Genomic DNA, 1153433 nt, shown 5'->3' with positions numbered 1-1153433 from the left:
TCTAGTTCTTAACATTCTGTCTTATAGAGGTATAAAATTTACTTTTTGAATTATAACACACATGCATAACACATAACACACATGCATAAAATTTTCTTTTTGAATACGAAGGTGTGCTTATCTAAACAATCTACTATAGTGTGAAGATATCTCAGATATAATTGTCACAAATTAACTAATGAAAGTACATAAGAAATAATATTATATTTACAAATTTATATCCTTATTTATTTACAAATTAGACGTGAATATATAGTAACATTAAAAGTTTTTTTTTTGCAGCGAGATCTTTTCTATCTATAATATTCATGGACAATCAAATCAAAACTAACCAATAAAATTGCTTTGGACTAAAAAGTGATAATCTAACTGAAAAAAAAATTGCAATGACAAATTCAAAGTAAAAAATCATATTAAAGTATTAGCAACATCTGATCTCCAATTGAAATGAACCTATTATGAATCAGCAGACTTCAGCTCATTTATCTTTTCTGCAAATGAACATTAAAAAAATATAAATAAAATGTGGAGTTGACAGTTCCATAATTAATTTTTATTTTTGCTGAATTTCATTTGCATGTCGATAAATCAGTCAAATTAAAAATTAAAAAAATCTATCACAATTGCTAAAGACCAAAATAGAAATTGGGATTCTACATTCGTGAATGGCACAGACCAAAAAAACAAGGTCAATTGAATTCTAAAAGGTGCTTTTCTACAAAATATATAAAGTGAAAATATTTTATTCGTTTCATTATATAACGAAGTTAAACATTGAACACGGCATATTGCAGAAGTATAGGAGTAAGTCGAAAGGAGAATATACCTCTGCTTTCTTACATTGCAAAACAGCAAAAAGATGTGAGATAAGAAAAATCCACGGTTCTCCTATCCTTGACCTTTCCTTTACCGTTCCATTTAATGTTCTGCTCATTCTTATTCCACTGATGTTGTTAGACGTGTTCTTTCTTCTTATCGGAGATGGATGAAAGATTCTGGATGAAAAATATGACACAATTCTTGTAACAAAAGAGCGGAAAAAGAATTATCTACAATTCTTTGTACTTACGATGCCTAATAGATAAACGCAACTTTCCGATATTTGTATGGTATTCTTGTGAATTTTCTGAGTCATGATGTATTGATAATTGTGTCTTCATTTCTTATCTCTCCTTTTGGAATTGTATGAAGCCTCGCATAAATTTTTTTTTAATAATTTTTCTGAACGTTTTAATGGAAATCCACAGTTTCATTAAGTTTTTTTCTCTTTTAAATGATGTTGAATTCAATTCTTAAAATTTGTTTGAGAGTTCTTTTAATGATATTATGTATATATGATATTATTTTGAGATTAAGGTTAAAAAATGTGTTATTTGAAATGATAGATATAAAAAAAGTGTTGTATTTTACTGATAAACTATGAAAAATAATGTGAACTTTCTAAATCCGCATTTAATCTTATTTCTAATGGAAGTGCATTTTTCAGTATTTATTATTATTATGTTAACTTATTAAAGCTTATGCCTTTGATTAAATATAAGCTGTTTTATAAAAATATTTGCCACCTTTCGCTTCCAGCTTGTTGCTGGAGAAATTGCTTGTTTTTAATTTCAATGAAAATTATGCATCTCTTGATGTTCATAATTCCTTCCAAAAATAATTTTAAGCAACAAATTGTATATATACTTAGCGGTGTTGTTTTAATAACCTTACACCTATTCATTTTGTTGTGTTCATACATCTCCCCACTAAAAGCCAGGTGCATGACAGCACTGTGCATTAAAAACTCAGTTATCGAAATAATCTGTTTCAAATTGCATGTTGCCACCTTCAGTGATGATACTTCACTTTCTGATTCTGGATGCAAATAATGAAAAAAATATTTCTTAATACTTTTTAACAGTTGAAAAAAATCACGCGATTAAATATTTGATGAGGAAATGGAGACAGTGTCAAAGGTAACCTTATATTTAAAATAAGACTTTATGAGAATTTTTCAATCTATGAATGTGTTACAGAGATAAGTTGAATTTAGATGATTTTTCGAGTGTATAATTACACATTATAACGCACTTTTTATTGTTTGGAAATGCTTAAATATATAAAATAATGTTATAGCAAAACTAAAATTATTTCCATAAATTTTCTCCTGGAATATGATAATATTAAATTAGTTCATATTAAACTTATTTATCGTTTCGTTTTAATGCAATTTTTATTTTTTAAATGCAATTTCAATGAAACTGATCTAGAAATGCTTTATAAATTAAAGACTATCTTAGTTCGGTGCTGAAAAACAAAATATTGTACTTTGAGTACTAACAATTTCTCTTGAACGATAACTATATTTTGCTAAATAATGTCTTTATTTATCGATTGTCTGCTTTCTGCCTATTTGTCTGATATTTCTATAAATATAAATGTATATTACGCAAAAGCTCTAAAGCAATTCTAGGAAACAAAAAAAGAAAATATACAGGGAATAAATAGACTAATGCTTGTAGGAGTCGAAAACACATGCAAAAATATATAAATAAATGTCTTTTTTCCTTATTACGGAAACAAAGACAAAAATAATCTAATAATTCTATGATTCTTAATCTATGATTTAAGATTCTAAAATTATGTTACAAGCAGAATTTTAAAACAGGATAAATGTCATTTGATACAAGTTATTACTCATAAAGAATGTTTTTCAAATTGATATTTTCTCCTAATGATTGCTAATTTAGCTCAGAGATGTACGTTTTCTAGTTATATATTTCTTTCTATGAATCAGTATGTACAGGGTGTCTCGAAAGGTATGTAGCGTCTAATATTTACAAATTCGGATAGAACCCGTTAAGACGAGTATTTTGATGTATAATATGTGGGTAATTAGACTATGACGCTATATTAGGGGGACCTACGAGTTATACATCAAAATACTTGGTGTGTTCTATCCGAATCTGTAAATATTAAACGCTGAATGCCTTATGGGACACCTTGTATGATACTTATTGAATATGATAGTATACTGAAATTTATCTTTCTCATTAGATTTTAATTGAAGTTTAGTGTGCAATTTTGCCTGTGTCACCTTATATGATACTTAATGATCATGATAGTATAATGAAAATTTATCTTTCTCATTAAATTTAATTGAAAGTTAGTGTTCAATTTTGCCTGTGTCACCTTGTATGATACTTAATGATCATGATAGTATACTGAAATTTATCTTTCTCATTAGATTTTAATTGAAGGTTAGTGTGCAATTTTGCCTGTGTCACCTTGTATGATACTTAATGATCATGATAGTATACTGAAATTTATCTTTCTCATTAGATTTTAATTGAAGGTTAGTGTGCAATTTTGCCTGTGTCACCTTATATGATACTTAATGATCATGATAGTATACTGAAATTTATCTTTCTCATTAGATTTTAATTGAAGGTTAGTGTGTAATTTTGCCTGTGTCACCTTATATGATACTTAATGATCATGATAGTATACTGAAATTTATCTTTCTCATTAGATTTTAATTGAAGGTTAGTGTGCAATTTTGCCTGTGTCACCTTATATGATACTTAATGATCATGATAGTATACTGAAATTTATCTTTCTCATTAGATTTTAATTGAAGGTTAGTGTGCAATTTTGCCTGTGTCACCTTATATGATACTTAATGATCATGATAGTATACTGAAATTTATCTTTCTCATTAGATTTTAATTGAAGGTTAGTGTGCAATTTTGCCTGTGTCACCTTATATGATACTTAATGATCATGATAGTATACTGAAATTTATCTTTCTCATTAGATTTTAATTGAAGGTTAGTGTGCAATTTTGCCTGTGTCACCTTATATGATACTTAATGATCATGATAGTATACTGAAATTTATCTTTCTCATTAGATTTTAATTGAAGGTTAGTGTGCAATTTTGCCTGTGTCACCTTATATGATACTTAATGATCATGATAGTATACTGAAATTTATCTTTCTCATTAGATTTTAATTGAAGGTTAGTGTGCAATTTTGCCTGTGTCACCTTATATGATACTTAATGATCATGATAGTATACTGAAATTTATCTTTCTCATTAGATTTTATTGAAGGTTTAGATTTTATTTAGATTAGATTTATTTTGCCTATGTCTTAGTTTGGAAGTATTTAGACAAAGAGTACTTTTATTTCATTAGAAGCTAAAGAATGCATTACTATTTTTAAAAGGAATAAAATTGAAGTCAATCTTCCTCCTTTCGAAATATCTTTGATTATCAGTTTGTCGTTTGGTACTCTTACCAAATGTTAATTCTGAACTGTTTGGCTGAATGTCTGTGAAGGGTAAATTAGTTGACAAATTAAAGAATGATACAACTTCTGATGAAGGCAATGCAGCAAATGAAAGGTAGTTGAATTATGAAAAATGGAATAATAATAATAATAATTTCAAAGTTGATTAATTGAAAGGTTGTTTGAATAATGAAAGGTAATCTCAAAATTTTAACTGAAAAAGCAATTTCGAAATGCTAACACTACTTCCAAACAACAATTATATGAAAATTGAAAATTTTAGAATAAAATAATTTTGCATAAATAAACTGCAAACCATTTTTATTGCTTAACCACTTAACTATTTTATTTTCTTTACTATCTAATAAGTGGATACCTTCTATTTTGGGAATATTTTCTTATTTTAATTCAAATGGAAATCCATTGAATACTTAACTTATCTATGTATTCGAAATAATTTTAATATTGAATTATAATCGTTATGAATGGTTTATGTTTTGCTTACAACTATAAAAATTCGATAAATCGATGCACGTAGGGCACTTGGGCAAAACAGTTTAAGCGGTTAAAGATAAAATAAAATAAAATAATAATATTTAGTACTTATTTTTTTGATATTTTCTTAGTGTTTTCATATACTACATGTTCACTCAATAATATAAATTATATCATATGTCTACGATTGCTTTTTTGTGGTTTGCTTCTGTTTAGTTAAAGCATCTTAGATATATATTCTGGTTTCACTTAAAGCTCGCAATATATTTGCTTGGTAAATAGATACCTGCTTAATAAAGAGGTGACATCTTCGCGCTCTTGTAGCATTGACAGAGATCTTCAATTTGTCTTATCTCTTTCTTTTTGCAATTTGTTCGGTGTCTTTTTTTGATAATCATTTCGTTTTATGGTAATTTGCATGCATTTTTATTATTTTTATGTAAGCATGCTGAGCTTAAAATAAATGATGTAGGCTATGTATTTTAAAGATAGACAAATGAAATACAGTAACTCTATAGCAATGTATTATCTAACATAAATAGACAAAAAACATAGTATTGTTAAAAATCTAAAGTAATTTTTAATATGTTCAATTTATAATAGTTTCACAAATGGTATAAGTTCTAAATAATGGCGATACAAATAAAACAAAATTAAAATGCTTTCAAAAGATTCGATTAAATAGTGAAATTTAACACATATAGTTCGATAAATAATTCGCTTTTTTAGAATTTTAAAATTCTTCTATGGAGGCTCAAATACATAAATTTATTTACGGCGTCTTTCAATTGTAGCTCTAATTTCTGTATAAAAAGCAGCTTGCATAAAGACTAAATAATGAGATCCATACTTTTAAGCATCATAAAGGCTTTTGATGTATTTTATTCTGCACTAAGTCTCTTTAAATCAAAGCACTACTTTACTGAAACAGAAAAGAACGCCGTTAGTTGCTTTTGAGCAGCAATTACTTTTTATTCAATATAGAGGAATTACGTTCAATTACTTTCAATATAGAACAAGGATTTCAATATTGAGGAATATGATAATAATGTCTGCTATATTATGAATATAAATAAAGCAAAGAAAATAAAGAAAGTTTTGTAGTCTTCTTCATATATATGAAAGTCGATCGCTACATAGAAATAATTCTCTTTTTTAAAATGAAATATCCGAAGTAGAAGCATTTGTGACCAATTTAAATATATTAGATTATTCGGAAAGCAATTTCGAATTTTCCCAACAGAGGTCTTAACGGAATTTTTTCACAGCCAATTTCACACTTAAGCCGCATAATCCTTATATATTTTGACAGTAAAGCTTGCTTGCGAAAACGTTCGATTGATTCTGAAAGGTAGATTTTGGTTGGCGCCCTTTCAAATATGGAAAGTAAAAAGCAGCATTTTCGTCGTATTTTGCCTTTTTACTCTAAAAAAAGTAAAAATGCTGTTCAAACAAGAAAGAAATTTTCCGATGTGTGTGGACAAGATGTATTGATGGAATGCCAATGTCAAAATTTGTTTTCAGAATTTCGATCCGGCAATTTCGATGCACCACGTTTTGAAAGGCCAATTGAAGATGATAAAGACACAATAAAGGCATTAACTGATGCAAACCGGTGAATAACAACTCGTGAGATCGCTGAGAGATTAAATTTATTGAATCCGACTCTCCAAGATCATTTAAAACGCCTAGGTGTAATCTCAAAGCTGGGCATGTCGGTTCCTCATGTTTTTACGGAAAAGAATTTGTGCCGTCGCATTGATGTCTGTGATTTGCTTCTCAAACGTCAATAGAGGATCTCTCTATATAGCACATCATCTCTAGGGACGAGAAATGGGCTACCTACAACAATGTTAAACAAAAGAGATCATGGAACAAAAAAGATGAACCGGATCAAAGAATTTCGAAAGTCGATATTCATAAAAAAAAGTGAGGCTATCTGCTTTGAGGAATTTTAAAGGATTGAGTTTTATAGCTTCACTTAAGCAGGAAAGGCCAAAATTGATGAATAGAAAAGGCGTAGCGTTCCATAAAGATAATGCGATACCTCATATAAGTTTGTAAACTCACCAACACTTTTTACAACTTGGATGGGATATACTGCTCCGCTCCAGCACCTTCTCATTATTCTTTGTTTCAGTCTCTACAAAATATTTTAGACGGTAAAACCTTTACTTCAAATGAGGAGACCAATAATCCTAAATATTTTTTTTGCTGACAAAAAAAAAAGTATGAGCTTGTAATTATGCTACTGCCAATAAGAGGGCAAAAAGTATTGGACCAGAATAGACAATATATGTCAATAAAATATTTATTCACTATAGGAAAATCGTCTTTCAACTTCATATAAAAACGAAATTTCTTTCTGAGCAACCTAATAGTTCTTTTGAATAAAAAAGTTGTTAAAATACATCAGTAAGTTCTAAAAGTATTTATATAGATTAATTACAAACCACCATATGAATGCATTGTACTCTATTTACAAGTCACTTTTCATAATTTTGTAAAGTTTAATAACTTATATACAAATTTAATATACTTATCTTATTTTTAACTTAACTTTTTTCTAAAACTTAAATTAACTTTTCTTTAACTTTATTTTTAATTTTATTAATAACTTAATATACTTATTATATACAAACTTAATATACTTATTATATACAAACTTAATTATAAACTTAAAAAATAAAGTGTAATTTTTGTAAAAGAGGATGTGATGCGTATTACGTCCATCAAAAAATTCCATTTGTATAATATTTATCGTTTTCATTAACTACGAATTTATTGACTTTTTAACTGAGTATTGTTTCTGATCTATTTATTAGATGTGTTAACTAAAGAGTTTTTAATGGATCTTTAAAAAATCTTTAGTTAGTTTAGTTTTTATAAAATCTTTAGTTAACACATCTAATAAATAAATCAGAAACAATAATCAGTTAAAAAGTCAATAAATTCGTAGTTAATGGATCTTCATTTTGAAATTTCATTACAAGAGTGTCTTAAAATCTTTGGGAAAGTGTTAACTCCCTAACACGCCTCTTACATCAAATATCTCATGTTCCTTTTTTAAGTTCATTTTTTCTAAAAGTGGCAAACGCTCATTATAGAATCCGATAGCTTCCTGAGCTTTCGCCAGATGGTAGAAAGACACAGAACTTCAATTACTGAAAACAGTTTATCTTCCCATTACAAAATCGTCTGATTTACGGCTTAATTCTACTTTTTTTGTTGTAATGTCTCTTACTGTTAATAGCTTTATTTCGATACTATTGCTTTAAGAATGTATTAATTACTTAATATCTGTTCCAATTTGTTTTCAGAATATTTGCTTCATGCCAGCTGCTACCGAAATTTGAGTGCGGAATACCGGAAATGTGCTGACAACTATCTCACCCAACAAGAAACTGCAAAGAAGGAAGATATGCCCGTAAAAGATAAACTTCGAAAATCTTGCTGGTGAGTACAATAATTTAAAAAATAGCTGACTTCTTACACCTAAAAGAACTGTATGTAGCTTTAGCAAATGTGTACTATAAATAAAGATAAATATATATATTGACACTCATAGCACAGACTATTGAACTTAAATCTACCAAATTGGCATGCATATCTTGGCACATGCGTATCTTGTGTTTGCAGCTCGAAGTGAATGATTTTAAATTTTAATTAATTAAAAATTAACCTAAAGTTGATGTTTTTTGAGGAGAAAGAACTCCCAATATTCTTACTGCTAAAAAATTTAATTTAAATTTTTTTCTTTAATAATACCAAATCAGTTTTCGTGCATTTTCCCTGAATATTAGCAGTTTTTATAAAGTATTTAATTTTGCTGAATTTTTAACAATATATTTCATCATTGAAATGAAGTTTTAACCGTTCCTATCATTCCATCAAATATTTAGTCGTAATATTATCATCCTTGATGGAAGTTCAAAAAGGAGGATTTTGTTTAAAATCAATGCAGTATACACGAGAAACAAGAAAGTAATGTTATAGTATAGTATAGTATGGTATAGTTATAGTATAGTATAGTATGGTATAGTTATAGTTTAGTATAGTATGGTATAGTTATAGTATAGTATAGTATGGTATAGTTATAATACAGTATAGTATAAAAATAGAAGGTAGTTTTTCCAAGCAATTACATTTTTAATTGCACTATAATATCATGGAACTTGACTTCATTAGACAATAAACAAGTCAGTTATAATGCTGTTAAAACAACATGGCTTTGTGCCACAGTTTGATACTTAAAATAATATTCATGAGGAAAAAGTGGGCATTAAGTTTTGAACAAGGGATTTATTTCAAATTAACTTGATAAGGTTTCCCATTATTTTAGCATCTTTCTTATTTCACTGGAAGGTTTTTCATCCTACTATTTCCTCCATAACTGCCCAAACCTCATCATCAGCATTTAATTGCACCAAAGAATGCAGTTTCAAAATCTCTTCAGAAGTTCTGGCTATATCTTTTACATCGATGTCATTGCTATCCTTCACTTAATCCTATATTCCTCGCCAGAATCGTAATCTTGCCAATTAAGGTATCACATATACTTGTTCAATTTTATTGAAATCGCATTCGACAACGCTATCTGTTCAAGGTTTCTTCAATGCAGAAATAAGAAATCAATTAAGCCTTCAACACAGATACCCGAGGTCCGAACCAATCCTGCATGGGACGCCATGATGTTTCCTTGTCATGTTTTGCGAATCAGGGCTCGTTAAAAGAGCAATTTTTTAAAAATAATTTCCATTGCTGTTAATGCAATTACTTGTTAATGAGAGATACTCGTTAAGGAAGGTATATCTATGTAATGCAGATCTAGAAAATTGAACAGAAATGAAATTTATCTTAAGAAAGGGAAATAAAATATTAAATTTAAAATAGTTAATGATAAAATATTTAAAATAAATATTAAATTTTTCTTTTATATGTTGTATTAGCTGAATGGTTGACATAATTTTTTAAATTTTTTTATTTAACTTTTTATATTTATTTTTATATTTACTATAAATTTTCTACAACCAGCCTTGCTCCAACCATTTCAATAAAATTAATTTTACAATATCAACCAACTTTAATGAACTACGCTGAATGAATTACTCTATTACTCTTATATTACTCTAAATTAAAGGCAAGATTAATAGAAAATGAAATTGACGAAATTTCAGCTGTAGGTTTACGTTTGCGATATCTCTTAATGATGGAAAGCAAAAACCGGTACAGAAGAACTTTATGAGAAATGTAAATGCCAAAAGGTCTGAAAGGAAAGGAAATCTAGCGAAATCGCCATTAAACCCAGAGGTTTACAGTCCTGAATATTGCATAATTAAGAGTGGAAACGTTTGTTTTAAAAAATAGAAAAGAAGTTTCTTTTTGAAAAATGAAGGATGCTAGGGCGTAGACAACATCTATTAAGACATTTAGGGATCAGGGGCTTTCAAATGAAATACAGACTGGCAAAACAGAACCAATCGTCGGGGATGGAAATGTGGTTTTTAACTCACTTGATTATTCGAAATATAGAGATGAGTAATACCAATTCTAAATTTCTATGATACAATAGTAATATTGTCCATTTAAACATCATACTTGTAAACATGTAGTATATATTTAATGATAAAAGTAAATTGCTTCCCTCTTCCTTTTACTTTTCCTTCTATTCTATTTTTTCCTTCTAAAAACAATTCTATTTAATTTGCGAGATTCAAGTTAAAAAAAATAGATTATAAAAAATTATAAAAATTGACTGGGCAGTAATTCATGATAATGTGTTATTTCACTTTAAACTTCAAATGATCACACGAATTTTTAACTGCCATACGAATTACAAAAAATATTGGTTCTCGATCTTCTAAGCTGGTTGAAATTCTAACCTGAGTAGAAGTTATTTCTGCAAAAAACTGTGATAGTAGAACAGACAGATAGCCAATTAAAATTTATATTTTATTTCACTTATGTAGACATTTCGAGGCAATTATATTCTTTTGAACAAAATTCGTGGAAGAGAATTTCCGATCATCTATTTTTAAAATTATTCGGAAATTTTAACTCACTGATAGAGTTACAAAGATGTTTAATGATTCTAGAAATTCATCCATTCGCAATTTTTAGTACTTCTTTCTGAAAATATTTACGATAAGAGTTCATTTTTACTACAAGTTGTATAGTTTATTTTCCTAAAGAAATATAGCAATTAAGGGAAAATATATGCTAAAAACATATTTCTCCACTGCAAGCAACGTTTGTTTAAAATTATATTTCTCTTCATTTGACTACTAATACTTTCTTCTACCAGGTACAATTTTATTTTATATTATATATTTTCCCTTTCTGCTTTAAGCCTCATTAAGTTTTATAGCACACGACTTGAAACAAATTTTTGAAATTTTGTTGGAAATTGGAAATGGCTACTTCAAAGATGACTCTGTATTGAATAATTATTTTATCTTACAGAAAGTGTTTTTTTTAATTTTGTGACTAACATCTCTTTATATAATAAATTTATATAGTATTGTTATCGGAACTAATTTGTATGAAAATATTCAGTAAATCAATACTCTAAATTTTATGAAAAACAACTTTAGTATGGTGACATCTATTGACTGATGACTGAAAAAAAAAGAATTTGTATTAAAAATATAGTATCAAATATTTGCAATGAAATATTTCATTTGTTCTAAACTTTTGAAGATATAACTTTCGTCTCGGACACTTAACATAAAATAGCCTTTTATACAGTGCAACAGCATCGTACGTAACTAAGTAATAACTAAAATAGGCCAGATATTTTTCTCTGTTGTCAGAGGCAGTATGCTTTTAAATATAGGTAATAAATAAAAATACAATATTTTTATAAATTTAAACAGGTAATGCACATGGTAAAATGATCTTTAAATATGCGGCATGTCCTTAATTTTTCCACATATAAAGAATGTCGAGAGATTTATGCCATTGAGCCATTTTTACTCTTTGATTAATTTCATCCGAAATTTGATGCGTATCTTCAGTTTGTTTCTAAGAATCACGCGCCATATTCCGTGAGTCTGTTTCTTAATTATTATGTTAACGTTTATAGGGCTAGTTGTAACTAGGGTAAATTGTAATAGGCATTTTTTTGCAAAGATTTATAAAACTTTAAGTGATAAAACTAAATATAATTCTTTTCATGGGTCTTAATACATCAGCATAGTCAGTATCTAACTGAAACGGTTTGTAAGAAATCGTGAAAATGTGCTCCATTTTAACTGGTTAATGTAAAAAGAAAAGTTTCGTAAACGTTGGTTTAAGATAAGTTAGTTGATCTTTAGAAAAATATATTTACTTATTTATTTTGCCTATCCATTAAATTTTAAAAAGTTGTTTAATTTCCTAATTATGATATGTTTTTATTAATCAAGAAAAATAACCGAAAATTAGCGATGGTGCAAGCCGTATCAAAATTTTGGCGCAAGTTGTAACATGTACGACATTCATCTTGATTTGTGTTTGACTTCAGCAGTTCTACTTTCTTCATGAAGTATTAACATGCGCCTCTAAAGATCAGATCTTCTCATATATATATATATATAATGATATTTTAATATCTAATTTAATCCAAATTAATTTCTTAAATTTTTGCCTAATTCAGCTCATTTCAAAGTAAAATATTATCTTATTTCCTGATCTCATTCTACTTTTTAATTCAACTGAAGCTGTGTAAAAATTACTGTTCCATCAGTTGCCCTTGTCAAAGATTAACACGAATTGACACATGGCCGGAAATCCCATGTTATATAAGAGTAGTGATCATTTGTTTCGTTCCTTCTCTCACATCTGCTTTGTGTCACGCTGTGGCGGACGTGCCGTGTCCGCGTCTCTGCTTGTAAATATATTACGCCTTGTCGGGATGGATTAAAATGAATTTAAAATTATAAATGACTCTTCTGTGTCTTCGAACCTGCTTTCTGCTTTTAAAAATTACACACACACACACACACACACACACACACACACACACACACACACTGTTACGGATACTCCGTCGGGGTTCTTTCAAGATTTGTGGGTCGATGCAGACAATACATACAAAGAAGACAAGTACATTGCCGAAACGAACACAGGACAGAACACTACAGCAAATAGCAGCCCACAAGTAGTATTCGGTAGCTAGAACAACCACAGCACACAAAGTGACCAGACAGAATTCAGCAGAAGGAGGTAGAATCTGTGTAGCTTCACTCTACGGTCTCTCCAAACGCCTGCGATTCACTGTTGTCTCCTCCTTTATCTGTATCCAACTGCCGACTCACCACTACATGACTGGCTACACCACACCGACTCGATGTTGCTTCCACAATAAACTTCAGTACTCGGTACACAGCTCAATTCAGCAATCGCTTGAGCCCCACACAATGCTTGCGCTTCGGTGGACTCATCCACTAATGCCCCGTTGCTTCGCTATCCTCTTGACGACTCTACATACACAACTCGATTTACGACTGACTACTAACTTCGGCTTGAGATTGCCGGGCTTTTATAGTTCCCTGGAGGCAAACAGAGAAGGTTCTAGACCAATCAGGCTTATCTGGATTCCTATTGGCTCAAGTGCTAAAATTCTGGAAGTTTCCAGTAATATCTATTTTATCTCAAAAGTCTTCAAATTCGTTGTCAAAATGGCCAAATGGTCGCCAAGCTCTGAGATTACTGAAACAGCAAATATTGTAGACCTATAATGTTGCTGAGAAGCAACACTACAGGTTTGTAACAATATGCATGCAGCAACTCTGAAGCTCTATTATATTATGTTACATTGCTCTAACATCTCTTTCAAAGCACTGTTAGGGCTCTTTTGGTACAAACCATCTAATTTCGAACAGTCATCAGATAATGAGGATGGCTCCTAAACTACCCATCCCTTTAAGCGTCTGCGCCATATTAGCAAGAATACCGATTTAGAATATACCAGATTCGTTTACATGTCTGTTCATAGTTTAAATCGGATCTCGAATCAAAGAGATTCCGGGTTGGGGGTTAACATAAAAATAACGAACCACCGTAGTCAGAAAGTTTTATGAAGAAAATGAGTTCAATGCTTAATTTTCAAAATTTGAGCACAAAATGTGTGCGATAGGCCTCAGTATACCATTTGCTTAGATGCAATTTTGATGCAGATCGACTTCTATGTTGATTAGTTTAATAATTTTGTCTTTACTTTATTTTAAATCACTTGAAAACACTTATTGCTACTATTCCAGATTATAATAATTACCAAAGACCTTGAGAACTTTTTAAATAAAATTATGGTAAGAGGAAAATAATTTTAAATATTGTTGCTTTTATCGTTATAAAATGCCCCACTTCTGTTACAACTTAACCCTATCTGGGAAAACCAAATTTTGAAAAAAAAAATTGTTGGTGTTAAATCGACAAAATTCTCGCATGTTTTTAGGCATTTTGTGAAGGAACAGTTAAGAACTAAAAAAAATGATTCTGATAAAATAACCTCATACAGTGTAATTTACAGTAAATAAGACCATAAGCAGATACACAAGTGCATACAATAAAATAAGGTCATAAGCAGGGTAATTCTTTTTAAAAAGTTGCAACTTTACCTAGTCTTTGCTACAATTTTGTATTTCCTTTTAATCCTTTCAAGAAAGTGATCAAATATCGGTAATCATACGATTCTCCCTTCATGGATCTCGGTATCATATATGAGAAGTACCTTTCCTATTTTAGTGGAATTATATTTATGATATCGTGAGCCGTGAAAGATATGTATGGCATCGTGAGATCGTCTCATATATGATATTATGATACATGATATATTTTTGATCAATGCACACATGTTCCGTATTAATTTTTATTGCCAGTAAATAAGAGCTGCTTGCATTTTTCTTATCTTTAATCTCGCAAGACATATAATAAGTTTCTATCTTAAGTTTACCTAATCCTGTATTTTTTCAATGTGCACCTGAGGCCTTCTTTGACATTTCCAGAAGGCTCTTGAAATCGCACGTGATTAGAATTTAAAACTGGTGAAGCGATTACTACAAACGAAAATAGATTAAAGAACTCAACTTTGAACTTTAGAAAGTAAATCAACTCCAAAAATTATCTTTTTTTATGGAATCACGTGATCGGTATATATGACAAGTCAAATACGACAATTCAAGTTAATATTGGAATGTATTTCAACCAGGAGATGCCATCTCCTTCTAGAATAAAAAAAGTATGATTAAATTATCTTGTGACGCTTAGTTTACATGGATTCATTCTATTGTTAATTGATTAAAATATATACATGCAACTGATGATTATTATTGTTTATGATGATTAATGATTGTTTTCTAAGCAATAATGATCTTAAATTGCTGATTAAGATTTAGTTAGTTTAAGCGTATTTCCTTGACGATATAGAATGTAGTTTATTACAAAGCAATAAATTATATTCCATATATTTTTACATATTTGTAGTTTATTGCAAAGTAATAAACTACATTTCATATATTTTTACATATTTGTAGTTTATTGCAAAGTAATAAACTACATTTCATATGATTCTACATATTCGTAATTTCTTCTAAAGTAATAAACTACATTCCATATAATTCTACATATTTTAAGTTTATTACAAAGTAATAAATTACATTCCATATATTTCTATATATTTGTAGTTTATTACAAATTAACAAACTGTGTTCCATGTATTTCTACATACTTGTAGTTTATTACAAAGTAACAAACTGAAAATAAATAAACTTCAATTCCGAAAAAATTTATAGCATTTTTCGATTAATGATGCATTTTCCAGATTTAATAGAAAGTGAAAACTGGGTTTTGGAGTTTTTCATGTTGCCGGAAAAGAAATTCTTTAAAATTATAAATAAAAAGTTTTTTATATTACTTTTTGATGTCTCTTCCACTTGTTTGAGAACAATAGGATTGGGTTTCGGTATCTCCCTGCAGGGAAAATTATATCTTTTTGATTGTCTACAAATCTTCAGTTTCAGAAGCATTCATAGCAAGATTTCATAGAAATTCATAGAACGATTCCATAGAAACTCATAGAACGATTTCATAAAAAATCATGGAAAGATTTCATAGAAATTAAGCGAGCGATTTCATAGAATTCCATACAATTCTGAACGATTTTGTTAAAATTTGAGACATTAGCTCTTTATGGCCAGAGTAAGACACTGTTAATTTTTTAAAGAAAAAAAAATATTATGGTATAAGTTAATTAAATATTAATCAAAGTTATTCATCTATATTTAACGAAAATATTATTTCACAGGCATTATTTTTTTTTCTATCTTAAAATTAAAACAAAAAAAAAACTTTTTAATGTTGCTTATTTTATTTCTAACATTTTTTTCTCATTTTAAGTTTAAAAAAAATATTTAAGCATAATCTATAAGCGACGTTTTTATTATTCTGATAATATTCGAACACATTTGACTGGTCCTTTAAATCAATCAATCCCGTACTTTTGAAAATGTTGAAATTATAATAAAATATTGCTTTCTTTGGGCATTTATTCCATAGTGCTATTTTTACTTCTGCTTTTATTACGGAGTATTTATTTCGTTTCATTCATAATTTGGCATCGCAATAACTTTTAATAGCCTTATTCTATTTAATACCTATTTTTTAATCTTATCATATAATAAAGTCAATTTTTAAGTAGATGCATTCTATATTAATAGTTTAGCAGCCAGATAAGGGAATTTCAGGGTAAACAGGTAAATTTCAGGTAAATCGTCAAATATACCTGATAATTTATTATCTTGAAAACGTATTTTAAACAAACTTTAGTGAAAAATGTGTTTTTGAAAAGATAAGATGAGAAAGATAGTTCTTTCTGCCATTTTTGTTTAAAACTAGTTATTTATAATGTGTTTAGAGAAGCAGGATTGCTAAAATTCCGAAAATAAAAATTTCTTTGTAAAGATTATATATCACTAGGCAAAATTATCATATATAGTTATGCGTCTTTTCTTTACATTTAAATAAGATGCTATGTTCGATTAAAAATTTATTTAAGCAATATAATTTATAGACACACATAATCACGCACGCACGCACGCATATACACACAGCCTCACACTCACGCGCACGCGCGCGTGCACACACACACACTTTACCCTCAAACACACAATAATGAGATGGAAACAATATTAATTCCAGAGAGAAAAAGGCTTCTTTAGATTAGAAATAATTTATTCTTAAGCGGATAAAAAATAATTTAAATTTAAAAGAGCAATCATTTCATTTTATTTTATTAGCATAAATTGCACACATTAATTGATGATTATATATTTTCAACAATATTCTATTCAAAGTAGAAAAGAATAGAAAATGAACAAATCTTATTTAAAAAAAAGAGCTTTAATAAAATGTATCACGATGAAAAATAAAATAATCAGATATCAGATTGTATATCAGAAGAAAATTAGATATTAAGTTATAAAATAATATGTAGAATTTGATGTAACATAGAATTTGATAATACAATATTTAATATAATATAAAATAAAGCAGATCGTCAAGTAAATGATATTACATGATGGTGTTTAACTTAAATTAGATACCTTGAAAGCTCCCCAACGTTAATGCTTCTTCAGAAAATGATGAAACAGTTCATGCGGTGATGCTCAATAAAGATGTAGTAATTATGAATTTGTTAATTCAATGAGAAAAAATTATCCAGTTTTTTTATCTTTTCTTTTTTAGAATTGATAATTAATAATATTGATCAAACAAAACTTAACCCATTAGCTGCCACGATTCGTCATTTAGAGATTTTGGAGTTTTGCGTACACAACTCAACGCCAAAAATATATTTGATACGCCTGATAGTTTAGTTTCATTCTCTATGTATCAGTCAATATTACATGCAGCAGAAAGTGTACATTCTGTGCTTCGTTTCTTTACAACAAGTGAACATGTTTGAAATTGGTCCGTATGTTGAACGGAGCAGAACTGTCATATCTAAAACATTATTTTTTGAATTTTATCATGAAATACCGCACTTAAATATGCAATTCAAAAGTGTCAGTAACGATCTGTTATTCACTCATTGTCAGTTTTTTTTTTATTGAAATGATTTTATTGATAATTTTAGAACGATATGCATTTGGAACTTTTTCAAAATTATAAAATATTTTTAAAAGTATAATTTGAAATAATTGTACTGTTACATAAATTTTTGTATATTATATATATATATATATATATATATATATATATATATATATATATATATATATATATATATATATATATATATATATATATAGATAGATAGATAGATAGATAGATAGATTGATTGATAGATAATTTATCCGGCCAAACATTAAAAAAATTGGCAGTAATGGGTTAATAAATCAGAATGGAATAAACTATATAAATCAAAGCTTATAAAATAAAATAAAATATATTTAAAAATTTTACCTAATTTAAAATTTATTCTATTTTTGGAAAGTTCCTTAAGAGAAAGCCTAATCCAAATAATAGCTAAAAATGACAGACTAATGTCTAAAAGACTAATAAAAAAATTATTTTTTGAATTGAAATTATAAATTGTATTTGAATGGATGCGGATTGCTATAACTAAATATAGGTATAATAAATAAATAAATAATCTTTCTTGTTTATTCGCTTTTGGTACTAAAATCAATAAGTAGAATAAAACCTCATTTCATATATAGACTGTAAAAAAATTTTTTTGCAGAAAAATATCGAACAAAAATTAGTAACGAAAGAGTCCGATAGAAGGTGTTTCGCTGCTGTCAAAATGAAAGCACGGAAATCAATAATTACAGAGAGTACAGAAAAAATAAATAATGGAAAATTTTCATTAATGTTCTAGCGATAAAAAATGGCACATGCAGAAACGAATGACATATAAAAAAATATTTTTTTATTTCTCCACATTAGGGATACATTTTCAATCTATTGATCTTACTTTTATATATAAAATATTGCTTTATAACTTTATTTCGTGCTGAAATCAGCTCCCTACGCCTTTCACAATTCTCACATGAAATTGGGTTCTAGCCATTCATTTGTTTTTTGCAGCTGATATCTCAAAAAGTACAAGAAATATCTTCTGATCAACGGTATATTTGAATATCCTTTATATGGTTATGTAATATAAATATATAATTAATGGAAGATTAAAAATAATAATAAACTCCATCAATCTGAAAATATCAGATGAATATATTCTTCCAAGAAATGTGTTAGTGATTCTCAGCATTTAAAGAGAAACTAAATGGCAAAAATTTCATAAAGACACTGAGATGTGTTGATGACTTTTTCATAATAAAATCGAAAACAGTAAACTGAGGTTAAATAATTTTCTAGAACAAAGTTTTTGTACTTAAAAAAAAGTCGTACATCATTGGCTATTCTGTAAGATTTGAAGGTCAATAAACAAACTTGCCTCACGTAATAAATGACTTTAATCTGTGAAAACAAGGAAACAAGAGTTGAATTATTTACACTGTTATTATCATTCTTCTATGTGTTTGAAATTGTAATTTTGTTGTAAATAGTCTTCCTTCAAAAAAACTTGTAGCGTTATTTGCTATTCCATTGTATTCTGTATCGTTTACTGTATGTTCCAATTTCACGAGCAATTGTTGTTTCAATTGTCCAATGCTCAACATTGGATATGTACATACCGATATGTTTTTTTTCAGATTACTGTTATTTTTTTATGCACATCAACCATTTCGGACAGATATCTTTAAATCTTTTTTATGGGTAGTAGTGTTACCTGCTATTGAATTGTATACTGTATCACCTTTTGCATGTTCCGATTTCAAGAATTGCGATTGTTGTTTCAATTGTTCAATGTTCAACATTTGATATAAGCACCAATATTCAATATGTTTTTTTTTCCTCGATTCCAGATATTTTTTATGCAATCGGATAGACTCCTTTTAATTTTTCTTGGAGAATTTTTCAATACGGATAAACACTCTTTATATTTCTTACGTAAATCTTCCAATTCGAGTTGACATCATTGTAGCGCTTTTGTACAATATCCATGTCATTTTGGTACTTTTATGTACGTTTTCCAATCCATATGGAATCTTTCTGTATTTTTGAAGTAAATCTTGCAATTGAGTTTGGCACATTTTCTTTAAATCATGCAATTCAGACTGGCATTTTAAAATATTTTTTATTTATTTTTTTCAAAATCTGTTTGGCAAGATATACATTTATTTGCAATGTCTTGCAATTTAATCAATAACACTTCGTACTATTGTTAAATAAAGATTACATTTCTTCTACATATTTCAGTTGCAAGAGCATTTTAAACTTGGCTCCTTTTTTTACAATGATTTTGTTGTTTATCGTTTGGGTCATATATTTCTTGTAAGAAGGCATCAAAGAAACAATCGCCAGATTTTCTTTTATGATTATATCATTTGTCTTTGGAAATGGGTACTAAATTGGAAATCCTTCGAAAATATTTGTTGGTCATACAGATGTAATATCCATTCTTCAACGCTCTAGTAATTAGGTTCCAAAAGATTCGTAAGTAATTAGAATCTTCAGCTGCAGATTCGTAGAACTTTTCGTCGAATAAAATGCAATTGTGAATATTTAAATTTAAAGCTTGTATATAAACACGATATTTAGATTTATTGCGATCGTCTTCGGTTGCATCTTACACATAGTTGCATAAATCTGCACGTTTTTAATAATAAATAACTTACATACCAAAATTTAAAGGAAGGAAAACCTGTTTTGGATAGCCAGTTCAACACCAAATTTAAAGGAAGGAAAATCTGTTTTGGATAGCCAGTTCAACAACTTAAGAAAATAGGGTTTTTTTTTCAGCAGAAGTATAGTTCTGCTGGAATATAATGTGCAGCAAAAAATGTAATAAAAATATGGCAAAAAAACCTTTCATTATCTCAAAGTGTAATATTGTAATTATTAATTATTTTCAGAAAATGGTCGATGTCTTTTATGTATTCATTTAGAATTGCAAAAAAACTAAGCAGATACGGAACAACATTTATTTACTTTCCTTTTCCGGTTATAAATACTTTAATTCTGAGTTCGAAAGTAATTTATCTATGAAGTTGTGTCTCCGTGTAAATACAAACGATAAATTTATTCCGACAAAGTAACAAATTAACTTGCTAATCCTCTGTGCATAAGCTCATTCAATAAAAGCTTAGAAGATTACCGCTTCGAAGCTCTTACATCTATACATCAAATAATATGAAAGATATAATCATTTCAAGGAGATTATTGAACAAAAGATATGCAGGAAAGTTGAATTTGCAATTTAGATTTAATAAAGACAACATTCTGTGTGACTATGCTGGTCACAAGGGAAGCTAGTTTTATAATAAAGACAACATTCTGTGTGAATATGCTGGTCACAAGTCATGCTAGTTTTATAATAAAGATAACAAATCAAATTTAGTCAAATTCAATTGTTTGTATAAAACATTTGGATTCCAAGTTATCATACTCACAAGCAGGGAGACATAGTTTCAAAATGGGTTTTTTGAGACCAGGGATGTCGACGACGTGAAATTCATCAAAATTTATACATCTATTTTTCAATGACTATGATACCTTTATGTGCATTATACATAAGAAATGAGAAAAAAATTATGAAAAACATTTACTCATATCTGAAGAGTTCCTTCAAAACTTTTGTTTTAAATAAAAATGTTTAGTGATGAAAATATTTCAATGATTTTAATACCAAGTAATTTCAGCTTGGAAATATGGCATAACACGTACTTCCACGAAAAACTATTCTTTCGAAATATAAAAACATTGTCTTCACAATATTAATAATATTTCGCATTTCGTTTTTGAAAATACGATTTCTGACTTTAAAAAGCAAAATTTCTTTCAAACCCAAAGTTTGGAAGGAAAGTTTCTGACATTTTCTTCTTTTTTTTCCCTTTACTGTCCACTTCTCGGAAATGATCTTCTTTTATTTCCAAAATCTAGAAAGACGACTTGTCTGTTTCTGTGTATTTCTCCACCGATATTCGGAAGGCACTTTTCTACTTGAAGAGGTCGAAAAGTAGTTTATCTTCTAGCTTGATAAACAGATCAGTACCATAATGTGTACCATAACGAAGTTCGGCGGCCTTGTTAGAATCCTTCTTTCACTTGTAGCTCCTACTTCACGGCACTTACTTCTTTTTGAAGTGTCACAGTAGATCTAGAGGTCCTTCTAAGTCTATGAGATAATATTTCGTTTGATATCTAACGAATTTTCGATAAAATGCGAAATAAACAAGATAAAATAGTTTTGTTAAGTTTTTATGTGACTTAAATTTTTGTAGGATTTTTTTTATCTATGTCAACTAATAATAAAGCAGAATGTGCGCCTGTGTTGATATTATATAGGCCAGATCTAGAGCTTCCACATTTGGTTCAAATATCCCTTATAGATGAGAATGTGTATCTAGGAATATATATTTTTTTATTTTACCCATGCAAACATTGATTTTTACACCATTTCAAATCTTTAAAATGTGTCTATTACATGAAATTAATTTTATCACCAATAAATCTTTATCACTGTGTTTTCACAATTAAATTACTTTCATCAATAGATTTCATTATTGCTATATAACTGGAATCATTTTCATTCTTTTCTTAATATTTCATCTCTTTCCTTTTTGTTGATGTTGAATACAAGAAAGTTTATATTCAGCGGCGTTAACAATATAGAACAGGTAGATGAAATGGGAAGTTACTTATTAAATAGCCTTAAGATCTCATTAAACTTAACTACTATAGAATGGTTTGAATATTCAATGAATAGAGCTAGAGTAATATATTAGTCGTGTAAAATTACATTAAACTTTCATATTAACTAATAGGTAAATTTAAGCTATAAGCTACATTAAACTTATGCAATAAGTTTAATCTAATAACATTAATGTTACTACATTTAGCTTACATATTATTATAAAACTTGTTATTAAACTTATGTGACTAACATCTGCCATAATTTAAAACTTATGAGAGAATCACATTTAATTATGCATAAGATATTCGATAGAAATTAAAAAAAATACAATATTTCCAACATACCAACTGGTCGTTGAAGGTGGGTAATAATTTATATTTTTAACACAAATGTAAAATCATCATAAATAATGGTATGATATATATATATATATATATATATATATATATATATATATATTTCCTGAATTCATCTTTAATTAAAATTCGCTTTTAACATTAGTTTATTTCTCGCTTTTTCCAAAGATAATAGATTAAAGAATAAAGTATGTTTTGTAATTCCTTTTAGATTAAAGTATGTTATGCTCTAGCTTAAGAACTGATATTACTGATATTGGAGTTGTATCAAAGAATAAAGTTTGTTAGATGCAGCCTGTAAAAACCTATGCATAAAAGCTGTTTGTGTTTTATTAGAATAAAGCAATGCATATCTTTCATTTAAACATATTTTTCACTATTAATATGTGATAAAGATTCTTTTATATCATAAGTTATTTTGCATCTAGTTAAATTATTGATTATATTAAAATCTCATATGTCAGCTAGTGACATGCATATTTTCCTAGGGAGCTTTCACAATAAAGTTTATTTTGATTTTAACTCCATCATATAAGAAAACCGAATTGCAATTTTGTACCGTATCTCATCTCGTTAAACGATTACAACCAGTATTTAGCACATAACTGCACTTTTTTCGTTACTGTTATATACTGTTACGAAATTTCCGGGTTCGTTTGGATAGGGGAAGTTATATAGTGTGAAGAACGCTCAATCAGCAGGCGGCAGTATAAAATAAAACAACGACGTTTATTTACACAAAGACACACAGGACAGCACAAAGACGACAACTATATACAGCATAGAGAAGACAATTATCTTCAGCCAAGACGTGCACACAACAAGACTCTACTGCAGATAGTAGCGCACAGCTTTGTTCAGCATTAGCTTGACTCCGTCGCTGCTCTACTAATCTCTGGAACACTCGTTCTTCACCGTCGATTCCGACTACTCTCCTGCAGCTGCAGACTGCCTCCTTTTATAGGTCTCAGGAAGCGGAGCTAGAAGCCTCTCAACCAATCAGGAACTTTCGAGGCGTATCTCGGTTCCCAATGGACGGATCGGGAAAATTCTCGATGTTTCGGGTATAATCTATTTTGGCGTCAAAGTCGCCAAATGGTCGCCAAGCTTCGGGACCTCCGACGCGACACCCGGACTCCGTCCAATACAGATGACTGTAAAGCGGTCTTTCTGATGATGGAACTAACTATGCTGGGAAGCAGCATTACAGATTCGTAACAATACAAATATTTATCATCTCGCCTGTTGCTTTTACAGATAATCACGTTCATGCAATACAAATACTGCTTACATAAATACAGTTTATTACATATGATATTCATCTACATGCGTATGAAAATGTATTACGATACGACTTAACGATTTGAGAATTTTTGCCCAAGTTTATTATAAGTCTGCAGTTGTAATAAAAAACGTATGCAGTATTTATCTAGCTTATTGTGTATGAAAATTATCTTGTTGACCGAACATTTCATACACTAGATAATGAAGTGCATCCAAATTTGATAGTTATTCACAATTTTGACGTTAAGAATACAGATCGAATTTCTCGCAATGTATTTTTGAATTATCTAGTTCATAGATAAGTAGATAATTATTTTGAAATCGGAGATTAAAAGTTGGCTTTTGCATAAACTCGTAATCTATTTCGTAAAATACTGCATTGTTTTTTTCCCAATATTTCGTGTAAATAATGAAGTAAAAATAGTTATCTGGAAGAATATAATTTCATTTTTGAGACAAGGAGTTAATACAACCTTTAATCAATAAAACGTAGAAGTTTTTATTGATAGGTTGTCAATTTTAGTTACGAAATCTTGAAAAGTCAATATCATGTTGTTACAATTTTTTAAACCGAAGTAGATTACTATATATCTTTGAAATTAACGATGAATTTTGTTTGTCGAACACCATCAGGTCGAAAGAGAAAAGGAAGGTCTAAAGCAATTGTTCATTAGATAAGAAAACTTTTTTTTTTTTTGCTTCGCAGCAAACTGAATCCTGACAAAACAATCTAATAAAAAAAAATGAAATCTACGATCGCAAATTTCAAGTTATCATTCGAGAACATTACTATTTTTTAAATCATTATTTGTCTTAGTTAATTTGTCATTTACTAGTTTAAACCGGTTTGAAACAATCACGAGGCTTCTCCATCGCTCTCTATCCTCCTCTCCCTTTCTCTCTCTCCCCCCCTCTCTCTCTCTCTTTCTCTCTCTCTCTCTCTCTCTCTCTCTCTCTATATATATATATATATATATATATATATACAATTTTTTTAAACTTTCATTTTAAATTTTTCTAGCTGGCAAACAAAGTTTTGGTGCTCGATCGATTTTGAGATGACATAACAGCTATGATCTCATAGTTCTACGTCAACCTTTTAAAAACGCATCTGCTGTCAAAGCGGCATACGTAATAATAAAGCAATACTGGTAAAAGCAGGTAAAAATATATGCAATTAAAAGATGATGATGATAATTGTCATTTATGCTTTATTCATTGCCTACGTAATTTCGAGTTTCAATATTAATTCCCTAACGCGATTTAGAGCTTCAAAGCCCTCTAACCAAAACAACATCATGTATTCACATGATAATAATATTTCAAATTCTTGACAATGTTTTGTGTAATTTAACTGCGCTTATTTAAGCGCACTTTTCTTTTCGTGTTTTTAATGCAACAATACCGGGTTGATACCTTTAAAATTTTCTTCAATTTTAAGAGTTTTTACTAAATATATAAGGAAGAATGTTAGTTTGTTCCATTTTAGGCACATGTATAGCTTTTGTCCGATCTTGATGAAGCTGCTATACGAACTTTTTAAGATAATATCCCTGTAAAATTTTCAAATTTCAAAAGTTAATTAAAATATATTAATTAAAAATTAAGCAAGGTTTTCGCGATCTTCAGCAAAATTTTCCGAAAATATTACCGTATAAAAATAACTTTTTAACAGTTCAAAAATTTAACTTTCTAATATAAAAAAAATTCATTTCCGTACAATTTTTAACTTATATTTAAATAATTTATTTAAATTTGATTTTACAAACAATCTTTTTTATAGTTAAGATGTTTTTATAATTCTGAACAAAATTTATTTCTTTTTGTGTGTGTTTTTAAAATTATATTTTAAGTTTCATCCTATATTATGAGGCATAGATAAATACATAGCTAAGAAAAATAAAACCTTTTTGATATACTATTAGCTTTCTTTTAAAATTATGTTTTGTTTAAATGTAATACTTTGATCAAATGTTTTTTTAATCTAAATTATTATTGATAGAATCCATTCATGGCATTTGTTTGAATAGTAGATTTTCGTGTGTTTCTAATTTGAGAAAAGTTCGTGTTCCCGAAGGTGAATTTCCTTTATATATATATGTTATAGGATAAATATCATAATCATTGTTTAAGTAAAACAAATGTTTCAAAATGTTCAGTGAAGAGCTTCAGTTTATGAACGGAAGTCACTTTAATTTAGTTCTGTTATAATGTTATTCTAAGTTTATTTTAAAACTGTAAATTCAGAAATTCTTTTATTTCAAAGTCGAGACTTTATTTTAAATTTACACGGCCAAATGAGCAATAAATGGATACACAACTTTGTAAAGATGTGTAAAAGTCATTATTAAAATATTTAGTTAATTGTTCTTCAGCCGATGCTAAGTCGTGCATTCAAATCGTGGATCACTGCATAAAGTGCACCATTTTTCTTATACATGTAACAGACACGTGAGAGTTTGAAAATTTCAATCTTTGCTTGGGAGAGAGTGCATAATTAAGAAGAATCATTCTGATCGCTAAATTGACATTTTATTTGCGAATAGAATACTTTACCTCAAATTTTAGTGTTTTTTTCCAAGAAATTAAAATGTTTTACTCTTTTTCCATTGAAAAAATTAGCTTTACTTTGATTCAAGTACCTATTGAAATTCCTTTTAACTTTAATTTTTCAATTTTTTTTTTTGAGAAATCGCAAAACTGTTTGTCTCTAGTATGATTCCTAATCAGATATTAATTTTCACCCACTCGAATCCGGGCGATAATGGTACTATTTCTCTTTCCAAGAAATGACACTATTTTTCTATAATTACACTAATATTCTTTCCTAGAAATCCCTTTTTTCTTCAATTTTTGAATATGTTCAAGAAATCGTAAAACTGACTGTCTTCGATCAGATTACTTATCAGATTTTGGTTCTCATATAGTCAAATTCCAGGCGATAATGACACTATTTTCTATCTATATTTCTTTCCTCCATGGTATGAAGGCAAAATGTGCATTTTCATGTTATGAAAAATGTATAAACAGATGTTCAATTCTCTGCCATGTTCTAGTATGTATCGGAGAGGAAAATAGAAAAAATTAAAAAAAAATATCAACATGCTGACTGATTCCAATAATTATGATATATTCTATTGCACAAAACAATTTTTTTTCTCTTAGAAATAAGAAAAACTTTCTGAAGATACCAATTTTATTTCCGTGAATTTTTTTCCCTCGACCTTAGAATGCATGACTTTACATTTTTCCTAAATATAATATATGTTCTTTGCATAACTACATACAATTAAAAAAATATTAAAATTTTTTTTAATTAAATTGTTCTAAATGGATGCTTTATGAATTAAATAATAACCCGGTGTCACAAATCAAGTTATAACAATTCTGTAGTAAAAATAACTGTTTCTTTTGGCACAATTCGGTTTTAACGGTAACCAAAAAGAGCCAAGAAAAAGTTCCGCCAAATTATAAAAATATACTCAAAAAGTGAATCACATGCTATTTAATTTGAAGATTAAAATCTCAAATTGGCGAAATTTTTTCTTGGCACTTTTTACCGTCAGGTACCTTTCCTTTTACCAACATATTTTTTACAATGCAAAAAAAAAAAAGGTTCTTTTAATGATAGAACTATTTACACAATATACATCTTTGTATTTTTCTAAGTTTCCAGTTTAAATCTAATCCTAGTGCAATTCTTGCCTTATATCGGTTTTTTCTACAAACATTTATTAAAAAGCATTTAAAAAGGATTTCCAAACATCGTTGTCTTTGAAACAAGTAAAAATGTGTAACTAAATATCCAGCGATGTATTGTAGAACTAATCTAAATATTTTTAAAAAAATTAATTTTGATACAATTTGCAATAGTGGTTTATTGTTTTATCAAATATCTTATTCGAGAACTTTTACCGGTACTATATTCTTGATAAAGAACATTTTAGGTGCTATATCATATTCTATTCAAAAAAAGCCTTTAAATTTCACATTTATTTATATGTAAAAACCATGCAAGCTTTCAATATTTTAAACCTCTATCATGGATGGGGCGCATCATTAAGAAGATTGATTTTGATTATCTAGATTGATGATTTATTCGGCAAACTGAAAACATAAAAAAAATTTCATTTTTTTTTTCTGAGCCGTTTTCCACAAACACAATTATTTACTCTTTATTAATTTTTATTAATAAATAAAAGTCATGCAAGCTTTCAATATTTTCAGGGTCCATCTTGGATGGAATGCGTAATTAAGAATAATGTTTTTTTTTCATCTAGATTGATGGTTTATTCGGCAAACTAAAAATGTTTTAAAAAGTTATTTATTAATAAATTTATTAATTATTAATAAATTATTAATTAAATTTATTAATTAAAATAAATAATGTATTTATTAATAAATAAAAGCCATGCAAGCTTTCAATATTTTCAGGGTCCATCTTGGATGGAATGCGTAATTAAGAATAATGTTTTTTTTTTCATCTAGATTGATGGTTTATTCGGCAAACTAAAAATGTTTAAAAAAATTATTTATTAATAAATTTATTAATTATTAATAAATTATTAATTAAGTTTATTAATTAAAATAAATAATTTATTTATTAATAAATTTATTAATAAATAAAAGCCATGCAAGCTTTCAGTATTTTCAGCGTCCATCTTGGATGGAACGCGTAATTAAAAATAATGGGTTTTTTTTTCATCTAGATTGATGGTTTATTCGGCAAACTGAAATTTTTAAAAAAAAATTATTATTTTTTTAATGCCATTTCACAAATACAATTTTTTACTCTTTTTTCATTACTAAAATCAGATTTATGAGACACAAGCACCTATAAAAAATCCATTCATTCTTACTTTTTCGAATCTGTTCGTGAAAGAATAAAATTGTCTGCCTTTGGCGAGATTCTCAATTTGATTTTGGTTCACAGGCAGTCGAACTCCAAGCGCTGAAATCTCTATTTCCTATCTATACCTCACCCGCCATGGTACGAAGGGAAAATTTTGATTTTCCTTGAATGAAAAGGTGTATAAGTCGGCACTTTTCTTTCCCTGTTCTTGTATTTATTGGGGAGGAAAATCGGAAGGCAGCCGGAAACAAGATTTATATGATACCTGACTCACAAGAAGCTCATCATTTTCCCTAAGGGCAGAAGCCTGCCAACAGCCAATGAAGCTAATGCACAGCTTTCTATTCTTATTCTTGTAAATGTAGAGGTGTTCGTATTCGTAAATCTGATAAAAGAAAAGTACAGAGCTGGAGTGATCTTTTCAATGTTAATTGACTGTAAAAACATTGTGGCTCAGTTTTTCATTTTTTAAATAATTTTGTTGAAAATGTTTAACAGTTTCAGATAAATAAATGCAGGGAGATATTTATATTTGCTTTTCAGTATACTATGCAAGAAAAGAGGAAGATTTGTGAAGATATTAAGCCTCGAGATTCAGATGAATCTTATCGAATATGATTATGCTTTTAGATTTCATATAAAAAGATAAAATCGGGTGCATTATTCATAATGTAATGTTTAATAGGGAAGACAATTGGATCTAATGTTATGAAATATGGCATATAATTACTATTTACATGTATTCGATGCTTATCAAGAAAGGCATTTTCAAAATTTTAAATAGATTTTCAGTTAAATAATATGAACCAAAATTTCAGTTATTTATTCTTAAATAATACTATAATCCACCATCCATTTTCAACACTTTCAGTTGAAAAATCAAATCTTTTTAATGATACAAATTTTATTTCGATTCGCTATTTTCTTTAATAAATTTCCAAAATTAATCCTAAATCCGATTTCCAATAATGATTTTATTGTTCGAATGAAATTCAAATTTATTATCTTGTTTCATCAAATTTTCAACCTTCGAGCGTCTGCTGATACTAAAAGCTTGATAAAATACAGCTTTTCTCAGTAATTATATCCAAGACAGATTTTTATTTTTATTAGCATGATAGAGATTTTAAGCTGACATTCTTTCTGTGAACTGCGTAATATCACTGTGTCGTCAAACAAGAAACACAGTGGTTGATGAAATTAAACATAAAATCTGATTCTATGAAATTTTAGATCACAGATTCGAAATTTAAGATTTTTTTTTACACTCCGTTGATTTAAAAAAAAATTGAGTTTCTATTGATTAACATATGAACTGTTAACAAAATTATCAAAAATTTAACAATTTGAAAGTGAAATTTGGTGTGCATTTTTGCATAAAAATTGCGTATAGATATTAAATGCATAAAAATATACGGAAACAATATATTGTTCCATATATTGTTAAACATTATATAATACATTAAATTATTGTTAAACAACAGTGGTATATTATTGTTAAACATAATATATCATTACATTACTGTTAAACAATAGGAGTACAATATTGTTAAATATTATATAGCGGTACATTATTGTTAAACTTTATATAGTGGTACATTATTGTTTCTATATTCTAATTCTCTTGTTTAACAATATACTACTTATTGCTAATAAATGTTTAACAACATATGGGGAGACAAAACACAAATTTCGTCCTAAACAAAATTTGCCTTTTCCCTTCCCATTTATTGTTAAACATTATTCTTCTATAATTTATCACGATCGATAAATAGAACCCTTCTGTTGTTGTTGTTACTTACGGCACTTGCCATAGACAAACCCGCTGACGAGGTCAGCAATTTAAGCCGAGTTTGTGCAATAGCTTCTATGGGAAAAGCCTCCTGAGCACCCGAGGGCAGAAATCTGACTTCTAACTCATATGAAGATGACACTCACACACTTGCTTGCACAACACCTTTTTATAAGGGGGCTCTTTCACACACTTCACAGATAAAATACAGAGTAAAGAACAACCAAGTTGAAACAGGACTCGAACCCGGGACGCGCTACCCCTAGGTCAAGAAACCAGCAAAGCCATCCTTATCGTAGTTTTATCACTTTATAAAGGTGTAGATATTTGTATAAATTTTAAAGGGAATGCATAAATTGGCTGAGTTTATAAGTTTATCTATCTATTTGTATGTTCATTGCGTAATAGCTAAAAAAACAACAGTTAACACTAGTGAAATTTAATATTTGATTTTTAAACCAAAATTATAGATTTTTTTCAAATTTTGTGCTAAAATCTATGTATCAAGATTTAGTTGTATGTCCTCTTTAATAGTTGTCGTCTCTTTAATGATATTATTGCCAGTTTGCATCTAAGTATTAATCCAGTCAGTCTGGGAAAATAAATCTCGCATATGTGTGTGTGTGTAAACAAGTTTTAGCATGGCCAAATTGAAGAAATTTTTGAAACTTTAAAATTTTGATATTTATTCTATCTGAAAGGTATGGAAAGCATATTATGAAGAAGGAAGAAGCGATAATAAGCTGATATCCATTTATATCACGATACAAAAGGAAAAAATTAGACAAAAAATTTTCCCTTCTGTAGATTTACTATGAGATTTTGACAGGGATTTCTTTGACATGTGACGATTTAGGAAATGGAATATTAGGTATCTGTAAAAGCATGTTGCAAGTATTAAGTGTTTTTATCCCTTCACTCAGAACGTGAGAATCTGCTGAATTCAGTAGTTTTTCAGAGTGCGTGCAGAATTAATTAAATAAAAAGCGGGAATTGTATCAGGAAACAAGAACAAATTTTTTAGAATGAAGTTAATATGGATTAAAGTAAGATAAAATTAGAAAATAAATTAAGATTTAAATTGGATTTAGAGATGTCATTACACATATACTTGAATATAGTTCTTAAACTATAGTTTTGAATTGAAAAGCACCATATTTGTTATATATATAAGAAAGTCGAAATGAAAGAAAAAAAAATCCTGTTCGTTACATGTTTCTTAGTTCAGAAATTTATATTATTTCAAAAAAGTTAATGATTCATCATTTTAGTATTACAACTTTTTATTTTTGGTCACATATTTTTGTAGATGCCGTCAAGCAATATTCCTAGAAAAATGATAAAAAGGAATTCATAAAATCAAAGAAAAGTTTCGTATTCAGAGTAAAATAAAAGTATCAGCTTAACAATGTCGAAATGGCATTCCAATAAATTGAAGAATGCCTTTTAGAATTCCAGAGTCGTATAAGGAATTTCAGATAATTGATGGAAACGGGGAACAATTAAATGTTTTTCTTTATATTCCATTTGGGCAAAAATATTTTTCTGAAGGAACAGGAATGTGAAACTACAATGTCTAATTATTTCTGCCTTTTCATATATGAAATATAAATGGAATAATTATTGTCAAATTCAAAATAGGAATTTAAAGATATAAAGAAGTTTTGAACTCTAAATATTTGTTTAAAACTCGACTGAAGTAGGTGTAGTTAAATTGAGGAATGTATTCTATACAGGGAAAATATCTGGTAAAAGGTTTTAGTTGATGTCTAGATTATTTTTGAAAAAACGCTTGTAAGCCCTTTTATATTTATCGAAATTCAAGGAGTGAAAGTTTTTATTTTAAAAGTATTTTTTATAATTTTATATCATTTTTATATGCCCATCATTCAGAAAAAAGACATTTTTCTTATTTTTAGGGAAATTTAGGTATTTTGTAAAGCAATAATTTTCTCGAAAAAGTTGAACATTTTGTAAGGCAGCTATAGATTTGAAAATTTAATTAAAAATTGTATACTGTGTACAATTGATTGTGGTACAGTAAAGCGTTTTAATGAAATTGGAAAATTTTTCCTAAAATTAAAAATAATAATACATTTAATTTCCATAATTATTTTTTAAAAAATTAATCCTTACAAAGTTAAAGCAATCTTTATTAGCACAAGATATTACATGATATTCCCACGATGCTGTTTTATGTTTTGTATGCCGGCCAATGTCGTATAGATATAGAACAATTTTGTTCGGCATTTATGCTAATAGGGATTTGACATTCAACTGCTTATTTTAGTTTTTTAATGCCAGCATTTTTATCTTAAAATTTTAAGTTTAATTTAACTTCATTAATAAAGAAACTTTCTTTTAACACACACACGCACAACCATTATTTCCACTTTCTTATTCTTTCCATATACTGGCCTGATCGCCGGGTCTGTGTTTTTAAGATCAATCTAACATTTAAAAGCAACAAAAATATTATTACATTTTTTCAAATGCGAAATACAATTTGACTAATTCTTGATTAATTTTGACGAAATATTTTAGTTATTGTATTCTATCTTGTAATATAAGAGTTTTAAGCTTATAACTTGTGTTTTAACCTGCATCTTTCCTTTAAAAACGACTTATACATGTAAACTTGAATTTCCTTGAAATCCAAACTACTCTCCGTGGATTTGTTTAATTTTAATTTCAATCTCTCATCCTTTAATATTTCTTTTTTTTTCTTTTTCAGCTTATTCGATGGCTACAAAGAATGCACTAGAATTGCTGTTTTGCACAAGTGCAGCCCTGAAGCAGCAGATCTTGGTGAGCAGATCGTCACGAAAGCAGGAGGTCCCCTGGTTCAAACGCACTGTGCCAACTTCAAGCACAACACCCCAGATTGCATGTTCCACATATCTTCAGCCATTTCAATGTGCGTTCTTTCAGTCGCTCTTTACTCACCTGTTGTTTTGATGCTGTTTTTTAATTTCTTTTACGTGATTTTATTGTCTTCCGAACATACATTTTGAACATAGATTTGTCAAGATGTTTTTGGCATTGTTCGTTCAACTACTACAGGGACTCAAAGCCCCTCAAAACGCAAGTGGAACATTCCGGGTATCTTGTAATGGTGCTATCCATATGGAAGCCATTTTTTAGGATAAATTTATGTTGGAGAAGGATAGGTCAAGTCAACATATGACCTATGACTTCCGCATATTGCCATGTCCTTTATCACATCTTAGGGCTGGTCTTTTTGTTTTTGTAATTATATAAGAATGTTCTCTGTGTTTATTATTGTTTCCGATTATTTATACCATATTTGTGGAAAATGACAGGAAAATGTTTATGACTAATGTGCATTAGAGCGTCGATAATCTGGATATTATTAGCTTTGAAAATCTGGATTGTCTATGAAACTTAGTTCTACAGCTAATATCTGAAAAACTGACGAATTGATTGTCAAATTTTACAGCCTGTTTGTATTCAGAAGACAATCAAAATATTTTATTAGTGATTTGGTAATGTAATGTATATACTAAATATCTAAAAAGCCAAACGATAATTTTAAGAAAAATGTAGAACATTCTAAATTCTTCAGTCAACTTTGTTTATATCAATCCATTTTAACTAGAATCTTTTGATAAAACATTATTTATTGACATTTGTTTTTACTTCGTTTTGGCAACATAATTGGTATTTCAATTCACATTTAAGAAATACAAAATAACATATTTACTATTAATTTTTCGAAAATGTCCAAGAAAAATCCGGTTTGCTTATAACCTTTTTGAATTTAAAGAAGAACAACATAGTAGTTATTCTAGATTATCGGCGCCTTACTGCTTTTTTATTTGCGGGTTGATACGCATAAAAAAATCAAAAAATGTTTGCTTTTTAAATTATTTTGGTTTTTCTTGTAGTAGCTTTTTTATAATAGGCTTTCGATTCGAAATGAATTAAATTATTATATTAGTGATGAATATTATGTTTTGATAAGATATATAAAAATTTGAAGAATAACAACATATAACTATTATTTAATTAATTAATATACAACTGTCATTAAATCAGAAATCTAGTCATATTTTTAAGATGTTAAAAAAACACTATCAGAAGTGTGGGTACAGAATCTTTTGTAATAATCTAAGATCTATTTAAATCATTTAATAATTATTTAATCAATTTCTTTCAACTTATTATTAAAATGGGAAACTGTTTTCTAGGAAGATATAAAGGATCTTTTTCTACATTCGCTCTTAACAGTACATTTCTATTCTGATTACAGGATTAAGATTCCAGCTCATAATGCTACTTATTCAATCATAAGATTTTCGCATTAATTATTTATTAACCAATGCCACTTACAGATTGTTATTGATTTCTTAATATACATGAAAGTAAAACTGAAATTTTCTAATACTATGTTTTTAGCAGATACTCTTTAAAATAACAATGTTTCTCTGTTATATTACAGATAATTCAGTCGCAAATTTTGTTCATGCCAGGAATTGAACTTTCCCACCATTTAATAAAACCTATTTTAACTATGGGTTATTTAAATTAGCAAACTTTTCCTTAACTAAATATTGTAAAAGAACAACTTACAGAACGAAATAATTTTTCAGTTTCTTTTGATATTAAATACAGCGCTTTTCAAAAATAATAATTAATAAAAAAAACATATCTTCTTTTAAAATTTTAGTTTATTATAAATAATTTTAAGTAAATTTGTACTTTGCTTGAAAAACCTTTTTATTTCCTTAGTGAATAAAACTTTTGTTGCTAACAAGACATATTCCATCATATTTATTAAATTTATTTTTGGAATAAGCATTTATTATTGATAGAGAAATTTATATAATTTTTTATAAGTTCATTTATATTAATATATGTTTATTAAAGGTTAAATTCCACGTAATTATTATTAGATAAATTCTTACTTTATACAATAAAATATTTTTTTTGACAGTAAATATCTTAGTATTAGGGATTTTTAGTATTATGAATATTACAGTTAATAATTAAAAAGAATCATGTTAATAGTTTAAAAAAAAAGAATGAGTATTTTATTCCATAAAATGATTTGATAAAATTTAAATATGAATATACATTAAATATGAATATAAATTAAATAATACATAATACATTAATAATACATAAATTAAATACATCATACTCTTCTACAGTAATTAATTTTTATTTGATTTCATGATTTTTTTATGAATATATGCAAATATGGTTAGATACACATTTTATTTATACAAATGGATTTCATTGATTGCTTAGTAACTGAATTTATTAAACTTGTGATGTAATCATAAGTTTAGGTTTTCTATTAAACATTCCTGTTCCGGTATACACTTTAGCCAGAATATTTCATTCTGTAAATATAAAATTAGTGTATTCTTCTTAATAGAATTTATATTCCAAATATCAACTTAATTATGTATATAGAACTAAGTTCATTTCTTACATTTCGATTTCCTTTATATTTTTTGTTACATGCTTGATTGGAAGAAAAAGTATTTGGAATCCATTAACAAAATTATTTAGAATGAAATATAAAAATCAGAAGAGCAGAGTTTGATTTGAATTGTATTTGTATTATCTGTTTTCTGAAATATGTTATTAGAAATATTTTATCTGGGAATTGCAGAGATTCTCAGACAAAATGGTTTTGCACGTTTAATATGAAATTGGTTATGATTTCATAAGTTGATTATACTTTGAAATTGAATGCATTAGCTAGCTTCTTAGAAACACATGTAAAAAAATTTTTTCCAAGTACCCTCGAAGTTTCATGGCTAAGATGAATTTATGTTGATTTTGTATCTTCAAAATGTTTTTTTGATATATTGGATGTTATTTGTGCAAATTGGATTTTCTAATAAAAAATCTAAAAATCATTGTATCTGATTATTTGAAGTTTTGGATAAAGTACATTTATTTCTAACTCTTAACGCTGTCGTTTCATTTAAAGTAAAATGGATCTTAAATTTAGAGACGGAAAATGGGTTGTTTATTTAAAGAATATTCATAATTGAATAAAAAAATTTTTAGAAATAAATTAATATACTATATTGAGGTATGCTAATGCAGAGCGTATATTGTGCTCTATACTTCTAGTGCTGCGTATATAGCTGCCATCTTTGCAACGTATGTATAAGTGAATTTTCTGTCATTTTTATTTAAATGTGAAAAAAATATTTTCTTGATCTGATTTCGATTTTTACGCATGATACTTTTATTGTCAGTTCTTATTAACCTCTAAATTTAGATGTTATCGAAAATTATTCCTTTGAAAACGCTGCCTTAAATTTATTAGTAAAATTTATTAAGTTAATTTGATTTCTAACTTTTCGAAATTGTTTTTGTTATTAATTCAAATAATGAACATATCAGTTTCAAATGTTTTGTTGTTTAAATTTGGGATTTAAATTATGATATGCTGGGCTGGGAATTAAATGAAATTCGAGAATTCAAAATTTATTATACTGTATTCATTACTTTTATTCATTTATTATATTTCAATTATTTGTGACAGATATTTCGTGTCACAAACTGATTATATTTATTTATTCTGATAACTTCAAACTATTATCTCAAACTCCATTTGTGTTTTTTTTTTCAGTTTTGAACAACAAAAATATCGTCAGCAAAATTAGTTTTAACCTTCTCTTGTGTGAAGCCTTTATCTACTTACAATGCCAGATGGTCTGCTAGCGTCTAATACATTTACGATTCCAGTTATTACTACTTCTATTTGTTCTATTTTAATTTTTCTTGGTATGGAAAATCTAAGCAGCGTTTACACAAGGCAAACTATTGCGCGCAATAGAAGGCCATATTTACCTTATAAAGATCACGTGAGCCCATTGGGGCAACTACTTCTCATTTTCCCATTGGGCTCATGTGATGATCCTGGGGTGGGCGTGACTTTCTTTTGCGCGCATTAGTTGACCTCGTGTGCGCGTATTTTACAAATAAGTCGTTATTTTTTTGTTGTTGGAATTGTTATAATTTTAATTTTGTGAATATTTAAGTGGACAACTCCACTTCTTCAGGCAAATGATGGCCTTATTTTCATTAATATTTGCTGTTTCTTAACTAGACAAATATTATTAGTTTTAAATATCAGGTTTGAGATTTTGATTTTTGCTGTTGCTTCTATTCTCTGGTGGTATAAAAATGGACACTGAAAAGAAAGTAGATGCATCAACTGATATGGGAGTGTTGCATTTAAAGGATTATTTTTGGAAACCTGAAATGAGCGGTTTCATTACTAGAATCTGAATTTAAACAGAAGGAATTGTTTCATAAAGCGCTAAATTTCATTGCGTTATATCTAAATTGCATGGCAAAATAATAAATCAGTATGAAAAATCTGCAAATGTTAAACTTAAACACTACAACGAAATTTGTACCTCAGAGATATGAAGTTCATTCGCTTTTTCAGCGCTAATGAAATAACCGAAAATTGATTGTATAAATTGCAATGCTTTAAAATCACCTTTCTTGAAGCTTTGATGTAAATTGATGTCACAATCAATGAAACAATAATTAGTACTACAATGTTTAGTATATAATTAACGAATTCATTTATAAAAGCTTTAGAATCAAGTTGAAACTTTTCCAGGTTCAATGAATGTCTACATATTTGATTTGAAATAGATAGTAAATTCAAAGGTTCGAAATCTCATTATCCGTTTCGAACCTAATACTGTGGTGACTGATGTATCACTACCCACTATGTCATCTGGCCGGCAGGAATTTAATATACTTTTGACAACTCAAAGAAACTACTTCTACTATATTAGTTTATTTTTCTTGTCCTGTTCATTTTTGCAGGGGGTGTGGTGTTAATAAAATAAATCTAGTTAGTTCTTGTTCAAGTGATATCGTGTTTTTTGAAGCTATGGACATTTAAGTGAAGGGATTGATACATATTCCCACAATACGAAGAAATGCTGATATTTATCTATGTTATGCTTATAAAACAAAAAAGTGCAGAAAACCATACTTTTATCCGAAAAAGTTGCGATACAGCAGCTACTGATGTTGTAATAAACTAAATCATTCATTTGTTTACTAACACATATCTAATTTAACATTTTTGAAGGCTTTGTAATATCTTCTTTGTTTTTAAAATTCTTTAAGCAAATTTATTGGACTTGACCCGACCTTCAAGTTACATGTTGCAATTTTTTTAATTTTCCGAGCTTGTATCATTGCAATTTGATGCTGGATTTTGGCCTATGACGTCTATATTTTTGGGAATTTTATGAATGCAGATGTCTCAGGACCAATTTTGGCTGCTAATTTTTGAAGAGATTTGAATTATTTATTGATATTAAAAACCGTTCACTAAAAACGCGTTCACTTTCTTTAAGCCTTTATTTACTGATGGAACTTATAAGCTAAATTAGTTTTCTCTTGATGCTGTAAGCTGTGCATTTTGAGGCTTATTCAGTTCATATCTAAGAAGTTTGCTCTTCGATTGTTGGATAGCAGCACAAGTTTATTTCTCTTTGGAAGCTTGTTAAAGACAAGTATAAAGCCAAGGTGGATGCTTAGGAGATTGATAATCGTCCATAGGTTCGTATATGTATAAAATATTTGTTTGGATACTGGCAAATTATAATTTTTCTATATTATTTCCTTATTTTATATTTTTTATATTATTCACAGAATGATTAAGTAAGATTATTATTTAACTCTTTGTACCTTACAAATTATCATTATAATGTCAAATACTGCTAAATTTTGTTATTATGAAAAAATGGTGTTTCTGTTAAGTCTTTCCCAAATTTTAAAGGTCAAAAATTATTTTCCTTGTTGTTAATGACTTTTATGACTTGCAATGGAAATTGTGCTATGACATTTTTATTTGCATTTAAGTATTTAAAGAAGTTAATACGAATTTTAAATGGATTAAAGTCAGTAAATATTGCAGCCGTTTGATTCAAAATCAATTTTGAATGATTCACTTTATTATCAATTGTCTTTTATGGTTACCAAACCTGCTTTTTATCTTGTTTCGTTTGACATTTTTTATGTTTTTTGGAAGGGAGGTAGTTTATAATTTATTGTAATCACAATTAATACTAAAAATAAGATGAAGTTTCTCCTTGTCAGCACAGGCTGGTAAAATTTCCTGCCCAGTTTTGGCATATATCTAACAGGTTACACTTAATATCAATGATATAGCGAATGTCTTCTTTCGTGTAATTAAGATTCGTTTGTTAAATAAAACAGAGTACGCAATTACATCTAAGAATATTTATCGTTAATGAAGAAGAAACTTTAATCTATTAAAGTTTCAATCTTAACATGTGGTCCAATGTTAGGATGTTGCATGTGGGTCAAAGTTGTCTGAGTTCATATTGTAAGCCCTTGCGTTCCAGAAAAACTGCTTTCTATACTATCCATTAATTATCTTACTCTGGTGTCCTACATAGATTAAGGAAGGTTTATCCGAGTTTTATCTATCCTTCGTAAATAATATTGTTTGCCCAAAAAATGAAATAACGGGACATTTTAAGTTTCATGTGCTATGCTTTCCTTAATTGTAGCATTTTTCAGTCATGTTTATCTCAATATAGCAGGGAAATTACCTTCATTCGATGGTTATGTTTGTTGCTTCATATAAACCGATAGATTTTTTAAAACTTTTAGAATTTTTGACACCAGACGTAAAATCAGAAATCTATGTTGGACATTCTTTATAGGTTTCAGTGCAAAGTTCAGAATGTAACAAATTTTAACAGCAGATCAAGGCTCACAGTTCTAATCGGCCATTTAATTCATTTAAGCTTTTAGCTGATTTAAGTTCATTGTTGTACCTCAATCTGTTTTCCTGCTTCAAATGGTAAGTTAGATACATTTCATCGACAATTGGAGGATTATGTTAGATGCTATTCATTTTCAAGCGATGGTAATTATATATTCTTACAATAATAATGCTGAGTATCTGGGTAAATCTGAAAAGGGACTTCAGTATTTTCTCCATAAACTCTTTGATGGTAAGGTCTTGCATGTTCCCGAATTTCTTTTTCGAGCAATGAAAGCTAGTCCGGCACTTCCTGAACTCACTCGACTAAGACTAACATCCATAACTGGTTTACACTTAGTTACAGGTTTAATCAGCTGAAGCACAAGATGTTTCTGCAGAAAAATTCGGCTTCATTGGTTCACTCGGCAAGAACACTGCATATTGATATTTGGAACAGTCTTGCGATGAATCGTGCAAAACTTTGCCTAGGACGAACAAAATGTTCAAACTGGACATGCAAAAACTAAAATGAACTCAAAGGCTCTGATGCGCTTATATTTTGAGCAACAAACTTCAAACTAAAGGCATGCCATTTAATACTTTTATCTGGCATTGTAAGACACAGTATTGGTTATCGCTATTTTAGCCTTGTTCTTTGAATGGAAAATTATGCAATTAATAATTTGCACCAGAGCAGCTATATCCTTTTATATTTTTTATTCATTTCTTTTTACAATAAGCAGCAATTAATTCTTCTTGCTTCCTTTCCGCGATAGGAGTTTGGGGTTTTTATTTTAACAGTGCTAAGTTGATCAGACTATGATATCAGACTTAACGGACTTGATCACAGTATAGCGTGCGAGAATCTTTGTCTGATACTCCCCGAAACAATTTTTCATAATTGTTTCCCAAATCCATTTTTCAGGATTCAAGAAATTGTTTCAGGATCACTAAATATGGAATACATTCCATATTTATAAGCCTGCTACTGATCCATATTTATCAAAGACTGGACATTTCATTTCACAGATTCCAAACATAGATGGATGAACTAAAAGCTGGATTGCAGACAAAAAGAAACCTCTAAAAGATCCCTATTAGGCTATGTAACTATTACAAACCTATAAATTGTTTTTAATGTGGAAATAACAAGGATAGAACAACTTGAAAATATTTACACTTTCTTAAAAAGGAAAAGAAATTTCGTTATGAAAACATATTAACAGCTTTAATGGCACATAACATATTAAAATAATGACGGTTATAATGGAAATGTTCAACTTTTATCACTTTAGGTTGCAGTGCTTAGTTAGAAAAAAACCCCAAGATATTCCATATTTATCGGATTTGAAGAATAACTGTCTCATTTAATTTTATATATAATTTAATAAATCTCTGATATTTAATTTTATATATCATGAGCATATAATGTTCACGATTCGCTCTAGAAGGTGAAAAATCTGATGTTAATATGACAATCTGAATCTATTTTAAAAGATTCAGATTCTTATAATATTAAAGTCTTTATTTTATAAGTTTGATACATGTTCTATTTACTATATATATATGAACCTCTTTAATAATGTCCAATTCCATCATGACATCACATAGCTCCATCCAAAACGTAAATTTTAATTATGTGTATCATTCAGATTTTGCGGGAATATTACTTGTAAACAAAGTATATAAAGAGAAAACACTGCCATTTTGAAACAAAAAATTTGAACTCGTAGGAGTTTGACTTATCTAGAAGTTTCGAATCTTTTTGACTCAACAAACACATTTTTGGAATTATTTCTCTCTTTATGGACACGATAACTCATAAACGTTTTAATCTAGAAAAATGAAATTTGGAACGTGGACATTGCACTAATTTTGAACAAAATCCTTTCAGAATGTATTTATTTGTCCGACTACCCGAGTTCAAATGAATACAATAACTACAAAACACAAAGAACTAAAAAGTTAAAGTTTGGTAACGAGAATAAACGTTTAAAATATAGCTTATGATGAGATACAGATTCAAATCGTACTATTGAAAACGTAAATATCCTGTTCACTTATCTTCTGAATTTCGCTATATTGTAACATTTTTTTTATTTGTCTTGAAAAGTACTCAGATATTAAATATAATTCTTTTTTTTGTGTGTATGTGTTTCAACAATGAAAGAATCACACTATTGTATAGTTGATGAAGCAATGAAAATGGATTGCATTTCAGAGAAACAGCGAAATCAATTATTGGAAATTAGACGAAAATATATTTAAAAAAAATGACAAAATTCAATAAAAATTTGCACGATTATTAAATTGTTATCATAAAAAAGTAAATTTTAAAGTAGTATAAAATTTATTTTTTTGAGATAATATTTATGAATAATACGCCGGAAAATATCCAAAGTTTAGCTTCATTTTTAATTAATTAGAATTCTAATTAAATCTCAAATCATTCTGATGTGCATATTCCCATTTTACAAGGTATACATGTGTCAATTGGTAGCTGTATCAAACGAAAGCTGTAGACAAAACACATACATACACCTTTATTATTAGTATAGATATATGTAAATGATTTTCGCAGAAAATGAGATATAATTTTTAAAAAATAGAGCTGGTGATTATCTATAAAGTTTAGTTTCATGAAATTTTTCATTTCGAATTGTCGATGCTATCTGGACCTTTTGTTTGTTCAACTAATTGCAATTATGCTCATTTTATTACGATTTTTCTTAATATGGGCAGTTTTTACCTGCTAATTTGTTTGTTTTTTAAATATCTCGAAATAATATCTATCAGTATTATAATTTCATGGCTGATTGTTCCCAATCTGAAAGTTCTAAATTTATCAGAAAGAAAATAAATAAATCTTCTAAATTTATCAGAAAGTTCCAATCTAATTCTGAAAGTTCAATTATTAGCTCAAAAGAAAATTTACTATTAAATTTATTCCATTCTTTATCATTTAACAGACCCGATTTTGTATTATTAAATTCTTTTTATACATTAAATTTAATTTTACATTTGAATCCATAATAAAACATTTAATATGGTTTATAAAAACAATACATTTATTTCCGAGTAACAGACTTCTGTTGAAACAGCTTTTTGCAAATTCTGTCCAAAATTTCCTTGGATTGCTTTCTAGCTGCCCTGACTACTGCTTTGTTGAAACGAATATTCCCATGCTCAGTTTTTGAGGTTTTGCAATCTTCTTTTCTGTGCTTGTGCTTTGATGAACAGTTATAAATCGGGTACACATTGTCTAGTAAGAATTTATTGTCCTCATTTGCCAGTTGGAGCCAACTTTCTATTCTGTTTTGTCTTTCAAAAGAAGCATCGCTGGTGTCAGATTCGTCTGATAAATAATTGTTATCATCTGCTGGTCTTCCGGCATAAGCTCTTCCCCTGTATTAAGAATAAATAAATTATTGCTGAAAGAAAACGTCTTGTACATGGAATGTGTACATAAAATTTAATGTATGATGAATAATGAAAACAATTTGAAAAATCACGGCTAAAAATAAGTTGCATTTAATTTTATACCTGACGTTTTTTAAAATAATCAAATAATAAGCTAGACAGATAAAATTCTGTGCAGAGATTTAACGTTTGTAGTGTATACACCTATGAAATTTTGAACCAAATCCAACAAGTGGAACTGTTAGTCTGTACTTTCAGAATAATGTAAAAGCGAAAAATCCAAAACACAGTGACTTAAATACATAGAATATGTTATGTGATTTTTGGCTATAAGTGTAGTTCTATGTGAAATACTTGTTTTAATCTTTTTGGAAAAACGAGTCTAAAATATGAATTCGATTTTCAGATACTATTATCTGCATGTCAGTTATCGTCAAAAGTCTCCCCAAGGATCACACCATAGATTCAGTAAAAATTTATAGACTGAAAGGTTGATATTTAGTAATTATTGTATGCCAGTGGAATGCAAGGTGTTCTCTGGAATAACAGTTTTATAAGATAGAGGAGAATGTTTTGAGAAAACTACTCCCATTCCTTAATAGCTTATTTCTTAGATAAGATATTAAATATCTTAACAAGGAGAGTTTACAGTATTCTCGATTCAAGTTTTCATTTACCCTTTCTAGGGCCGTGGGAAGTATGCTTCCCACCAAATTTATCAATCTTTGTATGAAATTATGTAGGTTGGCATACGTTCTGACAAATGTTTTTTAGAAAGACAGAAACTTAGATGCTTCAGTTCTTTATCTCACACAAAATGATGTGTCTTGATTTGTTACTTAATTATTAATTAACCAAGTTAATTAATTATTCAAATTAAATTTATCTAATAAGCTAAATGGATCCCTTTTCTTATTCTAATTTCAAGCCTAAAAATATTTTAACATAATATGACTAGAAAAAAATGACCCTTTAAAGGGTTAAGCTAAAGTTCATTTTAAGCAATGAATTTACATTCATTTTGTAATTTTTTTTTATTGTAAAATTTATTTATTTATTTTTTTTTTTTTGTTAATAATCAGGGTAAATTTTGAGAATTGAATCCATTCGATCCCAGAAGATTTGAATATTAGAAAATTGTTTTGCTACAGCTTTTTTTTGGATGTAGTTCTTTCTGTTATTTCAAATTAATTTTAATTAAAATATAAAATGCTTTTAACTAAAAATATTCTTCATAGACGATTGATGCTTCTCGATACACTTCTAGGAAGTGCCACTTTAATAGATTCAAAATATTATAATTTCATTATTTATTAAATTATGTTCTAAAAATACTGAATACGTATTTTCATGGAGATTACACAAGTGCACAAAAGTTTGACCCTCTAGCATACCAGTCGATAACTTCACGTCATTAAAATTTTATTTTTTTAAAGCCTTGAAAGAAATCAAGCAAAATAAAAGTGTTGGAAGAAACTTTGGTTTCTAATTCTTTTATAAAATAAAATCTATCATCTCTTTAAAAATGTTTTAATAGTTCTCAATAGGGTCGGATATCAATATATATCTTTACATACTTTTCAGAAAAATTATTTGTAGAAATCTACTTTAATGTGCTCCTTCACATCGCCAAAATTGGAAACAATGCTAAGTTACCAAAGTGGTAGACGTGCAACTCGAAATGGCAAAATAAATAAATGTTAGTAAAGAACTCTACAATTGGGTTGTGAGAAAAATTACTCTGCTTTCTCTTATCTCTCTCGTATACGTAGTATAGAGAAAGCATAGTAATCGTACTCTGCTTTCTCTTATCTCTCCCTTATACGTAGTATAGAGAAAGCATAGTAATCTTACTCTGCTTTCTCTTATCTCTCCCGTATACGTAGTATAGAGAAAGCATAGTAATCTTACTCTGCTTTCTCTTATCTCTCTCGTATACGTAGTATAGAGAAAGCATAGTAACCGTACTCTGCTTTCTCTTATCTCTCCCGTATACGTAGTATAGAGAAAGCATAGTAACCGTACTCTGCTTTATCTTATCTCTCCCGTATACGTAGTATAGAGAAAGCATAGTAACCGTACTCTGCTTTATCTTATCTCTCCCGTATACGTAGTATAGAGAAAGCATAGTAACCGTACTCTGCTTTATCTTATCTCTCCCGTATACGTAGTATAGAGAAAGCATAGTAACCGTACTCTGCTTTATCTTATCTCTCCCGTATACGTAGTATAGAGAAAGCATAGTAACCGTACTCTGCTTTATCTTATCTCTCCCGTATACGTAGTATAGAGAAAGCATAGTAATCGTCAAAAATTCAAACTCCAGATTTTGACGAATTTCCACGTTTTAGACCTTTTACAGTTCGAAAGACACATTTCTGGAAATTATTTGCATGCCTGTCTGCGACAAAGACGATTCAAAAACGCTTTGATATAAGAGAATTGAAATTTGATATACGGTATTTACACCAAATAAGTATAAGTCTCAGATTTTGAATAAAATATGTTCAGGGGAAGTTTATCTGTCCAGGTACCCGAAAAAAATCTGTGACACGAAGAGAGCTAGACGGATAAAATTCAGTACACGGATTTAGCATTTTTAGTGAAGACATCTTTCAAATTTTGAGACAAAACTAACAATGGATTGATTGTTTGTCGGTTTATACTTTCGAAAGCATGCTTATTCGATAATCAGTTGCAGTTTTGTGTCAAATCTTTCTTTCAATTGATTGAGAAAAACAATTAAAGCACAAGTTCATTTCTCATATACTGGCGTTTCTCAACCTTTCAGTATTCGTGGCCTAGATTTCAATCATAATATTCATCGCCCCCTCCCCGCTTACAGTAAAATGTATACAACAATAATGTATATTGAGTGTTATGTATTCTGTTTTTAAATTATTTTTAACTAACTGCCAAAACAAGAGTAAAACCGAGCCAACGTTAGCGAGAAACTACATCTTGCATTTTGGACAAGCGGGCGGTGAACTGATAAAGCGAATGGAAGCGGGGAAAATTTAAATATTATATTTGAAATAAAAGCCAAACAGGGAGATAACGTTAAAAGAATCTGAAAGCAGAAAAATTCGTTAATGAAAGTTAACTTAAACGGGGTGAGCTAAGTTTAGAAACTGTGAATACATTTTTTCGAATAATAAAAGAAATAAAACAGAAGCGTGACTAAACAAAAGAGAAAAAAATAAGAAATGTTTGTGGAAGGGGATCCACACGACCGATGCTGTCTCGAGCATGCGCAGAGCAAATATTTTCTCATATGAATACAGAAAATGTTCGATAACATAAGTTTCAATTCCAGCCAGTCTCATTCAAGTCGATCCTTCTATCGCTATCGAATCTATCGTGAATGTATATGTTATATATGTTTTCGTGTTAATTGTAATTCACCATGTTAAATATTCACGGCAGCAGATTTGTGCAGACTCATGGATAAATTTTGAAGCGGAAGTAAACGAGCATTAGACGACAATCAAGCATCAACAAGTACACAGACGAGCGTGGTTCCGAAAATAAAATCAAGAAAATATTCTGAAGAATACTTAAATTTTAGATTTACTAGAACCGAAGAAAATGAAGAAGAAATACCCCTGTGTATCAGTTGCTCAAAAATGTTGTCTGCAGACAGCATGTAACCTAATAAACTTAAACGACATTTGGAAACGCTTCATAGTGAGTACGTCATCAAACCCAGAGAAATCTTCGAACTAAAATTAAAATCATATAAAAAGCAAAAATCATTTTTTAAAGAAACTTTGTCTGTCAATAAAAAAGCTTTAATTGCATCTTACAAAGTTCATATAAAATAGCTAGATGTAAAAAACCTCATGCCATTGGTGAAGAGCTTATTTTACCAGCAGCAATTGAGATTGCAGAAACTATGTTTGGAGATAATTTTTCAAAACAATTGCAGTCCGTACCTCTTTCAAATGATATTGTTGCTCGTAGAATTGGTGATATAGCTGAAGATGTACAGTGTCAGTTTTCACAAAGTTGCGTGAAAAATTGTTTTCAATACAGCTTGACGAAGCAACAGATAGTAATAAAGATGCTAATTTAATTCCTATTTGCGAATTTGTGATAATATGTCAATAGTAGAAGAACTAATTTTTTGCAAACCAATAGAACTCAAAACATCAGCGCTCGCATTATTCCCTATTTTAAATAATTTTATGAACGAGGCAAACATAGAATGGAAAAATTGCGTCGGAATATGCACCGATGGTGTTCATTCAATGTCCAGAAGATTCCAAGGTATACAAACACTTGTAAAACAAAAATCGTCTCAGTGCACACATTGCATGATCCACAGAGAAGCTTTGGCGTCGAAAGAAATGAGTCCTGGTTTGAATATTGTGTTAACTACGGTTGTAACCGTAGTAAATTATATAAAAATGAAACCCCTGAAATCGAGAATCTTTTCCGCACTTTGTAAAGACATGGGTTCAGTACATTCAGCGTTACTATTTTATTGCGAGGTAAGATGGTCGTCACGTGGGAATTTTTGCAACGTGTTTATGAATTTGTTAAAAAAAGAAATTGCCCTTTTCCTAGAACAAGAAAACAGACAGGAGGCCGAAAATTTTCGCGATGGTTTATTTGTGATGAAATTGAGGTACTTGGTCGACATATTCGAGAAATTAAATAACTTGAATCTTCAACTCCAAGGAGCAAATACACATATGTTGGATACGAGTGATAAAGTTAATGCTTTTTGTAGAAAATTGAAATTGTGGAGCAGAAATTTAAAGCAAAAAAACCTAACAACGTTTGCAAATGTGAATGATTGTACTAAAACTTATAAGGCTGAAGAAGAACACGAAAAAGTTGTTTTGTAACCATTGAAAATCATTTAGCCATGCTGGCAAAGAATTTTGAGAAGTATTTTCATGCTGATTACAAACTGATAGCAAGTTACGAGTGGATTAGGGATCCATTTCATAAGACTTCCGAAGGACTTTCAATTGATGAGGAAGAAAAAATCATATACTTCACGACAAGTGCCGAAACTAAAAGGCAATTTAGTAATAAATAACTACTTGAATTTTAGGCAGGAGTAAGGATGATTTTTCTGCACTAAAAACAAGGACATTTCACATTCTATTACCATTCATACTTTAAATTATACATACTTTAACTTATTATAACTTAACATACTTTAACTTATTCATACTTTAATAAATTATTAAATATATCGAAATGTATTTAGTTTTCTATATGTATGTGTGCTTTTCTTTCAGTCAGTTAATCAATTTTTTAAAAATATTTTCTCTTGGATATTCTCGCGCCCCCCTAGGGGGGCGCGCCCCACAGGTTGAGAATCGCTTTCATATACTATTAACCGCATGCCAGGGATTAATCGCTAAGAAACTCGCCAAGGATGACACAATAAATTCAGTAAAAAATGCTAAATTCATGCCAAAAGTTAATATCTCAGAATTATTGTATGTCAATGTTATCGAAACGTACATAGGTACTTACGTATTAACGCCACCGCAGCTACAGATTTGGCGGTTTTTAAGTGCTTCCCGCCAAAAATGGCATCAAAAATCAGCAAACAACAAGACAACAAGGAATCCAAAATATAACTGTGTGCAAACAACAGGATTGCTCCTTATTGGCGCATTAGCGCAAAACCCGCCAAATCTATAGCTGCGATGGCGTTAATACGTAAGTACCAAAGCGTTCTTTGGCACGACAAGTTTGTTAGAGTATACGAGAAGTTTTCGTGAGATCACTTCCGCTGGTTGAGTTATCATATTGGCAAGAAACTCGAGGGAGACGTTAAACTAGATTTTAAACAAATATTTAACAATGAGGCGTTATAATGTGAACTAAATATGAATATATTTTATACAAGTATTAAACTAAATAAAATTGCTTTACAAAGAAGAAGCATGGGATTTATAAATTTCAATATTTATATATTATAGTACTTACATTGTTTCTAAAATATCAGGATTTTTTCGATATACGCTTGTGATTTCTTTTTCTTGTTCTCTGATGACATACGAATGGTAGCTAGTTTCTTCAACTTCTTCAATTATAAAAGTTGATTGGCAGTTTTTATATTTATCTTTATTCTCTGTAACAGCAATTGGCGACTTCAAAATGACACAGGGATGGTGGACATTTTTTCCCGGTTCATATATGAAAGTTTGCACTTCTTCAGAAAATTGCACTCTTCTTTGTTTATTGTTAAACGATTTCACATTACTAGCATCTGATTGAATTATTTGTATTGTTGTATCTTCTGCTAATTTTTTATTATTCATAGAATTATCCAAATATTCCAAAGAACTCTCTGATGATTCAGCAACATGCCAACAATCCAGATTGTCCAAAGCATATGCTGCCATTTTGTTCAAAGTTATTTCTTGGTGCACATCTGGAAGTATTTTATTAGTTTTGATACAAACATCTTGGGTAGAGGACAAATTAACTTCAGACTGTTTCCCATTCGAAATTATTTCGTTTCTCAACTCTGACCATCTGTTTCTGGCTGTGCAATCAATGTCTCTTTCATCCATAAATGTTCTCTTTGGAATGACATCAATGGTGCTGGTCGTTTGAACTACTTCAGTTTCCTTTAATAGATCAGATGAATAAGAACAATTACCATTATCACTCGAATAAGAACTGTCACCATTATCATGATTTAAATAATCTTTAAAAACATTTTCCTGGTAATTTTCCCCATTAAGATCGGTGGAAAGATTCTTTCCCCTTTGTTTTGCATCATCTTGAACTAAAATAGCATGATTGCCTCCAACATCATTCTGATTTTCAAATGATGATTGCTTGATAGCTTCGTTGTTTAATGTACATGCTAATTCCTTTAATGGCGTAAGTATATCGGAACATCCAGAGACATTGTCACCATTTGGTTCGCCAATTTGTGTCAAGTTTTGTACAACAATCTCTTCTTGGGAGAAATCGATTAAATTCTCTGTGATTTGTAGGAGTTCGTCAATGGTTGCATTAGAAGTATTCCTTGTTTCTTCATTCGTTTCATTGATGGTTATACACGACAGTGGTAAATCGTATTTTAAAACTGAATAATTCCATATTTCAATAACTGTTTCAAATATAACTTCTAAAGCACTTGCTAAAAGAGATAAAAAAAATTGCGAATCACCTTGAGTCATTAAATAATTGTATTTTGAAGCATTAGAGAAACTTTAAATGATAAATACATTATTTTTTATAAATTTATTTATATATAGCATATTTTTGGCTTTCTTCTGAATTATCGATTTGGTATAAAAACCATATCAGTAAAAAAAAATGAAAAATTTAAAAACTTAAAATGTAGTTTTTAAAATGATCATTAAAATCATTAAACTGAAATAGTAATATTCCTGTAGAAACCCTTTCAATAAATTAATAATCCAGTATCATCGAGTTACGAGGTTTTCTAAATAGTATTTCTAAGTAAATATAAGAATTTGGGCTTACGAGGGTTTGAAGTTAAGTAGTAAGTAAATAAATATATAAATGGTTCCAAAAAAGATAGAATTAAATTTTATTTTAATTATCTAAAAATAACATTTAGAATTCTTATAACTGTTCACATAAACATTCTTCTCTTGATGATTAAATATACTTTTATTTGTTAATATAAATTGCAAAATGAAAAAATAAAAATTCGAAAGCAAAAATTTTACAATTTTGTCATTTTAAGGGATTCTTGAATTCACATTACACATAGGAATTGAATTAAATCTGTGTATTGGTTACAACGTTAATTTTTTATTTTGAAAAGTGATTTATATTATCACAGTAATAATTTGATAATCCTCTATAGAGGACAGTGTTTTTCCTGAAAGATGTAAAGAGGAATTTATTGAAGATTATATTAATCAATTAACAAATCGTTATATTAAAATCAATGTAACAGAATAATAATAATAAACAATTGCATTAGTTTGTAAGCGAGAATTAATTTAAACGAAGTAATATTTATTCGTATTTTAGATAAGATATACAACCATCAGTGTCTAAATGAGACTCAAAATATATTGAAAAAATATATTACGTATAAATTTTCATATGAATATCTTAATTTCAATCGTAGGTGGAAAGATATTATTCAATAATTATCATTGTTAATTTTATTTCAAAATTACAGAAATATATTTGTACTTGCCTACAAATGTCTCACTAAACCATATAGCTATGCGTCTCATGACTGGGTTCATTGTTTGAATCTGTATTTTGCCTTATCATTAAATTTTAATCATGTTGTGAAAGAAAATTTTGTATGCAAATATTTTGATCAGTGCTGAACTCTTATTCATCTTCTGATTCAAGCTGGAGCACTGTTAAAAGAAAATGAAATATTGTTGCATACAACAATATTTTTCCTGTTGTGAGCAAAATTAATTCTTCGTATATGTTGATTGCATTATTGAAGGTGTTTATTGTATTTTTGGCAGCAACAATACAACAGTTGGCAATAAGATTTTAAATTGTTTTCTAAATTCGAGTAAATTGGAAGAAATATCTTCAAAGTTAATTGTTTTTTCAATTTCTACTATTAGTTCACACTTTCTCTATATAAATATATATCTTGTTCAAATTTTCAATCGATAATAAAATACTTTTTATTCATCCACTCAAGTTCAAATACATTTTTTAAAACTTGTAGTGGATGACACTTGATATTAATACAGATTTTTCAAATATTAATTCATTAATTATTAAATTTAATTAACTTTTAATACTTTAAATATATTTTTAGAAGCTTGTTATGAAAATTGAAATCAACAGGCAATAGCTCAATTAATAAAATGCAAGGATTTCAGTATTTTTCACGTGAAAGTAAAGAATGCGAGTTCAATTCTTGCGAAAGTAGGAATTGACTTAATTTTTTATATATGTAATACTTGTTTATTAATAATTTTTAATAAAGAAAATAATTTGTTACAGATTTATGAATAATTCAGGCAGTTAACCAACTTTAAACACATCAAACATCTATTTGGTCACATCTTTTTTTGACAAGTATTAAAGTTAATTTAGTAAATTTATTGTTTGTAATTTATGGCAATCTTTTCGTTGAAAATCTAATAGCTGAATTTAGATTAGTTTATGTTAAATAATATAAGCAATAGACCGACAAGGTCAGATAATTTATAGAGCCTTTTTTTAATAATGTTAGATCCTCATTCAGTAGAACAAAACAAAAATAAAACTTCTGTAATTTCCAAATTGCTGGAAGATTCTTTTATTTTGTAAAGAATTATATGGAGCAAGGCAAATATGCTTCTGTGATAAAATTATGTTCATACTTGTCAGAAAAGGAATTAAATTCACATTGACAAAATAATTCATTTACATTTCTTCAAATTGTTTCGGTTCTTACAGCAATAATTGAGTTCAACTGTTTGAATTGAATCGCATATGCAACAGCTTAGTAACTTGGGGGGTGGGGGAGTTATTATTAATATATAAATTAATATTAATTACTACACCCGGTGATCAACAGATTCACCTGGTATATTACTTAATTTCAGATGAGTCGTTTAGATATACACTCATGTCTGTAAATTCACTAAAATATATGATATTAAATCTCTGTTCTTTTCGTTCAATTATTTAATTCTGCTTATTCTGTACCTGAATTATTCTAATAGAACAGCCTCATAACACCATAGCTCTATTAAAAAAATAAACGAGTGGTTCATTTGTCTTCTACATTTCGCAATACTGTAACCACATTTTTTTTTCCTTGCCTGCAAAAAATTATTAAAAAAATTTCATTGGTTTTAAAAAACAAGAAAATATCACGAGATAAAATATTTGATGAAACAATGAAAATGGTCTTAATTCCACGGCAACAATGCAACCTATGGTTGGAAGTAAGTCAATTTTTTTTAAAAACAGTTGTCATTATTCTCGAAATATTTGAACGATTATAAAATTGATATGATTTAAAAGATACTTCTTAAAATTTAGAAACGGGATAAAATTCACTTTGTATAATTATATTTTTGGAAATAATCGTGAAAAAGCATTGAAAATTTGTTTAATTTATAATTAAAATTCTAATGACACTTTCAAAAATATCACTCTGAGGTACATATTATCACCTGAGGTACACATCCAAAGTATATACCAAACTGTCTGGTCTGTTCACTACCAAAATGAACGCGCATTCATTTTCCTTCCCCCCCCAGAGATTACAAAAACTATTCAGTCAGCAGATACAAACAACATATTGCTTTGAATTTTGTTATTAAAACGGTTTACTTTTTGAAAAGTTATGAAATAGAAAAACTATTATTAAAATACTCATTTATATAAATCTCTAACAATTATATTTTAATATTTAGCTAATTTATGTACCAAAACAAATGCAGATTATATATTAGACATAAATATATAGAAAGGGCCTTCTCTTTGGTGCAGTTATTTGATCTTGTATAAAAATTTCATCTAAATATAAAATTACTCAACAGTTTGATTTAAGCTTCATAATCTTAGCATTGATCTTTCAGATATTTATCTTCCTATGTAACATTTCAATATGCAGAAGATTTGAATAAAGTAGAAAAAAAGAAACTAATTAATTAGGGCTCACTATCTTTCACAATAAATCGCCAATAAGAAAAACAATAAGACACTAATTTAATTCATCAGCGTATGATTTTTTAAATTTCAAAATGAAAAATGCTTTTTTCCTTTCTAAGATCTTATATTACAGAAAAATGCACAAAAAATCAAATAGAATTTGGAGAAAAAAAAAATGTTTATTTTTTCAAAACTTCTTATCCTGATTTTCTTTTTAAAATTCCATTCTAAAAATATCTATTTTGAAAATTTTTCTTTTTACTCTGATATCTATTTTAAATTCTTATTTTGGAAATTAAAAAAAAATCTTCTAGTTTTAAGAACATTTCTGTTAATTATTAAAATGAAAATTAACTATATATCAAATTTGTTACAGTATGCAGTGAAGGGTTAAAAATATTTTTAATAAATGTTAACATTCAAATATAATTGTACAGTATAAAATTGTACACATATTAAAAAATATAGTGCATCTAATATATTGTGAAAATGCACAGCAGGCTCAATAATGACGCTTTAACCTACACATTAGTTCACTGACGAAGCATACACAAAAAAACAAAAACATTTGCACTAAATTGCAGTAAACCAGTAACAAATCTACGATAAAATATTATAATAGCACGAAGAACTCAGACAAACTCGTTCAACTATATCTTAAGCTGAACTCAAATTTTCTACTGCTTTGTCTTATATATATATATATATATATATATATATATAATATAAGTTTCTGTGACAAGTCAAAGAAGCATCTACAAAAAACAATCGCAACTTCATTCTTAATTGTTATGTCGCCCAAATTTCAGTAGACAGTTTCAAGAACTATCGTGTTAGTCACCAAATGTATCGCTAAATCGTCAAACTGCCATCAACCCAAATATTATAGACCCCGCATGCATTCAACATTCGTTAGAACTATCTTCAAAATTCTTTTTCTATACCATGAAAATGACTGTGAAAGGCAACAATGTAGCGAATTTGTAGCATTATGTTCATGGTCCCTGTAGCTGTAAATACCATTTCTTAATTATGTTTTTCTATCTGTGAATATGACAATTAAAAAAAATGTAGTGACCTGTACTCATGAAATTTGGTATTAATCGTTATATTCAAATATATTTTCGTTAAATTTTTCTCGGAAATCTATATCAGTCTGGTCGTTAGGTTTTATTTCAACGATATATATTTCAAAAAGACAACTAAATGGGTGAAATTTAGCACATGATTTTATCATCAAAATTGTACAGGTGTGTAAAATTTCTGGTTGTGTCCATCAATTGTTAACTGTCTGTTGATTTGTACATATGCTTCTGTATGAATACTATAATTCCAAACCACAATCGCTTAGATAAAAGAAATTCTATTTGTGGTTAATTAAAAAGAAATTCTTTTAAATTAGTGTTAATTTCTACTGAATTTTAGACCAAGTAGACTGAAGAAATTAAGATAACTTTGGCAAATTTAGGTACGCCTTCTAAGGCAAATTTAGTCACTTTTGTTTTCTTTTATTGAGAATTAGAAATAGAAATGAATTGTAATAGAAATACAAAATTTGTGCAATAAAAATTCTCAATAATTCATCATAGAATTTTATAGAAAATCGAAACGAAATATACTTTGAATCATCAACTAATTATAGGATTTTGCCATTAGTAATTGAACATAAAAGTAGAATCCTAATTAAATTTTAATGAAAAAATAAACTGATTAAAACTGGAGAATATTTAAATGGTTTTAATACTCTGCCGTTATTAAGGTCAACATGTGCATGAGAAAGGCCCTTTATCCTTTAGAAAACTTTTCAAAATTTGAAAAATTATTTTCCTCTATAATTTAATAACATTTTAAGTAATTAAATTAATACCAGGCTCATTTTCTTTCAAATGATTGGCGGAAAATTTTGAAACTTTTTATTTTCGCTTCAGGTAAAAATCAATTAAATCTTTTTTCGCTTATGAAAGCAATTCAGACATTTGTTTTAGTTTTGTTCCTCTAGTAAAATTGCTAAACTTTTATGAAACTACTTGATTCTTTGGTCCTTAATTAAATATTTCTTAAGCTGCCATTTTTACAAGTCTTACTTTATTCCTTGTTTTGTAGTATGCTCTTCAGTATAATTGGCCCAAACAAAGTTAGTCCTCTTTTTATTTAGGTTAAATATATCTTTAAGTTTGGTTGATGATGCGTAAGCATAAAGTAAAAAGACTTAAGAAGTTTTCTGATCAGGAATAAAAATTGCCTCTAATCAACTCGATCTTTTTTATTAAACTTTTGCAATAATTAGCAAAAAAAAAAATAGATAGATAATTTTATCTATTATTAAAAGTGTTTCTAAAAAAATAGGCAAAATAGGCAAAGAACTTTTCTAATTATTCTCTTCTTAATTTTTGAGTAGCTCTTGTGCATTATTTAAGATGAAATTTTCAACAAACAATATATACTAAAGTCTCTACAAAAGAAGATGTCAGTAAAAAAAAAAGTTCTAATATATTTATTTTGTCAAAGTCTTTAAATTGTGTTAAACTTTTTAATAAAATTATGTATAAAAAATTATCTATTCTTTTAATGATTTTTTTGACAATTATATACTCCGATTTGCGTTGCGTCGTTTATTATAACTTTGATTGTCCTGCCTTTTTAACAAATCTTAAATTTTTGAATATTAAATTATTTATTTAAAATAAATTCAGAATTTGTCTTGAATATAGAACAATTTAATCAATTTAAGCATATCAATTTAAATTCTTTTTTAAAGACTAAAGCGCAGGAGTGTTTAGTTTTTAAATATGTTGAAACTTCTGATGTAGACAAATATTATATTGTTGTTCCATTAAATTGTAGTTTTTTATATACTTTCATTTATCTGACTTTTTATTTTTATTTTTTAATTTTTTTAATTTTTTAATTAAGGAATTTAATATTCTTATTTTTTCTTCAGATTTATAATGAGAAATTTAGTAGACCGTGCAGAGTAGATATTTTTTCTTTGACTATATTTTCAACACGTTTGAAGCATCTTCGTTTTTCTTTAAAAAATAGTAATATTTTTTTACAAATATATGCGAGAAGAAATATAAATAACTGTACTTTAGGTACCATAAAAATTTTAAAAATTCCAAAATACCAAATACCAAAAATAAAATTCTTTCAAATGTAGTAATTAAAAAAATATTTAGAAATTCAATTTTTGTTTGTAGATTTTTTAGTAGCGTTAAAAAACATTAGTGCAATTTACAAAAAAATAACTCACTAGTGTGTGCATGTATAATATATATACATTTTTAAATAAATGGCTCTTTATACATTTATTCCTAGACAGATGTTATTATATTCCATGACATATCAACTTCATAAATTAAGTTTCTTAAGAAAAGTTACCAGTTTAAATAAAATTTTCTGAAAGATAAACTTTTCATTTATTATTTTATATTTATAACCATCGTTCCCTTTAATAATTTAAATACATCATAACTGCGGAGTATATTTATACGCATTAAGTAATTTATTAAATTGAATTCAGCTGAGTAACTGAAATTTAAACGAAATATTTAAACGCACAAATGCATCATAACATTTTTTTTATTTGAGTGCCATGATTAAATGTCTTTGATAAAGGATTCTTTTAACTATATGTTTTAGCACTTAATAAAAAAAAATCCATCGGTTTTTTTTTTTTTCATTTTCTAGCATAAAATGTTGATATAAAAAATCTGTATCTCCGAAATTAAGCCTATCATTAATGTATACATACAAAAAGTATTGTTGTATATTAGTTTATCATCAAGATTATTTTCAAAATGATAATAAGCAATCACATGTATCCGGCTTGGCATTGAATACACAAAATATTAGTTGTCGTTGCAATTAATACATGAACCAAACTACTAAAATGTTCTTAAGGTGATGTTTGACAGTTATAAAATACACTCTCGAGTATCCGGTGTGCGACTATCTGACTCACGTACTATCCGGCCTAATTTTTTAAAAATCGTAATTAAACTAGGAAGGCAAGGCGGTGCATTGGCGACATTGTCAGGACATTGGAAATGGACTTAAATGCAAAAATAGTAATTTATTAAGGAATTTTTCTAAAACTAAAAGCTATAAATTTTGATTTATATCTTTGAGTTACCTTTTAATGTCTGTGTAATCATTTATCAGAGAAAAATAAACTCAGTTTGTATAGATTTTCTTAAAAACTAGGCCTACAATTTATGTTAACGTTTTGTGTGTTTCCTGCATTTAAGTTAAGTATTACAGAATTTATGTTAAAATGTGAACAGTTTATATCCTTTTTCTCTAATGAATTCTTGAAATGGGCAGGGCAATATATAAACTACCAGTACAGAACCTTGTATTTTAACTCGATACGTTACCGGTTTAACTGTTTCTACGATTCATCGGTCCGAGGCCACGTTTACGTTCTATGTGGCTTGAGATAAATGGGGGGCTTAGTACTCAATAAGAAGTGAGAAAATATGTATTAAAACAGTGAGCTTTTGTATAAAAATAAAACTTTGTCTTCTGGTATTGATGGGTAAAGAAATAAGATCATAGAGCTCCGACCTATCCGGGTATTTTGTTATCCTAACTATACGTCCGCCACATTAGGCCGAGTACTTGGAAGTGTACTGTATTTTGATCCTTTGAAACACGAGTAACTGCCAGATGATCCAGTACATGCACAAATAAATACGATCTTTTTTTTTGTAACATGTGTGCTCTTGTGCATTCATCCATTGGAATCTTCAAACCATACATGTAAGCTCATAGATGAAGACAGACTTTTTGTTTATGACATGTTGGTGTTTATGCTCATGTTGACAATGAAGATTAATCTGGCTATGACAAAAGCTCAGAGTCAGATTCTTAGTGATACTTAAAAAAGAAACCTCCCAAGAAATTTGAGATATTGAATACTGTACTATAGGAAAGATAAAATGAAAGAGAATGACTCTTTTCAAGGGACTAAGCACTTTGATTAACGGTAGAAATGGAACTAAAAGTAATTAAGAAACTATACTGTTTTATATTTATCTAAAGTATTTTCCATCATTTATTCTTTTGTCGAAATTTTCAATGACCATTTTGCCTAAAAGTGGATGCATTTCATTGATGCAACATTAAATTTTCTCCTCCAATGCACGCGTGTTTGTGGGCTTGTTAACATAAACCTTTGACTTCAAATAATCCCATAAAAAGAAATCGAAAGGTGTTAAAACACACGATCTAGGAGGCCAATTCTCAAACTTTGGAAATGTGGCCGCCAAAATTTCATTATTTTTAAATATTATTCAATAATGAAAACACATTTTCCTATCGCATAACCCTCCATTTTGACTAACTCTAATCTATTAGCTGTCAAAAGGTTTTTTTAATTAGGTTGCCAACACTTTACTGCATGAATGGAGGAAAATTCAAATTTTGCTTTAATTTTGGGGCATCCTTTATGTTAACTTAAAATGTTAAGAAAGTTTTTGTACGTATTGTGGCTTAAATTCTTGTTTTAAAATTTAACATTTTAAGAGAAATGACAAATAAATTAGGAAGATGATTTGCTCAATTAATGAAATGTTGTGAGACTTCTCAAATAGGATGTACCACATGATTATTAAATTTTAATTTAAAAAATACTTTGTTAAAAAAAATTCAAAAACCAAGTTACATAAAAACATTTAAATGAAAACTTCAGTGATTATGAGTCGCAGCGAACCAAATGATCCCCAAAATCGGCTTGTGTTGTCATAAAAGAACTAAACAGCATTCATCACAAGTCTTTTCATTAAAAGAAAAAAAAAAGATTTTCATTGCATAACGAAGGCAAAAGAAATTTCGGGTTGTCAGAAAAAAAAATTGGAACTTCCTTCCTTTTCATTTCTTTGCTGATAAACGGCACTATTTCGTTTCCTTTTCTGATTTTTCTCAACATAAAAATCTGCTCTGAAGCGTAAAAACCATCGAGGCTTTTTCCCACAGATATGCAACTCTTTTTACAGTTCTGATCAATGAGTTTTCTCTTAAACATACAATAATTTAAGAAATAAAAATTTATTTGGCACTTTTAATTTTTATTTTATAGTATAGGAAATAAAAAATGGAGCAAAAATTATTTAATTCCGAAACTTTGAGGAGTATCGACTATTTTAAATTCAAATGACAAATTTAGCACAAGTATATTTTAGAAACTAAGAACATGCACATCGTATCGAATATTTTTAAATTTCTTAAGTTACAATTAAGGGAAAATTTTGGAATTTAATTGGAATTTTCGATTTTTGGAAATTAATATTTCAATAGATCTTTACAATTGAAAAATTTATCTTTTTGATAATATGAACTTAGTGGACCCTAAATTTTCTTTATGGCAATAAAAATTAAAAAAAAAAAACTCTTTTTTATAATATTTTCCAACATTGTTGTCATGTTATTACAATGAAACTCGATCGTGAAATGGTTTTTACTGATATTTAATTGCATGTTTTTTTTCTATAGTTGAAAGTTAAGAAAGATTTTGCTTATTCACTACACAATCTGCATGAGAAATATGAGAGTGAAATGATTATACAACGAAAGACAATGTGCTGTTATGGCTTATACACTCATGTTTTCAAGTATACTATGGCAGTGGAGGCTCTGAGTTCTTTATAAAAGTTCATGCACAATAAACAAATAAAAGGATATTGAAATAGTCAAATGATATAAATATTACCAGCCTTTGGTTCCTAGCTTATTTGTCCAGATCGAATTTTCTGACTGTTAAATGATTAATATATTTTTTTAAAAAAAATCTTCACCTTTTTATTTAACACAACGGAAAAAAATTAATTCAATTGAATCAGCTTGCATTAGTTTAAAAATTATATATACTACGAAACAACAGCGTAAGTGAAAATCTTACTATTAAGTTAAAGACTGGTAAAAGAATACGATTGGATGTTTTGATTTGTGAGTTTCAATTCCATACAGGAATTGAAGTCCATCAGTTTGAATAAAATCATTGTTATTTTTACAGAATGTATATCAAATTGAATTAAAAATATACTATTAACCCTAAAGAAAAAAAAATGTACAAAATTGAAACTGATATCCTCAAAATTTATTCTTTGAGTCTTAAGATGACGCAAAGTAAATTTTTGTAAGATAATTGTTTTGGAGAATATAAGTATCACTTTCCATAATGAAACCAATCAATTTCCATAAGCATGTGATTATACCTCTGGCGAAGGTTCAGCTAATTTTTGAGCTCCATTAAATTTTCTGTTGAAGCCTATTTCTTTCACGTTTATTTTTCCTTTGACTAAACGGATTTTTTTTTTGGTTAAAAGCGAAGGTTTGTAATATTTTGCAGCTCCATTTGTAAGCTAAGCGAAATGCAACTGTAAAAATATTCAATGACGCATTCTGAAATTGGTACAGTGGTTTCTTTAAATTTGTTGCCATTCGACAATAAGTAATAACAACAATTTCTGTGCCACGTACGTTAGCGTTTTATTTATAGAGAGATTACTCAATGATACGCGAAAAGCTAAAATCAATTTTTGGAAAAGATCGTAAACAACAAGTTCCGTTTAAAAGGTTTTATTTAAATTATGTGCAACAAATATTTTTTGTCAACCACGTGATCCCTAAAGCCACTAAGATAAAAAAAATCTTGTTTGGGCTTATTTTAATAAATTAGCAAAATGAAATTCACGAAGAATCTCGGGAAAATATTTAAAACTAAACTCAAATTTCTAGATGCAAATCTTATGAATATTAATTAATTATTTCATCAGTATTCTGATATTAATTCATTTTGTCCCAAACGCAATTTTCTTAGTTAGAATATTATTTTCTCCTTTAAGTGAAAATTTCTAATATCTTCCTCGTCATGACAGAAAATGTTAATTAATCTTTTTCATCTTAAGAAGTTGTAAATATAATTATGATAAACTAAGTCTTAAATATTTGACTTTTTAAATTATTTACTGAAGAACTTCTCAGTGTAGAAATTTTATATCCAATACATTCTTTTCACTTATATTATACCTCTGGTTCAAAGTAGATATTACATTGTGAAAAATCTAATCTATAATTAAAACATAAACTGAGCATATGAACCTCGGTGAAATCTCATTATCTGACTATCGATTCAACATTATGAATTCATATTTAGCAGTTAACTGTTTTTGACGAGTAGACACGTCAAGGAAAAAGTACATTTTGCGTTATGAGTGTTTATTCGTCAAGAGTAATAAGTAGTGGCATCTCTAAACATAAAAGTGCATAATACAAACATAGGTGTTCAGTAAATATCATAATCTGAATCTATTAATAGACATTTAGCAGACGATTCCTTTTCAAACATTTTATAACTGCTACCATTTTTGTTTTATTAAAATATTATTAAAAAGTAAAAGCAAACGATTTTTTCTTTGATAAACATATTTTGTTAATATTATTTCGTTTTTTTTTTTTTTTTTTTTTTTTGTATAATAGCTGATAATCAATTGTAAACCTTCTGGAATCTGGCAATGGTTGTAAGATACGCGGTTAAGTTGAAAGAATAAACAAGCCGATGGAATTCTAAATTGCTTGGAGTATTATTTTAGTTTTAAGAATTTAAGATGCTCTGCAAGCTATAGTTTGAAGCTTAAGAAAACGGGTAGTTTTCTAGAAAGCATGCTAAAATAGGATTATCACACTTGAACAACAAGTGGCTTTTTTACGATACAATACTATATTTTTTATATAAAAATAGTATTGTATCGTAAATGAAACGTCATTGATCCTTTAAAAATTATCTGGAAATCTCTGTCCAGATATTTTTGATGTTTACCATAAGGTCGTGGTTTCGAAGATTGAAAAATCTCCATCTCTGTTAAAAAATAAAGCTTAATTAATGTGTAATGTATTGGCTGTCTGCAGGATAGGCACATTCAACAAAAGTTGCTGCCAAACTTGTCACATATATAATGAAAAAATGGTAAAGTACATAGCGGAGTGATTTTCTTAATATCTGAATTAATAATTAATTAAAATTTCCAATTTTTTCGCCTTAATTTCCAAAATTTATCAAATGCGTCACCAAAACAATTTTCGGACGTCATTTTAAAAGATAAATATCTTTTAAAGGGCACTATTGGTTTTACAGTATTATTTACCACTTATTTTTTAATTAAATTTTTAAAATATTTTAAGCATACTTTACAATTATAAATTTCGTTATAAAAGTGAAACTCAAATCGTTTTTATTGTTGCTATTAATATTTAGCCTTGGTTTTCTTTCCCTGATTGATGATCAAGATATAAAAATTTTATCATGTTGAAAAATTTCAGCATAGAACAAGGTTTTTTTATAATATATTTGAAATTTTATTAACTTAGAAATTTGTAACTGCATCCATTTTTAAAATGTGCAGGCTCTCTTTATCATATAATTAGGTGTCGAAAGATATAAACAGAAAATCAGAGAACTGTACAACGCAATGAATAGAGAGGTGTCAGGTAGCTGGAATAGTATAAATTGTATGTGTGAAATAAAATTTGAAATTTAAAAATATTTTGTAAAGGAGCCGTTAAACTGAAATTATACAAAATATTTTGTAGAAATTTTTAGCACAATGTATCCTTCCGCCACTGGTCGCCAAAGAAGGCTATTTAAAAATTAAATGAATGCAATTATTAAACCAGCGAGAGTGTCCTCCACTCCATTTTTTTAATACACTGGACGTTCTAGCATCTCCGCTTACATGTTTTTCTTTTCAACCCTCTAAACGTATGTTTAGTTAATTTTTGTAGGAAAGTAACAAATCCTTATAGATACAGTAGCGTTCAAGCTTAAGTGCCTATTTCTCAACTTCCGCATATAAGGACATAGTATGTCACATTTTGCGCTTCGTAACATAATGGAAAAAATAGGGTATGCTTTTTAATCTTCTAATTTGCTGAATCCAAAATTTGACACTGATCAAAAATTTTGTTCTACAAAACATCACCAAAATTTTATGTCTAAGTTGTTGTGGTTTTAGTGGAATCGTTTTAAAATAATGCGAAAATACAGGGAAAAATAAAAGGTAACTTTTTAATAACTTTGTTCGAGAATTTAATACGCATATTCAGTTTTAATGATAATTTTAATGTATGATAAATTTCAGTTTTAATGGATTTTATTTATTTCTTTGCGTTTCCGAATTATTTGCACCACAATTCGCATGGGCAGACCTTTACACAAATATAATTTCCCTTGATGAGGTTTGTCTCCATTTTGACAGATATCTATAAGAATTATTTCTCTGGATCAATGCGCTTTTGAATTATCTTGTTAACAAGCATATATCTTAATATATATAAATTACGTGTCACGTTGTTTGTCCGCGATGGACTCCTAAACTACTTAACCGATTTTAATCAAATTTGCACACCGTGTGCAGTTTGATCTAACTTAAAAGATAGGATAGCCCTTTTTTTGAATTTTTAATTAGAATTTTAATTATTAATTAAAAACTAACTTTCCCGCAAAAAAATCTTTTTATTTTCCCCACCGCCAAATGAGTAAGGCTTCAGTTTTTTTCCCCAACAGTCATGAGGCTAGGCTTAAGATTTTTCGGCTGATTATTTGAAACAATTCTATTTATTTTCTTAATGTTTGATGCATTTAAAATTAAACATTGTTAATTAATCGATCTTTCAGATTCATTCTGAAGTACTTTTGAATTAAAATAAAACAGAATGAAGGAAATTAAAAATTTCTAATCTGCATAGCGTTACCCCAACTGGCGTAGAAAAATTCACGCATCTGCGTTACCATAACTGGCGTTGAAAATTCACGCATGCGCATTGTGTTCTGATTGTTGACATGACAACCATTATCAACGGATGATTTAAACTATTTTTAGGTTAGTTGCATGTTTTTGTAATTAAGTTGTATTTATGTTAGTTATATATTTTTTGTATACGCTTATAATTTTAAGTACATCGTTTTTTAAACTTTTTTTAACATGTTTTCAACCGATAATTTTAAACGATTCGTTTTATTTTCTTAGTGTTTGATGCATATAAAATTAAACATTGTTAATTAATCGTTCTGGTCATAATGAATCTGAGAATATTTTGTTTACAAATTCTTGAAATATTACATAAATTAGGAAAGATATTCTTTAGTGCCCATAAAGTTTAAATGCTCAGTGACTCTATTTTCAGTAATCATATTATAAAAAAAATTTTTTTGTTTCAGTAAAAAATATTATTATATTAATTGCAGATGAATCCTTTCCACTTTAATTTATAGTATAAATTAACTAACTAACTAGAACTAACTAACTAACAAGGAACTAACAGAAAATTAGAGAGATATATATTACGTTATGACTGAAGGCGTTGATAATATTATGAGAGAATTATATGACTATCAAAATTTGAAGTTTTAAAATATTTTGATGAAAAAGCTATTAAAGTAGGAATTGCATAAAATATTTAATTATTAAAATTTTAACGAACATTAAGATTGGCGAACCAGCTGGTCGCCAAAGGCGGCTAGTATATATATATATATAATAGACATTAAAATGGCGTTTTCGGGCTTGGGATGTCTGAAACGGTGAGAGACGACAAAATTTCGAGTTTAAATTTTATGATAATTCAGTAATTGCTTTTTGTATACTGTCCAGAGAAGAAAGAAGAAATGTCGTTCATGTGGATTTGCTGTGATGATGATGCTAAATTCTACACATTAAATCTTTCACATGAAAAGAAAAATCCTGAAATGCATGAAAATACATCACATATTAGTGATATAAGCAATCATTATTATTATTTATATATTCAATATTAAATGCCTAATGCACAAAAAAATCAAATTGCTTTATTATATATATTTAGTAATATATTCTCTTTGAAATTTCCAAGAATATTATATAGTATTGAAAACTATGAATTCAATTTTGGATAGAAACGAGGAGAGCAACTTTTAAAATTAATGGTTTTTGTGGATATTGAAAGTCCTCGTTTCATTAGGCGATTTTCTGATTACGCCAAGATCGCCAAGGTACATTATTAATAATACAACTATCTTGGCCATTTTTCGTATAAGGTTGGCGGAGCATAAATATCCCAAAGTGCCTAATTAATTTTCAAGAATCATATTCATGTAAAGTAAATCAATATGTATATTTAAAAAAAGTTTCACGAAAGAATCCGATTTTTTATTGCTGTGAGTTCATTATTAAAGGTTAATTAATTTTGAAAAGAAACCTCTTCAGGTTCGAATAATTTCACTTCCATTTCAATAAAAAAGAAATCCTCTTTTATCACAAGATCAAAAATTTTCTGGAAACGAATAATTGCAAAAATGAATGTTTTTTTTTTAAATATTTATTTAGGCCTTTCTTTTTAGATATCTAGAAATAACAAATTACCAGATTTATTCCCCTTTTTTAATGACTGCCAAATATTAGTTTATGAGAGGTTCTCAAAAATGTGATTCTAAATTATTTCAAGCGAAAAGCATTCTGAAATGCTTAAAACACAATAAAATAACAAAGAAATCATTCATATAAAACAGAAAATGAATTCATATAAATGCTTTAAAATTTCATGTCTTTGATTAATTTTTATTCTTATATTGTTGTTTAGATGCGTAGATTATTCTAAAATTAATATTGAAAACACGAACAAAATATTAAAATATTCACTCCGAATAATGGGAAGTAACGTGTTTCTATAATAAAATAATTATGTTGAATTTTAAACAAGTTACAGCCTTCTTGTGGCAAAATAATGGTGTTACAAAAAGGAATTCAAAAAGTAAAGAATATCGGTCAAAAAGTTCAGTGAGGAAAATGTACATTATACTGTAATAAAAACACATAAGTAATTTATGGAGTAAAATTAACAGACATATTTAGGATAAAATTATGAGCTTTCCGTGATATGAAAAAGGGTTCGTTCACCAACAGTATGGGTCTTCAGGTCATGGCAATATAAACCACGATATAAAGAAACGTATTTGTTGCTGTTGTTATAATGAAAAGGGATAAAAAGAATCCCAAAAGTTTTTATATTTATGTGCATTGGGACTGAAATGAAGGGGAGAGAGGAAGCTACTGACATTAGATGCTGGCCGAAGAGTCAGACAACATGTATGAAGTAATGAAATAAGCTAAGATAAAAAAAATTGTTTTATTAATTTTAGATTATTTAGATCAATACTTAGGCTTAAAAAGGCTTTTTATCCGAGCAACGATAAGATATATAATACAGTATTCTTAATAGATCAAAAATTTTAACGCATTTCATTAAGAATCTGTTGAAGGTGCTTTCTTTTTTCTTTCGCAGTTATGTGAAAGTTCGAATTATTAATTTACTAGCAAGTCAGCTTTTTTAATTTCAAGAATTTAATATAATAACAATATAATATAATGAAATCATATTGACTTGCAACAAAATGGTCAAGTGCTCTCATAAAATTCTAGCGTTTATTATGAATAAATTTGGAATCTAAAAAACATGTCATAAAATTTAAGACATATAGCGAATGGAAGTCTTTTACAAAAATGTAAAGCGTCATTAATTTAATTTAATCTGAAATAAACATTTTTATAAACGAATAATTTCATTAAAAATTTTGGAACTGTTGTCAAAATTGACATCACTGTAATTATTGCCATGAAATTATGCAAGCACATTATGATTTACTTCTTCTAATATTCTGCTTTACTACTAATAGTTTACAAAATTATTTGTTTGACAGTTAATATCCAATAATCTTAAACTATATTTTCCCCAACTATTATTAAGATTTAGAGACGACAGCTATCGAATATTTGGAGAAATTGCGTTCTGTTCTTTTAATGATATGACCTTCCGCATATGTGTTTAAAGAGGGATATTTTATATTGAATCAGTGCCGCACCCTTTTTTTCTCTGTCCGTCATAGTTTTTGAGATAAGATCACTATCTTCCGCAATTCGTCAAAAGGAACACAGCAATCAATCTCAGAAGATAGTTTGATGATCTTTCTAATATTTATAGGATATCTTCCTCGTATTGAACATCCTTTATACACGTGCAATTCTGTAATATTACGATATAGGGACACACCCTTTACAGATAGTTTAAACATTATTTATAGAGAACTATTAGCAGTAAACTTGTACAAAATACTATGCTATTTCAGGCATTCAAATTTTCATTCCTTAAAAGAAACTCCATGCCAGCACAAAAAAAAAAACCCCTTGAAATTTGCGATAGCAGAATTCATTTATCATATGAGAACATTTTTACGAGGAATTGCTTAGAGCTAGAAAGCGATATTTGAAATTCAGAATCGAAAGACGTCGACTGTTGTGATTCAGAATCCAAATGGACACGTTCTTTGTTTGAAGTTGAGAATCTGCAACACACTGCATACGTTTACGCTTTCTTCGTTCCAGTTGTAAAGCTATTTTACGTTCATGTTTAATTCTATCAGGTTCTAATTTTAAATCTTCATCATTCGTTTTTGTTGATTGAAGGTTTCGTCTTTGAAAGTTTGATTGACGGTTTTGTTCCGGCTTCTGCTTGCTCTTTCGTTCCCTTTCTTTTTTTTTCTTTGCAAGGGCAATCTTTTTTTTTTCATCCGGAGAAAGTTAAGGACGTCCCATTTAAGATTTATTCATTGCCTACTCTATTTCGAGCTTCAAACCCCCCTTTACCAATAGAACATCATGTTCCTTTTCCGTTCTCACCTCCGTTTCTCGGCTCCTAATTACGTAAGCGACGTAAATGTGATATCGTTCGATAGAGGATATCGAGTAGAGTGTATCGATACCAGTCGCAAAGAGATGTTTTTCGCAAAAACGAGGTCGAAACCATCGCTCGAAAACTCAAATGTTTCACCTTTGAGAGCCCATATCTCGCGAATCACTCCGAGTAGCAACCTGAAACTCATATCGTTACGTGCATCTCGATGAGTACTATCCAACGATATGAGCAAATAAAATGTAACTCGAATTTGTAAATTTAGAGTCCTGATCTCGGACCCTATAAAGACCCGAATTTTGATAACAATGATATTTGACTCTATTCATCGAGACGAGTGTTTAGACGGGTCGCACTCGTCTCTACGTTGCATAGAAGCCGAGATATAACAACTTCCGGTATGACCGGAAGTTGACGTCATTGACATTCCGAGACTCACAGGAACTCTATGGTATCGATACGACCAATATTAAGCAAAATCCGTACTACGCTTGCGCAATGGATCCAAAATTTTGGGGAACTTAAACCCTCGCGGTACTTCTAAGTGAAAACCCCATGTCTTTAACATATGTAGTTTACAAGATATAACAAATATCATCTGCGTATGCGTAGTAAATGACTCCATGGGGGATCTTCTATAGCCCCGTAGGATTACTATTGAACCCCATGAAAACCATACTATTGTGAAAACCCCATGTCTCTAACATATATAGTTTACGAGATATAACGAAAACCATCTGTGCATGCGCAGTTATTGACTGCATGGGGAGTTCTTCTATAGTTCCGTAGGATTACTATGGTGAAAACCCATTGTCTTTAACATATATTGTTTACGAGATATAACGAAAAACATCTGCGAATGCGCAGTATGACTCCATGGGGGATCTCCTATAGCCTCGTAGGATTACTATGGTGAAAACCTCATGTCTCTAGCGCATATAGTTTACGAGACATAACGAAAGCTATCTGCGCATGTGTAGTAGATGACTCCAACCTACACGATTTCGAGCTTCAACCCCCCCCCCTAACCAAAACATCATGTTCTCACATGATAAAAGCGATAAATCGCCGATTTGTTGCCTTCACATTTTAAGTCCCTCAAGTCAAAACAACATCATTTTCTCACATAATGATAAAAAAAAAAAAATCTTGATTTTAAGCAAAGCCGTGATTGCCAAAGTGTGCTAACATTTTTATTTATGCCAGTACTGCGCATGAGTTTTCTGATTTATAGCATAATTTTAAAAAAAAATGTAATTTGGATGTCTTTTTGTCACCTAACTGAAACCAAAATTTGGCACAGAGCAGCAATTTTGGTAACAAGATTACATGTTTAATTTGATTCACCTAAATAATTACATTTTTCAATATAGTGTTTATATGCATTCGAATGCACAGTTTGACAGATGGATGACTCCTTGAAGGATTTGATGGAAATTTAATACAAATCTATCTAAGATGTAGATGATGAAACTATATTAAATGTTTATGAATTTAGCTTATCGCATGCACTTGATCTCCAACTAACTGGGTCATTCAATATTTTATAGAAATCTATACATTTGGCGCAACGATCGCATTCCAAATCTCATTTGTCTAGCTCGAAACTTTTTGGAGTTACTGCTTTTATAAAGAGACACATTGATATAATTCCAATTTTTCTATCTTTTTTTTTTGGGGGGGGGGGAGGGGTTATTCAGAGAAATCTGAAACCTGAAGTTTCTTGTTTAATTCTTTTGGCTAGTATTGATACCTTTGCTTTGTACAATTTGTAGATGATAAATTAGATTTTTGTGGGAATGTGTAAATTAAATGCTCATAAAATGTCAATACAATTTATTCATGTAAATATTTTTACAATACATATTTGTATATAATAATTGAAGTTAGAATGTTATTATGATCTTTTTCTTGATTTTGGTAAATAAAGCATGTTAAGTTTAATTATAATCGAAAAGGCTACATGTATATGATTTATAAAATTTGCTTTATAAAACAGAGAAAAAATCTTGAAGGAACGACAAATCCATGCTTTTTATGACATTTTGAAAAATGAAGAGAAAACTGTTCAGGAAATTGAACAGATTTTTAGTGAGCAGTAGATTCTTTTTATGTATTTGTTTTATCTATTCTTACTACCCACTTTCAATTTAATACCCAGAAATAATAATCTTTTCGTTGAAGGATTTTTCTTCTGATTGATATAAAATTTTAATCATAACTGTGAAATATCTGAATTGTATTGATTATAAACCGTATCTTAAATTTCTGTTCTTTCTGGGTAAATACAAGACATCCTTTCTTTATTACAGTTTTTCTTTTCTGCTCTCATTGATTAAGTTTAAGAATCAACAATGCTGATTATTAAATCTTAAAATTTTCTACAACGAAACGTAGCCTCATCTCCTTATTAAGTTAACAAAATAAGGAGTAATAAGAATAAGTTAATAAAATTCCACTTCCCTAAAGCCAATCTAAGCGCGAAAAAGCCCAGCACACAAATGTCACGATCCAATATTAAAAATTCATCTTGGCAATTTTTCTTTCGGAAACAAAAGTGTCGCCAAAACTATTCAAAGAAACAAATGAATAACTCCACGCAAACAGCCAAACTAAGCTAAGTAAGTAGCCAAGGGAAAAAGGGATTGAAGCAATCCGAACTGGCGCCGGTTCTGAGAGTGGAAGAAAGAAGAAAAAGAAAGAGACAATTCTAATTAGTACTGGATGTTTCTAAATATTAGACTTTCAGAAATCAAAAGAATTTAACCTCTTCTTTTTAAATAAATAAATTTCTGTGAACAGCAGAGTGGCTTTGTGTTTAAAATTCTTTCTTTGACCAGTTTTAAATAGGATTGTTAATTAATTTTGTTGACAAGAAAAGTTTGGCTTTAAGTTTTTAAGGTACCTTGAGTACAAGAATTAATAAGCAAAAGCTTTTATTTTTTTATTTGTATTCTTGGTGTCTAAATTTAACCATAGATTCGAACGTCGTGGAGTCTGATCGATAGCACTGAAAACTCAATTGCGTGTTTGTTAAAAGTGGTTTGTGATGGATTGGTGAGCACGATGCTTTATTTCACTGAATCTATTGTTAACTAGCCGTCTTTGGTAAACCAGCCGGTTCGCCAATCTTAATGTTCGTTAAAATTTTAATAATTAAATATTTTATGCAATTCCTACTTTAATAGCTTCTTCATCAAAATATTTTAAAACTTCTAATTTTGATAGTCATATAATTCACTCATAATATTATAAATTCCTTCAGTTATAACGTAATGTGTATCTCTCTAATTTTCTGTCAACTCCCGTAGAATTTATGCTTTAAATTAAAGTGGAAATGATTAATATCCAATTAATATAATAATATTTTTTACTGAAACAAAGTATTTTTTTGTAATATGATTACTGAAAACAGTCATTGAGCGGTTAAACTTTATGGGCACTAAAGAATATCTTTCTTAGTTTATGTAATATTTCAAAAATTTGTCAACAAAATTTTCACAGATTCATCATGAACAGATCGATTAAATAACAGTGTTTAATTTTAAATGCTTCAAACACTAAGAAAATAAAACGAATCGTTTAAAATAATCAGTTGAAAACAAGTTTAAAAAAACTACTTAAAAAACGATGTACTTAAAACTATAAGCATATACAAAAAATATATAACTAACATAAATACAATTTAATTACAAAAGCATGCAACTAAAAATAATTTAAATCAAATCCGCAACCAGTCACAACAATCAGAAGACAATGCGCATGCATGAATTTTCAACGCCAGTTACGGTAACGCAAATGCGTGAATTTTTCTACGCCAGTTGAGGTAAAGCTAAGCAGATTAGAAATTTTTAATTTCCTTTATTCTGTTTTATTTTAATTCAAAAGTACTTCAGAATGAATCTGAAAGATCGATTCATTAACAATGTTTAATTTTAAATGCATGAAACATTAAGAAAATAAACAGAATCGTTTGAAATAATCGGCCGAAAAATGTTAACCATAGCCTCATTACTGTTGGGAAAAAAAATTGAAGCCTTAATCATTTGGCGTTGGGGAAAATGAAAAGATTTTTTGGCGGGAAAGTTAGTTTTTAATTAATAATCAAAATTCTAATTAAAAATTCAAAAAAAGGAACCCCAGGTGCACATTCCCGACCTCCAAGGTATACATGCACCAAATTTTGTAGCTGTAGGTCAAACGGTCTGGCCTGTAGAGAGCCAACACACACACACACACACACACACACACACACACACACACACACACACACACACATTGAGCTTTATATAAGTATAGATAATACTTCTGCTCTTAAACTGAGAAATTCCAATAAAACTTTCTCGCATTCATTCAAGGATTTCTAAAATGACAAATTTTAATAGGACAGTGGATAAGCTTTATTGGATGTATGCTAAGAAAATGTCAAAGATTTATTTGATATTCAAAAGAAACTAAATTATTTTTTTTTCATCTAACAAACATATATGTATGTATGTATGCATTGGCATTCTATATTATAAGTTGTTAGAGTTGCCTCATTTGGAAAGTGAGAATGTGCATTTCTAGAGCAATTTTCTAATTGAAATTTAAAAAGGATTTTGGTGTCTTTCTGGTGTAATTCCAGCACCAGAAATTTTATGCCATCTTAAAACTCAAAAATATAATTTATTACTTTAGAAATCAATAAATTTAGAAAATTAATTTCAATTTTTTACCTGTAGTATAGAGGAAATATTGTAATAGTCAAATATTCAAGACGTTTTTGACCCCTCTGAGTTCGAAAAACACATTGGTGATAGAATCCTCCTCTGTAACTTTGCAGTTTGATGGCCACAGCGATCTCCCACCTGAAATCTATTGTGTATTCCTTAAATCCATGAGATTTATCAGAACTAAAAGATGATATAAGCCGTGAAATAATATAGATTTCTATTGCGATGATACGTTTATTATTGTCAGTAAGCTTCCACATGCAATCTGTTATTGTTTGCGCAGATCGGCATATTTAAAAACTTGTATTTGCAATAAAATATTTTTCCTGTCTTCTCTTGTGCAGTCATTAGTCAGTAGTCATTTTCAGTGCTCATCTTTGCAAATATTGTATGCCGCCAGATTTCGACGTGCTTGCATTATTCTAACGCTGTTAATGTTTTTTTTTTTTAGTCACGGGCAATTTATTTCCCTCGACAATACTTTTTCATGCCCCTTAAAATGAATCAAAGTTTAATTCCTATGGAACGATACAACACAACAGAAAACATTTTTCAAAATATTTATACCTTCCCAAAATGAAATATGTTGATGCTGTCCTTACTGGGTGGACTTTTCAAAACAGAAAACAACTGTGGTGTGCCTACTAGAGACATGAAGTTGAACACATTACTTTCGACATGGCATACGCTTCGGTTCTGGGCACCATCTGCCGAAATTCAAAGTGTTATCGTGGTTGAAGTAGATCAAATAAAGAAATTTGTGAAGCGCAAAAAATGCTTTGAATGTGAAACACAAAAATGCTAAACACAGTAAATTTTGCTTTCTGTTGCTTCTCTGCTGTTATTATTTTCTCTTTTCTTCTTAGTCTATCTACCGCTGGTAATTTTCGTGCTAATGGTATCGTTTCAACGCTATGTATTGTTTTGTGCTTGGCGAACACATTCCAATAAAAGTTTGCGTTGACATTTGAAACTTTTGAAATTTTGACAGTGTAAGAGTGTACCGACAGGGAATCCTAGAGATTCCAAGTTCGGGGATATTCTGTGGCGAACGAAGGAAGTGTAATAGTGTCAGTGTTACTGTTAAAGTTTAACTCTTGTCTTTCATATAATTCTTGAGTGCATACCTCAAAATACCTTGAACTAAAATTTTATTCCGCCTCTGTGAACGAAATTATATTACGGTATCATATATCGGAATAGTTTTTTTTTACAATCTTCCTACATATATATAAATGTAATTATACAGGATGGTCGTAGAGAAAAAAAGAATTGTCCCGATATGTGAACCTCTAGCAGCTTCTCTGCTGAACCAATAAAAAGGAAATTTCAGATACTATTACTTGAACGTACGCCTCAAAAACTTGATTTAAAACGATAGAATTTTTACGTTTACTGTTAAAAGGCACAAATTTTCAAATAACACCCTTTTTTTATTTATGACCCTTATAATACATACTTTGTTATTGTATATATAATATTAAAAGATGCAGACGGTAAGATATTTACTTTTTCTCTACCGAGATTTACTCTCATATTTTAAGTATAACTTATGAATCTGCAGTTTTGTACATTTTCATTCCCTACTCTTATCATATTTTTCTAAAAATTAAAAAAATAGAATTCTTCTTTAAATTTTATAATAACTTCATCAAAAGATAAATTCTCCTTGGTATTCACCTCCGATGAAATATTCAAAAATTCCTCTCTTACAGTCTGCATTCGTTCTGTGCATTCTTTCAAATTATTATTATCGGAAAAGGGCAAGAATTTTAAAATCTTCAGGAAATGATTACGAGGCATACATTTTTTGAAAAGTGGAGTTTCGCTTGTCGTTCAATAACCCTGTAGTCTTTTTCAGTGGGGCAAATCAGTAAAATTGACAAGATATTGTAAAGCCTCATTGCTATAAGTCGTTTCTATGACGGTGCTTCTTTTTATCAAATTCTTTTCTCTGGGTAATAAGTATTTCCAAAACATATTGTTACGAATCTGTGATGCTGCTTCCCAGCATATTTGGTTCCATAGGAGGTCCCAGAGATTGGCGACAAACTTAGCTACCATTTGGCGAGTTGGCGACGAATTTGGCGACTTTGGTGCCAAAATAGATTATACCCGAAACATCGAGAATTTTCCCGATCCGTCCAGTAATAACCGAGAGACGCCTCGAACGTTCCTGATTGGTTGAGAGGCTTCTAGCCCCGTCTCCTGAGACCTATAAAAGGAGCAGCCTGCAGCTTCCGAGTCGTCGTGGACCAGTGGAGTCGAAGAATAGTCGGAATCGATGGTAAAGAACTGGCCTTCCAGAGATAAGCGGAGCAGCGACGGAGTGAAGCTAGTGCTGAACTAACCTGTGCGCTACTGTCTGCAGTAGAGTCTGGTTGTATGCTGCACGTCTCGGCTGAAGATAATCATCTTTTGTGCTGTATATAGTTGTCGTCTTTGTGCTGTCCTGTATGTCTTCGTGTAAATAAACGTCGTTCTTTTATTTTCTGATTGAGTGTTCTCCACACCATATAACTCCCACTATACAAACGAACCCGGAAATTTCGCAACAATATATATCTGTTAATTTCTTCAACCAAACCTGATAATATTTCATCCGAGAACATGAACTTGAAAAAATCATATTCATATTTATACATGCTGATATCAGCATATAACCCGTAATTTCTCAAAACGGCTATACCATTTCCTCCTTCCTATCCTGCTGGCTCTTTCCAAAAAATAAACTGGCTGCTTACTCAACAAAATTCCCCGACGCATCTAAATTAACATCACAATAATCTACCCAAATGCTTATTTTTTTCAAATTCTTCTGCGCGCTTTGAATCACTAATCCATATCATGAAAATTTTCTTTGTCTAAATTCATCAAGCTCATAATCTCCATTTTAGTAAGAAATTTCCAAAACGTTCTAAGAAACATGGAAAATCTGAATATGACAAATCTTAATATTAATGATTGAAGTATTTCTTTTCGCAATGTGGATTGAATATTTGTAAACATCGCCAACAATTTAAAATGTGCCCTCAAATGATGACACTGGCCAAAAATATCCCCATCCAAATGTGAACAACGCTGTGCATGTCGTGAACAAAGGTCAGAAACCTTTTGGTAAAAAAGGGGACAGAACTGTGTCTCAAACTGTGTCTTAAGCAGCGTTGTACTTTTGCATTTAATTGGGTTATAAATTCAATCATTTATCCGCAGTTCCCGAAATCTTGCTTAAATCTACTAAAATAAAGAAAATGTTACACCCTCTCTTCTCCAGTCACCCAAGGAACTACTCTTACTGGCTTGACCATCCAATGTTCAGAATCCCATAGACTTGAGGAAGATCATGTCAGCTACATGAAGCTAAACATCCATACGATTCTAGTCAAGAGGCAAAATAGCTTGTACGGATGCTGGGTCTCCTGAAGTATCAACAAAATGAATATATCGCAGCCAATGAAAAAAAAAACATTTATGGCACAGTATAAATTCCACCTAGAAAAGGTGAAATTCGCATAGTGAACATTTGGTACATCTAGTTATTATGAAAGACCCTCTCACTTAAGCTTTCTAAAAAGGAAATCTTAGTTTCCTCATTTTATGTAGAAATACCAATCTGCAAATTTAATATAATTAGGAGATTTTAGGAATTTAAATTCTATGTAAATTAAAATATGTAAATAAATGAAATATGTATGAATTATTATGACACTGAAACTGCATAATCTAATGTAATATATAATTACATAAAATAAATGGAAATATCTAATAATTCCACAAAGAGAATTTGATATCCAGGTAGCTCAAATTGGCTTCTGCATATATAGATATATATAGTGCTGAACAGGGATAGTTTTGCATTTCCTTGTTTATATTAGGATACTGTCTAAATATGGTTTCATGTCTTCGAGCCCTTTTGTAAAATCTACTATATTCTGAATAGAGTCTAGATAGTAAGATTTCCCGAAAGGATGTTGTTAGGATTCTGAAAATGTTTGAAATGATTCCAGCATCTAATTGGATGGAAATTGTAGAATCTTTACTATCTCCACTATATTATTGTACTTTCTTTCCACAATTTCCTTGCGAATGTTAAAAACTTCGTTAAAATAATGCATACATTTCTTACATTTAAAGAGCCAAGTCATTTTTAATTTTCACTTTCTTGTATACATAGTATAGAAAAGATATAGTAATCGTCAAAAAATTGAAACTCAATATTTTATTAAATCTCAACGAACTGGACCTCTGAGTCCGATAAATACATTAGAAAATGTCCGTCTGTCTGTGAAAAAGATAACTAAAAACACTTTAAACTATATGATTGAGATTTGGTAGATGGTCTTTACAACAAATTTTCAGATTTCTATAAGTCTCTACAGTGTATACAAATATCAATTTTGAGCCAAATACGACAATGTGTACGACAACTATTAGTGTATACTTTCAGAAACTTGTAAACACAAAAGTCAAAAACATAATGGCTTAACTATATGAAATTTGGCATGGGATTCTATGTATACAATGTAGTTTTATGTGAATTTTTTGTTTCTATCAGCTAGGAAAACCTTATCTACAACACAAATCCGATTTTCGAATCTATTAACAGCATTAGGATTAATCGCCAAAAAACATACCAAGAATCACTCGATAAATTCAAAATGCTAAATTCACGGCAAAATTTGATATTTAAGGCGTTCTCTGGCATGAGAAGTTTATCAGAGTATACGAGAAAGTTTCAGAAATGCCACACCTTCTGGTTAAATAAAATGATTCGATGGATAATTTTAATTCAATTCCTTTGGTGAATAGAAACCGTGGCCTTATTTTATCGCCAAATGAAATGAAACATGTATATTCGGATTTATCTAACAGACAATATAACGGCACACTGATTTAATTTTGAAGGATTGGATAATATCTATATAGGATCTATATTTTTTAGGGATCTATAATTTAATGGAACTCTAATTCCATACAATTTTTGTTGTTGGGGAAAATGTGAATAAAATCTACTTTCGGACCTCTGCTGTTTTCATTTCTAATGTTTTCGCTTATTTGTTGTACATCTACTACTTAGACGATTTTTTCCCTTGTTGGCATCCTTGGCGATGTGCAGGACCCTTTAAAATAGATTTAAAGTAATACATATAATAATTTAGAAAGCAATTAGCTTATTTTTGTATATTTAATGTATGATTATTATTAATTTTGTTATAATAGGTTGAATACATGCATTACTAAATGCTAAACATTTGAAAAATTCTTTATTTAAAAATCAGAAAGTCAAGATTTCCATTTTAAAAGCTGTTTTTTGTATTTATCTTTGCTTTCTTGTTTTGGTACCGATGCTTGCGAAGATTCTGTTATTCTTTCCTCTGAATCTGAGTGATTCATTGCACAATTAATTTCGTTCATGAATTTTTCTATTGGATTTGTAAGAAAATCTTTACCATGTGTTGAAAATTTGAAATTCTGAGATTTTTTATTGGAATTCATGCTATTCTTAAGTGCAGCAAAACGTTTCCTTTCATCTATTTCAGACTCCGTTAAAGCAACTGAACTTGTAAAGGAAAATGATATTGTACTGGTAACAGCACCACTCTCGGGCTCATCACTTTCTTCAGTTTTATTTTCTGGGGAATAAGTAAACTTCTTCGAAGCTGATGGAATTGTTTCTCTGTTTTCAGAAATAGCAGCTGCACCATTTTTTGATACCATCTGTTTACTAGTTTCACAGGCACTGTTTGCCGTTATAAAATTTATTGAGTTTGGTATGAATTCTCTGGCTTTCTTTCCTGTTTTTTCATTCGTCTGGGAAACCTCTGGAACACTTTTCAACCAAGATTTAACAATAGACTTTTTGCTTTTGAAAGGATTTACAAGAGGTAAAATATCATCAGTGTTTTCGTTGCAGTTATCATCAAAACCATTTTTACCCTTCGTTCTAAATCTGTCATGAAATGGTTCTCCTAAAATTTCATTGACTTTTTCTTGGCTTCTAGTCTGGCACGCTCTGAATTCATGAACTGGAATTTTCGAGACACTCGCCAAGCTATAAGGTTTCAATGACTGCAGTTCTGAGTTATTAGCTATTTTCTCTCCTTGGCTGTTATTTTCCAAGGAAGTATTTATCATATCTTTTTTGTCGTTGATAAAATTTCGTACCTTGTTATCTATAGTTCGAGGTGAAGGGGAAATTGTTGATTGTAGAGGTTTTCTTTGGTCGTCCAAGGAATCAAGTGACAATGAACGACTAAAAAAGGAAGAATCTTTCTTTATTAGAGTAGAAAGAGCTGTGCTTGGATTCAGGTCTTTTTTAGGTAAGCTGGTCTGATTCACATTTTTTAGTAGGTCCTTATTTTTAGATACTTTTATCTTTTTCTCCTTGTTTTGCGAAGGTTTAACAGGATTTGCTTTATTCCTTGGAAGACCTTTGCTTTTCTTCTTAGGAATTTTTTTCAAAGGCATCTTAAACTTTTTATTATTTTGATTATCATCTTCCTTTCCTTCACCATCATAAAGTGGATTTAAACTGTTCAATAACATATGAGTAGATGCTGCCTTATCAGATGCATTTTCTGTTGATTTCTCTGGATTCGAACTTTCATTCGGTGATAGTTTTGGTGAAAGTATTGCACCATCACAATTTACGACAAATGCGTTGTCATCTCCTTTGGCCAGCTCTATGGTAACTGCAGTTGGAGACTCGCCGTAAAAAATGGAAATTTTCTTCGGGGATTTTTTATTTTGATTTTTATCTTTCCGTACTTTATTTTTAGGTGGTTTCTTTTCGGTTTCTTTACGTTTCAATTTTTCACGCTTCGAAAACCTTCCGAGAGACAAAGTACTTTTCACTGTGCTCTTACTGATTTCATTTGGTTTACCAACTTTAGTATTTATTTTGTCATCTTTAACTTTCCATACATTTTTACTAACTTCTGGTTTACAACTTTTAAAAGTCTTTTCCTTCTTCTGATTTATTACCTTGCATTTATGAAAAGTTTTATCCTTAGCTTTTTTATCATCTTCTTTCATGGCTATTTTATTTGGCGATTTTAGCTTGTCTGGCAACTCGTTTTGAGTCCGCTTGGGTTCTCTAACTGGAGAACTAGAAGGTAAAATGAATACTGGACTAAGTGGTTCACCCATAGTTCTAGCTAACTGCATTCTTTTAACATGATTTTCTTGTGACATCTTTCTAAGATAAATGGCCCGAGCTCTTAAAGAAGATATTTGTGACATGGCGTGTCTGATTGCTCGTAGTTGTGATTTAGATGTTTCTTCACAAGTGCACATTTCTATTGAAAAAAAAAATATTTGTCAGTAAAGCTGCATTTTTAAGGAAAATCCATATGATTATTAACTTAAAATATTGCTCAGTTGATATTGTTACATATCTTCTATTAGGTTTAAACTAAATGAATTATTATTGTTTTGAATTAATGCCAATTTTAAAAATAAATATCTTAAGCTGTAAACATATTTGATTTCCATCTTTGTTTACCAAAACTAAACGGATTTTTCCTCTTTTATAATTGTCTCGAGCATTTAAAATTGAATCTAACGAACTTAATCTTTAACATTTGGATAAAATTATGCGTTTGTGTAACTGTTATTCAAATTTAAATTACGTTTGATATTCATACTATATAGTGAATAAGTAGAGAAAATAGTAGATTCAAATAATGGAATTTGAGAATTATATGTAATTCTAAGTTAATATAAAGTTAGTGGATAGAAAAAAATGCTTTGTTGACGATTATTTTACCTAACTATATTGAAAAAAATTAATAAATTTCAAATCTGCTATTGCAAATTTCAAGTTATCAAGTAAAAACATTATTTTTTTAAAGTCATGTCCTATAAATAAAGTACAGATAAACAGACAATAATTTTGGATAATTAATAAATCTGTATACTAAACTTCACCAATCTAGCTCGTTTCATTTTGTAGTAATCATGCTCATTTGTATTCGGTCAAATTGTTAAACATATTTCTTCTTATTGTTCAGAATTTGATAAGAATTAAAAAATTCAAAAAAGAAATCAATCCATCGAATTTCACCGGTCTGTCCCAAAGTAATTTTGATTTTTTGTGTACACGGAAAGAACGATAGAACAAATAGACAGATATAATTATAAAAGCATGTTTATCAAACCCAGGTGTAAAATGTGGAGATTCTTCAAAATCACAATTTCGAGCGAAATTTTTTAGATTAAAATGAGTTCTTTTGATATATTTCATATGCAAAAAAGTTTTAAAAAAAAAAATCGGTTATTTTAACTCACTAGTATCAATCTGACGGAAAAACATCATATTCCCGAATGATTCATATTTCGCAATAGTCAACATTTTGAAAAGTGACGGTTTTTAACCATCGCAAATTCAATCGAGTTCTAAATTTTTTTTCTAGAGGTCAGAATTATTTTTCGTAAAAAACAAGTTTGAACCGTTTTGAAACTATTACAAAACTATCAGATTACGCATGCGTCGATATTTAGAATGTTTTCTTTTTTTTTTCATCAGAAAATCGGTCGAGCTCTATAACTTTTTATTGGGGCCAATTTTTTTTAAACAGAAAATCCGGTTTAAACTGGTTTGGAATGATCACATGACTATTGTATTGCGCAATCCTTAATTTTTAAAAAGCGATGGGTTTTTTTCCCCTACATCTTAAAATGTTTCGAACTCCAAAACTTTATTTGCCAGCTAGAAAAATTAAAAATGAAAGTTAAAAAATTATATAATTATAATTATATATATAAAATATAACTTTTAATACATCACCTCGCTGCTTCGCATTCATTCCCATTTTCTTTTCGGTGTGTCTTTGGGTGATAACTTCTTAAGAACCATGCCTTTTATTTTCTACTCTCATATTTTGAGGCTTCAAAAACCCCAAACCAAAACAACATCATGTTCTCAAATGATAAAAACATTTACACTTGAAAAGAAGTACATTTATTGTTCTTTGTAAATATATATTATGCTTAAAGAAATGAGATTCTGTAGAAAACAAGTATGCAGAACAATATTCTCTTCAAAATTTTAACTTCAAATTGAAATTACATTTATCTATTCTATTATTAAAGAACTAACAAATTTAAAAAAAATATATATTGTTTTCTACTCTAAATATGGTTTAATTTGCACAAAACAAGTTTTTCAAATAATTATAAAAAATTCCAAATATCTTTTAATTTTTTTCGTGTTTTCTAAATAGTTTGTTTTTAAAGTGGCGATGAGTTTGAGAAAATTGATTATAAGTGATTTAAATGAATAAAAATGACTTGCGTTAGCCTTAAAATTCACTATATATATATATATATATAATATAAAATATTTTAAATTTTAATTTCAATTTAATTAATTTCCAAGGCTTTATCTTAATTTCGTCCATAGTAACTTTATTCTAAAATATTATCTTATTTCTTGATCCAATTCCACTGTTTCTACTTAATTAATTCAAGAGAAGCTTTATAAAATTACTGAATCGGCTAAAAGCCTAACTTTCCCTCACTCCGCGTGAAGGAACAAAATACCGCTGACGAGACAAATTCTTTTTTTAAAACCTCCCTGTGTTTTCCCTGCCTCTTCGACGCGTGTAGCAAAAATCCCTATCGAAATCTCATTATATATTAGCACTATGAAGAAATATTTTGACTATAAATTTCTCAGGTTATATAAGACCAGGGATAAAATGCCCAAGATCTTTTTCCTCATTTCTCTCTGTGTCGTTCTGTGTTGTGTGTGTGCTCATCGCTTGTTCCTATGCCTGCTTCTCCAAAATGAAATCAAACGACGTCACAAAATCGAAAGTCTTTTCACTGTCTTCAGAACTGCATCCTGCTTTACATAAAATAATACTTACTTATATATCAGTAAATTAGCAATTGAATTTTGAGGATAAAATATAATACTTTTATAAAGATGCGTTTACACATAATCAGCTATAATATTCCAGTAAGTTACGCATGCGCAGAAGGATATTACGCAAGCACTGAAGGAGTGGACATTAGCAAGTTCTTGTCTCGACGGGACAAGTGCTTGCCACTTTACAATTTGTGCGCATGCGTCGTTTTACTGGATGGACTGTAGTTGGCTGAATGTAAACCCTACTTTAGGATAATATCGTTTGCTTTGTATTTGTGAACTGTTGTAACAATTTTTGTTGTTGTGAATTTTAATTCGATTAAGAAATTCTAAAAAAAAAATTTGTAAATATAATTTACTCATTAAATATCACTGGGTAATTATTTTTTGAACAAACTTTTAAGATATTACATCATAATTTCTATTGCGAAGAAAGTAGTAACATTTAAAAAAAAATTTAGAGACTGTTGTAAATAATGACAATTAGAATTTTCAGCTGAAGCGAAGTCAAAATGTAACAGTTACAAAAAAAAATGTATGTTAAGAGTAAAATGAAGTTTTATATATTTTTCAATTCAAAAAGTAAGTTTTAAATACATGAAAATATCTTTCTTTACTTTAGAGAATCGGCTGAAATATCAAAGTATGTTTTTTAGTATGTCTATGTCTTTAATCTGTAGATAAAATAATATTGATTTAGATTTATCAGATAATATTTCGTCATTCACACATTCTTTGTGAACAACAGTAATATGACATCGATAAAGCTCATGTAGCAAAACTTTTACACGATTTTGAGAGTCTATAATGTAGGAAATGCGTGTAATGTTTATGCTCTTTATACACGCAACTCTTACTATCGTTCCTCCAATATTCTGGTACATTAAGAGAGGATTTAATGTCGTCTGCAACTGAAATGGGACAAAATCAACACCTGTGGCTAATTCCTTTAAATTCGGGATAACTTTTTTGATTATGTTTAAAGCAAACCAAAATGTATAAAAATTCGAAAGCTTCGCAAGAATTGCTATTGCATTGTTATATGTATATATAAAAAATAACTAAAGTTTTCCAGAGGTAATACTGTAAAAATATATTTGAATATTTCTCTCTGTTTTATTGCTGATAGTTTAATTTATCGCTATTTTATAGCTTTTTATCGCATTTTTTTGGAGTTACAAATATATGCATGGAAGAAGTTAATTTTACTAATTAAATAAAAATTGGGTACAATTCGGTTGTAACGCGGACCAAAAAGTGTCAAGACAAATTTTCGCCACATTATAAAAATATACTCATTTGCAGTATTATTTATTATGAAAAATTTTGAGCGTGCGATTCGAATGCTGTATAATTTGACGTTTGAAATCGCCAAGACATTTTTTTTTTCTTGGCGCTATTTGGTCGAGCTACCACCGACACGTATTTGAAATTGTCCAAAAGTATCTGCATCATTTTATATTACATAAACTACAATGAGGAGTATAAAATTATTTGAATATAATTTTAAGCAAATGATCATAAAATTATATGTACTCTGCACACACACACACACATACAAAATACAAATTTATATTGGGCTCATAATTTTTTTTCTGCATTCAGTAAAATGCAAAGCAAAATTGTAAAAGCAAAAATATGCTTTTTCGCATACCATCTATATAAAGAGAAAATATTGTAACCGCCAAAATATTCAAAACTCGAGATTTTTATGAATCTGCTAGTTTTAGGCGTCTTTGTATTCGAAAAATATATTTTCATTTTGTCGTATAAATAGTATAGATAAAAGATAGTAATCGTCAAAAAATTCAAAGAGTGAACCGGAGTTTAAGACCCTTCTTCGCCAAGTTGCAATAACGCGCCAAAGCAGGCGTTTGCTCTAGACTGACAAACCTATTAACTTTCGCCTTTATTATGCGCTATGATTGGACATCTGCTCCCCCGCTTTTGAACATTTCGCAAAACACGGAGCAAAACCGTTGTTGGCGAGTTGGCGATTTTTGAAAATTGCGTGATTTCGCCAAGCAGGGGGTTAAAATCGGGTCATACCAATTCAAACTCGAGATTTTGATGAATCTTTACGTTTTAGACCTCCTTGAGTTCGAAAAATCTATTTTTAGAAAATGTCCATCTGTCTGTGTGTGTGCTTGGGAACAATAACTCAAAAACGCTTTGATCTAGACTCATAAAATTGGTATATGGTATTTTTACCAGATTTGTGGATTTCTATCAAATTTCGAGCTAAATCCACTCACAGGAGGCTTATTTGCCTGGTTGTTTGAATATAATTTAACACAATGACTACAATACAAAGAAACCCAGATGAATAAAATTCGGTTAACAGATTTATCTCTTATAATGTAAACACTTATTAAATTTTGAGTCAAATCTAACCAGGAGTTGCCCATCAACAGGTCTGTACTTTCAGAAACACTCAAACGCGATAATTAAAAAACGCAGTGACTTGAATATATTAAATTTAATATATTTTGTTACTATAAATGTAGTTTTGTGTCACATTTTTATTTCAATCAGTTGGAAAAAATGCATTTAAAACACAAATTCGATTTTCGGACACTATTAACTGCATGTCAGGAATAAATTGTCCAAGAAGTCGTCAAGGAGAACACGATAGATAAAGTTAAAATTGTAATTTCATGCCAAAGAAAAATATTTCGTAAATATTGTACACCAATTCCGCGCAAGGTGTTCTCTGGGATATCATTTATATTAGAGTGTATGCAAGAAAGTTTTGGGAAGACCACTCGGAAAGGTTCGAATTGGGATTGGCTGCGAAAACTAAAAAAATTATGAATGTCCTTTGAATTAGTTGGATAAAATTTGATATATGCTCTTTATATTATATTCGAAGATTTCTGTCGAAGTTTGAACGAAATTCTTTCAAAGAAATTATTTTGAGCTGATACAGTCATTAAGTATTGATTTGGTGCTCATAAGCTACTGTTTATTATAAGAACTGTCCTTGCATAAGATTCGGCTGTTTTATGTTGAACATACGCCGTTCTTTGTTATTGATCGTGTTGGACTGTTTCATTGTACACCTGTTGCACCAAACCCATTGAGCTTGCAGAATTTTGTGGAATTTTCTGCAACAATATCAAAAATATTCTGATTAATTCATTTATTGACGAATTTTTTAAAAAATATCAAATACTTTATTTCTTTTCTAATATGAAATTAAGATACTTATGTAAAAAAATATTTTGTTATGTCTTTCCAAATGATCGTTTATTAATTTCTCTTATACTATTCACGTGTTTTCTGCAGTCTCTCATAAATATTAAAAATGCAGATTTTGATATCTTGGTAAAAAAATACTTGTTATATTCCGAACCAATCGCCTTTGGTGACTAATTTGTTCGCCTAGATTACTGATTTTTGTATATTGTTAAACTATTAATATATAATGCATTTCTTTGAAAAGCATTTCACCTTATAATTTATTTGACTAAAACGGATGAATTCAAGTAAAACAATTTAATGTCATTTACAAAGTGTATAAATAATGAAATAAAAATCCTACGATAGATTTAATGATTGGCAAAAGCACGGGCTTGAATGTTTGATGGAGAGTTTGAATTCCATCATAGCATTTAAAAGCATTGTTTCGGATACTGTATCAAATTGAATTAAAACATTATTGATATTAATTGAAAGTTGTATGAAAAGAAATTTATATCATTAAAAAAAGTATCTTTTTGCATCGGAAGAAAATAAAGTTTTTTTTTCATAAGATAATTGTTTTGGAAGATATGAGTATCAATTTCCATTGACAAATCATAACGATTACGGCTAGACTTAACATTAATATCTGGTGAGAAAATTGAAAAATAAAAAATTGGATTGATTTTTCGCCAGGTATAATCGTGACAATTTTTTATTACAATTTTAAAAACCGTTTGTAAACATTTCTCTTATGTACCCAGGATTGTAGACTTTTAGAGAGTTTTTGGACGATTGGTAGGATTTTGACGTGCTTGGGAAGAAGCCGTATATTAATCTTTTACCACGATCAACTATCTGGCAACCGTTAAGCCTATATTTGCGCTTCATTGAACTTTTTGTTTGAAGCCTATTTCTTAATTTCTTTTAAATCTTCTTCCCTCTAATTGAAGGGCATCATTGGTGAAATGGCGAAATATCTTCAGAAAATATTTAATAATATTTTGCAGCTATATTAATTAGCTAAGCGAAGTGTTTGATTCAGTACAACTGTAAAAATGTTCAATGAATGAAGGAGTCTGAAATGTGTATGATAATTTATTTATATTTGAGTGTTGCCATTCTACAATTAGTACTAAGCTCGATTAAAGGGTCACATACATTAGCGTTAGATATATATAATATAACTATATATATATATATATATATATATATATATATATATATATATATATATATATTATGTAATATATATATACACGTTACAAAAGAAAAATTCTGATATGCATTTGCAAAAAGCAACGTGCGCATAGAAATAAAATAAATCCAATATCTATTTTTATAACTTCATTATTTCCATGCTCTCCATCGGAAGATAAAAATAGAATTGCGAGTTTATTAGCGATAGTAGGGTTATATAAATAAACTTCATGCTTATTGATAAATTCAATCGAAATGTTTCTACTGGTTCAGCTTTTTCGTTGTTTTGTCCTTCTATTGTTGTCTACTTAGGTTCAACCTATAACCTTTAACAAAGTATACATTTATATTGTATAAGAATATAATAGTTATTTTCGTTGTTGTTTAGAAGCGAAAAAAATTCATTCCGTTTATCAATTTAGATCATTCCTTTTCCTTTACTTCGATTTCATTTATATCCAGGGATATACTGTACTGTTTTTTAATCAGTCAGCATTCTTTATTTCAACAGAAATTGGATTTCATTTATTTCGAAACAATAGCTTGCGAAACAGTATGACAGGTTTCGTTTAGAGTAAGCAATGAATGATTAATGCCGTGGTATTATTATACATACTATACGCCTTTCGCGACAAATTTGTTCCCCAAGATTATTGTATTTTTAGGCTGTTAATTATTAATAAAGGATCGTTTCTTAAATAAAACTGTTTTGTCTTGTAATTTGATACGATTAAAATAAATGAATTCAATTTAAATAGTTCAGAGGAATTATATGGTGCGTATATTGCGAAACACCAGAAATGGAAATCCCATTATTGATTTAATTATTGGCAAAAACACGTGATTAAATGTTTTGATGGAAAGTTTGAATTCCACTACAGCATTTAAAAATATTTTTTCGGATAGTTTATAAAATTGAATTTAAAAATATTATTGAAGTTAAATGAAAAAATTGAACGGAAATGAAATTTATATAATTAAAAAAGGTATTTTTTTTTTTAAATTCTTGATATGAAAAGCCTTTTTAAAAGATAATTGTTTTAAAAGATATAAGTATAAAGTTCCATAGGTAAGTCATTACGATACGTCCAGACTTCAGATTAATATATGGTGCGAAATTTGAAAAAAAAAATTGGAGTGATTTCTCGTCAAATATAATCGTGACAATTTTTTATTGCAACTTTAAAAATTGTTTGTTAACATTTCTGTTATACACCCAGGATTGTAGACTTTCAGAGAGTTTTTGGACAATTGGCATAATTTTGACGTGCTTGGCGGGAAAGCATACATTAATGTTAAGTCTTACTACGATTATTTATCTGGCAACAGTTAAGCCTATATTTGCGCTTCATTGAACTTTTTGTTTAAAGCCTATTTCTCGACTTTTTTTTTTTTAAACAATCTTTATTGCTCTGACTGAATGTCCTTTTTGGTAAAATAGTGAAGTATCTTCAGAACATTTTTAGTGATATTTTGCAGCTCCATTAATTAGCCAATCGAAGCATTTGATTCAGTGCAGCTGTAAAAATATTAAATGACTGAAGCAGTCTGGAATTGTGTGATATTGGTTTACATTTGACTTTTGCCATTCGATAATTAATAATAAGCTCGCCTTCTGTTCCAAGTACGTTAGTGTTTTATATACATAGATTCAAACGTATTGTGAAATGGCAACGCCTGCATAGAAATAAAATAAATCAAATATCTATTTTCATAACTTGATTAGTTCCATGCTTTCCATAGGAAGATAAAAATAGAATTTGCGAGTTTACTAACAATAATAAAATTATGCCGGGTTTACATTCGGTTAGTCATAAGACGGCCAGTAGGCAGTGCGTGCTTAGAAAGGCTGAAAAATGCTGTTCAGTCGATGGCAAGTGATTGTCCCGAAGGGACAACATGCCGCTGTATCGTGTTTTTTTACTGCGCATGCGTTTGTAGAATTTGACAATTTTTTTTTGGCTTGCAAAAATTGATCACCTTTTATAGATTAATTCCAACATTTTTTGCTCTTTGTTTTTCCTGATGCGAGGTTAGGCGTTTTTAAAAATGTTAATTACTATTTCTTTTCTATAGTTTTCCAAATTTAGGTATGTTGACCTTTTTTTTTATTATTATTTTACTATGTTTCTATGTGTAAATATCCATCATATTAATACGATACGTAGTGAAAAAGAAAAATTCAGGAACGCTAAAATGACAGTTAACAGCCAAGTATAGAATGCCTAAATCTAAGTTTTGAAATCGTGGTAAACATAACTCAGTCTCTTTCAGCGCATGCGCTGCCTATTGGCAGTCTTATAATTGGCCGAGTATAAACACGGTATTACATAGATAGTTTGAATTTATATAAGCATGAAGATTAATCTATAGGTTTCTACTGAACCAGTAGAAACCTATAGATTAATATTATTTTGTCCATCTATTATTTTCTCATTAGGTCTAATCTATAACCTTTAACAAAGTATATGTTTATATTGTGTAAGAGTAAAATAATTCTCTTCGTTATTGTTTAGAAGAGAGAAAAAAATCAGTTTCGTTTATCAATTTATAACATTCCTGCCGGCGTCCTGGCATAGGGGTAGCGCGTCTTCCCCGTGATCTGGGCGTCCCGGGTTCGAGTCCCGGTTTGGGCATGGTTGTTCTTCTGTTGTTCTATCTGTGAGATGTGTGAATGTGTCCTCCTGTAAAAAGGGGTTGTGCAAGCGAATGAGTGATGCGTGAGTGGCAAAGTCCTACTCTTGGCCCTAGTTGGCGCTGCTATAAAAAATAAGAGACGTCCCCCTCAGGCGTAAATAGCTGTCTTCGTAACAGTGGGCTTGTCAGTAGCAAGTGCCATAAGAAACAAACAATAACATTCCTTTTCTTCGATTTCGTTTCCCGGGAGATATTGTTTCGTATTTTATATGAGTCACCATTTTATATTTCAACAGAAATTGGATTTCATTTATTTCGTGACAACAGTTTGCCAAACAGCATTCCAAGTATTGTATAGAGCGAGATATGAATGATTAATGCCGCAATGTTATTATACATATTTTTATTTAAAGAACGTAAGAAAGAAAATCTTAATCAAAGTAAGAAAATATGAAATTAAATTCTTGTAGAAACAAGGAAGATGTTTTTAATTTAATGATCACAATGAAAAATATAGATCAAATTATTATATAAAAATATCTTTAAACTTTTAAAATTGAAGAAAATAAGTCCAAAAATAAATTGGTAACATTAAGGAATAAAATGATACCAAATAAGCAAAAATGGAAGAAATCGTGTAATTGTTTTTTCTCTTCATCGCCAAAATCTATGCTTATATTCAACTAAAATAGTGTTATAAAATGCATTGTTCAATAAAATAAAAATTCGAAGGTTAAAGAGGAAAACAAGTTCATCTTAATGACTTTCTCAAAATGATATTGTAATTAGATTTAAATATCTTGAAAATGTTCCAGGTGTCTTAATTTTTAAAGATATTAAATGAAATTGATACTAAAGATTTCAGTCAAACTTTACAAAAAAAATGGGTATGCATTTTATGTTTCGAGTTTTTTTAGCTCGTTAAAAGTCAATTTTAGTTCAGAAAAATAAAGTTCCTATGAAAATTCAGTAAATATGCATAAAAATATTTCTAAAAAATTTGCATTTAATTGGAATTACAAAATTATACGTAATTTTGTTCCAAATAAATGTATTATTTCATTAAAATTTTTTTTGAAAAATGTGACATATTTCTATTTTAATACATATGCATAAAAAATTTCTAACCCTGACTGAATAATTCTCAAAAGTGTCTAATAGAATCCACTGTCCCCTTAAAAAGCTAACACTTTTTTTTAGTTGAATCAAAAATCATTTTAAATGTCATTACTTCTGGAAATTATGGGTAAAAAAATCCTCAAACTTTTTACATAAATATTATTTATTAAATTTAGGATCAAAGTTTAACTAATTCGATAAAAACAGGCCTGAAGTTTAGAGCTGTGCCTAAATATTCTTTTTTCTTTCCATTTTTAATAACTGTTAGAAATATGAAAGAAATGGATATAAGTTCGAGAATGAAAGTAATTAATATTTTATTCAAAAAAGATATGTATACTTAAATTATGATTTATTTTTAACAAGCATTCATTGTTAGAATATTCATAAATATTATTTTACTTTTCCTAATAATAGAAAACTTATTTGGCTATAAAAGTCATCTATAATAAGAAATATGTTTTATCTCAATACCACGAGATGAATAAATTCAAATTTTCAAAAAGAATAATGCAGAATCTATCTAAGCATGATTCGTTGAGAAAGAAATGAGAAAACAATCTTTCTTAAGATATTCTGGGTAATATTATTCTCACTTTAATACTAAATATTCATTTCTATAAAATGATAATAAAACTACATTTTTCAGTCTCTGATGTGGTATTATCTAATGAAAGTTTTTTTTTAAAAAGTCATAAAAAATCGTGTGAACATTACTTTCTAAAAGAAAATAAAAAACAGAACGTCATTTATCATGAAATACGAACCCCATTATTGACTTCAGGGTCTTCAGCTTTAGGAATTTTAAGACTCCGATATGATGGCTTTTGTTCCCTTTGAAACTTAAGAGCCCTTTAAGATTCCCGAAGTAATAAAGAAAAAAATGTTAAAGAAGAGGAAAATTGAAAAGGATTATTGATTATCGAAGTCTGTTAGATAAGCATTACCTTAAAACAACTTCTTAAAAACAAAAGTTTCACTCGAATTATTTTTGAAAGTGTATTTTAATACTTAAAACTGTCATCTTTTGTAAAAGGAAATCGTCAGAATGGAATAAAATCGATTCTTAGTGGTTTTGATGGATTTGAGCAAAAAGGAGAGTTAATAATTTAAATGGAATGAAATTTTTGTATTTGTTTTATCACTATTACATAGTTTGACAGTAGAATACTCTAATTTATTATACTAATTATTGTATTTCTATTTCTTTTCAAATATAATTCTCAAATCTTCATGAAAAAGCTTATTTTTATATAGAATATTGAATTTGTGTTTAAATTTTTCTTGAAATACTTTGTAATTATATCTTGTTTAATCATATCGTTTCTTTATCACATCGTATTAATTATTTATATAAGATGTTTACACTTAAAAGATTCTATTTTAAACTTATCGACAGAAGAAATTGTTGAGAAAATTATGAAATTTTATGCAGGACTAAATAAAGAAACGGGAATTAGTTTGAAGGGAAAAAAAAATAGTTCGAAATTTCGTCACCTGAAAGCGCTTTTATAATGACTTGTATAATGCTTTTTAATTTAAATTTCATAACCTTTTGAATCTATGGATCACTCTAACACAATAACTTAGTAGATTATACAATCTGTTAAGTAAACTGCAAACTGTAATTAAATCTCTTTAAAAAACCCTCTTCGTGACACATTCGACAGGCACTACCATCGAAACCACTCGAGTTCACTGCCCCCAACTGAAACTTACAAAAATACAAATGGCCAAATGTCTAAGGATGCAAGTATCGTTTTTGGCTTTTGAAATTTATATTCAACTGAGTGAACAACTGCGAGGCATAAGGTATCTTAACGTGGTGTCGTTCGATACTTGCATCCAATTGAGAACTTGTTCACTAACTAATTTTCGAACATAGTATTTAAGCGAATGTTATAAAATCTTAAAAACTAATTATCCCCAAAAGTTTGTCTTCTTGCTATTACAAATCGAAATATCTTTATGTTTACCAGATTTATTGATTTAATTATTTTACCAAAACGATAATTCCGCAGTAGATTCTTTAAAAAGATATCGGACATTAAAGAAGATAAGAGAAGGTCCACTGACTGTTAAAAATTGATTAATGACTGTCGAATTTGATAATAGTAGGTTCGTTTACTAGTCGTTCTGGAAGAGGAAGAAACCGTTTCGGCAGGGCCAATAGTGAAGAATGCACTGCAGTAATGAGAGGACAAAGTTTCCATCATACAAGCTAATAACATGTCCCATCGTGTAACAGAAGAACTGGATATACCTCATTCCAGACGATTAAGTGAAATATTCTCCGATATTATCCGTGCAAATTTCAAATTGTGCAGAAGTTGCTTCTTCATAATTTTGTGATGCGACACCGGTTCTAACTTTAAATTCTTGGACGTTTTAAGTTTGATTCAGAATTGCCTTGGAATATAGTCTGGAAAGATTCTGGCGCACTTTCATTTGGACGGTTCGACGAATATTCACGAATTTGGAAACGAAAAAAATCTGTGTTCAATCTTACGCTAATGTTGTACTCATCAAAAGTAACGGGGTATATGGGTTTATTGCTTCATTTATTCTGGGTTTGTATTGTTTTTTCAGGAATTAAGAACTAGCGGACCTATAACATCACTGGGTGGCAATATGTATCATTGTTCCATTAAAAAAAATCCAGATTTGAGAGCACGTCAGCGATTTTCGAGTACAGATTTTATAAAAGGTGGAGCATTTTATACTGTTGAGAGACTTTTCTCAAAAATCACTTGACATGTGAAGTAAAGAAAGCGTGATCAATTGAAAATTTCTTTGGGAAATCTTTGGCTTTGCATCTTTTGGCTTTGAGAGCATTTTAAGCTCGTGGAAAGTCATGATTATCCAATAGTTTTATTTGATATTAAAGACAACATTTTACGGCACGTTCGTAGCGTTTCCCAGAATATACTGCAGTCAATTTTTCAATATAGTATCTCACGATTCCAGATGGTAATTGCAAATAAGGATCATCATGTTGAAAGTGTTTTGATGAAATAAAATTTGAAATCTATCATAAATGTATGCTAAATATGCAATTCAAAAACACCCTCTGGTGGTTGAATTTTGAACTTTTTTTTTTGCTAACAAATTCCCATTCCTTTATAATGACTAATGCAAAATTTCATAACTTTCTATACAATAGTTTCACCATTAGAATAATTTAAAATGGGGTCATTCAATTACAAAAAAATCAATATATTGCCTCTTGGATATACGGCAAAAGCATCCAAGAGGGAAAGTCATGGATAACTATGCTTCATTTAGCAGAAAAATATGAAATATAAATAAAAAAACACTGATGAAATATATACGAAACGAGGATTAGCATTAAATTATAGCACAAAGCAGCGAATTGCTATTGAAAAACTACAATATTACAAAGCGCCTAGAAACAAAAACATGGAGATTAACCCTCCAAATAAATAATTCGCTTAATTACTCTTATCCCTCGATTCGACCCTTATGGACTATTATGTGCGTCTCTACTTTTATAGTTCCCATGACAAAACATTTGATGTTTCAAAACAATCACTGAAATCAAGTCATAATGGATATATCACAAACAGTATTAAGCAGTTTGGATCCTTCAATTTTATCATTAAAAGTCCTTAAGTCTGTTGTCAAGCTGGGGGTCATTGACCTGGCTTCCGTTGAGACATTTGCAGATATGAGGCATATCTGTTAAGTCTCTTACTTACCATACAACTAATTGCACATGGAAAAAATAACATAGATTTATAACAATATTTTTAAAAATAATTTTTTTGCATGATTTCTCAGGGCAATAATATATTAAATATTTAAAATTATTTGATTTTATCAGCCAAATTAACCGAAATCTTAAATATCTAGTAGATTACAGATTCTTAAAATTAACGATAGCTGAAGTGTGTGAATACGTATATTCGTAGTTTAACCTGTCCTTCATACGTCATTTAAACATTCTTAATTAATGCAACCAATTTTCTCGGGCCTCGGATTCAATTACATGCAAGTTTGAAGAATGAACTTATATTCTTAAAGATGCCATGTTTCGTACACTTTAAATTTAAGCAAAATGTAACTTTCATTGGATGCTTTCAATGTGCTTGAAATTTTGAAGAATATTTGTAAGATACAGGATGAAATTCTGTGTGGGGAAGATTAAAGAATGTCTAATTATGCATAGTGTTTCTCTAACCCCTTAACCTACATCTACAGGCATAGCTCGTAGTACAATGATTGGTCTAAACGTAACTATCACGGACATAACCTGTAGTATGATGATCGGGTAAAGAGTAAATATCACGGGCATAGCTTGTAGTACGATACTCGGGCTACAAATAAATGTTATTGATTTATGGTATATTTTAGAGAATGATAATAATTCTTTTGTATATCTGCCACAATTATTACATTAAGTTGTAATTATCAAATATCCCGCAAAATGAAACCAGTTGTGTCTTATGAACAGTATTTACATTCCGTAAGCCGTGCGCGTACGACTTAGGACCGATTTGTCGAACCGTGGAATGGCTTGAAGTCAATGCGACCTTGTTGACGTTTTCGGTCCAAACTTTTGGAAGGTAAATCGTAGGTTAAGAAGCTAATGGAAAAAAAAGATTTCTATAAATTTATTTTTCAGGATATATGAAAATTATCTTTGCATAATTAAAAAAGTATGAAAAGTAAATTCAACTTTTCCTTATTTTTTTTTATTTACATCACATTTTTCTTTCTTTGTAAATCAAGTGAAAGCTGAATAATATCAAGTCATTAATGTTGGCATTTCATTTTCAATATGACTTCATTGCCGGAAATTGTCCCAAGAATTACGAAGTATATCGAATTTACATATTTAATGAAGTTAATTTTAGATTTTGGAGGATTACATCTTGAAAGTTCGAAATTTAGAACAACAAATCAATTCTTTAACCCTTGAGAAAACATAACAGGAAATTAAATTTTTTACCTAAGTAATGGGAAGCATTAAAATAATACGGCTTTAATGTCTGACAATTTGTTCGAATCATGGACATTAAGTTAAAACTAAATGAGTTATTGGAAAATAATTATAACAATATTCTTTGCCAACCAGCTTTTCGCCTAAAGCGCTTATATATGCCTAAAGCTCTTATAGCGCTTATAGATTCGCCTAAATAGCGCTTATAGATTTCGCCTAAATAGCGCTTATAGATTTCGCCTAAATAGCGCTTATAGATTTCGCCTAAAGCGCTTATAGATTTCTAAAGACTGGAACTTATATTCTTGTCGCATTTATCAATTGAATTGAAACATTGTGACTAAAAATGAAATTTCGTAATTATGAATAGAAAAATATGAATAACAATTATAAATCTCAACAATTATAGAAAGCAAAATATCCATAAATTATATATTGCTCGCAATTTTATTAACATTATATATATTCGTCGAAAATAATTTTAAAAACAGGAGTGAGTTTTTCTCCATTTGAACTCTGGTATTCAATACAAATCACTATTTCAAAACAATTTTCTTAATTTCCACTTCTATATAGAATTCAACACGAATAAAATTTCAATTTTGCACATTCTTGCCTCGAAAAAAATAATTTGTATTTTAAAATGAAATTCAATTTTCGATTTGAATTCTTAGAACAGAAAAATAAAATTTCTTAAATAAGAGTTTCTGATAAAGGATTTTTATCGGAAACTCTTACAGTGTTTTTATATTTGTACCTTGTGCAAAACAGCCAATGTAGGAAGAAAAAAAATCATTTACTTGAGAACTTTTTCTAAGATTGAGAAAATAATAATTTTTTTTCACTCTGTTTTAAAAGTTGTTTATAGATGTATCGTAAACAAGAATTTCTCACCCCTCACAAAATTGAAAAGTTGATATATATATTTCTTTTATAAACATGATTGTGAATTTCTTTCATTAAATTCAGATGGGCTATTTTGAAAGCTACCATCATTCTGTATGATACTTCCTTTGTTGCCACTCATTTTATATTTCGCACTTCCTGTTGTCTTTTCTAATTATGTAACTTGTTATTCAGCTAGCGATATTGGCAACGGAAGAGAAATTAGTGTAGAATTTCATCCATGTTTACGTTCTTGATATAGTTCCTGTACATAATGTAAAATAAATAGTTTATAGATAAAAGATCGTCTTCAGTCACAACATCTTTTTTATTATTAGAATCTTTTGAATGATTATGGAAGCATAAATAATACTTAACAGGAGTTAAAAAGAATTAAAGACTTGAAAAATATTGGGTTCATTTACTATACAGAATTAATTACTCATATATCATTATAAATATGAGACTTTTCTTAAACTGGCATGCTACGATGATGATGAAATTAATTAATTAATTAATAACCTATAAATTCTACAATGAAAAATCATTCGAAAAGTAATATTATATCTTATAACTTTAAACGCCCAATTCTTGTGTTTTATAAATTTATTTCTTGTATCTCGGTACGGATCAATTATTATTACTTTATTTCGATAAAATTTTATGTTTAGATAAGAATTTGCTTTTTAAGTTTATCTGTGGAACTGTCTTTCCTGAAAACGTGATTTTACACACACAATTTTTTTTATAACGAACTATTATAATAAGTATACTCAATTTCCGCTTCGAAGTGAGGGTAGTGCCGTATAGTGGACAGAACAACATAAGTAATGCGTATTTTGCTAGTCCTCGGTTCGATCAAAGCATTTTGCTTTTTTTTTTATTTATGCATTAATATTTAACATTTTTGCTTTTTTTTCTGTATAGATGTCTGGAAAAACGCAATTTGAAAAACGCAAAAAATTACAAATATATATATATATATATATATATATATATATATATATATATTTATAACTAACTATTAGAGCCTTTTCCTATCAGCTCTCTGGAAAATGTCATTCTCATTTTGTCTCTCAATGTCATTTTGCGCCATCTCGGACCCAATTTCACCATGGTGAATCTCAGAGCAAGTTCAAAAATATGATAGATAAATTGTAAAATTGCAATATAACAGATTGCTTTGAAAAATATTTTAAATAACTGAATGACATTTTAACTTTTTTTATTGAAATTACCAGCTAATATATTGTTAAGATTAAAAAATATTCGTGTGAAATCAGTATGTGATTCGTATCTAAACATATTCTTTAAGGGAAAAAAAACTGGCTAGTCAAGCTTGGTTTTCCAGATCTTAGATAAAATGAAGAAGATAAATATCTAAATATAAAATGTCAGCAAAATCTATAAAGGATAAGGAGTTAAAAATATTAGTTTTACAATATCAAAAATGCCTGCAAAAAGCAAAGAATTATATTTTAATTCATGATTTTTTTTAAATCTTTTTATTGGATTGCGATGTCTTCAATTCAATACTTGTTATCCATGTTTTCATGCTGACATATTTTCTGCAGATCATAAAAATCAAAATCCGCAGGATATAACACACTATAGAAGAGAATGTTGCAAACGGATTAATTAATTTTTGCTATATTTCTTCTTGGATAAGAAATTCTAACCCCCCCCCCCTAAAAAAAAGTAAAGATTATACAAATTTTAAATTAATTAAAAATCAACTTAATTTTAGCCTTTTTTTTCTTTAATAACTTAAGAGTACTTTATTTCATAATAAGTTTGCAACCACTTTTAAAAAATCAAGGTTTATTGACTTTTAACCTAATTTTTTTTCCTGTTCAAGTTTTTATGGAATGCAACGGTTGATGCATTGTATTTCTATGAATCATTTGATATTGAAAAACCTCATAACCTATTAATTGTAATAATGGGTTTCGTACTGTAATCTATAATTGAAAAAATTATTGAATTTTTCGTTTCAAAAATATACAATTTTCAATTGATTATTATTTTTTTTAATTTATTGCATCTTTTATTTTGTATTACCTTAGTACAATTTTATGAATCTCTTAATTTGAATCAAAAATTACAGAAAATAATGTTATCAAAACGCAATGATAAAAATAAATTTTGCTTTTCTACGTGTTAAAATCAATATACAGTAAGCCTTCAAACTAGATACTTTAACTTTCTTTTTTTAGTATTGCTACCTAGCTACTTTTGGCGACCAATGGTTAACTGGTAATATTGATCGAGTTTGGTTTCAAACAAATTTCCTTTCATAATTTGATCTTAATTCCATAAGCAACACATTTTAACAAATTTTAAAATCGTGTTATTTTTGTACTTTTGTGTTTTTTCCATTTATTGTGTATTTGAGTCTCTAGTTTTTACATAAGACATTTAAATTAAATTAGACATAATTGATGATGCTAGAGAAGGAGTTGAGAACCAAAAAATTGTATGTAAAAATTGTTAAATACTGGGATATATCTCAAAATATCTTTAATAATTTATTGTTATAGTTCCTCCTGCGAATTTCCCTGAAGATTTGAAAAAGGAACAATGTCGTTTCCTGTGAGTTCAATTCTTATAAATCAGATCTATTTGTGACTTGATTAAAAATGCTTTATCTTTTTATCTTTCATAAAATAAATCTACTTACGCGTGTACTATTATATGATATTAATCACAGAATTCACAAGCATAAATAAAACCCAAATGCTGAAACATTTCATTCCATAGATATCTGTATCATGAATTTGCTTCCATTCGAAATAATACTCTACCGAATATTTTCTATTCAGTTTTAAATGTTTAAAGGGTAGAATTAGAGTTGGCTTCGAAGGTAGTTTTAATCTCTACTCGCCACATTTCATTATTGTGTCCGTTTCTAGGACAATAGAGTATATTATATATAAACCCCTTCTGCTATTGGCGATTTCAAAGGGAACGGAGGCTTCAGTTGAAAATTCTACATACCATTCATAGTACATAAGTCAAATAGATGAAAGTCAGTCGAAATTCAGAATTTAGGCGTGTTCTTTCAGATTTCCAATTTTCGCTGAAATGTTCTTGACTGTTGTGATTTCATATCAACTGAAAGCATTAATTTGGATTATAAATTTTCTAAAGGAAACCTTCATATTCATAATTAATATTTAGTACTTAAAAATATCAATAACCTAAAAAAGTATTTTAAAATTTGTATTATTTTTTTATTTATTTAATGTGAATTGGAAATTTGGATTTTTTAAAAAATATTTTCGCATATTTATCGAATATAATTATAATTTAATATCATAACTTTTAGAAAAATTATAATTTTTATATCATTTTAAAAATAATCTTCTTTTTACTTAATTAAGATAAAGATTGTATTCGTGAACACTTCGACTCGAGATTTTGACGAATCTCCAGAATTTTTGAAACATGCTTGAGCAATCCTTGAGCTAGATAACTCATAAACGTTTTAAGCTGAAAAGATGTTATTTTAATAAAATTTGTAGATTTATTTCAAATTGTAATCGGAATCTATTAAACGCTTTCTCTGAATGGATTTCTGTCTGTCCGTCCGAATACAAATGAATACGGTAACTATATAACTGACTGAACTGATTAATAAACTGTTATAACTTTTTAAGCGTAGGTTTAAATCAAATCTATCAAGAGCTTGACAATTTGTCGGTCTGTATAATAGCATGTTTGTAAATAGCCATAATTGAAAAACACAACGAAGGAATAATGAAATTTGGAATTGATTTTCTTCTAAGATTGTAGTACAAGAATACATTTTAATGATATTAGTTTTACAGCCGTGCATATTTTTCCTGCATTTTGTAAATTAACTGTTTTTTTTTAATTTCTATCTTATTTTGAAAAATATATAACATTTTTGTCCTAAAATTCAAGTCAATTTCGTTATTCCATCAAATATTGAATCGAATGATAGTCTTCCATTATCGAAAGCTAATGAAAGAAGATTCTGTTTAACATATGTGTAGTTTACAAAAGTGACTTTACAGTTATCATTTAATTTGGAAAATCGGTGAATATTTACATATACTATACGCCGGCGTCCTGGCATAGGGGTAGAGCGTCTTCCCCGTGATCTGTGCTACCTGGGTTTGAGTCCCGGTTTGGGCATGGTTGTTTTTCCGTTGTTCTATCTGTGAGATGTGTGAACGTGCCCTCCTGTAAGGCGTTGTGCAAGCGAATGAGTAGCAAAGTCCAACTCTTGGCCCTAGTGGCGCTACTATAAAAACAAGAGACGCTCCCCCTCCGGCTTAAATCGCTGTCTTCGTAACAGCGGGTTTGTCTGTGGGAAGTGCCATAAGGAACAACAACATATATTATACAGATTCATGTATGTAATAAACGGAACTAAGATAATTAAAATAACATGACTTTCATAATAGACAATTAGGTGGAATCATGGAGATGAAGTTATTAGATGTTATATCTGAAATCAAATGTAATCAATATTCTCGGCGAACCAGCTTGTTGCCTGAGGTGACTAGTTTTGCATATGGTGCGAAAAAGATAGTTGCATTATAATTTCATTTATTGATGATTCTTCATAGGGGACTTCATTTGGCGATAGTATTTTTTGACAATTTATTGTGAAGGTCATAAATACTAGAAAGTACCGAAGAGGCTACTGATTCTATTCGCTTGAAGAATAACTAGTGAAATATTTTATTGGAGCAATGGAGCACTCGCTGAATACATTCTGTAATTGAATAAATTTTAATGATTCTGAAAGATTTTTGCACCCATCTTTAGGAGCCACAATTTCCCCGTGGAGGTCATGAAATTTTGACCACAATTTCCTCTGGTGGTCAAAATTTGAACTACTTTTTTATTGCAGACATCTTTTCCCCATGGTTCATATAACGTATATTCATATAACGTTTAAAATAAGATACTTAGAACGGATTTGCAGGGTTTGAATAGGGTCACTTTAATTATAGCGTCCCTGTATAATTAAATGTACGTTCAGAAATTCTGTTAAAATGTTTTGCAGTTAAGGCCGCTTTATTTTTACCTGCAAAATTGTCATGTTAATGTAACTTTTGGGTAATAAAATTTCAATAAGTGAGACGTTTTCAAAAAAATTACTAAGGTTTTTAATTAAAAATGAATCAAATTTCATTAAAAAATTTTATTAAATAAATCTGTTTTAATATGCATTTTCAGTTCGCTAATTATACCAACAATGTCAAGTCGCCCAAAACAACAGTGGAAATGACTGATAAGGTAAACATTGCTATTGCTTGCTTATTTGGATTACCATGCTGATGATAACTCAAAGGACACATAAAAATAAATTTCAACCAAAAATTTTTCTCAAAGGCTTCGAATGATATGATTGCTAAAAACAATTTTATAATCCTTCAATATATAAAAAAATAAGCCTTTCAGTAATACAATATATATTTCATACAATTGTTTCTCTAATGTTAATAAACTTTTAAACGAGTTTTAATGTTATTTTACTGTAATATTTTGCTGTTTTAAAAACTATTTTTATATTGACACACATGTATACTTGTCAGAATACATTTTTATACTTGCGTTATTTTTAGTCTAACAAAAAAATTAAAATACACGAATAACGATTAACACTTTATCATATTATTTGTCTATGTGATTCAGACCTTCAACTGAATGTTTGTGTCTGTATGTCAGTCTGTTTGCTTGTCTATATATGTGTTGGCGCTCTACAAACCCAACCACATAATTAATCTACAGCTATTTAATTTGCAACATATATAAATTGGAGAAGATTGCATTTTGGAGTGCTTTTTTTGGAAATTTTAATAAATATTTTACATATTTTAAAATTAAATTGTAACTTGGGGATTTTCTATGATAACTTTCAAAAATATTAATGTCCAAAAAGGATCCACAAAAGTTTTCAAAATTTACAAAAAAAGTCTTTTTAATGATGTCTATTTAATTCTGTTAATTTCTCCGGAGTTATGGCATTTTTTAAATGTTTTTGCCTAACTTCAACAAAGATTACATTGTTGCCCTGAATTTCACATCGTTTTCATTATTTAATCAAATATTCGATCGCATGATTTTCTTGCACTGTCAAAGGTTAAAGAAAAAGGTTTCTTTGTGTATTTATAAGATGAAGAAAACTGTGAAGTTACAGGAAATAAGAAAACAGATGATTCGGACAATTACAGCTTTATAGCACTATGAAGATAAATAGTATTACTTAATCAATAACAATTTGATTTCAACAAATCATCTGAAACAATCAAAAGTCAATGCAATCCTATAGTTTCTATTTCTGATTTGATTAAGAGGAAAACACTGTACTTGAATCTGAGCATTTCTTTTTAATTTTGGTTAGATATAAATATTTCCTACAAATACAAAAAATTTTTAAATTTTCCTACAAATTTAAAAAAATATAAGAACGATATAAATTTTTTTTTTAATTTTTCGTGATAAAACTATTTTCAAGAAATAGTCTTCTTATATATGATGTATCAAATATAATAGTTTAAATACTTGAATAGAATTTGTTACATTTTTGCTGCTGACAAAATTTGCAACGGCAATTTATATAATAATGTATAGTTTATTATATAGAGAAAATACCAGGAATTTTATTTTCTCTTTCATATTCCGTGGTTTGAATTTTGTTTTTACGTGCTGCTTTCAAGTTTTATAGTTTTATTAATCGACATAAATTTCTCAAGAAACAAAATAAAAATTATAATTGATGGGTGACTTTTAGGAATTGCCCATTGGATATTCATTCGTTTTCATTGATATTCTTCCAACAAAAACTTCGATCTATAGAGTTAAAACCAATTTAATATAAGTATAGATTTATAATATTTCTTAGTAAAATCGATGGTACCATTTGTCGTACTTTGCACAAATTTATTATTATCTTAAAAGTGCATTCTCTTTATAACTTTTAAATATATAACAATAAACATTTTTTTTAAACTTTTGTATTAATGTGCTAAATTGGAAAATGAATATTTTATAAAATTCTGAAAATTAAATATCGTAAATGTGTGAGTGTCTTATATATAAAGTTATTCAAAACAATTTGTATCAATTAAAGCTTACTATAATTTCCTTGAAGCTAAGATAGGAAAAAAGTATTAAATCAAACAGAGGGCAGATTAAATTATTTTCATTAAATCGTCCGGTGGGTGTACTATAAAAAAAAGAAACCCAATTCGCTGAGATAATGGTCATATGACACTTATTCCACCAACATTAAAGAAAACACAAAATACATATAACAAGGTGTCACAAATAACAACATAAGCCTCCATTAGCAAAGTTCATTCACACAATGAAGGGAATAGATGTATATCTAATAAAATAATGTAACATTAATGTTCTAGTATAATTCCATCTTTAAAATTACTTGATTGAAGGAAGCATGAACATCATGTTATTTATAACATATTTAACTGAAAGTAAGTATAACCAATAATCTCAGTGAACCAGTTGATCACCGATGACAGCATCTGACCAAAGATTTGAAAGAGTTCGGTAAATTTGTTTTCAAAAAAATCATATAACTCACTGTATTAAAATTTAGCTGTCAGCAATCATCATATGATATAAAATAGTAACATAATTACAATCTTTTCATATAAAATCAGCGATTCAAAATTTCCTTCTGTATGTTTGCATAATATGAATTATAACATATACAAAAAAAATATAGTTTTTATTTTTTGCTTCAAACATATGAGATTTTTTGGTCTCACATTCATTTCCTTTAATTAGTATTATTATTTTGGATGTATGTTATGTTCTTCGATAATTTAAAAAGTATTGTAGCTTAATATATTGGTTTAGTGTCCCGAATGAAAAAATGAATTGAGCCGTTTATTTTGAAAGTGGGGCAAATCCATTTTTGAAAAAAATGGAGATAATGGAAGTTATAGATAAAACTTGTTATGATCTTTTTATGAGTAAAAAATTTATAGTAAAAAAATATTTAGATTCTAGTATTCTGGGATGGAAGTTTTAGCTCTTAACAGTATTGAAAATCCGTTTATTTTGAAAGTGGTGCAAGTCCATCTTAGATTATATTTGACCGAATATATTACGGCAAAACTTAGCTCCGATTGCTCTATGGTGAAGGAAATGTGGCCGTTTGACATCATGTCTGAAATCTAGGGTGTTTCTATTTATCTACTTTTGATATTGAAAATCGGTGGTTGTATAGTATTTTATAAATAATAAAAAGTATATCCTAATTTTGTGTGTCGATAATAATGTTTACTTCCATCGCCGATTATTCAGTCCAGTGACAACGAAATAAATATCATTGATCACAAATTTTTATTGCCAGGGCATTCATTTCTACAAAACGATTGTGATTTTGGAGTGGAACTATCCAGTAACTATTCAATCCAGAAACCAGTTCCTTGCATATTCCCCAGGATTACTATAAAATAATACAAAATTGCCGAAAAAAATAAACGTTTAGTACATGAAATTAAACATGGAAATTTATTTTCAACCCAACCTCTGGAAAAAATGCGGTTTTAAAAAAGAAAACTACTGATGGAGAAACCGTGAATTGATTAACTATATGCTGAATCAGATTTACATGGGATGCACCATACAAAATGTTCAACAAAACTTCGATAAAACGAGATTTTGAATTTAAAATGATCGATTTGTCAATACAAAGAGGAAGGTAAATAATTTCAAGTAATTTCAGAAATATAAAATTATCTTTTATGTAAGAAAAAAAGGAGATTTATTACATCAGAAAAATACAAGGATATGATGGATTTATCACCATATACACCTACCTTTCATCATGAATTTTTTTTAAATGTTAAATCTTGAATAAAATTCAAATTGATTATACCTACGTATAAACTGAAATATATAATTTCATTGAAATTCTTTATAAAACTGAATTGTTCGTTGTTATATTTTCTACTAGAATACTACTAGAATATTCTTGGTTTTGTTTCCTTTTTTATCAAATGAATAAATATTTATAAAAATTTGAATAGTATTTTGTTTTTATTCTTAAAAAAAGGCTGATGCAACTAAAATATTTCCCAATTAAATGAATGATTGCAATAATTCTTTAAATTTGAAAGTGACGCAAGTCAATTTAGTTATAATGGAACTCTTATTTTTTTAGTCAGCACTGTAAACACTATTGGATTATAAACTTACATTATCTGGTTCCACAAAATATAAAAAAAATACATCTATTAATACTTAGCAATATTTTTTGATTTATTGAAACGCAAACTTTTAAATATCTCGCAATAACAAAAAATGGACTTGTCCCATTTTCAAAATAAACGGATCAATTGTTCTGTAGCAACTTCTAAATTAGAAGAGGACGACAATCCATCATAGAAACTACAGCGTCTTCTTTTTACAATACATTCACTGTTTACAGGTAACTATATTCGCTAAAAAAAATAGAATATCTATTCAATACAATATACTTAATAAGTTCTCCACTAGAAGCTGCAAACCCAGCAAATTCAAAATTTCATTAAAAATATCGTTAAAAATGTACCATCGATCAATTTTCCGATAATTATTGCTATGAAGTTGAATTCAGGTTTTATCCATTATATGTCACATTTTTTCATGTCAAACAAATATTTGTTCTGCGAAAGTTCTTTCAACGAAATCATTATTATTTCATGAAAGTTTGATGATTCAAGTTTAACATGATTAAATGCATTTTATATGAATGCGAAATTTAATCTTACAAATCTCTTTTGGAAATAAATTTAACTGTTGAAAAAATTTTCAAAATCGTTTGCTAGAATAACGGAAATAAATATTTCGCCGAATTTTATGACTCAATATATTTTGAGTGTAATCGTTATGAAATTTTAAAATTCTTTTTTATGATTGTTTAAATTGTTGCTAAATCTAGCAATATTTACAAAGACGGGTAAATGCTGCAGAAATTTTATTTCGTTTAGTTTATTTATTAAAATTCATTCTTATTTAAAAATTTAATTTGAATTTATTCACGTAGCTGTTGCTTATTTTGCTTTGTTATTTTTATAACGGCGATGTTTATTTTTTAAAGTAATTCTTCTGTAAGAGACTTAGGCAATAATTTGTTAGAATTATTAAATTTAGATTGTTTTTATTTATAAATTTTTTAATGGAAAACTTTTATATTCCGAATAATATGACATTTCATTTTGTTAAATTAATGCTATTTTTTTTTCTTAAAAGCTCGGCTTATAACATTTAAAATTCCGTACATACATATATACTAATAATAAAGCGATGTGCATCTCGGAACGAATTTTTAAAATTAATAACAATTTTATTTAATAAAAAATTCAGAAAAATTTATGCATTTTTCTGTTCAAGATTCTAAAAGTATTGCAGATTATAAATTTTTCCTACATCAATTTAAAATTCGAAACTTAATCGTTACATGATATCATTCCATTGTATATCTGTTCTAATTTCATTATATTGTATAACGGTTATTTTCTAATTAAAATCAATAAAAATAATTCAAGTAATTTTTCAACAATATACTAGTGTTTCAATGTTTATGTGAAACTCAAACCGTTTTCATTTTGTCTTTACCATTGTTGATGATAAAGTTATAGAGATATAATATCTAATTTCCCCATAATCAATAGAAAATCAAAGTAATCAAAAGAAATAGTAGAGAACATGTGTTAATTTATTGAATGCGTAGGCAGATGGTTCAAAGCATATTATAGAAAATTCTTATTTAATCCAACATGATCAAGAAATAAATTCTTTCGAAAAATTCAATCAAATGTACACCATCAATTGTCATCACCAATTTTTAATAAGATAAGGTATACATGTTTTGCTGCCCAACTTTCTGATGAAAGCGAAATATTTTTAAATGCAAATGAAGTTTGTTTTCCCATTAGATCTCTTAAAGAAATCTTTTTCTTGTGAACAATCATCAGTTATCAATTGTGCAAGATGTCCAGTGTTTTTTCTATAGTTACCATTCAGATTCTTGCATATAATCGAAAGTAAATATATATAGGATAATTTTTTAGAAATATTGAATAATTTTTTTACGATGTGAATATTTATAATTAATAATTATTATCATTTATGTTATATTTATTACGATTTTTTTAAATTAAATTACAATTTAAGTACTAAAATAATAAACATTTATCTTTGCATAAAACTATCCGTAAATAGTTAATTAAATTTAAATAATTTTATTTTGTTTAAAAAAATGCATTTATATTTATAATTTTTTCTTTTAAAATTTAAATTTTATTATGATGTATTTCGATAATAAATATTTATTTTGGATGAAAAAAATTAAAACTTATTAATTAAAAGTATTTGTGAATTTTTAGTTGAATAAAAGTTATTAAAAAAGAAAAAGACATTCTAGTCAGGTTCGAACCCTACCTTCCGCATGTAAGACGGTTACCTAGACAACCATGCCATCGGGATCATCGGGAAGGGAGTCAAGTTATCAGTATATAAGATTTACCAAACGTTTGAGGACCATATTCTCGAAATTGACTGGCATTGCGTTTTAATATTTTTATGAATCAACATTCTAAATGTATACTATCATTATACTAAATCTCTTCCCCATCTCAGATTTCAAGCCCGTGCCTCTCCTTGTTAGGAATAAATCAATAATTTAAAGCAAGAAAAAAAACCAGGAATTAAAAATTTATAAAGTTTCAAGATGTTTCCTTAATAATGAATTCTAAAGGTAAATAATATTTTAATTATTTTAAACTTAGATTCGACATAATTTCTAGAAAAATTAATTTTGAATTGTTACAAGAGATATATTGTTCTAAAAGAATGCGCGTCTTTTGATTTGCTAAAGATAGGCCGTTTGAACAGAATGTGCGAATATAAGATTCAGAATTGTTATTTTGAACCTTTTATTCATTTGAATTTAAGCCCAATTTTGAAGTAGTTTTGGCAATAAATTACGAGCTCCCAAAAATTATAATTTTTATATGACTTTTGATACAAGAATTTATCTTTTCAATGATATCAGTTAATCTTCTATAAAAGTTTTTCAATTGATTTCTACAATCTTTTAAAAAATATTTTCACGCAATGATTGTAAAAAAACATTTTTCATCATCATCATCAGATATTATTTATATTTTCATATTCTTCGGCAATATTATGACAAATTCTACTTTCATAGTGTTTTTATGAAAACACGGTGCAAGTGAAAGTTGTAATTAAATAATTAAAAGTTAATTATAATATATTACTAATACTATTATATATTATTCATACTATTTATAATTACAAGATGAATAAATAATAAAACGAACGTAGAGCTGATAACATGAACATTATTTATGACTCAGAAAATAATGTACCTTGTCCCTTTATTTCCAGCATAAGCCTATTTAATGTTTCTTCAGATATTAAATAAATTGAGGAACATATCAAAATCCCTTAAAAATTTATCTATTCATTTTTGTGGCAAATATTTCAAACGATAAATAAACTGACGAATACATTGGAATTCGTTATAAAACTGTTATTAATTAGGTGTTTTTTTTAAATACTGCCACTTTATTTCTTTTCCTATCGGAATTCTAAAGCTACAGACTGGCAAAGTGTGTTAGTTTCGTAATTCGCGAGTTTATGGTTTACCTTACCTCTTACACTCATTAAAATTGAATAATATTAGAAAATATTTATTATTACATTCTGGTTTACTCTTGACATGTCATTTCTAAAAAGAAAGAAAGAAATGTAATATTAAATCCCACTTTAGTTGTTTCTAAATTAATGCTTCATTAACTTGATTTCTCCAATATGATACCCAATTCAAAATACAATTCTTAAATAAACATAAATATTATTTCCAAAATTATAATACATATTTTATCCTAAAAACAATTTTTCCATTGTTACAATCTTCTATTGTTTCCTATTGTTCTTCAAATTCTATAGAAATAAGAAAAAGATATTTTTTTCTTTATTTCCAGTATAAGAACATTTAATATTTCTACTGATATTAAATAAATTGAGGAATGGATCAAAATCGGTCAAAAAATTTGTTGGCAATACTTCAAACAATAAATAAATTGATTAATACATAAAATCCGTTATAAAACTGTTGTTAATTAGCTTTTCTAAAAAAGTGCTGCTTTATTTATAGAATTTCTGAAGCTGAAGAATGGAAATGTGTGCTAGTTTCATTAAATGTGAATTTATTGTTTTGTCTTTAAGCTCTTATCCTTTGTACTCATAAATATTAAAATGAAATAATATTTAAAAAAATATTTATTATTACATGCTGATTTGCATAACATATACCAATACATAGTTCAAAAAAAGGAAAGAAAGAAAATGCAGAATTAAACAGCCATTTTTGTTATTAAATGAATGTTTCATAAGCTTTGCTTCTCCAATATGATACCCAATATGATTTTTAAATAAACATAAATATTATTTCCAAAAATTGTATGTTATATTTTATCTTAAAAACAATTTTTCCATTGTTTCCTATTATTCTCAATTTATAACCCTTGCCATAATACATGTTTAGTTTATTCATAAATTCAGTTCTTTTCCTTATTCATTAGGCATATAAAAAACTTTTTATTCTAGTTCAGAGAATCCCGTTCCTATTCTTTATTCCGAAAATAAAGAATATGAAAGAATTCCATTTGTTTCCAAAGAGATGCTGCGCTTATCTTTTTTTTTAATAAATGCTTTCCATCCTAATTAAGTTGAGTTTGCAAGCTGTTGTTGACAAGCTGTTTGATAGACATTTTTTATATCAAATTAAATAGTAATTCCACTTTTATGGCAAAGTAAACAAAGAAATAAATCATATTATCATTTAAAAAAATTTTCAAAATAAAATTGAAAAAATGTGTTTTTATTTTCTAGTTATGATGTTATTTACACAGGTGCATATATTAGCCGGGATTTATTTTCTTTTAAATATTTTTTTTAATTTGCTCTCTAGACGAGCCTTACAGTTTTTAACGTTGATAAATATGGAACTTTCTTAAAACGCTTACACAGTTTCCTTTATTGAACAGTACACCTTCCTAACCATGTTAATAGCTTTAATTTAATTGAATCAAATTTGGTGGGATACATGAAAGTACAGTTTAAATTGTTCTTGTACAGTAAGTATAGAGTAATAGAGTATTCTGATTGTTAGCTACAAACGAAAGTGGCTGATTTGGCGTTTATTCATTTGTCGATTTCGTTTTTTTTTTTTTTTTTTTTTTTTTGTGTGTGTGTGTGTGTCATGTTAATAGCTATAATAGTGAAGATTTTATTTTACAATAAATCTTCGGAAAGAGGGAGAAGAACACAGACGTCTTTTGAATACGTATCTAGATATCATGGACTTTTAAATGCAAAAATTTTAGATATCAGTGCAATGATTGTTATGGTTGGATAATTTTGTTGGTCTTTAAACTTTCTATTAATTGTATATATTAGTCTTTTGAGATGGCACTCAAAATTTGGTGGATTACACAAGCAATGATGATTACTTTATGTGCCATGAGCTTTTGTATGAAATGACAGTTTTCAAAATTGGCCCAATGATTGGAGTTGTTGGAATGATTCTTCTGTTTTAAAATTATTTTATTAATGTGCATTAGAATATATGCTTACTTTTTCCTCATTTTATATTTAAATCATTATTTACTTTATTTGAACTTCATATAATTTAAAGATATAATCTTGATAAGTTCCATTTTGAAATGGTCATGAGAGGGAAACTACTGGACCAAATGTTATCAAATTTGGTAATACAATATAATGTCAGGGGAATGTTTTTTAGCAATAAATGAATAAAAGGGGTGGCACTATATCAATATTGTTAAGCAAAATAGGACATGAAGACATCGGTTTAAAATTGCGTTTAATAGTTTCTGAAATAAACGATTACAAAGCTTGAAGCTTTGAATGTGTTACTAAGTTTGTTCAATGTGGCGTCCACCATTTTCCGAAACCAAGTTAAATCGCATTACTGCATTATCAACTGTAGATTATCAGGGGGAATGTTACGCACATATCGGTGTATCGCATCTTTCAATTCAGCCAAATTGTCTAGATTAGCACCAAAACACAGTATTGTTGAAATAATACACATTGAACATGCTTTGTAAAACGTTTCAAAACATTTTTAAGCGGTGTCTTCATGTAATATTTTGCTTAACAATATTGATACAGCGCCATTTTACCCCTGGTGGTGAGTGTTTGATTTTTTGCGAAAAAGAAATTAGTATGGCTTTCTTTAAATTACTACCAAGTTTGATAACATTTTGGTCCAGTAGTTTTCTTTTTATCACCATTTCAAAGCGGAACTTTCATTAAAACCATCCTGTATTTTTTTTTATAATTTATACACAATTATAAGTCTAAAAAATATAACCTAAAATCTAAGAATATGAATATACATTTTTTTAAATTTTGGAAGTGTAATTTAAGCTATTAAAATATCGGTTGTATCCTATTCCAATCAAACTTAACTATAAGAACAATATATAAACATTTTCTATGGCTTCACTTGCTTTTATTTAATAATAAATAAAGGATTTTGAAAAAAAAGTCTTAAATGAAGCAAAAATTAACTATATATGATTAAAAAACATATTTGTAGAAGTTCATTATTCTAATTATACTTTTCAGAATGATATACGAAATATATCCGAAACATTCTGCATCATTACTAAGGAATTAGACAGAATATTTAAGGAGGAATAAGTGTTTTTCACTGAGAAAGAAAGTTTCAACAACAACAACAAAAAAACATTGCCTGAAAGAAATGTAAGTATTCGAAAATAATTTGGTATAATAATTGTTATCTTTCCGCTGTTATCAGAAAATGCTGTATCAAACACCCGAATATAATAACAAAAAATTGTTACTTGTCGGAACCTTTTATAAATATGTTAAAGTGGATTCATAAAATCTGATAATTTATTTTTTAAGAAAAAGCGCCTTTAACTATTTTTAAAAAATGAAAGAAACACTTAGTAACAAATTACGATTTAAAACAATGAACATTTTAAAAAAAATAAATTTTCTAATTGGGCATATAGCACTAGACATTATTTTAGAATTACATTACTTAGATTCCATCTCACTGTACAAGTTTTTTTTTTTAAATCAGTGTTTCCATTTTAATGCTAAATAAAAATAAATATATTAACGTATTATAAAAAACTGTTGATAATACTTCATATCAGACTTTTTCGTATCGCATTTATTTATTATATGACTAGGGGACTTCATGACCTGCTAACTTTCCCTCTCTAACCCCGATGTTGTCCGATACTGTATATCGATATTAATCGGTTCCAGTTCGCAAGTTTTTAAAAAACTCTGGACATTCGTCCAACGTTGGAAGCTTCATCCTTCCAGCATGGCATTATACATTTACCGATCAGCCTAAATCCTATCAAAACTCAAAATTCCACAATGAGCAGATTCTTGGATCACAACTCCAATGTCTAAATATTGATTCAATTTTTCACCTTTAACTGCTGCGAAAATAACTGCTTCACGACCAGCTTTTCTTTTCAAATTGAAAGATTCTCCCTCAGCTTTTCTTCGTAATTTTTTAATCGTTTTCACGATGCATTACTATTTAAGAAAAACTATGTAGAGTTAGCACATGTATTGCTTGGTATTCAGAGGACTGCTAGCCGAAAGATGTAAAATTTTCATTACTCTAAAAAGGTAACCGGAAAGCTGTTCATTAGTGTTGTCAGAAACGTTGTGTCTAAAAGTAGAATTAACCAATAATACTGTTTTAAACTCATTTGCCGTTAATTTGGTGTTAATTAAAGCTTTAGTTTTTCCCTTTCTTCTCCCCATTTCACTGTCAAGTGCAATATAGGGAGAAACAATTGGGTGTGAACAAGCAATTTTTAACATTACTTTATTAAAATTAAATAAATTAACAAAATATAACAAATAATAAAAAGAGTAGGCTTTTAATAATAAATTTAATTTGTTTCAAAGTGGCCGCCTTTTGCAAATATGCAAAGGCGCAAAAACTTATTGAAATTTTCAGCAATAAGCCATAAGTCCTCTACCTTTAATCTATCCCATTCCGGCCGAAGCCATTGCTTTAGAGTCCAAACGTTTATGTCATTTAGTGCAAGCCCTTGACTCCAAAATGGATCATACATTGTAATCATGAGATTGAGATTCAGATAGTATTGTGCCCATTATCCAGATAATACCATGTCAGAAAAATGCTCCTTGTACCACTCTTCTGTCTTTTTAGTCTTGTGAGTTGGTGCAGAGTCTTGCTGAAACTCCCACTTTACATTGCAGAAGTGCATTTTGGTCCACAGCTTATAGAATGTCCCCGTTGGTACACTTTTTAATTTATTTTAACGCAATTTAATTTATTGCTTACTCAAATTCCGCCCCAGACCATGACCGACTTTGGATTTTTCTGATATTCTACAATTGCTGAAGTGCCTGAAGCGTCTTCAGACTAGATCCTGTAGTTCTAGGAGTTATGAGCGTTTGAGCGTTTAAGAACTTCTCATAAGTGCAAAAGAATTTCTCTCAGCGCTGACTTGCGGCCCATATTAAAAGTTTTCGATGTCTTTGAAGCCGCGCGAGTTTGTTTAGTGAGAAGCTGAACTTTTTGGTACTTGTCAGGCTTTAGTCCAAGCTCTGTTTTTGCCATTCGTTGCACTGATTGGTCCCTTATTCCCAGTTCACAAGCGATCTTTCTCATAGAAACTCTCAAATTTCATTGAACTCGCATTTTGATAACCTTACGGCTATTGAAAATATTCACCATATGTTTTTGTTCACTTCTCGGACTTTGACCATCATTGCCAAGCTCTTTGAAACGATAGATTGCATCAGATACTGTTTGCTGAGGTATATAAAGCAAATGAACAACTTCACACTGTCGTTTTCCTTGCTTAAACAACTCTAAAATAGCGTATCTTTTGCTTGGCATTGTAAAAAAAAGGCCCAAAAAAACAATATGTAAACTAAATGATACATTATAAAATATGTTATAATTGAAGTAGTAGATAAAAAGAAGTGAGCAAAAATTAAAAATAAATTAACTTATGTTCTATGATGCAATAACTTTGTCCGAGTGTTTTGCTGCATCCCATATAAATACTTATTACGATGCAATAATAATTTCCATTAAATATTTCAAATAATATTGATGAAACAAGCCTCAAATGTCATGAGTCAAGTGTCAGCTATCTACTAATAAAAATTGAATGAAACGCAATGTTTGCATAAAACTTTTTTATAGAAAGGATAGATATGTATTGAAATATTTCACTAAATTATGAAGTGAAACTTGTGAACTACATTTTTGATGTCACGAATATTAGAATATATTAAAATAGCTTAAGTAATATTGGTAAAATATACAACCATACTGGAAAATCAAATACCATTGTTTGATGTTTATTGCATTTTTCCAGAACAAACCCTTACCAATAAATTGATATCGTTATATTCCTGCATCAAATTGTCGTTCTGAATTCAGTTGAATAAATTCTTTTATGCAGCCAATTTTCTAGACGATCATTTTGAATTCAATGCCTTTCAACAGAATAATCTTGTATTCTGAAAGATGCAAGATTTTATAAATTCATGACAAATCTAACTCTTTTCCGATATTTTCAGTATTTCTGAAGTTTCTAAGAACTTCTGGAGAAATTTTATTTATAATGTACATAAGTTAGTTATAAAGTGTTGAATAATAGATATTGTGTAGAGTTAATGCTAAAATTTATTATAATTTATTTTGAACGCAAGAATCTGGGTATTATATAAAGTAAATATCAAATATAAATTATGATGTTCATCGCATGTTAAATATTAAGTATTTAGCCCTTTTCTGAAAAAAATCAATAACTGATACTTCACAAATTACAAACAATGATTCAAAAGTCCTTGCATAACGTTCAAGAATAAGTAAGACGTTCAGAAACCAGTTACTTTCACAAGAAAACTTTTATTTAAAAATTTAAACTTTCTACAAAGAGCTATTTGTTAGTGTATTAAAGAAAAAAGGATACACCAGATAAAATATGCGCATAGATGTATTAAGAGTTTAAATCTTTACTTAACCTGATTGTGTTCATAATTAATTACATTATAAATGGTGCAGGCATGTAATATATGAAGATAAATAAGAAATAACAGGCTTCATAGAATTACAAATCTACAAGGTGTGTCAGATACAATGACAGGTAGGTCGCAGCATAATTAGTTATATTACAAATCTTACAGGTCTTATGATAAACAATGAAAAATTCAAAATAGCATGATTAATAGCATTACAAATTGGACAGGTCATGCATGATGCAATAATAGTTAGAAGGCAGCATGATTAATATCATTGCAAATCACACATAAAATTAAATGAGAAGTGTACAGAATAACTAACAGCATAGTAAATTGTACAGGGCATAAAAGATACAATGATAAGTACAACACAACATCAATAGTAATACAAATCATATAGTGCATGTAAGATAGAAGAAAGGCATAGTATGCATTACAACTCTTACAGGGTATATAATGTACTCGTACAATGCATATAAAATACAAATAGGATATAGCGTAATTAACCCTGCAAATTGTACAGAGCATACAAATGCAATAATAAGTAAAACACAACTTTATTAATATTACACGTCATACAAGACAGATAAGTTACAACCCCAAGTAGGAAGAAGCATGATTAACAGCATCACAAATCGTACATAAATGTAAGACACAAGAAGAACGCAGCTGGGATATCAGCAATACAAATCGATCAGGACAAGTATGGCAGAACATGTATAATCCACTTTAAGGTACTGAAATGCGATGTTCAAAGGAGCCGCTGTTCAAAACTATAAATGTTTATCATTTTGTAACATATATATAGTTTCCAAGCTACTGTATTATGTAATTATGAATTTATATCACATTAAAACAGTGTTATACTATTTGTCTCATGTATCCATTTCTTTTATATTTTTATTGACAAATATATGCTTACGGCTATCTTCTTTTACGTATGCTTCTAATGTAAAAAAATGGCTTATTTCTATATATCTGATGCATATTCATCTTATTATGAAACCACATACATTCGCTACATATTTTAATAACTCTTTCTTCATTGTTTATGTTTTAGCTAAATTCACTCCTTTATATTATCGATAAGTAAGTCAAGTTTAATTAAAATGTTAATGATATTAGGCTCTTTGGGAGTTGAGATAGCCAAAGTTCACCTCTCAGCTGGTGAGAATTCAAACATTAAATATTCCAGAAGTTCTAAGAAGATGATGAAGAAGAAGAAATGTAAATAAGACAGTCACCGGATCTCGGTTTCGCTCTTTGGTAGTCTATTGCTTATATTAACTTCTTCATATATAGTGAGTTGTGTTCCTTGTAGCGCATCTTTTGCCATTTGATTTGACTTCGGCAGGTTTTGTCCATTGACTTCGGCAGGTTTCTGTTTCTGTGCAAGCTCTAAAATCTTGAAACATAAAAGGAATAGATGGGAAATAAATATTTTGACCTTGTTTGTCCACAGTTTGGTTCAACTCATAAAATACTCTTATCTTTTTAGATAAAATGATCATTATAACCCTATTGCCAGCGTCCTGGCATAGGGGTAGCGCGTCTTCCCCGTGATCTGGGCGTCCCGAGTTCGAGTCCCGAGTTCGAGTCCCGGTTCGGGCATGGTTGTTCTTCTGTATTCTATCTGTGAGGGGTTGTGCAGGCGAATGTGACGCATGAAGTAGCTAAATTGTAATCTTGTCCCTAGTTGGCGCTACTGAAAAACAAGAGACGCTCACTCGGCTAAATCGCTGACAGATAACTGTCTGCGGGCTTGTAAAGTGCCATAAGTCATAACAAAAACAACAACAACCCTATTAGTACAAGATGTCCACTAATATTGTTATAACATTCTTCACGATATACGCCGACATTCAGAACATCGAACATCATGGATATATCGTACAATATCCTGTACTAATAGGGAACAATTTGAATAATATGTTGAAACGTCATCAAATTAAATCTACATGTTTTGGTGCGTATTACAAGGAATATGTTGTAGAAGAATCAATAAAACTTTCTTCAGAAATCTTGTTCGAGACATCCAACTTCAATGAACAGTCGCCAACCATCTCCGTTCACATATTGACGTTGAAACAATATACCATTTTAAGCTAAATGCAGTTTGTATGTATTATAACAACTCATAAATCGAAGGAGGCTTGATTACTAAAAAGTAGAGATCTCTAGAAAATTTGGGATTGATAGGTGTTTCCAGTATAAGCCATTTACAAAATTTCACACATAGAAACCACCTGATTGGAGTTATTGCTCTTTTCACTTCAAACGACTGATGACATTTCTCATGCTGTATCCATTTGGATGCTATCTGAAGTGCATTTAACCCTTTAAGGGGCCATTTTTTTGCGTCATATTATGTTAAATTATTTTTAGGCTTGAAATTAGAATAAGAAAAGGGATTCCTTTAGCTTATTAGAAAAATTTAATTTGATTAATTAATTTGGTTAATTAATAATTAAGTAACAAATCAAGACACATCATTTTGTCTGAGATAAATAACTGAAGCATCTAAGTTTCTGACTTACTAAAAAAATTTGTTAGAACTTATGCCCACCTGCATAATTTCATACAAAGATTGATAAATTTGGTGGGAAGCATACTTCCCACGGCCTCGGTAATTTAGTATGATGAGCAGCGTCGGGTTCTGAATGTACTAAGCGTACGGAAGAATCAAAAGATTAATTGAAATGTTTGTCAGTCAGTAGATCCAGTGATCCAGCTAATTGCCAAAGCGGCTTATATATAATACGGTAATTATTTTTCATCATACGATAGAAAGAAAATTAAATGTATTTTGCTTCTCATCTCTTAGACTTATTCGATGGGACATTTTTTATCCCATATCTGTAAAAAATAAGCGTTTATGTAATTTGAATCTTTTCCCTTTGACTTCTTGGCACCAAATCATGCAATAGATTTACTTTCATATTTTTAAATTGAAAAAAAATCTTGTATAAATTTCGGACTTCATTCCTTTGACTTAATAATTCCTAAATGGAATCAAGTGTTGCCTCTTATTTGTCGAATAATAAGAATGAAAAATCATGTATCTGTCTTCGAGTCCATTCTTTTGTTCTACAAGTTCCACATTATAGAACAAATGTTGGCCCAAATTAAATCACAGAAGGTGGTATCAGGGATATATATTAAATTTCATTTATTTGCATTTTTGAAGTCTTCTGTCATAACTTTCACATTCTTGGTTATATATAAATACACAGAGAATTAACCCGTTAATCAACTCAAAATTTAATACATTGATGAAATCAATGCATTGACATTCGAACTTAATCTGCATTTACAAATCTAAATATAAAATGAACATGCTTCATCGCTTATCGATTTCATTCATCCAGCTGGTTATATTTTTGTATTAAAATATTCATAAGTACACAGAAAGGCGAAATTTCCTTGGACATATTTCTTTCAAAGTTTGAAATATAGTTTAGGTATAAAAACCACATATCAAATTTAATTTAAATATCACTATCTATTTTTAGACTTCATGTCTACAATAAATATGACAATAGATTATTAAACACGCCTTTTTCACCCGAATTGTAAAAGGTTTAAAACGTGTAAATTCATAAAAAATTTGAAACAGATTTTTTTTTATTGTTACAAATATTTTTTTAGTATAAGAAAAAATATAATAAGAATGTACGACTTTCTTTATTGCTTATATTTTGTTTTAAATGACGTCTTCAAAGATTTCAAGTATATTCAATAGATTCCAACTTTCAATTATTTGAACAATCTTCTAATATTTATGGTATAAGGATTATGTAATTGTTGATAATTTTTATAGTATAAGGATTATGCTATTGAAAATATTTTACGCTTTAAAATGTCTTCCAAAACAATTTAATTTGCAATCAAACGATAATTTTCTTCACACAACAAACCAGAATTCAATCAACTCTGAATGGAATTTAAAAGTTTTGTTTATTTATTTTAACCTTGTAATAAATATTCATCCAAAATTATACCCAATTCAATATTTACTATTAGTTTTCAATTACATAAAATGTAGAATACGAGCAGTTTGCGAAATTATTTTGATTCTCCCAATTCATTTCAAAATGAATTTCGCTGTTATCACATCAGACGATAATTCATACGATACTCAAACTGTTTGATATTTGAATTCAAATAGAGAGTTAAAAGGGAATTTATATTTAGTATTTATTGGAAACAGTCTTGTTTGTCAATTAGATGAAAATCTACTGAATTTGAATTTCATGAGTGCTATTTCAGGCTCGTGATTTTCAGTGAAATTCTGTTGAAACCATTAACTTGAATTAAAATGAACTTTGCATATGACTTCTCGGTATAAACATCAGATGACTCAAATAAATATTGTACTTCAATAGTAGAATTGATGTTTACACCAATCGCCGTTCATGAGAGAGTTTATTCAAAATCTTGTAGATAGTTTTTATAATGTAGTAGGATATTAATATTTTACAAACATTTACTGGGATGTTTATACCAAAATGTAAACATTCTCAAAATATTTTCAGAATGCTTCAGAACTCCTTTTATTATTACTAGTCATTTACGTTTGAGCTATTTGTAGAAGCAAAGAATAAAATCTATTCTTGGGCATTTATAGCAACTGCATAGCAATATTCGAATAACAGAAGCGAAAAACTCAAAGATTCTGAAGTAAAAAAATAATTATTTCTCAGAGGCCAAGAATACTTAATGAATTGAAAGCGAATTTTTATTGAAAGCAAATAAATTTTTGAAATTATTGTCTAAAACAATTCTAGTTCGTAAAAAATTTAATATGTGTCCTTTTATTTTCGTCAAATTTTGTTATATATATATAAAGAAATCAAATAACAGATATACTGAATTTTATCAAAAGTGTAAAATCTGATCTGATCTTTTTTTATTTTCTTAAAAGTAAATGTTAGATAGGTATTTCAAATTTTAATAGGGAAAATATATGTGTTTTCTTGATCGTATGTTGATATATTTTTAATTTTTTTCTTAATATGCCCCATTTGGTGTTTATCTTACTAGTACTGTGAAGAAAGTCGCTTTGACTTCTGTCTCTAGACTAATTGGAATTAAATTTCCTTTATTATTTGCTATATTATTATCAAGACAACAAATCAATTTTTATGTTCTTGATTGCATATATGTAAGTTACCACTTCTAAGCGGTTCGAAATGATAGAAATGTCGAAAAACTCCATATCCATCGCTTTGAAGGAGTTGGAGTTCAACATTCACAATAAAGAACAAATATGCTTTATTTTGTATAAAACGACTTCAGTTTTGAATTTTTCCAGTGGTTTGTTTGTTCGTATCATAAAAATGTATTACCATTACGTCATCTAATGCAATGATTGGATGCTAAAATCCTTTAGAGTATACTCCCAAGTATCCGGCTTCCGTATTATCCGTTCTATTTTTCGTTCATAGTAGTTAAATGAGGAAGGCAAGGCGTTGCATTGGCAACATTGCAAAAGGCAATGGGTGTCGGCTACGAGCTGAAAAGCAGAAGCAGTTTCTTAAGGACTAAGCAGTCTCTTAATTAAGGACTCTTTCAAAACTTAAAATCTAAATTTTGACTCTCGTCTTAGGGTTACCTTTTTATATTTGTGTGATCATTTCTCAGTAAAAAATAAAATCAGTTTGAGTCATTTTTCTTAAAAATTAGGCCTACGATTTACGTTAATGTTTTGTGTTTGTTTCCTTCATTTAGAATTTTATGCAAGTTCGACATAATAGAATTTATGTCGAAATGAGAACAGTTTATATCCTTTGACTACGTTTTCTCAAATAAATTCTTGAAATGTACAATTCAGTATATAAACATATATAAAATACAAGTACAGAGCCTTCTATTTTAACTCGACACGTTACCGGCAATTGCTTCTCTGATTTACCGGGTCGTGGTCGCGTTCGCATTCTACGTGGTTTGAGATAAATGGAGGGCTTAATATTCAATAAGAAGTGAGAAAACTTAACAGTGAGTTTTGGTATAAAAACTTTATCTTCTGGTAATGGTGGGCAAAGAAATGAGTTCATATCTGACTTTTTTATTATCTAGCCTGCCTTTTTGCCATATTCGGCCGGATATTCAGGAGTCTACTGTATTAAAAAAACGCATTGTAGAGAAATTGAAAAATCTTCCAAAAACAATCTTGTTTTTTAATAAGCTTTGTGAAAGTGTAAATAAAATGTGTTAACCACATAATGCTAACTTACTTAAACATACATTAAGGAAAAGACGGCATCTAATTCTAATGAAGAGTCAAGTGAAAAAGCATCAGTCAGAGTCCATAATGGCAAGAGAGAGAGATAGAGAGAGAGTGAAGGTCTATACTCATACATTGCAAGCATTTGAAGAAGAATCGTTTAATTTTGCAATCACTTTAGCTTTCAACATTTTTTTCTTTTTGAATTCCCCAGCATTATAATTTCAGCCATTCACAGTTTCAAAAACAGTTTGAGCTAACTGATTATTTATGAATTTGTTTATTAATTTTGTTACAAATTAATCGAAATAGCTGAATATTAATAACAAAATATTATCATTATTGAAATATTTTATTTCCCCGACATTTTAATTTCAACCACACAATTTCAACTTAGAATTTTTGTTGATAAATCATTTTTGCTTTCAATAATTTTCTGACGTTAGGTGTAACACCTTAATAATAAAGTCATTTGGAAAAACGAAATTTAATTTGATTTTGATGATATTCCGTATTGTGAATAAGCTTTTAAACAGACAGCTTCTACATGTATATGCTTTTGTGAATTTATAATTTTTACTTACTTTTCAGCAGTTATTAATTAACGGTGAAAGAGCCAAAACTCACCTATTTCAATACTCACTCATATACTCACTATACTCACCTATTCACCAAAGACAAAATGGAAGTGAAATTTCATTCGGGTGTTTTTCGCCGACATATCGCCATTCCTCAACCTTTAATTGATAAGTACCTATTTTCCTTTTCATCTTATTAAATAGTAATCAATAATGACTACATTTTCGCAGATTGTTCGTCAAACACCTATAATTCCCTGTAACTGTAATTATTTATTTCTTTATTGAATAAAGTAGTTTTTCGTTCTATTATGCTTATAAATTGACTATAAGAAGTTTTAACACTTAAAATGAATCAAATTTCTTTTTGATATGAACATTTATTGTTAGAGTTTAACTTGTAAAATAGCAGAGTATTCGAAAAAGAAAATATTTTGTATTTTTTCTGACATAACAACTTTTCGAGAAAAAAAAAATGTTAGGTATTAGAGAAAGTTTAAGAATTTGAATAGAATTTGCCAAAGTTTCTGCCATAGGCAAGTTCGCAGCAGCAATTTATATGCTAATAAAGAGGTTCTCAAGTCAAGAAGTTGTTTGGAGAATATTACTGCCTTCTGTATTACGAGTTATAATTTTTTTTGTTTCACCCGATGCTTTCTATTTTGGTTTGAATTTGCATAATACTGAATTCGGAGCAATGTTAGAAAAATAAATTTTAGAAAATTCTTAACAGGAGAGAATGCAGGATACAAAAATTGATCTGAATATGCTAAAACGTCGGTAGCTTCTTTTATCTGTTTTATTCATTCAATAGTTTTGACTCTTAACTGTATAAAATCATAAATTTAACTAAAAATAGAAATATGTATTAAGTTTTACTGATATATTAAGGTACCATATAAATGAAGAATGGATTGATATTCTTCTTGCATTTTCGCACATAATTTAAAACATTTAAAAATTGTTCCTCTCAAAATTTTATCATTTACTTTCTTTCATTCCTTCCTGTACTAAAGGAAAATATATGAAAGTATGTGTGTTTGCCATAGAACTATCAAATTTGACACACATGTATTTTGAAACATAAAAATACGCACCTTGAAGAAATTTTTGAAATTTAATTAGAATATTAATTAATTAAAAATTAAATGAAAGGTTGACGAATTTCCGAAAAGCTTCCTAAATTATTAAAGCACAAAAATGATGATTTTTTCGCCATTAAACCATTCAGAATTCAGCTGCCTTTTTAATGATATCAACTTAATTATCACAAAATTATTACTGAATTTTGGCAACTTTTTAAAAACATTTTTTGTATTATTTTCAATAATAGATTACATTACAGAACTCCAATTCGTTTTCATTTTTTCATCAAGAGTTTAATCGCATGATTTTCTTTTATTGTTTATAACTAAGAACGGACTAGTCTGTTTAATACATGCATAATTTATATGAGGATTATTATGAGGAGTATTATTATTATTAATATATTCTCTATTAGTACAATATATCTACTGGTATTAGTATAGTAATATACTCTGGATTAGAATATTAGTATCTTTAAGTTATAAGATACATAAAACAGGTTTTTAATATCACTATATTGTCATTCGACTTGAATTCATTAGGAAGATTCATATATAAAATGTAAACAAATATAAGTCTATTAAAATCCCAAGATTTTGATGTTTGTCACAATATCTTGCTTAAAAATATAATCTAGGCGGGGCCAAGGTCATTAAAATTGATTAAGTATGAGAATTTTTACAGAAAGCAAATGCATCCAGTAATCTGCTGGTCTACAAAAACAACTGTGGTCTAATAATAAAGAAGTCTGTGAATATTAATTAATGCTTTACAAGACATTGTTTAACTTGCACCATCTAAAACTAACAAAAACGCATTGCAGACAGTGCATTTCAAAGCAAATTGTTTTGAAATTTTAATCAAATAAAAATCAATCAAGAGTTTTGCATTTTTATGAAAGAATTTTAAAAAATTAATGCCCAAATAAAAGAGAAAGATTTTTATATAACTTTAAAATGAAAAAAGATTTATTTCAATGATCTTTCAAGTTGTCGTTTGAATTTTATGATTTTAGGCAGTTCCTTAAAAATATTTTCTTCCAAAAATATTTTTCATTCTTGGAATGTTAAGAATTTCATTCTTGAAATGTTTCTTTAAATTTCTCAAAAGTTATAAATTCCATTTTCTTGCAGAAAATATCAATATATTATTTCAAAATTCTCCATAGTAACATTTTTACATTAAGCAGACGACTCTTGATTTAAAAAATTATGGAATACAAATACATACACTAATCCTTTTTATAGTTATAGCTTAAAATTTTGAAACCTCAACCGATTCTGATTATCGAAAGACATAAAATTCATTTTTCATTTATCCCAGCTAAGTGTTTGAGACCTTAGAAATTTAGTAAAATGGAGACATTTTATAAAGATTTATATAAATTTATATTAAATTCTAGTAACAGAATGTATCTGAAAGTTATAAATGTGTACCGAAGATTTTTTCAGTGTTTATTTTTTGAATAAATTTCAATCGACGTGAGATAATTTCCGAAAAGCAATGAAGATATTCATATAAAACATTCCAGTTTAAAAATATATTTTAAATATCGTTTGCTTATTTTAAATCTCACGTCGTTACAATAAATAAAAAAATATGTTTTTTTTTCTTTTAAAAATATTTATAGAGGAGACTGTTGCTCTTCAGATCGTTTTTTTATTTTCATTTATGTGAAACATACCAAAATAATTCATCGTCAAGAATTTCGAAACTGAAATTTTAACAATATTCCATAACTCAGACCTGAACTCGAAAAATTTATTTTTGTAATTATATCTATTTGTTCGTCGTTCTGTCTCTCTGTTTGTGGACACAGGAACTCAAAAATCCCTTGTGGAAGATAGATGAAATTTGGTGGACGGATTTTTCATGATTTGTTTAATAAATTTATGAAATTTTGAACAAAAACAATAAGAAGAAATTTGTTTAAGAAATTGTCCGAATACAAAGGAATATTATTACTACAAAATGGAATGAGCCAGAGTTGTAAAATTTTGTATACATTTTTATTATGTAAATTATAGATCCATACTTAATTTGGAGCCAAATCCGTCAATAAAATGACTCTCTGTTTATCTGTACTTTATTATCCGTACAAACGCGATAATACAGAAGCGCCATGAGTTTAATAAATAAAATTAAATATGACTGCAATTGTCGTTCTATGTCGAATTTTGGATTTAAGCGGTCTGAAAAAGCACTCCGAAAATACATATTCATTTTTTGTAAGCGATTTATCAAGAAGGATCGCCCATTAAGTTCAATAAAAGCGCTTGATTCACTCGAAGATTGACTACACTTGAAATCATTGTTCACCAAACACATGCAGTTAATACACAAATGACGATGTATTTTTGCTACACTATTAAGCACACAACTTTCATATATAAAAATAAAAATAGTAATAAATAGTTTTATTTTTATTTTTAATTTTAATTAGAATCTTATTAAGATATTGCTAAGATTCTTATAATTTCTTAACATTTCTTATTTTGAAACAATATTACCAAATGGTCGCCAAATATTTCGCCATATCTGGCATCCTTTTAATAATCATAAAAAATATTTAATAAATATCCTTTCCCTGGTAATATTAATAATGCAATTAAGCAATATTACATATTTATAATAACATACACTTTAAATTCTTTCAAAATTGTGTAATCTGTATTCAATTAATTTAATTTTATAAAAATTAACAAGAAATGATATCTGCTAATGGTTTTATGTTAAATTAAATTTAAAATTCCATAGTATTCACACCAAAGAATTAAAAATTAAAGACTAAAATATAAAAAATATTTAAAAGTGTAAAAAATTCTACATTTTAGTACCTTAAAGTGCATTAAAAATGTTTTACCATTATTCTTATGAATGAATTGATAATAAGATGGCTCAAAACGTTTTTTATGAATATTACTTTTAAGAATGAAAAAAATGGATAAAAATGACTTTTTTGATAAATGCTGGACATTTTCCCTATTATGAAAATAAATTATTAAAAAGTAAATTGCCAATACTTCGTAAGAATCCAACTTTTATATTCTTAGTGGAAATACTTAAAGGAATAGTTGTTCAAAAATTTTTGAAGTATAATTTGAAAGCAAAAATCCTTTTTTCGTAATAAATTATATAGTGAAGTCATATTGTAATAATTAGTGAAGTTGAATTCATACTTCTAAAAAGTATAATGAAGCTCTTATATATCGATTACTATTGGGATCTAAGTACATTCTTTTCTTCTACTTTATAAAATACTGTTTCTGATATTTATTCTTTCAAACCAGAGAAATTTATTCATAAAAAAGAGAAATATTTTATATTTGAGTCTCTAGTGAGATTATGAAATGAAAAAGTCTTAAAAGAAAGCATCAAGTCAAGATCACTTTCCGTAAGAAATCTTAAAACAGTAAGTCATTTCTCTTCAAATAAGAACAGACCATTATTGACTTTTGGGTACTCCACTTTAAAAGTTGTTGGATTTTCAATGCGATGATGTTAGTTCTTACTGAAATTCGAGAATGCTTTAGGATTTTGAAATAATAAAGAAGAAAGGTTAAGGTATTTTAAAAATATATAAAGTGAAACCGATTTTTTAGGTGTATAAAGTAGTCATTATCTTAAAATGACATCTCAAGGGACAAAGAATATTCTTTAAAAAGTCTTTTTATGCGTTTAAATTGACAGCAATGGGGAAAAGTATTCATCAAAATATCACGAAATATTATTTTTTTAAGGTATGCAAAATTGAAAGGATTTGGAAGGAAAATTTTGCATTAAATATTGGAAAGAAAATTCTTGAATTTTTTTTTTTTTTTTTTTTTTACTGGTTTCAAAGTTTAAAAGAAAATCATTTGAATTACTGAATTGGAATTTTCTCTGAATTCCATTTATATGTTTCTTCAAATGGGAAACATATTTTATAATAATCACCTTCGGGGATTAGTTATTTTGGCCAGATTATTATGTTTAAATTAATTATAACTCTGGTGCATAAATTGGTGTTCATGATTCACTGATAAGCAACAATTTTTAACTATTAAAGCGCATGTGGTATTCAGCTTTTTTTTTTTGTGATGATCTGTTAAAATTACGATCACGCAAGATTTTAATTTTGTATTTTTATTAATTAATTTAAGACAGGCATTAAAGGAATGGTATCTTTATAGCCTTACACACATATACAGTGGGTAAAAAATGTATTGGTAATTGCCTTAATTTATTTATATTGACAAATAAATAAAATGTTATGCAATTTTAACTGTCGTAATTAAATACAAGACATCTTAGATATATAAAAATAGTAAAACTTTTATTTTAATTTGCATTTTCTAGGATTTTTTTCTTTCGAATTGGAAAATTTGCAGGTCAAAAAAAATATTGGCAAAGTTTTAATTGCTATGCAAATTTTGTTACATTGAGGTCACGTGTTTCGACTGATAAAAAACTCTACCAGTATAAAGTCTGCAAAACTACTCCAAAAGTGTCTATGCATTATTTTGGCGATTACTGCAGTAAAATGACTTCGAAATCGAAGGAGTTGGACATCAGTGTTAAAAACATGAATATTAGGCTCAGAAATGAAGGCTTAACTTATCGTGCTATAGGAGTGCAGTTGAATATAAGGTTATTTACTGTAAGAAGTGTTGTAAAAAAGTTCAAGGAAACAGGATCAACGGAAAATAAGACTAGAAGTGGACAACCTCGAATATTTTCTGCAAAACATAAACGTGCCATTATTAACAAGGTTAAGAAAAACCCTAAAATAAGTCCACCCCAGATAGCTAGAGATGTTGCTTTCACTTCGCAAAAGACTTTCAGCGTACAGACTGTACGGAATGCTTTACACGAGGGACGTTATTATTGAAGGGCAGCTAGAAAGAAACCATTCAACTCGTAAATAAATAGGAGAAAGAGGTTAGATTTCGCAAAATCCCACGTTTATTTATCCGAAGAGTTTTGGAACACAGTTATTTTTTTCCGAAAAATCAAAGTTTAACATTTTCGGCAGTGATGGACGACGATATGTGTGGAGGAGGCTAAATACTGAATTGGAAGAGCAACATTTAACTGCTACTGTAAAACATGGTGGAGACAGTGTCTTAGTTTGGGGTTGTATGGCAGCTAATGGAGTTGGCAACCTGTATTTTATTGATAGTATTATGACAGCACGTACATACATTGACATTTTGCGCCATAACTTAAAAATCAGTGCCCAAAATCTTGGCTTGGGAACATCATTCGTTTTTCAACAAGACAATGACCCCAAGCATACAGCGAATCTCACCCGTGAATGGCTACTCTACAATGCTTCTCGCCAGTTAAAAACCCCACCTCAATCGCCTGACATCAATCCAATTAAAAATTTATGGCACCTGCTGGATCTAGAAATCAGGAAACATAAAATTTCAAGTTAAAACGACCTCAAACGTTTACTCTTGCAAGAGTGGCACAAAATTCCCAACAGTACAACAAAGACCTTAGTTTCCTCTATGAGAAATAGATTACAAGCTGTTATAGATGCAGAAGATATGCATACAAAGTACTAAACATATACTGATTTTGTTTTCGCTCATAATTTTGCCAATTTCATAATTTTGCCAATACTTTTTTTATCATGTAAATTTTGGATTTTCTCTTAGATTTTGACTAAAAAAATATTTAAATGAAAATTTCGTTATATTTGTTTGTCTTTTCTCCTTCTGTAATCGCTATGTTAAAATAAAATTTGTAAACATACTTTGTTAGCAAATATGATCATTTATAGGCAATTGCCAATACTTTTTTTATCCACTGTATTTACATTTTTTATTTTGCCTGTGAAACTTCCTAATGGAAGTATGACCCACCATATCATAGAAATATTAAAAAATTTGTGTACTTGTATAATCATTTACTTATTCCAAGTTATCTTTTGTGATAATGTAATTTCATTTTTTGATTCCTCATATAAATTGATACACATAATAATAATTATTATTATTTCCTGGCTTTCAAAAATGGAAGAAAAATACGCTAATAAATATTTGATGAAATAACAGAAACGCTTTTAATTTCATCTCAACTACGAATTCTGTTGTTGAAAATTAAGCACAAAAAATATTTTCAAAAATTTTAAAAATGCATGAAAACATTACATTAGTAAATTGGCATCATAGAAATGATAATTTTAAATTTAAAAATTGTGTAAAAATATATCTTTTGCATCAGTATTTCGAACTTTTCTTCACAGAAAAAGGCTAAATTTCAGTTGTGTTTTAAAACATAAAAATTATAATTAAAGACTTAAAAGTAACCACCCCGAATACACGTTATGAACTTCCGGATTATAATATGTGCGGTGTTTCTAATTCAAACGTCTGACATATGTGCACGCAGACAGACGGACGTGTATTGTTAAATATTTATTTTATATTTGTAATATATTTTCGGATTAAGACTAAAGATTTATTTTATTCACTTTTACGAATTTGATCCAATTAATAGATTAAATTAAATAATTGCTAACTTTTATTTTCTCAGCTATGTAATTTATTTTACTGAATCGCTATTCTTCCAATTTGTTTTAAGGCTCTTAAAAAAACTCACTATTCGTTATTTTACAAGATAAACTGCTTCCTATTTTATACAATTACTTTTGTTTTTCCAGACCGTTTGCAGATTCCAATGTGACTTATCATATATTTATATTGCTTTGCGCCGATGATAGTCTCTAATTTTTGTTGCACTTTTTTATCATTATCTAAAACCTTTCCACTAATGAATTATTCATTAAGGAAAGTTAATTAATCCATTAAGAAGAGTTCACTAAAATTTCAGAAAAAGACTTATTTAAGAAGAATGTTGACTGAAAACTTTTTTCAATATGAGAAGCATTATGAATCTTTTCTAATAATAAGGATGGTAGTATGTGAGCATATTAGCGTTCTAAAGGCCACACCATTTGACCTGCAGCTACCAAACATAGCATATAAGTAAGTCAAAATGTTGTTCGTTGCGAGAAGCATTTTAAATCTTCGTCAATAATAATGAAAGATGCGTTTGCATGTATTGGCTTTCCAAAGAAAACACTGTTTAACCTAGAACTACCAAAATTGGCACATAGGAAAGTCAAAACGTTGTTCGTTAGGAGAAGAATTTTGAATCTTGGCTAACAATAATGATATATGTATTCGCTTGTATTGGCCTCTCAAAAGCCACGTTTGACCTGGAGCTACCTAATACGGCGCATAGGAAAAACCATGTGAGGCAATAGGAAAATCAAAACTATTTTCGTTATGAAAGACATTTTGAATCTTGGCTAATAATAATGATAGATGTGTCAGCGTGTATTGGCCTCCTAAAATGCCACATCATTTCACCTAGAACTACCTAATTTGGCACGTAAGGTACAAAAGATCAAAACTGCATTCGTTATGAAAGAAATTTTGAATCTTGGCTGAATATTAATGATAGATTTTTTGCGTGTATTGGCTTTGAAAAGGCCAGAATGTTTGACAGAGAGCTACCTAACTTGACACATTGGAAGGACCATGCAAGCAATAAACAGAACGGAACAAATGTAAGGCTTCCTACAAGGATACAGTTTCATGCCTATTGCCGTGTGATATTTAAAAATATTCTTAGAGGAAAAAATGAATAAATTATGCATGAGACATTTAAGTAAAATTTATACTTTAACAATATACTCAGCGGGACAACTGATTGTTTAAGACGGCTAGTAAAAAGTAAAATTAAAGTATCAGAATTTTTTTTAAATAATTGAATAAATTTGAATTAAAGATGAAAAACTTTTTTACTGAATATCTGTATATAAAAATCGACAACCCCTTATTTTTATTTTAAAATAAAACTAAAAGTAACAAATCTATTTCGAAATCAGTAGCCAAAGAATGGAACCGTTTTCAATACAGTATTTACCATGAAAAAAAAACATATAATAAATTAGAGCTTGAAATAATTCATTTAAATCGAAATTCGTACCAAATAATGAGAAAATTATTTCAAATTTTCTTTAAAATATATCTAAAACCCTTGTTGAATTCGAAAGATAATTGATCGAAATTTAAACAAACTAATGTGGATTTTTTTTTTCGAATTTAAGTAAGTTATCCAAATATTTTTTATATTAGTCCAAAAATCACTAATAAATTACTTCTGAAATTGACTCATTTTAAATTAATTATAATTTTAGATGGATTACTTTAATGTAAACTCTCAACCTTCGAAATATAGCCTGATTCAATTTTAAAAGTTCTATATCTAGATCCAATTTTTTTTCTGTATATTGCCTGCAGATATTTATTTGTATTCCCATAGCAAATTTGTTACATCACTAAAAAATTAGGCAGTTATTTTTTTTTTAGTTTATTTTATTTTCGATTATTATACTGAAGCATTACCCTATAGTGATAATGAAGTTATGTAAGAAAAATGTATTTTGTTATATCTATTCATTTCCATAAACCTGCAAAATTTGACAATTGCACAAGCTTATAATTGATTAAAGTAGTTAAAATGTTTCGATTCATGAAGCAAATATATAACAATCATAAGCAAAATTGATTAGTTATTATTGCGCGTACCTCTACAGAATGAACAACTACAAGTGAACATGTTAAATGAAGTTGTCTATTCAGCATTATTGAATTAATCTTGATTTACGCAACCAATATTATCTAAGAAGATATTATATTAAGGTTTCATTGTTAAGTAATCTTGTATTCATAATTATATTATTAAATTCAATGAGTATTTAATTTTTCTCAAGCACATTCGTTGATATTAAAATTTAAAGTGAAGAAAATTTGACCGGAGGTGCAAATATAAATTATGGGATAATGTTTTTTTTTTTTTTTTGTTTCGGTGCATAACTTATTCGTGATTAGTTTTAATATTCATTAGTCGCCTTTTGAAGTCAGTTGATTGACTCGTAATGTCAGTTATATTCAATTTTAGTTATTGTTTTTTTTTATAAATTTCTTTCATTAATTTAACTGTTTCAAAAAAACAAACCTTAACATCCTACATACTTCTTACCTAATATCTCAGAGTTACTAGTTTAAATGAATTAAAAAATATATTAATTTTTTCTTTATAGATATATCTTTTTTTTTCAGAGAACTTATATTTGTATTGAGAAAAATGAAAATAAAATATTCAAATAATATGAAGGAAGCAGGATGTAATGTGATTGTCCAAGCGGAATGGTTAAGAAAATTCAAAGAAAATTGGTTAGGAAAATCATAAAAACAAATATAAACAGAAAAGAAAACTTTAGAAGATTACATATTTCTGAGTTTTCATAAGATTAAGGCGTGGTTCCATCTTTTATCCAATTTATATATCATTTTCATATCCTGACTATCTTATAGGGAGAAATTCTGAATTAAATCGTGAAACATTTCAATCATTTTTCGATTTGATGGAGATTTCTTTGAAATGATGTTAGGCTTGAATAATCGAATTGTTGTTATTGGATGAAATCAGAAAAGAATTTTCATTTACGATTCATAACATTACAAAAATCTCATTACCTGAATGTCAAAACAAATGTCAAAAATAACATTATATAAGATTATTAGATTATTACTTGGGTTGCCATAGCTCTACATCGGAAAGGATGATCTGACGTTAGTAATAGTTTTCGGATTCATCCTGTAATGATGGTTTGCGCTATTACATTTTGCATTTTTAGGATATTAACTTTTTACACTCGGAAAAGTAATCGATGCATAATTATTCACCTAATACAAGGACTTGTTTATTATTAGGAAAAATAAATATATTTATAATTGTTTTAAGTCAAATTTCTTTGAGAAAATAATATACATGTTTTTACCATTCTGTAGGCGTTTTTAACAATCAAAATTGAAAAATAAATAAATAAAACGTCAAAATGATTCCCTGTCTTGAATGATGACTGTGAAACACCAACCGAGTGCAATGGGTTAAAGTGTTAAAACTTTCCTAAGAAAAAAGCAATGATTCAGTGCCATAATTTTGGAGGTTTATAACGAAATGCAATTATTTATAAAAGCATTTCGCCATGTGTAGGGTAGTAAGTTATTTATTAGGAAGGTTAATCTGAAAATAAACGGAACAAGTCCAAGTCTATTAAAACCACTTTTTATCTGTCACAATTTTATAGTTATAAATAATTTATTGAAGAATTTATATTTTTCTTAAGAAATTTAACCGAAATTAAGTTTTACCAGAATTCAAGAGGAGCCAACAGGTCTTCAAAGTTTGTATTTGTATTTAGAGATATTTAAAGTTGATATATAACAACTAAAAACTTACTAATAAAAGTGATCGTTAAATAAAGTTTTTAGTTAATTTCATTTATTATTATATTAGACGCTCTTGGCGACCAGCTTGCCTAAGATATAGGTTACGTTTAATTTTAGTTAACCCTTTCTAAGGCCGTGGGAAGTATGCTCCCCACCAAATTTATCAATCTTTGTATGAAATTATGTAGGTTGGCGTAAGTTCTGACAAATTTTTTTAGAAAGACAAAAACTTAGATGCTTCAGTTCTTTTTCTCACACAAAATGATGTCTTGGTTTGTCACCTAATTATTAATTAATGAAATTAATTAATGAATCAAATTAAATTTATCTAATAAGCTAAATGAATCCCTTTTCTTATTCTAATTTCAAGCCTAAAAATATTTTAACATAACTAGAAAAAAAAAGGCCCCTTAAAGGGTTAAATGGTTTAATTATAATTTCGTCACCACGATTCCATGAAATTAAATTAAATTAAATCCCCGTTAATTTAACTGCCTTGTAAATATGCTCTGTTCATTGTATACATAACAATTTCTAAAGGATTCTTGTCCCATGACATCATAACGCTTAAGCTGAAACGTAAATGAGCGGTTCATCTGCCTTTTAAATTTCCCGATATTGTAACTATTTTTTTTAATATTTTGCAAACTAATCGGATATTAAACAGATTCATCTTTTTTGTCTTTCATTGATGGAAGAAAATCACGTAATTAAATATTTGATTAAACAATAAAAGCAATTCGAATTCCACGCCAACAAAATAATCTATTATTGGAAATCGATAAAAATAATCCAGTTGAATGATTTGCATAATTATTATAGAGTTTACGGTGAATTTTTTAAAATTTTATGGAGATATGAAATTTATTTTTGTGTAATAATAGCGTCGGAAATTACCATGGTAAAATTTTAAAATTCAGGTATAATCTTAAATTATTGAAATTCTGATTAAAATTTCAAAACAAACCAGTTCCAAATGAACATTCCCAACTTCACCACGTATATATGTGCCATATTTCATAGCTATAAATCAAAGGGTCTGCCTCTAGACAGCCAACGCACACATACATACACGTTCATCTTTATTATTAATACAGAAGACAGAAATCTAGCATATAATATCAAAATATATTATATATATAGGTATTTTATTCATTTCTTATTTTTTCAAATAGCTCATAAGTTATATGTTTAGATTTTGATTCAAAAGTCATATCTTATTAAATTTTTAAATGCAATCGCCATCTGAATACATGCTAATTTGGATGCATGCGCTAACCATAATATTAATAAGTCCTTATTTGTAACTATTTTTTAATATAGTAAACAATGCATGTATATGCGTGTGTTCCACATCTTCTGGGAATGATTTCTATCGACTAGGCGGATTTCTACCGAATTTTACATATTCTTTAAGACTAGAAAAAGAATACTGTCAGCTTAACAAAGTTCATAAACTAGTTAAACGTTAATTAGAAATTAGCCGAAATTTTACAGTTTTTCTACAAAGCATATAAATACTTTAATATGCTCTTAAAATTCAAAATTTCACCATTTAAATGATTATAATTTAATTTTTGTACAATATAGGTATAGTATTTCAAGATTTAAATATGACTGACAACCGCATTTGGCAATCCATTAGTTTGCTAGGATTAATACTCTCTAAAATTTTCAATTAAGAATTTTATTTAACTTGGTCTCTTAGTAATTTCTTCATTAATTTTAGCATTCAAAATTTGGTAGCTATATAACTGAAACAATCATAGATGAAGTTTTGTTCATTGTATTATGAACATAGCACTTTAATATTCTGTCAGGTCCCGTAAAATTTAAACAGTAAAAAAAAAGGAAATGAATTAGCTTTAACAAAAGAATTACAAAGGAATTTATTCAAAGCAAGCATGTTTATTTAAAGTTAAGCATTTATTTCGTAACAAGTGCAAAAATACCGAAATGTTTCATTAACAAAGAAGTCTATGCAATACAAATTGGTGCAATGTCTCAAAGAATTATTCAATAAAAATTTCTCTGATTCATCATAAAATTTAGTTTTAATTTTTACTTTCAAAAGTTGTTAAATGTCGTAAATAATAATAATTTCTTTTGTTTCATTCAATAAATATACTTTATAACAGTCACGAAAACAAATAATCATTTGGCCCTGCGGACTCATATTCTGTGAAATATTCTTGACGCTCCAACTTTTAAATAAGTAAATAAAAGGAAAACCTTTCAATCTTTTGCTATCAAATCTGGCCAAATTAAGAAGTTTTGAATGTTACAATTTTAGAACAATTAACAGTTTCGTTATCTTAGGTCAATCAGACCTGGGGAAACTCTTGGCATTAATAAGCGTATTTTCTTTGGAATATATTTTGATATTTATTTGGCATGGTCGATGGAATAGTCTCAAATCGCACTTTTTTATAAGATAGTAATAATCAAATTTTAATAAATCTGTCAGTATATTCGCAACAGAGTACACTGATCGACGAATATTCTACTCTGTTGCTACTCTGGTTCTCATAGAGTATTGTTTGTATTTGAACTCAAATAAATTGTTTTTTTTAACTACATGTTCATGATTCCGTCAAATTGTCGGATATTAAAACAATATTATTTTAATATGTCTAAATTCTGTTTATTGCGTACATGAACTTTGGTTATTGAGACAGTCCCATAACAACACATAACGATTAAAAACATAAATATCCAGTTCATCTATCTCTTGAATATTCGCGAAATTACAATTACTTTTTTTGTATTGTATTAAACCCAATCCTTCTTCTTTAGATTTCTACAACGGATTACGAGATTGAATATTTGATGAAACAATGAAAACGTTTTGAATTTCAAGGCAATAATGTTCTAAATTAGGCAAAAGAATATTCCAAAAAAAAGCTATAAAATTCACCCCGTTTATTAAATTCATATAATTAAAAAAACATTTATTTTACAATAGTATAAAATTCATTTTTGAGTCCTAATATTTTCAGAAGTTACGGTAGGAAAACACCAAAATGCAGTTTAATTTTTAATTAATTATAATTCTAATTAATATTTTTGAAAAATCGTTCCGAAGTGGACAAGTACCTGTGCAAAATTTGGTAGCTGCAGTTAAAACAATCTGGCCTATAGATCGCTCATATACGCACCCACATACTCATATTTATCAATACTATATATTATAGATTAATTATAGATCTAGACTTAGTGCTATATTTAGGAATTGCATTGTAGAGCATATATTTTCTCATAAAGGAATTGTGGAATGAGGTATTGTTTTAAAAATTGAAAAATAGACATTGAGATTTCAAAGAATTCAACATTTTATATCTCCCATATCGAAAAAATAGTTGTTGGAACTAGAAATTTTTTTTCTAAGTATAAAAAAAATCAAAAACATTAAAAATGGACGAAATTTTACATGCGGCATTCACAACAAAAATTTAAGTTTTCATCAATCTTTAGATAAAAAAAAAATGCTAAGAGTTTCTTGCCTGTCTAAATTACTGGGCATATTCTAGTATGATATATTAAGAAAATTAGCAAACTAGATATTTGTAATTTGGTACATGGGCTCATTATTGGGACTGCAGACTTGTATCAAATACTAAAATTGAATTGTTGATGTAAATTTCCTTTTCAGATCTGATATTTTAAAAGAAATATGCCCCATAAGTAGTACACCTACCCCTCATCCACATAGTTTTCTTCAATAAGTTAAGAAGTTAAACACAAATTAATCCATACTAGGTAAATATGCTAGAAAATCAAGGAAAGAAAAATATCACAAGTTTGTATTAGTAATAAAAAATTAACAAACGTTTAAAAAATCTTAATGAAGTTAAAATTCAAATTAAGAACTCTAAATTAATTTCCTAGACGAATTATTCAATTAGATAATATTTATCACTTCGTTTCTTTATCTTTTATCTCGTTTATAGACTATGCAAAGAGAAAAAATTGTAACCTTAAAAAAAAAAAATTACGATTTTGATTAGTCGTTATGATTTAGACATCAGAAAAGGCAAGATGCACATTTTTGGAACTGTGCTTATGTGTCTGTTCATCTGTAAACACGATGTCCAATACCGCTGGACGGATGGAATTTGATATGCAATCTCAACAATAAATTTTTACCTATATACAAGGGGTGTTCAAATGAAAAGGTACGAAACGACACTGTGGGTATAAATGAAGACTTTATTCAAAGAATACACCATAGGCCTGAGCACAACGATCCCATTGATTAATTAGCCGAAAGATTCCTTGTTCCCATAATTCCTGCAGCCGTGACCAGTCCTTCACAACGTCCTTGAGTTCGTCATCCAAAGTTCTCTACTTGTTGAATTCCTCGAGCACAGAAGAACCATTAACTCCTATGTGTATTGTAAAACACTCCTAAGACTACGCAGGTCCATCAAAAACAAAAGACCGGGGCTACTCATGGAGGGTATGGTTCTGCTCCAGCATAACACGCGTCCACACGTCTCCAGGGTCACACACGCGGAACTGGCCAAGTGGGAGCAGCTCGACCATTAGCCCTACAAACCGGACATGTTGCCCTGCGATTTTCATGTGTTTGGTCCCCGGAAAAAACATCTGAAAGGGACATCCAAAGGGCGTCCTTCAACTCGAACGGTGAACTGAATGACGCTGTGAAGGACTGGGTCTCTTACTCCCACAGGTGTCTTCGTCACGTCTTAGGAGTGTTTCACAATACACATCTGAGTTAATGGTTCTTCTGTGCTCGAGGAATTCAACAAGTAGAGAACTTTGGATGACGAACTCAAGGACGCTGGGAAGGAATGGGTCTCGTCACGGCCACAGGAATTATGGAAACAAGGACTCCTTCGGCTCGTTAATCAATAGGATTGTTGTGCTGAGGCCTATGGTGTGTATTTTGAATAAGGTCTTCGTTTATTGTATACCCACAGTGCCGTTTCGTACCTTTTCATTTGAACACCCGTTGTATGAAAGTTAGAACGAAATCCCTTCAGAGGCGATTTTTTTTATTTGTCCGAGAGCAAATGGGTCCAACAAAAGAACACAAAAACCGAATAAATAAACAATGGTACACAGTTTTACAATATAAAGAGTAAATTCATATTTAATTTTGATTCGAAGTAAATGACATGTTGATTATCTATCATTTCGCATGAAAAACTGTAAATGAAAACCTCGAGACATAAATAATAAAATTGAGAGTGTTTTTTTACTAAAAAAGTAATTCTGCTTCAAAATATCGGTCGGCTAAAAAAAATCGGAATGCAAATACGGAATATAGTGAATAGATCATATGTACATTATCATATGTACTCAAAACATTTGCTTTCGAGACTTTGAAAATAAATATCTGAGAGCATGTATCATTCAAGGCCTTGCCATAGTATCATAAGTTTATGGGGAAAGTGCGATTGTTATTACATAATATATACTCCATTATTGCAGAGAATGTGAGAATATTACTGATGAACCACTTTTTCTGGTTCTGTACTGTAAATATAGGGACTTCTTTTTACTTTCTGGTATACGTGTATAGAGGAAGTATAGTAATAGCCGAAAAAAAATGAACTCGAAATTTTGATGAATATCCACATTTTAGATCTCCCTGAATTCGAATAACACATTTTTAGAAACTGTCCATCTGTATGTTTGTCTATCTGTGGGAAATACAACTCAAAAATGCTTTGAGCTAGATGTTTGAAATTTGGTTACGGTCTTTACACCACATTCGCAGATGCCTATCAATTTATAAGTGAAACCTGTTCAGAGGAAGTCCATCTGACCGGCTGTTCGAATATAAGTTAACAGGATAATTAAATCGTGAAGATTGCTAGATAGATAAAATTCGGTACACATATTTAATATCTATAATGTTAACACATATTTAATACCTATAATAATTAATCTCTCGAATTTTGAGCCAAATTGGACAACGGGATGATTGTCTGTCTGCACTTTCAGAAATATGTAAATGAGATAATTCATAAATGCGATGACTTAATTACATTAAATTTCGTACGTAATTTTGTAACTACAAATAAAAATTTGGATCAAATTTTTGTTTCAATCGGGTTGGAAGAAAATTTCTAAAACCCAAATTCTATTACCACACTCTAGGGATTAACCGCCAAATAAATCGCCAAGGGTCACACGATAGATTTAGTAAAAATGCTAAATTCTCGTCAAAGGTTAAATAAAGTTTTCTTATCTTTTTTACATTCATGCTATCCAAAGCATGCATAGAATATCTTTATTGCGAGACAGTTTTATTGAGACCACTCCCATTAGTTTTATTTATTTGATGGTAAAATCTACATCATTGAGAAATGTTAGACAAATAAAGTATTTAAAAAGACAGTCTAGAGTTCGCAGGAGCTTTCCATATTTAATAAATGTCTTCAGATAAAATCAAGAAGATATATTTTTCATAGCAACTTATTGTAACTTTTAAGCAGTAGATTTGAATTTATCTTGGGAAAAAATTATTACCTTGTTTACAATGTAGAAAAATATTTGTACGAATGAAATTCTGTAGAATTTGGTTGGGTGAGTGTACACCGTTACATAATTCTTTTCGAATAAATAATAAATTGGATTACACTGCTTTCCATTATTCTTTAAAATTTGTTTGAAATATATAATAAATAGAAAACAAAAATAATGAATAATTTGCAATTCTGAATGTTAAAATTTTGCATAAATATTTTCAGATTTAGAGAAAAAAAAATTTGAGATGGAAATGATATTAAAAAAAAAAAAATGTAAAGTATAGAATAGAATAGTTTTCAATGTATTCTTTTTTTTTTTTTTTTTTCATCTACGATTTATGTAAAAAGAACAAGTTTCACAACTAGCAAATAAAGTTATCTCTTACGCCTTGATACATAAATAAATATCAAAATTTTCATGCATTCGTTCTAGCATTTACCTGACAGTCTCCGAAAATTCAATTCTTCCTTCAAGAAGTACAAACGAAAAAGCAGAAATCTCATCTGAAGCTCAAATTCCTTCTAAAGTCGTGAACACACGTGATGAATATTTAACTGCCTTTTAAACCTGAGAAAGCAAAGAAATGGCCTTCAATTCTTATATAAAGATATAGTATTTTTCAATTCATAATTATTAAAAAAAATTAAATGCATTAAAATAAATATTAACTGTGAACTATTCAACCATTATTTAAAAAAATTCTGATTTATTTTAATAGATGAATTACCGAGTTCTCATTTGTATCAAAGTAGTGTTTTAACAATGCCTAAAAGCAGACTTAGGTAATATATGAAATGAATGCAAGAAATGTAAAGCTTTTGCTAACAAATGAAGAGATGTTTGACAATTGCAGTCACTTCAGGCTGTAATTCATTAATCATTATCGTTTTTTTTCTGCATAAATTTCGATGGAAATTATTCTGAAAAAGTTTACACCATCATGAAATTAAAAATTTTAACTTTTCAAAGAGTGATTTTTTATTTTAAATAAAATTTACTTCAAGTAATTGTGTAATAAGGAAATTAAGGGCATTAAGACTTTGAATTACTCCATCTATTTTCTAAAATTTTTCTTTTCTTAATAGATATGTTTAGGAAAAAAGTTTTGTGTGTTGTAACATTTTATACAAATGAAGTTTCCACGTTAAATTTACTGCACATGATAAAATATCAATTCCGTACGCTGTATATATCAACAAGTTTTCTTAATAAGATCAGAACTATATTTATTTCATGAATTCCATCTTTTGTAAATCCAAACTATGATATTATTATAAAAGAATTGTACAGACATTAGGTATATACTGGAAATCGCATCTATTCAATATTTTCCATAATGTTTAAAATAACCAATGCTAAAATTGTTGTCGGAAGCTACTTTAATCCTTTTCAACTCTACCTGGTGAATTCCGTATCCAGGACACCAGATTATTGTTTTTAAGCCTCCTCGTGAAGTTGGCGATTTCTCTTCAAAAGAGAACTTTGAATCGAAAATTCTTTGAAGCATTTAGTGTAAAGCGTGTTTTCGACTAGAAAAACTAATCAAATGAAATAAGGATTTTTAGCATGCTGTTTCATATTCTCGATTTTCAATGCAATTTTATTGTGATAATTACATGTACAGTGAGTAGAAAACTTTAACTGAAACTTGTAAATAATGAAGATATTCTTTACTTAGGTAGTCAATCTATATTTATTAAACTTGACTTTTAAAATGACAGCAGATAGTTAGGAAGTCTTTTAGAAGCGATTGTGATATTGACTCGCCTTTGCGATACAGTTATTTGGAAGATATAAATAATTTACAAACATCTATTCTTAAAATATTTTTCAAAGATGTTGCTTATCATTGTGGGTAAGTTTATTTTTAAATTAAACCACAGTAAGTTTTAAAAATATATATATTAATATTACGAAAGCAACTAATATTATTACGAACACTTAATTTGATTGAATCATTCCTCATAAATCACTCACAATTATAATTAATAATGTAGTAGTTGCGTTACAATTCAAATTGTGTCTCCTTGCCGGGACGTCGTCGGAGCCAGAGGGGGAGGATGTAGCAGTTGCATTACTCTTATCTTCTCTTTTGGATACTAGATGGCGATGCCTGATTAGGCCATCCCATATGTCATCCCATAGTGCATTGCGATTGTAATTAAACTGTGAAGCCGCGCGCGTGAATGTCTTGTCTTTGTTTGTGCTTGTTTAGTGTGTGAATGTGATTATTAAAAGAAATGTTCCTAAAAACATTCGTCCTGTTGCTTCCTGAATGGATCTTAATAATCTACATACCACCACAATAATAGTATTATATCAGAATTAAAAAAGAATTAGAATAAAAGTCATTAAAACAAAGGGTGTCCTAAAATTAACGCAAGATTTGAATTTACCACCATACGTGCAATAAAGTATTGGCAACCCTATTAAAAAAACCATTTGACAGATGACAGTTTAGGGTTTGAAAAATTCTACGTTACATGATAGAACAACGTGTTGACGCAAGAGGTGAATTAAATAAAAAAAATACAGTTTTCTTTCTTTAAATTGTTATATTTACATTGAATTGTAAAGCGCACAGGATAGAGTTAATAATAACACATAGGGCAAATAGCATCCATGGCTTTTCTGGCACATACGCACTCTTTTGTCGAAATTTTGAATGACCATATTGCATAAATGAAGCTGAATTTCGTTGATGCAACATTGAATTTCCCTCTTCAATGCACGCGTGCTTGCGGGTTTGTTGGTATAGACTTTTAACTTCGAATAAGCCCATAAAAAGAAATCCAATGGTATTAAATCGCATGATTCAGGGGGCCAATTTTCAAATTTTTCGAACTGTGTCCGTCAGATTTTCCTTATTTTTGAAATATTGTTCAACAATGAAAACACGTCATTCTATCGTGTAACACTCCTTTTTTTACTAATCCTAAACTATCAGCTGTCAAATGAGTTTTTAATATAACGGTCAAGGCTTTACTGCACGAATGGTGGCAAAATCAAATCTTGCGTTAATTTTGGGACACCCTTTATCCCATATATATCGGTCATAAATGCTAGTATTGTCTCGTTAATTTCTTAAGTTTTTTGTAAATATTCCCTTTTACTTAAAGAAAGATGTAGATTACCCTCCCCTTAAAGAAAGTGGCGAAAAAAAAGATGTTTTGATTTTTTTTCTCAGCATTTTTGTTTGTAAATTTGTAATATATACATATAAAGCTACTGTTATACTATAAAAGTATTTACACTTTTTTGTTCATATAATATTTTTATTTTCTTGTTATTTTTATTTTTGATTCTTTAAGAAAATGTTATGTATTTTCTTTGAGTAAATATTGCTAAATATCTTATACTTTTGAAATGTATTAAATTAACAGAAAAATCTGATTAATTCTTCTATTAATTAAAATACTTCTTTATTATGTTCTGTTAATTTCATTATGTAATGTATAAACAATAAGTTTACTAATAATTAGATGTAAAAATAGATTTCTGTTGCATTCATTCTAAGTGTTTAAGATGTAGCACTCATTATAAATAAGACATTTAATAACTTATATAAAAAATACATAATTAAAAAAATGCTAGATTCCGTTATAAAAAAGAAAGAAGAAACTTTAAGAATGTCAGAGGAATCTAAATCTGTTACATCTTTAAACTAGCATTGTAAACAATTTACTAGAAAATCCTATTTATGCTTTAAGACACTAAGCACTAGTTAACATACAAACAAAATTACAAAATTTATTTGTAAAATAAAATTTATTATTAAAAAAAAACCTTAAATGATTTTCCTATCTGTTATTTATTTACTAAAAACTTAGTTAATACTGAATATGTAGAGGTAAATGAAAATTTCTTAAATTGAAAATTTTATTTGTTTAGCAAGCTGTAGTTGTTTAAAGGCATAATTTCAATTCTAAACTTATTTACAGTGTTAAGCAAATGAGCAATTTAGAGTCTGAAATCATACTTCATAACAAAAAAATAAAGACAATATTTAAAGTTTCAATTTTTAAATCATTGAATATATTGAAGCTTTTGCCTGACAGACTTAATAAGCATTACATTGCTTTCAGCAACAATATTTATTTTCATACATAAACAATTTTGTCATTAGTGTGGTAAACTTAATTCTTCTGTTTCAGCAGTACTCTGCAAAATCTAAGCATGAAATCATTCTACAGCGTAGCAATATTTAGTAGGAGGGAAATGAATAAAGCGCATACATTAAAGATTGAAGCAGAATAAGGTTTTATACTTATAATGACAATAGTACATAGAACTATCTGAACATAGAATATCCCCAGATTCTAACAGTCAGCCCATATTGAAAACAATATTATATAGCAATTTTTAAAGTAAGATCAGCCGTTCATCAATGAGAATCTTCGCCGGTTTCGAAGTTCAGTAGAAGTTAAATCAGGAGAAAATATTGTTCAAGGCTTTTGAAAGATATATTTCCCTTCCTGATCAGCAAGAAACTTATGCATATTATCGGTCATAAATTCAAAGTTTAGACCTGCGGTATCCTTGGAATAGACACATTTGGAGAAGAATAACTTCGTCACAATAAATATCTCCAATCACTGAGCCTTTATCGAAAATGTTGAAATCCATTCCTCCATTCATTATATTCTATTCAATAGTCTCTTTCCCCGATGCTAGTAAGGTGAAAACGTATCCCTACATAGTCACATCAATTTACATCAAGAATGATCTGTGAGACTAAAGCAGCTCTCACCAATAAAGAGGGTATATCTTCATTGAAAAGATGTCCGTTATTTTTGTTTGTTACAATTTTGTAAATGATAGTCCAGATGGGCTGCTGCCAATGGTATGCAGATGCAGGGTAAAAAAGCAACCTATATATTGTTGTTTGGCTACAATAACAACCGTGAATGCTGTTGTATCTCTTTGGCTGTCTATTAACAATCTTTCTTACAGCTGTACCTGTACTTAAGAACCTTTGTACACATGACGCAACAGTTGTTTTCGAACTCCAAATTACCCGATGACACTCGTCAAAGTAAGTTAAACGTGTCTTAATCGATTCTTGTAGCCCTATTGAACGTACAATATCACATTTTTTTGCAGCGACTACCTAGAAATGAGATTATTTTCTAATGAATTTGACTTGAACACTCGCGTCGACTGTACGCGTTTTGCTTGCTTTTGTTTTGCCTGTAATGTTTTTGTCATGATATTTGCATATTCTCCACCTTTCTCCAGATTTGACTTTTTATTACAATAATTGCAAACAACGTTTTTCTAGAATTACATACATGTATGAAAGAAAATTACTTTGCCGTTTAAGTTTTATACTCCTATATTTAATTTGTTCTATTTTATTTTAGCGGTATTGATTTGCTATTTCGGATAATATTTATGCTATTTGAGTTGTCAAAAACAATTTATATATATACTTTTAACATGCGAATTAATTATATTATTAAAAAAAATGTTTTAAATTGCTTTGTATTAGGTAATAAATAGAAGAAGCATTATTAAATATTTCTTTAATGAAGATAATTTAAGAGATTTTGATTTCGAAAGACTGAGAAATGAATAAAAAAATAAATCGAAATAAAGTATGAATAAATGAGTAACAGATCATCAATAAATTATGGCAGAAAAGTCTTATTTAATTACACTTCACTAAATTTCGCAGCAAATTATTGCTGACTAATTTGGACTCCAGAACCAAGATTTTTCCGTCAAAGAGACAATAAATGATGGTTCAACAGCGATACTATTTTTAAAAGAGTAATTGATCCGAAACAAATATAAATTCTATAAATAAAAACTTTTAAAGTTTTTTAATATTTTAGATGCACAAATATTGATTATTTTTTTATGAAAGATGGAAAGAGCGTTCTTTTAATCACTCAAATGCCTTTCTTTATTTTCAGACAAAAAGTAACATGCTCGATTAATGCTTACTTTCAACTTCAGACCACAGTTCTTAAAAATAAATTATTTCAGGTCTTTTAAGATAAACTCCCGAGTAGAAAAGATCAGAAAACTGTTTAAATATCAGAACAAGTTTATAACTTTGTGCTGCATTGTTACATTTATTGCCCTTGGGAAAGTTTACATCATCAATTTATATGCTAATGAAGTGTTTTCTAAAAGTTGAGATCGTTCTTAGAGAATAATTTCCTATTTTACATTCTCTGTTACTCATTAAGTTTTTTATGTTGCTTACGCCTTTAACCAGATGCCTTCTGCATTTATCGAAGCTAATTGGGCTTGAATCAAATCTGAATTTAATGACTGGGGACTAAACTTCAGAAACTTTTTGAATATAGATGTATTTTCCTTTCATGCGCCTAGCTGAAACAAAAGTTGACAAAAGTAAAAAATAAAATGCATATTGTTATTTAAATAAATTTATTATGTACTCCCTTTTAATTTTCTTGTAATCGAGACATCAAATTATGTTCTTAATAAAAAGTATTGTGTTCCTTAGAAATTTGTTTTAGAAATATTGATTAATTTTCCCGCTTCAGAAAAATTCTATTTTTAAAATTACGTCTCTATGTGAACCTGACAGCTGAAAAGCACGTTGAGCTAGACAGATGAAATTTGGTATACATAATGCAAATGAACAAATTCCTTTCTAAATTTGAGGGAAATTCATTTATAAGTTTGTTTTAAGCGATTGCCCAAGTACAGCCGAGAAAAAGGGCTTGGAAATGTAAAGAGTTTAAGCATCTACAATGTAGATGAGTATCAAATTCGAAACCAAATCCATCATGTGCAATAACTCAATAATTTAAAGGCTTAGATTTTTAAAAAGAACTTACATTTTTGCAGGAATGTTTTTTTTTATTATCATTTTTTGTTTTAAATTTTGGATGATATCTGTGAAGAAAAAATATCCAAACTGCATAGTCTGTTTTCTTCTTTATTTCACTAAGCATAATCTAACTACGCTATGATGGGAAAATCGACAAAAAGAAATACACAGACTGTCGAGCCTCCGAAGACTTCCATATTCCAACTTTAACTACCCCGATCCTGCTCTAAATTCCAGGAATGCGGAGGAGTAATGTGTGGTGAAAGTTTATAAGCCAGTTAACAGCTATGCTACACGGGCAATTGCTTTTGTATTGTGGCCATGTTACTGGGCTGCGAACCACAATGTCCCAAGTTCTATCCTTGCTCATCACAAAACACCACAAAAGAAAGAATACCGAAAGAAAGTTGTTACTTGTCTAAATACAAGAAAAAATAGAATAGTTACTTTGCATTTTTACACATTCCAGATGGTTATATTAAGTTTTTAAAAATATTATTAGTGCGAAACTTTTCCTTTTATTCTATTAAAATAATGAAGAAATATTTATATTAAAATTCATATCCACATATACCATCTTTCTTTATTAATTTATTCTAATTTCAACACGCTGACATTGTTTATGTGATGATTTTATTTTTTGTAATTTTTGTTTTTATTTAATTATTTTATTTGTATTTTTTATTCTTTGTATACTTATTCATAGAGTAAAAATTAATACTTAACATGATACATAGATGGAGCAGTATGTTCTAAACCATATGTATATTTTGAATGTGAGGAAAGCGCACTTAGGCTCTTTTTTTATTGTAAAAACTTCAACTAGAGAATTCGTGTGAAACTGGTGCAAGCAGGCACCGCTCGCTGTTTTGTTAGTGGCAAAAATAATTATTCGTTCGCTCTTTGTTAGTGTCAATTCCCGCTTTTAAATGTATATATTATGTGTTTCCTTATATATGTGTGATCATCGTTCATGTGTGTTGTTATATGTGTGTGTGTGTGCGAAAATAAATAAGAAAAAGGCAAGAAAGCATCTTTTCTTGGATGAACCACACACACACACCCAGCTACAGACATGATAGATTATCAGTTTAATTGGTGAAATAAATCTGTTGGATTTACTGGATAATTTTCTTTTGTCAGATATGAATTTAATTTAAACATTATATTTTTAAAGTATGTAGTAAATTTGTTATAACGTTGTTATTGTTATTGTAGAAAAAACTAGGCATTTTATATTAAAATTAGTTTTTTAAAACACTATATTCTGTACATAATAAAGAACACGGCATTAGTTTCCTATTTTCTTTTAATAAATACTGGAATAATTTATTGCAATGAAGTTTGTTACCATTCTTAAATGCAACTTTAACAAATCAGCTCACTAATTAGATTATCTTCAATTGAAATATTTCCTTCTATAATGCTGGATTAACCCTCTCATTCCTAAGATCATTCTTATTCATTTACATCAGAATGCTGAAACATTCAAGCTTGCTACTTTTTCAGAAATAAGAAAAAATTCCCTTCTCTTTCCAAAATCCGCAGTAGTACTCAGTGGTTTTAAGAGGTTGATATATAAAAAAAACTGTCTCTTGTACAGCCTCTGAAAGATCTTAAAAACTCCCTAGCCCCAGAAGTCCTCGGGACCAAGAAGTAATTTACTAATTACATTTAACGAAAGAGAGATGAAATTTCTTAGTGATATAAAGGCGTCTCTGAGGCCCACCGTAGTTTGGTTGAACGAGCGTTTGGGTCCTTTCAGTGCCGATAAAATTAATATTAAACGATTTACAGAAAATACCAGCAGACAAATTGATTTGAAGAATGAGACAACATCAAAATATCTAAATTCATTTTTTCACACTAATCAAGTGTTACCAAATAGATGTTTATCGTCAAGCGTAAGAAAATAACATAAAAAAGAAACGTTCACGATCAAGAGCTTGGGGATTTTTGTCAAAACAAAAAATATATTATGGGTACCTTTCCCTCACCAAATAAAATCCATACATCATTAATAACAAGAAATCAAAGGAAAAATTCGAAATTTCGGATAATACATTTATCAAACAAGCCATATAATAAAGAATAACTTATTGTAATTAGCCATCAATGTAAAAGCCTATTTTGATATATTAGGAGCAAACAATGTAAAGAGAGAAAAACGTTTGTTTTGTTTAAATTTCATAAATCTTATACAAAGAACCTAATAATTTTCTGTAGCCGAACTGCAGACATCCGGGCACCCAGTTTACTGCCCAAAATTACAAATTAGCGTAAATTCAACATCCCCTAGATGAAACTTTGATTCTAAAATCGTTTAATCGAAAATGTTAAAATAACATTATAACCACACACATTATTAAGTCCGGTGATTTAATAGAAAGTATGAAAATAGTATTATAACTACACGAATTATTAAATGTCTGAAATATTCTTTTGCGGAAAACCAACCTTCCGGTTCTTCAATGTATGCACAGGTATGTTTTTTTCACATTTATTTTACTCTGAAGCTTTGCAAACTGCTTAATTTTAATTAAAGGAAAAAGCAATAAAAGAAATATGCATACATTATTTTTGTTAATCATTGTAGCTTTCGTATTTGTAAGACTTTTACTAAGTGTTAATATTATCATAATTGTTTTCCTGTAACATAAACTGCCAGCAACCAGATATTAGCCAAGAATGTTGCCAGTGTTTAATTTCAATTAAAACTCTTAAACATAATTTTATGTTCATAACTCCATCAATAAAATACATTTAAGCACCAAATCAATATAATCATTAAGGCTATGTTATTTTAATACCCTTATACCTATTCTATTTATTGAACTCATGAAATCTCTAGTGGAATCCAGCCCCATGTTGTTATAAAGTCTTTAAACCTTAAGTGTATCCTTTATTTTTTTTTCAGATGTCAAAGTAATATTTTGCTGCATTATAATTTCAATTTATAATTCATCATGTGAAAAGATAATTCTAAGTACAATATAATCTGCACACAAGAGGTTCTTTACTCATGTACGCAGATAATGAACATATTCTATCTTTCTTGTAACAATGGAGAAACCTCAGGCGTTTAAATATTTGATAAAAGCGGTTTGAATTTCATTGCAAAAAAATTAAATCTATTTTAGAAAATTAGGTACAAAATATTTAAAAAAATTCATAATTAAAGAAAAGTTTGAATGACTCAAAAACATGTGATTTTAAATTAATGCAAAAGTGAATTTTTTCCAGAATATTTTGAGTCTATCAAGAGAAAAAACGATAAAGTAGATCTAAATTTTAGTTGATTAAAATTCTAATAAAAATCGCGCGAAAGAGTACATTCTCGCTCTCCACTGTATATCTGCATCAATTTAGTAGATCTATATCAACGTCTTGTCCCATAGTTTTATTAGATATTAGTTGATTTCAGCAAACAACTGGTTCTCCAGGAATATTGGCTATATTTAATTTCAGTTAAATGGTCATAAAATTTCATGCACATGATTCCATCAAATTGTCAGATAGAATAGTTTTGCTATTCCAGTTGGCATATATGTGCTCTGTTCATTGCGTACATGTATCTTCCTAATCGAGACCAATCCCATGACATCATGACATATTAGAAATGTAAATATCCTGTTTATCTATCTTCTAATTTTCTCTGTATTGTAACATCATTTATTTTATTCGATTTGTAAATTACACAGATATTAAACAGAATCCTTCTTACTTCGCTTTCAAGAAGAAAAGAAAATCGCGATTAATTATTTGATAAATTATCCAAACTTTTTAAAATGAAAACGGTTTGAATTTTTAGGCAATGATGTAATCAATTATCGAGAATAAAGTAAAAAAAAAATAAATAAAAATAAAAAAAATACAAGAAAAATTTGTACCACTATTAAATCGACATAATTAAAAGAAATTAATTTTTTTTTAAAATTTTGAAACTGTGTAAAATTTATTTTTGTACTATAATATTTTCAGAAATTATCACGGAACAAATCCAAAAATACAACTTAAATTTTAATTAATTAAAGTTCTAATTAAAGCTTCAAAACACTCGCTCCAAGATCACATTCCCGATCTCCAAGTTATATATCTACCAAATTTGACAGCTGTTCAAACGGTTTGGATTGTAGAACGCCAATACATACTCATGCCTGGGCAAAGATGTATAAATGTCCGTCTTTATTATTAGTAAAGATAAATATCTTAGTAAGGTGTGATTATGATGTTTTCTTGCTGACTAATATTGTATTAACCCTTATGTGCCATTTCAAACGATATATAAGAGAAGGAAAATGTCAAGACTTTCTGGAAGGGGGTGAAAAAAAATGCTGCAATACAGGAAATTTAACCTTATTCTTGAAGACAGTTTTCCCTGAAATCATTACTTTATTCCATTAGTGACATTCATTTATGGCTTCCCGCTGGCTCCATTTCCGTCATGTATCCTCCTCTTCTAAGATTTCACTAGATTGAAATTTTTAAATAGAGAGTATCTTTGTAAAAAACACTCTCTGTATTTTTTTTCCCTAGCTTTAAAAAACTGGCCTTAATTACTGCGTTTCTAAACTAATTGGGATACTTTAAACTTAAGATTATTAGGAAGCAATTACTGCTCTATATATTTTTAATGAATTATGAATAATTTAAGTTCCCAAAAATTAAATATTTACATTATTTTTTAATTTTTAATTTGTTCCATTAATAAGCTCAACTAAAATGTTGTGGTTGTGAGTGCTATAATTAAGCTTTTTTTTAATTTTGCTAAAAATGAATTATTTATCCGAAAATACTTTTATTCATTGAAATAAATGCACACAAATTAATAGCAAAAGAGTAGAGAGTCTTAAAATATCGTCTGCTCTGAAATAAATCTTAATGATATTCGATAATAGATATTGTCATTTTAAATATCTTATTCATATATAGAAATAATTTTAATTAATGATTTTTTTCGGTCAACTGAAATATAAAATTTAATTAAACAATTATTTTTCTCCCAAATGAAATGTCCTCAAAGAAAAAATATATATTCAAAAAATATTTTATGTCTGTATCACTCTTGCCTGTCGGTTGATTTATTATATTCCAAAAATTGTATCCATTGTATTCATTTAAACCGTCTAAAATTAGATTTACTTTAAAAAAAATTAACCTCTTTAAAGATCAGATGGTTAGTTTGTTTCATGCTAACTAAATTTCTAATGCAAAACTTGATGTTTGTGATTTCATCAATTAAGTATTTTTATGTTAGAAATTCTGATAGATATTAAAGCTATCCTTTTTTTGAAAGGCTTTTACTTATTATTAGCATGAGATTTGAATCGAGTCCAGCGATATCACAATACCATAAATATATTAAATTATAGGCAAACTATCTTCTAAATAAATGTTATCTCCTGCGATGCTATAGCTTCACTCCCTTATTCCTCATTCAAAATGTGCTGTTAATAAAGATATTACTTTTTGTATCTTTCCGTATACAAAATATAGAGAAAATATTATAATCGACAAAAAAAAACTGAACTCTAGATTTTGACGAATCTACGTTTTAGTTCTTCTTGAGTTCATAAAGCACTTTTTTTGGCATTATGTTTATCTGTCTATGAAATAGAAGCAAAATCGGCATACTATAAATATTGGTGCTATAAATTGACGTTAAGAGGTCGTTCGATTACAGTTCAGCATAACTCAATCGTGATAACTATTGTCCTAAAACTCTCGCATCAATCTTCAGAAATTTGTTGTTCAATAGAAAAATCGCTCTAAAGTAAATTGAGGGTCTAGCAATAGCCAAATTCAACTCTTCGGTAAATAAAAATAAATGGCAATAAAAAGTGTTTTATACAGCATTATCGCATCTAGATAAAAGCATTATATAGAGTATTATATATATTTTTACAATCATTGAACTTAAGGATATTGAAAAAATTGAAACGTCCTTGACAAACGACGATCACGAAATAAGAAATTTTCTTACAAGCAATCAAAAATCGGAAATAATATCAGGTAAAAGATAATTAAGATTAACAGATAAAATATTTAAAGGGGGCAATTTTTACCGATTGAATTCAAAAATTTTAAAAAGTAAACAGAAAAAGAAAATTGAAAGCATTCTAACCCCAAAATTACTCTTATTAATTACAAAATTACTCTAATTAATTATTCTATATTTAATGTTTTAGTGTCTAGAGAGTATTTTATTTTATAACAGGGAGTATTGTAAAGATCTTTAAAAAATTTTATATTCGATTATTATGTTCATTGTATTGATATTTAATCCTGAGCAATTTTATCAACAATTAAATGATTTATTGAAGTATTGTTTTATATTCCTCGCATTACTAAATTTAAATTTTCGATATACTAGTACTTATACTATTAGCACATCTTTATTTTCTTACAAACAATTCATTTCCTTTTAAAAAATGAGTAAACATTGTGGATAATCTCCGACAGAGATAAATTGATATAAGAATGCGAAAGAAATCGTTTCCTAATTCAATCAATTTTACTGAAAAAACAACAGTGCATTTTTTTTAATTTCCTCACATCTTCTAAAGTAAAGGTCTTATTCCACTTCCTCCCACATAAAATACTAGAATTCGGTAACACAACAAATACCTCGCGTGCCATTAGCGAAAAAGTTGCGAAATATAGATCTATGACTTAAATCTAACATTTTTCCTGAATTAATTATGCAAATATACACTGACTGAAAAAAAAAATCTAAAAAAAATTATTGTAGAGTAATGAATTTGGACAACGCATTTATAGAATTAACATGTTTAACTGATAAAACTTTTAGGATCACAGGTTAATTTAAGTTCAAGAAAATGTATTTCAAATGAGAAATGCTGTTACATTAATAGCCGGTGTAATTTCCAGAATTTTGACGGCAAAATTGTAATCGCGCATGCGTTGTGTCATACAGGTGCCGAATGTCACTTTTTGGTATGGAGTTCCATGCTTGTTTATTTGTTCTGTCAATATTGGGACGGTCAGTAATGGCTGTGGATGATGCTGGAGTTGTTGTACAATAATATCTCATACGTGCTGAATTGGAGACAGGACAAGGTAACATGTCGACACTCTGTAAAGCACGTTGGGTTACAACAGTGGTATGAGGGTGAGCGTTATTCTGTTATGAAAACTCCACCTCCTCCTTGAATTCTGTTCATGGTTGGCAGCATTACAGGTTGAATTACCAGACTGAAGTGCAAATTTGCAGTCAGTGTGTTTGGGAAAACCACGAAAGTGTTCCTACTGTCATAGGACATTTCTCCCAGATCATGATTCCAGGTGTAGGTTCAGTGTGTCTAGGCCGCAGACAGTTTGCTTGCAGGTGTTCCCCTGACCTCCTTCTGACCAACACATTGCCATTACTGGCACCATGGCAGAACCTGCTTTCATCAGAAAACACAAAAGATCTCCACTCCGTCGTCCAATGTGCTCTGGCTTGACACTACTGGCGTCACAAACGGTAATGGCTTGTAGTCAATGGAATGCACCCTACAGGTCGCCAAGCTCGGATCTGTCTTTGAAGTAACCGATTTCTAATAGCTTGCTGGGTAACTATGGTACCAACTGCAGCTCGAATTTCTGCCGCAGACGCAATAAGATGCTCCACATCCGTACGCCGAATGCTGTGGTCTTCCCTCTCAGTAGTGCCACGCAACAGCCAAGAACTTGGTCTACTTGTGGTAGTACCATCCTTTGACCACTGTTCCAAATAATCATGCAGAGTGGATACATTCCGACCAAGTCTGTCTGAAATATCGAGGAAAGAAAATCCATCATCTTCTAGCCCTATCACACGACTCGTTCAAACTCAGTGAACTGTTGATAATGGCTTCTTCATCTTCTTAAAGGTATTCTTGGCTAACATCAACTCAATGCGTAAAATTTTAAAGATAAATAACACTCATGAACTTTACAGCACGCATTTAAATCAAACCTGATTTGCAAGTTCTGAGTTGCGCTACTAGCGCCACACTTATGCACGGAGCGGGAAAATTTACATCTATGTCATCTTTCAGGTGTATAAACAAGCCTACCAAATTTTGTTTATCTGCCACAAGTCTTTCTTGGTGTTGGGAGTTTTTTTCCGTCTAAAATCAAAATTTGACATGGAACAATAAATCCAGTAAACAGATCACATACCAGATTTCATTTATTTATATCGTCGCGTTCTTGAGTTAATGCGTTTATAGTCATGCCAAAATACAGAGAGATATCTGGTCAATTTGATTGATTTGTTTCGAAATTTGATAAGAATGTAGGTTTCAGATATTGAACTTATACTCCAAATGTTATCAATATGGTTCTTTACTCTCTGTAATTATCAAGTAGGATTTTATTTGAACAACAAATTTACTCAGGCTTCCTCTGAATGAATTTCATTAAAATTTTATCTAGAAATCTACAAATTTGATCTGATGTTCAGTATACGAAATTTCATTCGTCTTCCTCAAAGCATCTTTTAGTAATCCTATTCGCAAACAATTATATCGACAAAAATGCGTACTTCTCGCGCTGAAAAAAAAATGCTGTTTGATTCTTTGTCTCTCTATATAAATTATTTGTAAGGTCAGACAGTTCATTTATTATTTAATTTTGAAGACAAAATAGCTATTAACATTCTTAAGAAAATTGTGTGTAATCCCTAGAAACATGCAAATTAAAGAAATGGGAAATTACTGAAAAGACAATGCCTATTTAATAACATATAATTTATATTACTTTGTGTTATTATGATTGTGAACAAATTTTAAGTAGCTTATTTTTTATTCTTCCATTCAGATTCTTAATACTATTTAAAGAACTTGAAATGCCTACATTCTTAAGCTCTTACAATAGGTTTGAATGAAAAATTACTCTTAAATCTTTCGTGCAATGGAATGCTGATTTAATCCTAATTATTCTGGAGGGATTGCTCGCCTAATAAACACTTAGGCATTTCTTCTTTTAGAATGAGGACAACAAAAAGACAATTACAAAATTACTTAATACTTGAAACAAATGGTTTGGATAATTCGTCAGATTATCTTTTTATCATTATATTTCTCAGCTAATGTCTCAATAAACTATTGAAATTTAAAGATAAATGTTACATATTAGTTTGCTTTATTGTTTGTCTGGATAGGGTAAAAGCAATACTTTCTTTCATTAATTATAATTACCTTCATTGCTTTCTTTCAATTTCTCTTTTTTAAATATTGTTTCTCCATTAATATAAAAATAAATAAATAAATAAATAAAATAAAAATAAGGTCATCTGCCAAACTTTATTATTACTACCTGTTATTTGCTTTTTAAAAAATCGATCTCTTGTTACAGAAATCTATATATTAAAATTTCTTGTTGTTTTAGAGTTCTGCTCATCATTAAAGGCATATAAGAGCAAGGAATACTGTAAAGATTGAAAAATGTTATTGTCCAAATGAACACTGCCTGGAAATTATGATAGGTAATGTAGAAACTTATAGGCCTTATGAGTTCCTTTAAATAATATGCCAGCATAAATAATTTTGTTGTACCTAGGTAGCATAACCTGTTGCACAATATTGTAGAATATTGTGTGGTATTATAATATTCAATATTCAACAATATAATACAATATTGTGTGATATTATAATATTCAATATTCAACAATATAATACAATATATTGTGTGATATTATAATATTCAATATTCAACAATATAATACAATATTGTGTGATATTATAATATTCAATATTCAACAATATAATACAATATTGTGTGATATTATAATATTCAATATTCAACAATATAATACAATATTGTGTGATATTATAATATTCAATATTCAACAATATAATACAATATTGTGTGATATTATAATATTCAATATTCAACAATATAATACAATATTGTGTGATATTATAATATTCAATATTCAACAATATAATACAATATTGTGAATATTTTTTATAATCATAAACTATTGTGAAATATATATTTGTTACTAGGGTATGAGAGCAACACAGTTCCTTTATTTTCCTGGTCATGTTTAAAAATTGGTCACGAATAGTGTGTTCTTTTTCCAGATAGATTGTGCAGACTGTGTTTTGTAACATTATGTTGAACATTGGCATTGATATAGAGTATATATTCTTCATTACCCTTATAATTAAAGCTACAAATAGGAAGAATTTTAATTATTTTCTAAGGAAAAAATAATTTTTTATGTTTACTACATATTTTATACGCCTTTTTCACTCAAAAGCATTCTTTGAAATAAATTATCAACATTTAACATATCTTCAAAATAAATTACAATTTTTAATGAAACTTTCAAGGACTGTTTTGTATATTTTTTTAATAAATTGAATTAAAAATTTTAATGTACATGAAATACTTTTTAATTAATAGCCTCTTTTATTAAGAAATAATTGAAAAAATTTAGAATATTATCTATGTAGCAACATATAAAGTTTCATAATATTTTTATATTTCAATCATTCTCGTAGATTTTAGTTCATTTTGAAGATAATCATGTTAAATGTTTAATATGTAAAATGAATTATGATTATCTCATTAAAAGTTTCTGTAGATTGTTTGTAGGTTTGGCTAAATTTTGCTAAAATTTACTTCAAAATAGTAAATTAAGAAATGTGATACTTACAGAAATGTATTATTTTGATTTCTAAGTATAATACTAATAATACTAAATACTAAAGTATTATAATACTAAATAATACTAAAGTATTATAATACTAAACTAATAATACTAAAGTATTATTAGTTTAATAATAATAATTTAATAATAATTAGTTTAATAATATTAATAGTAAAGATAATACTAAAGTATTATTTAATTGGGAAACATCAAACAAAACTTTTGAAAAATGACTTCGAGCATAAGCATTTATCTTCAATACATTTAATTTACAGCTTAATTAAAGTATAGTTTGTAGCCCGATACAATGTTATATGGTCCAACAGATCAACGAAAGTTGTAACATTTTTACGATACACTACGCTTTTTAGATGGTTTCACATCCAAAAATCACACGGAGTGAGATCGAGAAATTGGGCTGGTCAAGGAGCAGGTTACACTTGATATTTTATTACGTAAAACCATATTAAATAAAGAAAACAACTACAAAAGAATTTATAAGCGATCAATCAGTTGTCTCCCCAAAACTTTCTCGCATACTCTTTAATAAAGGTGTTCTAGAAGATAACTCATTGTACGGTATTGACGTACAATAGTTGGCGGGAATTTAGCCTTTGTACTGAATCTATCTTGGAATTCTTCAATTTTTTTTTGAGATTAATTTCTGACCGGTTAATAATATCTGAAAATGGATTTCATATTTTTGATGAGTTTTCCTGAAAAAAAAATGATATGAAATTGCATCAATTTTCCCATGCGAAATGCAAATGCAAAATGCAAACACAATTTAGTATATTTATGTTATTGCGTTTTTCAGTTATCGCATTTATATATTTCTAACCAACCGACAGATGGTCAACCCCTTGTTGGATAGACAGACATTTTCCAAAAATTGGCTTTTTGAAACAACGGAATTCTAAAACGTACAGATTCGTCAAAATCTCGAGTTCTATTTTTTAATGATTACAATATTTTCTCTATATACTTATGCGAGAAAGTAAAAATGGTATTTTGAGGAGAGTTTTTACTCACGAGGAACTGCTTTTGTGTTTTATTCAAAAATGATTTATTTATTCATATATCTCCACCAATGTACTTTTTGGTTGCATATAAATTATGTTTTTCTTTGATTAATTAAATTTCCCACTAATCGTTTCTTCAATTGTAATCTGTTCCCATTTTTACCAAACGAAACTTTCCTCAAGCTTTTCTTTTATTCGGAGTACAATCCGTTACATTTATCTCCTTCATCATAAGAAAAAAACATTAAGAAAAAAATCCTTAATTTAATGCTTGAAATACATGAAGAAAAAACCTTTATTATTTTGTTCCGTTTTACCATTTTTTTTTTTTTTTGTTCATTTTAGATAATCCTTTTGTTAAAATGATGCTCCCCACAAAAAAATACGGAATATATTCTGTTTGGAAACTTTTGCTTATTGATTCATATCTTAAAAATCATTTCACGGAAATGGATAAAATTTGGATCGCAAACTAATTATTTAAGAGAGTAAAAAAAAAAAAAATCATAAACGTATTTTTATTTCAAGGTGTAAATATTTTTATGCATCAGAACAACATCAAATTGTGATGCTTTTGAAATTATAAAAACATGATTTTACTTTCTCTTGACAAAATTGAATTTTATTAATGGAAAAATACTGATTATTATATTCATTTTTAATAATTTTAAAAAATCCTATAGTAGTGATTATATCAGGTTTCTCATAAAAATTTGTAAGAGTAAATAATATTGTGTCATCTGACATCTTTTTTTATTTTTTGTTAAACATGCAGCTTATACAACTGTGCATACAATGTTTTATAAAAAAGCCAGTCAAAAAAGTTTAGGTCAAATTAGAAGCATAGAGTGATTATTAATTATGAAAGAATAAAATTTTACCATCGATTGCATTTTTCATAATTGTTGTTGAAGGACTCAGTTAAGAGTTTATCTGGGGGCACGGCAGTGCCCTCGCCAAGTCGAGCAAAAACAAGCGGCACGGCCGTACCATCCTTTTCTGGAAGCAGTTCAGGCCATTTTTGACCCTCTATAACTTCGTTGTGGATAACACTAGAAGCCTGAATTTTCAGTAACCAAGCAGGCATTATATAAACACGGTATATTTCAAATTTTATTAAATTTTAACCAGTAGTTTAAGAATTATAACTAGTCAAAGTTTGTGAATTTTGTCACTGACTGACTGACTGACTGACCGATCATAAAAACTAAGGCACTTCTAGCAGACATAGAAGCTTCAAATTTAGAATACAATTAGTGTTTAGTGTATAAATCAAGGAAGAACTAAAATATGCGTGTAATAATGGACGGATCGATACATTTCTCGAAGTTTCGAGCATTATCCATTTTATCGGCAAATTCGTCACCAAGTCTCCAAATGGTCGCCAAGTTTGTCACCAAGCTCTGGGATCACTGACTCGGCATCCAACAGCATCCAATACAGATTACTGTAAAACGATCTTTCTTATGGTGACAATATTCGCGCTGAGAAGCAAAATTACAGGTTTGTAACAATATCTAATTTGAAATAATTCAATTTGAAGCTGTGGAAGCTACAAACGCAATGGGTAACTTTCAGAGAATCAATCTGTTAGAAGAATATAAATATAACTTTTAATATAAATATATATTACAAAATATGTAATATAAATATATATACGAATTATAATATATATGGTAGAAGAATATAAAGTCTGGACAGCATACATCAAATAAATGTCAACATTGGAAGTATTAAAGCGTAGGAATCCTCAATTTGTGAATACAACAGAATAAGAAGCATTTACCGTCCAGACTTGTCAAAAATTGTAACATCATATCTTACGAGAAAAACCCATAGAGACAGGGTTTTTCTCGTTTTCTCGTTCTTGGGCTTTGAGAAAAACTGTAACTGAAGCTCAAGAAGTGGTACCGGAAAAGAAAAAGAGGAAGACTACATACAAAAATAAGAAAAGGATTATCTGCAAAAAGAAAGGAGATGCCATCAAAAACATAACTTGTAAAAAAAACCAAGTCTTGCAACTCAATTCTTCTATCGTAAAAAGTTGTGAGATCCATGCAATACCAAGTCAGTCAATTTATTCAGTCCTTACTTAAGGGTCCTTCTGTCTTATTACGTAATTAGCTAACCTAGCAACATATTATAGTGACCATATAAATATTAAAAATATTTTATGGTTAAAATAAATAGATTGACTTGGTCATCGCATGAAAAGACAATGTATCTTTGCATTAAATTAGATTACATTAACATATTATATTAAATTGGATTGTTTAGACCGATTGCTAAGTCAATCTATTTATTTAAACCATAAAAGTTTTTTAATATTGATATGGTCACTATAAGATGTTGTTAGATTAGCTAATTACGTAATAACTTAAGACAGAAGGACCCTTAAATAGGGACTGAATAAATGGATCGACTTGATATTACATGGATCTCACAACTTTTTACAATAGAAGAACTGAGTTGCGAGACTTGGTTTTTTTTACAAGTTATGTTTTTGATGGCATTGGTTTTACATATAGTTTTGGAGTTTAGCATTTATTCTGTAAAAAAGTCTCAAGTCTAATTGGTATTATTTCTTGGAGTTTTTATTATACGATTTTAGAATCAATACAGAAAATGAACTTGGAAAAATATTTCAATCTCAAAATTATCACCAACATTTGAATTTTCCAGATAATTTTCATATTTATTTCAAAATATATCTAAAACAAAATCATTCTCATGCAATTCAAGTTTCATTTCCTCCCAGATTAATTGAAAAAGAAATTGTAAAATTCCTCATCGTTGTTTACATTCAGTGATCACAAGACTTCATGTTGCTTTCAAAGACATAAATCCAAAAACAGAGCCTATTTATACAAGCAAATTTATTTTGTTTATTCAATAAGTTTCAGAAACTTTCGAGGTAGGAAACTTCATAAAATGAAATAGCGTTTCCATTTTTCCAGTTTAGGCTTAAGGATTCCACAGAGAATGTAAGGAAAAAGAAGAAAAGAAATCAAAACAACATAGAATTTGCATCAGACTTCACTATCATAAAGCATCTGAAAATTGTAAAAAAAGGACTGAAGATGTGTTTTATTTATATTACTAAGAAATTCTATGAATTGTTAGATTTCCCGAGGAAAATATATACTGAAAGTCTCATATACTTTAAAAAAAATTTTGAATAATATTTGTTATTATCATTATTTATTCAGATGCGTTAAGTTCAATACAATGAGATTTGAAATACTATTGAAACTCAACAAGAATGATGTTCTCGAAATTTTCTCATACTCTCTAATAAAGGTATTTGTGTATTATTAATCGAATAATAGTTATAGAAGCTTTATTAAAGGGTTTTCTTCGGCGATTAATCGTTAGGATTAAGTTAATAAAAAGCACTAAAAATCTGAATGAGCCTTTTTTTCCCAACTGATTAAAATCAAAACTTGATGCAAAACTACAGTGTAATCTTAATATCATAAAGTGAATTTCACATATTTAAATCATTTTGTTTTTGAGTTGACTTAACTCAAAAGCGGACACACGCATAAATTACAAATAGACATAACATTCTGTACACGCGCATAGTTATAAAATGTCACAAAAAATCTCTAAAGGCGATTTTAACACAATAGCAATTACGAGAGAGAAAAGCAACAGAGGCGATTGATTTTTAAAGACATTAGGATGATTAATTTTCATAAAAAGAAAATACGATGGCATTACATTGATTGTATAGATATTGTTAATATACTTATAGTTTATTAAAAGTATTTGAATATTATCCTGTAATAGTTATTCTTTTTTGAAACTTGTGTATTTTTAAGATTGCTGCAACAAATCGCTAAAAGTTGCTGACTGTCATTAAATTGGGGATTGTCAACTTGTGCGTAGCGATCTTGAAGTAATTTGAAAATCCCCAAGTAAACCATGGAATGCAACACATTTCGTGTAATCTGAAACAGGCCAAGTAAATTTGAGGGGAACGGGGGGGGGTAATGAAAATAAACAAGTACCTTTTTTTTAAATCAAGTTATAAATATTTTCTAAATGACATAAAAAATATATTTTACATTAGTTAGAACATTAATAATTGATTTTTGACAAAAAATATTTTTTTCAGTATTTTTAAAATAGAAGCTTAAATTATCTTAATTTACATTTTGGAACCAATTTTATATTTTTAAAAGCCTTTTTCTTAAATTTTATATCCTGGTAACATTTCCTTTAGGAAAAAAACCCTCATAACCTAAAATCTAATAAATATACATCTTTTGTTCATATACAATATAATATTTTTTTTTTCAATTTGTTCTACAGATTCTGAATAACATAATAAGCAATCAGTTTATTTTAATAGATTTTACAGTTGATTTAATGATTTATGATATGCAAAAAATAAAATTTCATTTTATTTATCATTCGAAAACTAGTATATGAAGATTAAATAGATAAGCGGCCTATTTCTTAGTTCAGAAATTAAAGAATAAATTTAAATCATTTGTAATATTTTGAACAAATTCTTTATTAATGCCCGTTGATTTGTTAATTTAATAAACAAAATGTCTTCATTTTATACTTTTTTACCCAAAATATATCAAAATTTCCATATTTCTTCCAATTTTCAAAACGGTTTTGATTTTTAAAAGATACTTCCATTGTCATAGGATTTCTTTAATCTGTAATAAACAAAAAATCAAAAATATTGGTATCTTATTAATTTTTAAAAAATCATTTCGAATGTATTCATAAATTTTCAACAAGCAAATATACTTTTAAAAATTTACGAAATTTTTATACTCTTCCTCGACGTCGTATTTGGTAAAATTTTAGTGAAACCCTAATATTTTAAAAAGGAAAAAATTTAATATTTTTTGATAAAAACTGAAAGGTATATGAAATTTGAAAGATTGAATTTATCACTATTTTAAGCGATTTTAAGCCATTTTAATAGTGGTTTTGAAAAAGATACGTTTATCTATGCAGTTTAGTTTAGATATATTAACGTCCCGTTTAACGCAACACTAGGGCTATTTTGGGACGGACCTCGTCATTTTGAACCACAGTCAGATGACGAGGATGACACCTGAGATGGCCACCCCCTCTACATACTACACCAACGGGAGGATGTTTGGCCCTGACAGATTTATCGTGCAACAGACCCCCTTACACGGCGGTTCTTCGGGGGAATGGGTCTCGAACCTGAAACCCTAGGGCTCACAAACCGAAACCTTACCACCAGGCCACCACGGCCCGTGTTTATCTATGCAAGAGGTATCCTTGAGGAATTTATAAGATTTCAAACAGAAAAAAAAGAGATCATAATTTCAGAGGGCATTTTGTCAAATCAAAACAGTCATAAAGTAGTGACAAATTTTAATAGGACGTTTTTTTTTATTGCCCCTATTTTCTATTTCTTGTTTAGTGAAATTCAGAATTTGACCAAATTCAAACATTCCACTGTTATGCATCCATTTATAATTTTTCTCATTTAATCTTCATTAGTAATAAACATGAATGTGTGTTGGAATTCTGCATGCTGAATCATTTGATCTACAGCGAACAAAGTTGGCACGATCATGCACTGGAAGATAAGAATGCGCACTACAAAACGATGTGTTTGAAATTTTTAAGCAAGAATGTGACGTTTTTTCACCATAACTTCCTTTTATTTTTATCATCGAATGTTCAACAAATTATCTTTTCAACGATACCATTTTTTTTGAAATATTATTTTACCAATTTTTAATTATTTTTATTTAAATAATTGAAATATATTTTATAAAAGTATATTTCACAATTGAATTGAAACTTAAATTGTTTGTATTATTTTATCCTGCGTGATTTCCACTCTTGATGATTAATATGTTAAGATTCGTTATATGTTGTGCAACTTTTAATGTAAAACATTATTTTAATAATATTTTTGTAATTTTGTTACATTTAAAATGAATTTTTAACTTTAGAACAAAACGATGTAAAAAAATTGAAACTTCATCTATTTCTTAATACAGTTGATCTTTTATGGGATTTAATTGGATATATGAAAATATAGTCAGTAATATTAATAAAGGGCTATATTTCAAAATACCGAATGAACACAATGGTTTAAAGTTTCTGACATAATATGTTGTATGTAACTCAAAATTTAAAATTCAAAAATTATTTTTCTTATGAAGTTCTTAAGATAATATTCCACAAAACATTTAATTAAAATCTTTAGCAACCATTATTCACAGCGAACCAATTGATTTTAAAAGGCAGTAAGCTAAAAATAGAAACTTTTTGCAAATTTTGCATTAAAGATAATTCTAGTATCATACCACTCAAGATAAATCTCCAATTTCATTTTCTTAATTAAAAGTGATGCACAAAGCGTTTTAATTTGTTGTTATATTTCCGTTACTGAAACTTACTTTAAATGACACATTTATTAAGAAAAGAATGCACATTCTTTAAAATTAATTAATTAATTAAAATATGGTTTTCATATGTTTATGAAAATAAGTATCTTGCATTATTCGAAAACTTTAAATCATAATAATATAATGCATTTATGTGGTAAACAACTTACTGAAATATTTATAGCCAATGTTCAATATCTTTCAAAATAATCTTTTCAATACACTGGAGTTTCAAAGCGCATTAAATCCTTTGAATCCATATTAAGATGGTTTCCTCATAATGCGAGGTTTTAAATGCATTTTCAATTCATTAAACTACGAATAGCAATGGAGCATTTATTAAAAGATTCATTAAAGGATTATTGATACTAATTTTAGCTAATTTGACAGAATGTTTGCCTTCCTTTCATTGAAATTCTTGTACTTAACATGATTTGTTTCATCTGTTTGACTCATTCAATAATATAATGAGAAACTTAATTATTCAAACGGACTTTGATTAGTGTTTTCGCACTAAGATTTCTTTATTTATAAAATTAACAGTGAATAATTGTGGTATTTTTCTAATTATTTAACACCAAAACCTTCTAGGCATGTGTATGATAAAATTATCTCTTAACATTGAATATAGTTAGAATATTATTGACATACTTTATCATCTGTGGTTTACTACGGGATTATTTTGGGTATGCATTAATTTTCTCAAATTTATTTCACCCAGAATTTTCTTCGAATATTTCAGCTCTTACAGTACTGATTAATATACTATGTAATTATCTAAATAACTAATAATAAAAATAAATGTGTGTGAGTAAAATTTTACACATAAAAATCTTGGAAACGAAAAAATGTACCTCAGAATGATTGTTTAGAATTTTTAATTATAATTTTAATCAATTAGAGATTAAATTGAATTTTGGTGTGTTTTCGCGATAAATTCCGAAAACGTTATTGCCCAAAATTAATTTTGACCCTTTTAAAAATCTAAAAAAAATTCTCATTTTAATAATACTATTATAAAATTCGTTTGCTGAATTTTAGAATTTTTTTATAAATTTATTTTCCAATAATAGATTACATTGTTGCCCTGATGTTCAAACCATTTTCATTGTTATACCAACTGTTATTAGCGTGATTTTTTTTCCATTGTTGCCCTGATGTTCAAAGTATTTTCATTGTTTTACCAACTGTTATTAGCGTGATTTTTTTTCTATTGTTGAAAGTTAAAGAAGAAGGATTTTTGTTTAATATCTTTGTAGTTTAAGCGACGGATAAGCAAGAGGGGTTTATAGGATACTGCGAAATTTATGATAGATGAATCCTACATTTGCGTTTTTAATAGTGCCATCATGTCATGGGACTTGTCTCCGTTAGAAAAATGCACGTTCACTATAAACAGAAGTTAAGTAAAACAAATGAATAAGTAGACTTTAATGTGGCACAATTTGGTGGAATCATAGACATTAAGTATTATCTAAACATTATGACATTAAGTATTATCTAAACAATTTATCTGAAATCAAATATAACCAATATAGTCTGCGAACCAACCAGCAACCTTTGGGGACTAATATCTACTAATAATAAAGATGAATGTGTGTGCGGTGTTGACTCTTTATATGTTCAGACCTTTTGAAGTAGAGCGACCAAACCTTTGAAATATATACTTTCGAGGATGGAAATTTGTACATTGGCAGTTATTTTTGAAATTTTAATAATTTAAAATATGTCTGATATGCTGTCTGATATAATTTATATATAACGATGAAAGACCATTTAGCCCCCCCACCCCCCCGAAGGCATTCGGATAAATCCGAATCATCTGAATTCTGTGAAAACATTGGTGGGAACTATGATTCAGTCCTAAGGACCATCGTCGATCTCGGTACAACCTTTCCAGTAGTAGGTACCTCCCATTATCAATTGACAAGCACTATGTCGTAAGTTTCTCATTCCCAATTTTGAAGTAGCCCTGTATAATAAATACAAGTGGATCATAAATTAGAGTATAATATAGTATAGTATAATATAATATAATGTAATATAGTATAGTATAATATAGTAAAGTATAGTACATTGAAGAGAACAGTATGAGGATTCTAAAATAGTATGCCCTATATGTCTGTGAAATTTGTATTATAAATTTATTACGCTTAAAACTATTAAGACTAAGTCACAGTAAATATTTAATAAAAATGTTTAGCAATCATTACTCCTTATGAACTAACTGGTTGCCAGAGGGAGCTAGTTTATTAATAAATTATTCGAAATAAGGGAATATATCTCTACTAATAATAAAGACGAAAACGTCTGACTATTGCTGCTCTGCAGACCAGATTGTTTGACCTATAGCTACCACACTTGGCACTTATATACTTTAAAGGGCCAAAAAGTGAATTTTACAATTTTCTTTTTGAAATTTTAATTAGTATTTTAAGTACTTAAAATTTAAGCGAAATTTTAACGCTTTTTCGAAATAACTTGCAAAAATATTATAATAAAAAAACAATGTCTATAACATCTAAAAATTAAAAAAATATCTACTCAATGATACCAAATGCTTTGCCATATAATTATCCTTCATATTTTCAATTATTTTTTAATATTTTAAACATATTTTACAATATACTTCATTGTTGAAGTGAAACTCATATTTTTCCCATTGTTGCTACTATTTCATCATGCTATTTTTTTTCCATTGTTGTGATCAAGATACGGAAAATCGGCTTATTTTTAAATGTCGAATAGATTTCAGTATAAGGTACAGAATTTTCTAAAATATTTTATTGTTCTTAAGGTTTAAGGTCAGAATCAGGCAATGGTGGAAAATTCTAAGAATTTTCTAGTTAAAAATACTGATTTTTTTTCTATTACATAAATGTATGTATAAAAATGTAGACAGAAAATTCGGGAATGCTAAGTACAATGAAAAAAACTGTGTAAGCATTTTGAATAATGTAAGTTATATGTATATAAAAATTAATGTAAATTATCAATCATTGTACGTTATATGCCTATCGAACCAATTAGTAGCCAAAAGGGGCTAGTATTCAATATGTCGGATAAAAACAAAGTCAAACTCATGTTTATCTCTTCTTAGTTCATTCGCTTGATGAGATTTTTTTCTTCAGTTTTCTTTCAATTTTTATTAATACATTGCAAATTAAAATCCACAAAACCTCAATTTTAACAATTATCCATAAATAGATTTGGCATCTTATGATTAACTAAGCCCTCCCGAAACGAGCTATACTCATCATTTTACCGGAAGGAGTTAAATTGTGCACTAAATTTTATCTGTATTTTTACTTAACTATTTGGAATAATTATCATATTAACTTCCACGAAAACAGCCCGGCAGATTTCCTATACAGGGATTATGTCCAAAATTTGATAGAAATTTACAAATTTAACCCTTTCTAGGGCCGTGGGAAGTATGCTTCCCACCAAATTTATCAATCTTTGTATGAAATTATGTAGGTTAGCATAAGTTCTGACACATTTTTTTAGTAAGTCAGAAACTTAGATGCTTCAGTTATTTATCTCAGACAAAATGATGTGTCTTGATTTGTTACTTAATTATTAATTAACCAAATAAATTAATTAAACAAATTAAATTTATCTAATAAGCTAAATGAATCTCTTTTCTTATTCTAATTTCAAGCCTAAAAATATCTTAACATAATATGACTAGAAAAAAATGGCCCTTTAAAGGGTTAATTTAAATGTCATATACCATGTTTCATTCATCCAGTTTAAGATTTATTTATTGTGTTCACATACAGATGAAAATAATTCACAAAATATATTTTCTGGACTCAGAGAAGTGCGAAAAGTGGACAATCATCAAAATCATGAATTTGATTTTTTAATCGAATATAATATTTGCTCTTTGGACATTATTTCTTAAGTGAATTTTTTTTTAAAATAATGCCTATATTTAATAGCAAAATTTCATGCATAAAATATTGTAATTTAACTTTAATATTAATTATCATTTTAGATGTGATTGTATTGATTTGAATTCTGCTATGTACTTTCCAAATTTTACGTATTTTATTCATGATGATAAAATTAAAAATAACATACTTCTTTTCCGATATAAGACTACCTGTTATGCAAAAATAAGAGTATTAATATAATTTTTTATGAGAAAGAAATTCATCTCAATATACTCATATTTGAAAAAGAATACTTCCATGATAATTGTTATAACTACCATATAGAATATATAAATTTAAAACATCCTTTTGCAATTTCAATGGAATTGAGTAAGGAAAAAAATATTATCACATTCAACTGAATAAATCTAGATTTATTTGAAGTCTTAAAGATTACTTACATTAATGACTATTCTTATACCGTAGAAAATTTTGATAACAATTGTCATTAACACATCTTAATGAAAGCATTTTCGAAATCCCCAAAGCAGTGATTTTAATACAGTTGATTATTCAAAAGGTAATGTTTGTTTAACGACCATTAAGCTATCTCTTCTTTCGAAAAAGAGAAAAAAAGTACAAACGTAAAATGTAACGTCCGATACGATATGAAGCAAATCTTCTGAATAATACGCTAGTTTATCTCTTTGTCATTAATACACTGCTTAATGAGTGTATATTGTATTGAAAGCACGGCTAAATATCTGAGATAAAGGCTGTTATGTTTACCTGTTTAACGATTTTAAGTCATTCTTTCTTTTTCCATTGTATTATTTTTTTTAGAATTAGTAGCCATTAATGCTTGTTAGTAATGGCAAAACAATTTTTGAAAGGTTTCGTAAAAACAGACGAATATGCGGACTACGTTTTCAGTTTCGTAAACTTTATGGTCTAAGATACTATCATTGGAAACTCTTTTTTCGTTGGATAAATATGTTAATAAAAAAGAAAAATACGTGGAAAAAATATGAATAAATGTTAGTATTTATTTCCGTTATCTAGAAAATATTATTTAACAATTATTACAGACATTGAGTTCCAAGATGATACATGAGAAGTAATTTTACTAGCAGCCTTATTTACAGTAATTATTACATTTTTAACCTTGCGAAAAATTTCAGAGAGCATTATTCCTATTTTACGTCTGAAATCAACAAATAACATGGAATGAAAAATAAAATCAATCTAACAATTGTGTTTTGTAAATTAAGAAAAATCACAACTATGACCAAAAATGCATTTCTGTCAGTGAAATGGTATATGATGTATAATGATTTCTGTATAAACGATATAAAAAATTACCGCAATAAATATAAATTCCATTAAAAGAGTTATCTTACGGATAAAAATAATCTGAAAAAAAGGAAAAATTGGGGAAAAAATGATATCTTATTAACGTATACAGAAAAATATTTTCTCTCCAAAATTAGATTAACTATGCACTAATATATGACAAATTTAAGTTAAAAAGAAATTCAAGGAAACATAAAGTTCTTCATGTAAGATCATATTATTTTACCGTATCAGATTCGGCATTATTTTCATAATTTTTAATTTTGTATCAAATTGTAAAATGATCTGAAAAGTGTTTTAGAAAGAAAGCAAAAATTGCATGGTCGATTATAATGAAAAATCTTGAAAATAAATTATGATTTGGCGCAGCATAGTCAACACCTTGACTATTGCCCCATAAAAAAAATCAAACCGACCACAATAAATGATGATAATATTTCTGATAATGCAAAATACAGTCAACTTATTATCCAAAACAATATTTAGAAAAATATTTAATAGAAAACTTAACATCAGCAAATTTTTTTTCCAAAATGTTCATGAAGATTGCTATTGACAGACTTCTAGAAATTTATTGAGGCGGGATTGTATTCTGGCTCCATTTTTTTCCTTCTTTTTCTTTTTTTTTGCGATGAATTTTGTTCTAAATGAATTTATTCGACATAATCAATATATTTTCAAAAAAACTGTGATCAACGTTAAACATGATAATTTCATTACTAAAGTTTATTTACGTGATTCTTTACACAATTTAAACTCATAATTAAGCTGCCAACCGCCGTATGAAAAAATATTTTCAAAATAAATATCAAAAACTTAATTAAAATTCTAATTTGCATTATATTACCGAATATGACTTAATCCTTTTTATTGTTATCATCAACAATAACGTAACTCACAGTAGATTTTAAATTTTTATAATCGCTGGTCACATTTTGTACAGCATTAAGGAAAATCCATTATATACATCCATTAATTACTCAATGATGCCTGAAATTCTCTAAAGAAAAGCATGAAACTTTATTAAACATTTTTTTAAAAAATGCAATAAGGATAAATTTCTCGATAATTACTGTTTTGTGATTAAAATAATTTTGTTCTTTTCATATCATAATTTTGGGAGAAAAATATTTATTTTATGAGATTTCTTTAATACAAAGACAATACAATTAATGAAAATTTCAATTGAAAAAAATAAGAAAACTGAAATGTAATAATATAAAATAAAATCAATCAATTATTATATATTTCCAAATTATTTAGAAACTTATTTCCTGTAATAAAGAAAATAAATCTTTTGCAGACGATTCAGATTCTATTTCCTTTTAGAATAATCGATACCAACTAATAAAATTCTTTAGCGTCGTCTTCTTTCACAGAGCAAACGATACTTGATTTAGTGCTTTAGGAAATACAAATCCAAACACGAAGTCTATTTATAGCAACCGTTTTATTTCGTTTTCTACTTTAAATTTCAGAAACTTCTATTAGTTTTCAACATAACATAGCAGCTGAAACTACTTAAAATATAATCCGCTTAATATCTGTTCCAGCTGAATGTTCAGGATCACTCAGCGAAGTTAGTAACGCGTAAAAGCGAAACAGCACAACATACAAAATTATATTTTTGGCAGCTGAAATTTATGAACACGTACTGAAAATTTTCAGTGTTTATTTTGCAAGAATGTTCTGTTTGCTTTGAGAATCTTAAGAAAAGCGCTAATGAAATTCTTAGAAATGTTCCATTTTTTAAAAATGTGATATAATCGTACTGTGTTTATTCAAAAATTCTAGCTTATCTTAGGGGAGCACCAAGAAACATAAAAAAATATCGCGCATTGAGACTTTTTAAATGCGTAAACTTTCAAAAATTAAATTCTGAAGCTTTCAAAACCTGCTTTTATGCCCTTATAACATTTTTTTTTCAATCTTTTAGGATTTTACCCCTATCTTTTCTTATTTTTTTATTTATATTCCCATCCAATGTCTTTTCAGGAATTTTAGAGACTACTCAAATTTGTATGTTAAAAAGAAAAAAAAAAACTCCTTCAAATAAGTATAGCAATAGAATAGCTACAAAAATTAAGTTTGATGAAAAATGGATACACACTTTTAATTAAAAAAAAAAAAATAGAAATCTGCTATCGCAAATTTCAAGTTAACATCTGAGAACATTATTATTTTTAAGTCATTGTTTGTCTTAATTAATTTATGTCATCAACCAATTTAAACCAATTTGAAATAATTATGTGACTATCAGAGTACGCATTCGTAGATATTTAGAAAAACGATTGGTATTTTTTTCAACCTCAAAAACGACCAAACTAAAAAAATGTTTCTCAAAGTCTTTTTTTTTTTTTTTTTTTTTTTTTTTTTTTTTTTTTGAAAATTCAGTTTAAACTGGTTTGAATGATGAAGTGATTATTTGCGCAATCATTAATTTTTAAAAAAGCGACGGCTATTTTTTTTTTTTTCATCTCAAAATCTCTCTAGCTTGAAAACGTTTTTTAACAGCTGAAAAAATTAAAAATGAAAGTTAAAAAATTATATTATTATCATTACAATATATATATATATATATATATATATATAATGCACACCTTCCGATACCCCCTCTCACTGTTTCGTATTGATTACCATTTTTTTTTCTTTGTGCTTCTTCTGGCGACAACTTTTTACGAATCTCTCCTTTATTGACCAGATAGGAGAATCGTTTACATGACGGACATTTTCGCTAAGATGCAACTTTTTATTAGTAATAAGTTGTCAAATGTGATAACCTTCTTTAGCATTTTCTACTAACTCTAAAAGAGATGAATCGCTAACTTTCTGCCCGTGCATTTTGTAGCTTCCAAAAGCTCAAACCAAAACATCATCATGTTCTCAGATGGTAATAGTCCCCTTCGGTGATCACGTGTTTTGTGGGATCTATTTGTTATATTTAATTTCAAATAAATTTAATACGAATAACTTGATTATTCCAAAATATCTTTAATCATAAATTTGCAAGAGACGTTGTATCAAGGCTATTTTAATAGTTCCACGGTTGTTCTGATCATAATGCTTTTAAAATCTTAAGTCATGTGGTAATTTATTTAATATTGCCTGTTGTCTTTTGCGATTCTATAATTACTAGAACATTTTACTTCGGCTGTAAACAGTGGAAGCAAATCATGCGATTAAACATTTCATGAAACAATGAATGCGATTTGAGTTTCATTGTAACAAAATCGTTATCATTCAAAATTTTGAAAAATAATTTTAAGATTTTTTTTAAAGATTTTTTGGCAATACTTTAATTTTTAAAATATTACCGAAATTTGGAAAAAAAAACTGTATAGCGTTGATAAATAAAATATTTTTTTTAAAATTTGTATGATTTATATATGGTTAATTTACTATTTAATTACATCTTAAATATTGAGAATCTAATTAAATGTTAAATGAAAGATATTTAAAAAAGAAAAATCTTGAAAAACTGTTAAGATAATATTTTCAATAAGATCAAGAAAGTACATTCTTAGAATTAATATTAGCATTTTCCTAATTAATCATTAGCTTTGTTTAATTCAATTTAACTTGGTTCATATTTTTAATTTCAAATTCGTTTTGGATTATACAGTTATATACTAGGGATTATTTTGCTTTATTCGATTTTAAGACAGATATTTAGAATGCATTTTTCAACCCCGTTCTCTGTACGTATGTGTGGTTAGGCCCAATATATTCTTTTCCACAACATTCTATTCCTAAATTAGGTTGCTTTTTAAAAACTATAAAGTATGAAACATAAGTTGATATCTCAGCATTCAAATTTTTTACCATCCTGGTATTTTATTTCAATTTTTTTTCATTCTTCATTGATATATTGCACTAATAGGAAACATTAGATTTATTTTATTATTTTTAAATTTTTTTTTATTTATACATTTTTTTGAATAGTTAGTTGGCAATATAAATTGAGCATTTAACCTCATAGTTGCAAAACAGAAGGATTGCGTACTCATTAATATGCAGTATTTCGTTTTGGATAACAATAGCATTTATTATTTGTTTCTTGCCCTTTGTTTCAAATTGCGGTGTTGCTTTTTTTCCGCCGCAGTGTCCATAGTTATTTTGCAATATGTTACTTCTATTAGTTCTTGTATTGCATAAATTATTGATTTTTTTTTATCATTTCTTATTATTTTCAATATTTTTAGCTATTTTTATATGCGTTTCATTTCAACTCCATACAGTTATAACTGATCATATGCTTCATGTAAGAGAAATTTCACTTCATTTCTTTCCTAACTATGGAGGAATAATGAATGCTCAATTCTCAGAATTCAAGCACTTATATTTTATTTGCTTACTACAGTTAATTTTTTATCTTTTAGTTTTTCAGGTGCATCTTTCACATCGGTTTTATATGAGCTCACATCTAGTATCGCATATGCATTTAATTTAAAAACCTTAGATTCTCTTTTATTAACACAGAAGGCCTATCAAAATGGCTACGATGTCTTCATTATATATTACTACAATCAGAATAATTAACAATCTCTTGGAAATACTACAATCAGAATAATTAACAATCTCTTGGAAATACTACAATCAGAATAATTAACAATCTCTTGGAAATACTACAATCAGAATAATTAACAATCTCTTGGAAATATCGTTTAATACCCTGAGTATATTACCCAATATAGATTTATTTATCATATATATTTAATTCATTCTTTTAATCATGAGAAATTAAATAAATCTGATTTTTAAAAAGTTCATATTATTGGAATGTCTACAACTTATTCTATCTTAACATACTTAAATATTCTAAATAGCTGTTTCCGTTCTTCTGAAAAAAATTTAATGAATTACTTACTGATACTAGAAGCATTTCTACCGCATTTTGATTTTCTATAAGCAATGCTTTCTTACCGAACCAATAATTAATATCCTCTTATATAGAAAGAATGGAATAGGCAAGTAAAAACAGAACATTATCAAAATATATGAGCCACTTTGTTGCATATGTTTCTTCTGAGCTTTAATATGAATTTATTGGAGCATAAAAATGAAATATATGCTTCTTTAAAACACGAAATGAAAAAAATAGCTAAGAAAAAACACCCACATTCACTTATGCAGCTTTAATGACTTTTTTATGTAGTTAAGCTCTTTTAAAATACACTAACATAATAACTTGCAGTATTTAACTTAGGATATGCTTGAGTATTTAAGGGATGAAGAGAGAAAGTAAATTTAAAAAATACCCGAGAAATTTATTGTGAAGATAAACACGCAATTATTAAATAAGATATACTGAAACCAACAACAATATAAACAAATATCTTAAAGAATTCCATTTCAAGAGAAACACTTTCTAATTCATATAAGAAAATAATAACTGTTTAGTTATAGTCTATTTATTTTTTCTTAACCTAAGGTTATTAGTAACGTTCGGGACAAATTATTGAAAAATTAGACTTTTAGTAAACATTTAATTATTTTTATGTCAATGGTCAATTTTAAACATGGAAATGGTGAAAAAGTTTTTAATCATTACATTTTATTAAAAGCTGGTGAATTTGTAGTAAATTTTTAAGGAAATTTGACCAATTATTCTAAGCAAATTATAATGAAGCAAGCTAAATTTTCTTTGTACACAATTTATAGACGATAATGATTTATGAAATGATTGAAATTCTACGAAGGATTTTGAAATGCTGTTTTGTGTGCTTTTCATCTGTATTTTATTATTTGTATTTCATTTTTTCATGTAGAATAAAACGTCGATATCCGTTATTGAAAAAATGTTACTGTTTCCCACCATGCACTATAAGCAAGGAAAGAATATTATACGAATAAATATTTATTGAAACAAGAAAAATCATTTGATTTTCATTGCAAAAATGAAATATGTAATTAAAAATGAAATAAAAAATTAAAGCATTTTCAAAAATTGAAAGAATTACAAGACAAGTAAACTAATATTGTAAAAAGAATTTTTTTTGAATATTAAAATATGAAAAAAAATATTTTTTCTATTATTGTTGAGAATTATTGCTGATAAGTGCTAAAAACTGAATAAGAATTATTTAGATTTCTATTATTCCCAGATTATTAAATTATCAGGCTGGTAAATTTTTAATATAGGAAACATTTCTTTAAAACAAATTTCACCTGGTTATTTAATGCGACTAAAACACGTGAATTTAATTAAAACGGCTTTCTGCAATTTGCAAAACGCATATAATACGAAAAAAAGCGGAAATGGAAACCCTGTTATGGATTGAATGATTGACAAAAGCACATGCTTGAATGTTTTGATGAAGAGTTTAAATACCCTTAAAAACATTACTTCCGATAGTGTTGCAAATTGAATTACAAATATTATTAAAGAATAAAAAATTGTATTAAAATGAAATTTTATGTTATTAAAAAGGTAATTTATTTTAGTCTTAAGATAAAACAAAAAGTACTTTTTATAAAATAATTCTTTTTTTAGTCTTCTTATTAGTATCAATTTCAGACGTCAAATCATAGCGATTAAAGCTAGATATAAGATTAATATACGAACGCTAAAATTGAAAAAAAAATTGATCGATTTCTCTCCAAATATATTCATGACAATTTTCGATTTGAACTTTAAAATCGGTTTGTTAGCATTTCTGCTATGCACCCAGGATTGTAGACTTTTAGAAAGTTTTTGGACGATTGGCATGATTTTGACGCGCTTGGCGAGAAACCGTACATTAATCTTAAGTCTTACCACGATTATTTATATGGAAACTCTTAAGCCTATATTTGAGCTTCAATGAACTTTTTGCCTGAATCCTATTTCTTGATTTATTTTAAATCTTCTTTCCTCTGACTGAATGTCATCTTTGGTGAAATGGCGAATTGTCTTCAGAGTACTTCTAATAATATTTTACTTATCTATAATTAGCTAAGCGAAGAGTTTGATTCAGTATAGCTATAAAAATGTTTAATGAATAAAGCAGTAGGAAATTCGTATGATGTTTTGTCTATATATAACTGCTGCCATTCGATAATTAGTAATAAGCTCGATTTCTATACTACGTACGTTAGCGCTTTATACATATAGATATTTCAAATTAAACTATACCAAGTTGTGCGATTCCCATCTTCCTAGGGCCAAAATTTGTAACACCATCTCAAGCAGTTCATCCTGTTTATTACTAATATATAGATAGACATACATTTTCTTTCATTATTAATAGAGACTGTTTATGTACAGGGAATCTGATCAGAATATAAATACTTTCATGAAAACATTTTAATATAAAATCTAATTTTGGATAAATTATTGTTATACACACAATCCTTTTACTATAACACAACACTCAATCGACTGCATTGGACTCAGTCATTTGAAGATGAAAAATACATATTTTTTTTCAATTCTTTTAAGCAGCGCTAAATAAATACTTTAAAGCATCAAATATTTCCAAAAAATAAGCAGAAATTTTTGAAAATTGGTGGTAGAGTAAATCGCAATCTTACTGTCACCATATTTCAGAATCATCTATTTTAAATTTTGAAAAAAAATTAATAACGATAGAAAAAAATGATAAACTATTTCTAATATTTCATAACAATTATATCTATAAAATATTTCTTCTAAAATAATTTGCACATAAGTTACTTTAAAAAAATAACAAAATTTCAATTAATTTCTAATTTATTGAATATTTGATTAATTTTTGCATTTTGAAAAGTCGACGATATTTTTTTCTCTTTTCGTAAAAAATAAGTGTGTAATTGTTTGTTGCAATCGGCCTATCGGTCAGCTTTTTAAAAAGAGATATGGAATATGAGTATATTGTTACGGGTCACCGGGTTCGCCTATAGTGGGTGCATGGTGTGAAAACACAAACAGCAGGCCTCAGTAGAAAACAACAACGACGTTAATTAAACACGAAGACACTAACACAAAGACGACAAATATTTACAGCCAAGACGAACACACAGGACAGCATACTACAGCAAACAGTAGCCAACAAGCAGTAATCGACCACAGCACACAAAGCGGCCAGACAGAATGCAGCAGGAAAGGGGATCTTCGGAGCTTCGCTTACGGTCTCTCCGAACGGCTGAACTTCTCCACTGTCTCCTCACTTTAACTTTGTCCATCTGCCGACCACACGACTGGCTACTCCACACACAATTTGATGCTGCTCTCCACAATAAACGCCACAGGACTCGGCACACAGCTCAGTTCAGCAATAGCTTGGGCTCCACACGACGCTGGCACTCCGCTGTTGTTTCTCTATCCTCTCGAAGACTCGTTATTTGTCTACGACTCCGACTAGGGTTTAATTCACGACTCCTTGCAACTCGAGACTGCCGGCCTTTTATAGTTCCCAGAAGGCGGAGCGAGACGGTTCTGGGCATATGTCAATTCCTATTGGATGGCTCGTTAAAATTCTAGAAGTTTCCAGCATTATCTATTCTATATCCAAAGTCACCAAATTCATCACCAAGCTTGGGATCACTGCCACGGCACCCGAGCAGCATCCAATGCAGATGATTGTAAAACAGTCTTTCCGCTGATAGAACTAATCGTGATGGGAAGCAACTTTACAGGCTTGTAACAATATACGTAGCCACAAATTATTTTTATTCATATTAAGATAAAAACAATTTTACAATCTGTTACTTTGCAAATATTCATAGTGCCTAACACAGATTCAAAATTTAATTAAAATTAGTTGATTAATTAACTAATAATTACTAAATGTTAATTAAATTCCGAAAATCTCTGAATACTGTTTTTTTGAGCATGCATTTTCACAAAATTTTTGAACAGTAATAGGTATTTAAGGAAACGAGTGAAAAACTGATTGCAAAACTGGATTCTTTGAAAACTGAAATTCATAATCAAGGAACAAACCAAATATAATCAAATCATAAAAGAACAAAAAAAAACAACACATTTTTAGTAAATTCAGTATAAACCTATTGTTACCTGAATACCAAAGAAAGGTACATTCCTGCTTTAGGAAATTGTTCTGAATTAACTTGAATTATTGTTTGGATCTTGATTATAAACTTTTACTTAACTTAAGTAGTTTCATATTTATAAAAACAGAAATTTTATCAATTGTTTGGCCACTTTTTAATTTCGTAGGATTACATATTTTGCATGATAGTGTGTTTTGTAAAATGTGTATTATTTTGATTTTTCTATGAATATAATTCCCATTTAATTGATTATTTTATTTAAGATTTACTTCCATCATATAGCATTAAATTTAGCGAAAGCATTAATTCGAACTTCTGCAAAAATTATAAAATGAATTCAAAATTAAAAATAGTATTTTTAAAAATTTATTTTTATTAATTTTATTAAGAATTTAAAGAATTTTTCAAATCTATTCAAGTACGGAAAAGTTTGGAATAGTTAAACGTGAACTGTTAACATTTGTGTAAAAAAATATGTACCACTATTTATTATTTTCTGAATTAAATATAACCACTTCTTTTAACGTTGTTAGTTAGAAGTCACAGTTTTCCATTTACTAAGAATCAGGCTTTTGACAACAATATGTTCAAAGCCATTATTTTTTAAAAAAATATTTTTAGTTATAATTTGCAGAGGTGTTACAAATGAAGTAAAATGAAGTTTCAGAATAATGAACATTTTATAGAGTTGGTTCAATCTTTAATTAAAACCACTCAATATAAGAGTATAATTTTTACTTAAATTTATATCGCCCCAAAAATACATCGCCAATACAGTGCTCCAACTATCCATTATTTTATTGAGCAAAAGGTAATTGGTGCATTTATTAGTAGGACACAATGTTCAATATATATTAAATTCAAGTTTTGAATGCACTTATCAGAGATATTCAGTTTGTTCTAAATTTTTTTATATGGCATACGCTAAATTTATTTATGTCATGTAGTTTTGCAAAACTATTTACTCTATGTAAGTATTGTTGTTATAATGCTACCAATTCATTGATGTCATTGGATTTTGATATAAATGCACGAGATCTTTTTTAATTTACTCTTTCCTAAAGTATAATAATGTCAAACGGATGATTTAGGAAGCATATATATTCTTTTTGTTACATGACATTCAAAAAGTATATAATACAATTTATTCCAAATTATCTGCAGCATTCTATTGGTGATACATGCTGCAGATAATTTAGAGCTCGGTATCTATGACACTATCAAATTCAATTGATGATCTTTGGATAAGAAAGCATATACGCCCGATCTTATATAAACTCTCCTTTTCCCTCCATATCCATAAAAATTACAGGAGTGATGGTTAGAGAACATCGGTTAGTCAACCATTATTTCCCTACTTCTATCAAATCCACTAATGGGATGACTTGTTATTGAGATAGCTCTTTCATGCCCAACTAACGTTATTGTTTTGAAGGCAGGTACCATAGCATTGACAAGTATATGCTATAGAATATTGAGCATGAATTTTATTGCAGATTTGTTACATTCCTTGTAATAATAAGAGGAATAACTTAAACAGGCTCCAAAAATGGTCCTTCAGAAAACTTTAAATGGTAGGTCATGCTTACAAAACTGGGCATCTTTTGGTAGAATCTGAAATGAAAGGTAATCACTACAAAGATCTCTTAGTCATTGAACTAGCAAATTTAAACTGTATATCAAGCAAAATATACATATTGAATTCCATAGAATACAAATTTTAATACTATGACACCTCAACTTCAGGAATTATAACATTACAAGTCATGTATGGCATGGCAATCTGATTATTTTAAGTGGAAACGCAGTGTTAATAACAGATACTTAAAAATACTTATTTTAAGTTTTAAAGAAATTGTTATCTGAGGATATGTATGTTTCAATAATGTTATGCATGCAGTTTTGTTTTATACTATCGCAACTTTGCATAACATAAAGCCCATGTTTTGCATTTTATCTAGGGTATACTATCCTCTTTCTTAAACTTTTAATTTTAAAGATAGAATTTAGTAATCGATTGTTTTGCAACTGTTTTTATATTTTCAGAATGCAAATATCAGTTAAAAGATTAATGTAATTAAATTTTGATTTTAAAAAAGTGGCGCCATCTAGTAAAGAATTTGTGAATAAGATTGATTTCTAAATGCAATAATATTTTTGATAATAAATTATTAATCAAGTGCAAATAGATAATTTATTAAACCAAAGAAGCATCCTTTTTTTTACTAATAAAAAAGGTTTTCTTATACTGTTAATATATTATATAATTCTTGATTCCTCCAAAAGGCATAGGATTAATATTATTTAATAAGTTAATTTTATATATTCTGAAGTAAGTATTTGTTTATTACAAACAATAGAATTTCATTTCAATATAAGCAAGTTCCATTAAAAATATTATTGTCAAAAACCCTTTTAATAACTAATATTTGATACATCGTATAAATATGCCTTTTAGTTACTAAATACATTAGTTTGTTTAAGAATTGTGTAAAATCATTTTTCAAAGCTTTAATGCATATTTATAAAAGAAATTCATTAATTAATTCTTCTAGAAATTTCATCATATATATCAGCCACATTCACTTTTCTAACTATAACTACTGCTGAAATGTTGGTTTCATTCATGTCTTAACAAATTAAGTTAAAACATTAATGAAAACTATTATTAGCCTGTTGAATTAAATCAGTAGTCTAATAATAGTCGAAATCAATTAATTAGTTTCAATGATCTGATTATTTCATCATAATAAGATTTCTGATATTTCTCTGAACTATAATAGAATTGGAAAAGTAATGTTTTGAATTTCTAGAATGTATATGATGAAATCGAAATTGAAAGTAACATTTTAAGCTAAGGTTAGCATCAGTAATCTGATAATGAAGTGTAGGTGATAATGTCTCAGTTCTGAAACTAATGCATTTTGCTCCAATAAAGTCTGCATTATCAAAAGATTTATGTATCTTGAAAATTATGCAAGTAGGCTGTTCTTGTAATATATTAAATATTTCATATAAATACGTACCTAACCTTTTAGATGAATTAATTTCCGCCATTGAAATTTGGCTTGAAATAGAATAAAATGCATGTATATTTAATCTGGGAAATATCAGATGTTAATATAATTAGATGTTGTCGATATTAAATATTAATCGATGTTGGTGATATATTCAGCAGATAAACGTCATTCCTAAATTCACGAATTTCATTTTTTTATATGTATGAGAGGAAATAGATTTATAGTAAATCAAAATACCACCAACACAATTAGTCTCCCCAAAACTTTCTCGTATAATTTCTAATACAAGTATTATCTCAAACAACACCTTACGTAGTGTTGGCGTACAATAGCTTCGAATTATTAACCTTTGGAGGGAATTTAACATTTTTACTGTACCTATTGCGCCATCCTAGGAGAGTTATTTGGCAATTAATCTCTAAAAGTATCCGGAAATCAAATTTGTGTTTAGACGCATTTTACCAAACCGATTGAAACAGACAATTGATACAAAACTGCACTTATAGTCATAAAATCACTCATCAAATTTGATATATTTAAGTTACTGCGTTTTTGAGCTAAAGATTATATATTTTTTTAAAAAAAAAATTATATACCAACAGACGGTCAATCGCTTGTTTTATTTGGCTGAACTTTTGGACTGACTTTGGTTGAGTATAGACGTTAATTTTATGTATCGAAATTCATCAATATAGCTCTCTTGTTAAATTATATTCGATAGACAGACTTCTTCTGAACGTAATTTGCTCAAAATTTAATAGAAATCTGCAAATTTTTGTATAAAGATCGTACACCAAATGTCACCAGTCTGGATCAAAGTATTTAGGAGTTTTAGACAGATGGACGTTTTCCAAAAATTTTGTTTTTCGAATTCAGGAAAGTCTAAAACGTGGAGATCAGTTAGAATATCAAGTTCAAATTTGTCGACGATTACTATACTTTCTCTATACTAAGTATACAAGAAAGCAAAAAGCACTAACTTTAATGAAGTTGGTAAATAAATGATAATTTTTTTAATTTAGTTGAACTAGATTCATTTATGCGAAAAAGAATGAAAACATGATTTCATTTTGTATTACTTATGTATATATTTAAGAGGAAAATAGTTAGTGCTATTTTTAAATTTTTAGAAAGTCAATCCAATTAATATTCGTGATCTTTAATATTTGTTTTTTGCACTGGAGTTCAATATTAGGAACTAACAGATGCATTAAAAAATCGTCGTCAGACAATCGCTGACAGACAAACGCTTACAAAAAACATGATATATTTTGATAGTTATGATTTCCACACATAACTATCTATAAAGCTCATAAGTACAAAATCTTCAAAATGCATGCAGCGATATCGGAAAAAAAATTTCTAGCACACACAGCATTTTTCATTAACATATTCATTCATTATCATGGAAATAACGCATCCAATGAATTCCGATATTCAGTCATTTTAATGGAGATAACACATCTAATGAATTCCGATATCCAGTCATTATAATAAAAATAACACATCTAATGAATTACGATATTCAGTCATTATAATGGAAATAACACATCTAATAATTTCCGATATTCAATCATAATAATGGAGATAATGCATCTAATGAATTCCGATATTCAATCATTATAATGGAAATAACACAGGTTTCATATTTTTAGGGAAAAAAAAGATGTATCAAAGAACAGAAATTACCTAACCAAGAATGCTCCAGATATTCTCGCAAGACATCGAGAATTACTTAATTTAGTCATTCACCTAAAATTATCTTTTTCAAATTTATTGTCAATCTTTATATTTTGATATATTATTACAGCGATTATTGTAAAAGCAACAAGTGTAAATAACCGAATCGATTCTAATTTTAGAATCGATTAGAATTACAGCAACAGGTTTGACCTTATGCGCATGAATAGTCTCCTGACGTAGTTCTCAGGTAATTCTTTCATGAACATAGGATTTCTATTTTTAAATGGTTCTAAAACTCACACACCCACACATACATATACGTCCTTCATGTCAGAATATTTCATTTCGTTTATAAATGCTGTTTCTTCTTTTTGCCTTATCAACAATTTCAAAAATATTATTCTTTGATCCTATGTTATTCTCAAATATGAATGGTCGCATGCTCTTTAAAAGATAATATGTCATCTTATTTCCTTTTCCCAATGTTTACTCGTGTTATTTTCATTTATCTACTACAAAAAATACCATTTTTTATCTTTTTAATCTTCTGTGTTCTATAACTGTACTTTCTTCTTCGTTTATTGTTGTTTTTGTTCTCGGAAATGCCTGTCATTACATTCTTTGAGGAGAAATGAATTGTTGTTTCCCTCATATTTGTTGATACCATTTATTTCTATTCTTTTTTTTTCAACTGTTGTAAGCGTTTTAATATTTGAAAATATTGAATGGTTTGTAATTTTGTTTTTTCTTCGAGTGTATTCTTCTGGCATTTATTTTTAAAAATAAACCCTTGTCTTATGTATTTCAAATAATAAATTCCTGTATTACTTCTATTTTTAAAGTTATTTTCGCATTTTATTTCATAGTTAATCATATTCTCTGATAGAATACAAGAAAGCAAAACCGGAATTGTTTTGCATGTTATGCCTATTTTATTCCAACACGAGATCGATTTATCCTATAGTTTATAATATATATTTATTGATACTGTTCCTTCAGCGGTGGTGAGGTGATCAGCCATGCATAGTTTATAATATATAAAGTATATTTTTAAAGTGTATTCTGTAGTATTATTCAAAATATAATATATTTCTACATTCATTTCTAATTAGTAAATAATAATATTAACCTATTTATCCACTTTTTAAACATTTCTCCTTTATATTGCTTAGTCATTTATTTTCATTGATAAATTACAAGAAACCAAGCCCTGCATTATTCGGCCTGATATACTTGTTTTATTCAAGCGTGAAATAGATTTATTCAACGCTATTATCATTTTTAATTTAAAATCAGCTCGGGAAATATAGTTCTAGATTTATCTATTTCTACTTCATAAATAATAAAATTAATCTGTTCACGCGGCTTTTTAAACTTTTTTTTCCCATTTTCTCTGATAGATTGTAAAACAACAAGCTCGAAACTGTTCCACCTGTTTTACCTATTTTATTCAATAGCTCTATTATTTTGAGTTTAAATCAACTCACGAAGTACTCTTGAGTCATTTGCTTCTAATCACGCCAGGTTATCGTACAATAAGAATAAATTGAGTAGATGCAGTATGTGGAATGAGATTATAAAAGATATTTTTGGAATAAATTTCTTTTCTTTGTTTAATACCCTCGATAGAAAATCGCCTCCTTATTCAGAAGAAACCGATATCTAGAAATAAATATTTCGCATACCAAGCAGTGAAATCGAGTTAAAAGAAATGTGGTAGATCTTTCCCAGATATTTTACCTTTAAATTCATTCCTTTGAAAATTACAAATAATATTATATATTAACATATTCTTTATATACATGATAAGCAATTACGTCTTGTGCATAGAAAATCAATATATTTATCTTTGCGAAAACAGTAGCATGATTATACTTCCTTAACCAGAGTGAACTTTGGTCTCCTCAAAGCTTTCTCGAATAAAGGCTTTCTCCAATAAAGGTGTTATCTCAGGGAAGCCTTGCAAGGTATTGGCGAAATATTATCCTTTGGCGTGTATATAGCGATTTTACTTAATCGATCGTATAATTCTTGGCAAGTTATTTTGGCGCATAATCTCTAACATGCGGTTAACTGTATCAAAAAATTGAATATGTGCTTTTCATAAACGATTGAAACAAACATTTGACACAAACTACAATTGTAATCCCAAACTCTATGCCAAATTTAATATAATTAAATCATTGTATCTTTGAGTGATCGCTTTTACATGTTTTTGAAAGTATAGACCAATAGATGATCAATCCCTGGTTGGATTTGGTTCAAAATTGGATAGGTGTCTAGATTATAGCTATTAATTCTATGTACCGCATTTTTTCGTTCTAGCTTTCTTCAATTTGTAAATCATCGTGTTAATTTACATTCGAACAGACGTACTTCTTCTGAACAGAATTTACTCACAATTTGATAGAAATCTGCAAATTTAATGTAAAGACCGCATACCAAATTTCATCCGTCTACTCAAAACTTTTTTGAATTATCTTTGCTACAGACAGACATTTTCCAAAAAAATGTTTTTTGAAGTAAGAGAGGTCTAAAACGTGGAGATTCGTCAAAATCTCAAATTAGAATTTTTCGGCATTTATTACACTTTCACTTTACTACGTATACGAGAAATTAAAAATATAAAACATTATGTTGCTACTTTTACAGATGTAGTCTACCATCCTTTTAAGAAGATTTTTTTTTTTTAAATTTTAACTTTAAAAATAAAGTTTTTTCACAATAGGTTATTAATATATTTTTAAACTCATTTGAGTTAGAAAAAACCATATTACTCTAATTATTAATTAATTAAATAATATTTAATGAGCTAATGAGCCTATTTTTTGAAACATGATATCTTAAATTCTAATTTGTACAGACACACAATTCTAGTTGGAAATAATGCCTAATATTAGTCTTCATGTTGTCTGTCTCAAACAAGTTATAAAAATGTATAGCTTTTTTCAAACAATTTTTTCATCAACGATCTTTTCTGTAATTTTAAATTTTAAACAGCTATTAAAAATTTATTTCTATAAATATTACTTTGATAGAGGCACAAAACATCCGCTATTTCATACAGATTATTTTGATATATAAGTAACTGTGTTTGGTTAATTTCGTGTTGAGTTATGGTTGTTTGAATGAAGCAACCTAGTGGAAAAATATCATTCTTCATAAAATGAGTTTTAAAAACACCGTAACTAGAGATTTTAATGAAAACACCTGAAGAAAAATAATTATAACTCGAGAAATATTTCGAATATGGACAACATCTTGGTATCGTTTGAAAGCTAAAGGATCGGAGGACATTGTTAAGCAATAAAAATAAATATTCGATATTTTGAATGATTTTCAAAATTTCAAGTGTGTACATACACCTTAACTAAAGTGCTTTCAAAATGTTTTTTTACTAAGTAGAAAGAATTATGTTAAGAAAACATATGAGAAATACATACATATTTTTTTGGTTGACGAAATCTGGACATAACTTCAGTATCAACCTCAGAAAATTCATTATCAAAAAGAAAAATCTTTTTATTTCAATAACACGAAAAGAAGATATAAATTTTAATTACGTAATAAAAACTATCAAGAAACTCTTGCGAGATACAAAGTTTGCTGTAAATTCAAATTTTTCCATTCAAAGTTACGCCAGGTGAAAGTTAAATTTAGCGACATAGATCGCATATCCTCCCGTTTGTCTGATGCGAATTGTAGAGACGAGGTGCCAGTCCAGGTTTCATCCTCATAATCTGAAATAGTTTGCGTCGTTTATCCTAATCAAATCATTGCAGTTCGTCGTTTATTCGAATACAGTCCTCATGTTCCTTCCAAACGGAACGTTAATATGTGTTTAAAAGTGTAATATTTGTTGTAATGTAATTAATATGTGTTGTTTGTAATTAATATAATGTGTGTACTAAAGCAATATTTCTTTTAAACTAATAAACATATATTTACGTTTAAAAGGAATAAATTCTTTCGTTCATATAGCAGAACTTTCCATTTTGACTTTTAGTGTAATGTTAATTGAAGTTCAAGTGTAATTTAAACAAAACTTAAAATGTTTTTGAATATTTCTTAGTGAAAAAGAATCAGTTTCTCCAGACATTTTCACTTCAAATATTTTGTCAAGTATGAAATAATAATCGATTTAATATGTAAGCTGTAACTTTATAGATACTTTTAAAATGTCACAAAAATAAAACTAATACTATTACCAATATCCAGAGAAATGTCGACCATATCTATACCTTGCATATATAAATTGAAAAAAAAAAGACACTTAATAGAAAATGACAAATCTTTTTTTGCTGTATTCAACATATATATATATATACCAAAATTTGTACCCTATGTAATATTTCCATGGAGAAATCTATTCAAAACATCATAAAGGGGGTAGTAGTAAGAAATTTCAAAGTTTGTACATTTTTAAATATATATACTATTCTCGACGAAAATTTTTTGCATAACTCTTATGCATAAAGTTTTCAATTAATAAAATAAATAATTACTACTTCAAAATGATTTTATTTCATATGAAATGATTTTTATTTCATATAGAATAATCAAGAGCAGAATAAATTTGGGCTGCTCCCCTTTTTTTTTCAGCGACTTTACTTACAGAATATTTTTGGGAATCTAATTTATTATGTCACAACTAAAATTTTGCCCTTCAGTTTCTTCATTTAATTAATATCTGTACTGTTTTAATTTATCTGTACTGTTGTACTGTTTAATTTATCTGTACTGTTGATGACAACGAAGGTCTGACAAAACATTTAATTGTCAACATATTTTAACACCACTACAAAACTATGAAGCGGAACTTAATCATTAACTCCACAACTTGAGAATCGTTAATCAAGGTTAAAAAAAAAATGCCTTATTTTCACTCAAAACATTGAGGCAGGTTTTTTTTTTTATTTTACTTAGATTAACGATTCTCAAGTTGTGGAGTTAAAGATCAAGTTCCGCTTCATAGTTTTGTAGTGGTGTTAAAATATGCTAACAGTTAGGTCAAACCAAGAACTTGGAAATGATACTAAAATCAACATTAACTTTTTATTACTGCATCGAAGTGGGCATCAGTAAGGTCCAATAATCAAATCAGCAAATTAAGGATCAAATACAAGTATGATATATCATTCAATCAGTCTCGCTCTATGGCTCGCCATTTTGAAGATCATTAGCCATAATGGGATTTAGAAAATTGCTTTTCAAACCCAGCTGTAAATGCGGATCGCAGATGCCCCATGGCACATCAGACTTTATATCTTGTATAATGATCATTTAATATTTTGGCATCCTTTCAAAATGTCTGCCAATTTTTTCAAATACATTTTTTAGACTTTTAACTAACTTCTTCAGGAACTCCTTACTTATGATCCTACTATGTCAAGCTCATAAAAATTGTCTGCTGCCATTTTGGAACATTCTTTCAATCATTTATTAGTTATTTCTTAACTGAATTACAAATCTGAGGACATTTTTTTTTTCAATTTCTACAAATTATTTCCAATATACACAAAACTCATTATGTTATGAGAATCGTGATGATCAAACCCCTAATTATTATCAGTTTCCCTTAATATTTTCTAATAAAAAAAGTTTCTTTTTAACACCATGGCGTTTTTTTCTTCTCTAGTTTGATCTTCTTTCTCATTAATTTAAAAAGTGTTGTAAAATAACTTATTTTTTCCATTTAAGCAATGAAAAGAAAATAAACTATATCTTAAACAATTTTTTTTATTCTATTCTTTAAATAAAATTGAAAACTATATTTAAATGTAACTAATTCCGAAATGTTGGTATGAATTTTTTTTTATTAAATTAGCGATGTACCGCATTTTGACTCCGTTGCCAAAAAATAACTAATACAACTGAAAATTAGAGATAAATAATAAAACTTAAGTGATTCCTACATTTTTTTCTAGCTAATGATTCTAAAATATTGTTCTAGTAGCATATTTAGAGCATTTTTAAAAACCTTTTAATGAAATTTCACCAATTTACCTATTTTTTTTATAATCATTATACATTTAATGCCGCATCTCCGCTTCTAGAACTTATGTGACCCCTTTCTGGTGCTATAGATGTAGGTGGATTTTATTAAAAAAATTGCGCTTCAGACAATTTTAAAGAAACAAACAAATGGCAAAATACGAATACATATAACATATCAAGAAATGATATAAACTAAACGAAAAATATCTGGAGTACAATAAAACTGGATGAATGAGCATAATGATGTACAGTTTGATTGAAAATATAAAATAATGATAAAAATTAGTTTCTTTAAGGGGTTAAAGGTTAAATTATGAATAAAATCCGAGGTGTAATTAATGATGCCCTAAAAATTGTTAGGGTTAATCTAATATGATCAGTTCCCCATGATCAATTAGGAATCTAATCACGTTTCTGTTTCTGTTGTTGTTGTGTCTAATGGCACTTGTCCTAGACAAGCCCACTGACTTTAAGAAGGCATTGTGGATTAAGCCAAGGGCACGTCTCTTGCTTTTTCAGTAGCGCCATCTAGGGCGAAGAGAACGACTTAGCTAAACACGCGTCACAACCCTTTTTACGGGGCGGATTTCATTCATGCATTTCATTCACTCAACCACAGACCGTAATTTAGACCTGAATCAGAGAATGTTAATGATTCTTTTTTTGGAAAACGAATTATTAAGGACTCTTTTGTACCAAAGACTTTCTAGCGAAGATGAGGGTTTTCGCAGGTGCCATGAAAGAGTAAAAAGGCAGAATGTTGCAAAGTGGACGGGATCTCCGACGTCTCCACAATAGCAATAGTCATAAATGTAAATTGTGCAGAAAAGGGGGAACAGACCATGTCCTGTTAAAATAGGATTTCTTCACGAGTCCAGGGCAGTGGTTGCAGTTTTACTATTTTGATGATTTTATAAACAGAACAATTATTGTTACCACTATCCCTAAGATTTTGCCATTTTCTTATAAATATTTTCTGAAAACGTTGTTTAATATGGCATCGGAGTTTTCGAGCTTCCATTGGAACACCTTCGATAATGGCTGCTTTTGCTAGAATATCCGCTTCTTCATTATTCCGATAACCAGCATGTGCTTTGATCTATCTTAAGAGAAGATTTGGGTTGTGGAGGAATAGTGATTGGATGTCTCAGACAAGTTGATGAAAAGAGTACACAACTTATGAGGCGAAATTTTCATTTCATTATTTTGTATTTTCTGCGTCATTTTCTGTAAAATTATCGGCCAATGAAATTTTCAAACTTTTATCAATTTTTTTAGAAATATTGATAAACATTAATTTTTTTTCTATCTTTGAGTTCAATTGAAAAACCAATTCTGATACTGATATTTTTTCAATATTTATCCCAGAATCTATTTAGTGGTGACAAAATGTTACTCATTGTTTCCTATATTTTCCTTCTTATAACGAATCTGTAGCTAAGAATTTAAGGACTATTAAAAAATGTCATGTAAATGGTCAGGAAAATATTGTCGCAGATACATTATCGAGAATTGCTAATGTTAACCTGCCATCTATAGACTATGATCAAATTGCTGATGCCCAAATTGATGATGACGAACTGAAACAACTGCGACTTTACAGTAAATCCTTGAAATTTAAGCAGTGTCAACTTCCATCCGGAAAATCTTTATGGTGCGACACATCTACATCAAAGGTTAGACCTTTTATTCCAAAGCCTTTCCGTATGCGGATGTTTCAACAAATCCATTGTTTATCTCACCCTGGAATTCGTACAACAGTTAAAGAAATGTCATCACGATTCATTTGGTCTTCACTGAAACAGGAAGTTCGTAACTGGACACGAGCATGTCTCCATTGCCAAAAAAATAAAATTTCGCGGCATACAAAATCCGAATTTGGAACTTTTAAACCGCCAGATGATCGTTTTAGTGTAATTCATATTGATTTGATTGGGCCGTATTCTCCATCGGATGGATACATCTATTGTTTGACATGCATCGATAGACACACATCTTGGATGGAAGTGGTTCCTTTACGACAGATCACTGCTGAAGTTGTTGCACAAGCTTTTTACGAATGCTGGATAACTCGATTTGGAGTACCTTCTCTCGTGGTTACGGATCGAGGAACTCAGTTTACTTCAGAATTATTCAAAAAATTAGCAATCATTTGTGGTGTAAAATTACGGCATACGACGTCTTATCATCCCCAAAGCAATGGAAAGATAGAACGCCTACATCGCACGCTAAAAGCAGCCATTAGATGCCACAACTGTATTCGATGGACTGAGTCGTTGCCTACGGTTCTCATGGGTTTACGAGCTTCTCTTCGAGACGATTTTAGTTTTACAATAGCAGAAATGGTATTTGGTAAATCTATCAAATTACCTGGTGAGTTTTTTGAAGATTCGAAAACTGTGTCCATTACAGATTCTTTTGTTGATAATCTGCGAAAACAGATGCAGTTAGTAAAACCAAGAATACCCAAGCAAAAATGCAAACAACACATTTTTGTCCCACAAGATTTAAATACAGCTACTCACGTATTTCTTAGGATTGATCGCGTAAAAAAACCCTTAGAACCGCCATATGAAGGACCATTTTTAGTATTACAACGAACGCAAAAATTTTTCACGTTATTAATCAAAGGTGAACATGTAAATATTTCTATTGATCGAATTAAACCAGCCTATAAGTTAACACATTTTGACATTTCTGATGCTCCATTGCCATCAACTGTTAACAGTCCTGCATCTTGTGAACCCAAAAGAAGTGGCTCAACTGAAAGGATGCAACATAAGAATGCATTAAGTGATTCAATAAAGGACGAGAAACTGCCTGCTTTAACCACACAAACACGTTGTGGAAGGAAAATAAAACGACCTGTGCGTTTTACAGACGATGCATAAAATGTTGTTCTAGTGCATTCTATTCATATTAAATTCAAATGTCATTTTCAATTTTTTTCTAATTAACGTAACTTCGTTACTGGCAAGGGAGTGATGTAGGAACAGGTTGTGAGTAACGCAACTCATCATCGCAAGTTATTGTGGTTCACACGTAACTAAATATTATAAATAATTATTAATGTTTTGTATTTGTTTAATTGTTATAATTGTTCATGTTTGTTTTTGAAGTAATTGCATCAAAAATATTTTATATATTATTTTTGTGTTAAATGAAACTATTTTTCTGCTGTTGCATCTGGCAACGAGATTGATATTGTAAAAATAAATAGAACGAGTGAGATGCTCGCCGTTGCTTGGATTTGACGTTTTGTGATTTTATTTTAATTTCTTTAAAATACTTTAAATCGTTGGTCGTAATATCCTAAAATAAGAAATGTTTATTTTATGTATCGAGCGTTTACAATCTGCACATTAAAACGCAGAGTCATACGCCGATAAATCTCTTGCAATTTTTATTTTTAAATTACTAATAATTAATTTTACCCATTTTCATTTCAATCAGTGCCTTTTTTTCCCCGTTTATACTGCATATTATTTAAATCAATCTTTTGCAGCTTCAATCAACCAACGAAATTAATTCGTTATGAAATAAAGAAATTTATACAATTTGTGTACAAGGATAAATTTGGCGCCAGAATTAATTGCCAAAGGGATTTGGCGATTAAGTCGAAAAATTTGCAGCGGAAGCGTTGGGGATACTCTTTAATCGTGCATTGAAAATTTGACCGATTTAGTTTCAGACAATTTATTGCTATCATTATCTCTGTTTCAATTTTTAGTTTTATAATATCCACGTGAACAATAAAAGAAAATTTAAACTGTATTTGCTGCTGAAATGAATAAATCATCTCTGGAGATTTACTACAAATCGCTTAATCATTGTTTACGCTTTGAAAACAATTGTATAATTTAAGATAATTATGAAATATTAAAATGATCCTTATTACAATTCATTTTTAATAAATTTTGACTATTTGATTATTTAAATTACTAATCTTGAAAAATGCAGAAATCAAGAAATAAAAGTCGATTCTTTGTTGGGAAATATTATGAAATTAGCGATATTGTCCTAGGCTGTGGAAGTTTTTCTACGGTATACTTAGCACGTCATAAAGTTTTTGGAACTAAAGTAAGTGAATTGAAAACTGAAATTATATTAACACATCAATATATATTTAAAAGTTAATAGTTTAAGTTAAGGTAAATTCGTAATTCATATAAGAATAAAATATATCAAAAATGCTTGCACCATTTTAGTTTAAATTCTATGATTGAGATTAAGGGCAACTTGTTATTTTGCATTTATAATGAACATAAATAAACTAGCACCTCAATAATTCGACTTTGTAGTTACCTAGTCCAAACTAAAATCTCTAGTATCGTCGCCAAACTAGAATTTTCCTATGGTAATAATTTGCCAAATGTTTAATCCGATTTTTTTTGTAACCCTAAAATCATGATTTGAGAGATGAAATCCTGGTTCCATTTGATGAGTTCTTAATATTTTATACGATTTGGGCAACATTCATAAGAAATTAATTTTACCACATTTTTTTCTTTATACCTTGGCCCTAAATTTATTTTTATTGAAATATATTGTCAATATGGAAATGCAAACAATTACGTAAATCACAAACGTTAAATCACAAAAATTAAAAATCAAGATGGCTGACAAAATAAACAGTGGTATAATCGGAGTTTATCCCTGCTTGGCGCAATTTTCAAAAATCGCCAACTCGCCGACAACGGTCTTGCACCGTGTTTTGCAAAATGTTCAAAAGCGAGGGAGCAATGTCCAATCATAGCGCATAATAAAGGCGAAAGATAATAGGTTTGCCAGTCTGGAGGTTGCCAGCTATGGCGCGTTAGCGTAATTTGGCAAAGAAGAGGTTAAACTCCGGTTCAACCTAAACGGTACTATGCATGGTCTATTGCAAGAAGAACTACGGTACTTTTCCATTATACCTGCGCAGGCGATAAAGTCACCAATAATGATGCAACCAACGCCAAATGGAAAATCTCCGCTTGTAACCTTTGGTGTGATTCGTTCCGGCGATTGTGTGCTGTCGCCAAAAAGTCTGCTTGGCGATATTTCCGCCGGTATAATGGAAAAGTACCAGAACTACTTCCCTTAATTGTTTGGGTACTATAATAAAGAAAATTCAAGGGGAATTATTTTATTATTATTGTTATTACTATTGAAATGGATAAATTTTAATTTTAGTAGCAAATGCTGTCACTCTCTAATGCCAGAGAGTCAGACTTAATAAGGATATACAGTGTCTCACAAAAGTGATGGGACACTTGTGCTTTACAAAAGGAAACTGTAATAAAATAAATAAATAAACATGTACAAAGATTTTTTAGGTGTGTTTCATATTTAAAGTTAGTAACAATTATTACATAACATACATTTTGTCAACATATTAAAATATTAATTTAATAAAAATGCAATTGTTTAGAACGGAGCAAAAAATGGCTCACATAAGTGATGGGACACTTACTTTTCCATCAAATATTTATCCAAAAATTTTACTTTTTAAAAGGTTTTAATATTTTGTTGGATTTCCTTTTACTTTTAAAACATGATTTAATCTTCTTGGGATGGATTCGACTCATTTTTTTTTGTGATTTCTGGAGTGATTTTACCCCATTCTTCTTGAAGCACTAATTTTAATTGTTGTTTTGAAGAAATGGTGTGTTTTCGAATTCTTGATTCCAATTCTTGCTAAATATTCTCTATGGGACTTAAGTCTGGAGATTGTGGTGGTGTTTTTATTATTTCAGGACAGTTATACAGCAGCCAGAGTCTAACGTTCAAAGCAGTGTGCTTGGGGTCATTGTCCTGGTAGAATTTAAAATCGTTATGAAGGTTCAATTTTCGTGCTGAAGATTTCAAATTTTGCTGTAAAATGCCAATATACTTGTACTGATCCATTATAATGTCAATAAAAACAAGATTACCAACTCCAGCGGACGACATACACCCCCATACCATAACTCCACCTCCAGCATGCTTTACTGTTGGCACCAAGTTCTGTTTGCGAAATTCTTCCCTGGGTTTCCTCCACACCAAGATTCTACCGTCAGAACCAAACATATTAAATTTACTCTCATCAGCAAATATAACTTTATTCCAGTAATCAGAATTCTTATTTATGTAGGATTTTACGAAAGCTAGTCTGAGTTTTCTATTCTTTTCACTTACGAAGAATTTTTTCCTGGCTACTCTACCTTGATATCCAGCAGATCGATTTACCCTTCTAATAGTCTCAGGGTTAACAATTATTCCATATAATGCTTGTAAATCAACAGCAACTTTAGGAGCACTCTTTCTTGGATTTTTTTTTTTTTTTTAATATTTCGAACGATAATTCGCTTTATTCCATTGGATAGCTTTGATGGTCGCACAGGTCTTCTTTTATCTTGAATAATATGATTTTTTTTATATCGTTTAATGATATTGAAAACTGTTGAATGACTCAAGTTAACTGTTTCTGCAGTTTTTCTAATAGATTTTCCACGTTCAATATGCAAATTAATAACTAATTTTTGAATTTCAGGCGAAGTTTCTTTTCTTTAGTATTCATGGCTGCACAGACCTAAAAAACACAAAAATTCCAAAACAAACTAGAGAGAAATACTGCAGACGATTTTATAAATTATTGCCAATTGCTTTTGAGTAAAAATAAAACCACCAAAAATATTCTTATTGCTTATTTCAGACGATTTTTGTTGCATATCTAATGGTGTCCCATCACTTATGTGAGCTATTTTTTGCTCCGTTCTAAACAATTGTGTTTTTATTAAATTAATATTTTTTATATTTTGACAAAATGTATGTTATGTAATAATTTTTACTAAATTTAATTATGAAACGCACCCACAAAAAATTTGTACATGTTTTTTAAATTTATTTTATTACAGTTTCCTTTTGTAAAGCAGAAGTGTCCCATCACTTTTGTGAGACACTGTATTAAAATGGAGGTAAACCCAGTCTGAAGCAACGTCATTTGGAAATTGGCATTGATTATGCTGCAGATGTTTAAATCATTAAATTTGCTTCATAAAAATTATCAGTACGAAAGAAAAGTGCATAAATTTTATTTTAGTCTTCAGTTATACAAATGAAATTATGTCAAATTTTAACCCTTTCTTGAGCCATTTGTTTTTCTTTGAAATTCCTCAATTTTTGTGTCTTATTATCAATTAAACAAAGCACTTAAGGAAATATATTGTATTTATCCAAATTGTATGTTTACATTTAAATTCTAAGTGCAGGATGAATTGTTCGCGCGGAACCATTTACTGTCATGAAAGTAATTCAATTTAATGATAATTTATTATATGGAAAGATGAGAAGCATGTAGCAATGTACAAGAGTACCTTACCTTTTGCAGACATGTAGCGGCTGCTTTTATCTTAGGCATCTGAGCTACATTTCTTATATTATATATAATTCTAAACCAACTTTGGCATATGATTTGCCACACTTCATCAGGAACCACAATTTTTTTTTTGTTTGGTAGTTAGCAGGACAGTGTTTCATGTAATTTGCGGAATTTCCATCTATTAGCAGACGATCTAAGGGTGGGTTTACACTCAACCAATTATGAGATTCCAGTAAGTCACGTATGCGCATAGAAAAGATTGCGCATATACAGAAAGAGCGGATGATAGGAAGTTCTTGTCTCGACAGGACAAGAATGTGTTACTGTACAGTTTAAGATATGTATGGTCTTACTGGATGAATTGTTGCCCGATTGACCCCGCTGAATGTAAACCCGATTTAATGTAATAAAGAACATTAGCTGGTCTAAAATTCTGCTACTTTTGTCATTTGCCACAATATAAACTATTTACGATGTAAAGGTAAATAAGAAGAAAAAAAGATACAGTATTAATATTCTTCAGATTTTCTTTCCATTTGGTATCTTTATTTTCTTTGATTGAAGCGGTCAATTCTCCCATGATATTGTTGTATGCAGTCACAGATTATAAGTAAAGTACTTATTGTTTAGTACCATCCTTTTTAATCTATTTTACTGACATCATAATCGCTGAGTTATGTGCAATAGGCAACAAAGTAACACCCACCCTTATTATATATCACCTTTTACTGTCGCAGTACCTTCGTACGTTCCTTCGTTAGGAACATTTATTCTCTTGTTTGTGGTTTGTGGAAATTACTCTTCCCAAAGATGCAATAACTAGGAAAATCTATGATAGTGAGATTTGCGCTTCCCACAAGTGTATTTCGTAAGAGGATATATGTGGGAAGTAAATTTCACAATGATCATGAAAGGGTTAAGGTAGTTTAAATAATTAATAATTGTGATAAAATTTCAGAATATTAGATTATGTCGTAAAGATTTAATAAAATTTTTGAACAATCGTATAGTAATTATAAATCGACGTATAAATTTTATTATAATTCGGAAAATGAAATTTTTCAAACTTTGAATTTTACTCATTTTTTTTTTCGTATTCCTCACTTTGTAGGTTGCTCTGAAAGTTATAGATAGAAATAATATAAAAGAAGATTATGTTTTAAATAATTTGCACAGAGAAGCCAAAATCTTAAGGAAACTGAATCATCCAAATATTGTGAATTTTTATGAAGAATTTTCGGTAAGTGTTTTAAAAATTTATATGAAAGGGATAGGAAATTTTCGAATAGCGTTATTAAATGTATTTCTGTAGTACAAATAAATAAAGGATAATTTAAGAAAGGAAAATAATTTTTTGCATTGTGTTATTGAAAATGTAGTCCCAAAATTTATCTAAATATTTTTGTCGTTCGCGGTAAACCACTTATTCTTAGTACAACGATCCTGAAAGAGTAAGGTGTACAAGTATACTTAGAAGTGCACGAAAGCAAGAAAAACAGGACAAAAAGTTAAGGGTATTGATCATTGAGATTATTTTTTAAAAAATACTTCTAAAATAATATTCAAAGAATAAATGTAGATTGTGAGTATCCTATAATATTGTAAATATAACACCCAAAATTTTGGAACATGCAATGTTGTTAAACGTGGGAAACAGTGCTGTAAAATGCCGAGTATCAATATTTTAAAATATTAGAAATTTTTAATATTTTACTACGTTTCGAAGTTGGAATTCAAAATTGTAAAATATTGTTCTACCTAACTTTCGAAAAATATTCACTACTGTATGCTAGGTTTAAGTTGAAGCTAAAATATAAGGATGTAATATAAAATATTTCTATTCTAAAATATCAAAGAATTTTTTTAATGTTTTCTTTACAACCGAGCTCTCTGAGTGTCCTGCCATAAGAATAGCGATGAGAAGTTTCTTTATAATTAAGTAGGTTCTCGTTTCTCTTGGCACAATAATGATGTAGAGTTGAGTTATCTCCTCTCCAATGATAGATAATATTGGCTGGATCGTGGCCGAAAAACTCCATTAGGAATCTATCTTCAGTTTTTATTTTCATTTTCTTGCCGATGATCATTCTTGTAATATCAGTTATCTAGGTTAGGCTGGGATCGGTGGCCCTCTACAGCCCACCCCACTTCGAATATCTTACTTAGAATAAAAAGAAATTATCCATAAATAAGCAGGTTTTTGATTCTATGAAGGATAAAATTTTAATAGTATAATTGTGTCATTTCTTTTTTCGGTGTCATTTCTTTTTTCGATGTTTCGATGCATATTTCTTTTAAAAAGGATTTGCGCATGTGTCGATAATGATCGATTTGTGATAAATCTCAATACCCGTGTTATCATTGGTTTTATCCAGTTATTTAAGATCAGGGAACACAGGCAGTATGCGAGAGGGGATTTCTTTTGTGACTCCGTCTATATTCATATATATGAATTATTTGGTCAAAATACCAATTGCTTAAGCAATGTGGTAATATTTAGTAAATCGATCATTGAACGCCTAATTAGTAAATATTTATTGAAAAACAACCACTAGTGTACAATCTTTGCGGATTAATCGGTAATACTTGATTAGAACAAAGTAGCAAAATCTTAAATATATTAAATATTTTCTGGTTATTTTTCAATCCAGTACAAATTGATGCCTTATTTTATTAATAGTTTATTGGACTTCATTTTTAGTGCATAAAAGGGGTGGAGAGTCTTGATTTATTCTTATTATTTTCATGTTAGATATTAATTGTATAATTATATTAACTGTTTTATTTTAATATTAGTTTTGCTAACTTTATTTTTAAAGAATAAACGCACTTTCAAGTCATGTTTGTGCTTTCTTCATCGTCTGTTGAATATTTAACTTATAAGCAAAATGAAAATTTATGAGTTTAATTTCATAAAACATCAAACAGATTTATATGTATAATATGCTAATGTAAATTACACAAAAATCGGTCTTATTACTTATTGTGAAATAATCAAATCATTGTAAGAACGTTTCAGATTATTTCATTGAACGCTTAATTCACAACTGCACTTAATTCAACTCTTTCCATAGATAATTAATGGAGTTTCAAAATATTACTAGCAATCCGCAGAAAAACGTTCACCGTGTCACTAAAAACTCCATTCAATCACAAGAGGAAAAATTAAATCAGATTTTATCGCCAAAGAGAAACTTAATCAAACGCCAATTACGTTTAACCGTACCAAAGAGCTAATCGCTATGACTCGCATCGTTAAAACAAAAAGGTCATTTATTCCATACTATATGCTTCACGATATAACTAGAAATTCTATGAAATAACAGATAAGTCAACATTAGTTATTTCTTGAAATAACTAAGAAATCTATAAAATAACTGAATTGTACACTTTAATAGTCACACATACGCATTTTAATTTTCCAAAGCAATAATATTTCATAGGCTGATTCCTTTTAATTTATATTTTTAAGTCTTATGAAATAAAAAGATGAGATTTTATTAAATACATTTCGAATTAATAATTTAAGTATCAGAAAAGTCAGTACTGTTGGCGATCAAAATGGTCGTCAAAGGCAACTGTATCTAGGTATTTTAGTAGATAAAAAGAAACAAAGACAGCGATAAAAATATAATTAAATGAAAAAATGTGTCTGAAATGCTTCAAGACCATAGTATATGCCGATTTTTAAACATGTAGAGATGAACTTGTTTGAAACCTTTCATTTCTTAACCTTTCATGAACCTTTCATTTCTTAAACAAATATTCTTATGTAATAAATTCTTATGAAGCTAATGAGAAATATATTAATATTAAAAATGTGTATTAGGGCGCAAAAATTCATTGACGTTTTGAGAATTACTGAAAAGAACGCAATATTAGTTCTTCATCAAATAGCAAAAGAAGATGAAGGAATAAATTTAATTATCTTGTTTACTTGCCTTTCAATATGGGTTATATTTTTATTCTTAAAAGGAAGTTTTCCTAATACTTTGAAATATTGAAGGGGAATAATGCGGAAATGCAATTTCTTTATAATATTAAAATTTCCAAACTCTTTATTTTAAATTCAAAGACATTTTATAATAAAAAGGGCTTTCAGTTTAATTTTGATAACAGAAAAAGCAAATCAGGTCTTCAATTTGAGATTATTTTCATTCGAAATTGTTTTTAAGGATTTTTCAATATCAACATGAATACATATTTATTTGAATTCACTAAGCAACATCGAAATCATCTTTTCTATTTAACTTAACGATAGAATAAAAGCGGAAATCAAGTACCATTATTTTCCCCAAGCTGCATATCAAACAAAAATGTTGAGTTCTTAATATTGTTTCTATCTGCATTTTACCCATGTATCTAACAGATACTAAAGGGATGCGAGTCTATGACCTCCGAACATGACGTCATTTGGTGAGAAAAACGAATGTTCCAGAAACTACAGGAATTTTGGCGTTATTTCGATTAGGAGCAACGATGCAATATTCCTCTAGAATTATCTTTGGCATATGTTGGAAACTATAAAAAGACAGAAGACATCAGTAGTAGAATGTTGAAATTGTAACACAAACAAAGCGGAATCAACAGCGAATAAAAACTCTAAAAACACTATCCGTCACTGTGACTGAAAGTGTGTCAATTTTTTTAATATGTCTAAAAAAAGAAGGTAGTGTGCGGTATGCTACCAATAATGATTGATCTAAAATTATGATCTTTCAAATAAAATAGAAATTGGTGAAATGAGTACTGAAATTGGACTGGACGAATCTGTCGTGGGTTTCCTGTCAATGAGAATATATTGCGATATAAAGCTTTTGAAAGATTTTTTTTTTTTTCAAAAATGGCTTTTCGTAGGAGAGAAGCGACATATGATGACTATCTATAGATCAAGATATTTCATATTAAATTAAATTTTTTGAATTCGGTAATGTGGATGCCGTTTTTTACAAAATCCTATACAAAACTAGATGTTGGAATAGGACATGTAATCATTGATAACATATCCAGAATCCATAAATTTTCATACACAATAGACATTATTAGAATAGAAGTAGTGGCTATGGTTAAAACACTAAGTCTTTTTATTCAATTCCTACTATTAGTTCACACTTTTCCTATATATATATATATATATAATAATATATATTGTTCAAATTTTCAATCGTTGATAACATACTTTATCTAAAATAATTGTACTTACTTTTGTTTCTGTAAAAACTGAATTCAGTTGGTTGGGACCTAAAACGAAAAACTTAATTTATTTCCAAATAATTTCCAATTATTGTCATGCACTATTTTCTTGCCTAAAGATTTTTTTAATTGCTTCTTAAAAAAAAACTGTATAGAAAGCTCATTACATTTCTTTTCTTTCTATATTATAAAATGTTAAAATTTAGTTCGATTATTAATAAAACTTATCACATCGTAGTGCGGAATACTTAAATTTTTTTAGTAAATATCAGAAACTATGAAGAGATGTGTAATTGAATGAATATTCAAAATGAATTAACCCACCAATGAAAATAATTTCAAGAGTATAAAAAAATTGACCCATTTTATAGGTCTGGCAAATAACGAAAATAATTTCTAAAATCGTTTTAAAGAGTCTTCTTAAATCTAAATGAGGAAATCTTATTAAGGATTAAAACCAAATTGATATATTGCTTTTGAAAATTCGTTTATCTAATAATCGGCATTTTCTTCTCAATTTATTATATTCTAATAAATATTATTGATTTTGTTATTAATAAATTGTTATTATATTGAAAAACATTTAGATTTTTTTTTTAAGTTTTAGGAAATAAAAATAGAATGTGTTTATTCTTAACAATAAAATAATAATAGTTAGGTTTATATATAATTTTGATTTGCCTTAGTATTCAAATTTGCGAGAATATGATAAAATATGTATTTAAAAATGAATTAATCTACTAAAGATATTTCTGAACTAATTTACAAACTATAATTATGCAAATATCAGAAACCGATTTTCATTTCATTCGGAATTCTTTTGCTTACGAATGAATGAATTAATCTATAAATAATAAAAAAGCATCAAAATAAAATGCAAACGATAAAATAAATTAGTAAACAATTTATTTTTAAACATTAAATAGTCTTATATGGATTCCTTATAAAAATCTCTTTTTTAGAATTTTGATGAGATTATCATCTATATCTCTGTCAAACACTGAATTTGAAATCAGCCAAATAAATTTAATTCTTTTGCTGTTTCAGCACAATGAACTGTATTGTATTGCTATGGAGCATATCAATGGGCCTGATCTTTCGCACTACTTGAAGAAGCAAGCTTACCGTAGAGTTTCCGAGAAAACTGCAAAAGTCCTCTTTTATCAGATGGTATCTGCTGTTCATCACATGCATCAAACAAACATTCTACACAGGTAAAACCATTTTGATGAAACTGAGTTTACGTTTTCTTCTAGGAATCAAAAAATTCAAACACACATCAAAAATGTTAAAAATGAAATGATAATTGATGTATTTAGCATTCAACACATGTATCTATCTTTCTTCTCATATAAAAACCATTAAGGGAAAGTTGACGCTTGTAAAGTGGTAGTAAAGACTCCATATTTCATGCTTTTACCATTAACCATATATGCAACAAAATTTCCTTATAGTTATGTGTACCGATGTTTTTTGCTATTTGATTGTAATTGTCGTTCATCAAAAACATCAAGCAAACATTCTATATAGATGACACTATCTAAATGGATTTGAATTTGTAATCAAGGAGCTTAGCATTGTTACTGAGTTATTGTATTGTCAACAGATTATGAATTATGCTTAAAGTTTCCTATCTCTAGCTCATGGGGAAGTTAATTTAAAATTAGTTGCTAAACTTACACCGAATAGACAAATAAACAAGCGAGTTAATAAAATTGTATTAAAAATGCCCTTAAATTCCTTAAACCAAAAATGTCTATTTACACAAATAGACAGTTAAGGAAGCGATTTAATACAAAATTTTAAAATCAATAAAAAAAAAAAAAATCAAGCATTTCTATGATTTGTTATAGCGCCATCTGCCGGTAAGGATTGCAAAATATGTACAAAATCGACACACAAAAAAGTGTGTTAATATTACGTTCCATCTAATTTGAAACATGTTTAAAGTTTAAAGTTTCATTGAAAAGTAAACTTAAAATTGGTACCAGCCATATGAACAAATAAACGAGTTAATAAATATATGTTAAAAATGCTTTTACATTCCTTAAATCAAAATCGTTGATTCTTTTTTCATTTTGGATCATATTTTTCAGTGGCAGAATTTACTTTTCTGAAATACGAATAATTCATGATATATAAATGAATTTAACTCTCCACAAAAGATTTATGCATTTATGCATTCACTTAACTAAGCATCAAAGAACTAAAAAAACGGGCATTAGGTTTCATTAATATTAAAGCGATTCAAAATTCTATTTTATTTATTTTGCGGTGAACTGCAATTCTCAATGAAATAGAATACTCTATGTTTTAAACCATTGATATCATTTGTAGTTTGTTACTCCTAAATTCTGAGTAATTATTAAAAAAATCTTATTGAAGTTAGAATTAAAAGTTAAATTAAAATTATTGTGGTTAGAATTAAAAGTTAAATTAAAATTATTGTGGTTAGAATTAAAAGTTAAATTAAAGTTATTGTGGTTAGAATTAAAAATACTCTTTTTTCAAAATTAATGAATTAATGAACAGGGGGAAAAGCGGGAGTAAAAACATATTTTAAAAGTAGTTTATTGATAGTATATGGAAACATTTGTTTTCTTAACACATAACACAATTTCTTTCAGTATATATATATAAATAAATGGCATATTTATACTGACGAATCTGGATAAATTAGAGAAAAGATTATTGATTTTTCTACTGATGTAGTTCTGAAAAAAAAAGTAATCTTAATACTTAATATCGTTATAGATTTCTGCTAAATAAAAGTAATTAGACATTTAACTTTCATAGACAGACAGTTTACATTTCATTAATGCATTTTAAAATTATTTAAAAACAAAATATTTGTTCCGCTAATGTGTTTATTTAACTAATTTGATATGAGCAGCTAGAAAAATTCTTTTATTTTAAAAGAATTATAATTTTTCTTTATAAATGAATTAAAATTATAACTCAAACTGGCATATTTCTTAAGATGTTAATATACTTGGCGTTCTTTAAACAGCAAATTTTAATGAAAATAAAATGTTTGAATCGTAATTTTTTTTCAATTATGAAAAGTTTTGTTAAAGATTCTTTTAGTATAAAATTAGATTGATAATTTGATTATATTTATCTAATATTCCTGACTTCACCAATAACTATTCTTTTATTATTGCATATGCATTATACTCCACTTTAAAACTCTGCAAAATTAAAAGAAAATATTTTTAAACAAAACACAATGGAGATGGCTAATCATAAAATTTAATCCGTCTTTTGAAATAATATTGTTATTTAAAATATTATTATTAAAAACAGACACCAAAAAATACTTTTGGTACTTCCCCCATTCAGATTAAAGCTGTGCACATAGTTTAGAAAGTTTATTTCAATTTTTAAAAATACTTTCCTCCAATTTTTTTTTTACTTTAGAGATTTAAAGCAAGAAAATATTCTTTTGGAGTATGGAAAAGTCATAAAGATAGTAGGTAAGTTTTCAAACCTTATAAGTATGTAAGTTTTATTGACATTAATATATTCTATGAATTTTTTAAACTCTCAGTTTAAAATTTTAAGGTTTAAAAAGGAAGGCACGGTAAATACCCTACTTCAAATTTTGAAGGAGAGGGAAAAACTAATTTCAGTGGAGCTTTAGCATTTGTGTTTCCCCGATTAGTGACACTTCTATTCTTTGGCACAGCCTTGATGGCACTTGCTATCTTCTCTAGACCACATATGACTGACTACAAATGTCCAATTGGCATATATCGATGCGAATTTAACTATTTAGTGGCTGGCTACTGGGCAGTTTCAAAATCTTTTCCATTTTAAGTACATTTATTTTTCTTGGAACTACATTTTCATGCTTGATTTTTTTTTCAATAAGTTTTGCTTGCTACTTATTGCATTTTACATTTCAATTCTTCAATTGTAATTTTCCATTCACTTATATACTGAATTATTCAAAAATAAAGATAAAATTTAAAATATTTACTTCTAATGGGCAACAATACATAGAACCACATACTATAAATCTTAGGAAAAGAAAAGTTTAAAATTTTATTCTGTATATTCAGCATGTGTCTTAGAATCGTTAGTCTTCAGACCCTGTTTAATCATATCAATGCTGTAACAATTCTATTTTGAAGATATTGAAGATTAGCAGGCTTAGATCTGAATGATCTCAGCTTTAACCACTTAACTGTTTTGCCCGAATGCCATACGTGCATCGTTTATCGAATTTTGATAGTTATAAGCAAAAAATAAATCATTCATAACGATTATAATTCAATATTAAAATTACTTCGAATATATAGATAAGTCAAGTATTCAATGGATTTCCATTTGAATCACAATAAGAAAATATTCTGAAAATAGATGGTGTTATCTTATTATATAGTAAAGAAAATAAAACAGTTAAAGGGTAAGCACATGAGAAATTCAAAGCTCTCTAATTTTGGGTTTTCTATGGTTACTTTTGAAAGTAGTTGGGATACGTTAAATATTTATATCTGAAGAAGAGGACGAGTAGTGGGTTTCCCCTTTACATATGCAATCATCTTCTATGAATTTCTTCTATAAACTTTTTATGATGAGGTGGTTTTACATTGAACTTACAACTAAATGCATGAAGCAATGCAAGAATGAATTCACTCTTTGCATACAGAAGCACATTAAAAAAAAACCTTTTGGACATTATAGTAGAAGAGTGTTTTCAATGGAACGAAGTCTTTTTTGGAGGTATCGTCATTTACGAATAAACAAGCAACATCTCACCGGAATTTACAGGATTACCCAATTCCAAAAACATAAAATTGGAACTTTCATCTGTTCAGTGTCGCGTTCTTTCGTTGCGTTATCGTTCATCCTAGATAAATATTTTTAATTTAATATTTTCTTTTGAATAATTTTTAATTATTCCTAATTAAAATTAAATGTTAATTAAAGGAATAAACTGCGTCGCTAACCTTTCTTAATGAACTCTCGAACCAATGCGCCAAGGCAGTGATCATTACAGGAAAAGAAATGGACATTTCTGACTCTCTATTCTAAAAGGGATATTATGGGCGGATGGAATAATATTTTGGTTAAATGATGACTCATAATCGAAGATTCAGATTTAAGGATGCAATGATCAGGTGAATTTAAAATTTTTAATTCAAAATAAATGTTTAATTCACTTTTAAACTGGGTGTATATACATTAAAAGAACAAGTGTAAAACCATTAAAATAAGCGGATTTAATATCTGTCGCAATTTGATATTGAATAAACTTTTATTGAAGTATTTAGGAATGTTATATACAAGAATTTTAAATGAGAATAAACACAGTTTATAGTTTCAATGAACCAACTGGGTACCAAAGACAGCTAGTAGATTCATAATTTTGAATAAGAAATCAATTATTTCTATCAATTCTAATCTCTGCACTTATTACTATCAATTCTATATCCTACTTAAATCTGAACTGACATGAATTAGAAATTCAGAAATAAAGAATATATTAAAATGATCTTTATTGATACCATACCATCTCCTCAAAGATATTAAAATTTTAATTAGATTGAATAACGTTAACTGGCCAATAATTTTTTGAAAAATTAACTTATAATTACTTACCACAAGATTTCAAATCATTGACAAATAATTTATTAACCTGTTTCGTTATTGTTTAGCAATTTCAAAAACGAAGTGATAATATATACTATAATTTGTTTAATGATAATAATGCATTTGTTTTTCACTTGTGAAATAGATTTCGGTCTGAGCAATACATACCAACCGAAAGTTCAATTACGAACTCACTGTGGATCCTTAGTATACGCAGCTCCAGAATTGTTCCAGCATCATTCTGTTTATGGTGCAGGTGTGGATTTATGGAGTCTGTAAGTACCTTAATGACATTCGAGATTTTTTTCTAAATAGTATTTAACCAAAAGGCAGTAAAAGTTTTAAGGTCCCTTCCACTGACATAATTCTAACATCTCAACTGATATACACATCTCTACTAATGATGATGTGCTGGCGCTCACCATTGTGCCAGCACATCATCATTTGACTTAGAATTACATAGTTCAGGACATATAAACTTTGTTCGGTAGGAATGTACATGCCTGTAACGACTTTTTTGAATTTTAATTAGATGCTTAATCAATTAAAAATTAAGTTCAATTTTGGCTTTTTATCATCATAATTTCAGTAAATATGACCATACAAAAGAAATTTTGACATCTTTATAAAGTTAAAAAAATGTCAAACAATATTTTTTATGTTAAAAAAACATATTTCTTTATGCCTGCACTCTTCAATGAAAAAAATTATTGTTAATTTAAAGAAAACTTTACTATTTAAAAACAAGTAAGAAAAAGATGCGTATCCATTTTATGTAAATAATAGGTACAAGAAATATTATTGTGCATTCATTTTCAATTTTGAAAAATTCTTTTACATCAGCGTCCGCGTCCTGTAACTCAATATTATCTAATCGATATTTTCCCCACTGGCACAGAATTACAACCATTTTTTTTTTTTTCAAAAAACATCTCTCGCTCAAAGTTATTGACACTAACTTTTATTTTTAACAGGACTAGAGTACTATTTTTATGTCCCTAGTTCTATTTTTATACGCTGCCAGCATTTTTATTTATGTTCCTGTCGCTCGAGGGTTCAGTTTATATCGAAACTTGTCTGATGAAAATACTTGGAAGTTTAATTCATTTAAAAGAAAATCCCATGCTTCTTTGTTCAGTAACGAAAAACTAACATAAAATAAATATTGGATGAATGTTTATTCAATACTTCAGTGCATCGTTGGGGAACAATTTTTTTCGAAGCTATTTGACTCTTGACATCAAAATTTGCAGCATGATAATGTTGATAATTTCGCATTCTATTTGTTAATTACAGCTTGAATAATGTGACATGGATTATTAAAAAACTCGTTCAAACAATCTGCAAGGAAAATTGTTTGATTTTCAATTACCTTCTTTTGTAAGCTGTTCTAACTTTTTTAGACGGTATTTACTGGACTTTTCACCCTTTATTTATACTTATAATCAAAAATATTTGAATTTTTCTGATGACTTTACTCAATAATTTTGGTGCATATTATCTTTTCACAAAACTCATTTTTATACTACTTTATCATGAAACATAATAATCATGATGATATTTTAATTATTACTAATTTAATATTCATCACATATTTTTAAAAAATTTGATTTCAATATAGTTTCATTTTAATTTAAGTACGTTTTTCAACAATCCATATCATTTTTTTAGTAACTGAATCTTAATTCAAACGCGTTGTCACGATATTAAATACACTTTTGCACGCATGTCAGATTTGCTATATGAATAAAATAAATTTTAATCCATAATAAAGGCAATCGAAACTGACCAAAAAGATTTCGATTCTTTAATGTTATACAGTAGAATTTGGAATCACCTTAAAGTTTTCTTTATTTTAAACTTTCTGTTTTCCCTACTTTATAGTTATAAAAAAAATCGGGATTGTAATCATGAAAAATTTGCATCCAAGATTTTGATGAATTTCTAAATTTTAGATTTCTCTAAATCCCCTTTCCCCAAAACTTCATTCTAGTAATGAAGGATTAACACGTGTATTTCTTAGGTATACAGACGATTAGGTCTCAGAGGAGAAACGATAAATTTTCGCTACTGGTAAAGGTAAACAAACCGGAATGCTATTTATTACGTTGCCATAAATGATGTGTCTAAAAGTAGAATTAACAAATGCTATAGTTTTAAACTCGATTGCTGTTAATTTAATGTTTAAGGCTCTACTTTTCCTTTTTTTTGCCACCATTTCAGTGTTAAGTATAATATAAATATTTACTACGATGCAATAATAATTTTCATCAAATATTCGAAAAAATAACGGAAAAATAAAGCTTAAATGTCATGGATTCGATGATTTGCTATCTACCAAACACAAAGCGAATAAAATGTTTTTATATAATACAGAGGATATAAAAGCTAACGTAATGGCACAAAAATCACGTCTATTACTTATTGTAGAATGGCAACAGTCGAATATAAAGAAATCATAACATGAATTTCCAACTACTTCATTCTTTGAATATTTATGTAAGTACATTGAATCCACAGCTGCACTCACCTAAGTAATAGAGCAAGTTTGTAGATAATTAGTGATGATTGTTTTTTATGTTAAACCAAAGCTTTATGGAAATAGTAGAGTAAAACTGACTACTTAACCATAAAACTGCTTATTCGTACCCAATGTTGGCGAAATTCGCACATGACTAAGAATGGAATAAACGAATTAAATTTGGCATTTGTTTCATCACCACAATAGCAGGTATACATCAAAATTTAAGAAATATATTAATGAGAAAAGACGTGATATGAACATGCTTCAAATTTCTTTTATATGCTACAGACCTAAACGCAACTCTCACCGTATTATATAAATATACAAGAAGACCGGCATTTAATAGATTAATAAGACTGAATTGATTTTATATATTAAAGATGTTATATGAAAATATAGGATTACAATTTTGAAATCTTGAGGTCTGAGCAATAACTTTTAATTAAAGTAACAAATTTTTATCATTTTGAAGCTTTAAAAAATTTCTCCGAATTGTTTAGAAAAGCTTGTGAAAACCTTTCGCAAAACATAAAAATTTCAGAATAACAACTGTATTTCTATTTATATGTTTGTTTTCCCTTTTAACAAGCATTTCGATAAAAGGAAGATAACAATATTATTTTGCTTTAAAGTGTAATTATAATTATACATGATACATTTTCCTTTATCAAAATTATATATATATATATATATATATATATATATATATATATATATATATATATATATATATATATATATATATATATATATATATATATATATATATACCAAACAGTTCTTTTTTCGATATTAAAATTAATCCCCAAATTCAATAAGAATAAAAATAAATCATGATTAGAAATTTCACTTCTACATCAATTCTAAAAATTTTCAATAAACGAAAAATATGCTGAAGGTCAAAATAAATAAGATATAGATTCTTGTTAGTATCAAGTTATAAAATTGAGCATGTACTAAATTTAATTAGTTTAAAGACAAATATGACTTGAAAGCATGTTATTTTGAACGTATCAAATTGTATTTTTTAGATCGAATCTTCTCAATACCTTAGCAACATATAACACTTTTTTACTTTATCGCCTATGAAATATGATAAAGAAAAGCACATATTTTTCGTAGCGCTTGTTCATCAATTGTATGTAAATGATACAAAAGTACTGTTTTTCTTTAATTAGATTAAGAAGCCATATCTCTCATTTGTGAAAAAAATATGAATAATATTATAATTACTTTTAGTTGATAATTAAAATTGAATATATGTATAAAAAGTTAAAAGAAAATGAAATCTAAGAATCGCAAATTTCAAGTTATCATGTGAGAACATTATTGTTTTTAAGTCATTAATTGTCTTAATTAATTTAAATCATTAACCAGTTTAAACCGGTTTCAAACAATCACGAGATTTCTCGATCGGTCTCTATTTCTATCTCTCTCTCTCTCTCTCTCTCTCTCTTTATATATATATATATATATATATATATATATATATATATATATATATATATATATATATATAAGTTTTGGAGCTCGACCAATTTAGTGATGGGGAAAAAAAAACATATTTTTCTAAATATCGACGCATGCATAATCTGATAGTTTCGTGATTGTTTCAAACCGGTTTAAACTGGTTAATGACTTAAATTAATTAAGAGAATGAATTATTTGAAAAGCAAGTTGTAAATTTATTTGGCGATAAATCGCCAAATGTAACAATCTTCTGCATTATTTTCTAATAACCCTAAAAGCGAAAAATTGATGCCTCAAAAGCGACAAATTGTCAATTTGTTGCCTACTCATTTTGAGGTTTCAAAAACCTTAAACTAAAACAAGATCATGTTTTCACATGATAAAAAAAACTGAGCATGTGGTTTTCATGGCCTTGTCTAGTTGTTATGCGAAGCTGCCGGGATAACACCTTTATTTGAAAGTATGCGGATAAAGATTAAAGAGTACCGCGCCCGCTGGTTTAAAATTAAAATTTTCACTATTCAATTTTTTTTTTAAGTCTTTAGTATTTAATAAAAATTATAAAAAAATCTCTTTAAGATTTAGAAATCATCTAAGAATTGCCGAACAATGAATCTTTTTTTTTTTGCTTTTTATATAGTTTTGATATTTACATTCCAATTCCAATTTATTTGTAAAATATACGGATAAAATAGAATTACAGATACAGATAGAATTAAAATATACAGATAGAACAGAAACCCAAGAAGAAGAATACATTTCATAGTTTTATTACAACAATAAAAAAAAACTATATAAGGGGAATTCACGATTCCTGTTAAATGATTGAGTTAAATAATAAAGAAGAAGAACTTTTTAAAATTTTATAAACTGAAAATATTTTGAAACAAAAATGCAAGTTTTCTTAGCACAAGGTATGCTTAAAAATTTTGATGACTGTTAACAACATTTTACAAATTATTCTTCCCAGGGGAGTCATCCTTTATGCTATGGTTGTAGGAAGTATGCCATTTGAAGTTTCAAAAGACGTCAAGAGCTCAATTTCCCAGAGTAACAAGGAGCGATTTCTTATAAGAATTTCGAAAGGCTTAACAGAAGAAAACTGGGAGAACATGGGCCATCTTAGTTATGGTAAGTTATTTTGTCATTTTTCTCAATAACAAAAGCGACAAAAATTCGCAGACGGAAGTAGATCCAGTAAGAAATGCAAAAAAATTTCATAACTTTAAACTAATGATTATAATGTATACTTTTGAACATTTTATTTTTTAAATATATTTATATATTCGCTAAACTAAAGGTATTTTGTCACGTGGTGATAAATCAAAATAAATAAAATTATTAACTGTCTATATATGTTAAATAATTGGCAAAAGAACCGGTTTTCTAATCCCAGTTTTTATATTATAAATAAGGATATCTGCATATATTATCATTGTTGGTCTATTCTTACCGCCTACAATATTCGACAGAAGTTGCAAACACTTTATTACGTATTCTTTATAGAGGAAAAAATTTTGATATAATCGTCTTGTCGAAAGCACTATACTTATTCTGCTAGGTTTTATATTATATTTAAATTTCTTTCCCCAACAAAATTCTCCAGCCCATTTTCAAAACAATTGAATGAAAAAACGTTTATAGAACTTCAAATCTCAATAACTCTATAATTTTCCCTAATTTATTTGACAGTTAATTTCTTCACTTTTCCAGCATAGATATTCGATTTTAGGATTACTTTAGGATTTAGGATAAAATTATATATTATTTTTCTTCTAATTCACCTAGCAGTTCATCAATTTTTCATAAGACAAAATTAACATTTAAGTAAAAGATGAACAGTAGATTGCTAAAAGCTGTAATTTGAATTTAAATAAGCAAACTCTAGTAAATTCAAAAATGGCTCTTCATTTTCGACTAACAGTAAAACGAAATTTTTGGTTGAATGAGGGGGGTCATTTCTAAACACAACTGTCTATGCAACACCGCTCACACATAAACATTTGCTGTTGGGAGAACCCGCACCCCGATGTATAGTATGTCAGTTCCCTATGACGGTACTTCATATCTTAATAAAATGTCAATAATGTAACAATGAACGCATTCTGTACATTCACTCTCCCCAGATCAAATTAAAAGGCATTCTTCATAAAATTCTCCATACCTATCTATTTACCTTTTTAAAAATGATAGTCTTTTACTTTTTGATTTGATTCTTAAATAACTTTCAGATTGTGTTTTACCGTGCTATTATTTTTATTAGATTTTACAGATTGACAGGTACAGGAAAATGATGCAATTTAGAAACAAACTTTTAAACTTCAAAATAAAATTACTCTCACCATATGTTTGGCGCAGTTTAATCAAAAATGGTTCTTGCGCCAATAAACTCCATCAAACCAAACCAACCCCTTTGCGACATGGTTTTGGTCTTGGTCTACCCCACGACGACTTCTGAAGGGAAGTAAGACCCTTTGCGACATAATTAAATCAGTTGTTCTCCGGTTTATGCATTTCCTGAAAGAACAAAATTTCTGCTTAGGTGTCCGAGTTCCGAGAAAAGAGACAGACGATTTTATGCAAGTGAGTTTTACGGCTCGATGGTCACAAAAAATTTCCCATAAATTCTAAAATTTCCTGAAATAAACTTTTCACTTAAAAACACAAAAAATTACTTGAAAAGTAGCCTCGTGTTTGCTTTCAGAACTATAGATGACAGGATGATGAAATACTGCTTTCTTTTATTAGACTAATTTTATATTTAAAATACTCTAAAATTTTGATTTGAATATGTAATGTGAATGTATATGTGAATTTTTTAATTTCAATTCTTACGAAATCAATCAATCATATTCTTCCAATATCCCTTGTGGTATTAATTCATCATTTTGCATATGATTCAAATTGATTTTTGAACGTATCAAAATGGCTGTATTGAAGATATCCTCATATGGGGTACCATCTGCATCGCAATATCTCCCATTCTTGAGTATAAAAAGTGAAATTTCGCGCTGAAAGCATGTTCAATGAGTAAAACATGTAAGATACCTTTATGTGTAAGGCAAATACACACTTCTACCTACTTCGAACTATTTCATTCGAAACAATGAGATATTTTTTAATTTCATAATATTTTCTTCAATATTTTTAATTTTAATAAATCTTAAATTTCAATTAATGAAATATAATAAGTTTTTCGTCTCTTCATTCTAAATTATCCACTGATGCCCTATAACTTCTCTTTACTCTCAAAACTTAAAATAAAGTTAAAAAGGTATTTTTTTATAGCAATGTGATTATACTAAAAGCATCGACCTGAGACCTGATAGTTAACTCAACTATTATTCAAACAGATAAAGAATTTGACTCGTTATTCAGCTGATTAAAATACTGGTACATAATGAGCTTATTTTATATCTTAATGATACTATTTATCATAAAAGATAAAATTACTTGTTTGGGTGAGTTATATAAACCCAATCTTAAAATCTCTTTGACACTATTATTTTATACATCACTGAAGATTTTAGCTTATGGTCTTACCTTGTTTTCTTTAACAAATTTCTGATGGATCAATTTTAATTAAATAAGTCGGTTGATGGAGTTTATTGGCACGAGAACCTTTTCTGGTTAAACTGCGCCAAACATATGGCGATATTTAATCTTATTTTAAAAGTTTTAAAAATTTGTTTCTAAATTGCATCATTTCCTGGACCTGTCAATCTCTAAAATCTACAAAAAGTAATAGCAGATAGATTAAATAGGAGATAATAAATTTCACGAAAATACACATATGATGATTTTAGGAATATCTTTAACTCTACCAATATTGAAAGATCCTCAGATACCTGTTTGGCGAAACTACGGCAGATATCCGAGACACCTGGATATCATTTTGACATTTTCTCCCCCTTTCGTTTATTGATTAAATACCACAATGCATGATTTGTTTATTAGAGAAATTCTCCCAGATGTGATTCAGGTTGTCTAACAATTCTCCAAGGAAGCGAGAAGATATATTTGTTTGATAGCCACAAGTTAAGTGAGGTCCTTTTCTGTATATCTAACTCTTAAGAATTCGGGCTGTCGTTAGGATTTTAGAGGGATTACAGAATTTTTCTTATGTTCGAAAGAGAAAATGTAGTACTAATGATACTGCGGAAATGCTTTATTCTAAAGCACTTGAATTCGAATGGTCTTAAGTATTAAAAAAGATTGAGACTACGGTCACCTGATATTTTTATCAATTAATATTCTTTTAATTTTTAGAAAAAAAAAATTCTAAAAAATTTTTATACATTTTTCGATTTATATTTTTTAATTTTTATTTATCGATACAAGTTTAAAATTTTAGTTAATTCTTAACGATAGAATACTATTCGGTCAAAATCAATTTATGAATGAAAATTATATACAGCATTTCCGATCATCCCATGTAGAGTTTTCAAATTCATAATATAAAATCGTAATAGAAACTGAATATTTGAATAGGTGCATATATTCACACATCTCTATACATTTAAGAATTTCCCTTGAATGAAATATCGAATTTTCTCACAAGCTTAGAATAGTGATAACAGAATGATACCTTTTTCTTCTTTTGAAAAAAAAAATGGTATTTTATATATTGAAAAGACGATACCTTCCGAGAAGATTCCGGATTGAATAAATTTGCTAGAGGTGTAGACTCTTTTGCTGGAGAAAGATGAAATGTAGAATATAGATGACAGTTTTCTGAAAGATTAAAAGATATATTTTCTAAAAAAAGACCAATCTTAATATATAAGTTTATAATAGGCAATTTTACAAGAATTAAATACTAGATGTTGTCAAAATGGAAGATAAATTGAAGTTTATAAGACTTTATTACTGAAAATAAATGTTGAATAGCACATATACTATGTGCCGACATTTCAATATAAAAATTTAAGCATATTGGTATGTGTGTTAATAGGACCTCAGCGGCATGGATGCCGGAAAAATTCAAGCAAATATTAAGATCCTGCAAATTACATTTCAAAATTGAGAAAATGGATAACAGAAAATTATTATTTTTATTGACAAGTAACAAGAGTGAATAAATATCAAATTTTCGTGCGCTTAAATTTATAGAATTTTAAATTTTAATTGTTTCTTATTCTCTATTGTAACTATAAAATATTCTATAACATACAGGTTTTTCATACTTTTCTCAAACTTTTATTGAAAATGTACGTTCTCTTTCAGTTTAAAGAATTTGTTCATTTGCTAAAAAACAATTTTTTTTCTGATGTTACAAAATATTAAAATTATAAAATGGAATTTATTGATAAACATTTGATAAAAAGAATATGATTTTATCAAAGATACATATTTGTAAACTGTTACTCAAGGCCCTTGTAAAAAGCAAGTAATAAGTATACTTAAAGTCTAAATTAATGTTAGTATAAAAAGAGAAACGCGCACAAATTTATAAACTAATAAACATGATTCTAAATCCATTTTAATATTTTTAAGGTAAAATGTTTATTTTAAAAGTAATATTCACCAGTTAAAAGAACAGTTTCCGTCTGAGTAGCTTAATTTAACACATTCACCGCTAAGGAAGAATTATATACAAACTCCATGAAAAGACAAATATAAATTCTTGCTGTTGACATTTTTTTACACAATAAATATATAAATGGAAAAAAAAAGTGAAGGCATTTTTCAGATATGAGTTAGAATGTTACAAACTAGAAATTGGTATACCTAAAAGACGAGATATCTCGTCAATAGTGTTGAATGAGTTAATGAAATAATATGTTTATTTTAAAAGTAATATTTACCAGTTAAAAAAACTGTTTCCGTCTGAGTAGCTTAATTTAACACATTCACCGCTAAGGACGAATTATATACAAACTCCATGAAAAGACAAATATAAATTCTTACTGTTGACATTTTTTTACACAATAAATATATAAATGAAAAAAAAAGTGAAGGCATTTTTCAGATATGAGTTAGAATGTTAGAAACTAGAAATTGGTATACCTAAAAGACGAGATATCTCGTCAATAGTGTTGAATGAGTTAATGAAATAATATTTAAACATAATCCAGAAAACACAATTTTCATTGTTTCTCCCTGAAATATACAACCGGATGTATAACTGAATGTATAAAACATCTTCTGTTTACTGGATGAAAAAAATTCATTTCCATTCTTTGTGATATTTTGGGTATATCCTAGCGATTGTAATAATAATAAAAAAACATGTTGCTTTAAGCTGAAAAGAGAGCATTAGAAAACTTGATTCAAGGAATCTATGTAAACAAAAAGTTTTATAACAGGTATTTGTTTTGAAAGTAATTGACATTTAAAAAATGGCGAAATAATGAAATATTAAAATCTTTATTCTCATTATTATAAAAATAAAATTTTATTGCTAACATTAAAACTGAGCAGGAGTATTCTTTCCAAAATGTTCTCGGATAGTTTCTAAAAAGACGTTATTACAGAAAAACCCTTGCATAACAATGGCGTACAATAGTTACAAAATAATAACATTTTGTGTGAATTTAGTAATTTTACTGAATCTTTCGTGTGATCTTTCTCGAATGATCTGGCGAATAATCCTTGTTATGCGGTTAATAGTATCCGAGATTTGAATTTGTGTTGTAGACCTGTTTCTTTCAATCAATTGAAACGAAATTGAAGAAATCTGATACTTGTAGTCACAAAATTAAAAGCCAAATTTGATATATATATTGTCAAGTAGGTTCTTTAGTGTGGAACTCAATGACACACACAAGAAGTAGAGCTAAACCAACTTATTAACTCAACTCTGAACTAAGAACACGGTGACTGACAGATCTTCTGCTTTTATACTAGCAGGGAAAGTTCCAGAATACTTTTCTGGAGACAGTAAGAAAAGTCCAGAACACTTGTCTGGTAAACTAAAGAAATATCCAAAATCTTCTGGAAAATGAAATAAAAGAAAACATAAAATCAAGGAATTAAATATTTACACAGACTGTGAGTCGCATTGTCTCTAGCGGGATTCGAACTTGCGTTCTCTTGAATAAAAGACCAGTGCTATGACCATTCGGTCATTGAGAGTCGACTGACTCTTTTCAATGCTGCAACATAATTCATTGTATTTTTGTGTTATTACGTTTACTTGATTCTGAGAATATAATCAGACAATCAATTCATGTTTTGGATTTGGTTCAAGATTTGATAAGTTCCTACACTGTAGATTTAAATGTATGTACTGAATTTTATCTTCCAAGCTCTCTTTGATTTAGAGTTATCGTGTTAACTTATATTCAAACAGGCGGACAGACAAACTTCATCTGAAAAGATTTTTAGCAATGTTTGATAGAAATATACAAATTTGGAGTAAAGACCGTATATCAATTTTCCTAAATCTATCTCAAAGCGCATTTTTTTTTTTTTTTTTTTTTTTTTTGTCACAGATAGACAATTTCTTTCAAACATTGTGCTTTTTAAATTCAGGGAATTCTAAAGCGTGGAGATTCGTCAAAATATTTAGTACGGATTTTTTTAATGTTTACAATACTTAATCTATAGTCTATACTTAGTATAGGAGGAAGTAAAGGAGGTTTTTTATTTCCCTATCCTTCCATTCAATTATTGATTGAAGAAAAGTTGATCCTTAAGCCGCTGTCAAAAGAAAATATATACATCCTGAAAGCCGAGACTCAAAAAAAGTTCACCAACAATTAGAAATCATCAGAAAATATATACATCTTGAAAGAGTAGACTCAAGAAAAGTTCACCAACAATTAGAAATCACCAGAAAATATATACACTTTGAAAGAGTAGATTCAAAAAATGTTCATCATTAATTAGAAATTAACAGAAAATAAATATATCTTGAAAGAGTAAAAGAATAGACTCAAGAAAAGTTCAAAAACAATTAAAAATCATCAGAAAATATGTACATCTTGAAGATTGAGACTCAAGGAAAGTTCACCAGTAATTAGATATCCTCAGAAAATATATACGTCTTAAAAACCTAGACTCAAGAAAAGTTCACCAACAATTAGAAATCATCAGAAAATATATACATCTTGAAATAAATTTTGGGGAGCTATTAAGCGAGTAATTATCCCTAGCCCATATATATATATATATATATATATATATATATATATATATATATATATATATATATATATATATATATATATATATATATATTATTCAAATTCTGTAAAATCACAGAAAATTTTGGTGTTATAGATAATTTCAATTAGTTATAGTTAAGAATAGTTGCAAAACTATTAATGAAACAAAGAAAGCTGAAAAAGAACAAATTATGTAAATATTAATTTTACAAATGATTTTTGATCATGGAAATTAAAATTTAGAAGGATTCATTTTAAACAATACTTATGAAATTTCCATTAAATCTGAAGAGTTTTATGCAAAAAACGTATTTATGTTGTGTTAAAATATATCTGTATTCTTTCGCACATTTTCTGCAGTCTATTATTCTGAGATCATAGAGAAGAGCTGTGTGAGGTTAGCGTCTAGACATTCTCTCCGGAACCTGTCACGCACAGAAGCTTTGACTTGAAAGCAGAGGATAACAGGAAATATAAGAAATATCAGCCATTATTTGATAAAATCCATTTTCTCTAAGAGAGTCACACTTAGATTTTTTTAAGGAAATATGTCAGTAAAATTCCTAGGAAATATATCATTCTTAACTATGTTTTCTTTCTATGAAATAGTTCAAACACAGATTCCTAGTTTTAAAGTCTTACTAGTAAGATCCTTTTGACAGAGCTTGCATCATAACAAGGTGAAAAGTCAAGCGCAAAAAAAAATATATATATATATGTTTTTTTTTTTTTTTAATTCCTTTTTTGTAGTAGTAAATGTTTCAATTTTTTTTAAAATCAGAATTTTTTAAAAATTTAACATGATTAAATAAGTTTAGTCGAAATGCATTTGGTATAAATAATACATAGCACTTAATAATTTATTGCTATAAATTATTAGGGTGACTATCCAAAACAGGCCACTCAGATTGAGACGGATGGGGTGAAAAATTGGTTTTGCGTTTAAAAAAATATATATTAATCTGAAGGAAGATAATCGAAATAAGAGAGCTGTAAGTTTCTTAAAAAATTTTTTTAATGAAGGATCAAGCTACAAAACGTGTAATTGAGTTAGAAGCAATCACGAAAAGAAATTACCAATTTTCAAACATCCATTTTTCATTGTTACTTGTTTATTTATTTTGTTTAGTGCACGTATTGAACATCTTTTTATACCAGTTTTAATTATTTTTTAATTTAGGTTTAGAGAATGTAAAATAATTGAAAAGTACATATATATTTTATTGTTTGGCTAAATCCATGATTGTAAAATATTATCTCTTATTTTGAAAATTTTGTACCACCAGCTTCTCCAAATTTAACTTTTACCAATTTTTTCTGGAAATTGATTTTTACTATACGATTTGAAATCTTACAGTTGCACATCTATAATACGATCTTTTGTGTTCAAAAAATCATGCACAATGTTAAAGAACATTGATAAAGAACAATATTAAATAAGACTTTGCAATGACTCTGCTTTTCTCAAAAAAGATTTTTTTTTAAATTATTCAGATATTGACCTAAAATTTTTACAAGTCATTTCCTATTGTGTAAAACATTTTTAACTTCAAAAATCACATTCAGATTTAAAAGTATATATATATATATATATATATATATATATATATATATATATATATATATATATATATATATATATATATATATATATGTCTTATTTAAACAACTTACTTCTCATTTAAGCATTAACAAATCTCCTATATAAATCAAACCTCTCAAGTTAAAAGTCTTTCTTTTTCATACAAAAACAAAACAAAACAGTATTTTAATTTTTTTCTGCTTTCCTCGCTTTTTCTGGTCCGATATTTGAACCATTTCAGGTTGCCAAATTAATAGGGTAGCAATGAAATTGCTTTTATTTATTTTTTGTACATTTCATAGTTTTCAAATTTAGTTTGGATTTAATTATATCAACATCCCATTTCAAAACAAAATCAAGGTTATTTTGGCACACTTCTCAATTTTGAACCGTTTCCACATGACGAGGGCTGCCTTTTACAAACCGCTCTCCAAGATTCCACATCGCACCAGCAGGGAAGCCTGGTGCAGAGAGGCAATCAGATTTAGTATATACCAGGCCTTCTTACACAACGGTTCTTTGATAGAATCAGGTCTTGATCCTGGAATCCGCCTGCTCCGAAGCCGAGACTTTACCATCAAGTCACAAACAGTCCCCCATACATTTCAAGATAATAAAATGGAAAATAAAGCATTTTCATAACACTTTCTGCCTCCGAACAGCTGAATAAATTTCAATTGTATATTTTGTGACTTATTTACAATATTTCAATATTATTTTATAAAAATTTGTCTATTAATATTTTATTGATTATTGGTTCTTTCATATACAAATTTAGAAAAGAGTAATAAAAAATATGAAAAATGATAATCATATTGTATTTAATATGTATTTAATAATTTTAAAGGACATTTTTTTCATTCAATTTGTATGTTGTTATTAAGAAAAACTCCCGAACTTACATATAGCTGCTGATCCATATGAAATTCATTTATTTCCTTATCAATGCAATTCATTTATTTAATTACTGTCGAAGTACAGGAATAGAGTCATCAGTGTTGACCTGCTTTCATCAAAATTTAATTAGAGGAAATTGGAAGCGCGCTATTTTTTATGTAAATTAAGAGGAAAATAATAGCAAAGAGTTTCTTGTTATAGATGTTTTAAATTAAGAAATATTCCAGGAATATATTTTCCTTGTCATTTAGAATAAACACCATACAAAATAACAAAATTCATTTAATTATCATATTTGTTTTCTTGGATATGAAATAAAATAATTTCTGAAAAACATAAAAATCGATTAAAATAATGTAAAATAATAACATCCAAGTCCATGCAAAAGCAAAAAAATAGTAATTCAGAATTTTCAAAAACATTTTATTAGAAAAATGACAGAAACATCGTTTTATTTCCATTTAGTGTGGAATTGTTGATATAGAATAAATAGAATAGTTTAGAAATTAGTAGAATAGAAATTGAATAGTTTTTTGTTTTTTTTTACATTTGTTCTAGAATTTTAAAAAGAATAAATGAACGTAATTTTTTCTTGTAAATACTATGTTTATGAAACTATTTTTCAAAAGTAATATGCCTATCAAAAATCATGTTGTTTTTGAAAAATAAAAATGATATAGCCTTTAAAAAAATTAGGTGATTCTTTATGAAACTTGAATTAATACATGTTAAAAGCATTGCTTTGCTTCTTTTATCATAATTTATTTTTTTATTGTGTCTTCTTTTTGATTTTAAGGGTATAAAAAATCGAGCTATTAAATCTTGATATTTTTAAATTTTTATGTAAGAGAATTTATTTTTCTTATCTAGCTATTTCTAATTTCTTACACATTTTATACATGCATCTTTAAAATCACTGGTATATTGTACAATATTGAATTGTATTAATTAATATTGCATACTATTTAATAATATAATATGGCACAATATTGAGTAATAGTTTGTGCGGTCTGCACTTGCAGAAGCAAGTAAACGAAATCAATCAAAAAACTCAACGACTTAAATATATGAAATTTGCTATGTGATTTTGTGAGTGCAAATGCTGTTCTGTACCAAATGTTCTTCCAATCATTTGAGAAAATTCGCTTCAATACAAATTTGATTTTCCATATTATTAAGACCCTCGGGGGGCACCTCGAAATGAGGATGAGATGCTTCCGGCATGGTGGTTGGATCTCGCCACCCTGGAGGGTACACTAATAGGTGGGGGATCTGACTCCTCCCATCGATGACGGGACGTACTTCCTTCGGGGAGGGTTGTACCGTGGCCGGTGACGGCCCTTAGGACTCAACCTCAGTTCCCACCAGTTGCTGTTGCGGCGGTCCGGTCATTCAGTTTTATGGTTTAAATCCGTGTGCCTTAGGGCGGGTCGGAGAGTTAGAAGGTTGACTTTCCATATTATTAACCGCATGGCACGGATTAATCGCCAGAAATATTAGGACTAAGAATTACTCAATAAATTCAACAAAAATTCTTAATTCATGCGAAAAGTTAATATTTCCTAACTAATGTACGCCAGAGTCAGGCAAGGCATTTTCTGGGATAGTACTCTTTTGAAAGAAGGTGCTAGAAAGATCCTGAGAGACCACTCCCCCATTGGTTTAATATTAATTTTTAGATACAGCGTTTGCAATAAAGTTCAGTTTTTTTTAACGAAAAGAATTATTGCTTGTTTGCTAATTTTTTACAGTATAACGTAATTCAATGTTGTAATATTGACAGTAAAATATATTACTCCTCAACTATTACGGGTTATATTAATATATATTACTCCTCAACAATTGCGGGTTATAGGAATATATATATATATATATATATATATATATATATATATATATATATATATATATATATATATATATATATATATATATATATATATATATATATATATATATATATATATATATATATATATATATATATAATGGATTTTGAATCTTGTCGGCTAAATAATATGCAACATATTTAGGTTTACGTAGAATGCAGGTTCGAAGCAGTGAAGAGACTTAGTAGTTTTAATTTCGTTTTAATATCCATTTCGAGAAAGCATAATTATTAACAAGAAGACGTAACGCGGCACAAACACAGAAGGCAAAAAGGGACGAATTTATGATCACTAGTCTTATATAACATAGGATTTCTGACCAGGCGCCAATTCAATACACGTGGGATATTTGGCACCTTTTGAAGTGTACCGAAGATATCACTTTCATTTGATACGTAGTACTGATGGCGCATTATTTTTACAGAGAAATTAATTAAATCGAAAGTGGAACTGGATCACGAAACAAGAGAATATTTTAGAATGAAGTTACGATGGGCTAGATTAAGATAAAATCTTGGAAATTAGTTTGGATTAAATTAGGAGTTTAAAACTTCATTATATATATAAGCATTATTTTATGTTAAGCAGAGTGCACTTTCGAAGACAGTGAAGAGGCTTTCGATTTCGTGACGTCGTTTTATTTCATCTTGGAGAAACATGCATTATTTCAAGCAGGAGCAACGAACAATACACACAACACAGAACGACACAGAAAGGAATGAGGGAAAAGTTCTTGAACATTTTATCTCTGGTCTTATATAACCTGAGATGTAGATAGGGAAAATATTTCTTTACTGTGCTAATATATTATTAAGATTTCGAAAGGGATTTTTATTACACGCTTCGACAAGGCAGGGGAAACACATGGATCTTTTAAAAAAGAATGTGCTTATTGTACATTTTTCTAGCCCTTCAAGCGGAGTGTGGGAAAGTGAGGCTTTTAGCCGATTCAGCAATTTTACAAAGCTTCTCTTGAATTAATTAAGTAGAGAAAGTGGAATTGGATCAAGAAATAAGAGAATGAACTTACTATGGGCTAAATTAAGATAAAACTTTGTAAATTAATTAGAATTGAATTCAAAGTTTAAAATATCATTATATATATATAATGATATTTTAAACTTTGATTTCAATTCTAATTAATTTACAAAGTTTTATCTTAATTTAGCCCGTAGTAAGTTCATATATATATATATATATATATATATATATAAATGGATAGTATTTCAGTTATACTTATATAGAGTATTCCGACAAATTGTAACATGGGGTTATTTTCTTTAACAGTCAACATTGAAATTTAAAATTACAAATTTTCATTAAATAATGTCGGGAACATTATGGAAACACATTTGTTTAAGCGAAAGAGGAATATTATGCCCACAAGAAGTGACGAATATGATAGTATTTGTTTCACGTAGAAGAAGTTATAACACTAACAAACTAAGTTTTCTTCTTCATTTATTGAAAAACTCAATAATGAATTTTAATTTTCAAATTTGATATATTAGAATTATATATTTGAAGTTAATGGCTGGATTACTTAATCCAACCAATTAAATTTAATAACCAGAATGATTTTACAACCGCCACTATATCATGTTATCATCTCGGTATGGTTTTCAGTTTTGATAAACATTGTTTTATGGTATTTGGTTATGATATGGTATAGTAAGGTACAATATTGTTATTTAATCTGATTTAAATGGCTTAGAAGCCATATTATTTTTAGCATAATTTTAGAAAAAAATATTTGTCTTCTAATGTAACAGATTTTCTCTGCGGGATTTCATAAAATATCTAAGAGCCGAAGGAGAAGCACTTCTAAAGATTCAAAAGTAGCATTTATATACTTAAAATCAAAATTAAATGCAAAATCTTATATTTTTTAGTTCATTAAGGAATCTCATTTTCATTTTTGTATAACCCATAACGTAACTCTAAAGTTCATTACTATTGACTAAGTTCTGGTGATCCCTTTGGATTTTGCTTAAAGCGACACCTGGAGGAAAATTTAGTGGTGAAATTTTTTATGGATCACATATTTTATACAAGCAATAAAACCTATTTTTAAATATTACTTAGAAATACAATTTTTCATGTATATATTATTTTTATGGCAGGTTGCTCCAATTTACTGGAGAATTTGCTGCAGCCAGATCAGTTTAAACGAATAAGAATAGAAAGTGTAAGGCAGCATCCTTGGTTTCTTAACGATGATGGATTCCGAAAAAGGTTGCCACAACATCGCATGGATCTCAAACGTAAATTTGAGCCCGAAGTAAGTAGAAATTTTAGCATTATGGCAACACAATGCGCTTTTTTATTAAAAAAATTCGTATCTCTTAAAAATAATTAATGGCTTTTTATTGATTGTATTATAAATAGATTTTGACAGGAAATGTCAATTTAATACATCGTTATTTCAAAATTTAAAAGAATTAAAAAGTTCTGAAGTTTCTAAAAACTTCTTTAAAAAATTAATATTTAATATTTTTAATTAATTATTTTAACTGATTTATAATAATTGGATTATTGACAAAAGAATTTAGTTTGGAATTAAATATTTCATTCTTTGTAAAATTTAAATAATTATTTTTTTAGAAAACCCTGAAAAAAAATCACTAAAAATTAAAAATATCAACTTTGACGTTTTTTATAAAAGTAATTAGGTCACTCAGGGCTAAATTTTTATAGTATATATATACTTGAAATTATCTAAGAAAATTACAAGACTCTGTGATGGTGCCGTGTCCGCATTATCACGGAAAGGGGGTGCAGTAGCTTCTGAGGGTAAAGACGCCTGAGCATCCGAGGGCAGAAGTCTGACTTCTAGCTCATATGAAGATGAAACTCACACATTCGCTTGCACAGCCCCTTTTTACAGGGGGGGGGGGGCACATATACACAACCTCACAGATAGAACACAGATGAAGAACAACCATGCCCGAACCGGGATTCGAACCCGGGATGCCCAGATCTCAAGATTCTGTCTTGGACAAAAAAAAAAAAAATCTTAAAGTTTTATCTAAAGAAAATTCTTGAATCAATAAAAATCTGAGTGTGTACTGCTAAAGTCTGAGAAAATGCACTTATAGTTTATAAGGGCATGTTGTAGAGTTAATTTTCCATTTTAGTTGCTGTTAGTTAGTTGTAGAATTAATTTTCCAACTTAAAATATGCAAAATAACACTATTTAAACTAAATATGAACAGATTTTATTCTTTTTCAAATTATTATGTGTTTTGCACAGTATCTGTATCATTATTTACGTCTCTTGGTTTGATCCAGACTTAATAATTTCCTGAAAAGTTTTGAAAATAATGCAGTTCTGTAAAATAATAACGATGTTAATATAAATTAAAAAATAATCGTTTTTATGCATAAAACCTTCTTATTTTTAATCGGTATAAGCAGAATGATTAGTTACTTTAATTATTTTTTTTGCATGATTTTATACATTATAGATTTTACTGTCAATATTAACGGTAACAATAATCTATAATTTCCTCAGCATTACCTGTATTCCTCATATGTGCATATTTATATCCTCCTTGATACTTATGTGCCAAATTTAGAAACTGTAGATCAAATGGTCTGGCCCGTAGATCGCTAGTAAACACACACACACACACACACACACACACACACACACACACACACACACACACACATCTAAACATTGTAATTAATAGAAATGTAAATTGTACACATATTAACAGCAATCGTTTGAAATAATCGGTCGAAAAATGTTAATCCTAGCCTCATTACTGTTGGGAAAAAAAACTGAAGCCTTACTCATTTGGCGTTGAGGAAAGTGAAAAGATTTTTTGGCGGGAAAATTAGTTTTTAATTAATAATTAAAATTCTAATTAAAAATTCAAAAAAAAGAGACCCCAGGTGCACATTCCCGACATACATGTACCAAATTTGATAGCTGTAGGTTAAATGGTCTCTTCTGTAGAGCGCCAACACACACACACACGCACACACACACACACACACACACACACACACACACACACACACACACACACACACACACACACACACACACACACACACACACAGAGACATCTAAACATTGTAATTAATAGAAATGTAAATTGTACATATATTAACAGCAATTACTTTTTATTTAGCTTTCAGCAATTGAAAAAAAAAATCAATATTTTTATCTCACTCATTCCCCGATTCCTTAATTTAGAACAAGAAAAATGGTTTGAATTGAGGTCCAATAATGAGATCTTTTCTTTAAAGCTAAGCAAAAATATTTCTAAAATTATTACCTAAGTTCAGGAAAAATTTACTTTTCATTAAATTCACTATGATTAGAAAGACACATTTAAATTTTAAAATAAGGTGTAAAAATTAGCTTTTCAAATAATATTTATATTTTTCGGAGAAATTGCGTTTTATATCTAATTAATTAAAATCCCTATTAAAATTTACTACCCATCTCTCTAAATAAATATTTTCATTTCCTCAAGTATATCTGTGCCAAATATGATAGTTCTAAATATAAAGTTCTATCTTGTAATGCGCCAATAGGAAACATCCATTTATTTTTATTCTAGCGGAGATAGCAATTTTCGTAAAATAGCCAATATTTCTTCTGTAAAATCTCCATATTTCAGTAATTTAAAGGAAACTTTAGAATTTTTCTAATTTTCTGTAAATTACTGAAGTTATAGGAAATAAATTCGAATTTCCTATGCTGTATTGATGATCTTAATATTTTATTCGAAACTGATTGTTGTTTATATTACAAATTCGTTATTATTTTTCTTTTTTCTTCTGTTTACCCTTCATAATATAACCCAAATATCTGCTTATTCAGTTTTTTATCATAATTTATTAAAATAAAATATTCCTGAAGTGTCAAATTTTCGAACTGATAATGTACTTATTTATAGAAACATTACATTTATAAAATAATTACAGCTTTATTAATAACCTTCGCAAAAATATTTAATGATCAGTTACATATAGTGCAAATACAAAAATATATTGGACATTTTAATGTAAATCTACGTTCAAAAGTGTTCTTTCTGACTTTTCATAGACACATGTGTTTCTTCTAAAATAAAACGAATTTAAAAGAACTTCCTAAAAAAGAAATGCAAAATAAAACAAATCTAATAGCGGACCAACTTTATTATGTATTCAGTTCTACGCTAAATTAAAACAGCTGCGTAATTAGAAGGAAAAAATTTAAATTAATGACCATATCTTTGATATTATTAATAAATGCATTAAAATATCAAAATTAGAGTTTATTATTAATTCTAAAATCATTTTAATTTGAGATTGAAATACATTCAAAATTAGTTCGAAAGCAAACAATGGCAAAATGAATTCTACAAATAACAGTTATAATTCAACCATATATTACCATTTAGAATATGATGATTTCTGAGAATGCAAAGCGCAATATTGATTATATGTATTGAAGAAGTAATCAAATAAATTCAAATTTTTTAAAACGATGTTTATAGTTTAAATCGCTTCAAACTTTGAAAATATGAATTTAAATTTCTAAAAACTTTGAGAAGAACGATACCAAACGCATGTATGAAAGAATTAAAATAAATCCGAATGAATGTGCTTTAGAGAACTATGATACATTTCGACCATATGGAAAGTAAATACACGCTTTGAAATGTGTAAGAAATATTATTTGAATTCGAATATAGTATTTGAAAATATACTGAAATTTGTTTGAAACTGATAACTTCGAAATTGAATGGAATTCCCTATAATAAAAGGAATAGTTCACATATTCTTTCAAATCAAAATGTTATTTTACAAACTTAGTTAAATCAGTTTAATACAATATTTGCTTACGACAACTTCACATTTAATTTATTGCAAAAATGGTCATCATATTATTTTCGTGTGCATTCGCTGAATACTCACTGACACTCTTATAATATTAAAAAATAATTTTTGCGTGCTTCTCTAGCGTAATACTGACATTTTAACATGTTTTCTGTCTTGACTTACGCCTATGTTTCGAACCATCGGCATTAGTAAATGACATCTTATTTTCTATATTTTAACTGTAGAAAAAATTGTGTCACCTGTTTAGAAAATAGGTAATGGACGCGGAAAACTGCTTGTTAAAATAGAGCTTCATTAAAGCATCGCCTCCTTTTAATATTGGCTGCTGTGTCACCAATATTTGATGACAGCAAAAATTGTCATTCGATATGGATTTTGATGCAAGTAGGGCACGCCTATGTTCAATTTATATCTTCTTATTTTAAAACATTATTCACTACATGAATCATCTGCGATTCACACGATGAATAATGAATCACCTGTGATTCATATCGAAGATCTAATTAGATATTATTTTCTCTAATACAATTCAATGAGATCAAAGAAGTAAGCTTCTTGTTAGATCACAGGTACATTATGAATCACAGGCATGAATTATGGCAGTGTGTGTTAATTTTATCCTGATTTAGTCTAATAATAAAAATAATATGTTGACAGATTATAGATATCATGGCGGATAGATTGCACCAACCAAAAGCAAGAATCCGAATGCACTTATCAACTAGAGAGAAATACGATAGAGTTTCTGCTATGTTTTTCATCCTACAGGACACTTTAGTGAAAGAAGTTTTATATCCCCCGAAAGATCTGGAAAACTCTTTCATCTATCAGTTAGAATGTAGGCGTAAATCCCAGTCCTCTGCAAGACGAGAACTTCCAGAGGATGAACAAGATCAGGAATGCGAAGAAGAGAACGGAAGCTCAGAATATTCTAATGAACAGAGTCCCCGGAATTTTTCCAGCAGCGCGAGTACCTTTGTTTCTCACAATTTTATTCATGAAGTTTCTGGTAAACCAGAAATTCCTGGAGCGAAGAAAGATTTCAGCGAGATGGGCAACATTGCAAACATAAGGAAAAGGATTGGAGACGGAGGCCATTTAGAAAAGAAGACATCTGAAAGAAATATACATCGGGTAAAACCCTGGATACCTAAGACCAATAACCTCGCATCAAATGAGAAATCTTCGATTCCACATAAAGTTGAAGACGAGCGTTTAATGCTTGCATATACCACAGCAGAACACCGGTTTCGATCTTACAAAAGCAATCGTCCAACAAGAGCAACAAAAGAACACACATTCACTGAACAGAACAATTCTGAAAAGCTTTCTGAAGAAAATGATTATCGTGAAACTGTTGATAAGAGACGAGAGCTATCGAATTATTCAGTGAAATCTAATTTTCAAAAAGAAGTCAAATCATTAAAGGAAAAATTCGAAAATGATTGTGCAATCTCAATTCAAAATAAAAATCGACGAGATTACAATCTCAGAAATCATAGAACAGAGGCCTTAACCTCGAATTCGGTATATTCCCAGCCGCCTATTTCAGTGAAGCCCTTAACTGTTGTTGATAAATATGCTGCTCAACAAATAACAAAAAATGAAAGAAGATATGCCTTAAGGCCCAGCACCATTGAAAGATCCATTAAAACATCTCAAACGAATCCAGTTCACAGCAATAAATCTTGCCAAGAGTACAACATAGCCCCAACTGTTTTATCTCACAATCAGAAACAACCTCAAGTAATGAAGCAGAGGTCAATGATCATAAGAAGAAGTAACAATGCATCGAGTTCATCTCATTCAAATAACAAAACTACAGCAAACAGACTTCAGTATGGACCTCAAAGGGCTTATGCACAGAGACCAACATTTGATGCATCAAAAAACAAATCAAATTACGAAAGTAGGAAAATATATAAAGTGCCACTTGGTGTTGTTTCCAATAGAGAGTAAGTCCATGTATTATTACATATTACATGAACATTTATAATGTACAACTATTTAAAAATCCTCGTATTCGAAGGTTCCTCATTTAAACTCGGCCTTCCGTGTAATTTTATGTTCTAATGGAGAAATATAAAGGCATCTCTTATTCATTGTGAGTATTTAGAAAGTAATATAGGACATAAATTATATATATATATATATATATATATATATATATATATATATATATATAATATATATGATGTTGCAATGATCGAAGTTGTACTGCGCATGAACGCGCATTTCAATTTCTGTAGATAAAATATCAGATTGGGAAATTTAGGGGAGAAAATTGGTAATTTAAAAATGTGATTATAGAATGTTTTTGATTCAATTAATTGTTGTTTAATCGGAGCAGTGGGAGTTACAAATGGGCCATTGCATCCTTGTTAGTAGTTTCTATAGAGATTACGCCTAGTAGAGGAATTTAAGAGAGAAAATTATCAGCTGCAGAGGGGTAATTCAAAATACTCTTAGTCCAAAAATTAAAACCTAGACAAAGGAGCAAAAGTAATAAATGGGGCATCGCATTCCTTGTTAATACACAGACATCAGTTGCCTTATGATATATCAAATCCACGTCTCGTGAGTCCGAAAACTGAGTGTTGATAACTTAATAACTTGAATGGCTGATAAATATATTGAAGATGAACACCAATAACGCAAAAGCTCTTTTCTTCTCCCCATGTTTGGGATGGATATTTATTGTTCCCATTGAAAGACCTCCTGCCTTACTTTTATCAGTTTTCAGGTAGATGGTAGAAGAAATCTTCAAATGCTTTCTTCTCATAGAATAAATTGTCGAAAACGCATTTCCTATTATAAACTCGTACGTGTCATTTAACCACGGACAGATCATTTTTTGAAATACACATCTGCTTCTTAGCATTCAAACAGTTATTCAACACAAATCTGATTCTTGATTGCTAGATGACGGAGAATGCTTTAATTATGGGCAATGATTCAGTTCATTTCAATGCAGCGGCACATTCTACACAAAATGTGCCCACTATTTATCCTTAATTTCCTTTTAAAATTAGGACATATTAGCAAAGAATATTTAATAGCAAGATCTTGCCTCGTGTTATACAGACCTAAGTAAAACCTTTGTTGAGGAGGCTGACCCTATAATTTCTTTTAAAATAGTTGCACACCTCAATATGGCAACGTTTCATATTTAATATACAAAAGAATTGCAAAATTATGACTAAAATTGAAAGGGATAGCAACACATAAAGCTTTGGATGGCCAGATGGTTAAAGTTAACATTGGGAATTTATAAATACCAAGAATTCCCAAACCTATACAATCATCACCAGAAACTAAAAGAGTAACAAATTTCTTCCTCACACTTTGCAACATACACGGTATTAAGCACTACACGATTCTAGCCACACTTGTTTTGTTTTTGTCCATAGTGGCAAGTAACTTTAGGTGACGCGTTAAATCAATATAACTCTCTACAAAAAATTAATTGAAGATTACATAGAGGCATTTTGAAGGATTGTAATAATGAGCTTGATCATGGTCTTTTCTCCAATTTTTCTCTGCCATCAGCACCTAATTTTAAGGATAAGATACATAGTTTTAGTAATACAGACTTCATTAGATGTGCTGATGGTGAATTCGATGAGCCTGTCATCAGCACATCGAATTATCCCCTAATGGACATGTCTTGAAAAATTTATCTTTAGATATATCAAATGAAACTAAATAACGAACCTTATTTTTGTAATTCAAATGTAAATATCCATTTGTAATCACTCTATATGCTATGCCAATTCATAAAATTTGAAAAAAAAAGTATTATAACAGTGAATGTTAGCTGTAAGAATACTCTTATTCAACACATGAAACTAACATTGCTCTGTGCTTAAAATTCTCATTAAATAAGGGACTAAATTTCTTTAAAAAGTTTCTATAATTAGTAAAAATTCCCGTAGTAAATCTAAAATTAGAACAGCTTTTGAATCGGGTGTAAGTTTCATCCGATACTGTATATATTTCTTCATATTCAGTAATATGTCATCTATATCATTACTATATATCATTTAATTTTCAATACTCCCCCAGATTTCAAATTCTTTGTGTTTGTCTATGAAAGGCATTGAAATGTGAATTCCTTTGAAATGTGTTGCTTTATCATTATGAATGATAATTATCTGCTAAATAACACTTAATATAACACATTTAAAGGATAAATTTAAAACAGCAATTCAATTTAAATGTTAATTGTATGGGTGGAGTTCAATCAAAAGAATTAAAAAAACATATTGGCCTTAAAAATCAAATCTTCACCAACACGCAATCAGATGAAAATCAAATTTGTATTTAATAGAGAGATAAAAGAATTTCATAGTTTTTATTGGCCTCTTTAAGAATAGCATATCAAAATAAATTTTCAACATTTTAATTAATTATCTAGCATTAAACATTCGTAACACTCAAATTAGTAAAGATATTTTTATTTCAGTTATGCAATTCTTCGTTTTTGTCGTTATGTGAACATTGAAATTTCAAAGGAAATTGTTGGTTTTAATTCATGTTTACATAATATGCAGTTATATGCATGGATTTAAATATGCATGATACGCATAGATTTAGCTTTGTAATTCATTAGATATCTTGCAATGTGAAATAAAATGCAATACCATTTGATTTTATTAAATTTATTCAAAAATTTCCTTTTAAAAATATTGATTAGTATGACCACTAGCTGCTCTCCCATAAAAATAATAGTCTTAAAATAGCATTCCAAATAACTTTTGCGATCAATAACTTAAGATAATAAAAGAAAATAATTTTTAGCATTTGCAAAATAAACATACATCTGCATTCTAGCTTATGGACTGTACTGGAAGGATGGGAAAATAAAGTGAAGTCGTTGAAGTTCGAGGAGAGTCTGTCAGAATGTTATTGGTAATTTAATTCGAAAATAGATGTGTTGAGGACAGGAAAACCTTTATGGTGTATCTATAAGGAGAAGATATTATATGAAATAAAAATTAGGAAAATCCATACAGTGGTTGTTGTTTTTTGTGGGGGGGGGGCACTGTCAATGCTTTTCTTTCATAAAAAATATGTACATAAAAAACCATTGACCATTTATGATACATTTAAAAGTCGAGTGTTTTCTGATGAAATAAAAATTGATTAAATAGTACAAATGATTAGGGCTTGGAGTGGGATGTTTTTGTTGGTACTAATGATTTTAAATACATAGATTGAATTAACAGGAAAAATTGTTAATCAATTCCTTTGAATAATTTATAAATAGAAAATTTTCAATTCTTTTTATTACTAATATAATCATTATTATTTGTATTTTAATTTATTTTCAGAGATCCAGCAAAGAAGTGACAATCAACTGAATTATTGGATTTATGATGAGTCTGGATCTGTGCTTCAAAAAAAAAGTTTATGATTTTATACAAGATCGTTCAAATTTAATGTGCAATTTTTCTTAATTTAAATTTAATAATACAGCATGATAAAAAAAATTAAAAATATTATCGTTTTTCCAAAATTTAAATGAAGGAAAAATTTTGTTAATTAAAAATTAAAATACATTGTGGTTTTTTTAGGAGATCTGAAATTATTGGTACATTAGCCCTACTTATTGTTGATAATTTATTCATAAGGTGCAATTTTGTTTAATTTATTATAAAATAAATAAAAAAAATTTCTTAATTTTAAGCCTGTGTCGTTTTAGTGTTTTATAAATATAGCGAAAATGGTATAAAGATACATGTTTTATATGTTTATAAAACGAAAAATATTTTCTGTTCTTGCTATTCAATTCATGCAAAGTTTCAAACGATATTAGATACAGCAAATAATAAATTTAAAAAGTATTAATTTATTAATTAATGTTAAATTTAATTGCTTTTCTACTATGTTGGTTTTGTATTGCTCATTGGAAATTTCAGACATTTCTGTGAATAGTTAAATAATTAGAAATAAAAACTTAATAAAATGTTTTTGTACTCCAAGAAAAATCTAACAAATTATTTAGAATCTAAAAAAATTAAATAATTCTCATAAAACTCTTATGCTGTTCTTCTAATACACTATCTTTATTTGCGACAAATCTCTAGCAGGATTGAAGAAGATTATCTTCAAACAAATCAAAGATATATCTTATTCCTCCATAAATAGTTAGATAAAAAAGAATTCTTTTCATCCAAACCTTATCTAAATTGCCTCAGAAGCTGTCTAAAAGATAGTTGGAAAAGATTGATTCTACAACAGTAAAGCAATTACCATCATCCAGCGCAATAACGGACAGGCATCAACAAAATCAAAGAAATCTTAATAGCCGTCTTAGATCGCTATCCCTTAACTCATTCTTAGCTGATATGCTATAAAAATATCATCAATTAACATTTGCATTGAAAATGTTTAATTCTGTGCATCAGATTAATTTGCATAATTTTTATGCTTTATTAATTTACTAAAATAATAGTTTTGCAAAATTTTTATGAGGAAGATTTTTTAATTTAAGATTCAGTATTCTAGCAGCCTTTGTTGACTAGTTTGTTCACCCAGGTTTCTGACTTTTTAAATTATCTCAATGTGTGTAATACTTAAGTCACAGCGATTATCCAAGTATCGACAATTAAGCCTATTTTAATATTTGCTAAAATTCCTGTTTGGCGCCTATTCATTTTACAACATAAGTCGAATGTATGGATTTAATGGATTCAACGGAATAGCAACATTCTACAATGCATTTCTAATAACATTTTACAACTACGTTACTTAATATAACCATGAGAGATTGTAAAAACTTTCATAAAGTAATCTAAAAAGTTCGTTTAGTAATTTGTTTACAGTTTCGCTGTTGCCATTCAACAATAAGTAATAGGAGGTATTTCTGTAACACGTACGTTAGTGTTTTATATATATACATTTTTATGTCTTTTATGTTTCAACAGTATTAAGTCTATGAGTTGTAGAATTAAGTCTATGAACTGAAATAAAACATACTTTCATTGATCATTTTATTAATTTTAATTTACTATTTTCGAAAACCCATTCATTGTTCCTGAAAAGATATTCAGCATTTTCCCTAGTAAAAATTTTCAGAAAAAGCAGAATATACGAGCTCCGAACTGAAGAGAAAGGAGGATACATTTAGAGAGAAAAGAAATTAATTCCCCGATAACGTGAACGTTTAGATTTTTGTAATAAAATCATTGACTTTCATAAATAATTAGCGTTCGAATAGGGGGCTATTAATTCCCTGTACTTTGATTGATTGATAGTTCTTTATCATGATGACAGATATAGATCAATCCATCTTATTCAGGCACTTGTATGGATTTTCATATTAATCATTATGTCACGAACTTGTTCTTCGTATTGATTGAATCCCGCACGTGTTGATGATGTTAAGGAAAATGAGATTAGGTGCTTCAAATGAATCTTTTTTCTTAATTACAGATCTTCATAAAGAATAGATATTTTGCCATTTATTTATAAATATCTTGCGAGTAAGAGCGCATTTGATTCTCTGAGGCTTGCTAAAAGTAACTAATATACATGTGTGTTTGTTTGTTTTACTTTCTCGTATGCGTAGTATAGAGAATGTATAGTAGTCAAAAAATCGAACTCGAGATTTTGACGAATCTCCAAGTTTTAGGCCTCCCTGCATTCGAAAAAACGTAGCTTTCTGTCTGTCTATGACAAAAATAACTCAAAAACGTTTTTGAGCTAAGAATTTGGTTTACGGTCTTTGCATCATATTTGCAGATTTCTCTCAGATTTTGAGCTTAAAGGAAACTCTTCTGTCCGGCTATTGGAATATAACTTAACACAATAACTACAAAAGGAAGAGCGCTAGATAGATGAGATTTGGTATTCATATTTTATATCTATAGTGTAGACACCTGACATATCTTGAACTAAATCCAACAACGGATTGATTGTCTGTTGATCTGTAATTCAGAAATATGTCAATGCTTTAATTCACAAACGGAATAACTTTAATATATGAAGTATGTATAAGATTTTGTGACTACAAGTGCAGTTTTGTGTCAAATTTTTGTTTCAATCGATTAAGGAAAATGTGTCTAAAATACAAACTCGATACCAGACGGCTGAAATTTGATACACGGATTTTCTACCAAATTTACAGATATAAGTTAATACGATTAATACAAAATGAAAAGAGATAGACAGATAAAATTTGGTACACATATAAAAATGTATAATAATAAGAGAATATTAGTTAACACTTTTATGATGTAAAATTCAACTTCAGGTTGACTGTCTGTCTGTATATTTGTATTTTCAGAAACATACAAATGCGTTAATACAAAAACGCAATGACTTCAATATGTATGAAATTTGGCATGAGATTTTGTGACTACAAGTGCAGTTTTGTGTCAAATTTTTATTTCAACCGGTTGAGAAAAACGCGTCTAAAACACAAATTCGATTCTTGGATACCGCATTCCAGGGATTAATCGCCAAATAACTCGCCAAGGATGACACAATAGATTTACTAAAAATTCTAAATTCACGCCAAAAGCTAATATTTCATACCACTCCCTAAACCTTTAGTGAAAATGCGTGTTTCTATTTGTTGATAATGACTCAATGTCTGCACAACATTTACTTTTTTACAATATATTATTTGAGTAGACTTTCGGTGTTAATAAATCACTAATAACTAAGTGCATATAAAGAAACAGATTGGAGTCTAGATAAGTACTTGAAAACGTGTTTAACTAAGGCTAGTATTTAGAAATTTTTAGAAATTACAATGTTTACAAATTTATTTATATCTTTATTGAACTTATAATATTTAATGAATTTGTATGTAACCTCTTTTAAGCCCAGCGACTGTAGACAGTTGTCAATACTGTCTAGTCGGAAATCAACCACTGTGTCACATACACACGATGTCAATGACACACAGAGTGTGTGCGTGTGTGTTGAAAAAAATTAAAACCACTTTTGAGGCAATACAAGGGTTGTTTTTTTAAGGAATTTGTGATTTTGAATTGAGACTGAATGAGAAAGAGGTCATTTATGCTGGCATCCCCCTTCTCCGGACTTCCATATCGCACCCAAAGGGAGGGTGCTGATCTCACTGTGTCAGTTTTAGTATGGGCCAGGGCCAAGTGAAAACAAGTATGGTGGAATCGATGTTCGAACCTGGAGCTCGAAGCCCTGGCTCGAACAGTCGAAGTTTTCTAATTAGACCACTGCGGCATTTTCAGGCTGAGTGAAAATATTTCATATATAATTTAATTATCTATAACTTGTTTTTATTTGGGAAGAAAATATTAAATAAAATGTTACCTATTGCTTCTATTTATTTATATGTCAGTTTCCAAGATATTTATCAAAAATATTAATACTAATTTATATGCAACTAATCGCCTTTGCTGATCAGTTGGTTAATCTTTGATATTGGCTATATTTAATTCCAGTTAAATTGCTTAGTTATAATTCCTTCAAATTGTCAAATAATAAAGCTGTGTTATTTTAATTAGGTTTCACACTATCTGTTTATGGCATATATGAACTTTCCTAATAGAGGCTCATGACAACGTAGCATTATTAAAACGGTAAATGCCTCATTCGTTCTATCTTCTAAATTTATAGGTATTGTTTCACTTTTGTATTCGTTCTATAAATCACATAGATATCAAAGAGAATCCGCCTTTAATTTCAAGAATGGAAAATTTCACGCGATTAAATTTATTATGAAATAATGAAAACGATTTAGATTTCATTCACAACAACGAAAATATTGTTTGAAATGTTACCTTAACGTGTTAAAGGACTTTAAAAAGATGTAAAAATCATTTTTGTGTGGAAATAGCTACGAAAGTTATCGCGAAAACATCGTATCTAGTTAATTCATTATAATTTTATTTCAAATTTCAAAAAAAATATATCCGAAGTCCACATTTTCACTCGACAAAATATATATGTACCAAATTTAATACCATTAATTTAATTGGCCCGACCTGCAGATCGCAAAAACACTCACATACACATACAAATTCGTCTTTATTATAACTGGAGGTTTATCGTAGTTGGAATTAAAATAACTTCAAGAAAAATTGTAAATTTTTGAAATTTGTGGTAATTTGAAAAGATTAAAAAAATGGTATTTTTTGTTATCTCATTTGATCCAAATTTATATGAAATATTTTTTAATCAGCTTTTGAAAAAGTTGTAAAATTTAGAAATTGTTAGCAATTTAAAAATATAAAAAAATGGTATTTTTTAATTTTCGCATTTAATCCAAATTTATGTAAAAATATTTTTTAATCACTAAGAATTTCAAATTTTGCGAAATCCGTATTTTACAATTTTTTCGAATCTTTTGTATGATTTCCCTGAAAAAGAAAGAAGGTAATTTTCTTAAAAAAATACTCTCCATTCTTTTTGATAAAATAAAAAATGCATAAAAAAGAGTATATTTATAAAGACTTTCAAGGGGTTTATTTACCGAAAGTCCAAAATTTCAGTTCATGAAAAATCCATTGTAAATAATGTCCTGGTGTACTAAATCTATCCCGGGTCACTTCCTCTTATTTACGTTAAATGAAAAAAAAAAAAACTTTCTTGATAATTTTATCAATTGATCCGCTTTCAGTCAATCACACGAACTTTTATGACCTGATTGTAATGTCTCAGTTTTGAAGGCAATTAATTCCGGATTCAAAATACGCCTCAATATTGGATCCAGAATTGATACATGTTTAATCCGATCAAATTGCAAGATGTGTCTCAAAATAATCTACGATTTACTCAAAATTGGGACTTTAATATAGTTAAACTAGAGGAAATAAGCCATCGATGCAAGAAATATATAATGTACCTAATCTGACTTTATAATTGCACAATGGATGCGCTGCATTCAAGTGATGACATTACAAGAGTAAATTTTTTACTACTTTAAATTGTAAGAGATTCTTATATATATGCTTTTTTTATATATATATATATCATAATCGACTTACAGCAGTTAATTTGATAAAGTTTCTTTGATTTTTTTTTTATTATTATTAAGGAAGCAGACTTATGGGATGAACCATGGGACTGACATTCGTTTTCTTAGAATATGAAATGGTGAATTGAAGTTATTTAATATTTACTTATTGCGATTTCTATTTTAAATGCTAGGGGATGGCAACCATTGCCACTATATATCCGAAATAAAACCCTAATTTTTAACTGTCAATTTAACCTTTAGTGACTAATTAGTTCGTGTGTCATATTATTAGTAATTTTAAGTCAATTAAGTCGCTGAACCATAACTTGACGTTCAGGATGTTGTTGTTGCTGTTTGTATGCACAAGGCCCTTATTTTGCTATGCTGCGCCAAGCAAATTGGTAATTATGATTTCCTAGTCATACTATTTTGAGTCATCAGAATGTGAGTATTATTTCAGTGTTATTATTTACCTGTTCTGTTTATTATGTACATGAATTTATTTGATGTTGTCAAGTTGCATAATATTGTATTAGAATGAAAAACGAAAATATCCGGATAATACATCACTTACTTGAATAGTTTTTTCGAGGTACTGTAGCTTCATTTCCCTATTCCTCTACAGGCACTTTTGACAACCAACTGGTTCGCTGAGATCAATGATAGCTAAATATTTCAATTAAATATTTTATATCACTTTTCCTAATATTTACTCAAATGAAATATACTTTGAATTCAAATTTTGACTACATATTTCTCATATTATTTTAGACGCTTAATACGATTCTATTCACTAAGTTATGCATTTCTGTAGCTTTTTGTTTATACTTCTATGCATCCAATTAATGTCAAAGGTAAAATCGACATTAAATCGTTTAAAATTAATACATTTGACATCTTTTTCACCTTTGCTAAATTTTGATGCTAAACCGTGATACAAAAATCTTATTTGTTTCTTTAAAAAATGTCTTTGACTGAAACCTACTCAAAATTTAAAAAAATCAAATCATGTATTTATCAGAATCGATGAGAAAAAAATCAGGTTGGAATATTAGTAGTAGCAAATGAAAACGATTTGAATTTCCTTCAACAATAAAATGTAATAAAATAAACATCAAATATTTTTTAATTAACTAAAAGATAAGAAAAAAAACTACTATTAAACAAAAGCTTGGTATCATTAAAAAATGTTTTTATTTTAAAACTATATAAAAAATCATTTCTGAAAAGATATTTTCGAAAGTTTCCAAGACTAAAATGCCTATATTTTTCTTAATGTGTAACTATTATCTCATAATAAATTATCTCCGAGGAGCACATTTTTGCCCACTCAACTATGATGTGCTAAGTTTGGTAAATCTAGGTCAAACAGTCTGTCCTATAAAAAGCCCAATACACATTAACTAAAAAAATCTTTTCCTGGAGATAGTAATTAAAAACGTAAAAATAGGAAAGAGACTTTCGTTTTTAGATTTCATCAATATCGCTATTAAATATTTGACCAAACAGAGAAAATGGCTTGAATTTCATTGCGATATAATGCGGTGTGAAAAAAATAAACCCTGGATATTAATAAAAAAAATATTGTCAAAATTTAAAAAAACAATTGTCTATCTGCCTCATTTAGTGAACTAGCGAACAGCGTAAACCAGTTTGGAATCACAGGGTAGCCATCAATACAAGATAAAGAATTACTCAAAAACAAAACTTGTATTTTTCATCCATCCATTTGAATCCATTGATTTTTTTTTATTTGCTCATCCAGTGATGTTCAGTACTTCAGCGACCCAATCCTAAAATTTCTGTTGATTTTGTTCCTTCAGAATCTATGAACAAACGAACCCTCATTTTCAGCATCCTATTCTGCTTGTTAAAAGAAAAATTAAAATCAGCAAGGCATCTGGCTCTCCTTTGCAACGCCATCTTTCCATTAATTGTAGTAATTTAGAGTAGCCTTTTTCCATTGACAGACTTTATTTCAAAATTAATTCAATTCGCTTTCTTTAAATCAAACTTTTTCCTCTGTAGAACCGTTCTTCGATTTTTGAACTAACTATAACCTAAATCTTTTTCACTTGATTTTGAATTCCAGAATTGGTTTCCCTGCATATGTTCACTCTACAAGACATTTTTTTCACTCACTTTATTTTGCTACCAATGTATTGTATTTGTATTACTATTTTTCATTATTTATTATTTCCATACTTTTTTACTCATTCACTTCTTTAATTATTTTCATGTTCACTTTTATTTCTTGTCTTTCTTTTAATTAACCGCCTTTAGCGATAAATGTGCTCGCCTAGATTATTTTTTAGGCTGTTACATGATTTATGGAAAGTATTTTTTGAAAATACATTTAATGTTATTTCACATATATGTGAAACATGAATTCAATTGAATCAGCTTACTGCAGTTTAAAAAATGTATATATTATGAAATAAAAGCGAGAATGCAAATCCTATTGTGGAGTTGATGACAATATAACTTGATTGATCCTATTATGGAGTTATTAGCAATGTAACTTGATTGAATGTCTTGAATTAATTGTATTCCATCATAGCATTTAAAAGGATTGCTGCATATAGTGTATCAAACTGAATAGAAAAATATTAAAATTAAGGGGGAAATTCTATGGAAATGAAATTTATATCATTGGAAAGGTAACTTTTTTGTCTTTAGATAAAATAAAGACAATTTTTGTAGAATTATTGTTTTGGAAGATGTGAACATCAATTTCCGTTGGCAAGTCATAAATCTTCTGTAAATTTATTGCCTTTGCTGCTTCAATTTTTAATTAGTTTTGTTGTTTATTTTTTCCTGTTGTTTTTATCCTTATTTTTATATGTACATATTTTTATCTATGTATGTAGTTGTTTCTACTTACTTCTGTAAGCCTTGTGCTGTACTTTGTGGTACACAAGGATTGACGTATTATTAATAATAATAAAAAAAGTCATAAATCTTATGAATCTGGCAACGATTAAATCTATTTTTGTGCTCGACTTAAACTTTTTAAAGATCATCTCGTGATTTCTCTTATTTCTTCTTTCCTCTGAAAGAATGTACCTTTGTTGGCACGGCGAACCATTTCCAGAACATTTCTAATTATATTTTACAGCTTCATTAAGTATTAAATATAGCTGTAAAAACATTAAGTGACGCAATCCGAAACAATTAAAAGACGCTTTATTTACATTTGATTGGTCCCATTCTACAATAAGTACCCAGAGTGATTTCTGTACCACGTACGTTATCGTTATATATGGAAAGGCATTGCTTTCTCCACTTGTCTTTTGATATCATGACTTTTTGAAATTAACTTCTGATTCTTTTAAAAACCATTTATCTTTATTTATAAGCTTTTTGATAAATTCCTGAACTCTGCTTTTTCTTTTCATCTGATAGCGAATTAATAACCAAACAGATAATTTAAATCTTGAGCCAAATCACAATTTAGTGTGATAGTTATTGGGAAACTAAACGCTCTGTACATTAAAAGATTGAAGATCTAATTACGCGTTTTTGCAAATATAATTTCCTTCGCTTCTTTTTTATCCCTTTCAAAATATTTTGTATAATAAATATTTTTTCTTATTGTATAGTTTGCTCTTTTTCTGTTTTTATTTTGCAATTGTTTTTATCAAGTACGTTGTGTAATTTTGTATCCTTATAATTACCAACATTTTTTTTGTTAAATTTTATAACCTACAAGAGCAGTACAGCCTTAAGAAATTGCTACTTATTGAAATTCCTTAAATATCTTGTATTAAGTAATAGAATTTTAAGACTGATAAGTGGCGAGAACCAGGAAAGATCATTACTTTCAAGGGTGTGATTATTCTTAATGTAAACGACATTACTTAGGGCTATAGTTGCCGGTGAAATGGTGCCCTTCCTACCTTCTGCCTTTCTATCAATGCGACAACTAAAATCTGCTTTGAGTTGGATGGATGAAATATAGTGTATAGCTTCTAATACAAATTTATAGATTTCTATCAAATTTAGAAAGAAATCCATTCAGAAGTTTCTGTACGGATGTCCGAAAATATGTGGAAGCGCTAACTACGAAATGAAGAGAGCTAGAAAGATAAAATGAGGACGCAAATTTAACCTTCCGTCGGACGCAATGCAAATCCTAACACGATCGGGCACAATTCATCTAAGAGATTAATGTACTCAATTAATGCAATTTTTGAATGTATGTTAAAAAAAACATATTAAACAGAACTTTTCACTTACATTTGAGTATATTTAGTATGAATATTTGAGTATATATGAGTACTCAATGTGACTTCATCTCGCAGATTAATTGCGCCCAATGGAAGGTTAATATTTTAAAGTGTACATGTATAAGAAGTTTGGAATCAAATCCTTCAAGAAATTCAGAATCAGATTTTGGAGCTACAATTTTTGTTCTGTCAAATTTTGATTTCATTCGATTAAAAAAAAAGCATCTAAAACGCACATTCAATATTCTGATACTTGTTACTTTTTCGTATACTTAGCGTAGAAATAGTATACTAATCGTCAAAAAATTTTAAACTCGAGATTTGACAAATCTCCAGTTCTTAGACCTCACTGAGTTCGAAAAACAAATTTTTGGAAAATGTCCGTCTATTTGTAACTTTGTTGTCCGTCTATCTATAGGTAACTCAAAAACACTTTCAGTTAGACGGTGGAAATTTGATATATGGTTTTAATACAAATTTATAGAATTCTTTTGAATTTGATCAAAATCTGCCTAAGCGATAATGTTATAAATGCAAAATGAAGAGAGCTAAATAGATAATTTTCGATACTCAGAATTAACATGTATAGTCTACATACTTCTTAACAAGGGGTTGACTGTCTGTCGGTCGGTACTTTCAGAAACATGTACACGCGATAATTCAAAAAATATGATTTAAATATATCAAATTTGGTGTGGTATTTTGTGACTAAAATTGTAGTTTTGTATTAAATTCTAATTTCAGCTATTTAGAAAAAATAATGCATCTCCAACTAAAATTCGATTTTCGAATTGTATTAACCGAAAGTCAAAGATGAATCGCCAAATAACTCGCCAAAAATGACACGATAGATTCAGTAAAGATGCTAAATTCATGCCAAAGTTAATATATCGTAACTATTAAACATCAATGCTTTGTAAAGCGTTGTCTGTGTTTATTAGAGTGCATGCTAGAATGTTTGGGGGAATCCCCTCCGAGTGTGTATACAATATATCATAGCGGTTATTTATTTTTTAAAATATCGCCCAAGATACCATGCGAATACTCTTTCGTTACTTTTGTGTGATTACTGCATGCGGCTAATAAAACCATTATTTATTAGAGTATTTAGTATGGGAGATACCATCACTACCGGTTCAACATTGTAATCAAGATATGTATATTCGGAATAGTTTTCCATACTGAATAGGTTTCTGTATTTCATATTTTCTGTAAGATTTTTTAAATTTTGTTGTACTTGTTAGAAAGCCTTATCCCGGAGAACCAAATATTGCTAAAGACGTCTATTATTATAATAAATGAAATTATAATTTTATATTACATTTCTTAATCCTTTTAAATTCTAATAGCACGCTAAACGTATATTACGTGCTAACTGACCCCCTTTAAAATTTTTATTGAAAAGAACGCATATTATTGAAACCGGCCAGGAAACGATTACAGCGGAAAAGGCTGTTTTATAATGATTACTACCTCTGACATTTGTACTCAAACAAACCTATTACCACTTTATCAAACAGCGAAACGTTCTATAACAGGAAATCGTTTGGATATCTACAACGGAAATATTTCCTTAATTATTTTCAAAAACACAAATCTGCTCGCAGGCCGCGCAATCTTCCCTAGACTGCTGGACGGTTCTCAGTTTAAGACACGTCTCTTACTAGAGCCATCCTAACGGAAAATAATGATGGAACTGTAAAGAGCTATTATCTTACAAATTTTGTAATTTTGGTAAAGCCCCCCCAAAAAAATAAGCATGAAAACAACCGTTATTAGTTTGTTAGGCCGCTGCTGGGTTATCTGCTTGCTTATACATGCATCTGATGCATTGCATAAAGGTTCAAGAAGTGTCAAGGGAGGATCTACCAGCAGGTAATGATGTTTCAAAAAGTTTTTAATATGTATGTGGTAATATTTCAAACAGCATGCAAATTAGTTTTGTTCGTAATAGATATTTCAATTAAGTGTAGATGCTTGTCTACGAAAGCATGAATTTTAAGCCCTATTCTTGTTAAGATAGTAAACCATTTGAATTTTATTCATCATAAAAATATTTTAATAATCATTTCGACGTGTATATTTTATTTGATACTAGCCGCCTTTGGCGACCAGCCGGTTCGCCAATCTTAATGCTTGTTAAAATTTTAATAATTAAATATTTTATGTAATTACTACTTTAATACCTTCTTTATTAAAATATTTTAAAACTTCAAATTTCAATTCACTCATAATATTATAAAGACCTTCAGTCATAATGTAATCTGTACCTCTCTAATTTTCAGTTAGCACAAGTAGAATTTATGCTTTAAATTAAAGTGGAAAGGATTAATCTGCCATTAATATAATATTTTTTACTGAAACCAAGCATTTTTTTTAATAATATGATTACTGATAATAGAATCTCTGAGCGTTTCAACTTTATGGACAGTAAAGAATATCTTTCTTAATTTATGTAATATCTCAAGAATTTGTCAACAAAATTTTCTCGGATTTATCATGAACAGATCGATTAATTAACAATGTTTAATTTTAAATGCATCAAACACTAAGAAAATAAACAGAATCGTTTAAAATAATCGGTCGAAAGAAGGTAAAAAAAATTACTTAAACGATGAACTTAAACATAAATACAATTTAATTGCAAAAGCACACAGCTAACCTAAAAATAATTTAAATCAATTCCGAATTCGTTGAATCCGTTGTCAACAATCGGAACACAATGCACATGCGTGAATTTTCAACGCCAGTTACGGTAACACAAATGCGTGAATTTTTCTACGCCAGTTGGGGTAACACTATGTAGATTAGACATTTTTAATTTCCTTTATTCGTTGTTATTTTAATTCAAAAGTACTTCAGAATGAATCTGAAACATGGATTAATTAACAATGTTTAATTTTAAATGCATAAAACATTAAGAAAATAAACAGAATCGTTTGAAATAATCGGCCGAAAAATGTTAACCCTAGCCTCATTACTGTTGGGAGAAAAAAATAACTGAAGCCTTACTCCTTTGGCGGTGGGGAAATTAAGATTTTTTTGGCGGAAAAGTTAGGTTTTAATTAATTAAAATTTCAAAAAAAGGGACCCCAGGTGCACATTCCTGACCTCCAAGGTATACACGTACCAAATGTGGTAGCTGTAGGTTTCTGTAGAGCACCAACACACACACACACACACACACACACACACACACACACACACACACACACACATTGAGCTTTATATAAGTATAGATAAAAAATAAAACGTCAAGCTTAAAGTTACTTTAAGCCTTTTTCGCTCTCTAAAAAGCAAATTTTACGCATTAAAAGTATTGTAATCGTCAATATATTTCAAGAATTTTCATGTATTATCGGATAGTCTTAGACCTGCCACATTATAGAGAGACCATTTTTAAACTTTTTTGTTGAAGTAAATTGTTTCATTTATGTAAAAAAGGAGTTTTGTAATTGATTTTAGATTCATTTTCTGATGTGTTGGTGTTCTTAAATTTTGTCCATTTATTTAAAATCGTAGAATAACACTTTAAACTGAAAACTAGTTTTTCTCTCAAATTCTGGTTAATTGAAAAGAATTTGCAGGCACTTTTCAACGACCCCTTTTCGAATTCTATAAAATATGACTTGGATATTTACTAGGAAATTTTATCAATTAATTACTTTTCACGTACTTGAATCTGTCTAAAAAAGTCACTCATTAAAACAAATGAAGAAAAAAAATCTTATTTTACACTTTTTATTATTTACTTCTGACATAAACTATCATAATATTCTATACTTGATCTTCCAGTTTTTAAAAAAAAATATCTAAAAACTTGCTGTATAAAGTTTTCATCTCAAATTAATAGGCTTTTAAATATGAGAATTTCCACCTTAATATATCTGACTTCAAAGGTATAGGCCACTTCGGATAACTAGCTCGGAAACTTGAGCCATTTGGCACAAATGTAGTCAGCATTTTTTACCATTTTTTGCCATTTGTTTTTATTAAAATTCGATTGAACTTTATATATCAAAAGAAACTTAAAGTGCATAAATGTTGTGTAATATCTACACAAATATTTTAATTTGTTAAATTTTAGACAAATCTTTGTCTGTCTGTCCTTGTGAGTACCAAAAGAATGACGAAACATTGTAGAGGTGTAGATAGATAGGAAATATCATTATTTTAATCTTTAAAATTGCAAATCTATATCTAATTTTAATTAGAAAGTAAATAAAAAAATTTCTTAATTGTATCATTATCTCTACTAGTAATAAATTAGAATGAATATCTATGAACTGGAATACTATATGGCAGAACGTTTCATATAAAACTACCTAGTTTGACTCAAATATTTTAAACAGGATAGAAAAGTGAGCCTCAGAAGTTATATTTTAAATTTGATTTAAATTTAAAAATTAAGGTAGCCGACTACGTTCGAAGCAATATTTTTGAAAAATTGGATTTTTTAAAAACTATTTATGGTTTTTAGATGTATTGTCAATTATAAACACTATATATACAAAAAAAATAATTTGGGAATATAATATATTTTGAGAAATAGGAAAATTTGTAGTAAATTTTAATGAAATTTAACCTAAACGGCTAACACTCTACACAAAATTGTAATGCAGCTATCCTATTTTTCTTTGTACACAAGTTATAGAATATAATGATGAATGAAATGAACCAAAATCTAAGAAACATTTTGAGATGCAAAGAAATTATGGGTAAAACTGTACGCATATATACATTTTTTCCATAAATTTACAACTTAATTTTTCTTAAAACGCCTATAAATAAAAAAAGTATTTCACCAACAATAAAACTTTTGGTTCATTTCATTGCCCACAGTATTTAAAACACACGCTGAAATTTTTATGTAAATACTTCTATTAGTTTTTGAGATCATGTTAACGGTGGAATTTTTTTATAAAAATTAAAGTTTAAGAAAGTTGAAGTTAAAAAAATATTTTAGCTAAAAAATTGTTTAAAATTATCCTGGATGATAGATCAGACCTTCCTTTTCCTAGAAAATACTATTTTGGAAAGAGGAAAGCCTGAACTACAAGAAATAATAATAAAAGAATTCGCCAATGTAGTCGAAAACCAGTGTTTTTAACGTAGTCGGACCCCTTAAGCAAGATTTTGGGGGGTTAGTTCGGAATGACATCCGGAATTATTATTATACAAATTTGATTATTACACAATTTTAAAATTTGTTGTTTTAGTTATACAAATGAAGTAGTATCCTAATATTTTAACTTCGGTTAATTTTTTTTAAATATTTTTGTATAAATATCTTCATTGAAATGAATTCAAACCGTTTCACCAAATATTTAACTGTCATTTTCTTCCATTGTTAAAAATTAAGGAATAGAATTTCTACTTATTTTCCCTACGTTTACACGAAAAGAGATAAATTAACGTTTTATTTTCACCAAGACATCGGGCAGTTTGAAATGAATTACTCAGTCAAATTAGTTTGAATGTCCTGAACATGTTTCAACTGAATTAGGAAGGCTTTCATACACGATGAACATAAAAGGTAAGACTAATAAAATAACACAGATTTAATGCCTGTTATAATTTTGATACTGGAAAATAAAGTGCTAGAATTATGAATATTCATTTAATTTAAACTACACTATATCAATGTACACGACGAAATAGCTTCTCAAGAAAAGTCAATTTTCAATACAAATTGCAATTTTAATATCAACAGCGTTGAAAAACGACTATTGTGATGTTATTTACAGTTTCCCAAAATTCTAAGAGCAGAATTGTTTTGTTCTTATTTACCCCAATTGTTGGCTCCCATGCTTTTGCATCGTTGCCATTCAGTTACTTCTAAACTGTTAATAACGAATAATTTTAACGAATAAGTTTTAGTAAAGCAGTTTCCTACTTCCTTCTTTAAATCGGTGCCATGGTTTATGTTTGTCGGTTTAGGCATTTTCTTAATGACAAACTCTTTATGAGAAAATGCCTTTAAATATATCGCTTATAGTTTTGAAGCATCTATAAAATTTACAAAATATTCATCACATAAAACATTTGTAATTTGCAAATAATAATATCGCTCACCGATTTCCATACTGCGCGCAGTTACCGCACTCGGAATTTATATATTCAATATATTTTATTTTGATTAAAAAGAGATAAATTGACTCAAAAAATGGTTCATTCTAATGGAAAATGCCAGGTTTGACAATATTTGCAGATTTAAATTGTATTTATTTCTTTGAAAAAGAGCTTTATCTTAAAACTTTAAGGCCCGAAAGGACAGAACATTTTTGAATTTATTTCCATATGCAATAAAGGTTCTAATAAAAACAAGATATCAGAAAATGAAAAGGCTTCTTCTAACACATGTTCTTTCTATTACGGATCTTCTAATACATTTCATGTAAGTGGTCCATGACAAGGCCCCATGCTTTTTACTACCGAAAACTGTTCTGCGCGGAATAACCCTGATTTCCTCTAATTGGAAAGATTCTCTAAAACTTTACCGTTGTTAGATTATTTATTTTTGTACATTGGATCTGAGGATGTAAAAATTAATATGGCAAGAAATTATACAATCAAAAAGTACATTCTTTAACAGTATGTTTATTCAGAAGGAAAAGAATGAATTATTTAAAAAAAAATGATCGTTAGATTTTTGAAATCTTTGACAAAATTATTTTGGGAAAGAATAACCTATAAAATACATAATTTAAAATAAAAATTAATAAAACTTTAATTATATCTGGAATTAAGTATTGCCAGTCGATTTGTTTCAAAATTGACAAATAATTTGAAAAAAATATGTTTATAAGATTAATAAATAACGAATGCTTCTATGTCTTTGCAATTACCTAAAATTAAATAATCCATACATATGACAAATTAGATTCAAAAATCTCCATCCTCGTTTAAATGACAACCTGCTCATTACGATTAAGTACGGAACAAATTTATACATTCAGAAATGCATTTGAAACTTCAGTAATTTTGACATATCATGCTGCTAATTGTGTGAAAATTTAAATCGTTTTAAACTTCGTGAACAGAAGATCAGTTTTAAAGCTAATTAAATTCTCTTTGGTTTCAGTTTATTGTACAGAAGAGTTAATTTAACTATGCAGGTAATTTAGGTAACAGGTAATTGATTTCCAACCAACAACGTGTTATAAATTAACATCATTTTAATCATCGCTTTCAGTGAAATTCTAATTCGAATGACTTTGTCAATCATAATAATTTAATGTTACCAGGAAATCTCATGTAATTAAACACTGCTAAATTAATTTTAAGCTCACTTAATTTTCAAATATTTTCTTCAAATCTAGTCTAGTTCAGAAAAAGTTATTTCAGTGAGGTCAATTCAAGAAATTGCAACATCATTGGATAAAGCTAAATTCGCATGTTCTTCAGGTATATGTCTACTTCATTTAATGTAGATGTTTGAATTTCAATTTCAATTTGAAAAATAGGCTGAGATGTAAAGCAGCAAAGACCGTAATCAACGTTTAAGGCTTCATATTGGGTTATAATATGCCGAAATGGAGCCCTTGGATGAAGATGCAAAAAATGAGATTACTGCAAAAAATAGACGAGAAAATTCTTTAAAAGAGACCTTGTGAATGTTGCTTACTTTGTTCCAAAGAATCGTTCTATACTTAGTAATTTAAGCAAAAAAAAAAAAAGAAAAAAAAGATGCGATACAAGTCACTCCGATGCATCTATTACACATTGGATTAGTTTCTAGATTAAATTTGTGCAGCAGGTCAGGAGTAATAATATTTTGCAAAGGATCCAAGTGATTATGTTATCTTCCTTTCGGATTCGAGACCACTTTGAAATTTCACTCAAATCTCGAAAGTTACCAAGCTGTAGTATTTACTGTTTCGATAATTGTTCGTTATTTCTACCTAGATTCTTTTACTTTAAGAAATTTGTCTTCTGGTATAATCCATTTAATTTGTTCTGAGGTTTCCTAGACATTGTTTGCGATTTTGCCTATCATTTCATTCCATATTATGCTAGTGCCCTGGAATCCCTTCTTGGGATTCCAGGGCATCCAAGAAGGAATCCCAAGAAATTCCAAATCCAAGAAGGAATCCCAAAGTTTTTTTTTTGATTCATTGTTTTTTAATAAAATTGCGTAGGCAGTCTTTGGAGGGCTTTTGAGGAATGACCTGACAATTTTTAAGAACAAAGAGGACCGACAGACTGCACGATAGCAGGAATAATTAATTCGTTGATCGCGTGACATTAGGCCAGAGTTTCAGTAGTAAATGTAGAGTACAGATGTTTCTGCCATTATCATCTGCTTTATAAGAAAAATTCGTTATTATGAGTTATTTCTTTTAAAATTCTTTCTTATTGAACGTATTTATTGTGAAGTCATGTTTCTATGCGTATTATACATTATATCATGCTGTAATCGTAATCCAGGCTTGATTCTAATAATACTAATTAAAAAATTGGATTATATATTTATATGCTAAAATAAACAAATTTCTCACAAATTTATCTAATAAACGATTTAATTAAAATTTTATTATATTCTAAATTAAATTTGCTTAACTTTTGAATAGGAACAACCTTAACATTTCTTTTAACCCTTTGTACGCGAATTATGACTAACTCACTATTCAAGACGGTGCATCATTTTGACGTTTTATTTATTTAAATTTGATTGTTAAAAAAGTGCCTGCAGAGTAGTAGGAACAGGCAAATTAATTGAACTGGAGAATTCGACTTAAAGCAATTATATATGTTTGCTTTTCGGAGCAATAGACAAATCTTTGTCTTAGATGAATAATTATGCACAGAATTACTTTTCCGAGTTCAAAAGGTTAAACCTTGTTAGACGTAGTATGATATTTAGACTTTTTATGTATTTCATGTGTTTCTTTTTCACTTAAATTGTTATGTATTTCAAAAGCTGAATCTTTTAAATCTGTTTTTCTTTCACTCTTTATGTACCTGGAAATGTGAAATTTTGTACACTTGTATTTCGGATGAAATGTGTTGTTTTAATGCTTATTACCCAAACTCTATGTTAATAGATTCATATAATTTTTTTGAATACACATGAATGATATCACCTGATAAGAAGTATGAGAATAAATACATTTCAGGATTTCGTAATATTTAAAACGATGAAATTTTAATTGAAGATTAAGAAGAAAATATAATTAAATATCAATACCAGTTTTTAGTGTACTAATAAGCATTCACTTGAAAAAATTTTAAAAACCAATTTTATTAAATATATATATTTTTTATTAAATTCAATTTTGTACATCTTGCAATAATATATTAACTTTGTATTACTTATTTTATATTAATTAATTATATTATTTTATATTAGTGACTATATTGTGTATATGTAATGATATTTTAAATTTTAATTTCAATTTAATTAATTTCCAAAGTTTTATCCTAATTTAGCCCATAGTAACTTCATTCTAAAATATTCTCTTATGTCGTAATCCAATTCCATTGTCTCTACTTAATTAATTGAAGAGAAGCTTTATAAAATTGCTGAATCGGCTAAAAGCCTAATTTTCTCACACTCCTCAGGTTATATAATTTAATTTCTCAGGTTATATAAGACCTGTTATATAAGATAATTAATTTCTCGGGTTATATAAGACCAGGGATAAAATGCTCAAGAGCGTTTTCCTCATTCCTCTGTGTCGTTCTGTGCTGTGTGTGTGCTTATCACTTGTACATGTACCTGCTTCTCCAAATTGAAATAAAACGACTCACGAAATCGAAAGTCTTTTCACTGTCTTCAAAACTGCATTCTGCTTCACATAAAATAATGCTTATATATATTATTCCTTCCTAACGGAACATTTCTAATCTTGCACATTTTTGATAGCCTACATTGATAAACATTTAATCTCAAGGAATATGTGCACAACTGTAAACACAATTCGTTTTCTAAAAAAAAAAACAGTAATTCCTAATTATACACAAATTGCCAGAAAATTCGTCAGTATTGTATTAAAATTTTATATGTCAAATCTGTCAAAAAAGTTTAATTGATGCAAAGCATTTGTGTCGGTAACGATATGCTCTCATAATATTTTATGCAATTTATGCTTTTTGCAAGTGCCATAAACCATATAGTGTCTGCAGCTGTTGTATTAAAATATCCTACTTTTCGCTGTATGTGATCTTATGGATAATATTTCTAATATAACAGCCATGATTTTTTTTCATTCTTAATAATTTCAATTTTTATAATTCATGACTAAACCTTTTAACATATTCCAATTTTTTTTTCTTGCATATTTTATTCAGAGGCAGGCCAGATAACTAAATGTTTGTGGATTATTTCGGCTTGTAATTTTTCAGTTTTCTGTCATTTTATGTTTATTATTCTGTAGAAGTTTTAAATATGAAAAAGCATTATATAATCGTTCATATTTTTAACTTTCCTACCACCATGTTTCTTATTACTTGTAAATATTTATGTATCCAAATTCAAAGACACAGAGCTTAAGAGAAGTGGCCCATAAAAGGAAGCATTATTTCATACTAAATATCATCGACGTACCAAGGTATATACTGTTTGAATTGTATAGATTTGTGTTAATTTAGATCGTAGGGTATGGAATTTTGACCTTCACAGTAGGAATGACTTCAAACTATTAGGTATCACTTTTTCAAAATTGAAAAATTGAGTGTATTGGTAAGCTAACAATAAGTTTTTATCCTGTACTAAAGTTTTCATTGTATTATTAAACAATTTTTATCGTAATTTTTATTTGAACAAGCAACACAACTGTTCTCAGTATTTCAAGTTTTCTAAGAGACCGTAAAATCTGAATTTTTCCAACTTATAACGAATATGTCTTTTTTTTATTTGTAGCTAAATATAGTCTTATGTTCATACCAGAAGTGAAGTTAAATAATAAATAACATTAATTGATTTCTAAAACTTTTGATCTTTCCGATTCAGGTAAAAATTGAAATATTTGATGTTACTTATTAAGATATATCTGATTGTACAACTATTTTGTAAGCATTTAGTTTTTTCCACGTATTCTTTCATTAGTACTGCTATATATTATATGGTACCCGGTCCAGCGTAGGGACATTTAGGGAAAATTGTCCCCTTTATGTGTTTCCCCGGGAAACTGGGAACTGCAAGCATCATTCTAGTCTGAGTACAGTCAGAAATTTATCACTAAAACTTGCATAAGTATATCAGTTTTTAATTGATATTGATTGATTATCCAGAGAATAGAACCCATAGACTCATTCCTCTGATTTGTGCTTCACTGTCGTAACATGTCTTAAACCTTCTCAGCTAATAATAGGCTTGGTCAATAATATAAAGTCAAATAAATTAATATGAGCTTAAAGAGAAAATAATATACAGGGTGCTCATTAATTATTGTCGGGGTTTCCGTACCTCATAACTTTCGAATACAAAATATTACGCAAAAACCGATTACGTATTCGTAATTTACAACTCAAAGAATTTTATTAATGATATTAAAGTGTAAAACGTTCACAATTTGCACCGAAGGATAAACCGCGTCGTTTTGAGTTCGCAGAGCAAATTTTGACTCGTACTGAGGATGATGAAAATTACCTTCGGAAATGGTTCTTCAGTGACGAATCCACTTTTCATGTGTCAGAAAATGGGAATAAACATAACTGTAAAATTCGGGGCTTGGAGAACCCGCACGATTATCGGGAATTCGAAAGAGATAGCCCAAAGGTGAATGTTTTGGTGCACTTTTTTTTGGTGCGCCTGAAATTATTGGACGTTTCTTCTTTGCTGAAACAATAATAAACTCCGTGACATACCTTGACATGCTGGAGATGTATGCGGCTCCTCATATGCAGCAACATCAGCCAGATGCGATATTTCAACAGGATGGTGCACACCCACATTGGGGCATGATTGTACGTGACTTTTTAGACGAGAACTTTCCCGACAGATGGTGTGGAAAAGGTGAACCAATCCTATGGCCTCCGAGATCCCCAGATATAACACCGCTGGACTTCTTTCTACGGGGATTTGTCAAGAACATTGTGTACAAGACCCCTGTGCCCTCCCTTGATGAACTGAAGAGCAGAATTGTTACTTGTTGTTACTATTGTTACAGAAATGTTACACCACAAATGCTGAAGAGCACTTGGAGGGAAATCGAATTTCGTCGAATTCGTGTTACGAGCCACGAAGGGCAGCCATGTGCAAATTCATTAATTTTTTTTTATATCATTAATAAAATTCTTTGAGTTGTAATTTACGAATGCGTAATCAGTTTTTGCGTAATATTTTTTACTCGAAAGTTACGAGGTACGGAAACACCGATAATAATTAATGAACACCCTGTACTTTTACACTTAAAACTATATACTATTAAGTATACTATACTATACTATTAACTTCTTAAGTACTATATTATACTATACTGTTATAATATACTAAATACTGTATAATTGAAAATTATATGTCTTGCATTAAACTAGAATTAATTTATATTTCATTTAGTTTACATAAAAAATGTTTCTAGAAAACTTTTTTGCATTATTTTAATATTCTGTTCTTTTCCTTTTTAGTACGCACACTCGGAGATTCCAAACCCAAAGTAAGCATTTTTTTTTTCTTAAATATAACACCACTGAAATATTTTCCATACTCAAATATTTCAATAATATCAGTATTGATATATTACCTTAAATAGATTTCATCTGCTCATACCCCCCACCGAACACCTCCCTCATCATTATAATATTGTATATAGTTACTTTTTATGTGTATTGATGATATTTTATGCCTTTTTATGTGTATATTGATATTTTATGTCTTTTTTTGTGTATATTGATTTTTTTGTCTTTTTATGTGTATTTCTTTTATCTTAATAAATTATCCCACGTATATCCTTTCAACCGACAGGGAATCCTAGAGATTCCAAGTTCGGGGGTATTCTGTGGCGAAAGAAAGAAAGTATTGATATTTATATATGTGTATGCATATATAAATACAAAAATGCTAAACGATAAAATATTTCTTCTCTGGTATTAACATTTTAAGAAGTGTAAACGCGTCAACATTTATGCTGGGAAAATTTTTAAAAGTTGAAAAACTGTGATTATCTAATGCGGAAATCAGCCATCCATCATAAATGACAGCGTTCTTAGACACCGGAAATTCTCACCCATTTCGTGATAAATGGGGAAACTTTGAAGCCTTCTTTTCTAGGCTCAACAGCAAGATAAAAGAATTTGTTTCCATTAATGTCCAGAGATACCTTCATAATGTTTTGTTTGTGAAATTATTTTGCACTTAATCTTTTTAGACTGGCATTTTTTTAAAAAAAATCTTGTTATGTAAAAAATAATTACGCACAAAATGAAATGTCTGCTAATATCTGAATTAGAGAATTTATAAACGCTCTCTATTTAATTCGTTTTGCATCTTCTGATGTTCTTGTTCAGGGCTTGTTTATTAGATAATTTGTATTATGCATTTATAATTGTCTCTTTGAAAGTTTTGAAAAAGTTTTATTTATTTTGATACTTTTATATTTGTTTCGATATTTTTCCAAAACTTTTTGGATTTTATTCAAACATTCTTTCAATAAATGAATGAATTTTCATAGAAAATCAATCAAATCAAAATAAAGATAAAGCAATTTTCTGCTACGGTATGGGGGTTCCAATTTCATGAAAAGTGAGGGATGTCTCCGAAAAGACATCCTTTTTCCGCAATACCCCAATTCTCTTATTTTTTAAAGGAAGAAATATTTTACTTTTACATACCGTTATATCTTCGTAAAATGCATTTCAAAACAATAAAAAACTGATAATTAACAATCCGTTAATCGCGTGTGTTTTTTCAAGCAAATATTGTCTATCTGTATCCGTCAGATACGCCAACATATTGTTAACATTAATAAATGATATAGCTTAATAATAGAATAATATAGGTATATAAATACAATTTAGAATAGGCACAAAATAATACATAATAATTTTTTTCCAATACGAAATAGGAAGATATCAAAACAGAATTTTCTCTCGGACGTAGCGTCTTCCATTTATTGAAAAAAATAATCGTGTATATGTCAGATAAAGCGCTATTAATGGAATGTCAAGAAAAAAAGCATAAATAAATTAAAACATTTAGTTCAAATGATCATTATTAGAGCACTTTACCTTATCAGCTTTTATTGGAATGACTTAGTTTCATAAATATAAGCAAATGTAAAAACCTTATGGAAAAAATAAAATTTTTATTTCTTGACAAATTTGAAATTGAAACGTAGAAATTGTATTTTAATAATATTAAGGGTAAAAGCTCATAAAATATTATCGGCATAATATTTTTGAGTATTTTATTATGAACAAAATGCAATTATTAAAAAATCACTATTCCAATTCTTGATGAATATTTAAGGCCACCTCTATAAAATTAAAATTATTATAATATGACTATTATTAATTATAATAATTTAAGTTATTTAAATACAGTAAATAACTTAAATAACTTTTTAACGTTCGGTGTTTTAGTTTTTATATTTACATTTTTAATGTCGAAACAAATAAACCATTTGAGCAAGGAAAAGGGGGAAACAGTATAATTTGGCTTATCAAAGGAATAAGAAAATGATAATATAATACTTAAGAAATGGGTCATCAAAAATTATTCATGAAATTTTATTAATGTTAAAGATGGATACTAGAGAAAAAATCTTTTGGAACCATACTAAATGGCTGGACTTGTCATTTAATGATTAATGGCTGAATTTCAAATCAGCATCACTCGGAAAAATTGGAATAATAAATTACCAATGGTTGTCTCAAACGCTTGAATATAAATCATCTGTAATAGTGTTAGTCGTTTTAGAAATTTCCATTATAGAGCAATAATTCTTAAATCCTCTTGAATGTTTTAAAATTATTTTCAGTTGATGGTTTGAGAATATAATTGTACGTTCCTTTCATTGATTAAAGAAAAGGACGTTCTGATAATAGTGATAACTATAGTTATTGTCATGATTTCAGATGATTATTTGTCTTTTCAAAATAACTATTAGGAAGCAGATTTGGTACGGAATTGCTTTATATCTAACGGCAAGGTAATTTAGAGGTATACTGAATTTCATTGGGCATCTTTTACTTTAAAAAAAATACCCGAAGGACCAAAGATTCCTGTAGTAAAAATAATGAGTCCCCATGACTTTGAAAAGATAACATTTATGGTTAATTATACTTCAGATACACAGAAAAATAATACTGGAATTTTGTAGAAAATTTGTAAGTTCATGTGATAAAATATGTTAAATAAACTGAAAAATGCGACCCATTAGAGGAAATATGAGTACAGAAAGTTTCTTGAACCGAGTTAAATTTCCACCTCGAGCGCCTTCAATACCATGAAGGGTCGCGCGTATTTATTAGATACAGTACAATAAAATATAAATATTTAAAATTAATTTTATAATTAAGCTGTAATTGGGAAAAGATAACTCCGATTATTTTAAACATTTTTTAAAAAGGAATGGAAACAATATAATAATAAAATATTAAAAAATATAAAATAACCAAAGGATTAACCGAGAGAAATTATAATTAAATAAAAGGAATTGCCAGTATCTTAATTGAAATATTTACATTTATAAAACAAATCTGTTGAATTAATATGGAAATTTTTTTAAATAAAATTTGATATAAAAATCAAGAAGCCAGTTTAAATTCACTCCATTGTACATTGTTGCAGTTCGAGAAAATATGCTTAGAATGTTCCATACATATAAATTTCTAGAAAATCTTACAGAGAAACCTTGTAAATCTAGTGTTTTAACATTTTAACCGGTTTACATCTTTTTTTTTTTATTTGACACATCGTTCAGTTTTTAAAACTCAAATTATACTTTTCTTTTCAAAGTCTAATTCTGCTTTTCTTGCGCGAAACTGAAATGGCCAATGTTTCAATTGAATGGTTTATATTTGTAAATATATATTTTTTTCAACATCTTTAGTTTTAGATCGCTTTGTTAGAAGGTCGGCGCTCTTCGCTAATTTTTTTTTTCGCAAAACATATACCAGTAATAGTAGATATTTCCTTGGAGATAGTTTTTCTTTATTCTCCGTCAAATGAATAGTATAGCCGTTGATTGTAGACTGAATTGTTTTTAATACAACATAAAAAAGAAGATATGCAGGAAATTGCAGCAATAATACAAATAACAGAGTTCCATTTATGCCTCAATCTCAAATTTTGACTAAAGGTTAATCGAAAATAGCTACAAGAACAGTCGTACAACATATGCCTTGTCGCCCTGTGGTAAAAAGATATAAAATGAAAATTTTCTCGAATGTTATCTCTCACGTAGGCATCCATTCTGGAAGATTGAAAATCAATATTCATTTTTAGAAATTGGATATATAAGGTTGTCATGAATAAGTACTAAATATTGGTTTTTGGATTATCAGTTTTTATCTTAACGCCTTCAAGTTTATAGTGTGATATGGTGTTCTTTGATATATAATGGATAATTCAAATAACTTAAACAAAAGGAAAGAAGAGATGTTATAGTTAGTACAAATAATTCGAAATTCGGACAAGGTTAGTTTCAGTTGTTGAAATCGTCCTTTTTGCATTAAAAAATTAATATAAAAATTCTCAACAATGTGGCGATAAGCTTGATCCTCAAGAAACCTTATCAAAAGTAATTGCATGGAATAAGATGATTCTAGCGAAAATGGCAATCTTCTACATGATAACAGCTAATTAACCACTCAAACTTTGAATTTGACGTTCTAAATATAATATTCAGAAATGAATTTTACGTCGAGATGGCCTTCGTTTTGTAAGAATGCTATGTCTTGCAAAATTCCTGGATTGAAAATCTTGCCAAATTGTGATAGTACTATGTCCAATAATTGATCGTGTTTGAATCCTTGTTAAAATCATTCTAATGAAAATAAGGCACTATGTTTCTTTGAAACTTTTTTTGTTGGTTTGAACTAATTTTTTAAATGAAGTCATGAATATGGAATCCCTATCTCGCAAATCTTTTATAATTAATCATTTTACAATATTGTTGAAATCTGTATGGACAGTATTTTAGTATTTTAGATTCTCTACTAAAATGCATCAATACTTAGAAGATTTTTATTTGATCTTAAAGATTTTAGATCTGGGATTTGATTAATTTACATTTACTTTACTTATCCTTTAAAATTGATATTCAACATCATCATGATTAAATTTTCAAAAAATTGTTTACATTACAACATCTAGAATTGTTGCAAAAAAATCCATCCATTCAGTATACAGAGAGAAATCTAATAAACAAAATAAAGGAAAAAGATACTAATTCCACAAGAAACATAAAGAACATACCAGGAACATTCGCACAAAACCAAAGCGCACATAAGATATCATTTGCATGAATCAGCACATAGGCAAATATAACTCGTTATTAAACAACCGCAACAAACTTAATGATTCTAATGCAGCTAGAAATCTCGCTTTGCGATCAAGACTCCAAAGAAAGAATTATCTTGACTGCCTTTTACTTTATTTAGGTTTTCGAAAAGGTCGCTAAAAACATCCAGAAGAATTACCAAATCTCGAATCCTAATGAAGTTATAGTCTTAAATCATGTATTTTCTAGTATCATCATTTGCAGATTAATTTTTCAATAAACCGCCAAGTTTGTTGCCAAATATATCAATCTCACATGCTTTTACCTTTTTAAAGCTACCAATGACTTAAAGGATGAAAAAAATCATATTATGCCCCGAACATCTTATTTTTTCTATGACACTGAATAAACAACTATCCTCTATCATTAACTTAAAATAACAAATAATTGTCAGAATATGAATGAGAAGCATATTTTTTCTAAACACAGTAAATATCTGCGAATATATAAAATCAAAATTCATTAATTGCAGTTTTTATTAAAAAATAAGAATTATATAAGGAATTAATACTAGCGCTGGGAAAAGACCTCCTATGTAATACTTCTTAACTGACTTCTGGTAAATATCAAAAACCTCTTCCCTTTTAAATTGCTAATTTCTAAAGATCCTGAACTTTTGACTGAATGGAATTAAGAAATGGGATTACATTTTCTTTTTTTCTCTTTCGTGGTTTGGGAGCGAATTATTCTTCGTTACCAGAGTTTTAAGAATTCTTTAATCAGTTGAATCAGGAGTTGTTGTCGAGTTTTTCTTTCTCTCCAGTCTCCAAAGAGATTTTCAGTAGTTAGTAAAATCGATAGGAATTAAGAAGTCAAATTAGTCCCTTGGGAGAAAAATAAGATCGGGAGTTGGTTTTTTGTTTTTGGTTCTTTTATTTTTATCCGGAAAGGAATTTACGTACTGAGACTCGTTAATTGGATAAGTACTTAATAAAATCTACTTAAATAAATAAGTTAGAAAGAAAAGTATCAAAAGTTTTGACTGCAGAAAAATATTTAAATAAAGTTTATTGTTTTATGGTAAAGGATATCGAATAGGGGTAAGAATCATAGAATGGAAGTCATAATATAAATGTAAATATGTTGAATATTCTTTTAGGAAAAACAAAAGACTTAAAAAAAAGGAAACTTATTCTTTATTTTTGTTTAACCAAAATTATCGTCCTTTGTTCTCACTAATATCTTCTAATTATTATTTTATATCAATTTTTAAATTATTTAATTCATCGGGGGTTAATTAATCTAAGAAAAATATCAATTAAACAGTTGTATTTCTCAGCACAATTTTTTCTGGTAAAAAAAAGGACATAAAGATTTAAGTATGTTTGTTTGTTAGAAAAAAATTAATTCAAAATATTAATTTTGAGCTTAATTTTCTATAAAAATTAATTTAAAGAACATTAATAATTTATTAATATTCTTTATATTTCCTATTATTCTTTATTTATTTTGCATATTTTCCAATTAAAATAGCTTAATTCTTCAAACCAAGTTTAAAAAAATAATCAACTTTACTAAGTAATTAATAAATTTATTTAAAAAATCGGAAGAAAGGGGAAATATAACTTTATGAATTCAAAACTGCTGTATGTATATTTTATCTCGTGCTTTTATTTTTTATTTATAATCCGAAGAGAATTTTCTATTCCCAGCTTAATAACAACTTAATTCCTAATGCCGCGCATAATAATATCAAAAAATATTTAACTCTGTATTGTTATTTTTTTCTTCTTAAGTTTAATGTATCAAATTTCTGTAAATGAATTGCAATTATTATTGCTTACATTAAATCCATAGTTTCTTTTTTAAAGTTTTTAAAAAGGATTATTTGATTTAAGTTAAAACATTTTTGTGGTAAAGACTTGTTTATGTTCACAGATAATAGCGATGATGCGAGTACAAAGCATATCCCAAGGGATACTGAAGCTAAAATTCTAATAATTTTAAGGAGCACTGCTGAGAAAATGGGGATAAATTATTTGAGCATTTATTACTTTAATTAAAAAAAATCTGAGTTCGAATTTAAGATATTTACGTGTGTTAGGATTTTACTGCTGTTTTTAATTCTAATACTCTGTTCACTCTATTCGTTTTAAAACGACAATATTATATCATTTTAAGAAAATTCATTTTGTCGTTCACCAAAATTAAAATACATTTAAAACTTTTCTATAATTTGAAATTATTTTTCCTGAAAATGTATCAACACATGACATACATAATAATATCAAACACATCACACACAAATCACATGACAAATTTTGAATTCTCTACTGATTTGTCATCAGCAGAGAAATCAATGATCATAGATGGGTAATGCTGAGTATAAATGTTTTTTGCTTTTCCTGCTATAGAAGAGGGTGTGATCACTCTTGGGGATCATGCCTCTCGGATCACTCTTAGGGATTTTTCATAGAAACAGTTGGTTTCTTATAATTTGACAGTTGAGGCTTACAATAGTAGGAGTTATTTGACGACGTAGCATTCAACTTGTGAAACATTTTTTTTTCTCCCCATAAAGGTTAAATGGTATCAAAACATTTGATTGTCGTTTACAATGGTGTTTTAAAGTAAACATTTACCTCGGAAATGAAATCAATTGAAAAATGAAAGATTTTACCCTAAAATGCATGAATTTTTATTCTTTTACAAAAAGTTATATGTGGGTTTGAATAATTGCATATAATTTAGGAACATTATTTAAATAATTTTTAGATTAGTTTTTCTATTGAAATTTTAACGAAACAATTAAAGGGTGTTAATTGGCTACATTATGAATTAAACAATATCGCAGTGACATAAAACACATTATAACGATCTGCAATACAAATTAATCTATTTTAGCGGTACATTTTAATCTCGGGGGACACTTCGAAATAAGGCTGAGAAGCTTCCGGCATGGTGGTTGGTTCTCGCCACCCTGGAGGGTACACGAAAAAGGTGGAAGTCTGACTCCTCCCATCGATGATGGGAAGTACTTCCTTAGAGAAGAGTTTTACCGTGGGCGGTGATGATCCTTAGGACTGCTGTTGCGGAAGTCCGGTCATTCAGTATTATTTATCCGTGTGCGTTTGGACGAGTAGAAGAGTCAGTGATATGACTTACCAATATATTTTTACAATGTAAAAAATATTTTGAAAGTATTTTTAATGGTAGAATCATTTATACAGCAGACATTTTGGTATTTTTCTAAGTTTTAAATTGATATCTAATTCTAGTACCGCTCTTTTCCTGAATCCGTCTTTTCTGCAAATGTTTATAAAAACTCATTAAAAAATGATTTTAAAACACTCGTTGTTGCCCTTTGAAACAGTCATGTGAAGCTTATAAAAGAAAATAAAAACGTTTGGCAAATGGATACACGATGCCTTATATAAGGTTAATAGAATATCAAAATGTATGAACTGATCATAAATCGTTAATCAGAAAAGATTACTATAAATTACAACTCAAGACTGTAAAAATATTCATGTAAAAGGTAAACGTTTAGAATTTAAAACAACACTCCTTCAAACTTCCAACTAAAAACGTTAAGAAATGAATGTAATCCCCTTACAGCGTAAACTATTTATCGTATACTACATGATTTATTAAATTAAATCTTACAGCGGTGACATGTCCCAAAGCGGGGGATAGAATTTCTATCCTTGCCATTTATCAAATGATTTACTCCGAATCTTTTGGTAAGCTGCTCTTCAGTATCAACCTGAATAGTTAAGAGTTTTATCTGCTGGCCACATAAATATAGAAAAGTTTACACTCGAAACTAAATTACGAAGTAGCTAATACGGGACTGATTTTGTAATCTGTGATTTAGAGTATCGAAAAGTTAAATTAATTAGGATTAGAATGGAGAACTTCAAACACTGCGTGTCCAATTGCGTCATTTGAATGAATTTTTAATGATTTGTCTTGGGCTTAGAGGACAGTTTGTATGTTGAGATTGTTGTTGCGTGTAGTTTCATTTAAATATCTCAAGCATAAATTAATTTTCAGTATTCTCTAAACTAAGTTAATTAAGCAATACATTGCGATATACATTAAAGCGGTGATATTTTAAAAATCTTACAGCTATTATATTGTATACATGAACAATCTTTATGGGCATTATACCAGTAACAACATCGTGATAATAAAATGAAAGGGAAAAAAAATAAAAAGATATAAAAAATAAAAAACGTTTTAATTGTTGTCAATTAAATTTTAAAGGGGTGCAAAACATTTTGTGCTCGAATATCTTCCTACGTTATAAAAGGAAAATGACTAAGGTTCGCTTAACTTCTGATCAATTAAAATTCTTATTAAAATTTCAAGAAAATAGTTGGCGATGCACATTCTTGTCCTTCGAATTTGTGTCAAATTTGGTAGCATTAAGTCAGGTAATTTAGTCTATAGCTCACCTATGACGTTCGTATCTTTAAGATAAAATATTCAAAGTAGAAATAAAAAAAAAAATCTTTCTAATGAGTTCTATATTTCATTTGTTCGTTCTGAAATTTTGTTACTTTTAAATACCAGCTATTTTTTCTTATAATGCTACTGTCTCTTTATTAACTAGATTCTTTATTCCATAATTTTAACATTAGAATTTCAATTTGTTTTGCCAATTCTTTAAGAAATCTTAAAAATTTTCAGTGAATCCCGGTGGCCGAGTCCCAACGCACAGGTCCGAATTTCGATCCTCGGGCTGGGCAAGGTCGACTCAGCCTTTCATCCCTTCAGTGGGTCGATAAAATGAGGACCAACAATACTTGGGAACTAAACACTGGGAGTTCCGCGTTAGGCTGACCACCTAACATGGACATTTTCCTTGCACCCCAGGGACCTTGGTCAAGGAAGCAGATACAGGCACTACAGGCCTTGGCCCACATAGGCTGTCGTACCACTGAGTTTGGTAATTTAAATATTTTCACTGAATTGTTCTCCTAAACAGTTAGAAATAAAAATTATTGTTCCCAACCATGCTTGGGAACTAAACACTGGGAGTTCCGCGTTAGGCTGACCACCTAACATGGACATTTTCCTTGCACCCCAGGGACCTTGGTCAAGGAAGCAGATATGGGCACTGTAGGCCTTGGCCCACATAGGCTGTCGTACCAATGAGTTTGGTAATTTAAATATTTTCACTGATTTGTTCTCCTAAACAGCTAGAAATACAAAAATATTGTTCCCAACCATGCTTGGGAATTAAACACTGGGAGTTCCGCGTTAGGCTGACCACCTAACATGGACATTTTCCTTGCACCCCAGGGACCTTGGTCAAGGAAGCAGATATGGGCACTGTAGGCCTTGGCCCACATAGACTGTCGCACCACTGAGTTTGGTAATTTAAATATTTTCACTGAATTGTTCTCCTAAAGAGCTAGAAATACAAAAATATTGTTCTTAACCATGCTTGGGAACTAAACACTGGGAGTTTCGCGTTAGGTTGGCCACCTAACATGGACATTTTCCTTGCACACCTGGGACCTTGGTCAAGGAAGCAGATATGGGCACTGTAGGCCTTGGCCCACATAGGCTGTCGTACCACTGAGTTTGGTAATTTAAATATTTTCACTGAATTGTTCTCCTAAAGAGCTAGAAATACAAAAATATTGTTCCCAACCATGCTTGGGAACTAAACACTGGGAGTTCCGCGTTAGGCTGACCACCTAACATGGACATTTTCCTTGCACCCCAGGGACCTTGGTCAAGGAAGCAGATATGGGCACTGTAGGCCTTGGCCCATATAGGATGTCGTACCACTGATTTTGGTAATTTAAATATTTTCACTGAATTGTTCTCCTAAAGAGCTAGAAATACAAAAATATTGTTCCCAACCATGCTTGGGAACTAAACACTGGGAGTTTCGCGTTAGGTTGGCCACCTAACATGGACATTTTCCTTGCACACCTGGGACCTTGGTCAAGGAAGCAGATATGGGCACTGTAGGCCTTGGCCCACATAGGCTGTCGTACCACTGAGTTTGGTAATTTAAATATTTTCACTGAATTGTTCTCCTAAAGAGCTAGAAATACAAAAATATTGTTCCCAACCATGCTTGGGAACTAAACACTGGGAGTTCCGCGTTAGGCTGACCACCTAACATGGACATTTTCCTTGCACCCCAGGGACCTTGGTCAAGGAAGCAGATATGGGCACTGTAGGCCTTGGCCCATATAGGATGTCGTACCACTGATTTTGGTAATTTAAATATTTTCACTGAATTGTTCTCCTAAAGAGCTAGAAATACAAAAATATTGTTCCCAACCATGCTTGGGAACTAAACACTGGGAGTTTCGCGTTAGGTTGGCCACCTAACATGGACATTTTCCTTGCACACCTGGGACCTTGGTCAAGGAAGCAGATATGGGCACTGTAGGCCTTGGCCCAAATAGGCTGTCGTACCACTGAGTTTGGTAATTTAAATATTTTCACTGAATTGTTCTCCTAAAGAGCTAGAAATACAAAAATATTGTTCCCAACCATGCTTGGAAACTAAACACTGGGAGTTTCGCGTTAAGTTGGCCACCTAACATGGACATTTTCCTTGCACCCCTGGGACCTTGGTCAAGGAAGCAGATATGGGCACTGTAGGCCTTGGCCCACATAGGCTGTCGTACCACTGAGTTTGGTAATTAAAATATTTTCACTGAATTGTTCTCCTAAAGAGCTAGAAATACAAAAATATTGTTCCAAACCATGTTGGGAACTAAACACTGGGAGTTTCGCGTTAGGTTGGCCACCTAACATGGACATTTTCCTTGCACACCTTGGACCTTGGTCAAGGAAGCAGATATGGGCACTGTAGGCCTTGGCCCACATAGGCTGTCGTACCACTGAGTTTGGTAATTTAAATATTTTCACTGAATTGTTCCCCTAAAGAGCTAGAAATACAAAAATATTGTTCCCAACCATGCTTGGGAACTAAACACTGGGAGTTCCGCGTTAGGTTGGCCACCTAACATGGACATTTTCCTTGCACCCCAGGGACATTGGTCAAGGAAGCAGATATGGGCACTGTAGGCCTTGGCCCACATAGGCTGTCGTACTACTGAGTTTGGTAATTAAAATATTTTCACTGAATTGTTCTCCTAAAGAGCTAGAAATACAAAAATATTGTTCCAAAACATGCTTGGGAACTAAACACTGGGAGTTTCGCGTTAGGTTGGCCACCTAACATGGACATTTTCCTTGCACCCCAGAGACCTTGGTCAAGGAAGCAGATATGGGAACTGTAGGCCTTGGCCCACATAGGCTGTCGTACCACTGATTTTGGTAATTTAAATATTTTCACTGAATTGTTCCCCTAAAGAGCTAGAAATACAAAAATATTGTTCCCAACCATGCTTGGGAACTAAACACTGGGAGTTCCGCGTTAGGTTGGCCACCTAACATGGACATTTTCCTTGCACCCCAGGGACCTTGGTCAAGGAAGCAGATATGGGCACTGTAGGCCTTGGCCCACATAGGCTGTCGTACCACTGAGTTTGGTAATTAAAATATTTTCACTGAATTGTTCTCCTAAAGAGTTAGAAATACAAAAATATTGTTCCCAACCATTCTTGGGAACTAACCACTGGGAGTTCCGCGTTAGGCTGACCACCTAACATGGACATTTTCCTTGCACCCCAGGGACCTTGGTCAAGGAAGCAGATATGGACACTGTAGGCCTTGGCACACATAGGCTGTCGTACCACTGAGTTTGGTAATTTAAATATTTTCACTGAATTGTTCTAATAAAGAGCTAGAAATACAAAAATATTGTTCCCAACCATGCTTGGGAACTAAACACTGGGAGTTCCGCGTTAGGCTGACCACCTAACATGGACATTTTCCTTGCACCCCAGGGACCTTGGTCAAGGAAGCAGATATGGGCACTGTAGGCCTTGGCCCACATAGGCTGTCGTACCACTGAGTTTGGTAATTTAAATATTTTCACTGAATTGTTCTAATAAAGAGCTAGAAATACAAAAATATTGTTCCCAACCATGCTTGGGAACTAAACACTGGGAGTTCCGCGTTAGGCTGACCACCTAACATGGACATTTTCCTTGCACCCCAGGGACCTTGGTCAAGGAAGCAGATATGGGCACTGTAGGCCTTGGCCCACATAGGCTGTCGTACCACTGAGTTTGGTAATTTAAATATTTTCACTGAATTGTTCTCCTAAAGTGGTGGAAATACAAAATATTGTTCCCAACCATGCTTGGGAACTAAACACTGGGAGTTCCGCGTTAGGCTGACCACTTAACATGGACATTTTCCTTGCACCCCAGGGACCTTGGTCAAGGAAGCAGATATAGGCACTGTTGGCCTTGACCCACATGGGCTGTCGTACCACTGAGTTTAGTAATTTAAATATTTTCACTGAATTGTTCACCTAAAGAGTTAGAAATACAATAATATTGCATAGTTTGATATACGTTTTATTCTAGTGACTTAGGAAATTATGAATGAAGCAGAATATCGATAAAAGTATTAGTTTTGTGAATATTATAATTTTTCATTCAATAATGGCTGATAAACTGGCATCTATTAGTAACATTAACAGTCATGTATTAATAAAGTAACATTTTTCTGAAATCCGGAAAATGGTAGCTGTTCTACTTGGACACGTAATGGTATGGTGTGGTTTTTTTTTTTTTTTTTTTTTTTTTTTTGGCACAAGGCTCTACATGAGTAACCTTGTTATGACAATAAATGGTAGGAAGCATCTACCGATTCTATCTAAACATGTTAAAAACATGAATAATTCTACATTTATAATGTTTTAACTAGATATATGGTCATTATTACATATATATTCATTACACTCTTGATAATATATCATAACTGTAATTGTTTCAATGATTCGATTCTCAATATCTTCTATCAGTAATATAAACATACAATATGAGACCTTGGCAAATGTTGAGATGAAGGCTCTGTTTTTAGTCTTGGAGGGCAGAATAATGATAATCTTGTCTCTAAATAAAGGAAATACATCATTTTGCCATTGGAAATTTATCATTCTGACATTGGGATATTTGCCATTTTGTATGTCCCGTCACACTATGGCACTTATCAGTTTCTAGGTGTGCAACATCAGGGAAACGTTCTGCTGGGTAATTTTTAAAAATAATTGAAGTAGTAGATGCGTTATCTTATCTATTCTTTTTAATGATTTTTTAAAGAGTTTTTTTTCATATTACGATTTTGCATATCAAAAATAATTAAAATGCCATCACCACGTCGATACGGTTCTGTAGAAAAAATCCAATATCCATTGCTCAGACGAAGCTAATTAAGTTTGATATGCTACCGATTCATTAAAGAAAAAGAATGATTTCCTGAAAATGCAATGTTCATTTCCGGATTTAAAAATTCTCTGAATTCAACCCTGAACCTTGGCATTGTATGTCCTTGGAAGGAACTACCAGAGACTGATTGGCGTGACATAATCAGAGTGACCTTTCACAAACACGTGAGGAAATTTACAATGTCTAGCACCATTACAATTTTTTTAATTCAAATGAATGTTAGATCAACAATCATATTGTGATTGTTAACAATTTGTTAAATAATGAAAGAATACTCTATATGTTAGAACATTTTAATGAAATTGAAATAGTTGTGTAGTTGAAAGGCTAAAAATGTTCCCTCGCATGATATGAGGATATTAAGTCTGATGTTAAGAATTTGTGATTGCAGTAAATGTTTGTTTATGTAAATAAGTGTATTTGTCTTCTAATTTTTATTTTCTTCCGTACTTAGAGCAGTATTCAGACATTTGACAACAATTTATCTGTTTTAGTTATTTATAGTCTATCGAACTCTGGCAATGTTGATTCTGTGAAGAAAATAACAATTAAATTAGGATTTTCTAAATTAGATTTGGAATGTTATCCTATTCGAGGCTATGTATCTATAATTCGTAAGATGTATATTTTTTTACTGTAATTTGGTACTATGCCAAGGAATTTTCGTAAACATAATTCAATGAGTATGTGTATGTATGGGGTATTTGTTTATGCTTAGATATCAATGCAATTCAGATAAATCATAATAAATTGAATGCTGAATCCTGCACATTATGTCTACAAATTTTGCCATTTAATGAAATTCTATCTCCTTTCTGGCAATTAATCTATTAATTTAATTAGTATTAGCCGACTGTGATGCATTGTAATATCTATATAAGGTACATGTTTTGTTTTCGTATGTGCAAAAAATGCTTAACGCCATGAGACATTTACAGTCATTAACTATTTAAATTTCTATCCATCCCCTAAGAAGTTATATAAATTTAGTTCGAAATAGAAACATTTTAATTTATTGAGGGAAATTTGTCAAAAAGTTAAGATTATTCATAGAGTAGAAATCTAAGACCCTTGGCAGGTTTCACTATAACAAAGGATGTTGGCATTATCTCGCAAACATTATCTCCTAGATGAATTTCATAACTTATGCAATATATTACAGTAAAGCCGTTTTATTCCGTGGTTTAAGAGAGTTCTTCAGAACGAAAACTTAATGAGAATTGCGTGCTGTTGAATCGTGTTTGAAAATGAGACAATTTAATTAATGAGTTGAGTTGCATTATGTAAATACTATGATATATATTTTCATGAAATTTCAAAACCATTATAGAATATTATTTTGCTTATGGTATCAGATAACATTAAAAATTCCTAAACATTTCAAAATTTAAAGATTCCAAATTTTAAATAATTGGGCAGCATTTCATAATAATTTACAGAACTTTAATTACAGTATAGCACTGTTCGAGTAAACAGACATGTTCCATATTTTTAAAATTTTAATAATAAAGAAATCAATAATTACTTTCAATTATAATTGCTGATATTTTACGATATTTATTATCTCAATATCTGTCACGTGTCTATGCTGCTATTATTTCCTAATCAGTGACATGGACAATCATCGGGGAAAATTGCATGACTCGGAAAATCGGTTGTTGCCTATACAACCTATACTATATAAGTCGACATAATGAAACTTCATACACAAATCTGTTGTTTAATGCATTATATTGAGTGGGTAAATAGATTACCACTGCTTTTTATTCAAATTCTGATTGAAAAGATGACAAAGAAAATTCGTAATAAACAATTGGGAAATCTTTTAAGCATTATGGTGGATGGGATCCAAAATAATGGCCATGTTAATAGAAAAGAAGTGCAAATAATCAACATAAGCAGTATTTTACAGTATTTTGTAATATTTTTTGTACTATTCCTGTTTCCTTTTTTATTGAAAGCTGAATAATTTTGAAAAATACTCTCTGAATAGGTATTTTTCAATTTCCATTATTGAATATTCTTAAATTAAGGCTACTTATTTATTTCATCAGCCTCTAAATTAGTTCGTGATCCCCCAGTATACAGGGTGATTATAAAAATAAAAACGATCACGATATATTATCATACCGTTTACAGCAGCGAAATAAGATTTTGGGTTAAAGTATTTTGAGGTATGCGCTCAAGTATCATATGAAAGACAACAGTTAAGCACTAACAGATATAATAACAGTGACAAAATTTGTAAATTTTCAATAGCAACACCAATTTTTTTTATTGGAATGTGTTCTCCATATTAAAAAAAAAAAATGTATAGCGGTGGAACTGTACCTGCAGCACTAAAATCACCAGCGCTAGACAGATTAAAAAGAAAAGAAAAAACAACTGTAGTTGATGTACCTAACAGAGACATGAAGTTAAATGGATTCTTTTCGGCATGGCACATTCTTTGGTTCTAGGTATCATTTGCAGCATGCAAAGTGTCATCGTGGTTGAAGTAGGGCAAGTAAAAAATTGTGAAGCACACTAAAATGTTTTTTTTCTGTTATTGGTGATTTTCTCTTTTATTGTTAGTACATGGTGCGCTGGTGAGTAGATATATTCTCTCAAATATCAGACGCAAGAGGGATAATGATCATTGATGATGTGTCTAAAGATTATGAGCATTTATATGAAATGAAAATCGACCAGAAATGAAATATTGATTCTTTGATTTTACAAATAATCATAAAAGTATTGATAAATATATTTTTAATCAAGCAAACCAAATTCAGAAACATAAAACTGCAATGTAATCAAAATGTTTTAAATATTTCCTTGTTCTAAAATGAAAGTTTTAATATCTAGAATCACTTTTTTACTTATTTCTTTTTTCATTCCTTGCTAGCTTTTGTTAATTTTTTTTTTTAATTTTATAGGCGAACCTCAAGTCGTGCGATCACATTACTCTGAATCCCAGGCATACAGTAAGTAATTTTTCATTTATGATTATGCATGTAAATGCGATAATTCAAAAACGCAGTGATTTATATACTTCACATTTGGCATGGGATTTTGGGACTACAATTGCAGTTTTGTATCAAATTTTTGTTTCAGTCGATAAATAAAAACGTGCCTACTGCACATATTTATTCGGATACTATTAACTGCCTGCTAGGAATTAATCTCCAAACATTTCGCCAAATATGACGCGATAGATCTAGTAAAATTTCACGCCAAACGTTGATATTTCGTAATATTGTATGCACTGACATGATAAGGCATGATAAGATAATAGAAAATTGGCGGGAAAGTTTGGAGGAGATCAATCCCGTTGGTTTTTTATCAGTAGTTTAGGGAAATTTAAATATATTTTAATAATGCCAACATTTTATCATTAAAAGATTGAAATTCCCCCTTCCTTTTTTTCACTGTTTGAGTAAGGAAAAACATTGTGGTGAAAAGCTTATAAGACAGTTAACACCTACGCTGTAAGAGGCATTGCTTTTGTATTGTGGCCATGTTATTCGGCTGCGAACCACAATGTCCCAGGTTCTATCCTCGCTCATATAAATCGGCCACAACATACACAAGCATCCTTTAATTTATTCAACTTAATAAGGATGCTTTTGTTACTAGTGATTATAACAAAATGGTGTAACTAGGTGTGAGCACCCTGGGCAAATGACTTAGGCGCCATTATCAAAAATTTACTTGCATCGCAATGAACAGTACCTTTTTATTTATTGTGAAGACCTACATAAATATCTATACTGAAAAATAATTAACGAAACAGGATTGATTTTGTAATCTGTGATTTAGAATATCGTAGTTAAATTAGTTAAGAATTAAATAGAGAACTTCGATGGTTGCACACCTTATTGCCTCGTTCTAATAAATTTTTAAATTAATTAATGAATTATCTTGGTTTGGAAATTGGCTGGTACACCAGAAATTTGGTCTAGTTTAATTTCAATTAAATATGTCATGTATAAATTAACATCTACGATTTTCTAAGCAAATTGTATTTAAGCATCAATTTGTGATGTATTATCGTCTGATGCATATTACCGTTGATATTTTAACAGCCTTAACACGTTCTATTATGCATGAACATTACTTACTTATATCAATAAAAACGTAACTATTTTGGAATTCCATCTCTTAATTGTACGTGGTTTTTCCTGTTCTATAATTTTATTTTCTTAATATATGTCTCAGGCGAGTAGCAGGCTTACCGGGAATATTGGTTATATTTAATTTCATATAAATCGTTTAGATATAACTTCATATCCTTGATACAATGAAATTGCTCGTTATTCAAGGTATGTTACTTAAATTGTCTTACAAATGCTCTGCTAATTATGTGCGTGGTACTTTCTAATGGAAACTAATCCCATGACATTACAGCACTATTAAAAATGTAAATATGTGGTTCATATAAGTAATAAATTTCGCAACATTAAGATTTCACTTCTTTATTTGCATTATAACTTATACAGTTATTAAAGAAAATCGTTCTTTTTTCATTTTCAATAATGAAGCCAACAAATCGAAAATCTGATGGGAAAAAAATGAAACTAGCTTGAGTTTTAGTGCAAAAATATAGTCTGTAAAAATTTAAAATTAAAATATGTATTTAAAAATTTCCAAAATTCAATGAAAATTTGTATGATTATTAAATTTGGTATACTTAAAAAGACAATTTTTTGAACTTTGAAACGGTGTAAAATGTATTTTTATGCGCTTATAATTTCGGAAATTTTCGCTGAAAAAATGCCCAAATTCAGCTTATTTACTTTAATAAAATTCTAATTCAAATTCCAAAAAAACACTCTCGGAGTTGCTCATTCTCATCCTTCAAGGTATATTCATGCCAGTTTTGTGATTTTGGATCAAACGGTATGTCCTGTGGACAGCCAGTATCCACATACACACATACATTAACAATCATCCTTATTATTCGTAAAGATTTAATTTTTGATTTTATCTGAATTAGTAGAAAACGAAATAATGTTCGTCCTTCCTATTGCCATCTTTTTTCCTTTTTTTAAAGATGTTATTGTTATTATCGAATTTCTAATTTTACTTATTTATTCGTAAATATAGAAAAAAAAATTTCATGTATATCTGTGTCTTACCCTATCCTTAATCGCTATATTTCACCGATATAGATGCCAACGAAAAAATTCAAATATTTTATTTTTATCTGTATTTTTATAGTCCCTGTAACAAGTAAATCCACAAAATTGTTTTTACTTTCTTATACGTGAAGCATTTAAATCTAATGTAATTATCAAAAAAAAAAACCCAGAGATTTTGAACAAATCTATGTTTGGGACCTTCTTGGGTCCTAAAAACATATTTTTGGAATTATATCTCCCTGTTACTCTGTCTTTGAACACAATAACTCAAAAACACTTTGAGCTAACGACATGAAATTTTGTCTGTCGTCTATATACGAGATTTGTAGATTTTATTTTGAAGATTTTCAACGAATCTACTCATTGGAAAGAAATGTAATTGTCTAAATATAAGTAAACACTATATCTTTAGAACATAAACATGTAATTAAATAAAAGTTGGAATCGTAGAATGCAGAACATATCGAATTTTGGCCCCAATCCGTCAAAGCATACGATTATTTTTTTATCTATACAATCGCTTGCATATAATAGCTAACTAACTAACGTAAACTAAAATACGTAACGATATAGATAAATGAATGTGTTGTATTATTATTAAAATTGTAATTTTATGTTAAATTTTAAATTCAGGCGATCAAAACAAAGATGACCAAAATGTATACCCAGTTTCTTTACAAAGAAGTACAAAACCGGTAGGGCCAGGATATCCTGGTTGGTAGAGCGTTGGATTCGCGCCTCTTAGGTTACGAGTTCGAACTCCGCCGACTGAAGATTCCCCGCATGCTTGGTGGCTGGCGCGCGTATAAATCTGTCGTGGTCACAGAGTCCTCCATGTCGAGAGTAATACCACTGGGGGTACTGGATCAGGTGTGATCGTTCTCTGATTCAGGTCTAAATTACGATCTGTGGATGAGTGAATGAATTGAGCGAATGAAGTCCGCCCCATAAAAAGGGTTGTGACGTGTGTGTGGTTAATTCGTACTCTTGGCCTTAGATGGCGTCACTATAAAAACTAGAGACGCTCCCCCACCGGCTTAAAATCGCTGTCTTCGTAACAGCGGGCTTGTCCATGACAAGTGCAATAAGAAACAACAACAAAACTCTAATTTATGATATTCTAATAATAATACTCGGATTCCTCTATCATATCAGGCCCTATATCCACAATTTACGTGAGAGGAGGGGAAATAAAATTATTATTTGGGAGAACGTTTTTTAGAGTGGCCGTTCCCGTTAATTTAAGCGATATTTATAATAGTTTATTCAGCCTATTAAGCCGCTCATTAGCGATAATAGAAACAATACTGGATTATGAGATAGCACATATATGTTTTTACAAATTTTGTCAACATTCATAAAAGTTTATAGAATCTAATTCATAACTCATCATTTAAATATGAAAAAATACTATGCAAAATTGTTCTTCTACATCTAAAGGTTGATTGAATTTATAATTTTGAAATTAGAAACATATGCACAAAGCCTCAAATTCTATTCAAACAAATATTAACTTTCTTTATTTCCTCTACAAAACTTGAGAAATATTTTTAAAACTTTAGCTCTGGCTGTGAATTCATAGGACACACGAAAAAATTTATTCTTCTAAGTAGATAAGCCTTAAAGCATGCTGCGGAGGCAATTTATCTTCTGACATTGGGAAATCCTTCAATTTTTCTCAAGAGAACGCCTAATCCTCAGATAAAGACAAAATCAAACAATTGAAGGATGAGTTACAAGAGAAATGCTTCAAAGATCTAGTCCATAAAAATTCTTACAAGATACGGGAGTCTATTGATGTATAAAAATGAATCTTAATGTTGCTACAAAAAAGATGTGCTTTTGTACACAATATAACATTATTCTTCTATAGGATTGCTACTCTTTAAAACTTACACTTGTAACTCGAATCATGGTCCAGGTATTTTTTTGAAAAATGTTTCAAATGAAACAACATATTTTAGGATTTTGTTTAATCAAGAAATATATTGCTAAAAAATAGTAATATCTAAATTTTACTATAGTCCCCACATTCTGTTCTTCATATTTAATAAAATAACTTGACATAACATTAAAAAAAATTCCACTTTCCTCCGATTAAGACAGATCAAATTAAGAAATTTTATATATTAGTACTATTTTACAGTAATATTGGAAACAGATGAATTACACAACACTCAAGCATTTAAATGAAGATTATTGTTATTATTTTATTCATTTCATATAATAACTTGGTCTTTAAAATGGTTATTAAAACTACGGTTAATTACAAATAGGTCATAAAAAAAACTATACTTTGAAATTATTTAGTTTCTTTTTAAGGTAGAGTGAAATGTTTGACATTTCTCTTTCATATAAATATCATTATATAAAATTATGGACAGCAGTTAAGTGCAACAATTTAATACAATGAAAAATATATAGGGTGTTCATTAATTATTGTCGGGGTTTCCGTACCTCATAACTTTCGAATAAAAAATATTACGCAAAAACCGATTACGTATTCGTAAATTACAACTCAAAGAATTTTATTAATGAGATTAAAGTGTAAAGCTTGCACAATTTGCACTTTGTAGGCATTCAGCTGAAGGCGATTATATATTCGTAAATTCGCTGAACAAATTTTGACTTTTAATAATCGTGCGGATTCTCCGAGCCCCATATTCTACAGTTATGTTTATTCACTTTTTCTGACACATGAAAAGTGGATTCGTCACTGAAGAACCATTTCCGAAGGTAATTTTCATCCACCTCAATTCGAGTCAAAATTTGTTCAGCGAATTTACGAATACATAACCGTATGTATGAGAATCTCCCAGGAAGATTATTCACATAGATTTTTTTAAATGCCTGCAATTCGAGATTATTTTGACTAAATATGAATTTAAAAATTTAGTTTCTATATTTTTCAGCATTGTGTTTACTGATTCAAACAAAACATAATTATTTACGTCATTTTAAATATATTTCCAATTTTAAGAATATTGAGCGCATTGGACGTTTCAATATTGGGAAAAAATACTTTGCTGTGTCAACTCTTAATAATTATGAACTGTCTTTGGGGCATATTTGAAGGATACATAAACTCTTTATTACTTTTAATTTTAGCTGCAGTGTGATATACCTGATGATTATGAGTCACGATTATATAAATTGACTTTCTTCTGCTACCTTTAATGTCATCAATTTCATGAATATTTAAATGCGAGTGTAGCAATCAAAGCAGACTCTTCTTTAACAAAAAGATCTCTTGATGGTTTATTAATGCGTCCCGCTTTTTTTTTATTGTTTGGATATATTCTTTCTAAATTGAATTATCGGTGCATTCAGATAGTGGCACTAAATAAGTCACCTCTGTTAGCATCTTGCACAATTTTTAAAATATTTTTCCGCCAGATTTTATTTAAAATTCTATTAAATTTTGTTGTTTATGTAGTTGAAAAGGCTGATGCCCCTGGCCTGAAGTGTTGCTTGCAAACACTTCAGGCCAGGGGCTTTTTAGTTTCATTCTGCTGGGTTCCTGGTCACGTTGGAATTTTGGGCAATGAAGACACTGATTGCGCTGCCAAAGCAGCTTCTAGTTTATAGCAGACATCAATTCCATATAGTGATTCAAAACTTAGAATTATTCATTATAACCATTCCCTTTAACAGGAGTCTTGGGATCTGGAGACTCATAATAAGCTACATTTCATTAAACCGCATATTCATTTGTGGCCTTTTGTTTCCATAAGAACAGCCGATGTGAAACTGACTCGACTTCGAATCGGTCATACTCGTTTCACTCACAAATATCTATTATTTGGTGAGAGCGCCCAGATGCCTATCATGTAATGTTGATTTTACTGTTGCGCATATCCTAGCTGAGTGCTCCAATTTTAATTCTCATCGCATGAAATATTTTAACTCAACTTCACTTAACATACGAGAATTAGTGGGAGAACCTCCCCATCTGTATATTTTTAACTTTTTAAAAGCTATTGGATTTTATCATTTTATATAGATGTTCTTCGATTAAAACTTGTTTTACCTAACTTATCTCTCATGTTTTGATTGTTGCTGTTTTACTGACCTGATTTTTAATGTACTTTTAAACTTCTCACGTGATATCATCTCGAACCATACGATTTCCGCAGTAAAACCTACCTTTGGCTCTTGCGCCATTAAACCTGAATCAACCAACCAACATGCCCAAATTCAACAAGCCAATAAAAAAACGGTTTAATAGTCGACAAGTAAACACCCTAACTTATAAGTTCGTTTTGGACAGAATTCCTATTTTATAGTTTTTATCTAATCTGATTAATAAGGTTTTTGTCATAGATTTTGTCAAGTTCGTTTGTTTGTAATCCTAGGAAAATTAATATTGTTAAAATTGATGAAATTCTATTAATTTAGAATTTAACGAACTTATTTCACAAGAACATCAAAACTATTAAAAAATACTTCTAAAATAATACTGTTTTTTAAGTATTAGAAAAAAATTCTCAAATAAGAAAAAGAATATACCTAAAATATTTGATTTGTGGATTTCTTATGGAAATATACCTTGTTTGAAAAATAATCATTCTAAAATTATTTTAGACATACAGTTTTGAACTAGTTCTTATATATTCGTAGTATAGAAATTTTCAAAAGGGCTAACGTATGGATTATATTTATGGATTATATCATAAATTTTAAATATAATTTTATCTCGTAATCTCATTGTATTTTGGTCGCTCAAGTTGTCTTTATTTTTGTATTTAAATTGAATCAATTCAGTTTCGAATATAATGCATTTCCTTGCATATATGAAACCTTTATAAAAAATACCGTTTTTTCAATATTTTATTTTTAATATACATTTCTATAATTAAAAACCGATTTATTTTCTATTTCACTTTTATAGGTGAGCCTCAAGTTTCACGTTCTCATTATTCAGGTTATTCAGGATCTACATCTATCTGTAAGTTAGTTATTTATTTGTTTATTTAGTTACGTTAACTTTCTTCTACACGAAATATGCAAAATAAAAAAAAATGGAGCATTGTAATCATCAAAGAATTCGTCCTAGGGATTTTATCAAATATCCTTGGTTCATATATAGTCGATTTCGAAAAAAACTTTTGGAATTATATCTACCTGTCGTCCTGTAAGTTAATACGATAACATAAAACTGCACTGAGTTAGAGCAATGAAATTTGGTATGTTGTTATAACAACAAAATGGTAAACTCCAATCAAAATTTGATGTAAATCGTTAAAAGAAGTTTATGCATCTGGACCTATCTCATGACATAATAACTTTATTAAAAGAATAAATGCCCGATACAACTATCTTATAAATTTAATGGTATTGTAATATCATTTATTTTTATTTATACTCGAGAAATATCAAACTACATAAATATTAAACAAATTCTTCCTTAACTTTCAACAATGGAAGGAAGTCGCATGATCAAATATTTGATGATATAATGAAAACGGTTTAGGTTTTTACAGAAATAAAAATATTGGGTACTTTCGGTTAGCCAGACGCAAGTGAAAAGACGTCAAATAATTTAGATCTGCGATATATAAAACGTCGCCAAAACAGAGTTGTAGCGTTAGATTTGTACGCAAGTTGGCGCAGGTCTTGGCGACATTTTTTGGCTCAAGTCCAAATTAATTAGGGACCTTTCGTTTATACCCAGCTAACCGAAAAATACCCAATTGTTGTAGTCAAATATACCTAAAAATGTATTTAAAAGATAAATAAATCTAGACAAAAGTATCTTTCCAGCAACTAAATTGGTATAATTGAAAGGATAATTTTTTAAACTTTAAAATGATTTAAAAATCCTTTTTGTGTTGGAATAATTTAGGAAGTTATTGCGAAAGAAACATAAAATCAAACTTAATTTTAAAATACTTAAAATTATAATTAATATTTTTAAAGAATGACTTCAAGGTGCACATTTCTAACCTCCAAAATATATTTGAGCCAAATTTAGTAGTTCCAGATCAAACGGTCTGTAGAGCACTGAAAAGCACATACACTGACACACACACACACACACACACACACACACACACACACACACACACACACACACATTCGTCTTTATTATAAGTAGAGATTGACGATCTTGACGCAATCTGAAAATCGCCAATTAAACCTGGGAATGTTTCCATTTTAGGGAAATCTTTGCATATTGAATATAATGGAGTTTGGTGGTGTTAGCCAAAATCAAATTTGTGTGACATAAAAATAAGCAAGTATATATATATATATATATATATATATATATATATATATATATAATATAATATAGAGAATGAGAAGGTAAATAGAATGCTGTCGGAAAACTCGAGGTAAGTCCTAAAAGAAATTTGAGGAAAGGCCACTAGAGATCTTTGATATTGGCATACACGATAAGTGCACAGTAGATTGAAAAATAAAATATTCATTTCTAATAATAGGGCTTTTAGGGCTGCATGAATCCAGGAGGAAAACCTTTTTTTTCGAATAGCAAGTATTTTTCCATTGTTAGATAATTAGAATGCGACATGCTGGATGAAGGGAATTTGGTATTTCAAACAAAATTTTAGATAACATTCAAATTTTGTAAGAAATTCTTTTATGCTTCTACAAATTGTAATATATGTAACTATTTACATACAAAAATTTTGACTTCCCTTAAAATCTAGAATTCCAGAAAAGAAATTGTATATATTCTTCAAAATTGATTTAATACCTTCGAATGATTTAATGCCCGACGTTTTACATCTTTGTGCGCTTGTGATTGCGGTAATTAAAAATCAAAATGATCTAAATAAATAAACTTAGCATGTAGCTAGGAATTTATAATTTGTAGCAAAATATTATTACCAATTTTCTGCCATTCTTCGTCTTTTAGTGATTTTTTTTTCAATGCAATGTGATAATCAAAAAATAAATAAATAACGATATTACAAGACGTAAAATATTAATTAAGAAATCAGAAATATCATGAACAAATAAACTATTACAGAAAATATTTTTAATAAAGAAAATGAAACGAATAAAGTAACGTATGAAAATATGAGAAATTAATATTAATTTGAAAAGAAATACTTTTATCTTAATAAGGAGTATTCATTTTTAAAACATTTTGTCTTCTATGGTATCTCATTCATCCTTTACTGTATTCATATCTAAATTAGTCTACAGAGAAATAATTGTGGTTATCAGAAGGTTGCTGTACTATCTTTTCAATAGCTGCAAAATTTTCGTCCTCAGATTTAAAAACAAAATGATTCATTTAGATTTTAATCAACAGTCTTATTAGCATCCTTCATATTCGCAGGTTATTAGTGGTTGCATAAAAAAGTAGTAGTATTTCTTTTTCTGTTCTCTTCTCAAGGTTGAATCGCTAGCATATACTCACAGCTAAGTAGACACGCGGAGAAACCTGATTTGCTGCAAATTTTTACTTTATTGAATACATTTAAATGATTTCCATAGTTTATTTGAAAATCCATAGAGAAAAATATTATAGGTTGATTAGCTTTCAGGGAGTAAGAGCTATGTTTTTAATTTAATAAACAAAAAATACTTTTAATATATTGAAAGAAAATTTCTCATGACTTCATGCAAATCATAATTCAAAATTTTGAGAAATCTGTATAGTTTTCTATTCTGTTTTCAGAATGTAATTTCGGTTTTTTTAAACTTTTCAAACAGTTATATTTTTGAAATACCAAATTATTTTATATAAATTTAAAATAACATACTTATAAGAGTTTTTTATGATAAAAAAACATTTGGAGATTCGTATTTCCAAATGTTTCATTATGCTTCCCAAGCAACCCCCCCCCCCACACACACAAATATCGATTTTAAATATAAGTCATACAGATATTTTTTTAAATTATTCAAAAAATTTTAGCAATATAATTATTAGCAAATATTAATTTTTATTTTTTATTCCATTTAAATTCTACAAGTTAAATTATTCTTTAAAAAGTTGAAGTTCATTATGGCTTGTAAATCAAATTTAAATTATTAGATGTGTGAGCGACTCGTGTGTTTTTCTAGCTTTCTTAACGCATGCGCGCGTGCACACACACATACACAGACATAACAATGTTTCAAGTGTCAACATCGAGGTTGATTCGTTTCGTTACTGTATTAGAAAACAACTGCCTCCACGGATTATGACTAGTAATGAGACTTTATTAGCAAATCTATTTATATAAATCAATGCTTTGTTTCATTTAAGTCTTTTTAATGGTATAAAGTTTCCATAACTGATTAAGTTTAAATCATCTTCACTTGACTTTTTCATATATAACCTAAAAACCAAATAAACCATTTAAAAGTAAGATAATCCCTAACCATTATATAATAAAATATAAACTGAAGTATTTCAAAGATTTCATAATATTTCTATTTATCATGATCTGGTAAAGTAACAATCCAAAAAATAAATGAATGAAAATTTACTTTGGTGTCTCCATACATTCACTTACATTCTATTACAATAATTTCTTATATTGAAATGAAAATTTCCTAAACACCATGTAACCAAAACTCTAACAGATTTGGCCTTAAAAAATTACCAAATGCCTTATAATTTGAGAAAATAATTGCAGGTTGGTCTCTTTAGTTTTCACACTAAGTGACTAAACATGTTTGTTTTCATATGTAGATGTTGTAGTACATGTTTTTCAAACACATTTTCTTTTTCCGATGTAGCAATGAGTGTGAATGTTTTGTTCCATTAATATTTAATTCCTTAGCTCACTGCCCAAAATAGAGCTTTTAATACACACAATTTTTTTTCCGACGAATATTCCATTTGATGGGCGTGCCTGTTTTATCAGACTGTAAACAAATATAAAATCCCGTACGATTGTTGATTGTCTTTGGTGACTCGGACACATTTTGAGAGATGAGATTTTTTCCATTCATGTGTTGCTTTTTATGCAATTTTGAACTCTTTAGTTCTTAATCAAACAAAAACAAAATTTTAACTATGTTAACATAATCATAAAATTTAATTAACTAAAAAGGAGAGATTAAAGTTTTGCCCTCTAACTTATTTTAAGTCGTTACTACACGAACCAGCTTATGAAACTGTATGAACCATCTTATATGCTTTGTGCACCATTTAACTTATAATCTTCAGATTTTCCGTCTCAGTTATTCTACATGTAAAGTAATGTCTCTAAAAAATTGATTTTACGTTTTACTTATAATATATCTACAGATTTAACTGTTATTGTAATTAATAACTTTTATATATATATATATAAAATATAATAAAGTTTTCGTAGTTAACAAATCAATGAAAGTCTGATTTTTATACACAGAAAATTATTACTTATTTACAAATATTTACTTATTTAATGTAAAATTAATTACAGTCTTGGGATAATTCTCTGAATACGACTTACTGCGTTTCAGACAGTTTTAGAATAATAATTGAAAAACAATTTTCTACGTTCGAACCGTTACAGGAAGATTTCTTTTATTCCTGCCCATTAAAGAGTAAATAAGTACTATGGCCGTTTATTACCTTAATCTAAAACTGCATTATAACCATAGTCTGAAGTTTGGGAACCGGAATCTGTAAACAATGTTGTAGCAAATTTCCATTTTACAACTGATGAACTAGTAATAACTTCTAAATAACTAATGAATTTTTATAGTTTTATGCATTTTTCAAAACAATATAGAAAGCTTTAAATATGATCTGGGCTATGGTACTTGTCGATTACTGAAACAAAGTTTTTGTCTAAAAACATATCAGCTATTTTTCTTCAGCAGAATTTAGGTTAAAAATATTTTTAGATATATGTTTTAGAAATATCCAGAATAGAATTTAATTGGTTATAAGTACTATTCTAATCTTACAGACTTCATAAACGTTATATAAACTTCACAGACTTTAACGTGTACATATATTTTATTCATTTAAATATTTTTTAAAGCTTCCTTGAAGTTGTGAATACTTATTAACTTTTTATTGAATATTTCGAAACGCTGACAGATATGTAAAGCGTTTCAAGCACATAAATTATTATCAATTTCAAAAGGAGAATATATATACACTGAGTGACTAAATTATTATGACCACCTGACAGTTTTATGCAAAATGAGCAATTGCATCACAGTGTTGACGCAAGAGGACTATATTGATAAAAAAAGGAAATACAAAGCAAGTGAATCAGCAACTACACTGTGTTACGCGCGGAGATATGGACAAACAACGAGCCTTAACTGAGTTTGAGCACTGGATGATTATAGGAGCTCGAAATGTTGGAAGCAGTATCTGCAAAACGGCTGCTCTTGTGAAAGGTTCGAGAGCAGCAATTATTACTGTGTACAGAGTGGTTTACCAAGCAGAAAACCGGGTATCAACGTCAGGCTTGTGGTCGTCATAGGCTACTGAATGCTCGAGCTGAAAGGAAACTTGCCAGAGTTGTCCATTCCAACAAAAGAGCAAAAGTACTTCATATAGTGGGGAATCTTAATGAAGGAGCAACTGCGAACGAAACGAACTTTACGGCGCACCTTACACCGTATATGCTATAAGAGCCGACGACCTGTTTGAAAGCCTTTGCTGTCAGCCATGAACAAGAGCAGACGTCTCCAGTTGTCAAAGACACATAAGGATTGGATAGTAGATGACTGAAAAAAGGTCATGTGGTCTGATAAATCACGTTTTCCCTTATAATATGCAGATGGGAGGGTTCGGATATGGCGAAAACAGAACGAAAACATGAACACCAACTGCATTGCCACAACATTTCAAGCTGATGGAAGAAATATTATGGTGTGGGGGATGTTTTCTAGGCATTGCATGAGTCCTTTAATTACTGTGGAACAACTTCTGAATGCCCAAGGGTACTTAAGTGTTCTAGCAGATAAAGTACATCCTATTATGTTAACGGTGTACCCTGCCTGGGATGAATACTTTCAGCAACACAATGCTCCTTGTCATACAGCTGGTATTGTCGCCAGACGATTTGAAGAAATGACGCTGGCTTTATCTGTCTTCGTTGGCTTTATATGTTCACAATCATCAGATCTCAATCCAATTGAGAATTTGATGGATTAAATCGAACGGGGCATCAGACAGCTGGATTTAGTGCCATTCAATCTGAAGGAACTATAAAGTGCTGTTCATCGGATATGGGGTCTAATTCCTCCTACCACCTATCAAAATCTCATAGAATCTATGCCAAGAAGAATGCGAGCAGTGTTACAGTCTAAAGGAAATCCAACACTATATTTTGAGAGTGGTCATAATAATTTGGTCACTCAGTGTGTCTGTAGAGAGAGAGAGAGAGATAATAAAGAAATGGCTAAATAAGTGACAGTTTCAATGGGTTTAAATGAATTCTTTCAGTAACTTTTTAAACTTCTAATTGGTTTTGGAAAATAACGAAAAAAAAGTTGAAATCACAAATTTATTGTTAAGGTAATATCTTTTTTTATGTATTATTATAAAGTTATATTATTTAACTTCTCCTTCAAGCAATTCTTTGTTTTTCTGCTTTTGGTAAATCTCTGAAGATATAGCAAAGCCTTCTAAGCCACAATTTTTTCAATGGAATTCAATATGATATTGTTTTTATTGTTTCAGCTAACCGGCAATGCCAAAGACCAGCATCTCCCAACTATGGTCAAGTGTCGTGTAGAATAACTAACGATAAATAGTGAGTATTTTTTGTACTAGTTAGTTCCTTTTTATATTGAAACAATTGTCTTTTTTATTTTGATGTTTTCACATTTTATATATCTTGAAAATCTTTTTTAAATCATATTTGAATTGTTCTTACTATTGTGTTTTCTGCATTCAGTTTTAAAGAAATTCATTTATACGAATAAAATTTATCCATAAATTTATCATTCTTCTGCGCAGTCTCTTTACGTTTTGAGGTATTTGTTTCAGCAATCTATATTTCAATATATATATATGTAAATATATATATATATATTGATCTGGAATTTATGCATTCATGAATTTGTTTGCATTCTTCTTTTTCTGTAGAATATTTAAAACCTCGCAAAGCAGTCTTCTATCTGTCGAAAAAACTGTCATAAGGGGCTAGAATTGAGCTATAGACAATTATATTCCAATATCTCTTATTTCAAATAAACGAAATGGTCACGAACAATTTTTCGTAATTACAAAAAAAAATATATTAAATTATTTATAATTTAACTCATAGTTATTCCGGTATATTTTAAAGACTTTTATAGAGATTTCAATAAATCCACTTGCAGAAATATGGTCACGTAGGTACTTGAGTGTGGAACTCAATGACACACACAAGAAGTAGAGCTAAACCAATTTATTAACTGCACTCAGAACTCAGAGACTGACACTTCTTCTGCTTTTATACTAGCAGGGAAAGTTCCAGAGTACTTTTTCTGGAGACAGTAAGAAAAGTCCAGAACACTTGTCTGGTAAACTCAAGAAATATCCAGAATCATCTGGAACATGAAATAAAGAGAAACATAAAATCAATTAATTAAATATTTACACAAACTGTGAATCGCGGGATACGAACTCGCAATCCGTTGATTATGAGATCAGTTCTATGACCATTCGGCCATCAAGAGTCGACTGATTCTTTTCAATGCGGCAATATATTTCAGAACGAGCACTCTTAATGGCTCAAAAAATCTATTAACACAAAATGCCCAACAACATTCTTACGATATCTTGTGCTAATAAAGATGTCAATGTGTTTTTTCCAATTTTCACCAAGTATTGTTCGGCATTTCGATGTTTACACTAAACACAGTATCTGTGATTTTAACTTTGAGTCTATGAATATCTTCAACTGGCATTGCAAACACTTTGTTCTTTATGAAATCCCAAAATTGACATTGAACAGTGATGGCCGATTTGAATTCAGGGTATTGATCTGCTTGCTTCGTTGACGCCATATTGATAATAATGGAATGAAAAGTTAGCTTTTTTTTCCCTGCAGAATTTATTAGGTAGAGATCCTCATGAAAGGAAAAACTATGGATAAGCTGGTTCCATTTCTTTACAACTTTCTGGTTTATTTCTCAAATACACCTAATGTTCTAGTCAGTGGCAAAGTCAGGTTTCTTGTCCCTATTTTACTTTTCCGTATATGTAATATAAAAAAGTAAGAATGGAAAAGTGCAGTAATCGTAAAAAAGTCCGAACTCCAGATTTTGACGAATTCCCACGTCTTAAACTTCTCAGAATTCGAAAAGCAAATTTTTATAAAATGTCCGTCTATCTGTGATGAAGATAACCCTAGACCACTTTAAGCTAATGTATTGAAATTTGGTGCACGGTCATTATATCAAATTTGCAGATTTCTAACTAATTTTGAGCAAAATACGCTCAGAGGAAGTCTGTCTTTCCAGCTGTAATATAATTTAACGGGATTATTACAAAGCAAAAAGAGTAAGATTAATAAAGTTCGTTACACAGAATCAAAATCTGTAGTCTAGACACCCTTGAAAGTTTGCCCAAAATCCAACTAGGGATTCACAGTCTGTCAGTCTGGACTTTCAGAAACATGTAAACATGACAACTCAAAGATGCATTGACTTAAATGTATCAAATCTGGTATGTCATTTTGTGAATATAATTGTAGTTATGTGTCAAATTTTTGTTTTAATCGGTTGAGAAAAATGCTTCCAAACCCCAAATTTGATTTTTGGACACTATTAACCGCTTGCCAGGGTTTTATCGCCAAATAACTAGCGAGGAATTGCACGAGAAACTCTTCAAAAATGCTAAATTCACGCCAAAGCCTAGTATTTCGTAACTATTGTACACCAGTGCCATGCAAGGCGTTCTCTGGGATAACACCTTTATTAGAGTGTATGCGAAAAAGTTTTGGGGAAACTATTCCTGTTGGTTGTATATCATGTTGATAAAATGATAGACTCTATGCTGTTATAATACGTGAACTAAATGTACCAAAAAATCGCTTATATTCTATACTACTTGTCTATAAGTAAGGTCTTCTACTACTTTTGAGCTCAAATATCACTACTTTTTGATCTATAAGAAGGGTTATTTACATATTTCAAACTCAAATAATAAAGGTTTCTTTGTTCTGGTCTGTCATGTGGTAACTATTATCATTGAACAAAACTTTCTACACAGATTTTATGGAAGACAAACTCATCATGAATAACTAAATTCATCCTAATGTCATTCATTCATGTCTAATCTGTAGCTAAATAAGCAGCCTTGCTAATACTTAGCCTCTCGCTCTCTAATGTCATATTTCAAGCAATCGTGATCAATCTTCTCATCAATGATGAAATCTAACGAACGTCTTGTTTGTTGAAGTTTTTCAAGCAACTCCGTAGCTTGTATCCCCTCTATAAACATTTTTAAGGTCTAAAATTATCCCTGCATTGTGTTATTTCTATAGATTTCAGTCCTGGAAGAATCGGATTAGTGTTTACATCATTTGAATGCATGATACTAACATAATTTTCATGTTTATACTTGAACAGAAGAAATTAGAGTACCAGCATCAAGTATAAACTTGAAAAGCATAACCTTAGAACTACCATCATTATGATAACAGATACAAAAATTACAACGATAAACAGATATTTTATAGCAAAAGCGAGATTAATTTTGATTTGCACCTATACATAGCTACACATTACAGGATGTTGATATCAGTGTGTATTTCTATGCCAGAATAAGATGAGTTTAGTCTGAAATTTAACCAATATACTTTGAATGCTTGGAAAGAGGCAGGACTAATCCAAAATAAAGCAATGTCTAGGTGCCATTCACATAAAGGATACTCATATTCATTATATTTATAACATAGACCTAAAGAAATACCATAATATTAAAAAAAGCAATGTCGATACTGTAAATCAAGAGTATTCAATTTTATCGGAAAACCTTATTTTTTCAATAGTTTCAGAATTTCAGCATCGGCATTTTTTTTAAATGGAAAATAAGAATTCTTAGGAAAATAAACGAAGAAAATGAATTATAATTAATATTTATATTCTTTGCATGAACTAATTACTTATATTGAAATTCGGATAAAGAGCATTAAAAACTGAAAACCTTTTTTCAAATCGAATCACATTCAGAAGCAGAGATTGCTCTGTAAAACCAGGAGGTCTGATTATTTTAACTCAAAATTATAAAGATTTCATATCGGAAATGATAAGTATAATTAGAAATAACTTGTATAAAATTTCTTGGTTACATTTTCTCAAAGTGATTAAAATTAAAAAAAACCCTACTCCGTGCTCTCTATACAGCAAACTAAGGCTCCAAAATTGTTGAACAGACTATTCAAGACACGGAGAAACGGATTACGAGAAAAAAAATAGCCCAGAATCACGGATAGATGGCTCTGTACATCAAAATATATGCTGAAAAGGCTCGAAATACACATTTGTAACACATTTCATTCGAACGTATCAAACATTCAATCTCACGAACCTTATCGGTGCAAGGAAAATTGCTCAATAGGGTTCCCTTCTTCCAGATGTAAAATCGGCATTCTGCGGACAGCTTGTTCAACCGTGGATCGTAATTGGACATTGGAGATGCTTCTCACATACAGAGTGATACTGTCTTTCAAATCTGTCAAGATTACCAGTTGTCCTTGATAAACAAGATTTTTTAAGTATCCTCAAAGCCAAAAATCATAAGTATTAAGATATGAAAACGAGATAGATAGGTTACCGGAAATGCACAACTAATTACTCTATCATTGGTAAAGTCTTGCTGAAGAAAATGCTGTACCAGAGTTCAATGTGTAGAAGCGCTTTACATCAAGGTGAATAAATCAAGACATTGGCACTGCTGCATTAGGGATACAACAACATTTTCGAGCATGTTTTGGTACCTTCTGGTCCTGTTTACTGTGCGAAATTGTAGTTACAATGACAGTTTGTTTCTTCCTAATTTTTTTAATCTTTTTTTTTTCATACAAGCAGGAGAAAGTAGAAAGGAAAAATTCCATACCCCATGTTTTTTTTGTGTGATTATTTTCGTTTTTTCAGTATATTTTCTGTTGTACAGTGCCATCTATCGGTGTTTCTGGAACTATTTTTCCCATAATCCGTTTCCCCATGTCTTGAATAGTGTTCAAGAATTTTAGAGCCTTTACATTGAGTAATTTGTTGCATAGAGAGTTCAGAGTAGGGGATTTTTAATTTTAATCACCTTGTACATTTCCTCCATGGTACTTTTATCTTTTGGATATAAATAACAAGATATGATAAAAACTGCAGTGATCTAACAGAACACTCATTACTTTGTAAGTAAAAAGTAACAATAAGTTATTTCCTTGTCTAACTATGAGGATTACCTACAAGTTTTCTTCGCAAATAGTTCATGCACTGTGAGTTGTATGCCAGGATATACATATCCGGATGGCTCAGACAGCTTGGAAATTGAGTGCTCAAAAGAGACAGGAGAGTGGCTGCCTTCTGCGAAGTTCGAAGACTGCATTGGAGGTAATTTATGTTCAAATGCTATTCAATATACTAACCAATATACCAGCCGTTGATCAGAATTAAAGTATTAATTATCATGTTTAATATTTTTCTGTGAAAGCTACTTTATACATTGCATAAAAACTACTTCAACATAAAATTTAGCACATGAAATTCCTTTACCTGAAATTTTAGTAACTAAAATGGGAATTTCAATTAAACCGGGTATTTTTTAAAACCCATCTGATAATTTTAAAGATGTTAATAATTTTTATTTAAATACTTAAAACATTTTCGCAAACACTAAAAGTACAAGACGGGTTTTAAAGACCATATGGAGACAAGCATTTAAATAGTTTATTTTTCATGAACAATGCACGTAAAAATAAATCTAATTAATAGTCATCATTGATATAAATTGTATGCTTTTAAATTTTTATATTAGTGAAGTTAGTTATTAGTTTTATATTAGTTCAAGAATTCAACTAATGTGTTCTGGTGATATTTCATCGTTCATATTTTTCGTTTTCACTAATAAAAAATATTTCGTTTACTGAGGCAAGCTTCTTTATTGTATTACTTTCTTATTACTGTATAAGGATTTCTGGTTTCTGTGATCGAAACGGAACCAGATATATAATAGACCATTATAGAGAGGATTAAAATAACAAGCGCATGGAAAATACTTTAAGCAAAGATAATAGGAAGTCAGTGTTTTGTGTTTATAAGTTGTTTTATTTCTCCACTGACATGTTATCATTGAAATATGAATAAAAAGTTTTTATCCTGAGATTCAATGGAGTACTAAGTCCTTGAACTTTCAGCAATAGCAAAAAAAAAAAAGATTGTGTTCAATTGAAATTGCATTGTTTAAAAAGTGAATATTAACAGATATTTGTCCAAGCAAAATCATTTAATTTGAATGCCACGCTAATTGAATTTTGTAGCCGCTCTTGTAATTCCAACCATAACTGGCTGATGAGATCAGAGATTTCTTTTCTGATGCTTTGTGGCGCTATGACTCTGTTCAGGTCAGACGATGGCATGTGCTGCTGCTTTGATCCATGCTCTTATATATTATTAAAATCATTTCAAAAGTTTGTATGTAAATTGTCTGTGTGTAACGTAACCTGTAAATAAATAACTGTTACACAAATCCGGACTTTTTACTGAACTTCTTAACAACCCCACAATTTTACTTAAATCGTTTAACATCATAAATTAAGCAGTTATTTTGAAAATAATGATAAAAACACTGGCCTAATAGTTACTTTTTAGAAATTTTCAACTGACCTTATGGCATGCAATTCTGTACATAATTGTATTTCTATAATTAACATTGAGAATCCAGTTACCGATAATTTTATTCTGAGTAATAATATAGTTATTAGTCTGTGTTTGAATATATTCCAAATTCTGATTATTTTTATCCAAAGTAATAACTAAAAGTCTGCGTTGGATGTTTTAACTTTTTTTGAGAAATTTTATTTGTTTCCCATATCTTTTTCAAAACTCATCTGTAAACCAATAAAATGAATGAAACAAACGAGAACAATAAATTGTAAAGAGCTTTGGTTCATCACGATATCCCAATTCTATTTCCTTTTAGCTAAAGATATAATTACCACGCATTTTCTTAGATAAATTATTACTCTAAATCAGCAGAAGATATTTCCAGCCTGCATTGCCAACAAAACCAATTTAATTATTGCAACTGCCTTTCACATTGTAAAAATAACGGCTTCATAAAATTTGGCACATCTAAAAATAGCTTCTATATTTTATTATTTTAAAAAATTACCCAACCTTAACTACCCATTAAGAATTTCGCTATTCTTTCATGATAGTTTGATTTCGAAAAATGTGATCAAGCAAAGCAAACTGTTAATTGCCAAAGATATCGTGTAATGCCATTAATGCTTACTCTTAATCATATAATCGCTTTTTATTTCGATCACAAAGCTATGTTCCAAAAAATACGACAATTTAAGGTTATAATTACCTTTTTGGCAATGAAGTCTTTTGTGGATTATACGGATGATATCCACGGCAATTATCTAGATATATCTTTTCCATTAAGCATTTAAAGCAATACGAAATAATGCGTTAATGTTTGTCGAAAATGTGGTAATTAGTGGAACTCCTTTCCAAAATGGCATCCTAAATTATTTTTCACGAATATTCTCGTTTCCAAATTGCATTGTATTTTTTTTTCATGTCGAAATGGGCTTGCAGGTTAAAAATAAATGGAAAAATCCTATTCTCGTTATCTATTTAATGTCCTCAATGCCATTTATCTCAATTGTTTTATTCAGACTTCCTATAAATGAATTTGTAAAACTTATATTCTATGTTCATAAAAATCACTGAACATTCTATGTTAGTTTGGAGTATCTTTAATATATACTAAAAAGTCAGGGATGATATTTTTTTTTTTTGGAAAAGGCTTATAAAATACTTATATATTTTAAACAAAAGTTAAAAATTATTAAAAAAATTGTAAGAAATAAAGATATATTAGTGAAAATACAAAAGAATTTTAAAAATTAATCATGAGATATAACAATTAATTAGTTTTTGGCTAATAAAGATAAAAGGATAAAAAAATCTTCTAGTTTGGAAATATATCAAATAATTTGTTCAAATGTTGGAGAGTAATTTAAGGAAATGCTGTACCTAGTTTTTGAAATAAAAATTAAGGTCTAAAACTAAGGCCGTTCTTTAAGTATTCGGTGCTTGACTGATAAATAACAGTACATTTTCAATTTTTTCAGATTATCAAGCATTTAAACAATTATAAAAAATATAATTTTAATGAATAGATTGCTTATTTCATAGTTCATAGACTGAAAAAAAAATTTAATTATTCTACCAAATTGGACAATGAATTTTTAAAAATAAGTTTTTCGCAATAAATGAGAAACGACATAAGGAAAAAAAAATCTAGTTTCGAAGTATATAAAATAATTTCTGGGAATTTGATTTGAAGGAATGAATTGAATTCATTGAAGTTCATATTACGAGATTTGTTGCAGGAAGGTTTAATCAAAATTTAGAATTTGATAAAATTGCTTCTAATGATGTAAGGATGGCAATAAATTATAAATTGTAAAAATACAAAAAAAAAAATGAATGTAGTTTTCTGAAGCTAAAACGATGAAACAAAACTGAAACGATTTTAAACAGCAAACTGTTTAAAGGTAAAGTCTAGTGAATTAAAAAAGCAAATCTTTGTTGTTGTTTGTATGTTGAAAAATCAACGTTTGATCAAACTAACGAATATGTTTATTCCTAACTTCTAAACATAGTGCTCTTGATATAACCATTTCAATTATGTTTCTTCATTCTTTGAGAAATTTCATTCATTTTTATTTGCATGAAGTTTTAATGCTATTTTGTATCTTAAAATTCCACATTCTTAAATATAACATTTTTGATAATATTTCCTGACTGAAGACATTCTAATTATAATCCTATTAATACTTTTGTTCGAATTTATCATAATAGTTTCTTAAAATGTTGCATGAAAAAAAAAGCACCCTATTCATTTAAAAAGAATTGAAAGTCATTTCATTGATTCATAAGTTTAAAATTTCTATTTATTTATCAGATGAACCGTTGTATTTAAAAACTGAGTGAAAGTATAACTAATTTTTTTTATTATTATTGTTATTAGGATTTAGTTAATATATTTATTTTCAGTAAAATATAGAAAAAATTGTTGATAAATTTCTAAGTGAGAATGTTTTTGCTTTTTATTTAAAAAATAACTTATAATTGGCAAAATACTTTTCGATTAATTTATTTTGTTTCATATGTGTTTCTTTAAGCTGTTTTTTTTTGTAAAAATTCAAATATATAAGCATTTGTAATATTTAAAAATATTATCTCGATAGTAATCGCTGACAATTAAACAATTTCATTATATGTAAATCAAATAGTATTTTGATACGAATGCTAAGAAGTTGATTATATCAATCAGCCATATCAGATAGAAAAAATAAGTAGTTGGAATTATTTTTACTTTTGTGAAAGAAAACGATACTTATTAATTTCACAATTTGACTTCTTCAAGGAAAAATAAGTAATTATGTTTAGAATATTTATAATTTTTGCCTACATTATTATCCGTGCCATACATTTTAAACTAAATAATCTTCAATTTTAATCCTTGGCATACTTTATATAAATAATCATTATGAAATAAAAAAAACCTCATAAAATTAAGATCAAAATCATTTTAATTTTTCAACTCTTCAATGTTTGGTAAGAAAATGCCAAGTAACTACTTTTTAACTTTTCAATCGCCTTTTTTTGTTATCTCAAGGACTTTACAAAACTAGGAAATATATTTATGTGTCGTTAAAATATTACTATTTAATAGAATATTATTAAAATGTCGTTAATTATAAAAAATGTGTAGGAAATTAAAATTAATGCAATTACTTATTCCTAATTCAAAGTTTATTAAGTTATGATAAATATTTAAAATACTCTAATTCGAGTCGCATTTTTTTTTCTTGCTTTAAATTATCTTTAAAAAATAAAAGAAAGGCTGGCATTGTACGTTTATTAAATGTAAATCGTCTGATATTAATGTAAACGTACAGTGATGGGGGAACAGTTAGCTCACAAATACATTCGGAAAAGGACCATAAAATCAGGGCTTTAATAAAAAATATTGTAACATAAAAGAAAAGCATAACTATTTCATTAATTGATATAAAAGAATTTTGCAAAATTATCTGATCAATCTAAATCAATTAATGAAAAAATGATAAAGATGTTTCTAATGATTATGTGAAAAAATAGTAAGTTAGTTTACATAGTAATTTTTTGTTGATGAACAAATGATTTACTTATTCATTTTTTCATTGAAATTTATTATTTAATTATGTGCCCACTGTAATTTAAATGCATTGTATTGAAGGCAGTGTGTTGAAGTCAAATTCCATTGTAGCAAAATCGAATCAACGACAGAGCTTTTGATTCTTTTATCTTGAGATTTACGTAAATCAATTTGTGAAGATTTGTGAAATTAGCATTAAGCTCTCGGCTGCATGAGTTTATTATGTTTTGTATTATTATTTATTTCTCAGAATATGCATTCAAATCCAAAATTGTTATTCAGAAAATATCATTTGGGAAATTTGTCAGTAAAGCCTTAGTCTTTGTTCAGGATACTATGTTCCTGATCCTGTGATCCTAAATGTGACTGAAATAACTTCAAGAAAACAACAGCTAAAAAAGAATTAATCTTATCTTGTATTATATTCTTTATATTATAAAATTCTTATGTTATTTTTTATATTATAGAAGACTTCCAGAGTTTTTCTTATTGCCCGATTCTATCTTTAATACGAAAAAAAACTATTTACTGCAGTTGTTATTAGATTGGTATCAAAATACATCAATACCGATCAAACTGCATCAACAACTGAAATGAGGAAACTTAGTCGACTCAATTGCTGAGAAAACATTTCGATTCGGAAACTGTTTTCAGACATACAAAAACAAACCCATTGAAACAATTGTTAATCTAAAGTAAGAATTCTAGAATTCGTCAAGAATCATACTATGCCTTCTTCAAAGATAAATTTTGTAATTTATAAAAATGCCTACATTAAAAAGTTATCAAAATATGAAAAATGTTAAACATTGATTTCAGGTTCTGGAGGGGGAGGTTACGGTCAGAGCTCCGTTGTGACAGGTAATTATTTTCATTTTTTCATTTTGTAGAATTAATAAGATATAAAGAATACTCTTTAAACAAAGCATTTTCAGCTGTGAAGCGAAAATCTAATATTGATTATAATGTTGATTGCAGGTTCAGGATCTGTTAGTTCAGCCTACAGTCAGGGTAAAGAATGCATTATGTTTAGTAAATTTTTTATAAAAAAAGGATTTTTTGTATATCCGGTACAAGCTTGGTTATGCATAATTGTCTGCTATCCACATGATAATATCCAGAAAATTGAAAATAATTTTACATGAACCCATTCACTGACAGCGAAATTTATAAACACTTAATTTTACAGTAGCTTCCTGTGGGATATCTCGTAAATGGCAGCGAATGGGTTAAAGGAAGACAGCAAAAATGTTGATATGGAATTTAGTTTTTAAACTCTTGTAGATTTGTTAATGATATATTAGTTACAAAAAATTAACTACTGAGTCTTTTAACTACAGTAGCTATAAAATCCATATAATTTGTTCATAAATTCCATTTTTTTAGATATATTGCTCTCATGAAATAAAAGATGAAGTCATTTAATGCGAAAACTGCAGTTATGTTTTACAATTTGTTATATTTTAGTTAGTTGTTATATATGCAGTTATATTTTATGATGTTGATTGCAGGTTCAGGATCTGCCAGTTCAGCCTACAGTCAAGGTAATGAACGCTTTATGCTTAGTAAATTTTGTATAAAGTAAAGATTCTTTGTCTATTAAGTACAAGCTTGGCTATGTATAATTGTCTGCTATCCAAATGATAATATCCAAGTAATTGAAAATAATTTTACATGAACCCATTCACTGCTAGCGAAATTTATAAACACTTAATTTTACTGCTATTTACCGAAGTTTATAAACGCTTAATTCTTGCCTATCAGGTACAAGACTTGTAACTACAGTAGCTATAAAATCCATATAATTAGTTCAGAAATTCCATTTTTTAGATATATTGCTCTCATGAAATAAAAGATGAAGTCATTTAAAGCGGAAACAGTAGTTATATTTTACAATTTAATAAATAATTTTCTTATAAAATAGCGTCTAAGCCATCAGGTAGTACAAATAAAGTTGTTTTTCCCATTTAGTCAATTGAATTTTATAATTATTGCAACTAAATCAAGTTTCATATGCATCAGTACAAGATATTACGTGAATGCGTGTATAAATATGAACAAAAAAGAAGAATGGTTTGAATTTTTACACGTGACAAAAACTGACATATAGAATAAGTCTATGCAGACATGAAAAAAAAAGTTTCATTTATAAAATATCTATTATCATTTATAAAATAACTATATATTATTTATTTATTTTTGTGACCAGTTTATTCATTGGATTATTAATATTTTCAGACATGTTCAACTATGTTCGTCAATTCTTGAAATGGTTATGAATTTTATGCAAAAAAGATAACATTTGTCTCTGGAAAGCAGCTAATAGATATCTTTGAATGTTTTTGGAAAATGCAAGTAACTTAAATTCTGATGCAATTGGTGTTATTTAAATAATTCCATCTGTAAGTTGTTACGGAAAAAATCCGTGCGGTCTACAATGAGCAGTCTACCGTGCGGTCTACAATGAGCCGTCTACCATGCGATCTACAATGCCAATCCATCATCAGTCTACAATGAGAAATACTAATAGGTTCAGTAAAGAATAACGAAATTTTATTCTACATGAATATGCAAATACAAAGTAGAAGCATACAGCCGAAGTGTACAAAAAATTATCACTTACAGTTAACAGTAACTTACGCCACGTTTAAACAACCATAATGACACGAAATAATCTGAGGGAACTCGCTAGAGATCAGCACTTCGAATAGAGACTTCGCTAAATTCTACTCCTCTTGACTGACTGGAAAACTGACTCACGTTTGTGCGCCTCTACATTTTATAGTGCCTGTACCATGGCGTCGATTCAAGAAAAAATGGCGATACTTATGGAGGCATAGCATAAATTAATGGAAACGTAATGGAGACTTAGCATAAATTCTCAAATATTCAAAATCTCCATTTTTGCTGCTAAATTCATCAAACAGACAAATGGTCACAAAGTTTGTTGCTGATACTGGGAATCATTTCATTCAGCATTCGTTAGAGTATACTATCAATTATAAATGATAAAGAGAATTAATATAAACGATTCTTTATAATATTTTTGTTCTGGTATTTAAATAAGATTTTTTTTCTTTATCATTTATATATACATAAAAAGTTCACTTCTTAAAAAAAAATTGCGCTTAGTAATGATTTGCTGTGTTATTTATATAGAAATTTCTCGCAACTGAATTTTAATACAATAATTCATAAAATTTTTGCGATACATTTCAGGTGGTTACAGTCGCACATTTAGCCGAACTAATACATACGGAGGTGGTAAGTATCTTAAAAACAGTTAATTATTTGTTAATAAAACATTCTCATTTTTAAAAGAAGGGTCAGTAATTTTACTCTCTTCCAGGCTCTTATGGTGGAGGTTCATACGGAGGAGGAGGAGGTCAGTATGCTTCACTTCATTGTAAACATTTCTTCAACAATTAATAATTCAACTCATCAATTATTTGTATTTAATAAAACATGACTTACTTACTAATTATATTTATTTTATTGATATGAATGTATATAATGTCGAATATTATAATGAGGTTTTCTGTGATATGTTTTACATAGAAAAAGCATCTATTGTCTAAAGAATATCTAAAACACTATGAACATGATATAAATCTGCTTGCATTTAAAAGTGCAATCTTTTTTTATTGTAATATGCTGAAAGGTTAATTCTTAAAATCCCTTTATTTTTCGGTCATGTAGGAAAGGCTTCTCTATTTTTTACACTTTTTCCATAGGTTTTCTTTTAAAGAGACTATTACAAGTACTTTTATTGAAAAATCATTAAAATATAATCTATTTAATGAAGAACCATTATATATTTTTAATTACAGTTAGATAATGATAATTCAATAATATTAGCAAATTTAAACACCCATGTTTATTATAAAAACTTGTATGAGAATGAGGTACTTTGTTATCTCATTGTGAATTACAAAACAATATGTTAACAATAAAAACAAATAAAATATCCTTTTTTTATTATTTTACAGGTTTTATAGGTTATGCAACAGCATTGCGTCAATAAAATTTATTCACGCCGTAGATTTCATAAGTAATTCTGATGAATAAGTTAATGTCTGAATTGCAGTTTCTGAAACTATGAAATATGAAAAATTTTCTATATGGCGATGAATTCATTGCAATAAATTGCGACTTTAGAGCCAGACTGAATTTTAATATTGGTTCAAGAAACTCTATGCAGTATCAGTCACATTCCCGTTCCTCCAATAAGCCCAAGTTGATGCTATTTTTCTATCAGCTAACCTGAACTAAGTCGCATGATTATGCTCTTCTTATGCTGAATTTATTTTTGTATAGTGGCACGTCTTTTAAACACTGCATAATCTTGCTATATAGATTCCTAACTACTTTGATATTTCAAGTATCAATTGAGTTTGACCGGATACTGAATATGCGATTGTGGAAGGTGTCGTAATACATTCTTCATAGCCGAGAATCTTTTTTGGTATAGATAAATGGGTTTTCTTCTTTCATCTTAAGCACATACGTTTTAAAAATTATACTTTATATTCTCAAAACAATTTAAAATAACATATTTATTCTTACATGAAATTTAGTGTACTAGATGAATTATGTTAAGACAGAATTTATGATACGTATATATAATATTTTTTCAGTTTTTCCAAAAAAATTACAGCTAGTATCCATACTTCTGTATTGAACTTTTGGCAAGAATATCTAAAACGTCAGTGTCCTTAAGTCAAACTAATGGTTCTTATGACTTGTGGTGAATGAATAGCATATAAGCCAGTTAAAAACTACGCTACACGAGCATATGCTTTTGTATCCTGGTTATGTTACTGGACTGTGAACCATAAGGTCCCAGGTTCTATCCTCACGCATCTCAATCGCCCAAATTGGTGACCTCAGACGATGAACCTTCAACCTTCGTACAGCTGTTGTGGCACCATCTACCCACAGCAAGCCAAAGTTGTCAGATTCACTTGGCGCAGCAACCCAAAAGTCGTCACACTCACGTGACGCAGCATCAACAACCACTCACCCACACACACGCCCGCCATAACGCTTGGCGCTACTCAACTGGGTACAGGCCCATTAGACAACAGCTAAAATACATCACCACTCAACAGCCATATTGTTCGTCTCACTCCGACTCACTGGAGGGAGAGTCTGTGGTGAATAGCATATAAGCCAGTTAACAACTATGCCACCCGAGCAATTGCTTTTGTATCTTGGTTATGTTACTGGACTGCGAACCATATGGTCACATGTTCTATCCTCGCGCATCTCAATCCGTTAAAGACTATTCAGTGCATCTCTCCATCTGCCCTTAAGATGTATACCAATGACAGGAAGGGCGTTGGATGGCTCCCCTTAATTATGCACACATGGAAACTTCTGCTGGCATAATCAATATAAGCACTGGATACAGGAAGCGCTACTCTATATTCATGTCTTATTTTATTGCAATTTATAAGTGTCTTCACTAAGTTGACACATTTTTTGGACTGGATTATATAGATGTATGATAGATAATCGTGCCTATATACAACACCTTTATGAAAGGACGAATGCGAGGGCCACGGTAAGCTTGGATATTTTAGGTCTTGTCTCTCGGCTATTTTTATAATACTCTGTTCACATTCGATGGTTCCCTCGTCATGTTAGTCTGAAAAGGCAACTATCATCACAGTTAAGACTACTTCTGCTGGCACCATCCATGGAATTAAAGCACACATTTCTTTCTCCTCAAAAATAAAAATAAATAAGCTTTGGAAATTTCTAACTATGCATGGTACTTAGGTAGAGACCTTAGAAGGTTTTACAATTTAATAATAAATTTACTAGAAAATGCCAGTGTCTCACTCACAATTTATTGGTATACACACGAAAGCGCTTACCTTCCAGCAATGCTATAATTTCTTTTCGGAATACCATTGGAGTAAAAATGACAGTCACCACCCTCCCAAATTCTTTATTGCTTGATTTGAGGAAAGGTGATACTTTAAAGTTCATGATATTATTCATCCGCTTTTTGTTGGTTTTTGAATTCATAGAACTGTCTTGACAAAGTTAGAACAGTTGAAATTAGTAACAACAACCAAATATATATCCATTACGAAGTACAACAAAATTAACTTATGTTTTAATACTTATAACATTTGTTATTCTAGTGTGCATTACATCTTTGTAAACATTTTCTTAATTATTTCTGCAAATAAATGATTGTTTAATACATTCATATTTTTTCAGGTCAAGGTAAAGGATGTGAAATGCCAAAAAATCCAGCTCATGGATATCATTCTTGTTCCATGTCAAATGGGCAGTGGTAAGTCTTCCAAAATAACTCAGTTCTCAACTGAGAGTGTTATAAAATATTTTTTTCTTTATGCTTTAGGAAATAAATGCAATGAAAAAAGAAAAATATGTTATTTCGTCTCTTGAATATTTTTGCATTTTTATGAGCTAGTTCTTATATTTGCAGAAACTTGTTTTGATAAACATTTAATTAATAACGTTTTTCAAGTTATTTTAATTGCAAATAGTTTCATTTTTTTCAATTTAAAAATCGAAAATTAGTTTTAAATTTATACTGAAATTTTCACTATTACTTTTGTTCCCAGAATTATATTTTTAATCTATATTTTTATTAATGTTTTTAAATTTTAATTACTTTAGTACTATGTGGAAAATTTTAAAATCACATTATTTCAACAAATCTTACTGTTTGAATTGGATTGTAGAATTATCTTAAGAGTGCTTTGATTCCTTTCAAGTCTTGAATCACATTTTTAGATTTCTAAAGTCCTGGGTACATGAGAGGTTTTTACCTTCCTTCAAAGTTTCAATTCTTGATTCCTTATTTAAATTTTTAGCTGAGACGTGGGTGTAAGTGTTTCCTGAGTACGTATGTGTAATCTTGTCGTATTCATTAGAAATTTTTACACACTTTGCAAAATGCGACGTGGCAATTTATACGAGTTCTTGGCAATTTATAGAAGTTAGGGTTGGAATTAAATCAGTCTGATATACATGTTTTCTTTCTAACATTTAGGCAATTCTCCTTTTCAACATTCTTTTCCCAGTTCCTGTTCATTTTGACTTGGTAATGAGGAAACTAAATTTCTTGTAAGAATGATTTAAAACGGTAGATCATAATTCCTTCTCAAGGCAGATATTTTATAAAATATTTAAATTCATGCAATATCATTGCCATTTGCTCCTTCCAGAAGCTTGGCAAGTAAACATATAATCAACAATACTGAAAACAAAAGTCTACATTTAGAACAGAGAGACAGGATTTAAACAAACCCTCATGATCTCCGGACCCTCCAAACCCATTAAACAATGAATGAGCATGCCTTATCTTTGCATCCTTGAAATTAAGCTTTGTATTCACTCGAAATAAGAATGCTTTTCATTTCCTTCAAAACATTTAATGAACTGTTTACCAGAAAACCGTAAGTCACATAAATTAGCACACTATTTTTTATTGCGTTAAAGTGTTAACTGTTTGGTTATAGTTGCATTAAACTGTTTATAAGTAATTGTATAATGTGGAATAATTTATACATAAACTTTTCCCCTGTTTAGAGTTTTTTTATAGGTTAACATTTCAACTTTTAAATGTGTTTTACTGCAAAAAAATAAAAAGATCCAAGTGTTGTGGTATATAGGAGTGATGCTATATCCTCTAAGATAACCATAGTAGTTGATATTAATTTTGCTGAGGGACATGGAGTTAATGTATACTTTGAAACAAGTGGGAGCGGAGGGGCGGAGGTTGGAAAAATATTGGTGAGGAAGGGTGTTAAAAAGAAATTACTCTGGATAGTTCATGAAGTGCACTTTATAAAGTATCTGAAGTATCTATCGAATTACTATTCTATTGTATTTTTTTTTTCCTTTTTCTCAAACAGACAAAAAAAAAAAATTTAATATATTATAATGTTATGCCTCATTTAATTTGAAGTAGAATAGAGAAAGTACATAGATTGACTTTAGTTTAGATTGTTCTAACTGGCTCGAAAACGATTATCAATCAAAACTAAGAACATAAAAATTATTTGATTTTTGAATAAAGTAAAATTATTTTTGTATCTGGTTAATCAAATCTTTAACTGTTGAACTTTATGCAGCTGCCTTAACCTCTTTTGAAAAACATTTCGATTAAGACTTTTGTTATAAGATCTTAATGTATGTCATTCTAACGTCTGAAACCGAAGAAAATAAATCAAGAGTGTTATCAATAATGGTAGAACACTTACCTTTTAATGAGTTTTCGTTGATATCTTAATATCTTTATCAGGACAGGAAGGATTCAAATAATTCTGTCATGAAATTAATGATTGAAATTTGATTCTATAAAGTTTGGTTAAAATACCCCTTAATTCTTATTTTCTCTTATACGAAATGCTGAACTCTTGTTACTTAAGGCACTTTACAAGCACACTGACAGATTTATCAGCGATTTAAACCGAGTGATCATCTCTTGTTTTTTGTGTAGCTCCAACTAGCGTCAAGAGTACGACTTAGCTACTTCATGCGTCACATGCACAGGGGGGGGGGAGGCACATTCACACACCTCACAGATAGAATACAGTTGAACAACAATGATGTCCGGGACTCGAACCCGGGACGCCCCAGATCACAGGGAAGACGCGCTACTCCTGTGTTAGGATGCCGGTCTTATATGAAATAGTGAGGGAATATTGAAATCCACATATATATAACTCGAAATTTTGATGAGTCTCGACGTTTTAGATTTTCCTAAGTTTGAAAAATAAATTTTTGGCTTTGAACTTGATTACTCAAAAACATTTTGATTTGGATAAATAAAATTTAGTTCGAGGACTTAAAATTAAATGTGTAAATTTCTGTTCAATGTAGAAACAAATTTATTCAAATGATGTCTGTCAGACTGTTCTATTGCAATTGAACCTAATAATTCCAAAATACAAAGAGCTTGGTAGATAAAATTGAGGGTATGTGTTTAATATGTAAAATAAAGATTCAAATTTCCAACCAAGTCTGCCAATGAATTGTACGTCTATCTCACTCTACTTTCATATGCAAATAAACACAATGACTGAAATCAATGAAATTTGATATGTTATCTTGAGAGTACAATTATAGTTTTTGTGAAATTTCGGTATAAATCGGTTGACAAAACAAAGTGCCCAAAATGTATATTATCATTATAGATTCAGAACAAATACTATATCCACGCTAAAGATCTATTTTTCGTAACTATTGTCAGCTCAATTCCATGCAAATCATTCGTATCCTCACCCAAAGTTTACATTTCAATGCGGAAGGAAAATAAGATCTTTATTGAAGAGTATACGAGAAAGTTTCAGGGAAACTACTTTGCTAGATTTTTCATAATTATGAACATAAACGTAATCAAACAATTAAAATTCCATACTTTTTTTCCGATTTTCAAGTTGTAAGTGATGCAGCCTTTTAATTCTTCCAGTCTAGTAGTATCTTTTCATTTAGTGATATCAAATAAAAAATCAGGTACTTTAAATTAAAACTCGTGTAAATTTTAAAGATACCAAATACTGTTGAGTAATTTATTTTCACAATTCTAATTATTCAAAACAAAATTTCAAAATATTGTCACTTCTTTTTAAGCCTATTTTCTGTAAAGATTTTCACTCAGAAAATTTTCATTTAATTTCATTTTCCTGCTGTCAGTCATAGATTTTCTTTGCATTCTTGCCATAGGTTTACATCAGAATTTAATTTTACTTATACTCCATCAAAAGAATCTACATAAAATTAATTATTCGGTGCATAGAATAATTAGTTGAAAAATTTCATAACGCCTCCATTGAAATATAAATGATTCGGAACAAATTGCATTAATATATAGCAGAAATCATCATCATTCAGGAATTAATTATTCTACAATCACTTACCGTTTTAGTTTCTTTCATTTTTTAGCAACCAATTAGATTTTTCTTATGTCCATTAATTCATCTGAGGCTAGAATGCAAAAGAATAATTTTGATAATAATGACTTTGAAAGAAAAATATTCTTTTTGTAGAATTTAATTGATAATATTTCATTCATCTTTAAAATGTCCACCTATTAAATGGATATAAATCAATAAAACTCCAAAAAACTAAAACACAATTTACTGTTCGAAAACACTTGAAATCTTAATTGACTTTTAATCAGTCGAAACCAACCACAATAATCATAATTATCCCTTTCAGATAATGGCTGCAATTCCAATTGGAAAGAGATTAGAAATGTATTAAAAGAAATATCTCAGTGTTGCTTAGCTTCTTGCATTATTAGCATAGCAGTTTCCTATAAAAAAATGTGTATTCCAAATACAGTAGATTAAAATCTTATTATTTCTTCGTCATTATCTGCTATCGATAATTGCTACAATTTATTTAATTAATTCATAAAGGGGTAAGAAAATTCATTTTTTACTCTTAATCATCTTAAGACAGTTTTTAGGTCATTAAACTCAAACAAAAATGTATTGGATAAAAGCATGAATTGTAAAATTAAATCATCAAAATTATTTCCGTAATAATAATTGATATGAATATGATAAACACTCAACTTAACAAATAGAAGAATATAATTATTGGATATGTTCGTATCGATAGAATAAGCTATTGAGTATCGATATAATATAGTATCGCAGAATAAGTTAAGAATGGGAGAAAAACTTCTCCTGTGTCACTTTTGTAAATCTGATTTGCTATCACTCGCGAAATTACAAAAATCATTTAACTCTGTTTAATTTTTCCGCTATATCATTCATATTCTTTCTTTACTTTATATCGATAAGAATAATCTGTTCTTTACTAGGTGTGTTCAATAAATTAATGTACTTTCTAATATGATATAAGATATTGTCTTGAGTTTTATCTATCTACAAGGTGCTTAAAAAGAAGAGAAGTCCTTATTACTTTTATTGCTAAAAATAGCGTAATCAGATCTATAATTTACAACCACAAAGTTTTATTAATAAAATAGAAAATTGTATCAATACAATTTAACTACTGTAGATGGTAATAATAAAAGGTTTTAAAAAAATCGAATTTTTACCCGGATCCCGGCGTATAAAAAAGTATTTATTGGTAAAATGCTGTTTTACATTCATCAAAGTACAGCTAAAGTTCCATGCTTCTTTGTATAAGAGATATTAAAATGCAGATTTGATCACTTTATTCCAATCCCAAACTAATATTTTAACTAGTACATTTTAGAGAATATACAAATAACAATAATTAGAATCAGAAAATAATAAGGAATGTATTAGTTAAATAAAAATTAAACCTAATTTTAAAATTACCTAAATTTTAAAAACGAGTCATGTAATACACTAATTGAAGTATTTACAAAACTTTTACGTATTTAACGCTTCTACAATAATACAAAACTGCATTTTTCTAAAAATACTTGCATGGGTATGTATTATAATTTCACCCATCTTAAATAATCAATCGTTCGAAACGTTCTTCTTACCGAGATATGCTGTTTTTTAGGAAAGTTTAATATTATACACAAAATTGGAAGCAAATAATTTAATTTTTTTTCGTTTGAATTTTGTTTCTTTGAAATATCATAAATCTTCAATTTTTAAAATTTCCCCTTTTTTTTTCTTTAGTAGTCGAAGTTGAAACTGTCTACAAGTAAAATCGAACAACAATATCTGATTAACAAATTTATTTCAAGACATGAATATCGAATGACGTAATAATGTACAAATATTTGCCTATAATAGTTTTCTGAATTATATATACGCATTTCTCTCTATATTTGTATAATTTTTAACTTTTCATTATTAGCATCCAAAGAAACCAAAATGTGTTCATGCAATTGCTGATTTTGTTTAATGAAATTTCTTATTTGGAAGTATACGTCTAAGTACAATATCTTAAAAAATAAAATATTAATAAAAAGGAAAATAAATAGGTATTTTAAGAAATAGATTTATTTATATAAATACGTATTATAAGTAATAGAAGAAAATAAATATGTATTCCTCTTTTTAGGGACACCTTGTGCATGAGTACAAATACATTCTTTTAATTATATTAAATGAAATTTTCGATTAACTAGAAATCTTGTCTAATCATTTTTCCAACATTTTTTATTATTGTTACAAATATTATTTAAAAATAATAAAAGTTAGCTAAATAAATGAAAGACTTTAAACTTTAGCAAAGATAATTAGTGAAAGCCTTTATTTATCTAATTTTTCCAAAGAGTTTTCTCTTTTTTTTTATTTTTAATACTATTGCAAATTATATTATATATTTAATATCTTTTCTATTACTGCAATTTATTGTCTCTAGTAATTCCTTCTTTAAACAAAATAAAAAGAATAAAAAAACAACCTGTTTATTTGAAAGTTTCTTTTGCTGACACCTGAAAACTTTCATACTGATTAAAATTTATAAAATCAATTAACAAGATAGATTTTCCCAAAACTTACTTCCCTACTTTATAATACAAGCCTTCTTCCCGAGTAAAACTATAAATCTAGGATAAGTAATCGACGCCACATTCAGATTTTCATTTTTAGAACTAAGCACATGAAAGTTTTGGGCTTAGTAGTATCAATACAGAATACCGAATATGAAATATACAGAATACAAATAAGAAATGCAGAATACAAAATAATAAATTTTTGGCGCCATTTTTCATCCGATTGAAATCAAAATTTAAAACGACTGCAATTATAGTCACTAAATTTCATACCAAATTTCATTCTTTTAGTAAATTCCTTTTTTGAGTTGCTTATTATCGTGGAAGCGAAAATACAAATCAATAGGCGATGAATCCATTGACACATTTGATTCAAAATTTGATTATAATTTACAATTTAAATTCAGGATTTGTGTCCCAAATTTCATTTCCTTAAATTATTGCGTTTATGAGTTATGTTTGCATACATGCGAAAGTAGACCTACTGACGATTAAGTATTGACAGATTTGCTTTAAAGTATCGTTATGAACCTATACGTTAGATGTTAAACCTGCATGCCTAATTCTATCTACCTAACTCATTACATTTTGTAATTTTCATATTTAATTGTAGTGTGGTCAGACTCGGACTTTTTTCTGAATTGAATGAAATCTGACTGAAATATGCAATGTTTCTTTAATGATCACATATCAAATTTCATCCATTTAGCTTAGATTGCATTTGAGTCATTATGTTCACATTGAGACACAGACAGATAAACATAATTACATACACATTTAGCGAAAGTCTAGAACAGGCTTTTCCACCAAAATCTCGTGTTCAAAATTTCTGATGATTACATCATTTTTTTCTTTGTATACTTCACATACTAAAAAGCAAAAATGGTATTCGATTTTGATTTCTATGTAATTTCCGCTTCAAAAATGTTTCAAAATAATCATTTATGCAGTAACATTCTCTAAATGCCAATGAAAACAAACCAGTAGAAAAAACAGCATTATTTTCAAAGACCATTAGTTCCTCAATCTCTTCCTACTGGGAAATTAAAGCGAAGAAAAACTCTTCACTATATTGACTTCCAAACTGGAACAAGATCAGAATTACTTTTAAAGCAGGAAGAACTAGTGGACGGGGAGGGTGTTAATCCCACCTGTCACACCATCTGCTTTTATTGTGGGATGTGTGAGGAAACTCTCGATATTAATCCTCTTAGAGGGACTTAGCCTCATCCTTTCTAGATTTCTATCTGACGCCCCTACGAAAGGAACCCGGAGCGGTTCATTTTCTTTCTCTTTACGTTCGAACAAAGATGCTCGATAGAATGTCTGATGGCAAAGTTTAAGCGATATCACAGTATTCGTGTTCTTATAGAAAGAAATGAAGATTGTTTTCCAATATAGTCGCTTGTGTTTGGTTTGCTCAGAAGTGATCTGTTATAATGTTTTCTTTAAATAGATACTTTGAAGAAGTTTGTGGATTGGATATATTTAATGGAAATCAGGAAGTTTTGTAACTCTAAAATTGTTTTTTTTTCCTTCTGTTTTTGCATGATTAAAAATCTCAAAGAAAGAAATCTCAACCAGCAAGACTAATAGGGAAATCTTTCTCGCGTACCATCTAATAAAGACTCTGTTTTCTACCTCTTGCATATAATTATAGACGTTGGGCCTTGAGTACTTAACTCTTTATTTTCATGCATCAGAGTTTGTGCTTTGTGATAAAGTAAAAAAGCGCTAGTGGAGTATTAATCGCATTATATTAACGAAGAGAATTACGATAATCGATATTTGCAATGAATTTAGTATTTTTTCTGAATCTAACGAGTGATCTTTTGCAGTTTCACACAGACAGGCTATTAATTCACAAGTACCAGAAAATCTGGTATATATATCTTGAATGCCTTTCTCCAACCAATTGAAAACAAAATTTCTCAAAGAACTATAGTTGTGGTCACTTCATCACGTACCAAATTTCATCTATTCAAGTCATTGCATCTATTTAATTATTACGTTTACTTGCATTTGAAAACATACAGTCAAACTGTCTTTGTTTGTCTGTCTTTGACGGGACTGGTTTCGGAGCTAAACTAAATTTTATTCTTTTAGCAATTTACTCTTTATATTTATCATATGCATTTTGTGCTCGTGCGGAAAGACAGACTTTCTGTGAATAGCTTTTGTCAAGGATTAAATGAAAATTTACAAATTTGGTGCAAAGACTATGTACCAAATTTCATTCTTCTAACTCAAAGGGGTTTTGAATTATCATATTCGCAAATAGATATAATTTTGAAATTGTATTATTTTGGATTCAGTGATTTTGGAAACATGAAGATTTGTAGTGAAAGCTTATAAGCCAGTTAACAGCTACGCTACACGGGCAATTGCTTTTGTATTGTGGTCTTGTTACTCAGCTGCAAACCACATGGTTCCAGGTTCTAAACTATGCTACAGATTCGTCAAATTATCGAGTTCAAATTGCTTGACAATTACAATACTTTCTCTTTGTATACTTGATATGCGAGAAGATAAAAAATAAATTTGTACTTGCATATCTCTACGTTTAAAATGAGAAACGCCAATGAACCAATCCTTCAATCTTAACTACTGATCCAGTTTTAGCAGTTTTTGAATTTATATAAATACTCAGGGCCTTTAGATACATCTTTAATAGTTACCAGCTCTCCATTACTCTTCATTTCTGAGAGAACATAAACATAAAAGCATAAACTTAATTTTACCGTAACTATCAAAAACGTATTTTTACTATGCGTTCCCTAAATGGAAAAGTCACAGCAAATTCTCCCAGCAGCAATCGTAGTGTTAATCGTGTAATAATTACCAGTTAATTTTTTACCCATAAACAACCCCTTCACCGTTAATTAAGTTTCGAATGGTCACATCCTCTTCGTCACCTTCCATTTCCGAGAGAAATCTCAAAACATTACGCCACTGCACATTCTAATTCCCCAACCACAACCACTATAATAAATTCAAAAATTATTTTATAAGAAAACTTTTGCATTGTAAATACGCTAATCATGATAACTTATCCCCTTACCGATTTTGAAAAAATACCGCGATGCATAATTTTGACAGAGCTTCCAGTCTTAAAAACTGGACTGATTTTGCCAATTTACAGAACACTACTAATCAATCATATTGCTTCAAGTTTATTGTACGAGTGATTTAAAATAGTTCTTCCACATTTTGTGATAAGCTACAGTTTATCAAAGTTTATTGATATGACTAGATTAATACGATGGAAGTGATTAACGAAAAGCTGGTCACCGAAGATAGTTAGTCTTCATTTCTGATTGATTACACGCCAATCTGTATAAAGCTAAGTTGCACCTGAAAGGGAAAGCGAATGAGTTATTTCGTACGCATATTATTTCTTATTAGTAAAACTCAGTTACAACCACTAATCTGCAATAAAATGTAGCGATTATTCATTCAATATGCATTTTTTCCTCTCTAATCACGGTGATTATATATCAAAGACTTGCAATTATCTAATTATTTTCTGTCACTTGATCAATTAAAAGACTGAAAGCCTTAACTTGAAAATTATTTCAATGCTGATTGATAATGGAGAAAAACTTCACTGGAAAAATGATTTTACTTTATAGGAAATGTACTTAAATAATATCGGTATACACTTCTTGGGGAATAAGATTCTCATTAAAGAATCCGAGTTAGTGAAATGCAATTATAATAAGTTAGAAGGCGTTGTTATAGAACTGACTAACTGTTCATATAAGAAAAATCAACATTGAAAAAGCACCGGAAGTAATAATAGGATGAAGGTTTCAAAGCTAGCTAATGAGCATTTCATATAGCGGATTGCTCTACGGCTGTACGCAAATGCAACTCGGTATAGCATCCTTATTCCCCAGATCGTTACTTGGCTGCATCAAATATTATGTAAAAATTATTCAATCGACAGACGTGGAATAAATTGGCAATGATTGTCATAAACACTGAATGTGAAAGAAACAATGTTCTTTTCGTTCCATAAGAGACAATTTACATGCTTATTCAAGAGCAATCATTATTCGCAGTTTTCTTTTCCAGACATTGTCTTGGGCATCATGAACTGGACCCAAATAATGAGTACCGAGAACATAATTAAAGTCTAATGATTTGAGTGAGACAACTAATCTTGTTCAATGTTATCTGCATAAGAATGCAGGGACGCCTTTTACTCAATTTCCTTCTTATTTATAGACAATGATATTTCATCAGTCTACTATTTGAAAAGGAAAGTTGTTGCATGATGTACTTTTCATAGTGGGCGTTTTATTAGTTTCTTAACAATGCTTTTTAACTTATCATGATTGCATTTCCGATTATATGTTGCTATTATTATAGAAAGGCGCTATTATTATTAACTAAGGCTCAACAATTCTTGTAAACTTGACAACGGACAATATACAGTAGACACTTTTAACGAAAAATTTGTAGGCTGCTTCATTGGCTGGAGCTCGCAACTAAAGGAGTCAAAAAACAGCAATAGCGCTTACAATACAAATTGAGAATTCGCATTACTATCAACTCTCCAAAGAAGGAATTTTCATTTCAAGCAAATATTTCGAGCAACTTCTTACGGTATATGGAATTTCTAGAAGCGTTTCGAATCTCTTCTTCTTAAAAAGATATCGACATATTTCTTGTATTTTCTAGAATCTCCCTTTTTGTTCCCAAAATTCCTTCGCTTTTATAACAATATCGGGTTCATTGACCTGCTATCCATTAAAAATACTTGTTAATCTCGTTTTTCAAAGATGATACTAACATTGCTAGAAAGTAATGCTAGTATCATCTATCTGTAATAGTTCATCTTTTATTAATATATCGCATGCAGAACTTTGTAAAAATAGTTGGAAATCACTCTGTATAAGTATCAAATGGAAATATTTCAGAAAAAGCATCTCAGGGATATTTGGATTCATTTAAGGAAATAAATAATATGCAAAATCTTTTTAAAGCAGATTTAACATAAATACCAATTATTGTATATATAAATATTTATCAATATTTGCGAGAAAAGGAGTGAGGGAAACTCCTAATTATTCTCTTTAATTCAACAAATAAGGTACATGAAATTTATATATAGCAGTTCCCATAATTTTCACGGAAAAATAAATATTGATTATTACAAATTACTATTTATTAAAAGCCATGATGTACATGATCTAATTTTAGCTACTCTTGTATTCCTACTTTTAATTAGTTAAAAAAAAAAACTCTAAATTTACCTGAAAGACATTTAAAAGGCATATAAAAATATCCAATGCGAAAAACAAATTTATCTTAATAATGCCGGCTTTTTTATACCTCTGAAAATCAAAATAAAGAAAGCCATTTATTGAGTAAAGAAGTTCAGACCAAAACGAAATTGGAATTGCTTTTAGACCAATAGAAATTGTGGTGTGTTTTGGAAATTAATCCCACCTGTCACGCTATGTGCTTTTATTCCGGAATGTGTGAAGGAACACAATATAAATCCGCTTACAGAGACTTAGCTTCATCCTTTCGAGATTTCTGCCCAAAACCTCCGTAGAAAAGACAGTGAGTGACTGTATATCCTCGGTTGACCTTTGGGAGTGAATTCTCTATAGAATACCAGATGGCAAGATTTAGTTTATATAAAAATAGAGGTGTCACGGCCTTATTTAGTTCCTTAACAATGAAATAGCACCAGTTTTGTTATTGAGGGGTTTTTTTACATTGTTTTCTTTGAAATTGTTGACTTTTTTTTAATAAAATTTCTGTTAAAAGATTGAAAAAATTCTGTCCTTAAATATTTTATAAAATTTACTATTATTTGCATTGCATAAATTGTTTAATTTTGTACATCATAAAAACTTTGTAAATTTAAAAATATATAATCTCCATTCCATATATTAAGTTATTATTTGCAATTCTATAAGCAATTCTTAATTTTACTTATGAAATCGAAGACTTGTAAAAAGAGAAAAGGAGATTTTAGTATTTTTATTTATTTATTGGCGAGATCAAATGTGAGATTGCTTCTACTAAGGAGGGAAAGGGAGGGGGGGGAGAGGGGGAGAGAGGAAGGAGAGGGAAAGGGAAGGAGAGGGAGAGGGGGGGAGAGATGAAGAAGGAGAGGGAAAAGGAGGGAGAGGGAGAGGGGGGGGAGAGAGGAAGAGTGTGTGTGCGCACGCACGATTACAGGACAGATTATTTACTTCGAACAATAAAAAATGTGCACTTCTGAAGATTTTATCGAAATAGTAAATAATATTACAATTATTAAAAAGCTCAGTAAGGGTTTTCGCCATTTCTCCATAAAAATTTTTGAAAGCACCATTGCACGTAGGTGATTTTTCATCATTATTGAAAGTTATCTTTTCGAAATTATTATTTTAAATGTCATTCCATTTTTTTCTAAATTTTATGATTTAAAAAAAATTGCTTAATTTTTGGTAATAGTTTTCATTGTTGTCATGGAATTTAAGACTTCATTGTCTTATTAAATAATTACTGTCGTGATTTTATTTCACATTTGAAAGCTTAAAGAAAAAGAAATATTTTGTTCAATATTTACCAAATTTGAATGCCAAAAAGGAGTATCAAGTTAGAAAAACATAAAAAAGCTTACAATAAGAAAATAGATTATCTTTCCTGCTGTGCTTTTGATGGCACAACGATGATTCAAAATGTTGTGCCATTTTACTTCTTTGAGTTCTCACTCCCATTATAACACAAAATATTTCAAGAAAGAAAGCTACATTGTATATTGGGAGGATTATCTCTGTTAAATCTCTATCTGTTGACTGCGTCGCTATCTACGTCTATTCTCCCTACAAAAACAACAAAAATTTTACAATCTCGGAAATCTGATACCAATGGTGAGATGAGATTTCAAAATATAATATGTATGGCGGCTTGGAAGTCTCAAGAAAAATTCTTTCTCTCCAATCTCCTTCCAAACCTCAAAATTATAAAAAAAAAATACATTATTCCTACAAAATCTAAAGGCATCTAGTAATCTTTCGCCCTGTTTTTTCCAGTTCATCTATTGTTTGGGTTTTTAACCCGAAACGAAAAAATTGTTTATATAATTGTTACGGTAAATCTAATGAACTGGCGATTACGTATAATTGTCGATAATTATTCACAATATCAGGTAATTATATGTAAACATCGAATTAATCCCTTTTACAGTAACATATATATTAAAATAACTTGTTTGCAGTGTTTTAGCAATTTGTTTATATTGTTGGGGAAGATTTAATTCCTCTAAACTCGAACGGGTTCCCTGTAGTTAGGTGTATGGTGGCATAGTCAACTGGCCTCAATAACAATTAACGTTTATTAACACGAAGACACGAATATACTGACGACAGAACACAGCCGAGACTTATACAAGTAATACAGAGCAGCACTTGTAACAAACAGCAGCCCACAAGTAGCAATCGGTTGTAAACAACCAAAACAGCACACAAAGTGGGCAGACAGAACCAGCAGGAAGAGCGAACCCACTTAGCTATTGACTATGTTCTCATCCCCAAATGCCTGCTATTTTCCACTGTCTCCTCGTTTTTTAGCTGTACTGAACTGCCACTCACTACTATATGACTGGCTATTCAATACACGACTCGATGCTGCTTCAATACTTGTCTGCAAGGCTAGACATACGGTTTAGTTCTTAATCCACTAAGCACTTGAATTCCACCCAATGCTTGTTCTTCCTGGACAGATCCAACTAATTTGTCGCAGTCACATTACACATTGACTCTACAACTGACTTCGGCTTGGACAGCCGGCCTTGTATAGCTTCCAGAGCAAGTCATAGAAGGCTCTCGAACAATCAATATAATTCATCTTCTATTATTTCTATCGACACAATTTCTCGAGATTCTATTATCATCGATTTTGTCATGAAGTCTGTGCACAATTGAACCGTTACCCGATTAGCATCCAAATGAGTTTTCTGCGAAACTATGGTTCATACGACAGAACTGACTGTGCTGAGGTGCAACATTACAGATGCGTAACATTACCATTACGTCTCTATTGCTGTGATTATTCTTAGCTCACCATTTGACATTTTAAACATATTTTGCATCTAAAAATTGTATGTCATTTTTCACTAACAATTTATTCTAATCAATTAATTTTCATAATATGTATTTTATTGTTTTTAGATTTTTGCGGTTTTTAGATTTTTAGATTTTATGGGTAACTTTTTAAAATCTTTTTAGAATTTTAATTCCCTTTACAATACATCAACAAATGTTTTATTACCTTGACTTTGTTTATATAACATATACTGGGTGCAGTTACAGTTTAGAATGGCTCTTGTGCCAGTAAAATCTAACCTATCATTTAATATATCATCTAAGTTTTATTAAATTCGATGTATTTTTTAAAAAATAATTATATTAAAAATGAACTAATTTTTTCACATTTTAATTAAGTTGGTATATTTAATATTAGATGACAACGATAACTCAATTTTACATTTATATTTACTAAAATTATAAATAAAAAGCATTTTCGAAATTGTCACTTAATGCTAATTGAAGGCAATTTATTTTTAAGCGGCTTAAAAATGGTTTCTTTAACATTAATATTTTACCAGGAAATAATTTGGTAACTATGATTAAATTTTTGAAAACTTTCTTGAATATTAACCGTAATGATTCAATTTATCTATAAATTTCAAAAATAAATGAGAAATAGATAAAGAACCAAACGAACCCAATTAAAATGGATTTAATTTATTTCTAATACAGTATTTTTGAATGAAATTTCTTAAAGATTTGCTACAAATCTATTTGTAGCTAATTAATCAGTAAATTAACATGCATCTTATCTTTAACAAAGCCATTTAGTAATTGAAAATAAGAATTCAAATTGAAATAACTTTTTCGTAAAACAGCTAATAGATAATAAAAAGATCTAAACTGTATACTGAGCTTTAACATATTGCGTTTCTCTGTTATAAACAACACTATTTCCATAACATCCAATTCTCCACCCTTGTCGGATTTATTGAACAACAAATACGGCAGTACTTTTGCAATTTTAAAAGGGCGCAGAGAAGTATTGAATTTTATTTATAATGTTGTTTACAGTTTCGGAATTCCTTCAAAGACTTGAAGAATTTTACTCTTCAATATCTGTGAAATTGAGTTTCTAGTTTAGGTTCTTTCTTTCATGATATCATGAATTCTTGAAATCTCAATAAATTTCTAAGAATTTCCCATTTGATACATTTTATATTTTTTCCCAATTTCGTAGAAACTGAAACAAATTTTCGCCCTTCTGTGTCGTATAAATGTTAAATTCCAACGATAAAAATAGAGTCAGTAGAAATTTTTATTCTCTTGCCAATTTAAAATGTACAACTTTACATTTGAGTCCGGCGTAATTGTACTATTTGACTACTTTACTATCTTTCTTCCTTCCATATAACTGGCCGATATATTTTTTTTTACTTAGAAATTAAAAAAAAAAACTATCTGTTTTTTAAATTTTATTAATATTACCTGTAAGTGAAGAAATAAGTAGTTATAATTAGAATTTTAAATATTTAAATCATTTAAAGGGGATTATTTTTTAGAAAATCACCTTTTCAGAAGCTTTTGTTCTTTGGTAGGTGGTAGTCTTTTGATGATTTTTTAGGAAAACTGTTTTTGGTATTTAATAAAAATAGCAGATTGGGTACAAATCCAGATTTTTCTTTTATAGATTATATATATTATTATATTTTTCATGAGTAAAAATAATTTGACCGTTACTGAATGGGTTAAACAGTTCCAGACATACTGATAAGAAATTTTGCTTAAGATTGTGGCCCATAGCTTTCTAACAGCAAGATATGTTTCGGAATTTAAGTATCTTTTTTCTAAAATCTGATTCCTCTAAAGTTCTCCAACTGTGGAACATTACATCCATCAGTAACAGGGGTATTTCTGCTTCTGTGGTTTGAAAATCTGGAGAAAATAGGCAGTCTGTCATTTGAGTCTAGTTCAGAATTTCGAGACTATGATTCAAATCCATGATTAACCCTCGTTAAATTTCTATCGGGATTATTTATAAAATTAATTCGTTTAGATTTGCTATGATATTAGTTGAAATAAAATTTAAATTATATATTGTAGCATGCGCGCTTATGCTACTCACTACCTAATTTAAACACGTTGATCAGATTTTGTAACAACATTAGGATCTATCTTAGTTATATAATCATCATTTTCACTGGAATCTTCCCTAGAGGGCGCGTCCCCAGGTGGCGGATTGGGGAATGCCCCCATTGGTTTTTCCTTTGGGTGGTAGAAGGGAAATAAAATACCTTCTGCGAACCAACAGGTAAAGTCCAACCTCCCCGGAAGCTTTGGCAACCCCCCTATTCCATGAGTAGTGCATCTACTGAGGTTATTGATGTAGCCAAAGCCGTTTTAGACACTTTTGGACAGATCTAATCCTATTGCACTACTTGACAAGACAACAACAACAACACTGGAATCTTGAATAACTGGAGTTGCAGGAAGTTGAGTGTTTGTATTTTTATACTTTTGCAGAGCAATGAATAGTAATTTGAATGAATGGTAATGGTTGTTTTTAGAAGTATTGTTTACCAGGGAATAAATTCTTTAGTCTCAATTTTTCCCCGGGGGGCTGTTTCTATACTAGCGACTCTTGAATGCTCACCTGTTCCATTGACGACATCAGTTACAATTTCTGGTTTAGAACTATTATGAACTTTCATATTATCAAGATTATATTGCCAGATGATAGATGGAATTGGATAAAATTTAACGAAGTATACCTTTGGACTGACTCGACCGCTGTCAGAACTTCGATTAAACGCTATGATTCTTGGAATATATTTGTAAGAAAAGGATCACAGATAAATCATACCAATCTGATAACCTGGCAATTTGTTCCTGGTCATATGAATCCGGCAGACCTTCCTTCAAGATGTTGTGATGCACAGATTCTATTAAAGACCTTTAATTTCAGATATTTATATAAAAGTTTTTGAAAGCGTATTTACATCGACTAATCAAATTTAAATTGTATTATTGCATGTTGAATTGAGTTGTAACTTTTATGACGCATACGATTGTAATTACCGTATTCACTCACATAAGAGCAAACAGAAAAAGATAAATAAAATTTAAGAAATAAATTTTTCGGATCCAGTATTTGACATTTACAGAATCATAAAATAGATTTAGTAAGAAACCGGATTATCTTGTTAAATTCTAAAGAATTTGAAGATTTGAATCATAGCGTTATATATTTTTGCAATTCAGACTGATAATTAGCGTTACCAATTATTTCGATTCATGAATGACATACATGATGTCTATTTAGGAACGGACTTATGCAAACTATCCAATGGCAATACTTCTGGTCGAGGTATAAAGAATATACAATAATTTTTCAAAAAATTGGGAAAAGCTGCTTTGTTCTATGAATTTCATTCATAAAATATTTTTCATCCTTGGTACCGAAATCCTCATCTAAAAATTATTGCTATGAAGATTGTGTGGATATTTTTCGGCCAATGTGGCCAGGTGGTAGGAACTCGGTTTCGGTTCGAACCGAGAGTCGAGGAAAAATTTGGAGAAGTTGAGTTTCAGGTTCGAGGCCCGATTCCAGTGACGAATGGGTCTGACGCATGCTAAAATCCGTAGGAGCCAAAATCCCTTCCATTTATGTGGTGTAGAACTTTGGAGAGGGGGTGCCAGCTCAGGTTTCGTCTTCGTCATCTGACCGCGGTACAAAATTACGAAGTCCGTTCCAAAATAGCCGTAGTGTTGCTTTAAACCGGATGTTAATATAACTAAACTAAACTAAATCCTTTTTAACTAAACTAAATGTTATAATCGTCTGACTTTTTTATTCACATACAGTCAGGTGACAGTGAAAATTAAAATTCTCGAAATGATTTAAGACTCTGAAAACAATTTGTTGATCTAACTTACATCATGCAATTTGCTTCATTTGCAAGAAACTTTTCTAAGAAACACTTGCTAATTTCATAAAATATTTTGAATAAGAAATAAAAAAAATTAATGGACTCTTTCTATGTCCATCAATTCAGTGTTTTGACTTTCTCGCATACGAAGTATAGAGAAAGTATAATAATAGTCGAAAAATTCGAACTCGAGATTTTTAAGAATCTTTACAAGTTAGACCTCCTTAAGTTCAAAAAACACATTTTTGGAAAATGCCCATCAGTCAGTCAGTCTGTCTGTGATAAAGATAACTTAAAAATGATTTGAGCTAGGTGGATGAAATTTTGTATAGGGTCTACATCAAATATATAGATTTCTATCAAATTCCTTTCAGAAGAAGTCGGCTGTTCGAATATAAGTTAGCGCGGTAATTACAAAAAGAGGAAAACTAGGTAGAAAAGATTCGTTACACAAATTTAACATCTATAGTGTTAATTCTGTCAAATTTTGAGCTAAATCTAACTATATTTTGACTGTTTGTCCGTTCTTTCAAAAACACTCAAACGCGATAGTTAAAAAACGCACTGCCTTTAATATATCAAATTTGGTATGAGAATCTTTGACTTAAGTGTAGTTTTGTGTCAAACTTTTGTTTCAATCGGGTGAGAAAAATATGTCTAACACACAAATTCGATTAGCGGCAATCATTAACCTCATGCCAGGGATTAATCGCCAAGTATCACATGATAGATTCAGTAAAAATGTTAAATTCACGTCAAAAGCTAATATTTCGTAACTATTGTACGCCAATGTCATATAAGGCATTCTCTGGCACGACAAATTTTTTAGAGAGTATGCTGGAAAGTTTTGGGATAACCACTATCGTAGGTTTTAATTTCAGAAAAGGAAATTACTAATCCTTTATTGTGCACTGCGGCATTTGCCTTATTCATTTCGTACTGATGGAAAAAAAGAAAACACTTATACCACTGTTTAAAGTTTCTTACTAAATTTGCATCTATTAAGTTCGATTTATTGCTTGAAAATCTTTTTAGCTTCAAAAATATATTTACTCTGAAGTGTCATTTCCAAATATGAAACCTCAAATCGAAACCATTTTTACATTAAAAAAAATCCAGTCGCTTTGGCAAAAGCTAAAAAATTACGCTATTCACATAGTAGAAAACCTTTAAGATTTCTTTCCATTGATATTATTCCTTCAAGAATAAGGTCTTAAATTCTTTTTTAAAAACGCTTCGGTGAAACGTCGATGATTTTCTTTTCTATAAAAACAGCAAGATTACACTTACAGAAATCGAAATCCCATCTTTCTGAAATTTCACTTTTGAGATGATATTTAAAATTCTTTCCTTGAAAATTGATTCCTTTCCTTTCCTTCAAATTCTTTCCTTTGTTGTATTTTACTTCTTTCAAGCATTTATAGTTCCGTGATTTTCAAATGCTCTATTCTGATACATTTCAATGGATAAATACAAGTGGATAAAAGCAAGATAAAATTCAATAGGGACGTATTCTTAAAGTTTACTCTGAGTGCTTTAAAAATAAACTGCGAATCTTTCCATATGCATTTTTATTTTTTCAGGAAATAATAATTTTTCTGCTTAAAGTTTATTTCAGGAATACAAATATGTCGAAGGCCAATATAAAATAAACTATAAAAATTTGAAATTTAAATATATTTTGCTGTGGTTATTTAAATTTCACCTAAGTTAGGTGGAAAAGATTCAAAAGAAATTTTGGGTGGATCCTAGCATAGCCCACCTCTTGGCGTCTTTTTGAATTCTCGCCAAACGAATGGCGATAAAGTCGCCAATGTGGCAACCTAGAAGGATTTTTTTTATTTTATTATATTTATTTTATTTTAAATATTATTATTTATTTATTATTTTATTATCTATTTATCATATTTATTTATTTTATTTTGTTATTTATTTACTATATTTTTTATTTATTTATTATATATATTTTTAATTATAATTATTTTATTTTATTTATTATTATTTCTGGCCTTCAAGTATCGTTTTCTAATTGAAAAATAATAAATATTTAATTAGTAGTCAACTTGGCGAGATTTCAAATAAATCGCCAAGAGGTGGGCCCATCTAGGATTTTACAGAAATTTTATGTAATCGATTATCTATGCAACCCAGCAGGTATATAAATAATATATTGGAATAGGTAATATTTTAGAATAAAATTTGAATTTTAGTAAAAATTATATCCGTTTTAATGGATTTGTATGTTATTAGTTTTGATCACTTTATTGTTGATGATATGCTGAATATTACTATTATACTGGATACTATGCGTTATACATGTTTCATCAAAGTTAAACAACTTTAACGAAATGGGGTTGAAAGTCACCTTCAACATTTAAGTTAGTTGCATAAAATTACCATACCTGTCATTGATTGCTTTAAGGTGTATGTACACACTTGAAATTTCAAAAATCGTTCAAAATATCGAATATTTTTTTATTGCTTAATATTGTTGTCTGATCCTTTAGCTTTCAGACGATACCAAGATGTTGTCAATATTCGAAATATTTCTCGAGTTATAATTATTTTTCTTGAGGTGCTTACATTAAAAACTCTAATTACGGTGTTTTTAAAACTCATTTTATGAAGAATATTTTTCCACTATGTTGCTTCATTCAAACAATCATAACTCAACAAGAAATTAACCAAATACAGTTATTTATATATCAAAATAATTTGTATGAAATAGCGGATGTTTTGTGCCTCAATCAAAGTTATATTTATAGAAATAAATTTTTAATAGCTATTTAAAAGTTAAAATTACAAAAAAAAAATCTCGCTTTTTCTATTTATCGTTGATGAAAAAATTTTTTAAAAAAACTATACATTTTTATAACTTGATTGAGGCAGACAACATGAAGACTAATATTAGGCATAATTTCCAACTAGAATTCTGTGTCTGTACAAATTAGAATTTAAGATATCATGTTTCAAAAAATAGGCTAATTAGCTCACTAAATATTAATTTAATTAATAATTAGTGTAATATGGTTTTTTCTCACTGAAATAAGTTTAAACATATATTAATGACCTATTGTGAAAAAACTGGATTTTTAAAGTTAAAATTTAAAAAAAAAAATCTTCTAGTGTATACGCACACCTTAAAAAAGTATAGAGGAATCATCAAGTTGTTTCCTGATTATATATTTAAATATTATAAAATAAACAATTATAATTAAGTTTACGGTTGTTTTGATATTTGGTAAAGACGGTTATTGAAATTTCTAGCTAAGCCATTTATGTCAGCAGACTTCAGTATGAGTGCCTTTAGTCGCTCTAAAAATGTCAAAGCGGTGTTTTATTTTTCGCCACATATTGTTTAACATTTCGGCTGTTATACTTGATAAAGCATCTGTGATTCTAACTTTCAGTGCATCAATATCTTCAACTGGCATTACAAAAGAATTTTCCTTTATGTAACTTCAAAAGCAAAAACGAAAAAAAAAAATCTAAGAAAATAATATCGGATGAACATGAACGTTAATGACAGTACTTTTGCGAAGACATCCTTGACGCTATTTTGATAACTTAGTGTAAAATCATAATTTTTGCATTAGTTGCGCCATCTTTCGGACGAAAAACTTCAGAATACAGCAATTCCATATTAAAAGCTTTACAAAATTATATTCAGTGATTATTCTGTAATAATTTTTTGTAATCGGAAAAAAAACTCTCTGACTCCCTTGATTTATTATTTCGGAGCAAATCTATATGGATGTGATTTTGTCATCATTCATGACCACCGAAACCTTTGAATAGTCCTTCTTTCAAGGATACATTTTTGATTTATTTTTATTGCTTGTTATCAACTATTTAATGTTGTCCTTTGATCTGACAAAGTTACCAGTTTCGTGTCTTTGACATAAATTTTGCATTATAGATTACGATATGCGGTAATGATAGTAGCAATAGTATTTTAGAATTCAAGGATTGCAGGTTAGAGATCTACTTCCAACAGAGAATTGACGCACAGATGTATTTTACTTGAATTTTGTACTGGTCCGCCAGTAGAAAGACATAGAACGTAGAAAACAACTGAGTTGTCATTCTCATGATTTATCTTTGCTTCAAAACTACAAAACCAATCCCTCAAATCAATCTCATGTAGCTTCTAATTAAGTTATAAAGCTTGGTTGATATAATCCATCTTTCACGCTATTAAGCAAAATTCGCTGTTGAAAACAGGTGAAGTATTTTAGTAGAGATTACATAACTTAGAAGAATTGTCGGTTTTTTTTGGTAGAACCGGCACAAAAGCACTCGTATTTGAGTAACTTGTATGTTCCAATGGAAACAGTAAATAATAACACACCAAATACCAATGCAAAACGTTTATTATAGCAAATTACAAATTTGGCTCAAGATGACCACCAGCCTGATGTTCCAATAATTGCATGCGGTACAGGAGGTTTTCGACGGTGGCTCGCAACATATCGGCATTTATTCATCTGAAATGTAATGTTATTTGATCTTTTAAAGTAGAAATGTCAGGAACATGTCCTTGATACACATTGCCTTTCAAGTAGCCCCACAACCAGAAATCGTCCTCGGTCTGATTGCACATCAGAAATTCCTGTTGTTTCAAATCTTTCAACCATTCTTCGTAAGTTAGTTATGGTCATCGGTCCTCTACTTAACTGTTTTATGCACCGGCATTCATGAAGAGCAGCGCTGGGGTTTTCAACCCGCTGATAAAACAGCTTGACTAATAAGGTACGTCCACGTAGTGACAAGGCCACTTACAGGCGAATTCTTACAGAATGACTTGAATTCCCGCAACTCTTCCTTTTATCCACGCTATCGTGTCACGTACCCGTATATGCAAATTACATAATGAAGTTTTCGATCGCAGCTCCAGAAGTTTTCTTATCAACGTTTTTTATTACTAATTTTTTTCTTGATAAATCGAAATCGCATACTATAATGTGAATGATGGCCAAATTTTGTTATTTCATCCAGTACATAACAATCTACAGGACTCCGAGCACCTCCTGTTACTTCTTGATCACCTTGTACATTTAAAACATATTTTAAGTTAAATAAATTTAGACAAGCAAATTATGTCAACTATATTAGTATCATTCATAACATGATTTTGCTTAATTTTTAATTAAAGTTTTAATTAATATTTAAAAAGTCTCTTTGAAGCGCACAATTTCATCTTTCATGGTATATATGCCTGTAGGTCAAACATTTTGCTGATAGAGGGTCAATGTACGTAGATTCTTCTTTATTCTATTCTTTATACATTCTTCTTTATTGCTAGTAAAGGCTATTAAGAAAGCTGAATATTTTATAAATCGGTATAAAGAATATCTACACCCAAAAATTCGTGAAATTATTACTGACATACTTTATTCCCTTTTATTAGGAACACTATATATTTAATCACACGGAGTCATAATGAGTTGCTGAGCATTTAATTTGCATCATAATGATTTCGATGACGTAAATTCGAGTAATTTACATGTCTGCATGTCAGTTTAGCCAATTAGATACCAAATCCGTTCAATTGGGTTATTATATAGGCTAATATAAGCTATATGAGCAGACCGCTCATTTTATGTAATCAATACCTCAAATGCGAATGGCCTTTAGTAATACACGATTGTTTAATTTAATTAGTTCGATTGTTTGTTTAAAAAGTAATTCGAGCTTTTTTTTTATTGAGATTAATTCATTTTTACAATATTGGATCCTTTCCGTAATCAAACTAAGTTTTAATATGATTACTTTCTCGGATACGTAGTACAGAGAAAGCATTGCAATTGTCAAAAAATCCACAATTTCAGGTCCATGTATATTTTCAGAATCATACAAACATGATAATTCAAAGGCGCACTGACTTAAATATATCAAATATGGCATGGGATTTTTTGATAACAAGTGCAGTTCTGAGTCAAATTTTTATTTAGTTTGCGAAAAATGCGTCTAAAACATAAATTGGATGTTCGGATAATATTAATGGATGCCAGGGGTTAATCGCCAAACATCTCGCCAAGGAGGGGGGGGGGCATGATAGATTCAGTAAAATTGTCATATTCACACCAAAGGTAAATATTTCGTAACTGTTGTACTTCAGTACCATGTAAGGCATTCTCTGACATGACAAATTTATCAGAGTATGCAAGGAAGACCATTCAAGCTCAGGATTTATTTTACAAGTATCTGATAAGTAAAAATTATTTAGTCATGGAAGCACTTTCCATTATCTCCAAACTTTCCATTGAAATTAAATTAGTCGCTGTAAATGGTTTTGTCTGTAAATAATCAATTATTGAAAATATGTCTGAATAAGTCTTACAATAATACTTTAATTGCTGCAAATGAAGCGCAAATAGTTTTCATTGTTACCACTAATATTTATTTTCTTCTTAGCTTTTTTTTTTACATTGATGATCGAAAAGTTACGATTTCACTTATTTTTCCATGTCATGTAGATTTCTGTTTAAAACATGCTTTTGAAAAACAACTTTAAAACATGCTTCGAATAAAATTTTTGAATATTGTAGAAATTACAGCTAATATTTAACTTTAGAAGTTAGAAATGATGAAAAAATGTTTAAATAATTTTAAGTACTCTTATGCTATCGCTCTTTTATCTTGACGTTTTGTTTCCTTAATGTAGCACGCTGAATTTATATTATTTAATCAGAAAATTTTCTATTATATAATATTATATTACATAAATTATAAAATATATTCTGTGATACATATAAAGCAACAAATCTAAATGCTTCTTTGTTCTGTCCCTGTATCTTTTATGTAAATATTTCGATTCACCTAGCATTTTTCCAGAATAACTGAAGTTTGTTCACTAAGGTTTACAATTTGATATCAAATCTTCGGTGAAATATTAAAAAAATCCTTTAAAATAAATAATTTATTTGCGCTCTGATGTCACAGGACTTGATTTCATCAGGCTGGTTCATACATACATTAAATAAATCATGTGCATGGCTATTAAAACAACAGGACTTTAATGCTTCCAGTATTTATTAAGAAATAATTTCTTACAAAAATCATTAATGTTGAGATATTTAATTCAAAGTAAACAAACAACATCCTCGGGAAACCAGTTGGTCACTCAAGGTGGTTAGGATTTTAATAAGTGCAGTTCGTTCAAAGTGAAAATAATTGACATGTTTTATTCAAATTTTAATTTCAAACATTCATACTGCGATCTTTTATATTTACATTAAAGTATTTGATTATTTCAACATATATTTGCTTATAATTTCTATAAATCATAATCAATTTTAAAAGGAAAAATAATGAATATAAATAAAATTGATAAATGAATTAAAATTTATAAAAATTAATTAGCAAATCATTTTATAATGGAAATCGAGAGTTAAAATTATTTTTAGAAAATTCATCTTTTGAATTTCTAAAAAAAAAGGCTGTAGTGATCTTTCTGAAGTTTCTCATATATTCTCTAATAAAAATGTTATCAATTCTCTCTTCCCCCAACTTTACATATTAAATTTCAGACTTGGAAAAGGCTATCAAAACCACGAGTTCGCAAATTGTTATTTCCAGAATCCTACATACGACATTTTTATGCTTTTCAGAATGGAAAAGAAAAATATCCGTTTTGGACCTTACAAGCACCGAACTTCAATTGTAACCACTAGATCAAACACTAAATTATTTATTTACTTCAATTATGAGCGTTTTTTGAGCTGTCGCTTCAACATGCATGCAAAAACATCGACAGAGACCCAGACAATACTTCTATTTATTTAGTTAGTAATCTATGTATTTAGAAATCTCTTGTTAGTATTCTATGTATTTAGAAATCTATTGTTAGTAATCTATGCATTTAGAAATCTATTGTTAGTAATCTATGCATTTAGAAATCTATTGTTAGTAATCTGTGTATTTAGAAATCTATTGTTAGTAATCTGTGTATTTAGAAATCTATTGTTAGTAATCTGTGTATTTAGAAATCTATTGTTAGTAATCTGTGTATTTAGAAATGTATTGTTAGTATTCTGTGTATTTAGAAATCTATTCTTAGTAATCTGTGTATTTAGAAATCTATTGTTAGTAATCTGTGTATTTAGAAATCTATTGTTAGTAATCTATGTATTTAGGAATCTGTTTTTAGTAATCTGTGTATTTATAATCGATGTGTTTAGTTAGTATCGATATAATCTATCTAGATCTTTACGATTTGTAAGTTTATACACCAAATTTCAAATTTCGAATTTTTTTTTTTCAGTTATTGCATTTACAGACAAATATAATTACAAAAAATTCAGTTTTTGGCTTCAAGCAGGTCTGAAACATGGAGATTTCCAAAACTAATGGCTCACTTGGAGGTTATTCAAGATCACGAAATTTTGACAGATTTCCAGTTTAAATTTTTTGACGATTGCAATATTTTCTCTGTGTCTGCTTCGTATTCAAGAAAATAAGCACTGTGAGGAGTCTTCCCAAAACTTTCTTCCATACTCACTGATAAAGGCGCCATGGCAGAAAATGCTTTGCGTGGAATTCATGTACAATAGTTACGAAGTATTAACCTTTGGCGAGAATTTAGCATTTTTTCCTGAATTTATCATGTGATCTTTGGCGATTAATCCCTGGCATGCATTTAATAGCATACGGAAATCGAATTTGTGTTTTAGGCGCGTTTTCCCCAATCAATTAGAACAATTTGACTCAAAATTACACTTGTAGTCACAAAATCACATACTAAATTGGGGAGAGGTTCAATAATGACGGACCTTTTTTGTATTTTAAAGATTTTATTGTTTCGGGAGTTTCTTTGAGCTTTGCCTTTCGGCGTGCAGCTACGTCGATGATGTTACAAAGACTGATGGTTTTTTACATATACCGCTAGAGGACGTTACAAGTGAGGCGGGACAACATGCTTATGTAACAAATTGAATGTATTTAACTTTTTTTTTTTTTATTCATCGTGTTTACATGTTTCTGAAAGTAAAGATCGACAGAGGTCAACACCTGTTGAAATTGGCTCAAAATTTAATACATTTATACACTTAAATCTGTATACTGAATTTTATTCATCTAGTTCTTTTCCTTTGTAATTATCGTGCTAATTTGTATTCAAAATTCGAATTTGTATTCGAAATGTCTTCTTCAGAAGGGATTTTACTTAAAATTTTATAGAAATATAGAAAATTGGAGTAAGAATTGTATACCAAATTTTATCTCTCTAGCTCGAAGTGTTTTTAAATTATCTTTATCACAGACAGACATATCTCAATGTGTTTTTCCAACTCAGGGAAATCTGAAACGTGGAGATTCGTCGAAATCTCGAGGTCGAATTTTTGGACGATTACAATAATTTCTCTGTACTTCGTATTCGAAAAAGTCAGAAACTAGAAAGCATAAAATAATGCCATTCATAGACGATGAGGTGTTCACTTCTTGATGAATCAATTATCTTGAATAAGTAGTGATTATCAAAAGTCAACATCCAGGTAATTTTGCAGAATATTTAAAAAAAAAAAAAAACTTTTTTTTTTTTTTGGAAGACTTGTTCCTAAAACTTTCTTTTTTATAATAATGAAGTAATAAAAAACGATGTAATTAAAGTAGACGATGAAATATAATTGCATTCAATTACAGAAATAATTACTTTATTTTAAAAATACAATTTCTTTTTACAAGTGACTTTCATGATTAATTTCTAATCTTTCATCTTATTAAAGTTACTTTTTCGCTTCGAAGTCTTCTTCTAATTAAGAAGTTATTCGTTTTCAAAACCTTTCCTTTAACTTTTTAATTGAATAATTAATTTTAATGAATCAGTTGGTTTAAAATAAATAATAAAATTTTTTAATTGAAAAATTAATTACTTCATTATTTTATAATTAGAAATTCAAATAGCATGAAAACATATATGTTATACCAAATTTTGACAAAGGAATATCAAGAGTTCTCTTGATAGAACACACATAAATGGCAAATTTATTTATTGAAGTACGTAACTTCAATATATATATATATATTGCGAATTATTATTATGAATCATATTAGTGACAGTTTTATATTTTAAAAAATGTGAAATTTGGATTCTAAAATACTTTATATTTATTTAGATTTAAGAAAAAAGATTATGAGCATTTTTGCATTTTTCATGAATATCCTTATAGTTGTTTTTAGCGATTCTTAGTGAATTAAATAAAAACTTTTATTAAACTCCAAGTATTTTTTTGTTAAAAATATTTAAATGTATGTTAAAAGATATTTTTAATTACTACTTATACTTCCAATTCGGTAATAATCTTAATTTTTTTGGATTTTGTAAGTAATGTAATAATGGGATAGTAATACGTATTATGTATTAAAGTAAATTATTTTTTTTATATTTCTCATAATTAAAAAAATATTTATATGTCCATTCTAAACAGATGTTTAGAATAGCAAACTAACTTATTCTATGATAGGAAGTGAAATATTTCTGTTAAATATGTTTCAATTTGAAAATATAGAGACAATTTTTCTGGGTTAATTAATGATTGATTGAATTAATGAATGTAATTAAGATAAATAAATTATTTTACATATGCTAAAAATCCACAACAAAATAAAAGCATTCAAAATGCCAAAGGTGATAATGCAACACTTCGCGAAAAGCAAATCAATAACTGCTAATGAAATTATAATCTTCCTTTCACCAAAATGCCATCCTTTAAGGTATAAACTAAGAAAGCAACAAAAAGAATTTCATTAATATGGATTGTCGCAGCTAAGGTATTGCTACAGCCCAATAATTAAATCAATATTGATGAAAGCAGATTCCTAATCCTGTGGAAGGAAGCTTGGAATAAAATTTATTTTTCTCGCGGGACTCCCCAAGATTTTTTTAAAGATAATCAGTACGAAATCTTTGAAAGACAACATCTGAAGTATATGGGGCTTTCCTCATAGGTTACAGAGTTGTTTTTTTCGCATTTTGAAGATTACTTTCGGAAAAATGTCGGCCTTTTAACAAAATATAAATGGAATTATCATGTTCTTTAATTTCAAAGTAATTTATAAGAAAATTATCGAAGAATTTTTTCTTTTATTCATTAAAGTGATAAAAAAGCCTTATTAATTTCTTACATTTTTTTTTTATAAAACTCTCGTATTTTCGCCAAGTTCGCTAAAATTATGCCAACAGTCCAAAACTTCGCCAAAATTTAGGAAGTCATAAAATTGTCACGATTTGGCGAGAAATCGCCAAGAAGTTAAATTTGGCAATCGCACTTTATATATAAATGGATTCTTTTTTGTTTTGTTTTTTGTTTGTTTAATTGTAGGAATTTGCATTCATGTTGCTTTTCTGGTTTTTATTTTATCCGAGTGTTGCACTATAGATATGATGTAGATATGACTCACAGTTAATTAATTCCAAGTGTCTATTTTGTTCATTTTCTGTCCTGTCATCATTTATCAATTCAAATGCAATGGATAACGCACATAATTTTATCCTTGTTTTTCTTTTTAATAGTGATTTTTTCTAGTTAAGTGTGAAAATAGAGCTTTGCAATTTTCTAAGCCACTTAAAAGCCATTTTCTATCGAATAACAAAAACTGTTTATCGCTTCTTACAAATTTTTAGAAATCGATCTTTATTGTCATGGGTATTAATTATTAATTCCAATAAAATTTTAAGTGATTGTAAATTATATAATATGTGTATATATTAGGCAGACTAAAATTGCTGAGTATTCAATTATCATAAATATTAATAAAAAAATTAAAAACGATTAAACTTCTTTATTTCCTCCTAATTGATTATTTTAATCATATGCAATATGATATTACTCTACAAAGAAATGAAGAGCTTTTTTATTTCAGAAAAATGTATTTTAAATAAAATTTATTCACAAAAAAAGTGTATAAAATACTCGGTTAACATAAAAAATCACAATCAGAATTCTTAATATGTTAAAGTTTATGAATTGAATATTTTCTTTAAATTACTTTATGCGACTTGGATGATATCAATCGAATGGTTCTACAGGGGCTTGGATCAAGCACATTTTGCAGTTACCATAATGTCCCTATTAAATATTCACTAAAAATGGATAAATAAAATTAATAAATAATTAATCAAATTATTGATATTTATCCGCATTTTTTCGAATCCTATTATAGCACAAAAAGTCGTTTTGCATCACTTAAAAATTCAAATAATTAACTTTTCAGTAATATCAATTTTATTTCCGTATATAATTTTTAAATGTATTCTTGATTAAATTTAACAAAACCTTTCAATGTTTTAACTATTTATTGTATTTGTACACGTGAACACTACAAGGATATTAACCATTTAACTGTTTAATAACCTTTAATATCCTTTCTTTACTATCTAATAAGATGACAAATTCTATTCTGGGAATATTTTCTTATTTTAATTCAAATAGAAATCCATTGAATACTTGACCTATCTATGCATTCGAAGTAATTTTAATATTGAATTATAATCTTTATAAATGGTTTATTTTTTGCTTACAACTATCAAAATTCATTAAATGGATGCACGGATGGCACTCGGGCAAAACAGTTAAGCGATTAAATATATTTTTTATGTACATGTTATCGTTATTAAAATGAGAATAAAATTGCTGGAAATAATATAAAAACTGCCAAACAAAAACATAATCATGCAGTTGTGGGTTAGTGCTGGTTTCAATTACCTAACCTACAAATTTGCCTGCCTAATTTAAAATATGCTAGAGCTAAGAAAAAAAGGTTTAAGTTAAAGAAAATTTAATTACAACATATTTACAAGACTTTGTACAATTGCAAGATTGGTAAAAGCACGCTTAAAGATTAAGTCAGAATCGTTCCGGTCGCGGCAATGTTTTTCTTCTCTTGCTTCGCTGGTTTAAAAATAGACTGAAGGAGTCGTTTATTTGCATACTTGCCGCGATCAAAAATAACCACCAAGCGGCACTGTCAATTTGATTTGAACCTCGCGGCAAATGTCAGTTTGTAGTTCCACTTTGTAGTACCGCTACAGCATTGTCAATTTGAACCTCGTGGCAAATGTCAGTTTTAGTTTCACTTTGGAGTACCGCTACACAGTGATATTGCGTATTAGCAGTTCAAATTTCTTCATATTTTTTTTTATTTGCCGATTGAGAAATTCATTAATAAATATTAGTTTTCCAACCAGAAAAATCATTTAACTGTTTGAAGCTACCGATAGCTAAATTAAGTACCCAAAGACCAAATAAGTATAACATTATATTTCTAGAAAGAATATTGTAGATTTATGCAGCTTGTTACCTTCACAGATCAAATGGATTGACGGCGATTTTTTAGGAATTCAATCCATTTCTAGCATGAAATAAAGAAAAAGGAGGAAAGTGCTCTTCCGTCTCCTTAGGAAACGTTTTGCATATTTTCATGACAGATGACAGCGGTAACTGGAAATTAGTGCACTAAGAATAATATTCTACTAAACATACTGAGTGTTACTTTTTTAACTTACAGGACATGTCAAGGAGTGTGTAATCCGGGTTATGAATTTTCGGACGGTACGGGTCAAATATCCTTGTCTTGTAACGAAAGAGATGGAGTATGGTCTCCAAGAGAAACTTTCGGCAACTGCTCAAGTGAGTGTTTATTAATGTTAATGTTTTTCATGTGTTAAAATTTAATATATTTCGTGTATTAAATATATGTTTTAAATTTTCACAATTTTCCTGCGAATTGAAACACTGTTGCAAGCATCTGATTGGCCGAAACCTCTCTTGCAGTTACGATCAAATACTCATCTTTCCATTGTAGGTTTAAGGCAATACGATGTATCTAAAATATCATGAAAAATCTACATTTTTTGTGAAGTTACTGAATGATTCTTCATGCATGATAGGAGTGCAAACAGTGTTGTCATACCCACCTTCCTAATCATCCGCTGAAACAGACCTCGATAAAAAAATGAATTATTATATTTTTCTACCACTCGCAAATTTCTATAGTTAAATTGAAATGAAGAATGCCGCTTAGTTTTATCAACATGAGATTTTTTCCTTAAAGAATAAAAGTTTTAAACTATGCATTTTTTTCGTTTCTGCTTGTTTATAATTTTCGTCAAGCTAAGGCTTCTAAAACAATTAAAATAAAAATTTTCTGTTTTTATATATATGTTAATTTATGTTCACAGCAGAAACATGCATTTAATCAACTGTGTAATATGTATTTTTTTGTTATGATTATGATTTTTGAAATTTTGATCATTCTTTATATAAACAAAAATATATTATTTCAAAAAATATTTTGCATTTTTTTTTTTATTTTAAACAATTTAAAATAAATTAACATCTTTCAAAAGTTTTAGAAAATTCAGATTTTATATCATGGTATTAATAAATGAAAACTCTATATTCATTTTTTTTTTCAGTACTGCATTTTTGTTTGCATATTATTTTTCGAGACCTAAGGATTTTTTAAAAAATTAAAGTAGTGGTGTGAGAATTTTTGTGAATATTCTAAAATATATGCTTTAAGACATATAGTAATTTTTAAAAGGTTCAAAGTCAAAATGAATGCATTTTTCAGAGTTTTTGCGTGTTTCAAATTTAAAAAAAATATACAAACTTAAATATCATTAGCAAGAGGAAATCCATAGTAAGAAGTTTTATGTAAAATATTAGTACCTACTTGAAAAAAAATTCTAGTATATCTGCATTTAAAAAAAAAACATTTTAAAAATTTAAATAAAAACACAATTTTTTAAAAAAATATATAAATTTTATAATTTTTTTAAATAATTCAAATGTTTTTTGAGGGACAGTTATAGAGTACTATTCTGTACAAAAATACAATTAAAGTATAATTTCAAACATTAACATTTTTTAAAAAAATTGTTTAGTTGATACCGAGCCGCTTTAAACCTTTAAGATGGTTAAATCTAGGAATATAAAAATAGAATTAAAAGGAATATGTACAACCGTTTCGTATTAAATATTAAATTTTTATTGAAATAACTCAAAATAATGAACTCGAGCGAAATTCCTACATATGAAATAATATGGTCAAAAAAGATATAGAAATACAAATGTTCTATCTTACCTAATAATATTTCGTTGTTGCACAGTTAGTATTCTCTTCGAAATATGGAATTATATCAGAAATATGAAAAATAACTTTATTTCTTTTACCATTAAATATAAAATATTGAATTTCTTTCATAACAATTGCTATGAGAATACAAGATTTTTTTCTCTGCTGCTCTGTTTTTGTTATCTTTTTTATTCTCATAAAAATTACCCATAGAATAATGTTTAAATTCTAAACTTCAAATTTTACGATATGTAAATTTGAATACGAAAATCTTATATTATTGTCACTGATTTCAGAATTTTTCTCTTGCTTTATTAAAATAACCAATTAATTTAATTAAAATGTCGAATTATTATTAAGGCAAATGTTGATACTTACGTGCAAAAAAATATAAAAATCTTCCAGATAGTGAGTGATATATTTGTCAAATGAACTCTTGAGGGAAAGTTGAGACCAGATTTTACTTTCTCTTATAAGACTAATTTGAATAGCAATAAACTGAAACCATTAAAAACAGTTTTATAAATTTAAAAATTGTGTACAAATTGATATGGTATAATAATAGTTCCCTCAACAAAGAAACTCACATTCATGTTTTTAATTAGTCGCGTTCGGCCGCAAACGAATTCACTGAGGGTAATGGTTATATTTAATTTCAGTTAAACCATTTAGATACAATTAGACTCCGTCAATACGTCAGAGATTACAGCCATGATATTTTAACCGAGCGCAATATGTTCATTTCGTGTATGAATCTTTTTCAATAAAAATATCTCCATTCCATTATAGAACTGAAAATACACAATTCATCTAAATATTCTAAACTTCATGGTGCTACATTTTCATATTTTTAAATCCTCTCTTAAACTACACAGACATTACGCTGAATATTTCTTCCTTGGTTTTCAACAATGTTAGAATATCGTGCCATTAAATATTTGATGAAATAATAAGAGATTTGAACTTCCAAGACAATAATGTAATCAATTATTGGAAATTAGGCAAAAATTGTCAAATTTCAAGTAAAAGTTTAATTATTAATTATTAATCTATTAAATTCATTAAAATGCATATTAAAAAATGTATTAGAACAATATCATTAAAAAAGTATAAAATTTTGAAATGATGAGAAATTTATTTTCGTGTTGTAAAATTTTAGGAATTTATTGCAGAAAGACGCCAAAAGAATTCTAAATTCAATAAAATTTCATAAAAAAATTATTTTGTGACGCACATTTCCAGTTTCAAAGGCATACATATGTCATATTTCATAACTGCAAGTTAAATGATAGGGCCTATAGAGCTTCAACGCACGTACATTCATCTTTATTATTAGCAAATACAAATTTTAAGTTTTGTCTTTCCAGATTCACTGTTTATAATACTAGTTTACTAATACTGGGTTTTTCAATATTTGGGTAAACTGTATTATGTATGAATTTGTGAACTCTAAGCAAAATCAGATCATTGGCTTTAATTAATTTACATCTTCCAGAAACTGGTGGCGAATCAAATAATGGGCAGTATTCTCAATATTCACAGTCATCTCATCAAAGTAAGTAACCCATTTTTAAAAATAAGTAAGTCGGTATTCCTTGATGAATCCAAAAATAGCATGCATTTTCTTTGTATTTCAGCTTCTTATCGTTCCGGTGTAAACGTAAGTGCTTAAAAGCAAAATCTTGAAATATTTTAACGCGATAGGTAGAAAAAAACGTTTATAGTTTCTAAAAACTTTCTTCACATTCAATGTATTGAAAAACAAATAAAATATTTAAGCAAATTTTATTTTCAATCGTCAAACAATGAATCAAATTAAAGGGAAAGTAATGATATGTTATGTTAGTAACATAAAATTTTCCTTCTCTACAAGATACACTTATTACTTCTTTTTTTAATTCTTAGCTTCATTTATAAGCTCTGTTCTATGTAAACCTTTTTATGTAACTGCCTGTCAAATAAGCCTTTATATTACTTAAACAATTCATAATTTATTTTACAAATCTTCATTTTCATATAGTTATATATTCTTTTGTGTATATGCTTTCTTTTTATATCATTTCATATATATATTTGATCAATAAAAAGTTTTAGATCCTGTTAGGTAGATCCTTTAGACTGATAAAGTTCAATGTGTGATCTTTATATGTAATCCATTTTTTTTATGATTTTAATTTTTATTGTTGAGAAATCCATTCAAAGAACGTCTGTCTGTCTTGCTGTCAGTGTGAAAGAAAACATAACTACTAAACTTAAAAAATCCGATGACACACAAACTTAGTATTTAAAGTAGGTTCGCACCAAATTTTGTGAAAAATCTGTCAAAAGATTGACCGTCTGTCTGTCTTTACTTTCTTTTGGATACCGATGTTATAATTGAAATATGTAATAGCTGAAAGAAAGGAAATTTTCTACATGGATTTAGCATTTTGATTGAAGATTTATTCCAAATTTTGAATTAAATGCATCAAAAAGTTAACCTTCTGTCGGTCTGTGCATTCTTTTCCATGGTAAGGCTTAGCTTCAAAACGCAATAAATAAAATTTGGTATGCTATTGTTTTAACACAATTGTATCAATTTTTTTCTGCCAGTCTGCCATAAAAAAGCGTTAGTTTTTAACATTATACTAACGCACCCACAGTGCTTTTGAGCTGGATTTTGAAAATAACACTCAGCACTCTTTACCATCATGGCTTTGTCCAATTTCCCCAAATTGGTGTAAGGTTTCCCCAGTGTAAAAGGGGGTAACAATTTCATTTAAAAAAGTTTCGGTATTATTTTTAAAGAGCAGTATAGATTCTTTTTTTTTCTTTTTAAGGCGCTTATAGTGGAGCTGGAGGAGGCAGTGCTGTAAGTTATTCACAGACATCTCATGCAGGTAAAAAATAATCGCATTTTTATACAAACGAAGAACCCATATTTAAAGATTAAAAAAGAAATTATATATTATATCTTCTGTCTTACAGGCAGTCATGGATCAGCAAGTATTTATTCACAATCAAGAGTTGAAAGTAAAGAATGCGTTCCTTTTATGAAAATATAAAAAAAAAATGCAAATACATAGGAAAATATAATATTGTTTTATTTTATTTTTATTTTTTAGGTAGTGGCGGAGGTGGAAGTAGTGTAAACATTCATTCACATTCAGTAATTCAAGGTACATATTTTAAGTGCTTTTTTATACCTAAAGATATAAAATTTCCATCATTTTTTTGGGCTACAATACATCTTATTTTTCCTCTCATCACATTTAAGAAATAATAGCTTATGAATTTATTTCTTGGCATTTTATTCCTTAGTTAGAATAAAAATAGAATAAAATGATACGTTCTTACAACATTTTCAAGATAATTGATTTAATATTAAAAATAAATTGCTGCAGTAATGGAAAAAACGTTTTCCATCTGACAAAAGCATTTTTTCGCCTTTGGAATGTGCAAGTGATTTATAGACCGGAAATGAGAAAAACTGGTTGTAAACTAAGGATGCCGCAACGTGCTTCGAATTTTCCTCAACCTGGAAATGCTTTTGGTTTATATCTTTCATCTTTTTCTGCATTCCTTCAAAATTTTCAAACCATTACTTCCCTTTAATTGATATCAATTTTTTTCCTGTGTTTTAACATTTCTCTAATTTCTATTAATATATTTGCTTGTATAAACACAAATTAAATATATTTTCATTATTTTCAGTAATAAATTTTACCAACTTGAACTACACGGTTTTTATTTAAATTCATATTTATGACTGTTAGTTTATCAAAAAAAGTAGTTTGATACATTAGTTTTGAAATTAAAAATTGAAATCAAATTTAGCTTATAAAATTAAAAGTTAAAGATTACCTAATTAAAATTAATAAATACAGATAATCCAAAAATTTTAATAGATTTTTTTTTTTCTTAAATACGCATTGTTAGTGAATAAATGTTATATGAAAAGAACTGAGATGTTCCCGATGATAGAAATTGTAGAAATTTCCGAAATAAAATGGAATTTTTGCAAATAGCTATTATTACAAATCAAAAGATTTTTTTTTGCAATTAAATTTCACATTTGATGCTAAATTTAGTATATCAACAAAAATGAAATGTTTTTTTTATAAAACAGTAAATAAATAATTTGTTTCTTAAAGTATTTTTTCAATGAAAAATGAAATAAAATCTTGAATCCGATAATTTTCGCATAAGCACAAATTAGTACACCCAAATATATATATATATATATATATATATATATATAAAATTAAACAAAATCCCTCCAAAATTATATAATTACAGTGAATGTATTATTAGTCCTTTAATAATTAAATTGAACTTATTTTCATTTTAATATGGGTGGATTAAAACTTTTAAAAGAATAATAAAGATAGTAATAATCTACATTATAAATGGCCTCGTAAAAGTGTATTGCAAGGCTATTTATAATATATGATTATTTATTGCATTGTATAAAATTGCACGATTTTATACAATATAATAAAATTATTACACTGTAGAAATAAAGACATTTAACGAATGAATAAAGATTTCATTCGATTGCAATGAAAAAAAAATTGTTCTGCGTATATTAAAAAATTTTAAAAGCATATTTTTAAAGAAAGGCAACAAAATGTTATTTTTTTCTATCTTTCTTTTACATTTTTTTAATAATGTTCAAAATTTAATTTATCAGCTTTTCGAACTAATAACAATTTACATTACTCATTTCCATAATGTAAGAAATAACTGATCTTTTATGAGACAAAAGGTGAAAGATCAATATCTTGAAGGAAAATATTTTTCCAATTCCCTTAAGTTCATTTGCTTTAAAAAAATTGTCTAAACATGCGAAAAACGCATTTCTGACCTCGAAATCTTAATTTAATTGGTTCTTTTACCTAATTATATATGCAGGGATTAGAATACATTGCTTTATTTCAAATACTGTTGTCCTATCCTCAAATCACTTGTACATCAAAAATTGTTTCAGAAATTTGAACAAATGGCTCTTAAAAATGGATCTCTTCTAAATGTATTACTGCGTCTAAAATGATCTTTTGGTCTGTGAACATGAATAACTCTTCTGGTAACACGAAAACAGTTAATAAAAAATAATTGCAATTTATTTGCTGGCAAAATATAAAAAAATGCATCATAATGAAGTAAAAAAATAATAAAACAGAGATCTAAAAATTTTTTTGATATGCTCGTAAGTAGAATCAGAACTTGAAATGTTGCCATTTAGAGAAATAGAAACTATCTTTAAATTTTTAAATTATTAATAGATGAAAAGAAATTAAAGCACGACTATAAATAAATGAGCTACGGCTTTTAGAATCCAAACGCACTTCGTACCATATTTATTTTTTTTCATTTTTCTTATTTCTTTTAGTTTATCAAATAAAAGAATATTAAACTGCTTGTTTGTAACAGATTTTAATAGATAGCAACTACAGGATTAATAAATAAAAAAAATAAAACTAATTTTTATTATTAAACAGGTTTTTAAATATATTTTATAAATATGCTGAATTGCAGAATTTATTTTACTTATTCTCAATGTATTAGCTTTATTTTTATAATTATTATACAAAATATGAAACATTAAAACCGCTTTGTTTCTCAGATTCACTGCTAGGTGAAACCAATGTTATTGCCTTATAAATTAATTAAATTGACTGATTAACCGGCGATTAATTCATTCGAATAATAAAATATAATAATGCCCAGAAATTATCCGACGAGTATATGGTGAAAGAAGTCACTTGAAATCAATTCTTTCTCAGATTCACTACCAGGTGAAAGCAGTATTATTGCAATAAAATTAATTAAATTGATTTAGTAACCGGCAATTAATTTATTCGAATATCAAAACAGAATATTGTCTCTTAAATTGTCCGGTGTCTATATGATGAAAAAAATCCAAGTAAATAACTGTGTTCTATTCCATGGAAACATGAGGCGCAACGTGCTCAAACACAGCACATAAAGTAAACAAACAGCAAATCGCTGATTCAAAAAAGTAATATCCCTCATAATACACAGCTAGAAAGCTTGCTCCACGATCAACTCTACAAGAATAGTCTTCTCATGGGGCTTCTTCATCTTCATTTTAAAGTTAGATATAGAATTTTATAGAAGGATTTCAGATCTTAATAGATATATCTCCACATTTTTGTATCCAAATTCATCGCCAAGTCATTCGAATAATCAACAAGTCCGAATATCATTCACATGTCAATCTATCCATTGTCCTTTAATAATATCCTTTAATCTGCTTTCCTCACTATGAGACAAACTGAGCAGGGAAACAATGTTACAAATTCCTAACAATATTCACTCTCTTTCACAGGTCGTGGACAGGGGCTATGCGGTAAACCAAGTGGTCCAACTAATGGATTTCATTCGTGTAGTATGTCGAACGGACAATGGTAAGTTCACATTATTAATTCCAGTTTTAAAATATCAATCATATAAATATATAATTCATAACGGGTTTTCTTCCATATTGACACTAATATCTATTCGCAATTTGAATGAAAAATAGTTAATGGAAAATATTTATTGAAAAAGGTTTTATAATAATTGAAAACATCATGTTGTACTTACTGATAAATAAAAAGAATTAGAAATAAATGATAAAAATTTTATTTCTAAAGATTAAGATTTAGTTAAGCTTAACTCCCAGAATTATACCTGAATGCTCAATGTTCTATTTATAGAAAATTACATTTCACTTCGATGACAAAAGCTAACAATCTATAGTTGATCATATTTTATACTTTCTAATAATACAATATATTGTCTGAGCTCCTACTCGGATTCGAGCAGGCATATAATGCTTACCAGCCATATTTTGAAGTCAAAGACCATCGAATCATTTTTATTTCTTTTCATTTGCGTGGGCCGCAAGAATCTGGTGGTAATATTTCAATTTCGATAACAGATGGTTATAGGTTTGAAATCTGCTTCCACCGACAAAGTCTTGTAAATTTGGAGAGTTGATGCTATCTCAGTTGTCGCTCTCTTTATCTAACCTAGGCTCAAAATTATGAAGTCTTTCTCGTTATGATTCTAGCTTTGTTTTGAATAGGATGCAAATATAATTAAACTAAATATCACCTTATTTATTTTCAAGATAAAAAATTAGAACTGATTCGATATTTTTTTCACATTTTAATATATTATATATTTTACTGGGTGGCAAAATATAATTTTAATATTTTTATTTTTTAAAGTGTAATTTCAAAAGCTGTAATTTTCTGTTTAAAGACTAAATTTTCTGAGTCATTATAGATGGTTCGAAGATGATTAAAACAGTTTTACTTAAACATAAGAATTGTTCAATGTATAAAAATGTTAAAATCTTTCGTTTAACCCTTTAAAGGGTCACTTTTTTCTAGTCATATTATGTTAAAATATTTTTAGGCTTGAAATTGGAATAAGAAAAGGGATTTATTTAGCCTATTAGATAAATTTAATTTGATTCATTAATTAATTTGGTTAATTAATAATTAGTACAAATCAAGACACATCATTTTGTGTGAGATAAAGAACTGAAGCATCTAAGTTTCTAACTTACTAAAAAAATTTGTCAGAACTTATGCCAACCTACATAATTTCAAACAAAGATTGATAAATTTGGTGGGAAGCATACTTCCCCCCACCCTAGAAAGGGTTAAAATATTGTTTTTGGGTGATATTTCAATTATTCATAATCATTTCAGTCATTTTCAAATAGAGATCTTGTAATTTCTCCCTTAAAGAAAATGTTTCCATACAAAGCAAAATCATCATTATTTAATCCAGCATTTTTTGTACTTATATAACAAACACAAACAAATAAAGTACAAGATTATGATCCGTGTTTTATTTCATGTAACTTACATTTAAAGATACAGATAATCTATACTTGGATGTTTGAGATATCTATAAATCGTCGACGATTGCTCCATAATAGATGGACTGTGATTATCATTAGTCTGGCTGCATCTGTGCATTGATCTGGGTGTTCAGCGTCATTTCTAACGCAAGATAAGTTAACAGCTTGTTTCAAAAGACAGCATTATTTATCATTATGACTCACTGTGATCGGATGCTTTAGTTTCCCTTTGAGTCTGCTTCATATGATCGCCCCATTTATTTCACTTGTTTCCCAGACCACCAGATCAATAATTTGCAGAGCTAGATGCCTTATCTATATTCCGCTCGCGATCAAACTGACAGAAATATTTTTCTAGCACCAGTTTAAGTATTAGTGGAGAAAATAAATGAAGAAATAATCAATTTCAACAATCGGCGAACTGGTGAATATTTAATAGTAGTATCACAGAATTTAAACAGAATTTCTCAAATTTATGATTTGTCTGTTAGCAGTATTACTTGCGATTCTGCATGCATCCATTTATACTATTTTTTTTATTTATTTATTTTTTTTTGTTTTGAAAAATAAGCACAAAAAAACATTTTTTTTATATCTAACTGCCCTGGAATTTTCGTATTTAATCCTATAAAGAATTTTATGATCTTTAATCTTAATAATAATTATTTTCTGCAACTTTTCCAAATGAGAATTTTTTGAAGGAATGAGAATTTAATTTTCGACATTTAGTGAATAATAATTATAATAACATCAATAAAAGTAAACTTAACAATTAAAAAACTCAAGTTAAAAAAACAGATGATATAACAATTAGAAGAATTAAAAATATCGCAAGAGTTAAAATCTGTGACAAAAAATATGAGGCAAAATTAGGTCAAACGTTTAAAGAAATTGCAACAGATTTAAAAGACAGTGTATAATTATTAAACGTGCGAATCGAAATTTTATCATCTTGTTACACGTATTAAAGTTTAAAATAATAGCTATAGAAAGTTATTTGGTGTAAAGACCATATACCATATTTCATAAGCCTAGCTCAAAGAATTTTTTAGTCGCCTTTGTCACAGACATACAGACGGACATAAGGGCAAAAATGTGCTCTTCGATCTCGAGGAGGTCTAAAAGATTGCCTAAGGAGAGTCATCAAAATTTCGAATTCCATTTTTTTTTTTTTGACGAATTTCATATTTATTCTGTTTTTCGTATACTTGAAAGTAAACAACGATTGCTTCAAAATTAAATTCCAACTATACAGCACATAAAATAATTATTATTTTTCGGTATTTATATGCTCTTATTTCGGAATCCACGTTGAAATATATTCTTGAATGAAAAAGGTATACGAGGGATAAATGATATAACAATAAGTAGCTTAACCACAAAGCATATCGTTTTTTCTTGGGGGGGAGGCATTAATTTCAACTTAAAATAAAATAAAAGAAATTTAATTCAGAGAAGTATAAGTAATTCCCCCATTATCTTCAAAGAGATCAATTTTATTAATGTTTAACCAGGTTGAGAAATATTTATATACATTTTATACATCCGTTTTTGGACAAGTTATGTTTACGTTTGGCTAATAATATCGACAAATTTATTTGAACACATTTTTTTAATCGATCGAAATGAAAAACAATTATTTGGAATATATATCACAAAAATGTATGGAACATATTTCATATTATTTAAAACTACTCAATATATAAATAACATAATTAAACTAACTCACAATTAGATTTATGAATGAATGAAAAATTCAATTTTATATACCCGTTAAAAATGAAAGTACATTAATTTAGATTAATTTGATAAAAGTGGTTTTAGTAATGTGTTACTTGTGTGCGCGTTTGCGTCAGTCTGTACGTGCTTATAGAAACAAATATTTTAGAAGTTTAAATATTTCTAAACTTTGTCTTTCTAGAGTTATGGAAATAATCACTCTATGAAAAAATTAGGCATATAGGAACATATCGTTTTTGTAATAGGGCATGATGCATAAAGCACGAAGGGTTGGCTACTGCAATGTAAACATTGTCAGTGAAATAGATAAAAGAATACGCCAGTTAAAATGTACTGCATATTGTAATAAAAATTACTCGGCGGCTGTACGGTGAGATAAATCCAGCTAGCTCCAAGAAAACGTACAAAACGCTACTAGGAAAAAACGCAATCGAAATATATCGCTTGCAGAAATTAAATACATATGAGCAAATAGCGAATCGTTATTAAACAGCCACAACAGCACAAGGGCTCAAAATACAGCCAGAAAGCTCGTTTAGCTTAACAATACAAAAAAATATCTCCACTGGCGTGAATACCTCCGCTTATAAAACTTCTGTTCATGGTCTGAAATTTTCTAGAAGGATCTGTATTTTTCGGTTCTTAATAATAATATCACCTAAATCTTTTTCGTCTTCTGAAATCTTCATTTTTATCTCTCAAGTCGCTAAAATTGTCATCACTCTGTTTTTTACTAAGCCTGCTATACATTCAGTATTAATTAAAAATATCTTTAAAACTCTATTTCTTATTATGAGACTAGCTATACAGGAAAGAATTATAACAAAAATTTTGTAGAATACAATTTCGTAATATCTTAACTATCCAATTTCATAAATAGCGACATGTGGTGCGTAAATTACTTAAGAAATCAAATCTTTTAAAACCTTATCTTAAATATTTTAAATATTTATTATTAATATTACATCGTATTTACCATTGCGGTATTATCAATCTCTTTACGACTTTTAATGTTTGTACAAATTGAATGAATGCATTTAACAGCAAGTAATAATTCCGCACTATATTCTTTTAGAAAGATAACTTATGTCTGAATGCTTGACATACATTTAAAACTTTTTCCTGTGATGTTTGAATTCCTCCTAAAAATAATATTAAAGCATAAATAAGCTTTATTAGTAATCAATTGTAAATAATAAAATTTTACTTACGAAATTATCCAGCAGTAAAACTAATATATCAAATCTCCTACTGCTTGTAAGCATTCATATTACTTAGATCCCATATTGCTTCTAGGCATTTAATTCGACAAATCAGTTTAGCTACATTCTATCAAACAACTCGTAAAATACGTACCTACAAAAATTTTCTAAGTAATCTATCTCTCAAGGGAGGTAAAAAAATATGATAAGTTTATTACCCAGATGGGCGAGGCAATTTATTGAATTAGTGCTACCCCAATTCAGTGCACTTACCTCCGTGACTTATATGGATTGTTGGAGATTTTCTCCTATGTTAGGTATTATTTTGGTACAATAAACACAAAGAGAAGGTCAATTTATTAGAAGTCATTCGATTGCTAAAGCGGTTAGAAGCTTAAATCGATGTCTTTTGAAACAGACTGCTTTTATTGTCTTTGCTGGTAAGTTTATTGTGAGTTAATCTAGCTATTCCTATTTTGCTTTATACGAATTTTTTGAGAAAGAAGTTGTATTTTAATTTTAATTCATTCATATTAAATTTCTCTCTGAAATTAGTACATTATATGCAACAATGATATAGTATCCTGTTTTAGTGCAAATTAATAACTACAATTATATTTTAATGATTTTTAATAATATAACGTAAATAAAATAAATTTCTAAAATACATTTCCATTATTGTAAAAACTTAGATTTTCTTTATAATTATTTTCGATATTTTTGTGTTTCATTTAGAATTAAATATCATATTAATTTGAAGTCTGAGAGAAACATTTTCTTAAATTCACCAGTTCACTAACGGATGACTGTGCTAGTATAAAATCAAAATTCGAATAAAATTGATTAATTGTTAATTAAATTCTGAAAATAATGAAATGATGTATTGTCATCAAAAATAAGTAAACATATAAATTTCCAGAACCTTAATGCATAAGGAAATGTAAGAAAAGATGACAATGAAGCTTCATTTTGACAAACACAGCATGAACCAAATTAAATAAAAAATAATAAGAATGATAAATTAAAGATATTAATTTTATATGTATAGAATATTCCTAAATAAAAACATTTTCTAGTTGAATCGTCAAAATATAGAAAAATATTTAGTTAATGGAAATTTTCAAATATGATTGAAATTAAAAAAACAACGAACATGAGGTTATACGTTACATAGACAATAATGAAAAAAAAACAACAACAATCAAGCATTGTATCAAAAAGATTCAGCCTATTAATGCTAGTTGAAATTACTAGTTAAGATACTAAAGTTTTGAAATGAACGAAGTAATTCTGAAAAAATTGTGGGAAGGATTTCGAGCAAATAGTTTATTTATTAAAGAAAATAATATAGAAAGATTTTTAAAGAATCGTTTTTGTTGTGATTTTAAAAATTGGATGGACGACGGATCCAAGAAATTCTAAAACTTTCAGTTCAGTAAAAAGTAAATATAAGTACTTATTAATATTAAGTTGAATAATAGTTTATATATTTTTGCCTAAATTAGAATTTTATATTTTTAAATGGAAACTTATATCATCATTTCAGCAGATCATAAAAATTCAGATAAATACATTATTTTTCTTCTGAAGATTTTTCTAATGTTTTGCTTTATTATCCTAAAAATTAAGATGTAACATGTAATCAAAGCAAAATTTATCATATAGAATACATAATATTTTTTCCTTGCCTTTAATTTATCAGAAACTTTTTTTGAACTTTGCAAACAAACTCCTTAATATATACTTTCGGATAATTTTTTTAATATTTTTCTCAGGAGATTTCATTTTTTTAAATCGTTTTCTAAATAATACATATATATAATATACTTTTACAACAGTTAATTTTCTGCGCTTTAGGAATTCTTTTGAAAAAATTCTGGACAGAGACATACTCTCAAGTCTTTTTTCTTTTTATTGAAAGAATCTCTATTATTTTCGATTTAGTTGTTTGTAATCCATAATGCTTTTTCCCTCCATTTGATTGATTTTTGATTAATGGCCTCTTCAACAATTTGATGTTTACCGTTGTACAATCTTGATTTTTCTTTTTAGTTTGCAGACATAATTGATGAGGAAACAATTCAACCTTCGCAAAACTCTAATTTTTCAGAAAAAAAAATTAAAAAGCAGTTTTTGTTCTCTCACAGGAGGTGTATTTTTTCTCCAAAAACTCCTCCTTTAATTTATGTTTTGTTGAAAACCTTCGACGTGTTTTGAACAAAAAGTGCTAATTTAAAAACCAAAAAATGTTATTGTAGAAATTGTTGTAGTAGAATTGAAGTTATTTGACAAAAAAAAGGAAGAAAATCAAACTAATAATAATCTTTAGTTAGAATTTAATTTATGCATTCGAAAACTTTGTATAAGACTAACAAACATTGTATTAGAATTATTTATTATGTTATCAATCTTCGAAGGACTACCCGTCTGTCGATCGGTAACTTTCGCATGCATTTGTATTATTGTAGCTTCAAAACATAAAAACGCAAACATGAAATTAAGTATGGGATCTTATGAAAACATTCGCAGTTGTATGTCAAATTTTGGTTTCTAATCTTTCGGGAAAAGTGTATAAAATACAAATTTTAATTTCTAGACCTTGTGTCAAGTATGTCAGTGATTAATCGACCAAAACTCGCCAAAGATCGTATGTAAGATACTCGCCAAAGATGGCAGGCTAGATTCATGTCAAAGAACGATATTTCAAAATTCTTTCCCATCATTGTCATGCAATCTGTCATGCAAAAAATATGCTTTCTTTGTAATACTTCGAATCATACATGGTTCATGTTTGGGAATCTGAAAATTTTTAAAAAAATGGAGCAATCATGGCCGTCTTACTACGTACTTTTTTTGGGGGAAGAATAGAAATAATACCTTAATTAGTTAATATGTGAAAACGTTTTGGGAGAGCATTGTGTTGGTAATTTGAAAAAAAAAACACATTTAAAATTGTGAAATAGCTTTCATTTGAAACATGAATTCTGCAAGTGGCAGCACTCTCTCTACAAGCATGTTTAACAAAGTTAATATTTAATAACGTCAAAGTTAATAACATTTTATAGTATTTTGGCTCATCTATCCTCAAAATAAGGCATAAACTTACCCTAGAGAAATTTTCCTTCTTTATTTTACTTATATGTATATCCTTTAAAAAAATATATATCTTTTGTTGTGGTCATTTTAGCATAATAAGATAAAACAAAAAACAAAGTAAATATTCAAGTTGCTTTTAAAAACATGTAACTAAAGAAGTTATTTTAAAAGCCATTTTCAATATTTAAAATCATATTTTAACTTCAATTGTCTTTGAACTTCTTACTTTTAAAAATGTGTAGTATTAAGAATCTAGAGAAATGTTTTAACTACATCCCTCTATTTTTACTGCAATTCTTGTGCTTTAAGAAATACTGAAAACTTCTAATACTATTCAAAAAGTGGAATAAAATATACAGGTGAACCGCAGCTCTTTTTTCCACTGATGTCGAATTCTTTTAAATTTATATCTTATTTATGGGAGAGAAAAACTGCTGAGAATTCTTATGAGTTGTTTTTCGAGAGCTTAGATAGACTGCGCATTCAGGGAAGAGTAATCCGACCTTTTCAAAACTTTCACGCAGAGAGCAACAATTCAAATGTTATTTGTGTTTTCAACTGGCTTTTTGCATTTCTGAGCAAGGAATTGCGCTTCATTTGCCTTTTTAAACTCCCTACTTTATTTAATATTTGCTGGAGGAATATAGGGAAATTTCATTTTTCTATATGTACATTTGGAGTTATTTTATATCCGAAGTTTTAGAATTCTTTCATGTTTCTAATTTTATAAAATTTATTGTCATATATATAAAATATATTTGGCAAATTAATAATGAAAACTCTTATATTCAGTTTTTACATTTATTTTACTGTAAACTTAGTTGATGGCTTGGTTAAGGAAACACAAAACGGAAGATATCTCAAAGACTGTTGTATAGTAAGATTTTAACTTGAAAAAATTGAACACAAATATATATAGCAATGCATGCATTTTATAAGAAATGAAAAGGCCTTCTAAATTATTATCTTGCTATCTAAGAAAAGTAATTTTACATAGACAGCTATAAATTTGATATCTTCAAACAGGACATTCAGGTTAGCAATTAAAAAAAACAATAAAAATTTTGGTTTTCATGATTATTAAATTTTGACAAAAATAATCGAACTTTTTTTTTTTGCTAAAAGAATAAATAAACCAAATAAAAACATTTGCACCAAATGTATCAATACCATAAAGTCTCAAATGAATGTAAATTTATCAATTTATAAAGCAATTTAATAATTATTTCTGTAAGTACTCAAGATTTCTCAAAGGAATAAAATACATTAAATGCAAAATGCATCTATTTTGTTAAGTATAAAAAAGAAATTGTGTTTAATAAACATTATTATATTTATTAATCTCTTTTGGAAAATTTCTCTAAAGCAAAATTCTTCATTTTTTTCCGATTTCTGTATATTTTTGAAATGATAATTATAGTAAACATTCGGTTATTCTTTAAAATTTTTATTATATTTTATTAATAAAATTTTAAATTTTATTGTTTATTCGAATATTTTGTGTATGGTTTCCTTACATAAACCACAATATAATATGCTACGGAAAAATAACTTTTGAGCTTCAAAATGATTTAGATTCAAATAAGTGAAGTTTTTTGTAAAATTATACCTATTCGCTTTTTTCCCACATAAATCAACACTAATATAAACTTAATTGCATTAAATAAATTTTTGTCTTCTAACCAATGCATTTCTGCCCAATTTTTTGTACTCTACTGAAATTGTGATTGCACTTTGTAACTCTTATGGTATTGATTAGAATTTGGGTTTACTAAATGCCAAAAAAAAATGAAAATGTTCCTTCAAAGATGAATAAAGTATTTAAAATTATTCATTCACAAAACTTCTGTAATAAAACAAAAGGAATTTCTATAGATACGTGTCCACTAAGAAGTTTTTTTTTAGAGAAGCAAAAAATAATAATCTTACTTTTATATAATTGCTAATTTCATTTTACAAAAATTCTAGCTTTCAGTCATGGTTTCACATATATAAAAACACATGAAGCCAGTAGGAAAGTTGTCCCCTTGATATAGTTCGTCAACGGATTCTGAGACAACCACATTTCGACGATTCCATCTCATTAAGAGATGAGACGCGGAACGATGAGTGCATTTCCGATATTCCTTTTGACCTTGGATTTTCCCTATTACATATTAGTAAATGTAAACATCTCCTTCTTTCATCTTTTGTTTCACTCCCATTTTGAAGAATTAAACCCATCCCAAAGCATGCTCAAAAACGCGGAGGGTTTTACAATCCGTTGTTGAACTAGATTCTCATTTATTATAACCTTATAGTGCATTCTGGGCATAGTTTGACCATATTATAATAAGGTTAGGTATGAATTTTCGAATAATATTTCTTCTTGTTAACCAACTTGGTTCAAAATTAGATACATATCTATTGATAATTTCATATACATAAAGAATTTTTCCTTCTTATTTTCCTCTATTTTTGAATTATCATGTTCCAATAAGTATACAGATATCTGAGTGGATAGCTAATCCACAATTTAACAGATTTAATCTAAAATTTTATACAACTCTATTTATTTTATGTAAAGATATCACATCAATTTTTATTAAGTTACTCCATTGCATGTTTCACTTTTAATGTCCACATACACTGAGAGACAGAGAACTCGCCTTTCAAAGAATTTTGTTTAAAACTTGATCCAGATATATAAATTTGTTGCAAAATCCATAATTTAAACTTCTTTTGTTTAATTATTTGATAATATAGTGAAGCACAATTACATTAATTTAAAGTCGTGTATAATATTAGTGTTTTTGGATGTAGTGTTGCCTTAAATATAAAGATTCATTTATATTTCGAATTCAAAAGTTTTGGGAATTATTTGTATACTAAATTGAAACAGATATCTGTGATACTAATCTTACTAAGAACGAATATTTTCATATTCTTACACATGTGAAATTGTTTAATCTGGGTCTATAACTTAACCATGAATTCAGTTTTAGCCCACTGTCTTCCTGAGTTTTCGAATTCTTCAATTTATTTTCTGCCCTGCAGCCTAAAACGTTTCGCAAACTTTTCTTTTTCCTCCTCTCTTCCTTTCTAAACTCTTTTATTTTTCTCCTTTAAGTTTGTCTTTTAATACAAATTTCTAAGATAAATATTTCTCCCAAGCGTTTCTGTCCAAAAGTGAACTAAAAAAAAATGTTGATGTTACATTATCTTAAAGCAAACAACCTTATTTTATGGAATGTGAAAATACCTGATAATAAATATAACTTCCACTTGCTTTTCTTAGTTAAATAAAAATAAATTCTTTTGTATTAAGAACAGCAACCACCTGATATTTATGCTTTAAAATTTTTATCTAAAGTATATGTTCTACTAACAAAGTGATTCCCTTAAATAAAAAAAAAGTTGACTCTCAAGAAAAAAAAAATTATTTTCTGAAGCAATAGTTATTGTGAATTTCCATTCACTTGAATTTCGAAAAGATCTACGAAATGGATGATAAATATTTTTCTTTATCTAATTGTAAACAGGGGTGGATTCAGGAATTTTGAGTCACCAGGGAGTGCGGATTATAAAACCCTCTTTTAAAAACTTTTCAATTTTGTTTACCATTTTAATCGATTTTTCACTTAATATATTAATGTTTTATTCTAGTTATATATTTTCACAATGTAACTAATTAAAAGTACAGGTACTTTTATTTACGTATTTTAAAAAAGTATATTGTGAAAAAAAGGATTAAAATAACATGCTTCTAAAAACAATTATCATAGTTGTTGGTTCTGATTTTTTTATCACAAATAAAACAATTGTTATTTAAATGACGTTTAGTAGTTACAAATGACAAATAAATGTAACATTAAAAGTAATTATTTTGCAGAAATCTCTCAAGTAGAATATTAAATAAAAAGTTAAATCATTGATATCCAATACATTATAAATACATAATTAATTATGCTTTATTTCATAATGATTTTAATAGTTTAATAAACCAATATAAACATCCATCGTAAACATAATTTATAATAATTCGTAGAATTGACACTTTTTACAACTTTATTAATTTGGAAATTTAGTTAATAACATTTTTTTAAAGGCAAATTTCAGCCCAACGATACTAATTGAAGGTCTGCTATTGGCAGAAAAATCTCAGTGGTCCAAACTTGCACTCTCTGAACAAAGCATATAAATATATTTTGGATTAAGTTTATAAAATTTAGAATCGCGATTTAGTAATTTAGACTTATTTGATATTCAGATTTTATAGAGCATTGAAATCACAAGAGTTTTTTGGTACAGTTATTGAATTGAGCCCATAGTAAAAGAGACTTCTCAAGCTTATAAAATGACACAATTTATTTTGAGGATATTTTCAAAAATAATAGAATGAACTCATCAAATTCCGGAGGATAATGTAGAAAATAGATTCTAAATAATTTATCCATTTATCTGTAACGTTTCAACGGCTTAGCAATACAATCTGTACAAATAAGTCGGCAGATATGTATTGAAGGATACTAAAAATCTTTTAAGCAAGTAATCTTAGTAGATTTAATCAATTACTATATCAATTATTCTCTCGTTTATGTTGCGAAATAATTTTTAAAAACTGTTATTTTTTAAGCAATATCTATCAATAAAAAATATAATTTGAAGCGCATTCTACAAATTTTCCTAAACTAATTGTTTTTCTTTTAAATATTTATGGATGTTAACCCTCTTACACAGGCTGTTGTTTTGTGTTTCGAATTTCAAATTCTTTTTCAGTTTCCGTCCTCTTATGGACCTTTTCAAACAAAATTGAATATTTATTTCATAATTTTCGCAAAGAAAATATTTGAAATGTACAGTATATTCAAACTGTGGAAAGCTAAGAAGTAATTTTGCGCTTTTGTAAACAATTTGTTGAAATGTTATTTAGCAATTCTTAAATTAAAAAGTCTTCCATGAGATGTACAAGTTCTAACATTTTAACTTTTAAACAAATTAAAATGAATTCGAAGAAATTTCAATATGATGCATTTTCTATTCATTTGTAATCTCAGGAACTTAGCGTACTGGAGTTTTAAGTGTCGAAGAATCCTTTAATTAGTTAATTGTTTCGACCTCTTCAGAAAATGCGTATCTAAATTAGCATATATAGTAATTATTATATAAATATAATAACTGTAATTGAATAAACTCGTCATATCGCAAAGTTTTGTACAAATTTCATGCCGAATATACTCATCAAAAACAATTAACTGGTTAATTAATTTTGTAATTGTTGTTCCTCTTATAATCATTAAATTTTCTGAATAAATCTGGTGATTTTAAAATTATTAACAATTAAGAATTTTAATGGATCTAAGCTATTTATAAATTGAATATAAGCTTTTTTAACATTTAATACATCTGCATTTGATAAACTTAATTCAATTTTAAATATGTATATTAATTTTAAATTGTTTTCTAAATTTTGAAAATTAATGCCGGAAACATTAAAGTATAATATTTTTTTTTTACTTTATTCTTCTAAACATCCTTATTATTTATTTTTACCTTATTACATTTAACTATCTTTTGAGGATTATACATCGATATAAATCTTCAAATAATAAATCTCCCGTTTCTTCCATCATTATTTAGTTTCATAATATTTCGTCGTTTTTCTTTGTGTACGTCAGTTTGCATCCTACCTTTCGTTACGCGATGTCGAAAACAGATTAATTTTTTTAAAATTCAGAGCTACTGAGAGCCCTAAATGAGATTTTTTTTTTCATAATAAAAAAATTGTAAAATCCTTTTATTTCCTTTAGCACCTGTGTACACTGAAACACATATGCTTCAGATTTAGATTCTGGAGATTATATAACGCGTCGAGGCTTAAAAATAATACCATCTTTTGTTTTCAATAAATATTTATTTTGCTATTCTCTCCTTCAATTCCTTTCTAAGGCCAAAAATAAGGCATTGTCACCAGAAAAAATTATTGAAATAAAGAGTTCCGAATACTATATTGTATCTTAATAATCCGTAATGTTTATTCTTTACAGTGTTAAATGTACTTGTTGTAATAAATACTACTTCTGAGTTCCTCGTCTAATCTCGCGCCACCTTTTTCTTACAAAATTATAATAAAACTAATTTCCTAATAATTACGTTTGTTTTATTTTTCCTTCTGTGAAATAGCTTTGAATTATTTGTAATGGAATGTAATCAAATGATGTTCACATTAAGCGTACTAAATTGGAGTTAAATGAATTTCAAAACTAATCGCGCATCTGACAGAGCAAATCAGATCACACAACAATTTCAGTAAACCTGCAGCTAAGCATCAAATTAGTCATATATATTATATGATATAAGAAAAATGTTGGAGGTCTGTGCTATGTCGTTGCATACTATGAGGAAAAATTAAGAAAATTTCATTTATTTTTGTTTGAAAGAATTCACTGAATAAAAATTTAAATTTTTTAAGCATTAACAATTAACTTGTCATTATTTATTTACATTTTATATGATTCCATAAATATGCTGTTTTAGAAAATACAGCTTACAATTGGCACTACTCGAAATTCCTATAATGAAAGTCGATCAAGAATGATCAATGTTAAAAAGAAAACTTTTGCTGTGGAATTATCTTCGATTTATTGTTAATTCTACAGTGCATTGTATAACCATTTGGCTTCACGTTTTTATTTCAACTTATAAACTTCCAAAAGGCAATATTGAGTATTTGGATATCCATTTTTCAATGTTTTTTTTTAATAAATATCTGTAAAAAAGATCTATATATGACAATAGCGGTGCTAGAATTAGATTAAAAAAGAAAACTCGAGAAAATACCAAGACGGCTGTTGTATGAATAGTTTCATTAAAAATACTTAAAATGCATTGTAAAAAAATGTATTGGTAAAAGAGATTTTTTTATAGTGAGATTTTTATAATGTGATTTGTTTCGTTGGGATATTGATTAATTCATAGTTTATCTATTCTCACAATTTAATTCTTTGTTTTTAAATTTCATGAAAAAAGAATTAAAATTTATAAAATTTTCTTAATTGATATGGAAATGTTTTATTCAAAACACATATTTTTTTTATAAATAAATATAAAGTCTTGCATTTCAGTTTAAAATAAGTGAATAAAATAAGGAGAAATAATATAACATTACTAGATACGCAATATATATAACAAAGATCTTGAATAAATATCTAAAGAAAGAATAAACTTGCTTTTTGCAAGAATACAAGAAAACTGCGCAGATAGTGAAAAAAAAACATAATTCTAACATAGCTTTTAATATTCTCTTTCCATCATGCTATATCTATTGGATCTATAGTCCTCTTGTTACCAAAGTGAGTCAAACCAATGACTTTGATATATCTTCTCAGCTTACATTCTTAAGGGAAAAGGTCCCAGGGATATAGCGCTCTCTAAGCGCAGAATCCATACCTTCCTACCTCATTCGTTTCTTGTCCAGTAAAAGAGTAATTCGTTGTTGAACCTCTCTTCTAAAAGTAGATGTAGCTTCACAAATCTCAACTTGCTAAAGATTCTGGCAAGTAAACTTTGACCAATCCGAAATCAGTCACTACCAGTCCCATGGTGTATGGATTTACAACCGTATACCAGTCAGTGCTTGCCACCAACGGAGCCAACATTTCTAACCATTTTTAAATACGTAAAGCAATAATGAGATCTTACTCTTCATATGGTATAAGAATGGATCAATTTCAAATCAGGGTCATCAATCCATGCACCGTGGGGAAAAAAACTTCATAGATATTTCTTGTAGAATATCTCTTGCAGTTTTAAACAATCTCCTATGATCAGGTGAACCATAGCCGGGGATATGAATATTTTTACAATTACTAATTTTTTTTAGAAAACTCAAACCTCGTTTCATATTACAGGTCATGTCAAGGTTCTTGTTATCCAGGATATGAATTTCCGGATAGCACCCGACAGACTATGTTTACTTGCCATGACAGAGATGGCATATGGTCTCCAAAAAAAGATTTTGACGATTGCATACGTAAGTAAAATATATTTAATAAAGTATTTCTTTAATTGCATTCTATCGATTATCTTTGCGAAAAATAATGAATTGTTTCTCTTGTATTTAATAAAAAGGAAATTTTAAAAAAGAATTTGGCGGATTATTTAAAGGTTTCGAAAACAGAAGATTAATTTTGTGCTTGAAGAAACATAAAATGGTTCGTACTTTTTTTAATGATATAAAAACAAGGAACAGATTAAAATTCGAGAATGAAACGTCAACTGCATGTTATTATTCTATCAAAAGCCTCTAAAATAATATATCTCTTTAAATTGCACTTTTTTTCCAATCATGTTGTTTCATTACAAAAAAAAATCTTATTTACTGTTGTACAACGTATTTTTTTTTATGTAACAATTATTCCAAATCACAATAACACAGGTTACAAAATCCCAAAGTTAAAAAGATTTTTTTTCTGAGGAAGTCAAATTAATTGAAGCATTCTTTGAACCATAGATTTTTAGAAATAATTTTAAATGACCATGATAAAAATAATGAATAATTAATTTTCGAAAATAATTCTTCTTTTAAAAACAAATTACAGTTGTGCTATAAATAGGCATTTGAAAATGAATTCACGTTCAAAAGAAATTTCGCCTTTTAACAATTAATTTTCAGAAATAAATGAAACTAAACTCTGTGAAAATCCTTTCCTACATTAAAATGAACGATAGTACATGTTATTTTTGTTCAAGTTAAAATATTTTAATAATGATATTCACTTTCGTTTAATTTATCATAATAATTATTTATATGTATGCATTTTTGTTGAATGGAAAAGTTTGTGAAAAACTCCATAAGTTCTAGCATTTTTGCTGGAAATGAAATATTAATAATGTTGAGGGTAATAAAGAAAATTGTTTCATTTATCAGAATTTTACTGTTTTATTCTGTTGACTCGAGAAACATAACTGAGTAGCAGTAAAAATTGCAAAATCAATTTATCATTTTGAAGTGTTAAATTCAGGAAATTATTCTTGCAGTAAAAATAATGATAAATAATTTGCAGAGTCAAAAATGTATTGATATAAAAGTGTGAAATTTTCCACATGTATTAAAAATAAAGAAGTGAAAATGGAACTAGTTTAATTTATATCTGTAGCAAAAGTAATTAATCAAAGTTTATTAATAATGCAGTGATGTTTATTAGAATGAAATAAATAACCATTGGAGCAAAAAGTACTCACTTTCTATATTCCGTGTTATTTTTTTAAATGTAGATATATATATGCCTTCATAAATATCATATTTGCCAGTTGGTTCAAAATGATGCTATGAAAATTACTACTCTATATTCATTACTCTATTATATTACTATTATACTCTATACATTACTCTAGATTCTCTTTCGGATAATAGATGGCGATGCTTGATTAGGTAAGCATCCCATAGTGCGTTGCAATTGTAATGAAAATGAGATTATATGCTGTTCTGTTAAGCTGCGCGTGTGAATGTTTTGTCTTGTCTTTGTGTTTGTGTTTGTTTAGTGTGAATGTGATTATTAAAGTACATCCTATTGCTTCCACTACAAGGATCCTAATAATCTACATTCCACTATAAATCTTGTTTTTTTTAATCAAATTTAGACGTATAGTGAACTATTAAAAATCACATTATTTGTTACTTTTCCTTCAAAAAGCTTTCTTTAAAGATTTTTCATTATATACTATAATTACCTCACATTTAGTAGTATATGAGTCCCAATAGTTTGCTAATATAATTTTTTTCCTAAAATATATCGAGCCATCACTTATTTATTGAGGTCCGTTCACACTCGTCTTCATTCATTTCTTTTGAAATATCCATCAATAGAATAAAAGATATATATAAGCTGTATATAAAAAATTTTTAGAATCTAGTAGTATTCTTTTAGTATCTTGATATTTTTAAGAAATCCATCCTTTTATAAAATATGCAGGGAGATTGAAAAATGATAAATCTAAGTAATACATTATTACGAAAATTGATTAGGGAATGTATTGTTAAAGAAATCCAACGTCCTTGATATTGGAAGATGAAGCTTTATTCTTTTTGGTATATTGTAGAAAGCATGAAGCTACCAAAATACAACAAAGAATAGCACTTGTTGAAATTAAATCGCTAAATAGAAAACAGTAAAAGAGCTGTATCAATCAAAACTCGAAAGGAAGAATCAATTCGACGCGTAAACCGCACTTATTTAGTCTCCCGATAAGCCATGACATTACATGGAACTCTTTAAAAAAAACTCTCCAGATCTCGATTCTTAATAAAGATAAGGTCATATTTTTGTATTTTCGAGAGCCTCCATTTTTGTCGCCAAAACCCTCGCCAAGTTGACTAATGGTCGTCACTTTCGAGAACCATTGATTAGGCGTCTGTTGGAATCCCTGTAATTTTTTTCTCAGGCGATAAAGTGCAAATTGCAAGCAAGCTGTATTACCGATTCGTAATGATATATAGCTTTAAAGATTTTTTGCATTAAATATATGTATCAAATCTTCTTAAGCCCAGAAAAAAGTTGATGAAATAGTGATTTATAAATACCTATTGCTTTGAAAATGTTCAGGTATTTCATTACATTCTATAAGTGATTCATAGCAAGATTGATATTAAGCAATTAAATTGAATAAGTATTCCGAAAAAAAATGGTGGAGAAACAAAATGTCTGAAGTAACAAACCAAATTTTTATCATCTTGTTTTACTGTCAACAATAAACCAAAAAGTGCTATAATTGCAACAGATAGCAAGTACTTTGAAACATATTTTATTTTTTACTATTTAGAAACTCATACAACTTAATAAAAAAAATTCGGATCAGAATAATTCTATATTTTGAAAAAAAAATGATATTTAGAATATCTTCAAAAACTCTTAAGAAAAGAATTTATAAGGCTTCTTTCTCGATTATTATTTGGAGCAAAAATATAATTCACAATGTCACATGTTGTTTAAAAATCAATTTCCTTTTCAATTAATAGTAATCTAAAAATGAATTTTTAAAATGTGCTTTTCAAAGATAGAAAAATTCCCCTTATTTATCTAACATGTCCGAAATGCCTACTAAGCAATCTAAGGTAAAATAATTTATTCAAAAGTATTATAATTGGCTGTATATTTCAAAGAGTAATTATCCATTTGCTTTTAATAAGATTGCATTTATTTAATTTTTCGAGTGACATGTTTATTTTCTGCAAAAATGCATATTTCGCAAAAACAAAACTGTAAATTTGTCTTCCACTTTATTAACCTTGTTGCTTAGTAATTTAAATAAGATTTGCATAATTGAAAGCATTTTCTGCCTGATACTCTATATAATTTAATCTCCCAGTGGAATAAACATAAAATTACATCCTAATAGTTTTAAAATTATCTTAGTTCAAAGAAAAATTAAATAATGGCTTTACAACGTAAATATTGTGCAAAATTTTTGCATCTTCATAATAATCTTTGAAGTAGAATAAAGAAGATCTTTACATTTTATTAATTATTTTGTTGATGTTGAGTCACGGAGGAAAAGACGTGTTGAAGTTAATAAAAATTTCATTATAGCTCAATTTTCTAAAAAATTTTCATTCAAAATGTTTGTAAAGAGAAAAACTGATGTAATAATTATTTTCGATATTTTTTTTCCGAAATTTATATTCTCTTTCCTTTAACAGTCTGTACACGAAGTTTGAATTTATTCCGTTCCGTTTAATAGTTTTAGCTGCAGAAACTTTCAAGCTGGAAATATAACATTATAGCAACCTTGTGTAGATATGAAATTACAATGTATATAACGCATATTTGTAATTACAATGTTATTTTAAAAGAAGGAGCATATTTAAAACATTAATTTCTCATGACTAACAATGGATATATACGCAGGCGATACATAAAAGGATATAATAAGTTTACAGTTTTATTTCATGCACTTAGCATGAGGCTTCATTCGTTATCTAACGAAAACCGAATCTGAAATCCTTTTCTCGCTACACATGAAGTGACTCCTTTCTAGTTATTAAACTCATTGCTATTAAGGTTTCGGCTTGTGAGCAGTAGGGTTTCAGGTTCGAGACCCGATTCCACCGAAAAACCGACGTGTAAGGGTGTCTGTTGCACGTTAAATCAGTCAGGGCCAAATGTCCACCCCCTGGTGTGGTGGCTTGTGGTGAGGAGGATGCCAGCTCAGGTGTTATCTTCGTCATCTGACCGCGGTTAAAAATTACGAGGTCAGTCCCAAAATAGCCTTAGTGTTGCTTGAAACGTGACGTTAACATAAGTAAACTAATCTAAACTAAACTTCAGATCTTGAAAAATAACAGACATAGGCGGAATATAAACAACGTCCTTTAAATATGGCCTTAACTAGGTCTATGTTCGAATACTCTTAGTATTTTTATTTTACATATAGTAATAACCAATGCCTTTCCCCTTGCATATGTAATCATCTGCTACCAACTGTAAATTTTTTATGATACATTTCTTAATTGATCTTACAATTAAATGCGCGCTCCCTGGCAACAACGGATATACTCTTTGTATAACGCAGCTATCGAAAGATATTTACCTGAGATATCACCGTTTTATATATATATTGTTCAAAATTTTTCTTCTACAACAAATACTGCTAATCAATTGTAATAGCGCAGCACATTTAATTGCTAGTTCAGCAGCTTGCTTGCTGTCTCACCCTCTCAAATCTTTTTTACTTGTCGGCGACTCCGACCCTCACACACGACTTCTCTCGATACACACCACTTCCGCCGATCCAGACAACTTCTTCGTAGCTTCTGAGTGCCCGTCTTTTATAGTTTCGGGAGGCGGGGCTATAATCTTCTGACCAATCAGGGCGTATCTGAGTGTATCTCGGGTATTACTCGATGGATCGTGAAACTTCTCGAACTTTCTGGTATTATCCATTTAGTCACCAAATTCGTCGCCAAGTCGCCAAATGATCGCCAAGCTCTCAGGTCATTTACGCCGCAGCTGCTCAGCACAGATCTTACAACGGTCTTTCTCACGATGACACTATTCATGGCCGAATAGCAAAATTATAGATTTGTAACAATCTAATATATAAAATTCTCGTGTCACAGTTTTCGTTGCCATACTCCTCCGAAACGGCTTGACCGATTTTGATGAAATTTTTTGTGCTTATCCGGTATCTATGAGAATCGGCCAACATCTATTTTTCATCCCCCTAAATGTTAGGGGTAGTCCATTATTAATTAAAAACTAACTTTCCCGCCAAAAAAATCTTCCATTTTTCCCAACGCCAACTTTTCCGCCAAAAAAATCTTCCATTTTCCCCATCGCCAAATAAGTAAGGCATCAGTTGTTTTTTTCTCCCAACAGTAATTAGGCTAGGGTTAACATTTTTCGACGGATTATTTCAAACGATTCTGTTTATTTTCTTAATGTTTTATGCATTTAAAATTAAACATTGTTAATTAATCCATGTTTCAGATTCATTCTGAAGTACTTTTGAATTAAAATAACACAGAATAAAGGAAATTAAAAATGTCTAATCCGCATAGCGTTACCCCAACTGGCGTAGAAAAATTTACGCATTTGCGTTGACGTAACTGGCGAAGAAAATCCACGCATGCGCATTGTTCTGATTGTTGGCATGACAACCAACGGACGATTTAAATTATTTTTAGGTTAGTTGCATGCTTTTGTAAGTAAAATGTATTTATGTTAGTTATATATTTTTTGTATATGCTTATAGTTTTAAGTACATCGTTTTTTAAGTAGATTTTTTTAAACCTGTTTTCGACCGATTATTTTAAACGATTCATTTTATTTTCTTAGTGTTTGATGCATTTAAAATTAAACATTGTTAATGAATCGATCTGTTCATGATGAATCTGAGAAATTTTTGTTGACAAATTCTTGAGATATTACATAAATTAAGAAAGATATTCTTTAGTGGCCATAAAGTTTAAACGCTCAGTGACTCTATTATCAGTAATCATATTATTAAAAAAAATGCTTTGTTTCAGTAAAAAATATTATATTAATTGCAGATTAATCATTTACACTGTAATTTAAAGCATAATTTCTACGAGGGGTAACAGAAAATTAGAGAGATATATATCACGCTATAACTGAAGGCCTTTATAATATTATGAGTGAATTATATGACTATCAAAATTTGAAGTTTTAAAATATTTTGCTGAAGAATCTATTAAAGTTGGAATTGCGTAAAATGTTTAATGGTACGACCGGAGTTTTATCCCCTGCTTGGCGAAATTTTTAAAAATCGCAAACAACGGCCTTGCGAAATGTTCAAAAGCAAAGAAGCAGATGTTCAATTATAGTGCATAATAAAGATTGCCAGCTTTGGTGCGTTATCGCAACTTGGCGAAGAAGGGGGTTAAACTCCGGTTAAACCTATTTAATTATTAAAATTTAAACGAACATTAAGATTGGCGAACCGGCTGGTCGCCAAAGGCGGCTAGTATATATATATATATATAAACAAACAACAATCCGCAAACCTCCTCTTCGCAGTGTATCATTCTATGTGTGTCTATTACTATTCGTCAGAAAAAAATATTTTAAATATGCCTCTACCTTTTGAATCACTATGTATGGGAACAAGTTAACTCAAAAATGGAGTGATCCAGGAAAATAAAATTTGGTATGTAAACTATAAATATGTTTCTTGACCTAATAAGTGGGGAGGAGTCATCCAAAATGCATACACCCTCGTTTCTCTATACAGTATTATTAAGCATAAGAATCCCCATATTGTGTCTGAAAATTAGAAATGCGGCTTTTTTCATAATGTTATGAGAAGTTTGGAGAAGGGGGTTTCATCTCAGGTGCGGCCCTCATCATCTGACCTTGGTTCAAAATTACGAGGTCCGTCCCAAAATAGCCCTAATTTTTACTTTAAAACGGGACGTTAATATAACTAAACTAACCTAACTAATCATAATATTATGAAGCATAAGAATCATGATATTGTGTTTAAAAATTAGAAAAGCGGTAGAAGAACACTCGATTTTTTTTACAATATTATGAAACATAAGAATCATTACATCGTTACATTACCTGAAATAAAGAAAGTTGATAGAAAAGCCTTTCCACTGATATCAAGACACTTTTATGTAAAATAACAAAAAATGTTGTTTGGTGTTTTTTAATTGGTTTGACCACGTCTTCAATGAAATAGTGACATTTTGTATTTTTCCGTACAGTTCTGTGTCATCCCCCATGTGAAAATGGAGGTCGGTGTGCCGTTCACAACCAATGCCAGTGTCCTTCAACTCACAGAGGAAACAGATGCCAATATTGTATGTACACACTCTTATTCCATTTTCTAGATAAATAAGGATATAATCTGTTTCTGATATGTTGGTGGATATAATGTAAGAGTACAATAAATTAAGAACTCTACTAGTACAATACGTAGAAAAGCCCTATTACAATATCTTAATTATTTTATAGCATTCTTTATATTGAACGAGATCATGGATCTTAAGCTAATTAGCAAAATACTATAAATCAAAGTTTGCTAGTTCTGGCTACAGTTTGCTCTTTTTTAATGCCAAATTCGCCAACAATGCTCTGCTATGAGAATTAAGGGAAAAAAATACACAATGTTCAATTCAGTCATATTTATTATAACCTATTATTTCACCATGACTTACTTTAATATTTCCCTGCTAGAAAATGAATATATCTGTTTGAAATCTATTCATTCATTAAATCGTCAAGACCTTGCTCTGTCCTTTTAAAAAATAAATTATTCCTCCCTTTGCGCTATGAAATAGTTAATGAGAAATAAATTTAATTAACATGTCCAGAGATTGAAATTTTTGTCGACTTTAATAAGTTTATTCAGTTTGATAAAGGTGACACAGTAATGGATCGATTTTTTAAGTTTAAAAGATTCTTCGCCTTACTTAATTATTTATTTGACAATAATCTGCGTTTCCATCTTTTTTTAACGTTCTAATTCATAATTTAACATTGTGAGAACGAAGCTCTCTCATGAATTAAAGTACTTTTAAAATAAGAATAAGTGTTATTAAAAGGGGAAAAATCTTTCAAAGATGTAAAGGTTATTTTTATCTATTCTTTCATTTTCTTAACATGAGTTGCCTTTATGCTTTCGTTTGCTTTTAGTCAAGATAATTTTTAAATGAATTTATTTTTTTTAAGATTTTGTTTCATTGGAATAAAAGTTTATAACTGTCATAAAAACTTTTTTTAAAGATTGATATTAAACTTTGAGGACATTTTTTACGATTTCTTATTTTTAATTATGTCATAATATATTTCATACCAAAACATATTTTTCGTATGCATACTATGCATTTCGCCATTTCAAAATATGAAAATTAAATTTTATGTATTTATTTCGCATAAACTGAAATATATATATATTTCAGGATTTTAAGTATTAACAGAATTGGTGTAGCGTTGGTATATCTGTATTGTATATTATACAGGGTAAATAATGAAGTCAAGCATGTTATTTATAATAAAAAAGCACCTTTGTTTCAAAAATTCAAAATTGTTTTATATTTATTTAGAAATAATAATTACAATTAATAGGAAATATAAACAACTATGACATCATAATTGAGTGGCACAACAAAGTAACCAAATGAAATAGAAATATTCAAACCAAATTCCAAAATAATTTTACCCATTTCAGTAAAAATGCAAAATTAGAATGAGTTTGTATCTGACGAGTTGATACATCTGACGTAATAAATGCATAAAAGTAAACGAGTCTATTGTGATAATTAGGAAGATATGCTGAAATTAATATGTACAAGTGGTTTTTCTCTTCCATAACATATGATTGAAGATTTATAAATAAAAAGAAATAGAGGGGGGGGGATGCTTCGATTTCAACAGAATTATATTTACTACAATCACATTATTCCTTCTTGTTAGTCTAATAATTTCCCTACCTATGTTGTTCTCCTTATTAGAAAACGCATTAATCTATTTAAAGTTAGAAGTTAAGCGCCAAATCATTAGAGCCTCTCTATTTAATTATATCAAGAAATTAATATAAAAAATAAAAACATTTTCTAATGTCTTTTAGCCCTTAACTGGGGAGGTGCGGTATCCCAGAACACTAAGGATGGAGTTTCGGTCACCTCTACTGAATTTTTAGCTCAATCGAATGAATTGAACCCGTAGCTTACTGTTTCGTGACCTTCATTACACGTGCACTTTTTCAACTGGTTTCAGCGGACGATTTTTTATTTATTTATTTATTATTATTTTTTTTTAATATTGCATCTATTTCTTTGCTCGACGTCTGTAAGATCACACCTCCCTATTAGTGTTCCAGTATTATATAGTTCAGCAACGGATTGTAAAACCCTCCACGTTTTTTTGCGCATGCATTAGGATGAGTTTGATTCTTCAAAATAGGGGTGAAAGGAGGTGTTTACTAGTATCTAATAGGCGAAATCCAAGGTCAAAAGGAATACCGGAAATGTGCTCATCGTTCCGCGTCTCACCCCTTAATGAGATGGAGTTGTCGAAATGTGGTTGTCTTAGAATCCGTTGATGAACTATACAAGGCTTAGCAGATGGCTATAAAACTTGTTTCTCGAAATATCATCCAACCTACTGACCCTTGTTAAGAAGCAGAGCTCCAGAGACTTTAAAAGGGAACAGAAAATGATTTTAGTGATGAGGATAATTGTGCTGAAGATTTTTTTAAAATGAAAGTTTGCATTCGACTAATTCTGATTAGTATGTTCACATATAATTAATTTTTCTAGTGATAATGTATTTTGAAAAATTTCTTATATATGTTAATATACCAAGAGAAATATTTACAGAATTTACAGGCTGATTTTTATACTAAGATGTATGGTTAAAATACCTACGAAAACCGTGCTACGAATGTTCCTAAGTTCTGCGTAGAAATTATTCAGATAAAAAAACGGCTCAAATTTACCCATTGTCAATTTTTTTAATTTTCATATAATTGTTGGATTTTCCATATATTGTTTTCTATATACTTTTGTATATTGAAAAAATAAATATGTTTAAAAAGTAATAGGTTTTTTAAGAATGTTATTTGTTGCAACATGAAATTTGAGAACAATATATTTGTTTAAACGCAATTACTTTTTTCAATGATAATATATTTTCAAAAATTTCTAAAACGTATTTATATATAAAAAAAAACATCTGCAGAATATATTGGCAGATTTTCATACAAATACTTTCATTAGAAAATTTGATTATAAATAAAATGCGATTTGGTAGGCCGCACCCTCTCCCCCCCCCCCAGTTAAGTCCTAAATTTTCACCTGAGCAGTTAAGGGTTAATTCATATCGAGAAATAACTGTAGTAAAAATGTGCCTTAAATGATTTTAAAGGAATTTATTTGTTCTTACACTTATCATCAAAAATAAAATATGTCGCAGAAGTACTGTATTGCCTCGGGAAAGAATTCAATACCCAAATTTCAATTTCGTTTTCAATTCTTGAAAATAATTATTCTCAAAACAAAATTGTCTTTGACAGCTGAAGACAGTTACAAATTTGTTTCTGTCAGATGTCTGAAATACCACCCACCAACAACCGAAGCTAAATTTAGGACGTCAGCTGTCTGGATTACAGTTTACAGAGTTTTAAAGATAAACGTCCAAACTAAATTTCTAAGGCCAGCTTTAAGTTTCTAATGAGTTTTAGAGCAGCAATGCTAATGAATGGGTTAAATTTCTACAAACTAGAAGTTCAGGGAAAACAATTTTCCTGCCTGTGTAATTTAAGTAATTATTTAGATAATAAGAAACTGCTAGACAAATTACGAATTAACCATTACGTTAGACAATAGTTTTACAAAGTATTTTTTTTTAAATTAACACTTGATTAAATTTTTACTTAAGGAATGATTATCAAATGTTTTATAATAAAATATTGAAAGAAATAATTGGATGAAATAAAAACCAATGTAGTTTGTAACCAATGTAGTGACGTATATTTCTGAAAAATATTTTTTTTTTCTAATTGCAGCACTAAATGTAATGATAACAAATCTTCAAAAAACAAAAGTTGCATTTTAAATGTAAAGATAAGCAAGGAAAAATAAATATACTAAATGTAATAATAACAAATCTTCGAAAGACAAAAGTTGCATTTTAAATGTAAAGATAAGCAAGGAAAAATAAATATACAAAATGTAATAATAACAAATCATCAAAAAATAAGAGTTGCATTTCAAATGTAAGCACAAGCGAGGAAAAAAAATATACCTGAATATATTGATAAGTTTTATATGTCGAATTCGGATTTATTGTTAGAACATTAACTCTGCAATATTAACAGGACTATATTTTCGCACATAATTCCGCTATTGTTCGAGAAATTGTTCTTAACTTTCTTATTCGAATGTTTCTCTATTCAATAGTAATTGGAAATTTACCACCACTAGCAAAACCGTTACAATAAAGCAATGCTTCTAAGCAATTTCCAAAATTATGAACTCCGATTTGTCAATTCTTCCGAGTGCCGTGGTGGCCTAGTGGTAAGATCTCGGCTTCGGAGCCGGAGGGCTTTAAGTTTGATTCCACGAAGAACCGTCTTGGTCTTGGACTACAAAACGGTGACCTCCTACCCGAAAGAGTGCAAACCTTGAAGGTCGCCAGAGAGAACGAATAAAAGTCGTGTAAGCGGGTCTGGTGCAAATTAAATCCAAATTCTATACTGGAGGTCGATTTCTGCTTCAAATGAGAATGCAGGATGTAAAACAAGAGCATCCTTGGTAATAACTCGTTTTACATTCCCTCGTTTGAAACAAAACGGTTTGTCAGAATAGAATTTCCACGGACGGTAATGAAAATTGGGTCGTAGCAGTAGTGAAAGAGTAAAAGATTACATTTATGCTTACAGATTAGCATCTCAAGAATGGGCCTACCCAATCTTAGCTTTATTTATGATTAGTCACATTTGGCAGCCAGTAAGAATTTTTGTTTATTCCGCTATAAGTTCCAACTTGAAACTCTATTTGGAATAGGTGGCGATTCATTGTTCTCTCGTGAATGCCAAACGTAGAAAACTGTATATTATAGCTTATCGAAACATTCAGAAAAGAGATTAGAGAAAGAAGGTTTTAGAGTTTTTAAGAGAATAGAAATAAACAGAGTGAAAGATCGAAATAAGTAGGACAGAACGAAATGGTATGGCGTGGAGCGCTTTTCAGTAAAGGATCTAAGTGGATGTATCAAATTGTGGAAGTGGAAAATGCCACTATTTTATAGACTTGGAGTGGAGAGAGGTTGAATAACTTTGTAAAAGTGGCCGAAGTTTGAGGTTCGAATCGGATACGTCTTAAACTCCGTCTTGCTATATAGGCTTAACCAATCTCTCTGCCTAATGTATAAGACATTCTAAGGTATTTAAAGCTACATTTACAGGGGTTGGTTGTATACATACTTTTACTGAAACTCGTCATTTTGACAGGATATGTATGTTGAAATGTTTGGTGCATATTCTTTATTTTTAACATTAAAACTATTAATAAACTAAATATTTAACTACAACTGTACGTTGTACAACCACTACAAATTAACACACAACACTGTAAGATGAAACAAAAAACAATCAGCTCCTGGAATGGAATGCATATCGCGTTCACATATAATTTACAAAATTTGTATGCGTTTGTACTGTCAGTGCTTGAGAATTGATATATGTACTTATAAATCATATGGATTAGGCCCTTGAATTACACTCCGAATAAAACTCCAAATTTTTATGATTATACTTGGAGATAACGCAATGATTTTTAGAGCAGGAAAGTACTCGTCCATCTGGATGGCATCTTCAAAAACAAATATATTACACAGGAATACTCGAAATTTGAACCCTCTGAAAGAAAATAAATTCAAATAAATGCAAGTTGTAATGAATATGTAATTCTAATGAAAAATATGTATGTCTTCTGCTAGGTTTAATATTAGAAATTGTCTGGCTCCATAAATCTAATGTTAAAATTCTCTGGTAATTTAATTATTGAATTTCCTTTTTTTTTACAATAGTTTAATTTATAAGATGCAGTGTATCACTGAAAAAAATGATAAGGTATAAATTAATTATCAGTTTCTAAATGATTACGAAATATTTTTAGAATAAGAACTATTCATCAGGCTTTCAATGCGAAATAAGGAAACATTTCCTAACAAATTGTTGATAAATAGAGTGTTATTTCTATTTTCTGAATTAAGGGATTAAATTTTTTGTGTGTACTTCAGCATTCTTTCACTATCTCATTTTTACGAAATAGAATTTTAAGTAGCAATTTGATTGAAGTAGAGTTTTTGATAAACAAACAAACAAAAGAGAACAATACAGGAAAGGCAATTTCATATTCATTAAAACTCCTATTTAATGTAGTCATACTAAAGAAACTGAATTTTTTTCTATCGTCTACTATCAAATAATAAGAAGCATTTTAATGTTGGTATAATATGCCCTTTAAAATGTCCATTTATGTAATACAAACCGATTTCAAACGTAATATTTTATTGAATGGATATTCATTGAATTCAATATGTGTTCTAGAAATTGAATTTTCATTCAATTACTGTTTCGGTTATGATTTTACTACCAAACCTTTAAGCTAATTAATTTTTTAAGTCAATAATTTACTTTATTATCCTTCTTATAAAAACATTATTATTAAGACTAGCATAAGCAAAAGATGGGGTTGAAAGAGAGTAAAAATTAAAAAAAAATCATTAAAACTATTTTTATGTATTTATAAATTTTTTTGAAATGCAAGTATATTTTTTATAATGGAAAAGCAATATATTCTCTTATTTTGGCTTCAGAAAATCCTTCATTACAACATTTTGGGTTTTTTTAAAGCTTTCTCTCTTTTTTGATATTAATAATTTCCCTACTTACAATGCACTGCACACAAGTTGCTGTAATCATTGCATAAGCTAATTAAATTAATTTTTCACAGCCATTCAATTATGTGATATCAAACGCTTAACTACTGAGAATTTGTACACCGATTGCCGACATTTATCTGAGTATACAGAGTGTCGTGTCTCGTGTCCAGCTGGCATGACCTTCAATCCACCCACTTCACCATTGTATAGGTGCACCGTAGATGGACTCTGGAATCCACCAACTGCGCCCACATGCGTTATGGGTAGGTATTTTTTTTTAACTTCACCTTAAGTTAGTTGAAAACACCCATTGTCATACGTCATTAAAAAAAACGCCATGGAGTGCGTTTATAACTACTTTTTACTTTCTCGCATATGTAATATAACAAAAGTAAGTAATTGTCAAAAAATTCGTACTCGAGATGTTAAGGGATCTCCACGTTTCAGACCTACCTACATTAGAAAAACTAATTTTTGGTAAATGCCAATCTGTCTGTCTATGACAAACATAACTCAAAAACACTTTGAGCTGAACAGTTGAAATTTGGTATACAGACTTAAAAACAAATTATAGTTTCTATCATATTTTGGACAAAAGTCTGCCTGTCCGGCTATTCGAATATAAATCAGCATAATAGCTGCAAACCGAAGAGAGCTGTTTAGATAAAATTCTGTATTCATATTTAACATCTTTAGTATAAACACCCACCAAATCTGAAGCTAATTCCAACAAGAGGTTGGCCATCTGTCGGTCTGTATTTACAGAAATATGCAAACGCGATAACTCAAAAACGTAATGACTTAAATACATAAAAATTGGCACATGATTTTCCGGCTTTAAGTGTAATTTTGTGTCAAATTTTTGTTGCAATCGGTTGAGAAGAACATGCCTGCAACCCAAATTTAATTTTTGGATACTTTTGACCGCATGGAATTAAATCATTCGAAAAGGATCCCACGACAGGTGAAGTACAAACGCTAAATTCACGCTAAAGGTTCATATTTCGTAAATATAATATTCGAAATTCATGGAAGACGTTTTCTGGGATAACATCTTTATTAGAGTGTATGCGAGAAGCATTTTCTGGAGACCACTCCCGCTGGTTATTATTTTGGACGCACAGATATAGATAAGACTCACAAATATCAGTACAAAAACACACACAGATATTTATAATTACAATAGTAAAATAAGGATTATAAAGATACCCGTATGAAACATATTGTAATATGCTTATGCCACTAACACCCAACTTTGACCTCGTTTCTCTTATTCTTTCACCTCAAACTGCCACTATTCTATTATTTTTCGGAAAATGTCACAGAAATTGCACCAATTAACTTTCAAAATGTATTCAAGTTTAGATGAGAGTAAACTATATTCAATGTAAATTTCTTCTAAAAGTATCTTTTTAAAAGTAGTATTTAAAAAAGTTAGTTTAAAACAGATATCAGAGTGATTATAAATTCAAAGTACCATCTTAAGATAATTGGGTCACTTTTATTCATTTACTCAGTTACTCCTTCCATTATTACATTACATTCATTGGAGATTTATTTCTCAGGCATTAAAGTGTATAAAACATTTTACTCAGTTACTCCTTCCATTTATTGCCTTGCATTCATAGGAGATTCATTTCTCAAGCATTAAAGTGTATAAAACAATCAATATTTGAAAGGTTTCAGCAAATAAAGTCTAACCAAAATGCAGCCTATTGTATTTATCAAATTTATGATAAATAGCCTTTGAATGTATCGACAGCACTATGTCAGAATTAATAACTTTTTATAAAACAATACATTTAGGAGGAAACATAATTTTTATATAAATAATTGGCTTTTTAAATGGTTTAGGCATCAATGAATCAAATTTGTTTTTTGATTCTAACATTGTTATTTTTATTTACATTTTGTGGTACTATTATAACATAGAAGATATCGAATAATAAACGGTAAAATATTCTTTATTTCAAACAAGTGCTCGCCTTTGAGTTAATTATTAAATATATGCATTTATTTTAGCTCATTTGTTATCATGTTTCGAGAATATTTTATTCATTATTTTTATTTTGCTTTATGTAAATACAAAACAGGTCTATCAATTAAATGTAATGTGTTTTATTGTATTTATTAAATCCATTGTATTTATTACCTTCTCTGTTTCGATGAATATCATTTATTTCAATTATAGTATTTATTTAAACTTTGTTTTACTGATTGTATATATATCATTGTTTCAGACTCTTTATGTGAGCAACCACCATCTCCGATGAATGGAAGATCTGAATGTCAAGGAAGCTCAGAAATTATGTAAGTCTTGAAACATATTTAAACTAGGATATATCCATAATGATAAAATGGGAAAACTTTATGAAATACAGAGCAATGTAAAAAGTATTTCAGAAATAAACCCTAAAAGTAAATTTTTTATCATTTCTTTTTAGGGATTAATTCTAATTATTCAAATAAATTACTTTATTTTATTACAATAATTATTAAAAATAAATTATTATTAACTCTAAAAATAGATTATTATCAGTTATGTAATTAAATATGAATTAAATAAAATATTTTTATTATATAAATTATATAATAAAATATAAACTGTAAAAATAAATTTTTTCAGTACGAAAAAAGTATTTCATCAGGAATCTTTGAATTTCCCTCAGTTAATTTTAAAAGTAAACTGCAAATAGCATATATATAGTCCCAAATAGGAAAAGTACAAATTCTAATTTTAAATAAACTATTTATTTTCAATATTTATATGATTGTATTTGCAATAAAAACAAAATTAATTATATATTGCCACATTTATATATATATATATAACTTTTATCAATAAAATCTATTGTAACACATTTTACAAATATTATTATAGATGCATCAATTATTTTAAGCTCCAAATCAAAAAATCACAGACAAATAAAATATATTGCTTCTGTTCATGCTACTTTTCATTTAGTTTAGAAAACTTACAGGACGATTTAAACTCTGCTAATAAAAATTTTAAAAAAAATTGTAAATTCGATGCAATTACAAATTGTGTATTAATTATGCACCTGAATATATCAATTAGTAATATTTCTTTTATATGCTTTAAATTATTAGACTTTTAAGAATAATTTGAAACATAAAGAGCCATTATTTTATTTTTATTATGTATTCTATAGTAGAAATATCGATATTTTTAGGCTTTGTAGAGCAACTTGCGATCCAGGTTATGTGTTTGAAGATGGATTTGAGGAGCTTAGTATCCAATGTGTCAGAAGAACTGGAGTATGGTCTCCAACTGTGGGATTCCCCGATTGTGATCGTAAGAGAAGCAAATATTCTTTTCAATATATCACATAAAATTGCTGTTTTTATGGGCTTGGTGTTAGATCTGTATTATCTGCAATATCGTTTATTATTTTTTGTTAAAATCTGTCTGTACTAAACCATAAACGTCTTATGTGTATTCAAGCGATAAATTTAAATATCGTTTTTATTTTCATTTTTGGTTTAAGATATTTTAGTTACGAGGCATTTGCTGTTGGTTTATTGAACAAAATGCCTTTTTCTAGAGGAATTCTTAAATTCCGTGCATTTTATTGTTTATAAATTGTTTATACAATAATTCACTACTCTTACATTGATTTTTATTTCATGACTTCATTCCTTTTTGTTTGATCTTTAGATGCAAATTTCAAAATAGTTTTATCATTTTCCTGTTTAAATAATATCATTTTGAAAACTTTGTTCAGGATTTGATTTATATAACAGGCCTAAAATTGATTATAATTTTTTAATAACTACAAAAATACGAATTTTCAGGGGTTTGTTTTCTATTGCGAAAATTTATACATTCTATAAAGTTAAGAATGTTTGTTCTTCAAATAACAAAGCAGAATAGACCCTGACAAAATACCACTTTCTGTGTACTGTGCAATTCAAAGATACACGCTAACAAATAATCAAATAAAGCTAAAACTCAGAATGGTACGTAATTTGCATATAACACCTTATTCCTTTTCTTATTTTGAAATTAACTGCTTCAAATCCCAAAATCGACTCCAAAGTTTCACACTTAGAGTAAGAATATCAAGATGATATTCAGAATGATTAATAAATCAAGACGATAGAAGACAAAACTTCTAATGAAGTGGTGATTTTAAATCATATGGAAAATCCATGTTGTATTCTAAGGATTTCAATAACTTAATATCTTAAAATAAATTAAAACCAAATTCAATTATTTATGTGGCTTTGTAAATCAATGAGTACATGTGGCGCCCTCTATAGGAAAGATTATGGAAGAATATAGGAATTTGTAGGAGAAAGGAAATATAGGAAATTGTAATTTGAGAATAAATAGTGCCACTGATGAGCGCCAATAGAGCTTATAATCAAATGGACATGTTTTCATCTGCCCCCGTATCGCTTATAGCATAAAATGAAATAAGTTTCACACTGAACATCGAGAAGATAAATTTGGTATTTAATGATTTCAAACTGATGAAAAATAAATCTTGTTTACTTTTAAGTACTTGAAAAAAATTGTATTAAAGAAAAAAGTTTATATTGTTTTTTCAAGGAGTTTATAGACAATGGATTCATTATGATAGAAATTCCTTGAAAATATTTCACTCTAATTAGAATTCTTCCATGGGATACATGAATATCAGTAGGCCGAACCAAAAAAAAATCAAAGATTCCTGGCCTAAATAATGTCCAAATGTTTCTTTCTCTATTATGAGACTGATTGGGCCTTGTCCCGTTCGGATCAAAGTATAACTTGAATCATTATCCGAAACAAACCAAGAATCATCGGTAAACATTACTGCGTTATATAGTTTATGGAAAAAGAAGCTTTGTTTTGCAACAAGAATGGGCACATCTTTGCTTCATGTGATATTAACATAGTCTAAGAGTCTTTATGAATGCACACCTCACGTGCTTTATGCGTGAACACGCTTTCGAGCGGTTCTGAAACATAATATTTTTTTTACTGTTAAAAAATTATCAGAAAAAAAAAGTAAGTTTCACTTACTGAAAGAAGCAGATTAGAAACATTCGTATGAGATTGTAATATGCAATTAAACCGAAGTATATCTCTTTGCAAGTGAACTCTTTTGTAAAGAATTTCTAAATCGTGCGGAGCACTGTTTCAGATATTTTGTAGCATCGAAATGTGACGGGTTCATTACCTTCCATAATAAAGAATCGCATGTGTTATCTCTTAGCCATAAAGACATTGAAAATATAAAGACAACAAATAAAAATAATTGCTACAAATAAATATTTTAAAATATTTCATGAATTTGCTTTTATATGAAATTTTAAGAAAATTAGTTTCATATAAACCATATTTATTATTTTCTTTCTTTTTCCAAATCAGAAACGAAAAATAACTGTTCCTTGATTTTTATATAAGAGGGTTTAAGCTTATGATAGAAAATAAACTTAGAAATCTATCTAAACAATTAGTTGTTAATATCAACATGTTTCATTGGCCGACATACCACTTCATGAAATTCATTTCCTAAATATATGTTTATTAAAAATAATAAAGATCCCTATATTAAGATACCACATGCAATGCAAAAAACTAGTCCAATGAAATAAAGTTTAATACAACATTTTCTTCAGAAATATACGAAGTTTAAGTTTAAAATCTAAAATTTTGAGATTCATAATCAGATTTTTTTTTCTATTTTAAATGAATTTATTTATTCATTAAAATGCAAGCAAGATAGGAAACATTCAAAAATTGCTTCGAGACTTTTTTTTAAATATAGATAATTGATCAGTTTTTCCATCTCATAGACATATTTTTTATAATAAAATATTTGCTATGTAAATATTTTTCATATCTTATTTCGAGGAATTTATTCTCTGTATTTCTTATTTTTGCTTCGATAAACAGTCTTAATATCTATAATAATTCAAAAATAATGTATTCTTGACGTTTCCGAAGGGTAAAAAACGTTCTTAAATTGCTGTAGCAATGTTTAGTATCTGTTATATCTCTTCAAATGTATAAGAACTCATTACTTTTTTTGAGCAAATACTTTGATCGCATGAAGGGATTTCTAGCAAATTCTAAGAAAATTGGTGAAAAATTTCTTCTCTGTTAACACATTCTATTGTAAAATATTTGCATTAAATATATTTTTGTAAAAATACTATTTTCAAATATACCTGGCTGATTTTATTGGAAAGAAAATATAGCTTTTAAAATATCTTATTCCTTTGTATATATACTATATAATATAAAAATAATATTATAAATTTACTTTCCAAATTGAAAATATTTTTTTTTCAGTCATTTATAGCTAAAATATTTATTTACATTTATTGAACAAATAACCACTTTTGCAACAGCATTATACGTCTGCGATTTATAGACTAAATTGTGAAACATGAATTGCATTTGAACCTGGAATTCATTTTTCAGATTTTCAAACCTTGAGGACATTTGAACGGCGATGACAAATTTAATGTGCTTTATACGCATATACAATATTAAATTCTGCTGCATTTGATTTTTAAATTCATGATTATTGAATTTCAAACCTACTATTCCGCAATAATAAAAATGCTCTTCTTATCTTAAACTTAATTATCTAAAAAGGTGAAGTCTGTTACAAAGAAGTATTTTTTCCATTTTAAGAATATTTTAGTGTATTTGTAGGGAAGTGACAAAAAAAAACTTCCTTTTGGAATTCGATTTAATTTATTATACAAGAGTTTTGCACTCGATGTATTAATAGTTCAAGGCATTTTCGTTTTGGGTTTTTAGATAAAGATTTTGAGGTACTGTAATAGTTTGAAATTTTCTCTTCAAGGGAACTTTCAACAAGCAATGCCTAGAATAAAAAAAAGAAACTAATCTAAGCAACAAGTCCAAAAGTCAAAAATGAGCCAAATATTTGGAATAAGTATTGTTATGAAAGATTCCTCCACTAAGTCCATAAAGTCAACGGGTTCACCTGTAATGGATGTATGGTGGCCTTAATAACAGATGACGCTTATTTCCACGAAGACACAGACAGACGACAAAACACAGCCGAGATGTATACAAGCAATACACAGCAACACAGAATCAACAGCAGCCCACAAGTAGACAGCAACCACAGCACACCAAACGGCCAGGACAGAATGCTTTCTCCACTGGCTCCTCGCATCAGCTGCACCCACTATGCCGACTCACTACTAAACGATTGGTTACTCTACACACGAATCGATGCTGCTTCAAACCTTGTCTCCAAGACTGCGTGCACGGATAAATTCTCAATCCTCTAATCGCTTGAGCTCCACCCAATACTTACGCTTTGCTAGACTGATCCAACTAATGCGTCGTTGACTAACTAGACGACTCTATACAATTGTCTTAGGGACAGCTGGCCTTTTATAACTCCCAGAGCTGGGCAGAAAAGGTCCTCGAACAATCAAGCATTACTCAGTTCCTATCGGTTCTATTCTTCAACATTCTAGTATCATCCATCCTGCCGACAAGTTTGTGGACAAGCTCAGGGGTTATTGACCCTTCATCCGATCAGTACCCAATAGAGCTAGCTGATCGTAAAACTATCTTTCCTACGATGTAATGTTATTTTCCTACTGGAAAATAACATTACAAATTCGTAACAATATTAGCATACGTTCCGAGTATTAAATGAGCAATGCTTGCTTCCTTTGGCAATATTTAAGATCAAGATAAAATTGCTGATGTACACTTAAAACACATAAATATAACGTAGAAAAAATATAGAGGAGATGACTGCAATATCTATAAGAATTGAATGCAAAAATAAGGAAACATGCTGTTATAATTTTAGAATTCAATATTGCAAATTTTCTTTTTAAACTTATGCAGCGTGTAAGAACACATGCACCATATGCTGATGTGTTTTCTTAATTAAATTCCTTTATTAAAGTGTTCCGATTACTTATATTGTTTTCAACCAACCATCTTGTAGCTAAAATTTCATGCTGTTTGTAACATCTCAAATATTTGATCAGAAAAAATTTACAAAATCATTCATTGAACTGCTAGTACTGAATGGAAAGGTTGCGTAGAAATCTAATCGAAGTTTTATGGAGGGAATGAAAGTGGCCACTCTAAATCAATAATATTGATAAAAATAAGCACATTAAGTAACGAAAACTTGAGGATCACTGAATCAGAAAAATATTTTTAGTAACATATAGCACACGAAAAATGAATTGTAATTATATTTTGCTATGAATAGATACAAACACTAAGTAATGGAACAAATATCGTATTTTGGATATTTATTGAGTACTTCGTCTCTCAAAATTATTTCCAATGGTATTTTAAATTATTTTTTATAAATTTTTCCTTTGAATTTGTTTTTTAATTGAACAATTTTCTATTCGAACAATTTTATCATAATGTTTATATTATATCATAAAAACAGCATCAATCTTTTACCAATATATTAAATTATTTTAAACGTGATAACTTAATATTAAAATGTATTTGCCATCACAAAGATAGTTCCTTAATTAAAATTCTAATAAAAGTTTAATAAGTACAACAACTAAGAACAATTTCAGAACAAAATTTCCTTTTATAACCAAGTATACACATTTCATTATATTAATAAGAAAGTTTATTTTCTTTTGGTTTGTTTATTTTCCTTCGTTTAGGTAATTATTTTATCATAGAGTTAATAGGATCTTTTCTCATTATTTTAGTCACAAGCTCAGTGAATAAAATAATATGAACAAGGCTATTTCTGTATCTTGACTGTGTAGCGGAGAATATAATATTTAATATTATTAGTTTCTTGCAGGTGAAACAAAATATATACATTATTAGATAGCCTTTGAGTTTTTCTCTTTTTGATTCTAGATTATTACAAATTCTTTTGTAGTGGTTTATTTTATAAACATTTTAATTCTAAATTGGTTTTTATTATCACTGAAGATAATAACAATGGAACACTATCGATAAACAAATATTTTTTTAATGGTGATGTTTGTCAAAATACATAATTAGAGGGGAAATTCTAATCGTGGATTGTAAAACATGAACATAATTGATGTAATCAACAAAGAAATACTGTTTTATGAAGGACTTACAAGGAGAAGCTGGAGGAAAAGAAATACAAGGAGAAAAAACTTTAAGACAGAAATTGTTTAATGATATCATGGAATATATATATAAGCATTATTTTGTTTGAAGCAGAAGGCAGGTTTGAAGACATTGAAGATACATTTTATCTTTGTAAAATTCATTTTAATCCATCTGGAAAGCATAATTATTTACAAGAAGACGCGGACAAGGTAACGTCCGCCACAGCGCGGCACAAAAGCAGAAGTGGGAAGGAGAGAGAAATAAATTATTCCTCTTCTTATATAATCTGAGATTTTGATAGGGAAAATATTTCTTCATAGTGCTAATATATTAATAAGATTCTGATAGGGATTTCTGACGCATGTCAATCACAAGTAAAGGAAACACAGGGATCTTTTAAAAAGAATGTACTTACTGGCCATTTTCTACCCCTTCAAGCGGAGCGTGAGAATGTGTCGGTCCAGCAATTTTATAAAGCTTCTCTTGAATTAATTAAGTAGAGACAGTAGAATTGGATCACGAAATAAGAGAATATTGTAGAATGAACTTACTATGGAATAAATTAAGATAAAACTTTGGAAATTAATTAAATTGAAATCAGAGTTTAAAATATCATTACATATATGTATATATATTCCATGATATCATTAAACAATTTCTGTCTTAAAAGATATATATGTTAGTTTCAATTTAGAGAACAAATTCTTTTTTGAGGCAATAAGTTTTATAATATTTATCAAATTAATGACATTCTTAACTTGATTTCTCTAAGTCTATTCTTGTATATCTTGAAATTCTTGTATGTCTAAAAGAAAAAAATTTATTTCAAAATGGGTTTTATTTAAAGTAGCATATATTTTTTTTTTTCTGTATTGAAAATAAAAAATAAAAATTCTATTAGAAGTATGCATTACTGTTATTTTACAATAGAAAATTTAATTATCCACTGATATATCCCTTAAATTCAATTTCTAAGAGAAAATCGTATAATGGTAAGTAGTAAATGCCTTAAAGTAAGAAGTAATTTTATTATACTAACTATAAAAATGCCTTCGAGATGCTAAGTACTTTTGAAACGTTTGCAACTCTTTAAATGTTTTTGAACATATGTTTCTATTCTCTACCAATAATTTAAGACTTTCAATATGTTACGGAAAGGCATCTATTACATCGATGGGACGCTTTCATATGTGTGTGTTTTTTATTAAAATAACTACATACTTATACTGATAACAGGGTTCTTGTGTGTGGGCATCTATCTACACTCAAATGTGTTATATAAATGTAATTTATATATTTAGGTCAATAACATTGGATTCTATTTATTTCTCGATTCATTAAGAAACTACAAAGAGAATAACAAATACTATCCTCTTAGGTTATATTTATATATAAGCATTATAAGGTAAAATTATATTTATAATGCTAAAAAATGATATGTATTTTTTTTTTTTTTGCAGAAGATTTATTGAAAAAAGATATTTTTGAGCTCAAAATTTTTGATTGTTTTATGCATTTCTTTATACAGCATATAATCCTTTCTATAAAATAATTTTCATATAATTTATTAGGTTTTATTTTAATGTATTTTTATGCATATTAGAACAGAGATATTTAGTCTCCAGAGATATTTAGTCTCTTAGAGATATTAACTCCAATAAAACAAATCCTATTTACAGTAAAGTAAAATGTAAAATAATGAGAGTACTCATAAAACTACACATTCATCCAATAAAGGAATTCAAATTTTTATAAAAGTTTTATTAATAATGTTATAATACTGAAAATATTTAGATGTTAGACATTTTTTTTTTTCGAAACTCTATTTTCAACAAAACTTTAAGAAAATGAGTAAAATTATATTTCAGCTTTCAAGAGAGAATTTCAATTAATTTTCAATGATAATAAATAGTATTCCCTAAAAATATACTGCTAACTTGATATTGAAACTTTTTTGCTTTTCAGCAATATGCAGTCCAGAATGTTTGCACGGAGGAAGATGCATCGGTCACAATTCCTGTCTGTGTCCAAAAGAGTACCGTGGAAGCCGATGCGAATACCGTAAGTTCCGCTTTCAGTAAAATTCTTTACATTACTCAATGAAAAGCATTATTTAAAATGCAGATCTTTACCTGGTCTTGGGGTTTGGTAGTATGTGAGGTGTCTTTAATATTTGTAGTATCGTTTGATTAGAGTATTTAATAAGTTTATAAAGAACTTTACTTAAATTACCTCTATTTTGTCCTACCATTTACTTACGAAAAGGAATTCTAATGCTATTCAGTTGTAGAAGAATGCATTTATATGTATGGTTTAGTACTAGCTTGAAGATGTTTGTGTAATTCTATTGCAAAATCTTGATAAGGTAAAAAGTTTATCTGCAGCGTTAATCGGAATATCAAAGCTAATAAACGTTCTTTATAGACATCTGATTGTATACGTCTATGTAATGGAAGGTTAAATCGAAATCTTAAATCTATGACATTTTCTTACAAAGAAATTAATTCAATTTCAGACAAAGAAATTAATTTCAATTCCAACAAGTTCTGAATTGAAAAGCGTTACATTGACAAGACTTCAAAGGAACCAGCAAACCTTATTGCAATCTTTCTGACGTCAATGTTCTGAAGAATATTTACTTAATTTAGAAACTGCCATAAAAGATACGAAAGCAAATTAGCTATTCAAAATACAAGAATGTGGTGTAGTCTTTCTTTGGGAAGTGCATCATCATTAATAGATATGGAAATTAACTCTCCACCTGCAGCTCATTCCTGGTAATAACGGTATCGAAAGAAACGTTGGTAAGACAAACGCGCAGTTACTCACCTGCTATAACTGGTACCCTGGTAATTGGAAGTAATTGCAACGACTATGAAACGTTTTTCCTGCTCTAAAGAAACATCGATATATGGAATTCGTTGTTGCTAACTTTTTATTGCAAATATATCTTATAAATAAATAATTTTCCTTCTTCCCTTTAATTTTTAGTACATAATGAGTGTCAAAGATAGCTTTATGAGTTTGATATTCGCCATGTAATGTAACAGTTTTAGTATGGATCTCTTTTGTCTATGTTCACAAATTCAGTTTCTTGTGAAAGTCAGAATATATTCGGGTTATCAAGGTTTATCATAAGTCAAGTAGTATAATTGTGTCACTTTCTATAAAAGTCATTGATATTTTATTTCTGGTACTGTGAACAAAATTAAAATTACTGTAGATCTTCAACTTAAGGAATAACTGATAATGATAAGCGGGCGTCAACTAAAATTAACAGTCATGAATTTACTACCATTAGCCAATAATAAATTGTTTTCATTATCGCGGAATTACCTAATCTTATGCACCCATAATCAAATACGCACATATATTATTAGCCGTCTTTTCATTTAATCCAATTAAATTGAAGTTGTTTATCGAATCCTTAAGTCAAGATGCAAGTACAATGTTCTTACGTTTCAATCTCTATTAAATGTGGTGAATAGCATATAAGCCTGTTAACAACTACGCTACATCAGCATATGCTTTTGTATCCTGGTTATGCTACCGAACTGCGAACCACAAGGGCCCAGGTTCTATCCTCGCTCATCTCAATCCCCTAAATTGATGACCCGGACGATAAACCCTTAATCGTCGTAATAGCTGTTGTGGCGCCATCTAACCGCAACAAAAGTCACCTCTCAATCCCCTAAAAATGCATTAGTCTTTCAAACGATTTCTACAAACTCATAAAATGACGCACTGTTATAACATACAGTCAGTTACTCATCGAAAAACATAAATTATTTTAAGAACAATACAAAGAAATGAAATTTCATTTATAAATGATTTCCTAGAATGCATTGTAAATTATTGTAATGCGTTCCACAATTCAAATATATTTTCAGTAAATAACAAAATGAATTACTTAATTTTATCATTCAATAAAACTAAATTACAAAATTTAAGTAACTAATGATATTGGTAGTTTGATTTTTGTAACGTATGAAATTGTTGGCAGAATTTATTGTATTATTATATACTTTCTTAATTGATAGAATATTTTTTCTTCCCTGGAATAAGAAATAAAATATTAGAGAACAAATTTATTACTATTACTAAATAACATTATTATTATTAACATTATTATTATTATTAATTAATTAATTATTATTATTATTATTATTAATTTACAATTAATGAACACTTATATTACTATTTTTTATTATTCGATTACTGATATCTAAAAATCCTTTAGCTTTGTCTAACTGTGATGGTCATGAACGATTTGCTTCTGTTGGATACAAGTGCAGAATAACTGACAAAGAAACCGTCTGTAATGTTAGCTGCTCTAGTACCGGAATGACTCTCCAACCTCCAGAACCAATCACATATACATGTAGTCTCGATGGAACATGGCATCCAGATCTTAAACCTATTTGTGTATCAGGTAAATACTGTCTATTCTTCATAAACTCTATCAATATCGAAAGGTCACAAACGCCCTTTCAATAAACTACGGCAGTCATACCGATTTGCCTCAATATTACTGTAAAATTCCTTTTCTTTTCGTTAAGTGCTCTTCATTGAATACCCGTGGCACATACTTTGTTCGTTAAAGATGCTCACCTAAATTGTTGTAGGGGGACAGGAAGATCTTCAAAGAATGCTAAAAACATGCCAGAACATACATTTGCGAAATAGTTATCAGCTAAGCGGAGACCTTTTTCGTTTATTAATTCCTTAAGGACATAAACTGTCATTGGGGGGTTTTAGAAGGGCAGGGTGGAAGAATTTTTCTTATCCTTGAAAGAGAAATTCCGGCGTGTCATTATTCAGAGGACATGAACTAAAAAGATCTTAGGGATGAAAGGATTAAAAAAGTGCAGGACTTATTTTATTTTATTTTTGCCCCGAGACAGGCACATGAGAGAAATTTAATTTTGTACATTACTAATAACTATTTATAACAGTTTCATGCGAAAAATTAGAAGTTTTAATTTTTTTATTTTGTATTTAAAAAGAAAGAAGATAAAATGTTATCTTCGAAACAATCAAAGCCAAGATTTTGATTATTCGTTATTTTTCGATTTTCATGGAAAATTTAAATTCAAATCTAGTCCGAAAAATTGTATTATGGTATATTGTTTCAGAACTGAATCATTTTGTATTCATTTTGTATAAAATAATATTTTTAGTTATACAACAAGGATAACATTCATACAGAAACTGCATTTAATTACATATCGAAGACAGTCGAAAAAATATTCTAAAAATGTATTTTTAAAATTATTTAAGTTGAAAAAAGAGATTGTTCAAGTATAAAATTTTGTTACTGAAATGTTTAATTTTTAATGTAGAAAAAGTAGTTCCTGTGCAAAAGTTTTCTCTGAATCCATTGACGAGAATAAATAAATAATTTAATTTTAATTAAATATCTAATTAAAATCTACTCAAAAAGTAACTACAAAACCAATTTTGGCAGCTCTATATCTTGTATCAACTCCATCGAACATTCTTCATCATATGTGTCTCAACTTGTAGATATAAGATCTCTTGTAGATCTCAACTTTATCAGTATTATAATCATGTTTGTTCGTCTGTGAACATAATAATTTAAAAACGCAACTAGCTAAATTAAGGACATCTGGTTGTTCAACACAATTTCAAATGAGCATTTAATTTTCCAAATCCTTAAATGGGGCACTCTATCTGTCTCATATCTGAAATGTGCATGAATTTTATCAATGCAAATCTTTTCTAGAATTAATGTCACATTTAGGGTGAAATTGATGTAAAGGAATATATACTGCTCAAACGTGTTATTAATATTTTCCGTATATGACGACGTTAAACCCGAAATATTAAATATGTTGGATCAAACAAGGAATTCGAAAGGAAAAAATCTCCACTGATTATTCACATCTTTGTATCATAGACATTGTTATGGAAAGTTTCAATCAGTAGGTGTAAGGGGAAAAGTCCACCAGACTTAATAACGTGTAAAGGCACATTTTTTATAAGCAAGTAAAAAGACACAAGTGAAACGTACATAAGAACAACCCTTGAAGTTAGCAGCACTCAAATAGTAAATCCCTATCAAACAATCACAATAACATAAAAAGCTCAAACGAATCAGCATTCCCAAAGAGATTACGCTCAACTTCATTTTCAGAGATAATGGAGAGAAGAGACTTCTCAACTCCACTATCTTTCAAGATTTTATAACTTATTATAGGGGAAAGCATCGATTGTTCTAGAACAAACAGCGGAATTCGAGCCCAAATGGAGATATCACCTATATTTCAATAGTTTTTGGAGCTTTCGTACTTATTGCCAATGTCGCCAAATTCGGCGCCAAGATCGGAGATGCCGCTAATCCGACATCCATTCAGCATCCATAAGATATGTGTGTAAAAGTTTCTTCCTTACTAGGATATTAATTACGTAGGAAAGCGATATTATAAATCCTTAGTAATGTATACGAACAATAATAAAGAATCCTTCTCAATTCTGATTAGGGATTGCAATACCGGACCAAAATTTCAATACCGGTATTCGGTATTTTTTAGATCTTAATACCGGGATACCGGTTTTAATACCGGTATTAGAAATTTTACAAAAAGAAAGAAAACAAGGTGTTTCTTTGTTTTATTTGCCAGTTTTATAAGAGAGTGTAAATATCACAAAAAATAATATGGAACTTATAAATTATAACAGTATATAAAGAATCACAAAAAAGTAAAGGAACAACTTATTTATTTAAATCACAAAAAAAGTGTAAATATCACTATTCAGTCTGTGGTACTATTACAAATTTTTGAAATGTGATCTTAAAAAACATGATGCATCAATTGCACTGTCATTAAAGCTGAAAAGTAATTTTGTGTAAAAATTACCAACTGTCAAAACCGCTCTTTCGGCATATAGGCTAGTTGGCGATACTGTTAGCAATGCGCGATATACTTTTTCCAAGTATTTACCTCTAAATCCCTCATCTTCAAACAAATCGATTTCTCGTTGGATGGTTTTGGATATAGCTGATTTCTATATTGTATTTTGGTTCGTTGATTTTTTTTTATTCATCGCTAATTCTAATTTTTGTTCAAGAGACAATTCCTTATCACTATCGACAGCAGTGACATCATAATCTTCGATAACTGAACAGAATTCTTCTGAATATGGATAGGTTTGTGGGTAAAAAAATTGTAAGAAAATTTACTGTAAATTTAATCAGATTTGAATTGATTATTTTCTGTTCTTCTTTTTCATTTTCATTTTTAAAATCATTATAATTATGTAAATACCATAAGACATTTTCTATTTCGGTATGCCTTTCTTCTGTGCGATTTTTCAATGTAATATATAATTCTTCAGATAGTGATGTGTGCTGTGCTTTCATGATTGCGACATGAAATTTATTGTTGCATTAGCTGCTAATAAATTAAAATCTCTCCGACAGACATAATGCCTCTATAGTCAGTTTTATTGGAAGTAGAGCTGATATAGTTCTGGATATTAAGTCGAATTCACTATCTGAAAAATTTAAAGTTTAAATCGATTATTGCTTTTTGGATTGTATTTCTAAATTTCAAAAATCGTCCCATCATTCGGAGTAAACTGTTCCAACGTGTCTTAGAATATATTATTAACATATATTCTGTTTTATATTCAGTTAGTATATATTTTTGTGATACGGCATTTTTTGTAGGGGAACGTTTAAATATATTAGCACCTTCTCGAACTTTATAAATTATAGGAAGCAATTCTTGATGGGTTAATATTTCATCCTCATTAGCAATATCATCTTCCACAATTATATTGTCATTATCTTCATTGTCAATATCACTCTCACTCTTACTCTCTTCAATGTCGGAATCCGAAGTTTCTCTATATCCACAGTATTTGGAGTCTTCTGTTCTTTATTTTTTTTGGTATAATATATCTATTACTCCTAACTGAATTCCATGAGCATAGCACATTTGCTGATTTGCACCAATAAATTTTCCAACTTTTTTCATAACTTAATCCATTAGTCGTTATGGATACAATATCTTCTTTCAGGGATAATCCATGTTTCGCTAATTTAGATTTGAGCAATTAAGCCATTAATTAGCTAATTAATTTCGCCCGTTAGGGAGACATAAAAACAAAAACGTATAATATTTTGCCATGTTGGCGATCACTGAACATATAGTGGAGAGAATTTAAAAAATTTCTAGTAAATACCGAAAAACCGGTATTTAAACTTGTGAATACCGGTATTACGAAATTGTAAAATGTCTCAAAATACCGGTATTCGGAATCCCGGTATACCGGTATTGCAATCCCTAATTCTGATGTATTCAGAAAAATAAAGGTTTTTATTATTGATTCACCATATTTCAAAAATATTACCAGTTCTGTTATCAAACGAAGCCATACCAAGTACACCATTTCTTGTGTTTCGTCTTTTAGCATCCAAATAACTGTAGACAGAAAAAAAAACACTGACAATCCAATCAATGGCTCATATCAAAGAAATGGTGGGCAAAGAAAGAATGTCTTGGTACTCAGATATGCCTTAATCACTTGGATAGTTCTGAATATGAGTTACTCCATCGTTGTGAATGAATGGTTGGTAAGAAAGAGAAAAAGAAAGGGTGATTTCCTGTCTAGACTTCTTTCGTAAGCACGTGCTACCTAACTATAGATTTGTTTGAATCTTGCGCACCGTGGCATAACCTTGTCAAACAAATCTTTTATGTAACTAAGCTTTCATCAACACACACATATTAGCACAGACACACATATTTAACTTTCATCAATACACACAATTACTGTATAGTTTTATCAACGATTAATACTTTATTTTTTTTCACTAGCTAGTCAGGAAGATTGATTTAGTCCACCATGATTTGTGAATGTTATTTCTCTTGTATCCGCCCTTTGCAACTAATATATATATATATATATATATATATAACATTATTTGTTGTGAATCAGAATGCAGTTGTGACCAGCAGTGAAGATACTTTTTATCTTTTTAAATTCTTTTTAATCCAACGGGAAAGCATGATTATTTACAAGCAAAGACGCGGACATTTCGCGTCCGCCACAGCGCAGCCAAAAGCGGAAGTGGGGAAAAAGGGCGAAATAAATTATCCCTCGCCTTATATAACCTTAGATTTTGATAGGGAAAATATTTCTCCATAGTGCTAATATATTATTAAGATTCTGATAGGGATTTCTGACGCATGTCAATCACATGTAAGGGAAACACAGGGACCTTTTAAGAAAGAATGTGCTTACTGGACATTTTTACCCCTTCACGCCGAGCGTGTGAAAGAATCGGCGTTTGGCCAATTCAGCGGTTTTATAAAGCTTATCTTGAATTAATTAAGTAGAGAAAGTGGAATTGGATCACGAAATAAGAGAATATTTTTAGAATGAAGTTACTATGGGCTAAATTAAGATAAAATCTTGGAAATTAATGAAATTGAAATTAAAAGTTTAAAATATCATTACATATATGAGATTAAATTCTTAATATAACCTATTTAATAAGCAAAGTTATTAAGAAGCAAAGATGTTTTTGATAAAAACAAAAAAAATCAATTAACATATTATTTGCTACTCTAGAAGAAAAATTATAAATTTTATTTCATTTAGACATGACAATTTCTTCATTTAATATTCATAAATATTATTATCAAGCAGCCTTTCATTACCATATCGTTCACCTGGAATATTAGATAATTCAATTTCAGTTAAAACTCAATGCATAGCTTAATATCGATGTCTCCCTTAATAAAATAATTTCAACTTTCAAATTGTAATAAATGATCACTTTACTGCTGTTCTATGCATGTTATAGATATGATGCTATAATCATCTGAAAACGAAATTGTCCGCTTCATTTGATATGCAACTGCACATTGTTTTATGTGTTTTGTTCACTTCATTTTTATGTAAGGTCTACTGTTTAATCCGAAAATTAATCGGTGTATTATGTTACATATCATGAAAATCAGCATGTAAGCTGAATTAAAATATGTGGATTAAAAATTAAATAATAGCAAGTATAATCTTTGCGTATAAGGGATATATTTTCTAATAATATCTTAAAGAAAAATATTGTTTACAAATTCCAGGAGAATTTCAGTAAAATAAAATGAGAAAGTTGAAATTCATTGTAACATTGCCATTAACAAAATAATGAGCAGAGTCTGCATTCTTTAAATTTTAACAGTGGAAGAAAAACACGCAATTAAATATTTCTAGAAAGAAGGGAGAAAGATTTAATTTGATTACATCAATGAAAAATATTGTTTTTAATTATGCATAAGATGACGCATAATTACCATTATGATATATTTAAAAATTATCAAAATTACTATTTAATATTTCTAAGCTAATAAATTCAAAGCAATTCTCTAAAATTTAATACAGTGCAAAAATGTTATTTTTTTGACATTTCTGGCAGTTATTGATGAAACTCACTGGAAATTTGTTTACTTTTTAAATAAAATATCAAAAGTCATTTAGAGGTGTTTATTTCTACCTTCCAAAATCATATGTACCAATTTTGGTATATCTAGATCCAACCGTCTGTTCTGTAAAACGCCAACAAACATACATCCACTTTTATCATCATTAGATACAGAGAATGCATAAATATAATTACTATTTAGATAATCACAGCTTCCCATAATTCGTTTAATCACAAATATCTAAAAAACATCATTTAGAGATGCTTATTTCTACTTTGCAAAGTACATAAATAAGAATTTTCGTATTCTAGGCCCAAATGTCTGTCCTGTAAAGCTCCAATGAAATCACATTTACATTTATTATCATGAGATATAAAGATTAGATGAATATAATTACTATTCAGATAACCACAACTTCCCATAATTCGATTAATCACAAATATTTAAAAAAAAAGCATTTAATGGTGTTTATTTCTACTGTCTAAAGTACATATGTACTAATTTTGATGCCTTTAGATCCCCTGTCTTGTAGAGCACCAATAAACACACATCCACTTTTATCATCATTAGACATAGATAAATATAATTACTATTAAGATAATCCCAATTTCTCATAATTCGTTTAAATCAGAAATGTCTAAAAAAATCATTTAGTGGTGCTTATTTCTACCTTCCAAAGTTCATATGTATTTATTTTGATACCTCTGATTCCTCTATCTTGTAGAGTACCTACAAACATGCATCCATTTTTATTATCATTAGAGATATATATTGGATGAATATAATTATTATATAAATAATCAAATTTTCCCATAATTCAATTAATAACAAATATCCAAAAAATCATTTAGTGGTGCTTATTTCTACTGTCCAAAGTGTATATGTACTAATTTTGGTACCTCTAGATCCTCTGTCTTGTAGAGCATCAACGAACAGACATCCACTTTTATTATCATTAGAAATAGTGATTGGATAAATATAATTACTGATTAGATTATTCATTTGATCACAAATATTTAAAAAATCATTTAGTGGTGCTTAATTTCTACCTTCCAAAGTACATATGTATTTATTTTGATATCTCTAATTCCTCTATCATGTAGAATACCTACAAACATGCATCCATTTTTATTATCATTAGAAATACTGATTGGATAAATATAATTACTGATTAGATTATTCGTTTAATCCCAAATATTTAAAAAATCATTTAGTGGTGCTTATTTCTACAGTCTATAGTACATATGTACTAATTTTGGTACCTCTAGATCCTCTGACTTTTAGAGCACCAACTAAACACCCAAATTTGTTATCATTAGATATAGAGATTAGATAAATATAATTACTGATTAAATAATCAAAAATTCACATAAGTCCTTTTATATAAATCTAAATATTAAAAAAAAAACATTAGTGGTTCTTATTTCTACAGTCATAAAGTACATATGTACTAATAGTACCTCTGGATCCTCTCTCTTGTAGAGCACCAACAAACACATTATATAAATATAATTATCATTCAGATTATATTAGATAAATATAATTATCATTCAGATAATCACAACTTCTCATAATTCGTTTAATCACAAATTTCTAAAAAAATTTTATCTCAACTCATATCATCAGACTTCTGGAGAGAATCAAGAATTAGAAATCATTTTCGGTTTTTCTTGTCATTATCTTTCACTTCAGTCGAAATCGACAATTGCTTGCAGGGATGTAATTTTGCTGATTGTTTTGGCAAAAAATATCAAGAATAATTGCGCTTCTAAAATAGTGGTTTATTTCAAGGGAATAGAAATTCTTAGAAACTACGACATTCTTTTTGTTAATAATGTGAGTAAATTGGTATAGAACAGAGATCCCCTAATTAGGTCTTAACGACTTGACTAATCGCCAATTACACTTAAAAGTTTTTAGAGTTCCTTAATTGGTTCTCTGTTTCAAATCTTCATTTTTTCCCCTTAATTAAATCTGTGATGTTTCTAGTTAAGGATATAAGGAAGAGGAATTCCTTAGCATACGGATGTAACTGAATAAAAGAAAAAATATAATGTAGGCGGCTATAAAATGGCATCTTTTCTCTGTATGGAGGTATTGATATAATTAAAATTATTATATGCAATGAAAATCAAATTTCATACGCAAATCATAGTTCAGTCGGATTCTTATGAAAAGCTTAAAAATGTGGAAAAAATATATAACATAAATTTTACCGGTTTAGGTTTTTGAGCCCATTTTACAAACAAAATCTCTAAATTTGCAACCGGATATATTACCAGATAAGGTGTAAGAGAGAGAGGAGTTGAGAGAGCAATTTTCCGTGATTCAATAAAAACTTTTCAATTTAAGGATTTCTCAAATTCATAACATGAGGATATTAAATATACTCAAAAAGTATAAGTACTACTATATACTTCAAAGTTTATAGTAGTTTAATAGATCAGATAAACCGCCAAATTTGGAAAAAATTGGTTATTTTTTAAAGCAAATTTGACTTTGTAGGAAAAAACAGAATTGTTGATCGCAGTGGTCGATTCTAAATAGAAACGGTGGTAAGCGAATTTAATTCAATATTTTGTCTTCATTACCAATCTTGAAATCATTTTCCAAAATCATCAGCTCGCAAACATTTGCATTTACTGTTTTTCATGAATCAGTCATTATAAAGTAATTTTTTTCTCAAAATTAATTTTTTCAAATTTTAACTTTTTTTTTGAAAATTGACTCTTATACAATATATCATGCATTATATATTGTTCAAAATTGTAGAATAACACTTAAAGAGTAGGATGTTGTTGTTTTTTAAGTCCGTGAATTCTGACAGATCGAAAACTATTTGCAAGCATTTTTTCGTAAACTTTTTTTTTCTTCTGGACAAAAAATTTTTTAAATTTTGTCAATCAAACTATTTTACCGGTTATTCACTTTTATCAAACATTTAAGTAAATTTTCAAAATTTTGCTCAAATATTTTGAAATATTTTTTTTTAATTTTATGTATTTTTACACTACATATTACACGTAAAATTTTCTTTTAATTCTTTTAAAGAATATTCGTTTTGGAAATTAATTTATTTGTATTCTTATTCGTATTACTTTTTAGTTTTGCTAAAATTCTGGACTATCTACCTGCGGATTCAATAACTTAAAATTTGCCTCCTACAGACTGCTTATTTAATAAATTGTCTGCTTTCTTTAATTTTTCTGAAAAATACAATTTCATAGAATTAGAAAAATTAATTTCCCACCATTAAAATCTAAAGATTTAAAACTTTTGATGATTTTAAAATCATTAAAATTTATTTAGATTATTTATAATAGTTAACGTTATATTCAAAATTATTTTAAAGCTTCATAAATAATTCAAGTGATTCATTATTTACTTTTTGTCATTTTCTTGTAATTATTTGCTAAAAAAGTTAACAACATATTAATTGAACTACTTGTTGATTTCTAATTTAAAATTATTTTGAAAGAAAATTAAAAAAAAAAAATGTCTAAGACTGAAGCCTAGCCTCGCGGATGCTAAATAAGTACCTTACTGAATGCGATATCTATATAATTACTGATTTTCACATCTTACTAGCATTTAAGATAGGCTTAAAGTTTGAAAATTGTTCTCTCGGAATAAGTTGACTATCGTGCTTTAAAATTTATTAAATTACTACCCTAAAATATACTACAATGGTATTAAATCTCAACCCCCGACTCGAATTTCCAGCCCATATCCTCCCCTTAAAAGACCATTAGATTCTATTACAATATTATCCAGTTTCTTGTCTAATATAACCTCCTTCTTATGTTTATAAGAATAATCAATAGCTCTCTATAGCACACAAAGACCGTCTACTCACTGTAGGAAGGGAAAGGATTCCATTTTAGGGACATTTGGAGAACTAAACACTGGTGCTAAGATAAACTGAAAATAAGTTCTTATTTAGGTAATAGTATGTTATTGAAGGTCATTGCTACTAAAATAACTGGGATAGATAATCTGTATGTTACAATGTATATGAATAATAGTTATTATTAATAATAATCTATTAATCACACTGGCCGTGTCATTTAAATAGAAGTTATCTATATATAAGTATAAGAAAAATAGCAACGTCATGAATTTGGCCGATATAACTAATTTTCTTAAAATTTCTTTCAACTACAAACAGTATTTTTTATTTCACGAGATTCGAAGTCTCCAATTCCTATGTCTTGAACATTAAATTGAAAAAAATTTCATATTCGAATGTAGCAAAATTGCCTATTTTGTTTCCCTATTATTTCTCTTTGCAATCAATGTAATGTATAACTATTTTGTATTCGCAGTTACATTAATTATAACCAATGTTATTATATTATCAATTATATCCAATGATGTATATACAGAGTGGCCATAAAATAACTTTCCCTGTTTTGTGGCATCTGCAACTGAAACGAATGAGCGAAATGAAACAAACATTTTATATATATATATACAGAGAGAAAGAGAGAGAAACTAAAAGCAATGGAAAATAAATTCCACAGAAGAAAAAAATTAGTAACAAAAGTTGCCGATAGGGGAAATACTGGCGCTATAGGAGCGCAGTTATGAATGAATTAAAGAAACTCACAGAAAACAATCTTTTATTCATCATCATTAGGATCCTCTGGATGCACACTTTCTATATTTTGATCTTCCCTGTGTATAACATAATGCATACGGTGTATTACGTTCTCTACTGTTGATTGTGAACTGTCGGTTTCGATGTTCATAACAGCCCAATCTTAATGTTCTGTTTCAAGAAATGCAGGTTTGGAACGCCACCAGCTTGCACTATGGATTTCAGGTACCCTCACAGCCAAAAGTTACATGGCGGAGGTGATGTCCGAGAAACGGGGCGACCATCCAGTCTGAAAATATTGACCGATAACTCTCTCAGACCGAAATGCTGTCTTAAAAGGTTCCGTACTGAACGGTGAATATGAGGCAGTGTTCCATTTTACAGAAACATTTTTGAGTTCAAGTTTTGTTTTTGCTGATAACGAAAGCTTGCAGCATTTGTCCATATTTTTCACCATTAATGGTGCAAGTAATAGGACCTGTTTGAGTGAGATTCTCCAAAAAGTTCGGTCCTATTATGAAACTGGCCGTGAAACCACACCACATGGTCATATTTGGGAAATGCAATGACAATTCTTGGTTTACTGTGGGACGTTCACGTGGCCAAATACAGCAGTTCTGAGTTTGACATAACCATTAAAATAAAAATAAGCCTCATCTCTCCATAATATTTTCCAAAGCCAATCAACGTCGATCTCCATACGGGCAAGAAACTTGACAACGAAAATGAGGCGGGTTCCTCGTTCACACGTGTCAGCAGCACCATTATTTCCCCTATCGACAACTATTGATACTAATTTTGTTTTGTGGAATTCAACTTTCCATGCATTTCACAATCTGTATATGAAATGTGATTTCATTTCGTTTATTCGTTTTAGTTGCAGATGCCGCCAAACAGGGAAAGTTATTTTATAAACCACCCTGTATATTTAAGTGTTTTTTTTTTTTTTTTTTTTTTTATGAAGGCAGATTTTTGGAAAGCACATTTGTTGCAATTTTATTCATTTTTTTCATTGCAAAAATAGTGTTAAATGTTGGCTTTTAATACTTTCCTGAAATATCTGTAAAGAGTTACTTTTCTAAAAATCTATTATGAAATATTTACTCAAAAATTTAATTTTTTAAATAAAGTTTATATGGTTTATATTTGAATTGAGTGCTTAAATGCTAGATTTTTATTCAACTAACAATTCAACAGTTAAATCTTATTAACTTTCTTAGATATCCTGTTTGAGGTTTTCTTTTTCCAATTTTGGCATATTAAAAAAATTGAAAACTATCTTTCAGTCTCAATTATCTTGAGCAGACGTGAAAAAAAAACCCTGCCTTTCAAAACAATTTATAAATTGTTTAAATTATGTTAAAATGAAAAATAAATTTAATTATTTCCTTGCGAATATCCATGTGTAAAAATATTTTTTGCCATTAAACCCAACATTTATATTTGATAATCCATTAAAAAAATTATATTTGACTTATAAATGGAGAATGGAGAAATGGAGAATACAAAAATTGTAGTTCTAATAATTCCTTCAATTCAAACTAAACGCTACAAAAAAACTTCATTTCCTAAAATAAGAGAATAATTCCCTTAATCTTATAATTTCTCTTATAAAAGGATCATTTTAATAACTGAAGGATAAATACAATGATATTCGATAAAATAATATCTTATATTCATATCTCAAAATCACAATGAGATTTAAAATGAAACTCAAATACTTCCTAATTCCGTTTTCTTACTTGATTTCCATTCATTATCTTATCCGCTAAGCTCATAAAAAATAATCCAACGAAGCTGAGATTTAATGATGACAAAACTTTCTTTATTGCTGTGCTCCATCAAATGAGAACCACTTTGCTTGATTCTACTGCTGAAAGCCTTCTTAATATCTATGGGGCGTGTAGAAAGGACGAGATGAGTATTTATCTTCGGATACGAAATAGCAATAAAGCTTCTGATATTTAGTAAATAGGTTCGAAAGCAATTCGGTTTGATGATTTTAGATTATTGCTATTGAATCTTCTTTAATTTTATTTACATATCACTTCATTCTTTTTATGGCTTTATAATCAACAATATTAAAACTGTATTATATGATTAAAATATTACTCATAGCCATCATACAGTTAAATTATTTTTTGTATTACCATATTTATTATAACTATGTGCAAATATTTTTAATGAAAACTAAAATATATCTTAACGATGTTTTTATAAATAAAACTTTTGAAACCACGATTCATATATCACTTTATTCTTTTTATGGCTTTATAATCAACAATATGAAAGCTCTATTATATGATTAAAATATTACTCATAGCCATCATTACAGTTAAATTATTTTTGTATTACCATATTTATTATAACTATGTAGTATTATTTTTAATGAAAACTAAAATATATCTTAACGATGTTTTTATAAATAAAATTTTTGAAACCACGATTCATATATCACTTTATTCTTTTTATGGCTTTATAATCAACAATATGAAAACTCTATTATATGATTAAAATATTACTCATAACCATCATTACAGTTAAATTATTTTTGTATTACCATATTTATTATAACTATGTAGAAATTTTGAAATATTTTTAATGAAAACTAAAATATATCTTAACGATGTTTTTATAAATAAAATTTTTATAGCCACGATTCATATATCACTTTACTCTTTTTATAGCTTTATAATCAACAATATTAAAGTTGTATTATATGATTTCAATATTATTCATAGACATTATTATTGTTAGGTTATTTCTTTGTATCATCATATTTGTTACGTAAGCATGTTGCCCCGCCTCTCACTTGTAACGCCCTCTAGCGGTATATGTAAAAAACGATCAGTCTTTGTAACATCATCGACGAAGCAGCAACGCCGAAAGGCAAGGCTCAATCCAACTCCCGAAAGCGGAGAAACAATAAATTCTTTAAAATACAAAAAAGGTCCGTCATCATTATCGAACCTCTCCATTCTGGTCCTAGCGATCCGGAGACGAATTAGCGAAACTATGGAGAAAAATAAAACTCAAAAAGCCAAAGAGTTAAATAGAATCCGTGGAAGGATAAAGGCGAAACTAACAAGTGTTAAAAAGTTTGTTGAAAATAGTTCAACGGTTGAAGAAGAAAATAAATTTATATTCACCTGTCAACAAAAGCTTGGAATTGTGGAAGAAATAAAAAATGAATTAGAAATTTTATTCAAGAGTTATTTAGAAATCGACGAAGATGAAACGTTAAGCCAGAAGTGCGATCAAGAAATATTGGATATCGAAGAAGAAAGAAACGAATTAGAGGTAAGTTTGAAATGCTTACTCTCTAATTATAATGTTAACGAAAATGTAATTCATAATATAAATGATCAAAATTCAAATTTGAACGCTTATATCAATCATATTCAATTAAAAACGAAACTTCCGGAAATTCCCTTACCGTTATTTTACGGAAAAATGGAAGAATTCAGTAATTTCAAAAATCAATTTATGTGTCTAATAAACGATAATATCGAATTAACGAATGATCAAAAGTTATTTTATTTAAAAGCTGCCCTCCGTGGTGAAGCTAGATTTATAGAAACAAGTGACGATACATTTGAGTCACTGTTTGCTGCTCTCGAAGAACGCTTTGAAAATAAGCGAGCAGTTGTTGATATTCACATTCGAAATATGCTAAAACTAGAAAAATTAAATTTTGAGTCCGCAAAAGGCTTACGAAATATCACAGACACAATAAATAAAAGTCTAAGAGGTTTAAAAAGTTTGAATTTAGAATGTAATGAATTAACAAGTGCTATATTAGTAAATATAATATTAGAAAGACTTGACAAAGAGAGTAGAAAGGCATATGAAATGTCCATACAATCAAAACAAATACCTTCATTGAAGGAGCTCTTGCAATTTTTAGAATCAAGAGTGATGGTACTCGATCAATTAGGGAAATACCCTACAAGTAACAAATTTCACAAAGAATTTCAAGGCTCAATAAATAAGCCGAAAAACTTTCTTCATGATGCGAATAAACTAAGTAATGTAAAGCCATGTATTTTATGTAAATTTGAACATCCTTTACAAAGATGCTCTGAATTTTTAAAATTGAGTGTTACTAAAAGAATCGAGCTTTTAGAAAAATATAACATTTGCAAGAACTGTTTGAAATTGCATAAGCCACCCTGCAAATCCACATTCCTCTGCCGAAGCTGTCAAAAATCAGGCCATAATTCTTTGATACATCTGGATCCTAAACTCTTAAGTACGCGCCTAGCAGAGGTAACGCCCCCAGACGCGGGGGAGCAACTTTATGTAAACAATGAACCGTCTGGCTCGTCGAGGTTCCCCCAAAAACTGACCCCTGAGGCTGAGTCAGCGCTTGCAAGTAACTTGAAACTATCTTCAAACCTTCTATGCACCGCGCAGTTATTTATTGAAGACGCATTTGATCAAAAAATAAAAATAAAAGCCCTGTTGGACTCAGGGAGTTCGGTAAACATAATAACTGCAGATTTGGCCAAGTCTTTAGATTTGAAGAGGGAAAAAGTTAATGCATCCATCTCTGGTATTAACGGAGGAGAATTCTTCGTTAAAAATAAAATAACTACTACCATTTTCAGTGAAGACAATGATTTTTCCAGAAGTCTATCATTTTTAATTATGCCTAAAATAACGAATTCAACTCCTTCTAAAGAAATTGATATCTCAAAAGTTAACTTCCCAAGTGAGATAAAACTTGCGGATGAAACTTTTCATATTCCTAGTGAAATTAATGCATTACTCGGATGTGAGTTGTTCTTTGATTTATTGAAGGCAGAAAAATTTAGATCATATGATAATTCACTCTTGTTACAAAATAGTGTGTTCGGATATTTAGTAACTGGAACAATCAACGGCAGAAATTCTCATTTCTTTTCTGGATTAATTTTTAAAAATGATAAGCTGGAGAATTCTGTTAAAAATTTCTTTAACTTAGAATCCTTTCCTGGTGATAATACAGATGATTCAGTCGAATCAAAAACATATGAACAAACTTACTGTGAGGAACATTTTCTTTCCACTCATAAGAGGGATAGTACCGGAAGAAATAATAAATTACCAATAATTGAAGAAAAACGTTCTACACTAGGTGATTCAAAGGAGATGGTGGAAAGGCGTTTAAATTTACTTTGGGAAAGATTAGATAAAAATAAAACAATGGCAATAAAATACAAGGCTTTCATGGATGAATATTTCCAGTTAAATCATATGGAAAGAATTTTAGATTCTCCTGAAATTGCTAGTAGTGAACATTATATTCCTCATCATGCCGTGTTTCGCCCAGAAAGCACATCAACACCCTTGCGTGTCGTTTTTGATGCATCTGCAAATTCTAGCAATGGAGTTTCACTTAATTCCATTTTATTGAACGGTGGAACAGTTCAACAGGAACTATCTTGCATCATTCCAAGATTCCAAACATATCAGTTTGCATTTAGTGCAGATATAAAGAAAATGTATCACCAAATTTTGGTAGCAGAAGCAGATAGAGACCTGCAAAAAATTCTGTGGAAACCTAACAGATTTTCTCCTGTGAAAACATACAGACTACGGACTGTGACATATGGAACAAAATGTGCTCCATTTTTAGCCACCAGAACACTCAAGGCATTAGCTGAGAAAGAAAAAAGTGAATTTCCTCAAGCATCTGCAGCACTTCTTACTGATGTTTATGTTGACGACATTTTAACTGGTTCAAATAACTTACCAGAAACCAAGGCTTTACAACAGCAGTTAATAGAACTTTTTAGTAAGGGAGGCATGCAACTTCACAAATGGGTTTCCACCCACCCACCATAGATCTACATTGCTTCTGTGATGCCTCAAATAAGGCCTACGATGCAGTCATCTATGTGTGCTCAAAAAATAAATCCAGTGAAGTGAAAACAAATCTTTTGTGCAGCAAATCGCGAGTGTGTGCAATCAATAATGACCTTCTGAAAGAAGTTAAAACTCTTTGTGAATTGAATTTACTAACTAATATTTCTAATAATTTTATTTGTAATATTTTAAATTTAAGTAACAACTATACTAAAATTGTAAGTTATCTTTTCAGATTTATTAATCATTTGAAGTGTTCTTCAAAAATGTAAAAAGGGTAAGATAATAATAATGGAAATTGAAGCAGCATCCAACTTCATGGTAAGCAAGGTGCAACCTTCTGAATTTTCAGAGGAAATGAATTATTTGTCAAAATGGCAAAATTAACTAAATTAGTACAATAAGTTTGGAAAAATTGGAAACGTGATTATTTGAATAATTTACATCTTAGAAACAAATGGCAGTTTGCTAAGAATAATGTAAATCTTAATGATATGGTTGTAATCAAAGATCCAGATTTGCCTCCATATAAATGGAGACTGGGTAGAATTCAAGAATTAATAAAAGGTTCAGATGGTTTAGTCAGAGTTGTTGTAATAAGAGTTTCGAATGGTGTTATTAAAAGAGGTATTAGTCAAATATGTTTACTTCCAAAAAATTAATTGGATTTATATGTGTATATGATTGTAAATAATATATAGAGACTTTAATTCATTTGTATAAATGTGTATATATAAGAATTATTTCAGTACTAATTTGTGTAAATTTATATTTAAGAATTATTTCAGTATTTTTTTAATTTGTTTTTACATTTATTCATTTTTTGTAACAATTCTGTCGAATTTATTGTTATGTGTGAAATTCATATAGTGTCTGAATATTGAAATTGTGCAATTTCAAGGCGGGAGTATGTTACGTAAGCATGTTGCCCCGCCTCTCACTTGTAACGCCCTCTAGCGGTATATGTAAAAAACGATCAGTCTTTGTAACATCATTGACGAAGCAGCAACGCCGAAAGGCAAGGCTCAATCCAACTCCCGAAAGCGGAGAAACAATAAATTCTTTAAAATACAAAAAAGGTCCGTCATCATTATCGAACCTCTCCAATATTTATTATAACTATGTAGAAATTTTGAAATATTTTTTAATGGAAACTAAAAGTTAATTTGCTTTTTATAAACAAATTTAATATTATTATTTTGCTAATGTTATTACTCCTTATGCAACTTCTAATTATTAATTGCACTTATATAAGTGAGTATAAAAGTTTCGAAAAATGACGGCAGTTTAAAATAGAAATGCGAGTAATAAATTTTTGAAACAATTTAAATCATGTCAAAACATGTGTTTTCTAGACTTCCATTATTTTAAATAGGTTGATAAAGTATCATATAAAATGTATCGAGAGGATACTGAACATAAATTTTCAAATTCTTATTTAAATCTTATAGCAAAAGCATATAATAGCCAAAACAGTTGAAAATAATTATAAACCTGTTATTAAACTTGACTAATGGAGATATTTTAATTTAAATTAACCAAGCATTATAGCTAGTTTTATTATCATAAATTTGTGAAATATTCAATATTGAACCAATGATAGAAAACTCATTATCTTGCTACAGAATTCACATAGTATCCCTGTTGTTGTTACTTACGGCACTTTTACAAACCCGCTGACAGTTATCTGTCAGCGATTTAAGTCGAGTGAGCGTCTCTTGTTTTTTCAGTAGCGCCAACTAGCTCCAAGAGTACGACGTAGCTACTTCATGCGTCACATTCGCTTGCACAACCCCTTTTCACGGTTTTACGGGGGGGACACATTCATACACCTCACAGAGAACAATAGAATCCCTTGATGTATATTAAAAAATATGTTAAAAATATAAATAGACTAGTTTTGAAATGATCCGCTGAAATAATTATTAAATTGGAAATTCCATTGATTTTTTTTTTATTTAACAATTCTACCATTATTGAAGTTATATACAGAACTTATTTAGATATCATAATTATTTTAAACAAACGTGGCTACAAACTTATTTAAATCATTTGTTTGATAATATTCAGATTAATTCTGATCCTCAACCACTTGACTTATTTAATACTTATTAAGCTAGGTATTTATTTATTTATTACTAATTAATTTATTATTGAAATTGCGAAATCGACCACACATAGCGTTTGGGACATTTATTATTATTTAATTACATGTGATAAACTAAGATACATAAAATCATTCAAATAATATTTGAGTCTCCAGATATTTCATTCTAGAACCGAATATCTAAAATTATGTAATACGATATGACAGTCAAAGAATCATTGTTATGAGGTTTAGCTGTGGAGTCATATGATTAGATTTTACTGCGCGGTTTATGAATTGACTAGTTTTGTTTATAAATAAAATAAGAAATGTGATAAATGTAAGCAAAAACATCTTAATAGCGTCATCTACAATATTAACCTATTTTTACGGTCATTTATATAGTTTCATTTGCTTCATATATGCATACTTCATGCTATCGTCGTTTATGCCCATAGGAATTTGCTAAAAATCTATAAATTTTTAAATTGTGCATTAGTGATGAAAATATAATAATATATATTTTTTTAATTTGATTAGTATGATGTCGATATAAATTATTAAATGTTGATGAATTGCCAAGGTACTGTTTGGGTATGATTCTGAGCAATAAGCTTGCAAGTTTCTTTTATATTTTAATAATCAATCAGTGATTCAAAACTAAAAGATAAAATAATAAAAGTAATATATATATATATATAAAACATAAAAAATGCATTTTTATTTGCTTAATAAAGAATAGAGAATTACTAGCTTAATAAGAGAGCCCTGTGTGTTAAAAAATTTGGGAGGTGAGGCAAAACGAAATCAAAAAAGCACGAGACGGTTACAACAATATGTTTTGATTCCTAGAATATCATAAGAACGATGGATGTCTGTATATCATTTAGTACTAAAATATGTTATAAAGGCCATTGAAATTCCATTTTACTTTAAAAATTTCTGTCATTACGCTTCAATGTTTTGACTTTCCAATTTAGATCTTTAATTTCTCGTATACATAATATAAAAAAAGTATAATAATCGTCAAAAAATTCAAACTCGAGAATTTGACGAATCTTCACTTTCAAAATTACTATAAAATCTGTTCGGAAGAAGCCCGTTTATCGGGTTGTTCAAATATAAATTAACGCGATAATTATAAAACAGAGAGAGCTATATAGATATAATTTGGTACAAAAATTTAAAATTATAGAGTAGACATCTGTCAAATGTTGAGATAAATCCAACTACTTGTTGATTGTCTGTTGGCCTGTACTTTCAGAAATAAATAAATGCAATAATTCAAAAACACAATGATATAATATATCAAATTTGATATTTATGACTACAAGTGCAGTTTTGTGTCAAAATTGTGTGTAAATCAATGGAGAAAAAAGTGTCTAAACACAAATTCGATTTTTGGATATTATTAAGGATTAATCGCCAAATAAGTCGTCAAGGATGACATGACATGATAGATTCTATAATAATGCTAAATCCACGCCAAAATTTAATGTTTCGCAATTAGCGTACACATGCGCCTTGTAAGGCATTCTTTGAAGACAAACATACTTTTTATAAGCATATTTCACAATTCACTAAATAATAAAATAAAGTTTTTCCGTTCCAAATTAATTATACTCAATTTCCATTTGTAATCTCTCTGCTTTAATGGATAAAAACTGATATTATCCAATTAAATCTGAGATTTAATATTTACAAAAAAAATACCTTTCATGCTATCTCGCATCAAACTCAGAATAATTTTGAGTGATTCCGCTGCCTCCTTCTTAATATCCGAGGAGCGTGTAGAAAAACAGAAAATATGCAATTAATCATTTGGCAGCAGAATAAGAAGTAGGGCCCCAGATGCATAAGGCATACAAGCTTGAAAGCTATGATGTATTATATGCATTAGCTTTAATAGCTTTTGATGATTACTTTTGGTTCTTCCTTCCAATTTATGAGACATGACGTATTTATTAGAAATTTTATTCTTTATTCTGGCATTTGTACTTCTTTTCTTTATTGGTTTTGATTTTATGATCAGTAATTTTAGAGTGATGCTATACAGTTTTATCTCTGTTGCTTATGATAGTGATTGAGATCATTTATAACAATTCTAAAATTTTCTGAAAGGATGTATGTGACAGAAATTGGGAATTGCATCTTCGTACATTGTTACTTTAAATCTTCAACGGGTGCGCTTACATGAGAGATGCACTAGAGTGGGATTTTGTTTTATATCGAAATATATCGTTAAAATCGCTTATGTAACTTATGTCGCCGTCATGAATCGGAAATGTCGTTTTATATCGAAATAAAATAGTTTTAAAAAGGTCCAACGAAAGTATGACATTTTCTATTCTTGCTGCGACTATCGGTAAACCGTTAGCCAACGCTTGGAAAAGCGAGCTAAAACTAAAAGTTAAAGAACAAAAGCAGAATTAAGTATTGAAGATGTGAACCGGTAAGAAATCCAAACTACATTAGATTTACCCAATTAAAACATAGTTTTAATAATTTACCACCAGTTGAAAATTACCCTAGGAAATGCACGCGGCCTTCTATGTTGATATAGATGACTCACCCGCTAGACTGTTAAGAAACAGAAGTATTAAAATTATTGTAAAATTCTGAATATTAGGTTACATTTTAATGGTATCACATATTTCTATGAAGAGTCATTACTATAGTTCTTGCTAATTATAAAGGCATTTCATAATTTGCAAACATAATAGGTTGTGTGTGTGTGTGTGTGTGTGTGTGTGTGTGTGTGTGTGTGTGTGTGTGTGTGTGTGTGTGTGTGTGTGTGTGTGTGTGTGTGTGTGTGTTGACGCTCTACAGGTGAGACCGTTTGACCTACAGCTACCAAATTTGGTACATTTATACCTTGGAAGTCGGGAATGTGCACCTGGGGAGATTAGGCTTAACATGTTTTCGACTGATTATTTCAAACGATTCTGTTTATTTTCTTAATGTTTGATGCATTTAAAACTGGCGTAGAAAATTCACGCATTTGCGATACCATAACTGGCGTTGAAAATTCACGCATGCGCATTGTTTTTAGATTAGTTGCGTGCTTTTGTAATTAAATTGCATTTATGTTAGTTATATATTTTTCGTATATGCTTATAGTTTTAAGCACATCGTTTTTTAAGTAGTGTTTTCCCCCACGCTAACGAGGGTAAGCTTAATATGCTTTCGACCGATTATTTCAAACAATTATCTTTATTTTCTTAATGTTGGATGCATTTAAAATTAAATTTGTTAATTAATCGATCTGTTAATGATTAATCTGAGAGACTTTTGTTGAAAATTCTTGAAATAATACATAAATTAAGAAATATATTCTTTAATGCCCATAAGGTTTAATGCTCAGCGACTCTTTTTTCAGTATTCATATTTTTAAAGAAATGCTTTTTTTTCAATAAAAAAATGTTCTTATATTTATTGTGGTTTAATCATTTCCACTTTAATTGAAAGCATAAATTCTACGGGCGCTAATAGAAAATTTGAAGCTTTAAAATATTTTGTGAAGAAGCTATTAAAATAGGAGTTACATAAAATATTTAATTATTTAAATTTTAATGAGCATTAAGACGGGCGAACCAGCTGATCGCCAAAGGCGGCTAGTGATACAATAAAATCATAAAACACACAAAAAATGTGTGGCACGTTTATTTTCAATAGGATGCTTAAAACACTGATTACATTTTAATTAATTCTAATTCAGTATTAAGTTTGGAGCTGAATATCTGCATTGACCAAAAGAGAAATAGATAGTATCTCAGTACCTATATTCAGATGTTTTATTAATATATAGCAAATGCTTTCAAATCAATCCTTTTTAGTTTTATTAATATATGATTTTTATTGATGTACTATTTAGAAGGATTTGCAAAATACATTTTTCGATATTATATGCAACATACTCAGATATAAATATGAATTTAAAAGTTTGATTTCACGCTGCGTATCTAGATAATGAGGTTCATATTAATCTTCATCCTTAAGCTATGCAATCACATGCCTGTTTTTCATGAGGTACTGTCTTCTTTTGACGAACAGGAACATTTTGTGACCAATTTTTGTTTGTTTAATTTCAATTAAATCTCTTGTGCTTTATCTTTGATGTTCATGATTTCTTCATCAAAATGTTTTTGAAAATCGGGTTTTGACCGAATATTAACATCGTTTCCTCTTAATTGCCTTAACTTGTTCTGTTTAGAGTGCGTATGAACCTTCCAAATGGAGTTGAAACAATAATAACGTATTAAAAATCCAAATAATAATGCTTTTAAAACTGTGCATTATCTTATGCGGTAATGAAATCTTACTTTCTCTGTTTACATGTAGACTCAACTAATAATTAAATGATTCTTTCTTCCTTGACATTCAACAAAATTCTTTTAAACCTCTTTTTATTTAATTGCGAGAAATTTCCGCAATTAAATGTTTGATGAAACACTGAATGTGATTTGAAATTCAGAGCAACAAGGAAATCTATTTTTGAAAATTATCTTGAAAAATTGTAAAACTTTAAAAACAATGCTAATAATTTATTTGTAGTAATAAAAAGATAATTTTAAAAAAAATTTAATGACATAAAAATCAATTGCGAGTGGAAATGTTTTTGCAATTTCTTACAGAAAACATCAAAACTTCACTGAATCTTAATTACTCTTTTAAAAAATGGCCTTAAGATTCGCACTCTCATGTTCTGAAGTATATATGTGCCAAATGTGGTACCTAATTATTTATCCTGTCAAGGACCAACACACAGAAAATAATGCCGTCTCATACCCCCGTATCCTTAATCATTCTGGTCACTGAACGATAATCATTCTGGCATATTAAGGGAAATTTAATTAAATATCAAAATATTTACAGAAGATAAAACAAAATCAAATATATAAAGAATTTGCAAGCATATAAGAAATGATAATAATATGAAAACGTTTACACGGTTTTCTACTTTGAAATACTATAGAAAAATTATCTTGAGTAATAATATGCAGAAAGATATTATGCATAAAAAACACGAGTTCTGTGATTATTGCACTTATTATCAAAACATAATGATGAGAATGCAGTTAATAATAATATAAAATGATATAATATAATATAAAACAATTTGGCCAATGATTACAAAGAAAATCTCTATTTGAAAGATATTCATGGAAGCACATGGTTGTGAAGAGACTATGGTACTTTTTATTTTCCTCTTAGTCCTTTGTGTATGACACTTGATATTGCAAGATAGGAAGGCAAGAAAAGATCTCTATTTTCACTGATAAATTTAAGCGCCAACACACCCACATTCGTCTTTATTATTATTAGATATATATATGTTCCATTATTCCTGAAAGATCTCCCCTCTCCTTTTTCAATTCAAATATTACATACAGCAAAAAAAAATGAGGGAAATATCCCTAAACATTATTGTCTTCGTTTTCATCTTATTACTTGGATATTCGAAAGCTAAATACCAGGGCATTTCACAGAATAATCCTTTACATTCAGTCATCAAAATACATTGAGCTTTAAAATAGAAATCATGCCATTCCGAGTTCAATCTACTTAATTTCCATTCGTTATCTTTCCAACTAAACCAATAAAAAATTGATACACGGTAGGGAAAGCTAGGATTTAATGATGACAAAACTTCCTTTAATGCTCTGTTCCATCAACTGAGAACCACTTTGCTCGATTCCGCTGCACTTAAGTCTCTGAGGCGTGTAAGGGAGAGGAAAATGTACAGTTAATCATCTGGAAGCTGAATAAGAAGTAGGGCCCCAGATGCATAGTAAATACATGTTTAAAATCTATGATTTATTATCCGCATTACATTTAATGACTTTGGATGATTGCTTTTAAACCTCTTTTCAAATTTATGAGGCATAGCGCATTTATTACAAATTTTATTTCTAAAACTTTCATTTAAATGGTTGCTTTTATTTTATTTTATTTAATTTTTGTGAATTACGTCTTTAGCTAAGGTTCAAAAGTTAATAATATTTTGCTGTCATTGTTTTTTGTTTGTAAACATTGTTGTCCGTTATGCAAACATAAGGATGCTCAAATTTCTTTAAATAGATTAGAAAATCATCCGAAAATATCAATGAATGCATCATAAAAATTTAAAATTACTCGAGAGGTGGTTTTTTTTTGTATTTTCTAAGAATTGATTATTAACATATGAATTCAAAGATAGGTAATACTGAAATATAACAGAAATAAATAGAACTGAATGTAAAATCGAAATCTGTAATTAAATTGTTTTTACTAGTTTTATTAAAGACTAAAACGATAAAACGAAGCAACTTTCAAATTATTTTCTTTAGTTATAATATAACTAAATTATAGAAATACTTTTATTGAAATACTTTTTTATATATTTTAAACATCGCATGCATAATTTTAATTTAAGTGAATTCAAATTAAAAATTTAGCCAAAATAACTAATCACTAAGTATTAATTCGTTTCCAAAATACATTTTAATGAATTTAATGAAAAAAAATGTTTAAAGCTGTATACAATTGACCCCATTAACATAAGGTACTCTACAATATTGTTACGGTATCTTCACAATCTTATGAGACATCCAAAATATCGAAACACATCGTGGAAATATCGTAGCAATGTTTATGCCAATAGAGAATATACAACTTGAAGTTTTATCAAAAAATAAAAATAAAATCTTTACAAACTAGTAAATTTAATGTATATGAATAATCAAATTTCCCACAAATTTAATTTTAGGAGCTAAAATATTGAAATATCACTTTTTAAAAACTTACTGATATTGAAGAGTTTTAAAAAGACGCACACTTCTGTTTTATCAATAATGTCGAAAAAAATTCAATATTTTTCAAAAATTATCAGAAAATAAATTAATAAATTATTTTTTCTGTATATGCGAAGTCACCCAGTAATTAATTAAAAAATTTGGTTAATCTTATAAAATTTCATGTTATTTGTGAAGTTAAAATATAAGTTAAAGTTCAATTGTATAGAATATAATGAGACCATTTTTATTGGACTTATAAAACTATTTTTTGAATATTATAACAATATTTATATAAAATTGTTATAATATTTCAATAGTATTCGTCAACCATATCTCCTCTATTTCATCTAACCTGAAAATAACAATTTTCTATTTTCAATCCATCCCATTCATTTTTTTTTCTTTGTAATAATCATACTTGCTCATCGTATATCGATTTTAAAAGATATATAGTCATTATTTATACTTTTTTCTTACAACTAATTTGCTTACATTTGAATCTAATATAAATCTTTCTTATGATAGATTATTCCCGTCTAATTGACGCACGAACTTCTCAGCATGGAAGTTACGAAGGTTACGGTTATGAGCAAGGAGGTGGATGGCAACAATCTCGAAGCTCTTTATCCCAGCAAACATCGGGACAAAGACTGAACCTTGGGTAAATATATTTAATTTCATAGATACAGGAATTCAACTGTTTGCAGGACACAAAATGAATGCAGTTAAAGGCAGGAGGCCTGAAGTATATGATAGGCCCAAGGTACACAGGTCTCTCTTTATGAACACAATATAAAGAACACATGAAAATCATTTAAATTAACATTATTTTAATGCCTGATAAAATCACATACAGGAAATTGTATTTAAGAGATTTAGCTGAAATTAAATAAAACCAATATTCTCAGTGAATTAAATGGTAGCGAAAGGCGGCTAGTATGAAATAAATATTAAAAGTAATTAATATTAAAAAGCCAATCAAAAATCCTGATTTGCAAAAATAACTTATGTTTCAGCATTAAATAATAATGCATTAGCATTTTCCAATAATGTTATCTTCTATTTAAAGTAATGACTTTCGTAATATGAAAGATTAAATATAGGGATATTTTTCAGGGTAGTTATTTAAAACATTCGCTTAATTCATATTTAGTATTCTATTAGTCACTGGTTTGATTTTATTGGAAGGTCTATTACTAAATAATACAATAGGTCTCCTATATTTAAATATATATTAAAAGGAAGATAAAATTTGTTTCCTTATTCATTTCTCTAGCATCACAGAGAAATAGAAAGATACTAGTAAATTTGAAAGATGATATATTTTTTGATTGGTTATTATTTGATTAGTTTATTAGTTATATATATTAGTTATTGATTAGTTAATTTATTTCTGATGATCATTCTTTTAAATAGTTAAATAATATTTTTTTCAAAGATCAGAAATTGATATTTGTTGTGTCAAATATATATTTTAAATTTTTGTTTGAAAATGGATACAAAATAATAAATAAATACAACGGATTTATCGTAAATTTCATTCAAAAATTGAAGATTCAGAGATAAAATGAAACATTCAGAACAAATAAACCACATTATTTAACTGTACAGGATGTCATATTTTATAAACAATTAAAAGGAATTACATGAAAATAGTCATTATCTAGTGTAAGAGAACTAGAATTTGTGATCGTATTTAATTTGAAAAGAAACTTTTGTTGTTGTTGTTTCTGTATAATGTTTAGCTTCGAGTACAGGGTAGGTCTAATAAAGTTTGTTGATTTGTTCACTTTGATTAACAATGTCTCTAAAGCCATCTTTGTTTCCTGTTTATGTATTAGAAATCACTTTACATAAGTATTAATTATATAAAATCTTGTCATGTGCATTTAGAACATTTTTTTTATCCTGCTAATGGTTATTTAATTATTTCTAAATTCTACCGAATTTTTTGATAGTTTCTTTTTTAGCTTTATACAAGGTGTCATAATTTATAAAAGAATATATGTTCTGAATTAAATGAGCAAAAGAATTAATCTCGAATATTGCATTAATTAGGTGAAAAAATGTTATTATTAAATTCTTAGGCGACAACATATAAAAATTATCAAAAGTGAAACTGATGATATTTTGTTAGTTGAATTGGCAGAAATCCCAGATTACCCGATTAATCCTTGTTTTTTTTGTTTTTTTTTGTTACTGTTCTAAAAAAATTCCCGGCTCTTATTTATATTTATTTTTCATAATTACAAACTTGCAATATTTTAGTCCTGTTTTTATTCACTTCTTCATGAACTGAGGAGTTTTTTTTTTCTTTAGTCTTCTGTGCTCTAAAGAAAAACTCTTTTTTCTGTGGTCTAAAGGAAAACGGAATATTTCGATAGTTCAGTCCTTACATTTAGTTAACCGATAAATTTAGTTAAATTTTGATTCTCTTTACTCCTGGGGCCCCTGCACTACCTCGCTTTTGAAAAAAAGCATCTCAAATTTCATAATACTAATAAAAATCCATTGTAAATAAAATAAAAAACTATAAACTTTATTCATACGTAAACTGCATAGTATTTTAGTACTCATAAAAATCTTTACAAATCAAAGAAATGATTCTAAACAGAAATTCCAAATCGTATAAGTATCAACAATAATGTAAAATATAATTTGAACAGTTTCCTTTTGTTATTCTTCAAACTTGTAATATATCTGAAAAATAAATATCTTAGTTAAATAAATAAATTCCAAAAACCACAAATCTAAATAAGTCTTTAATTAAGTAAATATTTTAGCAACTTAATAAATTTTATTTGAGAAAATACTTACATTTTTAAATGCATATTCAAACAGTCGATAATCGTATACCTTAAATCATATAAACATACTATAACTGATATCCCGTCATGCAACTAAAAATACTACAATTGAAATTCGTGAGGCAGTCTTAACAAGGTTAAATATGATTTTATGTCCCTTAAAGCATATTTTTTTAAATAATAAAAGACTAATTCAGATTCTATATAAAGTTTGTTGATAAAATTGAAAGATTAAAATACAAACGATGACCATTTGAGAGAAAATTTGCGCAAATGTTCACTTGATGACAGCACTATAGTTGCAATGATTGGTGAGATGGTTAATAGTTCTTATGCATTCTAAATGGGTGTTCCCACGGATAAAAAAGTGATTCGCCAAATCTTTGACGTTTCTGAGGTTAATAAAATACAGTGGTAAAAATCAAAAGTCTATGCAACTCACAGTCAAAGTACCTCTAATTTAGAATTTATGTTTTGAGAAAAAAACTAATTTAAAAAAATTGAATGAATTTGTAAATAGATATATTACATTTTTAATTGTTTTTTTCTTTAAACGTTGAACGTGAATTTGAACCCTTCACGTAGTATTTGACGTTCATCAAAGTCATAACCATTGTGAGAAAATCCACACATGGTGATAACAGAGTGATTAGGATGATGTGTGAGAAAGTTACTAGGAAATACTAATTTTTATGTATTATAATTCCCAGAAAAAAACAGGATCAAGCATATTTTTGAAGTTTGGGAAGTTAATATATATATCAATGTGAAAAGCAACAGAAATTAATGTAATTGAATTAGAATAGATTGCGAAAAGCCCAAGGGAGAAAAAATAAAAGCATCTCGCGCGGCTCATAAATTGAGGTAAAAGTTTTTTTTTTTTACCTTTGGATTTAAGTAATGAGAAATAAGTAATTTCACCAGAAGAGGGAAGGTTAATATATTACATGTCTGTATAAAATTCTCTTTCATCAGAATTCTTTCAGTTTTTTACTAATTTTCATGACATTTTTTTAAAAATATTGTTCTGCAAAAACTTTCTGGAATTTGATTGTTTACAGCAAAATTAATTTCAGCAGAAAAGGAGATAATATGAGAACACTAGAACTATGTTAAAATAAAGCTGAATAGAGAAGCCTTAAATTATAAATATTTATAAATATTTGCCTGTGATACATAAAATGTAAAGCAATATTTCGTAAATCAGCAATATTTTAAATTTGATAAAATAATACTTATAATGCCTAATAATACAACAGCATTTCATAACGAAGTTACTAAACCCGAACTCCACTTGAAACTAAACTATAAATTTGCTATATAAACTATATATCTATAATTTGCTGCTATCTGCTATATAAAGCTGAATAAACTATAACTTTGCCTTTTAATTTAAGAGCATTCTTGCGATCAATTATCGTCTGTTTACGACACAAAACATTTAGATGTAATCTTTTCGCATATTTAAAATTATTTTTGTGTTTTTCGAGAAGTGACGCATACAAAAATATTTTGCAAAATTTTTACTTACCTTTAAGTTGCTTTTCTTACATTTCCTATATATGTGTTAAATTGTGTCTTATTTTATAATCTCTGATAAGTAAATTAATATTCTTTACTCAGAAGATAAATAAATTTTCATTGTGACAGTGTTTGTGAAATAATTTAAATACATAGTATGTACATATGAAAGATTTTAATATTTTTTTAATATTATGACATTGAAATCAATGGTTTCTACAGGTACATATTCTATTACAAGTTTTATATAAAAATGTGATAATAGTATGTTATACTTTATAAAAAGAAAATTACTTAAATTGCATAAAATGAAAGACGACTAATGAATTATTAACATTTTTATAATGAAATTACATTCACTTAAAAATTTAAATGAAGGTTTAAAAGCAGATATGCAATGACATTAGATTGTATATGTAACTTAACAAAAATTAGTTTTCTTTAAATATTTTTTTTTGTTTCTAAAGGGGATATGAAGAATTTGGACAACAACAAATTGGCCATGAGTTTGGTGGACAGCAACAAATGGAGCATGAGTTTGGTGAATTTGGTGGGCAACAACAAATTGGCCATGAGTTCGATGAATTTGGTGGACAACAACAAATTGACCATGAGTTCGGTGAATTTGGTGGACAACAGCAACAACAGCGGTTCAAACAAGAATTTGGACAGTTTGGTGGGCAACAACAAATGGGCCACGAATTTGGAGGGCAACAGCAAATAGGGCACGAATTTGGTGGACAGCAACAAATTGGTCATGAGTTTGGTGGCCAACAACAAATGGGACATGAGTTTGGAGGACAACAACAAATAGGACATGAGTTTGGAGGACAGCAACAAGTTGGTCATGAATTTGGTGGTCAAGAACAAACTGATTATGACTTTGACGAGGAAGAAACCATTCAAAAAGTGCATAAGTCTTATGAAGAGACTCAATATCCTCCAAAGAAAGAAGAAACTGAAGAACTTCAAAAAGTATCTCCTTCGAGACAAAATCAAGGTCTAGAAGAATTCAGTGTTGATTTACCCAAAGGAATCGAAAGTGGAGTTAAAACTGAAATTGAAGATGATAAATTTCGTTTGACAGACACAGATTCTCAAGAAATTATAAAAACAATAGTAAGTGAAATGCATTTTTTATTTGCTTTCATTTAGTGTCTTTTTTTATTCGTCCGATATTTCCTTTATTTATTTTCTCACAGACTGATAGTTCTGCAAACATAATTTACCTACACATTATAAGCCGTAGTAGGAAATTTTCCGTTTAGAAAAGTTTGGCGTTACATAAAGAAAAGAAACTTGAGTCATTTAATTTACTTTTTATTGTAACTATTATATAAAATTTACATTTTATTATAGTTGATCATTTTGAAGTAAGAATTCTACATTGATGAACATTTTAGTAAAGAGCTGGTAGGTGATATCTTAATTGAAAACAATAAAATATTTATCTGATAATATGAGGAGTTTAACTCTTTTTTAACTTGTCTTTTTTTTCCATTTTACATAAAATTGACAATAATCTCTAACCTTCTACTAAAAAATTCTTTGTGTCAGACTAGATTATAAAAGAAAATCTGCGAAAATAATTCTCATACAACATTAATATTTCAGACCCGCAAAGCTGTATTGAAATTAGTTTTTAATTCTACTTAATGTTCAATTAAGAATATGTTATTTTTCTCTATAATAAGTTTTAATATTTCCAATCTTTGCTTTTTTTTTACTTACTTAAAAAGTTTTTGACTAGGAGTAAATTAAAATATAAACTACAATTGTAATTTATTTATTTTAACGTTCTCTAAATTTTCTCGAAGGCGAACAAAATGTGATCCAAATAAATTGTACTAGCAATAATTAAAATCAAATTAATATCCTAAAACAAGGTAAAATGATAAATTAGATTAGCTCTTGCACTTTAATGTAATTATAGGAGCACAATGATTATAATTGTATATTCATGTCTTTAAGGACATTAACTTGATTTTTTAAAACAGAATAAGATGACTTTAGCTTGTCATAGAAAATGCTATAAGATAATCCGTCTAAAGACAACACAGATGATAAGCTTAAACAAAACTGAAATTTCTGCAGACACAATAATGTTATATTTCACAGGAAGGTCAAATGAATACCATGATAATGCATTTAATCTCTGACATTTGCAATCTCTGCTTTTCCTGAAATAACACGTTTATTAATAGAGTTTACATACAAAGTATTTAAACATCCTTTCGGTTAATGAGATTTTATTCATTAACGAAAGTAGTCAGAATGTGATAATTGATATTGTGCACCTCTGTCTTTACATAATTCATTGTTTTGGTAGATAGCAAACGAAATATTAAAAAAGAATACAATCTAATTTTGCTAATTATAATGGAAATTAATCTAATGAAACAACAAATGAAATAAATGTCGTTAACTTAACATGTTTGATACTGAATTCAAGTGTCAGTTTACTTTACAAGCGGCCTTTAGAAGAAGAGGATTTTTGCCATGAATATTCATTATACACAATTGAATTAATTAATTTCTATGTATAAAATTGTTACTCGTCATATTCTCGGAATTTTTGTTTTGTTTTGCATTATATTTTACATAAATGAACCCTTTAAAGGGCCATTTTTTCCTAGTCATATTATGTTCAAATATTTTTAGGCTTGAAATTAGAATAAGAAAAGGGATTAGAATAAGAAAGGGATTTAATTTGATTAATTAATAATTAAGTAACAAATCAAGACACATCATTTTGTCTGAAATAAAGAACTGAAACATCTAAGTTTCTGACTTACTAAAAAAATGTGTCAGAACTTATGCCAACCTACAGAATTTCATACAAAGATTGATAAATTTGGTGGGAAGCATACTCCCCACGGCCCTAGAAAGCATTATTAAAAGATTATTATATTATAATTATTTCTTTTGTATGAATTTTTAAGAATTTATCCCGAATGTAGACTTCTGATCATAAGCATTTCAAATAATTTTTCAAATGGAAGTACAAAATTGTTATTTAAGCAGTATTTGATGAAACTTTCAGTCGAAATGATTAAATTTATTTCTAAAAAAGTATAATTGAGAGCTCCTTAAATATTTAGAATAAGTTATTTTTCTGATAATATATGGATCGTTATTTGTTACATTCTTTTTTAAAAATTGCCTTCATTTTAAATATCTTTTATAAATAAAATCTATAATAAGTATTATATTTTAATAAAAGACCCTTGAAATTCATTGCGTTTGATCTTCATCATATCGAAACATAATAGCAAAACCAAGCATATAAATAATTACTGAAAAAGAACTATTTTAAATCAAGTCGTTACTTATACATTATTTTAAAACATTCAAAAATATACAAACAGTTTTTGAAGTACAAATTTAAAGTTTAGAATTGATCTTTCGAGCACTTAAATTTGATTATTGAAGTGAATAAAGATTATTTTTTATGAGTTTCACTTCTTCAAGTAGAATGCATTAAACGATTATTTAAGCGATCACTATTTGGTAAAAGTTTTCAAGTTAAATTATTAAAATTTTTCATATCTTTGATGTCAATAATGTATTTTCATCTTAAGGATTAATTATAATTTTAATTATTTTTTATTAATGATTTTGGATTTAATGATTTTACTAAGAAATTAACATTAGTTTTTAGTTTTATATACTTCAAATATTCAAGTAAATAAATTTTAACTAATCATATATAGTAAATGTGGTCTGCAAAAATTATTCGAATCATTTTTAACTTTCAGCCGCTTAGAATTCTATGTTGATAGAAAGTTAAGAATTTATTGCTCTAAACTATTTGTTTTGTTTTTTTTATTTTTCAGGATAATCTGATTCTTTCTTTAATTGATTTACATTGTAAAATATCATGAAATTTATGCTTCAGTTAATAAATAGCATAAAATAATTAAATTTGTTGAATATAAACAGTAACAGCATAATATAAATAACCAAATTAGATTGTGATATATTTTTAACATAGTTATATATTTTTGAAAAACTTAAATGAGAAAAGTAAATTTACAAAACATTTTTAATGAATCGGACATTTTTTACAGGGTGACAATACCGAGGTTTCTAGTGATTTAAATGAATTTTCATCAAAGCGCAGTAAGTAATAGAGTTTTTAATTTATTTATAATTGCAGATAATAATTTAAAATTCTTTTACAGTTTTAACAAAATAATCAGAAATTTTTGTTGCATCTAACTAATTTATTTATATGATTAGATTTAGAAGAAGTATTACACATACAGTGTACCAACTATAATCGTAGCACAATAAATATCTTCAAAACCGTTACCGTTAGATATATAATTCTTGGTGGATATATGCTCGAAATGTCATATTGTTTGGGACATTAAATTAAATGCTTAAAATATTTATCATCCATAAGGTTTATATTTAATTCCTTGAGTTTCTTCCATTGTTGAAGTTAAAGAAGAAGATGTATTATGTTATTGTGGTTTATAATAACAAAAAAAAATGACAATATAATACCACGAAATTTAAATGGCAGATGAACCACACATTTACATTTTTAATAGCACTTTGATATCATGGAAGTGGTTTCCGGAAAAGTTTATGTATACAATAAATAAAATATATGTAAGACAATTAAAATAATATAGGTTTAATGGTTGACAATTTGGCAGAATTATGGTCATGGAAATATATCTAAGAGATTTAACTGAAATTAATTATTATCAAAGCCTCGGCGAATTAATTTCAATGAGTCCCCAATGGTGATTAATATTTGATAATATTTTTTTTCGAAACTAATATTTTAAACAAAAATAAACATATCCCTTCTTTTTCAATTAAACCTGAATGAGATGCCGATTTGAATAACAATATCATATAGGATTTTAATATAATAATTGACCGGTATTTAACTTAATAAGTTATAAGTTATTAAATTGATTAATGATTGATCATCAATCGACACTCAGCGTTTAAAATAAGATGATCATTGACTGTCAAAAAATAATAAAATTCAAAGCTTCATAACTAATTCAGTTTCAGTTGAAGACTATTGGAATATTTTTGTTTAAAACTTCAATGTATCAGATTTATTTTGTTAAATAAGATTAGAAGATTTATAAATATTTAGACCGCACAAATTTTTTACAGCAGAATATTTATCGACTTAAATAATATAAAATATTCTATATTACAGCACTTAAAGCCTTTTTTTTTTAATTTGAAAGTAAGTACGTATAACTAGATTTTTGCTTTTATGTCCAATTAAAATGGAAACCCTATACATTAAAATTATTTTTCATTAAACTTCTTTTGAAATTTTCAGTAATACTCGTCTGAAAGACCTTGCGTATTTGCTTTGTATACGGTCTTTTTTGTGTGCATCGGAAAAATTGGGAGCTAGCTGATTTTGGAAAATATCATTTAAGACGTGGTTTATGTTTGTCTTGAAATAACTTCTGAAATCAGTAGACCTAAATTACGAAAAGGATTGAACTAAAGATAATTTTATTTGCTAACGTATTAAGAATCATGATGCATTTCTGCTTATCTAAAAAATCATTTAAAAGTTCAATTTTTATAATTATTGTATATATATTTATAAATATTTTATATAGTATTTTATATATTTTTTATAATTATTTAAAAACTATTCTAATATAATCAAAAATCAAACTTTAATTCTTACATTGATAGCTACTATTATGTTTATGGAATCTTATTTTCTGTTATGATGAATAGAAACCGTATCATGACTGTTATTATTTCAAATTTCTGCTAAAAATTTCTAATCATACTTTAAAAAAAACAAAAATTATATTATAAAATAAATTGATTAAAATGCTATTTCTTACAAAACCTCTTATCTTCGTAATTTGGCTCGATCTTTAGATTTTTAATTTTCAAAATATTTTTCATTTTTTAACTCAATAATAAAAGCATATTTTTAAAAATTAATATTTATTAATTATAAATTTATCTACTTTGAAATATGACTGTTACCATTTAAAATTTCTGTTTAAGAATTTCTAAAAATTCGTTAAATATACATATATTATAAAATAAATTAATTAAAACACCTTTTTGTGAATTATATTTCTTACATTACTTCTTGCTTTTGTTAATTGGTTCGATTCTAGATTTTTTATTTTCAAAATATTTATTCATTTATCACTTCAATGATAAAAAGTACATTTAAAAAAATTTAATGCTCATTATTTATAAATTTATTTCGAAAATGAATATTTATTTTCAAATATATAGAACTGACTAATTAAAAAAGCTAACTAAAATTTATTCTGTGCGCCGTAACCTCAAGCATTGATTCTTTACTTCTGAACTATCCTCATTAACCATTGCAGAAGTATCCAACTACCGTGGCATTTGCTCAGCATGGGGATTTTACCACTATCGCACATTTGATGGGAGCGTATACACATTTCCATCATCTTGCTGGTACGTTCTAGCAGCCAATACTGAAAATAATTTTGCTATCAGTTTAAAAAGTGTGTGCACTCATCAACAGTGCTATAGGATTGTTGCCATTCAACGTGCGAATTACAGGTATAGATTATTTTAAAAAAATTATTTGTTATTAAATCTTACTTTATTTTATTATAAATTGTAATCAACAATAAGTCGAAGTCTGGCAAAATTTTGTGGGATTGGGAATACATTACCAGCCAATACATCTTTTGCAGCAGGAAATTACCTTTATGCATATTTTAAATGCTACAATATGAGATTAAGTTTTAACAATCACGTCTTGTTTATAAGATAGGACAGTAGTCTAATTTACTTCAAAATATTAAATTGGCTTAAGGTTTTGGCATTAAATAAAAATTAGCGTTTTTCAAACATATTCAGTAAATTATTTTAATTACTCAAAAAATGCAATATGAAATCTACAATTGTCAAAAAATTTTAAAATAAAAAAAGTAAAACTTTAACAAAAGAAAAAAAAATTGGTTTACGCCGATTCTTTTGTTGGACATGCTTGAATAAAATGTATTAAGCAATTCCGTTTCTTTACATATTTAACAATAATCTGCCATCACATATACCTTGTTTCAGGACATAAACCCCCCACTGTGTTTAATATTCTGACGAAATCATATATCCTATTCTTAACAAATGTCGACAAGATTTAGAGGGAAAGTTCTAAATGGTTATACAATTTATAAAGTGCCATTAATTACGCCAATGGAATTTTTTAACTTTAAACAAGTAATTCTTGTATATGTATATAAGTTTATTTCGTGTGTCTCAGAACAATTTGAATCAAATTTTATATTTAGATAAGGTTTTGTTTTTCCAATTTATCTAAGTATCTTTCCTGAAAAAAAGGGATTTTACACAAAAATTATTTTTTATAACTAAATAATGACGTATGGCTTACTTGACCACCATAAGCATATCAGAAATGGAGTAGTGGTTAAGGGCTTCGGACTCTCATGCATTTTTCCCATGTTCGACCCCACATTTTCAGTTCAACTAGACTTTGTTTAAAATCAACATCATTAAAGTTTTTACTCAAGCTATAAACTAATACATGCAATATAGTTTTCAGTTTCATATTAACCTAGAAAGAATGTTAGTTACTGGAATGAGAGAGATCCCACCTTTTTTGCTCTGAATTATTCGTGTGCTTCAGAAAATATGTATTTTTTATCTGATTTGCAGACCATGAAAAGTTCCGTTTTGAATTATTTTAACTTATGCTGCGCACACTGAGGTATTTTTTTATGCATATAAAACAAGGTATGTTCCGATGAATACCATTCAAGAACTTTTGTGTTCGTTTTCGCTATAATAGTACTGTAGGCAAGATAATTTTGATTCTATCGATTAATATGCTCAGGAATGGAATTTTTTTGTTCCAATAATGAGTGTTCTTTTGACTTTCTCTTATACGGAGCATACAAAGATAATTTTGATTCTATCGATTAATATGCTCAGGAATGGAATTTTTTTGTTCCAATAATAGTGTTCTTTTGACTTTCTCTTATACGGAGCATACAAAGATAATTTTGATTCTATCGATTAATATGCTCAGGAATGGAATTTTTTTGTTCCAATAATAGTGTTCTTTTGACTTTCTCTTATACGGAGCATACAAAGATAATTTTGATTCTATCGATTAATATGCTCAGGAATGGAATTTTTTTTGCTCCAATAATAAGTGTTCTTTTGACTTTCTCTTATACGGAGCATACAAAGATAATTTTGATTCTATCGATTAATATGCTCAGAAATGGAATTTTTTTGCTCCAATAATAAGTGTTCTTTTGACTTTCTCTTATACGGAGCATACAAAGATAATTTTGATTCTATCGATTAATATGCTCAGAAATGGAATTTTTTTGTTCCAATAATAGTGTTCTTTTGACTTTCTCTTATACGGAACATACAAAGATAATTTTGATTCTATCGATTAATATGCTCAGGAATGGAATTTTTTTGCTCCAATAATAAGTGTTCTTTTGACTTTCTCTTATACGGAGCATACAAAGATAATTTTGATTCTATCGATTAATATGCTCAGAAATGGAATTTTTTTGCTCCAATAATAAGTGTTCTTTTGACTTTCTCTTATACGGAGCATACAAAGATAATTTTGATTCTATCGATTAATATGCTCAGGAATGGAATTTTTTTGCTCCAATAATAAGTGTTCTTTTGACTTTCTCTTATACGGAGCATACAAAGATAATTTTGATTCTATCGATTAATATGCTCAGAAATGGAATTTTTTTGCTCCAATAATAAGTGTTCTTTTGACTTTCTCTTATACGGAGCATACAAAGATAATTTTGATTCTATCGATTAATATGCTCAGAAATGGAATTTTTTTGTTCCAATAATAGTGTTCTTTTGACTTTCTCTTATACGGAGCATACAAAGATAATTTTGATTCTATCGATTAATATGCTCAGAAATGGAATTTTTTTGTTCCAATAATAGTGTTCTTTTGACTTTCTCTTATACGGAGCATACAAAGATAATTTTGATTCTATCGATTAATATGCTCAGAAATGGAATTTTTTTGTTCCAATAATAGTGTTCTTTTGACTTTCTCTTATACGGAGCATACAAAGATAATTTTGATTCTATCGATTAATATGCTCAGAAATGGAATTTTTTTGTTCCAATAATAGTGTTCTTTTGACTTTCTCTTATACGGAGCATACAAAGATAATTTTGATTCTATCGATTAATATGCTCAGGAATGGAATTTTTTTGCTCCAATAATAAGTGTTCTTTTGACTTTCTCTTATACGGAGCATGCAAAGATAATTTTGATTCTATCGATTAATATGCTCAGAAATGGAATTTTTTTGTTCCAATAATAGTGTTCTTTTGACTTTCTCTTATACGGAGCATACAAAGATAATTTTGATTCTATCGATTAATATGCTCAGAAATGGAATTTTTTTGCTCCAATAATAAGTGTTCTTTTGACTTTCTCTTATACGGAGCATACAAAGATAATTTTGATTCTATCGATTAATATGCTCAGGAATGGAATTTTTTTGCTCCAATAATAAGTGTTCTTTTGACTTTCTCTTATACGGAGCATACAAAGATAATTTTGATTCTATCGATTAATATGCTCAGAAATGGAATTTTTTTGTTCCAATAATAGTGTTCTTTTGACTTTCTCTTATACGGAGCATACAAAGATAATTTTGATTCTATCGATTAATATGCTCAGAAATGGAATTTTTTTGTTCCAATAATAGTGTTCTTTTGACTTTCTCTTATACGGAACATACAAAGATAATTTTGATTCTATCGATTAATATGCTCAGAAATGGAATTTTTTTGTTCCAATAATAGTGTTCTTTTGACTTTCTCTTATACGGAGCATACAAAGATAATTTTGATTCTATCGATTAATATGCTCAGAAATGGAATTTTTTTGTTCCAATAATAGTGTTCTTTTGACTTTCTCTTATACGGAGCATACAAAGATAATTTTGATTCTATCGATTAATATGCTCAGAAATGGAATTTTTTTGCTCCAATAATAAGTGTTCTTTTGACTTTCTCTTATACGGAGCATGCAAAGATAATTTTGATTCTATCGATTAATATGCTCAGAAATGGAATTTTTTTGTTCCAATAATAGTGTTCTTTTGACTTTCTCTTATACGGAGCATACAAAGATAATTTTGATTCTATCGATTAATATGCTCAGAAATGGAATTTTTTTGCTCCAATAATAAGTGTTCTTTTGACTTTCTCTTATACGGAGCATACAAAGATAATTTTGATTCTATCGATTAATATGCTCAGAAATGGAATTTTTTTGTTCCAATAATAGTGTTCTTTTGACTTTCTCTTATACGGAGCATACAAAGATAATTTTGATTCTATCGATTAATATGCTCAGGAATGGAATTTTTTTGTTCCAATAATAGTGTTCTTTTGACTTTCTCTTATACGGAGCATACAAAGATAATTTTGATTCTATCGATTAATATGCTCAGGAATGGAATTTTTTTTGCTCCAATAATAAGTGTTCTTTTGACTTTCTCTTATACGGAGCATACAAAGATAATTTTGATTCTATCGATTAATATGCTCAGAAATGGAATTTTTTTGTTCCAATAATAGTGTTCTTTTGACTTTCTCTTATACGGAGCATACAAAGATAATTTTGATTCTATCGATTAATATGCTCAGGAATGGAATTTTTTTGTTCCAATAATAGTGTTCTTTTGACTTTCTCTTATACGGAGCATACAAAGATAATTTTGATTCTATCGATTAATATGCTCAGGAATGGAATTTTTTTTGCTCCAATAATAAGTGTTCTTTTGACTTTCTCTTATACGGAGCATACAAAGATAATTTTGATTCTATCGATTAATATGCTCAGAAATGGAATTTTTTTGTTCCAATAATAGTGTTCTTTTGACTTTCTCTTATACGGAGCATACAAAGATAATTTTGATTCTATTGATTAATATGCTCAGGAATGGAATTTTTTTGTTCCAATAATAGTGTTCTTTTGACTTTCTCTTATACGGAGCATACAAAGATAATTTTGATTCTATCGATTAATATGCTCAGAAATGGAATTTTTTTGCTCCAATAATAGTGTTCTTTTAACTTTCTCTTATACGGAGAATACAAAGAGAAATCGCCAAAAAATGCCAACTCTGAGATTTTCAAAATCGTTACTTTTTCGATCTTCACGAATCCAAGAAACACATCTTTGGAATTATGTCTATCTGTATGTGAATTGTGATCGAAATTGGACAGAAATTCACAAATTTTATGAAAACATTATATATCGGATCTCATCTGACTGGCTTAAGGAATTTTTCATTTTGTTTTATTCAAGGACAGACAAACAATTTCAGACACTTGTTTTCCGGATTCCGAAAGGTCTGAAAGGTAAAAATTCATCAAAATTTCAAACTCGAATTTTTGTCACGATTACAATACTTTCTCTTTGTGTATTGTGAATACGACAAACTAAAAACTGATTTAATATTTAAAACCAGCACATAAAAGGTATTCAAAATATTTTTATGCAATTGATTAATTTATTCATTCATTTTATATAAACTATGTATATTTATTCCAAAATTTCTAAATACATCTTCTTATATGTTCCCAATTTTTACGTTAAATATTATGCTTGTTAATGCGTTGAAGAATTTCGGAACAAATAAAATTCATATACGAAACATTATGAATCAGAAGGAAGTTAGAGAAAATTTCTACACCAGATATTTTTAAAATGAAACACTTTATAATACTACTTGAAATAATAATAAGTAATGATTATATTACATGCTTACAACTTCTTGTCTACACCCCTGATCTCACACTTTTCGACTATCATGTCTTCAAGTCTCTGTCTGAAGCCTGTTGATTTATTTTCAGACTAAGACGCGTATGAAGCCATGGATAAAAAGTTGAAAAACTAACAGAAAAAATATAATTTTTGAATGAACATGGGAGAGTGAATTTGCACAAGAATGTGTGTTTGATTCTTAGACGATTCACTTAATGTTGAAGATTCGCATTTTGATTCATCCTTTTACATTTTTATAGATATTTGATTTCTTATACTGATGGGATTATTCGCAATCAGGAACAATTATCGATTCCAGTACAAGATGAGAATCTTGTTGTGGAATACCTTTCCAGGTATTTGGTTATTAAAACACAATTTGGATACACTATCTGGATCAACGACGAGGCAAGTACAATCCTTTTATATATTTTCTGCTATTTAAATCATATTATGAAATTCGTATTTCAATGCATTGTATCCAATATTTATTTAAAGATTATTGGTTATAACGTTGTAAGGGACGAATCTAATGGATGCGTTACATCCATTATTTGCAATGTGTTTCAAAATGTTCTTTTAACCAGCAAATTTTCCATTCTGAGAAAATAGCAAAAATATAAATTTCTCGAAAATTTTATATTAACGAAAATAAATAATTGAATTTCATTTTTAATGGGGATAAAGAAACAACAAGAACATTATTCAGCTCAAAATATCATGAATACCATAGACGTTTAGCACAAAAAGAATCGCATTTTTAAAATGTCATCAATACTTCTTACTTATAGTAAGACAATGTATTCCATGCATTAATTTTACTTGCAGGAAAATGCGATGCTTTTCTTTTCGCGTACTCAAAAACCGAATGTTTCTACTATAGCATTTTAAAGGAAAAATCACACACTTCACTTCCTCTTTTTGTATCTCTTACATTTCTATCATAAATTATTGAAATAATTATTTTAATATTTTTTGAAATTCTAAATACAACATACAATTTTGATTGTATTTATTTTATGAAATTAGAGATTTAATAAACATGGTCATTAAGTTGACTTTTCAGTTACTTCACTAGCAACATGTTGATAAAATTTGGCGATTTGGCAATGAATCAGTTCCCATCATGGAAATCAAATGGTTCTCAAAAGTGTTAAAAACAAGAAAATTTGTTAAAATGGTTGTTTCTGATATCTTATTCATGAATTACAATTCACAGAAATCGCGAGCGACATTTTTATATAAGCGACAAGCGACCTTCCACATTTTCCCATTAAACTGTTCTTTCTATTCTTTCCATTTAGGCTACCTATTGATGTAAGAAAAAAAAACATTCACAGAAACATATATTTTCTATAAATACAAAATACTAAATTTTCTATTTTTGTTTACATTAGCTGTCTTTCGCTGCCAATTGTTTTACCTGGATTAATGGTTACAAGAAAAAAATATTCACAGAAACGTATATTTTCTATAAATACAAAAATGCCAAATCCTCTATTTTTGTTTGCATTAGCGTCTTTGGTTTTACCTGTATTAATGGTTACAAAAAAAAATATTCACAGAAACATATATTTTCTATAAATACAAAAATGCCAAATCCTCCATTTTTGTTTACATTATCCGTCTTTGGCGACTAGTTGGCTTTGTTTGGATTAATGGTTACAAAAAAATTTCAATTATTTCCTCAGTAAAACTTTTTTAAATTTCAAATTTTGATAGACTTGTAACTTATTTCAAAAGCTTACGCCATTCATTGTACTTTTTTTTTGACATTTTTGTACATTCAATCGTATCACAGTAAAGACTTCAAAAAGTTTTTCTGCGGCACTTTTAAAGTTTTTCTTCATTTCTTGATTTGCGAACATAAACCTTAAATTTAAGTACAACAAAATATCAATAAAAGCCTATCCCACAAGGAAAGGTGAACCAAATCTTAATATCTTGATCGTAACAATGGAAAAAATCAAAATGTAACATTAGTAGCAATAGTGCGAGAAGTTTGAGTTTCACCTCAATAATGAAAGAAATCATAGTAAAATATGCTTAAAATATTTTAAATTTATTAAAAATACTAAAAAGTGTTATATGGCAAAAAAATTTGATATCATTGCGAAGACATTTTATTGAATTTAAGATATTGTAAGAGTCGTTTTTCATTTGCAATATTTTCGCCAAAATTTCATTTCATTTAATTTTTAATTCATTAAAATTATAATTAAAATTTCAAATAAATCGTTCCCTGATGCACATTCCCTTCCTCTAAATATATGGCGAATATGGTTGGCCCATATATGGCCAAGTTAATTGCTAGACCTCTTACAAGTTTGTTGAAAAGTACATAGTTGTTTTTTACCCATGATGCGTGTATTTCTTTTTATCAACCCTAAGACAGATATTTCAAATTCAACAGAGCAAGATAAATTATGATTCATTTTTCACAACCTCTCGCCAGACGTCATGTTAAGTGTCAGAACTTTTGGCATTCCGACAATGTAATTTGTCTTAAAATTCTGTCACTCAAATCTGAAAATAACAACAGATTGGAACAAGCAGAGGACAAAAGTGACATTACTTACTTTGACATATTAGAAATTAACGTCAAACAAATGGATTGTGTTTCAGAAAATGTTAAACTAAAGATTCAATTTCACGACATTTGGCTATGTAAAATGTGTTAATGAAACATTTTTAGCCATTTTATTTTGCAACAAATTCTGTTAGTTTGTTTGCAATTATAAAACATAGGATACATTGACTTTGAAATTATTTCATCTAATATTTAAAAAGCATGTTATAATTATTAGAAATCTAATATTACATAAATTCGAAAAAATTATGTTCTTTTCAACTACAAATAATGGTTAAAAAGTTATGTTTCCTGACTGGTATTCAAATCGTATTGGAGAATATATCCATGAGAAAATACAGGAAAAATTTCTTATAATTCTTTCTGATGTTCAGTTGAGCACTCCTAATAATGATAAATTTAAAGAGAAAGTTTTCTTATAAAAAAATAAGATTTCTAAATTTGTTGATTGTTGTAATTTAAAGATTTTGTAATTACTCAAATATATTAAAAGTATTATAAAACTTTAATAAATATACAATTTCAGAAATAAAATGATATTATTTCATAAATGATGAATTGTAATTTCATGACTGATGAATTGTAAAATGTATTACAATAAGAATACGAAAAATGTTTCATAAATTATTTTATTTTATAACGAAAAAGAAACATTTTTATACACAAGGCCAAACCAATTTATTTATAAATCTTCAATTAAATATATCATCTTGTTAATTTGAAATTTTTCGTTTTATTTATATTTAAAGAATCTAATGTGTATATTATTCAAAATAAACTTTTTTTCAGACCTTAAAATATAGCTAAATCTGATTTCTTACTGGAATTTGATATAAGAAAAGGGAATGATGGAAATATTTCTTAACTTTTAATAAACTAATAGATGTAATTAAGTTATCGAAATTTTACTGCTACTTCAAGAATTTCAGATTCAAATTGCTTTAAGGCGCAGTTTAAATTTTGGAAATCTATTCATTCCAATCTAATACACTAGAAGAATACGTTTTTTTATACAATGAAAAATTTTGGAAATATGCAAGAAAGCAGTTTTTTGCCGTTGTTGAGAACATTTTGCTTTAGAGTTGGTTAAAATGTAGCCTAAATATGTTCAAATATTCAATTACAAAAATTTTTTATCTTAATAGTCTGTAAGTAATTAAGATCTTAATTTCTCAAAAACAAAATAATAAATATTGAATTGGATATTACTTTCAGATAAAAAAAATTAAGAATTAACTATATTTTTAATTATAACAGATCACTGTAGTCTTGAAACTTTTATCAGCTTTTTATAATTTTCTTCCTGAAAAACATTTCCTAGGAGCCTTAAAATAAATTACTAGCTTAAGGAACACAGTTCATTTAAGGTTATGTGTAAACAAAATTAATTATTAATGCATTTTATGATAGAAGATTTAATTGCACATTTTCAATATGAACTGGAACGTAAGGTATGAAATCCTAGTTTTGTCCTGGAAGCTTTAACAAAAATAATTCTCTTCCAATTAGTGTAATATTAAGAAAAGAGTAATTATCACTTTTTACAGTGCTTTTTTTAAAGTAATGCAACAAGATTGTTAGATTAAAGTAAATTTGTTTCTACCAAAAAAATTTGGCGAATGAAGGCTTGCCAAATTACTTGAAAAAAAATCTTTTTCCAAAGTAATTTTCAAATTCAAGAAAAATTATATTTTCCTCTTATATCAGTATTAAGAGAGCAACCTTCTTTTTATACACTTCTAAATTATATTCTTATATTTTTTTAAAAAAAGTTAAGTATCCTCAAGCGAAGTGCGAAACCATTTCGCAAAAATTACGAAAAAAATCAAGCAGCTGAAGAAATTCCTTGCTTTTTTTTCTTTTTTTCACACCAAGAACTGACTCTTCTGATTTTTAATTTTAAAAATTCTCCTTTAGTACTTCAGGCAAAATTCCGACTTCAGGCAAAAAATTGATAGTCGTTCTCCTTTTGGAAAACTTTCTTTGAAAAATAAAAAAAAAAATGTTTCATGTGAACACCTTTTTTCACATCTGTTTTAACATTCTATTTTAATAGCAACGTCGCTGTGGGTTCATAAAAAGAAACTTTCATGATAGGTGTTATTAATAAAAGGGTTGAATTTATGATTGAAATCTACTTTATTTTAGTCATATTTATATACAATTTGGAATTAAAACGAGAACAATTTTAGGACAGACTTTATAAATGCGGCCCATGGTCTTCTGGCATGATCGGTAACAAAATTCCCTCTTATCTCCAAATTTCACTCTCACCAGTGGAGGATAGTTTGATATTAAACTCACTATTCACAAAACCATTTACATTGTACATATTTCATTGAATACTATTTCGAACTGAACTCTTCGCCCGTAAAATCAAAATTTTACAGCCATAACAAAAGGAGGAACCATAATTTTTAGTATTAATACCATAAATATATCTTGATTTAATTTTCATTATTCTATAGCAAAAAGATCTTCGTACGCATATATCGGTAAATAAAATTTCAGAATTCAAGGTGCTTACATTTTTAGGTTACTAATTAATCAGGCGATTAAATAAAGGATACTAATACAAAAACTAAAAGCGCTGTGAAAACAACAACAATTGACTCCCAAAACCAATTGCCTTACTCGTCATAATCTGATTCATTGCCTAAAATTCATACTAAATTCACTGATTAAAAGAAAACAATTAGAAATTATAACAAAAGAAAAAAATTGACTTAACTAAATTTGATTATTTAAATTCAATTAATTAATTAGTTAAAAGTGCATTAAAGTAGAGTGGCACCACGTGTATGGATGAGATAAACTCGATTCCCATGTGCAGCATCTTGCTTCCATATAGTGGCTGTGTTGGCCTCATCAATGATGGCTGGACAATTCTCCTAAATAAAGGATTGATCACTGGGTTGGTGATGGCTACAGACAATAGTGGTTATTTTTCTGTCTACAACTTTTCTTTACAACTGGGTACTTTCTTCTTGTTTTAGAATGCTAATTTATTAGTCGATTAAATAAATTATACTATGACGATTAAATAAATGAAAAAAACTAAAAGCGCTGTGACGAAAGTAATAAGTAACTCCAAAAATCAATTGCTTTACATGCGACTCTTCATAATCTGGTTTACTGCTTAAAATTCACAATAAATTCACCGAATCATACTATAAAAACAAAACAGAAGTTATAACAAGAGGAAAAATTATTTGACTTAAAAGATGATTGTTTTAAAATAAATAATTAAAAGATACTAATAAATGATGTAAATTATATAAAGGAGAGGACACTACGTATATAAATGGGTAAATTCGGCACAATGTCTTTCATATTGTAGCTGTGATGGCTGGACATTTCTCCTAAATAAAGGATTCGTCAATGGGTGAGTGACGGTAACAGACTAGATAACAGTACGTATTTTTCTATCTGTATCGATTCTTTGCAACTAGATACTATAGTAAAGTCCAGATCTATCTTTATGATTATCGTTTTGTACTTCTTGCTCGCTGAGTATAGAGTCACTTGGAAACACAAATTTAAATACATAAATCTTGCATTGTACTGCAAAATTCGGTTCAATGGGCATCTATCTTCCTGTGTTCTTGAAGAACATTACAACTTCAAGTTTTAATTTCTTATTTCTAATTCTTTAGTAATAATGTGATCAAAATTAAAACTGTATCACAAGTTATATGTAAATATTTTGTTCTCCCGTTTTTGTATGCTTGGAAACTCAAAAACAAAATTCGTTACTCGTATATATATATATATATATATATATATATATATATATATATATATATATATATATTGAAAATATTATTTTTTAAAACTTCTCAAATACAATATCTAACATATTATCATATAAAATACGTCATTTCTGTCAAAAAACATCTTGATGAACATTAAAAATAAAGATATGTTTCAAATTTTTGCACAGGAAGTTTCTGGAAGTAAAATTTATTTCTGCGAGCTATATAAATTGAGAACAAATTGAATGGATTTACTTAAATTGCCAATCAATAAATATAAGAAAACATAGTTAAAATCCATTATAAATTTATTTTTTAGTCTGTCTTTCAAGTGTGGAAAGACCAACTTCCAGTTAACAAATAAGAACTTGAATCTTTCATTATATTATATAATATACATAAATAGCTCATCTTATTTTGTTAATTCTTTTTGAAGATTTGACAATTTTTTTTTTTTGTATAAAGCCAATTTTCAAATGATTTCAATTTTAAAAGCTAATAATACAGTTAAAAGGTAAAAAATTTATGTATTAGATGCTGATAAATGTTATCTAAAAATTTTTAAGGACTGCACTGACAAAAGTACGATCTGCGATTCTTACGATCTTGTACAATATTCAAAATGGCATAAGTTTTTGTACAGTATTTTACAATATTCTACAAGGAATGTAGTATCGCACTGCTGCTGTTGAATATCAAACGACATACATCTCTAACACAGTGCTGAATACTGTACATCTTCTGTATGAACTTCTGGGTCCAATAATTATTCTTTAATATTGAATGATATTGTACGATACTTAGATTAAATATATTATCTGAATATCGTATAATATTCAGATAATATATTTAATCTGAATATCGTATAATATTCAGATAATATATTTAATCTGAATATCGTATAATATTCAGATAATATATTTAATCTGAATATCATATAATATTCATATAATATATTTAATCTGAATGTCATATAATATTCAGATAAAAATATTATCGAATATTACTCGAAAATTATCGTTTGTTGAAATAAAAATACCAGAATTGCAAGCAGTGCTGAATAGTATTATATAACATCTATCAGTAAAGTCATTTTCTTTGCGGACAATCTTCTTTTACAATTTATGTTAAAAAACGTTCAGATGTTGAAAACATTTAGAACCTGGACAATATCTGTAGGTTTCATAAAAGGATAAATTTATATCTGAAGAGATCAAACATCTTTTTGTATCTTTTCATAAATGTGATCCCATAAAATCTTCGAATTCTTGGTTTCGAATTCAGTATTATTTGTTAGCGTAATCTAAAACAGAATGCGGAATATTTTATTAGAAAAGAAAGAGCAATAAAAGTTTCTTATTGTTTTTAATATCCTGTAATTCTGCATCCTTGGAAGGGAAAAGAAAAAACGTTTCTTCCTCGCACAGCACAAGAGGTCTTTGAATATCACACTGTACGTCCATTGAGAGCTTTTACGTTGTTTGAAAATCACGTTTCTTACCGAGGGAACTCAGCTGTTTCCAAATGTCTTATAAGTTTGCTTTTATTCTTTGTATTTCTAGGTGTATTTCTTTAAATGAGCTATGAAATGCACCTGCTACTCCTTCGGTCAACAGAATGAATTGTTTCTCTTGTCAGAAGATGTAAGATGAGTTGCAAAATTGCGTTAGCTACCTTCTTCCCCCATCCCCTTTCTGAAAGAAATAAATGTTGCCTTTTCGTAAAACTGACTTTTTTCTTCTAGCTTTGTTTTAAGATTAAATATCCAAAATAAAACGTTTATAAGACATAAATATATTATGGAATAGTCGGATAATTGGTTGATAAATATTAGCATATCGTTTTTTTTCTCAAATGAAATTAATCAATGCAAGTATAAAGTAAACAAGTACTTATTTTTTTATTTCCTTATTGGATATTTCTTGTTTCCGAAACTTTTAAAAACAAATACTTCGAGCAATTTAATGTGTCATTCTATAGAACGGAAAATTACATTAAAAATTTTATTTTCATTTAATTTTAACGGGTGATTTCTTTTATGAAAGAAGACATAACCTCTTGAAATCTATATATTTAATATAATTGCCAAAACCAAAGAATCTGTGGTGGTAACATTATAAGCCAGTTAACAACTTCCGGAGAAGAGTGTACACTTTTGTCTAGTGGCTTTGTTACTCGGCTACGAACCCTAACGTTGCGAGTTCGAACCTCAACCCGCACATTGGTGACCCTGGTTCTGAACAACCGCATCCTTCATTCAGCTGTCGTGGCTCCATCTACCGGCAGCAACCACTCACACATGTCGCCGTCGCCCGCCATAACACTTGGCGCGATTACAACGTTCGTCGCTCGCCATAACGCCTGGCGCGATAATCACGTTCGTCGCTCGCCATGACTGGCTCGATAAACTCTACCGACTCACTGGTGGGGGACTGTTGTGGTGGTAACATTATAAGCCAGTTAACAACTTTCGGAGAAGAGTGTACACTTTTGTCTAGTGGCTTTGTTACTCGGCTACGAACCCTAACGTTGCGAGTTCGAACCTCAACCCGCACAAATCGTTTCATTATTCCAACCACTGGTTTGATTTCGATAATTATCTGTTACATAATATTATATTATTCAATATTCAACAATATTATACAATATTGTGAATATTATTTAACATAATATGAGTTGTAGATATTTCATTAGCTCTTATATATCCCCCAGCACCCGCATTCTCGAGATAAATCTTATGAATATTACTTAATTAAACATTCTCTATGAGAAATTAAAATCACAGCAATCCCCCAAAGTCAAACAGTCTTCCAATTTCGGCCATTTTTATTTTATATAAATGATGATTCCCAGATCATCAATTGTCACCTATTTTATCTCTATTTAAATTTTCTAGATATAGAGCAAAATAAAACCTTGATATACTCTCTAGTTTCAACAACTAATTAATACAGGCTGTTTTTTTCCCTTTGAATAGATAGATTGTCGTTCAGAGTGTACTTTTTTATGCAAGTATGATTTAAAATAGTATTTTCATTTGATGTGATATGATATAGATCATCAAAGTTAGTTGGCATGAAAAAATAGCCATTAATGTAATAGCGAACAGCTGATTATCCCTGGCGATTAGTAAAACATTAAACTGATAATCAATATTTTGGTATTCTGTGGACATGCAAGTGTTATTTTGTACATTTTCGTGCGTTTACTGTATTTACTTAAATATTCATTGTTTCTAATTCGATAATTAATCTCTGTGTAAAATTCGATACATGTACTTGTTTATATGGAGCAAACTATTAATGTTATGTAGTTCAAAATGGAAACCAGGTAAATGTATCAATTGATTCAATTCTATTGTGGCATTAATGTCACGTTACAAAACCTCTGCAAAGTTAGTGCTTAGCCACGCTCTTTTTCTTTTCATAAAATGCACAACGGAACTCATTAAAAATGAAATTCGGGAAATACTATTTGCATGCATCACCTGAGTATATAGGATTTCATTATTTATGCATGGAAGTTACAATATAGGAAAAAAATTGACCTTCAAAATGGGGATTTCTTATCTTATTATATAATTTACTTTTCCACTTTTAGTAAATCCCCTTTTCCACATTTAGTTACTGTGGGAAAATTCACTTTTAGTACTGTTTTCATACAATATTTAAATGATAAATCGCATAAAAAAGAAATTGACTTTTTACATTCCTTATGTTGATATTTTTTTGTATTGATTATCTGTAAAATGTAAAAATTTCTTTTTTTTCCTGTACCATTTACAGAATAGTGTACTGATTTCGGCAGAGCCTTATGTACAAAATCAAACGATGGGAATGTGCGGAAATTTTGACGGGATCCCTAACCCCCTTTTTGTGACAAAGGATGGCACAGAAACGCCTGATATATTTGCCTTCACTTCCAGTTGGAAATTTAATGAAATCGAAGGAGGTATGCCAAATCTATTGCCTAAAATTTTTCTTACATGATATATATGCTTATCAATGTTTTATTTTTACTATTAATATCTTATATGGAATTTAATATTCATCAGTCTAGTGTTTAAATAATTTCATATAACATTTCACAATTCAGGGCTCTATTATGAGATTTACAAATAAATAATTACTACTATAAACAGAATATTAATAAGATTATAAATGAATAATGCCTTTGATTTCTTTAAATGTGTATTTAAAATTCTTTTATGGGTCATCTCATTCGTTTTTAAGCTGTGATAAAATATAATATAAAGGCAAACTTTATATTATATATATAGATAGAGAGGTTTTTTATGTGTTGGCTTAAATATTACTCCAAATTTTCACTGATATTTCTTTAATGATTCATATTATCATCGTCTTACTTTCAAACTAAGATATTTTGATACATTTTAAGTGTGAATAAGTAACAACATTAGACAACAAAAATAAATAGCAGAATTAAATAACTCTGATGAAATAATAAATTGTAACATTAATTTGAATACATCTACAAATGGTTCCGAAATCGTAATTTTATTTTATTTATTTGTTTTCGCATTGACTTTTCAAGCTCCGTAATTTTTCATAGTTCAATAGGAGTATTTAATGTAAAATTATTTGTCCCAGTGCTTATTAGTAATATATAAAGAAAGGAACATGTTCAAAAACATTACACTACTAAGAAAAACCAAGCATAATTTAAATAAACTATGTGGTTGAGAAATTTCTTTTAACCATCTAACTTTCTTTTAATCCTATGATTCTTATGAGCTGTCCAATCTTAGAGTTCTCAGAATATCCATAAAACGGTACTTGACTCTCACGAAGTCGCAAAGATGAATTTGAATAACCGAACGTCTCGACAGCATAGGTGTGATTCTTCTTGATCCCTAAGGGCCATCACCGGCTGCAGTACAAACCCTCATATATGAGGTGTGTACCGTCATCGGTAGAGGATAGCTGAGCTCACACCATTTCTGTACCCATCAAGGTGACGAATACTAACAGTCATTTAAAAAGCTTCACAACTCCATGTCTGAAATATTCCCAGTAGGGACAGTGAATACACCAAAATTCTTTTCTCAAAGATTTGAGAAAACATTCGCCCTCTCAGCTTATGTGGTTAAGAAACTGATACACAAAATAGCATGGCCAATGCATGTTTGGACTTCAGAGATTTGAAAAAAAAATCACTCTCAAAATTTTTCAGAGGGATTCATTCTAATGGGAAAAAACGCTTTACTTAACTTATGGTAAAAGTGGAAAATGTCACAAAAATTCCAAAAATTACGAGCGCATGCCGTACTTTGCTCAAATGGTTATTGCGGACATTTCAGTACTAGCAGAGTTAAATTTTTAAATACTTACCAACTTATTGTCACATATTTAAACTTTACGTTTTGAAAGGCTGCATATATCAGATACGTGTTGAATTTTTTTTTAAATATCCGCCTTGTTTTATTTTATGCTTTAAAAAACTTTTAAGGTTTTCTTTGTTTATTTTAACATCCAACTAAGAAAAAGATTTCTTTTCATTTACTTCAAAAATCTAGATGAAAAATAGGAAACATCTCTGAGATAAGGAAAGAAATCGGTGCGCTTTTTACAAATTCATTATAACACATTTATTATTCTTAAAAGTATTTTTTAAATTTTTTTCTTTATTAATTCTTTAATTTTTTAAAAATTATTATATTTTAATTAAGCTTGCATAAGTGAACCTTTCATTATTAGTTTTTTTAAAGTCATGGTTTCTATTATTTTCTGGGTTTTAAAGTCAAAATCATTTATACATAAACTTCAAAATACAAATAACCTATAGATTTTTCTCACCGACAATACTACAGTAAATGTTTTTTTCATACATTTTATTGCTTACTTTAAAATTTAACCTATCGTTTACATTTCCAACTTCCATCAAAAGATAACCACCACGAATTCAGGTTCCACCTATAGATGAAATGATCCAAAAAGCCATAAATCCGACAATAAATCTGATTTATCGGAGCCACATTTTTCCGATAGTACGTGCTAAATGTAAAACATTTTTATGATAACCGAGCCATTGTTTTTTCAAGACTGCGTCGAAGAGGTGGAGCTGAAACAGCCGTGCAATTCTGAAAACAGGGAAAAGAGAATGGAAGCATCTATTGCAAATCTGGCTTGTGCAGCCTTCTATGATGACCAGTTTAAGAAATGTGGAGAGGTGAGATACGAGACAAATTTTATTTGTAACTAATGATTAACCCCTTCTTTAAACAGATTTTTTTATGAGAATACTTTATATAAAATTAAAGCAATTCGAAGGGAGATAATATTTGTCTCTCTGTATTAGCATAGTTAAATTTTTTTTTAAAAATATTTTTCTGAATTTAATGATATGAAAAGTTTATCACTTTTAATTTCAGGAAATATATGACTTTATGCTACTTAATTTCGCTAAAAATAATCACAGAAATGATAATTCAATAAGCCATTTCATAACTTTTTCCGCAATAAATCTAACAGATAATATCTCTTAGTTAATTTAATTGTTATTTCGTCAGTTTTTATTATTATTAGTTCATTTTATTGAATAGAATTCTAAGATTAATTAATTCATTCATTGTAAAAATAATAAAAAGGGTTAATAAAGATTTATTTTTTGAAAATATAATTTAAGACTTTTACAAGCAAAAATAGAAGTAAATCTCTTTTCTAAAAATATTTTTTTTATAAAATAAGCGGATTTTTATTTTTGGTTCTTTTGTCACATATAATTTTATATCATTTTAGTTTGATATCGACATTTCAGGAGGCAATTATTTTTTATTTCAATTATTTACTTTTAAATATTTAGTAGAAGTAAACCGTTATATGCCTCTCTTTATATTATGTAAAAAGAGAAAAAAAATACAGATCGATTTATCGCTCTTTATTTTTCATTGTTGTTTAAAACAAATTAAATTAGTTTGATAAATCGACTTAATAGTATTTTTATTCGAATTTTGTATACTTTTAAAGCATTGTTTCATACTGTAACAGAAACATACATAAGAGAACATTACATTTTTTCATGAAAGAAGTCATTACTTGAAAATAAAGTTTTTCTTCTTCTTCTTCTTTTTTTTTTTAATTCTTTTGACCCCCCGCCCTTTTCCTTTTTGCTTAAATACGAGACAAACAAAAGATAAATAAAATTATGGTTTAAGTTATGAAAATTTTTGAAATTTAAAACCACTTATCTTAATTGATTGCTTACTTTTTAAAACAATTTGAATTAAAGTTAAAAGAATCTCTAAATCCGACATGTACATGATTTTTTAAAACTTGTGTCGTTTAATAACATTTGAATATTTCTTTAAATTCCAGCATCTCAGATACATACGATATTAGGTAAAATAATTTCTATTCAATCATTCAGATCATATGAATACATATATGCTTTTTAATAAAACATTAAAAATTTTAACCTACCTATTAATGTAACTATCGCCATTACTATCCAATTTTAAATCATATAGTAGAAATATTTAAATCTATGTCTGGTTCTTCGGTAGTAAAATTGAATTATTGTGTTACTTTGAAAAATCCTCACATTATAAATTCATTTTAATTTCTCTGCCACAAAAAAATGTAATGAATTATAATAAATGAAAATATATTGTAGTTTGAAATTGTCGGTTATTTAGAAAAGGGCATAATTTAATGCTCATTAAACTGTGATTTTTATTTAATTGCATTCAAGAAAACGTAAAATCATTAACTATTCGTTTTTCAGATGATTCTATAGTATAATAGCACAAAGTTGATCAAATGCAGTATTGTTAATTCACTATTTAAAATAAAAGTTACTATTTATTTTTTCTGTATTAGGTCCTAGATGTCGAGGAATATTACCTTTTATGCCAAATGGACTGCTGCAGTATGTCATCTGTTGAAGATTGCCAGTGTGCTTCTCTCGGAGAATTTGTTCTAGAATGCTCTAGAGCCGGGGTGGATATGAGTGAAGGATGGAGACAACCTGGATTGTGTCGTAAGTTTCTATAATATACAGGATTTTTGAAAACTTGTGTCGTTTAAATACTTTTTATGGGTACTTTTTATTATTGTTACAGCATATACATTCTTTGCAATCTTTTCTTTGTGTACAGATGTATAATGGCATAGTACTATTTATAGAAAGTTTAGCTGGTAGACTGAATATTTCATCCAAAAGTTAATAAGCAGTCTATTTAATACTTGCAAATGCCACTAGACAGAGATGTAATATTTAAAAACAAATAATTTAATTTGAATTTAATGCATAAACTAAGGTGCCACTTCATGTGATAAAAATCTCTTCTTGATTATTTTCAACGAACTACCCAGGAATTATTTCAAATTTTAATTTGGAGATCCTCCCTTCACACTTAAGGGAATTTAATTTAAAACTAACTCGAATTTGTTATTTAGAAATCACATTTTAATTTGGAGATGCCCTCTTCACACTTAAGGGAATTAAAGTTAAAACTAACACGAATTTGTCGCTGACAAGGCCAGCTGGCCTGTGATTTCCCGAAAACTCGACTTTTACTCATTAGCGCATAAACTATTGCGTTTCTAGATGTTGGAACACTTGCGGCATTTGCACAAGGAGTTGAAGACAATGTAGTTCAACCCACATGGGGAGGTGATTTTATGGCCTGAAAATAATTACGTAATATCGGGCACAGCTATATTCCGCTTTCAATGACGAATAGATTCCATTTTAATTCTGCGAGAACTCTTAATGTCTGACACTGGGTTATTTTTCTTTCAAGCTCTTCTAGCATTGTGCCGTGAATGCTTTTATTAATAATACCTTCAAAGAACACCACAATTATGATAAGAATTGTGACTATTAAAATAATATTTTATTCCCTTTTTTTTATATTATCATAAATTTATGTCGTTTACTGCATTGAATGAACATAAGTATTCATTTATATAATTAAATTGAACTTACAATGCATGACTTTTTATATTTTTTTACAAAAAAGTACGGTTTTTTTATAACTCCATATAATTTAAGAAAATTATTTAAAAAATTTTAATTATTTTTTTGAAATAAAAAAAATTTAATGTGCTAATTGTCCACATTATGAATGAAATAATATCCCAGGGAATCAAAAAAATTCTACAGTAAAAATGTATTTTTACAAAAAAAAATTGACAATTCAAAAGCAAATTATAGTATTTTTAATAAAAATATTAACACATGGTATTTTCCCCAATTTCCAGTGTCTTTTATCGCTATTGTCATATATAGGTTTGTTCAGCAAATATTTATCAAAAAGTATTTAATTAAGGATTTATAAATACTCATTATTTCATTTGAAATAATCAGGTGAAATTTATAGATGGAAATAAAAACATATAACCAAATGGCTATACGACGCACTGCAGTGTTAAATATCATTTCCGATTTCATACATTTATAGTTTTAAAATTCTTTTCATTATCAAAATGTTTTATATTTTATGTTGTTTTAGCGTTTATTTATTATTGTAACTAAAAAAAGTTCCCTCCTAGTTAAAAAAAAAAGTAAATGAAGCTTTAAAGTTGTAATTAAAATTTTAATGTTTCAAAAGGTTATTTGAAATTTCAAACTTCCGCACAATATATTGAATGCAATAAAAACATAGCTTAAAACTATATTCACTTTATTTACTTAAATCTGAAAATGAGTTATATGAAAAATTCACAAAAATATTTCACTTACATTGACACAAGCAATTTTATTACGTGTTCACTCTGAAATTTAAAAAAAAAATTAATTTTAAATTGCAAAAGTTTACTTTAAAAGTGTTGTAGTGTTTTTAAATATTTAAAAAAAATTATCTTTGGAAACGATAGATCTTAAGCAAATTTTCTCGCTCTTTCAAGAAGAAGAAATTTTAAATTTTAAAAAGTATGGGAAATTTTAAATTAATATTAATTATATTTAAAATTATGAGTGGTATATACTATTTTGTGTATGAAAATTTTACATTATCAAGGTCCTTATCAATACATTAGTAATCATAAAGGGGATTTATTTGGATGTTTAGCTTTAATGAGTTTATTAACTGCACAACTTGGTTGTTAGAATGGAAATGCAGTTATGTATTATAAGTTATTAAAAAAAACTTTATAATACCCATAATAAAATGTTTTTGTGAAATACAATCGAAAAATCCTTATACTGTATCTTTCTCAATATAATTTGTCTATTATTTAGTCAACTATTCGATTTGCTTGTTGAGCAGTGGATTGGAAAAACTATTCATACCGAAACTTTAAAATGTTCAATAGTATATACAGAAACCATAAAATGGAGTCCATTCCGATGTGAATAATTTGTGTCATTAAAAATTTTCAAGTATTTTAAATTTTGTTTATATATTTATTCTAGCCCTTGTTTGTACAAATGGTACAGAGTACCGTGAATGTGGCCCGGCATGTCCACCAACTTGTGCCGACCAACAGCCAGTGTGTAACTCTCTCAAATGCGTAGACGGTTGTCATTGTCCGGAGGGTACAGTGCTGGAAAGGAATCAATGTGTTCCTATAGATTCGTGTCCTTGTCATTATGAAAAGCAGCATTATGCTTCAGGTGAAACTATCCAACAAGATTGCAATGCATGGTAAGGCGCTATTTATTTATTTTACAAAAATATAAATCGATTTTTATTTTTGTGGTAAAAATTTCGAATACATAGATTGGATTCCATAATTTTGATATATCTCAGAAAACTATAATTAAAATATTCGAATTCAGATAACTATAGAGGATAATCTATCGACATATCTAGATGAAATGTGTTTCAAAGCAAGGAAATGAAATATAAACCAACGGGTGTGGTCTCTCCAAAGCTTTCTCGCATACACTCTAATGAACTTCTCATGCCAGAAAATGCCTTACATGGCACTGGCGAACAATGGTTACGAAATATTAACTTTTGGCGTGAATTCTGCATTTTTACTAAATCTCTCGTGTCATCCTTGGCGAGTTATTAATAGTATCCAAAATTTGAATTTGATTTTAGACACGTTTTTTTTAGCCGATTGAAATAGAAATTTGATGTAAAACTGCACTTGTACTCACAAATTCTCATTTCAAATTTGATATATTCAAATAATTTCGTTGTTGCCTTATCGCGTTTAAATTTTTCTGAAAATACAAACCTACAAACAATGATCTCGTAATTGGATTTGGCTTAAAATTTGGCAGATTTCTACTTTATAGATGTAAAATCTTTGTACATGTCATATAAATTCATATTTGCATTATTATGCTTTAACCCTTTCTAAAACCATGGGAAGTATGCTTCCCACCAAATTTATCCATCTTTCTATGAAATTATGTAGGTTAGCATAAGTCCTGACACATTTTTTTAGTAAGTCAGAAACTTAGATGATTCAGTTCTTTATCTCAGACAAGATGATGTGTCTTGATTTGTTACTTAATTCTTAATTAACCAAATTAATTCATTAATCAAATTAAATTTATCTAATAAGCTAAATGAATCCCTTTTCTTATTCTAATTTCAAGCCTAAAAATATTTTAACATAATATGACTAGAAAAAAATAGCTCTTTAAAGGGTTAAGGTATGAAGCAGACATTAAAATTAACTTTATATTTACTATTGAATTAAAAAAAACATTTAAAAGATTAACATTATTTGATTGATTGAATGATTTAATTAATTGAGTAAAACTCATTGTAAAAAGAACATAGATATCTATATATCTTATGGCATTATTTTAGGGAAATTTGAAATATGGAAACTAGAAAAATATTTAATACTTTGAAGTTTAATAGGCAGCAACATTTTTCTAGATTTCTGAAGAGGTTTTCGAAACACAAAATAATTAATTGCGAAAACTCATTAAAGCAATTTTTCTAAAATGAGAAAAGCAGTAAAACTGTTTTGCAAAATCAACTGAGACTTACCTCAAGTGTTTATAGAGGATATTTATAATTAATTCACTTTATTAACTCGTAACTAAAATAATTTTCATTAACTTTAAGTAGCAATGTTTTTCATTAACTTTAAGTGGCAATATTTTTAATGTATGAAATTAATTATTTTAAAAGTAAATTAATTATTAAATGAACTTATTGAACCTTGAAATTAATTACTAAGCAAAACTATTACCTTACTAACTATGCATTGAAATAAAAACTTTTTCATTCATATTAACCAGAATAAAAGAATATTATTTATAAGAGGATAACCTTAATTAGGCATCGGAATTTATACCGTATGAGAACAAAAAATTCGTTTAGGTTGCATTTTTAACTGTATTAATTTCTAATAATATGATTATAGCTAATTACTAACTTTTAAAATTTGCTTAAATGCTTTTAAGAATTTAATTAGATAGCTAAACATGGGGCAATTTCAATCTGAAAAATAAATTTTGTATTCAAGTTTAATATACTCCGCGATGTTTTAGAAATTCATAGAATTTTTTTGTAGTTCATATTTTTGTTTATTATTTATTTTTATTTTATATATATAAAACACACATAGAAAGTGTTGCAAACATTAAAAGCATTAAAAACTTTGACTTAAGTATTTTTCTATGAATCTGCACAATTTAAATTTCGCTGAGAGTGAAAATTTCATTTTGGAGGATTTTGTCGAAATGTATTCCGCTGGGAACGTTTATCAGATTTGGGGATGAGAAATTTTCAGTACGATTATTAGTTTTCCTTCCTTGATGGACGAAATAAGGATGTCGGTTCGTATTGTTGCGGATTTACTTCTTCTGTCGGGGTCCTTTTAAGATTTGAAGGTTGTTGTAGGAAAAAAAACAGTACTTTAGTAGAAAATAATGACGATGTTTGTTAACACGAAGACACTAGTACACAGACGAGACGAACAGAGGACAGCAGACAGCAGCACACTACAACAAACAGTAGCACAAACACAAGTTGTAATCGATAGTAATAACAGCCACAGCACACAAAGCGGCCAGACAGGATTCAGCAGGAGAGGGAAACTTCGTAGCTTCACTCTACGGTCTTTCCAAACGTCTGAGATTCACTAGTGTCTCCTCGCTTTAACTGTATCTAGCTGCCGACACACTACTACACGACTGGCTACTCCTTATAAGACACGGTGCTGCTTCCACAATAAACACCAGGACTCGGTACACAACTTAGTTCAGCAATAGCTTGGGCTCCACACAAACCTGGCATTTTGTAGGATATTCCACCGTTGCTTCGTTATCCTCTCGGCTACTCGTTACTTGACTCCGACTCCGGACACGATTCCAATTCATTGAAGCTTGAGATTGTCGGTCTTTTATAGTTCCTGGGAGGCGAGCCGAGAAGGTTCGGGACCACTTAGGATTATCTTGATATTGGACGGATCGGTAGAATTCTCGAAGTTTCCATTAATATCTATTTTGTTGCCAAAGTCGTCACCAAGTTTCAAAATGGTCGCCAAGCACTGAGATTACTGACGTGGCACCCATATCAGCTCCGACAGGGCTGATCGTAAAACGGTCTTTCCAGTAATTGAACTAACCATGCAGGCAAGCAATAATTCAGATTTATAACAGTATTATTCTTATTCCACCGATGAATGGTAATTCTCTGTGAAGGGTGGACTTATGAGCAATATCTTAAGGGAAGTTATGATGCATTCACCTCAATATTCGTCTTAACTTCCAAGAAGACGTGATCATCCAAATTGCCCAGAATGCAAAGTCAAAATGAAAGTTATTCTTTTCTGATTATTTTAAACTATTTAAATGGAAATTCCATAAATAAAACATTCAGCAAGCTAGGCTATAGGAACTAAGCTGTTGTGAATTCTATAAATCAAACGTTAAGAAAGCTACGCTAAAGATATTTAGAGTACATGAACTCGATATATCAAAAATTGAGCAAACTAGGCTAAAGGCAATTAGCATGCATGAACTCGATACATCAATAATTGAGCAAATAAGGCTAAAGAAATTCAGAATACGTATGGTCTTTCATCAAAATAGTAGATCTATATAGAATTTAGCTTGTGGAATGTCATCCTGTTCATCAATATTTTCATGAATGGCATAAAAAATATAAATGTAATTATAATATAATATATCTGAATGAATGTACATATAATATTAGAACCCATTCGATGTAAGGAATACAGACGAATTTATATTTATAAGGTAAGAAACAGGCTGAAATCTAAAATTTCCATTGCCTGGCTTCTTCATGTTTACTACAATCTTTTTAATTCTCAGCGGCCTGTTCTCAGTTTGATGTTTTTCACCCTTTCAAAAAACTGCATTCGTCTATCTGAGGTCGATGTCAGCCGACAACTCGTCAGAGCGATGCTATAGAAGCAAACTGAATGAATTTTGTATACAACCATTAAATAAAATATTTAACTATTAATTGTCTGATTTGTTTGTCATTTTGGAAGTACATTATCTAAAACTAACTCTAAATATCTATTATATGAAATTTTAGCTATAAAAAATCAAAATGAATTCTTACATCTGTATTATAGTGTCTGCCAAGGTGGCAACTGGAAGTGTACGGAATCTATTTGTCCAGCTACATGCTCAGTTTCTGGTCCCCATATTTTGACGTTCGACGGATTTGCTTACGATTTTCAAGGAAAATGCTCGCATTATCTTGTGGATTCAGATGATTTCAACATTGCTGTGGATTATGGCACTGACTGTAGAGAACTACACACGATAAATGGTGTCTGTGTAAAGAGTATTACAATTCATACTCCCGAAGAAGCCATTGTTAAGTTGAAGCCATCGATGGAAGTAAGATATTTCTTTAATAAGTCGTTTGGGTATGATTCAATTTAATGGAAGAATAATGTTTATACGTTTTTAACAGTGATTATATTGTAAATCCTAGAAAAAGTATCAAGGTACATTTTTGCTTAAAGGTCAATAAGTTTAATTTTAAAATTTTATTTATTTTTTTAAATTATTTTAGATTTTTTATTATTATTTAGGGATTATTTTGATTTTATATTTATTGTAAACAGCTTGAAACTCATATTTAAGGATCAGTTCCATTGTGAGAGTAAAAAGAGATATATAATTTTTAATCATTGTATGATCTATATTTAATAAATAACTACATTTTTCAAGAAAGAAAATATAAAAGTTATGATAAATATCATATCGTCCAATAATAAGATTAAATTTAATTTTCCTGGAAAGGGCAACATATTTTAAATAACACTGAATCTCGAATATTTCTGTACATCGACAATATTAAGGTTAATGTAAAATATTGCCACTTCCAGGTTCGGATTTAGTCTTTTAGGAGACGATAAGCATTACAAGAGGCAGGTCCTTTTACCCCATTTTAATTTAATTTAATTTTTAAATTATTATTTTGATAATAAAATTTTCACAAATTGAAATTTCGAAATATTTAACTTCGGGTAATTTTTAAAATAGTCAGTTTTAGTATACCATGTATAAGTAATGCGCAGTTAAACATTTAAAAGTAATTTTAATCAAAATAGTGAAACGAATGTAAAAACATTTTAACACAATCTAAATAGATTTAATACATACGATTTGACTTTTTTTTAAAATTAAGAAACACTATATTTTTTTTTAAATTTGGAGATAACTTTATATGAAATTTACAAATACTTAATTGGGAATGTTATTATAATAATGTTTCAAAATTTAAACAATGCTTTATTTCAATTTAAATAAATTTGATTGCATGAAGTATTATAATTAAATAAAAGCACGAAATTAAATAACTGAAAATACCGCAAAATGAAATCTCAGACTCAGTCCTCCTAAGGCTATGAAGCCCCTCGATAATTGCTTGCTTTGCTAATTTAATAATCCGATCCTGCGTGTATCGAGATTAAATTCGATTCCTATATTGTATCCTTATTTAAGTATACTTATAATACAAGTATACTTATAATACAAGTGATCCAAATTTCAAAAGGGAATTTCTAGCATTCTTCATAGTAATCGTGATCCCTGCTTTGTTGTTGCAGAACGTGTACAAAAGACCTCACAGTGCAATATATAATGATAAATCAACCCCTTTTAATCCATTAAAAATCACTCCGTGGTCTTTTGCCTTTCATCATTTCATAATTATCGCATTGTTATCTTAGTATTAATTTTCTTCATTCTTTCCCAAGTGTGCTTGCACTGCGTTTCGACGAAAATGAATTATTTGGTAAAAGGCGCGCTTCCCACGTTTTGCTGTGTTGAACATAATTCAAAAGTGCTCTAGGAAAGATCATGAGTAGACACAATTTGAGTGCATTTAGTTTTCCATTATATTCTGCATAATCAATTTTTGTTATTGCACAATAAGCTTCCTGTGATTTAATAGATAAAATTTGTTAAAAGAAATTGATTTTTGTAAAGAAGAATTTATAAAAGAATTACCTGTGGACTCTGTTACAAAATGAATAAACTATTTAAATTTGTTTCAATACTGTTGCGTTGCTTTTAATTTGGGGATATTTTTGGCAACCGAAAGGTGCCTCAATGATTGTTTGGGACGTACATATTTTCAAAACCGGATAAAACTTGACTTTCGATAAATTTTCTATATGTTCGATTGCTCATCTCACCAAACTATGAAATATGGATGTTTGCTCATGATTTTAGTTAAAAAGTTGTCCAAACTTTAGGAACGCAATTAAATAGTAAGCTTTTAATGTCTACCCTTTTGCTGCAAAAAGTGTATGTAAATTAAATTATATTATTCTGAGGAACTTGTGTCAGATGTCTATTAGCCCATAATGCCCAATAGCATTGTTGCTATATTTTCATGATATTGGTCGGTATACAAAATGACAAATATCGTGAAGCTATCGTACAATATTTTTGCTAATATAGAGTGTTTACTATAAGTAAGGCTGTGAATCCCTTGCATGGTAATGAGAAGCACCTGTTACGAAATACTGATCTTTGGCGTCTAAATGTGCGTCTTTGGCGATTTTTTAGTTATTAATTGATTGCATGCTGTTAATACATGAGTACCAGAAAGACAAATATTATTTTAGACGCCTTTTTTTCATATCCATTGAAAGCAAAATTTGACGAAATACTGCAATTGTTGTATAAGGAGGCATACCAAATTTCATATATTTAAATCATTGTATTTACATGTTTGCGAAAGTACAGACGTTCCACCTCTTTTTGGATTTGATTCAAAATTTGATACCTATATACATTTTTGATGTTTAACTTACACTGAAGTGCCAGAAAAACTGGTACATCAATCTAATATCGTGTAAAACCCTCACGAGTACACAGAAGTCCCAAAATACGGCATATCATGAATTCGTGAAGATATTCTGTAGACAGTTCACACCACAATTCATGCAGGGTAGTCACAAAGCCATGGGAGTGCGAGGTGGGGAAGATATGTTAACGAATGCAAAACATCCCAGATATGTTTGATAATGTTCATGTTAGGGGAATTAAGTGGCCAAGAGAGGGAGACGAAATTCAGAATAGTGCTCCTCAAGCCACTCAGTAGTTACAGTAGACCTGTGGGGTGGCGCATTATCTTGTTGGAATTGTCCAATCCCGTCGGAATGTACACAAAATATGAATGGGTGCAGGTGGTCAGAAAGGATGTTAACATACCACTGACTTGTCATGGTCGAGTCTAGACGTATTAACGGTCCCATCTCATGCCAACTGCACAAGCCACATACCATCAGAGAACCTACACCAACTTGAACAGTTCCTTGCAGGCATGAGGGATCCTTGGATTTATGGGGTTTTCTCCACACTCGTACAGGCTATTAGCTCCATACAGTTGGGAACGTGACTCGACTGATCAGACCATGTTTCTTCAATCATTAAGAGTCCAATGACGATGTTAGCGAGTCCAAGCAAGGCGCAGACTTTGTGCCGCTGAGTCAACAATGGTACACGAGATGGTCTGCGGCTGCGAAAACCGATATTAATTATTGTACATTGCACAGTGAGTACACTGAAATTTGTTGATGGGCCTGCATTAAAATCGGCAACAATTTGAGAAATTGTTGAACGACTATCTCGTGTAACGATTCTTTTCAGCCATCGATGCGCCCGTTCTATCGAGGTCTTTTCCCGGCCATACGGTAGCCGGAAAAAGTTTTGAAGTTTTACTAGAAATCTGATATTCGCGATATGCCCTTGAAATGGCCGTGAGCTATAATACAATTTTCATCACTACTTCGGAAATTCTGTGCCCCATGTCTCGAGCACCGACGATTAATCCCCGTTGAAAATCCCTTAAATCTTGATAACCTGCCTTTGTAACAGCAAGAATCGATGTAATAACCTCCTCAGACACCTGCTGTCTTATATACGCACTGTCAATCGCATCGCGTTACGCTGATTGGTTGAACACCTCCATTATTTGCGTATGATTTACTATACCAGTTTTTCTGGCTCTTCAGTGTATGTGCTAACTTTTATCAATCTAGATCCATAAGTTTTTGCAGTGAATATATTCATTCCTATTTTGACACACGGAGAGACAGATATAATGAACTTCGTTTAAAATTTGATAAAAATCTACGAATTTGGTGTAAAATCCATATACCAAATTTTATACTTGTAGCTCAAAGCAGGTTTAAGCAGCGAGCGTATTCACATACACAGAGCGACAGACAGACATAATTCCAAAAAATATGATTTTCAGATTCAGGAAAGTCTGAAACATCAAGACTCAGCAATCTCTCGAATTAAAATTTTGTTGACGGTTACAATAACTTCTCTTTTTATACGTCGCATGCAAAAAAATATTAAATTAAATAAAGAAATATATTTCTGTCAATAAATTATTTACTTTAAATTAAAAACTCTTAATTTTTTATGTGATTCTCCGATTTTTTCGGTCATATTAAATATAATACTATTGTTGCATTAATATTTTAAATTTTTTAAAAAATGAATCATTTTTTAAAACTAAAATGGAACTAGCTGTATAGTTTTAAATATCATTATTTTATATCTCTTTAATGAATAATTTTGAATACCTTAAATAAAATTTAAAATAAATTGTAGTTTTTTTTCCAGGACACATTCTTACTTTAATATATTTTGACTAATTAAAATGAAAGCGATTTTGTTTCAATAACAAGCACACATAAAATTTAAATTTTGCTACGGTTTATTCGATTTTATTATTCGAAGTCATTTCAAACTTCACTGAAAATAAAAATACCTAATGAAAATAAATATAATATATGCAATTATTATTCAAGATATAATTAATTTTTATCCTACACATACCTGAAATGAATTTTCATTACAAAACTGTTTATACATATTTAATGAGCTGTTCGAAGATTTTACTTTAAACAAAATATTCTTGTCTTTTATTTACCGGAACTCGTTTTATTTAAATTTCTTTCTATTATGCTTCAAATTTAAATTGTTTTCCTTATTGGCCAGGAATAGGAAGTGAAATCTAAAAATGTACTTCATACATAAAATTAATAATTTTGGTTTTTTAGCGTTCATTCTTGAAAGATACTTTTATTAATAATCTAATTATTTTTATTTTTTATTTGAATATTAAAAATGTGTTTGTTCTTATAAACACTAACTGAGTTGTGAATAAATAAGTTAAGCCAATAATTTCATCTCAGCAAAATATGATGAAAATATCAAAATCAATTTTTATTCTTGGTTAGGTAACCAAATTAACTGACATATTTAACTGTAGTTTCATTTATAATGATATCATTCATTTATACATAAATACACACTAAAAATTATGAAAGATTGTTTTTTAACTATCTAGTCATTAAAGTAGATCTTGTTTCAGATTTCATTATGCATTATGCAATAAAAAGTTAAATAAAAGAAGAAAAAACACTTTAATAAAAAGGGAAGGAAATAATTGCTATCCAACGTTTATAATTTAAATTGGAAGTTTATAAAAATTCCTTTAGTTAAAAAAATTGGTAATACTGAATAAATTATTCAAGAAATTGCAATCACATATGAATTAACTAATTAAAAATTTTAACGCTAGAACATCTGTCGATATCGATTGGACACCGGAGCCTGTTTAGATTGTTTTCCTTTCCGCATTTTAGCAGGGAATTTGAAAAAATTTTGTGACTTTTAATCATTTTCCATGGTTATTATATAGAAAGAGTTTTGTGGTTATAAGTTAATTAGGAGAGAATTTACAACTAAATATACCTAGAACGTCCGCTGGAGCCGTTTCGACAGCAAGGCAATTTATCATTATAAATAGCAGTCGTAAGTAGATACCATAAGTAAAACATAATTCCCAAAGTACTATCGCACATTTGTTTGACCTTTAATGCAGTGCCATTGAGTTCACAGGGGAAATGAATCAATTATTCCAAAATTGTTGTGTCTAAATGTTTCGTTACACAGCATTTGCTTATCATAAAAATAAAATTTCATTCGATTTTCGAACCTTGTGCAGAGCAGATACCTTGTATCGATGTATTTAGAAACTCAATTATTTAGTTATTACAATTTTTTACATATATTTTGTATCGCTGTGTCGAAGCGACACTGGCGGACGTTTAAGGGTAATTGAAATTCCAGACGTTCTAGTGTTAAAAGGCTAATTTTGTTTTTAATCATTTTTGACATAAAATATTAATAAATAAGAAATATAAATAATGTATTTATTTTTAAAAAAGGAGAGCATTTAGAATATCACTTTCCTTTCATCTCCTTTACTACTAAAGTAGTTCCTTCTCAATTAGCTGCTTCTATGCATGCGTTAAATGAGACAGACTAGTAGTATTAAAGATCTAGTTTGATGGCTGCGTCACTTAGGGGATATATAATTCTCTCAAGCTTTTAAAAGTTTTTCTTCGTATTTAGGGTATATTGATGCTTGTTACTGGAAGTAAATGCTTTCATTATAAAACGGAACTACAATAGTTGAACTACAATAGTTGGAACTACAATTTTTGGTTCATAACCAAAAATTTAATTTAATTTTGAGATTTTTATTCATATTTAACTAAAATGAATATATATATATAATATGCTTGATTAAGATAATTACGTTATAGTTTTTCCAGTATTAATAAAAAAATTAGATATAAAATTCAATTAAAATATATATAAATATTTGTCTTATTCGATGCAAAATTCATAAAATGATACAAAAAAGTTAAAATAATATCAGTTAAATAATTAATATAAAAATAATATTCGTTGAAAACAATTTTTCTCATTCTTTACAATAAGGAAATGAAATGGGAAAAAAAAGTATATAATATTTTGTACTTTATTTTTTTTAATTTCAAAGAAAAAGGGAGTATTTATTCTGAACGTGCTTCGTGATTGTCTTGTTGTACGTTTCTAATTAATATATCTTAATGGAACAAAGAAAAGTAAACAAATATTAATTGAAAATTATAGCAAGCATTCATTTCGGCGAACCCACTGATTGCTAAAGGCGGATAGTAGGAAAAAAAAATTAAGTCCATCCATTAACCAAATGTCCAATTCAGAACATTTCTTTTTTTCCTTTTCTCGATGCAACAAGTAGGTTCATTTTGCTGAATAAGAAATGAGTATATTTTAAACTAAGATAGTCATAAATTCTGGTTTGAACAACTTTTTTTTACATATTTTGAATAAAAGGGTTTTTTTTAATTGCACTTTTTTTTATTTACTCGTCGTTATATTATTTCATTCGGCTCATTATTTTTTCAAAATAACATTTTTACTTTCTCATTTATATAAAGCATAGTAATCATAGTATAGAGAAAGCATAGAATCATTAAAAAAATTCGAATTCGAGATTTTGATGAATCTTCATGTTTTAGACCTCTCTGAGTTCGAAAAACATATTTAAAAAAAATACATCCATCTGCGACAAAGATAACTTTAAAATGAAATTTGGTATACGGTCTTTACGCCGAATTTGCAGATTTCTATCAAATTTTGAGTAACCTCTGTTCAGAGGAACATCGTCTGTCCGGTTGTCCGAATATAAGTTAATACGACTAACTACAAAACAAAGAGAGCTAGATAGGTAGGATTCGATAAACAGATTTACTATTTATAATGTAGACATCTGCAAAATTTTGAGCCAAATCCAATGAAGGGTTGGCAGTTTGGCGGTCTCTACTTTCAGAAACCTGTAAACGTTACAACTCAAAAAACGCAATGACTTAAATATATCAAATTTGGTATGAGAATTTGTGACTACAACAGAAGTTGCGGGTTAAATTCTTGTTTCACTCGGTTTAGAGAAACATGTCTAAAGCACAAATTAGATTCAGATACTATTAAACGCATACCAGGAACTAATCACCAAATAACTCGCCAAGGATGACACAATAGATTCAGTAAAAATGCTAAATTCATGCCAAGATTTAATATTTTGTAACTGTTGTACACAGTGCTATGTAAGGCGTTCTTTGGCATGACAAATTTATTAGAGAGTATGCGAGAAATTTTGGGAAGACCACGCCCGCTTGTTATTTTCAATGATTGAACGTCTTTTAAATAAAAACTTTATCCTGACGTTTCTCTCATTCTTTTTCTAAATTAAATTTGTCATCCTGTAAATTACCTAGGTACATAATAATTACCATATTTCATACTTTGCCTAAAAAAGTCAGGCATCTTATAAAATGCCTAGGTATTCTATAGAATGCCGGTGTTTCATATATTGCCAATAACATATCACATTATTTAATTATTTAATTATAGAAAGATTTGTTGTAAAAAATGCTTGCTCCCATTGCATGTTTATATAATATATTCAAGTTTAAAATAATTAAATTCTGAAATTCGAGTAAAATGTTCATTTTTAAAATAAAATAATATTAGACAAATAATATAAAGGTAATTTTTATTAAAAATTTTCCTCTTTGTTAATATTAATGACTTCTAATAAAATGCAAAAATTGTTATTTCATGTATAATAGTTTACTGACCCAACTGAGCGAAAAGGGTGTATTCATTACTTACTGTTCCATCTTAGAGTAAGAAGCTTCTTTTTGTCTTGTTGGGAGTTTTGATTTAAGACATGTCAAAGAAATAAAGCAAAAGAGACAGAAGAAATATATGGCTGCTTCTAAAATTCGACTTCTCTGTTATGTAATACTGTGAGATAGGCAAGGAATACGATCCTATTTTGTGTCTAGTCGAAAAATTCTCTCCTAATATTTCAACGTCAGGAAATCTAAACAAGAAACGGAAACAAATCCCTGAGGATATGTATCACAACTCTCCGAAAGCTTAACTAGAAAAGTCAAAGGAGTCATTTCAAGTAAAAATAGTCAAAAATATATTACTTTTCTGAAATAAATGTAGCGCGTGAAACGTTTTAAAAGCTACTAAACTAAAAATATAGAGTATAAAATAGCAACTTTGGGAACTGATTTAAAGAAGAGATTTGCAGAGCATTTGTTTTTCCAGACATTGGGAAAAGTTCAATAACATGTTTATTTAAAGCAAATGGAAAGCTGGATTTAAGAAAATGCGTTTGGAAATCTAAAAATAGTGTATACTGAGTACAGTATTCTGCTTAAATATCGGGAAAAAACAGGTGAATATTTTTGGGAAAAAAATTTATACCAATATAAGATTTAAAATAATTTAGTTTTCTTAATTTTAGCAAGGCCCAATTTTTTTATTAGAAATGTATTGTTTGAAAAAAAAGGCAAGCATTTTCTTTTCAAAATAATGCCTATTATTTAACTATGTCATTTAATCCTTTGTTTCTGCTTCAAATCTTGGAAAGTTTGTTCAAAATAATCAGGAGTTTTTGAGTTGAAAAAAAAAATGACCCTTCAAAAGTGTTGAATTTACCCTTGTTAAATTAACTTTACAGTGAAGAAGAAATATGTGAGTTATACAGAAAAATGTGAGGAAGTCAGCGGGAGAAAGGCTAAAAGAAATATGGAGATTGATCCAGTTCTCAAACCAATTGCTGAATCTTTTACTTCGTGGTTTAATGTTAAGCAAACTAGAACAATCTTATAAAAAAGAACTCCCTTGCAGTTCCCAATTAATACCTTCTCTTCTTTAAAATTGCTTAAATTTCGTACAAAAAAATCCCAATAAATGTCCAATATTCCAGCTAATAGTTGTAAATAACTAACGAAATTTTGACCATTAAAAAAATTTTCCTGTTTCTGAATGATATTGATTCTGCAAATTAAACCGTGAATTTGACTACTAAAACTTACTTATTGCTACCTATTTTTTGTGAGCAAAAATTTGTCTCCATACCTTATATGAACTACTCTTTTGCTATTGTATGAACAAGAATTACTTAGAGATTGTCAGTACAGTAAGTCTGCAATAGCCTGTTATATGATCCTGGCATCATAGTCGGAGAGTTTCAAGATTGTCGCCTGACTCCAATAATGATTCTTCGTGATAAATAGAGCAAATGCACATTATATCTTACGTCATGTATTAAATTTCCTGCTGTTTCTGAGATGCGAAAATTTGGAGAAGAGATGCAATTCATGTGTTACCTTAGTCATTGGACTACAGTTAAAAATCTTGAGGTAAATTCCAAACTGGCCCTCGTGCGCTTTTAAATGGATTATTAACTAAACAACACAAAAAACGAAATTTTTAAGGTTTTATTTAAGTTTATAAAATTTTGAAGGATGTGAATATATCATAGAATTAAAATTTAGGAAAAAAATAGAAAAAAATATTTGATAATTATTGTATTCCATAATATATTAAAATTGAGAAAATTGTTATGAAAAGAAGAATGTTTTCCCCCATGATATTGACATCATTTTTTATTTCAATCACTTTATTTAAATTTCATAGCAAGCACTTATTGCAGTTCATTATTGTTACAAGAAATGTAAGTCGAACTCTATAAGATCTTTAGGCAAGTTGAAAACATTTTGCGTTGTTCTTCCTTATGTTTTGTTAATATTTATTTGGACATTTCTTTTTCTTATTTAGGTACGTACTGAGTCGTGATCATAATCACAATTTATAACCATTATACTTTATTTATAGGTAATTGTTAATGGTCGTGAAATGACATCTTTGCCAATTACAGCCCCAGGAATTTATATTGGACAATCAACTTCAACGTTCATGAGGGTAAGTATGGGTTCAAGTAAACTTTTTTATTGTGAAGGAAATAGAGCTAATAACATATCAAAAAGCAAACAAAGTAGCATTATAAATATTGAAATTCAGTCTTTCTATCCTAAGATGGCTGTAGAAGCATAAGCAACGTAGAATGAGAAGAATAGGGTTAAAATTATTCATTTGAAATAAACAATTGACATATCTGCAAAGTTTCTCTTTTCGATGAAATAATATGCCACCATGTTATTTTCGATGAATAATATGCCACCATGTTATTTTCGATGAGTAATATGCCACCATGTTACTATCGATAATTAGTGTACAATATTTATATCATTGTACTATACTCTGTTACTTACTATAATGTAAAATGATGTTTATGATGTACCATGTATATCCCAATAAGCACCACATTATCCAACTGGAGAAACACTTTCATCTCCCTGATTTTAGCAAATTGTAACTGAGTTACTGACCTTTTATTGTTCATATTTTTAAAAGACTATTTTATCACCAATCACTAGTAATCTACAGTTTTGACAGGCTTATCACAGCATTAATAATTATAGATTAGGTCCTAAAAATCCCTTTTTCTGAATGAACCCTCTAGGCTTTTAAAAAATAACGGGAGAGTCCACAAAAGTATTGCGAACAATTCATTTATTATTTTCAATTTAAGACTTTTCCATTTTCAGATGGACGGAAAGTAGAAAGTAATTATCATGAGAATTATAGCCTAAATTTCGGCTTCCCTTATTCCCTTATTGAAAATTAAATCTTAATTCTCTGAGACTGAAACATCAAGCGAAAATCCATTTTATTGAATATAAATAAAAATTTGTATAAATCACAAACGTATAAATATTAATATGCATCATTTGGAATCATAGAGGTGTTAACATTAATATGAATCATTCTTTCGTTGGTTCAAAAATCAAAATTCATTCCTATTGATACATTCCAAAAATCCGCGCCGTTTCATTAATATTCTTAAAAATTTGAGCATTATTTTCAGGAATTATATATGTTAGGTTAACTTAAGATGATTGGAATTAAATTAATTTCTAATTAGCAGAACACCATTAAACAGACTCTAATGAATCAACCGGGGGGGATGTTCCTCTTGACCTTAATGTGAGTCCATTATATAGCTAAATAGAATTGAAAGTGGAAAGCGGTAAAGTACAAATTTAGGGGTATTCATTATCTAAACGAGCTGTAATTAAAATTGAAGAGTATAGGAAACTGCTTTAAATCAATAAATAATATTTGAAGAATGGGCTTCTTCTAATAAAGTCAACCCAAAATTGAATCAACACATTTATAATGTAATATAAATCAGCCACATAATGGAAAGATATGTTAACATTAAGTAAACAAACAAATTACTAAATATCTTAAGAGAAAAAAAAAGATGAAAAAAATTGAAAATAAATCGTTTACGTGTATTAATAAAATAACTCAAAATATTAAGAATCTGTATTATTGTTTTTCTTCCATGCGAATATTATCAATGACAAGCGGGATTTACAGATATTCTTAAGTGATGATGAATGGATATCGAATCAATGACACCCAGACTTGGCGACCATTTGGAGACTTGGCGATAAATCTGACCATTTTGGCAACATAAATGAAAGTTCTAGAAAATGTAAGATTGTTAGTGATATCCTTTTTAGGAACCAAGATCCACGTTCCTTCTCGAAAATTTCATACTTTGTCACGGAATCTATATAAACAAAGGCGTACAAAGGAATTGCGAGTTGAGCAAACTCTCTATTTATTTTACATTGAGCACTGTTGTGTTGATCTGCCATTTAATCACCAGTTTGTTGCCAAGTGTTAATCTCCAAGTATTGTCTTTGTGAATGCGTATATACCGAACTTAATATCGGTATATTTTGCCGTATATGTTTCGTATTTTCTTGTGGAATGTTTTACACTCTGCGCTCAGTAAACAAATTTCAAAAACTAAATAGTTTTAAAGGCCTTCTTTAATCCTCTTTGCTCTTTATTTTTCAAAAAAGTTATTAAATAAAAATTTTGCTTCTATTTGATGTGTTTAGAATAGCTCGCATTGGAAACAATTTTTTAAGTTTTTGCTCTCGACTCAAATAATGTTTACACTTTTAATGTTTATTATTATTTTCTAAAGACATTTTAAAATTAAGAGTACATCAACATAGCAATCCAGTCATGGTTATAAGTTCGAAAGAAAGAAAATCCAAAATAAGACTAATAAAGTTCATTTAACACAATTTTGAATTTATCGTGTGTATATAATGAAGAGGATGATTTAATATGTCGATCAAAAAATGATTAGGCGATTTTCTACTTTTGATATTTTTTTTTAAATTCATCAAAATAAGACATTGATTAACTATATTTAATTTGAATATTCATAAGACTTTTTATCTTTTATCACAACAGTAATAAGTAATAAAACGTTTATTTCAATCAGACTTCAAATACATGAAAAAATCATAAGGATTTTAAATCATGTACATTACTATCAACATAATAGACTCTTCTACAGAACCATTTGTTTGTCCTCATGGTAATGAGAGGTGGAAGCTCGGAGAGGAGGTGATAACTCAGATGGCGTCTTCGTCATCTTACGTCATCTTCAAAATTACGAGATCCGTCCCAAAATAGTCCTAGCGTTTATTTCAAACGGCGACGTTTATATAACTTAACTAAACTAAAATGTAGAAGCATTAATCATAATAGATCTTTTTTTCTTCCTCAATTTAAGCAAATATTTATATAGATATTTTTTTAACTAAAAATAAGTCCCTAAATGTAAAAAGAAAAGGTATGGGTGGATTTTCAAAGAAATTAATTTCAGAAGAAATGGCAGTGTTTTATAATGTTTAAAATTGATAACTTTAACATTTTGAATACACTAAAATTTGAAGCAGATGAGATTAAATATATAACAATATAATAAAACTGCAAACTTATTAAGAGACTTATAAGACAAACCTATTAAATTGAATCTTGTCAAATTTACTTTTTACCACAATACGTATGCCTTTCTCTTACTTTCTGTGAACAAAGAAAATTATTTAATATTTTAATTTAAAATCTATAGATATCTTTTAAATGTCATTTTATTTTCAATCCTACCAAACAAATAGTTATTATTATGTCTATCAGGGAAGACAAAGTTCCATTAATTTTTTAGAAAGAAAAAATCTAGGCATTATTTTATTCTACCTAAACTATATATTTAAAAAAGACAAGGTTATTGAAAAATTGTTCTTAGGTTTAATATTATTTTATAAAATTTTATGTATTTCATAAAATGGCATGTGCTAATTTAGGAAAGTTAGGAAATTTAGGAAAGAGCGGTGAAAAGGCTTTTAAAGAAAAGACTTACAATCCATAAAAATTTCGTTTGTTAATTCATTATTTACGAATTCATGTGATTTTAACATTTATTCAATGTTTAATCAAATGTTAAAATCACCTGCTTGCAAAATAACATTAGGAAAAAATTTTAGAATTGCACAGAATTCTTTGGAAATATATGAAACTATGAAATATTAATCATGTCATATTTAACAAGAAAATTAGACCTTTTATAGAACGCCTGCTTTTCATATATTCCATTAAAAAAATACATTTTAAAAGTATCGTTCTTCCATTCGAAGTACAAAATATGGTGCCACTTTATAGTAACATTTTTGTCTTAAATATTTAAATTTAATCCATTTTTCTACAACATTTTGAGTTTCTTTAATTGACTAGTATAAGTTATTATATCTATATTCTGAAAGTTATAATGCTTATTCTCGATTTTCTTTAGAGGAGCCACCAGGTTAGATTAACTTGAAGTCTAACTGAAAATTCAAAATCCAGAGCTTCTTGTTCGATTTAGTTCTTAAGGAAACAGATTTTAATAAAAATATATTTATATTATTAATAATATATTATTTATTTTGGTTGTTCGCATTTGTGTGCAAGAACATAAAAGAAAAAATTAATAAAACGTGAAAATTAATTCTATTCCATTCCATTTTTTTCTTCAATATACAATAGAATCCACATTAATCACATTGAGCATTCTTATATTTCCAATGAATTTTCGAAAAACCTATTTTGAGCTGAGCGAAAATAAATACTGGGTATTTCCTAAAACGAATAGAGAATTTTTTTTATTTATTTATTTCGTAGTCTGAATTGAAAAGTATCAGAATCCTTTTTACTAATATATTTTTTAAAGGCAAATCTAAAATAACGCGTTGTTGACAACAAAAAGAATGTAAGATTAAATATAGAATAAAATGGCTGCAGGTAGTGACCAAATGGGTTTTCTAAACTTCTTTTTAAACAAAAATGTCACAAGGAAAGAAATGCATTTTCTTTTTCATTTCTTGTTGGTATTTTTTAAAAAATGACAAAAGGCTGACAACGTTTTATTTTATTCTTGAAGAGTTTTACTGTTCCAATTCTTTATTATTTTTATTTCTAAATTCCATAAACTTCTTAAATTTTATATTTTAACAAAATAAAAATAATACTTTTTTTAACTGAAACAATTAATAAGATAAAAATTTATAAACCGCCATGTTTCAGTTTATTTTTTGAGATAATTCTAGATTTTTTTTCCTTAAATCTTAATTGGTTTTCTTTGAAAAATGCTTTATTCCATAATAAATCGAAAATTGTATTTCATGGCTTGTGCTAATCAAGAGAATTATTAATTTACCGTTCTAAAAGAAAATTTATAATGCTATTGAAGAAAATGGAATAACTAATTTCATATAGCATACAAATATTTAAAATAAATATCAAAGAATCGTTTGGTGTTAAAAAACTAGCTTTCTGTTTGTTATTTCGAAAATTAAAAATTTTATCATCAAAAATCGAATATACTTACATTTAAGAAATGAAATTCCACGAAAAAAAAGCTTTCATACCTCATGTCTGATTATATTTCAACTTGAATGGTTAAATATTAATATTTTATTAATTATTAAATTCTTGTTATGAGATATATGTAAAATGGATAAATAGTGTATTTGATGTATAAAATATGGAAGTAAATTCTTTTTTAAATTTCTTTTGCACTCTCTTATTTAAATGTTTTTTTTTCGTATTTATATGAAATTTTGTAATCAATTTTTCATTGCCTTTTCAATGTCCTAAAGCTTATAAATTTTACACACCTACACGCTCTTCATCGCAATTCATTATTTAAATATTTTCAGAGTATAGTTATAAGTTGATTAATAATTTAATTAAATTTTGTTTCAATATAGTTGATGCCATTTGGTAATGGATTTTAAAAAATTATTATATATTATATTAATTATTTATAATTATTTTACATAATTTTTGTTATATTAAATAATTACATATTCCATAATTATATAACAAAATATGGAATTAATATTTCATAATATGTAAAGAAAAATTATTAATTAAGAATTTAAAAAAAATGAAGTAAAAAAATTAATGCAGTATTTTAAAAACTGTTTATTAAATGCTCAGTCTTTTATTATAGTACATATTCGTCTTATATATTCACACTATAATAATCTATGAGTATTAGGCCCTATATATTTCCAATAACGTTCATGTGCTCTTTTATATTTCATCGAATTTTATTTAATAGTAATTTTGTATATAGTACGTAGCATAAAAAAAGTATAAGTACATAAAAATATTCTATAATAAAATATAAATACTGTCCAGTAATTAAAGGAAATAAATCATATATAATACAATATTTTAAAAAGTGAAATGTTCAATAAGAAATGAAATTGCCAATTACTTTTATCAACTTTTATCAAAACAAAATTCTCTATTTTGTTGAATTAAATATTTATTTCTTTTAATGAAGTGAATTCATATAATATAATTTTTGTAATTCTGAAAAATATTCGACACAGGGAGTCAACCAAATTTTTAAATATAAATTAATGCACATAATAAAAAAAACGGTAAAGTATAATTTAAGCTGACTTGAATACATTTCAAATTATCATGTTTCAGCCTGTCTTTAAATGATTAATTTCTTTGGTGTCTTCACACTCGACCTATACTTTTCGAAACGCAATCATATTAAGTAAATTTTGAGAAAACAGTGAATTTCAAAGTGATTGTGAATTTGATGTATTTGTTGAAATATATTTTTATCTCGAAATGCACCTGTTGTGTGAGTTATTTCAGATACGAAATGTTTTTGTATACATCACTAGATATACTTAAATTCCTAAAAAAAAGCAAACTCCCATGTTACATCTATTTAATAATTTATTAGCATGAATTATGATTTCATTTAAATCAATCGGATGTTTGAAATTAGAGATATATCAATTCAATTTTGGAAATACTCTGAGTATTTCATTGTATCAATTAGAGTGCTTAGTAGAGAGTCAAATTAAATTCATAAGAAATAGAAGTTCACTTTCTACCAACTCTGCACTTTCGACGTATTTATTTAGAATGTTCTGATAACTTTAATCTTTTTCTTTCATGCCATACTTCTTTTGTAGTTGCAGACGATTCTTTTCTAACTTGAAATCCCATAGAAGCATCCCTTAGTTATGGGTATAAAAAACTTCTTAATAGTTGTTAATTCTGACGTTCCAATTGACTTTATTAAAGTTGTGGGTTCAAGCCTTTCAATGGGTGATGATAATCAGTAAGGCGCAGCATTATTTCCCACCTCAGTCCTATCAATAAGATGGTTATTTTTATTACTCCGTATCCCAAGGCAAGGTGACGGTAGCTCCAAAGGATTGCTATCATAAGTTAGTAATAACTTAACATTCCTACCGAAGGATACGATTTATATTTCTATGGAAAGTAAACAGTCAAATAAATGAGATCTCACTTCCATGGTGGGCAGTCCCACGGGGGCGGGGCTCGTAATTGAGGATGAGAAGCTTCGGATATAGTGGTTGGTTCTCACCACCTTTTTGGGTGCACAAATAGGTGGAAGTCTGGATCCACTCAACGATGACGGGACGTACTTCATTAGGGAAGGGTTGTGTCGTGACCGATTATGGCCTTTAGGACCCAACCACAGTTACTGCTAGTGTTGGTGTTGCGGTGGTCAAGTCATACAAGTTTTTCAATGTGTCCTCCAGTGGATCGGAGTAGTAGTGTTTTGTGGTTCCTTGGTAAGCAAATTACATCCATTCGAATAACGGTTCTCAGTTGGGTATTAAAGGGTATTAAAGCTGTGGGATCAAGATTTACATTGGGTGGTGGTGGTCAAAAAGGCTCAACTTTAGTTCCCTTCATGTTATCACAATGAAGGTCATTGAGATTATCCTTGATCCTAAGAAAGGACGATGGTAATTCCAAATGATTATTATCATACTATAGCAACAACTTAGAATCCCATTCAGATGATACAATTAGTACTTGCATGGAAAGCTGTCTATTAATAAGTAGGTTCTCTCTTCCTTAATGGCAAATCCACTCCAGTAATGAGATACATCTCCTACGAGAAAAATTGGGTTTTGGAGGTGAATATGACTATTTTAGTTACAACCTTTAGAACTTCAGTTTCTGTTTATGCTTTTCGCTGTCAAGACGAATGTTTATTCAAATTACCCAGGCTGCTTAGGCAGAGAGCGAGTAATTCCAATGTCATTACACAAACAGTAAATTAGCTCTTAGTACAATATATATATTACTGCTATGTTGCATTTTAGATATAATTTCATCGTTTGAATGTAACTCTATAGGCACAGTTGAAGAATGGACTAGAGATCTTGTGGGACCTGGGTCAAACCATTCAAGTATTCGCTCCTGTTGAGTTGTTTGCATCGTTACGAGCTCTCTGTGGCACTTTTACTAAGAGTCAGCAAGACGAGTTCTTGACTCCTGAAGGAGATGTCGAAACATCCGCTGGGGCTTTCACTCAGAAATGGAGGGTCGAAGACAGCTGCCGGGAAGTTGAAGAATCCTTGGAGACTGAAGGAGAAGAGAAAGCTTGTGATCTGTATCCGGAAAGAAGGGATCTAGCTGCAGATGTATGCAATATCATTAAAGGACCTGAATTCAAAGGTAGTATTTTTTTTCTATGAATTATTGTTTTTATATCCAAAATTTGTATCTTGTTTTCATTAATTTAAAATATCAAATATGTAAATATTTCCATTATATTTATTTAAAAGCTTGTATTTCTATAATTAATTAACCCATGGTTTGGAAAGGTAAATCTTTCAAATGTCTTCAAGAAGTGAAATTGTTGAAGTTTATACTGCTGATAAATGGATATGAAGCAAAGTAGCTATTCATTGTTTGAAATTTGTGAATCAAATTATATCATATCGCCATATCGCGTATATTGTTGGGAGTTTTTTCAAAAAGCTGCTGCAGAACCATCGTTTAGATATTGCATAAAAAGGCATCGTGTGTAATCAAAAGGTGTCAAATTGTACAAAAGGACCATATGAAGCAGGCTCACAAATTTGCTTTCGAAACTGGATTCCCTTAATTTTGCTAACTCAGCAGAATTACTAGGTTTCTAGAAAAGTGAATCACATGTGACTGATCAAAGAAGTATTTTTATGTTTCAAATTAAATGATTTAATAAAAAAAAATATATTACACAAAAAGCGAAAAATTGTTACTCAATTTCTAAAATTTGACATGGTAGCAACAACTTAACTGTTTATGTAACATCTTAAAGTGGTTCTAAAAATAATAATTTATTTTACGTGATTAATCTTGTTACCATTGTTGCGTACGATATTTTGCCACCTTCCTAACATCAGCGAACAAAACTCCTAAATATAAAAATCAATTTTTGGGGAATAGTGACATACAACAATTTGGCATCTGAGTAATATATATGTAATGATATCTCTTAATATAATTTAAGCCTAATTAATTACTTAATTTAGGCCATAATGATTTAATTCTAAAATGGTTTTTTATTTCCTGATAAAATTCCATTTTTATTTATTCAATTCCACACACGCACTATAAAACTGTTGACAGCAGCAGGTTCTCATGCTCCCAGTGAAGGGATAAAAATCCTTAATGTTTGCAACATTCTTTTAAAGATACCTAAATTTTCCTATCTTAAATCTGCACGTGTCAAGGAAATTCTTATCAAAATCTCATTGTTAAAACCATTGAAGGGAAGAGTTTGGTCTCTTTTACTCTTATGCCACAATGTAGACTAACGTATCTTTTTACATGGACACAGCTTTTTATCTGTATAAATAATGTCTCCCAGGATGGAATAAACTGAAATTTTAAAATTTCAAAAGTTCCTTCTTCTTGTCCATGCAGCTCAAATATATACTTATATAGTAACACATAAATTACAAAACTAAAAATAATTAACATTTTTTCGGTTGAAGCAGAATGCAGGTTCGAAAACGTCGAAGAGACATGTTATATTTTTAAATTAATTTTAATATCCATTTCGTGAAAGCATAATTATTTACAAGCAGAGACGCGGACAAGGCACGTCCGCCACAGCGCGGCACAAAAGATGAAGTAAGAAAAAAGGGAGGAAGGAATGAAACAAATGATCACTAGTCTTATATAACTTGGGATTTCCGGCCACGCGCCAATTCAAAACATGTGTTGACCTTTGAGAAAGGCAACGGAAGTATCATTTTCATTTGATACGTAGTACTGATGGCGCATTAGTTTTACAGAGGAATTAATTAAAACGAAAGTAGAATTGCATCACGAAGTAAGAAAATATTTTTAGAATGAAGTTACTATGGGGTAAATTAAGATAAAATCTTGGAAATTAATTAAATTGAAATTAGAATTAAAATATCATTATATATATAAAAAAAAATTGGTGATATAAATTTAAAGTGATTTGGTAAATTAAAGCTTCGTCTTCTATTAGCACTTCATATAAATAATTAGAAAGCATAAAGAAGGAATTGTTAATAATGTAACAATATATTTCAAGAGTCGTTTTTTATAGGCTAATACTTACTTAATTAAACAAGATAATGCAATATCTTATCTTTGTTAAAATATTCCCTTCGTCTAATAAGGTACTTCTAAAAGATTGAATCAATGTTCTGTGATAAGCTCTCTCAGTCCTTTGAAAAAAAGTCTTATAAAAAATTATTCTGATAATGAATTTTTTTGTTTATACATACAAAGAGAATTTTCCGTCTTGATCAACCCTAAATTAATTACCACGCTCTTATTTCTAATTAATCGACCTTATATGTCATAATTAATTTAAGCTGGAGAAATGTTTGAATGGAAAAAAACATACACTTTCTTCTTTGACTGTAGTGTAAGTTTTTAATATTTACAAAAATAGATACGAAGTAAATCAAGCATTTTGTCAAATCAAAAGGATGTTTTTATTTTTAATAACTAACGAAGAAACTTAAAAGATAATAATAAAGATGAAAGGTAAAACTTTTCATTACTGAAAAGAAATAACAGACTGAGAAAATATTGCATAAAAGGAAAAAAAAATAGTTAAACTTTTTTTTTTATTTTTCAAAAGAAATAATAGCTGTAATATATCAAACAACAATGATGTTCTTCTTCTTATCGGGAAATTTAAAAAAATATGTGCTTTCAGTTTTATGACACTGTTTTAAATTCAAATAGCAAATGCCATCGTCCTATTCGAATTTTAATATTGCGTATCAGAAATGTGTTTAATAACTTTCTCTTTTGCTAGATATTTTTAATTTTTACAACTCAAAAATATCATGCTTGTGAAGGAAAAAACGTTGATATCAACATCAGTTATTTTTTCAAAAACAGCAATGAATATCATTTTATATGAAATTTTATATCGATTATTCAGTTTATATATTTCAGTGCCCCTTAATCGTAATTGGAATCTAAAAGTAGCAGATGTTGTAAGCAAAAGCAATGGTTAGGAAATCGCAAATACTATTCAAAGTAATGACCCTTTTATATTGTTACGAAAAAGTACGTCTCATGCATGGAAAGTGAAGCAATAATATAAATTCTGCTTTTAAATAATTGCGTAGCACCTGGTTCTTTTTACTTATTATTATATGGTTTTTATTCTATGTTATTTTTTATTTTATATTATATTATATTGTTTATATATATATTTACTTATTATTATATATAATATATTATATGCCATATAATATATTACATATATTATATATCAACGTAAAAAAACATTCATCATTTAACTGTTAAATGCAAAAAATAATTGAATTCTTTGGCACTTACATTGTTAGTCATTTAATCTTCACTTTATACATATAAAAATATTTGGATTACTTCTAGTAAAGGTTTCAACTGAATATTCAATGCCAAAAATCTTTTTAATGCAAGTTTTTTCAATTCAAACGGTTACAAATCACGGATTATTTATAATTAATAATTCACAGATCGAAAAGTTAACGAATTTTTATAACTTTTTTTCTGATATTAAATTGTTTCATAGAACAAATCGCAATTTAAAAAGTTTTCAAAATGACTATATAATGAATTTTCAACTAAAGAAAAACAATAAAAGTATTCGATTAAATAATAAATAACATTATAATAATAACTTTTGCTTAGAAATTCCTTTACAAAATTCTTTTACAATTCATGAGAGTTCTTACTTAAATGTTATTCTAAAAAGATCTACTTATATAGAAATTAACTTTTCAAACACCATTCAGCAGCGTCTTTTATATGTCGACTTCACACCGAAAATCGATATTCAGGGGCGCCAAAGTCACCTTGTTTAATTGATACTTAATGTCTGCTTCGTCGCTTCAGAAAAAGAGAAAGACTTCATAACTATTTTTCCGAAAAGAAATTAATGCCCGTGTTAGCAACACACAGATTATCTATGCCACCCGCTGTCCCGTTTACTTTTAATTAACCGCATTATAACCCTCTTTTATCGATGTTATTTGTGGAAAGAAATTAGCAGCTAATGGAGAGCACTTTTATGTTGCAGATTGTCATAATTTATTAGACTACGGAAGATACTACGCGGACTGCATGGAGGATGTTTGTTCTTGCGAAGATGATCCTGTCACTTGCACTTGCTTGTCACTTGCCAACTTTGCTTACGCCTGCGCCAGGAAAGGGCAGCCACTGTCTTGGAGACAAGCCGTTCCTACTTGTGGTAAGCTAGAATCAATATTGTATCGCTGAGCTTAAGTCTTGATTTATGATGGTTCATCCCTTACATTTATTGTCGCGTTAATACATTGCAATGTTTTATCAAAGAAATAAACAAAAAAGAAAATGGTATTACCTCTAGAAGAATATATTTGGAGTAAAATATCAATCAAAGAACATAATTCGCTGAAAGACAGTCTTCTGTATAGGAGTCGTTCACTAAAGCTAAACTTTACCTTAAAACTGATGAGACATTTTATTATTATTTGATGACCCAAGTGGTTGGGAAGATTGATTTCAAATTTTAAATTTTATATCTGAAAAGTTTTTTAAATATTTGAAGTTTTCTTAATTTTGTCAGTCTAATATTTAAGGCACATGATTAGTCATTCATTTTGAAGTCATTTTTTTTATTCCTAGATTTAATTAATTAAAAATAATTTTGAATAAATTATTCTTAAATAGGTGAGATGATTATCTTTCAAATACAATCATAATTGTTTTATATTCTGCAGTTCTTTTTTCAGTTTACATCACTTCTTAACTAATATCTATATTGTTAGGGCTTTTTCAAAAACAATCTTAGCCTTTACACAAAGAAAAAAAAAGAAAATTTATTATTAGAAACTTTAATTAATTTAATGTTTAGTTATTTCTCCTTCAATTTCCTGATAAGAAGATATTACGCTAAAACAATCTCTAGTTATTAAGAGATATAAAGATTTGAGGAGATTGAGAATTCAAAATGCAAGTATTTTGAATACAGGCATTGCAGATAAATTTGAATATGTATTCTAGCTGCATCAAATCATACTTTTTATGATATTTCAAATCAAATCAAATCAATGAATTGAAAACTCACACAACAAAAAAAAATTCTTACTAAATTTTACCAATTTAAAACTTAGAAGACATTAGAAGGTTTTTATAAAGTTATTTCTTTTTGTTCTAAATTTTTATGAAAATATTACATTTAGATTAAAACGAATAATCTGATGTATTGTGATCCAGTACTATTGATATTGTACAAAAACCCAATAATTCAAGGAAGGAAAATTGTAGAATTACATTGAGATTAAATAGCGTTTTAATATATTTTTTTACCTTTAGGGAATAACATATTAAAAAATTATAGCACTAAAAACTTTATTAACTTTTGTTCTTAAATTTTAAATGCATTTTTTTTTCAGACATTGATTGTTATTGATGCGAGCTTCTTTTTTCTGTTTAGGATAAAGCCTTCAAATGTTTTGTATACAATTTCATATAGACGATCTAAAAGAATTTTAGTGAGATTTTAAATCAAAAAGTTTTAGTTACTTTTTTAAAAATTGTAAAACCTACTATTTTTTAGAAATTCGTATTTTTCTTTTCAAATTAAGGTTTCCTCTTGACAATGATATATATCCTATAGATATATTTATAAACTACAGACTTTTATGTGCTTTAAATGTTGAAAAGAGCGATTAACAGTTGCCTAAATCTATTGATGGTCAATTGAAAACTCTGGAAGAGAAGTGAAAAAAAAACTGCTTATATAAGTTCGATAAATAACATTATTATCATGCATATTAAGATTTAAAAGGTAGTTAAGAATAAGAGTAAAAATATGCATGAACTTTTAAAGAAATTCAAATTAAAAATCGTTTAAAATGTGAGCTAATATCCTCTGTATTCATTGAATAATTATCGTGTAGAAAGAATAATGCTTACACTAATTCATTTCTGAACGTAATTCAAACTATTTCGATAATGCTTCATTTTAAAATTTTTAATATAAGTTTTGAAAGAAATTACATAATTGAAAGAAGTTCTTTGTCCTTTTTAATCCATTACAATTGGCTGAAAATATTTCATGATGCACCATAAGTGTAAAGAAATTCTGTACATTAAGAATAATTAAAAAAATGTAATTTATTATATAAGTAAATAATAGCTGTGATTTCTCCAGCAAAATTCATGTTAATTCGAATGCCCATCCATTTATAATTCATCACTTTTTTTAGCTTATTGAAAAAATTCTTTTAATGCATTCGCTTCCACGACTTGCACTTAATATCCGGATCTTCTATCTAGTTATATGCTCCCTTCTTTGCTATATCTTAACAATAGTAGAGAAGGGGTCATCTAATAAGATAGATGGTTTGGTACAATTGCATATTATCTTTAACACACAGGTGCGTAGTCCGGCGATCAATGTGTTAAAATATTATTTTCTAATTAACTATGTCAGAAGTTAATATTGACAAATACAAACAAATCAATATTGCCTTAAAAAATGTGTCTTCAAACTGTGGTGAATAGCATATAAGCCAGTTAACAACTATGCTACACGAGCATATGCTTTTGTATCCTGGTTATGTTACTGGACTGTGAACCACAAGGTCCCAGGTTCTATCCTAGCACATCTCTCTCATATCCTTAAAATTGGTGACCTCGGACGATGAACCTTTAACCTTAGTACAGCTGTTGTGGCGCCATCTACCCGAAACCAAAGTCGACAGATTCACTTGACGCAGCAACACAAAAAGGCCTCAGCAACCGAAAGTCGTCAGACTCACTTGACCCAGCAACAGCATCAGCAACAACTCACCCCCCCCACACACACAATCGCTACTCAACTGGGTACAGGCCCATTAGACAACAGCTAAAACACATCACCACTCAACAGCCATATCGTTCGTCTCACCCCCAACTCACTGGAGGGAGAGTCTGTGGTGAGCATATAAACCAGTTAACAACTACGCTACACGAGCATATGCTTTTTTATCCTGGTTATGTTACTGGATTGCGAACCACAAGGTCCCAGGTTCTATCCTCGCGCATCACAATCCGCTAAAAAACAAATTGCATTCGATTTTATATAATTATTATTATCTAATGACTCATTCCAATCTTCTCAAAGTATAATACAATCTGACAAATTTATCAAAGACTAATTTTTTTTCTTTGAATAGGTATTGCTTGCCCACCAGGCCAGGTATATCAATCCTGCGCCGATCCTTGCTCGTACAGTTGTGCAGAAATAGCCAATACTCCTTCTAAATGTCCTGAATCTTGTGTAGAAGGCTGTGTGTGTCCTCCAGGACAAACCTTAAATGAACACGGATTGTGTATTCCTGTTTCTTCTTGTTCTTGCGTACACAGTGGACACTACTATCCACCAGAATTCCTTCAGCGAAGAGGGAAGGAGATGTGGTAGGTTTGAAGAAATGCAGAAAGCATTTAATAAAAGTTATATGTATTGGCAAGAGGGAATATATTCCCTTTGACTTTCTAGCAGTGTAATGTGTGTTTTTGTTGAGTGGTATCAAGAGAAATATCAAATATGTATTATGGAAATTTTCTTATTGACCAATCGTGTCTAAAATTTAACAAAAATCTGAAATAATGAACTCAAGATTTTATAGCAAAGTCGACACTTTTAGTTTATTAAATTTTTACGCTATCACATTCATATGGATACAAATATATAAGAGTTTTGATCAAAAAGTAATGGGAATGGGCCCAAAAATCAAGGCGCAAGCACTTATTGAAGACTCTTGATTGATTTTGACTTTGAACTATCCAGTATATACGATGAAAATTACAAGATCGTAGCTCCTTCCATTTCTATACAACAGTGTTTATAAATATGTGTATTTCCCAGCAAAATTAAAAAATTATCTCGCTGTAAAATTATTAGTTGTATTTTCAGTAATACTACTTTTATTCCGATAAAAATATACAATATATGTGAAGTGTAATAATTTATTTTTTGAAGCACTTTTACATATAGATTTGATATTTTTGATCATAACACTGCTTCTGAATGAGAATTCAGTTAGCATCTAGTATATCTAAATATATCTTTGATTGAAGCTATGATAATTTATCGGAATGAATATATCAAGAAGAGTTCAGAATTTTTTTTAAAAAAAGGATCAGTATGAAAAATAATAATGTTAAAGTAAACATACATAGTATACGTACATAAACCTGTTATTTTTTATCATAACACACTGCTTCTGAATGAGAAATCGACAAGCATCTAATATTTGTGGTGTCAAAACTAAGTATAATTTTAATTGAAGCTCTACTAATTTATCTGAATGGATAAATCAAGAAGAGTTCAGAAAATTACAAAAAAGGATCAGTATGATGTCGAAGTAAAATATAAAAATATTTAACGTATATCTAATTTATTACATAGATTATGGTATTTTAATAATCGGCATATTCGCATACTTAAAAAAATAGTTGCAATTTCTTTTAAAGTATTTTATTGATGTGGTTATAAAAAGGCTTCACATACAAATTTTGTTTGTTTTTCGTCATTTTATTTGCAACATGTTTAAATAACTAATTCTACTTTTCTAATTACAGTGAATGCTCTCAAGGTCACTGGGACTGTCACGCGGCCTCTGCCGCTGACATTATTCTCACCCCACCTCCAAATATTGCCCCGGAATGCAATTCAGCAGCTCATCAAGTGCCGACAGACTGCGTATCAGATTGCCCCCTGACATGCGCGAATTATCACCATCATCAGCCTTGCACAGTAGCAGTTTGTTCACCTGGTTGCAAGTAAAGAGAATTTTTCCTTTTCTTTTTTTGACATGATTATATAATTTCTAGCAAAGTTTTAATTAACTCTTGTATTGAAATTGATTCAGATTTCCCACATACCTTGATGTATTTCAAAGGATAGGATTCAACGCTTTGAAACTGGAGGTGCTAGTTTTGTATAGGATGATAGGATGTAGGTGCCTTTCATAAAGACTGCACCTGTCAAATTATTGATCATTAGATGTAACGAATAATATGCCATGATTACGTGCATGATAAAATTCTGGCCATGAAACAGAAATTGCTTATTTATCCATTAATCTCAGCATTCATCTCAAACCAAACCAAATCAAATCTTTCTTCATGCCATTCCTAAATATTCTTTTTTCATCGTTAACTAAGTAACAGAAGTTTCTTTGAGACCAAATTTTTTTTAAGCGTCTGCATATCATATCATGGAATACACAAATATTTACAGTGAAAAGTTTAACAGTGAGGTTTACTTTAAATTAGAGGTAAATTCACCGGCTTCAATCATTTGAATTTTCTTTCCGGCAGAGTCCTAGGACTCTTTTTCCTTTGATATTCCTCGAATAGTTCAGCAGTGCCATCTGAATGTTGCTATCGTAATTAAATAGCGACGAAAATGAAAATACCCGACGTTACACAATCATGTTACTCTAAATATTTAGAACAACATAGCTCTGAAAAGAATTCTTCGAAGCATTACTGATATATTCTCAGTATAGGTATGTTGGCCCCAAATATAATTATTTTCTGCTTAATAATTTGCAATGGAATTCAAGTTGTAGATGAGCTTTTATAACCTCATGTAGTCACATACGAAATGTGTGACTAATACAAATTTTGTTGTGGCAATCAATTAACGAATAGAATAACATAATAGATGTTATACGACAATAGTATTCCAAATACCTGCGCAGACATAGCTCTAGGAATACTTTCTCGAAACATTTTTGATAGGCTCTCCAGTCAATTCATGTTGGCATCGTTTACAAACTATGCAAATTATTTCTTGCTATACCAACCAAACCTTGTTTCTGAAATGTTCTGATATACTTTGTTGCTTATTGTTCGGAATTTTATGGAACATTCAGGTATTATTTATGTGAAAGACCGCATCGTCTTTAATAAAATGATTTTTTCCAGGAAAACAATTCCAAGGCAGAAAACAATCAATCTCACTGCTTGTTGCTTTACAGTTCCAGTTGTCCTTCTATTTGCCATAAGTTGTTTATCGTTTCCATGTTTCTAAATTATTCTTTCTGCATTTCTATACCCTGATTATTATTTGCTGAATTTCTCTGAGCGTTTAGATAAACTGATTAACAAGTTGATTGTTGCAACTCGAAAGATTGTTTGACTCGACTGCCCACGGAAATCAACTGATTCTTTTGCATGAAATAAAAATTTTAGCATAATAATTATTGAAAAAAAATCATTTTCTTACGAAGCTATCAAAAATGTTTTTCAGCATGAACCAAGTGTCTCTCTCACAAATTCCTAGATCAAAAACAATTAAGTACACCGACAGAAGCATATACGATTCAAAACACATCACTATTAGCATAAAATACTGTACAATATTCCCAGGTTTTTTTTATTCGATGTTCTGAATATCGGCCAATGTTTAGAAGATATCATAACAATGTTGTTCGGCATTTTGTAGTAAAGGGGATACGTGTCTATTCTTGCTGTAAATAGTAAGTTCACAGTTACCGGGGTTCTGGCATAGGGGTAGCGCGTCTTCCCCGTGCTCTGGGCGTCCTGGGTTCGAGTCCCGGTTTGGGCATGGTTGTTCTTCCGTTGTTCTATCTGTGAGATGTGTGAATGTGCCCTGCTGTAAAAAAGGGGTTATGCAAGCGAATGAATGATCCGTGAGTAGCAAAGTCGAACTCTTGGCCCTAGTTGGCGCTTGGGGTGAATAGCATATAAGCCAGTTAACACCTCTTCTACCCGAACGATCGTTTTGGTATAATGGTTTAGTTACTGGACTGCTAACCACAAGGTTCCAGGTTCTATCATAGCACCTCGGCTACCGCCACATTGGTAACCTCGGACGTTGAACCTTCAACCTTCATACAGCTGTTGTGGCGCCATCTACCCTTAACCAAAGTCGTCAGACTCACTTGACGCAGCAACCCAAAGTCGCCAGACACACTTGGCGCATCAGCAACCACACACGCTCGCCATAACGCTTGGCGCTATTCAAACTGTGTACAGACCCATTAAGACAACAGCTTAATATATCACCACTCAACAGTCATATCGTTCGACTCACTGGAGGGAGAGTATGTGGTGAAGAGCATATAAGCCAGTTAACAACTCTTCTACCCGAACGATCGTTTTGGTATAATGGTTTAATTACTGGACTGCTAACCACAAGGTTCCAGGTTCTATCCTAGCACCTCGCCTACCGCCACACGCTACTATAAAAACAAGAGACGCTCCCCCACCGGCTTAAATCGCTGTCATCGTAACAGCGGTCTTGTCCATGGCAAGTGCCATAAGAAACAACAACAGTTACATTCTACTAACAGCTCAGGAAAGAACAAGGTAAATTATAAATACCATATACTTTTGCATGCACCACAATTCTTCAAGAAGAATTGTTTCTTGAAATATGGATAACCACAATTCTTCAAGAAGAATTGTTTCTTGAAATATGGATAATTACGAGAAAGAAAAAATAACATTTCCGCAAATTGATGAATGGTATACTTTCCGATGAAGAGACGAAGCTTAAAATTCCACAGATGAATATAAACCCCAATTCAGGAATTTGTCATTAAATAGCTCACCATATAATGATAAGCCATAAATAAAAAAGTAAAAACTCATGTCCTAGACATAAAATCAACCAGCTTAGTTTTTTAGAGGCAAGATATAAGATTTAGTGCTATGTGGGATTCTTTCGGCTCAAATGAATATATTACTTGTATTTAGCATAACGTTCAGTTAACACGCTAAATATACTATTGATGCCTTATGTCTGAAGAACATACTTAATTTAAGACAAATGAAAATTCTTATAAAAACTATTGTAGAAAATTTATACTACATTTCTATCCTCTCTTATCAAATAAGAGTAAATAAGTGAGTAAGAAGCTCTAGAGTGCTTATTCAATTTAGAAAACGTGATTGTAATCGCATTGCTCTCTGCTTCCACCTTAAACCAAATAGAGTGTACTTTATCGGGAAGGTAACGGAGCGGAAAGACAGTTTTGGAGAACACTGTGGAAAAATTTATTTCGTAAAAGGGGCGTAAGTCTTCGAGTTTCGATTTTTTTTAGCCAAATGTTTCTTTTTTAGACATAATTTGATTACTGGAGAAAACCAAAAGGATGCTCTTTAAAAAAAAATCGTGGTATAGTTAAGGAAAAAGTTTCATAGTAAGCGAAAAGCGCCAAGTTTCGAATGATCTGCTCTTTAGTTTTCCTATTTTCTTAGTTCTTAAATTTGATTACGTCAAGGGCAGGAATAGAATTTTTTTTTCCTTTAGAGAAATATGGATGTTTGGTAAACTAGAAATATAAATTTATCTTAAACTAAAATCATATCTTCACCTGTGGATAATTTCTGAAATAAATTTCAGAAATTATCTTCACCTGTAGATAATTTCTTAAATAAATTTCAGAAATCCTCTTCAGACTTCATTTTCCAGCTTGTACCAGATATTACTTCCCATATTCTTTAAATTCTACCTTTTTATATCAGAATTTGCTACATCAAAATGCAACAGTATATAAAAATATTTATTTCAATATGTTATTTATTTACAGATTTTTAAACTACACTATTATTTATTTGCTTTATACATTTATGTTTTATATAGTTTTTGTATGTGGTCTTCTTTATAAATGAGTAATATGTAATGATACTTTAAACTTTAATTTAAATCCTAATCAATTCTCAAATTTTTATATTAATTTAACATATATTTTCATTCTAAAAATGCTGTTTTATTTCCTGATCCAATTCCACCTTTTTTTATTTAATTAATCCCACACTTGAGCTGCAAAATTGCTGCAATCAGCGGGTTCCCAAGCTCCGAGTGAAAGGGAATAAAATTCTTTAATGTTCGCAACATTCCTTATACTTAAATTTCCTTTTCCCAAGGCTACACGAATAAAAGAATTCTCTATCAAAATTTCACTATAAAATCACTGAGGGAAAAATTTCTGTCTTCTTGTATCGCAGTGTGAACGGACGTCAGCTTCGAAATCGATATATATATATATATATATATATATATATATATATATATATATCGCTTCGAAATCGATATATATATATATATATATATATATATATATATATATATATATAATATAGAAGAACTGGGATTTCAATGCAACTAAAGAAATTTTATAACAATATACAGTAGGCAAAATGATTATTTGTACACCAATTTTTTTTAAAGTTTTAGAAACATATAAGCAGCTATTTTATTCATTGCGACGTGTGAGCGTGAGTTTGTTGTTTATTTCTAAGTAAATGAAAAAAATATTTTGAAATAATTGAAAATAAAATCTAAATCTTAAAAACTTGGAAAATTTCTTACAAAAAGTATATTTGTACACCTATATCTCCGGTAAGTATTACTATCATTTCATGTAATTTTTCATATTATAGTTAATTTTTTGGATAGTTAGTATTTTTTAAACATTGAAGGTTATCTTTTTTAACAGTGAAGGTCACTCGCAGAGAAAAGTTGAGAAATGGCCACGAAATCAAAAGAAGTCTCTTTAGACATGAGAACTCATATTGTTAACCTTAATAAAAGTGGAAAATCTTATCGCGAAATTCAAAAGATGGTTAAGTTACCCTTTACAACTATTGGTTACATTGTAAGAAAATATAAAAATACTGGACGTGTTGAAAATGAACGCAGGCCAGGTGGCCCGAGTAAATTAACTTCAAGAAATAAACGAAGTATTGTTAAAGCAGCTATTAGTAAACCACAAATTTCTGCTCAGAAAATTGCAGATGACCTTCTCACATCTTCTAACATTAGAGTGACCGCTCAAACATTAGTAAATGTGTTACATAGTGCTGGTTTAAAAGGCAGAACTCCGAGAAAAAAACAAATGATCTCTGAAGTAAATAGAAAGAAGCGTCTAGAATTTACTATGAAATACAAAGACAACCCGATGGACTTCTGGAAAAAGGTTATTTTTTCAGATGAGAATAAGTTTGAAATTTTTTCACCCCCTAGTATCCGAAAAATCTTTCGAAAAAATAAAACAACCCTAGATAGTAAAAATGTACTTCAGACCCTGAAACATGGTGGGGGGAATGTGATGGTTTGGGGCTGTGTAGCACATGGCGGTGTTGGAAAATTACGCTTAATTGACACAAAAATGACAGCTTTAGGTTACATTGATGCGTTGTGGCATAACGTATTAGACAGTGCTAGAAAATTGGGTATCGGTGACACTTTCTTATTCCAACAAGATAACGATCCAAAACACACTGCGATAGTTACTAAAACATGGTTGCTTTATAATGCGCCAAGACGCCTTGAAACTCCACCACAATCCCCGGATATAAATCCAATTGAAAATTTGTGGATGCTATTGGATGCTCAAGTCCGAAAAAAAAATATTACAAGTAAAAATAGTTTGAAAGAAGCACTCATGGAAGCTTGGGAAGAAATAGCTCAAGAAACCACCAAAAAGTTAATAGAATCAATGCCAAGACGTTTTGAAGCAATTGTAAAAGCCAATAGAATGCATAGAAAGTATTAAATTTCTATAAAATAATTATAATTATGTTTAAAATTTGTCACTAAGTAAGTGTACAAATACTCTTTTTGAATAGTTTTTATAAAGTTTTATTCATTAATCAACTAAAATTTATGTGATTGTTTTTTTTTGTTGATATTTTATTATTATTTTACCTCACTTAGAATATATTTCTGAAATTTTAACTTAGTTACCTTATTTTATTTTGCTATAATATTCCATAATTGAAGTGTACAAATAAACATTTTGTCAACTGTATATAATAATTTTTTTTTCACTATTTAATTTTCTTATTCATTAAATGCCATCATCAAATGTAAATAAAAGTATTCCTTTTTTTTATCCTACCAGTTTATCTAGTTTTTGAAATTAACTTTTTTCTAAAAAGTTCATCTAAGCCATATTATGCCTTATAGTGGGTAATTCCGCACATGTAGCCTTTGGGATGAAATTTTGTGAATTAAAGATAAAAACTCTCTGAAAATTAATTTTGAAAAGTTCTATGAAAATAAATGTAAATTTTAATCCAATTTGGTTTGAAAGTCACATATTTTACTAAAATCAAGTAGAACCTTTTTTTTTTAGCATTGAAATGAAAATTCGAAATATTTCTTGTCCTTTTGTCCTTCATAACAGGTTAATTTAGAATTCTGTGTTAAAATGGCTCATCATAATATCTTTTATTAATTTTTCAATCAATAAAATGTATCTAATAATTCCATTCTTATATATTAACTACTAGGTATCTTATAATTAATTTGTTAATTTCGCTTGCTATGCATTTTTTTTTCCAACAGGTGCCAGAAAGGCTATGTCTTAGATACCACCTCTGGAAATTGTGTTCAACCCCACGACTGTCCTTGTCACCATGGTGGTCGAAGTTATGAAGAAGGGGAACAAGTCAGAATGGATTGCAATAAATGGTATGTATACTACAAATCCAGAGGAAGTTGTCTTCCCAGAATTTTCTCGCATACTCTCGAGTAAGGGTTACCGTCTCTCTCCCTCCCCTTTTCATAAAATTGTGGCCCTACAATAAGGCCGTGAGCACAAGTAGTCTAGAGTCATACACATGAGAATTTAGCACTTCGCAGTATAGTAATAAAAACAGAGTATGCATTTTAAACGCTTTTTTCTAGAAGGTTTGAAACCAAAATTCGATAAGGAATACAGTTTACTTATAAGGGATCACGTGACACATTCCATTTATTCAAATTGTTTTATTTTTAAGTTACCGCCTTTTTATACAAGGAAATGTAGAGACTGACATATGATCAACATACTGTAGATATGGTTCAAAATTGGATGTAGATTTGCAATCGAGATTTTAAATCTGTGATCCAAATTAATCCAGCTTTTTCTATTCTGTAGTTATCTTAATCTAGATGGAGAAGTAGTTGACATAATTCAAATGGATTTCACTCAAAATTTGATAGAAATCTTATGGACTTTGGTATAAATAATCTTAAATTTATCCATTTAGTTCAAAACATTTTTTTTTTTTGAGTCATTGTGTTCACAGACAGGCAGAGAAAGAAAATTACACCAAAATGTGTTTTTCAGACTTGAGGAAATTTGAAACGTGGAGTTACGCTAAAATCTCGATTTAAAATTTGACTGCAATACATTTTATATACTTCAAATGTTTATATACTTCATATATAAGAAAATAAAAATGATTTGTATAATAATAAGAACACATAACAAGTGAAATAAATTTTATCGTTTCGAAAATACCTTAATTCCAGCTTTCAACACAAAAATAGAAAAAAAAAACCTAGTATTGCGAATTTGAGCTAGGAATAAAATCTAAAAGCTTAACCTGATAATGTTTGTAGCAGAATTGCCAATAAATTTGATCAAAAAAGACAATAACTGACTGACATATCAATCTCTTACTCTGAGATTATGAGTTGCAATATATCGCAAATATTTTTTAAGAAAATTGATTGAACGAATTGGATTGACTAAAACAATAACCATCATTTTGAGTTGCAAAATCACAAATAAGATATAATGGACTTCTTATAATAAAAGCAATTACATTTATTAATTTTTAATATTTATTTGAATAGCTCAAGCCACAGCGTAAATTTAATAAGAGGGTCATACAATTTCTGGATATATTAATCAGAATATGTACTTATTACCATATTTTACTTTAAACGAATTACTTTCAAAAACCCTTTTTATGAAAGTAATGTGTTTAAAATGGTATTAAAAAAATTCAATTTTCACTTTTTCCACAAAAATAATTATTAAATCTGCAAAATATCAAGGCTTATTCCTTTAAAATTAAATTAGCAAAGCTCGCAAGTAATAATTTTTTCTAAATTCTAGAAACAATTTCTTAAGCTACTGCTTTATTTATTCAGAAGTTTATAAACTTGAACATTCAGAAATAAATTAGCTTTATTATAGAATAATAATATTAAAGTATTTGAGGTTGCAGATATTTCTCATTGTTTAAAAACTTTCTTTTGTGAATTTTATTGAAAAGGATATAAAAACTCAATTGAACTTGCTTATTATTTATTTCAATTCATTGAATAAATTCAAGAAACCTCCTTTAAAAATTCTAAAAATATCTAACTCTTATTTCGACGTTTCCCCAAATCAAATTAATTCATACGCTTTTCGAGGTCCTATCGTAATTGACTGAAGAATTTTGAATAAGAAACTAGAATTTCGTGAAAAGAAATATATTTCGATTATTTGAAGAAATAAACATCTTTTATTAAATTTATGAACTCCTAGTGGTCCTAGGGAAAGTGAAAGAGATGAAAATAAAATGTATTTGCTGGCTTTAAAGAACCCTATTTATTTATTTTCAAATGTCCTTTGAAAACTTCTGATCTGGCTTATCAATAAAGAATTCGCTAAGCAGGGATTTTTATAAATGTTATTTTATTTCATTTTATTCACTTTCTGGTTTAAACTTTTTATTTCCATAAGATTTTTTTTTCTTAAGGTAAATAAAGTTAGAAAAAAAACATCAAAAAGGATGAAAAAAGCAGGTTCAATTTGGGGGAAAATACTTATAACTTTCAGGAATTATTAATGTATATATATTTTTTTTTTAATTTTCGTAAAAAAGTAAAGTTTCTTATGAGACTACAATATTTATAGTCCATAAAAGTTATTTATATATTAAATATATTAGTTACAACTTATAAAACTTAATTGTTTCATTTAAAATCAACGGCATAAAAATATTATTATACTTATTTTGTTTTTACGATTAAAGAATATTTATGAATTGAGAGTTAGAAAGGAGAAAATATATTACTGCTCTATTTTTTTTTACAAATCATTTTTTAAAAATTGACATACAAAATTCCTGTAATCGAGGAATTTGTATGTATTATTATATACGAATAATGCTGTGTGTATTGTTTTTATGCGTACATGCCCAGTGGCAGATTTCTGACTTAGCAAAATAAGTAGCTGCCTAGGGCCAATTAGTAAAAAGGCCGTAGACAGATCTTTCAAAAAGATTTTGTTAATCTAATTTAATAATCTAGATACAAATTCTATTTATTGTAAAATATTAAGATTTAATTAAAACATTGCCAAGAATATATAGACAGAGTCTTGCCTTCCTATTTTGTTATAACAATATTTAAAAACATCAAGCGCTTGCTTAAATAATATTCTGCACGGATGTGCATGGATCCTTGCAGACATAAGTCACAATAAATGAATAAATAAATAAGGTATTCCTTTTTGCAAAGTTAAAAATAAATTAAAAAATAAGTCGTTAAAATGTTGCTTAAATATAAATGTGGTAATTTATTAAATTAAAGTGACCTATAAAAAGATAGCCTCATACTGTGAACGGTACAAGATCGAAAAATGCCCAAATCTATCTATGTGCTTGATTATTAACAGAAGACCTTAAACTTAATTTGATAATCAATTTAATTTGAAGTAATAATGGTATAAGTCCAAATTATATGAAATATTTTAATGTCAACACAATCATATTTATTACAACTTTGTTAATTCTTCGCTTCAGACTTCCCCTCCTTTCAGCCAATGCACTCGTCTGTCTGAGACCGAAGGTCATTATGCAAATTATCAGTCTTTTTTTTTTAGAATTGTCTATTTATTTAGTGGATTAAAACAATGCAATTTGTTGAACTATTCAGACCAAACCTTTGTTGTTTTATCTTTTGATGTAAAACTTATTCAAGCAATGAAGAATATATCCAAATACTTCAGAATAATCTCTATCTGGGGATAATTTTAATCTCCATTTCTATAGGAACGTTTTGGAAAATAATCTCTCGGACATAAATATTTATCTAAGTAATTATACGAAACGACACTATTTATAACTGCTTAAATTATAGCTGTGAATGAGACTATATAGTTTCAAATTCGTTCTTATTCTGCCAGTATATGTGTTCACGCTCACCTGCTAATTTGTTTTCACAAATTATTTCTCAGGATTTAATGTTTTTTCCAACATACTCGACAGCAAATTGTTGCAATACAATTTTATCTTCTCGAGTGTTTTAAAACTGTGTTCAAAGTTTCTTGGGACTTCAGAGTTACGAAATAATCTTATAAAAAATTTACATTTTTTTTGTATAAATGTTTACAAGATATTTCTACTATATATTTCTAAAGAAAACATTTTAAATAATAAAATATTATCCCCGTTAATTTAATCTGTCTATTATAGAATAAATTATTTGCAATTAGCAATATCTTTTTCTCATATAGTTGACAATGATTAATAACTTGTGTTCTTTTGAGTCTCAATTAAAAAAAAATCAACTTTTAAGAATTAAAAAAAAAATCAAAATTGATGTGAAGAGAAATGCTTTATATTTAGGAAAATTAAATTATATCAATAATGTCTTTTATAATATATGGTTTAATAAGACATAAGAAAGATTTAATGAAGACAAATCGTGACTTAAAATGCCAATGATCATTTACTCAGTGTTAATTATACATTTCATACAATATTTTGCACTATAAATAGCAATTGTTCAGGAACAAGAATACAAGAATTGGCTTAATCTTGGACAATAAATGTATCTACCCTGATTGTTGTTTCGACTTAGAGAGCTAAGCAATGGACTATCGGCCACTTTGGAGCTATAATGGGGTATCAATTAACTAAATGAATAAACAATTACCTTTACTAGTCCATACTTAATGGATTGAATGCAGATTGCGAATGGGAAATCGACGACATTTGAATTGGTCAGTTCGCTTTCAATACATGTAATGTAAACACGAAAGATACTCGGACGAAATTGATCCTACTTAGTTCATGATTGGTGATAAAGGATTTCATCTTCCCAATGTGTTAAAAATATTTGTCTTATAAATAATACAATTTATATTTTCAAATGATTATTTTCTTCCATTAGTTTGTCTAGAAGATATATGATTTTAAGTTGTATTAACTTTGCACAATTGAACTTCAGTGCAATACTTTATCATAAGTGGTTCCAATTCCAGAATACGAAAAGAAAATTCAAAAGAGTTTTTCCAAAAGAAATTGACTAAATTTCAATATTCATAGACATTTACAATAAATGTTCCAACTACAACTGCGTTTTTATATTATCTCTATTTTGAGCCATTTGACAGGTAATCAATAATTGGGGTGAATTTCATAATTATGATATAGTCTGTTCTCTGTGTACTATCGAAAACATTTTTATTTCGTTGTACTAATGAGTTATATTATTTTGGATTAAATATTGCTTTACTGCAATGTTAGATCATTGCTGAAAGAGACAGAAATGCTGTAAAACAATATTACGAATCTGTAATATTGTTTTATTGTAATGTTAGATCATTGCTGAAAAGGAGAGATTTTTAGATATTCTTAATGGAACCTGAATGGATGCCAGGTTTGTGTCAAATTTGGCGACCATTTGTTAATCTAGCGACTTATTTCGAGAATTACAATATTGCTTTTCTGCAATTTTAGTATCATCATTAAAGCTATAAATTTTGAGATATTCTTAATGGATGCTGGATCAATGCCTCCTGATCTGGGAGACAAACTTGGTGATTTGACTGGAATCATTGATTTGATATCCATTCAGCGTTGATTAAGAACATTTGTAGATCTAACTTTTCAGTAATGATCCGAACATTGCAGAAAAGTAATAATACAGATTTCTAGCAACATAAATGAAATGCTGATTTCGTCAACGCTACTTTATGCGATAAACATTTACTCTCAAAAAAAAAATTCAGACACACTTTACTGAATTAATATTGAATTTTTTTCTGACAAAATCTTACTTAAAATTGGCATCCAATGTTTTGAATGTTTCATTAAATTTGTATTCAAATCAACGTGTTCCAGTGTTTGTGAAGGAGGATCTTGGAACTGTGAATCCAACATTTGCCCAGGACTCTGCAATGCATGGGGGGACGCCCATTTCGAAACTTTTGATGGAAAATTATACGACTTCGATGGAACATGCGAATATGTGCTGGTGAAAGCTAGAGTGTCTGACAAAGAGTTTTTTTCTGTGACTTTCCAAAATGTGCCTTGTGGAATGGGATCTAAAGCCACTTGCGGTAAAACGGTATCTGTAACGCTTGGTGAGTACAATATCTTTATTCATGTATATTTATACTGTCTCTTATTTTTCTTTTATCAATTTTTAATGAAAATATAATTTGCTGCGAACAATTTAATCAAAGAATACGAATTTGGAGTAAATGTCATAATTTTGTAGTAGTTTCAGAATGGAATTATTGGAGATATCAAACGTTCATGAATGAAATTCTTACTATTCATGAAATTTCTATAAAATATATATAAAAGATCTAAAAGCGTTAAAAATGAAAGTAAAATTAGTATTTATTTTTATTATCAGTTGAGCTATGTTTTTAAAACAATTTTAGCATTCGGGAACTAAGAAAAGTTAATAGAAATGAGTAAACTATTCCTTATTAAATCATAATTTTTTTATTTGAACAAAATTTATTTTCATACAACAATTTTATTTCTACACCTCAGCAAAATTTTTATATTTATAGTTATATATTTTATCTTTAATGCAATTGCTTAAAGCATATTATAGATTAAAATAAAGAAAAACTCAATCTATATGAAGATTGTATATTTGTTTATACAAAATTTATCTCCTATCATACTGAAATTTAAGACACATGTTCTTCAAGGGAAGTGGAAAATCACTGTCAGCCTTTCAAAATTCAAAAAACCAAAATCCAAATTTAATACAAAATGCGAAAATGTTGGGTGTTTTTCAGCAATATGATCTGAAAATATTAACTCATAAAAATTTTTTACTCTTTCAAAATATTTTCATTTTCTCTTCATTTACGCAAATATTTATAAAATGTTAATAAGTTTCTTTTTCAAATTTAATTGATACACAATCTATTGAAAACTTTCTATAGTTATGATGAAATTCAAATTTATTTTATTATTCCACTAAATAATAATGTATTCAATTATGTATTATTATCAATATTAAAATTTTAAAAAATTGCTTTTTTTTACTTTCATTTCCAAAAGGGAAATTCATTTTTTCCTTTCATTTCCTAATTCATATACTTTTAATATAGACGCGAGCATCAATATGTATTAGACTGATTCCATTGAATTTATATCCATTACTCTTATCAAGTAACGAGATTTATTTTTAAATAGATGCTATTTATATTAATAATCTAATAACCAAGAAACCCAATATTTATTTTGAAGAAGCTAGTTGCTAAAGGCGACTAACCTGTAATAAAAATAAATCATTTTCATTTTCTTCAAAAATCTGTATAGTTAAATGAATATAAAAATCGATTTACATTACTGATTCCATTATATTCCAAAGACATAATTCAATAGGCCATTCCATTATCATTAATAAAAAATTAAATGATGGTAATACAGTGAACAATCTAATATATAGTGAATAGTCTAATAATAAAATGAATTTTTCGAAAAAATATTTACAAGATTAGTGCAAATTAACTGTACTTAAATAAATCATAAATTCAGTTCCATGGAACTTAATGTAATAAAAGATTCGGGCAATCTAATGAATAAAGTTAATAAGGAAGATAAGAAAGAATATATAAATAAAAAACTCTTTATTGTAGTCGAAGTTCTTTAAAGTTCTATAGTTAGTAAACATATTCACAAAAAATTCTTTAAAGAAAAATAAGTTCATTTACATTGCAAATTCCTTGCTTATTGAAAAATGCTAATGAAATTACTGTTGTTTTTATTTTTTATGCTAAGATATCTGCTGAATGAAAACTTTAATTATGTTTTCAGACGCTATAAAAACAATAACAAAAAATTAAATCCAAAATCAACTTGAAAGGATTTTTCATAAATTTAGGAAAATGTTTACAAGACTTTATATATCAAAATCCAATAAACACGAATAGTAAAATTCCGCAATAAAAACCGAATCTAAGATGTGGTAAAAAAACCTCTATTAAAATTAATTAAATCGAATGAAAAAATTAAATTACTAGCAGATGATTTGCTTGGATTTACGGTTGCTAAATATTTCAATAAAATAGTTTTTGTAATTTGATCTTAATAGATTTTATCAAAAAAATATTTTCAATTCTTAATTCTGATAGTTACACTTTTTAGAAGGCTTATACCATTCAATATGGTAAACCATACATTTTCCTAATTTTCTCTCTATATTTTTGCGCAATCACATAGAATAAAAGCAGCAGATGTAAAAATGGACCCATTTGATGTTTATTTTATTGAATTATACATAAAGTCTTATACCGTTCAATTTATTGAGGTATAGATAAAGCCTTATACCATTCAATTTATTGAGTTACAAATAAAGCCTTATACAATTCAGTTTGTTGAGTTACAAATAAAGCCTTATACCATTCGATTTGTTGAACTACAAATAAAACCTAATACCATTCAGTTTGTTGAGCTACAAATAAAACCTAATACCATTCAGTTTGTTGAGCTACAAATAAAACCTAATACCATTCAGTTTGTTGAGCTACAAATAAAACCTAATACCATTCAGTTTGTTGAGCTACAAATAAAACCTAATACCATTCGATTTGTTGAGCTACAAATAAAACCTAATACCATTCGATTTGTTGAACTACAAATAAAACCTTATACCATTCGATTTGTTGAGCTACAAATAAAACCTTATACCATTCGATTTGTTGAGCTACAAATAAAATCTTATACCATTCAATTTATTAAATTATACATTTCCATAATTTTCAGTCTATATCTTTACGAAATCATTTAAGCATGTAGAAAAGAGCAGAAATATTTAAGAATAGGCCACTTTTACAAAAAACTTTCACAATTGCTTAAAACTGAATTTAAGTTTAATTTTAATTCACAAAGCTTTAGAAATTTTATAAAAAACATATCTTATATTGAAACCTACTCAACATGAGAAAATAATCTGAATCTTCATGTTTTTGTCACTGCAAAAAATCTAGGATGAAATATTAGTAGAAATATTGAAAATATTTGAATGACAATGATATGTATTATTGTAAAATACACATAAAATACTTTCAAAAATTAAGTAAAAATTGAAAATACATACGACAAAAATTTGTGCCATGGAAAAGATAATTTTTTGAATTTAAAATGAGGTAAAAATCCTTTATGTGCTGTGAAATTGTTGGAAGTCATAACAAAAAAAAAGCGCCTAAGTTTCGTTTAATTTTTAATTGATTAAAATTTCAAAAAAAGTTATTCTGTATCTACAAATTATATGTATCTTTCAAATTATATGTACCAATTTTGGTAGCTCTAAACCAAATTATTTGACATAGAATGCAAACACACATTTATCTTTATACTTTTAGTTTAAAGTTTAAAAAATGAATTTAGTTTTTAAAAAATGAGCTGAAAACAGAAAAAAAAAAATCTAAGTCAAACATGCGTAATGTTGAACTTTTCTTATACGGAAAACAAAATATATTTCTCATATTATTTTCTAACAAATACCAATTTTTTCTTCATTTTTGCATATTAACTAATCCTTTACATGTTGTGATATTTTCGGAAGTTATAGCAAAAAAAAAAAAAAAAACAGACAAAATTTTGTTTAATTTTTAATTAATCAAAATTTTAGAAAAGTTATTCTAAATCCACATTCTTTTCCTTCAAATTATATGTACCATTTTTGGTATTTTTTGATCAAATTTTTTTATCTAGATTGCCAACATATATAGATACACGTTTATTTTTATACTTTGTAGAGTTAAAAAAAATGAGCTAAAGTAGAGAAAAAAATTATTAATCATTCATAATCCTGAAGCTTGTTTTCTGATACATAAAATAAAATATATTTCTGATATTTTTTCTAAAAAAATATCCATAAATAATTTTTTCTTCATTTTCGCATGTTAACGAATGCCTTCTTTCCCTTTCTAAATAGGAGATTCAAGCCTACTGTTGACCCGATTACACCCTCTACCATCCTTACCAGAAAATTCGAGGCTTAAAGCTACTCAGGTGGGAATGTTTACTTTAGTCGAAAGCGATATTGGAATATCAGTCCAGTGGGACCGAAACACCCGAGTATATGTCACGGCACAACCTATCTGGAAAAATAAGGTGAATCTATTTTTTTTCCTCCCTTGGTCAAATATGTTTAAGGTTATAAATTCCATGTATATTGCGGAACATGTTTCTGTACCAGCTATGTCAGACACTTTTGATGATAAAGAACCCGGAGGGTAGTTTAGTCTCTAGAATTTGTTAGCCTTCATATTTATATTGGTTTCTGAGCTGTAAATATATTTCATCTGTTTCTTAAGTGATAAGACTGTTGTTTTATAAACTGTTTTGTAGATAAAATAGTATTTGAAGGAAAACCAATTGATTACATGTATCTCTGCTTTTTTACATGATAATGTTGCTATTTTTCTGTAAATCCAAACATGCAGAATAAACGTTAAACAGGGACAGACAGATGAATCAAAAACAAAGATCCTATACTATTAAATTCGTTTAATAGTTACTTGGATAGTAACTGGCCTATAAAAAGCATTTTTCAAAAATTTTAATTATATGTTTAGTTTAAAAAATAAATCCTTTTCCTTGGTAACTTCGAAAGGCATTATTCACAACAAATATTCTGCTGTCATTTTAAAAATAAAGCTTAAATAACTACATTTGTTTTTTAATTTTAAAACATTTTTAAGTATACTTTACAATAATATTTTTCATTATTGTAGTTATCGTACAAATTCATCCAACCATTCCGTCGACGTTAAATACACTGTGTGTGTGTGTGTGTGTGTGTGTGTGTGTGTGTGTGTGTGTGTGTGTGTGTGTGTGTGTGTGTGTGTGTGTGTGTGTGTGTGTGTGTGTGTGTGTGTGTGTTACAATTTTATGATATAAAGGGTCATAATATTTGATAGTTACATGAAATAATATTACAAAGTCTTAAAACAGAACCCCTCTGGTCAGTAGTCCTGCAATTATTTAGTTATTACAATTATTTTAGATATTTTATATTGCTGTGTCGAAACGACATATATATATATATATATATATATATATATATATATGGAAATCCGGGGTATTAAACATTTTTGTATGTCCATTTATTCCAAGGTCTTTCTCAAAGATAAAAAAATTTAATCAAGTATATATTTTAAACTTTAGCATCGAATTAATTTTATAACATTTCGTAAAACTTAGTGGGATCAGTTTATTTCAGGGCAAATCAAGTCTTTTGAAATAGTGATTGAATTTTAAGTTGAAATGTTAATTGTGAAAAAATATTGAAAGGTATCAGGGTATCTTCTGGCCTGTTATTTTTAAGCATGGCGGTAAAAAAATGAAAGAAATTATTCGAAGCTGAATGATGAAATTAAATTAATAAAACTCAAATTCAAAGAAAATTTGAAACTATGTACTCGAGGATAAATAACTCTCAATCAAGCTAAAATAACTCTCTCTTTCGTTTATCTTTCTCATATTCTTTCCCCTGTCAAAACAAAATGGATGAGCCCCTAGCAGATGAGTCTGACAGTTACGAAACGTAATTATCCCTTCTCTGCTTTAAATTCTCAAAAATGCATATGAAATTCATTTATTCTGAAAATCCAGAAAAATATCTTATTTTAAAGTGATATCAAATCAAAATACTTCTCCATAACATTCTTTTAGATTTATTTCCATATGTGTTTATCTTCTCACTGATATTACCATAATTGTCTTATTTTTTTTTAAAAAAACTCTATTTAAAAATTATTAATTACTCTATTGGTCAAAGTTTTAACATGGATTTTTTTATAAAATTAATCTATTTCTGATTGTTTGTCTATCGATTTTAGTATCATTAATTCGATTGAAGCGTATAAAAAAATATTGATTACATTCTAATTAATATTCTTGAAAAATTAACGCCATTTAAAATCATTTCTTACGAGCAACTAATCTAAATCAGATTAAATTTTGAAATTAAATGAAAAGGCTTAGAAATAAAAATTATTTTATTTCCATTTATAAAATAAAAAAGGCATTTAATCTGTGATCGTGTTTTGTGACATCATTACTGGATGATTTATTTATTTATTCTACATTATATGTCCATCTTATTATGTCACCGTTGAAAAAATTAATTTGATATTAAATGGAAGTAAAAAATTATCTTTTCGACTGGAGAAAAGAAAATAACCAAATAATGGCATTACTAATAATAACATTGTTTTACAATGTTATTATTAGTAATGCCATTATTAGTAATTTACAATGTCACTCTAGCTAATCAATAAAATTGAAAACATCGTTGGCATTTCATATTCAAAACAAATTAAAAAATCGCATTCTAACCGTTCAGATTCCAATAAATTCATAATTCTTTGAAGTACTTGATTTCAGTTCTTTTTTGCTTCATGGTCACTGGCCTAGATTTAAACCTTCCTTTACTGTAAAGATTACGAGTTTTCAAAAAAAAGTATGCATCTTATATTAAAAATAAACATGCAAAAACTTGTTACATCATTCTTTGACATCTTTGCTTGAACTTTGTCAACCATTTTGATGGATTTGAAATGTTAAATTCACATCGACGAAGTAATAGCGGACAATTTATGTTTATTGTATTGAATGAAATATCATTTCAGGTCCAAATTTTTATGTTATGTCTTAGATGAATATTTGGTCCTGATCCAAGTGAATCGTCAAAAGCTAGACCTTGCAATTCAATGATACTATGACCTTGATAGGCTTAGATACTAGATGATGTTAAACCTACCAATCAATGCAATGATAATATAAGAAAACATGCTACTTAAATAGAGTCAAAATGTCACTAGATCATTTTTATTACGCTATTAAAAATGAAATATGATTCCTCATATCAATCTTTTTGCTGTTATATAATAATACAAATAAAAGAATATTTTTCTAAAACTTCTATCTCGAAATTATTGCCCAAACTTTGGCTTAGAGTTAGGTTAAATGTAAAAAAAAAAAAAAAAAACTCAGGGTTTTTTTATGTTTATGCATGTGAAGAAGGAAGGAATACGTAAAATAATTAACTCAAAATATATCTAGCGTCTAATTATTATCCTTAGCACTTTCAAACGTATAGTTTCCAATTACATTAACTTGCACGCTTACTGTCAAGTAATTTCAGAAGCAGTTTTTCAATGGTGTTAGAATTCCCTCTTCCCACAAAATCTCATAAGTAGCAATTACGTGTAAAAGCTACCATAGAACAAGATCCAAAACTCAAAATACACATCAATTGTCGTCAAGAGTTGCATTCAGATGGAAATTGGTATATCAGATATAATTAATCCAAAAATCCATGAAAATTAGAGCATATAATTTTTAAGATTTTTAATGTGCAGTAAAACCTTGGTTAATCGAAATTCAGTTAATTCGAAATACATATAAAGTTCCAAAACCAAACCTCAAGTACAATTCTGTAGGAAAACAATTATTCTTTTAAGATTTCCTAAGATTTGGTGAACAATGCAGTGACTCAAGCATACTGACAACCATTCAGTAAAGAGATGATGGTAGATTGTTGCTCGGAAACGTTTGGGAAATGTAAGAAACCACCAAAAATTCCAGAGTTTATTTTTTAAGTGATCTATTCATACGCTATAATGCATTTCTAATTATATATTCATTCATATGCTGCAAAGTTAAAAATGAAATTTTTAACTTTAATAAAGAAAATATATGTACCTTGTAAAGAGAGTTATGAATTCGTTTAGCACTTAAAATATTTCAGAATTGCTTACTGCAATTCTATACAATATGGTAATGGATGCTCAGAGCTTAATAAAAATATTCGGTACTTGAAATGTCTTCCCCTCTCACTGAAGTTAAATCTTTTGCAATTAATCTTTTTCAAACATTTCATGATCGCATGAAATATATCGGGTGTAACTTGTATTTTTATTTTTCCATATTGGAATTCTATGCTAACTTGCATTTCTCTCATTGCATTGTTTGTCTCATTCGATTACATTTAGGATTTTTTACAACGGACCATGATTTCCTGTTTTTTAAACTTGAAAACCCTCCAGAATAATCACCGTTTTTTTAATTTTGATATATATATCATTATTTTTCTTTAAACCAAGCTGGCACGTGAAGTCACAACAGTCGCACACCATCCAATCCGATTTAGCGTTGCCTTCTCAGCGCATTCCCAACGGCCATCTGTAAGAGTTTATTTACTCTATAGCCATACGGTACCATGTGTCCCTTGATCTTCCTCTCTTTCGGTGCCAATGTCAGTACAATTCTTGTTGCTATCATTTGGCGGCATTCAAAGTATAAGTCTAGAGATATTTTTTAAATTTTATGGAAAAAGGTTTGGGAGACGTTTCATTTATACAACTCAATATTTGAAATTCTATTTGACCAGTATATTTTAAGAATCTTTCTGAAGCAAATGCTTTAGAAAACATAATTTCAATTCTTGAAATTTAATAAGTTTTCAAGCTGCACTGCCGTAAGAAACCAGTGGGAGTAGGTCTCTCCAAATTTTTTCCCCATAGTCTCTGATAAATTCCCATTCCAGAGAACGCCTTACATGGCATTGACATACAATAGTTACGAAATATCAACTTTTGGTGTGAATTTAACATTTTTACTGAATTTGTCGTGTCATCCTTGGCGAGATTTTTTGGCGATTAACTTCCGACTTTCTTTTAGTAATATCCGAAAATAGAATTAGTGTTTCAGGCGGTTTTTTTTCTAGTTGTTTAGGCGTTTCAAAATTTGGCACACAATTACACTTGCAATCACAAAATGACATACTGAATCTTATATATCTAAGTTATTGTGTTTTTGAATTATCGTGTTTACGTTTTTCTGAAATCAGAGAACGGCCGACCGATCAAACCCTTGCTAGATTTGGTTGAAAATTTGATAGATATCTACACTGTAGATGTTAAATCCGTGTACCGAAACCGAATTTCATTTATCTAGCTCTCTCCATTTTGTAATTATAGCGTTTACTTACATTCTAAGGGAACAGGTAAACTTCCTCTGAACAGAGTTTACTCAAAATTTAATAGAAATCTGTGAATTTGGTGTAATGACCGTATATCCAATTTCAATAGTCTAGCTCAAAGCCTTTTTGAGTTATCTTTGTCACAGACAAACATTTTCCAAAAATGTATTTTTTGATTTCAGAGTGATCTAAAACGTGGAGATTCGTCAGAATCTCGAGTTCGAATATTTTGACGATTAATATACTTTTTCTAAAATAGGTATATGAGAAAATATAAAGGACTGCTAAAACTGATACATTATGCTCATGTAATTTGACTTTACTGCTTATATATGAGGATTATCAGAATGAATGCATTGTTTTGAATGATTAATCGGCATCTCTAATTGGCATCTATTAACATCTCTAATTTATTTACCATGGATTATATTTACTAATTTAATATCGATATTTTCATCGATAAAATTCTTAATTGTAATTTTATATTTCCTGCAGCTGCAAGGCCTCTGTGGAGATTTCAATGGAGATGCATCTGACGACTTCCGCGCTCCATCCGGAGGTATGCCATTTGTATTGGCGAAGAATTTTGCTGACAGCTGGAGGCTTCACAAGTTCTGTCCGAAAGCCAAGCAACCGAACGATGCCTGCGATAAGAACCCTGACAGAAGAAACTGGGCGCGTCATAAGTGTGGTGTCTTAAAAACGGATCTCTTCAAACCTTGTCATTATCAAGTTGAAGTTGAAGATTATTACAAAAGGTCAGTGCTATGCGAATTCAAAATTGCAAAACGTCTGAGAGTCAAGTACAAGGTGGTTATAATTAAAGTTCCACTTTGAAATGGTCATAATATTAAGACAAAATGCCATCAAACTTGGTCAAATGTTATCAAACTTGGTAATAGTTTAAAAGAGGTTGTGGGAATTTCTTTACCGCCAAAAAAAGTACTAAAACTCACCACCAGAATGAAATAGTGCTATATGCAATATTTTTAAGCAAAATAGGACATGAAGACATTAGTTTAAAATGTATTTAATCGTTTCTGAAACGTGTTACAAAACATGTTCAATGTGGTGTCCGCCATTTTCGGAAAGCAAGATAAATCGCATTACTGCATTCTCAACAGTAGCTCTTAGCATATCAGGAAGAATATCACGCACATGTCGGTGTATCTCATTGTTCCAGTTCCGCCAAATTGCTTAGATTATCGCCATAAACAGTGCTTTTGAGATAACGCACATTCAACATGCTTTGTAACACCTTTCAGAAACGATTAAACGCATTTTAAACTGGTTTTTTCATGAAATATTTTGCTTAATAATATTGATACAGCGCCATTTCAGCCCTGGTGATGAGGTTTTGAACAGTTTTTTACAGAAAAGAAATTCCTGTGACTTCCTTTAAACTATTACCAAGTTTGATAACATTTGATCCAGTAGATTTCATTTTATGACCATTTCAAAGTGGAGCTTTAATTATAACCACCCTGTATATGGTTTGAAGCAGATGGCATGTGATGAAACTTATTACAAATGATCTAGATGAAATCGAAACATTAAAGAAAACTAGTGGGTGTTGTCTCCCCAAAACTTTCTCGCATATTCTTTAATAAACTTGTCATGTCAGAGAACATCTTATATGACATTGACGTGCATTAGTTACAAAATATTAACTTTTGGCCTGGATTTAGCATTTTTACTGAATTTATCATGTCATGCTTAGCGAGTTATTTGGCAATGAAACCCTGACACACGTTACTAGTATTCGAAAATCGAATTTGTGTTTCAGATACGTTTTCCCAATCGATTGAAACGAAAATTTGATACAAAATTGAACTTATAGTCACAAAATCTCATGCCAAATTTTATATATTTAAGTCGTTGCCTTTTTGAATCATCGTGTTTCTGAAAGTACAGACTGACAGACAGTCAACTCGTAGTTGGACTTGGCTCAAAATTTGACAGTTGTCTACACTATAGATGTTGATTCTGTGTACCGAATTTTATTAACTTATACTTTTAACAAACGGACTTTTTGTAATATTAAAAATGTGGGGTTATATTAACACTATTCCGTCCGGAGACACCACAGTGGTGTCGTACATAAAGCTGAGTTAAGTAAAATTTGACAATTTATAATCTCCCAATAACCTCAAAAACTGCCGGGAACAAGCAAAGTCATCTTAATAAGTGCTGCTGCCGCCAAAAGAAGAAATTTTTAGCAGACATGCGGACGGCAAAGTGTTAACAACCATATGAAATTATATTCGAACAGAAGGGCAGATGGACTTCCTCTGAACAGTTTACTCAAAATTTGATAGAAATCTGTGAATTTGATGTAAAAATCACACACCTAATTTCAACCATCTAGCTCAAAGCGTTTTTGAATTATTTTTGTCAGAGACAAATAGACTGACATTATTCAAAAATGTGTTTTTTAAACTGAAGGGGATTTGAAACGTGGAGATTCGCCAAAATTTTGTCTCCAAAATTTTTGACGATTACTATATTCACTTTATGCTGTGTATACGAAGAAAGTGCAAAAAGACATTCTCTTACTTATTGAAGATGTATGAGATCTTTATGGTAAGCTGTAAGGTTATTACGATACTTGAAAAATGAGGGAATTCTGTTATTATGTTAACTAATATTTTCAATAAATCAAGATTTTTTAATGCGATTTATTCAAATCGAATTCTTAAATAGCTTTGGCGATAGAGTCAAGTAAATAATGTTGAAGACAATTATTTGCTGCTTCTTTTTTATGAGATAAAAGTCTTCACAATAAAAATTTTAAAGCAAAATCTGAATAGCAATAATTTACAAGAATAAAAAATAAAGATTTATATTCTTTTCTATATACTTATAAAAAAATGTTATAACATTCAGATAAGAAATACGAAAATCCGAATGTCACTATTGATTATGATATTTTGTTCTCTATTTAGAAATATAATAAAGAATTATAAATTTAAGGATTCATTGAAATCACAACAATAGACAAAGAAGGATTGCTGTAAAAATATTTTTTTTCTGGGATTGCTAAAGTCTGTAAAAAATGCAAAAAGAAAATACTCTTAAAAATTTCTTCATTAGAATTTTCTTATAGAAATGTCTCTGAATATATTCCTAATATATTTTATTCAGCTCCAAATATTCGGTATTTTAGTGCCCTAAGCACCTATTTTGATTTAAGTACTTTATTCCAAATTTTTCATTTATAACTTCCGTCTACAAATTTTTCTTTTACGATGTAACTATTTCGTTTTAACTAGATATAATATTCTAATACATATACTATATGAAATGCTGATATTATATAGAAAATTTTTAAAAATTATAGTTTCAGTGGCGTTAATAATTCAAATATCTTTGAGAAATTTCTATTTATAGAATTCCATTTCCATAAGTAGTTCTATAACTGAAAATTTTTTCCTAGAAGCAAGATATTTTTAATGGTTTTCATTTAAAAAAAGAATATATTTATCTTATTTTTGTTATGTATGAAAGCTGGAATAAAAATTGGCATTATTTTAACCTTTAGTAAATACATCATGAAAGTCTAGCAATACAAAAACTTTATTTGTATATTTTTTCGTCTGATTCCTCCCCTAAGTGAATTTTGAAAACCTTTTTTTTTAACGTTTTCTAACAATTTTCTAGGGATTAAACCACGCATAAAACGAAAGCAACATTAAATGCTTGAAAAGGCATCAGCAAAATATTTCTATTGAAAAGCTTCGCTTTTTCCAATGGAAATATTTGAAGATAACTTTAAAGTACCCAAAAGAAATGGCTCACTTTTTCTTCTTTTCTTTAAAAAAATACAACGTAAAATTCGAATATAACATTTGGAAAAAAGATATATTTTTCTGTTCTCAAAGCTGGAAAAGTAAACTTGAAAATTCTTTAATAATATATTTGTTATCATATATTTTTGTAATTTATATAAAATTTGAAATAAAGTATCACCATCTATTTCTTCAAACATCCAAAAGTATGCTCTTTAAAAAAGTTTATATGCATAAAAGGATTTTTCTGTTATATTGAAAAAAAATATTTAGAGAGGCCTATAAGTTTTTTTAATCCAGCAAAACTTACATTCAAATGGTAAAAAGTACCACAAGATTTATTGCTTCATTTAGCATAGGAATTTGAAAAGCAAATATTTGTTGGAATGTTTAGTTTATTTTATGACCTAAAAGATTTTATTTTTTCTCCCACTTGTATCCCTGATGCAAGTCCGTTGAAAAAAAGGTAACTAATGTTATAAAAAGATAATGAATTTGAATAGCTGTTGCATCCTTTGATCAGGTAAAATAATAATAAATAGTTTTTGCCATAAAGGTGATAATATTATTGATTAAGTGTTAATCAAATAATACTTTTAGTTAATATAATTTTACTTCTTATGTATTAATGATTGCAGAAAATATGTGAAATAAAGGTGTGGTGAAATAAAGGTATTGAAATTTGTAGCTAATTTCAATACCTTTATTTCACTATGCTTAAAATGTCAGCATATTCTTTTATTATTATTATTATTATTATTAAGTCAAATGGAAGGAATTTATAATTAAACATTTGTCGAACCTCTTTACAAAAACAAGGAGTTACAACGAAAGCAGTAAAAATCAAAAAACAGCAACGTTAACATACAACGTATACTCATTTCCTTCCTGTGGTTAGGCTTAAAGCTTAGACATATCATTCTCAAGTTCTTCAATTTATTACCGGATGTGGATGTTACCCCTCTTACATTGTGAGATTCTGTAGGTTTGAAAGCAACACTTGCCTGTGCAAGAAACAGAACACTACTTGTTGGAGTATCAAGACATTAAACAAATTAAGAAATAACTCCATTAAAACACAGGAGAAGTCAAAACTATATTTAAGAGCCAGTCAAATATGGAGACAATAAAAAATGTGTGGATGGTTGAGTTAACCATTCAGACAAGACAAGCAATCAACTCTATTTACAATCTACATACATATATATAACATAATTAATTTGAAAATAGTGGAAATAGACAAGGTATGATACTATGCGAATTTAATTTGATACAAATAGTTGAAGGAATGTTGAGCAGCCACATCACCCCCCCCCCCCGAGGAGAGAAATGATTAAGCTTGGAAAAATGTCCGTAAATTTTACATGCCATCAGAGCGAGTAGTAACGCGGATGGTCCTTGGACATCCTCAGTGAAGATTAGTGACATATGCAGCGGAGACTAGTAGAGGCATTTGCAACGGAGACTAGTAGAGGCATCTGCAGCGGAGACTGGTAGCGACATCTGAACTTCACTTGGCGATATCTGTATATATAAAAAAAGGACAGGAATAGAGCTCAGGATAATTCTGTGTAATTGTATATAAGAAGAAATGGGTCAACTAACATGATAATTGTGGTTGGAAAACACCTACTCTGTAAGAGAAATAGGGACATTCGTAGAGAATGATAACTATGGACAAGGGACTGTTTCGACACATCGTTGTAGAAGAGAAGTCACCAAAACGACTTCTGATCTATAATAGTTAGCTAGAAAGATGTACATAGGTCACAACAACAAATCTTGTCTATGTGCTCTTTCTTGGTGCGGGGTCAATAATTAAAGCACTTGTTCCTGTCTTTTAGTCCAGTCAATCGAACTTCAGTTGTGAAGGATATCCAAATATTAAAAGTTTCCAAGCGAACAAAGGACTAAAGAACCGCAAAAGCATATAACTGTAAAGCAGAATTTTTGAAAGAACTTTGGAAAATTTAATTCGTAACAAATGAATAAAATTAAAAATCTATTTCTTTTCTGATAACCGATAGAGTTGTTCATTTTTATCTCTCTCACTTTCAAGAAATATAGCAAACACTATCTAATGACATTATCAGATTAATGAGTAAAATGATCAAAGGGATAATGAAGTGAAAGTCTAATGGTTTGAAAATTAAGCAAACGTGCACGAAAAGAGAAGTATTGTATGATCATTACTTAATTGCATTTATATTCAATGGAATAAATATTTTGTTTCAATTCCCAGGTGCGTGTCGGACGCCTGTGCTTGTAATTTGGGTGGAGACTGTGAATGTGTGTGCGCTGTTATTGGAGCATATGCTTTGAAATGTGCCAGAAGTGGCGTTATTATACCTTGGCGATCTCAAGAACTTTGTCGTAAGTGTAACACCTTGTTTCATAAAAAAATATTTGTAATTATTCAAGATTATTAGTATTTTTTAACATTTTTATCTATTGATACTTGGGTTTGAAAAACATTTTATTAAATTTCATTTTTTTTATTTTCTTTATTATGTCAGTGAATATTGCATCAAGGAATTATTAGAATTAACTTATAAATATATTATATACATTATAAATAGGTATGTGACAAAATCACTCACCTTCTATTTTCTGTAGCAATGGTTGGCATCTAACATAACAATACTTAATAACCCAGTATTAATAAATCCATGAACACAAAAGGAACATTATTTAATATATTGGACGAGCACTAGGAAAAGTGTACACATTAGATCTAAAATGAAAAATGCATAAATGAACAAGAAGATGGTTGGATGTTTTTATACAGAGTTCTACACTGAAGAAAGCCATGTCGCACATAATAAGCAGCTAGTCATTTTCTTCCTAAAAGGAAAAAAAGAAGTTCAATGAAATAAATTGCTATTTCATTAATATTCCATTTCTAAAATGGTACATAGGAAATGGATAATTTGGGATGAGTAAAACTCTGCTTATTATGGAAAGGGCGCCTATGATAGGTGTCTACTGCCTCACATATAATTGAATTAGTATCGCTTCGCGCAATTTCATTTGTATCCGTGGCTCTAATGAAAACTCGAGGGTACCGTTTGTTGTCTAATAGTGTCTTTATAAAAAGTGGGGAATTCTTAATTAAACCCGATGGCTGCTATAGGTACTACTTCAATATCGAACATCAGATTAACCCATCTCAGTATTAATACCTTTCTCAGATAGTTCCCAGTTTGTTACTAAAATTATCAATTTCAAATATATAAGTATAAATGCATTGTGATCTTGCTGTTAATCCTATGAAAGATTTCTAGAATTTTTCCATTAAAACGCGTTTTCTTTTGCTACAGGAATCTTACATTCACCTCAATTTGTTAATATAGCAAATGTCTAAAACTAGAAATTCAAAGCAAAAGAATATAATCTCTTACTTCCTATTATATGAGGATGTGGGTATTGTACATTTAATATAAGCCAAGGGCAATGATAAAATTTTAAAGTGAATGATCAATTACTGAATTTTAAGTATTAAAGCCAATAAAATGGTACCTTTAAAGGTAATATCAAGTTAAATTCATTATGTTGTCAAAATTCGAATTATATTTAGTTTTCGTAAACATTACAATTAAATCTTCACAGAATCAAATTCTTAAGAAATAGTTTGCATCTAAAGCAGTGAAATATCCTCTAAAACACAAGATTCCGAACAGATAATATTCATGCAACAAAATTTAACTTTTACATATATGGTTTACTTAAAATAATCCATTAGCACAAGATATTGTACGGTATCTCCACGATGTAATTTGACATTCTGAATACCAGCCAGCATCATGTAAATATCTTAACAATGTTTTGGGGCATTTTGAACTAATACTGACGCATTCCAACATGGAATACATATAAAAGCTGAATATAGATAATTCATCATTGCTTTTCAATAGACATTTAGTGTATTTTTACTGCTTTGCTGTTTACAGATAATTCAATGTATATACAAAATGTCCCCTAGAGAGTCCCCTCTTTGTTTGTTTTAATATAACTTATTTTCAATATAGCCGTACAGTGTGAATCCTGCGACCGTTACTCTCCGTGTATATCTTTATGTCCACCACCTAATTGCGACACATACTTGGATCCACCAGAAAGTCAGTCTTGTTCGAGGGAATACTGTGTAGACGGTTGCGAACCTAAGCCTTGCAAACCTGGCCATGTCCGTAGAAGTGCTACCAATTTCACATGCGTTCCTGAAGATGTGTGCGATGAAAAACCTTGCATTGTCATCGAAGGTATAGCTTACAGAGAGGGTGAGCGAATCGAGCAACCTGTCATTGGAGATGCTTGTCAATCTTGGTAAATAACTTAATTTTCCTTCTTTCTTTGTTGACAGTTGCTACAAATTTGATACCATTCTCTCTGAATGATACAATTTGGAGCCACTATCGCTTGTAAGTCCGAATTTTAGATTCCAAAGGGATAAGGTATGCCTTTGAGATTCGATAATAACTAAACTTTCGCCGTGTAAGTGGGTCTTCTATATTAAATATGTTGTTGTAGAGCTAATGTCCACAGGATGGTATTCCATATGAGAAAAGAGAGATTTTCAATTGCTATTTGATTTTCGGTTCAAAATTGCAAACTTCATCTATAAAAGAAATCCCTTAAGTTAAGTTCTCAATCTATTTAAATAAACGAAATATTGAAACTTTGGAATTCTGTTTTGAAAGATATATCAGTAAATTACAGAAATTAATTCTTAAAATCTATAGCAAGCAATATGATTATACTTTGCTCGATTCATTTTTAGCATACTCTAATGTCATTACATATTAATATTTTTCTTGATTTTCCTTATTTTTAGGGAGCAGGGCTACATTCTTACGAATTTGGACGTTCTGTTTGAAATTTATAGCTTAAGCCTTTTCCGATCATAATAAATATCATTTTAATATTTTTGTACTTTAATAAGTGGTCTTTTTTAATTTTGAAGCATATCATGATGTGTTCAGTATGAAATCATCACGGTACTCGAAAGCAACGCAATCCGTTAAAAAATAATGTAATTTATAACATTCTTAGTAGATCTATAAGCTTGAAATTTATATATTTATGTATATATTATATTTCAATATTATATGAATTCCGAATGTGATATCTGAAATTATGTGGTTTTTTATGTGAATTCCATGTTGTTTATTTAATTGAATTTAGTTCTGTTTTGGAGCAATATTAGATAGAGTATTCTGAAGCGGAGCTCATAATTCTGAATTTTTATGAGACAAAATGGGCAACACCTGAGTAGCAACATTTCTCCAAATTTCCAGACCATACTAATGAGAAAATATTTGATGCTTATGAATTTAGATTAATACAGTCCCTATTACCTAATAATTATTCGGTAGAATCAGGTTTCCTTAACATAAATCCAGGTTTCTAGCCTGAAATCCTCTGCATCTAAAGCCGGGAGCAAACCACTAGACCACCACCCTCTTTTTGTGAATTTCCTATCAGATTTTCTCTTGTCAAAATTTATTATAGATTTTCTTCTTGGTAAATTTGTCATCAATGTGTCTTCATATTTGCAGCGTCATTGCCATTTTTAATGAGCTTTTTCTTACTGGCAATTTTAGGCGTAGACTTGACATTTTGATTATAAATTACAATGCAGTTTTGCCATTTCGACAGTCATTTATATATTTTCAGTGTCATGTACTTTTATGAACTCGTAGATTTTTTCATTATTTTAATAAAGCCAATGGATTTTTATCTCTTGAAAAAGTTATATTATCAAAAGTTATAAAGTTATAAAAAGTTATTATAAAAAGTTATAAAGTATCTAATTATCGGCATCAAACTAATTTACCAGTTTGATGCCGATAATGGCTATTAGTTGATTATAGGCATCAAACTAATTTACCAGTGCCTGATTATAGGCATCAAACTAATTTACCTGTATATGATTATAGGCATCAAATTAATTAACCAATACCTAATTATAGGCTCCAGTTTATAAACCAATTCCTGATAATAGGTATAAACTAATTTTTCAATATCGATATATGGACATCAAATTAATTTGCCAGTATCGGATTATAAGTATAAATTAATTTGATATCTAATATTTAAAAAAATATGGAAATCATTTAATATTTTTATTAAATAAAATAATTTGATCAAGTATTTATATCAAATAAAAACATTCTTTCTTGTTTAGTTACTGTCGCAGCGGGCAAGTGGAATGTCTCGGTGTACCTTGTTCATATTCAACAATGGCACCATTAACAACTTATGTTGAAGAACAAACATGTGAATTCACCGGTTGGACAGAATGGATAAATTCTGCAAATCCTGATGATAACGTAAGGAACATTTATTGAGTGAATGAAATGCGTGAATGAAGTGCGCCCCGTAAAAAGGGTTGTGGCGTGTGTGTAGCTAAGTCGTTCTCTTGGCCCTAGATGGTGCTACTATAAAAAAACAAGAGACGCTTCCCCACCGGCTTAAAATCGCTGTCTTCGTAACAGCGGGTTTGTCCATGGCAAGTGCCATAAGAAACAACAACATTTATCTTAATTTGTTGTGATTATTTAATAAAGAAATATTTTTTTAATTATCAGTCATTAAAATCAATGTTCAGAAATGAATAGACGCTATTTTTATTCTATTAGTTTAATTTTGTTTTTTTTCTGTTGCAGTATGGTGTGTTGTGAAGAATTCGACTCAAATTTTTCTATCGCAGAAAAATTTTACTCTATTGCAGTAAACACTTTAAAGCATTTTACTGCGTTAAAGTGTACGTACACATTTGAAACGTACACATTTGAAAACACATTTGAAACACATCTTTCAAAATATCGAATTTTTTTTCATTGTTTAGAAGTGTTCTCTGATCCTTTAGCTTTCAAACGATATCAGGATGTTATCAATATTCGGAATATTTCTAGAGTTATAATTATTTTTCTTGAGGTACTTTCTAGTTTCTCAAGAAAAGCACTTTGAGGTACTTTCTAGTTTCGTTTTTTTTTTTAAACTCATTTTATGAAGAATGATATTTTTCCACTATGTTGCTTCCTTCAAACAATCATAACTCAACAAGAAATTAACCAAATACATTTATTTATATATCAAAATAATCTGTATGAAATAGCGGATGTTTTGTGCCTCAATCAAAGTTATATTTATAGAAATAAATTTTTAACAGCTATTTAAAAGTCAAAATGACAGAAAAAATTGCTTTTCCTATTCATCATTGATGAAAAAAATTGTTAAAAAAACTATATTTTTCTAACTTGATTGAGGCAGACAACATGAAGGCATAACTTCCAACTAGAATTGTGTGTCTATACAAATTAGAATTTAAGATATCATGTTTCAAAAATATGCTAATTAGCTCATTAAATATTAATAAATTAATTAATAATTAGTGTAATATGGTTTTTTCTCACTGAAATGAGTTTAAACATATATTAATGACTTACTGTAAAAAAATTGGATTTTTAAAGTCAAAATTTAAAAAAAAAATCTTCTAGTGTGTACGTACACTTTAAAACATAATTAATTTAATTATATTTAAACACAATAGCATTTACCATCGATGATTCACAACATTTAATTAAATCAATGAAATATAATTACTTATTTTTCGTTTTTGTCTTTTAATTTTCAGAAGTGTTTATTTAATCTTCATTCTTCTTACGTTAAAAATTTATGGTATTGTGAAAAAGAGTCGCAGATTTTTTTTTCGTGCGTGTATGTGGCATAAAAAAAATCAGTTAAAATATTCTCCTCTCTGCTTTCTCGCATTCTTAAACAATCAATGACACAAGTTTACTTTTACAGTTCCTGTGATAAATAACTAAAAACCTCTAACCGTCGCCAACTTGGCGACTGGTAACTCGGCATTAGCTATTTTAACGTAATCTGAAATCAACAAGTAAAACCGGGAATGCAATCATCTCGGCAAAATCGGTGGAAGATTTCATGCCCACGTCACCTCTCCGCTAATTATAGAAAGACACGTTTACATTCAAGGTCATGTCGTGATTCCCCAAAAGTTAAAACCAGATCCATTATTTCGGATCCCCTAGATATAATAAATTTAAAAGATATTGTTATACAATTAATTATTATCCAATTTTCTACAAAATAACATGTTAGGAAATATTATTATTGATAGATAGGTAAGCATGAAATATAAATTTAAGATTCGGTATAACAAAATCAGAATGTACTTAGATGAAATGAAATGTTACCATTTCAGTAAAATGATATTATATTTAATAAGGCATAATTACAACCGACTGAAATAGGTGAATTGATAACTGCACATAATTTAACTGTTAGAGACAGTTCTGAACTCCTTTCGTGACTCGTAAATTCATATCGGATAATTACGCATAATTATCTTTATAAGTTCATTTCATATAATTACACGTAATCTATATCTATACTTATAATAAAGCTCAATGTGTGTGTGTGTGTGTGTGTGTGTGTTGGCGCTCTACAGGCCAGGTCATTTGACATACAGCTACCAAATTTGGTACATGTATACCTTAGAGCTCGGGAATGTGCACCTGGGGTCCCTTTTTTTGAAATTTTAATTAGAATTTTAATTATTAATTAAAAACTAACTTTCCCGCCAAAAAAATCTTCCATTTTCCCCACCGCCAACTTTTCCGCCAAAATAATCTTCCATTTTCCCCAACGCCAAATGATTTAGTCTTTAGTTCTTTTTTTCTCCCAACAGTAATGAGGCTAGGGTTAAGATTTTTCGGCGGATTATTTCAAACGATTCTGTTTATTTTCTTAATGTTTTATGCATTTAAAATTAAACATTGTTAATTAATCCATGTTTCAGATTCATTCTGAAGTACTTTTGAATTAAAATAACACAGAATAAAGGAAATTAAAAATGTATAATCTGCATAGCGTTACCCCAACTGGCGTAGAAAAATTCACGCATTTGCGTTACCGTAAAAGGCGAAGAAAATTCACGCATGCGCACTGTGTTCTGATTGTTGGCATGGCAACCATTAACAACGGACGATTTAAATTACTTTTAGGTTAGTTGTATGCTTTTGTAAGTAAATTGTATTTATGTTAGTTATATATATTTTTTGTATATGCTTATAGTTTTAAGTACATCGTTTTTTAAGTAGTTTTTTTAAACCTGTTTTCGACCGATTATTTTAAACGATTCATTTTATTTTCTTAGTGTTTGATGCATTTAAAATGAAACATTGTTAATGAATCGATCCGTTCATGATGAATCTGAGAAAATTTTGTTGACAAATTCTTGAGATATTATATAAATTAAGAAAGATATTCTTTAGTGCCTATAAAGTTTAAACGCTCAGTGACTCTATTATCAGTAATCATATTATTAAAAAAAATGCTTTGTTTCAGTAAAAAATATTATTATATTAATTGCAGATTAATCATTTACACTTCAATTTAAAGCATAAATTCTACGAGGGGTAACAGAAAATTAGAGAGATACATATCACGTTATGACTGAATGCCTTTATAATATTATGAGTGAATTATATGACTATCAAAATTTGAAGTTTTAAAATAATTTGCTGAAGAATCTATTAAAGTTGGAATTGCATAAAATATTTAATTATTAAAATTTTAACGAACATTAAGATTGGCGAACCGGCTGGTCGCCAAAGGCGGCTAGTTATCTTTATAATTTGAACATTATAGTAAATCTAATGCTGAGTGCAGTCGTTAAACAAATCTAAAATAATATAATTCGTTTTATCCGGTATTCCATTTATAGTAAATTTGTTTTCTAAAACACTTATCCACGAAAAAAACTTAAGAGTTGTTTAATATTAATTGTAATGTAATATTTTATGTTTTATTTTATTAAAAAAAAGAACTTTTAAAATATCTCTCTCTGATTAAGATCTTTAAAACTTTGCCACCGTTAAAGTTATATAACCGTTACAACGGTATTTTGCAATAAAAACAGAAAAAAAAAACTATTTATCTTTAAAGTCTTCATTCAGTTCTAATTTTTATATGTACACTTGTTGCACATGTCAGAAAAATTAAAATCAACAAAGCACTTATTTTAATTCTCCTACCATTAAATAACTTAAAAATTGCTTCATAATGCTAAGAATTCTCATTATATATATATATATATATATATATATATATATATATATATATATATATATATATATATATATATATATATATATATTTGAAAGAGTAACTTCATCGGACGCTTTTTTTAACTAGTATTAACTGTAACAACACTTAGTATTAAATGTAATGTAATATTGCGTGTTTTATTTTTTTTAAACCTTTTTAAAATATCTCTCACTAAATAAGATATTTAATATTTAGCCACTAAAGTTACAATTATATTTGGGAATAAAATATAAAATTAAAGTTTATTTATCTTTAAAGTTTTTTTTTAATTCTTATTTTTACAGGTGCGTTGATTGTTCATTTCCCTTGACTTTAAAGAAAAACATGGTCTACAAAATCACTGTTTCTTTTAAAGCTTGCTAATAATATTTCCAAACTCACGAACAAAAGAAAAATAACACTTTAATCCTTACTATTATTTCTCGCAGGAATTAAATTTCGTACGAAACTTCGGAAGTGTGAAAAAGCGTCATCGGTTCAGGGAGCTTTTCTTTTTACTTCAGAAAAACTTGGAATGCTATTTGGAGAAAACAGGGAGATGTTTCTTTTGTCTTTTTTTCATCCCATCATTCGTTCTTTTTGTTTCACAGTCTTCATTTTTCTTTCATAATCTTTTTCTTTTCAGTTGTATTTCTGGTAAGAATCATCCCTCCAAAATGGGAGAATTAATTATATGGCTTACCTGAACAAAGAACTCTTTTTTTATCTCTTGGGGGAGGGTTTCGGGTTTTTTTTCTAATTAGAAGTATAAATAGCACATAATTTTCGAGAATGAAGTAATTGATAACTGAAGGAATACGAACTCTGTTTTCGTTAAAAGATGCCTTTGTTCTTATGTGCTATTTTTATTTTTTTTATCCCAAACTAATGTTGTTTTTTTCTTCAGCAAAAATTGTTAAGAAAATATTTAAATAAAAAAGCAAATTGTGGAAATTCGTTTTCTTCGTATAATTTCACAATATGACGCTTCTCATGGTCGGACGTATAATTTAGAGAATCAATGATTATCTGCCCTTCTCTTTTTTCAAACTGTATCCGAAATTTACAAATTTTGTACCAAATGGCAGATATATCAAATTTCATTTATCTAGCTTATTTCGGTTAGAAGCTGACACATTCACATATACATAAATTAATAGATACAGAATTAGTCAACCATTGGATGAATGTGGACTAACATATAAAATCGCATGGTTTGTGTAAAGGTGACTATGGTCTTAACAGGCTCAATAAAGGAAAATATCGCTTTATTCTATGAATATTCCAATAAACACTAAGTGCTGTAACAAAAACACAGTAAAATTGTACACAAAAATCAGTACAGTTAGAAATTAACACGGACGGCAAAGCATTAATTAAATAACGATAAAAAGCACTATCAATAGCCCTTAGCGTCTAACAACTTAACATCTCGCTCTACAAACAGATTCCTGTGATATTAACCTTTTCGAACATCTCAAATATTTATAGCATTCTGGTGGTGCTCCACGTCATGTAATATCATCCAGAAGAATCCTCAGATCTCGGTTTCTACTGGGGATTTTGTGTTGAAATTTTTGCATTTTCAAAAATGTGAATTTCTCACCACATTTGCCAAACTGATCACCAAAATAGTTAACAGCCTTCAAATGTGTCGTCAGTTCATATTTCATTAGATTAGCATTCATTAATCCTACAATGCAACGTGTAGCCATTTGGTTACACGTTTTTATTTCCATTTATAAGCTCCACATGACGATTATAATACATCACCATTCTAAAGGGCAACAATGAGTTTTGTTTAAACAATAATGAGAACGTTTGGAAATTCTTTTTTAAATACATTTTGACAAACATTTATAGAAAAGATCGATATATGGCTATAATATTACTAGAATTATTTTTACTGGAAACTAGGGAAAATATTAAGATGGTTGTTGTATGAATATTTCTACCATTACATTATATATATATATATATATATATATATATATATATATATATATATATATATATATATATATATATATATATATATGTAATATTATTTTGGTGAAGTAGAATGCAGTTTGAAGACAATGAAGATACTTTTAATTTCGTGACGTCGTTTTATTTCATTTTGAAGAAGCAAGCATATGTACAAGCGACGAGCACACAGAACGACACAGAAAGGAATGAGGGAAGAGCTCTTGGACATTTTATCCCTGGTCTTATATAACCTATGATTTTGATAGGGAAAATATTTCTTTACAGTGCTAATGTATTATGAGATTTCGATAGGGATTTTCATTACAGGCGCGGAGAAGGTAGGGGAAACACAGGGAGATTTTAAAAAACAATTTGCATGATCAGCGGTATTTTATCTCTTCACGCGCGGTGTGGGAAAGTTAGATTTTAGCTGATTCAACAATTTAACAAAACTTCTCTTGAATTAATTAAGTAGAGACTGTGGAATTGGATCACGAAATAAGAGAATATTTTTAGAATGAAGTTACTATAGGCTAAATTAAGATAAAATCTTGAAAATTAATTAAATTGAAATTAGAGTTAAAATATCACTATATATATATATATGTTGTGTGTGTGTGCATTGTAAAAATGTATTGGTAAAAAGGAGATTTTTATTGCAGAATTGTTATAATGTGATTTGTGTCACTGGTATATAGTTTAATTCGTAATACAGCTAGCTATTTGGCACATATTAATTTTTAAAAAAATTCACAAAAAATATTAATTAAAATATTTTTAATTATTTTGCTACATTATATACAAATATTCAGAACACATATTTTTTGTTAAAAAAAAATTTAAAAAGACATGTTTTATAGGGCAAAAAATTTCTATTATGCTCTCTTTCTTATTATAGACTGATATGAAACGACGTTGCAGAAATCATTTAGATAAACGTTGAGTAAAAATATCTACAAATCTGATAATAAAGCAATAAGCAATATGTTAATCTCTATAGTAATCTACTTTTTATATTAATATCTATTTATATTACTATGACTTAAATAAATCATCCCAATTTAGGATGGAAACGATTTCGAAAATCTTGAAGAGCTCGCTGAATCACACAGAATCCCCTGTCCCCTAGATCACGTGAGAAGCATCGAATGCCGATCTGCAGAGACTCAGCAACCGGTGGAAGTGCTAGGACAGAATGTGAAATGCAGCATTCGTGATGGCTTGATATGCAGTCCGAGTGTCATCACAGGAGAATGTGAGGATTATGAGATACGAGTTTATTGCGATTGTGTTGAAAAAGGTAACCTATATGATTTCATGTTTCCAGTATTAATATAAAAGCACAAAGGATACAAAAACAGTTCCTCATTTTGAAGCATATAATTTGATATCGAATGCATAAAGTGGAACCTCAATAATCTGAACCTCAGTAATCCGGATTTTTAAAAAATCCAATCAATTTATTTTGATATTTAAAAATACATGGATTCTTGTTTCCAGTATTAATATAAGAGCACAGAGAGCACAAAAACAGCATCTCATTTCAAAATATATAAATTTGATATCAAAAGTATAATAATGGAACCTCGATAAACCGAACTCCAGTAATCCGGAATTTCAAAAAATCCAATCAATTTATTTTGATATTTAAAATTATTTCTTTTTAAATACATGGATTCTGGTTTCCAGTATTAATATAAGAGGACAGAGAACACAAAAGCAGCATCTCATTTCAAATATATAAATTTGATATCGAAAGTATAACAGTAGAACCTCAAAAATTCGAATCCCAGGAATTCGGGATTCCAAAAAATCCAATCAAATTATTTTAATATTGAAAAAATATATGGATTCCTGTTTCCACTATTAATATAAAAGCACGAACAGCACAAAAACAGCACCTCATTTTGGAACATATAAATTTGATATCAAAAGTATAACAGTGGTACCTTAATAATTCGAATTACCCCAGAAATCCAGAATTTCAAAAAAATCCAAACAAATTATTTTAATTTTTAAAAAAATAATAAAAATGGGAGGAAAAAGATGACAATTACAAAATTTGTAACAAAATTCATATTTATTCTATAATCGAAGAAGATAGTCTAAAAGTTCATTCGAAAGAATAATCTTGGGTCCAGAGGGATACATTTTTACCATATGTCCGATCCTTCATAGGAAAAAAATCCTATTTCGAGTCACAGCCTGAAAGTGATTCTTGACGGAGAATCCAAGACGAATTTCTTGTAATTTATGTTAAGTCGTTTCTTTAGATTTTTTTCACTATTTCTCATACTCCTATATTCTTGACTTAAGTGAAACATTTAAATTGATATAGCTTGTTAATTTTTAGAAATTAAATGGGCTATCTTCCTTTAACATAAGAAACTAAACTTACTTGGCGATACGATGTTACGATCAATCGGTGTATCGGGCAGCGTACTATTCTACGAAGTGCATCTTTATTTAAAGTGCATTGGCAACAAACGTATGCAATATATGATCTATCAACACCTCTTCACGCACCTCGTGATTTGATTCTTGCCCATGGGTGCAATGTCTATGATTGTTTTCACATAATCAATAAGCATGATGTGAATTCATCAATAAGCATGATGTGATGTTGTATTCTGAAAATAGTAATTTAATCACATCTAATATTCTTCAGCACAATCAACACTTCGACAAAGGCTTCTACAAGACAATTTTTACATTCATGTGAACACTTACTGACTCGACCAGACAATATAACTGGCAATACCAACACTGCCACTTTCAACCATTTAGGAAATTATTTTTAGTTTTATTAATAGACGAGGATCATTTGAATCCTCGTCTATTAATAAAACATTACACATAATTGACAGTTCCACTAAAATGTGAGAATCGTTGCTAGATCTTGCCATGCTTTTTCCTAGAATATCAAAGAAAATGCTCTATTGTGATAGGCGTATTGAGATTATTTTACCGAATATTCTGGATACTCTTAATTTTTTGGAACCTTAATAAAAGTTTGTTGTTGTTTATAATGGCACTTGCCATGGACAATCTCGCTGACGAAGCCGGTGATTTTAAGCCAAGGGAGCGTCTTTTGTTTTAGTAGCGCCAATTAGGGCCAAGAGTACGTCTTAGCTACTCACGCATCACATTCGCTTGCACAACCCTTTTTTACAGGGGGGCACATTCACACATCTCACAAATAGAACAGATGAACAACTGTGCCCGAACCGGGACTGCGAGGACGCCGGCTAATAAAAGTTTAAACCCAATTAGCTCGAATTCTCTAGGTCCCGCTATATTCTGGGGACATCTTTACACCGATCACATAAACTGATCAAAGTTTAGGGAATGTTCATCAGAATTACACACACTCAAGCTGCCGGTCATTTCGTTATGCGGGAAATCTTGAAGGGGTAATCCAGATGTATCACAACTTTTGTAGAGCGTTAGATGAATTGAAAAGTATAGCTGTTCTGATATGTTTCATACAAAACTGAGAGTCTGAGAATTACGTTGGCCTAACCTTTGACTCTTTAAAAGAAAAAGTTGCAAGCGGTAAGGAAAAAGTTACGATCGGTAAATTATAGTAAAAAAAAAATCATAAAAGTTAAAGAAAAAGTGACAAGTGATCAGATCCGGTTTTTACGCATGCCACGTTGTTCTCAGAGTGGAGCAATAGGCAAGAATAATTTTTTTCACAGGTGCAACCTATCAAATTAATAATTTATACTTTTTTAAAAATGGATTTCTGTGTTAAAGGACCAGCATCGAAGTTCCGTCTAAATATGCACGGAGATATTAAAAGTTCACCTTCACAACCTATTTGTATTCAAATTCAATCACACACCCGCTAGTTCTTTGCTGATGGGTGAATATTATTTGTATCATTGTCCTCTATAGCAGACTTCATAACTTGCGATTCAGAAACCAGAACAATAATTGAAAGAATTTGAGTGCACTAAACCATGGTTTTAAATTGCATGAAAATATTCAAATAACAATTAATTTGTCATCTTGTAAAATAAGGAATTACTTTTGGGCGTATTGTATATAACACGTGCAATCGCAGATACTTTAATGAAACTTTTAATGAAATTTATTTTAATTATATTGGGTGGGATATGGTGGAGTTGAAAATTGCTTCATTATGTAACCACTTTCCAAAATTGCAAAATTCATCTCAAATTAGCCTTTGTGTAGTTTGCAACACAGTTTAAACTGGCAAATAAACTTATAATTATGAGCAATTCTATTAGTTATAAAAAGTAATAGAATTTTTTGCAATAAAATCTCGAGGGATGAACAAATTATTTGTGGCCAGATCAGTAGAGGAATACATGTAACTAATAATATTACATTAAATTTTGAGGCAATGGCAGTGGTAGACTGCTTTTAAGAAATAATAGCAAAACGTGTAAAACACATGTTTCAAATCCATAAGGATTAATCAAAATGATCAAAATTTGATCAAATTTTTTTTAAAAGGTATGAAAACAAGAGTAATAATAATATATGGTATATATCTAACTTCCACGTTATAGTTAATATATGTTGATTGCGCAATTTCACAACTTCTAGCTAACTCCTCAATAAAAGTATAAACACTTTTAAGGAGACAGAGATAAATGCAACTGAACAAAACGGTTTAAAAGGAAAAAAAGAACGTAAGAAACAGTTCTGAAGAAAAAGAAAAAAAGAACGGAAAAATTTCTCGATTGAAATAGCATTTTCCTTTGCTTTAAAATATCATCAATACACAGTCAAACATGTGACATCAAACGTAACAAACACGACTGTTTCTGTTAAACGTGACAAGAAATATGACTTTTGTAGCAATTTGTCATTTTTTATTTTTTCTCTGACAATTATTGGAAGAGTTCCAATTCTTAGCTGTAGAAATCACTTTAATTCTTTCTTATTTTGATTGTTACTTTTACTTAAAATATTTTATTTAAGTTAAAAACAACTAATAGCAGCTAGATAAATTATTTGTTTAAATAAATTTAATCCTTCATTGAATAGTAAGAATTTTATTAGATCCCTTTTATATTGAGAAAAACTTATTGGTGCTTGCAGTGTCGAATATCGCGATTATCAAAGTCATTAGCTAGCTTTTTCTTTTCCTTTCAAGTGATTGCAATAAGCAGAAAAATATTTTATTTAACGATTTGTCAAAACTTTCAAGGAAATATTTTGAATTTTTACATAGAATCTTAAACATAAAAATATTAATTACATTTTTATTCAAAAAAATATTTATAGTGATAGAAGAATAAATTCAATTCTTCATATCAAGGAAAAAAACTTACACTATTATTAAATTAATTAGAATTATGCATATTATTACTGGAAGAAGTCGAAAAGTAAATGTCCTCTAAGAAGGAGGGAATATTGAAGTTTAAAATTTAGAGGAGAAACTGGAATAAATTTTTTTAAAAACTAAGGAAATAATTGTTGATACTAAGTAGATTTAAATTCAAAGGTTAGTGTAAAAACAAAATAACAGCTTTAAAAACGGATAAATATACAATATAGCACAAAAGTACACTATTCTTGATAGTGAGAAACTATTCCAAAATGAATTTGTGCCCAAACAACAATTGAATTTTTATGAATGACAACGCCATGTCACCGAGTGACTGTTGTTTGTGATTGAATATATCTTTGTTGCTAATCTTATAAAAGTTGACTTAATATTTTGGTATTTATTATGTTATCCTTTTTTTTCAAAACCCAAAAGGCATAATTTGTTTTAGAATTAAAAACATTGTGAAATACATAAATAAATATTAAAATTTAAAAAATAAACATTCAATCTCATTTTTTCTTTTCATTAAATACTATGTATTATTCTAAAAACAAAGACTATCCTATACATCGGGAAGATGAAGGTTTATGTATTCAAAGATGCATAATGTTTTCAGCTAAGATGTTTAGAAAGTGCTTAAAAGTACTTAGTTGTTGCAGCTGTTTCTCAATGTGTACACCGTAGATCTCTCGATAAGAATCCCATCGAAATTTATGAAATATAATCGAGAGGTCTTTTCTGGCACAAAATCTTGCTACGGCATCACTTTCGAAATTATAGATGTCTACAGAGGCAGCATGGTACAATATTTTTGAAAGATATTACTAATGACTTGTAAAGTTTATGCACGTCGAGCTGCTACATTTCGCCTGGCAAAAAGAGGACCGACACATTATTAGGAGGTTCCCGTGACTTTTGTCACCTCAGTGTATATGTAATGATATTTCAAACTCTTAATTTAAACCAAATTAATTTCCGAAGCTAATCTTAATTTAGCCCACAGTAACTTCATTCTAAAAATATTCTCTTATTTCGTGATCCAATCCCACTTTCGGTTTAATTAATCCCTTTGTAAAAATAATGCGCCATCAGTTCTACGTATTAAATGAAAGTGATATCTTCGGTGCCCTTGAAAAGATGTCAAAGTTCACCACGTGTATTGAATTGGCGCTTGGCCAAAAATCTTATCTTATATAAGACTAGTGGTCATCTGTTCGTCCCTTTTTGCCTTCTTTCTTACTTCTGCTTCAGTGTCGCGCTGCGTCTGCTTGTATATAAGTTGCTTTCCCGAGATGGATATTAAAGAGAGAATAAAACGAAAGTAGAAATAATACGTCTCGTCTATGTCTTCAAACCTGCACTCTGCTTCAACCAAAATAATGTTACATATATATAATTAAATTAGCATTTCTTCGGCAAATATCTCGAAGAAACTGCTTATCTCAGCGTTTGGAGACATGTATCAATGACGCATAATACTGGAGAAATTAGTTTATCAGAGTAATGAATAACTGTGAAAATTACTCTATTTTGATGAAGTTTAAAGAAGAAGCTTCTTTATGGATACTTTTTTTTTAATTTATAAGGAAAGACGTGTTTTATTTGCCTGACAAATAGATATTTTTCTATGTTACCAAAAAAACTTTCGTCAGTTTAGTAAAAGGAATCAGAACTAATTTCATCCAATTGAAAGTTATTAATCCATATAAAAAGTGCGAATGAAAGCAATTTCGGATTTCCTGTAGCAGGTTCGGTTAATAATTCCTCTCTGGTTCTGTGGCGTCAGTGCTTAATGCACTTGTATATTTAATCAGCTGTGCATTTGCATTAGAGAGCTGTGACAACGGACAAGGAATTATCTCAAGATAACGTATTCCTAATATCGGGTAAGGAGTTTCCAGTGAAGAGACCAAGTCAGTTAAAGCGATTGTGGTATGACTGCTATTGGCATAAAAACGTTGCACTATTAGTGGGTTAAATATCAAAATAAGCTGCTCAACTTTGTTAGCAAATTCAATCGCAGAGAGAGAGCAATATTCGGAAATAACGTGTAGTTACATTAGAATAAAAATAGGAATGGCAGCTCAGAACTGTATTATAATTAGCTCTGATGTGTTAACATCACTTTGTAATCAGCACTAATTAATCTTATTTGAAGAATATTCTATGACGATCATATTTCTAATTTTTTTATTCAATCTACTGATTTTCTAATTTAAAGTAAAAATTATTATAACAGTTGAGAATCTGAGGTAGCTATGTTTAATTTCTCAACATTCTTGTGCAATTAAATATATTTTAGCAGTTTTAATACTAGAACGACCAAGACCGTCATATAATTTGTGTAATGTTCTAGAACTTTATGACGACTTTTAAGGAAATATAAGAACATTTATTCCTTTTAAATTTCCACTTAGCCATTTTAACTTCCATTATCAGTATGACCTATACTTATTTATACCAATTACCGGCTTTAGCAATTTCAATGTTTATAATATTTTATAGATAGTCTATGCAATAATGGACATCAATACTTATTTACATTCACTTATACATCGCTTTTAAACATTTCCTGGAAAAATTTGAATTACATTTTTCATATATTATCCTAAGAACTCTATAGTGAATATAGTTGTTGCAGAAAAGTAGCCTTTTTCCCAAAAATAAGAACAGAAAGCAGGGGTATAGGTCATATGGATTGTACTCCAGAAAACTAAAACAAAGTCTTTCTGAATGCAAATCTTGCCAAATTCGATTGCCAAAATAGAACGACTTATACCTATAATGCATATAACAAATATGTTTTTGGCAGGTGTTCATCTAAGATAACATGTAATTGTAAAATATTTGTCTCATAGTTAGGTGATTCAATATCAAATTTTATATCATAAATACAAATACATATTTTTTCTCTCTGGTTTTTTACTAATAATTAATTAAATATTATATTAAATGTTGTTTTTTGCTATATTCCTTTATTTACATAAACTAAGCTAAAAATCACAATGAAAGCCATAATGTTCAAAGACCCTTTCAATATTGCAGGTGTGGTAAAACTAGGTTTATATTTAACATCAGTAGTTCTAGTGTTAATGAATATTTTGTATTGTATAATTCGTTGAACTTTAATTACACAAAAAGCCCATCTATGATATATTATATTTATTACTAGCCGCCTTTGGCGACAAGCCGGTTCGCCAATCTTAATGTTCGTTAAAATTTTAATAATTAAATATTTTATGCAATTCCAACTTTAATAGATTCTTCAGCAAAATATTTTAAAACTTCAAATTTTGATAGTCATATAATTCACTCATAATATTATAAAGGCCTTCAGTCATAACGTGATATGTATCTCTCTAATTTTCTGTTAACCCTCGTAGAATTTATGCTTTAAATTAAAGTGTAAATGATTCATCTGCAATTAATATAATATTATTTTTTACTGAAACAAAGCATTTTTTTAATAATATGATTACTGATAATAGAGTCACTGAGCGTTTAAACTTTATGGGCACTAAAGAATATCTTTCTTAATTTATGTAATATCTCAAGAATTTGTCCACAAAATTTTCTCAGATTCATCATGAACAGATCGATTAATGAACAATGTTTCATTTTAAATGCATTAAACACTAAGAAAATAAAATGAATCGTTTAAAATAATCGGTCTAAAACAGGTTTAAAAAAACTACTTAAAAAACGATGTACTTAAAACTATAAGCATATACAAAAAAAATATATAACTAACATAAATACAATTTAATTACAAAAGCATGCAGTTAACCTAAAAATAATTTAAATCATTCAAAACAGGTTAAAAAAAACTACTTAAAAAACGATGTACTTGAAACTATAAGCATATACAAAAAATATATAACTAACATAAATTACTTACAAAAGCATGCAACTAACCTAAAAATAATTTAAATCATCCGTTGGCAGTGGTTGTCATGACAACAATCAGAACAATGCGCATGCGTGAATTTTTCTACGCCAGTTGGGGTAACGCTATGCAGATTATACATTTTTCATTTTCTTTATTCTGTGTTATTTTAATTCAAAAGTACTTCAGAATGAATCTGAAACATGGATTCATTAACAATGTTTAATTTTAAATGCATAAAACATTAAGAAAATAAACAGAATCGTTTAAAATAATCCGCCAAAAAATATTAACCCTAGCCTCATTACTGTTGGGAGAAAATAGAAACTGAAGCCTTACTCATTTGGCGGTGGGGAAAATGGAAGATTTTTTTTTTGGCGGAAAAGTTGGCGGTGGGGAAAATGGAAAATTTTTTTGGCGGGAAAGTTAGTTTTTAATTAATAATTAAAATTCTAATTAAAATTTCAAAAAAAGGGGCCCCAGGTGCACATTCCCGACCTCTAAGGTATACATGTACCAAATTTCGTAGCTGTTGGTCGAACGGTCTGGCCTGTAGAGCGCCAACACACACACACACACACATTGAGCTTTATTATAAGTATATAGATTAAAAGTATTCTACATAAAAGAGTTTACACTTATATATCCTGAAATTGTTGAATTTATTCTTAGCAACCTGTCCACCTGAACAAGCCTGGGAAGAATGTGCCTTTGATTGTGAAAACTCGTGTCAGTCTCTTAAAACAGACATGGAGGAGAACGGTATGTGCAATGGTGAGAAATGCGCCCCTGGATGTGTGAAAACCACCTGTGAATTGCCGCTTGTAGCCAGGGATGCCGAATCTTGTGTAAAGCCAGAAGAATGCACTTGTAAACTCAGAAGTGGTTTTGTGTTAGCTGTAAGTAGCAAATTTTTACATGTGTTTTTTAATTATTATTATTACTTCTCTCGTGCTTGTAGTAATGGAATACTTTAGTTTTGTTTTCACTCACTTTTTTTATGTGTTAGAAATGTAAAAATCTACCTAGTGAAGTACCCCTAAAGGGCATTATATTATTTTAGCATTTGCATAATTATTTCAGAATTAAGCGTGTAATTTTAATTTTATTTTGGTTTCATATTGGAGGCTCTATCTGGTTATGAATGTGAGAAAAATGTATTGCAAGATTATGTTATAATTATGTTGATGAATTATAAAATATGTCAAAGATTAGAAAGTGGAAAATGATTTTAAAAAATTCTTTAAGAATACTCTTTTATTAGTTAAATATGTGTTAGGGTAATTGGGAAGAAATTTTGCAGAAATGATTATTTTCTGCAATTTGAAATGATTATATGAGAAGAAAAATTGGCCTATAACTTTTATGAGTATTCTATTCATATTCTAAAGGGCTCATTAAACAATTTGCTTTTTTTCAAGATTAATTTGTTAATTAACCAGTCTTTTTTACAATTCACCAGTAATTACCAGCTTTTTTTACATTCTTAATTGTCCCATAATATTCTTAATCATTCCCAACACAATGGAATAACTTGGAATATAGATTTTCATTTCAATGTATTGATCATGATATTTCAATGTATTGATTTCAATGTATTGATCATGATATTTCAATGTATTGATTTCAATGTATTGATCATGATATTTCAATGTATTGATTTCAATGTATTGATCATGATATTTCAATGTATTGATTTCAATGTTTTGATCATGATATTTCAATGTATTGATCATGATATTTCAATGTATTGATTTCAATGTTTTGATCATGATATTTCAATGTATTGATCATGATATTTCAATGTATTGATCATGATATTTCAATGTATTGATTTCAATGTATTGATCATGATATTTCAATGTATTGATTTCAATGTATTGATCATGATATTTCAATGTATTGATTTCAATGTATTGATCATGATATTTCAATGTATTGATTTCAATGTATTGATCATGATATTTCAATGTATTGATTTCAATGTATTGATCATGATATTTCAATGTATTGATTTCAATGTATTTATCAATTTATTGTCCATAGCAACGAATTTATTTGAAGAGAATATATTTGAACTGAAGAGAAATTGCTTCATATTAAATCAAACTTTATTTTACTTCTTGTTCCTGATTACTTCAAAAGAATAAAATAGAATATATTTTCATTAATATTAAATTCTGTTTCATTTTTTATAGCTTATAATCTGTCATACCTATTCAGTTTCTTAGTTTGAAGTAATTTGTACTCATTTTATTGAAATTTTTGACGAAAAGTCATCATATGAAACTATTTAAACTTTAATGACTGAATTTCGAAAGGAAGGATTTAAAAACATTTTTTTATGAGAAAGGTTTAGTAATTAAATTCTTTAATAGAATACAGAGCTCCTCCTTCAAGCAGAATGTTCAGTCTCCTATTCAATTTCTTTTACTTTAACATTTAAACTACTTGAAACAGGCTTTAACTGCTCTTCAGCAAAAGTCTACTTCAGCGATATGATTTGGTAGTATAAATTTCATTTATTTAGCAGAAAATTCAGACTGTTATAAGCAACCGAAACATAGTCAAACTGGTGTTCTTCAGACCTTTCCAGTTTATCACCACTGATTCCATCTGCCTTGTAGGCGTATAAATAAAGCTTAGACATTCGGTTTTTGGCAAAAAAAATCCGATAAATTATATGGATGGGGAAAATTAACTATGGGTAATTACAAATAAACAGCTCTACCATCTCCACAATTCCCCATCCTTGTTAAAAAGAGTCAAAATCGCCATTTTGAGATTTCTTGATCAATATCACGTTTTCTTTTTCCTTAATATCAGTTTCTCATTTTATTCTTAGTAGGATTAAATGATTTCTTCTTGAAATGATTTGAAGATACTTACTTGATACTACTTTTACTTGCATTTTAAAATCTTTATTAATAACCAACTTTCATATGTGAAAAGTAATTGATCACAGAGTAGATTCTTGAACGTGGTAAGTTGTTAATCTTGCATTAAATAATAAACATTATTAGAGGGAGGGAATGTTGCGGGTTCCTATATATAACAGCACTTCATCATAAAATTATTTCAAAAGTATAAGGAATACAGTTTTTTTTATTTAATTAAATGTTTATTCCTACATACCCTCCAATAAAAATTACTAGGAGTGAGACAGAACTTTCAACAGCACCTCAAGAGAAAAACTTGAAACGAAACAGAATTTTACTCGAAATCTTTATACCCTACAGATCCAAAAATGACGCTTAAGAAATTCGGTTTCACTTTTTCTGAATACAATTGCAATTAAAAAAGCGTCACAAAATTGCATTGAAAAAATCCGAAAAGTAATTTTTATCCTTCTCTAAAGTGCCTTAAGCAAGGCATATATTTCCCATTCTTTAAATCCTCTTTGGTGCATATAGTAGTAACTTTTCCTAATTACCCTTGACCTTATAAGATGTTCTTTTATCAAATGTTTAGAATTGATTGAAAGAATGAAATTAATTAAATTTTTTTCTCACCAAATTCTCGACTGATTCTAGAACTTTAGAACGATAATTAAAGAACGATTTTTAAAAATACTTTTATTAACCTTATTGTTATTTTTAATACTTAAAACTTGAAATGCTTATAATGTAGCTTTTAAAGTCAGCATCAAATGATTTATTAAAAATGAAATTGAATAGGTGCCTTTTTACACGAAATATAAATGAAAGCTTGAAATCGTAAACAATCCAAATCCCTTTTTTTTTTTTTTTTTTTTTTTTTTTACCAATTCGATTCTGAAATCGTGATAATGATTTCACAATGCTTGAAATTATTTTTAAAAAAAAGTATTTTATTATCGAAATTAAAATATATTTTAAAGTAAGTTCAATAAAAAATATTTTCTTGAAATATCTGAGATAAATTTCTGTATAGAATTGCTAACTATTTAAATAGAATTCAGTAAATAATGGCTTATAAACTGAAATATTTTTTTTTAAATTTCTTTTTGGTTATTTCTTTGCTACAGTGTAATAAATATAAACCATCGAAGCAATCAAGGAATTTTTCCACTCTCACTTATCACTTTAAAATTGCTTGACTTTTATTTATTTTTACAATTTTTAAAATTTTGAGTAAAACATTTTCTTTATGAGCGAAGAACTATGCACATATAAAAAATTCTGCATCTTATCTGCTTTATAGTCTTAATGTAATGAACCAAAATATTACGAAGTAAAAAAAATGACCTCTTTAAATCTTTAATTTGTTTATTTTTTATAAATATCAAAATAATAAAACAAGTGTTAGTGAAAAAAAAAAGTTCAACTTAAGTTATTTCATCAACTCAGCTTAAATGATTATGACTTAATTTTAAATTAGTCATAAAGTACTTGAAAATTAATTTAACAGAAATCAAATCCAACCTAAATGTAAAATATATCATTTCTTCATTTATTTTAATTCTATTAATTTTATTTACAGCCCGGACAAGTTGTAACGAATGGGTGTGAAAAATGTCAATGTCTCAACAATACCTTGATTTGCTCAACAATTCTTGAATGTAAAAAACCGGCAGAACTTGAAAAAATAAAGAAACCGCCGAAACCAAGAATACTACCACGTAAGAATTTTTATCCCCATTTTTTGCATATAGTGCAACATTGAAAATTCTGTTACACAGGCGAAGTGTCGGAAATCCAAACGGAATTTTGTACGCAAAATAAAAATAAAAATAAAAAAAAAATTAGCAATCTTCTTTAAATTAGCCTGCCCTGTTGATTAAAATCTTTCCTAATTAAAGTTTAACTAGTAAATTTAAGGTTTAACTAGTCCTTCATTTCAAATCACGGTATTTAATTTCAATTGGAATCTGGGGCACACGATGAGCTTAAATGCCCTTTTAAGCTGGATAGTAATGTCTGACTTTTATCTTCTTCCAAATATACTCCATTTAACTATGATCCCATGCCTTATATTGTAAGATTTTCTTTTCTATTCATCATCTTTTATACAATCTTATATATCTTATATACAACATTAATTGATCTTCATATGGTGTAATGTCTTGATCTAGACTGATCAAATAACGAAGCAGAATTTCCAGACAATTCCTTATTTTACAGCCCTATATATACAAAAGAACAACTTGTTCTAATCTTGGTTACATAAATAGTTATTTACATCTGCAGTAGGAAACACAACAGTCAAAGTCGAAGGCTTTCCTGAAACTCAGTTGGTTCTCAGACTCCGAACTCATGGGCGTAGTCCAACAATCCTCCTGCAATTCGTTTCCTCTCTCCTCTTAAAAGAAAATCTCCGCACTTTATTTCGGCGACAATCTCCGCCTCTTAATTTACATTGGTCATTTGAGCTCTCTTTCAGTCAATCGGGTTCAGCAATATGCTCTCTCAGCGGCGCCAGTCGGTCGTGGGAAGGTCCTTTGTGTGATGCACCTTTCACAACTGACTATTCTGGAACACGGAGTTATCGTAGTCCTTTCACAATGAGAAACATTTAGCATCCGGATTTTTGGACACCCCTTTCTCTTTGAAGGTACGATCAATACCTCTTGGACGAGGAATTCCTCATGTGGTCTTTCACTGTAGTCGTTAATGAACAGATGCGAGACCACCCAGGTGAAAAGATCCACCATCTGGCTATCTCGAAGAGTTTAGTATTTAACAGCGTCGACACAGCTGGCTGTAAATGTCTTATCAGTACTGGGAAACGGGGAATGTTACAACGGTAACTACGGAAAAATAGAACGTTTAAATATTTGAATTTGATATTGAAACTGTTTCCGATAGTTAAAATTTTAAGAAAAAAATTACTAACGAAAATGGCTTAATTATTAGAAATATGTAAAATGTTATGCTATATTTTATTCAGTAACTAGATAAGATTTTTTCACTGTAAAATATTATATGAAACAATTTTGATGGATTACTGATTGTTCTATCGATTTAATGAGGGGAATTAGAGCCATTCCTGAAATTAGATGAGTTTAAATGAAATCATTACTACCATTTTATCATCTAATCCTCCAACTCATTTTGTCCTATGCATTTCTATCTAAATTAATAGATATCAACTTATCCACAGAAAAGCGTCCACACCCTAGACCTAAAACTTCAGGCATCCCATAAAACGTTTTATTGGCATCAATATTTTGTGCATATAAAGGCTAACTAATACTATATCAAAATGATGCCAGCGTCCTGGCATAGGGGTAGCGCGTCTTCCCCGCGATGTGGGCTGCCCGGTTTCGAGTCCCGGTTCGTGCATGGTTGTCATTCCGTCGTTCTATCCGTGAGAGGTGTGAATGTGCCCTCCTGTTAAAAGGGGTTGTGCAAGCGAATGAGTGATGCGTGAGTAGCTAAATCGTACTCTTGACCCTAGTTGGCGCTACTGCGAAAACAAGAGACGCTCCCCCTCCGGCTTAAAATCGCTGTCTTAGAACAGCGGGCTTGTCCGTGGCAAGTGCCATAAGAAACAACAACAACAGTATCGAAATGATATTTTGTATGTATCAGGTGCGCGCAAAATATCTGTAGCAGAAAACATATACAAATTACAAGTATCAAGTAAATGGTATCAGTTTATGGATTAGATTGATAATTTCTTCTGCTTCATTCGTTTTCTATAAGGTCTATTTGTATTCGTTTTCTATAACAGTTTAATACAAAGAATTATATCGACCTACCCCTGCCTAGGTGACAATACGATCATACGTAATTATACATGTTTCATTGACAGGTATTATTGTCCTTTACCATTAATGACATGCAAATACCATTGTAAAACCCACCACCTTCTCTTATGCTAATTAACCCTTTCTAGGGCCGTGGTAAGTATGCTTCCCACCAAATTTATCAATCTTTGTATGAAATTATGTAGGTTGGCATAAGTTCTGACAAATTTTTTTAGTAAGTCAGAAACTTAGATGATTCAGTTCTTTATTTCAAACAAAATGGTGTGTCTTGATTTGTTACTAAATTATTAATTAACCAAATTCATTAATGAATCAAATTAAATTTATGTAATAAGCTAAATGAATCCCTTTTCTTATTCTAATTTCAAGCATAAAAATATTTTAACATAATATGACTAGAAAAGAATGGCCCTTTGAAGGGTTAAATCAACAAAGCCTTTCCTTTGCTCTTCTTTCCCGTCAATCACTGTTAAAATTCAAGGTCAATAGTAATAATTACTCGAAAAAGCCAAATCTTACTTTGGAATTCAATTTGTAACAATATTGGATACCAGTCTTGATGCAAGCACGATAACTGATGTCCACCAAATACTCAGAATCGGTTACCGTCTCTATCAGGTACAAGAAACTACCAGCATCAATTTGCACCTGCCACAGGAAATCGGGTATGAATCCAACTTTTTCAATGCCCTTTTAAAGTAATTTACTTTGTCAACCTACTTTAAAGACTTTACTTATTTGTCAGATATTTTAATTTGGAAATTACATTAAAAATTCCTCAAATTCTGCATTCGAATACTCTTTGTCGGCATTTATTCAAAGAGAAAGTTTTTAAACGACATAAATGATATCTGATAAAATATCGCACAAAATTAGAGCAATCACTGATGGGCATATAAATATAATTACGCAATTTTCCATAAATAATCACAATAAAAAAGACAATATTTTTTTTTATATATATTGAGTGAGTTTGTGTTTCATGACACAGGTACCAAATTTTGCCATGTTGTTTTAATTTTACGGTAGGAGCTTCTGGTATTATGGGGGAAAATGTGTAATTGGCATCATTAGTTAATATGTGATAAAAAAAAAATTCTGTCTCGTTCAACTGGGCGACCATCTCATCGATGTGATTTTATAAAAGTGAGGTTATTACCTCAATGCCATTGAAATGGCTGAAGTTATATAATTGATATTATTATTTTAAATGTTATTCTTATTTTATGACAAATTCGTTTGATATGTCTACGAATTCTTTTTCACAGAATTCATAGAAGAGACTCAGATGCCAGTAACACTCCCTAGAGTGACTACTTCGATTCCGGGCGGTTTAGTACTGGAATTGACAACGCCCGCATGCTCTTTTTGGTCACGTTGGATTGATAAATCAAAACCGAAAAAAAGTAAGAAGCATGGAGAAAAAGAGGATACTCGACCGTATATGCTGAAGCAAACAGAAGGCTTCTGTAAGAAAGTAAGTTTGTAAAAAAAATTGTGTAATAGATTTACGATTTTCAACCGGGATAGCCTGGTTGATAGAGCGTTGGATTCGCATCCCTTGGGTTGTGAGTTCGAACCCGCCAACCGATGATTCTCCGTGTGTGGTGATGGCTGGCGCACGTATAAATCTGTCGTGGTCACAAAGTCCATCATGTCGAGAGTAATACCACTGGGAGTTCTGGATCAGAGATGATCATTCTCTGGTTCAGGTCTAACTTACGATCTGTGGTTGGTTGAATCAATGAAATCAGTCCCGTAAAAAGGGCTGTGACGCATGAGTAACTAATTTGTACTCTTGGCCCTAGATGGCGCTACTGTTAAACAAGAGACGCAAAAATGTTGGCTTAAATTCGCTAATTTAGTCAGCGGACTTGTCTATGACAAGTGTCATCAGAAACAACAATAGCAACGATTTTCAACATCAAACTGACTGAAAAATCTTTAATTTAAACAAATGCCGCGGCTCTGATTATCAAATTTTGAATTATTTATCCTTGGTGTAAGACAAATTTTTAATATTATGTATGGTCAGAAATAAATAATTGTTTTTTTTTTGGTAAAAGATTGTTATTTTATTGTATAATTTTTCATTAACCCTCTGAACCCGGTCTCTCCCTGTTCAGCAAATACCTTGACTCGTTCGTTTTTGGACGCATACCACAGATCTAGGGATTAAATGTAATTCGCGACTAGCAGGTCATTTGTAAATGACGAATCCATTTTCATTTTGCGCACAAAACATTACCCCAGGTCTTGAGACAAAGAAGTATCAGATGCCTCTCATTCTCACATTAGCCGAACTCATAAAGCTAAACAATGATCATATTACTTATTAAAACAGCTGGTTTAATATTTCTAAGAAATATTCAATATTAAGCTAAATTTGAATTTGAAATAGTATACAAAAGCTCTTTACTGCTGGAATTGTTTTATTAATTTGTCGAACCACTTATGTGGCATATCTATATTTCTTACAAAACTGAAGCACCCGAAACGCTTGTTCCAGTGAAGTATGGAGATCTCCCGAATATTTGTGCCTTACATGTGATTGACAAAACACCTGGGACAAATTCTTCATGTATTAAAATAGTTTACCTTGAAAAAAAAGAAACGCTGAATTTTTGGTTGATTCTTTATTTAAAGCAAGCATTTTGAAATGCTGAAAAATAATTTATTTAAATATATAACTTAATTTCAAAAAATGGGGAAATTTTTTAAATTATCAAAAAATAGAGTTTTTTTATTAACTTTTTAAATTCAAATAAATTAGTAACTTATTTTTGCTTCCATTAGCATCTTTCCTTTTCAGCTCGAATGTTTTAAGGTGATTTCGTCTAATATGCACCACTTTCAATTTAGTTATTCTAAAACGCACCAAAATAAAACCCCTAAGGCATGTTTAAATTTACGAGCAGTTTTATGTCATATGTCAGCATGGTTCGTTCTTATTTTCCTTTACCTACTTTTAATAAACAATTTTTTCTATCTTTTTCTAGAGACATTGGAATGTCAGTCACCATTAGCCGGTTACAGTTAAAAGTGGGAATAGAATTGAACTCGCAAGTTGTTTAGCCATTTCTAATAACCATTTTGCATCAAACATTTAGTGAGCACATTTCATAAATAAAATTGACATTTCTATTTTTAAGTTGTCTGTAAAAGCTGAAAAGTTGACTGTGTAAAATATCCAAAACTGTCAGTAAACTATTTCTGGTATTTGGATAAATTTTGAAGCTTTTACTAACACTAACTAGGAATAAAGAGTTACGGATTCGGTAACTAGAACTTTTAATAGCAACAATCTTCAAACGTTATTTCTTTCACGTAGCTTTTGAACTCAAATAGTTTAATGATAGTTTATGCTGTAATTAATGCACTGGCCTTCCCAAAAGTTTTTAAACATATAGAATAAGAATTTTAAAGAACACTAATGCTTTAATCATAAACTAGAGCATCCGTTTAATACCTATTTAATTTATAGGTATATTATTATATTCACCGATCTTTTGCTTTTATAGGATTAGGAAAATTAATATTTTTCACGATTTTTTTAATAATTATTTCATTTGCAATGCTTTTAAAATATACAAGAGAGCATCAAAATGTAAAGGGACATTTGAGGAAAGATACATTTATTCTAATGATAAAAAATTGAAAAACATAAATCATTTTTCTACATAATACCTCTGGAATTCAACGCACTTTCCCCAGCGTTTTCTCAAGTTTTTTTTTCCCTTATTATTCCGTCGGAAAAAGTATTTCGGTTATATCTGTAACCAATTTTAAACTGCCTGAATAATGGCCTCGTCAGTTGCAAATCTTCTTTCCCTTATTCCAAGCAGATGAAAATCGCTTAGAGCTAAGTCCGGACTGTTTATCGAGTGTTCCATCACTTCGAATCACAACTCTTTTATTGTTTCGGCTGTACATTGGACAGGCAGAATGTGGCCGAGCGTTTTTTGCTGTAGGCTGACACCTTTTCGCAGTTTTGCACGATGTTTGAATCCGATTGCAGGTTTCAGTTTAGTTTGCAACAGATCACAATAGTTTCCATCTTTCAAATTCTCCTCATTGGTCGACGTCGATGGCTTACCCGATCTTTCGCTGTCCTATAAAGTTCTTCCCTGTTTGAAATGTTCTATCTATTCGTAGATCTTGCTTCGCGATAAACAGCTGACACCATACTGCGCTTGCATTCGACGAATCATTTCCGCAGGTATAACACTTTCGACAAAAAAAGGCGAATCGAATCATTGCCCTCATTCCCCCTATGATGCAGTTCGGCAATGAAGTTGTTATATTTAACGGCCTGCTGCACTCCAATGACTAGCGCGGGAATTAAAGTGACACGTTCCATGGAAGTGTTGCCTATTACACTAATTCATTCCTAGATACTCGCAGTGTTATCAAACCCTGGAAACAGAAATTACAAAAGTTCCTTTATTTTTTTACTTTCCCTCGCATTTAGATCTTTAGAGGTACTGGTTTTGATAAGGATACGACTGATAAGGTAGTATCATGGAACATAGAACCAGTCCGTTTTCATAAGTAAGGAGATATCAGCTTAAGCTTATTGAATTGAATACAACCGTTTAATTATTTCGCGACATACTTTTCAATCGTATTTTTCCCCTTTTCACAGTCTTCTAGTGACTAACCCTTCGTCTGTCTAGTACGAAGGGTTAGTCACTAATCCGTTAGATCCGGAGAATAGTTATGAAGTGTTATTGAGTAAATAGTGCATGAAGGCGTTAGATTTCTAATTATATAATTCATTTTTTTTATTTCTGAAAATAATAGCATAAAAAATTGATTTCTGTTAAATTTCGCTTAAGACTCCGTAACAATTCACATTCGATGTCTCACTTAAACAATGAAAATGCATTTGATGCCTTTCTCTGCAATAGATCTACTTCTAGTTACTCAGGTGAATGCTGTATCAAAATATTATATATCTCTTTTTTACTTTTAAGTTTTATATTTAAAATAACCTTTAATTGCCTCTCTTTAATGTATTATTTAAAATATGCATTTTTGGGGCATTTTATTTCATAAAATATTTTCATGAGTGCTTTTTTCGACATTAGATATCTTTTCTTCATTATCTTTAATGATAATAATTTTTTCCTTATTATTTTTTTCTTTTATCTTTCATTATTGAATTATCCTTTCTTTGCAAAAGCTTACATTTCGATTACATAAAATGTCTATTTCCTAAAAAGGAGAACGTTATTGTTTGATTTTCTCTGGTATTAGAGTTCATACATGTTCTATAAAAATCTTCAAGCTAGTAGATTTTTCCTATATATTCTATTTCAGATAAATGTAAATGTTTTGAAAAATTTATGACATACAGTGTGATTAAAGATTTGGCATACAAGGTGTTAAGGAAGGTAAAAAGAAAAAAAAACTAGTCAGAATTGCACAGAAATTTATGACCAGAGAAGTCATCAGCAAGAGCTAAGCAGCATCAGAAGTTAAACACTAACTTGACAGTAACTGGTAACAAGTGATAATTTAAATTTGGCTATTAAATAAGGCTAAATTCCCCCATCTGCTTTAAAATATTCCATTAATCGCATTAAACTTCCTTTCATTAAAAATATTTTTTTTTACACTGATCCATTCTGAGAAAGAGTTGCATAAAAAATTTGAATTAAAACGATATTTTTTTCATTTGAAACGAATAGTATTTTAATAATTTTTTCTAAGCTGAATTCTTAATATAAAAAATAAACTGTCCAACAAATTCAAACAGCTGTAAATGAAAACCAAAATTTTAAAAGGGTCTTTTAAAGTTAAAAATAGCCTCTCACGTTGATATATCAACAAAGTTAATCTCAGATCTGAGGTTTTGCATCATTAATCTGAAGATTTGTTTTTATATTTGGAAGATTTAAGAATTTATCCATAATTGATTCCTTATATTTTTCTCTTTGTTTTTGTTGCCTCCCGTGTTGATAGGATCTTGCTATCTATTTCAGAAGAGATTAATTATTCAATTTTCTTCCTTTTGTTCAATAGTCGTTTGGTTTTTATCTTCTTCAGCAGAATTTTAATAGATTTTTTTTATCTTCTTAAGAATTGCTTTTTAAAGAATGTCTGCTTTCTTTTCTTGGTGTGTGTATGTATTTGTCATGATACAATTTTTCATGACAAACTCATTTTTTTTTCTTTAATCAATTAAGAAATGTCACAAGCAAGAAATATGATGAAAAGAAAACCCAATGTAAAAAAATAGAAAAAATTAGTGTCTTTAATCAGGAGAGTGGTATTCTAAATAGTCTTTTTTAGAAAATATCTTAAAGTAAAAATAACCTGGAAAAACAGTTTAATTTTTCCTACATTTATTTTAAGCTGTTATAGATTTAATGAATATGTATTGAAAAAAATCCATCTGTATAGAAAAATTTACTTCCCCAAAAACTTATTTTTACCGATATTTCAATAAATGTTTAATGTCAGAATAGCGAGAAATAATATATTGAATATAAGCATAAAAGATTAGGCTTCCTTGCATTTGTTTAAGAAAGCGTCATATCAATAATTTTTTTTTTGTAAAAAAAGTATTCATAAAAGAAATTAATAACATTTAAAGTAAAATGAGAAAATTCGTTAAAGTAGGAATACGAAACTGCAAAAAGATTTTATTAAATTTTTCTGTCTTCCTTTGTAGTTATTCCATTCATTGGAGAAATTAAAAACGCCACAATATAAAGTTTTTTTTCAATGTATTAAAAAATTACAATGAATATGCATAAATGAGAGGTGCTGGATTTCCCCCAGATTTGACCGGTTTCCTTTCAATTTTGTTCAATATTTGTGCAATAAAACAGAAACTCGCAATATAAAAGCACAAATTAGGATTATAGAATCAATTTTTAAAAACACTCTGCTGTATCATGACAATTAGATAACATGCTTATAACTTAGATATTCTCAATTAAATATTTTGATAAATATTAATTAAATATTTTAATATAAATAATAAATATAAATTTACATTATCGTTTATATCCGCCATATTTGTCTGATGGAAGGAAAGAAAGATATATTGAGATTCTTAAATGATGCAAAAATAATGATCCCCGACTTTTAAACTAGGCGTCCATTTGGCTTTGTGTCAAAATCTTTAACGATTTTGGCCAGCAAAATGAAGATTCTGCAAAATGCAAGAATTATGAAGATCTCAGTTTCTAAGATTATCTATCGTAAAAACCGAGATCAGAAGATTCTTCTGGAAAATTCCATTTTAACAGCACGTTCTGTCAGCAAGCTAGAGTGTTCAAACTGGTTAATAACTCTGGAGGTTTGTCATTCGGGTGAATTGGTAAGCTGTACATGCTGAGAGTTATTGATAATACTGTTATTTAATTAGTGACTTTCTGTTTACTTGTGTATCTAATTTCTACAAGCTATGTTTTTTTCATACATCTTGGCTGTGATTTTGTTACATATGCTTCGTGAATTTGTTTTATTATCTATAGAATAAAGAGCCATTTTTCATTATCCATTTTAATGGATTGTTGTCAACATACACCATCATCAGAACAATTTTCTTAACAATACATTGGTGGATTCTCACAGAAGAAATTCGTTTGGTTGCAATTTGCCTATATTGTTATGAAAATGTGTTGAGAAAATTAGGTAATGTAGCCTTTGAAGAATGGCTTGTTCGTCCAGGTCAATAACTTCTTAAGCTATTAAATAATTAATACAGAATACACTTTTTAAATAAAACATTTGCTAATTTTAATTGATATTACTGGAAAACATTAATTTAATTGTATCAGTTTTCTGTAAAGTTAAAAAAGAAAGAATATATATTGCGAAATAAAAGCGTAAATAAAAATTCTAATATTTGCATAACAATTGGCAAAAATATGTGATGGAATGATTTGATAGAAGAGTTAGAATTCCGCCATAGCATTTAAAAACATTGTTACATGTAGTTTATTAAATAATTAAAAATATTATTAAAAGTGGTTCGGTTTTCTAAATTTTTCTATCTTCCCTCCAATTATTTAAAAAATATCTGATTTTTTTTTCAAGAAATTAAATATGTTTAGACCCTAATGAAAAATCTGTTTTTTCAAGATATTAAATATATTCTAATCAATTTATTTTTTAAATACACTTTATGGAAAGAAATGAATTAATTTTATTTAAAAAAATAAATTGATTAGAATATATTCAATTTCCTGAAGAAAAAAACATGTTTTTAATAGGATTTAAAAATATTAAATTTCTTGAAGAAATTCAGATTTTTTTTAAATGATCGAAAGAAAGGTCGAAAAATTTTAAAAACCGTCTATTTGTGTATTTAACATCTACTTACAGTCCTCTAGATTACACATCGGAGTTTCCAATTACATTTTCCTATGAATTTTTGACTTGTTTCTTATCACAAAAACAAGTCATCTAAAAAAATTGCACGTGAATTTTTAAATCATCGTAATGATAATTGGCATCATAAAATTTAATACAAATACCTTAAAATCTGCTAAAAGAATCGTTGTAATTTTTTTTTTGTTTCTTTAAAAAAAGCGGGAATATTATCAAAACCATAAAGACCATTTTCCTTTCGTCTGCTTTTAAATATTCCATCCATCCCATTCATTTAAATTTCGTTCAAAATGTATAATTTTTTTACAATGATTCATTCTAAGAAAGATTTATATTAATCTATTCGAACAGAAACTTTGAGTTAAAGTAATATTTTTTTTTTTACTTGAAGCAAATAGTATTTTCATAAGTTTTTCAAAGCTAAGTTTAGTAAAAAAAAAAAACTGTTCAACAAATTCAAACAGCTGTAAATGAAAACCAAAATTTTAAAAGGTTCTTTTAAAGTTAAAAATAGCCTCTCGCGTTGATATATCAACAAAGTTAATCCATATCTGAGGTTTTGCATCATTAATCTGAAGACTTGTTTTTATATTTGGAAGATTTAAGAATTTATCCGTAATTGATTCGTTACATTTTTCTCTAGGTTTTTGTTGCCTCCCGTGTTAATAGGATCTCGCGATCTATTTCAGAAGAGATTAATTATTCAATTTTCTTCCTTTTGTTCAATAGTCGTTTGGTTTTTATCTTCTTCAGCAGAATTTTAATAGATATTTTTTTTTCTTCTTAAGAATAGCTTTTTAAAGAACTCCTGCTTTCTTTTGTTCGTGTGTGTGTGTATTTGTCATGACAGAATTTTTCATGACAAACTCATTTTTTTTCTTTAATCAATTAAAAATGTCACAAGCAAGAGATCTGATGAAAAGAAAATCCAATGTAAAAAAATGAAGAAAAAGATTAGAGTCTTTTATCAGGAAAATGGTATTCTAAATAGCCTCTTTTAGAAAATGTTTGAAGATAAAAATAATCGGAGAAAACAGTTTAATTTTTCTTACGTTTATTTGCATTTATTTCAAGCTATTATAGATTTTAGTGAATACGTATTGATAAAAATGTTGAACAACTTTTAGCATCTGTATGGAAATATTTACTACTTAAAGAAACTTGTAATGTTAACCAATACTTCAATAAATGTTTAATGTCTGAATCGGGAGAAACAATATATTGAATATATGTATAAAAGATTAGATATCCTTGAATTGGTTTATGAGTTCGTCATATCAATGAAAAAGATTTCTCTGTGAAAAAAAAATGAATATTCTTAAAAGAAATCAATAGCTTTTAAAGCAAAATGAGAAAATTCATTAAAAAAAAAGAAAACTCGGAACTACAAAAAGATTGTATTAAATTTTTCTGTCTTCCTTTTTTTTTGTCACAATCATTCGGGAAATTAAAAACACCACAAAATGAAGTTTTTTCAATGTTTTTTACTATTGATTTTTCTGTAAAAAAGTGCAGACTCTGTAGAAAATGCCGATGAATATATATATAATTGAGAGGTTCTATATTTACCCAACCGTCTAGATTAGACCGGTTTCCTTTTAATATTGTTTGACATTTCAGCCATAAAACAGAAACTCGCGTTGTAATAATACAACTTATGATTATAGAATCAATTTTTATAGAAAATTCTGCTGCATCACGGTAATTAGAGAACACTTGTTTCACTTAGATATTATTAATTAAATATGTTTTGAAATATCATCAATTAAATATTTTAATGTATGTAACAAAGTAATACGAATCTGCGTTATTGTTTATATCCGCCATATTTTTTGATGGTAGAAAGGAAAGAGAGATTCATAATAGGTGCAAAGATTATGCCCCTTGACTTTGGTGATAAACTAGGAGGCTATTTCGTGATTTGACAAAATCTTTAGCAATTTTAGCGAGAAAAATTGTGGTTCTGGAAAATGTAATGATTATGAAGATATCAGTTCCAAAGATTATGTGTCTTAGGGACCGAGATCAGGGCATTCTTCTGGAGAGTTCCTTTTGACGACACGCACTGTCAACGGGCTGTAGTGTTGAAACTGATTAATAACTTTGTAGTTTTATCTTTCAGTTAAAATGGTAAGCTGTAGATGCTAAGCATAATTGATAGTACTGTTATTTCAATAGTGTTTTTCTGTCTGCTTGTGTTGCTGATTTCTACAAGTCGTGTTCTTTGCATACATCTTGGCTATGTTTTTCTTACTATTTGGTGGGTTTTTTGTTAACTATTCATAGAGTAAAGAGGCATTCTTTCATTTTCCATCTTGATGGATTAATGTCGTCCTACACTCCCACCAGACGAATTTTATAACAATATATTGTTGTCAAACAAGAAATTCATTTGGTTGCAGTGTGCCTTAATAATGTTATGAAGATACGTTAAAAAGATTAGAATGAAGCAAATTCTGATACCAGTTTGTTCGCCCTGGTCTTCTTAGGCTATTAATTGATTAATATAGAATATATTTTTAAAAGCCTTTCGCTTTATTTTTTGACACGACTGAAAATTATAAATTCGATTGAATAGGTTTACTACAAATTAAAAAGGTATATACATTACGAGATAAAAGAAGAAATGAAAATCTTAATATGGAGTTAACGGTTGGTAAAAAATACGCGATTGAATATTTTTATAGAATAGTTTGCATTTCTCCATAGTATTTGTAAACATTGTTACAAAAAAATGTATCAAATAATTAAAAATATAATTAAAACTAAATTATATAAAGTTAATCATATATAAAGCCCCGTTTGAAAGCAACATTAGGACTGTTTTGGCAACAGGTAATTCTCAATCCAGTTCAGGTGACGAGGATGGCATCGGAACTGGCATCACTCTATGCAGACTTTCGCAACACACCGAAACATCTTGTTTAAATTCAGAAAGCCCAATCACACGCTTTTTTACTAAATTGTACACTCATGTAAAAAAATTTAAAAAAATGTCTGTTTTGGGAGTTGAAACCTTCTAACAAAATATAGCATGTCCAATCACAAAAATAATAAGAATCAAACCCAAATGCGATACTAACTGTCACAAACAGCAACGTTGCATGCAAACATTTTTAAATTATTTAATTTAAAAAATGTCAAATGTGTATCAAATTTATTGGTGATTAACAGTAAAAACTCTTATGATGCAGAGAAAATAATAAAAAAAAGGAATTTTTTCTTAAAAGAACCTTTAAATCCCTCTCTTAAACGTAATTTCAACATCCGTAGGTATGTATCTAACAAAGGTAATAAAGTTTTGAATAAAAAATACTTATATTGTATTCTAAACTGACTGCAAAAGTCAAATCGAATAAGCATGAAATTATTTTTTTCATCAAGTATCTCATCTTTATGAAATTAAAAGAGTTAGATTCGTTTCGCTGCAATTGTAACAGAATGGTTCAATCATAAAAATGCCATGCTTGTAAATAATAGTGATATATCTACATTTGATAATGAAATAAATGACAATTAGCAAAGTTTAAATTAGCATTTAATTGTAAATATTAAAATTTTAGCGTAGTTTAATCAATATGGAGAGAGAAAAATCCATCTAACGATACTTTAAAAAAATTTTGAATTTATAACCTTTTGTTCAACTGATCCTCTTTTATTTAGCTCGGAACAATCCTAATTACTTATTTTTTTCAAAGGACACTTGACGGCCCTATAGTCTGAATATAAATTAACACAGTAGCTGCAAAATGAAGAAAAGTAGATGGAATTTTAATATCTAAAGAGTAAACCTTTATCAAATTTTTAATTGTATCTGCCAATGATTGATCATTTGTCCGTCTGTACTTTTACAAACATGTGAAATTTGAATATACAAATATATGAAAATTGGTATGTGATCTTGTGACTACAATACAATTGTAATTCCGTGTCAAGTTTTGGAATGAAATTGATTGGAAGGAAATATGCCGATAATACATATTCGGTTTTCTGTTACTTGTGTATCAACCACATCTCAGCAATTAATGGCCAATAATCACACGTTCTTAGGCTCGTTCCTAACAACTGTCCGCCAATAGCATACGGACAGCACATTTTTATTAAAGAGTATGCAATGATGCCTTGAGAGGGAGACTATTCTTCTGCTTGTTATGTTAAGTTCTGTATCAGCCATAATTTATGAAATATCTAAACTTTCATGTTTCATTAAGTAGTATCTTAATTTGTAAAAATCTGGTGACATAGTTTTTTGTTCTACTGAAAAACAAAGTTTTGAAATTTTTGATAGTTTATTCAATTATAATTTTGTCGTATCCTTCCAGGGTGTAATTACAGCTATCGAATGCAAGGATGTGGAGACAGGCGTCGACTATTCAGAAACAAATGAAGAAAAGCTCGTCTGTAAACTGAGCAGAGGATTTCAGTGTCAGAATCGTCATCAGCCTGATGGAATGTGCCGCGATTATAAAATCAGATACTTCTGTTCATGCAGTGAGTTTCGCAAAATTTGGTATTTAATCGTCATACAGGTTTTAATACCGAATCTCTGAAATAATGTTATACAAAGTAATTCAAAACTGAACAAACAAATTGTGTTAGAAAAAGTTTTAAAAAGTAATAAAACTAGTAAAAACATAAATAAAATAAGCATGGAAACGGTACATGGATAGGATAGAGGACGCTTTTTACCAAATACGTACATAGATTTTATTGCTACTCATTTCAAATTACTAATGTATATGGATAAATACAGTCTGTGGTGAATAGCTTATAAGCCAGTTAACAACTACGCTACCCGAGCAATTGCTTTTGTATCATGGTCATGTTACTGGACTGCGAACCACAAGGTCCCAGGTTCTATCCTCGCGCATCGCAATCCGCCATAAGTCGTTTGTAAAAGATGTAATGGCAAAGAAGTATTTTCAGACAATTCGACAATCTACATGCTGCCACTACGAGGCATGGATAGCTAGGGGATGCTAAGAATTTTGTTATAAAACTGAATGTATTCATGCAATTTTCAAAGAATCAAAAGTTTCCAGTCATAGGTTTGTCTTTTCACATCTTCGAATATTCTTTAATTCATCCAGAGGGCCCTTCCGAACATATTTGCCTAAGAGATTCCGAGGTATTTTAAAGCAGTTCGTATTTTAAATTTTGTATCACATTAAATACTTCATTCGAAACAGCTTAAAATGCGCAATGTTCCCAAATCAGGAATTATTAGAAAGAAAAAGTATTATGAATCTTTTAAATACTAATAAATATACTAACAAATATCGTGAGGAGAAAATATATTCTACAGCCCCAAAGGAGAGCCACTACTAACTACTAAGCATTATATTTAATGATTTTATATAAAATTGAAGTTACTAAATATTACAGGCAATTTTTATATTAATATTCATCTCAAGCTTCAATAATTAATATTTTTTAAATAATCTATTTTATGTATGTTAAACGTAATTAAGGGGCTATCACTTTTGCTGCTTCTGATTTCAAGATTATTATAAAAATGCTTATCGTCACACTAACCGAATTTAATTTAAACCGAGTTTAATTTTTTTAATAAAGATTAAAAATTGAAGAGTTTGAGAATCCAAAGCTGCTGAGGCTAAAATAAATTTTAATAATTATATAATACCTCGGCTAAAATAAATATTGTTGAGGAACGAGATTCCTTATAGCTTCATTATGAGGTAAATGAAAATAATATACGAATTTCAGGAACATTTATTTAATTTTTTTCTAAGTTCCCCATTTCACAAGACAAAACAAACACGAACATGAAAATACACGACACTCACTAAAATACAATCTAATAGAACCCCAAGAAGGGTAATGGGAAATATACCTAGATGTTAATAAAGTGACGCCATCTGTTATATCAAAAGAGAACAATATCCAATAAAATTTCCAAACAAACAATGTAAATTTTGTCTAAAGAGCTAAAAAGTTTTTTTTTTTTAAAGGAGAGTTTTCTTTCTGCAGGAATAGCCTTACAATAAAGTCCTCGTATAAATTAAGGAAATTATTACTTTAAATTATTACATATGATAACTGAGGTCATATGGTACATATATATCTAACTAAGGAAAATAAGATATAAGTAAAAGCAATTTTTAGTTCTAACTTTGAATCAGCCAAAATAAATAAAATATTGCATATTGTATTTTAAAATCATATTAATAGAAAATAGGAATATAGAGAAATTGTAATTCCCAATTAATTCAAGTTAAAGTATTTGCATTTGCCAAGTTCCATTACATTGAAAATAATAAAAAAACTCACTTTTAAAACGAAATTATTTCCATCTTCACAAATATCAGATAAAAAATAAGTAGAAGAATTTAATCCCTGTAAATCTATCAAGAGTTCCCAAAATAAAGAAAGAACGTACCTACCTAAACTGTAACAAATTATATTGATTTATTTTAAAGAAATCACTTCAAATCTTGGATTACAGATTAAAGGCTTTTCAGATGTCAAATTATATTATAGTTCTCTCGCTTTATTCGCTATCTAGCTGCAACTTGCTTTAAAATGTTATTTTTTTCTGTTTTATAACTTGCATTTTTATTGATTTAAAATAATTTTTTCCCTCTTGTTTTAAGCTTACTTAATTCCACGCTTCAAATTAAGCTTGCATGCGTGCGCCACATTTGCTAAGCATTTGCCAAGATTTCTTATTCCAGTAACTTTTGATTGATAGTTTCGACTACACCAGTTCAATTTCATAATTTCTTTTACTATCTCGAATACAATGCAAATAAAGAAGTATTGTAATTATCGAAAAAAAAAATCTCTAAAAATTCGAGATTTTGGGAAATCTCTGTTTCAAACTTGTCTGAGTTCGTAAAACACATTTTTTTGGAATTATGGTTAACTGCCCCTCTGTTAACATAATATCTAAAAAATGTTTTGTGCTATTGGATTGAAAAGTGCCAATTACTTTGCTTTTGAAGCTAAATTTCAATATTTCTATCAAATTTCGAAAGAAATCCATTTGTGGTGAATAGCATATAAGCCAGTTAACTGCCCTGCTACCCGAGCAATTGCTTTTGCATAATGGTTATGTTACTGGACTGCAAACCACAAGGTCTCAGGTTCTATCCTCGCGCATATCATTTCGCTTCATTTGTGACCTCGGACAATGAACCTTCAACCTTCGTACAGTTGTTGTGGCGCCATCTACCCGCAACTAAAGTCGTCAGACTCACTTGACGCAGCAAAACCAAAGTCGTCAGTCTCACTTGACGCAGCAATCACTCACCCACACACACTCGCTACTCAACTGGGTACAGGCCCATTAAACAACAGCTATATACTCAACAGCCATATCGTTCGTCTCACCTCCGACTCACTGGAGGGAGAGTCTGTGGTGAATAGCATATAAGCCAGTTAACAGCCCTGCTACCCGAACAATTGTTTTGGTATCATGGTCATGCTACTGGACTGCGAACCACAAAGTCCTAGGTTCTATCCTAGAGCATCACATTCATCCGCTAAACATTCACAGGAAGTCTGGCTTGTTGTCCGAATGAATAAAAGTAGATACAATGACTGCAAGAGGAAACTGGTTTCATCAACAAAATTTGGCACACATATTTAAACATATGTAAATTCGTGCCAATTTCTGCGCCAAATTCATCAAGTGTTAAAATTGTTATTCGGCATTCATGTAAATGCAATAACTCGAAAACGCAACTACTTATACAAATGAAATTTGGCACTAAATTGAAATTTGACGTCTAAAGTGTAGATTTCTTTTGTCAAATTTTGAACCAAATTTGACAGAGAGTAGAATGTTTGCCTGCATAGAGTTGCGAAAGTGTAGAATATTGAAAGGTTTGCATGCCTATAAACGCCATGATCCAAAAACGCAACGAATTAAATAAATGGAATTTGACACGTGATAGTGTTGCAAAGACTGTATTAAAATTTGATTTAATTATGTTGATGAAGTTTTTTAATTAATATATCCATTATTATTTAATTTTAATTATTATACTACAAAGGATAATACTCTAAAATGTGGGACTGTGAAAATAAAAGTCTGAGTATTTGTGGCTTCCATGATTTTGCCCAAATTGCACAGTTTCATGCGGGGAGTTGCAGTTTCGGGGTTCCTCTTAGTTTTTTAAGGATTCAAATTAATAATTATATCTATCCATTTTAATGAACATCGTGTTTTAATCATTTCTTACTCCATTTTTCTATTCTTTTTTTAGGTGAGCTCACAACAACACCAGTTCCGCTCATCAAAATATCCACTACCCCAGGGTATACTTGTAAGTATTATCATTTTCGTTATTTAACAAATTTAAGCGTTTTGTGATTCTTAACTTATGGACTATAGAATTTTAAAAAAAAAATTGCAACAATGATAAACAGATCTCAATAAATGAATAAAATGTTTTATTTTAAACAAAGTTTTCTTAAGTATCAAAGTAATTAATTAAAACCTTTAATTAATATTGTAAGAATCGTATTAACCTCTTTTCTTTTACCTTCTATTCATATTCAATTGTTCAAAGCATTTTCTCATTTGTAGAAGATAATTTATATATGATTTTTTACCTACCAGAAAATAAAAAAAAATTAATGTAGGTTTTCATGAAAATGAATATTAAAAACATTTGACTTAAATATATATCTATATATAAAAATTTGACTTTATATCTTTGATTTAGATCCGTGTTCTGATTTTGTTCCTTTAATTGATGGACCAAATCCCTTACCCGATACTAGCCTTAAAGCATCAAGCAGCAAATCGCCTCTTAGTGGACCTGATGCAATTCGCTTGGAGAGTACAGGTACATATATACGTATTGTGAGCAGTAGTAAAGTGTTTCATGAGATAATGTATTATACAAACGGAAATCATTTGATTCGGTTTCTGAAATAAATGGCATTCTATTTATTCCATATTCTTTAATTCCTGTTTTGAAATTTCTTTTGATTTCGATATTTTCGCATTGTTTAAAATTATTCTTTCTTATAATTATTTTAATTCTTGTTTTCTTTCAATGTTTATATATCTTTCCATATTTTAATAAAAATATAAATGTATTGTGATATGAAATGTTCAACATGCATCATATTCAGAATCATGATTAAAGAAAATGATTCATCATATTATGTTTTATATCCATTTTTTCAAGTTATATCATTGTGCTGCTTCATGACCATTCTTTTCAAACTCTCGATTTCTGAAAGTATTAAGTTTAATGGAATAGCTCAGAATATGCGGACTTGTTTATTAATTCATAATTCTGATTTCATATCTATTTGGAACAGTGTATTACATCTAATTATACATATTAATTATACATAATTATATACAATTATTATTTATAATTACACAAATCAATAAGCATAAAGAAACGGCTGAAAATTAAAACGAGTCTACTTTGATCAAAACGAAGCTGTTAACATAATCATTTTTATCACAACATTGCCCCCTTTCTAAAAATATGTTGGATTCTGACTGGTTCTCCCAACTCCTAATTTAAGTCTCTATCGACAACCAAGATTTTGTCTAAGTCTCATGCGCAATTCCTTGAAACTTCCTTTTCTTCACTTCATCACAGTAACTAAATCATCTATTGGCTTTCTCACGGGATTCTAATCCAGAGACATGGTATGAACATAATTCATCTCGTATGCCTAATTTCGCGCTTGTTCTATCATGCATTCTACCAGTTCCCAGCATTTTAATTGAAAACCGAGCCTTCAAAAATTTTTTACTCCCGGAGATAAGCCCCGCATTGGCCGATGAGCTCCATGAAGACAAACATACTCCCTCAGATATTAGATGCTCTTGTCTGTCTAAGGTGGAAGATCAGTTACCTTCTCTTGGATGCTGGGCTAGATTACAAATCCATGCCGGTTGCCTATCTTATGGGATATAAGACATCAGTTTCCGACAAAAAAATACCATTTGTTAAATCATGTAGAAGTCGATTGTCTTCAAACTAGATGCGTGTGTCAAGTAGCTACAGATGTTTACATTTCTTGTATACAAAGAGGAAGTATTGGAATCTTTAAAAGTCTGAAGCGAAGACCTTGACTACTTTCTGTATTTCAGATTTCCCTGCGTTCAAAAGGCATGGGAAGAATCTTTTGGAATTTTGTTTGTCTATGAACACAATAACTCAAAAAGGCTTTTGAGCTAGATGGGTAAAATTTTGTCTATGGACTGTACAATACACATGCAGATAATTGTCAATATATGGAAGAAATCGTTAAAGGAAGTTTGTCCGCCTCTCCGAATGCAAGTAAATACGATGACTACAGACTTCAAAGAGCTAGATAAATGAAATCTGATACTCTAGCAACTAAAATGTAGGTTCTTTTCATATTTGAACCAAATACTTCAAGGAGTTGATCATCTATCGGTTGTACTTTCATGAACATATAAATACGATAACGTAAATAAATTTAGGTTTGTGACCTTGTGCCTCTAATTGTACTTCTATATCATATTTTGGTATCAATCAGTTGGAAAAAAAGCATCCAAATTACAAATTGAATTTTCAGGTACATGTGTATTTAAAGGCATTAATCGCCAACAAAAATCGCCAATAATCAGACGATAGAATACAGAAAAAAATGTTTCATTCCAAAGACCAATATTTCCTTACTATTGATCATTATTTCTATGCAAATTATTTGCAACTTCACCATAAGTCCACAATTTTATGCGGCAAGAGGCATGACACTTTTATAAGAGCGTAAGTAAAATGATTTGTGAAGAAAGACTACATTTATTAATTTTATTGCTGTCATTGATTCAAATTCCCATAAGGGCAAAAAGTAAGACGACAATAATTTCATGCTCTCTACCTTCACAGGTGCCAAGAAAGCGTGGACTCCCGAAGAAACAAACGAAAAACAATTCATTGAAGTTGATCTGAGTGATGTCAGAACCGTTTATGGAGTAATAACCAAAGGGAAAGAATCCTCCAAAGAATTTGTTACCTCTTACCAACTGCTCTACAGTAGCGATGGATTATCATATTCTTATTACCAAGATGAATCAGATAACAATCAGGTTACTTTTTGAAAGCTTCTTTTATTTATTTAATCAAATGAATACTTAATTTTATATAGAAATCATTTCTGATGTTTCTACTGTATGAATTTAACTTCGAATTTAAAGCACGTATACCCATTCTTGTCAATTTCAGATTAATGATTTATGATAAAGATGCAAGAAAATATTTTAAAATTTTACACATATTTATAGATATTTTCATGAATTTGTAAACATTGTTTGAATTTTTAATTATTAAGTTACTACTTCTGAATTGTTTTCAATAATTTGGAAGATACTGGTCTGGTGATATATTGATTTCTTGTAATAGAAATATCAGAGAGAGATTTATTGCATTGTCTTAATGTATTGATCATTTAGAAAATAGAAGCAATCAAACAGAAAAAAAGGAAGCAGCAAATTTTGCACAATTTAATGCACTGATTTTTTTTCAGTAATTTTTTATGATAACAATAATGTTAAAAACACATTTATTCTCAAGGTAGGGACGTTAAAACTTTTGAATGAAAAATTTTCATTATTTTTAATGATATATGTATCAATTATTTACTAAGCTTTTAAAAAATTTTATATAACTGATTTTATTAGTTTAGCAAAATGTATTACTTACTGTTTCTGTTATTAACAGTAGAGTGTATCTTTCCCAAAAAATTTCCTCCTTGAATTTCGAAATTTCAAATCAAACAATAATAGAAATAAAAAATATACCATTAAGTAATTAATATTTATTAATTTAAAAAAATTGAATTTATTGTAAATATCTTATTTTTATGCCAAGAAATATTATACCTGCTAAATAATTTTTAAACAAGAATTTATAGAGAATATATTTCTAGGTTTTCAATGGTAATTTCGATGACAACTCTGAAGTGAAGCATGTCTTCAAACGCCCATTTGAAGCTAGGTTTGTTCGACTGGAGCCATTGTCATGGGAAACTAAAATATCCCTTCGTTTAGAACTATTAGGGTGCTCAGAAGGTAAATAACATAAACGATTTCTGAAAATAGATTTAATGTAACAAGAAGCATATTGTTATTGAAATAGTTCGGTGAAGAAGATAGCAGCGAATGTTATATAGCAAGCTGGATAGAGAGCAAATGACTCTTTATTCCATGAATATTTGTGAAAACACAGAAGGCAGATTACAAAAACGGTATCAACATTGAGCGATCATAACTTGTCATTTCGATTTGCAAGCTTAATTCCAGATAAAGATTTATTCCCCGTGTAAGCACCTCGACTTTATATAGTCTCCATACAAGGTGTGACGTCATATGGAATTATCCAGAAAACATCCTGCTATCTACACCCTAAGAGAGATATAGCACTATATACCATCCCTTTGCAGAATTGTCCGATTCGGGATCCTGAAACGAACAATATGATTCTTTTCTTATTGAATAACGATTCTTATATGTTACTAAACTTGCATATCTTAAGCAATATATCAACCAGACAGTTTTTTACTCATTAATAACTAAAATTTGTTTTTTATATATTTTATAGATATTTTCAATAATTTAAAAAAAAAAAAGAACATTTTTTTAAAAGTTATATTAATTTTGGTGGTTTTAATAATTATTTAAAAGAAATTAACTAATATCTGATGTTTGCGTAAACCTGGGTGTTATAGGGTTATAATGAAAAATATTTCATTACTATTATCTTTAACTACTGAATTAGCATTATGAAAGTATTTATATGCTTTTTAAACGAAGCTGATGAATGGTGAATAAGGAAGATTGTCACTGTTTAATGCTTGATATGCATCATTATATTCATCAGCATATTAGAGTATATTAAGCCTATGAAATTTAGGATTTCAATTTGTGTTTTCTAATACGCACCAATTTTTAAATATTTAATTTTACATATGTAGTTGTATTTAAAAATAACCATTAAAAAAATTTAAACATTTCAAATTATTAAAAACATTATTTCCTAGTAAACTGTTAATCTTTTTTCACGTTCTGGAGCAATATTTTAAATCGTCAAAAGAAAGTAAATAAAATATTTTATTATATCACCTTCCGATATAGAATAATCCACCGATACAGAATGATCCAAAAAGAAAAGTAAAACTTTATTACTGGTGACATAAAAAAAGTAGAAACATATCTTTCTATAAACTCCTATTACAATTTGTAACCAACAAATACTTTTAAAATATTTTCTGCGTTCGCTTTCATTTGTTACAAAATTGTTTGCGAAACGCAGGTGATAATTCATATCATGAAATATAAATGAAATCATAAAAGGATTATAGTTATTTTTAGAAAACGATAAACTTTTATTTGGTTTTTTAAACCTGAATGATGTACCAATAACACTAAAATTAGAATGTTTTTCCTTTAATCAGAGAGAAGTTAAAGTTAATCTTAAATTCATTCGATTGTCTAAGCTTCTTATTCATTTTTTTCTTACTAAAATCCAACTAATAAGTTACTATTATTGTAGCTTTAACTCCACCTACACCTTATGAAGAAGAAGAAGAGGAAAGAGGAGGTAAACATTAAATCTTTTCTATTACTGTACAAATATTTTTATGCTTTTCAATATTTGGCATTTTTCATGCATATTTTTATTATTTTTTAAGGTACTTGTTTATTTTTACGTCCCCCGCGATAAATCGACAAAATCTGCAAATCGCTGCCAACCATCTTGCCGAAATCTTGACATTTTATGTATAATATAGTTTGTAATGTAACGATTTTGGTATAAAAAAATCCCCGTTATGTCGACGATCTTGGTATAATCTGAAAATCGGCAAGTAATCTCGAGATCTGAAAAAATAACTAACTACTTTTTAATACATTTTTATTTAATTTCACTGGTTCCGTGCTCATTAACATGGAATTCTGTATTTGATTTTGCATTCACTTCTTGATGAAACAGAAATTTCAAATTTTAAACACTTAAGTTTTCTCGCTGATGATATATTATTTATAAATTTTCAGAAACTTAGTTATAAATTTATCAATTAATCTAAATAAGTTTTGATTTTGTACTTTTGGTGCATTATGAATTTGAGAAAAATTTATTTCCAACATTCCATTATATTCATATTAATGAATTATAAATTAAAAACTGAAGTGTACAAATTTTATAAAGTCTACTTTTCACACGCTAATAAAAATGTTTTTTTAATTCATTTTTTTAAAAAATTATTCCAATATTTATAGGCTATTAAACAAACAGGCAATTTTTATACAAACGTTTTTCAAATGCAATTGTTATTACGAATTATAACAGTTATTTAAATTTTTTTAAGACAATTATGTCTCTGTATCAAACGAAGTTACCAGAATTAATTCTTCAATGCATATACCCTTTTTGAGCCTTAGCAAATGCACAGGGTCGTTTTGGCGCCAATTTATCAGGCACGTAATCCTTATGTTACTATTTGTATGAAAATAAAATATAATCAGAGTATATAAATCCTTTTTCATGCAAATATGCTCTATTTTAAGACACAAAAGAGATTTTTACTAAAACAAATCAAAAATGAACTTAGCCTAACCTTTTTTTTTTCGCAATTATTCTGTACTGTTTCCTTTCTCTCCATTCCATTTATATATTCTATATTTCATATATTTCATCTTTTCCCATTCTATTCTATTACTCTTATAGTAAATAGTTTTTACTGCATAAAAATATTGAAAAAATCTAAATTTTACATATAGTCACATTTGAAATTTTTTCGAAAAAAGAAACTTAAACATACAACTTCAGAAATTCATAATCCTTTCCTTTTTATATACATACTCAAAAAAGATACTTTTCTCATTTCTTACTCAAAATAAAAGGAATTTTTTGAAATAAATTTTCTGTTTAAAGTAAATTTATTCATATAATAAGAAAATGCATTATATATATATAAGGATACGCTGCTTTTTTCTCAAACAGAAAAAAAACTTACGATTAAATTTTCTAGAATATTTAGAATCTGCGTTTTGATACGTTTCTATATCCTGATCTTTTACCAAAATTTCTTCAATATCTGAAGAATCTGAGTCACCAATTTCATTATCAGTAGGTATACTTGCGGAAAGATCATTGAATCTCTACTCCTCACATCGTATTCTGTAATAGACATAATAAAAGAATATGAAACGCTAGCACAAGCAGGGATCAATTTGACCCCAATATTCGAGTAAAAAATGAGATGCATTGTTTAATTGATTTCTGCTATTCCAATCTTCTTATTCTATCTACCCCCATAAAGATATAGGAAGTAGCAGGTTTCCTAATTTTCCTGTTTAAAAATTCAAGAATTTTTAAACAGAAAAGAAATAATGAAGTATTTAGTAAATAAGATCTAAGTATTTTTTTAGTTTTAGAGACCAGTTTAGAGACCATTATAAGAGTCAAAAGGCATGCAATTTAATAGTGACACTTTGTTTCTATGCGTGATATTGCAAAAATTTCATTGATGTATTCTCAATTTTTTGAGGCAAAAATCTGCGTATGTTTATTTAAAATGCTTCTGAAAATTTTCAATTTAGAAATTTTTCGTTTATTTTTCTTTATTTTTACTCTAAATTAAACCATTTGTTATGTGTAACAATAAAAACAAGTTGGCACTTCCCTTTAATGTGTTATTTATATTGAAAGTCGGATTTATCAAGTAAAAGTAAGGTGTACTCTCAATTTATTGAGCCACTGTATGTTAACGAATCTAGGAAAGTTCATTCTAGCTAAACATTCATCGACTTAAGTCAATAATTTATCATCCTACGCTGGTTTCGGCAAATCAACATTAGAACACAGCCATCATTCAGCGATCAATTCACGTGTAACAGAAGTTAATGTGCCGTTAACTGAATAAAATGTATTGCTACAGATCTGCAAGATAGACAAATGGGTTTTTGTTTGTTTTTTCTGAGGAAAAAGTATTCCTTCTAAGAAGTGTTTATATAAAAAGATTGAATATATTGTGACAAATATTATCAAAGTTTATTCAATCATTAGTTCAAATTATTACCGCTTAGAAAAGTTCATTTAAAATTATTGAATATGCAGGGTGATCACAAATTATATAGCATATTACGAAATATTATTTAATAAACATAGATGTAGCAAATGCTATTTTGTTATAAATGAGAAAACAAGGAATCGTGTTGTATCTTTAACCGATTTTCGATATTAAACTTTTCGTTCAAGTCCATTATTGCTTCAGCAAATACTAATACTACTCGTTTTGCATTTATTATGTAACTAGCCGCCTTTGGCGACCAGCCGGTTCGCCAATCTTAATGCACATTAAAATTTTAATAATTAAATATTTTATTGAACTCCATTTTAATTGCTTCTTTATTAAAATATTTTAAAAGTTCAAATTTTAATAGTCATATAATTCACATAATATTATAAAGGCCTTCAGCCATAACGTAAATGTATCTCTCTAATTTTCTATGGGCACTAAAGAATATTTTTTCTTAATTTATATAATATCTCAAGAAGTTTTCAACAAACTTTTCTCAGATTCATCATGAACAGATCGATTAATTAACAATGTTTAGTTTTAAGTGCATCAAACACTAAAAAAAATAAACAGAATCGTTTGAAATAATCTGTTGAAAACATATTAAGTCTCCAAAACCAAGTCCGCATCTGTTGTCAACAATCAGAACACAATGCGCATGCGTGAATTTTCAACGCCAATTATGGTAACGCAAATGGGTGAATTTTCTACGCTAGTTGGGGTAACGCTATGCAGATTAGAAATTTTTAATTTCCTTTATTCTGTTTTATTTTAATTCAAAAGTACTTCAGAATGAATCTGAAAGATCGATTAATTAACAATGTTTAACTTTAAATGGATCAAACCTTAAGAAAATAAACAGAATCCTTTGAAATAATCTGCCGAAAATTTCTTAAGCCTATCCTCTTTAGCGTGGGAAAAAAACAGAAGCCTTACTCAATTGGCGGTGGGGAAATGAAAAGAATTTTTTGGAGGGAAAGTTTTTTTTTAATTAATAATTAAAGTTCTAATTAAAAATTCAAAAAAAGGGATCCCAGGTGCACATTTCCGACCTCCAAGGTATATATGTGCCAAATTTGGTAGCTGTAGGTCGAACGGTCTGGCCTATAGAGCGCCAACACACACACACGCACACACATTGAGCTTTATATAAGTATAGATTAAAAGACTAAAATTTTCATTTCAACATTTTTAGTTTTTTTTTAAATAAAACTTTAGTCAGTGGTTTTCTTACAACATAATTTTAATATGTTATAAACATAGTTTATTTAGGTATATGGTTAGTATGTTTATGCTTTGTACATAGTTATGTTGTATAAAACATAATTTACACATAGTTTTGTACTGTACAGTGTTGTACCTCTGACCTGGGGAGAGGGGGGTATTGTTCCTTTGGGTTGAATTTATTATGAAAACAAAATGAAAGAATGGTTTAATCAGATAGAACAGTAAGACAACTATTTTTGATTAAAACTTATGTTTTAAAACATAAGAACAAATCTTTAAAAGTTTTTATAGTTTTTAGTGGATTTTTTCATTTTAAAATATGATGATTTAGGAAACATTTTACTCTATTTTATAGCTTTCAAAAATCTACTAATCTTTTTAGAATTCATATTTTTCAAAAAAAAAATTAGCTCGACGTTTGTAGCTACTTTTTCTTGCACTTTTGCCACTCATATTTATTGAGCACATTGCCACTTCTGAACATTTTATTTCAGGTAAAATCCCCTTCTGGCCAATAACAACTACTACTCCAGCTCCTAAAGGTAAGCATCAAATAAATATCAACATCGATAAAGTCAAAAGAAAATAATTGTCAAAAAAATTATTTTTAGCAATTGAAATTAAATTATTTTTAAAAAAATTTCCTAGAATCTAATCAACTGAAATATCCTATTAGCAATGAAGTAAAAATATTTTTTGTGATTTATTCATTTATTTTCTGATGGCTTTCTCTTTTCATATGATGCATGAAAGAATTTATTCCTTTTAACATTTTTTCTATCTATTTACATTAAATTTCCATTACCATTTTTATTATACTTTTAAAATGTAACTCTCGAATAAGCTCAAATTTCTAAATCATTAACAAAATACAATGATTCAAGCAATTTCTTCATTATTTTTAGAATAATGCTTTAGAATAACCCTAGACTTAACTGCTAAAATAATTGTTTTTGTTTTTCCACTAAAATTATTTTATTCGCTTATGAAACTTTATTTTGTCAGAATGTCTGGAACCAATTGGTCTTGAAACCGGAGCTCTATTAGACAGCCAATTATCTGCATCCAGTAGTTTTAGTTCAGCTTTTACGCCAGAAAACGCTAGATTGGGATCTGACTCAGTGTGGTCCGCAGCTGATTTGGATGAAAACCAGTACTTACAGGTAAAATTACTTTCGCCATTTCTATTAATAAACTATTGACTTATAGTTTTCAGGATCCACATAAAGTAATTAAAAAAGGAAAAGAAAACTTGTACTAACAAGCTCAGATTTTTTTTCATTGTCACATACTTTTATTTTTGTTTTCAGATGAAGAATTCAATATGACAAGAATAAATTTGGTTATAGCCTATGGCATCGTATAAGGGATTAAAAAGCTTATCCATTCAATTTTTTTTCAGCTTCAGCATCGCTGGTTACCTAGGACTGCAGTAGAACTAAAAGAAAATTTACTTCTTTGTTTGACTAATTAAAAATCTTATTGCTCAAGAAGGTATCAAACCGATGCATTGAAGTAACGAAAAATACCTACCCAAGAAAATAAAAAACTTTGGTACAGCCAGATAAAAACAACAATTAATTCTTTTTTCTAATCGAGTCAGGACTTAATGATGATTCTGAAAAATAAGTAATTTTCCATCTAAACTCTAAAGATAAACAAAAAAATTCTAATTAAAAAAAATCTTATACATTTTTATTTAATGTTTGAAAAAAAAAAGGAAAATTTGTTATCGTTTTTTAACTGATTTTCTAATATGCGATAAGTTTTAAATTTTGTGAATTTGTATTTCCACGATAATACATTGTTTTAAAGTTAAAGTCATTTATCAATTGCATATATTGATCCAGTTAAATTCTGATTTCATACAAGTGGTGCCATCTCCTAGTGACTTAAAGAAGATAGGATTTACAATCCCATGATATTTATAATAATTCATTATAAATTGAAGACTAAAATGTTGAAAACGATTAAAATAAAATAATTTTTATTTTTCGATATACAAATGAAAATGTATTTTTAAAGACAGTTTTTATTAACTTTTTATGCCATTTAAGAAGTTCTAAACTCAGAAAAGTTAACAAGAGATTGTGTTAATGAAATTTTTAAAAAAATGCCATAAAATATATAACACCTTTAAAAAAATAACAATCCAGAATTCTTTTAGGAAGAAGTAACTTGTGTAAAAACCCCATTTACGTTTAGTGAGCAATAATACAATGTATTTTTTTCTCATGAACTATTAAAAACCGTATGAACTTGACTCAATCTTAAATCCTCATTACTCTAGGTGGACTTTCTAGACGAAGCAAATGTAACTGGTATCATCACGAAAGGAAGAGAAGATATCCCACAATGGGTCACGGCTTACACTCTATCATACAGCAACGACGGGGAAACATGGAACAAAATTACAAAGGATGATGGCTCGACTGTAAGTTTGACACTTTTTATTTTAATTAACCACTGATTGCGCCATTTTTACTCACTCTTGTAATTCTCCCTTATTAAGTAATTGTAAGCATGGAACAAAATTGCAAAGGATGATGACTTGGCTGTACGTTTAGTACTTTTTATTTTTTCTGACGCCCTATTTAACTCACACTTGTAAATCACATTTATTACGTAATTGGATTATCCACTCTCTACAATAATTAAAATAAAGTAATGAAAGAGTCATCAAATAAATCAGAATGATAAGCTTAAATTATGGCAAAGAATGTAAAAATTATTTCATAATTTTTTTTCTCCTTGAAATTATTTCAAAGAAATATTTTTTGGAAACATTTGCACAATATAGCCCAAGTTAATGATCGCTCTATATAATCTTTATATTTGTGTAAAATTTTAAGATTATATAAATTTAAAAAATGGTGTAAGAAATATTTTCTTTAAAACTGTATTTTAAAAAAATATATTTACTTTTGAAAAGAGAATATTTACACCAGGCAACTAGTTTCATTTATGGATATTCGAAAGAAGTTTGTAAAATAATTTACACCAAAATATTTATTGTATCAGAATGAAAAATGGCAATTGAATTTCTCTTTCTTAAGTGGTAAAAGTAATATTCATTATGATCAAATTGCACTTAATCATATTAAATCGTAATAAAAGAGAAAAATTTGGGATGTAAGTACAAAAAGCTTAAATCAAAAGAAGATTTTTGAAAGCTTGAAGAGGGAACTGTTTTCAACTGATACATTTAGTTAGTCTATTAGCGTGTCGTTGCGCAACGCTAATAGACTTTTTTAACATTTCCATAATTCATTGCAATTAAAAGAGAAATGCAAAGTTCTCAAACAAAGCATTCAAGAAGTTTAACAAAAGCAACAAGTTGGCACATCCGTACACATTTTATTCCTTTCAAAAGCCAGAGTTCTCAAAGCCTTCAAGAACATTTCGCACAAAACGGCATTAAACATAGGTGTGTTTGTGGTAAATAATATAGAAGCTATTGCTGCAACACCAGACCCCCCAAATGGCCATGAAAGAGCCTTCATTACCACAAAATTCAATCTGGAAACAGAGAGGAGTGTTCAAAGGCTGTTGTAACCAAGGAAGAGCAATTAAAGGAGTAGAAAGGGCGTGAAATGGTGAAGGAACTGCGTAATCAGAGAAGTATTACATTGTTTTCATGCTAATTACAGAACTGCAGTGGATGAAAGTGCAGTGGAGGAACCAATATATTTGGATTAGAAAATACAAGATTAAACTAATTTAATTTGAAATAAATAGTTAGTTTTATTCTTTTTGGTGCTATTGCTATAGTATGAAGATCTTATTTGAATACAACTATGCCCTTTTAAATAATTTATTAGCAAACAAACATTTAAAGCTATTTTTTTAATAAAATTATGTACATTATGATAAATATTGTAATTTGGCTACTCTAATGTGCTGTGCTATCAGTTCATTTCATAGAAAGGGTATTTTCATTTATTTGGATTTTTCAATCATACTGTAGCAGTTGCATTACTCTTATATTCTCTTTTGGATACTAGATGGTGATGCCTGATTAGGTCATCCCATATGCCATCCCATAGTGCACTGCGATTGTAATGAGAATGAAGTGATATGCTGTTCTGTTAAGCTGCGCGCTTCAATGTCTTGTCTTGTCTTTGTGTTTGTTTAGTGTGAATGTGGTTATTAAAAGAAATGTTTCTGAAACCATACATCCTGTTGCTTCCATCTGCACGGATCATAATAATCTACACTCCACCACATTGGCGTCCAACGAAAAAGAATTGCTGGTGAAATGAAAGTGAAGTCGTCCCGACGATCACAAGAAAATTTTCCCGTCACCACATTGGCGTATCATCCTGACACAGAATCCCGGGAATGGTTCATCATTGTGTTTCAGTGAAATGATGAAACGAAAGTGAAGTCGCCCCTACGATCACAAGTAAATTTTCCCGTCCGTAGTAAATTATGAAATGTGTCGTCCTGACAGAAGTTATAATTTTTCTCATCCCGAGAACGTGTCACTCTGACACATGTCATTTTTCTCATCCCGTGAATGGTCCATCATTGTGTTCCAGACATCAGTCCTCAAAAATGAATCAGCGTCTGCGTGTACGTGGTTTTTCAAATTTACATCACGGAAAAAATCATCAGTTTTGTCTTGGTTGTTTCTGTCCATACCTTTCTCTGACAGGAATTATAACACTTATGCATTTTTTGTTGTTTAACTTCAATATCATCCTGCATTTGTTTCGTTGAAATACAAAATTCCTTCTTGTTTGAACACAAAGATTCTTCGTTGTGAAATGTTTTCATACTGTTTAATATTTAATAATTTATAAGTTACGTCTGTTTTTATAGCATATTCATCGTTGCAAGTTTATATATTGAAATATCTGTATTGTTTTGTTATTTGATCTCAATCATTGAAAGTGCGTAAGAACAAATCTTTTAAATATTAAGGTATTCTATATGGTGAATTTCAAGTTGTTGCTGTATTTCTGCATTTTATTTAAGCACGAATTAATTTATCGTACTTGATATATTTCTTATCCGTAAGTTTGCGAACCGAAACTAAAACTGTCTGTTCTCGTTTTCTGATAACATTTTATGTGCCCTTGAGCGATGCGTCAAGTCTCATTAAGAATTCATAAGCTCAGTCGCTCTCAAAGTGATTAGTCTAAACAAGTATTGAATATGATTTCTTTTTTCAGCTGTATGGTATTTTGGTATTATGATAAACTGTTCTGATAGATTTTTTTCCAGTGTAATGATTCAGCATATACCATCTTTTAATCGTAAAAAATGTGCAATTTTATCTCTGTTTCTTAAAATGTTATTTTTATGGTTAATAATTCTTAAAGCTAATTCTTTTTCAGTACTTACACAAATTTAATAGCAGTTGTTTGCTGTATCTGCTTTTCTTTTATTAAGTGTGTATATATACTTGCAGTTAAAATTAATTATCGAAATATTTTGAACTTAATTTCTGTCTTTATGTGTGGCCTTTCATCTACAATATAAAATCAAAGTTGTTTTGAACATAATTATTTTTTTCCATTGCTGAAAATATATTTATCTCCTATCTGATTATTATTATTATTTTGCATTATTAAAAGTATTGGAGATTTAAATAAGTGGTTTTTTGCCTACTTTATTGATTTTTTTGTAAATTAAAAAAAGAGGATAAGTGTGTAACTGATCCTTCATATTCAAGTTTTCTTGTTTAACTTCCTATCTCATTTCAATAATCAAAAATGGCTTTTCTATCTACGGAGGAAAATATCCAAAATGACACCACCTCCCCGAGACGGTCTTCAGTGATGTAGGGGGAGGATGTAGCAGTTGCATTACTCTTACCTTCTATTTTGGATACTAGATGGCAATGCCTAATTAAGCCATCCCATAGTGCACTGCGATTGTAATGAGACTGAGATGATATGCTGTTCTGTTACGCTGCGCACGAGAATGTCTTGTCTTGTGTTTGTGTTTGTTTAGTGTGAATGTGATTATTAAAAGAAATGTTCCTGAAAACGTACTTCCCGTTGCTTCCGTCTGTAAGGATCATAATAATGTACATTCCACCACAATATATATTTATTTCCGGTTTACGGTTCTTTTCATTCAAAGGAGATAAAATATTTGCATTGGAAAAAAATATGTTTCAAAAAATGAATAACCTGTATTATTTTCCTAAAATTGTTGTTTATGGCATCAAAATACTTATTTTCAGTAAACATAACATATAATATAAGAATTAAAAAGAAATGAAACATGCCAATTGTTTCAAAATAACCCATCAAATCAAAATTTATTCAGAATTTACAGTAGAATCCTTTTCAGAATGTTTTTCAATAAATGAAATTTAATCAAAGTTTTCATTAGAAAAACTAGTTTTTAAGCTCAAAAAGCGAAAATGTTGAAAAATTGCAAAGGACCTGTTTATACTCGCCGGGAAATGTTCATTCTTACGACCTCCTTGCACGTTCTTTTGAGTTGCTCGAACTTACCGGGTACATTTCACATTTACCACTTTAAAAAACATTGCTCATTTAACAATTTAAAGTGAAAAAGTATTGTTTAATTTCTTACTATAGCGTTTGTCATTTTTTAGACTTTACTTATTTTCTTCAATATTTTTAATATTCATTTTAACTTATAGAGCATTAAATAATATTAAAGCAATATGGATACTGCATGTAGGAGTTATTTTTGTCTTTCCAGGAATTTTCCGCCAATTATGATCAATTTTCTGAGGTTACAAATGAATTACCAGCGACGGTTCGTTTACGATATTTACGAATCAAGCCAACAAAATGGAAAAATTGGATTAGTATGCAAATTGAAATCTTAGGTTGCCATCGACCTTTGCGTAAGTATTGTTTTTGTGCATAAATATGTTATGCCTGTTGACGCATATTTTATAAACAATCTTCTATGATTCAAAGGCCATTAAACCTTTTTGGTCCAGTGATTTCATATAGTGCAATTAGAATAATCTGTTTTTATAGTATTCTACTTTTAATTTGGACTGGAGATGGTCTAGATAACAAAAGGATCTGGAAGATGGTTTGATTGAGTCTAATTGACAAAAGGATCTGGATGTAAATGAATAATTAATTAATAGATTTAATTATTTTTAATGTAATTTATTAATTAATCAGTATAAAATTAATGATTTAAACATGAAGCATTTCTGATTTTTTAATAACAAATATCACTTTCAACCGTAAAGGATTGGCGCATTTTAGTAATCATTTAAATCAAGAATTATTCTCTAATATTTTGAATAATAATTTAATTAATATTTCTAATTAAGTTCTTGTAAATTAATAGATAATTATTGTGCAGTGAGGGCAGTTAGTATAGTACAGCTTGTTGTGAATGAATACTAAAAATGGAATGACTTCAGTATGTCTTCAGCATGACTGAAACTTTAAATATAAAAAACAAAGTGTGTGTTTTTTGTCAGAAAAATTCCTTTGATGCCGGAAAATTTGACCATATTTTATTTTTTAAATTCTATCGAATAGTTTTCCAGAGTTTTTTTTTCTGCCATATCATGAAGGCTGAATCTTATTACCAAAATACGCGGTTAAAGAAGCTTATGTGTTTTATAATTCTTTACTCCTTAGACAATGCATTACATGTTATGATTTTTATTGATATTTTTATCTTTTCATTTTAATAAGCTTGCCGCGAGCCACTGGGTGCTGACGATGGAATAATTTCAAATTACCAGTTAACAGCTTCATCGAAGTTCTCGGACTTAAAGTCAGCCTCCCATGGACGACTTTCATCTTTTAGCTCTTGGACACCAGCGAAGTATGACAAAGATCAATACCTGCAAGTAAGTGTCTTTGAGAAAAAAAAAACTCTTATAAATCCGGCTTTAACAATGCAATACTGCGAATACTTTCCAATTTTGGACCCTAGATAGTTTGTAACTTAGTGGGGCGAGGTGTTAATATACGAGTATTAAATTTCAGATGCTTGACATTTGCAATACAAGGTTTCACGGTGGTTGTCTGACTTTTAGACCTGATTCAAATAACCTCTAGAGCATTCATAGAAAGCAAACTGTTTGTATGGACGTAAGGCTACATTGAAAGAATAATTTTATTGCTTTTAATAAGATACATAATCATATTGTTAAGAAAAATATTCGCCACACACAAAATTCTGTAAACTCATTAGGTTCTTTGCAGTGGGGATAGGATGATACTGCCAACATGATTTAATAACAAATACCCAGACGCCGAAACACAGCTGAGAGGTACTCAAGCAATATACAGCAATACTTAGAACAAACAGTAGCCAACAAATAGTAATTGATAGTAAACAACTACAACAGCACTCAAAGCTGCCAGACACAACAAAGACAGATCGTGCCTAGAACCAAAGCACGTATTATGCCGATAGGAATCTAGTGAGCTTCACGTCTATGGTAGGAACACCACAGTTGTTTTCTCTATTCTTCCTAGTCTGCTAGCGCTGGTAATTGTTTTTGCTACAGGTACGGTTCCAACCCTATTCATTGTTTTTTTCTATGGAGAACCAAGGTGGTAACATATTTGAAAATTTTTAAATTTTGTCACTGTGATTATAACTATCAGAATTTAACTGTTGTATTTGATTCTTCAGCGCATACTTCAAAATACCTCGGAGAGTGGTGGTCTGGTGGTAAGGTCTCGGCTTGTGAGCCGTAGGGTTTCAGGTTCGAAATCCGATTTCACCGAAGAACCGTCGTGTAAGGGGATCTGTTGCACGTTAAATCCATCATGCCAAACGTCCTCCCGCTGGTGTGGTGTGGCGTGGAGAGGGGGTGCCAGCTCAGGTGTCGTCCTCATCATCTGACCGCGGTTCAAAATTACGAGGTCCGTCCCAAAATAGCCCTAAAGTTACTTTACAACGGTACGTTAATATAACTAAACTAAACTAAACTCAAAATACCTTGAACCAAAATTTTATTCCGCTCTTCTGAATGCTCTTATAGTTTTGGTCTCATAAATCAGGATAGTTTTTTTTTATAATTACCCTGTATATAGATTTTACATATATCGACAATAAAGCAATATTCAATGAGTTACTTTGTTGCTTTCAAATCCACCATTCACAGACTCCCCACCTACCCATTCATTTTTTTACCCAGACAGAGTGAATTCCCAACAAAAGAGGAAAGACACTCCTTCCAGAATTTCTCTTTCTAGGAATTACTCTCACGCACTATGGCCTTAAGTCGTCCCAGTAACCGTGTAGATGGAACAAAATTGTTAGAAAACTATGCATAGCATCCGTAAAGAAAAGATTTATTCGAGCTATCCAACTAATATTTACTAGAAAAGAGAGACTTAGATTCTCTTTTCCGCTTTTTTAGGAGTGTGTTCGGTCATTCAAATTCTTTAGCGAATACAATTTCTTTGATTCGAATAAATGTCTTCGGTTTTGCATGCATTTGTCTTGGGTTTTGCATTGAACTTTCATCAGAATGTTTCACTTGAACAAAAGGTCTTCTGAACAAAACCATTCTAGAATGCAAATGTTTTTCTTTTCTCTAATAAAAAAAAACTCCAACTTTTTTTATCCGTACGCATGTAAATGTTGCAGGAATTGTGAGAACGGAAAAAAAAGCAGACTTTAAGTAGCAACTGGAGATTTATTTTATGGAAAAGATCAGAGGCGGATTTCGGGTTAGGCAGCTGCCTATACTAAAGAACAATTACGTGGATTAAAAATTTTATTATCCTACTTATCAAATAAATAAATTTGAAAGAAAAGCAAACTCTTAGTTATAAAATATTAGGAAAACAATGTGTGGTCAAATTACTTAATTACTTTTTCTAATATGTAGGATGGCCATGGTGGCCTGGTGGTAAGGTCACGGCTTCAAACCTGAGGGTTTCAGGTTCGAGAACCAGATTCCACCGAAAAACTGTCGTGTGAGCGGGTCTGGTGCATGGTAAATCCGTAGAGGTCACACGTCCCTCCGTTGTTGTGGTGTAAAAGTTTGAAAAGGGAGTGCTAGCTCATGTGTCTTCATCTGATCGCGGTTCAAAATAACGAGGTCCTGTCCCAAAATAGCCCTATTGTTGCTTTTTAAAACGGGGCATTAATATAAAACTAATCTGTAATTATTTATTAACCTGTTATGCCATTTCGCATAACAGGTAAAATCTATAAACAATATTTTTGATGTTTTGTTTGTCAGCATTTTATTAGATATTTATTATCTTTTACAGTAATTTGGTAACTTGCATTTGAAAAAAAAATATTAATAATTATGAAAAATATTTCAAGAATTCTATTATTTTATTTTTATGGTGTATACATTAAATAAACGCGCGCGCACACACACACACACACACACACATACATACACAGAAAAACATGATATATAATATTCTTAATGCTACTAAAATAAAATAGTTAACTAAAATAAATCCTTAAGATGCTAAGTTAAAAATGCAGTGAATTGTGAAATTAAATTGATCAGTTAATAATAATTTAAGGGCTTCAAAATGTGCACTGCCTATTGCCATAAAATGTCTATATACACCACTGAGAAGGATGTTCCTAAACATGCAAAGAATTAAGATTTTCGAAAAAATTATTATATCTACGTATAAATGTTGACAGGCAAATCTCTCAAAATAAAAAAAAAATCTAAGCAGTTTGTCTAATTAGTGTTTTCAGCTTAATTATAGCAGCACGCATCGGACGACTTTTCATGCACATCACGTAAAATGAGAAGAAAGGAAGAAAATGCAATTCAAATTTCCAAGAAAATCAGTTATTACCAACTCGTTTTGCATAGTTGAAAAAAACGTAACTATTCACTGATAAATGAAGTGCCATGAATACAGAGAATGATTAATATCAATTTAAGTAATCCTTTTTCACTGTAACCGCGAAAAATTTTTTCGTGGATAAGAAGCTTCGTCAAAAGATAATATTTCATTACTGTCAACTACATTTTGGTCTGAAACAAATCCATTAAAAGGAAATTACTGACCTAGAAAGGTTGATAATAACGCAGTTTTCTATCACAGTTTATTTTTATTTTTTTTTTTTTTTTGCAATAAAATATGCAAATCTAGCTAATGCTTCGAAAACAAGCCGCAATCGAAAATAATTTTGGGCTTACTAGAATTACAGAAGTGGAATGCAATGGCATTGTTTAATTTCCTTTAGGTTTAGGATTGCGCTAATTATTTTCTGGTGTCCATTTGTTCTTCAAGTTGACATATCGAATACTGAATACTTTCGTATGATAAATTTCAGCCAAAGTAATATTATTTATTTTATGTTTTTAATACCATAAGCAGTTCTCTTATGGAATAATTTCGCTTGACATTATAACGATAAATTGAATGAATTTAAATTGGATTGGGCTGGACTGGACTGGACTGGACTGGATTGGATTAGATTGGACAGAATTCTATTGGGAATGGGATTGGTCTGGATTGGATTGGAATGGTGTGATGTGATGTGATTTGATGGAATTTACTGGCTAAAGGCTCAGTATCAGAGACAGAAAAATCTGGTTGTGGGCGTCAATCACAGAGTGACGTTTAGCCATAAAAGAGATTAATTGGCTTAAAATAATGAAATTCGGAATTTTATAACTCATTCCGTTTAGGCAACAGAAGATTGGAATTATTTTTATTAGACTGGTCTGGACTGGATCAGACTAAATTGGATTGGATTGGGAATGGGATTTATGGAATTTACTGTCTCCAAACCCACTTTTAGAGATAGAAGAAATCTGGATGTGGGCGTCAATCACAAAGTGGCGTTTAGCCATAAAAAAGATTAATTGGCTTAAAATAGTTGGCTTAGAATTCCATCATTCATTCCGCTTTAGCAGAAGAGGAATTGAACTATTTTTATTGTATTGGTCTAGTCTGGTCTGATATAATATGATCTGGAAAGGCTGAACTGGGTTGGGTTGGAATTGGGATTGGTCTGGTTTGGATTTTTATTTAAAATATTATTATGGCAAAAATATTTTACTTAAGGTGACTAATAGAACCAGAGGAGTAATTAGAGTTTTTGACTTCGTTATTTTTTCAGCAAGAAAATTATTGATTCAGAGAATATAAAATATAATTCATTGTCATTTAAAACATTTGTCTGTCTGAAAGTATATCCTTGTTTCTAATGGTTTAAACATTAGTTCTTGAATCATGATAAGAGTGAACACCTGCATATTTTCTTATGTACGATGCAAGTTTTTTAAAAAAAATCCTACTTATTTTTTATGAACTACAAAATTAAATCAGCAGATTCATTGAGGCAAGTGATTTAACTTCATTTCAATAAATGTAGTGACAATATTTGAAGGGCACTAGTTTTGAAGGGCAGCGTTTACTATTATCGTCATTTGACCAAATTAAAATGCCTTTTTCTGTAAAATTCCATTATCTAAAATCTCCTTTCTAAAATAGCCCGGTAGTTTCAAAACCGAATGAATTAAACTAAGTTAAAACTTTATTTCAATTATATTTTTTTAATTCTAATATTCCTATAATTGCAAAATAATTGAAATTCAAATTAGATTGAGACTTGAAAATGAAAACACTTAGACAAATAAGTTTTTATAATTAAGTTTTCGTGAAAATTAATTGGAGTTTATTGATTCTATAATGGATTGCTGAGCTACTTTTTTACGAAAGTTAATTCAAATAAATTGAATTTCAGAACAAATTGTTAATATATATATAATTCAATGCCCTTCGTTGTTTATTGCTGTTTATCCCATTTCAAAATCTTACGATCAATAATAGTTGTTACGCAATATTTTTGATAATGTTTAGATGAATTTCAAAAAATAAGTCAATTAACTTCATTATTGTTCTAAGACAGCTCCTTCGAAGTTGTTTTAGTGTAATTATTCTATGTTGAAAATTTCTTTTAAATGAATCTTGATTGAGCAGAACTTTAAGCTATACATGACGATCTCTAGAAATCAAAATTTAGATTAACATCATTGCATTATCTAGTTTGTGATAAAAAAGTCATTGATGTATGTCGCTTTTCTACAAACTTTATGCTGCATACTTTTTTGGTGAGTCGAGCTTACTGTACAAATCCAGATATTATATTCTTGAAGTCTGTCCTTATACGGCATATTAAAGTTTACTATTATTTCTTACTAGTAGCCTTTGGCAACCAGCTAGTTATCCAGGAATATTTGTTATATTTCATTTCAATTAAATTGTTTGGATATAAATTTATGATAATAATTCCAGCAAGTTGTCAGGCATTCAAACCATGTTATTTTGATTGCATTACATCTGCTCTATTCATTGCGTATATCAACCTTTGGAATAGAGACCTATGATATCATAGTGCTGTTGACAATGTAAATGTGGGGTTCATATGCCTTCTAAATATCAAGTGTTGTAACTTCACGTTTTTACTCGTCTTACAAGCTACGCAGATATTTTTCTTTAACTTTCAACAATGGAAAAAAAAAATAAGCGATTTAGTATTTATAAGAACAATAAAATGTTTTGAATTTCAAATATTGGGAACTAAGCAAAAAATATTTTTTAATTGAGAAAACATTTTCTCGAATATTAAATTAGTAAAACTTTAATATATATATATTTTTTAATTTTGATTACCTTCTGATAATATTATAGTACAAAAATTATTTTGTTCTATAATATTATCAGAAGGTATTGCAAGAAAAACGCCAGAATTTCCTACTTTTTAAATAACAAAAATTCTAATTAATTTTTTAAAATTCGCTGCGAAGCAGACTTTTCCACCCTCTGAAAAATATTTGAACCAAATGTAGTTGTTGTTGATTAAACAGTCTTGCCTGTAAAGCGCCGAAACATATACACTTTCACCTTTATTATTAGTAGAGAGAGATTCATTATCAATATTATTTTTATTACAATCGGTGAACTAAATATTTCTTCACTGTTCACCATATTTCTATTTTTATGAATGTATATATATAAATATAATGTTGTAATTCTAGGTAAATTATATTCCTGCCTTTTATTATCTATTTTGCTCAGTCTTATAGTTCGGACTCAATTTTATTTTAACTATTATTTGGTGTTGTAAACAGGTTCTGTCTTGTTTTCATACTTTCATTTAGAAATTTTATTTATTCACTCCTATATTGCCAAAATGTTCGCAACATTCATTTATATTTTGCTGAGTCCCATTGTTGTTGTAAATATTTTCATATGCTCTATTATTATATATGTTATACTTATTATATTTCTATATATTTTATAATTCATCTTACTCTGTTAAATTTAAAGAATTTCACAATTTCACAATTTTTAATTCATTATCTATTTAATGTATTTTATTGTATATTTAAAACTATCTGGCCTCCTTCTTGTCCCAATATCCTGAAAGCTGATAAATGCTCTAAAACTAAATGAATTTGCTCTTTTGAATGAAGTTTGTATTAATGGCCATTGCCCGGTAGTGTGATATTCTTTTTAAAAGATCATTTTATAGTATTTGACTGAATCAGTAGGATATGTTATAAACCCAGTGGAAAGATGTGGTTAATCGCAGTTGAAATAAAATTAGAATTCTATTTTATAGAAAGAAATGAATAAAAATTTATTTTAAAAAATCAAATATTCATATCATGTAAAATGCTTTAAATCTTCTATTTTTTTAGATAGACTTACTGGAGCCAGTTCTGGTAGCTGGCATTATAACGAAAGGAGATCCCGATGTGCAACAGTGGGTGAAATCATACTACGTTGGTTACAGCAATGACAGCATAAACTGGAGAAAAGTAGAAAATGCAAATGGAAGAGCTAAAGTAATTAATATTTAGATCTTTTCGTTATTAACTTCAATTCTTTAACATTTCATTTCAAAACTACTAAAATTAATATAGATACATAAATCCTGGTATATTTTATGGTATTTTTTTTCTTTAACGGAATGCCAATTTTCATCAAACTGAAATAGTGGTACATCGGTACCAATATTCATCACTAAGGGCAGCAATATACGCCAAATTCTAGTGACTTAGTGATGAATATTGGCATTCATCTCATTATTAGTTTGAATATTTAAACATTTCAATTCGAAAATGGTAAAATTAATACTAATATCACATACATTTCTGTATCATATTTTGGTACAAAATCGCAATCTTTACTAAGTTGAAATATTGGTTTTTTAGTATCAATATTCATCCCTAAAATTTGCATTCTTCTCCAACTTTTGGCGAATTGATGAATGTTGGCATTAAAACAAAATCACGCTAACATGTCAGCTTGGCGACGATTAGAATTCCGTTAAAGTTCCCAGAGACTCGCATGTATTCGGCGAATATTGTTTGAAGTCTTATTAATCTTATTAATTTTATGTAATTAGCTAAAGTCACATTTATTTCTAAATGTAAGCTTTAAATCCTGACTCGGTTGGAATTAAGGCATTAAAATAATAATATTTTTTTAGGAATTTACTGGCAATACTGATCAAGATTCGCCTGTTATCAATATATTTCCAATATCGATCATTAGTAGATATGTCCGAGTATTACCAACAAAATGGCACCGTATGTCAAGCCTGCGGGTATCATTATTAGGATGTAAAAAGGAAGAAGGTTTGTAAATCCTTAATTACTTTCTTTTGTTGTATTTCTTAATTTTTTTCTAATTACATGAATTCCTTTTAATATTACTTGACACTCTTTCATTATCAAAAAAACAAAGTGAGATAATAGTGACTAGAATGGAATAAATTCACAATCATTTGAGCATATTAATTATCTCTCGCATGATTGTGATCATTATCCATGTCCTTCATGTTCTTTCGTCTTACAATATGCACAATGAGCACCAAAATTAAACTGGCACTCCATAATTGACTTGGTATATGTGAATGTTAATTTAAGCAGGCACTTTTTCTCATCTGTAACTATAATTTAACATTTTATAATGTTACATATAATAAAATGTTGTAATATAACATTTATAATGAATGTATAACAGCTGTAGTTCAACATTCAACAACAACAATTGACTGAATAAGCTAATTAAGCATTATGTGAAAAATAAAAACTATTATATGGAATATTATTAAAAATCATAAACTAAAATCTTCTAATGGAATTATATAATAATAATGGAATTATACATAATTTTTTTCTTATTTATATAACAATTTTCCGGGTTCCCCCCCCCTTTTTTTTCCTGAATCTATTGACTTATCAAGAAATTTAAAAATCTCTAGGGTTTTTTACATAACAGAAATATTTAATCTTATACAGAATAGTATCTAAAGTAAAATGCAATTGAGATAAGATTAAATATTTTCTAGTAGACAAAAAATAATCTTAGCATCACTTTCAATATTATTGCACTTATAGCACCACACAATCAGTTTACAACATCATATTTGTAAACTTCTTGACAGATCGATATATTCTAATGGCTAATGTAAAACAACTAAAGCATTAAAACCAAGTTTAAGTTTAATTGATATATAATTTTTAAATAAATTAAGAATTAAAATAGTATTTTTCATCTAATTAGACAATTTTTGCAATTAATCTTAAGGATTTGCATTATTACAATTTTAAACTCTTTCTACGTATTTCTTCTTTTAAACCAATCTAATTTGGAATACACTAAGCTGAAGTGCTTTATAGCAACCTCAGAGTTAATCAAATTTCTTTCAACCCACTCATAAACTTTATTCTAAGTTCGCTTCTCTTACCATACATAAACTGCTATAGTTAAATTCCCGAGATAAACAGAATCCCATCTAACATGATGTTAAAGATAGTTTCACTGGATGGCACTGGTGAGCACTGTTACTCAAATGAGTATCTAAATCAAAACTTATTTCAAATATTTATATTACTATAATATCAACAATCAAGCTATGTGGGAATAAACCATGCTGAAATCATTGTTTACGTTTCATTTTTTTAAATACAGGTAAAGCAACGGCAGTAAGTATATACATTTATCCGCAGAATAAAGGTCTCTATATACCAAATACTTGTGGCTAAAATAATCATGGAGAAAATTGCGATTCAATTCATGTGGCCAAAGTATTCTTAAATATTGGAAAATAAATATTAATTATAGAGAATAAAATTTTCTCATTTGCTATTATTGTGTTAAATTCCCAAGATAAATTTCTTTTTAGTTAAAAACTAAGTGCAAAACCCCTCGGTGGGGGCACCTCAAGTATGGTGCTAAGACGTTCAGGTATGATGATTTGGTTCTCAACACCCTTTGTGTATACAGAAATAGTGCGGGGGTCAGATTCCTCCTGCAAGAAATGGGACACGCCTCCTACTGAAAGGTTTGCATCGTGGGCAGTGATAGCCATAATGACTCCCTGTGCTGTCGAGGCTTTCCTATTATTCAAAATTTCCGTGGGCCTTTGTGGGGTCAAAGTAGCCGTTTATGATTATGGTTCTTCAATGTGGAATAAATTTAAAATGGCAAAATTAACTTCTGTAATAAAATAATAAAGGAAAATATTAATATGAATGAAATAAATCAAATCTAGAATTTTTAGGCTAGAATGTATACTGTATTGCATACTATTGAGTAAATATATCAATTATATCTCGCTAAGCCTAAATGCATAATTTTAAAATTCATATTTGGAAAAGTTTTATATTTATTGGAGAATTTTCAATGTTATTTACAGAATTTCTCGGCATATATAACAATAAAGGATTGCAGCAAAAATTTTACTTTAGCAAAATGGAATATATTTCTACTATAATTGTGAGATCTAAATTCTAGTCATTAATATGATTAATAAATAGAATGTATACCATACCTTTAGTGTGTATACCATATTTTAATTCATTTCTTATATTATTTTAGAGTAAAAACTTTTAGTTAAGGAATTTTTATAAATATATATCGAATAAATAAATCCATTTTTCAAGAATAATTTTTTTTTTGTTCTTATGAAATATTTTTGTCATGAAAAGATTATATTTCATTGTTTTGAAGGCATGTTGATCTGTGATGTTGCATAAATGGCCATATTTTTTTCAGTTTGTCTTGAGCCGATGGGATTGGAGAATAGCGTGCTGTCTGATGCCCAGATCACAGCTTCCTCTTCTTTAGACTTTACAACTTCGCCTTCTCATGCTCGAATTTCAGACAGAGGTTGGGTGGCAGATATTTACGATGAAAATCCGTATCTTCAGGTATGCTTTTGGTTTTGTATGCACATACAATGTATAGTTCATGGAATGTGACATTCAGAAATCTAAAAATTTGAATGCAAATCAGTTCATTTAGTAAACAAAAATAATTATGTGATTGCAAGATTTTTCGAAGAATTTTTCATTTTCTTCTACCTTCATAATAGATTTAGAGAAAAGATAACTTAGAACACTTATAAAAATTTCACCATAATAAATCTTCACGTTTAAAACTACCTTGTATTCAAACTTAAACCAACGCCTTACCGACTGTGTTGATCGGACACTCACCTTGTAGTCGCAAGGGGGGGGGGGGGTAATGCGTGTTTGTTTGTGAACATTAACATATGATTAAAATTGTATATGTTTCTTTTCGCCAAAATTAAAAATCTCTGTTAAATTTCCTATAATTTCACAAAAATGAAAAATTTGATTAGTTTTCTTGTCTATGTAAACATGATCACTCAAATATTCAGTTCGGTTTAATATTGCTCCATGTTGTTCCCATATTTATATTTTATGACTATATATATATATATATATATATAATATGTGTGTGTGCGTGTGTAAGCATAATTATTTACAAGAAGGCGCGGACATGGCATGTAAGCCACAGCGCAGCACAAAAGTCGAAGTGGGGAAGAAGAGAGAAATAAATTATCCCTCGTCTTATACAACCTGAGATTTTGATAGGAAAAATATTTATTTACAGTGCTAATATATTATTAAGATTCTGATAGGGATTTCTGATGCATGTCAATCACATGTAAGGGAAACACAGGGATCTTTTAAAAATAATATGCTTACTGGACATTGTTCCATCCCTTCACGCTGAGTGTGTGAAAGTGTCGGCGTTTAGCTGATTCGGCAATTTTATAAAGTTTCTCTTGAATTAATTAAGTAGAGAAAGTGAAATTGGATCATGAAATAAGAGGTTGAACTTACTATGGGCTAAATTAAGATAAAATCTTGGAAGTTTATAAATTGAAATTAGAGTTTAAATATCATTACATATATATGTTAAACTCTTAATTTAATCCAAATTAATTTCCAAAAACTTTATCTTAAATTAGCCCGTAGTAAAATATTCTCTTATTTCCTGATCCAATTCCACTTTCGGTTTAATTAATTCCTTTGTAAAAATAATGCGCCATCAGTACTACGTATCAATTGAAAGTGATACTTCCGTTGCTCTTCTCAAGGTTAACACATGTACACATTGGCGTGTGGCCGGAAATCCCATGTTATATAAGACGAGTGATCATTTGTTTCGCGCTCTTCTTTACTTATGCTTTTGTGACGCGCTGTGGCGGACGTGCCTTCTCCGCGTCTCTGCTTGTAAATAATTATGCTTTCATGAAATGGATATTAAAATGAATTTAAAAATATATCATGTCTCTTCAACTTCTTCGAGCCTGCATTCTGCTGCAAATAAAAATGTTACATATATATATATATATATATAATATATAAATCGTGTGTCATAAAATCTAATATATGGCAACAACATAGAGCATATTAAATCACACTGAATATTTTAGTTATATTTACATAGACAAGAAAATTAGTTCCCATTTGTGAATTTAATTAACTCCCAAACAATTTCCCATTTTTGCGAAGTCATAGAATATAAATATATATATAATTTGTGGTAAATTTATACTGATTATTCGATTTAAAATTGTCTTATTGAATAGATTTTGGGCTCTTACAGCCATTCCAGGGGTGTATTTGTTTCGGTATTTGAATGATAAATTGGAAATTATTTTTAAATATATATTCTAATACTTGAGACTTTTTCTGATGGATGAGATCTTATCAACACTAAATTCAATCTTGCTTCTTGGTTTCTGCTTTATTTGAAATGTATTGAAAAAGATGGATTTTGATTTTAGTATAATAATTAATATTTATTTGTTAGTGAAATTCATTGAATAAAAAAAAATCATGTTTGACCAGTAAGTTTTCAACTAATGTTTCTAAGTAATGATATACTTCGGGTTTTTCAAAGATATTGAAATGTCTCGATATGTAACGTAATATTTAACCTTCTTAACAATGAATAAAAATCTTATATGATGTTTAACAGATAGCTTTAACTCTGATTTCTTAAACTTATTTAAATTACTTAATATACTACAAATTACTCAATATACTTTTAGCAATAAAACTGAAGGGAGTTTTCAATTTCATGATCTGTGATTCAGTAATTTTTCTGTTCAGATTTAATCTGCATTTTATTGCTGGTCAGAGAGTCGGTTGAATTTGTTTTAATTCTTGAACATTTTTATTCAGGTGGATTTCCTCGAGCCACGCAATGTGAGTGCTGTCGTCACGAAGGGATTGGAAGCGAATGATTACAAAGTAACCAAATACAAAGTAACCTACAGCAATGATGCTGAAAAGTGGAATCCCGTAACCGACGATGACGGAAATGTGATTGTAAGATTTCCATTCATCATTTTGGAGTGACTTGAATCATTTATTGAAAACAAAAATTATCTTAGCATGAAATTCAATTCTATTATTTGAATCTATATATCATCCCTTAATATATTGTCACGAAGGTATAAAGAACTACGCCGTTAGTTTAAACAAACAATTAGGTTTATTAGAACGAATCAACTCACAACAGCACTAGACTGAGAACTTTCCCATCACTCAGCTTTTGTATACATATAGAATGTTCGAGAACAATCCAGGTTGAATATTTAAGAAAGATCTAGAACGTTCCATATTTTAAATAAATAATAGGTAATATTTTAAATAAAACAATTCCAGTCTTTGGATAAACTATCATGGCTTGGATTCTAACCATGGACCAACAAATCAGAAATGAGATGCTCTGCCGATTAAACCATGGCGTTTGCTGGTTATTGTGATTTGTGCGGCAATATTTGCGTGATTAATTTTTTGTACAAGAGGGTAATGAACGCATTATTTTCCCTTTTAACTTCCTGAGAACGCAATGGTAATAAAATAATGACAGTTGATATCTTGAGAAAATGCTGATTCAATAGATTAAATACAATAATTCATTATATCATATTTTTTTCCCTCAAGAATTGTGTGAAGTATTTCGAAGCCGTTTCCAAAATTTTTCACTATAAAATTCAGATGCGCGTTTTTTATTTCCCATAATAATGGCAATGACTAAATTCCAATTTAATCATTGCAAATCAAATGTGGCAATTCCTAGTCATACGTATACAATATTAAATTGCTGTCTCAATAATTTGGCTTGCAATGAAACATTGGTAACAAGAAAATTGACCAAAAGATAATTCGTTCTGCATGAACATGGGCATATTTTATGGTCTGGATATAGAGGGTGTTTCAAAAATACATCAATTTCAAATATAACTTTCAAATAAGTAACGGGGCAGCGGTGGCCTGGTGGTAAGGTTTCGGCTACGGAACCGGAGGGTTTCAGGTTCGTGACCCGATTCTACCGAAGAACCGTCGTGTAAGGGGGTCTGTTGCACGTTAAATCCGTCATGACCAAACGTTTTCCCGCTGGTGTGGAGTGGTGTGGTGTGGTGCCAGCTCATGTGTCGTCCTCGTCATCTGACCGCGGTTCAAAATGACGAGGTCCGTCCCAAAATAGCCCTAGTGTTGCTTCAAACGAGACGTTAATATAACTAAACTAAACTAAACTAAATTTCAGATAAGTAACTTATAACAGAAGTTAATAATTAATGTTTGTTCAGAAAGGAAAGAAATGAAAGTAAATAATGTTTATAATTCATTTTTTTAAATGCTAATTAAGATTCTAAGGATTGCTAAGAAAATTCGCTTCGACATATATTTGGCAGTTCCAAGATAAATGGTCTTGCCTAAAGAGCACTCACGTATACACGCACACATTCATCTTTATTAGTAGCAGGCATGTAAACTATACAGATATTAAGAAGAGTCCCTTTTAGCTGTCAAGAATGGGAAAAATCGTGTGTTTAGATATTACTAAACATTGAATTTTAAATACTTTTTTTATCTTAAACTAGCAACAACATACTTTTAAAAGAACTTAAGAGTTAACTCAAACAGAAATAAAGGAAACGAAATTAATTTTTTTTTCACAAATTACCAGATTTTTTTAATAATATAATTTGTTCTTTAAGCCCTAGGCTCTGTGCTAAGATTATTTTAAAATTTTGCTTATTTTTTAAATAATGACAAAATTCAGAAAAAAAAATGCACGACAAACAAAATGATATAACTGGAAAGACAATACTTTTTATATTTTGAAACAATATAAAAATTAATTTTGTGCAGCAATATTTTCATAAATTATCACGGAATAAACGCTAAAATTCTGATTTACTTTGAGTTAATTAAAAAAATTTTTAAATCTCACCGAAATCAACATTTCCGCCCTTTAGAGTACACAAGTGTTATTCTTTGGATCAAATGTTCTATTCTGTAGAACCCTAAAACAGGTACACTTTCTAAATTACTATTAGAGATGAATTATAGATTTTTGATATCATGTAGAATTTTTTAATCATACTGATTTTAAATTTGACGAATATCGGACAACAACAACAAAAATAAGTACATTCCAACGAAAAGTAATAATGTCATTCAAAATTAAAAATTTTCTCATACATATGAAAAGAATTCTTCTCCGCAATCTGGAAAGCAAAGGTAGATTCGTTTACATCTAAGTTACTATCTGGCAGCATAAATTGTTGATGTTAGAAACAATCAAAATTAAGGCGTGAAACTCATTTTTCAGCCCCTAACTTCTAAAATATTGCAGTTATTGAAAATCTTTAAATACAACAGTTGCTCGTTTTAATAGGACGCTAATTTGGCTAATGGGATTTATTTTTCTATCTTCAATATTAAGAAAGTTATAGTGAAATGAAAATTTCACTCTCAAACCATTTCCCTCCTCTTTGACCTAGATGGGCCAATTACAAACCCGTCCGAGATTTTTTTTTATTTCTAACAATATATTCCAAGCCAGTTAAAATCCAAACAAAATTACTCTAGTTATCCTGTTGGCACGATAACATGGGTAAAGCGTTTATATTTTAAATTTTTGAACAAAGGGTGGTTTTGTCTTCTAGGGACCATGATCGGTAAAGAACTGAGGAAATTTTCCCTAAGCCTTGTCAACAAGTAGTCTTCCTATAGGAATCTACTTAACATTCAGTACTTGCTGTTTAATTTTATACTTCAATAGTTTCTGCTACTATCTGTTAACACCAATATTTTCTTGAGGTAATAATTGCATCATTTGTTAAAAATCATTACATTTCACTAGTCTTATAGATAGGAGTTTTGTTCTGACGAAAACCTTTCAAAATTTCAGAACAGAAAGAAAAAAAAATAGAAAAAATCACTTATGTTTTAAACTGAAAACTAAAGTAGCTAAATTAATGAAAGAATTTTCAGTGGATTTATAAATTGATTATCTGAACTGATAATGTTATAATTGATTATATTCATATCTATAATTTCTCTATATTCTCTAAGAAAATATTTCTCAATAACACAACGTTTTAGAGAATTTCAAAAAAAAAAAAAAAATTAAATGACCCAGGAATTATTTTTTTCTTGCGAATGGTGCCAATTCATTTCAAACGCTTGCATTTTTAGTTCGGAAATGTAAAGCTGTAATCCTTCAGAAAAATATTAAAAATTATTAACAAAACGCGAAAAGCAATTTCCTCTGAAGCGAATAAAATAAAACCAAAAAATAATAAACTTTGAAAATATTTCATGTACTCTAAGCCTTAGAAGTAAATTATTACTCAAAATCTTTCTTTTATTTATTTATTTTTTAATTTGATGGTTAAAAAATGTTATTAAAAATGCATGACCAAATGAAGAAACACTTTGTATTTAACTTTTTTTCAGAAAAAAAAACTTTCTGGTACCAGAAAATGAAGCTGAAAAGATTCGTTCTTTAAATTGACGCACTCATAATATTTTTATATTTCCTTTCTGGAGTAACATCTAAAAAAAAATTATATTTAATTTCCTCCACACATTGGTAATCTCTGAAAATAAATGAAAATAAAAAAAGATACATTTTTCAGCTTTAATCTTTACGTAAATAATGAAAATATTTGATATTTACATCGCTGCTTCCAAGTCGGCTTTTCCACGAAAATCTACGCGATATTAATAGATGCCGATAGAAGAAAAGAGCTCTAATGCAGTTCCGGAAAAATGATTACATTTCCGTATTTGTCTAAAATGGATCCTGTTAAGGAAGTAAGATATCGGGATCTGTAATCGATTAATCGCGGAGAGGTCTGCTAGCTCAGCAAGAAGGCCAAGGAATAGTTATCGGTAATCACATTTTCTCTGCCTAGAACTATTTCCGGCATTAGCAATTAGATATAATGCCAAGAACAAGAGGATCTCTTTAATGCTACATCAGCTCTAATGCATGCAAAACGATCCTTTGTTCTCGCAAAAGAATAAAAGCGATCGTTTTATAAAGGAAATGGCTGGGTGCTAATAGTGGAGAAGTCATAAAAATCCAATTAAAATTATTGGTTTTAGATTAAGTTAAAACCCGTTTGATAGCTTTTGGTGTAAAAAAAAAAAAAAAATTGTGATTTAGAAGACAGTAGAGGCTAAGTCAATACAAACTCGAAATGAACATTTCGATTGTAATAAACTTTAATGTAATTATTTCATCATTAATATAAAAATAATTATAAATTTTCAGAAAGTTTATTTTTATTATATGCATATGAATTTGAATTAATTTTTACAACTGTCATTCCTTGGAGATTTTTTATTGATTTCGTTACATATAGGAAAAATCAGAAATCTGGATATAGTTTCAAAAGGAATTTACAAAAATTTTAATTTCAATGAAGATATTATTAGACGATTTTATTTCATTTCATTTGCATCATGTATATAAAAGTGAAATTTTGTTATATATTACTTTCCCGTATGCGAATTGTAAAGAAAGTATTTCAAACGTTAAAATATTCGAACTCAAAAGATTTTGGCAAAATCTCCTTGAGTTCGAGAAATACATTTTAGGAATATGTCTATGTCTATGTCTGTCTGTATATAGACTGTACATTAGGCAAAAATAATTCAAAAACGTTAAGCTAAACAAATGAAATTTGGTATATGAACATTATACTGCATTTGAAGATTTCTAACGAATTTTCAGCAAATTCTATTTAAAGGAAGTCTGTTGCCTCTAAATTAATAATATTAATATTGTTACATAAAAATATTCCAAATTAGTCCGTGACTTGTACGTTGAGAAGTTCACCATGCTCAATAAGAGATCCCTTTACTCTATGAAAACACGAATACGTAATAACAAAACATAGCCGAACCGTACACAAGAATAGCACATGCAGTAAACACAAAGCAGCTAATCACTAATAAACAACCTCAATGCTGAAAGGACTAAAAACGAATTTCAAGACATCAATTCGCCGAAAAGAGACTTCGCTTAGATACTTAATTGAATTCAACTCAATTACTCCTACTCAGTACTGAATAATAACCCTATCTCTCGAGTTTTCATAACCTCCATGACAGAACAAAAATTGTTCTGGAACAAACGCTGGAACTCAAATCCTAAGGGAGCTATTGCCAAGATTCTCGAATATTCTAGGTCCTTCATTATATTCACCAATGTTGCCAAGTTTGTTACAAAAGCCGGGGATCATTCACTCAGCTTCCATTGAGAAACTATTGCTGTATATGTAAAACTGTCATCTTTACCAAGAGATTTACTATAAAGGGAAGCAGTATTACAGATTCGTAAAATCATGGTGGGTGAAAGTTGATCCCCGAAACAATCAATTATTATTATAATAGATTGTTTGAAATGATGTGACACCATATAAAATAAATTCTGTTCAGTTCTAATTCATTTTTACAGTTAAAAAATAGCTTGATCGTATCAGACTTTTGAAAAAATACTTTGTGTTTTATCCAGAAAAAGCTCTCACCAAACATGTTTTTTTTTATTTAAATTTTTATTTTTAGGAGTTTCCTGGCAATGAAGAAAGTGAATCACCAGTTATTAATGTATTTCCTGACTTGGTTGAAGCCCGATATATCCGCATTTTGCCATTAGACTATGAAAATAAAATTGGATTAAGACTTGAAATACTTGGATGCTATCATCCGTATGGTACGTTTTTATGTATAACTTATTTTTCAACATTTCGTTTGAAATGACTTGCTAATTAATTATATACTTTTATTAAAGGATACACATGTCATGAAAATCATTAAAACTGAAAAGAAGAAGGAAATTAATTTTATTGCGACTAATTTCGTCACTATAAATACCTCTGAATTATTTGACATTTAAAAAAGTTCAACAAATTAAATATTGGTCCTATTATTTGATATATAAAATGTTACGTATAATATATATTCTATCAGGTTAATTTTTAATTCTCCGTTATGATGTGTACAAATGTCTAAACAAAATAAAAAGCAGAGTAAAAATATTAATAGTATTTCCAATCAATCTAAAATTGTCATTTTTTGTGTTTGTACATAAAAAAAATTTCAGGAGCTTGCCTCTGACAAATTAATGGGTGTAGTGTAACAATAATGCTTTATAAGACGAGTCTATTTCGACAAATTAGGAGACTGGCGGAGGGCCGGGATAGCCTGGTTGGTAGAGCGTTGGATTCACGTCCCTTAAGTTGCGAGTTCGAACCCCGACGGCCGAAGATTCTACGCGTGCTTGGTGGCTGACGCGCATATAAATCTGTCATGGTCACAAAATCCTCCATGTCGAGAGTAATACCACTGGAGGTACTGGATCAGGGGTGATCGTTCGCTGATTCAGGTCTAAATTACGATCTGTGGATGAGTGAATGAAATGCGTGTATGAAGTCCGCCCCGTAAAAAGGGTTGTGACGTGTGTGTAGTTAAGTCGTTCTCTTGGCCCTAGATGGCGCTACTACAAAAAAAAGAAACGCTCCCCTACCGGCTTAAAATCGTTGTCTTCGTAAGAGCGGGCTTGTCCATGGCAAGTGCCATAAGAAACAACAACAGGAGACAGGCGTGATCTGTCTCCTATTTGTTCCTTTTTAACACCAGCTCTCTAATTCAACTCTCTACAAAGGTAATGAGGACATGCGAAGATCTCTACATAACCTTATTCATTAGAACCCTAATAGTTTTATGTGATCCATTCTGAGTTTTAGAATTTTCTTCCTTTTAAAAAATGCACTAATATATTTAAAGTCCAAGGCCTGCCGTTAGTTCTTCAGAGCCATATAAAAACCAAGTTTTTATATATTATCACTATTGTTACACCAGCAATTTTAATTATTAAAATTACATAAAATACATAATTCATACTTACATCAATAGGCAAATGTTTACTTTAATGCTAAAAAGTTAACATATTAATAGTCTCGTTCACGTTAATGTGCAATGATTAGTAATTCCAACAATTAAAATTCATTAAAATTACTTAAAATAGAAGAAGGATTTTCTGATTTTCAAAATTAAAATATTTCATTAATTAAAATCATGTCATTTTCATCCTTGATTTTTTTTAAAAAAATTTCAAATAAAAGAAAACATTTATTAATTAAAATTACTGTCATTTTCATCCTCGATTATTTTTTAATTTAAAAAGCTAAAGAACAGTTTCATTAACTAAAATCACTAGTGTTTTCTTTAAAAAAATATGAAAATAAGGGAAGACATAAAATTTTCATTTAGCTTAAATCATAATTGCCTGCAGTCACCATAAGATTAAATTATTATTCTCAAATAAAAATCTTTAGAAAATGACATGTCATCTGAAAATTGTATCTACGTGATAAAAGTCTTCTAAAATGACCCCTACAGGATGTTTGACCTAGAGTACAGGTTTGACAGATAGTTGAGTTGCTTTTAGAACTGACAGTGTTAAATAAGAAAGAATTTTTACATTTTTAATTATTTTTTTTAAGTTTTTATAAAGTTCTTTTTCGAATATCTTTAGGGGGTATGATGGCACAAAATCTATTTTTGCACTGTTCGAAAAAAATTTTAATGATATGAATTTCATTTCCATGTAATTTTTTTTTGTATAAAAATAACTTTTTTTAAATATTCATATTATATGATACTACTGTTCATTGTTTCAGTTACTATATTTACACTCACGGACTTTGTGACAATAATAAATAATTTTTCGTGTGCAGGTTATTGCTGCTATATAATTAGAATTTAAATTATAAAAATAAAACGTAGACTTGTCACACCTAAAAAATTATACTACGAAGTTCTTGGAATTAATGTTTGAATTCCTTTTTAATTTTTCTAAGTAAATGCTACGGTTTTAAATTTTTTGTTTAGACGAAAAACTATATTAAAACTACATAAAGTAATGATTATTTCTATAAATGTTCTGAAATATTTTATATAAATGCTTGAAACTTCTTCTTCTTTTTGAGAAGTTCAAACTGATATTTTCTTAAAACAAATAAAACTCGGTTTGGATGAAATCCTGCATTTAATTCCTGGGGGAAATACTTCGAATTCGGAAAAAAAAAGAATTATAACATAGTTATAATTCGGGAAATATAACTGAAAAATAAATCAAAGTTCTCTAAAAAATATAGTCTAGACAGTGATTCTTCAAGATAATGAATAAAAGATATCGAGTCTTCTAGATTCATTAATCGTAAAAAGCATACATTTTAACTTTCTTCGTCAATACTATTTATATGATAAAACTTTCAATGTTCTCGGGGGTACTTTTTAAAAGGTTTCATTTCTGAACTACTTTATTTAGCTTATGATTACTTATTTAAGTACTTCAGAAATTACCGTGACGAATTCTAAGAGAATCTTTCTGGTTTCTCTATCTCTGAACGAAAAAATGATAGAATTAAGTGCAGATCCTTTTAAGAATAAGCCCCATTAAAACAATTTATCTTGATTGCAAAATTTTTTATATCTACCTAATTTAGTTGAAATTGTTTAGTTGATATTTAGTTTAGTTGATAATGCACAAAAGCCTGGGGACTTATTTCTCAAATATTTTTAAGTCATTTTATAAAATAAGCAATATTATTAATGCCATTCTGTGATATTGAATATTCAGAAGGTTGCCATTGTGTGAGAAATCAAATCTCAGTACCTTGATTTCATTTTATCATACTAATGTCAATACTTTATCATGACCTTTACAAACAGCAAAGCTATCACTAGCTGAGCATGAGACGAATAAAAGTCGACTTTTTAGTAAAAAATAATTCACTCTTACTATCATCATACTCATTCCATCTTCATACTCATGCTCATTTCCATCTTCACTATGTCTGTCTAATAATCCGTTTGAATAATTTTCTGGTTCGGAGTCATCAGATTCTTCTTTCTTTATTATGTCCTTGAAACTTTATTATGACCTTTACAACTACCAGAACTATCCTTTTTTGAGTATGAGATGGATACATTAGATCTTAGTAAAAAATGATTCATTGTTACTATTATCGTACTCATTCCATCTTTATACTCATACTCATTTCCATATTCACTTTATCCCTCTAATAATGCATTTGAATAATTTTCTGGTTTGGAATCATCAGATTCTTCTTTCTTTATTATGTCCTTGAAACTTTATTATGACCTTTACAACTACCAGAACTATCATTTTTTGAGTATGAGATGGTTACATTAGATTTTAATAAAAAATGATTCATTGTTACTATTATCGTACTCATTCCATCTTCATACTCATGCTCATTTCCATCTTCACTTTATACCTCTAATAATGCATTTGAATAATTTTCTGATTTGGAGTCATCAGATTCGTCTTTCTTTATTATGTAATTGAAACTTTATTATGACCTTTACAATTACCAGAACTATCATTTTTTGAGTATGAGATGGATACATTAGATATTAATAAAAAAATGATTCACTGTTACTATCATCGTACTCATTCCATCTTCATACTCATGCTCATTTCCATCTTCACTTTATACCTCTAATAATGCATTTGAACAATGTTCTGGTTTGGAGTCATCAGGTTCGTCTTTCTTTATTATGTCCTTGAAACTTTATTATGACCTTTACAACTACCAGAACTATCATTTTTTGAGTATGAGATGGATACATTAGATCTTAGTAAAAAATAATTCATTGTTACTATTATCGTACTCATTCCATCTTTATACCCATACACATTTCCATATTCACTTAGTCTATTTGATAATGCATTTGTATAATTTTCTACTTTAAAGTCATCAGACTCATCTTCACTTTTTTTAAACACATTTTTAATAAATATTACTATTTATATACAAAATTTATCAGAATAAAAATAATTATACGCTTAATGCGTGTATGTAAACTATAAACTATACGACAACAGTTTTTTTTTTCACACTTCTATATACCATAAAAGAAGAGAACGAAAGACCGCTTCAGAAATCATTTCCTCCAGTAATGTGAGATGGGCTTTAACCTTCCTTTAAAGTTTTAGATTTAAAAAAAAAATAATTGAATCTCCCCCAAATAGAATTAATTCAAAAGAAACTTATGACTTTCAAGATCTAATACTTCCGTAAATACACTACAAGAAGTTTTGATGAATTATTTTTAACGCTTTCAAACTTTATACAACGTTCTGATAACTTACAACAAAATTCTGACACTCTACTGCATCCACAACAATTTTATTTACTACACAGAAAATATCTTTCAACAAATAAAAGATACCCCTCAGGGAACTCATTTTTCCTCTGTACTGGCCAACTTGTTTCTTCACTTCTTTTAAAGAACTCAAGTTCTAAAAATCAACTCAGCTTTCAGACACGTTGATGACCTGATTATATTTAACCTCCAAGGCTTCAATTTTATAACATTATATTTATCTAGTTAAGCTAACACTTATCAAAAACAGTGATCACCAACACTCAGTAATATTTTAAACCTAATTATAAAAGTAAAAAATAATATAAAAAATTTTATATTGAGGACGAAAGAAATAATTCTATAAAATTTTACAAAATGGCAAAATAATCTACCATTTTACAAAATATTTTCTACAAAATTTACAAATATTAACCATTACCATTTTGAATCAATTCCTAAGAATTAATAAGCTATGCAAAAAAATTCAATTAAATATTAAACCAAATATTTAATTGATATCACACCATCAATAACATTCCCACCTCTAAATCTGAACTTTTAATAAATGGCTTTAAAATGTAATTAAAGGAATTTTAGAACGCTGTTGGTGCAGTTATTTAAAAATTGCCGGAGCGTCACCTTAGCTAACAAGGTTTAAATTAAACCACAAAATGCATCTTTTGGAAAGAATTTAAAGATACAAAATATTTAAATAATTATTTTTCCTGACATCTTTTATTTAAAACTATTAATTCTATTCCAGCATTTGAATAATTTTCTGGTTTGGAGTCGTCAGATTCGTCTTTCTTTATTATGTCCTTGAAACTTTATTATGACCTTTACAATTACCAGAACTATCATTTTTTGAGTATGAGATGGATACATTAGATCTTAGTAAAAAATGATTCATTGTTACTATTATCGTACTCATTCCATCTTCATACTCATGCTCATTTCCATCTTCACTTTATACCTCTAATAATGCATTTGAATAATTTTCTGGTTTGGAGTCATCAGATTCGTCTTTCTTTCGAGGGCGTACCTCGGATCTTAGTGGATGGATCGTGCAAGTTCTCAAACTTTCCAGCATTATCCATATTGTCGCCAAAGTCGTCTCCAAACAGTCGCCAAGCTGAGCACGCACAGGACATATCTTACAACGGTTTTAACGGTGTTTCCCACAATGACACTATTCGTGCCGGTTAGCAAAATTATAGATTTGTAACAATATATTGTTCACTTTTCGTTGTATTTTTATTTTATTTTGTATCTTCTTTGTATCTCTGTAGCATTGACTTACTATAACATGTGGGATAAAAACAATATCATATTACTTAACTGATAAAAAAAGTATTTTGAAGTAAGAAAATGTTATAATTCTTTTTTGCGATCTACATTAATTTCATCCCCTGACGAGCAAATTAATGCCAATTTTCACGTTCTGTTTCCACTTTTAATATTAATTTTCCAATTATATATAATAATATTTAAATTTTTTTACAAATATCTCCATGAATTTTTAAAATGCGTTAGTTAATATCATCGTCATAAGCAATCGAATAATGAAAAGCTTTCATTTGCTTCAGTTAAAGGTATATTAAATGTATCAAAGCAGAAGTCCAAAGAATGGAAATTTTCGAAGTCATCAACAAATATAAAAAATTTATTCAAGATAGTATTTGATATCAAATGCTTAGAAGTAAAGTGCATTTGTATATGATTGCATACATTTGAGAATGCGATTTATTCATGAGAGCATTCTGTGTCGAATGCCTAGAAATGACATGTATTTGTATGTAATGGCTTATACTTGAAAATTGTATGTAATGGCTTGATTTGGGGCTTGGCATATTCTCTAATAGATTCATGATTTATTGTTTTTTATTTTCACCTTAGAGTTCGAGATTCACCACAATTAGATCAGTGAGAGGTTGTCCGAAATAGTAAGCGAATTTTTCTTTCCGCTGAAGGTGCAGAAATGTCGGTATGCATATTGGCAGGCTGATTTTCTGTGATGGAACGTATGCCCTGAATGATAATTTTGTGCATGGACCGCGCAGAATCAGGGCTATCATAATGCCTGTATTATTTTCTGCAGTGATCCGTCATTTCTGCCCTTCATCTCGATATCAGTGCTTCTGCGAGATGGTTTCTTCTTATACATGGGTCCTCAAACTCCCTTAACTACCAACATGGTACAACATTTTAAATGGTATTTCATTCGCAGATTTAGATAAAATAGCGAAGTTCGATTCTACTAAGAACTAAATTAAAATGATTTCGAAATGCATATGAGACAATTTTCTAAATGTCGGTGTTTTTGTATAGTAAATCTACCGAAGAAAAGCAAAATTTTCTCCATGTAACATCTCTATTTCTGATCTGTTGCACCATTATGAACTATCACCAAGCCATGCTTGTCCCTGCGCTTAGAACAATGAATATTCCCTATTAATGGAGATAGGCAAAATGTAGGAGAAGAAATTATCAAATGAGAGGTTTACAACCATCGTGCTTTTAGAAAAGAAGAAAGTCTTAGATCTACAACTGCAGGGAATTAATAAAATATAGACCTGGCCACATCAGAGTATTGCAAAGAAAAAAATATGTATAGCACCAAAGGGCAAATCTTGGTGGTAGAGTGAGTTTAAATGTACAATTATAACAAAACAGTTATAAAAAATAAAATTAAAAAACGATTATCAAAAAAAGCACAAAAGCATACATAAAAGCTATACGGTAACCAGAAACAAAGTACCAGTAAAAATGAAGAATAGTGTTAAAAACACTTCGTAGACTTGTATTCAAAAAATTCAAGGCAACCTCCATATTTAAGTGTAAAATGTTCAGAACAGGGCTAGAAAAAATATTTCAATATAAAAATACATACATGAAAAAATAGTCCATTGTAAAATAGGCAGTCCCTGAAAGTATCGCAGAATTTCTAGTGAAAATATCAGGTGGTATTTTAGATCTCATTTTTAATGAAGATGATCATTCAGTTGGAGAAAGTGATATCAGATGTTCAAGTCTCGGTGGAAGATGCCATGTTTGCAAATAAGTTCCATGAGTAATTATATCTAAGTCACTGAAAATCCGTTAACAAAACATTTCTTCCACAAAACGGTTACTAGGTCCAGTTCGGATTTCCTCATATGAAAGGAGGCAGTAAGGAAACTCCTTTAAAATTTTATATTCAATAAATAATACGTCAATTTTTTAAAATCATTTTCTTTCTTTGCTTCGATTTTCTTCTTAAAAGCGATTTTCAAAGGTAGTGACACCTAGTCCTTTGCTAACGTAATCTTGATCTAATATTCAGATTCAAATCAAAAATTTAGTGCAGTTATGAGTTTTACAAATATTTGGCTGTCCCTTTAGAAAGCACTCAAAACTTGGCATATGTTCTGAAGCTTTTATTAAAGCGAAAATTTATTTCACTTCTCAAAGTAATTAAGACTGTTTTCGGATCCATAATTTTTCTGTTTGACTCCATTTTGAAACTGATCGTTGTGTTAAAAAAAATCCTCGAAATAAGAAAGAGGAGAAACAATAGATACACAATATTCTATGTGTGACAAAAAAGGCATTGATTTTACCCTAATTCTTATTATTTTTCATGTAATGTTTTCGAAATAATACTGTTTTCTATAAAAATTGAAACTTTTTAGGGGGGCATAAAGATTTAAGTCTTATTTATTTGTCCCGAGTTAAACATTTAGTTTGATAGTAACTTGGCCGTTTTTTAAACCAAAACAGAATTATTGAAATGACTGCATTAACTTTCATAAAAATAAAAGTTATTGTTGTTTTTATAAAGCAATGCCTTGGCATGGCTATTTTTAAATGTTCTATTTCCCAACGTTATTTCAAATCAAAGACAAATTTAAAAGGAAAAACAATACAGTTTCCAACCTCGATATTGCAATCAGTCTTTCAACTATTTTATCCAATCGCATCCATCCATCCATACTTCCCTTTCACTAACCAAAACCAAGATCACTTTATAAGGAACCGAAATCGGTAATTGCATCTTTCCTTTTTTCAGATAAATCTTTTCAATAAGGCCAGCGAAACTCTATCGCAATAACTATTGATTTAAATAAAATCCAGACATGGACGCGAAATCGACTGCTGTAGTTTTATTGACTTAAGAATCCAGAAACTGAGGCGAAACATTCTATTTATAGTTTGCCAGGAGCCGCTGGGAATGAAGAGTGGAGCAATTTATGACTTTCAGATAACAGCTTCGTCCTCTTTAAATCCAGAACTAAGCCCCCTGAACGCCCGGCTTGACAGTGACACAGCGTGGGTGCCTGACTTGGACGATGAAGATCCATATATCCAGGTAATTCTTTTCGGAGGTCGGGCTCTACCTAAAAGAAATTGATTATAGAGACATATATCGATAGATCAGAATTGATAAGGGTATTTTTCTCTCTTGGTATTGCTTGTTTTTTGTAAGAACTCTTTGAATGCAACAAGTGACATGAAAAATGCATTTCTATTGAGTTCCAATTATCCGAGTTAAATAGGGATCTGATTGATTTGGAACATGATAATTCGGATGATTGAACGAAACTCAATATTACTTAGAAACGTGAGAGTAAAAAAATTTAGTTTGATTCATGAAATTAAGTTTATCCAATATGAAGTACAGAAAACTATAAGTACAGTAAGATTTATATTTAAAAAAATTAAAATTACATATAAATTTGTTACATACGATTAAGTGGGTAAGTATTGGCTATTTATTTAAGTATTTATGATTAACTATACAAATTTTCTATAAGTCGTCTCAAAAATTTATTTTAAATATAGCATATATGTAGCATGTGACATTATGTTTACATAAATATGTACCATGGATATGCAATAAAATCAATGAACTTTGATAACAATAAATGACGCTTTATTCCATAAGAAAATATAAAATACATGCATCAAAACATAGCCGGATCGTAAGCAAAGACAGAGCTTGCAGAAATCAAAAACACACTACAATTCAGAGAGAATTCACGTGACTCCCTATGCATCTAAATGTTATTCTAAGATGCATTGACCCTGTTTTAGTCACTTTTCCTTAATAGTTAAAATAATTGCAAGATTAATGAGAGTATAAATGAGAAATCACGAAGAAAAATTAAACGTTCAAATAATAATGCATTGAAAAGAGGGGTATTTATGTATTATATCGTTCTCCACATTCAATCAACTAATGGCCGAGATATATCACCAAGATTATTGCATTATGTAAACTGGAGAAGTTGGAATAATCTATTTTTCAATTCTAATGCTGCATTTTTACTATAGAAAATATAGTAATTATCAAATGAAAGAGCTAGATGGACAAAATCCATCACAAATATTTAATATCTATAGTGTAAGCACCTATTAAATTATTTTGAGCCAAATCCAATGAGAGGCTGACTGTCTGTCGGTTTGTATTTTCAGAAACATGTAAAAACGCGATAATTTTAATATATCAAATTTGGTATGGGAATTTGTGACTACAAGTGCAATTTTGTATCGTTTTTTTTTTTTGTTTGTTTGTTTCAGTCGGTTTAGAAAAACGTGTCTAAAACATAAATTAGATTTCTGGATACTATTAACGCATATCAAGAATTAATCGCCAAATAACTCGCCAAGGATAACACGATAGATTCAGTAAAAATTCTGAATTCATGCCAAAAATTAATATTTCGTGGCTATTGTTCGCCAGTGCAATGCAAGGCGTTCTCTGGCATGTCAAATTTATTGGAGAACATGCGAGAAAGTTCTGGGAGATCCCTCCCGCTGGTTTTCAGACTCTATTCGTACGTTTTCAGTTCTGTTATGCAATGAATTGGATTTAAATCAATTTTCTAAATCAAAACTACACATACTTGTATGAGTTAGAAGTATTGAGCTAGTAATAAATGAAGTGCCAGTAGCTTCTCAAAAGCATGGCTGCATTCATTTTATAAAAGTTTCCGCTAACAATTTAAATTTCTTAAAAAGTTTTTGGAAGTTTCCCCTTTGGAATTTAAAAAGATCCAACTCGGGAGATTTAAAAATATTTCGTCTTTTGGAATTTTCCTCGAAAGATCGATAGTTAAAACATGTGGCAGACTTCTAAAATTAAAGAATTCCTGTTTAATAATCTGTTGTTGTATCCTTGAAAGCATTACTAAATTCTTAAGCCTCTTATACTTCACAATTTTATTTATCTTAGATGCATTTTCATCAAATTTAATTGAAAATTAAAAACAAGGGACCATCGTGTCAAAGTATAAAGCATCTTGATTCTTCTAGGGTAACTACTAGCCATTCTCATCTCGGAAAATACACTTGTTTGCGGGCTGAGTAATTAAAATTCTTTACCACCTTCAAAGTAATTTCATGCATCAGCAACTACTGTCCTTTACAGGATCCCCATTACCAAGCCATTAATAACTTTTAATCCAGTGTATGTCAGCTTTTACGGCATTTCAAGCAAACCCTGATAAGAAGCTACGATTTCGGACAGTGAATTCAGGCCGAACTTTTCTACTGTCTTTCACGAGACGGAAATTTGAAAATATACTGTTTTTAAAGATAAGGCTTCTTTTAAAACTTGAAAAGTTATTTTTGAAAGAATATTTTCTTTTAAATATTTCAATCTATAAAAATAATTAATATTAGAAGTTATTTTTGCCTACAAAATAGAAAATTATTGCAGAGAAATTTTTTTGAAATTTCAATTATTTAGCATACGTGTGTTTATAGTCACTACAAATTATTTCATACAATATGCATGATGGGAAAAAAAGTGTTCAAAATGTCTTATAGAACAAGATATTAGCTTTAGAATTAACAAATTTACCTAAATTAGGTGTATACTTTATGAGAAATAGGTGCTAATTAAGAAAGAATTGTTCAAAATTTTAGTTAGATTTTTAATTGAATTTTTCATTATTTTTCCTCGGTAATTTCAGATCATATTATTGCCCCAAAACCATTTTTACATTCAAATATAAACAATACCCTATTTAATGATATCAGTTTTATTTCCTTAAAAAGTTTCTTAAATTTTAAAAAAAATATTTTAAAATATATTATTTTGTATCAATATTTTTCATTCAAACTTATGTAATTGTGATATTAAATAAAAAATTTTATGCATACTGTCTTTGATATATAATATAAATCAAAAGAAATGTTGAAAGACATCCTTTGCATATTTTCCCATTTCAAGGTGCTTTTTTTATAACTAACACAAAATCCTCTTGTAAAGGTGCCAGACCTACAAAGAAAGCAAAAATCATGCAATTCTGATAATTTTAGGGTGTTTTTTTTAATTATTTTTAACTCCATTGGATGGAAATTTATAAAATTTAGAACAATTCTATTTTATATCTTGATCCTTCGTTAAGCCTCAAAATTCATTTTCATACTTATTCAAAATAATTTAAATCGATAAATTTAAAAAGTAGTAAAAAAATATAAAACACATATTTTTAAAAATGCATAGATTTTTTTCATGAATTTCATGTCAGAATTCTATTGCAAACTACGAATTATTATCAAAGATTCATCATATCTTGAAATAAATTGAAAAAAAAGGACTTACAATTAGTATTAAGATTTCAAAATTTCATTTCCTTATAATCCATTCACGGTTTACTCAAAATTACTAAAAGTATTTTATATTATAACTATCTTTTAATTATTTTAACAAGGTGAATTTGAATGTTTATTTTAATTTCGGATATTGCAATTTGAAAGATTGCCTAAATCTATAAATGTAGACGACCTTTTGCTTTAAAAAATATTTCCCACGCTTATAGAAAAATATATTTCTGTAGCGACAGGAATTTAATGTTCTGTTGGGTTATACTGTCACGTAGAACTAGAGTATAGAAACAATGACACACACAAGAGGTAGAGCTAAACCAATTTATTAACTCAACTCTGAACTGAGAATACAGTAACTGACAAATCTTCTGCTTTTATACAAGCAGAGAAAGTTCCAGGATACTCTTCTGGAGACAGTAAGAAAAGTCCAGAACACTTGTCTGATAAATTAAAGAAATGTCCAGTATCTTCTGGAACATGAAATAAAGGAAAACGTAAAATCGAGGAATTAAATATTTACATATACTATTAATCGCATTGTCTCTAGCGGGATTCGAACCCAGGTCTCTTGATCATGAGACCAGTGCCATGACCATTCGGCCATGGATATTCGACTGTCTTTCTTCAATGCGGCAATACTTAGTTTCATAAAAACAAGAAATATCCAGATGCTTTCTTAGTGTTCTCATTAAACGATTCTGCTGCTTGTGAAGCTATGAACTAATTATGAAAAAACGTTAGATCCAAAATGAACTAACAGATGTTTAATTCGGATTTGTAGAAGGGTAACCAAAGTGCACAAATTTAAGATTCTTAACCTCCTGGCATAACAGTTGGATGGGAGAAATGTAACTTAATAATCCATGCGTCCTAAACCTTTAAGAAACTCAATAGATGAGGAGCCAATCTTTTTTTCTTGCCAATAAATAAGATTTCCGTTGTCATTCTTTGTCATCCCAGCGACTTTGTCATATTCGAAGTGATCCAACATTTGACTTTGCTATTCAGGATGAATCGCCTTCAATGTCTATCTCTGATATTCAGGCTGAATCTAAAGTATACTCTTATTTAACTTATCTATTTCAGTAAGCTTTTCGAGAATAACTATCTACACATTTGTTCTAATCATTTGCAAGTTGGATATCCGGTTTTGAGCAATGAGCCAGTCAACAGACGGGACTTTTCTTTTTGCTTATGATAGGTTGCATATCATCTCAGTTCGTTTTGCGCTATTGCGAAGTAGGCATAAATGGGCTACTGTACCTTTGCACCAAAGACCATGAGTTTAAACTGATAGAACGGGCAGGGCAATGTTTCATCAAGGTAAAATGTTTACTAAAGAACTGAGTAGTTTAAAAGTGGTAAAAAAAAGTGTGAAAGACAAAGAGAAACCGAGACGTCCAACCACATACACTACTGATGCTAATATTAAGATGAATTACTGAAGACAGTTACCGACTATTATTCAAGTGACAAATCATATGCACAATAATAATGGCTTTGCTTGTGAAACCATGTAAAACTCAATTTTGTATTGGATCAAATTTCGTGATTTCAAAAAAAAAAATCGCCTCATTTCCAAGTTTTTTGTCTAACTGGTACTATCCATTTTCTATTTTCATTCGTTTCGGCAGTATTTTATTTTTTGCTTTATTTTTTATCTCTATGGAATTAAGTTTGAAAAGGATTCAATTTCTCCTTTTATTTTTAGTTTCTGGTTTAATAACAAAATAAACTGATATCGCGGATTAAACTATTAGGATAGCTAGGACACATTTAAACAAACCACTTTCGAAAGAACATGGAACGTAATGGTACATGAATAAGATCACTGTACAGTGTCAAGGAATTATATGATAATCACCTTATGATTCATTGACATTGTTTAAAAGACACTTTGTCGATATGCGGGTCAATAATGATCATACTTCTCAAGAAAAAATAATGAAATTTTGGATGCAGATATTTTGAAGTATATACTCAAGAATGATGTGAAAACATAGCAGTCCATCTCTAACAGTTGTGATTGTAGTGACAATATTTCGAACATTTAAAATAGATTTTAATATAATCTGCTTAAAAAATAGCCTGCTTTTTCTTATTGGAATATAATCTCCACAATAAAAAAATGGCGTTGGAGAGGCACCCGCAGGAGATAAAATGCTAGTACTAGGTATAAATTAATCTAAAGGTGAATACAATTGATAACGACAGACAAGCAAAAGTCGTAAAACATTCTATGATGTTTTACAGTGTTCCAAGTGTACTTGAAGTGTCACTGAGTATTAAAGAGCTTTAAATATCGGCAAAGCATTTTTGTAATCACATTGCAATTTACTAACCAAAGTTCCCCTACAAGTGTCGATCCTTGTTCTCTGACGGTAACGGTAATGTACAGTTCCTCTGTAACGGTGTCATTCAATGATGTTACCTTGGTGGTAAAGGTACCTAGGGTTCTCCATTTGAAAGTTCGACGTGAATCAGACTGAAAACTAAACCTAGACATGTTGTAAAGCATCACACAAGCCTACTGTGATGTTGTCCACAATGCATTTTCTCTACTCCAGGCTAACCGCTAACGACAATGAGTTGCCATGAGTGGAACACATCTGACAGGCCTGCAAGCATGTAGACCAATATATCCCAAACGTCTATATATGGCTGGCATTGAAACTGCTGTATCCATGGCAAAAGATAGCTGACGGGACAGGTTTGATGCTATGCTCTGTCTGCTTCTTTTGGCAGTTATTGCCAAATACTAATCATCATTCGGCGTTGTAACTCCCAGGTGACTTGTACTGCAACGTCTACTGTCTTGGAATAGTTGCCAAAGCCTATAAATGACACTTTGGGAGATTTCAAGTTTCTCGGATAATTCCATCTGAGTACACACGAATTCCAGACGACTGATAATTCTACCATGTAAAATATCATCTGCATGAGTCCTGTGTGTCATAACTATTCGGTTATGAGACTGAGCGCCTTACAAAACGTTTGTGAAAAATTTTACTTCTTTGCCACCATTTTTTATAAACTCCTCTCTTACACTCTCGTCATTATGATGTACTATCGACGTCATCTGGTGTTATCCTGTAATTTCCATATTATTCTTAGAGATGTGTGCAGGATAATTCTATACATATTAATGTGTGTAAAATGTGTGTACGGATAATTCTACAACTGAAATTTTTACTTTAGAGCTCGATTTCTGATTAATTCTAAATAAGCCTTAATTTATGGAGATGAGTGTATTATAAAAAGGATTTATTTCTGTGTAAGGTCGGGATAGCCTGGTTTTGGTAGGGCGTTGGATTCGCATCCCTTGGGTTGTAAGTTCGAACCCCACCGGTCGAAGACTCTCCGTGTGCAGTGGTTGCTGGCGCACGTATAAATCTGTCTGGGTCACAAAGCCCTCCATGTCGAAAGTAATAACACTGGGAGGTATTGGATCAGGGGTGATCGTTCTCTGGTTCAGGTCTAAATTACGATTTGTGGTTGAATGAATGAAGTCCGCCCCGTAAAAAGGGTTGTGACGCGTAAATAGCTAAGTCGTACTCTTAGCCCTAGATGGTGCTACTGAAAAACAAAACACGCAAAACCTTCGCCTTTAAATTCGCTAACTTAGTCAGCGGTGTTTGTCTATGACAAGCCATCAGGAACAACAACATTTATGTGTGTTCCCTCAATATTTACATGATGGATTGGTAAGAAAAAAAGACTTTTAACGCCAAAGTATTTCATAACGATTATATTTTTTTCATAACTCGTCAGAATTCTGATTTATGAATTCGAAATAAAGTGAACGAAGACAATAACATTTAGTTAGTAAAATCTTACTTTTTTACCTTTTACCTGCCCTTTAAAGTTTGTGTGAAAATGAAAAAAAAAAAAACACTATATATCATTAATATTTACTCACAAATTATTTGTTTATAAGAAAAAATAATTTTTTTCAGCAATAAATTCTTATATCACGATTATGATTGCTTTCAAATTTTATTTATTAATCTGATTTCTGAAACAGAAACAAATGCATTAAAAACCTTTAACATTTAGGAAATCAAATTATTTTTGCATCTACTAAAAATGTAAAAAAATGTTCCTGTGAATATTTATTTTGTCTATTCCAGGTGGATCTGATGGTGCCGACCAATATTACAGGGTTAATGACACGAGGCAGAAATGACGCAAACGAGTGGGTGAGCATTTATGAAATCGCTTACAGCGATGATGGATTAAAATGGAAGAACCCTGGGGATGGTACAGATTTTGTGGTCGTAAGTTATTTTATATGTTATATAAATTTATAAAAATTCATATAAAAATCTGAGCATTTTTGTCTAGATATTTGCATTGTTTTAAAGTGATTTCTATATTATTTTTGTAGAATGTTAAATGTTATATATTTTAAGAATATTTCAGTTTTACTCGGATATTGAATAAAATATTTACTGAATAATTGCAGTTTTTTTTTTTTTTTAATTTTTTAATCATTTTTACTCAAACGATATTGTCGAAAAAGAAATGATTTTTTTTCTTACTTTCTGCAATAATTCTGTTATTTATTCAGTTTTTTTTTTATTTTGTTTTTTTATTTTTATGTTCAGCCTTAGTTTTCAATTCCCAACATAAAATGAATCAAATACTCTGTAACAGCGTAAAAGATTAGAATAAAATATATTTTCATCTAAAAATAATATTTGTCTTTAATAATACCATACCTTTATCACAAGTTATTAAAATTATATATTATCGTGAGTTAAATTCAAGTAATTAGGCGTCAGCATATTACTTAAACAAAAAATATGATAGAAAAAGAGCATTCATCCTGAAAGGTTTTTAAAGGAAATATGTTTCACTATAAATAGAGTGTGTGATAAATAAGAATGAAAATAAAAAATAAGAAAACACTTAAAGTTAGCTAAATAAATTTTATAAATTTTAATTTTAATAATATAATATCACTTTGACCATATAAGAGGAAAAACTATTAAAAAAATTAGAAGATGAGATATATTATATTGCCTCGTATTTTTCTAAAAGGATATCGTATGTTCGCTCTTGATTTATTTATCGTCAAAATTCCAGTAGTTTCTGGAACCTTCGATTTTTTTCCCAAAAGTTGCCAAATTCGTAACCGTATTGCTGAATGGTCAACAACTTAGTAGCGAAAGTTGGGGTTCGCTGTCTCGGCTTCCGTTCATTCAACAACATTGTCACAACTATCAAACTCTCTTCCTTGCCAGAAGACTTATTCCGGAGGAAACAATAATATCGTTATTAACAAGTTTGTAACAATATTATTTGACTGTGTAACAATAAAAATTTTAGTAAAACTTAGAAAAGGAATATATTTAATTTTTTGTATGAATTTTTTTTCCCTTTAGATAATGATTAAAACAACATGGTTATATTTCTAATTTTAACCATAAGCAAGGAAGTCGATAGCGCATGAAAAGTAACCATATTTGTTGTAGGAATTGATAAGTCACGACAAAAAATACAGCAAAAAAAATTACATTATTAAAAATTTCTATAATTTTGAACTTAGATAGACTTATCAAGTGAACATAATTATCCTTACTTTTTTTATAACTAACTTCTCAATTTGCAGGCATACAAAGCAAATTATGATAATGAATCGCCAGTTACAAATTTATTTGAAACTGAAATTTTCGCACGTTTCCTGAGGATACAGCCAACTCTTTATGAGAGAAAAATTGCACTCAGATTCGAAATTTTGGGTTGTTTCGAAGAAAAAGGTATTTTAGTTTATTTTGCTACATTTTTGCATTTTTTTATTTACTAGCCGCTTTTAAATACCAGCTTGTTCGCCAAGTATATTGACTACATTTTATTACAATTAAATGCCTTGTACATTACTTGAGTTCTATAGAGAAGTCACTCATATACAGGGGAATGTGACTCTTTCAATATGGTAACTTTTCTTTAAAAAATTTTGTCACTATGTTAAGTAAAAAAAAAAAATGCTTTTATAAAGGATTATTTTTTAAATGGTAGTTCTTAATTATGCCAATTTAAAATCAAAGAAATGTGAGAATTAATCTATTATTTATCTCTGATAGTAATATGTTCTTTTATCCATGTTCTTACAGTTTGTATGGAGCCAATGGGAATTGAAAACGGAATGCTACCTGAAGGTCAAATAATAGCATCCTCTTTAAAGAGTGAAAGCACGAAACCCTCACAGGTTGGGCTCAACAGCGAAACATCCTGGTCCGCAGAGACCATCGAAGAACCACAATTCCTTCAGGTGATGTCAAAATTCTTTGAAGGCCAATAGTAATAAATAAGAATTATATTAATGAGAAATTAATTTTATAATGAAGAAATAGAAGAATAGCTAAAATGTCCTGAACAAACTACAACATAATAGGCATAGATTTATATAATGTAATATTTGAGTAATGTACCCATGTAATAGTACCCGTGAATCTATATAATGTAATAATTTGAGGAATGAAGAGCCATCTTAAATTAGGTATGAATTTGTTAATGGTTAAAAAAATCGTTTATTAGCAGACGTCCTGGCCTAGGGGTAGCGCGTCTTCCCCGTGATCTAGGCGTTCCTAATTCGAGTCCTGGTTCGGACATGGTTGTTCTCTTCCTTATGTTCTCTCTGTGAGGTGCGTGAATGAGCCGCCCTGTAAAAAGGGGTTGTGCAAGCGAGTGAATGTGTGCTATCTTCATTTGAGCTTGAAATCAGACTTCTGCCCTCGGGTGCTCACGGGTCTTTACCCTCAGAAGCTACTGTGCAAAATTTGGCTTAAAATAGTTACACGACAAAAAGAAAAAAAAATTGTGTATTGTAATATCCATTTATATATTTTCTTTGGATAATAATGAATAATAATTTTAAACTTTTAGATGGCATTTAAAGGTTTAAAGGTACTATTTGCAAGAAATGTACAACACATGTTCACTGATGAAATTTAAATATAAAAAGAGACAGGCATGAAATATTTAGTTAAATTTTATGCACTATAAACTGCACTATAACTGGAATTTCGCCGAAATAGGCATGTCTCGGCATTTCTTCGAAACTTATGAAGTTAAAGGGATAAGGCAGATAAATATCAAGAAATTAGGATAATTAAGACTAATTGATCCAGTTAATACTTTAACTCTCTAAGACTGATCAGATAGTTAGGGTATGTGACAAATCAATATAAGTCAGCAATATATAAAAAAAAATTTCCATATTAATGTGATATTTAATAATGATATATTTTAGTAGGATATATATCATGTTAAATTTACTCCATAATTTCTCGCACAATATTATCATTTTAATTTATAATCATAGAAATAATAGAGAATATAATTTATCTATTTACAAACCAATATTCCATTAGTGAAATAAAGAGTACAAATATCTTTGGATTATAAATATGTGGGGGGAGGTGTGTGACTAGTTCATTTTATTTCAGTACTTTCAGAATAAAATTATAAAGATAAAATTTGAAAATTTGGAAATAAAATTTTCAGTTTTTTTGATGTGCTAGAGTTGTTAAATTTTGCACAGTTGGGTGATTCACATAACAATACGATATTTCAGTATTTTCAGAAATGAATTGTCAGTTAATGAACAAATTTTTATTTAAACATGGTCCTTATTGGTAATAAATTTGGAAAAAAAATGAAATAGTAACTTGTAATATTTTTAATAAAGAATTATAATTTTTTTTTTTTTTTTTTTTTTGCAGAATAAGTGTTCTTATATAAACACCTTTCATTTTGAGTTCCTTTAAAATTGTAGGCATCAGATATTGCAAGCGATCTATAAATTAATAAGATCCTAATAAATTCCATGAGAAAATTATGAAAAATATCTTGAAAATAAATTTTACATATAATGTTTTTATATAAAGCTACTTTTGTTGGGCCCAATTTTGATAAAACTTAATGGACGGGCTTTTCAAAGTAAGAAGAAGCAACCAATGCATTTTTAAAAGTCAAAAAGTTCATTATAATTAAAAATTAGGCAAATATTTGTGTTTCTTTAAACTTTATCTACCAAAAATATTACCTCGTGGAAAAGATTTTTATACTAATTTTAAACTTAAAAAATTAATTTTTTAATGATATCATTTCCAATTCTGAGAAATTATTTAGTTAATTTTAATAAATTTTTAACATTTCAGACATAATCTGAAATGTTTTTTTTCTGAGGAAAATTCAATTTATTGTTTCTTTAAAACATTCAGTCGCAAGATATTGCCATTAATAAATTGAAGATAAAAATTTGCTAACTTTAAACGTTAAGTCCAAAGTTTGATTTTCATTTCTGAATTTTATTTTGTATTACATTTACTTTTTAATTTATACTCACAGTAATTTTTAGTACACTAATTCAGTTATATTCATATTTTTTAATCTTATCTATAACATAATGAAATTTAAAATAAATGCATTCCATATAAATAGTTTATTAGCCAGGAAATTATTTTGGGCAAACAGCTGTGATTAAACCTAAATTTATTTCTTTTAGAAAATTTTTATCAGGCCCTCTGACACTTTTACGATTTTGTTTTGATATCCATATTTTTGAAAAAATAAAATATTTAAATGCATTCAATTCATCAAAAAAGTATCCTTTTAAAAATGTTTTTACTTTTACTAATTTTTGTTTTGGTAGAGCATAAAATTTGCTACCCCTGCTTCTGCTTTTTATTCATATAATTTAAATTTCTGTACTTTGCTCACCAATAACCATTAATAGTAAATGTGTCGTTGTGTTAACTACTAAATAAATTCATCTATTTTCGTTAAACCCCCCAAAATCAAGTTCTTTTTGATGTAATGTGGAAATTAAAAGAAATCATGTCAACTCAGGCAACCTCCTCTTCATCTGATTCCTTTTTTAAAATTATAATTTTATTCTAGAAATAATTCTTATGAATTTCTTCTTCTAAACTTTAGATTAGTTTAACTAAACTAAACTAATCTTTAGAAATCTCTCAGCTTCTGAAGGAAACTCTAGAATCAGTAAGAAACATTTGATCCCCAAAGTCAAATTCAAAAATCCATCAATTGCTGTTCACGGCACGTGTATCTCAAATTTTATTTTTGGTCTTCAACTTTATCGAGTGGTAAGTAATTTGTATCCGTCAATTTCTTCAAGAAAGTAACATACGTCTCGAGAGATTTATCTCATCTGGCAAACTCTTTAAATCTGTTAACGCACTATTTTTACTTTCTCGTATGCGAAGTTAACAAAAAAAAAAGTATTGCAATCGTCAAAAACTCGCCCTTAACCCTTAAGACTTTGACGAATCTTCACACTTCAGATTTCTCTCTATGCAACAAACACAATTTTTGAAATAATGTCTGACTGTCTAATTGTCTATGAATAATGTCTGACTGTCTAATTGTCTATAAACTTTGAGATGACGATTAAAATTCGGTATAGTGACTTTAACCAAATATTTAAACGTCTTTCAAACTTTCAGCTAAATCCGTTATAGAAAGTATGTATGCATGTATGGCTGTTCGAATGTAAATTAACATGATACGTACGATATACAAAGAGCTAAGTAGCTGAAATTTGGTTCACAGTTTTAGCATCCTTATCAAATATTGAATTAAATATGTCGAAACATTGAGTGACTATCGATTTATATATGCGCATGCATGTAAATTCAATGATTTGTGTAAATGAATCTTGATATATGATCTGGCTTCTAGAATTGTAGCTCTATGTTAATTTTGATTTTAATTAGTTGAGAAAAAACTTTTAAATTTCGTACACGGTTTCCGGCACTATTGTACTGAAACACCTGTGCAGAGATCTGAAAATAAAATTCTTAATATTCTTGGCGTTTACAGTTTTGCCCAAGTCCATAATTTTTATGTTGTTGTTGTTGTGACTTATTGCACTTTACAAGCCCGCTGATAGTTATCTGTCAGCAATTTAAGCCGAGTGAGCGTCTCTTGCTTTTTCAGTAGCGCCAACTAGGGCCAAGAGTACGACTTAGCTACTTCATGCATCACATTCGCTTGCACAACCCCCTTTTCACAGATGGGAGGACACTTTCACACCCCTCACAGATAGAACACAGAAGAAAAACAACCATGACCGAACCGGGATTCGAACCCGGGACGTCCAGATCACGGGGAAGACGCGCTACCCCTATGCCAGGGCGCCGATATAATTTTTATGTGAGGTATAAAAGGATGATAGCTCTTTGGGAGTGTGCCAGAAAGTTTCGGAGAGACCATTTCACTGATTTCATGCAATATTTGAATTGAGAAAGATAAATATCACGGAGTTGAAAATGTTAATATGCTGATTTTTTAAAATAGCATGAAATAGTTGTTTTACTTAAATTGACTATAAAGAAATATAAATCTATACTTATATATAAAAAAATTGTATATGTATATGCATGGTATCTAGAAAAGTCTATCGCACTTACAACCATGAAATAAGAGCTTATATTCATGCCTAAAGCACCTCGAAGGCAGAATATTGAAATTTGTTTTATAAAAATTCTTGTTTAATGTTTTATATTGTTTTGGAAAAAAGATTTTTCGTGCATTCACCTTTGATATCATTTCTTATGATTGCAAAAAAGCATATAGAGATTATCAAAGAAGGCAAACAGTTTTTGTTTTAAATCAATATTTTTAGTATCTCTAACATAATTTATTGAATTCTGAAATTTTTTTAAAAAAATTGTCACGTTTTCTTGAATAATGTTAAGAATGAAAACTAAAATTTCTTCATCTGATATTAGATATTTATTTAATCTTTCCTGGCTAATTTGAAACAAAAATAATCAAAATATCTTTTTTCATCGATGCCGCAACTACTGCACCGATTTCACCAATTAATTATATCAGTTTGCAGACGTTACTAACCAATCAAAAAGAATCATGCATACTTTTGGAGTGGTAAGGAGTAATTCTTCATAGTTCATTGACTTAACTAGATTAACATTTTTTTTTTTCTGATTAGTGAGGAGCGACCAATGATAATGAATAGCATTACATCAATTTTGCTGGTACAGTTTTACAAAAAAAAATTATCTACAATCTATTTAAGATGCATCGATTTTTAATTGGCAAAGGCCAAATTTAAAAAGTTTTGTCCCTGATTTTATCAGTCAGACTAAAAATTCGTATTCTTAAAAATGTTAAAATTCTTTATAGAGAAAACAAATTTAAATATTTCTTCTCTTCTTTGACAAGTTTTCAATATTTAACGCACTTTACAATTTGGTTTGCTTCGTAAGAATTTTCTTTTTTTTTAAACAAAATTAACATGCTTCAATTTTTTAACAACAAGTACATGCTTCAATTTTCACTTTTATATTTGCAGTAAATATACTCGCTGATGGAGTCACGATTTTATTATTAGTTTTACTTAAAACAAAACGAAGAAAATTTTAATTATTTATGAAAAATAATTATATATAATTGAAAGTATATTTTAAAGGGAATAAATTAATAATTAAAATGAAAGTAGGACTAATTAAGACATAAAAGTTCATTAATTTGCAATTTTCCACAAATTGAAATATTTAAAAAAAACGTATTTGCGATCTTTGTTTCCATGTAATTTTCGGCGAAGGTCTGAAACAACTATTTATTTCTGATTTTTTATTTTGTGAGGTAATTTCGATTGAATAAAAATTATTTCCCTCTTTAAACATCTAATTTCAAATTTTGGTTATATTTTGGGGGAAAAAATATATGATGTCTTTTTCAAATACAGTATATTCCATTTATTGATTGCTAATTATTATCTTTATCAGTTTGTATCTTCGTTAATTAGAGAACTCGCAACCAATCAGCTGCCCTTGGAAATTTCCAAAATTTATCTTCCGAAGTGGCTTTTGCAAAGTTTTTGAAATTCGAATTATCAAATTAGAAACACAAATTATTAAAAAAAAAACTCGTCTTAATTAATGTGACAAAAACTAAATTCACACTTTAATTCTTTAGATGTTGGGTGAAAATTCTTTAGACTAACGCAACCGTTCTGATTTAAAAAACACATTTCTTCAAAACAGTACATTTTATTTCAATTTTTATTGTTTTCCTTATTTTTCAAGATTTATAAAAGCATTTTCCTTCATGATCATATTATTCTTGACTCAACGAGATTTTAAAAATGAGATACGATTTCTAGCAAACAAAGGGAATAGAATTCAGATCAAAAGACAGTAAAATAGGGATTGTTCCAGAAACAATTTAAGGCAGTGCCGGGAGCATCCAGTAAGATAAATCCTAGCTGATCAAATAATATATCTTTATATTCTGACATATCATTCGTCAAATAAATGTATATAAATTTATGTCTTTCATTTTCTATATCATAGATATCTTTTTAATTCCTTTTATTTCAGTTTTTATAGCCTTATCACCGATGAGATAAATACATTTAAGAATATTCTTTAAAAATTTATACTTCAAGGAATGTATTGATTTTTAAGAACCTTGTAGAGATTTTTTTAAATATCTTCTGGGTTTTTTTTCATTGACATTTTTTAATTTCTTCTGATAACTTCCAGCATTTCTTAATTTTCGAGTATTCTTCCTAAAAATCTTAAATGTAGTAATGTCACTTGGTCTATAATATCTAAACAATTACTTGAGTCAAAATGGAATGTCGTAATAAAAAAGGAAATCTGTTGTTTTCTGAAGATTAAATCTGCTTTGAAGCATTTAGATAGCATCTGAGGTAGAATTCCGACTCAATTCTACTTCATAATGTACGGAGATTGGTTGCCTTTGACCCAGAATATCTAGACAATTACATGGGATAAAATATCACGATAATTGCATATAATTTATTACATTTGTACCAGTGAAAAAGCAATGAAATTTTTGTGAAATTCATTTCCATATAAAATTCTATTCGTTGTTTCAGCAAATAAATTTATAAATCTGTTATTAAGCTTCACTTTTATATCTTAATGAAAACTCTTAACCAAGTTTTAAAAGAAACTTCTTATAATTTCATTTATATATTTGAGAAGCACTATTTGCTCGATATTATCAGCAAATATTTTAAATCCTCTCATAAATTTCAGGAATTAAGAAACTTATTCATAATCTGTTAAATTTCAGTACATTACATTCTTTTAGGAATTTAAATGAATTTTGCAATCCTTTCGTAAAATTACTATAACAAGTACGCAAATAGAAACCTATGATAGATGCACTCACATTATCTGTATGAACAGCGCCACCAGGTGGTGGGAACTGTAACAATTCAATCGGAGTTTAGACTCATTCTACCAAAAGTGTAACTAAATCTCTGAGATTAAAACGCTGTTAATTAATAATAGAATTGTTTTTGTTTGGGTTTTGTAAATATTTAATACAAATTATTTGAATTTGATTTCTAAGAAGATTAGCGCTGATTCCATATTGCTTGAACTTCTTTGGAAGGACTGGCAGACGATTCATTTGGGGGGTGGGGGGCGGTGTATAGAATACGCGAAGTCATTTTTAATCTTTTTTTCTCGAGTTTTCAACTATTTACTCCATTTTTTTTACATTGATCTGATAAAAGAAAATATTAAAAACAAATTTTAAAAAGAAAAAAAATTAAAAATGGAAAGAAAAAGAAATTTATTTAAAATAAAGACTTAAAATAAAATTTACAAAACTGGATTGTTATATCACTAATTCGTTTAGTTTATGCACAAAATTTCGAAGCAAAAGTTTAGAATTTTCTTATGATGAGTCTTTTGGTAATATCTATACTTATATATAAAGCTCAGTGTGTGTTGTGTGTGTGTGTGTGTGTGTTGGCGCTCTACAGAAGAGAACATTTAACCTACAGCTATCAAATTTGGTACATGTAGGTCGGGAATGTGCACCTGGAGTCTCTTTTTTTGAATTTTTAATTAGAATTTTAATTATTAATTAAAAACTAATTTTCCCGCCAAAAAATCTTTTCATTTTCTTCAACGCCAAATGAGTAAGGCTTCAGTTTTTTTTTCCCAACAGTAATGAGGCTAGGATTAACATTTTTCGACCGATTATTTCAAGCGATTCTGTTTATTTTTTAATGTTTTATGCATTTAAAATTAAACATTGTTAATTAATCCATGTTTCAGATTCATTCTGAAGTACTTTTGAATTAAAATAACAACGAATAAATGAAATTAAAAATTTCTAATCTGCATAGCGTTACCCCAACTGGCGTAGAAAAATTCACGCATTTGCGTTACCGTAACTGGCGCTGAAAATTCACGCATGCACAATGTGTTCTGATTGTTGACAATATTATGAAAGGATGATTCTTGATTTAAATTATTTTTAGGTTAGGTGCATGCTTTTGTAATTAAAGTGTATTTATGTTAGTTATATATTTTTTGTATATGCTTATAGTTTTAAATACATCGTTTTTTTAGTTTTTTAAAACCTGTTTTCGACCGATTATTTTAAACGATTCGTTTTATTTTCTTAGTGTTTGATGCATTTAAACATAACATTGTTAATTAATCGATTAATTAATAACATTTTTGATTAATCGATCTGTTTATGATGAATCTGAGAAAATTGTGTTGACAAATTCTTGAGAAATTAAGAAAGATATTCTTTAGTGCCCATAAAGTTTAAACGCTCAGTGACTCTGTTATCAGTAATCATATTATTAAAAAATGCTTTGTTTCAGTAAAAAATATTATATTAATTGCAGATTAATTCTTTCCACTTTAATTTAGAGCATAAATTCTACGAGAGCTAACAGAAAATTAGAGAAGTACATATTACTTTATGACTGGAGGCCTTTATAATATTATGAATGAATTATACGACTATCAAAATTTGAAGTTTTAAAATATTTTGATGAAGAATCTATTAAAGTAGGAATTGCGTCAAATATTTAATTATTAAAATTTAACCCAGCAATAAGATTGCTGAAGCGACTGGTCGCCAAAGGCGGCCAGTATATATATAATATAAGCTTATTTTGATTGAAACAGAATGCAGGTGCGAAGACATCGAAGAGACATTTTACATTTTTGAATTCATTTTAATCCATCCCGGGAAGGCAATTTATTTACAAACAGATGCGGACAGAACATGTCCACAACAGCGCGGAACAAAAGCAGAAGGGACGAAACAAATGATCACTAGTCTTATGTAACTTGGGATTTCCGGTCACGTGTCAATTCAATACTCGTGTTGACCTTGGATAAGGGCACCGAAAGGATCACTTTCACTAGGCATGTGGGACTGATGGCGCATCATTTTTAGAAAGCTTCAGCTGAATTAATTAAACAGAAAGTGGAATTGGATCAGGAAATAAGAGAATGAAATTACTATGGCTGAATTAAGATAAAGCTTTGAAAATTAATTTGGTTTAAATTAAGAGTTTAAAATATCATTACACACACACACACACACACACACACACACACATATATATATATATATATACTCGGGGAGGGGGGATTTTCCATTCTAGTATTAGGCGCAACTGATTGCTTTAAGTGAAATTAGATGCTTTGTATTCGTTGAACGTTCTATTTAGGGGGGGGAGGGTGCAGGTTTTAGAGAGCGAGTGAGCGAAATTCATAATCAAAAGGAACTCTTCAATGTATTTTGTATGCTACCCCACCGCAAATAAATTATTAATTCTACATAATATAATTTTAATTAAAATAATGGAATATCAAATAAAAAATCTCTTTAAAATTGTTTTTAAAAAACATGTGTTTTCATGTATCTCACATCTGTAATTGAAACAAACTAATCATATGAATGTTATTTGAAGCTGTATTCATATATTGTCCTATCAGACATATAGAATTAATTTCATTTGGAATTTAAAATATTTTTCAGGTTGATTTTGGGAAGCCTCGTAATATTTCTGCTGTCATTACGAAAGGCAGCGCCGAAAAACCGGAATGGGTTACATTATATCAAGTGCTTTATAGTGACGATGCAGATGATTGGAAAGTAATGAAAGATGACAAAGGGGAACCTATCGTAAGTTTAAAAGTATTTTTATCATTAATGTATTGATATCTCTATCTTGCAGATTATATTGTTCTAAAAGAGTGTAATAGTATTCATATATTTCTAAATTTACAATGTGCGGAACTAAATTTTCGAAAAAAAAATAAATCTGACCATTACACACATCCTTGATTCCAAAAATAGCTAACCACAAACTCATAAATAATCGTACTTCTTTGTGTAATGGCCAGAGCAATATCGAAAAATTAGTTCAACTGCAAAAGGCTTAACCTAATCATGTAGAATATTCATCTGCGCAATTGCCGATACTAAAAATTGCTAAAGAGTTGTTGCATTAATTTCTAACTTTCAAATTCATTAACTGCTTTTTCATTTCAAAATTGACTGAGATTTATATGATAAATATTTGATAATTAATCAAGTTAGAAAGATAGCGAAAATTTATATCCTTTAATTCTCAAACATGCAACTCAGTTTCAAAATTCGAGATATTACTGTCGAGATATAATCAGTAATCGAAATTCGAGATATAATCAGTAATATCATGTCGTCTTTAAGTACCAAGCAGTATAACTTGTTGGCAAAATGTTTCTTTTTATCAGAAGGATTTATAACCTTGATGAATGACTTTTCTATAAAAAATTTAATTTAGAAATTATATAAAAGTAAATAAAATATAAAAATTAATATTAAAAGTAAATAAAATATAAAAATTAATATTAAAAGTAAATAAAATATAAAAATTAATATTAAAAGTAAATAAAATATTAAATTTTTCTTTAAAATATAAAAATATCAAAGACGACATTCAAACTGACTTAAGCTGACGAAATATTTAAAATATATTTATATAAAATTAAATTTCCACTTAATTATTTGTTTGAACCATACAAAATTCCACATTCTCTGACGGAATTGGACAACATTGTTCCTTATCACCATGATGGTTTAATTCCATGCTGTGCCCCTCATAAAAATGATGAAAGCGGAATATAATAATTTTACGTTCTCCTACCGTAACCCCAACACACAGAAATTATTTTCACTACCTTAAATTAAAAAAATTAACTATATAATGATTTATATCTCATTTCTGTATATTTTTCTAATTGTAACCAATTTTTACAAACTTAATGTAAACAAATTAAAATGTGTGTATTTTTTATCAAACGTTTCCTTAATATAAATAAATTAATTACGATTCAAATTAGAGTTGAGAATTCTAAAAAATCTTAAGGAGGTTTGAATATTGAAATTCAAAAATTATAATACGTAAAATAAATATTTATATCAATAAAAATGTTTTACAGCCATATTTGTATAATATCCAGTGTATTGATATAATTCAAATAAATATATTAAGCAAATAAAAAAGCATGAAATAATTAATTTTTAATTAATTATTGCCATGAAAATTACAACTTTGTTATCCATAAAAATTTTTAAAATGCAATAATTCTTTAGAACTAAGTTAATAAGCTGAAACTTGTCTTAGAGATTCAATCTATCCACAAGATCTTAGTTTTCGGTTAAACTCACATTCAAAAACTTACTGGAATTGTTTAATTATATGAATAAAAATTTAAAAAGCATTTCATATAAAAAAAGATGGAATTGTTTATAAAATTTGTTTTATTTTTTAAACTTTTAATTTTTATAGATGAAGATATTACCAGAGAAGTACCAGTAAAATTTTGTTCGGTTGTATTTTAATATCTAACTTGAGTTTCTGAAGTAATTTTAAAATGCCAAAAACAGAAGTAAAATTAATTTTGTCCTTGCAATGATTAAAAAAAAGCGTTAAAATATTGTAATTAATATAATAATGTTTTATATTAATTAGGATTTTACTGGCAACGTCGACCAAGATTCGCCAGTGATTAACGTGCTGCCAGAGACAGTTGAAGCCCAATATATCAAAATCGTTCCAACTGATTGGAAAAACTGGATCAGTCTCAGGGCAGAAATTTTAGGATGCTATCACCCCTACGGTAAATTTTGTTATAATTTAATACATTTTTCATATTTCTTATAATATTAGTGAAAAATAGATACTAAAATGTATTCAAATAATCTTGAAATTTATGATTAATTTAAAAGAATACTAAAAAAATGTATTTCTGTTACTAATCGTTACTCTTTTTTTATGTAGTTTTAACATAAATTTATTTTTAGAGCCAATTATGACAATAACATTGCCACCTGATGAAGTCTTCTTGCCACCAGCACCTTTTAGAAAAATCGGTAAAGATTCTATTTTCATTATATGTAGTGATTTCTACATTATATGTAGTCTAGATTTTCTTTGATTTCTGTTTTGAATATTGCATACTATTATTTATAAATAAATAGCAGAAAATTATTATTTTTACACTTTTTTATCGTGGCTAATTTAAAACAGAATTTTTTATAGAATTTTAAAAAATTTAGATTAGAATTTTATAATATTTTTTATTAAAAAAACTATTTACTATTATAAAAATAAAAGTCGTTTTCTTATTCAATAGAGGTTTGATTTTTATTCAATAAACGCACGTAAAAATTTAGAAGCATTTGTAACGATTTTCTGAATGAAAATTTTTTTAATGATATTATAAGCAAAAAAAGAAAGATCCTTGCTACCTTTTTTTTGTGTGGGGGTGGAAGTCTCAAAAAGATGGAGTCAATATAATAAATGAATTTGTGAAAGGTCTCGAGTATGAGCTCTCGAAAGTATAGAACAGCATATCTAATATAAATTTTTGATAAATGTTAAAAATAATAAATGGCTGATTTACTATCGCAATTTGTTGCTTAAATGGGGATATATCTTATCTTAGCTGCTGCAAAATTTCAAGATATGTTCATATATGGCACATTGTGAAAAAGACTAAAAAACACAAAAAAAATAAGTATTTCAATGGATCTACAGTTTTAGAAGTAATTCACAAATATATTTAAAATATAAATGAAAAATATTCACACATATTTCTAATATTAGTTCTTGCAACTTTCACCAAATAAACCGAAGTTTTTGATATTGTAGGACGATTAGCACTAAAATCGAATTAATATAAATAACAAATTTCAGGAGAAATATAATAATTTGCATGTTTGAACCGCATTCAGCAGTATCATCAGGTTAGAACGGGGAGATTTTGAAGATTCATCTTCCAAATTGAAGGACACTCCCTACAATCGGTGATATTAGGAATGGTTTTGAACTCATAAAGAATGCTTTAATATGTGGTTTTTAAAACATATATAAGATAATTTTTCTTATATTTGATTTTAAAAAAATATAGAATATTATAAAATCTGTTATTTTTATTTGCTTATCAATGTTTAACTGTTTTTTATTAGAACTAATTAATTATTCTTATTTTACAGGTAAATATAATGTTTCTCAATTCTAGTTTAGGAACACAGTAAAATTCTTAATATTATTTAATTTTTGTAAATAATATAGCTTTTATTGTTATTTCCCGATTTTATCTATCTGTTTTTATACCGTATGATGCAATAATACCAGAAAAGGTTCTTGTGCCACAAAATTCCATCAACTAAACAATCGTCGCTTTATTCAGAATTAGATCATGAATCCAATCGTTTGCTCTTTTTAATAGAAATGGTCTAAATGATAAGGATATATAAATAACATTTGCTAACAAACTGGAAACAATAATTATATTAATGTTAGGCACCTGTTTAATCGGAAAATAATAAAGGTTATAGTTACTAATAAAATAATAATTAATTACTTATTTAATTAATTAATAAAATAATATAGTTCAAAATCATGTAATTTAATATTTATTTGAAATTTTCTCTCTCTCTCTCTGAATTATATAACTTTTTTGTAAATTTTTAATAAATTTCATATTGATTTGCTTTGTTTTAGATAAAAATATGATGCAAAAGTAAATTTATTCTTTATATTAAAATACTTAAATGAATCTCATAAAATTTAATACATTTTTCATATTTCTTGGAATATTAGTGAAAAATAGATACTAAAATGTATTCAAATAATCTTGAAATTTATAATTAATTTAAAAGAATACTAAAAAAAATGTATTTCTGTTACTAATCGTTACTCTTTTTTTTATGTGGTTTTAACATCAATTTATTTTTAGTGCCAATTGTGACAATAACATTGCCACCTGATGAAGTCTTGCCATCATTAGGACCAGCACCGTTTGTGCCTTTCGGTAAAGATTCTGTTTTCATTATATGTAGTGATTTTGTGTCTAGATTTTCTTTGATTTCTGTTTTGAATATTGCATACTATTATTTATAAATAAATAGCAGAAAGTTATTAATGCAAAAGTAAAATAGAGAATAGAGAGACTATGGATTTCCGCATCATTACAATTTTTACACTTTTTTATCGTGCCTAATTTAGATCAGAATTTTTGATAGAATTTTAAAAATTTTAGATTAGAATTTTGTAATATCTTTTATTAAAAAAACTATTTACTATTATGAAAATAAAAGTCGTTTTCTTATTCAATAGAGGTTTGATTTTTATTTAATAAACGCACGGAAAAATTTAGAAGCATTTGTAACGATTTTCTGAATGGAAATTTTTTTAATGATATTATAAGCAAAAAAAGAAAGATCCTAGCTACCTTTTTTTTTGTGGGGGGGGGGGGGGGTGGAAGTCTCAAAAAGATGGAGTCAATATAATAAATGAATTTGTGAAAGGTCTCGAGTTTGAGCTCTCGAAAGTATAGAACAGCATATCTAATATAAATTTTTGATAAATGTTAAAAATAATAAATGGCTGATTTACTATCGCAATTTGTTGCTTAAATGAGGATATATCTTATCTTAGCTGCTGCAAAATTTCAAGATATGTTCATATATGGCACAATGTGAAAAAGACTAAAAAACACAAAAAAAATATTTCAATGGATCTACAGTTTTAGAAGTAATTCACAAATATATTTAAAATATAAATTAAAAATATTCACACATACTTCTAATATTAGTTCTTGCAACTTTCACCAAATAAACCGAAGTTTTTGATATTGTAGGACGATTAGCACTAAAATCGAATTAATATAAATAACAAATTTCGGGAGAAATATAATAATTTGCATGTTTGAACAGCATTCAGCAGTATCATCAGGTTAGAACGGGGAGATTTTGAAGATTCATCTTCCAAATTGAAGGACACTCCCTACAATCGGTGATATTAGGAATGGTTTTGAACTCATAAAGAATGCTTTAATATGTGGTTTTTAAAACATATATAAGATAATTTTTCTTTTATTTGATTTTTAAAAAATAGAATAATATAATCGGTTATTTTTATTTGCTTATCAATGTTTAACTGTTTTTTATTAGAACTAATTAATTATTCTTATTTTACAGGTAAAAATAATGTTTCTCAATTCTAGTTTAGGAACACAGTAAAATTCTTAATTATTTAATTTTTGTAAATAATATAGCTTTTATTGTTATTTCCCGATTTTATCTATCTGTTTTAATACCGTATGATGCAATAATACCAGAAAGGGTTCTTGTGCCGCAAAATTCCATCAACTAAACAATCGTCGCTTTATTCAGAATTAGATCATGAATCCAATCTTTTGCTTTTTTTAATAGAAATGGTCTAAATGATAAGGAAATATCAATAACATTTGCTAACAAACTGGAAACAATAATTATATTAATGTTAGACACCTGTTTAATCGGAAAATAATAAAGGTTATAGTTACTAATAAAATAATAATTAATTACTTATTTAATTAATTAATAAAATAATATAGTTCAAAATCATGTAATTTAATATTTATTTGAAATTTTCTCTCTCTCTCTGAATTATATCACTTTTTTGTAAATTTTTAATAAATTTCATATTGATTTGCTTTGTTTTAGATAAAAATATGATGCAAAAGTAAATTTATTCTTTATATTAAAATACTTAAATGAATCTCATAAAATTTTATTATTTTCTGATGAAATAGGTATATAAAATTTGTATAATTATTGTTTCTAATTTATCAGCAATTGTATTATTCTTTTCTCTATTTCTTTTCCATGTAAAACATTTCTGTTCTAAAGAAAGAAAGAAATATTGTAAGCATATGGATTCGTGAACTGCAATTCTGAGTATTAAATAATTTATTTTCTATTTCATTTCTTGTTTCTTTATTAATTTTGTATCGGTTTCCGTGATTTCAAGGTTAAATGTGCATTTATTCTGCCCCCGTTCTGATTAACTGTTACTTCCTGATTATTTATTTCAATTTATTGTATTCGAAATAAATTATTTAAACTTCTAACAAAATCTCAACACGGAATTTTATTTAACATAATGTAACTTAACAATAATATAAATACATTCTCAGCTTGATTCCTCTCTAAATATATATCGATACGTTCATTTAATTACTTAACCCTATATCCACAACTAAAAGCACTTCTTCTTTTATCAATAAAATAATTTTTTAATATTTCTTTCCTCTCATTACATAATTTAGTCGAAAACATTTAATAAATTTGAATACGTTTATCATGTTCTAAATAAAACTATTCACATTTTCAGGATTCAGAATGATATGGTTTATAGAATACATTCATTTGTTTACGTTGCTTTATTGTGACCTCTCACAAAGATCCATATTTGAAAGCAAAGCTCACAAGTTTAAGGTAGATGTATATTATGACGAGATTCGAGTATGTTGCATATTGATAGCAACTGAGAATAATGCATAATGAAAATCTGGTATTTGTTAGAAAGTCACAATGTATACTATCTAGGATTTCATTTTGAAAATACTATGAATCATTTTCTAAGGTACTGTTCATATAACAATTCTTTTATGTATATAGAAAATGTTATTTTGAGTAATTGAGATTGATTTTCATTCTCAATTTTTATCTTACATACCAGCAAAATTCTTCAACCATTCAATAATTAAATTCATGGTGGATTTATTTATTCTTTTCTTTAAGTCTGATTGATTGTTTGATAAATTTGAGTTTTGTAATCTGATTTGCTTTGTGCTGCTCTTAGAAAATGATGATTGGCTGGATTTGGGGGTGGGGATGGGGGGCGCGCAAAAGATCTCCCACTGGGGAGGGGGAGACACTTCAAAAATAAGAATGAGAAGCTTCCAGTATGGTGGTTTGTTCTCACCACCCTGTGCTTACAGAAAAAGGTGGGAATTGGCTAACTCTCATCGATGACGGGGCGTACTTCCATAGGGAAGGGTTGTACCGTGACCGATGATGGTTCTTAGGACTCAATCATAATTCCCGCCAGTGTTGCTGTTGTGGTAGTCCGGTCATTTAGTTTTAGTGCCTTATGGCCAGTCGGAGTATTCATTTTGTGATGTGACGCAAAAACTCTTACCAAGAACCTTATTCATGACACTATACTTTTATGCCTTTTAAGAACTAAAGATATTAGTTGAACTTAATTTTCTGCATAAACCATTTTTCTTTCTGTAAGCCTCGAGACCGGCGAAACAAATACTTAAATGTACCATAAAAATCAGCTAAATTCTATATTCTCTGTACATTTTTTTCTGTATTTTCAGGTGTTTTAGAATCGAGCGATATTTATTCTTTGCATTGAATCTTCTGGCTTTATTCTCTAAGAGGAAAGCTTAATTATCTTGATTTATATTGGTTAATCGAAATCTGTGTATAGCATTTTTAATTAGTGAATTACGTTAATGCAAAGTTTTAAAAAGTGGCATTGAATTTCTTCTTTATTGACGTAGATGGTTCAAGTAAGATAACAAGTCTTCTGAGAGAAAAAATTTATTTATGAAATCCAAAAAATAGACAAGATAGAAGAGCATCAGTACGTATTACTTTTTCACATATCCTTCGTGGTTATTGAAACCTTTGTGCTGTCGGTAAATCAGTCTCTCTACTCTGGGGATGGGGGGCGCGCAAAAGATCTCCCACTGGGGAGGGGGAGACACTTCAAAAATAAGAATGAGAAGCTTCCAGTATGGTGGTTTGTTCTCACTTACAGAAAAAGGTGGGAATTGGCTAACTCCCATCGATGATGGGGCGTACTTCCTTAGGGAATAGAAGAAATAGTCTCCCGGCATAGAAGAAATCAGGGTCCAGATCTCTAAGCGAATTAACAAAGACTTCTAGACTTTTTTAGATATCAGATAGAGCACCTATGTTTCGCCCCATGTAACGATAAGAGATATGTGCAGGTAAGAGATATCTTCCATCTGATATTACTTTAAATGCTGGAGTGGCAATCCCATTCGCATGGCTTTATCCTATTTGCAAAGCTGCCGCTGTATGAAGGAAGAAAACGCCTTCTGGGGGTTTTTTCTATTCGATATTCAGTACATATGTAGTATATACATATGTTGAATTCGTGTGCAATACCTCTCTTATGAATAGACGATCTGCTCTAATAGGACCATCGATCCGACACGGATTTCGCCATTTTCGCCAAAAGGGTATATCTTTTGGGTATATCTATCTCTCGTATATCTTTTCTTCTTAGTTCAAAATGTTTGTACCAAAGTCGCAGTTGTTTTCCTGTCATATATTGCCTATGATCATATTATGGGCAGGAGATGTTTTATACAAAGCCCACATCCTTATTACACTTCGCACTTCAGTTGCGGACCATGAATCCGACATCACTGCAATCTTCCAGCAAAGATCTCGGCGCACTACGACACAACTAATTCCATTTATTAATGATGCTTGAATATTGCGGTAGTCTATTCTATTTAAAACATGTAATTTATTTTGAAGAATTATGAATTTGTAGAATTTATGCACCTGTAAAAACTCTTGTTATCTTACCTTTTGAATCATTTATGAAAACATTAAAAGTAGATTTCCTGGTATATTTTGATTTGCATTAGCAGCCTGAAATCCATTGTAATACCCGTCTGTTCTTTGGTATAAATTTTCAATCTTTAAATTATAAGAAATTTTTATTCATTACTTTTTTAATATTTTATTGCTGATAGGATTTCTGGTTTTGTAAGGTACATATGCAGAATAAAAATAAAGTTTCCACAGACTAAAAAAAATTAACACGAAACAGCTGTTGAAAACAATAATGTAACATTTTTATTATGATATAGCTCTATTCTTACAGCTTTTTTTCCATAATTAAAATATGACGCAACTATTTGGTTTATTATGGTTTAATGGCGAAAAAAACCAATTTTGGTTAAATTACGCCAATGACCCAACCGGCAATAGATATAAGCTATAAAGCAAAAACTTTTACTGAAATGGCACATGGAACTAAAAGAACAATATCTGTTGGAGTTCCTTGAGACCAAACCGGTTACTTTCGTTATATATGTTTTCCACGTTGGTAATTAATATTCAAAGCATTGAATGTTAGAATTAACATTCAATGGTTAATTGGTTAATGGTTAATTCATTCATTATGGTGTTAATTTTCAACAGCATGTGACCATAACTAAGATTTTCCTTGGTACAAAGGGGACAAACATTAAAATTTACTAAGGTAATTGTTCTCAGTATTAATTCAATAACTGGATTCTTCTTGGTACAAAAGGGACAAACACTGAAATTTACTAAGGTAATTGTTTTCTATACTAATTCAATAATTGGATTCTTCTTGGTACAAAAGGGACAAACACTGAAATTTACTAAGGTAATTGTTTTCTATACTAATTCAATAATTGGATTCTTCTTGGTACAAAAGGGACAAACACTGAAATTTACTAAGGTAATTGTTTTCTATACTAATTCAATAATTGGATTCTTCTTGGTACAAAAGGGACAAACACTGAAATTTACTAAGGTAATTGTTTTCTATACTAATTCAATAATTGGATTCTTCTTGGTACAAAAGGGACAAACACTGAAATTTACTAAGGTAATTGTTTTCTATACTAATTCAATAATTGGATTCTTCTTGGTACAAAAGGGACAAACACTGAAATTTACTAAGGTAATTGTTTTCTATACTAATTCAATAATTGGATTCTTCTTGGTACAAAAGGGACAAACACTGAAATTTACTAAGGTAATTGTTTTCTATACTAATTCAATAATTGGATTCTTCTTGGTACAAAAGGGACAAACACTGAAATTTACTAAGGTAATTGTTTTCTATACTAATTCAATAATTGGATTCTTCTTGGTACAAAAGGGACAAACACTGAAATTTACTAAGGTAATTGTTTTCTATACTAATTCAATAATTGGATTCTTCTTGGTACAAAAGGGACAAACACTGAAATTTACTAAGGTAATTGTTTTCAATACTAATGCAGTAACTGTATTATTCTTCATATAAATAGGATAAATAGTGAAATTTATTCAGTAATTTTCTCAATACAAATATTCTTATACGGTATTTAAAACTTGTAAAATTAAAGTATGCCTAAATGTAATAGAATTTGAGCAATAAACTTTTAAAATCAAAGAAAGCCTTTTCGTTCCTCCGACTTTATTCAGAACTATTTAAACTTTGCCATGATATAATCTAGAAATTATTTACTTCTTTGAAACAATGTAATAATCTTTCATTTACCTTTCACGCCTCAGAAATTTTATCAAAATTTGAAGCCTCTGTACTCAACAAAAACCTAGGAAATGAAAAATACATCGATTCCTATCAAATGATTCACCGAACAAGTATTTTTTAAAAAAAGGAAATGAACACTTGTATCTTTTGCAGCGGAGTCCTGCCCCGATTCAGAGGAACTCGAGGACTCTCTGTTGAAGGATGCTAGAATTGAAGCGTCCTCGTCCACCCTGGAGGGGAATCCTTCGCGAATTCCACTCGACACTCCCGGGGATTCCAAGCGAAGTGGCGGATGGGTGCCTCGAGTGGATGACTTGCATCCTGTTCTCGTGGTAGAATTGCCAGAAATGAAATTACTCACGGCTATTGACGTGCAAGGTGGGCAGAGAAACTCATACTTTTCCTTTTAATGTTTTCGCATGAGTTGAAACACCAAACTTTGATATACAAGTGAATGAAAGAAGATTTTGGAGTATTAGTTTCTATAAATATATTCCGTTTCAGTATATTCCAAAGTATAGATACTTGGTTTTTAAAAATTGCAAGTTTAAAGTAATGCAATTTTTTGCAAAAGATAACATTTGTTGCTTGCCCTTTCGCCCTTGGCAAATATTTTTAAGGTTAAATAATCTTAAAGGATCATAAAAAAAAATTTTCTTTTCATTTTTCAATATTTGGTTGACCAAGCTCCTACTGAGATGTTTTTTGCAAAATCGTGCTTTTTTGGAGAAAATATTTAGATACGAATCACATACCTTTTACGTATCAATATTTTTCAATCATATTTACATATGAACAGATCATTTAAATAAGAAAAACCATGAGTGCACTTAGTTTAACATGTTATTCCAAACAATCTACAATATTACAAGTACTCATTTTTCAGTTTATGTATCAACTAGCTTTTACTCGCGATTTCGTACGCGTGGAAATAGATTGGAATTTATAGCATCAACGGCTTTATCTTTTGTTACTCCTGCGCATGCATGGATTTTCAACGCCAATTGGGGCAACACAAATGTATGAATTTTCTACACCAGTTGGGGTAACGCAATATAGATTATAAATTTTTAATTTCCTTTATTCTGTTTTATTTTAATTCAAAAGTACTTCAGAATGAATCCGAAAGATCGATTCATTAACAATGTTTAATTTTAAATGTATCGAACACTAAGAAAATAAACAGAATCGTTTGGAATAATTGTCAAAATCATGTTAAGCCTAATCTCATTGGCGCGGGGGAAAAAACAAGCCCTGAAGGCTTACTCATTTCGCGATTTTTGGCGGGAAAGTTAGTTTTTAATTAATAAACAATTAACCACTCAATTAAACGGAATAAATAGTAGCCTATGTCCTATTCCAGACTATAATCTATCTCTCAGCTAAATTTCATCCAATTCTGTTCAGCCGTTCTAGCGTGATTGACTAACAAATATCCATCCATCCATCCAAACTTTCACTTTTATAATAGTAAGTATAGATACTTATATTTTGGAATTTATACTCAGTTTTACCATGGTGTAATCGGGTCCGAGATGGCGCTGTATGACATTGTCAGCATGAGAGTAGATAGAAAAAGGCACACATAGATATTTTTATTAAAAATGTTGTATATGTGTATGTGTAAGTGTAAAATCGCATTTTTTTGGGAACGACACTTATATAGAAAAACTTAAAAAGCAAAAATATTAAATATAATTATATAAGTAAAAAATAAAATTACCTTGTTAAAAGTCAAAAATTCAAAAATACGAAGTGTATTCAAAAATGAATGTTTAAAGTACTACTTTAAAATGGGATGTAAATATAACTAAACTAAACTAATTCTTGATTTGTGGGGATTAATTTTATTTTATACATTCCTGCGAGTTTTTACGGGCGAATTTTCATGTAAATTACTCTTATTATCAAAATGCTTAATTATATTGAAATTTTACAGCTTTGATAAATAACTTCATTTGAAAATATTTATATTCTTTTGTTACTCGAGTTGAATTTAAACTGTTTTTTTATCAACCATTAAAGCTTAATTCTGTTCTAGCTATATTTGTTATCTTCTAATTCAAATTATTGAATAATTAGAACAATATTGCAAAATTCTTTGGGGTTTTTCTTTATGTTAAACTTCAGTCTTCGCTTACAAATTAATTTGCAAAAAAAATTATCGTAAGATAAATTAAATGCTTAATTTATCTTAAACACATTTTCTGATTACTAAGTATTTATTTCTTATCAATAAATTTTCATTCTATAGGAAGAGAAGATGAAGAGAATTGGGTGAAGACTTTACGAGTCATTGGAAGTCAAGATAATAAAACATGGTTTCCTGTTTTTGGCCCCAACGGACATGAAGTAAGTTCCATTTTAACAAATTATTTTTCATCTCTTCTTACAGCTATTACGTTTCCTATATATGTTCTCTCTCTCTCTCTCTTATTTTAAGATTTCAGAATATGTGAAATTTTATCTTTATACGGAAATATAACCCATGAACCCCACAGTCCCATTGATAATAAAGGGTAACCTAAAATTAGCGCAAGATTTGAATTTGCCGCATTTGTGCAATAAAGTGTTGGAAACCTGTTAAAAAAACCGTTTGACAGCTGATAGTTAAGGGTTAGTAAAAATGGAGCGTTGCATGATAGAACAACATGTTAACACAAGATTTGAATTAAATAAACACAGTTTTTTTTTCCCTTTTATGGAATTATAACGCATATGGTAAATAAGGAACACATGAAATAACACAAAGGGACTACACGGGTTTGTTGGCATATGCGCACTCTTTTGTCGAAATTTTCCATCACCATTTTGCAAAAATATGACTGAATTTTGTTGATGTAGCGTTGAATTTCCTCCTCCAATGCACGCGTGCTTGTGGGATTGTTGGTATTCATGTTTGATTTCAAATAATCGCATAAAAATAAATCCAGTGGTGTTAAATCACAAGATAAAGAAGGCCATTTTGCAAAAATATGACTGAATTTTGTTGATGTAGCGTTGAATTTCCTCCTCCAATACACGCGTGCTTGTGGGATTGTTGGTATTGATGTTTGGTTTCAAATAATCGCATAAAAATAAATCCAGTGGTGTTAAATTACACGATAAAGAAGGCCATTTTGCAAAAATATGACTGAATTTTGTTGATGTAGCGTTGAATTTCCTCCTCCAATGCACGCGTGCTTGTGGGATTGTTGGTATTGATGTTTGATTTCAAATAATCGCATAAAAATAAATCCAGTGGTGTTAAATCACACGATAAAGAAGGCCATTTTGCAAAAATATGACTGAATTTTGTTGATGTAGCGTTGAATTTCCTCCTCCAATGCACGCGTGCTTGTGGGATTGATCTTTGATTTTAAATAATCGCATAAAAACAAGTCCAGTGGTGTTAACTCACGCTATATAGAAGGCCAATTCTTAAATTTTTCACACTTGTGGCCGCCAAATTTTCGTTATTTTAGAAATATTATTCAACAATGAAAATACGTTGTTCTATCTTGTAACGCTCTATTCTTCCGAATTCTAAACTATCAGCTGTTAAATGGTTTTCATAATAGGGTTTCCAACACTTTATTGCTCGAAGTGTGATAAATTCAAATCTTGCATCAATTTTGGGACACCAGTTAGTAATCTGAAACTTATTAATCAAATTTTAAACATGTGATTATCTTAACTTTGCACTTAAATAACTAAAAGAGCAACGAGTTAGCATACACTCACACTTACTCAATCAAACAAATTCTTAAGAAATTTTAAATAATTAAGTGGAATAGTTAGTTTCAGAATGTTAATTAATTGCATTACTGAAATTACTGATTACTTTACGAAATATTAATATTTATTTAATAAGGAAGATCACATATTTTAAACCATAATTTAGATATAAATAACCATAAAGATAAGCACAAATTTTCGAGAAAAGCCAAACTAAAAACCAAGCAGATGCTTGTATCATATTTAGGCCATCAAAAACTCAGTGTCATTCCAGGGCACTTCAAGCAACTTGTGTCGAGTTGATGACCTTCATGATAGATCATCAATTTTTAGAATATATTCTCAATTTCTATTAGGAGTAAAATATCAGCTATTAACTCACCGGAAATGGTTTTGAAAATGGATCCCAAGATGGTGTCCGTTTTCGGAAAAAACCATCCACACTAAAATTAATGATTCTCCTTCCCAAAAGAAACCATTCTCACTTGATTAAATTTTGATGCGAGTTCTCAAAAATTGATAATAGCCGATTTGAAGATTCATTGACAAACCATGATATTTATGTGAACATGGAACAAAAATTCCATGATAAAGGATTTTCGGTGAACTAGAATATTATTAATCTTTTTATTTTCACATCAGATCAGTTATTTTAATACGGATATTTAAAGCATTCTATTACTAACTATTATAATTAAACTGTCAAACTGATGGCGAAGCAAAGGAATGAACGCGACTCGATAAAAATACTTTTTAATTAGGAGGTTAAAATTTAGTAGTCTGACCATAAAATGACTTTCCACTAATGATCCTTTCTTTATTCGGGAAGATCATTAATTTGTCTCGTTTTTTCTTAATTTGCTGTCTAATCATTTGTTATTGGGATACATTAGTTTTATTATGTAAGATACTTGAAAAATAATGAGTCTTTATTTTTTTATAGCAAAGAATGTAGAAATCATTAATATTTAATGCAAAGCACCTATTTATGAATGACCAAAGCAACGGAGAAACAATTATAACACGAATTCTTTTTATTCAATTATCTATAATCAATTATATATAAAAATAATTTTCTTTCAATGATTATTATATATAATTATTATTTATTTATAATGATTATTGAAAGACATTTATTACAAGACTTACTTATCTTGTCTTTTGATTTAAAAAAAAAATTTAGAACATTTTGTTTAAAAATGAAAGAATTCCACAATCAGGGGAGGAATGTTCGTATGGTTTTAAATTTTGTTTAGCATTCTATCAATTCGACCGAAAAACCATATATATTATATATTTCAATAGATTTTTATATTTCAACTGTATATTTGAGAGATTTAATTTGAATTAAATTTGTCTCGCATATATGTATATTTTCTTTATAGGAAAAAAAGTGCATTTTGCTTTTTAAAAAATTTCTAAGATAACTCTTGGAGATATCTTTGAATTTCGCACTCATTAATCAGCTTTCTTTTCAATAAATGATCAATTCATTTTCTACTTAGCAATGAGAATTTTTAAAATCAATTTTTAATAGATATTATTTTAATTTAACATAGCCTTGGATAGCTAAGAACTGGTTTACAGAATTATTTCTCTTATGCTTTCAAAATGTTTGCTGTATTTTAAAAATTCAAGCGCTTAATATTCTTTGCAATTTCTTCTCAAATTAATATATTAAATAACATAGAATATATTGCAGAAAATTTTTACTTTTACAATATTAAATTATAACATTTCTGTTATTACTTCTTGTGTTGTTAATATTATTACTGAAAAACAACGGCCAGTGAGTGTATAAGCTCAGTAACACTTAAATACGTGCCATTCCATAAAAAAACACGCTAAGAGCTGTAACAAAGTACAGCCGATGTATATACAAAGACAGTATTTTCAGAAATCAACAACACACAAACAAATAGCAATTCATTTAATAAAAACGGCCACAACACAATCAGATTGCAGCTAGAGAGCTCGCTTCGTGATCAACACTCCAAAGTTTAATCAGACTGGCTCGATTTAACTTTCTTTCATACTTAAATAGATTTCATGATAAGATATAAAACTCTCTAGAAAATCGTAGGTCCTTATAGAGATATCGCCATGATTTTTGTACTTTCTTGAACATCCATTTTTGTCGCCAAATAATAGTTAATTTTGTCTCCAAGACCAGAATTATTGACTTGGTCTCCTTTCAGCATCCTTTAATAAATATCTGAAAAGCTATCTCTTTTTCTAAGAGATTAACTACACAGGGAATCATTGTTTCAGATTCGTAACAATATTCAGAAGAAGAATTTTTTTTTACCCAGATTTATGCAAGTTTAAAGCAGAAACTACAGCCCTAATTTTTGGTATAAACAAACTGAATACTGTCTTTTCTGTCATTTCTAAATCAAATTTCTATTGTTGAATTTTTGGAAAAATTGTATAGAACTTGAAGGTTTCCAAGATGTTGTCTTCAATTTTTAGTATGTTTTAAATATTATCAATTTCCATTGCAATATCAGTCTCAGAGTGGCAGAATCTGATCAATCAAGACTTTTGCAAAATCTTTTCCAGTTAAAAATAATGAATAAGTTTTTGAAAGAAACGGTTTATACTCTACAGAGCTGATGATACTATTACTATTTTTTCTTCTGAGTACTTACTAACAAAAAAATAAAATAAAATATAGAAGATAATGAAGAACAGATGATTCTTTGAAGATAATAAAGAATGTTTCGTAAGCAAGAATATTTCCACACCATTTTTTTAACTACAAATCAGTTATTTTAACTCAAATTTTTGTTACAATATTGTAATTAAAGTGTCGAATTAAGGATGAAGCGGAGGATTATATATTCTAATTATAAAATTATATTCCTCCTTGGTTTATCTTTATTTTTTTCAAATTGATTGTTAATTTCAATTCTCTTCTGTCTTAATTTTTGGTTAACTTCTTTCTGTGGTTTTCTTTCAATTATATATTATCTATATTTTTCCATTTTACTTGTGAGAGAGGGCATTTGATCACATTTTTATCTGAAGAAGTAAAAAAGACCTTCTAAATAAGAAAAAAGTCAATTTCATTGTAAGTTATCTCTAAAAAGAAACTAAAACAATTAAAGACTCTACAAAAGATCATTCATTTAATTGTAAATTTCCATTATCTTCCAACTACGAATGATACATATAAATTTCGAAGGAGTTTCCCTTAAAATTTTATTTTTTAGAATTTTTCACCTTGTTTTATTTTTAAATCAAATCATTCCATTGCAAATATACTTATTAAAATATTTAAGATATGAAACCGAAATCTGTCTAAAAATGATCAAAAATGCCTTTAAGAATGTTTAATATTAATGTATTGACTGTCGCGTGAATCATCAGTGATTCATACCTATTTTCTAATTAAATTACCACTTATAATTGACTTTTTCTTTGTTATACATTATCTGTAACAACTATTTTGGTATAGAACACGTTAATGTGTATTTCGAAATGATGATAGATAATTTCTTTCCAGTGAATCATCAAATTTTTTTACTATCGAACATTAGAGCAAAAAAATATTTTTCAATTAAACATTATTTTAATTTAGCAGGTTTGCATATCCAAGTATTGTTTTATAAAAAACAAACTATCATTTTTATTCGCAAAGACATTTAATTCCTTATATATGACATTTATAAAAGAATCTTTCTGAAGATTTTAATTTCAGAACATAAAATAATTACAATGAGGGTACTATTTACTACTTTTTATACTATTAATAGTTCAGAAAAAGTTTTTTATACTTAAGGAATATATCTTTATACTTCAGATAAAGTTCTTTTCATACAATTAATACTTTAGAAAAGTTCTTTTTATATTATTAATACTTCAGAAAATCTTTCTTTAAATGATACTATACATTTTAAAGAAAGATTTATTTTAGCAAAACTCTTTATTCTTAAAAACCTTCATTTTAGAATAAATACATTAAATAAGAAGAAGTTAATTTCTACCACTATTTGAACTATAAACTCAATTTTCCTAAAGTGCATTTCACGTAATTTATTTCACGCCTGATGATTTTCATGATATAGCCTTCAACTTCCAAAACGATATTACATATTCTCCGTTTCTATCAGGAGCCACTAACAGTACAGAATTTAATTTGTCAAAATGACACTCATTCTATTAAAATATAGTTATATAATTCTATTGACTATTAAAATCTCATTCTATTCTATTATTCTATATTCTCATTATTTCGCACTCACAAGTTATCAATTTCATGTTCAAAAGAAAAAATTAACTTTTTATTAAATTACAATATGAGATTTCCACAGCTGATTCTTATAGTGCCATCTTTCTCGAATGAATAACTACCAACAGAAAATAACTAAAATTTGAATGTAAAATAGTAGTTCTAGAAAAGACAAAGTAGAATTTTCCAAAAACTGGATTACTAGTTACTTCCAAACTATTTACTTAATGTCATGACAGTCATTTTATATTTTAAACCGAATAGTTGATAAAACTATATACACTATAACAAAAATTTCGTACTGATCGCAATGCAAAAAATGCGAGTCAATAAAAAATATGTTTTTAATAAAAGATTAAAATATAGTAGTTTATCCATGAAATGACTTTCAACTCTAAAAGTATTTTCTTTTCACCAAAAAAATAATAATTTCAGGATTGGGATTTATTTTGTTTTATGAATAATTTTTTTATATAGTAACCTTAATTCTATTAAATTTTTGCATGAATTATCATTTTTTTAATAAATTATCATTTTTTCATAGCGTATAGTAAAAGAACATAGATATCTTTATTTTTTTAATACAAAGATATTTGAATAGTATTATACATAATAAAAAGGCAATTACAATATTTGTTATGCTTTATAAGAAACTTAATGTAGATAATTATATTAAAAAGTTGATTTTTTTTTGAAAATATGTTGAATAATATTTTATTCGATATTTTACTTAATATTCCTTTTTTATTAAATATTTTACCTAGACAATTTTCTTTATGAAAACGATAAAATTTTATCCTTTTGCTCATTTTGGGGAAATAGCACTCTATTTTTTTTAATTTACATAATTCATGTTTTCATGCTATTTTACATTTATAAATGCTGTTTCCTCAAATTTTCATTTTTGGTAAAACCAAATAAAAAATCTTAAAATTTCTTTAATTAAAATCTAAACCATTTTTTTTTTCTTCAAAATCGATATAATAATCTTTTAACATCTTCTGACTGCAGAATGAGCTATGTCTTCATTTGAAAAGATTTCACAATTGTTTTAATGAAATTTAGTGACACTGAATGAAAAAAAAGTGACACTTTGTAATGAAAAAAAGTGACACTTTCATGTTGTTTCCCAGTCGGACCCCAAAACAGAAAGATGGAGTAAAAATGCATGTATACATCTTATTCCTTAATTCTGAAACTAGGGATAAATTTCTTAAACCATCTGAAAAAGTTTGAATGTATCCTTTGATAAAGTTTTAAGTTAAAAGATTTGTTCTTCATGTTTACTACTTTTTAACTAAAAAAAACTGAATTATAATCTTCAAATACACTTTTTTCTTTTAATCTGCATATTTTTACTTCATAGGTGGTATTTTAATCTATTTCATACACAATCCCCAAAATTTTAGCATTTTATAATATTTTTCCAAAAATTCTCAATTAAGAATTGCTTAATCAACAACAGAATATTCATTCACTTTTAAATATTATCCGTGCTATTATTGTCATATACCATGCATCTTAGCATTTCAAAGGATTCGTTTCAAAACTTTAACCTTGTGAATTTTACAGTTAATTTAATATTTTAATTCAAATTACTTTTATAGAAGCAGGCTAACATAATTTTTTTAAATATGAGAATTCATTCTTTTCCATACATACAATCCTACGGTGCATCGTGTAGCCATTCAGCTACTCGTTTTTACTTCTCAAAAGCAATAACGAGGCTTTGGATCATTTGTTAAATATTTTTTGAAAAACATTTGTAGAAAAGACCTTTATATTTCAAAAGCAGTAATAGAACTAAATTGGAAAAATACGAAGTTTACAGTTGTATAAATAATTCTACCGCTAAAAATGCTATCAAAAAATATTTTTCTTGGATTGTAAAAGATGTATTGGTAAAAGGGGTTTGGTATTTTTATTGCGGAATTTTTATACGGTTATTTGGGAGGTATTCACACTGTAACTTTGTGACCATTGTTCTTCACCTCTGAGATATTCTTAAATTAAGAATGTAGATATTTTGCACATTTTAATTTTTTTTTAATTTTATTAAAAATAATTTTAAAAATTTTAGTAAGTTCCCTAAATCATATGCAGAAAAAAAATATAAAGATATAAATATATTTTATAATATTTATAAAAAAATATAAAGTCATGCATTGTAAAGTTTAAAAGGCTTTTCAATGTTTCGAGAACTAGCTTGAAAATGAAAAGTATTTTTGAAAATAATTATTGTTTAACAAATGAAATAAATATTCTTTCTTTCCTTGCTAAAAAAAAATTTAATAATGCTCTTTATTCGCCAGAATTTTATTCCTGTTTCTTCTTGTTACCTTAAATGTCATTGTAATTTTATACAAGTTTGACTCGGAACGTTTCTACCCAACTTTTTAAATTAAAGTAACTTTTTCCATTCCCGAAAGGAATAAATCCCATTTGATTAAATTACCTTTCTAAAAATAGTTGTTTTACAGCGAAAATTCTCATTTGCTTATTCGTTAACATAAAATAGCGTTGATGTACATAAGAAATAGATATTCCAAAAAATAATGGATATTTCATAAACTTGTACTATATTGAAACTACTTATTAATTGAAATTAAAATGATTGATACATTAAGCTCAAGAGAAATATTGCAACCTAATAATGATAAAAATGTTGAGCTGGTTAATAAGGCAAGAGAACTGCATGGGTCAGTAAAAAATAATTTATCAGTTTAATTATCTTTTATTTTCGCTAGTAAATTTATAAATTTCATTTTTAGAATTTTTTTCATTTTGCTTATCATTAGTTATTTGGCTACTTTTATTCAATTATACATGATACTTTCGTTATAAATAATATTTTTGCATCGGATAAAAGAATGTGAGTTTCTTAATCTTTAATGAAACAAATTTGAGGAACCTTATAAACAACAAAAAAACACTTTAACTTTACTTCTTTTTTTTATATGAACTACAAGCCAATTTAACGTATAGTTGCCGAAACTTCTTGTTTCATAACCGAGAGAAGTAAAGCTAAAATTTTTTCCTTACTATTTATAAGCTTAATCTAGTTGAGGATTAATTTGAGGATTGCTAGTTTTACCATTTTTTTTTTAATATGATGTAAGTTATTTTAGTATTTTAGCATCACGTTGATGTGGTGCAAAAATTTGGACAGAATGACCGCTCAGATTTCGCCCTTGTTATCGGACTATGATTCAAAATTCTGAAGTATTTTCCGCTATAACTTATAAAGGGAATATTACTCGAACTAATCAAAAACCTATTTTTAAAAAACTAAGAAAACTGCATTACTCCATCGGACTTCATTTTTATTCATTTTATTTCTTCAAAATCGAGACTAGTCTAAATTCAGCACAGGAGATTTTTTATGCATCTTAATCTAGTAAAGAAAACTGAATACATTTTGAATGCCCTTTTCGAGATCGTTTCAAACCGAAATTTGACACGAACACACAATTTTAATAAAAAAGACCATATACCAAATTTCCTTTACTTAAATCGCTGCGATTTTGAATTTTATGTTTAATTACGTGCGAAAACACAGACGACATATGACAGATGTAGATCAAAATTTAATTCGAATCCATATTAAGTTGCAAAATCTGTACACCAAATTTTATCCGTATAGCTCTTTAAATTTTGAAGTTATTTTGTTCCCTTATATTCGGATAACTAGATAGATAGACATCCTGCGAATGGTTTTCTTCAAGATTTGATTGAAATCGACAAACTTGGTATAAAGACCCCATATCGAATTTCATCTGTCTAGCTCGGAATATTTTTGAGTTATTGCATTTTCAGGTAGAACGACAAATACATAATTATATGAATGTGTTTTTCGTATTAAGGTTATCAGAAACAGGAAATTCGTCGAAATCTCGATTCTGGCATTTTTTTTAAGATTACAATATTTTATACTTTATATACAAGAGTACAAAAAAGTGTGTATCTCTCATATATATATAACATAAGTTGAAGTAAAGCCTTCTAAAATTAACATTATTAGCTTAAGACCTTTTTTTTTTTTTTTTTTTTTTTTTTGCCATATACAATTCTTATCAAACTATTTATTTGTTGCGTACTATACGTATTATAAAACGCTACATTAATATGTTATGTACAATACAAACATGAATTAAACCAATACAGATATATATATATATATTAATTTCTCGAACTTATATTCCTAACGAGCAGCTTTAATGTTAGAATAAGTATTCAGCACAAAATATGCACACATCTATTAACTTCTCAAGTTTATCAAGGAACAGCTTTGACGTTTTGGTGTAAAAAAATAACACAAAATGCTAATATAAAAAAAATTGCATAACATTTGTTCATGTGCTAGTATAAAATATGCACAAATCTTTTAAATCCTCAAGCTTATCTATAATGAACTGACTGCATGTTATGATGTTATGTAATTTAACTATTGTAATGTCTTGATCTAGACTGATCAAATAACGAAGCAGAATTTCCAGACAATTCTTTATTTTACAGCCCTATATATATACAATAGAACAACTTGTTCTAATCTTGGTTAAATAAATAGTTATTTACACCTGTAGTAGGAGACACAACAGTCAAAGTCGAAGCGTTTTCTTGAAACTCAGTTGGTTCTCGGACTTCGAACACTCGTGGGCGTAGTCCAACAGTCTCCTGTAATTCGTTTATTCTGTTTTCTAAAAAAAAAATCTCTCACTTTATTTCGGCGACAATCTCCGCCTCTTAATTTACATTGGTCATTTGAGCTTTCTTTCGACCAATCCGGGTTCAGTAATATGCTCCCTCAGAGGCGCCAACAGGTCGTGGGAAGGTCTTTTTAATGAAGCACCTTTCATAACTGACTATTCTGGTACACAGAGTTATCATAGTCCTTTCACAATGAGAAACATTTAGCACCCATATGTTTGGACACCTCTTTCTTTTTGAAGGTACTATCAATATCTCTTGGACGAGGAATTCCACATGTGGTATTTCACTGTAGTCGCTAATGGATAGATGCGAAACCACCCAGGTGAAAAGATCCACCATCTGGCTATCCCCAGGAGTTTAGTAAATAGCAGCGACGACCCAGCTGGCTGTAAATGTCTTATTAGTATTGGGAAACGGGGAACGTTACACTATTAACTTCTGGATCTTATCCACAAAGAACATTTTTGTTATTCTAACGCAAATAGATAGTAAAAAAAGTCCTAGCATAAAACACACACATGTCTGTTAACTTATACAGCTTATCCATAATAGGAAGTCCACGAAGAACAGCTCTAATGTTCTAATATACACACATAGCAAAAATGTCCTGGCATACAAAACATACCTATTTATTAAGTTATCAAGGTTATCAATAATGAGTAGTCTTGATGTTTTACATAAACAAATAAAGTCTAGCATAAAATTATTAACTTCCGGTAATTATCCATAAAGAACAGCTCTGAAATCTTGAAAAGATACTTATGATATATTTCTATGATCATAAATTCAATTACATTGCAAAGCATTATAGATATACTTTTTTCATGTTTCATTATCTTCTTAGTTCCGGTTTTTTGAATTTCTTTAAATGAAATTGTCATCACTATTAAAAGAGGAACACCAGCTAAATTCTTTTAACCATTTGATACCCATTTATGTAAAAATTGTTCGTTTAAATCTTGTGATCTTGAATTCAAAAATAAGGGATTCTTGATTGATTAAAATGAGATATAGGATCTCCATTGCTGTTAATTATACTACCATTTCACTCACATAACCATTGACAGGCAATAAAATACATGTCCGCAAAGAACAGGAACTCCCAAAAATTGATGAAGAACTTCCCGCAAACGATAATACTTCCAAACTGCTTATCTAACACCAAATCAATCATTTTAATACGAATTTAGCAATAATATTATAATTAAAGTGTCAAATTTATGATGAAGAAATGAAAGTACGTGAGATACCAAAAATATCATGTTTTTTTTAACTGCGAAATTAAAATTCAGTAGTCAGACCATAAAATGACTTTCCTACTCTTAATGATCTTTTCTTTTCACAAAAAGATCATTAATTTCTGTCTTGTTCTTTCTTAATCTGCTGATCTTTTGTTATTCGGTTGCTTTAATTTCATTCTGCGGGATACTTGCATAATAATGAGTTATCTATTATCTTTTTTTTTCTTAACATATAAAAAAAATTATCATTACTTTTTATTCTAAAGAGGCTGAAATGACCTTCTAAATAACAAAGAATCAATTTCGATTTAGTTCTCTCTTGTAGAAAAGCGATAGCATGGAAAGTTTCACAAAAGAACTTATTATCCATTTTATGTTACTCGCAAAAAAGTCTCCATTTTGCAGCTGTATAAGCACGAAATTGAAATGAAGATTTAATTGTGAAGGATATTAATTTTTTCTACTTTTTTTTCTTATTGGCTGGGTTTTTTTTTTATCAATGTATTTATTTTCAAGCTTAGTTACACAAATTCTGCTGCAGGAATAGAGAAAATAATATGTCTTATTATATACATTATTAGAAACTCCAAAATAAAACGCATATGAAAGTAAAATTCATACGTTAACTAATAATAAAGATGAATACGTGTGTCTGTGTATTGGCGCTCAATGATCCAGGGTTGTATAGATATTGTTACGAAATTTCCAGGGGTTCGTTTGGATAGTGGGAGTTATATGGTGTGGAGAACACTCAATCAGCAGGCGGCAGTAGAAAATGAAACAACGACGTTTATTTACACGAAGACACACAGGACAGCACAAAGACGACTACTATATACAGCACAGAACACGATTATCTTCAGCCGAGACGTGCAGCATACACAGACTCTACTGCAGTCAGTAGCGCACAGCTTAGTTCAGCACTAGCTTCACTCCGTCGCTGCTCCGCTTACGTCTGGAAGGCCAGTTCTTTATCGTCGATCCCGACTACTTTTCTCTGTCCACCACTGGTCCACGATTGCCCGGCAGCTGCGACCGCCTCCTTTTATAGGTCTCAGGAGGCGGAGCTAGAAGCCTCTCAACCAATCAGCAACGTTCGAGGCGTATCTCGGTTCCTAATAGACGGATCAGGAAAATTCTGGATGTTTCGGGTATAATCTATTTTGGCACCAAAGACGCCAAATTCGTTGCCAATTCGCCAAATGGTCGCCAAGTTTGTAGCCAAACTCCGAGACCTCCGACGTGACACACGGACTCCGTACAAATAGATGACTGTAAAACATTCTTTCTGATAATGGAACCAACTATGCTGGGAAGCAGCATTACAGATTCGTAACAATATACTATGGCACATATATATTCTGATGGGTAAGAATATACACCTCAGAGCGGGATCTTTCTTAAAATTTTAATTAATTAAAATAAAATGAAATTTGGCCATTTTTCAGTCATAGCTCCCAAACTATTACAATTCAAAGAAATAAGATGTTTACACCATCATAAAATTTAAAAGTTCATATTTTTAATGATATTAATTTTGAGGGTAAAGAAGTTTTTGTTTAATAATTATTTTAAAATCACTTTCATAAACTTCTTAGTAATTTTTAAAAATATTTTAATAAACTTTATAATAATTCTTAAAAAATATTTTAATGAACATTTATAATTTCTTTAAGAATATTTTTAATTTTATATTACAATAATGCATTTCATTGTTGACTTAAAACTCAAATCTTTTCGTTTGTTGCTATAAAGAGTGAAGGGTTTTTTTTTTTCATTGATATTAATGGAAATGAGAAGATATAGATTATTTTCTACATTTAATGTTAAATACATTTCTGTTTAAGACATGTTTTTAATAATTTTTTGTAATTTTATTTTACCTTTAAATAAAGTTAAATTTTAGAAATTGTTGATGCCATTAGAAATTAAAGCTCTAATTTTGAGTGATATGACATAAAACTAGAGATAATAATTTATCCTTCATTAACATAATTAATAAAATGGCGTAAGGCTTCTAAAATGCTACGAATTCCACTTTTAGCTATATTTCAGGTTTAAAAATACTTTGCTGTGGGAATCCTTAAAACAAACAGACTTAAAATATTTCTTTGAAGGTTTTGGCAAGAATTAATCTTGACATGCCAACTGCTTGCCAAAAGTGGTTAGTTTAAAATAAAGTAAAAAAAAATAATATTTTTTAATTAGATCTTGGGGCATCGATTGTTTAAAGAATATCTGTTTAATTTTTGAAAATACAGTGAGTTACATAACACGAATAGGTAACCTAAAACACGAGAAGGTGACATAATCTCTTTTCAAAAGGAGTAACATTTTCGGCAGATTTGAAACGCGCCCTAGTCCTGAAAGTGATTCCTGCCGTGATGGTGTAGAAAGAACCTATTTACTAAGAGGCGACAGGAAAATATTGCTCTCCAAATACAACTGGTCATTATCCTAGAGATAGACCATAGTGAAGAAAATGTGGAAAATAAGATTGTTCCCTGGAAGAAATTTCAACGCTTATAAATAACGGTTCTCAGGCAAAAGAAAGTAATGATGGGCAAAATTTGATGTTATTTTTTCTCTTATGAATATTTCACTTTATTTTTTTATAATGTGTGTTAAATACCTCATACTATAAAGCGAGCATAATAAACATAGAATAACAACATGGAGTAACCGTAACAAAAAACTTATATATATATGTAAAGATTTCGAATCCTGTCGGCTAAATAATATGTAACATATTTTTGGTCGAAGCAGAGTGCAGGTTGAAGACAGACGAGACATTGTACAGTAGACTCCCGAATATCCGCGGGAGGGTTATCCGCGCCAGCCGCATTTTTTTTTTTTTTTTTTGCTTCTAAATTGTTTGTTCTTGCTTCTTGCTTTGGAAAATGCTTCCAAAGCAAGAAGTAAACACAAATGACTGATTTCTTCAAAAAGGTGTAGTTTTATAGTTATGCTTTTGTAATTACATAATACATTACGGTATTAAAACAGTACATATGTATTGATTTTTCTGTGTATCCTTGACGCCTCTCGTAGGTACAAAGCACTTTTCTGTTTTCATTAACAAAATGCATTTTAGGTTAGTTTTGAGTGTATACTAAAATATTAAGCGTTAGTTAAACATTTCTTGCTGTTTATTTTACGTTTTATTGTACATAAAACGATTTTTCAAAGTTGGAATGACTGTTTTCTCTTTTGCTATACCCGTTTTTAGCTTTTTTCGGATTATCCGCGATTTTTGTTATACACGGCGGCCTCGCCTCCCGATTCCGCGGATAATCGGGAGTGTACTGTATTTTTAATTCCGTTTTATTCTCTCTCGGGAGGCAAACATAATCATTTACAATTCGGCGCAGCGCGATACAAAAGCAGAAGGCAAAAAGGAACGAACAAATGATCACTAGTCTGATATAACTGAGGATTTCTGGCCAGGCGCCAATTCAATACACGTGGTGACCTTTGACACCTTTTCAAGAGCAATCGAAGATTGTCACTTTCTCTTGATACGTAGTACTGATGGCACATTATTTTTACAGAGGAATTAATTAAACCGAAAGTGGAATTGGATCACGAAATAAGAGAATATTTTAGAATGAAATTACGATGGGCTAAATTAAGATAAAATCTTGGACATTAATTTGGATTAAATTAAGAGTTTAAAATATGATTATATAACCACAGTGGCTTTGGATTTTATTAAGATTATAATTGAAAATAGACTTTCATGTTATGACAAGATATTATTCAGCAAGAATAATTAATATGGCTATATTTATATTATAGTAAAATAACTGGTCTTCAAAGTTATTTTATCAAAGTTAGAATATCTTGTAATATTTTATTAGACTGATTTCCACCCATCCTTTTTCAGATTATAGAAGGAAACAGAGATCAGGCAACTGTTGTCACTCGTTATTTCAAAACGCCAACGATGGTGAAGTATGTTAAAATTGTACCTGAAACTTGGCATCGGTGGCCTAGCCTTAGACTGGATCTGAAAGGCTGTCCTGCACTAGAAGGTGAGATGTGGTTTCATATAATGTAACAAAAACCTCCAAATGCGAAAGTTTTCTGGTACCTACCAATTTTATCTCAGCATTTAATTCAACACTGAATGTCGTTTTCTTCAAATCTGCATGGCGGGTTTTCAAATTTCTGAATAATAATAAAATTCTTCAATTAAACTGAAAATTATCAATACAAACTTTGTGCTTTCAAAAAGAAACTGTTTTATTCTGTACTGATTTATGACACTTCTGATATACAATATCTAAATTTGATAATGATCGAGGTTCTTCGTTGAATTTTAATTTTAAATTATCTTGAAAACTATTATTAATTACAAACATCCATTTTATTATAACGCTAACTAAGACTATACTTTTCATTGTATATTCAGTGTCATACATACAAAATACAATTCAGTGTCAGTCATACATACAGTGTCATACATACAAAATACAATTCAGTGTCAGTCATACATACAGTGTCATACATACAAAATCAATCCAGTTTCATGAAAAAATACATAACAAATTTATTATTATAATTTGATAAACTGACTGTCCGAAACCTGCCTGTAACTTGGCACGGAATTAATAATTTGATAAGGGAAGAGGGTGGGTGAAGATTTTTACATGGGTTTTTTGCGTTTAAAATAAACTATTAAAGGAAAACTTTAAATTTCAAAGTTGTAGGCACTAAAAATATCTTTTCCTGGTAATAATTAATTATTTAACATTATGATAACTTAATTAGATCAGGAATAAATTTTAAAAAAATACTAATTTTGAAGTATTTTTCATTATTTTTAAATTTAAGCGAAATGTTTATTCCTCTTAAGTACTTTCTGCAATTTCTTCCTCCTCTGATACATACTTGGGTAAAGCTGTTCAGCCCGTTACGACTAAGTCGGTACGTGATACACAAAAAAAAATAACTAGTAAAAAAAAATAGTAAAATTTCTGATCAATATCTGCATTATGTTTTATAACATTTGATTTGGTTGAAAAAAAAGCGTAAAAATTGCCTATAAGATGTTTTTTATCGATCAGAATTCAAGGACCGAAAACAACTTCTATTATTAAAAATTTTGCTTTATCATTTCAAATTATATCATAATGGTCGAATTAAAAAAATAACGGCTAAAATTAAATTTGAAAAAGAAAAATTTTTACTGTATAGATATTGGTTCTCGAAAAGCATTAAAAATTAGCACTGGCGACCATAAAGGCCTTCGAAAAAGGGTTTCTCGCTTGATAATTGAAACAAAATGATAGTCTCAAATTTAATTTTCTTCTCCTCTTTTCGATAGCTTTTAAAATCGACGAGTAGCCTTTTTAAAATAAAAATAAAAATTGATCTTTGACGTCTGACTGACAAAAAATATTTATTGGCATTTTTCCACGGTCCTTTTTCTAAACTGCATCGATTCTTTTAAATATTGATCTGAAACTATTTCCAATTAATCCCTTATGTATATCATGTGCTTAAATATAATTGCATGATAAATAATTCGCTCAAATTTTTTTTAAAAATTTTAAAAACTTTCAATTACCACATTTTTTTTTAAATTTTCTCCCTGCTTAATAACACTGTTATAATATTTTATAATTCGTTGTACTCAGAAATAGGTATTATATTTAAGGCTTACAGCTTTGTAATTTAATTTTTTTCTCTGTATAATAGTAAGTTATAGATTTTTTCTTTAAATGCAAAAAAAAAACATATTAAAATTTCCACACACACCTTATCTGATAACATATCTAGCTGCAAACTTAGAGACTTGTTTTGAATAGAAAATTGAACAATTTGAATCAATAAAAGGGCTATTATGTATATTTTTAAGGAAAATGCTCAAAACGTCTGAAATAAATCTCTACTCAAATATGATTAGTGATTAAAATTAACATTAAATATCCCATATGTGAATATAATTATTATAAAAAAAGGAAAATGAAGGTAAATGTCAACTTGATATTTTCTTTGAGAGAGTTATCATTATATGATCTAATTTAGTTGATCTTAAGATAAGATGACCCTTTGACAAACAACAGAAATATTAGAAGATTGAAATCTCTCATTAGAAAAAAAAAAATTGAAATAAAAATAATTATTATAAAAATCTTTTAACAATAATTATTTTCATGTATTTTTCAATTTATAAAATTGGTATCTATAATGTGGTATATAGCATTAAATCATACATAGTTAATTTCATTGAAATTAAAGCACCTTATTGAAATATTTTTTTTTATTTATGAAGACTTATAATCCTACTTTATTGAAATGGATATTGTCGAGTTTAGGATGTTTTTATTTGCCATGATAATGTACAGATATAGGGTTGATGGATTAGTTTTGCGATGCTAACACTAGATGACGCTCGCCAAGCGAATTGAGCTTGGGATTAATTAAGAATCATAGATAATACAGAAATTGTCAGAAATGCAAAAAAGAAATATTAATCAGACGAATTACCATGAAAAATTTCAAAATATGGGGAAATATCTAACAATTTCATCCTTTTTTACCCTCTTTTGAAAGGCCGTGGTGGCCTGGTGGTAAGGTTTCAGCTTGTGAGCCGTAGGGTTTCAGGTTCGAGACCCGATTCCACCGAAGAACCGTCGTGTAAGGGGGTCTGTTGGACGTTAAATCTGTCATGCCAAACGTCCTCCCGCTGGTGTGGTATGGTGTGGAGAAGGGGGTGGTCGTCCTGGTCATCTGACCGCGGTTCAAAATTACGAGTCCCAAAATAGCCCTGGTGTTGCTTTACAACGGGACGTTAATATAACTAAACTAAACTAAACCAAACCCTTCTTTTGAATGAGGGTAAATGATATATATATATATATATATATATATATATATATATAACCAATCTAAAGTAAGAAAAAGTTTGAAAACGAAACTAAAATGAAAACGAAACAAAACAGTTTCGAAATCGCAACTAAAATTTATTACCTATTTAAACTAAAACCAAAAAGGAACTTCATAGTATTTAGAGAGCGCAATTGCAGCTACTTCTAAAACACAGATGAATTGATACAAAAGTATTAGAATCAAGTTAATAGGAAAAACAAAAACCAAATAAAAATTAAACCAAAAAAATTATTAAAAAATATTCTCTTTTTTAATATTTTTTAATAATTTTTTTGGTTTAATTTTTATTTGGTTTTTGTTTTTCCTATTAACTTGATTCTAATACTTTTGTATATATATATATATATATATATATATATATATATATATATATATATAATAGCAATTTTATTGCTTTAAATTTTTGGCTTGGCGATCCAAAACAGGTTTCTATGCTTTTCCTCGGTTATCGGACAGAATAAGAGAGGAAAAGCTAAAATATTGATTTTTCATCCTTAAAGATAATGCTATAAATTTGAGTGGAAAATTTTGAATCAAAAAATTTTAGATATTATAAAGAATGTCGTCGAACATTTAGATGGCTTATTAGATCTGTAATTAATTTTAAATAAAAGTATATTTGGAAAAATTTCATTTTTTTTTCTAACTTATGCGAAATTTTTGGGACTCCCATTAAATACATATTACACGAGAGGAAACAGGTGATGAAAATTTCAAACCAATATCTGAATTATATTTGAAAAATTCAATATATCGTAAAAGTAGGTTTGTCAAAAATGTACGTATCAATACTTACTTATCAGTTTAAATTCGTGGACAGAAAAAAATAAAATTCTAAATGTTGTTATATATATTTTTCCATGTTTTGGAGCATTGATTGTATAAATACATGCAAAATATGTGGAGGAAAAAATGGATTTTTAGAATGGAAATTGAGTTATTACTCTCTTTAAATCTGTCTAGTTTGAATCGTTATTAATTTTAATAAATTAATACTTTTTCTTATTCATTTTTGATATATACGCAAGATTATAATTGTTAAAAGTAAGATTACAGTTTTGATTTGCATTATAATAAAAAACAAAGACTGCTGCTAGTCATAAATTATTATTTTAAGTCAAATAAAATATTTCATATAAATTCGTCCATTCCTTCGATTTTGTGTAATGAATTTTTATAGCTTACCAAGCATTTAATTTTAACAGCCTGTTTTTACTTTCTCATATATGTGAGAATATATTATAATTGTCAAAAAAAAATTTGAATTCGGTATTTAGATTAACCTACAGATTTCAAACCTTCCTAAGGCCAAATAACGCATTTCTGGAATTATGACTCCCTGTGAACACGATGACTCCCATTGTTCGGTAAATATCATAATCTAAATCTGTTAATAGACATTTAGCAGACGATTCTTTTTCAGACATTTTATAACTGCTACCATTTTTATTTTGTTAAAATATTATTAAAAAGTAAAAGCAAACGATTTTTTCTTTGATAAACATATTTTGTTAATATTATTTCGTTTATTTTTTGTATAATAGCTGATGATCAATTGTAAACCTACTAGAATCTGCAATGCTTGTAAGATACGCTGTTATGTTGAAAGAATAAATAAGCCGATGGAATTCTAAATTGCTTGAAGTATTATTTTAGTTGTAAGAATTTAAGATGCCCTGCAAGCTATAGTTTGAAGCTTAAGAAAACGGGATCTGGAATTTTCTAGAAAGCATGCGGGTAGTTTTCTAGAAAGCATGCAAAACTTTACTAGACGGTTACTTTAAACTAGACGGTTGAAATTAGATACATGACCAGTCCATTAAATTTGTAGGGGCTTTTTTTATCTAATTTTGAACGAAATCCACTCGCAAGAAATATAGTTGTCCGCATACAAGGGAACATGATAGCTACAAAAAGTAAAGAGTTAAAAGGATAGAATTTGATGAATAAATTTTCATCTAATATACAAATATGTATCAAATTTTGAATATAGTCTACCGAGGAGATGACTGCTTGTCGATACGTTGAATTTAAAGTTTATTACTTTTCTTTAAACCTTCGCTTCGATACTGCTTTTCTTATATGCAATATAAACAGCAATTTTTTTGTTATTTTTTCTGGATTATCAATCAAATTACTTTTAGAATAAAAATCCAAACTCAGTATAAACTGATTCTCGTAAACTGTGAAAACCTTAAACAGAAAGAAAACTAATAAAAAATGTCTTCTTCTTTTTTCCCCGCCCTCATAAGTTTAGAAATGGTTAGAATCGATAATGAAAAAGAAGAAATTTCTTCTAAAAGAAAGCATTAACATCATCCTACTTCTGCAACGAAATCCGAAATTCTCATTCAAAAACTTTTAATGTTTGATACGAAGAAGAAACTTTTACTCATCGATTAGCTCTTATTAAGCCGAGTCACGAACTTGCTAGAAACAACTGCTATTAGTTTTCTTGCTATGAATTCATAATAAGACAAAAAAAATTTGTCTCTCAACAATGCATAAAGTAATACTCCATTTAATATGAAACCAATTGTTTTTTTATTTTATTTTTTCATCAAAGATTAATTAATTTTATGAAATTAATCGATAAAAATTCAGTAAGGACTTAGCGGATTAACGAATCTAATCCGTGGTGATACGAGGCTCATTTTCTTTTTACCATTGTTTTACTCATAAAGTAGTTAATGAATTTATTATAGATTTTTACAAGAATTGCATTGACTCCTTCTGCAGAATTAAAAATAAACTAAAAATTATATAATTTCTCTCCTTTTCTTTAATTGCTTTGATTTCGGTCGTCTTCTAATGAAATATCGGAAATTTAAAAACAATTCATCACTGATCAGAAAAAAAAATTTTCTTTAAGATAATGTATTTTTTAAAAAAGAAATCTAAATTTACTAGAAAATAATAAATCTGTTAGATAAGATTTCCATAAAAAAAATAAAGAGTAAGATTATATAATGTTTCAGTTGTTATATTGTTTTTAGCATTTCAATGCATTATTTATTTGCAACGCTCACAGATCTTTTCTTTTCAAATACATCCAAAAATATCATGAAGAATCAAATTGCATTTCAACAAATAATATCTTTTACAAATGGATTTCATTTTTCATGTATATTGTCGCATAACAAAAATACTCGTACGTGAAGTGGATTTGAGTATACAAACTTAAAATTGTCAGTATCTAATTTCGAAACTCCTAACCACTCGCAATTCTTTTTAGAATTTCTGTACAACTTCTTTTTCAGAAGTGGTGCAATTCTCTACTGTTTAATATTCTTCTGAATGTCCCAAAGTGGAAGCACGGCAGAAAAGTGTTCTTGAAAAAAAAAAGAGAAACGTGTTAAGAAACAATTGTTTACGAAAGTACGAATCTATTAGGACAACATTTACATTTCTCTCCGCACTCTCTAATAATAGAATAAATGAATTTTGATTCTAGAGAAAGTTAAAAAGGCAAAATACTTGTCCACTGTAAATTCCAAATCGAGAAATAAGTACTTTAAAAATGCATCTATTAGAGTGCTGTATGGTAATGTGGTAGATTTTTCACTAACTCTCCTAGCATCTTTTTAAAAGAACTTACAGAATCTCCTCATAAGAAAAGAAAAGAAAAAAATTTTAAAGACACACTTTTAACTAAATCATTTTAAACAATTATGTTGAATGCGTGAATTATATACGAATTGGCTTTACATTTCAGTGGTTAATTAATTATTACCGAGGCAATTTTGAGAGCGAACATACCGAGAGAATATTTAATCACCAAAAAATATAATTATTAAATGTTGAGCTTTTATATTACATTCTATTACACAATATATATTACTACAAAAATTGTCTTTGGGTACATGGAAAAATATGGTTCAATAAGTTGGACAATGGAAAACCCTGCTTTGTTCCACAATCATTCAGGAAAACTCGAAGAACTGGTAACAAAAAACCAACCAAGATTTATAGAAAAAAAATATCTTGTAGAAATTAAAACATGAGTAGAAATAAAATCATTAATTAAATAACAGTTACAGAACTATCAATAGCGCTCAATGTCTGTAACTTACGAGCTCGCATTGAGAACAACACTCCAGAAACACTCGTTTGAGAACCTCTAATACTTGTAATTCTCTCAAAATTCTCCAAAATAATCCCCAGACATTGAATCCTATCAGAGATAGAGGAGCCCGCTACTCTTTCATTTTTCAAATCTTCACTATTGATCTCAAATGGTCGCCAGATTTGTCGCCAAGAGCGGGATTCATAGACTTGACATTCATAAAGAAAATCTGTAAATCTCTCTTTACTACTATAAGATTAACATGCCAAGGAAACAATAGTAGAGATTCACAAAAATATCTTATGCACTCACTTATTTTAGTTTACAGTTTCGAAAAAAAAATTCAATTTCAAGAACTAATTGATTTTTTTACAGTATTAGATTACAACTACATTTTTAATAAACAGACTATTTCATTTATTGTCTCGAATTCTTTTACAGCTACTACTATTTCACCCACTGAAGAACTACATTTGTGTCCTGAGTTGGAGGATTGGCCTATTCTCGCAGAAAATTGCCCAGAAAAATGTCCTCAAGGTATGCTTTGCAATGGCGAAAAATGTGTCGATCCAGTTGATTGTCCATGCGTCCATGATGGCAAGATATTTAAAGTGAGAAAGTTACTTTCTCTTTTCATTATTATTATTGTTATTTTTAACCTAATTATGTTTTCTAAATGTAACAGCTCTACTTCAGGGGTTCACAAATTTTTACACGTTGCGAATCACTTTTTACGAATCTTTATAGTTCCGTTTCATTCTCGGTGCAATGAACTTTTTCAGAAATGAAAAATAAATGTTATTCCGAAAGCAATTTTATATATTATTATTACGAGAAACTTTTGGGAAGAAAGAAAAGGCTTTATTATGAATGTAATAAATATTTACACAAATGTTAACGAATCTCATTCAAATTAATATGCATACCAAATTGAATTGACTTGTTCATAAAAAAGGAAATTTCTGATAAGTTGAGGCCTGAGGTGCACATAGGTGAGTTACTTAGAAGAAAATATTAAATACTTAGGCCCTATCTGCATACAGAATCTTATTCCGCCCAAACGTCAATGTCTCAAAACAGCTCCAACCAATACCCAGGTTAAACAGCATAGCAAGAATAAGCCACAAGGCCAACATGAGATAATCAATCAACTCCATCACTTTAAACTTTTTCGGATCATCACACAATAGAAAATTTCTCTCAAGAAAATCTTCTTTAGGCCAACCATTCACCAGCAGGCCTCATCTTGACTGAAAAAAAAATATTTTAATTCGCTATTTTTACGAAAATCGTCTGGCAGATTTGCGATAAATGGTGTCTAATATACTTGATAATGGATAATGACTTGCTATTCCACAAAAAAATAAACATAAAAAAAAACGTGGCCCAAAGCGGCAAAAACATAAACAAAGACAGTAATTGCAGAAATCAATAACACGCAGCAAATCATTTTTCAACAATAGCAACAGCACAAAAGAGCTCTGAAAGCAGCTAGGGGAAAATTATGTTTTTCAATTAGTGATCTCGGAATGATCAAAACGACGAAGAAAGAATTTACCCGCCTGATTCTTTGTAGCTGTTTCTCACCTATACATAAGTTTCCTGACAGGAGATAGAAATTTCTAAAAAGATTTTTAGATCTTGGCATCTAAAAGGGATATTGCCAAAACTCGAGTATATATGAGAACTTCCATTTTTTTCCCACCAAGAATGAATGTCATTGATTTGATATCCATTAAAAATATATGTATTCAGGAATTAACATCAGAGGCAATATATTCTCAAAGTCAACATAAATTTTGGCCTATGCGAACGATATTGACATCATTTCAAGAACTGTTTCCGCATTATAAGATGTTTTTCTTTCTTTGGAGCATGCTGCTTATAGCATGGGACATCATAAACAGCGAAAAAGACCAAACATATACTTGTACTAAGTAATGGAACCTCCCATGGATCCCATCTAGAAATTGGTTCTCATAAATTTCAGGTTGTCCAAAGGTTTACTTATCTTGATTCTATAGTTACTGATGACAATAGCATAGTCAAGGAGATTCAAGTCGTTCTAATGAATGCAAATGAAGTTTTTTGCGGACCAAAACGATTTTTAAATTCTCACTGCTATCAAGAAATGCAAAATTTTTACTAAATAAAACTTTAATTAGACCAATACTTACATATAGCTCAGAGACCTGGGCTCTGATCAAAGCTGACGAAAATGAAATAACCGTTTTTGAAAGAAAAATTCTGCGAGCCATACTTGGTGGGATAGAAATCAACAATGTTTGGAGAAGATATAACTTTGAGCTATATAAAATCTATAGAGAGCCATATATTATAAAGTTCATAAAAATAAATCGGATGAACTGGGCGGCTCATATATTTAGAATGGATGATAATTCCATATTAAAAAAAAATTCTTTTACAAAATGAGATGGATGGAATCGGTGGAGACAAAATTCCTGGCTATCCAGGAAAGAAACTGGCACACAAGTGTCAAAAGTAGAATGCGATGGAACAGAATTCAGAGGAAGACTCTGGTCCACCCTGGGTTGTCTTGCCAAATATGATGATTCTAAAAATATATGTCGATGACTTTTCCTTGATATGAGGCTAAACACACCCAGGGCAATAATATTAGATTTGTATCATTATATAAAGTAGATAACTAATCTAATGGAGACTATCCACATTTACTCCTCCGTATTAATTTTTTTTATTCAACACCTTTTGGGACACTTTTTTAATGTAGTAATACGTTAAAATAAACAAAATTCATTCAAATATTCTTTGTAATTAGAATATATGAAAATATATCTCCCTTCAACGTTAAATCTTTATTTATATGTGGGATTTCACGTTCTTTGTTAGCGTAGACAGAAAATTACCAATTATCTGCTCTAGGAAATGAAATATTCAACCAGTGTTGCACTCATTACTTATTTGTTGTGTTTGGGACAATACTTTATTTCCAGGTGAGTGACAGAGTGGAAGATGAGTCCTGCAGACAATGTGATTGTGGCCTTGGGGGTCATTCTGTATGCAGGAAGAAAGAGTGTCCTCCTTGCCCAGAGGTAATTTATCACTTTATTTATTTTTAATGAAGATGAAAGAATGAATAATTGCTTGCCTGTTTCTTAAGAAGAAAATACTGAGATTTCTTAGCTTCTTGGCATTAATATGTTTTTGAAAATTTAGTTCCTTTATTTTTATATGATATAATGGATTTGAGTAAATTATAATTAGTAAACCCATATGGCATTCTAGATAAATCGATTTGTATAAAACCAGCATAATGTAAAAAAAACTTTGCATTATCTTTTATATTGCTTTCTTTAATTTCTTTTTTGGAAAGTGAGGGTATTTTTTCAAAAAACTAATTTTTAAATATATACTTGCTAATAGGAAATACGATTTGTTTGAAGATTTTACAGAAAATTAATAAAATTGTTATAATCAGGTATTCATTATTATCAGTTAATAGTTTTATGCAGCCATTTTTTAATAAATTTGATGGAAAATGACAAGATATATGTAATTTCCATACATCGAAAGCATTATCAGAAAATATTTAATTAAATTTTCTCAGCTATTATGGCTTATATTTTGGAAATACTTGTTCTAAATTTACATTAACAACGAAAAATTGTAAAGTGCTATGTAAGAGATACAAATATCATGGATGTATGATAAATTCTAAAGATAAATTGAATTAAATTAAGATTCATAAACAGGGTTACATATAGATCAAATTATTCTATTAAGACTCATAAACAAGATTAATTAATTATACATTGAATTACTCTATTAAGACTCATAAACAGGATTATTATTATAATAATACAGACTAAATTATTTGATTAAGATGTATGAACAGGATTAATCATAGATTGAATTTTTCGATTACGATGTATAAAAAGGGATAATTAACCATAGTTCCTTTTTTCATACAGTTATACTTCATATCTGTACTTCCTCGTATTGTATATGCTTCTGTTCTTGTTTAAAGGAAATACTAATATCTTTCTTCCATACAGATACATGTACTTGCACTTCTTCACTCTTTGCATATTTCTGTACAGATATATGCTATAAAGTAGATAAAAATGTAAATGAAGGATAAATCTCAATCATAAATTGTGTTTTCAGATTAAAAATCATGAGCAAGATTATAGTATCTTCTTTTCGTACTTTGTTTGCAAATTTTATTTAGTTTCCATTTTAATTACAATCAAGTGGAGGGTGTTATAATTCCTTTCAAAAGAAAATATATCTTCAATTGAATAATACCTTTCCTAACACCTTTTAAAAGCGAATGCATTCAATTTCCTCCATTTATTGAAAGAGGCAATAGGAAATAATATATTTGAAATAAAAATTAAGACTACCACAGGTAAATAAAATAATTTTTGAAATTTGTAATTCCATAGAAAATGTTTGCATTCATTGAATCGGGTGCCATTTGAAAGGACATTTTAATTTTAATATTAATTTTTTATGTAAATTTTTAAATCGTCTTCATACGATACATATTTCAGAAATAAAAGACTTAATAAATCAAAATTTTGTTTAACCCTTAGTTAAAATTTGATTAAAACTAGAAAAAGTGAATATTACAACTAGAAAAAGTGAATATTACAACTAGAAATAATGAATACTACAACTAGAAAAAAATTTATATTACAAACTGCATTTATGACAAATTTAATAGAATTAGATATATCATGAAGTTTGTCAATCAAAAAAACCCACAATAAAGTAATCTTTTATTGTATATGACATAAACTGGTATGATGTTTCAATCAAACATTTAAACGTATTCAATTTCAGAAATCATTTAAATATAGAATTAGCATCTTTTTCATTCTCTAGGATGAACGCATAGTTGTAGAGGAAGGCTGTAAATGTACCTGTAAAGCCTGTGATGATAACGAAAAATTGTGCCCCACGAACCATGAATGCATACCGAAACAAAGGTGGTGCGATGGTATCATAGATTGTCCAGATGATGAAAAGAACTGTATATGTAAGTTACTATCTATATTTGTTTTTACCTCCATAATTATATCATTGTAAAAAATCATCCGTTAGATGAACGGTAAAAGAAGTTCAACCGACCAGATTACGTCAAGTGATGTTTTTATACGACAAAAAAGCTCCATACACACGTAGCAAATCGAGTAGGTGCATACAAACCAACCTACATACACATCAAAAGTATAACCGAGATGTGCATACAAACTAGCAAAAGTCGTCTCCCTACAACATTCTCGCATGCACTCTAATAAATGAGTTATCCCAGAGAACGCCTTGCCTGACATTGGCGTACAATAGTTACAAAATATTAACCTTTGACCTAAATCTGGCAATTTTACTGAATCTATCGTGTCATGTTGGGGATTTATTTGGCGATTAATCCCTGACATGCAGTTAATAATATCCTAAAATCGAATTTTGGTTTTAGGTGAGTTCTTCCCAATCGATTGAAACAAATGTTTAATGCAAAATTACGCTTGTAACCACAAACTCCCAAGCGAAATTTGCATATTTAAGTCATTGCGTTTTGCAGTTATAACCTTTACATGTTTCTAAAAGAACATACCTGCAGATGGTCAATACCTTGTTGTAATTAACTTAAAATTTGATAAATGTCTAGACTATAGATGTTAATTCTTTGTACCAAATTTTGTTTACCTAGCTCTCTTTGTTTTGCAATTATCGTGTTAAATTATACTCGAACGGCAGGACTGAAAGATTTCCTCTGAGTGGATTTTGCTCAAAATTTGATAGAAATCTACAGATTTGGTGTAAAAAAACAGTACATTAATTTTCATTTGTATAGATCAAAGTGTTTTAGAGTTATCTTTGTCACAGACAAATGGACAGTTTCCAAAAATGATGTGTTGTCTTTTAACTCAGGGAGATTTAAAACATTGGGATTCATCAAAATCCCAAATTCGACTTTTTTGATTATTACTATACTTTCTCTATACAAAAAAGTAAAAAAGAAATTGGTGAAATTCGCAATACAAGGAGCAGTTAAATAGTAATGACAGTCAGAATGACATTAGAAAGCTCGCTTAGTACTCCAAAGAAAGAATAGATTAAATTGCTTCAGCCTCTATCGTTTAAATAGAGATGGTGCCAAATTCGTAGCCAAGTCACAACCCTGATTGCCAAGTTTGTCGCCAAGTTCAGAACTCGTGGATTTGATATCCATTAAGAATATCTGTAAATCTGTCTTCTCCCCGAATGAGATTTAATTTAGCAAGAAAACAATATTACGGATTCCTGATAATATATATGTTGTTGTTTTTTTCTTTGTTTTAGTTTTAAAATACTGACTGAACATTCAATTATAAAATAAATGCAATACTGCTAGATATTTTTTATATTTAAAAATTTTATTGATATCGTTTTAAATAACATATAAACTATACTAAAGCAGAAATAGTTCGCATAGGAATCTTTCACTTTATATCTTCTGATATAAAGTGATATTTCATTTGCAAAATTTAAAAACGTCTGCGTGTAACAACCAAAACATTCCAATTTTTTGAAGTATTTAAGCGTAATTTAATTATATATGATGTCCAGTTTTTCAAATCGATGTTATGTTAAAATTTATTCCATTTACTGACTTTAATTCAATAAGTTGCTTCTAAAATCTGTTACAGTTTATGAAGATTTTTTTTTTAACTCTGATGTAACATAAATTTTGTTCTCTTAGGTATTTCAACATTTCTTCTGCATTCTCCAAGATATCTTAAGAATTATAACTCTCATATAATTTGTCGAATGGTAAGATTTTTAATCAAATTAAAAAAGACAGAAATTCAATACTTTGCTGAATTTAAATTTAGGGTCTTTCTTATTTAAAAAAAATTATATGAGAGTGGATTACTTATATTAAATCTATTACTAACTAAACTGTTAGTTTCTTTTCCGTAATTTCAAGAACGATTTTCAAAATGCATCTTTCATTATTATATTTGAAAAATAAAATGGCGCAATTTTAAATTATGATTATTTAGTAGTAAAATCCAAAATAAAATAATTTATGGTGAGTATATTTCTTTTTTATTTGGGTTTATGATTTGTATTCTCAATTATTAACTTTATCTGTGTGTTTTTTTCATATTTATTTATTTTTATTTTTAACTTTTCATTGTTCCTTATTTTTTTTTTCTTTCAGATACAACAACCGAACCCATAGGTTAGTACTTAAAATAATTATAAAAATATATTTTCATTATTTTTTATTTTTTATTTTTCACAACTTATTGTTTTTTTTTTTTTCCTTCTTTAACTATTAATATTTGTTCTGTTTATTTTTTCAACATATTATAATAATCTAAAATGGTAATCAAATATTTTATCTCAAAATTCTGTGTTATTAAATGAATGCATTAACACTTCATTTTCGTTTTAAACCAAATTATAAATATTTTATTGATGAAGTTATTTAATAAACAGCTTCATTAAATAATTATAAATATTTTAAATTGTGAAAATTTTCTAATGCAAATATCCAGCACAGTGTGAATACTTTAAATACAATTAATAATTTATTTTAATATTTATACTTTTTTGCTCTGAGTGCCTTATTATGGGAATAAAAAAAAAGAAATTTGTATAAAGTATGATAAGCTACAATATATAATGATTTTTGATAGGGAAGAAGGCTAATATTCTATAAATTATCTGCTTCAAAAAATGTATACTCTGACCTTCTGTGCTAACAGAATTAATTAAAAAGTAACAATGTATAAGAAGAATGTAGTAACTTTTTAATAGGAAAATTAAAAGATTTAATTAAATGCCCCTAGAGAGGAATCGCTTAATTAAACCTTCATCTTTTTAAGCTACATTCATTAAAAGAATTTTTTTTTATGCCTGTGCATGAATTTTTTACAAAAAAAAAAAAATTGTCCGGAAAGAACTAAACAAAAAGAAAATGATGATTAAATAAATTCAATTAAAATAGTTGAATATTCTTGCCTCGATTTTTCTAAAATGAACGTCTTAAGGATGAGTTCTGTAGAAAATTTTAAATTAAAAATGGATTCATAAACAATAAAATTAGATTAGGATGAAGAAAAAAACGCAAAATAGTGTAAATTATTTTAATGAAATGCATTCTAAAATTATAAGATTATTATAAGATTAAATTATAGGATTAAATTTCAAAATTTATTAAGGGCAACCATAGAATAACGGATGATAGAATATCGGTATATGTTTGTAGCGTTTTAGCATTCTATACTACATGTTGCCAAGAGTTGTAGAAGTTTTAGAACATTTAATATATAAAATTATAGAATATACAGTAATAATATATAGAATTATAGAATATATAATAATAATATTAGAATATGTAGTTTTGTTGATGACTTGGGTGGAACTGTCTATCTCTTTAAAAATCTCTAGAATAATTCAGTAAACAATGTCAAGAAGTGAATCTTTCTTCCTTAAAATCAAACCGATTTTGCATTTTGGTTATGCAGCAGCCACAGCGCTTTTATTTTTCTAATACCTGAGCATTCTATTTGAATGTACAACCATCTGGTATTGGTACATCATTACTGAATAACTTTAAATATATAGTTAGTATATCTAAGCTATTTGGGTTAAGTTATTATGGTTACATACTAAGTTATTATGGGGTTATGGCTAATATTAAGCTCTTTAGTATTAGCCACAACCTCACGTCTTAGTATGCATCTTAACATCTGGACTTCGATTTTAATTGCCAGTTCATTGACTGAGAAGTATATTACAACGAAGAAATAGTTATAATATACTTCTCAGAATAAGTTAAACTCTCTGATTTCATTTTATATCACACTTACAATTAAGCAATCTTTACTGAATTTTGAAAACTTGTACTGTATAATTTTTGAATTTTGTTTATAATCAAATTATCTTTCATTGTGAATTAACTATGAAAGAGAATAATTGATCATATTTCGAAGGAATATGAGTTCTTTATTTTTATAGCACGTGTTTTTTTTTCTTTTAGCAATACTTCCTACTGTGCCGCCAGAACCAGGTAAATTTTTAAACTCAGTAGTATTAAGTGTTTTTCAATATTTCCTAAAATTTAGCAATTTTATTTTCATAGGTATTTCGATGACATAGCTCAGATGTCTTTTTCTTCAAAAGAATTTGCTATATATCTTATATCTCATGATATTCCCTAAAACTTTGTTCGTTTATTTATATTCCCATGAATAAATCAGCAACATACCTTAAATGTCTGCCAATATTTTCTGACTTTGAGCTTCCATTTTTCTATACATGCGTACATACAGTTTTACTCGCATAGCTGCTGCGGATTAGTTGAATTTCTTTTTTCTGATACTTAATGAATCTATTGTGGGCCTTAAATGTCAATCAAACATTCACGAAATTTTGTACTGTTACTTTTGAATCCAAATTGAATTTTCCTCAAATTGATGCATGCTTTTCAAGCTATTTAAAAAGTAAATGCATACAAGTATGATCATTAAAAAGTTAATAGTAACATAAAAAATATGTTCGGGAAAATTATAAGCATTAAACTTTTAGGATTTCGAGAGGTTCCTCCACTTAAAGGTTGGCATCTTCAAAAAACGCTATGATTTTAACAAGAACACGATTTTTTTTTTCTTTTTACATACAAAGAAAAAACAAAATAAATCTTTAAAAAGAACAAGTAGTAGCAGCTGTCTCGAGCTAGGAAAAATATTAAGCTCCTGCCGGCTAGTTGTCATAGTACGTAGAGAATTATCACTAGAATTTAGTTTGCATAGGAAGCAGTAGCAAATCCCCACAATCTCGTTGAAAGCAATGAATTTCCGAAAATGACTCCATTTTTCTACATATTTTTATCTTTTTAAATGGCAATTTATGTATTTTGTAGCCCTTGGTTGTGAACATTATGAAGCTCCTCTTTTAATAAAATGGGCAATTCATATTCATATTTCAACTCTTTTGTAACATGTTAATAATCTATTTTAGATTAATAATGTTTATTTCAGTTGTAAATGTGTATTTGTTTTATTTATCTATTGTCACTTTAAACTTCTCTAATTTCTCATTTATACACAATATTATACAAACAGATATTAGGTTTGATAAATATTCTATTAACTGAATATGGTAAAAAAATATAGTAACTTGGTCTTTATATTTGAAATAGTGTTAATATTATCCTAATATTTTATAATACACAGAATTTCAATTTTTACAACATTATTTATTTGAATTAATAAGAAAACGAAGTCTTTTAATACACTTACTTGCGATATCCTCTCACCCCGTCGGTCTTGTAATTTACATAAAAATGTCAAATTTGCTATTGACATATTTCAAAATATGTCAAATTTGCTATCGACATATTTCAAAATATGTCAAATTTGCTATTGATATATTTCAAAATGTGGCATCGAATATTTTTAAATAAATTTATCTTTCTTAGCATGTCTATCTTAAATAAAAATTATCAGTAATAACATTGACCCACGGATTATTTATAAATTTTGTATAAAATATTCTACAGTTTCCTGTGGCAAAAAAAAAATTAATATTATCCTGTTAATTCAACAAATGATATTCCGTATTTCTTTCATGAGGATTTGCCTGGATTATACTCTTGCATGCCTTTTGTTGTTTTAAACCATGTCCCAATCAAAAATGTCTTAAACAACAAACTAAACGGGAACAATAAATTGGTTTATTTTACTACAAATTAGTTTTCGATTTTACAAATTATAATGGTATCAAACAGATATGTATATGTCGTTCCTCACTTAACTGATATTTATTGGATAGACTGTTCTAGAGTATCTAGTGATCTAAAATAAACAAAAATATTTAGTCAATTTCTTTGCAAAATCTATAATATAGAACAAAATCTTATTTTGCACGTGTACTCTTCTAACTATATAATTTCTATTTCAGAGGAAAAAAATAGTTTATATTTTGGTCGATAGAGGTAAAATGGTATTGCTGTAAAAAAAAGCTGTTTGTTTTTAAAAACATATCTGCTACAATTTTAAGAAAAATATGAAGTTACAAACTGCACAATGTCTGCTGCTTCAGGTGAATTTTTTGTCTCCCGTTCAACAGTTTCAATCTCAATCTTCGAAACTCTTTGCATTTTAGTTGATTTGCAACACTATTTAGGTTTCACTAACAAAGTTCCAGACTCTTCAAAGCGCAGAATCAATTTACGAAAAATTTTAATATTAGAGAGTCTTGGCATGATCTGTTGAAATACCTGGAGAGAAATAAAAGCGTTGTTATTTATTGCTGATATTCTCTTTGGTAAAGTTGATGCCGTAGTGAATAAAATCGTGATTTAATATTAAAAAAACTGCTTTATGCTAAGTTATACAAACAAAAAAATCGGATTATTTGTAATTTCATGCAAATTACTAACTCAACAGTGGGTCTTTTTTCTCCATCTTCAATATCTTCGATTTTCTTGTCGATCATAACCTTTTTTTTTTTTTTTCCTAAAAATAAAACCACATGGTCATAAGAATATGCATAAAAAATTGGTTGTGGATCTTTGCTGTTTTTGAGGAGAAGCCTAAGCACCTACCCTTTATATAGTTTGGATCGCCTAGTGCATGAATTACTACTTGAAATAAATGGTAGAAAAATTACATATAAAAAAATGGTTTGAAAATGAAGGCTTGTTACATTTATTTCAAAAAACATACATTTTAATATTTTGCATATTTCTTTAAAAGTTTATTAAAAAAACAATTATAATATATTTACCAGAAACGAAAAATATCTTCTAGTAAAGTGTACTAGTATAAATATAAAGATACTAATAGAAATAATAAGAAATGCACCCAAAACAGTTCGCAAATGGACTAAATGATTGCCCCTTATTATCTCAAAAATTCATTTGCGTTTCATCTTGTATTTCCCATTTAGTTGTTTTTCAATGTTCATTTAGAATGAGAAAAGTAAATTTTTTTATTCTATATTCCTAGAAAATGCCACATGTGATGTAATGGGAAAGCATATTAAAACACTCGATGATCAAGATATTACTTACGAGATTTGCCACCATATAGTCATGAAAGATATTGCCAATGGAGTCTTCAATGCTACACGTAAGTATTTGTTTTAAACACCTGAAAAATATACTCAAATTCTTTTTGAAAGATTGGATTTTTTTGCGCATCGATAGGCTCTGGATCCGCAATACTGGAAAATACATTTTTCATTTTTCGGATGAACCCTTTTATCAAGTCACAGAAAGTTCAATTAATATATTATCTGACTATTTTTTTTTAATTTATTAAAAGTTATTAAAGGCTAATATTTTCTGATTCTGCCTTTTAAATAATATTTCGTGATATGTATATTACCCGCGGAAATTACAAAAAAATTACGCTCTAACACCTGTAAGATGTATGGAAAAATAACGAGTAAATAAAATTGCCTTATTATACCTTAGAAAATTTTACAAATAGAAGCATAAATCTTTGCATGTTTTTAGATATGTATAAAAAAATTAGTTTAATACTTTAAATATTTACTTTTTATTTCTCTCTCTCTCTCTATATATATATATATATATATACTTTGTTATTTTAATAGAATAATATTAATGAATATTGAAGTAATATGAAATATATATATAATGTCAATAATAAGGTAATATTTTAAACAAAAAAGTTCCAGACTTCAGAGAACAAAATTGACCAAGCTACCACACCTTGAATTGAATTATTTCAGAGTCTGCCTCAAAGAAGATCAGTCAATTAACAAATTCATTTCCCCTTAACAGATCATTAATTGGTCTAAAATAATAAAATCCAAAATTTCATAATTTGACTTGTATTGATCGCAGAATGGGTCATTTTTTTGTTCAAAATAGTACTATGACAAAAATATTTCAGTGAATATTATTTTTAAAAAAACGGTATTGTATTAAAAAAATATTTGGAATCATTTTGGAACCAAGTTCAAGAATCATTGATCTATTTAGCATCTATTAGAGCTATCTAAAATTCTAATCCGTATCATGAAACTAACTGCAATTTTAAGCAAGAAAGAAAGAAATTCATAACAATATCCATTATTACTCTTATAAAGAATCTTTTTTATCATTATAAAGAAGATATTAATTATGTTTTTTTTGTGGTATGCTAAATAATAACGCTTTTAAGAAGATAAACAAAATAAACATTTTTCATAACATTTACAAATTTTTTTATAAATAAATATTGAAATGAGTTCAGAGCAAAAACTGATTATCTCCCTTGAGAATTTATAATATATTCATATTCTTTATCCCATTAGATAGTATGCGCCTCATATTAAGAAAATAAGTGATGCTAATTTATATTTAATTCATATTTTCTTTCATAAAATACTTTATTTTATTAAAGTACTGAGAATACGAAATTAACTCTTATTTACAATAATAATATTTTGGCTTTCATTTCTCATGTTCTTACATAAAATTTGAATATCAAATATTCTTTTTGCTAAAAGAGTTTTTTTTCTTTTCTTTTTCGATTTTTACCATAATTTTTTATTTAATATTCATATATTTTTTAACACTTTTAAAGGAAGTTTCGCCGCACGCTTATGGATATCATTAAATTTAATTTATGTTAATTATTTTAAGTACATACTCGAACTACATATAATTTAAATATATTTTTGCTGCTTTTAGTTGTTACACTCCGAGTTTCAGTGTATTTTTCATTTCGGTTTTTATTAATGTCCCATAAAATGTAATAATCTACATATTAACAAAAATAGAATAAAATATATCAAAAGAAATTAGAACATTTCTTTAATTTTTTTTCTTTCTTCTAGAATTCCTTTTATTGCTGCTTTATTATTTTTTTTTGATGCAAAAAAAGATAAAGACGATATTTTTTTTGCAGTACACAAAGATTGCGATTTACATATTAACAATAACTTAATCTGTAATAATCTACATATTAACAAAAATGGAATAAAAGAAAAGTACTAAATTCTTTTGCTATATTTATTTTTTTTTTTCTTTCTTCTAGAATTCCTTTTATCGCTGCTTTATTTCTTTTTTTACTCTGCTGAAAAAATTGATGAAAACGATTTTCTTTTTCCAGTGCACAAGGATTGCGATTTCACAGGAGATTGCAAACACTGGCTGGAGGTAAAGCACAAGAACCACAACATTAAAGTTTTTTCGGATCTCAAAGTAGAGTTTAACGGTCACAATTACACCGCTTCGCAGTTGCCAAAGTTGGGAAGAAAAAATAAGGCCAAGAATTTGGTGATTCAAAAAGTTGGGGATCAGATTATAATAAAATCCCTAACTAAAGGTTATACTATAAGCTACGATAACAAGGCTCATCTAAAGATTGAAGTAAGTACTTGAATAATATGAAAATATAAATAAATTCTTATATCAAATATTACAAATATGTCATCAATAGTTATATATTTGTCATTTTTATGAAGAAAAATTTTATTCTAAGACAGAATATATTTAACTAAATTTTAATTTAATTAAATATATATTCCTTTTTCTTTAACTAATACCGATTTTCCAATTAATTCTTATAATAAATAAGAATAACGAGTATTTAATACAAAGTAAGGATTATATTTAAAGTTACCTTAAACTTGAAATATGTCATTTAATAAAATAAGAACCATTTCTTGAAATAAATCATGAAATTTATTTAAATGTAATATACATACATTTTCACTTTCCCGTATACAAAAAGTATTGTAATTGTAAAAGAATTCGAACTCGAGATTTTGAGGAATATCTTCATTATAGACCACCCTGAATTCGAAAAACACATTTTTGAAAAATGTCCATCTGTCTGTCTGTGACAAAGATAAATAAAAAGCGTTCACTTACTAGTGACTGCCTTCGTACTTTCGGTTTAGACCACGCCAGGTACAGTAGATAGACAATATAACTCTCGTTCAGGCTGGGTTATTAACTGTTTGTAACGATATAGATTTCGATTATATTCTCTTAATACGATTTAATCTGGAGATCCCAAAATAATACACTTAAACGATGTTGTCGTATCACAGTTTTTCAAAGATTTATTGTTGTCAACATACCTAAGAAATAGGATATCACAGTCTAGACAGGAAATACCAAAATAAGCTTGACGCTTAACCTATTAAACCATCAAAAGCATTCTTCCTTCGATTCTCTCAACAATACAGGGTGTTTATAAAGTCCCGGACCCATTTTGATGTTTAATAACTCATAAAATAATGAAGATATAAACAAACTTATGGCATTTATTGATGGAATAACTCATATATTTTCCTTTTCAGGTTTGAATATTTTTACTTTTGTAAATATCGTCAGCGCGTGTGGTTAATTTCAGATAATTTCATTTTCCCGTCTAAATATCTGTACTTTTCTAAATACCGTCTGCTTATTAATTGCATTTTTCTCTCTTTTGTTTTTGGCAACTATTGCAATGTTATGTTTACTTTTGATGAGTTTGTTCTATGTAGTACTTTTGTATGTGATGTTTTATTCGAGCGGATATTAAGGAGAATGCATACACCACAAGAGAAAGCACAGATTTTATGGTGGTGCATAGAAACGAAATCGATAGTGCAAGCACAGAGAAATTTCAGAAGAATTTACCAAAAAGATCCTCCATCCAAAAACAGCATCTTGCGGTGGAAAAAGAATTTTCTAGAAATTGGAAGTATCGCAGATAAGAAACGTTCCGGACGTCCTTGCGAGGAGGATTGGGTGAGGAGGTCCAATTCCTTGGCCACCCAGATCACCTGACATAACGTCGCTGGACTTTTTCCTTTGGGGGTTTGTAAAAGACAACGTTTTCAGGAGGATAGTGTCGAACATTGATGACCTAAAAGCCAGAATTACAACCGCAATAGGCTCTGTGGATTCCGACATGCTTGCCGCTACCTGGCGTGAAATTGACTATCGACTTGATATTCTCCGTGCGACGAAGGGGGCACACGTGGAAGTTCATTGACAAGGGTCATGAAACTTTTTGAATCTATTTAACCATTTATGTTATTAATTTTAATCTATCTTTATTATTTTATGAGTTATTAAACATCTAAATGGGTCCGGGACTAAATAAACACCCTGTATTATTGGAGGTTTAAGGTTGCCTACTATCGAAGATAATTCATTTTAGACATCTTAGAATTCCTTTTCGACATCTTTTCTTTGATTAACCAAAATCTCCAACAGATTGGCTATTTTAGTATTAAGAACATATGCCAAATTTCATTTATCTATCTTGAAGCAATTTTTTTAAAAAACGCTTTATAATATGTATGATTAAACAAATCGACATCCAACCCATTGAAGAATTTGTTCTAACATTTAAATATATAGGGTGTCCCTTATTTTCGCATGATCGCCTAGAAACAAAAAGTGTTTTCAATGGCTCTCATGAAACATCCACAACTTCAAATGCTTTTACAAGGGCATTGTAAGCAGCCTTTGTACACATATATCTGTGTAATGATTAAAATTAATAACTTAATTAAAATAAATTTCCAAAAATAAGTAAATATATTACTCGGATCCTACTTTTTAAGTATCAGCAAAAAATATTTTTACTATAACTTTTCACCATTTGTCAATTGAAGGATTAAATAATCTTCCAAGTTTGTAGGCATTTGAAGCTAAAACTTAATGAATGAATGAAATGGAATCATTTTTTTAAGCGAGATACGTTCGGTAGGGGAGAGAGGAAGAGAAATTCCGCAAAAGAAAAAAATAATACATCAGAAGTTGCCGATGTAGTATCTAAAAGGAAAATCAGAGCACTGACAATGTTACAAGTGTATCAAAAATACTTCATGTTGATCAAAAAAAGATTATTTTTTGGGAATTTCATACTGCATTCACTTTTGTATGGACATTTTTAGCATTAGAAATTTTGCGTGATCTTTTTTATATTCATAGTCTATTTTCATTCTTTGTAGAGCCAAATAAACAAGCAACAAAAATACCTTTTTCTGACAATGCCAAAATCCTTCTTACTGGTGAATTTTGTTACTTTTTTTAGTTTTTCATTTTCTATGCCTTTTAAAAATTTCCTACAGAATTTGATTCTATTCCATTAAGCTGACATTGCCAGCAAACAAGGAAAGCTATGCTCTCTGTGTATCTAAGATTCTAATAACAAAACCATATACAGAATATTTTTGGCAGTATACATCCACTTTTCATTTTCCTTATTTACACCTCTTTGAAAAGTTTCATAGAAATCGGAAATTTTGCATGAATAAAATATACCAAATATCATCTTTTTTTTTATTTGTCATGCTTTGAAATAACTGCATTCGCAGACAGACCAACATAGTTCCAAAAATAGTTTTTGAGGATTCAAATTGACCAATATCGAGTGGATTCCTTAATTTCTCAAAGTTAATCTTTACCAAGATTATTGTCGGGTTTACATATTTTGCATGCAAAGAGGCAAAAATATTATTCGTTACAGTTTCTTGGGACGACCACTTTTCGATGATTCGTTCCCACTAAAGGGTGAAACGTGGAAGGATGAGCGCATTTCCAGAATTTTTCATCATTATTTTACCTTGATATCTAGACCACCGGGGGGGGGGTACCTCGAAATGAGGATGAGATACTTCCGGTATGGTGGTTGGATCTCGCCTCTCTGGAGGGTACACAAAAAGGTGGGGGATCTGGCTCCTCCCATCGATGACGGGACGTACTTCTTTCGGGAAAGGTCGTACCGTGACTGGTGATGGCCATTAGGACTCAAGCACAGTTTCCGCCAGTGTTGCTGTTGCGGCGGTTCGGTCATTCAGCCTTATGGTTTAAATCCGTATGCCTTCGTAGTGGGTCAGAGAGTCAGTTGGTTGACTTACCTTCATATCTGTCCTATTAAACATTTTTTTTTTCGTTCAATGTTTTTGCACGCGTGTGTCAGTATCACGTTGTTTCTGATTGCATTGTTTTAATTCAGTTCACGAATAATTCAAATTTACTTCATTGTTAAATGTAAGCATCTCCACCTTTCATCTTCCCTCCCACCCCTATTTTGAAGAATTAAACCCATCCTAACGCATGCCCAATAGCGCGGAAGGTTTTAGAATCCGTTGGCAAACAATACATTTATCTATATTTTAAAGCTACTGTCTTTCCTAACGATCAATAATTTGATTTTGTGCAATTTAAAAACAATAATTAGTTTGCTTCAAATGCTGTCTCATTTCTTGCAAAACCAAAACAACCTCATTACTAAATTAAACAATACAAATGTTGATCTTCTTTAAAATCCAAAGCGACAAGAATTCGAAATACTTTTTATCTACCAAGATTCTTTATTTACGCTCCGTTAACCAATTTTGTTTCAAAGAAAATTAGCAAATGGCGAGGTCTCAAAATTCAATTTGGTTATCTACACGGGAAACGAAGCAGTTTGTTTACGGGGCTGTTCCCTCCACAATCTAAAACTGAGCCTTTTCTTGTTAACGATAGCCTTAAAGAAAGGGCAAATGTCCTGTTCGGGATAATTTAGTTCTATACCTCATTCACTTGCAAAACAAGGTTTGTTTGAAAGTAAATCGCAGAAAACACTGATAAGATCGATGCTCGTTTTACAAGTTCGGAAAAAGAAGGACTTTTACTTGATTGAGATGGTAATCTAAGCTTTGGATTTTTAAGGCTCCCGAGTTTGTGCCTAAGGGAAGATTTAGTGCTATGAATAATGGAAATTATTTGCGATAGAAGAGGCGTTTTTTTTAATAAGATCATTTCTAAGTTAAGTGCATTTTTGGTACTATGGTTGAAAAAAGAATATAAGTTACTTATTAACTGATTGCATCATGCTTTAATCTTAAATGAGAAAAAAAGTTTTTAAAAAAATTTGTAAACAACCATGCTTAGTGGAAAAGGCGAATTCATTATCAACCGTGCATTTCTTTTTTTATTATTTTACATTAAAACAGTTAATTTCTTTAGGAAAAAAATTTACTTTTAGCAAAAACTAACAAATTATGATTAAAAAGTTAAAACAATAACACCATCGTCGGTAACAATAATAAAGACATATGTTACGTACTTATAAATCAGAAATCGATGCACAGAAACACTAAATTAAAATTTTCTTTGTTAAATTTTAAATTAGAATTCTATACAAAAAATATACAAAATTTACAACAACTTTGCTAAATGGTTCATTTAATTAATGAGTTTAAATCTAATTTTTGATATGAATATTTATTTAATATTTCTGTATGTATGACTTAAATAAAAAAATATATGAAATCTAACATTTATATAAATTTTCTTTTAAGTAAATATAATCACATGTACTGAGATATTTTATATTTGGTATTTGGAACAATTACTTAGATGTGGATCGATTTCATATCGCAGTTACCGAATATTCGCTTTATTCTCTATTCGCTAAAGAGAGACGTTAATCTGCTGTATGTCCGCCGATATCTGAGAAAGAGACTATAAAGGCAAGTGAGATATGACAATTTGGATAAACATCATGCCAAATGGATCTACAGATCTACATGTATTTCTTTGAGGTACAATTATGAGATATGGGAATTAGATCCTAGAGTCCTGTTTGCATGCTCCTAATTTTGGAGAAAGCAGTTGATCAATTTTGATTTCATCTTTATGGTTGGAAGTGCTCGGCAATGCAGTGTTCATCTGGTGGACGAATTTCTGTAAAATGAAAACCCTCATTAGAATTATGACTAACTATATCCCCAGATCTAAATCCTGCAGAGCATATATAGGATGAAAAAGAAAATACTAATTATCTTTAAATCATACCGCACATGGAAGCGACATTTCTGGTAGAAAAATATCGGTTATCAAAAAGACTTCTCAAGAGTCTCAATTCCTAATTTTTTCCCAATATAGTGTCCCAAATAAAAGTGGTAAATTTTGTAAATGCCCAAAGCAAAAAATCGCAAAAACGTATTCATGCAAATTGCAGTAATGTTTTCATACCTGCGATTTCCTTACACGGACTTTTGTACTCTCTGAAGGTAGGAATTTTTCTCGTTGATTTCTTAACACATTTTTCATCTGAACACTTTAAAAGCATCGTTTTTAGGCACTGAAAAGAGGTGCTTGATTTTTCTTTCTTTCAGTTCATTTTATGAGAGCTGTGTTGCTGTAAAATTAAATGGCCCCTAACATTTACCCTTTTTTATTAACTAGTATTGGAACCTATGCTTTAGAGTTTTTGCGCTCATTTGGATTTTCCATAACTATCATATAAATTTTACATTATATAAAACTATATTATACCTAATTTTATTAACTTTTATAGTTAGTTCTGTGGAGAATCTACAAATATGAAACTTCTGTTCTCTAAGGTGTAGGTACACACTATAAGATTTTTTTTTTAATTTTAACTTTAAAAATCCAGTTTTTTTATAGTAGGTCATTAATATGTGTTTAAACTCGTTTCAGCGAGAAAAAACCATATTGCACTAATTATTAATTAATTAATGTTAAATGAGCTAATTAGCATATTTTTTGAAACAATATATCTTAAATTCTAATTTGTACAGACACACAATTCTAGTTGGTAATTAGGCCCAATATTAGTCTTTATGTTGTCATAAAGACTAATGAAAACAATGATTTATGAATCAAGATATAAAAATATATAGTTTTTGTAACAAATTTTTCATTAACGATGAATAGAAAAGCCGAGATTTTTTCTGTAATTTTAACTTTTAAATAGCTATTAAAAATTTATTTCTGTAAATATAACTTTGATTGAGGCACAAAATATCCAGTTTTAAACAGATAATTTTGATATATAAATAATTGTATTTGGTTAATTTCTTGTTGAGTTATGATTGTTTGAATGAAGCAACATAGTGGAAAAAATATCATTCTTCATAAAATGAGTTTTAAAGAAACCGAAACTAGAGTTTTTAGTGAAAGCATCTCAAGAAAAATAATTATAACTCTAGAAATATTGCGAATATTGATACCATCTTCGTATCGTTTGAAAGCTAAAGGAACAGAGAACATTTTGAAGCAATAAAAAAATATTCGATATTTTGAACGATTTTCGAAGATTCAAGTGTGTACGTACACCTTAACTAATGTATATCTTAATTGTTCTGCACAAGTTAAAATATTAGAAACATAGTCTATTTAAATATTTTTAAAAAATTCTAATTCTTTCAGACTTGTATGTGTCATTTTAAATATTGATTGTATTTTGACAAAAAAAAAAAATGTGACAAATGAGGTCTACATTTTTTCAGGTCGTGCCCGCTCTCATGGAGAAACTCGGAGGACTGTGTGGCTTTTATTCTGGCAAAATGGAAGACGATCAGAAGAAGCCAGATGGAAAATTGGCATTCACAAGTCGAGAATTTGGCGACAGCTGGGCAACTGATGAAGATACAAAGGACTGCGCTCCCCTCATTTGTCCTCATGAACTGATGTCGAAAGCATTGGATCAATGCAACAAATTAAGGTGCTTCTACTTTTTTAGAAAATTGTCTTCATAATATTGGATACTTGTGGACATTTACGACTCCCTAGGTTTTATCGCCAAGGAAACTAGACTTGTTGGCAGTATGGCTGCATTATGTATAATGGGGCTTGGCGATCTTTATGTAATCTGAAAACCCCAAATAAAGAGAGAGTGTAAATATCTATAAATATTTAAAATTTAATAAGAAACATGATGTAACATATATTTTAATATATATATTAGATTATATTCAGATATTTATGGTCAAAGTATCACATTATCACAAACTGTAAATGATATTCATTTTTAATCGAATTAAAACACATGAGTAAGATTTAAATGAAACTTATTTCTGCATGTCACAAATTTATTCGTCATACTTGCTGGTTTACTTTTTGGAGTTGTCTATAAGGCACGCGTTTTAGTTGCTATTTGAAGCTTAAGTGCTTCATACTGTTGAATTCACCAAAAAATAATTTTTTTAAATTTCAATAAAGCTTAGTTTTAAGGCTTAGGATAAGTTCATATATTCCAGTAAACATTCATGTAATGCCTGTTACTATAAAATATTATAATTTGATAAACAATATTATTTAATAAGAAATTTTTATAAGAATATTTTTAGAAATTATTTCATATTTTGTTACTAGTTATTATTACTTTAATTATTTAATATGAGTATTTTGTTATAAGAAAAAAAAATTGTTGAATTTTTGAGCGAAAACGCTGTAAACTTCCTTTCGTTTAATAAAATGTTTTTAAAACATTTTGTGAACTATTTAAATGGTATCAAAGATGCTATTAAAAACGTAAATATGCAGTTAATTTGTTTTCTAAATTTCGCGATATTGTACCTTCACTCTTTTATTTATCTTGTAAATTACACAGATATTAAACAAGATTTTTTTTCCTTAGTTTTCAACAATGGAAGAAAGGAATTTATATATCCCATTAAACAATGAAAGCACTTTAAATTTCAGGACCACATTGTAATCTGTTGTCAGAAATTTAGCAAATAAATATTTTTTTTTTAATTTGCCAAAATTCAGAAAATTTCGCATGCTTATTAAAAAGACTTTTCTTTAAAAAAATTTGAAATAATGTACAGTTTATTTTTCTACAATAATATTTTCGGAAGTTATCGTTGAAAAACGCAAAAATCCAGATTATTATTTAGTTAATTAAAATTATAATTATACTTACTTCTAGATGCACATTCGAATGCTCCAAAGTATATTTGTACCAAATTAGGTAGCTGTAGGTCAAAGAGATAATTTATAGCGTGCTAACACATATACATTCACTTTCATTATTAATAGACATCAAGGTAGATTAATTGAAATTTAATTTACCCATAACATTTCTGGTTAAAAAGCATACTGAAATCAACTGGTTATCAAAATTTAAGTGAAGTGTAACAACTAAACATACTATATTGTTATAATTCGCAATATCAATATTTTCTATATATAGCATAATGCAAAATAAACACTTCCTGATCCATCTTTCATCTGACTCCCATTTTAACCCTTTCTAGGGCCGTGGAAAGTATGCTTCCCACTAAATTGATCAATCTTGGTATGAAATTATGTAGGTTGGCATAAGTTCTGACAAATTTTTTTAGTAAGTCAGAAACTTAGATGCTTCAGTTCTTTATCTCAGACAAAATGATGTGTTTTGATTTGTTACTTAATTATTAATTAACCAAATTAATTAATTAATCAAATTAAATTTATATAATAAGCTAAATGAATCCCTTTTCTTATTCTAATTTCAAGCCTAAAAATCTTCTAACATAATATGACTAGAAAAAAATGGCCCCTTAAGGGTTCAGGAAACTAAAAACCGAGTGCCACATGCCCAAAATCGCGAATGGCTTCCGCATTTGAAAGCAAATAGAACATATGGTATTTTTTTAAGATTCATATAAAGAATACCTTTATACTTTCAGAGACGATCCATTCAAGGAATGTAGCAAGACGTTACAAGTGGATCATTTCATTGAATTCTGTATGGGTTCGACATGCGAATGTATGCTTCACAAAAATGGCTCTGAAAAATGTAAGTGTGACAGTTTCCAGACATTTGCGGAGGCATGTGAGGAAAAGCACGGGCCAGCTGCTGTACGGAATTGGAGATTCATGCATGAATGCCGTAAGTCACGTCTATAAATCTCCTTTAAATGTTTATTCATTTATTAACTAATAAGAAATTAAAGTAAGCAAAGATATTTCAGTAATAGGAGTTGTACTGTGAGTCTTTTGACTTTTTCGTATACGCAATATTAAGAAAGTTTTGTCGAAAAATTCGAACTTCGAGATTTTGATGAATATCTATGTTTTAGATCTCTCTGAGTGTCTCTCTGTCTTTAACAAAGATAACTCAAAAATGCTTTAAGCTAGACGGGTGAAATTTGGTATGCGGTTTTTACATCACATTTATAGAGGTCTATTAAATATTGAGGCAAATTTAATAAGATAACTATAAAATGAAAAGAGCTAGATAAACAAAATACGGTTCACAAGTAAGCATCTATAGTGTAGACGTTTGCCAAATTTTGAACTATATTCAAAAAGGGTTTGACCATCTCTTAGTCTGTACTTCCAGAGACATGTAAACGCAATGATTTAAACATATCAAATTTAGCTTCAGCAGTTATAACTGCAAGTGTAATTTTGAATTAAAATTTTGTTTCAATCGGTTGATAAAAACGTATCTAAAGAACAAATTTAAATTTCAGACCCTATCAAATGCATGTCATGGATTAATCATCGAGAATATCGCCAAGGATGGCATAATAGATTCAGTAAAAATGCTAAATTCATGCCAAATTTTAATATTTCGTTGCTGTTGTTTCTTATGGCACTTCCCACAGACAAGCCCGCTGTTCGAAGACAGCCGATTTAAGCTTAAGGAGGACCGCCTCTTGTTTTTATCGTAGAGCCATCTTGGACCAAGAGTACGACTTGACTACTCATTCGCTTGCACAACCCCTTTTTACAGGAAGGCAGATTCACACATCTCACAGATAGAACAGGAAGAAAACTATGCCCAAACCGGGACTCGAACCCGGGACACCCAGATCACGGAGAAGACACGCTACCCCTAGGACGCCGGCATTAATATGATGATGATGTCGCGTCCGCGTTACCACGGAAAGGGGGCAGTAGCTTCCGAGGGTAAAGACCCGGAGCATCCTAGCGCAGAAATCTGGCTTCTAGCTGATATGAAGATGAAACTCGCCCATTCGCTTGTACAACCCCTTTTTACAGGGGGGCACATTCACACACCTCACATATAGAACACAGATGAAGAACATCCATGCCCGAACCGGAATTCGAACGCAGGACGCCCAGATCACGGGGAAGATCCACTACCCCTATGCAAGGACGCCGGCTAATATTTTGTAACTATTGTATGCCAATGCCATGAAAGGTGTTCTCTGGCATGACAAGTTAATTAGAGAATATGCGAGAACGTTTTGGGAAGACCACTCAAGCTGGTTCTATTATACAAATGAAAACTGAGGATTTTCATTTCTATTTATTTATAATGTTTCATCTTAGTTTTTATTGCATTTTATATGATATCTAATCAATCTTAATTTTCATTGTTTTGAAGCAAGAAGATAATGAAGGAAAAGTAATTGGAAAAATAAATTATAGTAGCGCTCAAAGAGTGCCACAGTTTCCTCAATCTTACAATTGTCTGTAACGTTATAAGCCTTCATTCTATATACGATATCTAAGAAAGGATTTTATTTTCATTGTATGCCTTAGAAGATTATTAAGGTTTCAACACTGGAAAATTGTTGCTCTTGGTAACTTGTCCTTTCTGGCTTTCTATAAGAAAATATTACAGCGTTTCTTGTCAAAAGCAATCTCAACTATCGTTCACCAGCTGTTTTTTTTTTTTTTTCATTGCGTTTCATATATGCAGTTTTATTATTGACTACTACAGAACTGGTGCAGAGATGAAAAATAGATTGCTCGAACTCCATTCTTGGTCAATCCATTGTTCATCTTTGAGGCTTTTTTTTAACCCCCGGAGAAGGGCACTTCGAAAAGAGGATGAAATGCTTTCGGTATGGTGGTTGGATCTCGCTACTCTGGAGAGTACACAATAAGGTGGGGGATCTGGCTCCTGCCATCGATGACAGGACGTACTTCCTTCGGGAAAGGTCGTACCGTGACCGGTGATGGCCTTTAGGACTCAACCACAGTTCCCGCCAGTGTTGCTGTTGCTGCTGCTGCTGCTGCGGTCGGGTCATTCAGTTTTCTTTATCCGTGTGCTTTCGAGCTGCTCGGAGAGTCAGTGATATGATTTATATACTGTTTTAAACAAATGTCTTCTTTTTCAAAAAATATTTTTATTTAACCATACAGAGCATCAAATTTGAATTTATTTTTCCTGTTCTTTTTAAAAGCCAAACAATGCACAATTGAGGTTTTAAATCCGACCTTAAATACTTTACATAACTCTAATTAAAATCCTTTCTCTTTCATAATCAAAAGGTTATTTTAAACTTTCATGATCAGTACTTTCATATTTTTTTCTGTCTTGCACCCTACCATTATTATAACCTGTAAAAGACCTCTATAGATAGAGGCCGCGGTGGCCTGGTGGTAAGGTCTCGGCTTCGGAACCGGAGGGTTTCAGGTTCGAGACTCGATTCCACCGAAGAACCGTCGTGTAAGGGGGTCTGTTGCACGTTAAATCCGTCCTGACCAAACGTCCTCCCGCCGGTGTGGTGTGGTGTGGTGTGGTGTGGAGAGGAGGGGTGCCAGCTCAGGTGTCGTCCTCGTCATCGGACCGCGGTTCATAATGACGAGGTCCATCCCAAAATAGCCCTAGTGTTGCTTTAAACGGGACGCTAATATAACTAAATTAAACTAAACTAAACTAAACCTCTATAGATAATTATATTTCTCGAACCAGTCACCCATGATGAAAGAAATTATAGTTTACAGTTTGTTTCAATCGAATTGTCCCGAAATAAATACAAAATAGAAAATTTATTGATTTCTGTTAAGGTTATAATCCAAAATGGGCCTCTAACTTTGCACCCGCATATATTACTGGATAAGAAGGAAAGGATTTGAAAATTTTTACACAGTATTTTCGTGTTTAATAAAAAGCTGTTATTCTCAGGAAATAAGTTTAAATTAAGAACTTGCACTTACTAAAAATACATATACAATGAGTTACAAAACATAATAATAGTTTAATTAGAACAGGAATAAATTTTAAAAGTTCTAATTTCCATTTTTTAAAAAAATTTTAGCATTTGATTTTACTTAAATAAGTGGTATATAGAAGGAAATTACTGATAAAAACATTCAGATCAATATTTGCATTATTTTTTGAAAAAATTGACTTTGTTGAAAAAACAGGGACATCGAAAATTTCCAATAGGTACTTTTTATCATTCAGAATTCGAGCATCGATCGATAAGAAAATTTCTTCCTAAAAACATTGCTCTATGATTGCAAATGGTATCGAAATAATGGAATTAAAAAAGTGCTGAAAATGAAATCTGAAGTAACATTTTGTTTGAATTTTCTAGACTGAATTCATTTTCCAAATACCATTCCGCTTGCGGGAATTTACTTTTTAATATTATTTTAGAATCTTTCCCCCACAAAGTAGCACTTTCTCAAATTTAATTTTCTCTATTTTTTTAGTCATTATATCTTTTGAAATCGTGAAACAACATTTTTAAATTTATTTTTTTAATTCTCACTGATGAAAAATTGCTGATAGGAATTTTCGACGAACTTATTTTTTTTTTCCAACAAAATTGAATTCTACAAAAAATAAATATGCCGTTATTTATTTGAAATTTCATCGGCTATCCTCTTCTATTTATCACGCAAATTAAATGGTAGAAATTTAACTAGAACTAAAAAAAACTGTAAATTATTTTTATAATTTAACGCACATTTTTAAAATTTATACCATATTTAATTATCATTTTGCCTTTTAGCACATTATATAGGTATATTTAATACATATAACTTTTTATTAAAATTTTTCCACTGAGATTAATAGTTTTTAAATGCCAAAAATCATATTCAAACTTTTATGCCTTCCCACTCTAATCTGTAACATATCTGGTGCATATTTAGAGGCCTGTTTTGGATATTCAAATCAACAACTTTAACTAATAAATTTTTAGAATTATTAAACTTTTTAAAGTATGTATTTTTTCTCATTTTGTTATTTTGATAACAATTCGGCTGTATTATTATTCTTTAATAAATTGTTACTAGTCATGTTCAATCTTACAAACGATATGTAATAGGTTTAGACACCAAATTGTAGTGCGCAAATTGGAATGCAGAGAAATTTCTCAAACAATTCTAAAGTTTGCAAATAAAGGGAAAACATTGTTCAAAATTTACAATTTTTACAAAAATAATTCCATAGCTATATTCATAAACAAAACCTGAGTGATAAACAATAATAGGTTTCTTCTAAGTATGATTGTCCATGCTGAGATAAGGGTTAGTGATCCGATATACAAAATACAACATCCTCCTGTTTATAATTTTTAGTTTAAAAATTTTAGCATTTTTTTCATACTTTTTATCCTATTTCATTCATTCTCCAGTATTAAGAAGAAATTATTGAGTATTTCGTTAATTTTTAACAATATTGATTCATGATGTTGAAACGTTATGATATTTCAAGAAAGTTATTTTTTTTAGATACAGAATTCACTTTAAAATATGTGTATAGTTATTAGTAAGATAAAAATAGTTTTTAAAAAGTCTACTTAGAATATTTAATTCGCTTGTTATAAAATATAATATACATGTATATATACATATAATATACAATGTAACGTGTTGATTAAAATCGTGTTATTTTAATTTCAAATCGCATTTATAGTAACATGTAAATGAATTTATGTTTTAGACATTATATATATACAACTTATTAGAGGGATTTTGCAGATTATTTGCTTCCATTAATGTTAAAATTCCCATCTGTATCCAATTACAGATTCACTTCATTACCTCATCCTCATGACGACATAATTGAAAATTGAATTCGAAAAGTGCATTCGATTCAGATGTTAAACAAACGCATAATGCGATATATTTCATCATCGATAATTTAATCTCTCATTTTCTCTAGGATTATTAATAAATCGTTTGCGAATAATTCCTATCAGTAACTTTCAATATGCATGTGTATTGTACCAAACGATAATTACATTGTCTGAGAGTGACGTCATTAGTCGGGTACATTGTCAACATTCATAACATGATACGAGTGTAAATCTTATTAAAACTCAGTATTTGTTGTCCTCTAGAGATGGATTTAGTTATGATTGCTGAAGTTCGTATAGTGAAATATTTAACAAGTTCCTTTCGAACATGGTGCTTTGTTGAATGTATTAAACAATTTGTATATTTGGGTGTTGCAATGGCATATATTTTGTAGTTGTAAACAGAATATTATTAAATTATTAATGTAAATTTCATCCCATATAATGATTTGATTTATGAAAATGAAAAAGAACGAAATTTGTTTTCTTTTACGAGTATAAAGTGATATAATATTAAGATAGTATTAAAAATTAAAATTTGCAAATGCTTTGACGTGCAACTAACAAATTAGTTTTAATGTTCTATTTGTAAGACCTTTATTAAGTGCCTATGACAGGTAATAAAATGTGGCAATAGTTACTGCGAATTGATTAGTTACATTTAAATTAAAAATAAGGTTAAAGATGTCAGGACTCTATGCAATTTTTCTCCTACAATAAGAGTTCTTTTCTCATAAACTAGCTCTTTCAATAACTCTTAACTTTAAAAAAGCGGTCCCAAATTAATAGAGCATTATTTTAAATTTATAAGAATTACGGCTGTATATTTAAAAATCGTCGATGTATAGTTAAAAGTGATGAAATGCAAATAATATAATAGCTGTTTTAAAAAGTCACCTCTGTGATAAAAGAAAATTGTTAATAGTATATGTACAGCATATATTATGTATTGACAATGCATAGATGTGTTTAATTTTTCCTTCTTAAATAGATACGTTAATATCATTTGTTCTTATAAAATGGGTTTTTTTTCTTGATAATTTTTAGCTGTATAACGGCAAAATATTAAAAAAAAATTAATAATTTTAAGAAAAATCGGCTTTTAGTTTCTTAATAAGAAAATGTAATTAAGTCAACTAAAAAAAATAAACCTTCATTCAAAATACCGTAACATAATAATGTTTCAGACTTAATTCGCCGATCTTAAGTTCGTCTGGCTTTATTTCATTAGCCGTCGTATCCACTGCATAATCATTTTGGCATCAAATAATATTTATTAAGAATGCCAGCCTAAAAACATCATATTAATAAAAGTATTAGTAAAAATTCTGCTTTAAAGTTAATTCGCAAAAGAAAGCAAATTTTAGAAATCAAAGAAATACCCGGAAAAAACTGACTTCTGAAAAGTTAATTATAGCTGAATTTTAAACTGTTGTAAAAATAATTTGGCAGGCATCATAATTCAAAAATTTATTGAAGAAAATGATAAAATTTCGATTTATTTTAATTAATTAAAAATAAAATAAGGCAATTTTTAAAAGATATTTTCTTAATAATACTGTATGTCCAAGAATTTAGTACATGTCGAATCTGGTAATTTTAGTTTCAGTTATCTACTTCGTAAAGAGTTAACAGATTCCTGAGAAAATATATATCTGTTGGAGACGTTGTGATAAATTAGTGAGAATTTAAGATTAGTATTACTATAACCGCACGTGTTTAATATCTAATAAATGAAAAACAATAGATAAGTAAAACAATTAATGAACACAGAAGAATTCACTATGGGAATATAAATTATAGAATCTAAGTCAATATTTATAAAATACTGGTAACTGTGAAAACTGGATTCAAAGAGGTGAAGCCAGTTTTATTTAGCTGTTCCATTTCATCATAATCTGCTATTTTTTTTAAACAAACATTTGCACATTTTTAATTAGCTTAATATGTGAGATTCCTTAAAAGTCTATGCATAATTGTCCCTATATTCCATTCAACAACGACGTAAATAATAATATTATTTAAAAAAACATTAATAAAGTTTTTTAGTTAATGAAATTGATATATATCAATCTCATGAACACAGAAAAAAATACAGTTGTGCATCGCATGATTAATCCGCTGGCATGAGCTTGCAGCTTAAACCGTGACTTCATCTTGATGAAAGCAGGATCACCACAAATCTAAATAATATCATTTCGGTTAAAAAGCGGTAGATAATTATTATCAATGCAACATGATGATGACTTTCACAACAAGGCTCATTTATCAATTTACCTCCAACATATTCATCCTTTTGATACTTGACAAATTACTTTGAAACAAGTTTCGTCTAAAAAGTTAGTTACAAGTAACGCCATAAATTTCAAGATTTATGAACATTTTTCTCTTTGTTATAGATATTCCATTTTTCGTAAATGAATAATAATACCCATTTTCTTTGATTCACCTGACTAGACTCGGAATGCCCTCCCGGAATGGAGTGGAACGACTGCGGTCCATCCTGTCAGCTGACGTGCGATAGCTCTTCAGATACCACACTGGAACAGTGCTCTGATAAATGTGTGCCGGGATGCTTCTGTCCCCCTGGAACCGTCCTTAATGAAAACAAATGCATACCACCAGAGCAATGTGCCGATCGTAAGATTTATATCTAATATCTATTACAACTTCTGTGTTTGGGAAGATGCTTTATTTCACTTCCATTCGTTGCAATCAAACCCATTGCCATCAATTATGAATGAATTCTTAGATTTGAAGAAATTTTTCTATAATATTAATTTTGTAGGAATCGATATTTTTTCTAATGTATTTATAGTTTTAATAATTATGAGCAGATATTCAGCAGGAAATCAATTTTAAAACATGCTTTTGATGTTCCAGATGTTTTCGCAAAACCATTCTAATAAAAATATCTTTCAGATTGAATTAATTTATTATAAAATAATAGGTTGAGAAAAGGATTAAAATTGCTTTGATATTTAGAAGGCAACTTAAAAGAATGTTAAGAAATTCTAAGACATTTCAAAAGAAAAATATCAATTAATCAAAAAAATGCTTCATTTCACTTCCATTCATTGTAATCAAACCTATTGTCACCAATTTTGAGCAAATTCTTATATATGATGAAATTTTTCTGTTAGGTCAATTTTTTAGAAATTTAGAATTTTTTAATATATTTATAGTTTTGAAAACTATGCGTATATATGCAATTAAAAATCAGTTTTGATGCTCGCATTTCGTGGTCCAGATATTTTCGCAAAATCATTCAAATGAAAAAAAAATTCTTCAGGTTTAATTATTTTATTATAAAACAGTCTGTTGCGCAACGAGTCACTTCAATTTTTAGAAGTAACTTAAAAGAATGTTAAAAAATTGAAAGAAATTTAAAAAAAGAAAATTAAATTAATTCAAAGAAATCTCCCGATATTTTTTAATAAAAATCCAAAATTCCTAAAATTGTAATTGATTCTCTTTTAATTGCATAATTTCATCCAGTTAATGGATATATGATATGTAGATATCTCCCTTCTCGGATTCCTAAAATCAGGTAATTTAGTTGTAGAATTTGGCAACTTCTAAATAACAAGGAATTTCATCTCTACTGTTAAAGACTGGAAACAATGAAGAAATAAATTCAGCTTGCAAATGAATGCACTGAAGAAAGTTTTGGAAGATGTTTAAAGAGAAAATGAAATAATTTTTCATTTTGTCAGTTTGCTTGAGATTATGTCATCGATCAGAGCCATGAACAGAACCATCTTCTTTACGAATAAATCTGAATAGTTTGTCTTTAAGATAATTCTTATGTATCTGCAATTAAATCTGTATTTACCATTTTTCACCCTTTTATCATTTTCAGTTTCATTTCAAAATTTCAGTTTCAGTTTCATTCATTCATTATCAGTTTCATTTCAAAATTGAATTTGCTTTCTTAATGCTATCAAAACCAAAATATCAGCAGGAAATAAAATAAATAGTTAATGATAAGGTAAAATCTCAGAAGAAATCTAATCTAGAAAAAACTAATAAACAGAATTTAAATTTCATTTGTTGGATTACATATTTAAAAAAGATTAAAGGAGAATCGAACTTCATTATAGCATGCTACTGTTTTAGTCTTCATTGGTCTGTCTATATTTGTGTTTTGAATAATTTACTCTTAATTATATAGGAATGATAACGTGCATACAGAAAAAAATGTATCGAAAGTGTCATATTACAGAACAGTCATATATTGTATATATAACAGTAAAAGTATTCATGAAGAATTTGCTTTTAAATATTTTGAAAAACTTTTTAAAAGATGAATTTTTAATGTATTAAATATATATATCAAAAGTCTGGATTGTCAAAACAAAGAATCACCAAAACTTGAGGTGTGGACAGAAATACGCTATTAAATTAAAATTCTAAGCATATTTGTAATACCTAATTTTTTTTATATTCTGAATAATTACTAATTTTTTATTGCTGTTATTGTTAATGATATCAATTGTAGCTTTATATTCTTCTCCTATTATTTTCTATGTTCTTACGCTGGTACAAATTTTGTTTCTACCACTAATAATGATTGAGCTAAAAAAGCACGTTAAAGAAATTAAGGTAAATAATAGTTTCGGGGAGTCTGTACTTTTAATAAATCTTTTGCATCTCTAAAACCTAATGCATCTTATTCGTGCTTCTCTTGCTCTTTCAGAAGCCTGCACGGGATTCGGCGACCCTCACTTCAAGACTTTCGATGGTTTCTTCTTCCCATTCCTGGCAGAAGGCTCTTACCTCATCGTAGGCAATAAAGAAAATGATTTTGTCCTGAATGGTGTCTCAAGGAAATGCAGCCTCTTTTCACGCAATACCTGTCTGGTTGGTTTGGAAGTAATCTATAAAGGGCACCAAGTCATCATGAAAAAGAATAAAGATGTAAGAAAGATAAGATATAACCTATATAGTATTCTAATATATATAGCAGCTTCATGACTTACTTTTCTTTTTTAATTTATCTTCAAATGATATCGCTGGATACCCCATTACTATTTAAAAACATTGCAGGGTTAACACGTGTATTGTCTAGGTATTCAGACGACTGCTGTTGAGAGACGAAAAATTTCCGTTAAGGTGAGTTTACACTCGGACAGTAGGCAGCGCATTGGGAGAAAGGCTGAAAAATGCTGTTCGGCCCATGGCAACAACATGCCGCTGTATTGTTTTTTTTTTTTTTTTTTTTTGTCACAGCGCATGCGTATGTACAATACAAAGAATTTTTTTTTGCTTGAAAAAAACTAATTACTTATCATAGATTAATTCCAACTTTTTTTGCTCTTTGTTCTTACTAATATGAGGTTTTGTTTTTTTGCTTGCTTTTTTCATTTTATTTACAATTTTTTTTTCTATAGTTTTGCACAATTTCATATGTTGAACCTTTTTTTTATTTTACTATGTTTCTGTGTCATTCTTTGTCATCCATCATTTTAATACGATACGCGGTGAAAAAGAAAATTTCATGGATGCCGAAACTGTTATTTATAGCCATGGAATGCTTGAATCTTATGAAATTGTGACAAATATAAATCAGTCCCTTTCTGCAGATGCATTGTCTTACTGGCCGTCTTATAACTGGCTGAGTGTAAACCCACCTTTACTAGGAAAATCTAAACAAACCGGAAAACTGTTCATTAATATTGATACAAACGGTATGTCTAAAAGTAGAATTAACTAATAATACTTCTTTAAACTTATTTAGTGTTAATTGTAAGCATTACTTTTTCTTTTTGCCCCCATTTCACCATCAAGTGCAATATAAGTACTTAATAAGACATAATAATAATTTTCATTAAATATTTCAAAAAATACTGAGACAACAAACCTCAAATATCATTGGTCAGATGACTCGCTATCTGTGAATCAAAAAGCGAAAATGCAATATTTACATATTTTTTCTATATAATAGCTAGATAATATAAAAATTTTCAAGCAATTTTATCCGAATAAGAAAAAATTTATAAACTAGTTATACTTTAGTATAACTTAATATTCAAGTTTTCGGGCAGAGTTATAATTGGTCTTAAGTTACACAGAAATTCCAAAATATTTTAAACAATGCTGTTTTAGCAAAGCAAATCAGAAACAATATCTTATGCCTCATTTTTCTACAACTAATTACTGCAGTGTCTCTGCATAAACAAACTGTAAGATTCGAATTCTGGCATCAAATATAAATAAATATAGTTTTTGTCAGTGAACCCGAAATTTGTAAAGTGATATTCTGTTCTTAACGGCTTAACTACGATTATTTTTTTAACTTTATAAATATCAACCATAAATAATAGAACTCTGATGCAGTTTTTGTTCTTGATTTACTTGTGTTTTCTTCTTTGTTTCTTATACAAGCTTTCTAACATTTTTTTTAATGTTCCAATAAAAATTAATAGAGAATAAGTTCACTTTTTAAATTATAGAAAGCGCCTCGATATACAATAATTTAAAAATTTATAATAAGTGTAACATCAGTGGTAGAAAACCACACTGCAAAAAAAATTTTTTCTTACATCAGTAATAATTGGCAGTAGTAATTCGAGGATATGCGAATATTTAATACAAGAATTAGTAATATAAGCTATATATATTTATTTGCATCCGAACACTACGTCTACATCTCAATAGATTGCGAAAAATTATCCCAAGCGTGAATATATGAATGTGATCACTAAACGATAATATTTTCATTCAAAAATATACCTTTTAAAACTGAAGTGAATGGCTTTACAGTACATGGTTAAAGGATTGCGTTTCATTCGTGCATAAAGAATTTTAATACTTTTTGAGAACTTTCTGCTTTGCTGCTGAAACTTGTATGCCTGTCTAACTTGTTGATGCATTTCCTAGCCGCTTTTATTGTCTCTTTTTATTTGTTTTTTCATCTATTATTAAATATTCAGAGTGGGAAAGTAAAAAAAAAATTATTTAAAAACATGACTGCAGAAATATTACAATCCTAATTGGCGAGCAGCAGCTGTAAAACATAAAAGTTTAGAGAAACAGTTCATTTTATATTAGCATAAACAACAGGAAAGAAAGCAAATATCAGTCCTATATGAAGAACAAGAAAGGAATATTTTAGAAATCGATTTCTCTACTTAAGATGATAAATAACGTCCTTTCTTTTCTTTTTTTACTATTTGATAATCTAAAAAAAAAACTTAACAGCAGTTATTCAAAAAAAAAAATAATAAATAAATAAAATAGAGCATCTGTTTCGTAGGAGCAAAAACAAATGGCTGTTTAAAAGGGAAACAGCTGTTATGCAATTTAATATAAGCTTAATACATGCATTCGTCTTTAACTTTAGAAAAAAAAAATCACCTTTTCTTTTTCTTAATTTTGGAAGATGTGAAGTATGCTGCTTAACTATAGTTAGATCACAGATTCCACCAAAATAAAATGAAAATTTTGCTGACTCATTTAACACTTAAAGCATTCTAATTAATAAAAAAAATTAAGGATTCTAAATTAAAAAAATAATAATAATAAAATGTAAAAATCGATTTTAGCTGTTTAATTTTTTTCCGTGGTCATTTTATTTCTGTTTAAAATCTATTTTCTTTGCGCCATGATTTTATTCTATGCAACATATAAAATATTAATTAGGTAAATGTGCCTAAATTTTCTGCATCATTAATTCTTTTTTGGAAATTCCAAAATCTACAGGAGCATTGGAATTTTAAAGACGAATTATACTCATAATATTATGCATAAAAGTTTAATAATTGCTAATGTATAATAATATTACTCATTTATACTGGTAAACATATAATCAATCGTAAAAAAAATCACATTCTAACTTTTTTTCATTCTCAACACGAAAATATGTACACTCTATAAAAGCTACGAACAGATTAATGATTAATATAAAAGAGAAGATGCTACATAATAAGCATAAAAGCCTACACGGGATTGGGGGGGGGGGAGAAGTACGTATCAGTTGCTTACTTTAAGCATGCATTTTTATACTCACTCTCACGATGGCAAGGAGCCAAAATACGGCAGGGAAGAGCAGTTTTCATAGCTTATCTGTAATTTCTTACTCCTTTTACCTTACCTACCTACTGTCTATATAAACATCAAAGAGAGTTCCTCCATAGTTATAAAGAAAATGGAATCGTGTTTTATTAGTAATTTTTAAATGAAAAGGAAAACAATTGGAAAATGCAATTAAATTACAACTGAGAAAATAAATTACCTTAAGCATTGCTTACATATTTCCATCGAAATCACACTGTTACTGGAAACGGTATGAATCAATTATTTATTTATTACCGAAGAAGAGCTTTTGCTTAAACTTATAAATAGCCTTTATTTCCTTGCTTGTAACAAAATGTTTTTCATTGAAATTTCCCATTAAAGGTCGAAGTCGACGGAGTTAGTATCCCAATGGAGAAACTACCAGTTCATTCTCACGATATGATCATACTGGGATACCCAGGAAGGACGTTCGTCGTATCCATTCCTCTAATGAGTTTGGAGGCAAGGTACTACGAAGAGAATTCTGGGTTTGCTGTAAAAGTGCCATCACGTCGTTATTTCAACAAAACAGAGGGACTCTGTGGTAATAAATTTACTTTCTATAATTATATTAATTAATTATAACGATTCCACCATTTGATACATTGAATTTTAATTCATATACTATCAGAAAGGATTTGAAATCTTTATTAGAATAAAAGAGGAAGGACATTTTTGAATAAGAACTAGATTCTAAGCAATCCGGAATAGCAAGTAATCCGATTTCTCTTATGATCTATCATTTACAGCTGAGAAAATGTGGAGTATAATAAAGAGAAAATAAAATAATGTGTGTCAATGCCAGTAACTTGGTCATAGTTGCTAAGATTTTGATTCATGTTTTGCAATATTTATTTTAAATAGTGTAATTTTGCGTACTTTATACTGTAACACAGGTTTTTCTATTAAAATATACTTTTCTAAATAACCATCTACCATTAACTTACATCAAACGATGGTCGTTTTAATCCAGCTAGATCTAATATATCTAGCCAACTTCAAAAGTCAAAGACTGACCTATTATATATGGAAAGTTGTCATCACCGATTTTTCAAAGCCTCGTGAAGCACCTGAGATATAAGCCTAAGACACTGTGTAATGGTATTAGGTTTCTCAAGAAAAATTGGCTAGCATTTATGTTCCTTTTGGAATAAAATCCCAAAAGAAAAATCAGCTGGAGCACATCAAAGAAATTCATTACTATAGTCAAATCTTTAGTCTACCATTGTTTTAGGGAGAGATGCCAATTAAAAGCGTAGGTAGAAAATAAAACTTATATCAGTTACACCCATCATTAGAAGTGCATGGATAAGAAATAGATTATCAGTTGGCTGAGTTCTGGATTTCGTGACGAGTGTAACAATATTGTGAAGTCGAGCTACCTCTACTCAAAAGTTGGGACGTGTTTCCTACATTAGAGATTGTGCCTCAGTTGTTGATGACCCTAAAACTCTATCTCAGGTTCCTGCCTCCGATGCTGTGAATAAAGAGAGTGGGTGAGAGGCAAGGGGGGTGGACAGAATCACATTACCCTTATTATTAATAATAATGATAGATCTTTCTGTTTATTCGGACTTGACGATGGTGTGGTAGAATTATAATTTGTACTTACTATTTGTCAGTCAAACCTCAAGTTGTTGTTGTTTCTAATGGCACTTGTCATAGACAAGCCCACTGACTTTGACCCACTGTCCAGAAAAAGGAATATAAATTCTTTCTATGGTAAAAATAATTCCCAGATCCCTTGCTGAAAATGAAGAATCAGTTATTTCTCTACTTCAAATATTGATAAACGATGTAGTGGTCACGAAACGAATATTTTTGGGTATATTTGAATTTTCGTTTCGGGATCAAAGATTTTTGATAATATAAAACAAATGGTAACATTAACCGTGATCACATTAAGCGACATCCATTGTATCTATATGCGTGTTGTACCTTACTATTTAAGTGCTCAATATTAGCTCTTAAGAGCTGCTGGAGGATTGAGTTTAATAGTTTTCAAATTTTTAACAATTTAATATTTTCTACATCTGCAATCTTTTTTATGTTTTATACAAAAGTGGGTCTTCTCTCAGTAAAAAAAAAATCCAAAAGGCTACCCATTTATATAATGTTAAAGAATAATACCAGCCTCTATTGAATGCTCTTTACGGCCGTGATCTCTAATTCTTGTTGAACCAGTGAATTTAATAGGAAAATAAATTACGGGTATTTGTAATTAAGATTTTACAAAAGCAAGAACTTATATAACAAATTCCTGCTTTTATAAAATGCAGATTTGGTAAGTTTTTCTTGTTAATAAGAATGAATAGCTGATTCCCCATGCCATTTGCCTATTCTTACTTCGTCTGTTAATGAACTAAAGCTAATAAAATTATTTTTTACAAGGAAACTGCAATAAGAAAAGGGAGGACGAAAAAAATAAGCCCCTCCATAAATTTGTCTGTGACAACCAAGTCGATGGCGATCCGAAAGAATGTGAAAAATCTATGAAAGAGCTGGTAAGTGTACGGATTTCCTCATATTACTATTCTTCAGCACTGGGATTTTATTTTTAAAAATCTTAAATTAATTGGATAAAAGGGCCATAAATGATAATAAAATAAGAAAGCTTTCCAAAATAAAACTGCTTAATATTAACCTACGAAATATTTTAAATCAAAATCAGCAAAACTGACTGCTAAATAAAAAACAATTCACACCAATACATTTGAAAATCAGAAATAATTGACAAAACTTCAATAAATTAAAAAGTTTCGAAAATGCATTTAATATTATAATAATTGCTGTTTCCAATCGATTTAAATGCTGCTAGATTATTTTATTGGAATTTTATATGATCTATACAACATTGTTTGTTCATTAATAATAGAATATCAGTATTCCTGATTCTTTAAAATAGTCTTCATGCATATACTACCCGTTAGAAATTTATCTACACAAACAATTATTTTTGGCCTATTAACTTGATGATATCTTAATGTTTTGTAAAGAATATTAATTTCCTGCAAAAATTCCACTAGGTTTGTTTGTTTTTAAACCATATGTAATCATGCAACATTTTGTCAATTTAAAGTGTTTGCATCTGTCGCAAACTAATAGTAAAAAGCTTGATGCAATAATTATTATATTATTACTATTATGTGATTCATATGCGGACGTCCTGGCCTAGGGGTAGCGCGTCTTCTCCGTGATCTAGGCGTCTCGGGTTCGAGTCCTGGTTCATGCATGGTTGTTCTCTTCCTTGTGTTCTCTTTGTGAGGTGCGTGAATGAGCCCCCTGTAAAAAGGGGTTGTGCAAGCGAGTGCGTGTGGGCTATCTTCATTTGAGCTAGAAGTCAGACTTCTGCCCTCGGGTGCTCAGGGGTCTTTACCCTCAGCAGCTACTGCACAATATTTGGCTTAAATAGTCACACGACAAAAAAAATGTAATTCATATCGGTAGTAGTTGTTTTTCACAGTGACAATTATCGGCAGTACTGCCTTTGTTACTGCCTGCCATTGGATGTTCGAAAAACACAAGGGAAGGGGACTCAAAGAAAATTATTTAGTGTCTCAGCCAAAATGATAATATTTTTTATTCCTACCTTGGCATTTTTTAGATTTGCGGTATTCCAAAGAACTGCTTTATTCTTTTTATCATAATGCTGCTAGAAAGGTTATACATTGTTGGCTAGATTTGTATTGAGGTAGTGAAGTTAATTCTAATGTTGATTTTCAGCGAATGAGATGCTGCTTTTTGAATTTTCGTAATATAATAGTTTTTTATTTTTATTTCATTCGTACAGAGTACAATAAAATTTCGAATAGCCTTCATTGTTCGAAACTGGGTCTAACGAATTACAGTGTGCGTATTTAAAATAAGCTAATGCTACTTAGTCACGTAATATTGTTAAAAAAATATAATATTTATAAGAATTGATATTGAATAGAAATATTGATAAGAAAATTGAAATAATATTTTAAAAGCGAATAATGCATACATTGTACTTGAACTTATAAAATGATCAATATAAATTTCAGTATAATAGCAGTAAGTAACCGAAATATGTTAAAATGATCTTAGAAATAAGATATTAATAATATTATAAGCTTAGGTATGTCAGAATATTGGAACGCTCAAGTTTCTCCTCCAAATATAAGAAAAATTTCCTAGCTCCTCAATCCAGCCATTTTTTTACAAAAGTGAACCTTTCTTAATTTCTATAAGTAAATGTGTGCTGAGACATCCTTTGAGATTTCTCAAAAATAAATTTCTTCAAACCCATATAGGCTACGTCTGTAGCGAACAAAGCACGCACCGCGGGATTCAATGAATAACATTTAATAAAAAAAATATTAAAAAAAGGAAGATATTTCTCAGTGTTAACGAGACGTCACAGGCACCCGCCGTAATTTCATTGAATAGGCATTTCGAACCTTTCAGTATTCATATAAATTTAACTCTTCTTAAAATTATCTCCTCTTTTATTTCAAGCGAGTAAATGAACTTTGATAAGATAATTTTTGCTTCTGGATGGCTAAAAGTCTGTCTGTTTATTGAAGAATTGATCCTGTTCAATTGTCGTCTGTTGCCATTTCTAATGGCACTTGTCATAGACAAGCCCACTGACTTAAGAAGTCAGTGATTTTAAACAAAGGGTACGTCTCTTGTTTTTCAGTAGCGCCATCTAGGACCAAGAGCACAAATTAACTACACACATGTCACTATCCTTTTTACGGGGCGGACTTCATTCACTCACCCCAGATCGTAATTTAGACCTGAATCAGAGAACGATCACCCTGATCCAGTACCCCCAGTGGTATTACTCTCGACATGGAGGACTTTGTGACCACAATAGATTTATACGCTCGCCAGCCACCGTACACGCGGGGAGTCTTCGGCCGATGTTGTTCGAACTCGCAACCCAGGGTACACGAATCCAACACTCTACCAACCAAGCTATCCCGGCGGCCTTCAGAATTGATCCTTCATAATTATTCGTTTCTTCGTTTTCAGTGTTAGTCTCACTAAAAATAATGTCATAATCAATTTCCACCACCATGCTGTACCTTCACTTACAGCCTTGTATAATAGGGTAATCCTTGGACAATTTTAAATATATCTTTGTTGATATTTTTGAATGATAACAAATGTAGAATCCGACATTTAAACGAATGACAGTTAAATAGAAATTTTACTGTTTATGTTAGCTTTCATTTGTCTACATGCATCATTTCATTGGATACTGCCAACATCGAACTTCGATATATTTGATTCAAGGTCTATTCCTGTTCTAATATACATTATATCAATCTATTTAATGGAATTTTGATTCTGTTGTCTTATAATTTTCTTTTCTTGACTTCTATGTAGCCTAAAATAGAGGAGCCAATCCCTATCTGCGAAAAACTCGAAAATCCAATTTTCGAAGCGTGTTACCCACTGGTAGACATCGAAATATTCATCGATGCCTGCAGTTTTGACGCTATCCATAGTGGAGAACCAAAGGCTGCCTTCTGCAAGACTGCCAAGGAATATGCTCGGCAATGCTGTCAAGCGGGGCTTACCATCGAAGATTGGCCAGAAGTTCTTGGTTGTGGTAAGAATTCAGGTTTCTGACTTATTCAGAAATAATTTTGATTCGAAACTAAAGAAAGTAAAAAAATGAACCCCAATCATTTTCCTTGTGGCGGATTGCGATGAACGAGGATAGATTTGGATTTTTGGATTTTTTTGGATTTTATTGGCACAAGAGCCATGGTATTGACTAAGCTGCGCCAAACTGTATTTATTTTAGGATTTAAAATATAATTTCAACTTTAAAAAGCAATGTAAAAAAAAAAGAATGAAAAAGATGAAGATTACTTAAATATGGGGGTAAAAACCTACTGATTTCAAAAAAACAAAAAGATTGGCATGTGGTATTCTATCAAGCAAATGTGAAAATGTGGAGTTGTTAAAATGATATAAACGTTGAGTACTAAAATTTGGACATTCACTGAGAATATGGTAAACAGACATGGTGCAATTGCATTGAGAGCACATTGGTGCCGCTTCTCCAAAAAGTAGATGGCGATGGGTGAATCTGGTATGACCTATCCGCAAACGGGTTAAGATAGTGTCTGCTTTTCTATTTGGAAGGCATGGCCAATGTTCAACACGAGGTTTAACACTATGAAGTTTGTTTTCAGTTAACAGATCCCATTGAGTCTGCCATTTTGAGAGGTAGAGCAAAGATATGTGTTTTTTTAAATCACTCACAGGGATACTAATATTTGCTGTAGAAGTAGCCGATTTGGCGGCACTGTCCGCCTTCTCGTTGCCCCCAATACCTACATGAGAAGGCACCCAACTTAATAAAATAGTAAATCCACGAGAGGAAAGTCTATTAAATAGGTTTAAAATCTTTAAGACCAAAGGATGATTTTTTGAATGATAATGAGATGATTTTAGAGACTGTAAAACACTTAATGAATCGGTGTAAATTATATATTTATCTTGCAGACTGTCGGATATTTTTTCTAGGGCAAAAAGAACAGCACTTATCTCTGCTGTGAAAACTGAACAAGAAGCATTGATTTTAAACGAAAAGACTGCGTTTTGGAAAACCACAGCAAATGAGACACTATCACATGTTTTTGATCCATCTGTGTATATTGCAATATAATCATTATAGTGATGCCTATGTTCATTAAAAATTTTTCTATAAATAGAATCTGAAGTGTCAGATTTGGTAAACCCTTCAAATGGATTTAAGTATTGTATATTGGGAATTGCCCATGGAGGAAAAATGTTGTCCAGTTGGGGTGTTGCATGCAGGTGAAGTAGATTTAGGTCCTTGAGAATATTATGAATTCTAGTAAAATATACAGGTATAAAAAATTTTCGTGCTTCTTGTATTCGAGTTAAGAATGGCCGGAGTTTAAAATTATGAAAAGGATGTTGTGTATTTGATTCAGTTCTAAAATAATAGTGCAGAGATAGTATTTCTCGCCTAAATTCAAGGGAAGTCTCAAAGCAATCAACATATAGGCTCTGAACTGGAGAGGTCCTAAAAGCTCCTGAACATAGTCTGAGAGCATTATGGTGAACAGGGTCCAATTTCTGTAGAACTGTTTTTCTGGCTGACCCGTAAATAACACAACCATAATCGAGCTTGGATAGAACGAGAGCTTTGTATATTTTAAGCATGGATGGTCGATCTGCTCCCCAAGCCGTAGTTGACAAAACTTTTATTATGTTTAATGCTTTTTCACATTTTTTACGCAATATTTTTACGTGAGGGAGAAAAGTAAGCTTCTTATCAAAGGTAATACCTAGAAATTTAACTTCATTTTTGAATGGTATAATTATTTCATTTAGTTTTATTTCAGGATCCATGTGTAGATTTCTTTTTCGACAAAAGTGGATACCAGTAGTTTTTGAAGCCGAAATGGTAAAAATATTGGCATTGCACCATTGTGTTATATTATTTACAGCAGTCTGCAACTGTCTCTCTATAAAATTCATGTGCATCCCTGTACAGGAGATGTACAGGTCGTCAACATATAAGTAACCTTTCACAGAAGGGGGAAGTTGTTTTAAAATATTATTAATTTTTAAAATAAAAAGAGTCACACTTAAAATACTACCTTGAGGAACTCCCTCTTCCTGAATAAAATAATCAGAGTATTCAGATTCTACTTTAACACGAAACTTCCTCAATTTTAAAAAATTTTGAATAAAAATGGGTAAGTTGCCCCTTAATCCGTGGTCATGTAAATCCTTTAAAATACCGAATCTCCAAGTCCGATCATACGCTTTTTCAATGTCAAAAAATATCGCAACCAGATGTTTCCCTTGTAAAAAGGCCAGACGAATATCGGTTTCTAATGCGAGTAGGTTATCAAGAGTACACCGAGATTTCCTAAAACCACTTTGATGAGGATGAAGGAAATGATTAGTCTCCAAATGGTAAACGAGTCTTCGATTAATCATTTTTTCTAAGAGCTTACACATACAACATGTTAAAGCAATTGGACGGTAATTTTCTGGGTTTTTAGGATCTTTTCCAGGTTTTAATATCGGGATTACTATAGCTTGCTGCCAGAGAGTAGGGAAGTACTGCTCATTCCAAATACGGTTGTACAATAACAGTAAAGCTTTTTGGGATTCGACTGTCAAATTTTTAATCATGGAATAGTTAATATTGTCGGGCCCCGGTGAAGAGTCACGGGCACTGGCGAGACATGACTGAAATTCGGAGAAAGTAAAATTGCAATTATAGGGTAAATCAGCTCGGGAATAAAATTTTAGTTTTTGATCTTCAGCTTTTCTTTTATAATTTAAAATTGGAAGAGGATAATTCTGGCTGCTAGATGTAAGTGCCAAGGTCGAAGCAATAGAATTTGCTATGTCTTTAGTGGATGATAATGTTACTCCATTATGAATTAAAAAAGAAGTGTAGCTTGATGTAGAAATACCCGATGCCCTCTTTACCTTTTTCCATAGCTCATGGCTTGAAATCTTAGAGCTGATACTGGATACAAACTTTTGCCATGAAAGCCTTCGTTTTCGACGTTGTATTCTCCTCGAAACTGCTCTAGTCTTTTTAAAATAAATAAAGTTCGACGCTGTTGGATATCTTCGGAAGATGCCCCATGCTTTCCGTTGTGCTTTGTATGCTTGTTTGCATTCGTCGTCCCACCAAGGTTTGTTTTGCTTTTTTCGTTTACCGGATGATTTCGGGATTGAATTATTTGCTGCCTCAATTATAACATCAACTATATAATCTAGTGCATCATCTATGGTGGAGGATTGGATTATATCGGGTTGTATATTAGCTAAAATGGTGAATTTTTGCCAATTTGCTGCATTTAGGATGTATTTGGATGGATGGGAGTGATTGTTCGGGTTGCACCTATTGTCTGAGGCAATCAGAGGGAAATGGTCACTATTATACAAGTCATTATCAACTGTTAAATTAAAGAATGGCAAAAGAGATGGAGAGCAAACTGCTAAATCAACTGAATGAAAGGTTCTTGTAGGGAGATGAAAATGAGTCTTTTCATCTGAATTTAATAGGCATAAATTGTGGTCTGTAAGTAGTTGCTCAATTTGCAAACCACGGGGATTGGAATCGGGACTACCCCAAAAAGGACTATGGCCATTGAAATCGCCCAAAATTATGAATGGTGACGGAAGCTGTGAAATAAGATTATTGAGTTCAGATTGAATAACACGTTCATTTGGAGGTAAGTAAAGGCTGCAAACAGTAATCAGAGAATGCATCTGGATTTGAATAGCAACAGCTTGCAGATTTGTGTTCAGGTTAATAGGCATTGAGGGAACGTGGTCAGCTGCAAGGATAGCAACGCCACCTGAAGTTCGATTATGAATATAATGTTTGGAGAACATTTTATAATATCGGATATTGTGTTTATCCGTCTTGAGGTATGTTTCTTGGAGAGCAATACAGGCGGGATTATGTTTGTTGATGAGATCTTTAAGTTCTGATGATTTATTTAGGAAACCACGACAATTCCAGGAAATAAGAGTGGCCATGACGACAAGCACTGAAGGAAAAGAAAAAGGAAAGCCGCCTAAAGGAAAAAAAAAAAAAAAAAAAAAAAACTAGGAAGATAAATCTTTATCTTCAGCGTCGCTAACGGACATATCATCATCAGATGGATGGACTTTAAGCAGGGCATCAGTATCATCTTTGACACTGTTAGTTTTTCCGTCTGTTTTATCAGGAGGAATTTTTAAAAAGTCTTCTTTTGTCAGGGGACCGCTTCGAGAAGGGCTAGAAATATCTTGTCCTCTCTTTGCGGCAAGAGCTCGCGCACGTTTAGCTGAGTGTTTTTCTTTAAGTTTTGGAGCCAGATCACTATCTTTCTCGTGCTTTCTAGAATCACGAGCGTTTTTGACACGAGGTTTCACAGTTGAATCCTTCTCCGAGAATGAAGATGTTTTCGGAATAGATGCAATTTGTAGTGACGTTATTTCCATATTTAATGAAGTTGTCTCAGGAGGTGCTATTGCAGTATTTTGAGGGTCATTATTGCCAACTGAGGTAGAGGTAGAAGGTCGTTGATCTATTTGCCTAACAGGCTGGTTTGAAATGGTTTGACAAGTGGGAGCAGATGATGAAGCTTTCTCAAATGCTTTTTTTATTTCGAGCAGAGCTAACCAGTCACTTCGTTTTATGGTTACCATATCGTTATTAGCGGTTTGGGTTATGTTCATTAGGGGAGTGCCTATAGCAGTTGCATTAGTTTGAGAATTTTGCTGACTTGTTTGTGCTGAAGGTATAATATTGGTTGTTAGAGCTTCCGAGAAAGAGACACCTGGTTTGGGCATTCTGTCCATTACAATTTTCCTAGCTTCGGGAAAAGATATGTTTTTTGTAATTTTTATTGTTTGTATTTCTTTTTCTATTTTAAATTTTGGACATGATCTGAAATAAGATGGATGTTCGCCATTGCAGTTTGAGCATTTCGGCGTTAGAGCAGAGCAGTTATCACTTTTATGATCTGGGAGAGAGCAACGGGCACAAATTTCTCTGGTCCCTTTGCAAGCTGTTATTGTGTGTCCGAATTTCTGGCATTTGAAGCAACGGAGTGGATTTGGGATATATGGCTTAACTGGACAGATTATGTAGGCTATTTGCACAGATTTTGGTAAGACTGGTGTATTAAAAGTTAAGATCAGATGTTTGGTAGGAATTTTTTGGTTATTTTTCTTGATACTTATTCTTTGAACATCAATTACTTTCTGTTCTCTCAAGTTTTCCAAAATGTCTGCTTCAAGGTCTCTCTGGAACTCTTTCTCCGAGATTACACCCTTGGTTTGGTTAAGTGAACGGTGTGCAGTAACAGTGACGGGTATTTCTCCAATTTGCTTCAATTTCATTATGTTTTGAGATTGCTGTTTGTTTTTTATTTCAATTAACAGATTCCCGTTGTTTAATTTTTTGATAGTTTTTACTTCACCTACAATTCCAATAATTGCTTTATGTATCAACAGTGGAGATACTTTTTTCAATGAACTTTGTTCAGATGCAATAACGAAAAATTTAAAATAAGCATTACAATCAGTATAAACATTAAGAGCCATGCGACATTTGAGAAGATTCAGGCTCCAACGGCACCACCCACCACGGAGCCCTACAAGGGATGGTAGTTACCGGCTTTGGTGATTGCCAACCTCGGCACTTGCCATGATGCTAGTCAGAACCTATACGCTGGGAGTCACTCCCGGGGACAGTGACCACCCTTAACGCCAAGCCCAAGGAGTGACCCCTTCGCTTGATCCCCTTAAGCAGACCAGTTATGTGCCTGGGATACCGGCCGATTGATACATCGGAGACCGAAATGTACCACCCGTCTAATGGGTTGCCACGCACGGCCAACACGTGGGGTTTTGGCTGTCCATGAGAAGCAAGAAGCAAACAGAGCGGCAACCGCTTCTCATGGAGAGCTCCCTCGCTTACCGTCGAGGGATGGAAGGATGAAGTATAGAGAAGGGCAGGGGGGAATAAGAAGAGAGAAAAGGGGGGAAGGGGAGAGGAAAAGATTAAAAGATCCCTGGGTACCTCGGGATTGGGACACCCGTACCCGAACGAGGATAGAACCTGGGACCTTATGGTTCGCAGCCCAGTAACATGACCACAATACAAAAGCAATTGCTCGTGTAGCGTAGCTGTTGACTGGCTTATGAGCTTTCATCACAGACTCTCCCTCCAGTGAGTCGGAGGTGAGACAAACGATATGGCTGTTGAGTGGTGATGTTTTAGCTATTGATTCTAATGTGCCTGTACCCATTTGAGTAGCGCCAAGCGTTATGGTGAGCATGTGTGGGTGAGTGGTTGCTGTTGCTGTGTCAAGTGAATCTGATGACTTTGGTTTGCTGTGGGTAGATGACGCCACAACAGCTGTATGAAGGTTGAATGTTCATCGTCCGAGGTCACCAATGTGGCGGATTGCGATGAGCGAGGATAGAACCTGGGACCTTGTGGTTCACAGCCCAGTAACATGATCACAATACAAAAGCAATTGCTCGTGTAGCGTATCTGTTAACTGGCTTATAAGCTTTCATCGCATCCTTCATTTTTTTAATATTAAATCATTAAGGCTTTCAAACTTAAATGCAGGGATTTTTTTAACTTTTTATTTTCTCGCATACGAAGTATAGAGGAAGGTAGGTAATATTATCACCAAAATATTAGAACTCCTGATTTCGGTGAATCCCTAATCCCCTTGAATTCAAAAAACGCATTGAACTAGAATGCTGAAATTTTGCATATGGACTCGTGATCAAATTTGTAGATTTCTATAAAATCTTGGTCAAGAATTATTAACAAGAAGTCTGTCGGTCCGTCTATTCGATTTCAAGTGAACTCGATAATTCCCAAAAGCAAATAACTAAACAGATAAATTTTGATACTCAGGTTTAGAATCTAAAATATAGATTGTTATCAAATTTTGAATCAAATCTTTCAAAGGATTGATCGTCTATCGGTCTGTACTTTTGCATGCATCTCAAACCAGTAATTCGTGAACTAAATGACTTAAATAAATGAAATTTGGTGCATAATCTTGTGATTACAACTATAATTTTATGTCAAATTTTAGTTTGTCAGTCAGAAAAAAATCTTAAATACGTATTTGCATGATATATTCAGTAAAAATGCTAGTTTTACGACAAAGATCTACATTTCGCGACTTTTTTCGCCACTGCTATGCAAGATATTCATTTTCTTTTCCAGAGTCTGCAATTATAAGATGGGGGTGGGAAATCAGACCTTTATTGGAGGGTTTAGGGAGGACCTTTCCAGTTGGTTTTATCTCACAAGCAATAGCAACCACATCGTGCTGACGGCACGAAAATGTGTGTAGTTTTCGTTCGTTAAATACATAAATAATTCTTTTAAATTAAATTTTTTTCACTATTAGTGTTTTTATTTTCTTTATTCAAAGATAATATTCGTATTTTATCCATGTCTATTTAAGTAGTAATTTTTAAAAATAAGTGGATATCAATTTCTTTCTAATTTAGAACATTTGATTGAAAAATTAATAAGTTATTTCTTAATTTAAGTTTATTAAGAGTTAATTAAGTTTAACAAAAATATTAATGAATTAACAATAAATTAAAATTGATGAAAATGATATTCCATTGTCCTTCGAATAGAACGTTCTTGTCCATACCATACCATACCATAATCAGACTTTTTGTGAAATTTTAAAAATTATTTTGATTTTCTTTTTATTACCCTATCATATTAAGTAATAATATAGAATATAAACATGGTATGGTAATAATTTGATAATAATAAAGTTTTTTTTTAATTATCAAAGCATCACAATTTCGTTCTATAACCATCAAAATTCTATGAAATTTTTGTTTTCCTTCTTTCAGATATCACATGTCCTGGGGACCTCATTTACTCCCAATGCCATGAAGGCTGTCCTCAGACCTGCTCAACCGTTAAAAACAAAACCGCAGATTCAAAATGTGACGAACTGAAAATTGACGGCTGTTTCTGTCCTGAAGGAAAAGTGCTCAGAGAAGGAGCATGCGTAGACAGCATTCTCTGTGGTAAAATATAATTCTTTCCTAAAATTACTTACGTAGTCTATAAAGAAATGAGTTTGAAAATAATCATAATTATATTCCTTAAATATTAATTTTTCGTTACTGTTCTAGATACCTGTGACGAAGAAGGACATGTGGTAATTAAACTTTTTTCTTTTTTGTTGTATTAATCTATCCTTTACTCAATTCATACCTATGGTTGCTTTGCTTGTAAATCTTGAATAATATGAGATCTGAATTTTGCCACACAAGTTTGCTTAAGTCTTGGCTGACTTTTTTATTTATAATTCGTTATGAATGCTTTAAGCCACATAATCTGTGTTTCAAAAATAATTATAATTGTCTTTTTCAATCCAAGGAAGGAAAATTTGGGAATTTATAATTATTTTTATTTTGAAATTGGCCACTAAACTGTTTTGGATAAAACTTGGATTGTAAAATCACAGTCTGGTGACAATATTACATTCTTGTCTCTCTTTATACCCTCCAAAATCAGTCTAACTTCGTATGAATATTTCACACATAATCAAATCGAACAGACACAAAAATATAATGATTTTTTATGAAAATAAGAATATAAGGTAAACGAGATGGAAATAAACCTAAATCAAATTAATAAAAATGAGATTTATTAGTTAAAGTTCTTAAAACCTTAAGCCAATTTCTATCTTCTGAATATTTTTACTAAGATTTTTTTTTTTCAAGTTAGATATTCCGTAATTTTTACTCACTAGTTATGAACAAATCTGTACAATCTTAACTTGACCTTACTAGCTAATAATAAGCTTTAATAAATCGTTTTCCCCAGAATGGTAAACAAATTCATCTACCTGTTTTACTATTTGAGTGGATTAAAAATTACGCGTTTTCATCTATACTTATAATAAAGCTCAATGTGTGTGTGTGTGTGTGTGTGTGTGTGTGTGTGTGTGTGTGTGTGTGTGTGTGTGTGTGTGTGTGTGTGTGTGTGTGTGTGTGTGTGTGTGTGTGTGTGTGTGTGTGTGTGTGTGTGTTGGCGCTCTACAGGCCAGGTCATTTGACATACAGCTATCAAATTTGGTACATATATACCTTAGAGGTCGGGAATGTGCACCTGGGGTCCCTTTTTTGAAATTTTAATTATTAATTAAAAACTAACTTTCCCGCCAAAAAAAATCTTCCATTTTCCCCACCGCCAAATGAGTAAGGCTTCAATGTTTTTTTTTTTTTTTCCCAACAGTAATGAGGCTAGGGTTAAGATTTTTCGGCGGATTATTTTAAACGATTCATTTTATTTTCTTAAAGTTTGATGCATTTAAAATTAAACATTATTAATTAATCGATCTGTTCATGATGAATCTGAGAAAATTTTGTTGGCAAATTCTTGAGATATTACATAATTTAAGAAAGATATTATTTAGTGCCCATAAAGTTTAAACACTCACTGACTCTATTATCAGTAATCATATTATTAAAAAAATGCTTTGTTTCAGTAAAAAATATTATTATATTAATTGCAGTTTAGTCATTTCCATTTTAATTGTAAGCATAAATTCTACCGGAACTAACAGAAAATTAGAGAGATACATATTATGTTATGGCTGAAGGACTTTATATTATTATGAGTGAATTACATGACTATCAAAATTTGAAGCTTTAAAATATTTGATGAAGAAACTATTAAAGTAGGAATTACATAAAATAGTTAATTATTAAAATTTTAACGAGCATTAAAATTGGCGAACCGGCTGGTCGACAAAGGCGGCTAGTCTTCAATAAAATTTTGTAATACTTTAAAAGTGAGTTATTTATCTAACAAATTCATCCTTAATGAAATTAGGACAAATAATATGATTATATAACAAAACTACTTAAAATATTTTATAATCGTGATAAACATTTTGTCTAGAAAACGTTTTATGATTCTACTCGGATATTTTAGAATTAATTTTTGTTTTACATATAATTGGAAAGGTGTTCTTTAAAAAAATTAATAATATCCGTATTATATAAGTAGCAGTTTAATTTAATTAGCCCTTTTTAAGATTGAAATTTTGAAATTTTTTCCAACTAGAGATATTCAAACTAATTTACGTTTTTTTAAATCTCTTTCTTTAGAACAATTTTAATCGGAAAATTGGTAATTTTTAAATTCTTTATTTCTAGTTATTAATTCTAGTCTGAATTTGTTAATTTCTTGTCTAAATTAGTTAAATGTTTTATTACAAGTTAAATTCTCGCACAGTAGATGAGATTGCTTTCCTTTCCTTCTCAAAATAAAAAGTGAAATTCTAATTCTTCCTGTCTTCTTTACAAACTACCTATTCTATTAGCTTTTCTTTTTCAGAAACTTGAAAATTCTCTTCCGTTCTTTTTTTTTTCCATACAATCTTTTATAACAATAGTTTTTCCGTGTAGCCCGGAGACGAATGGAAAGAAGGTAATTGTGAAACCTGTCACTGTCGCAGCGATCTCACTATTGCCTGTGTTGTGGAGCTTTGTCCATCCAAGCCGATCTGCTCGACTGGCGAAACATTGGCGAAAATTGATCAAGATGGCGACAAATCACCCTGCTGCGAAATGTACACATGTGGTAAGCTTGAAACTTATAAATATGCAAAGTGAGTCAAAGCAATTATGTCAAAATTTATAGGGAAATCAGGCTTACTCAGATACATCATTTTTACATTATAACAACTGGAACCAAACAAAACACAGACCTATACAAGGGCTTGTTGTGACAGTGAAGTGGCGAGAGGATACAGCATACAGCGATGAATAATGCTATAATGTAACTCTAAGAATCCACCATCTCAAGAGCGACTCGGCTATAAATGTGATGGGAAATTCCATTTTTTTTTCCTGCAATTTTAGTAGAGTAATGGAAAAGTCAAGATGAGTTTTTACCGCCCACAAACTGCTGAAACTTATTGTTGATTTCAGCTGTTTCATCTTTAGTTGAAGAAACCGTGGGGAGGGGCGGGGGGGGGGGCAAATTGGAAAGTTCTGTGAAGTTGAATGCTTTATTCAGCACTTATCAGAGATATTTTTTAAAACCAAAATTAACAATATTTTGAACCATCGTCATCCACCGCAACCAACGCGGTTAAAAACTGGGCAACTTATGTATAATGGAATCTTGAGATCTGGATATTATCTGAAAATCAGCAAGTAAAAATTATTAACTGCACGATCCTAGAGTAATCTGAAAATTCCCAAATATACCTGGGGACTGTAGAAATCAACAAGTACCCAAAATTCTTAATTAGCTAAAGTTTCAGTGCAGAAGTAGGTGCAAAACGCCAATTGAAATGGTGTACACAAATGTTTGTTTATTTATTGACTCTCAAGTTAAATGGACAATGCGGCTGATAGATGTTTACTTTCCGACATGGCTTTCGGACGCCAAATCTTTTGTATCCTTACTTCCAGATATGGTTCTGGACGCTAAAATACCATCTTGGTTTTCTCACTACCATGCTAACCTACCGGAAGAAATGGAATCTTCCACCACATTTACTATAGGTCTTTATCGAGACTCGAAGAAGAAGGCGCCTTCGATATATTTTTTATCGAAGCCGTTCTTTGGAATTACTCTAAGAAACGCCTTCTTAATGTCCAATAGGTTCTCTATGTTGGCAGATGTTATAGCCGTGCAAACATTGAAACTCGTGTATTCTTATACACGGAATTTCTTTGTTATCATTTCAAACTCCCACATATACCATATGCATTATAACTTTTAAAAGTGTTTTTATAGAAATAAACTTGTTTTACGGTACGTTCTTTCACTTTCGAAACGATTCTCCGACCTCGTCTTTAGTAATATCGTGATTCTATATATTATTATATGTTGTTAAGAATTCAGTTAACCACGTGGTCTTCCTGGGTGGAGCTAGCTGCTAATCATGTAAATATCACGTGGTCTCCCTGTTGATGTTAGTATATTTTTTTCCCAGTAGAAGGGAACTTGACTCCTGTACTAGAGGGAGTGTGATCTCAGCTCTCTCTCTCTCTCTTTCTTCCGAGAAATTTTATGTGTAGTTCTCTAGGTCTACTACACTACGGCGTAAGCATGTGCCTTTTGTTGTTGATGTTACCAATAAACCACATAAAATACAAAATGTGTCTTCAAGTCATTTCATTCAGACCACAATCTTCACTATCAAATAAATTATTTTGTAATCATAAAATGCAATTCAATAATTTTTTTATATATCCTTGTCTCTTCGCAATTTAATGAATAATTGTTCTGAATCGCCTCATACGTTCAAAAACAGAAGCCAAATTTAAAATATGTATTTCTAATGAGCAACAATTGATAGAAACACATATATTACATATAAGGAAAATTCAAAATTTTATTTATTTATTCATTTTTTTTTTTTTTGCATTCAAATAATACAGGTAAAAACGAAACTGTTTCATTTGAAAAATGGCGACATCTGTGGAAAGGAAATTCTTTGTGCTGCAGTGTGCAAAAAAGTGAATCAGTTGGTGTATGACAACTTAAAATTTATTGTGAATAAAGAATCCCTTCGTCACGAACAGATTTATGAAAGAAATTCGTAAAATATGGTTCCATTTGCAGAGGGTCAAAACAGTGTTGGTCCGCGCACCTCAAATGAAAATGCCGGGCGTTTGTAAATTGCTTAGAAACATGCCCTTAAGTAATATACAAGCAGAAGAAACAGAGAGCTTAGAATTTCAAAACCAAGGGTGCTTAAAACCTATATCTATTAATTCTAAAAATCTACAAGATCAGATTTTTTCAGTACTTAGCTCAGTAAGTTGCTTCACGTGCGGTAAGAAATAGATTTTCTACTAAACAGTTTTCGCATAACAAACGGAACTCATTTTAAATGCAAGGAATAAAACTTTGAACTTTTTTCTATCCAGTAATGCATCCGTATATGTCTCTGCACTGTCGTTCAATAAAAATAAATATTTTAAATTTTTTTCCATTGACTCTATACAGTAAGTTTCATTCCTTTTTTTTCCCATTGACTCTATACAGTAAGTTTCATTCCTTTTTTTTTCCCATTGACTCTATACAGTAAGTTTCATTCCTTTTTTTTTCCCATTGACTCTATACAGTAAGTTTCATTCCTTTTTTTCCCATTGACTCTATTCAGTAAGTTTCATTCCTTTTTTTCCCATTGACTCTATACAGTAAGTTTCATTCCTTTTTTTTCCCATTGACTCTATACAGTAAGTTTCATTCCTTTTTTTTTCCCATTGACTCTATACAGTAAGTTTCATTCTCTTTTTTTTCCCATTGACTCTATACAGTAAGTTTCATTCCTTAAATTCATCCACTTTATTGTCATGGTTCACTAGCATTTGAATAGACAGATCAGGGTATGGACTGTAACTTGTGAAAATTAGCGTTTATAAATTATTCATATTCATTCATGTGACATGTTCATTGTTCATTTATGCTCATGAAGATTTAAAAATTGTTTTACAGTAAATCTATTTACACCTGATGCAGCTCAATGCTTTTTATTGCAGTGCCTAAGATAAAGGATTGTCCTACGCCACATGTTCCACAATGTCAGAAGGGAGAGGCAGCTAAAATTCATACTGGTCCCGACTTATGCAATCTATTCAAATGTGGTGAGTTTCATTCTTTTGACCGTATAAAGGATTGGATAATTTATAATATAAGCCAGGGCGATCCAATACTTTTTTTTTTGAATAAAGGTGTCTTTAATGAAACCATTTTTTTCACAGAAATCTTTTATAAAATATCAAAAAAATACTTTATTGCTAAATGTCAATAATTTTTGCATTGGTTTGTCTAAAATAAAGTGCTTTTTAAGTCTCTGAGAAAATGAATGCTCGGTAGGATGGATGATGGCGTAGTTTACCTTACAGGTCATTACATATTTTCTCAAATCATGTACACTACTAACCTTATTTCTTTTCTCATAGTAGTTTTCAAGCAATACTTAACTGCCAAACTTAATTGCGCGCAAATAAAAAGTAACAAACAGTGTTCAAATTAACTAAATCCTAAGAAAATTCTTTATATTTTACGATGAACTTAGAAGTAGAGATTTTCCATTAGATTGCGGAGCTCTGTTTTGGAGCCACTGCTGAAAACAAATGTAATTGCATATCATTTCGTACTTCCACCACCACCACCACCAGATATGTCATAAATATTCGCCTAACCTAGACACAATCATCTAATTTTTGATAGCAATCTCAAAAGTACTCATCACATGCAATCTCTTTTTGAAAACGCCTTGACAAAATCGCCCATCCATAGCTATTGTACTAATTTCTCCAATTTTTATTTCATTAAAAGCTTATAATCCTTAGATATGTCATCAATAATCGCCTGCCTTGTACTCATTTTCACTATCAAGACATATCGTAAAATAAAAATTTGACTCGGTCCCAGCCGCCTCAACAGTTAGAGTGATCCTTCCCATTCTTAGAAAAGCATATTCTTAGAATTATATCAGTCTTTCCGTGAACACAAAAGCTCAAATACTTTCAAGCTGGATATATAAAATTCGGTATGTGGTAAAGACAACGTATTTGTATATTTTTATCAAATTTTAAACGAATTTTATTCATAGATAGTTGATCTATCCAAATGGACACAGTAACTACAAATCGTAAAAATATAAATCGATAAAATTTCGCACGAAGTTTTACATCTAAAGTGTATATTCGTATCAACGGATTGTCTGTCTATAAGTCTGTACATTTGTTTGCCTGTAATACGATACTCAAAAACTCAATGACCTAGATAAACGAAATATATGATCTTAATACTACAATCGTAACTCTGCGTCAAATTTTTCCTTAATCGGTCTATAAAAAGCTTCAAAATGCATCCTAATTTTTCTTCAGTATACTGCCGCATTGAAGAAAGACAGTCGTATCTCCATGGCCTAATGGTTATGGCACTGGTCTCATAATCAAGAGACCGTGGGTTCTAATCGCGCTAGAGACAATGAGATTCATAGTATATGTAAATATTTAGTTCCTTGATTTTAGGTTTTCCTTTATTTCATGTTCCAGAAGATACTGGACATTTCTTTAGTTTGCCAGACAAGTGTTCTGGACTTTTCTTACTGTCTCCAGAAAAGTATTCTGGAACTTTCCCTGCTTGTATAAAAGTAGAGGATTTGTCAGTCAGTGTATTCTCTCAGTTCTGTGTTCAGTTAATAAGTTGGTTTAGTTCTACTTCTTGTGTGTGTCATTGAATTCCACACTAAAGTATCTACGTGACAATATTATGAAGTACAAAATGCTCATGTGCGGTATTCAAAAAATTAATTTTTGGGCACTCTTTACGTTCACAGACCTACTAGAGGCCCAAATTTTTATGCAGGGGAAAGAGAGCTAACATGCCTCATCATAAAGGAGTTCACGATAAAGTTCTCATGAAGCTACCCCCCCCCCGCGCACTTTTTAGTTTGAGAGTAAATCTAATGTAGATGACTTGTATCAAAAGCTGGTGAATTACCACAGTAAGGGACTATGAAGATCTATCATTAACTTCTTTAGAATAGAATTTGTTTTATTTTGCTAAAAAGAAAGGCAATACAAAAAATAAATCGTTGCCTTCATGCCATTATATAACTTTTTTAAAAAAAATCTTTTATACATAATTAATAAAAAAAAATTAGGCTTTTGATTTTATTACGAGTATGCTACGCTACATATAAGGTATTTATTTTGCTTGATACTTTCTACAGAATGTGATCTAGCTCTATGCCCACCTGTTGTGTGGCCAGAATTAGAGGAAGGGCAAACAGCTGAAATTGTGAATGGCACATGCTGTCAGAAGGTTGAGGTAGTTTGTCACAAACTTGCCTGTCCAGAAAAACCCGAGTGCAGCACAGGTCTGGAATTGGTTGAAATAGAAGGAGAGTGTTGCACAACATACAAATGTAGTAAGTCATCATTTCGTTATGTTGAATTTCTGAATCATATTACTACTTATAGCAATATACCCAATTAGTTAAAATTTATTATTTTCCATCTATGTCTTAATCGAGCTTAAATTACAATATTCTTCAGAAATAAATATTTTCTTTTGGATTTGTTTAATATTTGTCTCGAGACACTAATTAGAATGCTTAAGATTATTTTTTTTAAATTAATATCCCAGCCATTGAAAATTTTATTTCATAAAATAGCAATATTTTAACATTTTTTTAATAACTCGTTTTCTTCCTTTTCTGTCCGGTGCAAATTTTGTAATTTTAAACTAATGCTCTGATGAATTGGAGGTTTGAAATTTTAAACATGGCAAACTGCATGACATTACAAAATTAACTTACTTATCTTACGTATCTCTGTCTATTCGGTATAAATTTCGAAACCAGTTAAAAACTTTCATTACTGGCAGATGGCGCCATGCCAAGTTGTTAGCTTATCTGGAAGTTAGTTTAACCCTTTCTAGGGCCGTGGGAAGTATGCTTCCCACCATTTTTATCAATTTAGAAACTTAGATGCTTCAGTTCTTCATCTCAGACAAAATAATGTCTTGATTTGTTACTTAGTTATTAATTAACCAAATTAATTAATGAATCAAATTAAATTTATCTAATAAGCTAAATGAATCCCTTTTCTTATTCTAATTTCAAGCCTAAAAATATTTTAACATAATATGACTAGAAAAAAATGGCCCTTTAAAGGGTTAAAATAGTTTGCAAAGTTTCTCATACACAAGACTTAAAAGCATAAAATGATTTCTCTTAACCCCATACAGATTGTCCTGAAAATTTGAGATTGCTGCTGTGAAATTCGCAGCACATGCTGTAGTAATATAGTAATCTAAGTAATATAACCCCTCAAATAACTTTTTTCAGATTCTATCATTCAAGCATTCATTTAATTAAAATATGGCTCTTTTTTTTCAGAGCCCATGGAAGATGTTTGTTTATATACTCATAGGTATAGATTAGAAAATGATATTCAAGTTCCTGTGGATTCAGAAAATGCTACGCCAGTAATATACAAGGTAAAAAGAGTTCCTTAATTACTAAATGCTACATTGTATCTTAAATTTTATGTGTTTTGCTTCATAGTGCCACAATACTTCTGTCCTTCTTTTAAGTGTTAATTTCGTGCACTAACGGGAAATAGAATCTTTTCACCATTAAAGGAATTGTGCCAGATATGCAGAATTTCAGAGGCTTGTTTTCACTTTTGAAATATGACGTCTATTCGAATTTTGTGCGAGACGAATAAGAATGCAGAGGAAGAGCACACTATCGGTCGCATGGCTGTGGTGTATGGTATTATATTCGCAGTGGAAATTCGGCTATCTAGTGGCAAAATAACATAGCGCACAATAGCAAATATGTTATCTAGACCTTACTTTATGCCAGCAGTTACAAATCGTAACTATTTATGATTTCAGTGGTGCTAAGCTAGAGCTCATTGGAAGGAGGGCCGAATTCCGCTGTGTTCTCAGGCTCCCTTCGGCGTTTCTCTCTTTGCATCAGTGATATTGGTCTGGGAAGTAATTTTTTGTAAGAGCAGAAGCATTTTCAGCATTATCCCATGCGCGTTGACAGTAAATTTATAAAACAAGTTGGAGATTGTACCAGTCGTGCTGACATTTTTAATCACTAAGAAGTATTTTCCAATGGGATAATGCTCTTATACTTACACCAATACAGCGCTCTCGTCGTATTTCCTGTTGATCTTTCTTTCTTCACCATCATCCACAACCAACAATGGTTGTTGCTGATTTACTGACCAAATGAAACATATCCTACAAAATGGCATACGGTATCTTAAATACACAATGCATAAGCATTTGCAAGATTGCATTCAGTATTATGACGATTACAGCAGTCATTAATGTACCATTATTTCACATTTGAATCGGCTCTTTTCTTGCATTCTTTAACTTGTGACTTTGAAACTATGTTGTTGTTTCTTATGGCACTTGCCATGGACAAGCCCGCTGTTATACGAAGACATCGATTTTAAGCCGGTGGGGGAACGTCTCTTGTTATTATAATAGCGCCATCTAGGGCCAAGAGAACGACTTAGCTACACACAAGTCACAACCCTTTTTACAGGGCGGACTTCATTCACGCATTTCATTCACTCATCCACAGATCGTAATTTAGACCTGAATCAGAGAATGATCACCCCTGATCCAGTATCCCCAGTGGTATTACTCTCGACATGGAGGACTTTGTGACCACAACAGATTTATACGCGCGTCAGCCACCACACACACGGAGAGTCTTCCGACGGCGGAGTTCGAACTTGCAACCTAAGGGACGCGAATCCAACACTCTGCCAACCAGGCTATCCCGGAAACTATAAATCAAATAAATATGTTGATAAATGCATCGCCTAAATTTCATTCTTCTAAACTAAACTGTTCATAGCGGTGCAATTTTATATTCGCACAAGTGTACTTTAAAACAGTTGCATCAGAGTAAAATATGTAAATTCTATAATATTATTTCTTCTTATTTTTTGCTAACTGATTCTTTTCATTTTTCTTTCAGCCTGAAGAAGAATGGAAAGACGGTCTATGTGACACATGCAAGTGTGTCAAATCGGGTGATCAGCATGTTACCATGTGCAATGTCGAAACATGCCAGACTGAAGAAGAAAGCTCAGTAAGTAATTAACTATTTTTCGACTGATATGATTGCTGTTTATGCTTATAAAAGGAAGTACTTTTATATGTTTTCTATATTGAGACAAACCTTACATACCTACATCTCTGAAATTTGGTATTCTGATAACCATAATGATAGTTAAATGCACTTGGAAACCAGAATTTTAAAATTTAATTTAGAAAATTTGTGCTTTTTTTAAAAATACATTTGCAGGTAGTTTCGCTTTTTACAGTTGTAGAAAAAATTATACTCCATCGAAAAGAACAAACAATTTGCATTTTAAAGAAATTTGCTTCGCAAGTCTGACATAAAAAATTCACAAAATTTAGTAAATTAAAATGTCACTCTTTCCAAAAACAATTAAAAATTCAAATTCAAATTTCTACATTAGACATTCTAATTATGATACCATCTCTAAATTGTTTGTCATTATTTGAACATTTCTATCTAATTTAAAACACGAACCATTAAAATTACGATTTTTCTGGTGGATTCAAAGATTTTCTTTACTGATCCCTGGCAGGAAAAATGAGCCGCGAAGATTTACTTCTTCGTATAATGTTCCTCTTCTAATATTTTGGAAGCACTAAATTAGGGAAGCAAGAATCACAGCATTGTTAAAAACGGATATGTGTGGTTCATATATTTTCAAAATTTCAAATTAATTTTTTTTTTTTAATTCTTGTAAACTACACAGATTTTAAATGGATTCCTTCTTTTTTATCTTTCAGCGACGGAAAGAAAATGGCACATTATAAACTATTTTAATTTCATGATAATAATGCCATCTGTTGTTCAAAATTATGCCAAAAAATATTTTGGCCTTTTTTAAAAGTTGGACGACTATTAAATTGTTGTCATTGAAAAAAAATGAATTTTTGAATTTTAAATTGATTCAAAAATTTTTTGTGTAATAATGTTTTCAGATATAATAGTGAGAAATCACCAAAATTCAGTTTACCTTTTAATTAATTAAAATTTCAAAAAAGATTTCCTCCGAAGTGCTAAGGACGAAAATCTTGACAGAATCCTTCAACAAATGTACGGATTTCGCCTCTGTTCAAGCATAGCTACACATTCTGAATACTCCATAATAATTATGCAAATTTGTAGCAGTATTTTAATCTGTATGTGTTTCAATAATCATGGGGTCGCAAAAATGGTATAAAATAACTATAATAGCTTATAAAAAATTGTTTTAAATCAATATATTTTATACGTGGATATGAAAAATTATTATTGCAATTTCCATTTACAATACGGTATCTATTGTAATTTTAAGTATAAAAATAGTTTGTAATTAATAATAAAAGTTTAATAGTAATAAAAGCAAATAATATAAATTATTCATAAGATATTTCATTGAAATTAAATAATCAATATCCCCTACTGACTGCCAAAGGTTGTTAATATTTTTGAAATTGTATTCATTTACATTAAAGCATTTGGACCAATAAAAATTAAGTTGATTAATTAACTCATTGGAAATGATGATTTATAGAATCCATCCATCATTTATAAGGGTTTTTTTACACAAGTGTCTTTTTTATGTAACATAGAGAAAGTATAGTAATTGTCAGAAAATTCAAACATTAGATTTTGATGAATCTCCACGTTTTAACACTTACCGAGCTCGAAAAATACAATTTTGGAAATGTCCGTCTGTCTGCGACAAGGATAAGTCGAAAACGCTTTGAGCTAGACAGATGAAATTTGTTAGACAGTCTTTACATCAAATTTGTAGAATTCTATGAAAAATTGAACAAATTCCGTTCAGAGAAAGTTAGTCTGCCCGGCTGTTCGAATACAATTTAACACGATAACTTTAAAATGAAAAGAGCTAGATGGATGAAATTCGGCACACGTATTTAGCATCTATAGTGTAAACACCTATCAAATTTTGAATCAAACCCAATGAGGGGTCTTTCATTTGTTGGCTGTACTTTCAGAAACGTAAACAGATAACTCAAAAACAAAATGAGTTAAATATATTCAATTTCGTATGGGATTTTTTAACAACTTTCAATCGATTCCGAAAAACGCATTTAAAATACAGATTTGATTTTTGAATGTTATTAATCGCATACCAAAGCTCAGTCGTCAAATAACTAGCCAATGATGGCACGATAGGTTCGGTAAAAATGCTAAATTCATGTCAAAGGTTAATATTTCTTAACTATTGTATGCTAATTCTATGTGCTGCATTCTCTGGTATAACACTTTTATTAGAGAGTATGCGAGAAAGTTTTGGAGAGACCAATCCGCTGGTTTTAACAATAATTTATTTTCGTTTTCCAAAAATAACCAAAATTTCCACAAACATTCTTTCAAACTGTCCTAAAATATTCTAACATATGCAGAATCAATCACTTTTGCTGTTTTCGTCATTTTAACGACTCCAAAACCACTGAAAGAAATCTTGAGAGAGTCTGAATCCCAGAGCTATTTGTAATATAAGTTCATAAATAATGCATGGTAAATTCAAATTATCATCTCATTCCCAAAAGTCTGGTAAATGGATTTGAAGACAGTATTTTTCAAAATGGGAAGTTATCATAATGTATTAATTTTAGATAATTTAGCGTCTAAAATTAAGATAGTAGTGCAAAATTTTTAAAAAAAAAAAGGCAATTTCAGGAATTATAAGAAAAATATAAATAACCTTTTGAAGTTTTCTTCGAAAAATGTCGAAATAAATCGTAATCGCTTGTACAAAATATATCAGTATACAAATTACATACAGAGACTATAGTTAAAATTATTTTATTAAAAGCTGCTTATAACCAAAAATTTTATGTGAAAAATAAGAAACTTTATTGATAATAAAGCCACAAGTTTAGTTATATTAACCCTTTAAAGGGTCATATATGTCTAGTCATATTATGTTAAAATATTTTTAGGCTTGAAATTAGAATAAGAAAAGGGATTCATTTAGCTTATTAGATAAATTTAATTTGATTAACTAATTAATTTGGTTAATTAATAATTAAGTAACAAATAAAGACACATCATTTTGTCTGAGATAAAGAACTGAAGCCTCTAAGTTTCTGACTTACTAAAAAAAAACTTGTCAGAACTTATGCCAACTTACATAATTTCATACAAAGATTGATAAATTTGGTGGGAAGCATACTTCCCACGGCCCTAGAAAGGGTTAGTGTCCCATTTTAAAGCTTTAAAGTAACACTAGTGCTATTTTGGGAAGGACCTCGTAATTCTGAACCTCGGTCGGATGATGAGGATGACATCCCCTGTCACCCCCTCTCCAAGCTTCCACACCACACCAGGAGGAGGCCGTTTGGCCCCGACTCATTTAACGTGCACCAGGCTCGCTTACACGACGGTTGTTCGGTGGATTGAGTCTCGAACCTGAAGTCCTCCAATTCCGAAGCTGACACTTTACCACAAGGCTACCATGGCCCAATAAAGGCACAAAAATATTCTACAATACCGTTACAACAACTTCATGAAATTGTACAGAATTTAGGATATCAAAACTCTCATGGAGATATCGTAAAAAAAACATATTAGAAAAAACATTCGATATTTGGTATTAGGAAAAAACGTCCGACAAAATTTTTAAAATTACCTTTAAATATGGTCACCAAAAAAAGAAAAAATGGCACATGGAAAGAAATTTTCCAGTTAGATTATCAGATTTGTTGTCAGGAAATTCACATTACTAAATTAATTCTGAATATATTTTCAAACATTAGAAATTTTCTTTTTTTCCATTTTCAGGATTACGTTCTTGAAGAAGTTGACGTTCCAGGGAAATGCTGTCCGATCTTTGTGCGACGTCGATGTAAAGATTACGAAGGAATCATTCATGAGGTTAGTTGAATTTTTACATATTTGAAGAAGAAAGAAATCAAATTCATTGCTTTGTCTCATTATATTTGAGAAAAGTTTGGATTTTATAAGTAGAGAAATGAAATTATATTTATATATATGTATAATAAAATACAAATCATTAGATTTTGAAGATTAAATTTAACTACCATTTTCATAAATCATATATATATTTTTGCTACTGAATTCTTAAATTTTATGTTAATGATTAATAAAGCTAATTTAAGTACAAATATCAATTTGTTATAAGCCATCTGAATTAATTAATTTCAATATCAGTTTCAAGAATTAGATATTTATTTGATCCAAAAAAATTCTGTAAATGATGCTCAGCTTCAAAAAAAATATTGGGTTCTTTTCTAATAAACTGAAATCGTTTAATAGATTGAAAACCTTTTTTGTGTTGTTGTTTTAATTTTCGACATTTAAAGCTAAATTTTCTGCTGAGAAGACAAATTTTATCTAAATGTATAAAGCACTAAAAATAATTTTAATTTTTTTGTAAATTATTGGCCCTATACTCATTCAATTGAAAAAATAGTTAAAATTGTAAAAATATACCGAATTTCGTTTTAACCCTTTAAAGGGCCATTTTTTTCTAGTCATATTATGTTAAAATATTTTTAGGCTTGAAATTAGAATAAGAAAAGGGATTCATTTAGCTTATTAGATAAATTTAATTTGATTCATTAATGAATTTGGTTAATTAATAATTAAGTAATAAATCAAGACATCATTTTGTCTGAGATAAAGAACTGAAGCATCTAAGTTTCTGACTTACTAAAAAAATTTGGTGGGAAGCCTACTTCCCACGGCCCTAGAAAGGGTTAAAACTGCACTCTATATTATGAGTGAGATCCTTCAATATCCTTTCTCATGTTTTGTCCAATCGTCCAGATTTAAAAAAGGATTATGTAGTATTTGTAAGCAGTTTTAAAATAAAATTAAAGTATTATATAATGGAAACAATTAACAATCTCTTGACTTCGCAATACTATTTAAACCAAATGGAATACTTATCAGATAAATTTACAGTTGCAAAACCGAATACAAATGCATCACAAAATGTGAAATCATGCTTGTACTTCGTATCGCTAATAAAAATTTAAAAAAATAAAAGAAATATAATTAATTTTTATCGTTTTATATGGTAAAAATATATTGAAAAAAATGTAATAGGAAAAAGCTTTATTCAAGAAACATTAATGTATTTCTGACGAAATTTTTCTTCTGAAGCCTTTAGAATACATTCAGATTTAGCTTAGTTATGACTTCATGAAGATTTTTAATTTACTTTTTTTTATAAGGAGAGTATTTTAATTGGCAAAATATTTCATTTCGAGATTCTGATAAATGTCCGTAGTATTAACTTTTCAAAATATGAAAAAAGAATAATAATAATAACTAGCGTTGTCTGTCTGGGTTCTTTTAATGAGAAGTTTGTGATCTGAGTGTTTTGTATTTCTTAACATAATGAAGAAAGCCGAATATATATTTTGAGTATCGTTTGTCGATTAATTGAAAGCAAAATATGACATAGAATTAAAATTTTAAGGAAAATATCGCTTGACAAATTTCATTTATTAAGATAGTTATCTTTCTGAATTATCCTTTACATTTTTCTCAACCTACAGGCGAACAGATAGTCAAACCTTTGATGGAATTTAATATTAATTTACACTTTAGATGTTAAAACTATATAAAATGTTATCCATTTGGTTAACGTGTTCACTTGCTTCAGGACACACAAGCTTTATAAATGAATTTTGCGCAAAGTTTGATAGGAATATGCAAATTTGGAACTAAGACCACAAAACAAATTTTGACACTCTAACTCAATTGACAATCAGATAGGCATAATTCCAAAAGACATAATAATAATAAAAGTCATAATTGCTCAAGGAGGGCAGAAACTTGGAGATACATCGCAATCTCGAGTTCAAATTTTTCTGCGATTACAATACTTTCTCCTTGTGTTCTTCATATGAGGAAAAAATAAAACCATCTTCAGATGTAACAACATTTAATAGTCAAAAGTATTTTCTTTTTACTTTCTGTAATTTTAAAATTTTTAGAGAAATGTCACTTTGAGAAAATTGTAAAATAACAATGCCTTTTTTTATACTTACGCATCTTAAAGAAATAGTAATGTTCCAATGAAATTAATGTTCAATGGATCTAGAATATTGTATATGTAATGATGGTTTAATTATTAGGTTGGAGAACAATGGACTGATCCAATCAACCCTTGCGTCCATTTCATCTGCGAAGATAACGGTGAAGAAGTCCAGAAAACGAAAATTGTAATGAACTGCACCGAATGTCCAAAGGTAAGAATAATATAATTTTTAGTTAAGAAATATTCACCCGAGGCTAACTATTGCTGCACAATAGAAGACTACCCATATCACCCTTCTCTCTGTCCACGTTCCTTCTGTGCCAAGAGAAGTTTGTGTTTTGATCTCCCTCCACTGTTGCCACTCAAGCCACCTCTTCAACTCTACATTCACTGCATCATCGTCATCTAGCCATTGAAGTATGCATCAAGTCAACTTATATGTCAAGTTACCCCAACTAGCCAGATATATCAGTGGTTGTGCCTGCGTCACCAATGAATTGTGTCTCCTTCAACAACTAGAAAGGCAACTTGACCTCGATGGGGAAATGACAAATAATTGTCTAATCGTGGCAACAATTTGTCTCAACTGTTCACATTGGGACAATACAAAGTCACCAGCAAAAAGACAACTATTTGCGCAATGACTATGTTTGGTCTCGTGTGAGTGTGCCTTTAAAACAGAATTAAAAACAGTAATTTTGTAGAATGATAACATTTTGTAATTATATTTTGGGTAAAAAAAATTCTCAGAATTATATTCTTATCTGCATTTATTTTCATCGCCAAACACACACAAAATATATAAAACTACTAAGAATTAAACTATTTATATAAGAAATAAATCTATAAAAAAATCTATATAAGAGGAAACAACATAGCATATATGCACCTTAAATGTTCAAGTATTTTTGAAAATATTGGAAAAGCATTATGCTTACAGGTCGTTTTGCAGATCTCTTGGGAAGAGATTGTCGATAACATACAACGCTTTCGATGATTCCATTGGGGTAGTATCGCCTTTTAGATAGCTTTACATCTTCGGAAATTCGGTTCTGGATAAACGTTATTGCTTATGAGTCGACTTTCAGTAGATGCTTTCATAAATAAGAACGCCACAATCTGTCTTGTTACTAATAAAAGAACTATAGCTCTCTTTCTCTAACATCTAGTACCTTGTTCTTTATCTTGATGATCTCGCCATGATTTTGTTAAATAATTTATAAGTCGTCGACATTCATATATGACTTTCACTTCATTTATGAGTGAGGTACCCCACAGTTATATACTCTTACACAATATAATGGAGATAAATGTTAATTTCATGAAATATATTGTCTAGGGTTTTAATTCCCTTTGTTACGAATTACAGTGTCTAAGGAGTAGATGGCGCAGTAAGTATTTATTTTATTTTGCATACATCGTATATTCTTTCTAGTACATTGATTACTTCTATAAATACCTCGTGCAATAAACTTGTGTATTTGAGACTTTTAGACTGTTCTCTTAACAAGTAATAGCATAATATGCCGACAAGCTGCAGGTAGTAAGTCTCCTACGCCCTTTTTTTTTACATTTTTAACCAAGAAATTTTCATTTTCAGAACTAAACACTGAAAAATAGATGAAATCATAGGAAAACATTTTTATATTTCAATCTTACAATTTAAAAGTTATCTACTTGGATTTTTCTAAGACACCAAAATCTTTTCTTTCTTCAAATGCATGTTATTCCATGTTTTGTTGTTTTCAAAGAAATCTTCAATTTGCACATTCCCATTATTTCAGACGGCTGTATACATCCCGCCATCTAAAAGACTTGGACAGTGTTGTGGTATCTGTGAAGTAACCAGATGCGAAGACGGTGACGATCTACACGAAATTGGAGAGACCTGGACAAATCCTGAAAATCCTTGCAGGAAAGCAGAATGCATCAAGGAGCATGGGTCAGTGATGACAATATTCACTGCTCAACCTTGTCCAGTCATTCCACAAGACTGTCCAAAGGTAATAATTGAACTGTCACAGTTACAATCTTTTGGAATTCAAAGAATAAATTACTGACATGTATAATCTCCCATTAAAAAAAGCAGTTTTAAGAACATACTGAGAAAGTTTATATTCCATATTCTAATCTTCTTTGCATATAAAAGCATTTTTACACTTGCACTGAACTGGTGGACATTTTCATCCATCATGAAAAATGAATGGTACTTTTCCGTTAGCCGGGCGTAACGAAAAATTGCCAAATAATGTAGAATTCTGCCAAATTTCTTACGCCAAATTCGCGTTTGGTTTATAATCCATTAGCTGGGCGAAAGCGAAAAATCGCCAAATAATGTTGAATTTCGGCAGCTTTTTTACGCCAAATTCACGTTTGGTTCACAATTGGTGACATTTGCGCCAGGCTAACGGAAAAGTACCATTATACCAAATATATCATTCTAAAACTGGCTAAATACGATTTCCTTTTTACTAACATGAATTCAGTGCAGTACTTGTATTGTTCATATTACAAAGCACTTGCAAAGACAGAAATAAACTAACCCTAGGAGAGATAAGAGGAACTCTTAGCCTCTTATTATTTTTAATTATTTTTTATCAGTATAGATCTTAAATTAATTCATAATTTGAACATTGAAATTTTTATGTTTTAATTAAATGTTTTTGGAAATTTCTTTCCCAGAACTTCCTGTCAAAAGTAATTCCATTATATATGTTCACATTCAAACAAGTTGCTTTTCATCGGCATCATTACTCTTAACACATGGATATTTTCCCTCGTCCTTAATATATTTGGATTCATTAACTAGAAAGGAATTTCAATGTTTAAAATTCAAGTTTTGAAGAATATAGATATGTTCAAATTCTATACAGTCTACAGTAAATTGCAAGTGAGTCAGAGGAACACAAAATGAGATTAACCTTCATTTTGGGCATAAATTTATTCCTTGGATCTTCCAGGTGCTGGCTGTTGCATCTTAAGACATTATATCATTTTCTAAATTTATTTGATAAAAAAAATTGAGCCCTTTTATGATAAAATATTCAAACAGTAATCGTTCCCCAAAAAAAATTTTGAAGTATGAAATAAGCAGATTTTAATTCTATATCGAATCGTTTGATGAGCAGTTCCTTGCATTAATTTTTTTTGTTTATATTTCTTGAGTGTACCAGCGTAAGGAATTTTTTTTATACCGAATAGAAATTATTTTAAATTTTAACTATGGTTACTCTTTTTTTTTTTTTTTTTTTCATTTTTAGAGTTCTTTTATTTTATTTGCAGGACAAAATAATTTGGGATGAAAATGGCTGTTGTGAAATATGTAATTTAACAAGTGGTAAGTAAAGATATATTAATTTCATCGATAAAATCAATTTCAATATCAAAATGGAAACATTTACTTCATATGCCTTACCTTTATTCTTGGCATAATAACAAGGGAATATGATCTATCGAAGTAGAATATTTTTTTCTCCTTATCATTATCGGTCGTTTTCCAAAGGTAGTAGTACAATCTTTTCGCCCCCTATTGACATTTTGTAACACCTGCAACTTTACAACATAAACCACATCTAGTTCAATTACCAAAGGAGGAGCTGATAAAGACTATGTTGACATTAACTGCGATTTTATCTTAGGCAAAGGAAACAGAGCACTTTATATCTGTGAACTTTTTGTACCAGTCAAGAGAGCACCCAATATTTTCCTTTTTTCCTTCAATATCTTACTGAAAATCCAAAATGTGTCGGTGGATTGTACTGTAAAAAGTTCAATAGGCTCAGTAAAGCATAACGATGCTTATTCTATGCAAAATTACAAAGCACAAACACTTACAAAGGGTACACAAAACAGCTCTTGCAGAAGTCAACAACACAAAGGCAGCAAATCTCTATTAAAGTGATCAGAGAGAACTCTAAAGAGAAATTTCTTTCAACAATTCACTTGAGTTCAATTCAATTACTGACACTTCTCATGTGCGCAACTCCATTTTTATACGAACAACCTGAACGGGCATCGAATGTTCTAGAACAGATGTTGAAATTCGAGTCCTAATAAAGCTATCTCCATGATTTTCGAATATTCCGAGTCCTTCATTTTTGTCCCCAAAGTCACTAAACTCATCACCAAGCTTGCTGTCAAGACAGGAGGTCTTGACTCTGCATCCATTAGATCTATAAAAACTCTTTCTTACCGGAAAACTAACTACTCAGAGAAGCAATATTACAAACTCGTAGCAAATGGTTTGGATTTTTTTCATTTTGAAATTAATGTTTCAAACTTGTTCTATGTAACATAATCTTAATAAATCATAGTTACGCTAATTGGAATAGTTAATGAACCTAAGACAATTCCCAATATAATTTGGCTTTACAAAATGGCATTAGAGTGCAAATGTTTTGCTTCCATGTTATCCATTAAAGTAAATGCTCGGACATCCATACTTAGTATACCTGGAACCCATCCCATGCTCCGCAGAGATATTTTACATTATTTACTGAATTAGAGGCAATTATGCTTTTATATTCATTTCTTCAAGTCTCTCTAATAAAAATTGTATCAAATTTCAAATAAATTAAAATGCATATCGCTATATTCAAATTTAATATGAGTAGAAAGCTATAAGCGATTGCTTAATGGATGCCGTAACACATTTCTGTGCCTCTTGGAGCAATAGAAAAGAACTCCTTCATCCACTTCCGTTTTAAGTCATTATATAGAATATCAATACTAGTTTTTATAATAAAATTCTGTCCTTTTTATCTCAATTATTTTAAGTGCATAATTAACATATTTATTGACAGTATTGTAGCAAACGGGAACAACTGGATATAGATGCCTCTGGTATAATTCGTATAGCCATAGAAATAAAATAATAGTGTTTTTGTGTCAATTTTAAAGTAAAACGTTAAAAACATGACAAAATTTTAACTAATACTTAATTTTATTTTTATTTGCTAAACCACTGATGACTGCAAGAAAGAAATCAGAGGAAAAATCAAAATATGCACTAGTCACCACTTATCATCATTACGCCACTTTTTACTGTCGTATAATGTCAACTTGACTTTTCGTTTACTGAATGACAGTACCTATTTATTCAATGCTATCATATTTGTATTTTCCAGAGGTCCACTGCAGCTCAGCACCCATACCGGAAGAAGACACAATAGGATTTTTTACATTTCCAGATGAAAGTCATGGTGGAATGTGCGTAAATGAAAAACCAGTACCAAATGTTTTACAGTGCGCTGGTGCATGCCACTCTAGATCCTACTATTCATTAGGTAACAATTACCACTTGTATAATTTAATTGCAAAATAACCTAGCCGCTTTTGGTGACCAACTGGTTGACTGCATTTGATTTCAAATGAATATCTTACGCATATCTTAATGTTCATGATTTCCTCAAAGATATATTTTTAAGAAACTAATTGCTATATACATTAAAATCCAATTATGTTAATGGACATAAATCTGCTTTGCTATATGAAAATATAGCAAATATATATTTTGCTATATATACTTTGCTATAATTATATATATTATTAATATTAAAATTATATATATTAATAATTTGCTATACTTTGTTATATATATTTTGCTAAATGAAATTTAATCATTGTGAAGATTTCATATAGCATCATAATATCTTGAGAAATGTAACTTTCTAGGTACTCTATCTTCCAAATTCACGATGTCTTTTTCGGTAACATAATTTTACTTCCTAATTTCTCATTTTAACTTCATAGAAAAAAGAATCTTTTACATGTATTTAAAATATATGCGATTAAATATTTCATGAAACAGTAAAACCTATTTAAGTATTGTTACAGAAAAAAATTTAAAAAAAACAAAAAACAGCTGTCGATATTGATGAAAACTTTGCATAATAACAAAACTGGAATCATAAAAAGTCAATTGTTTTCAATTTTAGAATAATTCAGGAATCATTTTTAAGCCGTTATATTTTTGGAAGTTATTGCTCAAACGCACCATCATCTTAATGAAATTTAATATTTTTTAAATGACTTTCTTGATATCAGCAATTTCTATTCTCCAAAATACATGTACACCAAATTTGGTGGCTCATTGTCAAACTGACTGGTTTGTAGAGCACCAAAAACAAATGTTCTATTCTATTAGTAGTAGAATTTATTCGGCTTTAATATTTCAAAAAAATTCATTCTGAATCTATATAAGAAGTGCAAAAACTATAAACCTTTCGGCAAAGTGCTTTTTTAATTTTATTTGAATTATATTGATCAGAACATTTTAGTTCCAAAACTATACATTATTTCCTGATTAACTTATTCAAATGCCTTGGTTCAAAAGTGAAATGATCTCAAATGATTTTTCTAACAACATTCAATTTTTCAAAGAGAGAATATGAGTAATTAAAACCTTTGATTAGCCCATTCTGGTTCAAGCATTTCGTTTTTACTTGTTATATACGTTATGAAAGACCAGGGTATAAATAATTTGGAATAAAAAATATTCGTTCATTTTCGACCATTAGATGGTACTTTTCTCGAAAATTAAAGCAAGTACAAGACTGATTAAAAATATTTAAAATGCCAGCGTTCATTGGTGGAATTTTCGAATACTATTCCTAAAATAATGCATTTTCAAGTAACAGCAGAAAATAATGGATAAATGTAAATATAAATTAATTAATTTAAGGGAAAAAATTTAAAATTTGTGAATTGCTTATAATTTGTTAGATTGCGACATTTACAAAAATATTTAGAACTGGCCTTCAACTCTAAAATTTTCTCGAATTTATAATATATTCTGCGCTAAAGGTTTTACTATAATTTCGTTTTTGATCTCTATTAAATTTTTTAAAGTTCTTTTTTATAATATTTGTGACTTAATATAATTATTAGATTATTAAACATAAAAATATATTATGGAAAGTTACTTCTTCCTCCGTATTACATTATTTATCAAGCAATTTTACATTTCAAACCCTCAGTATCACAGATTCATTCATTATTATACAACAAATATAAACTCTCCAAAGCTATGTTTTTATCTAAATCTCTTTCCTGTTCGCATAGACAGAATTTTATAAAAGAACTCATTTTTACTCCTGTCCTGATGTATGCTGGAGTTGCAAATTTTGTACAACTGCGAAATCTCGATAAAAATATACTATTGTAATATTTTTGAAATTAATTAAATTCTGATTACTTAACCGTGGCGCCATCTGGTAGTGAAATTGAGAAAAAAACTGTTTACAAGAATTCAGAATGTTTAAAATAATTATAAATCAACAAATAAAACATCTTTTTAAAAAGTCTTTTTAACATACAAAAGTGTTTTTATTTATTTATTACTTTTGCAGAGGATGGCGATTTCAAAGACACATGCAAATGTTGCAAAGTGAATATCACAGTACCCAGAACAATTGACCTAATATGCCCTGATGGAAACTATATCAAAAAGACTTTCATGCAACCTGAAACTTGCCAATGCTCCAAATGTGCTCCAAAATCTACACCCGAAGTTGAAAGATTAACAAAGCAATTTAAATCATGGGAACAGTCTCAAGATAAATATGATCAATTTGATATCGGACAGTTATCAAGAGGCCAACGCGAAGAGGAGATTAATCCTTTCCAGCAACTAGAACAAGACCAACAAGTACAGCAGCAGCCTGATTTTGATGACATTTTTGACATACAGCAACAGCAAAATGATTATGACATCTTTGACTCATTTCAGCAAGTTCAGCAAGATCGTAAATGAAAGCTGCAGTCAGAAATGAGATTTTAAGATTTTAGTTTTAAGTTATTCCAAGAATAATTTCTTATTACAAATCTTTCATGTATTTAATTCATTCTGGAAAAATGAAAGATGTTAGTGATATCATATAAATCTCAGACTGTAAAATATTAAATATTTGTCCAAAAAAAAAAGAAGTTTGTGTGTGGATTTTTTCATACATTGCATACATCATTAGAAAAGAATTAATTGTCATTCAAATACAATTTTGCGAGTTAACACATGTTAATAATGATGGAACAAATTTTTAAACGATCAGATAATTCTTTATTTACTTAGATTTCACATCTTATTGCTTGCTTTCTCTATGCTTTATTTAATTCAAATATAACTGTGTTTTCTGCTTAAAATATATCAAAATTTTAAAAAATGAATCCATGCATACATTAAACCTTTTGGAAGTAATTAACAAAAATTCTGTAGAGTGGAATGAATTGAACATTTTTAACCGAAATTTCTAAAATTTAATACTCTTATATTCTTTTTTTTTTCTAAAACTCTAATTTTACTAGTAGACAAGCAATGTCATATTAGAATATCTGCTATATCATATTTGAAGCTGTAGTGCATGGAAGCTGATTTCTAACACCAATAGCGAAACAATATTATACAAAATTCGGGAAATATTATGAATACTAAAGAATACTGAATATCGTATAAACAATATGTGACAATATTCAAAAGCCAATGAAAATTTTTTAAGTAAAGTAAAATTTTGTAACAAAAATAAGTTGTAGCTCAATAACTCATTTAATTTTAAACTTTAGAAAATTGTTTCAAGTAATTTTTTTGGGATATTGAATGCCAAATATTGTATAATATTAAAACAATATTGAAAATTTTACATTAAACAACGCCAAACAATATAGTGAAAACTATATTATAAATTCTTAAATGAACAATATTGTGAAAACTATATTATAAATTCTTAAATGAACAATATTGTGAAAACTATATTGAAAATTCTACATTCTGCAACTTGGATCAACGTTGTGATTATGCTGTTGTAAAATTAATATTTAAAAAATACGATATAATAATATATTATTCATTTTTATGTGTTTGACTGGAAATACTCAAACAACCTGATAATTTTTTTAATATCTTAATTTTAATTTTTCGCACTCATTTAAAAAAACATCACATTTTTAATAAAAGTTCCAGCTTACTCTTTTTTTATTTAAACTAAAATAAATTAATGTTTGAAAGTGAAAAAAAATTAAGGAAATTAAATGAAGTAAAATAAAAACTAATAATTACGTATAGGTAGGAAGTTAAAAATTTCCTTTTGAAAAATTCATCCAACTTTTGCTATAAATAGAACGTACCAAATTATTTTAAACTTTTTCTTAATACTAAATTTTCGTGTTTCGTAAAATAAAAAAACAGCAAGTAGTTTCATAAAAACATTTTTTTTAATGATTCCTATATTTGAAAGCTATTGCTTTTGAAGCTCATTTCTATAACATATTCTAATAACAAATTTTAGTAACGAGTGAAATCGCTTTCTTTTTTACTTTAAATCATGTTTTCAGCATGAATTTTTTTTAATCATTAAATTAAAAGGACGATACAAAAATAAAAGGAAAGTGAACGATATTCCAATCAAATCAAATGTACAATGACCATAATCGAAAAGCTGATGGCCTCGCCAACTCAATTGATAAGACGCCGCTTTCAAATCAAAAAGTCCAGGATACACGTCTCAAAATACACGTCTTAATACAAATATAGAAAATTTAAATTGAAAATTAATTAAAAGATGTGCTGATAACTTTTTTTCAAGCTCAAAAAGTTAATTGGAACTAATTTTAAGAATATTTGTAGCATTGGAGTCAACTTCGTTAATACAGGGGAAACTATACTGTATAATATTGGAATTCGATATTGATTAATATAACAAGAGTTTTATATGTTACACCGTTTCAATATAGTTTTTTTTTTTTTCAAATTTTTATAATATTATTACGACTTGGAAAAAGGAAATAAGCATTGCTTTTTGAAATTCGCAATCAAACCATTAAAAAATTTTCCTACAAAGTTCACATACATAAAAAGCAAAATTGGTATTTGTTTATATTTACAGCTTTCAGGCTGACATGCCTACTTTCAGATAACGCCAAAATCCCCAAACTCCATTATACATAAAATGTCAAATGTAAAAGGTCATCAACGATCACCAAAGTTACTGGGAACTTTTATTGGCGACGATTTGCATTTTTTGGCGATCTATCGCAAAAATTATCGATTTATTATTATTTATCCCCCTTTGTTTTAATACAAAAAAATACACCGAAATTAAATTTACTTACGTACACATGACTCAAATAAAAGACTACTAACACAATATTATATATATATATATAATGTTATTTTGTTTGAAGCAGAACGCAGGTTCGAAGTAGTGAAGAGACATTTTGGATTTTTAATTTCGATTTATTCTCTCTCGGGAGACAGGTATGATTTATTTACAAGAAGACGCAGCGCGACACAAAAGCAGAATTAAGAAGGGAGGAACGAAACGAATGATCACTAATCTTATATAACATGGGATTTTCTGCCACGCGCCAATTCATTACACGTGGTGACCTTTGAGAAGGGCAACGGAAGTATCACTTTGACTCGATACGTAGATTGATGGCGCAGTACTTTTTACACAGCTTCAGTTGAATTAATTAAACCGACAGTGGAATTGGATCAAGAAATAAGAGAATGAAATTACTATGGGCTAAATTAAGATAAAGCTTTGAAAATTAATTTGGTTTAAATTAAGAGTTTAAAATATCATTACATATACATATTATATATATATATATATATATATATATATACATGGAATGAATGGCGTACATTTGTCCCATTAATAATTAATCGATCACTTTCTCAGTAAGGTTAAAAGGCGCACTTCAAAAGACACTTGCAACCCTGATTTTTTATATATAACTGAAATACTTTTCCCACGGGCCCTGTATGATTGCTAATAAGTTCTTTTGACCATGTGATACAGCTTTTGAAGGGAACTTTCTTGTTGCGGAAAAAATGTATTCACCCTGGTTACTGTTCATGAGCACTAATTCCCTATTCAAGAGACAAAATGTAATGATTTCCTCATTTTTTACTTTATCGTATACGTGGTATAGAGAAAGTATAGTAATCGTCAAAAAATGCAAGCTCGAGAGTAACGAATATCCACGTTTCAGACCTCCAAGAATTAGAAAAAAATATTTTTGGAAAGTGTCCATCCGCCGTCTATGGCATAGATAACTAAAAATCGCTTTCAGCTAGCTGGACGAAATTTGGTATACGATATTTGCACCGAATTTGTAAATTTCGATTAAATTTTAAGCAAAATCTGTTCAGAGCAAGTCCGTCTGTCCGGCTGTTTGAATATAATTTAACACTATAACTACAAAATGAAGAGAGTTAGATGAATAAAATTTGATAAACAGATTTAGCATCTATAGTGTAAACACCTATCAAATTTTGAGCCAAATCCAAAAAGGGGAAAAAGGGGATGTCGGTCTGTACTTTCAGAAACATTTAATCAGAAGAACCCCAAAATGCAGTGACGAATATATCAAATTCGGTATGTGACTTTGTGACTACAAATGAGTTCTGTGTCACATTTTTTTTTTCAATCAATCTCGAAAAATATGTTTAAAATACAAATTCTATTTTTAGATACTATTACCCGAACGCCAGAGATTAGTCGCCAAAAAATTGGCCAAAGACCACACCATCATTTCGTAAAAATGCTACATCCACGCCAAAAGTTATTATTTCATAACAATCGTACACCAACGCCATCCAAGGCGCTCTCTGGAATAATGCTTCTTTTAGAGAGTATGCGTGAAAGTTTTGAGAAAACCACTATCGCTGGTGTATTATTATTATTTTTAGAGGATTCACCTTACTGCTTTGTTTAGTTGACTTAAATATTTTTTTTTAAAAAAAAATGATAATAAATAGAATATTTTATCAGTAATTTGCTTATCTCGAAAAGCAACATCTGATTAGGGATTACACAGATATTGATTATTAAGACAACAATAGCGATTTTCTTCTTACAACAGTCGATTCAATAATAATGAATACCCACGAATGCAAAATAAATTTTCTTTTAGAAAACATACAAAGAATTATTTGCGTACTCATTTAATATATGGCTCAGTTTTGGTTTCCCGAAACACACAAACTAATACATACAAATTGTCTGATTAGAAGACAAACAGCATAATATCTGCAAGTTGATCAATTCTGAATAATCACAAATTATAGTAAATTATTAGCTCTATACTTCTAACCTCGATTTCTCGTCTATAGGCGTATTTTTTACACCTGTTATGTGGGAGCATACAGTTCGGGGAATGGGATTTTTGATGTCTCGATAACTTTAGCCAATCGCCAAACGTTAGCCAGACCATGGGTCATAGAAGACTATCTACCAAATACCTTATCTTTCAAATAGAGACAGAAGGATACATTCTAAATATAAGAAAGAAAAATTAAAGTGAAATAGACGATCGCAAATTTCAAGTAATCATGTGAGAACATTATTATTTTTAAGTCATTATTTGTCTTAATTAATTTAAGTCGTTTGACAGTTTGAAACAATCACGATAACTTCTCTTTCGCTCTCTATCCCTCCCCCGCCTCTCTCTCTCTCTTTATATTATATATATATATATATTATATATATATATATATATATATATATATTTAAACTTTCATTTCCAATTTTTCTAGCTGGCAAACAAAGTTTTGGAGATCGACTGATTTTGTAATGAAATAACAATATAGTTCTACGTCAACCTTTTAAAGACGAATCTGCTGTCAAAGAAGCGTACGTAATAATAAAGCAGTACTAGTAAAAGCAGGACAACCTTTTAAAAATGTATCTGCTTTCAAAACAGGCTCCTCAATCTCAGGAGACACCCGAGCACAAGTCAAACCTGATTGGTTCGTTTGATCACATGACTTCAAATTATACGTCATGGGAAATCTTCTGTTGGCTATTTATCTTCCCTTTTGGCAATTAGATGCGTACTTTGGAGAAATTAATTTGGGAATAGATATAAGTACTGTAGTATTTTGGTTTTGTAATTCAGTTGATTAAAATTTTACACTCACATCTGTTTTATAATAAAGCGGATATAGAAGAAATCAGGGTCTGCTACATGTTTCTAAGTTTATTTACAAGTACACATGCATATTTTTTTGGAAAATATTATATGAAATAAATTAATTGTATAACTGAAATTTTTCTTGAATCCTTATTTTCAATTTTCTTTTATTTTCAAATCGAAAATTCCTTACACCCAAAATGTGAGATATATAATTTAAACCTAACAATACTAAGGATGTATGAACTTCATTCTTTGTTGCATGTTGACTATAGTTTCTAACTTTATTCCAGCTTAAAAAAGTAATTGAAGTAGTAAAAGTAAAAAGAAAAAAACTCAATTTTTTTTATTAAAAAATATTAATTTTCAATTTAAATTACAATTGTTTTTATTTTCAAAAAATAAACCACGTAACGATTATGGCAATTAATGAAACTAATACTTTAAATAAAATATTAATTATGAAAGCATAAGAAAATTTACCTAAATTATGTATTAAATTTAAGTAGTGAAGATTTCTGAATAATTCTTTTTCTTCTTTATTACAGAAGATGCAACCAGATCTTTCCTAAATAAAAATTTTGCCTGAAAATTGTTATTTGAGCAATTTTGAGCAATTTTAACTCTTTAAAAATTTAATTGAGAAAGAACATTGTTGCATTACAGGCACAATTTTTAGTAATCGAATGAACATTGTTGATGATTGTCAGTGTAAAATTTAAAGCAATGGGCATCATTTGCTGTTATTAAACTTAAAAAGAAATCGATAACATAACTAGTTACCTTTTATTACCATAAGGGTTAATCAAGTTTGGAGTATAGAGGACAATTTTTCTTTTAATATCTTAATAAATAAACTTGTATAAACGATTATGAATAACAATAGCATAATAGACAATACTTTCAAATTTAAAATTGCTGTTTCCTTTGACTCTTCATATATATATTGAAGGCACTGGTATTGTAACTAAAACTCTTATTGCCTTGAGGTATTCCCTGTCCTCAAGATAGCCATGCATTAAATGGGCTGAGTATTAAAGCATAAAAAAAATTATATGCATTTTTATGAAAAAAATAGAATTACTTTTCTTTTTATTGAGAATGATTTTCATAGTTTTAAAAAACTTTACATATTTTGGATTAAAAAAAAAGAAGAAAGTTCCCAAAATACAAAACCTTTTCATTTCATCAAATAAAGCTTTATATAATTAAAAAAGTTTATAAATGCTGTCTTTCAATAAAACTGAAATGCACAAATCTACAAAACTTTCACTGGATCCAGTTTAACATATATGTTCGGAACTAAAGGCAATAACTTAACAGGGAGAAGCTCTTATTTCTATATTTGAAAAGAAAATATTATGAACTGGGTTTTTTTATATAATGTGTTTTTTTATAAAATTCTGCGCTGCATAACGCACACTTGGGTTCCATGTTTATTGCTTATCCTTGCAATACGGAACAATGCTTACCGCTTCGCAGATAAAAATTGGTTACTGTAAAATTGGCGGGAAACGAATTTGGCGGTTTTCAATTCACTGATCTGACAAACCAATCAGATTCGACTTGTGCTCGGGTGTCTCCTGAGATTGAGGTGCCTGTATATTGTTATAGTCAAAAAAATTCGAACGTGACATTTTCGCGGTTCTTCATAATTCAGACTTCCCTAAGTCTAAAAGACGAAGTTTTGGAAGTGTATCTATCTATCGCTTTGTCTGTGAACAAACACAATACCTCAAAAATGCTTAAAGCTAGATAACCGAAATTCGGTATGCAGTTTTTACATCAAATGTGTAGATATTTATCAAATTTTGAACGAAATCAATTCTGAGGAAATTTGTCTTTCCGGCAGTCGGAATACAAATTAACACAATAAATACAAAACGAAAAAGAATTAAATGGATAAAATTGAGTACTAAGATTTGCCATCTAAAATAAATATATATATCAAAAATTGGAACCCGATCGGTCAAAGAATCAATTTTTACTTTTGCGGTCTGTACATTTACTTGCATATAAACGCGATCATTCAAAAGCGCAGTGACAAAGTAAATTTAGTACGTGATTTTATAATTCTAATTTTATGTTGAATTTTGGTTTCTGTCCATCGGTAAAAAAGGCGTCAAAAATATATATTTGTTTTTCCTGGTACTTGTGTATTAACTATATTCTAGCTATTAATCGCCAAAAAGTCGCCAAAGATTGCAAGCAAATAAGAAATTCCTTAATTGTTTGCCAAATGGCATACAGTTAATAATATGAAAGTATTGGTTTTCTTTACTAGGCTACTATGAAGAACACGACTGCCATGTTCAGGACTCGGAAAATAAAAATCTGAGCAAGTATTGCGCTCTCAGCCTTGCCAAATGCCCACAATTTTAAGCAGAGTTGGGAAGCGGCATAACTCTTTCATTAAAGAGTATGCGAGAAAGTTTAGGAAAGACCACTCCCGCTGGTTCCAAATAAATCTCGGATAAGCTATAATATATAAGCTATCTCGGTAATAAAAATTTATATTGCAAAAATAAAAAATATTTCACACAATAGTTTAAAACTTTTGATAGTATTTTTTAAATATATAAACCAATATAAAAACCCGATAAAATGCTTCATTTTATTCAGCTTGTGGTGAAAGCTTATAAGTCAGTTAACAGCTACGCTACCCGAGCAATTGCTTTTGTATCCTGGTTATGTTACTGGACTGCGAACCACAAGCTCCCAGTTTCTATCCTCGCTCGTCGCAAACCGCCACATTGGTGACCTCGGACGATGAACCTTCAACCTTCGTACAGCTGTTGTGGAGCCATCTACCCATAGCAAACCAAAAAAATCGTCAGACTCACTTGACGCAGAAACACAAAAAGGCCGCAGCAACCCAAAAGTGGTCAGACTCACTTGACGCAGCAACAGCAACCACTCACACACACACACACGCTAGCCATAACGCTTGGCGCTACTCAAATGGGTACAGACACATTAGACTCAACAGCTTAATACATCACCACTTAACAGCCGTATCGTTCGTCTCACCTCCGACTCACTGGAGGGAGAGTCTGTGGTGAAAGCTTATAAGCAAGTTAAGAGCTAGGCTACCCAAGTAATTGCTTTTGTATCCTGGTTATGTTACTAGACTGCGAACCATAAAGTCCCAAGTTCTATCCTCGCGCATTACAATCCCCTAAAAGCTGAACCCTTGTTTGGGGCCTTGCTCTGGCTGTATTTATCATTTTGATATAGTTGAAATCAAAATTTTTCTTTAAAAAAAAAAAGAAAGAGTAAACCCTATTACTTAAAATGTAATGTTCTAGATCTAATTGTTAATAAAAACAACTGCCTTTGTTTACATCGTCCAAACTCATTTCAGGTATTAACATTTGCTTGTGATAAGGAATATGGTAACTATATAAGGGTCGTTTTACACAATTTTTTTCCCAAAATATAATTATAGATTTACAGAATTTCTCGAAATATTCATTTTGATTCTTAATCACTCCATTTCCCAAAGTGTAAAAATATTCCACTTTAACTTTTTAAATTATTTTTATATTTTTTCGCATTTCTTTATTAGATAAAGTTTGAAAATGAGTTGTTGCCTATTTTTGCGAAGTTTAATGGAATCGTCACAAGATTTAATTAGTGAAGGCCCACATGCATCCGTATACATCAACCTGTATTGGCATTACGGACACAAATTCTATCCAGCTCATCGTGTTCTACCAATAGATTTAAACGAAACAGGGTGGATTTAATCAATTTACAGTTTTTCACAATTCAATTCCTCATTCTTAAATTTCGGCAAACAACAGTCCATGAAACTTTCCTGATTTAAATCAAATAACCAACATATAGATAACAAAGCTTTTGGTGCCAAAACTTAATCTTGTAGTGGTACTACAACGTGCAATAAAAATTGACATTTGCCACGAGGTTCAAATCAAATTGATAGTGCCACTTTGTGGTTATTTTTGATCTCGGCAAGTATGCAAATTAACGACACCTTCAGTCTCATGCGCACGCTCTCTACACGCTTAAGCTCGCGAAGCAAGAAGAGAAAAAAGAAAAACAAAAAACGCTGCCGCGACCGGAACGATTGCTGACTGAATCTTTAAGCGTTTTTTCACTAATCTCGCAATTGTACAAAGTCTTGTAAATATGTTGTAATCAAAATTTCTTTAACCTTGTTTTCTTAGCTCTAGCATTTTTTAAATTAGGCAGGCAAATTTGTAGGTTAGGTAACTGAAACTAGCACTAACCCACAAAGTGGTGACCCGGATAGAAGAAACTTGAACGCATCAAGATGACTAACGAGCATAAAGATGTTTCGCTAACGACTAATCCTTCAACAAATGACGATTCCAGTCCTGTCGTTGCTAGAGTGTCGTTCAAGGCACCACCATTTTGGAAACAGAATCCCAAATTATATTTTGCACAGATTGAAAGCCAGTTCGCCATTTCTGGAATTACAAAAGACGAAACCAAGTACCATCATGTTGTAGCTGCCATTGAAACAGATGTGATAGCACAAGTCAGTGACATAATTTTGAACCCACCTGAGGAACTAATGTATGAAGCTTTAAAGGAGCGCCTGATTGAGCAATTTGCAGATTCAGAGACTCACCGGCTTAAATTGCTTCTACAAGAGCTGCAACTTGGGGACAATCGTCCGACTCAACTCCTGTGCAAGATGCGAGACCTCTCTTCTAAGGTACCAGAAAACCTTCTGAAAAATTTATGGTTACAACGCTTGCCCACAGCTGTACAGCAAATCCTAGCTGTCAGCACCGGTGATTTAGATGCTCTTGCAAAGATGGCAGACAAGGTCTTGGAAGTTACTGACTCGTCATCCATCCACTTGGTCGAAGGCCCGAATAGCGGATGCAAAGACTGCCACACACTTCGAAGGCAAATCGAAGAGCTCTCTAAATCGGTCAAAGATCTCCAGGATACCAGAACAAAATGGAGAAGACAATCCCGAAGTCCAGCTCATGGAAGATTTTCGAGAAGCCATTCTAGTTCACGAAGATTCGACCCCAGTGCTGGAATTTATTGGTTTCATCATAAATTTGGAAGCACGGCCAGAAATTGCAAAAAACCTTGCAATTACAATCAGGAAAACTAGAAAGGCCATCGCTTGAGGCCACAAGCGTATACGGCCAATCTAAAAGAATGTTTTTGGCCGACAAATCAACTGGATTTCGATTTTTAATCGACACAGGTGCTGAAGCCTCCGTCATTCCACCAACAACTATCCAAGAAAAGAATTGCACTGCCTCTAAACTCAAACTATTTGCAGCAAATGGAACTACTATTTCAACTTTTGGCGAAAAACTTCTTACCTTGGACCTAAACCTTCGAAGAGTGTTCCGGTGGCCATTCATAATAGCATCTGTATCCCACCCCATCATTGGAGCCGATTTTCTTAAAACCTTCGGTTTGCTGGTCGATATGAAAAATAACTGCCTCATCGACACGAGCACTGGAAGGAAGATTTCAGTTCAAATGATAGCCTCGTCTGAAGGAAAAATCACTCTTCTTGCTGAAGACTCTCCTTACAAAGAACTTTTGATGGAGTTTCCCGAAATTACTCGAGTGGAAGCAAAGGCTAAAGTGAAACATCAAGTGGAACACCACATTGAAACGACTGGACCTCACCTCTTCATTGGTGACATCGGACGCTGAACCTTCAACCTTCGTACAGCTGTTGTGGCGCCATCTACCCGCAACTAAAGTCGCCAGACTCACTTGGCGCATCAGCACCCACAAAAAAAAACAATAATAATAATAATAATAATAAAACGCTTGCCATAAAGCTTGGTGCTATTCAAACTGGGTACCGGCCCATTAAGACAACAGCTACTCCTAATAATACATCACCACTCAACGCCATATCGTTCGTCTCACCTCCGACTTCACTGGAGGGAGAGTACTGTGGTGAATTGCATATAAGCCAGTAACAGCGCTTCTGCCCGAACAGCTGTTTTGGCAAAATCGGAATGTTACTGAACTGCTAACCCAAAGGTCCCAGGTTCTATCCTAGCGCGTCCCTTATCACCAAAATCTTTAAAATAATGATCGATTCCCTCTTCAACAGTTGAATTTTCTGTATCTTTGTATATTGTTATCATCAACGTAATCAGTTATTACAACTAACTTGTCGCCTTTGGCAACCAGCTGGTTCGTCAATTATATTGTTTATATTTAATATTATTTAGATATAATTTCATGTCCATGATTCTTCTAAACTTTCAGATATAAAAGCCGTGTTTTTTTGTTTTTTTTTCCTTACTTAATTTCTCTTTATTGTGTAATGAATCTTTCTAATAGAGACAGTCCCATAATATCATAGAGTTATTAAAAATATATATGTGGGCTTCATCTGCCTTCTAAATTTCGAGATATTGTAAATTCACTTCTTTTCACAGATATTATACATAATCCTTCTTTAGCTTTATTGCCCTGAAACCAACAATAATCTGTTGTTAGAGATTAAGGAAAAAATAATTTTAAAAAATTGCCGAAATACAGCAAAAAATTCAAAAAGATTATTAAATTAGGTATCATTTAAAAACATTTTTTTGGTGTGATATTTTCAAAAGTTATCGGGAGTAGTTAAAACTCGGCTTAGTTTTAATTAATTAAATTTTTTAAATTTGAACAAAGCATTTTTTAGAGTTGCCCATTTCCACCCTCCAAGATATATATGTGACAAATGTAATAAGTATAGTTCAAGAGCAGCAACATATACACATTCATCTTTATTATAAGGAAAGAAAACAGATAAAAATAATTGATTTATCCCAATTGAATCCCAATTATTAATATTAACCGATTAATCACATCACCCACAACATATATATTCCTTAAGACCATATTTAGATTGTAAAATATACAAATCATATCTTTTAGCAACAAAATATTTTCCTTCTGTTCAGTAAAAAACATAAAATTCCAAACGAACATTTAAAACAATTTTTTTTTTTTCAAATCAAGTAACAGAAAATAGATTTTATCTCAGTTTAGGAGAGTTCATTACAGTTTTCAATGCCATACGATTTTTATTATTCTACTGAATATAAGAGCTAATAGTGTAGTTTGAGTAATTTTCCTTACTACACTTCCCAAATCACTAAACAAATTTGCATTTTGACAAAGATACTGTGTTACTGCAGTATGAAGAATCCATTAAATTTGTGGATGTGGAATTCATTTATACTAGTATAAATAATTAAAATTTCATTTTCATTAATTTCATCAAAACAATAATGCATCTTATTATCTTCAACCTTAGAAAAATTTAATTTTTTAAAAAAAGAAAATCAATATATATACATAACTACAATTTCTCATTAAATGACCATTTGTTTATAAACAAAATAACATTCCATTTCCTTTCTAAATACAAGTTCTATAGTTTTAAGTTTGTTTTTAACAGTTTAATCGTTTAAGTTAGCGAAAACCATATTCTGTTTTCTAAATATGTGGATAGCAACACGCACTAAAAACTATTTATCATTAGTATCAATTTTACTCATTTCATTTTTTTTAATAATTTACTTCTATTTTCTTCAGAAATGAATTCAATTTTATCCAATTTAAAATCCATATCGGACTATCAATACAAAATTTGTACTATACCTTAATAGTTCTCAGAAAGTACCTCAATGGCTTGAACCATACTATAAATATCAAGAATGTCCTGAATCCGCTTTGTCATCCTTCTTGCTATAAAAATGACAATATTGTCCTTATGGGATGAAACTGGTTTAAGAAAACCTCGTCCAACAATCGAATCATGAAAGCACTTGACATGGATTCTGGAACTATGAAACTGATTTTTTGACTAAGTCCAGGTTTAAGATGCATTTGGTATACTGGATATTAAAGTTTGTCAATGCAATTATAAATAAGTTTCAATGCTCGGTTCTCCTGCTTTTTGCACTTGGAAATCACTTTTTGTTGCGGAATCTTCCAACAGTGGCCCATTTCCATTAGCCAATAATCAAGATCAAGAATCCATCAATAGAGACCATATATTTTCATCCCATCTGCTCTTATTGGCTAAGTTTAGCAATGAAAACGGCAAGTTTCCTAACAGTTTGTTCGTTCCAGCAACCTCCGTATCTTAAATCGTTGAAAAACAAAACTGAATGCTAACCCTCTTCCCATTGAACTTGGAAGATTTACGGCAGCGGAAAAATTATACCATAATCTCTTTTTCTGCAACTTCGAATCCGGAACATCCTGGACCCAAAACCAATGATGAAAAAATAGTAGAATTCAATCGATAATACGGTTTAGTAAACAAATTCTAAGTATTCACAGCAACACTTTTATTATTTCCAACAAAAAGAAGCGAAATAAATAACTGTAGGTCATTACTTTATAGTAAACTTAAAAGGAGGAAACGCAATTATTTTGTGCATTTCGAAAATTGTGAAAAAGTTTATATTTATGCATGTTTACTTTTTCAGAATAAGCATTTGAATCCATGCAGCATTTTTACTCTCCATAGAATATATGGATTAGATTGAAAACAACAGCTTATAATTAATGCATCTAAATCGGACATTTGATCCTTTGCTTACCTTAAATCTAAATGTACAAACAGAAATCATTCCAAATGTTAATTGCATATTCGCTGCAATTTGCTTAGTCAATATCATAGCAATCAAATTATATACCCAAGATAATAATTATCCTTAGTGACAGTAAAATTGTTCTTCAAATTGGTTACTCAAAAAATACCTTAAAATAGGTTACTAAAAAATCACTTACTCATAAATCTCCAACCATCATCTTTGAAACATGCCTAAACCCTATGCCAGGACGCCGGCAAACATTGTTGTATACTCTCTATAAATAAAGATGTTATTTCAGAGAATGCCTTGCTGGCATTGGAGAACAAAATTACGAAATATTAACCTTTGGCGTGAATCTATCACGTAATTCTTGGCGAGTTATTTGGCGATTAATCCATGAGATGCAGTTAATAGCACCTGAAAATCGAATTTTTGTTTTAAACCCGTTTTCCCCAACTGATTGGGACAAAAATTTGACCCAGGACCTTACCAAATTGATATATTTAAGTCATTGCTCTTTGAGTTATAACAAATTTCAGAACGTACAGAGTGACAGACGGTCAAACCCTTGGTGGATTTGGCTCGAAATCTGAAAGGTGTCTAAACAATAGATGTTAATTCTGTGCATCGAATTTTATATATCTAGCTTTTTGTAGTTATCATGTAAAATTATACTCGAACAGCCGGGTAGACAGACTTCGTCTGAGCGGATTTTGCTCAAAATTTCATAAGAATTCTACAAATTTGGTATAAAGACCGTACACCAACTTTCTTACGTTTAGATCAAAATGTTTTTGAGATATCTTTGTTAAGACAGACAGACGAACATTTCCTTTAAAAAAAAGTGTTTTTCGAACTCAGGAAGGTCTAAAACATCAAGATTCGTCAAAATCTCGAGTTCGATTTTTTTTTTTTTTTTGACGATTACGAGAAAGTAAAAACGAATATTGACAGAAAGAATCGACTATTTTCAAGACTTTAAACATTCGAGTACTGCAACAAAAAAAAACAAAAAAAAACTTTGAATTCAAGAACAAAACCATTAAGTTAATGTTAAGCAAATTTCGAGTTAGCATGCTTCCTGTTAATAAATGCCTTCATCAGGGATGAATATAGGTACTTTGACACACTGGGTAATGCACATAATGAGATCTTTCCTTTAATAAACTGGACAGTTTAATTTCATATTTCAACGAACATTTAGCACTTTCACGCTCTATTTTTACTTTTAGGCGCGTTTTACCCACTTGTTTTACCAGTTTCATCACTTGGTCGAGCGGATTTGAAGTGCACCAAATCCGTTTTCATGATCTGGTGCAAGATGGAATCAGGTGTCGAACTTGGAACCCTCCAGTTCTCAAACCGAGACCATCCCAACAGGTCGCCGCAGCTTCTAAAATCAGCAGCAGATAACAGGATAATAAATAACAATCATCAATAGACTTGTAGTTGGAATCATATGCATAGAATCACCATAATCAGCAAGTAACAGGAGCATTCAATTAAAGCATTTGGCTCTATTCAGTACAACATTGTCTTTAAAACAGGCTGTTTAATAAACAATTCATAATCTCTCAGAATAATAAATAATCTACCTTTCAGAAAAAATGTCACAGCTTTTTTTTTTTTTTTTTTTTTTTTTGCTGTCTTTGATGTACAAATATCTCATTAATGATAAACTGATCATACTGTCAATAGAAACAAGAGTAGTACTTCCAGAGGAGTGATGCATCCGCAGCATTGATTCTACATACAATGAAAACAAATGTAGCCGCAATGACAATTTACACACCTGTTAAACAATGCTTATATTCATCTCATACAACGGTTAAAAGTTTAATGTCAGGATAACAACTAACATTTTAAACAGAATCATACTCCTTCTTAAATTGTCAACAATAAGAAGGAAAAAAAAAAAAATTTTTTTTTGCAACCAAAATATAAAAAGTTCCACCCTTTTATTTTTTTGCCAACTAGTATTGACACAAGACCCCCCCCCCTCTCCCCAATATGATGTGGAAAAAAAAGCCAGAAATATTTTTCACTGGTTGCGTAAAATTCAGTTTCCTCTTATAGAATTTTCAAAATTGACATAGTGTTGCTAAGAGATTATTATAAACTTCCTTTTCTATATTTCAAGCCAAATAAGCATATGTCAAAAGTAAACAAATATTCATACAGCTTCCAGATTTTTTATTATTCTGTTTTCTCATATACCAGGAGGAATGGTCTTCCTGAAATTTTATCGCATACTATCTACACTCATGTCCAAAATTAAGGTCACAAAAGTGTTTTTCAAAGTAATTCTAAATAGCTACCAGTAAAATTTAAACAAATTATATTTTATATATTGTGAATGACCGGCAACATAATATTAACCTTTGTTGTGGGAAAAAATGTTGTTTAGCATTAGTTTTTGAGGAATTACTGAAATTAGACCGTTTAGGCATCTGGGATTTTTGTCTGCAATTTTGTGAATATTGAATTAAAACAAAAAATGTAACAAGTTTCCAATGAGAATGAGTTCTCATAATCGTTTAGACGATTAATTGAGATGCAGAGCCGTTGGCAGGCTTGAAGCTGGGCAGTCTCAAGCGGAGGTGGCTCGATGATTACAAGTGCCACCGAAAGTGGTATCCAGGTTGTGGAATCAATTCCAAACAAGTGGTACTGTAACCAGAAAGGCCGACCAAGGCCGTCACAGAACAAAGACGCCTGCACAGGATCCCTATTTGGCATTAAGCGCACGACGGCATAGGCTGACAACGGCTCCTCAACTTGCTCTTGGCCTTGCTGCTGCGCCTGGAATAAGAATTTCCAGACAAACAGTATACAGACGTCTAGCAGAGAAGGCCCTTTATGCCCGGCGACCAGTTAAGTGCGTCCCTTTGACTGCATCCAAGAGAAAAGCCCGGTTCTTGTGGTGCCTAACACAGCAGTCTTGGGCACAGCAAGAATGGGGGCGTGTTCTTTTCAATGATGAGTCGAGATTTACCACACAGAGTGACACTCGTCGAATCTTCATCTGGAGAGAGAGAGGAGCTTGCTATCATCCCTCCTACGTAAAAGAAATCGACAGATTTGATGGCAGAGGAATCCTTATCTGGGGTGGCATAATGTTGGGCAGTCATACACCACTGCACGTCTTCGATGCGGGTACTGTCAATGCACATCTCTATAGCGATGAGATCCTTGAAGCCTATGTAAGGTTGTTCCGGGGTGCTTTTGGCCCAGACTTCATATTTATGGACGAAAACGCGCATCCACACAAAGCCCAGATCGTTGATGATTTTCCTGGGGAAGAGGATATTCGACGTATTGACTGGCTCTCGAGGTCTCCGAATCACAATACTATTGAACATGTTTGGGGTGGTCTCGGAAGAGCCATTGCACTGCGTAACCCCCCTCCTAATACCCTCCAAGAGTTAAAAGCCGCGCTTTTGGAAGAATGGGCTTTGTTGCCCCAAGCATTTATTCACACCCTCTTAAACAGTATGAAAGCTCGTTCTGAAGCCTGTATAGCAGTGCACGGTGGTCACACTCCATATTAGACCGGCTTTTCCCGAGATAAATGCTTTATCTCCGATTCATAATGTAACACTTTTTAATATACCTGGTTTCTTAAATCCCAATTAAAATATTTTCCACGTTGTTATGTGTCTATATTCTTTCTTCCATTGTAGTGTACCTCTGTCCCAAATTTCGTGGCAACACAGTGAACAGTTTTTCATTTTTCTCAGATTTTATGTTTGTGACCTTAATTTTGGACATGAGTGTATTTAAAATCATATCCCTCTATTTCCACATAAAACTGCAGACCATGAGTAAATATGCAGATACCTAACATGGCATTGGTGAACAACAATTACAAAACACAAATCTTTACGTGCATTTAATATTTTTATTGAATCTATTGTTCAAAAAAATATTTCGGCCAACTTGTTTTTTTCAATTGACAAGCCAAAATTCAACATGAATATACAGTTGTAATCATAAGATCATAAGAAGATCTTATGACTATAAGAGATTGAATTTACAAGCATAGAAAAGTACAGATAAACAGATGGATAAACTTTTGAAAAATATGGTTCAAAATTTTATAGAGATCTGTATTTTAGATTCTAAATCTATGTATTAAATTTCTTCTATACATTTTGTAGTTATCAAATTCACTTGGACAATTTTCTTTCAAAATTTTATGCAAATTTACAAATTTGATAAAAATTCCATATACCAAATTCCATCTGTCTAGCTCAAATGCTTTTGAATTATTGCGTTCTGTAACAAACATACATAGTGCCAAAAAAAATATCTTTGTTTGTCTATAAGTTTTGTAGTTATTTTCACTTAAATTTTAGCATTCAGATTTCCTGTGAATACACTTCTTTCAAAATTTAATAGAAATCTATAAATTTGCTCCTCCAAATTCCATTGGTCTAGCTCAAGGCATTTTTGAATAATCATGTTCACAGATAGGCATACACAATGCCAAAAATCAGTTTTTTACAAACTCAAGGAATTTTTCTCGAATATAGATATTTGCCAAACTCTTGAGTTCGAATTTATTGACAATTACAATACTTGCTCATTGTATGAGAAGAAAAGGAAGAAACCTTTAAAGGATTCATATGAACAATATATAAGTAACATGGATAAATAAAATTTTGGAAATTTTAATTATTTCTCTTCCAGGCATTGAAAATAAAAAGATGTATTTTTAAAATGTTTACATTTTTTTGGAGGCATTGGAACAAAATAATTGATCAAGAAGAATGACATCAAGAGTCAGGCTATGAAAACATTTTATTCCATGTATAAAATTTTTGTCTAATGTATCAAATTAGAATAAAATTACATAAAATATTTTAAATGCAAAATATATTTACAACAGTTTGAAATTTTTATTCAAGGAACAACATGGGAAAAAATAATGTAAAATATTATATGGAATATGTAAAAATGAAAAACTAAAAGTCCTTTAATATTTAAATCAAAATAAAATGTATTTAATATGTCCAAATAAATTTATTTTAAAAAATGCTTGCATAGTTTTATTAAATATACGAATTGTGCTACAGCACAATCAACCAATATTAAACTGATATCTATCCTTTCCAATGAACACACAAACCCTGTGTTAAAATAAAATGTTCAATATGAACTTTAAGAAATGTTGCTTATTATAATAAGTTTTTGGCCTGATGCAGCGATTAATACATGATATCTGAAAAGTATTTACTATATTTAAGTCAGTTATGAAAATAACCTAAATTCCTGTCTCTTCCCTACTAAAGATTTCTTCAGAAATAAGACTCTGAATGTTATAACACTACTGATCTGTCACATGGAATTTTTCAAATTATGTGCACACTCAAACTTTTTATGCAAGTAAACTCAAATATTTTCTAACTATTCATAACCAAAATACAATACTACTATTCCCAAACTTTAAACAAAAAGTAATTGTAAAAAATGGAAATCAAAGAAAAGTTAAACTGAGCCTTTTTTTAGAGCTAAGGATGATATTCTTTTTTCACACAGATGAATATTTTCCTATACATACCGATATTACTTAGTTTACGGTAGTATTTTATGAATTACTCCTCACAATAAAAAAGGAATTAGATTAAAAAAGGAAAGTTTCAAAACAAATTCAGTGTTCTCTTACTAAGGTTAAAGAATAATTTGAAACTTAAAATTTCTTTTTTCAAAAAATAAGACTTATAATTTTAAAAAAAACTGAGAAAAAGTAACCAAATTAATAATAAAAAATACAAATTTTAAAATTTAAAATTTTTATTGTTTTCTGATTTTTTTTATTTCAATGAATTTTAAAAATAATGCAATATATACAATATAAAGCAAAGAATACATGCTGACTTATGCAGATTCTTTAATGTAATGTTATATTTGTTTTATTACTTACAGGAGTTAGTAATAAATATTGATACAGTTCAGTAAGATATATGAGAAAAATAATAATACAGACATTTTATAGTTTCAGATAATCAAGTAATGACCACTTTTCCTCATAAATTACTTGACATACTTTTCCATGAACTTTTTATGGAAGCTGGAACGCAAAGTATCATTGATAAAAGGTTTTTCCTTTCTATCAGGTTCTTCTATAGCACAGTTTTTAAAAACCACATCATCATCCCATCTTCTTTTCACTTTAAATTCAACAGGTTTATTATTTAACAAAGGATTTCCACTAAGAATATTTTCAGTCCTAATTTTTTCTTCTTGGGCTTTTCGTTCTGCTTCCTAAAATTTAATTGAAAAAAAAAGGTTTAAATTAAAAAAAACATAAATAGGCATATCAAGATAAAGAATTTTTATAAACACTTCTAAGCACAATTTTTTTTAATAAGAAATATTTCTTATTTAAAAATTTTTAAATAAGAAATATTTTTAAATAAGCATTATATAAATTATATATAAAGCATTTTTAAATCTTTATTCTCTTTGTACAAGCTATAAAGAATTTTACACTATGACATATAGACTTAAAAGGCATTAAATATTTTGCCATAATTTTTAAATATACATTTATAAACTACGACAATAACTACAAGACAATCATAAATTAGCTACTCTATTACTCAACAACAACAACAACAAAAGCTATTTGCCAAAAATAAATAACAGGTGAGAAGTGAAACATCTTATTAAAAAATTGGGTTCAGCAGTTTATTTCAACACATTTTCCCAATTATTTTCCAATTAATATTAAACAATATATTCTTATTTATAATGATTATTTTAACAGCATTCTTTGATATAATAACAAGTAGTAATGTCACAGGAAACATCTTTTGTAACACAGGAAACTAACAATAAAGCTCTTCCTCTCCAAGAATCTTAATCAGTACTTAAAAATAGGTCATAATGCGCAGTTCTAAAATCCAATTACATTTAAATGAACAGAGAGAAATACTCCTTGGAACATATCTGCATTTCTTGTAAAAACAATAAACATTTGCTGATTGTTTTAAAAGTACTACAAAACTGTTATTTTGAATAGTGAAATGAGTTGTTTTTTTTTAACACGATGATGTATAATCACTTGACAGTTGGCTTTTTTTTTTTTTTTTTAATTTCATCATTCTGAAGTATAAAAGAAAATATTGTAATCACCAAAAAATTTATACTCAAGATTTTGATAAATTTCCGCACTGACATTAGGTTAGTCTGTCTATGACAAAATAACTCAAAAATGCTTTGAGATAGACTGACAAAATTTGGTAATGGCCTTTACACCACATTTGTAGAATTCCATTAAATTTTGAGTAAAATCCATTCAGATGAAGTCTGTTTGACTACCTGAATATAAATTAACACAAAAACTAGAAAACAAAGAGAACTTCATAGTTCAGATTAAGTACACATATATAAGATCTGAGGTTAGATACCTAACAAATTTTGAACCAAATCTGTCAAGAAGTTGACTTTCTGTATGTCTGTACTTCTACAAGCATATACACAGGATACTCAAAAATACAATGACTTGAACATATAAAATTTGATATATGTTTTTACAACTACAACTGTAGTTTATATTTTGATTTAAAATCAATCAGAGAAAATGGCCTTAAAATTTCAGATACTATTTCTAAATATCACGGGTTAATCGCCAAGGATCACATGATAAATTCAGTAAAAATGCAAAATTCACACCAAAAAACAATATTTTGTAATTATTGTTTGCTAATACCATGCAAGACATTTATGCCTTACCAAAGGTCCCCAATTTTTTTTATAGTAGTGAGGAGAACACTTTTATTAGAGAATATAACAAGGAGATATTAACTAACTTTTGGAGACTACATTCCTACTGGTTCTGTTGTATTGTTTAAAAAAAAAGCATTTCTTTTTTTATAAACAAATATATATTCAAATCGATTTTATTAACTATGATCAGCAGTTAAAACTTTTTAAAATATTGAGTGCTATATAATATTTAAAATATAGAATGCTAATTTTTATTTCTGCAAACAAACAAACAAAAAAGATATTTTTTACAAGAAGTTGGCTTTTTTCCAGAAAAAAAAAATTAAAGAAATAAAAAGAGCACTTGACATCTGCTTTTGTATAGTATATTTGAAGTTTATAAGATTCTAAGTTAAAAATAAAACCATCTTGTATTATCACTATAAGAAAAGCCTGATAAAAAATCTTCATAACTGCCAGAATCATTTCAGATTTGCTCTCTGATCTACTTTTAAAGATATCTTCTGCTATTAGCCACTCATTGTTAGCAATTCTTATTTTATCGTAACTACATTAAAAAAAATTTATGTACTTGCAGCACGCAACACACCAAGTTAGTGAAAACAAGATTTGTGCCTTTTCTCTCATATAAGAAAGTCTATAAACTGATTAGAATTATTTTGCAATTCTATCTTTAAAACCCATAACAAACATCCATCTGAAACATTGCAAACTAAAAAAGGAAAAGAAAATTACAAGGAAAATCGGTGGGCTAAAGAGAGTAGAAAAATAAGTCGCCAAAGCATTGTTGGGCAAATCAGGGAAGTGCCATTTAAAGTATTCAAACCGCATTTGTTCAAGACTGTCAAGCAGTTAACAGCTGGTAACTATTTGTTATAAGAAGACTATTTGTTAATTGCATCATGCTACATGAAAAAATAATTTTAAAAGATCTACAGGATACAACACAGCATTCAGATCTACCAAATTTGGCATTAATTTGGTAATGGGAGGAATGTGTAGTACAATTAACAGAATGGCTTCTAAAATAGCATAACTATCAAAATTTGAAGTTTACAAATATTTTCCTGAGGAAGTCATAAATACCAAATAAGATGAAATACTTGCTTGAAAATTTTAACAATGGCTAACTAGCTGGTTGCGAAAAGTCACTAATTAGAAATAAACTGTAATATTTTCTATAATGATGAATCTGCTTTAAAAATACTTTCTTCAGTCTTAATGTAATTTCTATTTACTTCAGATACTTTTGAACCTGCCTATAAAAATGATTTTTTAGATGTTGTACAACAATAACATTACCCTTTTTAAACAGTAAAATTCTGATCTCCCCCTTCAATCTAAAAAATATAAATTAACAGAGAAATCAAGGAAGAGGGATTCGAAATCAGAACCTATTGTAGAGGGGGGAGGGTGTAATGATGTTTCATAAAACTATATCATTTGAAGAAAAGTTACAAATTTCAAAAATATCAAGATAAGCAAAAATTAATGCTGCCAAAAAGTATATAACAAGTTTTAAAAAAAAGGGAATAATACATTTTCATTTACCAAAGAATAGCTCATTCACAATGAAGTACAACTTAAGTACATAATTGAGTTATAAACCAACGATCAGTTTCTGACTCCTTTTCTTAATAAGATTTGAATGTCGACATCCTTTCTTACAGTTTTTACAGCACATTTCTTCTAAATGATGGCTAATGTCACATTTTTTTAAATCTGTACTGATTACTGTTGGAAAACTGATAAAAACTACAAACTCATATTAAACTCCATATTCATTTCAAGATACCTTATGCATACATTTATTTTAAAAAGACAATATAATTGTATATTTAAAAGCAATCGTTTACAAGTATGGTTTAATCAAAGTTTAAGATAAAAAAAAGTATATATCTTGTTTAAAAATTAAGCAACCTACGTTTTTATGTCGAAAGTTATTTACATTTAAATATTATAATGATTAAGGTTAAGGCCAAAAAATATGCCAATTATAGTCTTTCATTCATAATTATTATTTTCAGGGAGAAATTATGAAATTTTAGTTTCTGCCATTCTTATTTCTTAATAATATAAATTCATTATGTTTAAATTGATTTAAATTATAGTTTTCAGTAAATTTCTTTTTAAATTATGCTTAATGGAAAGGAAAACGTAACTTTAAATTAAATACAATTCTAAAAAAGAAGAAGAAGAAAAAAAAAACTTTTTTTTTTTAAGGAGGAATTATTAAAAAAGAGGTAAAGTCATTATAAAAAAAAACTCTTTGAATGTAAAAAAGGGAAAAACTAATTTTGAATTCCATCTATTACTTCAAAACAAATCAAAGCAAAAAAAAAAAAAAAAAAAAATCAAAATGGCACTCTGACTTCAAAATCTGATTAATAAATGCTAATGTCAGCTGAAAATTGTTTAGGAATTTCAAAAAACATATTGATTGGATTACTGAATATACATTAATACAAAATTGTACAACATACAATTAAAATTCATGAAATTACAAAGAAAAGAATTATTAACAACCTGAAAAAATAAGTGATCAAAAATCATTTATTGGACACACATATAAATGTTTAATAATAGTTTGTTGCTCAGTTTAACATTTTCACAACTAACATGGCCCAACCAACCTTGCAAATTTTATACTGGCTTTCCTGCTCCTATTTCAAATGGTGGATGCAAAATAAAAAAATAAAAAACAAGGACAACTTTGGTGAGAACTCAGTGTACACCATGCATCCAACATTTGAAAAAGAAGTCAGCCCAAAAATATAGAATTGGCACAGAAGGTTGGGATGGATTCAGTGAAATTTTTGAAACATAGTAACTATATGTTAATGAAGCAATATCAAATTATGCCATAGAAAAAAATAGATCAACAATTAATTATATTTAATACATTTAAACTTTCAATATTGAAACTATCAATTTAATATTGACTGTTCCCAAATTAAGATACACATTAGTTAATTTCATTTTCCAAAGCAAAAGTAGAAAATAAAACATAAAATGAGAATCATTCTCTTTTTTAAAAAAAAAAAATCCTTATTAAAGTAGGAAAAATTATATATATATATGTATACCTTTCGTGCTTCTTCTTGAGCTCTTTCCTTCTTTATTCTGTTCAATTCAGCCATTAATTCAGCAGTGTTATCTTCATCACTGTCGTCACTTTCATCATCCTAAAATAAATAACCATACCAGTTGTAAATACCCAAAAAAAAAATCTATCTATTTCAATTTGAAATAATACTTGGATAAATTTGACAACTATAACAGAAAACCACAATAATATAAAAGTTGCTCTTATAAACCAATATGTAATTAATAAAATATCACAAAATTAAAAATATATATCAACTTAGGCTAAACATTGTTAATTTAAGCTAATATTCATCACATGAATATGCTAAGCTTTACTGTGAAAGAAGATAATGGAATGACAGAAACTTCTGTTAAAATTAAACAGTTGTTTATGAATTATACAAATACAGTTTCCTAAATAATATAATAACATTTAAAAATTTTCTTATAAAGCTGAAAGAATAAATTGATATGTCAATATTCAAACTCTTATCACCCACAAAAAGACAATTCTTGTATAATCTATTTTTAAAAGTGAGATTTAATCAGTTATATTCTTCTGTACTCATAAACATGAAGCATGACAATTTGTGGCACATAGGCACTGAAAATGTCATAATAATCAATTAATGTACTACAATCTTAAAATATACAATAATAATAATTGTAGACTGCAACAGATCTATCAAGATTACATGACCAGAAATCAAACAGCTTATTTATAATTTTCATAATTTCAGTATTAAAAAAACAGGTTTTGAGGTACTTCTACTCTCTTATAACATTTAGAATCTGGCTACATTTTATTGCAATTCTATTTATGGTCGAAATCCATGACATGGAAGAATTTCCAATTGTTTACAGAACAAATATAACCAAAACACACAAGAAAATAATGAAGAAATGTATTTCATATTTGTAAAATAAAAATATCGAAGAAAATAGATAAGATACAATAAAACAATAAAAATATATATTGATATATATTAAAATAATATATATATATATATATATTAATATAATTTCCCATCTACAATGAAATTAATTTTTAAATGTACTGACAGCCCAAAAATGACTGCCTACAGAGAAAGCAAATTAATAAAATAAATGGGATATTAATTTGATGATTTATAATCTATTTAATTTAATTAATGATTTGTTTCTTAACCAAAAAGAAACAAAAAAACACTACCCCACTAAATTTAAACCAAAAAATGCATGCTTATACAAATATATTGTTTATTAAGACTTACATCATCTAAAGGATCATCTGCATCCAAATTAGCAGCAGGTAGTTGTTCAAGTCTAGATTTTTTAGCAGAACTACTACCCGTATCTGAAATTTAGAAGAAAAAAATTATAAAAGTTAAATTACATACACACAGTTTATATCACATGTTTAAAAAAAATAACAATGAAAACTAGGAAAATTCCATTTTAATAGAGCTGATAAGCATATTCAGCTTCCAGAGTTTATATTTTAAAAAATCTCTTTTTTAAATGTACCATAATTTTAAACAATTATGAAATATTCCTCTATTATTCCTACTTCCTTTAAAAATATTAGGAAAAATAATAAAACATATTATTTAAAATTAATATTTCACATATCATTTTATGCACAGCTTATCCAAGAAGTTCAGGAAGTTATTAACACGCTCTCCAGAATATTCCAGAATCATGACACACTCATAAAATACATTATACATCAATTAATAGACATAATCCAGATTATCAAGATTATAAAATAGCCAACTACCTAACTGCCTTACAACTTTTTTTAATAAATTTTTTAGGATAATCAAATTCTGTGCTTTCATTTTATTTAGAAAAGTCATATACTCAAATTTATTTAAATTGAAAGAAGCATAATCCAAATTTGTTTCCCTAGATCTGCTTACAGATTAATGGAGACTAATTTTACCACAATTTCCCGACGTTAATAACTTTAAATTAGAGTATTTAAATTATGCTTGTTTTATAGTTTTTAAGGATAACCTGAATTGAAAGGTTTGTTATTTCAACTTGTCATAATATTTGTATTTCAAAAATATTTACAAAAAGATTAAATTAAAATCAATAAAAAAAAATATATTTGATTTTAAAAACTGAGGCAAGAGTAAGTAGCAAATCTTATATTGCCTTAGTGCCCCAAAAGAATTAGATTCTGGATATAATATTCTAAAAATAGCCAAAGGCAAACAAGAATTCAGCTTTTCAGGAGAGAATAAATAATCATAATAAAAATTTTGTATATTATATTATACTTTTAAATAAAATTGTACTACAAAAAATATTAAATATTGGCAACTTAAAACGAATAATCCATATACTTATCGTAATCCTTACACCTTTTGCCACATCTAGTTACAATGGAAACCTAAAAAATATCTACTTATATCAAGTCATCAAATTCAGTTACCAAATTTTACACTTAAACCCTTGACAAAAGTCGACAGAAAGAAGTGCTTTTACAAGACAGGATCTAGTAAGCACTAACTGTTCTCCTGTGCCTATGCACATTTCTCTTGCTAAGCCTAACACATATTGTATTTCATAAAAATGTTTATAACTCATAAAATATATACATCTATAAATATACTAAATCTTTTTCAGCAATGTAAATATAATAAATCCATTTAATTACAGCTAACCAATTTATCATAACCCCCTTGCTAAAAATAGGTTCAGTTTTCAGGAATCAAGGAAACCCTTCCATAATTATTTACGAATGAATGGAGGCATACAAATTAAAATTGCTGGTAATTTTAATTTGTATTAATTATAATATTTATATACTGATTACACTATTATTTTAAAATTTGTGACAGGCAGGAAAAATCTCTAAGTGATTTGTAACCAGCCCATCTTGACTCCTCCCTCCCTTAACAATTTTTCATAAATCTGATTCTGTCTTTTCTTAGTTTGAAAGGAAAATGCAAATTGAATATCTGAAGTTAGATGGAGGGAATATGTCGTAATATGCTAAGCATAACCAAAACTATATTCTTTTCAATAGCAAAAATACAATCAAGCTGGTCATTTCATAATTTATAAAGCTAGAAACTGCTTTTGTAGATATAAGTATTTAAGAATTAGACTTGTGTTTAGGGTTTTGTGGTTTAACACAGACACAGAAATGAATGAAAATAAAAAAATTCCTGATAAAAATTAGTGAATTACACATATATAAAATTTGCAAATGATTTGTTAGCCATTGGGCTTATATTTTCTGCAGACAAATTAAACTGTAATAAATCCACAAATCAAACCAAAAAAAAACTTATAGTACACAAATATTTGATAAAGGTCTAAGCAGTTAATTCTAATTACATTGTTTAAAAAATACAATTCAATTCAGATGAAAGAAGTATAGTTTTAAAGAGCCATGAAAATTCCTTCTTTCTCTCTCAAAAAATTAATAAAAAACTAGACATTCGGATACACCTAAAATTTTCATTTTATTGCATTATACTAGATATTCTTTATGGTAAAATTAGGGTCTGAAATTACTGAGCTAAACAATGTGACAAAAGAAACTTTTTTAAATTCTTGTAATTTTTTTTTTTTTTTTTTTTTTGGTACTTCAATGTCCAGATAAATTTATCAACAAATAATATTTTTTCCATTCAATCCAACACTGATAATTATAACAGTTTTCAAACATGTCAATTTGAGGATTATGAATGAAATTATATTCCAAGAATTTTATGGTACAAAAACTTGACAATTGCTCAATTTTCTCAAGTTCCTTTCTTAACAAGAGCTTTTGATAAAAGAGTGTGATTTAAAGAAAATAAGCTAAGAAATGACAGATAGGATATATCAGATAATAAATTAAATGTTAGAAATCCACAGACAAAAAATAAAATAAAACACATAAGAATAACACAGAACATGAACAAGAATAACACAGTGGTACATGAACAACATGAAATCAAGAGATAAGCATTTCAGAAAACATAGAGGTTCATTTCTAAGCATTTTAATATTTAAAATTTGTGCGTATATATTTAAAAGAGTATGTAGAATTTATTAGAAATTTAAAAAATAAAATTAAAAATAGGTATTATAGTATCTTGTACATATTTTAAATATTTAGTTAATGTTATCAAATAGAGAATACCATTCTCTGTAAGAATTATATCACATAATAATTATTGTGTATAAACATATCTGGTAAAATAGACAGTACTTTTAAAATAAACCAAAACATGTAAAATATACACATTATTAACAAGAAAAAAAAATTGGCAGTAAAATGTTGTTTTTATATAGTTATTTAAGAGAATCTCAATAAATAACAGTAGGAAAGAAAATAAAATAAATCATTTTTGTATAGAAATATGTAGACAAAAATTTCATGTAGGGAGAAATTTATACTATACATTACTTTCTTTTATACAAAAAAATCTTTCAAAACTATAAGTACAAATATAATATTAAAAATAAAAGATCCTATTATAAAGAAGAAGAAAAAATAGAAATAAAATTTAAATTATTCACAATTAGCAACTTTATTTTATCATCTTACACATATACATTCACTTATTTTTAAAAAATGAAATATTATACATACCTCGAGATGATCTTTTCCCTTCTCTGTCATGTGAAGCTATTCTTTCTTTCTCTTCCAATTCACGGCGGAAATCTTTGCTTTTTAATTCTTCAGAAGTTCCTTGTCCAGTTTGTCTGAAAAAGATTCATTTTTATTTAGCACCTTTCAGAAATATTAAAAAGTAAGATATCCTATAATAAAGAAAATTAAATTTATATTTTTTGATAATAAGAAAAAACAACATACCTATACTTCAATTTAGTGTGACCAGGTAAATCTCTGCTAGAATATTGCTTTGATAAGGCACTCAAATCTTTTTCACCTCGACCACCACCTCCTCGCGCTGGTTCAAAAGTTGGACGGGCTGCAGTTGTCATACTTTAATCTCAAATAGCAATCAATTACTATTATTTAAAAAGAAAAGATACACATTAATAGCTGAAAGCTAAACATGATTTCATTTTGACACCAAAATATTTTGCTAAATATAATGCACTGGTACTTAAAAACCAATTACATATAAACGAGGAATTTTTTTTTTTTTTTTTTACTTTTATAACTCATTATTTGCAAATGAGCTTTCTGATCACAGATTATGTTTATACTCTAGATCAGAGTTCATTAAATTATGGTTCTTGTACCATAGATGATGCATTTCATTATTTTTAGTGATACAATTTTTGCACAAAATAACACCTCTTTATACATTTTTTAATTAAAAAATACTTTTATGATCATGTGGATATTTTTCTATTTTTATTTATATGGTACAAAATTTTAAAAGATCAAGAGCCATAGTTTTAGTATGGTGACAGAATAAAGACCCTATTTTAGAATTTTTGAAAAAATACTATAATTTTAGAATAAATTTTTTAGACATATATTAATTAAAAAAACTGTGTTGTATTTATAATAAAAAATCAATGTAACAGAATAATGATCTACTTTCAATAATTCAAAGCATTTCTGTAATGCAATCTAAAATATCTGCTGAACATTAATGCATATATTATATTTCTATTAGAATAGTGACAGCGACTGACAAACATTGATATTGTAATAAAATAATTTTTAAATATACATTTCACAATATCAGACTATTATACATGCTGCATTTAACAAACTAGTTATAAAAGCAAAGAGTTTGTAATGGTTCTATAGTAATGGTTAGTGTCCCATAATAATGTTTAGTAAAATAATCCTGAACTTAAATTCATATTTAAATAAATAATGACTGAAAATTCAAAATGACATTTTATATAATTAAGTCCCTTTTTTATCTTCCTTCTTTTCACTTATGCTCATTTTCAATGTACCATTTAATTTCTATAGACATTTTCTTGCTAGCCATGGCTGCAATTACTAAAAGTTATAGTTCACAATGTGTTTCAAGAGATGGTATAAGATATGATATCATTTACATAAGTATTAAAAATTTGAATACATTAATTTTATTTACTATTTCTTATTTGTACAAATTTGGGCTGCATGTAGTTGATATTCTAAATTCATAGTATTGTGTAAAAATCAACATGAAAAATTGAAGACAGCTAAGATTAGTTTAATTCCATGCTTTGAGAAAATGTAAAACGCTTTCTTAACATTCTCACCCATCTCAAAAATTAATATATTTATTTAAATCTGTTCAATATATTTTTAAGTGATAAAAAATATGTTCATTTGTTTTTTGACTAACCTAAACAAAAATTACCAACAAGTTTGCAACAGCATCCTTAAAGAAGTTTTATATAGTGAGCTATAACAAATTTAAATTCAGGATAGACATCATAAAATGAAATAATATAGGGAACACATGGTTTAAGGTTACAGTTATTGACTTCCAAGCTGACATTGTTTTGAAAACTATAAGAAAATCCATTATTTGTAAGTGACATAATATAGATTTCTTCAAGCGTAAAAGTAATCAGTAAAATTTTATAAAAGTAAATTCTTGATCTAAATAAAGTTTCAATAATCAAAACATCAATTAATAATGTTTCAAGCAACTACATTTTGGAAAAAAAAAATATTTACTTAGAAAAGTATTTCTTTTAATAAATTAGGACTTTATTCAGGACTATTTAACAACAAGTAATTGAAAACTGTGTAATTATTAGCATATTGTAACCTTGTATTATTAGTTACAATTATACAATACTGTGAAAAGAGAAAAAGATATGAATACATAGAGAAATATTTTAATAAAGTTGACTAAATTTGTTTTTTGTAAGCTGGTTAGTTGATTACCATGTTTCTCTAAATCATGTTAACACACATTTAAAGCATGAATTTTTAAAGAAGTTTTATAATTTACAGTTTTTCTTCATGTACGTAATAATTATACTGGTCCTATCTCAGAACATAATATGTAGTTTTTTTTTTATTATTCTTTTTTATCATTCACAGAGAAACTAATTTGGTATTATATATGGTAAACTGGGCATTGAAGAAATGAAAAACCATTTTCAAAAACTATATGTGTTAAATACACTACTAGAAACTCACTTCAATTACTGTTATTCAAAAAGAAAAAAGTTTTACTTTTAATCAGTACAACAAAACGTAAAGCATGATATATTAAAATTTTTCTGATATACACAGCGGGCAATAAAAATTAGAAACCATATAAACGAACATTGTAATTAGCCACTTACTCAAACACGATCAACAAATTCTGCCGTTGCGAATGACTCTTGAATGCAAATGAGAATTGAAAACTATTGAAACAATGTAAAAAAAACTAAAATCCAGATATTTTATAATTAATATTAATATAAACACTTTCGATAGCAAAAATCAACAGATGCAAAATATGAGACTCGTTAACCGGAGGACGCTTGAACCCCCCATTTGAAGTTGAAAGGGGGGAGCAGTGGGGGGAAGCAGCACTGGAGGACGGATTTCATTCCGCTAGTGATGGAAATGGGGGAATCGATGTATGGTTGCTTTCGGAAAAGCTTTTTTCGCCAAAATTTGAAAACTTATTTACCCGCCAAGAATGAAGCGCATTTTTGGAATGTATAGGTTGGAGTGTGGTCGAATGTCGGTTGCATCTATGATGAAGGCAGACCTTATTTATGCACGATCTTTTTTAATAAAAGAATAATACCGTGTTATATTATATTTATTTTTGCTCATAATTAAGTTTTATGAATCTAATTTTTGACTAGAAATTAATGTTGACTGTGGCTGGGAACTTGGGAAAGCTGAATTTTCTACAGGCGCCTTCTATTTATAATTAATTAAATGGCAAGAAACTAATATGTTAACTCATAATTAAATTCTATCTTCTATTGGTTTGTTAAATGAAATTTAAAGATTTCACAAAGTAATGGAATGAACTTATAAGTTTCTTTTAAATTCTTAATGGAAGCTAAAAATGATGCTTTATTCGGAATACAAATTCGATGTAGTTTTCATTTTATTTCTTGCAATTTGGCTGTATTCATTGGAAAGTATTTTAGTTTTTTTATACTATTAATTTTAATGCCCATATTTTTTTTGCTGTTGTACAAAGCTATATGTTTTTTTTTTTTTTTTTTTAAATTAGCTAAAAAAATTTTTAAATGATGCTTTTAAAAAATTATATATATTTTTTTACCTAATTAAGTAATAAATTAGTGTTATAGAACATTTAAAACATTTTTTATAACTGCAGGCATGCTTTGATTTTGTTATTTGCTAGTATTTATAGTAGCAATAAAGCATTTATATTTTGTGGTCTAAAAATTGCAATAATAAAAATCTGTAATCTCTTTCTTGCAGCTTTGTCCATTCTTTTTTTTTTTTTTTTAATGTTGATAATGTGCATGATGAACTCTTTAAAATGTGTTTTCAAATTGAATAATTCATACTTGTAAAAATATGCATTGTAAAGATATATATATTATTTTAGTTAAGTTTTTGATAAAATGTGGCTTATTCTCCTTTAAGAAAGTATGATAACCAAAAATCCTCAAAGGAATCATCAAAATATTCAATATTTTCTATTTAATAAAAACTAATTTTTGTTTTGTTAAAATAAGATTTATATTGAATTAAAAATATATGCATAAGCTGATTAATATTACATGATTTTAAAAAGTACTTTTTCAATACATATATTTCTTATTCTAATTTATTAATTTTTTTTCGTAAATGCTTAATACATTTATTTACGCATACAGCAATTTAATTCTTCTTTTAATGCTAAAAATCAGAATTTTGATTGAAAGTAGCCAAACAGAATCAATTATTTCTAATTATACGATTGGTGTAATAATATTTTAAAAGAAAATTTGTATTAAAAATTCTAATATCGTGGATAAATTTGTTCTAAATGTTGAATTTTCTACTTTTATAATAATGCACAGAAGTTAAAACTTTTAAAGAAAATTTAGAATGTAATTTTTAATTTCAAAAAATAAAAATTATTTTTTAATTTAATATAAAAATATTAGTGCATTCTAAATTAGTCAATAGAATTTTCAATTAAATTGTAAAATATCATTTGTTAATTTTTGCATAATATTTAAGTCATATTTTATTCAACCCTTATATTTTCTCAAGAAATTTTTCTTTTTTGAAGCTTAATTTCTTCTCATTTTGATTTTCAATAATAATTCATGAAATAAAAATGATTTGCTTCACAAGCATTCATTATTGTAATATACAAATATATATTAGTTAACCATTAACAAAATAAACATTTACTCCACCTTAAAAAATGCTATACTAATATTGTTTTAACTTATTCAAATGAGTGGATAAATACCAAGTAATGAATAGTTCTGAGATATTGTGTAAAAAAAATTATAAAAGATGATAAAAATCCTTAAAACTTATATAGTTTATATACTTACTTTATCTTTTAGAATTAAGGTTTTGACTAATTTATTAAAAAAGACAATTTCTATGAGGATATAGAAGGAAAAAAAAATGTTTTAGGAAAATAAAATGGGAAACTAATGTTTAAAATAATGTTTTAAAGTAATGAATAATTACAATGGAATAATGAATGTTAACACTGTTTATGTTAAATTGAAAAAAATTATTTACAATTTAGAATCAATAATAAAAATAATCATAATCTCTGAATCAAATTATCTGCAAATTAATTTGTTCAATAGGAATTTAGTAACTTGGAGAATACGACTTTAGTCACTTGGAGACTTTAAATCAACTTCCATTGTCCCCATTACTAAAACGTAAAGAAAGGCTGATTTCCAAAAATAATTTAAAATTGATTCAATTCACCTTCAGTAAAAATTTTAAACTACTGACACAAGTAGGTTAAAACTGTCTGAGTGGTTTAACTTACATATATCAATTGGATCAATAAAAGAAAATAGATGGCAATCAACTGAAGACAGATTTTATTCATTACAGAAAAAAGGATGGACAGAGAATGAATAATATCAGAAGGATCACAAAATATGTTCTGATCATTGTTTTGATGAAGGAGTTTATATGAAACCAGTATTTTAAAAATCAAAGTAGTTTTGTACATTTTAAATGCAACTGAAAGAACTTCCTGGGCCATTGTATTCACAAAAGAAGAAAAAAGAAATCTTTTAGCATATGAAAGAGCAGTTGAACTTGGATATGTATCATATAATTGGGGACTTCTAAAGAGATAAAGAGAACTTGACAGGAAAAAAAAAATAAACTTAATGAACAAAGAGAAAGCACAATCATTTACAATTGGAATATATGATATAATATATTCTCAAAATATTGTATCAAAGCTGATAATCTATGCAACTCCTCTCAAAATTCAAATTCTACCTCTAAAACATGATTCTTATTAATGCTTAAACCACAGCCTGAAAATTGGAAGGAAAAAAACTGTAAGCAGTATCTTTCACTTTTGTTTCCAATATCATTTTTTTAAAAAAATCTTTCTTTTTTATTTAGTTAAAATTACTTTTTAAAAAATCGTCTACCTCATTATTATTCATTGTAACTAAAAAGAATTTAAATTAAGTATGTTAAATGTATGATGTGTTATTCTTTGTTTTTTTATTAATTTTTTAAAAATTTTATGAAATAAAAAAAAATGATATGCTTCCCTCCCTTTCTCTCTTTTATCTTTATACTTTTTCTGCCTCTTTATAACATTAGCATATAAGATCATACAGTTTTTTTATATGAATACAATTAATTGAAAAATAAATAACCATTGTGGATATTTATAATTAAAATTAGATACCTGAATGCCATCACTAATCAACTCGCACTAAAAGAAAATTTTACTTTTGAAGAAAAATAATTATTTTGCGAATAAAAGAAACCTTGGTTAATGCTTCAGAAGAAAATTTCATAATTTCCACATGTATTTTTTGAAATTTTAAATACTAAATCTGAATGATAAAATGGTATTTTAACAAAATTTCGAATATGGCTGTGTTAATTTACCTAAGCGTTTTTATTGAACAAATAAAATATCTTGAAGGGTACGAGAAATTGTGTTGTTTCAAGATGTCATAAGGAATTGTTTACCTCGTTTGTAGATTTTTCAGCTACTACTGCAAACATAATATTCCATTTTTTTTTTCAAAGATTATTGTTATCAAATAATATTATTGCTGTCATACTTTTTTTTTTTTTTTTGTAATCACTATATTGCATACAAACAAACATGTAATGTTGAGTGACAGAAAAAACAACTTTAAATTAATGACAAAAGAATAAATTCATCTTTACTTGATTAGTTAAATTTTGATAGTCTTGGGAATGAAATGAATTTTATTACAATAATAAAAATTATTGTAGAAATACATTCTAAAATATTTTTTTTAGTTTATTTATATTAAAAAGACAATTGTATGATAATGAAATTGATATCAATAAAAGGATTTTGATATTAAGTTTGGAAAATGGTGTTAGTATCATTTTTGCACAATAATATATTTGGGAATTATAAGAGGAAAACATCAACATTTTGTTTAGTTAAAATTATAACTGGAAATTTTGATGCATTGCATCAAAGCACACCCTTTCATCTTTTAAAGCATGTTTGATAGATTTTCAGTTTCTGGAGTCGGCAGTCTGTCTTATAATTCATGTTAAAGTATAGATAAATATATGAACAACTATATATTTCTTCAGTAAGATTGAAATTACAATTGCATATCTGTATATTGACCTAATGTTATTCTTTGATTTGATATCCACCGGAATGCAGCATCTTGTAAAATTTTTATTCATCTACTATTCTATTTAAAAGTGAAGGGTTTTTTTTTATCAATTAATTTTAATAAACATTATTTTGATATTTTTCTCTTTTTTCTTTCGCATTTTAATCACCAAAATAAAATTGCTTAAATGTAGTTTCTCAAAGAAAGCTTATTTGCAGAAAATTATTTCTTAGATAGCGCAGTAACCGATGCTTTTATGAGCATAAAGAAAGAAAAATAGATACTTATGACAGTTCTGTAATTGATTTTTCCACTTCCATCTATTTATCTATCTGTGCTGCTTTTGAAAAGCTACCCCAATTTGCTTACGGCAACAAAACCACCGGGTGGTGGTAAGCAGATGCGCTCTTATCTAGTATCATATGTGCTAAAATTGTAGGATTAACGGAATTTAATTAGCTTTTAGAGAAAACTTGGTAAACAGTTAGAAAAGCTGTAGGGAATGCATAGTTCTCATTCTTATAATGTGAGTGATTGATGGATAATGATTCTTTTTTTATGGGATAATCAACATTTTTCCCACGCTAAACTTGATAATTACACTTTAACCCATGCCTGGAGATGGGAAAATTCAGTGAACTCATGATCTAATTTCCTTCAAACAAATGCCTTCATTTTATAAAGGCAAATGAATACATTTTTATTGAATTAAAAAAAAGACAAATTAAGGAATAATTAAACAGATAGTTATTTGTTTACACAAATGATATAACAAAGTATTTGACATTCGCATTGGTCTGTAAATATCCATTTTGAACGGATGATTTTTAAGTAAAGTTGATTAAACTGAATCTAATTTTCCCTTGTAGCATATAAATATTACAAACACTTGATAAAGAATATTGGAATTATTATTACGATTTATTTCTTATTTAATACTTTTTTATCGATGTATTTTAGTCAGTTTTTGAGTTCGCTGTTTTGAGCTGCATTTTAATATAGTTAATGTTTTGATAGCAATAATGGACAAAACCATTTTTTATACAACCATGTCGAATGAGTTTTATTTCAATATATAGTATGTATAAATATATATATATATATAGAGAGAGAGAGAGATTAATTAAAATTATAGTTGTAAATTTTGATAAATTGCCTAAAAGTACACATTTTTATCCTCTAAATCACGTTTGCTAAATGTTAAGCTTTGGGGCGGCAGTCTGTCTTGTAACTCATGTTAACATATAGATAAACACATTAATAATTATATTATTCTTCAGTAAGACTGAAATTACGAACGGGTATCAGCATCTTACTCTAACGTTATTCTGTTGATTTAATATTCATTAAAAAGGACCGAGAAGAGCTATTTGGAAGGCAGCATATAGCAAAATTTTTATTATTTTTATTAATCTGCTTAATGATTAAGATTTTTAACCAAAAAATTTTAATAACATGAGTTTTATATTTCCCTCTTTCTTGTTTGGTATTGTATTCATCAAAGAAAGAAATCGCTTAAAAGTAGCTTCTCAAATAAAGGCAATCGTTTGCAAAAATAAATTCAAGTTAAAATATCGATTTTTATTTATTCTTTTATTATTATTTTTTTATTGGGCTCAATTTTTCATTCGGTTGATATGTCTAATTTTTCTGAAAAGGATGTTGCATTATTTACAAAAATTTTAACATGATTAAATTTATAGATTGGATGTTGTCTCTGAATTAAGTTAGAACATTTATAAGGCAAAAACATATTCGAGATTTCTGAAGGCTAGACCGTTCGACCGAAGGTTGGTTCGTAATTTGAATAATAAATGTTCACTAAGAAAAGTTTTTAAAATTGCAAATAGGTTTTTTTCTTTAAAAATTTATTGACGTTTTAACCCTTTGTCTCAATAACTTCGGAGCGTATTGTTGCATAGAAGTCATTCTTATGCCATTTTAAAATTCAAAATATTAATTCTTCAGTGATATCAATTTTATTTCTGTGTAATTTCTTTTCATATTTTAATTAAATATTTTAAAGAATATTTTATAATAATACTTTCTAGTACCTTTGTTACAGGGTTGGTCTTAGAAAACGCGAGGCCCAATCTGAAACTATTTTCTATAATACTTATTTCTAGACAATTTTTACCAGTTATATAAAATAACTTTTGTAAAAAAAAAAAAAAAAAAAAAAAAAAACATTTTTTAAAAGATATTCTAATTAGTGAATTAAAAGCAGATTTAAAAAAAATTTAATTACTTTTTTTAAATTTTTAAATTATTGTTACTATTTCCCTTTGGCAACTAGCTGGTTTGCCTAGAATTAACATTTGCTTTTCAATTAAATATTTTATGTAACTTGCTCTCTTAATAGATTCTCGAGCAAAATGTTTTTAAGCTTCAAATTTTTATAAACATATCACCGATACTATTATAGAAGCCTTTCCTTATTCTGTTCGTTCTTCGATGCCTTTCTCTAATTTTCTATGAACTCCCGTAAAATGTAAACTTGAAATTGAAGCCGGAATTGATAAAACTTCAATAAATACATTTTTTAAAAACCAAACACGTCTTTAAAAAATATATGAGTTCAGAATTAATATCTAATTTGTATTACAGAATATTTACATATTTTATGAATTAAATAAAAACATAATTCAATAATATTTTCTTTGGCCTCGTCATAAAATTTTATTTTTAATTTTGCTTTCTAAAAGATTTAAATGATGTAATATTTTATTTTATTTCAATTAAAAAAGTACTTCTGTAAACGATTATGAAGTCTAAATTTTATACGATCCTTCAGACCTAGGAATCCTATTCAGTAAAATAATCTTGACCATCTAATGTTTCCATCTTTGCTGCAAATCTGACCGAGTTATAAAGCCTTGAATATCCTTATTTTAGGACAATCAAAAATGTAATTATTTTAGATTGATCAATCTTGGGGAAACTCAGGGCACTGATTTTGTATCTTCGAGGCAGTCAATGGAGTTCCGCGTTTTTATAAAACAGTGACATTTAAATTGTCATAATTCACTCAGTTTTGGTCACAATAGGACGAACTTTTTTTTATATAATATAACAAAATATATAAAGAAAAATTATTAAAAGCATGCCTCATATTTAAGTCAACTCAACATGGGAAAATAAACCAAACCTTTATATTTTGGTCATATCAGTGGGAAAAGGCTAAGATGAGGTATTAGGAGCACCAATGTAAATGGTTTCAGTTTCTCTTCAGTAATAAAATACAATGTTGTAAAATAAACTTAAAAACTTTTAAAAAATAAAAAAAAAATTATATGGCAAAAAAATTTTCATCATTAAAAAGATAATGTTTTGAATTTTAGATGCTGTACAAATTGTTTTTCTGCTATAATATTTTCAGAAATTATTGCAAAAACACCAAAATTTCACAAATTTTAATTAACTGAAAATTCAAAAAATCCCACCGAAATTTCAAATTTCCGCACTGAATATATGTGCAAAATTTGGTTGTTATAGATCAAACGATTTTCCCTGTACAGCACCAATACAAACACACACAAATTTATCTTTATAATTAGTGCAGATTATATGCATTATGTAATTTAAAAATAAATTGTTTTTTTTTTCTCATATTCAGTACCGGATGACACTACTCATGTGAAATTAAAAATTAAGTAAATTGACAAGTTAATTTCTAGCAAAATTATGTATAGTCATAGAGAATACAAACGTGTAGTGCAATTTTGAACGGTGTCACTTGAGAGGGTGAATAAAAATTCCATAACAAAACTTCATCTTTACAAACATGAAATGCATTATCTACTAATAATAAAGCGTACTATTAGTAGAGCGATCTCTACTAATAATAAAGATGAATATGTGTTTGCGCGTCTGTATATCTGGGTGTTGACGCTCTATTAATCAAACCGTAAGACATATAGCTACCAAACTTAGTACGCACTTGCTATGTTGGACGGATAAAATGTGCACTTCGGAGCAATTTTTTAAAATTTCATTTAGAATTTTAATTAATTAAAAATTAAGCAAGTTCTTGATGTTTTTTCACCTCGATAACTTTAGAAAATATTACAGTATAAATGTTATTTTTATATATTCAGAAATTTTTTTTTCAATGATTGTAATTTTTTGCAGTATAAATATCTTTTTCATATTTAATCAATTTTCTAAAAATATTTTAGACATATTTTCCAGCAAAAATCTTAAGAATTCTGAGCAAATATTAAGCGTATCAAGAATAATTATACAAAAGCATAAGAATTCTTGATGAACACCAAAGTTATTATTAAATTTGCAAAAAAATGTTCAGTTTTCGTTTTACTGTGCGAATTATTATTCTGTCCTTTAAAAAAATTATGACTGGCAAAGCTGATCTCAGGAAAGTAAGCAATATAATTATCTAATTCTGCAAAAAAAAAAAAAAAAAAAAAAAAAAAAAACTGAAAAATTTACATTAAAAATATTTTTAATATGAAGAAAAAGGCCAATTTTTGTTTTACTCTAGGTTAGAAATTAGATTGTATTGTTAAAAGATTAAAAACATCAAAGTGCATCCTCGATGGTTAGTGGCGTTGGCAGAAAATAAGGAAAATGCATAGTAAAATGAATAGAATCATAGAAGTCTTCTAATATAATATTTATTATAGACTATCTATCAAAATTTGAAGCTTATAAATAATTTGCTTAAGAAGCTATTAAGACCTAGTTACGTAAAGTATTTAATTGAAAATTTTAGCGGCCATTAACGTTGGCTAGTCAGTTATTCAGTGACTAGTATTAAATAAAATGTTGCTATAGATATAACTCAGCAATAGAATTGAAATCACAAATAGAAATTAACGCTAAATAGAAAATGATTAAAACGTGTTTTTCACACGGATTAATAAACCAAACATACTCGTAAATTTATATATACTTTAAAACATATGCTTTAATTTTTAATTCATGAATGCACATAAGCTAGCCAACAAATGGACAAAAATTTGTATACTATTTGTAATAAGTAAATAGGTCACTATACTATTTATTTCAGTGACTTAACAAAGATTTATGAAAATTCCTTATTTGGTACAAAAAGAAAATTGAAATGCAAGAACATTGTCAGAAATAAATAATTTTTAGGACTTACATAAAAAATAATTGAAAATTCATAGATCATTATTGTCGTTTATTATTAGGGAGCAATTTTTCTAGTTTTTATTTCCTTTTGCGAACTTTTTATATAAATCCGAAATCCAGCTGATTTCAGATCCAATCGATATAACTGCCCAACAATTTAAGCGTCCTTGCTGAATTAATGATCGTAAGTTTGTTTTATAATTAATGATTTAATGATCGTAAGTATGTTTTATAATTAATAATTTAATGATCGTAATTAATTTCAAGTTGGAAAACTTTCTAAAGAAACTGAAACTGTCAAGATAATCCGTAGATGAATATATAAATTTGAAATGCGTCTTGTTAAAATGGTGATTAATAAATAAAAATGATAGAATATCCATATCTACCATAATGGAAAAAAGTTTTAAAAATTAAAAAAAAAAAAAAAAAAAAAAAACTTATTTTTGTGAGCATTTGAGCTCGCAAAAGTTAAAATAAAATTCTTAAAAATAACCTTTCAGGATTACAGGAGAATTCGAATTAAGAACAAATATCTTGTTTTTGAATAAATTCAGTGCAGAATAATAATTTCATAAATTCACATTTCCTAGTTAAAAGGCTTTTATTTAAAAAATCCTTTATTCAAATTTTATAGAAAACACCACTTATATAATGAACTAGAATCCAATGCATAAAATGCTAATTATTTTTTAAAGAAGAAATGCCTTGAAATTTTTATTTTCTGCTCATGAAAAGTTTCGCCACAGATCCATTAGTAAATAGCATGTTAAGTGGACTAGAAGTTAATAATTTCCGTTGCTGAAGAGTTTTAACTTTCCTAATTCTTCTAAATTGTAAATTCTAAAAAAAAGATAGAAACAATGATAGACAAAAAACTGGTAACAATGATGGAAACAGAAAAAAAAAAAAAAAAAAAAAAAAAAGCTGATACAAAATTAGTAGTAACATTGAAAACGGCTTTGAGCTTTTTTTTTTCAACAGTGAAATATATATTGTTGCAAAATACGTTTAAAATATATTTCAAAAAATGTATTAAATATTGTAAGAAAAATTGTATGATAAACAAATTTGGTATCATTAAAAGGATATATATATATATTTTAATTTTATAATGCTATAAAAACTATTTTTCTACTGTAAACTTTTAAAAAGTTATCCCGAATACAGACCAATATTTCGCTTAATTTTTAATTAATTAAAAAATTTTTAATCACTCTGAAAAGCACATTTTTACCCACCAAACTAAATATTTGCCAAATTTGATTGATACATGTCAAAAAGGCTGGTTTGTAAAGTCAGCACATGTACAAACAGACAGAAGCTTTTTCCTTATGTTTAAATATCAAAATTTAGTTAAAATACCAATACATTTTCTCACTAAACATTCTTGCCAGCAGGCTTATGCGTTTTAGCAAAAACTAATCACTCCCTAGCCCCTTTTTTCAATGAGCTAATAATGATTTATTGGACGTTTAACTCGTACGGAAATGTCTGGTCCCAATACCCTTCTCGTGCCCCCCTTTTTTCCCCCTACTAAATAGACAAAGTAGCTGTAAATTTTATGTTGCGAACATACAACACCCTTCGTAAAAAGACTACTAGGATTCTTTTATGTTTGTTAAGGTCCATGACAAGGCGGAAGAAAAATTAACCCTGTATGCAGGAAATATGAAAGAGACCTTATGAACGTCGCCCAACTGGAAACTATAGACTAAAGACCGATCCTGCTTAATTCTTGGTCTTATACTCAAGAATGTGTTTGATATTGTCGATATTAAACACCATTTTTATTTACTTTATTGCTGTTGTAATTAAGGAAAAAGAACAATATAAAGATAGATTAAAATGAAACCTAAAATATTATTATACTACGATATTTCGAATTAAAGGTTCGAATCACCTTAATATTTATTTTTTGTATAATTTCTGTGATAAATTTGAAAAGAGAATATAAGTAGTCTATAGAAAATATAAGGATTTTTTGATCTGCCGTCAAAGACATTTTTTTCCTTAATCTGTTCTCTCCTAGCAGATAACAAATGGTCAAGATCAATTACATGATGTTATTGATACCGGATAAAATTAATGTATTAATCATAGGAAGGAGTAATAGGATTTAATTGAACAAAATTAAAACACAGTGCCTGAAAATTTGCCATTGTAGGATGTCCCCTTTCCGAAAACTAAGAGAACTGCTCCACTTCGGGCTCCTTCATGGTTTTTTTCTATCATTTTTCCTGATAGGTTTTCCAATATCCTTCTATTGATAGCGTTTGAAAAAGTCCTAACAATAGTTTTTGATGCAAATTAATTAAATTTTTTATTTCTTAAGATTTGAAGTCTGATTGGAAGAATTTACTTGATAAAATCAAATATCATAAATCCCATTATGGGTTTGAAGAGGTTTATACATTCCAGCTTATTTTCATCAAATAATCTACAAACAAGTTCATTACATTTTCAGAGAATAAATGTAGATTATTCAAAGAATAGTAGTTGATTAGAAAAGATATATTGAAATTTATAGAACAATTAATGGTCCATGTTACACATTCAACATTAATATAACAATATAAGCACATACACGGCAGCTGAAAATAAATGCTAAATAGAGAATCAGTCAATAAATATTAATTTTGGATTTTAAGAGGAGTCGGTGCATAACTAAGCAGGTATTCTATGTATGATATGGCTAGAGCCGAAGAAGAAACATGAGCTCTAATGTTAGCTAACTATTTAATAAATAAACACCGCGTTCCCCAATGATATAAGTAGACGGTTTTGTTTCACATTGAAAACACATTTACATTATAAGGATGATTATTGTTAGATGTATACTTTGGAAACGAAATCGAAATAATTAGGGATGTACCAGCTGCTTTCGGTGACCAGCTGGTCTGTCCATCATTCATTTAGTATTACTTTAATTATGTCAATTAAAGTATTTGCAATAAATTTAATTTTGTTAAATTAATGCATGAATTGCAAAAAAATAACAAGTTACATATAATTGTAAATTATTATAAAAAATACTGTTTATAAGAATTTTTTTGAGAATTATTTTTTTTAATACTTAATTTTAGTTTAATTCTTAGTTTTTTATGTGAATTACTGTTTAAGCAAACTATAATATATAAATAATTAACATAACCTTCGAAAAGAATTATCTTGCAGTTGATAGAGGACTTATTTAATGATTGAGCTAAGAAGTAAATATATTAAAACTAATAGAAAGTTAATTTTTAAAATTGCTTTTTATTAAATGATAGAAAAAAGCCATAAAAAGTTGGTCAAATAAAAAAATCAACTGTATTTTATTAGGGGAAAAAAAAAAAAAAAAGATGATAATCCAGTTATACCTAATTTTTAATTTTATGTTAACCTAAAATAAATGAAATAAAATAAATAATAAAAATGAAGATAATAAAGTAGATTTGAATCTTTATCCAAAATAATATAGAAAGCCAAGATTGTAGATTTTAATTGTTTAGTTTTATATTATCTTTAAAAAATTAAAATGACTATAATATGCGCATAAAATTGTATTGAATATCATTGCAATGTGCTCATATAGAAGTATAGTTTACTAAACCAATGAAAAATATGTTTAAAAGTATTTTGAAAAATACTAAGATCAAAAAAGAAAAATATTGAATGGAATTAAAAAAAAAAAAGATAACTGAAATTTTTTTTTTTTTTAAATTTAAAATGTTTATGGTCAGTGATATATTTCGAAGTTATAAAGAAAATGCTGGAATTTTGTTAATTTTTTATTAACATTTTAATTTAATTTTTGAAACAAGATTTCTTAATATTGCTATCTAAGAAATAGTTAATTGCCAGCCAAATTTGAAAGCTCTAAGTCCAACAACCTGCCTCGAAAGATGCAATTTATTGATAGCATGCCAGCCTATAAATTTTATTATATTAAAAGTGTGAATAATTTTATCTCATATTTTTTAACAAAGAAAAATCGTTCAGCTTTGATTGAAAAATGAAAATGATTTGTCTTTCATTTACAATATTGCTGAAAATCAAAATTTAAAAATTTGTTAAAATAAAGAATATTATAAGATTTTATAATTAAAAAGATATATGTCTAAATATACTTTTATTTTAAAGATGAATTAAAATCTTTTTTTTTAATTTGGAAACATTTTCGAAAGTTATTGCAGAAAAACTTCAAACTTTTTCGCTGTTTTTAAATAATAAAAATTAAAAAATTGCTCTACCAAACATTACACTTTCCTGCCCTCCTTTCCTACATATTTATTCTTCTCTGTATACACACGCGCACGTTCTCCTTTATTAGAAAAAAAAATTTGCATTTAGTAAAAAATTTATATATATATTATATGGAGAGTCCTTGCAGCCAAATGTTATTTCGAATCGCAATAACATAAAGGCATTTATTTATTCAAATTTCGCATGAAAATATTTCTATTATTATCGACTGTTGGAGACGTTTTCTTTCAAATGAAAAATAATTATACAATAATAAAATAAATGAAAAAAAAATAATAAATAAATACATTTATATTTTCAATAAGTTATTTAATAAATAATAATTTTTAACAAATGACTTAAAATATTCTTAATAAATAAATACATTTTAATAATAATAAAGAATTTATTTACATCAAAATCAATTTAAAATAAAAAAATTATCAGATGAATTTCTGAAAGAGTGTAAAAGAAACGAGTAAAGTTTCAGAAAGAGTAAAAGAAACGAATCAGTTTGACGATTCCAAGTTTTGGCGGAATAAAATAAAAAACAAAATCGCGTAATAGGAATTGAAAAAGATTGGCATTATTCGCCACAAATGTGCTTATTTGCCAAATCTTATAACCCCTATTATAGCTAATCCTGCAATTGGGATAGTTCTTGTTAGCGCCTATAGATGGCTGTAGACTGCTGGCGCCGTCTACAGGCACTAATTGGAACCTAGCTTGATCCTCCAATACGTCCTCCGGTTAACTCTACCCGCAAAATATTGTATTCGCTTCATTTCAGTTATTTCTTAAAACAATTCAGCAAATTAACTATTGAATTTTTATAATCATCATAACATTTTGAAGAATTTTGTGGGTACAAAAAAACTTCAAAAATTATTTTTAAACAAACTTTAATACGACATTATTTTTTGTTGGTAATTAAGGAAATCTCTCCCGCAAAGTGCATCTGAAATACAAGCAGTCATCAACAGCTCAACATAACTCGTTGTTGAAATGTTGGCTGCTCTTGTTGAGAGATTGCTGTATATGGGAAATGGGTCGTTTCGTAATATTGATGCGTCAATTTATAATTTCCATCAGACATGAAGTTTTATCATCGATCTCATTTAAATTTTGAATGGTACGTTTTAAATTTCCTAACAATTCATTAAATAACTTTTATATTTGAACCAGACAAAGTTCTCGTATGGAACAAAGTGTCTGATTAGATTGCATGATCTCTTCTGTTCGAGGAAATCATGACGTTTTTGTTCTGTAAGTGTTATATCTTATTGCTTTTGTTGTTAATGTAATTGTATATGAATGTTGTATCAGTTTTTCATGTCCAATTCTTCCTTTTTTATGACAGTTTTATCTAAAATTATTCATGTTTTCATTAAATATAAGGTACCATACGTTTCCCCACGAGTGTGTTATTTTGAACTTTAACGATCAGTATTCGCCAGTTATATATGTTAACTTTCTTTGATTTGTTAAGTAGCTTGTAGTTACCAATGTATTTGAATTTTTAATTAGTATTGGATTTACTTTATTTTATTTCTAAAGAAATAAAATTATTATTATTTTTATTATTATTATTCGATTTTTAAGTAAAGTTAGCGAAAAAAAAATTGATTCTGCTAATAGTTTGTTTTTTGGCCTCTCAAATTTTTCACGGCATTTTAATTAAATAAAAAAATGCTGCTAAAATTTTACGTAGTTTTTTATATAAGTTATTATTTTCAAAAGAATCATCAATAAAAGGTTATAAATTTCTATTGGACTTTAAATAATTATTTGAAAACCAATGTCAATATTTAATACCTTTTTAATACTAATTTTTTAAATTTATTTTAATTATCTGAAAAATAAATATTATTTAATACTGGAGCTTTGGTGAAAGAGTAATCAATGAAATAATAAAATATTTGTTTTTAATATTTATTGCTATTTTAATATTTATTGTTGCTAATATTACCACTGTTTGTAGCATCTTCATTTAATTCATTGTATCTTGTTATGAACTTAATTTTTTAAAGTTTATAATATTTATTTGTTAAGATGATAATACCCCTCTCCCTTTATCTGTTAATAGCAAACAATTTTCATAAGAAATAATTTAAATTTTGTATTTGAAAGTTATGTTTCATAAAAAATAGGGGTTCAAATTTCTTATTCATATTATGTGAATTTACATAATAAAATCGTTTAAGATATTCATTTAGAATTATAGCTTACCATATTGTTGCAATTTAGTTTTTATAAAAATATATTATGAAAATTTAATTCTGTTTGGTTAATTTTCTATGATTAATTAAATAATTATTAATTCTTGAAATACTTATTTTGGTGTTTAATTTAGATTAGCATTGTGATTGTTTATTGTAGTAATAAATCAATATGCTCTAGTGCTTTAAAAGTAGAGAGTTAAGTTTGTTTTCGATATTAATAATCTGAATATTGAATAAAATAGTATAACCCTTAGTTAAATTGGCATTTTTTTATATTTTATTAAATAAAATGTTTTACAAATAAAGAACACTATATTATTTTGTTGTTGTTCGAGATTTCTCTCATCTTTAATCCTTAAATTTATGAAATAAACTATAACAGTTATATTGATTTTTATTATTGTCAGTGAGTAGCAATGAGTTGAATCATAATGTAAGTTGAACCATATGTTTCACTATGTATTTTCGTGATTTAAAGATTTTTTTATTTATTTATTTTCTGGGATAAAAAATCGTAAAGTATTGTTCATTTAGGTTTTGTTAATTATGTTACGTTAACTTTATTTTCCCCTCTTTGTTTGTTTTTTGTTCTAAAAATCTTGAATTAAACCAGTGAAAAATTTTGATTTAAGTTATTAAACCTTTCATGCATATGGTCAGAATTAAGAAGCAAATCTGTTAATTAATACTTATAAAATTTTATATTATTATTAGATATAAAAATTTTCATTAAAATTTTTAATTTTTAATACTTAGTTATTTTTTTTTATTATTATTATTATTTGCTTAGAAGTTTAATAAAAGTTTGCTGTTTATGATATTTACATTTTTATGCAACTGTTTTTGATTTGATGCAAATTTTTAATAGAAAAATTACCAGTTGATGAATGGCATAAATTAGTATATTGTGTTATGGCCGATTTGGGTCCAGAAACTTCCTCTCTTTCCATCTTAATGATACACTTTTTCAGCGTAATGCTTAAAAACAAGTTCAAATTTGGCTTGAGCCTTTTACCACTTTAATAATTAACATGTAAATAACAGTATGGGTGGATATATTTAATAGTTCCTCAAATATAGTGTTGAATGCAATGCTCTGATGAGATTCAATTTCCTCACTGGGATTCTGTCAAATATAATTTTTATAAGCTCTGAAACTTGGATAATTTTTATTCCATTTGTTATTATTTTCTGAATAATTGGGATTCAACTGTTACTGTCATCAAGTTTCAAATGGAAAATGTAATGTGGGTACTATGCTTGGTTTCATTCCATAATTTGGAAAATGTGATGTGATTAACAGATTCGTACATCCCACTAATTATGTTTATTTTAGTCTATTCATTAAATTTATATATATATATATACTAAAAAGTAATTACTATTTTGCAAAATAGAAAAAAATGCATTTGTTAGAGCTTTACATCAAGGCCACATAGAAAAAAATCCAAATTCATTTAAGATGCTGCACTTCGTAAAAGTTTGGAAACTGTATCATTAACATGTTCATGAAATAAATAACATGTAAAATTATTTTGTTTATAATAGTTTGTCTTTTAATGTTAAATTACAGATTTTATATCAAATTAAATAACTGCATATTATTTAAATTAGCTATTTGAAACATCTGTTTTCATGACTGATTTTTCTTTTTTAAAAATATTTGAGGTCCATAGACATGGTGTATTTGATGTTTTATAATTGATTTTTTTTCTTTTATTATCTGATTTCTGTGTCACCTTAGAACAATTCTTTATGAAATGTATTTAACTGTTCTAACATTATAACTGTTCTAACATTATGTTCAGGTTGTGTTTTTTTTAAAATTTTATTTAGGATGTTTGAAATATTCCCATATTGTTTATTAGTAAATCTTTGGCAATTACTAATCAGTTTTTTTCCCCTATCTTTTCTGTATTTGTGTTGCATTTCATCTTTAAAGTTACATAGCTATTCTTCATAGATCAGTGAAACATGGTGTTTATAGTAAGTTGAAATAAGACACTACATAATGTTCTTTCATTCCTTCCTCCCCATCCCCCTTTTAAAATTGGATTATTTAGTCCTAAAAAGCATTTTTAAACAGTATTAATAAATCTGTTCTTTTATTTAATCTTGTCAAATAGACATATTTCAATGATGTTTTTAAATTGGGGGGGGGAGAACAGGTGTTTGAAAGAAAACTTCTTCTTTATTTCACCAATACCTATAGAAATTTTAATAATGTTAAAATATACCTTTATGGTTACCAGTTTTTTCTGTATTTTTTTAAATCTGCTTTATTGATTTTGAAATCTGATATGTTTATTATTTAAAGAAGAATGGGAAAGGTCTTTAATTATCTTGAAATTCAAACTAAAAATCTTATGTAAGTGGAAAATTCCTATTTAATGATAAAATATTGCTTTAATTCTTTATATAATTTTTTTTAAATTATTTTATTAAGAAAAAATTGTAGGTTATTTAGTAGACATTCTTTAACAATCATTTTTATCTGTTACCAATTTTATCTTCTGTAAAAGAATCTTGTTCATTAATGATATCAGAACAGTTAATTTCAAAGTTTTAAAACATTTTTAACGCATTGATCATACTTGAAATTCATATAAATTGGTTTTAAAATGGCTTTTAGTTTTTAGGCCAGGCCTTTTCTACAAAGATATATAAACGTAATAAATACTTATTAGTGCATTTTTTTTTTTTTTTATGTATGGTCATCAGTGCCTTCCTGATTGTAAGGGAATGATTTTATTACAAATGAATATATATTATATTTCATTCAAATAATATTCTTAGGCCAAATCACAGCAATATTTTGAAGAGCCACATCATACACTGGCATAATAGCCCTGGATGATTAGACCCTGGATTTCCTGGAAATTTTATTCCATGCCATTCTGTTCTTAGTTAAAGTCACTGTTCACTTTGTATAGTGATTCACAAAAAGAAGTGGCTTTCAGTGCTGAACAACAGCTCAGATATTATTCTACTTCGATAATCACCTATAACCACACACACACTATTGAAATAACCAGATGTTTATCATTTGTGACATCATGACAACCAGTGTACTTTTAATTTAAAATTTCTTTCCTGTACAGTTTAATTTTAAAATAGAAGGCTTTTTATTAAGGACATTGTTATAAAAATAGAAAAATTTTATTTATTTATTTATTTCAAAATTTAATTGTTCATATCTTTATGTTATTAAAAATTATCAAGTTACTGATTAAATTAGAGCTGCAGTTATTTAATATTTTCTAGGAATAATTTATTGGAAATGTACACTTTATTCCTTGATACTAAGAATAAGAGTAAAATATTGTGAATCATAGTCAGATCTTTTTTTTTTTTTTCCCATAAGGAATTTTTGTATATATATATTTATTTAAATAATTATATATTGAATATATGTTATATTCACAATTAAAAGATTATGATAGGAACCAAAAATTTAAAACAGTTTGTTTAGAGAGAAATGTTATCTATTCAGTCTAAACTTGCTCAGTAAAATTAGCTGAATAGATTTTTAAAAAGTTATGGTGCCAAAAACCCCTTATTTTATCAAAGCAATCCAAAATTATCAGTATTTTTCTATCCTGTTAAATGAAACAGAAGCAAAATTCATAATTCATTTATTTAGTCATTACTTATGTGTTTATTTAATACTAAATTATTTTATGAAAATAGCATTCATATTTGATTTTTTTTTTTTTTTTTTTTTTTTTTTTAAGAATAATAAATTTTGGGCACGTTTTTAAGTGTTAGAATCCTGTGCATGAAGTATTCATAGAAAAATCATATAGTTTAAAAGGTTACTTTAGAAAAATTTAAATATATGATAATTGCAGTGGTGTATGCTTATCAAATTATTTAGCTTATATTGATTTTTTTTCTGTATATCCTTTTAAGAATCTGATTAATCATAATGTGTGATTGGAATTTTTAATGAAGATTTAGAATGACAAAGAATTTTCCTCTTAAAAAGGCATTAGTATTTCCATATTATGCATTATATCCAGACCAATTATAAAATTGAATAATTTCCTCTTAATTATATGCTAAACAAATTATTGTAGTAATCTTTTGAAAAAAAATTTTTATTCACTTATTTTTGCTTCTTCCGAAATTTTAATTTCGACATGACTTTTATGAAAGAGTTTATTTTTTCCACCTCCTCTGTTAATCTTTTTTAATGAATATTTTTTGAAAGGATGGTGGTGGTATGGCCCTTTTTTCAGATTGGTTTTAAAATCTTAAAACTGTAATCCATAAAGCACATTCAACTATTCATTCTCAGTACCATAATATCATGTGTTATGATATTTTTTAAAAATTTATTCCTAAGAATTTTTGCAGAATTTTAATATTGTTTTTAAAGTTGTAGAAGGATTGAAATAGTGAATATAAATAACATTTGATTACCTTTTTTTTTATTGTCGAAATCGTGTTATTAAAAAAAACTATTGGATTTATCTTATTTTCTCAATTGATGGAATAGGAGGGGGGAAAATTTAGAATTAGATATATATATAGTAATACAAATGATATTTTATCTATGTAACTTTTATAACAGCCATATAACATAATATATATTCAAGAAAAATATTTAAAATGCAATAATTGGAGAAGAAAAGTTGTGTTTTAGTATTTATATTAGCATGTGTTTTCATCAACAGAAATAAAACTCGGAATTCTTTTTTCCCCACATCCAAAAGTGAAATCTGACAAGTGGCATACTTAATTTTTATTTAAAGTGGCATCGTTTGCCGCGTATGTTTTGCATTCTAAATTCTTTTTGTGTGCTTTCGCGAAAGTGTACAAGCTCGAAGAATTTCTATTTTATAAATAAGCAATAACTTTTTCAACGCGACCTGTCCCTGTACCCTTTCAATTGTACATGTTTTGTCCTAATTTTGTGGCTAAGCGTCTACCTGGGTGACTGACCGCAAATTCGGACATTTCGCCCTTACGCAGTAAAGTTATTCAAATATGCGAATAAAATTAACTTGCGCTTTCTACTAAACAATGGAACTATTTAATGAATTGTAGTTTGACAGTGTGTATAAAAATTGCATGCAGATTCCGATTCAAAAATTGGAAGAAAAAGTTTCATTTTGGGAAGTTTTGTGAAACACATTTAAAAAATAAAAAAAAAAAACTCGCAGATGCGCATCGCGCCATACTGCGTAAGTTTCCGAAAGTGGGGTGAATTGTGCTGATTTTGTGATTGGCTTTTGTAAGGTTTAGAATTATAGCAAGTTTCTTGTTTTTTTACTCTTATTGCCGTGCTGATAAGAAGAAATTGCGCTCAGAAGCCTTACAAATGCGTCTAGGAAAGAGGTGACCTTAGCAACAACTTGCGTTTTCGATGACGTCACTGCAGCGGAAAACCAGAAAAATATTAGTGGCTTCGTCGCCAACGGAAGCCGCCATTGGCGCGAATTCTCTAGCGCGCGAAATCTTTCCTTTTATTACGCGAATCGTTAGCTTGCGACAAAACTGTTAGGCGATAAAAAACGGTCAAAACAAACTCATTATTTGTTTCACAAAAAAAATAAATATATTCATAATGAATTCATTTCTAAAATCATTTCTACTGGCTATAAATCTTTTAATACTTTAATTGAAATTTCTCAACAAATTCAGTATTAGAATGTTTCTTATCGATTAGCTTTATCTGATTCTCAGAGAATAAAAATGGAATAAATACAATGGTTGAACAAGGCTTCCTGTGGCTTAAAAATTTGTTTTAAATAAATGAGAGTTGACATAAAATTTCACAAAATAAGCATTTCAAACGCTTTAATTTTATATTATTCCTGATAAAGCTAATATTAATCGAAGAACGATAAATTACAAGATTTTAATCATAATTAAGTATTTAAATATTTAGAAAAATCTACAAAATTGTGAGATAGGGTCATATATATACATATGTGTATGTCAGTATCAATCTACGATATTCGCCTTTGCTACCGGTTATATCTCATAAACTTTCCTTATTAGATTAAGCATATTTTTTACGGACAAATGTGAGATTTTTTTCCTCGCTGGAATCTCTTTGCCAAGAGTGCGTTTTAAATCATTTTTGCCCATACGTACTTTATTTTGTTTTTTGGTTCAGGTTTTTTTTTTTTTTTTTTTTTTTTAGTTCACAAGGTGTTTGTGAAGTTCAAATCTGTTGGTTAGGGAGTTGTTTAATTCCCTTATAAAGGTATTTGAAATCGTATTTTGCGAAATTCAATAATTTTTCAAATCTGTTGACTGTTGTTTTTGCATATCAAATTTATCTGGAATACTAAATTGAATTCTAATATATGAACAATGATACATATTTTAATCGCTAAATGTAATAAGTTTTTTCATATTCCAAAAATATGTACTTCTTAGCAAACTGGAGCCTTTGATTTTCCAATTGTTTTTATTAATAGCTCTTCTTCAGTTCTACAGATATAATTAAATATGTGAGAATTTTTATTGCCTTGTTCCTTAGTACAAAATTTAAATTTGTTGCTGCAAAAAAATTCCTGAAATGAAATGAATCATTTATTCAACAGAATTCCTTTCATCTCTCTTTTATTTTATTTTAATTCAATCACAGCCTTTCATTGGCTAGCTTAGTGATTAATATATACATATATTATTGGTTACTTAGTTTTTTGTTCCGTCGCAAGCTCCATATTTTCTTTTAAAAAACTAACGAATCTCATGGCGAATTTTATTTCCTTGATCAGTGTTTATAAAATTTGTTTTCTGCTGAAGTTTGATTAGTAGATTAAGTATTAAATAATTAGGGTAAAGTTTTTTTTCCCCAATCAATGTACCTAGATCTAATTCTGGTATTCTAATTTTGAATAAAATTTAATGAAATAATGCATAGTTAGGGCGGAATGAGATTTTTTTACTTCATCACAAACAAATGATCAATTACTTCTTGTGTATGATTTTATTCCGTTTTTATCTTATGAATTCATGTTTTAACTATAAATGTTTGCGTCTCCACTGATTTTTTAGCTTTTATCTTTTTGTAATTTTAAGACCATATAATTAAATACTCTAAGATTAGGACAATTATTAATTTGTGTTTGAAAATCACAAATTTTACGAAATTTATTTAGTGTTAGTTTTCTCGTACGAAATTGACTGTTTTACTACATATTTTAGCTATCACATACCTTATGTATTTAGTAAATATTGGCGTCTGGGTACGTTTGAAGATATTTATTTTTTCATATTGGGAGTATTACGAAAGTTTAAGTAAATTCTGAATTTATTATCTTATTTCATGCTATCAATTGAATTCTTAAAAACAGAACATTCATTTGTTTTGATAACTTAAATTTATTCATTAAACAAATATATTTCTAGTGATTATGGTAAAGCAACTAATCAGTCACCAATTTTCATCTTTTAAAGTAATTAAATGGGAAAAATGTGTTATGTTAGAATATCTTAATACTCGAAATTTATTTTCAATATTGCGATTTTGTTCTGTGAAAATAAAACATTAATTAGGTTGTTCTGATTGTGTAACGAAGAGGATAAAATCATAATTATTGTGACAAGTTTTATTTTGCTCATCTAATATATAAAATTCTCGTGTCACAGTTTTCGTTGCCATACTCCTCCGAAACGGCTTGACCGATTTTGATGAAATTTTTTGTGCTTATCCGGTATCTATGAGAATCGGCCAACATATATTTTTCATCCCCCTAAATGTTAGGGGTAGTCAATTATTAATTAAAAACTAACTTTCCCGCCAAAAAAATCTTCCATTTTCCCCACCGCCAACTTTTCCGCCAAAAAAATCTTCGATTTTCCCCAACGCCAAATGATTTAGGCTTTAGTTCTTTTTTTCTCCCAACAGTAATGAGACTAGGGTTAAGATTTTTCGGCGGATTATTTCAAACGATTCTGTTTATTTTCTTAATGTTTTATGCATTTAAAATTAAACATTGTTAATGAATCCATGTTTCAGATTCATTCTGAAGTACTTTTGAATTAAAATAGCACAGAATAAAGGAAATTAAAAATGTCTAATCTTCATAGCGTTACCCCAACTGGCGTAGAAAAATTCACGCATTTGCGTTACGTAAAAGGCGAAGAAAATTCACGCATGCGCACTGTGTACTGATCGTTGGCATGGCAACCATTATCAACGGACGATTTAAATTACTTTTAGGTTAGTTGTATGCTTTTGTAATTAAATTGTATTTATGTTAGTTATATATATATTTTTTATATATGCTTATAGTTTTAAGTACGTCGTTTTTTAAGTAGTTTTTTTTAACCTGTTTTCAATGATTTAAATTATTTTTAGGTTAGTTGCATGCTTTTGTAATTAAATTGTATTTATGTTAGTTATATATATTTTTTATATATGGTTATAGTTTTAAGTACATCGTTTTTTAAGTAGTTTTTTTAAACCTGTTTTCGACAGATTATTTTAAACGATTCATTTTATTTTCTGAGTGTTTGATGCATTTAAAATGAAACATTGTTAATGAATCGATCCATTCATGATGAATCTGAGAAAATTTTGTTGACAAATTCTTGAGATATTACATAAATTAAGAAAGATATTCTTTAGTGCCCATAAAGTTTAAACGCTCAGTGACTCTATTATCAGTAATCATATTATTAAAAAAAAAAATGCTTTGTTTCAGTAAAAAAATATTATTATATTAATTGCAGATTAATCCTTTACACTTTAATTTAAAGCATAAATTCTACGAGGGGTAACAGAAAATTAGAGAGATACATATCACGTTATGACTGAAGGCCTTTATAATATTATGAGTGAATTATATGACTATCAAAATTTGAAGTTTTAAAATATTTTGCTGAAGAATAAACTATTTTGCTGAAGAAGTTGGAATTGCATAAAATATTTAATTATTAAAATTTTAACGAACACTAAGATTGGCGAACTGGCTGGTCGCCAAAGGCGGCTAGTTATTCTATAATTCTAAATTGATTAGTGTCAAAAAAAGTTAACAATAAAGAATTTATCACTATTCTTGTGATTCTATACCATTTTGCCCTCTTCGCAATTTCCATAGACGTAGGATGAGATGCCTCATCATTGAATTTTAAAATCAGCCTAAAATGAAAACCTATTAAACCAACCTGGAAAAAAAGAATTTTCAAATAAATCAATAGAATGTTATTTGCAAAAAGTTGAAAGAATGTTACATACGCAAATGTTTTCAAAAATTTGGCATCTATTACGATAACAGCTGCTAATGCTTGTCATATGTTTTTGTTATATCTCGCTTCAAATGTATACTACCTGTTCACAAAATATATATTTCTAAAGAAATATGCATTAATGTTTAATTTTCTTCTTTCAATATAAATAAAAAAAAAGGAGTGGGTGAAATATTCAAACCGAGAATCTGATTCAATTAAAATATGAATAACTTCGTTGGAAAGGTTTGATTTAGTGTAAAAATGAACGTGGGAAAGCTTTTCGTGTTTGAAATCGTCCGTAAGTTTATAAAAACTGCTATGTTTTTATAAGTTTTTGGCGTATCATAATATTAAATTTGTAAAAATGGATTATGTTTGGCGATGCCCCCCCCCCCCAGTTTATGCAGATTGTATAATATGTCAGTCATTTCCTAGCAATAGCTATTTGATTAACTGTATTTCAGCCTTCAGCTTATAAATATCTTTAACAAATTGATTGCCGCGTGAATCATCTGTTATTAACATTTACTTTTGAAATAAGATTATTCCTTCTCTGCTATAGTTAAAAGATGGCAAAGGTTTAGTTATTTAATTAAATAGATAACCGAATCACTGGCGTGAATCGTGGAAGCAAACATTATAATATTCAAATTTATCAGCATATTTATCATAAATTTTGTTCGTTCAGTAATTATTAGAATATGCCTAATCAGAATTTTGCTGTTATTTTGTCATGACTTTTTAAAGAATCTCTTTTGCCATTATTGTGATCAAAACTTATCCCTTCCTAATGTATCTTCATCCAATATCCATCTAACCACATTATAAAATGCAAAAATTAAGTCATCGAAATATTCTTTTCGCTACAAATATTACTTTCTCCTCTCTACTCCCTAAAAGTGTTAAATTGCATATTTTCTTGTGAATAAAAATATGGTAATAAATTAAAATTCGATGTATATTTAAAACATTTTTCATACATTGTCTTCAAAGAATGTGCCACCGTTCAGGCCTCGGAATAGTTCGAAATATTGCGCAAACGCCATTTTGGTTTTTGTCTCTGCTCTTTCCTTGGCACTGCCACGTGTGTTAAAGCTTTTTTTTTTTCTTTCTTTTTGTTCCTCCAACACCAATGCGATAAGATGTCCCCCCCCCCTCGATCCCTCTCTCCTCTTCCCTTCTACCGTAAGAAGTGCTTCACCTGATTTTGATCACCTCGTTAGGTGAAATTCTCCATCTTGTACGAGGAAACCTTATGTTAACCTCGCCACTCCGCCGTTTGTTAAAGCAAGGTTTGATATGTTTTGCAATGCTTGCTTGTATCATTATTTCTTCATTTCTACTTTCACTCGGCTTTCTTTTTCATTGACCTGTTACACCTCAGTCAGGGTAACTGCTACACCCCAGGCGAGAAATCTAAGGAGTGGCTTTTTAAAAATTAACTTCTAGTTGAATATGCCTTATATATTTTAGTGGATTTCGATTATACATTCTATCAGTCTGCCGTTCTTTCTTCTTTTTTTTTTTTAATCCGTAAATTTGCTTAATATCTGTTTATGAAATTTTAATTTGATTTACTATAATAATTTCGAATGTTGCTGATTTTTCCCAGTTTGTGGCCTTAAATTTAAATAATGTATTTTTTTTTTTTTTTTTTTTTTTTGTATTACTTAAGGGAAACTGGGAACATTTGTATTTACAAAAAATTGATTTTTCAATGCCTTTTTCCAAAAACATTTTTTTTCTCCCAAATTTCGATTAACATAGAACATATTCTATTCAATATAGTCATATGAAATTTTATGTGGTAATGTTTGCAAACATTATGCATCTCTTATACCTATTTTTTTTTTTTTTCCCTTCGTCATGGGATTAATTTTTAGATGTTATATATTATGTAAAATATCATTTATTTTTTAATTTTCAAGTTGCACATCATTCTTTTTTTTAATTTTTATTATTAGTATATTTAAATTAAAATAAGTTCATTGTAATTATTGTGCACGTACTCATATATTTTATGCTAATTTTGGAGTAATTTTACTCAGAATTATTTTTTCTGAACGTATCGACTGTGATTATAAACAAAAAAAATTATCGTTTAACAACTTGTATTGGATTTGTCATTAAGAAACAAATATTTTTCTACTAGGTACAAAATTTGCTTGCGAACAAAAATAATATCCCCTTTTATTTACAACTGAAATGTGAAAAATTTACAACAATTTTCTTTGTGAAGAACGTCCCAATTATCTTAAGTACTTCATTTCACTTCTTCCATCAAACTATTAAAAATAAATATTTTGCAATAATGAAAATGCTTCCTTTATCCCTGTTTAAAATAGTTTATTATTATTACTAAGCATTTATTTATTTTCTTGACCAATTAAAATGTCTTGTTCTTTATTATTATTAAATTGTGCTTTAAAAGCGGAAATTGCTTTAATAAATGATGCTGGAAATGCCTTTGTTTTATTATATTCTTTCAAAATATTTTTTTGATTTCTAGAAGTTGAAATCGAGAGATTGATTTCGAAGTTCTCATTATAAAAGACTAAATTATTTATTTTAACTAAAAGATTATTAGTACTCCATCCTTCAGTCGGTAAATATTTTTCCAAAAAAAATATTAAAATAACAGTTTAGTACATTTAAAAGAGTGATGTTTATTTATTGCGAGCGAATAATTTCTCATCGTTAATTCCATGCATTTTCCCCTATCTATTTAAAGAATATTTCTCATTCTTTTTTTTTTTTTTTTTTTTTTTTTTTTTTCCTCTTCTAGATTTTTACCCTATTTAAAACGCCCTGGCGTGTTCTAAATACTACAAAATTGAATGGATAGAAATATATCTTTGAATAATTTCCACATTGTGATGCAAAAAATAAAAATAATTTTCATTCAAGCGTTTCTCCCCTTTTTCCCTCTCTCCCTCCCGTAAGGTGAAGATGAACGAATCTAACAGATCATGGTTATGTTGGATCGGCAACATTGTCATCTGTTATTTTCTCTCCTGCAAGAATATACCTTTCACTTATTAGTACTTTACTTTTTTTTTCTTTTTTTTACTCCGACCTGTATTTCAAAATAGCAATTTATGAATTGTCTGTGATATAAATGTTAAATATATCCTAATGAAGTTGGGTGTTTTTACTATTTATCTAGCTTTACAGTGATTAATGCAAATTTTTTTAGTTACTTTTTTTTTCGGAATTTGTGGGTTATGCTGGAAATAGAATTTCTGCTCTCAGTCAAAAACCGTTATTTTTATTATTATTTTGTCCAAAGAAAAAATAATTGATATGCATATACATTTTGAATTATTAGACTATTTTTCTTTACAAAATAGAGATTTTAATTAATTTGTTTATGTACAAAAAAGCTGAAGAGTTGAAATGGCCAGTCTAAATCCGATTGATTGTATTATGGTAAAAAATGAAATAAAAAAACACTAGACAATCATTTAAAGTTGCATGTAAAGTTTTTAATGTGATTATTACATTATTTTCTCCACGAAATAATTATCCAAAGAAATATAAAATCTTTCTCTAGAAGATAACTCTCCTTAAACATTCGTTGCAAAACTTGTCATATAAAAGCGGTTTTAATTATGTGTATAATATGTTTATTTTTGAATTATATGTTTTGAAAGTTAAATAAATGGCTTTCACGCAATATTTAAAATTTTTTTTAATAAAATTCTCCAGATTGCAATTACAAATTCTTTACATGCTTTTAAAATACAGCGATAATTACTTGTTGCTACTTTTCTGACAACACAGGAACTGGAAACTATGACGAAGGGTTGTTTTGTTTTGTTTTGTTTTTCCACGCCTGTTTTTTAGCCCTTTTTTTTCAGAGACTCATTGCATTATGTTTTGATTTTCCTTTTTAATTTCAAGTATAAAAACAGTGTAATTTCAAGGCTCATTATGTATTAAATTAAAGTCTCTGAAATAATAACAGTATAATATTGTTTTGATTTTTTTTTTTCTGTTTTTAAAACTTCTTTTCAATTCCTACTTATATACTTTAAAATATCATAGAATCTTGCACAATCGAATATTATGTATGGAAACACTATTTAATGCAGCGAATCAAAGATATCGCCAAAGCTCTTGTCCGATGTTTTAAAGGTTTTTGACATGTGAATGGAAATAAACTGAAAATTAAATGCATACTTTTTTTTCTTTGCTTAAGCAGACTGGCTAGAGTAATGACCTCTTGTTGCACCCCTTGCTGTGTTGAGATAAATCTACGTTCCTCTAATGTGTGTGTTACTCTCCTCTCCCTTCCCTTATACTTGAATCATTTCCGTTTTGTTGTATGTGTGTGATAACCAGATTCCAACCTTATATTTGTTTATTTTATATGATCGTTTGTGTGCTCATTAGCTTTTGGATATAGCAAGTTGTTTTTACTGTGGTTCCCACCACCACCTAATTGAATCAGGAATTTAATGTATAAATTTTACCAATTCTATCAGGGGGAAAAAAGGGGGGAAATCCCTTTTTAACCTCTTCTCCTTAAAGATTTTTTCTTTTTCTTTCCTAGTTTCAAGATATGTGTATAACCTTTTTCGTCATGAATCTCAAAAGAAATCAATTCGGCCATCTTTCTTCTCTTCTTGCTTCATTATATTTCGTAATAATGACCGAAAACTAAATGTTACTTATGAAATGTGGCGTTATATTTTTCACAACTCCGTCAGTAAATGCATGGTTGCTATCATTTTTCTGCGACTTAAACTATATAATTCTATATTTAGATGACCATTCAAAAAGTTTTTGGTTCAGAGGAAAATTGGAATTAAAGTTATTTCCAATTATTAAAATTATTTATATAAATTTAAATATCAGACACTGTTATCTAATTACTAATTTCCCATCATTTGGTGTTATCATTTTCCCTTTAATTGCATATTAATTTGTGTATTTTTTCTCTTTCAGTGCAGGAATATTTGGTTCTTATTAAGAAAAGAAAATAATTCATCACTTAGATTGAAATGTCTGTTTGTTTGCTTGAACTTTGTGCAGTTTCTCATTCCCTGAATTGAATCAAGCAAAATTTAACACACATATTCTTTATCATCTACGCGTTTAACTGCATTATTAAAAAATTTTCTCTGCCCCAATAAAAGGAATGAAATGGGGAGTAGAAGAATTTTACGTTTTTCTCCCATAACTTCGGGAAAAAATTATTTCTCCACCATTCAAAATTTAAAAAAAAAAAAAAAAAAAAAAAAAACCTTGTTATAGATTTTATTCTTGTACGACTATTACTCTAACTTTAATCAATTTTTCAAAATTAATCTAGGCATAATTTATTTATTTTTTCATTAAAATATTAAACCAATTTTACTTTTCAAATGCATCTGTCATTCTCATACTTTCCTCCATTGTTAAATTTTTTTTCCAAACATTTTCACTTTTGCTTTTATTTCTTAATATCTATTAACCCTTTAAAGGGCCATTTTTTTCTAGTCATATTATGTTAAAATATTTTTAGGCTTGAAATTAGAATAAGAAAAGGGATTCATTTAGCTTATTAGATAAATTTAATTTGATTAATTAATTAATTTGGTTAATTAATAATTTAAGTATCAAATCAAGACACATCATTTTGTGTAAAATAAAGAACTAAACCATCTAAGTTTCTGTCTTTCTAAAAAAATTTGTCAGAACTTATGCCAACCTACATAAATTCATACAAAGATTGATAAATTTGGTGGGAAGCATACTTCCCACAGCCCTAGAAAGGGTTAACATGCGAACTCAATTATTTACTTTTAAATGCTGTCTTATAAAATACTTGCAATTTATCTTAATTTTGTCTCATATTTCAGCATTTTTAAATTTTTAGTGACGTGTTTGACATATTGTGCCTTTTCCATGGCTGTCTCTGTCTTTTTTTAATTTTGATTTCAATGAATTTTATTTTACTTTATAAATTTCTCATATTGTGTCGCACTTGTTTATAATTAGAGTAGTCTATTAATCAAATGCTTAATTTTATATATCCAACTAAATATGTTTTCATAATAACTAAATAAATAAACACAGCGGAAGTATTTTTTAAAAATATTAGGGAGACTTCGTCCTCTGCTCGCTTTCTCTTGCTAACCCCGATGTTTTTTGATATTGTACGCGATGTTTGTCAGTTAGAATTAGCGAGTTTTTAAACTCCACTTGCCATTCGTTCAATGCTGGAAGCTTAATTTTTCCATAAGAACATATATTATTCCGATCTGCCCGATTCCGATTCAAAACTCAAAGTCCCACAGTGTGAACATTCTTTGCTTACATCTCCAATATTTAAATATTGAATCAATTTTTCAGATTTTTGTCTCTAATTTAGCAGCTTCTCGATCAGATTTCTTTTTAAATTGTCTGATTCCCGTTCGATCTCTTATAATATTTAGTAAATATTTCAAACATTACAGGTAAAACAAATATTATATGCCACGGGTCAGGTGACTCGCATTGTACCTATGACAAAGCGAATAAAATTTATATGATAGATATAATTATTTTAATGCCCGTTGACTCCTTTAAAATTATTTAATTGAACTTCCATGATTATTGAAATTTTGTTTTAAGTAGCATCTGATATTGAAAGATGTACTTGTATTTTGACATGAAATATTAAATCGAAGAATTATAAAGTATTTAAGACCAAAGAACCCTCAAGGTTATATTATCTTGAAATTTGTATTCTCTTGTTAAAATTTAATATCTTAAAGGCGCTAATATTGACTTAGAAACTTATTTCTCTCATGGACAAATACATGTTGTGAAATTCTACAGCGAAATCTCCTAGTAAGCTGTTCATATCTATGACAGACGATAAGACTAAAAGTGTTTATTTATCCGAAATCTTTAACATTAATTCATTGTAATTCAAATTAGAGTTGAAGATTCTAAAACATTTTAAGCGGTTGAATGTAAGAACCCTAAAACGGATGATTATATGTATTTTTCTTTTCTTAATTATATGTAAAACAAATAAGAAAGCCACGTGTACAGTGGCTAGTTAATTCATATATTTAATTGAAAATAGGAAGCTTATCTAGCTTTGTCTACTATAAATTCTATTGCAGAATCATGTTTATGTCCATGTCGCAGTATTCAATGCAAATTCTCTTTAGATTGTAGCCGAAAAAGCTTTGTTGGTTATCACTGTTTTGCAGTTGTTCATTGAAACAGCTGGCATTTGGCAGAATTTCAAAATCTCTTGTAAATCAAGCGAAGCAAAACATTTCGTGCGGTTTAGTGTTCTATATTTACCTCAAAAATATAAAATTAAATATAGTTAGCAGCAAATGCAAATGTGAAATACACTCCCCATAAAAAATTATAAATAGTTTATGAATTATAAATACGGCCAACCGTATGACTCAGAAAATTGCATTTTTGTGAAATGCTTTCAAATACAGAGCCTATCTTCAATCGTGATGAGGGAATTGACCAAATTTCAGCTACTCCTTATTCGACAGAAATATGACTGGCATTCATAAAATCTTTTTATTTGTTGATGCAAGATTATCGCTGCAGATTTATATTAGGACCAACTAGATTGAAAACAGGTATTTGCACTTTTAAAATATATAAAATATCGTATGAATTCTTTAATCCTTTAATTTTTGTTTGCTCCGAATTTTCACTTTGATACTGTGTTTAGTTCTTTGGTATTGTGTTGAAGCATTTTAAGTTGCACTACCATTTAATTTATTATCGAATGTTGTAACAATGTATAAGTAATATACAGTACACTCCCGAGTATCCGGCCTAATGTAGTAAAAAGGTAAGCCGACAAGCCGGGGTTCTATAAACTCATTTCTTTGTCCACTAATACCAAAAAACAAAGTTTTTTTTAATCAAAACTCACTGCTATAATACATATTTTCTCCCTTCTTACTGAATACTATGCCCTTCATTTCTCTCAAGCCACGTAGAATGTGAATGCTGCCACTGCCAATGAATCATAGAAGCAGTCGTCGGTTAAGTGTCGAGTTTATTTATGTTTATATACTGCACTGCAACGTTTCAATAATTTGTGAGAGAAAAAGTAAGATAAAGGACATAAAATGAACACATTTTAATAAATTCTATAATCTTCACTGTGTACTTAAAAAAGCATTAAGCCAAGAACAATTTACGAATACTGTACGTACTGTATAGTTATAATCAGGAATAGCGGCAACAATTGAGTCCATTACAGACTGACGAAACAATGAACAGCGAGCAGAACACTGCTCTTTTCTTGTCGCAACTTGTAATTTGCACACGACACGTAAGAGGACAGACGCCCCTTTCAATACCTTGGCAATGTTGCCAATGCAACGCTTTGGTTTCCTCATTTAATTACTACAAAAGAAAACTAGACTGGATAGTCGCGAACCGGATACTCACGAATGTACTGTACCCTTTTCTTGAAGTGAGTGTACACTTCGCGATGAGACCTCTTACAACACTGCGGTGTTAAAATAAAAACGTGAATAACATATCTCGAAAACTTTGAGACATAACTTGACGAAAAAGAACTGATTAAAAAGTTATTATCGTTATCTTAGATGCAGAGATTTGCTACCAGTGACTCTATTTAAGCTATAAATAAATATAACATAGCAAATTAAAGTACTAAATTTAAGTAAAAGAAACAATTTCTTACAATATTTCATGGAACTTGTTTTTACCTGAATTGTATCTTTTGGTGATAGCAATCATTTGATTCCCAAAATCTGGAATAAAAAATAAAGCTGTCAACTATATAAATCTTTATAGAGCTATCTATATATATCAGTCTCACTTTTATAAAATATATTTTTTAATTTTATTATTCATGCAATTTAACTATATTATAAATGTTAACATTTTTTTTAACTACAGAAAAATTTTAATTATTATGTAAGAATATTTCATATCACTTTATCTTTAAAAATTGCGAATACAGTGTCATTTGTAATAAGCAATTCAATTGCGGTATATTTTATTATTGTTAAACAAAGCAAAAATAAAATTTATTTCAGCTTAACAAAATAAAATAAAAAAAACTGATTATTAAAAATAAATATTTCAGAATTCAAGTCTTTACAGAGGTAATATTTAAGGATTGCTAAGCCTGGCTTGGATCGAAAACGAAAACTTCGATTATCAGTTACAATATTCTGAATAATATTTATGAATTATTTTCCTCTAAGAAACGACATTAGTATCGAAGGAAATTCGCACGAATTTAGATTTGCTATGTTTACATTCTTTTGGACTCTTCGTGCACATAAAATCTTATTTCCTTAATCGCCAACGACAGTTTTTTTTTTTTTTTTTTTTTTTTGTCGTCAAATCTTAGTTTTTAAGATACGTTATTTCCTTATTTTGACTCTAGGAAAGTTGCTGTAGTTTCATTGCATAGTGATACTCACGTTCCGAAGTCCAGATGCTATTATTATAGTATTTATTACATACTTATGAATTATCAAATGAGGTGATTTCATAACTTAAAACAGTTTGTTTCAGAACAAGAAAAGAGATAATAGTTGTATCGAATAAGAATGGATCAAACCTAGCATTTTTAAAATCATTAATTTTGTTACTTTCGCAAGTCGAATAACGATATATGATTTTATGTTCGTATAATATTAATATTTCTTTTGTGAGCTTCTAAAGAAGTCTTCCATATGAAAATCCCATGTCAATACCTCCTGAACTTCTTATGTATCATGAATGTATTGAAAAATGGATGAAATGACTGTTGAATTATTTAAAATATGTTTTATTTCTCTGAATTTATTACAAATGAGTTATTTAATATTTCTCACTTGATGAAGATTTAATTAATAATGTCAATTACCTTTGCTCATAAATAATTACTGTAATTTGTAAGTTTAGGGAAAGTTAAATTTAATTGGACTAGTTTGGATGAGCGCAATAAAGCTCTAACGTCGTGAAATTTGGTAGAATTATTAGATTTCAATTTTTAAGATTATAATTATTAATTTAAAATAATACTTAGATTGTTTATAGGGTAAATAGAACTTTAATGGAATTACGTTGCACATGCCTTTTTCTATGGGAACTAAATTAACAGTTTATTTATTTTCGAAAAATTCTAGAAAAAATTTTTGCGCGTGTAGCTCATCGTAGCTATCTAAAGCCAAAACAAAGTGTGAAATGCCTTTTTTTTTTTTTTTTTTTTTTTCTGTATTGTTTTTGTCAGAATGATATAAAGATGAGGTTTATTATTTACAAGTATGTTGTTCAACAGGATTTTAAGATCGATAAAGTGTGTGTGTGTGTGTGTGTGTGTGTGTGTGTGTGTGTGTGTGTGTGTGTGTGTGTGTGTGCGTGCGTGTGTGTGTTCCCCCCATTAGATTATTTTTTATGTTGAAAAAAGATATAAATAGCTATTGCGTTGATGTCTGACTTATAAATTCGGGTTTTATTCCATCTAAATGTAATAAACTCTTTTTCAATTATCTGTAATATCATCACAATTTTCCTTTATGTATCGATCATTTAACATCATAATATTTAACCCGAAAATGTTAAACTAGATGATAAAAGGAAAAGCAATTATGCTTAATAAGCAGTTTGTAAATGTGATTAGTGTTAATTTCATTAATCCTTAATTAGATTCTAATAACAATTCAAATTGCATTGTAAGTGAAATCCGTGATGTTATCATTATAATTAAGAAATTAGTGTTCAATATGGTTTTTATATCTTCAAAAGTCAACGATACAATTAAATTAAATTTACTTTTAAATAACACTAATCTATACTCTGTATAGTAAAATGCTGCATGCAAAGTTAAATTTAATGTTACTGGCCTGTTTCTGTAACCCACAATTGTACCATTCAATTGAAGTAGAATGGCATACCTTCCTTTATGTTTTGATGGAAACGGTGCATAGAAAGAATTTATCCTTGGGTGAATTCCTTGTACAATTTTACTGAGAATTTTATTTTGTCAATTTCATCTGTGTGAAATATCAAAATTAAATATGGCAATATTTTTTTTAAATATTTAAATGCTTTCCATTGTTTATTCCATTTTTATATATATATTTTTTAAATTGTGAATAGAAGTTCTACTCTTTTGATGAAAAATTGATTCTTCCTCCTTTAGTCATTTTGAACATGCTATACGCCATTAATATAAAGTTAAGCCATTCGATATAAAAACTAAAATAATCTTATCATTATGATAGACTTAATTTTCCGTTAGTTGTTCGTTGAACTGTTCAACATAATATATAAACTGTTCGAAAGTGAATTTTTATTGTGAATTCTTTTGTAAACTTTGCTTTATGCAAGACTTAAGAATTTATGTAAGATTTCATTTTTATTGTGAAAGAGAGTGGATTTACCTGCTATTGATATTCTATAAAATTCCTGATGAAAAACTAATATGTTTAATTGTTAGGGAAAAAAAATTTAGCACTAGTCTCCTCTTGCTGGTTCGCCGCGAATGTTGGTTATATTTAATTTCAGTTAAATCAGTTAGATGTATTTTATTGTCCATGATTCCGTTGAATTGTAGGAGATAAAGATGACTGCGTACGTTATAAATGGCATTTTTCGACTATGAAGATTTTTTTTTTCCGAAAAATTTTTAATACAAATTTTTATTTTTTTCCCAAACCCGTTTTTCTTTTCATTTTATGTTATCTAGAAGCCTAGGGATAGCTAATTTATAAAATTGCTGCTTACTGCTATGGTAATCGGAAGTTGCAGTAAAATGCAGTTTTAAACTTATTTGTTACCATTTTTCTTAATTTTAACTCCCAAATAATATTTTTATAATGTTGCCAATGGCTGCCATAACTTTTTGGACATATTTTCTTAAATTTTGGATGTTAATTGGCAACATCTTCATTCTCTCGAGGTTTTATTCACATTGTAAGTTTCCATTCCGATTTCATGTGAATTCCCTTCCAATTTCATGTGATTTTCCTTTTCGAAAATTTACAAAAAGGGAGGATGGGACTTTGAGGGGAAAGGCAAGCTGAAGATAATTTCGTCGACAAATTACAGAACAATGATGCGACTACAGTTCTTAATAATTCAGATACCCTTAAAAGTGTACAGTCATTGCAGCTTTTTTTGTTATTGCTGTTTAAACACTAAACATTTTGAAAAAAACTGTGTTATGTGTTTAATATGTAAAGAAAATTATGATTATCCCATTAGAATTATGTGTGTATAGTATTAGCCTTTTTGCCAAATTTTGTTGAAATGTACTTCAAATTTGTTAGTTAAAAAGTAGAACTTGTACAGAAATTTGTTTTTTAGATTTCTATTATTTTTATGTACTATTTAATTAAAAAGCATTAGTCAAAACTGGAAAAAAAAATTAAAAAAATGACAATCACCTTAAGGCAGAGTTTTATATATAGTTTCATATTTTCTGATCATTGTATGAACTTTTCTAATAGAGACTAGCCCCATGACATCATAGCGCTATTAAAAAAGCAAGTATCCAGTCTATCAATCTTAATTTCGTGGTATTGTAACTTTTATTCGTACACTATTCAGAGATCAAACAGAATCCATCTTGCTTAACTTGTAACAATAGAAGAAGAAAAAATCACGCAATAAAATATTGGATGAAACAATGAAAACTCTCTGAATTTCAGGGCAATAATATATTGTAGGAAAATTGCCGAAATTCAGGAAATATTTGCTCAACTAATAAATTCGTGTCATTAAAACGGCATTTTTTAATTTTTTAATTAATTTATTTTATTTTTTGGAGTGATGCAAATCATTTTTGTGCATAATATTTTTGGAAATTTGCACGGAAAATGTAAAAATACAGCTTCATTTTTAATTAATTAAAATTCCGATTAATATTTAAAACTAATCGCTCCGAGATGCACATTCCTACTCTCCAAGATATATAATGTGCTTAATTTGACTTCTGGTGGTTGAGCATCATCTTTATTAAGGAATAATAGAGATAATAAGACAACTTTTCGAATCCGCCTACAAACAACAAATTTAGTTTTCATTACTTGTTTTTTTTTTTTTTTTTTTTTTTTTTCCCTGTGGTTGGAAAAGTACCTTATTACCTAGTGGCTAATGGAGTGCTATTCCGCAGAAGAAAGGATTTAAAAAAATAAAATTGTTGAATGTGTAATGTATTTTTCTGGATTGTTTATTTATTTATCTCTTACTTTGCCATTGACACCATTTGCAAAAACCAAGGTGTAGTATAGCTGAGTGCGTCAACAGTTTTAAAACAGCAATAAATATCTAAGAATAAAGCGATTTGAAGAAACGATAACAAATTTGATCGAAAACACTTGTCGCAACTAGCGAAAGTTATTTATTATTTTGCTGCATAAGTTATGTTTATTTCACTTTTAAGTGCATATTTTTTATTTATTTATCGCTTGAAATGAATACCTGTTTGTCTGAAGTTAATTTACTTCTCTAGTTTTAAAATATCCGGGAGGGGTGCATCAACACATGACTCATCACTCTGCCACTTTCTAGAAGTCTTTTAAATGTCTTTCCTGGACTTTCTTAAATGAAATGTAAGGAAATTATTCTCTTGTCTTATCTGCAGGATGTGGTTCACCTTGATTTTTTTCCACCATAAAAGTTATTTCCGTCTGCGTAAACTGTGATCTAAATTATAGCATATCTTTTGAAATGCACATCATGTTACATTATGTGCCTCGATCCATAGATTTTTTTTTTCTAAGTATAATATTTTTTATCGTATTCCAAGAATTGTTTGATCTACACGTGCAGCAAAAATTATGCAATGCGTTTTAAATAGAATGTTCTCACGTGTCAGTTTTTAGAAATAAGCTTTTTTTTTTAATGCATATTTTAAGGTTGTTTTTTGCATGCGTGAAATCTGTTTATTTAACCCTCCAGGAATAATAAAATCGGTTGAAAGAATTTTTTTTTCTATTAACAAAAGTAAATTGTGGAAGAAAAATTAAGCAAATGAAAAAATAATATATTAAGTATTGATGCTAAAAATATGCAATAATAAAATTTGAAAAATAATTACCATACAAGATTGATTATATTAAAGGATAGCGAAAAAAGAAAAACTATTGAGGATTAACTATACCGTTTCCTTTTTGCAGTCAGTTGTTTAAATAGTATAAAGGTATCCTTGTTATATTTTTTCGCCCTCTTCATCGTAATTAACTGAAACTTTCATAAATGCTCCAATATTTTATCTTCATGGGTTTTTCTCTTATATTTGTACTTGCGAAATGTATATCCCGATTGTTGTGCCACTAGTTATCTTTATAGATTTTAATAATTAAACTTCAAGAACATTTAATGCTGGGAAAGTTAGATCTTAAATTACATTAACTAACAAAAAAAACTTTCTTTCGATTTTGTAATTACATCCGAGGATGGTATTTTTTTCTCCGTCACATCTTATTTGGCTTTACAAACTAACTTAAAATCTGAATATTTTATCTTCCTTGCTTTCTCCCTAAAGCCTGGGACCCCATTTCCCCCCGATCGTTACACCTCTAATCATGTTTCCACATTTAAATAATCACACTTGTAAAAAAAATCATTGCTTTGAAAATAGGGACTGAAATTATTTTAACATGCAGAAATCTTCCCTTATTCACAGTATTATAGTTGCCCGACGGATTGGAAGTTTCACTGTCTCCTCGCCAAGAAAGGGCGATAAACACTGCATCCAGTCCGCTTCGATTTCATCATTTCTTAGTAGTCGTACATGCGAAAACACCAGCGATGTCAGTGAGCTGTGCAAGGCTTATTTTCTGTGACTGTAAACAGTGTTTTGTGGCGCTTCGTTGTTAGGAGTAACGTAATGGTTTTATGCGTACTTGTTGAGTGAAGCATATTTGGTGATCTTAACATGGATATTCTCACCTGTCTTGAAAAAATCTGGTGAGATTATTGTTCATCGCTGCCAATTGTTCTTTGTATTAAAATCATTTCATCGTTTGTAAATTTAAAAACGGAAACATCTTTGCTCGTTCTTTTATTTTTAAAAGTTGCGCGTTTTGTGTTAGTGTTGTGTCGCATGTGTTATTTAAAAACATTGAGATATAATTATACTTTGTAATTGTAAAATTTTTTTGATTATTAAATCAAATGACAAGTTTATTAAATTGATAATTTGTTTTGGAGCTGACAGATTGCGGGAAAGAGGGGAAAATACAGACATTTAAATTAATTCATTGTACTTCTTTTTAATTGGCGATGTATGTCTCTTAGTTTATATCGAAGAATTTTATATTTTATTTAACATGAATATGTTTTTTTAATATGTTATAATGAAAGCAAAAATCATTGACATATATAAATTGCTATTGTATGAAATTGCTCATTTTAATTATTTTTAAAAATAAAATAGTCAAAAGTGTTAAATAAATGGTATTAATATAAATGTTTGATTTAACATTCTTTATTATTAACACACTTTATAAAAGTTCTTGCGATATCTGTTTATGATAATTAGCATTTGAAAATGTTATGTTCTTTTACTAATATTTAAATTTTTAAAATGATTACTAGAATTCTAAAACATTTCTTAACTGATAAAGGAGGAGGGAGACAATTATATAGCAAAAGATTATATTAAAATTTCCTATGTTCATTTATTATGTGATTTCTTTCCTGTTAAATAAGATAATGCAAAAATTGTGGACCATGTATATTTGTTTTACATTTCTACGAACATATTTGAAAAAGCAGAATTAATCATAAACTATTGATTTAACTTTATTTCTATAAAAGTATATTGTTATTTTGACTCTTGTGAAATTATTACCTGTATCATTAAAATTTATTATTGAATCATGGAACTTTTTCTCTGACATTAACTTTTATTGAATAATCTAGAAGGATTTGCTTGCTGTTATTGTTTGGTTATTGCCTTTTGATATTTAGTTTCACAAATATCAAAAAGAAATAATCATAGCCACCAAGAATTCATAATATTTTTGAATGACTAGTTTATCTTGTATGATTTTAAGATCTCTTTCTATATTTGAATTTTTTTATTTATTATTATTATTTTCTTTACAGCTTTAAAACAAAATTTGGTTTGCATTGTGAAACTGAAAGCGAATTGATCACTATTGGAATTTATTAGTAAGTAAGCTAACTTTCAATTTATTATAATTAACCTTTTTAATTAAATGCATTTATTTAATTAGTCTATTTAAAAAATTCAGGGTTCATATATTGCCAAAAATCATTCTAGAGGGCCATAAAATTTCAGTTTTTTATTCTGAAAAGTACTGCACTAAAATCTGATAAAATGATTAATGAATCAAATTATTTTAATGTTTTATAATATTTGAGAGTGGCTTTGGCATATGACTTATGATAATTAGTTAAATTTGAAATTTTAATATCAAATAAAATTATTGTTTAATTTCTATTAAAATACCGTTAATCTGTCTAGCTACTCAAACATTTTTTATGGATCCAAATTTTAAAAGCATTATGTACTGATCACTAAGTGCATTCGCTTGCTCTATATTTTAGTGCCTTTGTAGATGCCTTTTGATTTTTAAATGTGAATTATTTAATTGCCTTCTTTAATATAATTTACATATTTTTTTTCACCTTGCATTTTATTTTGCTGTTTTCTTTATCTTTTGCCTGATGTAGTTTCAGAAGATAAAAAATAAAAATTCTTCTTGAAAAGATTTTACTATGTTTTGCTTCTTCTTTCCTAGAGCTTTCCAATTATGTGTATTATTCACATGAAAAAAAAGATTAATAAGGAGGATAAAGAGGATTTCTTATTATTAGATTGATTATATAAATTTTTCTTAATGGTTAGTGTTGTAGTCTTACTTTCAGTTTAAATCATGCATAACTATGGTGCATAGTTTAGCTTTTAATTAGTTAAATTTTGAATTATTTTTTCATATCAAGAAACTATGTCTTCAGTGAAGAATCATGTTAAAAATATGTGCTGTTTTCAGGAAGTCTCAACGATATAAATTCCAGATAGACTTATTCAAGCATTTAGTTCTGCGTTATAATCTGGTTCCATAATATAAAAAATCTGTCAAACATGTTCATAGGTCTGAAATTAATATTCACAGTGAATTAATGGAGGGTAAAATTAGAAGGGGGGAAAGAAAAGAAAAAACTATTATAAATTTATTCATTTCTAAACCAATTATTATATATAACTGCAAACATTTCTATAATTTTAAATAAATAAAATAATTATAAAATCAAATATGTCAAAATTATTCCAATTATATTGATCTTAACAATTACACTTAATTAATGTCATTCTCTTGTGCAAAACAATTATCCATTTTATTATTAGTCATCCAGTTTTAATGTATTGCCAATAATGCAAGCTCCAAATTTACAATTTGATTATTCTGTGTAAGTAGAATCAATATGTCTTAGTAAATGCCATAGACATAAAAGGAGAAAACTGTCATCCTCATAAACTAATAACCTCTTAAAGGATTTTCTTCCTTGTGCTAAACCAAACTGAAATTTTGGATTTATGGTACTTGAATTATTTTAATTTTTGAATTAAGCATTAAAGTGAATAAAGCATTACCTATGAAAGATTGTTTAAACATTTGTATTCAATCAGGCATTAGCTGTATGTGACATGCAAATTGATAGAAGAAAACTCTTCATTATTTTACTTTCAGCTAGCAAATACTACTTAGCTATAGTTTTTCCTTATACAGAATCATATTTGTGGATTCAATATTAAATTAGCTTTTAAATTTTTCATAACATGCATTTGTTATGAAATTATTGTAAATTAAAAATTATTCGCCTTGTAGAACAAAATTATAAGTGATTAAATAAGTATCATTTTAAAAGGGAATCATTTTTTGATCACTACAAAAAAATATAATTTCTCAAATTTGTATTTATTTTTGTCCTCTAAAAATATTATTTATTTTAATTGAAACATGAACCCTGGATATTTTAAATAAAATCTCATCAAATTATAATGCATTTTGTGCATTAAGCATTTTTTTCTTTCTTTCCCCGTATCATTTATTGACAATTATCAGAATAATGGAAACACTTATTGAATACGAAAATTTTTGTGAATTCAGTATAAAATCATTTTTATTATGTTATTAAATCTAGAATTGGACAGTATGTCTATAGTTGAAGGAATGTCCTAAGTGTTGTCATTGGTTTTGATTGTTTTAAACAGACTGCTTTTAAGTCATGTTTATATAGTATCTGAATGTATCAATTTGAGCATTATCATGCTCGAGACTGTCATCTTTGTAAAAAACAGTATTTGAATCATATGATGAACTTCTAGTCAAATAATGTATTGTCTGATTTTTCTGTACATTTCATGCTCTTTTTTTGTATTATCTTTTTTTTGAGTATCACATTGCAGCATTCTTTTTCAAAATAAGATGTGAATAATTATTTTTACATTGAAATGACTTCATGAGATTTAGAATTAGACTTGGGTACCATGCATAATAAATTTATATTCTCATGTGTTACAAAATGATTAGTAATGAGATTTTGTTAATGAAAATGCATTTGAATGTTATTATTTTTTTTTATCTGAAATCATTAATTAGTGCTAGAGCTTTCAAAAGTAGATTTATTATTCTTTTGCATATTTTGAACGATTTATATTTTTCAAATAGTACTCCATAATTTCCTTTACATGCTTTTTATAATCTGCAATATTATCCTTTAAAAAATTACCTGCATTTTCAAGTGTCCTGTCTGATCTGTTCAAAGTGTTAAAAAATGTTAGGAAATTGGCATTTGTATGCTTTTAAATCACTTTATTTGGGATTTCATTATGTATTTAACAAAAAAAAAAAATAGGATATTATGTGTGTATATATATATCTTAATTCTTCTTTACAAATAATTGAAAGTGCCTTATTGTCATTCTTGGTTATAAGTGTTTCCATTATCTTGATAATCACATGTGCTTTTTATTATGTATGTGAAGTGTGTTGGTGTCATTTTTCATCTTAATTTTAATTTCATTAATTAATTTCCCCGATTCATTTCACTTTTCAGTGTCACAGCCTCTCAATCTTGCATTTCTTCATATGGGACCTGATTGAATCATCTACTTTTTTGAAATTTACTGCATTCCATATCTTAAGTCATAATCTAACATTTCTAATGGCAGGAAGTAATGTCTACCATTTTTGTATTGGCTGTCTTTGTTGTCACTGGCAAGAATGTATAGCCACCAAGAAATTTATAAGGTACTTGGACAACATTTGAGTATATATGCACAATATTTTTTTTTTATCCCTTTCATTTATACTTGTGAATATGTTTGGCTGTTATGTTTTAATGTACAAAAACAACAGTGTTTGTGCTTTTAACTCTTCTTTACAGATCCTGTTATTTTAAATAGGATTTGTGAAATTAGATATAGACTTTTAAACTAGACAAAAACAGTGGTTTTGTCAATCTAAATTGACATTATCTATTTTTGACAGATGAAGACAAAAATCATTGCATTTGGATAATATCCTTCTTGCATTGTAATTTTCTTTTTCATGGACTTTGGCAACTTTGCTTTCCAATAAAAAATTGCATATTTGCTATTTACTTGACTTATTTGGCCTGCTTGATTATCATCTAATGCTCATAATGTTGTCAATAAATATAGAAGTATTCTTTCATAATCATTCAATGTTTTGAAATAAATCATTTGATCCTCGGTGTATTCTGTCAAAATTGTGTCTCTGAAATTGAAACTTTCTTGGTGCATTCTTACAGAATTTCTTATTTTCATATTTTTATTTCAAGTTTTTAATGTTGATCATTCAAGCTGTGCTTCACATCATCATTAAATTAATGTTTTACTAATTTTTGTAAAAAAGGTTCTTATTAATAACAAAATCATTTTAAAAGTACATTCATGTCTTTGTGTATATGAGTGTATGTGCATGCATGTGTGTTTCATATATATATATATAAGATTTATAGAATTGTTTGTTTCATTTTGGGTAAGTTTTACCACTTCTGGGTTAGAGAGACAATGTGTAAATGTTTTTCTAATTGTTCTAAAGTTGCTTAATATGAATTTAAAAAAAATGCTGGAAAAAATAGTTACATTAAATTGAATAAAATTAATGATGAAACACAGAAATCCTTTATTTAAGTAATGAATTTGAAGTGATAACTGTACTTGCACACACACACAAAAAAAAAAAGTGTGAAACCTTATATATTTAAAATAAAATTAATAGGAATAATTTTTCCCCATCGTTAGATAGCTTTGTGATGCTGTTGGATTTATTGCAATTAGATTTTATCATCTTCATTTTTTCGATTATTAGTAAAAAATGACATTTGAACTGAAAATTAAAATCTACTCACATTAAGTGCTTAGATTTAAACTAAATTGCAAACTTTGAAGAACAACTGAATTTGTGATTATTATTGTGCAAAATTTCTATCCTAGGTATTTCATTCTATTTAATATTGCTTTCACTCTTTTTTTTAATCCAATTATAATTATTAAAAGACATCCTTAAATGGAATAAGTAGTTACAAGCTTCATTGTGCATTTTAGACTAGAAGGTATGCTTCATTGAAAATAAAATTTAGTGAATTTTTGACATGATACAAAACCATTAGTAAAAATAAGTTATTAATTGTTGGTTTTCATACTGATATACTAGATAATTATATTTTTCTTCCTTGTGACTTGAACCCTAGTTTGAATTAAAGGACATTTTTTTAAAAAATTATATAAGCACAAGGTATTATGAGAAGCAATGGGAAGTTACATTTTTATGTGTGAAACTCTTGTGAAATCATAGGTGTTTTTTCTAATAATCATAGATGTTCTAAAAAGCTTTTTCCAATAAATTATAAGATTAGATATTTATTAATTCAAACTTTCTTTTCATATGCACTGAAATAAGTTATTGTGATGTATGCTCTGTAGTCATATCTAAGCTTTTGCTCTTTGCTCTTCATTCAAAATTTGTATATAGAAGTTATCAAATTTTATATGAGAATTACTTAAATCAACATCTTGGTAAATTTGAATATTTTCTTTGTTAATTATTACTGGATCGTATGAATAATTAACATATGAATATAATAAAAATTTCTAAAAGGACTGAAATAAATAAAGCATTTTTTAAAAACATTGAAATGAAATGAATGCAAGGTCAATAATGGTTTCTTATTTTATTTATTCATTGCAATAATTATGTACAAGTTGAGCTATTTACTCATAATATATTGAAAATTATGGAACTATTCAATTCGTTGAATACTATTTATGCTTCGTGTATTGATATGATTTCAGGTTTAAATTTGCTTCTTGAAGTAGATTTATTATTACATTATTAAAAAAAGTACCTAGTAAAAGAAAACATAAATAGATGAATTAATAGGAATTGTATTTGTAGCATTCATAATTTTAAAAAATAAAGCTATATATATATATATATAATGAACTTTGATCTGCACATTAATAAGTATTTCTTATAAAGAATGGTGAGAAATGTTAGTGTCCATTGTCTTTGAATAATGCTGTGTAAATCATCCTTATCATCAGCCCTCATGGCTCAATTAGTAGAGCATCAAACTATTAATCTTTTTATCTGTGATTTGAATCTCGTCCAAAATAATTGAATGCAAGAATTGCAGTTTTAATTCAAAAACTATTCATGTTTGAAACAATTCTTGATTTTTTTTTTTTTTTTTTTTTTTTTAATTCTGGATAATTGTTGTAAAATATCCTTTATTATATTTATCCTGGCCTTCACATGTTGTGTGTAAGTTCACTGTTCTCTTTTGCTTCAAGTTAATAAATTTAATTGAATTTTAAATTGCACTTTATAATCCTTTGTAACATTATTGACATAAAACTTCAGAATATCAAATACCAAAATGAATGTATGTTATTTTTGAAAGTTGTTTTACTTTTATTGAGTTATATACAAGGTTTAAGGCAAGGTTTAGTCCACACATGCTCTAAATTGCTCCATTGGACAAAACCCTGATGCATATACTTTGAATGCATAGTTGAAATTTAGGATTGAAAGGTAATTCTCAATCATCTTTGCATATGGAAGGGGCAATTTCATTCCATTTATGTGCATGCATTTTCCATTATGACAAATTGCAGTGGATTTTAAAGCACTGGAATGCTAAACTAGTTAAGTTCATGGAGTTTATGATCTAAAGTTTTTAATTAATTGAAAGAACAAAAATACCATTAAAATTTGATGTAAAAAAATGTGTTCTGGTTCAATTTCTAAAATTTTAAAGTGTGGATAGTTAATTTTTTCCATAGATTTAGTGCAAATGCTCCACAAGAAAAAATGTACCTTTTTTAGAAGTTACCAAGAATTAATAAGAATTTTCCGTGATATATGGAATTTTATTAGCCGAGACTCTTAATAGCTCTAAATGGCTCATCAATTCATTTTCCTTTTTTGACAATGTAAGCACCCAGCAAATTTTGGTTTATTGGAGTTTATAAGGATTGTAAATTTTAATAAATTAAGCAACTTACAGATTGTTGAGAATTTTAGAGGCATTTTTTTAATACTCTTTCATGAGTTGTACTCAACCAATGACACACTATTACTTATTTTAATTCTGTATGATAAAAATTATTCAATGTGGTCGTGGATTTGCAAAGAAATCAAACAACTAATGGAAAAATTTGAAATTAGTGTGCTTATAGAAAAGGTAGATATTACTTTTTTTAGGAGGACTAATTTTGAAAATGATTGCTATTCTTCAAATATTTTGCTATTTGTTGGAAATGCAAAGTTAAATTTCAGTATTTTTGTAAGTAAACTGACTTGTTCAAATTTTCTATGCAAGATTGCTAGTCATCTTATTTGAAATAATTAACTATTCTGCTCAGAGTTAAGGTTCTGTCCTTAGGCAATCTGAGTCTTGAAGCTCCCTTCCCCACCTCGACCTTCTGAACTAGATATTTTTATTAACTTTAATCTCTTTGGAAAAATTTTTTAAGTTTAAAAGTTTTTACTATTTTTGTATGCAAATTTTGGCATTTTTAAAATAGTAAATCATTAAATTCCGGACAGCTTTAAAAAAAGATTGCTTTAGTATCTTGCCAAAAAAAAAAAAAATTATAGTTTAAAAATTTTAAATATGATTTAAAAAAATGAAAAATATCTTTTAACATAACCTAAATACTATTTAATTTTAAGATTGGATAGTTTTTAAATTAAAAGGCGTCATCTTAAAATTACGAAACATCGTAATATAAAATTCACAAAGCATAATTATGTAAGAATGCTTGCTAGAATAATGTTCCAACTTAAACAATATTTTTTATTTGAACAAAATCTCTGAATGTATATATATATAAATGTATATTGTATGCATATAAAGCTTGGTGCCACCAAAACTGAAGAGCCCTTATGCAGTTGCCTATTTAAAATCCGACCTTGTGTCTTCATGATTAATATTGCTAAATCATATTCCTTTATTTATAAAAATAATAATGGGGTTTTTTTAGCTCTGGCAATTGTGTTATTAAAATTAAAAAAATATTTTTGGAGCATAAAAAAAAAATTCCAATTTGGATCTTTTAGTGAAGCGTGTGAAGAAAGTTAGTGTTTTAAATCATTTAACAACAAATCGTTTAATCATTTAACAACAAATGACAACTTCAAAGGATTATATCCTAAATTAAATTTATGCAGTTTTTGCAGCTTTTCCATTTTGTGGACAATGGCAAGGAAAGTGCTCTTGATTATTTTTGGTTATGGAAAATACAAAGCATTTTTGAATGTTTTAACAGTTTTATATATATATATTACGGTGGAGTATTTTTTCTTTCGTAAAATTTGTTACATTTATAGAAAAAGTTTACTTTTTTTTAACAGTGGTTTTAATAAATAAAATTGTAGAACCAGTTGGGAATAAAAATGTATATAACTGCTGGAATTACTGATTATGAAAGTTTAATTATATTAGGAAAATTCCAAGGTTACAAACTGTGTTCTAAGATCAAAAAATGTTTATGGACAATTACTTTGTAGTTATTTTATGCTTTAAAAAAAATATTGAGAAAAAATTAGATTTATTCAACAAAATAAAGGACACATCCCAAAGATTTAATTTTTAGGAACGAAAGGAATACATACAGCTTTTTTTTATTGGAAAAGTAAAAGGATGTATATATGTATCTATTAAGAAACATAACATTCCCCAGAAGTGCTTTCTGGCAAAAAAAGATGTAAAGTAATAAGAGAAAATATTTCATTTCATATAAATGAAAATATTTCATTTGAAAGAAAAGAGACATTACATAGTTCCATTGGACATTTCATCCATTTGGGTGTTTGTTGTCTGTAATATGTTTTGGACAATTTTGAAGATTAAAGTGGTCAAATGAGTACTAATTATTAATTTATAGGATGGACTGGGAAAATGAACTGAAATTTCTTATTTTATATATAAGAAACAAGGATTTCAGGGTGCATTTTGTTTCATTGTTGCATGGAATTAGTTTCCAAAATCCTTATTCAACTATAAATAATACTGATAAGTAGGAAAAAAAAAATGTCTTGTTTGTAAACAAAATGTCCTCCAGAAATATTCACTTCTTATATACAATATTTTAAATTCAACTTTTTACGTTGTTAAATGTCTCTTTGTATATTGAATAAATCTCTTGAAGTGGGGAGTTGATGAATGTAAGTTTGTTCTTATTCAGTTATGTATTAATTTATCAGTTCATTCTCAATTCTAAAATTGAAACTGAAGCTGTTGGCAAGGCTAAGCTTTGCATTTATGGATTAGAAAACAAATTGAACTGTTTGAATAGACAATATTAAATAGATTTTCTTTTATTGGTGGGAAGAGTCTTTTCAAAGTTAAGGAATATAAATTCTATGAAGAAGAAAAATTATCTTCGAGTAAAAAAAAAAGAGAGAGAGAGAGAGAGCAGAGGGTTTTTTTCTTTAGAACTAAATATAAAATTTGCTCTTTTAAGAACCTAAAAAACAGTAATTCCAAGTTGAACCAAATATGAATTTAGAATGAGCAAATTCAAATATAGTGTATTTCCAGATTCTAAAAATTAAGCAAATATCCTTTTTCTGGTGACAAAAATAATGAAATAAAATAATTGCTTCCTAAACCAAAAAAAAAAAAAAAAGCATGTTTTAAAGTATTGCATTTATCTGTGACAACTCAAAAAATGATAGAAAATTCTACAATATTGTAAGAGTATTTGCTAATATTTAATGATTGTCAAAATATCTGAATTAATAATATCTCAGATTCTCCAATTTTCCTTTAAGTTAAAAATATCGCTGTTTTAAGTTTATTGTTTATATACAAAACTATTGTATATATCAAAAGTGCAAGAAATGTATAATCAAAACAAGAAACTTTCTGCTTTAAGCTTATAGGTAAAGTATTTGTAATATTTTAGAAGTACTATTAATATTAATACTATAGAAGATTAAAACATTCTTACTATAGGCAATATTAATATTGCAGCATTTTTTTTCCCCTGATAAAAGTTAATGAGATTACTAAAATTTATATCCGATTGTTTTTTTTTTGCAGCCCTGTTATGCATAGCTGCAAAAAAAAGTCTCAAAAAATAGATGCAAAATTTTAAAATCCTAAAATATTATTCACAAATCATTTTTTTATTTAAAAAATGATTTGTGAATAATATTTGATATTTTATTATTTGTGATTAATAAAAATGTGAAGGAATTCACATTACAATGTTCTAGCTTTAAATGGGTAGTTCATTAGTTACTAGTACCTGAAAACTGTCTATTTCAATCAAATTTCAAATAACTTTCTCACTTTGCAATATTTGCAGTTTAATTTTTTATTTCAAGAATCTAATTTCTTTTAATTTACTAATTAATTATAACAGAAAAATATCATTTTTTTGGTCATTAACATGATATTTTCAACAAAATTTTACTTTTTTTTTTTAATCATGTGAGAACATGTTGTTTTGGCTTGAAGTTTTTGAAGATAACAAATTGTTGAAGCCTCAAAATGCATAGACAACAAATTGAGTGATTTATCCCTTTTTTTTTTATTTTGGAGTCGGCTTTCACAATTTAGCTTTTGAAATATCTATCATCTGCTAATGCATTTTTATTTTGGAGTCGGCTTTCACAGTATAGCTTTTGAAATATCTATCGTCTGCTAATGTTTTATTTTAGAGTCGGCTTTGTTCACCGTATAGTTATTTCATTATCCATTGTCTGCTAATGTAGTTTTATTTTGGAGTCGGCTTTCTCTGTATAGCTTTTGAATTATCTATCGTCTGCTCTTGTAGTATTTCCCTTTGAAATCACAGTGTTATTGCCTAACTCGCGCAACTTTTTTTAAAAATAAACCAAAATAATTAAAATATTGTTTGTTTAATCGATAAAAATTGTTGGTTCAGGGATAATTTCAACTAATTAAAATAAGGTTATTAGAAAATAATGCAGAATGTTGTCACATTTGGCGATTTATTGCCAACTAAAGTTACAACTTGATTTCCAAATTTTACATTCTCTGAATTCTTACGAATTGTCTTAATTAATTTAAGTCATTAACCAGTTTAAACCGATTTGAAACGATCACGAGACTATCAGATTACGCATGCATCGATATTTAGAAAAACGATGGGTTTTTTTCATCTCAAAATCGGTTGAGCTCCAAAACTTTGTTTGCCAGCTGGAAAAATTGAAAATGAAAGTTTAAAAAAATTATATATATAGAAAGAGAGGTCTCATGATTGTTTCAAACCGGTTTCGGACTTAATTAAGACAAATAATAACCTAAAAAATAGTAATGTTCTCACATGATAACTTGATATATGCGATAGTAGATTTTGAAACTGTAAGGGTCTTTAATTTCAAAATCAATGAAATAACAACAAAGCTAATTTCTTATGACTGTGAGAAAAAAATTTGCCTTATTAGCATTACAAGTGATCACTAGCAGAGATAAATTTTTCTGGTAATGACTAAAAAGGGGATAAAGCCTTTTTCTATTTTCTCAATTAATCACATGGACAGGAAATTTTCAAATTTATTTAAACACAAGTTAAAATTGACTTCCTGTTAAGATTTATTTATCAGATTTCTATTTATGATAAGAACTTTTTAAGGAAAGGATTATTTAAACAATGACAGTGTGATCTATGTATTATTTGTAGTAACTTATTATTTTCAAATATGATAAATTTTAAAATTATTATTTTTGAATTAAATTTTACAGTTTTTCATCATAAATTGAAATGGCTTACAAAATGTTTCCAGTTATTTAAAATCAATTTTTAAAAAAATGTAAATAAATATGTTGAAATAATATTTTATTTTCAATTTTAGCTGCACTGTGGCCTGATATGCTAATTATCAAGTGTGGACAATGCTTCTGCACTTTCCCTGCTGGTTGATAGACAAATACATCAACCTCTCAAATACTTCGAGCATCTTGATTAACTGGATACATTCAATTTGGCATCTTAATCTGTCACCACGGCGCCAAACACAGCAAAATCCAATTCCTCCAATAGTGAGGGAGATTACCAGCTGGTACAACATGAAGTATTGTATTCGGCTACCAACCAGTATGAAGTGCTGGAATTTCTTGGCAGGGGTACCTTTGGTCAGGTATGCTGTTTTTCATAGTTATGGTGAATTTGGGAGTTCTTGTGAATATATTATGTAATATATGTATGTAATGGATTCAAATCCTGTTGGCTAAATAATATGTAACATTATTTGGGTTAAAGCAGAATGCAGGTTGAAGACATAGACAAAACGTTGTATTTTTAATTTCGTTTTAATATCCATTTTGAGAAAGCATAATTATTAACAAAAAGACTCAGCGCGTCACAAACACAGAATTAAGAAAGAAGGCAAAAAAGGGTCGAACAAATGATCACTAGCTTTATATAACATAGGATTTCCGGCCAGGCGCCAATTCAATGCACGTGGTGACCTTTGACACCTTTTCAAGGGCACAGAAGATAACAGTTTTTCTTGATACATAGTACTGATGGCACATTATTTTTACAGATGACTTAATTAAACCGAAAGTGGAATTGGATCACGAAATAAGAGAATATTTTAGAATGAAGTTACAATGGGCTAAATTAAGATAAAATCTTGGAAATTAATTTGGATTAAATTAAGAGTTTAAAATATCATTACATATATATAATATAAACTAATTTAATAATATTAACTATAATAATTTTCTTAAACCATGAATTAATGATTTTTCAGGTGGTTAAGTGCTGGAAGAAAGGGACCAATGAGATTGTGGCAATTAAGATCTTAAAAAATCATCCATCATATGCACGGCAAGGTCAAATTGAAGTCAGCATTCTTCACAGGTTAAGTCAAGAAAATGCTGACGAGGTAATTATAATTTTCTTTCTGTAAAAACGTTTTAAGAAGTAAATCTACTTATTTGTATGCATAATTGGAATGCATTAAAATGGATGAAGAAACTAATAATAATACTGTTTTATTTTTTAAAGGAATCTGTAGCAACCTCCAGGTGTTAAATATTTCCTTTTTTCATATAACTTTATTTTTTATTGTAAAGTATCTTTTTGTATTGCCTCAAAAATTATTGATAATAATTTTGCATTTGTAATTGCTTATTAATCAGGCAAATTTTAGAAAATACTTAAGTTGTATGATGGTTTGTATATTAGAAATTCATAAGCTTTCCATATAAAGGAATGACACAGACTTCATATTGTAATTCAATAAAGGAAAGAAACAAAGCAATTCTATTGTTATTTATAAATATACAGTAAAATTTTTAATTATGATGAAACTTCAGTTCCACTTAGAATTATAGTTATTTATGAAATGTATTAATTCTGTATCCTCTTAAACTTTTAAATCTAGCCTGTATAATTAGCCATAATTTTTAAATTCAAATGAATGCCTTGTTTTAACTTTAATTTCAATAATATCATCATGAGTTTTTGAATAGAATGCTGCTATTACTATTGGTTTTTTTTTAGTATAAATTTGAAAATGGATGTTTTTGAAATTACTAATTTTTGTAATGTATTTTTTAATGAATTTGAATTTATTTTCATGCTTTTTTTAAGTTCAACTTTGTACGTGTATATGAGTGTTTCAACCACAAGAACCATACCTGCCTTGTATTTGAAATGTTGGAACAAAATCTCTATGATTTTCTCAAACAAAACAAGTTTAGCCCATTGCCACTAAAATATATCCGTCCCATTTTGCAACAAGTTTTAACAGCTCTTCTTAAATTAAAAGTAAGTCATTCAAAACAAACTTTATTTACTATATTATGTAAATTGAATGCATGCATAACTTTTTTTATGCTTAACAACATAATAGAATTTTTTAATTATCATATTCTGTTAATGTACTGTAAAATTTTATATGCAAGTTTTAATTTTCTGAAAAAAACTGTATACTTTTGATGTTTCTGTGAAAAGATAAATTAAAATTTTTTTTACTTTTCAGCAACTTGGTCTCATTCATGCTGATTTAAAACCAGAAAATATCATGTTAGTTGAACCTGGACGTCACCCATTTCGTGTTAAAGTCATAGATTTTGGTTCTGCAAGTCATGTATCAAAAGCAGTCTGTTCTACTTACCTGCAATCTCGATATTACAGGTATTTTAAAAAATTATTTGTAAAATTTATGTATTTTTATCACAAAAAAATTTCTTTATTTTTATTTGAAACTTTTTAATTAGTTTTCACTGAATTCTCTTAATTGTGAATAGAATTTTAAAATTTTAGTGGGAAACAATGTATATTAGATGGGGGGGGGGGTGCTATCAACAATGTTTTTCTCTTTTATAAAATATTTTGCTTATTTTAATTTTTACTGTTTAGCTTCTTTATATTATTTACCAACTAATAAAGATCCCTCTAATATTGTTTAATGGGTTGTACAAATAGCAGAAATTTTTCTATAATTTATTTAAATGCTAATTTGCACTAGTTGCATGCTCAAAATTTCTTGGAATGAAATTATTTTCATGGGTTTTTTTATTAATCAAAAATAAATTAATTATCATGATACATTCTCTAAAACTCTCTTTATATATTTTAGTATTTTTGAGTAGTTAAGATTACTACACTATTCAAATATTTGATCTTTCAATTTTATTTATATGTTTAAGAAACTATACTTTATTAACTGATCAACTAAAAATGTGATAAAATGCTTGTGATGTCAGAAATTGTTTTCTACATCATTGTTTATTATGACTACATCCCATTACTACATCATTGTGAAATTGTTTTCTAATTGTGTTAGCTGAAGTTAAATAGTTAAAATTTTTATAACTGTTATAATCCTATTTTTTCATATATGTGTTTTTTTTTAAATGCCTTTAGCAGTTTTAAGTAAACATTTTGATATTAAAATAAGATAAATTTTAATATTTCTACTTTTATTATTTTATTTAGGAGTTTAACACATGAGTATTTACATGTTTTAAATCTTATTTTTTAGCACTTTAGTATGAAACCAAATGAATAATAATTTATGTTGTTCTTTCAGAGCCCCAGAAATCATTTTAGGGTTACCTTTTTGTGAAGCTATAGATATGTGGTCTCTTGGTTGTGTTATTGCAGAATTATTTTTAGGCTGGCCTCTTTATCCAGGATCTTCAGAATATGATCAGGTAATGTGTATTATATTTATAAATTTTGTTATTCTCAAAATAGTGCATTATTTCTGAAATCTTTTGAGTTTTTGTTAAATCAGGATTAATGAAAGACTTTGAAAATTTCTTATTGTGTTGAGGATTCCTGTATTTAACATTGGTAAAAGTTTTTATATCTCGTTTCTTTGAAATGTGTTTGCTATGATTTAAGTTAATTAAAGTGTTAGTAAGTAATATTCTGTCTTCTAGACAAGTGGTTATATTTCTTTTCATCTTGGAAACTGAACATTTTAATATTAATTCTATGCTGTTCTTAGTAATTACTATTTTTCTAACCATTTTTTCTTTATTTTAGATTCGATATATTAGTCAAACTCAAGGCTTGCCTGCTGAACATATGCTAAATTCAGCAACTAAAACAACACGGTTCTTTTATCGTGAAACTGATAGCAGTTACCCCTTTTGGAGACTCAAGGTAAGATTATCTTTTTAAAATCTGTAAATGATTTGCTATTTCATAAGTTAATGTTTCTTGTACTTTTATTTTTGCTAAAATTCTTAAATTGTTGCTCCATTAAATTGATTGTTAAAATAATTTATTAAGCTTGTGTGAATGAATTATTATTAATTCTTAAAGCATAATATAGTATTAAAAATCTGTATTATTGTACTAATCAAAGTTTAATTATTAAAATTGGTATTAATTTTTTATTTGGATTTAGACTCCAGAGGAACATGAAAGTGAGACAAACATTAAGTCTAAAGAGGCCAGGAAATATATCTTCAATTGTCTGGATGACATGGCTCAAGTTAATGTCCCAAGTGATTTAGAAGGAAGTGAACTTTTAGCTGAAAAACTTGACAGACGTGAATTTATTGATCTCTTAAAGCGAATGCTAACTCTTGATCAAGATCGACGAATAACTCCTGGGGAAGCTCTTAATCATAGCTTTGTAACATTAAATCATCTGATTGATTATGCTCATTGTAGCAAGTAAGTTTTTCTTATTTTTCTTGACTATCTAACAGAAAAATTTATATGTTTAGATATAAGATTTTTTATTTACCCCTTCTCTCTCCCTCTTTCTCTTTTTTCCCATAGTGTAAAGTCATCTGGACAAATGATGGAAGTATGCAGAAAAAATAGACCATCTTTTGATAACAATGGCAACCAAGTTTCTATTGTCAGTAATTTTTCATCAACCTCCAATGTAGCTTTAGCTTTTAACAACCAATTAAATAATCTTCAAAATCAGGTACATAATTCAATTTTTTTCTTAAAAGCAAGAAATTTTTTAGCATGCATAGCTAATAAATTTATTTTTATTTAAATAATAAAAATATATACAATTATTTTTGTTATACATATAATCTTACTTTTTAATATTTTTTTAATTTATCACTTATCAAAATTTAACAGCTCTCTAAGTTGTATTTTAATTTTTTTTTAATTGACTTTATTTTAGTATCAACTGCAGTCTACAAATTTTTACCAACCAACTCAAGTGGCAGCCCCTGCGAGGGTGAACATATCTCAAACACAAGGTCAACCTAGAGTAGCAGCAGTTGCAACTAATCAGTATGCAGCTGCCGCTGCTGCTGCTGCAGCCAGAGTTGATCCTTTTCAACATGCAGCCCAGTCCCTATGTGTATCATCAATTCTATGCCCATCTTACCCAGGTAAATTTTTAAATAATGCAGGTATGTTAAAAGTTAATAAAGTATTGTTTTTAATTTATTAAATTTTGATTGTTATATTTAAATATTACTTGTTTTATAGGCTTAAACTCTCCTGCTAAACATGTTGTTCCAGTGGTTGCCCAAGCTGCTCAACCACAAGCACTGCATATTCAGCCGTCTTTATTAACTCAGGTAAAAAAAAAAAAAAAATCATTAAGCACTTAGCAGTATGAAACATTATTAATTTATAATTATAAAATTTTTAAATCATTTAAAATGTATACATAATTGCATTTCCAAAAGAATAAGAAAATGTTGTGGATATTATTATTATTATTATTTCACATTTCTTTGAAAAACTGGTAAATATGTGAAAATATGATTTTGTTATTTGAGAAATTCTTCTCTTATGTATTAGGCATCTGTAAAAATTATACAATACTTAATATTAAAATTTAAAGGGGGAAAATTGTACTCTGCTAATCGGTTTTTAAATTCCTTTTACTAAATATGGTCAAATAATTTTGACTGAAATATCAACTGTGTGAGGAAAGGAGCAATAATTTAGCAGAATTTTGCATATCTGTTTGATATTTCTAATTAAATTTTTCTTGAAACACTCTTTTTCACATTTCCCCCTTGACTTCCTTGTATTTCTTCTTTGAATTGTAAATAACACAAGAAAGTAAAAAATAAGAAAGTGAGTAAGATAAAAACAAAAAATGCTTGAAGATAAATAGAATCCTGCTGATGATAAATGCACATATTAATAATAGATAATCCTAAAAGGTTTTCAGGATTTTTGCACCTTTAAAACTCTGGATAAAAATGGAAGTCCAATTTCTGATTTGAAACAGTGCATATAATTGAACTATGCTCTAAATATTTTAAATTTCAGTTTCATCTGTTGGTTTAAAGCTTTGTGAAAGGGATTAATCTTACATTTTTATCCAGTATTCTAGAGAATTAAAAATTCTAAACATTTTTTACATTATATATTAGTGATATTTGCATTTAACACAACAAGATTCCATTTATCTTGAGGCATGTTTGTTCTAGTATTACTGGCTATAATAAAAGTAAATAAATAAAAAAAGCTGGTCAAATAATCTTGACTGAAATCTCATATGTGTGAGGAAAGGAGCAATAATTTAAAAGCAGTTTTCATTATATATTAATTAAATTGATTTCCCCTGATAGGTTGGTGCTCAGCAGTATGTTCCGGTTTCAGTTGTTGAACAGAATGGACGTCAGATGCTTTTAACTGTAAGTAGGAAATACTTTGTTACATATATCCATACCTTTGAAATGTAAAATAAAATGTGGCAGTCAATATATACTCTATAATATTTTGCAGAATGCAGTACAGTCTGGATGGCCTACCAGTCGACAAATGTTTGTTCCTTCTTGGCAGCAGCTTCCAACACAGAGAGCCATCCAGCAACCCCTGTTATCTGATTCAGATTCTTGGAGTCGGTCATTAGTTTTAGAAAGAGCTGCCTTACTTTCTGATCAGCCTGCAGTCATTCCTGTGGTAAGTATTAGTCCATAGAAGCATTTCAATTATAAGATGAGTATAAATACTGATGGTAGTATGCTTAATAAGACTGTATTAATTAGCTTTAAAGAAAGTTTTGAAGGTATTTCTTCTGCATATAAGAACCTTTTTTTATCAATAATAGATAGTCACTATTTATCCTATGCTCCAATACCATTGATTTTTTTATTATTATTTATTTCCATTTAAAATAATTTTTAATTGCTGTATATGTAAAAAGCTTACAAATAAATCCAAAAATTTTTGTAATGCAAATTACTGTTTATTTGCAACATTATGAAAACATTGTCCGTCAAATTGTTTTGAATAATTTAGACATTATCTATCTTATTTATCATGTTACATATAGTATCAGTTTGGTTTGCTCGAAAAATATTTGAACTTATTTGCAAACATCACATCTAAATTCTGATTTTTAAAAAATTACGCAGTCATGGTTAGACATTTATAGAATATCTTATGATGTTTGTTCATGGAAATTCTTCCCAAGAATAATAAAAATGCTGTTTAATTATTGGATGACAATTAATAAATGGATATTAGATTCTCTCCTTATCAATTTATTACATGTTCTCATATTACTTATTATCATCTCTTAATGCATGTTCACATATAACTAATGTAGCTAAATAACTATTGAGTAGATTATCTCTGAAATGTCTGAAGATAACTTCCATTATTTCCTTTATCTCTTTTAGTCTTTGTTTTTAAATATCATATTGCTGGTTTTAAAAAAATGGAAGATAAATCATATAGTATAAGGAAATTATATAAAAAAAAAAATATTTTTTTGGACCTTGCATTGATTTATGCTGAAATAATTAATAAGTGGAAAAAAGATTATTTTATGCCTTCTGTTGGTGTATTTAACTGAAAGAAGTATTTAAAGTAGTAAAATTTGTTCCAATTACTGACTTTACTGCTAGACCTAAATAATGTATTGCAGCAGCTAAGGTTTTGATTGATTCAAGTTTCCCAATATCAAGATTTAAATATGCATGCAAAAATATTTCTATATGTTCTATTTGAATATAGTAAATTTTTCATAAAATGCTTTTAGGAGCTCCATGACACTGCAATGTATGAGCACCTTAGAGATAGAAGCAACCATTTGAATCATCTTTTACCACAAGCTGCTCTTGCAGCTTCTAATGTTCCACCATCATGGAGTGTAGTTGCAACTAATTCTAACTCATCTCAAAACAGTGTGTATAAATCACGTGATCATCATTCTTCTAGTGGAAGTAAAGTGTCATCCAGCAGCTCTAGTATCAGTACATCTACTAAGCGCCAGACTAAACTTAGGTAAATATATCTGAAAATTATTAAAAGGATACATGGCCTTTTTTTTTTTTTTTTTTTTTTTTTGTATTGTGTGGTTGGAAAAGAACATATTTTTATTTTTGATATTAGAATGTCCACTTCAGTTACTTTTATCAAAACATTAAACATAGAATTGCTTTTCTCTATTCATATGTTGTTTTGCTCAGTTATTTAATATGTGTAAATTTTTAACAAAAGCTGCCTTATTAATATATTTATATATCAGTTTGTAAAACTGGAAAATTAAGTATAAAGATTGTGAGAAATTCAGTTTTAAAATTTAATCTTAAAAATTTTTCATTATAATTTCTTTACTGTTTTTTCTTAAAATTAAAGTAATATGTAGTAGATGATTTTTAATCAATCAGTAAATTATTCACATGGTTTGTAAAATTAGTAGAATATCCTACTACACTTTAAGTAAAGATTTATGTTTAAATTACTTAGTTATGAATGTGAGAATTTATTCTTCTAACATGTAGCATATACAGCCAGCAGTAAAAATATATAACAAAGCCTTTATATTATTCCATTTCTTATGTTTAGGCCTGCAAAGGAAAAAGATATAAGCAACTGTCAACTCTCCCCTGTCAAGAAAAGAGTGAAAGAAAGTACACCTCCTAAATGGGAAAGTAACGCAAACTTGCAAAATTCTCATGATTTACAACCAAATCAAAACTGCTGTCCTCCAATTAACCAGTGGGATATTCCTCGTTCATCCAAAGCTCCAGAAAGGTTGATATCTTTTTTGCACCCATACATTAATTATTGTTGAGCTTAAAATGTATCATTTGAATGAAGACACTGTTTATGTAAACTGCCTATAGGAATTAATTTCTGTGTGCTTTATAGCATTGTAGATCAAGGCTTAAAAATTTATTTACACATTTTGCTTTGACCACTTACATTTATTTGCTTAGATTTTAATTCTTATCATATTAAATTAACATCTATATTCTGTTAAATAGCAAAAGTATTTCTTTATTTTTATAGTAATTCATAATTGAATGAACTTTTAAGTGTCATCATTAAATTATTAAAAATCTGTAATACTATTGCTTTATTTTATAGTTCTAATTAAATGTAAATATTTAAATTATTTTTTAATTAATAGTGCTTTTATGGATCTTAAGTAATAGAATAAAATAGCATTGAAAAGTTTGTATATCTTTGATTGCTTACTTTTTGAAAACTAAAGTTAAAATGTGGATATTAATTTAATTTTTAAACATTATTTATATTAAAGGTTGATGCATACTATTTTGCAATCAAATAATTTTTAATTAATATTCTCTTTATTCAGAAAATGTTGAATATTTTTTTTAACAATATTTCTTCACAGGTCTAAACTAATTATTTCTGCATCTGATAAGGAGCTACAACGCCCTACCATCATTATACATGATACACCAAGTCCTGTTGTAAGTGTAATTACCATCAGTTCTGATTCAGATGAAGAAGTAGAATCTTCCATATGGTAAGATATGCATTTAGCTTTATGCCGGGTTTGCACTTGGCCAGTTAAAGCATAGAAAAGCTGGAAATTGCTGTTTGGTCTATAGCAAGTAATAATTTCCCAATGGGATAATTACATGCTGCTGTATTGTATTTTTTTACTGTGCATGAATTTGTAGAATTTGGCGGGGGGGTGGCATGAAAAAATTTATCACTATCATAGATTAATACCAACATTTTTGCTCTTTCTATTGTGAGGTTGTGTTCTTATCGTTTTATTTGCCATTTCTTCACAATAAAAAAAGAAAAATTCAGGGAAGTCAAAACAGCAATTTATAATCAGGCATGGAGTACCTGACTCTATCTTATAAAATTCAGGCAAACATAAATTTGTCCTTTTCTGCACATGTACTGCTTATTGTTCATCTTATAACTGGCTGTGTGTAAACCTGGCTTTAGTTTAATTCTTTTAGATTTCTCTGCAAATGTTTGCTGAAAGCTTTTTGATTTTTGTGATGTTATCATTAATTTACTTTTTTTTTTTTTTTAAATCTGCGTGCATTTACTGAAGACAAGTTGACTATTTTAATGACACTATCATGATATTTTTTAGTGTAATTACTTTTGAGATAATTAATTTTGTTTGAAATCCACTAAACATATAAAAATAAAATTGCATGATACCATATCCTTAGAAGTTTTTGTTATCTAATATTTAAGCATGTTTTCTTTGCCTGAAAAATAGCATAAACGTAATGACATTTTTTTTTTTTTTTTCACTCAAGTAGGCTTTTTCAGTTATAAAATTATTAGATAGAATCATATTTTTTTATTCTTTGTTCTGGAATTGTGCTACCTGGTCCCATATTCTTTGATTTAGGAGAAGATATACAATTATTATATTTTGCTATCTAATAACTTTGTTTTTGATGTAAAATTTCTTAAAACACATGTGTCCATCTCTTGTGTTTTGCTTCAAATTGGGATATTATATGTCAATTCAAAATGATGTAATTGAAATGCATGAGCTTATTGCTTTTGGCTGGAAATAACCATGGCAAATGAAACCTCTCTTTTTTTTTTTTTTTTTTTAGTTGTGATAAAAAGAAATGTAAGGCATGTGACTCCAATAAATTGGCTAAATCTAAAAGTCTCAATATCTGTACTTCTGAAGTGTCATCTACAACTAACTGTGAGAGTGTTTTATCCCTAACACCAGAAGATGAGACTGGGTTATGCTGTGTTCAGCGTTCAACAACCAAATCAAGTATGCAATTTTATCACTTTTAAATTTCTGTATAACTTTCCCTAAACAATTGTCTCTTCAAATTAAAAGCTTTAATTATGTTGTACAAACTATATTAAATTTACTGTTAAGTAAAATATGATTTATATTTATTATAATTATTTTTTGTTCCTTAGATTTATGCAGAGGTCTTCCTCAAGGAACATCACAGCAAAACCGTAAAAATGTTATTAGCTGTGTAACTGTCCCAGATTCAGATTCTGAAGGCTATTATAGTCCTTTACAACCACTTCCTCATTTCACAACATCTGTTATTGGAAAAGTAATCAAACCTGAACCACAAAAAGAAAAAAGGTAAGTTATTGGATTTTTTTAACCTAGTTTTTTTCTTTTTATAATTGTAATCAAGTGTTGTATAATTTTTTCTTCTAGAAAAAGTTGTATTTTCTGTTTTTGGGTCCCCCCCCCCCTTTTTTTTTTAATACAAGCCTTGCCTTCAGTTAATTTTGGGTTTTCTTTATCCAAATTTACAAATTGTATACTGTAGTTCTTGTTTTGTTTTTTTAAGGAGAAAGGGAGGGGAATTTTCCTATTTTTAAAAGGCTATTGTGATTTAGAATATACTTTTATTTTATTTTAAGATAAGCATAAATAGTTTGCAAGTATGAATATTTTTCCTTTGATTATGATATTCATAATTATTAACATATTATTGAATATGTGTTGTCAATGATTATATTGTGTTGCATAAAAAGCCTTTATTAATTATTTTTGTGTATACTCACAGCTTATACAAGAACTTGACTAATTTAAGCTAAGAGGGTCATAGTAAAAATTTGATTTGACCAAAAATTCAAATTTTAAAGAAATGGGTTTCAAATCGAGTACAGCAAGTTGAACTGATAATTTGTAAGCTAAAAAAGGCACCAATAATTCATTTTTCATATATGTCAGATTTAGAACACATAATGGACATGCAGCAAATAAGAAAGTGAAGTTTTCTTTACTAAAAAAAAAATGTATTACAATACGAGTCATTTAAGGCATTACAAATTTGTTCATTAATAGCCATTCAGAAATCAGAAATAAAGATTTTTAATTCCCAATAAATCAAAATCTATTCAAAATATAGATGCTTCTTAACATCCTTACTATAATTAGAAAAAAATTCAAAATTTTAACAAATCTTTTTTTTTTTTTTTTTTCCCCAATAGAATTAGGTAATAAACATCCACTATAGTTTAATAATCACTATAAATTTGTCAATCTTTTCCTTAAAAATTTTAATTTTCTTTTTGTAGCACTCAAGCAACATCTCAAAAGAAGAGGCTTCTTGAAAAAGTAAAGAATCAAGAATATTCTGAATCAAAACCACAGTATGTTGGTCGTGTAATTGTATCTACAAAGCAAGAACTATTAGCTTACGATGAATTCTGCGAACAAACACTCTCTTCAACTAATCATTATTCAGAATGTAATCCTACTCAGAATAGTGTGTCATCTAGTGCTGTGACATCCATTTCAAGCCGGCACTCTGGAGCTGCAGAGAAAGATTCATATCAGTATTATTCAAAACAACAAGTTCAAAATTTAGAAGGCGAGAAGCTTATTAAATGTAGTAGTTCTCCTCTTCGTAGCAAAGAGGTATGTCCATTATTTATCATCTCATGAAAATATTCAATCTGCATGGCATATATATATATATTGTCACAAATCATAAATTTATGTTTCAATAACATGCAAGAAAATTAAAATCTATTTGATCAAATATACTCTTACAATCTTGAGTATTCTTATAATCTTGATAGAACTTAAAAAAAAAAAAAAAAAATACTGATTTTACAAACGTACAAAGAGTATAATCTTTTACCACACTATATTTCTCATTGCCCTATTCTTCATCATTTGAGAAAACTTATTAAACCTCAACTAAATATTTCACGAATTCTATTAAACAATAAATTGACTTAAGAAGCTCAAAATATTTTGGATTTCCTATATCATAATGAAAACAGAATTTTCCAAATTGAACAATAATTTATCCGGGTTTGTCAAGTACTGTTAAAAGTGGACAGTATCTAGTGAGGACAAGAAAAAAAAAAAATGCAAAATGAACTCTATCTGGCCTTTTGTTTATTTTTTCATTTGTTTATCCTCTTCAATCCTGAGGTACACATACATGTACTTCAATTTTTTTTATTTTTCTTATCTGGTAAAGTAAAATTTTGTCGATAAAATGCATGCATTTCAACATTTATGAATGTAGCTTCCATTTTGCATCAATAAATAGTACTATAGTTCGATATTTTTTTCATATTCATATCTATTAATTAGAGCCACAACGAAAATGGCAATGAACAAAAAACACAGCAAATATAAGTACATTTTTTAGTATTTATTATTAAAATATACGCTTGTATATTTTTTTTATAAAATATTAAGTGTCTGGTTAAAGTCATTACCAAATTATATCTTGTTATCTATAATAGAATCGGTGAAAATACAAATTTTACAAAGGTACATATTTGTGTACCTCAGGCGTTTTCGCTCACATTTTCTGCCTGCTTGTGATTCATTGCGCTGTTTATCTTTTGAGCGCTTGTTTTCAAATTGTCATTTCTTGCCCTTGAATGTATTGTATATATTTTTTAATAAATAATTCTTATGTTCTGTAATGTAATAAGATATAAATTTAAAAATATTTATTTTTTAACTTCAATAAGAAATTTAATTTTATAGCTGTCTTGTAGTCAATAATTGATATTTCAATCCGGCATTATGTATAGAATATACATAATTTTATAAGCTAATAATAATTTTTTTCGCACCAAGTGGCTTTAACTCAAAAGGAAGTTATTTAACTTTTAGAAAAAAGTGATTTTAGTGGAATCCATAGAATTTCTCATGAATCGAAAATTATGAAACCTGGCAAATGGGTCACAGATGATAGTCAAATGTGCCTTGTCAAGTAGAAAGATAATAAATTTGTGACTCTATTATCCACGTGTATAGGTAATGAGCCAATTGGAATAGGCAGAAGACAGTCAAAATAATAGAAACAAAAAGCTGATATAAAATAATCTGCTATTGTAAAACCATATAATATGGGTAGCATCGATCATTATTTTGTATATTACCGGTATGCAATAATTACAAAAAATGACCGACGTGAGCATTCAAACATTTTGTAGATTTAGTAGTTGTCAATTGCTTGGTATACTATAAAATGGTGACAAAGTGACAAGCAGAAAATGTTATGAAGTTAATGCAATTTTGAGTGCATATTATTCGGTCCTTGTTGAAATACGAGAGAATTTGCATCATCAGCAAGAAAAGAAATTAAGAACAAGTAAAAAATCATCTTTGAATGAAAATAAATTAATAGAAGGGTCATCAAATGATGGAAATGCAACTAAAAGACCATTGGAGATTTCATTACCACCATCTGGTTGAAAATACCTCTAAAAGAGCAAGAAAAATTGTCCATTCCCAATTAAAAAGAAATAATACTAGATATGTCAAGCCATCTACAATATTACATGGACGATAAGTATGAATCAAAATGCAGGTATCTAGGATGTAAATCTAGAACAGTCAAGTGCTCAAAATGCAGTATCTACTTTTGTAATACTTTTAAAAAATGAAATTTCATTCAAAATAAGGTTTAATAGATTATTAATATAATGCATTTTGTATTTTTTCATTTATAAGGTTTTAGAATAGGAAAGGTTTAGCTATTAAATAACCAGGAAAATTAAATAATTATTTTTTGTAGAGGATGCTTTAACTTGCTTAAGTCCTGAGGTACACATATGTACCTTAAAATTGTTTGATCAGCAAATATTTTTTTCTATGAACTATTGAGATGTAACAAAGGTGAAAAATCTAGAAATCAAATTTTTAAACCAATTTAAAAGAATTCAGGACTGAGGAGGTTATTTATATTTTTCATTTTACTTTTTTTGTGTGTGGGTGTTTATTTATATTTTTCTCTTTGCTTTTTTTATTTTGCAATTTTTTCTGTTTTCTAAATTTAAATTGCCTATCTTCGGTAAATTTTATAATTTACAAATTATATTTCAATGATGCTGTTGGAATATTATGTAGACTCTTCTGCTTGGGCTATTTAGAACTCCAATTTTTCTTTTTATGCCTGCTGTGCTTTTTTTTTCTTTTTTTTCCTTTGGCTGTTTTTAGCTTCTAATACACAAGATTATGAAGAGAAAAAAAAATAATAATAATAGCTAGTCCTTTGGATTTCCTATTTGAATTTTGTTTTTTATGAGCTTTTACTGGTGTAACACCACTTTTGGCACACACCTAATCATCATCCGAATAGTACACTTAAAACTAATATTATAAGTACTATGTGCTATTACCCAACTAGAAACCTTGCAAAGTCATTTTTTTTCTCTGTCCTTGAATGTGACATTGATAAGAGTTCCAAAACTAGAGCTTTTAACTAGGCTGCAAGGTTTTTATTAGTGGAAACTCATTGGAAAATATTTTGTCTCAAATTCAATTCTTTGATTCTTATTTATATTACCAATTTAAAAAAAAAAACTTATTGAAATCTTTGAGCCAAAAATAACTCTTCTGATATTTTGTATCTCTTAATTATACTTTTGATAGAATTCTATAAATTGTAAAATAAAATAAAATTACAATAAATTTAAAACCTTTTTTTTTTCTTTATATATTTCTATAAAATTATCAAAGCCAGATAAGTTTTAAAAATTATTTAACCCTTCATGCATTTTGAATTTAAAATCTTAGATAATTTATTTTGTAAAAGCCCTGAGTGGTTTTAACTTATTTGTGAAAGTAGAGCATTTGACATTAGTTATGTAGCAATGAACTGATATTTCATTTAGTTTCAATCAATTAATTGGAAATCTCCCTAATAATTTTCAACTATTTTGTCCCCTAATTTCTGTTAATTAATATTCATGTTATGTTTTTCAGAAGAGTGTGGTTGTACCCTCTAGTAGAGGTACTGTTTCTGGACGTCATTTACCTACAGTGACATCGGCCCATCTTTCACCTCTACAGCATGTTGGCCAGCCTTTGTATTTATCAACACAGGCTGATTTGTATCGGTAGGTTCTACTATAATTTTCCATTTAACAATTAACAATTTTTAACAGTTAAAACAATTTTCATTGGCTCTCTTTTTTTTATTTTTATTTTTTTTTATTTGTCTGTTCTGTAAAGATTTGGTTTTCAGTTTTAAACTAATCTAATAATATGCAACTTCCATGATAAAAGCTAGAAATTTGAAATTTTAAACATAGTTTAGAACTGAATAATAATGCAATATAAACTTGCTTTCTTCCCTGATATTGTTATTGAGTGTAGCTCTTTGGAAAGTTAGTTTTAAATTGATTGCAAAATTTCACACATACAGAACTAAAAAATAAAATAATTATTTAAATTTTAAAAAATAATATACTAAATTTTTAAAATGGGTTTAAAAGTTTAAAATTTCCCCTAGTCCAGTACAACCCCATCCTGAAAATTGGGAAATATGTTTGAAAATTTGATGTACATATTTAAAAAAAATTTATCTCAGAATTTATAGCATACATTGCTAAATAACTGATGCAGTTTTAGTGAAATAGAATAAGTTTACTAATGGTAAGTATAAGCATAACTTAAAATGTAACATAATTTCATTTAAAGTAGAATTTCTTGATATCATTCTAAATTTATTGATAAGAATTTCTCTCATTGAGATATTTCATTATTAATATAAGGAATATCAATTAATTTCAAAATTTCTTTTATCCTTTATTCATAATAAAGGATTAAAATATTCGTCAGCAGTGCTGTTTTTGTAAATACAGCTGGTATTATTTTATATGAAATCAAATATTTTTCCTTCTGAAAACTTGTAATTGAATGAACTTAAATGTTATGTTATTGTTTAACTGCCTATTATTTAACAGTTTTTGTCAAATACAAATTCCTTGATTACTTTTATACTTTATCAGCTTTTTTTTGTGCCTTATTTTTGTGTAAAGAAGTATATACAGTTTAATTTTTATACATTAAATTTGAAGATGTCCAAAGGGGGGGATTCATTTTGTAAAAATATAAAAAAAATACTTAATGCAAATTTTTGAGGGTAAAAAATATTAAAATCTCAAAAAAAAACTTTTTTTTTAACAAAAATAAGTAAATAAAACAATTTTATTAAATTGATAATAGTGTCCTTGTAATTCTATACATTTTAATTCTATCTTTATTTTCCGTTCCTTTTCTTTTCTTTTTTATGGAGCTGAGCTTTAAGGTTTTTATTTAAGGGCCATATTCATTGTAATATAAGTTTATCTTTAAATTTTTTTAAATAAAAATCTCTCATGAAGTTAAGGAAAAAAAATTCATGGAACAGAAATTTAGATTAGCTTGGCCCACTGGCAAGTGTTTTTCTTCCCTCCCCTGAAGCATTTTTTGAAAATTTTTATTGTAATAAACAGTTGTTATTGTTTTTTTAATTTATATTCCTTTTTATAAATGAAATTAATTATCAATTTTTGTTTCATGTAAAAATTTATTCTATGAACTTAAATTGTTTTGCTGTTGAATAATCAAAATTACTGGAAGAATTCAAAATATACTTCTCAGTTTATAGATTGAAAAAATCTGAATCATAAACTGCAATGCAAATATTCCATTCATAATTTGCATGGTATTTTCAAATAGAATTTCATTTTTCTGTAACTGGGCTCTGATTCATTAAGTTAATGTTATTCATATTTTCAAAGAAAAAAAAAATAATCTTGATTTACTGTCTGCTGATGATGGTTAATATTTGTCATTTTCAGAGATTATTGCCGGCCTGCTGTATATGTGACATCTAACTTGTCACATCAAGGATACCTTTCAGCGCCCAGTCAACCCCCAAAATATGTGCTTACTCCAGGACAACTTTCATCTGCTTCATTTTCCACTGCACAACTTCCTATTCCACCACCAGCTCATCATCATCACAGTTCAAACCGCTCATCCATAACAGCTACTGTACCATATGCATCAGCTCACTCTTCATCACATCCCTTACCTGCTCATCTTCAGCCAGCATCGGCCAATCCAGCCAGTGGAGTTTTACCAGCATCTGCTGTATCCATAGCTCCTTTTCCTAGTGTCCCAGCTCTGGCACCTCCGCCTTTTAGCTACAGTCTGAACCCACTGAGTCCTGCAAAAGCTTCCTATAATCCATTGTACCAAATGTTTCCAGAGTAAATTATCCATTGGAACTGTTTGGTTGAAGTGTTGCATTGTCTACTTAGGATAATCTGTAATTCAGTGATAGTAGATGGGCAAATTTTATACAATGTTTCCGGCAATTTTAAGAAAAGCCGTTGTGCAATGAACAGGCTGCATTATTTGTGACCAAAATACAAGCTATCTTGTGATGTTTGTTGATGTGTGCTGTTTCTTTTTCTTTTTTTTCTACGTTTATTTCCTTTAATATTTGTTTGAATTGTGCACTTATACACTGTGCATAGTCAGCAAAGAATGCAAGATGAATTTTCGACTTTATTTCTCTTGTTGTACATTGACTGACGTGATGTATTAGCATGCATAAATTTCTATGTAAATAAATTGTATATATGCAAGTGTAAGTTTTAAACTGATTGGTCTTCATTTATGAATGTAAATAGCTATTATTTAATGGGCTGCAATTAGACTTTTATTTTTATAGTGTACAAAAATGGAGTGTTTTGTGCAGAGTGTGAACTTTTTACCATTTTTCAATGTCATTATTCACCTATTGTGATTTTAACAACCATCACTTTTACACTTAATAGCTGAACTTGTTGGCTATTGACATTAGAGTTTGAATATGTATTATATTTTGTAGTGTATTTACATAGAATATAATTACATAGTTTTAAATAGGTTAGTATTTCTAGTGTATTTAGATTTGAATGTGAGTGAAGAACTTTTTCTCATATTTTTTAAATAATTATCATCATCTCTTGGATATTACCTTTGTGGTTTTCAGAAAGCTCTATGTTTTTTTTTTGTTTTTTTTCTTTTGAAGTTATGTTTTGGTTATGGGTTAGTTTGAAAAGCATATTATTTTAGATTTTTATGTGGTCTCTCCCTTACCAGATAGCTTTAAAAGCAAATCTGAGTTTTAGTTGCTTTGTTTGCTTTATTTAATATCAGTGTATTTTTATTCATTATTTCATAATTCAAGTTAAGTTTGTTGTGTAGTTTTAATTGATATTTATTTCAACTGGTTGGTGATTCTATGTGCACAAATTCAATGATTATTTTGCATCAATTAATCAAAATAATATTTATATTCTTTGAATTAAGTTGCATATTTACTAACTTCAGATATTTTACTTAAATATAGGATTTTATTTTTACTGTAGAAAGATTAAAATTATTGATTTGCATGTTGTTTGCCTTTGAATATTAATCCTTTTGAAATTCTTTACTTTTTGATAATCCCTGTGAATTAAAATATTTAATAGCTTAATTTCTCTTTCTTAATGTTTATTCTTTGATAACACTTCACTTTTGGGACCATAAGAAATTAAATTAATTAAAATAGTGATGTAGTTTAAAAAATTATATAATATTAGAAAGTTTATTATATTTATGTATTGTTTCAAAAAAAAATTCTTAAAAATAATTCAAGTCTGTAATTTCTTTTCTTCTATATATTGTTTGATAATTTTTGATTAATAAAACAACATGAGCATCAATCTACTGTATTTAGAATTGAGTCATACTTAAATTGTTTTCTTTGTTATATTTATTCATATTTATTTTATTCTTGTATGTAAAAAGTACTAAAATATATTATTTGCTGATAACTGTCTAAATTTTTAATTCATTTAATTTAATTTTAATGTATTTATTCATTTTTAATTCAATTTTGTATTTCTTTCTCAGAATTTAATGTCTTTTTTTTAATTTATTTATTATGCTTTTTTTTTAATTAATAAGAATTGATTAATATTGGTACAAATCTTTTGTCCAATAAGGACATATATTTTTAATAAATTAAATCTATGCATTTGTTTCTTCTAGTGACTTTATTGTGTATCATTATTAAGATATTAGAATTATCCAGGAAGTAATTGAATAAAAATTGAAGTGACGTGTTATCTAAGCATGATATATTTTTAAAATTTCTGTTTGAAATTTTTAATGGTAGATAACATGGTGTATTTGATATTTTGTGCTCACTCCATAAAATATTAAACTTTTCATATTTCACTTGCAAAGTTGTTTCAAGTTTAATAAAGAAAAAAAGACATAGAAAATAGTTAGAATTGCAAAAATTAAATTGATTGAGTAACTTTCATTTAATAAATTTTATAGAGAAAGTAAATAGTCTTTTCTTATAATGGTGTTCATAAAGACTTTTCAGAAAACAAAACATTGCAAAGTTTTTATTTATTATTATTATTTCTTAAATTACCTAATTGGAGTGTTTTCTTTGTATAGTAATTATTGAAATAGTTTCCTTCTGTAAGAGATAATTACTACAACTATTCAGTTCTTAAATTTTAAAAAATATTCAAAATCCATTAAATATTTTTCTTTTTGAGAAAATAACAGTAAATAGATTTTGAATTATTGATTAGCGAGTTTTAGCAAAATTAAATTTTTAATGTGTTTTCCTGTTGTATGCAATGATTTATTTTTATGGAGTAATCACAAAAATCATAATTTATGATGTTAATTGCTTTATGATTTCACACTGTGTATATTTTATGATAATTATAGCATATATTTGGAAAATAAAATATAATGCTGTTTTGCTTTTTTATTATTATAAGAATTGTAAATATACTATTAGCTTTTGAGCTAGTGTTTTAGGTGCCAATTTGTTTAATTACTGAGATTAATGACATCCTCAGGTTCTGTAAAAATGATTGAAAAAAATGCTCAAAATGAAGTTGTTCACATTGCAGAAAATTTTTTTATTTGAAATCTGAATAAAATCTTATCTGTATGGATGAAAATTTAGTAACTATTGTTATTTACATCACTGGTATGAAAAGTAACATCGCTATTATGTTATGCATTTTTTTTGTGTGTATAATAACTTTCATATAAAATTGAAAGCATAGTTGAATTAATCAACATCATATTATATATAACAGTTTAATTTTGGTGGTTTGTGAAACTGTAACTTTTTATTATAAATTTGCCACATGAAATTTTTCAAAAATAAGCAATTACATTCATTTTATTATTCATTACTATTAGAAACTTGATGGAAAATAAACTGTTTGAAATAATCCTTTATAATTTATAAATTTTTGCAGGCTGCATAAATATTACTCTCTGTTTTATTTTTTTGTATTATATGCCATTTTTTTGTGTGAAATCCTTTTATTTTTTGTTTAAATAAGATAAAAGATTGAGTAAAAATATTGAATATATTGGCAGTTTTTTCAAAGCTCAAACAGAGAGTTTATATTTATGCTAATAGTCTTTAAATCCTTTCTGTTAACTAAATTATGCAGTGATTGAAAGTTTAAAATTCAAAAATAATAATAATAGTAATTTTTTTATAAAAAAATACATTAATTTGCCATTTTAAATGATAACATTTATCTGAAATAAAAACTTAACATTACTATGGGTTTCTGTACTTTCATAGCTTCTGTTGAAAAGGAAAATGTAATTTCCAATAAAAATTAATTATGTGCATGAAATACAATTTTGATGTCATTAATTTAATTTTACCAAAAAAAAAATACTATTATGTTCTGTATTTTTTTTATCATTATTAATATCAAAGTAATGAATAGCTAGGTAAACAAATTATTAGCAGCAAATAATTTATGTTTGTTCAAGATTTTTTTTTAAATGAAATAATATGTGTTTTATTTTCTGTTTGATATAGCTTTAGTTCTCAAATTCGAATTTTTCTGCCAGTGATGTGTTACCTGTAGTGTGGATACTGTAGATTACAATGTGAATTATTCTAAATTATTAATTTTAGTGAAAGTTTTTGTATTGCTTTTTTTATTATGTATATTTGTATTTTGTGCAGTGGACTCTTTATGTGATATACATTTGCCCTCCATGCTGTGCTATTAAAAGTACTGGAGAAAGATTTACTGAAAAGAGAGATAAATTTGTGAAAATTTTTCTTAGTGTTTTTATATCTATTGGTATATTCACACATTCTCGTTATTTTTGCATTGTTGCTTATCGATGTAGAAGTACATTTATATTACTATAGCAACAGTTTGTTTCTCAAACTTTTCTTCATTCTAACTCCATTCTCACCATTTCATTCTAGATTTGTGATCTGTGTTGTGCATTGCATTTCATTCTTAGTTCTGTGTAAAAGTATACTTTTTATTAATCTTATGATTCATACCAACTATTACATGATATTTGTTGGTATAGTGATATTACTGGTGTTAGCTTTACTAGTCTTACAAATATAACCTGTTGTACTGTTTAATGGATTTATATCAGAGTAGATAGATTTGTATTTATTGTGCATCACTTAATATTTGGCATATATTACCTCTGTATCTTTGATGCATTGGTGATGTTGTATGTTGCCTTGGGGTTTTATACTGTGAGTGCAAAGTAGCATTTCGATGAGGAAATAAAATTGATATGTGATTCATTATATATAAATATACATGTATGTATGCATATATATACACACACACTATATAAATATATAAAAGCGTAATGGTGGTATGTTACTCTTTTTCAAATATTGAATACATTACTTCTAGGGAACTGTTCATTTAGGATTTTTCCACCTGTACGCATTCATATACTTATTGATTGTTAGACTGTTGCTGTTTTTAGCATTTGCTGTTTAAAACATATATGTTATCTCTGACTGGCATATTATTTGTCTAATTAGCAATCTTAGTTCTACTAGGCATGTTCATGTTTCATTAATGTTTGCCAGATAGTGGCATTTGTAATTTGATTCCATATTGCATAATTTACTCTAAATGTTATACATGTAACTGCTGTGTAGAGTTTACATTTTCCAGTGTATTTCTGCCGTTTATATACACTAGATACCTTTTGTGTCCTTTATGCAATAACACGTTATGTAAAGAAATCAAGTTTTTCACGTCGCTGTTTCTTAACCTCCTCAGGGTCATATAAAGCATTATTAATATGTATCTTCTCCTTTTGGTCACATAAGTATATTCGTATGTTTGCTATATTTGAGCAAATAATTGTCTGCAAATTTAGAATGACATAATTCTTGATTAGAATTTGAGTAGAGCCATTTTTACATTTGCTTTTGTTTTGATTTAGTGTGTGTTTTTTTTCCATTGCATTAATATATGCGGTATTTAGGCTTTTGTTTGGATTAAATATAATTTCATATTTCCTTTGTATTTGTCTTGAAACAATTTTACATGAATACATTTTATTGGATTGCAAGTTTGATCTTAAGATATTATTTACTATTAGTTTAAATAAAGATGAAATACTTTTAAAAAAATCAATTTTTAAATATTTCAACATATGTTTAGTTTTTTTTTAAATTAGTTTTTAAGAGCATTTTATTCTGTTTTGTGCTTGATAGTTTTAAACTTTTTATTATTATTATTGAAAAACTATGCATTGTAAAACCCAGAAAACTGCACCTTTATTTCTTACTTTTGCAACATTTTTAAGAAATATGATCTTTAAGACAATTATGGGATTTGTTTTATTATTGTCAATTTATGTATTCTCTAGACTTTTCAATTATTTTGATAGTTCCCTATTGCTAGATTTTTTTTATATTTTTGAGATCATCCATGCAAGAAATAAATGAAACAAGTCAATAAAAATTTTGAGTATTTTATTATTAAAGAATTCCAGGATTTATAAATGTTAAATGTTTGCTGTGAAACTGTTTATTCAGTATTTTTCAGTTTAGTAATAAATAATGCAAATAGTATTGAAAATCTTATTCTGGCCCAAAGTATGAACAGTTGTTTTCTTCTAGAATGCCTTATGTCACATTCATGAAAGGTTGTGGTGGTCTTCTGCTCAACTTCTATAGTTGTTTATAATTACCAAAAATATTGTGATTAAATAACCAAATGAGTTTGTTTCAAATGTATTTATGTGTGTATGTACATTTTTTATTATTATTATTATTTCTTATCATCAGTTCCTAGATTATAATCTATTTTCTCACCTTAAAGATGATCTTTAAAAAGAATGCATTCGTATAAAGTATATTTCTATTACAAGTTACAATTCTTCGATTCAGATGTGTGCTAAATTATCTAGAGATATTCATAAAGTAACTTTTATTATAAAGCAGTATTACAAAAATTTGTGATTGACATTCAGGAATATTCGTAATTCCTCTGAACAAATTTATCTAGTCCATCATTTAATTTATAAATGAAAATTTTTGGTACATGTCATTCTATAAAATTTAAGCTTGATTGCTTTAACATGATCTTTATAAAACGTTCATTGTTGAAATTTTATTTGATTACTATTGTTTTGTATCTTTTTTTATAAATGTTTTCCAGCAAAAAATTTGGATTAAAAGCTAATTTTTTTAGAAATTTATTATTTAATTTTTATAACAACATTTTTATTTTTTTCGAACCTGCCATAATTAAATAAAACAAATGTTCATTTTTAATAAATTAATGATTCTAGAAATAGAGCAAATGCATATAATTTTTTTAAGTTATCTAGTAATGGGGAGAATTTAACAAATTCTTATTAATTTTCATTTACTTGAAAATTTTGTGAAGTATATGAAATGTTAAGACTCGAGCATGGATTTGTGGTCAAATTTTTATTAGCAGTTATTTTCATGTAAAAACTCATTCTTTCCATTTGTCTGAAAATTTTCTGTAATACTGCTTTGTGTTTTGAGTGCTCTTTTAATCAAAAATATTGATTGACGAATTTTAAAGTGAATTTTCTTTATATGTGGGAAATTTCTATTCTATCAAAGTAAATATTATACCTGTTTGTGGAAATACAAAGCAATGTTATTGCATATCTGAAATTTTCATCATTTATATATGTATGTGCACTTTTTCAATGGTATGAGTTATTTTGCAAGTGTGAATACTTTTTGTATTCTATTTCATTTTAATATCTATAAATTTCATTTATTTAAGAGATAAAAAGTGCAAAAGTGTGTTTTTATATTAAATTCTTGTGTTCCTTATCATGTATTTTATCATTGTAATGTTTGTTGTGATTGATTCTCATCTTAAATGACATATTTCTAAAATATGCTTTTAAACTATGTAACTTTACTATTACTTTCATGCAGAATTGTTAATCTTTTGTCTTGCTTTGTTTTTTCTATTTTCATCACTTAGGTTTGTGTCCATATTGTATTTATTCATGCAGGCTTTTATTTTGCATGTAATGGTCAGTAAGCTCTGCAACTAAATTTCTTACAGATTTACATAAGTGTAACTTAGCAAAACTCTCGGTGTATTTTGAATTGATCGCATCAAGCTAGTATAAATTTTTGGATCTATGCAGATATATGAAAAGGCTAAATTTTGGTTTAGTTTAATATAATTTTATTATTTAATTTCTATTATAATCATATATTCATTTTTATTCTGACATTAATATTAATTATATTAAATCTAAGTTTGAGTCGATTGCTTCGTTTATCATTTCTAGTTTTGTATCCATCATAAGTTTTATTTTATTCTCAATTTAGTGAATAATTTTTTTTTATTATCTTGTGTGATAGTATAGATAATGCCAATTGGCTTAGTAGACTAAAAAGACAACTGTCATTGTTTCCTACCAATGGAAAAACACCTTTGTAAATAGTTGAGAGTAATTTTTCACTTAAAATTCTACAAAAGAATCTGTGAGCTTATTTGTGTATGGAAGCTAATAATGTGTAAATTAGACTTGTAGTCTTTAATTCAATATCTCAGATGCATTCTGCGTGGTTTTTATGCATTGAATATAATAAATGTTACAATTGCTTTGTGTGCATATGAGGTCTCTTATTCAATGTATTGTCTCAGACTCTTTTAATTATTGGTGTAATTACCATGCTATTTGTGCTAATTGAAAAAAAAAAAAGACTTATTTCTATAATATTGTATTGATAAATTGCATAAATCAACAAGTACAAAAAGAAATATTTAAAAATAAAATCGTCCAAAATGTGTTGCTACAAATGTATTTTGGAGCTCAGGTAGAAAAGAAATTTCTATGTTTAGTTACTTTCTGTCTGACATTTGGTCAAATATCCTTTCCACGAAATTTCTTCCCGACACAAAACTAACACAGTTTATTCTTAGAATTTGGACTGCGCGATCCATTCCTAGTGATAAGGTCTCGGCTTCGGAACCGGAACATTTCAGATTCGAAACCCGATTACCCCGAAGAACCATCGGGTGTAAGCGGGTCTTGTGCAAGTTAAATCCGTCGGGCCAAACGTTCTCCCACTGGTGTTGTGAGTAAGTATGGGGGAGGGGGGCAGCTCAGGTGTCATCCTCTTCCCCTGACCGCTTTACAAAATTACACGAGGTCCGTCCTAAAACAGCCCTAGTATATGAAAGGGGACGTTAATATAACTGAACTAAACTGTGTGATTCTTTATAAGATGTACTTATTACACTTACCAGATGACTATTTTATACCAAACACCTATCTGCAATCGTCTGTAAGAAGGTTTCAGCTTTGATGTCGGAAGCTTATAGATTCGAAACCGACTCCATTATAGTGCTGTTGTTTAAGCAGTTCTGCTGAAAGTTAAATTTGTTGGCACGAAATTTTGCCGAGGAAGATAGCCAGTTCATTCGTCGTGGTCGTTTTCTGACCTCGGTTCATGTTTACAGGATTTATCCGGAAGCACCCCGTGTTACAAAACAGTACGGAAATACACAATTTGTGTTCATATATCCAGGAGGTATTGGACGAATATTTGGATACATAATAGAGATTTTCTAATAACAATTTTGATACAGAACATGGACTCTAATTTGGGGGCGACTTCTTATTTTTTTTTGTGTATAAGCTGTAGCTAAGAGTAATATGAATTTCACTAATGTTTTATCAATATAACTGATAAAATTGCTTTGTAAATTTTGCTGATTTATAGTCCTGGAGAGTTAGTAATATCGTTATAAATATTGATCAAATTTGGAGTTCAAATTGAGCACCGAAAGTTTAAACCACCAAAAGATTGATCTGAGTTAAGGAATCATTTGCACTTTTTAAAAACTGCATGGATTTAAAAATGCGGTTAATAGATTCGAAAATCGAATTTTTGTTTTAGACGTGTTTTTTCCAACCGTCTGAAACATAACTACACTTATAATCACAAAGATCATATTGATAATCGACCACTTACTGTATTTCAAAATGACAGGCGTCTATAGTTAAAGATGTTAAATTCATGTACCGAATTTTATCCCTCTGACTATATTTATTTTGTAGTATTCGTGTTAATTTATTTTCGAATAACCGGACAGACAGACTTTTTGTGAACTTATTTTGCAAAATTTGATTGAAATATATGAATTCGGGGTTAAAATCCTATACTAAATTTCATCGGTCTTATTCAAGGTGATTTTGAATTATCCTTCTCTCACAAGAAAGGCCTTTTACTTTTTTTCTTGAGGCAGGTGCCCAAAGCGGAAATTTGTCGAAATCTCCACTGAATTTTTTGAAGATTACAGTACGTTTTCTATACGAGAAAGTAAAAGGCCAAATTTTTATAATTTGGTCATTTGAACAATGATGGGAAGTGCCAGAACGAAACATTAGTTGTAATAATGAAAGTGATTTGAGTTTTATTGCAACAATGATATAATTTTATATTTCTATAAAATATGCTTGAAATATTTTTTAATTAAATAAAAATAGAAAAAAATTTGGTGTTATTAAATTTTTTGAATTTTAAGATGATATAAAAATCAATTTTATGCTGTAATATTTTCGTATGTTAAAATAGAAAAGCATCAAAATTTTGCTTAGCTTTTAATTAATTCAAATTTTTTAAAAAATTCCAATGCATCTTTCCAAATGCCATGTTTGGTAGCTGTAGATCAAATGGTCTTGCCTACAGACTATCAATAGACAAAAAAATATACATTTATTTTTGTTATTAATAAATATTTTTTCTTATGCGTCAAAACAAGTCATTAAATTCTGTGTTATGTTTAATAATATGGCCTTTCCGAGTTTATTATGAAAATGTATTTGAAGTGATATTTTTTGTCAGTTAGTAGCCTCTAAAGATGGAGAACTTTTGAATACAAGCAGAACTTCAAGCTACCACACATCAACAATTTTTAGATTATAAACTATATGGTTCCAAATTTAGTGAAGGATATAGCTAAATTCAGTAAAAGTGCGTTCATGGTTTCAGCCTTCATGAGTATTAGCCGTCACGCAACTGGTGACTCAAATGTGATTTTTTTCCTCCTATAACCTGTTAGTATCAAAGAATTATTTCAGACGTTTATGAAAAATAAATACATACATTTTAATCAAACTGCTGGATAAGACGATTAAATTATGATTTTTTTTTTCTTCGTATTTGCAGAAGAAAATTTATTCACCATAAAAGAGAGCAAGCAATCGTTCTGAAAAATTTGTTTCGCTCTTTGACATAATTTTTTGAATTTTGCAAAAATTTTACGGGATAGCAATTTTTTCTGGAAAAATATAAGAAATAAAATTTCTCCGTCGACATTCTATTACTTTTTAAATTTTTTTGCATCATTATTTGAAAATTTCTCACTAATTTAAATTAAAATCAATCGAAATCCTTTTTGCCCTTGGTTTGTAATTAATTTTTTTCCAGTTCAAAGATTTTCTTTACCAATCCTGAGCAGATAACCTGCATCCTCGGGGGTGGGGGGTGGGGACTTTACTTCTTTGCTGATTTATCAAAGAGCCAAATTAGAAAATCAAGAATCACAAAACTTATTTTTATCTAAAACACATTCTGCTAGTATCATTTGCTAGAAATTTTCCTATTTCATTGTCTTTTTTTTTTAGAGCGTCTTTATTTTCAATTAGTCTTTCGAGTTTCATTATCATCCGTACTTCACTGATGATATTATTGTTGCGAAGATAAATAAATGTACAAAATCCATACTAATTTTTCGTATGATATTTTTGGAATGTCAGTTACTATTATTGTTGTTTACGAATAACGTTGTGAAGGTTCTGAAAGTTCTTAATAAACAAAGGAATAAATTTCTCTCACATCAGCTGAGGGGAAAAAATCTCGGTGTCTAAACTCAGAAAAAACAAAACCTTCTCGCATTATGTTGCAATTTTTCTCACATTTTATTAGCAATTGTGCGAATAATATATAGAAATTATAAAAGTTAAAGCTAAATTTTATTGCAACTCCTCAGACCAATTTTTTTCTATACCAACGAAATCCAGACTTCTGTTCCGTTTTTAGAAGCGAACTCCTAGCAATCCATGAGGGACTTAAGACCATTTTACATCTTTGAATTCTGATAGCAGCAGCTCAATGGAACACCTTAACAATTGGACCTATCTTGGAGATAAAGCAAGTTTGTCTATTCTTCAGAAGTTGAAGCTGATCTCACTCCAACATGATATTCATTTCCAGTGGACTCCATCTCATGTGGATCTTCTTGGTAGGGATGACGAATATTTTACGAGCGGTTATTACGTAACTAATATCATAAAGTCACAAATACCAGTGATCAATACTTTTCAAAGAGAGATGTGATTCAAATCCTTGATACGATCTTACTAAAGATATTTCGATTACAGGTTTTGGATCACGATAGAAAGTAACAATCGATACGATCTGTCCAATGGAAGCTCTCGAACAAAACAGAAAAGCAAAAATCTGTGAATAGGTTGAAAAGTGAACGGACAGGTTATTCTTGGAATTATTGTATCATTGAATTGCATATCATTGAAATTTATCGGAGCGGTGACTTCACTGGAAAGTGTGAAATCGCCGCTCCACTTCATGAGAATGACCATGACTTTCTGATATTCGCATTTGATGATGCGAATTATTCCATACAAATAATTTTTAATTCCTTGTGGCATGACTCTGAACATATTCTGTTTACTGCTGGCGCCATCTATTTGTAAAATATAAAATTAAAGTAAACATTTTAAAGAAATGACATATATATTAAATTCAAATTTTTCAGAAAATGGTTTACTCCAATACAGAAATTAAATAAATAGTTTTGAAAAAAAATCAAATTTAAGAAGTAAGCTGAAATAGATAAATTAATTCTATCACACGTTACTTAAATGAGTAAAGAAAGTATTAATTACAATTAATAAATTTTATATTTAACACTAAGTAATAATTTTTAATTAATAATATGATTGAAACAACAGATATTTGGAACAAATATTTAAAAATAACAATAGCAAAATTATCTGTTATTCAAAAAATCGTAGAAAGAAAGCAGCCTAGCGACTTCATCTTTTGCTGAGCTCACTTACTTAGAACTCTTCTCTCAGGTGAAATCCCTAAATAAAAAGAATTGGATGGTAACCCCTACCCATGATTGGTGTAGGGCCGATAAGCCGGCCAGTCCTTAATTCTTCCTTGTGATAGAAAAACTAAAATTTGTTGTCGCGCCTTTCCATCTTAAATGTGTTGTCTTTTCTCTGGGTGAAAGTTTTAAATCTTACCCCCTTTGCCCGAAATGCTGCATCAGGCCTCTGTTGAACATATTCTAGACTGTTTAGGGCTTCTTTGGGGAGAAATTTATTCTTCTCACTTCCTCATTTTTGACTTTCTTCTTGTCAACGGATTTTTTGATTTGGTCTGACAGATTAGATACAGCAGCAGCAACAACAAAAGTTAATGTTAAATTTTCAATAAATTGTTGTTAATATGGTGGGCCATACTATTTTACGTTTTTTTAGAAATAACGAAAGAATGATGGTTGAGTTAATCTACATGAAATATCATTCACAATATCTTGTATTGAGAATCTTTCGGCAGTCGACTCTTGAAAGAGTAACCATGTAGATTGAAGTTCTGGAATAAAATACTGGATATCAGAAACATCTTCAAGAACAGTAAGGACAGTTGATCCAGCAGTTATACCCTATTAGAACTAAATGACTAACAACATTGTTACAATATCTCCAAAATATTGGGCGGTATTTAAAAATATCGAAGAACATCGTGGAGATATTGCATGATATGCTGTGCTAATAGGGTAAAATATAATATTGTATAATTTTGGCGAATGCAGTCCTTCGGTCGATCTGTTTATTGAAGGACGAGGATATTTCCAACACTGCCTGAAAAGGACAAGTAGGGCTGAAATCAATAGAATGGGAAGTCAGTATAATGTCAGAAGTGTTCTTTGGCAGGAATATAATCACAAAAATGTCATAAACGTCCATAAATGTCATGAAACGTTCGACTTGAATAACCCTCAACACAAATAACAAGCTTATAACATGTAAAAATTCTTTCCTTAAAAGTGAGAGAATGAAAAGAAAATGATTTTTTTTTCAGAGGGAGGAAATATTTGTTTGTTTGTTTGTTTGAATGAAGGGGATTTAGGGATTTTTAGCTACAAAGGCAGGGAGGAAATAAATTGAAATTCGATTGTTTATTTTGATCTTGGATTGCTGCCAAATCAACTTTGCACTTCGTACTTAGAATTGAAAATATTAATTCTGAAACATCTATTTCTGTTTTCCATTTTTATCTGATATAGCTATTAAAAATTTGTAATTTCTGTTTTTAATTTATGTAACATTTGAAACATTATTAATAGTTTGATGCAACATTGTTACGTAAACTGTATTATGCAAGCACGCGGAATCTTCTGGAATTGGCTTGAATTTCTTTATTGTGATTGGTTGTTTCTAGATTTTTGGGTAAGAGAGATCAGAAGTGAAGAATTGCGTAGAAGTTGAATTTCGGTTTGAGACGTGAAATTTGCTCATTGAAATATTCTTTTAATGCGCTTTATTGTCCAAAAGGTCATTGAAAGAGCATTACAGATTTTCCTTAAAGTTTGATATTTTTCAGAATTGCTGATACTATTCTGTCGTTTTTGTTGATCAGCATGCCTAGACGAGGAAGGTCATCTCCCATGAGGTAAACACATGTGTTGTTTAAGCATGAAGAATCAATTTTGTAATTTTAATTCTGATTAGTATCTTGTGAAACAATGTTGTAATAGTATCTTGTAAATTATTTTCACAGATAAAATTACGAAAATTCTATGTAGTATTTAATATAGTTACGCTTTTAATTATTATATACGTTATATAATTTAATGATGGAATATATCATATTAAAATTAATAGGATATATCTCATGTGAATGTAACCGATTTATTGTTTATTGGCCGACTTACTCCTACAAGGAAGTAATATATAATGAATCTGTATACTCTCTTTCTCAAATTTTGATTGCTAATTTGCGTTTTGCATATACAGATCTCTAGGTTTGGCTAGAATTTTTTCTCACTTGGCGAGAATCTGGTACCCGATTCTCCTGTTTTACCAATTACTGGTCAAAGTATATAATTCTAAAATTTAGGTATAAAATTCTTGTCAATTATAACTTAAATATTTTTTTAAGTAATAATTAGTTCAAGTGTTTAGTTAAGAAAACCTGGTTAAATTTTTCTTGCATTCTATGTTTTGCAGTTTTTACATTGTATAATAAGATAAAATATGTATGCAAATAAATGATCTTTAATAAATGTAAAATTTCCAGTACAAATATATACTAGTGCATCATTTTTTTACAGATATTGAAAATGATTCAAAATGCATACAATAAGAAATTTGTACATTAAGAATTATAATGAAATAAAATTTTAAATGACAATTAAAAATTTAAGGATTTAATAGCAATTAATCAGTTGTAATTGTTAATCCTAATGAGTCTTTAAGATCAGTTATTTATGTACAAATTCTTCAAGGACATTTATTTTGATTAAATTTGATCATTGAAATATTTAAAAAATATCATTTACTACATTTTTTTTAATGATTTTGCTAAACATAGAAAGGTATAAGCATAGAAAAGATTTAGTAGATTTTTTTTAATTGTCCAACCATGCGCATGAAAGGCTTCCTTAACAAGTATGGTTAAATTTAAATTTTATTTCGCACAAGGATGAATTTTTGTAGATTAAAACAATGCCTTCAATACTATGTAATCTACAATATAAATTAAAATTAAAGAAGTCTTTAATACATTGTACATTAACTGTCTTGGATTTCTTATATATATATATATATTTTTGTCTAATTTTGAAAATTTTATACGTGATTCAGATTTTCATTGATATTTATTAATCAAAGATTAATATTTTAGGGAATAAAGAAAATTCTTATTTATAAAGGGGAAAAAAATGTAGAAATGTTAAGATAGTTTTATTTTCCTGAAATATGAGCTTTCAAAGAGTAATATAAATTTTAACTAATTATAGAAATGCTAGTAAAATTAGTGAAAATGAATTATTTCAAATTTTTTAGGTCTGCTCCAAGACCATCTAGTAATGTACCTGCCAGAGCTCCTCCTCAACAGCCAGCACCTGTTGCTCAGCCTCCTCCACCAATGGCAGCACCACAACAGCCTGGACTTTTTGCTCAGATGGCAACAACAGCTGCTGGTGTTGCTGTTGGCTCGGCTGTAGTAAGTTTTTGATGCTGTATTTTGATACTGTAATTTTAAACCATTAATTTAGAGGTGATACATTGTTAGACTAAAAATGTTACTGAATTTTTTTTCCCGGAAATTTAATATTTAAGATTATAAATATAATTTGATTCCAATATTTTAAACATTCTGACAATTGTTGAAAAAATTCTAAACCTAGCATTTTAAAGTGGTATTATTGTCATATTTTTAGAAGTAAAATTCTCTATTTGTAGTTTTCTTGGTACATTCTTTTTTTTACTGTAAAAATTTTTAGACTCTACTAATTGTAGTATAATTTTTCTTCTTGCTAAATAATAGGAATTTCCAAATTCACTGTGAAAAATAATTAAGTAGAGCAGATATAGTTTGAAAAAAAAAATTGCCGAGGAAGAAGATTATGCTACATATGTCTTATTTTGTCTTTTGATTTGTCCATTGTAAGAAAGTTTTCTTTGTAAATGTTTGAAAACTGAAGCAATGGACGAATAGAAATTGTGGATCTTTTAGATCTATATCAGAGGATTTAGAGAAAAACCTCTAAAGTGTTATGAAGTTTTTCTAAAGGTGACTCTGAACATTCATTTATAAAATATTTTTGTTATATACTATTAAATTGTTTTGTTAGAAACTTTGGTAAAATCCTAGTTTAGCCCTTTATTTCACCAAAGAAGCTCACAGTAGAAGGTCTCCAATCAAGATGGCTGATCATATAAACAAACTGCGAAATAGTTGCAGTTACCCATTATTTTTATTAAAATTACGAGATTTATTGATCTTGATAGTTTTATCATAAGAACACTTCTTTTTTAATCTTTCTGGACAGTTGCTGAATCCCCTTTGAATTCTGAAATAACAAACTTGTGGGTACACTAAACAGGGATTCAACCAAAACTTGTGTGTATGAAAGTATTATTGACTTTCATATATAAATTTATTAGCTGTCTTTAATGACCATGCAATTCATCCATCATATTAATGTAATTATACTTACAAACCTCAAACTTGCAAATTATTTAATTTCTGGTAAAATAAAAGCATTAAGTTATAAAAGGCCAAGAAAAAAATTGGAAAATACAAAAAAAGAAGAAATACATTAATATTCTTTAACTGAATATTTAAATTAAAGTATAATAAATTCCAATCTTTGCATCTGGTGAAATCATACGATTTACATCCTTACGTTCAGTTGTTAAAAAGAGATTCTCTAAAAAAATATGAAAAATAATTATTTTTGGTGATTTGTTATTACAACAATCACCAAAATTTACAATTATAATGATCATATGTTATTTAACAAATTATGAATTAAATATTTAATTTAATTATAACATGTAAATGAAAAACAATATCTAGTTACCACATTTTTTTTTCCCCAGTAAATGGAAAGATATATTAAAATTTTAGTTAAACATGACATTGAAAATCAATGGAACATTTTTCAAATGGCCATTGGAATTTTTTTAATAGGTCATAATCAAACATTACTATAATTAAATTATCTTCATTGAAAAATCTATTTTTAATCTGCATTAAAAAAAAATAGAGGCTTACTTTAACACTTTTTTTTAAAAGAATGATTTAATTTTTTTCTATTGGTGCGATTTAAAAAAATATAATTTTAAAATGTTAAAAAAAAAAATCACTTGGTGTAATAATATTTTCACTAATAATTGCAAAAAAAAAGAAAAAAGAAGAAGAAGAAGAAAGTTGAATGTTGATGCTAATTTCAAATTATCAGGTGACAACAATTTTATTTTTGACAGTATGAAATTTGAGAGCAGAAGTTAAATGTTTAAATCATTGCTCCTCCCATGAAATGCTTTAATAAATTGAGACATCAAAATCATTTTGAAAAAAGGGATTGAACTTTGTATCATGATCATTCTGCAAACATATTTTTAATAAAACTGCTAGGTGGTCTTGAATCGGAAACTAATCTGAAATGTTTAAGATTTGGAATATTTTCTCAGTTTTGTGATCCAGATCAGAAAAAAAAAATTCATACAATTTACGAGTTCCAACAAATCATAATGTTTATTTTCAGCCCGTGTATTTTGTGGCTTTAAAAACTCCCAAACCAAAACAACATGTTCTCAAATGATTAAAAAAAAAGTTTTTACAACTCTAGCTAAAAAAAATAATAAGGATTCGGTGATACATATCCCTTCATTCCAAAATATCCTTTTATAAAATATGGTAGCTCCTAGTCCTATAGTCTCCTCTGTAGCTTCAATTATTGTTAGGGAAAGCGTTGCAGGTTATCTTTAAAATTGTTGTCACCATTAATTAACTTCCTTCAAAATATTTGACTTCCTTAATTATAACTTGTATTATTCTCATTGTGTATCTAACTTATATTATGCTGTCAAACATAATTTATTCTTTTTGTTTTTGTTGTTTAAAGGGCTGCTAATTATAGGCATTAGATGTAAGAATGATGGCTATAAGTTTTTTTATTATAGGAAAATGATAGTGATTAACATTGCTCTTAATTTAAAAATTATTAGTTAAGCTTCAGTGCCTTTAATTTAAATTTCTCAAGCTATTGTATGAGGTGTTTCCTTTATATATTATTTAAATTATTCCAATTTGTATTTTTTAATCAAATAAAATAATGTATCTGGTATATGCCACAAAGATTCAATGTCTATTAAAGAAATGTTTACTATAATATGCCAGTGAGGTATATTTACAATAAAGTACTGCCTTTTCCCTCGTATATATCCAATATATATTTAAATTTTCCTGGATAATATGCTTCTTAAAGTGATTTTAAAAATCTTATGCTATCGATTTCTTGCTTTTGTAAATATTTTGAAGTAAAAATAAAATCTGTCTTTTGGATTTCCTCTTTTTTGCTTCCTGGTTAATCAGATCCCTATATAGAGTTCATATAATTATTTCTATATATTATTGTGAAAAAAAAATTCTACAGGCCTCCTTAAATATAACATCTATGGTAGTTTTAATATAGATTAATAAGCTTGAACTTTCTTTCCATAATTTTTAATTTGTCATAATTTTAAGATTTTTCTATGTGTATCATTCAGTTTTCCATGTTTTTGATACAGCACAGGAAAGATTGCTTTGTGAGTTTTAAGTGTATTTCGGGCAATAAAGTTACTCAAGACATTTTTAGAGGCTTTCTGTATATTCAGTTTAACAACTAATTTCAAATGTGATACTTTATTGGAGATAGAATCAGTGTGGTTTATTTTCTTCTCAAAATGCAATTGGTAATTCTATCTGATGAGTTACATGAAGTATTAATATAACTGTAAAAACCACGACCAAACGGAAGGACCACAGTCCAAATAGGTAGGCAGAAAATATCAAAAAGAGGTACATGAGAATATCTTTTGAGCTTAAAATTTCTGAAGGGAGTTTTCCCTGAATTTTAATCGTCTTTATTTTATGCATATATGGGTTAAAGGGCATGGAAATCAAAAACAACTTTGGAGTTTAAATTCAAGAGATTAGAAAATAGTTATTTTTAAAATGTGGATAAATTGTTATATGTGTTTAATATCATTAAAATATTGCAGTCGTTGTAATATGATGCACATATAAAATATTTATTTCTTTTAGGGCCATACAATTGGTCATGCCTTAACTAGTGGAGGTGGAAGTGCTGCTGAAGCTGCACCTGCTGCAGTTGCATCCCCTGCTGCTGCTCCAACCCAGGCGCCAGCTCCTCAACAGAATGCCTGTCAGTTTGAATTCAAACAGTTCCTGGAATGCACTCAAAATCAGAGTGATATTAGTTTATGCCAAGGTTTCAATGAAGTCTTTAGACAGTGTCAACAAGCAAATGGTAAGTCTTTTATTACTGCCTAATAGTTTTATTATAAATATAAAGTAGAATCACAAATATGACTCAAAAGTAAGCTATAAATTGTCTTTTCGGTAATCATAATAGCCATTTTAAAAATTGCATCTATAATGAAAACTGTTTTAAAATGTGAAGGGGAAAAAAAGACTAAATTATTATATGAAGCAATTATGGAAGAATACTCTTATTTTTCAAAATTTTAAATTATTCAAACGCAAACAATTTCACGTTTAAAAAAAGTTGAGTTTAAATTAATAAGTAGAATTTGTTGGAATAATATTTTTATTGTTGTTAAAAATAATATAATCAAAGGCATTATTTCATGCTGTTTATTTGTGTGATTTTTAAACTCCTCTAATTTGATATATAGACAAATCTCAAACATGAAATATAAAGAATTGTGCTATATTTCACAGTTTTTATTTTTTAAGAATTTTTATTTAAATAAAGTTTTTAATTTTCTAATTTTATGATAATTTTTTTAGAAAAGTACTTTATATAAAATTACTTTCTGTTTGTATTAAATTTACAAATGATTATAATGTATAAAAATTAATGATTATAATATAAATAATTATAGTAAAAATATTAAAATTGATACATTTTAATTCTATTTTTAGGTTTGGCACCACAGTTGAGCTGAATGGTAGATATAGTAGAAGAAAAGATGTGAAAAACAAATTATAATTTTATGTAGCATTATTAATTTTGTAGCCTTGTTACATGTACCTGGTGATGAATAAAATGCTGCAGATCAAATTTTATTTATTAAGCATATTAAATTCTGCACGTTATACATTCAAAGTCATTGTAGCCTGGCCTTTTTAAAGAGTCAACTTGAACTTTGTTTTATATTGCAGATTGTTAGATATATTAGTCATATTTAGTAATAAAGGTTTTACTTGTTTGCAAGTATACTGTTCTCTTCATATTAAGTAAATTGTCACTATTGTATTAAAAAAGATATATATATATATTGAAACTTATTTTTGAAAAGGGTAGTAACTGTTCCTTTTTTTTGTTTGTTTGTTTATTTTATACAATACTGGTGTAATAATTTTTTGTTCCTTGTCTAAAATTTCTGTTTTAATAATATGGCATCTCTGGACTTAAGTGATACTGTTCAGTTTTCAAAATTTAATAATCAGATTCTATTGTTATATGGAAGCTAAAAATATTCTATGGCTGGTATATTTCTATGCCTATCATATTTCCACTATAATTAAAGTTTTACAGCATCTAACAAAAATATAATTTCGATATATGAGGAATTAGTTTGTAAATTAAACACCAACAAATGTTACGAATAACATTTGTTGCAAGGTGTGAATAAACACATTATAACTGATTTTGAAGCTGCTGTATGTAGATTTCTAAGTATTATAAACTTGAGTTGTTTTTAATAATAAAACAATATTTAAGAATACTGCCTAAATAAAAATCTGATCTTCAGAAAACAAGTCTGCTATGAATCATAGAATATAATTTACAAAAAATGATGAAAATTCTATTTCATGCACTGGAAAAAAGCTCTAAATGATCATAAAAATGTAAATTAATTATATAAAAAAATATTTGAATCTGGATTTAATACATTAATTTCAGCATACTAATAATTTGCTTTTGTATTAAAATTGCCATAGGAAAATTATTTGACCAATCATAGTGCATACTGGATTCCTGGAATTTCACCTATTATAAATTTACAAAATTAATCATTATTAGAAATGGTTCATTTAGTGAAAATTTGAAGAATTGGGAAATATGTAGGCAAAGTCAAGTATTATATTAGGCAAATATTTTCCTCTCCTGCTCTTTATTACAATTTACTTTTTAAAACGAAAAAACTGCTTTTATACTTTCATAGCAGTATATCTCTTTTTACTTCTTATTACTATATCGTTAGACTAAATATAGAAATTAGAACTAGGCGTGAATTTTTTATGAGGAGATATGGACAATATAAAATGGTGTAATTTACTGGACAAAAGATGTATCACCTGTGGTGGAATATTACTGCAACTGAGGTTAATAAAATGTGCTAAAATAACTTGATTCTGAACAGCATAGAATGCTTTCAGTATAGAAAACTTGTGGAAATGTAAAGGTTCAAATTTACAACAGAAGCTATGAATCACACTTTAATAATTTACCTTGATAAGCTGAAATTTTTCTTGGAAAGTAAATTACCATAAAAATTTGGTTTCATTTTTTAAGTCATGTTATAAAACCTTGCATTGATTATATTATTTAAGTTTAAATCTATCAATCAAACAACTATAAAGAACCAAATTTTGAAATATAGGCGTTTAATTGTTCTGAGAAATAGCATATTGATAATTCCCTAACTTTTCAATCATAGCGCTCTTCCAAAATATTTGGTATGACCATAACAGAATTTTAAATTAATAAGTAATGAAACAGTACACATTTTCATTTCAGTAAAGAATCAAAAAAGTTCTTTATTAAACTCTATAGTAACCAATTAATTACTATTCAAATGCACTTAATATATTAAGTCGAATTAATATTTATTAAACGCATCTAATGGTTAAAGAAATATTAAAAAACTGATGGATATACCCAACTGGTTTCAATATCTGAGCATTTATATAAAATAAATTAAAATTTGCTTTGCAGCAATATATTTAAGATCACATTTATCAATATAAATAAATAAAGTAATGTAAAAAAAATATCACACATGGCAATGAGATTCACAAGAATGTGAAGAGCAACATTTTCTGCTGCTTTTATATGTTTTAAAATTTTCCATAACTACTAACAAATTATTTACAGATTCCATCAAACTACACAAATCACTTATTTCACTTTCATCTAAATTATGATCAATGCCACTCTTGGAAGTATTTAAATAACTTTCAGCTGTTTGTGTAAATTTATCACAGATGGTTTTGGACAAAAATTTGTTTCGAGTTTTTGAATTCTTTAATATCATATTTGTGGGGACATCATCGTCACTATCACTTTCTGTATTCCAGCTGTCTTCGTCTTCACCAGCACTATTAACAGGTACAAAATTTCTGTAATTGCTTAAATCAATTTGAAGGGAAGCGGTTTTCATCCAGCCGATCACAGAGACTTTGATTTTACAACAAGGTAAACAACCATAAATATCCTTCTTAGTTTTTGTATTGGCATATTTATAACTTCCATGCAAAGGACCAAGAACATTACTGAAACCACATTGCTCAGAAATCATTTTTACTGCACCAGAAACTCTATCACAAACATTATCGATGAAGAGAACGGAAGCTCCAAGTTTCATATGATTTCCAATAACCTAAAAAAAAATTAGAAAATTTAATAATTATTGAAAAGTGTGAATAAATATTTTTCAATGCATGCAGGTTTAACTCTTCAATAGGGTTGGGTGATAGTATGTCAACTTAATACTTCAAATCAGATTTTGGACTCGATTCACATTGTCATCAACACCTCTTCCGAAGATACAAAATCCCATTTTGGAATTATTATATAAGTATGAAAATCTATTTGTAATTTTTAGCTTTGTATAGATTTCAGTATAATTATTCGAAAAATCAAGTTTAGAGGATATCAACTTGTGGACAATAGGTCGAATTGTGCTTCTTTTTGATAATCTCGACTCCAATCGTTTTCGATTGAGTGATGCTATATCAGTCTGAAAAAAGTATTAAGTTGACACGGCTTTTTCCGCCGTTCTGCCAATCTTACATCTTAATTAACTCTATCAATAAAGCCCTTCCTTTGCTCTTGTACCCACCCATGAAACACAATCAAAACTACCATAACATCATCATCAATACCTCTTCCGAAGATGCACAATCACAATTTAGAATTATACATAAGTATTTTGTTAAATTTTAGTTTTGCATCGATTTCAGTATAACTTTCGGAAAATGAAGCTTAGAGGATATCAGCTTATGGACAGTTGGTTGTAATTTTGCTTCATTTTGATAGAAACTGTAATTCAACCACTGCAATATTCATATCTTTTTCTGCTGTTGCATACCGCAACAGCGGGATAACACGTATAATCTTTCCCAAATTTCATGTGTATTAGATCCGCATACATGATGGATTTTCCATAGAATCCAGTTTCGGCATAGCAAAATGACCAGCTAGAGATTAGACAAGAAAGCTGAATGAACCGATTGAGGGCAGATAATTTGAAATGTTAGGCAACATGGAAGAAAATCACTGCCTTTCTTTAGCAAATTTTGACAAAGTCATAAAAAAATGTAACACCAAAAATTGATAAAATTCGAAAGATTAAAAATAATAAAAGGAACCAAAACAAGAAAAAAGGTTGGTTTCTTTATTACTTGAAAGTGGGGGGAGGGATTCATTGCAAGCGTTTAATAACATGTCGTTTAACGTAAATGTCACGAATTGGAGCATTTAACGTACTATAATAATAATTAAAATTAAAATCCACCTATCGAAAGACATTTTTTTTAAGTCTTCGTTTCAGAGTTGCCTATCCAAAGTGGCAGAATTGCCATAAAAATTGTGACAGCTGGTCAACCACAGCAGGGATTTCCTCACTGATTTCATCGGGATCGTGGTAAATATCTGACATTTCAAGTGATAAACTTACTTTCTCATTACTACTAGTGAAGATATAGTCAATGAGCATGTTATCAGTTTTTGCGATGATAGATGATAATACAGCAGATTTTTCGGGAATCGTGGAAGCATTAACTGTTTGTACAGAAGGGAGGGTATTTATTGACTTGCATTGAAGAAAAGCTTAGAACTTTAATGGTGAAGTTTTCGAAAATTTAGAATGTGCCTCTATATTTTCATTGTTGTGTTCTATCTTTGTATCAGACTGGTTCTTAGGCCTTTTCTTCTTTCCCCCCATTCAGCCACTAAGATTCTGGATTTCATGTGATATGAGGATTGTGGAAGCTACTTTTCTAATATGGTCATTAAATTTAACAGATTTTTCGAGGCGAGTAAGAGTCAAAGACGATCCAAGTTTTTATGGAATCGAAATGTTTGGAAATAAAAAGAGCAGAAATACTTGGATTTGCTTGAATGAGTGCAGTAATGGGAGATTTTTTTAACTGCAGAAATGCAATTATTTCCGAACGTTGAATCTAGAATTTTACGAGCTTTATTTAAATTTCGAAATAAGAAATCCGGGTTTTAATTTTTATGATAAGACTTCCTTTCCTTGTTTCCAAGCAAAACAGTCTCAGGAACCATATTGCTGTTGACATATTTTTCTTTACCAGAATAATCAGTGCTTTCATATCCGATTTTTGCGATGCCCCACGGCAATAAGTTGTATACATTCAAACAACGGAGAGGATTTGGTATAGACGCTCTGGCAGAAAGACGCATATAACCAGCTTTTATGTGTTTAGGTAATTTGGCGGAATTGAAAATTAATATCAGCCCTCCAAAGGCCATCTCTCTGAATTGAAATTTGTTAATTATTAGGCCATTCCCTGATAATCTAACTCAGCAGTTTTTTTTTTTTTTTTCATTAGACTCGCTCAAAAATTCTCCGCAGGAGACAAATCTTTTGAAGGAATTCAAACAAATACCGATACATTTGATAGAGATTTAATGTTAATTTTTTTTTTTCTCCTTGTTCTAGGAAACCAACTTCGACCAGCAGATTGCCATATCGAAGTTTTCTAATGAAATTGATTTCACCGAGTGCACAAGAAATTTCTTTTTCTACTAGGAATGGTGATATGCCATGGAAAGTTTCCGAATTTGTTAATTTTCTATGAATAGTATAAAAGACAGCAAAATTCTTTGATTCCGAAAACTATTGATTTATGAAATTATTTGAATAAATTTGTTGTCCACTTAAGAAAGCACGTTTGGTTTTCCCCCATACAACATTGATAACTCAGGTCAGACTGCATCATCCACTATGGAGTCTAACAAAGGAAGGCAGCCACCGGCTCTGGAGTTTACTTTAGTGCTAGTTGGAACCTATATTCTCAGAATCTAGAGATGCATAATCCACGATTTTTTGAATAACAAATAATATTGCTATTATTATTTTTAAATATGCGTTCCAAATATCTGTTATTTCAATCACATTATTAATTAAAAATTATTACTTAATATTAAATATAAAATTCATTAATTGTAATTAATACTTCATTTACTAATTTAAGTAACGTGTGATTGAATTAATTTATCTGTTTCAACTTACTTCTTAAATTTTTTTTTCCCTCAAAACTATTTATTTAATTTATTTATTAGAGTGAACCATTTTCTGGAAAAGGTGAGTTAAAAATATATGTCATTTCTTTAAAATGTTTACTTTAGTCCTATATTCTACCAATAGATGGCGCCAGCAGTAAACAGAATACATGTAATCAAAGTCAAATCATGTCACGAGCAATTAAAAATGATCTGTATGGAATAGTGCATAATCAAATGCGAATATCGGTCACTCCCGTAAAGTGGAGCGGTGACTTCGCACTTTCCAGTGAAGCCTCGCACTAATAAATTTCAGTGATATGCAATTCAATGATACGATACGATAATTCCAATAACCGGTCCGTTCACTTTTCAATCTAATCACAGATTTCTTTCGAGAGCTTCCATTGGACAGATCGTATCGATTGTTACTTTGCAGTGAAGTCACCACTCCGGGAAATTTCAGTGATATCGTATCGGTTGTTACTTTCTATCGTGATCCAAAACCTGTAATCGAAATATCATCAGTAAGATCGTATCAAGGATTTGAATCACACCCCTCTTTGAAAAGTATTGATCACTTGTATTTGTGACTTTTTGATATTGGTTACGTAATAACCGCTTTTAAAATATTCGTCATCCCTATCAGAATCATCTCCAGGGATAGTGACCACTTTTAATGTGTCAATAATGTTCTTTAATGTCAAGCGCAAGAGTGTCCTTTTCGTTTGATTAGACTAATCACAAGATTTCCCGGGGACTACGGTGCATCACCTATCCAATGGTCGCCACGCATAGCCAACACGTGACATTTATGGCTATCCATGAGAAGCAAACAGAGCGAAGAAGGTGGCTTCTCATGGAAAGCTCCTTTGCTTACTTTCGAACGAAGGGAAGCAAAACGCTAGTCGACTGAGAGAAGAACAAAATTGAGGTTACGTGGTCAGAGCGGACAGTGGCTACAGCGGACACGTGAGAGGAGCTGGGTGGGCAGAGCGGACATTTTTGCACCTATTGTGTTGTATCCCTAATCAGTCACATGTCATCTATTGTGTAGTTTCGAGCTTTGCACCTGCTGTAGAGATAAGCCGATATTTTTGAGAGAGAAGGCCTTTCTCATTTTCTCAGTAGATGTTTGATCCTTATGAAGTGTGTATGTCGTTTTATGTCGTCGAAAAAATCTGTGATGGAACCCATAGCCATTTCAATAAAATTACTCTCTACAAAAGAAAAAAAAAGAAAAAGGAAAAGAATGTTTAGTTGTAGATGATTACCCACGCTGTTTACACCGAGAAAAATAAATTAGGAATGAGTTGGGTATGTGTAAAAGAAAAGACACATCGTTGTAAAGGAAATGTAAAGACAAATTTTCAATACGAAGTACTGAAGAAAACTGAATATTCCTGCGTGCCCAAAGTTATTTATTAATAAATATTAAATATTTCTCTGAAAGTTTTTATTTTTATTACATTTCGCTATGTTTAAAATGCATTCTCACTATAGCATAATATAAATAATTAAATTTGATTCGCAAAAATGTATTTATCCTTGTAATTCGATAATCGAGTGCAAAAACAGAAAACTTCGGTGTAAATAAAAAAAAAAAAAAAAAAAAAAACGTTATCTCATGTAAAAGAGATTTGCCACTTAAAATACTCTTTTAAATTATATTTGTGATTTTTAAAAGTATTTATTTACTTATTTATCTGCATCCTTTATCTGTTCTAAGATGGGGAAAAAAATGTGTCCGCTCTAACCACGATGAGTTTCGGAGTGTCCGCTCTGACCACGAAATCTTATGTGTCCGCTATAGCCACACCACCAAAATTAAAGGCAGGCCAGATCATTAGGATATCTTAGGTAGCAAAGCTCATCACACCTCGCCTCTGACGGGTGGTAATCCAATCCAAAAATAGCCTTATTATATCATCAAATTGGAGTATTCATTTAATTATCTGCAGATCTGAATCTACAGACTTGAATCCGATACAGCATCTTTGGGATTATCTTGGGAGACAGGTAGCTGCCTTAATTCCTCCTCCATAGTCGTTAAATCAGCTGGAATAAGGATTCCACTGTGCCTGGTTTTCGCTTCCCCTTTCGATGTCTGAGAACTTAATTCTCAACACGAAAAGTCGGGAGGGGGAAGTTAGGATTGCAGTTGAGGAGGAGAAGACACATTCCTTAATAGAACCCATTTTCATAATGTTTCCAGGATATCTTCCATATAAAACTGTGATATATGGTTTTTTCCAAGAATAGAGTTTTCTGTCTATAGTGCATTTTTTTGTTATAAAACCATGTTTGTGTTTAACTTAAGAAAATTTCTATGTTGCATTCATTAAACTATTGTGCACATTTCCTCCAAATTTCTTGTATCTATTTTCATTTATTATTAAATTAGATGCAAGAAACAGGTTGTACCTTGATTTTTGGAAATCAGTGTATAAGCTGCCACTGCAAGCGTAGCAAAATGTTTCCTGTGTTAAAGAGGTTACGACTTACCTTTAAGGCGTTTACAGATTCCTGCTTCCCTATTATTGCAGAAACAAACTTCACCATGCATATGATGTCAGCATTGGAAATCACTTTTACAATACTTGCAGGTAAAGGCTCCAAGAGGTTCACTGCCATCAAATCTGCTTTGAAATCTGAGCTGTTAATAAATGACACTGGAACACCTTCTACTTTTCCATGCCTCAACCTTGATATAATATGCTTGAAAGAATTCCGCCATCCTCCACATAAATCTAAAACTGTAACTTGAGTAACTTTTTTATAAAATGACGGGAAAGCTGCAAGAGCTTTGCATATACCCACTATATCAGTACCTGGTCCACCTCCCAAACAACAGATTTTAATGTCCTTTTTGAAATCCAAAACTGCTTTTGCGGACGTGAGGTCCAACATTTCTGTAAAATATTTAAAAACAAGTCCCGTGTGTATAGCTGCGTATTTGTATAAGTACGCACATCTGTTTCGTGGAATATTGTAGTCCAAAAAAGTGGATCCTCCCATTAGAGATGTAGGACTGTAGGCAGATGTAACATCTTTAGCAGCTATTTTTAGAGTGGCTTCTTTAACATTAAATATTTTCTTTTCATCTTCGGTAATACTGAAGTAAAACTGCAAAGACATAGTAGTGAAATACTTCGAGAACTTTCAATCTCAAGGTAAAATCTCACCTATAAAAATATAGAAATTAATTTCAATTAAACTGTTCTAAACATAAAATATTTTTGAAACACATTTGAAAAATTGAATTAATTAGCGGAAGTGGTCTCCTCGAAATTTCTCTAATAAATCGAATGCATTGGCGAACAATAGCTACAAAAGATCCTATTAGCGTGTAAAGTTTGGCGATTAATGGCTCAGATGCGGTTAATACAGCAGCAGCCTCCTTGAAACTGTCTTGCATACTTTCCTCTTCCCCCGCATAAAACTGTGGGCTTTGGGTAAGGCCACGAATGTCTTTCCATATTATTGACGAATAATACTTATATTATGAAATATAAATCTTTGGCGGGAATAGATATTGTTTACTGAATCTATCGAGTGAATATGTATTTTGGATACTTTTTCCCCTATAGATTTAAACCAAAATTTGACACGGAATTACAACGGTAGACACAAGATTACATACTCGATTGGGCCGCGGTGGCCTGGTCTCGGCTTGTGAGCCGTACGGTTTTCAGGTTCGAGACCCGATTCCACTGAAGAACCGTCGAGTAAGGGGGTCTGTTGCACGTTAAATCCGTCATGCCAAACGTCCTCCCGCTGGTGTGGCGTGGCGAGGGGGGGGGGTGCCAGCTCAGGTGTCGTCCTCGTCATCTGACCTCGGTTCAAAATTACGAGGTCCGTCCCAAAATAGCCCTAGTGTTGCTTTACAATGTGAAGTTACTATAACTAAACTACATACTGGATTTCATTAAGTCATTGTATTTATGAGTTATAGCGTTTATATACATGCAATGGCACAGATAATAAACTTTCTGCAGGATGAATTTCAAAAGAATTTTCATTTTATACCGATCATATGCTTGTACATCAAATTTTAACTATCTGGCTCTTTACGTTTTGCAGTTACCGAGTTCACTTGTATTTCAACAGCCAGATTTCTTCTAATAAAATTTCAAAATTTGATAGAAATCTATACATTTTGTCTAAAATCCATTTAGTAAATGTTATTCATCTAACTCTAAAGGTTTTTGAATTATTGTGTTCATCGAAACTGACAAGATTCCAAAAATGCATTCTTACTTTCTCATACACGTAGTATAGAAGGAAGAATAGTAATCGTCAAAAAATTCGAACTCGAGATTTCGACGAATCTCCACGTTTTAAACCTCCTTGAGTTCGAAAAACACATTTTTAGAAATTTCCTTTAGTCTGACTGTCAAAGATAACTCAAAAACGTTTTGAGCTAGAAGGCTGAAATTTGGCATACGGTCTTTACACTAAATTTTCAGATTTCTATCAAATTTTGAATAAAATCTGTTCAGAAGTTCTTGTTCTGTAAGTTAACAAGATAATTACAAACGAAGAGATCCAGATAGATAAAATTCGGTAAACAGATTTAACATCTATATTGTCACATTTTGAGAAAAATCCAACTACGAGTTGATTGTTTGTCGTTTATACATTCAGAAATAAGTGAATGCGATAACTTAAAAACGCAATGACTTATATATATCGAATTTGGTATGAGAATTTGTGACTAGAAGTGCAGTTTTGTGCCAAATCTTTGTTTCAGTCGGTTGAGAAAAATATATGTAAAATACAGATTCGATTTTTGGATATTATTAATCGCCGAATAACTCGCCAAGTATCACACGATAGATTCAGTAAAAATGCTAAATTCATGTCAAAAGTTAATATTTTGTAACTATTGTACGCCTGTGCCAACAGAGAGTACGAGAGGAAGTTTTGGGGAAATCATTTCCACTGGTTATTCATTGCGTTCACATGCAGATGAAAGCTTTCATTTGAGGGATTTCCCAGATATATCCAATTTTGGTGTATAAATAAATTAAAATTATCATATAGCTTTGGTGTAAAGATCACATTCCAAATTTTATTCATTTAACTCACTGTTATTGAGTTCTTCGACAAATTTTATATATATTAAATAATTATGAAAATGATTATATATAGTTATAAAGGGGGAATTTTATGATTATTCGACGATTTTGCAATTTATGTCTAATGTGAATTTTTCTCCTCGTCAACTTCTACACAAAACATAGAAAGAGAGAATTTTTAATGTACAGATATTCAGACATGGGATTTTGATGAATCTCTTCATTTTATGCATTTTAAATTTAAAAAAAATAGAATTATTCAACTTGGTGAACAAAATAACTGAGAAATGCAATGAGCGAGATGGGTGAAATCTCCTATGCCCCCTAATTGTAGATCTGTATTCAATTTTGTATGAAGATAAAGAATGATTGTCTGTCGATCAATTTGTCTGTAAATATTATAACTCACTAAGGAGATGAATAAATAAAATAACTCGCATACGGCCTTATTTCTAGATCTGTAAAAGTATATCAAATTATTGAATGTCTATTCTAACTAAGAATACAATAAATCAGACAGATTGAATTTAGTTTGTGAGTTTGGTATCAACTTGTAAATCAGTGTAAAAGTTTGAACCTAATCTGTCAAAAGAAAAAGGATCAAAAAGCATATTCAATTCTCCTTACTATACAACATATCTTATTATGCCAGTTTAAAGGGAAGTAAAGGAGAATCAGTAGGAGATTACTGAAAAGGCAGTTGGGCTGAGAAAATGGAATCACAGGTAAGATGATTAAAAAATATGATTCAATTCTGTAACTCATAAAATATTAAGATAATATAAGCATTTTTTCAAGTATAATTGAAACATATTGGAATTTGACTATCTATTTACTTAATTATAACAATATTTATAAACATCAAGAACTTGTTTAAACAATAATGCAATAATTATGCACAAATGTGGATAATATGCAAAAATGAGTAATAATAATTTAATAAATGAAAATGTATACATTTGTACAAACTTATTAAAATAAACAGGCTCGTCAGATGAGTCTGGTACTTCATATCATTAACTACATGAAATTGGATCAAGTCTTTAGTCAGGATTTATTGACATTTGTCTACGTTTATTTATGTTGTGCTACAATTTGCGACTTTACACAAATCTTTTTTCAATTGGTTTTCCCTTAATTATTATCCAGTCTGATGAAATGCACGAATGATTAAATTCCTAAAACATACACACACACACACACACACACACACACAAAATTTAGATCAACAATGTTTGGTTTTTAATTAGACTAAATCTAAGGTTATATATATATATATATAGCATATTAGTTTTAAATGGGCTCCAATTATCATCAATGAATAACTTTATATTTAGCCATTTGGATGTTTTATGAAATAGTAATATGAGAAATAAGATTACAATAAGAAAAGAAAAAAAATCTCCAACTCTAAACATACTTTCAGAAGTGTTAAATATAAAATTGAATAATTTAATTATTTTTTTCTACAGCATAATAAGAAAAAATTTAGAGAAAATTCCATTCTTTTAAATTAGAAAAAAAAAAAAAAAAAACATAATACAGTAGAAGTGATAATTAAATGCTATGCATGCATTGAGGGTAAACAAATGCTGTATGCAATGGTGTATTGAGGTTAAGTAACATTCAGGGAATAATATTCTCCCCTAATTGCCATAAGTGTTGCCCAAGATATGCATTTTTACTCCTTATCATATTTTGCTTTATGTGAAATTTGTAATCTTTATTTTCACTAAAAATTATTTAATGGTTCAATGCTTGTATCTAAAATAAATAAATATATATGAGTTAATTAAATCATAACTCATTCATATTGAATTAAAATTTATAATTCACTATATTTTATAAAGCTTTTTAAATATATTACCCTAATTCCTTATTATGAGAAAATGCCTCCTTATGAAATAATTTATTTTTTCTTTATATTGCAACTTTAAAAACTCTTTTAATAAAGAGGCATAAATTTTTTTTTTATCAAACCTATAATTTTTAAGCTTTAAACTATTACTCACAAGCTTCGGGAATGTTCCATTGGAGTTTGATTAAAATGCCAATACTTATTTAATTATATGCTTACTTTGAAATTATTTAAAAAAATTGTTTGAAGAAAACATGGATCATTAGAACATTTAAATGTTAAAAAAGACTGTGAAATAACTTTTTCTTTTTTAAGATGGTTAAAAAAAATGTCCATTATAATAGTAAAAATATGTTTTAATTTTTTTTTTACTTTATAATGCATTAAAAAATATTGCAATTGTAAAAAAATTTACTTTGAGATTATGGTATAGGATAATGTTTCATATGTAAAACAGATGAACAGACTATATGCTCTTCAAATTAAGTTGTGGAGGATAAGAAGAATGCTAAGATACTGGCAAAGTATATTGAACATAAAAAAATTTACAAATCCAGCTCAAGAACAGGCATATTAAACATTTCATGTGCCAGAAGATTGAAATGTTTCCTTGCATTTTTTTTTTCATGCTGTAATGCTATTAAGAATATCTGTACATTTTTCTAAATACTTCTTTATTTTTTATGGCTCGCAGGTTTACAAAGTGATTTTTCAGATTACACCAAGTTCCCTTATACATAATGTAACCATCTTGGTGATAAAACTAAGGGAACATTAAAATAAACAAATACCTTTTTTGGTGATTAAATTTTTAAATTAAGAGATATTGATAAATCTGGTTTGAATATTTTCACCAATAAGGGTAAGCAGAAATATGCCTTATATACTTTACATGCATAAATAATTTTATTTGCAATGCAAAATGGAAGTTATTTAAAACATAAAAAAAACAATAAAAGATAAATACTTATTGTGTGAATACAAAGATAGACAATAAAAAGAAAAATAAACACAAACAACAAATATATTTTTTTCCCCATTTAATCTCATTTTCAACAACTGAACATATAATGTGAGACGATGCTTCATGCAAAAAGTGAAAGCTGTATATACCACTGCATAATCATAAAACCATAGGTTTAAAAAAAAAAGCATAGGAAAAGAGTGAGTAACAATATAAATGCACACTAAACATATGAATGAGTATACATTTTTCATCTGTACTAAGAACTTAATCAAATATTAATTACTTCATTTACTAGAGCTTGTGCAATTTAAACATCTTTATTTCCAAATCTATTAATAATTTATTTTGATTAATTCCAAGCTCATAAGTATTTTCTCTCTCTCTCTATATATATATATAACTGTTTTATTTCTGAACCATTCTTGTTAACTAAAAATCTCCATATCTGGTAATAAGTAAATTATGATTTATAGCTTTTATATCGCTCAAAGATTCTATTGCTATACAACATACTAAAAAAATCCCAACATGTTATGTTAATTGCATGATTTATATTAAAGTTCCATTAAATAATTGGTATACACAGTCTCTTTTTCACTTACTAAAAGATGCCCTATTACTTGAAATTATTTTTATTAAACTTCTTAAAAAATTTAATTACATTTATTAATAATTTATTTAAATTACTCAATTTATTTTTTTAAATGTGTATTATTTATGAAAAAAAAATATTAAAAATAAATCTTTGTTGCTATTTTTAGATAATTTCTTATTGTATTCATTTACAGATTTAGTTTAATTCTTGGACAAATCGAAATTTTATAATGGTTTGAATAAACCATTTATGAAAATACCGAAGTTGCATTAAGATGTTAAAATATAAATTCGAATATTTATAAAATGTATCAAATGAAATACAATAAAACTGGTAAAAACAGCAGCATATATTTTTCATTCGATACACATAAATATTTATTCTATCCAAAATGCATTCGAATCTAAACGATGGATAAGTCATATTGTTTCATCAACAAAAATCTTAAATATTTAAAGAATACTGAGCTACATTTTAAAGATCGAATCTCATAAATAAAATTCTAATAGAATTTTTCATCTGTAGAATCATATGTTTAGGCAATAAAGAGAGCGATTGGATAGAAAATCAAATAATAAATAAAAACATGGTGACAGCTAAAAGATTTTTATATATCTCTCGTGACATTAAAATCAGTTTGAACAGGCAATATAAATATAATGTTAGAACATCTCACGTATTTATTTTTCTAGCATATCTACTTACTTAGCAGATGTGAAAACAATCTGAAATCTGAACACAGATGCAACTCCGATTACACGAGACACGAAGAGGAAAAACGAATTCACGTAAATATTAGGGGAAACCCCCATCTCCAAAATAGGATAGGGCTAAAATTAGATGAATAAAATCATTTGGTTTATCTCCTGAAGACAAATACAAATAAAAGTAAAGAAGATGAAAGATAAAAATAGATTAGTCAGCAGTATGATAAGGACAAAAAATTTCTATTTTCCGCCTCTCAGTGACCATAGATGAAGTGCTTATTCCACGAAAAACATTTGCATAATTTTTAACGAGAACAAATTTTTACTCTTTAGTGGTAAAAGAAGAAATTAATTTTCGTAAAGTCAATAATAATTTTTTTTGTGTAATATTTTTAGTTCTGTTATCTATTGAAAAAGTTGGCTGCATGTTGACATTTTAGATGTGGGTAGACAATAGACATCACGTGTTAGAGAAAACGAAACTAAAACATATGGTTATTTTTTTTCTTTTTCCCAATCTAGCGCGGTAGGACCAAAATTTTAAAACTGTAAGTTGTAACTAGCATCTGCATGGAAGATTAAGAAAAAGAAAAGTAAGTAAATGTTTATTGAAAGAAGAATTATTTAATGTCAGAAATTTAACGACAAAGTTAATATTTTCTTGGTGAATTTCATTTTACAAATCAATAAAAATTAAGTATCTGCTTTTACTACAGTTAAAATATGTATAATTCTTCATCCTTTGTTATAATTTCATAAAGATTTTTAGAAAAAATTAAATTGAAATTTTGCTCTTTGAATGTTGATAGTATTCATCGGTAATAAAACTAGCGGCTAGCAACCTAGAAAACGCATTTTTAAATTTAGAGACCACATTTATTTGTTTACAGATGACTTCTGAGACACTTGAACATTACATATAGTAAAAATCTGCATTAAATTTTTTTGTTGAACAGTGACTAGAAAACTGTGTTATTGCAGTATATGGGGGAAAAAAGAAAAAAAATGCTGCTTTATGCCCAAAAATTTGTGCATAATTGTAAAAAAAAAAAAAAAAAAAAACAGCAGTATGTGTTGCTTTATTTGTGAAAATTTGTTTGACGAATTCAAGCTGAATATCCCTCCTAGTTTTTTTAAAATTTATTTATAATCTTTTCCTTAAATTTATTCTTGTCTTCATTAGAATATTACTGCATTTTTTCCCTTCTTACCCACCCACCCCTTCTTTTCCTTTTCTTCTGCTCTGTTAAAATCTTCTGCATAATTAATGATGCAACTTTGTTACCTTTCTTTTCTGAAAATTCCATCTGCTAACACTAAAGATGTTATAAATTATTTTGCTCAAAAAAATGTATATCAACTTTAGCAAATCTTGTCTTGATGGAAAATTCTTTCATTTTTAATATCATAAACATTTAATGACTTTGTTCTTCTTCAAATAAAGCAGATGCAGTTTTTTTTTTAATTTTTTATTTCAAGGAGAGCAATTTTCATCATGATATAGCAGTAATATCTTGCTGTCTTTAGTGTATCAGCAGTTGAGACAGTACAGTTTTAATTTAACATATTTGATGTATTAATATAAAAAGTAGATGGTTGCCCTGCCTGACTCAAAATTACTTAAACATATTTTTATCCATAGAAAACATAGAGAATAATGCAGAGTTTATATTGTGAAATTCTCCAAAAAATGGTTTAATATCTGCATTATCTAAAGTTTGTGTTAAGTAATTTAAAAATTGATTAATTTTATAAACCATGCAATAAAAAAGTAGATCAAGGAAAGAAATTTTTTCATGTGTTTTTTTCAGCACTTTATTGATTCTCTGTATAATCATTATAAAATTTTAAAAGCAAAAATAATTTCCAGATATGTTTTACAATAAGAGAACCATTTATTTGAAGAAGAACAAAGTCATTAAATGTTTATAATCTTAAAAATGAAAGAATTTTCCATCAAGACAATATTTGCTAAAGTTGATATACATTTTTTTGAGCAAAATAATTTATAACTAGTGTTAGCAGATAGAATTTTCAGAAAAGAAAGGTAACAAAGTTGCATCATTAATTATGCAGAAGATTTTAACAGAGCAGAAGAAAGGGAAAGGAAGGGGTGGGTGGGTAAGAAGGGAAAAAAGCAGTAATATTCTAATGCTCTTAATTTTTAATTGTCATAAACAATTTCTCATATAACAACAGTGCTTTATCAGCTACCCCTGTATAAACTCTAGCGTTCAATAAGGGCTAACATATTAAATTGAGAAACCTAATAGATACCTGGATACATTTGAGACAACCAGTGATCTTATGGGTTATAGCATCACGTACTTGAGAAATATGATTTGAATAAGAAAGAATATGGATGAGAGAAGACTGTAAGAAGTTTTATTCTCTTTCTGTACTCTTAACTACCATTATTCAAATATTTCTACTTCTGGACTGATGTTTGGAACAAATAGATCCCTCTCTCTATGTATATGAGCCAAATCAGTTTTCTACCACAGGTGCTGTCCAGGTCTTTAATTATTTGACCAATAGAAAATGCTATGTTTTTTTCTTTTCCATGAGTCTTTGACTCATAAATTTAATTAAATATAGTTAAGGATTAACTAATATGCCAGGGATAAGAATCATCACTAAATTTTGTTGAAACTATAAGCATTTAATTTAAAGATCAGCTTTCTTATTAGATGCAAGATAAGTTTACAAGTTGAAAAATTATTATTTAAAATTTAATTTGTGTTTAAAATTAAATTTTTAAGAATAATTGTTTTTGTTAATGAGCAAGTAAAATTTCTTGTACACCGAGGAATAATCTTACTGTTAAAAAAAAGTGACATTTACCAAAACTTATAATTATTAGATGCTTTGTGATAATGATAAGTTTGCTTGCCATTTATTCTAAAAATAAAACAACAAAACATTATTGAGAAAAAAAAAGTAATTATTTGTAAATAAAATAAATAATTTACAATTTATATTTTATTCTAATGCAAATCAGCTGCAATAAAACTATTGTAACTGTGGAAATGTGTATAGTTAAATAATTTATGAAGATGCTAATAATAATAAGTGGAAATGCATTTTCATTAAAAAAAAACTTCAATATTTTTTATTTTTCTCTTTCTATCCTTTTGCTGATGTTTTAAAGAAATTGAAGAAAGAGAGTGCAATCTCAGGTAATTTGATATAAATTACAAAAAAAAAAAAAAAAGCCTTTTAGTATTTTCAAAAGGGAGCATTAATCTATCAAACCTAATGCATTCATTTAAAATTATGTAAGATGAAAAAATTAATATATGAACCACATTTAATATTTTATGCAGAAACAAATAGATCCCTCTGAATAATATAGATCCTTTGTCATAAATATTTAAATTTTCTTTTATTGATATATTATCAATAATTATTTATATATTTATTATGATTATCAATAATATTTTCACTTTTTCAGAATCTATTTTTTTTTTCATGTTAATTACATGGAAGAAAGATACCAAGCATGATGTTATCAGAATTTTATTCACATATTATTGAAGAAGAAAAGAAAAAATTTGCAATTACAAATGAAAGACTGAAGTTTGCTGCAAGAATTGTTAGTTCAATTTATAGTAAAAAGTCACTTAAGAAAGGTTCAACATACTTGAATTACAACAGTCCAGAATGCCGTTGTGCTTATCTTTATAAATATGCCAGTTTACATACTGGCATGGTTACCAAATATTTTCGAAAGTTTGTAAATAAAAAAGAACTAAGAAATCATTTTCAAAGAGGTATCAAAATTTGTAGTTTAGGTGGTGGACCAGGTACTGATATTATAGGTATATGTAAGGCTTTAGCAGTAAGACCATATTTTCATCAAAGAATAAAGCAGGTTTCAGTGCTAGATATTTGTGGTGGATGGAACAACACTTTTGAAAATATTATTTCAGGTTTATTAACAGGCAAAGTGAAGGATGTACCTGAAACGTTCATCAGTAGTAAAAAATTCAAATATGATCTCATTGAAATTGATCTCATACAGTCTTTACCTGAAAATGTTATAGAAATAATTTCAAAAGCAGATATTGTATCTATGGTAAAATTTATATCAGTAGTGCTGGCTAAGGAAGGATGTTTGGATGCATTAAAGGTATTAAAAATAACTTTTCTAATTTATTACAACTATATTTTCAATATTTAAGTAAAAAAAAATTACTAAAAGTTCACATTAATTATATAGAAATGCGTTAAATTTTTGTTCCTGTTAAAATGCATTAATTATACTTTCATATATTATAATATTCTTTCAATTAAAAAATGTTTCATTTTCTGTCTAAAATAAATATTTTTTTTGTCTTATAATTCTTTCACAAGATTTCATGCTTCCTTTAATATATTCTTATTTATATTCACTTTTTAATTTAAAAATTACTAAAAGTTCACGTAGATTAAATAAAAGAGCATTCAATTTTTGTTCCTTTAAAATGCATTAAATATACTTTCATATAATATGTTCTATCAATTAAAAAAATGTTTTATTTTCTATCTAAATTAAATATTTTTAGCCTTATAATTGAAAAAGCTGCAATTATTTTTATGATTTATTACTTTTTTATTTTTAAAGTATATTTCATTAATTTTAATTTACATTATTTTATTAGTAGGCTTCAAAAATTTGTTAAGTATTTTTTTTCTTTTTTTTATTATTATTAGCAGTGCTTGCAAGAAATAAATGCTGTAAAAAATGTCTTGTTTTTTTTTTTTTTTAATTTTAATTGTTCAAATATATGTAAATTCAAGTAAACCAACTTTACACTGAGAAACACTTTTCTTCTGTATAAGATTGTTTATATTTAGTATAAGTTTTTCATAAAGTCAGAATTTATGTAAATTCTTTTCACCTAAGTAACTCATTTGGCAGTTACATGTTGTCAGTTATTGTTATATTGCATTAATTGTTCACTAAGTAAAAAATTTCCCAGAAAAGTATTATAGTTATGATTTCTTTATAAATCTCCAATGATTAGCATTGGTGGATTCTTGAAATTTGAGGTTTCTTTTCCCTCTTTTTAAGGTGGTAGCAAAATTGAGAAGGAAAATATGCATAAAAACATAATTAATAGAATATAGTTATAAAATATTCTGTAAATCCTTAAATTTTGAACAACTGATTTGAAATTTAAAATAAATATTTGAATTCTTTTTTAAAAAGAAATTATCGCAAAATCTTTTAATCCTTACTCAAAGCTTATTAGCAGATTTGATATCACTTGACATCTAAGGTTTGGGTTACTTAATGCTAAAATGCATTAAAAAATGGGAAAATTACAAAAATGTATATTATGATGAATGAAGTGTGAATTAAACACAGACTGGCATTAACATTTATCTCTTTTCAGATACTAGGAAATTTGTTGAAACCTGGAGCTGTCGTGTTTTTTATTGATAATTACCAAGGAAATGTATTTGAATCTATAAAAGATATTTTAAACCAAACTGGTCTTGAAATAGTTTTAGGCCCTTTACATGAGGTGTTTGTAAAGCCATCAAAACAACATAATGAGGAAACATATGGTTGTTTGGCACAAACAGCAGCCAGAATTTCTATTGTGGGCTTCATTAAAAATATGAAAATTATACCTCAAATTTTCTACTCTCCATGTACCGGGAATAAAAAAGAAGATTTTATTAGCACTTCAGTTAGTTTGGATGAGAATAATTATAATGATGGAAACGCTGAGTCAAGTCTGAATAATTGTCATAAATGTGTACAAACTGAGTTTGAAGATCACATACAAGAAGAATCTTTGCACTGTGATGTGGAAGAATTGTCAGCATTAATGGAAGCTCTTGCTAATTTGTTAGAAGTTGTTAAAAATGTGAAAATGAATAATAGGCAATCTAAACGTTTATGCCATCACCATCACTCAAGGCATTGCTTTTAATGAAAAATGTTTCAAAACACTGTAATGTAATCTTTTATACTTTTCACTAATTAAAATAAACAAAAAATGTATTTTATTTTTTGTGAGCTAGTTGATGATAAATTTTATATAATAATTAATCCCTTTAAAAGTGATATTTTTGATGAAATAAAAAATACCTGACTATTGCAGTATAAGAAATGGGGGCAACCTTTAATTTATTAAAAAAAATTAAGACAATTTATAGATGAACAAAACTTTATTTTTTCATCTTCTTTCTTCTTCCTTTCTGATTCCTATAAAAAAAAAGGAAAATTATAATAATTATTCAGTTTAATGAACTATTATAAAACTGAATGCACCATTATGAAATATGATTTTATAGTCTGTATATATAACTTATTAATGAATCAGGAATTAGAATGTTTCCTTAAAACATAATTTAAAAGTTTTCACATAAGTGGACAAAAATTATGTATTTCAAAACAATTAACCAATAAGTTGAAGCCATTTTTAAATGATTCGCAAGAGCATTTATTATATATATTATATTCTCTCTCCCTCCCTATATATATATAAAGGATAATTCTTCCCCCCCCCCCCCCCGCCAATTTCTATTTTTTATAGTAGGATATATTTAAAATAACCCTAAGAAAACTTTTTTATGTACAATTGATATTTTCACACATGCACAAAAGATGCATTAAAAATAAGAGATGGTTTAAAAAATATTTATGAAATTATTTATGTACTTTTGTATATCAAAAAGCTTTTCAAAGAATGTTTTGCTGAAGTTTATAAAAAGTAAAAATTTAAAATATAATTTGCAACATTCTTTGGTCCTTAATGATTAAAGGCACCTTCTATAGAGATTTAGACAATAGAAAATGATAGACTTCAATATGGGGACATAGGATTTATGACATAGAGAAAATAAAATTTCATGCAACAAGAACATAGTACTTAAGCAAAAAAAGAAACCCGCAATAAAGGATGTTAAATTTAGTTTGAATTCCATTTATTAGTTTTCTTAATCAACCATTGCAACTTATTACATCATTGTTAATTGATCATGCACTGAAAAAATTTAGCACAATATAATATTTTAAGGCATAAATACTGTGGAATTTTTACAACATATCTGCCACATTGATATTCAGTGTAGTGATGGTATTTTTAAATGTTCAGTTTAAGTTTTCATCTTTATAAACATTTTAAAATTGCATTTAATTTTCTCTTTGTCTTATGGATGAGTATAAAAAAATTATCAGCCCTTAAGATTTAGATTTTTTTTTTAAATAGTTGCAAGAATATACATTTTACTATAATCTAGTGTTTCTAAAGATAAAAAGGAAGAGAAATAAAGGAAAGAAAAATTAATTCATGTGAAATATAAGACAGTATACAAAAATTACACTTTGATTAGAATTAGAATATGTATTTAAAATTTTACAAATTTATATTTTTAATGCCACAGGAAATAAATTATTTTGGTATATCTTTCACTATAGAGAAATGAAACTTTAAAATGCAAAAATTTTTTATACAAATATTAATGCAAAGGAAGAAAGTGCAACAACTTAGAAAGTTAATATATATATTTTGAGAGTATTTTATAAAATGAATAATAGTTTTTTTATTAACTTACTTTGAATTTCCAGTGCAATCTCGCTTTCTATGACCATACCCAAAACATTTAAAGCACTTGTTAGACATTTCTCCTTCGGATTCTATTCTATTGCATTTACATATCTTACCAGAAATTTCTGTATGGCTTGCCGTATCTGGAACACATTTATTGTGAACTTCACAGTGAACATAGGAACTTTTTACACATTGTTTACAGCTGTCACAATGTTTGAAAGTATTGCCATGCTGAAACAAAATAAAGTCATACAAATATGAAATTACTGTATAATTTTAATAAGCAATTAAAATAAGTGCAAGGAGGATTAGAAGCATATTTTAAATAAAATGATAAGTTTTAAAGAAGTGGGTAAGAATATTTTTCTTATATTAATATAGACTTACTTTTGTTGTGCACTTGTTACATTTAGAACAATGTTGATTTTCTTTAGATACATATCTTTGACAGATTTTACAATATCTAAAATGTAAAAGAAAATAGTAAATTATATATTTGTTTTGTATTAGAAGAAAAGTCAGGAAAAATATAAGAAAAATTAATTTATAATGAAATATTCACAGTACCTGAATTTATATACAAATTTTATTTATATGTGCAAATATAAAGTTATATTTATTTATAGGGTAAGGGTAGGAAATTCATAAAAATTCAAGAAAAGGTAAAATTTTGATTTACTTAATTTATCTTCAGCTATTGATTTTATAAAAGTATTAGTTAATAGTTGTGCATTTATTTTATCCAAATTTTATATCAAATTAGTTATTCATTTGCAAATTTCATCACTAGTAAAATATATATTAGCCTCAGCATTTAGATAACACATGAAATAAAGATGCTGCATTTAAGACAGTATGATAAATCTGAAGAGAAAAATTTATTAAATATGAACAATTTTAATCAACTTTTTAATTATTTTTCTAGATAATCTACACTTGAAAAGCTTGCATTATAACATTAAAATATGCAACACTTTGCATTAAAATATGCATTTATGAATCCAATGCCCTGTCATTATTTGGTTTTTAGAATTAATTCACAAAAATATGTTCATTTAAAAATAAAGCAAATTAAAATTTCTAGGATTATAGATGATTTTTCAAAGTTATAAATTTAAAATAAGGGACTAAAAACAAAGCACTAAAATAACATTAAGAAACATTCTTTGAGAATATCATTTACAATCTATCAACATATCATAAATATTCACAATAGTTTATGTTTTTTTAAAAAAACTTACTTGTATCCTTCATTTTTAGGTAAAACAAAAGAAGAGCCATTAATATTAGTAAAGATCCTTACAGGAGAACCTTTAGAACCTGCTTGACTTCCAAATTTTTTGTGATTCAGATATTCAACCTAAAAAATAAAATAGATAAGTTTGATTAATAATTGGAATTTAATATTAAAAAATATAAATGACTCATAAAAAGATCTGACTTTCTTAAGAAATCAGAATTTTTATTTCAAAACATTCAAATATATTAATCATTTATTTTTAGAAAAGATTGAGCAAAAATAAGCATAACAAGAAAGTTACAAAAATATGCAGGAGATAAATTCAAAGATTAATCTCAACTTTGAAATTTATAAGAAAAAGAATTTTTTTTTATTGTTACCTTATAATCCATCATCACTAAATCTGGCATTGTTTGAACAATTCTTGGTTCCAAAAAATATGGAAAAAACCAAATAATTGGAACAGTTTCTGTACTTTCTTTGCTATTAACTTTCTGCCAATACTGATTCATTTTCTGCAGAGTGTAACATATGGCATCAATGAGACCACCAAATGGAGGATCCAACAAAATAGCAACTTTTTCTCCATTTTTTTCAGTCAAAAACTCCTTGAATTTCTTTTTACTTGCTTTACCACCAAAAAAGTGGTTATTGAATAAATTATAATGACAAAACTGTTCAGGTCCAAAGAACTGCATCTATCAAAAGTAAAATAAAATCTAATTTTATGGTATATTTCTAATGATATTGAATATAACAGAATGCATGCATTATTAGCATAAAGAAATCTATATCTTTAAACGTTTTACTCACCCTCCAATCCAATATTTTATCTAAACTTCATACATTTTAACCTTTCTCATAAAAATAAGATTTTATATAAAACTATAATAAAGTATATGGAGTACAACAAATTAAATAAACAAAACAGTTATAAAAAAATGAAGATGAGACAACTGAGGTTATCATTTGGTAACAATATATTTTTATGTTTTAAAATTAAAAATGCTGCAATTGTCCCATCTTTATATCATGAAAAAAATGAGAAAACATTTTATATATTTTGAATCCAAATATAAAAATGTTCAGATAATTTTTTATTTTAAGTCTCAATCTAGTAACTCATCCAGTAGACCTAATACAGAAATTTGTAGTTCATATCTGTGTTCATTTACATTAGTAATGCTATTTAGAGAAATGATAGTGAACACATGTTCCAGTGGTACTAGCACTGGAAACATAACGTGAATTGGCCCAATTTTTAAACTAAAAAATATTTCAGGAAAACATTTTGCTTTGCATTATATTTTAAGCAGAAATGCTCTTTAGTTAGATTTCTTTTTTAACTTCATGTCAGGTTTACTTTATTTAGTGAATAAAAGCCAAAAATTGAAAATAAATTAAATTCCAGATAAACTACAAAAATTAAAAGAAACATTCAAGCAAACTTTTGAAAAAAAAATGCAGAAAAAGAGCAGTTAAAATTTTAAAAGGCAAATAACTATTCCCTATTAAATTTCTATATAAGCCTTTCTTTATAAGTTTTAAAGCTCTGTTACTTTTTTTTTTTTTTTTTTGAGATTTGACAACAACACAGCAGTAAAATGATCAGATATTTTCACATAGTTAAATTAAGAATATGAAATATTGCTTAGAATAAAATAATTTTAAAAAAACTAAGTAGATAATTGGTTTTATATGAAAATATATAATCTATTAGTAATACACTTTTAATAAATAGTTTCGAAGTTTCATTATCAGTTTTTTAAGTAACAAATCAAATATTAAATTAAATTTATTATAACATAATATATCTTGTATTAAAACAAAGGAATCTTAAAAATAGCATTAAAATATACAGTGCCTCAGAGAAATAGAGAGCAAAACTTTTTACTTTAGTAAAATAACACTAAAAAAAATACTATTCAAATATAAATTATTATTCATTGTAAATTCAGTGGTATGTAAAAAACATTACACCTCTCAATAATAACCTATTAATTAAATATTAAAAGACATATTTTTTTTATTTTAAAATATGCCACATACATATCTGTGATCAATGTCCATGAGGAATGATGTAAGTCCTGTATTCTCAGTTTTATTTGATATCAAATATTCATGAATTCTATGGATAAAAAAAAAAAAAAAAAAATACTTTTTATTCACACATTCTATATTTGGCAGTTATGATTATTTTAAATTAAGAAAATATTGAAATAAAAAAGCAAATTAAATTAGTAAATGCTACACGACACAATTATTTAAGGAAATGAAAAAAAAAAAAAAAAAAAAAAAAAACACTTTGTGCAACAAAAGTTATCAATAAGCAGTACCTATCACATCTAATGTGTTTTTCAAAAAAATGTAATATATACTTTCAGTAAGATTTTATGAGAATTTCTTTGATTTGTGAAGCAAGCTATATTAGTTCAGCTGTTTGAACCTTATTACTTGCAAGAACAAGTTAGCTAGCATTCCATTGAATGGCAAAAGTGTCTTCTGCCACCATAGAATTCATATAAAAGAATGATTCCAGTATAAATCTAATTTCTATTTTGATCATGGACATTAATAAATATCATTTATTATATTTCATATCTTTTTAAGCATCAGTACCATAGAGAAAAAGTAATCTCTGTGATCACCACTACTAAAATTTCATCTTTACCCACTTGTTTATTCTGCGCACCTACTTGATTGATCAAATCATGAAGAAAGGAATCTGTGATTCATTTTATTTAATGTTTATACAGAGCAGAAAATCAATTTTTCAAAGAAAAATATGGAAATAAAGCTTTCATCAATTATGCATTTTCACAATGAAAGCGATAATCTTATGCTATTTCATTCAGGGGTGAAACTGATTGAATTATAAGTCAAATATAATCTAAAAATGAACAAGGATTAATTTGCTTTTCTAATGTTTATGTACAAGTACAATATTAAGTTCATTCTGGGTATTCATACCTATAATAATATAATTAAATATTCTACAATAACCAAAGCTCTTAGATATTATTTTGAATGCAATTTAATTAAAATTTCTTAGTACAGCATTATTTTAAAAAACTATTACATTTAAGTAGTAATTTAAAAATTATCCAACAAGCCAAAATACTTTAGGGGTCTCAAGTAAGAAATTATTAAAATAAATGAACATAGAATGAACTATTTTAAATGAAAAATAAGCTTGATTTCCAGAAAGACAAACTCACAAGTAATAATCTTTAAATAAAAAGTACAATTTTTTCCCCCTCCATCCCTCTTTTTACATACTGTTTGCATTTTCCAAAACTTCAGTATTTTTAAATGTCCTCCAACAGCATCCTTTCTTGAGATGAATCTGATCTAAACACACTTTCATTTTCATTAATATTTTATGGGACTTAAAGGAATAAATGTTGATGTCAAATCAGATTACAACTGGCTCTGAGTCATAATATTTAAAATTCAGCTATCTAAATTTTCTGAACACTACAGCTGCTTTCTTCTTCAAATCAAGATTGCAGGGAAAGCAGGATTAGAATAAAAACTTCCAAAAACTGATTGCTTAGTGAAATCTAATTGTAGTGATTGGATTTTGAAGCGTTAGGAAATAAACGTTCATAGATGGCGCTAGACAACTAGCGCAAGTGTAATTCAAAGAGTGATGTCATTCAAGTGTTGGCTCTTGGAGGAGAAGGAGTTACTGAGCAGAGTAACTCGAACGAATCTGAAATAAATCTGTTAAGCTTTCTATTTGCCTATTTGTTGAAAGCACTCACGAACCAGCCACGACACTAATTTTCATTTGTTTAAAAATCTGTAAATTTGTATAAATCTTTTAAGTTCATGCATATTATGCATCATTACTTTTAACAGTACAAAAATTCAATATAGTTTCATAAAAAAAAGAAAATAGATAATTGCAATTTCACATTAATGCTAAGTATATAATCTAACATTTTAAAATAGAAAGCTACATACTTTGGCACGCCAATCAGAACAACTTTTGTAAATTTCAATTTCTGAAGTAAAGATGTCACAAAATGAATTGTTTTGGGTGAGAAAAAATATTGCTAAAAGAATTACAAAAAGAAAAACTTTATAACACACATAATTTTAAATGTAATCATTAGCTAAAATACTAAATGCAGAATATTATAAAATCAATAAAATATCCTTATACCAACAAGGTTACATAGTAAATTTCATAGTTTAAATAGAAAATGACAGTTTAAAAAATAAAAATGAAGTATTCAAAAGGAACAATTAAACATGAAAACTAATATGATAAATAAAGATTAAAAATAAAATTATCAAACATATTATGTTCTGGTAAATGTGGTATTACAATAGAATAATCGATTGACTCGCATGAAATTTGAAACAACATTAAAATATCAGATTCACACACACACAAAAGATACATGCTCAGAAGTACATTAACACACAAAGATCTCACATCTAAAATTATTGCTACATTTTTTTTTTTTCATTCTTTATATAATGTTCTCTTAAAAGATTCATTTCCATTTTTAACTTTTGCAAATTCATACTTCACATAAAATTGCTTAGCACTGTCTTGATTTGGAATGCCAGTTTTCACTTATAAATGTGAAGTAAAGACTTCTTTGCCAAGGGACTTTGTATTTCAAATATTTTAAATAATAAGATGATACATTAATTTTATACAATCAGTACATCACAAATGAATTTCAATTTATGAAATGTGTATAGATAATGGGAGATAGAGATAATGGGTATTAAATCTTCCCTTATAAAGTTTATATTATTTGTAATGCAATTTCAATCTATTATTGGTCTTAATTTTTTTCTGTTCAATTCTATTCAGTAGAAATACAATAGTTGTAACAATAATTAGATGTTATTGTAACAACAATAACATCTAAAGGGTCAAATAAACATTTCCCTGCTAAAACTGAATTATTGTAGTAAGATTCCAGTTAAAGAATAATTAAATCTATGTCAATTTTTTTAACTCTTACATCGGTTCAAATTAACAAAATATTTTCAAAATGCATTTTTTCAGATAATTTATTTTTTTGACCTGCAATTTCAGGGGTGGTAGAGTGGCCTAGTGTCCAAATAAATTCAATAGAAATGATCATGATAATAATTCTAGAAATTTCCAGAAGATTGATAACATTTGTAGAATGGATGTTTGAGGACTGTAAGGCTTGCTGGATGGCTAGACTGTCAGGTAATAGGATGTATTGTTCTGATTGATCGGCAAATTTAGTAATTACACGCAAGATTGCAAGTGCTTCACCAGTGTAACTGCAATTATAAATTGAAATACACCCAGAAGTAGTTTCACCTGTAGTGCTATTTGCAAAATTAATTCAGCTTTCATTATTGGACTTAGATGTAGCAGTAGCTAGAATTACAGTCCTTGTGAGACCAGAATTCAACATGATTAGATAGAAATTTTCTTACTGTATTAAATTTGATCATTCTTTGCAGAATTTTGCATAGAACAGGAATAAAAGAAATTTAGCATGAAAATTCGATGTTGGCATTATCACTCCCAGGTTTCAGGATAGGAATGATTTTTGTCATAAGAATCAGTAGAAATATTTCCAGTACTCCAAATTTTATTATATATTTCTTATAAGTTGCATTTGTATTTATTTGAAAAGAATTTTAATGATTTTTTTTCAGTAATTCTGTCTGCTCCAGGGAAGTATTTTCAGTCTTATGAATAGCATTTTGGAGTTCTACAAAAGTAAAAAATATTCAATATCATTTAGTGATCTTTAATGTCTTCTTTTAATAAATCTTTTATACTGATTATGCAAATAAAAAAATTACATACATTATTTAATTTTTTTGAAGAGAATAATGTTGATACTATCAATGGGAAAATGGTTTCTATTATAAATGACATTGAAGATTTTATTGATTCTCCTGAAAAACCTGTGTTTTCACTCTATTCCAATGATTTAGTTGCAATTTTGAAATAAGATTTTGTAACTAGTTATATAGTATTATTGTTTTTGGTTCAAAAAGATCTGACTGTTGCCATTCCATTATATGCATTTTGTCTCTTAAAACAAATATAAAACTATCCTGCTATTTTTATTTCAGTCACAAATAAAATATTAAAAACCAATCATAAAAACCCTTTTCTATATCTGCAATCAAATAAATGTATTTATTTTCAAAGGACGAAGAGAATGTGCATGCCCATACACGGAATATCTAAAAATATGTGTATTATGCTATTTTTAGTTTACAGTTTTAAAACACAACAAATTTAGAAATTTTAGCAATGTTTCATTCAAAGTACATACATTCTGAGTTCAAATTCACAATGTCCAAACCAAATCATAATACTCTCATAATAATCCAAATTCATAATAAGGATTTAAAATAAATCTAATATACAGAGCAAATCATGATGAAATTGTTTGAAATATATGGTATGCATAAAGAATTTCATTAAAGCTTACAGAAAATTTGTGTATTTTTCTCTACGCTTAGAAAAATAGTAGATTTAATGCACAATTAATTTCAAGTGAATGCCTTTAAAATATAGATAATTAATCTTAAATCATATGAGCATAGAAACAAAAATTTCCTAGCACCTTGCATACAACAAATTTGTTAATTAAACTTGGAACTATTCAATGAATCAATTTGCAAAAAAATTGCTAAACTTAAAAGAATATAAATATTTAAGAATTAAATATATTGATTACAAATGATTCTTAGTAAAATAAAAAATCATTATCAATATAAAGGTACATAAAAAGAATAAACAATTCGGCAAAAACTGATTTTTACAAAAAAAATTATAATTAAAATCTTTTAAATGTAATTTATAAATATATTAAAATTCTTTTAATTGATACTTTTTACTCAATTTTAAAACTCATTTTTTTATTAATACAAATAAATAATAAAGATAATTTACATGCACTTACAGCTTCAGATTTTTTATTTTCCAATGTCTGAAACAAGGTAGTAGGCTGAAGTAATTGATCTTCACTCACATTATCAATAATTTCATGGTTATTATGATCTTCAATATCTTTTAAAATCAACAAGGAACAAGTTCTACAATATTTTCTCTCATGCTGTGGAAGGTTCTGAAAAGAAGTGCGCCTCCTATAAAAATTATGCTTATATTCAACTAACAAGAAATAAGTAGACACACACACAAAACAATATATGTATTTTTTTTTTATTTGAATGACTATCATCAGTATAAAAATAAAATATATATATATATATATATTAAAAGAAGACATTAAAAATCATTAAACGTCATCTGTGGCTAGGGATACAACAAAAGTATTTAGGATGCTATATATCTTTTCTACTTTCCATTATCAAATATATAATTTAAACAAATATTTATCATGTATATAAATTAAATTCCAGTATTCTTCATGCATCTCAAGACTGTCTTTTTTATATACACCTTAAAATAAAATTGCCTATGGAAAGAAAAAAAGAGGTACTATATTGGATATGTATGCATTAATAGCATGCCATGAATAGCACCCTATATTCATCGACAAATTCCTTAAAATAACAAATTTACCTCAAGATTTTAAATTGAACAGATGTTCATACAAGAATAATTGCATATATAGAATGCTTTGGGGAAATCAGAGTAACATGATATGTAAGTAAAGTAATCCAACTAATCCATAATGGATCTCCAATTAATTTGGTCAAATGCTATTCTAATATCATTCATGTCAATCAAAACAGTTTTCAGAAGCTAAAAGAAAGCTCAAATCCTGATATCACAAATTTTAAAACTTCCTATTTCAAGAACATGAACTAGAAATTTATAGTACTGTTTACAAATAATTTTTTTTGATAAAAATTCACAATTGAGAACACTTTAAATAAAATGTATGCAAAACTGCCAACATTATAAAACTGATATTCTATTCCAAAATTTAAAATTTAGGAAATATGAAGTATTTGACGCAAATCCTTTTATGTTTAAAAGAAATTAATAGTTGAGGCATTTATAGAATATGGAAGTTTATTTTTCATATTATGAAGTCAGAAAATACCATTCCTTATATTTAGATTCAATTAAAAGAAGATACATTTAATAACATTCCTTAAAAATGTAATGAGGAAAAATTCTTATGATTACATCAATGAAACTACAAATGTAAATATATGGAATAACTATAATGTATAAAATTTAAATAAAGATTGCATAATCAAGAAAATATGTTCAAAGCAATGTGATATACTGCTAATGCATCAATATTGTAAAATAACAGTAACAGGAAATTTAAAGCATTTACAAATGTTGATAAGATAATGTTAACATCTAAGTTGAAATTAAATTTCCATTTCTGTCACAAAATTTTACATTTTTACAATATACAATACAATAGAAGATAAAATACAGTATATTGATAATTAATTATTGATACAGTATATTTATAATTATCACTCACTTTACATATTCATCATGAATATAAGGTGGTTTGCTTGCAGCAATTATTTGCTCCCAGTGTTCCCTCTTATAAGTGCTAAAATCATCATCAACCCAATGAAAGAAGTTGCATACAGACCGGTCTCGGCAGGCTGAGCACGCATAAAATTTCTTCCCACTTTTTATGCCATTTGATGTATGCCTTTCAAACATTAAGCAAGGACCTGAAAATGCAATTTACCAAGAGTGAAAAAAAAGTTTAAGTTAATAAAATTAGGTATTTCAGGTTTAAAGAATAATTAATATATATTAAACTGGGAACATGCAACAGAAAAAAAATGAAGCGTGAAATTATTTTTAAAAATTGAATATGTCTAACCATGAGGACAAGATGGATGTGATTTACAATTTTTCACAATGACTTCCATGATATATACATATAAATAAGATGCTTAAAATTGCTAAGAATTTCCTCACGGCAATGAATACTTTGCTAGTTAAAAGGAGGAAGAAAAAAAAGATTTAAAGCCCAATAGTATTTCGGTTCGCAAATTCCATGTGATCCCACTACAAAACAAAAAATATGTAAACAAATATTCTTTTCACTTCATTTCTGCGAATCAAAGATTTTCGTCTGTAAAATAGATCTTGAGATATGAAATTTAAAAACTTTTTGTACAATATGGTATAGTATTATAAAGAAAAGTTTCTTTTGTAACTGCGGAAAAATTATAAGAATATTCACTTTTCTTAAACGGGAAATTTTCTTTCAAAATGTCTGTCCAAAGTTCGTTTGCGCGCCAACTCTTATAATAAAACTGGCATTGAAAGCGCGCAATCTGCTTATTTTGAAAAGTGTCTTCAATCAAATATTGTTGTTTACATCTAACATGATTGTGCCTTTAAACATAATTCAAGTTGAAATGAAATAATTTTTAATTGTCATTCCGCTGTTTAATATTTTAGAGATGGGATTTTAAATAATTCCTGACTGTAATGAGTAAAAGCACTATTTCTACCAATTGTTGAAACAAATTGGCGGTAATATATTGATATATTTTTGTTTCATCCAACATTAATATTATTTTTATATTTAAAACGCGTTAACTACATTTTTATATATTCTACTGTTTATATGGAGAATTCTATTTATAAATTTTTAATATTAACCATCATATGAAGGCTTAGCTGTTATGAACCGTATTCAATTACGTATAAAATGGAAAAAAGAATGTTTTTCAGCATCTTTAGGTTTTGTTAACATTTTTCTTTTTTTATCTGAATTGAATTATAGTTGCAAATAAAATAGAAATCAAGTAATATATAATTATCATTAATAAGAACTTTGTAAAATTTTGTACAAGGATCCATGTTCTTTTTATATGTTTGCTTTAGGGACGAAAGTAGGGAAATTGAGAGGATTTATTAGAAATCCAACTGATATGCAACTGATCTTCAAACTTGTCTATCTGAATATCAAATAGAACCATATTTCCTGCCAAATTTTGTGTTTCATTATGCTAAGATTAATTTTCATTTTTGTGAAATGTTGAGTAACCATATTACATGGAAAAAGAAAAGATGCTGAATATTTTTCCGTCCTGTTTTTTTTAGTTGATGCCATGTGCTCATTAGTTATCTTATACTTTTAAAGCATTTTTTTCACTCTTAATGTAATTTTTCATAATTGTTTAACCATTCAACTATTCTGTGACAAAATATGTTAAACATTTGTTGAATAAAGCCAAAACTCAAAATTCCCCCAAAAGCCAAACAATCCAATTTTTAGTGAGTAGTTTTTAACAATAAGAGAAATTTAAAGAAATGTCACAAAATTGTCTTCATTTAAATGAATGAAATCTCATAGAAAATAGCTGCCATTTTAATCAGTCAGATGTCCATAGTAGTCACCTTTAATGACCAGCTTATTCACCAAAGTTATAGACTTTTTAGGCTGTTAAATATAAATGATGTAGAATGCAAATTTTTCATAAAAATTTCACCTTGTTATTGATAAGACAGGAAAAGATGAATTTAATTGAATCAATCAGAAAAAATCATAGTGCTTGGAAATTAAATAGAATATATTTTATGAAATACAAGAAGGAGTGAAAGTTCTGCTTTGGAAATAATGTCCAAAGAAAGCATTTCTTAAATCTTTATTTAAACATTGGAAGAAGCATCTGATTGAATACTTTGATGGCTGATTAATTCATTGTAACATTAAAAATTAACTATCGCAAATTTTGTAAAACATTTAAAATTTTTATTAAAAATAAATAAACTTAATGTAGAGATGAAATTAATATAATTAAAAAAGTAATTTTTATTTAGTTTTAAAATAGTAAGAGATAATATTTTTGGAAGATATGGCCGTCAATTTTTATAGATAAGTCATAGTAATTACCAATTTGGCAATGGCTAAACCTTATTTTGCACTCAATTAAATTTTGATGCCTATTTCTTAATTTCTTGTACATCTTCTTTCTTCTGAGTGAACAGAGCTTTTATGCACACGATCAAGAACATTTCTAATTATATTTTGCAGCTTCATTAATTAGCAAAACATTGAATTAAATACAGTTTTAAAAATATTCAATGAAGTAATATGAAATATCTATATAGTAATTTATTTATGTTTGATTGTTACCATTTCGTAATATGTAATAAAAGCAACTCTTGTATCACATGTTGGTATTATATATAGAGAGAGTGAGATACATTTTATTTGAAACTTACTATTTTCATTTAGAAGCATAATTTGTCATTAATAAATTGGTTCATAAATTTATATTTAACAAAATAATGTTAAAGAATGATTGTTTGTTTAAATATGTCGACTTGAAGTTATCGATAATTTAGAGTGAACAAATGTATGCAATATTGCATTGTGTTTTGTCTTGAGAGATCTAGGAATATGATTAATCAGGAATATAATGTGTTTCATTTGTAAAACTATGGATTTCAATGATGCCTGATAAAATACAAAGTAAGGACTAATTTGTGGTGTGAAGTTTTATATGTTCTATGTAATAAATGAAATTATCAGTATCAGAATAATATACTTTAAAAATTTTATGAGCAAAACTATAAAAAATTTATTTTGCATGATTTATTACATAAAATACAATTTTATATGAAAACTTTTTGTTTGTACCTAGAGAGGCATATGAGACTGATGGTGCATAATTTCCTTACCTCACCTTTAATTTTAGGATGTAAAGTATTTTATTTACTCTTTGTGCCTTCAAAACTTAATCTTTGAACAGGATTTTGTTGTCAAAACAAGGACTTTTTGGGAGTAATATATCTTTAAAACATCACCAATGTGACTTTCTTATAGCCCATAACTTTACTCTTAAAATTTTTAACATTAAATGAGATTGAAAATTTAGCTTGCCTTAAATCTTACTTTTCTGCTGAATTTTTGAAATTCGAATAATTACGTCTTTTAATAGATATGTCAAAACTAGGTCTTTTTGGGAGTAATGTTATATGCCTTGAAAACATCACCAATGTGACTTTCTTATAGCATGTAACTTTACTCTTAAAATTTTCAATGTTAAATGAGATTGAAAGTTTAGTTTGGCTTGAATCTTACTTTTCTGCTGAATTTTTGAAGTTATTCGAATAATTACGTCTTTTAATAGATATTTGGTGTAATTTTATTAAAAAAATGACTTTTGAAATTTATGAAAATTAATCATAACCATTTTAATGTATAGCTATTTATGATACTTGATTTTATTATCTTTTATTTTGAATACAATATTAAGGTAATTAATTACAATTAATTTTTACTTCAGTTGTAAATTTAATCACAGTGGCCTGATGGTCAGATGTTTACTTTGTGACTGGAAGACCAATTCCACTAAAGAACCTCAGAGTATTTTGGTCTAGCACATGTTAATGCATCTATCAGAGCCAAATGTATTGCTACTGATATGATATAGAAGTTTAAAAAGGGTGTTGCCAATATAGTTACTGTCCTCGTTGTCTGACTGTCATTTAAAATTATTCTAGTCCCAAAAATTCTTATTTATATCACACTCTTTTTAGTTTATCAGTCATTCAAGATATTTAATGCAATTTTGAGTTCTTTTTTTTCCCCATTGAAATTAACATAAATTTGTAAAAATTATGTAATTGTTTGATAATATACATCAAAATTTGTGTCAGACAAATCAAATAATCAACAAAAGGATTGATTTTATATAAAATTCATAGTCTAAAGGTGCTATTGTTATCATGTTAACTTCCAGACAAACAAAAACAAAATACTTTTATACTAATATTATGTTTTGTGATCATAATACATAACACAGAAAATTACCTTTAATAATTTTGAAACATTATAAAATTTTATTTTCATCACTCATTCTTTTCTCTTATAAAAGCAGTTTCTATTGTTTTCTTTTATGTTATTGATTTACTCTGTTTTGTGCTTAGAACTACAGATGGAAGACAATCAGGCTCCTTCAGAAACTTCTGATAAACCAAAGTATGAGAAAAAATGTGAAAGAGAATTCAGAAAGTTATTAGAAAGCGGAAACCACAAAAACAATGGTAAAACATATTGCCAAAAGAAATTTGTTTTTTCGGGAAATGCTAAAAAGAAGCTTAAGTATGGTGAACAAAGTACTTGCAAGGATCCAGAATTTCCTATTCATATGTCTGATTGTGAAAACAGCAGTCATAAAATAAATTCAGTAAGTTTGTAATATTTTTTCATGTGTAGTTTCATTTTCCTTACAATTTTTCTCTAAAAAGTGTGTTTCTATGTTTAAAAGGATACTAATGTGCCTATAAACCTTTTAAACAGCCAGCTCCTATCAAAATTTATTTCATTTTTTATCACTAAATTTTCTATTGTATTGAAGTATTATAATGCATGCATCTTGCCATCATTTATGTATGCCCTTCTGAGTTGAAATGTATTCCCACTATGACAAGATAGTGAAACATTTTAAAATGTTTCAGAAAATTCTGGACTTTCCATTTCCAGCATTTGGAATGTTCCAGAGCAAGAAGCTTCTTCGTTGATCTGATATGTTTCAAGCAGTTCCTGGTTACATCTAGGAATGTTTTCAAACATTATGAAAAATTCTAAATTATTCTTGGCCATATGGAATATTCTAGAATTTCCTGGAAAGTTTTGTAAAATTGTGGGACATTTTGCAATATACTCAAACCTTTGGGAAGATCCTAGAGCATTCTTTTTCCGGCCTCTTCAGCATACAATTTGCAGCTACTTCAGCAACTTCCCATAAGAAATCTATTAGCGTAATGCCTTCTTTTAATACCCATATTTATGAACCCAACACTTAAAATTTCAAATTTGAACTTTCTTCATACATAGGAGATAAAGGTTTGCCATACCATATAACCCCCATGGGGTTTCAGGATCAATTATGGAGTTATAGCTACACACATTGACAAAATACTTTTACATTTATTATGTAAATATTGATTTGATATAGAACTGTTTATTAAAGTTCTTGTTTGAATTACACTTTAATAAGGATTGCTTACTCATTGTTTGTTAGAATCTTATTTACATATTTTAAACCGATTCATAGCTATTTAATTCTTTTATTGCTAGCATTATGGATATATTATGTCTCGGTTTGTTTGCTTTAAGTTACAAATATGTGATATTGGGATTTTTCTTATCTGAGCCTCACATCACATGAGAGGTATTCATTATAACTTACAATAATTATTGTTTATAAAAAAATCATCCTTATATTGATAGTTGTGTTATAAAAGGGTAAAATTTGTTTATCATTTTCAAAAAGACAAAATTTTCTTTTTTTGAAAAAATTGGAAGGAAAAATTGCATTATGTTATGCCAAGCGTTTCAAAATGCATATTACAAATAGATAATATAAAATTCCCTTTGAAAACTTTTTATTTTGTTTTTCCTTTCCAGTTTTCCTTACTTCTTTAATAATGGCATCATTTGAATACTACTTTTAAGATGTTTTGATTAATTTTCCTCTCGGTCCTGGTAATCATTTTGTAAAGTATTCAATGGGAAAAATTTTATATCACCTATAATTTTTAATATGATAAATACTGCAATAGATAACAAAAGAATTTGTTTTTAGTAAACCTTTGACTTAATGAAATATATACTGAAGATAATAAATATAACTTCATATCTCCGAGAGAAGATGCCATTAAACAAACAATGTAGTAAGCAAAGTGGCATCAAGATCTGTTCAGGAGGAGGGGGGAGACTGTGAAATGATTCTATGACAGCCCGTAATCAATAAAATGTCTTATCAAAGAAAGAAGGAGAATTTGTCTGTTTTTGATATGAAAGAATGTCTAGTTTCATTGAGACATTTAAATTGTTTTTTCATAGAATTGAAAATCTCTGAAAGATTGTATAATTATAATATTTTGACCCTTTTATAGCCAGAATTAATTTTTTAAAAGATATTACTTATTAAATGTTTTAAAAATATTTTGTATTAAATATATTGATATTTCCCATTTCACTAATAAAGCTATTCTTTTTTAATAACAGGTGTCTGCAAAATGTACCAGTAATAAAGACCTGGATTCTCTGTTTGAAATACTGACTCATGAGCACAAACCTGAAACAAGATGCCAAAGGTTAGATTTTTTAATAAAAATAACATTTCATTAATAATATTAAGTTTTACTTTCTTGTATATAATATATTACAATGATCAAAAAATTCAAACTCGAGATTTTGAAGAATCTTCAGGTTTCAGACCTACCATAATTTAAAAAAAAAAAAAAAAGTTTTGGAAAATGTCTGTTTATGACAAATATAATTTAAAAAGGCTTTGTGTTAGATGGATTAAATTTGGTATATGGTCTTTAACCAAGACCATATACTTTGGTATATGGTCTTGGTTATATGGTCTTATAATTTCTAATTTTCTATCAAATTTTGAACCAAATCCATTCTAAGAAAATTTGTCTACTCTGTTCAAAGGCAATTTAACACAATAACTACAAATCAAGAGAGGTAAGTGAATAAAATTTGGCACATAGATTTAATATTTATAGGATAGACACCTGTCAAATTTTGAACCAAATCTAACATGGGGCTGACTGTCTGTCTGTGTGTACTTTGATAAGCATTTAAGGTGATATCTCAAAAATGCAATGGCTTAAATATATCAAATTTACTATGGGATTTTGTGCCACGACTGTAGTTCTGTACCAAATTTTGGTTTCAGTCTGTTGGGAAAAACCTATTTAAAACACAAATTCAGTTTTCAAATATTATTTATTGCATGCCAGTAATTAATCACCAAAAAAACTCACCAAGTATGACATTATAAATTCAGTAAAAATGCTAAATTCACGTCAAAGGTTGATATTTTAAAATTATTGTACCCCATTGCCATGCAAGGCATTCTTTGGGATAAAACCTATACAAGCGAGTGCACGAGAAAGTTTGGGAAGACCACTCTGGCTGGTTTTAATTTATTAACCCTTTAAGCAGTCAATTATTTTACCAGAAATGCTTCCAAAAAAGGCATATTTTTTTATTGCATATAATTAAGTACCATACTTAATAGAATAAGAATATTAAGAATTTTTTATATTTTTTTTCACTTTTAATGCTTTTACAACATTTTTTATTTTACAATTTTGGACACAATTCCCCCTAAATGTTTGCGTTTTTCAAGTACATTCTGCATGCAGTAAAGAATGGTTTACAAGTTCTGCAAAAATTTCTCTCATACTTACTGTGAATTTTGAAGTTTACAATTTTCCAAAAATTCAGAAGTCTTTTTGTGTATGGTACAATTTGAAGCATGGTGTAATGCAAAGTCCTACATCACAATCAGGGCAGAAATAACGTGTTTCTTTTCGAATTCTCTTTCCATTCTCATTTCTTTTCAAGCAGCACACTGCGCATTTTCTTGCAGGTCTCAGTTTTTTATCTGTGGGAGCAATTATTTCCAAAAAGTGTCTCTCTGTCAATCTCAGAGGATTAGGCTCCGAACCTGGTCGTCCACGGTGGAAATTTAGTTCCGAATGATATTTTTCAATTACACGGTCAATGAGATCAAGTCTAAATTCTAGTTGCGTGTTTTTTCCTCCGTTTTTACGGTAGACAACATATAAGTTCCATACAGCAATGTCGAAAATATGAACAAAAATCTTTCTGTAACATTTTTTTACCCCTTTTCTTTATAATTTAAAAACTTTTCAAATTTTGGTCCATGCATTCTACTCCTCCCATAGTATATATTATACTATGGGAGGAGTCCATGACAATTTTTGGTTTTTCTTTCATTTCAGAGCGGACTTGAATTTGCTCCATTTCAGTATTGTGAATTGTGGAAAGTAATGAAACTTTTTTCTTATCCATCCACTTCATCACAGTAACTTTTCCTCTCTGAAAAGCTATAATCTCTCCTTTTTTCAATTTTTTTTCTGCATTTCCTTTGGGACTTTTCTTGAGGTTTAGTGTGCTGTATGTGTCTGTTCGACATGAAACAAGTTTGTCTGCTAATTCCGGCAAAGAATAATAATTGTCTATTGTAAGACAGTATCCTTTATGAAGCAAAGGCTCCATCATTGTCAGGACAATTTGTGATGAAAAGCAGAGTTTAGAATACTCAGGTTTCAGAATAGTGTCTTTACCTGTATATATTATTACTGACCAGACATAACCAGAAATAGATTCACACAACATAAAACATTTTACTCCAAATCTAGTTCTTTTGAGTGGAATAAATTGTTTCCATCCTAGTCGTCCTTTGAAGAGCATAAGGCTCTCATCTGTTGTTACATCTCACTCTGGTGTCACCGTTTCACCAAATTTCTCATTGAGATGCTTCAGAACTGGCTAAACTTTTACTAATTTTGGGCATTTGTGATTTTGTGGTTGAAATGCTGCATTATCAGAAAAATGCAAGTAGTGTTGCAAAAGGCAGAATCGGCGATGAGACATTATTTTAGAGAAAAAAGGTGTATTAGTTGAATATCTTTTACTCCAATAATGATCAATTCCATGTTTCTTTACAATTCCTTGAAGTATATTGAGAGCGAAAAATACATGCAACTCTTCCACAGTAGTTTCTACCCAAAATTTACTCTTTGAGAATTGTCTTGCAACACTGGATTGGATGCACTGTTTAGCATATTTATTTGTCTCTTCCACAATTTTATCGAATGAATGTTTCATAAAATTGTAGAACATCAGAAGTGTCATCAAATTGTGCGTGCACAGAGGGAATACCAGAAAATTTAAATCGAGGGCACGGAACAGGTGGATTTTTCACATCAACCTCGGTAAAAATTCTTGCAGAACTCAAATCTTCATCAGAGCTGAGCTCACTGCACGAGTCATCTGAGGAATAATCCAAATAATTAGAAGAAATATCTGTATCAGAATGTAGTTCATCATCTAACAAGAAAGTATTTTCGTCGTCTATTCCATCCATAATTTCCATAAGATTCACAAGCATGGCATACAGTAGAACAAAAATTTCAAAGAAAAGTTCCCGCTACATAGAAAAATCCGGATGAAAAGCATTTCATTTACATGGACAAGCCACGCCATCTGTTGAAAAATAATAATACTAAATAGTCTCTTTCAATAATGAAAAATGCGGGCAAACCAGAAAAGGAAAGGAGAAAATATCGATGCCCGTACGCCGTACGGGCAAACCAGATGAGGCCAATTTCGGGTCGTACATACACTGTACGGGCAAACTGCTTAAAGTGTTAAGAATTTTATATTTCTATTTGTAAATTTTTCACACCAATAGTTTTTAAGAATATAATTAGAATTTTTTTATTTTATTGGCTTATCTTTTTTAAATATTTCTGTATTCTATTGGCCCTAGTTTAAAGATATTTACAGATTCTTTATTGATGTTTATAATATGATTCATATAAATCTATCCATGTATGCTTTTAGAATATTTTTTCTGTGTTAAGATATTCTTGCAAAGTAGATAAAATTGAGAGTTCTCTTTAAGGAAATATTTAAAAAATGATTATGAAAATATTAAATATTTGGAAATTTGAATTTCAAAACTTGGTTACAGACACAAAATAAAGTCTTGTTAAAATTACATTGTAATTAAGCTCATATATTGAGGGGGGATTTTTTTTTTTAGTGTATTATAAATATATCTGTGCTTGTTTTAATTAGTAATATAAACTATCTCTTTTTATAATATTTTTTTTTTCCTATTTAAAAAATAAATTTGAAAATGAAATTTCTGTTTTTTTAAAAAGATATTATATATTTATAAGTTTGAAGCCGCACACATGAATATTTTGTGTTTGTGCTTGTTTAGTGTGTGAATATGATTTTTAAAAGAAATGTTCCTAAAAACATTCGTCCTGTTGCTTCCTGCATGGATCATAATAATCTACATTCCACCACAAGTTAGAATTTATTTTTCACATTATGATTAAAATTATATATGCATAGAGTTAATTTTTGGTTTTAAAATGCCATTTTCATTATTTCATTCAAATTAATTTATTATGCCATTAACTAACTTCATTAAAATTATTCAAATTATGCCATTTTCAAAATAAATTTCATTCAAATTAATTTTGAAAAACTAAAATCCAACTTAAAACAGACAGAACAGAACTTTGACCTAAGTCAAGAAGGACTGTATTATAAGCATGCAGCAGGCATAACAAGGAGTAAGTTAAAGATAAGAAAAGCTTTATCTAACAAATTCAATAAATATATTTAATATAATTAATGACATGGGAAATAATGAAAATATGTCATTTTAATTTTCTTATTTTAAATTAATTTTTGTAACAAAATTTTAAGCTAATAACTTACCAGTTGAGTATTTGATTTTTAGTTTATGAAATGTATTTTGTTGCAATATTTTATTTACTGTTATGTGTTTATAGTGTCATCAATTTAGCCATTTTGTGCTCAGAGAACTTGTCAAGTGTGCAGTTATCTACCATTTTGAATGCCTTACATCATCTGTCCAATAGTCATGAATCTGAAGTAGGTAACCATATTATATATATATATATATCATGATTAAATTTATTAATTTATTTTATGATATCCACTTCCATTTTTTTAACTTTAAAATACATGATTCCTTTTTTGTACATTATTCAAGAGACTGTTTAACACTATGTACTGTCAAATCTTTGATTAAAATATTATATGTTTCTTATTTTAGTCATACAATACATGATTATTCAAAACAATTACACCAAATTACAAATGTCTATAATTCTTTGTAAACAATAATCGAAAGAAAAATTTTGAATACAGTTTATTATAAAAGGATTTTTTTTTTTTTTTGTATACTTATTAATTGCCTCATGTGGTTTCCCATATTTACTAGGAGAACATCCATACAATGTTCCGTTTCACCACTATGCAAAGATTCTCTATGCATACTTTCTATTCATTTATGTTTGCATACAAAGTTATTAACAACAGGGATTGATTATGTTCTCTAATTTTTCTCCCTTTTTAAAATCTGGAATTTTAAAATTTTTTACTAAAATCCACTAACTTTTTTGAATTTTTCCTGGTTAAACTTAAAATTTTATTATGATCATGAAATTATAATTTTTTTTTTTTTTTTCAAATAATAACTTATGAAATGTGACAATACAGGCAGTTTCAATTGCAACACTTAAAATAAAAATTATGTGATTCTTTTGTGATAATATCAGTCTTTTTTTTCTTTTTTTTTTGTCTTTATTAAACATGGTGGCTGTTTGAAGAATATATCACAAACTTAGTGATAAGATGTTAGGATAATTCTCTTGGAACAAATATATCATCATTTAACTTATTTTTGATGATTAATGTTCAAAATTTAAATATTAAATTTCCTAGAAATTTTGGTGAAGGTGAATTTCTTACTAGGGAAGAAAATTAAATGCACTCAAAAATTAAATGCACATGCCAATGAACTATTTATAATTTGAAATAAATTATATAAAAGAAATGTCTGCTTCAAGGTTAATAGTTTGAATTCTTCTCTATGTTGTGAAGCAACAACATTAATTGCTTTGATGGAATTTAGATAATTTGTTAAACATGACTTAGATTAATGGAAGGTTATGATAGATCAGATAACTAAAAACTATCAAATTTTCTTGAGTTGTCTTTAACAAGAATTAAAAATGTTGGTACTGCAAATGTTTTTGAAATATTTAAACTAAAAGAAAATACAAAAATGAATTGCATAGGCTTGGCAAAATTATTTTAATCATCTTTACTTTCTTTTAAAGCCCCACTTTTGAAAATCCATTTAATTATTTAGGTAATTTGATAATTGATGAATGTTATTGAAAATGTATAATCTGTATGTTATATAGAATTTAAGATAATATTTACGTTCTTTAACCCTTTAAATTGCACAAATATGAATTTTTAAAAATTATGCAATTAATTTACATGCTTAGGATCTAAAGGAAGAGAAAATACATTTTAAAAAATTTATAGTGGGCTGTACTATTGGAGTACTATGAATGGAGTACCACCGCACACCTACGATATATTCTTCTTACGAATAATTAATATTTTAAAATTTGCTTTGTAACATAATTATTCATTATTTATTTGGTTAAACATTAAAACATACAATATTATCTAGAAAATTACTTGTACAATCTTATAACATGAAAAAAATTATAAAAGAAAAATAAACAATTTTAATAACAAATGATCCTTAAATAAAGCTAACAATGGCAAGTTCTTTACGTGGCATTTAGATTTTAAATGCAATCAATGCTGTATTCAAGTTATGAAGAAATGTAATATTTGAATTAACCATTTAAAAATCAAGAAAATTATACTATATTAGAAAATATATTTAACATCCCCATAATATGGTTGCTTGCTAATACAAGAAGAATGCAACTGAAAATTTCAACCATCCTATTGGTATAAACCTTACTTAAATGTTAATAAATTCCTCTCCCACAAAATACATGGCAAAACCACCATAAATTATCAGCCACTTGACTAAGAGAGTCAGGGAAAGGAAAATAGATCTGTTTTGCTAACACATTTCAAGTGGTAAAGAATCTCATGCCGTAGGTGCAGGGTGGTATGTCTCTGAAACCACCTTAAAAGATGTCAGGTATGAAGAACTTTTCTTTCGCGATTTGATTTTAAAAAAATGTGTTTATTTTAGACAGCTTTCATACTACAAATTTATGAATGCATTTTGAGTTTGTTTATTTTTTGCTTGTTGAAAAAAAAAATGAAAGTATTGAGAAAAAGCATTAAAAATAATGCTTTTTTTTTTCTTTCTTTTTTTTGTACATAAGAGGGATATTAACAGGGATCTACAGGCAATTTTTAAGGTTAGAATATTATTTTAGAGCCGTTGGTTTCAATCACAAACCACCGTGCGTTTAGAAACAATTTTTAGAAAATGGTGGTTTTACTGTGACATCACTGCATGTCAAAAGGTTAAATATGAAATTTTGTAGTCCTTACTTCCCACAAATCTTCATTTTCCTGGTTTCAGTTCTTCTCCAATATATATTAATATGTATACTTCTTAACAGTATACTTTGTCCCCACAAAATACATCTTCATCTAATCCAGCTTTTATTTATTAGCTAAGTAAAATGGAAACACAGCAATTTCCAGTACTGACTCCTCTCTCAAAAAGTAACCTTAAATTTAGCAATTTTTTAAAAACCAAGAAATAAGATGTTGAGTAATATTTTGAAATTATGTAGTGAATACTATTTTCAAAATTGCACTTTTTCCTTGCTAAATGAATATAGTCACAAAATTTAAAAAAATATATATATATTTTTATAAACAAAATATTTATTAGGTTTTTTTAATAATAATTTTTTTAATATGCATCATATTAACATTTAATTGAGCTTTTAACATTTTAATTATTGAGAAATATGTTGGATTTTTACATCAGTAGTTTTCAGGATTTTTTTTATATGGAGTCTTTGTAAAACAGTGTTTACTATCCCAATGAAGTGACAATACAAGAAATAATTTCAAAAGATTTATATAGCTTCATGTATTTAAATAATGTGCGTGTGTCTATCATATATGTTACAAGGAAAATTGATTTTCAGTTGTATTTATAATCAGTCCAGATGTTTTGAATAGTTCTGTAGAATTGTGTGTAAATATCATATTGTCTTACTTTCTTCTTTTGCTTTACTTCCGTAAATCTCTTTTTTAACAAGATTTCGTAATTATTGTAATATGTCTAATGATAGACAACATTAATCAGTTTTGAACTTTTTAAAATTCTTATTTTAAATAATTGGAAAATCCTTAATGGTAATTGCCTGTATTTATACTGCAATTACTTTTAAGAGACTAAATTAGGCATTAACAGATTCTTTCTTATGAAATAAAAATATTTTAAATTATATTGAGAATCAAGTGCTTTTAAAACTTTCTTGTGAGAGAACAATAAAATTTTATTTTGAAATTTAGAATTAAATGTTAATTTATCAAACAGTAAAATAATAACCACATTTTTTTTTTCATATTTTTTAAATTATAAATTGAGTTAACTTCCAATTTATATGTATTTGATTTTTAACTTGTATTGTTAAATGTGATGTATACATTTTTTTAAATTCTTTATTTTTCTTTTTTTACAGGTTCTTGCTATTTCTTATTCTGTATTGCTATTTACCCTTTCGAAGAATACCTTGAATTTAGATCAAATAATATATTTGGAGGAAACTATCTTAAAACTTGCAGAATCTGTGTTGTTAAACACTAATGAGCTTGGAAATGAATCAATTGTTTCCAAATTGAGTTCCCTAAGAGGAGAAGAGTACCTTTCAGCTATCAAATTGTGTCAAGAACTTTTTTCTAGGAAAAATATTGATTTTGATGCAGTTGATGTAAGCCATGTTTTCTCTCTTTGTATAACCATTTTTGTTGCAAATATTATATTGACAAATGATGTAAAATTGTAATTTTAAAAAAACAGGGAGTGAGAGAGATTCCATGTCATTAGAGGACTAGGGTTTTTTTAATATTGTAATATTTTTTTAGACTCGCACACTATCTGTAAATTAATCAAATGATACAAAAGTTATTCAAAATACTCTGCAGGGAAGGCTGTTGGATCAAGAATTACTAAATTTTCCATGTAGTTACTTCTTGAATAGTGTGTATTCACTAAGAAAGATTTTATTTTTTTAAATTTGAATTATTTTCAAATCAATCAAAATTTTAATATTTTTGATGTATAATATTGCACAAAAGTTATTTTTGCAATACTTTAAAATTAAAAAAACTTTTCAGTGATACTAATTTTATTTTCATATAATTTGTCTTCGATTTTTATATATTTTAAATGCAGTGGGTGATCAATTAATTTTTACTATGTATTTGGGATAAAAAATCCGTGGTAGTCTCTGTAATTGTGAAGTTGGCTTTCTCATTAAGAATCACTATAAAAAATAAGAAATTTACATTTAAAAATATTTTATTTAAATGACTTTAAAATTTAATGGAAGTATTCACATTTTCTATTATTTTTATATAATTTTGTGAAATTATTAATTATTTTATAAATGTTTATCAGTTGAAATTATTAATTATTTTATAAATGATGGCAAAATAGTATTATGGAAACAAAGTAATAAAATAACTAAATATTTTAATATAGTATTTTTATGCTACAGTATTTTGGATTAGAGGTTAAATTTTTTTTTTTCTCATTACAATATATTTATGTTCAAAAATTGATTTTATTTTTCTCCTTTTAAATCTTATTTATAATTCAATTCAATAAGTTAAAAATCAAATTATACAAAAAGATATTGTAATCATCAAACAATTCATTCTTAGGATTTTGATGATTCTCCACATTTCAAACCTTTCTAAGTCTGTCTTTTGTCTTTTCTGCAAAGCACAAAATGTTCATTTACAGGAGTTTGAAAATAAAAATTTGAGCACTCATAGCATTCGTGGCTGTGCCCAAGGTTTACAATTTGTGTGTGGGGGGGGGAATGCGTTATACTATACTTCTATATGTGACTATATATTACCTCTATATGTGAGAAAGTTTCAAGGAAACCAATCCTGCTAGTTCAATAAATAGATTCTACTTTTTAATGATAAATTACAATAAGTTTTTAGTATGATGATTTTTATAATATAATAACGAATTTACTGTTATTGTTATATATTAGAGAAATTTTGCTTCTAAACATATAGTTCTGTTTGGTATCTTTTATTTATCTTGATTTATTATCTTTTATGTATATGTTTTATTAATATAAATTATTTATCAGTTTTAAATAATTAAGAATATTGTTAATGTTTTTTGTTGCAAAATATTTGTGTGTTTCCATATCCTATTATATCTTTTGTACAGGTTCTCACACTGTGCTGCTCATCTCTGAGAAATTTATCGTGCAATAAAATTGGAGAGAAATACAAGTACAAACCTAGTACATTGAATTTCATCCTTGGGATGAGTGAGTTATCTAACTATGTATTGCCTATAAATAGTAGAACTATATATTTTTTAGTCTACATGCAATATATTATTGTTGTTCCTTTGTACTTGATTCTACATTTACATATATTTTGTTCCAAATTTTACACTTATATATTTTTCTTAAAATTTGAAATCAGTTTGAGCCTCATCATGTGATTATTTTTTCATTAGTTCTGTTGCATCAGACAATGTGAAACCCACATCTCAATTTTTTCCATACATTACTGTATATATGTATTTGTTAAAAAAATTTATAATGTTATACATTTTTCTAAATACTTAATTGAAATGTTGAAAGATAAATTGCTTGATTAAAGTTAGTAAATAATAATGATTAGTTGCATTATTTCTTATATAGCCTGTCAGAGAAATAGAATTTAGCTTACATGAATAAAAATGCTTAGAATTTTGTAAATGAGGTGAATGCTACTTTAAAATGCATATATCATTTAGAATGATTTAATTGGCATGTTCAGTGTATTAGAAATAATTTGGTCAGTTTTTATATCATATCAACAATCAATATTATCAAAAGTGAGATAAATAGCATTTCATTTTCTTCAAAAAATTGCTAAATATTATTGAAAATGGGTAAAACAATGGTGTTTTACTGCTTGTATTGTTAATTCATTTGGAAGTTCAGTATAAATGTTAGAAAAATGTCAGTGAGGGAAAAAAATAGTTTTAAGCTATGTCATAGTATTGGTTAAGGTTAATAATCAATTTTAGTACTTAGTGTCGCATAATCATACAAATTTTGCCTGAAATTATTATTTGATTTTTTAAATCAAATATAAATTAAACTCAAATATTGCCTTTGTATCATTACACCATCCGCAATTCACATTTTGCATTAAAATGTTGTGCTATGCATATTGCTTTACATGCTTCTGTTATTTAATTTATAGTGAAAGAAATTAAATAAAATGCTGAAAAATTAATGAAATTAATTATTTAAAAATATTGATTATTTATTGCTAGTCAATGTATAAAGACATTTTTTTTTTTTTTTTTGTTCTTGTTTGTTTTTTCTAAAAGGAAATGTTTATAGATTAATTTGCTGTGCATTAAAAAATTGTATAATTTTCTTTGAAAAAAAAATAGAATTAAAAAAATCAAAGTTTTCAATATTTAGCAAATGAATAAATTTACAAAGTATTCAAATTACCTTTCAATGAATAAATTTCAAAATTTCCATGGTTATTAATTTATTCTCTTTCTTTCTTGTCCCTACAGCTGGGAAAGCCACTCAAGAAATAGTCTCAGAAAATCTTGTTGCTGATGAAGAAGGTGATACATCAGCAGTTGTGAGTGCTCCCTCACATATGGTCAATCAGTGTTTACAAATTTTGGAGCATGTAAGTTATTTTTCTGATTATTCTCGTTATTTTTTTATCCCCCTCAAAAAATACACTACAATTTTTATCAATATATATTTATTGTTTGACAATGGATTGTAATACCTTCCACGCTTTTGCACATGCGTTAGGATGGGTTTAATTCGTCAAAATAGGGGTGAAAAGAAACATGAAAGGCGGAGATGTTTACATTTAACAAGGAAGACTTACACTTTTTGATACGTAAACATTACAAATACTGTAATACAGAAGAAAAATGGTACTAATGTACAGTAAAATATTTCAGAGCAGTTTTTATTTAATGCAAGAAACATAAATATTAAATTATGAAGAATAAATAAAAAAATTCTGTTCTTAAAATTTGGTAATTACTTTTTTACAAAATAATAATGACCTTTTTTATATTACAATACTTCTTTTATATATGTTATTGAATTTTTTTGGCAATATTTTAAGATTAACAACAAGAGATAATCGAGAGTTTACTCTATTTAAAACATTTTATTTTCATTTATGGAATTGCTGTAAATATAGAGTGTCTTAAAAATATTAAAAATATTATTTTTAAAATATATATATATTTTTTGTATATTTTGATATTTAAAAAACATTATTATTAATGATTTTCTAATTAAAAATATTATTATTTTTAAATACATTAGATGAAATAATTATCTTTATTTATTACATGAATTATTACCTTAATTAACCTTTAAATATCGTCTTCCTCACTTTCAGCTGAAAGGATGGCTTCGCTGTCACACTAACTATCACTTTCTTCTTCATTTATTAATGAAATTTGAAGAGTCGCACATTTCTTCAATAATAGTGTCGTTTTCAAAATATTTCATTTCAAGTTTTTCAACATGCTTACAATGAGACTGCCACCTATTATTAGACGTTTTATGAATGGCCTCTTCTGTTTCTCGGAGTAATTTTTTCATTTCCATGTCGGCTGTGGAGTTGATATCTCCAATTTTCTTTTTATATCTGCCCAAATGTACTTGATTGCATTGATGTCACAATGGTATGGTGGAAGGTGAAGTACTTGAAAGCTACTTGTAACATAATATCAAATCTATAAGTCTTAAATTTGGGAGCATTTAATTTTACAAGTTGTAATAATTCTATTTTTAAGGAATCAGGTGAATGAATGATGGAATTTGCTGCCAGTGAATCTGAAATTTCTCTTTTGCAGCTATTTGAATTTGGAACTTTACTAACCTGTCCAATATGTTATGGCCCATTATCAATTATAATCACAGCATTTTCTGGCAAATTAGGGATCAATTTTTCTTTCGCTCACTTCTCAAAGTTTTGCGAGTTTATCTGTCTGTAATAGTGCAAACTTTATGCAAAAATCCCATATAACCCCCAGCACACAGCACAATACTGCAATGTGAAGCATTTCCTGTTTGGAGTATGCCATCTACATTTTATGACTGCCAACATTTATTAAAAGTCAAGTTACTATCAACCCAAGTTTCATCGGTATAAAATATTGGTCTATTTTCTGTGTGATATCTTTTTATGGTACTCAAATATTGAATTCTCTTTAAAATTATGTCCTCGCGTTCAACTAATATTTTCCGTTTATTCCGACATCTTTTACATTTAAAGCCAATTTTATGTTGAATTTTCTTTAAATATTCCTTATTCCACTTAAAGCCATTATTTCTTTCAAAACTGGAAGGAGTTTATTCAGAGAAGTGATATTCTTTCTCATTCTTTCCTTGATATAAAAATCAGGCACAGTTTGTCTTATGATACTACAATCAAATTCGACAATTGATTTTTTTCAAGAACATCCCTTTTCACTTTTTTTTCTGTGAACCAAAAGTTGGATAAAATTCATCTCTTGCTTCCTGTCAGATCCTCTTAATGGTGCTAATAAAAATGCCAGAAATTTGGCTTGTTTCGCAGAATGTGTGACAGGAATAAGTAATTCCCTGCTTTCTGCTTCTTGATCACAATATTTAATGATATATATAAAATTTTCTTCGTACCACTCTTGAAAGCCTTTTTACCACTTGCCACATCAATACAAAATTTTGAGTTAAGATAAAATGTGGTCAGAAATGACACAACACTCATATACATGCGAAGAAAAATTGAACTAACAAATATCTAATGGGGGAAATCCAAGGTCAAAGAAGAATGCCGGAAATGTGCTCAGCGTTCCGCACCTTGCCCCTTAATGAGATGGAATTATCGAAATGTGGTCGTCTCAGAATCCGTTGACAAACAGTAGATCCTTTAAGTATCTGATTTTTTACAGATTTGTTTGTACTTTCTGAATTTTCAATATATGAAAGAATTGATTTAAAATTATTGAAATATGGAGATTTCTCAAATTATAAAATTAGTTTAAATTTTGAAGAAGAAAAAAAATTTTTTTTTTGCGATTTTGTATATTTTTATATGCAAGTTGTGTATGTAATTAATTTTTTAAGAAATGCACTTCTAACTAGTGGAAAAAGAAGTGTACAAAAATTCTGACATTTTTCCATTTAAAGAAACTGGTTTTCCAGAATTGACCACCAATTTCTTTAACCCTTTTGGAACAGGATGCCTGTATTCTAGACATTCCTTTGGGATGGAGTGTATGTGTAAGAAATCATCCCACAGGACAAGGGTTTTGCATCACTAATCCTAACTTTGAAAAAAAAAAATGACAAAAAAAAAAAAATTAAATTCTAATGTAGTAATTTTTTGCACCTATTTAGATTATTAGTTCAGCTTCATATATGTTGAAATTAGCATTTAGTAATATTTTTCTTTTAATTTATTATTTATTATTTAATTTATCATTTACCTTGTGAAATAATTTTTTGGATCTATTTAGATTATTAGTTCAGCTTCATATATGTTGAAAATAGCATTTAGTAATATTTTTCTTTTAATTCATTATTTATTATTTAATTTATCATTTACCTTGTGAAATAATTTTTGGAAGTCCTATTCAAATTATTCTGAAGTTTTAATGGATAATAAATAAGCTTTAAAATAATTATTAAAAAATTCAAAAATGCTATACAAAATAAGTAAAAGGCAAGCAATGAGTTCAGATTCTGATGAAATATCCATATCAGAATCACTCAAAATCTTGATTTCTAATTCTTTAGATCATGAATATGTGCCATTAAGTATCTTATTCATAATGCAAGACTTTCTTTCTCTGAAAAATAACATTTTCTTACCATAACAAATCAAATTCAAGGTATTCTGAAATAAAAAGGAAAGTACAAGATAAATGAATGCTAAGTTAAATGCAACAAAACTCAAGGTAAAACCCAAACAAATTCTGCATATTAGCAAAAATAAAATAAAAAATAATAATAAATAAAATCTGGCAGAAGACCAGAAATGTGAGAATGTTTCTAGCATGTAGAAAGTTAAAGAACCCAGCTCTGTTTATTTACATTTTGGTTACTTCCCCAATCCTCGCAACAGCTAATGAGTGAAATACCAAAGTGAGGCAGAATATGAGCTAACTGAAGGTCAGGATACTAAAACTATGTTCTTTTCAAAAGTAATGGATACAAGGATTTCCAGCTTAAAATGCACATATGCATCATCCATCCCTGAGCTCAACTTTCAGCAATGTATGGATGGTAACTTGGCTGGGAGAGACGTTTGTAGGTGATGTATGTATGGCATGCCCGTTGCGAAAGTGTTAAGAACAATTAAAAGAAAAAGACTTTTTAATTCTATAATTCATGTCAACATATATATAACTCAGCGTTTGCTATTTTATGCTTATGATTTCTTCTTTCTTTTTTCCTCACATTGATACAAAACCATGTAGTTTTAGTTTTTGTTCTTTTTTTTTTTTTTTTTTTTTTTTGAACAATTGTTTGATGACCTCATACCTATTATTAGCATTTATAATTGTTTCCTCAGCTATTCCTTTAATCTTGTGCAATAGTCTCAGTAATTTAACTCTTTGGGGTTAGGTGGGTTAAAAACTATCCCACCTTTTTCTTAACTTTTTATGTATGGTAGGATATATTTTAACCCAACATGAAAAGTTAAAGTTTATTTAATTTGCAATTTAAGATAATTTCAGATTTTATGTAAAATTTTTCATTCATTTGGCATGTTTTGCATAAATAGTAAATGTCTAAGTGAATACAAATTTAGTAATTCTTGCTTTCTGTTTTCTACCTTTTAAATGTTAAGATTGATAAAGCTAATGTAAAAACTTTTAATGCCATCAATTGTTTACAGATTTCAATCATTTGATTATGTATGCTATTTGCAAATGAAATGCCCGTTCATTTTTAAGTATAATCAAAGGATTCTGGATTGGAATAAACTTGAAGCTTTACATATAATATATACATAATAATATGCGACATGGCTATTATAATGCATTTTAGCTATTTATTTCATTTCAAGTTTTGATATTATTTTGTGTATTTTACAGATGTTGACTGTAGATCCAGACTTGCCTTGCAGAACATTAGATCATGAAGATTTTTCTTTGCTTCATTGCCTTACCAGGTCAGAGAATTAAAATAGTTTATTTTCATTTATCTTATATTATATCTTGTTTTGGCAAAGATAAGCAATATCTAAAATAATTGTGATTAAAAAAAAATCTTTTTGAATATCAACAGCGTTTGAGTAAACATTTTATTTCTGCATGCTTTCATGCATATTATTTTGCATTATCACTTTTTTTAGCAGACTTATAAAGTTATAGGGGGGAAGAAAGAAAGAAAGAAAACAACTGAATATTATTATTCTGCATTTAGGTTTAATCTCCATGAAATATAAAATAATGTTTATAAAATGCTAATATTTTTTAACTTTGGCATGAATGCTACGTCCTTACATTTAGCACATCAATAGCCAATAAATGCTCATGTGCTTTGGATTTTTGGAGATGATTTCTATTAGATGGTGTTCACCCATGTTCTTTCAGAAATTTGATCCCTTTTATTAATATTTCTGTCTTGGGGTTGGGCAAGTGTTTTTTGAATAAATCAGATTTTTGCAAATATAAACAAACATGTTTGCTAATGTAAAAAGAAACACATGCTCATATTAAAGTCATTACTATAATTTATACTCTGATTTGGAATAAAATATTTAAAAACAAACAAGGGTTTTATTCCTCTCAATTTCATTTGTAACTAAAAGACTACTTATCTTTCCATCAGGTGTGGAGAAGGGGGGGGGGGTACATAGATATATGAAATCTCAACCATTTTTCTGGTGATAGTAACAAGACATTAAATTATTTATGGTAAAATAGATGATTACAAATTTAGATGATGCATAATTTTTTTCAAAACAAGATTAAGCAACAAGACTGTGTATGATGACAGTCTTTACACTTTGTTTTGAAATTTTTCATATGGCTTTAAAACATTAATTATTACAATTTTGATGAATCATGTTATTTCTTAATATTTATTTTTTCTGATGTTTTTATATTTTGTAGAAATAATCTGAGGTTACTTTAAACATTATTAAATATAGTAAAATACATTTATATTTTTTTTGAATCAAGTATTTTAATTAAATTTTTAGATTATTGATTGATTGATATTTTTATAATGATTGAAAATATGATATCATATATTTAAAAATTGTTTTATTTCTTGGAAGAAGGTGCTTTTTCTCAATTATGTATGTTTTTACAAAATATAATATTCATTAGGCTTAGTGAGGAAATGCCAGCACTTGCCAGATTTTATTCTGTGGAAATATTTCTTTCCGTGCACATTTCTCTAGGAGTTAAATTAATAGTTCTTAGCTAATAAAAATGTTTCAGTTCGTCCGGTTTGATTTTTTTAATGTAGAAAAATTATGTATTCTGATGAATCGTATTGCTTTCATTTAAACAATCTTTTGTGTTTAATAGAGATTAAACGCATAAAGAAAGGAGTGGTTGTCAAATTTTTAGAAATTTGTGTTCATTAATAATGAAAACCTTCTCTAAGACCAATTTTATGTGAATGTTTTATATTTTTTAAATTAAAAATCTTATTTAATTTTAAAAAGTTTCAAAATATATTTTGTTGAACTTACATGAAATAAAAAAGAGCGGAATAAGTTTTTAAAATGAACATATGCTACTTGTTAGATGGATTTTATATTTGTTAATTTATTTGTTTTTTTATTTGTACTATTTTAGTTTAAGTGCATATTCAAATTTAATAGACTTCACAATTCATTAAACAGGTGTTATTTTAGTAGATATGAAAGTTGGAAATGTGCAATATAAAAGTGTTCTGAAAATTTAAATTCAGTCATTCAATATCACTGGTTGTAAGTGCATTTTTATTGACATACCAAAGAAGTTTTAGGATACGAATAAAATATTTATCCTTTGATGAAAATAATATTATTAATTTTAACATAATTTCCTTTAAATATGATTTTCATTTAAATTAAAAAAGGAAGAGACAAATTTGTTTTCCTGAATTTTTTAAACATAGTATTTCTTAATCATATGATATCTTTGCAGGTTGTTTGGATGGTGCATGTCATTTCTTTTCCAAAAAAATCCTTTGGATGAAAATCATCTTCGAAAAGTGGAGAAATCATTGTCATCGTTCCATCTTGCCACATTACTCTCTATTTTAAAAATTTTATCTATTTTATCTTTTAATCCAGGTTAGGAATTAATTTATTTTTATATATATTTTTAAAAATATGTTTCCAGTTTATATATTGAATTCTGATAGTTGCAATCTTAGATGCATTTTTATTACATATCTTACCAAAAGTATTATATCTGTTATATTAATGAAATTTGCTGATGATTAAATTTATATATAAATGTGTTATAAATTCAGGATTTTTTTTGTATGTGTATGTGTGTTATCACAGAAAATGTTTAGAGCTTTTTTCTAGGTTGTTTGAAATTAAAATTTAAACTTAGCTTTTTGGATTTGCTTGCTTTTTTCCCCCTCTAAAATCATCTGTCATCATATGCTAAGCTTTTTTCACAAATTAATGATGTAAGTGATATGTGTTATTAAAATAATGTATTTATTTACTACATTTTTTGTACGCTTTGAACTTTTTTATTTTTAGTACTTTTAATTGTTTGATGTAGTACAATCTTCATTGTATTTCAAGAAAGGTTTAATTTTATATTCAGTTTATTTGATTTTTAGCATTGCTGGTCTTATTTATTTTTATGTGTATAATAGCAATATTTTTCTTAATCTTAAAACATATTTTACTGTAATTGAATAATATCATTTATAATTTATCTGCCATATTTTTATGAAACAATTGCATTTTTTATTTATGTCTTGAATGAAGTTGAATATTTATTTTAGAATTAATATCCTAGAAGCTATTAATATGTATTGTTAGGTTTCTTTAATTTTTACTGTTGTATTTCAATGAATTTCAGAATTATTTTAGAAAAAGATTTGATCACATCTTAATTTTATTTCTTTGATATAATCCATCAGACATTATTTAGAAATTTATTTCAGTAACAATTTTATTTTATAGATCAATATGATACTTTTACAAATATAAAGGGACTCATGGAAAAAGTAATGATTTGTATTTTGAAGGCATATTATCAGTCCGAGGAAAAGCATTTTGATATCCTTGTTCTTGTAAGTTATTATCCCTAATAATTTTTTTTTTCTGTCTGTGCATGTATACATTTGTGTTATGTTTTAACTTGCATACTAAAGAACATTAGTAAGGAAACGTTTTTATAATCACTATGTACAAGCAAAACTTTAATATATCCATTTTTTGATTTTATATTCTTTGCTGTAGATTATTGATCAAGCATTATACTTAAACTGAAATTCTTAATAGTTACTTGCAAAATCTGCTCTTAAGTCTAACTTCTAATGTTAAACATCCCCCCCCCCATAGGAATCCATATTAAATAGGACAATGGATTCCATTTTTAAGAATAATTCAAATTTATAATTATTATGTTCAGTGACTGCTTTTTCTAAAAGAAAGTTGTTTAAAGACATTTATCTTTGACTGCACTTCAAAATTTAGGTTAAAATAACATTATCATGAAATGAATTTGTAGAATACATGGCCACTGCCTAGTTAGAGTGATGACTCTCAGTGTATGGTGCAATAATTTTTTGCGTTATCAATATTTCGCTAGAAGATCGTTGCTCTTTTGAGGCTGCTCATCTTCTGACCAAATCTCGCCCTCAACTTTTTGCTGTGATTTCAAATGCAGCTGCATAAGATCTTCTGGCTATGTTTTTCCACCAGCTTGTTGATATCATTACTATCCACCATTAGTCCATAATCTTGTCCAGAGACACTATCTCTTTGATTAAGGCTTGCCTGCACATCTCCCAGAGTTGCATTTGACAATGCTATCTGGTAAAAACTTCTTTCATGCAAAAATTTCATCATACAAGTATTCAATACATTGATACCTGAGATACGAACAATCTTACATATGATGTCTCTTCATCAATCATTCTGCAAAACATTGCTCATTTTGCTAATAATGCATTAAAGGAGGTGCCCAATAAGTGAAGTATGATTGTACTTACAAATTTATGATTGAAACATATTCAATATGCCAAGCATCTAATAGTAATCATAATAAATAATTCACATAGGAAATAAAATTAGGAATTTGAGGTAAAACCTATTATACTTTGTTTTCTTGTGATGCTTTGTAAATACCCTCATTAATACTTTGATATTTATTGAAATAATTTCAGGCATTAGAATTAATGATAAACTTCTTCATGAAGAATAAGAAAACTTTTGTATTGCTGTGCCTCAAGAAATTTCAGATCAATGGCTGTGAGAATGTTCATTCAATCGAAGCTTTATTAAAGGTAACATGCATAAATATTTTGTGTGTGAATGAATTGCGTATAGTTATTAAATTTTAATAATATCTTTCAAAATCTGAAATAACTTTAAATTAAACACTTTAAAAAGGTCTGAAACAAACAAAGAAAATTTATTCATGAAATTGTGGTTAATAAAAGAAAGAAATTATTTTAATTAGATTAATCAATCTGAGTGTTGAATTTGTTTGTAAAGCTTATGTATGTCTAGCTTGTAATAAGTTCATTAAAAAAAAAAAAAATCAACCTGTTCAACTATTAATGATTTCAAGTTTTCAACAGTAATTTGATTCCTAAATTTATTTATAATGAAATGTATTTGTTAGGAAATTATGATTTGTATAATTGATAAGAGTAGTTATTCTGTTGGCAATAAAGAGAAATTACAGACTTTATTTTTTAATTACATTTGAACTTTTCTATATCAAACTCATAAGGGGGAAAAAATTCAGATTTACAGAAATACAAATTGTAAATATTTCACTGTTCTCTAATAAAATTACACATTTTTAATTTTTTGAAAGTTGAAAAGTTTTAAAAATGAAGCTACCAAAAATATTTATTTAAATAATGTACAAATATGTATGTAATTTGTTTATGATGTATAAAAAAATATATATTCATGTACAAAGAAAATGAAATAAATTGGTATTTATTTTGGATCATATTTTTTTATCTCATTTTCTATGTCTTTAAGTTGAACTTCTCTTTTAATTTCAAACTGTTCATTTCATAAAGTGGATATGTCATTTAAGCAATACATCAATTTAAAAAGATTAACGTTAAACTGAATTTAAAAATCTGGCTCTGAATTAGGGAAAGAAATAATATAATATAAGGCGTTAATAACATGACTCGCAGGCATATGTTTATTACTACTTTTTTCTTCTTTTTTTTTTTAGTAAATCTACATGTTTTCAATAAATTTCTATTACTATAAAAATCAGTGAAAAATCTTTTTTATTCTTATTTAATTTATATTCTTTCTTATGAACAAATCCCTGGGTGATATTTGACTACATTTGATACACTTATTATTATTTTTTTTTTTTCAAAAATTTTTATTTTATGAATAGAAATTTTATACCATATTTAGATTTTTTTTTTTCGTAATCGAAAACATTTAAGCATTTATAGTTCCTGAAAAGGATATTTTGATACAATTTAATAAGAAAATGATTTTTACAGTAAAATTCTGTAATAAATGCAATTTTTGAAAATATTTGTATCTTATTTTATTAGATTCTTACAAACAGTTTGGACAAGATAAATGAAATTAAAGCTAGATCTTTAACTCGAGATGCAAATGGTGAAGAAAATGGTGGTAATGGTAATCCTGATGATGCTGATATGAAATCAGGTAGCTAACTTTTAACAGAATCTCTTAATTTATATTTACTTTATTGACATAATAAGTGACAATGAGATGTTTTTGTGATGTTTTTAGTTTTGGAAGCAGCGGATGAAGATATGGAGCTTAGCACAATTGTGTCTTTTATAAGTATTTTATTGGCATTTTTTATGGATACAAAAATGGTAAGTTATTTTTATATTTCCAAGATATAATTTATGTGTACATGTGTGTGTGTAGTAAGCTCATAATATTTATCACTTTTTAGTTTAAAGAACTACAAAATTATAAATAACCATTACTTTAGTAAAGAAATATGAATTAATTTTTAAGTTGCATATCAGGTGAAATAAAATCTTATTTAATAAGCCTAAGTTATATGAAATGCCAGTTGGGCATATTGAAAATGCGGATGTACTTAAATTTTAAATAAATTAAAACAGTAAAAATAATTGCGGCCATTTAAAAAATGTTTAAAAATAAATTACTTTTTGCAAATATTAATGGGTATTTATACTATGAAATAAAAGCAATAGTTATACTGATCAAAGAAAACAACTTTAACGTTACACAAGTTGAAAGATTTAATACTTCAAGAGGAAAGAGAATTGTTTCTATTTATTTGAAATTAATTGAAAAATTAATTAATTGTTTATTATTAATTAAATGATTAATGTGAAATAATTGTTTGTAAATAGAATTAGTGCTTTCTGAGAGACCTAATTTTTTAAAAAATTTATGATGGTGTAAGATCAATTTTTTGTGTGATAAAATGTTCTGAAATTATAAGGGGAAAACATGAAATCCTTTTTATGCGTATTTCATTTTCTTTTGAGGGGGAGGGGCCTAGCAACTTTTTAATGGTCTTGCTATGTATTAGAGAATATGTGCAAAAGATTTCATTCAAAACTATCAGGGGATTCAAAGAAACAGACAGACTCTCAATTATGTATAGATTACTCACATCAAAAGTTTGTATATTTCATGATGTCTGATCATCACCTGAGCTAATTAAAACTCTACAAATAAAAATCTTAAAGTAAGATGTATATGTTTTCTTTAAATTCATTTCAACCAGAAAACTATTTTGTCATGTTAATTTTGTAAATAAATAAGCATTGTGATTAAATAAATTAAGTTTTTAATTCATATCTTTTTTTTATATGTATAATAATTGCTTCTGCTGCTCTATATTACAATTATCTTTTTATTTTTTATTTATTTAGAGTTTTGTTGAGTTTATTCGTGAAAGACTCTCTTCAGAAAAAGCAAATGAAGCTGTTACTGTATCAAAAAAAGTTCTGCAGTTTGCTTCCATTACTGTGAGTACTTTTAGAATTTTTATTTTTTGTATGTATTTTTAATTTTAGCATGTTATTTTTCATTGCTATAAAGAATTGAAAAACAAAACATCAGAATGAAAAAAGAAAAAAAAAAAATTACACATTTGTGAGCTTGATTAACTGAGTAATATTTCTCATAGGCCGACCATGACTTTTTTGTAATTTGTATTTATTTGAAAACAAATATGTTATGCGATGTATGACTTGGTGAAATTGTTTTAATTTTATTAGTTTTTACCTTATTTATGTCACTCACATATGTTATTATTTTACTTCAAAAACCAGCCTGAAAGGGTTTTTTTTTTGCTGAAGACCATAATGTCAGACATCAATGTAAAATATTTAGAAGTGTTGTTGTATACAATGTGTTGATGATGAAATTATATGTCACACATATGCATGCAACGAGACCCTTTAGGAAATATTACTGTGGCACACAGCATGTAAACTTTCTTTTTGCTATTAAAATTCTAATACAATTATTATTCATTAATTTTCTTAAAGAATTGATTGGGTTCTTCTTTTTCCAATATTTGATAAAAAGAATTCTTTCATTTTGCATTTGTTATGATAAGTAACATTTAAAAATTACTGTTTTTTCCATCATGTCTAACTATTTATACCTTTTTTTAATATAGGGTGGTATGCCAGCAACTGGTATTTTATTGTTAAGACATGCTATTAGGAAATTAGGCCGATTATATCTCCCAACATGAATTTTAATCTGCTGTAAAAAGGCTGTATCATCTATATTATATATCATTATTTGACTGTGTTTTGTATGTGTGTGATTTATTATATAGTAAAAAATTACAATTTCTTTGAAACTGCTTATTTCTTGTTTATTATAATATTAAACAAAAATAAATTTATTTAAACAATAGGTAACATAATTGTAAATAAAATTTTTTTAAAAAATATGAAACTATTTTTATGTTTTTTGATCATTTTGTCTTCAAATATTTTTTGAAATACAATATTCTTTAGAATACATTCTCTTTGCTTAGGTCACTTCTTTCACAAATTTAATTAAAACATTTTTTTATGAAACTTATTAACATGAATTATTATTATCATCTGAAATAGTAGCTGTTGGAATACTGGCTGTAATATCTCAGAACTTCCTTCAAACATTGGTATTTGACAAAAAAAATATAAATTTTTCTATGCTTTTGACATTAACTTTCCCTAATACTTGACAAAAAAATTTTTTTCTCTTATTATTGTTATACAGGAAAATTAAAATTAAAAAAATGAAAGGCTATTAATTTACAAAACAAAAAAAAAAAAAAATCACACTGTAAAGACATAAATACTGTAATCTCATGTATGGACCATTTATTCTAAAAGTGGTGAAAACCATTTCCTCCTCTTGTTTCGTGAAAATCAAAAACGAGCATATTAGCCAATACAAAAATATAAATTGTCATTTCTGGCAATCTTTCTTCTATCAATATATAATTTGGTTATATAAATTGTTTAGGCATAATTAATATTTTAATTAAACACACCTAACAATTATATCATTATTTTAAATATATATTTATGAATTATAAATAAACTTATACCAATTAGAAAAATAATTTAATTTTAATTATGAAAAATTAAATGTCACATGATATATATTTTGTATAATCCAGTTTTGTTTAAAAATAACAAGAAATAAAACGGATGTACTAGTTTTTATTTTGAATTTTAATTATGTTTATATATTGTTAATAATTTATGTTTCAATTGTTGAAATAATTATGATTTATTATTTCTCACCTATATCACTATCTGAAAGTAATATGAAATTATCTATTTTCGAAAGAAAATAAGTAAAGTTATCTTTGACACATGAAATAAAACAAATGTAAGCATTTGACCCCACTACTTATATACATGGAAATTGGACTTCTATCAATGCAATTTCTTTTATTGCCCAAATTTAAAAAAACATTGCCATTTTTTTAAAGATTTTAAATATTAATCAGTTATAAATAAAATGTTTATACTAAATCAGTCACAAATTATGTGATATCATCTTTTTAATGAGGTTACGCTACTTTCAAAATATATGGCCCATATATTCATTCAGTTTGAATTGCCACAAGAAATCTAAATAATATTTTTGTTATACATATTAATCTGCCTTTTTGTAGCTTATTTAATGCTATTATTTGATGGCTGCAGTTGTATCTGGGGATGTTTAAATAATATATCATAAAGTGGGTTTGACTATAACTGTTGCAAGATAAAGAGATTTTTTTTTGAAGTTTTTATATCAGTAATTAAGCAGAATATCTTGATATTTTATATGCTTTGTTTATTTATCTAAAATATTTCATTTTTTATAAAGTTTAATTCTGTTACAAATTTGAAAGTTCATCTTAACACTATGCCTTCCGATGACACCACAGTGCTGTCAAAAGTAAAGTATCAACAAGTAAAACTTGAGAATTTATAATCTCCCGATAATCCTAAGAGCTGCCGGCACCAAGGGAAGAAATTTTTACGAAACATGCGGATGACAAAGTATTAATGTAAAAGAAAAAAAAGTTATTGATTTGGAAAAATTTAAAGCAAATTTGGGGAGGAACATTGTTGCAAAGAAATTGCTGTTTTAAATAAAATTCACTAATTAATTCTTTTACTTTGTTTATTATTCTTTTTAATATTTGTAAAAGAAAATTTATAAAATAAGAGAAAAAGATTCGAATCCGAAAGCACCAAAAATTATAATAGATTTTGTAAATGAGTTAACCTATTGTAATCAAATATGTTTATTTATTTTTACAGGAGTGGTTTTATTGAATAATTTATTTGCGTGTTTGCAAATTTTCTCATTTTGTGTTTAAGCATAAAAATTGATTTATTAAAACATTTTTGTTGCTTTAAATTTGAATAAAATGTATTAATGATTTAAGAAACCATTGCAAAGTAATGCTTTCTTATTGCATGTGTAAGAATTCCAGTAACTGTGAATTACTAGTGAAGTCTAAAAAATTTTTTTATATTTCAGTATACTTGTTAAAAAAATTATCTATATTAAAACGAAGAATAATTTACATTGCCAAGACATATCAGTTTTAACTCTTTGATATTGGACTTACATTTTTGCATATATTATCATTTAACAAAGAAATGATAAGTAAATTTAATTAAAGAAATATTAATAAATCATTAACAAAGTAATAATAGTTAAATAAATGTTAAATAATTTGTGCAGGAATTCTGCTTAAATTAATAATTTAAGCAGAATATTTATAATATAATTAACTTTTGCTTTTAAAAAGAATAGGCATTCATTTTTTTTTTATGTTTTCTGAAATTAACTTCATTATAAATATAATTTTAAAATGAGTATAATATTTTTATTTTCTAATTTCTTTCTCTGTTGTAAATTTTTGAAGTTTTAAAGTACAAAGTAGATATTTATGAATTACCAGCCTATTTTCACAATTTAGAAAAATGAATTAGAGCCGATTTCAGTTTTAAAAGGGTTTTTTAAATAGCTTTGCATGTGGAATGGAACTGAGCATTAAAACGGCCTCTCTCCTTTTGATGAGATGCTGTTCATCGAAGCTGGCAGAATTTCTAGATTAATGCAATATGGTGAATACATAGATAGTCTCAGAAGGTAGATAGTTTAAATATATGAAATATTTTTTGATTTATTTGCACTAGAATATAATTCCTTGAATAACACTTTTCTTATGGTATAAATAAAAAAAATTATTTTAAAAATGTTAAATAAAATACAAAATGTTGCATCAACCAAATTACCTTAATCCAAAGCACTTAAGTATAATAACTTCCGAAATAATAGTCGGTGGCAGTGGCAAAACTAGACTTTATAGGGTCTCTAGCAAATACTTCAGGTAAGTTCTTCAGAAAATTAAATTCAACATTATCACTAATTAATTTTTTATATTTTTCTAGATGCTGTGTGACTCATTATAATAATGTTGACTATAATTTAGGAGGAATAAAAAAATTGTATTTACATTTCAGTATTTATTTGAAATGTCTATGTGATGATTACATTTCGGGTCAGGGTCCCATAAAAAGTGTGCGCTCTTTCTATTTTGCTCTTCCTGCCATCCTATAGTTTCGTCTCTGTATATTTTCATCCGAATTACTAAATAAATAAATAATAATAAAACAGCGACTTTATCGAAAAAAGTTAACTTTGCATACTTTAAGAACAACGCATTTTTAAACGTGTTTCGCGACCCGAAATGGGGGTCCAATAGAAAATAATGCGATCACAAATTATTACTTTTTTTGAATGTGTATCATCATATCATGTTAAGTAAATTAAATTTCTTTAAAATGTTTCATTAAATTATGCTAAATAATTATCTGGAAATGGAAATCTGATTTTTTATTAAGTGAAATTTTTGTTTTCCATTTATATTTCTATTTTTTTTTTTTGGGGGGGGGTCGCAGTAAAATAGCATGGATGAAAATGGAAAAGAATTTTTTTCTTCCTGAAAACGTTCGTTAGTGAAAAAAGGTTTATTTTACAGATATTTTTTTCACGCAGGATAGGTAATTTATAGCGGCTATTATATAATCACAATTAAAAGAATGTCGGTGTGGTGTGATTAGACTGCAATTCAATGTTGGATCCGGCACCACAACCAATCTCTTTTCAGACACCTATTCTCAGACACCTATTCTTATTTATCAAAGTTTTGTAAACAATAACTCCTTTTAGTAAAAACATCGCGTGTAAGAAGTAAGCCAATACTATATATATATATATATATATATATATATATATAAAAGTAATTGTTACTACAAGATAACAGAGTTCGAGGGTATTTCTGGATCATGGCTATCACTGGCTTGTTCCATACAGCTGGGAAACAGAAAAGACTTCCTTAGGCAAGTTGGGAACTGTAGAAAAATTATGGAAGAGCTTGTGGAAATATACGGATTAGAATCTCACTGATTATCCACCAATGCTCCAACTAGGCCATATATTAACTGCAACTTTCTATCTTAGTTGTAACTTTAATATGTACTTGCGCACACATAAAAACCAATATAACATACGTCGGCATAAAATAAAAGCCCTTGTTTTGGTTTTAAAGTGATGGAGAACAAACTCTGAGTAGGAACTGAAGAATAGTTCCGATGGAGTTTACTGAATACTTGTCCCCAGTGAGAATACCTCGCTTTGAGAAAAATTCCTAAAACTTAGCTCTTAAAAAAATGAAGAATGGAGATGTTCAGAGCGACTATATATAGCGGATTTAAGAACGTCTGTTCCTGTACGAGAACACACCTTCAAATCGTCGCACATTTATAATACTTATTTACATTTTATATAATCATCAGCATCGTATACAACTTGTTAAATACAGGGCGTCCCACAAGGTACGAACGTCTAATTTGTTCATATTCGGAAAGAACACGTTAAGACGAGTATTTTGATATATAACGTGGTCTCTGAATATAGCATCATAGTCTAATTGCACGTAAACGTAAATTATGAATCCGACAATTTGCATATTCCAAATTATGATGCATGTGACAATTGTCCAACATGGAAGCTTCCCTAGGTGATTATGCAAATTCGTGGCAACCAATGATATTAAAAGCGTGTCTGCAAGTGAATATGCAAATTCCTGCAGCGGCATAGAAAGCTGAAAAACAGGTTTGATGAGAATGATTGTCGCGTTATTCGCTAAAAAATTTCTGTGTAATATGTGCATTCGATGAGGCTCTGAAATGAGCAAATATTCGAATGAACGTATTTTCATGGTGCTGACTTATCATGAATTACAATCATATCACAGTATGGTAAGTCAACCAACCATCTGATTCTCCGACCCGCCACGAAGGCACACGGATTTAAACCATAAGGTTGAATGACCGGAACGCCGCAACAGCAACACTGGCGGGAACTGTGGTTGAGTTATAAGGGCCGTCACCGGCCACGGTACAACCCTCCCTGGTGGAAGTACGTCTCGTCATCGATGGGAGTACCCAGATCCCCCACTTATTTGTATACCCTCCAGGGTGGTGAGATCCAACCACCATGCCGGAAGAAGCATCTCATCATTTCGAGGTGCCCCCCCCCACCCCGGGGGACTCATAGTGTGCTAAAAAAAAATTCGGCAATCGCCTCAATATAAATGGCACGACGATTAAAAGAACGTACGAAAGATGTAAGGAAACCAGCAGTGTGTTGGACAATGTGCAGGGAAAAAAGAGATGCGTGCAAGAACCGAACCTAATATTCAGAAAGTGAAAGTATTTGAATGACAGTGATATCCCATTCATGCACGGCATAAGCAAGATAAGCGATTATTGGTTTATGCAAGATAGTGCTAGATCTCACCGCAGTCTTGAAATTTCGACCTCTTAGCGGAACATTTTCACGATAGACTGGTCGAGTTGGATTCCATTACGAAACAAATAATGGTAGAGAATGGCCACCTTTCTCCCCGAATCATTACCCTTGCGTTTTTTTTTTTTTTTTAATTTTTTTTATGGGGACGTTTGAAAGACACTGTGTATCTCATACAGCCCTTAACATTGGATGACTTGAGAGCAGCAATTGATACCAAGGTCAATGAATTTGGAACAGATATTTTGCAGAAAACAATTGAGAATTTCGATTCCAAACTTCGAAATTTTCTTTGTTCAAAAGGCCGACATATCGAAAAAATATTGTATTGAAAGTTCTAAAAAAAATTATTTTCACTTGGTTTTGTTCTCATTTCTTGTAGTTTTCATGACACAAGCTTCACACCTTAATTAGACTATGACGCTATATTCTGGGACCTCACATGTTATACATCAAAATACTCCTCTTGATGTGCTCTTTCCGAATCTGTAAAAATTAGATGCTCCATACCTTGTGGGACACCCTGTATTTGAAGCAATGTTAATTTAATAACAATTCGAATGGAATCATTTATCGCTTTAAGAATATATGGGTCAGTTCGATACCAACTCGTTACGCTTACTCGCTGAGCTTGGGAATCGTTCTGGCATCCCTCACCCAGATTTTAGCCTTTGTAGCTATGAATTAATTCCAAAGATGACGTGAAGTAACAAGGGGAAATTAATGAAAGAACGCTTCCAATTTTTTATTTGCATATATTTAGGCCTGGAAAATGTAAAAGCTGGATATTATTTAGTATTTTTTTTTCTTTCTTATTTTGAAGAACAAAAAAGTCTAGAAAATCGATTTCTTTCACAAAATGACTTGAGACTTTAAAGTTCTATTTTTTTTTTTTTTTTTTAAAGCTTCTTGCTAATAATATATTATGCTTCAGGTGCTTTACTGTTTTCAAAACTGACAAACTATCCTTTTTCAAAGTTAAAAACAGACCAGTTTTTATGCTTCTTTGTTATGCTATTTTTCAAGCCGCATCAAAACAAGGTCTATTTTATACCTCGAAGGCATTTCTTTATCAATAAACTAATGAAAGAATATGCTAATACGTCATTTTGAAATTTACATTAACACTTAATTTTCCATGTATAACTTCATTAATTATTTATAATTCAATGAACTTCCGTCGTTGAATTTAGTTTTTTTTTTAAATTTAATTAATAAATTCATTTATGCCATATAGTGAATTTGAGATCACAATAAACTTTTAATGATAAAAAAAGGGAAGAAGAAACCGCATGTTTACTAAACATATTGCTTTAACCTAATTTTTTGTGTGTGCGTCAGAATTAATAGAAAAATGTGTCAGCAGCTTTCAAACTGCGGGTTGTCATTCCAAATAGGAGAGACTACAAAAATACTTGGGTCATAAAAAAGTGCAAATTATTTTATTTTTATTTTCTTAGATACGAAGTATATAAAGAGAAAGTTTTACAACAGTCAAAAAAAAATTTGTTCTCATGAGTTTTACGATCTCCACATTCTAGAATATTCTGGGTCTGAGAGACACATTTTTGGGATCATGTTTGTTTTTGCGAGAACATATTAACTTAAAAACACTTTGAGGTACAGGGATGAAATTTGATGTGTGATCTTTACATCAAATTTAGAGGCCGCGGTGGCCTGGTGGTAAGGTCTCGGCTTGTGAGCCGTAGGATTTCTGGTTCGAGACTCAATTCCACCGAAGAACCGTCGTCTAAGGGGGTCTGTTGCACGTTAAATCCGTCATGCCAAACGTCCTCCCGCTGGTGTGGTGTGGAGAGGGGGTGCCAGCTCAGGTGTCGTCCTCGTCATCTGACCGCGGTTCAAAATTACGAGGTCCGTCCCAAAATAGCCCTAGTGTTGCTTTACTACGGGACGTTAATATAACTAAACTTGCATCAAATTTATAGATTTCTGTAAAATTTTGATGAAATTTTTTCCCAAGACGCATGTTTTCAACCTGTCTGATGATAATTGAACACGATAACTACAATACATAAAGAGCTAGATGGATAAAATTTGGTATACAGTTTTAGTATCTGAAATATCAATTTGTATCAAATTTTGAATCAAATTAATCTAGGAATTGCTATATGTCGTTCTGCACTTTCGCATCCCTGATAATACAGCCTGTTCTACAATATTGTGGGATATTGTATGATATTTATCAATATTCCACAATATTGTACAGTATTTGTGTGCTACTAGGGATGATCGGGAAAACTCTCAGATAAATAAATTCAGCACGGAAGGGATCTTGTACGGAAAATTGTGATTCTGTGCCAAATTTTGTTTTCAAAAAGTAAAAAAAGGTGTCTAAAATGCATACGCGTATACTACGAAGCACAAAACATTCATATATGATACTCTGAAAATAAAAATGTAGGCCTAGTTCAAGATCCACAATTTTTTTGCTGGACAGGGGGATAATACATTTATTAAGGAATATGCCTGAAAGTTTGGAGGATACTATTCCAACTAGTTTCTTTCTGATATACAAAGAGAGAATATTTGGTCGCCGAAAAATTTGATGATTATAAATGTTTCAAACTTACGTGAATATGAGAAACATATTATAGAATTATACCTGTGTTTACCTACTTTTGCATGTACATGAGAATGATAACTCCTGTTTATAACTAGATGGATGAAGTCTAGTATGTAGTCTCGACATCAAATTTTGGCTGAAATGCTACAAGGAAAAATTTATATTCAGCTGTATTTGGTGACGATAAATCAAAATTTCAACGATTTAGACCAACGTCCCAACCTATGGTACGCATATCCCAGGATTAAGAAACGGGACAGTCAAGAGAACACGAATGTAATATTGATAATGACAGAAAATACAAAACATCAAGGATTAAAATTTAAGAAAAATTTTTAAATTTTTTTCCCCAAGGAAAAAAAGTGACAGTCAAGCAAAAGCGAAAGTTTTCTGGAAAGCAGTGAAAAAGTGCAGTATTATAGCAGGAAAATATTTAATACTTTTAATGAAGGTTTATGGGAAGAACATTCTTATCTTATGTGTCTCATTAATAATAATTATCAGCAAGCTTGATGCATTTGCATAGGATTATGTGCGTTGTCATTTGAATCTAATTTCATTAAAATGTTCCAAGAAACATGCTCAAGGATTGCATTGAAATTATCTACCATTTGAATAGCTGATTATCACGATGAGTTATGTATCGTGATAATCACGATATTTATTTAAATTTTTCTTTCATTATAAGTTCTGATAAAATGAAATTTTGAAACAAAATTGAAAATTTTGTTTTTTATTTGTTTGTGCATGCAATTATTATTATTATTATTATAAGAAATAGAATAAAATGTAAATTCAGAAAAAAAATTCTTACAATTGTTATTGAGTTCATTCGAATCCTTTGATTTTTAAGTTTACTTAAGTCCTTAATATTATTAGTAAAATCCTCTTTACAAGAAAGGATGATATAGCGAACAGTTACAACAAAAAAAAGTTTACAAAAGGTACAAGAGGAAACAAGGTTGAAAACCGTTCATCTAGATAAATGGAATTTGGATTATAATGTTTTGTATCAAAATTGTAGAATATTATCAAATTTTGATTCACATTCGTTATAGAATGTCTACCCATATTAAATACTGAAACTAAAAGCCAAACAGTTGCAGAAATAAAAATCTGCATGTTTATTTCCATGAAAATTGTAGATCAAATTTTGGTTCAAAGCTTCGACTGAAAAATATATTTTATCAATAGTACATATTCATACTCATACGATAAAGGACAAAATCTGCCGAATTGTGTAAACACACGAGAAAAATGAGAGAACACTCTCAATTTTCCAATTTTTATACATTTGTCATTAGAAAATGACTAAAAAAAATTTCTTGAATTAAAATATTAGATTAAAAGTGACAGTTAAATTATTTTAAATCGATTTTTTTTATTTATGATCACTTAATTATTCCTATATTTTTTAATTTATGTTCCAATTTTTAGGTAGCGACGATTATTTTCCGAAGAAAATAAAACTGCGAATGAAAAAAGAATTAAACTTTATTTATCACAATTTTCCAAAATGAGAATTTTATTAAATATTATTTTTTAATAAATTGGAAGAAATCATAATTGTACAAGTCAAACTTAATTCAGTCAATTTGGAATTAAAAAAATGTTGAAAAAGCTGGCAAAGGGGAAAAATACAACAATAAAAAAAATGCATTCTTATTCGTCTAACTTTATATTTTATGAATAAAAATAGCAAACGATTTTATTATGCTGCCAAATAATTAATTTAAATACGATTTTTTTTCCCGCCAAAAGTCTGCGAAAAATCAAAATTAAAGAACTTGAATGTGTTGTAATTCCTACCATTTTAAGAAGAGGACGCACCACACTTCTGGTATCTTTAGAAAAGTGAGAACAAGTTTTTCCTTAATCTTTTTTCTCTCTTCTTTTTCCTCTTTTGTTCTTAATACGTACGACGAAAATTTCGTCCATTAATCTCCCTAGAACCGGGTGTTTTACGAGAGTACCCTAAAAATGGCAGTTTTAAAAGTTGCCATAATGTATGATAGTCGTTACAATAAGTACATTCATTTGATACAAATAGGCGGGAGAGTTGCCAGGTTTCGTAGTCATTCTTCTGCGTCTCGCGAGTTTCCAGCTCTCGTACCTCAAAGCCATTAAAGCCTCTTTCTGCCCCATTCATTCCAAACGTTGTGAAAAAAGGGGATTTCTTGCAAATTGCGAAGATTTCTTTCTATCCTTTGCCGTGGATGAAGCGCCATTTCAATTAAAAACTGGAGGGAAAAACAAAATATTCTTATCTAAAAGGAGTGAAGCTCTTAGCACGTCTGGATTTTGAGAGCTTAGCTCGAATCTGAAGTTCAGCTGCTACACAGCCAAATCATGTTTCGAATAGAACATGTCCTAGACGTACATAGAACTATGCATTTCAATGCGACTAGAATAAGAATTAGTCCAAATCAAGATTTCGTAAACTTGATTTCGATTAATTGGCTTGAACCATAATGGGCTGTGTAGATCAGTACTCTAGAATTGTAAATCTTTCTTATAGTAACAACATTCTTCTTTCAGATTATTCAATGATTGTAAAAAGATAGTCGCCTTTCGCCAAATTAAACTTAAAGCATCATTATAAATTTCTAAAAGTGCTATTTAAAGTTCAAATGTTTCTGTAATTGGTAAATTAATTAAAAATTACTGGCGTAATCGGATCAGGAACCTGTAGCCCTTCTACAAGATATTTGGTTCACAGAGGTACCATGTTGTGGTCCAGAATGACAAAAAGTTCTTTGGCATCACTGAAATATAAAACTTGGTGAAAGCCTTTTTATGAGCCATTTCATCCAGATGCTGTGAAAAAAATATTAATTTACAAATTGCATAGCAATTTATCTATTTCAGATGAAATATTTTTTGTGTCGAAATATTGAGAAAGAATGAACATATACAAATGAAATCATTGAAGTTTGAGAATACATGTTTTTGCTATCTTGTTCGAAACTTTACACCTTGTTTAGAATATAAATATTTTCTTAAAAGAAGTTCTATTTGATTGTATTTTGATTTCCATTGGGATAAGTAATATGTTCTGTCTCTAAAAATCTTGGTTACTTTTTGTGTCACTTGAATTACTTTTGTGACCCTTTTAAAGTCCTGTTTCTTCTGACCTGTTTTGAACATAAAATATCTCATGAAGATTCCTGGACGTAAGAAATACAATTTTATTAAACAGTGAAATAAATCTTAATTAAATTGTTATAACCGGAGTTGTATGTCTCGGTCGCAAAAGGGAACGCAGAAATTTTCGAAGAAATTTTTTTCACTGTTTCTATGAAAAAAAATGAACAAAAACATCTTAACTTTAAAAGCTTCTCCAGAATCGATAGAATAACTATTGTAAATATTTAATTTCCTTTTTTTTTATTTTTGTAATTTTAGAGTTGCAAAAACTTTTCATTCGATAGTAGAAAAATGTTAAAAGCTTAGATTAAATTGCATTAGATTTTTTAAAATTAAATTACAATAATTTTTTTAAGCCTTTCAAACTATCCCACTATTTACAAATCAGTATTTTAAAATTTGACATGAAGATATGTTAAATTCCAGAATGAAACAGCAAAGAATGTCTTGAACAAGGTATAACTCCAGCTCACATTGTTAGGAAAAAAAAAAAGTTGACAATTGGGTCTGAATCATCGTAATACGATAATATTATCATGTTAAAAATCATTATTTATTTTATTGTCTGGGGTTTTTTTTCACTGTCGCGTCGGCTCAAAACAAAATTACTAGTTCTTAAAATTATTTCAAAATAATAGAAAATTTTACATACTTCCATTTAAATATGAAACAAAAATACTCAAAGAAATGTTGAAAATTATATAATCTTGAAATATAAATGTATTTATTATTCTAATTTTTGAATTAAAAATTATGTTGTGAAAACCTAGTCTGTAAACATAACGCTGAACATTTTAACCGAAAAAATCTATTGCATTAAGCGTTGCATGAAAAATTTATTAGAAATTAAAGAAAAGAAGAATATACAGGGTGTTTATAAAGTCCCGGACCCATTTTGATGTTTAATAACTCGTAAAATAATAAAGATATAAACAAACTTATGGCATTTATTGATGGAATAACTCATATATTTTCCTTTTCAGGTTTGAATATTTTTACTTTTGTAAATATCGTCTGCACGTGTGGTTATTTTCAGATAATTTCATTTTCCAGTCTAAATATCTGTACTTTTCTAAATATTGTCTGCTTATTAATTGCATTTTTCTCTCTTTTATTTTTGGCAACTATTGCAATGTTATGTTTACTTTTGATGTGTTTGCTCTATGTAGTACTTTTGTATGTGATGTTTTATTCAAGTGGATATTAAGGAGAATGCGTACACCACAAGAGAAAGCACAGATTTTATGGTGGTTGATAGAAATGAAATCGATAGTGCAAGCACAGAGAAATTTCAGAAGAATTTACCAAAAAGATCCTCCATCCAAAAACAGCATCTTGCAATGGAAAAAGAATTTTCTAGAAATTGGAAGTATCGAAGATAAGAAACGTTCCAGACGTCCTTGCACAAGTGATTTTGATGTTGAACCTGTCAGAGAGACATTTTTACACAATCCTAGAATATCTGTGAGGTCAGCGGCAATAGAATTGGATATGCCAATTTCGACGGTGTACAAGGTTATTAAGAAAAAATTAAGACTGCATGCATACAAAGTTCAAATTGTTCAAGTTTTGGAACCGAACGTTAGGCCTAGGAGGATGGCCTTTGCAACAGATATGCTAAGGAGGATAGAAGATGCTGCTGATTTTCTGAAGAGCATAATGTTCTCCGATGAAGCATCCTTTCATGTTTCTGGCATTGTTAATCGCCATAATGTGCGCAAATGGCTCTGTGGATGCCGACATGCTTGTCGCTACCTGGCGTGAAATTGACTATCGACTTGATATTTTCCATGCGACGAAGGGGGCACACGTGGAAGTTCATTGACAAGGGTCATGAAACTTTTTGAGTCTATTTAACCATTTATGTTATTAATTTTAATCTATCTTTATTATTTTATGAGTTATTAAACATCAAAATGGGTCCGGGACTTTATAAACACCCTGTATGGAAATAAAATTCACATCACTGATGAATTAATATTTAAGTTTTAAACTATTTTAAAATTGGCTTTTGTATAATAATATATTTTAAAGTTACTGAGAAGAGGCTCTAAAATTTCGATTTATTTTTAATTAATTAAAATTCTATCTAAACATTGAAAAACTTTTTTTAATGAACATTTATTACCCCAGAAGTCACTGTGTACCAAATATGGAGACAACAAGTTTTATGATATAACGTATACGGCATTTTGAACAATTTTTGAATGACACTTTATGGAAATCACAAATTTTATGTCAGCATGAAAACATTATCATGTAAAAGTTTTATTGTTATATGGGTCCTTTTACTTTCACTTATTAGGAAATTTGCATCTTAAATTCTTGTCATTCGTGACTTTATTCGTATTTTCGTTTTGTAGAGCACATGTACCGAAAAATAAATGGAATATAGTTGAAGATAATGGAAAGTAAATCAATTAATAGAATTATTTAATAAATTGCAATGATATCATTAATTATACTGGTATCAATGAATGGAATTTTAAAATTCTAGAGCAGTGTGAAAGTCGTTTTCCTTGGATGTTATTCTTCTAACATCAGGATTACAAATAAGGGACACATTTTGTTACGGACTAGCGAAGTTACTTTACAGGAAGAATTGTGGATCATTACATGCCAAGCCAATGGAGTGATGAAACTCCACGCTAACATCATTTCAATTCTGTCGGTGAAAGTTTTGCTAGAATACAAAGCAAACGTCCATCCATCACTCACTCCAAAATTTCTCTGCTTAACTAATCATCCATTTCAAATAACATGATGGTATTGTGCCGAGGAGATTACGGCGGATTAGATATTATGTTTTCCTTTCCATGCCATGCCAACTCAGATTGGTTTATCCCTCTTGAAGATCCATTTTTGAGTACCACAACTCTATTGACCTAGCTTAGGGTGATGCCTGCCTTAATATCGCTGTTTCCGCACACAAATAGAGATGTCTAACTTGTTCATTGTCTAGAATTCAATTATAGCATCTCATCAATATTTGTAAACATCTGACGTTGTGATTATAAGAGTGCGACTATATTAATATTTTCCTTTTACATTCTGATGCGTTTTGTGTTTAACTTAGTAGCATAGTGAAGAGAAGCGAATAGGTATTTTGAACGTATTCTCTTTCGTCTGTTGAGTTGAAACTTTGATACAAAATTTAAAAGTTTGACATCAAGTCGACATGCTAATTTTCATTTATAACTTTGCATATTTGAACTATCATTTTAACATGCATACAAAGTTTCTTTTTTCAAATTTTGTTGCAAAGATATAATTTTAGACTAAAGGTTACATTCTAAATTTCACAAATCTAGTTTATTCCATATTCGTTACTATCATATTCAAGCTGTGGAGGTCTGAAACAAGGATTCTCACTAAGATGTTCATGAGAATTTTTACATAATGTTTGTAGGTTGCCTGCTAAATGTAAATTGCAACATGAATGGTGAAAAAATCGTGTATAAAGTATTCAACATGACAGAATTTTGGATTTAGAACAAAATAAGTTACTTCTCATGAAATAGTAAATTCACAACGAAACAGATTTTGAAAAATTCAATTATTTTTTTATTAAAAATTAATCAAAATTTCCATTTTTTTCCCACTCATAACCTCAGAGCATATTATTGGATAAAAAATTTACTCCAATTTAAAATTTAAAACATTAATGTTCAATGGTATCAATTTTATTTCCATATTTTTTTTTCTTTAAATTCAGTAACTTTAAAAGGTATTTTTAATTATATTTTACAACAATGATTTAAATTTTTTTTTATTTCGTATGTTTATGTACATGCGCATTACGTTGATATTAGATTATCAATTGTCTATAATTAAAATTTTAAAATAAAATAACGATAAACGATTTAAGCTTAAATGTTATCAACTATAATGTTAAGATGCGAGTCTTCTTTAATTTAATCAACTTTTTTTATTTTTTTATTTTGAAGGTAACTGTACTTTTCTCTATATACTTGATATGTAAGAAAGTAAAACGTGATGCTAAAACTATATAATTTGCTTTACCCAATAATTCCTGCGGTGAAATGATAAACTACTGAATAAAGATGAAAAAAAATTAAAAATTTTCAATGGAGAATATAAAATTAGCTAGAAATAAAACAAGTTAAATAAAACCGCTATCAGTATAATCTCCACAAAATTCGTATTGATAAAGCAAATTGCAAATGCTTTTTTTTCACCCAATTTTGCCAAACCTATTTATTTGCATTTTATTAATGATTTCACCTGCCAATATTCAATTATTTTTTCTTCTTCGTACATCCGCACTATTTAAACTTATAAATAATTACTTCAGAAGATCATTAATCTTATATAAATTAGCTTTGAAAGTCTCCTACCATAGATTATTAAAAATCAAGAAGGTCCACCTGAATTTGTTTTCTAGGAACTATTATTTATCATTCTTTATTAGAATGCATGGAAATTATTCACCGAAACGAGGAAAAACAGGCGAAATTTTCAAGGTTACCAAGTTTAAAATGGATTGCATCTCGGTTTTTAAACTCGGTGTTTTACGAAGGAAATGAGCTCAGATAAGAATGGGGATCATTTTTCATATTTAAAATAGATGATATAAAGCCAAGAAAGAATTAATCACATTGAATTCCTCAGCGGTTTCCTATACATATAGATGTATTTAAAAATATAAGAAAGTAATTTATATAAATATATTCGTAAATTTGTTTCTATACGAAAAATTTTTAAACCAAAAAAAAAAAAAAAAAAAAGAACTTTTTGTAAACTAGAAGGAGCGTTCTCTCTCTCTATTTTTTCATACGGTAAGGCCCGTTTTATGTTACACTTCGTAGTATAGCAAAATGAAATGAATATTTATTTTTAATCTCTTTTTTTAAACCGATTGGATTCAAAATTTGATATAGGACTGATCAAGATAATTGCGCCTTATATGGACTCAGCAGTTGCATAGAGCTGCAGGCAGGTCAATAAAAAATTGTTATTAGTTAGTTGCGAAATAAATAAATTTGTTAAAAAAATAGAAATTTTATGAATTATAAAATATTGGAACTACAGTGTATATTTACATTGAAATATAAACACAACTAGTAAATAAATTAAACTATAGTTTTACTTATTTAATTTTTTTAAAAATATTAATTGTTCAGTTACCTGATTATGCTATATTTCACTTGATAGAACAGATAAAATAATACTTTTTAGGGCTAGTTAAGGAAAAATTATTTCTCCTTCATCTATTATAATAATTTAATGTTTTTATTTTTAAAGAAATCATTAACTAATAATCACGGTTAAATTATACATTTATCATTATATATATATACATATATATATATATATATATATATATATATATATATATATATATATATATATATATATATATATATATATATATATATATATATATATATATATATATATAAACACAAACATTAACCCTAGAATGCATGACTTTTTATTTTTTACAAAAAATATATTCGTTATATATTTATATACAGTGGCTCCCAAAAGTGTTCGTACACCAACAAGAATCAATTAAAAACCTCATTATTTACCATTATATATTCTTATTTTTACATGAAAATTTTTTCATAGCATATTTTTACAGTTCTTAATAAAGCAGTGAAGAATAAATTTTAATTACGATGCAAATTATTTTTTTAAAAATGACAATAAATAAAATTGCACAAAAATAGGACACAAAAGTGATCATACACTTTAAAAAAAACATCACTAAATATGAAATTTTCTAAATTTTTATAAATGTTTAGTATTTAGTAGCATATCCTTTATTCTTTACAACAGCTTTTAAATGTTTGGACATAGATTTAATTAAACGGTCGGTTACTTCTGCACCGTTCTTGTTCCATTCTTCGATCATTACTGCTTTCAGTTGAATTTTCGATTTAATGTCGTGACTTCTTATTCGCACCTCTAATTCTTTCCAAATATGTTCTATAGGGTTTAAATCCGGTGATTGAGCTGGTGTTTTAAGGGTTTGAGGGCAATGATAGAGGCAAAAAAGACGAACATTCATGGCCGTGTGCTTAGGATCGTTGTCTTGGTAATACACAAAGTTGTTTAAAATGCCCAATTTTTGTGCTGACACTTTTAAATTATTATTGAGAATATTTATATAAACTCTATGATCCATTATACCATCAATGAATACTAAATTGCCTACTCCAGCCGCTGACATACACCCCCAAACCATGACACCTCCACCGCCATGCTTTACTGTTCCAACTAAATTCTTGGGATTAAGTTCTTCGTTTTTTTTTTCTCCATACAATGATTCTCCCATCCGACCCAAAGATGTAAAACTTACTTTCATCTGCAAATAAGACACGATTCCAATAGCTCTCTGGCTGGTTTATCATAGATTTGGCAAATTTAAGCCTAGCAATTCTGTTCTTCTGACTTACAAAGAATTTTCATCGTGCAGAGAGGCCATGTATACCAGCATTCCGAAGAACTCTACGAATAGTTTCACAGGAAATAGAAGTTCCATTTGATTCATTATATTGTGAAGTAAACTTTATTGCACTCAGACGTGGATTTTTTATAAATTTACTCACAATATTTCTTTGACATCTAGCTGACAGAATTTGAGGGCGACCATTACGAGGCTTGTTTGCAATACTTTTTCCCTCTCTGTAACGTTTTATTATGCTTTGCACCGTTGAATGAGGTAGATTAGTTATAGTTGCAATGCCTCTAATTGATTTTCCAGCTTTAAAATGAAATATAATTAATTTTCGTACGTCTAAACTCGTTTCTTTACGAATGCGCGTCATATCTAAGAATAAAGTAAATAGAATAAATAATTGTGATATTAAATACTGAAATCAAACGATTTTAGTGTATTTTTGAATTAGAAGAAAAATAAGCCGCAAAAGATATTTTTATGATGAATTTAAATAAATAATGTTTGGATGTACGAAGACTTTTGTGTTCTAATTTTGTGACATTTTTTATTTATTCATTTTTTAGAACAATACTACTTGATTTTTTATAAAAATATTTGTTCAGTTTTATTAAGAACTATTTAAAGATGCTAATTAAAAAAAACCAACTTATAAAATGCTTTATTAAGAAGTATAGAGCACAATTTCTGCAAATTTCTTTAGTGTACGAACACTTTTAGGAGCCACTGTATATTCATAAAAAAAATATGTGTTTTGAATAACTTTATATAATTCAGAAAAATTGTTTTTAAAACTGAAAATTATTTTTTTCGTGAATTTTTAAAAAAAATTAAATTGTACCAAATGGCTACATTATGAATTAAACAATATCCCAGTGATACAAGTCACATCTTGACAATTCTGCAATAAAAATAAAAGTCCCTTTTTAGCAATATATTTTTACAATACAAAAGAAAATTTGATAGTATTTTTAATGGTAGAACTGTTCATACAACACTTATCTCGCTATTTTTCCAAGCTTCCATTTTAAATCTCATTCAGGACAGCATTGTCTCATACCGTTTTTTCCCCAACAAATGCTTATTAAAAAGCATTAAAAAAAGTGGTTTCTAAACATTCATCGTTGCCCTTTGCAAAAGTCATATGAATCTTATAAATGGAGATAAAAACGTAGGTATAGTAAAATGACTACGCAATGCACTGTAGGATTAAAAATGTGCTGAAATGTGAAATTAAATTGGCAATTTATTAAAAAAAAATGGGAGGCTCATAGGGTACACCATTAGTGCTAATCTGCCTCTGGATAATTTTGAATGGTATTTATAAGCATCTAATCATACGTTTTTGAAAAATCGTGTCCATATACTTGTGAGGGATAGGTGGTGAGACCTCCTGAAGATGGATTTCTTTCGAAATCTGGTAGGTGTCAACAATTTCGGTACAATATGTCAAATTTCTGGGTATTTTTATTTTTTATTTTTAGCTTTTTATGTTATTACCTTCGCAAACAGACAAACATAATACCTAAAATGAAATTTTCAGGCCCAGATAGACCTGAAGGCCAAGATCCATCAGAATATCAAGGTCGAAATTCTTTTACAGTTATAATATTTCTTTTTTTCTAAATCTCATATACTGGAAAGTAACAGACCTTTCCACACAAGACTTGAAAAATGGACCCATTGGAGAAGTGAACGGTGATGAAATTCAATCTGCTTTGAAAACATGTCTGTCGTGCATCGCAGCACTAAAAAGCAACTTTTGAATCATTTATCAGGAGGATTAGGCTGTCCCCAAATCTGCATGCAGCGGAAGAAGACTGTTTCTTGCATGGAAATATGCAAAGCTTTGCGGGTCAGTGACATCGTGCCAGCTGGTTTTTAACCTATTTGCTGTCACAGGGGGAAGCCAGACATGTCTTGTAGGCTTTCGGATTATGCGCGAGACTATATACTGCCGCTTTGTTGTCTTTGTGTGTCTAATTATCATTTAGTATGAATTGGGAGCCAGTATTTTACTGATCCGGTGCCAAGCACATTGCAAAAGAATTTTGTTGTCCTAAATTCGGAATTCCAGAGAGAATTCAATAGGAGCTATAGGAGAAATACACCACTCTTAAGAATTTGGAATTTGGTGAAATTTTATTTTGATTGAATAGTATTTGTATCAGTTGGATCACTTTGAAACCCTGAAATGCCGAATTTTTTAGACCTTTTTTAGAAACTTTTATAATACAATAAAATTCAACTCTAGCTGTATTCACTGCCTCCCAGAACTTGTGGGATGCAAAAAAAAGAAAAGAAAAAAAAAAGAATTCACATAAATTGCAGTACAGGGGCAGATAAAAAGTTAAAAAAATTAATATATAGCCATTTTATTTTTAGCATCCAATATTTAACTTTAGTAGCTCTAAAAAAGTAGCAATTTTAAATGTAGGTTTTGTATTGACAATGTATACACATTTTGTAAATTCGGATAAATTAAAAAAAAATTATATAAAAAGAAAGCCACGTCTTTTTGAGGTACCGAATATTTCGATGTAGGATTTTATAAATATTTTACTTTTCTTTTTGTCTTCAAATTCAGGGTGAGTTTAATTAACCTACTACTTTGTAATGAAACAAATTCAAAATCTTGCATATGGAGATACAAATTTTTTAAATTGAAACTGACAAGAAAAAAATTTAATACATAATTTTTTTAAATGAAAATTTTTAATGAAAACACAACAAACAGATTAACCTTATCAAAAATAATTATACCTTGTATCTGTTTTAAATATAGCCCCCCTCCAAAAAAAAAGTTTTTTTTCTTTTTCTTTTGCGCTAGTAAGCTTAAGTTGGATTTTTTAAAAGTTAAAACCGATTCAATAGCAGCTGTAATACATTTTCAGCATGTAAATGTCAATTTGTAGTAGCAATCACTGGGAGTGATATCCTGATACTTTCCCGCATATTCTCTAAAAAAAGTGTTAGTGTTGTCCTTTTCTCCACTGTGAAAGCTGTGAATCTTGGTTAAATTTATGAACGCCACCAGTGCTTGGATTTTCATTTTTGAGTCTCCCACTTGAGAACTTTGTGCTTCGTTATATTTATTATAAAGAGAATTAAGTATGCGTTTTGTATGTTTTAAGTCAAATTAAAATCAAAATTTTAACAACAAGATCTTATAAGAAATTCTTTTATATATATAAATGCTTTTCAAATTTATCCTGTTTACATGCTTACAAAATACAGATCAATTGAAGGTAAGTCATTTAGCGTATTTGATTCAAAATTTGATGAGGATTTACATTTTAACCCTTTCTAGGGTCGTGGGAAGTATGCTTCTCACCAAATTTATCAATCTTTGTATGAAATTATGTAGGTTAGCATAAGTTCTGACAAATTTTTTTAGTAAGTCAGAAACTTAGATGCTTCAGTTTTTTATCTTATACAAAATGATGTGTCTTGATTTGATAATTATTAATTAACCAAATTAATTAATGAATCAAATTAAATTTATCTAATAAGCTAAATGAATCCCTTTTCTTATTCTAACTTCAAGCCTAAAAATATTTTAACATAATATGACTAGAAAAAAATGGTCCTTTAAAGGGTGAAATAGTAAAACTGTGCATTCAAATTCATATATCTATATCCTTGAATTTTAGAGTTAAAGACTTTTATTTGGATAAAAATGTACAGAAATTAAATTCTTTGATAGATTCAACTGTAAATTAGATAAGAATCTACAATCTTAATGTTAAGTCTATGCACCAAATTTTATCCACCTTGGTCTATGAGCTTTATAGTTATCGAGCTCATTTGTCCTTCAACAACCAGATAGACGTCCAATGAATGGATTTCATTCAAGATTTTACAGAATCCTACGAATTTGGGGTGCCAGCTCAGGTGTCGTCCTCGTCATCTGACCGAGAAATGACGGGTTCAAAATGACGAGGTCCGTCCCAAAATAGCCCTAGTGTTGCTTTAAACGGGACGTTAATATAACTTAACTTAACGAACCTACGAATTTGGCTCAAAGACCATATCATGTTTCATTTATTTAATTCAAAGTATTTTTCAGTTATCTTGTTCATAGACAGATATAATTCCAAAAATGTGTTTTTTGGATTCAGGGGAGTTTGAAACGTCGAGTTCGAAGTTTTTGTCGAATACTATAATTTCTCTTCGTATATTTCATAATCGAGAAAGTAAAAATACGATTTCAATTGAATGCGGTATCTTGGAATATATATTAAAACTGGGATTAAAGGTCATCGTGCAATTCTCCTTTTATGCTTTCTCTTATTTCAAACATTCGTAACGGCATCTGGTGAGGATCCTGAAAAAGTTTTTCTGTACAGAATTGTAGTTTAATTAAAATTAATCCAGTAAAATGTAGCAATAGAATCTATTTGCATAAGTTTACCTATGACAAATGAAATCCTGCGTTTTGCTTTATCTGTAATTAATTCTCTGAATTCGAATTTTGTATATTATATAAGGCCTTCACATGATGTCACCAATGGGCTCAGGATATTAAAATACAGTTAAACGGAAACATTTTTGAAGTTCATATTTTAAGAAACTTTAAAACTAACTTTTTTGATAATGAGAATCCAATGAAGTATAGAAAATCAACCAACTTGAAACATCTACCTAACTTTAACCCTTTCTAAGGCCGTGGAAGCATGTTTCCCATCAAATTTATCAATCTTTGTATGAAATTATGTAGGTTGGCATAAGTTCTGACAAATTTATTTAGAATGACAGAAACTTAGATGCTTCAGTTCTTTATTTCACGCAAAATGATGCGTCTTGGTTTGTCACTTAATTATTAATTAAGCAAATTAATTAATGAATCAAATTAAATTTATCTAATAAGCTAAATGAATCCCTTTTCTTATTCTAATTTCAAGCCTAAAAATATTTAACATAATATGACTAGAAAAAAATGGCCCTTTAAAGGGTTAAAAATATACGTATGCGAAGTATGTAAAGAGAAAGTATTTTAATTGTCAAAAAATTCAAACTTTTATGAATTTTCACATTTTAGACCATGAATTTGAAAAACATATTTGGAGTTATGTCTGCCTGTCCGTACGCATAATAGATAAAAAAAAAAAAAAAAAAAAACGTTGAGCTAGACGGATGAAATGTGATATGTAGTCGTTACAATAAACTTATAGACTTGTATCAAATTTTATTTTCACATGAAGTTTATCTCTGTATCCGAGTGCAAGTGAGCACGACAATTTTAAAGTACAAAGAGCCAGACAAATAAAATTTGTTACACAGTTTTAGTATCTAAAGTTTGAATCTATATTAAAATTGAAAAACCGGTCGTCGAGAGGTAGACATCTATCAGTCTTGTAATTATACAACGAATTTATTGCATGTAAAAGCAATTAATTCAATTGCAGGGAATTAGATATATGAAATTTTCTATTTGATTTTGTGATTAAAATTGAAGTTCTGCGTCAAATTTGGTTTTAATTGGATGGAAAAAAGGTGTCCAAGACACAGTTTCTGGTGTTAGTTTTTTATCTGCATTTCAGCGATTAATTACAAAAAAAAAAAAAAAAAAAAGTCGAAGATTGGAAAACTTGGAAAATGTCTCACTTTTTCTATTTAAATCATTTTCCCAGTGTCCGTTATTTTGGTAGTTTATCAGAGAGAACGAATTTCAAATACTTAACGCGAATTCCAATACACCTGCTATCCGACTTATAACTAAAACCAGTCGATACTGGTCTAAGAATATTTTAATCATTTTCGAATGGCTTTAATGAACTAAATATTTTAAGAAAGACTTCCTTGATATTAGAAAATTTTATATCGGTATATGAATATATAATTAAGTACAAAATTATATAATTTTGTCATATAGAAAATTGATTATTGTTTCTTAAGATTAAATTATGCACCAATTATTTTGAATTATGCAATGTACCCATTTTAATCGTGGCCCAACATCTAATTTACTAAACAGTAGGACACGTGTTACAGTCAAACAGTAGAAAACAGTAAAAGCAGTAGAAACAATCGCTAGGTAACATGTTAAATAGTGCCAAGGATATGATGGTCGGAGCAAAATAATGTGAGGACTGGAAGCTGAAAATACTGTAATAAAGAAATAAAACTAACATACATATTACTGGGAATCTGTAATATTTGTTTACAGCAGTGTTAGTATCATGGCTAAAAAGAGAGACTTATAGTGAGTCCTAATGGTTACTAAGTAGATGACACAAAACTTGCAGTCCATATGGCGGCTTTGGCGACATAAATGAAGGCTCTGGCAAATGCAAGAATTTGCTGTCTTTATAGATTCTTTTAAAAAATTCCATACCCTGTGGGGATTTATAAAAAGTGAAGTACTTATTAGAGAAGTTCTTCACTCTTTAAAACGTAATTGAATTTGCGAATTGATGTGTGGAAAGATATTGTGCTATTGCCGTCATTTAAATATTGATTTGCTGTTAGTTGATCGTGCATTCTTGAACTCTATTAGTGTCACTCTTTGGGTATGCATCGACTGTGTTATCGTTTGATATTATATAATATGATGCATTAAATTCACCTTACATCCACCTGACATTTTCTGTAATATTATCATTGAATAAAGAATTGCTAATTGATCATTGAAGTCTAACATATTATAAAAATGTTTACAATTTCTTCTTTCTTAAAATACTTTTGCCAGTTTTTCACATTTTTTTACGTTTTAGTATTAAAGTCCATAATTTTGATAACCTTTTCCTTAAAACTTTTAATTTATGAAGATGCGTTTTTAAAATTATTTTTAAAATTAATAAAAAAAACTGGGAGCCATATTTTGAATACTTGGTTGTAGATTACTGATTCAAAAATCGGCATCCAGCCAGATTCCGATAAACTTACGTAAACAAATATCAATAGCAAATCTTAAGATAGAAGTCTGTTCTCTATTTTCATACTATAATACTGCCTGACCCCCCCCTCCACTTTTTGCGCATGCCGCAGTCAACCTTTTCACTAAATTAGGGGAAGATGATAATAAAGCTGGAAGAGGAAACGTTAATTATTTATTGACTATATAAATATATATGTATACAGGTGGTTATCAAAATAATGCAAACACTTTAGAGTTATAAAAAATTCTTTATTAATATGGTGTAGGATCTCCTTTAGCATGAAATACAGTTTGGATTCGCCTAGGAATCGATTCATACAAGTGTTGAATGGTGTTTAGAGAAATATTGTACCATTCTTCCTGGAGATATCGTAAAAGTTCTGGGAGAGGTGCCTGTGGAGGATATCGATTCCGTATTTAACGTTCTAAAATAGACCATAAAGGTTCAATTACTATTATGTGAGGGCCAAGGCAGATGTTTAACTTCATCCTTGTATTCATCAAACCATGATTGGATAAGTGTCGCTGCATGGATAGGTGCATTTTCATTCTGGAAAAAGACAATCTCTTGCAGGAAACAAAGTTTTTATCGTAGGATGGACCTGGTTAGCTACCATTTTCATATACTTCTCCCCAGTGATCTTTTCTTTCAGAATTACGATTGGTACAGCAGAAAACCACGACATGGCTGTCTATATCATGACAGATCCACCTCCATGCTTGGTAGCTGGAAGAAGACAATCGCGATCATATGCTTGTGCAGGTATCCTCCAAACGTGCACCCGTCCTGTTGTAGGGAAAAGTATGAAACACGATTCGTCAGACCATATTACTTTCTTCCACTTTCGACCAGGTTTATTACTAGGTTTTGTGAGTGTCACACCTCTATAGACGACGTTTACCATTAACATCTGTAGAAGTGGCTTGGAAATTGCTGTTTTGCCATAAATGTTCTGTTTATGAAGGTGCCTTCTAACTGTAATCACTGACATTAAAGAATCCAGATGGCTATTCAGCTCTGCGGTCACCTTTGCTGCAGTTGCTCTCTTTTTAGACATAACAATCCGTTTCAATATCAGTCCGTCTCTTTCACTGAGCTTCTCTTTCCGTCCACTATTTTGCTTTGGCGAGCTTGTCTTGCCGCGCTGTGTGTATGCTTTCATGATTTTAGACACCGTACCTCTAGAAACGCCTAAAAGTTGGGATGTTTCGGTCACACTTGTTCCAGCTAGATGGGCTCCGGCAATTTGACCTCTTAAAATCTTAGGGACCCGACATTTTACGCTTTAAAAAAAAATCTAAAAATTATAGAACTTTAATAAAACTGACACATACTGCCATAATATATACATTGCTATTTATAAAAAAAACTGATAGCTCTTATTATATTTTAATGCTTACGAAGCGTATTCAAAAATGTCATTTTTATTCATAGGTGTTTCCATTATTTTGATAACCACCTGTATATATAAACTTTACAAAAATTTCAAATTAAAGAAAATAGTATGACTAATACAAAGTGAATACCATTGGAAAAGAATACCTAATAAAACCAGTGGGAGCGGTCTTCCCAAAACTTTCTCGCATACTTTCAATAAAGGTCTTATCTCATTTCCTTCGCACAAAATTGTCTTGTAAACCTCTTTATCATTGGATAAGATAGCAAATGATTTGCATGGCATAGACGAATAATAATTATGAAATATAGTTCTTTGACGTGAATCTTGTGAAAGCAATTGCATTTTTACTGAGTCTGTCGTGTGAATATGTATTTTGAACGCCTTTTTTTATTGATTAAAACCAAATTTTGACAATGAACTATGGTTGTAGTCACGAGATTACATACTGAGTTTCATTGGTTTAAGTTTTTGCATTTATAAGCATACGAAAATACAGACTGGCAAATTTGATCAACCCTTTATCAAATTTGGTTTAAAATTTGATAATATCTACATTTTAGATGTTGAAATTTTGTACCAAATTTTATCTATCTAGTTTTTTACGTTTTGTAGCTATCGAGTTCGCTTGTACTCGAACAGCGAGACAGATACTCTAATCCTGAATAAGTTTAGTTCAAAATTTGATAGAAAGCATTAAATTTGATCTAAACTTAATATACCAAATTTCATTTGTCTAGTTTAAAATGTTTTTGAGCTATTGTGTTCACAAAGAGATAGAGTGCCGAAAATGTGTATTTCGAACTCAGGACTTTTCTGAAATGGGGCGATTCATCAAAATCTGGTGTTCGAATCTTTTGACGATTACAATACTTGTTCAATAGTTCATATATGAGAAAGTAAGAAAGGGCGGACAAAGAACTTCTTACCTACTGTGTATCATTCCTGTTCGCAACATGATCTAGTCCTAGAATTCTGAAATGGACAGTAGAATGAGTATATTTGAATCATGATGACAGATTTAATGTACAATAGGTCCCCCGGGGGCACCTCGAAATGAGGATGAGATGCTTCCGGCATGGTGGTTGGATCTCGCCACCCTGGAGGGTACACTAATAGGTGGGGAATCTGACTCCTCCCATCGATGACGGGACGTACTTTCTTCGGGGAGGGTTGTACCGTGGCCGGTGACGGCCCTTACGACTCAACCATAGTTCCCGCCAATGTTGCTGTTGCGGCGGTCCGGTCATTCAGTTTTTATGGTTTAAATCCGTGTGCCTTCGTGGTGGGTCGGAAAGTTAGATGGTTGACTTAATGTACAATAGGCTCCAGATACATTCTGGGTGTTGGTTTTCCAGCTTCAGCTTACAATCTCGCTTCTAAAGCTGAGTTTACGCCGACGCTAAACATTAGGTTTAGAATATTTATGTTTCTTTTGTTATCATTTTGCCTATTAACACAAGGTTTATAATTACAGATGAAAAAAATATTTTTTTTTTTTTGACAAATTTGATCTTCTCATTTAAAGTATCTTTATTAGAAATAGAAAATTTACCTTTTGTGTGGATTAATCTTACCAGAAAGAATCTTCTAGCTTGTTATTACATGGCTTTTAATGTCCTGATACGTACAAATGGCATAGGCCTAGATTAAAGCAGATTTACGATCAAAAGCGTGTCTGGTCTCCAGGGGCCCTACAACCTCTTTATCTAATGAAATGATAGGAGAGGTGGGAGTGATAGCGAAACTAGGTAGTAAGTGGTTATGTTCTGAAGAACCCGTGGCTCAGTATGTCAGCGCAGTCGATGTATGGCATTTAAAGGAGCATTTCGTTAATTATATCTTTGGGCTGTCTCGGGGAATGACAAATGGAGTTAGACTTGTGCAATATTTTTCAGTTTTTTTTAAACTTATTTATTTACAAAGTGATGGAAGCAATAAGCAAAAGCAATTCTAAAATGTCCACTTCAAAAAAAAAAAACTTTTTTCTCAAGAGAAATGATTTTATTACTGCATTTTACTACGATTTATTGTTACATTCTATCAGTTGTGAGACGAATTGCAGTTGCTTCAATTTTGGCCAGCAAATTATACATGCTTTGAAACTGCATTCGATGCCGATTAAAAATGATGGCTAGTTCCATATTGTATAACTGTATCCAATCAGTGTCATAACGACTGGGAAGATAAGGGGAGTATAGATATCATGGGTTCTAGTCTCAGATAGTACTACAAGACAAAATTATCAGACATATTACTCTGTCGTTTCAAAGCTAAATATGATGACGGTACGAAAAAAACCCCACAATTACAGAGTCATTGACGACAATTGGAAATGACAGAATAATTTTTTGCCCCAGGTGTCTCGTAATCTCGGTATGCCACTGCACCCAATTTAAATAAACTAAATAAAAGAAGGTACAATTTGAAGGGTCTCTCCCTTCCAGGAGAGTACATAAAGGGATTTTCAAAATAAAAATTGATTCAAGAGGAGAAATCGTATTCATTTGAAGAACTTCCACTTTTCAGATCTCTTAGAATCCGAAAAACATAATTTTAGAAATATCTGTCTGTGAACACGATAACTCAAAAACAGTGAACCCGAATGGATGAAATCTGGTATATGCTCTTTACATTCAATGTACAGATTTGTATTAAATTTTGAACGGACTCCATTCATAAGAAGTTTGTTATTCTGTTAGTACAAGTAACACTATAGTACAAAACAAAGAGAACTAAATGGATAAAATTTGGTACATATGTTTAATATCTAAAGTTCAGACATGTGCTAAATTTGGAAATAAATACGTCGAGGGGTAAACCGTTTATCGGTCCGTATTTTCAAAAGCATGCAAATGAGATAACTCAATATCACAAAAACTTAAATACATAAAATTTGCTATTTGACTGACTTTGTGATTACAATTGTAGTTCTATACCAAATTTGGATTTTAATTGATAACAAAAAAGACTTTCAAATTACCCATTCGGTGTTTTGGTGATTGTGTATTAACTACATCCTATTAATCAATAGCCAAAAAGGTCACCAAATTAAAATTCTTATATCACTCCATAGGCTCTTTCACAACTGTTGTTCGCCCATTGCATATGGGTAATAATACAAAAATACAGTTATTAGAGAATATGCGAAGAAGTTCGAAAGAAATCCGGCTGTTTCCTCGAATCTTATTTACAATGGCAGTTATATTGATTCTGGTGAAGATTTAATTGCCAGAATTTCTGTTAACTGGAACTGCAGCATGATAGATACTTTCGTCAATGAAGATTCATGTCTACGCCCAAGTATGATTTTTGTTTCAACGTTAACGATTACTCTACTGAGTATTTCTTTAATGAATTTCTTTATTTGTTTTTTAAAACATATTCCATAAATTTATGGGATTATTTTGGTTGTATTTACGCATACATATAAACGCAATGACTTAAACCAATGAAATTCGGTATATGATCTTGTTTCTGCTACTAAAGTTCTATATCAAATTCTAGTTTCAATCGGTCGAAAAAAAGTGTTAAAAGTATATGTTTCCACGATAGATTAATAAAAAATGCTAGATTTTCGCTAAAGATCTATATTCCGTAACTATTGTTCTCTAATTCCATGAAAGATATTCGAGGCTTTAATCAAGATTAACAATTTTATGCGGGAAAGGAAAATATGATCTTTATTGGAGTAGATGCGAAAAAGTTTCGGTTAGATAATTCTATCTAGTGAATTAACAGTACTCTAGCGATCAATCGCTAAAAAATTTCCCAGTAAGAATTCTAATAAGCTATATCGTAACTATTGTTCGCCAAAGCGGGCAATTAATAATGTAAAAGTACATTTATTAGAGAGTATGCGACAATGTTTGAAAGAGACCACTCTGTTGAAACATAACTTTTTAAAGCCATGCATACAACAATTATGATTCAAACTGTGTGTAAAATAAATATTGAGTTTTGAAAAAATATAGCATCTCTTCCTAATGTTGGATAAATCATTATCAGGAATCGAGCTTTTTTTAAAATTTAGTGTTATATTTTCAAGAGTACAGTTATAAGATTTTATATTCAATACAAATCTTATTTATATAGATGGTATGTAATAGATTTAAATTACATACCATGAATAATATTTATATTTTATGCTGGTCCTTTCTAAAGAAATCATGAAAGTTGCAAATATTGCACTTCGCTCCCCCTCTCCTTTCTTATCAACATCACCAATGACAGATTTACTTTTTAAAAAGAAAAATAGTGTGGCAACATCAATAGCAAAAATTTGAGATGTATCATAAAGGAATGACATCAATGAGGCTTTACATTTTTTTAACATACTGTGTAAAGTAATGTATTAAAAATATATTTGCATATTTTTATTTTTAATTCCCGTTTATTACTTTTTGTTCAATATGAAGGAAATTAGACATTCATACTATTGTTAAAAAGTTTAATGCATATTTATGTATGTATCAAGTTCCATAAAATTATTAAAGAAGTTTATAGAATAATGTGATGGGTCAGATGCCTTTTATCTGACCTTGATTCAAAATTAAGAAATTGGTCTTAAATTAAGCATTAATATAATTTTCGAGTCACTCCAAAAATAGGTACAGATGAAATACTTAGAACAATTTAAAGAACATGGAAATTTATACAGCATTACTTAATTCTGCCAAATGTTATTGATTACAGAAAAATTTTGAAATTAAATTCATTTCACATTTTACACCACAATTTCACTACGCCCCAGCCGCATTCACAAACTTAACCCAACCAACTGAGAGTTCCAACTCATGAAAAACTGCTCCAGAGGTCCTTCGACCAAAGCCTTGAGACGCTTAGTCATCATTCCCTGAAATTAAATTCAGCGTTAAAGATTCTTAAACAATACACAGTTTTTAGTGTAATTTTTGTAGAGCTGGGGGGGGGACCCACCTCCACAAAATCACGAAGTTGATTACACATTTTTAATAAGCGTTCTTCAATCCAAACAGAAATTGAGCTAAAAAAAAGTGTGTTACTTAATTTTATTAACTCTGTAGCTATTATTAATGAAATTTTTGTATTAAAACATCAGTTTGATTTGATTGCACTTCGCATGCATTTTACCATTTCATCTCTTATCAATAATGAAGATTATCGCAGAGTAGTAATATAAAACTGCTAGCAAAGAGACCATCTAAAATAATGAAATAACAGGTATTCTTCATAAATAAGCATAGTATTCTAAAGTTGTTCACATTTATTCCTAACTATGATAAATTGATAGCGAGTTATAATTGCTTGGAGATTCAAATCATGCAACTGTCTTTTCCTGTTTAACATCATTACTGTAGGTTTACATGTTACTGGATATATTCCCAAATCGGATCGCTCACATGAAATGTAAGGTCAAGAAAAAATGTTCCGTTCTTCTTTCATTAGCCCTAAATAGCAATATGAAAAAAATTAATGAAAAATACTTTTTTTGAAGAATTTAATAAGAATTTGGTAAATCTATATCTATATGTATATATTAAATAATATTTTTATCAATTTCAGAAAAACCGAATTCTTTATTCTTATTTCCAGACTTTTTCTTAAGATCGGATTATTTAATATGCAAAGTAAGTAACTGATTAGAGGTCTCGCAAATTTGGGGAATTCGAGGCATCGAGAGTTATTAATTGTATTTTCAGAATAATTTAATTTTGCATGATACAAAAGTTAATTTTACATGTCCAAATTTACAAAAATTGATCACTCAAGTTTATTTATATTAAAATAATGAAAAGTGTAAATTGTTAAGCATAATTTTAATAATATTCATAATTAATTACTTTCCGTTAGTTTTTTTTACTATGTCACTTTATAATTCTAAAAGAATTTTACTTTATAAATTAAGAAAATGTCTTCTCCTATAACTAAACTGTATATAAAGTATGTTACAGAATTCTGTCAATTTTTATTATTTTGTATAAAATTACTTTTATAGTTCGATTTTCTTTTTTATATGCGATTTTCTAAAACTTACTATCTTGGGAAATTAATTCATAATTTAATACTCTACTCTTTCATTTTGTCAAAATTTGCTACTTAAAATTATATAGGTCGAAATTAAATTAAAATAAATAGTTCTATATATTTCGGAATGAGAAAAAAAAGGGGGGCCCTCTAGATTTACATTGTATAAGGGCTCTTAGAATATTTAATCCCTGCTAATAATGAAATGTGTTTGATGTCACCTTTTCCGATATTTCAACATTTTTCCAGTCTAGAGTTTTGAGTGGAAAAAAACGTAAAATGTCTTTGCTTTGGAGCAAAAGATGTTGGTCTTTGAATTTCTCCGCCAGGGCTGAATTTTGGGATCAGCCCCTCATCTCCGCGTCACGCCCGCGCGATATTTTTTCCTCTGGCATCGTCGAGACATAAAGAAGACACATCGTCCGATTCGGTGGCAAGCGACACGGCCGCTTCTTCAAACGGCACTGAGCCTTAATTGCTGGAAGAACCCTCCTCCGCTTGATGGACGACCCTCTTTCCCCGGCTGTAAATCGTTTTTATTGCCGACGCTTCTGAATTTATTGTAATTGGACACAATTCCGGCGACTCGTCCATCTAAAGTGGTCGCCTATTCGCGAAAATAACCGGAGACAAATAAAACGAGTCGCAAACCCGAAACAACGAAAGCAATTCCTCTCCCTTCTTCGCGGGCGGCCTTTTGTTTTTTTGCTGCTGCTGCTTCCTTTCGGCAATCTGGCAACTTAACTGCTGAGAGGAAGATGAAGTTATTCCGAATCGTCATCGTAATCTCATTTCGGGTCGTTGAAAAGGCTACTTCTTCTTTCTTTCATTAGACTGGGGTGACAAGAATTAGCTTTGCCCAAGTACCAATTCGACCTTGATATTTATCGATGGTAGTGCGTCATTTTAATGACACGCTGTGTCATCGGCGCTGCTATATTAAGGGTGAATTTCGTGTAAGGAATTTCAGACTCATTTGTTTCGGAGGACGGGGAAATTATTTTGGGGAGACAGCCCAGCTCTTGGAACTTATTGTTTTAAATATGCAAACGAGAAATAGGATGGAATGAGAAGAAGAAAATGGAGTTACTTATAATTCAAAACGGCTTCATTCGTCTCTGTTCACGATTATGTTTAGAATCAAATAGTTGACTAATGATTATGGCGTAGCAAATATAATTAATTAAAAGGAGAATTTGATTGAATTATTTTTATTGAAAATGATTTATCTTTTAAGCTAAGAGAACTAAGTCATTTGGTGAATTTCATATTATATTTCAAATGGAATAAATTAGCACTAGGGAGTTACATTTCCTTCTCATTTTGCTTATCAAATCCCTAGAATCATTTGTGACTAGGGATTGCAATACCGGACCAAAATTTCAATACCGGTATTCGGTATTTTTTAAATCTTAATACCGGAATACCGGTTTTAATACCGGTATTAGAAATTTTAGAAAAAGAAAGAAAACACAGGTGTTTCTTTGTTTTATTTACCAGTTTTGTTAGAGAGTTTAAGTATCACAAAAAATAGTTTGTAATTTATAAATTATAACAGTATATAATCTCAAAAAAGTAAAGGAACATCGTATTTATTTAAATCACAAAAAAAGCGTAAATATCACTATTCAGTCTGTGATACTATTACAAATTTTTGAAATGTGATCTTAAAAAACATAATGCATCAATTGTACTGCCATTAAGCCTGAAAAGTAATTTTGTGTAAAAATTACCAGCTGTCGAAAACACTCTTTCGGCATCTACGCTAGTTCGTGGTACTGTTAGAGATGTGCGATATACTTTTTCCAAGTATTTACCTCTAAATTCCTTATCTTCAAATAAATCGTCGGATGGTTTTGGATTGAGCTGATTTCTGTATTGTATTTTGGTTCGTTGAAATTTTTTTATTTATCGCTAATTCTAATTTTTGTTCAACAGACAATTCCTTTTCACTATCGACAGTAGTGACAACATAATCTTCGATAATTGAACCGAATTCTTCTAAATCTAAATAGGTTTGTGGGTAAAAAATTTTAAGAAAGTTTACTCTAAACTTAATCAGATTTGAATTGGTTATTTTCTTTTCTTCTTTTTCATTTTCATTTTTAAAATCATGTAATCATGTTTTAAATATGTAAACACCATAAGACATTTTTTACTTCGGTATGCCTTTCTTCTGTGCGATTTTTCAATGTAATATATAATTCTTGAGATAGTGATGTGTGCTGTTCTTTGAGTGACTGCAACATGAAATTTATTGTTGCATTAGCTGTTAATAAATTAGAATCTCTCAGACATAATGCCTCAATAGTCAGTTTTATTGGAAGTAGAGCTGATAATTCTGGATATTAAGTCGAATTCACTATCTGAAAAATTAATTTACAGGTTTAAGTCGATTATTGCTTTTTGGATTGGATTTCTCAGTTTCAAAAATCGTTCTATTATTAGGAGTAAACTGTTCCAACGTGTTTTAGAATCTAATATTAACATATATTCTGTTTTATTTTCAGTTAGCATATATTTTAGTAATATATCCTTTTTCTAGAGGAACGTTTAAATATCTTAACAATTTTTCAAACTTTATAAATTATAGGAAGCAATTCTTGATAGGTTAATATTTCATCCTCATTAGCAATATCTTCTTCAACAATTACATTGTCATTATCTTCATTGTCAATATCATTCTCACTCTTACTCTTTTAAAAGTTGGAATTCGAAGTTTCTATATCCACAATATTTGGATTCTTCTGTTTTTTATTTTTTTATTTTTTTTGGTATAATACATCTATTACTCCTAATTGAATTCCATGTGCATAGCACAACTGCTGATTTGCACCAATCAACTTTCTAAATTTTTTCATAATTTTTGCTCCATCAGTCGTTATGGATACAATATTTTCTTTCAGGGATAATCCATGTTTCGCCAATTTAGATTTAAGCAATTAATTAAGCCATTAATTAGATAATTTCGCCCTTTGGGAGACATAAAAACAAAAACGTTTACTATTTTGCTATGTTTGCGATTCCTGAACATATAGTGGAGACAATTTTAAAAATTTCTAGTAAATACCGAAAAACCGGTATTTAAACTTGTGAATACCGGTATTACAAAATTGTACAAATGGCTCAAAATACCGGTATTCGGTATACCGGTATTGCAATCCTTATTTGTGACTCTTCTGGGTTCACTTGGACGATCCCAACTCGCTTCGTTAGCTCGCCATATAGTTATACAACTCTTGTAGGATTGGATTGGATGGATTTGTGGGTTTTAATGGCGCAAGAGCCAATTCTGACCATACTGCGCCAGACGTATGGTTAAAATATATATAAAAATATTGTGCATGTAAAATTAAATAAGTATCAAAATGAACTATGATTAAAATGTCGGCATGGTGTTTTTAAAAGAGAACAAAATGTTAAAATTACATGATGATAAAACATTAAATAAAATGGTACACACCAATAGCTTTTAAAAATTTAAAAATGTTTTGATGGGGGTGTTACCCCACCAGAATTTGCATTTCTAGCGATGAGCAGTTAAAAAATAGTTTCCGATGACATTTAAAATTAGGACACTCGATTAAAACATGTACAATAGTTAAATTTACAAGGCAATTTGGGCAAGTAGGAGCTCTTTCACCGAATGAAAGGTGTCGATGCAATTCTTTTAGTGCATTCTTTACTAGAAGAAAATTTTAATTATTTCAAATAACATGAAGTGCTAGCATTAATTTTTCCGTCAGTTACTAAAAATAAATAATTAGTTTCTAATATTAAAATTTTCTGCTAATATAGAGATATCTAAATAGTAGATAGCAAAAGTATATAAAGTTAAGATATTTAAAAATCAAAACTGAATTAACTTTTTTTTCCTGTTTCGATAAGACACATTTCACGAAAATTGGTTGTCAAATTTTAATATAATTGAAGTAATCGCTGAAGATGTCAAATATTTATAAAATTAATTTAGTCATGTCGATAAGTTCTCACAAAAGATATATTATTTTTATCGCATTATTTTCAACTATACTTCAGCAGTTATTATAGAGCACTCTGAATTATTATAGAGTTCTTCGTTATGTGAACTAAAACATATACACCTCTATTTTTTTTCACTCTGAATGCATCTTCTCATTTATGATTCTTCATTTGCTCTACTTTCGTTTTCGACGATTTTGATTTTTCTTCAATACTGCTGATTTTACACTCATTTTTCGGTATTATCCAATTAAAAAAAAGGTTTATCTTACATTCCCCCGTCATACATCATATAAACAATCCGAAAGTGCAAGACATGATATTGCGTCCACATAAGCGTCTTTTATATATAAATGTTTTTATGTAAAATGAATAAGGATAAAGGTATTAATATTTCGATTTCTATATACATCTTTCATTTACACATTATTGAAACAAAAATAACACTAACTTTTAAGGCTTAAAGGGTTCGTCTTTAGCCAGTTGGACTAATTGTTCTTAATTTGTATCCGCTACACAATGTTTCCTGCTCTGTTCATTCTTAGCTCATTGATGTAGAAGAGTGGTACAGGCAGGACACGTGTCGTGGGCGCCATGACTAAAAAGAGCAAAATTGAGTTAGAAAACTTAAAAAGCTACTTTTTTTTTATTTTCTTGTACTCAATGCATACAAAGGCAAAGTACTGAAGTTGTTAAAATATTCGATTTCGAATTTTAATGAATTTTCGCATTTTAGACTGACATGTACCCAGAAAACTCTTTTTTTTTTATTTGTTTGTGAATCCGATTACTCAACAATGAAACTTGATAGAGTAATGAATTTGGTATGTGGTCACAACAACATAATTAAAGATTTCTATCATATTTTAAATGAAATCAAAGTGCAAGAAACTTGTTACTCTGTTTGTCCACACGTAGATGGATAGGAAATATCTAAAACATAAAAAAAAATAGGATGAAATTCAGAATATTTTTTTTCCTGCAGAATTGCATATCTGCATCAAATTTTGGACTGTTTATCAATTTGACAGACTTATCATTAAGAGATTGACCGTTTATCAGTGTGTGTGTGTTGTTAATACTATAACTCAAAACGCAACCACAACAAACAAGAATACAATTTTGGTCCCAAGCAGAGAAAAGAAAAACGCTCGTAATGTATACTGTACTTTATTTAATATGCTACGAAATACATGAGCCTTTTTGTTTTAGATAAGAAAAAGTGGAGAGGAGAAAATTCCCGCTATTTTTTTTTTTTTCGCCATAACACTAAATTCTTTTTTTTTTTAAATGACCACATTCTCTTTCAATTGGGGCTGAACACCCTTTAATGCAGAGCTTGTAAAGTACAATGGAGATTTTGGCATACTTCAGCATGACGTTTACCGGGGAAAATAAAGTGACGCTGGCGTTCAGTGCTCGTGAATGAGAAGTTAAATTGAAATGAAAGAAAAGGAATGGAATGGTGTAGATACCACTATTCCATTGGCTTGGCGTAAATTGGTTTAATGCTCGAAAAACTACTGTGCGCCAAATTTGGTTGCATTTTGTCTGCTTTGAAGATTTTTTGAAAGGATTTTGCATCATGCGTGTCATAATTTATTAACAATACCTAAATAATTAATTTCATATTAATATCATGCGCATTTTTAATATTATTTTGATTTCAATATGCTTTTCCACTTCGTTAAGTGAAAATATTAAATAACCTTATTATGTTTTCAGTTTATAGTGACTATAATTATAAAAAGACATTTTTGAACGTATGGAAGTCAGGGGAAAAAACACTGCAATCTAAATGATAATATTTATAAAATATTTTAAAAGTTGTTTTTTCGGTTGCAGTTTTCTTTTTCTTTTTCCTTCTGAAAGACAAAAATTTCTAATAAAAAAATCGAAAGTATGAAGTTTTTAACGAATGAAGTCAATCTTGAATACTATTAGAATATTTTTTTATGCTTGAAAGATTATTCTCTTATTTGGTACATAATTCACAATATTTTATCCAAGCATTGTATGCGGAACTATATTAGAAAGTTAAAGATAAAAAATTCTCGATTTTTCTTAAATATATATCATAATTTATAAAGAATTTGACTAAGATTTTGTCTTTAAATTTGTTTCGTTTTGAAATAATTTTCTTGGTCCTTTTAATCGATCTCTAATTTGAACAAAATCATACTGGAAATCGTTGAACCCTTGAGTCACTACTAAATTTGCTACTTTTTTCATCATAGAATTCTCTAATCCTTTAATATCCTATAATTATTTTCTTATCATCTTACTTTACCTTTTCTTTACTGTGAACATTAACTACTGAAAAAGATACTAAAAGGTAAAAGATTTATATTCCTATATCTAATTATCGTAATAACTGGGCGAATAATCTAATCACCAAAGATGAGTAGTTATTTATAGCTACCGAATCGAAAATCATCACATCTAGTTATACTCTCAGATCATTTTCTGTTATGTTCTCACATGTACCTCATATTCATGTCACACTTAAATAACAGTCATAAAACCACACTTCCATATTATTACTTCTTGAAGTTTAGCACCAAAAAATAAATTCAGACATTAGACGCCAATAAAGAAATCCTCATCCAACATCTTCATTCCTAAGTCTTTCATTAAATCTAATTACTGGTAATCTCTCCAATTGAGGAAAACCTCTCCACCCAAATTCTGAGTAAATAGCTAAAAGTGAATTAATAACTGTTACACTTGACTGTGAGTTTTGATTACCTTATAATTATGTTCCATTTTCCTGCAACCTCGGCGGGGAGCTTTCATTAACCTCGTCGAACATCCGCAACTTTTTTTTTCATGTCGAGTAATAAACAACCAATACCCACACAACGTCGTTCCGGGTACAAGTGAGATAGAGATGGGTGACATGTTTTCTTTTTACTTTACACAGGTTGTAGCAATTCTGCATCCTTCGTAAGCATTTTGGTTTTAATTTTATTAGAGAGTAGGAAAAAAACTAACTGGATCTTATAAATTTAATATAAATTTTAATTTTATTATTGAAAATTGCAATGCTATTGTATTTCCGGACTATTATTGCTCTTATATCCAATTCCGTCTATAACAAAAAATATATCTATGAATTCGTTTAACTTTTTAGCTACAATTATTAAAAGGGAAATATGTTGCAAACGATCATAGTACTCGAACTGAGAGAGAGAAGTTAATTTAATAACGATGTGGAGAAAAAATAATAGTCTCTCCAGACAACTCTTTTTTCTAATTTCGAATTCAAGCAATGGTTCCGTTTTAGAAAACAGTTTCACATAAACGTTAAAATTTAAATTCTATTTCAAACGAACTTAAATGATGATATCTTATTATTAATATTAAGATGATGTTTTTTTTTTTTTTTTTTTTATCATGTAAGAACATGATGTTGTTTTGGTTTGGGGTTTTTGAAGTCTCAAAATACGCGGTCACAAAATAAAGGGCATGGGTCGTAAGAAGTTATCGCCCGAAGAAGCACAAAGAAGAAAACGGGAATCAACACGAAACAGTGAGAGAGGTATTGAAAGATATATATATATATATATATATAATAATGAAAATAATAATTTTTTTTAAAACTTTCATTTCTAATGTTTCTGGCAGGCAAAAAAAGTTCTGGTGCTTAAAACATTTTGAAATGGGAGAAAAAAACGAACCCCCCCCCCATCCTTTTTCTAAAAATTAACGATTGCGCAAAATAGTAAACGCGTGATCAGTTCAAACCAACTTAAATCGGATTTCCTCAAACAAAAACAAACAAAAAAAATTTTTTTTTGGCCTCGAAAAAAAGTTTTGAAGCTCGACCGATTTTGAGATGGAAAAAAAAGCATCGTTTTTCTAAACATCGACGCATGTGTAATCTATTAATTTTCATACCGATTCAAACTGGTTAATGACTTAAATTAAGACAAATAGTGAGAAAACAATTAAGACAAATTTAAAAAATTAGCAATGCTCTCACAGGATAACTTGAAATTTATTATATATATATATATATATATATATATATATATTGCCAGATGCAAAGGCACTTTTACATCCTTCTAGGAACGCGAAGTATTCAATGAATCTATTCTGCTTAAAATAACAGTAACTATAAATAATAATTAACAGTGGTAAAAGCTCATAGTTTACAATACATGAACACTGTTTTTAATATCAATTTAGAGAGAAAAAACAAGTTATAAAATTCTTTAGAATGTCATATAGCCCTGTGAAATTTGTCCTTTTCCGTATAAAGTATAGAAACTATGCATTACGCTGTAAAAGAAATGCAGAATTGCTCATATGATAGAAATGTTCCAGGGCTTACAGAAAAGAACTTTAACTTTTTTTTTTTTTTTTTTCCTACGAAGTATAGGTAAATCAATATAATCGTTAAAAAAATTCGAACACCTGTTTTTGACGAATTTCCACATTTCAGACCTATTTGTGTTTGAAAAATTCATTTTTGGTTTGGTTATATTAACGTCCCGTTTGAAGCAATACTAGGGCTATTTTGGGAAGGACCTCGTAATTTTGAACCGCGGTCAGATGACGAGGACGACACCTGAGCTGGCACCCCCTTCTCCACACCACACCAGCGGGAGAACGTTTGGTCATGACGGATTTAACGTGCACCAGACCCCCTTACACGACGGTTCTTCGGTGGAATCGGGTCACGAACCTGAAACCCTCCGGTTCCGAAGCCGTGACCTTACCACCAGGCCACCGCGGCCCCCAATACATTTTTGGTATAATGTCTATCTGTCTGTGAACACGATAATCTGAAAACGTTTTACCTAAACGGAAGGGATTTGATACATAATCTTTACGATGAATTCCCAGACTTACGTTAAATTTTGAACGAAATCCACTCTGATAAAGTCTGTCTGTTTGCCTGTCTGAATACAAATGAGCACTATAACTTCAAAATGCAATGAGATAGGTAAAATTTAGTACACAGGTTTAGTATCTAAAATATAGATTCTTATCGATTTTCGAATCAAATTTGTCAAAGGGTGGAGAATCTTTCAATCTATGCTTTCTCATTCGTAATTCATAAATGTGATGATTCAAACCAATGAAATTCAGTATGTGATATCTCGTGACTACAACTGTAGTTCCGAGATATCACATACTGAATCTCATCACATAGTTGGGATTAATCGGTCTACAAAAAGATGTTCAAAATAAATTTATTTTGCACAATAGAGTCAGTAAAAACGCTGGATTCGCGCCAAAGATCCATATTTCGTAACTATTGTTCGACAATACAATACTATACAAGATACGAGCGATTCTAATTAAGGTCCACAATTTTATGTGGGGAGAGGTTGGTTGACAAGACCTTTATTGGAAAGTATGATAGGAAGCTTCGGGGAGAACGTCTCAACTGATTTGAATATAAAAATATTTGTTCTTACTTTTCAATCCGATCCACTCTTGAAGCGTGTAAAACAGATGAGGTTTGCTATGCAAAAACTTCATGCATTTTTTTTCATTTAGGACTCTTTTAAAGAAGATATTAGGAACCTAAAATAAAAAAATAATGATAAATAAATAAAAAATAAAATATAAATAATAATTGAATTTTGAATAATAAATAATAAGAAAAGCAAATTTGTTTTAAAATAACTAAGATGCAAAATGCCAATGGATTCTTTAAGATTGGGCTGATTTTCTTAACTATTTTTGCTTATTAATTTTGAAGAATCGGAAAGAAAATGCTGTGTAGCAAATTTCATGGCTAAAAAATGAGAGAACTTAGAATTTAAGAAGCCATGTGCTCTTTTTTATTTATTAATAAATAAAGAAAATAGTGCATGAAAATAAACATAGTGAAAGTAGCATAGTTTCAACAATCCAAAAAACTAATGAGATTTTTCTTGTTAAACCTATTGTCTGAATGTTTTTTATTAATAGTAATAGGTTTTTTTTCCTTATAATTAAATGCAATGTTTCCAGATAATCTCTTTGCAAGCATACAGTCCATGAATATTATCAATAAATATTTTAGATACTGCAAAACGTTTGTGCATAATTATATAATTGACTCGAAAAATAGTTTTTTTTTTCGCAAAAGGAATTTTTATTCTGTTTTGAAACAATTTTAGTGAAGTCAAAGAAAAACTCTTGGGAAAAAGAAACTGATTTTTTTTTCTATCTATCTATGAATTAAAAACAATTTTATATCATGCAATTGTTAAGTTACCATTTAGAATTAAGTGATTATTTTTTCATGCTACTCATAAATGATTTAAAAATAATTGATGTTTAACACTATTTCGAAAAAGTCGGTATTAGTAAATAAGCGTTTACTTGGAAATTTGACCTTTTTATAAAACTGAGTGATTGATCTAATTGATAAAATTCTATATAGATAAATTAAAAAAATCAATTTTTAATTTAAAATTTCTAGAAAATTTAATATGCTCCCATAAAAGAAGGAACGCTGCATTATCATCAAGATTTTTTTCAAATAGACAATTAAAAACAAGAACAGAAAAACACCAATGAAATAGATTTGACTCAAAAATGGAATAAACACCAATTTTTAATAATTCACAACAAAAATTTCCATGAGCTTTCAATTCGTGCTCGTTCATTGGAAACAAACAGTTATTCCTGGCTAAATAAAACGAAAATATTAAATATCGCCCAGCAAAAATCTGAGTAGAAAAATATTATTGCCAAACCTTTTCTTTTAATTCTGTTTCATAATTATTGCACATTTGTATTCATAAAAGAAACCAGTGTGATATCGAACTTTCGATTACAAAATAATTGTTTTTAATAATTTTTATGCGACAGTATTTCAAATTGTTTTTAAGGCAGAGTGATAGATTAAATCATTAATCTGATAAGTGTGGGATTATCTTAAAAATGAAAAAAGTCAATATAATTTAAGCTAAGACAACATGTTATGCCAAAAAACACGTGAGTCACGTTGCACGGAAGTGTGTCTGGAATACAAAAGCCTGTTTTGGAAAAAAAGATATCCATAAAAATATCAAACAGAAATTAAAAATAAAAAAGACTTGTAACATATTATAACAGCTTGTACCTTTTGAGTGTTTTGAACCCATAAACGTTTTGAATGAAATATTTTCCGAAAGAATTTTGGATTTCTAAATAATTAATAGCAGAATATTTTTTTTTGCATCTTTCACTTATATCTCTTAATTTTTTGAATACATATTTTATTTTTGAACCAATAATATTATTTATTCTTCTTTTGGCTTTACTAACTAAGGTTTTTGATTTCTAAAAAACCTTTTTTCCTGCTTTTTTATATCGTCTAAAAGATTACGACCTACATTCTCATTAAATCATACAGTTCTCGACTTATTACTGCTTTTTTAAATTTCATTAAGGAAGAAGTTTGTTATTAAAGTCCTGTATTTAATTCATATTGAAGCTGATCTTTCATTAAATTAATGCAAGGTATAAAAGAAATATAATTTTTAAAAATTAATTTTGAACGTTATTTTTTTAAAATTAAAACAATAATTGCCAAGCTGATTGAAATTTCTCTTCTGTTTTCATATCAAAAAATGATGTGGTCCGTAATTAAATTTGTAAATTTCTTCCAAAATTATTTAAAAGTAAGAGGAAAAATTTAAAAAATAGGAATTATACTCTCAGTTACCATCGATCATTCATCATTTGATTTTATAAAAAATTTCGCACTATTCCTGTTTAGTGGACAAATATTTTGATAATTTTTTTCAGACAATTTTATTTTTGCTAAAATCTATTTCGAGGTTTTATTGAAGTTTTAAGATTCTAATATCGCGTTCCTCAATTTGCGTCAAAACAGTTCAAAAGCGTATTCATTAAAAGTATTTATAAAAATAGATGAAATATTCTTTTTTCAAAATTCTTAATAATTTTTTGCAATTTACGGTATTAATTAAACACATTAAAATTATAAATAAAGTCAGATCAGTACATATTTTAAGTAAATTTGTATGAGCTAATCTGGAATTTCAAGAAAATATTTCTCGATTCGACAGTAGCAATTCTTTAAATGAGTTTTGATTTCAAATAAATTTTTAAAGAATCAAGAAAATTTCTACTTTTTGAAAACAATCCAACTTATTAAAAAAAAAAGAAAGAAAGAAAGAAACATTGGAGACCAGTCTATTCTCGAATGATGTAAGTTGCCTGAAGCATTCATTTCAGTTTTTGAAATCATTACACTTTATTAATAGACGATAATGGCCTATGATACCATATGAATTGATTACACTAATGAAGAAAAATAATGAAGCAATAAAAAAAACACTTATGCAATACATTAACAATTATTTCAATTTTAGCTAATTTTTTGTTTGCAGATGGCAACAAATTTAACTGAACGATAACTGAAAAATATTTTGATTATTTTTTGGAAGCATTTTGCTAAGTTTCTAAATATTTTCTGAATATTTATTGACCTTACTTATAAAATGAGTTTTAAATGGACATACCACTGACAGGTCTTAATGGGGACTACGACAATTTGTACTGACAAAGAAGTCCAGAACTTTTCTTTCTTGATTTAAAACCAATTATTTTCTGAAATATTTTCTGAGAATGAAATAGTCAACTCCTTTTAATTCTTGCATTTTTATAAGATAAAATATCTTTTTTTCTCTATGAAAAATCAGGATAAAGTTTAATCGTAATATGATAAAACATTATCTGGAGACAACAAAGTGGATTAATTTTGTATTGTCTCTAACGATGTATGAAAGAATTGTTTGTACAATAATGAAGGAGAACATACATATATTCTGTATGCGTTGGCACTCTACTAAGTAGATATTTTTGACTTAACACTGTCAAATCTGACATGAATATACTTTGGTGAATAGAAATGTGAACCACAGACTCGTTTCGTTTTGAAATTTTTATTAGAATTTTAATCAATTAATAAATAAGTAAGGTTTCAACATTATTGCGTAGAAACATCCGTAAATACTATTACACAAAACCTATCTACTTAAAATACTATTACACACAATTTTAAAGACTTTTTATGACACTCATTTAGTTTGCAAATTCTTCCTAAATTTTTACAATTTTTTTTCTCTCTTTCTCTTTCTATGTATCTATAGTTATAGACAGACAGACTGCATAATTCTCAACAATACATTTCATTCCGAAATAGAAATCCGTAAATGAATGTTGAGATTGTATAATTAATGATAACATATTGCAGCCATCAAACTTTTAGATATTTCGTGAAAAATATAATTTTAAAAAGTCACCTTATTTTAAAAGGCCGCTTTAAAAGATTTATAAATATTACAATCAGAAAGGAAGTCTTTTATTATTATCTTTTTTTATCTGTGTGTATTTACAATTGAAGCAGTGAAAAAAAAAATCAATACGCTGATATCATTAAGAAATTTTTCATATGAAAAAAAAAACAGAAAACATTTTGAAATACCCTATAATAGAAAATTTATGTTAATATCAAGAGAAAGTTATCAAGTTAAAAGAAATAAAAAGAAAAATTCCAAGACATTCATAAAAAATTATCATGATCATTCTTTAATACAATATTTAACTCATCAATATAAATTTCAATACTTTAACATTTACTGTCAAGTATAAGAATTAATATCAAAGCGTTAAATTAAAGGAATTAATATACTTTAAACAGGATTTTGCATGGTTTTGTTATATTCCTAAAATAATAAATTCATAATAAGAAACTATAGTAATCAATTTCGAAGATAAAAAAAATCGAAGTAAATTCCTGGAAATTTTGTTCTATTTCCATAGTCACCCATTCCTGATATACCCTTTGCGAAAGATTTCCATCATCAATTTCCAATTGTCACCATTAAGGGCGTCAGCAATATCTAAAGATGAATGCGTTCAAACGTCTCAAAGGATGATGAGTCTCTAAACTTGGAAGGAATATCAATAAATCTTTGAAGTGCTGAAGACAGTGACTTGCACCATTCTCCACCCCAGGAAGGGCCCCTCCATCGGCCTATTAATTTTTTCCACCCCTCTGTAACGACAACAATCATAAACTCCGTAACGACGCGGCCGCTTAACGACACTGCCTGTCAACATTAATGAGTCTGTGCTGCTATAATTAATGAACCACGTGACAAGTATACGCGTATGATAAATGATGTGTGAAATACTCTTGGCCCAAGGACTTTGGTGATTAAATGCTCTGCTGCTCTTTTTTATCCCTGTCCTTCTTCGCGGGCAGTCCCATTTTTGGCTACCATTATTTTTGGCCACTGGTCGCTTAATATCCTCGAGGGGAGAGGTTTATGTCTTCATAGATGTGTGTAGTACATGGGCACATAACTTTACCATAAAACATGAAACTATGTGCTCAGGGAAAGACCGTAAGAACTTTTATTGGTGTTGTTGTTACTTAATTATTACTAGTGATGATGTAATGGAAAGAGCAAGACTTAATTAAGATTAAGGGAGAAAAAATGCATACAAAAAACACGAAACGAATTAGAATTTCGGAAGGTTTCCAGAAGTTTGAATGTAGCGTGTCAACCACTAAAAATAAACACATTATTGTACAAAGAATTAAATTCAAAAATTCAAACAGGGGAAAGTAGGAGATTTAGCTTTAATTTATCATATATTTGGTTTTTCTAAAATATTTCTAGGAAAATTACAGAAACTGAATGATTAAAATGGTTCTAAAATTAAAAAAACACAAGTTCCATTATATCACATGTGTACTTTTTGCCGTTATTAACTTCCACAGCTCATACATCCTAAAACAATTTTTTAGTAATCCGTATTCCATATTGTTTTAAGAATTAACGTATTCTTTCAGCTGTTCAATCTTCTATTCTGACATTTACAACAGATTAATGAAACTTACAAACAGATCTTTAATATAATACGCATGAAACATCTTAAAGAATCTTGCAGTTTTTTTGCTTCGATTTCCTCTTATTATTTTTAAAGATATTTCATTGTTATTTGTACTTTATTGCGCTTCTTTCCAAGGATATATAACCTCACATCTGTCCATTGTCCTACATTGTCCACTATGATCTCATGAGAGAAATTAACCTTGCGGTTAGATCTTTAATATAATTTATATAAGAAAGTTTTATTCAGAGTTACATTATGGCCTTTAATCCTCTGTCCAATAACCTTTTGAAACGTCACTTTAATATCTGTAACTATATCGCTCATATTTTCCAGCACGCGCAAATTTTTGTGCAAATTCAACCATTTTTAATAAATTATACTGATCAATTAATCTTAACTAGGTAAGCTGCATTTTTTTCCTTTTTGGCATGTTATACATTGGCTTTTCAAATAAAATTTACTATATAAACATTTTTTTTAATGCGTTACACTATTTTTCCATTCATTCGAGATTACCTAAACTTTTAACCATATCTTTAATATATAGTACATGTGAACATATCTTTAGTTATTTAAGGAGGTCTCATAGATTTCTTTTGTTCTTCATTTATTTAGATTTTTTGTTTATAATTATTCTTGATTTCTGATAATTTTAAACCCCTTGTCTAATTTCCTCCTCTCTAGGGATTAAAAAAACTTGCATTGAAATATTAATATTGCCCAATGAATTCTCAGCCTTTTGAAAAATAACAAAAAGGAATGCCTGAAATCGCTGAACAAATATTGGAATCAAAATAAGAAAACATATGATTAACTCAAAAATACAAATACTGCCCTTAAAAAACAGGTACTTGCAGTAAATATTAGGAAATATATTTTGATATAGAAATGTGACTGCTTTCAAAATGAATCCTTAGAAAAATGTAATAAAATATTAATATTTTTGAATAAAATAGATAAAAAAAAACATCCTTGAAACGAAAATTGTTCTTTTAAAAGCCAAGAGTGTTTTGAAAATTAAAAGACGTATGTTTTTTTTTGGGGGGGGGAGGGGGAGAGGGATTAAAAAAAAGCAATATAAAGCAAAAAAAAAACTTTAAGAAGTTTATTAAATGATTTGTTAAAAATCTTGCAGATAATTTAAGAAATATACTATTTAGTTATTAAACTAGGAGATAAATCGTATTTATATATATTATTTAAATATTGTTCAATAAATAAATAAAATGAAAATTTCATTTTTTTTTTTTTTTGCTTTATAAAAGTGCTTAAATTAAAAGTAAAATCTTTTTAAATCAACAAATTGCTTATTTGGTATATTTAATCGTAGAACATATCGAAGAACTGTAGAACATTTCCAGAAATTATTATATGTATTATATCATGCTATAAATTACGATAAATTATTATATGTAATTATACAATACGGAGTTATTATACGATCTTTGAACAAAATATATGTATATTAATTAGATCTTAATTTTGTAAGAAGCCTTTACAAATATTGAGAAAGAAGCATTTAAAGAAATAAAATAACATTTAAACGTAAATTATGAAAATGCGAAAATGAATGTAACCATTCAAAGAATGAATGTGGCAACAAAAATCAAATGATCTTATAATGCTAAAAAATGTCGACTATTGAATTAAAAGAAATCGATATAATTGCCAAATATCAGCTTATCAATCCAGCCATCTTCTTAATTATTTAAAGCTCAAAATTCTTTGAAAGGGGACGAAATAATGAGGAAAATGTGATTTAAAATACCAAAAGATTAAGAATCGGTAATAATCATATATTTTTATTTTTATCGACTTTTTTTCTTGCTGCAGTTTACTCATATTCAACATATTCATTATAATTTCCGGTAGCCCTTACGTGGCACTTCTTTAACCCCCTATCCAATCCACTATCTTCGCACCTACCAAACACTCATAAAACTCGGCGGTCGAAAAATCTTCCACGTCGACCTGACGGCAATTAATAAACCGCACCACACAAAGTACACCGAGAGAGTTAAAACTTATGAGTTATGATGTTCCTTAATGAAGGATGGTGGACTCGGGGATTCGGATTAATTTTCTTTTAAATCGATGCGAAAAGCAATTAAATCCGATAGCTAATTGACTTTTTTCCCCCTGCCAGCGACTGTAATTTGTCAACATCAGTCCAGTCATTTTTCCTGCTTTGCAGTGCAAATACAGAGGGCCCGGGCAAAATGGAATGAGTTATTTTTAATTGCCCGCGCTCCCCGACGAGAAAACTTTATTGATGAATTTGTCTCCCAGTATTAAGCGAGTGAAAGATGGCTTTTTCCAAAGTACAAAGTCGTCGGTGGTGGAAGGTTCTCCCGGATTCCCCTTAATTACATGATTCATGGAAGATCATATTTTAACTTGAAATAAACTTGCTAGAGAGTGGGCGATAAATCATTGGAAGTTTGCATCGCGAGCTTTTCTTTCTCTATTTTCACTATTCTTTTTTTCTCTCTCTCTCTTTCTTTTCTTCTCCCCCTTTTAACCTCAACTGATTACGGGAGCTAGCTGGCCTCCGTTGCAGATGTTAGAGACATCATTAGATCAAGGTATTTTGTGGGGTTGTAATGAAAGAACATCGTCTTGTTTGTAAATACTGCTGGTCATAAAGTGTTCGTTGCATATTGAAGATAAGAAACTACTAAAGAAGGTAGCTTTCTTTGATTGCAAATAAGTATTTAAGACATAAGTAATATGGTAGTTCTTAAATTAAAGTAATCGTTACGGGTGGTTAGATATCCGAAATTTGTATAAAATTTGTAAAAATGCACAGTCTAGTGAAAATAAGAAATAGCTTTCTTTTATTGCAAATAAGTATTTAAGATTTAAATATGGTAGTTCTTAAATTAAAGTGATCAAACGTTAAAGGTGGATATATAAACAAAATTTGTATAAAATTTGTAAAAATGTACAGTCATGTTATTTACTTATAAGCAGTAATTTCATATTCAAAATTTTAGAAATATTAACGTGTAAGAAAAAAGTAGTACCCGAAAAATTTCCCTTTCCGGATTTTACTATACGTCGAATGCGAATAGAATAAAAAATGTTGCAATTATAGTGATTATTGGCGATTTTGAGTAGTAAATTTTTCGATTATTATTAATTTCCGTTATGTGGATGCTTGTTCCATTAGTATCACTGGCAAAGTTTCAAACAATATGCTTCAGATTAGCTGGGGCAGTCCACAATTTTAGTTTTTGTACACGTAATTTTAAGTGGATCTTGAATTGAAGTTCTAAAAATCCCTTAAACTTCATTTTATTAATAAATTAAAAGCACTTGCATTTTACGAGTATTATCTTTGAAATATGGTTATCGGTACGGATTCATGAAACATATTTGGTTATTTTTTTAACTATTAAATGCAATAACTCATGAGAACTACCATTTCTTAATTAAGGTTATCTACAAATGGTTAATTAGACTTAAAATATACAATCTGCTTCAATTAATTAGATTTCTATGGAAATAAATTTTGGCTATAGAAAAGCAATTATTATAATAATACAATTAATATATAAACGAACTTTTGCATTAATAAATTAAATTTAAAATTCAATTATTTAATTTTAAGGACAGTTTGAAAACTCACTTCTAATAACTAAATACAATTTACATTAGACTGTACTAAAAATCAATATTAGCTATTCCTTTTATTCTCAATTGATTAAAGACTTTGTTGGTATCATTAGGTTAAGTTATTTTGTAGGGTTGTAATGGAAAAGTGTTTCCTTGTTTGTAAGATCTCCTGATAATAAGGCATTCAGAGCCTTATGAATAATATTAATATTTAGAAAAGGAATAATATTAATAGGAATAATATTAATATTTGAAAAAAGATACATTTTTTTTTTTGGTTACTGCATAACATTTAAATTTTAAAATAAGACCTACCTGAATTTTGTCCACTTACCGATAACACATTTATTTTGTTTTCAAAATGAACAGAATTTTGATATATATCAAGAGCATAGTTATTTATTTTGTTTTTCATAACTTTACAATTATTTTATTTTATTCAAAATTTATGGCTTTGTGTAGCATGTAGTACAGTCTATACTGCTTGAGTCCCTTTACCAATTTCTTTTTACTTTCCCTTCTTTATAATTATATCCGGCATACCAGCACGTGTCTTTTAGAGAAGAAATGTTCCTTTATTTTTAAATTTAAAATTTGTAATTATTGTTAAATGAACTTATTCAGGGATAACGCCACTGTTGGTATCCAAAATATTCAATAAAATAAAATATCAAGATGACAGTCTATTATTTTATTGATGATAAAACATCATTATAGTACAAGAATGAGTACTTCTTAGTTAAAGTTATCTAGAGGTTAAAACTTAAAGATTCTTGGTGTGTGTGTGTGTGTCTCGGTTAAAAAAACATGTATTCTGTTCCAATAAATTTTTATATAACGCGAAATAAAGGAAATACATACAATTACAGTATATAAACGATTAAAAATTACATTGCAAAGAAAGGAGTGAACTAATAAATAAATAAATGACGATATAAAATCGGTAGCAATCCGAAATCAAAATCAATAGCAGTAAGAATACATACTTTCCAATAATATACAATTTAACTAAACTAAATATCAACTTAGCAATAATTCGAAAATTGAAATTTAAAAATTAGGAAGAAGAAGAAATTAGGAAAAAATTAGGAAACCTATTTTTGAAACAGGATTCAGGTAAAATATTAAGAAACAGGGCCTTCTAAAGAATAATGCCGATGGTAATTTTTTTTAAATAATATTCAGTTTGGAGGATGTTTTATTTCAAAATTTGAGGGGTTTTTTTCTCTCCCAATCTAGAGCCAAAATGATCCAAATTTCAGAAAAATCTTTTCAAAAGTACAAAAGGGATTAAACAGTTTTCAATTTTCCACAGTTTTATCAGAGAATAACTTTTCTTTCTTTCTTTTTTTTTATTTGAGTTTACTAATCCGCCTAATGGCTTAATCATAAACTCCGTTTCGGGCTTACAAGATACAATCTCAAAGCCGTGTTGTATAATATTGCTTAGTTGATAATGCTTTTTTTTGTGATCCAATATTTCTGAAGATTTCTGAAACAGCTATTTAATTTTTTTTTTTAAAAAAAGATAGTCTAAATTTATATTACTTTAGGTGACGAATTCTTTCATTACAAGGGAAAAAAATATATAGATTTTTTTTTTTTTTTTTACTTTAGTGCAAAATTACAGAGTAAGATATACATTTTTTTAAACATTTTTTTGGACATACTGAACGAAGACATTTGAATTCTTAAAGTGAAATTATTTAAAAGAGACTAATAAAATATAATCTGAACAATTTGCCATTTTCTTTTGGTCTGTACATTAAAAAAAATTTTTTTAGGCGATTCAATGTGATGCTACTAAGCAGATTTCTGATACTCCTTTGACTGTTTTTGATAATAAGAAAGCATAGTATTAGATTGCGTCCCACTAAATTAATAAAGACCCATTTACGATGATACAAATATAAGAAGTTTTAATTAATTGATAGTTACCAAATACATATTAATTATACTGAGCTTGTGCGTCATTCGAAAGGATTTAAGTTTTTCCAACGCGACTCTATTTCTACTGACAAAAATATTCCACAACATTAAATATATATACAAGTTGAAAACAAAATAACGTAATGAAGTATTAGTTATTAAATAATGAAATTTATTGCAATTTCATCATTCGTAACATTTTACTGAAACTTTTTAATTTAAAATAGACATGTAAATTATTTTTCCTTAGTTACATTGAAAATGCTGTCAGGAACATTCGTTGCCAGTGTTTTCAAGATCTGAATATTTATCAATTAAAGAAGATCTAATATCATTTTTTTTAAATGCTACTGTCGTCGTGTTAGAGAATATCACTAATTCCTTTCTAAAAAAACAGAGGTTTTGATTGTCAAAATCAATGCTTGTAAAAGCAGCAATTTAAAGGATAATGTAATACATAACAATCTATTGCAGACATTTTTCTTCCAAATCACTTTATCTTTCAGTCATTAGTAATTTCTTCTGGATGTAAACGTATTTTTTTTTTACTCATTTTTTTTCCTTCCCTGCTATACCTTTTAAAATATGAGTCCGAATGAAGAGAATGAAAACGGATGTAACCCTTCTTCATTCGAAAAGTACGAACGTCCTATTAACTCTCGTTAAGAAAACGAGGATAGGAAGAGACGGGAGTACTTCGAGCTAATTTCATGTTCCCAAATTTCACCTAGAAAAAGGCAGCACTCATAAAAAAAAAAAAAAAAAACGAGGCAGACAATGTCGAAGTAAATTGTCTGTTCCCCTTTCCTTTCCTGTCACTAAACGATATATAACGTGAACAGCAAAAGCAGGAAAAAATTTCAACATCATTTCTACTCCCCTGGGTGGCATCACTTGATTCTTCCTCATATCACGTGACATGTGCGGACATTTCTGGAGGGTGGAAGTGTCAGCAATTAGCCCAGAGACAAGAGCCCTGTCAGCGTTGCGGGGGGGGGCATATTTGGCGGTTAAATGCCCTTGGCAGGCACCTCACAATAGATTAGCGAGAGACGAGGAGCTTGAAGAGATTTGGTAATTAAGGTTTAAATTAGGGTCGAAGCTCTCTGAAAGCTCCAGTCAAGTAACGTACTGAGCTCTTTGTTTTTTTTTAAAGACTGACCTCACAATCTTCGTCACTAGTGTTCACAAAAGTATCTAAAAGTGGTTTATTGTTAAATAGTGACTAAATCATAGAACGTAATTTTTTGGAAAAATGTAATTGAAAGATATCGTTTATAAGATGAACAGAATTTCATTTAGATTATAGTATTTCCCTTTTTTTCCTTAGCTTAATTTTTTAATTTGTATTCATAATACTTGTTTTTTTTTTATGGAATTTAAAAAGAGTGGATAGGTATTAACTGGGTAAAAATGTATTTTGAATATAATGTACTTGGTATTTTTTTTATTATAATCAGCAGAAAGAAGTACAGTGAATAAAATGAATAAGTGATTCCTCATAGCAGTCAACACTTAGGCAAAAGTGATCGAATCTGATAAATCAACATCATAAAATCAGTTATCTACCAGTAAAAATTGAAACAGTCATATTTACAAGTTATCTATCATTAACTTTTCTTATTATCAAATGAAAATGACTTTCCTTTAGTTGTTTTAAACTCTAAGGGTCAAGTTCTATATGATTTAGTAATTATTGGTAGATTGTTAATAGTTTCTGGCTATAAAAATGGACACCTTTCAATAACTTGAACACATTAATACATTTTCCATATATTTTTTTTTTTACTTGATCATTTTTAGCAGTGTATTGACGATATATGATGAATAGTCATACTATTTATTGATTATGAATTTATTCAGCTATTCTATATATTTTACCACCAGTATCTTACAATAAATTGTGGAGTTTAATCAATATGATTTTGTGTTATATTCGTTTACCTATTTTTGAATGTGATGTTTTTCTTGTCTAGTAAAACAAAATATAATTTGCCTTCTTTTGGTTCCAATTATTAGTTTTTAGGAATTTTTGTGGTCTGCTCATCCTGCGTACTTGCATCCTCTAATTTTTATTTCATACCTGCTGAAGGAATATTTTCAGTATGTCTAGAATTACTGGCTTAGTTACATGAAAGGGCCAAATTACCAGATTGCTCAAACAAAGTGATACATTGAGGACTTGAATTTAATATATTATTATAAATAAAGTATATGCAAAAAATGTTATAATCAAAGTATTTGACATTGAGATTTTGATGAATATCTATGTTTTTAGACCTTCATGTGTCAAGAAAATATTGTCTATTTTTCTGTAGAAATGTTAATGAAAATAGACGTATGCAATTTGGTATGTAATACATTAAAAATTGCTAAATCTTTGTCAAACTTTGTGTGAAAGTCTAAGTGAAGTTAGTGCTTATATATGGGAAAATACTAGAGAAGGCAATAAGCTAGAAAAAGGAAGTTTGGCGTACAAAATTATCGTCAGAATTGTATTCGATCGTTGAAGCTAAGCATAAAAATGCCATATTGTGGATAAATGAAAACATCCCATTTTTTCATGCTGATCTCATAAATTTCATAAGAAACGTTCACAAATGCTCACATGAATGTTTTCTGTTCCAAATGTCCTGTTATATAAACTTTCTTTAATTATCTAATCGCTTAAGCCAACAATGTAAACGTTTTTCCACAAAACAAAGGTATATGAGGTTCGATAAGAAATATAGCAAACGGCATGATAGTAAAAAATATAACTATAAAAAAAACTGTCAGAAAATTATGTGAAAACTTCTTAACTTCTTACTGATATTCTACTCTTGTCTACAAAAGCAATTTTTGTTATCACACCTTAAGAGAAAAAGAATTTTATCCATAGCATTTTAGAATATTTTAAAACAATTATTTCAGGAACTTCCACAATTTTAATAAAATATATTTATTGTTTGCAGCATCCCGTAGTTAATTTCATAAAAGAATGCTATAAAAGAAGATTTTCTAAATCTTCGCACTAAATATCATTTATACGAAACAATTAAAACATAAGTTGCAACAGCTGAGGTTTAGTGACACTGTAAATTAAATAATCAAAAGTGTAAACGAAATTTTGTGAATTCTAATAACTGAAAATCTACACGATTGAGAACTGGAACTAAATAATTCGACTATTTTTTTCCTCCATTAAAGTCGTTCTTTTCGAAGTCCTGCTTTCCAATATCATGTTTCAATTTGTAGAATTATCAATAGATAAACATTCAGTTCAACACATTTTTTTGCTTCATCGTATATTGTATTTATAAAAAGTATAATTCTTATAATAATTTGAGTTTTATTCAAATTTTTATTAAATATTCTTGAATAATCTTTCGATGCAGTTTCATTATAATTAATGTTAATTATAAATGGATTTCAAATAATAATAATAATAAATGATTAATACATCATAGAAATAGAACTACAAAAATGACATTTATTGTGATTGGTTTTGATCTGTTTTTATTCATATTAAATAGGGCATTTTTATAACAAACCTTCTATAAAATGAGAAGCATTTAACGGAAAGATATTTCTTACTATTGTTATGTAATGTTGATTAGGTATTTTTACAAAATTCCTTAAAATGAAAGCATTTAAGCACTTATAAGAATCAAATTCTTCTGAAGTAATCCAACATGATAATAAGATCCTAATTATAGTCCAACAAAGAAGTTTTATTTTTTTAACTCATTTATTACGACATTTTATTGATAACTTCGATATAAAAATCCTTTACAAAAAAGCAAAACAAGAAACAACTATTCTATATAAAGTCCAATTTAGGATAGCGAAAGAACAATAGCTTCTTTTTAATAGCAATAAGGTGATTTAAACATAACAATGGGAAATACAAACTTAATAATCACGATAATTTACTGAATATTGTAATCGAAATGCTTTTTCTCCTTGGTATGACACTTCAAGTACTTTATGTTTATTTATTTACTTTTCACTTCTTAAAAAAATTCTTTGCTTTGGAAATAGCGCAAAGAACAAAAAACAACCAAAAATGATTAAGTATATGTATATGCATTTGATATCCTGCGATTTTATTTTAGCAGTCTATTAGTTTTAAACTTGTTAAATTCTCCCTCGTAGCACTACAAAAACGATATGGCAACCTCCTATTATTATAAGAGTTCGCTCAATTTTAAGAACGTCAGTAGAGTCGCCTTTCAAGAGATTAAAAGCGAAACACACATCGATGAATAATTCATTATATTTAAAGAAAAATAACTCGAAAGAAGGAGAAAAAAAAGACTCCTACTCCGCCATCTCCTTAGGCTGATACCTAGAAAAAGCAACCGAACTAACTAAACCCAATAGACATGATAAGCTGTAACTGATGACATACTGTGGGTTCTTTATAAGAATTTTTTTAAAAGGTGAGGGTTTTAAAAACATCAAACTTTATTTTTTTTAATTTTGCTTAAACAGGGTTTTACTGTTATAAAAAGACAGCCCGTGAGTGAAATAAATAATAATACCCCCTCTTCGATGTATGTATAGAGGGAAGTGCGAAAAAAAGAAAGAAATCCGTCCATAATTGATTTGGTCTTTCTTGTGCAGGGGCGGCGGTACGTGTCCCTCTCGTGATTGATCACGAGAGGAGAAAGCCCTTCATCCTCGCAGTGTTCTTTTTGGCAACTTTAATTACGCGAGGTTTCAGTAGCCCCGGCTCCCTATGACAGTGATATATTAGCTTCGGGCCCTGGGAAAGGTTTGCCACGGAGATCCTGCACTGGCACAAGATGGCGTGAGCGGAGTTGGTCCCGAGACTAACCTAACCAAACGTGCCAAAGCCCTGAATCGAGGAGGGAAAAACTCTCTGTCCATTATAACTATCAACCATCCGAAATTGATAAATTTCCTAATTGCAAGATTAGTAAAATTCATCGCTATATTTTTAGTCACCTAAAATTGTGATCAAACTTCTTACTTTGGTGCAGAAAATTTTAAACATTCTACCTTTCTTTAGAGTGAATACTCTTAATCTGTAAAGTGCCTGCCCTTTCAGATGCATGCGAATACATAAAAGAAAAAAAAAGCATCAAGTCTGAAAAGAGCCCTTTATATTGTGTTTATACAAATGTAAAATGACGATTTTAAATGCAGGTTAATATATTTAGTAAATTATTTCAGTCCTAAATGAAACAATTGGCCCATATCCAAGACTCAAACGTAATTCATTTTATAACCCGAAATTCCAAATATCTTTCTCTATGTCATAAAATTATTATGGAAATGAAATCCCAATGAGGAGTAATTAAACTTAGTGTGATATAAAATGCCATGGTCTAGAGAATAGGGTATCGACGGAATTGTTACTTTGGTCTTCTGACCTAAGTTAACAATGGTGAGATCTTCTCCTATATGACTTCCGCATAGTTTCTAAACGGAGCTATAATCTAAATAAATTAAAATGTGTGAACGAAGAAATATGAATCTTCTTTCTTGGCATTAAAAAAATTTATCTCAAAAGTGTTGACTTTCTTATAACTAAAAAAAAAAAAAATGCAAATCTTACTATTACAGTTTGTTATTTGGACTACACGTTAATACGATACTTTTCTACGCTGCCAACCGACTGGAATACCAGGAACATAGCCATAGACTTAACATGGTTTTACATAATACCAAGTAGAAATTTATTCTTGTAGTTTTCACTTGAGGTCGGCATTTCATTATTACTGGTACTTTAGGTTTCTCTTTCTCCCTTGTATAAGTGCTAATGCAAAGTTTTATCACGGCACAAACGAGAATTCAATCCTCTATTTTTATTCTTGTAGTGACGCTCTAAATGAAACTTGCAGTTTCTTTGTAATGATGAAAATTAAATACAGTCAATAAATAATGAGGGCGAGGATATAAACTGCAAGATGAATTGGAGAATTGTGAGTGAAAATTGTGTTCCTGATGACGAAAGTTGGAGCTTTTTTTATTTCGTGTGGAAACAGTGAAATCTTCAAAGGAAGCATACAGATTCCTTACCACCAAAAATGTTCAAAACCATTCACATCAAAACACAGTACTTTCTTTCTACTTCGATTCTTCCTCGTCAAATTTCTGGAACCTGGAGTTATGGTCAATGTTCAGCAGTGATGTAAAACTTTAAACATTTTAGGTAAATTTTCTAATGGCATTATTCTGTTGCAACACAATGGTAGACAATACAGAGCAAATGTAGAAACGCTTGCAGAAATTCAAGTTTGAAAGACTGGACTCTCTCTCCTTTCCATAATTCAGACTTGTTACCCTGTGATTTCCATGATTTCATTTAGCTATAACAAACATTGTTGGAGGGATGATGTCAAACAGACGATGAACTGAAGGAGTGCTTGAGCAATTGGTTTGAAAGCAACCAAAGGATTTCTACAAGTATCACATTCTGTAAACTAATGTTACATTGGGCAAATCTCTTAAAAGTTGCGAAGGTATTTTTGAGTTTCGTTAAATAACTACTGAAAAGTATTCCTTGCTTCATCGTTTATTGACTGTAACTAATATGAAAATTCGAAATTCAGACCTGCTGAGCGATTTCAGTCAAATTCAACTTTATCACTAAATAACGGATAGAAACACCTAATAATTTAAACTATTTTTTAAATTTTTTTAAAGAACAGAAAACAAAGAAAATATTCATTTAATTTAATTTTAAAAAGATTTGTAATAAATAATTTACATGTTTTAGAGCAAAAATCTGAAATATTTTAAAACAATGATAATTACATAACAAAAGTGCTAAATTTAATCAATAATATTACTATTTTTCAATGTTTTCAAATGCAATAGAGAGAATTAAGTGAAAATTTCCTGCATAAATCTAATAAATTTGCATTGATAAAGTTTAATTTTTTTTATTGTAATTATAGGAGCATTCAGTGACGCAAACAGCTACATTCAAATCCCAAAAGTTATTCGATACATCTCAAAAATAGTGGAAGAATAACTTTTGTTTTATGAGAAAATCAGCTTCTTATAAGGAAAAGCATACTATATTTTCAAGATTTCCAGTCATTCTTCTGAAAGTTCAGCACATGATAATTTTTCTTCATCCAACTTCCATTTTTTTAAACTATAATTTTTCACTTTTCAATTTCAATTTTCCTATCCTTTAAGTTGTGACAATGCTATTTCAGTAACTAAACAATGGCATGTTTATGTTTTGAACATACAACGAATGATGATTTTCATGAAATATAAAGTAGTTAGCTGATATATCCAACGTTGAATGAGATAATAGTACTTTTAAATATAAAGACTTAATAAAAATTTCTACCATTGGGTCTTTAATTGATTTTTGCTCTTTCCTCTACCTTTTGCAACATATTTAGATATCTGTGAAATCCTGTCTGTTTTCCCCCATAATTGCTATGGCCCCAGCAAAAGCTTCTTAGTAATATACCTTTTATTGCCGCTATCTGAAATATTATTCTCTTCTTTTTGGTGTCTATGTGCTTGACCGAGTACCGCATATTGTTATCTTCCTTTGATAGGAACGTGTTTTTTAATAATTGATTGACTAAAATAATTTTTAAACGTTACAATTAAAGAACTCACAACGTAGTGTCTATTAAATGAATATTATTGGATTGTTGAGCATACATATTAAAAGAGGGATATGCTATGAAATTAAAGCGAAAGTAAGAGTTTTACTTTATTGTCCTACCCACCCTGACACACTCAAAAAGAAAACAGTTCTTTTACTATAGCTTTCACTGTGCCAAAACTGCATAAGTAAAATTGGTTTGAATTTAATTACAACAATAGAAAGCATCGCTACAAATTTTGTTTAAAATAAATTTTGAAAAATTTAGAGGAATTTTTGTATGCAATATTTGCATACAATGCATATTTGTATTTAATTAAAATTGAATCAATGAAAACTTAGCTTGTTACTCTGTAAGATGGTATATAAATAATTATCGTGCGACTAGTATTTCTAAAATTATTGGCAAAAAAACTGAATAAAAAATGCAGAAGTTTGTTTTAACTTTTGCTATCTAAGTAGATGTCTAAAGAATAAATTAATTTCAAAAGTTGAAAAAAGTAAATTGATTTGGAAATGAACTCAAAATAGGATGCGCAAATTTCATATTTCTATCATTTATCGTTTAAGGCGCGTTCTTTTATCAGACAAACAAACCCATATTATATATATAATAACATTCACTTGAAATGATTTTTATCGAGCAAAATTATCTTTTTCATTATCTTAAAAAATAATGAAGTAGGTCTGACTATTTGAATCTCAGATTTTGTAACATTACAAACTGCATAAAGCTCTCTATCATTCTAATATTTTAATTTAAAGGAAATTTTTAATTTTATATTTTAAATTAGTTGACGAAAACAAATATATCTAGCTTTAAGCTCATTTCACACCAAGTTACAATGATATTATACTGAATTGAATTTAATTTGATCACTTACATTCTAGAAACAAACAAATTTTAAAATCTTCTTAAACATTTTAAAAAGCTTTCTTACGTGTTGGGAAGCAATAACATAGTAGCCATGATATCCTTAAGTGTATTTATAAACTCACAAAGGAAAATGATTGATTAGGCAATCTTCTTTGAAAAAGGAGGAAAACATTACTCTTGGAAAAATTACTTATACAGGTTGATATATTAATTTAAAGTTTACCTTTAGTCATGTGCAGACATGATTTTATTTTGGGAATAAAGCGATGGTACCAACGTAAATTTGAGAAAGAAAAAATATTAATCGTCGTCATGAACATAGAATAAAAATTTCTGCCTTTAGCTCATTTAATTTATTTGAATTTCCGTTTTAATTTATGAAAGGGAAAATAAATGAGTATATATATTTAAAAAGAAAATAAAAAAATGTGATTTTTTTAAAATTAATGTATAGGGCGTTTTCACGTGTTTCTTTAAGTTAGACGTAGCTGTATAGCTTTCGGTCTAAAGAATTTCGGTACAAGAAGAATGATCTTTGAAACATTTTTTTCAGAAGTTTATTATGTCCCATTGTGTTAAGTTTTTTTTATCAAATAAATACATTCAATTATTTCTTTATGAAAAGAAGGCCTAATCGAATTATTTAAAAAACACCTCTGTGGAAGGAATAATTTTAATTAAATAAAAAACTTGCAGAGTTCGGTTCTACTTTGCTATTTCAATTTTTATTCTGATAAACGATTTCAACCATGTGAAAGGTTCTGAAAATGAAAATTCTACTAATTACTCAGTTTAATTTTGGAAACCGCTGCGTATTTAGCCGCGTTCCGATGACCTGTGACCTTTACAGATATTGTCGTATATCTGCTAACTGACTCATTGTTGGACCACCCCTGCCTGTGGACGTCTGTCGGGAGCTTCCCACAAATTGTCGGTAAAATGAACAATCAAAGATCCTGGAAATCCAGGGAAAGAAGGCAAAATGTGCCAGAGTCGAGGCGACGCAGGTTGTCAGAACGGGCTTTTGGAAACAGGGAAAAGGATTAGATGTCATTGAGATAGTTTTCGGTAAGACATTTTATTACATGAACAGATTCTTTTGCCTTATTATAAAACATTGTGTTAACTGATGCCGCTGTTAAGATGCGCACAATACAGGAAAAAATTCTTCTCGAAGTGTAGATATATTATTATTCATGTTGGTACATGAATTTGCGGCAAATTTCCGAATAGGTAGCTGCCTAGAGACCGCAGGAGGCGTATTAAAAAGATATCATTAGTCTAGATGCTAAATAAATAAGTTTATAAAAATAAAATTCGGTTAAATATCAAATATGAGGATATTAACTCATTGTCGAGTAGCACTATTGATGAGGTTCCCATTTGTTACTTTGCATCCAGTTAGTTAACCGTATTTATAAACACCGAGCTTCTATTTAAATCGTATTGAGTACAAACATGGGTATAATGCAATCATGATTTATCTCTAAGAATAATAAAGATAAATGTAAGCTTGTGTGTTGGAGCTCTTTAGCCCAAACCATTTGACCTAGAGTTATCAAACTTAACACATGTATACTTTGAATAGCGGAAATGTGCATTTTGGAGCAATTTTTTTTTCGAAATTTAGATTAGAATTTTAATTAATTAAAAATCAAACGAAATTTTGGCGATAGATTTCGGAAATATAGTGCTCAAAAATAAATTTTATTCTTTTTCAAAATTTAAAAGAAACGTCTTTTTAATAATACCAATTTAATATTCAAACAAATTTTTCCTAAATTTTGGCAATTTTTTAAAAATAATTTTTTTTCCTAATTTTCAACAATTTCAATTTTAAAATTGTTACCCTGAAATTCACACCACTTTTATTGTTTTATCAAATATTGAATCCGGTGATTTTCTTCCAATGTTGAAAACTAAAGCAGAAGGATTCTGTTTAATATCCGTTATAGTTTAGACGACAAATTAAAAAAAAAGTGAAATTACAATGTCGCGAAATTTAGAAGAGAGATGAATCGGATATTTACGTTTTTAATAGAGCTATGACGTTAAGGGATTGTCTCCACTAGAAAGGTTCATGCATGCAATAAACAGAATTCAATTAAAATGGCAAGGTATTAATGTCAAATTATTTTCAAAATCATGGACATGAAACTATCTAAACGATAAAATATAATCAATATTCCTGATGAACAAGCTAGTAATCTGAGGAGACTAGTATTAAATATACAAATAAATTACAAGCTCTTTTTTACAATATTATCGAAATAAATTAATTAATATAAAAAAATCATAAACATGACTCAATTTAAAAAATGCGTTGAAATGCGAAACTGAATTGACTATTTTATTTAAAGAACCTCATAATATGCACCCAACAAAAAGCCTAAAATTCGCCACTTTTTATAGTTGAAACTCGAGGTAGATGAGTACACTTTAATTTTGTATATATATATATATATATATATATATATATATATATATATATATATATATATATATATATATATATATATATATATAGGGAAGAGAACATCATTGGATATAATTTAATAATTTATTTATTTAATTTGTTAAGTTGTCAACTTGCTTCAAAGGTTCACTGTAGTTACAGATTTCTATGTTAAATATTGCATTGTAAAAGCGTATTCCCTTTGAATAACCAATATGAGAGCGTATTCCCTTTGAATAACCAATATGAGAGCAAAAAATAAAACAGTTATTTTTTTTTCATTTTGTAGTTGAATTTTTCAGCAGGCAATTAAAAAAATTTTTTAAAGAAAGTAATGTGTTAAATGAGTTTATTCAGTAGAATTTTGAATTTTATATACTACAAAATGAAAGTAGAAGAAAATCTGAGAAATATATTTTTAAATATTTTCTATTAGTTTCAGAAATTTAATTACATTTTCAAAATATTTCATTAATACTAAGTTAATGCTTTTCTGAAGTCTCATTCATTTTAATTACTGAAAATTCTTGAAAGCAGTTCTAAAATTTATTCATTTCAATGTCGAAAAACTCATTAAACTTTCATACACTTCAATGAAGAAAATTTTTCAAATAAAAATTAATCTTGAGGTATTATGCAAGTGACTGTCATCTTTCATATTAATTATATCTTGAAAAAGGGATTACAAGAGGAAAAATCTTTTTCAGAAAAAAAAATTCTCTTCTCGGTAAGGACAAAAATTTTTTTTTAGCAAGTTAAGAATTAGTTCAAATAGATGCAAACCGTTTCATTACAGAGCAATCACTGATGTAATAATCGTTTTTTTTTCTGACCCATCTAGTAGTATAGTTATACAAAGATATGTGTGAATACTTTTTCAACATTGTCTGACTGGATCCTTCCCAATCCGGTTCCCGTTAAAGTTCTCTACATAAACATATTAAATGATATTATTAAATGAAAACCGAAATTATTTCTAGAATATATTTAAATATCTGGTACATTGTGTTGCTAAGTATTCAAACAAGATTTGATTTTAAAATTAATCTTGAGGTATTATGCTACAGCCAGATTTTTAATCTCCTTTCATTCTTTTCGTATGTGAATTCTTTTCTTGACTTCGAAAATATCATTAACCTTTATGTTCATTTTGTATAGTATACCATACATACAACTTTATAAAAATATACTACCACTATAAAATAATTTTTAACTTAGTTTTATTAAACGATTTTTGTTACGCGATTTTTTTTGATGTTTTTTATAGCGTAAAGAAGCTATCTATATACATTTTTTTTGCTTTTCTTCGAAAAAGCAATCTTGCCACGATAAGGGTTAAATACTGAAAATATTCAGAGCATCTCATTATATGACGGAAAGTTTCTTTTGATTGATCAACCCTTATTTCTTATTTCAAGCGATTCGAAAGCTATTTAACCAGTTCGAGTTAACCTGACGAGTATTCTCTTCATGGAAAAAGTACAATATTTTGCGATATAACGAGTTTATTCTTCTGGAGTAATAAGTAAAGACAATTTGAAGTTTGAATTACAATCTCAATAAAAACTCAAACATATTCGTAAATTTCAAAATGTATAAAATATTTGGTGGCCATCGAAATCAAAGAAACAAATAAAAGATTATTATGCGTTGTACTTACTCAATACCATTCTCCAACTGCAAATTAAAATAATAAATTAATTTTTTATGTTTCTTTTCGTTTATATGCAAAAAATGTATATTTAAGTAAATAAATAAATGAATGTAATCACTGAAATAAAAAAAAATAAAAGTTTTTATTACAACATAATTTTATATTACCTACTGTGTGTTTGACGAGTATAATCAATTTAGATACGCATTTTCCGAAGAGATCGAAACAGTTAACTGGTTATTACTAACAGACACAGCCATCTTTTAATAGACATATACTACTCTACATAAGTACTAGATGAAAACTCTTGAATACTTATTTTCATTTCTTTATAATACTTCAAAAGAATGGAGAATAATATGAGTAACACATTAATTTATATTTACCTATAGCAAAGATGAGATCTGAAGGCCATCGAAGGATAACAAATAACACTTTACTACAGATTATATTTTGAAAAAATGAATAAAATAATGATTCGATAATATGAAGCATGAAATGAGTAATTCAATTTTCAAAACTCAGAAATATAAATGATATGTTTGTTCAAAGAAACGAACGTTAAATTAAAATAACAGTAACTTTCTTCTTTTTTTTATTGTCCTTGGATTATTGCATTGAAAATTATTGTTTTAATAATTTCATCTGGAGGAATCTGTTTTCGGTTTAAAATTTTTTTTTAACCTTAAGAATTAATTAGAAAAAAATTACTTTATAAAAGTTGCATATTTCTGAAATTTCTAAAAGATATAATTTCAGCGCAAATAAATGTGTACACAAATAATTGCTTTAGGATCTGTAATTCTCAGACTCGGATATGAAATCAACTTTCAACTATTTAGATGCAATGATTTTTATTTTATTTTAAATCCTTATATTCATATCATAAATTATTTCTATAAGAAGTGTCATTAAGTATTTCTCACTCTTTTCTATTCTAGCTCTTATTTTAATACGATTTATTGTTAGCATTGAAATCTATTTCCAATCAATCGTATCTGAATAATAAATTAAATATAACCTTATGATTATTAAGGGTTGGTTCACTTTTAATTTCGTATTATATCTGAACATTCAGATATATATTTTATGTCTACTTCCAAGACAAGAATGAAAAGTTACATACCTCGATGATCTTACTTTATATAAAAGTGTGATCTGTAAATATAAAGGGTTTTCTCATATGCCATCTCGAATTAAAAGTAGCTGTCACCTGACATTTGTTGTCTTTTGCTTTGTCACCTTTGCTGCTGCAGCAAAATGTGATTGATGGATTGCATTATCAGAGGTCAGATCAGATTGCATATATTTGAATATGTGAAACAGTCCTTTAAATTTTTTTTTAACAATTGGATCATTTCTTTTTAAATGGGAAACGTCAAATGCTTTGTACCAATTTAAATTTGAAATTCTTTATGCATTTTGCAAGTAGACATATGATGTGATTTCATAGCTCAGAATTTGAATCATGCACTGATACATTTATCATGTGGTTGTGGCATCATGTGATAGAATCTTTCCTATATAACAGGGTATTTCAAAATTTCAAAGAAAATGTAAAAGTAAATAATTTTCGAATGAAAGGAGACAAAAATTTTGTCTGTATCAGGAAAAAAAGGAAATGAAACTGGATTTTCCTTCCTCCCACGAAATTAGACATAATTTATTGGTAACACAATTAAAATTTAAATCATTAGACAGCTCTACAGGTATCGGATTAATGAAATACAGAGGATAAAATAGTAGATGGAAAAAAATTGCATACCAATATTCAATTTATCAAGAATTTAGATGCCAGACGAGAAACTACATTTTATTACAGAAGTAAATATCTTGTCTGTTTATTTAAATGGGATGAGGATGGGATTTTTGGTAACAAAGGCCGTTATCCCTTAATGCCAAAAGAGTACATTCAATGAATATTAAAAAATTTCAGAGATTGGAGAAGGATCCGAAGATACTGCTTATTAGAAACAGATTTTTGTCTCTTGTTCATGCCTTGGTATACCAATAGATTTGGTGATAAATGTTTGTCTATAATTGTTTGTCTAACCTCAGTTGCGTGGGCCGCGGTGGTCTGGTGGTAAGGTCTCGGCTTGTGAGCCGTAGGGTTTCAGATTCGAGACCTGATTACACCGAAGAACCATCGTGTAAGGGGGTCTGTTGCACGTTAAATCCGTCATGCCAAACGTCCTCCCGCTGGTGTGGAGAGGGGGGTGCCAGCTCCGGTGTCGCCCTCGTCATCTGACAGCGGTTCAAAATGACGAGGTCCGTCCCAAAATAGCCCTAGTGTTGCTTTACAACGGGACGTTAATACAACTAAATTAAACTAACCTTAGTTGCAGGACAAAGGAAGGCGCATTAAGAATTTATAAGTCTTTAATTGGAGTAATGTCTTATCTTATGTATTGTTACAGCAAAACTGCTAGACAATGTAATGATTTTTAATTGAAAACTATGTGACAAGTTTTGCAACAAAACAGATCTGGTTTCATTTCTGTATATCCAACAACTTTCCGGCTACAGTCGTGTGTGAATTATTAATTTTTCAAAATTCTTTTTAAATTCTGCATCACCTTTTATGTAATACAGAGATTTTTCTCTTTCTCTCTTTAGTTAAAATTGGCAACTCAAAGTTTTTAATAGATCCCAAGCTTAACAAGTACCACAATTAATTTCTGATGATTGTACTTTACAATAATGTCGAAATAATTTTGTTGTTGAAGCTTGTTTCTATCAGTGAAGTTAAATTTTGATTTATCACTCGAAAAACCTAGCCGAACCGTTTTGTTAAAAATTTCCAGACAAAAACAGTGCGGGCAAAATAAACAAGCTAAGATTGTTTCCATAAAATTTTTACAAGCACTGTTTTTTCATCCATTTATTACAACATCTAATCTTTCGGGCCTTGTGCAGGGAGCGTCGGCTCACTTTGTTTTGTGGCATTCCAGTTGTTCCTGCAGCCATTCGGGGCCCGACGGAAGATATATGAAGCCCTAGCCGGTTTTATTAGTCTGAAACTAGCAATGGAAAACAGTAACGCGCCGAGAATTCTATCTTTATTCGGTAATTCCGGAGCACACCTGGCAATCGGCTTTGGACTTTTATGTTCGCGCCACCTTGTGTTCGCTGCTGGAAGTAATGTCTGCGGTTGTTAAGTAGAAAGCAAAGGCAGGCCACTCGCTGATTCAGATTTTTTGAGGTTTGCCAAGCGAAAGAGTTGCTCGCTTTCGATGGAGACTTACACAGGACAAAAGTGACAGGTTAAAATAGTGAATTGAAAAAAAATAAGAAAATAAATAAAATAAAATAATTTAAGTAGCAAGAATATAATAAACAGTTATTATATTTTACCCATTTCCTTATTGTTATATCAAAATGTATGTTAAATTTGCAAATATATATATATATATACAGTCGCTACAAGCCAAACTCGGGCACCACAGGAAAAAAACTTGCTCTGCCAAAATATTTTAGCTAAAATGAGTTATAAAAAACACTAAAAGGTTTTTTTGACAGTGAATTTATTGTACAATTGAAAACAAAGTCAAATAGCGCCAATTCATAAATTATAATTAAAAATTTAGCCATAAAATTATAATTTGTGAAAAAGAGTCCGTAAGCCAAATTCGCACATCTCACAATTAAGCACCAAATAATTGCAACTTTGGGTAAAAATTACTGCCACTTTTACGATTAATGTTAGAATTCTTCAGGGGAACTTTCCAATTGTGTTATTTTCATTTATTGTGGAATTAAATAATAATTTAATTAAAATATCAGGGCAAAGAAGCCAAATGAGCATTGAGTTGAAAAAATTGGCTATTAAACATGCTGAAAATGGAAAGTATGTGCCAGAAATATCAGAGTCATTCCCACAGAAGTCATTCAACGTTTAATGATATCATAAAATGCTTTAAAAAATGCTTATGCTTTTTAATCAAATGGAAAATATGGCTAAGACAGCCAACAATAAGATTTTCAAAGAAGCAGATGATCGATATTTAATCAGAAAAGTAAAAGTAAATCCATTCCTTAGTGCACCAAACCCATCTATTATTGCTAAAAAGGAATTAGGAAAAAAATTCAGCCCATGAACAATATAAAAATGTGCACCATAAGGCAGGTCTCAATGGGGGGAAAATCAGATAAAAACTTTTCATAAGTAAACGAAATCAGATTAAGATTTAAATTCGCAAAATAAGGACTTAAATTCGCAAGGAACATGATAACAAGGATTTTTCTTATTGGAAAAATGTCTTATTTACTGGTCAGAGCAAATTCGACATTTTTGGACTCGATGGCAAGCCTTGCATCTGGAGAAAATCGAAAGAGAAATTTTGCACAAAAAAATTTTTAAGCAACTGTGAAGCCTGGTGGTGGATCAGTATTGGTCAGGGGCTCGAATTCAACTACTGGACGAGGAACCCTGTATTTTATTGAAGGGAGAATGGATCAGAATGTATACCTCGACATTTTAAAGAAAAATTTTCGACATTGTGTGCTGAAACTTTCTCTTGCCAACAACTGGAGATTTTATCAGGATAATGATTCGAAACATAATGCTTATCGAGAGCCTTCCTGGCTTCTATATAATTGTCCTAACGTCATGGACACTCCACTCCAAAGCCCTGATATAAATTCCATCGAAACTTTATTGGAATACTTGAAGAAAAAAGTCTGGGAACACCCCATTTCCTGTAAAGATGAATTGAAAAGAGTATTTTTGCAGGAATAAGAAAATATTAAAATTAATTTTTGTGAAAAAAATTAATTTATGCCTAAGTGTCTTAAAATGGTTATAAAAACAAGGACTTACATATAAAACAATTATACATTCGAAATATTTACTAATTTTTAAAATTTTCTTATCCGTCCGAGTTTGGCTTGTGCATTATTTTTTCTTTTCTTTTGCTTTTTGCCATAATTCCTAGTTAAAATGAATTAATTTATAATTTTTGTTATTTGCTTTTATAATTGCAATAAATATGCTATTGAAAATCCATTTAACTAAAATTCTTATCATTTTTAGTTTACAAATTTTGACTGTATTAGTATCTTTTCTTTGATGTCCGAGTTTGGCTTGGAGCGACTGTGTATATATATATATACATATATATTTATATAAAAACATTTCTATAGATTAAAAACTTCTACTTTCAAATTATTCTATATTGTATATAAATACTGCATATTGTCACAAAATGTTATCTTTAGCTAATGGTTACAATAGTTACATTAAAATTTTGTATGCTTTTCTGAATATGGTTTTAATATTTAGCATATTTTAATTTAACAGAGATAATTTTTCCTTCATGCTGATTCAACTACATTGGTCTTATAAATGAAAGCATAAAGCATCTTATTCTTTTAAACTAAATTCTTTATTCTTTCATAATGAAAGTTGGGTAGGAGGAATTTTCAGAGGCTTAGTTTTAACTTTAAAAATATATCTAACTAATCACTTTTTAAATTTGAATTTCTTAAAACTAAGGATAAAATGGAACGAACCTGGATATTTAATGTGAATAATGGTCACTTTTTCAATGCAAGATTATTTATTTAAGAAAGACAGGTGCAAAATTTCAAGATTATTTCTGTTATTCCAGGGCGTCTGACAGCTTTTTAGTTAAGAATAGTTGGGAAAAGAATTCTCTTCTACTTTTAATTTAATTTTAAAGTTAACAGTAGCAAATAAATTTTCAAATTAAATCTTATTAATGTTTTTAATATGAATGCAAGTGAAAGTCAGGATAATTTCATAAATGAAATTCAGGACTATCAGAGATATTCAGGGACATCTAATCTCCTCAAAGACGATTCTAAAGAGAACAATCTTACAATTTCAAAGTATTTAAGCATAACTTATTTTTCAAATTTCTCTAACGTTCATAAAAAAACTGATTCCAGAAAATTATTTTGAGTCAGAATAATTGAATAAAATTTACAGATAAACTATTTTGAATGAATTTCTTTTAATACATGATTCATTTTCCATTTTATTCGTTGCGGCTAAAGTTTTTGGTAAAAAAATGAAGTCAAATTTTTTTCTCCATCTTAGGAAAGTTTTAAGAGAAAAAAAAAGAATTAAAAAAAAAAGGAAGAGGAGCTCTAATGCACGACATTAGTTAAATAGCACGACAATAGTTTTTAGAATTTAACATCAGAGCTCATATGAATTTTTTTTCCCTTGCCTCTAAGTGTACAATGTGATGAAATAAGTAAAAACGTAAATAAACATTCATTATTAATAAATTCATTCACAAAATTTCTATATTGTATTGTCTTTATAAGTAAAAAAAAAAAACCATATACTGCCAAAATTTCTGACATTATTTTTCAAACTTTTTTCAGTATCGGAAACCATAGTTTGAAAATTTCTGCTCTTTTATCTTTTGTTTTCAAAATGAATGACATGCTCTACTTTACATATATTCTTTTCTGCATTAATAAAATAGTTTATGTTATAAATTTGACTTAAAAATACAGTCTGAAAAATTAAATACGCTTTAAATTTTGGAGTAAACTAGATTGATATCAACAAGGAAATAGGTGATCAGATTTCATTCATTTATTAATTTTATTTTTGTTCATTAAGATCAACTATGAAGTTATAATTTTTTTTTTACTTTTTAAATTTATTTTAAAATGCATGAATATCAATAAAAAATTAATATACATTGATCTTTTCAAATTTTAGATTTTAAAAGTAAAAATTGCAATCTTTCAGACAGCTTGGAAGAGCAAAAAAAAAAAAAAAAAAAAACTGCTTGATTGTTGGCGCAATACAGATTTTCAGCCAAGAAACAGCAACCCTTGGCATGGCGTGCGTTCTGCAATAATGACGAAAGGTGTAGGTGTTTAAATATTTAGCCTACTGCTTTGACTTTTCTCTTGGTTGTTCTAACCCCTATCTATCATGCTTCCCTCTAAACATCAAAGGGACCACGGTTTTAATACCTTTAACCCCCTACGCTTGCCTCACTTACATTATGCATGGCAGTAGAAACAGGTAGGCAGGCCTATGGCATTGGCTGCCAGTAGAAATTCAAGAACTTTGGTTTGCACGGCGAAATAAAATTTTTGTGGCCTTTGTATGAGGATTATATAGAGTAGATACTAATATATGGAGTTATATTTCCCGGCATGAAGGCTAATGTTCTATAAGGAAATAAATATATAAGCAAAGAAAGGTAGACATACTCAGCTGAAGTTTCTCCTTTCAAAACTTGCAAGAATAAAAAATGTTCAATGCGGAATGAACTTAAATTATATATAAAAAATAAATCATGGTAAATAAATAATAATCAAAAGAGTTTCTTAAATTACAAAATATAATAAATTCCGGATTATTATATGGAATTATTATTCAAAAATCTATACATAAAATTTTTTTGTTTAATTTCCTCCCTATAAAAAAATTGCAATCGTACATAGTTCAATATGAATAATCTCATGTACATCTCAATAAAAATGCGTACAATTATTTTTCCTTTAATTATTTTACTGTTGGTTGCATAAATTGCAATCGTACATAGTTCAATATGAATAATCTCATGTACATCTCAATAAAAATGCGTACAATTATTTTTCCTTTAATTATTTTACTGTTGGTTGCATAAATTGCAATCGTACATAGTTCAATATGAATAATCTCATGTACATCTCAATAAAAATGCGTACAATTATTTTTCCTTTAATTATTTTACTGTTGGTTGCATAAATTGCAATCGTACATAGTTCAATATGAATAATCTCATGTACATCTCAATAAAAATGCGTACAATTATTTTTCCTTTAATTATTTTACTGTTGGTTGCATAAATTCTTAGTAATCTGATAATATTCTCAATTCAGTAAAAGACCATTGTCTATACAGAAAGTTACTTCAGAAAAGGATTGAGCTTACAGAGATGATACATCGATGACGTCACTGTGAGTGCAGTGGATGGTTTCTTTTAATGTTAAATAATAATAATATTTTTCAAGTTAGTAAGTCTTTTGACAACAGAATTGTTTTTTTTATCTTAATTATTTTAGAAATGTTTTGATCAGTCAAAAGATCCGACATTTGGAATATTTACTAAATCATATAGTAAAACTCAATGTTCTTTCTGATATGGCTGCTATGCAAGAAATAAGGAGAACAATTATATCAAAATCCCTTAATTTTAAATGTAATTATAGACAAATTTAATTAAAACAACATTATAATTTTTGTGTTTATAAAATACATATTCGTTTAAATTAGCACTATTTCATTTAATTAAAATAAAATGAAATGCCTTTGAGAAATTTTTAATTTAATTTAATAATTTTGAATAAATATGAACAAGATTTATTATTTTTTACATGGGATGATACAAGATACGTTATTTTCATCCGATGATACTTAAATTAATTAAAAACACAGAGATAGAGGATAAAAAACATATGCAATATTAAATATTTCGAGCAATGTGATACTCGATATTTGCATTATTAATGACTAGCCGCCTTTGGCGACCAGCCGGTTTGCCAATCTTAATGCATGTTAAAATTTTAATAATTAAATATTTTATGGAACTCCTATTTTAATTACTTCTTCATTAAAATATTTTAAAACTTCACATTTTAATAGTCATATAATTCACTCATAATATTATAAAGGCCTTCAGCCATAACGTAATATGTATCTCTCTAATTTTCTGTTAGCTCCCGTAGAATTTATGCTTAAAATTACAGTGGAAATGATTAAACTGCAATAAATACAATAATATATTTTTTTACTAAAACGAAGCATTTTTTTTTAAAAATGAGTACTGAAAACAGAGTCGCTGAGTATTTAAACCTTATGGGCATTAAAGAATATTTTTCTGAATTTATATAATATCTCAAGAAGTTTTCAACAAAATTTTCTCAGATTCATCACGAACAGATCAATTAATTAACAATGTTTAGTTTTAAATGCATCAATCACTAAAAAAGTAAACAGAATCGTTTGAAATGATCTGTCGAAAACATATAAAGCCTTCAAAACCAACTCCGTATCCGTTGTCAACAATCAGAACACAATGCGCATGTGTTAATTTTCAACGCCAATTATGGTAACGCAAAGGCGTGAATTTTCTACTCCAGTTTGGGTAACGCTATGCAGATAGAAATTTTTAATTTCCTTTAATCTGTTTTATTTTAATTCAAAAGTACTTCAGAATTTGAAAGATCGATTAATTAACAATTTTTAATTGTAAATGCATCAAACATTAAGAAAATAAACAGAATAGTTTGAAATAACCGGCCGAAAAATGTTAAGCCTAGCCTTATTACTGTTGGGAAAAAAAACCTGAAGCCTTACTCATTTGGCGGTGGGGAAAATGAAAAGATTTTTTGGCGGGAAAGATAATTTTTAATTAATAATTAAAATTCTAATTAAAAATTCAAAAAAAGGAACCCAAGGTGCATATTCCCGATCTTCAAGGTATACATGTACCAAATTTGGTAGCTGTAGGTCAAACGGACTGGCCTGTAGAGCGCCAACACACACATAGAGCTTTATATAAGTATAGATAATCGGTTGTCTAATTGCTAATTGTTTTAAATAGGGAAAATTATAGCAAACATGCCTAATATTCTAAATTAGAATATGGTTCTATTTTGATGGAAATAATTGAAGTAGAGCTCCGATGCCACATTTTTCTATGCTACCAGAAAACAGCTTCTAGTAAAATATCTTTAAAAAATTATCTTTCACTTCAACTTTCAGTACCTTTTTATTATTGATTAATATCGTACATTCTTCATTTTATTCGATGACAAATTTAATGTTGAAATGTTGAAACAGCTTTTAATTTCAGTTTTTTTTAAAGCAGGAAAACAAAGCAAATCATATTTTAAATCTCGAAGATTCAAACATTTATAATGCTTTTCTCTTATATTTACTAAATCCGAATTTTGTTAACATAATTTTGGAAATAAGAGAAAAGAAATAGTTTTGACTTTTCGTTTTACACGAACACGTAGAATATATGACAACAGCACAATCAAACATAATACATAAAAATATTTTACTAGGTTCAGAAAAGGGTACTATTTTGAAGACAGCTGTAAAATAGAGTACGGCTAATTATGCTTCTGCAAATCAAACGAAACATTAAAAATATTTATTGATTGATAACCAATATGAAATATTGAATTGAGCAAGAATTTTTTTTTTTGTAAAACTAAATTTCCTTTTTTTTTTTTTTTTGCTTATTAGTTTTGTGTGTTAATCGGAAGAAAAAAATCGGAGGCAAGTCCAAGGAACCATATTATTTTATAATACCTATGACAGTAAATAAAAATCCAACCTATCGTTTGGAAATTTAAAACATATAAGAAAAACCGGTATTATATATTATTAAATATGAAACATATAATTTAAAAATTTGAAGCAATAAAAAGTTGTGATATAAATTAAGAAGGTGTTCATACCATAACAAATGATTAAGCAAATGTTTTCATCCATTCTTATGGTTAAAATAAATAGATTTCTTTCACTTTAAATAACGTGAAACAGCGACAAATTACGAAATCAACCCCAAAAGGATGTAATATACATTTATAACCTCCTCCCTATGTTCATAACCATAAGCAATACTATTATTCGAGTTAATTATTGGTAATATTGATATTTTGACATTATGGTCATTTGCTTATTAGACTTTTCTTCTTGCTTATTAGACTTTTCTTCTTGCTTATTAGACTTTTATGATGACTTAAATTCAGATTTGTTATGACTTAAATAAAGAGGAAATATTATGATTTCCAAATAATCTCTAAAAATATGATCCTTAAAATTCTTGATTTCAAAGAAACATATTTTTAGTCTCCCCTGAATCTGAAAGTAAATCATTTTTGTAATTTTGTTATTCAGTGTATATTTGAAAATAATTGTTGGAAAGCACAACGAGAAAAAATGAATGAAATTTGAGAAAAATCCTGAGGCTAAGATTGTAAATCTACATAAAATTATTGATTTCTAGTTTTGGATGGCTTTTCAATTATTTAGCACCTTTGCTACTAAAAAATTCAAAATCTAGTTCTAACTAAAATATTAAAAATATGGTGTGAAATTGTGAAAATAAATACAAATTTAACTTATTCTAACGTAGTTATTCAAATTCCAATTCAATATATTGGATTTCTTTTTGTAAATCCTAAACTTAAAACAAAAAGACGTATGTTTGTGTCACAAATATGTCTATAACGTATTTAAAATCTAAATATAGAAATATATATCTCCTTTATGGTATCTCCTGAATGCTGTGCAGAATATATTAAATAAAAAAAGACAATTAACTTATTTAATTTTTATGAAAAATTGTCCATAAATTATCAAATACGAAATACAAAGTTTTCAATTCCCCAAAAAACTTAATCGTGTTCACAAAGTTAGGGGCAGATTTAAATGTAAAAATATTTTTAAATTTTTCAGTCACATGTTATTTAAAATAGCATAGTAGCTAAAATTTCTATAATTTTTTTTCTTTTACTTTGCTTTGCATGAAAAAGATATTTATATTGTTTAACATAAAATTGTAGATAGAAATTAAAAAGGTAAACACAGTGCTATAAAATTCTTAAACACTACTTATTTTGACAAGAGAAGGAATAGTGTTTGGCTAAATATTGATCAAAAAATCCATTTAACCATAGACACATGATTTAAGATATTTATACATTTTTAGACTTTCTCGAGAATCTAAGCTTTACAGAAAAGGAAAATAACGAATATTTTTCACGTGTTATGAATCGTCCAAAAAGTGAAACTTTTAGAGAAAGATCCACTGAGGAGGGGCGAGTTGCTCGCAGTCATCTGAACTCCCGTTCAGACTCGATCGGGTTGATTTATGCATCCCAGGAATGAAAGCTGGGTCGATGGAGGTTAATGTAGGTTTTATAATCCTCCAGATAGCACTTTGTGTCTTGAATGGCCTATTAACCCTGCCCAGAAGGCTCTCCGTACGGCTTTACTAATGGTCAGTGAGGGGTTCGGAGACTGACCCTGCCATTGTTAAGGGTCTCACTTCGAGTGCTGATCCCTTCTTAGGGGCTACAGTGCAGGGATTAAAGTCTTGGGTAGGCGGTATATTTAGACCCGTCTGGTGGGACCTGAAAGTTTGAGTGATTTGTTGGAGTAATGTAGACACAGGGATCTGTGTCTGTGTCATTAAATAAAAATCGATAAACACACCAAAGTTGACAGCTTAATTTATGTTTGATGAAGTGGAACTCTATAGGACGACGAAGAAAATTTGGGATTTAGCATTTGATTTTTCCCACAGATTAATAAATATATTGTTTGAATACTACAAACTGGTCTCAATTGGAACGCTACTATTAGATGAATACTACAAAAATAAATTTCTTCATATAAGAATTATTTATAATAGTTTACATTCCAATTGTTCCTCAAATCAGGATTTCTCTAGTTTATGGAAGGGCAAAAGTAAGCCGCAGCAATTTTCCCCCTTACATATATATATATATGTAAGGGGGGATATATATATATATATATATATATATATATATATATATATATATATATATATATATATATATATATATATATATATATATATATATATATATATATATATATATATATATATATATATATATATATGGTTCTAATAAGTTAATATGTGTACCTGCCTTTAACCTGGTGCTCTTCAGGACGGACTATTATACATAGAACTACAAAATTCTTCGAAATGAAGGGAATGTGCACCTTGGGAAAAGCTTTTAAAATTTTAATTATAAGTTATTAATTAAAAATTAACTAAAATGTTATTGTTGTTCCGTGGTGAAAAACGGATTTCAAGAGATCCTTTTAACTAGAGATTACTTCAAAATTGCCAGTTAACTACAATATAACAGTAACTACAATATAATCCTTATAATAACATTCTATCTCCACGCAATTTTCTTGCATACTCATCAACAAAGGACATATTACTCTCCCTTTGTGGGCAGCCAATGTTTTGCATAACACAAGCAAACAATAGTTACAAAATATAGACCTTTGCTTAAATCCAGCATTTTTATAGAATCTATTGTGCAAATATGTATTTTAGATGCCTTTTTTCTGACCTATTCAAACCAAAATTTGACGCGGGCAACAGTAGTAGTCACAAAATCAAGTACAGAATTTCATTGATTTAAGCCATTGGCTTTTAGATTACTGCTATAACATACATTCGAAAGTACAGAACGGCAGCTGTACATATTTGGTTGAAAATTTGATAAGAATCTACATTTTAGATGTTGAACCATGAACCATATAAATTTTACTTATCTAATCCTCTACGTTTTGTAGTTTCTTAGTTCACTTATACTCAACCATTCATACCGATATACTTTCTCTGAGTGGATTTCGTTCAAAAGTTAACAAAAATGAATAAATTTCGAATACGAGGTCCATATACCAAATTTCATCCATCTAGCTAGAAGCGTTATTTGTGCAATCGCTTAATAAAATAGATATGATGCCAAATATGTGTTTTTCGAACTCAGAGAATGTGAAGCTTGGTGATTTTTCAAAATATCGAGTTCGGATTCTTTGACGTTTTCAATATTTTCTCTATACTTTGTAAACGAGAAATTAAAAGCTGCCATCAGCACTTATGAATAGAACATAATTATAATGGTTATTATATTTACAATTAAAAAAAGTCTATAGTCCGATACATTTAAACTTTCATATTTTTCATTACATATGTTTGATGAAGTCATTATCAAAATTCGGTTTTGAATTATGAATTATTTGAATATAAATTTGTATATATGGTAATAATAATATGTAAATTAAAGCATTTTTTGTCTCCGCCCCAAACACACGCATTTCTTGACAATGGCGAAAATATGATGTTTATGCATCATAAAACAAAAATGATAATGAATTTTATAATTTGTTTATGAAAAGGATAGTGAAAAACAAGTTAAAAATAGAGTAAACCAACAAATTGTTTACTAAAGCAAAATACGCACTTTATTTCAAGTTCATTATAGATGTAGAAATGCATACCAAAAGAACTTTTGAATAATTAATTATGTAATCGTTTGATGATTTTGGAGTCAAATCATGTTCGCATGATACTCCTAATATACACTACATCAAATAAATTTCGAAATTTAATCTGCATCTTGCAGAAATATTAAAGAAACGATAGTAAAGCACAATGTAAGACATTATGTAGTGAGATGGTATCAGCGTTTCACACTCAACTGTTGTCCTCATGTAATTTGATTTCATTTAGCTTGGTTTAGTCTAATTTAGTTCATTTATATTTGCGTAAAAGCTTGAAACAATGCGAGGACAATTTCAAAAGCAAGTTGAACCGTGATTAGATGATGAAAACATCACTTAAGTCGGCACTTTTTTCTTAATTCTTCATTATTATAAGGAAATTAAATCATCAACATCACATCAATTAAATCATAAACATCATATCACAACTTCCTTCGTATGAGTGCCATATGCACAAAGAATCATTGGTGTAATTGGATTTTGAATCGGGAATATTCGTTTTCAAAATCAGTTGTTTACCATCTGGCCATCACGGCCTTCAATTGGATTTCATTATAATTTGAAACGTTCTTACTTTCTCATATACAAAAAGAAAGTGTTGTAATTAACCACTTAGATGTTTTGCCCGTATGTCATACGTGCATCGATTTATCGAATTTTGATAGTTATGAGCAAAAAATAAACCATTCATAACGATTATAATTCAATATTAAAATTACTTCGAATACATAGATAAGTCAAGTATTCAATGGATTTCGATTTGAATCAAAATAAGAAAATATTCCTACAATAGAAGGTGTCGTCTTATTAGATATTAAAGAAAATAAAACAGTTAAATGGTTAAGAAAAAATTGGACATGAAAATTTTGAGGAATCACCATGTTTCACATTTCACTGAGTCAGAAAAATCATTTTTGCCTGTCTACCAGTGAACACGATGCCTCAAAAACACTGAGCTAGAGGGATGAAATTTGGTATGTGGCATTTAATTCAGATTTATAGATTTCTATCAAATTTTGAACGAGAAGGTTGTATATCTGTCTATCCAACTGCAAACAATCACGATAGCTACAAAACGTAACCATTTGAAGTGTTCTTCCAAAAACTTTTTCCCATACTCTCCAGTAAATGTTTTATTCCCCTCCTCGGTATAAAATTATCAATCTTGGGTAAGACAGTGAAAACTTTGAATACCTTGCATTGATACCGATAGATACAGAATATATATGTTTGGCCTGAATCTAGCCTTTTAACTGAAATTATCGAGTGAATATGTATTTTGGACATCTTTTTGCCGACCGATTAACATCATAATTTGACACGGAAATGAAATTCTAATCACAAGGTAGTATACCAAATTTCATTGATTTGAGTCATTGCAGTTCGGAATCATTGCGCTTACATGCATGCAAAATTACAGACTGACAGACAATCGTTTGACAAATTTGGTTCAAACTTAGATAAGAATATATATTTCGGATCAAAACTTTAGCATTTTATAGTTATCTAGTTCCCTTGTTCTCGGAAAAACTAGTCATTCTTCCTAAGAGTGGATTTCGATCAAAATTTTAATTTTAAAAAAATCTGCAAATTGTTCGTAAATTCGTATATCTAATTTCATTCGTCTGGCTCAAAGCATTTTGCGCTATCACGTTCACAAATAAACAGATTGATAGACAGGCAGACAGACGTAATGACAAACATATATTTTTCGGATTCAGAGGGATTTGCTCGGTGAAAATTCTTCAAAATATGAAGTTCGGTTTTTTTATTATTATTATTATTATTATTTTATTATTTTTTATTTTGACGATTACAATACATTCTTTATATTTCGTATAAGAGGAAGTGAAAAGCGGATGGATAAAATTTGGTGCAAAGTATTAGCATCGAATGTTTAAAATTTGAAACTAGGCAAGATATTAAACCAAATACAACAATGAGTTTACCGTCTGTCGGTTTGCGCAGTCGCATGCATTCTTAACTAATAAATCAAAAATGCAATGACTTAAATAAATGAAATTTAGCATATGATTTTTTACTAAAATGATAGATTTGTGTCACATTTCGATTTCTGTCGGTCGGGAAAAAATAATGTCCAAAATGTTGGTTCACTTTTTCCATCTATACTAGGAAGCATAAAAAGCTCATGCATGGGATTCTGAAAAGATTTATCTGAATACGCATGGAGTTCCCGATTTTGTCTAATGTCCACTAAGTTTATGAGAAGGCAGGAGAAATAATACCTTTATTTGGGAATTTGTAAAAAAATATTCTATGAGATCAATGCCTTCGGTTCAAATCTGAATAATAAATAAATTCGAAATATGATTTATTCAAAAGAATAATTTGATATTCATATATATAAGAAAATCAATTATTTTGTTATGCATCATTCATTAAATTTTTTCTCATGCAGTTAGACGGAACAAAGCAAAACGCCATTTAAGAAAAATTTTACATGTTTTATCAAAAACAGTTGCTTTCAAAACATATATTACAAAATGAATTCTTTCTTTTAAAAAATATTATATTTCAAATACAAAACATAAATAGAAATGAAAATTGTCAGAAGGTGAAAATAATAAATGTAACTCTTGATAACACTTATTTAATTTAGACCTTTCATGAAAGCAAAGAAATTAATAGCTTAATATTATTGACTCTACCCCACGCAAGTTTGAACTTTTACCTTTTTAAGTTCTTTCTGTATAATTAATTAAATAATCAATAAAATAAATTGCCAGTTAGATTTTTGTCTTGAAATAGGTAGTTGTCAAATCAGGGGCATTAATTAAACAGTAGCAAATAATTCCAAATGAATCAACTAAATTCAGTTTCAAATTTTAATCAAATCTTCAAAATTAATTTAAAAAAATTCTTTTTAAAATATCCCTTGTTTATTCATTTTATATTATTCTTTACGGTATCGATTTTTGAAAAAAAAAGGGGGGGGGGAGAAATCGTGCTGTGCAAGGTTAGATTCAAAATTATGAGGCTATTTTATTAATGAGAATCTAAAATCAATTATTATGCAATTTAACACGTATCATTATTATTGTTCTTCATATGCCACTGTAGGGTGGAACAAAACAAAGAGTAATTTAGAAGATACGTAAAAATAACTATATAAGTTAAAGAGACAAGTTCTCGTAAAAACAACCGCTCTCCGAACGCCAAACGGCGATTAAAGCTTGAAAGTTAAGAAAAGCTGCCTTGTGGGGGTGTAAAAGAAAACATGATTGGCTGGCTATAAACTCAGCTATAAAACACACCGGGTAAGCGAAATAGAATGTTTATATACCAAAGTTTACCGCGAGTCGTTAAACCCTGTGAGGTTCCTTCGAGAAGTAATCAGGAGGGAGCTATAACAAATCGAAACTTCCCTATTGCATGATTTATGAGTTCGCAAGTCTCTTTATTCAAACTACTGGATGCTCATGATGCCGAAAAGTGTGGCATCAGGGGAACTATAGTTTATACTGTTTTCTACTTTAAATCTGAAATATGTATTCTCAGAAGAAACAGGAGCGTTAATTATCTGTGCGTATTTGTGTGCTTGAAATTATGTCCATATTCCAGTTGTTCCTAGCAACCCGAATCAGTGTTTAAAAAAAAAATCATTACCCCGTTTTGTCTGCAAAAATACTCCGTGTCTTTTAACTTTGTATCAAAAAGATTTCCAGAAAACGGAAACAAAACTCCAAAAGTGAGTTTGTAATTCATGGTAATTGAAAGAAATGTCATTTATTTTTTAATTTAACCAAATGTTTTAAATTAAAATAGTTATTTGGATATTTTTTTGCGCTATAAAATTTGGCAAATATAAGAATTTTAATAATTTCAGCAGTCATTCTCGCTACCTCACTTAAAGTACTGCGAAACATGTGATTACTTATGTAACATACGGAACATGTATACATAACCACTGATTATTTTGACGCACTATTCAGTGGTTAGATGATAGTATAATAGTTTGGGTAATGGCATGAACAGCTTGTTAAAACCTTTCAGAAATTCTAAATTTAAAGGAAAGGCACGGCATCACAGTTTAGACACAAAGAAGGCTAATTATGATTATTTGCAAAATCTTATCGGAATACTTAAAGACGACTTTCTAAATCAATTTTATTTAATTATATTGTAAAAGTCGCGCAATGTGGTAAAATGTAAGTATTTTTCGTGATCATTGTACCATTGTAATTCAGTGTAATAGTGCATAACATGATACAAATCATCTAAATCCCACTTTTTTATTTCTTTAATTAATTCTAACTCGCAATTTAAAAAAAAAATTGATCACAGTTCTCACCTTGCCACCACAAGGATAATAATCCCTAACGCCCACGGCATTCCTTTCAAAGATAAATAAGATTCTTTCCTGAATAAACACTGCTAAAGAAGTCCCCATAAGAATTTCTCAGTAAAAGCACATAGAAAGAAATTCTCACTCCCTTGTTCCCCGATGTGAAAGGACGCCTTTTTTACCGATTATCCCCGTGAATAAACCATGCCCTCTTGTGGAAAACTAAATTGAAGTTAAATTCAAAATTGTCTTCTTTTCAGCCTTACATTTGGAAAAGTACTTTCCAAATACATACATACCTATATATATGTATGTGTATGTGTATGTGTGCGTAATAAATTCAATATCCGTTATAAAAAAAATATTTTTTATTAATTCCTTGAGTTTCGGTTTTGCTGAAATTTCCGAGTTGCGAGGACTTTTATTTTCCCACAGTGGTCAAAACACGGTGCCTCGATTCAAACTACTTTTACACGATCTCTTCTTCCTCTTCGGATTGCGTCTCCGGCTCGGCCATGGCGTTTACAAAGAAACCTTGATAATTGATGTCTTTCCGAAACATCATGAAGAATAAAAGATATCGTGAAAGAATTTCTCGCCTTCTTCATACATACTGCATACACACGCACGCACGTACAAACACACACACAAGAATAATTTCAAATAGTTTTTGTGCGAAAAACGAAAATTGCAGCAGAAGATTCTTTCTGCTCTTTAGTATTCATATTTGAATTAAATAGAACTAGAATTTTCCCCTATAACAGGCAATATGTAAATCATTAAAACAGAAAAATTCTGCATAGTCAGAAATTTTTAGAATTTTTGAAATTTCAAGATAGATTTTTTTTAAAGAATTTATTAGTATGAAATGTTCACTAATAAATAAAAAGTGGACCAATCTTTTATGTTTTATTCGACAATAGCACGATTTTGGGAATTTATGTTTACGGATGATGAAAAGTTTCATAAGTTTTACAAAGAGTGAAATGAATTCAAAAGTAGGTTTAGCCCCAAGATGCAATTCAGGATGAAATAAGATAAAGGAGATTCTGATAATATAAATGCACCCTCCTTTTAAATGTTCAACAGATTTGATTTTCGCTAAAAGAATCAGCAAGGAGATTTGTCTTCTAATTTTAAAAATCAACGATAATTTAAGATGAAGCAACCAAGAAAAACATGAATTTCATCATCATCGCAATTCTATTGTTTAAATATTGAATTTAAAGCCAAAGAAACGAGTTAATTATATGATACTAAACTAAATATTGTAACAGAAAGTTTTGTGATTTGTGTTCCTTAATGAAGTATGATAAACTTATGTTTTAATAAAAGTTAATGAACAACAAAAGAACCATTATGATTTGTAGGAATTTTATCTGGATAATTTCTATCTCTTCGTAACTCATACTCTAGAATCAAATAAAAATTAGTGCGAATGATCCAGTTAAGGCTTGATTATTGCATGTAATTCATATTTCATGATAATAATAGAATTTTCAAAGACAAATTGGTTCAAGTAATCAAAACTGATGATATCAACATATAAATTGCACTCTAATTATTTCTTAAAATTCAAACAAATTTTCCTTAATCTGATTTTAGATTTCCATTTTTTTAAGATATTAAATTTCTAATTAGTTTTAATAGTCACGTTTCTCAAAGATATCAAACAATTCAACATTTAATAGTGATAGAAAGATGTGATATCATATTAAATCCTTTCATATAAAACGTGACAAAGTTCTGATATTATTGTTTATACCTTGGCTAGATTACACTTTCTTTGAATAATAGTTTTATGTGCATTTTACTCGGCTGAAAAAGTATACTTTTGTCTCTTTCATGATACTTTTTACACTCAAATTATTTACTTTTTATTACAGTTATTTCTTACCTGCAGGTGTCTAATAACTCTTATTTAAGACTAGAAAAAAAACATATCGGTTTTAAACATTGCTTAATGATTGTGTACTAAACGTTTATAACGTTGTGTACTAAACGTTACTAGCCGCCTTTGGTGACCAGCTGTTCTTCAATCGCTGGTATATTTCAAACAACACGACCATTTCCCTAGCCACAAACATTTAAGCAAATTTACCAATTTTTATTTCAGATGAAATTATTGTTACGAATGATTAATCATCTCTTATGTGTATTTGTTGACGCTCTGTAAGCTAGGGGTTTTGACATGGAGTTACCGAACTTGATAAATATTTATTTTGTAGGAGGAAATGCTCATTTCAGTGCGCTTTTTTAAATATTAATTACTTCAATTAATTAAAAATTAAGCAAATTTGTGACATTTTTCTGCAATAGCATCCAAAAATATTATAGCAGAAAAATGATCTTTTCAATGATATAGAATGCTTTGCTGTATATTTTGTTTCTATATTTAATCGAATTTTAGAAAATATGTTACGGATTTTTTTCTAGCACAATATTTCATATAATAAAAATAAAAGTTAACCTGTATAAGCACCTAACGTGTGCATGAGAAAAATTAACTCTTATTAACGTGTTATCACCACATTGATGAAAGCTCAAATTAAAAGATTAAGTTAACTCTCCCTACAAAGTAAACTTTGAAATTCATCAGCACATATCTGTATGAAAAAAAATTACATGAAATTTAATATTTTCTACAAAAATAAATGCCAATAAAACTTTTCTTGGTAACCTTTCAAGATTAGTCTCGTATTATTAATTCAATCATTCTGTTTTTATGCAACACAAGCATGGTTTAATATAATGGTTAATGATATACATTCTAATCGGGACGCAATAACTATTTCTGAAGCATTAGTAATAGTTTTATACATGGAATAAGAAAAAGCTATAATGAATGAATGTTCTGATGAGTTACGAATTTTAAATTTTTATATAGACCCTCATTCTGATAAGTTATATTTAATACAATTTTCTTGACACACCGACATTAAAAAAAAGTGCTATTCTTTTACATCAAACATTGATTGGATTATGAAAATCTAAAATTAAACATTATATTTAAAACACGTGATTTTATACCATTCATTCAGCTGTTGTCTCGAAGAAAATATGCCTATCAAAGGAATTTTCCAAAGGCTTTGGAAATTGTTGATTGCCTTAATATAATTATTTTCAAAGCTTCATAATTTCATATTAGTCGCAAAAGATTGAAACTTTTTTTTATTTAAAATTTAGAGGGTCAAGAATATCTTTATTGATTACTATTTACAGTATAAAATTTAGATTGCATAATTTTTTTCAAAAGTACGTTTATTGACTGAAATAAAATAATACTATTTAAGTCACTTAAAAACCCCTTTGAAAGCAAAACTTAAAACCGAATTTTATGATGAATCAAAGAAATTATTTTTAAATATTTCTTTTAGATATTGCATAAATTATAAATAATATTCTATTATACGAATAAGACTTCAATACTGAGTGATTCTATTTTCCGCATTCATACTTTAAGAAATTTTGCTTGGTTTCAGCGAAAAAGTTTTTGTGTTTGTTGAAGTTTAATAACTTTCGTTTCAAATTAAAGTTCAAATTTTGGAGAGCTCACAGAAAATAAGACAGTACATAATACAATAAGCAAAACGGTGTAAGGTTTCTAAAATGGTATGCTTCTATGGCTATCAAAACTTGAAGCTTAAAAATATTTTGCTTGAAAGACATTAAGATGAATAAAAGTTAATGGAAAATTTTGGCGACCTTAAGTATCGGACAGATCAACAAATCGTTAAAGCCGGGAAGTAGTATAAAATAACTTCAAATTGCTTAATTTTTAATTAATTAAATTTCTAATTAAGTTTTTTAATTAAGTAAATTTAATTAATTAAAGTTTCAAAAAAGAGCTTCCAACTGCCCCTTCCCACCATCCAAATTTTTTTTAGGGTTAAATTTGATTTTTTTATAAATGTTAGTTCGGCAATTTGAACTAACTGATTGAAGTAATTTGGTTTCTTCTTCTTCTTTTAATTGAAATAGAATGAATTAAAATTGCTAATCTTCCAAAGTAGGCAGATAACCGGGTGATTTTTTTTTTTTTTTTTTTTTTTGTCTCGGACTGAATACATTTTACAAATTGATCTATTTTTTTTCTTCTCATCAGTAAGTATCTTACATTCAAAAATATGTAAAAAATATTAACTGCAGATGAATTTTTAATAAGTTAAATTCTGAAGATTTTCTTCTCCACTGTTCTTTATTTACAGAATTTTATTTCCATGTATCATCCGATTTCCACACGTAGTAAACAAAGTAACTATCTTAAATATAAATTTCTCTTACATATAGATCGAAAAAATTTTTCGTGTCAAAAATATACTAATTATATATTCCCACAATTAAAAGTAGGAAAAATCTGCCATTTTGTGGTTTTCGCACTGAATTGGCTTCCTGCTTCATGCCAATATTTAGAGTGCTCAAGATTGGTAAATGTGACAATTTTAGTCCATACACAAATTTAAAAAAAATCATTATTTAATGAAATAAAGAGTTTCTAGTTTGTTTTGAATGTTTTTCACAAACAGCGATATTAGTTATTACAAATCTATATGTTTTTATTTTTCATGTGAAATCTGAACCATTTCAAGAAATGCTTTTGCCACCAACTCATAATGTATTAGTTCACTTTAAAGAGAATGAATTTTTAGACCCGATCCCCTCATAGATGTCACAAGCAATCTAGACAAGTGGACATACCTCAATTTAATACCATTCTTCCAATAATAAATCTAAGTACCTATTTTCTGCTTTAAGACAGTACACGTCTTTGAAAAGTGGGGAAAGTTCGTGCAGATAGTTGTACTAACGTCGACAGATAACGTACAGGACCTTCCTTCAAATAGCAATTCAGTAGATATCCACATTAATAATGATTTACAGTCGATTCACCAATTTCTAGCGCGACATTCCTTCCCCTAAGCATTAAAAATGCAAGGGCGTCCAGAAACAAAATCTCAAGTAAAGGTGGACGTACACGATCGTCGGTCCATTCTCACAATCGTCATTTCTCCTCATTATGTAGCCATTAGTAGAGCCTTAAATGAGACCGATGCCTACGTTTCAAGAGGCTCCAAGATCGTAATTTTAATGCGTATCAATATCTAATGACTAGCACTCGTTAGAAAGTGAGTCTGCTATCCTGGAGAGCACAGGAAAGGTCAAGGCAGCAACGTGGACCTGCTTTCGTTCTCCTGGTACTTATTAAAATGAATATTTGAAGGACCTTCGGCGTCCCTTTTCTAAAAGATATCGCTCCTGAAGATTATTACTAAGGTGTTTTAATTTATAATTAGAGCACACCGTGTGCCACGGATTTTATACTGTCGTCTTTTCATTTGGTCACATATTCTCGGTTTGGATAAATTCGCATATTAGCGCCGTTTTGTGTTATACTTCTAGCGGAGGTTGTGACATTGTTAAAGAGTATAATCACACCGTACTTAATTTGTTTGTTATTCTTTAAATAATTAATAAATCAAAGTGGAAGCAATAATTTTCCGAATTCATACGCTGTTCTTAAAATGCATTGTTAAGGGATATACATACTTTAAGAAGCACATTAATTTGGAAACAACGAAATTCTTCTTGTTAACACTGCGGACAGCAGCGTTGAAATATTATTTTGAGAACCCATGTGCATACTAGAGCTTATTTAAGCTCTAGTATAAATATTATAAATAGGGATAATATTGTTTTTTGCTACTAGATAATGAAATTTTGAAATCTAGCTTTCTTTCAATTATGCTTAAAATATGGATATTTGAACTTCAACCTTCTTGTAGTTACAGTTTGGAATTAATTCCCTGCAACAAATGCGTCAATATTTAGAATAAATTTTCTCGAGAGTAGAGAATGCATAAATCAAAATTTTGGAACTCTAAAATATTAATGTGAAAAAAATAAATATATATATATAAAATAGAGCTAACAAGAGCTCGAATAACTATCTATTTTGTGTCAGTATTATTTAATTCGTTTAATTAATAATTTTAATATCATTTAAATAAAGCTACTTCATAATTTTTCGGCATGATTAGAGCTTGAAAGTATTAAATGTCGCTGTTTACGTCTAACATCGATAATTCTCAAAATTTAATAAGGTTCTTTAAATTGTGGCTTGTAATTTCCAATTAGGGTTACATAAAACAACAGTAGCATTTTGAGTGCTTTCATAGCGATATGCTATTTCGGATTCTGCAATATTTGTTACATAAAAATAGTTAAGATAATCATATTTATTCATGAAATTCTATTTTAATTCGATGAATAATTTTTTTAATTAATTTATTTACCTTTAATCAATACTTTTTTGTTCATCAATTCTAGAGTACCGAAATTTTTTTTAATGAAAATAAGGACAAGAGATATAATTCTTCATGCGTTCTAGTAAGTTCATTCAATTCCTAATTAGACCCACAGAAACAGATAGGAAAGAATGTAAAATGTTAATTACTTTTTTTTTTACCATGCATGTTTCTGAAACAAGAAACTGATCTATTCAAACGTTATGAATATTTGTGGTAGATTTTTCAAAAGAATAAGATTTAAAGCTTTGAATTATTGTAGAGCAATTTTTTGAAAAAAATTCTGTTATTTCAAAAAATATTACTTATAATATTCTTAACACATATTAATAAATTTATCATTTTAAATTGGATATTAATTTCTCAGTGTTTTGTGCTCAACAGTCGCATTCAGATTTTTTTAAAAATTTCTCTTTTCTGATATCCAATTTTTTTTAATGGTCAATCCCATAAAATTTTTTTGTCCATTTAATTAATATTTTTTTTAAACGCATACTGCCTTTAAGTATATTTCAATATTTTTTTTGTTCTATGATGTGAGCATGTATTGAGATGAAAAGGAGCAATAAACTAGGAAGGAAAAAAATTATGGAAGAAGTCAGGAAATCTAGATTGTATTTTCAGGCTTTAAAAATGATTCCAGACCTTTAATAGTATTATTTGAGAAGGAAATAAAATTTTTCCATCATTAGAATTTTTCAATGTAGAAGGGAACCTTACACACTGAAAAAATATCGGAGAAGGGTATAATTGTTCAAGAAATCAATTTAAATCTTAATCTTTGAATTAATTAAATCTTTATGAAATAAATTGTTATTTAGAATTCCGATGATATCATTAGCTTATATTAATAAGACGGAGATTCATATTTTCCAGAGTGTTATATTGTAACTATGTAAATCAATTTTTTGAATCTTTATAAGTAAGATATATTAAATGACTAAAGAAATTAAATAATTTTAAAAACAAATAGCACAATTTAGAGAACCGAACTGAACAAATCTCTCCTTTCCTCGATATACTCCTCGATACAGATACGATTCATGAATTTCGATTTTACGAACTTTTTGGGTGGTCCGTAAAAACGCAAATCCCCAATAAAATGAATGATTTACAAGCGTTTATGTTTCGTGCTTAGCTATTATTAATCTATTTAATTTACGATCGATCTTGAAGTCATAATCATCACCAATTGCCTAGCTCATCGGTAATTTTCATTTGAGTTAACGTGCACCATAAATTATTAAATTCTCGAGCTTGATACTCACGAACCCTTCCCAAACTCATTCTAATAATCTCCCCTCGTTTTATTTTAAAACAGAGTACTGTAAATTAGTGCAATAATAACTTTTCTGAAATAAACAATCTAATTTAAATTACAATAAATCTAGCTTATTTAGATTCTAATGAACCAAGGAATAAAATTTTTCAATTGTTATCAGGAGGTGCTAGATTGATGATAAGACAATAATTAATATTTGTCCTGGAGTAATGAAATGGAGTAATGAAAGTAATTGTACCCAGAATATATTATTTTTTTTGCCCACATCGTATTTAACATAAAAAAACCCGGTATAATTATACTAATATTTTGTCGCCACGTTGAATCCTACGACTGGTACCTTACATATGTATACTTCTCTTGCTTCCCGACCACAGGTAAACAAAAATACAATTAGCCTTCTAATTAAAAATAAATGAAATTCTCCAACATCTGTACGGCACAAATTTAAAACGAAAAATAGTGAAACGTGCAACAATTTAATCATTTATATTTATAAAAGTAAGAGTTCGCATATCTGCAATGTTTAGATAAATGTATTGCACTTACATCCATGAAATTTGGCACACACATAGTCGTAACAGTGGTTCGAAGCCCAAATTTTAAAATTTAAATAATAATTTTTTTTATTTCATGTTTTGCGCTATTTCTTATGATTTTTGTTCCTATTTTTCATAGCATATTTTCTAATAATCCTCAAACACCAATCTGTGCACAGTCCAAGAAAATAAGCAACTGCAACTCCCATTTTTTTTCTCATCTCATTCACTAAATTTTGAGACATTTTTAAATATTAACCACTTTTTTACAAAAATTTAAAAACTGAAAAAAAAAATTCTTACAACCGACATTCTAATTCAGTGATCTTTTTCAAGTTTTTTGCTGTTATTATTCGATTATTTTATACTAATTTAAAATAAAATTAATTTTAAATTGAGTGATTTTTAATTAAATGTTTCCCTAGTGAATTAAAAATAATTTCGCTTATAACAACCACTAGAAGTCTTCTTAAGTTAATCAGCAAAGTATTAAACTTTTGGAAATAGCGAATCATCAAAAATGTATATATAAAACGTTCATGTCAAAGTTTGGTGGATGAGTAGATTTATAGTTTTTTTATATATAATTTAAACTATAAAATCTTATGGTATCGTTTGCAACAAACTTTCTATTTTTAATCTCTTTCTCTCTTTTTTTTTTGAACTCTTTCATTTTGAGTTATTTATTTTGATTTTTATCGCCTGAATTTCACCAAACGATTAATATTATAACGAAGAAAAAAGCTGATAAAAATATTATTTCTTTACTTCTTTTTTGCAGCCTTATTTTATATTATCCCAGATTTGATTTCTCTAGCATTTATCATTTTATGGGTAATGCTTTGTGAGCGCTGCTAAATTAATCTAAAATCTCAATATACAATAAAGTGTTTAAAAAAAAATTTATTTTCACAAAAGATATAGAAGATACAACTTAACTTAAAAAACTTTTCCGAAGTGTAACAGAATCTTCTCTAATTAAATTAATATAGTAATGATCTATAAATAATCATCGGAATCTTCAATTGCTCCTCTTCTTTTTGTTTAATTTATGCATTGTCGTGCGTGATACTAATGGTAGGTAATCTGTCAATGAAATATAGCTGTGGATAGTAAACTTGTACATCAATCAACAAATAAAAAAAAATTAGAAATTTTTTCAAGACAATAATCAACATTTTATGAAATCCAAGAAAAACGTAACCTAAATGATGATTTTAAAGATAGTAGCTCAAAACCTTTTTATTTCAAATATTAAACTAATGTTACCGTTTAATCTGCTATATAATTTCATATGGCTATTTTTTCGACGAAAGTTTAAAAGTAAGTGGATTGCATAATTTTTTTAATATTTTTGACTGTAAATTTATTTTAATACCCACAGTAGCAATGAGAAACGCTCATTAGTGATCCGGTGGATTAAGACATGACTGTGGAACACGAATAGAAGGAAAAAGGCATAATGTTCTATTTTCTACCTGCGCATTCTTAACTAACTTTTTTAAAAATTATTATTCTGATCTGTTCTTCAGTTATGAATCAATAGTATGATAAAAGTAGGCTAAAGGAAGTTTTCCCTAAGCAAATCACACATGTGGGCCAATTATCACTGAAAATCTTTCAAGAAGACAATCTATGTCCATATGCAATAAATAAAATTTCTATCTCAGATGCTTTCTAAGGAATCTATGGTCCACCACTACGGTGATCTACGGAATAATATCACACCGCTATTATTGATCTAAGATTCAGTGACTGGATGAAATCATTTTTTTTTTTTGTTGAATCAATTATGATTAGATTTCATCATGTTGAAAAATAAAATTACAACTCATTAAACAGTCCTGTTTTTTTTTGATAAGTTAACGCCACTCTTTACTAAGATACAGACATAACAGAAAATCAATCTAGATTATTAATACATTTCCATTGTTAAAATTTAACTCTAATTTGAAAAACTCTTTTCTCTGTTTACTGTCTGCAATAAGTTTGAAATAGTCATTGGCTGCCTTTTTTGTAATCTGAATCCTTTTGATACATTCACATTTCTTAATGATAAATTAATGTAATATTTTTCTTTGATTTGATATCTTATTTTATTAATTCTTTCATTTCTTTGATAATTTTATAATAGCTCGAATTCAACTATTTTCTTTTCATCTAAATAGCACCACATTAAATATCATTCCTTAATGAAATTATTTTTATTTTCTGAAACTAAAACACAAATTTTGTTGAATTTTTTAAATAAATATATTATTATTTCAAATAATATTGTAGTTGAAAACGGAGACAGAGAGTCAAAAAAGCTCTCAAAGAGTAGAAAAAGTTTTTTTTTTAGGAAGATATACTGAGTGCTTTCCAAATTAAATAAATTCACAAAAATAATGTAAAATTTATCATATTTTGATCAAATATATTATTTGAAAATAAGATATAACAATTCTTGAAAGCTAGATTTATGGATTTACAAATTCATCACGCAACCAGTAACCAGAATACTGAAATGTAAAAAATGGAGAATTTAACTCGAATCAAAATCCCACCAGACCAGAGCAGGTGCTGTAACGTGATTTGTAGATGACATTTCAATTCGGAACGTCATTTAAAGCTACATCTTTAATAACAAATCCCAAGCATTAAAATATCCTCTCGGTAGTTCCACATCGAACGGAAGAACGATAGAAAATAACAATAAAAAAAAGGAGGAGAAGAAGAAAGACAGATAGTTGGGAGTTATCTGTTGAGAAAAAATATTTTTTCCCAAGTCTTCAGTCACAGCTGTGCAGAGTTCGATAAGTTATGGAAATATATTCAAGACGCACTGCATATATTCTCAATATACATGCATACATACAGACCATGGCAGCAGCATACGTCGCAAAAAAAAATCTGCATGTAGTCAGTCTCTCGTATACGAAAGTCATTCACATAACACAGAGATTCAAAATAAATAAATAAAATACCTATCGACATGAAATAGAACATTTTTTGAGGCGCGGAGTTGACAGTGCGACTGTTACAGTTACAGTGTCCATTTCCGGATAATACCACGTGACAAGGAGCTGGAAGGAGAGGGTGGCAGCGGGCGGGGGGCAGAAGAGTGTCAAGATTTTTTTTTCGCAGCTATTTTAATAAAATAGTGCAGTGCGCAACTGTCAAGGAGGGATGACAGTCTTGTCACAACTGTCAAAATGGCTATTAAACACACGTCTTTGCAATAGATGCGCTCGCTTTTCGCCATCCTCCTATTCCATCACTGCGTATGTATGTATGCCTATGGCGGTAAAAGAGAAGGATGCGGGTTACCACATTTGGCATTTTATCACCTCACTTATAAAAAAACGACAGCTGCTTTTTAAATAGAGGTTTGTGTGTGTCACATTTAATCACCATCTTCCAAAGTAAACTGTGAGGGGGTTGCGTTTAGCGTAAGTGGTGCAGCTGTCACTAGATGGTCGGAGTAAATTGAATCTCTTTCCATTTCTAATTAGAGGTTTACAGGAGGAAAGGGGGAAAAAAGATCAGTAAATTGTGTCAAGTACCTGTTAAACTTTTAATTGCAAGAGGGGAGAAAGAACACAGTGAAAAATTCATGAATAATTGATTTGATTTAGTTATAGGAGTATTAATTTTATTCGATATTATTATAAAATGATTAATATTCACACAAATCCGTTCATTTTGTTCCATAATTTTTTTAATATCTCTCCAAAAGCAAGTGTAAGATATTTTAAGAATAATATCGGAAAAGTTGTAAAAATAGAAGGATTGTTTTTAATGCTCTGATACTCTTTCAAACAATATTCATATCAATAAAAAATCGTTTCTTTTCATATATTCGTAATTCTCAACATTGCCAATGTACCATAATTTGAATCGAAAATATTTCCTATCGATATAATTCGATTGATTTGAATTGATAAATAAACTTGCCAAAATTCCTTTTTTTGACAAAAACATATAAAAGGCAAGTATTCTATATTAAGAAAAAAAATCATAACTTAAAAAATATACACAAATTTATTTTTAAATGAGTATACCACTTGCATTTTTAATATTTTTAAGTTTGATAAATATAATTAATCCAATTTGTATTAATGAATAAATTATGCATTACTTACGGATTTACTGACATAAAGGGGGAAAAAACAATGACTCTCGTTGTTTTAAAATTACAAAAAGCATGACAGAAACAATCTAATCTTGTTCCAGATTCTAAATTTTCTTAGCTTTTAATTTCTGTAAAAGACATTCCAAAGGAATTTTTAATTTACAAAAAAAAAAAAATAAATAAATAAATAAACAATTTCACAATAAAATTTAATGGAAATTAGACAAAGTTATATTGAATTATACTGAAAATCTTCCAATAAGCTTATGAATTTTTTTTCATGTGAAATTTCCTGATTTAATTCGGTTAAGTTGCGTTGCAGGAATTGCATCTTATTATTCTTATATCAAACTAATTAACAGAAATATAATTTTGTCTATCAGTTTTACTATTTAATCAATCAAAACATAAAAATTTACTCAAAAAGAGAGGGAAAATTGTGAAATTTACTTACTTTGAACGAATGGAGTTTCAGCTTGTCTCTCTGCGAATTGAAATAACACATAAATTGTTCTAAATAATCAAAGTAACTCGTAATGATGCCATATAAATAAAATGACTAAGAAAACTTTAAAAATATTTAGAAAAATAAATCGTTTGAAATCTGAGATAAAAGTCCTAATATTAATGAATAATTAAAAGTTGAAATAATTCATTTTGGAAAAAAATTAATAAAATTATGAAAAAATGTAAACACTTATTTATTTTTTAATTTAAAAATAATTATTTTACATCCACTTCCATTAAATTTATAAAGGATTTAAATTGATTTAAAATGTCATTGATTTGAAAATAATTTTAAGAATATAAATAATCTTCTTTCGAAAGCAGTAATTAAGTTATTATTCAGATTATTATTATTATTTTTACTCCAAATAAAATCCCATCACATATTTTTTGAAAAAAAAAATATTAAGCAAAATGGATGAAAATATTATCAAAATATCAGGTAAAGTATTATATCATGTATTTATTTTTTCAAGCTAGTCTATTTACAAAAAGTCGTCTGCGCATTTTATTATTATGTTGTTGAATAATTTTATGCAATTTCATGAATACAATTTTATAGAAAAATTATTTAAAAATTTTAATCGAAATTTTATGTTAGTCGCAATTGTTAATTTTTAGCTATTATGTCCTGCAAATGCAATCATACTGAGATGAATTACAAATATATCATAGTCATCGCATTCAAGTGATTTCATAATATATTTGAGGAGTTGAAATTTAATGAGCAAATGAATCAACAATTATCTGAAATCAACGAGTGCTCAAACATAATTAATTAAATAATTTGTGACTTTTTTCCAAATTTTAGGAGAAAAAACTCATAAATTAAAAAAAAAAATTATATACTTAAATGAAATCGTCAAATTATTTATGATCTCATTTAAAGTTTTTGATTGTGATTGTTGTGAGAAATTTTTATTCGGATATCATAGTATTATTTTTCAGATTTATTTATCCGAAGTGTGTTTTATAATTCCATGTATTACTTATCTAGCGGCATTTAAAGCATCAATGAATTTTTGAAGTGCATTTCGATTTCTTTTTACAATTGTTTTCGTGTACAGTTTGGTGACGTTTGTTTTGTCTAACAGTTTTTATTATTTCACAAAGAATGATAATTTTATCAAATTATATACTTTTTTACTGAAATTGAAAATATAATTAAAAAGAATGAAAAATAAACTGAAGTGTTTTAAAGATGAAATTCTTTAGTATGCTTTATATTCTTTGAAATTTTGGATTTTATGCCTCTGAAACCTTTGCTGGAAAAAATAATAACTTTGAAATCACTATTCATATACAAGGGTCTTGAAACTCTACATACAAACTTGGATGAAGAATTGACAGCGTTGACCGGAAAATACATATGAAAGCTTAGTCAGAAATGGACCCATGATTCTGTAAAAGTTGATTCAAGTTGATACATGTGGAGTCATCATTAAAGACATCGAGTTAATATGGCGAACAAGAATCATATTACGAACTGTGAATTGACCGGTAGTCACTTTACAATACATCTCAAAAAGATTTCCATTGAGGTATGTACTAAATCACTAAATGCTCGCTGATGGACTTTAGAATCTGTCCGAACAGATATTGATACATCCTTCACAATATCGATGGGGCCTTTTCTCATTACGTAATTTCGATTCAAGAATTTTTGGAACGATCATTTGGAGGCAGATGAACTTGGTATGGGAATCCCGTCGCGTGTTTTTCTTCCCTTTAGATAATCTGCTTTGTATCCTCTTGATTGTTTTTCTGATGTGCTTTGAAAACCATCATTCATGGAAAGCCATTTGGTGTTGACGGATTCCTGATTGCGCGTACTATCGAAAAATGCCCGGTATCTTAGAAAATACCCGGCAGTTTATGCGGCGTAGATATCATGTATGTACATTACCAATGGCTGAAGCTTTTAACATCTTCTATGATTCTTTTAATTATTATTGCATTTTGAGGGGGAGGGGGGGGGGAAGTATTTTGCATGTTTTTTTGTATTTTGTCCTTATTATGAATTTATTCATTTATCATTGAGGATGGTATTTCAGATCTTGCTTTCCTGTGTGATTTTGATTCCTTATCTTCCCTCCAAGTTTGTACGTGGAGTTTAGGAGCCCCTTGAGTATATGAATAATTTCTTTCAGTGATGATATCTAAAGTTATCATATTAAAGAATAATAGTGACAAAATGAACGTAGAAAAAAAATTTATGATTATTTTAGAATATTTTTGTTAATCCCAATTCAGAATGTTTAGTTATATAATACATAGACGCAATAATTTTTAACTACATAATGTAAATGAAATTCTCATCCAGAAATATAAAAGAAAACAGATGTTTCCAAATCCAGATTAAATCTTGTAAAGGTCTATATGGGGTGAAAGCTTAGAAACGCCTTTTTCGCCATTAAAGATTCAAAAATAAGATTTTTTTTTTACTGACTTTTATTTAATCTCTAGTATATGAACAGTTTTTAAGTAAGAAATATTAAGAAAAGCTGAAGTATCAAGGGATTTAATTGTGGAGCACCTTCAAGGAATTGGATTCTGTGTTTGGCGTTATAATTTTTTTTATCACAAAAATATACAGAAAAAGATTGGAAAAATTACAAAACCTTTTAATATAATATATTCTTTTAACTAACCCTAAATATCTTGGTCCAAAGAATGATGGTTGGCGATTTGGGAATCAATCTGTTAAACTGCAAAACAAATAGAAGCGCTTTCATCTACACTGACTTCTGAAAAATTCTGAAAAAAAACTTCTCGGGATAAATTTCAAAAATTTAAAAGATATTTTAATAAAAGCTATAAATTTCAAAATTAATAATTTCATATTCATAATAAATTCAATGAGGGATAAATTTCAAAAATTTAAAAGCTATTTTAATAAAAGCTTTAATTCTGATAGTAAAGAAAGACAAAAATACTTCAGGACTTTTTAAAACTGTAGGATCCATAAGCAGTTGTCTACTTTGCCTATTTGATTATTGGGCACTGATTGTTACCCCTTTTTTTCCTCATGTCTAGGAGTCTAAGTGATCGATACCCAAAATTGCGGGTGGTCAGAGAAATTATTTATATGGGATCATGTAGAATAGCAGGAATCTTAATATTAAAAAAAAGAAGCTTAAAGAATAGGAGATCACCTGAAAAGGAAATTATTAGCTCCTTAGAATTAAAATCAAAATCGAAAGAAAAGAAATATAAATGAAATGGAAATGAAACATAGAATTTCCAAGAATATATTCTTGTACTAATGCCATGTATAGAAACTTTAAGCTATGAATGAGAAAGAACAGAACCTAGTAACAAAAAAAAAAAAAAAGACATAAGTAATTTAATAATAGAAGAATGATCACATTTACAAGAAAATTTCAATATAGAACTATATTTCATTTTATTTGGATTGATTCCAAATACAGCAGGTCGGAAATCTTTTGTTCTTTGTTATAAAATATTCTCTGAATATATAATTATATTTGACGTTAAATGAATGGGTAATGGTTGAAGAAATAAAAGTGGATGTTTTCTCAAAGAAGTACAGTATTGTCTGGTATTCAATATATGTATGTTCCATGGCTAGATATATGAACTTTATTAAAAACAATTATTTTATTCAACTTAAAAGCATTACATTTATGAGTTCATAATTTTACCTTAGAATCCAGGAATCTTGTTTTAAAAAATTAGTTCAAGCAATTTGCTTGCAGTGTTTATGAGTTAAAGTCATAACTGTCAGAAGATGGCATTGAAATATTAGTATACAACAGCTTATTTCTAAATAATGGCTGACAAACGAAGGAAGCGGTAGACAAATGTGCGCAGTCAGGAAGCTGGAGACAGATTTATGAGCGAAAAACCGATTCTGACTGCGATAATACACTTACTAATTAGTATCACGCAAGTATTGTCGTTCCAAAAGGTAAGCAATTGTACTTCCAAGGACATTTATCAATAATTACATTTGTTCTTAAGGCGAATTCCGCTGTCGCTGCAACATGTACTGCTATGGAAAATCTTAGAAATAGAAGGAAAGTCAGATTTTGTTTATGGCAGTTTACACAATATTTTCGGACACTAGGAAGCAAAACGCATTTTAGATGAAAGGATGTGCGGTTACGTGTGTAAGAAAAAATGTTCCAGAAGCATTTTTTTTTTTTTTTTTGGAGGAACTAAAAATGTTCTAAATTCTTTTAAAAATGAAAGCTAAACAAAAAGTAAATGTTATGGGAAGTATGAAATGTTCTGCAAATGACAAGCAGTGCGGTATTATCAGTAAAAACTTCTGTTTTGATACCTTTTTTTTTTTTTTTTTTGTTATTGTTGTCGTTTCGGATTGCCAAAATTGTGACAAATTCCTTTTTAAAGATTATCGGAAATGTCTACTAAAAGTATAAAAATTTATTTTGAATTTTGTAAATGAAACAAAATTTTAAATCCAAATGCTTATGCACTTTTTTATTGATATCATCATTTTATATTTTATTCATTGATTAATAATTTTCAAAAAGAGTAAAAAAAAAAAAAAAAAATCTTAAACTAGAGAAATTGAATTGAAATGCATCAAAATTTTTCTAAGTTTATTTAAAGCAAACTTGAAGCTACATAAAGTTTCAATTTTTGGACGGATATAGCGATATTGAACTCGCTAATAAATGCATTCAATATCGCTATATCCGTCCCAATAAAATGATACCAATAGAATACTTTGGCATATAAATAAAACGGACAAAAACATGAGAATACTAAAAAAGTCAATTTTTTAAATCCAGCGTCATAAAAATTTGATTCCAAGATTATCAAAGTTCCTGATATGATTTCAGAATCTGCATACTTCTTCAACATTACAACAATGTTAGAAGATGTTATACTCTTCTAATTTATTATTTTACTCTACTAATAATAAAAATAATTGTGTGTGTATTGGTGCTTTACAGGCCAGACCTTTGACCTGCAGCTACCAAATTTGGCACGCATGTACCTTGGAGTTAGAAATGTGCATCTCAGAGCAATTTTTAAAGTTTTTTTCTTTAAATTTTTAATTAATTAAAAATTAAGCTAAATTTCACTGTTTTTATTCTTTAGTATCTTCCTGAAATATTATTTTACAGCAATGAATAATTTTATAACGCTTCAAAAAAAATTGTCTTTTTGAGGATGCCAATTTAATAATCGTGCAAATTTTTTTTAAATTTTGGCAATTTTTAATACACACACACACACATATATATATTTGATTTCTAACAATAAGATATATTGTCGTCCAGAAATTCAAACCGTTTTCATTGTTTTATACAATCTTTAATCGCGTATTGAAAAGTAAACTTTTTTAATTGTCTGTTTAATATAATTTCTATTTTAATAATTGTCTGTTTAATATAATTTCTATTTTAATAATTGTCTGAATTTTTAATATAATTTCTAAACGGTTTAAATAAAATTAAATATATCACCGGTGAACTTGCAAGTCACCAAAGGCGACTAGAATTTAATCAAAAAATTGTCCATTAAGTCAATAAGTTTTTGCCTCCTTTTAATATATTATTCCCTCTTCTGAAGAATGAAATAGAGCAATAACAAAGCGACTTGAAGATGTGAAAATCAAAATTACTAAAATTTTGCTTTTAGAGCGAAATAGGGAGATATGGTCTGTCAAAACAAAACAAAACAAACAAACAACAAAAAAAAAACAAGATTGACAGCACTAAATATTTAATTTAACTTTTTTGTAATATATTATTCACTTAAATTGATATGAAATATTTAAATTCCATGATTCATTGTAAGGAGTTTATGATCAAGACTGTCGTGGAGCGTTGTTTTTTGATAAAAGATCTAGAATCTTCCCATTAGAGTATTATAAATTTGGAAGTGTTATTAAAAAAATCTCTTCAAAACAGATAAAATTTCACTGATTTAATCTACGGTTGCTTAATTAATTTGACAGATTTTCATTTTAAGCTAATACTGAAAGCCAAATTAGTCTGGCAGTTCCATCAGCATCCATTTATTCTACTAAAGGTGAAAAATAATTGCATTCAAGCTAAAAAAACATCCAAACACCAAATCATCGCCAATCTTTGGCGCGAATATTGGCTTCTCTGTAACCCTGGAGTGTACCCCCGCGAGGCTCTTTTTTCACGGTGCATCCTGTCGCATCTCTTGGGGGACCTCCGTGTCATTGCCACTAAAGCTGTCCTCTTCGTTGCCGAATAGCCCGCTTGACACGTCAGAGAATGCTCAACTAAATATTATCCCGACTCTGACACTTTGATATTACCAATATTCATCACTCGACTTTCTCCGCCAAGTGAGAAGATTTTGCCTCGCACACCTCATCCGGCCACTTATGCAAAAGAAGAAGACACCCTTTTGCCTCGGAGGGATCATCCTGCCGAAGATAAACCCCCAACTCGAGTTTTTACATGGGAATAGGAATGTTTTGCGGAGGGAGGGAAGGGGGAGGGGGAATTGAAGGTTTGCCGACAGCTCTTTTGTTGATTATGTGTATGGTGAGAAGGGGTAGGAATGTCGGTTTGGAATTGGTAATTGATTGTAAGAATTATTTTGTTTAAAATTGATTTTTCTCTTTTGATGTCTTTCTTAAAATTAATATATGGTGAGCTTTTTCTGAGATTTGAGAAGCTTTTTCTGAAGACAGAAGAGTCATTAATCTTTAGGTTGCGATAGATGAAATCTCAAAACACCCTTTTAAAATGTTGATTAAAAAAAAGCAAGAATTTTTTTTTCTCTTTTCAGTTCATCTTGATTCCATTTCGAATGCTCTTCAAGTTGCTTGTTTTTGTCTTCCCTTAGTGCCATTAGGTCTTCTATTAATACAACGTAGTAACTTGATCTAATGAACAATTAGATAACAACAGAATCAACTAATTAAATAATGATTTAGTGAGAGAGCATGTATATTAATCTATAAGTAGAGAGCAAAATTTTACTGGTACAGTATTTGTAAGACCATTTACTAACAAATATTCATCGAAAAGAAAAGTGAGACTCGTAAGACTGCAGACGTAGCATAATAATCAACCCTGCCACAAGGGCACATATTGACCATGAATAATAAGACCTGATATTCCATTATGAACATCTTACATATGGATCCCAAAAAGGAGTACATCCTGGCAACGGCGATGAAATAGTTAACAGTCACAACATTTTTTGTTTTTGTACTGCAAAGAAAGTGAGAATCTGTTTATAAAAATAAGTTTTCGTCATCATAATTGAGATGGTCACACCCTCAGAGAACATACGAAATAGTAAGATTAACTCAGCCAGTTTAGTAGAGAGGGTCACAGGTTCAAATCTGACAGCATTTTATTTAAACCTATAATATAAAAAAATCAGCCACAACACTATTATTATACAGTTAGATTGCTGTATAAGTTAATACTCATATAGTAACTTCATGACTGAATTTGTTTCCTAGGGAATATGCAGAAGAGTAAGTTTAATCCAATCAGTGAAGTAGAAAGGATCATAGAATCAAACATGATTGCATTTTTCCTTAACTTTCTTTACTTCCGATATGTCAAATATATGTTTTTCGGCAGATTTCTGCTGTAGATCTGAATGTTCACCTTATTTTTTTTCTTTGGCATCTCCGATATCTTGAAAACAGTAACGGGGATTCATAATCTGATGATGGTTCAGGATTACAAGCTCTGTTTTAAACCACCTTCGTTTATTTTTAAAACCAGAAATAGCTATAAAGCAATTAAAATGAATCATTTGGGACTGAACATAAAGTGGACCAGTTTTTATTGGAAGCGTCTTATATTTTTCTAAAAGCTATGCCAATGCTCTGCACAAGGAGGTCTCAAATATTTACATTCTGTACCACATAAATAAGAAAAAAAAAGTCATTATCATTGCATTATTTAATGTATGAATATAATCATCAATGTAAACCACTGATTAAAATTCTAATATTATGCTAAACTTAAGCCCTAATGTATGATTCAACCAAATCGAAATTTGACATAAATTTATGATTCTAATCATAAAATCATGCATCGCATATCATTTATCAATTACTTTGTATTTTTGACATCATATTCACTTTAACACAAATGGAAGGACTAATTTCCTACTGACAGAGTTCATACAAGATTTGACAAAGTTCTGCAATTTTGCTGACAAATCTAACTTAACATATTAAAATACATACTAAATTTCAACTTTCTGGATCTTTATTATTTGTACACAATTTTTACAAACAGAAATAATAATAATGTTTACTAATAGAACTCGAGATGTATCACGAAACGCTTTGGGGTTTGTGGAGGAACGAGGATATTCTTCAAAAACTTGCAAGTAATTTTTGACCATTATAATATTTTCTCTTTTCATACAATAAATTAATAATTTAAAAATATAAAATTTATATTAATTAATAAGTATTATTATAATTATATTAAGTAAATATTAAATAATAATGTTATTATTATTTAATCATAAAATTTATAAGTGCATGCGAAGTTGAAGAAGATAAAGTTTTGGAGTCTGAAAGGGATTCTAATTTGAAAAATTTTAATAACATATTTCTATTATCGGTGTAGTGCAAATAATAACAATTTTAAGCTACAAACTTTGGGAAAAAACGAATGAGCTGCAATTCTCTTGACTGTACATTAGCTCTAATTGTACACATTCGAAAATTACATATATCAAAAAATTATGTTTTATTATTATTGATTTACTTTGAAGTTGTTTAACTTGGTAAAATGTATGGTTAGATGCCATCATTATAAAAGTCACTGAATAAAGAAAAATTAATTTAAAAAAGAAAGATGTATAATAGATATAAAGCTAAAAGTGACAAAAAATGAATTTTTAAAATATTAGCGAGTAAATTAAGGCAATGTACAGTATACTGAAGAGAATGGTGTAAAGGTTTGGAAATTGTATGTGTTATGTGTTTATCGAAATTTTTAGTTTAAAAATAATTTTCTACGAAAGCTATTAATATTTAATTACAATTTTTATCAGCCACTGATCCAGGCGAACCAAATGACAGTCAAAGGCGACTAGTACATGAAATAACCGTTGAAGATAACAGTATGAAATTTTATTACTGCATTACACTATTTTGAAAGTTTTCTTTGTTTTATAGTTGGACGAGTGGTGTGGCTATTCCATATATGATAGAATGAATGAAATTTTAAAAAATGGAGTCGAAGGAAGAAATGGCACCGCTTTTTGTGATGGGGAGTTTAGAAGAGTTTTATGAGGAGTTTAGGTGTTAAGATGAATATTTGACTTATCAATTACGTAAAAATCAAGTACTGGAAACTAGGAAATAATATTTTATCTTTAGTATTACTGAAAAACTTATGATGAGAACTAGAATAACGGATTTCTAAAGATACAATGGTAGCAATAATTAAATCTTCTTGTCTAATTAATCTAATAACTAGTTTAATTACAGTTTACAGATTAAATGCGAGTATAAGTATAAAAGCCTTAGCGCAATCAGGATGACTTTCGTGCTCACTTTGTATATTATTGCAATTAATCCGCAGTTAAGGAATGAATGAAAATTTAACTTTTAACAAAATGGAGTTGAAGGGGAAATAAGGCACTACTTTTTGCGATGGTGAATTTAGGAGAACTTCACGGGGAGTTTCGACATTATTATGAATATCTGATTTATCATTTCATTTGATTTTCTTTGACTTATCATACCTTAAGTATTGGAAACTAGGACATGATATGCTGTGTCTAGTATTATTGGAAAACTTTTGATGAGAATTAGAATAACGCTTTGGCATTTCTCGAACTGCAAAAGCAGAAACTTAAAAATTTTTTAGAGTAATTACTCTAATAACTAGTTTAATTAGGAAATTTCCAATTTACAAATTAAATACGAGTCTAAATATAATAGCTTCTGTCCATCAGGATATAACTTGATATTCACCTTGTACACTACTGCAATTAATCTACAGTTAAGACTATGTTTGTTATTTCTTGATAGACTCCAATTCAGACACATTTTATTTCATGTTAAAAACACGAAATTTCCTTTCAAAATGTTTACCATTCAGTGACATATTCATTTAAAAAGTGCATTCATGGAAAAGCATTATATGACCTTTCAAAGTCTTTTCAACTCAATCTTTCAAACCACCTCCTGCGTGTGTCAACCGTAAACCACTCGAGGTTCAGCCCTCGGAATCTGCAATCAACTCTCCCTTACACTGCAGAAAGGCGAAAAAGCAATAAATCAAAACCAGACTTCAATCAGAAGCATTCTTTCGGATGGTAACAAAAAGAAATAACAAAAGCCGGCGGTGGAAAAAAAATAAAAGAAGGGAATTCCATCTAAAAAAATCCTGGAAAAATGTGACGCATATTAAAGGCCGCCTCACGTGACTGGCAACACTTTAGCATGTTTTGTGACAGAGGGGGATATATGCATTAGTGACGCCTTCGTGTTCATTACTTCACTTTCTAGAGAGAGAGCTCTAACGAGGAGTTCGCGTGAGGTAGTCCTATAAACAAAGAGGGCGCCCCGGCAATAGGGGCTGTCAGAAAATGGACAACAGGTATGCTGGAAAATCAAAATCTGGCTACTTGGAATGCTAGACATTTCTCCTGTTGGTTACGGCTTAATTAAGGCTGAGATTTCCCAGTTCGGCGCTTTGTGAAATATATAGGGAATGGCACGGCACCTGTTGGTAAAAGTGTCGAGAATCGTGGAAAAAATGACCTTATGAAATTAAAATGTAATGTTTTGCAGGCACTTCGTATTATTTGAATATTATAATCTTCCAAAATTTTAATTTCGAGATTTCGAAGAATCTTCATATTGCAGATATTCTTGTTTGAAAAAAAGGTTTTTGGCATTATATCATGTCTGTCTGTCATCCCATATCCAATCAATTATACAGTAATATGTACAATTAAACCATTGACCATCGACGATCCAGAACATATATCTCCTTAAAATGGTGACTGTTGAATGTATAAGAAACAAATTTCTACGTTCCAGCCGTGATTAACGAAATTCTTTGGACAACTTTCTACGACGAAAGGGTAAATATACAAGCGCTCTGCATGCTAACATGGTAACTCAGAAATAGAACCAATTAGATACATAAAGTTTCGCATATCCCCTTTTTGTTTGAATTACAAATACGTATCAAATTTTGAATGGAACTTTTCAAAAGGGAGTCAGCTTATCTCTCCTTCCATATGCAGGTTGTTAAAACGATATTTTTAAAACAGAATATGCAAAATGAATGAGATTTGGCTTATGTACTTATGGCTGTAATTATAGATCTCTATGAAACTAAAATCTTCAAAGAGTAGACAATTGATCTCTGAGCATGATGACTCAAAATTCAGAGAGCTAGATAAATAATATTTGCTGTCTGGTCAAACGGCATTTCTAAATCAAATTTTATTGTTTATTGGTCGTAAATGTAAACTTGATTCTTTAACTTTTGAGATAAACGAGAAATGCAATTATAAGTGAAAGTTGAGAAGAGAATATTCACGCTGTTTTGCTCTGTGATGAAGTAAAGTACCTCTCTTATTTTTTAAAATGGCTTTATTTTCACATATTTATTTGAAATGTTTGGCAAAATTTAAGATTCCTAAACTTTATCAGTGGTCCGATTTCGGCAATTTTCATTTCATGCTTAAACTCATGGCTCCTAGATATTTCATCAATGGTGCTGCCTTCTCGTCGCAATGCTAACCGAAACTGTCGATGCATAACTCTTCCTAATAGACTTTCACATGCTTCATCCTGAAATATTTACGCATTTGCATTGTAAGTGGATATAAATAGCATTTTTCATACAAACTAGCCGTTTTTGGCAACCAGCTTGTTAATCCAAATTATTGATTCCTTGAGTTATTAAAAAAAATTTCGCATTATTATTTGTAAGACTGAGAAAACACGGAATTTAGTGAGTAAGTCACGCGCACAAATTGTAAAGCGCGAAAATTTTTATAAAGGGTATATATTATGAAATAAAACCGGAAATGAAAAACTTACTACGAAATTAATGTTAAAAAAAGATTTTTTTTTTAAATTTTAATTTTAACATTGGCAGAACCATGCGACTAAATGCTTTGATGGAATTTCATAACATTGAAAATTAACTGTTACAAATTATATAACACATTAAAAAAATCATTAAAAAACATTTTACAGAAATGAAATTAATATCGTTAAAAAGGTAATTTTTTGAGTTTTAAGATGATGTAAACAGCATTTTTTATATAATAGTTTGAAAGATATGATCTTTAATTTCCATAGATAAGTCATAGCGATTACCAGTCTGGCAGCGACTAAGCCTACTTTCATACCCGATAAAATTTTCTATTTGACATCTATTTCTTGATTTTTTTTATACTTCCTTTCCTATGAATGAATAGAGTTTTTAATGAAATTAGTAATATAATTTCTAAAAAAAAAAAGATTTTTCAGCTTCATTAATTTTTAAAACGTTGAATTAATTGCAGTTGTAAAATCGTTCCTTGAAATAGTCTGAAACATTCGTATAGAGATTATTTTACAATTGACTGTTGCCATTCGACAAAATGTAATAACAGCAATTTCTATGCCACGGACGTCAATAGCTTTATATATATACGTATATGTACAAGGAATGCACTTCTATTTATGATTAGTGTAATTTGCATAAAAATAAAATATATGTCATAACATGATGTGCCCTGTGCTTAGCTCTGTCGTACTGTAAAACAAAATTCGAATAGCATTTTGGAAAAATATTTATTTTGGTAAACGTTTTTGGTCCATGATTTCATACAGGTCTTTGATATTGAAAGCATACCAAATTTCTTCTTTCTATCGTTCTTGTTTGCTGTTGTTAACCTTAAGAGAAAAATCAGATGACCATCTATCGAATTTGACCCCATTTTTGAATTAGATCTTCGGTTTTGAAGTAAAAAAAACACTTGTAAAATTTCAGTCCGCCGTTGTTTTTATATATAAACAGGGATTATTTTCAGTAAAAGGAATTATTCCAACATATTTTACAAATCGATAATTTTGATAAAAGTATCACATATCAAATTTAAACTTTCTATCTCACTGATGTTACGAGTTTAATATATACAATATAGTCTAAATTTATTTAAGAAATTATTATTAAATTCTAATTATTCTAAGTTTATTTTTTGTATTTTTATCAAAATTTTCTAATATCATTTTTTTAAAAATATTTTTCCAAATTAAAATGAACCAGAAGTATACTGTTGGTTCCGATAACTTTTGTTTCTTGATTTCTTTATTTTGAAGTTTTCAGAAGCAATATTCATAATTACGATTTTTTTTCGTAAAAATAGAAGCATTATGGCTGTAAAATGCTCCGCTGATCGTAGAACTATATTTTTCTTTGGTTTCCACAGACGTTAGACATTTATTTTTAATTATAGACTTGAGTACTAGCCTATAAATAAATATATTTATTACCTTTATCATACCAAGTAACAATACGTAAACAAATAAGCACAAAAACTAAAAATATTTATAATTCTTTCTATTAACGTGAGTGAATTTTTAATTAATTGAAATTGCAAAAAAAAAAAAAAAAAAAAAATGCTGCGAGAGGCATATCTCAACCCCCGAGATTTATATGTCCAAAATGTGGAAGCTGTAGGTCAGCTTGCAGAGTGCCAGCACGTATATACACATAACATTTTACATTTGCTAACGAACATCTATCTATATCTATATCAGCATCTATATCTATATATCTGAATGCATAAAAAATTTCCGGCCTTTATAATAAAACAAAAACAACAAAAAATGCTGAAGAAATATTTATTGAACTTTACAGACATACAATTGATATAAAATAACAAAACATTTCTTAAGCAATATTAATTTTTCGGCACATTTCCAGATTGATTTTAGGCAATTTATCATCCCTAGGCTATAAACATTCTGAGTCTGGCGTTAAATGATTCTCATTTCCATACCATTATCTTGCTAATAGGATTTCACTATTATTAGTCAATTAGCCTCAATATGAATTTCATGAAAGCAGAGATTTACTCAACATTTTCGAAGAAGAGCCATCTTTTCCCTTGCAGTACGATTTCAACAAGCAAAATGTCGTAAATAATATTACCTCTCAATTTCTTTCCCCTGGAATAATTCAGAGACACTTAATACCATTAAACGAAAAGCAATCTTATGTTAAGACAGATTAACTGAACGATCATTGAATTTTTTTTCTCGTCTACAATCTTCGTGCCGATAATACTTCCAATCATCAGAACTATTCAACTTCTATTTCTTTTCATTAAAGAAAGTATCCGAAATTATTGGTTGTCCAAGCAATCACCTGCTTTGCAAATTTTCAACGCTGTGTATTGGCACCGATCAGATATGAAAATATATGCAACTTCGTTTTGTTGAGGATATATATATATATATCGGACATTTTTTAATAGTACCATGACAAAATGCAATGATTTCCATTGGAAAGATGTATGGGCAGAATGAACAGAATATATAAAAGACAATTAAAACAACGAGTCTTTTATATCCGCCAATTTGGCAGGATCTTGAGCATGAAGTTATATCTGAAATTAAGTATCACCATATTCCAGACGAACTAGCTAGTCGCCAAAGGCAATTAGTAATTAATAATAATTTTAAGCAAAATACTTAAAATTTATAGGAATGGCAATAGACCTAGGTATACTATAACAGTCACAGTATAAAATAAACATTTAAACTTATTCAAAGAAGTTAAGTCTTAACTCGAATTGAATCAGTTTTTTAAAAAGCTATTTTATTTTTTACAATGAAGCGTTCTCAAATATATCTGGCTTGTTTTTTTATATTAAGATTTCAATACAATATTATTAAAATTTAGTTTATATATTCTGGATTTAAATATAACAGTATTCCTAAAGTATTTTTACCAGTCTTAATGTTTACTAAATGGGTTATTTATTGAAGAAATAAAAAAAAAATGATTCATGTTTAGCAAGACCTTTATGAATTATTTTTTTGTCAGTGAGGTTTAAAAATAATTATTCTATTAAGAAAGAAAATTGCTTTTCGAATAACCTGCTTTCATTTTAAATTACACCTGAATATTGGTTAAAATGTCATCTGGCTTGAAATGAAAACATCACCAAGGTTTAAAAATTTTAATTATGCGGAAGAACACGAAATAATTCAGAGAAATAAACTCAAAATTAGTTCAATTTAAAATGAAAAAATCAGTCATTTTTTCAAAGTAGTTTTACAAATTTACTACAATTTCAATTTTATTAATTATTTATAAATTTTAAAATTTATTTATTACTTAAATTTTATATTTTAATAATAAATAAATCAATATTTTTACTTTTTATATTTTTAAATTTTACTTATTATTTATTATTTGAAATTTATTATTTAAATTTTTTTAGTTTTATAAATTTATTACAATTAATGCTTTTATTAATTATTTAAATCTTAATTGATTCTATAATTATTTATTTAAATCTTAAAAGAATTAAAATAAATAATTTTTAAAACAGTTTTTAAGGTTTTTGGCAAAATTGTAAATTATTTGGCTGCTTCAATAAATTTAAAAATAGTAGATTTATTTTAATAATGAACACAGTATTTGTAATTCAATTACACATAATTTTCATTTTAAACGTGGTCAAACATTTCATGTTTTGAAGCTTTTATAAAGTATATAAAAACAGTAATTTTTTCTGAAGCATTAAAAATGAGGATAATTTTTTTTCCATTATATGCAACATTGTAGTTAATTTTCTAAAATAAAAAGCATTAGCAATTCCGAAAAATTCCTTTGATAAAGGACTGTAATGATCTAGCTTTATTGCCGAAATACACGAAACCCTAAAGATTATTTTCATTTTTTTAAAAATCTTTTTTCTACTTAAACAAGTTTTCACCTTCTGCCTGAGAGCTAACTTGGGTTAATTACAACTTAATTGTCTTTTAAAACTTAAAATATTTCATGCACAGTTTTTTAGATTTAATAGAATGAAGTTAAGTAGAAAAATTTTGTATATGCATTTGAAGTTTTTCAAAGAAAATTGTAGCGGCTTTGTTTGAGCATATGTGATTATAATTTTTAGTTTCAATAATTATTTTAGTTTATTTAAGGTTGCAAATATTTTATTTCATATTTTTGCAAACATGTTAATTAAAAATTAACGACACACCTCTTAGTTGTTAAGATATCCATTTAAAAAAAGGATATTTTCACAGAATTTTAGAAACATATTTTATTTATTTGACAAAATTTTTCATCACTTTTCTAGAACTGCGATGAATGATAAGGCAATAAAACAAAATGTAGAAAAATTTGAAAAGTTTAAGAATTTTACTTAAATTTCAAAAATCTAGTCCAAAACATCGCAGCTTGATAATTTATAGGCTTTATTCATCTGTCTTTTCTTTATTTTTCTTGATTAGCCATTGCATTTTTTGCATAACAATTTTTACATTATACCATTTAACGAAAGAAACGCTAGGCTTAAGACATTTTTATGCTAATCAAACTTAAACTACAAATTTTGTTTTAAGGTTAACGTCTAAAGAAAGCTATCTTTTTTATCAGAACTATTATAATGGCAAGAGTTACGACAGAGAAAACTTGATGAAACAATGAAATTGTTTTGAATTTTATTACAATGATAAAAAGAATAGTTAACAAAGTGCATTTAAAATTGCTTTAAAAAATTAATTAAAATTAAAGTAAAAATTTTAATTTACTAAAATTTATATCACTGGAAAGTTATTTTTTAAAGATTTTAATGTACTGTAAAAAAATGGTGTTGATACAATGATATTCTTCAATGTTATTGAAAAAAAAGCTAAAATTTCGATTTATCTTTAAGCAAAAATATTCTAAACTCCTTAAAAAAACTTTCTAATAGAGCACCTATAATCCTAAAAATACCATATTAAATACCGTATTAAAAATTAAATACCGTATTTGCTAAAGTTCAGATCTAGTTATCGTATAGAAAGTAAAGCCTGAAATTTTAGTAACCTCAGGATTCTTTGGTATATTATATGACAATTAAGACACAAATGATTCACTTCATAGATATACTTTTACTTTTCATAAATGAAAAGGCTGAGAATATTTGAAAATTTGTCGTGTTAGATGAGGACAAAATTTAATAATTTTGATTTTTTTTAAATATTTAACTTTATTTTCAGATGTTTAATATTTTGTCTGTTTGTTTGATGCGAACTGTCTCGCTGTAATGACAATACCATCAACTAATCAAAAAGGAACATAATTATATTACACAACTATACTTTATTTGAAAAATCAGTAGAATTTTGTTTTTTTGGAGGTGAAAATTCTCTGTAAAATGAAATGGAAAGGAAACATTAATGTTAAGATATATGCAGGAAAGAAATTTTTATTTTGTGATGATTTGTTTTGACTTTCTTACCTGTTTTCCTAACTTTTCGAACTATGTACAGAAATAATATTAGAATCATAAAATAACTTTCAACTCGAGATTTTGAGATCTGAAAGCTTTAAATTTTTGTAACCTTCCTGTGACCTTGTGAAAAGAGCAATTATCAGTATGCTAATCCATAAAACCCAATGAAAAGAGAATTTATCAGTATGTTTGCATGCCCGTATGCATATAAACATATCTTACAATAACAAACTATTATATGGATGATATTTAAAGTGTGGCTTTTGAGTGATCTTGTAAATATATGAGGAAAAAAGGCATTCCTCTGTCATTTAGTCTGTGAAAGATCAATGGATCTGTAGTAACTCGCTTAGCCACTAGACAGCTGTTCAGTAACTTTGATATTACTATGGTTTGTTGTTGTTATTAAGAAATACTAAAAACTAATTTAAGGTCAGTAAATATTTTATCATCACCAACTTGGAATTTGTATTTTTCCTTCTGTTTCTTGTGTTGAATGTAAAATTGCGTAAAAATAAGTTATGTGGAAAAGTAGAGTTAGTTCTACTGTTTTGCTGACCTCAAAATATGTTTCTCGTTACATTCTGATATTTGGATAAACGAGGAATTGTAATTAAGGACATTTTAAAATGCAAGAAGTTTAGCATGAAATGTTCTATTTGGTTTTAAAACACGTCAAGATATCCCGTTGATCATGGGTTATTTTCTGTAATTTCTTAAATAATTTTGTTTCAAATAACAAAATAAAAAAAAGTTAATATATTCTTTAAGCTGCCAAAAATGTCAAAACGGCCAATAATTATAGTATTTATTCACTAATAATTTGCAAAATATACATTTCCTTTCTCGTTTTTTTAAAGTAAACTTTTATTTCATTTCTTGTTCCCAGCATCAAGATACAACATGGTGTTCTTAAAGCATTTGCAAGGCTTTGAAAAAACATTACCTCCTCTTCAATTGAGTCACAGTGAATTAAAAAAAATATAGAACATTTCATAAATTGTAGCCTTTAACAGAAATTTCGATCATATAAATTTCAATTTTACCCAAGTTAGAAAAGAAATTTAAGTTGTCCCACGGTACAATAACTTGCTCTATAAAATTTTAAGCAAAAATTGTCAATGATAAACAACGTTGGTGGTTCTTATTCTACTTAGTTTATCATATCTAATAAAATCCATTAATTAAGAAGTAATGAAAAAGTGGAAGAGTGGCGCCTTCTGTTCATTCACCCGCTACAAGGCATAATAAGATATATTTTTCTTTCACTCGTGCCTCATCTTTTTTTCAAATTATGAAATTAAACAGAATTTATGATGAAATTCAATAGAGAAAAATCTTACTTTTCATCAATTGAATTTACATGTACATATAAAAGATTTGTTGCATTTATGCATGTTTAATTCAAGTTTTTCAAGGGAATGTAGTATGGGAAGAGTTTTAAAACATACACTTCACTTCAGATCAAATGTTGAATGTTTTCAGATTGTCTCCAATAGTCTCTGTGTATTTTTGAAACAGGGCTTTGATTAAAAACACCATATTTTTATTTGAGCTTCCTTTCTCTGCATTATAAACGTGCTCGGAGGCGTGAGGGATTGCAATGCCCGAGTGACAAAGTGACAAAAACTAGTGACATAGTGACTATGTCCTGGTGACTTCGGAACCAGAAGATGGGAAGTTCGATATATCATTGCACAGAAGATTTATTGAGCATTTAGAGAGATGCAAACTAGATTTGACACCGTCGATTAACGATCTTGATGAGTTTAGCGGCATTGGAAGGCACTCATAATTGTCGTCCAGGTCACTTGAGCACATTATTAGATAGCCAGGCTTTGTGACTTAAATCGATGAAAAATCATGTTGTGATTTCCGGTACAGGGGGCATGTTGTAGTGTCAATGCTTTGAAATAGCACTTGCAATAATTCAAAAGTGTGGTTTGAGGTAGAAATCATATCAGAAACATGCTTTATGGTAGCCTTGTTTAATAGTTTTCAACTGTCAAATATTTTCACACTGCATTCAATTCATATTCATATGATTTAAAACAAATTGTACCCACACAAATTTAATTATGTAATACTATTTTTATTTTATGTAGTACGATTATCGCACGATTTAAAGAAAACCAGGTGCAGGTCATTTATTTCTGCAGGTAATTACGTGAAAAGATTGCCAATAATCATTCTTTTGAAGGATTTCTTTCAAAGATTTCATCAACAATAATGGACATATATCAAAAATAAAAAGTAACAATTAAAACTACATCAAACATTTCCCCTACCTAACTCGTTATGTTTTTGAAATATAGTACAATTACAGTCGGAATGAAAGACAGACAGCCCTTTGAAGGGGGTTTCTTCAATTGCTTGACACATTTCGTCAACTTCTTGAGCAAAGTACTCATAACAAATTTCATTCATCCAACTGTTTCCGTTTTTCGCATATTCATTTACAGATAAACTAATAGAAATATAGACAGATAGATACAATCATATTTTTTTTCGATTTCAAGATTTCAGTATCACATTTTTTTTTATTTCACTAATTCCTGTTTATAAAGGGTGTCCCAAAATTAACGGAAGATTTGAATTTTCCTCCATTCGTGCAGTAAAGTGTTTCAACCCTATTTTAAAAAAACCATTTGACAGCTGATAGTTTAGGGTTAGTAAAAATATAACGTTACACGATGGAACAACGTGTTTTCATTGTTGAATAATATTTCAAAAATAATAAAAATCTGGCGGCCACAGTTCAAAAATGTGAGAATTGGCCCCCTAGATCGTGTGATTTAACAACATCGGATTTTTTATGGGGTTATTTAAAGTCAAAGGTCTATGCCAGCAAATACACAAGCACGCGTACATTGAAGAAGGAAATTAACTCTGTATCAACGAAATTTAGCCACATTTATGCAAAATTGTCAGGAGAAATTTCGATAAAAGAGTGCGTATGTGCCAGCAAAGCCGTATTATATAAGGAATAACACATTTGCCATATGTGTTATTCCTTATATAATAATATTCTGTATCCTTTACGACTCAATAAAAATACAACAATTTAAAGTAAAAAAGCTGCATTTTTTTAAAATTAATTCAAATCTTGTGTTAACACGTTTGTTTGTTTGTTTCTTATGGCACTTGCCACTGACAAGCCCGCTGTTACGAAGACAGCGATTTAAGCCTGAGGGGAACGTCTCTTATTTTTTATAACTAGGGCCAAGAGTACGACTTTGCCACTCACGCATCACTCATTCGCTTGCACAACCCCTTTTTACAGGAGGGCACATTCACACATCTCACAGATAGAACAACAGAAGAACAACCATGCCCAAACCGGGACTCGAACCCGGGACGCCCAGATCACGGGGAAGACGCGCTACCCCTATGCCAGGACGCCGGCGTGTTAACACGTTATTCTATGATGTACCGCTCATTTTTACTAATCCTAAACTATCAGCTATCAAATGGGTTTTTAACAGCGTTTCCACTACTTTACTGCACGAATGGTGGAAAATTCAAATCTTCCGTAAATTTTGGGACACCATTTATATTCTGGAGTCGAAAAATCAAAAAGAAAATATGATGCCACAACACAATGTTCCCAAACATTTAAGTACTAGATGATATGTATAATTGCATTTGTCATGAGTTTACGATGTCATACGATTTGATCCAATTAATTTTCTACTTATGGCAAATATAATGACAACAAGCAACAACGGACAACACAGACGACTCTTTATTTGCCAGGCAACTTTTTATGCAAAAACAGCGGACATTTATTGTACTCTAAAATTCTTAATGCAGTTGTAGAAATAGAGCCAGTGATTGCAAAAGAGATCGAAAAATAAGCGAGTAGTTTTGTGCAAAAGTCGGCGGGAAGAGGTCGTTTTTATTCGTTTTGGAGCAGGAAGGCGGGAGACAAGATATACGCTGCCATCCAGTAGTAACATTGAAACTGCCTTCTTCGTTATGATGAATGGGCCGAATTCTGAACATGGAAAGAACATAATAACCAACAAGAAAATAACGTATTTCGTATTATATTTTGCCTTTCATATCGTCGATTGGATTTTCTGGGCGTAAAACTAGCCACTGACACGTTCGTGTTTCACCTGTCCGTCCTGATTACAGTCCTCCAAGGTCCCCAAATGACAAGAACCATAAATTTATGCCGGAGAATAATTCTCGGCGGATGACGAATGAAAGCGTCACCGCGCTAGCGTGCAAGCCGGCTTCATTCATTCATTGACTTTCTTCTTCTCGTCTGCTGCTGCTGCTGCTACAAAATCTGGCAATGCGACTAACTTTCTTTCCTGTTTTATGAAAACGGAAGAATTGGAATGTCAAGCGAAAAGATGTATGGCATTCAGCAGAAGGCAGATATTTCCCCCCGCCTTCTTTTTTTCGAACATTTTTTCCTCGCTTTTTCCGTTTGACAGGACTACAAATTGAAGAAACAATCGATGGGTGTATTTGAGATCAAATGTATGGTTTTTGGAAAGTTGTTAAGTGTACATGATTTTGATGCGTGATTCGAACCTTCTACGCATCTTGTATTATATTGATATTTCTTGAATCAATTTTGATACGATAATATTGCACTCGACGAAACACAACTTTCATGGACATTGTATATACTGACACATTCGTGACAACAATTATATAACAAATGCATTCGGCTCTACTGCTTCACAAAATGCCTTTATTGGTAGCAATTCTCAAATATTTCGTACTCTTTGTACTGAAATTATTTTGATGTAATTGCGATGATATGCAATTTTTTATTGTTTCCCTTTATGAAACCGGTGGGAGTGTTCTCAAAACTTTCTTGCGTACACTATAATAAAGGTGTTATCCCAGAGATAACATAACAATGGCGCAAAATAATTACCGAAATATTAACTTTTAACGTGAATTTGGCATTTTTACTGAATTTACCGTGTCATCCTTGGCGAGTTATGTGGCGATTAATTCCTGGCATGCGGCTAATAGTATCCGAAAATCGAATTTATGTTTTAGACGCGTTTTTCCCAACCGATTGAAATAAAAATTTGACACAAAACTACTTTTGTAGTCACAAAATCCCAAACCAAATTAGATATATTTAAGTATTTGCAACTTTACAAGTGTTTATAAGTCTAAAAGTACAGACCAACATATTTTCAACCTCTAGTTGAATTTGACACAAAATTTGAAAGGTTTTTAAATTATAAATATTGATTCTGTGTACCGAATTTTATCTATCTAGCTCTTTTTTTTTTTTGTAGTTACTGTGTTAACTTAATTTTGAACAACCAGACAGACAGACTTCCGCTGAAAGAAATTTGCTCAAAATTTGACAGACATCTATAAATTGTGTATCAAGATCGCATACCAAATTACATACGTCTAGCTCAAAAACGTTTTTGAATTATCTATGTCATGGACAGACATTGTCAGACTGTGTCGCAGTCGAACATTTTCCATAAATGTGTTTTTTGAATCCAGGGAGTTCTAAAAGGCAGAGATTCATCAAATTCCCTACTTCGAATTTTTGAAGATTACCATACTTTCTATACACTACGTGTACGAGAAAGTAAAAAAATACTGGCAACGACATCAATTTGCTTGGTGTGCATAAAACAATGCATTTTAATGAGCAGTATGAATATTATACAAAATATGTGGATAACTCATTGCATGGCAATAATTTGCATAAATATATAATTTGCGTACAGTATTTTTTGTAGTAAGTAGGGTGAGTGAGGGTATGTTTAGGAACAAGGATAATCGGGAGCAGTGTTTATAGTACGCGTAAGTGAAGCTTTAACAAACAGGGAAAAACATGTGGTTTCATTTTACACTCTAAGGAAAGACGATGAACGATTTCACGCTTTTTTTTTCCAGTAATATCTTCTAACGTTTGTTTGCTTTATTTACAACAGTATTCAGAAAAATGAAACTAAATGCTTACTATGTGCCATGATTCATTCTTTCTATCGGTTATTTACAAAATAAATTGCTAAATTATATAGTGCCTGGATCTGTAGAATATAACGATTACGAGTAAAATATAATGTTCATCTTTCGATTTTTTTTCTGAGAAACAAGGCAGGATTCTCAGTTTTCCCTGACAATTTTTATTTTGGAGTAAATAGAAATAGGCTTTTAATGTTAAAACCTAAATTTTTCATGCATTGTCAATAATTCATAAAAGATAGGAAATGATGTTACGTCTATTAACACAGAAGTGTTCTGTCATGCCAATAATATTTATTATTTATACTAAGTAAATAATTGATATTTTTAAGAATTTATCATGTGAATTTTTTCACGTTACTTTTCACATAAGAAAATTGTTCTTTAAAAATTATTTGATGCTGACTGACGTCGTATATATAAAAGAAAACTGATGTCAAGGAAGAAGAAGAAGTTAAAAAAAAATTGTGATGCTCAAAGAAGAATCTGAATCTGTTGATTTTGACTTTTTTTGGATAAGAAACGAATGAAGATGGAGTAGGTAATATAGCGAATCCTCTATGGTTGATTTACCTTGGTTGATGTTGAAGGTATCAGATTAAATGAGCATTACCCGTGTGTCTGAGGGTTAATGTAATTGATGTTAATCAGGTAAATGTGATGGTTTTGAAGAATACCGGTTTGATTAGCTTGTTTTGGAATTGCTCATAGCTAATGAGTTAGATAAAATTTATACTACCAAATACTAACGCTCAATTGGTTTTTCCAGACAGCATAAATACCAGAACTCTGAAGGACATGATGTCAAAAATTGTCAGTTTTTTACCAACTGTTTGAGAGTTTGAAAGTATTCAGTTTTCTGTAGTTGTTTAATGGGAATTTGATGAGATATTTTGAATTTATCGGATGATTTTTTCCTCTTAGTGATGGCCTCTTAATTATTTTATAGGAAGATAAAGAAGAAGGAAAGTAATTGACCACTTTGTGGCCAATTACCTCGAAGAGAATGTCAGTTTGACAAATCCGTCAATGCTAAAGATAGCAGTCGGCCACAACAAATCCTGTCGATACTTCTACGTTCAGTGGTAGCGGGGTGGTCGGCTGTTTGCAAGAAGAAGAAGAAGCATAAATACTAGAGAACATTTTGTTGAATTGGAGATTGAAAGCTACACTGCTATTTTCTGATATTATATTGAACTGCTAGTCCTTGTTCATATTTAGTTTCTAAATCTTATATATTTTCTTTTCGTTTCTAACAATGTTTGACCATTTTAATTTTTTATAAAAGGGCATTTCCCAACTTTCCCAGACAAAATTCAGGTGAGAATAATTATAAATTAAGCAATATTTAATGTATTAAATAGTTACGACAATTCATGTGCGATATTCAACGAAAGAGAATATAGCTTTATAGAAAAACAATAAAAAAAATTATTTTTGGCATTTGAGAATGGGCACAAAAATAAATTCAGAGACAATTATTATAGTTTCTCATGTTTACATATATATTCTCTTCTAATCAGTTTGTTACTATAATCAAAGGCGAAAATATGTGTTCCCATTTACCTCATATTTTCTGAGGTAAATTGGGAACACAGGGGTAATTACGGGGGCAATTGAAAGTTGCTGCAATTAAGACAAGTTAATTAATAAATTAATTCAGAAAAAGGATTTTTTAATGTGGTATCCAAAGCATGATTATGTACTTAATAAATCATAGATCTATTTTCCTTCTTATAAGAACATTTATATCAAAGGAAGTGACAAATTCTGCTAAATTCGTTCCTGCTTCCTCTAATTCGCGCTCAAACAAATGCTGCATGGTTAAAGACCCAGAGACTAAAAGATGGTTAAAGACTAAAGGTTGCAGAAAATTAATGTTGATAATGGTGAAGTATAAGAGGTTAAAATGGAAAGAAACGTAGCAGAATTTTGTCATCTTAATTTTGCGTGAAATAGAAAGTTAAGCAAGCTTAAAAGCGCATTAGATGACCGAAAAGAGCAGCAAAAACTCCTGTTAAAGCAATAAAATATTTAATATCTTTCATAGACACAAAACTTACTGAAAGTATACTCTCATTCATGCGCGTAAGTTAATAATAAATATAACAGTAATTCTGAACATGAGACTATATCTGTCTTCATTTGAGATTAATTTATGAAATTTAAAAGGTTCAAAGATTTCACTGAAATTGTCAAATCTTTAAATAATTGATTATCGGTATGAGTTATCACTTTCTTCCATAAAAAGTAACCAGAAAATCCAATCATTTGGCTTTTATGCTGACGTTATTATTAAGCCTTTGAATACTTGGAAACGCTGATTTAAATAGGTATAAAGCGCTTATATAACCAATAATTCGATGTATTGCATACAATGTAGCATTATGCAATTCTCTTTTATTTTTATATTATAATTCAAACGTGTTTTAAAAAGGTTACAAAAAAGAATACTTTAATTGGTCACATGTTCTTTAAATTGTCTCCTTGTTTTTAATTTCCCAAACAATTCCAGTATCATTTTTCTTTTTTTTTTCTTTTTCTTTCCCTTAATGCAGTCACCTAAAAAGAAAAAAAAATAATACAGCAAACACAAAATTGAATTACTTATATGAAAGAAATATTTTCACTGCAAGTTCTAAATACTGTTTTTTAAACCTATTCAATTTATGATATTTATATAATTATTAAATAGAAAAAGTTAAAAAGCTACTTCATTGTGAAAATTGAATAGTTAAAGAATTTTTAGTGGCAATAACGGCTAGAATTAAGTAAGAAATTGAAGAAAAAATTAATTAATATTGAACTTTAATACATTTCAAAAAGTATTTGTCTCTTATTTCCCTTATTCATTTCCATTTTTCTCTCTCATTAGATTGTCTTTAAATGAAAGAAAAATAACCAGTACAAAATTTCACTGAGTTTTAAAACAAAAAAATTTTTAAGAAAATATTAAAATTACATTTATTAAAGAAAATAAAAGTGAAACTTATGTTATTTTATAAAAATCCTCGATTTTATTCTCTTCTTTTTAGCTAATTCAAACAGTTTATTTCCATCTATTAATGAAAAAAATATATTTGTTACAGATTAAAAGGCCTTTATAAACTGTTAAAACTAAATGATTTAAGAAATCTATCTTTGACGATACTAAGTTTAATTTACAATATTAACTAAATAAATATATCCGAATTTTAAAATATAGAAGTATATAATGGAAATAATTTTTAAAGTAATTTCTTTGAGTAATCTTTTTTTGCGTCATTCATGCATAAAGCATTGAAAAAAATTGTTAAATGTTCAATTTTTTAATTGAAAACCTTGAATCATATTGGAAACAATCGCTAGATTTAAAAACCAAATCTAAATTAAAACCATTCACTCTATGGGTTTTTAAATCCTTTTTTTTATTTCAATTCAATTTCATTTTTTTCAGACAATATTAGTTTTGTTTTTAATTTCTGAATACCTCACAATATGCTCGTTATAATATTGTATATGTACATTGCACTAAATCCGTGATAAGAAAATCGGTGAAACACATTTTGAAATTTTTGTAAATTTATTCATTATCAAAATTTTTGCTCGCAGTATACAACAATAATAAGTAAAATTGTGCTTAAAATTAATTTTATAAATTTATTAAAATTAAAGGAGAAACTGCATTGAAAATAAAATCAGTATCACAGAAAGATTAATATTTTGAATTTTAAAATAATGTAAAAATGATTTTCACATAATCATATTTTATTATTGGAAGAATGTTAAAAGTTCATTTTGATTAATTAATTTTAAATCATTAAACAATTTTAATTCTTTTCTAATAATTAAATTAATTTTAATTCTTGATAATTAAGACTACTTAAGAATGTCTTACCACTTCTTCTTATTACTGAAGAAGATAAGACGCGATAAATTTAGTATATTTAGGTTATTATCTACTATTTCTTTTAATAAAATTTACAAATAAAGTAATTTAAAAATACTTAATACTCTTGAGACCTGAAAATCCTTTATAAGAGTTATTATGATTGTAATTTCAATAAAAGAAATAGGAAATGTCCGAGCCCTGACTTTGTCTATAATTACACATACAAGGGACGAATATAATGTATGACCTAAAATGACTTAACCAATAAATCTTTACTAGCAGCAATAAAATAAGTACCTTTCAAAAGTAACTAAAATTATCTTTTACTCTAATAATTAATTACTTTGTTTGAATTCATAATTTTGGTTATCAGTTAATCGTTGAAAAAAGTTATTAAAAAAAGTGGGTTTCTCCATTAATAAATTAGTTTCTTTTCCATAATATAGATTTGCATTTTTTTCTATTCTTTGCACACACTTCGGCAAGTTTTAGAAAAAAATCAATTTTCTATTAATACCATGATAATTTCAAACTAATTTACACATGTATTTCCTACACGGAATGACAATGCTTATGTAAATTAGCGTTGCAATTGGAAATGCATAAAACATTTTTCTTGGAAGTGAGTAACAATGTAATACATAGAATCTATATAATATTTTCATTTGAAAAAACAGTAAATACGAATGTTGTAAAAAATTTCGTAATTATAGCTTTTTATGCTTTGTCTCATAGGGTTGTGAAGAAAATCAAATTTATAGATGAAATTTTTGTGAATCAATTTTGTACAAAATTGATATTGAACTATAAATTTTGCTATAAATATCACAGGCAAATAATTTATCTCTGGTTCCCAAAATTATGACTTACGAAACAAGAAAGGTAGCAAAATTTTTCAATCAGCCATTTCCAGATTTTTTAATATATGTATTTTCTGAAAGTTTTCCACGTGCATTTCTTTTACTACATATCATATATCACATCATCTAAACAAAATATTCATTGCAATCTGTGGGAAATTTTTTTCTTTCTGAAAAATTATCAAAAGATTAAGTTTTCTGAAAGCATTTTTTGCAATCCTGGAACTAGCTTCCCGTGACTTCAATCAATCATATTCACACACGACACAGACAGATAGACACACAATCCTCTTTTCAAAGGATTTCATTAAAAAAAATTTGTGCATGCTTAATGCAATGTTTTTATGCAAAAAATAAAGAATATATTTTAAGCGTTGACTTATCACAAAATATACTTATTCATATATATTATAATCCATCTGATTTTCTCATCTATCAAGCTTATCACATATGTTTGTGCTATGTTACATACATATGTGATAATACATACTGATGGCATACATACATACCGATTCATATTAAATCTAATTTTTAAAAAAATTTTGAGATAAGAAAAATCTAAATCTAGAAATTAATAAAAATGTCAAAAAATTTTTACGGATTATAATATAATTTTATTATGTATTTTTTTAATGTATCAAAGCACAGAAGCAATTATAGTATTGTCGCTTTAAAAATTCCCTTCTTTATAATTCTTCTTAAAGCTCTTAGATTAACATTGATTATTATTGTTTGACTAATTCTTTATTAGCAACATTTTTCTTCAAGTATTTTGGTTTCTCTGCAAGGTTCGTATACGGGAAATAAAAAACTTACTTCGAACTTCAAAAAAATTAAACATTTGATTTTTATCAACTACTATAATAATTTTCTCTTCAAAATCAGCATATCAATAGGCATGTACATGTTTTAGTATTATAATACAATATTTTTAAATAATCTGCCAGATGTTATTTATTGCTTAAAACTTTTACATAATTATTAATTTTTTTAAAAAATTAGTATGCAAAGGTTCGCTCTTCTCGGTCTATAGCTTCCCCACTTCAATACAGTATATGCAGTAAAAGTTGTTTTACGGAAAATTTAATCGCGCTGAAAAGCATTTACACACATAATAAAATACGAAATAAAAATTTAAAAATTATGATTTATTAAAGATAATAGCTGAATTTGGGCGCAAATGGAAACTGATATGATTTTATTATCTAACTATTATCAATTAACTTCAAGCTGCTTCTCGCTTCGCTGGCATTTTTTGTTTCTAATAACTCGTTTGATAAAAATCGAGTGTGTGTACTACAATCTAATGGCTCTTCTCATAAGTATAGGATGTGTGTACAATCTAATGACTCTTTTGATATGCATAGGATGCGCGTGCAATCTAATGGCTCTTCTGATACGCATAGGATGTGTGTGCAATCTAATGGCTTTTTTGATACGCTTAGGATGTGTGTACAATCTAATGGCTCTTCTGATACGCATAGGATGTGTGTACAATCTAATGGCTCTTTTGATATGTATAGGATGTGTATACAATCTAACGGCTCTTCTGATAAGCATAGGATGTGTGTACAATCTAATGGCTCTTTTGATACGCATAGGATGTATCTACAGGATCTTTTAACAATAGGCCCGGTGCATACATCTGATTTGTTACGAAAGAGACACTAGTGATAAAATGCCAGGGAGGTAAATATCACCTTAAAGTAAATTGATAGTAAATGGCCACTGTACATAAGTCTCTCAAGTCGCGAATTGTCGGAGAAACAATTTCCGACACTTTGGCGCAGAATTTACCCTTGAGATTGGAAGAAAGTCGGACTTAACTGAGGATGTTTGTGTTTTCAACTGCTATCAAGTTACTCATTTCTTCTTCGGTATTTTGCATCGCTAATAGTCCTCTGAATGGAATCGGATGTGTGCACCGGGTGTTATACTGGACAATTATGGCACATTCTTTTACTCTCCAATAAAACAAGCGTTGGATAAAATAATTTAATCGCCGAAGAGTAGTTGACTTATTTCAGGTGAGGATGGATCAATAATTATCTGAAACACAAAATATTAGAAATATTATAATTTTAGATTGAAAATATTCAGTTTTCTCCATGATAAAACAACAATTAAAATAAACCAGCAGAAGTGATTCTTACGACTAAAATTCTAATTAAAATTTTTTTTAAAAGGCGTTTCGGTTAACATATTCATTTTCAAATCCAAAGCATAAACTGTAAGTAACTATAAACAACTAACAGACCACATTCGCTTTTATTGTCATCGAAGATACGATTAATGAAAACTACAGTGCATTAAGAAGTAAGTAAAAAAATCAGTCGTAAAATTTTATCATTTACAAGAGTATTTATTTAGAAAAAATAAGTGACGTGAAAAAAATATCTAAAAAAATTATGCAAAGATAAAAAAGAATAAACAAAATTTCAGTGAATTAATTGAATAATATTAAATGACTCGCAATATGCGCATGGACTGTCATTTTGCCATACTTGCAGTTTCGCTTTCTTTTAATCAACATTGTGTTTTCTTTTTATTGAAGAAATATTTTTATATCCCAATATTCTTTCACCCATTTATATATATTTTTAACTTCACATTAATCTCTTGTTTTCACGGAGGTTTCATTTATATTCCTTTAAAAATCGTTTGCTCAAATTTATTTCAAATTACATTTTTTTTTCCATCCTTCCCTATCTTTCATTTTTGTGCCACCCCTTTTGGTATCTGACAGAAGAACATGACGTAAATCATCAGCTCGTGCCCTCGCCGTTCCCAGGGGGGCGACATATAGCAGCCCTAAAAGCACCAGGCGATCATCGCTCAGACTCAAACGACACTTTTCACATTTCTGGGAGCGCTACTCGAATGCCCCAAGCCTCATATTTTACATCACTTTTTTGATTTTATGCGACAGATGACGACTCCCGCGCTTTTCGGTGCTTTTGTAAATGACCCATCTGCGGGAGGCGTGAATTGTTACGCGCACGTGCTTCCACACAGATGAGAACATCAATGCTAGAAAAAGAAATTTTTGCTTTTTTTCTCTTTAGATATTTTACGATGTTTATCATAAGAAATGCTATGAAGAATAAATAATGTTTCAATCGAACTCACTCATTAAGAAAAAAGTCAACAAATTCCAGTAGAGAAATGAAATAATTTCTTTAGAATAGAAATATAATTTTACTCGGGCAAGATGAGAAGAGAAAGAGTAAGTTTTGTAATCTTCGAAAAATTCAACTTCAAGATTTTAACAAATTTCCATTTTTTTAATACCTTTGTTAGCCAGAAGAAACATTTTAAGAGCTATATCTGTCTATGAACAACATTCAAATACTCTTTCATCTGGACGGGTGAAATTCGGCATGTAAGTCATATCACTGACCCGCCCGAAAGCAAACGGATAAAAATTCAATGACAGGACCACCGCTACAGCAACACTGGCGGGAACTATGGTTAAGTTCTAAGGGCCATCACCGGCCACGGCGCAACACTTCCCTAAAGAAGTATTCCCCGTCATCGATGGGAGGAGCCAGACCCTCACTTTTTCGTGTATCCTCCAGGGTGGCAAAAACCAATCCCCTTGCCGAAAGCTTCTCATTCTCAACTATGAGGTGCCTCCCCGGGGAGAAATTTGCATGTAATCATTATATCAAATTTGCAGATTTTCTTAAATACATTTTGAACGAAATCTATTCTTACGCCATATGTCTGCCTGGATATCCGAATACAAATGAGCATAATAACTACAAAATGTAAAGATTTAGATCTATAAAATTTGATGCATAACTTTAACATCTAAAGTGCAACCTTATACTAAATTTTGAATGACACCTGTCATAAGGTGGACTATCAGTCGATTTATACATTTCTATGCATATAAAAGCGATAATTTAAAAGCGCAAAAGTTTAAACGAATGAATTTTGGTATGTGATTTTGTTATTAAAATGTTATTCAATCGATCGACATAAAACACATATTCGCTTTTCTTCGCTTTACTAGGATATATTATAAAAGTCATAAGACGAACTCTAAAAACAAAATCTAAGCACTTGTGGCGTTCGTGGCTTGGCTCAAAATCTGCAATATTTTATGTAAGAGGTTGAATTATATCTTAAATTGGGAAATTGCGAAAAATTTCAGGGGGAACGCTCCTGCTGATTAATTCATAGAAATAATTTTTTAAAGTATTGTTATATTTTAAAGATTTTTATTTCTATAAGGGTAAGAATAAGAAATTTTACAAACAATACTGCATATCTGAATCATAAAGGCTATACTAAGAAGAAAAAAAATTGAAGTTTTCAATTGATGAATTGAAATTTCTATGTAACAAAAATTTATTTAAATCCATAAAAAAGTTTTTAAAGACACATTTATACAATTTCACAACAAAGTAAAATTTTCAGCTTTATAATTTTTTACTTTTGAATCTATCTATACAAAATCTATTATACATGATAGCATTTCAGACTTTTCGGAATGCTCATAAGAGTGTGTTTTTAAAACCTACTTATATATCATATTCGATGTCTTACTCTTATATACTTTATAATTGATTTTTATAAATATACATTCGCTTGATTTTTATAAATATGTTATAATTTTGATAGCAGTTTCTTTTTCAAATTCACTACCAAACACTACGATTTCAAATAGCACAACGATTTGCAATTAAATTGTGTTGTTGTTGTTTATAATGGCACTTGCCATGGACAAGCTCTCTGACGAAGACAGCGATTTTAAGCCAAGGGAGCGTCTCTTGCTTTAATAGCGCCAACTAGGGCCAAGAGTACGTCTTAGCTACTCACGCATCACATTCGCTTGCATAACCCCTTTTTATAGGGGGGGGGCACATTCACGCATTTCACAGATAGAACAGATGAAGAACAACCATGCCCGAACCGGGACTCGAACCCAGGACGCCCAAATCACGGGGAAGGCACTTAAATTTTAAATAAATTAAGCGATTAACTGATATCTAATTTTTGAAATATTAAATCCGTGTACAGTCATCGAAATGCAAATAAATTATAAATACATCAGGAACCTGGATTTATTCTTTTAGGAACATGAAACAAATCATTTTAAATAAAACTTTATAAAGATGAAATTCTTTACAGAAAAGACAGAGATTTTTGTTAATGAAACAGCAAGAGGTAGGCAATCATTTACTCATATATATATATTTGAAAATAAATCTTATTATTGAGCATTCATTCTTTTGACAATAAATATTAAGTATCTAACAAAAAAAAATCACTTTTGGGGGATTTTTGTGCATTTAGACTTTTGAATCACTTGTGTTAGAAAGAACATTTTAGGAACTTATTATAGTAAAACACCAAAATCTGTATATATTTTTAAATGACTAAAATTTGAATTAAAATTTTAAAGAAATATCTCCGAGGTGTACATTCCTGACCTCTTCAATATATTCGTGTCAAAATTTATAGCGCAAAGTGTAAAGCATCAAACGACTATAACAGATATTCATTTTTAATCCTAGTAAGAAAAAAGGAATTAATAATTTCTTTTCCTACAAAAGGCGCTTTTGAGCATTAATATAGGATTTATTTCGATATTTTATTGTTCATATATTGTATTCAAACTGTTCATTATTGTTTATTTATATAAAAATATTCATTTATTAATTAATATTATTATTTTTAAAATTGAGAATCTTTTAATAATATAATTATTATTCCTTGATTTATAAAAATTATCTGTTGTTTACCTATTTTTTTATGTGTTATCGATTAAAATTGTCAAATATTGTAGAAAAATATTCATTGACCCTTTTAATTCAAAAAAAAAAAAAAATTGCTGCTTTCTTTTATAGTATTTATTTTTTTAGACCCAGCTTTCTTATTTCTAATTTTGGAATAAATAAAATTTTTATTGCGATCCTTTCAACTTCGAATTAACCAAGCTCAACTGCATTATACTTTTGTACTATAAAAATATTATATGAAGCAGGCCTACTATATATTTAGTTAAAATTATTTTGCATCCAAAAAAGAAAGATTTATAAATCAAGCGTTAAAAAAAATTGTCTGAGGGCTTTTAAAACCAGCTGCTGTATTTAAGCATTTTAAAATGCAAAACTAAGATGTCAGGCTGGCTTGTATGCCAATCCCTTGCATATAAATGATTAATATACTCCGAAACTAATGCTACCTGGGATACTAATTAAACCCTTTCACATGTTGACACAATTAATGACCACACTAAATCTATTCAACTTAGCGGAATTAATTGGATGACGGAGGGCTTAAGCAAAAATAGGCCTAAAGTGTAGTCCCCCCACCCTCACCACCATGGATTATAAAGCAAACTTTTTTTGCTTGAGTTGCCGTATACATCATCTATTATACCCCGCACACGAAAACTCCTGTTTAGTAAAAGTGGAATGCTTCCTAAATGCGGCAGATGAAAAATTGCACGATCCCATTGGCTGGAAGGAAAATTCAAACTTTTTCAAAAACTGTTGCCAACGCCAACAAAACGAAAACCTGCCGCCACAAAAGACGCATGGAGCGCTTAATTACCGTTTGGCGTTTTAAATAGCGGTCGCAGTTTTATCGAATTGTGGTGCGCTTTACACGCCACTAATTCCACGTGGTGGTGTCAGAATCGTTTCTCATTTTTAAGTAGCGTACTTTCTGAGGTCAAAAAATATGGCAAACTCCACGTCTGGAGCTGACGCTGCCTAATTTATCACTGAACGAGGATTTTTCAACAATTACCTTGTAATTGCTCGCCCAAAAGTTTCATTTACTTGTCTTCCGAACCTGGCAACTCAGGCGCACGTGCAAAACAGCAGCGACGCTGTTAGTGAAGTACCGTAACTAATGGTCATTCTTTCTCTTGTGAAATAGCTGGTGGTTCTTTTTTTTTCCCAACGTACTGTTTGCTTACTGTTATTGTGGGAAAAGTTCCGAGTTTCCTGAATTTTTTAATGTAAAGCTACAAATCGTCCTTTTAATAGAAGGAGAAATCTACAAAAGGATTCTCCTTTTCGTTTAATAGCACCAATAATTTCCTTGCTCATTTGTTTCCCTCACAAGCACTCGTTGGTTGGGAACTCACTTTACAACCATTCCTTTTTATCCTTGTTTTTTTCCCCCACTTCCTGTTTAGTTGAAAGACGTTTTGTTAACTCTTGGACATTTGTTGAGTTCTGAGCCGTAGAGTTTTTCAGTAATATTTATAAATTTAGTTAAAAAATAACTTATTAATATTTTTAAAAAATCACCACTTTATAGTTTAAAATCATGACAAAAGTTATTAATTTATTAAGTAAGAGAAAATAAAACGACGTCAAGAAATCGAAAGTCTCTTCACTGTTTTCGAAACTGCATTCTGCTTCACATGAAATAATGCTTACATATTAAAGTGGTGGAGGTGCGGGGGATCAAATTGGGGTTTCCCCGTACAGGTTCGAATCCTGTCGACTCTTTAATATGTAATCATTATGTTATGTGAAGCAGAATGCAGTTTCGAAAACAGTGAAGAGACCTTCGATTTCTTGACGTCGTTTTATTTCATCTTGAAAAAGCAGGTATTATTTACAAGCAGGAGCGACGAGCAACATACACAATACAGAATGACACAGAAAGAAATGAGGAAAAAGCTCTTGAACATTTTATCCCTGGTCTTATATAATCTGAGACATTGATAGGGAAAATATTTCTTTACAGTGCTAATATATTATTAAGATTTCAATACGGATTTTTGTTACACGCGTCGACGAGGCAAGGGAAACAAAGGCATTTTTTAAAAAAGATGTGCTTATTGGACATTTTTCTAGCCCTTGTGTGGGAAAGTTAGGTTTTTAGCCGATTCAGCAATTTTACAAAGCTTCTCTTGAATTAATTAATTAATGAAAGGGGAATTGTATCAGGAAATAAGAGAATAATTTAGAATGAAGTTACTATGGGCTAAATTAAGATATTACCTTGGAAATTAATTAAAATGAAATTAGAGTTAAAATATCATTACACACACACACACATATATATATATGTGTATGTGTGTGTGTGTGTGTGTAATGATATTTTAAACCAAATTAATTTCCAAAGCTTTATTTTAATTTAGCCCATAGTAAAATATTCTCTTATTTCCTGACCTCATTCCACGTATGAAGCTGTGTAAAAATTGCTGCGCAATCAGTTCTACGTATCGATTGCAAGTGATACTTCCGTTGCCCTTCTCAAAGGTGACCACGTGTAATGAATTGGCGCGTGGCAGGAAATCCCATGTTATATAAGACTAGGAATCATTTGTTTCACTCTCCCTCTTCTTTCTTCTGCTTTTGTGCCATATGCCAATTATATATATATATATATATATATATATATATATATATATATATATATATATATATATATATATATATATATATATATATATATATATAATTTATTTTTTTACCATTATTAACATTCTTAATCTAGGAAAAAGGAACAGAAATAAGAAAATCAACGGGGGAATCAGGAAGATTTATTTTAGACGTTTTTTATATAGTTGATATAAAAAGTCAATCAAGGACATTTAATTCAAATCCAGGGCTTATTTAAATCGTGTACAAAAAGTTAAAAAAATGGGTAAAACAGCCGAGAATCAGAGATATTTAATTCAAATTTAAGAGTTTTTATAAATCTGCGCCAAAAAGTCAAAAATAGGAAGAAACAATGGTAATATTAAGGACATTTCATTCAAATCCATTTTTTATAGGAGACATTTTTTAATAGGAGAAAAATAAAAATAGAATTTTTTTCTGATAATCAGAGCACCGGATCACATTATATAAATAGCGAGATATGGGAAATTAGAAATAACTTTTTAACTATATTTTAAAAATCAAATTTAGATAAATTTTTCTTCATACAAACTATTTACTTAAAATCAAAATTCAGCACAAATAAATATTTTTAAGTTAAAACAAAGACACTTTTATATCCTTGACGAAAAACTAAGGCTATACTGTCAGAAAATTCAGGTCATTTTATTTTTATTCTATGTTACCATCGATCATTTTTGGCCTTTAAATGAATTGTCCACCCTACTCATAGAAATAACTCAGTATTTTCAGTATGCGTATGGCAACATACATAAATTAATCTATATGCAACATCGCAAGTTTAGAATTCATTTCTAAAAACCTTTATGGAATCCATTACAAGAAATGATTCATTCATATAGCAAATGAAAAATTTAACAGAAGGCAATCATGCATCAAACGATGCACTTCCGAATAAAGCAAATCAAATCTCATTTGAATGTAAATGAACAACAAACATTCTTGGGTGGTTTTGTTTGTGGAGTTGCAGCATTCGTTTTGACTCACGCCATCATTTAGTAACTCCTTTTTTCTCGATTCTATAATAATCTAATATATTACATCTTTCCCTCTGAGGAGGTTGAAATTAATATTCGTAACATCGCATTTTCGAGATTTCGAATTATATACAATTTCACTTCTACGCCATACGGGGGGGCCATGTTTATATTTTATTTCTTTATACATTCCTCCTGAGCCCGCGGGGATAGATACGGGATCTCTCACTCACTTTCTATATTTTTCCTGGGACCACTCCATACATCAAATAGTAACAGTAACTGGAAAAAATAGGGTTATAAATCAAATTCGCATTTCTGCATTATCCGTTTTTCTCCTCCCTCTGCTGTATATTGCATGTTGTGTTTTTTGGTTTGGGGGGGGGCGAAAGAGGCATGAGGCATTAAAATAAAAGCAGCGGCATAACTCCAGGGAAGTACCAAACAAATAAAAAAACATCAAACGTCTAAAAACTTTCGGCGCGACGTCAAAAGGAATGTTTTATGGTGGATATTTGAAAAGCCATTCATCATAGGGTGTTTTCGGAGAGCTCTGTATGCATACGCGCTCGGTAAAGAGTGCGTCCCATTCTGGCGGATGGATATTTTCGTCGTGATTCATGATCGTCTAGAAGTTCACGCAGAGACCACTACTTCACGCACGCGTATTGGACCATATTTTCTGACAGAACAGCACAGGGGAGCGGGGGTGAGAAGGGAGTGGGGGAGATATGTCAGAGATTTTTGATGAATTGTTTTTTACGCGCCCTCCACCTCAGAGATCTATTTTTTTCATTTTCTGTTGGCAGAGTACTCGTATAGGATAATACTATTGATTTTTTTGATGATTTTTTTTTTGACGTGACAGTCACATGTAGCCACAAATTATCCAACCTCACAATGTACTGGGATTTTTATTTTTTTGTTGTCAATAAGACATGGAAGAAAACGCTTTGGGTCCGGAAATGTGCTTTCTAAAATCGGTCATTAATCTATCACAACCTTTTCTAATGGAAATTGTTAGGTACAAATGTATCTAAAGAGAGAGGAAGAGGGAAATGTAAAAAATCCAGAAGTGATGTAAATATTTTTAAAAAATTCATCAAATTCATCTGTCCACAAAAGGAAGTAAACAAGTCTGGAGATTCTAGAGCTTCATCCTTAGTTCTTAATAGTTGCAATTAAATTATTAAAGAAGATATGATTTTCTTCAAAATCTTCTATACTAAATATTTCGCATATAGAGAATGTATTGCAATCACCAAGAAATTCGATCTTCAGATTTTGATGAATTACCATAATTTTGACACTCCTGAATCGAATTTTGAAATAATAAATTCAGGTGTACATAACAATAAAAAAAGCAACTTATTTAGATCGAAATCTTTCTATCAAAAGTGTATATTTCTATTCTAATTTTTGGCGAATTTTGCCAGAAATTTGCTCTTTTGTTCTTTTGTACGCATGCGAATAAAATAATTCAGAGGTTTATAAAATAAGATGGAAGAAATTTAACAAATAGTTTTACAAACAGGATTAACGATCAGAATCAAATTTTTGAGTTAGCACCATCGGTCATGTTTTGTCAAAATGGTAACTCAAAATGATAAATAAATAAAAAATTTCTTGAAATTCTGGCACCAAAATTGCAGATATGCATCCAATTTGGAGCCCAATCATTCAATGGACAAATTCCAATATTATTCATTACCGGAGGAAAGTAAGCAGACATACATGGAAACTCGTAATCTGAAAATTTATGAAACAGCCGAAAGGAGAATACTTTTGATAGTTCCTTTTATTACAGGGAACACTGGTTGTATTTTATTTCAATTAAATCTCTTATTCATAACATAATGTTTATAATTTCCGGAATATATTTTTGACTTAAAATTGTGAAAGGAAATAAAGTCGGAGTATTTTAAAAGAATTACAACTCTTCATTAAGCACATAATCTTTTCCAATACTGAAAGTGTAATTTTCCGAGTAATCTACCTTCTAAATGCATGTTTTCTTAATTTTCCTATAAACTGAGCAGATAATAAATAGAATGTTACTTTTTTAAATTATATGATTTATGACAAAAAAAATCGTATTGTTAAATATTTAACAAAAAGAAAAAAAAACGTTTCGAATTTCATTGCAACAATGTAATGTATTGTTGAAAATTATGGAAAAATTAAATAAAAAAAATATCAAAATACAGGGGAAAAACTATAAAATGCAAAATGCAGAAAAATATTGTCATTATTAAAGATATAATTTTAGATATTTATACAACGGAATAAAAATCATTTTTGAGCAATCGTTTGAATTGATTGGAAATAAAATATAAATGGCTATCTAGCATATCATAACCACGTCCGTTAATCAATCAATCGTGACAAAAAAAAAGAGTCCATAATCTTTAACTGATTAATCTTTCTCAGCCATGCCACACTATTATCTTCTAAAGCTAGTAAACAAGAGTTAATAAAGCTTAATATTGAGCAATTATGAATAATATGAAAGTTTATTATACAATCTATATCCTCGATAGAATTAAGAGACCTATCTTTATGGTGCTTGTCTAGATTCTAAACAAGATATTGGTAGTTATCGAATACTACATGGATTGACACATCTAACCTACTCCAGGAGTCAATCAATCTCTACAAAGAAAAGAATGTTAGTTAGTTAGTTGGGGCTTTTTTGGCGCAAGGGCCAGATTTGGCCATGCTGCGCCAATAATATGGTAAAGAAAATAATGGGACTTTCTTATAGTGAAAGCGACGCGGAGCACTTTGATAGCACGGTATAAAATTAACTCCCTTACTGGAGGTTGATTGGAAGTATTAACGATTGTATATGGTATACTGGGAGGTATTATATACTTCCCATCAATGGAGGAAATTTGATTTATAGGAATGACTGATTTAATTTTGAAACAAATCTGCAGGAGTCAGTTCGACTGCAAAGTATATATATATATATATATATATATATATATATATATATATATAACCAATCTAAAGTAAGAAAAAGTTTGAAAACGAAACTAAAATGAAAACGAAACAAAACAGTTTCGAAATCGCAACTAAAATTTATTACCTATTTAAACTAAAACCAAAAAAGAACTTCATAGTATTTAGTATTAATTTAGTTCATAGTATTAACGCTAGTTTTTGTTTTTATTGTTATTTTTGTTATTGTATTTTTACTTTGTTGTGGTTATTTTTTTCTAATTTGTTATTTTGTATTTCCTTTCTGTTAAAAATGGTATATCTCTTGAGCATAATTTCAGGGGATTTTCGGGTCACGAGGAATCATTATGTATGTCTGTATGTCCTCACAGAAAAAATCCCTTTCTTTGAATCCCTGCCTGAGGGTGACCCTTGAAAAAGTCTTCAGGCCGGATTCTTTTTTTATATTTTTTTAATAAATTTTTTTGGTTTAATTTTTATTTGATTTTTGTTTTTCCTATTAACTTGATTCTAATACTTTTGTATATATATATATATATATATATATATATATTTGTAAAAACATTTAGCGGTGTACCAGTTTTTGAATAAAACTGATGAAGAGAAAAATAAAAAATAAAAATTTTAAAAATTCATCACCTTGATCTGATTTATATTTTTCAATCCTCTGAAGTTAAGAAATAAGGCGGCTAGAATATTTCCCGAGTTTTCTGAAAAACAAAATTAAGTTCAGATTTCTCAACTGTCCATTGCATTTTTAAAAGAAAGGGAATAACTGCTTCATATTCATCTTCTTCACTGTTCAAATTAGCACTAAATAATTTATTTTCGATTAACTCACCAGCTGTAAATAATTCTGAAGTTAGGAGATCGATTCATAGTTCCCACACATAGTTCAAAAGGAATCTCTGCTCTGAGGATCAATTGTGTAGAAAGCATAAGCGGCACTTGTGTGAAAATATGACTTTTACGCCTCCATTTGTCATCAATAGCTCGGCAAATGCAAATGAAGACTTCATGAATGGTGAATTTTTTCACCTTCTCACCAATTTCGACTTTAAAAAATGGTCTATACGCAAAACCGTTTTGTCTCCATGACGTCTCTTTAGAGCAATGCTCGTTGCATCTGTATACATTTGCCCTTGGTCGCCTGAGTATAATATAATCTTCTCCAAATGATGAGATAAACAGCAATACTTTTTAAGTTATTTTAATAAAAAATATACATTAGTCCAAACTTCATGAAAGACTTAAGCATTACAGATGCATTTTGCGCTGGTTAGATTGCATAAAAAAATTCTGTACTCACTGGTTGAAAAATTTTCCATAATGAGTGCAATTTATAACCTCCCTGATATTGAACACAGGATAAGGAAGTCATAATAATATGAGAGAGCTAGTGCATCTTATTTTATGCGTTCTTCATAATATTTTTTTCAACAGTTTTCTGATTGTTGAGAGCAGCGCAATCAAGTTTCCAAGAAAAGCGTCTCACTGTAATCCTGTCGTAAAGCATCGATCCGATTCCATATAACCATTATTAGAACGAAAGAAACACCATTTAGGGTGTTTCATTATTTCTGTTTCATTTACTAGAAATTTATCAGATCACGCAATGTGGGTTAAAACACCTGAAGAGGCATTATGAAGGATTTTCTTTTTTCCTTTCTTGTTTTTTTACGTTTAAGGTTAATGTAACCCAGAAAATTTTATTTTGTTTGACAATTTGTAACGCTGCGCATACATATTGTAGTTCTCAGTATTTTGAAATAGGAGCATAGGTTGTAAGATGATGATCCATCAAAAAATACCTCATAGAATTGAGCCGATATATATTAGATTTGTTAAAATAAAAGTTCTCATTTTCGTGCAAATAACAAAATAATAAAATCCATCTCAAATATCAGTAGCGTAGAAGGAATGGGAGAGATTAGGCGAGTAAAAATACCCTAGACGACAAAGAGTCAAATTATTCTAGGAAAATATACTCAAAGCAAAACATATCGAGGATAAGTCTCTTCCTGGATCAGACATCTTGTCAACTTTGTTCTTAGCCGAGCAAGAAGAACTCGTGTATCTATGTCGCTCTTTAAAATCAAATACAGTAAAACATCGTTTATCCATTTTTAAAAGAATTAACAAAAATGATGCATAATGGAAATTTAATAAATAGCTTTGGTTATTACATATTTAATATCAAATTGTAAAATCGTTTAAAAATGGGATATTTTTAAAGTTTTTAAATATAGTAGGTTCCAGTATATAACTGCGTAATATTTAAAAAAGATAAAATTTTAATATTAAAAATTTATCATAAAAGTGTAGAAAATCATACCTTAATACATATTTTGGGTGTAAATTGTACAGTTAATATTTTATACTTATGTGCGTACAGGTGGATAGTGAATTTTTCAAAAATTTTAATCTTTTTGTGCGGTTATTTGCGATTTTATAATACAGTTTTATGAATCGAGTTGTTTATTAATTGAAATTTCGCGATAGTTTTTTGAAAAATAAAATAAGTTGAAGTCCACTGAATCTTTAAAGAAAGGCGGAATGCTTACTCCATGTTCTTCGCCATCATCGTTTAAATTAGCAAGAGATAATTTACTTCGACTCATTCATCACTTGTAAATAATTTTGAAATAATGATATCTGTACCACAGTAACACAACAAATGTGATATCTTCTCTTAGAATATTCCAGGACTCCTCAACACTGAAAATGGTGCATAATTGCAAATTTGCATCTTATAAAAATATTTCATTATTATAGTGGTTACGAATAAATGTAAAAGATGATGAAACGAGATGTAAATGAGAAATGTTTGAAAGTGCTTTTTCATACGAAGGTGAAAACGGAAAAATAACGTTCTTACAACATTTTGCTTTTTCTGTGCCATAGATGACTATTGGCTGTGAAATACCTCATTATACTCTGAGCACCACTTACTCTCTTTATGCTACTGCTAAATGAACAAAGCTTCGTAAAAAAAGCATAAAGATTGGGAAGGAATGCAAGGCAGATATAGATACTTGCTTTGCAGTATCTATATCTGCTTTCTAGATGTCTATCTATACATACTTGTTAAATGCTACATAGTCAGAGCATTCGTGCATGTATGTCATTTTTTGAAGACTTGTATGAAAAAGAACAGGTGAAAGGTCGCTCTCTTTCTGTCATGGATCGCTATTGGAAGTAGGCAGGTATAGATACTCTGCTTTAGATATAGGCAAGTAGATATTTACCTTTTAGTACTTGTACCTGTTTGCTAAATGCCTATCTATACATACTGTTACAAAAAAATATCGCATTATGCTATAGCCACCACTGAATTTCAATATGCTGCTGCCAAATAGCGCTTGTTTAACTTCAATACCGGATGTTAATCTATTAAATAATAAATGGCATATAAGTTTATCTGAAAGCATTTAAACATAGGATTTCTTCCTCATGCTTCACCTAAGTGACCAACATTTGATCGACAGAGAGTACCACACTTTCACTTTATCACGAGGTCTTAAATCACAAGCTGTTTTTGGCGATCATCTGCTCGCCAACCATATAAATAATATTCATCCAGTCATGTCAACCAATTGTGATCAGCAGTATCTCATTGCAACAAGGGAAAATATACAATTTTTAATTAAATTTTAACATAAGAACATTCTGCTGATTAGGAGTGTAAACAAAATGGCGTAATCTGTCCTGATATTAAGAATGGGAGTTCTGCATAGGTTTTATTTGGCATATATCACAAAATTTTAGGATATTGTGTTTGTAGGAAGCAGGAGGAGGTTAGCATTGTTGACGATAGGGGGTCATAAAGTTTCATATAAGAGACATTTTCGAAATCGGCTCACTGGTTATGGCTAGGAGACTCTATCAAGTTTTTTCGCCCTAGGGTATGCATAGTTGAGTAGTGTTTTTGAGGCTTTTCTCGAAAATGGGGAGATGGGAGTAGGGAAAATGCAATCATTGATGACATTGGAATGGGTGAGATTAGGATAAAGCGAAACACTTCAAAACTAAAACAAAAGTCTTTACTTCATGTCGACATAGAATTGATTCTGAAAGTTGGTCTTGGTCTTCCCCGCGACGACCCGCCTACCCGAAATTGTGTAAGACTTTGACGGTCGATGGGGAGAGAGCCATTATTTATTTACTGAAAGGCTTACAATCATCGCCAGAATATGGGCGGTAATTAAGGACATACATTATAGTTCATTTGACTAAAATAAAAGGATTTAATAGTAAACAAACCAATTCTGGATACAAGACACTAAATTGAAAATTACATAGAGAAAGCAATAACACATATAAAACATAAAAATAATTTCGCAGTGCCCAAATAATAGAAGATGTAGTATATTGTACAGCAATATCCAACAACGTACAAATATCTAAAACACCAAGTGAGCCCATTATACAATTATATAAGTGAATGATGTAAACACATAGTGAAAATACAAAGCAGATCTAGAATGACAAAGACATAAAAAAAAGCACGAATAGAAAGGTAAACAAGAATATGAACAGAAATGTGCAAAATACTGTAAGTACTGATACTGAAGTTATTGTCAATATTGTTTTTATACATACATATATACAAACTACGGTTACAGCTAATGCATGGGTACGAAAATGTTAGAATTGGAATACAGGTCACCGAGACTCGAATCTGTAGATACCCACAACATATATAAGGGTTATGTAATATTACATGAAATAAGAATTTTTGAGTTCAATATTATGGTTGTAGCTGGAGAACTTTACCTCAGTTTTTTCTCTAATACAGAGTATAAAATATTTTTTTAGATGAGATTTAGTTGAAACTTGAATGATAATAGAGAGAGGCAACCATTGATGATGTCTTGCTTCATATGAAATAAGAGATCTGAAGAAATCTGATCAGAGGTTAAGGATGAAAGATTGATTTTTTTACTTTATATTTTTCAAATTATTTTAAATATATACACCAAGCATTCTTCACATTTATATATGATGCATATTTTAAAAGCAGAATTTTATGGGTGCAAATGTTTTCAGCGAATGAAATCTATTAAAAATTCCAAATTCGCTGCCCCTTTGCGCTGTATTTGAACTGCCTATTAATTGTCCCATTCATTACCATTGTCAGTCGGTGTCTTTAGCACTTATTTTTTTTTTCTTCTTTTTATCGATTCTCTCCAGTTTCCGCCCTCAAATCCCACTTCATTTACGTGACGCAGAAATGGAAGCGGGGATTTTAGCGGCAAAGTGCTGAAAGATTCCTCTTCTGTCAAACTATCACGTGATCTGACAGGGAGACGAAGACGAACGACCCTGTGTCACGTGATCACTTCATTTTTCGTCAGCCACCCAATTAGTTTGATTACGCTAAAAAATAAAAGTGCGCACATTTCGGTCAAGACAGAAAAAAAAAAATAAAAGAAGAAAAAAAAATTTTTTTTTGATTTTTTTTTTCTTACTACTTTGCCCGTCAAAACTACCGGGGTCTTTTCATCTTTATTAAACACAATATAATGACAAGTAGCCATTTTTTTCCCTTTTTTTTTTCTAGCTACTTCTCTCCATCACACAAGAGTTTTATTTTCATATTGGTCTTTTTATTTAACAAGATCATTTGATAACAAATTTCATGGAGTAAAAGGAAAAACAAAGAACGGTGAATTTTTGGCGGGATCTAGATGGATAAAAAAAAAGAAGAAAAGAAAAAGAAAAGTAAAAAAGAAAAAAAAATTGGAACAATAACAAAGGGTAGGGGGGTTCTTTGGAATTTTTTTTATCTCCATTTTTCGCTTATGACCTTAATATCGTCCTTGAGCCTGTCTTTTCCTTTTGCGGGATTTAAAGATTTACTTTAAGAGTGTTAGACAAGAAACAAGCATTTTAATTTTTTGTTCGTTTGTTTAATTTTGATCAAAATACAATATATCACTTTTTAAAGCTTGATGAGAGTCTCTTTTTTTTTTTTTTTGCCTCTTTTTTTTGTTGGGATTGCTTTTTTTGCTGGAAAAAAGCGGTACCACTAATCACTCTATTTGCATGACCCGGATTTTTTAATCATGTGTTTTTCTGTTATCTTTTTTAACTTCATATTCTTCAAAGAGCGATAACGCTTGACAAGATGAGAAAAAGGACTTCAAAAAAAGATCCAAAGTAATAAAAACAATAAAAAAAATTTAAAAAACTGAAGAGATGCTTGAAATAAAGTCAGTGGTTTTTTTTAAGTAATGAGAAGAAAGTAACATGCGAGATATAAGTTCATTAATAAAAGTAAATTGTTTAACTAGAAATAAATTCCCAATATTGATAAAAATAGTTGATTTTTTTTACAATAAACTAACAACAATTAAGCATCGAATTTATTCAGCTTCTTGATCTTGTAATTTATAAGGCGATGGTGTCAAATGTGAAAGAAATATTAAAATATACTATTAAATAGGATTTATCTTTGACGGTTTAGTTTAGTTCAGTTTTTAAGCTATACGTGGGCTTTTTTGAGACAGACAAAACACCCCACGTATAGCTTCAAAACAGCCACGCCCATATGGAGAAACTTTTGAGTCTTAAATTAATGGCGAGGTTTGGTTTAGTTCATTATGCTCATTACGTGAAGTTACATAAAGGATATTTTGGGTTTTATTTCTTTATTTTTAACTATGGTGAAATAATGAAACCTGACCTACCCACCCTTTCCAAATTTTCGCTCCGCGCTTGCTTTGATTTGTTTTGAGTTTTCTTGCATAAGAGCCATGATGTTGACCCTGCTGCGCCAAACAATAGCTAAAACTATATCATTCATAAAACTATATCTAACAGTCATCGAGGGGAATATGAAGAGAAACTTTAATGCAATCAAGATTTAAATAAATGGAAAAAACTTTATGGATTTTTAAAATGCAAAGAGTTGGACATGACGTCTTATCAAGCAGAAAAGATAATGGAGTGCAAGACTTTTGAAAAAACTGTAAAAGCTGGGCATTGAAATTTGGGCAATCTGACAATATATGTTGGACAGACATTTGACAATGACATCTCGAACACAGAGGTGGTTGTTCACCTAGCAACAAGTGAATATGGGAGAATTTAGTGTGTCCAATGCGTAAACGAGTTAAAATAGTGCTTGCGTTTGCAGTAGAGCATTTGACATCACTATAGGTATAGCCAAGCTATGGAGAAAAAAAAAACATTAAATATCTGTAGATTGAAAAATATTATGCCATTGCCTAGTTCGAATCCCATTTTCTGCATTATGCTTCAGTTATTTTTGAAAAATAGATAGATATTATTTTAGTAGGCCAGTTCAACCTTTGTGATCTTGTCCTAACTGTTCTGCTATTAAGGATTATAATTCCTTAAAGGCAGAAAATCTAGGATTTATTAATGTGGTTTGATTTACTTCTATTTATGTCGCTGTGAATATTCACGTGTATATCATTTGGCGTCTACAAAACCAGATCGGCTATTCTATAGTTACCAGATTTGCTATCAGATATTAAAAATCAGATATTTTAATGTTCATATATTCTATTCATTCCAGTTTCATCATGGTGGTATTAAAAACGTAAATCTGCTGTTCATATATTTTCAGGATTTTATGACATTGTAAGTTCACATTCTTTCTTCGTCTTGTAAAGTATTTAAGATTTAATAGAATCGGGTTATTTTTTAAGAATTCAACAATAGAAAAAAAAAGCAATAAATATTTCGCGAAAACTGTATAAACGATATATATTTCAAGGCAACAATAAAATTTATTTTTGCAAATGAGGTAAAAGAATATCTTTTTAAAAAAACACGTCTTATATTTTTTAAAAAAGGAAAATAGAAAAAATTTGAACGATTAAGTAAATATCAATAAAAATATAATTTTTTGATTTTTTAGACGGTGTAAAAAAAGTCGTTTTTTGTGAAAAAAAAAAAAAAAAATGGAAGCTATTGCAGAAAAATGTCAAAAATTTAATTGATTAAAATTCTAATTAGAATTTCATACAAGTCGCTCTAGATACACATTCCCAACTTCCATATCATATATGTGCTGAATTTGATAGCTGTAGATCATATGGTTGGCTTTTGGGGGTCAACAAACACACACACACACACAACACCACGCACGCACACACACACATTTTATTTACTCATTATTATCAGTACTACTATTCGTTTCAGGATTCCAAAACTAGCACTTTTCAACACGTGCACATCATTAAGAGATGGTACACAAAAAGATGAGCAGCTATTACACCGCCTAAATCCGAGAATAATCTGTGTTCATCCAATTAACAAGTCGACGTCCTGGCCTAGGGGTAGTACGTCTTCCCCGTGATGTAGGCGTTCCGGATTCGAGTCCTGGTTCGGGCATGGTTGTTCTCTTCCTTGTGTCCTCTCTGTGAGGTGCGTGAATGAGCCCCCCCCCCCTGTAAAAAGGGGTTGTGCAAGCGAGTGTGTGTGTGCTATCTTCATTGAGCTAGAAGTCAGACTTCTGTCCTCGGGTGCTCAGGGGAATTTATCCTCAGAAGCTACTGCGCAAAATTTGGCTTAAAACAGTCAAGCGGAAAAAAAAAATAATTAAATTGACAAATATAAACATTTTCTCCTTTCAACTTTCCTCTCATCCCTTTTATAAAGAAATAAACACACCCTGGAGCATGAGCAAGACGCGATGGATTTCTGAATCCAAGAATGAATAGTAGAGACAATCGTATTCACTTTGGGTTTAGATATAATGATTTGATTGTTCTTACAGCATTCACCAGAATAGAAATGCTTCACTTAGAAGAAGCAAAAGATTCAGCTGTCTTTCCTTTGTTTATTTACAAACATTATTTTGTAATGAAAGAGGATTAGCGATATGGTATGATAATTTGAAATCGAAGCAATTAATTATTGAAAAATGAAAGCTGTATTAAACCAGCATAGAAGCACCATGCTGGTACATTAAGCATTAAAGCATCATGGAAGCATTCATTATGTCCCAATGTTCCAATCAAAAGGTTTTAAAACGTGCGAATAGCCTTTGTAATCTTATACTTCAGGAGAATATTTTATTTTCTAAAAGTGTAGAAGTTTATTTTTAAGCCTTCAAACAACTTGCTAAATAAAAATTATACTTTTTTAGAATAAATTAATAAAATTTTTAAGAAAATTCAAAAATTTAGTCTAAAAATATCACAGCATGATAATGTTTAAGCTTGATTTATCTATCTTTATTTAATTTTTAAACATTTAATGTATTTTTAAAAGCAACGATAAAGTGCATTCAAAAATTGTTGTGAGCAAAAATCCGAGAGTTAACACAATAAAAAATGTTGTTGTAAAATATATTTAAAATATTTTGAAAAAAATTGTTAAAATTAGGATAAAAAAAATGCATGAAAATAAAAATAATATCACTGAAATCTTATTTCTAGAATTTTTAAGTAGCAATAATAGTTTTTGTGCAATAATATTCTCCGGAATTCGTGAGGAAATTCGTAAAAATTTTATTTGACTTTCAGATAAATTTTGGAAGTGTGGAACTGCTACAGAAGAAGTAATCACGTGTCAAAATTCGTACTTCTATATATCCACAAATTCTATGTGGAGATTTTTTACATCGTCCATATAGCAATTTACAGATAGTATAGTTGTCTATAAACATCATAATACTACAATCTGTAAAATGGAGCAGATTTGCATCATTAGTTTGAAACATTTTCAAATTATTTGAAATAAAAAATAAACCCACTGTGTTGGAAGACATATGAAATGACAGAGAGAAAAAACTATGATTAATTTTGTCATTTCTCTAATCATATTTACATAGAACAAATTCGCAATCATAAACAACACGAGATAAGAAATTGCCATTAATTATAGATGTCAAAAATATTTTGATGTTAATGAAGAACTTCACCTGTTCACTGTTTCGAATTTCCATACAAATTAGAAAACGAGCTTTCTGGTTGACACATTAGGCATAAACAAGCAAAAGCAATATGCATGATGATCTGCAAAACATTACTCGATACTTCAATATTCCGATTCGATATCTCGATTACGATGATCAGATATCATTAATTTCGATCTCCGGCAGAATTGCTTAATAAAGTCCAAAATATTTTACCAGAGTTACAAAATAACAATCATCATAATGATGATAGTTATTTAGTTACAAGAAACATGGCTGATATATGTTTTCTGATGGACTGCAAACACCAAATGATCATTTATGACATTAGACTTGGGTTAATGAAGGTAATATAAATGCTAATTCGGCTAATGGTAACGAGATATGGAGGTTTCCAGTTTTTTTGCGTGTGATACACGGGGTTATTAAAATCAATTATGTATCATTAGAAACAGATGAACTGACCGTTTTGTCAAATGAATCCGTAGATGCGAACGTGACAGGTAATGATTAATTTTTCTAATGGCGTAAAATCTGTTTCATTTCCACCACACGTCATTTTCTAATTAATAACTAATATAGATTTAAAAGATATGAAGCATTTACTTTCTTCTTTATCTCTTCTGTTGTTATTATATAAGTAGAAAATTTAGATGGCAATCGAAGGCAAGCCGACCTGATTCTTAAGACAGTTAATCTTGATGACATGTATATCAGAACAAGTAAAAATTAATAATGCACATTATGAAATATTATATTAGAGGAGAAAAAAAGGCATTTGGTTGAAATATGCCCTATTTACTTTCTTGCATGAGAAGTTACATAAAGAAAATATATAGTAATTATTTTTAAAAATTCATACCTAATATTTTGACGAATTATCATATTCCAGACCTCTTTGAATCTGAAAATACCTTTTTGGAATTTTGGCTATCTGTCCGTGAAAATAATATCACAAAAGAGCGTTGGGAAGACGAATGAGATTTGATAAGTGATTTTTACACCATATTTGTAGAGTCCTATCAATCTTTGAACGAAATCCATTCATAGGAAGTCTTTGAGGTTGGAGGTTCGAATACAAATTCCGTCAAGAATTTGATCGTCTCGGAGTTTGTATTCCCACAAGCATATAAATTCGATGATTCAAAAAAAGTAATGACTTCTGTAAATGAAATTTGGCATATGATCTCGAAATTACAATTGCATTTATGTGACAAATTACGGCATAAATTAGTACAAAAAACCCATCCAAAATAAATATTCGGTTTTCTCTGTTATACTAAAAAGTACAAAATACTGGAAGCTGGATTTTGAAAATGAAATTTTGAGCACTTGTGATCTTTAAACTTTGTCCATGGTGTACAGCTTTATATGGGGTGATAGTATCTTTATAAGAGATTATTCAAAAAGGTTTCAAGAACATGATTTTTGCTGTTCTTTTATTTAAAAACCATTTTTTAATTAATTATAAACAGGGGCACACTTCCTCAAACTCAAAAAAATATTAACCGATTTCGAAAAACGCTGCTTTATCAAAATGCCGTGTGACATGTGAAATCTTTCATGTAACTACTGGAACATCGGCGACTAAGCAATCGGCCGCGGCAAAGCAATGACCCTCAAGCACTGTGAAGTCTCTCCTTACTGGGGATAAGCCCCTGCCGGGGCGCCTAACTCACATACGGCAACCGAGAGCAGATGTGGCTAACCTATAAAATTGTTTTGCATCAATAAAATATTTTGACAAATCTTTATATTATGACATTTTGACATAATATCAATAATGTATATCACTGTGTGGCTAATTTTTCATTCACTAGATGAGATCATTTCATTAGAGTTTATGATAGAATGCCTTATCAGTAGAAATATAACAGAAATGTAACAAGAGATAAAACAAATTTGTTGTGAGCTCATTTTAATTCTCATTATTTAGTACAAAAACTAATTTATTACACTAAATGTCATCTTAGATTTACCAGGAAATTAAAACAGGTAATTCATAAAATAATTTTTCCTATTTGAGAGTACTTACAACTAAAACTAATGAATGAAAAGAAAACCAAATTTCATTTGCAGATTCTAAAAGACATGGAAAATTTAATTCCACATAAACACAAAAAAAAGCATCAATAGCAGAGATATTGGCGCTGTTGAAACGAAGCGAGTGAATAATCGTAATGGATAGAACATATATTATGTAAAATTTTATTAATGATCGAGTGATAAAAAGATCCTGATACAGAAACAAATAACATGCAATATGAAATTGATAGAAAATAATTCATTATTGATCAACATTAGGGCTGGAAAAACACGAAAAATGTTTCGATGTGCTGATTTTCCACATTATCGTTAAAAAAATATAGCATCAATCATTTTTGGTACAATTTTTTTATGAAATAAATCTTCTCGTAGCTTACACAGTCTGCATATGAAATTTGATTTCAGTCCCTTAATTAATTTTAGTTGCATCTGACTTCCAGCAAAGGAAATAACTTCATGTTCACTCGATATTAGATTCATAAATATATTAAACCTTTTGACTACTTTATGTTTAAATTCACGAATATTGAATAGTTTTTTTGGCATTTATCAATATAGAATTGGTTTTAGCTAGCTAGTATAGTTCCTGTTATTTCCCACTTTATTGCAATCGAAGAGATTCCAAATTGACAACACGGGTAGATATACGCATATCATGATACCTCTTAGTGTCGGACCTCTTTTTGCCCGGCGAAGTGCAGCGACTCAACGTGGTATGGATTCAACAAATCGTTGGAAATAACCTGCAGAAATGATGAGCCATACTGCCTCTTTAGATGCTCATAATTGCGAAGGTGTTTCTTGTGCAGAATTTTGCGCACAAACTAACCTCTAGATTATGACCCGTAAATATTCTTTGTAGGGTACACGTCCATGAATGATTGCAAGTGTCTCCAAGTAGTTGAACATAGCTATTTCCTGCCAATTATCGGCTCAATTGAACCACAAGACCTAGTCCATTTTATGTAAAAACAGCCTATACTCTAATGAAACCACCATCAGCTTGCAAAATATCTTGTTGACAACTTTGGTCCATGGCTTCGTGGGGACTGCGCCACCCTCAAACCCTTTCATCAGCTCTTGCCAACTGAAATTGCGATTCATCAGATCAAATTATGGCTTTCAATTCGTTTAGATTTAACCGATATTGTCAAAAGCCCGAGAAGGCACTGCAGGCGATGCCGTGCTGTTAGTAAAGGTGTCCAATCGGTCTTCTGCTGTCATAGCCCATTAAAGACAAATTTCTCCGCCTATTAAAGACAAATTTGTCTTAACGGATACATCCGTCGTACGTCCCGCATTGATTCCTGCTGTTATTTCAACCAGTACTGTTAGTCTGTTAACAATTCTACGTATACATCGCCGGTCTCGTCTATCAAGTGCAGGCGATGGACATTGTATTGCCCATGGTGGAAAGTTATACCTGAAATTACATATTCTCATCACGCTTTTGACGCTGTGGTGCATGTTTATTTCCCTAAAGATTTCTGAAATCGAATGTTCCACAGTTTAGCTTTATCCATCATTTCGTGTTCGAAATCTGTTAATACCTGTCGTGCGGCCATAATCGCATCAGAAACCTTTTCACGTGAATCACTTGAATGCAAATAAAAGCCCTGCTAATACACAGCCCATATATATATATATATATATATATATATTTGCTTACTGCTAGCTCATGATTTTTTCCATCTCAGTATGTTAAACAATATTGGTGAATATTGAATAATATAATGCAAGATCACATAATATTATACAATATTGTACAATGAGCTGTGTTACCTGGGTATGACGTTTGACTAGAAATCAAACTTAAACAATTGTACTTGATACTTGATGTATTGAATTTGCATAAAAAACAAAATTTAATTACATAAAAAACACGAAAAATGTTTTTTAAGAAAAAGGCATTTGGAAGAAACGAGCTCTGTTGATGTGGATATGCATACTATTCTACCTGCCATAAACTTTAATTATCCATTATAATTTTTATACCTTGTTGTTATTTTTTGTATCTGGCAAAATGCAGCTAGAACATTATACATAGCGTTCTTTCATTAGGTACTTGCAAGTGGCTCTAAAGCGAAATAGAAAACATAAACAATTGCTTTTATTTTATTGTTTTAAATTTTATAGTTTTCATTTCTTAAGCTTAAATTTCAATTTTTATAATTTTTATTTTCAGTTATATATATCTATATATAGAGGGTGATTGAAAAAGTCCTTTTAAGCCCTTTAATTTCGAAACGGTGACTCGTATAGTCGGGGGTATGTTCGTTATACCATACTATGGTAACTATTCACTATGGTAAAGTGTAACCATAGTAAATTGATTATGCTAAATTTATTGCAGCAAATTTATTACTGATAATTCCGTGAAATTTGATTTTGTGTTTTATTATGGTATAACAAACATTTTTCTAATTGGAATTTTTTAAAGTTATTTTTCATAACTTTCTTATTTTAACGCTTGGAGTGTAATAACCTGTCTCAATAAATTCAGCATCGCCCTTTAACTCCCTGTCTGTGTTACTTCTCTCGCTATTCGAGACATCGTTCTGAATTTAAAGCGCTTAAAAGGATTTTACAGATTACCCTGTATGTCTAAAGTTTATATCTCCAATTTTTTAAATTTCGGAAATTTATATTTTAATCCCAATTTAAATTAGAAATGTCATCTTTTATGAATTTTTGTAGGGCATTATTCACATAGTAATTGTTGAATTTATTTCCATTGCGCTTGAAAGGTCCCACATGTAATTTAATTTATGAAAGACATCTTATGGCAGAAAAGATTCTTGATCAACTGCACTGTCGGTCTCTCACGACAAAACGCATGTGTTCGATTTGTGTTATGAGAACCTCGGGTCTTCAAACATATGCGGGTAATCATCTTCTTAGACGAATTTCATTAAATTTAGAAACAGTTTTGTCCAGTTTGGAACTGTGCTTTAAATGGAAAATAATTTGTTACTGAATGACCATTCAAAGTATCTAACATTTCTAATATCTGACTCAATAGTTAATTTCCAAACTCTTAGAGATAAACATATAGTTTTAATTGGAAAGGCTTTAAAAGATGTAAAGAATTATATTGTATTCTATTTCAACCAATAAATGTTCTATTAAAGGAATTACAATATTTTTTCAATTTTCAGGTCTTTTTTGTATAAGTTTCTTGATACACTAGCATTTTAAATTAAAAAAAAAAAAGTTTCTCTCCTTTTTTAATCAAAACTAATCCAATCTTAACACTTTCAAATATAAACATTTTATAAATTTTAGATTATTTCAACGATTACATGAGGAAATATCATATAATCAATGGCTTGTCTTTTTCTAAAGCAACACTAGGACTGTTTTGGATGAATCTCGTAATTCTGAACCATGACCAGAAAGACACTAAGGCCGGCAATGCCTTTTCAACTTATGCATTATATCAGAGGGAGATTGTTTCGCCTTAAGGGATTTGGTGGGTAACAGGCACAACAGTTCTTCGCTGGAATCAGGCGTCGAACCTCAGATCCACCGTCCCCATAGCCCTACAACCAGACCACCGCGGTCTGCATTTATTCATATTCATATTCTCACGATAACTGAAAAACACAACGAGCAAAATGAATATAATTTGATGTGTACTTCTTCACCAAAATTCCTGGTATGTAGGTTTAGTTATATTAACATCCCAGTTTAAAGCAACAGAGCTGTTTTGGCAATTAATTATTGATTGTAATTTTGAACCCTAGTCAGATGACGAGGACGACATCTGGATTGCTGGCACCCTCCTTTCCAACTACTATACCACACCAGTGCTAGGACCTCTGGCCCCGATGGATTTAACGTGCACCATGCCCGCTTACACGGCGGTTCTTCGGTGGTCTCGAACCTGAAAACCCTGCGGTTCCGAAGCCCAGACTTTACCACCAGGCCACGGCGGCCCCTGTTGACATGTAGGAAATCACGGGAAGAAAGGAAAGATCAAAAATACATACTTAATTTTTATCGATATATTACAAGGATAAACAAAACAACATAGCTGATATTGTATAAGCGTAAGAGAATGCTGAGGGAGAGAATACTGTAGCCGAGTCTGAGTCTGAAATAAATTATTTAATTTAATTTGTTTTATGTTTGAAAAAAATTATTCAAAAGACCTTTCAATGTTTAATGTGCTATTAGAAGTTAGAAATTTGATACATTTTGAATTTTTGATGAAAATACACAGGTTTAATATTTTTATAACTTAAATATCAGCTATATAGTAAAACATTAATGGAATTTAATTTTGATTCCATATCAGTGACGCCATCTATAATTTAATTTTAAAAATATATTATAAGATATAAAAAAGGGGGAAATTATAATATTAAATATTATTGTATACCAACAAGAATGTATTTTAAAAAGCTGCTTTAATTAAAATTATTTTCACGGTTTCTTGTATGAATTTAAAATTGTTCTGATTGACACTTTCGTCTTCAGTCTCAAAAGTTTACCAGCCTTTTCTAAACAGCATTATATAAGAACGAGAACGGTCTAAAATATTTCCCATAAAATCATATCATGGCATTCCTGGCAGAGAGCAGTGTCTTCCTGATTTCTCTGATTCTGCCAATCTCGTTGAGAAGCGTGGAGTGAGTCAATGAGCTAAACTAGATGTTTTATTCAAGCATACCACCCCTGTAACTGCCGCAGCCCTGGATATGGGGCGCAACTAGCGGGGCCACACGTATCCTACGTGTCGTGGCAAAGGCCCTTAAATATTTTACCTTATCGTGTAAGGGGGCAAAGGGAAAAAAAATATCAAGGTGCGTGCCCAGGACTTCGTGCAAGTCTCAGGTTTTGAAAGGATTTTTGCAGTTAGAATGGGTCGTTAGATTTGAAGGTAAGCGGGTGGTTGTTAGTGGAAATTCGTGTTGGGGTTCAGCAAGTATCATGCATAAGTAATGGTAGAAGATGTTTCTAGGCTACAGGTAAGCTGTTATAAAAGGAGTAATTTTTTATAATCTACAAATGGAGCATTTTATGAAGCTTCTTTGAAAGTTGATGTAGTCAATTTTATATACAATATAACAAAAGTTTATTCTCCTTGATTTGTTTGAATTTGGAAATTCTGTGAGTGATAGGTGATATATATAATCGATCTAAAGACGATATTTGTAAATAATCTTAGAAATGCCTTAAATTCTTATGAGTATTCCCGTAATTCATTCAGAAATATTCAAAGCGCAGGAATAATAACATAATATCTTTTTATATTAATGTCCCCTTTTTGCGGCAGGGAGGTGAAGTATATTTCACAGCTTTGATTTGTGATCAAACGACAATGAATCGGCACGCCTCTCTCCAAATTTACGCCACATAAACATGAGTATATTTCATCTTCAATATTAAATTAACATATAGAATAAGTTAATGCTTTGGAAACTCCACTTTAATTTGATGATATATTGGTACTTAGGAAAAGAACATAAGCAATCTATGAACAATTCATTTTGAGCAACAAGAAAATGAATATTGCTTATTTTCACATACGTGATTCCAAATGTTTACAATTACAATACTGAGTATTCATATATGAAAGCTGAAAACTGGGTTAGAACGAAACTAAATTAGTAGCAACTAAAATTACTAACTAACGTAAGGCTGAATTTAAACAAAGTTTGAACATATCACTAGAAAACATACCAGACCTACATGCATGGTATAAATCCTTCAATACTAATGCCGAGACCTTCAAAATCACTCGGTTTTTGCGATCGTAAGATACTTTATGTGTACAATTAATAATACATGTTGGCATTAGCAGACCAAATGATTGTATATCAAAAGTTCAGTGTGATTGAAATAAATTTTTATGTACACCTTATCGCCAACAAATGCCAAGTTGATAGCAACAGAAAGCAAAGCATCACTGACGATTTCCTATCTTTCGGTGATGTTTTAATTTGCTGACTAATGGATTACGGCAAAATCTAATTTTCGATAAATAAATTTTTACTCTGTAAGTAAATGGGCAGAGGAAACTTTTTTGGTAATTACATTTATTGACAATCCAGTCTTTTTAAAGCCCAGAATATTATTAATAACTTTAGTTGAAAGTTGAACAAAATATATACAAAAATACAGAAAACAGAATTTAGCTATAGAGTGCAGAAAAATAATATGTAATGCTTTGATATAAATATCATTTCATAATCCACTCTTAGACGTTCAAAAGCCTACAGTTTTTTTCGGTTTTTGTATCTAGTTTTCCTTTATTTGCCTGACGAGTCAGTTAGTGCTGGTTGAGAGTCAGTTACTACTCTTTTGATTATTAATTATCTCTGTTAACTCTATTGTTGCACATGAGCACATAAAGCAAAAGAAAAAAATAGATTAATTATTATACCTAATTCAAGCAATTATAAGGTTTATATATATATATATATTGTCACGTAGATACTCTAGTGTTGAACTCAATGACGCACACAAGAAATAGAACTAAACCAATTTATTAACTGAACTCAGAACTGAGAATACAGTGACTGACAAATCTTCTGCTTTTATAGTAAAAGGGAAAGTTCTAGAATACTTTTCTGGAGACAGTAAGAAAAGTCCAGAACACTTGTCTGGTAAACTAAAGAAATGTCCAGTATCTTCTGGAACATGAAATAAAGGAAAACACAAAATCAATTAATTAAATATTTATACATACTATGAATCCCATTGTCTCTGGCGGGTTCGAACTCAAGGTCTCTTCATTATGAGACCTGTGCCATGACCATTCAACCATGGAGATTCGACTGTTTTTCTTCAATGCGGCAATATATATGAGATTTCCGGCCACGCGCCAAATGAATACTCTTGTTGACCTTTGACACCTTGGCAAGGGCAACGAAGGGATCACTTTCACTTGATATGTAGACTGATGGTGCAGTACTTTTTAGACAGCTTGAGTTGAATTAATTAAACCGAAAGTGGAATTGAATTAAGAAATAAGAGAATGAAATTACTATGGGCTAAATTAAGATAAACCTTTGGAAATTAATTTGGATTAAATTAAGAGTTTAAAATATAATTACACACACACACACACACACATATATATATAAGCCATCGAGATTCAGAATTCATATAACCATTAATCTTTCCTGAACACAGCTTTGAATGCAGATCCTGATATAGTTCTATTCTCACTTGCTCTAGCATTTCCAGTTTATAAGAATCAAGGATTCATGATATGAGTGAGAGAAAAAAGCAGCATTTTTTCATTGCTTCACTCATATGTTACTTTGATTTAGTTTCAGTATCATGAGATAGATAGATTTCACTGATTATTTTCAGGAGAACATTTGTCTTTTACTTAAAAACAAACTAAGAATGTTCCCATAGCCAGCCAGACGGCAACGAACAACTCTTTACTAAAACATGTATTGTTCCACCAGTTTTTGAACAATGGTGGTTAAGAGCAGAATCAAGAGACAAAAACCGACAGCTTTATTTTTCAATTTATGTTTCTTGGCCTTACCATACCATACTTTAATCCACTGCGTCACAGTTGGGATTGAACCATCTGTTTTAATTTTAACCATTCGATATGTTCTATAAATACAAAAATAAAATGCCATCTTGAAAAATATGTAAATTCTCTTTAGCAACGCTAAAACACTTTGCCATTACTTTAAACTCTAAACAAAATATAAGAAATAGTGTCAAAATTCAGCAATAATTGCAGTAAGCAGTGCAAACGTGGAATTAATATATAAAATTGGGTCCCAAATAATGCAAAAGTGAGAAAGGCAGCTTAGATTATAGTAAATTGCATTCAAAACCCTACAGACAACAAGACTGTTCTAAGCAAACCTGTTTGGTCGCATAAATGGAAATATAAATGCCAAGTACGGCTTTAAATCAAGCTAACATTTCCTTCGTGCCCTTCCCCCCAAAAGGCATTTCGGACAATTTAATACTTCTGGCCAAGTTTTCCCTCGTCTGCAAAGCCACCCAGCAAAGCAATCTGATTGAGGGTGAATGATAAATAAAATGTCCCGGGACAGGGAACTGGCGAATTTTAACAGTGCCGCTTGACAAGCGGGGAGTGTAGGCGTAACCCCTCGAAGAAAAATGATTCGCGGGGGTAAAAATGGGCTGAGGGCTTTTAAATGCATGACAAAATGCAAAGGGTATGATAAATGACGCTATTATGTTATTCGCGAGAGCGTCTTGAGCAGTCTTCATCTATCAAACGGATGGAAGAGCCTGTTGTCATGGAAACGCCTTGACCAGCAGTGGAGGGGTGACAGGTTGCTAGTTCTTGGCGAGATGCTCCGGAGTTTTTTGGCCCGGAAAAATTTTTCGGAATTTGGTCCTTCAGTATGCTGATCTTCTTCAAATTGCTTTTGAGGCTTTCTCGGTGTTTTAAACGGAAATGGAACTGGATTTTAGTGCTTAATTGAAATGTATTTGAAACAAAAGGTACTGTGCAATGCAGAGTTAGATTCCACTGCTTCGTTTCAAATTTAATTTTTCTCAACAATGGAAATTAACAAATGTTGCTTGGTAATAAGCAAAATTTTCTGCCCACATAAAAAAGTTTGGAATTTACATTGCTTCATTTGAAAAACCTGTTATTTAGGAAACTAAAATTGTTTTGTTTTAAGTGCAGATAATTTAAATAAAAAATGCATTTGCATATAACATAAGAGAAATGTCAGTTTTAATTATTTTTTTTATGAAAAGTTGATTTTCCAGGTAAAATTCTATGTAGAAATCTAATAATTTTAAAATTTCAATTCAAACTATATACTTATACAATAAATACATTAAAGATGAATTAGAAATACCAAATCACAGTATTTAAGTAAGTGTCTGACTTTATTCAGAAATAAGTAAAATTAATCAAAAATTAATTAAGAAAAATTAACTTAAGAACAGAGATTTGATACAACTAGATATCTCTGCACGGCATTTGTTTCACTTCGAAAAATCGAATAAACCTGATAATAATTTTTTGGTTGTTATATTATTTGTAAACTTTACGAAGCATATTATTGATAATGATGATGTCGCGCCCGTGTTACCACGGAAAGGTGGTGCAGTAGCTTCTGAGGGTAAAGACCCCTCAGCACCCGAGGGCAAAAGTCTGACTTCTAGCTCATATGAAGATGAAACTCACACATTCGCTCGCACAACCCCTTTTTACAGGTAGATCACAGAGGAAGAACAACCATACCCGCACTGGGATTCGAACCCGGGACTACCCCTATGTCAGAACTCCGGAAAACATATAATTAATATTATAAATACGTTCTCCACGGCAAACCGCTGAACTGCCGTGTGAAGGGCTATTGAACTTGTAACAGGTATAAAATTTGCGAGGAGCTATTGAAAAGTAACTATTAAAAAAGTAATATTTTTGGATAGTAAGTGCTATCTTGGAAAAAATTTCTCAAAATATAAATTAGAATATTAATTAATTAAAAATTATTCAAAATCGCAGGGGTTTTTTCAGGAGCTCCAGAATATAATACAGCAAGTAAAATATTTTAATATCACTTAAAAAAATCCATGACACCAATTTTCTTTTTAAGAGATTTTCTAAAATTTTAATAAATTTATTACAATTTATTAATTAATGATTGATGCAACAGATTATTACAATTCATTTGGTATTGAAATGCGTAATTGTGGAGTTGGCTGTTACAGTGTAAACTTTAATTAGTAAAATTAGTCCATTTATATTTTAAAAATATTTCATTAGATTTATCTGAACTATTTTATTTCTAATTTAATGAAAATATCTTCCATTTTTGTTTTACTTGACGAACTTGACTTGATTTAGAAATAATGCAGAAACAATATTTTAAGAAGCACACGATAAAATAAGAATTCTTTTGAAATTATAATCAGTAGAAGTATAATAATGCGTTCTCACTAGCCAAACTAGCCACAATAATAAAATGTTCTTACTTTATTTTAATAAGATTCGAATTTTCTTTGTTTTTTTACTCAACTTATGTATATAAGGGGAAGAAATATTTAGTCCCATCCTTCATGGAGAAATGCGTTCTCACTAGCCAGACTAGCCACAATAATAAAATGTTCTATTTACTCCTCGACCAGATGGCGTCTTACATTTTATTCTCTATATGATAATGCATTTACATAAAACGATCACATGCATCAGAGCCATATAGAAATAATTTGAATGCTTTAAAGAGTACAATCAAAATTACTAGAATAACTTTATGCAAATAAGTATTTTTTAGTCAGTAACATATAAGACTAGAAATATCAAAAGCATTCTATCAATTATATGTTGAAAGTATCCATTTTTGGTGCGAGGCGACCCTTTTTTGCAATGCTGTAGCTTCTTATGCTTGTAGAACAATAACTTAATATTATTATACAGATTATTCTTTTGCGGAAGATTTTATTTAATAATCGTAATGGCGTAATAAAATTACCAAAACGTTTCAATGAAAACATATACAATGTGTACAATAAAATCGTAACTTTTCGTTCCTTCCCTTCCTATGCAAAAACGGATAATGAGATATGCTTTTATAATCATATCAGAAATCATCTAGAAAATTCACACGTATCCTAAATCACCATTTATTAAAAATAATTAATTTGGAATTGTCCTCGAATTCACAATCCCTTCATTAATAGCTTAGATAAAACAACCAATCCATAAAAATATTCAGTAAGAGAACTTAACATAACCTCTCATATGTATATATATATATATATATATATATATATATATATATATATATATATATATATATATATATATATATATATATATATATATATATATATATATATATATATATATATATATATATATATATATATATATACCCACCCTAAATTTTGATGGCGTCTATCTCCTTCGGAAGACGTTTGGGACACTTGGTTTCCTATTTACTATTACTCGTCTTGATGTGTACTTTACTTAAAGTTACTCTCATCATTTATGAAACATCCTGTATATATATATATATATATATATATATATATACAGGATGATTACTGAAAAGACGTGACTTGTACAACATGTGGTAAGAAAAAGATTTTTTAACTCATTTAATTCACCTTTCACATATTAGAAGTATTTGTTCGGACTAATTCCTATAAGCTTCCTTTCTAGAAAATTATTTAAGTTTTTTTTTCTAGTGAATCCTCTGATTTCAGGATTGCTGGAACCAATAACTTATATTACACCACAAGAAATAAATATCTATCAAGTCTAATGCATTAATTCTATCTTAACCGAAAAAAAAAAAAGATTTTTGAAATTTTGAAATATTTTTATATCATTTTCAATAAATATTTGTCATCTTTAATCTCCTTCCTTAATAGAATTGCATCGATTATTGGATAAAAAAATAAAACAATGGACAACATATTTCAAGGCATTAAGTATATTCAATAAGGTGATCATAAATACTATATTTTAAAAATATATTTTCGAGCAAATCATATGCTCTCCCGTCCAATAAAAAAACATTTAGCCACTTAATATAGGTCAATATTAATTATGCTTTTTATCTCTTAAAACAGTTATTTCATAAATTCCTTTTGAAAAAGAAAAGAAAAAATTAAAATTCACCTTACTGTTACAATACTTACTGTTACAATATCTGATTAAGTGCGCATCCCATGGTGCACTGCGAATGTAAAAATAATAAGATGAGATGCTGTTCTGTTAAGGTGTGCACGCGTTAATGTCTTCTCTTGTCTTTCGTGTTTGTGTTTATTTTTGTGTGAAATGTGAATGATTAAAGGAATGCTTCCGCAAACATGGGTCCTCTTGCTTCCACTGCACGGATCATAATGATCTTCATTCCAACACATTATATTAAAAATAAAATTAAGCATATCGGTAAATTTAGACCGAAATATATCTCTTTGAAAATATTTTAGGCTGAATTCATTTATCTTAGCATTAATTTTAAAATTTTGCTGTTAACTACATAGCATGATAACATGAACACAAAAGATATATCAAATATCGTCACAAAGCTTATATACGAAAACGAAGTACATAAAATAAAAAGAGGCATGTTGCTAAAAATATTTAAAAACGCTCCTAGATATTTATTATTAGGTTTTAAAATATGCCTCATTTTTTTAAGTTAAAAAACATTTGTTTGTAATAAAAACTAAAGAACGATTTATCAAAAATATCCTCCCTCCCACACACAAAAAATATATTTGTCCCTCTTTTCGGTAACAATTAAATTTCACGAAGAAAGAAATTTAGTTGTTTTGATGCAATTTAACTATCAAGCATGAAGCCAATTTTTGATATACACAATGGTGATCAAAATTGTGGACACTTTTGAAAATTGTTATGTTTCCTAAATTTGTATGCTTATAAAAAATGTTAAATTTCACAGAATGCAAACACTTACATATCAATTTAAAGATAATTTAATTCTGACTTCAGTAAAAAGTGAAAAATTCAAATATTTGCAATACAAAAAAAAAGCTATTCTTACTTTAATCTGAAGTGGATGATGAAGTGGATTGTAATTTCTAACATTCCTGGCAAACCATTGGTCTCGTTCTGGAATCAATCAAATGTTAATAACTGCTAGCTGAAGCTGACATCATGTTTAAAGTTGGAACAAGTCATTATTGTGCTTTTTTCTGTAGAAGAAAGACTGTTTTAAATGTAATCAAATTGCAAGTTAGAAATTTTGTTAAACTTTTTAATATATAGTTGGAATTTTTGTAAATATTTCTAATATTTAGTCAAGAAACAATGACATCAAATAAAAGAATAGATTGGATACCTAGAAAGAGAACTAAGATTATTGTGTTACATGAATGTGGTCTTTCTTATGCTGAAATTTCAAGACCGGTGGGTGGCTCAGTGACTACATCTGGAGCCCGAAAGTTTTGTTTAAGACATCAGGAGACAAATTCAATAAAAAATAAAGCTGTAAATGACTGAAAAAGGTACGCCACATCTGTTGATAACAGAAGAATAAAAAGACTTTGTCTCCAAGATATAAGAATGTCATCAGCGGCCATCAGAAGTCAATTGAATGTTGCTGGCATTTATGTCAGTTCAAGAACAATCAAGAGCAGATTATTAGATGTTGGACTAAGAGATAAAATTCACCGAAAAATCCTTATATCAGTTTACAGCAATGTATAGAGAGATTACAGTGGGCAAAGGAACACATTAATTGGACAGATGATCAGAGGTCACAAATTACGGAGTGATGAAACAAATATAGAGTTATTTGGTAGTGATGACGAAAATATGTAAGACATATTATAGGCGAAGAGCTACATCCTGATTGCATTTAGGCAACTATGAAGAATTCAGTTGGTGTTATGATTTGGTCCTGCATCTCAGATGGCGGTATTGGTCTCCTTCATCTTATTGATGGGACATTAAATGCTAGAAAATACATTGACACTATTCTAGAGCCAAAACTTACACATTCCATCAGAGATCTGTTTCCCAACAACGCATCATTTATTTTTCAGCAAGATTCAGTTCCTTGCCAGGCAGCAAATATAATCGAAAGAGTGGTTTAGCACAAAGAGCTTGAATTTTTATCATCGCCAGGAAACAATCCTGACCTCAAAATTATTGAGAACTTATGGCACCATTTGAAAACTCTTGTACATATGAAGCGTTCATCAAATAAAACAGAATTAAATGAGACTATAATTGTTTCCTGCATCATGTATCAACGGAGGAAGAACTTAAAACTCTCTTCAGCACAATGAAATATCGACGTGAAGCTGTAATAAAAAATGAAAGCTACACTACTAAGTACTGATAACTCACTGCAGTCATCAGCATCTAATGTATCTCGATAATTATTGCCGCTCCGCTCATCTTTTTTTGTATTACAAATATTTGAATTTTACTTTTCGTATTGAAATCAGCATTAAATTCTCTTAAATCATACGTAAGAGTTTGCATTTTGTGAAACGTTTCATATTCTATAAGCATATAAAGTTAGAAAATATAAAAATTTTCAAAAGTGTCCACCATTTTGGCCACCACTATACATGGAAAATGAACTTTTTTTTCAGAAAGGGCATTTTTCATGGAGTGAAAGAAATGTAGCCAGAAGAAGCAACATCTGTTGTATATGGAAAGTGAAACAACACATTCCAATATAGTAATTTCAAAGTATCTTTCACTATATAGCAATATAATTGTCAAATTGGAGAACTAATTCTGGAATCATGTCTTTCGCCGTATTTTGGATCTTAATGTTTCAATGCTCCATTCATCAACTGTTGATCAACTGTTTCATATATCCTTCATCATTGACATGTTTTGTAATAGTTTTGTCATATATATTAATATCCGCATTTTACATCAGGGAAAGGTTTCTTTGCAAATTATTTGATGGGGCATATTCACCAGGAACCGATGTCTTTTTGCAGTGCAGAATGTAGAATAAATTTCCCACAAATGCTGTTCGTCTGACTCAAAACCCGATCTGTTTTGGCCTTCCCCGATTTATTTGCAGACAATCAGTGCTAATAATGCCATCCATTAAAATTGACAGGATTCTTTTTAAACACCTAATAACGTAAAAGAAAAATTATACAAATTTTTAATTATAAATGGACAGATTAGTATCATTGGAAAGATAACTAAATAAATTTTAAAGTGGTTTAAAAATGGCTTTTGTGAAATAACGTTTCTAAAGTTATTAAGGAAAAATGTCAAAACTGCCATGAAATAATATAAAATTAATATTATTTAAAACTCTGATTACAATATTGGCAAATCTGTCTTTTGTGAGCAAGCACATACTTGCCAAATTCAAAAGTTTTAGGTTCAATGATGCGTCCTCTATAAATTTGAGAATGATTTTTGAATCATGCATATTTCATCATGTGGATGATTGATATGTACAGATATAAACATCATCAAGTTAAAACTTTTTCTTATAATTGCAGTTTTAAATATTTATTTAATTTGCAAATCCATCAAGCACAGCTATGCTAAAGAAAATCATCACGAATCTGCATATCTAAATACAACTAAAAGCCACTGTAGATATATGTATGTTCCAAATCTTCTCCTAAACGACTGGGCCGATTTCAACCTATTTTTGCATACTTATTTTTTAATACAAGAGAAATAATACTGTCAGCTCTTTAAAGAACAAATTTTAGATAAAAATTCAACCAGTTAAAAATTAGCTGAGATTTTGTTATTTTTCTTCAGTAACACATGAACAATTATTTTGCGAGAAGCATTTTAATACCATCTTAAAATTCAAGTATTGCAATTGTTTTTCTTCGTTTTTTATCAATTCATTTAAAATTTAACACAGACGATTTTGAAATACATTAAGACTCTTATCTATTTTACCGTTATTTCTTAAAACTACCGTTTCACACCTTTTGGAATTTTTTTTATTTCTTTTATTGATATTTTCATAGATTTATTGATTTTATTCTCACCCTTTTTGAGCATTTACAAAAAAACTAAGGACAGTTAAACAAGTAATGTTGTGTAATAAAAGGAATGTGCGTATTAAATAATTCAAATTTATAATTAATAATTGAAACCGAATTTGTTCTTAACGTTATGTATGAAAATATTTAAATTCCGATCAACGCCGGAAAAATCGACTAGTGTCTATATAAAATATCACAGGATATAAAATATCACTTCTAGTGTCTATATAAAATTTCAGGAAAACCTGATGTTAGATTTTTTTTTCAAAAATTAATTTTCACATTATATAGTAATCTGTTGAGCAACGATTTGGAATCTAATAACTTCAGGTAATATTATTTGCGCTTAGGTGTATTTTACAATAGTGAACTCGAAATCGTCTAAATCGGCAGTTATTCCAATATGAATAACTGTGATCATTTAAGTTGCATGACTTTATATAAATTATCATATACATTTATTTATTATGCAAGAAATGAGTTTTTTATGAAAAATAATTCAAGATGAAATTTACCGGAACATTAAAAAAATATATAACTGTATTTTTCCAATGACTTACATACTTAGCTTTGAGCTTCTAAGATTTTATTAAAATGTTTGGTTTGATACGTTGCAGTTTCACTTCATTACATACGCTTTTTATTTAAATTCACATATTATTAATTAATTATTATTGTAATTATTGCAAATAAATAATTGGATTACGTGGATAAGTTATTAACAAGTTATTACGTGGGTAAACTCGTTTATTTTTGCATGTTTCACTGAAACAAGATATTCTTTCCAGTTGAGCATATAGAAATTTAAAAAAAAAAAAAAAAAACATTTTTATTTGAAGTCATTTTTTTCTTTTTTTCAATTTTATACTATCGAAGTAAATACATTAAGAAACAGTTTTCGATAGTAAATCCATATTTAATATTTTGTTGATAAAATTAATTTTTACATTTGCAATGAATAATGCTATATGCAAATCTTTCAAGACATTAGTTATAAGTAGTCAATGACAAACTAAGTTGACAAAAGATTGAATATGTCGAAATCATGTACGAACTGTATAATATGCGATCCTAAACGACTGAAAGATAAAAAGATTATCCAATTAAACAACATTCATTTTCCTTAAATTCTTACGTTATCATGCATTGCACCGATTATCAAATTTTTTCTTCCTTATATACGAAGCATATAATCGTAAAAAATATCATAATCGTAAAAAAAAAAAAAAAAAAGCGAATGTTGTCATTTCAGACGTTGTTGAATACGAAAAAACACATTTTAAGTTACGTTTGTCTGCCTATCCATGAATCTGATAATTTAAAAACACTGAGTTAGATGCATGAAATTTGGTATGTGCACTACATTTATAGATTTCTAACAAATTTTGAATGAAATCCATTCAAAGGAATGTTATCCCCAACTGTTGGAATACAAGTAAACTCGATAACAAAAAACAAAAAAAATGAAAAATTAAGTAAATTAAATTTACTTAACTCTCTACTTGGTATGCATGAAAACGCGAAACAAATATATGAGATTTGGTATATGATCCTTTGACTACGATTGTAGTTCTATGTCAAATTTTGGTTTCAATCGCTTGGAAAAAAGGCGCCCAAAATGCAAATTCGATTTTCGGATACTTGCGCATTACTCGCAAAAAAAAAAAAATCACTAAAGATCGTGCGATAGAATTAGTAACAATGTTATATTAAAACAAATGATTCTATGTTTTGCAATGACTGTTCACAGCCTTACTCAAGGTCCACAATATTGTATGACGGGGGGGGGGGCAACATTTTCATTAGTGGGTATTCGAGGAAGTTTTAGGGATATAAATCCCTGTGATTGATGTTTAAGATGGTGTTAAGATTGATGTTTAAGATATCTGGAGAGTTCTTCCTCAATTTACCTAATTACATAATACATAGAGCATAGAGTTTTGCCGTACGATGAAGTAAATCTTTTGTACACTTTCTACTGCTTCCGATTTCTTGAATGGGTACAAAGACTGGTACAAATTTCATTTATTTTGCTTGTTATATTACTAATTATCATACGCGAAAATATAATTAGACGCAGAGTTTATATGCTAACACATTTAGTTCTCATTTTAACACAGATTTGTAATTTGGGTACAATTTCCCAATATAATGTATGAACAGTTATTAGATTATCATTCTCAAGATTATGCATCGATATTCAAATATCCATTGGTAGCGTTTTTGAGTTATTATATTGACATTGATATTCACATGGATTTGGCCTAAATGGGTTTCATTGAGAATTTGATAGAAACGTCCAATTTTGGTCCAAGACCACATATTAAATTTGTGGTCAAATAATTAGTCATAATTGCTTTCTTATAGTCATAATTGCTTGTTTTATAGTCATAATTACTTTTTTGAACTTTCATAGCCTTCAACAGTCATTATTCCAAAAATAAATTATTGAAATTCGGATTCAAACAAGAAGATACATCACATTTTCAAGCTTGTATATATTGATGCTTATGATATTTTGTTTGTGTATAAATCGTAAAATAAAAATAAAAAAATATTCGCCAACCGGAACAGCAGTGTCGTAATAATTACTCTCGAAACCTCGCCAAGAGCGAACTTGGCGGCACATCTTCATCACGAGCAACCTCACAACAGCAAGGAAGCTTCCCCAACTTTATTTTCATTTATTTTTTAGTCCTGCCATCGTTTTGTATATATAAAAGGCTAGATGCCTGAACGTAATGATTTATGGAGGTAGTCAGTGACACATCCAGATAGATTTGTTTACCTGCCACCGTCGGTCGGACAGTGAAAATTGTTGAAAGGTGGGCGGGTCGCTTGGACAGAGAGACACAGTCCCAGGATGAAAGATGGGACGTATTTTTCGACGCTCAAAGCTGATGGCAGAAAATAAATTGAGTTTATAGTCTGAAAGACCCGACAGGGATTCATTCGACGGGTGCAAACGAAGGATGCCGAAAATAGAAAGTGCAGTTACCGCAGTTAGCATGATGTTTATAAGCGAACTGTCACCGTTTATGTTGGATGAGAAAGGAAATCTAAATTCAGTTTTGTCACTTGTCTATAAGGGACGGTTTTAATTAGTTTTAAGCCGAAAATAAGCTGGTGGATTTTTTTTATTTTTTATGTAGGATTGATTTATGATGTGTAAGTGGAAAAAGATTCAAGTATATGCGTTTCCTAAGGGCATTCTTTGTCAGAAAGTTTGAAATCCAGCTATGTCCTGTGTTTTCGGTAACATCAAACGGCAATATCATGATTTTGAAGATCAGATGATAATAAATAAGTTACGGGTAGCACAACAATTGATAACAGAATGCTGTCTTTCTTCAGGCAATGTTATTAACCTTAATATAAAGGATAGATGAAATCTTAAAGAACATTTTAAAACTGGCATTCTGCATCGAAACTAGATAATACTTCTTACCTTTTGAAGAGAGTAATGAATTCATGATAAAAATGTGGTTTCGAGACCTGATTCCACGGAAGATCTAACAAGTGTACGAATCTCCATTTAAAATTTTTTGAGAGAGAAATATTTCCCCACGGATGAGTAGCAGGCGTTTGGACAATACAGTTTTAACATATTTGATTGCTCTGGGTTATGGTAATCTGGGACCTTATTATAGTCATACTTAGGCATTATGATGCCACTGGATCAATGAAATTACTTATTTGATAATCAACATATAAGTATTTTAATATAGTGTTCAATAGAATTAGTGAAGAAGTAAATATGATGTCGTATGACGATAGCTGTGCAACAATTTATCATTAATAATGTAAATGATCGTTATTATACACATACTGTATTTTCTCGCTGATTGCGTCTATGTGAATATTTTTGAACTGATGTATCTACAGGCTTATGAACCATTAAAAAATAATCTGCTAGCGAGTTACTAGCCCTAATTATATATATTTTTATTTTTTGTATGTTTAAAATTATAATTAAATAATTTTTTTGGCTCAAAATTACGATAAAATAAGAAACGAAAAATTTTTTAGACGCCATACAGCCCACTATGCTCTGAACTATATCCAATTAGCTGATTGGTAAAGATAGTTTTGAATTCTGAAAAAGATGTCGACTAAGATATTGTCTTCCCATTGTGATATCAAAACATTCCTCATTCACCTTTTAACCGGGGTATTAATTTAATTAAATTAAGTCCCCCTCTAAAACTAGTAGAACATAAAATGTAAGGTGCTCTTTCATTTTAACTGCGGCAAAAAATGAAAAAAAAAAGCAATACAATAGTAAAAATATAAAATATATAATAGTAATATATATATAATTATAATTAATAATTAGTAATATATTAAAATATAGTAATATATAGTACAATAGTAAACATATAGAGTACTGTGCTTTATATCCTTCAAGGTACTTAAACAACCAGACAAGAAAGGCCATCGAAATTGTCATCAAATCATATAGTCATACCAACAACAAAACTAAAAATTTCTTCTTTTTTTTTAATTTTCTTTAATTTTACTGTATTAATATGGTATAATATCCATCCCATATAGATTAAATAAATCAATGCAATAACCGAAATAAACTTAAAAGTTTTAAAAAGTTATTAGAAACCAAATATTATTTAAAAGAAAAATATTAAGATTAAATAAATAATTGATACGACACTAATCGTTCAATTCTATTTAAAAACGAAAGGTAGAGGACGACCGAGCTATAAGCATCCACTGCTCATAAGTTAGCCCCCCCCCTCTTTTTACAAATCGAATCTACAATGGTCACTTCCATCACATATAATAATAATACAAAAAAAAAATGCGGAAATAAGCATACATCAAAAAAAAGTATGCTCATCGCACATATTGTAATATAAAAAGAAGAAATAAACATCCATCAGATATAAACACGCTCATTATATATTTCTAAACACTAAGCATGAATGTGTATGTATGTTGGCGTTTTATAACACAGGCCGTTAAAATTGGCAAAGATATACTGGGGAGGTATGGATGTGCTTCTATGAATGCGATATGAATGCGATTGAAGAATTTCAGCTTTAAAATAGTAAACTAGGATAATATTTTCCGAAGTTTTCGCCAGAAAGTATCAACAATCTTTACTGATAATTACTAATAATAAAGATGAATGTATTGGTGCTGTACGGAAAAGACCATTTGGTCTATAGTTGTCAAATTTAGCAACATATATATTTTAAAGAATAAAAATGGAAGTTCTGATTGATTTTTTGGGAAAATTAATTAATTAAAAATTAAGCTGGCTTTTGATGTTTTTCCAAGACAATTTCAGAAAATATTACTGCATAAGTTTTTTCACTATTTCAAAATTTTTTTTAATATCATCTTTGTAATGATGACAATTTAAATAACCGTCTGAATTTTTCCTGAATTTTAGCAATTTTTTAAAAAATATTTTTTTGTCTAATTTCTAACAACAAATTACATTATTGCCCTGAAATTCAAATCTTTTTCTGTTTCGTCAAATATTTATTTAATCGCGTGATTTTATTCAATGGTGAAAGTTAAAGAAAAAGAATTTTGTTAATCTCTGTGGAGTTTACAAGACGAATAAAAAAGATAAGAATTTACAATAATGAGAAATTCAAAAGATAGATGAACCAGACATTAATGTTTTTAATAGTATTATGATTCTATGGAATTGGTCTCCATCAGAAAGGTTCATGTACTCAATAAGCAGAACTTAAGAAATACAATTAAAATAACACGGCATCGACAATTAGAAACAATATTCGACTATTTGGGGGAGTCATAGATATGATATCTAAAACATTTATCTGAAATTAAATATATCTATTATTTCCGGCTAATTACCTTGCAGAATAAAGAAACAAAAATGAGTAATCATCAACCATTATTGTTATTTTAGATATTTCAGAAAAAAAAAACATTTTGGACATTTTTAGAGGAAGTGCAAGAATGGAAATTGGGAATATTTGATTACAAATCATAAAAATAAAATAATTTTTTATCACAAGTTCAACATAATATCTACGGAAGTAAAAAGATATAATTTTGAAGCAAACATATATTTACATACAAACAGAAAGTTACTGGGAAAACACATCCGATTTCTTAAAAAAATATACTCTTTTTACCTTTAACAAATGATAAAAATAAATGTGTCTGTGTTTTCTATGTCTGTGTGTGTCTGCAGTCTAGAAGCCGTTGATTTGACCTAGAACTACAAGACACATATACACTTAAAAAGGAAGTAAATGCTTACCTTGGAGAAATTTTTTTTAAATTTTATTTCATAAAAAAATTAGACGAAATTTTGGTTCTATGGTACTGAAAATGGTTATTTTAAAAATGATTTTTTCATTTCAGAAATATCATTTATTATGCTATATAACTTTTTCTATATTTAATTAATTAAAAATTATTTTAAACATATTTTATAATAATCTATTTCATTATTCATTTTCATTTTTTGCTAATTAATATTTTATCCTGGGTTTTTCCTCCATAGTTGGTATTTACGAAAAAATTTTTGGTTTGTTTTCCCCATTTAAGTAAATTTCAGTATAAAACATATTTTAATGAGAATTTTTAAATACTTGTTGCCTTTCCAATGGAAGATAAACCTCAGAACTAAGTAATTGTGAAGAAATTTTAACGCGTTCTGTTTCTGTACACTGCTGCTCTTTTCTGTGTTATAATTGAATAAATAAAAATACAGACAAAAAAATTAAGGAAATACATAGCACTATAATAAAGTAATATAAGATTCTAAAATAAGATAAATTGTATGTCTATAAAAATATAAAGTTTAAAAAATATTTTAAATCAAGTTGCTCAAGCATTTAATTGAAGTGCTTCAAATTATTAATCCCGGTGAATGAAGCAACTGGTGGCCAGAGGCGGCTAGTAAATCATAAATGCTTTAAGTTATGCAGGTTTTATTTAGTATCTAATCGACTATATCAGAGATACAGAAACAATTGTCCATTTATCAACTGCTTAATAATTTAATTTGTTATTTCTACCTCATATTTTAAAAGATATGAAGCTAATTATAATAGATAATTAATTTATCCTATCTTGTGAAAGTAATTCCTGCTTTCATAAATTATAATCCTTTTTAAATAGCGACTTATTGAGATATAAAATGTTATATGTTAGTTATCGGTTTCTTATCTCAAATAAAACTTAATAGCAACTCACAATTCAAAGAAAAATTTAGAATTCCTTTAAAGAAATTGTATCAGTATCCAGTATGTACACGGAATTTAAAAATATAAAAAAAATTATATGAAAATAGGATTACTTAAAAAAGTTGACTATATTTGACGAGTAGTAAAAACTGTTAAAGAGGAAACCTCAGAAATTTTTTTTTTAAATTAAGTTTAATTAACCACTTTTCAAATTTGCGAGCTTGAATAAATTTTTATTTAAAAAAATGGTTATGTTTTTGTGTACAAAGCGAAGCTTCCGAATTATACCAGCATAGTGGAGGGTCTATGACAGTATTCAAGGCAAAATTAGGAGAAAAGAAAAAAAATGCAGTTTAATAGAAAAAATTAGTTTTAATAGTTAATTTACTTATAATTTTCTATTGCTATCAAAAAAGCATAATTATTTGGCAAATATGGGAAGCGAGTTGCAATCATGTGATACTAAGGGTTAGAAAGCAGTATTATGTAACCTTGTACCATTTTTTGAATATGTTATTTTGAGAGTAGAACTATTTTGAGTTTCAATGTTTAATAACTTTTTTGTAAAAAGACAGAAGTTTTTAATGTACTTAATTAACTTTCTTACAAAATGAAACTTTCATTTAGCTTTCTTGAAAAGCAGAAATTTTGGGTTGAGCAATTTCTGATTCCACATATAAGGATGCTCTATTAATTTATCTTGTCATATTCAATAAATATTTTATCAAGTATCGTCACCTAATCATTAATGATAATTATTTCATACCTGTCTTCGCTTTCATGTAAATACTTCCTCAAAAATGCTAATATATTAAGATATCAATTGTCACTCGAAATGCAAATAAGGGACAGTAATCAACCAGCAAAAAATAAGCATTAAAAACCAGCATTAAAAAAAACCCAACAGAAATTCATTATTTTTGAGCATGTCATTCATAATTCCTGAGCATTAGCATATAACTTTGTTTCGTGTCATAATCGCGAAAGAAAGCGTTTACGGCATTTGCTCCTGAGTTAAGTGCGCTTTCTCACGACATCCAAAGAAACAAAAACATCACAAATCATAGCCAAGCGACAGATATAGCCACGTGACGACCTGAATAGGTCCGACAAGCCAGCCAGAAGTGACATTTTAATTTTACTGTCCCAGAAAAAGAGGGTCTTTTCACGAATAATAATCGAGCCACATCATGCAGGTTGTAGCGAAACTGCTGTAAAAACGGACGTGAAAAAGATCCCAATCTCGTTGCTTGACATGTTAATGATTCCATAAACACGGCCCACCTGGCGTTATAATTTGGGTTTTGGAGCAAGATCTGTCAGACTATCGCTGCCACAGATCAGAGTTTGGACGGACGGAATTATGACGCGTTTACGAATGATGTTTCGTCTCTGGACTTCTGGTTATGATTCAGACAGGTGATGATTCAAACGGAGATAATGCGATGGGCATAATAAACTGCATGGCTGAATGCTGCAGGTGGAATGAAGAAGTTTGGCAGCTTTTGGCATGTTTATTGATGTGCAGGCAAGAGATATTACGGCTCTGTCATTTCCAGAGATATCATGACGGATTCAACTCTTCTTCCTGGATATTTGCTTTGAAAGCTTCTTAATTTAAAAGAATATGTGAAGAGGAAGTGGAAGGTACTTTATAAAAGCCTTTAGGGTAGATACAAATATATCCTTGGAAATGCAAGAGATTAAAAATAATTATAATAAATATCAGTAGATGACGTTCGTGGTATTATTTCTAAATGGCATCGTGGATAAGATTAGTACTTAATGTGCCTATACCGGCAATGAATTTCAAGTTTTAGAACGCGATAATCTTGTTTTATTATGTAGGATAATTTGATAAAATTCTTGCACAACTACCATCAGGGATATCATGCATATGAATCGTAGTATATTATAATTATGATAATCAAAACAGAAGATTTAAATATTCAAAAAATAACAACGAAAAGAAGTTATAAGAGGAGAAAAAATTAAGATTAGAAATGTCTTGAAATAACGACTAGAATAAATTGCTAGTTTCTAAGAAGAAACCAGTAAGACTTATCACGATTTTTGGAACTCTTTCTTAATAATGATCTGTGCATTTACCATTTCATATTTAGTGTTAAAACTTGTCTAGATTAAAATTCATGTACTTTTGCAAACAACTTGCACATTTCTTTTCAAATGCGGTTTCATCTGTCATTCGCTACGATGTTTCGGTTATTTCTCTTTATGTATTAATTTATTTAATCTTCTAGTTAGATGATACGTTCTATTTGGAACATTATTATTTCAAAACGTATAAAAAGAATCATTAAAGACACCTGAAATAGTTAAACATGTTGAAATGATTTTTATCTTTTAAATGAATTGCGACTTTAAGAATAAAAATTTCTGTAATTTGATTAGACACAGATATATGCGAAAAAATTAAAAGTGGATTTCCCATGCAAACAACTTTTCTGCGCAAAATGTCACGGTCGGGTTTATCATTTGTGTGGTAATAGGTATGTCATTATCTGTGAAAAACATTTCAATAATTTTCCGAAAAGTGATTACTAACCTGTTAACAATGACACTTCAGAGATCTCACAGCAAGTAACAAGAAGATCCAGAGACAATTTATTTAAATTAATCTGAAAGAAAAAATATATTTTGTTAATACAAAAATATGTGCTAAATTTGCAGAATATCATCCTTAAAAAGAAAAAAAATCATAAAAAAAATATAGAAAGCTTTTCAAATCAGTTATTTAAAATTTATTAGAATAGTTTATTAAATTTCAGCAAACATTATCAGATATGAGTATGATAATTCCATAAGCAGAAAAAATCAAAGAGAGAAAGATAAAGAAAGAAATTCAAACACCTATAGTTTGAAACATCTTTGCCTGATAAACTTTAGACTAAGGTTGTTGTTTTTTTTGTCTTCGTCTGATTTAATTAAATTCGCCATTGCAATCTGTGAATAATACTTATTAAATGATTTTATTAATGGTAAAGAGTATCACCGTGCTAAAAAACATCCCGTGTTTTGAAACATGCTATGGTATTAATTAAAACAGGGCTAATATTTGTTTTTTGAATAGCCGGACAAAAGTTAATAAAATATTCTCAATGATGATTTATAATCTTGCGATTTTGTTATTTATTTTACATTTATAAGAAAGAAAATAATCATTTCAAAATTGCATTTAAAATTTATTCAGAAAATTTGTTTAAATTAAAGAATACTTAAGTGGAAATAAAAATCTTTCTTTTTTTAATTTCAAAGTTATGTAAAAATTGTTTTGTTTTTGTGCAATCACATACTTTGGAGTTATTGAAGAAAAAAAGTTAAAATTTCAGTTCATTTTTTATGAATCAAAAACTATGAAATATTTTGGAATTCGTTTTTCCAATCAGCACCTACTATCAAAAAATTAGTGCCAAATTTTTTAGCTGTAAATTCAGCAATCTGCGCATAAATCATTAAAAAAATTACTTTATACATTACACATCACGTAATTAACCTAATAATATCCAGCCTAAATACACTAGCATGTAAAAAAACTGAAAAAGTACCGGTTTTTTTTTTTTGTTTTTTTTTTTGTTCAATTTCCGCACAAGACTGACTGTATTGTATCTGAGACGGGTAAAAGGCACTCATTTTTAAAAAAATCTTCTTTGAATGATATAATGCTGTTAAAAATTAATTAATTTTGAAAATATATTTTATTTTTTCAAAAAAGTTCGAAGAACTCAAACAATGCCACTGATTTTTAATTCATAATTTGAATTCATACCTTATTTTGAAGATGTTTTCGCTTTATAACTACTAATCTATTTTATTTTTATAAAGCAAAATAACTAATATTTACTAAATACTTCCTCCATAGTTAAGCGGAGAAGAAATAAAAATATAGAGCACATTCAAGTTTTGGGCACTTTCGCATTATTTCGTACAATGATTTTGAGTGGAATAGAAAGAACAATTTTAAAATAAGATTAATGTTTGGAATTTTATCGACTAATTTATAGATACCTCACCCGGCGCAACACACTATAGTTATAAAGGAATAGGTGGCGTCGTGGCCTAGGGGTAGAGCGTCTTCCGCGTGACCTAGGCGTCCCGGGTTCGAGGCCTGGTTCGGGCATGGTTGTTCTCTTCTTAGTGTTCTTTCTGTGAGGTGCGTGAATGAGCCTCCCTGTGAAAAGGGGTTGTGCAAGCGAGTGCGTGTGTGCCATCTTCAATTGAGTTAGAAGGCGGACTTCTGCCCTCGGTTGCTCAGGGGTCTTTACCCTGAGAAGCTACTGCGCAAAAATTCGTTTTAAATAGTCACACGACAAAAAAAAAAAAAAAAAAAAAACGTAGGAATAAAGACATAATTAAAAGCGTAGGGCTCTTATTTAATTTGTACTTTTCACGAAATCATTTAATAATAGAATTCTATTAAAAAATTGTTTGGTGTAGGAAGTTACTTGAAATATTTTTAAGAATGCTCTTAACTATAAAATCATTTTATTGAAAACGGTCATACATTTTTATGTACTTAAAATATATTCTCAAGAAACTCCTTATACAATTTTTTGAACCTCAGTTGGATGAAAAAAATAGAGTAGTGGTGTCCTTGCGGTATGATCTAGAATTTAGCGACGAAAGAGTTCAGATTCTATATACTATTCCTTTAAAATTGTTCCGCATATTTGAGCTAGTGCTTGCTAAATTCGGTGATATAGGCCAAACGCCTCGCGTTGACATGGTGCGGAAGTTTGCTGTTGGAAAGTCACAGTGCGGAAGTCACAGCTGAATCCGATCCAAATTACGAGGCCCATCTTAAAATAGTCATTGCGCTCCTTCAAAACAGTTTGTTAAGTAACTAAACTAAATTTATTAATACGATCAATGATAAAACTATGCTTCTTGGTTTTTTAAATTCGAGAGTTGTCAAGGTTCTTCTATTTATTCAAGGTAATGTTTTTATATAAATGAAATTCTTGCGATTGCATTTAGCAATCACTGCGAGAATATAATTAATTATCAACAATAAGTGCGTGAATTGTTTTATATCTTTTGTCAGGAACAATCTTGTCAAAATATTTATTTCAGAAATCGTATGATCATCGAATGAAATAACAAATTTATTCTATTTCTTTTATACTTGGGTCCGAGGTCGAAATTAGATTTTCACCAAGTATATAGGAGCTTGATGTGTGTAAAATATGTCTTTGGTGAAATACTCATCCCCTCGATATAAAGTGAAAGCCTAGCAAGAGGACACTTTCCGATCTATAATTTTGAATTTGCACTAAAAATATCTGTACAGTTTTATGCATTTGAAAAGACTTTAATACAACGAAACTTCTTTTATGTTTTCCACAAAGTTGCATTTCTACTAAACCATCAAAAAAATTTATCTGAACTCTTTTTTTAGACTTGAGAAGTTTTCTAATCCTCGACTCCAACAATTTTGAAATTTCCCCATTGCAATATTTTATCACTTATGATGACCTTGATAACTTTCATAGCTAATCATAAAAATATAAATAAGTGTTTTCGCTACATAATATGGTTTAAATAATTAAATTGATTATTCATTTATTCTTATTATCACTTCGGGAGAATAATGTATCAGGATCTAATGCTACAACATTCATCTTAAACTCGCAAAAATTTTCAAATGAACAAAAACGGTGTTACTTTTCTAATATCAAACCAAACTGAAGTATCTTGATTTTATTAATTAACTCTTAATAATCATATTATTTCACAATTGAAATCAATTTTTCTAATTAATCCAATAAATTCCTTTTCTTAAATTACTCACCATCTTAAAAATATTTAATTAAAATATTATTAGAAAGAAATGGGTCTTTAAAGGATCAGTAAATATCGTTTGGCGCTAAGAAAAAAAGAATGTAAAGATTATTTAGTAAAACACATACACATAACAACGCTAAATTATATTTTAAATAAATTTTGCACCCTTACCGAGAACTGGATAACCACCCAAACCCACTTCCTTATAAATTAAACCACTGACAAAACTGGAATCTTTTCCAGGGAACAAAAATGTCCCATCGCCCAATAAATCTTGTGCCCGGGCAAGCGACGGACCCCGGAGATGATCAGAGAAAGAAAGAGAAGAAAGAGTGCCAAGTGACAGGTTGCAGAAAGAGAGGAAGATTAATGCGGAACAGCTTCCTAACCGCGACCTGATCCCCGGGTGTGACCGACCTGCAAATTACCACATCTCCTGCCCCATCCATCACGGCATCCCTCTCCGCCGATCACTACTTCTTCATCCCTCCTCCTCCACCTCCTCAGAGTGCATTGATTGAGACGAAGGAGGAGGTGGAGGAAAAAAGATCAAATCTCTGCTCTCTCTCTAACGCGGAGATGGTAATTCTTCATTAGGTACACAGTTGTACTTCGTGTACGAGGATCGCGGGACGTGCGGCGAGGTGGTTGTAGAGCGTGTGTGGTCACGCTTGTAGGTGAGGGAAACGTATGAATATAGATAAACTGACAATCTTGCTATTTTTTTATCCCTCCCTTTTAGTGGAAGAAATGGGTTTAAGATTCAAAGAAAAAGGAAAGAGATCTGAACTTCAAGCCCATAAGACGGTAGCTTGCTAATCATATAAGTACAATTAATTCGTCTTGTCTTTTGCTTGATTGCAGCCGCATTTGTATTCTATGCGTAATTACTTTCGTATCAAGTAATTCATAAAAAGAATAAAAGTGTGGAAACATTATAATGTTAAAAAAAATCCAGTGTTTTGTAGTTCTCCAACCAGTCTATCATCTTCTCCAACCAGTTTGTTCATCTGGATTATTTGCTTTCCTAATTGATAAACTATTAATATGAAATGAATTTATGTAAATTTTGCAAAAGTATTGATAAATTAATATCGATGAACTGATAATCGTACATTATTTTTCTTTTGATATAAGAAGCAGGGACAAGGATTAAGAAGAAAATAAAAATTCCTTTTAGTCCACAGCGCCGTAGCATAATAACATTCTAAGCTTATTTCATCTGCCTTGCATAGCACTAGTGTTGTTTTAAAACGGGACGTTAATATAACTAAAATAAACTTCATCGGCCTAGCCTCCATTTGGATTGATTGCATCAGCCATTGTATTTAGTGCATATTTACGTTTACATAATGCATGTAAGTGTGGCAACATTACAATATCACGAAAAAATCAATCAGTGTAATCTTTTGTAATATATAAAACCATTAATAATAAATAAGAAAATTTTAATAAAATGTATTTAACAAATTTTAGTTTAAAACTATTTTGTAAACGTTATTAAAATTAATAAAAAGAAAGGAAATATTGCAAGGAAGTGAAAATAATACAGCTGAAATGATTATTTTTGAATTTTCTGTTTTCAAAGGATTCAAAATAGTTTTTGTACCATAATGTACTTCCAAATTAGTGGAGAAAACATCAAAAATTTTAATTGATTTTTCATTAAATAATTAATTAAAATTTGATTATTTTAATCTGTCTAAAGATTATCTCTTCTTGAGCACCTAATATTCAAGAAGTAACTACGTGCCAAATTTAATAGTTATAGATTGAACGATTTGCCTGCAGAGTATATTCATCGATTTTTGTATCACGCACGATTTAAGCCTTTATCTTTAAAAAGTTACTTTTTTTTCCTTTGTGTCTGAGCCTGGTTTACACGAAATCATTTGTCGAGAACCAAATATTCCCTCAGTGGTGTATCGTGCTATATTAGAGATAGGGATTGCCACTTCAGATGTCGTTGTCATCATCTAATCATGACTCAAAATCATAAAGTCCATCTTCAAATAAGTCACAAGTCATTTTAAAGTAGGATGTTAATACTTAGTCTAAACGAAATTTATGGATGATATCAGATAAAGCTGTTTCCTTCCATATTTTGATATTTAAGAGTTATAAGAATTATAATTCTTCAGCAAAAAAAAAAAAAAAAAAAAAAAAAAACATTGGACAAGAAGTGCACTTAAAATTGATATAGATGATTGAAAATCAACGAAGTGTATAATTTTAAACTTTAATCGAAAGTAAAATCGAGCGAGTTATAATTTTAGCAAATCGGCCATTGAAAAAAAAAGTGAAAATTTTTATTTCTATATTTTTATCATTTACATAATTTATTTATTTATTCCTCTTTTTTATTTTTATCTTTAGCTTCTTTATTTATGATTTTTTTTTAAAAAAATCAACACTTGATAATATCTTCATTTTTCAGTTTCATGTGAGTATCATAGCTTTAAAAATATTTTTTAAATGATTTCCTAATCAGAAAAAAAAAATGCAAATTAAATCATGAAGTTCTGTTGTCTAGCTGCACATGAAGTTAAAGCTAAAGAAAATATTTTTTTGCTAAAAGAGCCAGCTTTGGAATTCTGGTATTTGTAGAAAACCGGCTAAGGCCAGTTTTAGTTTTTATAAACAATGTCATTAAAGAGAATTGTATTCAACCTGAGTAATTTTCACTACTTGTTTGGAATTAATTTCTCCAAGGAAAAAAAACGATTTTTCTCAATTGTCTTTCTTATTAAACAAAAACAGATCTTATTATTTTCATGTCTTTTTCGTATTATTCTATATAATTATACAAAAATTAAATTAATGTAAAAAAAATATTTAATTTGTATGCTATCAAATGTTTTCGATTGATTTGTATAAAATTTTACAGAAATCATCTAAAATAACTTTGTCCTGTGGTTGTGAATTGTCACAACCTGAACGAATCTATAAAAAATTTTACAATAGGAAAACAAATTTCATAATTTTCATACTTTTTAACTATAACTTCGGACTCAAATATTTTATCTAAATCGCTATTCTCTTGTTAAATAATCTGTGAATAACAATTTCTAAGCTATTTTAAAATTGAATAAAAAGAATCTTTTCAATTATGTCATCAATCATAATCACAATAATTAGGCATATATAAGTGCGCTTAAGATTTACACTGGTCAAAGTAGTAGTGAAATATAGGAATAAAGTGAATAAAAGTATATATAACATTTTTTCATCCAGCAAGAATCTACATAAAGTTTTCTAATTGTATTTTTTTTTTCATTGCATAGTATAGAGAAAAAAAAATTAAGAACATATTTAAGAAAGAAGGAGCCTGAAAGAAAATGGCAGATTCGATCTAAAATTTGACACAGCTATATAAATTTTGTGTAAATGCCAAATTTCCACCATGATGACCATTGCATTTTTGAATTGAAACAATCTATAGATGAACCTTCAACTTTGATTAATCAAAACAGGCACATTATAATCCCTTGGACCTATAACCATTAAAACTGTCATATTGTTTGGTGGGAGTTCACAAAGATACAAATATAATTTTAAAAAATCGAATTTACTTTGAGAACTAAAACGATACAGAGAAAATATTGAATATTTTATAATTATTGAATATTTTATAATTATGATACTTCAAATATGTCTGTTTCATATATAAAAAGTAACAATGATGGAATTTTTTTCATGAAATAATTTAAATTAAAACAACTTTCCGATCCTCATTGTATAAATAACTTACTTTAATAGAATTCTTTTTAAAAAATTAAAAAATCATGAAATTAATAATGTGTTTGCAAAATTATGGATTATATATGAATATATTCAAGGACAGTGAACCGACCATTAAATTCAGGATATCAGGATTCACCACTTTGGGCTTCTATATGTGAGTTCTTAATACGTTTTTCTCCTACGTGAGTTATTGATATAATTTATTTATTTTATATTTTTAAAACTTTATATTCTATTTAATTTATATTTTTTTGCAAGCTTCTGATGCATAAAGCCAGTCGAGATGCTGCAAATTTTCGTATATTTCCAAAAATTTATTTTTAACACTACAATATTTCTTTACATTTTGTGAGGGTAGGCTTGGCTTATAGTGTTCTTGCTGCAATTAACAGATGGTAAACCGTTGCAAAAATCTGAAAAACATGCTAAAGTTTTCTCATTCGAAAACTATACAGTATCTACCATAAATAATATAAAGATCGCTATAGTATCTTTGATGCAAACTCTATTAAATTAACATATATTGTTAATTAATTGATAAAATTAATTAGGAATATATTTTTGAGACACTTTTAAAATAAATGTGTAACTAATTAATATAATTATTTTAATATTTCTGTAAATTTAAAAACAATCTGGTCCTACCACCATTATAGAGAACTTAGAACAATTTGAATGAAAATTAATAAATTGTTAATGTTTCACAAACACTATTTTAATTCAAATACAAGGATTTGCAAGAGGAATTAAATATAAGAAAATGAAAAAGAAAAAGGAGAAAGTATGAAAGTAGCATGAAAATGTATAGTAATATTAGTCCACGAAATTCCAATATTGCATGCTAAAGGTGTTTTTTTTTTATGTGATGTCACACTATTTTGTGCTGAAGTCCCATTATTCATAGTAATTAATTAGTTAATTTTTTTGTTTATTAAAAAATATGTCTGCTAATTAATACAAAATATTATATTCTTTAAACAAAACCCATTCATTTCGTATAAAATACCATAAGTTATGGACATAAAAATACTAACAATACCTAATTGTAAATTTTAAAAAAAAACTATAATAATAATTTTTATTGACATTATTTATCTGTATTTTTAAAAATTCCAAAGAACAATTTAAGTTTCTTCAAAACATTTATAAAAATAGGACGCTTAAAAGAAATTTGAGCACATGAGCAAATTGCATAGCGAATTTAGCAATTTCCTTTAAATTAACTTAGATATTTTCTCTTGCTTTGTCGTAATGCTATATCAACAATCCAGAACCAGTTCAGAAATATATTTTATAAAATAGCACCAAATATTATTCGAATTAAAAATAACGGAACTATCGGAAATTGAGAACCACATTAACTTTTAATTTAAATTTGTAACAAAATGATATTCTTTAAAACAATATCATTTTAACAAAAGAGAATACAAAAATTTCTGCTTTTCCCTTAAAAACAAAACTAAAATTTTCCTGTTCCCCTACCGATTCCCTGGTTATTATCTTCCCTTTTTCTCCATTTCGGTGGAATCCGATGTCTTCTCCCATTGTACTTTATATTAAATGGGGGGAAGTTTCTTTTCCAGGCGTTTACTCATCGCAATTGGGGCCGGGCCCCCCCTTTTCTCCGAGAGCCGGGGCCGGAGGAAATGAAGCATCTGTCAAATAGACAGAGATCGGGCCCGGCAACAGACGGACTGGAGAGTTTTTGGAGAATGAAAAATCTCCGCCATCAGCCCCTAATGGTGAAAAGGCTCTTCAGCCGCACCATTAGCCTCTTTGCCACCACTACTCACCTCGCTTTCTTTCAGAGGGACGCCAACTTTTGGCGATTAATTGCACCCGCCACATTTTAAAACTTGGAATTAAGTGCATGCCATTTTTTTCTCCCCCCCCCATTGTAGAATAGTTGGTTTCAAGAAAATTTATTAACGTGTTCTTGGATTCGACCTCCTATACGAAAACCTGGTGGCAAGCTTGAAGAAGAATGAAATTTTCTCACCACTTAAGCGAAGAAGAGCTCAGTTTTGGTGAAATTTTTATTCTTGGTAGTTGAAAATGAATCGTCAATTTTTCGCACTAAGTTAATCCTCTTAGAAAATAAATATACGTCTTGTAAGCACAGCAAGGATGACTGCAACTTTGGGTGATTCTGATCTGTTTTGTTTCGACAATTACTTATTTATTATCTTGAAAACTGAAGTTCTATCGCACATTTTCCATACATAGTTATTCTTTTAACATGCTATTTAGTAAATAAACATCTATTTGTAAGCACTCAAAGGTTTGATCCTTTGAATTTTTGCAGATTTATTATGTTGTCATTTTATAAATTAGAAATTAAAATGGGCATCGATTCTTTTTGAGTAATTTAATGTTTTCAAAATGTACTTAGAAACTCAGGGGGGGGGATTTATATATTCGATGATAGACATTTATAGATGTGGCATACTACTAGAAAATCGGTGGTAAACTGCAAGAATTTTTCTCTCAAGGTCATTATGTGATATTTTAAGCAGACTCTTATTCCTGAAAACAAAAATACAATCACCAAATTTTTATATAAAAAATGCTTAATGTATTGAGTAATTAACAGAGAGAGAGAGAGAGAGAGATGACTAAAAACTCAAAGAAATGGAGTAAACTTATGGAAATCAATTTCACCCCAACATTTTTAAAATTTGAATAAACATTTTTTTCGTTTTTATATCCTATATAAAATGGTTTTAGGTTCATTTATTAGCAAGTGCAAGGATTCAATTTCATGTAGTAAAGTATATTATAGAACTGTGTCTCTTAGGATGTAAAAATTTTGTTCTGAATGTCTTTAAGGTTTTAATCTTAAAAGATTTTCAGTTTATTTGTCTAATTACGCAATAATTACCTGATTAAGTATTAAGAGATAAGTTATACCAGCTTTTAGTAATTTATAATCTTATTTATTTATACATTTAAAGCTAGAAAAAGGGGGCTTTCTTTTAATGCCCTTATTTAGTATTCTAAAAAGCCCCAGTAACTTTGTAAAATGCTTAAATACTTGAAATAATCGTTTTCTTTTTCTTTCCTTTTTATTTTTTTCCCTCGGCTCATTTTCAATAGCCTCTAAACTAACTTTGCAGTTAGACAATCTGATTTTTTTAGTCCGTAATTTTGAAGTACTTTGTTGATACACAATGTATTTTAGGTTTTTACTTATGTTTCTGAAAAATGAATCGTCAACATTTCAATGGAAATCCCATTTTTTTTTGTTATCAATTTATTAAGTAAACATTTGCTTCGTAGTATTATAAAGTGAAATGTAGAGCTCTAAATCAGGTGACATTTAATTTTCTAAATAATTGAACATATAAAAAATTTTTATATTTTATAGATTGAAGAAATTCAAAAGAAGTATATAAGAACTTAGTCATATGACTATATTTTAATAAAAATAACCGAAATGAAAAAATAGTAATTCTTTTGCAAGTACGCTCCAACATCACTGATACATCATCTGACATCAGTTCAAAATCATAGATCCGCGGCTTCAGAACGAGACATTAATATGCTAAACCAGTATTACTGAAAAATATTTAATACGAGTAAATAAGACAAGTATGGTGTTTTCTTAATAGTTAAGTAAACAGAATCTCATTCTTTCAATTTTTTTCATGAATTCATATCCCATTTAAAATTATAGTTACAATACATTTATTTGAAGGAATACTATTTTGGTACAAAAGATATTATTCTGTGAAAGAAATCTTAATTTCAAAAATTCTACACTAAACTTTGAAATATTTACAGTTACACGAATTTATTTCCTATTTTTACAGTGCATTTTTCAATTTTTGTTTTCTGGTATGCGAAAAATACTTAGAGAAAGCATTGCAACCACCGAGATAACTCAATCTCAAAATTTTGATAAATCTCCATATTTTAGATCTCCATAAAATAGAAGACACGATTTTCGGCATTTTATTTATCTTCGTGTAATATGGATAAGATTACAACAATGTAATTAGCTATTGATTGCATGTACCCAAATACCAATACTGGAGATTGTTTCAAATTTCAAACTAAATCCATCAACGAAGAACGAAAATTTAACACAAACAAAAACTATATTTTTAAATAATATTTAAGAATATACGTTATCACTAACATTGATATTTTTACAGTAATATACGTTCGCATTGCCGCCCTATCCACGATATATTAAAAAAAAATACAATTCAAAAAAGATCTTTTAGAAGTAACCATTTTTTATTTCGGATCATTCCACTCTCTCTCTCCTTTTTGACTTGTATCAAAAGCAGAATGTTCTATTTTTATATATTTTTCCGTTGCTGACATATTTTGTCTGTTTCTTTCAGTAAGTATGAAAACGAACTGAAAGTCATCTACAGTATAGCTTGAGGTAGATTCTTTACTAAGATTCAGTTCGCATAATTTTAGATAAATGCCTGTTTCGAAAGCACAAAAATTTTCAAATAAAATATATCTTTTAGAAGAAAATTGTAGCCTTACAAATAAGAGGCGGAAATAAAATTTATTTAATATGTTAAACCACTTTCAGACAAAATATCTTCCTTTCTTTAAAATTTTTCTTTCTTTAATCAAATGTATTTAGAACTTTATTATTAGAACACTCTGCGCGAAAATAAAGATTTAAAACAGTGTCTTCATCATTGTTGGCTGTTAGATATAATTACAATTTCTGAAATAAAATATTTTAAACATTTACACACATGCAATAATTGAATAAAAAATTGAATGGGTAATCATATTTTTTTTTATCAAATTTATCTTATTTTCAAATTTCTTTCTTTTTATATCAAAGATATTTATTAATATTTGTAATGATTTGAAGCAAAATGCATTTCAATAAATTACAAAATTTTGTTGTTAAGTAATTCAGGATTAGAATATTATTTAGGATAAGAATTAGGATTATTATTAGGATTAGAATTCAATAAGTTATGAGTTAATTAAATATATACGAAAAACAAATAGATATATGTAACATTATTTTGTTTACAGCAGAAGGCAGGTTTGAAGACATAGACGAGACGTTGTATTTTTAATTCTCTTTAATATCCATCTCTGGAAATCAATTTATTTACAAGCAGACGCAAGGCGGCACAAAAGCAGAAGTAAGAAAGAAGAGAAAAAGGGCCGAACAAATGATCACTAGGCTTATATAAGATGGGATTTCTGGCCACGCGCCAATTCAATACACGTGGTGACCTTTGACACCTTTTCAAGGGCACCAAAGATATCACTTTCATTTGAGACGTAGTACTGATGGCGCATTAGTTTTACAAAGGAATTAATTAAACCGAAAGTGGAATTGGATCACGAAATAAGAGAATATTTTAGAATGAAGTTACGATGGATATTAAAGAGATTAAGATAGCTAAATTACGATAAAGTTTTGGAAATTATTTTGGATTAAATTAAGAGTTTAAAATATCATTACATATATATATATATATATATATATATATATATATATATATATATATATATATATATATCCTATTTTAAAAATACATAAAAGCAATTAATTTTTTATCTATTCACAAATGTTAAAAGGAATGATTATTCCTATTTTGAAAAAAATGAAGAAAACTTTAATTCAATACAAATCTTACATAACATGCTTGAGTAAAGCTTTTAAGCACGGAGAAAGATAAATGCAAATTTACCAAATAAATATAATTCCAAAAATTCCAATAAAATTAAATACATTATGCGCATTTTAAAATGTCCAACATTTGACAATGATTAATTGAAATAGTAACAACCAACAACTTTCAAAATTCAACAATAAACAAATATTTTCGAATGTTTATAAAAAGTATCTTTATTATTATTTGTATCATGAAATCTCGATTCTTTGTATACAAATTTGACTTAAGTGATAAATTATGATTTCTTGTAATAGTTTGCATGGCACAGTGCCAACCTTCTACTGACACTTGTATTTTCATCGATTTGATAAATCATTTTAAAACAGAATTGTAAAGACAACGATACCATTAACAAATGGATTAAATTTCAGAGTCAATAGCATCGAAATATATTTTAATTAATCATTAAATTATGTATAAAAAATGACGCAATTTGCTTATTTAGGAAGGAAAGTCACATATAACTGTTTCTGTATTTGATAAATTTACATATTTTAAATAAAAAATCTTAAAGTAGGTTTAAAGTTAGCATAGTCATTTGTCTTTAAATGATTTTTAAAAATTAATTCTTATTTTCAGCATTGGTAACATGTAATCGAACTAAAACTAATGAAAGGACAGTAATTAAAACAATGTAAAATGCTGCTGCCAAATAAACTTAAATACATTTCGAAAAATTATAGAAATTAGTGAAGAAATTCCCCGAAAATAAAATAAATATCATTACAAAACTAATTTTTTTAAAAAAATTTTAAAGTGATTTAGAAATAATATTGTATAATAATAAGCTCCGAACATACTTAGAAAAATATTAAAATTCCATTAATTTTCAATAGAATGTGTAATTAAAATCTCGAAAAATCCTCGTGTTAAGTGAGTTTCGACTACCCAAGAATTATGTTCGACATTTGGTAGCTAGCTATAAAGGCAACGTCTGCTGTATAGAACCTCTTGAAGGATTCTAGCATTATGCATGTTGCATAATTCACAGATATTATCCAACATGATTATATCTTTAAAAAAAGTTATATATCAGTCTCATCTTTCATTTGATGATAAATACCATTATATCAAAGACTAATATAATCTACAGCAAAATCTAACTTTGAATCCAACTTTGGAATGAAGATATTCCTTGATTAAGAATTAAAATTACAAATTATGTCTCTTGGAATAAAAATTAAGACCAATCAAAGATTTCCTCTTATTCCTACAAAAAAGAAGGAGGGGAGGGGGTAATTTCTTAAGTTCATGTTAAGATTATGTCCCAGAAGGGTTCCTTAAGAATGAGGCTTTTATTATTTTTTTAATCAAACAACCTGACGCTGATGTGGTATGGAGGATTGAAGAGTCAAATGCCAGTTGAGATGCATCTTCATCTTCTGACCATGACTCAAAATTATAAGGTTTTTCTTCAATATCACTTATTATATACTATAAAAAATTATATCAAGAAGAAAATTTGATTGCAGAAAGCCAAATAGTTTTCTTAATTTATCAAAATTAAAAATACATGTAAAGGAAAATAATATGTGAAATGGTAGACTGATATAGAGGAATGAGAAAGATTCATGACGTAACTTAACAAAATTTTCATTATTGTTTGCAATAAAATGATATTAAAGAGCATACGGCTATTTTACACGGCAAGCTGTATTTTAGAAGACCGATTCGAATTACTTTCTGAAAGAAAAGTGACAAAATTTCGGGTTTGAATATTAGAATTATCAACGATAAAAACTGATTTCTAGTCAGATTATTTTTAAGTTTTTCTCAATATACTTTTTGATATTACAAGAATAAGCAAGAATACTCTTATGAAGTCCTGAAAACTAAAATAAATAAACAAACAGATAAAAATCGAATATTCAGTACAAATTATGTTGTAATTTTTGCAGCGAAAGAGCTTGTTCCATTAAGATTTTTTTTAAATGATGAGATATACTTTAAACGAATTGTTAGCTACTCGTTATTATATAATAAAATACATGCTGACTACTTCAAAATGCGTTAATAAATGCCGAGATGATCAAAAATAAATACGAAAGTTAAATTCGATTTTATTAATATTTGCGTAACTGCAAAACAGTAACTCAAGTTATGAAACGATAGTCGACTTTTCAGACTGAATTGAGGCATTTAAGACTAGATCTCTCATACCTATAAGTTTCTTTGAGAGCTTGTAAAAAGAGTTTCATTCTGAAGAGGACCGTATTGTTAGAATGTTTGTAGTTGCAGTTTCCGCAAGACTTTAGCGTTATCGCCAAAGTATTCCCATCAATATGTCTACAGTGTTGACATATGGAAAGTCAAATTTTTGAATAGTTATTGTAAATCTTCTTACAAGTGCTTCTTAAATTATTGTATTTTCTATTAGTTCTTGTTTGACATAGTTAATTACCAAAGATACTACTACCGTTCAACTTAAGACTCTGTATTGTACTAAGATTTGAGCTTACCTAGATGCATTCTACTACCACTGAAAGTTTGTAAAAAATGTAAAGACATAAGATTTTAAAAAGTTGTAAAAAATTTGCAATATTTTTTAACTTTCTCAATTAAAAAACTAATAATTTGTAATAACTAATATTTTTTTGTTTTGTTTTTATCAGTACGGATCTTATAAATAAACTTTTAGGTATTTATAAATTTTTAGCAGAAAAAAATGCTGCCGTTTCATATGTTTTGTTTTACAGAATGCCCCGTGGTTTAGGTAACTTAGTAGTAAAGTATCTGCTTCGACGCCACAAGGTTTCCGGTTTGAAGCCCAATTCTATTGAAGTTCCCCCGTGAATACCAGCCTAGCGCATGCTAAATGCACTCACAAGTCGCGGAATTGCGAAGAGGGGACCGCCAACTAAGGTATCGTTCTCATCTTTCGACTGCAGTACAGAATTTCGCTCAATTTTTCTAAAATACCCCTAGTTTTGTCTTCAGATAGCACATTATTATAATTTATTTAACTAGTATTAATTCGATGAAATTTATATATATATATGTGTGTGTGTGTGTGTGTGTGTGTGTGTGTGTGTGTGTGTGTGTGTATGTCTGTGTGTGTGTGTGTGTGTATGTCTGTGTGTGTGTGTGTGTGTGTGTGTGTGTGTGTGTGTGTGTGTGTGTGTCTGTGTGTGTGTGTGTGTGTGTGTTAAATTAATCTGTTTAATAATTTTATTTAAATATTGTCATTATGTAAGAAGTAAACGTGTGTTGAAAATTATTTCATCGTCTTATATTTAAAACATGATATTTGATACAAATACATTCAAATTTGAACATGCTTTCCATTTAAATCAACAGTGCAGTTGAAAATTTGTTTAGAATTTTACCTTAAAAGTCGACTAAATTGTAAATAAAAACTGATAAATAATGTTTTTCAACCAAATTTCTTTAAAATTATTTTTGTATATAAACAAACATTTATTCAATATATTTTTTCCCACTTTTTTTTGTAAATAAGCTATGGGATGTTTATGATTATGAAATCGTCAGCTATTTGTTATTAACAAATAAATAAAATAAAAATATCGTAATAAAGGAAAAAAATATATGTGAAAGAATGACTGTAGTGTAATTGTTAATTTGTAGCATAAAAAAAAGTTATTATATTTTAGTTGATTTTAACTATAAAATCATTTATTTCATAGAAAAATATATAAAAATATTTAGTATTTAAATAGTATTTTTCACTATTAAAACTGAAATAAAATATAATGCTAATTTCAAGCATTAAACAACGCTTGTTTTCTCAATAAATAAATATTAAGGAATCTTTATTACTTCAGTCTTCTATTTTCTTCCAAGCTTTTACAGGGTTTTTTTTTTTTTTTTTGGGGGGGGGGGTATCTCCTAATTTTGACTGCTTTGAAAAAGAGAGGATGGTGGCCTTAGTTGTCTCTTCCCATGCGCTCGTCATTTCAAGCATAGCGCTCGCAAAAAATGACAAATATTGTCTATAATTGTTTATGCATTTCTTGCAACAAATAATTCTTCCGTAAGATCATAAATCAAATGACCGTCTCAAAATATTAAATTAAATTAATAGATTGCTAAGAAGCTAAAAAAAATAAATAAATCCAGTCATGATTAATTTCACTTTCCCCATCATATTTCATCCAGCATCAATTAGAAATCCAAAATTGCTCCTCCATTTAACCCTATTTGGCGACAACATAAAAGCATAAAAAACGCCAAGTAATTTCAAAAAAAAATTGCAACCCTGCCGATGATTTTTCTTTGCCTTATGAGTACAGGGGCAAACAAACATTCAATCCTGCACCATATAGCAACACGCAGCATTAACGTCTCCCCCCTCCCCCACCCTTACGCCATCATGTATGTATTTTTTATCTTTTATGTGCATACACAGATATATATATATTTATATGAAGTTATACGCCTGTAAGAAGCCAAGATATATATGAATTTTTTCTCCCCTATTCAGTATTTTCCGCACTGATCTCTTGAACTTGACTGTGAGAAATGCGTTTTTATGCCATAACCTGAAAGCCTGGAAATTTCCTGGTTAGAAATCTAATGAGGGAGCATCAACTTTTCAGAGGTTCATTTGGTTAAGCAGGGATTTAGGGTGGAGAGAGAAGATCTTTATTATTATTAGCGGGGCCCTTTTACATGGTGTGGGCTTTTTATGCATCGGTAGGATGGCAACGGTGAGGAGAGAGACGATAGAGTGAGTGAGTGTTAGATTCACCCATCATGCAAAGAAGAGATTCACGGGCATTTAGGAGAGATGTGCGAGGTTCGCCAATGGTGATGATGTAGTTCAGGAGGAAGAGGGGAGAATTATTTAAATGGGGAGTCAAAAGAGATGGAAAATAAGCAGTCGGGTTATTCGCATTTCGATTTAATTTCGAAACTGGATGTTCAGTGAATATGAAATATAGGTGCTATGAGTGTATTGTCGTGATGTACTTTTCAAGTAAATGAGATAAATTTGATTTAAATGTATCTATAATTTTAATTTATCTTTAATGATTAAACTTGTTTAAACTTAACCAACTTTAATGACTGAACATAAAAAATATTAATTCATTCATGGGCATTATTGTTATAAATTTTTCATTTTGATGTTGTTGTTTTTTTACTTGAAAGGTTGCATTTAGAAGTATTGTTTTCATTATTTATAGCAATAACAATTATTTCTATCTGCTGTTGCATTCATAAGAATTAAAAATTTTAAATTTATCTTTAATGATTGAATTTATTTAAACTTAACAATCTTTAATGATTGAACATAGAGAATATTAATTAATTGATGGGCATTATTGTATTTAGAGTAGTAAATTTTTCGTTCTGATGTTTTCTTTACTTGAATTATTGCATTTTAGAAGAATTCTTTTCATTCATTTCATTATTATTGTAATAAGAATTATTTCTACCAGTTACTATATTCATAAAATTTATTTTCATCAATGTTTGCATTCATAAGAATTCTAATGTATTATTTGCACGGATTATTAAACTTCTTTTTTTTTATTAAAGTATGGCTTAGTATACATTTATATTCATTATCTCAACTTATAATACAGAAAAATATGTGTTTATATACGTGTGTGTTAGCGCTGTAAAAGATAAACCGTTTGATTTACTCTCTTGTCCATAAATTAAAGATAATTCAGAGTCACGAGGAAATCGAACTCTAAAATACATATATCACCCGTAAAATGACTACACACATCTTCAAAAATCTTACGTAAATTGCAGGAAGCCACCAGATGACACCGATACTACGTCACAATGACGAGAGTGTAAGAGAGTAATGTTTAAGGAATACAGACAAAGAAGTTATAAGAAGCAAGCGCTTTATAAAGTTTTGAGTGCAATAACCGCTTAGTTATGACATAAAGGATGCATTTGGATGATTTTTTACGTGGTAGAATTATCGGCCGTATGTAATGCGGGCGTACCCAACTGGAAGTATCCGAGGAACTTGGAATCTCCCAGAGTGTCATCACCAGACTTTGGCAACGATTCCAAGATGATGGTAATATGAATAGACGTTGCAGCACAGGTCGCCTTCCAGTTACAACGCCGAATGAGGACCGGTATTTGGTAGTTACTGCCAAAAGAAACAGACGGAGCACAGCATCAGACCTGTCTCGTCAGCTCTCTTCAGCCACTGTTACGACAGTTTCAAGGCAGACCGTGTACAGACGCTTAGAGCAGATTGGTCTATATGCTCGTAGGCCTGTCAGATGTGTTCCACTTACTGCAACTCACAGTCGCCTGCTGTTAGCCTGGAGTGGAGAGCATGCATTGTGGACACCGCAACAGTGGGCTTGTGTGATGTTTTCCGACGAGTCGAGGTTTAGTTTGCAGTCTGTTTCTTGTCGGACTTTCATATGGAGAGCGCCAAGTACCCGTTACCACCAACAGAACATCATTGAACGACACAGTTACGGTGGTGCAGGATTGCTAGTTTGGGGTGGAATTATTCTGGGTTCTAGAATTGACCTGCATGTTCAAATTGGAACCATGACAGGCCAAATCTATCAGGATGTCATTCTGGAACAAGAAGTACGTTTGTTTCTTGGCGCCATGGGCGCAGAATCCATGTTTATGGACAACAACGCCCGTCTTTGCCGTGAAAGCATCGTAAACGAATGCCTTTGATAGGAGGATATCACCCGAATGGACTGGCCAGCATTCTCACCGGACTTGAATCCAGTAGAGCATATGTGGGACGGGTTGCAGCCCGTCACCCACCTCCTACGTGTCTACCAGAACTTCGGAGAGCATTGTTTGATGAATGGCGTAATGTAACCCAAGATCAGATCGATAATTTAATACTCAGCATGCCTAGGCGTTGTACGGACTGTATTGCATCGTCTGGGAGACATATTATGTATTAGCAATCATACAAACCATATAATATTATTATTATTATTATTATTTTTTTTTGCTCCAGGGAGCAAAAAATTGTAATTTTTATTAATGATATCAAACATATAGCATCTTTTTTGCTCTTTACCTTTTGTTCAATAAATAGGCTTTACAAATAAGTCATATTTGTTTTGCTTCTGACTCTCCTTTCCTGAACTTGCATTATCCTTAATTTATGGACATGAGTGTAGAACTACCAAATTTGAGATGTATATGCTTTAAAAGTTGTGAATGTGAGCCTCGAATGGATCTTTTTTTAGATATTTTAACTAGAATTTTAATCAGTTAAGAGTTCACGATAACATTCGAAAATGTAATTGCGCAAAACTTGTTTTGTTCATTTCGACATTGAGAATTTTTTAATAATACTCTTTTAGATATCGCATAAATTTTTCAGGAATGTCGCCTATTTTTTAAAGAATTTTGCATAATTTTCAACTATAAATTTCATAATGACGTTGAAATTCAAACCGCTTTCATTTTTACATCAAATATTTAATCTCACGATTATTTTTTTTCATTGTTGAAAAAAGGAAGCATTGTTAAAGAAAAAGGTTTCTGCTAATTAATTTCGCAGTTTACACGACGAATTAGAAAGTGAATTTACAATAATGCGAAAGATTATACAATTGAAATGCATTGTCATGACTTTTAAGCTTTAATTGAACTGATTTTATGGGACTTGCAACATTATAAAAGTTCATATGCATAATAAACAGAACTGGTGTAATGTTATTAATATCTCATAATGTTATTAAAATAACTTTAATGTCTTTCATATCATGGTACTTAAAAGCTCTTTTCCGATGAAATCATAAATATCAGGATTGAGATTTAATTGATTTTAAACACAACTAATATTCCCCGCGAACCGGCTAATTGCTAAAAGTGGCTCATTGAGAATATATAAAGTTATTTGTATACGAAATTAATGTAAATATATTTTTTCTAGTCATTTCATATTTCTATTACAAATTTGATAACTTCGTAATAAGAAAAATATTTTTATGCTATAACCTGAAAATTTCCAGGTTATAATTGATAGTGCCAATCTTTTCAGCGATAAATTTGTGTATACAAGGGTTTAAAAATGTGAAAGAAAAGCATATTATTGATATCAGCGAAGCTTTTTGGATGCTCAGGGGTTTTTCGTCATTCTGTTGTGGAACCTCCAGCTTATCATATTTAGAGACCACTTTGATTCAGCAGAGTGGTAACAGAAAAAAGGTAATCGATAGACTAGCTTTAAGAAAGATGATAAAAAGACGCTAAAAGACCTCTAAAGCTAAACTATTTAGCTTTAAGAAAAGCAATAAAAACGCTTTCACAGAATATGATCCAATTAAATTTAAAAAAATTATCAAAATGAGAGAAAATTTTTGTTCAAATGGAACAGATGTCATTAAAATGGTATTTTTAAGCTTTGAAATAATATAATATATATATATATATATATATATATATATATATATATATATATATATATATATATATATATATATATAATTTTTAGCTTAGTTTAGTTAAGTTCAGAATATATATGATATTCACATATATGACTTATTATATAAACGCTATTTTAGTTAATTTTTAGACTTTTAAACTATAACAATAATATTATTCTTTTCTTGAAAAACGCGGGTTCCAATTTCATCAAGATTTGGCCCAACTGTAGATTTAAAGACATACGAAGAAAATTCGTCTTTATATGCATCGAATTCATCCCTACATGCATTTTTATATATATCGAATTCATCTTTATATTCATATAAAGATTAATGCTTTATATATTTATACAGATATATTTATATGCATTTTTGTATTATATCTGTATATTCATCTTTACATTCATATAAAGATTAATGCTTTATATGCATTTTTATATATATCGAATTCATCTTTATATTCATATAAAGATTAATGCTTTATATATTTATACAGATATATTTATATGCATTTTTGTATTATATCTGTATATTCATCTTTACATTCATATAAAGATTAATGCTTTATATGCATTTTTATATATATCGAATTCATCTTTATATTCATATAAAGATTAATGCTTTATATATTTATACAGATATATTTATATGCATTTTTGTATTATATCTGTATATTCATCTTTACATTCATATAAAGATTAATGCTTTATATGCATTTTTATATTATATCTGTATATTCATCTTTATATGCACAGAAACTTAAGTAAGAAAAGAAGCATTCTATTAAACAAAGTAGAATACTTCTTTTCTAAGTTCCAATAATTTAGTCTCCCCTCCCCCGCCTTCTTTAAACCATTTTATCTCTCCTTTCTAATTCTGTGCTTCTCTTAATGTAAAATTCTCTGCTATATAATACAATTCTGTCAATAACTAATTCTCTTTTTATTTATTTTCTAAAAGTTATCTATTTGTTAACATTAATTTTAAAACCTGGAATATAGAAAACTGAAACCATCATTTCGTCGTTCCGAACTCTCACTCAAACCAATAGAGAGAAGCAGAATAACTTCCCAAGAAAAAGGCAGGAGGGAAACAGGCCCGTATTCGAGTCGACGGCGTATGGCGACCGATGTTCACGGTGAGCGCACACGGACGGAAATTCTGTCATCGCCATTCCAGGTCCGAAGCCTTACTTGCCGTCACCCGACTTATCAATAGTCGGGCGTCACACGACGAAAAACGATCTGTCGGGCGACCGGCTTGCCGATCAATCGGCCGTGCACTCACTGGGAAGTTGGGTTGCCTGCATGAGCCAGGTGCAGCTCTGGGAAACAGAGGGACTAAGAGGAATGTTGACTTGCTGGGGAGGAGTAGAAGCATCGATGGTTTCCGGTCCAGTGTTGAAATAGATGGTAGACTGAGCTTGTGCTGAATTAATAAATTATTTTGTAATAAAAATGAAGATTAAAGAGTTAATAAGATTTGAAAATGTAGATGTCAGAAATCTGGAGCAGTGAAACTCACAATTAATGAATTGATGAATCAATTATCAATCACAAAGATAAATGGCGCCATAGATATAACATTATTTTTTTCATCCTCTCGTTATATATATGATTTTAATAATTGTGGGTTATTTTATTTTGTGGCCCAACCAAAGTAGGCATCCGGGGCATACCTTCACACCATGCCATTACACCAAAGGAAATTATTATCTATCTCTGTTAATAAAAAAGATGAAGATGTATATATATATGCGTGTTGGCGCTCTACTGGCCAGATTGTTTGTACTACAACTATTAAGTTTGATTCTTAATTGTTTTACTTTAGAGGTCAGGAATATGTATCTCTAAGCGTTATTAAAAAATTTAATTAGGATTTTAATTAATTAAAAATTATGCTTAATTTTTGCGTTTTTTAGCTATAATTTCTGAAAAATATCGTAAAAAGTGAATTTTACACCACTTTAAAATTAAATATTACATTTTTCATGATAACAATTTAGAAATCGTGCGAATTTTTGCTGAATTTTGGTAATTTTTTAAAAATATTTTTTCGAACAGTTTTTATTATTTTATCAATTATCTGATGGCGCAACTTTTTTTCGCTGTCCGAAACTAAAGAATAAGATTTCTGTTATTAATAATAAGAAAAAGATTTCTGTTTAATATCTGAGTAATTTATGAGAGGTATAAAAAAAAAGAAGTAACGATATCGTGAAATTTAGAAGATAAAAGAATCAGATATTTACATTTTTAATAGTGATATAGTGTCATGGGACTGATTTCGATTAGAAAAATTCATGTACACAAGAAACAGAGCGCTAATTTTTGCATTTGCATTATTTAATAAAAACTTATTTCTGAAAACATTAATGTTTTAGCTATGATGAATGGTTTCATTTTGTTTTAAGAAAAAAGAATCATATTTCCCGTGCATAATGTTTTCTGAACAATTTATACAAATTATCAAATCATATTTTTACTCGCATGGTAATTGTTCTTATAACCTGTTTTTGTTATAAGGTAATTTTTCAAACGTTTTCAGTTTACACAATTTAAAAAATGCATTTCAAATTTCGAAACATTGCCATTGTTTTGACAAATGTTTCAAAGACGGATTTGAAAACTTCCAATGTTAAAATTATAATTTGTATAACTGGACTTCTTTTTTGTTCTTCTGTTTTGTTATTTTCTAAATTTTTCTAAAAAAATCAAAATATATGCGATCTACATTCATAGCAAAATACGATAAAAAGAAGGAAGTATAAAAAATAAGGCAGTTCTCAACAAATCATCAATTTCAAGAAAAATATTTAAGAATTCCGATTTAAATAAATAATATTAATAAGATAAAATTAGACCTTCAATTTTAATAATAAACAATAGAAAAAAATCTCAACGTCATCAAAATATTAATAAATAATTCTACTTACTTTCCATTTCCTTTGATTTAATTACACGTACGATTTAATTACATTGAGTTATAAAATGAATATTATTAATTTAAAATAAATTTTGCTTAAACCTTTTTAAAAAATATCAGCAAGATCAAAAATTAAACCAAATAGCAAACGATTTATTTTAAAACCAAACGATCATGAACATCCAATAAGAAAAGATTCCTTTCAAAAATAGCAAACCAATAAAAATCGTTCATTATCGTAAGATGTCATATAAATATAAATAAATAAAACGTGTTTATTTTTTAATAAAATCGTTTAAAGTTGTAGAGTATTGCCATTTTTCTGTCAAAGATTATTGATTAAAATAGAATTCTCATTTATATAGGGAAAAAAAAACCATGATTTTGAATATACATTATTATTTCGTTTGTTACAAAATCTCAGTCATTCACAAGTTAAATCAATCAATTCCACTTTGGGGATTTTTTTTTATTTTAGTGTCAAAACACTTGGTATACTTTTATTTTTGTAATACTCATTTTATATTTCTTCAACAATAAAGATCAATACCATTTAATGTTAAAAAATTTTTTAGATAATCGGAAAAAATATTATTTATTTCAGAAGCCAACGTATGCAATTCCACATTCTTATAAAAACCCACCAATGCGCACTGTAGGAAGAAAATAAATAATAGCTGAGACAATATAAATGAAATTTTTGGTAAGTGGCTACATTTATAAAAATAATAATTCAAACACGTCATTATCGAATCACATGCGCAAAGAATTCAAAACATTTTCTCATCAGATGATTGGTACAATGTAACCAAAATCTATAAAAAAAAATAATAAATAAAAATGCTTTATTTAATGCTGTTCAAATGACGCATCGAGATTTTTTCAGAACAAATCTATTAAAGAATAAATATTGTTCACAGAAACGTAACAGTGTAAATGTAGCAGCAAGTAAGCTGAAAATGCATTGGATATAGGCCGAAGTTCCGTGTTCTACAATTCAAATATGAATTTATTGAATATTTAAAATGCAACGTCATTAAAATTAGAAGATTCTGTAGCAGGTAGATTATGAAGTTTAAAAAATTCGTTCCAGCCTCTATTAAATACAGAAGGTTGAATTGTGACAAGAGAAAAGATAGAGTCCTGTTGAAATACATGCTTCCTATTAAAAATTATAATTATAAAAATTTAAGAAAAAAATCGATATTAGGATCTTGAAATACTGGATAATTTCTGCTGTAGCATAAACAATTTAAACAAAATAATAATAATAATAATAATTGTAAACTCTTTAATAAAAGTTACACGATAATGAAGTTTCTCATCAACAAAAATATCATTTGTAGATTGAATCTAATGTTATTACTTTTTTGTCACTTACCACTTCGATTACCTCCCCAAGGTACGCCAAAATTTTAAAAATAATACCGATAATTCCACAAAATATGCTAATTTATAATCCGTTAACTAAAAACAACATCTGCAATAATATATTATAAAATATTTATTTGAATTTATATTTTAAATGGAATTTTTAAAAAACAAAGTGCATTCTCTTATCATTTTTCTATTTAACCTACTTTCAATTTAATATAATTTATCGATTTGTCAAGTGAATGGCACATTTAATAGTAAAATACTATTATATGTAATTTATTGAGATTCGGTATCATATATATTTATTTTTTTATATACTGATATTAATTAAATATAATTTTTTTTCCTGTTATATTATGCATTTATTTGGACAACTAATTTATAATTCAGCTTTTTTATTCGTCTTACAAACACAATTTTTATTTAAATGCATTCAACTGTTTAAATAAACAGACTTTAGCAAAATATTTGAAGAAGTAATGCTAGATGTTTGTTTATGTTGTTTTTTATGTGTTTAATATTATTTCTGTTGTCCCTCATTGATTCGAGCTCCATTGCTTATAAATTATTATTTTTTCACACCAATATAATAAAGGGTTTTTTTCCAGCAAAATAAACCCAAGGTGGAGAGTCTGTCGAATTTCTTAAGTAAAAACTTCACCTTTACTTCAATATATTTGATTTTCCAACAAGTTTCAAGCAATCCAAAAGTCCAGAAGGTACCCCGAATTTCACAGGTTGAGTGTCCTTTTTAGAATTCTTGCATTTTCTTTTACAAAGTATCCAAATATTCTTCAAATATTTCCGGAAAAATATATATAGAACTGAATCTAATAAACTCCAATTAGCACAATATTAAGCATTGACCAAGTATATAAATAATATTTAGTAAATTCTAAACTATTCTATTTACAAACCTGCAATATGAATTTCTTGCAATATCAGTCTCAACTATTAAGATATCTATTTAACAAATGCTTGTGCCAGGATTTGGTCAAAGACATCGCCTCCCGCAACTTCTTGCTAAACTTGGCAATCATTTGGCGACATGCAGTCGAATTTGGTGACTTTGGCGACAAAAATAAAACTTCTAAAAGTGCAGGAATTTTGGCGATCTTTCTATTAGGATAGGAGATCCGTCAAGTCAGGAAAATAAACTAATTCTCTCTTTGGAGTTCCTGATCATGGAACGAGTCCGCTTGCTTCATTCTGGTTGCTATTGTGCATTTGCTATTTGAGTATTGTTGTTGATTTCTACTAATGGTGTTCTTTATATATATCTCAAATATATTTTTGCTATGCATACATCGTGATTTCCGTAGAATAAAGCATGTTATTTATCACTGAACTTGTTGAATTGTTTTCACTGTACGCCCATCGGACGATTTCCATATTAATATCCTTTTAGAAATAGTAGATAGCTTTTAAAAATGATTAAGTTACTAAAATTTCCACATCTTATTCTTAAAAAAAAAAAAAAAAAAAAAAAAAAACAGGGGACAGAAAGGTAAAAAAATAGCATTTTATCCAAATAGTTTTCATTGCTTCATTATTTTTTATGGTTGTTTAATCCTGTTGTCTGTCGAAGCAAACAATCTTTGGCGAACAATTGAAAATTCTTGATGACAGGTTATTTAAATTTGTGACTAAAAACTCACAGACACACACACACACATACAGGAAGACACACATCCATACTTATTATTACTAGAGATTTGCACTCGTCTTTCCCTAGTTAGTTACGATTCCTGGCATTGTGAGCATTTCTTTCGACGAAAAAGAAAGCATGCACTAAAAATAACATACTTTATCTTTCCATATTGTCATGTTACATACTTAAAAAAATTTCATAACTATTTTTCTAAACAGTACGTAATAGAAAAAGAAAATGTTAAGAAAACGGAAACTGTGTGTCAGATCTTTGGAACTGTGAGGATTTGTAAACTGTTACTTTTGAAAGTATATTAATTCTGCTCATCGCGGACAAAAAACAAAACCCTTCTTGTGCGAAAACATTATTATTCACACATTAGGCTGATACAGGACAAGAAAGGCGGTGGGGGAAAAAAAAGAAAATGAAAAGGGGGTGGGGGGTGGAAAGAAAAAAAAAGTACCAAGAATAACTTTTTATCTTAGAACTTTTTCCTCTTTCATTATTCCTTCGGATCATTTAATTCTGTTGTCGTCTGTTGAAGTATATTATAGATGGCGCGCAGGTGGCATAGACATTTTAAAGCGACACAATGGAACCCAAAATGAGAGCGAAAAATATATATCAAAAGAAAAACGAGTGGGGGATGAAAAAAAATGAAAAAGAAGAAGAAAGAAAAAAAGATCATTACCCCGCGTGCAAGCAGACGCAAAAAAATAAAGAAGTAAATAAGAAAGCAAAAGAAATGAGATATAAAAAATGAATTCGAAGAGAAATGGAAGAAAATTCTACATTCGGCTGACAAAGCTGTCGGTTCAGCGTTTCAAAATAAAAATGGCAAACTGACAAAGGAAGCAAAACGAACTGCTGGGACCAAATGTCACGAATAGCAGAGGCTATGAATATTAAAAATTGGGAAGAAGTCTGATGAAATGGCATGTGGATTTCGAAGGGTTTTTCCTTTTCGTTCCCCTTCTTTTCCGCTTTTTTTTTTAATGGAAGAGAGGTGTCAATTAATTTTTCGGAAGTAATTTTCGGGGTGTGTGATAGCTTATACCCTGTCCATAAAACGTGGGTCGAAGATTAAATTTTCAATTGTAAATGCAGATTTTTTTTCCCTATTATTTTGTGGATTGAATTTTTATTATGACAATTTAAATATTATTATTTTTTTAGTTTCGTTATTTTTTTTTATTTAGAAATTAGTCGGTTATTGAATATTTTTTTCAATTGTCAGAAAATCATTTATTTTATAAGCTGTTAAAGAATGAATTTCAATAATAAAATAATTTTCTAAAAATATTATAATAAAAAAACAGTTTCAAATTTACGGAAATTTACGATTAAAAGTTCCAAGAAAAACAACTACATTTATAAGAAATGAATCCTAGAATTATCATGAAAATAAGATACATACAGAAATAATTATTTTTTCTTTAAATATAGCTATTTTTTTTACAAATATAGTAAATTACTATTTTTATCTTTCTGCGTTTCCTCTTCCTTTTATAACTAGCCGTCTTTGGTCACCAGCTGATTCCCTGCGATTAATAGTTTGCTAAAATTCGGAAGAAACGTCGATCGAAGATTAAAATTTCAATTGTAAATATAGATCCAACCCCCTTTTTTTTCATAGATTGAATTTTTATCCTGACAATTTAAATATATTTTTTTCAGTTTTGTGGGATTTTTATTTATTTGGAAATTAGTTGGTACTTGAATTTTTTCTCCCATTGCCAGAAAACCATTTATTTTGTAAGTTATTAAAGGAATAAATTTCAACAATAAAATAATTTTCTAAAAAAGTATTATAATAAAAAAACAGTTTCAAATTTACTATTCAAAATTCCAAGAAGAAGAGCTACATTTATAAAAAGTGAATCCTACTATCATCAATGAAATAAGATATATACAGAAATAATTATATAATTATTTTTGCTACAAATATAGTTATTTTTTTTTACAAATACAGTAAATTATTATTTTTGCCTTTCTGGACTCTCCCTTCTTTTTATAATTAGCTGTCTTTGGCCACCAGCTGATACGCAGGGATTAATAATTGCTAAAATTTTCGAATAAATATTTTGTGTAGTTTTCTTCTAAAGTCTTCCCCGGCAAGGTAATTTTAAACTTCAAATTTTGATATATATGTATCACGTATTATTTTATCAGCTTTACATCGTTGTGCATAACATCTCTCTGATCTTGTCATTTCATTTAAAATTCGGAATTTGAAACATGATTAAACTTCAGTTAATATAAAAGCTGTTTTGCTGCGACTGTTTAAAAATAGGAGCACTGTAGAAATTTTTCATCATTGTATACTTTGTGAAATTAAATCTTACATAAAATAAAACTTCAAAAATTTTATTTAAAACGTACTTTAAACATAAATTCTCTCATCAAGGAAAAATGAGCCGTGTCTTCATATCTTTCATCATAAAAACAAAAGAAACATCCAGAATGAAATATTTGTTCAAAAATGAAAAACGAATTGAATTTCTTATAAAAATGAAACATATTGTTGCAAAATAAACTTATAACATATTTACAAATTAATTAGAAATAAACAAAAAAATGCACAACAATTAAAATGGTATGCTTAAAAAGAAGTGTAAATTTAAAGAGAGTAAAAAATCATTTTTGAACTATATTTTTTATGTAGTTATTGGTAAGGAGAACGTTAAAATTGCAAAAACCTTTTAATTAATTAAAATTTCAAAAAAGAACCAGTCCAAGGTGCACATTCTCACCCTCCAAATTACATTTGTGCCGAATTTGGAAATGCTAGATCTAACGATGTGTATGCATCAACACATAAACACATACCTTCTCTTTTATTATTAGCAGAGAAGAAATAGAGATTATCACAACAAAATTTTATGTTTGGTTATTAATGATACAATATTCGTTATAAATAATAACGAATACGATGTCTTTAATTCATTAAAACTAACTATAATAATCCTTTAAATAATATTAACTGTTCTAATAATGATGCCAGCGAATATATGTTGCATATTATTTATAAATGCCTTAATGTCAGAAGACATCTTATTCAGTATACATTTATATACACGCCCGGTCTATGATTTCTGTTAATTTCTTGGATCAAAACTGGACAATTTTTAAAAATTCAACAACAAAATATGTTGATTTTTAAAATTCGAGAAAGTATAAAAAGAGCGGAATTCTCAGCTGGAATAGATTTAGAATTTTAACTGTTGCCAACTTCTGATATCGCTTGTTTATGTAGCTAGCTCCATGCGAAAAATAATTGTGTATCTGGAATTCTTTTTCTAAGTGAAATTTGAAATTGTAATAATACAAAAAGTAAACTAGCAAAATTTTCAAATGAGTAAAATTTTAACACATTTATTCATTTTATTTGAGAGTTTTAATATGTGATAAATCATAGAAATTTTGTTTTTATTATGATCTGTCCAAAGCAAAGAATAAAACTTTTGTTTAATATTATCTTAGCAGGAATTCAAAGCAGAAAGTATTTTTATTTTCTTCTTTTTCATTTCAGAGTAGAAAATAAAACCCCATTAAAGAAAAAAACTTAATAATTTTATTTGCCCTATTTTATTTTAATTTATATTTTTGGTGTGATGAGCAATGCTAGTTAAATAACAAAGGAATATTTAATGTTATAATTATGCAGCATTATTATAAAGATGCAATAAATCCTTTTTTAATGTTATTTCAAAATTAAGTTTTGCCTACAAAACCTATTTACAAAAAAAGATCTACATATTTAAAATAATTCGCAAAATTATAACAGTTTCCAGCCATAACTAATTGTCCAATTTCTCCAATTTTTGATTTAAATGAAAACTCGTGATATCTTAATACATCATCAATGATCATAGATCCTCCTCTACCTTTCATTTTCGAGAAAAATCTCTCAAACACTTCTTCACTGTTCATTTACTATGCAGAAAAACCTTGACAGAATTTCCTAACCACAATGGCTATATCGGTTTCCCTAATTAAAATTTCATACGAAAAACACTGTCCTTTCACTTTCTCTATGTAAACAATTTTGAATAGTATTTGACAACGGATTCTAAAACCCTTCGAGCTTTTGCGCAAGCGTTAGGATGGGTTTAATTCGTCAAAATAGGGGTGAGAGGAAAGATGAAAGGATGCGATGTTTACATTTAACAATAAAATAAACTCGTATTACTCGTAGACTTAATTAAAATAATACAATCAGAAACGACACGATACTCATATGCATGTGAAAAAAAATTAAACAAAAAAGTATCTAATAGGGCGAAAAACAAGGTCAAAGAATGACGAAGAATTCCGAAAATGTACTCGTCCTTTGGCGTCTCTCCCCTTAATGAGATAGAATCATCGAAAAGTGGTCGTCTCAGAATACTGAAACGAACAGTAAAATACTACTACTACTACTGTTATTGTATTGATTTTGCCAGTTTTTATTTCATATGAATTTTTATGATTCCTATAGTGAGTGTGTTGTGATTTTCTAATGAACTGCCCGGTTTTAAATATAATATTTTTAATCTACACAAACACAGCTACACTACAAAATTTACAAACACACATAGACAATTAGGTTAAAGAAAACAGTATGGTGGAGGGATTCCACCGGTTCCAGCGGAAAGCAGTCGGCTTTTGCGCAAGGGTTGGGCATGGGAAAAAGTCGACCTCAGGATGCAGGTCTCCCATTCAACTGCTTGTCTGTAAAAGCCACAAGGGGCTTCTGTAAAACGCCACAAGGGGGCGCTCTCTGCTCAAGGGGGAAAAGAGATACTACATTCCTAGATATATCATCAATATTGCCTGCCTGTCCAGCACCAGCCTTTCGTTTCGAGATATATCGTAAAATAAAACTAAGGCAGAGCCCCAACCTCAGTAATTAGAATGATATCGCCAACTTTATTCTACAGTTAATTTCGCTACTTCACTATCATAACTAACTATTCAGAATGCTTAAAGGGTCTCAGGACACTTAAATTTCAAATTTTTCGATTTTTTTTTTTTTTTTTTTTTTTTTTTTTAATATATGTTTGACTACCGTCTTTTCTGGACATTTTGGTACTAAAATTTTGACGATACTATTAAAACTTCCAGAGTTATAGAGAAAAAATTAAAACAACATCGATTAAATGTAAATTGAAATTTCTATCAGAATGTCAAAAGGCAGCATTCTTTGATGCGCATAAAAAATATATAAAATAAAATAAATAGATAATAAATAAAACAATCAAGATTTTAAAAGAATTATTAAATATAAATGACACAATTGTGAAATTTTCAAATTTCACAATTATTTCTTTTGTAAATTAGATAAGTTGGAAAAAAAAAAAAAAGATTTTTTTTTCCTTGCTTTTATGGGTATTTGTCCTGAGATCCCTTAAAGTTTATTTTCAAAGCATATATAAAACTTAAGGGTATCCAGACAACGAAATTAAACCAGTTTTCTAATAAAAATAAAACGTATTTTGCTGAATGAGACATAGTTCATCAAAATTGATTTTACATGACTAAAATAATGCTCTAAATAAGTTGGCTACAGTTGGCACGTGAAAAGGCGGAAAGCTAGTATTTTATTATGTAAATTAAAACTATAATTTTTATACTATAACTTTCGATTATTATACTTTTTTCGGTGTTATGAATTTAAGAGTAAATATTTAAAAGAGTAATGTTGAAGAAAATAGAGCAATTAATACGCCATTAAAAATGCATACCCACAACAGTTGCTTTCTTTCTTGCAGTTTCTGTCAAGAACCGAAAACTTCCGCCAAACAAAATTCTTCATTAGGCATCAACTCATAACGCATTTTTCGCAGACAATCGCGTGCACCAAGAGTTTACGGTACTTTCAGCTTTTGTTTTCTCTTGCCCCCCCCCCTCAGTATATTATCAGCGTAATTAACTTATTCGAAGGGCGAATTTGCTCAACAAACCAGGCTCTTTGGCTGAAAGTTAACGGAAAGCAATGCCTCCTCCAATATTGACAGCGATTATTGAAAAACGAATCACTTCCAATAATGAGCATTGGATGAGTTGTTAGCTTCGAAATGACTTTACCTATAAGGTCTCCTTTTTCATTACCTCGCCTTCGCGTGCCCCAAAGAAAAGACAATGTGTACACGAAACGCACAGAAAAAGAGCCCCAGAATTTTTAACTATCTCGTGCACCGCTATCACGCTGACTGGTAATTATTGGCGAATTGTAAAGTTCCGCTGATTGATGGAGCTGCGAAATTAATGGAAATTATTAATTCGGAGTAAATAAAGAAAAGACTTATTTGTCTTTTTTTTTTCTTCTTTTGGTTCTTTGTTTTACGCTGGACTTGACAGGGTTGAAAAGTTAGCATATTCGATAACTTGGTTGATCGACATGGCGAGGGGTTCATTAAAAGGGGAAATTGTGTGCCGAAGAACATTAACAATATCTTTTTGAGTGTGAATAATTAAACAGAAAGGAATCTGTAATGGATTATTCAAATTAATGCAATTTTATATTGCATATCGATATTTCTGCCGGTAAATGCATTATGGCTTTTACTAAGCAATTTTTTGAACTAAATTAATCAAAAATACGAAGGAAAAGAAAAATTAGTTTTATGCACATATGCGTAAGAAATGTCGATTTTGCTGAATTTTGATTTATTGACAATTTCCTACTAGCAGAAATGGACGGAAGAAAAAAAAAATTAAAGAAGATTAGAATCCTTAGGACATTATATCTTAATATCATAATATTTAAAGACAGATTCGTCTGTGTTAATATTATTTTTCAAAATTTGCTCATAATCATAGCAATGACAATGTTAGTACAAAAAATGTATTTAATATGTATAAAATGTATTTAATATGTATAAAATGTATTTAATATGTATAAAATGTATTTAATATGTGTAAATTGCATTTAATATGTTTCAAAATAAAAATATGTTTTAAAATTTATTTTAAAAGTATTTTTTTAAATGTATTATGCAATACGCGTCTATAGAATTGCTGTTATTAAAACAATGAAAAGTATTATTGTAAAATATATTTAAAAATAGTTCTTTAATAGAAAAAAAATGAAGCTTCAATAGAATTTACATCATTGAAAAAATGTACAAAAAGAGGTTCTAAAACATTAATATGTTTAAAAATTATTGATAAAAATATTAAAATTTCGATTTTTAAAATGATTTTCTATTTTTTGATGAATATGAAGATATATTTCTTTATTAAAATGAAACTTGAATCATTTTCATTGTTGCTACTAATCTTTCATCGCAACTTCGTACTCACTTTTGGTTTACAAAATATGAAAATTAGGCTGGCTTACTTTTCTAAGTTCATTAGATTTTAGTATTATGTTTATAATTTAAGTAATATTTTTGAAATTTTAGCATAGTTACAATTAAGATGTAAACTCTAGAATCAAACAAATGTGAATTTTTTTTAAAAAAATTAGTAACCATTTTTAAAAATTGTTGCGCCTTTCAGTGATATATTTAGATTTATAAAGATATATTGATATAAATTTAGAAAAATGCATAACACAGTGTAAAGAACAGTTTAACGCTTCTAAAATTGTATGAGTTTGAAAATTTTGTTTAAAAATATTTTACTGAAGAAACCATAAGACATAATTACTCAAAATATTTAATTGAAATTTTTAGTTATCATCAATCCCAGCGAACTAAGGGAAAGAGGGAGATATAAATTTAAAAAAAGAGATAGAGAGAGAGAGGAAATGAGTTTGTTTCAATATGTGCATTATTTATTTGAACAGGAAAAAGCAAATTTATTAAATCAAAGTACAATTTAATGCGAAAACGAAACTTTATCTATAACCAGTGAATTGAAGTAAACCAGGTACAAAATAATATTAAAAGAAAACAGTAAACAAAAGTAGAATTTCATGGAATATTTACTCGTTCGAAAGAGGGGGGGGGGGAGGGGGAATATTCCGTGATGTTCAAAATTTTCAAATTTCTTAATCAAAGTTATTAAATATATATATCAGAATCAATGTGGGCGAATCAAATATTATCAATATGAATCGAGTATGTTATTTTAACGGTGGCATAGATTTAATGAATTATAATAGTAGTTAACAGTATATAATAGATGTATACATGTAATAGCTGTATATAATGTGCTTAACAAGATACGAAGATTGCATAAGCGTTGCAAACTTGCACAGAAAATTAGACAACTTCTATGGAAAAACTTTTTAATTGTATACCCAAAATTTATCAATTCATACCAATTACCATCAAATTTATCAATCACCATCATCAGTATTTGTCAATCTTTTAACATATTTTTCAACTTGCGCTTAGAAAAATTCTAACTTTTGCCCAAAATATTACTTTATTGCAATTTCTTCACCTTGTTTGCTAAGAAAAATTTTACTATCAGAAGAAATTACAGTGGTATCTAATCACATTATAATTTAAGAGTGCCTGGTCTGAACTTGATTGAGGAAGAAGAAGAATTTCCTGTCTAATATTTTTATCCCGCTTTGAACATAAACCTGCAGATTGTTGGATGGTTAAAACAAATGTCTGCCGTTACAGTTTGGATAGTTCGAAGTTCTTCATGGATTTTTCTTTGGATATTTTAAGTTCACACGGAAATTTACAGTGTTACGAACTGTAATACCGATTCCTTGAGCAGTAAATTTCCTAGTGAGGAAGAGAGTTTTAAGCATAATTAAAATGCAAAAATTCTGAATGAGTGGCGGGCTAATGACTCTCAGTCTAAACGACAAACTTGAAGACAAATTTGGCAACTTTGATGACAAAAATGAAGGATCTTGGATATTCGAGAATCTTGGTGATACTTCTGTTAGGGCTAAAATTCCAACGTTTTCTGCTATATTCAATGCTTTGTTACATGTATTATAAAAGCGAAGGCGCAAAAACAAGTTAACAGTCAAGTGAATTCATTTTTTGGAATGCTGATTTCTATCGAGTTCACTCTGAATGTTTTATGCTGTTGCAGTAGTTTAGTAAAGATTTCCTGCTGATGTATTGTTGATTTCTGCAAATGTTATTTTGTGTACGCTTCATCTGTGTTTTTTTTTTGTTTTTTTTTTTTTTGTCCGTGTTTCGTAGTTTTTTTTTTTTTTTTTTTTTTTAGAATTAAGTGTCGTTATCCATTATCGAGCCTTTTTCCATACATCTATCTATCTCCATTACTGTACTTTTCCGCCGAACAACCCCGAATGGAATTTTCAGCAACAATATATGCAAAGAGTAAAACCTTTTTCCGAGGAATATCGGGTTCGATGCTGAAATACAGTTCTGTTTTGGATTCTACCATTATTTTTATCTCACATAACCACAAATATCATTCACGGGCATACTTTGCTTTAAAAAATCTCTGTGTGTTATAATCAACGAAATTCATTGAAATAATCGGCGTTACTCGTTTTGAGCTGAGATTTCAAACGCAACCTAAAACAAGCACGACAAGGCTTATCTTTCTGTTATGAATGTTTCATTTCGTTAAGTGCGCAGAACGAAGCTCCATCAGCTATTTCCTCTTCGTTTATAATATGTGAATAAATGATACATGAACATGAATATCGATAGATGATATTATAACTTACGAATATCAATATTATTGTTCAATTCATCATCATTATCTGACAGTAGCCGATCCTTGCATATTTACAATATTAAAATTTTCCACAAAAATCTGCTAAAATTCTCTTTAATATGAAATTTTGGAATGTCATTAGAACATAAAAAAAATTCCAAATGAATTCTGCATTATTTTAATTAAGTTAAAAATAGAAATGAATATAAATTTCGCAAATCTGGAACAAGAAAATTAGACAGTAGAACAACAGACGTCAGATTTTAGCTTCTTCAAACGATTTCATTGGCAGAAATGATACAGTAATAAAACTTAATGATACAGGCGGAACCTAAATTGTTTCTGAGTAAATAATAAAAACACTTATCACATTGTGTAGTAATTATTATGGATTGTTTAAAAGGAAAAAAAGAACTTAGCAAAAACATATAACTGATAGAAGAAGCAATCTATAAATACACTATTATTAAAATCTTTAATATCGAGATAATGTATTTCATCCCTTAAATATTTATTCCTGTAGATGGCTTAGTTAGAAAAAAAAGATTCTAATAGCATATTTGAAGTTTATATTTCAAGAGTTACATAATTAAGTTTAGAAATAAACAGAATTCATTGCAATAGAAATGCAATCAAGAGGATTATACTTAAATCTTTTGAGGTAATACTAAATGCGAAAATAAGTTATAACATACTAAATAAGCATTATACAGATAAACGTATAAAGATGTGTTTAATGGATAAATGAATGAATAAAACTATAAAATGTGAAAAAAAATGGATAAAAGTGTCGGATCAAATTATTTTCAAATCGTATAAAAAAACATTTATGAAATATTAAAAGTCGTTTTTGTAATCTAGGAATAGAAATATTTAAATGCCAGAACTAAGTTTGATATAAATAAAAAGATGCCAGTAACGATAACAGAACAGCAACTTTTAAATATATAAATAATCTTTTGAGGAAATGAAATCGAACTCCAAATTAAACCGCTTGGCTCTGTATAAATATGATCACCTCAAAAAATAATATACTTGCATCCTTCTAAAAAATCATTAAATATTAATATTACACTAAAAATAAAAAAGTTAATATAAATTGAAAGATAAAGTTTTAACTAAATTTTCATGACTTAAGAGTAAAATAGTATTAAAAATTTTGTTACTTCTGGATAATAATAATAATAAGACAATTGTTTTTTTTTCAGACATATGTTGAATATTCATAGTATATAATGCACTAGTTTTAAATGGGTTATTCAATCCATTGAAACTATAATATACAAATATAAATTTAATCTAAATTGCATTAGGTTTTGTGGATGATAAAAAGTTCAATATATTTGTTACTGATTTCACTTTAAAAAAGAAAACCTTTCACGGCTTTTTTCCTCTCTTTTTCTATTATCTGTCTCTTTTTATTCTTTTTGAATTGAATATGCTGCATTAAGATTAGTATTTGAGCAAAAATTTCACTGCACTATTCTAATTTTTTATATATTACTATAAGTAATTATTTCCAAGTTATATGACATTTTCCTTTCTTTTTATCAATAAAATTTCAAACACTAAAGACGCTGAAAACCTCTGAGATATAATTCAAATGTAATAATTTTTGTGATGTGTTTCAAACTTGTCTTGTTTGTATTTCAGTGACAATTAAAATAAAATAAAATTAACTACCGGCAGCATACTGATATCACTTTAGGATTAAAATTTGTCAGCCATGGCAAAATCATTCTAAATTTACCATCATTGTAAATAAATATTTATTTACTATCATTGCAACTAAATTTTAATTATTAATTTCATTTATTTACTATCTCTGCAAATAAATAAATATAAATATTTACAAATAATTATAAAAGCTGCATTTTACCGTTTGCTTTTTCTGTTAATATGTTGTTCTATTCCAATTTCATATTTAAAATGGAAGTAATACAAAATTTTAGCTCATTGGATGTTAATATATAATATTGCATTTTATAATCTATGTAAATTGTCACTTCCTGAGCGAGCTTTAATTTAAAGAAGAAATTTTTAAACAATAGTCTGATGTGTATTAGAATCAGCTGATTCTTTTCTTAAATTAACAGCCAAATATTATGTTATTGGTTTTGAATCTTTAAAGTACACTTTCTTTAATTTCATCTTCTTCGCTCTAAACTCAATATTCAAAATTCAACAAGTTAAACTATAAAATTGTAAACAATTAATCCAACAATTTTAATCAAGTCTCTTCTTTAATTAAAGAGAAAAACAGAAATTGGAAGAATTTTTTTTTAATGAATTTCTGCGTTCTATGATATTAATAGCAAAAAGCATATGCGTGTATTGTGAACGAATTTATGATTACTTTGAATAAAAACATTGAAAGCTAACAATATAAAACAAATTTGAAAAGAGCAATTATTTGACTTAAAATATTTGAATGCAATATCGGAAGTAAAATATCATATTTTGAGAAAATTTTTACAATTCGAAAAAGTATTAAAATATACAAATTAAATTCCGAATAACAAAGAACCTACATTCATAGCGTATTTAAAAAAATTAACATTCGATTGAAGAACTGTTTTTCTCTTCTAGTATGCCTGAAATAACATATTTAATTTTTTTATTTAAAAACATAGTAATATCTAAACTTTGAAATAAATCCAAAAATGAATATTTTCAGTCAGTTATTAAAAAAAAACAACTATAATTCATCTTTGAAGAACACCTGCACAATATTTTAAATTAAAACTTATACTTAAAATAACACTGAGAATTTATTGAAATTTGTTAGAAAGTTAGGTTTATGTTTCCAAAACAAAGAGGGTATTTATTTTAAATAAAATAATAAATGGATTTAAAATATCTATGGCTTGCAAATAATATTTTTACAACTAAGAAATGAGATATTAAAAATTCAGTAATATAAGACAAAAAATAATTTCTTAATACTTGCTTCATTTGAAAATATCAATTTATTATTTATTCATTAAAAAAACTTCTACAAGATATTTGTAATCTAACTTCCACTGTCACTATTATTCACTTTATTCTCAAAATAGTAATAATAATAACGATAAACAACCTTATAATAGAATTGAAACAGTTTTTTAGAAAATCTCAATACGATTCTCAACTTTTAAAACAATACATTAATGTCTTTCTACAGTCATTAAGTAAGTAGCATTCAATAAAATCATTCATTCAATAGTTGAAAAAATACAATATTTGATTTCTCATTTTTAATTCCTGATAATAGAAATAGTATTAATCCAAAAGGCGACATTTTTAATTTTTAAATAATTTTTTTAATACTCTAATGATTTTTTTACAGTTGCCAATTTTACTACAAAAGACAACAAAAATATTCGTCTGCGGATAAATGTTGATACTGTTTGTTAACTTTATAATGTTAAAAAAATTCAATTCATCAAGATACTATAATATCCATTACAACTATCATCTTGAACCATATTTAAAAGTGACCATAAAGTAACCATCTTGAACCATGACATGAAAATACATTAATTATTAATAAAAACTGATTAAGAATCAATAAAATGAAAAGCAAATTTCTTTTTATTATTCATTCAGTTTATTTGAAATAAATAGCATTTCATTTTGTTTAATAAATGCAGAGATAAATTTATAAAATTTTCTCCTAATTGCAACTAACACCATTGTAAAATGAGACATCATAGATATTTTTTAGCATATTCGTTTGAATAAAAATTATAATTTTAATACATTGTGTCATGTTAAACGGCAAATATAAATATTTAATGGATTCTTTTTTATTTTCCTCCAAAATACATGATTTATTTTCCAAACAGTCTTTTCGCAAATTCAAAGATTCTACATTTGTTAGACTTTTCATTAATTTAAATTTCAATAGCATTTCTGGGTTTTTTTTTTATTTTTTTATTTTTTTTTTTATGAATAATTATGTAATAAACTAAGTTCATATTTTGGGTGCACCCTGTTCTCTGTTTACGCCCAGTTTAAATTCTCCCTTCGCTCAAAAGATGGCGCTACACTTCCATTTTTCGGTTTTCGCTCAGAAGATGGTTGCGGAAACGTGTTTTCTCTTCCTCGCCGTTAAATTACACAAGATTTTTAAACAATTATTAATTTAGGGCGCAGATTCTTTAATTTATTTATAAATTTTTAAAAATAGGTTGAAATCACCAATTAGATTTTTTTTGCTTTATTTAAAACGTTATCAGTTCTCATTTAATTATGTTGTAATAACACCTAATATATGAATACATTTCACAACTGATTTTGAATAAAAAAATAATCGGAAATGTGAAACAATTTCATTCCAAAACCGACCCCCCTCCTCCATAGGAATTTTTTAAATCGTTTTATATTTAATAAAGATAGACGTTTATTTTCTTCAAAATTCATTACAATAATATTTTAATCACTCAAGCTATCGAAAAAAATTGAGCATTCTTCAAGCATTCAGTGAAAAATATATGTATATTATAATATTAAATCCATTACATACTTCATAATGACATCACGAGCGGCGTTAAAACCTGCCTTTCCTTAAGCAATTGTTCTATCAAATAAAAAAAATATATTCTTTTTTATATTTGTGTTAATTACATCTGTTGACTTACTTACCTGCTGTGATTTATTTGTTTTCATCTATTCCATTCTTCTAACAACACCAAGAAAACCAACGATCACGAACTACAAATATGCTTCGTTTTGCTTCACACTTCCCTCTTACTTCGATCGTGTTTCCCTGAACTATGTGAGTAGACTCGACCGTCTACGAACCAATCAGCGAGCTGTTTTGAGCACGTGACACTGGAGATCAGCGTCACAGCTACAGACGACGTGAAGATTCTGTGGAAGCTGGAGGTACGGTCGCAGCGATTCTGAAATCTTGAGAGACTCCGGGATCTCCTCGTCAACAAACAGTTCCGAAAACCTCATCTCGCTTGTTATTGTGTGTGGATTATTAATTAATTGCATTTCGAAGAGTGACAACTTTATTTACTATTTGATGTCATCTTCAAACTGTGTTGGATTAATTTCATATCAAAAACTAAATATTCGTATCGTTATTATATCCTTCATCGTCATGCAATGACTGCAACATCTGTAATCAATCAATCCAATTACTTCCAAAGATAGTTGAATGATGCCTGTACACCAATTTCCAGAGGTAATTATGATTTTTTTATTTTATAAAACTAAGCTGTAATTTTTATTTTCGGGTTCAGTACGATAAAGAGAGCGCTACATAACTATTTGATTGATAATCAGAATTTTAATCGACATCTGACTTAAATTACTTAATATATCTCTCTTAAATAAAATTTATTCTCACAATTATACTATGCTTTATTTTTTAAAAAAAATCTGAGATGGTTAATAAAATTCGAAAAGTTTCAGAATTAAGTAAAAGCAATATTTTACCATTTCATTTCATTATCATAAATATATAAAAAAGAATCAGTTCCTTGTAATTTTATTAGAGTTTACAGCATTTAATATATTTTATTAATCAATAATAGAACTTTGGTTCGAAACTTCCTTTTGGCTGGGTTCGTTTGCATTTTATCGCCAAATTGTCGTCTGCTTCGCGGAATATTAATTTACCGATCTTAATACTTTTTTTTGTGGAAATATTAATTCATAAATATTGATATTCCTTAGCTGTGTTGATAACAAATATTTATAACATTAACATTTTATAAATATATAAAAAATTCTTAGGCTCTTAGCTGAGCATTCTATAGAAATACCCATAATATCTACAAAAATATTATCATTGTTTCGTTACAAAAATTAAATCCTTTCTTTAATGCTGCACAGATTTTTTTTGTTAGAAAAAAAGTATGATTTTTTCCAGTTTATTTATGAATTTGAGCTTTCGTTACAACCTATTTTGGTTAAATGCTTCATGTCGATTCTAAAGTGAAAGTTTAATTTGTATGCCATTTAGATAATAGGCTATTAATTTCATTCAGATAAACAATTAAATAAATCTTGTTATCTTTATCTCTTTTTATCGATGGTTCATTGATTAGAAATTGATGATGAAAGTTATAAATTGTTGTGAAATGCACAAGCGTAAATATGTTCCAAATTTCGCTACGAGGTGGCGCAGCTTGTATGTCTTCGCTCGTGAAATGCGCTGAATTCTAAAATGAGCGAAGTTCAATTAAAAGAACGCTTGTTCATTGAGATAATTCAAATTATTTTGAATTATTCGTTTATTAAATTGGACTGCGTTCGTGCAAATAATAGCGAAGGCTGATAATTAAATATTAAATTACATTTTTTTTATTTCTTAAAGATAACTCTTTTGATATTTGTTATTATTAATGCGCACAGTTACATAATTTTCTTGGAAAAATTTCGGATTCTGAGGTTTTTTTTTTCTTTTTTTTACTTGGGAATAAATTATTAATGTTTTATAAACTATGCAGTTTGAAGGATTTATAGATAAAATAATCAATGTAATGAAATTTCTTTCCTAACTTCAGCTACTTATAACCGATTCTTTAAAAATCATTTATAAAAGATGCCAAATATGATAAATAAATTATGGCATTTATATATATGATATACTTATGTAATAGCAATTAATGTAAAAACAAGGGATAGAACAGAAAGAAAAAAAAAAGATGCAATTTGCTACTGTAATTTGACTGATACTTGTTCTAATGAGCATCGGTAAAAAATTATTATATTAAAGTAATGAAAAATCGAATGCTACTGATATGCATAAAAAATCATAATTGGCTTCCAATTTTAAAACTTATACCTTCTAGTAAACAAGTAATTCATTTTAAAACTAAACAGCTAATCTTTCAAAGTGATAAATACATAGTGTAGGTTTCTAAAGTGATATCTGTTTTCTTTGATAATAATACTATACTTAATCATATTTGACTTTTTCAGCCACACCTATTTTATTTTAATATTTGCATGAACATATTTAATGTTGAAATGTTTTAAAGTTTCATTCGAAGCCCGTTCTTTATGTAAACACGGAAATTTATGTTACGTTTTCGTTAGTTGGCAACATTTTCACAACTCTGTTATAATTCGATTACATCTTTTATTATTGAAATTCCATGTTATTAGTATTTTCCGATTCTATCGTTTTTTTTTAAGTGTAAATAATAGACCATCTTTTTTTCCCAAATGATTTAATAATTTACTTTATGAATTAAAAACTTAATATATCTAATAAAAATTGTATTTTTAACGAATTTATAAATATGTAGTAATTTCAAATGTTTTTTTTTAGTTATGAAATATTTTGAGGCAATTATCGTCCCAAAATACATTTCGTTTCAAATCGTTTTATTATGATATGTCTGTTATTATTACATGGTTATTAAACTAAAAATAATTCTAAAAGATGGCGGTTTCAGTCTGTCTTTGATAATGATAGGCATTATCCTTTTTGATTCATCGGTGTACATTTAAAGCGACTGCATAATTATAGAGCAAACTGGATTCCATGATGTCAGTGAAAATTTCAAGACAATGAATGGGAAGAGGGCCAAGTTTTTTGGTGTTCCAGTCACAGTTATGAATGACTCAAGTCTTATTTATTCGCTGTGTATCTAACTGCATTTTGAAGCTTGCCATCAATTATGCTAATACCATTAAAAATTGGAGTATATGTTTGGAAATTTTATATTAACTAAGAGTATAAAGAGTAAGTGGGATTTTAAATTCAGTGCATTTTGTGAGAAGCTTTTCTGGTTTAGACGAAACACCACTGAATCCTGTAATAGCTGTGCCACTATATACTACTTCATGACAATGGTGTAAGATGTATAAGAATTGAAATGGAAACTTTAAATTAACAGCTTACAGTGCTAAATTACAACTATTAATCAGATGTTGATACCACATTTGAATACTTAAGTATCTCGTTTAGTATGTGTGTAACATAGCGTTGGTACGTAGGTAGCCTTAATTTGATTACTATAAATTAGGGACCGCTTCCCCCCATCCCCCCCAAAAAAAATCCATAATACTAATTTTGCATGACATTTATCAAATTAGTTTGGTGTGTGAAGATCTGCTTGTATAGATATGTTAAGTAATTTATAAATTCGAAATTGGCATATTTGCTGACATTTTTACCCATGTTTGTTTTATTTTGCAGTTATTGTTTCGGTAAATGTGCATCTAAATTGTCATAAACATACATATATATTATATAAATATAATAATTAAAAATTATTATATAAATATGATAATATTCAATGAATAAACCCGTCATAACGACATCTGTTTTTCCATGACCAGTATACTTGTCAAAAACAGTTGGCTGGTTACTTATCACCACACACAAGGTACAAGACGCTCATGTATGAGAAATATAAAGAGATGAAAAATATTATTATGCTATTATTAAAAATATAGCTTCTTGCTATTTTCGGAAAGACAATTGTGATTTCCTCAAACAAAATATTTCCTGAAAAATTTCGATAATAATAATAATCGCTTCGTCGTATAAAATTGTCATGCAAATTTATTGCTTATTTAGGACAATACACCTTAAATCCATCAGACACTTATCGAAATTTAAGTATTCCAGAACCTTCTTATTTTTCACGCGATCATTCAATTTTGGTTCTTCTCTTCTTAAATTTAAATTCCTTTACTCAGAAAAACAGATGTCGGAGGAAATTCTGTCCTAAGCAGTGCTCAGGATCGACGTACGAAACCCCTTTGTTCGAAACAAAGTTCGTTTGACAAATCGTCTGACGTCGTCGCGTCAGAGCACAATCCCGACGAGTCGTTTCCCCTTGATCCGACGAATTTATCTGAATTGTGTAATGGCATCCCCCCTCCCCCATTTTGCAGTGAGTAGATTTTTACTCTGGTGCTGGTCTGAGTCTTCATTCCCTTGTTGGTATATCACGTGAATTCAGTTTAGACCCCTAGTATCGTTCCCCATTCCCCATCTTCATCGATCGCGGGGGTGTTCAAGTCATCGTTCTCCACCCTGCCTTTTCGGAAAATCGCCAGCTCGTGAAATGTCGTTTACGAGAAATTGAATCGGTGCGAGTAATCGGGAAACATATTTCGGAATAACAGTGGTGCAGTTATTTCGGGGGGAGGGCGACATTAAAACTGTTATTGCTGCTGGAGGAAGTGTCAGCCATCCAGATGGGGTTGTGTTGATGGGATTTGTCATTTCGCCATTTCAGATGTGTGAAGGAGGCAGTAAATTTGTAAGTATCGGATATTGCAAATTGAATTGTACTTATCGATCGTGCTATTCGCCAAAAAGAGATCGGAATCTTTCATCAAGAATTCGTAAAAATTCGTTAAAACACAATGCAGTTGTGTTATGTTTTGTTATAGCATAACAGTTACATCCTCTGTTAAGAAATTTTTTTCATCATAATGACATAAAATCTAATATTATGAATCCTTTTTTCTGATTTCGATATTTGTTGACGAAATATTCCTTAGAATACATGAGTTTAAAGAATTCATTTAAATATACGATATTTTATGAAAAAAATTGGAGTATATATTCAAAAAGTTCTTAACTAGTTAACTGTTTTTGACGAGTATACTCGTCTTTGCGTTATGGCGAGTTTATTCGTCAGGAGCAATAAGTAATGACAATTAGAATTACAATTTTAGTAAAAACTCTTAAACTTTTAAAACATAATCGTAAATTTCAAGATGTTTAAAATATTTTGAGGTTGATTTATTGAGGCATATTTGATTGATAAAAATATTTTGAGGTTTTGAATATTTTATTCAAGATGTTTAAAATAAAATATTTGAAATTAAAGAAGCAAATAAAAGATTATTATGCATTGTACCATGTTTTGCTCAATACCATTCTCTTAACACCAAATTGAAATAATAAAATAATTTTTAATGTTTCTTTTCGTTCATATGCAAAAAAAGAATGTATGTTAGTTTAAGTCCATAAATAAATGTGATTACTGAAATAAAAAAAATTAAATTTATTTCAGTGGAACATAATTTTATATTATACATACTCTGAACTTGATGTATACTCGTCATCTCTAAATTTTTTGCGACACAATTTAGATACGCATCTTCTGAAGAGGTCGAAAGAATTAACTGGTTAAAAAAAATCTAGATGGTCTTACTGTAAAGAACTTTTAATACGATACTGTTAAATTTAAATTTCTTAAAATATTAGTTGGTGAAATATTAATATATGCCGTAATATTCTATTGACATTTTATTTTAAAGTAATATGCTTTATAAAGGCCAATATGAAAGTATTGAAAAACAAACCAATATTTATCAATAAGTTATTATTAATTTAGTGACTGCTCGTCGGAAAGTTATGTTATTATTTAACTGTTTAAACAATGTGAATAAACTTACCATGCTATATGAATGATTAATAAAGTTTGAAATAAAAGGATAAATCTTCAATAAAGTGAAAAAACGATAAAAATTTTCTTTTTCCAGAAAATTTCAACGTATTCCGCCAAATACTGAAAGCGCTATTTTAAATATTAGTTTCTGTTACGTAGAAGGTGAATTTTGGAATAAGTATTTATGTTGCCAAAAATGAAAAAAGGAACTTTACGCGAATTATACACATCAAAAGAATATCATTCTCCTGTTTTTGTTTTTTTTCCACGTGATTAAAATGATCAAAGAAATAAAAATTCTGATCTAAAATTTTGCTTTGCCAACACTGCAATTTTTGCCGAAGCTCTTCTATATTCGGATGTCTTTTTCATCATTTTTTTATTTAAAAAAATAAACACTCACAGAAGAAAAGTTAAGGTGAAAAATAAAGTAAGGATGTGAGCCATTTTTTATCCCGTGTGATTCCCGACTGTGTGTATTATGTTTCACATTATCCCTCCAGTGGCACTGAGCGATGCCTTCGGAATCGGTCGATCTGATGCGTTCGTTGTTTCGGACGGAATAGGAATTGCATTTATTTATTTCGAGAACTTCCCCTTCTCGTTCTCGAGTGAATTAAATTGATTCGGCGAGAACAGAAGGCTGATAGAATTCGTAATCAAAAATAAAGGGAAAACCAAAGCTGTAGTTTTCGATGAAATGTTATTACTTAGGGAATCTTGACATATTTGCTTCTTGAACGATATAATGTATTGCCCGCCAGGGATTTTTAATACTCTTCCGATTTACACCATCGATTTTTTTTTTATTTATTTTTTTTTTTTTTTTGATGGAATACTGTCTGCTGTGGTTTGAAATACGTCTGAAGTCAATGTTGTTGTTGGCATGTTGTTGATTATGTATGTTTTTTTTTTTCTTTGCGAAGTGGTCTAATGCTATGTAAAATGTGTTTGCTAAGGTGTTTTTTTTTTTTAATCGTTTGCATAAAGTATTGGTATAATTATGGTACTCAAACAATACATTTATTTGTACCATATGAATAATAAATATATGGGAATGCCTTCATTTTTAAGTTTTAATAAGTGCGCTGTAACCTTATATCTCTTTATATTTTTAAAAGCAATATTTTGCATTTCGGTATATCATTTGTTGAGCAATTCAAACAAATATCGTTTGCTTCAATTGTTAATATGTTGATTTAGAATTCTGAGTAGAAAAAAATAATATTTCAATGGTAATTTGACGGCAAATAATCGTTAATTTTATTTGTGATATGTTAAAAAATTTATTAATTTTCATATAAAAATATTAATATATTTCCCAAAGAGCGATTATAAAAATTCGAAATTAAAATCAAACTGAACGTTGATAAGAAAAAATTTATTAGAGATTTTAATCATGATAAATCAAAATCACATCTTAAATGGGTTGTTTATTTTTTCTTGGATATGAAAACCTTATATTAAACACCAACAATCCGTTTCGCAAGGCTTAACTCTTTACAAACGTAATCATCGCTTTTTTTTTTTTTGAGTAACAAAAACATTATATATATGTTAAATAAAATACACTTTCATTTGAAATGCTTCTTAAATAGTATTCCTTGCGATAATTTCATTGTTTTTCAACGTTTCAATCATTAGACAAATCATACAGAAACAAGCCAAATTTTTTTCGAATGCGATTATTTCCATTAACTCTGCTTATTCTTACTTCCAATGAAATTTATTTTTAGTGGTACTAATCTTTCCGATCAAACAGAATATATGGCAATTACAATTATGTGGTCAAATCAAATTAAATATATTGTCGTACATGATTGTAATCCTTTAATGTGTCAAAGATATTTTTTTCGATATCAGACGATTTATTTGAAAAATAAGTCGTAAAGCTAGTTTTCTAAAGTCGGAACAAAAACATCTTAATGATAGGATTGCGAAACAAAATATCCGATAATATATATATATATATATAGTCGTTTAGTTAAGTAAATAGAGTGAAAAATAGATCTATAAAATCGATTGTTTTAGTGCCACACGTGTCAGTATTTCAAAGAGATTTTGTTTGTTTCTGACATATAAATAAAATATCCACCCTATAAAACGGTCCGAAATGGTTGTTATGCAGTTTTATGTTCTTGTTATTCGAAATCAATCTCATTCACATCTTGAGTATTGGAATTTTTATCAGAATTCCAATCCGTTTGTAGATTTTGTTTTTAACTAAAAATAGAAATCGAAAGTTCGAGAAAAGTTATGAGTGTTTAGACGTGTTTTATACAGCTTTCACAGCTTGTTGTAATGAATAAAAGAAGAAAAATCTGTTATATAATCATTTTAAAATAAAATGTCATCTTCTATCATGAATCCAGACATTATTATTATGAATGTAGTTTAAGTTTAGAATCTGTGCATTTAATATTCTGTAAAAAAACATCGCAACTTTTTTAAATCGTCTGATTAGTTCTAATTGAAATTTGAAAATAAATTTAATTTTTATTATTGGATTAGAACAATTTTTATGTAGCTTTCACAGCTTTTTCTTTAGAAAAAATATGTCGTGTAAGTATTTTGAAATAAAATGTCGTCCTCCAAGATTATTGAATTCAGATGAATTTTTTTTTTTTTTAATATTCTGTTATTAAAGATTTCTAAAGCATTGGAAGGTAATTCTTTTTAAGTAATATTGAAAGTTTAAGAATTTAGATAATCAGAACATATTGAAATCTAGAATTGACTTTTATTCAATTCTAGATTTCAATATGTTCGAAATTATATTTATCTTATTTGATTAGAATAATTCTTGTTTCCCAAATCGTTCTTATTGCGCAGGTATATTATTTATTGTAAATTATTCTGTTTCCAAAAATAAATTATTCTATGAAACCTTTGTTACTTTCTAAAAAGAACGGAATTTAAACGGAACATTTGATTCATAACAATAATAGACATTGCAGATATTAGAATTGTTAGCATATTTCATTTTCTGTTGTTGGATATTTCTGTCTGAAAATAATATATTTCATCAGTAATCTACTCTAGAATTACATTCCCCTCCCTCGAAACTTTTTCTCTGTTTTTCTTGCTAAATGCTATTATACTATTTTCGATATTTTCGCATTTGTACATAATTATTTTAGTTAGAAATACTCTATATACATTTATTTTTGTCATCATACGGCGATATAATTATGATGAATAAAATCTTTTATTTTATTTTCTTAAAATTGTATAAAAGACTTGTGAAACTATTCGCCCGTAGAAGTTCCGTAACTTCAGTTTCTCCATCGCGGTTTATCTGCGTGCTGATGCGGCAGCTTACCTAGCAAGCGGAAAGGGACTGTTCGTATTACTTCTACGTCTGATACTTTGAAAATTTAAGTGTTTTGACTAAACATTATATTCTCCTGCAATTAATTCATTGTAATACATCAAATAAAATTGTACATCGTTTTGATAATTTAAATTGTTACATTTTTTACTCATATTACAGTTTCCATTAAATGTATCTATCATTATATTCTTTTACAAAATATTGAGCTAGAGTATTTTATTACAATTACTAGAATTCCAAATCATGTTAGCAACTAAATATTCTTTTAGAATCTCTCTCATAAATAAGTTAGATGACCATTTGCATTAGCTCATAATATAAAATGTAACGTTATTAGAATTGTTTCCCTTTTATAATAAGAATTTTAGATTACGTTTAAAGCATAAAAAGATACCTTTCAAAGCTGAACATTTTTACATTAATAAAAAGTGACTTGTTTTTGGTTAGACCCTTCTTTATTTTTATAACGAAAACGTAGCCGAAATGAGAGTTTGCTTTCTGGACATGCCTCATAATATAACACTAATCATCAGTTCGTATCGAAATTTGTAGTTTATTTTAAGTTCACCTTTACGATTTAAAATAATCACAGTCAATTTTTAGCATTTCATTATGAATCATTTTGCATTAACTGCTAATTCTGTGTTAGGAAATAAAAATGTTCCAGTATGGTGTCTGTCTTTTATAAATGCTTTACATCTGTCTAAAACTCAGCGGTCGGGCTTCAACTTGTATTTCGCAGTTCCTTTTTTCTAATGTATGTTTGAACTATTTTCAACGCTATTCATTCTTTATTATGACTGCTAAAATCTATTTTAGATTGGAAATGTATACAAGCTTATTAACGTTGACTTTTTACTAAATAAAGCTTTGTAATTAAATGGATGTTTAGTAATAGAGAATTTAAATATATTTCTCTATATTTTAAAGACTATGGTGTATTTGGGAGATTGTTAGTTAACGATTGCAATTGTTTCTCTCTCTCTCTCTCTCTCTCTTTTTTATCATCAGGGGGGAATATTGAAATAGGCCGCCTCCTTCAAAAATTAAAGTCATTAGTTTTAAATAAGGAGCTAAATGAATTAACAAAAAAACAGTTACGAATTTTAGAAAATGTAGTGAAAATATACCAGCTTTTAAAGTAATGTAATTTTTGATATTGGGAAGCCATCTTAAATACATTGTAAAATGATAAAGCAGAATTTATGTAAAATTACATATCACTTATACAACAAATGACACAATAGATGCTTAACTTTCCTTTTAAAAACTTAGAGTTATTACTTCATAAATCAATATAAAAACTAATATCGTAACTAAACAATCGAAATCACAAAATCTACAATGATACGACGCTCCGGTAATTGGACTTAGCAAGATTGATTAATTATTTTATAAGAGGTAGATAAAAAATAATATCAGATTTTTAAAGCAGTTTGTAAAAATTAACCACCACAATTCTGAAAGAAAGAAATTCTTACATATGAAAATATTCACCCATTTTATATAATTTACAATATTTAATAAATAATAAACGTTATCCCTTAGTGATAATTGCCTGTGGAATTCACGCGCTTTCAAACAATATATGAAGCATTCATAAGCCTCTTTGTACTATAGGAAAGTTAAACATCTATTGTATTGTTTTTTTATTCATAATCTTACATAAATTCTGCATTATTATTTCAAAACAATATGTTCTTGTTTATCACTTGTACTTCAGTAGACATTTTTTTAAACATAAATTCTTGTCTTATTTAACGGATGAATATTTAAATAATTACGAACTAACGGCAGCCTTTTGCACAGTTTTCATCTTAAAGAATGAATCATTCTGTCCACCCATTTCCTTAATGCCAAAGCAAAAGAACCAGAGAGGGTGTATAACAGACCTTGCATAAATTCATTAATACCTTCAGAATGTCTGGTGCCCCAAATGCGTTGGCATACAAAAGTATAATTGAATTCCGTTAATTGCATACATTCATCGCGCTCTCAACTTAGTTGGATATGCAAGAACTGACATAAATCTTCGCTGACTTATTACTGGATGGAGCCTTTTGTTTCCTGTCTGTCTGACGGCTATTTTTTTCCTTTCCTAACATCTTCTTATGACATGCCTTCTTACGGCTATTTTTTTTTTTTTTTTACCTTCGTTCTGGCAGGCAGTTTTTAATTAAAATCACCTTTTCCGGTGCCCCTTTCATTCTCTCTTTGTCTATTCATCACCTCGTCGGACAACTTCATAAACGAGCCCCATCCGTCTTCTCCCGTCATTCTGCTTGTCGGCCAAAGTTCAAAGAGATGTCATGAAATTCGAAGTCTCTTGATGGCACTTTAATCCTTGGGACTAAAAAGGATTCTGCAGATTCCCCTCACGTCTAAGCGGGAAGGAGAAGGCTTGTATTGGAATGACATCACTTCGCTTTCCCCAAAGGGTGTGGTCACGTGCAACCCTTCAACTCGTACAAAAGGAACTGCCAGTCACATTCGAACTTACCTGTTGCTTCTGTCATGGAAGGGAAGGGGGAGGGTGTGTGTTTTTTGCATCTGAATTCGCGAAGTTACTCACCTGAGTGTAATGGGAGTTTATAGGAATGAGATAAGTAGAAATACAGCGTCATTGATGCAACCGTTTAGCAGTGTTGTAATTCATGTCATTCAGTGTTTGACAGCATGGAACACTAGTTGACAGGGGCCGTTGAATTCAAAATCGATACTATATTGTGTACTTAATATATTCCATACTATCCGAAGATATATATATTCTAAGAGAGTCTATCAAATCAAGTTAACAAATTCTAATTATGTTTCGTTTGAGTGTCATCCTTTGAATTAACTAACAGATTAGCTTCCTCCCAACAGTTACGTCAGATGTGTTAGTTATATACAAGTGGGTTATGGGCGTCTGAAATATGACTAAGAAAGTAGGCTAAGTGTTCTGGATTACTAGCTTTTTTTTTTTTTTTTTTCATTCTATTAAAATGTTTTTTATAAGTTACAGAGTTTAAAAAATGACGAGACAGAAGCGTTTCTGATGTCATGCCATCAAATAAAGTTGTTAAATTTCTTCCATAATATTTGTGACGTCGAGAATTCTATTGCTTTTTATGTGTTCAAAACATAGAAGAAATGTGACAATTGTAGGTTGTAGTTTCTTACTTTATAATGTAAGCATATAGAATTAAGGTGAATATTCATTGCAATAATGCTTATTCATTATATTTTCTTTCTGTTATTTTCATATCATTTTTGTTATTAAAAAAAAGCTGGCCTGTGGAGAACAAAAAGAATAAAACTTGAGTTTAAAAATATTCAAAATGCCCAACAAGTTTGTGATATCTGCTGATTATTTATTATTATTATTAAAAACGGTGTCTATTTCCTTACGATGATAAATGTTTTGAATTATATATCTGTATTTTATTTAGAATGAGTTTAGCATTTTAAAATTCCTTGTAATATTCAAAATAATAAATCAATCAACCATGCTCTTACGATTAAATCTACCGGCGTTAAAATGTTTATAATTTAATACTGTTAAATTAATCGGTCATATCGAACATTGCCTATTCTTTTTAAGGTTTTAATACTCCTTCTTTTAATTTGCTGTTTAAAATCGAATAGCCATTGCATAAATATATTTACAAGTTTTATTTCATCCAACAGCGTTCTTTTTAAATTAGAATATAAGAAGGAATATAAAATGGAATACAAAATCTACATATATTAGAAAAAAAAGGAAATATTAAGTTTTATAAAATACCATACGCTAACATAGAATCATGCTCAAACGATTCCTACTTTAAAATGCTTATAATTTAATGCTGTTAAATTAATCGTTTGTATCAAACATTGACTATTTCTTTTAAGGTTTAAATACTTACTCGTATTTTTTTTATTGTGCTATTTAATATAATATTTTAATATAGTAGCCAATGCATAAATATTTTTCCTCGGTCATTTATTTCTTACAAATTTTATTTCATTCAGCAGCGGTTTTTATAAATTAGAACATCAGAATAAGCATAAAGCAGAACACAAAATCAATATATTTTAGAACAGAGGAGATAATCAAGTTGTATTAAAATACTATATGCTAACACGGCATTTACATATAAGAGAATAAAGTATATTAGAACACAAGCTATGCATGTTGTGTAAACTGATTTCTCTTAGTAAACGCTCAGGAAAATCAGCCAAGAAAATAGCAATACGTTTGCCGTGCGTTGAATCGTTGGTTTTTCGCATTGCTGGAACCATAAGAATGGTAACACAGAACGGTTCATGCTCCACTAGTTACTAATCTGTCAGGCCGTTGATTAATCTCTTTGTTATATGTCTTCTGTGGACCTTATTGATGTCTACAACCCATGTGATCTTCTATTCGATAATATGATGATTTCCTTTATTGCTACTCAGTGGCTTCTATCTTGCTACCGAGTTCCCTTTGCACATTTATCATCATCGTTTCGTGTCAGTTAGCAGTTAATTCGAAGAATATCGGGTTCTACGAAATGATGAAAATCAAAGATAACTGACTGCGTTAAGACGCTTACGTTGGTGACTCAGTGTTTTGCCCGGAGGAAACAATTTCTCGCTGGTTTGCTGACACTTGCAATTAGCGCTGATGGATCGTCGAATCTTAAAGTTTTAGTTGTGGCAGAATGGCCGGATGACTTTCTTGTTTCATTTTGTTGCTTTCTGAAATGATAAATGTTCGGAGTTCTTTGAAGTGGGAAGATTTTAGATAAGTGTTATCGAGAAAAAAAAATCAATGAGTAGAGCGAATTGCATTTCATATTAAAGTGCTTATTTCTACCAGCCTTGTTAACTTTTAGTTAATAATGTCTGCGCTTTAAAATCTTAGCACGCAAAAAATTGCCATGTTTATATAATTAGGGCCATTCATTTGTCCGTTAAGTGATAGAATATTCAAAAATATTTCATTGTAATTCTTATCAAGCTGTTTTAAAGCGGATTTTGTTTTGTTTTTAAATATCTTACAATAATGTTATCATTATTTCTGTTTTTAAATCAATAAATATGGTGTTACATCAATCAATTTGATGATTTAATGAATTTTCAAATAGTCAAGAAAGTATTTTGCAAAGTGATTTATATATCAAATGATATATGCGAAGCTCAATGATTTGGCAATCAGATCAGAGGATTGCCGGTTTAATGTATGCGACAATTTCTAAAAGTTCATTTTTAAGTATTTATTACACAATATATAATTCGAAATCTTATTGTTTTCATTGTGCCAAGATCACTAAAATTTGCTTATAATGATTTGTTTTCCTCATCAATATAGTTCTAAGGCCTTCGAACCAATGTATTTGTGTAGTATTTGATTTTTGGAGATTGTATTTTAATTTTAAATTTAACCTATTGGGAAACAGTTACAGTTATTGCTGCTTTGTTCTATTACGGAAATAACTGTATTTTCGAAATTATTAAATGATTCGCTTCTTAAATAATGTTAACATTTATTATTATTATTTTTAAATAAACATTTGAAGAAACATAAAGATTTTCTTTCTATGTTAAGAGTTATTAAAATATCTTTAAAATTAGAATAGGCTTCGCTGTTATTTTTCAGACTTCCGTGTCTTAACAACTTTATATACTTTTATAAAAATTATTTATCATTTAAATGGTTTTCATGACAGATTTCTTTTTTCTTTGTGTGAAAAACAGTAATATGGCGGGGAAAAAAACAAATCACTCTATCCATTTTTAAAGAAAACCCATTTCGATTATGTAATTTACATTGTGTTTTCGATTTAAGCCTTCTGTTTTTACAAGAAAAAATAATAATAAAACCACTGTTATTTAGGTTATTTTAACTTCCCTTTAATAAATCGTACATATCCTGCTTGTTGTTGCAGTGAATATAAAACGGAAAAGCTACCGAAAATTGTATCAAATGCCAACAATTGCAAATTTTATTCCATTTGTAATGAGGTTCCAAGTACTTTAATCGGCTTGAAATTGCTCACTAAGGAAATATAAAGTTGTTAGTCTCATGATTTATGATGAATAACGAGAGATGATTGCTGGCTTTTTGCGCAGGCAAAACATTGTCGTAAACCGTAGCAGTGGAGGAAATTACTTCGTGATGAATAATAAAATCTCATAAAAAAACAAATCTACTGTGAGAGCAAATGGATATAAAATGGAAATAACAACTAAATTTGCCTTCTCTGTAGATTTCTTTGAATTGCTGTGCTAGAATCACTGATTTATTAACTTCAAGACGGGTTGATAGAAGTATTTGTTTGTAATATTCCGATTGTTAGATTTTTCACCAATAGCTGCTTCGCTTTCTCTTTGTTTTATTTCTGATTTGGTTTGTTATATCAGTTACAAATGCAGTTAATATTATGTTTGTAATTTTTTATTCGTTTGTATTGGGAGATCGTGGCGACAATTTCAGTTGCTTATTATTGCTAGAAAACAATTTTTGAACTAAATTGGAATATGTTATATCTTTTTTTTTTTTTTTTTTTCATTAATCGTCAGTTTCTGTGTGCTTGTCTGTATCATTCTGAAATGTATATTTGTGTTATCTGATTTGTCTTATGAAATCATAACATTTCCGCTGGCACTATTTTTTTCCCATGCCTCTTTGGAGCTTGCTTTTAGAAGTTACCATGGAAACAAAACATAGACGCTTTGATGCCATTTTTTAAAATCTAATATAATGAAGGGACAAATAATAATAATACCATTTTTATGTACCATTTACCTTTGCTAAATTGTTGACAATGACTGAGTGCGGAAAGAAATGTTTCCCTGCTTGCGCCACTTATTCTTGCCACGCCACTGCATTGCTACTTGTACCTTTTCCAATATATCTGTTCTTTGAAGGCACGTTAATTTTATCCAAAATGAGACGCGCACAATCTGTCTAAATATTATGAATATAATTTGCATTTGCTCATTACATCATCAAATAGTTATTCAACATGAAAGCTCCATCACTTCGTTAAATCTAGAATAACGAAATCAGTGTGGTATTAAAACTTCAATTTATTATAATATTCTATATCATATGTAATCGTATGTATCATATATATGATATATACGATCTATATATATCATACAATCTATTAGTATAACAATATTAAACAATATTGCATATGAAACATTAAACAATATTGCATATGAAATATTCTATATCATATGCAATATTGTTTAATGTTCTTGAAACTTAGGTATACTAAACCACTACGCATCACCTTTCTCTGAAAATCTCCGAGCTGTCAACCAAATTACAGATACTTGTATTTGTAGCATGAATTTCATATATGTTCAAACTATAAATTGGCGGGTATTCGTCATTATTATTATATTCTGTACACACCTCTTTGGTTGCAATGGGAAATTCAAACTAACTTGCGAAACAAGATGATTTCATTTTAAAACCCATGGAAAGAGGGGATAAATTGTATCATAAACATCGTTGACATCCATGTCTAATTTCTGGCAAGTTATATGTCCTCTAACGAAAAACTCGTCCCAAACTGCCTTTTGGACGACAGCATTACGGAGACAGCTTGGTAGATTCTTTTATATTTATGGGGCAACATACGTTTCCGCCGAAGTTTGGTTTAAATCATCCCTTTGCCGCAAAGGAAGCGGGGGGAAAAAATGGAGATGTGCTAACAAATAATTTTAGGAGAGGAAACTGTCAACATACATCAGTGTTGAAGAACAGGTGTGAGATTGTTTATCGGAAGAGACACCGCCACCATTCCCTCCCTTTAGAATGCTCATAAATTAATAGGGTACCTCCTACATAGGATTGTTACATCATGTTTTGGTTAAAAATAAGAGCATGGCGTTGGCAAATTTGCTGAGATCATCGAGTCTAATAAAAAAAATGGCTTTGTTGTGTTAAAGTATTTTTAATTTGTCTTGTGATAAAAAAAGTTGGGGTTCTTTTAAGAGCTGAAATCATTAATGCTCTAGTTGTTTTTCGATACAATTAGGAAGACAATATCAGTAACTCAACAAGATGTAGTACTAAAAAGATTAATGATACTATCAAAAATTACAATATTCTTCGGATAAGAGCTGAAAATAGTCATGTTTTTCCAACTAAATTTAACAAATCAAAACACTGCCTTTACATGATATATTTACCAAAAAACTAAAACTATAATAATTATATTTAAATATAATGACATTAACTGTGGTATTGTTTTAGTTAAAATTGTTAAGTAAATTTCTATGATTCAAAAAGTTTTTACCATCGGTGGGAGGTATTGAACATTATAAGTTGAAAATAATGATGTTATGTACCAATAGAATTGTTAAATTACCATCAGCATTTCAATGGAATTGCAATTGAAGAAAAAAATATATATAATATCAAATATTCTATCTTATTTTAAATTTTCATTCTTTGGTAATTGATTTGTAAATAATTTGTAAACTATAAACGCTGATTAAATAATTTTAATTAAGTTATAATTTTGCTAAAAATGCGTCTTTAATTAACTTTTATCCTTTTGAGTGTAACCGTACTATTAATTTCTTGATTGTAAAAAATTACGTACTATTATTTGAGTGGCAATTAAGAGTTATTTCCATAATAATGATTTGTGTTGTTTAACTTTTTTGTTGATAAGGACATAACAACAATATGCATATTTATTGATAAAAAAGTCGTGTTATGAAATAAGCCTTAACTGTCTGTAAGAAGTTAAAACAATATCAAATGAACGTGATTAACATTTCAAAGATTTGATTTCCCCCCCCCCCTTAATATACAGTTTTCTAAATTACTTTAACCTGTTGTGCTTTTAATTTTTTTTAAATAAATATTGTGAATGAAAACTTTATGAAATATATGTCTCTTAACAAAACGATTTCGCTCTGGACTGTATCAGATTAAAAAAGAAGTAAAATGAAACCTATTTATTTAATTAAATATCTACCCGGCATCACACCGCCTTTGTTAACGTAATTAACAAAACAATCTCATTTATTTCAGCGTTTCTTTTTCATTTAATCAGAGATATCAAATATTCTTTCGCAAGCGCAATAAGTTAAATTAATGGTTGCTCTAATTCAGAACAAATTTATTACGTTTGATGTTATTTTGCTATTATTTAATTTATGCATTCGTTGAGATAAATAAGAAGAACGAATATTTTATTTGCAACTTATTTTATTTTTTCGCTGCCTTGAGTAATGAAAACTTGAAAGAAAAAAAAAATACATTTCATCAAATAGTATCCATAATTAGAAATGATTTTTATTTCATCAAAAACAGCGTGTCTTTAATTTTATTATAGCACATATCAAACAATTTGAGTTAATAGTATTAGCGAAAGCTTTTTAGAATTGTCTTTAGAGATACGGTTCTTATCTTAAAGGCATATTTAGTGATGATTCATAATAATAAATTGTTATATTAGATTTAGGACCATTGTGTAACTGAGTGTCAATAAATAATTAAATATCAGAATTGTTCATCTGCTATTTAACTTAGTTTGTATAGACATGTTTGTTACTAGAACATGTTTTCATTGTTTAATTGACATAAAAAAAGTTGTTTATGCCATATTAAAAGATGTAAGTCTAATTAATGCAATTAAAAGCATGATGTTTTTAATTAGCAAGCATTTATCGTATAAACTAAAAAATGTTTTGGTGACATCTTTGAAAGATATTCGAAAAATCAAGGAGACAAAGTTATAAAACAATATAAAGTTATCATTTAAAAGATAAAATATAAAGACACTATAATTTCTTATACTGGAGATATCTTGATCTAATATATGTCTTGGTCAATATGTCATTTTAAGCCATTGGACATTAATCCAGTGTATGTTGGAGTGATTATTACAAAAGCATGGTCAAAATGTCAAAAATATAGATGGATAATTAGGCTGAAATTTATTTCTGTGATATATATATATATATATATATATATATATATATATATATATATATATATATTATCTATTAAACTCATCAATATTTTTTGGATGAAATTCATCGTTGATGATTATACAGTTAATGACAATTTATATTAACACTATCGATAAAATTTCGCAGTATACATTAGCCTCTTATCAAATAGATTTTAGTAAAAACTATTAAGTAAGCATTCATTATTGATTAGTTAGCGTGTAAATTAATTTTAAACCGCAATAATCGTTATTCTTTGAAATAAACTATATTTTATAAGGAAGTTTTTTTGAATTCTTTTTACAATAGTAAGACATGTCGAAACGTATGATGTTATTTTTTGACGATATTGCCGTTTGTGTTTTTATATATTAACTACATTGACTATTGCCTGAATATTTTAGTTCCAAGAAAAATGTAAAATAGTGGATCCGTAATTTAAACTTTATGGAAATTAAATTTCCAAGATTATGAATTCCCGTTTTTTAAAATTAAAACAGACAAGCTGTTATTGATTTACATATCTTTCACTTAGTTTCTCGGCAAGTTATTAAAAATATTCCTTTTGTTTTGTTTTACTTTTTTTTTTTTTTTTTCGGTTGGATGTGAGGCTAAATATGGTTAAACTTCTCATGAATTCATTGCTCGTAGGACTTTAAAGAAATGTCCAAATCTGTATTCCTAAACAACTTTTCAACACGATTTCCAGTGTTTGGAAGAGAATGCCTCTTTTCTTTCTGATTTACAGCCGCAACTCCGAAGTAAATGCGAGCAATATATTTCAAAACCTCATTCTATCTCAACACGGGCAAGAAAAATAACCAATACTCGGTATAAATTTTGAGATATTTGTTCAGGCCGTGTTATTCTCCTGCATGCTGTGTGGTGTGTGCGATGTAGCACGATTTGGATGTGTTTCGGACAGGTGCAAGTGAGAAAAACTGCATTTATGCCCAAGAAATGCTTGCGGATTCGATGTGTTCGCAGCTTTTTGTTGTTGGTTGCCGCTGAAGGAAAGGTGCTTGATATTTATTTATAGCACGTGCCGAGGTTTTGACTGTTATTTTCTTTTTGTACTGGAAATAGTAACTTCTTGGGAATGGTTTGATAAACAATAATGTTATTCGGTGGATATAGCTCATTTTCATGTTTCATATCTACCACCCCATTTATTAAATCAGAGAAAATGTTATATTGGTATCAGCAGCGACATGGAAACTTTTTTTGAAAATGTTCGTATCACGTAATACAAAAATAAAAAAAACGAATGTTGCTCAAATTAAGTTATTTAGTGCTAATTCATATAACAGTATTTAAAATAAGGCAACATTATATTTCATTGTAATTGTTTTTCTATTGTTGCCATTAAAATTTAAAAACATTGGAACTTTAATAGAATTTTAAAATAGAATTCATTTAATAATATAAATTAGGATGTTATTAAATAATTAAATTAATAATATAAATGAGGATACAATGAGAAGATTTTGATTTCTTTGTAATAAGTGTTACGAACCGTGTTTTAAAAGGATGTTGAAGTTATATAGATATTATTCATACCTTAAAATGTTTGGTTACATTGTAAATAAAGTGTTCTTCCTTTTTTTTTTTTTTTTTATCTAAACGTTGTAAGAATGATTTTTTTTTTCAATCATTGTTATTATTTTGCAATTCAAAATTCTTTATTTCCTCTTTACTTTTCTTTAATTTTTTTATGGTTTCAGAATATTGATTAATTATGCATACACTGCTGTTGTAGGTTTCCCCCCACCCTCTTGGAAAGCTATGATCTTTAGAATGTAATTTGGACCTTATGTTCCTTAATCCTTAAAAAAATGTGAAGGAAAAAAAATCTTCCTTGAGAACTAACTTGGAAAAGTCATCCAGGCTTTTATTAATGACTGAAATGTTATGTGTTTTAGTGTTCGTACGAAGAAAAAAAAAATCTATCATTTAATTTGAATGATAGATTGTTATGATACCAGAACGGAATTAGGACAAATAAAATTCTGAATGCAGCAGTTCGAATATAAGTATGCACGAATTTTTCGTCCTGTTACGAACATTATTAATATTAGGGGATTTTAAAATGATTAGATAACGAAGCCAAATTAAAGATTAACCAGTAATAAAAAGGGAATTCCATAATAAGGAGAATTTAATTGATTATTTTTCTATGATGAATGCATGATTAAAAATGTCAATTTTAATTAGATTACTTTGATGCAATTAGAATTCTAACCTATTAATTTTCCTTTATTAAATTTCACTTCGGCTTACCTTTTTATTAACAAAAGAACTGCCAAGCGCTTCATAATATATAAATAGAGATGTTTCTGAAATAATCATCCATGCAAAATTAATTTGAATTGGGCATTGCTAACTATAATTATGTTTTAGATACCATTAATATTATTATAAATCATAGTATAAAATTATCATTTTAAAAATTATTTACTACCATTTGAAAAATCTAGATGGCCACTTACTTTACAAATTCATGAGTCTGGCCATTCAAAGAAAAGTATCACTCTGAGCAACACTTTCTACAGATTTGCCGCTTCGGTCCACTTTTCGAGCAAAAGACATACAAAAATCACGCATCGAAAAACGTTAGATATTGTTATCGTTGTCAGAACAAATCCAATAACTCCCTTGTTAGACCGTTGCTTTATTGGCACACACACATAAAAAAATAAAATAAAATAAGGAGGGGGGATAGCTAGATCGATCCGTAAAAGAAACACGGGAAACGAATCGCGACGTTTTTGACAGCGTTGAGAAATAGACTTCATAGCAAAACGCTTAGCCACCATAATTTTGGTCACTTCTTATATCGATTGCATTATTTCGAAGGGAAGGCGGGATATATTTTGAAGTGGTCATTAAGAAGACGATGCCGTGTCCATTTTCCTGAAGGATTGTGTCTGCTGGCTCGGCGGAGACGGCAAAATATTGCTTTTATAATGTTCCCTGCCGTTGTTGTTAGACTGGCAGGAATTACTACAGCATGGCGTGTTGCAAGTCAAATCCCTCTGCTGGTCGATTGGCAGTGGTTTGTCAATAGTCACAGCTGCTGTGAGTTGTTCCTTCCTCTGAGATGAATAAGGGGCTGAACTAAAATTGATTTCTAATCTGTTTTGGGAAAATATGGTAATGATTTTGATTTTATTGAGTTCTGTGAATTCTGGGAAAGATCTTAGTCTATATTGTTTTATGTTGGCGACTATTAATGAGTCTTACAGTAAAATTTTGTTGAATTTCATGGTTTTGATAGATCAAACTGATGAATTTTGAAGCATGCAAATTTAAATAGCGTGTACTTTCTGCCATATGCATTTTAAAACTGGTAAATAAAATATTTTTAAATAGGGCTTTAGATTAAAATTCATGTAATGACATGTTGGAAATTAATACTTCTTTTTTGGTGGATTATTCTTTTATTTATTTGAAAAATTATCTAGTGTATCTTTATGTTTATTGCTAAGATCCTCTTTTTTTAAATCAATGAACTGTAACTATTCATATTTTCTTTGGTATTGCATTTTTCTAATCAAACATATATTATTATTAACCCTCCAAATTGCAAACTCATTTAAAATCTCAATTTTATTTCACATTTTCTTTTGGATATTTATTTTATTTTTTTATCTATATAAGTATGGCAGAAACATGTCAAAAACTTAATCATTCCTATTCATTTTTGTTTTTAAATCAATTGCTTGTTATCTTAACCTTTTAAAGAGCCATATTTTTCTAGTGATATTATGTTAAAATAAATTAGAATAAGAAAAGGGATTCATTCAGCTTATTAGATAAATTTAATTTGATTAATTAATTAATTTGGTTAATTAATAATTAAGTACAAATCAAGACACATCATTTTGTGTGAGAAAAAGAACTGAAGCCTCTAAGTTTCTAACTTGCTAAAAAAATTTGTCAGAACTTATGCCAACCTACATAATTTCATACAAAGATTGATAAATTTGGTGTGAAGCATACTTCCCACGGCCCTAGAAAGGGTTAAATACAAATTTGAATATCAATAATTCTGTAATCGAATGCTCGAGTCTAGCTAATCATCCAGTATAGTGACAGATTTTCGATTAGACAGCTGTTAGACTGAAGTTGCCCGCAATTAGTGCTAACTAAGGACTACTAACGAATCTGCCGAAAAAGTAAATTTGAAAACAATACATGTTTTTTTTTTTTTTTTTCTTTGAACAAGTTTAATGCAAGTTTTTTATTAGAATAATATTAACACTTTGTAAATGTTCAGATAAAGGTCTTATTTCGTTATATTCCTAAAAATATTAAAGTATTTATAAAAATAAAGTCTCTGCTTGAATATATTTATTTCATACATTAATGCGTCATATTCATGAATCATATAAGAATAAAGAATACGTTTTTTTTCTAAAGTTAAAAAAAATGTAATCTAAAATAAATCTTTAAAATAATAAGTTAAAAATATATTAAAATATGAAATCAAACTGATTAATTTGATTAAAAGATAATATATACTGTCTTAAGTTGTGAAATCCCTAAATCTACCTGTGTTTCAGTACAAAAAGTTCAATTCAGCAATATTTTTTTTTTTTTTTTTTTTTTTTTTTTTGTATAATAGACATTTTTCCATTTTGTTACTTAAGAAGAAGCATATATAATTTCCACGGATATGCTTAAAAAATATTAAATGAATTTTTAAAATTTCTTATATGATTTTTATTTTATTCAATTATGTTTTTATAAATTAGAGATTAATATTTTGTATTTTCTCTTTTTTTTTTTAGTCCGACTGTAAAACCAGTCCATTGGCGTTGCTGGTTCAAATTTGCAGTAATATCGGAGCGGAGAAACCAACGACTAAGAACTCATCTGACAAAAATGGCAATTCAGGTGGTGGTAGTAACAGCAACAGCAGTAGCAACAGTAGCAGTGAAGAAATTAGAGTTACCAAGGACAAGGATGTACTCTCCTGCAGTCCAGCAAATAGTGTCCACTCTGCTTCTTCATTAACCAGTTCTAATAGGACGTCTAGAGGAGAAGAAGCTTCTGGATTTACAAGCAGTAATTCCAAGAGGAACACTCCTTCTGAATGTCGTTCATCACCGCTACTGGGTCGATCCTCCGTAGAGCGGAGGACAACTCCCAGCAGTGCCCATTCTCCGGACAATGGTTCCCATCACCGACCCAAGTCAAGGGGAGAAAAAACTCCCACGTCATCTTCGGCGAGTGCTACGACTTCTAGTCATGATTCTCACCAGACTACATCGTCTTCGGGTGGATCAGCAAGCAATTCTACGACCGAACCTACGTACAGTTCCTCATCTCTTGGTTTGGACTTCTCAAGAGACGGTAGTAGTGGTCTTCTGAGTGGTAAGGATGTCGGATCAACCAGTTCACTTGGTCTCGGCAGTTATAAAGCTGGTCTAAATGGACTGAATCCCCTGGCATTGGCTAATTGTTCTGGCTGTAGCCCAGTTGCTGGTCATATACCAATGGACGCTGCGTCCACTTATCCCCTTGCTGGGGCTCTAAAGGGCGGTTATTCATTTGGATCCGCCTTGTCGCCTTACATGAACTATGCTCGAATGAAAAGTGCTGCTGCTGGCGGTGCTACAACCTTCGTGCCCGTGTGTCGTGATCCCTTCTGCACCAACTGTCAACTAGCTGCTCAGTTGCCCTACACACAGGATAGGCTAGCCGCTCATATGTCCGGTCTGTACCCGGGAGGTATGCCTGGGTATCCAGTACCCGGCTTCGCAAGCCCAGCATCCTCTGCATTCGCCTCATCCGTTCTGCCGAGACCGAATGTCTGTAGCTGGGTTTCTGGTGATTCTCTCTGCGGCAAACTTTGTGCCTCATCTGAAGAACTTTTGCAGCACGTGAGGACTCATAGCAGCTTGTCTGGTACAAATGGAGCTCTACCTATGTACTCTTCTGGGGTCAGTTTGCCATCTGCCCTTGCTATGGATGCCTGTGGCCTGTATACTACCCCTTCTCTGACTTCTCCTGCTGGTCTCAGAAGGACCTATCCCACAAGTCTGAGTCCAGTCAGTTCTCTATCAGCAGCAGGGAGATATCATCCCTACAAACCACCTGGACTATCCCCATTGTCATCTGTACCACTTCGCCCACTAGGTCACCCTGGACTGAGTTTCTATAATCCTTACAGTGGTGTGTATGGTAAAGGGTAATAGTGGATTGTTATGATATGTATATAGAATTCTATACATAAATATAAATATATCGACTTGCAGTGGTGTGCCCAAAATCTATCCAAAACGGTCATGAACTATTGATGTCATCATTGACCGTAATTTTTTTTTTTTTTTTTTTTTTTTTTTTCCTTATAATTATTTCTGCTGACAACATGTCTTTTCTGCAAATGACTATATGAAACTGAATAGCATTATTCAAAAGCTAAATAATATTTCAAAATTAGATTTTACTTTTTGTTCATTGTAAAGCATATTACAAAGGTCGTACGATGCATTTTTATTTTAGTAATTGCCATTGTAAACTTTAAGCTCAGTTTAACTTCTAATATCGTTTGGGCACCCCACTGTTCACATGTAATAAATAATAGCTTAGATCGTGATCTAAAAATGAAAGTTTTGTTCGTTTATAAATAGAAATTAATAGTTTAATTAAAATGTAGTGATATCTATTGCAGGGGATGTGCAAAAGCTGTTAAAATACCTTTTTTAAGCTTGGAAATAAAATTTCCAAAACTATTCATTTTTCTTTTAATGCTTGTCATTTGTTTAAAAATTTCAACGAATATTTTTGCCATATAATTATATATTCTTCGATGAAATTTAGATTAAATATTTCAAAGATTCTTTTTAAGAAATGCAAATTATTGAGAATTAAAAAATTTACCCATACAATGTAACAAACACACACATACATAAAAAGTTAAATTATTAATTTAATATTTATTTTCTTTCTAAACTAGAGTTAAGAAAATTATATTATCGCATTTCAAATATTCTTCAAGATTTATTTAAGTATATGCAAGCTATAGAAAATTAGACTTAAACTACATTGTAAGTGATGCATATAAGTATCATTTACAGATTTCCGCATTTAACAAAATTCAGTATTTATTGATTAATTTTATTATCAATCAATATATAAAATTGCTTTTTGTCTTTTAAAACTGCTTCGTTTGATATTGAAAAAAAAAATGTGTTTTGAAATCTCTCTGTAGTAAATATTTACAAAGAAACCTCGTTTTTAATAATAAAGATGCATCGGTCCATATTTTTACAGTGAAAGTTAACATTTCAATTCAGTTTATTTTATTATTTTGATATTGAATGAGTGGACATAGATTTAAAGTATGCTCTTATGTAGATTTAGAAATGGTTTCTTTATAACCTCCTCCTGACGCTCAAATTATTGTGCTCATATCACGAATTATATTCGTAAAGCAATATGTACAGATAAGCTTTTGCATGTTCCCTTTCTTGACTCCTCCCATTGAGGTTTTCTTTATGTCCGATGAAGTTGAAACTTTGTGTCTTTTGACTGTTATTCGTTATCTTTTTTTGTATATGAAAAGTGCCATGCAGCGAATCCAAAATTGTCTGGTATTAAAAAAAAAAAAAAAAAAAAAATCAGGGAATGAATTTATAAATAATTACTTGTAAAAAAATACTTTAGAATTTTATTGGTTAAAAGAGTGATCGGCACAGCTACCAATATTCTTTATTTAGTGATTCTCAACTTGTAAACCCTAAATGTTTGATATCAAAATATATTTAAAAATATAATATTTAAAACTAAAATGAGATTATTGAAAGAGATTAATCATTTAAAAATTGAAATATATTTTTTGAAATTAAAATTCAACAAAAATCTCAAAAAGACTTCAAATTAATAATGGAAATTTGAGTCTTAAATCTGTCAAGTTGAGAATCACTTCTTAATTTAAATATTATAGTTACTTTATTTAATGTTGTGAATATTAGAATTTTTATATTTGAGAAAATTTGATTTTATTGTGAATGCTAAAAATGGGAATTTTCTGATCATATTGATTTGAATAGATTTTAAAATTTATACCACAGTGAAGGAAAAGTATATATTCCCTTTAGTATTATTATTTAAATAAGATTTAAGAGATCTGTTATTGGAATGTTTTGGATGAATTAAAAGTAGCTTATTTGAGGTTTTTATTTTTTTAAAAATTCTTTAAGTACCATTTAATATAAATATCAAACAATTTAAATTAAATATCATGTATTAAAAATGGAAATCATTATTTCCAAAATAGATTATAATTATGTATTTCTTTTTAACGGAAATATAAAATAGATTTTGCAATTTAAGCAATTTTTTAATATCATAGACCATTAAAAGTGCACTTTCCCAAAATAAGTTCGAGAATTATTCTTAATTATGCATAATGGATTTACATTTATCTCTTATCACTTTTCAATTGTATAAATAGTCCCTATTTGTATTACAACACTTGCAGCTGCTGGAGATAGATTGTGTGACGTCATCGATCAGATGACAGGAAAGAACAAATCAGCGAGAGCCTTGAAATATAATATTCTTTTGAGCTAATTTAGAATGCGAAATGGCGTTCCAAAGAAAGCTAACCGTATAAATCGTGGTTTATAGTGTATTATAACGGGTTTCTTATTTCCTCCGGGTTAAAGATCCCGATTTTATTTATTCTCGCAAGTTCCGACCTCAGGAATAGTTACAATAAACTATTAGTAATCGCATAGACATGTAAAATTCTGTTAATCAATTTTTGTTGTATTATTTTTTTTCAACCAATATATTATAATGTAGGGAAACTTATCTTTCGTTACTGTACTCAAATTACAGGAGATTTCAACTTATATTAATAACTATGATAGCTTAAAAACTATATACTGCTGTGCACTTATTATAATAGTTTATCTGCTTTTAAGAAGTTATTTATATTTATTGAAAAAAAAAAGGTTTTCTAAACACATGCTTTTATCGGAGAAATTACTGTTATTTATATTAAAAATTATTTATTAACTATGCTTCCATAATTTTTAGGTTACTTTTTCCAAGCAGTACATATTTTGGATACTTGCTTTAAAAAAAAATTTAAACTTGACGCACTTGATAACATTTATCTCTTCGATTTTCTTTGCAGTTTTTGGAAAAAAAATCTCTAATGGCATTTTAGAAAATGCATTTTTTTTTTTTTTTTTTTTAATATGCAAAATGTTTGTTGAGGGAAAAGTGCATTGCCACTGACGCTCAAACTAATATATAAATCAAACAAATATGGTAATTAAAATCAAGATATGGAATAAATTTCAAGCACATAATAGAAAAATAATTTTCCTCTGAAGAAATTTGCAAGTATTCAAAATGTGCTGCTTGTCGAAAATTTATATATAGTGAATAAATAAATAAAATGTGAAGCATTTTGGTTCAATTTACATTTTCAGACATTTTGTTGAAATTTTAAAATATTTATGGTTGTTGATTGTTTGCATTTTTATGAATATCCTTTTTGCTTTTTCGTGAAAAGCAAAATAAAAAAAAAAGCTGTATTTTATTTGATCTCTAAAATTGTATTCCTTATTAAATAATTAAGCAATGAAATGCTTCTTTTCATTTTTATTTCTCATTAAAATTTTACTTATCATATTATAAAATACAATATTTCCAAGAGGTTCTTATTAAGTAATTTTCCTCTGGACTTTTTTGCTTGTGAGATATTATATTTGAGATTATACATAGTGTTATTTGTTAAAATAATATTTTAACTATGTTAGTATTTATTATTATTATTATAATTTTTTACCATGAAAATATTTTTTTTCTTGAAATAATTCTTAGCTTTTGAACAATGTCACTTCAAGCATTTATTCTGCCATCACTGTTTTTGTTTCTTTATTTTCAATGTAGAGACCGTTTGAATAGAAATTAGACTTATATGTGTGATTGTAAATATAAACTTTATTGCACATAATATACATACATTTATGAAAATTATTGTTCTTCATTGAATTTTCTCTGGTCACGTTGAATGCTAACTGCAGTGTGTAAATAATCTTATTTCTAGAAATAAAGATCTTTTATTTGTGAAACTTACTCTTGTCTCTGTATGAATTCTTAATGAGTGTGAATATATGAAAGAGGTGAATTAATTTTTTAAATTTTTTTAATTATAGTATTTATAATGGCATATGATAGTACATAAAAATAATTAGATTTTAACATACCGTATGGAAAGAAATTTTCCTATTTAGTACATACATCAATATCAAACACAATAAAATTACATTTATTGCAAACTTTGATTACATGTACAGTGATAATTGTATCTTCACTTCAATGTATTGAGAAAATTTCTTTTATCATCTGCTAAAAAAAAAAAAAAATTCAAAGCATACATTTTATTAATTATTTGAGAAAGTTTTGAAATTTTCTAACTGTAAAAAATATAGGTTAAAAACATTCTGTGCATGTTTAAATATTTAACTGACAAAAAAAATTAATGAATATGGAAAATGAACCTTTTTAAGTGTTTTAGTTTACCCTTTAAAAGGCAATTTCTTTCTAGTCATGGTATTTTAAAATATTTTTTGGATTGTAGTTGGCTTAAGAAAAGTGATTCATTAAATTTATTAGGTACATTTAATTTGGTTAATTAATTAATTCTGTTAATTAATAATTTTAAAACATTAAGTCATACCATTTTGCATGAGTTAAGAAACTGAAGCACCAAAGTTTATGTCTTATCGAAAAATTTGTCAGAAATTGGGTCAACCTACATAACATTATACAAAGATTGATAAATTTGGTAGGATGCATACTTCCCATGGTCCTAGAAATGATTTTCTTCATTTCTCATTGGTATGCTAAATTTCATTGCTACAGACTTTCTTTCCTTTGTGGAAAAAATACTGATATTTCTGTTTAGAATTGTTGACTACAAAGCGATAGATAAAACATATTTAATTATATGTAATGAAATATTTATCAATTTCGAATTATTAGCGAAAAATTTAAACAAATCTTTTTAAAAAGATAATTCCTATCTTTATATTGCCTCCTCTTTAATTAATTAATTTCTGATAAAAAGATTATTTGTAAAAATTAAAAAAAAAACTTAGATGTTTTGTTATTATTATTATCACTTGATAAATAAATTTCCATGACATATTAATACGTAACATTTCTGATTAGGGAACAAGGAAAATTTGAATTTAGTTCTTTTATCTGTGAAATAGGCTTTTGATCGTTATTTGATTAAAGTTGTTCATCTATTAATTATGCTAATTTATTTTATTTTACATTTATTATGAACAAGATGAACTCCATCATTCCTTAACATATATATTAATTTATTATATGGATCTATTTTATTGCTTGCTAGCAAATCCAATAATACTTATAAAATGGTCAATATTTATTTTAACTTAATTTTTATGGATAATTAAAAATTTTCAATGGATTGTATTTAAAAGAAGCAAAAACGCTCTACCTCAAGTTGTACTTAAAACTGAAATGTTTAATCGGCTGTTGTATGTCTCCTGATTCAACTTTTCTGTTTTACAAACAATTGATCATTAATTTCCAATCCATAAGATAATAATTCCACTTTTCTTTGAAATTAAATTTTTTAGCAATTGCTTTTTAATGTGAATGAATCGTCTGAATGGTCAATGCCAATTCATACATTTTGAAAGAAATCCAGATGGAGGACCTTGAAAATTAATCTTGACAACTAATAAAGTAGAATGTATGTGTTGGTCTGTTTGGAGCTACCAAATCTGGTACATAGTATATTATCTGAACAGTGGGAAAAAGAGACGATTTTTCTCTTTATAATTTTAATTAGAAATTTTTTTAAAAAAATTAAAATATTTTATATTTATTCGTGATAGTATCAGATGTTAATTTTGAAGTTTTAAATTTACTTTTTTTATGATAACAGTAATTGCACAATTGATAACAATTTAATACACTAATGATAACAATATAATTGCACAATTGATAACAATTTAATACACTAATGATAACAATATAATTGCACAATTGATAACAATTTAATACACTAATGATAACAATATAATTGCGCAATTGATAACAATTTAATACACTAATGATAACAATATAATTGCACAATTGATAACAATTTAATACACTAATGATAACAATATAATTGCACAATTGATAACAATTTAATACACTAATGATAACAATATAATTGCACAATTTTTCTAAATTTTCATTTATTATTATTATTATTATTTTTTGCATAATTTGCAATTGTAGATTTTGTTGTTGCTATGAGATTCAAACTTTTCTATTGTTTTATCAAATATTTAATCACGAATTTTTTCTCCTATTGTTGAATACTAATAAAAAAAGGACTGTGTTAATTATCTCCACAATATACATGAAGAGTAAAAAATTATTAAAAAATTCTGTTAATTATCTACATAATATACACGAAAAATCAGAAATAATTGAAGATTCTGTTAATTATCTACACAATATACATGAAAAGTCAGAAATAATTAAAAAAAGATTCTGTTAATTACCTACCCAAAATATATGAAGAGTCAGAAATAATTAAAAAAAGATTCTGTTAATTACCTACACAATATACATGAAGAGTCAGAAATAATTAAAAAAAAGATTCTGTTAATTACCTACACAATATACATGAAGAGTCACAAGGTCAAATTACATTACCACAAATGACAATATGCAATTTAAAATAGATTACGTAAACACCCAAATTTTTAAATGTTTATGATTTCACAAAACTCAACTCCATTATGAAGTTCATGTACATAATAAGCAAGGTAGGCGAAAGGCTATGAAAATAACATGAAATGAATGCATGTCTCAAATTACTGAGAGAACAATGAGCATCAAAATTATGCTTAATCGGTTTAATAGAAACTAAATATAATAAGTATTTTCAGCGGATCCGGTGGCAGCTAAAGATGACTAATTATAAATAAAATCTTTCTTAAGATGAAGATAAGAGGGGAGATGTGAATATATATCTGTATTTCAAAGTAATCAGAATCAGAAAGCAAAATGAAATCTACTACTATACCGTCCTCAAACTCAGTTTAAACTATCGCCGGGCTCATATGAAATAACATCTTTTTTAAAATGAAGATAAGAGGGGAAGTGTGAATATATATATATATATATATATATATATATATATATATATATATATTTCAAAGCTATCAGGATCACAAAGCAGATCGAAGTCTACTACTGACCATCCTCAAACTCGGTTTAAACCATTATTGGCTCATTCATATGAGAAGCTGTTCTTCCTTCCACTTTCTGTCTAAAAATGCAGCATAACCGGGTGGTTTTGGTTTATCACCGAGTCAAAGAGTGTTTGCTTCTCGAAGAAAGCTTAACGATGGTTCTTTGATCGATACCACACCATGGGGTGCGACGAAGAAAAGGGTGGGTGTGCGAGAAAAAAGCCAAGCATGCTTCTGTCAACAGGGAACTTGACGCTTGAATGGCACGGACATATGTTTGGCTTCAGTCTTCTTGTCCCATTAACACTCTGGAGCGCGTCACATGCGACGAAAGTTATTTTATTTTCGAAGTTCTTTTGAGGTTTCCCACCGACAGCTGAGAGAGGGCATCTCACAGTTTACGCGGATTTATGTTCCATGAACCGTTTTATTGGAATTCATAACTGTCAGCCCGCAGTGTTTCTTCCCGCGTCGCTGCCTGCACAAACGGCAGCTAACGAGGAAAGGCGTAATCCGATTGGGATGTTCTATGTATTCTTTCGCCACTTGGAAAAGCAAAATCAGACGGGTTTTCGCTGATGCGGAGATCTTCTGTCATCAGATAATACTAATAAGATTTTTTGTTAGTGTTTTCTGATGAGTGTTTTCGATTATACGTATGGGGGTTGGTGGAAAGGGTTGTAACATTTTTCTTGCTATGCACAGCTATTCCGTGCTTGAATTATATTTGAATAGAATCCTTTATTATTTAATGTTATGAATTGAAGTATAGCAAAATTTACCTTTAAGAGATTAGCAACATAAATATTTCTGATTTAAATCATTTTTTTTCCCTTGTCAGAGAGGAATCCCCCCCCCCGAGTACTCTTGTTATTTGAATATTGACAATTTCAAGATTTTCTTAAAGTGATGGCCTGCTCCTTGTTTAACAGAAAGATAGGTGTACTGGGAGACGAGGCGGAAGATCAGTGATTGACCACTTTGTGGCTATGGGGCCAACTGCCATGAAGAGGATGTCAGTTTGGTAAATCGGACAGTGTTATGGACGGGTTAT

At 28.9% G+C, this 1153433-nt stretch overlaps 13 protein-coding genes across 14 annotated transcripts in view; 10 read left to right on the top strand and 3 right to left on the bottom strand.

Annotated features, from left to right (window-relative positions):
- LOC129981938 (uncharacterized) overlaps positions 1–35771 on the top strand; it is a 194698-nt gene extending 158927 nt beyond the window's left edge. The window contains exons 4-5 of the mRNA XM_056093000.1: positions 8090–8225; positions 33528–35771. Coding sequence (XP_055948975.1) covers positions 8090–8225; positions 33528–33807 — 416 coding nt within the window. The 3' untranslated portion in view covers positions 33808–35771. The remainder of the gene's footprint in view (positions 1–8089; positions 8226–33527) is intronic.
- A 157674-nt stretch (positions 35772–193445) lies between these two features.
- LOC129980659 (probable serine/threonine-protein kinase MARK-C) lies at positions 193446–233854 on the top strand. Its single transcript, XM_056091039.1, has 5 exons — positions 193446–193818; positions 209724–209853; positions 214543–214703; positions 228175–228332; positions 232553–233854. Exons 1-5 carry the CDS (start codon positions 193446–193448, stop codon positions 233852–233854), a joined length of 2124 nt encoding a protein of 707 aa, XP_055947014.1.
- A 14844-nt stretch (positions 233855–248698) lies between these two features.
- Positions 248699–721375, top strand: LOC129981119 (uncharacterized). Of its 2 annotated transcripts, XM_056091800.1 has the most exons (104): positions 248699–248950; positions 259646–259674; positions 276722–276769; positions 283818–283874; positions 290523–290595; positions 295260–295384; positions 301032–301073; positions 301724–301756; positions 303432–303476; positions 303562–303597; positions 306447–306522; positions 338132–338253; positions 341199–341258; positions 342523–342582; positions 342671–342715; positions 342808–342861; positions 346035–346113; positions 361492–361613; positions 368811–368906; positions 375567–375758; positions 377736–377805; positions 378690–378811; positions 386549–386644; positions 388824–389015; positions 414875–415010; positions 419145–419796; positions 422748–422799; positions 425034–425235; positions 430744–430891; positions 440614–440779; positions 442890–443017; positions 444667–444826; positions 447206–447437; positions 451312–451582; positions 461774–461860; positions 469561–469882; positions 473757–473927; positions 476881–477121; positions 478289–478489; positions 485037–485162; positions 490583–490824; positions 494649–494827; positions 500199–500461; positions 505734–505864; positions 507520–507814; positions 509676–509820; positions 516641–516875; positions 525442–525668; positions 529231–529369; positions 532729–532937; positions 544132–544300; positions 548041–548100; positions 548503–548625; positions 550666–550865; positions 551705–551846; positions 553327–553374; positions 557575–557622; positions 558086–558243; positions 559371–559514; positions 563768–563915; positions 564736–564893; positions 571704–571850; positions 572498–572645; positions 575071–575225; positions 577518–577664; positions 583209–583356; positions 592013–592170; positions 599549–599695; positions 601033–601180; positions 601535–601692; positions 611247–611393; positions 613228–613375; positions 613560–613628; positions 615500–615574; positions 622030–622254; positions 624131–624228; positions 639665–639812; positions 647183–647352; positions 649717–649815; positions 651614–651767; positions 653937–653957; positions 655764–655793; positions 658735–658857; positions 660853–661112; positions 667994–668208; positions 670160–670362; positions 677723–677905; positions 679965–680185; positions 683666–683867; positions 685715–685827; positions 688682–688907; positions 696710–696889; positions 696998–697023; positions 699284–699458; positions 702380–702484; positions 704587–704784; positions 705757–705857; positions 707371–707484; positions 711229–711321; positions 713556–713669; positions 715243–715461; positions 716741–716795; positions 718585–718743; positions 720808–721375. In XM_056091800.1, the coding sequence occupies exons 1-104, from the start codon at positions 248835–248837 to the stop codon at positions 721209–721211; spliced, it is 15177 nt and encodes a 5058-aa protein (XP_055947775.1). In that variant the 5' UTR covers positions 248699–248834; the 3' UTR covers positions 721212–721375. The 2 variants fall into 2 exon arrangements, with proteins under 2 accessions (XP_055947775.1, XP_055947776.1); XM_056091801.1 differs by lacking the exon at positions 301032–301073.
- Positions 721376–730667: 9292 nt separating this feature from the next.
- On the top strand, positions 730668–731489 carry LOC129980657 (uncharacterized). The gene has a single exon (XM_056091037.1). The coding sequence runs from the start codon at positions 730668–730670 to the stop codon at positions 731487–731489; it is 822 nt and encodes a 273-aa protein (XP_055947012.1).
- Positions 731490–731536: 47 nt separating this feature from the next.
- On the top strand, positions 731537–732049 carry LOC129980656 (uncharacterized). Its single transcript, XM_056091036.1, has one exon. The coding sequence runs from the start codon at positions 731537–731539 to the stop codon at positions 732047–732049; it is 513 nt and encodes a 170-aa protein (XP_055947011.1).
- An 8776-nt stretch (positions 732050–740825) lies between these two features.
- LOC129981656 (protein CWC15 homolog B-like) lies at positions 740826–753208 on the bottom strand. The gene is made up of 6 exons (XM_056092587.1): positions 752983–753208; positions 750575–750732; positions 750350–750462; positions 747024–747106; positions 745770–745868; positions 740826–741216 (listed from the first exon to the last, which is right to left on the bottom strand). The coding sequence occupies exons 2-6, from the start codon at positions 750703–750705 to the stop codon at positions 740986–740988; spliced, it is 657 nt and encodes a 218-aa protein (XP_055948562.1). The 5' UTR covers positions 750706–750732; positions 752983–753208; the 3' UTR covers positions 740826–740985.
- Positions 753209–805672: 52464 nt separating this feature from the next.
- LOC129980521 (homeodomain-interacting protein kinase 2-like) lies at positions 805673–831057 on the top strand. Its single transcript, XM_056090856.1, has 20 exons — positions 805673–805816; positions 806435–806569; positions 807280–807456; positions 807671–807825; positions 808724–808847; positions 809185–809304; positions 809552–809823; positions 809932–810085; positions 810296–810509; positions 810610–810701; positions 811710–811775; positions 811867–812043; positions 813128–813372; positions 813937–814125; positions 814733–814867; positions 815940–816112; positions 816268–816445; positions 817393–817735; positions 821057–821190; positions 822919–831057. Exons 3-20 carry the CDS (start codon positions 807343–807345, stop codon positions 823334–823336), a joined length of 3303 nt encoding a protein of 1100 aa, XP_055946831.1. The 5' UTR covers positions 805673–805816; positions 806435–806569; positions 807280–807342; the 3' UTR covers positions 823337–831057.
- A 5874-nt stretch (positions 831058–836931) lies between these two features.
- LOC129981820 (coiled-coil-helix-coiled-coil-helix domain-containing protein 2-like) lies at positions 836932–843454 on the top strand. Its single transcript, XM_056092845.1, has 4 exons — positions 836932–837155; positions 838550–838709; positions 842304–842529; positions 843168–843454. The coding sequence occupies exons 1-4, from the start codon at positions 837124–837126 to the stop codon at positions 843188–843190; spliced, it is 441 nt and encodes a 146-aa protein (XP_055948820.1). The 5' UTR covers positions 836932–837123; the 3' UTR covers positions 843191–843454.
- Positions 843455–845113: 1659 nt separating this feature from the next.
- Positions 845114–858086, bottom strand: LOC129981110 (uncharacterized). Its single transcript, XM_056091786.1, has 3 exons — positions 857931–858086; positions 851230–851909; positions 845114–845851 (listed from the first exon to the last, which is right to left on the bottom strand). The coding sequence occupies exons 2-3, from the start codon at positions 851860–851862 to the stop codon at positions 845246–845248; spliced, it is 1239 nt and encodes a 412-aa protein (XP_055947761.1). The 5' UTR covers positions 851863–851909; positions 857931–858086; the 3' UTR covers positions 845114–845245.
- A 48-nt stretch (positions 858087–858134) lies between these two features.
- LOC129981111 (uncharacterized) lies at positions 858135–863930 on the top strand. Its single transcript, XM_056091788.1, has 3 exons — positions 858135–858525; positions 861387–862064; positions 863314–863930. Exons 2-3 carry the CDS (start codon positions 861435–861437, stop codon positions 863857–863859), a joined length of 1176 nt encoding a protein of 391 aa, XP_055947763.1. The 5' UTR covers positions 858135–858525; positions 861387–861434; the 3' UTR covers positions 863860–863930.
- A 99-nt stretch (positions 863931–864029) lies between these two features.
- On the bottom strand, positions 864030–875715 carry LOC129981109 (rRNA N6-adenosine-methyltransferase ZCCHC4-like). The gene is made up of 10 exons (XM_056091785.1): positions 875521–875715; positions 875164–875365; positions 873655–873838; positions 870692–870783; positions 868772–868850; positions 867103–867420; positions 866724–866842; positions 865870–865945; positions 865487–865713; positions 864030–864134 (listed from the first exon to the last, which is right to left on the bottom strand). Exons 1-10 carry the CDS (start codon positions 875567–875569, stop codon positions 864098–864100), a joined length of 1383 nt encoding a protein of 460 aa, XP_055947760.1. The 5' UTR covers positions 875570–875715; the 3' UTR covers positions 864030–864097.
- A 264-nt stretch (positions 875716–875979) lies between these two features.
- On the top strand, positions 875980–905320 carry LOC129981284 (uncharacterized). The gene is made up of 15 exons (XM_056092057.1): positions 875980–876182; positions 879591–879850; positions 881677–881765; positions 886032–886134; positions 889755–890003; positions 891488–891590; positions 892850–892971; positions 897401–897477; positions 899453–899601; positions 900457–900566; positions 901665–901784; positions 903042–903159; positions 903247–903335; positions 904377–904472; positions 905132–905320. Exons 2-15 carry the CDS (start codon positions 879599–879601, stop codon positions 905207–905209), a joined length of 1755 nt encoding a protein of 584 aa, XP_055948032.1. The 5' UTR covers positions 875980–876182; positions 879591–879598; the 3' UTR covers positions 905210–905320.
- Positions 905321–1120346: 215026 nt separating this feature from the next.
- Positions 1120347–1149196, top strand: LOC129981173 (zinc finger protein Noc-like). The gene is made up of 2 exons (XM_056091891.1): positions 1120347–1120671; positions 1143914–1149196. The coding sequence occupies exons 1-2, from the start codon at positions 1120645–1120647 to the stop codon at positions 1145318–1145320; spliced, it is 1434 nt and encodes a 477-aa protein (XP_055947866.1). The 5' UTR covers positions 1120347–1120644; the 3' UTR covers positions 1145321–1149196.
- The last annotated feature ends 4237 nt before the right edge of the window (positions 1149197–1153433 follow it).

Source organism: Argiope bruennichi, chromosome 8 (genome assembly GCF_947563725.1).
Source record: "Argiope bruennichi chromosome 8, qqArgBrue1.1, whole genome shotgun sequence".
NCBI lineage: Eukaryota > Metazoa > Arthropoda > Arachnida > Araneae > Araneidae > Argiope > Argiope bruennichi.
The sequence above is the reverse complement of the archived record's forward strand: the minus strand, read 5'-3'. Positions and strand labels throughout refer to the sequence as shown.

Bases quoted from the DNA above. Each gene is read 5' to 3' on its own strand.
- LOC129980659 (XM_056091039.1), top strand. From the start codon at position 193,446: ATGGAAGTGGTTCCTTTACGACAGATCACTGCTGAAGTTGTTGCACAA. The intron at 193,819-209,723 runs GTGAGTTTTTTG...CTTGTGAAATAG, and splicing joins TAAATCTATCAAATTACCTG to ATTTCGGTCTGAGCAATACA. The intron at 214,704-228,174 runs GTAAGTTATTTT...TTTTTATGGCAG, and splicing joins CATGGGCCATCTTAGTTATG to GTTGCTCCAATTTACTGGAG.
- LOC129981110 (XM_056091786.1), bottom strand. From the start codon at position 851,862: ATGTCTTTGCAGTTTTACTTCAGTATTACCGAAGATGAAAAGAAAATA. The intron at 845,852-851,229 runs GTAAGTCGTAAC...ATTTTTTTTTAG, and splicing joins AATCTGTAAACGCCTTAAAG to GTTATTGGAAATCATATGAA.
- LOC129981173 (XM_056091891.1), top strand. From the start codon at position 1,120,645: ATGATGCCTGTACACCAATTTCCAGAG. The intron at 1,120,672-1,143,913 runs GTAATTATGATT...TTTTTTTTTTAG, and splicing joins CTGTACACCAATTTCCAGAG to TCCGACTGTAAAACCAGTCC.
- LOC129981656 (XM_056092587.1), bottom strand. From the start codon at position 750,705: ATGACAACTGCAGCCCGTCCAACTTTTGAACCAGCGCGAGGAGGTGGT. The intron at 747,107-750,349 runs GTATGTATAATA...TCTAAATTTCAG, and splicing joins AGGGAAAAGATCATCTCGAG to ATACGGGTAGTAGTTCTGCT. The intron at 745,869-747,023 runs GTAAGTCTTAAT...TATTTATTTTAG, and splicing joins CAGATGATCCTTTAGATGAT to GATGATGAAAGTGACGACAG.
- LOC129981284 (XM_056092057.1), top strand. From the start codon at position 879,599: ATGGAAGACAATCAGGCTCCTTCAGAAACTTCTGATAAACCAAAGTAT. The intron at 890,004-891,487 runs GTAAGCCATGTT...TCTTTTGTACAG, and splicing joins TTGATTTTGATGCAGTTGAT to GTTCTCACACTGTGCTGCTC. The intron at 899,602-900,456 runs GTTAGGAATTAA...TTTATTTTATAG, and splicing joins TATTTTATCTTTTAATCCAG to ATCAATATGATACTTTTACA.
- LOC129980657 (XM_056091037.1), top strand. From the start codon at position 730,668: ATGACTAACGAGCATAAAGATGTTTCGCTAACGACTAATCCTTCAACA.
- LOC129980656 (XM_056091036.1), top strand. From the start codon at position 731,537: ATGTTTTTGGCCGACAAATCAACTGGATTTCGATTTTTAATCGACACA.
- LOC129981119 (XM_056091800.1), top strand. From the start codon at position 248,835: ATGAAAACAACCGTTATTAGTTTGTTAGGCCGCTGCTGGGTTATCTGC. The intron at 544,301-548,040 runs GTGAGTTTCGCA...TTCTTTTTTTAG, and splicing joins CAGATACTTCTGTTCATGCA to GTGAGCTCACAACAACACCA. The intron at 551,847-553,326 runs GTAAATAACATA...CTATTATTGTAG, and splicing joins ACTATTAGGGTGCTCAGAAG to CTTTAACTCCACCTACACCT.
- LOC129981109 (XM_056091785.1), bottom strand. From the start codon at position 875,569: ATGGAAGTCATTGTGAAAAATTGTAAATCACATCCATCTTGTCCTCAT. The intron at 875,366-875,520 runs GTTAGACATATT...TTGCATTTTCAG, and splicing joins ACATCCATCTTGTCCTCATG to GTCCTTGCTTAATGTTTGAA. The intron at 865,946-866,723 runs GTAAGTTTTTTT...TTTACATTTTAG, and splicing joins CCTAAAAATGAAGGATACAA to ATATTGTAAAATCTGTCAAA.
- LOC129981820 (XM_056092845.1), top strand. From the start codon at position 837,124: ATGCCTAGACGAGGAAGGTCATCTCCCATGAG. The intron at 838,710-842,303 runs GTAAGTTTTTGA...TATTTCTTTTAG, and splicing joins TTGCTGTTGGCTCGGCTGTA to GGCCATACAATTGGTCATGC. The intron at 842,530-843,167 runs GTAAGTCTTTTA...TTCTATTTTTAG, and splicing joins ACAGTGTCAACAAGCAAATG to GTTTGGCACCACAGTTGAGC.
- LOC129981111 (XM_056091788.1), top strand. From the start codon at position 861,435: ATGATGTTATCAGAATTTTATTCACATATTATTGAAGAAGAAAAGAAA. The intron at 862,065-863,313 runs GTATTAAAAATA...ATCTCTTTTCAG, and splicing joins GATGTTTGGATGCATTAAAG to ATACTAGGAAATTTGTTGAA.
- LOC129980521 (XM_056090856.1), top strand. From the start codon at position 807,343: ATGTTGGAACAAAATCTCTATGATTTTCTCAAACAAAACAAGTTTAGC. The intron at 810,510-810,609 runs GTAAATTTTTAA...CTTGTTTTATAG, and splicing joins TCTATGCCCATCTTACCCAG to GCTTAAACTCTCCTGCTAAA. The intron at 814,126-814,732 runs GTTGATATCTTT...ATTTCTTCACAG, and splicing joins TCATCCAAAGCTCCAGAAAG to GTCTAAACTAATTATTTCTG.